This window comes from Pteronotus mesoamericanus, unplaced genomic scaffold (genome assembly GCF_021234165.1).
Source record: "Pteronotus mesoamericanus isolate MK-2021 breed Mesoamerican mustached bat unplaced genomic scaffold, CSHL_Meso_final contig_94, whole genome shotgun sequence".
Classification (NCBI taxonomy): domain Eukaryota; kingdom Metazoa; phylum Chordata; class Mammalia; order Chiroptera; family Mormoopidae; genus Pteronotus; species Pteronotus mesoamericanus.
In genome coordinates, this window is record NW_026555285.1 from 44664984 (window position 1) to 45803091 (window position 1138108).

The 1138108-nt window shown below is 41.2% G+C and overlaps 6 protein-coding genes, 1 long non-coding RNA gene and 2 pseudogenes across 9 annotated transcripts; 4 read left to right on the forward strand and 5 right to left on the reverse strand.

Annotated features, from left to right (window-relative positions):
* Positions 1-1235: 1235 nt before the first annotated feature.
* DZIP1 (DAZ interacting zinc finger protein 1) lies at positions 1236-45313 on the reverse strand. Of its 2 annotated transcripts, XM_054586480.1 has the most exons (20): positions 45134-45313; positions 44458-45015; positions 39308-39392; positions 36351-36475; positions 33704-33865; positions 31025-31162; positions 30236-30298; positions 24427-24567; positions 23932-23980; positions 22545-22601; positions 21143-21199; positions 16410-16469; positions 12103-12245; positions 8883-9045; positions 8461-8590; positions 7818-7871; positions 6278-6471; positions 4925-5055; positions 3972-4146; positions 1236-2035 (listed from the first exon to the last, which is right to left on the reverse strand). In XM_054586480.1, exons 1-20 carry the CDS (start codon positions 45167-45169, stop codon positions 1959-1961), a joined length of 2598 nt encoding a protein of 865 aa, XP_054442455.1. In that variant the 5' UTR covers positions 45170-45313; the 3' UTR covers positions 1236-1958. The 2 variants fall into 2 exon arrangements, with proteins under 2 accessions (XP_054442455.1, XP_054442456.1); XM_054586481.1 differs by lacking the exon at positions 16410-16469.
* A 10-nt stretch (positions 45314-45323) lies between these two features.
* Positions 45324-47629, reverse strand: LOC129080939 (uncharacterized). Of its 2 annotated transcripts, XR_008530248.1 has the most exons (4): positions 47493-47629; positions 46766-46861; positions 46151-46403; positions 45324-45410 (listed from the first exon to the last, which is right to left on the reverse strand). It is a non-coding gene; the product is annotated as an uncharacterized LOC129080939 (long non-coding RNA). The 2 variants fall into 2 exon arrangements; XR_008530247.1 differs by lacking the exon at positions 45324-45410 and having other exon boundaries at positions 45789-46403.
* A 3493-nt stretch (positions 47630-51122) lies between these two features.
* On the reverse strand, positions 51123-52776 carry LOC129081180 (atos homolog protein B-like; annotated as a pseudogene).
* Positions 52777-55832: 3056 nt separating this feature from the next.
* DNAJC3 (DnaJ heat shock protein family (Hsp40) member C3) lies at positions 55833-111146 on the forward strand. The gene is made up of 12 exons (XM_054586482.1): positions 55833-56055; positions 71055-71165; positions 76478-76602; positions 80861-80935; positions 87109-87261; positions 88730-88911; positions 89373-89492; positions 92598-92703; positions 92804-92924; positions 105143-105275; positions 105802-105950; positions 107385-111146. The coding sequence occupies exons 1-12, from the start codon at positions 55974-55976 to the stop codon at positions 107537-107539; spliced, it is 1512 nt and encodes a 503-aa protein (XP_054442457.1). The 5' UTR covers positions 55833-55973; the 3' UTR covers positions 107540-111146.
* Positions 111147-113462: 2316 nt separating this feature from the next.
* Positions 113463-239597, reverse strand: UGGT2 (UDP-glucose glycoprotein glucosyltransferase 2). Its single transcript, XM_054586483.1, has 39 exons — positions 239446-239597; positions 233925-234007; positions 228204-228334; positions 227634-227746; positions 223020-223194; positions 218691-218787; positions 214960-215032; positions 212744-212844; positions 207828-207927; positions 205447-205507; positions 201012-201103; positions 196939-197089; positions 187504-187623; positions 186527-186612; positions 185850-185985; positions 181498-181629; positions 178924-179088; positions 178454-178577; positions 178258-178356; positions 176205-176299; positions 171412-171618; positions 169445-169576; positions 163961-164082; positions 156863-156958; positions 154270-154372; positions 151982-152061; positions 149430-149613; positions 145166-145324; positions 144721-144806; positions 139275-139359; positions 134352-134434; positions 131967-132065; positions 130537-130621; positions 126813-126995; positions 125267-125427; positions 124526-124640; positions 120541-120657; positions 115943-116069; positions 113463-113525 (listed from the first exon to the last, which is right to left on the reverse strand). The coding sequence occupies exons 1-39, from the start codon at positions 239595-239597 to the stop codon at positions 113503-113505; spliced, it is 4533 nt and encodes a 1510-aa protein (XP_054442458.1). The 3' UTR covers positions 113463-113502.
* Positions 239598-275954: 36357 nt separating this feature from the next.
* LOC129081181 (translation initiation factor IF-2-like) lies at positions 275955-277090 on the forward strand. Its single transcript, XM_054586706.1, has 2 exons — positions 275955-276040; positions 276118-277090. Exons 1-2 carry the CDS (start codon positions 275955-275957, stop codon positions 277088-277090), a joined length of 1059 nt encoding a protein of 352 aa, XP_054442681.1.
* Positions 277091-277100: 10 nt separating this feature from the next.
* On the forward strand, positions 277101-867174 carry HS6ST3 (heparan sulfate 6-O-sulfotransferase 3). Its single transcript, XM_054586484.1, has 2 exons — positions 277101-277807; positions 866414-867174. The coding sequence occupies exons 1-2, from the start codon at positions 277101-277103 to the stop codon at positions 867120-867122; spliced, it is 1416 nt and encodes a 471-aa protein (XP_054442459.1). The 3' UTR covers positions 867123-867174.
* Positions 867175-970306: 103132 nt separating this feature from the next.
* On the reverse strand, positions 970307-971320 carry OXGR1 (oxoglutarate receptor 1). The gene has a single exon (XM_054586643.1). It carries the CDS (start codon positions 971318-971320, stop codon positions 970307-970309), a length of 1014 nt encoding a protein of 337 aa, XP_054442618.1.
* Positions 971321-1029778: 58458 nt separating this feature from the next.
* On the forward strand, positions 1029779-1030347 carry LOC129081182 (60S ribosomal protein L18-like; annotated as a pseudogene).
* Positions 1030348-1138108: the final 107761 nt, after the last annotated feature.

Below are 1138108 nucleotides of genomic sequence, written 5' to 3' on the forward strand. Positions count from 1 at the left end.
TTCCACTGGTCTGTCGTCCAAACGCCCCTGGTGAAGGCATCAGCTGCCCAGTGAGCTCTGTGTGGCTTATGTGCCACCTAAACCATCCAACCATGAGTTGTTAGGGTTTCTCCAAAGTTTACATCATGTCATCTAGCTACAGTCTGCAATCCCAAGGCTCAGAAAAAAGTTACAGTTCTCACTAACTCCAGGGCAAAGGAAGGGATAAAAATGAAACACTAGTTCAGAGGGCTGGAGCCAAACCCCTTCACTAGAAAATTTCAAGACCCAGTCCAGTCCACAAGTGAAAAAATTTAAAAGCAGTTAAGTATAATATCCACAATTATGGTTTCTACGGAAACATTTTTTTTTCTTTCTAAAATAGCCCTCATTTTAACAAAGATAGCCAAGTTAGGACTAATTCATTGCATAGGTCTAGTTTCAATAAGATTTGGCCTGTTATTTGCATGAGTACAACAAGAATAGCAATTGACTGTATAGATTCTTTTCAATCTGCTTTACTGGAACTTCATAAGGAATCTCCCTTCCTTCATTCCTTACCTGGAAAGACTGCTGTAAACCATGTAAGTGAGAAAGGTATTAGGTTGTTTTTCCAATAAGCTTTTCTCAGCCTCCAAAGTCAACCTTAATTCCTTAGCACTTTCTAGAGACATCCAGAGCCTGTGCATCTTTCTCTCTTTTCAAATTCAAGCAAAAGTTTATTTAGGAAGTTCCAGGTGTAAAAGAATTGAGCTGTGGAAGAAGTGAGCCAGCTGGGCTGTGGGATTCCAGCCAAAGCCTTAACAAGAGTCTCCAATTTGTGTCCTACTATAAAGAAAACAGATTCCTACTGAATTTCATAAAAACCATATTTCCATGAAAATAATAATATTCATTCAGAGTCTCCAAACTTCTTGAGGGGTCAGGTAGGAAGAAAAATATAAATGTTTCAATATTGCTTACAAAGGTATTATTTACCACACTGCTCTCTAAGGAAAAAAAGGGGGAAAGAAAGGTCGCTTATATCCCACAGACAGCTGAGATCTAAAGATGTTTCCTCTTCACTCCAAATGTGATTTGTGGGGGGGGAGGGGCGAGGAGGGCGGTGAGGTGCAATGTGGGAGTGGGGGCCAGTCCACCAGAAACACTAGCTCCTGGCTGGCTCACTGTTTGTTACAGGCCCAAGGTTTCTGTGCCTGATGCTTCAAAAGAAAGACCAACACTCAATAGACCAGAGTTTGGAGCAAGGAAAGGTTTATTGATCAACAAGGCCTAGTGTGAGAAGGTGGAAGAACTAATTCTCAAATCCATCTTAAAAATAGCTACATTTTGTTCATAAAACATCCAAGTTAAAGATTATGCTGCAGAAATGGTAAAGTTCTAAAATAATTGTTTTATAACAACATGCTTACAATGGCTCAAAGCTGATATGGCAAAGGTACTTCTGGAAAATGTATTTATCATGGGCCTAGCTATATTTCATAGTTCTAAACTTCTATATGAAAAAATAACCGATCGACCCTTAAGATTTCACTGACTCCACTAATTCAGTTTTAAAGATACTAATAGAATTATGATAAAACACTTCCAGTGTGATAACATACATAAGAAAGATGTAAAGTTTTAAACCCAAAATAGGCTATAATTAAAATTTTTCACTTAAAAATTAGTTGGAAAAAACACACTGAAACACTAGAGTACAATTTTGAAGAAAAAACTTTTTATGACTTCAATGACACACTATTTTTAAGCATCAGAAGTCTTAAACACCTTTATATTCTTCGAAATTCTGTTAATAATTTGTTTTTCAGGACCATATTTGGTGCCATTAAAGAGACCCTTGTTCTTTGAATCAGCTTCCTAGTTACCGTGGGAAATGCTGTAAGGCAGGAGCACTTGTATGGTGTTGGCAAGCTACTGACATTCTGCGACACTGAAATACTCTTGGCACCTGGATCTTCCAACATGTGGGATTACAGTTACACGTCTGAAGAGTCACTCCAGTCGGTCACAGTCACTAAGCTGCTCTTCAGTGTGCTTTGTTCATCTTGAAGTCCTGTGGGGCAGGGAAGAGAGGAGGAAGAGGAGGCTCCAGTGATTAAACAAGCACATTGTCCAGCCTGTAAAAATCTGTAACTTCCTCTTGCAGTTTATCACTCAGCGTGCAGGGGTGTTTGCCAGCCCCCACCCCCAGCTCCCCAAGCTGTGCAGGAGGCTCCAATGCAAGGTGACCAGGAAACGGCCACGGCCCCAGGGTAGTCCCCAGGACGCTTGTGGGTGCCCGGCCTCTCTCCTTCCCTGCAGGCAGCACAGGGCTGGGAGGGTGACAGCTCTCAATATGCTTTTGTTGTTGCTATTGTTGACTCCGAGTGAGCAGGGAGTAAAGAAAGAATAAAGTTAACAAGCCTACTAGGGATTAAATGGTAAAAACAGATTTTCTAGGGTAGATGAGCTTAAAATTTGGGGCCGTTGGAAATAGTATGGTGCAGCGAATTCTACTTGAGTTTGATTTTAGATTGCGGGGTGTGTGTGTTTATTTTGAGGTCGTAGCATTGGAAGAAGAGAAAGGGAATGGAATCAGAAAGACCTCTCTGCCTGAGTCACTGTACTGCAAACACGGCCTTTTGGTTTCTCAACTACCAGGATCGATATTCAGACACACCCCAGGAAACTTAGGGATGGTTCCAGAACAGGGGTTGCTGTCATAACTTGACGGTGTGAAACCAAAGGCGCGGCTGACGCAGTGGTGGAGGGGAAAGGTGAAGTGAACGGCAAAGGCAGTGATGCTTCATTTCACGTAGCAGGGTGCGCGAGAGGCGCGGCTGCTAGTGGCCAAGCAGAGGTTGACACGAATTTGTGTTCATTTAAAATTAGAAACACAGGTACAAAAATACTGATGAGGGGGCATGAGACGTGTAGTAAGTGTGGAAAATGAGCTAAATCTTCCTCTGTCTTAGCAGGACATTCACAGTTAAATGTTGACAGCTGACAAGTCTGGAAATGGTGGTCCGACCCCATTACTCAGACGAGGAGGTGCTCAGTCAGCAGAGACACGGACAGGGGACGGAAGAGGCGCGGCCAGACTCCCACCGCAGGCAACAGGTACTTTGATGAAGAATATAAATCACATTTTCTAATTTAAAAAATCGACTGTATCAAGAGTTAAGTCACTGGACTCATACAGACTCCAGGACTTATCCAAGGACAATTTCAACGAATGGTCTCATTTGTCATTTATCTCACTGCCTGTAATGTTACAAGAGAAACTGTCCTTCAAAGAAAATAAAAATATGTAATATGTAAAACAGAATAATTCGGGAAGACTGTGCCAAATGAATGGCCCCATTCAAGTATATGATCATAAGTTTTAATTTCTATGGGGCACCTGCATAAAGAGTGTGTATGTATGTGTGTGTGTGTGTGTGTGTGTGTGTATATATATATATATGTGTATATATATATATATGTGTATATATATATATATATATATATAGGCATTTTAAAAAATAACGTAAAATTTAGCCGTGACTGGCATGGCTCAGTGGATTGAGTGCCAGCCTGTGGACCAAAAGGTCACTGGTTCGACTCCAAGTCAGGGCACATGGGCTGCCGGCCAGGTCCTCTCTAGAGGGGAATGAGAGGCAACCGATCAGTTTCTCTCACACATCATATTTCTCTCCATCTCTTTCTCCCTCCTTTCCCTCTCTCTAAAAATAAATAAAATCTTTAAAAAATTAAAATAAAAAAATAACATAGAATTTAAATATTAAAGATTAGGCCTGAAATTAAATAAAAATTAGTAAGTATACACAAACCAGTAAGTTGTACACATTCGGTCCTTATTAAAATAACATAGAGCATCCAGGTCTTTGTTACACCAACAGGGTGTTTCGGTCTGATGATGTATCAGCACAGTTTAATTAGACATTTATAAAGACGAAACACAGACTGGAAAACGGACCGAGCCTCTACAAGACATCAAAGTAGCAAACCTTCTCCCTTTGGCCCAGGAAGGACGGGTGCACCCCAGGCGGTTGGCACTTGAGTAGAATGGGATTCCTTCCTCACGGGCGGAGGTTCTTTTTGCTCTTTTCCATCTTTTTTCCCCAGAGATTTTTCCTCCATTAAGGATGATATGTCCCAGTCGTCATCATCCACATCTGAGCACTAAAAGAAATACATGAAGAATGATGTTTCTTAAAGAGGTGGCCCCTGTTGGAGCCCCTCCGTCACTTTGTTGGCCAGACCGAGTTACGCTGACACCGAAGGGGAGGAAGCTGGGCACCGTGGAGGGTCCCTCTTCTGGTCATTTCTGGAGGGCAATGAGGTGGACTTAGAAATCCATGTCTTGAAAGCAGAGAGGAACCCCTCTTTTTGTTTCTTGCCATGTTTCCTGCTCTACCCATCATGAATTTAGAAAACGCCAGGAACACTACATTTTAGAAGTAGTTAGGATGCTCCTTAAAATAGAAGCGAGGCCGTCTCTGGGGCTTTTGCCTGTGATGACAGTAACTAATCCCAAACTGTAAGGAACATTCACGTCCACCACCCCCTTTCTAACGAAGACGTGTGAGCGAAGGGGGAAAAACTGGGACAACTGTAATAGAGTAAACAGAATAAGAAAGAAAACAAGTTTCAATGTACAAATCCTCTAATATCCTTAAAAGATGAAGTTCTCACCCTGGCTGATGTAGCTCAGTGGATTGAGTGCCAGCCTGTGAACCAAAGAGTCGCTGGTTCAATTCCCAGCCAGGGCACAGGCCGAGGTTGCGGACCAGGTCCCCAGTAGGGGGCATGCGAGAGGCAACCACACACTGATGTTTCTCTCCCTCTTTTTCTCCCTCCTCCCCCCCCCCCCGCTTCTCTAAAAAATAAACAAAATCTTTAAAAACAAAAAAGAAGATGAAGTTCTCAGTGTATGTTTAGCAGGTCAAAGTGCTTTCACCTTTAGCTCTTCTTTGAATTCTCTTTTGATGAACGCCTCAGCAACATCAATCCCGCCAATGGGCTTGCTCACATTTCTCTGATTTGAAACCGTCTTTTCAACTTTTTCAGTTAATGTTTTAATGGAGGTTCCTATATGACCGACAGAAAAATAGACAGAAAATAGAAAAAGTTTTTAAAAATCTGAATCTGTCTTCAGTTCCAAAATAACCCGACAAGCAACTCTGACAGAGACTAAGCTTTGCAAATAGCTATGCACTATTAAAATAAATTCAACGGATGTATTTTGGGGGTTAAAAATGTTACATTAAATTACTTATAATTCTTTTACAAATATAATGATCCTCTGGACTAGAAGCAGTAAAATTTTCATTTTAAATCAAAGGAGGATGGTTTTATTCAAGGACTGATCAGAAACTTTAAGCTCAGTGAGGTATCCTGCATGAATGGAATAATCACATGGGTATTTTCAAAAACAATATTAATTATTTTAAATGAATTATCTGTAGTTTACACAATTATGGAAATATATGTATACACAAATGATATACAATAAACTAATTACATCTGATACAGTTAAAACATATTTTAAAACTTACATTAAGCAGAATTTATTTTTTTTTAAAATGACCCTAAAGTACCACTTCTCTTCATCAAATCAGCAGTAGTCACAGACTTGGACTGTCTGTCCCTTTAGATCAGCCCATCTCGGAAAGGCAGCAGAAGGTATTAAAAGAGCCATTCTCACGGTCACCCAGTTTCATGCTTTAAATTGTCTCTCCAATTTTGTATGTTGAAGTTCTAACCCCAGTGTCTCACAATGTGACCTTGTTTAGAGATAGGGCCTTCAGAGAGATAGTTGAGTTACACTGAGGTCATTAGGGTGAGCCCTAGTCCAATATGACTGGCGCCCTCACAAAAATGGGACAGCTGGACAGATACACTCATTGAGGGAAGTCAATGTAATGACACACAGAGAGTTGGCCATCTACAAGCTAAGAACAGAGACACAGGACAGGTCCCTATGGCCTGCATGAGGAACCAACTCAGACACCCTTGGTTTTGGCCTTCCAGCCTCTGGAACTCTGAGACGAGACACTTCTTTTGTTTAAGCCATACCAGCCCTAACACACTAACCCACCTGGGCACTCCCGACTCCCTCCTCTCCTCCTGCTTGAATACCAACATGTGGCTAAGTCCCGCCCATTTTCCGGGGGATGCAGCAACCTTTGCAGAAGCCCTACCCTCTCCTCAAGCATGCATCCAGCTCAGGCTGACCGTGCGTGGTGCCCCTGGTCAAGAACCACAGACCTAAACAAAATTTCCCAAAGGATTTTCAGTGGTAAGAGCTCACCTGTGGGCTTGGGAGAAATATCAGAGTCCTCGATTTCACTTCCTTCGGTCCAGTCAGTGTCACTTTTGACGGTTTTCCTTCCGAAGCCACTCTTGTTGGTTTTGGATGACGGCACGAGAGGTAAGTCTGGGGACGTGTAAGCCTGGATGAGGTCGCCAGCATCCGGCTCTTCCTCCGAACTAAAGGGAGGCGTCCTAAACAAAGAAAAACCCAAACAGGGGCACTGTGTTCCTATAGTCTCCAGATTTACAAGCAATATGCCTCTTAAAGTGGTAGGAACTTCCTCAGGTGATCCCCAAGACGCATAACAAACGCCGGTGTGGCCCTGGGGCCAGGTGGCGGCAAGGCCCAGTATTTATGCAAAAGGCTGGGGTAATTTCAAATCCAAACCTGCCACTGTGCAGCACGTCTACCCAAATGGAGACCAGTATGACAGGTCCCCTCTAAATCCCAACTTGTATATTCTAAACATTCTTGGTTTTTACACACCTAAGAAAAATATTTCTCAGGGGGAGGAAAAATACTTTCAGCAATAAAACTACTCTGCCTTTTAAGTGTCATTATTTATAACTTATCTTTACACTGCATCTTAAAAAGTGCTTTTGCCATCTTGTTGGTAGTAGTATCACATGAATTATCACCCCATTTTAAAGTGAAATAAAAGTGCAGAGCAGTGTTCATTCATTTAAAAAAAAATAAAAAATAAAAATAAAGAATAAAAAATATTCATGGAGCACTTAGATTTCAGACATTGGTTATACTACATCCCATGAAAAAAAGCTCTCCCCATGGCATCGCATACAGGAAAAGTGCTTCTGAAGGGTAAATCATTATATTGTCTCTACTGTATTATATTTCTACTGTCTCTACTGTAAACACACACACACAAGGCCTCAATGAAGAGATTTATAGTATCGATATCTCTTCAGTAAGTCAATAATGATGAAATTGAATTATAAAATTAGTTTTACTCATCATTAATAACAACAATATACTTATAATGTATTGAGTGCCAAGCACTGAGGCCAAGCCCTTTTCCTATGTTCTTATTAAATTGTCACACTATTCTGTGCAAAAGGCAGCATCAGCCCATCTTACAGATAAGAACACCGAGGCTTAAAACTGATAAGCAACTGAACCAGTGGCACACAGTTAACGACTGACTGAGCTGGGAGCCTTAGTAGCCCACGAGAGCCTCAGAATGCTAGAGTACATCTGGCCACACCAGCATGGATCCAGCCCTCAAAGGCAACGTCGTCCCTCTAATTTACCAAGCTTATTGAAGATTACTAGACGCTGAGGGGGACAATGGAAGCGACTCAGGGTGGTCCCACTTCTTCCTGGAGGCCACCATGTGATAAGTGCTATTAAATTATATACTAACTAATAAACAAAGAAACGTCACAAAGGAATGACAAATTCATTACGACATTTGATAATTAGGGCTTCAGTTGACCATAATGAGCACATTCATTTACAATGAAAGGAATGGTCGGTGAAAAGAAATTTTTAGATGACTTCCTCCCACCCAAACACTCACGTAATACTTGAAGGCTTTCTGGGAAAGTGATCTTCTATGATATTTTTCTTCATTCTAGAAAACGATAGAAAACGATGTCTAAGCAGCATGAGTAAATCCTGTAATTTACTATAAATTTCTATAGAATTGGTGGGGTTTGCTTTTAATGTATATCAAAGAGGATAAGCAACAACAAGAGTCTCCATGTACCAATGAGAGGTGGGTAGAAATTGCAACTGTGATTACCTGTGGGGTTAAAGGTTGTTATGTGCTGAATGTGTGTCCCCCTAAAATCCTATGTTGAATCCCTGCTGAAACTGATGATATCTAGAGATGGGGCCTTTGGGCAGGAATTAGGTTTATCTGAGGTCATGCGGGACGGGCCCCCCATGAGGGGATTAGTGTCCTCATAAGAAAGCAAAGAGAGACCAGACCTCACCCTCACTGCCCAGTGAGGACAGCCAGAAGGTGGCTGACTGCCAGCCTCAGAAGAGGCCTCTCAGTGACCAGGCTGGCGCGCTGACCTTGGACGACCAGCCTCCAGAAGTGTGAGAAAAGAAATCTCCATTGTTGAAACCACCTGGTCTATGGTATTTTGTTAGGGCAGCCGAAACTGACTAAGACAGACACTAATAAAAACATTTAAGGACTGGAAAATACTCACTTTGGAACAGATGGTCTATCAGTGAAAACAGGTCTTTGTTTAACCAATTGTCTGCTTTTCAGAGGAAGTTGTATTGCTTTGGATATTTCTCCCGTTGAAAAGGTATCCATTTGAGAAACACTGTTCCTATCTGGAATAGTAGTGTCATTCATGAGCCTTCATTGCACGAAAAGCAGAAAGACTACAATACTCTCTACGCTGAAACTGAAATGAACAAGCTCATCGGTGGGGTCTAGAGCCCACACTACAGGGTTTTTTAAATGTAAAAACAAAAATAAAAAACCAACAACACCTAACGTTCACACTGTAATAAAGTGTCACATAATAGGTACCAAAGTTTGTGAGCCATTTAAAATTATGAAAAGGTTGTTCGACTTTGCTTCCATCTGCAGAAATGAAATGGCAGTCGGTGACAGGCTTACCTGAAGACAGTAACATCCTCTCCTCAATTTTACAGCTGACCTGATGTTCAAGGGATTCTCGAATTTGCTGAAAGTTCGGTATCTGTCTTTCTAGATCACGTCTTTTTGATTCCATGGTTCTCAGCATTCTATTCAACTGATCACTTGAAATACCACGTGTATCCTGAAGGAATAAAATGTTCGGTTAGTCAATTATCCTGGAATGTTTTTCATTTCATGTACATTTGTCAGCATTAACTGTGCCAACCTTTCATCCTTCCTGCTGCATATAAGGTGGAGGACACCGCAGTAGATCACATACTGTGTGGGCCCTGAAAGGAATTTCTGGTGCAATGGGCACATGACGCATGTGGTGCCTGTCTACGACTGCTTTGCAGTGCTTGGCTGCGAATGCACAGAATGCACGTGTGATTGCGTGTGCCTGAATAACCATCAATGCAAGGTGTGTGATAAGGACCACACGAGGCCCATGGGCTATAGGAGTTCCACAAAGAGAGACTATCGAAGGCCCCGTGACCAGAGGAGGCAGAACGGGGAGACCGGGCTGTGCCCTCGAGGACGGGTGGAGTCACACAAGTAGAAACAAGGGAGTATTCCAGGTGGGTGGGGACTGGGGTGGGGACCCCTTGTAGGAAAGGCAGGTGTGGAGGCAGAAGTAGCCAAGGCGCATCCAGCGGTTAACACCGCAAAGGAATGGGTGAAGAGCAGGAAAGGAGACTGAGTGCCAAATGAAAAGGTTAAAGGTCATTCCACAAGTAAAATGAGGTCATCAGAGGGTTTCAATTATGAAAATAGCATAATCAAAAGGTAATCTGAGAAAATTCATCTGGATTTGATCACAGAAAAAAACTAGTTAAAGGGCTGTTCATACATGTTCCCATATCCCATCTCCCCAACACTTCCCCCATCCCCCAGTGCTTTCGGCTACAGGAGGCGGCCCCGCCATCCACCCAGTTGCCTCAGACAGAAATCTCCATCATCAGATCAAGTGCCACCTCTAGGAAATTTCCTCTGACCTCAGTTATTCTATCCCCTCCTCTTTTCCTTAATTGCACATCCTACAATCGATCCTTGTGGATCTGCCACCTGTCCATGTTAACTGTCTATCATCCCATACCCTGTGGCTGAAGGGAAATATCCAATACTGCACTGATGTTAATCCTTCCTAATTAACATGCAAAATTTAGGGCAATTCCATTCGGAATCCCAATAGGAGTTATTCTGGAACTGCAGAAGCTGTTTCTAAAGTTCACTAGGAAACAAAATATGGCAGAACTGCCAAGAATTTTTTGAAATAAGAAGACTAAAGAACAAGACATGACCTGTTGCAGATATTAAAATACAGGACAAAACTATTGCAATTAAATCAGTATGTTGTTGGCAAAGGAATATAAGAAAGCAGGATAAAACAGAAGAAAGCCCCCCAAAATCCAAATGTGTATGAGAATTTTATATATGATAAAAGTAAATGGGAGAAGAATGGATAATTCAACAAATGATTTTGGGACAACTGATCCAACTGGAAATAAGGTTAGATCTTCAACTCATTGTTTCCAAACTTAATTGTTAAAGCCCTGATAGGAAAAGAAAGCAATAAATGTTTTTATAATCTTGGAATGAAAGGAGAGGTCCCAAATACAACATGAAATTCCAAAACCATATGCAAATCGCCAACATGGAAACTATGAAACAATTCACAAAGGAATCACTGATGTTCATGAATGTGTTTGACTTCCACTGCCCTAAAGGTGGTCAAAATCCACCTGAAAAGAGTATGGGAATTTAAAAGACTGCCAACGCTAATGTGAAGCAACTGAAACTCTCACTCACTGACAGGGATAGTGTAAACTGGTGCAAACACTTGAAACACTATTTGGTTATACTCATTAAAATGAAACATGCATATTCTTAGGCTCAGCCATTTCATTCCCAGAGAGGTATCCAAGAGAAAGGAATGCTGGTGTCTACCAAAAGGTGTGTATAAGAATGTCATGGTCAAAAGAGCCTCAAACTAGAAATCTAGATGTCTATCAACAGGAGGATAGACAAAATGTAGCGCATTCAGTCAATAAACTACGACGCTACAAATCACTGCTAAGTGAAACAACAGATGTGAATCTAAATAGACAAAATCATAAGCAAAAGAAATCATCAACAAAATGCTACATGAGGTATGTTTCCCTTCACAGGAGATTCAAGAACAAGCAAAATTAAGTCAGAATAGCCATTATCTCTTGTTGAAGAATAAGGGGTGATATTCACCAAAGAAAGGCAAGTGTCTTCTAGGGTATTGAAAATGATCAATCTCTTGATATGGGTGGTAGTTACAGAGTGCGCGCACACACACGTGCAAATCCTTATACACATGTATGTATACAGTTACACACACATGAATATATCACATGCATGCCTATATACATATATCTGCACATACATGTATGCACAGGCTCATTCAAACACCACACACCTGCGCACAGCACACATGTGTATCTGTACACACATATCTGTGCATGCCACACATGCATGCACATATGGAGATAACCAAGGTAGGTTTACAGTTGTGAGTATGCAAAACACAAGAGTTTATTCTTGCATTATTATTTATTATTGCATTATTTCCCATACTAACTATAAACCTACTTTTGCCCACCCTGTCCTTTTGCATACATGAACATATGTGCATACATGCATATGCAGTCAAATATGTACATATAGGTACATAAATTCAAGTTGTTCCCTTAAGATTTATGTATTTTATGTGTGTCAATAGAAAATGTAAAAAGCAAAGAATATATCTATTATTCTATATCTATATCTATCACACGTTGAACTGGAATTATCCAATCTGGCAAAAACATGACATAGAATTCATTCATCCATTCATCTAACAAGTATCACGTAAGGGCTGATGCTGTCATGGGCCAGGATTGGGAGTTAACAGCCGAACGCGAGCAGCACTGCAGCTGCCTAGATGCCGGCCCCAGCTCCTCCTTTACAAGCTGTGGCCTGGAGCAAGCTCCTGAGCCCGTCTGTAAAAGGGGGATGATATTGTCCCTTACCTCAGAGAGCTGTTTCTATGTTCAAATGATTTAACATTCGTGAAGCTCTTAGAACCATGCATTGAACTGCAGAACTGACATGCCTCCTTCTCTTCTCTGATTCTCTCTTATTTAGAAAACAAAATAAAACCAGCAAATACGCCAGAAATGAATGAACTTACTGCATTAACCCCTAAGGTTTCCAACTTCCGCACCAAACTCTGCTCCAAGATCGTTCTGATTTTCTTAGTGAGAGAAGGGTTATTCTTCAAAGCTTTCCTGAGATGGTTCTTGTGGTTATTTAATTTCTGTTCATTTTCCCTTCCTGAAATAAGGTTTTGAAAAATGTGTTAAAAAACAAATACATTACATCTCTAAGTAGAAAATGATAAATCACAACTTTTAAACAGCAAGTAAGCCCTTGTAATCTTTTCCATTTTTGGATAGTCATTAAGCACAATATATAATGCTTAAGTACTGCAGCTTTTAAAATTTTCTTAAGATCAACACTTTGAATGTCTTTGAAGACTCTTTCTGAATTATAGCTCGATAAATAATGCAAGAAATGTGTCCCTAAAGAAGCAGGATGAAAAAAAATCTTATTTAGAAGTTTAATGTTTTATTCTGAAATTATTTTACTACTCCTGAATAATTCATTTCTCCTATATTTAGTTACAATTTATGTATTGTTTTATGAAGAAAAAACTCAATTTACTTTAAATAATTAAATTTTCATATAGTTAATTTAATAGAAGTTGAGTTTATATAAAATTTCATAATGTGAAATTCTCTCTCTTAAAATATTTACCAAAATGAAAAAGAGGTTAAAAGAAGTCTTAGATAAAGTATACTTTATTTAAAACAATCCATAATTAAAAACAAAAAAAATAACAGACTAAGTTCTTCTAACTTTTCCCTCCCTGTTCCTCTTTGATTCCCCCACCAAAACATGTCTAATTCCAGAGATTTCCAAAAAGGGGTGTAATCACATGACCTTGAAGAACAGAGTCCTTATGTCAAAAGAAACCGAAAGCTTAATGAAAGAGCCCCAATGCTGGGCAGTTCCGACCCCTGGTGAAGGTCCACAGGCAGACCTGGGAGAACACACCAGTACTATCATTTTGGAGTTTAATCCTCTGATTTCTGAACAGGTGCATTTCACTTAATAAGGGCGACACCAAATGCTACTGCCTGAGTCTGGGGCTGTAGACACTCCTTCCCACCATCCCCTGTGCCCCTGGCCTCATCCACACTTCGGTAGGTGGGGTTTTCAGGTACCCACGGCATCTGGATTTGTAGATCTTAAACCAAATGCCTTTGGTTGAGGTGTTTTCTAAATGCTAGTTCAATTCCATTAGTAAAGAATATGTCTGTTCATCTGTAAACAGTTTTGCTCACAGCAAAACTAGTCAAATTACTCTTTCTACCTTCTATAGGAGGAAATACGCTGCATGACGATGCTTTTCTATACTTTGCTACTGCGGGTTCCTAAATAAAAATGATCACATTTTATATGATTACACACGATTAAAAGTCAGAAGCAATCTTACAAGTTATGCTCTCAGCACTTAAGCTGCTGTTTTTCCAACCCATGTCTTCCAATGTTTTGAAACCACCCCTAAAAGGACTCTGTCCTTGATACTGACGACACACCATAATCTAGAGGGCTTAGCCACAGCCACGGACGGCTGTGTTGCTGACTTTGGCTGCTCACTGGCAACCAAGTCTACAAGTATCCAGGGCTAAAAATAAAAAGAGGAATGAAGAGACATCTGGAAGTCATGGTGCTTCCATTGAAATACAAACATGTCCTGAATCTGTAGGGAATTTTTTTTTGGCGGGGGGGGGTCCAGTTTCTGGGATATAAAATAAACTGCACAGAAGCGCAGCCTGAAGAAGAGATCTGGGCCCTGTATGCCTCCAGACACAGGGAGACATGCGAGGGTCAAGTGTTGCCAGGAACGGCCTTGTCTCAGTTTAGAAGAGTCATAAGGTCTTGGCTGGCAGTCCCTGAATTGTTGACTGAGGGGGGTTCACCTTCACCCATGACAACAAGTTCCTTTTGGTGACTTCGTTTCCCCAATGACCACAGATTAAACATTTCCTTCTGTCCTCAAACTCACTTTATATGTCGGCAGTTGCTTTGGAAAGCCATTTGTAAATTAGAAAGCCCTTGGTTGGAGAGTCTTACAGAGCTGTAGCTGGCTAATGGAAGAACGTAGAGTGGACAGGAAAAAGAATAATAATCAAGAATGATCAAGTTTTTAGGTAAAGATGGAATTAATCACTTGAAAACCAACAACTGCTGAAGATTTTAGTTAGTGTGTATTGCTCACCAAGATCAACAAAACAAACCTTTCTAGCTATCAGCACTTCCTCTCATTGCAAAGGTGAAAACGTAGGAAAGCCAATGACAATGCACAATAGCCTACACGTGATCAGTTCTAGCAGACATACAACATGCCATCTGTGGGAAGCAAACAAACAATTGTGGCACAAAGCAAACAGTAAAAGCCAAACACAGAACTTCTGAGTTGGAAGGGACTTTATCATGTAGTAACAAACCTCATTTTTCCCATGAGGACACCAAAACCAGAGAGATGAAGAGACTTTCCCTCAGGCCGCCAGCTAGTCCTGTAGAACCTGGACCAGCCTGCCTCTCTCCATCACTTTGTACTTTGTATTCAACAATGGGAAGCAGAAAACCCAGACTTAACTCCAGCCCTCTCATGAACGGAACTCAATGACGTGGAGCAAGCTCCTAGTCCCTGTTTCAAGTTTGTGAATAATAAAATGGCCTCTACCACCACCTCCTGGCCCTCGCATTCTAACACCCTATAAACAGCCAGATCAAGGACGCCTCTACACAAGTGTCCACCGGGACGGATGCGTAAATAGTCTTCCTGATGAGCTGCTTCTTGGTAACAGCCCATGTTCTGCAAACCCTTGCCTGAGGAATTGGCAGCACAGGCATTATCTGCAAAATGTGAGCACAGGCTGGGGGATTTACTGGGGGCAATGACCCAGCTGCCGGCAGGCGGGGTCCACAGGGGCACTGCAAGGGTGTGGCCACTGTTCGCAAAGGCGCATCTGGATTCTGGGGCATTTCTGATGGTCCTCAGTACCTTCTCCCTCGAGAGCTGTGTATGAACCCAAGGATGGCGGCCAAGACTTTCTTTCCCACTCTGGTTCTCCCAATGGGGCAACGATCAACGATGGCGTTTGTTGCCAGTGACCCCAAACTCCTGCCTCGTGTTTTCTGGGCAAAATTCTTAAAAGAAATGTGGGCAGAATGATGCAGTGGGTGGAACCTGGAGCCCACGTGATGATGGTGGACCAATCAGGATCCCCCTGGGACGCAGCTGACTCATTTTTAAAATGAATGTGAGCTATATGACCTGAGGCTCCAGTTTCAAAGATCTGGACCTTTGCAATGAACCTCCTGACACATTTCATGAATTCTTCGGAGAATGAGATATTTTGTGTTCCAGACCTCAATAAATGATATGTGAGAAAGAGAAAGCATGTTACCTGAAAGTAAAATGAAAATACACCTCATTCGTATAGTTATGGATACACCTGAGTTAGACACTTTTCAATTTGTAGCCTTGTTAAAAAATTTTGGAAAAAGTCTAGAGAACATAAAAGAAGTTATAATAAATATTAAGACTTCATACACTAGAATATATAATTTTACTTCTTTTTCTAACAAAAATGACAAAATCAGAGCCCATATAAATATTAACAGTTTGCTTTCTCCTAAAGAAGTGATGGGAAATCATTATTATTATTATTATTATTTATTAAGGAGAAAATTATGATAAACTGATTTAAATATAATTTTTTTTTAAAAAACTACAAGTCTAGCATAGAAAATGTTAATAATGTAAAATAATTTTCAGAGGCTTCAAACATTAATCTCTAGAAAATAACTGTGAGAACTGAAAAATAAAATGAGTAAGCAATGATATTTTAATTATCGCCCCAAACCTATAACAGCCCCCAAATTTCACCAAAAACATTATTCTGCACATGAATATTCCACATTCAGAGCTTAAATGTTATGCTTTCTTTTCTACTAAAAATAACGTTTAAAGTGGGCACTTCCTTCATTCATTTCACAGATTCAGGATATGAGAAATAACTACTGTGATACAACTATTTTTGTGTATCATCTGGCACCCAAACATGCAGAAAATATCTGCAGTAACATAAAGGCTTACATTTTTTTGCAAGTTCCCCGACACAAGGATATTACCCACACGCTAAGAACACCATAAAGCGGGGCGGGGCGGGGAACATAACAGCATATTAGGGGAGTAAGATGACAACACACTACATATAGACTGAAAACATGATCCAAACCTAAACATCTTCCCTCACTGTGACACAGTGTGGTAAGAACCACTGGATCACATTTGCCAGGCTTGGGTTTTGGCATCTAGATATCACCTCTGCAGGTATGAACCCTGAGCAAGCCCTCTGTTACCTTTTTCTTCCTCTGAAAGCTCTTCTATTGGCTCCAGTATGTGCGATGGGAATGCCTGTTCTATTAACGAGGAAACATAAGAACAGTACAAACAGGACAACAGCAAAATAAAATCAGTTCACTTTCAAACAGTTTTGAAAGCCATGTAGTTCCACAGTACTTTAATCATGTCTAAGATAGCAAGAATTTACGAGGAAAAACAATACTGAGGCAGGCAGGCAGTTAAAGCTGCTCACTTTTTCATGGTATCTTCTCTTTCTATTTTCCATTGACTCCACTCTCAGGAGATTATATTTTTAAATAAAATTAAGTCTTCACATTCATCCACCTCGTGCCTGAGAGGATTCTTTTAATGCACAAGGACAGTACTGGACTGGGTGGCTAAATAGAAAATTAATGAAAATACTTCAATTCCCAAAGACAAAAACCATAAAAAGTCTCCGGGGCCCTGGGATTCCCACTTCTCACAGGCCCCAGAGTCTTCAAGGGGCAGGACTGGGCTGGTAAAGGGCACCCACAGGTGTCCCTACGGTCAGCAGCCCGAGGGCCGGCAGCAGGACCAAGACCCATTCCTAAAGACCTCCATGTCCCCAATCCATGTTTCAAGACCTATTTCTGCTCCGAAAGGCGCCAGGGCAAGGCTGCAGACAAATGACAGATGAGGGCGGCCCTTTCCCAAGCCCCAGGAGAGTGGCAGGGACGGCAAAGGTGACGGTGCAAGCACAGGAAGCCCCCAGGCAGCATGGCTACGGCCAAACCCCGTTCTAACACGGCAGTCGGGCATTAGACATGAATGAAATGCAACCAAGGAGTCTTGTCCCGCGGGTGCAGAGTTCACTCCTCTTCGTCCTAGAGACTGACACGGGGCACCTCCCCAGGGACCTCTCCACCTGCACCCAAAGGGCAGGGGTCAGGGCATTCTGCTGCCAGACCGCAGAGCACACGACAGGTGAGCCTAACAATGGTCAACAATGACCGAGGGCTCAGCTGGTTGCCGGGCATGGATCTAAGTGGTTTGCACGTTATTAGCTCAGGTTTAATAGCTCCTACGTTAAAGGTCTGGCTTTTAATTTATTAAAGGGTATTTCTGGTACTTTATTTTAGGCATATACAAACATGCACACATATAAAAGGTATATACAATTAAGCATATATGTGTCATATTTAGGTATATATAAATAGGCCCTTAGAGCTTGGCCAGCGGCCTTAGTCACCATATCTCCCGTTGGCTATATGGGAGAAATGCATTTTAAACTACTTTCAAATAAACTTTTGGAACACAGAGTCTTAGTAAGTAGGAGTCTACTTCAATTTTAAATAGGAACACAGCCCTGCTAAGGAACATATAAGTCTATCCATGTACCACAATTGCTGAACATTGAGATTTTAAGATATACAAATAGACTACTGTACTAGTTTGAACAGCTGAAAATGGAAATTTTAGAAGGATCAGCAATTTTAGTTTTTTTATGTTACTTGGTGACATTTAATTGTATTTCATAAAAACAACAAAAATAAGAATGTGGGGAAAGTTCCAGAAAATCTCAAAAATCATCATATGTATATTTATTATCATTATGCTACAGAGCTAATTCTATGACTGACTTCTCCTGGGTCAGGAAAAACGGTCAAAATTCGGACTTTTCCTGCTGTGGGATGCGGGGCGAGGTGCTGAGGGAGGGGCAGATCCCCGAACCTGGGCTCCTACCACTCAGGCTGAGGAAGGAAGTGAGGTCGACTGGGCCCCGGTACCCAGACCTAGCAGGCTACTGTCCCAAGAGCGGAGGGAAGGGCTGCCATTCTTAGGCTTTACAAGCCACAGGTCCAGCTTCTGGAAGCCCCAGTCCCTGTCCTGAGCGGAGCTTGCCAGGAGGAGAGCGGAAATGCCCGGAGGCTTGGGTCTCCCCTCTCAACTTGCAGGATGCTTCCGGAAAAATCCTTCTATCAGTGCCCTGCCCTTACCTCCAGAAAAAACGCCCTCAAGCCGGTACTCAGCCCTGTCTCCCTCTGGCTGGCTTTGGGGGGCGCTGTCATCCCTCCAGCTAAGGCTGAGCCAGGGCCTGCTTGTGGCCCCCGCTCCACAGGCCCACCCGCGGTCGGCCCTCTCCACGGTCCCCCGAGGTGGCCATCACTATCCCCCTGCTTTTGCAGGTAAGCAAACCCACTCATGCTGTTTTGTGAGTCCACTGTGACTCCAGGCTGCCTGACTCCAAACGCCAGGCTGTTGGCCACAAGCCGCGATGGCCCCTCCTGGACCTTGCCGAGCTTGTCCTCTGGGTTCTCTATTCGTCTGCTGCTGCCCACCAGGCGTCTGCGCCCACCATGCTCGGCGTCTCCCCTCACCCCTGCCCCCGGCCCCTTGTCCAGGCTTCCCACCAATGCCACTGAAGGGCTGTTGTGGCCCCTCCCTCTGCTCCATCACCACACCACAATTCCTAGAGGAGGGATCTCACGTAGACTGCTGCTAACACCTGTAGCTGGTCTCCCCAGCTCCAGTTCTTCGGGCGCGCGCGGGTCAGGCTAAGCTTCCTGAAGCCCAGCGCCCCCATCAAGCCTTGTCCAGCCTCAGAACGTTCCATGGCTACACGCTGCCGCAGGCACAGGCTGGAGAGAGAGTCAGCTCAGTGGGTGCCACAAACAGTTTCAACCAACCTTCTTCCCTTTGAATCTCTCCTGCCTGCCCAGTGCTCAGCCAAATAATTCATCTGCACTGTTATTAACATCTAGCACTTTCCTGCTACCTCCTGCTTCTATTTTTGCTTTGTTTCAGCTGAAGGGAGCAGCCCCCCACACATACCCCACCCTTCTGGGGCAAAACCCACATCATCTCCATCCAGGACAATCTGGAAGTGCCCATCCCAGCTCAGAAGCTCCTGGTAAGGTCTGCTGAGGGTGCCACTGCGGCAGCACCTCAGTCCTGCCTCTCTCACAGGTGCTGTCTGAGCATTGCCTACCAACCCTCCCACCTGCCGATCTCCACCTCAGGGTCAGTGGCTCAAGGAGCCCAACCTAAGACGATGAGTCACCACGACATTTTTATGGTAAAGAACCTCAACAAGATTTAAGATGGAACAAAAGTTAAGGCACAGGTAACAGGGCTCATTAACATTATGCAACACGTGACTGACCCTTCCTGTACCCCCAACACAGGTGGGGTGGGGGCAGGTCCGTGAGCCCCAGCCAAGCCTTCTCCTTGGCCCTGCCCATCGAGGTGCTCACAAATCACCTTTGGTCCCCGGCCAAGGTTTGCAAACCCCACGCCAAGTCTGGCTGGCATTTAAAACTAGCATTTCAATCGCAGCAGATGCCTGCAGGACGGCATGGCAGAGCCACGCGGCCCTGGCCCAGTCAAGACAGGAGCCCGGATGGAGCGCGGTGCTTTAGAACCAACAGATTTGGCAGGGCCCTTGAACTAACCCCGGAGAGCCTGGCATACAGACCACGTGCGTCCTTCCGTGGGCACCAAAAATGTAAAACAAAGGACGTCTGGGCCTTGTATAATGTTATACAGAAAGCTAACTATACCGAAGTAGAAAAAGGAGAAAAAGAAACCAAACACTTGAAGTACAAAACAGAAGTGGCCAGCAACTGCTTTATAAAAATCAACATCAAAAAAAGAGGCAGCAGAGAAATTTTAGACCTGATATAAAATAATATGAATAGAGAATAATGCCAGAGAAAACTGTCTTGTATTTCAGTATTAAGGTAAATTTATAAGTCCAACATATATTTTATCTGTTACTGGTCCAAAGGAAAAATAATCCTGCATGCTCTAAACACTTATAAATAATAACATCTAATGGGTGGAGAATTTGCATGACTTATTGTGAACACATGAAATAATCTTAGGAAGTAAAAATAAGGGGCAATAAATACTTCGCAAGTCAGTCAGTCAAAAGAATGATTACAAAGGCCACCATATACAGACCACATTATTTATGAAAACAAAAAGTTCAACTCAACTAATCATAGATTTAAGTTTAATTAAAAGGCCAAACACAAATGGGGAACGAAGGAATCACTAGGTAAAACAGGAAAAAGATGGCCGCCAGCCTCCCGTCTTAATTCATTTGTGATCCACGGAGAGACCACAGGAAAAGAACACATTTAAAAACATACTACACAAACTCTAAGCACCTAATTGTATAAAAGTAAACTACGGCCACAAATAGCCACCCTACCTACTGGATCATGTTACTTACAACGATGGCCCCGCCCCGCCGGCCTGATCCAACAACTGAATCCAGTCATTCCATCCAGTGGTTCCTACGTTTTTCCTTTGGTTTCCATCACATGTCTTTTTTAGATTTTTTTCCAACCAATCGCTGACACTGTTTGTTTAAAAGAGCTGACTTGCTGCTGCATTAAAAGTTATAAAAACAGTCACATATGCCCTGTGGCATGTGCTGGTTGGCTGGTCTAGAAAGTCACCCTCTCGCCCAGTATCTGCTGCTCTACTTTCCACCGAAAATCAGAAATAATGAAAGTACTACTCAAAGTTACAATCTCTACTTGTGAGTCCAAGAACACACCTATTTTATGCCTCGTGGCTTTGGTGGGGATGCTCAGTTTATGATATTAAATAGAAAGATTAAATATTATTCACTGTTTTACATTCACTAAAATGTTTGTTTTGCATTAATTATCCCCATAGAAAAGCACTTTCGGTTAATAAGTTATCTCACTCAGGGTGGAAATGGCACACGAAACGCCGAGACTTGGCTGAAACTCACCATGGGCCACTGTTAGACTGGACTTAGCATCCAAAGTCTGCGGGGCTGGAGCAGTCACTGAAACAGCATAAAAAACATCTACAATGAAAGCATAAGTATCTGAACATGATGATAACCCCATACTACCCAAATTAGTCCAGCTATACACAGACCATAAGGGACAGATGTTTCAAATTACTCCAAACCAATTTTTTTTTAAATAAGTGTTTCATTGAAATATAATTCCCCATTTTAAAATACACAATTCGATAGGTACTAGTGTGTCTACAGAGTTGTGTGAGGGGGAGCAGCGTTAGCCACCCCACAATATGCCTCTTTAGGGTATTGATTACTTTAGCCTGGTTAATTTTAACCAGTAGAAACTACTGAGTTTGGAAAACTACAAGTCTGTAGGACAGACCAACCCATCACTTGTTTTTATAAATAAAGCTTTATTGGAACATGCTCTTGTTCCAGTAATATGCCAAGTATAATGAAAGCATGAACAATTGTAACTGAGAATCTTTTCACCTTTCATCCTTCTCTGAAATATATCGTTCTCCTCATTTCATAAGATCTAAGTCCAGAGCATTGAAACTACCGCCCGCCTTCGGCTCCTCTGAACCGCTGCAGACTCCAAAAGCAACAGCAAGAGTCCTCAAGGAGCCTCACAGGCGGCTGAGCGGTTCACAGCCATTAGTATTTTCGGGTCCATGGTGCCAAATTCGCAATCACGTTCCTCAGTGTTCTTTCCTCACTGCGCAGTCCCGGGCCCGCAGAACAGTGTCGCCGGTGCCCAGCCCCCGCCCAGGCCCTCCTGTACATCAGACCCTTGTTTACATGCATGTCCTCCCTTGCCCAGGGTCACCTGCCCCCTGCCTAGCCCCACCTTCCTGAAGGGAAACGAAATTATCCCACATTAAGAAAACAACCTGTCAGACTCTAAACAGAACAGATGACATCCTTTTGGATGACAGCCAAATCCGGCCAGCTCTGGGCGACCCCTGGGCTGAGTTGAACTCCAGGGAGTGACAGAGGGACCATCGGCTCACAGCCTGCGACCCTGAGAGTCTCGGTGCGGCCAGAACGGAGCAGCCACCGCACAGTCACGTCCCCACACAGTGGGCTACCTCGGGAGGCCCCAAAGTACAAACTGGAGTGATGCCGACGAACGTGTAGTCGCCCCTTCATTAGGTGAACTGCAAGATAACGGGGACGGCTGACCAAAGTCACTGCCAAGGCACAAGGGTATTTACAGTTTTGGGCTGAAGAACTAGGTCAAAGCCAGGAATCAAAATAGATCGCTAGGTAATCTCCAAACACACTGGTTTTCAAAGAAAAGTCTCTGAAAATGAGTACAAATGATGTATTGGTTTAGCACTCTACAAAATATCTTCAAGATTCTGTGATTATAGAAACTTACTAGACACAGCTGAGGCAGTTGGCTTAGATTCAAAAGTTTGCCACGTTAAGGAATTCCCTGAAATAACAAAAAAAAAATAAATTAATAACAACATTGACAAGCTATGGGTTATGTCTTGCCAGCACTTACCCTAATCTCTTTCCCTCATAAAACAACAAACTTTACCAACATATAACAACTTGCCCAATTGAGTAAGGGTGTTTAACAAATTCTTACAAAGCTAACTTTTCCTAAAAGTACTTTTCGGTCAAATATTTATGCTGTCTAAGTAACTACACAGGTATTCCTCACTACTTGAATTGTCACTATTCAAAGAGAAGTTATAGGGAGCCACAGCCCTTCCCAAACCTTTCTCTCGAAACAAGAAGGAAACGAGTGTGCAAGCCAGCGTTTCCTGAGGCCCCTAATACAGAGAGACACCCAGCACGCATGCCCATCGCCGATGCCCAGCTCGTGCCTTGCAGGTAGAAAGAGATGCCTTCACAACCTGAGACATGCAGGGAACAAGCCTGGGACCGCGTGGGAGGAGGCCGGGCAGAAGGCAAGCTTTCTCTTTTATTGTGAGACCCTGTACATCTGGCTGCCAGCGTCCCATCTAGGCTGTCTCTTGAATGATAGAGGAATGGATGCTTTCACTGCTAGTTAGTAAGCTGCATACGCCCTCACTATGCTGAGAACCACCGCTTAACCCCAAACAGCGGCAACGGAAAACAAAGCAGTAAGCAGGACTCTGCAGTCCTTTAAAATAACGGGGGAATAAAAGGCGATGGACGGAGACTTGACTTGGGGTGGTGAGCACGCAATAGAGTGCGCAGAGGATGTGCTGTGGGATCGTGCACCTGAAACCTGCATAGTTTTGTCATCCCCAAAAACTCAATAGGAAGATAAAAAGATTTTAAAAATAAAATAATTGAGTTCAACGTCAAGAACAATAGCCAACACCAAAGAATGTTTAATAGGTGCACTTCTCACAAGTTCGCCCCTGTAACCCCTGCAGGAAGGCGCAGATGCAGTTATTATTAATTTTCCAACTTCAGAGCTGAGGAAACTGAGGCACAGCCTCACAAAGCTACAAGGAGCCAGAGATGGGAGTAGGGCGCAGTCTGTCCCCTGAGCTCTTTAAAGCATCGACTGCTCATGAGTACAGAGGTAAATGATTACTGAACATAACAATATTCTGTAAAAGAGAGAGAGGACCATTCAAAAACAGTTCAGGTGTGGAAAATCTGTCAGCTTTCTGGGTAGCGATAACAGACATCCCAACCTGAAATTAGAGGAATGCCAACTCAGCACCCACAAACCGTCGGGGCCCCACATTCTTCTGATGCCCGGCAAATGGTTCCGGAGGCCCGCCCGGCCTCCAGCATGGGGCTGCTGGTCCGCTTACCTTTAGGTTCAATGACGCTGTTTAATGGTTTACTGGTAAACTCTTTAATCTGTAAAGAGAAACAGTCTTCTAGCGATAACATGTTTGAAATTACATAGGGACACAATGAATAATGGACAGATACTGGACTCAGGAGATCGACCTTCTCATGAAATCCTCTGAAGACACAGGAGGACACATGGACTTGAAAGCCAAGGAGAAGGGTTTTATGAAAGCAGCATATGGATTAGGCGGCTTCTCAAACCAATTACTAAAAGAAATTCTTATCCATCTTCAAATTTGTTCTGAACCTCTTTGAGTCAATCTGCTCTACAGTATTTTAAAATACCTTTTAAAAACATTTGATTGAATTTACTTTTACAAACAATGATGGGGAAAAAAGACACCATTTTCTTTGTCTTATCCAATTTGCAGATGTTCTAAAATAAAAACATGCGTTCTTGGATAAATTGCACTACTTAAAGAAAAACAGTGCCAATGTATAGCCCAAAATACCTGTTGTCTCTGACTGATAATGAGTTCATTCCGTTCCTGGAGTGTCTGCTCTTGCTCTTCGATCTTTTTCTTGTAGAAAACATTATTTGCATTTAGATTGTCTATCACTAAGGTTCGAAGCTTCTCTATGTGAGACAGGAGCTAGAAAAGAAATTGAGAGGCATCGGTCTGCAAGCGGCATGCAAATTGTCTTCTGCGGTCTCCTTGTCTACGCTCTGCCTTCTTTGCGGGCCTCATGTCACCTGTGCACATTAGGTCATGGAGTAAATCTCTGATCACTGGGTACAGGGGGGCTGCAGGTCTCTTTCCAGGCTGCTCAGACAGGCAACACGGATAATGTGAACGGCTGAGCGAACCTGAGTATGTTACGTGAACTGACACAGGGAGAAGGGATGACAAAGGGCCAAGGCTTCCCCACAGAGCGGCTCCGACCCCACGCAGCGGCTCTGGCCCCACGCAGTCCTGCCCTTCGCACGTCCACACATGCCATCCCGGCTCAGCGGTGCGCTCCTTGGGCCGGAGAGCCCATCTTGATTATTTTTACATTTCCAGCAACGAGCATAAAATCTCTGGCCTTTAGCAGGTTATCAATAAATATTTATTGAGAAAAGAAAGATGGAGGGAGGAGGATAGAGGAAAAAAGAGGAGGAGGAGAGGAAGGAAGGATTGGCTGGAGGAAGAGAAAGGGAGAGATGCAGAGGACAGAGATATCCAAAGATTCACAGACAGATTCACCTTTAGGGGCTTAATGTCAGGGAGGATCATGTATTAGATGAAAGAAATTCAGTAAGAGTTTGTTTTCAGTAATTTTGGAAAAGGCTCTTAAGGCGATTTCAGTAGTTACTTAAACAGAGGGGGAAATAACTTGGTAATTGGAGCTAAGGTCATTCCAAACCTACAGCTTGGAAGCAGAGACGGGGTGTACAGACCAAACAAAGGGGGCGGTGGCTAACCGTGCCTGGGATGGGTACAAAAGGCATCTGGAGCAGCATTTCCTGACTTGCTTGATTTTTTAAACAAACGCTGACCGTGTGCTAGAGGCTGCATTGAGTTGAGCGCTTCACCCTGTTGAATCCACACCACAACCTTCGGGACTCAAGTTTTGACCCCATTGTCCACACAGAGACATTCAAGTCTGGAGAGGTAAGGTGGCTGGCCCAGACTCAGACAGCTGAAGAGGGAAGAGCCTGGACTTGAACTTTCATGTCTGGCTTCAAAGTCAACGCTCTCAAATGTAGTGCCTCTGTCATGAAAAATATTACTTGCATGCAAGCAAGCAATCCCCGGGGGAGTTTAACAACTAAAGCACCATATCAAAAAGTAACAGCAGTGTGACTATCAGAATAGCTAAAATCCAGACCACTGACAACACTAAATGCTGGTGAGGATGTGGAGCAGCAGGAACTCATTCATTGCAAGGGGGAAGGCAAGGTGGTATGGCCACTTTGCAACAATTTGGCAGTTTCTTAATAAATTCTATGTGCTCTTACTACATAATCCAGCAATCACGCTTCTTGGAATTTACCCAAAGGAGATGAAATTTATGTCCGCACAGAAACCTGCACACAGGTATCCAGGGTCTGGCAGAAGCTAATGCCTGCTTGAGTGCGATGTTGTTATGTTATAGAATCACATGCTTATGACTTTGTAGTAAAAAAGGGGTGTTATTTGTGCCAGACCCTGCATATGGTAGCTTTAGTCATCACCTCCAAATTTGGAAGCAACCAAAATGTTCTTTACTAGATGAATGAATAAATAAACTGCGGTTCACCCAGACAGTAGAATAGTATTCTGAATTAAAAAGAAATGAGCTGTTGAGCCATGAAAAGACTTAAATGCCTATTACTAAGTGAAAGAAGCCACTCTGAAAAGGCTACGTCCTGTCAGGTTCCAACTGTATGACATGCTGAACAAGGGAAAAGTACAGAAACAGTGAAAAGGTCAGAGGTTAGGGGGAAGGGAGGGATGAATAGGCACAGCACGGAGGACTTTTAGGGCAGTAAAACGACTCTGTGTGATACTATAATGGTGGATACGCACCATTTGTCCAAACTTAGAGAATGCAGAACGCCAAAAGCAAACCCTACAGTAAACTTTGGACTTTGGGTGACAATGAGGTATCGATCAATGTAAGCTCACGGACTGACTAACATACCACTGCGGTATGGAACGCTGATAGGCTGGGGGTTGTGCTTACGGGGGATGGGGCAGTGAGTATTTAGAAACTCTCTGTACTTCCTGCTCAGTGTTGCTATGAACCTAAAACTGCTCTAAAAAGAATCCAATCACATTAAAAAACAAATGATAACAAAAAAAAAAGTTAATGCTCTCGATCAATACACTGCAGGGTCCCCCCGGGAAGGGTTTGTATGAGGCTGGACAAACATTGGGTTGAACCAAGTCAAAAAGGTTTCCTGAATGAGGACTAAAAATATCTTTTCCTATCCCAGTGGATGCTGAGACTCTCTCCCAAGAAGGACATTGTCAAGAATCTTCTCTGAATGTTTACGCACCACTGTAAGAGTGCCCCCCAAAGGCAGCGTAGCAAACACTGAGCTGGAAAACAGAAGCAGAAGCCAGTAAAGATGTCTGGGCTGCTGAGTGGAGGTTCAGGATCAGCAATATGGGGAGACATTCCAGGCCCCCCAGAAGAAATAGAACACAGGAAAAACTAAGGGAGGGCGCCTGTCTGATATTAGAATTGAGACAGACTCAACCACAAGGGGCAGAAAAAGTTCACTGAGGGAGGAACATGGTCATCTAAGCAAGGGATAGCCAGATACTATTTCAAAAAGTCTGTAGGTCTGGAGCCCATCAGTCACGACCTCTACCACCTCAGCCTTGGCTTGGTTTCCTGTTAGCCCGCACCACCCCTCCCTCCCTTCCTAACGCGACCCTTCTACAACCTCCCAAGCTCCAAAGAGTCGTAAGTTGGGTCAAAAGGGTATACCACCGTTTATCTGTGACTCCCTTTGAACTCCTACCAATGTTATTTTTTAAAAAAAGAAAAAGGAAGACTGCCAAGAATCTAGGTAAAGCAATAAAAAGTTGGCAAACGCAACTTCTCTTAAACAGAGAAATACAATATGTGCATTGTAGGAACAGTAAGCACCAATCATGTGGAATAATTAATAGTTAGGGCTCCAGCGGAGATTACTAAACCCGACTGAATTCACCCCTCTGTTAGGGTTTAAGAGAAATGAAGGAAGAAGTGAGCAGGTTCTGAGCAAACAAAACCAACAGACAAGAGAGCAGCGTAGCCTAGTGGTGGCCGAACACCCACACTCCCGAGCCGTGACGTGGAGCACCTCCTTCAGAAGCTTCGGGAAGGCCTCCCCTCCTTCCTCTGAACCCCCAGTGGCTGGTCCTTCTCTCTGCCGTGACTTGCAATGGCAAGTGTGAAGCTTCGCAATCTGCATCCTGTTCTGCCAGCAGGCCACTGAAATTCCCACAGCTGCCTGGAACACAAGGCACTTTGAAAGAGCGAGGCTTAAGCCTCACCCCTGTTGATAAGAAAGACCGGGATCTGTCCCTCAGTATCAAAGCTTTAAGATGCCTTGAACAAGAAGAGTAGGATTGCAAATCACCTAAGAGCCATGTGTGGGTTCAAACCATGGATCCAAAACAGAACCATCTAGGTTTGGTTTTGGTGTGTTTTCCCCCCCAAAATATGTATGTCCAGACTCACCTACTGAACGAGAATCTCCCGCTGTAGAGAGGCACGTGTATTTTGGAAAAGAGTATCCGATCACTCTGAGGTGCATCCCTCACTACTATTACCTTAGAACATCCCAGGGGACAGCTAGAATGCTCCACAGAAAAGCAACCACTCTAAGTTGTCCCTGCCCAGTCCCCTTCCCACTGGCTAAGCGCCTAGCACCTGACAGGTAAGCAAGGCAGTGAGGCGACAAGCTGGGCCCCGCGGCGAAGCGGGCCTGGGCGCAAACACCGTGCTCACACCGACCGACAGCTCCCTTGGCCAGCTCTCCTGAACCCTGCAATGAGCATCTCTCCGTGCACAGAAACAGGGCTGAATGATCGCCTTTTTGGACACCTAGCAACCTTCCACCTTTATTCAGTACACAGTTAAAGAGTTTCAATCCCATTTTAGACACATTATTGAATGTGGGGACCACAGTGCAGAACTAAATAGAGGGAGCCCCTCCCTCCTAGGGCTAGTGATCTGGATGGAGAAGTAGAAACTAAACAAGTAAACAAATAAGCAAAGCAGGATTTAAAACCGTGGTCAGAGCTACACTCATGAAGTGGTGAGAATAATAAAGGGAGGGGACTGGCTACTTTTTGCAGGAGCCGTCGCAGGTGCAACGTAAAGCAAGGCCAGAGGAGGGTACGGGAGGCAGAAATCGAACACGGCCCAAGTTCGTACCCCCAGGGCACAGGTGCTGATTAGTCCCTTTCCCTTGGCCTCATAGACTTGATGTTTGTGCCTCCCCCGTCTGAATTCATGTAGAAACCCTAACCGCCAATGCGATCATATCAGCAGAAGGGGCGTTTGGAAGGTCATTAGATTTAGATGAAGTGACAAAGGCAGGGTCCCTGTAATGGGATTAGTGCCCTTATAAGAAAAGACTTGAGCTTCTGAGCTTGCTCTCCCTCTGCTCTCCCTTCCCCCTCCCCGTCCCCCCCAGCCATATGAGGGGTACAGTGGCCATCTGCAAGGGGGCTCTCACCAGGAACTGAACTGGCTCACACCCAGGATCCCAGCCTTTAGAACAGTGAGAAATAAATACTTGTTTTTAAGCCACGCAGTCAATGAGAGTTAAGACACAGGGGAGCCAAAAGGCTACAAAATACATACAATTTAAAGTGAAAAAAATAAATAAGTTTTCCTAAAGAAAAGGATCTCAAATAAGTCTACTTGAGATGTTTTGCACTAGTGTATAATCAATAGGGAATTAATGCTATAATTAAATTCTGTTTTCATAAAAAAAATTCAGTGTGAACAATCCTTGCCTTTATTTTAAAATTAGATTGTTGCTGTGTGAAAAAAATTAGAGACATGTATTCAATAATGAAGAAATGATTAATTAACAGGATACATCTATAGCTCATCATGTAACCCTTACAAATCACGATTTTGAAGAATATTTTAAAACATAGGATATATTAAGTGAAACATATATAAAGTTATAGATATAAAGCATAATTCAAAATTTGTAAGATTACATGTATGGGTTTCTAACTTACAGAAATGCAACATTTACAGCATGGAAAAAAACTAAGTAATTTTAATTTTTGTGACATATTTCTCAACAAACTTTATTAAATGAAAAATACTAGCTTACTTGTAAAGAAAAGCAAATAGTTTTTGCAAAAATAACCTACTTACAGGCCATTGGTTTCTTTTTTTTTCCCCCCCAGATACAGTTGACATACTAAATTATATTAGTTTCAGGTGTACAACGAAGTGATTTTTTTATAATTGCCAAGTTGTGCTTCTCAATCCCTTCACCTTTTCCCCCAGCCCCCCCAGCCCCCCCAGCCAGCAATCATCATTTTGTTCTCGGTATCTAAGGGTTTCTCTGTTTATTTTGTTTATATTCCACATGTAAGTGAAATTATACGGCATCTGTCTTTCTCTGTCTGACTCATGTCACTTAGCATAATACATTCTACGTCCACCCCTGTTGTCCCAAATGGCAAGATTTCATTTTCTACGGTTGAGGGCTCTATGTGCCACATCCTTATCCATTTGCCCATCATCGATGGGCACCTGGGTGGTTTCCGTATCTTGGCTATTATGGCACCTAATGCTGCCGTGAACACAGCGGTGGTTTCTTAGTCTCACCTGACCCTTCTCTTTCTTGTGCTCCTGATGAAGGGCTTGAACTCGGGCTGTCCACTTGCTTTCCTAGGAAACAGTGAAACAGGAACAGTTTACGATCAGTGAAAAATGGGGAGCTGCCGAGAAGCCGTAGAGGGGGCAGTGACATCCTCAGTCAGCCTGGCGGTGAGGCCAAAGGTAGGTCTGCGGGGGCGGGGCAGGATGTGAGCGGCAACGCTAGGCCCCAGGGCAGTTGTTTGAATTGCAAAAGCGCCCTTGCTTTTTTAAAAAATCCCGAATTCATAACTTTAATCTCCACTTGTTTCCTGGTAAAACAATGCTCCCCAAAATGAACGTGACCAAACAGCCAGTGTGAAGACTGCGCTGATTATGGACATTCACTTCTAAATGACTGTAACTATGTTTGATAAATGTAAAATATCAGGTCACCAGTGTAGTTGTGTATTTTAGCTCTATAAATAAAGTTAGTGCTTCCATACGCCTTTCTATGCCTTTTGAAACTGAGACCTACATTTGAAGTATGAAAAATAAATACTGAGGTAATGTTAACCAATCCAAATAGATATTATCCTAGATATTTTGCCAATTGCTCTGTAGCCACATCTATTAGTCGATCAACGAGGAACTAATGAACACCTATTATGAGCTCTGCATGTATTGAGAGACAGAAAAAAGAATCAGCCACTTCATGGTCACTGAAAGACACAAACTCTCTTTCTGTAGATGATGCTGCAAATTACCACATTGAGAAAAATCAGGCCTCCAGCACAGTTGTTGCTCACTTTTACATACCTGACTGTCTAGAAACTGCATCACATTTTGGAAGTCCTGGGGATACTGAGGACGTTCTTCTTTAAACTCATGTGCATCTTTTAACGTGCCTAAGTTGGACTTGATCTGCAGATTGGACTTCTGGATTTCTGACAGTTGCTGTAACAGGAAATGCAAGATTCACTGGTACGAATGCTTATACCTTTGTAAGCTTTAAACAGAGAGTAAAATTGAGGAGTGTGCCTCCATGTTTTAAATCTGACAATCCTATTGGATGCTCGCTGTGCTTCTCTTCTCTTTTCCAGGGGTTTTCTTTTTTCTTTTTTCCCAAGAACGGAACACACACAGGGTGGAAAAGGGAAAGGAGACCTGACTTTCTCATCTTAAACGATGGGTCTTAACACTTTTGATGGGCATGGAACAGAGGAACCGGGTGCAGCTGGTTCTTAAGGTGATTCAGGGGCAAGGCCAGCGTCACTCAGGACCACACCCATGGATCTAGTAGGGACACAGCATTTGAATTTCACTCTTGGCTTGTATATTAGTCCCAAAGTTACCAGGAGCAAGCCCAGAAGGTAAAACTGCATAGTAACTTCAAAACAGCCAAAAAGGACAAGCAACACAAATTCCATCAACTGACAAATGCACAAACATGGCGTATCCATCCAATGGAATATCATTTTGCAATAAAGGTAAGAATAAAATACTGAGAAATAGTACAACGTGGATGAATCTTGAGAACATGATACTAAGTAAAAGATGTCATCCACAAAAGATCACATATTATATGATTCAATGTCTAGAGCAGGCAGCTCCATAGAGACAGGAAGCAGCTCCGTGGTTGCCGGGGGTGGGGGTGGGGGGTGTGTCCAGAGTGCTGACAGGTACAATGTTTCCCCCTGGGGTAATGCCATGTTCTAAGACCAAGATGGCGGTTGCCTAGGCCTGTGAACATATTAAAAACCTCCAAGTTGTATACCTTAAGTGGGCAAACTATACGGTATGTGAACTACTTCTCAATAAAGCTGCTTTTTTTTTTCCCTTTAGGTAAGAATGGTAAAGCTGTGGGGGGGAAAGTCCTATTCCACAATTATCCTAGGGGCAGGGAGCAGGGGAGAGGACCATGGAGGGACTCTCAGGAGAAAGAACAGTAATTGGCAGATTATCACAAGAGAAAAAAAATAAATGTAACCTTCCTGGGGGAGAGGTAGGTCAGTCTTGAATCGGTTAGTGCCCAAATCCTGTGGGCCACGTGGCACCCACTCCGTGAAGGGGCACAGATGGGTTCAGGAGAGGACCCCGGGGTACGGGTGTTAGAGGGAACTACAGGCAGAGAAGGTACTACTACTGCCTAGCGCTTCCGCTGCTTCGGAAGGACAGCAACCCAGGAGAGGGAACATGGGGATAACCAACCCGCAAGAAGTTGCCTGAAAGAGTCTCCACAAAAAAGACACAATGAGCCACCCAATGTGATTTCCCACTTTTTTGTTTTTTTTGGCAAATTACAGCTTATGGAAAAGGTGAAAGAACAATACCATACACAGCCGTTTCGCCCTCCCCAGTCGTTAACCCTGTGCCCACACAGCGATGACAGGGGCCACCAGACTGTTCCTGTGAAGAGCCAGAGAGCGAATGTTTTTGGTTTGGGCACACAAATAAGGTCTTGGTCACAAGCCCTCAATCCTACAGGTCCAGCACAAAAGCACTGCAGACAAAGTGTAAAGCAATGAGTGTGCTTGTGTTCCAAAAAACTTTACTTGTGGACACCGAAATGTGACTTCTTGTAATTTCCTTACGTCGTGGAACAGTCTTCTTCTGACTTTTTTCAACCATTTAACAATGGAAAAACCTCTGCCATCTCACAAGCCATACAAAAACGGGCATGCTTGGCTCACAGGTCATAGTTGCCCATCCTTACGAAAGAGTTCAAGGTATTTTAGAGGAGGATCTTAGCAGGATCCCCCAAATACCCCTCTATTTCAGTTTATAACATGTGTTGGCCTCTAGAGGGAGCTCAAGGATCTTCCCTCGCCTCCCGTTTATGCCTAAGGATGACGTAGCACTGAGCTGCCCAGCAAGCTCAGATTAATTCTTAGCTAAATGACAGTGGCCACTGACTGAAAAAGGAGTTCGCAGATGAAGGTCCCAGCCCAGTGAGGCGTGTCCCTGGTCCCTGTCATCCATGCATGTAACCAGGGCCATGTGCAGAAAGCTGCTCCCACCGGAGACAGAGCCAAATCCGGCCTGCTCCAGACCCGCCTTGTCACCAGCCAGCCCTGGCCAAGGTCCTCGCTCTGTCTTTCTGGGTCGGCTTCCTTCTCCTCCCACATTGGTGATCTCTGTCAGCCTTTCCTGGAAAGTCCCAAAACTCAGGGAAGGGTTTATGGTTTAAGTTTTTCGAAACCTCGCCAGCTAAGGCGAGAGGGACCCTCTCCTGCCATCCGACCACACGTACCAAGTGTACTGCACTAGGGTTTGGGGACAAAGCTCCCACTCTCAGAGAAACTATTTTTCGGATTTGCTGTGTGTCTCCTGTGTGTTTGGAGTGACCCGGAGACTCTCGGAGAGGAGCGGCGTCTGGTCCAGGGCACAATAAAGGACTCCTAGAGCAGGTGGCCGTAATGCCGTCTCCTAACGCCAGCCACCTCTCAAGGCAACCACGCAGCCAGTACTATGAGGACTTCACAGTTCACTACTTACGTATTCTAATGCTAAATTCTTGGAGGTTAATTCTTTAAACTCCTTCTTAAACATTTCCTTGAATTTTTCCATTTCATCAACCAACTTCTCCTTTTCTTCTTCTTTCCATCTATGAAATAACTTCAGAAGTTCTTCTTCTTTTGTTTTCTGCATTTCATACTCCTGAAATGATTTTTAAAACAAGGCTTTAAAAGTTCTGATACGAAGCAAATAGGTAAAACTTTCAATCCGTGGGCATAGCTTCACCTCAAATGTGTCAGCTAGCACTGCAGATTTCAGTAAGGCTTGCAATGACATTTCATATAATGCCAGGTCCACGCACAACGATTTCTACAAACCAAAGGCAACACACATCCTAAATCCTTAAAGTACAAATGCAGAGGCCCACTGTATCAAGAGTTCTGTGATCTGTGCACTTGTAGGGTAGACATGGAATTTGGGTAGAGTAGACCCACCTCACCCCGCTTAACCACAAATTTGTATTTACATAAGCTAAATTCAAGGTCTAGCCAATCAGCCTTTGATTTCTCAATGATCTTTAGGTTTTTAAATCTAACTAGGGACTTGAACAAACTACATAAAAACTCAACCTCACAGATGTAAACAGGAAGAGCGCTGCACCCAACAACAGCTGAATATACAACCTTGTTAAATGCACACAGGAGATTCAGCAGAAGAGACCGTGTGTTAGGCTATAAAATGATTCTCAACAAATATTAAAAGACTGAAATCATGCACAGTATATTCTCCAACCACAGTGGAGTAAAGCCAGAAATCACTAACAGAAGGGAAACTGGAAAATGAAAATACATAATGCCTGAATAACACATTCTTTAACAGATCAAAGAAAAACTCACTGGGGTAATTAGAATATACCTGAAGATGAATGAAAATTAAGACACAACACACCAAAAAAAGGGAAGCAGCGAACCGGGGCCCAGAGGAAAATTTAGAACTATAAATGCCTACATTAAAAAAAGAAAGATCTCAAGAGACAAACAGGGTCATTCTATAATGACAAAGGGGTCATTCATCACAAAGATATAAGAACTATAAATATCTATACAGCCAACACTGAAGCACCTAAACATATCAAGCAATTATTAACAGGACAAAAAGGAGAAATAAACAGCAATACAATAAATAATAGGGGACTTGAATACCCTACTCTCAATGCTGGACAGACCATCCAGACAGAAAATCAATGAAGAAAAACAGGATTTGAACAACACTATCGATCAGCAATTGTCAACTTTTTTAATCTCTGGCACACATAAACTAATTACAAAAATTCTGTGGCACACCAAAAAACATTTTTTTGCCAATCTGACCAAAAAAGAGGTATGATTCATTCACACTGGAGGGCTAATGTAGTGTTGGCTGTTGTCATTTTGTTTGACAATCTACAGGAAAAGAGGTCAATGCCCCTGATTAAACAGTCCTATAGGTGCTGCATGTTTTAAAAATTCTTGAGGCACACCTGTTGAAAATCTCTGCTATAGATCAAATGAATCTGCAGACATATACAGAACATACTATCCAACAGCAGCAGACACACAGAACATTCTCCAGAATAGACCATATGTGAATCACAAGCCCTAACAAACTCAACACAACTTTATATTACAGCAAGCATCTTTTCTGACCACAGTGGTAGGAAACTAGAAATAATAAGTAAACAGGAGGAAAACTGGAAAATTCAGAAATATGTGGAAATTAAACAACACTCTTCAGAACAACCAAAGGTCAAAGAAGAAATCAAAAAGGAAATAAAAAAAATATCTTGAGACAAATGAAAATGGAAACACTACATACTAACTTAAGGGATGCAGCAAAAGCAGTTCTAAGAAAGTTTAATAGCTATAAACACCTTCATTAAGAAGTTGCAAATAAATAACCTAACATCACACCTCAAATAGGTAGCACAAACTAAGCCCAAAGTTAGCAGAGGGGTGGAAATAATAAAGATTAGAGCAGAAATCAATAAAATACAGAACAGAAAAATAACAGAGAAGATCAACAAAACTAAGAGTTGATTTTTTGAAAAGATAAAGTTAAGAAACTTTTAGCTAAACTAAGAGAAAAAATTCAAATAAAATAATAAATGAAAGAAGAGACATTACAACTGATACCACGGAGTTACAAAGGATCGTAAGAGACTACCAGGAATAATTACATGCCAACATATTGGACAATCTAAAAGAAATGAATAGCCCTGGCTGGTGTGGCTCAGTGGACTGAGTGCCAGCCTATGAACCAAAGGGTCACTGGTTCCATTCCCAGTCAGGGCACCTGCCTGGGTTGTGGGCCAGGTCCCCAGTAGGGGGTCCACAAGAGGCAATCACACATTGTTGTTTCACTTCCTCTTTCTCCCTCTCTTCCCCCTCTCTAAAAATAAATGAATAAAATCTTTAAAAAAAATGAAATGAATAAAATCCTAGAAACATACCTACCAAGACTGAATCATGAAGAAATAGGAAATCTGAACAGACCAGTAAAGAGTGAGGAAATCAAATCGGTAATCAAAAACCTGCCAACAAAGAAAAGCCCAGGACCAGATGGCTTCACTGGTGAATCCTACCAAACATTTAAAAGGAATTAACGGCAGCCCTTCCCGCACGCCAGGGTTCCCAGGTTCGCATCCCACCTCCGAGACTCGCAGTGCGTGGGCATGCTGTGATGCCTCCAGCTGAGACTTGGTGAGCTGCAGCTGCTCCTTCAACATGTCGATCTCCTTCTGGAGCGTATCGGTCTGCTCCTTTTTCTTATACTCTGGTGCAACAGAAATATCTTGTTAATCTATGAAACCTGCGCTTAGGAAACCTATCTGCCAACTTAAGGGGTGGAGTTCTATTGATAAGACAGAGGAAATGGCTCTTACTTGGGATATTACTCTTTTTTGCCACATGAGCCCATTTTGGCTCCTTGGAGTTTATTTGCAGCCCTTTGCATTACTGGGCACTGAATTATTTTTAGCAGATTCTTTCAGCCATTGGGTAGAGGCTGGATTATTCCACATTGATGGTGTGAAGCCCATTCAGGGAGCAGTAACGGTGACAAAGAAAATCCCAGGCCCTTCTTCAAGATACCTATTTTGATCCAAGAAGGGAAGCGATGGCTTCCACTGCGGTACCACCCCACTGAAACCTCTACGGTCACCATCCTTGTGCCCTCACCAAGCCCCCCTGCGAACCCCACTGGGGCTAAGACAGGCAGAGGCTGGCGTTCGAAACGCAATCTCGGGCCGTAACCTGCCGACGGGGCGAAAACGCGGTACTGAAAAGTGGTAAGAGGAAGCAACAAGTGAAAGGAGGAATATTTATGTACATGTACTTACATGCAGATGTACACATGACTGAATGGATATACATGTGTCTGTGAGTGTAGACATGAAAGGTATGGAAACCAAAGTAGAAAGTCAGAATCTCAAAGATGACCGGAAGAAATAATACTCATTTCAGAGTGTGAAGCGCGCTCTGAAACGAGTATGAGATAGAATAGGATACTGAAACAGAAGAGAGAGAAAGTCAGTTTCACACTGAAGAATGGTAGGTTAATCCAAATATTTAATCTTTTCAACTTCTCTAATATACTGCTAAATTGTATTGGTAGTCCATGGCTTACAGGTGGAATTGTATGCTGTTCATATGGTTTACACAAAGCCTGGCTATTTCCTAAATAAATCTATTTACCTGAAATAGGCAGAAATGGAAACAGATTGGCTCAAAAGGGCGGGGAAAGCCGGCACTGAGGAACAAGCTAGAAGTACACACGTTCAGATACTAAAACTGTGTAAGATCGTAACGAGAGTTCCTGTGCATTACTGCAGCGATCTGCAGAATGCTTTGATCTGCTCATGGAGAAACAGACCTTATGTTCTTTCCTTTTGAGAACAGTTCAGTACCAGAAAACCTGGTTCCTTGATACGCTGCAGAACCCTTCCCCTCTCTTGCTTCCTTAGTTTCTCCCTCTACATACTGGTTAATTCACATCAATACCCAAACCCATATGAGTATCTCCCACATCAAACAAGATAGACATTTCCCCTCGGTCCCCCATTTCCCTCCAGGAAACGCCTATCCCTCTGCTCTCCCTCCCAGAAAACACTATTGAAATAAACGTCTGTCCTCGACGTGCCTGCTTCCTCGCCTGACTGTTGGCTCAGCTCACTCCGGTCAGGCTTTTGACCCCACCAATCCACCGCAGCTGCGAGGTCAAGGTCACCAGCAGCCAATTCTCAGCCTTCATCTCACTCTGGGTCTCAGGAACATTTGATACAACTGACCACTGTCTCCCTTTTGGAAACCCCAATTTCCCGTGGTGTCCCGGATAACACCCTCCGCAGGTTCCCCTCCGGCCTCCAAGCCGCGTCTAACCCAGCCGCTCCCCCAGAGCACCTAGTGTTCGCAGAGCCTTGGAGCGGGCCCTTAGCTCTCTTCTCTGTCTAGCTGACCTCATCCGGCGCCGCTCTGCTGAGGACTCCCAGGTGCGTATCTCCAGCCTGGGCCTCCCCCTTGACCTCCAGCCTCCAGCCTCTCCACATGCGTGGCAGTTGTACGTGTGATTTACGTTTACCCACGGCCAACACAAACTCTCCATTCTCCCTCCTCCCTCAACCTGCTTTGGCCCCAGGTTTCCCGGCATGGTAAACACCACTGCCATTCATCCGAAGAGACAGTCACAAACCCAGCACCACCTTGGCTTCATCTTTTCCTCTCACGCTGAGCCACATCTCTGCGGGTTCTGTGTCTGGAACATGCTCTCTCTGTCTTCACTTCTCCCACGCTCCCTGGGACCCTCCTGGTCCCGTTGCCATCTCTCACTTGGGCTGCTCTTGCAGGCTCCCCACTCTTGCACCTGCTTCCACCACTGTCCCTACAGACTCTTCTCCAACAGCCAGAGGGCTCATTCTCAGGTATGAATTAGATTGAGTGCCCTGCCCCCCGCCACAAGCGCCAGGGGCTTCCCATTGTGCTCAGAACACCCCACATTCCTTCCTGCCCAGGGTGTTCGAGGCCCCATGGGACCTGGCTCCTCCCTCTCCCGCGTCACCGCACGTCACACTGCCTTGCTCACTCCACTCCATCGACCTTCTGTCTGGTCCTCAAACACACTGTCCTGCCTCCCCCTCACACGCCTCACCCTCAGAGGTCCCTCTGCCTGGGATAGTTACTTCTCTGATTTTCCCCAGCCTGGGACCTCCTTGTCGTTCTGGTTTCTGATCAGATATCACCTCCTCCGTGAAGCCTTTGCTGATGACCCAAAGTCACTCTCCACCCCATTCTCCAGATTTATTTTCTTCATTTTAAAAGAATCACTCACTCACGTAAGTGTGTTTTCCCCGCCCCTCCTATTAGAATGGAAGGCCCATTAGAATGCAGGACTCAGTCCGTTTCCCTTGGGGCTATATCCCCGGACCCCTGGTACAGTGCCTGGCACATAGTAGGGGCTCAATATTTACTTCGTGAATGAACGAGGACAGCGAGACTTTCTTTTTTTTTTTTTTTTACAAGAATCGAGAAATGCATGGGACCAGGCCTCCCTTGAAAAAAGAAAAAGTTCCCAGAAAGAAAACGGCTCATTCCAGCCGAGCTGAGGACTCACCAAGGTGAGAATCTTCAGGATGGCGGCGCTGAACATGACTCTGTAGAAAGGCTTGGTTCATAAAGGCCTTGTCACAAAAATGGCACTGGAAAGGAGAGAGCAGCAAGTCAAAGGGGCTGTGACGAGGGTCCCTCCCTCGTCATTTCAATTAAAATTGAATCCAGGGATGGCCCACACCGACTCAGTTGCAAGTGTGAGCTCTAGGGCCATGCATAGCACCAGGGAAAGAAAATGATGAGACACCCTGGATGTAACTTTTAATTTCTAAAAATAATTTTAATTGAATCTCATTTCAATTAAAATTCAGGTACCCGAAGCACCCCCTCTTGGAGGCTTTCCCCCCAGAGATAGAGTTCTGGCAAGGGCAGAAAGCACGACTCAAGAGACAAGTAGAGAATGAGGGTGTTCTTCTCACCCGGAGCACAAGGCCGCGGAGACATTCACGCAGCAGTTACAGTGGCCCATCGTGGTGCTTTCTGGAACCTTAGTGCTATTCCTATTAGGCTGGCGGTGCCCAGCCTACCACCGCCAACTGTTGGGACATTCCGTGTCCCAACAGAAGATGCTAGTCTTCTTTCTGTCTCTCCGGCTGGTCCCCTGCCTGAATCCTCCCCCGCCCTCGCCGTGACCGACTTCTTCCTGACAGGCAGGATGTCGTTTATGAAGCACTGGGGGGAACGGTGGCCCATCCTCAACCAGGTCTTTGAGGAGGAGCCTTCTGCCAGTCACTGTCCCAGTACATGGTCTTATTTTCATCACTGAACCTCTCACCAGGTATCAGTTACATTTGCACGTTTATTTACTTCACTTGTCTATGGTCTCCTGCTGGATCCTTAGTCCCTGAGAGTGCTGACTCCTGTCTGTCTTATTCACAGCTTTGTCCCCGGAGCCAGGCATTGATAAATGATTAGGCAAATGCTCAGAAATATTTGGCTTCCTCATGGGAATTTACTGGGGGAAAAAAACCCCATCAATTCCAACAAATCTGTTTTCCACTTCAACACTAATTCAAAATGTGAACAAAAATTCAACTCGTTTCACCTATATCCTTACCCCTGGACTACTGTGAAGTAAATCTTGGATATTATATATTTCATTTGTCAATATTTCAGAATTTAACTCTAAATGGACTTTCTTTAACACCAATACAATCATTATCTCGCCTTTTAAAATGTGAATATTAATTCCTTAGTAGCAACAAATATCCAACCATTTGGTTCACCCCCCCCAATATTTCACACATTGTCTTAGAAAAAACATTTATAGTTTGTTTTGAGTCAGGATCTAAATAAAGTCATATTTTGCAATTGATTGTTATGTCCCTTAATTCTCTGTCAGTCTGTTGCTTGCCCTTCCATCTCTTTTTTCCTTGCAATCCTGTTACTGAAGAAACAGAACATTTGTCCTGCAGAATGTCCCTCAGCTTGGATTTTGCTGTTGCATCTCCATTGTGCTCTTTACACGCTCTTCTATTCATGCACTGCCTTCCTCTTAGTCAGCTTAGTCGGCTGCATCAGGACCTCAGGTTCCCGTCTCCCAGAAAACTAACGCATTTATGCCTATTTCTCAGCACTGCATGTTGGAGAATCTCTGCAGCCTTCTCCGCTCAGGGAGGATGTTCCGATACTTTGGGGATGGCCCACACTGACTCAGATGCAAGTGTGAGCTCTAGGGCCGTGCACAGCACCAGGGAAAGAAAATGATGAGACACCCAGGACGTAACTTTTAATTTCTAAAAATAAAAAAAAATATTTTAACTATTTGAATAATACAGAGGAGTCATGAGCTCAGGGGAAGAAGGGGTTCCTATTCCAAAAAGAAAAGACTGACATGTTAACTACATGCAAATGAAAAATTGCTGTATGACAAAAAACATCGAAACAAATCTAAGAGGTTTACAGTGCCTGGATTAGCATGTAGAGAGCTTGAAAATCACCCCTCCATCCTAACAACAAGTCCAAAGCTGGACTGAAAAATCAACTCTTCTTGGATACGTAAGAGTGGGAAGGACGCAGGGCAAGCCACTGCCCCAAGCTCGGAGAGACTGGGAGTCACTGCACACCAGAGCCGAGGCGCCCCAGCAACCGCCCCGCCCCCACACCCCGCAGGGACCAGTGCAGGGCAACAAAACCGACTTTGTAATCGACAAACTAATGGAGCTCCAAGTGGAGGGTTTGAGAGTTCAAAACTCCAGGGGAGGGGAGAACTTTCAACTTGATGAAGACCAACAAAAAACAACATTTCCACTGTACCAGCTGAGAGCTAGGCCCTGTTACATCATTCTCTTTTGAAATTTTCATAGACTTACTGAAGAAATCAAAGCTCAGGAAAATTAAGTTACAGCATTATCAGTTGCATATTTTAACCAATGTTTCGCTGATTGCAAAATGCCTGCTTTTTCTACTCCTCAAGGCTGCTCTCCAACTCCAGGGAGATGGATAAATTGGAAACAGTAACAGAAATTAGCTGGCAGATTCCAAAATCTGCCTGTGTTGCTGAGCACAGAGAGGAATCTGAGTCCTCCAGCCATGAAAATGAAAAGGTCTTCTCAGAATGAGTCTAAGTGCTGTTACAGTGTACTAGTATTTTAAAATTTTTAACTTAAACATTTGCTAGATCCTTGGTTCACACAGGCCTTCACCCATCAGACTTCACCAGCGACTGGAGGTCTCTGTTTAAACACCAATCCATGACTGTATGCTAAAGTCACATGACTATTTAAACAAAATCAACTGTCTTCCCATGAATTTGTTGTACGCCAAATATCCCCAGCTTATGAAACTGGAGTTTCAATGACACGTGGAACCCCAGCGAGGTAGCTTACACACCAACTATTTTTAGCAACAGTCTTTGACTACCTCCTCCCCCTTGGAATCACTGATTCTTACGGCATCAGCAATGTGGTCTCTGGCCTTCTTTTCTACCCCCTACTCCAGGTGAGCTCCTGAAAAAGGCCTGAGGATTTGCAAAGCGATCATAGGTAGTCACAGCTCACTACTGGGAAATTGGAGCAGAAATCAGCATCTGTATGTCAGGTGCTATTTACCGAGCCTTCCTCATGCTTCACATGTAACATCTTCTGGGGTTCTCAGAACAACCTGAAAAGGTAGCTACTAGTAACATTCCCATTTTCCTGATGAGGAAACCGAGGTTTAGAAGTTAAATAAATGACTTGCAGAGTGGAACCGCTAGGATGCAAAAGCAGGCAGTTTACTCTGGAATTGTCACCTTAAAGTGCCCACACTGTTCAAAGAGATAATATCAAGCCACTTAATAGAGAGCAAAAGTGTCCTACTGTGTTGGAAAAGGTGGTCTGGTCCCTTCTATCTCTTCTCTGTCACACCTGCGCGCCCCACACAGCTAACACTGTTACTGAAGAGTCCTCTGAGTGGCCTAGAGTAGGCAGGTGTAACTCATTTCATAAAACTGAACCAGTACCTTTTAATCCTCATATATCATTCACATTTGAAAATCTTGATTTACCAACCATTTCTATGGTAACCAAAAGAGTGAAAAAGTATTTATAAATGATAAATTTCTATGTGTTATGGGTCTTAACGTTTCACTATATTACTACCAATCTTTTTAAAGTAAATTTTTAACTTTTAAAAATAAACTGATAAACTTTTTAAAATATTTAAAAATATTCATTATATTCCTTGTATAAGACATACCTTTATAAAGAGCTGTTTCAGTACTATTTATAAATATCTACATTTTAAATAGCATTTATGAAATAGGCAATTAGCAACATCAAGTATCATTTGACAGTTATACCTCAGAGTTGTGTACCCAAAGCTAAACACTAAGCTTGCCTCCCAGTATTCTTTCCCACTGTTCACGTCTTTTAAATACCCTTCTCTCTGTATTCCTGTTGGGTCAGTCCTAAGCGCTATTAACCCCACCATTTTCTGCACCATATACCCAGTTCTCTGTATTCACTATCACCTAAATCCACCAAGACCTTTTAAGCCAGGGGTGACCAACCTTCTGGCATCTCTGGCCATACTGGGAAGAGAAGAGCTGTCTTAGGCTACACATTAAATACACAAACACTAATGAAAACTGATGAGCAAAGAAAAAAAACGTCTGTGCATAATTTTCGTGATATCGGCCACCACAGATAAGCACAAAAGTCCTCACATAATAAACCTCGTGATGCAGCGGCCCTTTCAATAAGCTTTTAAAATCATCGAGCAGGTCCCAAGTTTGTGATCGCTAATATAGAAAATGTACATAGCTAAGTAATAAAACTAACGTTTTAAGTAAATTTACGATTTCGTGTGGGGTCGCCATTCATAGCCACCCTTGGCCACGTGTGGCCTGCGGGCTGGACACCCCTATTTTAAGCCATGTTTAATCAAATGACTAGAATCTACGGGTCTGAAGTCAGTCCTGTCCATCCGCTGCTTACGTCGATATCTTTGGCGAAGTAAGCTGGCCCCTTTTAGTTGGTAAAAAGGATGTATACCATAATTTCTGTTAGATTGAAAAGTTACAATATTTATCTTGAGTTTACTGTCCAACCCCTAACAGCTGGAGATTAACAACAGAAAAGCAACATTTTTTAATTTTTAAAACACTGTTGTTATATGATTGTTCTTGTTCTTAGGAAATAGACACTTGGAAATATTTAGGAATCCGCAAAAAATGTGGCAAATGTGAATAACTGGTGAATGTGGATGAAGGGTATTGGGAAGAATAATGCTTTTGCATTATTCTTGCAACTTTTCTGTCAGTTTGTAAAGATTTTGAAATTAAAAAAAAAAAATAAGAAAAATCCACAAATGTAATCATTCCAGATCGTTTGGGGGCCACCGCCACAGAGTTTGCACATGGTTCTTTTGTCATTAAACCGATGAGAAGGAAACAGCTCCTTAAACCACCACTACTTACAGGACTTAAATAAAGCACTGCAGAAACGTTACCCGTTTAATCATTAATCCTATGGTAGTCTACTGAAGGTAACGAACCATGTCATCCGCTGGTTCAAGTTACTGTTTTGGTTCATTTAAGTATGCTGTTTCTTCTTATTTATAGTACAAATCTTAACAACCAAACAAAACAGCGATAAAACGGGCTCTCGGTATCCCCGGGGGAACCGAGGTCTTTGGGGGGTTAGGAATGGCCCTCGCAGCGCAGCTGCCCACCTGGTAATAGCTGGCTTTGGCCTCCATCATCATCTGCTGAGTGGAGATCATCTTTTTGCGGCGCTTGCACTCCTCCTTGAGGAACTTGATCTCCCCGGCCTGCTTGGTGAGCAGCTCTTTGCTCTGCTCGCAGTTGGCCAGGCTCAGGCGCAGCCGCTCCTCCACGTTGTGCAGCTGCGAGGTGAGGAACTCCTGCGAGTGCATCAGGTACTCGATGGAGAGCTGCGCCAGGCGGATGAGCTTCAGCAGCACCGGGTCCACGCCGGACTGGCAGTGCGGGCACTTCTCGTCCTCCAGCTTGCAGAAGGTGATGTTCATGATGTTCTCCTGCAGCGTGAGCACGTCCACCGCCCCCGCCACCTTGTCCACGTCGATGGCGCTCAGCCGCCGCCAGTCCACGCTCTCCAGCCGCGGCCGGAACTGGAAGAAGGGCAGGGGGCCCGCGGCCGCGCCGGGCGGGAAGCAGGCCATGGCGGCCGCGCCGGCCGCGGCCCCTGCGGGGGCGTCAGGACCCTCGAGGCCGCTGGCGAGCGGGTAGTAGACCTGCTTGTGGAAGGGCTGCGGGAAGGACACAGGGCGGGGGTGGCGAGGCAGCGGTGAGCCCGTGCCCGCCACCCCGTCGCCGCCCCCAGCCCGGCATCTGCTGGCGGGTATCCCGGGCCTGTGAGCCCCTTACCATGCTTGGAGGCCGATCGGCCACCTCTGCCGGCATCGGAGAGGACGGTCTCGTCCGCGGAGCTCGGGCTGCCTCCCGCACCGCTGCCGCCCCACCCCTCGGCAGCAGGCGAAGGCGAGGTCCCAGCAGGCAGCGGCGGCGGCGGCCTCGAGGCTGGGCGCTGAAGCCGTTGCTATGGGAGCGTCCCCGGACGCCCGGCCTGCGAGCAGCGCGCCCGCGGCCACGGGGAGCAACGCGCTCGCCGGCCCCCCCGCGTGGTCAGCGTGCGCCCAGGGCCCTGCGGACCAGAGAAGACCTCTTGGACGAGCCTGAGTGGATGCCCCCGTCCACCCCGAGGGGCCACCTCCCGAGCGCCTGCTTCCCGGGGCGCCACCCTGTCCGACCTTTGGGCAGGACAAGCCAGGTCCCTGAAGCGGGGGATCCACATCCCTGGGACCTTGGCCATCCCCACTGTTCTTGCCTTAGGGCTTCAAATCGGACATACCTATTCATTCTCATTTTTCTTTTTTTATTACGCACCTCAGAAAATATTAAGCAACGGAACTATGAAGAACTACATGGGATGGACAGGGAAAGGCTGCCAAAAGGCACAGGGACACTCTGGGATATAACAAAAAATATTTTGTATTTTGATTTTTTTTTTTCGATTCCCTGGGCATATACATTCGACAAAATTTATCGAATAGCACGCTGAAAATTAAGCGTGCATTTTGTATATGATATTGCCATAGAGTTTTAAAATTAAATTCGTGGTGTAGTTCATTCTCTTTGATGGTAGGCTTTCTAAATCTGTTACATGGAAAGTACTAACGGAGTCTTTCTTCCTCTATGGGTCGGCCACCTGAGTTAACATTCTGATAGAAATACAAACCAAAGCACTTCCCCAAATATTTAATACTTTGTCTTCCCAAAAAGATGTATTTTCAAAATGTGAAGGTAAAAAAAAATTTTTTTTTACATGGAAAGGAATTTAACTATCAGCTTCACCATCAAGTTTTACAGGGCCCTCGTATCTACCTTACAAACTTGTGTGGCAGCTGCATTCTGGTTTTGGTTTTGTTTTGTTTTTGTTTGTTTATTTGTTTTTGTTTTGGAGAGGCTAACAAATTTCTAGCAGCAACTTTTGGACCTCAGGCCTCTCATCCTTGGGGTCTTCTGAGGGCTGCCTGTGGCTACCACAGAGACCAATGAGCTGAGGAAAAGCCAGACATTCCTCAATCCACCGGGGAGCCCCAGCTTGGACCAACCGTCAGGAAAACTTTTGTCTTTCCTAATAGTCAAAGAACAGAAGAAAGAAAAATACGGGTCAGAATAACCAGAAGTAAAGCTGTAATAGCAAATATCGTTACCACTTTCCAGATAATGTAACTAGAAATAAGCCCATGTAAAAGCATCCAGGAAACAAGCATGCACTTGCTATGACTTCACCGGAATCATACACCCACATAACGTTGAGTGGAACTTTGGGGGGCAAAGAGCTGTCACGGATTCACTGCCGCCGGCATAAAGCTTTAAAGATCTAGGCTCAGAGTTTGAGTCTTCTATTCACTTGCTGCCTGACCTAGAACAAGTTATGTCGGCCGTAGGCCTCAGCTGTCCATCTGCTTAAAGGGCGTCAGCAAGTGTACCGACCTGGCAGTTCTGGGAACTGTGGGCTCCATCCACTGGGCTGCAGGATCAACGGGAACAAGGGCCCGGGTCTCTCGCTCACCGTTATATCCCCAGCACCTAGGATTGGGCAGACAGGCAGAGGCCTTATTAATTTCCTGAAAGGACACATGGATAAAGAATGATCAAATGAATTAGGCCTTTAAAGGAAATGTTAGCTCTCAGCCCTTATCCCTCCTTATTTTCTGGGCCTCTGGCCTGTTAGGGAGAGTCACCCGTGCTCTGCGACCAAGGCCTTGGAACTGAATGTGGCAGACTGTCCGCACGCCCCCACTGCAGTCCTGGGAAAGGCACGCGGGCCCGAAGCACCCATCTCTGTTCGCCGCCACCCATCTCTGTTCGCCGCGGGGCTGGCCATCCTCGCCCTTTGATCGAATCTCGTTCTCAAGATGGCCGGAACAGTAAAGAAGGGGGCACGCTTTCCCCTTCCCTCCGCCCCCCATCCCCAGGCAGGGCGGCCAGCAGGACGCGCCGCGGGGCCGGCTCCCGAACCCGCAAAGACAAAGGCCGGAGGACGCGGGCGCCAGTGGCGCCGCCTCTTTGGAGGCAAATGGGAACCGGGGCTGCGGCAGCCACGCCAGCGGGGTCTGCAGCGCCTCTGCTCACAGCCAGGGGAAGCGGGAGGAGGGCCCGGCTTAGCAGATACCAAGATGCCCATGGGCGCCTTGGCGCATCCCAGGCCTTGGCTCACCCCAGCTGCGCGCTCCAGGGCGGGCTCCAGGGTGGGCGCCGGGCGCTGCAGGCGGACGGGGGCGACGCTGGGGACCCCAGAACCCAGGCGCGCTGCTGGTGCAGGCAGGCAGGCTGAGGCCCAGGAGCAGCCAAGCGGGAAGCGGCGAGTCGGCTCCTTCCAAGATGCCTGTCTGGTCTGGGCAAGTTGTGGCGAGGCAGGCCGCCTGGCGCGCCTCCGGGCCCTCCCAGACTCCAGGCCGCTGGCGCCGCGGGATCCCCCACCCCCCTCCCGCCCCCCTCCCCTCCGCGATCCTCCTCCGGCCTCTTCTCTCGGCGTCCCAGCTCCTCTGGCAGCTGGGCGGGACCTTGCACATCTAGACTGCAGCGCTAAAATGCGCTCCTCCAATCCCGCGGTTGGTGCAGACACGTGGTGCGGGGGCCGCTCTTGCTGGTGTGGGATCCTCTCCCCAGGAAGGCTTTTCAAAGGGAAAACACATTCACTCTACCCCTACGCTTGGCCTGGCCTTCGGCTGGCTAATTTCACATGGGGGCGTCATGTAAATTCACTTCCAAGAAGTTCTTTTTAATCGCAAAAATCTGCACATGCAAGGGACTTGAAGAAGCTGTCTCATGCAACCCTGCATTTGAGTGATGTGGAAAACGGTTTAGACATTTTGCAGGTGAAGCACACAAGGTTTCCCATTTTCAGCGTCACTTTCCTTTATGCCCACGTCAGGAGGAGAGGCAGGCATCCCTCTTAGCAGAAAGTTCCACGGTGCGGGGATGGGGGGCAGGGAAGAAGTCATGGGTCAAGAGTAGTGTGACTATTTTTTTTAACCTACAATTGGAACACGTGGACAATGGGGCAAAATTCAGTGTTTTAGAATAGTGAGCAATCCAGAAAGTTTACATTGTAACAACCCAGAGGTTGAATCAGACTGAGAAATTTGAGTCCATATTTTGCACAATCTTAGTGTCTGCTGCAGCAAAAACTGTTCTTCAATTAAAAGAGTAACTACAGAATTTTTGCTGGATGACAACAGGTTGCTTGTGCTTTGCCCTGAGTCAACTTTGTACCATACTTCATTTAGCGCGATTTGTCAAAGGTCGCAATCCCTCACTAAGTATTTATGTTGAATTCCATGCTTTAGTTTGTACTTGCAATCATAAGGCCTTGGACAGCCTTAGTGTGATTTTTTAATTTGCCTAATTTTAAAATGCTTAAATTTGAAAGAGAATCCAAGATCATTCTAAAAATTCTCTCAAGTGGTATGGCATAGATTTCTAGATAGATGTTTCAGGCACTATGAGGTAGATAAGGCTAATGCCCTTTGTGGGTGTGTGTGTGTGTGGGTGTGTGTGTGTGTGTAAGATGATTACTTATTCAACTCACCCAGATAGCACTAAGGCAGCAATTTTCAACCGTTGTGCTGCAAGAATCTTTTAAAATATGCAATACCAGACTATTTAGTCAGGAGTACTAACCTCTTTTCCTTTCGATTGTCAAATTAAAAAAAAAAAAACAATGACAGGAGCCAACACAGCGATACCTATTGGTGTGAATGAGTCAAAATTATACCTATGTTTTTGTGAGGTCAGCAAAAAAATATATTTTTTGGTGTGCCGCAGAGTTTTAGTAATTAGTGTATGTATGCCATGAGATGGAAAAGGATGGAAATCACTGCACTGAGAGAGAAGATTGCAGTTGTTTCATGAATAACTTCCAATATCCAAACCAATCCATGGCGAGACTTTGGTTATGCAAAAATAAGGCAACTGCTCAAAATAGTTTAGCACCTGTAGGTGTATGTATTTTCTTTCTTTTGGGTATAAATATTTTGGTTTGCCCCTTAGTTTTCAAGGAGAGAAACTTTATAACAAATGTGTCACCTTTTTAGCTGACTTAATTGGATGAAAAAGGTCAAGATGTATGGGCATATCTGCCGGTGGAGATCAATCATAGAGATGACAGTAATAGAGCCAATAGAGCATCAGAAGGCAATATGCTAAAAACATAACAAACCACCTGGGGAAATGGCGGGGGCAGCTTGGGCTAGGATGGAATCACCTCAGCTGCTGTCAGGACATGGGACAGGCCCACTAGGAAGGCGTTCTGTGCTTGCTGAACTGAAAGGACCTAGGAAGCAAATGTATTCCAGTGTGTTCAAAGGTCCTTTTGAATTCATTCAGAAAATGAAAATGTTCACTTTTTATGGAAGATTAAATACAAAAAAATTGCAGTATGATTTGCAAACTCAGATTGAGAGACTCTCCAACATAGCTGGCCTATCAAAAGTGTTAAAGTCATAAAAGACAAGGAATGACTGAAATACTGTGTCAAATTAAGGGAATTTAAGAAACATGATGCTGGAATATAAATCATGATCTAGGATTTTCACTTTCTAGTAGGACATTATTGGGGCAAATGGCAGAATTTTAATAAAATTTGATACGAAGAATATTGTATCAATATTAGTTTCCCAATTTTGATACTTGTATTGTGGTATTGTGAGAGAATATTTTGTTTTTAGGAAATACACTCTGAAATATTTAGGGATACAGGGAATCGTGCCTACAACTTCCAAATAAATGAGAAGAGAGAAAGAGAAGGAATGATAAAACAAATGTAGCAATTGGTGACTGCATGAAGGGTCCAAGAAGACACTTTGTGCTAGCTTTGTAGCTTTTTTTCAATAGGATATGTCAATACATTTGTGTCATTTAAAGGAAGGCCAGAAGGAGGCCGTGTGGGCCTGTGTGGCAGCGCCGAGAAGTTGCTAGGCACCCAAGCTTCTTCCCGCTTTCTGCAACAACCTTGGACGTGCCCTGCCTCCTCGTGGTAGAAAATGGGCGCTGCAGTTTCCACGATATCCTCAATCCAGGCGACTGCAGGCGACTGCAGGGAGAATATCCTTGTAACTAACATGTAAGTGTCACGTTGTTAAAATTAAAAGTTAGGAGGAACGAGTGATATGTATAAAAACATTTCTTTTTACATGACGTTTTGATAATGAGATTAGCTGTCATAATGGAGCAGATGAGGGGCAGCTAACCACGTGTGCGTGCACGCATTCAGGCTCTTTCTCACACAAATATCACACACACAAGCTTGTGTACACGCACACACATAGGTATAAACTGCTTTCAGAGAGGGGTCACAGGGTGGAGAAAGTGGAAAAAAAAGGGAAGGACAGGAGAAGATGAATGTTTGGCTACTGACCCAGTCCTTCCAGGATGGCTTCTCTGCCACCGGCTCAGGGAAAGCCGTCCTCCCTCAGCCCCTATATCGGCCTCTCGAACTCCTTAGGGTAGAACAATACCCAAGTGGGAAGGTGGAGGAGCGATGCCAATTGGGAGGTTACTGAGACAATCCAATCTGAAAAAATTACAAATGAACAATAAATAAAACGCGGCCCCTGCCCAGGACAGGGAGGCAACATCAGCTTGACTTGCATGGGAACTTGGGACAGACTCAGGGCAGCCACACTTCCTCCCCACTATCGAGATGGCCTGGGAATTCCAAGGGAGGGCCAGGCAGGGGAGACCCCAGAGGAGGGCAGACTGTGGTGAGGGTCGGAAGCTTTAACTACCCAAACCACCAGTGTGGGCATGGGGATGGTGAAGGTCTTAGTTCAAGCCTGAAGCATCTCTAGCCGCCTCTGCACATGTTTGCTTTCTCCAGGAGGGAGCAGAACGGGCTGGTCCTTGGTCCGCATGGCGCTGGCAATGAGCGCAAAGGTGAATGACGTGGATTCTGAGGGGCCTGTAGTTTGTAGGGGAGCCGTGTCCAGTTCCAGGCTCCGGTGGGAAGCAGGTGGATGTCACCACGCAGGTTTAAGGAGCGTGAGCAGGACCTCCAGAACCTGAGGTGCAGCAAGTAACTGAGGACGCGGTGGGTGGGGCTAGCACTTCCCTCCAAAAAGAGGCCACGCTGCAAAAAGGCCATGCCTGAGGGGTCAAAGGTCACAAGGAACAGCTTCCCCACCGTGTGGTTGGGGTTAAATAAGGTCGCTTGGATGGTGACCACCTTGGGCACACTGTCACCCTTCCTCCCCAGGGGGTTTAGGTCTGTGATGCCCAGGAATGGGGCTGGGGCATTTTGCTCAGAAACATCCAAGACGGCGACTGTGACGGGCGGCGTAACACACCGAGGGCAGTAGGATCCACTAGTTCCAGTGTCTCCAGTGAAGCCCTCCATGTGTCCAGATGGTACAAAACATCCTCAAAGCAATGACTCTTCAAAGTTGCCCAAGAGGGCACTGCTGATGGCGAGGGTAGGAACAGGGTAGGCACTGGTGGGGCTCAGCAGGTCTGGGCCCTCGGGAGGCTCTGCAGGGAGCTCAGCCTCAGGCGACGGGCACCTTTCAGTCTCTGCCCCATGGGGCTGCAATCTGTTGGGTCCCGCACAGGCTCCTTGGGCAAGGCAGCAGGTGGCTCTAGAAGGGTGTGGCCTTGGCATCAGAACTGCTGGCAGCAGGAGGGTGACCCAGGGGTCCCCGGTGCCTCTGAGGGGCTGGCCCCTCCCCCTCAGAGCCGACATCCGACATCCGGGGCTTCTCCAGCAGGAAGCAGCCTTGGTAGGGCAGGGGCCTGGAGGGCCAGAGGGGATGTGCTCAGCACTGTGGCCACGGGCAGTGCCAGGGGACTCCCTGGGCTAGGGGCTGCCCGGTGGCCACGCCAGCCACTGGGCTCTTGTCTTCTGTTACACAAGACTATGCAAATCTATGTGAAGTGTGTGCAGTGGGCCTGGAGGAGCTCATGCTGGGGAGTTTCCCAGGGGCCTCTGTCCCGCCTGGATCTGGGGAAGCCCAGTCTCTGGTGTGCAAAGTATTACAGGAAGCATTTGATGGGGGCCGGCGGGGAATCTGGGCCCTTGAAGTCTAAGGTGAGGTGTGTTCTCTAACACACAGGCTGTCATGGCAGAAATGCGGGCTGGCCGCACACAGCCCCAGCCCCAGCCCCAGCCCCAGCCCCACTCCCAGCCTCTCTGGGCCTAATAATACCCCACAATAGATGGTTCCTCAGGGGGTTGCCCCTCTCTGGCCCCCAGCCAAGGGCCTCGCTTCAGTTCCCAAGGACCCTCAGTCAGCCAAAAGGACCGTGTCAGGGCCCTGTGAGGCTTGGAGGCACCAGCCAGAGAGGACAAGATGTGGTTACCTGGTAGACTCTGGGGGATGTCGCCCCTCCTCTTAGGCCGTAGCCCAGGAGCAGGCCACCTTGGAGGACACCCTGCCTGACTGCAGCTGTGAAGGGCCAGCCTCTGGCATTGAGGATGGAGATGACTCTGCCTCCACGTGGTACATGAAGTCCCTCCCTGGTGGGTGGAGGTGGGGGCGTTTCCCTCACAGCCTTTACGCTGGGCCTGGGCTGGAGGGCCTGGGGACAGCCCCATGAAGAGGGCGTAAGCCTGGCTGAGTGCTCCCTCTTCCTGACTGATGCCTTGCTCTCCTGGCTTGGCATCTGGTCCATGAACAATGCACTAGCAAGGGGACTGCCACCATTCCACGCAGCCGCTGGGCTCAGTTGGACCCCCGCTCCCAACTGGCTCTGCCATGGTGGTCGTTGTTCTGGGCCTCTCCGTCCCCCTGGAATCCCCAGTCCTTCTCAACATGGACCCCCGACCCAGACAAAGGTGAACCTTTTATATTTTATGTTCTCTTGCTAGCTGGTGTTTCCAGAGCCTAAACAGCTATCAAAAATATTTTAGTCTGTACTTTTGTATTGGAATTAAAGAGTAATCAACTGAATGAAGGTAACCTTATTACTCACTTGGTCCTACTACTATCTACCGCATTTATTAGCACTGAAACACCATGACACGTTTGTTTGCTTCTCTCCATTTCTGTAGTTACCGCCAGAGTTCAAACTTCCGTCACCTTTCACCTGGCCTTGTGCCATAGCCTCCTAACTGGGCAACCTGTTGATTCCTCTACAGCGTATTCTTCACACAGCAGCCAGAGTGACCTCTTCTAAATCTAGATCCAATACGGCCAGAGGTCTGCTTAAAACCCTCTGATGACTTCCTGTTTTTATCAGAATAAATTAAAAACTCCCTTTTAATAGCTTAATTTCCGTTCTTAGAAGTTCTTTAGCCCTATTTTTATTCTTAAAACCAGAATCGCAGGCAGCATTCTGGTGTTGATTCATGGTCCGGTTTTATTTGTTTACAAAACTCTTTCCTCACTAGATTCAGCATTTTGTTGGCTGCCTTGACCCCAGTACATCATTCTGATGATGTCTTCACTAGCTTCTTGTGGATATTAAAATCACCTGCTGTTTTTGTCATTAATATCACCTGTGATGTCAAAAGGACAAGGGCAAACCAAGTAAATAAATAAAATCCCAAGGAATTTCCAAAGAGGAATTTCTTCCATTATTTTATTAGGATGAGTAACATTTACTTTGTAATTTACAAGAAACTTTACACTTCACGGTACCTCACAACAAATCTTTGAGGCAATCAGGATCCTATCCACTGTACAGTAAAGGTAATTTCGATAATAGCCATGGTATGGGATTATACTTCCTGGATCCGAATCCTCTGCGTTTCACATTGTATTATACTCCTTTCCACCACAACTAATCAGGGACGTGGGCTGTTGTTTTTCCTCCCTCAAAACCGTTTCCTTTGCCTTTCCCTTTGGAATAGAAACTTTGTTTTTACTTTCCTTTGTGTAGCTTCAGGAAATCAGGAATTCACTATGCTATTGGGCTGGCCAAAAAGTTCATTTGTTTTTTCCTGTTAAGATAGCTTTAGTAGCATTTAGTTGTCTTTAACTTCATTTGAAACAATTTTGTTAGACTGCATTGTGACAGCTCATATCAGCATGCATTAAAAAAAACAAAATTGGTGAATTTTTGTGTAGTTATTTTAATATTAACCATGGCAGAAAATACGCCACACTTTCAGGGGATTATGCCGTATTGTTTCAAGAAAGGTAAAAATGCAACTGAAATGCAAGATTGTTGCAGTGTATGGAGAAGCTGCTGTGACTGATGGAACTTGTTAAAAGTGGTTTGCAAAGTTTCCTGCTGGAGATTCCTCGCTGGGTGATGCTCCAGGGTTGGGTAGACCAGCTGACGTTGATAAGTATCAAATCGAGACATTAATTGAGAACAACCAATGGTATGCCACGTGGGAGATAGCCGACATACTCAAGTATCCAAGTAAATGAAGTTATTGGTAAAAATGAAAAATGTGTCTTTCACGGAAAAAACTAAACGGACCCAATATTTATAATTCAAGAGTTCTTCTAAAGTGTGAAGTAGTAACAAGGTAACAAATACCTACGCACTGGTCAAGTTTGCACTTGACAATGCTTAACACAGAAAAACATCGCCGCTGTACCCCACGTAAAACACCACTGGTGTCTAGTGTGCATGTTGGAGATGCCAGGTGAAGTGGCTGGGAACAAACCTAATGCCAACTTAAGTAACCCGAACTTTATCTTGTTCCAGTTCTTATCTCTTTTGTTGACTCTCCTCTGATGACCTCAAGATACAAAAATCCCTTCTAACAGGTTTTTTCGCGGCGCCCGCCCCGCCGTTGTAGCTGACGTAGAGCCCCTTGCTCTCTCAGCTGCCGCCGCTCCCTGGTTTCTTCCTCACAGACTCGAGGATTCTGCTCTTTTGCGGACACGCTGGTCCACTGGACGGTCGGGGTGGGGATGGGGGGAGGGGAGGGTTCCCAAACTTCGAAGCCATTCTCATTTCGTGCCTTCGGTCACTCGTGTACTTCTCTCTGGTTGTCCCTGAAATACATCGGCCTCTATCAGCTCACCCAGCGTCCCCTGACCCTTTCTTAGTTAGGGCTTTGCAGTTCAGTCTGTATTTGTTCCGAGGCGCCCAGCGGGAGGTAGTAGGCTCTGTGCTTCTTCGTGTTTACCTGTCCATTCAGAGATCTCAGTTCCAGGGGCTTTAAAGCTCCTCTTCGCCTTCCTGGGACGAGGTTTCGCCTTCTGATCCCGGACGCCGCGGCTTTACCTTCCTCTCCAGAGAGCACACCGGAAAACCTCGCATTGCTGACGTCCTCCGACTCCCTAACCTACCGTGCGGAGACCGACCCAAAAAAGACTCTTACAGCCCGCGCATGCGGACTCAGCAGCCGCCACCCAGCCAGCCCGGCTGCCTCCCTCCCGCCGGCCGAGGCGGTTTGAAGGTGCCTGACAGCTCCGCTGCGGCCGCACGCAGTCTCGTCTCGTGCTTCCACGTTATCCTATCAGGGACGGGGCGGGGCGATCGACTCCGCAGCCTATCAATGCGAACCACGACCCCGGCGAGCCCAGTAGAAGAGCGCCTAGGAAGAAGGCGATTGGGCCGTGGCGGCGCTTGGGCGTAGCGTCGCCCGGGCCCCGCCCACCGCTGCCTTCCTCTGGTGGGCGCCAGCTGCCGCTTAGGCCTGAGCGAGAGCCGACTTCGGGCGGGCGCAGCTGCAGCCTGAGCGCCAGCGGGGGCTGGTGGGCCCCGCTCTCTTGTTTTTCTCACCACCGCGCCCACGGACATGGTGGCCCTTGGCTCTGTGACCAGCCGACTGGGCTCGGTGTTCCCCTTCCTGCTTGTCCTAGTGGACCTGCAGTACGAAGGTAAGTCCTGCCGTGCTCTGGCGAGGGGAGCGGGTCCCGGGGTCAGGTCCCCTGGCATTTCCCCGCCAGCTCCCGGGCGCGAGTCTCGGGGCGGCCCGGGCGGCGGGCGAGAGCCGGGACTCCGCGTCTCGGCTCGGGCCTGAGCCCGCCCCTGGGTGGGCCGGTCCCCGGTTCCGGGTTTGTCTGGGGAAGAAGTGCCAGGACTGGCGGGCACGGTGCTGGAAGAGGGGATTTGGAGTGTCGAGCTGCTCCGAAGGGGTCCGAGGAGGCAGGGAGAGTAGGGCACGGGACAGAGACTGCTGGGGCGTCCTGGGGCGCGGAGACTTGAGCAGCTGTCGGATCCGGCCTCTCCTGGGACCCTCGCTTGGCGACTGGGGACACTGTTGGTCAGTGGTGCTGGAAGGAGGCGGTAAAGGTAGCCAAAGGCGAAGCTTCTTTCGCTCTGGAGTTCCGGGGATGGCCGGAGGAAGTATGTCCCGCTGAGTGAAGTGAAGGAGACGTGTTGACTGTTAAAAGTGAGTTTCCATCACGTTACTAATACCGTGTGCTCTGTAGAAGTTGTCAGGTTGGTGCGTTAAGGAACTGGTGTTGGAATTCAAGCTCCCGGAGGGCAAGGAACAAAGTTTGTGGTGTTACAACTTCTTAGCATGGTGTCGTTCAATTTAGGGCTGGCTTCCCTTTTACGAGTTTTCTGGGGGTGGGGGTGGCGGTGGAGGTGGGGGAAAAGTCCTCTTAAAAACGAACGTTTGCATTTCGCTCAAGCCCCACAGATTGGATTGTTGGCTTCTCCAACAGAATAGCAAAAAGAGAGAGCTGTCCCCTGTTAGGTATCAGCGGAGTAAGAACCAAAGCTGAAAGAGCTAGTTGAACTAATGCTTGTAGCTTGGTTACGGTGCGAAATAGTCGAGTATGATGACATACCAAATACACTGATCTATTTTCATTCCCGTGAAAAGAGCTGGTGGTTAAGGCGGTAAAGCTAAACATTTTAATATGAGACTTACTATCAGATAGAGGGAGTGAGGAGCTGAAGCCGGGAACTGTTTCTGGTTAAAATCCCCTAAAATTCTAAACTCAAAAAGCAGTACCTCCCAGTTTTTAATGTTAATGCATGGCCGTGGTTTGTTTATTTTTTATTGATTTGGCTCCCCTAGTGACTGTATATATTTTTTGAACTAAAAATCAGAACATGTATCAGGACAGCATTGGGACAGAGAATTTGACATTGAGGCTGCCCCAGAAAACCTAGAGAATTTGAATTTGAATGCCTGGACCACATTAATATGGGTCATGTATTCCAGTTCTCTTGCATTCTCTAATGCTAACCCCTGCCCTCCTCAAATGTAGCATTTATGTCCAGTTACATTTATGATTTATTTTGGCCACTTAGGAGATAGTTGTCTACATTGTTTAATGCCAGTCATTTTAAGTTGCAAAAGGTGCACACTTTTGTATGATGTGCTTTTCCCACTACCTTTTGGATTACCTTTTTAGAATTGCTGTTCTGTATATGATTCTGTAGGACGCTAACACTTCCTTTCCATCCCGCCATATATTCCATAAGAAAAAACCTTAGAGGAGTGCTTTTCTGTATAGGAAACATTGGTGACATTTGTCAAATGAGTGCCAGAGTACTGTCTTCTTTAAGAGCATTGCCTTCATAAAGTAGCAGGGACTTGGTACAGGTGGTAAGGAAGAAAGGAAAAGGATCTTAAGTCTATTAAAGGTCTGCTGTGTGCCAGCCACCTTTCTGTAGGTGATCTCTTATTTATGGAGATATGTGATATTATTTCTACATTACAGATGAAGAAACTGAGACTCTGAGTTTATTTGACCCTAAGGTTTCTCTGTGTACAGACTGGAGATAGAAGTTAAGTGGTTGACAGCATAATGTGGGCTCAATAATTTGTAAGTGGTGGCAGCTGAGAAAAATCAGAATTTTTTGATTGTTTGCTGCTAGTGGTAATGAACAAGAAGGTGATTTCCTAGGATGTTTAATACAGAGGCTCTCAACCTTGAGTGTGCACAAAGGTCTCACCCTGGAGGGCTTTTAAAACCAGAGTTCAGAGCTCCACTCCCAGAGTTCCTGATTGAGTAGATTTAGATGTGCTGAAATTCTGCATTTCTAAAAAGGGATCACTGATGAGAATAACTGGTATAATAATTTATATAGAGAAGTTAAATTAGATATCTGCTATGTATTAGACATGAAGTTTGGTGATGGGACGGAACCTAAAGGTAAGAACCTTGGACTTAGATTCGCAAACTTTTAGCTCCTGTTTTCCCAAATATTAAATTCTGTGTTTGTGTTCAGTAATCTCACAGACCTTCAGAGGCATTCAGGTCTCCATGATTCCACGATGCCTGAGGCTTGGAGAAGGAAGAAATAAGAGGGAATGGGTTTAAGAAGAGTGAATGTGAAACAACTAGTTGCACAGGATGCAGAGTGTCATCGATAATTCGCTTAGCTGGCCTAGTTTATTCTGATTGAAAAATACTCATCTTGGTCCCCCCACCCCTACGCCGGCTTTTTCGTTAATTGTAACCTGGAGAAAAAAATAAAAAGGGAAGTCCAAGAACTAGATTAGGGATAGAATTTTTAGAGCAGAAAGAAAACTAGCAGAATCAACTTTAATATTCTCATGTTACAGATAAGGAAGCTATTTTAATTCTCTGCTAATGGTTTGTTCTATTTGGTGACTTGAGTAGGAACACAGCTTAGAGACCAAACCTGCTTTTATCTCTTTCTTCCTTAATGTGCTACCTGAACCCAGTTTTTCTTTATTTCACTGAACCGACCTGACTAAGCCATGTTTTGGCCATAGGGAAAAGAATAGTTTACAATGTGTAAGTGTAGATTTCAAGATGGTGGCAGAGTGGGTAGAAGCTACACTCACCTTCTCCCAGGATCAAACTGGAATTACAGCTAAATTAAAGAACACCCATTCTGAAAAAACAACTGAAGACTAGCCAAAGAGGAGTTTTATAACCAAGGATGTAGAGAAGAAGCCAAATCAAGGTTGGTAGGCAGAGTGGAGACGTGAAAAGGGCTGGCCCCGCTACCGCAGGTGGAGGCTGAGATTCTGGAGGAATATCTCAACTGCAGGGTGGTTCCTCCTGAGAAGTGTGGCGCCTAAACCCCAAGTTGGGTTCCCCAGCCCAGAACACCAGAGCTGGAGAGAGGTGCCCACGTAACATCTGGCTGTGAAAAGCAGTGGGGTTTCTGTTTGCCAGGGAGAGATGGAGTCTACTGGAGACATAGGCACCCTCTTAAAATGCCAAATTTCTAGAACATACAGTCTTCCAAAACTGAATCACTGAGAATCAGAAAATCTGAATAGACCAATTATAACTAATGAAATTGAAAAACTCCCATTAATCAAAAGACGTGGACCAGATGGCTTCACAGGCAAATTTTACTCATCATTCAAAGAAGAACTAACAGCTATCCTTTTCAAAGTGTTCCAGAAAATTCAAGATGAAGGAAGACTCCCAAACTCATTTTATGAGACCAGCATTATCCTAATTGTAAAATCAGATAAAGACACTACAAAGAAAGAAAATTACAGGCCAGTACCCTTGATGAACATAGATGCGAAAGTCCTCATCAAAATATTAGTAAACAGGATTCAACAATAGGTTAAAAAAGTCAGACACCATGATCAAGTGGGATTTTTTCTTGGAATTCAAGGTTGGTATGATATCCACAAATCAGTAAATATGGTAAACCACAAAGACCACATGATCATATTAGTAGATGCAAAAAAGTGTTTGATAAAATCCAGCACCCATTTATGATAAAAACTTCCAGCAAAGTGGGAATAGAGGGAACATATGTCAACATAATAAAGGCCACATATGACAGACTCAGAGCCATTGTCGTACTCAGTGGGCAAAAACTACAATTGTTTTCTGTAAGATCAGTAATAAGACAGGGATATTTACTTTCACTGCTCTTATTTAACATAATGTTGGAAGTCCTAGCCACAACAGTGAGACAAGAAGAATAAATAAGAGGCATCCAAATTGGAAAGGAAGAAGTAAAGCTGCCATTGTTTGCAGGTGACATGATACTGTATATAGAGAACCCTAAAGATTCCACCAACAGACTACTAGAACTGTAGTGCTTTATGGTGAGGTGTGCATAATGTAGAGCTCATGGTTTTTATTGTTGAGTTTACAGACTACTTGTGGGGTATAAGATATGCTTTGTGAAGCATCCATGTCCTCTTCCCTCCTTTCTTAGTGTAGATTTGGTGGTTTGTCATAGCTTTTCCATAATAAACACACTTTAATTTCCTTGTCCCTGTACTTTTTTGTTTTACTCACTTGGCAATATTTAACACCGATTAAATCCAACTTGGCCACCAACTTGTTTGTTGTACTTCAGAGCTGAATATGGGTGGAGAAAAATGGAGATAACTTTGCTGACTGGTCTTATTTTAAGCATATAATCTCAATTTCAAATACACACTCAATACTGCCAATATCCCTACAATTCCCTTGTATGTTCATCTTGAATATCACTATTTCAAACCTTTTCCTCTTTCCTTAAATCTCCAATTTAAACTCCCCTATTCCTCACTTCCTTTACTTCATTCTTTTAGACCTTGTCTTTATTGTGAAAATTCACTAGCCTACCTGTATCTGTAGTTACTCCACTACTTATATTAAAACGGATAAAGCATCTCATTCCTGGCAAAATCCAGTTTCCATACTTATGCCCTGGATTTCTTTTCCTCTTGTCTTCTGAAACTATTGCTCCTACATTTACTGTTTCTCTCCTACGTCATCACTTTCTTCCTCTGTGCTGGATCATTTACATTAGCACTCCCATGTGCCGTACTGTGTCCATCTTGAACTGTTCTTTGATGTCACGTGTACCTTCTTCAGCTGCTGAACTGAATTTTTGCTTCCCTGGACAGCAGAAGTTTAAAGAGTTGTTGGTAATCTATTTCCTCATCTTCTGTTCTTGCCTCAGTACATTCCTCCCCTATAGGACAAAGCCTTACATATCTGAGCCCTATTTGCTTATGCCTCTTTTATCTTAATCTTCCCCTCCATCTGGAGGCTCCCACCACATAAGTTTCTTTTACTTTCAAATATCAAGCTCCTTTCTGATTAAGGGTCTTTATTCTTGCTATTCTTCCTACAGCCTGAAAGCTTTTCTGAGATCTTAAAATGAGCATTTATGTTTCAAAAGCATGCCTTGACACATTATGTAAGAATCACTCTCTTCTTCAGTTAATACCCTCCCTTGACCTTTTTGCGTTTTCTTCATAAAACTTAAAACTCTCTGAATTATCTAATTTATTTTTCTAGTTTTTACCCTCTAGAATACAATCTTTATGGAAAGAGCTCTTGTTTTTGTAACTGAAACTTGCTGACATGAAGTAGATGGGCAATAAGAAATTTTTAAATGGACGAGTAAAGTTGACTGTTCGAGCTGTTTTTGCATGGACTCTTGTAAATTTATTGCCCAAGGTGAAATTTCTTGAGCAAGGAATCCCATTACAACATTTATGCCTTCACAGTTCATTGAAGCAAAGACAGATCATGTCCACTTAAATTGAGCAAACCTGGTTACAATAGATTTTATTTTCTTAGTTTACCTGGGAAGATTTCAATGCATTGTTCAGATACCATTACTCAGATGTACCTAACTACTCAGCCTTTTCTTCCTTTCAGTTTGGCTGTAGTAGACTAAACCACTTTTTAGGTCAGGATGATTGGAAAGGGATGCTTGAGTTTCCAGCTTAGTGTATTATTATTGCAACTTTTGTCATTGGTCCACACTTAGCTCTGCAATTGCTAAGATAATGACCTTTCTGCTCTGTCTTTCTGTGGCCAGATTCCACTATCTTTGTATGTTTTTGCTTTCTTACCCTCTTGCCTGATCTTTTGTACACAGTACTTTGTCTTTACATTCCTTACATTCTTAGTGCTCCAACCTGAACAAACATCCTGGGCTTGCTAACACCTCTGTCACCTGGCCTTAACTTGAAACTCAGTATCTTTGACCACAAGTTTTGTCTTTTTCAGTCTGATTTTTCCAATGTTGTGACTCTCACCACATGGTACCTTTAACCCCTCAACTTAAAATTCTTTATTTTTTGCTCTTTAAAACATGACAGATTCTAATACTAACTTCAGTGAAAGACTTAACTATTCCATCTTGTTTTGATGATCTGTGGTTATGTTGGTCTAAGGAGAAGTGTGTTATTTAATGCTGATTAGAAAATGGCATGATGGTTGATTGCCTTATCGCTCAGAAAACAGGAGACAGCTCTTATTGTCACTGTCTCCAGGGATGTGGCAAAGGAATAAACACTACCTATGGCTCAAAGTAGAATTCAGATATTGCAAAAGTAGCCACAATTTACAAATTTTTTTTTTTACATTTGGTGTCTTTATGTATCAGTTTGATTTGATTTATTTATTTATGTATCAGATTGATTTGAATTATTACATATCTTTGAATATGTAATTCTGATGAATTATAATACGTTTATGTAAGAAGGGAAGTAGTTTCTCTTTTTGGGCTTTTTCTTTTTTTTAAAATATATTTTGATTATGTTCTTACAGTTGTCCCATTTTTTTCTCCCCTTTATTCCCCCCTGCCCTGCACGCACTCCCCCTTCCCCAGCATTACCCCTCACCCTTAGTTCATGTCCATGGGTCATACATATAAGTTCTTTGGCTTCTCCATGTCCTATACTATTCTTAACCTCTCCATCTATTTTGTACCTACCTTTTATGCTTCTTATTCCCTGTACCTTTTCCCCATTCTCCCCCCCACCCCCGCCCCTGCTGATAACCCTCCATGTGATCTCCATTTCCGTGATTCTGTTCATGTTCTAGTTGTTTACTTAATGTGTGTGTGGTTTTTTTTTTTTTTTTTTAGGTTCAGTTGTTGATATTTATGAGTTTGTTGTCATTATACTCTTCATGGCTTTGATCTTCTACTTTTTCTTAGATAAGTCCCTTTAACATTTCATGTAAAAAGGGCTTGATGATGATGAACTCCTTTAACTTTACCTTATCTGGGAAGCACTGTATCTGCCCTTCCATTCTAAATGATAGCTTTGCTGAATAGAGTAATCTTAGATGTAGGTCCTTACTTGCCTTTTATGACTTTGTCATTAATGACTTCGTCTAAGTCATTATGTCCATTACTGGCTATTTTAATTACTACTCACCAGCACCTTCTTGCCTATAAGGTTTCTTTAGAGAAGTCAGCTGATAGTCTTAGGGGAACTCCTTGTAGGTAACTGTCTCCTTTTCTCTTGCTGCTTTTATGATTCTCTCTTTATTTTTAATCTTGGGTGATGTAATCATGATGTGCCTTTGGTGTGTGCTTCCTTGCTTCCAACTTCTTTGAGACTCTGAGTTTCCTGGACTTCCTGTAAGTCTATTTCCTTGCCCAGACTGGAGAAGCTCCCAGAAGGAAAGTAGTTTCATTCAGTAAATATTGAGTGCACTTTGTTCAAGAAACTGAACTAGGTAATATAAAGAAGAAAAGATAGATTCTTAGACTTGCTTTGGCCTGAGAGTTGAGGGGTTGAGGAGCTGGGCATTCTGAGAGACAAGCAAACTGTGAAGGTCAATGTATTGAGACAGTGGTATTGCCAAGTGAAGTCACATATTTGTGAGCATGAGGATGAAAATATAGTAGGAACGTAGAACTGTCTTTCCCTACTATCTCACTGAAGTAGTTTGGGAAGGTTTCAAAAGAGCAGCATTTGAGGGCAGAATCCTGATGAAATACAAATTTTCCAGGTGAGCAAGTGCAGAAGGCCTTTTCATGAAACAGCAGGTACAAAGGCTTATTGCACGAGCCCATAGAGTAGTATTGGGCTGGCCAAAAGTTCTTTTGGTTCTTTCTCTAAGATGGTTCTGATAGTGCTTAGTTGTCTTCAGTGTCACTCTAAACAATTTTGTTGGATTGTATTGTGACCACTCTCATTTCAGTGTGCTTTAAAAAGTAAAAATTGGTGAATTTTTGTGTAACCATTTTAATATTGAAGATAGAAGAAAATAAACAACATTTTCAGCACACACTCATTGGGTATCTCTCTATCCATCTATTTATTCTTTCTAAAAAAAGACATTTTAAAATAACATTGATACGCATGCTCCTAAATACTTTTAACATGCATAGCATTAACAGCTGTTTGGGCCTAAAATGTCCATATTTTAAGTATGCATTTGCTGAGTTAGATAACTGCATATACTTGTACAACTCATACCTCTAGAAAGATTAGAACATTATCAGTACTCCCAGATAGTTCTCTCCTGCCCTTTCCCAGTCTCTCCCTTTTCCCACTTTCCCAAGTGAATACTGTTCTGATTCCCGCCCCCCGCCCCACACACAATGTCCCTTTAGCATCCTAAATAGTTTAACATCATGTTCACTGTAAAAAAGAAGTGCTTTGGCTATTCCACACACATTTGAGTTCCAGGACAACAAAATGACTCTGAGTATTTTCTGCCTAGCAAGATACAGCTCTTCTGATAAGTGAAGAAATTCCTACCTGTACCCAAGTTGAGAAGACATAGTTCTAAGTCATTATGCCTGTTAGTGGCTATTTTAATTACTACTCTAACTGTCCCACTCAGTGTTCAGTTATATAAAGACTAAATTATAAAATTAATTTCAACAGTTGCAGGTAAAATAAAAATGCAAATTAGAGCAATATGGTCCATACAGTTGATTCTCTATAGTTATTTGTAGTAGTTATGTTTCATAAGTCATTGCTACACTGAACTAGTAAATACTGAACCATTGCTTCTAGGAGGAAACGTGGGGTTAGCATCCTGCAAACCTCAGGTCACTGCATTTTTGTCAACAGATCAAAACATAACCTTGTTTGATGAGTGTTTCTGTTTGAAAGTATCTTATTTAATATATATTATTAGTTTATTAACATTGAGCTCATGAACAGCATTCTCATTCATGTCTGAATGAAACTTTTCTAACACATTTTCTATGAAAGGGTAGTACATCACGGCCTTTTTCACTTAGGACCACGAGACAGCACTATACTTGAGGGCCATTTTAAACAATAAAACCACCAACAAACAACACAAAAATGTGAAAAGCATGACCCTACATATACCGTGGAAAAGACCCTTGTTTATAATACGAGAGTTGAAAGTAGAAGTCAAAATATTGCCTTGCTTGACTTCATCTGGGAATTTGTACGTCAAGTGACTGAAGCTTTTCACCATTCTGCACATGCACATGTCTGCAAATGACTGCCAGGGTACCCATAGTATTATTTTGGGGGTTATAAATGAATTTTAGGGGTTATAAGTAAATTTTATTGTGGGGCAAATTCATAAATGAAGAATCTGTGAGTTGTGAGGATTGACTGTATTTACAAATGAACACGTGTACAACAAGCAGAGAAAATATGCAAAGCTACTGGAGTCTTTGCGTCTGGTAATGAGGTCATAGTTCATACATGTGGCTTCCTTCTTTAGGCACCTGTTCCATATTTCTGCCCTCAGCTACCCTGGCTTCTTTACCCGATGGTATGACTCAAACCTTTGTTCCTTAAGGGTCTGAGTGCTTAACTCCTCTGGGTTGTTGGTTTTAATTTTTTATTGCTGTAGTTTTTCTCTAACCTTTGGTATTGGAAGTACTTAAGACTGTAGAGAACCCCCTGGGTTCCAAATGTAGCTACCACTTCTGTGTAGCAGCAAGAAAGGGCCTTTGTAATTGACTTTTTCCCCCCCTCCCCTGTTGGTTTTAGTGCCATAATGAGTACAAAATGGTGAGGTGGCATTCTCATTTTCCAATTCATTGGAACCGTTGTATATTTCCTTGTGGAAGTATTTACTCTCTGGGGAGCTCCAAAACATTAGAGCTCAACTTGCCAGGACCGGAAGCAAACATTTTGCAAGTGGATTATTAGGTGTAATAGTGAGAGGAGTCACTTCCACTTCTACTTCCTGATTCCTGGACCCTTGCGTTCTGGCTGTGCCGGAGATAGCGCCATCTGAGCGCACCGTCTGATGCTTTGTTCCTGAAAGCATAACCTGTAGCTTGCAAAGGAGGTTTTTAGGTTTTCAGCTCCCAGCTAGGGCCGCTGTTCTACTTTTCCAATGGGTGTGCTGCTTCTGGATCAAGGAGTATGTTGTAAGACCAATTAATTCTATGGATATGAGCAAATTGCTGTGCTTTCTTTGCTGTGAAATGAGTAAGTGTGTTTCTTGATTAGATACAAAGCCGTATGGAATGCCATGATGGTGAATTATGCATTCCTTGGGTCTGTCAGTGGTGGTGCTGGCTGAAGCGTTACAGGCAAATCCATATGCTGAGTATGTGAAGGTGATAACCAGTATAAGCAATCCGCTCCCAGGTGGTTGGCTTGTCCCCCACCCCCTTTATCCCTTATGGTGCTGTATTGGGCACTCAGGTTTGTTCTGCAGTGTTGTCAGATTAGGTACTCAGCCAGACTAGCTTTAGTAAGGGGGAGTCTGTGTTTTGGGGCCCATTCACATTCTCTATCCCTGTTGCCGTGGCCACTTTGTTCATGGGTCCATTGCATCGGCGCTGGTGTCGTAGGGAAGGGAGTTGATGGATATCTTCAAAGAATGTCATTTTATACCTGATGATTAAGATTCTCCTTGGTAGCTGATGCCATTTACAGTTGCCATGCTCACCTGGACTGTGGTGGTGAAGTGCTGCTGCTTAAGCCTCAGCTACTCCAGGATCCCATCATCCCCACTGAAATCAGAGAGTCCATCTCAGTGGTGGCATCTCCCATGTGCATGCCTGTTCTGCAAAGAGGGGTGACCGCAGAGCTTTAAGAAGGTTGCAGGGGGTCACACAAGGTCTGTTCAGAAGGTATCTAGCCATGTAGTATGAAAAATAGAGACATTTATTGAAGAACATAGAAGATACAAAAAACAGTGTACATAAGACAGTGACACCTCAGTCCCCTTCAAAGTAGGCACCTTGGGACCTCACACAGTTCTCCCACTCACCATCAGCTGCCTTGTCTTGTTTTCCTGAATTTCATGGGTGGTCTGAAATCTCTTCTCTTGCAAAGGTGATTTTAGTTTTAGGAAAAGCCAGAAGTCCCAGGACACCAAATCTGGACTGCAAGGGGACTGAGTCACCAGTGTGATTTGATGTTTCACCAAAAAACTGCATGAGAGGTGACGCATGAACAGGTGTGTTGTCATGATGAAGCTGTCAGTCGCCAGTTGCCCACAGCTGTGGCCTTCAGAATCATATGAATAATTTCTAGTTTCCATGGAGGAATGTTCAAACTTAATGTGAAATTTGATGCAGATTTGTTGCTCTACTCAGTCATTTTGAGTGCAATGGCCACACGGTACACGTACTCACTCAGCTCTGTCTACCACCCCCACTGACTAGTACAGCAGTCATCATTGTTCACGCATGCACATTCCAGTCCCCTCTCCTTGGCTGCCAGGTTACATCAGTGTCGCACAAACTGTTCTCAGTATGTTAACAATGGCTGGACTTCTTCCGGACAGACCTCATATTTCTCAATACCTAAGTAAATGGAGTGTCTGGTGGGTCCTCTCATGGAACATAAGTGGGAGGTTGGTGTGTAAATGATAAATCAAGTCGAACTTTCATACCTCTTTAAGGTTTTGAATCCCTCCTTATTGTGCTAGGAAACTCTGGAATCTCAGCTTTATTAAACATAGGCCTTTGTTCAGTCCAGTTTCAGTCGGCCACCCAAGTAGGTTGTTAGTGCCACCTCCACCTGCATGAGCTAACATTAAATCTGGGGTCTCTAGTTTAGGAGTCAGCACCTTTTCTGTAAAGGGTCACGTAGTAAATATTAGGTGTTGCAGGTCACATGATTTTTGTCAAAATAGTCTACTTTGCCATTGTAGCATGAAAGCCACAGACAATATGGGATGAAAGGATATGGCTGTGTTCCAGTAAAATTTTATTTACAAAGACAGTTTGCTGGCCTCTGCTATAGCCAGTGGTCACATATCAATGAAGTAGACCAGATAGAGTGTTAATTTCACCCTCCTTAATCTGACACCTCCTGAATGCATTTCCACACATGCTCCATGGGTTTCTGTTTATTGTCAGAGTCTTGCAGTTCTTCTGGTGTTTAATGTATTTCCTTTGGTCATAGTGTATACCTGTTTAGTGACATCAGGAACAGTTAGGGTAGGTTTTAATGGAAATGAATATCCTCTTTCATAGTATTTGCCCTGTGTAAGGTTATCCTAGGAATTTTAAGCAGCAGAAGGCTAGTCTCCCCGGTATGGGAGGGAAGCTACTTCCTACTGGTAAGGGAGGCTCAAAAGAACTTGAGAGTTTAAGTTGGTTAGTTGCATCTGGGTCTAACTAAATGACTTCACTGAAAGTTTGAGGATCCCATTGTTTACTTAATGCATGTCCTAAATTTCAGAGGAGAAACTTGGTGATATTGTGAATGCAACTATTGTTTTAATTTAACTACCCGCAATAGTAAATATTGTATTTTTTCATTTAAATTAGCTCTGTGATCACAAAAAATAAGAGATTGTGTTGGAGGTGCCAGGAAACTCTTAAGAGAATTGATCTGAGAGTCGGACCTGAGCTCGTTATTTTTTCTGTGTGAGTGCTCCACTGTGCTCGGAAGAATCAGTGCGGCGTCACAGTTCTTTATGGTCTAGTAGAGCTTAAAGCCTCTTGGGTTTCCAGTGCATGTCCCTGTTAGCACTTGCTTACTGCAAACCACAAATGATACCTTGATTCATTTTGATTCCGATACCTGCCATGGATTACTGGCGTCTTGTTTCTCATTGTCCGGGAGTTCAGCACTGCACTTGAGCTCGAGGGCACGATCAGTTGTCATATCCCATCTTTGTGGCTCTGTCTCCCGGAGCCACTCCCAATGTTAGTTGTATAAGTCCGGGTCTTCTCAGGAGACAGGAACTGCATAGTAATTTAAAAAGAGGGAAGTTTAATATAAAGAATTGTTAGGTGGTGATAGGAGAGTAACTATAAAGATGTAAAGGGAACTCTAAACGATATTCTGAACTTGAAAGACATTTCCAAGGAAGGGCCAACTTGGAGGCGGGGACCCCCTGTAACCAAAACTCAGGTTTGGCTGCCTGATGCAGTGAAAGCCAAACTTGTGACACAGGGGCTAGTGCAAAAGAAAAACGTTTTATTCAGGTGCTGGGGCCTGAGAGAACGGTGGACTCCCATCTCAAAGACCTCCTCCCTTTCCTGCTCAGGCCTCCAGTTTGTATAGGGAGAGGACTTCTTATTTTTCTATCCCGTTATCTTTCTAGCTTTTGGTGCGCTCAGTATAAGAACGTGCCTCTGCACCACCTTGGCCAGTGGGGGAGACTCCCCAGTGCCCCCTGACTGTCTGCGGTACCAGAGTCATCGTCGGGGTTGGCTGCAGGACCCTTCGTCAGGGGGCCTGGAGATGCTGCGGCCCTCAGTCCACCTCCTGACCCTCCACACAGCACCTGCACATCTAGGGGAGCTGCTTGGAGTCGGCCAGGCAGCCCTAAATCTCGATGCTCATGTCCTCTAAGCAGCCTCCGTGTGGCCCGCCTCTACGAAGTGGCAGGCTGGGCCCGTGCTCACCCTGCCGCTGGCTGCAACGCTCTGGCTGGCTGGCTGTTAACACCCTCCCCCTGGCTGGGGCGCAGACCTCATTGGAGGAGGAATGGCTATAGCCTAAGTTTGCTGGTAGCAAAGTTTGCTGAGTTGCTAAGGCAAGAGCTGGTCCACAGTAGCTGGGCAAGCAGGAAATAACCCTCCCAGTATAGGTGTTGTGGGTATGAAACCTGGAGTGCATGGCGTCCTTGCTGGGAGGCTGTGTCTGGCCAAGGCTGCCGGGTTGCTGAGGGACTGGGCCCCTGGGCATATGGCTAGGCCAGTGGACCACTGGCTGTCCGCCCCATGCGTACCATGAAGCAGGAGCAGCCAGATGGTGTCCTCCTTGCAGTGCCCCTTCAGTGCCTTTTTCTGACAAAGCATGGCATTGTGGTGCTGTGTAAGGAAATGCTTAAAGACTCCTGGCTATTGTGTGTAGCCGGGGACTGAAGGGTACCTTCAGAGCAAGAGAGGCAGCACGTTGACAGTTGGCTTGATTAGTCGGATCGTGTTATTCGCTCATAGTTCCTCTGTAGCTCCCCGTTTTACCGCGGTGAAACCGAGGCTGGCTGTAGTCGGGCCCTCTACTTTGGCTTCATGTACATACAGCTCTGCCCTGTTGGCTCTGTGGCCTCCACTCTGGCCTCCCTGATGTTTCTGGAGCATAATCTGGCTTGCTCCTGATTTAGGGCCCTTGCACTGGCTGGTTCCTCTGGGAAAGCTCTTTTCCTGGGTATCAGCATGTTGAGTTCCTCACTTCCTTCAATTAAATCTTTGCTCAAATGCCAGCTTCTCAGTGAAGGCCACCCATCACCACCTCATTTCATACTGAAAGCCCCAGCACCCCTGACCCCTGTCACCTGGTTCTACTTTTTCCATAGTCCTTACCCCCTAACCTGATATGTCATTTACTTATTTCTTACGCCTGTCTCTTCCCACAGTGTCAGGCTCTGTGAGGGGCACAGGTTTTATTTGTTTTTGTGCCCTTATCCCACTGCTTGGAACACTGCTCCACGCATTGTGGATGCACAGCAAGTACTTGAACGTTCATTGCAGTGGTCTCAGTAATATTTGTTAGAGAGTCTAGTTTAACAGAAACAATTCTAATTTTGTTGTGCAACATTTTTACTACTGCTGTGTTTGTTATACAACTTCTCTCATATTTTGTAGACTGGTTTCATTCTTTTCATTGACCAGGTTGATACGGTGTATTCTTGGGTTGCTTATACTCTGTAAAATGTGCTCTATTGCTGCTTTCTTTAGTTTGCTTTTCAGCTCCTGTTACTTTTCCCATCTGATAAATGTGCGAGACAGATAGTTATAGCTTTAATATTTTATTCTTTACCACTAAATCTTGGTCCATGGAAAATTAACTTTTTTAAAAATTTGTTTTCAGGTGCTGAATGTGGAGTAAATGCAGACGTTGAGAAACATCTCGAATTGGGCAAGAAATTACTTGCAGCTGGACAGCTGGCTGATGCCTTATCGCAGTTTCACGCTGCAGTAGGTTCGTATCTTGGAAGCAAAACACTCAGTGGCCGTCTTAGTGACTTCTAATTAATAGCTGTTGTTTGGATAACATTTGAATTAAACATTTAAAAATATTTGCAGGATCCTAAATGAATTAGATTAGTAAAATAAATGTATAACACTTAAGTGCGTATTTATTTAGCATGAGAGAGTTTTCCAGGTAACTGAGATGCACTGCTATAAATACCAGGAATAATTCAAGATAATTTTGACAGAACGCTTTTTCAATGTATTACATAATTTTCAGCCCTCTTAAAAGATTTCAGTAAATATAGTTTACTTCTCTTGATGACTTGAGCGCATCAGTGGGACAGTTAGTTTTCTGGTGATTTGAACCGTTGTCAGTGCTGCAGCATGGTAATTAAACAAATTCAGTTGTTGTCTTAGATAAAGCGCGTCTTAAAAAAAGAATTGTCCCTTCCCTACTGCCGTAAGAACATTTGCAGAAACTTATGCTTTCTACCTGTTTTATGCCCTATTATTTTCTTTCCTTAATCCCACATTTAGCAGAAACATTAAGGGCTATGGCATATTGTTAAAGTAGTTTAAAATGACTGCCTGTTTTTTCTTTAGCTTCCCTGCCATACAAAAATTTTTGAGCTGACCCTTCCCCAAAATACCCAATAAAATATTACTGTCTTCACTGAAAGATGTAAACTGGTAAAGCTAAAGTAAAGTAATTTATTTGTGAAGGTTAGTAAAGGGAAAAAGTGAAACACTGTGTGCATTCAGAATTAGAATAGCAGTGTCACTTTGTCCCTAATTTGGTGAGTAGCAGTGATTCTCAAACGGTACCCATTTCTGAAGATGACGTATGTGGTTTCAGACATTCATCATTTTAGGGTATTTAAAACACTGGTTGTTCATAACAAACTGCAGAAAATAAAGTTTAAGTTGTGTAAGATGACGATCTATGTTATGTAGATAGTGATCAGGTAGCGTGGTGTCAGCCAGGACCTCTTGAATCCCTCAAGAGACGTGTATTTATCAGAAAAGAAGTATAGACCCTCCATTTCAGTTGTCTCATTTACCAAACGCCAAATGCAGTGTGGCCACACCGGCCGCTTCAGGTAACCCAGGGAGCAGGTGGGAGCCTCTGACTGGTCGCTGAGCGCTCACTGCTGCCTGTCGGAGAGCTGGCCGCTTCCCAGTGCGCCCTGGTCTCCTGCAGTGGAAGCGCATCCTTGTTCTGATACGTTGCTTTAAACCGACTATAGAAGAAGCTTCTTAAGTGCTTACCTCTCCATAAAAATAGTCATACCTCCCAACGTCTAAATTTTATAATGTACTTTATTTCTGTAACTTCATCCGTGATTAGAAATTGATGTCAAAGTTTATAATAGAATTTGGCTGGCAGCATAGTGAGTATCAACGAATCATTTTTTATTATAATGTTGCAGGCATTATTTATTGTTGTGACACCCCTTCTTCCATTTTTATTTTTGAAAAATCACTTGATATGTTTTGAAAATTACTTGGGCATAGTGTGTTTGATGATTACATTTTTACACAATAAAATGCTTATGTATTAAAACTGCATAGCAACACAAATAATTGTTTCTACCTTGCAGTACAGATCTGTCGGTGATTGGTCTGAAATTTTTTGGTATCTGGCAAATAAATGTTTTTGGCAGGGGTTTTAATATTTAGAACTGATTGGGAAATATTCTTCATCTGTTGGAAACATTTTGCTTTAAGGAAGAGTGTTGATTGTCTTCAAATTGTCTTGTGAAACAGTTGCATTCATTTTCCAGTGATGGAGTCAGACACAAGTTTTGTTTAGAGATTCTCGTTAGAGAAACCTGCAGTGCAGGTGTGAGGAGGGCCCGCCTCTCCTTCCCACAGCCGGGGCTTATGGTCCATGGGTCTGAAATCAGTTCCGGGGGTGGAGTCATTCCTTCAGCAGACCTTCAGAATGTCTTAGGCATACTGGTCTGAATGAATGTCCAGAGTGGGCACGGCTGAAATGCTGGGCTTCCCCATGTGCTTGCGGGGAAAGCCGGCATCATACTTACGTTGTTTTGCTAAATCAATAAACAAAATCCCATCTTTACATTTATTTGTCACTTAAACATGCGGTGCTTTCTCATGACATTTGAACCGCACTTGTGAAATGGGGATGGACATGACTGTTCCCCTTCAGGCAGAAGGAAAGAAACGGAGAGGGCTCTCGTGGCTTTCCAGAGGTGGCATCCCCCGTCAAGAGATTGTGAGCTTTTCAGGATAGGTACTGTCTTGTTATTAGTGTTATTATTTTTTATTTTAATATCTGGTCGGTGCCCAGTTAAAGTTTGAGTGAACGAAGGGGTAGAGTTGGGTTAGCTGGGTGCCAGAATGAAAGACATTTTGTGTCCAGGCAAGGCTGGGGTTCCGTGTGATCGCATTTGTGATCATCAGGTCGGCCGTTCGAGCTGTGCCTCAGAGGTGGGGTCGGGTTTGGACATGTGAAGAGGGTGGGGTGTGATGTGAACACCAGCCCTTAAATCATGTTACTCCTACTATTTCTTATTCTTTGCTTAATGTAAATAAGTCATGGAGAACTTTTCCTTCTTCTTTTTTTAATTAATGAATATAAAAGTACTTTGTGTTCATCGTGAAACATTTTGAAATGTATATCCCCTGGCATCTACCACTCTAATTTCTCTTTCTATAAAATTGACGAAGTACCTCATAGAAATGGGATCATACAATACTTGTCCTTCTGTGGCTTATTTCACACAGGATAATGCCTTCAAGGTTCACCTGGGTTGAAAGGCTAAGTAATAATATTTCATTGTTGGTATACACCACGTTTGTTTTCCATCTTTGGGCCGTTGCGAATAATGCTTCTATGAACATGAGAATATACATATGTCTATTTAAACTTTACTTTCCCTTTTTTTGGAACATACCCATAAGTGGATTGGTGGTTCACATGGTAATTCTGCGTTTACTTTTTGAGGAACTTCCCCCAGCGGCCGCACCATTTTACATTCCTTCCAGGAGTGCACGAGGGCTCCGCTTGGCCCACATCCTACCAGAACTTATTCCCTCCCTGCCTCCCTCCTTTCCTGCCTTTTTAGTCCTTCCTTAATTCCTTCTTTCATCCTGATGGATGTGAACTGGTATCTCAGTGTGGTTTCGATTTGTATTTCTCCAGTGGTTAGTGAGGTTAAACATCTTTTCCTGTGCTTATTGGTCATTTGCGCACCTTCTTGCTTGGGTGGTTTTCTCTCCTGGTCCGCCTTCCCCTGGTAGTACTTCAGGTAGTTTTCAGTGCCGTTCATAACTGCTCAAAACAGTAATTTGGAATGATTATATACTATTGTAATGAGGTGCAGAGTTGGGAATCCCCTGAAAATAAGAGAATACCCCCACAAACCCTTGGTTGGAGAAGAGGGAAGTAGATGATTCAGCATTTAAGATACTTTGCATAACAATAGCAAGTCGGTAGCTGTGCCTTTCCTGAATGGAGAAGTTTGCGCTAGGGTGAACGTGTTCGTGACTTTCATGTAGTGACTTGTGACAGCCAGAAGGGGCGAATGCCCGTGTGTCAGTGGGAACTCTTGCCCTGACTAAAGATGACAGTCCAAAGAAGGTAAAAGATAAGGGGGAACTGGCAAAAATATCACATCCTAGGAGGGGCTGGATATGAGGTCACATTGGAAGTTCCAGGCCAAGCATTTAAAATAAGGGCAGGCTGAGGGAGAAGGAGGAAGAAGCCACATGGTCAGAAAGGGTGTAGGATGGAGTCTGGCTACAAGGTCTGGTTCATAAGGGAACGCCAAACCGTGTGAAGTAAGAATGCGCCACGAGGCCTGGAGTAGGAAGGAGAAGACGGCGGCAGAGGTGCTGGAGCCGGGCGGGGTCCCGCCTTAGCCGAGCACGGGTTCGTGAGGGACGGGTGGGACTGAACTGGCACTGGGAGTGCTGAGCTGCAGACTTCAGCGTCTCTGAAGGACGTCTGGAGATGCCCCTTTCTTGGGACGTGTGCCTCTCTGGACTCCACCATGACCCAGCGTAGCACGGCGCCTGTTTCCCTGAACCGCTGCACGGAGACTGAGAAGAGCGCGCCCCAGACCCTGGAGGAGGGGGCTGCTGCGAGAGGACGGCGCCTCCGAGACCCGCGGGAGCGCCTTCCCACGGGGGTGGAGACCTGTTTGCACAGCCGGCTTAACAACAGATGAGGACATGGGGAGCTTCTGGGCATCGTTTGGGCCTAGAGCCTTTTGGGGAGCCAGGGAAGTGTTTGGTTTTGTGGGGGAACAGGGCTCTGAGCAGGCGCGCTCTCAGCCCCCCGCCCCAGGTTGGAATCCTGTTAACCTGTTTCCTTCAACCCCAGTTGTTGGGTTGTTTGTCCCGGTGCCGTGTGGCCGAGCCCCAGTTTGCTCAGTTACACTGTCCTGCCGTATGTATTTCCATACTGTAAGGACTTTCAAATGATAGGACTTTCAGGGGTAGAACCTCTAGTGGTAAATTTTGTAATGACAGACGTCTGTGTGCATAGAATTTTTTTTTTTTTTTTTTTCAGATACATGGCTAGATTTGGTCAAGATCATTTTCAATATTCTTTATATATTTCCAAGTTACCTTCTGGAAGGATTGTTAAGCAGCATGAAGTTTGCTTTTGATTGAATTTACTCATTCCCCACTTTGTAGGTGCTGAGCAGAATGGAATTAGATCAAAAACCTAACATCCACCTGCTATCCTTTGTCAGATATTTTAACTTCTCTAGCCTTGCTCTTTAGACTCACTCTCATTTCCAGTCTTCTTCTTTGTCTAAGGTTTGTACCTTTATTTCTTCACTCCCATTTCTGTTGGTGTTTGTAAAGGAGCAGAGATTGCACATTCAATATGTCAATTTAATTGGAAGTCTGTAATTTTCTAAAATCATGTGAAAAAGTGTATGATCCACATTTTCAGTCAGTATTTCACTTAAGAAAATTTCAGTAAAGACAAAGTTATGAAGTAAATATAGTGAGTATTTCAGACCAGAGGTGGCGAACTTTTTCTCTAAAGGGCCAGGTAATAGATATGTTAGGCTCTATTGCATATTTTTCTATTTTTTGACAACTCGTTAAAAATGTAAAAATATTCTCTATTTGAAGTTTGTGGATTGGATTGGCTCAGAGGCCACAGTTTTCCAGCCTCTGTTCTGGGTTTATTTGCAGTGATCTTGTTAGGAAACATGACTTACTATTGAGGAAGAAATTCTTTTCTTAATAGAATTGCAAACTCGAATATTGTTCAGGTGATTAGGTTTTTCAAATAAATTGCAGAGAACTAACGTTTATTATTTTAATTTTCAGATGGTGACCCAGATAACTATGTTGCTTACTATCGGAGAGCTACTGTCTTTTTAGCTATGGGCAAATCAAAAGCAGCCCTTCCCGATTTAACTAAAGTGATTGAATTGAAGATGGATTTCACTGCAGTAAGTGCCCCTAAGCTTTCTTTAAGGGAGAATTGAAGGGAACTTTGAAGAGGCCATTTGTTTCTTAAGGTGACGAGTGGTGTGCTGGACAGAGCTGGGGCCGGGGGGGGGGGGGGGGGGGGGGCGGGGGGGGCGGTTTGGAAAACCCCTGTGGTGTAGTGAGCTGGGCAGCAAGAGACCTGCAAAGCCCCGGCATCAAAGCTCTGCATGAAGGAGGAAGAGTGGGTGCATTGGATAGTTTTAAAAATCTTGACAGTGATACTTGTTTGCCATTTGGAAAGACCTCTGTGTGGAGGTTGGAGTGTAGGGCAACAAGTGAGGCTGATAAGGAAGTTGACCAAGCCGCCACCCTTAAGTTAAGAGGCTGTCAGGTAACTAACAACAGTTTGTAACTAACAACCATTAGTCTGTAGCAGAAGCAAGAAATAAAGGGAGATAACCCAGCTAAGCAGTGGTTTGTGTGCCTTAGACAGAACTCTCCCCGGAAACCAGCATGCAGGCTTTAGAAGTGGAGGGTTGACAGGTCAGCCTAATGGCTTAAAATAACAGGACCAGTTAGATGGTTGCAAAATTAATTTGGTAATGCATTTATTGATTATATCCTGCCATATTCCAAAAAGAATTTGAGGTAACTAATTAGATATGGGGGAATGTTTGGTTTAAAATACTACCATTATTTCAAGATGGAATTCCCAAGTACCTAATATTATTTAATCTATTACTTTACACAGCTAAGCACAACCTTTCACAAAGGTTAAGTAGCTCATTATCCTAGTATTACAGTAGCTATTAGCTGGTTGAAGTAGCTTTAATATTGCTTTTTATGTGTATTGATGCATTTAACAGAGGACTAGGGAAATTTTATGTATCATAAAAGTAATATATAAGTTTTAGTGAAATATCTATGTGGTTTCTCTCATAATAGTTTTTAAATTTTTTAAGTATAGTTGATTTACAATATTATATTAGTTTCACATGTAAACATAGTGATTAGACATTTATATACCTTACAAAGGATTCACCCCAATAAGCCTAGTACCCATCTGATATCATACATGGTTATTACAATGCTATTTACTCTATTCCCTATCCTGTTCTTTACATCCCCATGATTTTATAACTGGTAATTTGTACTTCTTAATCCCTTTTACCTTTTTCACCCTCCCTGCCAACCACCTTCCCATCTGGCAGCCATGAAATTGTTCTCTGTATCTGTGACTTGGTTTTGTTTGTTTATTTTGTTTTTTAGATTCCACTCTACATGAGATCAAATGGTATTTTTCTTTTTCTGACTTTTTTTCACTTAACATAATACCCTCTAGGTCCATTCATGTTGTCACAGATGGCAGTATTTTATTCTTTTTTACTGGCTGAGTAATACTCCAATGTATATATAAATAAGTACCAAATCTTCTTTATCTATTCATCCATCAGTGGACACTTATGCTGCTTCCATATCTTGGCTATTGTAAATAACGATGCAGTGAATGTAGAGAAGCATATATCTTTTCAAAATAGTGTTTTTGAGTTTCTTTAGATAAATACTAAAAGTGGAATTGCTGGGCCGTACGGTGGTTGTATTTATATTGTTTTCCATAGTGGCTGCACCAATTTACCATTCCACAGTGCACGAGGGTTTCCTTTTTTTCACATCCTCACTAACAGTTGTGTATTGATTTCTATTGCTTTATGGATGGTAGCCATTCTGAGAGGTGTGAGGTGATATCTCATTGGGATTTTAATTTGTGTTTCCTAATGATTAATGATGTTGAGACTCTTTTCATATGGCTGTTAACCATCGGTATATATTTTTTGGAGGAGTTGTTTGAGTTCCTTACATATTGTGGATATTAATCCCTTAGAATATCTCTCATTCAGTAGGTTGTTTTATATTTTGGTGATGGTTTCCTTTGCTGCGCAAAACTTTTTTAGTTCAGTGTAGTTCCATTTGTTTATTGTTTTCTTTTGTTTCCCTTGCTTAAGGAGACATATCCAAAAAATTATCTAAGAGTGATGTCAAAGAGTTTACTGCCTGAGTTTTCTTTTAGGAGCTTTATGGTTTCAGGTCTTATATTTATCTTTAATCCATTTTGATTTTATTTTTGTATGTGGTGTAGGAAAGTGGTCTAGTTTTTTTTCTTTTTTTTAAACATATATCTGTCTAGTTTTCCCAACATAATTTACTGAAGAAACTGTCATTACCTCATTTTATATACTTGCCTTCATTGTTGCAGACCATTAAAGCTGTGGGTTTATACTTGGGCTCTCTGTTCTTTTCCATTGATCTGTGTGTCTGTCTGCATAGCAGTACTATGCTGTTTTGATTACTACAGCCTGTAGTATAGTTTGATGTCAGGTACCATGAGACCTCCACCTTTGTTCTCCTTCCTTCAGATTTTTGGCTATTCAGGGACATTTATGGTTTCATATAGTTTTTAGATTAATTGTTCTAGTTCTTTGAATAATGCCATTGGTATTTGTATAGGGATTGCATTGACTCTGTAGATTGCTTTGGGTATTAGGACATTTTAACAATGTTAATTCTTCCTATCCAAGAGCATGGTATATCCTTCCATTTATTTCTTTCTTCTTCAGGTCTTACAGTTTCCAAGTGGCAGTCTTCTACTTCCTAGCTTAAATTTATTCCTAGGTATTTAATTCTTTTTGATGTACTTGTAAGTGGTATTATTTTCTTAATTTCTCTTCTGATAGTCATTAGTGTTGTATAAAAGTACAATTGATTTCTGAATATTAATTGTGGGTGCGCATAATAAATTTGTCTATTAGTTCTAATAGTGTTTTAGTGGAATCTTTACAGTGTTCTCTCTATATAGCGTGTCATCTGCAAATAATAACAGTTGTACTTCTTCCTTTCCAATTTCTATGCCTTTTACTTCTTTTTCTTGTCTGATTTCTGTGGTTAGGATTTCCAATACTGTGTTGAAGTAAGGTGGTGAAAGTAGACATCCTTTCCTTGTTCCTGATCTTAAAGAAAAAGCTTACAGCTTTTCACCATTGTGTACTATGCTAGCTGTGGGTTTGTCATATATGGTCTTTAATGTGTTGAGGTATGTTCCTTGTATCCATACTTTGTAGAGAGTTCTTATCATAAATGGGTGTTGGATTTTGTCAAATGTTTTTTCTGCATCTGTTATTATGATCGTATGATTTTTATCCTCGGTTTTGTTAATGTGCTATATTATGTTAATTGATTTGTGGATATTGAACCAATTTACAATTTACAATACCATTTACAATTGCATTTCAGGAATAAATTCCACTTGATCCATGCTGTATAACCTTTTTAATGTATTATTGAATTTGCTTTGCTAATATTTTGTTAAGGTTTTTGCGTCTATGTTGATCAGGGGTAGTGGCCAAAAGTTTCTTTTTTTTATAGTGTCTTTGTCTGGTTTTGGTGTTAGGGTAATGCTAACCTTGTAAAATGAGCTTGGGAGCATTTCTTCCTCTTCAGTTTTTTGGAATAGTTTCAAAAGGAGAGGAATTATCTCTGAATGATTGGTAAAATTTGGCTGTGAAGCCATATGGTGCAGGACTCTTTTTTTTTTTTTTGTTGAGAGTTCTTTGTTACTGATTTAATTAGTAGTTATTGGTCTGTTCTGTTTCTTCCTGAGTTTGTCTTGGAAGATTGTATATTCCTAGGAATTTCTTTGTTTCAAGTTGCCATTTTGCTGTTTTCACTGAAAACAGTTTTCACTCATAACAGCCACCCCCATACCTTCCCTAGCCCCGGGGAACTACTTATTTTTCTGCCTCTGTGGGTTTTGTGTGTTTCACATAAATGAAATCATAAAATATGTAGCCTTTTGTGTCTTTTTTTCACTTAGTATAATATTTTCAAGGTTCATGTTGTAGCCTCTGTCAGTACTTTATTCCTTTTTATGAGTGAATAATAATTCCACTTTGTGGATAGGTCACATTTGCTCATTGATTTATTAGTTGATGGGAATTTGGGTTGTTTCCACTTTTTGACTGTTGTTCTGAACATTCATGTACAAGATTTTGTGTCAATATATTTTCAGGTTTTTTGGGTATAGCAAAAAGTATTTTTAAGGAAATACACTTTATCAAAAATTATACATACTCATTGGTTCCGGGAAGTATCCTTAGAGTGCCAGGTCAAATTGGCATTGGGAAATAAATATTTAATTAATACTTCATTAGCTTAATTTTATTCTTTGTGTTTAAAGAAAATTCAGGAAATGCATTGTACTCAGAGCATCCTTTTTTTTCCTAGGCAAGATTACAGAGAGGTCACTTGTTACTGAAACAAGGAAAACTTGATGAAGCAGAAGATGATTTTAAAAAAGTGGTAAGTTGAATTTGTATGTGACTCTATGAACCTGTTATTTTGAGTGAACATAATATATTTGTATTTTATAGGAAGACATTTATTTCTTAAAAAGATTTTAAAATTTATTTTTATAGAGAGGGGAAGGGAGGGAGAAAGAGAGAGAAACGTTGATATGTGAGAGATACATCAATCAGTTGCTTCTTGTACACCCCCAACTGGGGACCTCGCCCACAACCCAAGCATGAGCCTTGACTGGGATTCGAACCAGCGACCTTTAAGTTTGCAGGCTGGCACTCAGCCCACTGAGCCACACCAGCCCGGGCAGAAGACATTTAATAATAATTTTATAGCTAAAGGAAAAATCACTTGATTTGTGTTTATAAGAATCGTAGTTCCTGAATTAATATTTCTGATGTCAGTAGCTGACATCAGAAAGCCACTTTAATAGATGGTAGGGGTAGGTACAGTCTGTAGAATAAATATACAATCCTAACTCAGTTTATATAGTTCACATTCTCTGTTTTGTCTTCTATGAGAAGCTAGAGATGTCAGCTGAGCTATTCTAAAAGTCCACTAAGTGATTTGGGAAGCCCTTTATTTAATTTGAAAGAAGTAATGAAACATTCTTAAAAGGGAATTTTGCAGTTACCCCATACGGCTACTTCTCAAAGTGTAAAGTGTAAAGTGTTGGTGAGGATTTCGGTCAAGACGGTGGAGTAGAGTCCTGCATCTCTGACAGACTGACCTTTTACTTGCAAATGTTGGCAACCCTTCATGACTAGCTTTGTTGTATTGTTACATGAGAAGAACCTGTACCAGCTGAGCAAGGATGAAAAGTTACGGAACTGGGTGAAGGGAACAGAGAACTCTCTTTCCACTTCATTCACTCATTTGTTCATTTAACAAACATTTATTTTGCTAGGCAGCGTGTTTGTAGCGTTACATAAAACATCTGATTTCCATCCAAAGAAAGTGTAAAGTGTTTTGAATTTTTGGGGTAATGTTACAGAGATAATATGTAATTGAAGGGGTTGTATCCTGAAAAATGATTCAGGGAGAGAGCGAGCCAGTCCAATGTCTTAATGCCTTCAGTGGCCTTGTTTCAAGATCTGCATTTTTGTTTTAGATGGTTTTTTTTTTTTTTTTTTTTTGCAGTGGTTTTGAAAGAGATGTATGTAGACTCCATTGTTCATTATTTACATTTTTGTAGTTTATCAAAATACTTAGTTACCATGATGATAACTACTATGACAACAAAACTGAAATTTTTAACATTTTCATAACGTTTATCACAATACTCAGTTATATGCAGAAAAATCCAAAAAAAAATTAGACTTAATTGTTTTGAATCAGAGCTGTCTCATCACCTTAATAACATTGGATGTCATTTTCTATATATCTAATCTTCATTACCACTTGGGAAGATGCTCAAGAACAGCATTCTCTCATTGTTTCTCTTTCTCTAAAAGCAATGAAAAAAAAAAGTCCTCAGAACATAGGCTCTGGAAATGACTTTGAGCCACAGTGTCCTGTGTAAAAGGGAGATGATCTGAAATGCCCTTTAGGGTTTTAGGTTTAGCTGAGAATAGTGCCTGGAGCACAGAAAGTTCTCAGTAAAGGTTTTCTGTTGCCATGATTGATCTTTATCATCACCGTGGTCCAGAGCATGGGCTTTGGAGATAGGGACCTTAGTTTGAATGTTAGCATGATTTCTGGCAAGTTATATAATCATTCAATTTCCTTATCTGTAATTGGAAACAGTAAAACCTAGTTCATGGGTAATATTCTTAGTAATAAATGAAAAAGGAAAAAAAGTACCCAAAGTCGGCATTAAGACATACGTGCTGCTCTTCAGCAGAGTACATTTTATTAGTTGGAGGAAATAAGCCCTAAATAGGTGAAAAATAAGAGTGCAGAGAGATTTGTAATAAGTGACATGAGTGTATCCAGGTAACAGGATGAGATTGTGAGGGACCTACCTCCTTTTTACTCCTGATTTGGCTGTGTGATGCCAGGCAAGTTACTAAACATTCATGAGACTCAGTATTTTCAATTTTATAAAGTGGGAGTTGATTGGGCAACATGATTCCTAAGGTTACTTCCATGGTTAAGCATCTCTTGAGTGATTCAAACATTTAGAGAAAGGTGATTACTATCATAGTGTAGAACAGTTAGGGAAGCTTAGAGGAGGTGAGACTTGGGACAGGTGTCGGGTTGATTAGAACTGCATGATGGAACAAGCGATTCTTCTGGAATCTTGAAGATCTCTTCTTGCTGTGTTACCATTAGGAGGAATGCGCTATAGCCTCACATTTCCCTGTTTCATTTCTGGTATGTTTTATTAATGAACTTCACAAACATTTGACTTCATACTCTGCGAGACCAGTGTATGTTCTTACCCGTTCCCCTTGCACATGCTGCGTCTCTCGAGCAGCAGCACTCGGGATTGGGCCCAGAACCCACTATACTGGGGAGTACTGAGGGCTCCAAAGAGCTTTAGTTTATCAGTATTTATAGTATTAGAAATTAATTTCAGAAATTTAAAAAATATTAATTTAAAAGTAACAAACTCACTGTATTTTAAAATAGATAACTTTTAGCCTGAAAATAACTATTTTCCAAAATAAAAATTTAGTAATGAGTGGTATTCTTTAACATTTTTACAAATCTCTAATAATACCTGGCTTCCTTGAAGACAGATTTCCAGATTTAATTTATATTTTGGTTGAAGTCTTATTGAAAATGTGGCCTCACACGTATCAGTGGTTGGGAAGAAAGAATGTTTTAATAGCTTTTTTTGGTAATTATGAATATTCTTTGATATTATACCAAACCTCCACTAGTGCTTATAGTTCAGACTCTGAAATCTTGCCAGTGAACTGTTAGTACTCTGCGATAATGAAATCCATTGACTTATCTTCTACTTGGAATGGGTTCTTTAACTTGTATCCATAGTGGCTTTTGTCTCCACAGACCCCTGAAAAGGTATTAAGGACTCCCAAGGGTCCCCAAATCACATTCTGAGAAACACTGCTATAGGGTTTATATGAATTTATATATTTTAGAAAGTTTACAAAAGGAGTTTGGAATTTTGATTACCATTTTTTTTTGCAGTACTTGCTGTGTATTTCATGGAGTATCTTCATAATTTCTCAATGACTACTCAGGGTGAAGGTAGTGTTATCCCCCTTTTTATTAGTGAAGAAAATGCAGATACTGTACAAATAATAAATGTTAAGGGCAGGATTTGGGCTTAACCTTTTTCCATTTAGACTTTATTTTAAAACATTAATAATACAAAATCTGTTTGGAGATACTCATAACCTGGCCATTGAGAAATGGTAAAACTATTTTATTAGTTATCTGTTGCTGTGTAACAAATTGCCCAAAGTTAGTAGCTTAAAGCAACACACATTTATGATCTTACAGTTCATGGGGTCAGGAATCTGGGCAGGTGTAGCTGGACCCTTTGCTCCCAGGTCGCTTACAGGCTACAGTCAAGGTGTCTGCTAGGGCTGCACTGTAATCTGGAGGCTGGGCTGGTGGGGGAACTGCTTCCAAACTCACTTGTTTGTTGGCAGGATTTAGTTTCTCTTGAGCAGTTACACTGAGGCCTCAGTTTTTCGAGCTGTTGGCCAGAGGCTTCCCTTGGTTCTTTTGTGGGCCTCTCGGTAAAGCATCTCACTGCACCGTGGCTTGAGTCATTAGAGCTGAACCAGTGAGAAGGTAGAGAGAGAGAGGGAGAGATGGGGGGCGGGGGAGATACTGATCTATCAAGATGGAAGTAACAGTGTTTTGTACCTAATTAAGGACGTAACATCCTATCACCTTTATCATAATCTGTTTGTTAAAAGGAGTTACAGTTTCTTCCTGGGCTCAAGGGGGAGGGGATCATACAAAGGTAGGAATTCCAGGAGGAGGGGCTCATTTGGGCCGTCTTAGAAGTCTTCCCTCTGCAAGTACCAACCCCCTGATTTCATTTGCCATCTCAGAAATAGGGGTTGATGTGGATTAGAGAGAACGGTTTATCTCTTCCTCCCAGCCCTCACCCCACAGCTATCACGGGTTTTGATCTGAAAGCTCAGTGACCACAGTGAATGGTTAGAAATAAGAAATAAAATAGTGTCACAGAGGTTTGGCTGAAAGAGTCAGAAATGTAAAACAGTAAAGAAGAGAAGGGATATCAAGGCACAGGAAACAGGGACAGAGGGAAATACCAGCAGGGTCCAACCTCTACTTGTAAATACCATGGAGCAGAAGAGGACAGCTGGGCGGAGTCAGCAGCCTTGTAGTGAGAGGGAAGGTCTTCATCTCTCTTAACCTTCTTTGAACCTCTTCAGGGTTCTAAGTCGGTCCTTGGTTTGTTTTTCAAATTCCTGTCTTACTTGCTTAGAAGAATCCCTTCCCTCCCTCCCTCCCTTCCTCCCGGTCCCAAGGAAGCCCAGACAGCCTGTGCCCACTCCCTCTTTCCTGGCCCGATGGTCTGAATGTGGAGCGAAGCTGAGCCTGCCATCCTCAACCTTGAGGGCTTTCCCGGCCCTCACCTTCCAACGAGAAAAACTGTGCGGCAGCGACTAGACGCCCAGGTTTTGGAGAGGAGAGGCAGTCCCTAATTCATCACAGTACATTCTATACAAAAGGGAGCGCTCGTGTAGGTACGGAAGTTATCAGTCAGCTTCCCCTTTTATGGGGAGCATAGTGCAGCCCACCCACGTGTGTGCTCCGCCCACCGCGGCCTGCCGGAGCACTCAGGACCAGCCCGGGGTTGCCGGTGAGACAGCCCTAGACGAGCATTCCACGGCCCTGGCACAACTCCCTTCCGCTGGTAACTCAGTCATGCGTGACCGTGCACCCATGAGCAAGCTGAGGGGACCAAGCCCTCCCTACTTACCTGTGACTACTTGGAGTCCTGTCTGTTCCTTCAAAAGCCAAGGGTTGTACAGACAAAACAATACCTGAAGTATCCTCAAAACAAATGGAGACTATAGGGTCTCTACTAAGTGATGATAATCCTAAGGTGTCTCATTTGGGGTGGCTTTCTCCTGCCAGGTGGATATGGGGCGTTTTAAAAAAATGAATCCACTAAAATGGGAAGCAGTATAATCGGTCAATTGAAGGAGAGAGATTACTAGAAATAATCTATCATTGTCTGTACCGCACCCAAAATTGAAACCCATCAACTACAATTCCTATCTTAGTAAGAATATTAGATTTCAGGAATTATTACATATAAACTGTAATCTTAAAACCCCCCCCCCCAAAAAAAAAAGTCAGTAGCTTTTTAATGGAGGCATCCAATTTTCTGAGCCATTAAATTTAAGATCTTCCATCTGGAGGGAGACCTGGTTAAGAGATGCTGTGCAGGAGAACAGGATGGGAGGGGCGCGCTGTGAGCAGACGGGTGGTGGGGGCCGGGGGGGGGGGCTTGCGGGGCGACAGAAGCGGCCGGAAACGGGGGTGACGGCTGCACCCTTGGTAAATGGATCGAAAACCATAGACTCGCACACTCAAAATGAGTGCATTTTCAGTATATAAATTATACCTGGACAATGTTAAAAAAAGAGACAAAGTATATACCTCTTAAAACTATGTCATAAGCCTTTTAAATAATGGTGTTACTCTCTTATTTTTCCCTGTGAATTCTTCCTTTTTTATTACACTGGAGCCCCTCTGACATGAAATCTTTTTCTGTCTTACAACCTCTTAAAAACCTCCTTTTTCAGCTTCCCTGAAAAAGTTTTCAGTTCCTGGAAAAGTTCAGTTCCTTATTTACCTAAAGTTATTTTATATTTAAAATACTTAGAAGGTATAACTAGAAGGCAAAATACATAAAACTCAAGTTATTTCCTCCAGTGCTACACATACGAAAGTGAGAAAGGGGCCGGCCATCGTGTTTCATTCTTCTCTGCACTTTCACATGCCCGAAGTGTTCGCGCCCGGGTGAGCACCGGGACCAGGCCTGCGGCTCCAGCTCCGCGCTGGCTCTCGGGCGCCGTGGCGGTGGCGGGTGCCTTGGCTGTGTTTCCCGTGCTGGTAGCACCAGGAGAGAGTCCGCGGACAAGCCAGTGTTGCCAGTGTCTCCAGCCTTTTCTCCCAATGAACCTAAGTATTTGGATAGTCAGATATCTGTGTATATTATGGGTATGAGACTTAAGAGATTGAGAACCCTGTTTAATTTATTATTCTTATAGCTCAAATCTAATCCAAGTGAAAATGAAGAACGGGAAGCCCAGTCCCAACTTGTAAAATCTGATGAAATGCAGCGTTTGCGTGCCCAAGCCCTTGATGCTTTTGAAAACGCAGATTATATTGCTGCTATAACCTTCCTTGATAAGATTTTAGAGGTAAGTTTATTGGATATTGCAGCTGACAAGCCTAACATGTACTGCTTTTTACGATAGGGCATGATTATGCACTTTGATGTGTTATGTACCACAGGAAACCTAGATGGGATAAAATCAGATCGGCCCTAGGGCTTGTAGCTCTTCAGTGAAAGATGGTGTTTATGTAGAACAGAATTTGGAACTGAAGTCTCCAGTAAATGGAATGAATGTGCTGTGGAATGGGAGTTACGTATTTTTACACATTGCTTGCTTTGCTGTTTGTTTGAGTTTACATTTTTGGAGGGGTAGAAAACTCTAGAGATTAAATAATGGGGTAGGAGATGAAAGCTGGTTAAGAAAAAGGAAAAATAATGTTTGGGAAGACAGAAGCGTTTAGAGCAAGAAGCTTCGAGGGAAGAAGGCAGACGGAGACTTGCTGGGAGTTGCAGACGGCTCTAGACTGGGAAACGGGCCTGCGGTGTCCTCGCCTCGAAGGCCTTCAGGGCGGACGGCTTCAGGAGGTCGCCTGTCTGCTACAGCGTGCAGACGAAAGCGGTCACGATTCCGTTGTTCTTACCATGTCCACAGTGCTTTCATAGGCAGTTTCATTTACTCTTGGCCGTAAACTCATGATGGTACGTAGAATGGGCACTTGGACGATTTTATAGAGGAAACCAGGATGTGACCCAGTGCCATTCAGGTTTTACTGAATTATTTTGTAAATGCTTTATTAAGGAAAAATACAGTTAGAATTTTTACCTCCTGGCATTTAGACTATCCATTTCAACCTAGCTTAATGTCAGTTATATTTAATTTATGGCCGATGTTGATTTCGATCTGTTCATACACGTGAGAGGCTGACGTGACCCCAGAACAACTCTAAGAAACGCGTAGTCACACATCTACAGGCCTCGCTGGTGAGCTTTTTGGTTTACGTTTTGAAGAATAAGATGGAAATGATGAAGCCTCAACCTCCTCACATTGTTCGTTCTTGTTTTTTGTGTGATACGAGGATTTAATTTCAAGGAGATGACATTTGCAAAAGAGAATTACATTTAGTTATTAGTAAAAATATTTTGCAAATTGAGAACCTAAATTTTGTTGATACTAGAAATTAGAATTGTTGATTAAATGCAAAAATCTGATTACAGAATATTCTCTTCAAACTCTTAAGTTGCCTCACTGGGAACAGCCTTCTAACAATAAATGCCACGTGTTCTTATTTTTAAACTTTCACAATTATAGAAGGGTTTTAAATAAAAGGTTTTATTGGTACATATATCTCCGTCCCCTTTAGAATTTCCTTACATATTCTTGGAGAAATTACTTTATTACATCTAATTATTTCTGTCACATCTATTGTATCAGACTTTTAAATACTATTTACCATATAGAAGTTATCACACTAATCGAGGATGTTTTATGTTGATAAATATGTAGATAAAATGTGAGATACAAGTATAAATGTGCATGATTTACTGTTCTCAAGGTTTGTGTGTGGGATGCTGAGCTACGGGAACTTCGAGCTGAGTGTTTCATAAAAGAAGGGGAGCCTAGGAAAGCGATAAGTGACTTGAAAGCTGCATCAAAATTGAAGAATGACAACACTGAGGCTTTTTATAAAATCAGCACACTGTACTATCAGCTCGGAGACCATGAGCTGTCCCTCAGGTCGGTTCTAGTGACACACGCCATCTCTTTGTTGTGGCACTAAGATGATAATCCCATTTTCTTTTCAATTTTAAATTAAAATTGTGGTTAAGACTTTTTATTTTCTATTATCTGTTTAAATATTTTATGTTCACATCCTATTATCTATTTATACATTTTAAGTTATTCTGCCTCCACATAGTTTATTTTCATGAATTATGCTTATTAAAATAAAGAGGGATATTATGTTTGTAGAAGCAAAATAAAGTATTTAATGTATAACTATTTAAATCATTTTCATTTGAATTAATAAGTGTGGCCATGGTACAATACCAAATACAAAAATGTATGGTAAATTGTTAAGCCAGTGTGTTTTAATCGTTACAAACAAAAAGATTTTATTGTCTTTCTGTATTAATATGGAAAAGTATCCATTGATTATTGTGACTTGTAAATTTTCCTCTTTTTAAATACATGAGCAGTGAAGTTCGTGAATGTCTTAAACTTGACCAGGATCATAAAAGGTGTTTTGCACACTACAAACAAGTAAAGAAACTTAATAAGCTGATTGAGTCAGCCGAAGAGCTCATCAGAGATGGCCGGTAAGAAGGCGCTTATCTAGACTCTCTAGCGTTCCCTCATGAAGTGCTTGCTTTCTTACTCCTTAGCAATTGAGGATGGAGTATCTTAGATGGCACTAAACAGAACTACCACAACTGTACATTTTAAAAATAAGCCGGAATATAGATAATAGTAACTGCATAGTATTCTTACCAGATTTGTTTCTAGTTCACCAAATATTTATTGAGTGTCTCTTTATCAGGTACTGACTGTGTACTGGGGTTGCAGAAATGCATGTGACTGTAGTTTTTGGTCTTAAGAAGCTTACAGAGCAGCGAGGCAGACAGGCATATAAATTGATTATTAAAAGAAATGTGGTCTGCAGAGTGATAGAAATGTATGAGTATATCGAGTCTCCCCCCCCCCGGCCCCCTCCCGCTGCCATGGTATAGAATTCTGAGTTAACAGTTCTTATGTTATAGGACCTGAAAAATACTGTACCACTTCTTTCTGGCCTCCATGATTCCTACAGAGAAATCCATTGCCATTTTCATAGTTTTTTTCCTCCTAAAAATAAGTATCATTTTTTTCTAACTGCTTACAAGAATTTTTTTTCCCTTGTCTTTAGATTTGTAAGTTTAATTATGATGTGTCTCAATGTGCATTTCCTTATGTTTATCCTTTTGGGACTTTATTTACTTTCTAGAATATGTAGGTTTATAGCTTGTCAAATTTGGAAAGTTTCCAGCTAATATATTTTGGAGTACTTTTTCAGCCCTTCCCTCTCTATACTTTGCTTCTTAGATTCTGATTGATACAAGTGTTAATTCTATTGTTTTAGCCCCACAGGTTCCTAGGCTCTGTTCATTTTTGTCAGTTTATTTTCTCTCTGTTAAGATTTGGTCCTTTTTGTTCCAATTCACTGATTGTTTCCTGCCTCCTTCAGTCAGCTATTGAGTACATTCAGTGAGCTTTTTAATTATGGTTTTTCCCTTTTTCAGTTCTAAAAATTCTGTTTGGTTATTTTATGTCTTCTCTTTGTTGAGAGTTTCTATTTCTTGGTTGAGGCACATTTTTTTTTTTGTTCTCTTTTGTTTGCTTTAAGCTTGTCTGTCACTGTTGCTTTTTCCATGGCCGCTTTAAATTGTTATCAGGCCTCTGTAACTTGTCTGCCCTCTTGGTGTTAGAGTCTGTCGTACTCGGTTTGTGATCTGTTCCTTTTGAATTAGTAAGTGTGGCCATGGTACAATACCAAATACAAAAATGTATGGTAAATTATTAAGCCAGTATGTTTTAATCGTTACAAACAAAAAGATTTTATTGTCTTTCTGTATTAATATGGAAAAGTATCCATTGATTATTGTGACTTGTACATTTTGGTATGATGAGTGGGTTTGAATTGAAACCTGGACATTTTCATTTTATAAGGGTGTTTTATACATAATCTTCTATTTTGGCCAGGGTGTCTAGACATTGTTCCAGCCAAAAGGGGTTGGGCGGGCAGGGTAGAAGCTTCCCACTCAGCCTTCGTGGGGGTCCGAGATGTGAGAGGCTTCTTGCTGCTGCCTGGCGCAGGTGAGCAGGTGGGGACTCATGTCCGGCTTGCGGGGAGGTCCTGGCTCCCTGCCTGGCCCTCTCGTACCCTGCCTTGCCCCACCAGGAGAGTCCACGCTCTCCATGGCACCTGCCCGCGTGGGTGCGAGCGAGGCCGTGATTTCCTCTGGTGGTTGCCTGGAATAGAGCCATTATTGCCTGAAGTTTTCTGTCTTGGCTCTGGCCTGTGTGGCTCAGTTGGAGCGTCATCCCATAAACGGAAAGGTGTAGGGTTCTGTTCCAGGTCAGGGTGCACGTCTGGGCTGCAGGTCCATCCCGTGTCTGCTGTGTCCCACCTCAGTGTTTCTCTCCCTCTATTCTCCTCCCTCGCCCTCTCTAAAATCAGTAAGCTTGTCCTTGGGTGAGGATTTAGGAAAGAAAAAAAAAGAGGTTTCTGTGTTGCTAAGCTGCTCTTTCCAGGTCTTTCCGTTGGTTGGTTTGGGGCTGTGTCTGTCTGTGCCCATTGGTGTTTCTGGGTTGCCGGCTTCCTCCGCCCTGAGCCAGGGGTACAGGAGGCAGAAAAGCAACTCGGGGGACCTACCAGGCTGTTTTCCCTCAGGTCCAGGGGGCTCTGGCGGTCTACCTTCTTTCCCTTTCTGAGCCTTTCCATAGTTTTAAAAATATTTAATGTTTGGGATATTGATTTGTACCTAGCTAGACAACTTGGGGAAAGTACATTGATCCCACCTTCCCAGAACCTAGTTTTTTTAATTTTTAAAGTACAGTATATTTCTAATTGATTAATTTGAGCTAATTGTAGTTTCACATGTAGTTGTAAGAAGTGAAGCAAGGTCTCACATACTCTGCAGTCTCCTGCAGTTGTTTTATCATCATGGAAAACTTGAGAACAGTATCCCAACGAGGATTTTGACACAGCTAGCTAGCTTCTGTTTAAATGTTATATTTAAAGCCGTGTTTTAATACATTAGCATTTAAAATTGAAGATTACAGCCTTTGGGAATCATGTGCCACAATATCTATCTTTTCGTTTGCCATTACTGGGAAAGTAACTTAGTGTATAGCAGGACTAGTACTTTGCACAACAGTTCTTAAAATGCTGAAATAGCTCTGTTGTTCCGAAAAGCTAGTATAGTTAGGAATTTAAGCAGGTTCCTTCTGCAGGAAAGTACGTTGTACTTAGCTGTGAATACTAATATGCATTGTATAAAATAGCATGTATGTAATGGACTCCATTATATCATGAAAGTTAGAGTGACCAAAAAATAAAACTTCTTTTCTGTTTGGCTGAACATGCTCCATGGAAGTCAGACTTGAATGAGGTGTTTTACTCAGTGTCAAAATCATAGGCGTTTTTCTGTAGAGAAATCCGTCAGGTGGTTTGATTGATACTCACAGGTATGCTCTGATTTATCATTTTCTGTGGTCATGTGTTTGCAGATAGTACGTTTCTTGCTACAGTAGGTAAAAGTAGTGTTTGGAAGCATGTGCTTATTCAGGTAAACTGATTAGGCAACATAGAGTGAAGAATAGAGGGTTTTCCTCTGGCTCCGGAAATAGAATTTGTTACTCATCATGATTTGCTCATTTAATAGATACACAGATGCGACCAGCAAATATGAATCTGTCATGCAATTAGAGCCTAGTGTTTCTGAATACACAATTCGTTCAAAAGAAAGGATTTGCCACTGCTTTTCTAAGGTAACAGTTGACCCATTCCCAGCTATCATTTACATGATTCCCAGAAATGTAAAAACATATGGAATAGAAACCAGAAATCCTTTCTCACATTTACTTTTAGGACGCGAAGCCTGTTGAAGCTATTCGAGTGTGTTCTGAAGTTTTACAGGTGGAACCTGACAACGTGAATGCGCTGAAAGATCGGGCAGAGGCCTATTTAATAGAAGAAATGTATGACGAAGGTAACCCTGCACGGAGCTGGATTTCAGTGTCTAAAAGCTGAGGGGGATGGAAATTGGCATGTGTTTAACATCCTTTTGTTTGGAACAAGTTGACTGGAGTACCGGGAAATGTTGATAATTTTAGAAAAGTGGCAGAGAACTTCAAAATTATTCTTCCTTAGTAGAACTTGAAAGATATACCATCTAAGGAAAAGTTCTGCTGTTGAAACCAGTTCAGTGGAATACAGAAACAAAAATTTTAGCATTTCTTTTAGACAAGTTTGAAAAGATAACACAAAATTTAAATTATAGATTTTATATCATCTAGCGGTAATCACTGTTAATTTTGAATTTATATTTTTCAGACTTTTTCTATGCATATAGCCTATATTCTATACATACTAGAATATACATATGTATATATAGTATAGACATACTGCATCCATATTTGTGTCATATGTTCCTAAATATAAAATGCTCTTCTGTGACCCCCAGGATGTTTAATAACATTGGGGTAGCTGCCTGTCCTACTTTGTTCAAGGTGAAGTAAAAGAAAGAGTTCTCCGATGGATGTTGTGAGGCCCTTGAATAAAGGCAGTGCCCTATTTTTGGAAGATAACTAAGGCATATACAGCAACACAGATTTTTTTGAAAGCTAGACTTTTTTCACTTGACAGTGTGCTGTGAACATTTAAATGGGATGGTTTTTAAAAGAAGTAAGCCTTAGTGCCCCTGTTGCAGTTTTCATTTCAAGTCAGGCACATCATTTTAAATAGCAAACAGTGTTTTTCTGGTGAAACTTAATTTGTGGTACTCTTTTTTTTTTTTGTTTTTTCAATTAGGTACTGAATATTTATTTAATACAAGAGTGTGGCTGTTAAAAATAATATGTATTTTAATGTCATGCAAAAATAGCCATACGTGCAATCATGGATAAAATTTTAAATGCAATAAGAATGCACCTGTAACATGATAAAACGTATTTTAAGAAGGAGATAACTACCCTTTTAATTAAGAAAGGTTTATGGTGCTTTTTTTTTAAGGGAAACTGATCATTCACTTTTTTCCTGCTTTTCCACAATTTGAAAAGAATCCTGCTCCTAAGTGGTTTCCTGGGAGTGAAAACAACTCTGGTTATTACTATTTGTGGGACATTTTTATAGTAAGGTCCTTGAAATCTGATTGAGGCTTGGAATGTAGGCAATCAATATGATAAGTTTTAATATTCATGAGAGCGCTTCAATAAAGCAGGTAATCTGCATGGAAGAGCCCGTTAGCATAATTTTTCTTTTCACTTTCGAGCTACTGTGTCTGCTCAGTGAGATGGCGATACTCTTGGATTTGCATTCCCCTTAGTTTTGGGAGCGTTTCATCAAAGGCACTGTTGTCATCTGGATATAAACTCACAGCTCTAATTGCGAAATCAGAGAAGCTGCAGAATATAAAAAACTTAGCTGCTAAAAAAGGTTAAATCTTCTAGGCTGCTAAATATAATTGGAAAGATGCCTTTGTGAATGTCAAACGGACCTTTTTTATTTTCTTAGGAAAACTTGATAGCTTAATTCTTGAAGAAAAAGATGCTTAATACTAATTTAATAGATGTCTGTGAAGTCTGTTTTTTCCTTTAAAAATTTCTTTTAATTATGAGTTTATTCTTTGTCTTGGGCAGGGGGCTTAGATTATACACTGGGGAATATTTCTGAATTCATGGTTTTATAGGAGTAAAATGGCTGTCTGAGTCCCATGTATGGAACTTACGCAACCTCCTGGAGAGAGAATGGGTTGGTAGGTCTTTAAATTTTGGAGGCAACAGAGGAGGCCCAGAAAGTTGAAACTGAAAGGTATTATTTGACTTGTTTGGATTTGAATCAGAGGTTTAGTAAATGATGTGAGTAATAATCATACTTAACTAGGCTAAATAATAATGTGTTGAAATCCTGAGTTAAAATCTGAAGGTTTTCCATATTGTTACTACTTTTACCTTTTTAAAAATCAGCAATGTAAAATGATAGTAGGTATATAATGAATAAAGAAAAAATAGATTTAGATTAGTGAGTCTTGGGACACGGAGATTTATTATTTGGGGGCATTCAGTAGAATCATCAAGGAAGATAGTAGGGCGTCCCACCCCTCGGGAAGCAAGCAGAGAGCGAGGTGGCTGCGTGCGGATGCCGTGGAGGCGGCCGCAGCTCTGCCAGTCCTCCTTTTAGGAGTATTTGAGAGGAGCACGCCGACACGACACGGAAGCAGTGCTGAACAGTTGGCGACGTGTGAGCAGTTGTATTGGCTAGAACTTAAGCTACACGAGGACCTGTGTCTATTTTACTGCCGGACACATCTCTGGTACTTGTGCTGGGCTCATAAGTAGGCACACGTCCATTTGCTGAATGAATGAATGTGGTTAAACAACAAGGTCATAGCGAAAAGAGTATGGAATTTAGAATTAGGTCTGAGTTGAGTTAAAAATAATTGTGATTTTTAAGGGTACAGTTCAGTACTGTTAAGTATATACACATTGTCGTGTAACCGTTCTCCAGAACTTTCATCTTGCAAAACTGAACCCTATACCTATTAAACTCTGTACCCCTTAAACTACTCCCTCTTCCCCTCTTTCCCACATCCCTGACCCTGGCAACTTCCATTTTGCTTTCTGTCATTATGAATTAGACTACTCTAGATACGTCTTATAAGTGGAGTGATACAGAATTTGTCTTTCTGTGACTGGCTTATTTTACTTGGCATATTGTCCTCGAGGTTCATCCATGCTGTAGAATGTGTAAGAATTTCCTTCCTTTTTAAGGCTGAATAGTATTCCTCTGTGTGTGTGTGTGTGTGTGTGTAATTTATCTGCATGTATATGATTATCTGTTGATGGACATACTTCCACCTTTTGTCTGTCATGAATAATGCTTCCCTGAACATGAGTGTACAGTCACCTATCTATGCAAGACTCTTTGAAATTCTTCTGGATACATAGCACAGAAGTGGAATGGCTGTACCATATTATAATTTTGTGGTTTGTTTTTTTTTAGTTTTTGAGGAACTGCCACACTGATTTTTTATGATGGATGTGCCATTTTGCATGCCCATTAGCAGTGTTGCGGAAGTTTCCAGTATCTCACATCCTCGCAACATGCTCTATTACCCACTTCCTTTTCTGTCTTTCTTTTTTTTGGTTCTTAAGAGTGTGACGTGATATCTCATTATGGTTTTGATTTGCATTTCCTTAATATTGATGTTGAACATCTTTTCATATACTTGTTGGCCATTTGTATGTCTTCTTTGGAGCATGCCAGTTATTTTACTGTGTGGTCTCAATAAGGTAACTTAGCCTGTAACTTAGCTTTACTTTCCTTATCGGCAAGATAGGAATAAGAACAGCACGTTGATGTTGCCCAGTTGTAGGCTAATATATGTAAGTGTTCTGAGCATGTTTAGGGTAGGCTGGGCTAAGCTGTGATGTTGAGTAGGTTAGGTATATGAAATGCATATTTGGCTTAGGACATTTTCAATTTACAGTGGGTTTATTGGGATGTAACCCCATTGTAAGTGAAGGAGCATCTGTATATAGTATTTTCTTCAATTTGGTAACACTTCTGTTATTATTCTAGAAAATGTTGTCATGTCTAATATTTATGTTTATGCATAAATATGTATTCCATATAGTATATATTATTTTATAAACAGTTAAATATAAAATGTATTTTGAACAAAGTTTATAGTAAAACCCAGAGATCTTAAAAACCTATTTCATAAAAGGCACCCACACAAATACACCCTAAGTTAAATGATTCAGTTTGATAGGAATGTCCCATATCTGATATTATACATGAATCAAATTATCTTTAGTGCAATGTCAAGCACATTAAAATATTTTTGTGGTTTAAAAATAAAGGTAATGAGTTCTAATTAAAAAAAAAAAAAAGAACAGCATATATGTCATAGAATTGTTGTGACAAATAAGATGATGCTCAGAAAATGCCTAGTGCAGTGCTCCTAGTACACTTTTAAGTAAATGGCTCCCTTTTTACTCATTTTTGGGATAGTAGTTCTGAATGTGCACTAACTTTTCTATACAAACAATATCGTGTGGGATAGCCAGCTCCTAGGTTGAACCTAAGAGGGCTGCATTAGCGCTATTTGGCAGAGCTGATATTTCAGTATTCAGACTAATATCCCCAATTCTGAGGACAGGAGCCAAGTAATCCTTTTTCTGGTTGAAGGGCCGGCCTGTAAATTAAAGTTTGTTTTTGAAATCCTATGTTGTTGCCCTGTACTCAGCCTTGTGCCCTCTTGTGTATCCTGGGACTCTCCCTGGTGACATTATCTGGGCCCGCCCTGTTCCAAAATAGTATTCTGTGTTCAAAATACATACCACCTGTTTGTTTCAGTACTCTTATGCCTCCCCAGTACAGTTATGTTTTAGGAAGAGTGCCCAAATATAAGATATTTATATAAAACACTGATTTCTATTCTTTATCAGAATTTTTAAGCCAAAGGAATCTCAGCGTAGAGGAATGTCAGGCTAGTGCCGCTGCTCCCACATACACACGGGGCCGCGTGCAGGGCACGCACGGGGCTGCAGGGCCCATCTCCCGGCAGGAAGGAGACCATTCCTTCTGAGTAAGTCACATTTCTTGTGGCTGCTGCTTTTTTCAAGGTTGTGGCCCAGGGATCCCTGGCTCCTTGTCTGGGGAGAAAGAGGGGAAGAGATTGGTCTGAGTTAACAGTTGCTGGCTGTATGCAGGATCAAACCTAACGAAGTCGGCCGGTCCTTAACTATTGATATTTTTACACATCAGTCAAATGGACAGGTAGTCAGAATCTATAAAGCAGGTATTTCTGAGACGTTCAGATCTTAAAATAGGTGCATCTACTTTAGTTTCACCAAAGGAGTTGGAAACAGGTGGTTAGAATAGAAAAACAGCTAGTCCTTCACAGAGCCATCTAGGGCAAGGCAATGTGTGTGGATTGCCTACCGTCTTTGGCCCTAAACCTCATGCACTGTGAGTCTGGCCTGTGTGTTTGCTCGCACCCAGGCTGCTGAGCCGCAGCCGCCTCTTCCACACAGCTGCGTGCTCTGTGGGGATCAGCACGTTTGCCTGTCACATCAGTCAGCAAAACAGTGTGTCCCTATAGTGACAAATCTCTCTGTGACTTCTGTAGGAAATACCAAGGAATCCCTGAGCGTCCTATGTATGTAGGTGGGGAAACATTCACAGTAGTTAAACAGTATTATTCAGCAGAAAAAGATATGTTAGAAAGGTTATTTCAAAATGATCAAAAGCTTAAAGTGTTGGAAAAAATATTAAGGAAAAAATTAGGGAAGGACACCCCACGTGTGGGAGAAGATGGAGCTGAGACAGAAGCCCAGAAGTGGGGCAGTGCGTGGGCGCCTGGCCCTTCCCAAAGGCAACGGATGGATTTGAGTAGGACAGAGAGTAGGCTGGGATAGGACAACGTAGGCCATAGATATGTTTTGGTTTTTGCTTTTCAATGACCAGTTAACAAGAGTGTGATTTCCTGTGACAAACAGGTGAGACCCTCAAATAGTGAAGCAGCTACTTTAAAAGACAAAGAAAAACCCCTCCGCATTTCCTACAGTCAAGTCAAAACAGACTAAGTGCATGGAGCAAGGGCTGTATTTGTGTCTGTCGACTCCCGTGCTTTGAATACAGTGGGTGATACTTTCTAACTGTTGACAGAGAAAGTACAGCACAAGATTGAAAATTTTTTAATCCTACAGGAACTGGAACTCTTTCTATATTTCGCACTATTATCTCTTTCCACTATGAAAGTTTCAACAACATGTATACGTTGATATATCAGATTCAGTTAGAGTGCAGGCCACATCATGTCCTTATGTACAGAATTAAACACAGTCTGTCTCATCACCATGTCAAGTCAGTCTAAAACATCACTAGGCTTGCCCTCCGCGTTCAGTGTCAGAGTGTGCTCTCCTGGGGGAATTAATTCCAGAAGGGAATAGCGAATATTCTCAAAAAATTCGGAGGAAAAATCATTTTTAACCTAGTCTTTTATACATAGGAAACTTAATTAGGGTAGTTATAATAATTATTTGAGTTTTCAAGTTGTGGGACCTCCACGGAAAGCCTGCTGCTTTGTTGGTAGATGGCTTTTTCTGACAACTGTTCTGCTTCAGTTTTCTGTGTCTTCTGGTTTTAGGTTCAGTTACACTCTTGAATTTTAAAGTATATTTGCACAAAACTTAGCACAATAGTCTCATTATTTTAATTTCTTCTATGATTATTTCTCACTTATTTCTTATAGTATTTATTTGAGCTTGGTTTTCTTGGCAAGATTAGAGGTATTTACTAATTTGATTTTTGGCAAGAAATAAGCTTTTTTACTTCTCAGTCCTATACTTTTTCTGTTTCATTAGTTTGTTTTTGCCCTACAATTTTCACCTGTGTTTTCTAACTCTGAGTCATGATTATGCAGTTCATTCTTTTCCCCTTGTAACTCTTATTGAACCACTAAGGCTGTGAATTACCCTGTTAACCTGCTTGGGCCCTGTTTTATGTGTTCTGAAAGGGTGTTTTCTTCATTATTTTCTAGATATTTTACAGGGTTTATTTTTATATTTCTTTAAGAGTTGTTGGTGAGTTAAAATATTTTTGGGTGTGAAATTCCTTTTTATTTTCTGATAGTTCCAGTGTTATAACATTGTGATCAAAGATATTTTTACCACTTCCATTTTTTAATTTATTCCTTTTTTTTTTTTTTTAATCTAAAATGGCTGACTCCATGAGTTTTAGGGATTTGAGAAGAGGTGAATGCTCTTGTTTCTGGAACAGAGTTTGACATATCAATCAAGTCTGCCTTATATTGTGGTCTTTTCTTGTCCTTTTGTCTCCTTGGTCTGTTATGAACAGAGAGTTAAGAGTTTCCCTCTACTAGTGTCTTTAAGTCTGTCCTAGTATCTTGTGTTATTGTTTTATTTTATGAACAGATATTATATCTAGCCTTTAACATTATAAATTCCTTTTGTTTAATGTTTTTGATCTAAATTCTAATTATCTGATGTTAAGATAGTGAACCAAACTTTATTTACATTTGCCTGATGAAACTTGAACCACATGTCTATTTCCAGCTTTTTGCAATCACTTTGTTGATTGTTACATTTATTGACATGACAGATGTGTTTGGTCTGAATTCTGGCATTCTCTTTTGCTGAGAAATTTTGCTATTTGGCCTGTATAGTTTTGTGTACTCTTGGTTATTTTTATAGTTTTGTTAACTTAGCCCTCTTCCTTTGGGGAGTATCTGTTAGTTTCCTACAGTGAAGAAGAATATTAGCATGTTCCTCCCTTCCTTTTCCTCTACCACTCAGTACTTGTTAGAGAATTTCTCCCTAGTGTTGGCCTTTGGCTTCTCCAGTGGGTGATGCTTCCTGATTGCTTCAGCTGTAATCGGGGGAATTAGTGAACTACCTTTCTGCCCTTCTGCCTTGTCAGGGCAGCTGTTCTACTCCAACACTAAACGTAGGTGTTTTGCTTAGTCTTTGTTCTCTGTTGAATATACTCAGTGTGCACCGTCTCCTTTGGCTATGGATTCTCCAGACTACTTTTGGTGGGTTCATCCATAGGAGTTCCCTCGAGGGGCTCCTGGGAAAGTTTTTTTCCAGATTTCTTCTATGTTCAAAGCTCTTTCTCCCTTTCGTTTTTGAAGGGTGGCTTGGCCAGATAGTACAATCCTTGGTTCACAAATTTGCTGTATATTTTACTTACCATTCCATTCTTTTTGGGCACTGAATATTGCTGTGGAAAATCTGGGGCTAGGATGTTGGTTTTGGTCTGGCCACCCAAAGAGCCCTTGTCTTTCAAGTGTGTTACCTACACTAGGACGTATCTCAGTGTTGATCATCCTCATCCTGTTTGCCCAGGTACCAGCTACCTTTTGAATATATTTATCTTTTATTTTAGAAAAGTTTTCTTAAATTTAATCTGAATTGTTTTGTTCTGCTCTATTGATTTTCTGCTTTAATGATCCAGTTATGTGTAGGCTGTATTCCCTTTGCTTGTCATCTAATGCTAGAATTTTTTCCCTCTAGTCTTTTTAAACTATCTACACTTCATTTTGTCATTTGTTGGGTCGTGCCCCCCCCCCCCCCCCCCCGTTATTCTCACTGTGTGCCTTCTCATTTCATCTTCACTTCTATGAGTTTATTTTTAATCCTCAGCTGAGGACATTTTTTCATTACTTTTAGAGAGAGGAAGGGAGAGAGAAAAATCGATTGGTTGCCTCTCAGGTACACCCAGACCAGTGATCATATGCACCAGGACTGGAATTGAATGCACCCAGACAGGGAATTGTATGTGCCCAGAACAGGGATCGAACCCGCAACCTGGGTATGTGCCCTGGCTGGGAATTGAACCTGTAACCTTTTGGTTATGGGCCAACACTCTAACCAACTGAGCCACACAGGCCGGGGCAATGAGAGTTTTTATTGTATTGTACTTAATGTTTGCTCAGAATTTTCATGTATTCTTTGGCTGTTGTTCTGATGCATGTTCATTAGGTAAGTTTTGGTGCTCTTTTTCTGTTTTAATTTAAAATATCTTTGAATTGATGCTGTACCATTAAAAAATACTCCTCCTCACAGAACTACTAGCATTAATTAGCCTTTCCTGGTCCCGTGCGGCCTTTTGTAGTGAACCATCCCAGTGCCCTCTGCTTCCTGCTAGAATGGCCTTTCTCTATAGCCCTGCCCTCTCTGCTCCTGTGAGCCAAGCCGTGTCTAGGAGGTCGTCTGCTGCCGGACCTGCTGCCCTTCTGCCCACTTCCTTTGCTACAACAAAGCGGGCATCTCTTTGGCAAGTCAGGGTGAGCCCCCCACCTTAAGAGGGCACGTAGCTGCCAAGTTCCCTGCGACGTGCTGCCCAGGGCTCTCTGCCGTTCTTGCTCATTGCAGTCCGTTCTTTACCTGCCTGCTCCCCGTGAGGTATCTGCCTCACCTCCACCACGGCTGCCTGAGATGGCTCTTGTGACACGCAGAGGGCACAGGTTGTCCCTCCAGGGCGAGCCCATAGTCACAGGAAGGGTCCTTCGTTGGCATTTTCTGTGATCTCTGGCCCCCAGGCCTTGCTCACTGTTTGCTCCCCTCCGTCCCCCATTTTGGCTTCGCGGCCGGTACTAGCAGCCCTCCTCCAGCCCCTGCGAACCGTCTGGCTGAAGGCGCAGCTCTGCCCCACCGCGGTTACCTTCTTTGATGTGCGCGGTATCCAGGGTGAGGAAGTGGGAGTTCCCTGGGCCGAGGTCCCCGGAGGGGCGGCGTGATCTTCAGCAGGCTCTCCGGAGCCCAGGCGCTGAGGACAGACTTTCAGGGGAGGGCGGAGGCGGCTGCGGGGCGCTGTTGTGAAACTGTTACGGCCGCTCGGGTGTGTTAATGACGCACTTCATTATACCTGTAACTGGAAATGGTGAGAAGTGGGTAAATGCTGTTGGAAGAGCCGCTGACTTGGGATTTGCTAATGGATCGGGGGAATGAGAGAGGGGTCGTTTGCAACTGCCCCTGCTCGTCTCCCAGAGGCTTCTGTGTGGTGGGGCCCCCCCTGCAGACTCGGAGGCGCTAGCGGCTGGTCACAGGAAGGCGGCCCCGACGGTGCTTGCCGTCTGCCGGCGGGGCGGCCGCGCGCAGGGCCCACTCGTCTCGCTCGCCCTCACCAGCCGCAGCCCTTCGGCCTCTGTCAGTTCTGGGTGGAGCTGGTCCCCGGGCTCGCGCCACGCCCGCCCCACGCCCGTCAGTCGCAGGGGTCTGTCTGGGCGGCTCCCTCCCGCACCTCCTCGCGGTCCCAGCAGCCCTCCGAGGGGCCCTCCAGGCGCAGGTCCTCCGCACCCTGGGAGGCTGCTTCCTGGGCCCTGGGCGGGGGGCAACGCTGTCGCTGCGCCCCGTGAGGGGGGCGAGCCTGCCGAGCCTCCCCGGACTCACCCCGCGAACCATCCTAAGAGGCGCCCTAACGCTGCTGTCGCTCCCGGAACCGAGGGTCCTCGGCCAAATGCGCTAGGACCTGTTGCCGCGTGTATTTTGGGTTGTGGTTCTTTCTCCTTAGGTTTATTCATTAGTAATAGGACCCATTTGCTTTCTCTCTTCTAGAAACGTAGCAGAATTTCTGGTCTGCTGTCGTCAGCGCGGCCACGGCTATACTGCTGCTGTATTCTTGCCGCCTGGGGGGGGGGGCGGCGGCGGGCAGGCGCCTGCTGTGCGCGTGGCTCCTTGAGAACTGAATGAGGGGAACATGAAAAGCAGGGGTTTGGGGAGGGGATTTTTTAGATGCAGAGGTTAGAAAGTGAATTGGCTAATACGTACTGTGATATGCTGTTCATTTGGGACCTTACTATTTCTGGCTTATTCTCTTCTCACAGCTTATTATGGTATGGGGTAAACATCACTGGGTGGCACTTGGTTTGGTTTTGTTTGTTAAGATTCTCTTGGGGAGTAGAATCTGAAATGTAATTAAAAATGATCTAAGTTTATGTCCATGGGAAGTCTTGCTTCATCCCTATTAAGTTTCTGATTAGCTACCTATAATCATGAATTTAGGAAACAATCTGTAATGTTATATATTTTTTCCCATGTTGGCAAAAAATGTATCTACCTTAAGTTTTACTAAAAGGTAGGGTATAGAAGACTGCTTTGGGGGGGGAGGGATACTGTGAAAATTTAAGAATGCAAACATGTTTAATGTACAGTTTGCATAAGCAGCAAAACAGCATATGTTGAAACATTTCCCCTTGTATTAAACTCCAGGAAAGTAGAAATCCTTACTAGGTTGTGATGTCAAGTGCTGTGGGTATTAATTGCAAAGGTAAAGCTCACTACTATTTATGATGGATTCGTGTGCTAAATTGGAAGTTATTTTAGGGTGCCACTGCGGATGGGGTGATAACGTTCACTATTAACGCACTGAGGCAGGTAAAGTAGCCCTGGGCCCGAGGCAGGGTTGCTCTTTTTCTGTGTGGTGCAGGCTCACACGGTTGTAGATCTTATTCTCTCGTCTTTCTCATGTTAACCTTGCCCGAGGTCAGCCCCTTCCAGGATTAGCAGTTGCCAAGATGAATGTTCAGGCACGTTATCCAGCGAGATACGTTTCCATAAAAGATGGAAGCTGGAATCCTCGGTCTATTGTTTGGGGGGGTCTGTGTGGGAGCCTCCCGCCCCGGATTCAGCGGTTCAGGAGGTGGGCACATGGGACGCAGCAGAGCTGCACTCAGCGCTAAGGTTTATTCCAGGGACCGGGCAGCGGGGAAAAGGCTCACGGGGCATAGTTCAGAGGACACCAGGTGAGAGAGTCCAGGTGTTTCTCTCAAAGCGAGTGTCAAGTGTTCTCCCCCCGGGAAGCCCGCCAGAGACCGAGTGCCCAGGACTATTGCTGGGGCCGGGGAGGCAGGTGCCTTCTGCCTGACTCACGCCAGGATTCCAGACTTCCAGAGGGAAAGGCACCATGCAGCGTGACCCGCATTGTAGGTACCGACAGTCTTGGCACGCTGAGCCAGTCGTATGCGGGATGCTGGGCACACTTCCGGCCAAAACTGAAATTCACTTTCCAGATGCCTGCTGGGGGCCAGCCTTGCCACGTCCCTTTGTAAGGGCGACAGTGTCCGGCCTGCTGTGTTTCCTGCCTTCTGCACCACATGAGGCACCCACATAGATGCCTTCTAGAGCCTGAAATGAAGGCCACAGTGTGGGCTGTTACCAGACTTCCCGGGTCAGTCAGGTGCATGTGGTTTTCTATTTTGACCGACATGTACAGAAACCAAGGTGTAGCAGTTTGTGCGGAAGCCTGTGCATGAGGCAGTGCTCCTGATGGCTCATGGCCCCTCTGTCTATGCCTCTGGTCCTTCCAGGCTGCGGACCCAGTCGCTGACCCTGCAGATTGTCTTTGCCACTGTTTTCTTTTCCTGTGTCACAATCACTTTAGTCTGACTGACGATAAGATTTCTTTGTATAACGTAATGTTAAAACACCTGAAAGGCCAAAAGGTGTGGGGAGGATAATGCGGCAGGGTAAGGTTACAACAGCAGTGCATTTTATTGACTGGGAGTAATAAGTGACTAAACTCAGCCTTAATTGTGGCGTTACTTCTTGGGCTCTTAGCAGCTAACAGCAGAAGAGCGAAGGGGCTGGGGATGATGGCGTCAGTGTTACGTTGCAGGATAAGTAAAGGTTATTAATGATAATTCCTTTTAACAGCATTATCTGAAACATATTTTGACAGCTATTCAGGATTACGAAACCGCTCAGGAACACAATGAAAATGACCAGCAGATTCGGGAAGGTCTGGAGAAAGCACAAAGACTACTGAAACAGTCACAGAAAAGGGATTATTATAAGATCTTGGGAGTAAAAAGGTGAATAATTAATTAAAATTTGCATTGCTATTTTTAATCAACTGTTTTAAAACTAATCATTGCTTCTTTCTTTCTCTTTTGGATTCCTTTCCTTTCCTTAGGGTTTAATCTATGACTGTAATTACCTAACAGTCTAACATCATCATGGTATTTTGATTGTTAGTTTTATTTGATAGAGAAAGACTAGTAATGCGATCATGGAGAATTAGTAGTGGGTGACAAAGATCTGACACGGCAGCATGACTAGGTTCTAGGCCTAGATTTCTTAAGGGTAAAGAGGTAAGAGGTTAGGCGGGAGAGGGGATGGGGGAAAGAAAACTCCTCTAGGCCTATTAATAAAGTGGCATTTCCAGAGTCAACTTGCAGATACTAAGAGATACGCAGTTTACTCAACATGTACTTTATGTACAAGACCACCTTCCCTGAACAAACATCTGTGTTTTAAGGAATTGTTCTTATTAAGTAAGCTAATCCGGAAGTGTTGAGGAATTCTTAACTAAAGATTATTAATTTTAATACCCCTCAGAAATGCCAAAAAGCAAGAAATCATTAAAGCATATAGAAAATTAGCGATGCAGTGGCACCCAGATAACTTCCAGAATGAAGAAGAAAAGAAAAAAGCTGAGAAGAAATTCATTGACATCGCGGCTGCGAAGGAGGTCCTCTCCGACCCAGGTACCGCTCCCCTTTGGGGCCTTCTGCTCTCCTGGCCTGGCGACTGAGCCCGGGGTGGAGGCCGTGTCAGAGCGGACAGTAGGCAGGGCTGGGGACTGGTCCCGGGCCTGCAGTCTCTGGAGTCCGGTTTGTGCCTGCCGTAGAGCGAAAGGCGGACAGATGTGGAATCAAAAGGCCTGAGATCGACAGTTCTCCCCATTTTTTTCCCCCACCTGTGACAGGAAAACACAACAGTGAGGGGGATCTCTTAGCTTCCTTCCAACTTCATAGACAGCGATGAGCCCTTCCCACTGAACTTGCAGGGTCTCGTCTAGGGAACCAGACGCGGGCACTGGGTACTACAGACGCTGTCTTCTCCCACGCGAAAATGGCCTGGGAAGTCAGAGTGAGGCAGCTAGGAATTCAGGGACTATTTAACAATACTTGTTTAATGTTAACCTAACATCTGCTGCTTTTTGTGCCTTTCCACGTCAGTGGGAGCAGAACAAATTTCAATAAAATAGAAGGAAATCAAGTTTTATGCCCATTGGACAAATCTTATTTTTAACTCCTACTATGCTGTGCAGTTGAAGTGAAATGATCCTTTGCTTTCAGGTAACTTAAAACCCTGTAAGGGAGACAGCGTACTCAGTGAGTAAAGCAGGATGTTCTTCTATTCAGCAGAGGAGGGTCCACTGCGGCCCTCGAATGGTTCCATCCTCTTAGCTCACACTGCGCACCGCTGGGGGACCCGGGGGCTGAGTGAGGAGGGCAGCCGGGAGCTGGCCAGGGACTTGGGGCCGGCCCTTACAAAGGCCTGCCTTGAGAAAAGCAACACACTGTTAATTACTAAGGCCTTCTTCCTGTTCTCGGTTCCTTTTTCTTACCCCTGTTCTTATTTGAAGGATGAAAACAGCCTTTTCTCACCTCTGAGGATGTGAGCTGGCTCCTTCCTCACGTGTGCCTGCCCAGGGCTCTGGCTCATCAGGGACTGTCCTTCGACGGACAGGCCCAGCCACAGAGGCGGCCTCTCTGCCCACGGGAATGGAGACCCTCAGTTCTATCCAGACTTAATGGCGAGGCGCCAGGAAGCCTGAGGCCTGCGGGGCTCAGCCTGGCTGACTTCACGCTGGGGTTGGGAGGGGCCCGGGCCACTGGATGGGGGAAGAGAGACTTTGGGAGGCCTCCCTCTGCAGTTACTTACTGTGTTTGGAGAGAAGATGTAGGGGCCTCGATTCCAGCGGTGCCGTTCTCCACCCTGGCCCCTTACCCCCTTCTCTGTGACTGGTGTTTCTCAGGTCTGTCTCCCTGAGGCTGAACCCCTGGCAGAGGCGGGACAGGACAGCTGAGCACCGAGTGCGGGGCCCAGCTGGTTTCACTGCTAAGAAGTGAGCGCCCACCCCCACCTGTCCCTTCCTCTCGTCCCTGAGGCTGACCTGGCTGTTTCTCTCACAGAAATGAGGAAGAAGTTCGACGACGGAGAAGACCCCCTGGACGCCGAGAGTCAACAAGGCGGTGGCAACCCTTTCCACAGAAGCTGGAACTCATGGCAGGGGTTCAATCCCTTCAGCTCAGGCGGACCTTTTCGATTTAAATTCCACTTCAATTAAGCCAGCTGGAGGGTTTTTTTGGTGTTTTTTTTTTTCTCTTTTTCCTTAATTTTTTTAAAGATTAAAAAAAGGAAACGTTCCAGGATCCTAATGAAAAAAAAAAATCCAAATCTTTTAGTTTGTCGATGACCAAAGAATTGTTTTAATAAGAAAAATCAGTTTTCACCCACCTTAGACTTGAGGTTGATGGGTTTTCTGGCAGGGAAGTGAGGAGTGTCCGGCAGAGCTGCCCGCGTGGGCCGTGCCCGGTGCTCGCTGGGCCCCCACGCGGGGCCTGGAGGAGTCGTTTTCCTCACAGCCTTACGGAGCAGGTCAGTGCCTGCGTGCAGGAGGAGCTGTGTGTATCTTCACGGGAATGCATTATAGTCCAGTGTTCTTAAAGAGAATGGTAACATTTGAGCTGTATGTTCTTAGGGACGATGTTTAGACTTCGGTCGGTCCAGTCACTTGCAAATGTTAAGTTACAGAGCCTCCGTTCACCCACACACATGTGCACTTCCCTGCTGGCACGCAGGTGGCTGTCGCCGGAGGAGGGCAGAACTCATGTTTCAGAGAAGCTGCCCCACGTGGTGGTCGACGTAGCCAGGAGTAGACTTCGGATGGATGCCAGGCGTATGCTTTGAATTTTTTTGTTGTTCAGTACCTTCAAGAGAATACTAAATACCACTGAAATTAACTGTAAAACCTATGGACCCTTTTGTTTAATATGAAACAACAGATTAACTGAAAAGTTATGTACAAAAATGGTTCAGATAATATAACGATGGTTTTATTTCAAATAATTGTGCTGAAGTGCAGAGTGAATTACTTCAACACCTGAAACTGTGAGTCCCACAGAATTTCCTCAACCGGGATCATCTTAAACGTGTGAAGTCGCTCAGTTACCATGAACCGAAGGCCCTCCTCCTCACTGTTAATAAAGGCAGCAGGCGGCTCCCCCTACCTCCGGGCCGACCCTCGGGGACTGTGGAAGCTCCCGCGGGGGCCTGTTTCGGGGGGCACGACACAGCAGACCTGCCCCGTCCCCGGACTGCAACGCCACTCTGTGTTCTTCAGCCTGAAAACCACACACGTTTACACACCGAGGCGGCCCTGGCCGTCTCTCCGTGGGAGACCGTTGTCATGCCTTTTAAGAAGTTAACTATTCGACCTTTGTATATTCGATGATTTTTCCCTAAAAAAGGAGTATTTTAATCAGGAACATTAAATATTTATGGAACTACTGATACTGCATTTAAATTCTGAGAGAATTACTTTAGGTAAGAATTACTACCTTTATTCTGGAAAGGTTTTTCTGTTTGCCTCAGAGCATGTTGAAGCATTTTAAGCAGTATGAGCCCAATATGTTTTTATGAAATCATTTTAATTTTACTTTTACGGGGCATCCTACCAGTAATGTCCACAACAGCCAAGCACAAGTTGTTTTCTTCTTCAGTCATCCTGAAACACGTGGAAACATTTTTTTCAAACTGAGAGAAATCACATTGTTGAGTTAGGTAAAACAAGTAAGTGCTTTTGCATCTATTTAGAAGTCTATTTCTTACCAATAAACATAACAATGCATTTTGAAAACTAGTGAACAGCTTGTAGCTTTCATTTTGTTTTAATGTCCCAAAATTCAAGCTAATGTGAAAATAGAAAGGAAATTCATTTTTGTTTGTTTAATCTCAGTAGTCATTACTTCATTAGCTGCATCAGATTTTTTTCCAACCCTCTTTTGTCTGTATTGCCACTGTGACCTCTTTGAAATGGAGCATGGCCACCACCTACTTCCAAACAATTTCCACTCACAATCGGAACAAAGCAAGTGTCGAGTCACCCACCCGCCTGCGCACTCCGAGGAGAGGGTGACAAGCTGCCTGTGGGAGCCGGAGGGGTCGGGGCTGGCACCGGGGCCACCTGCCCACTGCAGCTCCGAGGGTGGTTTACACTTCTGGTTTTCTCCACTTGTAATAACCATAATTCCTGCTCGTGGAATCTTACCATGGGTTTAATTCAGTCTTCACTGAAACGTGCAGCTACTTGCCTGTTTTCAGTGAAGAGACAGTAAATGCTTTGATGCCAAGTGCCAACACCACCGAGAGAAATTCTTCAGAATTTGTCACTTTGCTGGTTCTTGAAGAAAACAGCGTCCTTTAAGTTCCCACCTTGATGGGCATCGGCAGCCTCCTGGGAGCCACCTGCATGGACAGACAGTAACCCGTCTCCCCACAGTATGGAGAACAACAGGGCCGTGGAGGGGGAGGTGGTCAGCCTGTGACGGAAGCGGCGACAGGGCAAGCGCTCGGCCTCTTTGGGCTGCTGTCACTGACCATTCTCTAGTCCCTCTGTGGAGATGGTAGTGCCCTTCACGGCTCTTTGTGGAAAAGCAAATTCAGAGGGGCAGTGCCCTTACCTGAGGTGCGTTCCCTTCTCAAGGCCGTCCCTCCGGTGAGCTCCAGAGCGAAGCATCTCAGGTCTGCTCATCGTGGGCGTTTGCCATGGCAGCAAGTGTTAGACCCATCAGCCTGTAAATGGGAAAATATTCTAAAAAGAGAGAATAAATTAATTTATTACTCACCTCTGAAAGTTTGTGTTTTACCACACATAAATGAAAACTCGAAAGCAACTTTAACAGTTTGTTGACGAGAATTGGATGTAATCTAATGCTAATTTTGAACTGTCTCACTCTTTAGTCAGTATTAAAAGTTTCTTTTAAATATCAACATGCAAACAGAACTTTTTTGGCACTCTGGTAATGGAATGTAAACTACCCACAAATTTTTAAAGAGAAAAGTGCCGATAACCGAGCAGGGAAAAAGTTAATAGGCTCACAATTGGAAATTGGTACCATTTTCTATTCATGTTAGAAAATGAAAGATTCCGCTTTTAAAGACATGAAATTTGTCAGAAGTGGCATATGAGGTTTACTGTGAGGAAGAAAAAAAAATGCATGAGATGCTTAAGGTACAGATGGTCCTCAGTCGGGGTTTTGGAGCCCGTTCCCCAGAAGGCACAGGACGCCGGCTACAGGCCTTGCAGCAGGTTTTCTCCCAGGACACAGCAGCATAACATGGAGGTTCATGCAGCTTTGCTGGAGGTAATTTACTTTTCCAAATTAATAAAGGAAGGAAGAAGGCAAATGCTAACTTGTCAACCCATAATACCTTTATTCTAAATCAGATCATTCCTTTTAAAGTAGCAGAGTTTATTCTGTAACTGCAAATACTGTTAATAGGTGGGGACATTTTTTTTATGGATGATCTCATTTGCTGAATGATTTAAGAGTAAAATTAGCCACTGCGTGGCTTTGTGTGTCGTGACCGGTTTTGTTGCAGTCGTCTGTGGTGGAGCCTCTCACCTGCAGCGAAAGCAGAGCGCGGAGAATGTAAGAACTGGGGACATTCGAGAAGTTCAAATACGACTCCTACATGAAGGCTGTGTAGCTGGTTTTGAATGAGACAAGACTACGTAACTTAATCCCTCTCAATTTAGTGTTTTAATAATCAAAGGAACTGAAAATTAAAATGGGTCTCAGACATGTCTGCACATCTGGGCACTATTTTTATGCCCTTGTATTTTCACATTTAATAAAAATATTTATGGTCAAAATCAGTACTTTTTTGCTTTTGATTCATTTGTAGTCTTCCGGGGAAGTATGTTTTCCAGCAGTGCTATACCCCTCTCAGTGACTGGGTGACAAGCCCCGTTCTGCGAGCCGAAGGGAGGGCACAGCACCCAACGCAGAGGTGGCTCGTCTCCCACCTCCCACAAGTCCCAGGACAGCTGGGTGCCACTGTGGATAGTTATTCAGTTTCAATACAATTAAAATCTAATACTTACATTGGCTTTGCTTGAAGACTGGTTCCCTTTTACACTGTGCTTTGTACATTTCCGTTCAAGTCTTCAAAGGGGTGGCGGGAGACCCGGGACTGCCGACCTCAACCAAGCTTTCAACCACCAACAAAAGCAGTTTTCTTCTCAGTTTTATACTCTGCACATCTTAAAACTAAAGGGCAGCTAGAACGCTTATATAGACCTTACCCACAAAGTTGAAAGTTTGCAAATTCTTAATAATCATATCTTTGCAACATATGAGCAACGGGCCTTAGTCTGAAGACAATGAAAACACCTGCCACAAGCATAATGGCTGCTAGATGAACGCAGAGAGGAAGCTCCCTATAAAATAACCTAGATTTTTTGGTACAAGCTATCAGCCATGTAGAAGGGAGACATGTAAGTTCAGCCACCCAAATCCCAACACAGAAACTGGGGAGGCAGCCATCAAGACTCGGTTTTTATTCTGCAATTTTAGCTTCAGTAGAAACAGAATCTAGCGAATTGGATGTGATGGTAATGAGCATGGGACTTGGGTGCCTTTGTGCAACCGATGCTTATTCCCACAGGACTCTTACAGAAGTGGAAACAGAGGCTGATGACAAGGACAGCAGAGCACCGTCACGTGGTCCGTCCTGCCCAAGATACCTCCAGAAAGCCCAGGCGAGGTGTGTGGGTGCGTTTGGCCTGAGCCGCGAGCTCCCAGAATCTCTTACCTCTCCCGGCCCAGCTGTTGCACCAGACTCCAAAGAGAAGTGAGCCAGGCAGCATGGAGGAGATGGTCACCTCAGGCCCAGGTGCCACTGCAGCCGTTGCAAGCGTCCCTTAGTGTCCCTGGACACCATGGCGACGTCATTCCACCGGGGTAGGCCACACCTGGGGCTCTCCACTTAATCACAGACAAACACACGTAATGAAGGAGGGCAAGGAGGCGAGGGGGAGGTTCTGGGGTCTTTGTTAGCAGTGAATGAAGCTGCTGGGAACGGAGTCCTTATTCACAAAAACCCCGGGCTGTGCTGTCAGCCAGAGGCCTGGACTCGTTCAGGTGAGCTCCAAGGAGCCAGAGGAGAGACTGTCGGCAGACGGCTTCAGGCTCCCCGGGACCTACCCACGGAGCTGTCCGAAGGTGGACCAGCCGGCCACTGCAGGCAGACAGTTCTCCATCGCCCTGGAGGGTCCAGGACGGCCGGAGGCTCCCCGTGACAGGGCCTTGTAAGGGGGCTGGCCCACTGGCGGGGGCCAAACTCTACTGGATGTTTCCCAAACCTCACCCACAGCATCATCGGGGGGCTTTCACAACCCCCTCAGCCCTCTAACAGCAGCTTCTTCCGGGGGTGGGGTCCCAACGACAGCAGTCGCTTCAGGTCCCCAGGTGCTATGATTCCAGAATACCTGGGTGGTTTTTAAACACTGACTATTCCTATCCATCTCTTACTCACACACAGCAGAAAATAAAGTTTGCCTTCTTAACTCAGTTTCTATAAAAGTAGCCAGTTAAAAAAAAAAAAGCATACCCCATAAGCCCACAAATATCATTTTATGAAATAGAAATTAGAAATATTAAAAAAATACAAACAGCATAAGATTAAAACATCATATGACTTAAGATAAAATAACATTATAGTGCAACAGTAAGATAAAATAACATTATAAGATTATAGTACCTTCCATTTACAACAATTAAGATATAAATGGGCTTAATTTTTTTATTATTCAGAGATAACCATGAGTCCTTTTCCTTTTTTAAAAGAAAAAATATGTTTCTCTAATTTTAAATGCACTTCGTAAGTAAGAAAACATAAGTGCATACAGAGCTGGAATATGCAAGGATGTACAGTTTGGTAAACCCCATGAGTCAGATACGGTTTTTACTGGGTTACCTGGCAGAATATCACTTTAACTTGGGAAAACACAGTGTGTTAAGCAATCAGGAGAAAGGAATCATCTAGTTTTAAATACTCAACGGTCATTCTTGTATAACTTAATACATTAAGTACATGTATTTTTTAAATAATATTTTTAAAATTGAAGAATATGTCACTGATCTTTAATGAAACTTCCAGAAGTCTTAGCAGTAGTTCCACACTTTCCCAGCAGGTGGCAGATTTCTTGTCATACGTTTATCTTCTTTCTCATAAAAGCCAATGCTAGAGTTCATCATGTGCCAAAACTGTAGGGGAGGAAAGTTTATTTAGTTCTTGAAACCGTAAATGTCCAAAGAGCTTAAACCTCACTCATGTATGGGATATAGAAAAGGCACAGGTGCTGACTGAGGATCCTTTTGTTAGTGTGGTACCAACTTGCTTTTCACGTGACGTGAGAACAGCCTCTATACATTAGGGCGCCTCACTGTGCCACAGCGAACGGCTCACCTTTGTGCCCTCCGAGCGGTGGGCTCCCATGAGCCTATGAGGACAAGGACCACACCTTATTTATTTTTGTTACCTCTAGGACCTAGCACCCTGCCTGGCAACGAAGGCCTTGAAAAACGCTAATAGAGCACTCACCATGCACAAAGCACCCTACCGTGAGTGTGATGGAACAACAAAGAGCGGCAGACCCATGGTGATCCATGGTGGAAGAGGGATCACTCAAACACGGACAGAGTTACAGTAAACAAATGGGAGATTCAATAATAGTGAACAATCTTCAGAGAAAAAAATGGCTTCTTTTCCTCCTGCATTATTAATTTGTCACATGCTATTGATTGAAGAACACTGAGAATTCAAAATATTTTGCAGGTAAAAATTAATGAAAATAAACCAATGCATCCTGTATCACAATTCAAGATGGCAGACGATGTTTCTCTCTTCACTAAATTCCCATTTAAAGACAACACAGAAATGCAGAAATACAGAAGGAAATAACAGTGAGAATGGTGAGGGGCTACGATACATCACTGGAGCAGAGTTGTCAATGAATTTCTAAAAATGGAAAAGAGAAACTGCAGCTGAAGACAAGGACGCAGAGCTGAGCTGTGCAGATGTTCCTGCGGAGGGCGGGGGGTAATGGGCAGCTGGGGGAGCGGGGAGCCCAACAGACAACACGGGTCGGGTGAGTGGGATGGAGAGGCAGCGACCTGAGGCCTGGATTTGAAAACCTGGGCCCATCCCCTCCTCCTCCCGTTCTTCTGCTTGCCAGCAGAGATCTGACAATCTGTCTGTCCCAAGAGAAAAAGTAGGAGACTATTCTTGAAAATAAATGGAAAAATCTACTGGGGCGGGAAGACGGGGGAACAGAGAGGCAGGTAGACAGACATGTAGACGTTTTTGAATGGGGAGCGATGCTCTTGAGGAAAATGCCCTCATCTGGCCTTTGGGGAGGGAGCTGTGTGGGACAAGCTTCGCTCCAATTTCCACACCCCCCCGCCCCCCAAGATGGGAGCCTGTGAGCCCTTGGCCAGCCTGCCGACGACGTGCCTGGAGCCGTCAACTAACCACCCTGTTCAGGGAGGAGGCCTCCTGGAGAAACAGGCGTGCTTACAGCTGGGGACCTGCACCAGCTGTCCGTGCCGGCCCACCTACCCTGCCATTCTTAAATGCGTAAATATCTGAGGAAGACCAGAAGCAAAAGAAACAAGGACCAAGATGACCACGCAGAACCACCTGCCCAACGGAAAGATAACCGAGAAAACCAAAGAGATACTTACAATGACTCTAATTCATATTTTCCTGCGATTTCTGAAAAGTCAGTGAGGCCATAAAACAAGAACAAACTGAACCTCAAAGAAAGAAAGGTCTGTTGGAAGTTGAGACGTATGTGCCCCTCTCAAAAATAAAGACGAGTAGAAGGGTAGAAGATAAAGGAAAATTTTCCCAGGACACAGAAGGGAGATAAGGGGATATAAAAAGATGGTATCACCACAGAAAAACAAAGGACCATGAGAGACTGCTATGAATGCCTATATGCCAAAAACCAGACAACCTGAAAGAAAGGACGCATTCCCAGAGACACACAACTTACCAATATTGAATCTGGAAGAAAGCAAAAACCAGAACAGACCAATTACTAACTAGTGAGGGGACTGAATCAGTAATAAAAACCTCCCAACAAAGCAAAGCCCAGGAACAGATGGCTTCACTGGTGCATTCTACCAAATATTTTAAATAAGAATTAATACCAATCCTTTCACACACTACCAAAAACAGAAAGAGAAAGGAATACTTCCAAACAGACTTTACAAGGTCAGCATTACGCTGATACCAAAACTGGACAATAATGCCATCAGAAAAGTAAATTATAGGCCAATATCCCTGATGAACATAGATGTAAAAATCCTCAACAAGGTATCAGCAAATGAAATTCAACACTACACTGAAAGGATCACAATGATCAAGTGGGACTTATTCCAGGGAGGCAAGGATGGTTCAACATCTGCAAAATACAGTACACCACATTAAGAAAATAAGGATAAAGATCATATGATCATCTCAATAAATGCAGAAAATATTCTTAACGTCATAGACTTTCCTAGAGAAATTCTAACCTAATTATTGGACAGCCTCAATAAGAAATCAGTTTGCAACTGACTCTGATTTCATTTAATGCAATGTGAGCGTCACCCACCATGGCAGAACAAGGACTTACTTGCATTTTTCTTCTTGTTTTCCAGGTGGTCCAACAGTTGCCGGATCTCTCTGTCATATTCCACCCATTCTGGGACAATCCTGGCAGCAGCTTTTAGTTTGGGTTCTTTTGTTTTGGGATTATTGCACTAAAAGTTTAAATAAAGTTTTGTTAATAAAAAACCCACTCCAGAAACACAGAGGAGATACTTGAGGACGCTGCTGGGTCACTAGAGCAAAGAAATACATTTTATAAAAAGCAGAGTCCTAAGTGCCTGAAATGCTGAAATTAGTTCAACAGAGACAGGATCAGGTGCAATGATAAATTGTAGTTTTTGTAAGCAATAAATATTCAACACAAATACCTTCATCAGAAATTTAAACAAAAACTGTTTAAAGACCTTCTTGTGGTTCCTAAGAAGTCTCTCAAATGTGTCTGTAAAATGTTTTAACAAGAGATCTAAATATGTGCCCATTTGGACCAAGAACATAGCAGACTATATTAATAAATATTTTCTTGCCTTACGTTGGGACTGAAAATCTGGTTTAATATGCTTTACATTTCCCACAGACAAAATCAGTTGTCAGCCTTTAGAAATGTCTTTAGTTTCTTTAGCAAAAGCCTTCATTCTCCTTACACATGCTTCAGTTCTAATTAGCAATTGTGATTATATTAAAAATCAGCTGACTGGAACTCGTTTGTCACTATACTAAAGGCTGTGACATTCGCACAGTTATACGTCCCCGTCGTCATGGCTCAAACTGACTGGTGGAGTAAGACCAGAACACGTCACGTAACCGTGTGTCTGTGTTGTGGGGGGAGGGGGTGGGACCTTAGTTTCTTCTCTACAAGGGAGGACATTAAAACAAGACCATCCCCACAACTCCACTAGTATACGATCCATTTAAACTACTTTGCAATTGGCCCTACTACAGAGTTTCTTGGGAAATTAAATAAAATTCCAAAGGCAGAAAGTCTGGGAGACGGCTGAGGGTCTGAGAGGGGCCTGGCGCCTCCAGTGGGGCAAGTGAAGAGCGGGGACGCCCCTGACTGACACAGGAGCACAAGCCTCATGAAGTCACGCCGCCCGTCGCTCCCTCCTCACGCAGCATTAACGAAAACGCACCCTGAAGCTCACTTCTACTTCTACGTGACGTTTTTCTGTGGTCGCTGCGGAAATTTGACGTGGCCCCCCCATGCCTTATGGGAGAGCTATTCATTCTGAGCCAGAGCCTCTTGTCTTCATACTTCCCTCACCAGATCTTTTCAGTTTGTTCCCTTGTGGACTTTTTTCCTACATTAATATATTCCAGAAGTAGTGGAAAATAGGGTTTTCTTTGCAGGTATTAACTTTATAGGCAATATGTTTTTATAAAGTGAAGGTAATGGACCTATTTTCCCTCTTTTTGTGTCAGAAATGATTAAAATAAAACTACTATGTTTTCCTTAGTTTTTGTGTGTGCTGTAATATTTTTCCCCCTACATCTATATCCGTGTTGCCTAAATGGGCTGCCAGGCCCCGCGCGGGAACTTCAGCCAGGTCTGGAGACATTGCCGGCTGTCAATACCGGGGGTGGTGGGGTGCTACTGCCACCTAGTGGTCAGAGGCCAGGGAGGCGCCACACACAGGACTGCGTGGTCCCAAGTGTCAGTAACGGCCAGATTGAGAAATCCTTATTGAAACAGGGTCTCACCTTCAATACCATTAGTCATGCTTTTTCCTTCCCCTGAGCCGTTTCCCTGGGATTTTTCTGCCTTCCCTGCCTTCCCCCAAGAAGCTATCTCAGTGGCAGTTTCTCTCATTGTCCATGTGTTTCTGTGGAAGAGGTGGCCAGGCTGTCCACCCCAGTTGATGCCACCCATCCTTCTCCTATGCAGACCTCTCGCTAGGAAGTCACTGCCCACCCAGGAATGACACTTCCCAGTCCCGCATCTGCTGGGGCCACACGACCCAGTCCCACCCAGAGGCCAGGGCCTCCGGAGTCAGGGTGCACTCGCCGCGGCCCCTTCTCCTTCACTCCAGGCCACGCTTCTCAACTGGGATAGCATGTAAACTGCATGTGTAATTTAAACTTTTCTAGTAGCTGCATGTAAAAACGTAAAAGGAACTAGTGAAATAAATGTTAATACCGCATTTTATTTAACCCAGTATGTCCAAAATGTTAACAGTCAACATGTAATCCATATAACAATTACTAATGAGATATTTTTACATTTTGTTATTGCACTGAGCCTTCCAAATCTGTGTATTTTACATTTTGCAGCACCTCTCGCTTCAGACTAGCAACACGCACGTGCCCGGTGGCCACATGTGACCCATGACTGCCGTACTGACAGATGGACACGCGACGACAGGGCCCAGAGGATGAGCAAGCCACAGGCTGGATGCAGACTGGCCCCCGAGTTATGAGACACAGCGGGGCTCATGCACTGACAGGGCGCTCACTCGGATCTGCCTGCGTGAGCGTGAAACCACTGAAGTTGGGGGGTTTGGTACAGCAGCTCAGATTAACCCCGAGTTCTCCTAAAGACCCCAGGTATGAGTCACAACGTTTTATGTTACAACACAACCTCAAACAACTTCTTAGCTGTGTTCAGTCATGTTCTTGATCTCTCTTTAGAGAGTTACCTTGCTTCTAAACCCAAAACACCAATTCGAAAGAATATATACACCCCCGTGTTCACAGCAGCCTTATTTACAATCGCCAAGATCTGGAAGCCGCCCAAGTGTCCACCAGTAGATGAGTGGATGAAACAACTAAGGGTCATCTACACAATGGAATGCTGCTCCGCCATAAAAAAGGAGGAACTCTTACCCTCTGCGACAGCATGGGTGGACCTAGAGAGCAATGTGCTTAGTGAAATAAGCCAGTCAGAGAAAGACAAATACCATATGATCTCACTTACATGTGGAATCTAATGAACAAAATAATTTAACAAACAAAACAGAAACGGACTCACAGATACAAAACAGACTGGTAGCTGTCGGGGTGGATCGGGGTGGATGGGGGCGTTTGGCGGGGGTGGGGGGAAGCACTGGGTAAAAAGAAAGGTGAAGGGATTAAGATTACCCATCTATCTATCAATCATCTACCTACCTACCTGCCTGTCTGTCTCACACACGCAGACCCAGGCAAGGGTGGTGACGGCCACAAAGCACGGGGGGTGGGGGCTGGGGGGAGTGGAGGAGACTAAAGGGGGGCACACGGAGACGGAGAGAGGCTTGGCTTTGGGAGATGGGCGCACAATGCTGTGTGCGGATGCGGTGTTTGTCTTGAGTTGTACACTTGAACCCCGTATAGTTTTGCTAACCAATGTCACCTCAATAGATTTAATACAAAGAAAATTCCCTTGCTTCTCTCTTAATAATGCCATCTTACTTGTTTTTCTACCTTTTATCATCCACAATTGCATTCTAACATGCTGGCATGCTACTTTTTTCTACACATTTCTATACATAGCTGGAAAAACACCCCTATATTTTATTGTTCTGTCTTATTTTGTTTAAAACTGTATGGATTCTAGTATTTAAACAGCTTATTCTTCAGTGAAGATCTTGTACACAATTATTTTACACTGCAATTAGCACATAAAAACAATACAGTCAGAAATAGATCGATAATATCTTGTAACTGTTAAAGACAATATAGTATTCTAATGTGAATTCCAGACAAATATTTTTGAAATATTTCATGTCTAGGAGAGTTAAACTGTGTAGCATAAACTGCTTAAAATGAAACTAATAAAAACACTTTTCAAAAATAAGGAACAGACATGTATAGAATAGTGTGAGTAGAGATAATTATTTTGATTATCTTTATTTGGGGGAAATACGGGCAGAATTGAACTGGTGATATGTCAGAATGGCAGCTAACTCACAGACATGGCAGCCAGCTCTCGGCCTTTCTTCCAAGAGCCCTTGCGCAGGAAAGGGCTTCCACGGCAAGGCCGGGCCTGCTGGCCTTGGAAGGGCCTGCTCACGAGGCGGCCCCGGCGGGCGTCTGGGCACAAGTACGTCAGGAGTGTTCCCCCCAGCCCCTGACGAGAATGGCTCCCCGTGTCTGCTGTGCATAAACGATATGGTTTATGCTGAGTGCCTACCTTCCTTGCGGATGCTGGGGATTCTGGTGTGTGCGAGTTAGACAGGGTGTCATGTGAGCAGGCCCCAGCAAGAACCCTGGGCGTCGGGGTGCTAACAGCTTCCCTGGCAGACATGTCATGTGTGTCATGAGAACTTTACAGCCTGGGGAAGTCAGCCCGTCCTGATTAACTTCACAGGTGGGGGCTCCTGCACACCCACACCTGGTTGCCTCTGGATTTTACTGTGCACCCTTCGCCTTTGCTGCCTTTGCGTTGTATCCTTTCACTGCAATAAATCACAGCCACGAGTATGACTCTAGTCTCAGTCCTGTGAATCCCCCGGCGGATCGTCAACCTGGGGGTGGACGCAGGGATGCCCGGACAGAGCCCTGCACGCGCCACCCTCAGCAAATACAACAGTGGCTGCAGACTGAGCAGCAGGGCGCCCGGTGTGCGCCGCCCCATTCATTAACCGTCAAAGATTTCTACTGGGCATTTTCACGTCCGCCTATGCAGAGGAGAACCCCCAGGGGCCTTACCAGGTCAATGGTCTTGGCTCTCTGCTTGGATTCGTCGTCACACCAGGTCTCGCACCACAGCCAGTCCTGAGGAAGGGACTTGATGGCAACTTGGTAAATCATATTATTGGGAAGATCCTACAGAAAACAATGATTTAAACAAAGAGGCAGAGAGATGAGAGTCAGAGCAAAAGAAGTTGAAGATGTCTAGATTATAAATAGATTCTAAGAAACATGCAAACCTGAGACATGTATATTTAAGCTTTAAACACTTTAAAATTTTTTTATTGTACTTTTTCAATTACCATTTAGTCCCCTTACCTGCCCCCGCAATCACCACACTGCTGTCCAGGTCCATGAGTCCTTTTTCTCAGTCCCCGCACCCCCTAACCTTCCCCACCCCACTAGCTCTCAGCCTACTCTGCATGTATAAGTCTCTTGCTATTTTGCTTGTTAGTTCAGTTCGTTAGTTTCCACACACGAGTGAAATCATATGGTATTTGTCTTCCTCTGACTGGCTTATTTCACTTAGCACAATGTTCTCCAGGCCCATCCATATTGTTGCAAAGGGTAAAATTTTCTTTTTTTACGGCTGATTAGTATTCCATTGTGTAAATGTTCATAGCTGTTTTATCCACTCATTTACTGACGGCCACGTGGGCCACTTCCATATTTTGGCGATTGTAAATAATGCTTCAGTGACCATAGGGAGGTACTTATGTTCTTTCAAATTAAGCGTTTTGGGTTCCTTCGGATAAATTTCCAGAAGTGGGATCACTGGGTCAAAAGGCAGATCCACTTTTAGTTTTTTGAGCTGTCTCCATACTGCTTCCCACAGTGGCTGCATGAGTCTGCACCCCCACCAACAGTGCTCTAGGGCTTCCCTTTCTCCACATCCTTGCCTGCACTTGTTGTTTGCTGATTTATGGATGATAGTCATTCTGACAGATGTGAAGAGATATCTCATTGTGGTTTTAATTTGCATCTCTCTAATGATTAGTGATGTTGAGCATCTTTTCACGTGCCTATTGACCATCTATATGTCCTCTTTGGAGAAGTGTCTATTCAGGTTCTTTGCCCATTTTTTAATTGGGTTGGTTTTTTTTTGGTGTTGAGTTTGCAAAATACTTGACCCCAACATCTTGTGTCATGATGAACCCAAGCACTAGAACTAAGTCCACACTTGCCCTGGACTTGACCTATAGCATCAGGGCAGAAGGAGGGGGTCTAGAAAACCACCACTTTGCATTCCTCTACCAGACTCCTCTACCTGCCTTAAAGCCCGGGGTTCACTGCTCACACTGCCTGTTGTTAGTATGTGTGTCTGTCACCAACACATTCTCCAGACTTGGAGGTGACCTTTCATTCCCGTTAGAAAACACTGCCATGAACATCTGCATATTTCTGCATGTTCGGGGCTTTCTAAGCAAAGACTGCTGGCATCTGAGTTAAAGGATGTTTAAATGGCAAATGAGCCCAGTAAATTAAACAGTGACCTCTGGAGAGGTTCAGAGACCCTTTCCCAGAAATCACTGCTCACAGGCCAGGGGGCATAAGGCCCTCCCCTTCCTCTCTCCAGGGGATGCTGGTTTACATTCCAGAGCAAACGGCATGCTTCCTCCTGCACCAAGAGGGCACAAGGGGTGCCCGTGTTAGCTGTGCCATCTAAGTGTCAGGATTAATAATTTGAAGGTTCTTCTCTCAAAACTCCTATTAAAACATCAATACTGGAAATACTAGCTAATGCAACAAGACAAGAAAAGGAAATAAAAGTTATATGAATTGGAAAGGAAGCAATAAAAACTCTTTGTTCATAGATGACAGGACTGTTTATGCAGAAAGTCCCAACGATCAATAAAAAAATATTTCTGGGACTAAGTAATTACAGCAAGGTTTGAGGGTACAAGGTTAAACTACAGAAGTCAATTGCTATATACCAGCAATGAACAATTGGAGTTTAAAATTAAAAGCACAATACCTTTCCATTTATAACCAACCAACCTAGGTAAAAATCTAACAAAATATGCTCCTCTACATGAAGAAATAAAACTACATAATTGTTGCCCTGGCTGGTATGGCTCAGTGGATTGAATACTGGCCTGCAAACCAAAGGGTTGCTGGTTCATTTCCCAGTCAGGGCACATGCCTGGGTTGTGGGCCAGGTCCCCAGTTGGGGGCATGCAATAGGCAACCTCAGGTTGATGTTTTTCTCCCTCTCTTTCTCCCTCCCTTCCCCCCTCTCTGAGAATAAATAAATATTTTTTAAAAAATTAAAAAAAGAAAACTACAAAATTGTGATGAATGCAATCTGGGAAGATCTGAATAAACAGAGAGGTAGTCCCTGTTCATGAACAGGAAGACTCGGTATTGATCACATATCAATTCTTCCCAAGTAGATCTACAGATTCAATGAAATCATAACAAAAGTCCCAGCAAATTATTTCGTGGATATTGACCAACTGATTTTCAAATTTATATAGAAAGACCAAAAAAAAAAAAAAAATCCAGAATAGCCAGCACAATATTAAAGAACAACAGTCAGATGGCTTATATTACTGAACTTGCACTGTTGATATAAAAATCTATAGTAATTAAGAAAATGTGGTACTGGCAAAAGAACAGACAAACAGACCAATGGGACAGAACGAAGAGCCCATAAATATGGGAATTCTATGTACTTATTGCTCAATTTTTTTCTTTAAACCTAACACTGCTGTAAAAAATGAAAGTCTGTTAAATAATAAAAAAAGCTTCACTATTCCTTCCAAAACCCTTTTCCTTGGAATCCATCCCTTAAATAACCTGCTCTGTCACCTCATCTCAGCCACTTTCTCCTGTGGTCATGTCCCAGTCAAGTCCTCTGTAGTTTCAAATGCACGATCCCACCCTGACCACCTCTTGGTTTCCAGCTCCCTCCCTCTGGGTCTCAGATAGCAAGCACTATCCTTTGACCGCCATTCGAACCTGCAGCCGGCTGATCCTACCACTATCTCACTGTCCCTCACCCCTCCATGTCTGTGCTCCCTTCTTTACGTAGCTTAACTTCCACGGTTAATCAGGACAGCTCATCCCTTCAATATGCTCTCAGCCGTCTTACAGTTGTCTCACTTCGTTGTACCCACTTGGCAAAACTACAGTCCTGGCTAAATCCAAACCTCTGCACTCACCCAAGCAACTAAACATGCCTTGTCTCTCTGTCTCTGTCTCTGTCTCTGTCTCTGTCTCTCTCTCTCACACACACACACACACACACACACACACACACACACACACACACACCATGCTAACTACTTTCATTTTAACCTCATGAACATGAATCTTAAGGGGGATGTTCATGCTGTCAAACAATTATATATGTGTCTATCCATGCACAAGTCTTTGTGTAGACATGTTTTTATTTCTCTTGGGTAAATGCCTTGAAGTGGAAAAACTTGTCACATGGTAGGTGTAAATATAAATTTATAAGCAATCACCAAACTATTTTCCAAAATGGCTGTACCATTTTACATCCTCATCAGCAACGTATGCAAGTTCTAGCCACTGAGCATCCCTGTATGCACTTGGTGTAGCCTTTTTAATGTTAATAGCTCTGATGGATGGGTGCGTAGAATTACTCACTGTAGTTTTAATTAGGGGGATATAAGAAAAACTGTCTATCGGTTAAGAGGGATGCCAGGCAGCGGCTGGATGGAGCACAGGAGTCAGTTTGCTGTAAGGATTGGAGAGAGATGTTTAAATGACAATGGCAACAAGAGAAGGCTAGGGTACATGATGCAGGGCATATAGTGAGGAGAAGAGGTTTTAGGATGGAAAAGTGATGATAAAATACTATTAGTTTTTAAAATGTTGAGCTTGAAGTTAAAAAATTATATGCAGGTCTAGATATCCAATAGAGAATTCTATAAATAGAAGAGGTTGAAAATACAAAAATTTGAAGTTTACAAGCAGAGAGCTGGAGTGGTCTCTAACTGTAGACTGAAGATCATTCTGTGACCATTTTACTCACCTGATCCAGGTTTGAGAGGCTTCCTGGGTCCTGACTGAGGGCCTGGTACTGGCCCCGGAGCCTGTCCCCTGCAGCGATTCTCCGGAACCTCTTGAGATCCACTACGTATAAAGCACTGCAAAAGTGAGTACTCCTTGGTAGCTTACATTATTGACAGATTTTTACTTGCCCCCAGTGTTTGTCTACGATAATGACAGCCACTTTAGAGATCCATGGGGCTAATAATAATGAATCCTTTCATACGTTTGCTCCCAGTGTCTGATACCGTTTCTAAGGGGTTTAAAGTTTGTTATATACTGTTGGTACACATGTCCTTTTAGAGTCCCTTCAAATTTTCCCAAGATCTCATGGAACTCATGGCCCTACAAAACAGTAAGACATTTGAAGACAGTGTCTTCATCTTGTTATTTCACCAACCAAGTTTAAACCTTCCATGTAATTAGGAGCATATTGCTTGTGACACAACACTTGGGTTGAACTTGGTTTAGTTACGTAAGCCGGGCATGCTACGTAAGTGCTATATGCCTCTGTTTCCACATCCATAGAACAGGGAGTAACAGCATCTCAAAGGTTATCACAGAGGTTGTATGAATTAATATATGTAAAATCTAACTAGAGTGACTGGCATGTCCCAGAACTATGTAACTGGCTGCCATTACGGTATAATTTCTAAGAGAACTGAGTATCGGTGACTCAGTAAGTTGGTTATTTACTAAAAGGTAAGCATGCACAGCTTTTTACCTGATATGGTATTTCCTTCTTAAAAGATGTGATGCCCAATATCCCTTCTTCCAGAAGCGATACCCGTCCATGTCAGTGCGGCTATCACAGAACGGGGTGTACCCATAAGGGGCTCCGTCCAGGTCGAAGTCCCGCAGCTCCTTCAGGTCATGCCTCACGATCTACATGATTAACACAGTTTCTCTGATGAAGGCTACAAAATAACGCAGGCCCCTTTTACGTGAATCTCCAAACCCCACCCTACTGCAAAGGCACAGTGCGCGCGCTTCCTTCTAAGCTCTCCCAGCTCGTGGGGGGGGGGGGCGGTTACTAAGTCTCTATTTCTTTCTCTTGTTCTCACAGGTGAAAAGAAGCCTAAAATATACCTAGTCTGCATGATGGGTCTTACTCTCATTAATAAGAATAGTTTTTGACATCATTTTCATCAATATATGGAATATTTTAAACAAAACGTATTTTGAGAAGGAACTAAGACAAGAGCACAGCTCTAAGTTTCTTAAGGTAAGGATCAATAACTCGAAGTCGTTTATGACACATCTCTATTATTGTATGTTGGCAAATATTAGTTTGAATCCTAAAGAAAAATCTGATTATCTTCAATGGCTTTATTGCAATAATGTTAAGTTTCATTTTTTAATAGACTCTAGCCTGCTGGAAAAGTCTTACTGTGTATATTGTGGGTAAGTAGGAGAAATCAATTTTGTTCATATGTTTGGAAATGCTTAGTTCGCCACCTACATTTGCCTGCTTTCTTAGTTTTTTATGATAATGATTCACATTTATCAATTTGAAAAATACAAAAAGTTTACAATATAAGCAAACTCTAATACAGAATTTGAAAGTATACTTTTGTCTTAAATATAAATACTAACTGTGCATTTAATTTATATAACATCGATATTTACATATTACCCTTTTTTTTTTAGAAATTTGTGTATTTAAGAAAACACTTTTTTTTTTGCCATTAATGATTACAAAGGTTTGCAAGGAGAAAAGGGGAAAAGTCATCACAATTTCTAAATATATACATTTTGCAAGCTGAGAACCATAATGGTTTTTGGGCCAAATCTGGGACACTTTTTCCCTGTTATAGAATAATGATGATGTGGTTTTTGACTAAACGCCAGAGAATGCTGCTGAAGGTGGAAGAGAAGAAAGTTGTGTGCAACTGCTAACTTCTCCAGCAAGAACAGCTCATTTTATACAAGTATCAGCTCCTATTCACAGGACATCCTATAACTCTTATTATGGTTAATATTAATATTTTTATTTTTAATTAAAATTAAGAAAATGAAACTACTTCAGAGAGAAAACTGCTGTGTCCTAAATAACAAATGCCACTTCTTGCAAAATGTTTAATTTTCCCCTGGAATCCTGATAGTTTTTTAAAAAGATGCTTTGCTTTTATATCACAATCATGTCTCAAATGTGTATGCAGCAAGGCAACAAAGATGATAATAAATACCAGCAACATAAATAGAGTCCCTACACTCAGAAGTATAAAAAAAATTTATGTACTAATAAAAACAATGGTTAATCTTATTACCTGGTCGGCATCAACAAAAATGATTTTGTCCACTGCCAGAGGAAAAAGGACATCAAGAAACAGAATTTTGTAACCCCAAATAACCCTTTGCTTTTCCGTCTGTCGATGAAGCCAGCGGGGCCACTTATATTGGACCAGTTCATACTGGAACCCATATGCCTGAGCCATGTGAGGGATCACCTCCTAAAAATACACATGCACAAATCAAAGAGTGTGTTCAAGGAAGAAAACGCAGTTTTTGTTTTAGAGAAAAAAAAATCATATTAAAAGGTAGAGTTCACTATAAAATTGTTACAAACAAGTTGGTAAATGTCTAAATTCTACTTCTACAACCTATACCTATTAACGAGAAATATGAAAACATTGGCAAATAGACAAGCATATGTAAAACTATATTAAATGACATTAAAAATAGGCACATTATATCAATTAGCAAGCTTATTAATTAAAATAAATGTTCCTGTATTTTCCCAGTTAACGACAGACCTGAGAACACCTGACTATACACAGAAGGGAAACACCTCGGGATCTTGGAACACCTGTGCCTCAGTTTATATACACGGTGCAGCAAAGGCAGGCATACAGCTGCTCGTATGGAAGATAGTAGGATAGTTAACAAACAATACAAGAATAAACTGCGTGTAGGATACTCACAACTGTGAACCTACTTTTGCCGCACTGTGTGTATGCCAACATGTCTGTCCATCAGAGACACAAAGGATGTACGAAAACATACAATGGGTTATAAATTGATAAATTAGACTCTGTGTGAGTTTCATGCATGTTTGAGATTTATGATTAATTTAATGATTATAAATACAAGGTAGTTACTGTGGTAGTTATCTGAATATTATATATTTGATTTAGTGTCTTACATGCTTAGAGTATCTTATTCTATTTAAACCAGAGCAGTTAATGAATTATGGTGTTGGTTAAGTTTGCTTTAAGACTTAAGTCTTAAAATGGAGAGGGAGGATGATGAAGGAGTCGGGAAAGATGTGCGAGCAAACCTAAAATGTGCATGCATCTCCTCAGTTCTCATCTGTGGCCAGTATTTGATGATATGCTTAGTTTAATTTTCTCCCCGCTTTTCTAAGAGCAATGTAGGGTTAAATTGTATTCCTTACTGTAGGCATCAGTGAACTGAAATGTTGAAATTATGGCTAGACCAGTGTCTGGGAATCATTACTTTGGTTTCAAAATTTTAGAAAACATCAGAAGTAATTTAAAAAAGCTTTTTTAATTCAGCAAATATGTATTTAAAAATATCCACTGAACATGCATCATACACGAGGCACCATTCTAGGCCACTGGATAGAGCAGTGAACAACACGGATACAAACAGCAGCTCTCACCAACTTTCATTTTAGAGGTAGTAAGTAGAAAATGAATGGAATTAATAATTTACCTATAGACGATAGTGTTATGGAAAAAAATTAAAAGAGAAGGGAAATAGTGACAGATGAAAAGGGATTGTAATTTTACATAGTGTGGTCATGAAAAGACTGTCTCCTAGGTAGACATAATTTAGCAAAGATTTAAAGGAAAAGAGGAATTTTTTTGTTAAATTGAAGGGAAAGGGCCCAGGGCACTGGTGATTTCTGTTCCCGCATCTGGCTGCTGGACAGAGAGACCAGGGTGCAGGTGTTCTAAGGATGTAAAAATTCATCACAGCGGCATCCTTATGGTTTGTACACATGATAATTCACTGAAGAGTTGTCAAAGATAAAAATTTTGAGGGAAAGCCGTCAAATTACAAAACAAAAAGGAAAACATTACTTCAGATGTGGTATTAACTTTGACCACAAAGTGAAACAAGACAGCCAGATGCAGTGCTGTATTTCCAGCGAGTGTCGTCCCTCCTAAGAGACTGTAGTATCATCGCAGTTTATGTAGCATTAAACCCCCATCTGCCTTATAGAGTCACATGTTAAAAATTCAGTCAACAGCTGGCACGACCGCGGGTTACATTCATGGCCCTTTTGTGGGAGGCAGCACCAGGCGGTGGTGGGGGCAGGTGGCGGCGACATGAGGGCTCAGCACCTGGGCCTGGCAGCCCGAACGCTCCAGTTCAGGTCTCGGCTAGGTCCCTGGCTAGCTGTTCCATCGCGGGTCGGTTCCATAAGGGACACGTCTTGCTTAAAAGAAAACTTGGGCCCTTTGTCCCTGTCTCCTGGGAGGTAACTTCTGCCCTTGGAATGTTCCGCCTAATAAGAATGCCTTTATTTCCCAGGACCCCTTTGTCCATGACAAACTGTCTCTCCAAAGATGTGATTCCTGGTGAGGACCATAGGCCACCAGGTGTCAGCTCGGCCTCCAGGGGAGCTGGCTGCTGAGGTCAGCCAGAGGGCCCCTCAGCTGGGACTCCGTGGCCAACCCCAATAAAAACTAAAAACCGAAGTCTGAGTGAGCTGCTAGTGGCAATTCTCCACAGGTACTGTCACACGCTTTCGCTGGGAGAAGTCAGCTCTGTCCATGTGACTCCACTGGGAGACGACACCCAGGAGCTCCGGGTCTGGCCTCCTGTGGATCTTGTCCTGTGCAGCTCTTTGCTTTGCTGATTTTGCTCTGGGTCCTTTTGCCACAATAAACGGAACCTGTGACTGGAACCGCTCTTCTGGGTTCTGAGAGTCCGGATAGTGGCTTACGGGACAGAGGGCTGCTCTCAGACACCCCTGACTGTGCAGGCCAGTTCTGTGAGTGCTGAGCCGTGGTTTTCCCCTGACAGGACTTCGTGAACCGCACATGAGTACTGTACATAGTTAGCAATATGCCAGGCAATATTAAGGAATGAAAATGTGGTTGGCTATTTTTATTTCTGCTGTTACCACTGGTTTTGGGCTAGAAAAAGAGGACTTCTTTGAACTGTTGCTAAATGGGACCCTAACTTTCATGGAATCTGATTACTCTGCAGTGAGAATAGGAAGAACAGGGCGGACTCTGCGGCAGAACTGTCGGGGTGAGTGAAGGGTAACAGATGTTGGCCATCTGAAAACCCCTAAATAGAAAATGCCTCAGACTTCTCAATACGGTGTTCGTACTGCCACAGCAATCTATGCACAGGGATGAAAGGGCTGCTTTATCCTTGCACATCATACTGTTTCCCATGGTACAGTGTTCGTGTTTTCTTGATACTACTGCTCCTGCCTATCTTTGTAAAAAGAATCTAATTCTTCTTATTGACAACCTGCACATATTTACTATCATGAAAAATGACTCACCCTTCTAATTTTGAGTTTACTTAACAATAAGTCATCTTCTGTTGTCCTTCTAAACACTTTAAATAAAAATGGCATAGAAATTTTGTTAAGCTAGATTTTGTTAAGCTTGATTAAAAATACTAATTTGCCCTGACTGGCGTGGCTCCACTGGTTGAAGCACTGTCCTGTAAACCGAAAGGTTGCAGGCTGGACTCCTGCTCAGGGCACATGCCTAGGTTGCGGGTTTGGTCCCTGGCCCTGGTCTGGGTGCGCACAGGAGGCGACTGATGAATGTTTCTCTCTAGTATTGATGTTTCTCTCCTTCCTCTTCCCCTCCCTCCCCCTCTGTCTAAAATCAATAAGCATGTACTAGAATGAGGATTAAAAAAATATAATTAAAAACAATAGCAACAAGCAAATATACATTTCAAGTCTCATTCTGAAAAGTCATATGAACTTACAATGACAAAGAATTTACTATTCAAATATTAACCACTCTCTAATAAAAAGATTAATGTACTTACTTTAAATGTCGGTGAGAGGTAGTTTTTTAGGAACCAGAACTTCACTGGTGTTTTAGTATTACGTAAGACAGAAAGCATCATAATTCTGTATAAAAACATTAAATCCACTAAGTTAACATTAATAGTTCACTGTAATTTCCAGAAGGCTTTTAAATATTTAAAGGTATTAGAAGTTTTGCACTGTATATAATAAAGAAATAGACCTTGAAATATTATGGCTGCTCATCAAGCATGTGATGTACAAGAATATACATTTATGGAGGGCTCCTGACCTATGATGCTTCGACTTAGGAATTTTCAACTTTATGATGTTCGAAAGTGATACACATTCAGCAGAAACTGTTCTCCAGATTTTGAATTCTGATCTTCCCTTGAGCTAGCGACATGTGGTTTGATACTCTCTCAGGGAGCTGGCAATGGCATGACATGGTTTTGTCTAACTGCATGTAGGCTAGTGTGAGTGTTCGGAGCACACCGAAGGTACACAAGGCTAAGCTACGATGTCCAGCAAGTTAGGTGTATTAAATGCAGTTTTGGGTGACTATTTTCAACTTACTGGGTTTATTGGGGTGTAACCCCCTCATAAGACAAGAAGGATCTGTATACAGATGTACTTGAACATAGACTAAACTGGTTGCTATTGTTTGCTCCAGCTGACAAAGAAATGGAAGCTGGTCTGAAATAGTCTTGATGAGCTGAACTGCAGTCTAATATTGGCTCTTCTACTGTGTCATTAATGTCAGGTGTGAAAAACAGGAAGCACTGAATGATCTTTCTATATTGATCAAGTCACTGGATGGGGCACTTGCTTTGCTATTCTAGGCTTCTGACTGGAGAAGATACAGATACCTCTCAAGTTCCATCTTAAAATATAAACACATGTGCAATCATTTCTGAAGCATTTTCTGTGATCCTTCTACAGAAAGTACTGTTAAAAAAGACAGTCTTTTGTGAACACGCTTTCCACCTCTCATTGCCCTGCCTCCTTTTCTTTTTCTTAAAATAACACAGGCATTTCTTCATTGGAAAAAGGAAATTTACAATATATACTTTTTACCAATGTTGTTACAAAATATGTCCATTTTGCAGTCTTAAATCACATCAGTATTCTAAATCAAATGAACTCATGAAATCTGTATTTAAAAAAATATACTTCCCTCATAATTTTTTTAGGTTTAAAAAAAGCAAGATGTAGAAAAATATATTCATTTTTACTATTTGGATTAAAAAAGTTAAAAAAATGTTTGCTTGTCTGCACATAGCTTGGGCAGGACGTGAATATTCATATTATATAATATAGGTCTCCCATGGAAAAAGTAGGCAATCTGTTTTCACTGTTTCACATTGTATTCTTTTGAACTTTAAAAATTCTGTCTGAACCAAGTAAATGTATTTACTTTTGAAAACATTAGATAAAAAAATACACCTACCTTAAAAAGCGTTCATATAAGTGGCCAGAAGCAACTGAGAAAATGTTCAGTATGTCTGTTTCCTTTTTGTCATTTTCTTTACGCAAACTTCTTGTGAAACTTGGAATAAAAAAGTAGTGATTGACAGTTTCTTAATATACATCTGCAAACTTTATATATTTACACACTAAATTTCATAAGCAATAAAAATAGGAATACCTTTCAAAGTAAAATTATTACACTGAAACGAGTTCTAAAAATCATGAATTGTTAATACTAAAACATATGACACTATAAGAAAGTTTTTACGATTTTGAAACATTTAAAATGTAGAACGCAATTATAATGTCTCTACGTTAATGAAGTAGTTATCTTTGGGCTTTTTTGGTGACAAAAATGTTGTTTTGAGACCGAAGAACGAGTCACAACATGCCGTGGCCACAAATAACGTCCTGAGATCTTCCACAGGCCAAGAGCGGGGGAGGGGACATAGCAGACAAGTGTGCAACCACCACCCAGAGAGCGTCTCCCTGTGCGGTAACAGGTAGGCCCAGAGCGCTGGTGACCTGCCCCCACGGGTAACACGTCCTACAAGAGGTCTAGAGGGCAGAGCTCCCCTGGCCAGCGACAGTCGCCCCCTGGTGCCGGCCTCGGGACCCCTGCGCTGCAGCGCCTCCAGGAGGACTGGGCAGGTGCGGGGCCCACGCCCACGCCCACTCACGGGCCTCTTCTGTGCTCTGCCCGCACTTGTCCCGCTGTTTGGACCCAGAGTGGCCTTTTATATGTCCTGTCTTATATACAAAAGTGACTCAATCTTTTATTTACAGTTTTCATAATGTTTAATTTCTTCTCTTTCTACCCATTTAAAATTTTTATTTTAAAATCTCGTTTTTATATGCACAGATATTTAAAATGTCTAACATTTGTAAAATTTGGAAAACTAAACAATTTACAATCTTCGTGGAATATATTTTGCCAAATAGAAATTGTTATGACAGAAGCATTTTTCAAACCTTTTCCTATAGTAATCTCTCAGATAGAAAAAACAAGTTGATTCAGTGTAGAAAAAATTACTCTAAGTTAAGATAAAACTAAGACTAAAAAAAGCGAAAGCACTGTAACATACACAATGCTTATACATTTGGAGGCGCTGCCATCGCCTTAAGAAAGCATCGTTGTTTTGGTATCCTTTCTGTAAAGCAAGTCGCTATGCTGTAGGTTAACAGCTATCTTTGTTCATTCTTAGCTCTACCTTCTGGCTTGAATGGCAGCCCACGGACAGATATTCTTTCAATGCACAGATTCTGTTTCATTGTCCCCTGTCAAACATACCTACTCTTCAAATCATCTCAAAATGAGTGAGCGTGAGCCTTTCTCTGTCAGAAACTGCTTCAACGCATATACTGTCACAGCGACATGATTCCTCTTATCAATCAAGGAGCCTCACGGAAAAAGAGGCCTAAACCGGGCAGAACCCAAAAAGATGGGAGGGCCTTTGGTCTTTTAACAAAATCTACTCAGGCTGCTGAATCTATTTGGCTTAAAGTTTCTACTTCTTAGCCTTGATCAAGTAATCAATGATTTTCCATCACAATCAAATTAAGTTCAAATCTCTAACATGGACTTTCAAGATTCTCTACCATGTGGATCTATAGCAGCTCGTGTTTTTGCTCAACGCCCTTCGCTTTTCAGTGACAATAACCTGGTGTTCTGAGGGGGAGGTTCAGGTGGGATGGGCCTTCTCACTGACTCTGCAGACAGGCATGTGACCCAAGCACGGCCAGTCTCAGCGGTCAGTTCAGTTTGGGACATGTGGACACAGCAGGGCCAACGAGCCAGCCTTGGCGCCTTCACTGGTGCTGTTGGGGAAGGGGTGTTCTCTCTGCACTGGGGGCGGCAAGCCTTTCCTGTAAAAGCCCATCTGCAAGTGAAGTGGGCACAGGCAGTAGAACTAAGAGATGGGGAAAGTTTCCAGACCCATCACCTGACTGCCCGAAGCCAGCTCTGCTCCTGGACTCCGTAATACCTGAGTCCACATATTACTTTTGTGACTAGCTAATAATAAAGGTCCCAACCTAATGTATAGATTCGCTGCTGTACTCACTGTACCAGCTAACCCAGGCTACCTCCTCTTCCTTGAGTAACATACGCGATCTTCATGTAACCAGGTACCTTCACTCCACCTCCAACTTCTGAAAACCTGTCCATCCTTTAGAACACACCTTCTCCAAGGAGTCTTGCCTGACACTCCTCCAAATGGGACAGAGCCCCTTTCTCCCTTGAGTTCCTATTAAAACTTAGGCATCTATCTTACCCTTTCTAGACAAGAGGATCTGTGCTTTTCTGAAATGTTTACCAACTGCAGGGGATCTAGAGTTATGTGTTAAAATAGTCATTAGGAATTACCTTTTAATGGAGTCCCACATTCCTTTTTTTTCACCTTTATCGCTCAGGATATCTTCCTTAATTTTGCCTGGCTTTTTTTTCACCTAGACAGCATGGTAAAGAAAAATGTTAGAATTCTGAAGCTTTAAATATTATGCTGCATGGTTAGGAAGAGAAGTATTACTGGGCAGGGTGACCCTTGTAATTCTAAGACAGTTGCAGTACATGAAGCCAGAGAATATCTTAGTATATTACAGATAGGTCAGTTTCAACTACCAGTTCAACCCCTCAATTTTAGTTCTTTTGGTGGTCAGGTCCATAGTGCTAAAAAATGTGCTTATATTTGTATTTACTGATTTATCAATTTTAAACAATTTAGACATTACTCAATCTTCATAATGAGCAGGTCACTTATATCACCCTTCTTCCCCTTTTTGTCTGGACATTTTGGTAGTAATACCTTTATCATTAGTTCTGCTACCAAGTACTTTTTTTTTTAACTTTAATATTTAAATCTGTTTTCTATTCCAACAACTTCAACAGTTCCTCTTTCATACCCTTTTTATAAGTATACCAATATCTCTACCCTTCCTTCTGTGGACCTCCTGACTTACATTAGCTAAACACCTTTATCATTGTAAATATAGATATTTTCATTGAGTCCAGAAAATGTACCTTTTGCACTTTCCTATGTTTAATCTTCATGTTGACAATCAGTAAAAAGTGCTTATTGTGACCATGTAAGTTTATATTTCCTGTGAAGAGTTACAGTAATGTGACCACTACGCCACTTGTAGGAGACTTGCTAGTTCAAATGGATTCTGCTATTTTATATTCTGCCAGTAGGGAAATATTTTGGGCGGAATTTTACTGTATTCATTTTTTCTAGTGATGAGCTAGCTGTATTTCTGCTTTACCACATACCTAGTATTTTCCAGTTTATTATTCATGTTAGTTGTCTAGAATTACTGTCTTTTTGAAGACATTTTTCATGGATCTCAACAATTAATTGCCTATTTATTTCTTGGCCTTCTCTGCTTTAATTTTCACATTAATGTCACCATTTCCTAAAATATTTATCTTCTTTCTTAGTCTTCATCTTCACTGTACTGGCAAATAACCTCAAGAAGAAATGTAAAAAATAATGTTCCTAAATCTTCATACTTCAGAAAACAACTTTACTTTGCCTTCAAATTTGATTAAGAATTTGGTTAAAGAATCCTAGGTTCAAAATAATTTTCCTTAAAATATTAAAGGCTTTGATTTGCTGTCTTGTAACACCCATTCTGAAAATTAAACGTCTGACGCTTGAGTTCTCTTTCAGGACCTGACTTTTGTCTCTGTGGTAGTTACTGTGATCTTATTTGGGCCGTTTTTCCCTCATCCTAGTTTGTGGACCATTTTGACACAAATATTTTAATCTGTTTTTTCTGTGGAATACTTTCCCTCCTTTATTTTTTCTCTTTCTTCTTTCTGGAATTCCTATTAGCCTACTGAAGTCCGTAGGCTAATCCTTGATGCTGCTTATCAGCTCTCCCTCCTTTTTCTGTCTCTTTTGGTAAAATACTGAGAGACGGTCAATGAGGGGATAAAGCCGTGCTACTAACAACAACAGAAAGACTGAGCGGCTGCAGAGTGATTGAACCTCAAAGATTTGATGATTACGGTGACTTAGATCTGCTAATTACAACCAGTATATAAGAGTACAAAAATTCAGCTCAAAAAAAGGAAACAAACAATTGTTCAATGGGCAAAGATGGAATTGTACTACCACCCCACTAAATGGAATTTCTCTCCTGTGTGCAGGGCCAGGATAAAACTAGCTGAAATGCTGGTCCTAAGGAGCGTAGGCTAAGTGAGTACCTTCAGCAGCTGGTCTAGGTTTTGTGGGGTGTTCATCCAAAATGGCCAGAGGGAAATGTATTCAAAGACAGAGTATAGTTATTATTGAGAAAGGGAGTCGAGATCAGAGAAGACCATCAGAGATGAGTGTGAGCAACATGTGTAACTGACCACAGGATAAAGAGCAGAGGTGGCTAGAAACAGATTATCATATAGGATGCAAGGTAAAATTTGGTGGTATAGTTGAGAATGATTTCTGCTCTACTGCGTTACAAAGGACACACTCTGCATGAGTTTTTCTGAAGATTGTTAAAATCTGCTTTTCAACTAAGTGTAAAGCTATTTTCTTTTATAAAACATTTTCATTAATGTTTTCTCTGCATTTGAAAGACTATATGGTGTTATTGGGTGTTTTATTTTGTATGTCTACCAGGTCAAGACTTATAATCCCACTGTTCAAATCTTCTATATCTCCACTGATTTTTTGGTCTCCTTGTTGTATAAAGTACTAAAAAATGAGTGTTAAAATAAAAATCTTTAATGTTATTTGTCCTAATGTCTACTATCTCTGATATTAGTATAGCTATATAAGCTTTGTTTAGGTTGGTATTGGCTAAGTATACTTTCGGCACATGTGTATTTTATTTTCATCCTCGCCTTGAAGCTGTATTCTTATGATTGGATGTGCTTTCTGCAAACAACATATAGTTGGGATTTTAAAAAATTCTGTATGACAATCTTTGTCTTTTAATTGAAACATTTAGGCCATTTACATTTAATATAATTGTGTTAAATTCTGACTATTTTGTGCTTTCTCTGTCCCACATGTTCACGTCATTTCTTCTCCACTCTTAGCCCATATATATTATTTTGTTTCACTCTATTTTTCCTCTTTACTATGACATTGTGCCTTGTTTTTATTCTTTTAGTGGTTATCTTAAAAATTACAAAAATCATATTTGCCCTAAAGTCTCAAAAGTAATCATTACCATTACCCTGGTCAATATAAGAACTTTATATGTTATTGCAAATAACCTTATTTCTTAAGGATTACATGCCATTATTTTTAATTCCATATTTTTTAAATACCTCATAAGACATTTACTATTGTTTTGTATATTTACTGATAATAGACACATCCACATAATTATTTTCTTTTCTCTATTCTTTTTCCAAACTCAGAACTTGACCCCAGATGATTATTTTTTTTTCCTGTCTGAAGTGTATCTTTTAGAATTTCCTTTAGTGTGACTGTGCTGATGGCAAATTCAGTTTTTAATTTTTCTGAAAATACTTTATGCTTCCTCTTGAAAGATATCATTTCAGGATAAATTATTTTAGGTTGGCATTCCTTTTTCCATTCAGTACTCTTAAACATCGTTCCAGTATCTTCTGGCTTTCATTGTTACTCCTGAGAAATCAACTGTCAGACTATAGCTCTTTGAAGATAGTTTTTTCTCTTTTGGCTATTTTCAAGATTTCCCTTGTCTTTTTCTTTTTTTTTTTTTCCCCAGTTTTATCAACAAGAGTCTAGGTGTGGATTTACTTTTAAATACCTTCCTTGGGAATCACTAGATTTCTTGCATATGCAAATTGGCTTCTTTCTTCCATTCATAAAAATTCTCAGCCATTATTGCTTCAAATACTACCTGTTCCTCATTATTTCATCTTCTTTTGGAACTCCATTTAAATTGGCTTTACTTAACCAATGTTCACAAAGCACTTTACAAAGCTAAACTATCTTGTCCTTATAATAGACATATAAGGTTAAGTTCTACTGTTAATTCTAGGCGGTAAATGAGAAAACAGAGACAGGAAAAGGCTAAGCAATCTGCCCAAGGTCACACAGGTCGTGAGTAACGGCCAGGTGCAAATGCAATCCTCGTATCTCAGATTTTTCAATCTATTTTCTGCCTTTTATGGTCCGACTTGTACTTTCTTATTTTTTAATGCCCTTGTTGCATCTGGGATACTTAATTCTCTCTTCAGGCATGTTCAAGTCACCCTCTAAATTCCTAATTTTAGTTATTTCCTCAGTTTTAGAAGTTCTACTAAGAAAAATCAGATATGTACTTTTTACAGTTTCCTGTTCCATGCAATTTTTTTTCAAGTTTGTCTTTTACTTTTTTTAAACATTATAAGCATAGTTGTTTCAGAATCTGTGTCAACAACTATTATATATAGAATGTATATCTGTTTTCTGTTGTTGCTCCTGGTTTTCCTTGTGTATTTGGATGTAGTAATCTTATTCCAAAGATAGATATATGCATGTTTCCTCCAGATTACCTATATGGCCTTATCAATCTTTACCTATTTTAACGATAGTACAAATTTGGGCTAAAAGACTGTGTGGGATAATTTACTATGGCTCATCCTTATGCTGAAGCTATAGCTGGCTTACGGTTGAGAGCATCTTCTAATGGATTATACACTTGATATGGGTCCAGAGTTTTAATTTCTGTCCCCATCACCCTGCAAATTAAACCAAAATTACAGCTCAAGTGTACCAAGGTAGATAAATGCTTTCAAGGTAACAGTGGCTTTCTTGGGACAAGAGAAGTGTCTGTGCTTGCTTACCTCGCTAAGGTCCTTATTTTCCCTCTAATTTTGGTTTTGTATTTCCTCATTTTCCTTGTTTATTTTATTACTGTCAGCTCCTCATTGCTCTTAAGCTTTTTAAAAACTATTTCACCCATTTTTACTAGTGTTAAGTAGGTGGGTTAGTCCAAAAGAACCAAACCTGCCATCACTAAAAAACTCATTCTCTCTCTCTCTCTCGAAAAAAACAAAACACTTTTTATTTTCAGGGTTAGTTTTTCAACCTGCGTTCCCAATTTGTAACATTGTCTGGCTACAGATACAGTAGATAGAGTAGATATATCATAACTTTAAAAAAATTGTTCTTTGATCTCCAAGCTCTCTGCTTTCCCTTCATGAACTCAATAATCCTCTTCTTTCTTCCATTGCCAGAGTTCCAACATGACATTTTGGGCAGAAAAAATTGTAAATTCAGTTGTAAAATAAAAATTAATCGATTAATTAAAAATGAGATACATTTTAATGTGAAGAACAAAGCTTATAGACAGTGCCTGCCTCACATACTTGTATTTCCAGTATTTTGCTTTTGAAGCTGTTTAACACAACAATGACATCTCCTGGGTGTGACTGGGAGTCAGTTCCTTCATGCCTAAAGGTAGAAAAACATGTAAATATCTTTAATCAGTTCATGAAAATGCATACAACATAAAAGAATAAATGCATTTTGAAATAAATATATCACTTGTGTATATATCATATTCAATATTTTGTATTTGTATAGTCAGCTATAATACACTATAATTTTCAAAACTGTCCAATTTTAACAGTACAAATTAAAATTATACAAAAATAACTCTCTAAATTTGATATTGTCTCATCACTCAGAAAGCTCAAAATGTTCCTTATCTTTTCTACTGTATACCAAGATTATCACAAGATTCAAATCTTTCATATCTCTGTAATATCTCCAGTGATGATTAAAATATAAAACTTTTTTACACTTTAAGTTGTTTAAATATCATCATTACAGGAATTCGACACTGTCCCGTAATTTTTCAATATTTACCAGCCATTTTCACATGCTAAAATTTGAAGTGTACTGTTAAACTTACAAGACTGAAAATGTCTATAATATCCATCTATGTAACTTGGCGTTTCTATTTTATATCACACATGACGTATTTCATTGTGTAATTTTCAAAACTGAGTAAGTCAAATATGACAGCTTTACTAACAAATTGTATTTTGAACACGATATTCACCATACACTAAAAAATGCCACTATAAGAAACATTTACAATAAAATCAAACTTTATCAAAGAGGAAAAGCAATTAGATGCTAAATTAGTAGATACTTTAAGTTCAGTCAGATTTACATACTTGAATGTCATTTCTAAAACAAAACCCTGGCAATGCCAGCACTCTGTGGACTAACACACGCCTTTGCCTCCCTCTCACTCCCTGTTCCGCAGCTGGGGTGCCTGAGCCAGTGTGGCAGGAACAGCCCTACCCAGCAGCGACCAGCAGGAAAGAGAAAGCATTCCGATTCATGCAGTAGAAATGTCGAAGTTCTTAAAAACTTTCAAGAGCTTCCAGGCCCAAACGTCACTCAGCCTCAGCCACTGAGTCCACCAAGCACTGGGACTGGGGTCGAGCCAGGAAGCACAACGCTGCAGCTCAGCCTAAGCAGGATCTCAAGCCACCTCCACCCTTGCCACCAAGTGGCAGGGGCGGTAGTGACGAAGATGCTCATGCTCCCAGCAGGGTAGAGACTGTTTTGTTATTTCTTACCATGGGGTAGCCATACAAGCTGCCAATACAGCAACCTGGAGGTACAGAGAAGCGTCAGCAGAAATAGGCTGTGGGCATAACATAGATGCCCGAGACTGAGGAAGCTGAGACAGAAGCCAGAAGCCAGAAGCCAGAAGCCAGCAGGAATAGAGATGCACCAAAGGGGATCAGGCATCAAAGGGAAGTGAGGTACTGCAATAGGGACCTTCTAAGAGCCCACAAAAGCCTTCCTCAAACAGTGAACTATAACCACCGCCAGGGTCAGAGAGCGGACACTACCTCACAAAGGGACTGGCTCAAGGAGCTGAAAGAACGGAAAGCGTTTGAAATCTCTCCCAGACCCTATAGAAAGCACAGAAGCAGTAGTTCAATTTCAAAGGTACCAAGCTGAAACTATGTACAAACAGTAATTTGGCCATTTGTTTTTTTGAAGATTTCAAGTGAAAAGTCAAGCATAATAATTTAGCACACTGAAAGCCATACAGATATGTAAAGTATGTTATTTTCTATAATTTAATTAGGAAAATCTAAGAAGCAGCTACCTAATTTTAATAGAACTCTGAAGATTTTCTTTTCTAGGGGAGAATGATTTTGAGCATCTTTGTGTCCAAGGTTACTATCAGTCGGCATGAGTCGGGGCCGCTGATCTGTGGTTGAAGACTACAGAGAGACGGACAGACACGAAGGGCCCACGTGGGAGGATCATGCCTAATAAACGGGACGTCCAATTTTAAATTATCCCATTATTTAGCCATGGTTTTAAAATCAGGACTTAGAAACTCATCTTACTGTTATTTCAACTTAGCCTTTCATCATATTTTAAGAATATTTTTCCTAAATGTAATATCAATTAGGATGAAATCATAACATTAGGATAAACAGAATTTCCATTTTTGTCATATTTTATATTGACCTGTTTTTCATTATTGATACTTTAATTTCAAAAACGTTTTATTACAGAGTAGCACCATTTATGTTTTTTTCATTCCGGATTTTAGTGACATATTAACCACGTTTAGAATAATTATGACTGAGAGAACCTTATGGTTTTACTGTTTATAAGTAATACAAATTTAAAATGATTTCTATTACCAAAAGTTGTGTGTGAATGAGAAATATTTTCCACTAATATATAGTGGTACTGAAATTGTACCATCAGGGGCAATTTTCTCCCCAAATGATCCATTTATAGATTGTGTATGACAGCAAATAATGGTCAAGAAGATACATAAAATAGGACCTAACATAATGTCTAGTTTTACATATTAATACACATATTAGATATTGTACATATACTACATAATACACATATACATAATATACATAATGTACATAACATATGCAATCGTAACTTGTTAAGAAGGAACAAGGAGTAAGTGGAGAGGAATGGACATTTATGCCACGGGGGGCACTGTGTTCTATGATGATTATCTCATTTAGTCCTTACCAAGACCCCACAAGTAGTAGGATTATACCCTTTTATTATGAGGAAATAAAGATTCCAGGTGGTAAAGAAACTTATGCAAGAGTACACAGATAGCTGGTGGTAGAGGAGGGATTTGAATCACAGTTCATCTAATTCCAAAGGGCTTTCCTTTTGCAAAAAGCAATGCTGAAACAATAGTCAGAAACTGAGAAACACTGAGCTCCTGGCAGTAGTTTGCACAAGGTCCAAGACGCTGGAGCAAAGCATGAATGGTTCTTGAAATTATGCCTTGAAACCACATGTTGCAGTGTATTTTGCTTTATTTTCTGTACCTCAGTAGCACCCTTTCATAGTATTGATAATGTATTGATTGCTACTCATTTTCTTCGCTGTCCCTCCTACTGGGGAAGCTGTGGAAGAACAGGCCCTGTGTTCTGTTCACCTATGGATCTCGGGTGCGACCCTCTGCTTTTCCCTGCCCCTCACTCCTCTCCCCAAGCGACCAGTGGTCTGATCTCTGTCACTCAGTTTGTCTTACCTAGTGTTTTACTACTTATGAAAGGAATCAAACAGCATGTGCTCTTTTTCTGGCCACACTTCTTTAACTCAGGATAATGACTCAGCCTCATCTATGTCACCGTGTTCTCAGTGGTTCATCTTTTCTGTTGCTGGGTAGTATTCCACTGTATGGATGTACTACTTTTTGATTATTCCTTCACTTGTTAACATTTGGGTTGTTTCCAGTGTCTGGCAATTGCAAATAAAGCTGCTATGGATATTAATGTACAAGTCTTTGTACAAACATGTATTTCTTTTTATTGGGGGTAAATATCTGTGAGTGAAATGCCTGGATCATATGGGTTAATTGTGTATTTAAATTTGTAAGGTCCTGCCCAACTGTCCTACTGTAGCTGTACTACTCTGTGTTCCCACCAATAGTGCATGACCTTTCCTACTGCTCCACATCTTCATCAACACTTGGTAGTGTCGGTCTTCTTAATGTTAGCCATTCTGATGGATGAGAGGTGTTATCTCACAGTGGATTTAACATGCATTTTCCTAATAACTAATGATGTTGAGTCTCTTTTTATGTGCTTATTTTTGCCATCCATATTTTCCTTTTGGTGAAGTGTTGGTTCAAGTCTTCTGTACACTTTTTATTAGGTTGTTGTCTTACTGCTGAGTTTTGATAGTCCTTTAAATATTCTATATATAAATTCTTTGATGGACGTAGGTTTTGCAAAGATTTTTCTCCCAGTCTGTGGCTTGTTTTTGTTTTCCTTTATAGTCATTACATATCCTTTTAATGTAAATACACTTTTTGCAACAGAAATGTTTGTTTAATGAAGTGCTGTCTTAGATCTTGCCCAATGTGTCGTACTGATATGTGTACTCTATTTACTTTCCAAAATCTGAAGAATTCTAATTCTAAAATACATATGTCCCGAAGAGTTTTAGGTGAGAGTTTTGCACACACCCCTTTCTTGTTCCTTGAGTGTCTTGTCTGTGGTACAGGTTGTAGTTAAGTTACTGTAATTCTTTAAAACCCTCTTGAGGTGCTGTCTCATTCCTCTTGTCAACACTTACCCCACCCCTGCTCCCTGTCACAGAATTGAGCATTCTAGGCTTTGTATGCATAAATTATTAAGCATATTTGTTGAATGACACTATGTGCTAGGCAGAGAAGAAGAAAAACAGAAGAAAAGAATAAAAAGGTACAGTAACCTCTACCCCCATATTATCTTTGTTGATCACAGTTCTTGTTATGATAATAGTCCTCCATAAATACAGGGCAAGGCAAAAGTAGGTTTACAGTTGTTCATATGGAGAAAGACATGCAGGTTATGATGATTACAGCAGCTTTTTTATTAACTCCTGCATATTCACAGCTATAAATCTACTTTTGCCCAGCCCTGTATTTATTTAAATAAGTGAAAAGCACAGATATTTATTAAGGGATGGAAAAAGACTTTATAACAGGTCAGCAAACTATAGCTGGCAAGTGAGGTCAAGTTGTTGACCTGTTTTTGTATGGCCCCTTTATAGTCATTACATATCCTTTTAATGTAAATACACTTTTTGCAACAGAAATGTTTGTTTAATGAAGTGCTGTCTTAGATCTTGCCCAATGTGTCGTACTGATATGTGTACTCTATTTACTTTCCAAAATTTGAAGAATTCTAATTCTAAAATACGTATGTCCCTAAGAGTTTTAGGTGAGAAATGGTTTTTATGTTTTTAAATGGTTTTTATGTTTTTTATGTTTTTAAATGGTTTTTATGTTTTTTATGTTTTTAAATGGTTGTTAAGAAAAAAGAATATTGACAAAAGTCATATGTGCCCTAAAACATGAAGTATTTTCCATTGGCTCCTATAGAAAAAGTCTTATAATCTCTGTTGTATACTAACCTCAATAATGAGCAGGTAAGTTACCATGAAAGAAAGCAATTCTTACCTACAAAAATGAAGAACCAATCTATGGACAACATCTTTGTTATAAAACACACATTATATTGTCATTAGATTATAAATATTTAATTACGCTAATGCATCAAAATGTGCATAGAAAACAATTACGTAAAGTAGACAATAAAGAACCAGATATATACATCAGGCATATTTTACATTTTTCAAATAAAACAAAAAATAAAAAATTTTGGAAAAAATGTCACAACCTTATAGTTTTTGTTTTATAGTGATTGTAATTGTGAACATTTTAGTTGTTTTGATGATCTTGGTTATTTATCATACCTATTTACACATAAAAATTTAAAAGTCGTTCATATAACTCACCCAACTATTTGATAAATATCTTCAGATTTTCCATGGCGTAATTTCAGTATCCAAGCACCTGGGTTTGCTTTTAATTGAAAATATCCCTTTTAAGATGAGAAAAATATGATCACAGTTGCATGACTAAACACACATCCAATTGTTTAAGAAAGACTATACATTAATCATCCAAGAAAGTGTTCACCAACTGTGGGATGAATGGATTCTATCAATGAATTCCAAGGAAGAAGATTTTTCAATAACTTGTAAAAGCACATTCTGAAAATAAGATTCCCTTCATTTTTGTTTTTTTAATGACCTTAGCCAAAGTTTCAGTTTTGTATTTTGGGACCCATTCAGCAAGAGCAGGATAAAAATTATTTTATCTTCTTATTAGAAAAACTTGGAGAATTTTAGATTAAACATCTAACTGTAATACCATCAATTAAGTATGTACTCTACTTACAAGATTGGCCATCACTATTGTATCAACTGCGACAGGCTGACTTTTTGTGCTGAGTGTGAACTGCAGACCCCGAGGAGGCTGTTCTGTGGTCATGTCAAAGCAATGTCCTTCGAGCAGTAGGTATTCCAGCTCGTATTCTGCCACAACTGTTCTCTCAATCTGTGGAGGCAATATGTCATTAGTATTTCCCACAATACAGATACTGTGATAACTGAGATTATTTTAATGTTAGCTAATGAATTTTGGGTGGGCTACTTCAAGTCTTCCTTTTACAGGAGTGAACTTAATAGTTGAATCAATTTCTTGAAGACCAAAGCTCATGACACCCTGTTTTCCTTTCCTATGCCATCAGCTCCAACCTCATGACATATGCACCAATAATACAAGCATAAAAGGTGTCATGAAGTTGTTGCAGTCAAAGATCGCTTCAAGACAGATTTAGATGGAAAACTCCTCAAAGAATTGGCTTTTCTTCTGTTGTCTGAGACATCCCTCTTGAGATGTAGCAGGAGAGACAACTTATCACAATCTACTGCCTCTCTTGTCATTTAAAAATATTAATGTGTAATTATTTTGCACTCAAAATAACATATGCTCATTAAAGAAAATCTAGAAACTATTAGAAAGTAGAAAGAGGAAAAATAGAAGTCACCTACAGACTAAACAGTCATAAATACACCAATGCATTGATTTCTATTTCTTTTTTCATAAACTTTTTCCTAAGAAAGTATAACCTGTTTTTTCATTAAATCTAGTTTTTGAGGAACATTTCTGTCTCTATAAGCATCTTTCAAGTGCTGATCATTCCAACTGTTTCCAGATTTTCCTCTATTGCAAATGCCACAATAAATATTTTAGGACTAAAGCTTTTTCTATACTTTAAATGAAAAACATATTCAGGCACGACAATAAATCAAATGGTAACTGATTTTTACATAGTTTAGCAATTTTGTTGAGCAGATAAGACAGTAATAAATCTATATCTAATTTATTTCACTATATGAGGTTTTCAACACTATTGTTTGGCATGTTTAGGATATAGAGTATTTGAAGGTATTCCCTATCATATTTATTTTTCTTTGACTATAATTATCTTAAGAAAAAAATGCAGTTCTTGTGTACATTTCTTTCTTGAGTACAACATTTCTTTCTTGAGTCCAGTTCTTATAATTTTACTATTTTTAAGAAAAGAAATAAATGACTTGTTTCAAAAACTGTAGTTGGGTTCTGAATTAGTGCTTGACTTACTACTATTCTAAGCGATGAACTTCACATATGAAGTCAGTCTGGAAAACATCCAACCATTGTTATTATAATGAGAACAGTCTGTGTGACATCAATGTAATTTGGTAGCTAAGGCGACTAGACTGGAATGCACATGAGTGAACAATGGCTATAACGTACTAGTTGGTTGTGGCCGTACACACCATGGAGTTAGCATGTGCACTGTGTGACCATCACATTCAAAATGACTGAGCAAGTAGAGCAATGATTCTGCATCAAATTTTGCATTAAGCTTGAACATTCCTCTGCAGAAACTATTTGGATGATTGAGAAGCTGCAGCTCTGGCTAACTGGTGACTAGGAGCTTTACCACCACAACTCACCTGCTCATTCATCAAGTCTCCTGCAGAGTTTTTTTGAGGAACATCAAATCACCCAAGTGACTCAGCCCCGCTATAGCCCAGATTGGGCACCCTGAGACTTCTGGCTTTTCCCAAAACTAAAATCACCTTTGAAAGGGAAGAGATTCCTGACCATCAATGAGGCTCAAGAAAATATGACAGGGAAGCTGATGGCAACAGGGAAAACTGTGTGAGGTCCCAAGGTACCCACTTTGAAGGGGACTGAGAAGTCACTACCCTGTGTACAATGTTTCTTGTATCTTCTTCAATAAATGTCTCTATTTTTCAATGTAGCTGGATGGATACTTTCTGGACAGACCTCAGACTTCATTAACCCATTTCCACAGTCCTACAGCACTTAGACTGGATGGAAAGATTTCATGAGATATTCTCAGATCATGAGAATACTGTGGAGGTCACCTAGTTTAACTTTTTCATTTTACAGACAAGGAAACTCTACCCCAAAATGATTATGAAATAAAGCTTAAATATTTTTCACCATGAATTAGACATTAGGGTAGAGACCAAATACATTTGATCAGTCTGTGACTAATAGTATCTTTATTTTATAATATATTAATATGAAAATTTCTCTTGTCCATAAGAGACATCAATTCTGCTGATTTAGTCAAACCATAACACCAAAAATAGCCAATTTGTTTTTCAAAGGTTTTTTTAGTGAACCTCTTAAGTTTTCTAATAATTTCATAAAGATGATACAAGTTAAATTAGTTTAAGTTAAATTAGTTCCTATTATGAATTTGAAAGCTAGGTATCTTTTTTGATGTTTACAGTGCTTTTAAATTTTTATTTATCTGTTCTTAATATTAACTGCTGACCAAAGTCCTGGTAAGAAAGATTTTTTTTTTTTAGATCAAGCTTTTTCTAGGTGTTTATGTTACCTGCGTGACCTAGTGTGTGGTGAGAAAACTCTCATTATTAGTTTCATTTTTACAATGGTATAGTTTTGTCCTTTACCTACATCTCCTCTTCCTACTCTAGCAAGTGTCTTTCCTTTACTTGTATTTAACAAATTCTTCCAGGATAGTTGCAGGTAAGAGTCCGAGTAGGTGCAGCCCAAAGAGTGGAAGGGAAGAGCCTCAGAGGCTGTTACCTTTTACAGCTGCTAGAATTTATAATTCCTTTTGTTTACTCATATAACCTATGAAGATAGAGCAAATTACTTCTCTATTTTGGTCTTCTAAAATAAATAGAATTACTGTTCACTTAAACGGTTTCTATAAAGACACTGTTATATTTTCCACTCACAATAAAAGTGTTTAATCTTCAGTAATTGTTTAATAGCTGCTGAATTTTTTTTACCAGCAGACTCAATTTAAAATCTTTTCTAAGCTGAATTAATTCTCCCATCCCAAACTTTACCCTTTTCGTTAGAATATTTAAAGTTACCCTATTGATGTGTATTACTGAACTCTCCTAATGAAGAATCCAAGAGGTTCTTTTAAGAGATAGAACTCATTAAAAAAAGTTGTTTTTCTTCTTTTTTTTTTTTTTTATGTCTTGCCAAATTCATTTCTCAATTTTCCCCCATGGATTTTATTACTTTTCTGTTTTCCTATTCTTTCCCTAGACTCGAAGGACTGCTCTCGGTTGACCACTGTGACTGTGTTTTGGGTTCCTCCCTGGGTCGGTAAAGTCGGGAGCGTCTCTACAATATTCTCGTATTCTGAGACTATCAGGGAAGTGACTCGGGATCCTACAGAATCTACTCACGAGTGGATCAGAAGAAACTTGCCTAAAAGTAAAAGCTTGAGGCAAAGGGTAACACATGAGAAGTGTGAGAAATAAATCCGATGAACAACTGTAAGCAAATTATTAGAGGTAAAATGTTTCTGCCTAGGCCGAGGCCTCGGCTGCTTTCTGAAGGCGCTGCTGGCAGTGGGCTGCAGGCTGTGCAGAACCAGGAGGGAGGCGGCCAACGAGGAGGGATTTCCGCTCCAGTTCCTGGATACCTGTCCTGTAGGTGTGCTTTCCTGAAACGGCTCTGATTCTGGTAGGTAAACCCCTTTCTGACTTTGAATGGAATGTTTGGAAGGCCTGGTGTTTTTTCAATAGTTCCTTCACTGTTCTGTGCTGGGGACTAAATGACAACAGGAAGGGAATCCGGTCACTCGCTGGACGAGGTCACACTAGAGGCAAGGGAAAGCAACGCTCCCAGCCTGCAGTACGTGAGGGAGCTCTCTTCCCTTCCTTTCACCAGTACCGTGTTAGGGCTGCCTTCCCCCGCTGTGAGCTGTAGGGCAAAGAAGGGCTTCAGGGGGAACTCTTCCTTTCTGAGTTAAAAACAAAGGCTGAAGGGCAAAGCAGGCACACAGCGGTGTTGCCCTAAGCGGCCATGCATCCACCTCCACATTGTCCACACTGTTCATCTCAGAACTGCCTCTGTGAGCGAGGGCCCCGAAGCAACAAAAAAGGTGCGGACGTCTGGAAACCCAGAACGCCAGAGAAGCTGAATTCGGAAGTCAGGGAAACTCAACAATCACCGGAGAGACGGGGCAGGGCGCAGTCACAGAGAAAGACAATTTGGTGAGCAGCCACTGGGCGGCCACTCACCGGCTGCAGTCAGAGTAGCTGATACGACTTTATACAACGTCCCATAGCTTCACATGATAACTTACGTCCTTTAAGTGAATGTTATCAAGGTCACAGTTGCTGTGTACTGTTTCAACCAACCAGCCCTCGGGAGTAATCACGTTGAGGGTCAGAAGAGGTGATTCAGGGACATCCAAGAATTTTGCTACTGGTTCAATGATGCCATTAGCTACAAACGTCACTTCTGGTTCCAGAACAAATCGGTAAAAACTGTTGAGAAAACATTTAAAAAAAAGTACTTTGACACAAATTGAGATTTCTTCTATCCAAAATATTTTAAAACTAAAAATGGCTTATAAATGACAAAAAAGGCTTAAAAACACTATATTGCAGAAGAGATGGTGCTTGTGAATGGTGGACAGTTATTTTGTTCACATTATTTATTTTAAGACTGTATGTATACACACACTGTTAATTATTTTTTAATTAACCGACTTCCAAATACCAACGTGTGCAGGTTCTAGAAGTTTATGATCTGTATTCGCTCACTGATACTTCTTCAAATCTGACCCTAGTCTATTTTTCAGCCATTTTATTAGCTTTTAGGACCATGAATAATATGAAGAGAAGTAACCAGCAAGCAAGGAAAGGCACGCTGAAACCTGCATACCAACCATGACAGCTCGATTAGAAACAAAGGGGGTCGAGGGGACAGCGGCTGCTTGCTGCAGGCCTGCGGTGCCGTGCCTCCCCGTCACACAGAGCAACAGCTGCTTACTTACTAAGAGCAGCGACGTCTCCTGGTTTGAGACTGCGGCCATGCTGCCAGCTATGCTGCGGCCATCTCAAGGCCCGAAGCGGGAAGGAGCACTCCAGGCCCCCGCAGGTGCTCACGCACGGCAGCTGGAGACCACCCTCAGTTCCTTGCCACCAGGTCGCCCCACACGCCCCACAGAGAAGCACACAGAGCGAGAGCGAGAACACCAGCAAGACAAAAGCCACAGTCTTTGACAAGCGAACTGCAGAAGACACGTTCCATCACTGGGGCCATGTCCTGCTTATCAGAAGCAAATCATCTGTTGCAGCCCATGCCCAAGGGGAAGGTACAGAGTGGGAATCCCAGGAGGTGGTGACCGCTGGCAGCTGTGTCCGAAGCAGCGGAATCAGGACACACAGGAGAGAGCCGCCTTGAAGCGGAGGTGCAAAACAAGTCCTTGGCACTGTCAAACGCAGCGAAATGTCATCAAGGAAAGAGCATCCCATGGATAATGCGAAGAGCAATTCCTTTGTGATTATTAGGTCAAACAATCCGGCAGCAAAGCAGAAGTTAAAGCCAAACTGCAGGGGGAGGCCGAGCGACTGAGAGACGAGGAGGGCTCCAGCCCCTCCGCAAAGGGCGAGACTGAGAAGGGTGCAGGAGCGACGGGGGTCAGAGCTCCGCAGCGACGTTAAGGGAGCAGTTTCTTTCCTTTTTAAAAACCAAGTAACTTTCTGGACTGAAAAAGGCTGGGAGACGGATCAAGATACAAAACAAAGGGACTGTGTGATGAAGCAAGGATCAGAACAAATGGAACACGTGGGGTCAACGCAGAGGGGGTGGGGGTGTCACACAGGAGAGACGGTACCTTCTTCCCCAGCCACACGGGGAGGCGGGGCGGGGGGTCCAGACGCAGAGGAGGAGGCTGAGGGAATGCCGGCCTGTAAGCTCCCTCACCTCTGAGGAGGGGGACACACTATTTATTCTAAAACTGAAGGGTCGGGAGTGTCACCAGTTTGCTTGCCACATGCTACCGAGTAAGACTGTTCAACTCACAGTTTAAAATGGTTTAATAGTGTTTGTCCTGTGTAGCGTTAGACACCACTCAAAGCGTCCACTGAGTACCTTGGGTGTTATTGCAACCCAGAGAAGTCAAGTTCTTCCCCTCCTAATGCACATGCTGACTTACAGTCAATATCCCTACTCTTTATTGTATATCCAAGGCTTTTACAGTGATCCTGTGCCGGTGATTCACATTCGTGTGAATGAGCTCATTCAGTTGCCATACTTCTCGTCTATCTTTTGTATTTCAAATTTCATCCTGTCTTTCTAAATATGTACAAGTGCTTTCACCTTATTTTAACCACTAACTCAGAGGTCTATTAGTTGCATGAGTATAGAATTTTTATTCAACAGAACAGTACTAATAAGAAATATTTGCATGTAACAACAAACATTTCTGTATCATTAAAAAATTATTCTAAACTAATTACATCTAATTATTCCTAACAATAAATAATATAATAAAGATTACTTTGATAATTTAGCTCTGAAGTATTGAAAATATAGATAAACCCAAAATGGCATAATTATAACCTACTTCCCACTTGTTATTTCCTATTTATTTCTAAATAGGCATTCCTAAATCATATTTTTAAAATACCCCTGGATAAACATAAATCTGCAATTAGATTGGATAAATTTTGCTGGTTAGGTTATTCTAATTTTCCATCATTTAAAGTTAATAAATTACGTCTGACTTCTGATCTATTTCAGTTAACCATCTTGTGAAGAAAGAAAAACAGGCCCAGTAAGTATGGTCCTTTTTTCACTTTAGTATCTGCCAATCTTCCAAATGAAACTATGTTCACTGAGGCTCACCTCTTTAAAGGGGCTTCTGAGAGCTCGCCCTTACAGTTCATGAACAACGTTAACTTCATGTTGATGATCTTTCCAAGCACCTATTAGAAAAAAATTCCATTGTTTGATGTTAATATTAATAACTAACATTTGTTGAGCATTTACTATGTACCCAGCACGGCATCAATAGCTCCTGTGCGTTACCGCATCCAGCCCCCAGCACTTCCTGCGGAGGAGCCGCTTTCCCCGCTGAGCGGGGAGATACACAGTTCTCCCCGGGGCCACACGGAAGTCAGGGCGGAGGTCATATCTGAATCCGAACGGTCGGTGTCGCTGCCCACGGTCAGGCTGCTTACCTTTCTCCTAACATGACTTTCTTTCATGGTATCTAAGTTTCCTTAGCATTTAAGAATAAGTAATATAATTATTAATATCTTCACCTGCAAGTACAAAGTAGGGACCTCAGAACAACAATGGGGAGGGTGCCCTGCGCCTCTGTCGTTCCAACTACACTGTAAGGGGTGTAGGGACATCTTGGCTACACACAGATTACGGAATACTCTATTTTCTTTTCATTTTCCTGGAGCATAGGAAGTAGAAGAATTATTAACCAATGTCACTCAATAAATTTAATAAGAGAAAAGATGTTTTAAAAAAGTAGGAAAATTATTAATTTTAACAGTACCCACACCTCAATACAGGCATCAAGTCAGTGAAAATTTGAAAAATAATAGGAAACAAAGGATGAAGATAAAGGAAGAAGAAGAAAACCGTGGCACAGAAAGAACGCAGGCTTTGTAGGGCAACCTAATTTCTGAAAGAAATCGCATTCTGAAATTCTGACAGACTATACACCAGATGATCCAGCTTAATCACTTACATCTTTCACCAGATTTAATATCTAATTCCTTTTGCCTGTTTGCAAAAGTGAAGCCAACTGTCAAAGGACAAAGAGTTTCTACTTCTGATAATTTTTTCAATGTCTCCTTAAAAAAAACAAAAAACAAAAAAAAACCATTGAGTAATTACACACAGGAGTCCCCCCAAATTTTGAACATTCCCTAGGAAAATATATAGCCTGCTGATGTAACTAGCTTATTCAAATTTAACTTCTGAAAGCTGAACCACAATTTGGACCTTAAAACTGTTGAAATGATAAGCCATATAATGTCCTTTCAGAATCTGCTAGCGGTCTCCCCGTATTCCTTATCCCCTGCTTCCCTGGTGAAAGAATTTTCAGGTGCACATAGAGTCCCCACCCTGCCTACTGGACAGGTGTGTCCGGACGCCCACACATACCCTGGTCAGTGAGGTGACTGACAGAATGTGACCGGCTTTGGGGCAGAGCCCTCCTCTCCCCTTCCTGCTGGTAGGAACACAGACGATATTAGGAACTTGGCCTCAGACTGTGAGACAGAAGGCCGCTTCATGGAGATGACGGAACGACCTGACAGGAGCAGCCCGAGGCCCCCAACACTCCGGAGCTGCCTCCGGGCTGCTCACACTTCCCTTGGCTTCGCCTGTTTGGCTAATGTTATTTATTACACTTTTAGCTTCAACTAATTTAGCTTAGGCATCAGCTTCTCCAGAAGCCAGTCTTCACACCCAAAGACAGGAAGCAGCTCAGGCAGCTATAACAAGATACCGCAGACGGTAGCCAGCTTCAGTAACATATTTACTGTGGATCAAGGCGCTGGTCTATCTCGTTTACTGCCCAGCTCCCTTCCAGGCTGTAGGCTGCTGCCGTGCCTCCTCTTCGTATCAGCAAGGAGAGTAAGAGATCTCCACATGAGGCCATCAATCTCTCAAATCCAGGCCTCGCCTGCAAGACCTCATTTAACCTTAATTGCCTCCCAAGGCTCTGTTTCAAAAACAGTCACACTGGAGGTAAGGGCTTCAACACAGGAACTTTTAGGGGGGGTCAACAATGAAGTCCACAGCACACCCGACCTTGGTGCTGCCACAACATCCCGTATACAGCTCTGTTATTTCATTTTATACATTCAAACGTAACGACCTACTTAACATGTATAGAATCGAGAATCAAGAGCACAAACACTTAATTACACTTGAAAACAGATTCAAAAAAAGATTATAAATTTCAAAAAAGTACTACATGCTCATTAAAGAACAAGTATAAATGACCCACGGACGTGGACAACAGGGTGGGGACTGACTGGGGGAGCGGGGATGGGCGGGGCAGGGGAGTGCCGCAGGGGGAAAAGTGGGACAACTGTCACAGAACGACAGTAAAAAAGCACATGACCTGACAAACGTATATGAAATATGGAACAAGGGCGTTGTCTTACTGTCAGTAACTGGGCCATCATCTGTGCTGCTCTTGTCAGTGGATCAACAACGGCAATGACATCAAAGAACATATCATTTTCCTGAGGATCTATCTTGATGATGCTAGGAAAACAGACCATAAGAAGAGGATCAGTTAAATTTATTCCAATTAATCTTAGCAATATACATCATCATAAATTGCTGTCTATCTCACTAGATTATAAAAACCCTGGTTGTTTCACAGAAGAAAATGCAAATTTAAAACTCTAATGTTTGTGTTCAATAAATTAGAAAAGTGCAAAGAATTAGAGAAAATAAAAGTAAGCTTTTATGAATTAATGATTTTAAAAAAACTCTCCCAAGAACACCACTATTATAGTGAAAACTGATCACTTTAAGCCCCACAAATTCTCCCGGATTACATGATGTAAAAAATTAAATCAAGACGCTTTTGTCCTAGTTGAATATACTCTCAGATTTGAGAATTACAGCATTAAATATTCAGTACTTTTATTAAATTTAGTATCTAAAACCCCCCAGCATGTTATAACAGAAAAATTCAGGGAACCCCCACCCTGGATTCATCGCACTTTATTTTTACCCCAGACGTACTCCTCACACCTTCTCTCTGTCCTTTCCATTTTGTCTTTTATTGGTCTGATTTCTAAATTAGAATATTAACCGATCTTCAAAGGCGTTAGAAGAAAATAATTAAAAGCACAGAGAAAGCCAATGGGAGTTAAGCGAAATGTTTAATTTCTTAGCAATTAAATAAAAGATAATGTAAAATTCATTTTAAATATGGGTCCTTCCAACATAGGGAAATGAATGACATTTTATTTTATATTCAGTTGATATGATTTAATTATGTTAAAATAGGAATGGTAGAGCTAGACAACAGACCTTGCTGGATAATTACTGCTAGAAATTAAGGGCTACAAATCTAAGTTTTAAAGTAAAGAGACCATCTATGATGGTTAATTCCTTTAGTTATCTTGGTGAAATTTTTCAAATTTACTGGTTGCTTTCTGAATGCTTTATAAACCATTTTGGATAAGGTAGGCATCTCTTTACTGCTACTTTTAAGTTTTTCCCCTCAAATTACTGCCAATTCTGTGAGGCTGTATGAATCAGAATCCCAATTCCTAGAAAAAATTGAGGAATTGCAAACCACTGTCACAAAGTCACACCATAGCCATCCCTCTACGTAAAATAAGGCAGTAGGTCCAGGAGCAGCAGGACACTGAGAGAATGTGAGAGCTGGAGGGAGAAAGCAAGACTACAACAACTACACGCTGGAAAGGATCAGGTGTTTCAGACATTCAGTGGAAGACCAAATATTTCCAAACATAAAAATTCCTGCGTACAAGATAACTTAATGGAACAGTATCGTGACTAACATTAACAATGATAGTTTTAATAATTTGTGTCCAACTATTTCAGAACACAGTATTTAAGAAATCAAACAAGTGTGTAAAAAAATGCCATTGGATGTGTTAAAAATACGTGAAAGTATTAAATCTCAGTTATCTGGAAAAAAGAAAAAAAAAACTTCACTCCCAACAGTGTCAGATAATTTCTCTTTAGAAAGTAATTTTCCCTGAGTACACTACTATGCATGTGTGAAGACACCTGAAAAGAGACTGTCTAGAGCTAAAGCATGTTTTATCTTCTGTTGGTAAATGCAAGCAACATAAGATTACATCCACCATAAAACCAGAAGATTTATCAGTGTCAGCCATTTCATGTTTATGATGAAGTAATTTACCTCAATTTAGTTTTATGGGAGCAGGGATTATTAAAAAGTCATACAATAAAATATGTCTATAGTTTAGTTACATAATGTATAATTGATTTTTTTCTCCAACTTCTAAGTGGTCCTTAATTAAAAACAACAGAAAAAGATCCACTTCTAGGGACAGAGATAACTTTATATATGTCAATGGAGCTGATAAACTTTATTTCAAGTTTCAAAGTATTATTATAAACTAGTTTACTATTCTAAAACAGCGTTTCTCTGATGGCTAGCTTCAGAAACCTAATTTTTATAAAATAATAAACTTTTAACACACAAAAAAATGTTGCACAGATAAATAAGTTTTACTCAACTGCTGAATGAACCTAAAATGAACTTTTGTTTTTTTAAACTGTACATCTCATAACCATAAGTATATTGAACACTGAAAACACACCCTCGCACCCGCCCTGCACATATGCTCTCTAAACTTACTTGACCAGAGAACAGATTTTCCTTCAGAAAATCTCTGTCAACGTCTCAGACGTTGTCTCAGACACATCTTGGGATGTGCCGTTGTACATGTCTACATTTTATTAACCAGGATTCTTTAGTAACTGAGAATACAAAGATACTTTTCCAAATGACCTTGAGCATGAAAGATAAAGCAAATCATACTTGATATAACTCACTTGAAATCCTATATATATCCTATATATTTCCTATAAATTATATAATTAACAAGAATTTCTTTTCCTAATCTTCTCAAATACATTTACTCTCTAGCGCAGAACTTAGTATGATGAATACAAATGTAAAGAATAGTTGAGTATACAGGTTTCAGTGGCAGAAAACACACAACACTATTACATCCTTACCTGTGATTCTCTTTTAAAAATGTGACATCGTAACGAGACGCACGTAGAGGCAAAGAGGAAACAAGGGCATCAACTTTCATAACAAGGTCGCTCATGCTAGAGAAACAAGATGAGCAACGTGTGAGTGTTTCGGGAAGAGAAATGTGTATACTTTGTGTCAAAATTAATGCCCCAAGAAAGAGGAATTTAAGTTAAAACACTTTAAAAGGACAAACTTCATATAAATGATTTTTCTTCCAGACTTGCCAGTAAGTAGAATTTGTCAATTTAAAGTATGATGGCTTGCTTTTAAAATCATCCTACATTTTCTTATCATTGACCTGATCTTTGAGCATTTAAGTAGTATTTTCAACAGTCTATAATAATGTGGTGAATCATTCCAGTCAGTATTTGCGGAGTGCAAGTTATGTGTCCAAGCATTGGAGTCCACACAGCAAAGAAAGAAGGGCAGAAAGAACAAAAATAATAGGTATCTACTTCCAAAGAATGTTTAATATAGTTAAAAAGCCCAGATTTTTATTGTTTTTAATTAGATTGAGAACTAAGAATGCACAAAATAAACACCTATATATGTTGGGATAGAATGTGCTTAATGAAATTTACAGAAGACTTCCTTAAAAAGAGAGAAAAAAATAGAGTGGTCAAGAATCTTGTCAATCTTTCTCTACTATATTATCTTTTACTAGAATATAAGTTCCTGAAATACAGGATTTTATGTTAAAAGTAGGTTTCTATCCATAAAACCTACGATATTTTTCAACAGAGCATTGCATTTAATGGCCACTTGGTAAACATATTATTAAGTAAATTAATCAAAATCATAACCTATATTCCTAAGCTTTCTTAAAGGTACTTATTAGCCATATAACCTCTAATACATAAAATTGTAGGCACAGTGGAGGAAATATTAATGGTCAAACATGCTCCCCACGCTTCTTCAACTGGGCTGACTGCTTAAGTACTGAGAGAAGGAGACGATGAGAAAAGAAAATCTTTGAGTCCCCAAACAACCTTTCTTAAATTCTCTGCCAAATTTTCATCTATCCAGGTCAATTTTTCTCTTTTTGAAAAGTACTCTAAACTGAACAGGGCAAAGGGCACTAGAAACTCGGCACCTACCGCTGCAGAACTGGAAACATCTCCCAGGACAGAACAAGTTGTAAGCACTCTACCGGAGAAGCAGATTTTCTGTGCTCCCCGGGATAATGGATCCAAGGATTCAGAGCTCTGCCCTCCTCATAAAATAACTCTTGAAAATCACGATAGTAAAATGCACATCTTCAAAGTACGTTCAGATTTAAGTCAATACAAATTTATTCTAATTAAAACACAACTTGTTTAGCATTATTTCTGTGTATCTAACAATTTAACACAATTAGAGAGGGTGCTGTTATAGTTTAATGTTACTGATTTTTGGATGTGGTTTTGGGTTGAAATGCAGCTTTAAAGTGGCTAGAATAGCTTCCTGAAACTATGTACTTTTTAACCAAACAAGGTTAAAAAATTAGATCCGAAATGTTAACATTATATTTATAACATTCAATATGCACTAGTCCTACACTGATTGTAAAATAGTAACTTTTTTGCTTTTTAAAGTTTTCTTCTGTTTCACTGCATTTGAAAATAACTATGGGTATTAACTCTTCACTGTAGAAATGCCCTTACTACTACTTTACAGACACTTGGAATTTTCTTTTAACATTATTTCCTAAATGAATTAAAAAAAATCATTTCCTAAAGGATAAAATAAGGCACCAGTTTCATCTGGATCAGAATATTATATTCAAGAGTAAGAATTCGATCTTTAGTTCTGGAAAGATAACAGTCCCCAACACCTAGCTATGTGCTTTAAGATGCATAGGTCAATGAAATAAAAAAATAAAAAAATATATAATAGAAAAATATTATCCAAAAGAATGTTGACACAGCTTAAGTATCAGACCCAACAGATTTTAACACAAAAGCATTATTAGAAAAGGAGTAATTCATATAATGATAAAAGGAATAATTCACCAGAAAGATAATAACTCTGAGTCAGGGTATACATAAATATATATAGCTCAAAATATTTAAAACAGAATTTGACAAGAATACAAGAATTAAGTGACAAATCCACAATCCTAGTGGTAGTATTTAACAAACATTTTAGTAAATGAAAGATAAAACAAAGAAAAAAGCCACAAGAGAAGAGCAGTTAGTTACTTACAAGGGAGCTCTCTCATGAGACTGTCATATGATTTCTCAACAGAAACATTTCAGGCCAGCAGGGACTGGCATGAAATATTCAAAGTAATAAAAAGCAAGAACCTACAATGAAGGCAACTTTACCCAGCAAGGCTATCATTTAAAACTGAAGGAGATATAAAGAGCTTCCCAGACAGGAAAAGGCTAAAGGGTTCGTTACCACCAAACTAGTGTTAAAACAAATGTTAAAGGGAAGAGGAGGAGCAGGAGAAGAAAAAGAGAGGAACATACTAAAAAAATAAAATGGCAATAAATACGTACTTATCAATAACACTTTAAATGTAAATGGCTTCACTGTTCCAGTCGAAAGGCAAAAGGTAGCTGAATGGATAAGAGAAGACCCGCCTGTATGCTGTCTTCAAGAGACCCACTTCAGGATGAAAGAGACACACCGACTAAAAGTAAAGTGATGGAAAAAGATATTTCATGCAAAAAGGAAAGGAAAAAAAGCTGGGTAGCAATACTTCTATAAAAGAAAATAGATTTTAAACCCAAGGCTATAGTAAGAAACGAAGAAGGATACTACATAACAATAAAGGGAACAAACCAATGAGGATATAATCCTAGTAAACATTTATGCACCCCACGTAGGAGCACCTGACTATGTAAAGCATATCTTGGTGGACATAAAGGGAGAGGCTGACAGAAATACAGTCATAACAGTAGATTTTAACATCCCAGTGACTTCAGTGCCTAGATCTGCCAGACAGCAAATCAACGAGGAGGTGCATCTTAAATGACAAAGCAGATCAAATGGATTTAACTGGTATCTTCAGAGCATTTCATACCAAGGCATCAAAATATAAATTCTTTTCAGATGCACATGGAACATTTTCTAGGACAGACCACCTGTTAGGACACAAAATAAGTCTCAATAAATTTAAGACGACTGAAATCACATCACACTGCTTCTCTGACCATAATGCTATAAAACCAGAAATCAATCACAGGGAAAAAACTGAAAACAAACACAAAGATATAGTAGCTAAACAACATGTTATTAAACAATGAATGAGTTAACAGTAAGATCAAGGAATAAATCAAAAGATTTTTTGAAACAAATGAAAATGAGAACACAACAACCCAAAGTCTGTGGGACACCGGGAAAGCAGTCCTAAGAGGGAAATTCATAGCATTACAGGCCTACCTCAAGAAACAAGAAAATTCTCAAATAAACAATCTAACTTAACACTTAAAGGTACTAGAAAAAGAACAAGTAAAACCCAAACTGAGCAAGAGATTAAAGATCTGAGCAGAAATATATAAAATAGAGTCTATAAAATGGATACAAATGATCAATGAATCCAAGAGCTGGTTCTCTGAAAAGATAAACAAGATTGCCAAACCTTTAACAAGACTCATCAAGAAAAAAAGATGACCCAAATAAATAAAATCAGAAATGAAAGGAGAAGTAACTACTGACATCAAAGAAATACAAAGAATTGTAAGAAAATATTACAAACAATCATATGACAAATAATTGGACAATCTGGACTAAATGGATAAACTCCTAGCAATATACAATCTTCTAAACTAAAATCAGGAAGAATCAGAGAATCTAAATAGATTACACCTAGTGAAATTGAAGCAGTAAAAAAACAAACAAACAAACAAAACTCCCAACAAATAAAAGCCCTGGACCAGAGGGCTTCATGGGTGAATTTTACTAAACATTCCAAGAAAAACTAACTTCTCAAATGATTCTAAAAAATTCAAGAGAAGGGAAGACTCCCAAGCTCATTTTACAAGGACAGCATTTTCCTAATTCCAAAACCAGGTAAAGACACTACACAGAAAGAAAAATATATTCCAAAATCCCTGATGAAAATAGATGCTAAAATCCTCAACAAAATATTAGCAAACTGAATACAGCAATACATCAAAAAAATCATACACCATGATCAAATGGAATTTATTCTGGGGTTCAGGGTTGGTATAATATTTGTGAATCAATAATCTTGATAGATCACATAAACAAAATGAAAGATAAAAACCCTATGTTCATATCAATAGATGCAGAAAAAGCATTTGACAGAATTCAGCATCCGTTCATGATAAAAACTCTCAGCTAAGTGGGAATGGGGGGGAACATATCTACACATAATAAAGGTCATAAATGACAATCCCACTACCAGCCATCATACTCAACATGCATAAACTATAAGAGTTTCCCTTAAGATCAGGAACAAGGCAGGGGTGTCCACTTTCAACTCTCTCATACGACGCTGTACTGGAAGTCCTAGTCACAGCAATCATCAAGAAGAAATAAAAGGCATCTAAACTGGAAAGGAAGAAGCAAAACTGTCATCATTTGCAGATCACATGATATTGTATATAGAGAACCTTAAAAGTTTCACCAAGAACTGATAAATGAATTCAGTTAAAGTAGCAGGATACAAAATTAACATCCAAAAATCAGCTGCATTTTTATATGCCAATAATGAACTATCATAAAGGGAAATTAAGAAAAACAATCCCATTCACAATTGCTTCAAAAAGAATAAAATACCTAGGAATACATTTAACCAAGGATATAAAAGATCTGTACTTGGAGAATTACATGACACTGAAGAAAGAAACTGAAAAAGATATGAATAAGTGGAAGCATATACCGTGTTCATGGATAGGAAGAATTAACATCATTTAAAATGTCCATACTATCTAAAGCAATCTATAGATTCAACACAATTCTTGAACTAGAACAAATGTTCCACAAAAGACCCTGAATACCAACAGTGATCTTGATAAAGAAAAACAAAGTTGGGTGAATCATGCTACCTAATATCAAACTATACTCTAAGACTGTAGTAATCAAAACTGCTTGGTACTGGCATAAAAATAGACACATACAGCAATGGAGCAGAATGGAGTGCCCAGAAGTAAACCCAGACCTTTATAGTCAACTAATATTTGACAGAAGCAGCAAAAAACATACAGTGAAGATAGTCTATTCAATAAATGGTGTTGCAAAAATTGTACAAATACATTCAGAAAAATGAAACTAAACCACCTTCTTATGCCACACACAAGAATAAATTCAAAATTGATTAAAGACTTAATGTTAGACTTCAAAACCATAAAAATCATAGATAGAAACATCGAAAGTAAAATCTCAGTCATTGTTTGCAGCAATAGTTTTTCTGATATATCCCCCCAGGCAAGCGAAACAAAAGAAAAAATAAACAAATTGTGCACATGAAACTAAAAAGATATTGCACAGCAAAGGAAACCATCAACCAAATGAAAAGACAACCCACTGAATGGGAGAACATATTCACCAGTTCATCTGATAAGGGGTTAATATCTAAAATTTATAAAGAACTTATAAAACTGAACACCAAAAGAAATGCCCCCCCCCCCGCCGAAACGAAATAAAAAAATGGGCAAAGGTCCTGAATAGACACTTCTCCAAAGAGGACATACGGATGGCCAACACACATATGAAAAGATGTTCAACATCACTAACAATCATAGAAATACAGATTAAAACCACAATGAGATATCACCTCACACCTGTGAGAGTAACTACCATCAATAAATCCACAAACAAGTGCAGGCAAGGATGTGGAGAAAGGGGAACCCTTTTGCACTGTTGGTGGGAATGCAGACTGGTGCAGCCACTGTGGAATTACCTCAAAAAATTAAAAATGGAACTGCCATATGACCCAGCAATTCCACTTCTGGAAATTTATCCAAAGTAACCCAAAACACCCATTTGAAAGACTACATGCATCCTTACATTCATTGCTGTATTATTAACAACAGCCAAGAGCTGGAAGCAACCCAAGTGCCCATCAGTAGATGAGTGGATAAAACAGTTATGGTACATTTACACAATAGGATACTACTTGGCCATAAAAAAGAAGGAAATCTAACCTTTTGCAACAGCATGGAAAGACCTTGAGAAAATTATACTAGGTGAACTAAGCCAGTCAGAGAAGGACAATAGCATATGATTTCACTTACATGTGTAATCTAAAGAACAAACTGAACTAATAAGCAAAAAAACACACACACTCATAGGTAGAGAGCAGGCTGACAGCTCTGGGGGTAAAGGGATCAAGCAAAAAAAGAAAAGAACTCATGGGAATGGACAACAGCGTGGTGACTGCCGGGGGGGCGGTGGGCGGAGGGTATGGGGGATAAGGGGGGGGAGTACAATAAAAGAACAAAAAGTAAGTTAAAAATTTTAAAAAGGTGTAAGATTTCATGAAAAAATTAAAGCTTTGCTGACAAACCCTTAAAAAAACACCAAATAAGTGTGTCTGTCTATCTACATATTCACGTATATACTTATATATAAATTATTTACTGTATATATCAGCTATATATCTATACCTTATTTATATTATAAATATATATGTATATTTGTATAGCTACATATAAATAACATATATGTAGTATTTAATAAATGGGATAAAGTTTCTACGGAAGTAGGCAGCAGATAGAATCTTCAGTACAATAGTATCCCAAATGGGATAATAGTATCTCTAAAGTCAAGGCATCCAACACGATAAACACTGGAAATGCATATTTACACATAAAGCAAAAGTAAAAACACGAATACGGGAATCATGCACACACGGTAAATGGTTACCACTTGAGAAGGGAGGAGACTGGGATGGGTGGGGGAAACAGAACCAGTAAGATCCAAGGTAAATGAAACAAAATATTAACATCTACAGTTTGCTGATAATGAGTAAATGCATGCCTTTTATTATTTATGTTTTCTATTTGTCTTTTGTTATATCTTAGCTTGTGCACATATCTGATATATTTTCTAATCTTACAAAAAAGTGAGATGGAAAATACCAAACTCCGAAATGAATTGCTCTTATGATTTTAAATACTTACTCCTTTGAGTTGATTGCCATATTTTCAACAATGTCTTTAATTTTCTCTGAATTAGTAAATGTTATCCTTTCCAACAAGGAGAAATCTTCTGCACAGAAATTTTCATCTAAAGGTCCTAAGAACTTAAAATAAAAGCAATTATTGTATATCTTCTAAGAAGATATCTGTTATTTCATGACATAGTGTCTAATGAAATAGGTATTTCTTCAAGCAAAAATCAATTAGAAACTAAACAGATGGTGGCTATTAATCCCACCGTCTACTAAATCCACTGGGATAAAAAGGAGAAAAAATATTTTCTCCATATCACAAATAACATTTTTAAAAAGATTTCATTTTATTTATTTTTATAGAGAGGGGGAGGGAGGGAGAAAGGGAGGGAGAAATACATCGGTGTGCGGTTGCCTTTCATACGCTCCCCACTGGGGACCTGGCCTGAAACCCAGACGTGTGCCCCGAATGGGAATCAAATCAGCGACCCTTCGATTTGCAGGATGGGACTCAACCCACTGAGCCACACCAGCCAGAGACTTGTCAAATAACATTTTCATAAATACCAAAATCAAAGCAACTAAAAGGAGAAAATTACTTCCATTTGAAAGTTTTACTTTGAAACATGCTTTGAAAACCTTAGACTTTAATCTCAAGTAAATGATGAAGGTGATTGCCTATATTTCATAAATCTTTTATTTTCAATTTTATTTTCTATTCATCTATAAACTGTAGTCCAAAGGAGGTAGCCATGAATATGTAAGAAAGACATAAAAAAGCTAAAACCGTGGAACGAATCACATAATTACTTAATATCAGCCAACCTTTATCTAACTGATGTTGTACACGTTGCATAAAAGGTGTGGAGCTCGACAAGGTCACGTAGATTAGCTTCAAACCGGCAAGTACAGAGGGGACACTGTCAAATTGCCACACACCTAACCTGTCAGCATGGCTACTCCACCACAGCTACGACCAACCCTCCTACCAGGAGCTGGTCCATGCAATCATCACACTATTATGAACACAGGGCTTGATGGATCTAGAAGGTGGGCCTGAGACAGTCATGCACTACAGTTGTGCCAAATGACAACCAGAAAATTCATCAGGCAGAACGTTATTTTTTCTTAGTAAAAAGACCAGAATGAAATAGTTGCAGATTTTCTCACTTCCTCTTCACCTGCTTTTTCAGCTAATGTTTTAAAATTAATGAATGTAGTTCTTGAATCCTTATTTGCTCATATCATAGGTAATATCACGTTTCACCTTAAACATAACACATGACTCTTAAAAATAAACAAATGGGCACTACAAAACTAAAAGTTCACATATAAACATTTCATCGCCTTAAGATTTGATATCATTTTTAAGGTAACTTTGACAACACTTTCAATGCTATCTTTTTGGTACTATGAATAGGAGAGGCCTGGAAAAGAGCTGGTATTTTATCTATAGTATCTCCAGTAACTCAAGCAGTTCTACTAATAGCTCAGAATAAAGAAATAAGACCTCAAATTATTTTCTTAAGGAATTAACAAAATGGCTAATTTTACAGATTAAATTCATCAGAGAACTGACTGTGTTTCACCTCTGTATGTGAAGCATCAAAGAGCTGGGAGAAACCTGATTTTTCCGTGTTCTTGTATTTAAAGTTGAATATGATATTTGTGAAACAAAGTAACGTAAGCACTGTGAAATCACATCATGTCCACAGTGGAAAAAAGGAGCATTAAACTTGAAAATCATATATTGGCACAGTAAAACCTATCTGGTGCTTAATCTCCTTTACATTTCAGAAATGAGATTTTTCAGTTATACGAAATAACTGCTGTAACAGAAATGCATTATCTTCTTTGACAGCTTATTAAAATTCTAGAAAACTCTGTGACGAGTGTTCATCCACACACTGAGCTAAAAGTCTCTCTCCACTCACGGACGTTTGATCAACTGGCCTTGATTTTCTACTGACGTCCATCAAGTGTAACGCACATCAATCCACAAATGTACCCACTGTATCCCATGACAGTCTTCAAATATTTAAAGAGAAAACAGGAGTTAATATTTACTGAAAATTTACTACATGTCTAGGCCTGTTCTATGTGCTTTATATATAAAAAGTGTATTTAATCTGATAACTCTATAAATCACATGACTAACATTCCCATTGTAAAAATGATGAAACCCAGTCCCATAGAGGTGACATGATTAATGGTGCCACCGGATTTTCAATCCAGATGTGTCTCGCTTAAGGAAAAAAAGGCCTCCCTTGTTTCCCTGCTTTCTACTACCCACCTCTTTCAGCAACTTGTAAATATGTAGCATGATAAAAATTGATTTATTATAATTATAGCAACAGCATTATTTGGGGTTTTAGTTGATATTAAAATACAAATTTTTAACTCTTCAGCATGAAGAAAGTATCAGCATTGGTTGCCAGGTGAGAGGGGTTGGGGGGCTGGGTGACAAAGGTGAGAGACTAATGAGTCCAAATCGGCAGTGACGCGACAGTCACGGCCCGTAGAGCAGAGCACGGGGAGTCCTGTCAGCGACATCACCATGCGCAGTGTCGCGCACGTGCTAGGCTGATCGTGGAGGTCACCTCCTAAGTTACATAAACATCTACCCACTACGGTGTGCACCTGACACTAATATAACATTCACTGTCAACTCGAATTGAAAAATAAGAATATTAAAATTTTTTAAAAAGTATCATTGGTCCCCAGTTTTGATCATTCATAATTTTACCTTTGAATACATTCCAATTGCAATGTACACATTTGGACGGGTTCGGAGTGAAGATTGACCCTAAAATGTCAGAATTCCCTCAGCAGTAAGCTGCCTGACTCCCGGAGAGAACCACCCGCCGGAACTGCTGTGAGGGCTGTGCTTGTGGCACGGGACAGGGCCACACGCCAAGTATTACATTACAGGTCACAAGCCACTGAACTTATTTTCAGACATATTACACTTTTCTACTCAAATCACAGTTGTACAAGTAAGAGAATAATCAAAATTCCAATTTTCTATTCATCAACACAAAAGATCAACATAATTTGATGTAAAACTATCTCCAGCCCCAACCTCTCCCCTGACTTCAGGGTGTTTGCTCAACTGCCAACTCAACAAGCCTACCGGGAGGCCCAGAAGTGAACACGGAGCTCTTAACATGTCCAGAACTGAGTTCTCTACCCTTCTGTTTCCACCCCTCCGGAGCCCTGCTCCTCCTGTGGTGCCTTCCTCACCTGAATACACAGCAACTCCATTCAACTAGTTACGGGGTTCCACACCCCACGTTCCGTCTGTCGGCATTTCCTGTTCACTCTTCTTCCCAGATACATCACACATCCACTTTTCACTCCCTGCACGGCCGCCATGCTGGGGCACGCCGCCACCACCTCTCCCCTGGACTGCTGCAGCTCTCCTGCCGGGCTTCCTGGCCCCTGCAGTCTGTGCTCACCGGGTCCCACCAGCAGAGGCCCACATTAAACACAGGTCAGGTCCTGCCGACCCCGGTCCAGAACGATGAACTTCGCAACTCATTCATCAGGGTAAAAGCAGGAATCCTTAAACTGCCTATAAGGCCACACCAGTCTGGTCCCCAGCAACCTCTGAGCTCCTCTCCTGACTACTCTCAATGGACCTGCTAAAACACGCAGCCATGATCTCTTCAAGGCCTCTGTACTCACTGTTACCTCTGCCTAGAACATCCCACGTCCAGACATGGCTTCTTTCCTCACCTCCTTTGGTTCTCTGTCCAAATGATACTTTATCAGTAAGGAAGCTATTTGTTATCTGTCTCTGTCTACCAAAATGCAAACACCACAAAAACATGTTTGTTCACTACTGTACTCTCAGAGCCTAGAAAAACGTTCGGTTCACAGCAGGTGAGAAATTAATATCTGAATACTTTTTCAATTTCAAAAAAGGAGAAGAAAACATAGTTCTATGAGAAATAAGTTGAACTATGACTAATTTCTTATCACTAATATTGATAATGGTACAATATGAAATAAATGAAACAATGACAAAGAAAACATAGGATAACTATTCTGTAATGTATAATAAAAAAGAAAGGTACTAGATATAGCAGGAATAATTATTTTCCTCTTTATTTCTTAAAATAACTGACAAAACCAAAGGTAGCCATATAATTTAATACTGTTCTAAAAAACCATACTTCCTCTCAAAGTAATTGTTAGAAAAAGCAATGTCATTTCTTGGCTTCCAAATAACTCAGTATCAAAATTCACTAATACAACGTGGGGCAAAAGAAGGTTTACAGTTGTGAGTACATGAAACACAGTTTATTCTTATATTATTTATTTATTGTATTATTTTTGATACAAACAACTGTAAATCTACTTTTGCCCCATCCTGTACTTTATATTATGGTAATAATAAATAGCAACCACTGTCACCAAACTGTAAAATAGCACTGTACACAGTTGAGCCTGAGTCTAGCTGCCTTTCGGAGTTAATGCAATTAGCTCAAAAACCATTATAATGTAGCAGATATATTTTATCTGTGGAAGCCTGGGGAAATGAGTCTCCCACTCTTCCTAATCCCATTCTTTACGGATTCAGATAAGAAAGAATAAATAAGCATAATTTTGAGGGAATAGTGATATGGGAATAAAACAAGTGAACAGAGCTCATAAAAATTTAGAAAACAAAGAAAACAAGTGAATTAGCGCTCTGATGATGATTTAGGAATATATAATTTAATAGTTCAAGCAGAGGAGTGCCAAAGCACTGTGTTAGTTTATTTCTTAATAAATCTAAGCACCAGATTCAATTTTTAAAAACTTAAGTCCTCAGCAATAAAACCAGACTATCATTCAAAAATATATTAATAAGCAGTTATTATCCACTAATTTTGTGTCTATAAAGATGCTCCAATCAGAAAAATGTTTGTGATATACTAAGAGAAAGAAATGTGATATAAAGTTATATACATATATAATTACAATGATGTATTTAAGAAAACCAGAAATAACTCTGTAGGGTTCAAAGTTAAAATAATAAACTTTTAATAAAATTTATTACAATGGTGGGGGTGACTTTTCCTATAGATTTTTAAAGGCTATATTAATAAATACCACTTTATATTGCAATACAAAAAAAGTATCGTACTGTTATTAAACTGTAGACAAAGCTACAAGAGGAATAAGGAGTCACAATGTACTCTCTACACCCGCTATGACAGCGCTTCTCAATCACAATGTAGCAGTGTGTACTAAGTTGGTTACTCTAATACTTCCATTCGGACAAAATAAGAGTTGCTTCCACGAGAACATTCTTCCTTACCCACATTCAATGTTCTCATCCACGGCGGGAGGGACGAACAGGTACTGTGCCCTAAGCAAACCTCTCAGCGTGCATTTTCCTTATGCTAAGCCTAGTCTGATGTGAGGTGTGTTGCGACAGAAAAATGTTTGTGACCTTGTATCACAGTGTCAATGAGGACAGTGAGCAGATGTTTTTCCTACTTACTTTCCCATTGCTGACAATACCCATTTCTCCAGGACGCAAGTTAAGTACATCTCGACAGAACAACTGGTGAGTTCGAAAAATATTCACTCCAACAGTATTATATTTTTTCTCAAAAGAATTCTTATCCATCCCCTAAAGCATGAAAACAATGAAATAAATAAAACAGTGAGTCTATTAAATTATTTTCTTAATAAAGTCCACTTTAATACGTTAGTATAAAATTTAAATTATACTAAATTATGATTAAAAAAAGTACTATTTTTTTCTGAACCCACACTTTTAAAAAAAGGGATCTTTGCCAAGTCAGTTACAACATCTCTACATCTTTTTATAAGTAGATATAGAACAGTTTGCTATTTATTCCACGAGAAGGCCAGGTGCTCCCTCCCCCCGAGGAATGCACCTTCCGCGCGCGGCCAGGGCACGCCACCCCGTCCTGGTCGTCCGCCCTCTCCCGCCCCCGCGCAGGCTGCTCAGGTCCCTCTGCAGGACTGCTGTTTTCCTGTGTTCTCTACATTTTAGGATGTTCCAGGGCTTAGCTTTCAGCCTCTCTGTTTTCCACCCCACCCTTACTTCTGAGATTTCTCCTCCGTTTTCTTTGCTTGAAACTACACATAATGTTGATGATACTCAAATTGACAAAAAAAACCAAAAACAAACCCTTCATTGACTCCTACACTCATTTACTCAATTGTGACTCAACATCTCCATTTGAATGTCCAACAGGCATGTCCAACTAAACATGTGCAAAACTTAGTTCTCGATCCCTCTATGTCCAAATTTTCTCTTCATCTAGATTTCCCCATCTCAAAACAAAACAAAACAAAACAAAAACACCCCAAAACAACAACAACAAAAAATGACCATTCGGTCTGGCTGTTCAAGCCAAAATCCTAGCCCAGTATCTTCACATGTCACATACGATTGATCAACTAATCCTATTGACAATAACACAATATTAATTATCAACCATTTTACTGTCACAACTACTATCTAGTCCAAGACACCATTATTTCTTGCCCAGAGTATTACCATAGTATTCTGATGGTTCATCCTATTTCCATTCTTGTCTACCTACTATCACATCTTCACGCTGTATCCAGAGTCACCTTTTTAAAGATTATTCACTTCTTCAGGATTCCTCAAAGACTTGCCATTATACTCACAACAAATTTCAATTCCTTACCATGGCCTACAAGTGCTTGAACTACCTGGGGCTGTGTTTCTGACCTCATACACTAGTGCTCTCCCTCTCTCTCTCTGTTGGTCACAAGATCTGCTGCCTACACCTTGAGCCTGGCAACTGTCTCTGTGTCAGGCCTTTAGACTTGCTACGTTCCTGAGCCTGGTACGTTCTTCTCACAGACTTCCCATGGCTTGATTTCTCATTTCATTCAGAGCACCGACCAAATGTAGGCTCTTCAGAAATGCCTTCCTGACCACTCCAGCTAAAAGGGCCTCTCAAACTCTCCACCCTCTTAGGTTTCGGTATTTTTCCAAAACAACTCACTTTGTCCCTCCCAGTACCACGTAAGCTCTGCCTGTTCACTGCGTATCTTGTCTGGCAAACAATAAACACTTTTTGAACGGATCAGAGAAACTTTTCTTCCAGAAGATCATCTTCTATCTTTGAATTTGCCCTCACACTGGACTCCTTCAGTGAAATACCTGAGGATTATTTATACAACCCTTTAACTCCCAACCCTGAAGGACATATCCTCACTAGAAAGACAGCAGCTTGAAGGATCATGAAGTAATTGAAATACATGAAATCTGATTTGTTAAATGCCACTATGCAAAATCCTATCGTTTAACATTTATCTTTCCCTATTTGAAGGAGTATTTATTATCCCCAAATGATTATACTTATTAACTGATGTTTTTCAGTAACATATCCCTAAGCACATTGACTTATACTTTCGAAATATTCAATACATACCGATCATTTCAAACAAACAGCTACTGACCTCAGTGAGGAATGCTTTAATTTTATCTCCAGAGTAAACAGCTGCAGCAGTTTCTTCTCTTGCCAGTTTCCTGAGAAAGTTTCTCAAAAAGCTGTTTTTCTGTGTGAGAAAAGCTGCCAAAATTCCTCTGGAAATAGCTGTGCTCTCTTCATTTATTTTTGATGTAGGATTATAAATAACACCCAACCGACTATGAAAACTTGTTTTCTGCAAAACACATTTATAGGTGAAAAAGATCCGTATCTTACATACCTTTTTATAGTTGAACTTTTTTCTTTCCAATCAAGTTTATACTTTACCATACTGCATCTTTTACTGTCAAAGGCTATGTTGACTACTAAATGTGACCTAGCACTGAGATAGCCTAAAAACAATCATTTTAGTAACCCCAACTGCTTCACCTCTTTGCATAACGAGTACTTTATAATGCAACACTGTTTAACCTCTTCTTGTATATGTTGTCTGTGAACTAACAAAATACAAAACAAAAACATAGAGCGTATTAACAAATTAATCCACTGAACTATCACCCAGGTGAGGAAATAGGTCACCGTCAAAGATGGCTCTCACTCCTGCCGATGGCTCCAGCCCCCCTTTTCTAAAACCACCACTGTCCTGTAATTTGTGCTAATAACATCCTTGCTTTTCTTTATAATAATTTACCACCTAGGCTTGCATCGCTACACATTTCTTCTATTTTGAACTTCATATAAATGTAATCATAGAGTCTGCATTCTTTTGTATTTTTTTCCTACTCCACGTAATGGTTGTAATTCATCCATGTTGTTTTGTACAGGTGTAGTTGCTTATTTTTTTTTGGTGCTGCACAGAATTCCATAGTATGATTCTACCCTCTTTTATCCACTGCACCGGTGCTAGACATCTGAATTTTTTGTTTGGTGCTCTATAAACAGAATGTGCGTATCTGCAACTTCAGAAGACACTGCAGTTGTTCAGAACAGTGGGCTAGTTTTCACTCCCAGCACCACACGAGAGTGCTGCTACCCCACTGACTTTTATTTTAAATCATTCTGGCCAACAGGTAAGGTTCATTCATTTTCCCTCATCCCTAATGATATTAAACATCCTTTAACATGTTCATTGCTTCATTACTGATTTGCCTATTTGATTTCTGCCATTATTTTTTTGGAGATAATTACCTGTTTTTTTTTTTACTGACTCACATGAGATTGAGTTCTAAGACTTGAGTGTTCTGTTACATGTATGCAGGTAACTTCTGCCATTCTGTGGTCTGCCTTTTTAGTCTCTTGATGGTGTCTTCTGACAAAAAATAGTCCTTAATTTTAATGTAGTTCAGTTTATTGGTATTTTAAGCTCAGGGCTACTGGGTTTTGTGTTGTTTTTAGAAATCTCCCCTACTATAAAGCCATCAAGTGTAACAGATGCGGGGGTCTGTTTCTGGGTCCTCTATCTTTTTCCTTTGCTCTATTTTTCTATTCTAAGAAATTGTCTTCAATTTTATAGCTTTATAAAAGACCTGCATATCCAACAGAGCAATTACTCTGCTTTCCTCTTAAGAGTAATTTAGCTACTCTTGTTGCTTTGAATCACTATATAAATTTGAGAATAAACCTGACAATTTCCATAATAAAGTGCTGAGATTCATATTGGAGCTTCTCTGAAGTCTTGGGAGAATTAATGTCTTTAGAATATTGAGTATTTCCATTCATAATTATGGTCTCTCTCTCCACTCATGTAGAACTTCTGAATTTTTCTCTCAATATTTTGTAAGTCTTAAACTTATTTTGTTACATTTATTCCTAATACTTGAAAATTTTGATACTGTTTTAAGTGATATCTTCGGAACTGGGCGGAGAGAGGCAAAGGGGAAAAAATTGGGACAACTGTAAGAGCATATCAATAAAATAGATGTAAAAATGCATTTCTTGTTTGTTGCCACTTTTAAAACTAATTTTTATATACCAACCTATTTATTCAGCAACCTAGTTAAACTAAAGAATTCTAATAATTTATGTCAACTTACATGTACTTTCTATATAAACAATTTAAAAACATGACAATTTAAATTTTTCCTTCACAGTTTTTGTCTGATCTGTTCACTAGTTTAGGAAGATTGGCCTACAGTTTTCCATTCTTTATAATGCCTTTTTACACATTTTTGTGTTTTTGAAGTAATGCTGATCTTATAAAATAAGTTGGGATGTATTGCTTATTTGTCTATTCTCTGGAAAAAAATTTGTGCTAGACTGGTACTTGGTATAGCTTGGTACTAGTAAGATCACATGGGTCTGGAGTTTCCTATTTTGAACTTTTTTCCAACCAGAGATTTAATTCCGTCAGTAACTAAAGACATCTTCCTGCCACTGCTGCGCCCACAGGATTCTGAGTGACACCCCCTCTTTCAGTCATGCCGCCGGCTGTTCGGGCTGCCTCTCCATTTTTTTGAACAGTTTTACCAGGTGTTTTATTCATTCTATTAATCTTTTTAAAGAACCAACTTTTGGCTCTGTTGGAACTTTACTATATGTCTTCTCTTTCATTACTTTTTGTTGTTAATTTTACCTTTTCCTTTACTTTCTTTGATAGATGTTTAAGTAGCTGTTTTTAAGATCTGTGTTTAGGGAACTGATTTTACAACCTTTCTTTTTTCACAGATTTAGTTTTAACTGTCAAGTTTAAATGTTATTCAAATTTTCATTCATTTCAAAAATATTTCCAAATGTGTAGTTTTGTACCAACAGGTTACACAAAAACATTTCTTAATTTTCAAATATGCATAGATGCTCTAGTTTTTTGCTATTGATTTCTAACTTAATTACACTGTAGTCAGAGAATATACTTTGTATGATTTTTGATCCTTGAAAATTTTATGAGAATTGCTTTATAGCCCAGCATCTACAAATGTTTTATAAATGTTACATTTTCCAAGAACGCACACTATGCATTTTGCACTTTTCTATCATGGTCCATTATATCAAGTTTGACGATCTTGTTTTTCGAATCTATAAATCCCTACTCACTGTTTTGTGTCCTTGTCCTACTTGTTACTGAGAGGGGTATGTTAAAGTTTCAAACTATGAGTCGTGGTTTTTTTCTGTTTCTCTTTGAAGTTTTGTCACGTTCTGCTTTATACACTTTGAGCATATCCTCTGAGGTGACTCAGGATGCTGCAAATGCTCTTCTGCAGGAGAAACAACGTAGAAAACCCAGAGGCGCCCGGCTGCTGCTGCGACGGCCTGCAGGCCACGCCGCCTGGGGACAGCGAGCGCGCTGAGAGCCCGGGCTGGGCTTTCTAACTGCCGTTCCCCACTGAGAGGGGCTAGAGGTCTTTGGGCAGGTGGCAGACCACAGACCCGAGACAGAGGGAATATCAGGTGGGCAAGAGACATCTTTCTTGTCAGGAGGCAAGAAGGTGCTCAGAAAAAGCACACAGAAGCCAGCCTGAAGGGTTCACCAGCCAAGACGGGGCACTGTAAGCATTTAAAGAATAAGCCATGTCACTGATACAAGACTCTAAAAAAAGAAAAATCCATGAGCCAAACGATAACTGAAAATAAAAGACAAAAAAATTTGTATTCTCCATCCACAGAGGTGACTTCTACACTCTCTCTCTTCTCTAAAAATTAGTTAACTAAATATAAAAATAAACAATTTTATCTGGAATTTTAGGAATAACTTTATCTATTATCCTCGGCTGATAAGGGAAAAACTTCTAATTTCAGAAGACGACCAGTTAATAAATAAAGAATAACATCTCTTTTGCAACCAAAAGTGTCTGACTTAGGCAGGCCTCATCAGCAGACCCTAAAAGCATCAGGTAAAAGACGTGGGCAACTGGATGTTCACATGGCATCGTAAGATTCCTGGGAGTTTAACTCCTGTTTGAAAAAGGAAACAAAACCGCACACATTTATGAAGTAGAGATTTGGCCATCACCACTTCGTGCTTTAATTGTACAGCAACTATCAGTGGATTTCTCAAAAAGAAGGGACTGGCCAGAAGTATTCCAAGCGACGAAAAGCAAGGGCCTACACCCCAGATCACGCCATCCAGCAAAGCTATCGTTTAGAATGGAAGGGCAGACAAGGCAAAGCTAAAGGAGTTCATCACCGCCAAGCCGCTATATAGACTGTCTAATATGATAAATTCTCCTAGTAAGTGTTACTATGTTTCATTTTAAATGTATTCCTTACTCTTAATGGGGTAGCAGGGTTCCCAGCGGGGCCCCAGGGACCCCCACTCCGGGTGCTCACACCGTGCCGTTCCTTCCCATACTGAACAGAAGTGATGTGTGTAACAAACAGGATAGGGTGGGCGCGCACCGTGTGCGACTCCTATGATCATAGGAGACACTGTGGTTTGTGGCTTCCGTCTGTAAGTCTTCATCACTCATTCTGGGGAAAGCCCGCTGCCATTTTGTGAGGACACTTAAGCAACACTAAAAAGAGGTCAATGTGGCGTTAGCACGGGGCAGTCCATCACAGCCAACGAGGGACTGAGGCCGCCTGCCAGCAGCCGCGCAAGCGAGGCCCCGCCGAGCTAGTGCTCCGGCTCCGGCCAAGCCCCTGGATGAGCGCGGCCCGGATCCCGGCCGCGTCCTCCTGGGGAACCCCGGGCCACGGCCGCTCAGCTGAGTCACTCCTGACTCTCGACCCCGGCAACCGAGAGAATAAGTGGTTACCGCCTTACACCACCAAGTTATAGGGTAATCTGCTATACAGCAGTAAATTCACACTTTGCTAATACGAAACAATGTCATGAAATATTTTGTTCTGTTTCTTAGGTGCTTGTACCTGGGCAGACCTACTCACCATGTGCTTTAATGCATTCGAAAGCAGTTTTCTCCCAGATGGTCTGTCAAAATCAGCCACAATCCAGAGAGTAACTGCAGAAATTACACCGTCATCTGAAAGTTTCAGATCGCTTAATTAAACTAATTCTTTTTAAAATCACACTCAAAACAGAGGACATATCCAGTTAACAAAATATAAAAAAAAATAATCTTTCTGAAAATAAGCAAATGTTATTAAAAATACACACACAGTGACATACTAATAAAAACGCCAGAAACGAAATCCCTGAGAGAAGCTCTATACAAAGTCAGACCCCAAACAGCGGGGACAGCCCCTCAGGGAGGCGCGTGTGGGCTACTCCCATGAGCGGGGATAAGCGTGGAGTTACGCTTATCACGGCTCCCGGGCTGGCACGCAAAGCTGCCTTCTAGCTGCATTTGTTAAAAAAAAAAAAAATTTAAAAACTGATATTTATACCCCCATCTATCTGACCCAAATACAATAAAGCTTATTAGTAGAGACTAAAACCTGCGATACTTTATTAGCTGTGTTTCATTTAATGAAAAATGCCTCTATTGACTTGGTCTAAGTCATCTCATGCCATTGACATCAGTACCATTCTTTTTCTGAAAAATTTGAAAATTTGGATGCCACAGAAAGAAACAATTTTTAATTCTGACATCACAGTTAAATGCGTTTATTTTGTTCAGCCTTAGCATATAACATCTGAAATAATACTTCTCTGGTCATCATTAAAACCTATAGAAAAATCATTCTTTTAGATCACATGACTCACTTAAAACCATTATAAAAAATTTGCTCTACCAAATAGCACATTCTTCTCAAAGATTAAAGGGTTCTGATGCCTTCTTAATGTGAGCCCTTTTACCATAACAGGTAGTAAACTGAAAAATATTTCAAAAGTACTAAGTAAATTTCTTGCAATTTTTTCTTTCTTTCCACACTTACACAGTGCAAATGAGAGAAACTTAGGTGTTTCTCAGTTAATAAAGTATTCCTTTAAACTGCAGGAGGCTTACCAAAGGCTATTAATTACAGACTAATTTATTCTGATGCCCAAGTAATTTCTGAAATACAACCTGGAATCTGATAAGTGCTTATCCTGTCTTTTATTCCCTATTTCTGTCTCCTTATCCCTTCACTTTTATATATTCAAGACCTTAACCTGCCCCAAAATGGACCTTTTCTTTTACATTTTATTATTTGTTGGACTTTGTGTACAAAGATCACTTTCTGAATAGAAAATCATGATTCGGTGAGAAAGTAATTCTGGGACCATCCGGCCCAGAGTCGGATTCACGCCACCGCATTCCCCAAAACTGGTCGTGCGGCATCCCCGATGGGAGAACGTGCCCCTTCCCACACAGCGCCTCCCATCTTTAGCTCACGCTCACTGTTTGAGCAGTACGGCTGTATATACTGAGTCAGCCTCCTTTTACAGATTGGCTCTTGTTTTCTTCTTACAGCTAAGCAGGACAAACGAAACAAAGCACACCCAAAAACCAAACTCTAATTATCTTTATCTAGCTGAATAAATTACTGTATCCTAAAAAAGTCTGTGGCCCACTTCAGAATTCCCAATCTAGGCTAAACTCTCATTTCAGATATGTTCCTGTTTTAAAGGTCCTCTTCCTTCGGTGTGACCCCCAACCTAAGCAAAGCATCCACATGTTTAATGAGAGTTCAGAACTATTCTCCCCAGATCTGGGAGTTACATTTTTATTCATGCATCATAAGGTATCAGTGTTCAGAGCCTTGAAGGAGCTTTATCACCTTCAGAAAAGGGGACAATGGTATAGCTTGCTTTAAAAAAAAAGGCAAGGAACCGAAAGACGAATCCCCAGCCCTGCACTCACAATTAGTCAGCACAGAGGGCGCTGTTCCCTCAGCGCAGCCCTCGCAACCTAACGAACTCCGAGCCCTTCAATGGCAACCCGGGTCTCCCATCAAATAGCAACACATAAAAATGTACTGGGCAAACACCTGACTAAAATGACAAGTTTTTACTATGTTAGGAACAAATTCAGGAAAATAAAATACGCTTATTTACCTTCTTGGGTTAAATAAGACATGTTCTCTGCAATTACAGCACTCTTATCTTGTGAATCCAAGAAAGAGAAAGTAGAGAAATCTTCAACATCTGCAGTTACTGAAAATTTTCATATTAAATAATAAATAATGAGTTAATTTAAAATTCAACAATTCAATAAGCCTTTGTAGAAAAGTATATGAGAGAATTATTTTACCTGAGGTAGATATTAAATTAAGGTATTGCCATTCAGTGTACAAAATCAAATGATTTATACGGGATACAACATTATTCCTATCCATAAGGAAATCAACTGCATTTGTTCGATCATTTAATGTGCCCTAAAATAACAAAATATTTAGTTAATATAGGTGATTTATTTGCATATGTTTTAAAGTTATGCAGAAATTATTTAAAGACTACTTAATCTAAAATAAATCAATAAATAATATGTAATTTAGGATTCTCATAATAAATTTTCATTTAATACTTTGAGTTTTCTTTCCAATTAAACAACTTTAGATGTACTTATGCAGAGAAAGATTAACTCTTTAAAAATTCACTACTGAAAATGATTAGGATATAAATTTTTACAAAATTAACTTTTGCTATTAAAAGTTTTCTTAATACAAAAAAATCATTTATAAATACCATTTATCATGTATTTTCTCACACAGGCTTACCTACCATAAAAACTTCCCTTTGTAAATATATGGTCATATCCATCATCTTTTGGAGAAGAGCTGCCTCTAGTTCTTGAATATCCTGCTGCGCATGTTTAAAGGGCTCACCATTATAAAGAGCTTGAGGCAAAGGACCCAGGCCGGTCATCTTGTAAAAGCTTGCTCCTGCCTATTCAGTTAAAAAATGTCAGAGTTAAACAGAATATGGTTGTCTGAAAAAGAAATACCGAAGAAAAAGAAGGGACACTGGACATTTTTATATGCCAGAGGAAAAAATGGTAATTTTGCTATTATATCCATCCTTCCCAAATGTTATTTAAAGGAAAATAATGTATCTAAGTGGAGCCAGAGTCAGGGACCTTTCTGCTCAGGGTCAGATGACATGTATTTCAGGTTTTGGGAGCTGTGAGGTTTGTGTCACAGCTACTCAGTGCTGACGTTCTAGCGCACAAGCGGAGAAACACAACATGTGTGCAGGGGAGCAAGGCCACACTCCCCCGAAACTCCGAAAACAGGCAGAGGGAGGGCGAGGTGTGGCCCAAGGGCTGCAGTTTGCTGACCCTTGACTTAGGTACATGCTTTCTGAAAAATATCATTCACCAGGATCAGAGATTCATTTATCCCTGTATTCATTTAATAAGCATTTATTGAATTTGTGCCACCAGCGTCCAGCTAGACCACTTAGCAGCACGGAGTAAAGAAATCATGTCTATTAAAAAAAAGAAAGAAAGAAAGAAAGAAACATGAAAACATAATGTGCATGTATGGGTAACTTCCAGGACTCCTGTAATGAACCACTAAATGCGCTGATATTAAAACCCAAATGGTGCGACCTTCTGCTCGCATCCTGTGCAAAACAGATCCCTAGGATAAAACGTTACGTGTTCCTGTTCCATGGGCTTACACAGTTGTTACAGAAAACTTTTGTTCCTTCCCCTCCATGATTCAGAATAATTGAAGAGTACTTACAAAAAAAAAATTTTCTTTCTCAATTCTCCTTAATGCCATAACTTCATTAAAAGAGATGCCTCTATATAACTTGGCCCTAAAAGAAAGCTCCTGTTGGTTGCTTTTTAGGTTTGTTTAATCATATGAAAATATAGTAATGGGGGGAAAAAAAATCAATGAAATCTTTCTCATTTCAGAAATAACTATTTGGAAAACTCCTCTTATATAACAAAAACAAAACAAACCGTCGTTGCGGCCACACGGGCTTTTCAATCGCAGTGAGATGGCTGTCCTTTGGGCTCCCGGCTTTATCTCCTTTGCTATGCAGCCTGCTCAGATTTGACGTGTGGGCCACTCTTTGGGCCTTTTATGCTAATGTTATACCCAATCTATGAAACTTCAACCTGAGAGCATTTTACCCAATTACCTTCCTTCACTCACACTCTTGGTTATTTTGGACTTACTTTAAAACTGAGATTGATACCCCTGAAATTTATGGTAAGCAATTTAAGCATTATAGCAATTCCTTTATATGGTTTTACTCTATCCCCTTCTCTGTCTCCAGAACAGCAATTTCTAAAATGTCATTGGCCTCTGGAAGCTCCACTCCAATCACACAACCCGCTCACTCTCAGGCGGCCTCCTCATTAACTCATTCACCAGGTGCTCGCCGACCACACACCACGTTCGCTCACCGGCCCCCAGGCGGGCAGCATCCAACGAGGTATGTGATTCTGGCTCCCATGGAGCTCACCGTGTAGTGAGACGTCAGGTACTGAGCAATTAATTACGGGGAGCATTACGCAGGAGGAGGAGGAGGAGGAGTATTTTAGCACGTAATGGAGCAACTTAATCTCATTTCAAGGGTTTAAAAACATCTCCCTGAAGTTATCCCCACAAGTGTTACTTTTTCCCTAATGTAGTATTAAAGCCGAGAGCTAATGTAGAATAAGAGGGAGGGAACGTCTACAAACAGGGAGAAAAACAAGTATGTGAAGTCCCTTTGATGGGAACAAGGTGACCCATTCAAAACCTTGAAATAATGCCAGTGTGGTCGGAGCACAAAAGGCAAGAAAAACCACAGGAAATGAGATTTGAGAATCATAAATAGGGGACAAATTTGGTAAAAAGCTTTACAGTGCTAATAAGTCTGAGTTTTACCATTACTATTGAGAGATATTACATACAAGAGTGTCAGGTTCAGACTTTTTTTAAAGAAACTTGTAAAACACAAGAACCCACGTAGAAATCTTGGGATCCACGAGCATTAGAAATACAACGCCAATGATGCTGCGTTTTCCCAAGTTGGATTCATGTCCTAGCATTTATCTAAAAGGCCAGCTGTCCATTTCTTCGTAAGAAAGTACAAGTTACATCCTTGGAAATTCTATGCTCAAGCTTTCTACCTTGTAAGTCCTGAGAATCACCTCTTTTTTTTGTACTTTTCAAAAAGACAATTGTGTGAATGTAAATACTGTATACAACAGTGTCATTCAAGGGTCTAAAATTTCCCTGCTTTTTGAGGGACTAAAATCCAAATCATGAGTAAATTATATTAAGATAATTTATTCATAAGATTATAATAAAAGGGTCTTGGGTCATATTTTTGAAAATTTGCATTCCAAATTACCTTTCTTTTATCATCGTATCTAGAATGAATTCCCAAAATATCCAAAATATTAGCATAAGGAAATTCATTTTGGAGAACACTCTTCACATTGTCCACAGTGAGTATATTTTGATTGTTCACGTTTTGGTACATCTGAGGAAATAAAGATATTATAATTGATTTTCATCTTACATCATCAGTTATTTTCTTTCCTTTAGCATGCAAGTAAATTTATAAATTAAGTATATTTTACATTGTACATATGAATACATCACCCCCACACACATATAGATAAGTTAATCATTTTAACTATACAATATATCATCTTCTAATGAAAATGGTTTTGTGAAATTCTATAGCTTTCAAATATAGCATAACAAATTGGTTATATTCTATTTTAATCACTGATTAAAGATAAAATAAAGGCTACCTTATTTAAAAAGATATGTATAAAGCATTTAAATGACTCTTTCGGAAATACTTCATTTTCGTTTCTGATTTTCTTCAGTAAATACCATGACTAGGTTTTCTCTGAATCTCCATCCTCCCCCGAGCCTCAAACATTCTAAATGTACTTCTGTAATGTAAGCTGTTACTCCTTTATTATTATTTTTCTGTTTCATGCCTCCCTTCATTATAGATCCTCTCTACTATGACCCAGGCACTGTTCCAGGCATGGGGACAAAGGGCAGCTTTGCATCAAGAGAGAAGGCAGATCTCAGCTGACATTGAGACCTTCGGGGAAATACATAATACAACACACAGATGATGTGCGAGTATTGTATAATTGTACTTGAAACCTATATACTTTCATTAACCAATGTCACCTCAATAAATTCAATAAATATTTTTTATAAAAAGACATTCTGGGGAAAGAAACTTCCAAGCAGAAGAAACTAGTAAGTACAAACACCATTAGGTAGCATTTTGATATAATCAATTAAGAATGTTCTTTTTAGTCCCAATTCACTTAAATCAATATTGCGAGAGAGAATCCTTACATTATGGTTGACAGAATCCCCATGTTATTCCTCATAATGAGAAATTAGCATTCTTATTTGTTTTCCTTTTATCACTGTTAACTTTGTAACCTATTCCTTTAGGAAGCACAAGTTTGTAATTAGATCACAATTTAGTTTTATGAGCTTCTCAATATACGGGTGTTTACTCCTCATGTCAAAGCAGAACATAAGATTCTAATAACTAAAAAAAAGTGAAAAGTTCAGGCTTCGCAGTAAAACATAATTAGGCATTAAAATGAGATTACTGAATGAAACAAAAATTATATATGGAAAGTCTTTGAGATTAGTCATTTTACTAATGAGTTATTTTAATATATTATTCTTAAGGTAGCCAGAATGTCTTGCATAAGCTACTTAGATACATAAAAATTCAATCTTTTTATATTTTTAAAATGTTAACAACTGTTAGGTCACCTGGTAAGCAAAAGTGAACGGACAGAACGAGGCATAAATAATAAAACGGAGAATCCCCGTGAACAGCCTGCGGGATGCAGGACACCTGGTCCAGCACATCTCCCCTCGCCGCCCCACCTCCCCCTGCTCCCCGATGTGAGAGCATCATCGAGTGTGTTTCCCTCTCCCTTCCTTTTTAAGTATCAGAGTTTTAACCTGGATGCATTCCCATTCACTATAATATTTAGCTTTGTTTGTTTTTGAACTTTAAAGTTTATGGTAATATGTTAGCCTTCCATGTCATTATGCTTACACAGACGTGCTGTTGCATATCATTTTCCATTCCGTGAACAAACCAAACTTGACCCATCTGTTTTACTGCTGAGATATGCCTGTATGCACGTGTGCACACACACTACCCTGCGTGTTGTTTTGTGGATTCTGCTAATGTTAGCCTTGCATGGCACAGGTACAAGAGCTTCCCTTGGCAGGGGGCGGAGTGTGTAAAGAGTATGCAAATTTAACTTCAAATTCTGAAGTGCTCCCAGATGGTTTTCAGCACGGCTGCGCCAAGCAGACCTTTCAGGCAGCACAGCAGGGCAAAGGCATCCCTGCTGCTCTCTGCGCTCAGTGCGAATCGCCAGCTTCCCTAACCGCTGCCAAACTGCAGGGTATAAAATAGCATCGCAGGGAAGTCTTCCTTTCATTTTTCTTACTTCTGAAATGACTGTCTTGCTTGCTTCCCAGTAGTTGCAGTAAATATTTACTTACCTCTTCAATTTCAATAAATTTTAATTTACCATTAATGTATCCTCTTGTATTTTAAAAAATCTCTTTTATGCATTTCTTCTCTGGGGTTTTCTTCTTTTTGACTTGTAGGAAATCTTTATATCATGAGATATATATCTTTTATTGATTATATGTATTGCAAAATACTTCTTTTGCTTGGAACTTATTTCCTCTAACTTCCTTATTATATCTTTTAATGGTCATTGGTTTTCACTTGCATATAGCTAAATTTATTAATATTTTCCTTCAGACTCATGACTTTTTACGTCTATCCAGGAAAACTCTTGCCTTCCTTTGGGTCCTAATTTTTTTCTAAAAGTTTTAATGCTTTGTTTTTCACACTAAACTTTTAAGCTAATTGAAATGATTTTTATGAAAGATGTGAGATCTTACGTCTGCATCGTTATAGCCGATTGTCCCGCCACCGGCTGCCGGAAGTCCATTCTGACTCACTGTAACCCCACTCTGTACTGCTCAGTTTTGGAGGCCCCATGTGTTTCTGACTTCGGTCTCTGTATCTTCCCCTTGAACCAATACCCCCGCACTGTCTTACTATAACTTTACAGACCTTATTATCTGGTATGGCCAGACACAGGGCTTTATTCTTCCCCTACAGATACACAGCAATTATAGGTCTTTACTCCTCCCTATAAATTATATTTATTTTTCTATTTTATCTGAATTTTTATTTTAGTTTTACTGAGTATAACAGACAGATAACATAGTACTATATTTAAAGTGTGCAACATGATGATTTGATAAAATCCTGTGAAAGGACTCTCAACATCAAGTTGACTAACACAGCCGTCGGCTTACTCGTCTTTCTTTTTCGGTAAGAACACTTAGACCCTCCTCTTCGTACACTTCGAACGTGTAATACAGTGTTATCACCCTGGGCACCGTGCTGCCCATCAGATCTGCAGAGCGTACACCTCATAACTGACAAGTTGGTACCTTTTGACCAACATCTCTTATCCTTTGGCAACCACTTTTCTACTCTATTTCCATGAGTTCGGCTTTTTTAGATTGCACAGGTAAGTGATATTATACAGTATTTATCGTTAAATTTGTCATACATTTCACTTGGCATAATGTTCTCGGGTTCACCCATGTTGTTGCAAATGGTAGGATTTCCTTAAAGCTGAATAATATCCTTGGGGGGGCGGTGTGTGGGTGTGTGTGTGTGTGTACACTTTCTAAATGCATTCATCTGCTGATGGACACTAAGGTGGTTTCCATACATTGGCTATTGTAAATAATGCTGCAATGAACAGGAGTGTACTAATCTCTTTGAGATACTGAATTTGTATCCTTTGTATACACACCCACAGGCGGGATCGTATTACAGAACAAAGTATATCCCAGGTCACTGCAGTGTAGGTAGTTTCTGTACCGCAGGATCATGAATTAGCGAGGGAGGGAGTAGTTTTTCAGGGAGCTACAGAAAGAGGGAAGAAAACCGACAGTGCTTTGGTAATTTCCTTCTTGGTTTGGAGAGGAACCAATCCTGTTTACAAAAACCATTGACACTGACTAAAGACCAATGAATTTAAAAATGAACAGAAGTTATTTTTTTAAGCTATAACCTGACTTTCTTAATAATTTTTAAATACATTTATATTTTTTCATGATGGGTTATAATTGTTTCAAAACCTCAACTATGAAGTAATCTTCCTGTCTCTTCTTCCTTAATCAGGCTCTTTTTCTCCACAATTTCTTTGTCAGACTCAGTTTCAAAATTACCATTTCCATACCAACTTACTGTCATAAAGTGATCTCCTCCTTCTTAGAAATTCTCTAGAAAACATCTTTATATTTTATCATTGAGAATATTTTACTTTTTTCTATTCATGGTTTTACTCAAGCTTTGTTCAAGATTTCTTCCCCGACTCATCATTTTCTCTAAACTAATATATACAACTTAAATTCCTTTATTGGCTGGTAAACCTAAGTGAGTTCATATATTTTGGTAGAGCCCCAGAGGCATAATTTTTAAATTGGGGATAACAGTATGCCCCCCAGTTGGGAGTTTCAAGAATCGAATCCGTCATCTGTATTAATCCCCATCATCATTTTTATAAACTTTGACACATTAATGTTATAATGATAATTCTAGTAACGCAGGAAACCCACTGTATATTCTAAGCCATGCCGGGCATGGAAACTCACGTGAGCAATGGAAACAAACGCTTGGGACACGTCGTGCTCCTCTGCAACGTAGTTGAAAGCCCGCCAAAGGGCAACCCCAGCATCGCCTGTCCCATCCATTTCATCATCTGTATTGACAATGAACACAAAGCCAATTCTGGAGAAAGAAGGCGAATAAGGAGTGTCACTATTACTTCTTGAACCACAATAAACCATGATTTTAAAACATCATTAGACTACAACATCTAAATGGAGAGAATGTGTTAGTAAATGAGGAAAGGGAAATGTCATTTTTTAAAAAGGTTTGATTTGTAATGCGTATTCACCAAAATCTCCATCTCTGCTAAATTCCTCCAAAATGTACCCTCTCTGGTGGTGACAGTATCAAATGACTGTTTTTGTGGGGGGAAGAGACAAGTGCACTCTTAACACAACCCCAGGGAAATGGATCCATCTCTAAGTTCCCAAAGTGATCAGATTATTCTCTCCGGAAGCTAGAGTTTTAACAAGATTATGAAGCAACTTTGATTAACAGAGTCTATAATGCTACATGAGACTTCAAAACACACAGCTATGTTGTATCAGGCACCAGAGAGAAACTATTGCTTTGAATACCGCATTAATACTCAGTAATACAACATGAACATCACTGGATTTCCTTCAGTTGACAGTTTGTTATAAATTAACAATTACCATACCTGACAGGAATTTTATGATAATATAAAAGTTCGGCAAGTTTTATAAAATCCAAGGTATATTCTTGAGCAGGATCAATAAACAGAACCTAAAAGAAAGTAGATAGTCTGTAATCATTATTTTGTTTTAACACTTTAGAGTTCTTATGACATTCAAGTTTAGTCTAATTTCTATAGCTAAAAGTATAAAACTCAAGGTTTATAAAAAAATTTCTAGCAAGTCTCCAGAGTTTTGAAGACAAGCAACACATGGCAATACTGCGCCTCGGTCTGTTAGTTTTGCTGAATGATGTTAATGAAGGATTTCTAAAAGCTGCACATCCAAATACAACAACATACAGAATTTAATAACATTACTCATTTTCTTTTTGAAGCACACCATAATTATTTTTTACAAAAGTGAAATATCTTGTTCTAAATGTTCATTGGATTTTCTGTGGTAAGTTTTTTAAAAAAGGAAATAGTAATAGAATTTTGACTCCCCCCACCCCAAAAAAAAGCATTAATGTAAACTGATCATTCTAGGTTGATGCAGGAAATAAGATATTTACTTTCCACGGTGGGGAAAAAAAGCCCTAGGTGTTTTTCCATAATTTAAAGATCTATAAGGTTGTTTATGCTGTACTAATGAATTTATATAGTAAGATGATAAAATGGTATTCATGTATTTTCCATGAAATGTATGAAATCTTTATCATTAGTTTTTTATAATATCGAAGAAAGAAAATGTAAAAGTAGCCCATCAGCTTAATACTGGTATTATTAAAGTACATGAAGGCTACGTAACAAGAAGCAGATCATGGGACATTGCTGGGTTTTGCTACCTATTTGACCATGCCATCCAAGCTTGTTGCATTGGGCAAATATTTCCTTATGACTCAGATGCCTATTTACCAAGAGAAAGGGTAATCCAAAAGGAATGCTGATATCTTTATTAAAAATGGATGCAAAATGTCAAAATATGAAAACATGAAACTCACCAAATTATGAAGATTCCGCCTTATGGAAGGTATTTTTCCAGAGAATACTGGTTTCACAAGTTCCTGGTAACTTGCAGGCCATGCAGCGTACAAGCCATCATTTTCTAAGTCATTAATCCACTAGAAAAGAATACAGAAACTTGTTAAAGCTACATTAATGCTCAAATCATTTCCAAAGGCAGATTCCATTCTACCAAAGGACAAGTGGAAATGCACACAGAATTTTCTATATTAGACTGATTAAATATAGGAAGTCGGCTGAATCGTCTTCAATTAAAGAACACACCATACGCCAGTTTTGAATTACCATGGCCTTTTGCATGAAGCCTTCCCCCCAAAACACTGGCTCCATTTTACTTGTATGTTTGTTTTTTATATTAAAAATAAAATTGTATAAAAATTTCTCTCCATAAACCACTGAAGAGAGATAAATATTTATCTTATCAGCAATATAGGAGTCAACAAGGTCCTCTACTTCCCCTCTCATCGTCTTAAAGTCTTGGACATAAGAAAATTAAATGCCTTTTAAAAGTTGTAGAATATATACTAAGTACACAGGAAAAAAAAATAATGTAAACTCAAAACAAAGTGTAAGAGAGATGAGCAACACAGGCCAAAGGTCACGTATACACACAGCTAAAAGTCCGAGAGAAGGGAAAGAATGGAACAAAGCAAAACTTGAAGAAAACAGGAGGCTTTAGGAGTTACCTAGACACGAGTGTTTGAGGGCTTAACTAAGAGGCAGCGGTTTAGGGGGAAGATGCGCTAAGAGAAATGAGAGGGAGGAATAGAGGGTAATTCACAGCTTTTAAAAAGGAACACACCCTATCAACAGAGAGTAGACTCTGAGAGATTTTTCCAGGCATGAGGACAAGAAAGTGGAGAGGGCGTTGACTCAGTTCGAGACATACTTAGGGTGTCTACATGATACCTGAGGAGGAAAAACAGTGGATAGTGGCAACAAATCCCATTTCAGTGGTTACCAAGTGTGATGGAGATCTGGGATTAGTTTGTTTCCACTATAATTAGTCCTGGTGGCACTGAGATAGAAGGCGGAACTTCGGCCACCCTGGAAAAGTCAGGATAGGGTATCTTGTTTATTTTTTCTGATGTAATTCTTGTCAAGATGTGAAGGTAATACAAACAGTTCTTTTTTTAAAAAAATATTTTATCTATTTTCAGAGAGAGAGGAAGGGAGGGAGAAAGAGAAACATCGATGTGAGAGAGAAACTGATCATGCCTCCCAACTGGGGACCTGGCCCACAACCCGCAACCTCTCGCTTTGTGGTACAATGTTCACCTACGGAGCTACACCAGCCAGGGCTGGGGACACTTCTAAAGATCATCGCAACATTTGGCTAGGAATCCCCTGTGAATCAGATATCTCGATAGAATCAGTCAGCAGTGTTTAGTTTGGTTAACTTGTTCTTCTATGGGAATCCTAGGCTAGAGGAGAAGGCGCCACATAGGGAATGTAAATACCTGTTTCCCCTGGTGATCAGTTACATTTCTTATTTTAAGTGAGAAAATGGCCTTATGCTTCATGTTCAGTCCCAATGAACGTGATGATGATTGTAGGTAGACACAGTTAATGTGGATCACAACAGCCGGAGGTGTTTATTTAAAATGCACGCTCCTTGGCTGCACCTCAGACCTGCCAGCAAGAAACTCAGGACAGGCCCTGCGAATTCCCACTGAAAGCCAGTGTCCCGGCTGATTTCTATCACAAGCACTAAAGTTAGAAAACTATAGCAATGGCCTAATTTATAGCACGGTGATTAGGTTAAGTAATTGAGGTGCTTTCCTGATCCGTTTTGGAGAACTACTGAAAGACACTGGAAGTCACTGAATAGGCCCAGAGAGACTCAAGTGCCCTTTTCTTTAATCTCAAGCAAATATCCAGAGGCAGCAACAATAACTGGAAGAGTGGCCACACCAAGCCACATACAGAATAGGCACTGATATTTAATGACCTTGTCTTTGTATCTACTGGGCTACCAAGATAATGAATGAAAGATATTGGCATTGATAGATCAGAACCTCTGAGACAATCTTCTTGGTGTTCAAGGAGGCCTATGCTGGTCAACAGACGAACACAAGATGGGTCACGGTGTTACAGGATGACCTTTTCTGAGAGAAGCAAAGAACTAAAAAGGTTCATAATCCACATCTTTTGGGGTTTCTTTAGGGAGTCACATCAGCTAAAATGGCTAAGAAAGTCCAAAACTCCACCCTTAAAAATTTTCCAGTTTTTCATTATCATAAGAATAATGAAAAACTGGAAAATTTGTGGGACTCAATACTAAGAACTATGAAAACGAGTCGGAAGCGCGCAGCAACCCTGTGAAAGCGTATTCAGGGAGACTGGCGGACCCTCAGAACAGTGAGCTCTGCAGTTACAGCGGACCCTGGCCCCCTGCTCTCCCCAGGCTTTAGAAAGGGCAGCTCACGCTCCAGTGCCCATATGGGAGGGAGCAGGACAGACCTCCTTCTGACAGAACCGTGACTTTTCGTTTGAACTGACTGACAGCCTGCTGAAAAGCCTTGTCTTTATCCTGCCTAAGTCATAGCTCGCCTAGTGCTAAAATCGCTACCCTGGCTTGTGGAATTTGGAGGCAAAAGTTATACTCATTCCTGCGTGGGGCAATGAAAATCATCTGGGACAAAATGACAGCATGATCAAAAGCCTAGAAAGGAATGCCTGGGCGGCGAGACGTTGTGGGAAATAGGGTTTTGAGAAGTTGTGACAGAGTCCTGGGAACCTACAAGGCCATGCACCTGCCCAGGGAAATGCACGTGCTCAGGACAGACCTGAAGAGGCCCTGAGCTCCCCCTCTGGCTGACCTGGAGGCTCTGGGAAGGTAAGAAGTGGTGGCTCAGGCAGAGGTGCCCTGCCTGGCTGGTGTCCTATGCAGGCTGCTGCTCCCCCACCCTCCGTCTGCCCCCAACCCCCAGGGCCCCTCTGCAAAGGCTGGGAGACGTCTCCGTCCAATACTTCATAGGTGACAAGGCTAACATAACAGAGACTTCTGTGGCCCCACATAAAAAAGAATATAGACTTTTCAAACTTAGTTCCGAGAAGCCACCGAACAAATAACACAGACAATAGCAAACAGTAACAACAACAAACCCTCGCTGACTTCCAGAAGTGCCACACTGTAATATTAAAAATGCCCAGTTTTCAACAACGACAAAAAAATTAAGAGGGATAAAAAATTCTGCAATAAACATAACAATTCAATTCAATTTACAGTAACACCAAGAAGGGTAAAGTACCTCCAATAAATTTAGCAAGTGTGAGACCTGTACACTGAAAGCTACAAAACATCTTTGGAAAAAAAATGAAAGGCTCAAATAAACAGAAAAGCATCCCACGTTCACGAATCACAAGACTTAACATTTTTAATAGCAATACTCCTTAAATAGACCTACAAATTCACAAAAATCAGTAAAAATTTCAACTTCCTTTTTTTTGCAGAAAGACAAGCTGATCTTAAAATCCAGTGATTTTTCAACTGCTGTGCCCCAAGAATTTTTAAAACATGAAATACCGGACTGTTTAGTCAGGGGCATTGACCTCTTTTCCCTTAGACTGTCAAATAAAAAAACGGCAAATGACAACAGCCAACCCGCCGACAGCCACCCACTGTGAATGCCCTGTCTCAAACCCTAAATATATGGTCATATATTTAGATAATAGTGTTGCATCTTTTGGTCACATCACATAATTGATAGAACAGGTGCGTGTGTAATAGAGTTGCGTCTTACTGGTCCCATCACATAATTGGTTGTGTCTGATTGGTTAATTCTTCGTACCAGAAAACCTTATATACAAGTATAGGCACCTTGATTTTTTTTAAAAAAGTCACTTAGGAGCAAAAAGCATAAAAATTACTAGTCTTAAGATTATTTTTGTAAATCAATCAAAATTATACCTATTTCTTAAATATACAATAGCTTTGGGCGCACCACAGGACGTTAGTGATTCGCTGGTGTGCGCCATGAGATGAAAAGGTTGAAAACCACGGCCACGGTCAACTGGGAAAGGCCAGGGTCACAGGGTTGCCAAGGTGATCTTGAGAAAGGAGAACAAAGTTGAAGGTCTCACACTCCCAATTTTGAAACTACAAAGCTATAGGGACCAGCGTGGTGCTGGCCTGAGGATAAGGTGTGGATGAAAGGAATCAAATGGAGTCCAGAGGCCCGCGTGTCTCTGATTGACTGGCGGACGCCATCACTATGGGACGCACAGGGACAGCTGCCTTCATAAAGACTCTGGGCCCGTGGGGGAGGGCAAGCGACAGTCTGTGCCTGGACGGAGAACCCCTGTCCCCTGCCTGCGTCTACGGGTACTTTTTAAAACACTCTATCGCTGTCATCTTGGTGATGGTAACAACAAATTAGGGTTGTTCTGATATAATGACAAATGGCTAGGATGACTTGGGGACATTAAAGAAGAAGTGAAAGAAAATGACCATAAGCACTCCAGGAATGTCGCTAAGTTATCAACATAACGGGACAGAAAAAAGCTGCAACTGGGGAGGGGGTTAGTTCTGGGGCAAGTTCTCAAAGCCCCCTTCACTGTGGGTGGTCTGGCACAGGAGACAGGAAAGAAATTACCGTATCATTTGCTGTGTATAATGCACACTCACGTTTTGGGCTCAAACTTTCAGGTAAAAAAAATCTTTCATTTTAATTCAATGATTCATTTAGATACTTGTTTTTTTATATTATAAAGGAATTTTAGCATTTACTTTTGAACACATTATGGTACAAGAAATTTTATGTAATAATTACAACACACAAGAACAGAACAGGTACATTTGTTATGTACCAGTAACAAATTAGTACTACCCATGTATAATGCACATCCTTATTTTTCCCTCAAAAATTTGGGCAAAAAAGTGTGCATTATACATGGCAACATATGGTACAATCCAATGGAGCCAAGCATTGAACCCTGTGGTTGATTTTGTTGACTTTTAGCACAATGCTAGTGACACCTGAAGTACTGAAGTACTGGAGCACGGGTGGGAACCAACAACTCAACTAGATAAAACCTCAACCGCGACTCCTGCTGTTTTGGACAGAGAAGCCTGGGATGGAAGAAAACCCAGTGACGTCTTGAGTTCGTACTCGACTGTCACTCAGCAAATTTTAGGAAATAAGTTGCCAAGGTTTGTTGTCGGTGAGGGTGTAAACACAGGGGTCCACAGTGATGTGGCTCAGTGACCCAACATTCTCTGTCAAGATACGGTAAGAAAGGTCCAGGGGGAAGAAAGAATTAAAAGCAGTGTGTTGCTTTCATTCACGAATAACTGTTTTGACATTAAGATACTCTACAAGTTTTCTGAGTGCTTCCTATGTGACAGGACCTGATGTTTGTAGGGTTTTGTGGAGCTGACATTCCACTGGAAGATTATAAAATAAACAAATAAATAAATACATATCTCATTGGGTGGTAGAAAATGCTATGAAGCAAAAAAACCAAAGCTTGCGTTAGTTATCTTTGCTGCTCTAACAGGCCAAGTTGAAGAGGGTGCTGAGACCTGAGAGCTCTCTGCATTTTGTGCCAGTTAATTTTTTTAAAAGTATCTAAAAAATAAAGCCTCAGAAATATTTTTACTGAAAGCAGGAACTTTCCAAGTAAAAAAAAATGAAAGCATTTGAGACATAAAACTTCCATTAACAGCATGCAAAAAAGGGCTATTTTAAAAATTAAACTATTATTCAGCCCTAAAAAGAAATGAACTTCAGAAACATGCCACAGCATGGATGTACCTTGAAAACACTGATTATGAAATAAGCCAGGCACAAATGGACAAAAAAAACAAAAACAAAAACAAACACGTATGATTCCACTTACATGAAGTACTTAGAATAGGCATAATCATAGAGGCAGAACATAGGGATTACTGGAGAAGGGAATGCGAATTGTTTAATGGGTATAGAGTTTGAAGTAATAATGGGTTAATGGGTATAGAGAGTGAAGTCAAAGTTCTGGAAACAGATAATGGTGATTGTAGTACAACACTGTGTGTACTTAATGGCACTGAATTCCATACTTAAAATGACTAAAAGAGCCTATCTTATGTTTATCTTTTACTTCAGTAAAAAATTACTTTGTGACTCTTTCCGCTGGAAGTTCCTTAGAAAAGGATGCCTGCCGCGGGTGGCCCAGAGCTGGGGGAGCGTGCGGGAGGCTGGGCGGCCCAGAGCAGAACGTGGGAGCCCGGGAGAGCGGCAGGAGCCAGGGCCGCGCCCACGGGGCGGGCGGGGGGCGGTGTCCTCCGCCTGCCGAGTGTCCCAGGGCGTTATTCTGCAAATGGAGCTGTACCGCTTCCTTATTGGCCGATTTCTTATGTCCAGAATAGGCTTGAAAATTACGTCCCTAATTTTCTCAGTGGGACTCACACTCCCAGCATCCTTCTACAAATGGCAAAAAGTGTAAATGCTTAAAATAAAAGGCATAAAGTAGTAGGGTTACCAACATGGTCATTCCTTTTTCTGATACAATATTTTTTAAAAATACATCTATTATCAAGGTTCAAGATATCCAAATAAAAGGACACTAGCCAATGAAAGAATATGGTCTGGAGAGTAATAAAAACAGCTACAATAAACACTGACAAGTCACTTAGTGTTCTAGAAAATACGAGTGGTAACTAATTAATAACTTGGGTGATTTTCCCCCGGTCTGGAGACTTTGAGGTTCACGGTGCAGCTGTCACTCCTTGACTCACAGACGGTGGACTAAATTTATAAGAAGGGAGGCGGTTCAGGGAGGACAAAAATAACTGTAGTAACTGAGATACTTCAGAGCAAAGACCCTAGATTTTTATATCAAATAGTATCAAATAATTAGCAAGACATCGAGAGGTTTATTTCCTCTCAAAACCTTTTTGTCCTGATCATACAGGTGTGGGTGAAGGTAGGTTTATAGTCTTAAGTACATAAAGCAAAGTTTATTTTTTCTATTATTTATTATTGTATTATCTGTATTATAATTGTAAACTGACTTTTGCCCACCCCTGTATAATACATAACCATAGCTAAAACTGTGCAATTTACAGAAAATTATGAAAAAAATCCAAAACTCTGCAATAAATCACATCATCCATTAATAACATTTTGACGTATTTGTTTCTTATCCTGTGTTTGCCTTTCCACATGATGACCTCATATGTCCGTATTTTTTACTTAACATGAGAACACAGTCATGGTCCCTGAGTATTAAAACATATTTGAAAACAATTTTAACGTCTGAATAATAATACTCAGTAGTGTGGATATACAATTTACAACATTTCTGTTTGATACATAACCTGTTTCTATTGTTTTAAAATTGTAAGTGGTGCTCATATCTTTGGGCATAAAGGCCTTTCCCCATTTCCTGCCATTTCCTTATGACAGTTTCCAGTTCCAAGTGCACGAACATTGTAAGATGCTGCAGCCCTGATTCTTCCAAGGCTGTATCAGTTGCCGCTCTTTCCATGTCTCCTTTTAACCCTGCCTCCCCAGTTCCTTAGTTAAGTTACAGTTATTATTAGTTATTAAGGTTATTTTATTACATAGTAGTTACTAAGATAGTATTAGGAATTTAAAATTTTATATTATAAATCATTGTCTTCCAAATGGTTTTTGGCAAAAAAAAAAAAAAAAAAAGCTTTTGATCTGCTTACTGTCACTTCAAACCCATTTTTATTAAAGTCTCATTAATTATAATAGCTTTCCTTGGGGGTTTTTCATCACATAACCTCAATGTTATACAATATTTTTATTTTCTGATTTCTTATAGTTATTTTTATAACATTAAATCATAATGGTGATATGAACATTCTTATATTATGTTGTAATTAGAATGTTCCCAGAGTTTCATTAAAAATTATGTTTTTATATTGGTGTGAGACAAATATTTATGTAGCCATTCAAGGAATATGAGTATTTGTATTTATTGCCTACTAAAATCAGGGGATATTGATGAGAAAAAAAATGGACAAAATTCCTACCTGCGAGAAGTTTATACAGTCTAGAAAAAGACAGACATCAAAGAGCCACAGGATAAGTGAAAAATTATAACTATGATAAATATACAGATTGTAGTTCTATAATGCAATAATTACATACATATACACCTGAGTTTGAGCACGTGTGTGCAGCGTGCATGTGTGAGTATGAGAGACAAGATTCTGCAGGCCTGGGTGGCTCACACCTTGCATATTCCCAAGGCGCCTGTTTTTGTGATAAAGGTTCTCTACGTTGGCTCCTGGGACTGAGCTCCAGAAGGCCCTGACTGACCAGTTTTCTGCACGCTTAGGGCCTTGCTGCACGCTGCGGCAGTCTGCATAAAGTGTTAATACCAAGGATATGATTTATGAGAAACACCTGCTTTTCCTTGGCGTTTCTGGAGCCTCAGGGACCAGGAATAAACATACAGCCTACAGGATATACTCCTTTTCAAAACCCTGGACTCCCAGGCTCAAGCAAACTTCCTGGGCAGGTAGCACTTTGCATGCAGTGTCATACATTGAATTAAGCATGTTCTGTACAACGTCACTAGGAGCAGATTCTGGGAAGCTTGCACCTGGTTTTCTCTCGACTCTGCCCCATGCCCTCTCCCCCTCTGCTGATAGTACTTTGTATTCTTTTGCTCTAATAAATCATAGCCATGAGTGTAAGAATTTCTAGGCTTTTTGAATCCTTTTAGCAATGCACCAAACTTGATGGTGCTCCTCAGGACTCCTTGACACAATGTGTGTATTAAAGAGTCATCTAGGATAGTTACGGTAAGCTCCTCTCAGGAAGTACTGCTTGGAGTTGAAGTCTGACAAAGAAAGAGTTGATTGGATAGAGGGAGGAAAATTTGCTTTCCAAGCATGAAAATAAGGGAGCGCGGTGACAAGAACATTTCATAGTCTAAGAAATGAGAAGGAGTAGACCATTCACAGCCTCACGGGCCATGGAAGGTATCTGGGCTTTAAGTGAGAAAGAGTGATGGGACCTGATTTCAAAACCTTCCCTCAGGCCGCATCCCACGGACCGGAACTTAGGAGGGTGCTGACAGTGGTCTACGCAAGATTCTCGTTCCATTAAGGTGGCAATCTTACAGGCCTCAGATTTTAGCTGTTGTTTTGTCGATGCTATTGCTCATGTGGTAATTTCGTTGTCCTTGGTTTTGTTTTTACCATTAACATTGGAAAGGATACCGAACTGGCTGAGCAGGTGTTCTTCTGAGGGAATGCAGGGACTACGAGGAGGGGAAAGAAGATGTAAGAGTGGGAGGGGACAAATCAATAACTGCTTTTTCTTCTGAGTGCCGCTATACAACCTCTTTCAAATTGCTTAAATTTATTCTACAGCCTGACACTATGTGGTTTTATATTAAGTCTTAAATCTACTAAAGGTTTGGAAACAAGGAATTACATGAGCACTTACCATTATTGAAGAATGCCTAATGTCTAATACATAGTTATTGTCCCTGACGTGTGAACTTAATTTTAAAAATTTGCTAATATCTTCTCTGTTGATCCCGAGTTTGTGAAGGCCGTGCATCCTCTTTCCTTCTAGCTTCAGCATATCCAACATACTTCACATTTAAAGAAAAGAGATAAGTTTTATTCGGATTTGCCAACATTTAAAAAAATCCTTTCAAGTTTGTAGCTTTTTCAAAGCATTAGAAACAAGTTTCACTGGTATTTTTTTTTTTAATAGCAGGAAAATATGTAATTACTAAACTCATTAATAAATAAGGCAAGGAATTCTAATTAGTTATCCAGGTTAAAGGGTTGGTTTTTTCTTGTGTGTGTTTAGTGGTTAACAAAATCTTATTTAAAAGTTAAGACAAGGAACAAGGTAAATTGATTATATTCCTTACCAAAGAAGCAAGAATATGCTCACCCCTGAGCAAGGCAGAAATGAAGGGAAAAATATACTACATTACTCTTTTGATAAATCTACTGCAAAAACAAGATCAAACACGACCTAAAATGTAAAACTCTAGTACAGAGAACACCCTATTAAAGGATGAAAGTTCACAACTCTTTATAATACATATTAATATTTCTAATTATATATATAACTTGATAGCGCTTAAACATGATAGAAAGTATTACTGATAAAGAATAATAACACCAATAAATAACCCTACTGTCTTCACCTTTCAGAAATGAACAGCATTAGAATGAAGCAATATACGGATTTCAGAATGCAGTTTTTAGGGAGAACTGCAGAGATACACATTTATAAATTAGAGCTCTAACACCCGAACTCCTAAGAAAGCTGTTGTGTAAGTGTGCGAAGCCAGCCTGCACAGCCCACTCTGCATGTGTATCCTAGGAAGTTCTACCCACTGCTTTATGAAGCAAACTTTGTACCAGAAAACCCACAAAAATCTATGAGGAGATGAGCGTGGTAAAAAGGGCACCAGCTTGCCCACCACCAACCGCCAACCGCCAACCCACAACCCAGTAATAACATTCAGTCTGGGCCGCGGCAGCGCTTCACCTGCGGCTTCCTGAAGCGCTAGTCTGCATTTTCTCACAAAATAAAAATTCTGGGTTGCATTGCCAATGTTTTGTCCATCTGAATAACTTTATGATACTTACTGATCAGAAACTTTTTATGTAACTGAGTTTAAATATTCCTCATGTTTTTTGTAGCTATTATTTTTGTTATTTCAGGCTAGTTTCCAAGGAAAACCCTTCACAGAAAAATTAGATCGTTACGAGGTGTGCTGGAAAGCGCGTGAGATTGAGAACCCGGCTGCTGGTTGCTCTGTGTCCCGGTCTGTGTGAGATCTCTCCGAGGCTTTGTTTCCCCTTCTCTATAAAGGGAACAGTTACAATCCCTTTATGGGGCATTAGTATTAAATCAACTTACTATTGTGTACACAGTTACCTTCAACCAGCATTAGTTCCCTCCTTGCGTTTCCTAACAATTTTATAAATTGATATTTTAATAAACAAGAGTTCTTTAAATATGCTATGTTTATCAGTAAAATTCCTTGTATTTCTGGACTCCTACTAAATCTCATGCTTCTCTTTTAAATAAATAGTTACCCTCTTTACATTTGCTGGGAACACTTCTCTGGCGTCTGCTGCCCTTGAGATAAGAGGCCCGCACTCCAAACCTGGTTGGACACCCGATCCTCGCCCACCCAAGTGGCCTCAGTTTCCTCCGCCGCCTCTTCACGCCCCAGCGTGGCCACGCGGGGCTTTCCCTGTTCTCCCATGGGCCATGCTTGCTGAGCCTCCACCTGCCTGATTCATCCTTCTCAACTGGCCTTAAGTGGCCCTTCCATAGAGAAATCTGAAATCTACTATTCCCATGCTCTCCAAGAACTTAAATCCCTAAAGTTATAAACTCCCAAAGCACCGCACCTTACCACACTGTAGTTATTTTGCACCCCTTATTCCACTGGGCTGTAAATTTCACTCAGACAAGCCTTCTATCTCGTCCACCACTGCATCCAAATACCAGGTGGTTTCTATAGGACAGTAGGCACTCCAATACTCACTAAATTGAATTTTAATACTGAGTTGATTTTATAATATTGAATTTTAATGTTGCTTGCATTAAACATACGTATTTATCAAAAGGTCAAAAGCACTCTGAGGCAGACGGCTTCATTAAGATGCAGGAAAACGTGTACAAGTGGGGATATCTGGCCACCTGTGTTTTCTCTTTCTGTTAGTTATTTGCAGCAACACTACTCAAGCACAAGCGGGCTGGCTATGAAAACGAGCACTATCCACGCCGTACCAGTGTCCGTCTGGTCACGTCCGTGGCTGAGCGGACTGCTCAGAGGTAAAGATGCGTCAGTGGCTCCGAGCACAGACGTACAAGGCACCACTGATGGAAGCCCTCAGCTTCACTCTGGCCCCCACCCGCTCCAACTGTCTCAGCCTCCGCGGGGGGCGGGGGGGGGGGCAGAGCCGTGGCTGAACCAGAGCTGCCCTAACCCACGAGGCTCAGCTCCTTCCACTCCTTCTGGGACCAGAGGAGGAGGGGCCAGGCCATGGATGTCCTATCAGCCCCCACAATCCAAAAATGCAATGAGAGGCAGGAGGTAAGACGAGAATGCAAAATACCCCCCCATACCTCTGGGTTTTGGGGGTTTTTTAAACCCTAAATGGACTAGATCCAAGATATAACTTCAGTAATACAACATTTTTCTTCCTCTCCACTTTCCTGCATCAACCTCTTCACACTGATTTCACCTACATGTTCTGATTTTTTTCTGAGAACCTCTATGATTGTTTATTTTGTACTAAAAAGTGTCAGAAGTGTAACTATCCTTATATATTTTCCTTCCCTCTAAGGGAATTATAGTAGCTACAAGTGATCAAGGAACAAAAATGTCTCACACACCCTGCAGATCGCTAATTTCCAGGGGGAGGAGCCAAGGGGACTCTATTTCCTGAATGACCTACAGTCTTTCTACATTACACATGAACACGTTCCTGCTATGAAAACTTCCCTGTACATTGACACAGGAACTTTCCAGAATCCACCTACCATTTCACTGCTTTTTAAAAACCTGTTTTCACTGCTCCTGAGCACACATGTAACTTTTGTGCCTCTGAAGTTCACAGGCCAGGAGCTAACAACTGCCACTCTACTATTTCTGCGTGTAATAACTCAGCCTGCCTATCCTAGGTCATCATTTTCCCAATACTAGATCCAAGGATACAACTAAATAAAGAGAAAAGCCCCATTTGAACTACCTATTCTACTTCTCAGTCTTTCCTGTATTTTCCTATATATTTCCAAACTGGTAAGAAAATACAATAAACAATTTAAGTTCAATAACATATATTCAATTGAATTCAAACTGAATGTCTGAACTAAAGTACTGTTTACAAAACTCATTTTATACTCCAAATATTAATTTTTAAAGTACTTTTATGCTTTTGAAAAACAAAATAAATTCAATTGATTTCTCTTCTTTTGGCCCATGACTGATTTATCAGCCACTGACCTGATTTACAAAGACTATGTAATTTTGCTCTAGAGCATTTTTGAAGAATTTTTTTTTTACATAAGGAAAGAGAGCACTCTGAATTCTGTAATTTCAAATTTCCTTTTGAACAGATACAAGTAATTTAAATTCTTCTTTCTGAAGAAACACCTCACATTCCTTTCAGTTCCTTTCTGCCAGGACTGAAAGGAATGGAACACCCTGGCTGCCAGGAAACTTTTCTGTTAAAGGATAAACCTCCGGTTCAACGAAGGGTAGTTTGAAATAATGGGGTAAGTACAGGTTGAAGACTCAGCACCTTCAGTGTTCTCATCTGAAGATGTGTCCCAAGGTCCCGCCCAGCTCTGGCACTCTGAGACACTTACAAGGGTATTCCACAAAAAATAACAGAAACTCTTTTATACAATCAAAAACATGTAGTTGCTTTACCTTTAAAGTGGTTATTTGAATTTTGACAAATACTAACTTCAGGGCAATATTTCCCTTTATATAAACCACAGGCAGTTTGCATCCATAACGCAACACTTACCTAAAAGGATCATGAGCATCCACATCCACACGAAGTCCATTTATATACAGAGAAGCATCACCTGGGTGAATTTCAAATCTATTGAGAAGGTCCTTGAAACAGAGCAGAATAACAGTTGACCAAGTCATATAACAATAGTGATCTATGTGGCGAGTCTGAAAAGTTTTGAGTCAGGTGGTCAACATTTTAAGCTTTGCCAGCCATATCATCCCTGATGCAGCCACTCAACTCTGCTCTTGTAGCATGAAAACAACCAAAGATAATATAAACAAACTGGCATGATGGTATTCCAGTAAGCTTTATTTATAAATACAAGTGGCAGGCCAGGTTTAACATACAGGTGGGCAGTAGTTTGCCCACCCTCATCTAGTGATGGGCATCTGACGACAGGTTAGACACAAATACGTGACTGTTTTGATTTTGCAATATGTGATATTAAAGTTCTAATGCTACAATGACCTACCTCCTATGTTTTATATTGCGTGTGCGTGTGTGTGTGCTCACACCCTTAGAATTTGATAGTTGGCACATTCCTATCGTTTCATATATCCCAGGACACAAAACTTCGGTGTACATAGAAATATTTGGAGATCACTCTAAATTCATAAAGGCTTCCATTAAAGCAGTGTTGCCCTGTTCACTGTTTTTTCATTCAGCAACTATTTCTCAAGTGTCTACTGTATGCTGGAAATCACTCCAGGCACTAGGTCAGCAGTGGAGGTAAAAAAGGACAGCATAGTTGTTAAGACCACGCGGTGAGGGAGTCAGGTCTACTTTTGATCTTAGTCTTGCTACTTACTAGTGGTGAAATTTGGGCAAATTTGCTTAGCTTCCGTAAGTCTGTTTTTTCATCTGTAAAATGGAGTACTTACGTCTGTCTCATTGGTTTGTTATAAAGTTTAAATATATTCCTGTGTCTAGTCAAATACACAGTACTCATAAATAAAGCCTTTATTATTACTATTATCAGTGTAGGTAAATTGGTTTAGGAGAAAAACAATTTTAAAACTGCATTTTAAAGAGACTGCATGATAAGTGACCTAATAGAAATTGGTATAAATTATTCTAGAAAGACAGATGAAGAAAATAACTTGAAGAGATTGAGGGAAAACTTGACAGAGGTAAACTTCTCTGTATGCGTATCACTCACCAGGAGAGGTGAGTTACATACGGAGGAGGGAGAGGAGGAGCTCAATCTGCAACAGGGCAGAAAATGCTTGCACTGGAGTCCTGCAAAACACTGGGAAGACGCTGAACTCCAACACGCGAAGGTTCGTAGGCAAAACCTTGGCTTGTCTTTAGCTCCGTCTGGAGCTCTCCTGGCACTTCAGCTGGTTTAGGCAACTCAATTGTAAGTGGAAAGCCCCTCAAGCACACAAACTACCCTTGGAAATGCCGACTCCCTCAGGAGTAGTTAAGCCAAGCACAGAGCTCTGAACAAAGATGATGCTCAAAAAGGGTAATAAACTGAACTTAATTGCCAAAACACTGTCAGTCTACTGGAGACTAATACTGACAAAGTCTTTCCCTTCCCCCCAGAGAGGTAGCCTTATATCCTGGTAAATTACCCTGGGTGTATGATTTCAGGCAGCATTTCTCAAACCAAGGGGTAAGAATTCAGTTTCCAGCAATATGATGAACCAGACAACCCGAAATCCTCTTTCTAAAAGTAAAGTGCTGGATTAAAATGTGAACAACGTCCTCTAGATGAGTGGTTTAGCTTTTAAAAGGAAAGGTTTCTCTCAAGGGCAGAGAAGTGGTAGAAATACAAGTCCAAGGACACAAAGGATTTTAGGTACCTAAAGCTTGGGTATTTAAGGGCGAGTCTCAAAAGGACAGGAAGCAAAGCTTTGGGCTCCCCCAGGGCAGGGGATGGGGTGAGAGGGAGCCTTGGGCACAGGAAGTGCTCCCCCCACAATGAAGGGGACCTAGGAAACAAGATGTTTTGCAGACACAGCACAGAAACTTGTTGATCTTGCCATGGTTGGGAGCAATAAGTCTTCTGTAAGAATTCATTGCCGCTGGCTTATCTTCACATGGATTTGAGGCCAGATTTCTCACTGATTTTAAGGCCCGAAAAATATGCACTGACTTTTTATTTACTGTGGAATTAAACTGGGAGTGCTCTTAGTCTGAGCAGAAATAAATGTAAGTCCCTATGGAGAAAGAGGACTTCATTAGAAAAAGAGGGAACAAGGTACTGCAATGGAAGTGGGCCGTTACCTGAAGCCACACATTGCCAATGATCGGATCTCAGACGGGAGGTTGAGGTTAGAATGCTAAATGGTTCACAAAGAGGTCTGGAGGTCCCTAAACTGAAACCATATGCATTTTAAGTTTAAAATTTGAAGTCAAATCAGATATAAATCTAAATACAGGGGGAAATATATTTTTTTCAGGATGTAGAAACAAGATTCTAAAAGAATGTTTTACAAGGGAACTTTTAGAGAGGTTATTCGGATCAAGGGAGTATTTCAAGAGTATTCAAGAACTGTAAAATTCATACATTCTAAGTAATTAGTTGACATAATTAGGAAATGTGTGAACTTCTTTTTGGATTAGGTCTAATCCTTTATTTAGGTTTTTATATTTAAGTATCTCACCTGTTTTTTATGTAACTCTACAATTAAAACAATGTTTTCCACTGCTGGGGTAAAATTAAAAAGTTACCAGACTACCCAACCATATTCCATTTTTTTTCTTTCAAACAAAAAAATGTCATGGAACATAATATAACAACTCTCACAGTAAACAATAAGACACACACACTGGATTGCCATTGATTTTTAAATCACCAAAAGCAGATTTTGGCTCATCTCTGAGCAAAATAATAAGAATCATTAACTCAAAGGGGAAATTTGCTATACTTTGGAGTTACCGCTGTTGTCTCCTGAATAAAACCAAGCCCAAATTCACTTATGTAACTTCAGCACAGTCGTAGTTTCTGGATAAGTGTTGCATGAGTCCCAAGTTAAAACTCCACAAAACCCCCACGCACAGAACCCTTACGCTTGCCCCAGGGCTTTGCCCTCCCCTGTTCTCCAGCACCTCACCATGGCCCAGCGAGGCAACTGTTCTGTTTTCCCCAGTTTTTTTCCCCCATCCTTCTGGTGTTCCTTTATGCAAATACTAATACATATGAATATATATCTTGTTTTCCCTGCTTTCCTACACACAGAAAAAGATAGACTTACCAACAGAATTTGCCATCACACTTTGAATATTATAAATCTGGTGTCTCAGTATAACTTTGATCTCTATTTCTCTTATTATAAGACAGATCATCTTTCTACATATTCAATTCCAAGTCCACTAATTTCTTTTTTGTGTGTCTACCTTTTGTTTGTGTTTTGCAGCAGTTATGCTTTACATAAATTGTACTCTTGCTGTGTATACATGAGACGTAATAATGACATTCTTCCGGTGTGCGCACGTGCTATGTAGGCATTCAGCAATACTGCAAGGGCCTTTCCAAGGTATTTTGACCTTCTAGTCACTACCACCCTCTTTTCCAGGGTGTGAACTCTAGTTTGTTATCACTCACATACCTCATGTGGTCACAGGTGAAATGAGCTTCTAGTCCAAACACATTTACCCAAGGTGAATGACATGAAAGCCACTATCATCCTTATCTTTTATCAATGTGCCCTGAAAGAGGAAGCTAAACAAGATGACCACATAGAGTTGTGATTATTTAGTTTACTGATTAATGTCAAGATTTCTTGCGTAGGGTAAACAACAAGGATCAAAGGCTTTGGTGGGATGAAATGTGCTTGATACCATCTCCCTGCCTCCTACTTTGCATTCATATCAGAAACCTGGAGTTGTGACAGCAATTTGCAACCATAAAAGGAAAAAACCATGCCCGCAGCCACCTATGGTAGTGCCTCTTTTTAAGTGAGAAAAATAAACTACTTTTGGCAGCCCTGTGTATCTGGTATTGTAAGCAAGGCAATGTTCCAGGCCCTTCACAAGTATTAACACAGGTAGGGTCATTTGGGTTGTATGGTTAGTTCAAGAAAGCATTTGGCAGAATCTTAAAAACTACCGATCACTTGTGTCCTACATGCCATGGGATTCTAGTAATGTTCCCATGGTCTAAACCTGGCTTGGTCCTCAAGTTTTTAAGCAAAACTAATTATCAGAAGCAATAATTAATTCATAGCCTTCATTCTTTACCCTGTGAAGAAAACCATACCGCATGAGCAAAAGGTTTGGAGTATAGGGTGAATGAGGAGGTAAGTAAAATATATGTCAGGAAAGATTGGTTACATTCTCAGACTGTATGTAGAGTACAAAAATGGAAAACTTGAACTGTTTTAAAAATCAAAAATACAAATGAACCTTTTCTTTTTCGTATAAAAACTGAAGACCCAAAGTCTGAAACAGCAATATGAATACAGTAAATTCTTTTAAAAAAGGAATTCAAGCAAACCTGTTGATTTTTCTGTATTTCCTTCTTCATATGTTGATTTACAGCAATTCTGGTAAGGGACCTGGGAAAATAAATATTAGTATAACTAATTTCTCCTTAAATGTTTAGGACTAATCTATAATTCAAGGTAATATAATATTTTGTGTAAGAAATTAACAATTCCAAAGGCTTCGTGACATTTCTACATAGCCGACTTGACAAGTGGTACTATAGCTGTCATCTGACAAGGGTATTTGATTCAGGTGGGACAGGCGGTCAGAAGTTCATGGGCACTGACTGTATGCATTAAATACTGTCAGACCTTGCTTATTACTAGACTTATTTTTCAAAAATACTTAATGAAAAGTGCTATTTTATGTTGCTTTTCCCATAGAGAAATTTTGCATGAAATTATCAATGTCATCATATGTGTCCATGCAACCAGGCAATTTTCACCTGGGATCTTTAGCAGAGAACTTAAGTTACAAGATACTGATAATCCTGACTTCACATATTCAGCCTTGAAGAGCTTAAAACTACCTTATAAAGAAAATTTTAAAATTAAGTCTATTGTTTGACTTAACTCCTAAAAATGATAAGTTATATATCTGTTAATTTTATGCATAGAAGAAAATGAGATAAAAATTAAAAGACTGTAAACGCAAAGTTCTGCTTTAAGTAAAATTCAAGTAGAAAGGTATATTTTAAAACAATCCACAGTGCCCTGACTGGTGTGGCTCAGTTGGTTGGAGCATTGTCCTGGGACTGAAAGGTTGTGTGTTCAATTCCTGGTCAGGACATGTGCCTGGGTTGCAGGTTTGGTCCTCTATCAGGGCGTGTATGGAAGGCAACTGCTCAATGTTTTTCTCCTTCTCTCTCTCCCTCCTTTCCTTGGGTGAGGATAAAAAAACAAAACAAAACATATAGTAATTGCACATTACCTCCCAAAATTTGGCATAACTTGGGATAAATTAGATAATGCCAATTTTTCATTCATTTAGCAAATATTTAAACAGACATCTACTGATTGTTCACCAGGTGCTTTAGATATTTGCTCAAGCTTACAATTTAGCTATTAAGCAGTAATAGCATAGTTTGCCAACTTTTTTTTAATGACCAATCACACATTTATTAGAGTTTAGCAACTGAATCCTTCAATAGTGGCCTGACTTACTGTCAAAAAGCCTATCAACTGTCTTCTTAAAACTAAAATTATTTTCTTGATTTGTATTTGGTCGAGTAATTTCAAAAGCTGCTATTAATTAAGAGCAATGTGGCTAAATGTAATATTTATGCACACACGTATGTATTGCAGGTTTCATAATATGCTGACTTCTCAAAGTCTTGACTGTTTAAAATTGAAAGGATCATATCAATACATTCATTCTTAATCTGTAAATACGGTAACAAACCTATTTTCAGGGTGCCATGAAGATTCTTGGTCTCTTGTGGCCAACTATGCACTACTTATTTATGATACTGTGGTCAGAGCATCTAGATAAAATTCAGTACATCGTGCTGTGGATACATGCACAAAATAGTGTTTGGGACAAAGAGAGGCCTGTCGCTCACCCAGGGCTTGAGGAGAGACGCTGGAAGTGGGAGGGTGCGCCCCAGCTCCCCTCACTAGGACTCGGGTGCTGCCCTTGCCGCGTGCTCTGTGCATTCAATGGAAGCTGGCTTATTTTATATTTTACTGGCTGCTTATAATTCTATATTCTGTCATTCCTGATCCAAATACAAATGCATCAAAGTCTTGTGATTTTGTCAACCCTTACAATACATGGTAACCTGAACTGTATGTATTGGTTACTTTTAGATTTGCCAGTGTATTATTATCTATTGAACTGAGAGATGTGTTAAATGTAACATTAGCATTTCTGGAAGCAGTTCAATTAGATACCCTATTGGCAAAAATCATCCCACAAGCTATCTCATACAATTAAGAAATTACTAATTACTTGGAATCTAAAAGGGCAAGATGACGACTTGGCTATACTTTGGGCATAGATCTATTTAAAGTAATCCTTTTCATCATCCTCCATGGCAAACAGAAAAACAAAATTACATTTTTATTTATTGCTTAAACAAGTTTTTTCCTTGGATTATCATGCCTCCCTGTTTATATTTAAATACCTATTTTCAATGAATTGTTTTTTCCTTCCCATTTGCCTCTAATTCAAGACTCCTATTTTGTAGGACATATACATATGTATGTACAAGCCAATATTCCACTCTAGCAAAACGCCAACTTACATAATGAAGAAAGGCCCTTCTTTCAGAAGCACTGTATATACTAGAATTAATTGACATCATTGTATTAAGTGAAATAAGCTATTTTCATAAAATTTACTTAATGGAAAGAATTCTGGCTATAATCAAACTAATAAACTTTATTATACCTGGCTTTTATGGGGAAGTTCTGCGAAATGTCTTTCATTAATTTTAAGGCATCATAAGCTGGAGTAGCCATTATTTGAGAAGCTGCTTGAAAACTAAGATCTGGAAGGAAAAAATATCATTAAAAAATCTAGCATATTGTCATAACCTCATAAACATTTCCATATACTTTAAGTAATTCACTCAACCCTTCTGGCTATATATATATTCTTGTATAGACAAGTTAACACTCTTATAATTAGCATTTTTCAAAAATTTTAAATGGAAAGGTAGCACTTATTTCTAATTAAGGTAAACTTTACACTTTTATCAATCAGTAACTATCATTTAATACTTAATACTTGTTTTCCACAAATTCCAGTATAACTTCAAAAAGAGATAGATGAAAAAAAGTGCTGATGCAAAGCCATTATTTTCTATATTTAGGTTAAATAAACAGGCAAGAAAAGGCTTTGATAAAAATAACCACTAGACAGGAAAAAGTTCGAAGGGACAATTCTGAAAAGAACTTCAAGACAGACCTAATATGTTTAACTCAGTAAATATGAAACATTCACTTTCTCTTTCAGTATTGTTCTACTTTTATACTACGATAAAAATAAAATCCTAAACTTAGAATTATTTCACCTGAAATGACAGTCCTAAGGAAAGAAAAATGTGTGGCTTTTTGCAGTCAGTCTCCAATATGCTACAAACAGAGTAGAGCTTAAATATTCTCGCCAAAAAAAAGTGCCTCATACATAAGTAGGTGCTCGACAAATACTGATGAGTGAGTGAACAGTAAATAGCAAGTGAGGCCCCTTACATTTATCATTCTATTGCTACTAAAGGCATTTATAAGCAACATAATTTGTAAGTGGTGTGTAAACATTTAGGAATATTTTAGTGAGAAAACTCGTCATTACCTATGTGATTGATATGACAACTTACGGAAGAGTATTATTTATTTATTTTTAGAAAGTATATGGTCAAGGTGCTGCCTGACAGCATTTGGCTGTGCACTGTTACACTCCAAACAGTACAAGGTGGTGGTAAGGAAAAAGATAAGCTCTAAAGTGAGACAGACCTGCTCATTTCAGATATCCTTGATTTGTGCTTTATCAGATTTGTGACCTTGAACTAATTATTGGGGTGGCCAAAAAGTTCGTTCAGTTTTTTTCCGTACAACGGCTCTAGTAGCGCTTAGTTGTCTTTAATTTCATTCGAGACAATTTCGTGGGGGCATGTTCTGACAGCTGTCACATCAGTGTGCATTTAAAAAACTCATCAGAGTTGATGAATTTTTGTGAAGCCATTTTAATATTGAAGATGGAAGAAAATAAGCAACATTTTCAGTACATCATGCTTTATTATTTCAAGAAAGGTAAAAATGCAACTGAACCACACACATACACACAGATTGGTGCAATGTATGGAGAAGGCGCTGTGACTGATCAAATGTGTCAAAAGTGATCTGTGAAGTTTCTTGGTACTACTGACACTTTGGCCCAATAATTCTTTGCTGTGGGGCTATCTTATGCAATGGAAGGTGTTCAGCAGCAGCCCCGGACTCTACCCATTAGAAGGCAAACGAGGGAGACAGCTGACATACTCAAAATATCCAAATCAATAAAGTTATTGGTAAAAATGAAAAATGTGTGTTTTATTTTAAGGGAAAACTAAACGGACTTTTTGGCCAACCCAATATTTTATGTGTCCGTTTCTTCAAGTTTCTTCATCAGGGAGAGTAGGATATCTATCTTTTATAAGATATTTCAAATTAATTATGGTAATGCATATAAAAAGTCTACTGCTATGCCAAACATACAGTATTGACTAATAATTTTATCAACATCAATCATCATCATTAATAACTGTGATCATGGATAACTACCTTTACTCAGGTTTAAGAGTACAACTATTTTTTTTTAACTTTTTTTAACATGTAATTCTCCTTCACATGAAATTTCCTGCATGTAATTCATCTGAAAGCCCCTGAAAATTCGTTTATGAAATCAGAGTGCAAGTAACAAGAAATAAAATATTATCAAATGCTATTACCATTTAACTGTTCCCTATCCAGACGATTCATAAATTGCTACTTGAGACACCTACACTTTGAGACGCAAATCTAGATCCGTAGTTTAAACGCCTTCTTGGTTTTATCACTTGGATACTTCAAAAGGGTCATGTTTAATAAACTGTGATACCCCCGCCTCCTCTTTGCCCAAGTCTGGTCCTCCTTAGTCTTCTCTTCTCCGCAAACACCACCACTGTCCGTCCACTGGGGAAAGCGTGGCTCGAGCTGTTGTTCCTGGCATTTCCTGCCGTCACACTCCACATCCACCTTCTCACAAAGACCTTTGACTTTTTCCCTAAATAACCCGCCCTCCAATTAATTCCCAACCCTCCTCAAATCCAGTTTAACCACCTCTTCGACAGGAAGCTTCCCCTTTCTGTTCCCCCTTCCCCCACCGCCCACCAGTTCAGGTCTCGAGGGCATATAACCTTCTTAATCTCTTATTCTGACTTTGCAGCACTCACAAGGGGAATTTTTATATTGGTTTTAGAAATGATTTATGGTTATCTAAGATCCTTTGAAGAAACACAGTATGTGTTTTAACTCATTATTTTATCTTTGGAATTTAGTATTTTTCAAAATATCAGCGGGAACCCATGAGTTAACCGTGAAATCTGATTTGAGTAATGTGATTTTTTTCCCTAATAAAATAGGGTAGAATGAAAGTTTTGTCAGAGTGAATAAAATGTAGTAAGCATACATACGGTATGCAGCAGCTGTTCTTTAGCTTTGAGCATATTTATGTATCCCTACATCATACACTTGTGTATGATGTACACAAGTAAAATACAGTGTAAAATACAGGTCTGGCACAAATACTGGCCCCCTTTTTTTAATTACAAAACCTTTTATTACAAGATGATAAGCATGTAATTATGTAACATAACAATATCACAGTCAAGCATACCATATGACATTTTAAGGAAAATGTCCAAATTAAAACTATAAATTATTACACCCATATTATTATCCTACCAACCACACCCAAGCAGGCCTTACTTCTGCCAGACCCTGTATATTTTCTATGTCAGCCTGAGCCTAAAATTATAAAACCACAGATGTAGGGACATGACTGCCACTTAGCAGACACTCAATAAATTCTGTTAAATCCATAAATAAAGAAAAATAAAATATATTCTGTTAAATCGAGGAAGGAAGAAAAGAAAGGAGGGAGGGAAAGTAACAAGAGAAGAAAGAGCAAAGGCATTGCTCACTGCCCCTTTCTTGGAAATGCGCTTCCTTTGGCTTCGGTAATGCACTCCTCCATTCCTCCCCACCCTGGGGCGTCTTCACGGCACAGTGTCAGCAGGGCATGGAGTCAGCAAGAGACCGCGGCCCCCTGCCCCGTGCGCGAGGATGAGGGCCCCGCACCCCCGATTTGGCCCCACCACCTTTCGGTTAGCGCCACTCGCATGAGGCCCAGGGTGGCTATGAATGCGGCCCAACACAAAATCGTAAATTTACTTAAAACATCATGAGATTTTTTGTGTGTGTGACTGTATGTCGCAAGGTATTTACTGTGTGGCCCAGAGATGCCACAAGGTTGGACACCCATGCTTTACACTATGACTTTTAACTTTTTAAATCCTCTCCTTTTAGCTTCAGGATGTTATATTCACCCCGCTACTTTAAGTCAATCATCTTAACGCCAGTCTCGTTATTCCTGGGCCCCCGATTCAAGCCCCAAACCTGCTGACACGCTCTATCTTCTCTCAGCCTTAAAGCTGGCAACCTCATAGCCATCTGTGATTCCTGCCATCTCCTCTGTCCTGGCCAGACCCAGCTTTCCTTCCTACACCACCGACATAGTCCTAGTGCAACCTCTGTCCCTGCATTTCAATGATGTCTTAATTGGATTTCCTGTTTCTAGTCCATTCAACTATATCTTACACAGACACTACGAAGGTTAATTAAAACTAAGCTGACAGTGCATGTTCCCTGTTTACAAGCCTTCAAAAGCACTCTATCACTTACAGCTTTCTAAATGACAGGTCCCTTGGAGGACATTCTGAAGGCTAAGAAAGTAGACTGTTAGTTGCCTACAGCTGGAGGAGTTGGGAAAATGGGAGTAACAGTCCATGTGCACATAACTTTTTTTGGGGGGGGCAGTTAAAATACACTGAAGCTGACTGGGGTGTCAGTTAAAGAACTCTGAAAATATACTAAAACCCACTGAATAGTGCACTTTGGGTAAACTGTACAGTATGTCCATTAAATCTCAAAAAACTGATATTTTTAAAAGTTGGTAAGAGACGTGATAAAAGGTATGGATCACACAGAAAAACAACATGTCCCCATGACCTACCAGAGTTTACAGTTGATGAAAAAGGAAATTACAAATTGTAAAGGACTTATACTTCAACCTAAACTAAATTCTCCCCACAAAAGTTCTCCTGATGGGATGCTAGCACAGAAGCTGTTCTAAGTTAATGGAGAAACAGGCAATGGTCAGTCCATTACGATCAAAACTTTACGTAGAAGAAAACCAGATTTAGTTCTGATTTCTCCTCACCTATGAGTTAGAAATTTTAATGAATGTTATAGATTCCCTGCAATGTGATTTAATGCTTCAGATGAACCTATAAATTAGTGTATACTTTAAAAATGATTAAATTTTAAATATCAAATAATTACACTTAATTGAATTTTAAGTCTTACAAACATAAAAATATAATTTGTTCAATGGAGAATGTTTTAATTAACTATTTCCACAAGAAATAATGTAACAATTTATATTATTTACATCCCAGTAATTATTACTTTCTATGAAATAATTTATATCATGTTAAATAAAAGTTTATTTCATAAAACAGAGACCGGCCAGCAAACCGCTGTGCTAAAGCAGACGGAAATACTTACCTTGTAGCTCCCAGACTTTCAAAGGCGTCATTTCCTTGCTGCTCTCGATCAGGTACTTTTGGAATGCTGTCAGGTTCGCCCTCAAATCCGAATACTTTTCTCTGCATTGGAATATTAAGTAATGTTAATTAGCATCACCTATCACAAATCATCAAATAAGCAGTATGTTTTTGAAATGAACTCTTCCTAATAATTAGACACAAACTAATTGTTCATCATTAAGAGAATAAATCATGATGGAACTCTAGCTGCAGAACTTCAAAATAAATGAGGAGGAAGATATATGTCTATTTTTTTCAATATATAAACAAAACCAAACCAAACCTGGAGAGATGCTGTCTCAATTGTTAACATCACTATAAGAGATGCAAGGGTGAGGGCAGAATTACTAGTTTCTATCCTATGTACTTTTTATTTTAACATTTTATAAATTAAAAGCATTGCTTCTATAATTTAAAATAAAAAACTGTATTGTAAGGAAAGACACTAATGCTTCCTATACAATCTTAGAGTTTATTCTATTTCTAAAAAGTTCCATGTTCGAAATGTATAAAAAGTGTAAGATAATTTTGCCTAACATTAAACACATCTAGGTATATTTTAGAGAGTGCCAAATAATTATATAGTACAGTGACATTTTAATACACAAATAATCTAAAGTATAATCTTCTATTTCTCATGAAATTAAGACAGTACTATTTCAGACTTAAATAGAATTTAAAAAATAAAGCATTAGCTACCATCACAACTTATAAAATATATATTTTCAGGAGTAAAAAGAAATGAAGATATTAAAAAGTGAAAAAATAAACATACAGAACAAATATATAGAAATGCACTAATGTTAACAATTAACAACAGATAAATATACTACGGTGTCAATATCCCGCAATTTGACTACACTGTGGGACCACATCTTGCAAGTGGAGCCAGGCTGTCTATGACTGCGCTTGTAATGAAAAAGCAAAACTTCAGAAAAGTTCACTACACAATCCAATAACCCCTCTTTCCTCAAAATGTTAGGTTATGGAATAATATTAAGTTTATGAGAGCTATTATACTGTTTTTCATATTTAATTATAATCAATATAGTGCTAAAATTATTTGTGTAATTTAGGCAAATGTACATTATTCATACAATACCTTAAAGTTTTTTTGGGGAGGGAGAGTTTGCCTAAATCAACTGAGGAATGGTGTAAGAACTGACTATTTCCTCTTTTAAAAAACTAATACATCAGGGTTCCAAAGGCTTTTTGGAGGACACACAATTTATTCCCATAAAACATTAAGAATAAAACTATGGATTCCAAGATGCTGAGTCACAGCTGAAAATGGAATAAAAATGGTTTATCTACTAAATAAATATCTTAATTAGATAAATATGTTTTGCAAGATGCATTGACTTTTTAAGGTCATGAGAGCATACATACCACTTGGCCAATACAGTTTAGAAATATAGCTCAGTCATCTGTATAAATTAGCACAGTCTCCAAAAACGTCCCCCTGGCTCTCTATAGGTATCCACTCACGATACACATCCAAAGTGTCCTTTGTAACTACTTGTAATGCTAAACCAGAACTAAAAATATTAATAAAAGTCTTCTTTTAATGAATTTTGCCTTTATATTGGAACCATAAAATTCACCTCTCACAAATGAGAGAAAGTGCGCACAAAACCACACTGATCCCCATTCACATGCACTCAGAGAGCACTCACCATCCGATTCCTCATCTTCAGTTAGAGAGGCAGGGAAGAAGGGAGCACAACTTTAATTTCTCAAAGTTTAGTCACGCATGGGCATGAAATTAAGATCAGATGTTAAAGGTTTTTAACATGAAAGTCTGTGGCACAGAAATTTAGGAAAAGAAACTATTTTCTTTTGAGGTGTAAAAATTTTGATTTCTTTCATGCAAAATATTAAGCATGATTTTTGTAACCTATTATATTTATAAAAGATTCTATAAAGTTTTTATTTAGATTTTTTGTCAGAAATAACTGAGCATTTTCAATTCCTATTTTCTCATGGTACTTACACAGCTAAGTTAGAGATTACTTGCAAATCTGTGTTTTTGCATTATCTGTGCATTATTTTTATAACACATAAACACAATTATATGGATATTTTTAAAATGTGAAACATAAGCCAACATAACATGTTCCTTTAAAAACAGACTTAAGAGTATAATAATATAATTTTATTTCATTTCATACTTACTTGAGTTTTCCAAAGAGAAATCCTTGAACTTCATTCATTTCAATCTCATCTTCAACAGTAGCATTAGACACGGCTATATTTTGGGGGGGGAAAAAAACATTTTCAGTCTGGGAAAGGAATATGTAATCGAACATTAGAAAAACTAAAAATGAATTAAATTCCATTTGTTTTACCTTTCTTTTTCTTCATCAATCAGCTTAATGATACATGTATATGCACATGCTTGCATTCTCTGTGTGCACTTTTTATTTTTTTCATTTTTTTTTTACTGAATTTATTAGGGTGACATTGATTAATAAAATTAAACAGGTTTTCAAGAGTACAACGGTGTAACGTACCATCTGTATGTTGTATTGCGTTCCCCACCCACAGTCAGGTCTCCGTCCATCAGCATTTGCTCCCCCTTCATCCGCTTCTCCCTCCCCAACCCCCTTTCCCTCTGGTCATCACCACACAGCTGTCTGTGTCTGTGAGGTTGGTTTGTTTTTTAAATTGAATTTATTGAGCTGACACTGGTTCATAAAACCACACAGGTTTCAAGTGCACAACTCAACAAAACCTCACCTGCACACTGCACTGAGCACTTATTGCCCAAAGCAGAGTCTCTTTTGGTCCCCATTTACCCCACTTTGCCCGCCTCCACCTGCCCCCGCTTCCCTCTGGCTATCACCACACTGTTTTCCATGTCTGTTTTACACACACACATACACACACACACACACGTGACAGAAATTACACTGAATCCAGATAGCTTTGGGTAGGTAGTATGGACATTTTAATCTTAATTCTTCCTAGCCATGAACATGATATATGCTTCCACTTAATCTGTAGCTCCTTCATTTTCTTTTTTTCATTGTCTCATAATTTTCCGAGTTCAGTCTTTTTATATTCTTGGTTAAATTTATTCCTAGATAGTTTATTCTTTTTGATGCAATTGTAAATAGGATTGTTTTCTTAGTTTCCCTTTCTGATAGTTCATTATTGATGTATAAAAATGCAACTGATTTCTGGATATTTATTTTGTATCCTGCTATTTTACTGAATTACCAGTTCTAAGTCTTTTTTGGTGGAGTCTTTCAGGTTCTCTATATACAGTATCATGTACTCTGCAAATAATTTTAATTCTTCTTTTCCAATTTCGATGCTTGTTATTTCTTCTTGTCTAATTGCTGGGGCTAGAGCTCCCAGTACTATACTGAATAAGAGTCATGGAAGCAAACGTTTGTCTTGTCCCCAGTCTTAAGGGAAACGTCTTATTTTTGAATGATACTGTGGGTGTGTCATATGTAGCCTTTACTATGTTATGTTCCTTCTATTCCCACATAGCTGAGAGTTTTATCATAAGTGGATAAATTTTATCAAATCCTTTTTCTGCATTTATTCATATAGCTCTGTGATTTTTAGCCTTCATCTTGTTTATGTGATATAGCATGTTTATTTGTGGATTTTGTATCAACCTTGCTTCCCCAGAATAAATCCCACTTTATCATGGCGTATGGGCTTTTTCATATATTGCTGTATTTGGTTTGCTAATATTTTGTTGAGGATTTTAGCATCTATGTTCATCAGAGATTGACCCAAATTTTCTTTTTTGTCATGTCTTTATCTGGTTTTGGAATTACGGTCATGGGGACCTTGAAAAATAAGTTTGAAAGTGTTCCCTCCTCCTCAATTTTTTAGAATATTTTGAGGTGTTAGTTCTTCTTTGGAAGTTTGGTAAAATTCATCTGTGAAGCTAACTGGTCTAGGACTTCTGTTTGTTGGGAATTTTTTGATTACTGCTTCAATTTCATTAGTTGTAATTGATCTATTTAGATTTTTTTATTCTTCCTAATTCAGTTTTGGGAAAATTGTTTCCAGAAATTTATCCATTTCGCCCAAGTTGTCCAACTTATTAGCATATAGTTGGTTGTAATATTTTTAACAATCCTTTGTATTTCTTTTGTGTCAGTTGTTATTTCTTTCATTTCTGATTTTATTTATTTGAGTCCTCTCTCTTTTTTTCTTGGTGAGTCTAGTGAAAGGTTAGTCAATCTTGTCTATCTTTTCAAAGATCCACCTCTTAGTTTGATTGATATATTGTGTTGATTTTTTAGACTTTCCCATTTATTTCTGCTCAGATCTTTAGTCTTTTATTCAATTTGGGTTTTATTTGTTCTTTTTCTAGTACCTGTATGTGTAAAGTTAGACTATTTGAGAATTTTCTGGTTTCTTGAAGTAGGCCTGTAATGCTATGTATTTTCCCTTCAGGACTGCTTTTACTGTATCCCATAGATTCTGGGTTGTTATGTTCTCATTTTCGTTTCAAGGTATCTTCTGAATTCTTCCTTGATCTCATTGTTAACCCATTCACTGTTTAGTAACATGTTATTTAGCCCCCATGTCTTTGTGTGTTTTCCAGTTTTTTTCTTTTGATTAATTTCTAGTTTCATACTATGATGGTCAGAGAAGACACTTGAGGTGATTTCAGTTCTCTTCAATTTACTGAGACTGGTTTTGTGTCCTAACATGTAATCTATCCTAGAAAATATATAATATCTGAATATTATTTCCACTATACTTTTCCAGTAACTCTTTAGCAGAATTTAAATCACAGTAATACAGATCTTTATTTGAAACATAGTCAGTAGGAGTGGCCAGAGCTAAGTCTATAATCAGGGCAGGGCCTTCAGGACTAGATCCTGAATAGAAAAATGAAGTTGAAGGAGAAGCCACATCTGGGAGCATTTAAAAGAATGAATTTAAAACTCTTAATCAAGAGCCAGACATAAATAAACTTCTGATAAACCATGTAATAAAAGATTTTCATAAATTTGTGAAACTTCTTTAGTTTTGGTCTCTTGAGTTCTTCATCTAGAGCATGCATTTAGTACCCAGATGACAGGCAGATTGATTTGCAGATCACAAATCTAACCAATCTACTTCATCAAAACAACACACCTCTCTCATCCTATTTCAAAACAAAAACAAAAACAAAAACACCCCAGCATCACCCTAACTTCATCGTAAATAAATACTTCCAACAAAACCTCCTAGGGCAGTGAGTTACCAATGAGTTTCAGGGTTACAGAAATACTCATTCCCTTTGCTCCCCTAGACCCCTCACCCCCATGCCAAGAGGTGGCTGGGCACATCAGGCCAGCCAGAGAGCCTGGGCCAGTCACCTGGTGCCATAAACAGCTTCATCTATTGCCTTGGTGTAACTTACAGCATTATTTTAAAATATATTGTTAAAAAACAGTTGGTAAGCCATTGGGTATAAACAAAATGAGATGCTATTTCCAATTTTTAAGAGAGCACAATACAGTGGAATCTTGGTTCTCAAACTTAATTCCAGAAGGCTGTTAGACAAGTGATTTGTTCAGAAACCGAATTATACACTTGCATATTCTCTCCTTTGGTGCCTGAGAGATGCATCGTTGATCACACAGGTATCAGCATGAACAGATTGTCGTGTCTAGAACCAAATTTCTGTTTGACAACCAAGACACTTCCTGCGAACGGCTTGGTTGAGAACCGAATTGTTCAAGATGGGATGTTTGAGAGCCAAGGTTTGACTATAATATTCTTTCTTTCAGTTTACAATTAAATTCCAAACTCAGGAAAAACATGTTCACCCCATCTCCAGACTCATTTATTAACACAAGCAGAATTTTAGGCATGAAATTTTTTTTAAAAAATATATAAGCCTCTGATTTTTCATCCTACTCAAATACAGAGAGAACACTTACCTTTAACGTGGGTGTCATCCAGCGTTTTGTATTCTGTACTCTTAATTGCCAGCTCCACACCGTAGCCAGATAAGTACATTTTCCGTGATGCTGGTTTCTGTTCAAACACATTGGTTTTTTCTTTTTAAAAGAAAATATTTACTCAAATATTTTCTTTTCAATTCAGTGTAACTATGTATTAGGGTAAATCACTAATAATAAAGCTTTTAAATCACGGAAAATTACTTGGGGGATATTTATACTCTCTAGCCAGTCTATCAGGGAGCCAGAATTTGGTTGATGCCCACTTCTTTACCTTCTAAAAACTGCGTCATGACTCTACTGTTCTAACTACTCCTTTATGTTGAAAAACATATCTGATCTTTTCCTGTTATGTCATGGTAACTTCCCCATCTCTCCCATCAGTAATTAATAGAGGATCCAACACAATCAAGTTTCAACAAAATGGTACTGCTTTTGGGATCCACACAAGTATTGCTAAACCAGCAAACGGTATTCATTTGCTAGTTGTCTAGATGTAGGACAACTGGGGTGTTGCCAAAAGCAAATACTGCAAAGTAGAGGCAAAGGAGACAATACCACCCAGCGTGATTACACTTTCCTCCATGTTTCTCAATGAGTGAAATACACAAAATGCCACAAATCAGTACCTGTCCTTGCAATGAAGGACCACAAAGGCCTAAAACTGAGTAGTCTGAAGTATTTACGATCAGAATTTTGACCTCATTTCCCCTTTTCTATAAAGAACAAATATGAAATGTACATCTACAGCTAACCTTATCAAGGAAGAGAAGTCACTGCATTTTTTCAAAAGGTAAGCAATCTTACCTTTTGCAACAGCATGATGAACCTGGAGAGGATTAAGCACTACGCTAAGTGAAAAGGTAAGCAAGCTGAATGAATATCCATAATACATTTGAAGATGTCCAAGTTCCTTTCTAGCTCCTAGACTGAAATTCTTACCAGTTGTGCTACACTCATTATAATTTGGCATATTCTTTCACAGGTTAGGACATCAGTCTGACAAAGTGCTCAGCAAATTCCCTTGAAGATGCTGTCTTCCCTTAATTCAGGTTTGCACAGGTAAAATTTCCTCTGTCACGTTTAGGGTCACAAAAAGTAGAAATCAGAGGGAAGACGACCCTTAAGAACATATTACTCTTTTTATTCTCTTCTTTCCTCCCTAAACTTTTTCCCCCAGTCTTAAAAATAAATGTTACCAGAGTGACAATTCCTGCACTATTCTATTTCCAAATAAGATGATGTAAGAATTAGTTATAGATATGCAGACAAGTATTTAACGTTGCTGCCCACACTAAAATTTAATTTGCTAATTTTTCAGGCATATACTACAATGAACGATAGCATGAGAAAACTAGGTTGTTTATAATGATCGTAATCTGACAAAGTTGAAAATCTTTTGAAGACTTTTCAATTTCATACAGCTCAATTTAAAAATACATTTTGACTATTCACACAAAAGACAATCAATTGGTGGCTAAGCAAACTAAAGCTCTAAGTCCACACAGTTTGTTATAGTTCAAAAAAGAAATGCAATTTCACATAACCAATTTCTGTGATCAGTTCTGAAATACTATTAGCTCCTCAGTAATAAAGATAAGTGTTTATTAAATTCATATTTACTTTCTCAATTTGAAAATATTACTATAAAAATTAGAATTATAGTTTTCTTCTTCCCCCACAAAAAGGTAGCTGTTCAAAAGTAACAAATATTTTATTAGAATTACATGTTAATTAGATTTACAATATAAATATTTTGAGTGTACAAATATAAGGCTATAATTTGATGTTACAAAGTGCCCAGACAGTTGGCTAGTATAATTTCACAGTATTTAATAGCCACACCATCCAAAGAATAAGTAGGGCACCAATTCTCAACAGATGAGCATACCCTCTGGAGGCATGTTAGAAACACTTGGGAGACATTTTTTAAAAACATTAACATACACCTCAATCTATCACTTCATTCCTATTCTGATATAATGAACATATAACACTGCATGAATAAGGGATACAACATAATGATTTGATATATGTATATATTATGAAATGATCATCACAATAAGTTAACATCCATACCTCACCTAGTTATACTGGCTTTTTTCTTGTGATGACAACTTGTCAGATCGACTCTTAGCAACTTTCCAATACATCGCAGAGTACTGCTAACCACAGTCCATGCTATACACCCAACCCCAGAACCTGTTTACCTTATAACTGGAAGTCTGTATCTTTGACCACCTTCATCCAGCATCACTACCCCACTGCCCTCACACCACTGATCTTTTATCTGTCTCTGGGAGTTCAGTTTTCTGTTGTTTTTTCTGTTGTTGTTGTTTTAAGATTCCACATAAAGTGAGTTCAGTATTTGTCTTCCTCTGATTTATGTCACTTAGCATAATGCCCTCAGGGTCCATTCATGTTGCCACAAATGGCAAGATTTCATTCTTTTTTTAAGGCTGAGTAATATTCCATTGCACATAAAAACTACATTTTGTTACCCATTTATCCATTGATAGAGAAATACCTTGTTCCCCATCTCAGCTATTTTAAGAAATGCTGCAATAAACTTAGGGGTGCAGATATGTTTTCAAGATAGTGATTTCACATCCTTGTGAAATATACTTACAAGTAGAATTGCTGGATCATATGATAGTTCTATTTTTAATTTTTTTGAAGAACCATCATACTCTGTTCCATACTGGGAACACCAATTTACATTCCCTACAGTGCACAAGGGTTCCCTTTTCTCCACATCCTCACCAACACTTTTATTCTTATTTTTTGATAACAGCCATTCTAATAGCTGTGTTGTGGTATCTCATTGTGGTTTTGACTTACATTTCCCCAATGATTAATGATGTGGAGCACTTTTTCATGTACCTGTTGCCAACTGAATGTTTACTTTAGAAAAATGTCTATTCAGGTCCTTTGCCCATTTTTTAATTGGATTGGGGTTTTTGTTCATTTTGCTATTGAGCTGTATGAGTTCTTTCATATTTTGGATATGAATCACTCATCAGAGATATGATCTGCAAATTTTCTTTTCCCATTCTATAGGCTGCCTTTCCATTTTGTTGGTTTTCTTTGCTCCGCAGAGGAATTTTAGTTTGATAGAGTCCCCTTGTTTATTTTTGCTTTTATTGTGTTTGCTTTTGGTGTCAAATTCAGAAAGTCATTGCCTATAGCAATGTCAGGAGCCCTTTCTCTATTTTTCTGAGGAGTTCTATGGGTTCAGATTTTATGTTTTAAGTCTTTTTTTTTTATCTCAAGTTAATTTTTGTGAGTGGTATAGGATAGGGTCCAGTTTCATTTTGCATGTGGCATTCCAGTTTTGCCAGCACCTTTTATTGCAGAGACTATTTCCCACTGAGTATTCCTGGTTCCTTTGTCAAATATTAGTTTATCATACATGAATGGGTTATTTCTAAGTTCACTATTCTGTTCCACTGATCAAAATGTTCTGATGCCAACACCATACTGTTTTGATTACTACAGTTTTGTAATATGATTTGAAGTCAGAGAGTATGTCTTCAGCTTTGTCCTTCCTTCTCCGATTGCTCTAGGATTTAAAGCTACTGCAATTAAAATGTTATATTTGTGTAGAACAATCATATATACATTACTGAAACAGAACAGAGTCTAAAAATAAACATGCTTATATGAAAACTTGATATTTGCTGGCTTAGAATAAAGATTTAACTGTTCAGTTGATTATGAGGGGACCAATGATTTTCATATGGAATAACTAGAATTATATTTCTCTCTCACAACATACTCAAATACATTTCAGATAGATTAAAGACCAAAACAAAGAATATAATGTTCATTCTCACAAAAAAAATTGGAATGTCTTTCTGACATCACGGGGGAAAACCATTAAAGAAAAGTTGGATAAACTTGGCACCATCAAATTAATATTTGTGCTGGAAAAAAAAAAAGGTATCAGATAATTTTTTAATATAAGAAGACCAGAAATACATGAGAAGGTGTTTGCAAAGTATGGAAGGAAAGGCTAGTAGTCCAAATACATGTTTTAAAATCTGTAACTGAGAAGTAAAAAATGGGTTACCCAACTGCCATTTTCCCGAGCATGTGCTCAACCCATTGAGGTTCTGCTTTCTGGCAAATTGCCCTCAGTTTGGCTCAAGTAAACTCACAAAATTTTTTGACAGGTTTGACTGTTTATGTTGACAGTTTTAAAAAATCTTTAAATAACATTCCTGACAAAAATTATTATGGAAAATCTAATTTGGAAATTACCATAAAATGTATTTTTATACCCAAAATAATAAAATACACATGTACCTGAATATAATGACGAAGAACATACAGAATTTCCCCATTTTGAGCTTTTTCAGACAATACTGTGTGAAATTTACCAAATGATCTGGTACCCATTTCTGCATAGAGAATAACCACTGGTAAGTTTTCTTTGTTTGTAGGAAATTTATGATCCCTTTCAAAAAGATAAGGTCTGGGCCTAAAATTAAAAAACAAAAGCAAAAAAAACAAAAACACACAAGCTTTTAAAAGAAGTGAAAGAAAAGAGCATATGAGAAATATATCATTACACTTTATAATTTATGCTTATCAAATAACTTATAGGAATATACACACACATACATGTATTATCACAGAAAATGAAATTAAGTGCCCTATGGTGATTTTGTGCACATAACTTCTAAATGACTGGAAAAAAAAATCTGGTTAACCCAAAATTGAATATGAGAAATATTTTATTTTCCAATAAGGTTCACTGTCTTTAAACACTAATGTATAGTGGCAACATATTTTTCAATGAAATAAAATTTATATTTCTTCAATTACAATACAATTTTCTATTACTATAGCTCATGTTTCCTGAAAATGAGTCCCAACAACTTAAAAAAAAAAAAAAAAAAGGGCGGCACTACTATATCATAAAAAGATTCTCAGTACTTAATACAGGGTGGGACAAAAGCATGTTTAAAACTGAGTGCATGAAAGAGCTTATTATTGTATTATTATTTATTGTATTATTTTACATACAAACAACTGTAAACCTACATTTGCCCCACCCTGTATAAATCCTCAAGGATAATTTAAATGGTCTGGCTCCATCACCGTAAATAGGCTTTGACACTTCACTTGTTAGGCACTGTGCTAGAGTCTTCAAACACAACACTTCTTTAGATAGTTACTATCAGTCATTCACTGAAACGTCTATGGATTCTAAATCCAGGAAAAGTTCAAACACAATGCCAGAATTTCAACTCATGTCTATGGAATTCCTAAGCCCACATCCTTTAACAATTTGTATAGGTAGAAAGAATAAGAAAAAATAATGAATTGAATAACAAAGGTGTTAAGAAATAACCTTTTATTTAATGAATGCAGAGCTTTACAATCTTTCAGTCATTTACTACCTTTAAATAGCAACAGTAAGTCAAGGTGAGAGGGAAAGAGGAGGTGAATAGCAATGGTACAGAATGGTAGTAAAAATATTGTGGGTTTTGAAATTACGAATCATTGGTTTCACATTCTAGCGTAACTATGTACTCAACTCTGTGACCTTGGACAAGTAAGTAGTCCCCATCGCTCTTGGGCCTATTCCTTTACCAGTTCCAGAGGAGGAATCCCAGCTACTTTCTAGGAATGACCTATGGATTTACCAAAATGCCTTGCAAGTCATCTAGCAGAGCATAAAGCACATGCTTGGTGCTCAAGAAATGATCATTCTTTCCTCTCTTGCAAACTTCCATGTAACTGAAAATATCAACCAAGAGTACTATCAAGGCAAAAAAAGGAAGAAATCAAACATTGGATGGCATACCACCATTAAAGATTAAAGTAGGGGGTATATACCTATGTAATTAGGATTTGTATATACTGTTAAAAAGAAATAATGGGATGAAAATGGAGTCAGTTTTGCTAAGCCAAGACTTAATACCTAACCTAATGGCAGTTTCAGCTTCTGTAAGAATGGAATTTTAAATCAATCAGTCCCGAATTTCCTGGTCAATACTAGTGGAATAATCTGCGTGATAAGATCCCAGGTATTCCCCTACAGCGACATAACCCTGCCTTAAGTAACTCCTTGTCCCACCCTCTTTCTACCTATAAAAACCCATTTTGTACAACTCCTTGGAGCACCTTTCTATTTACTGGAGAGGATGCTGCCAGATTCATGAACCACTGAATAAAGCCAATCAGATCTTTAAATTGTTCTTTAACAACACCTTGACTATTTCTGAAGGACAAATAAGAACTTGAGAGCACTGGTTGTTTCTGGGGAGAAGTTCTAGAAGTCTGGAGTAAAGTGAATTTCACAATTGTTTGAGGTACATGTTGCACTATTCTATTTTCTTAAATCCTTGCCCACGGGTATGTTTTTGATTTTTAAAAGATTTTATTTATTTTCAGAGAGAAGGGAAGGGAAGGAGGAAAGAGAGAGAGAAACATCAACATGTGGTTGCCTCTCGTGCACCCTCCCTCCACTGGGGACCTGGCCCACAACCCAGGCATGTGCCCTGACTGGGAATCAAACCGGCGACCCTTTGGCAGGCCAGCACTCAATCCACTGAGCCACACCAGCCAGGGTATACCCTTTTAACGTAAATTAACATAAAATGCATCAAAAAAAATTAAAGGAACAAATTCTGCACTCCTAATAGATGAATATGATACATTAAAAAGTGGCTCATGGCCATGGACAACAGTGTGGCGATTGCTGGGGGGAGGGTGTAAGGGGAGTAAACAGTCATGAAAAAGAATACAATAAAAATAAAAGAAACTTGCAGGTAAAAAATAGAAATTTTCACTGACGGTATTGACTAAAATTATAAAGAGAAATACTACAAATTAGAGATAGTAAAAATGTTAGAAATGAAGTGTAAAACATAACCACAGAGCCAATATAAATATAGCCAATATTTATATTTATTTATGTGTAGGATATGTAAGGATGTATAATTTAGTGAGAGAAGGTTCTCAGCTTGTACTTTAAAGTACAATCCCATGTGGGTTAAAAAAATATACTTGCATGTTAATATGTACATTTAAAAACAGAATATACCAAACTGTTAACAGAACTATGGGATCACTGCCCCTTTCTATTTTGCATTTTTCTGAAGTATTCGAATTATTTTATAATAACCACATATAATTTTTTTCTTTAAAAATACAGCTTTCCATTTTGGACACAAGGTTTATAGTCACAAAAATAAAGAAGGGCATGCTGATTTGAAGTGGCATTTGGAGAATAGTCCCAAAAAGCCCATTCTCAAATTTCCAATAATTTTTTTCCAAAGACACGGAAAAAGACAAACATGATATGAAGTTGAAAACTCATATAAACCTTAGAGCATAAGTTGTGAGCAGAAAAACCCCACTATGAATAAAGTTTACTAGACACAGTTTACTGTGTCTACACAGTAAAATCTACACAGTTTAACTTAGAATCATACTGATGGTCAGCAATATCAGTTAAAACATAATACCTTACTACTTGAAACACAACCTATTAGCCAAAAAAGAAAGGCAGAATGATTCCTCATCTCTTCCCTACTTCCTGTCCCATGGTTCAAAGATCCCTGGTATGAATCTGCCCCCGAACTTGACAGACATTATACTAACATGTGACTTAGGTACCTGGGAGAAAGTGACAGCAACCAGCGCCTCTCTCAGTTAGTGTGACTTTCTCCCCCTGCCTCCAGTGAGGAAATAAAACTATTATGAAGGGCTTCTTTTTAAAAAGGAAAACGGAACAATGAGAGTATCCCTTTGATGCCCTGCATGTGTTATGAGAAAAAGAAAAGGAAAACAAACCAAGTGTTTAGCCCAACTGAAGGCAAAAGAAGTAGATATGAATGCAAAAAAGTAACAGATTAGAAAAACATCAAAAAAAGTAGAATAAGTAAATTCTATCAGTCATGTCTTTAAAAATCATAAAAATCTAGTCTGGAAAAACTGAAAAAAAGATGAAAACAGAAGAAAACTTAGCAATGAGAATCCTATCTACAGAGGGGAAAATAAAATATTAATATTACTGTGAATACATTTATATAAATTCATACTATGTATGTTTATGTAAATTCATAAATGTTTGCTCAAATAAGAAAAAACACCCACTGTTGACCAATACTGATAGTGTAGTATAAAACAAGGATTGGTGCCTAAGGTTCATAGAAAAAAATCTAATGCCATATGTATATAGATATAGACATAGATATAGAGATATGGCTTCTGTCAGGCTGGGGAATTAATTTCATCCTACTTTACAAGCTAACGAGTTTGCCCTTCACTGGTTCACGGATGCTGGCAGAAGACAGGGGACTTCCGGGTCAGAAACAAAGACCTGCCATTCACGGCGCAGGAGCAGCTCGGGCGTCAGCGCACCTGCATCAGTTCCTGCGGCCCTTCCATCCCACGGGCAGGAAAACGGGCCCAGCAAGAATGCTACACATGCGGCTTCCCACGTTCATTTGTATCAAAAAGAGTGGGAAGAAGTAAAAAAAGTTTTGAATAACACACAAAAAAAGAAAAGGAACTCTTACGATTTTTATTATTAATTTTTTGTTTCCAAGGTACACATTCAATTTATATTTAAAGACATGCGGTCCAAATAAATCTATGTTTTATATGGATTTTATTTATACGGCTATTGTTTGAATAAAGCATATCTAATATTTTATGGCATTTTGGTACAATTTATACTCTAAAATCCAAAGCTAATCAAGACAAAATACTGAAGGTGCTTATATATTTTAGAGAAGGACTTAGTCTCCCAACTCATATATTTAGTTTTTCCAATATAAGTGTATGTTCTTTAATACATAATGTCTTGGAATAGTAAACTCTTGTATGATAAGAAATTGCTGCCATTTTGACCCCCAACTCTTCCTTGACCACTCCCTTCACTAGAAGCTACCAGCAGTTTACCTTGCAGCGGCCTTCTTCAGCAGCTTTTTCACCTCATTAACTTTACAGGTGTGCTGCTTATGGACAACCACGAACGCATCACAACCATCTGGTGGCGGCTCGTCAGCTGCAATCTGAGATTTCAAAGATTATATTTAGCTACAGTGGTTGATAATTACAATATGATTAAAAACTCACACATTACTTTGATTATAATAACTCATCAACTACTATTAAGTTATTGCTGTAATTAAATATCTTTATGCAGGCAGAATTAAATATTTTAACAAAATCAAACTTCATAGTAGAAATACGTGCTTCAAAGTTGTTGAAAAGTTTCACCAAACTGAAATTTTCATCACAGTAAATTTTAATGGTGATATGTCCTCATGTCCTTATCCCAAGTAACTATGGAGTTATATAACATATTATTTATATTATAATAAATGACAGTTATAATATACAATAAGCAATGGAACCAGATATTATAGGTCTGTAGATCCTTTTGAACTGAAGGTGTTCACTTAAAATAAATTTATGTACACTGCCAGCATGCTTCTTTGTCAGATACAGCTTGGAAATTGTACATACCTGTTGAAACATCTGAATAGCTGGAGAGTATGCTCTTATAGAGAAAGCAAACTTTAAGAGATTTACATGTAAATTGTCTAAGAATTGCCCGGCTTTCTTCAGGATTAAGTTGTAGTAAGAATAATCTGACTCTATAAAAAGAATTCAAAAGAAAAGAATGTTAGTATTCTGTATTCAACACATTGGTGTACTAACTGTAATGCTAACATAGTATCATACAACCGTATCTTAAGTTTGGTTATGGATAGGGTTAGAGAAACATGGAAAACCAAGATCTCTATTTGATTATTACCTCCATATAGGTCTTCACTCCAGTGAAGTCCACAAGAAGTCAACAAAAGTCCAAGTGAAAACAATCTTGCCATTAAAATCTGTTTGGAAAATGCTAATACATCAGACCAATTCACCCCAAGGTTGCGGGGTTATGATGCAAGGCTAACACATAGGCCCTGCTTTCTATTTAAGAAGAGATTAAGTGTAGCACACAAAAAAAAACCTTAAAGAAAAATCTATTAATACATTTTAAATTACATGTATAAATACATTCTACTAATATTTAATGCACATAGCCAAGAGTATTTAGTGTGTCCAGAACACTTTAGGAGGCAGAATTTGAACCAGACCTTAAAAGAATAAGAGGAATGTCTCCTTGTCTGACACACACCAGCTGAAAGGCTGATTCCCACCCTCTAAACCCAGTCCAAAGATCACCAAGACACAGAAGAGGAGGAATCCTACAATTTAAGGTGAAACCTCTTGGACGCCTCTGGGATGATGCAGATACCCAAGTGGGGGAGGGAGAAGAAAATGGCAGCCTAGCGCGGAGCAGGGCTTGGTGGCACGCTGGGAATAAGCAGGGAGAAAGCTATTTCTGCCCTTTTCTCCACCCCGCCCTGGGTGTGCTCGCTGTCTTCGCTGCTGCCGCCATCGTGTCAGGAAACGGCAGTGCCGTTCCCTGGCCAGCAGGGGCGGTAAGGTAACAGGAGAGAAGCTCTCGAGTCCAGCTGGTACCGGTGTCCCCAGGTTTGCCCCAGCACATTCGCTGGTCACGTTTTCTCTCCTGTACTCCTTGGCACTGGGTTCTGACTCATGGAGACTGCTCACGCCAAAGAGCGGGGCTGGGGTAGATCCAGGCAGCTGCCCATAGGTCCTGATGTGAAAAGGGGGGACAGAAGGGTGTATAGCCCCAGATGCTCCACTTCTGGGAAGAGGATGCTGATCGGAAGGGGACGCTTTGGGGGAGGCAAGAGAGACTGGATTGTTCAAAAAGTGCTCAGCTCTGGACCCTCAGTGTCTCTTCTTTCCCCCAGGCACAGGTGTCACCTGGCCCTCCACGTTGCCCCATGAGACCTGGGGCTCAGGGAACCAGCATGAATATGTGGACACTGGTAACTGATTTTGCTTCCAGTAGTCAAGTCTTCTGCCTCTGACCCACAAACAGGGTAAAATCTCATTCTTACAGTATTTGACCGATTTGATAACAAAGATGGGATGCTGACAGACACATGGATTTTGGAGAAGAGACCCAGCCCCATGGACCAATTAACGGGATTTGAGGGAAATCCTTGTAAACTGAGAGTGGACATGTGGAAAACTGTATGGTCATCAAGTAATAAACAGTTCTCCAATTTGTTGCCTATTAATGAAAAAGAAAATCAGGAGGACGTTATAGACCAAGAACTAAGCAGTGCATTCAAAGGCATTTGTCCAAATAATGTCTTAGTTGCTAACTCTCTTCCATGCAAGTGGACTTGTTTTCCAATTGTTCTGCCAGCTTCGAGTAACACCACTGTGATAAGTACAGAGACCTGTCTTGGGTCAGAGTAAGGTTCCACCTTCTTCAAACAATAGGTACAGAGATGCATACTTACACTGAGTGAGAAAAGAAGGACGTTTGTGACACTGTAGTCAGAGGGATTCAAAGTCATTAGAACTTTGGTTTGCCTGGCAAATGAGGGGGATGAAGAACAAAGTGCAGAATTACAACCACCTGATGATTCAACAACTACAGTCTATCCCTCCAACCTTAGATCCTTTCTAACATGACAACAAAAAGCGTCAGTTATTGCAATGGGTCTTGGCTGATTAAAAACACCTACGGCCTACTCAGGATATTTCCATGGGAAGTTACGAAGTCTTTCGGCTCTGACTCTGGAGTCTTCTCTCTCATGTCTTACATGTGTCTGATGCTTGAAACTGTGGGAAGCTAAGTTTTTTGCTTGCAAGTAGGTAAAAATTTTGGCTTCTTCAGAGTTCTTGATAATAAGCTCAGAAATGAAATGACTAAAACAGGGGCATACAAAAATATTCTGGAAGAATTGTATAAAAAACAAGAAAAAAATACTAGAAAATATACGCTAAATTAGAAGTAACAGAAAGAGTAAAAAGATGTCATGTAAAACAGAGTAAAAGAAACAGAATAAGGGAAATGCGAATACAAATTTTTAAGAGGAGAAAGTAGAAAAAAACATTTAAGAGTAAATAACAGATACAGAACTCAGGCAAAGGAGATCTACAATATAACTATAACCCCAAAGCAGAAAATCAAGGGACTAAAACAGAATGGATACAGAAAGCTCTCATCCAAGAAAACTCTCCAGAATTAAAAGGAGTAAAGAATATACATATCTAAGAAAAAAACCTAAATAATCAGCACTGCAACATTTTTTGGTAAAACTAAGACTCTAAAATTAAAGATATAAAGTATAAAATTCACACAGGAACACTTACGTGAAGAACTCAAGGTCATTATCCCAAGAGACAGTGATGAGGCATCAACTAGAGAGCAAACTGTACACAGCCAAGACATAACTGGAGAAACTACAGCATCAAGTTCGACTGTGAGTTCTGAATGTACTTAACTGCAGAAATAAGCCTCACCAAGGAGTTAAGGTTTACAGAAGACTACGTAAATGCTGTGTGCTCTGGCAATGTGGAACAATATTCCTCCCACCCACTAAAATGTAACAAAGGGAAAATGGAAAGTAAAGTAAGCTCTGTGATTCCTCATAAATATTAGCTGGGGATAAAAGGATATCACCGAAGCCAACACATCAAGTAACAGAAACTTACGCATACTTACGAAGACAAAGACTAAGAATACTTGTGAACAAAGTCAGAGGGTGGTGAGGGAGATCACTTGCCATTTCATTACTACCTCTATGGAACTAACAGGCAGTATCTGAAGAAAGAAGACACCAGCAACCCCAGAACTTCACACATTATTCCTCTGGCATGAAATGCAGGAGGGTAGAGGGTGCACGTCTGAATAACCCCCATCTGGCAAAGCTCAGCTACGTTCTTCTCATTCTACAGCTTCCCTCTAGAACTTCAATTACCCTCTTCACTCCCAAATTCTACTCATCAGCCTAAACCTGTTTCACCTATGTAGCCTAAGTCTCTTACCCATACGTCAGCTGACTGGGTATTTTCACTTGGCAATCCCACAAGCATTTCAAAAGTGACACATCCAAATGGCACTCACCTTCCTACTCCAAACCTGGTTCAGTGACAAGTAACTGAGTTAGGAAGATCACAACATTTTCGGAAAATCTCTTCCATTAAAACATAAAGGCAACTTTAGGGCAGAGACTATTAAAATCTTCAAGGACTTTGAGAATGGGATTCTTACATGCTGAACACATGAAGTGAAACAGGGACTTTGGAGTCTCGTAAACCTTCACTGACATTTCCAACATGTCACACAGAATGACCCAGGTGAGTTCACTCATGCCACTTGAATCTTGAACCATAAACACCAAATTCTGTGGCAGAAGTATATAAAAAGTTCAAAAAAAACAGGCAAGTTAATGATTAAAAGATCTTAATATGCTGGCACATAATGTAGAGTGTTCTGATTAAGGGGCATGGCACTAGCACCAAAACTCAAAGTGTTAAAATGTTCAATTTTTACTACTTCTTTAAGCAGGCAGATCACTGGAATGATATTCTTAAGAATATTGTTTAAGAATGATATTCTCCTTGGTAAACTTAAAAAATTTTAAGGGGTCTCATGAACAGTGAACAACCTAAAAAATGACGAGCAGCCAAGGATTTAAAATGCCTCCTCTGGGATAACAGCTTGAGAACAAATTCTGTAAAATCTCATAGTTGTCAACATATTTAATTCCTGTTATCTACCATTCCTTCCCGCACCAGACAAGGTCAGCGATGACGTAACGCACGCGTTGGATTCTCACCATTATTAATGAGCTCAACAGAATCATACGTTCAGTGCTAGTAATTCTTATTCATACAATTTATTTAGGGTTCGGCCCTGACCTACACCTCTTATGATATAGCAGGAGGTGGAACTTAGGCACTCCTGAGCTTATATTCCAACTTTTAAACGAGCTGCCACCAGATTGCTCAGGTCTGCCATTTCGTTTAGGTATAAAGTATGTTGATATATCTAAGCAACTAGAAATAAGGGTTCAAAATTTACAAGAGTAATGTTCAACTGTTTCTTTAATGAAAACAATGGCACTGAATGAGCCACAAAGCACGTAGTGAGAACGAGAGATCTGGGATAGAGATACTGAGGACTTCAGGGGCGGGCCAGGAAAAGCGGCGCTGGATTTCTAACTATTCTGAAAACCTAACATATTATTCTAGCCTATTTTTTTTTTTTTAACCTCAATTACCAAAATCACACTTACCAGGACAAGTACAAAGCCAACAATGTCCCAAGGATTTAAAAATCGACCTCCAAGTCGTCAAAGTTTCTCTGCGCATTCCACGCCTGCCTCTCCGCCTCCTCTGCCCTCTTCACCGCATGGCTAAGTCCTATCATCCGAACTCAGCTCCTGCATTCGCCATCGTGGAGGCTGCCCTGGTCTCTCGGACATACTGACCGGCTACCTTTACTTTTACTAAAGATAATAAGCAATCTTTAGCCTCAGCTGCTAAAATCTAAATTCAGTATCTTAAATCTACTGACCTTCCGTAAGAAACACATTTATAAACACTTGTTCATTCTACAGATATACGTATGCATATACAGACATGCACTTTCATAGATATTTAAAAAGTAAAAATGACTAGCTCCATTTTCTAGATAGTGAAATGAAAGCACATAGGTTCCCTTTTTTTCCTTCTTTAATATATATTTATTGATTTGAGAGAGAAAGGAAGGGGGAGAAGAGGGAGAAACACTGACGTGAGAGAGAAATATCAATTGGTTGCCTCTCATATGCTCCCTGGCTAGGGATTGAACCTGCAACCTAGAGATAAGTGCCCTGACCAGGAATCGAACCCATGATCTTTCAAGTGTATGCGATGATGCTTCAACCGACTGAGCCACACCAGCCAGGGCAGGTTCCCTGATTTTTGACAGAAAGTGTTAAACATCTCTTGAAGAACTTAAGACTATCTTGGCCCCCCCCCAAAAAATAAATAAAATCAATATTACTAGATGCAAAACTAATAGCATTTCAAAGAAATCCACATAAAAAGAAAACCATAATTAAACAATTTCTATTTCTTCTTGATTATAATGCAATATGCAAACATTGGTAATTATGAGTTTTCCTATAATAAAGTATTAAAGCCTTATATTTTTGGAAATGAATGCTTCAAAGTTTTCATTAAAACATCTTTTCAAACTTAATAATGAGATTTATTAATCCCATTAGGCATTTACACATAACCTTTGCCATTAATCATATCCAATGTGTACACATAAATACAAATCTTACCAGTTAAAATATGCACATCACGTACCTGTTTGCTTATAAATCGCTAATTCTTTTACAGTGTCCAAAAACTGCCAAAATTTTTCATTACTTTCTTCTGCCAAAAATTCACTATTAAAAAATAAAAGTACTCAGTTAATAGATGAAAATTAAAAAATTGTTTAGGTGCTATAAACCATACTTTAGAACGAAATTATAACTTATAGTGAAAACAAAACCCTCCAAAAATTAATGTCAAGTTACTGATCTCCATTTACTATAGTGCAGAAAGAAAGCAAATTGATGATTCTTATCTGACGTATCATTCTCAGCTGCAAGTTCATAATCACAACCAGAACAGAGAGCAAAACAACTTATTTTTGGCTTTTCCTCATTATTAACTACAACTAAAATATGGATAATTTATTTTCTCCATGTGAAATAGCACTAAGCATAATTTAAAAGTAATGAAAAAAGTGTTTAAGGTAAAAAATAAAAATAAGACTTTCACAAAAATTGGCTTTATGAACACTTTTAAAGTCACACATAACAATATTTAATTAGCTACTTATTTGTGTAGACAATCTTTTTATTATTTAAAACAGAAAATACCTTAATAAAAAAATTAATAGGAACTTGGTGCATCGCATTAGGCATTTGGCCTTGAAGCCCTAAGAAACTTTCATTTTTGTATACAGGGTAGGTAAGAAAGAATGGCCAAAGCCATAAAACACCTTTTGTAAATAATGAAATAAGTAAAAGGTTATTTAGCCCTAGACAGAACAAAGCACAAGGCACCTGAAACAAATAGACTTAACCATTTAAGCTTGAAAACAGTCACTAGGCAGATGGTACAGATTCTTTGTTACCGCCGCTCCCTTCTCTCTCCTTGGTAAACTTAAACCAATACTATAACTGGAAAGAATTTGAGACATCAAAGACACCTGCAGAGTAACGAATTCTTGAGTTTGAGGTGGTCACTAAGTGAAGAAAAGGAGGTGAGAGGAAACAAAACACAAACAGATTAAGCCATCAACATAAACATGGCAAGCACAGGAATTTAAAGCAGTAAGTAAGCTCAAAATAACTCTTATTAATGGTGCCCAAGCTACAATGGCAAAAACAAACAAAAAAACCCTAAAAGCAGGTTTGACAACTGGAACACTAAATAGGATGCAGCGTGAAAGGGGCAGGGATGGCAAAAGACCTTAAGTAAAGTGGGGCGCAACCGTAACGCCTGACTGACGAGACCAGACAACTGCAGACATGCTCATATATTGTGCAACCACAGGAAGAAGAAGACTTCCATCCGCCACAATCTGTACATCCAAGTACGACCCTTCGAAGTGACCACCTTAAAAAAGACCTTCACTTACAGTATTCTCTCAATACAGACCACTGCTCTAAGCACTTTTGGAACTCTTCTGGAAGTACTGGGTTGGCCAAAAAGTCCGTATGGGTTTTTCCCATAAAAATAAAATAAAAGACACATTTTTCATTTTCAGCAATAATTTTATTGATTTGGACACTCTTGAGTACGTCAGCTGTCTCCCACGTGGTAGAACATTGATTGTTCCCAATTAACGTCTCAATTTGATGGTTATGAACTTCAACTGGTCTCCACGACCGTGGAGCATTGCCCAGCAAGCAGCTGCCAGCACAAAGCATCACAAACCACTTTTGACACAGGTTTGATCAGTCACAGTACCTTCTCCATACACTGCACAAATTTTTTGTGTGGGTTTCAGTTGCATTTTTACCTTTCTTGAAATAATAAAGCACAATACGCTGAAAATGTTGCTTATTTTCATCCACATTCAATGTTAAAGAGCTATACAAATATTCACCTATTTTAATAAGTTTTCTTTAATGCACGCTGATGTGATAGCTGTCACAATACAATCTATCAAAATTGTTTGAAACAAAGGTAAAGACATCTTACAGAAATAACCAAACGAACTTTATGGCCAACTCCGTATTTTTAGGGGGCATCTGCCAGCAACTCACTGTTAATCTCACAGAACTAAATATCCTTGGGAGTCATCTAAATCAGCTCCTCACTTTCCAAAAAATAAGATATTATTATCTTTGGTCAAAGTTTTTAAAAGGGAAAAATGGAAAAAAACCCACAAAACCCTAGCATTTCCAATTTGTTTACTTGTCTTATATAATATTTAGCTCCAAATAACCATGTTTCCACAAAAAATTCTACCACAGAAAAATTTATACGTACCAAAGCAGGGTGTCCAACGCACGGCCTGCAGGCTTGACGCAGCTCAGGATGCTGCGAAAGCAATGCAGCCCAACACAAAATCCTAAGCTTACTTAAAATAAAATATTATGAGATTTTTTGTGACTATGTGTCACAGTGTATTTACTGTGTGGCCCAAGACAATTCTTCTTTTTCCAGTGTGGTCCAGAGAGGCCCAAAGGTTGGACTCCCCTGTACTAAAAAATATACAGTAATTTTAAGTGGAATTCCAAAAAAAGTTTCACCAAGAGTAACAGCAGGGGAATAAATGCAGTTTGGACATAAAAGTTATGGTTCGTGCATTGTAAAAATTTAATCTCATCAGCCTATAACTGTCCCTAGCAAACTGTAAGTTTCTTTAGGCAGGGGACATACCTCATTTGTCCTTGTTTCTGACAGTACCCATCATGGAGCCATGCTCAAAACAGGCAGGGAAAAACTTACGCTGAATTAAAAATATGAGGAAAAATACATACGTAACAAAACAAGCAGGCGCACGTGCTAACACTGAGCCTCCTGTCTGAATTATCTACGCAGAGGCCAGTTTCCACAGGCCAGATGTATTACAGAGGTAATTCTGCTGGTGGTTCGAAGTACACACTATCTCATATATGGTCTCTTCCATTGAATCAGCATTATTGAGTACCTACTCCTGTTTACTGAACACTGAGAAAAACAATGTATATATAAAAAAATTACTATAAAAAATATTATACAATGTATGTATAAAAAAATACTCGTCACCTCTAATGAACTCATACAGTGAGCCCTTACTGTTGTCCATAGGTCCTTGGAAACTGCAACTTTAAGTGAAATGACATGTCACTAAACCGACTGAATTGCTATAAATGAAAGGTAAGTTCCAATGACACATTTCTGGTCACAAAAACAGTACCAAACTTCTAAACAAAGACTCAAAACACTTCTAATATTAAACACTGACATAAATGTGAGCTATACATGCATTTAAGAAAGGTTAATTTAAAAAAAATGAGATACTTTCCAATCTGTTTATTCCAGTTCAGGGTCCCGAGGGGGCCAGCGCCTATCCTGGTGGCTTAAGACAGCAAGGTAGGCACCAGCCCTGGGCAGGAGGCCCTCGGTCACAGTGCTCGTTCCCACCCGCCCACACTCCCCCAGGCGGGGACAACGGAGAAACACCAATCCAACTAACATGCACATCTTTGGGACATGGAAGGAAACCACAGTCTGTGGAAAATGTGCAAACTCCACGCAGACAGTGGCCCCAGCCAGCAACAAAGTTATTTTTCTCATCAATTTTATAACAAAACAATGTTGAACAAAACGATGCTATTCGAGGTCCTGCTGTATTTACTGAGCGCCTCCTTTCATGCATGGTGCTTTGGCAAAATAAACATGAATAAGAAGAAATACTCTTGCCCCCTTAAATTCACATTTTAGCAGCAGAGATTAGTGGTAGGTTCCTGGACACTGGTCTTGGCGATGATACTTTTCAAATTTGAGAAGTAAAAGCAAAGGCAACAGAAGCAAAAATAAGCCAGTGGAACTACATCAAACTAAAAAGCTGCTCAACAGCAAAGGAAATCATCAACAAAATGAACCATTCCGTAGGTTTCTCCCATCAACCTACTGAATGGGAGAAAATATCTGCAAATCGTGTATGTGATAAGGGGTTAATAGCTAAAATATATAAAGAATTCATACAACTCAACATCAAAAAAAACAAACAAAAAACAAAAACGCAAGCAATTAAAAAAAATAGAGGATCTGATAGACATTTTTCCAAAGACGACATACAGACGGCCACCACGGACGTGCAAAGGCGCTCAACTTCACTAACCATCGGGAAAACTCATATCAAAACCACAATGGGCTGCCACCTCACACCTGTTACACAGTGGCTCTCATCAAAAAGACCAGAGATAAATGCTGGCAAGGTTGGTGGGAAGATAAATTGGTGCAGCCACTACGGAAAACAGTATGGATCTTCCTCAAAAAATGAAAACTAGTATTCAGTTGGCCAAAAAGTTCATTTATTTTTTTTCCTGTATGATGGCTCTAGCAGTGCTTACACGTCTGTAACTTCACTCGGAACAATTGTGTTAGATTGTACTGTGACAGCTCTCGTATCAGTGTGCATTTAAAAAACCAAAATGGGTGAATGTTTGTGCAGCCATTGCAATACTGAAAATGAAAAAAAATGTACAACATTTTTGGAGTATTATGCCTTATTTCAAGAAAGGTAAAAACACAACTGAAACACACAAAAAAGATTTGTGCCATGTATGAAGGCACTGTGACTGATTCAACGAGTCAAAAGTCAAAAGTGATTTGCGAAGTTTCTTGGTATATTGACATTTTGGCCAAACAATTCTCTGCTGTGAGGCTGTCTTAAGCATTGAAAGATGTTTAGCAGCAACCCTGCCCTCTACCCACACTAGAAGCCAAGAGCGGGAGATAGCCGACATACTCGAAATACCCAAATCAATAGTTACTGGTGAAAATGAGTAAGTGTCTTATTTTACAGAAAAAAACGTAACAGACGTTTCGGCAAACCCAACCACTATGTTTGGTAACAGATATTAACTAGGCTTATTGTGGTGCTCACAAGACGTACAAATAGCAAATGATTATATTGTATACCTGAAACTAATATAATGTTATATGTCAATTACTCCTCAGTTAAACTATTTTAATAACTCACACATGCAATGTAAGGTGGGGTGATAGTCTCTTTCAAGACCATCTGGTGCTTGGGTGAAATGACAAAAGCAGCCAGCATTAAAACTTCTTACTGGCTGAAGAACTTTGAAATTCTGTTTACTGGAATACTACGAGCAAAATTTAATAGCTACGAATTTTGTTTCTGCATAGTAAATGGGACCTTATAACTAATTCCAGGGGAGGAGATTGGGAAAGCACTCATAACGCGGGAAGCTGTCTTGTCCACAGGAAGCCTACCTAGGTGCTGGGAGAACGGTTTCCTGAAAACAACTGCCCTCATTAATTAAAGTGCTTGCATTAAACGCCACACTCCATTACCTATTCTTTTTTTTCCCTCGCAAATGATAATAAAATTCCAACGAATTCAACAAAGGTCCTTAAGTTTTAAAAACTGCAGGCGGGGCAAAGTAACTAACCACGGCGGAAAAAGGAATTGCAAGTCAATTGCACGGGGTAGCGGGGCAGCAGTGATGCTCCGAGGGTCCAGCAGCAGGGCACCCGGGGCAGCAGGGCCAGGACCGCTCCGCGGGTCCGCCAGGGTCCCAGCGCACGCCCTGCCCCGCCGGGCCCTCCCTCCGTGCTGGGCTCGGCAGAGGGTCCAGCCCGCACCCACCTGGCTTCCAGCAGCAGCGGGGTCTCGGGCCACTTCGCGGCCAAGTGAGCCGTCACCGCCTTGGATGCGGAGGCCGTCCCGGGGCACAGCAGCGTAAACCACAGCACCGGGTTGCCCAGGAGTAGCCGCACCACGTCGGCGGCCTTTGCCATGACGCGGAGAAGGAAGCGCGAGCCGCCTGGACCGCAAAGCCCGCAGCCGCCACGCTACAGCCGGCTCCTCCCGACGCGCCGTCGCCCACTTCCGGTGGGGGGAGCTCGAGTCCGTTACTCCGGCCGGGGCCTGGCCTGTGCCGGCGCATGCGCGTCCGGCTCCGCGGGCGGCGGGGTGTCCCCCGCGGGCTGACTCGGCGAGACCCGAGCCACGTAGGTGCGGGCGGTGCCAGAACGGAGAGCCGCGGGGTGATGCTCCGGAGACCCAGGAGAGGCGGTGGCACACGAGGCGGGAAGTTGGGATCCCCGAGATCAAATGGGATTGTGGCCGACTAAGGCTGGCTGGAGGGACCAAAATCTGGAAGCGAATGGAGGAACCAGCAGGGGTATTATCCAGATTTACACCTGCGGAAAGTAAGGCCTATCCACGTTCAAGCACCGACCTCATGGGTTTCTTGAATTTTATTGCATATTAGAGGCACCTGTTAGAGCTTTAAAAAAGCCGGACGCGAAGACCACACCTGTTACAAAACCTCTGGGATTGAGATTTGGGCATCAATAGCATTGAACGCTCTGGGTTCCCCTTCTCCGGTGGAGTGCTGTAATCATGTTGGAAAACCAGTGACAGCACTTGGGACGCTTGCTGAAACACAGGGTGCTGGGGCTCATCCCAGTGTTTTTGGTTAAGCGGGTGCGGGGTGGGGCCCCACAGTTTGCATTTCACACCTAATAGACTCTCAGGTGATATGGATAACTGATAATGAGGGCCATGCTTCTAGCTTTTGTACTAGACGAGCAGCATCAACATCACAGCATCAATCACAGCATCAACATTACGTGTAACCTCATTAGAAATGCAGAATCTCAGGTCCCAGCCCAGACCTACTGAATCGGAATGCCCAGATTAACAGGATGCCCAGGTGATATTTGTGCACATTAAAATTTGAGAAGAGTGAGAAGGGCTGGTTCTGAGGACTACAGGTGAAATGCATAGAAAACTGGTAAATGCTACTGTGATTGAGTCTCAGTTTCAACCAAAGACTGGCTGACCTCAAGACTCATGCATTTTACTGCATCAGGCTCCAAGACAAAACCTTGCAACAGAGTTAACTGGTTTTCCAGTACATATGATTCAACAAGCAAAGAATTTAGTTGTTTTTCTGGGGTTTTTTTTGTTTGGTTGGTTGGTTGGTTGTTTTTTTTAAACTAAGTAGAGGTGAAGACTCAACTTTCCTGGCTCCTAATCAGGAATGATTTTTTTTTTCCTATTCAGATGAGAGTAAATTTATTATAAATATTAAAATACATTGTAAACAGAAGCAGCAGCTGGGGAAAAATACTTGAGGGGATGTACTGATCCATTTTTTTCCCTCCTGTTACTCCCTTTGCCTAATAGGGAATCTGAATCTCGGAGTTGCCAAAACATTTACACTTCACTCTTACATTTCCTCCCATGTGCTAAGTGTGTATACCTTTCCTTAGAAGACCTTGCTTTGGACCTTCCTAAGTGTAGCCTTCATTTTCTGGCTTCTCCTGCTGGGTATGATCTATCTCTCCTTTCAATTCTCATAAGCTCTTTATTTTAACTGTCATATACCACTTATAATTCCCACTTTAGAAGTTGAATACAGTACTTATTTATTTCTCCTACTAGAGATGGTATATTCCCAAGGGCTCATGCCTTATTCATTTTAGCATCCCTTGCAGAACCCTGCACAGTATATGTTATTGGAGCTCAATAAATATTGAAGATTCCTTGTTTTATGGATAGGTAGGCAGAAAGTTAAGGCAAATGAGTAAGGAGTTTCATTTCTATCAATAGAGCATAACAGAAAAAATGTATTATGAATTTTTCACAAGTATTTGCTTTAATTAATTTCTCATTTCCACTTATTTTTGGACTGAATTTTTGACTGAAATTGAGGGATAAAGGAAATACAATATTGACAGTGAATATCTTAAATGTTAGCAGTTACCTGATGGGTTGCAAATCTTTAGGAAATGATTTTCCACCCTAGCTGGTGTGGCTCAGTGGATTGAGCGCTGGCCTGCAAACCAAAAGGTCACAGGTTTGATTACCTGTCAGGGCACATGCCTAGGTTGCAGGCCAGGTTTCCCGCATGGGGACGTGTGAGAGGCAACCACACGTCGATGTTTCTCTCCCCTCTCTTTTTCTCTCCTTTCCTTCTCTTCTGTCTAAGAAGTAAATAAATAAAGTCTTAAAAAAAAAGGAATGATTTCTTTATCAAAAGTCACACAAATACCCTATTAAATGGCACTACTAGAACATAATAGTATATATTCTAAGATATTCGAGTGCGGAATAGTAAGAAATGATACATTTCTCTTTTAAGGAGAATTAAATTAATACAGGGTCATTTATTTACATAATTATTATACATTTTGGCTTACATACTATTTTCCTAGAAATCCACGTGGGTTTGAAATATTCCTAAGACTGGTCTTGTTTCCTCATCTGCAGAACAAAAGAAAGAGTAGGGCTAGATGATATTTAAGGCTTAAGAGAGTCATTGAGATAGGATGTGACTGCAGGTCGCCCTGAGGGGCTGGACCTGGGCAATCAGAGGCTCCTTCCCCTACTCCGGTCGTTGGAGTATACTCTCCATTCCACCCACGTTTTCCACACTAGGGTAAAGTGATGCTATTGAGACCATCTGGACTGTACATGTGACTGCACCCCGTTAAAGCCTTTGTATATAAACTCGTAAGATTCTGGTGGCGGGTGCAAAGATCTGCTTGTCTCACAGCCAGCTGCCCAAGACAAGCCTCGCCACGTGTTCTCTTGCTTATTAAACCTGCCACCCACCAATCCGGAGAAGGCTGCCTCTTTCTTGGGTCTCTCTTCGCCCTCTGTGTCTGGGTTCAGTTTCAGGTTTCACCAGGGGAACTTCAGAGGTTTTGAACCAACATTAAGGTCTCTTTTGTATGTCATTTCTATGTACAGATAGGAAAAGTCAAATGCAAAAATTGAGTAACTTGCAAAGGTCAGTCAAGTTAGTGGAGCAGCAAAGCCTTCTAACGTTCATTATCAATAACCCTTGAGCACAGATTGACTATGAAGTGAACGTACTTCAAGGACACAATTGTACTGCAGTATTTTTTAGCAAAATGTTATTCAAAGTTATTCATATTCATATGAATGAAAATTGATGATGATAGCAGTTTTTATTATATGTGGAAGAAATGATTAATAAGTACTTTAAATAAGAATATTGTATTTAATAGAATAAATCGTTTTGAAATTTTTTAGATTCAGCATGCACTGTATTTATTTAACGAAAATAGTGGTGCTATGTGAGGATACATACTGCCAAATTATCATGTAATGTATTAAAAGTTTAATTTTCTACACCTACATAAAGTCTCAGAGCTGAAATGGCTCTGTAAAACTATCACTCTGTAGGGCTTCAAAGTTTTTCTTACTACAAGAAAGATCCTATTCTAACTTTTAACCTTGAATATCTTAAATACACTAAAGTGAATTTAAAGTGAAATACTTCTCACTTCAGTTGAGTAGAAGTTAGATTTGTGTAAAAAATCCCTAGGCAAAATTTTACTAAAATCATGACCAAATGAGCAATGGATTAGTTTCATTCACTTTACTGTCAGTAAATGTGATTTTTGTAAGTTTGCATATTTTATTTAAAATAGATTACAAATGCCTCACAAATGTCTAACTCCAGGTAAATTTGATAAAACTTTTTGAGCGTAGTTTATAAAATTGTGTGAGATACATAATTTTAAATCGTCATTTAGGATAATATAAGAACTTGCAATCTGCTATTTAGCAACAATCTTCTATATGTAAGCAACAATCTTACATATGTGGTCAGTATTTTATAATCATGCATTTGTTTTGTTTCTTTAAACAAAATACATAAGCTTGAAACAAGCTTTGTCTTTGGTAAAAGACAAAGAAACATTTCTGCTTTTACATCTTCTAGTACAGGGTAGTGTAGTTATGTGCAAACTCATTAATTCATCCAAAATATACTGTATATCATCTGTGGGAAGGTAGCTGTGGCATATATTGGGGAAAATACTGAGATGAATGAAATGGTTAATGTCTTCAAAGGGTTTAAAGCATAGTAAGGAAATAAGAGCATATACCAATAAATTATTGCAGACAAACATTAATAAAATTCCATGGAAGTCTAGAAGAAGACAGATCTTTATGAAATCTCACTGAACAAATAAACAAACAGCTTTCTCGAATTTTCTCATTAAAATTATTTCCTGAGTTTAAATCTAGCCCTTTGTGAAGCTGCACAAATTCTTTTAGTCCCTTGGGAAGCATTTGGAAAGTACTGTCATGATCATCGACAATAAAAATAAGCATTTGTAGAGCAGCTGCTTTACAATTGTGTCACAAAACGTGGTCTCAACCCCGAGCGACTGTTTCCTGTGGTAAACACGATACAGTAAATTATGATGAGTTTTACTGACAAGATATAAAGGACTGGCACTTTATAGTAAGTATGACAGGAATTAAAGGAGGAGGTCATCTCAAGAAAAGCCTCACAGAACAGGTGGTGTGGCTACGCTGTGAAGGAAGTATAGATGATATCGATGCAGCTGTGCTATGGCAGGATGGATGTGGCCACAGACAATACCTAAGCAAATGACATGGGATGATCCGCCAAAACTTTATTTACAGACATTCAATTTCCTATTTTCATACATCATAAGATATCATTCTTCTCTTGCTTTTTTCTTTTAAATTAGAAGAATATTAAAACACACCTTTAGCTCATAATCTATACATATTTGGGTCATGGGCCAAAGGGGATGCCAACTCTGGCTCTGGAGAAATTCTACAAGAAACCTAGACAAGAAAGCTGATAGAATTATTGTTGGTACTAACAAAAAATGGGACACAGATCAAATGTCCATTGAAATAGAATGACAAAATAAATTGTGGTTTATTTGTGAAAGGAAATACTAATCAGCGGTGACAATAAATGAGTCACAGCGGTTAGATCAACATAGATGAGTCTCACAATCACAAAATCAGTGCAAAAGCAAGCCACGAGAGAACACATACACTAAGACGCTGCTGCACAGGGTGCGAACCGAGTTGGCTATATTTAACAAACTTTCCCAGAAGACCTGGCGAATGACTTCCTCTGCCTCCCATTAACTAGTTCTTTGCCCCCTGGCCACCCCTTACATGAGTGTCTGGGCAATATAATTTTATTGCTGGGCATATTTTCCCTGTTTCCCCCAACAAAACTGAGGTCTGTTACTAAAGAATTAGGGAATAATGTGATTTGTGTAGACAACTGACTGTGTTCACTGCACCCTGTATCCTTACTACTTTCAGTGTTTCATTTTGAGGCAATGAATTAGCTTGGAAATTAGAGGGGGTGAGATTCTAGGAGCTAGAGGAAAATTCGTAAGGCAGTATCAGGAAATGGACTGCCATAAGTAGGCTTCTTCGGGCCTAATAAAAGTGCCATAATGTGTGTTTAACTGGTTGAAGATGCTTTTGAAAATCAAATTGCAGTAAGGTAAAAAAAAAAAAAAAAAAGCTTTTATTTAAAAGTACTATAATTGAAAAGTAACAAAATATTAAAATTTAGTGTTATTATCTTGAATCTGTTATGTTTGCAGCTGCAAGTGCTAAAAATCACTATCTAAAATTAGTGGTATCAAATATCATGAGCCAAGATAATTTACATCATTTGTGTAATTTTGGTTAAAAAAATTCTCCTGACCCAGCAACTGATCTTGATATAATCAAATAACAATTTATTTCATTTCAAAACCCCAAATTTGATCAGTCTTGCCTAGCTAAAGGAAGACCAGAGCAATTCCTTCTTCTCATTGACCCTCTCATCTGCTTCTGAGGGTAAATTTCAGTTCCAACAATAGGAAGGAGGAATTCTGGAAGAGAAGAAAGAAATATAGAGGCAGTTTAAGTAACACATCAAATAGAAAATTGGTTTTTTGTGTGTATTGTTTCAGACGGAGATACTGAAGGGGACTGAGAGATGAAGAGGAAGAAAGAGGCTTTGCAATGCTAGCGCACTTGGTAAACCTTCTTGTTTATTTCCATTTTTGTCTCCATTCCACTTTGAGCTCAGTATCTGCTTGTTTTCTCTTCCCTCTTTTTATTCCCCCTTCCATTGTTAGTCTGATACTATTCATTTCTAATGTAGTGTGAACGCATTTCTGAACCTAAGCTAGAGTTGCCAGAGTACTTTTTGAAAGAGCTGTTCAGTCTGTTCAAAGGTCATTCACTTGCCCTGGCCAGGTAGCTCAGTTGGCTAGAGAAATGTCCCGATATGCTAAGGCTGTGGATTTGCTCCACAGTCAGGATACATGCAACAATCAACCAATGAATACATAAATAAGTAGAACAGCAAATTGATGTTTCTCTTGCTTTCTAAAATCAATAAACAAAACATTTTTAAAAAATCAAAGGTCATTCACTTGTCTCAGTTGCAACCACACTGGAAGACAAAGGGACCTGGGGCTCCTCCTGAGAAGGCACAGAATATTCTGCTTAACAAGGTCCCTGCTTTATCCATCCTTGGCTTCTATTCTTCTTCTCCTGTATTTCAGGCATTTTTCTTCACAATAATACCTTTAGTTCCGATACCCTGCTTCCTCTTCCCAAACTGCGTAAGACTAGCCCTTTGATCTCCTGCTTCATCTTGAATCATTCAGCAACCAGAACACCTGGGGCTGAACCTACTCTAGGTAGGTGGGATGCATATGAATATACTTCTCAGAAACAGCCTAGAGGTGGGTTAGGCAATAGGTTACATTATGCCTGTCTGGAGAACGTCAGTCATTTTTGACAAAATTTCCTGACAGCTACTGGGGCGCTGGTTTCAGGATTTAGGTATTTCAGTGCATTATGTTACTGTTTTAACATGTGATTATAATAATGAATATTAAACTGCTGCTACTGTGGGGACATTACAGATACTCAAAAAGCAGTAGAGAAGATCAAAACTCTAAGAACAGTGGCATGGACTTAGGTGAACATCTCACTATTTTTTTTATTTTATTGCAATGCATCATAAAAACTGTATGGAAAACTACATTAAATAAAATAATGTATATAAAATGCCTTGTGTTTACCTAGTACCTGGTAGGCACTAAAAATGCAAAAAATAATTACAGTATTGTATTCTATATTTATAACATAAATATTTCATATTATAAGGCACTACATATTTTATCATTAATAGGTGCATTATGAGATTATCTTTAAGTTTCTCATTGCTGTAACTTCAGCGTTCATGTAGCAGAGTTTTCTATTCATACATTTCCCAAACCGGTGGGAACGTTAGTGTGGATTTTTATTAAATCCTACTGAGAATTGTCAGTCATATCTTCATCTTAAATTTATGTTCTGAGAGCCTGTAATTCAAAACATCAGAATAATTTCTGCCATTGACTCAGAAGATGTCTCTTTGCCTACTGGTTTCTCTGCTGTTTTGTCTGGATTTATATTTAAGCATTTGGCTTTCCTTTTTCTCTCCAATTCAGCCAGGCTGGAAGAGTCGAATAGTAGCACCAGCTGGCATGGAGCGGAGCCTGTATCAGCATGTTGGTGTTCCTGCATCAGCATATTGATGCTAGTGACACCAAAATGTCTCTCTGTCTCCCTAAACTGCCTCACATAGGCATTAAACAAGTGCGGTGACAAAAGAGAGCTGACAGAAATCATCCCCTGCGGTGGATGAACTGCTGCCCATTGGAAGAGAGGATGTTTCACAGGGAGGTGGTGCGTTGTCACCAGGACAGGAAACAAACCCAGACCCCGACTTCCCATGATAAATCGGAAGGAGTGTGTGCCTCTCCTTCTGCTGGTCGTTGATGATTAACTGTTGAGACAAGAACATGTTAGGTTCTGAATGTGACTGAAAACAAAACCCAACATGATAAAGAGGTTTATTAAAAACCTGAAGCTGTTGCTCAATTCTGAAATGAAGATAACTGGATAATCAATTATTTATTTGTGTCATTAGTAACTTTTTAATTGGAGAGAAGGAGATATATATACAACAGTGCCTGAATCATACCTGTACAGCTCAGTGAATTTTCATCCATCTGTCACGCTCATGTATCCTTCACCAGCATCAAAAAATAGCACGTATGAGCCGGACCCCTCCTGGCCCCTAACAATCATCGCCCACGGCTTTCTCCCCAAAGCGAACCTAACCTGAATTCTTACACAATAAATTAGTTTTATTTGTTTTTGAACAATAATTCTATGCTACTTTTGAGAGTGATTGAAAGTGGTGAGCGTATTATCAGACCCATGTGATAGATTATTCTGCAACAATGCGAAGAATAAACTTGAGCCCAGAGACCAGGAAGGAGATGACTGAACTAGTACAGGTAATAGAGGGTGAGGACTCAACAAGGCAGTAAAGCAGGGCTAGACAAGAAGAAACACACTTGTATGTCTGGCTTGTATGTAATGTAAGGGTGCAGATTGACACATAGCTTTTTAGATCTGACAGCTTCAGAGATGTGGTTCTATTCACTGAGAAGATGCAGAAGGTTTGAGGAGAAAAGAGATTGAGGTGCAGTGTGGTAAGGACATGGGTAGGATTTAAGATATCAGGGGGTCAGCATATGCAAAATCTTTGTTGATTGAATGTAGGGGGGGAAGGGCACAGGAAAGAAATACTGATTTGAGGGATGGTCCTCAGGAATCTGGCCTGGGCAAGTCAGCCAATAGTGTTGACATTCACTGAGCCAGGAGAATTGATGAGTTTTGGACATACTGAGTTTGACAAACTTGTGAGGAATTTAAACGGAGATATGTTATGGTTAGTTGGATATATGGATCTGGGTTCAAAAATGTATTTCTTTTTAGGAAGATTAAAATAAGATATTTAAAAGCACTCTAGTAGGTTTAGAGTGCTCCATAGACTATTATGAGCTATTATTTGTTGTTGACTAAGTTTAAAAAGCAGGCCGTGCTTGATTGCTGGAAGAGAAACATCATTTGTAGCTTTGCGCGGGTAAAGGAGGACATCAGCATTTTGTCGCTGATAACAATGGCATTGTGCCAGTTTCAAAAGCCATTTCAGGCAGTGTTCATTAGAAATTATTTACCTAAATTCTAACTGTGAAGCAATTCAATTCTGTAGGACAGGAGTGTTTATTTTTTAAAATTGGTTAATATCAATTATAGCACTAAAAAAAAAAAATGTCTTTAGTTGGCTCAGTAGTTGGTTGGAACTGAGGATTCTTTTATCATCCAGAGTAAAAAGTCTTGTTATCAAGACAATTCTTCATTATATCACAGAAAACTAGGACTAGGACTTTGTTACCACCCCCATTTCCTGACCCTGCCAATTCCCCAGAGAACCAGGGGACCACCAGTAAGAAAGTAGTATAGTGCTTGAGTTTGAAGTTCTTGGACTACATAGAAGGGTACCACTGGACACCACTGGACATTTTAGAAAAGTAACACACCTTTAAAACTCCTGAAGAGATTATTCTTCTTCTTGAAAGAGAGTTCTGTCCCTTGAAGCTCTAATCAGTATAGTACCAAGATAAGGGAGAAGGACAAGCTAAGTATCCACCAGCAGATGAGTGGGTAAAGAAGACGGATGATACTCATGCACACAAGGAAATATTATTCAGCTACGAGAAAGCAGGAAATTCTTGTATTTGCAAAAACATGGATAGAACTTAAGGGTAAAGACAAATACTGCATGGAATCATGTGTATATGGAATCTGAAAAAAGAAAGAAAGGAAGGGAGGGAGGGAAGGAGGAAAGGTCAAACTCACAAAAATAGAAAAGTAGTTGTTAGGAGCTGGTGGTTGAGGAAAGAGAAAAAAGTTGGTGAAAGGTTACAAACTTTCAGTTATAAGATTGAATAAAATCTAAGGATCTAGTGACTCTAATGCATGACATGGTGACTATATTTATAATACTGTGTTGTATAATTTTGCTAAGAGAGTAGAACTTAAATGTTCTCATCAAAAAAAAATGTTATATGAGGTAATATATGTGATAATTAAGTTAAGGAAATGGGGGAGTCTTTTTTAATGTATATGTATAGTAAATTACCGTGATCCAATTTAAAATGAATATCTTGTAATTTTATAGGTCAATTACACCTCAATAAAACTGAAGTGAAAGAAAATAGAAGAAAAGAAAAGAAAAAAGTACAAATTTGAAGAGGAATAATAAATTGGACAAGAGAAACAACTGATTCATTTCACCAGTCATAACACATATTCACCAGGCACTAGGCTGAGCACTGGGGATATCAGGTATAACTAGGATTCTTCTCGTAGGCCCTTATAGATTAGTGCAGAAACAAACCTATAAATAGTTATCATGCAAAACGTGTAAATTATGATAATGAAGATATAAGCAACATGGAACAGAATAGGGGGAGAGGGCACTTAATACTTCCAGTAAAAAATACATCATGGATAAAATGGTATTAAATAAGAGTTGAGCGATGAGGTAGAGTTCAAATGGGCAGAAAAGCTTTAGGAGGCGCGTACTAGCCAAATTTAAGATAATCGAAATAAAAGATGTCAGTAATTAAGTGTAGTACATTGAATAAAAAAATCCTCAGATCCATAGCGATAAGGAAGAAAGAGGGGAGAAGGGATGGGAGTGGAGGTGGTGGGGGGCAGAAAGCTAATAAATGTGAAAAGAATGATAACACATCAGAAAATCACTCTTTGAAACCCCCAAAGGAATAGTTGATTCAGACACGACTCATGAATAGGTGCTAAAACCAAAGGGTAATGTGATTTTGGAAAATGTTATATTTGCACAGTGTGGAAATATCACCCCCAAGTTCACCAATTAATTACAAAGGGAAATGTTTATGTTTACAACAGAGTGATCTGGGAATACTGCCGTAACTGAGTGGTGTCATGTGCCTTCTTATGAGGTGTGACCAGAGGTATACAACATCACTTTTGAAGGGTTTTTGGCCCAAATGCTAAACATGAATCTATTCAAACCTTTAAACCTAACTTTAAGTTTACAAGAAATACAGGAGAGGGGAAGAAATTGAATAATATTATGAGAAACAAGCAAATTCAGGATGTGAGGACATTCTACAATGAAACTAGCCCAAATCTTTGTAGGTTAATGTCTGTCTTATAGGGAGAGGTGGTAGTGGCTGTCTTAGATTAAAAGAGATTCAAGAGATACAACAAAACACAATGTGTGAGCCTTGATTGGATCCCTGTTTGAAAAAACAAGTAAAATTTGGGGGGAAATTGGGAAGCAATTTGGATAAAAATTGAATATTAAGTTATACTGTAGAATTGTTCATTTTCTTATTTGCGATGAGGGAACTATGGTTATATAAGGGAATAGACATTCTTCGGAGAAACATGAAGTTCAAAATGTCTATGACATCTTTTCAAATGATTCAACAAAAAAAGGTATGTATATATTTGGCAACATGGTAAAATTGTTGAAACTACATGGAAGATTTATAGGATTTCATTGTGCTAATATTTCAAGTGTTTTTGCATGATTAAAAATTTTCAAACTAAAAAGTTAAAAATAGTATATCAGCTAAGATAAATCTTAAAATGATATTTGACCCAGACAAAATTATTTTGGTGCCATTTTTGTCTCATGATGTTTATAAATGAGCCCCTATCCATACCCATTATTTCCCAAATTCTATTTGCACAATTTAATTTTCCTGCACAGGTGTGCTTGACATTCTTTATATGATATTATCGGTGCCCTGTAGCATAATGACTATATATTTGGGCTCTGGAGTAAGTTCTCTTGTCTTTGTTTCTAAATTTCATGAACGTGTACTTTGTCCTTTTCACTTCTGTGTATTCAGGGCCTTGAACACCATCTGACCCACAGACAGTACTCAAATACTACTTTTAACACAATTTGTTATTTTGAAAAATTTTCAAACCTACAAATAGGTGGCAAAACAATAGAGTTGTATGTACCCTTCACCCATTTTCTCCAAATGTTAACATCTTACGTAACCATAGCACAATGATCAAACATTAAACATTAATGTTTAAATAACATTAAAAAATGCATTACCTACATCAAGTAATATTTTTGAATGAAAAACTTGTGGAACAGGCAAAATAATAGTTGCTTCCTCCGGCACACAACCCTCAGTAAGTGTTCACTCTCATTTATAATAAATAGCATCATTCTGATCAGCTCTGTCCTTCTGAAGTTCATAGAAGAGGCATAGGGACAATAATCTGGTTGAAGAAGAACTATGGAACTTGAAGTTGTATTTATATAGTGAGCATTATTTGTATATAGCTTTTAGTTTATTTGGAATTGCTGTCATGCCTACCCTGCCAGGTCCAGGTCTTGGGTCACTCTAAATTTAGGCATAACAGGGAGTCACCTCTTTTATGTGCTGCAAGGGGCCATTCATTCAACATTTATTGAACCTGGACTGCATACCCTGAGCCAGCCCATGGGGATGCAATGATAACCCACCCACCCACCAACCAACCATCCAACCTACTGTAAAAACAAAGAGATAGTCAAACCAAACAAACATAAAAAATGCAAAATCCCCTCCTTTTAAGGAATTCGGGTGGCCCAGGGCTTCCTGTGTCACATCCACGGTTTGCTTCCTGATTTCACTCTCCCAGACACTTGGTAACTGCCTGCTCTCTGTGGTCTGACCTCAGATATTTTTGGACATCAGATGAGTGTGAATGTTGGCCTGTATTTCTAAGACAAGGTAGTTTTAAGTCTCTCCAAGAGCTGCCTAATATTGTCCGAACCCATTTCAGGCTCCAATCCTGTGTAACAATGTGTGACAAGAGAATACTTAACATGTTACTACAGAATAATGTCTGTTAACGGACATCCTTAGACTTTCTGTTCTTATTGTTGAAGATAGTTCTTTTCTTAACTTTCTGTAGATGGCTCTCTCATGCCATGTATAAATGGAGTCTCAAGCAAAAACAAGACTCAAGCAAAACCCAGCAGTAACATTATTTTTCATTTGTTGCTATTCAATGTACCACAACAATTTCTGGGTGCAACCTTTGCAGAGAATTTGGGGAAGGCATGTTGCCCAAGTTCTAGCATTATATTCAGCTTTTAACCAAGTGAAGATTGAGGCTTATACCCCTATTAAAATTGTCTACCTATTTTTTTTCAAATGCATAAAATAAAAACTAAAAATATATGAATAACTGAAAGGAAAACATTATCAGGCAGTCGAGATATTTGATTCATACTTTGGGAAAAACAACAAATCACACTCTGATTATAGCATTTCAGATTGGTACACTAAAAAGTTCCTCATGAATACTTTTCAAAAACACTGAGTCTATATAATAACTTATCATCTTCATGATTTTAAACAGAACATTTAAGTTACAGTCATTCAATCATGGAGTCTATGCAATTGCTTATGGTGAGATAACTATAGTGAACATATAAAAAGTACTTTTAAATAATTTAAATGAACAGCTTATATCTTTTCCCATTAATCTGAATATGTGAAATTTTCAACCGAGTTGATTTACATGAGGTCATAATTATAAAACATTGAAGAAACAGCTTTTAAATCAATGCAAAATATAAAAGGCACACATGAATGAATATGTATTAAAAACTCTGCAGCCACAAGCTATTACACATATAATTTAAATGATTTATTGCTTGTGGCTTTGATTTTTTTCCTTACTGTTATTGAATCATTATGGGGATCCCTTGAGTTCAATTATAATTGCACACAAACACATTATCATGTTTCACATATACATAGTACATATAGAGTCTCTAAAGCTGAACCAATGTAACTATATATATATGCAAATTTAAATGGGTAAAATTCAGGTAATTAAAAATTATGATTCCCTAAGCAACATTAACATACAGATAGTTATAAATCACTTCACTGTATGTTAAATTTATGTCACAATACATCTCTCTGGCAAGGTGGATTTATGGCACAAGTGTGAATTCTTTAAATTTCATATTTTACATTTGTAAAACATTGGTCATACATTTCTAAGTTTAATCATTTTACTGTATAATTAAAGACTTTCTTCGTGCCCTGGATAGCTAGTGTGCAGACTTGTCAAGGACCTTAGTGGTGATTAGGACTGAAGGCTTTGCACGACAAAAAAGAAAAGGTAACGTATTAGAATAATCACATTTTGTTTTTATTTATTTTCAATGTGAGATTCAGAGAAAGCTGAGTAATTGGTAGATACAACTGAATTTTTAAAAAAATGAAAATATAGAACCTAGAGCTTGTGAGTAAAGAATACTGCAAACAGCATTCATAGAGCCTTGTTCCCTGAGATGGCAGCAAGGTGTATGAGAGACTAGAGTGGGTCCTAAACAGCCTTCTAGGTCAGTGTTTGTTGTGAGTTGAATTGTATCACTCAAAAAGATATGTTGACCTGCAGCCAAGATTATTCTACCCAGCAAAGCTATCATTTAGAATCAAAGGACAAAGGCCTTTCCAGACAAGAAAAAGCTAAAGGAGTTCATCACCGCCAAACCAGTATTATATGAATTGTTAAATAGCCTTCCTAAGAAGAAGATGAAGATCAAAAATATGAACAATAAAATGGCAAAAATACATACAAAAAAAAGATATCAACAACTGAATCTAAAAACCAATATAAACAAATAAGTGGAATAGAAACAGTCAGAGATACAGAGAATATTTTGATGGTTGCCGGGTGGGAGGGAGTTGGGGGGATGGGAGAAAGGGGTGAAAGGGTTAAGAAGTGCAAATTGGTACGAACAGAATAGCCATGGAGATGTAATGTACAGCATAGGCAATAGAGTAGCCAGAGAACATATGCGCATGACCCATGGACATGGACAATGGTGTGGGGATTGCCTGAGGGAGTGGCTGAGGGAGGGGGCTCTGGCTGCAGGGGAGCAAAGGGAGTAGAACTGGGGCAACTGTCATAGCATAACCATAAAATGTAATTTAAAAAATATGTTGAAGTCCCAACCCCTAGTACGAGTGACTGTGAGCTTATCTGGGAATAGGATCTTCAAAGACATAATCAAGATATGATGAGGTTGTTAGGGCAAGCCATAACCTAGTATCACAGGAGGAGAAGACCATGTGAAGACACAGACACACAAGGGAAGAACGCCATGTGACGAGGGAGGCAGAGACCACTGTGCAGCAGCGGCAAGCTAAGTAATGCCGAGAATTCCCAGCAGATGACCAGAAGCAGGGAGGAGGCAGGGAAGCATTCTCCCTTACAGGTTTCTCCCTCACTTGATTTCTGACTCCTGGCCTCCAGAACCATGAGACACACATTTCTAATATTTTAAGCCACTCATTTTGTGATTGGCAGCTCTAGGAAACAAATCAGTCTTGATGAGTCACCTTGGCTCTGTTTCCTTAGGAGGACTGGTTGTCTAACTTCTGGATTCCAACACGGCTGAGCTTTACGTTCTCCTTATTTCCATATAATATGAAGTGAACTGACTCTTCATTCCTTGCAACCAAAATACGAGTATCAACTGGTCCAGGAGAGCGCCATATGCAACAGAGACTCACTGGAAATGAAGGACATTTGGAACTGGTTATGGTGATGAGAGAAGTGTTGGCAGAGTTAATCAAGCCATAACCTGGTGTCACTAAATACTCAGACAATACAGGGTCTGGCAGAAGGAACGCCTGCTTGAGTGTGATTGGTTGGGTAATAATATGGGTGTAAAAATTTAAAGTTTTAATTTGAACATTTCATTTAAAATGTCATATGGTGTGCTTGAGTGTGATATTGTTGTGTTAGAGAATTACGTGCTTATGATTTTGTAATAAAGAAGGGGCATTATTTGTGCCAGACCCCATATATCCACCAAAGGCAAGCATTTGAGGGCTTTCCTAACTTGGAAGACTGGGCCTAAAAAGCTCATAGAGTTGTAAGGCCAGCTCAATTTCTGATTTTTCGACACCTCCATTTAAAGATTTAGGGCATAACTGGTAGAATTTGGAATACATATAAGGAGGAAGTTTGAGATATGGGAGCGGTTAAGTGCCATGCATAAGGTTGCATTAATTTTATGTTATGGGCACTCTACTGGAATTAAAAATAATAAAAAATAAATAAAAACACTTCATATATTATGAGTCACACCAAAAAAAAAAAAAGTAAAGAAAAAGTTAACTGTTTGAAATGCAAAAGGGTGGATTGAGGATTGTACGTATGAACATTTAAGCCTGAAGTTGGAGCAAGATTTGTGCCAAAGGCTTCCTAGTCCTGTGATCTGCTGGACCAATGAAGGACTTCTTCCTATAGAAGCTATATTAGTTTAATATGAATGTTCTGCTGAAATGTCCCACTAGGGAATGAGACAAGAGTTTAGGGTAATCTCATCTTTATGATATTTAATGAATGGCTCAAAAATGGAAAATGTCTTACTGAACCTAATACTTTGGAAATAACAATGGTATCTCTGGAGGAAATGGAATTATAAGAAATATAAGGGGACAATGATCAAACATTATTTGCTTTTTAGAACTATGCCGAAAGAACTCAGAGAATTCAGTTCTAATTCACCTCAAATACACAGTCATTTTCCTCATGAGAATCCAACCTCCCTAGACTGGATCCCTGGTACCCACCCATGCCTGAACTTGGAGGATTCAAAACAAAGGTAGGAATCCGTCATCGGCACACACTTTGTTTCATTCTCTGAACGATTACATATAATTGTATATCAGACCTAAGTTTGCTTCTTAAGTTTAACGAGAAGAGAAGATAAAAGATTCTCTGGTTTTCTTTTGGTGGAATAAAAATCACACCGTCTCCATTAAACCTTCTCCTTTGTCCCTCTTCCAAACAGCCCAGCAAACAAGCGAGCAAAACACGTCTCACATCAAAAGCTCTTGTGCTTCTTTGAGCATCTTCCAACAGCACGTAGAGATGAGACCTTTTCTAGAGACAAGTTTTTTGTTGTTTTTTTTTTACTTTTCACTAAGAACATGCAAATGTTTGGAACATGCTAACCGGTCAAAAATAGGCAAGAGAGGGAAAGTGGGGAATGGGCATTGTTCAAAGCTCAGCTCCTCTAACCCTGCCAACCCCACTGTGATATAGGATGGACCACCTCTGCGGTACAGAGCAAAGATGTTCATCTACTCAGTCAACATCACCACCCGTGACAGACCCTGGTTCGGCCTCACTCCCAGCCGGGAGCTTTTTCTAATATGTCACCCAGGCTCTCCTATTGGGACAATATTTATTCATGGGCAAAGTGACTTTTGCTTAACAATTTTCATAAACATCCTGTTTTCTTCAGATCTCGCTATAGCTGGGACCTCTTTTCTTAGGATTACACACGCACGCACGCGTGCACACACACACACACACACACACACACTCCCCAAAACGGTAACAGTCTGCTAATGAGTGATTTCCAAGTTTCCTGGGTGTCTTTGATATTCTTAATAAGTCACCTTCTGCCAATAAACACATTTTTAGGCCTAGCAGTGGGATGATACGTATTTCAGAACAATGATGATAGCCAATAGTAAGGCTCTCATTGAAGCTGTCTAAAATTTGCTTTACATAAAACACTGTCTTTGAACTGGGAAAAATCCATGTTTTCAAATGGGTGCGTGAATTCCTAGTAAGCTCATCTCAGTGAAAGGAATAGGCCACTACTTAATCAACAAATATAATGCAAACTGTACTATTTTAATTTCCCCATTTCTGCTTTCTCTTTTGCTTATTAATCAAAAACTATTCTGCTTTTTGGCTGAGTACATGATGCGAACAAAATACACCATAATTGTTTAGAAGTGATGTTCTCCAGAGATCCAGGAAGCTTCAGCAGTTGAGTTTCCTATTACTTTCTGCCCCCCCGGGTTTTACATTAGTTCTGCACTGACTTTCTTGTCTTGTGTATTTCTAAGAGTAAACGATTAGGGAGGAGAGGCTCCCGGGGACTGTTTTTGGCAGTAGCAGGTTGTGCTTAACCAGCTTCTACTTGCATGCACCTGATGCTGTTGGTTATTAACAGAGTTTATGGGAATCAATGACTACAATATCTCTTTGCTTAATAGGTGTACGCAAAGGAAAAAAGGGGGTAATAACATTTACCTGCAGGTGCATCCTATGGTCTTAATCCAAGACACAGGATTTTGTAGCATTGTTGACAGCTGTTTTACGTGTTCTATGTTTTCATTGCACAAGTTATCCATGAATATTCAAAACGTGGTCTGCCTGACTATGTCACCCATGGGAAAAATCAGCAAGAAGCGATGTATGTGGTAGAAAATAACGGACACCAAACGAAGGGGTAGGAATCAAGCTTCAACCAGAATGATGGTAGAGACAATTAGTGAAATATTCTTAAAAAATGAAAGTATGATAGCAGTGTTGAAGTTGAAGAGTCATTCAACTCTTTGATAGGAGGACCCTGATGACATCCACGTTGTCTGAATTCATCTACGTTGTCTGAATTCTAGACATCAAATCAAGTTTTGTGATTGTTGAGAGAATACTGGAAGTGTAAGCTTCTGTATTCTTGCCCTACCAGCTTTTGAGGGAAGAAGTTATTTACATTTCTTTCTCTCTCTTTTCCTTTCCTTTCCTTCCTTCCTTCCTGTTCTTTCCCTTCTCCATTTCCACATCCCCTCCCTTCTCCTTACCTTCCTTTTTTATTCTGAAGCTATTAGGTGTTCTTTCCTGCTGGGTGGGAAGACAAACTGGAGAATCTGAAAACCAGATGGCTCCTCGTGAGAAAATGGAAAGGAGACCCTCAGAATTAACATCTAGTTGTGGGAAGAAGGTGGGATTAGGTGGGAAGGCCGGCAGGAGTGGGGAGCTAATTGGTGCAGGGGACTTCTGGAGAAATGGAAATGTATAAGAAAGATCTGTTGCTATGGGGATACTGGATGTAATCCCCATACTTATTTACAGCCCACCAATGGAAAATGTCAGATTGCATGTGTGTTTGTTGTATGTGTGTGCCCACGTGCGTGTCTACACATGCAGATCTGTTATGTCAACACAGGTGGCTGGGCCTTAGGTAAGACCCCCTAAGACCCAGAGAAGGAATAATGTGAAAAAAATATTTAAAAAATAGGAATCACGTCCTTCCCTGTCCTTTAAATTACCTTTTACAGCCAAATGGAACTACTCAGTGCTTCCTGCACTTTCTGCCTTCTCACCTGGGCCCGCGGGAGCTTGCACTCTCTCAGTCTTAATATCCTCTATCACTTCCGTTTCACTCAGCCACCAAAATTTCACTGATCTTTCAACATTTAAATGTCATCTTTCCTAAGCCTTCTCCGGCTCCCTGGCCGGAAATGATTTTCCTCTTCGTTCTATTCCTGTATTTCATTTGCTGCGCTTTCAGGTTCCTCATCACCCACTAACTTGTGTGGTGGCTGCAAAAGCAGGTCTGTCTGCCAAGGGGGTGTGACACCTCCCTGTGAAGGGATCCTGGACTGTTCCCCCAGCCCCACATCCCACCTTGATCCTGGGCCAGTTCACTTAGCGGATGCTCAGTAAACCTCTAAGGAACAATGCATGTCTGGCTCACCGAATGTAGTTTTTTTTACCAGCACCTTCTGTTATAACTCACGGCTTATATTTTTAAAAGCTCCTTTGTGGGTAAAATTTCCTTCCCATAGCACAGGCATTGAAAGGTAACATTGATACTAAATCACAGCAGGTAACAGATTTCTAAAACAAGCAAGGTGAAAACATAATCAAGAAATCATTTAGAGGATCCTATTGTATTTCGATATCTAAATGGTAATAGGTGCTCATCCATTTGGGAAATGCATTTACACAATAAAATTGTGTGGAAGGGAAAGAGAGAAAAACTGTTATTCTAAATATTTTTGTATGAATGGAAGGGGGGACCCACGCAGCTTTCTATCTTTGTCTCGAATTGACAGAATTGTAAAATGCAAATTACTCCAGAATCAGAAAATGTAAGTAACCTGAGGTAATAATTAGAGGCGATTTCCATAGTCCCCTTGTGGAAAGAGTGGATACTTATGACTGTACACATTTCCCAGTCTTCACATCGTCCCTGTGCCCTCTGGCAAGAATGAAGAAGAGATTTTGATTTGAGACACTGCTTGGAAGAAATAATAGGATCCCAGAGAAAATGAATAAGTAATAGCTGTGTACATCAACACAGATTAGTCTCAAAAACACACTGATTAGTGAAAAAGCAAACCACAGAAGAAAATGTACAGGATGCGTCCCCTTACAGAAAGTAAAACAACAACAACAACCACCACCACCACCACCACAACCTCCAAAAGCCACACAAAACAAAGCAATCTGTTGTTGAGAGATATACGTGCGTGCGTCTAAACAAAGAAAATAGGGGATGTTAATGGAATGCTTAAGAAGTGAACTTTAGCCCTGGCTGGTGTGGCTCAGTGGATTGAGCACAGGCCTGCGAATCAGATCACTGGTTAATTCCCAGTCAGAGCACACGCCTGGGTTGCAGGCCAAGTCCCCAGTAGGGGGCGTGTGAGAGGCAACCGTGCATTGATGTTTCCTCTCCCTCTTTGTCTCCCTCCCTTCCCCTTTGTCTAAAAAAATAAATAAATAAAATAAAGTGAACTTTATACCTCTTTGAAGACATGAGAAAGAAGGAATATTTTTAGGAGCAAATAATAAGGGGCTTCAAGAATACAGATAATATTTTATTTCTTAAGATGGAGAGGTGGATTTTTAAAAGTGTACCTATGTATCCTATACACATTTGCATATATGGTACAATTAGTGTTTAAAAATGAGTATATACAGTAACTTCACAGCCCTGTTGTAAAACTGGTACATACATAGCAGCAAGGTAGAAAGTTGTGTTAAGGGCTATACAAAACTACAGGATAGACATCGCATTTGGGGATATATACACATATTTTTAGTCAAAGTGTTGTGGACAAAATATTTTAAAATTAAAGCATACTGGAAATTTTTATGGACTAAAACAAAGCATTTGCATGAAATTTCGGAGATAATATCCAAGTCTTGACAAGAAACTTGCTGTTTGCCACGAGCCATTTTAAGTTTGATCCCAAAACGCTTGGGAAGCTCATTCCCTGTCCTCTATAGCAGTGAGTTGCAACCTTTTTCATCTCATGGCATACATAGGCTAATTATAAAAATTCTGTGAGACACCAAACAATATATTTCTGGCCCCCAAAATAGGTATAATGTTGTGATTCATTCACATAGGGCAGCTGTTTTTGTGCTGGCTGTTGTCATTTTTTTTTTTAACTTGACAATCTAAGGGAAAAGAAGTCAGAGCACCTGACTAGTCAGATATTGCATGTTTTAAAAGTTCCTGGGGCACACAAATTGAAAATCACTGCTCTATGGCAATGTAACGGATGGTCCAGGGAGAGAATGCGGGAAGCCTCAAGGAGTCCAGGAGAGGCCTTTAGCCTGGGCCAGTTGGGAAGGTAGACTCATGCCTTATCTCAGAACACAGCAGAGAGACATCTATAAATACAATCTGTAGCATATGGTGTTACACAAGCTTGCTTCCTTGTTGCTATTTTTGTGAATACTGAGCAAATTTCTTTACAGGTCTTTGCTGAAGTAGCTATTATTTTTGGTGCCCCCTAGAGGCTATTGGTGATACAGTAAAAAATTAATGTCCAGTTCTTCCGTGACATCCTAGGCCAAATCGTATTTATAAGAGAAACTAACACATTTAAAACACAAGAAGCTATCAAAAGAGAGAAGGAGAGTTTAGGACACGGCCCACAAGCATCCTCACAATGCAGAAAGACTTTATTAACTTTTTTTGTCCAAATACAGATTGAAGTAGGAATGTCTTTTTTCAAAAATAGGAATGTCAGTCGTCCTAATACAAATATATCAAGACAGAGTAAAAGCTGTCTCTGTAGATGAGCAGGAGAAGGGTATTCAAGGAGTCTAGATGTATTCATTAAGCAAATATTTATTGAATGCCCACCATGTGCCAGGCACTTTGCTAGCCAATGGAATTAGAAGGATGAGTAAAAGTATCATTACTGCCCTTTGCAAAATATGCCTAGTAAAGAAAAGGGAAATTAAGTGGCACCCAAATAAATGTATATTGAAAACAGCTCAATTGCTATGGACTGAAGGCACATGGTCCTAGAAGAGGCAGAGGAGCTACATAAGAGAAGGATCAGATACAGTGGTAGAATGGATCCTGAACTTCTCTGAAGAAGAGGCATTTGAACTGAGATCTGAAGGATGAGAAGGAATTAACTTCCTGATTTGTGGAGAGGAAAAGTGTGTGCCGAGGTCCGGAGGCAGGACGCAATGTGCATGGTACATTCTAGAAAATAAAAGAAGGCTGTGTGACTACAGCCCAGAGAACGAGGAGAATGAGGTGGGCATGGAAAGGGCCTTGAGGGCCATGTGGAGGATTTAGGTCATCACCTTAAAACACTGAGAAGCCAGTGAAGTCTTACAAACTGGGAAATGATACAATCATATACATGAAAAGAATATCCTGACTTCAAGGTGCAGAAGAAGTTGAAAGACGCAGAAACAGGGAGATCAGTTAGGGTGAATTGTGAACCAAAGCAGTGAATAATGGGACCTTTGTTTATCATGCTTTGGGGGAAGAAAAATGTTTTGAGAAGTATTTAGCAGGTAAAATCTACATGACTTGAACATGGACTGAATAATAGGGGTGAGAGAGGAAAAAAAATGCAGGGATGACTCTCAGGTTTCTGGCTTACGGTGATTTGCCATTGACGTGGGGCACACAAAACTGAAAGGTCAGGAATGTGGTTACGGATGTGCTGAGTTGGAGGCAGTAGCAAAACAAGCGAATAGAGATACTGGGAAGGCAGTTGGTTACTTGCAGGTACAATTGCGGAAAGAGGTTTGGGTTGGAGACAGAGAGGTCTAGGGGTCCCTCGTGTCTTGGTGGCATATTAATGCTCAGGGCACAGGAGAAGCTGTGGGTGGAGGGGGTTACGGTGAGAAGAGAGGAGGGCCTAGGGTGGAGCTTTGAGGAGCTCTAACCACAAAGTGACAAGCGTAGTCACAGACCTCAGGTCACCTGTGGCAGTTGCCCAGAACCCGGAGTCCATAGCTCCAGTGGCGCCTTTGGCACAGAAAAATAAGAGTCACTTAAAAACCATTTATTTATTCAGTTACTCAAGAAGTGCCTCCTGAGTGACAGCCATTGAACGAGGCACTGGAGCTAACCCAGCACAGAGGGAGGCAGAGACTCTGCCTCTGACTGGCCCACCATCCTGGGGGGGGCATTGAGCTCTCAGGCTCTAGCTCCTCAACTTGACAAAAAAAAAAAATATGGTATGGCAAACTCCACATCCCACTCTAACGCAGGAGCTGCAAACCGGGGAGCTGCTTGTGTCCTGAGGCAACCGCCTGGAGGACTAGCCGATGTGGACACGCCATTTACTACTCACACTACAGGGGAACGCGCCGGCAGTGGGTGTGGGGTGAGGGACCACATCTCCAGGCTGAGGCTCATCCTAACGGGTCCCAGACCAAGGACATGTGTGTGTCCTATGCCTGACTCCACACTATGTCACCTCAGCTTGTCCCTGCAGAAAGAAAAGGTCAAGAAGCAGTCACAGGGCAAGAAGCCCCTCCCAAAAAGAGATAAGGAGGGAGCTACAATCCATTCCCATAACAAAACACATTCCTTCTGGCCTGTGACTGTCTGACCTACCCTCAGTCCTGGGAGGAGGAAGGGCCGTGTCGGTTGACTCCACACTCCCAGGGAGAGAACCATCCCTTGCCGCTGAGCCTTCAGATTTCCAGAACACAATGCTGTTGTGCACCACAGACAAGACCAACACAGTGATGCTAATTTAAGGATTCTATAGTCTGCGAGGCAGCAGCGAGTGCCCACCCGGAGAAGCCTGGGCCTTTTATATGCAAGGAGGGGCGGCCTGGAGCAGGGCCAAATGAGAAGAGGTTCAACTCGTCCATTTAAAGTGTGGTCCTCAACCTTGTTTTGACTTTGGAATTACTTGGGGAATTTAAAAAATTGTTCATGCCCAGATTCTAACTTAATTGGTTTGGGATGCAGCCTGGATAGCAGGATTTTTTTTTTTTTTTTTTTTAAGAGCTCCCAACACAATTCTACTGTTTATCTGAGGTTGAAAATCTCTGGTTTAGAGCAATCAAAAAATAAAAAACCCACCCTCCCCCATCCCTACTAGCTTACCTGGAAGAGACTTTCGATTGTCCATCAAATCTGAGCCTAAACCACCTGTCTATCTTGAGTCCTATTTATCACATTTTTACCCATCTGATTCTATCATGTGTTTATTCTTAGCAGAGCCCATAGCTACAACCTAAGTTTCTTCCCCAAATAAAAATAACAAACAGCAATTACACTGCTGCCCTTGGCCTCAATCCAAACCTATACACTTTATGTACTCTGAAGTTTGTTCATGGAATTTCTGCCTCTCTTACCATTCGAGAGCAGGGACCACAGCAGGGTCAAGCACGATTTGTGTACTGGGGCTGTGAGGGGTTGAGAGTTTTGAGAGTTCAGGAATGGAGAATGACAAGGGAACTGGACTTAGACAGTAATTTGTGATTAGATCAGCTGCAATCCTAACTTGATGGCCAATAAGTGCTGGGTACTTATTTCCTGGCTCTGGTCTCTATTGGATAGGGAAAGCAGCTCCCAAGAGCTTGTATTGATAGGTAAGTCTTCAAAGCCTCGGCTTTGAAGAAGCCAGTTCTTGACTGAGGCAAACTTTCAGGTCCAGCTATTTTGAGTTGGGCATGCCCTAGTAAGGAATCACTAAGCATTCATGGTAGTGCATCTAAGAAGTTCTTACCTAGATACCCTCTAGAGGCCCGCAGGCTACAGACCACCAGGAAAACATCTGTAGTGAAACAAAGATGTCTATTGCTCACAGCAGCAAAGAAGACAAAACAGCACAGGGAACCAGGGATTGCCTTGAGAAGAGAGACTTAGGAGGGGCTTATTATAAGACTTGGGTGCGTGTTAAACGATTTGGAGAAGGATACAAAGGACCGCAGCCTAAATTGGGGTTGTCAGAAAGCAGAACAGTTAGGTAAATGGGTAACTTAATACTTTTTATTTAAGGGGAGGAGAAATGAAGCCAAAATAGAGTTGTCATTGGAAACGTAGCAATCGTTATTTGTATTTTCTGGCAAAAGGAGAGGTTTGGTCAGTTTGCGGTTGCTCAGTGTCTTTGTTTTGATCTTTGGTCGGATATTTTTATGGAGTCTTGTTTCTGTCTTGTTCATAGTCATGGAGAGTCCTCACCTGATACTGAAATTATGGGAGGCTGTTTATATTCATAGGGAAGCCCCACGGTCCAGCTGTGAGCCTCCAGGCCAGCTACCAGCAGACAGTTACCCGGGCTGTGTTTTTCCTTCACCAGACAAGTTCGAGCCAGAAGACAGATGACAAAGTGGTCAAGGATAGATTGGGAATGAGGAATGGGATGGAAGTGAGGAAACAGGAACAGAAAAAATTAAACTGACATAATATGTCTGCCATACCTGTTTATGTCAGGAATGTCCATCAATCACTCAAAGAAGCTGTCTATTCATTCTCTAAAAATTCATTTGTACTTAAATGGGCCACAATACAAATTCTTTTTCTAAATAGTATATTTCTTTCTCCCTCCTCTCTTTCCCTCTCCTTCCCTTCTTTTCCCTCCCCTTCCCTTCCTCCCTCCCTCCCTTTCTCCCTTCCTCCTTCCTTCCTTCCTTCCAAACCTCATTCATTAATTCAAAGCACCTACCCAAATAATTAACTAGCCAATACTTTATTATGTACCAGGTACCAGGCTAGTCTATTACTTTTCTATTACAACATAAACACAGCCACCTAAAATAAGACAGTTTGTAGGTCATAGCTCTGTAGGCTATCAGCTGCTCAGGGGTTTACAGCTAAAATCAAGTTGTCAGCTGGGCTGACTGCTTGCCTGCCGGGGGGAACTGAGGAAGGGTCCACTTCCAAGCCCACTGAGGCTTTGGCAGAATTTGGTTCCTTGAGGTTGTGTGATTGAGGTCTTGTTGGCTGTAGATGAGGGACAGCTCTCAGCTCCTTCAGGCTGGCTACCGTTTGCTGCCATGCGGTCCCCATGGGCAGTTCACAGTATGATTATTGGGGCTTCTTCCAGCTCAGCAGGGATGAATCCCCCTGACCTATTCCCTTGCAACCAGCTGGAAAAGGCTTTCTGCTTTTAAAGGACTCAGGTCTAACCAGAATGACCTTCCATGCCATGTAACAAAACACAGTCACAGCGTCCATCCACATTCAACAGGATGGGATTGTATAAGGGGTCATCGGGAGCCCCTTGGAATTCTGCTTACCTCAAGCTACACAAATACAGATATCAATAACCAATCGTGCCTGCCTACAAGGAGTTCACAGTCTCACTTAACAGCCGGCCACATAAGCATAATTTAAATCTACCATGTAGTAAGAGAGCTCCATAATTGTAGCAAAGTGGAACAGAAGAGGGAATATTTAACTTTACCTGCAACAGAAAGACGCTGGAATGTCAAAATTGCTTTATGGGAAAGATGTCTCGGCCGAGTGTGGAAGGGCCAGCTGGATCATCAGGTGGCTAGGGTGTGGAAGAATATTCCTGATAGAAAGTCACCAGCCATGGAAAGAGTGTCTGTGGTGGGGAGGCATGCGTCTTGGCCACTGACGTGTGGTAGCGTGAGAAAGGGGAGCTGGTGGCAGAGTCTAGACAGATAGCCCACAGAGTTAAGGTGCAGAACAAGGGCTGGTAACAAATACCCAGGAAGAGCTCCTGTCAAAGATCTAGTGTTGGTTTGAATTCTCTGCAAGCAGACAAACCTCCCCAGCTCACTCCTCCTCGGGTGGTGTGCTTGATGTGGATGGGAAGCTCTCCAGGGAAGGACGTCATCATTTTATCTTGCTGCCATTTTGTGCTCTTAACAAATAGACATTCTCAACAGAAAGGCTCAGGACGACAGATGTTTGAATTTCCTATTTTTTCAGGGGAATGAGATGTTTTTGCATTTGCTGCATTAGGATGGCGCCTTAGAGTTAGACACTTAAATGATGCATCATTGCCTTATAAAATCACAAGAACAACATTTAACTGACAATAGTTGGGAAGAATTAGCATTAAATAGGTAAGAGCAATTTACAGGAAAAGAGAGATCAGCAGACAGCTATGCTGAAAATGAAAGAGCAACTGTTTCAGTATATTGTTTTTTGTGTGCAAAAATTTTGTGTATTAAATTCAGATGTCTGGAGCACAGTTAAGAATTAATTGGGTGAAAAATCTATTTTATAGCATGATTTCAAAAACAAATACTTTTATTAATTAATTGAATAAAAATTAATATGCACTTCTGAGGTTGTTTACAGGCCTTTGACTTAGGTTTGGGTAGGCAAGTTTATAGCTACATTAAACATTTTTTTTTTTTTACTTTTAGAATATACATTCTTGATAAAGTAGAAAACTAGGAAAATAAAGAGCAGAACTCAAAGCTTTAAGAAAATGCTCTGAGGACAGTCAGTATTTACTGCCTGATTTCAGGGAAAAATAGAAATAACTATAAAAGCTTTGACATAATAAGAATCTATATAATAACCATTAGAAGGTAACAAACATAATTTTGCCCAATAGCTAATATGCTTCCATGGCAAAGTGACCAGTCTTTTTGATAAATAAATATATATATATATAACCATTGTTAACATAACAAGCATGGTTTGCGTGACATAAATGTAACCTGGCAGCTCAGGAGAGGGGACTGGAATGCACACATGTGAACAATGATGACTTCACTCTACTAGTCAGTGGGGGCAGTAGACACCACTGAGTGAGCATGTGTATTTTATGACCATTGCATTCAAAATCATTGAGCGAGTAGAGCAATGAATCTACACCAAATTTTGCGTTAAGCTTGAACATTCTTCTGCAGAAACTATTCTAATGATTCAGAAGGCCGCAGCTGTGGGCAACTGGTGACTGGCAGCTTCATCAGGACAATGCACTTGCTTGAGCATCAAATTTCCTGCAGAGTTTTTTGATAAACATCAAATCACCAAGTGACTCAGACCCACAACAGCCCAGGTTTGGTGCCCTGGCAACTTCTGGCTTTTTCCCAAACTAAAATCACCTTTGAAAGGGAAGAGATTTCAGACCATTGATGAGATACAGGAAAACATGACAGGGCAGCTGATGGTGACTGGGAGAGCTGTGTGAGGTCCCAAACTGCCTACTTTGAAGGGGACTGAGGTGTCATTGTCCTATGTACAATGTTTCTTGTATCTAGTATCTTCTTCAGTAAATGTCTCTCTTTTTTATAGTACATGGCCGGATACTTTCTGGAGAATTTTGCTTTTGTATAGTACAATTCATCAGATCCTGGAACTTCAGTTGAAATGGTAGCAAAAGGTCAGACTGAAACGAATGTTACCAGTCGTAGGAACAAAATTGAGTGATTTGTCAAAGGAGTCATCGCTCACGCCACCTTCAATGAGACATGAGCAAGAAGTGTTCAGGGTCTGAGGCTAGGTACCTGTTAGCAAGTGAGTTTGTGGAAACCCATTTGACAGTCTAAAAGGAGAGCATAGTTATTTTTTAACTTATTCAAAGAACATTTATTCAGATGTCTATTAGGTGTAAAGCACTGTGCTAAGTGTTTTAAAAAGAGCCCTCCTTAAAGTCCGCTCTTAGAACATTCTGATTGCCTGTGTTTCCGCGCTGTTGGGCAGTGCCATCCTAACAGAGCGGAGAGCAGCTCCCTGCACTATCTCTTCGAGCCTCCTGCACACATTGGATTTCCTAGGATACATAGAGATAGAGATTGTCAAAGTGAGAAAGGTCCAAACCTGCAGAGACTTTTTATGAGAGCTTATTTGAGCCAAACTGATGCATATACCAGGGAGTAAGGTCTCAAATGCTCCAAAGAATAACAGTTTTGCAGCTTCGTTTATGCATTTGAAATGAAAGCGGGAATGTACGGTAGATTACGTGGAAGTGGGAGAAAGCAACTCAGGGATGGGATCTCAGGATAATTAAGATGATGTGCTCTCTTGGGGGTTCTGAGAGAGGGTATTTCAAAGGTGTGCTCACCTAGATGCATGGAAACACAGGACAGGGCTTGCTGAAGGCAAAGATTAAACTTTTAGTAAAGATGTTGTATGCCTGGAGCTTGAGTACCATAACCTGCCTGGTTAGGCGTTCATCATCAGCTGACCCTATGAGGTTACTTTCCATAGAGACCCTGGTGTTTTGCTGCTCACAAGATGTATATATATCTATTTAGCCAGCTAGCTATCTTCTATCTATCTATCTATCTATCTATCTATCTATCTATCTCTCTATCTATCATCACCTAGAGAGACAGTTATATATATATTTATAGAGAGAGAGAAAGAGAGAGATAATATAGAATTCATTACTGATACAGAAAGGAGGAGCATTGCAACTTGGTTTATCATAGGAGACATTAAAAAAGAGAAACTAGTCTTTATAAAATATATTTTTACCAAGACTTTTCTTTCCAAAGCTAATAATTAAACTAAGGTTATCACTCTTGCTGCAGAAAAATGAAACTATATTTTTAAAGCCTGCTTCCTTAAAATGACATCTAAGCGTTCTGAAGCTCAAACCCACTTGAAAAATGCAAACATTTTAATTTGCTGAGAGAACTAATAATTATCTGCATTGATTTCAGCTCCCGATCCTTTTTCTGTTTCTCCTCCCTTATTAATGGCATTACTGTGCAGATAGTGCTCTGTCTAGGACACTTTGAGTCATCCTCAATTTCCACCTCTCTTATCCCTTCATACTTAGTCACTAGAAGCTATTGATTCTACCTCTAGAATATATCTCACATTTCTGCTCTTCTGTTCAACTGCTATTCCTTTTGTTGGTGTCTCATCTCTCTCTTGGACTACAGTAATTGTTTACTTAGTTTCTCAGAGATCTTTCTCAACAAATATTTATACAGCATTCACTGCTATGTGTTACCTGTTTATTAAAGCCAGCACAATTTCATCTCCTGTCCCGTCATATCTGAGCTCAAGATCCAAGATGCAGCTGTCTGTTCGCTGTCTGCACTTGGCTGTCTCGTCAGTTTTCTACACTTAACTTACCCGAAGCAGAACTCAGAACTGACTCCTCCTGCCCCCGCTGGTTTGTCTTTCCTGTCGCCCTTCTCCCGTAAATAGAAGTGTCAGCCCTCCAGGAGCTCAAATGATAAACCTCAGAATCATCTTTGATTCATCCCTTGTTCACTCTTCCTCGTCCAATCTTTCAGTCAGTCCTATTGATTTGGCTTCTAACATCTATCTTGAATCAGCCACTTCTCTCCGTCTCTGAATGAGACCACCTGGTTCAAATCTAAGTACTGTCTCTCACTAGCTCCTGTGTGACCTTGCTTTTTTTAAGAAAAGAATTCTAAAATATGGCTTTACCTATCAAGAGCCAAATTCTGACTGAGTAAGAAAAAAAAGTGAACTGATTTGGTCTTTTTATCTGCCCCTAACTGATTTATTTTGACAGGGGGGAAAAGGGGAGTTACTAGATTCTCAGCTGGGATGATTTCAGTGCCTAGGGGATGTTTGGGCTTCTTACGATGATGAGAAGTCTTGACTGACATTTATTTGATGCCTGCAAAGATAGAATTGTCTTGCCTCCATGTGACTTTCAAATATTTACTACTTTCATAAATTAGATCAGCCTTGATGTGTAGTAGGATTTCAAGATGGAAAGATTTTTGAGCTATATTATAGAGAAGTATTTTGACCTGACATTTAAAAAGAGAACCTAGCTCATTTATGAAAATCATGTTTCCTGTTTTCTTCCCTCCAAAACTCTGTAATTTGTCATCTCTGCTTCATTTAAGGTTATTCTCCTCTTTATTTTCTTACCGTAAGTATATTTGTAAGTCGGGTCTATTCTTACTTATCCTACCATTATTATTATTTTTTTAATCCTCACCTGAGGATATGCTTATTGATTTTGAAGAGAGAGAGAGAGAGAGACAGAGAGAGTAAGAGAGATGTGACAGAGGAACACTGATTGGTTGCTTCCCATATGTACCCTGACTGGGGATTGAACTTGCAACAAAAATATATGTCCTGGCCAAGTATCAAACCCACAACTTTCTTTCTTTTTTTTTTTTTTTGGTGTAAGGGATGATGCTCCAACGAACTGAGCCACCCGGCCAAAGCTTCTACCATTAATTTTAATTCTAGTATCTACTAACATCTGCTCTTTCAATTTCCTCGTGAAAGGGAAGCATCAGAACTTCTATCATATTCAAAGGATATTTAAGAGACAGGGATTTCATTACTTTATATTGTCTCCCTTAGTCAGGTATGAGCATGCGCATGGTGAAATCCACACTATTCTATTATTAATTGCTTTCTTTTTACATCTTCTTTACATTACAATTAGGGCATTATATTACTTTTTGCAAAATAATGTGTGGAGGTAGGCTCTATTTTCTATCCTCTTTCATTTGGGATTAGGAAAAGGATTATTTCAAAAATATTTCAAAATATATTCAACGAAAACCAGCGCTGGGTCTGATGGTGTTGGGCCACTGATCTAGCTGCAGACATGCCCCCTGAGAAATGGCCACACGAGGGCTGACGGGGCTGGCCGACAGCGAGGGCGCGGGCCAGCTGCCTTAGAGGCAGGTCTTGCAGACATAGGCTGAGGCTGTAACGGGGCAGGGGAAGACCCCGCAGGAATCAAAAGCTGCCCCCGAGTCCCGCTGAGCCCAATGGCACAGTATGGAGGGGTGGGAGTGGGGGGGCTCTGTGTGAACAGGAAACTCCACAGGCCCCATCTCCTTCAGTCAACGCAAAGATGCCACATAGCCCCCCTTCGCTTAAGACCACCGCAGCGAAAGACAAAGAGAAAAGGGAAGGGAGAGGCACAAACTGGAACATCTATCCCAAAGAGACAGAGGCCAACTGAGAAGGGACCCATTGAGGTTGGATACTTTTCATTTCTCTCTATCCTCAGGAAATGGGATCGCAAAGGCGAAATTGCATTCTGTTGTTGGAAAATGAAGGACGTCATACCGGTCCATATCGCGTTTGTGGATTCATGATGAGAAATGACTTCCCCCTCCCCCAGCATCTGTTATGTCTTGCTCGGAAAACTGCACCAGCCTCACGATCAGAGTCCCTGCTTTCTCTCTTCCTAAACCTAGTCTGCTCTTCATGGAGCTGAGCGAGCTTCTCACACCCATTGGTCATGTCTTTTCCTTGCCTAAAACTCCCAGTAGCCACTGTGCACCCATTCTCGTGGCTCTGAAAGATCGGGCGCCGACCTTCCTCTCTTGGGTCCTGTCTCCACCTGGCGCCTGCCACGGGCTTGCCCGCTCCAGGCCTTGGCACGTGTGCTGCTTGGAAAGCTCTTCTCCAGGACGCTTCACGCGGCTGGTTCCTTCCAGTCCTTCAGGGTTCAGCCCCTTGGCCTCTGCCCAGCCAGCCTTTTCTGACGGCCTCCTTCTCACCACCCCTGTCGTCTGCTCTTTGTCCCACGGCCCCCTCTGTTTACCCTGAGAGCGTTGGGAATGGTCTCCGTTGGCGTTCCTACTGACAGTAACCCCGTATTTCCAGTTGCGTCGGCCTCAAGCCTTGGCATCCTCCTTGGCTCCCCCTTCTCTTATACCCCACATTCAACCCTCCAGGAGACACGCGGACGCCTCTGCCTCAAAATGCACGTGCTCTGACCACTTTCCGCTGCCTCCTCTGCTGCCACCGTGTCTTGGTCTGAGCCCCTATCGTCTCTCACTGGGTCACGGAAAGACCACTTTAACTGGTTGTCCTGTTTCTATGGTCACCCTCGTACAGTGCATTCTCAGCAAAGCAGTCAAAACGATCCTTTCCAAACTGTTCAAATCCTCTAGTGACAACCGTTTCTTCCAGAGTGAAATTCTTACCGGAGCCCCCAGGCTCATCAATTTTACGCGGCTGGCATTCAAACTCTTGAGGGGAAAAATATTGTCTTTATTCTTCACTGAAGTATTCCAAGCACTGAGAAGGGCCTCATAACATAATAGAGGCTCAATACATTATGTCTTTGGGTTGAACAAATGAATCTTGTTTACTGATTCATCATCTGTTTTTCCACCTTTGGAGTATAACATGCGTGAGGGTAGGGGCCTGATTGGTCTTGTTTCACGTTGTAAACAAAGCACTCAGAAATGCCACCTGGTATACAATAAAAGCTTCACAAGCCCTTGTTGGGGAGATACGTGAATATCTACCGTGAAAAGATTCTTGGACCTACTTACACTATATTAAGTTAATGAATGTGTTGTGCATATAGGTGGCATCGTTTCCACTTGCCATTCATAGGCAGCTATCCATGGGGAATGAGGAGCGTTATACAATAAAGCAAAGAATAAACTCCTCATATAATAGAACCTCAAGGAAAATAGAATGTAGCATTATGGTTGCCCCAAAGTTACAATCATGTAACTGGAACACAGGCAGTATATATCACTAGTCTTTCTGCAGTTTCCCCTGCCTATACCAGCTCTTCTGCTTAACTTCCTCAGGAAAAAGAAAGCCAGCGCTTGGCTGGTTATGTGCAAAACTGCTTACTGTGGGGGCTTTTTTTGGTGGGGGGGTTTGTTTACAAAAATGAAAAAAGTCATTTCTGTGTAGAAGAGCACTTTGTATTCTTGAAGGAGAGATTCATACTGCCAATCACTTACATAATCTATTTTGTTTTTCATCTGTCTTGAAGGGCATTCATATCTATATATTCCTGTGTGCAAATGTAGGGAATCCAAAACTATTTTCTGTGATCGTTTGGATTGTTAATCTCTCCAGGGTTTGCTCAACATGCTCAGAGGCAGTTTCTGGCACCAAAGGGAAAATGGAGAAGTTGAGATGCAATTTTATCTCCCAATTGAACTTGATTAAATGGGGACTGTTCTAATCAAAAGTTTGAATCCTAGGGGAGTGCAATGTTGTTAACAGGCTTGAGAATATTTGAGGAGAACAGGGAAGAAGGGAGCTGAAGTTGAGTCAGAGAAAGAATCAGGCAAGAAAATAATTGTAGTAAAGCTTATTAAGGCATAAAATTAGGTGAACAAATTGCTTCGCAGATAGTGTTAAGCTCATTGCTAGACTGGCAAAGGAAGTGGCAGAGAGCTCTTTGAAAACATTATTTTTATTATTTTAATAATTCTTGGAGGAATTGTAGTAGCTGCAATCTGTTAGCCAGAAACAACTGCCAGCCAGTGTCATCGCGGCGTAACTAAAGTAGGCTGAGTGCAAACATGTTTTCCCTTTTTACCTGGAGAGCATTCCATTTTAGAAAATTTCTATTTATTTTCACCTGAATGTGAGGTCTGCCCTTGTAGATAAGGAAGCCTGTTCATTGCATAATTTAAGAGCTTTGATTAGTTTCGCACCAAGTTCCACCACTGAAACAGGGAGACCACTCCTGGGACAGACAGTGTTTACATCACCAAAGCTACCTACCATTAGAAATGAAGAGTTGGGTCTGTGCCTTAATTAACGGGGCCATTGCTTGATTCTATGCATTGTTTTCCTTGTGGTTAGCTCAAGGAAATGGTGGCGTTTCATTAGGTATTTTACTGAAAGCAAAAAGTGATCTTCTGGGATAATGTTCTTTGAAGGGGGTTATAGGTGCACTTCTTTGTGGAAACATATTTTGTTAGCAACATAGCTGCGGTTACATTGTTTCTTATCATTGTTTTCTTCTAAAATCCTCCTAAAGAATTTCTTGTAACAACGATGTAATCATGTTAAATTGCCGTGGTCTCTCCCGTTTATCCAGAAACACCCAGACTAGGTCCAAAATATTGCAGGATGTCGAGATTGCTCGGCTTTGCCTTAGAGCCAGAGGGAGAAGGAAAGCAATTTTATTGTTCTATTGCAATTCCATTGTCTCTTCCTGCCTCTTGACTCACAAGGTCTCCAGAGGGGAGAGAGGAAGTCATGGACTGCTGCTGATGTTCGTGGGATTTCTTCAGTGGCGATTTGAGTGAATGTCAGGGATATTAGTGGTTTCTAATCCTGGCTCTGCTTTCACCTCCCTTGCGTTGGTTCAGTTTCCGCATCCCCGAAATGGGACATTACGCTCCTCTTCTCTCCTCAGAGCTTCGTTCCGAGGAGCAGATGAGATACTAACCAGGAAAGCGCTCCCCACTATACAAATTGCGGCCAGGACTCAGGCTATACGTTCGTGTAGCTAGCAAGGTGCTACTCATCCATGTGATTTCAGGGCGTTTTATCACATGCGAGAAACTTCTCGAATAATGTCATATGAAAATATGCTAAGTTTATGCTTTGCTCAAGCAAATGCACGTATTTTAAAATAAGAACGCCATTCACTAGACGCATTCAGAAAATAATTCCTGGGTTTTGGGTTCTGTCTCAATTTCTTGCTTGGGAGAGTCGTGTGATGCCATCAGTAGGATTTTAAACTTTACGTGAAACAAAAAAAGAATCACGTTAAGGTTTAAAGACGCTGATTCATCTTACCTAACCACTTTGTTACTAATACGGGTCTTACAGTATCAGTAAGGGCGCTGTTTGTGGTTGTTGACAGAGTTGGAAAGAGGAGAAGGAAGCAGAGGAGGGAAACCTTGTTCACCCGGCTCTCCCCTGTCTAGAAAAATAAAAACGACTTCCTACAGGCAAACCTTAGTGTTCCTGACACAGACCTGGGTCTGAACTGTGGTTGTGAGGGCGACAGTCTGACGTCATAGGTCCACAGGGAGCCCAGGTGGGAGCGCTGGCGGACATGCAGGCATGGACTGTCAGGTGTGGCGGCCCGGGACCGGCAGGGTGTCCAGCAGGGGACACGACAGTGGGAGCCGGGGAATCCAACCGCACTGTCTTGACCTTTAATACCCTGCCGCTCTCCACGTGGGTCAAAGACGAGCAGAAATTGACTCCAGTGTGAGGGCGCACCCATCCATGATCTGAAAAACAGAAATTGTTATTACACAAAGATTTGGTCCTCAGGTAAATGCCAAATTTAGTTGGTAAAAAAATAAAGTTAAAAAAAATGTGCCCATCAACAAGAGCTTATTTCACTTAAGAAATACAGGGGAGTGTAGGTCTTATCCTCCACACTGGGGGGAAGGGCTGAGTCGTGCAGATGTCGGAGCTCCATGTGCACGAGCAGGATGAATGTCAGGAGGTGCCCCCTGAGCTCCTCTGACTCCCTCGGCACCGCAGGCTTGTGGGAAGGGCTGTCCGCGGCCGGAAGGGATGAGGTGTGCGTTGAACCCAGAGCCGGACGGATGCACAGTAGGCGCCTCATGAATACTGGCGTCTCACCGCGAATGGGTGCTGGCTGAATAAAGTTGCAGCGTTGGACACACCACGTTTGTGGTGAAGGAAGGACTGGAAGAAAACTTGGGCATCCGCTAGGATGTCTTGGGTGGCAATTCACAGCAGCCTGGAGCCGACCGCCCCCGCTCTCAAGGGGCCAGCCTCCCGTGGCGGCGTCCCGCGCAGGTGAGTCCGCCCGGCGCCCGGCGGCGGGCGGGGGCCGCCCCTGTCGATAGGCCAGCCAGATTCCGCTCCACTTTCAGACGGAGACCGCCGCCGCGGAGCGCTCTCGGATCCGCGCCGGCCGCGCTCTCCTCGGGGCCGCTCCTCGCTCCGCCTTTGCCGCCTCCCCAGCCTCGCTCGCGGCAGAAGGGATTCCCGGCGCCAGCTGCCTCCGCGAGCCCCGCGGAGCGGCGGGCTCCTCCCCTGGAAACTCCCCCGGGGCTGGGGCAGGCTTCGGCGCATGCTCCGTACCTAGGGCAGGTTTTCGCTGCGGGTAGCACGGCTCCTGTCACATCGGCTGGCGGGTTGTGGCGGTGCCAGCCAGTGTGTGCGAGTGTGTCTGCGTGCCCGCGCCTGGGCGGACCGACCCGGAGCGGCGGTGCGACTCGCCGGGAGAGGCCGCTCCGCACAGGCGCCTCGCCCGCAGCCGCCGCGGGGGCCCCTCGGCAAACTTGCGGCGGACGCTGTCCGCCCTCCGCCCTCGCGGCCAGGGCACCGGCACGCGTGCGGGGCGCGGTGCCCGCGGCCGGCCGGGGCGGCGGGGCCGGGCCGCGCCTTCGCCCTTGGCCAGCGCCCTGGCGAGCCCCATGCAGCCCCCGCGCTCGCGGCCGCAGCTGCCTGGCTGCCCGGCGGCCCGGGGCAGGTCCGGGACCGGAGCCGCTCGACCCAGCGCCTGAGCGCGGGCGGCGGGATGCCCCGCGTGGCCTGAGAGCGCGCCCGGCGCCCCGGCGGGAGCAGGAGGCGGCCCGAGCCGGGCGCTCCCGGGAGCGCAGGGCGCCCCGCGCCGCAGCCTCGACCGCACGCGCCGGCGCCCGCCTACCCGCTCGGTCCGAAGGCCCGGCTCTTCCCGTCCCCAGCGCCGGAGCGCCGCGGGGCCGCCAGCCAGCCGCACGTCTGCGCGCCAGGGGCATGGAGGAGCGGCGGGCTCGGAGCCGCGCCCCTGAGTCCCCGAAACTTCCGAGCGGGCGCCCGTCTGCGCCGCTGCCGCCGCCGCCGCGTCGCCTGCCGGCCTGAGAGCGGGACCATGGATGAAAGGTTCAACAAGTGGCTGCTGACGCCGGTGCTCACTCTCCTCTTCGTGGTCATCATGTACCAGTACGTGTCCCCCTCCTGCACCAGCTCCTGCGCCAACTTCGGGGAGCAGCCCCGCGCCGGGGAGGCCGGCCAGCCCGCCGCCCCCGGTCCCGCCCGCCGGGCACAGGCGCCGCTCGAAGACCGCGAGCGGCGGCCCCAGTTGCCCCCGCCACCCCGCGGTCCGCCCGACGGGGCTCAGGGGGCTGTGGCGCCGGAAGACGAGGACGAGGAGCCCGGGGACCCAGAGGAGGAGGGGGAGGCAGAGGAGGAAGAGGAGCCGGACCCCGAGGCCCCGGACAACGGCTCCCTGCCCCGGTTCGTGCCGCGCTTCAACTTCACCCTGAAGGACCTGACCCGCTTCGTGGATTTCAACATCAAAGGGCGCGACGTGATCGTGTTCCTGCACATCCAGAAGACCGGGGGCACCACGTTCGGCCGGCACCTGGTGAAGAACATCCGCCTGGAGCAGCCCTGTAGCTGCAAAGCGGGCCAGAAGAAGTGCACCTGCCACCGGCCCGGCAAGAAGGAGACGTGGCTCTTTTCGCGCTTCTCCACCGGCTGGAGCTGCGGGCTGCACGCCGACTGGACGGAGCTCACCAACTGCGTGCCGGCCATCATGGAGAAAAAAGACTTTCCCCGCAACCACAGCCACACCAGGTACTGTCCCCTGCCCCCTCTGGCTCCCTGCCCCCTCCCCGCCCCTCTCCCCCCAGCCCGGACCCCGGGCCGGTCTGCTCTGCTTGGGCGGGCTTGGGAGCACCCCAGCGTCTTCCAGCGGTTGGGGCAGAGGCTTTGGGAGGGGGGACAAGAAACCTCTGGATAGTGCCCTGGTCTTGAACTCTCCCCTCCCCCGCCCCCATCGCTTCCCGCCACCCCCTCTCACCTTCAAAGGTGTCCGGAGCCGTCCTGTGTTGTCCTTCCTTGTGCCCAGCACGGTGTGGCGTCCCTCAAGCAGAAGCTTGGAAAACCCTGGATGGGCCAGGAGGCCTGAGTCAGATGAGCAAGGGAGCATCTTGTACTTAAGCACTATGAGTGGAAACCCAAACCAAGTGCACGGCAGAGGAGCTGGGCCCAGAAAGGCAGGGCAGGAGTTTTCCAGGCAAGGGGAGGCTGGAGAGGAGTCCAGTTCCTCTGCAAGTGGCCCTTGGGTTGCTGGTCACCAGCTCAGGAAACAGTCCTCTTGATGGTACTTTGAGGATACATGTTCAAATTCCTGCGCTACCTTGATAGAACCCTAATGCTGGAGGTGGTTTTTGTTGCTGAGCAATGCCAGGATTTTGACTCCTGCTGTTCTCAGCAAGATTTCCACTTTCCAGGCCAGGCAACCCATCAACTCATAAGAAAAGTATTTGTCAAATGCCTATTGTGTGCCTGGCAATGTGCTAAATGCTAAGTGGATACAAAGATATAACAAGTAACATCTCTTCTTTTCAAGACAGAATGGCCTTCCCCCCTCCCCCCTGTTAAATAGTAATACTGCTGAGAATTAGGAAAGTTTGACATCTTAATAGCCAATAAAACTGCTTACATTATTAACATCCTTTGAGAGAGGCATGGGCTTGAGAATTTGGTTGACTGTTCTTTCTGCCCATTGCAATTTGAAGATTAATCTGACATGCTTGCTCAAGGGACTAAAATATTAAAAGCTTGGAACACTAGTTTATTGAAGTTTTTATCTCAAAGGTTTCAAACAATTTGGTGTATGGAAATAGGAATTTAAAAACTCAAGCTCAATATGTTGATATCAGATAGCTTTTGCATTTGACATTATGGAAAAGCTTCATTTACTGGCAGCTACCCAGATTCTGGAATTCACCACCACTGAAGCATCTAATTCTACTTCATTTCTCCAAGAATGAGCAAAATTTCATTATGGGATTTTTTACTCTGGCAGTTTTTCAAATGCTTTCTTTCCTCCCTGCTCCTTTCCCTGTTTAATGGAAATTGGTTAGAAAAAAAAATGCTTAGACTTGGAATGAAGGCATTCGACTGCCTTAGTATATTTTAAGGACCCTTTACTTCTAAATATTTCTAATTGTGTAGTATTTTAGATCCTGCCTCTCTATTTCAGCTTATAACAGTTTTTCAATTAATTATTACTTCCATACTCCCGAACAAACAAGACTAGTGAGAGGGAATATCTGTTACGTTTTACCCCAAATTGTACTTTCTGGAGTTAGGCCTTTATGTAGTAATTCCTGAATAACCTCTAAGAGCTTGTTAGTCTGAGTCCCACCTTCCATTTCACCAAAACCAGAGACTTGGACTATCACACAGAAGCATTTAATGACTCTTCGTTAGGCATCAGTGTTGTTTTCTACTGATGTATAGAAAAGTCTTATTGAATGGATGAAGATTTTGGAGGAATTAGAGATTACGGTATCTAAAAATAATGGGGTTTTTGCTTAATTTTGAAATACTGCTGCTGCTACAGACCCAGCATAAATTATGGCAGTAAGGGTTCACTTCTAAAGGAAATGCTCAAGATCTCTCTACTCTGTGATGTAGGAAAATTCCACCATGACTATTTGAACATATGGTTTCTATTGCACAGTCAGATGCTTTTCTCTGTTTAGCAGTAGGCCATGAATGTTCATTTTACCCTGATTCCCAAGTATCAGGTAATCACCCTGCACTGGTTTAGTTTTGAAAAATTTTTAATCTTTGACATAATAAGTTTTTTTTGGGGGGGAGCACTTTTTATAATCTTTCTTTCTCATCCCTCTCTCCCCTTCCCAGTATTTTCAATTACTTTTCTTCTCTAGATGTTGTAGGAAGGAATAGTTGTGGTTCGTGTGAGGTGCCCTGCATCAAAAGCTATGGAGGAGAAATTGAAGAGATGTTCAGTAGCATCTTCCTCACACCGAAGCCTGAATTAGGTGTCTGTCATTGGAATGTCTGCACCCGGCATCCTTACAGTCCCCTAGATTAGGCTTGATAATGGAGGTATATTTCCCCAATGCAAAATGGCAGATAATCTATTGCTACATAATGGGAACGAGGTTCTTCTTCAAATAGGGCTGACTCAAGGCAAGAGAAAGAAGCACATCATGTTGATGGTGGTTCCCTGGTCTCTTTGCCTTTGGAGTCCCCCAGCTCCCCACGCCAAGGCCTCCGTTCGCCATGTCTCGCAGGGATCACAGGTCAGAGCAAAGATGCTGGGCCAGATGGGTATGGTTCTTGTGCTTACTGGCTGTGTAACCAGGAGCGGGTTACTCCTTCTGAGCTTTAGGTTCATCATCTTTAAAACATAGGTAATTATTAGTACTTCTCTCACAGAGATGTTATGAAAACTACGTGAGAAAGTGCATGCAAAATGCTTAGCGTAGTACCTATTCATAGTATAATAAGCTGGTATAAAGAACTTAACACTTAACAGGCAGGTCTATAGTAGTTCATTCATTGTCAACTGTAATAAGAATATTTTCCCTAATCAAGGCCTTCTCTCACAGAATGATCTGCAGCCAGTTCCTTAGAGCCCCTTAGTATAAATGCTTCACAGTAATTGATAGAGATAACATTTTATGATTGTTTATGTCGAGACAGAATCCTACGTTTGAAACAGAAATAAGTATTATACACACTTATGGGCCTTTGGGCATCAGACGTTGCAGGGGACGGGATGGGAAACAAGGGCAGAGGGTGCACAATGTAATTGGTGTGTCTTCTGCTGGTGACAAGAAACACTGCCTGGAACGGCGAAGGAGGTGAGAGGCGGAAGCCAACTCTAACAGGAGCTGCATGGTGAGCTCAAGCAGCCACCCTATGGAGTGTAAGACCCGGGAAGGGGAAGGCTTGGTGGCTGGTAGTTGGGGTCCAGCACAAGTGCATTTTTGGCCACAGAGAGTGGTTAGAATAAGATAGAAAGCTAAGGGGAAGATGGCACATCTTATGACCGCTTTTATCATATCGCTGATGATTGCTTGCATTGTCTTTTGCTGTTTTCTCCAATTCCATATTTCTTCGTTATGGTATGTTTTCCCCTGAAGCATACCTAGGTGGCCAGAAGGCTCTTCTTTGCCATTGTTGAATATGGATAGAATCGTAACATTTTGTGACTGAAAAAAGGCTAAAGAGATAATCTGGTCCCATCATTTATAAGGCGAGTGGGTAATCTAATCTTAAGAAGGTGAAATCATAAGTGTCTTCCAGGGCAGTTGTGTCTTCCTTTGAGTAAGTTATAGTCAATGTTTTGCCTCCTATTTACTATGAAAAGAACAGTGGAGAGTGTGTCTTGCATGCCTACTGTGTGCCAGGCACTATGATAGTTCTAGGAATATAGTTTTGGACAAACCAAACAGTGTCAGCCCTATGAGCTTAGGTTCTTACGGAAAATAAACCTTGATCTTCTTTGGTAAGTGAGTATCACTCTCATTCTTAAATAATGCTGAAAGGAGATTTCATCTAAATCTTTTGTAGGTAAGATGGCAGCTTTTCTCTTTTATGACCTGTATTCTGTTGGTCCTGTTAGAGGTATGGGAAGCTTATGAATATTGTATTAGACAGGACACTCTGTGCTGCAGATGGTGCAAACCTAACTTAAACTCAGTGTAGTCAGAGAGGAATTAATGTGGTTTAATAACCAGACCACAGGAAAGGTAGGGGTAGAGCTGGTTTCGAGAATGACTGGAATGGGAGATTTGGGGTCTTTTTCCCCCACATTCTTTTGCATATTGACCTCATTCTGTCATAATTGGCTTATTCCACGAAACGGGTAAGTGGCTGTTATATCTAGTACCTCCACATGCTGAGAGGAAAGCAGATTTTTGTTCAGTTCCTGCTTGGAATCTTGGGGAATGACTCCAGATTGGAACTTGTGGCTATCCTTTCAGCCAGCCAGGGTGGCCAGGGAGATGAAGTCCTCTGATCCACAGTGTGTCACAGATTTACCCCGTGACTGGTGTGTGTTGGGGGATCCCAAGAAGGGCAGCTGGCATGGACAGGGCTCCTGGGTTGACCACTGGGCTCTAGGCTTCTAGACAAGCCCTTCCAGTTGTGTCAGCTATAGGTGTACATGAACAAGAACTGAATGAGCCTTCCGGTCTCCACTCTGCGTTCTGTTTAGGAAAAATTTCAAGTCAAACTGTAGCTCCAATTTCTCTGCAGCATCTGGGAACCATGTCCTACGAGGACTAACTGAAGGTACTGATACTATTTAATAAGGTGATAGGACAAATAAAGAGAGACATAAAACTCGTCTTCAAATGGTCAAAGGAGGAAGGTGTGGGAGATGGAGGACACTTGTTCTGTATTTCTGCAAAGGACGAAACTAGGATAAATGAGGAGTGATGGGATAAGGATTTCGACCCTGAATAGGAAATAACTTTATACAATTTGTAACTGTCTAGAATAAGAATATACTCTTTCGTGAAGGGGCATGCTGCCCAGGAGCAAAACCTTTAGACATGACTGATTCATTACTGATGTAAAAGGGAATCCTTCCAGGGGAACAGCCCAAGGCCGTCTGGCCTTTTATTTTAAGGTTTGTGTTCTAATCTAAGCTGAGGGCTGGCATCTTTCTCCTCTCCTGCCCCATGCTGAGAAAACAAAACAACCCCCCTCTCTCCAAAAGAAAAAGGACTATAAATGAGCTAGATAGTTCTCAATCATTTGTAAATATTTCCACCAAGGAAACTTTTGGTCAAGCACAGGCTGATGGTATAAACTGTTTTATATGTTCAGGGCCAAGAGCAATAAATAGGTCCTGTGGACTAGAATGTCTGCTTCCTAATAATAAGTATAAAAAGGTAAAATGAGAAAATATTAGACAACGTGCCACAAAAAACCATAACCACTTTGAAACATCATCCAGTTATTGCTTTTCTTTAGACAGCAGGCTAAAATATAGAAGGAGGCTGCAGAGCTCTGTTTCAAAGACAATCTAGAATATTATGGCTCATATTGCTTTCTAAAGAATAATCTTTTTGATGTCTCTTCTAATTAGAAATGTTGAACTGCAAAGAAGGTTAATTTTCACCACCAGGTTTGTGTGCAGTGCAATCTAAGGAGATAGGAAATTGTTCTGTCTATCTGCCATATTCACTTATATGTTCATTACATGTGTTGCTTCTGGTTCAAACCACCAATGTTTGCTATACATCAGAAGGCAGTTGAATGAAACCCATTCAGTCTTTTCAGTTGTGAAGATAGGACCGGAGGAGGTAAATGGTAATAGATTTATTTTCCTGCCTTTTCTTGCTGGTTATCTTGAGATTTTTTGAAAGGGCTGATTTTAGGGCTATATAAACGTTCATGTAATAATTGGAAGCTAGGTAAATTTAGCCACTAACAATGCGGATTTGCTTAATCTTAGACTCTTAAATTATTATTCCCAAAAGCTAAATATTATCATCTCATTTTGACTAAGGACAATCAGAGGCTTATGGCATTTGGAAGTTATTTATGCTTGATAATGAATTAAACAGGTCTAATTGAGACTGGCAAATCCTAATGTGATTTTAAGAGTCATGAAATAAATTAATTATTGGGCCAAGAAATAGGAGTATGAAAACAATTAAATGGGGGAACCCAAATTAGTATTTTGTGGTAATCACTCATCTTGTTTTTGAGTTTGTTAAATTATCGTTATCATGTATATATTCTCTGTTGATTTTAATTGGCTGATATGACTCTGTTTTAATTATAGCCAAGAATTTAACTATATGCTGGGAAGTTTACCAAACATCTTAGGCAATGTTACTTATTTACATCCTCCTCTAGCAAATGTAGCTGCTCAGTAAAACACACGTTCCCAGCACAGAGGCTGACCTGTCGAAGATGCTCCATATCGTATGTTCTAGGCTCCCTTGTAAAAATATCAGCAGAACTTGACAAGATGGTGGTTTTTCAAAAGATGAAATTGTCAAACGCTTTATATCATGACTCTGTTCTTTCGGGCGCAAACCCTTAGTTCTACTATAAATTGTTCATAGTTGCCTTCCATAAATAACACGGTGCCAACTCCCCTGATTCTCTAGAAGAGGAGTAAAAGCAAGGATAGAGGCCAGGGCTCATTGGATTGTTCGAGGAGGCTTCTCCTATTAGACATTATGTCACAAATCAGAAATTGATAGCCTCGCTTCTTGGGAAGGCTAATGTCATCATTCATTTTCACTTTGGGGAAAATAGCCTAAATGGCAAGCGTGGGGACTTTGATGTAGGATGGGAGGGTGAAAAGGGATAAATAGGGTCAACGCTAGGTTACGATGACGGGTCAAACTCAGGTGGGTGGCTGTGGCTAGAGACTGTGATGTGGGAGAGCGATGGGAGGAGCCTCCGAGTTAGGAAAAATGTTCTTAAGAGAAATGAGAAGAAATCAATGACAGAGTGATCACCCACTGGAAGGTACTGAAAATTGTGCTGATGCGCAGTTTGTGAATTTAATTAGGGCGAAGTCTACGAGCGTTGGCTGTGAAGTCAAACCAGGTAGAGATGAATCTGGCTCGATCGAGTGCTGTCGTGTAACCCTGAGTGAGCACGGCGAGTGCCAGAGAGCCGGACACACAGACGAGGTCGCTGCTCTTTTTTCATCGGACTCTTCGCGTACATTCATGCTGTTGTGTGTGTAAAAACTCAATGATAGGTAATCCTCTGCTACCCTTTTTAAATCTGGAACCTGCCATTCTGAATAATGCAAAAATGAATTTGCAGGCTGGTAAAGCCACGAATGATAAAAGTAAATTCTTCAAATACCAGGGACACTCAATGGGCATTTAATAAATATTGCTCAATGGAAACTTGTAGTTCTTCTTTTCTTCAGCACAGCATTTTATTTTTTATGGGAAATTAATGAAACAGCAAGAAAAATGTTTAAATACATACAATTAAATTCATAAATGAAGCAATCCTGCAGTGAAATTGAATTAGTTGCCTGTGGGCACATAAATATTTGTAGTTCATCGCTATTATTAATATCTTAACGTGCCTTTATTGCTAAGTATTGTGTCAATTTGTTGTCAGATCCTTGCATTTAACACCATATGTTCATCGTTGCTCCTGCCCTCTGGTTTCTTTATAAACATCAGAGGGTATAAATGCCAAGCACCTTGATGTCCTCCATATTTATTTGTTAGATTTTACTGAGTATTTCTTCCAGCAAATTCAAGGTTATGGATGTATGACTGTAAACCTGGATGATAGCGTCTATATTTTGTGGACTTTAATTAGGAATTTGTAGAATTTTATAGGTTTGCTTCACAAGTGAAAACATAGTCCTAGAAAGAAGAATAAACATGACTTTAAAGATAGATATGCAGTAATTTAACCTGTGTGTAGAAATTTCAAGGTAAGATCGGTATAATCCAGTAAAGAACAAGGTGACATGCCAAGCAAGAGAGAACAGACAGTGAATGCAGAGTGTAAATTAGAAGGATGCTACAGAGGAGGGAGAGAAGAAGGACAAAAGTCGTCAAGGTGAAGAATGAAATTCTGAAAGAACTGAATCAGAAAGAAGCTAATAATGAAAGTAGAGGTCAGGAATTTATCTCGCATGCACAGTTTGTCTCATTAGTGCATTTATGGGAAGTAATCAACTATCTAGGAGGCTCTGTGACTGGGAGTGCTGGTATATTGAAGTGCTGCTGATGTTCTTTTATTTACTTACACATCCTTTTTCTGTATCAGAAGAAGATATTGCCCAGGGCCTGGCCACAGAGGTATGGATGGGTTGAAGGCACCAACATTGGAGCTGAGGTACTTTGCAACCAGGAACAAGGGGAAACTGTGAACCCTCCCTGGGCGCCAGTGGCAGAGGGAGAGAACCGTGTTGTCAGCATCCCTTGTCTGCTGGAGTGCGACAGGAGCTGCCGTGTGGATGGTAGGAAGGGCTTCCCCATAGGAGCTGTTTGGAGAAGGCAGCTGCCGCGCAAGGTACGGAGCTGAGGCACAGAGGAGGGGGTTGGGGAGGGACCAGCCTGGCCGCTTTGGCCTCCTGTCTGTCCATCTCCTACCGTTGTCTTCCATTGGCTGAATCCACCTGGAAGCTAAAGGACAGGAGAGCCAGTTGATACAGTCCATGCCCTCAGCACTGCAGAGAAAGACGGGGAATGGATTTGGGGGTTGCGAGGGCAGAAGGGGATGGAAATGGAGAATAACCAGTACAGTGCCTTAAAATAGTTTGAAACTTCTTCCAGTTCACTTTATGAATGTCTTGTTCAGTGCTATAAATGATACCAAGAATAAATGCCCTTTCTTTGAGTATCTGCAGCACATGTTTCTTTTGTGTGGACTGTTAGTGACCCCCTAAAGAACGGTGAACGCAGGAAAGGACACTCAGTTAAGGAGCAGTCACCACAGGCACGTGACTTTTTGCTGAGTAATAAAAATAATAGTAAATTTGGGTGTTTTGTCACATTAGTACCCCAGAGTCAGCTGGTAATAGTGACAGATGTGGGTAGTTAGAGCTGTATTATGATGCATAGTACACAACACACATTTTATATTACTTCTGTGTGTAGTATTTTATGAATTTGAAGTTATATAGTTAAGGGATGACAAAATAGTTTGCAAAACTGGTGGTAGTTTTCAAAAAAGCATATTTATGAGATGAGGTACTTTCTGTTGCTTTATTTTCTTCCAAGAACATTAAGAACATTTATGTGGCTTTAAGTCTCTGAAGGTAAAAGGTGAGGAAGGAAAGGAATTGCATTGTATTTGGAACAATTCTAATGTTTTTAGGTTTAAATGACTTTTGAAACACCATTTCCATATTTATTTTGGGAAAGATAGGCAATGCCTGACAGGATGCATGCATGCAACTCTGCGCAAAGCATCATGAACTTGGAATCTCCTAACATTAGATACTGAAACATAGTTAAATAAAGTTGGTATCTGAGGAAACCTGACACAGGGAACTTGACCCAAGGACTCTCAATTCACTGCTTTAATGCCAAGAGTCAAAATGCCATTAGCAAAACGACTCACCATAGAATTTGTGAATTACAAAACAAAATTCAGTGTACCACCTGTATCTCATATACCTATTGGGATTGGAGCATATGTGTTTAGTTCATTTCTCCCAGACATTGGAGGGGACTTGAGTTGCTGGGAACAACATTACTCATGGAGAACACCCCTACTTCCTTCCTATTTTGCACGGCCCCCTTTTGCACACAGTCCCTTCTTTTGTTTCCTGGGACACCGTTCTGTGACATGGCTAGAGTTGGCAATGGTCCGTAAACCTGAGGATCATCTTCCGCTCTCGCCTCTGTGAAAGTTACCATGATACCATTGCCCCAGGAATTGTTTTCTGCTGGTTGTGAAAATTATTAGCTCTCAGGAACCTGTATTCTATTCAACTGGATTTAGGTCCATTTCACCTAAGGGACCAGGGAGACGCGTCAGAGCAGGTTTTCTTTCCCACCTCGCTTCGTCAAGTTTGTCACTGTGCCTTCTGTATGTGCAGTGAAGGAAGTGGATTGACAGGTAGTTTTATTTCTAATACTCCTATTAATAAACATTTCTATCAGTGGCTCTATTGATAAATAAATATCAAACATGTTATGGATAAAACATTGGACAACATGAAGGAACTTAGGTCTACTGGGTGTGCCAAATTTATTTTCTGATGCATTTCAAAAATTTTTATTGTTGACACTATTGCAGTTGTCTCCACTTTCCCCGCCTTTGCCCGCCTCTGTTCAGCCGCTCTCCCTCCGGCAGTCCTCAGCCCGGTGTCCGTGCCCATGGGTCATCACGTATGTCCTTTGGCTAATCTCTTCACCTTCTTTCATCTGACCCCCTCGCCCCATCGCCTCCAACAGCTGTCGTCTGTTCCATGTGTCCATGCCTCTGTTTCTGATCCATTTCTAAATCTAAAAATATTTATTAACTTTCATTGCCCCATTCTTTGCCTTCTAAATTCGGACTGACGCCTACCACACCACCAAACATAAATTTCTTTGCTTCGAAAGTTTTATTCTCCAAGTTCCTTCTGTGTGCTATAAAGAATAATTAATGTAATGAAAAAATCAATATTGTGTATAAATTATTTAGGCTTTACTATCATTGTAATTTTCTTTTCAACACCTATTGATTGGCAACAATTCATTTGTTAATTTCTTCCTAATAAGATATTCATTGTGTTAGGTCTGTCGTAGTGCTGTCCCTGCAGTTTCGCACATAGGTCATGAATTACTAATGATGCAGGGACCCAGTGAACTCACCAGTGAGTGCGGTGAGGTGGACCACAGGCAAAGGGGAGTCATTTGAGATGCTGTCTTACTGAGACGCTGTGTAACCAGACAGCTGCCGACCACTAAGTGAGTAGATTCTTGGGGATATTGATTTATATTTTAAACTTTGATGGGCATATGTTTTTTCCAGATAGGTATGTATATATTTCTTTTTTCACATTAATGTTGAAATCCCAAATTCTCTTTTAATGGGGGAGTTGAGGATGGTCATCCCTAACTCTCTGTAACAGTGCCACAGATGTGTCGGTTATTAAGTGCTGTTCTGGCAGTTGCCCCCTGAATTATTTCAGAAGAGTGCGAAAACTCTGAGACCTTTTGGAAACCCCAAGAGATTTGAGTCCAAGAAATCAAACTGCCAAAATTCTTGGCAGTGAGAACTTTTGCATCAGCTAAGTTGGACCGGAGAGGCAAAATGGTATCCTGAAAAGAGCTCTAAATTTGTAGTCTAGCAGCCAGGGTTTGAATCCAGGCTTCCTCATCGACTTGTTTACTTATTTATTGTGTGGACTTCTTGCCAAGATTTAAGTTTCCTGAAGATGGTGACTGTTTTGTTTCCTTCTGCATTTTTAGTGCCTGGACTAGTGCCCATGAAAGAAAGTAACCACAGATAAATTTACTAATTTATTGGACAACTTGGATAAGAATATTTGTGCTTTCTCCTTTTTTAGAGTTGGTGTGGCTTGAGGCCTTTTGGTATAAAATGGAAATGGAAGGAAAGTTGGATTTTGGAAATGCAATGAATATATAATTTTTATAGAGAGTTTCAAAAATTGGAAATGACAAAGATTCATTTGAAAAATATGCAAAATACACATTCAGCTCTACAACTTGTTAGAGTAATGAGCAGTTTCTTTTAAAACAGGATATAATATATCATAAAAGGCTTATCAAAATGCATATGTCTTTTCCTTAGACCATCAAAAACCTTTTTTCCCAGAGACCTGGCACAGATCAAGGTACAAAAGTTTGTGTTTTTTTCCTCCATTGCTTTTCCTTTTTGAGAAAGTTATCCTAAAATTGATATTTTTAGTTTCGTATTTAGAACTTTATCATTGTTTTTCTATGACAGCTATAAATTATAGCTATCAGTTAATATGTCCCAAAAGTAAGCTGAGAATGTAACTCTTCTTTATTTAAGGTGATTTAGGATGTGACGTTCCACTGAGCTAGCTATTCACTACATACTTGGTTTTGCAGTTAATTACCAAAAAAAAAAAAAAAAAAAAAAAAAAAAATCTAAAAGTTACTTTTGAAAAAAATATCTTCCAGAATCTACAGTGTGTATCACCATAAAGATCTATCAGAGAATAATTTTGCTTATTAATGAGCTGGTTTTCATACATGAGGCTTGTCTGGTCATTCCCAGGAAGGTTTACACATTTGCATGCATGGAGACCTCCATGTCCTGGGCCAGGGTGGATGCAGTTCATTCAATAAGCTGACGGAGAACTATGACCGGTGAGACAACTATCAGGAGGTGATCCAGAAGATGGGGGGTCCTTGTCCTGTATTGAGCTCTTTATCTTAACAGCAACCCTGTGAGGTAATATAGTATCCCCATTTTACCAACAAAGAATCCGAACAGGATGCCGCTCCATTTAACAAAAATTCAAATTCGCTTAGTAATAAGACATTTTAAATCTCCTGACAAGCCCAGGGAGAACTGGCTGGCTCTGTCTCTGCAGCACTCTGCAGGTCCAGGGAAGCAGAGAGGCAGAGAATGGAAGTTCGGAAGCCCGACCGTGAGCTGCAGTCCTGACTACTGCTTGTTCCTGTGTGACCTGCACAAACGGCCTGAATTCTTTAGGGTTCAGCTTCTCAATCTGTAAACAGTGGTGAAAACATTTCTACCTGGTGTTAGTGATTAGGGTCTCACGAGTTAATGGACCCAGTTAGGAGAATACCTGAGCGTAGAAAGTACTCATGAAAGGTTAGCTACTGTTATCTTACGGAGGACCCAGGTATTTTCCACGTCTTCACTCTGCCATCTTGAGCTCACTGACCTGGGCTATGGGTGGCTTCTTTCATGGTTGCAAGAAAGCTGCAGTTGTTCAGTTGGCTGCAGAATTTCCAGACCAAAGGGACGGCTAGACCTGAAAAGGTCACATTCTCACCCTCGAGACAATCACTGGCAATGGGAATGGGACCTCCAGGATTTGTTCTTGAAGAGGGGGATAGGATTACTCTTTCTTGAGTTTCAAGTGGACAGCAGAATGAAATCGTTCGCCCAGCAAGGGGAAGGGGGGATGCATGTTGGAAAGGCTACCAATAGTGTTTCCATCCTGTTTTAGTGAGGCACGTGGGATGAAACTGTAAGGCTAGACTTTAAACCCAGGCCTTGACTTCCAAGTTCTAACCTGTCAATGATTTTAATTTATATCTGCTAAAAGTCCTGCATTTCTGTGATTGGTCAAAGAACTGGGATTATTCATTTTTTAAAGTTCATGCCTTTGTTGGTTCAGTCAACTTCAATATACATTTCCTGAATGTCTATTATCTATCATCAATCACATACCAATTCAAAGAAATCAGAGAGAGAAGAAATAGTCATTACTGCTGATATACTTTGATTGTTTACTCTGTTGTAGGCAAAGTGCCTTATGTATCTAAGTACCTGCATTAAGTAGGTGCTATTGTCATCTCCATTACACAGAGGAATGAAGTTCAGGGATGTTAGGTGACTTACCCGTGGTTGCAGAGCTATTCCTTCAGGGAGCATGTAGGTATTTTCACCCAGGTCTATCTGATTTCTGAGCCAAATCTCTTAATTCTAGGCTGTGCTGATCTTGTATGTATTTGTAAGCTAGTTGAGCTGGTCATAAGAGCACAGACAGGAAGGAGTGAGACAGGACCAAGGTCAGACCTACTGTGGGTTACTATACAAGTCTTGTTTCCTAGTGTTTGTATTTCATGCCTTGATACCTGGGGCCCTGCTGACCCTGGAGGGATTGGCCCTCCCAGGCTCAGCTAATTTGTAGAGAGAATGAATGAACATGCTTTTCATAGGAAAACCAACCAATCCAGAGTCCATACCGTAGCCACTTCCTTTATCCCGCCCCCCGTATACCAGGCCACTGTTGCCCGTGCCCTAACCATCCAGGGCCAGGTACCAGGCAACTTAGGATAGCCCAGAGCCCACTGTAATTAATTCAAACTGGCCGATCCTAAAACTTCTTACTCTGACTCACTCGTTCCTTCCCTTGGAAAGCACAGTAAAGGTTCTTGTCCCCATCTTACCCTGGTGTCCTGTGCCTACTGAATGGTCCGGTGCTTTCCCACATAGCACAGATCCTATGTCTAGGTATCTGTGAGTATAAAAACCTTCTTCCTTTATGACAGTCATTCACATGTCTCCTTGACTTAACACGCATGATTAAAACAAGTCCTGGATATTTTTAAAGCTGTTACTGAGAATGGAACTCAAACATAGGACAAAGAGCATAAAAGCGGTAAAGAGTGGGTACAGTATAGAAATCAGTTTTTAGCATACAGGTGCAAGGTCAGGTTGAGACTTGGTCTCGGACCAGTGCTCTCACGTCCATTGTCAGGACTGTGGACTGGTTCCAGAGACCGGAGTGGAGCTAAGTCTTCAAGTCAGATGGTTCCGAGCTAGAGGAGGATGTGGATGCAGGAAGAGGAGGGAGAAATCGAAGGGTTGTAGAATTGCAACACCGAGCAAAACATGAGGCGGCCAACTTTTTATAATTTAAATAATGGTATGAAAACATTGCGTTGACTGGTTGATGAGGGAGATATAAAAATACCTAATTTTATTTTGAAGTCATTTCTTTCTCTAGCTAGCTAGCTGGTTAGATTGATAAATTCCTTCATGATCGTACTCAGCCCGATACCAGGCATTGGGGAGGATACAGATTGAGGAGAAGATGTGTCTTGGCTTTCAGAGGTGAAATCATAGTTATGTAAATCATAGGCAAGATGCCTTGGAAATATTTACATCACAACATTTAAGTCAATTCATGGTAGTGTAATCAGAACTATATATATAAAAGTTCTGAAGAAGTTATGCTAAAAGGAAGGAAGAGTGTGAATATTTGCAGGAATGAAGAAGGCACACAATAAAGGCTATGGATTGGCCCAAGACATAGAGTGATATTGAGATGTGCATACATCAGTTTATAGAGGACCCTGAACACACACACACACACACACACACACACACACACTCTGGACTGATAAAATTATTTTCATTCAGTATCAAATTTCAAATAACTTAAACAGTGATAGCTTTATAAATATGACCATAAATTCTTTGATACTGTTTTCTTCAAGAGGCGAAGCTGAATTCCTCTCCCCACCCCTAGTATTGACTTCAGTGACTTGATTCTAATGAATAGAATTCGATCAAAAGGATGAACTGCCACATCTGAGGTTAGGTTGTAAAAGGATTGTGGCTTCTGTGTTGGTATTGTGTTTTCTCTCTCCTGGATCCCTTACTCTGGGTGAAGCGGTGTTCTGAGCAACCTTATGGCAAGGCCCACATAGCAAAGAACTTGAAACTTCCTGCCAACAGCAATGTGAGTGAGTTTGGCAGGGGATCCTTCAGCTCCCATCTAGTCTTTTCGAGGTTGGAGCCTTGGGAGAGACCCTGAGCTATGTCTGAAAGCTAACAGGAATGATAAAGCAAACAGCAGTGATTGTAGGAGTGATGTGTTATGAAGATGAGAGATGATCTGATCACAGAACACAGGATTTCATCTATCTTCTTCCCTCTTTGACAGAAATGAAGGCAGAATATTTGAACACAGAAACAGGAAGGTTGGAGAATTGATTGTTGAAAGATGAGGTCGTTCTAATTTGATTGCATCTTCCTCATGAAGTACGAAGCAAGGTCATTAGCTGAGAGTGGGGAGGAGAGGAAGGAATGTTGGGAATATGAAGTGAGGAGAGAAGGTGTGAATAATTATCTCAGAGGTTGCGAAAACAAATTTCCTAGGCAAGTATGCTGCCTGGCAGTATTGAGTTCTGTTTTGAGACCTGTGATCATAAATTTGAAACCAGCTGGTTAGCATGGTTCTGTCATTTTCTTCAGCAATGTTACACTGCTCTGGTGTAGGCATGGAGTAAGTGCACAGCTGGATTCACCCAGGATTGGGGTTTTAGTCAGGGTGGAGCAAGGTAGTGATGGCTGCTTGCAAGGGAGGATTTATAGTGCCAGAATATCTAATTTAGACTGGGTAGGAGCTAAGCAAGATATGAGGGTGGTGACAGATAAGAAAAGTGGTAGAGTCAGTAGTATGTGTTGTGATTGATTGTCGAGGTCTTGCTGAGGTTGGGGAATTGCAGGAGATGCGGTTGTAAGTGTGCTGGACCATAGGGCATGATATGGTCAGAGAACAGGCTGTTCGAAATTGGGATGCTGGAGTGGGTGCTGTAACTTACATGATTATGTGAATGACTGTCTGAAGTGGGGGAGGAAGTGATCATTGGAGCTAAGAACATCGCGGAATGGTGGGGACTAGAGGTTGGATGGGTTACCCATGTAAATGTTGAAGTCAAGAATGATGGTAAACGTGGACTCGGAAAGGAGAATAAGGAGCCTGGGGCTGGAGGTAGGGGGTACACGATGACAGCACCTTGGGTTATGAAGAATGGCATGTGCTCCAGGAGACTGTGGGAATGCAATTCCTTAACTCAGACTTCTAAGCTGTTGAGTTTTTCAGAATGGCGATGAACCAAGAAGGAAAGGGACAAAGAGGAGAGAAAGAGAGCAGAAAATAAAAATAAGAAAAGAAGTAGCAATAGGAAGTTAAGCAGAGATGGAAGAACCCAAATATCCCTCCATGGAAAAGGGCAAGAGCTCTCTGTCTTTCAACATCCAATTAGGGCGTAGGAACTCGTATGTGAGGAGGTCAGTTTGCAGCATTCCATGAAAGGTTGCTTATGGCTTCCACTAGCAGTATATGTCTCATTCAACGACAGCTATCAAGAAACAGTTTTGTTCAGCATTCTGTCTTTTTGAAAGCAGAAATGTGCATAATACTCATAAAGTGCCTGTTTGAAAGCCCAGGGGTACCCAACCTTTTGGCATCTCTGGGCCACACTGGAAGAAGGAGAGTTATCTTGGACCACACATTAAATACACAAACACTAACAAAAACTGATGAGCAAAAAAAGGTTTTAGATAAATTCGATTTTGTGTTGGGCTGCATTCATAGCCATCCTGGGCTGTATGCGGCAGGGTGGACACCCCTTAAGCCTTGGTAACAAAGGAACAAAGATTCTGTTCTCTGAAAACTCCTCTTGTGGGGGACAGCTGTGTCCCTATGCTGATGGATAACATGAGGTTTTTCAGTAGAGAGAGGTCCTCACAGGAAATAGAATCTGATCATTGGCTGTGAGCTGAGCCCTAGAATCTGGAAGCAAACTCAACAGGTCATATGTCAATATGCAAGAAGATAGGTTTCTGGTAAATAAAGGTTTCTTGAAGAGATAACTCACATTCACAAAGAGGATCGGACCCTTTCAGACCACTCCTGGTTCTGCAGAGATGGGTCAGGGGGAGGGTGCCTTAGGGAATGATTAGTAAGGCTCCAAAAGGTTACGTATTGTATATATGTGAAGGGGGCCTCGTTCATTGGTAGATCGGCCTGTGTTTTGTCCACAGCTTGATTCTTTCCACATCGGGGGAGCTCCTTACATTTATTCACAATCTGATAACCTCTCGTTCTGTCCTGAAGAGCATTGCAGACCATACAGTAAGTTACGCTGGTGATAGTGACTGCGAGGTGTCCGCAAGGTCAAGAGGGGCTGCGGAAGGGCCTGGGCATGAAGGTCCAAAAATGGCCTCAAAAGCTGGAATAGGAAAATACAAATGGTGGGTGTGCAGAGCAACCAGTATTTATTGAGCCCATACACTTAATGTTTGATACTATGACGAGTTTGGGCACATGGAGGTGGCTCAGGCCCTGGTGATACAAAAAGGTCACTTTCTTGATGGGAGACAACAGCCTTAACAACTGAGATACATTGTGAGTAGATTGGAAGTGCTCGGCGCTGGAGGTGAAAGGGTGAATCAGAACTGAGAGCCAGCAGACTGAAAAATGGGCCATTGGAATGCAAGGCAGAGGCTCTGCACTGGCCTGTGCAGGGAGGTGCAGAGAGAGCAGAGGAAAGGGATGAGGCATCACCTGCAGGGGCAGGCGGGCTTCCTGGGAGGAGACGAGTAATTATAAAGGGTCATCAGAACTCAGAGTACAGAGTGGCTAATTTCGCCTAAAGGGTATTATGATAAAGACTTCAGGAGCTACGATTCAAGGACCGCTCAGGACTTAACCTTGTCAAAGAACTTCTTCACAATCATTCCTCGTGCGTGTATATCTTGGATGTGTCCTGCGGACATGCTGCACGTGGGCCAGTCATTCGGTTGTGCCGGAAGTGATTTATTACGAACAATATTGGAAGTCCTGAAGTTTGTGGGAAATGATTACATTTTTCTTTAATTTAAAAGAGGACTCGAGGTGACCTAGGGGATCATGCTTCACAGTCTGTAAACGCGTTCTTTAGTGGGACACAAAGCGGGAGATTTACAGCCTGTCCGGGAGGAAAAAGGTTGATTGCACCGTTTTTAGCATATATAATTAGGAACAGATGAACAATGCTATTCAATTATCATGTAGCTTAATTACTTGTGAATGTGCATATTAAGGTACCTAACCTTCCTAGGCTAACTGCCTACCTCCAAAGACAGTTTAAGGTGGATTACAGAGTTAAAATAGGACAATTAAAAATATGAGGAAAACCAAAACAAATTAAAAGGAACAGAAAAATATGTGTGCTGAGCATCTAAGTTTAGCTCACTTGTGCAGTTAAACATGAACTGGAGTTTTCAGTCCCTTGGCTGCGGAGACGAAAAATAAAATACTTAGAGAGCTTTTGTCATTGGGTTCAATCTGTCTCAGGAACAAAACAAAACACCGTTTTCTGACTTCTGGAAGGAATATATTGCTTACAGGGACAGGGGTTGACATCATGAACAAGGTTTTCACAATAGTTTTGCAGAAGATACAGAAAAATTCTTCAAAAGGCTATTATTTCTATCAATTCTGTAAAAGAGATATTGGTATATCAGCATGAAATGTCTAAAGAATGTAATGAAAAAATTTCACTCAGTACAGTGACCAAATGTAAAATACTTAGGAATTAGCTCATTTACCATGACCTGTGTAAAGAAAATGACATCATTTCATTGGAGATTATATATATATTCCAAATATATTCATGCTCCAAATAGAAGAATGTTTCCTGAATGGAAGAATGAATATTGTAAAGATGATAAATTTTTACCAAGTTAATTTTTATTTATTTTTTTATTTTTTAAATTAATTTATTTACTTTTTAAATACATTTGTCTCTGCCTTCCCCCCACCTCTTTCCCTTGCCCCCTCCCACCTTCCCTCCCTCAGCTCTTCCCTTTTGGTTTTGTCCATGAGTCCTTGCTATATGTTCCTTGACTTTCCCCTTCCCTTCCCTTTCCCTGCCCCCCCCTTCCCTCTTGTCTCTGTTGATTTCTTTTCCTTTCAGTGTTGCTGGTCATATTTGCCTTGCTTCTTTGCATTGTTGGTTAGGTTCCGCTTATAGGTGAGATCATATGGTATTTGTCCAAGTTAATTTTTAAATTCAAGAATAGCAAATCTACTAGTCTTTTACTTGACTAAATCATTCTAAAACATTCTGGAAAAAAAAAATATCGCAGGCTACCAGAAATATTATGAAAGAAGACAAATGATGAGGTAGAGTTAGTCCCAGATAGAAACCATGTTGGTAATGATAATTAAAACAGCATTTATGAATGCATAGCTAGAGGATAAGAAAGCCCTAGAACTTGGTACAGTTATGTTTATGAATTGAATGTATGATATAGTAGCTATCACAGAGTAGGGAAGGGACTGCTAATTTAATAACCAGTTTCCCAACATTTAGCAAACATAGCAAACTCTTTTAAATCCTTGTTTCATATAACAAACTATGTTCCACACAAATTCAATAGTTCAGCATAAAAAGTCATATAAACTTTGGGATGATATCAAACTGGGCATATTTGAGTTGCCTGGAAAGAGTGATCCTTTCCCAAATATGAAAGGATAAGAGAAAGCACGAGGGAAAGCCTGGAAGTTTTATCTGTATTAAAAATGTGAACCGTGTACACTGCAAACAACAGAACCGATGTGTTAGAATGGGAAGGAAGGAGGGGGCCGAGTTTCGGTGGGCCTGGCTTGGCAGGAATACCACAGCCACGCGTTAGGTTAATTCCCAATTTGCTTAGCTGGTGCAGGACATAGGGTTTGTTGGGGTGAGGACGTCACACAGAGCAGGAGCAGATGCAGCAGATTCCAGTGGCTCTCTTCTGTGTGTGGGACTTCTAGGGAGGTGGGTGTGCTGGGGCTGCGGCTGGCTGGCAGCACTGTCCCCACAGGGTGGGGTCCCTCTAGGTCTGAGCCGCGCAGGTCTTGCTGTTCCTCATCCCTTTTGTCCTTGGAGCTTAAATCAACATTGGGGTAAATTACACACAAAGAATTCCCTTAAAATGTAAGGAGGCATTTACAAATATCAAGCCCTCCTCTTTCTTGAGCCGAGCTCAGCATTCTCGAGGCCGTAGCTTCATCTGTGGGGAGGAGGCCACCTCTGAGCCAAGTTGTCACTGAGCCACGTCCCAGCACCTTGCTTTCTGGGACCCCAGTAGACAGATGGAGGAAGAACATATGAAGTGTGACAGGACAGGATTAATGACTTTCTTAAAAGCATTCAAAGAATTAGAAAAACTACTACATTCTCAGCGTATAACTGGGCAACACTAAGGACAATTTTTTTTTATTAACCTCAGTTAATAAGTAAACAACTGGGAAAACATTAACCTCATCTGTAAGCAATGCAACTAAAATATAAATGAAAAAAATAACATGTAACGTATACCTCCTAAGTTAGTAAACATTAAAAAATATGGGTATGGTATCCAGTCCTCATGAAAGTGTGGTGAAATGGCTTCATTTGCAAGTTTGCAGCCTTCCATTGCTGACTTTCAGCAATAAGGCTGACTAGATGTCAGGAATTAAAAAACAACACCACCACCACCATCACCAAAACCTGCCCATAGACACTTGTACCAAGAATCTCACTCTTGGGAATTTATCCCAAGGAAATAATTCAAGAGAAGAAAAAAAATATCTATGTTCTGAGATGTTCCACTATTATTTTAATGACAAAGAAATGGAAACCAGGAAACACCTAGCAGTTTGGATGGCAGGGGAATAAATGGTTAAGCTATGGTACAATAAATTGGTGAAATACCGGTTCCCTATTAAAATGGTAGTTATGGAGAGCAGCATGTGAGGAATTTTTGAGACGCTGTTAAATTAGACACAAAAGAGCATCCATCTGTATTGCCAAGTTTTATGAGAATACATAATAAAATGAAAAAAGTGAAAGTGTAGGTAATTTTAATTTTATTTGTTTTCTTTATTATTAAAAACAGCACGGAGTAGTAGTTAAAAATGTGGGTTCTCAGATTCTTGGGCACATATGCCAGTTTGCCTGCTTAGTAACTGTGAGGAATTACCGTGTTCATGTTTCATCTGTAAAATGGGCATAATAGCAGTGCCCGTGTTAGAGAGCTGTGAGGGTCTCATGCTTTGTTAAATGCTTTGAAAAGTGCCTGGCGTACAGCATTGTGTCAGCATTAGTGGTCAATTGAGTCTAATAAGATATAAAAGAGAGTTAAAACCCCCAAAGAAACAAAATACTGTTTTTCTCACAAAACAATATTACCCCAGGCATAGTACAAGTCTTTGCATAGAGAGCAAAGCCATTGGCACTGGACCATGACCATGAGGAGTCTGATTTTACTCATTTGTTTTGTTTTTTTTTTTTTTAAATTTTATTTATTTTTAGAGAGGGGAAGGGAGGGAGGAAGAGCGGGAAAGAAACATCAATATGTGGTTGCCTCTCGTGCATCCCCTACTGGGGTCTTGGCCTGCAACCCAGGCATGTGTCCTGACTAGGAATGCAACCAGCGACCCTTTGCTTCACAGTCCAGTGCTCAATTCACCGAGCCACACCATCCAGTATCTTAGTGAAGTATGTTGGATATGTAATAGCTCTACTAACTTAATAGCTCTACCATCCAGGGCTGATTTTGCTCATTTCTATAACATTCTGCTTCATGGCAGGCAATCAGTAAATGTTTTTTGACCGAATTTCCCAGATATGTGGCTTTTTGCCTATCTGGCTTAATAGGTAGCCAGAATTTAGATAACTGTAGGAATTGTTCCTCCTTGACCTTGAGATGACCTTGAGACTTATCTCCCTCTCCACTTTGGTGCCTTTGCTAAGCTTATTAGTTTTTCCAGACACAGGACACGTATTGTCTGTTGATGCCGGCTTAGGAACTGTTTCTTGGTGTAGGCATGGAACCCTGTTGGTATGTGTTACAGCATTTGTCATATTATAGTCACATTTTTGCCTTCGTTGGAACTCACCTACTTAGTGGCAGAAATCAATCTAACTAGCTCTCATTCAAAGCAGTGTTTATTTAAGATGCGGGCAGGATACAGTGACATCTGGCAAATCAGACACTAGGACAGTGGGTGCCAGGAAGAGTCTTAAGAATCTGGTCAACTTCAGGAAGTGGGCAGCAGGTTCTCCGTTGCAGACAGTCCTATGTGTTCCCTTCCTTCACTGGCCTCTCCTATGCTCTCACTACCTGACTTGTTCTGTACAGGCCTCACTATCAATTTTTGGTTGAGAACGCTGGCTGGTGCACCTCACCCGTCCCAATGGGAGTGCGAGGGTGGGAGGAAGGTGATGGCGTGCAAATAGCTGTCTCCTAATCAGCAGAGGTGCAGCCTGGGGCAGGTGCTTTGAGAAGGGAATAGCGACAGCGTGGAAAACTCCCCAGAACATGTTTAATGTGCAGCAGTTTCCCGTCCCCACTTGATTCCCAAGCCGTAAGTTTTTCAGCGGATGGCGGGTATCTTATTTGTCCGTGTATTCTAAGAAATTGGAAGAGTTTCTGGCATGTAGCGAGTGCTTGATATACATTCATGGAACTGAACTTTCAAATATCTGCTGGTTTGCTCATCATAGCAAATGCTTAGTTGCAATACATTTTCCGGTGGATGTTTGCACACCACTGTTTTAAACCGTTGGTTAAAGGGGAAGGCTAGAGAGGTGCAGGTGGCGGACCCACCATCTTGTTGTGATTTGGTTGATATCTGACTTGTGTTCTCATCATTGCTCTTACACAGGGAGGCTCAGGGGAACTTGAAGAGAGGCAAACATGCATTTAAGGATCAATGGGAGTTTGTATGAAGTCATGGGAAAGGCATAGATTTTGGAGTATACAAATTCATTTTGACCTTGAGCTTTATCATTTATTCCATATATGAACTTGAGAAAGTCCCTAAATTTTCTGAGCCTCAACTTACTCATCTGTAAAATGAGAAATAATTTAATCCAGCTTTTAGAATGGAGTATTAAACGAGATTGTGAAATGAAGTTTCTAGGATGTAGTAGGTATTAGTAATTTAATTCCCTCCCCTTCTCTCTCCTTGCTTCTTACCTCAAGTGTTTTGAAAGTTATTCCAAATGGAGTCTTTAAGAGTCCTGATTTCTGTAGCATGAAAGAGACTGTTTTGGCCTGAATATTTCATAAGACGAGGACTTCCTGGAAAACGCTGAAAGAATTAACACTGGAAGATGCCCCCTGTGGTTTGAACATATCAGAATAATAGCCGAAGAATTACAAAAATTATAATAAGTATCACAAAGGGAAAATAACCTTTGAAAACAATAGATGAAAAGTTAAAAAAAACCCCACCCCACCACATCTTACTGTGAAAGTATTTTAACACCAAAAAGGAAGGACGCATTTGCAGGACCAGGCATTTGCACTGGAGACAGAAAACAAATATCAAGAATCACAAAGAGATAAGGTTGAATGATGATATCCACTTGAGAAGATAGAAAAGACATAATATCTATAAAAATATGCAGCGATGATGAATGACTGCAGCACATGGAAACACTGCAGAAACACCAAAAAACAGGACAGGCTACACAGGACGGGCTAGGAGCCCTGGAGTACAGATGTCGATTTTTTGTACACTGTAACACTAGGTGACTGAATTAAAAATATGTAGTGAACTGCATGGATCTAGAAAATAGATTGAGATACATCTGTGAAGAATAGGGACAGAGTTATGGGCTGAACTGTGTCCCCACCCAAATTCCTATGTTGAAGTCCTAACCTCAGCACCTCAGACTGTGATTGGATTTGGAGATAGGGCTGTTAAAAAGGTAATTAAGCTTAAATGAGGTCTTTGGGGTGGACCATAATCCAACGCTACTGCTGTTCTTATCAGGAGAGGAGGTTTGGACGCAGACACACCCAGAGGGAGAACCACAGGAGGGCAAAGGGTGAAGATGACCATTTACAAGCTAAAGAGAAAGGACTTAGAGTGAAATCAACCTTGTCAACACCTTGATCTCAGACTTCTAGCCTCCTGAATTAGGAAGAAGTGCATTTCTGTTGTTCAATTCACCTAGTTTGTGGTACTTTGTTATGGAAGTCCTAGCAAATTAACACAGATACCAGAAGAAAAAGTGATGATGAAAACCACTGGAAGGAAGTAGAGACTACCTCTAACCTGGAAAAAAAGAAATAAGGAGAATTTAGGAAAAAATGTTGAAATGCCTTCTATTATTCCTTTCTAATTAATGACAGCAGAGAAGCTTGCTGCAGGACTGTGTGTGGGAAAATGTGAAGGGCTAGATGAACAACTTATGTTAGTAAATGCATGCGTGGTAATATATATAGAAAACCTCAAGAAATCAGCTAGAAATTATTATAGTAATAAGAGTTCAGCACAATCGTAACATAAAATAAATCCATATCCTCCAGGACTTTGTACACCTGCTAAATATAATAAAAATTAATCTCTCTTTTTTTATTCTCAATTGAGGACATACTTATTGATTTTAGAGAGAGGAAAAGAAGGAGAGGGACAGAGAGGAAGAAAAGCGTCTATGTGAGAAGCATTGATCAGTTGCATGTTGTCTGCAACCCCAACCCACCAGGGACTGAACCCACAACCTGGGCATGTGTCCTGACTGGGAATAGAACCCATGACCTTTCAGTTTACGGGACCACACTCCAACCAACTGAGCCACATTGGCCAGGGCAAAAATTAATCTCTTTATAAATAGTAAAATAGCACTAAATAACCACTATTTTAGATTTCAGATTCCCAGCCTTCAGAACTGTGAGAATAAATTTCTGTTGTTTTTAGCCACTCCAGTATTTGGTCCTTTGTTATGGTAGCTCTAGGAAATGAACCCAAGGACTATGTAGATTTTGTAGTCATTTAAAGTATATTCTTGAATATTTTAAGGATATGAAAAAATACTTACAATGTATTAATTACTAAAAAATCAGTTTAAAAAAATATTCTGTATGTTCTGATTCCTATTATCTAAAAAAATTACATAAATATACATATGTATATTCCTCCAATTTGCTTTCTATACATCATATTGTTAAAACATTTTTTCTGGTTGGGAGCATTTTGAACAATTCTTATTTTCTTAATTATAATTTTCTGAATTTTTATAAGAAGACAAAAATCTATAAATGTTAATTTTTTTTTGAAGGAAAGTATTTTTGAGCCCTGACCTGTGTGGCTCAGTTGGTTGGGCAATGTCCCATAAAGTGAAAAGTTGCCAGTTTGATTCCCAGTCAGGGCCCATGGCTGAGTTGTGGGTTTGGTCCCCGGTCTGGGTGGGCACAGGGACAACCGATCGATGCTTCTCTCTCTCGTCAGTGTTTCTCTCTCTGTCCTCCTTCCCTTCCTCTCTCCCTAAAAAATAAATAAATAAATAAATAAGCAAAATCTTTTTTAAAAAAAGTATATTTTACTTGGTATTGTCTTCCTGTGACTCGGGCAACTATGCTCCCTCATGAAAAATACGAAATTATACACATTTCCTTTTTTCAATTTAAATTTCTGTGCCTGGCAGAACCATTACCAGCCCCGACACACAAGAGGCCTCAGGTGAACAAATTAGTTAGAATGTATAAAATGTGGGAGGCTGACATATCCAAAGGACATGTATTGCAACAGCATTAGAGGCTCCGCATTAGGACGTAGCAGGCCGTCTCATCTGGAAAGCTGGTAAGGTTTGGGATGGATATCAGGGGTTCCCCAGCTAATGGAGATTCATTGGCCCATAATGAAATTACCTGGCCTGGGCTGGGCAGCAAAGCTGACTAATAAAACTCGGGCACCAAGAATTTCATTTTCCAATTCTCACACCTCCTAAAATAGATACTGCTGAAACTGCTCACAGAGGATTTAAATTCATTTGCACACCCATTCGAAGAATATTTTAAGTTATTTGTAAGTATATTCCCAGTCACCCTAAGGTTTTAAAAATGCCTTCATTTCACTTTGGGATTTTTAAAGGATGCCATTGAGAGTTCCTGATTTACTAACACTTGGAACTCAGATATATTTAATTTAGCTGAATTGAGATAGATCTGAGCAGGTAGGGTCTATGGGCTTTTTGGTACAGGTTATTAGAGGTGTATTAAGGAGTAAAGCAAACGTAGAGTGAGGCTGGGAGTATTTGAGGTGAGTGCCACCCTGGGAGGTATGAAATGGAGAGGTCTGTAGAACAGGCATATTCTTATGCTTTGATGAAATTATAATGAATGTTGACACCTCATGACCATCTTTCTTCTTGGAGAAAGAAAATGAGCAGCGATGGCCACAGTTTCTAATCACCCAGGCTGGTCCGTAACGGCTGTTTAAAGAGTGGCTCAGTTCTCCTGTGGTCCAAGGTCTCTTCCCGGTAACCATGGCCGTGGGTAGGACATTACAGATTCATGAACACCTCTTTTTATTTTGTTTTCTTTCTTATTGGCTGCAGTCACACTATTTGAAGAAGCAGCTGACTGTTGGTCCCAAAGTGTCCCAGCTGCTGGGCTCCCTGACCCACTTTTCATTGACCTCCCAAGCCCTTTCCCAAATGAAGTCATGCTCTGTCCGGTATGCAAGTCCTCCTAAAATCCTTCCCAACCTTGAGGAGGAATTCACAAGATTACATGTGGCTTCATATTGATTATTACTGCTTTATAGGCTGTGATTTCTGCCCATTATAATTGTGTTAGCATGAGGTGAGAGTCTCATTATTATGACAATGAGGAGTAACGTTTGTGCAAAATATGTCCCCTAGGACTTTGTTCCCTTTGGTCATATGCTAACCTTCATCCTTTCTTTTTCAATAGTGAAAAAAAATGTAAACCATTTTCTATGATCTGAGTATTGTAGGAAACTTACATGCTGGTAATTCCTTTAATTATCAAAATAATCCTTTCGGATAGGGTTACTATTATTCATTTTATTACTATTATTATCCCTATTTTGCAGATAGGGAAATTGAGGCACAAAGAAGAAAGTTGCCCAAGGTCATAAAGGCAGGAAATGGTCAACCCAAGATTTGATCTCAGGAGCCTGTACACTTGCCTATATGCATTTACATTTGATCTCAAAAGCCCAGTAACTTGGCTATATGCATTTGCTTCTTCCCAATTCAGTCTTTGACTATTGTCTTTAGTTATTACAAGACAATATTAAGGGATATATTCTTCTAAGTCTATTATTATAGTATATAATTTTTCTATTAACATAATCTCATACTTTTACAAAGTCTCTAAGTATATTATATACAAATGAAGTCTGTCTGGAAAAAGTCCAGCTGTTATTAACATGACGAGAATGGTTTGCGCCACAATGATATAAACTGGCAGGCAAGGAGAGTGGACTGGAATGCACATGCGTGAACAATGATGACTTTATTATACTAGTCAGTGGGCATGGTGGATGCTGTTGAATGAGCATGTGTACTATGTGGCTGTCTCGTTCGAAATGACTGGGCGAGTGGAGTAACAAGTCTCCATCAAATTTTGCATGAAGCTTAAACATTCCTCCGCAGAAACTATTTCAATAATTCAGAAGGCCACAGCTATGGGCAACCGGTGATTGGCAGCTTCATCATGACAATGCATCTGCTCATGCATCACATCCCCTGCAGAGTTTTCTGGTGAAACATCAAATCACCTAAGTGACTCAGCCCCACTATAGCCCAGATTTGGCCCCCTGTGACTTCTGGTTTTTCCCAAAACTAAAATCACCTTTGAAAGGGAAGAGATTTCAGACCATCCATGAGATTTAGGAAAATAAGACAGGGCAGCTGATGGCGATTGGGAGAACTGTGTGAGGTCCTAAGGTGCCTACTTTGAAGGGGACTGAGGTGTCATTGTCCTATGTACAATATTCCTTGTGTCTTGTAATCTTCTTCAGTAAATGTCTCCATTTTTAATAGTACATGGCTGGATACTTTCAGGACAGGCCTCATATGTTATGCTTAACCTAGTATATTTCCCCGCTCCCACTGCTGGATGGGAAGTGACACTGATGCAATAGCATCCTCCTAATCCACTACAAGAGACTGCTAAACAGAGGGGCTCGTGGATAAAATTAAGACACCTCAATCACATGGCTTATTAAATCAGTGAAAAACCTATGAAGAGAATCAGGAGGAAAAGATGGGGTAAGTTACTGCACTTAGGATAGTATGCAAAAGGAAATCCATAACCTGGATTCTGGGTTATAAAATGTTCATAGGTCTTCTCTTTCTCTCTTTTCTTTTTCTTCCTCCCTCCCTCCCTCCCTCCCTCCCTCTCTCCCTCTCTCTCCCTCCCTCTCTCTCTCTCTCTTCCTCCCTCCCTCTTTCCTTCCTTCCTTCTTTCTTTCTTTCTTTCTTTCTTTCTTTCTTTCTTTCTTTCTTTCTTTCTTTCTTTCCTTCCTTCCTTCCTTCCTTCCTTCCTTCCTTCCTTCCTTCCTTCCTTCCTTCCTTCCTTCCTTCCTTTCTTTCTTTCTTTCTTTCTTTCTTTCTTTCTTTCTTTTTTCTTTTGCTGTATTAGCCTCCAAAGTAGTGGTGTGGTTATAAGATGAAAATTAGGGTTTGTGGAAGGAGCCCCAACAGGTAGATGGAAGGTGTGTGGGGGCATATTTGCTCTACTAGGGAGATGCAAGGGCAAGTATATAGTTATAAGCTCACAATGGCATGATTTTTACCTTAAGACTTGGTTTTTCTGAACGTTCCAGTCAAAAAGTAATACTCTTGCCTGTTCCATCATGTGTTCCATTTATTCTATCTTTTTTAATGTATTTTTTCCATTACAAGTTATCTTCCCATACCCTCTTCCACCTCCACCAACCCTCCTCCCTTTGTAACATGCTTACCAGTTAGTTACTAACTTCCTATCTGTATTTAACACATTATGCCTACATCTCACAAGCTATTCATTATCTGTACTTACTGCATGAATTTAGCCTCTCCTCTTAAGCTATTAGCTTACTTATTATCTATGCATAACATTTCTTGAGTTCCACACATTCTATTTGTTTTGCTTGTCTCTTTTAGAAAAATTGAGCATTCTTAAATAACAGAGCAAGCACATATTATTCAAGTGCAATAGATTTCCTTGCCCACTACCAACTGGTGAGTAAGAAGTGTTCAGAACAGGCAGAGAGCGCACTGGACAAATGGCCTTGTGAATGGGTGACTTCTTCGGTGGAAGCGTCAGATCATGTTCTGGGAAAGGAGAATAGGAGCCGGTGCTCATGCCATTCACTTTGGGCAGTTTATTTTGAATTGCTTCATGTCAACTCAAGACAACTTTCTGCCTCTGTTACAAAGAGCTACAAAACTGCTAAAGAAATTTATCAACTAGTTTCCCTTATTGAGGAAAATCCTTGAGGAAATCTGGCATTGAGTGTGACTGCAGTATGTACAGATCCTCTTCTCTTGAAGGCATTTGGAATAATTAACTAGGGTTTATAGACAAAGGGGTTTGGGTGTGAAATGTCCTGTGAAAAGGGCAGCACTGTCATGGCTATGATTGCCTTTGTACCCAGCTATCTTGTAATTTTCATGAGTGAAGGATGCAGGTAAGAGATTTGTATGATAAAACTTTTTTTGAAGGTTATTCCAGAAAAGCTAGTTTGCTGAGAATTCAAGGTAGTTTCGATAAGGATCCTCTATTGTGCCTCTCTCTTGGAAACATTATAGAAAAGGATCACCTGTTTTAGAAAATTAAAAATGTAGAGCTTATTGAGATGTTAGTTGTCGTGTACATGGGCTGATTAGGAGGTTTGGCCAGTAGTGTAAGGTTAAGCATAAAGATCGTGGACTTAAGCTCACATATTTGTCATATAGGGACTGAATCATCCCAGATATTAAAAAAAAATAAAAGGTAAAATGTCCAGGATCTTTCCATAATAGTTTTTCAAAGTGGGGCTTATTACTCTCTTGATGACAATTTCTAGCCCATTATTACACTGAATCGCCAGAAACAGCGATTTTAGTTGTGTAGTTATTAACCATCTCAAGAGGACCATCCTTTAGGACAAAGGGACCACTGGGGACTTGAAAGGGAGAACTGATTCCAAGCATCAAAGGTCCCTGTGGAAAAATTATTCGGCCAAGCTTCTTTGGCAGGCGAGCCCCACCTGCTTGCTTGTTTTGGCACTGCTCGTTCCTTGTTTAATTGAATAGATGTGCAACTGAAATAAGGACGGCTATCATCAATATATCAACAAACAGCAAGTGCTGGCGAGGATGTGGAGAAAGGGGAGCCCTCATGCACTGTTGGTGGGAAGGCAGGCTGGTGCAGCCACTGTGGAAGGCAGTATGGAGATACCTCAAAATATTAAAAATGGATCTGTCTTATGACCCAGCAAGTCCACTTCTGGGAATTTATTCAAAGAAACCCAAAAAACTAATTTGAAAGAATATATGGACCCCTGCGTTCACTGCAGCTTTACGTACAATAGCCAAGATTTGGAAGCAGCCCAGGTGTCCATCAGTAGATGAGTGGATAAAAAAGCTGTGGTCCATTTACACAATGGAATACTACTCGGCCATAAAAAAGAAAGAAATCTTGCCCTTTGCGACAGCATAGACCAACCTGGAGAGTATTATGCTAAATGATAAGCCAATCAGAGAAAGACAAGTACCATATGATTTCACTCATGTGTAATCTAATGAACAAACTGAACTAACAAGTGAAATAGAGACGGACTCATAGAGAGCAGGCTGACAGCTCTTAAGGGGGAGGGATTTGGAAGGTGGAGGGATTGAGCAAAAAAGAAAGGAAAGAGAAAGAACTCACGGACACAGGACAACAGTGTGGTGACTGTGGAGGGCGGTGGATGGAGGTAGAAGAGGGTATGGACGATAAATGGTTATGAAAAACAATAATTAAAAAAAGTAGATACTGTTTTATTCCTTTCAGTAATGGGATGTGTAAGTAAGCAACTTTGACCTAAAAAGCCTTTACGCATCTAACGTCAATGAGAATAGCTAATTCTTTGGGGTGGTGTTTAGTGTTACCTTGGATTTCTACTCAGGAGCCAGAGGCCCATGGACAACGTGCCTGGGCATGATTAATTAATTCCTGGTTGGAGCTGTCAGTTGTCATGCTTTCCTGAGTCTCCTTTTATCTCTCTGACTATTCCCCTTTTCTTCTCTTCCTCAAGTGCTCTTCTTCCTGCAGATGCCTTTCAAAATTTGGTGTTACTTAGATATCTGTCCTTAGTTCCACTCTTGTTCTACACACTCTCCTTGGAAGCTTCCACACATCTTTGTGGTTTTGTCCGCCCCCTGTGTGCTCACTGATTGATTGGGAAGCCAAGCAAGGCCAGCTGGACATGTCATTTTCTGGTGACTTGCATGGCTTTTGAGTAAGAGCATAGGGAAGCATGCGGAGGTCAGAGTTAGCATAGTCTCAGGGGTTTGGAAGGACGAGCCCACACCTACTGTGAGAGAAACACATGAATATACTTACCTAACCCTACCCCTGAGTTTGTGAGTGGGTGTGTTTGTGGTGGGGCCTGGCAATTAGTATTATTAACACATTACTGAGTTGCTTCTGATGCACACTTATTGGGTGCTTCCTGTATGTCAGGTACTGTGCTATATTAGGAAAGCCAACATTTTATTATGGAAAATGTTTAAAAGCCTATCTGTACTCTCTAGTTAACGTGTAAGCTTTCTGGCTGTAGGAGGACCCACAGGCAGGCTCAGGACTCTTCTAAAAACAGCTTTGAATGTGCTTATAATTAGTAGAGTTGATTAAGTATTAGATTCTCTCTCATGAGGCAGTGGCAGCGTGGCGGCCTAGAATAAAGCAAGGCAGGGATTTCTGGATTGTCTCTTAGATGTTTTCTTTCAGACAGTTGCCGACCTTGTACAGTGCTGTACCACGGTGCACCCAGGGTCGGGTAGCCTTAAAGTGCGTCCTGAGCCGACTAGATGGGAGACGTTCTTCCTGTAACCCAGGGTCAGTGAGGAGGTCCTTCTTACCCGACTCCTGCAGGAGAGAGCTGCTGAGTGGTTTTGCCCCATGTTGGTGCGAACTCAGCTCCTTTTAAGTTCCTACGGTCCTCATTTCCATTTGTTAGTTTACAGGCGATTTGGGGGTTCATGTGGGAATTACATCTGAGCCATGCAGACTCTCTACCTCTCCAAGTTCTCCCCTCTCCCTGCTTCTCTCCCTTCTTGGTCTTCCCTTCTTTCCCATTGCCTCTCTCTGTTAAGAGCTACACACATTCTCCTCCTTGTCTGAGGCAGAGAGCTTAATAACAGTCATTTTTTAAAACACTCACCCAAGGATATGTTTTTATTGATTTTAGAGAGAGTGGAAGGGGGAGGAAGGAGGAGGGAACACACACACACACACACACACACACACACACACACACGCATCGGCTGCCTCCCATAAACCCTCAGCCTAGGTATGTGCACTGACCAGGGAATGAACCCACAACCCCTTTTTTTTTTTTTTTTGGCATAGGGGACAACACGCCAACCAACTGAGCCAGCTGGCCAGGCAATAACAGTCATTGTTTTAATTCGAGTGTGCTTGAGATTGATCTTTCCCTTCATCCTGAGAGATTTATCAAAGTATTTTTTGTGTGTGTGCTCTTCCTAAGAATAGTTCTGGAAATAAAAATTTCTCTGTCTCACTTTCTGAAATGTTTCCTTCAAAGCTGTTCCTTAAAAGTGACAATTTTGGTGGTGTTAAAGGCAATATTGTGAGTGGTTTATTCAGGCCATGATGGTTCAGTTTTTGCAAGAAGATCATTTCTAACTTCCCAAGGAGGATGCACTGGCAGGCAAGAAGGCATCCAGATAATCTAATAACTAAATTACAGAGGGCAGAAATTGCAGTGTAGTTTGCTTTATATAATTTGGAATTTGGTTTGTTGAAACATTGTCTATTCTGATTCTTGTGGTGATATTACAGTAAAGTCATTTAAAGTCCCTGGGATCTGTATCTTGGTTAGTTTGTGTGGAACCAAGAATGACAGAGAACTCAGTATCAAAGGTAATTTGGAGCATTTAGTCTTATCTTTAAGAAATTCATTTGAATGATTATCTCAGGTAGTAGTAATGGTCATATGTACAATACTATGTGTTATAGGCTGAACTGTGTCCATATAGTGCAATCCTAACCTAACTCTTAGTTAGGACTCAGAGCGCGACCTTATTTGGAGAGAGGGTCCTTTCCAAGCGAAAGTGAGTCTATTTCAGGGCGACCCCTAATTCAGTAGGACGGGTGTCGTTAGAACACGGGGAAATTTGGAGATAGACTCAAACATAGAAAGGGCACCGCTGAGCATGAAGATGGCCATTTACAAATCAAGGAGAGAGGCCTCAGAAGGGACCAACTCAACCTGTTCCTTGATCTCAGACTTCGGGTCTCCAGGACTGTGAGACAGTAGGTTTCTGTTGGGTCAGCCACCTGGTTGGCGGTCCTTTGTTGTGACAGCCGTAACAAACAGTATGTCTTAGGCTGCAGTTCCTGCTTAGAAGGTTAGACTGACGAGTCTAGGTCTGTACTCCAGGACAGGAAAATAATAGCTAACAGTGTTAAACATATTGCCACCAAAATGAAGGGTTTGGGGAGGAGAATGGTAACTCTGGTAAACAGAAGAACTCAGGAGTTTTTTAACTTTATTTGGGAGGGTTTTTTTTTTCTGTTTGTTTGTTTTTGGTTTCTTTTGTTTTAAAGGGGAGGATTGCAGAGCTGCCTTGCTTTGGTTGAAACGGCATGATGTGGGCAAAGAGGGAGCTGGTTGCTGTCCCATCCCCCAGCCCGCCCTCCTTTTTAGATGGCCTGGAACCCCGGGCCTTTTAAAAGGTAGTAGTAGGAATACTTTTGGCTACTACTTTGAGTTAACCCAGAAGGAACTGTGGCTGAGGGTTCATTAGACCCTTACCGTCGGTTAGGATGTGCTACCATTAAAACTAGCTATATTGTCCTATAGGCAAAATATCATTTCTGGAAAAGTGATTAATTCTACATGCTTTCATGGGGGAGGGGTGGCCCCCTACTCGGGAAAGATTAGGGTCTATGAAACTTGGGGTGAATACTATGGGGAAAAATGACTAACCAGTCATTGTGAACTTGCCTTTCCCTGATTCCTTTTTCTTGAAGTAAAGCCAGAAGCAACTATATCCCCAAATCTGCATTCATTGTTGGCCCTATTGGTTAAGCCTGGAGCTTTTCAGCGAGCTCTGTGGTATTGCACTGGAAAACTGCTTAGAAAAGGATTTACATTTAATGAGTTTCTCTGCGGCCTGCTCTAGCTCTTTATCCTATCCTATCTAGTCTGGAACTTCCTCCTTCAATTATCGCTGCTCTCAAGAGTTTTCACCTCCCTCCTCTGGTGCCTCGCTCTCTGTACAGCTGTTAGAAACGTTCAAGTCTTACCCAAGTTACCTAACCCCCCAGGACCCTCCTCTGCCCTTCGATCCATCTGAGATACTGCGTTTTGAAAGTCATTTCCTTTTGCCCTGTTCCTACCCCTCAGCAAGGCATTGGAGGGCCGGGTGATACCAGGGCTTAGGTCAGCGTCTGCCAGGAGGATGTGCCGTTGCTGGTCTTCCTAGCCTTCATCAGCTCGCTGCCCTCCGCTCGCCGTTAGAACCGGCTTGATATCCTTTGCTGGGAATTGGAAGTCTTGGAAGGTCAAACGTGCATGAATCTGCCGCCTTTGATTTGAACTCAAAATGAATTCTTCATAGCATGTAAGAGAAGTGTATATTTTTATTATTTAAAGAACTTATTCTAGACATTTAAACTGTTTCCATGTATTTTCCTTTAGACTGTTGTCTTAGTTTAGTTCAGTTGATGCTTAGGATATTTTCTCTTTAAAATGATCTTTTTGCCATTTACTTTTGTTATTTTTTTAGTAATTTATTATTATAATTTTTTTTCTTTTAGAGAGAGAGGAAGGGAGGGAGAGAAACACTTTTCACCCTGCTGGATTGTTTTCTTTTTTGTGCAGAAGCTTTTTTTTAGAGAGAGAGGAAGGGAGGGAGAGAAACACTGATGTGAGAAGGAAACATTGATTGGTTGCCTCGTGTGTGTCCTGACTGGGGGCTGAACCCATGGCCCAGGCATGTGCCCTGACCAGGAATCGAACTGGCAACATTTTGCTTTGGGGAACAATGCCCAACCAACTTAGTCACACCTGTCAGGGCTATTTTTTTAAAAAAATTTCTTCATCATTGTAATCTTTTATAATAGAAAGAACACTTATGAGAGTTACCATCTTAAAATTTTAGTGTCCAAGATAGTATTATTGTTGGCTATAGTTACAGGGTTGTACAGATCTCTAGAGCTTATTCATTTTTTTTGACTAAAACTATGCCTGTTGATTAGTGACTCCTCCAGCTCCTGAAAACACGATTTCACTCTTGATTTTATGAATTTGACTATTTTAGACACCTTGTATAAGTGGAATCATGTAATATGTCTTTCTGTGAATGTCTTATTTCAGCTAGCGTAACGTCCTTAAGGTTTATCCATATTGTTGCGTATTGCAGAATTTCCCTTTTTTTTAAGGCTGATTAGTATTATATTTCATTTTATGTGTGTATATTTCACAAATGCACACACACACATGCACATAGACACACACACCATTTTCTTTACCCATTCATCTGTCTGCGGATGGACATTTAAGTCGTTTCCATGCGTTGTGCTGCAATGAACATAGGAGTGGCAATCTCTCTGATTTCAGTTCTTTTGGACAAATGCCCAGAAGTTGGATTGCTGGACCATATGTTCTATTTTTAATTTTTTGAGAAACCTTCATATTTTTTTCCATATTGGCTGCACCATGTTGCTTTCCCACCAACAGTGTGCAAGCCACCACCCTGACAGTTATAAAGTGATACCTCATTGTGGTTTTGATTTGCTATTTCTCGGGTGACTAGTGACTTTGAGCATTTTTTGCATGTACCTGTCGGCCATCTGTACCTGTATATCATCTTTGGAGAAATATCTATTCTGAGCTGAGGCCATTTTAAAGTCAGGTTTTCTTTCCTTCCTTCCTTCCTTCCTTTTTTCTTTCTTTCTTTCTTTCTCTCTCTCTTTCTTTTCCTTCCTCCCTCCCTCCCTTCCTCCCTTTCTTTCTTTCTTTCTTTCTTTCTTTCTTTCTTTCTTTCTTTCTTTCTTTCTTTCTCTCTCTCTCTCTCTCTCTTTCTTTCTTTCTTTCTTTCTTTTCTTTTCTTTCTTTCTTTCCTTCTGCATTGTAGGAGTTCCTTAATATTTTAGATATTAACCCCTTATCCGATATATGGTTTGCAAGTATTTTCCTCTCATTTCATAGGCTACTTTTCACCCTGCTGGATTATTTCCTTTTCTGTGCAGAAGATTTTTAGTTTGATGTCACCCCACTTGTTTTTTGTTGCTGTTTGCTGTGCTTTTGGTGTCATTTCCATGAAATCATTGTCAAACTAATGTCAAGGAGCTTTTCCCCTGTGTGTTCTTCCAGGAGTTGTATGGTTTTCTGCATTTTAAATGGTTGAATTTCTTTTTCTCATTCCTTTAATACTCTATATGGTAATTGTTCTTTTTCACTTGTCTTTTTTTTTTTTCACCCCTCTTTTTGTGTTTTGGTGCACAGTTTTACCTTCCCTTATCTTCCTTTAGTTTTCTATCTTTGATCATTTTTGTTCTTTTTTCTGATCATTGTTTTTTATCCATTTATATTTTAGCAATGGGATAATTATTTTTTTATTTCTGAGGTTTGGATTGAACTATTTTATAAGTTTTAACTTCACTAGTTCTTTGCATTGTGATCTTCAGACCCTTTCGTGTTATTTGTCTATTTAGACAAAAATAGACAAAATATTTGTCTATTTTTTGTTTTGATTTTGTATTTTATTTCTTTAATTTATTTTATTTTTATTTTTTAAAGTTATAGACACATAAACATTTTGCTGGAGATGAAAATTGCGAGGGAATTCCCAGTGATCACAGAGTTTGGGTGTTTTTCTCCTGAGTGTCCTCAGCCCTTTCCCCTTTGGGTTTGTAGAATGGAGCATCTCTTTACTTCCCTTTAGTGTTGATTCTCCAGGAAATATAGTATCATTGATACCTGCAGAGTTGCATATAATACATTTCATATCCAAGGGTTGTAATGATTCTTTTTATGGAAGAGGCCCATTTTACGTTAGAATTAGTAAGTTTTTCTCTCTTTGCATCTCGTATCAGCCAGTTGTTTGTTAGGAGCTGGATATTCCCACATCCTTTCTGTCTGACACTATCATTGGGGCAAGCAAGTTGCTCATAGTTGTCATGTTACTCACACTAGAGATCATCAGGGAAGGCCTGGCATTGTCAAGGAAACTGCCAGAAGGCCATTCTGGAAGGAGGCCTGACCACACAGCCACGCTTCCGAAATCTCTTCTACCTCAGTCAGCTTTGTATGCTACGTTTGACCAACCGGGGAGAACCCTGGATGTGTCTATCTTCTTTCGTTCTCACATTATGGGGTACACATGATCTATGGTTATCACCAATGGGCTTCATTTTCTTTCTTTCTTTTTTTTTAAACCTCAAATAGAAGTATGGATGAATGAAAGTATGGATCAATAAAAGCAGACTGTAAAACTAGAAAGGTGAGCCAACTTAAAAATCATGCTGTGGGAGGCACAGTTGAGGGAATTTAGTCTAATTATAACAGGGATTTAAAAGAGATTTGCTTGCCGTTGGCAGAGGTCCCCAGGGCTGCCACACAAGAGGGGTCTGCTAACTAGGGCAGAACCAGATACAACAGGTAGGATTTACAGGGAGCCCGCTCTGGCTGTGTTTATGGAAGAAAAACAATTCACATGTGAAAACGGTTCTGACATGCAACATGCTGCTTCAGCGTGGACCACAACAGGCTAATTTTAGGGGGAGGTTAGAAGGTTCTATGACTTCTTCATCTTACGTTTATTGCTACCTCTGGCCTTATATTAGATTTTAAATGTTCTGATTAGCTTATTTCAAAATACGGTATTTGAATGTGAAATGACTTTCCTTCCATAGTTTTAATTATATTAATAGTGAAGGGAAATCTTCCCTCCTCAGCGTTCCCTTTGGTTCCATGTCATCTAGGCGCCGGCGGTTGTCTTGGGATCCAGGAGGATTTGCTGAATGGAAGTCAGGGTCATGCTAGGCAAAATGTATAATTTGGCTTGGAATCGTTTTAGGGATAATCCTTAGCTTTCCAGAGATTTATTGTATCCCAATTTTATTTCAGGATAAATTATAATAAAATGCACAGCCTTAAATGTTTAGTTGATGAATTTTGACAAATGTATATACCTGTGGAGCCACTTCCTGAAGTTCCTTCATACGCCTTTTTAATTGATTTCTTCCTCATTCTTCCTCCACAGGTAAACCATTCTCCAACTTCTGTAGCTATAAATCAGTGTTGCCTATTCTTGGGCTTCATGTAAACGGAGCCATGCATTTATCCATTTATGTGTGGCTTTCTTCATTAACTGTAATATTTTGGAGGTTTATTATGCATGTTATTGCATTCAACTGTATGAATACATACTTATCTACTTGCCCTTCTGGAGATTTTGTTTCTTGAGATTTAAAGGAACAATGCTGAACCTATCTGGAGACTTTGAACTTGGTAGGTAAGCTTCCTCCTGAGCTCATTACTTAGTATTGTCATACTTTTACTTCATTTTGCCCATTTTTATTGAAAGAAACAAGTAAGAAGATAATTTGTGTGTAATATAAAATGCTAATACAGCATCTAGCTCATGGAAAGTCTCCAATGAATGTGAGCTCTAATAATGACAAATAAACAGATTACCTAATTTTGCCTCAAATACTTTTTGGTCCCAAACTTGTGTAGTAGTAAATATTTTAGTAAAAGGAGTTTTAGGAAATTTTAGTAAAATCTGTTGTGAATCGTAAAAGAATTAAAATGTCTCTTCATCAAATCTATGAATAAGCTTTAAATGTACAAAATTATATTTTCTTTGAAATAGACTGTTGGATTATATTTGGTACCACTTTATTTCTAAAAGCAAAACACTGAAACTAAACCACTGTGCAACCATAGAATTTTCAGTAGTTATTTCATCAGCTTTATTGAGGCATGGTTGACATATAATAATTGCAAATATTTAAAGTGTATAAAATTTGATAAATTTTGACTTTTTTTTTTACCATGAAACCATCAACACAACCAAGATAATAAAGATATCTGTCATCTCCAAATGTTCCTGGTGCTCTGTTAAAGTTTTTCTCCCCCGCACCATATTCCCCTACCCTCTGTAACCCGCGATTAGGTTTCTGTCATTATAGCTCATATTTTTGTAGAGTTTTAGTAAAGGGATGGTAATATGTGTTATGGTACATTTCTATTCCATTAAAATTAAAATAATGCTTTTGAAGAATGTTTAATTCCAGAGGAGGTGCCCATGGTATAATGTTAGGTACAGTGTGGAAAAAATGACATAAAATTATAATACAGAACCATCTTAAATTTATACTCACAAAATACCTTTAACATGAATAGAAAAAAATGAAGGAAACATTAAAATGATATGGTTATTCCTGGATATGTGGGATTATGGGTGATTTTATTTAATTTATAAATTGTCTATTTTCTAAATTTAGTATAATCAGAATATATTATATTGCAATAATAAAAAATACATATAAGAAATCTGTGAGCTATGTGATCTACATCTATAACAAACTCTTTATAATGCACTCATACTTTGCTGAGGAAACTTTCCCTTGGGGATTTTAACTGTAAATTGTTAATGATATATTCTCTATGCTAAAGGAAAAATCCTGAATAAGAAGCATTTTCCTTTTTCTGGGAGTGGAGTGCCTTGGATATTAATATAATTTCTCTGAGTAATCATGTTAATAACTATGGTATGTAAAATAATTCCTACAGTATCTGACTGCTTATCCTCCCGGAACTGAACTGAAAGCATTAAGTCGCTCTCTTGGTAATGAAGGTCACAAATCAAAAGAAAGCAAACATGAAGAAAGGATTAGAACAAAAAGAGCTAAAGCCATAACTCTACATCCCTGTTATAATGAATCCTAGAACTTGACAAAGCAAGCGGGTGAAAAAATGGCACTTAATGAATTAAGGATGAGCTGGTATTCGCTATTGTCAGTTGGGAGTAAAAACTTTTTTTCCTGAAATAGTGAAAGATTCAGCAAAGAGCACTTAGAAATTAAAATAATTTGTTAGATATGAGCAAATTATCATTTTTAAATACATGATGCTCATAGTAAAGAGTACTTTTTCTTCTTGAGTTTTCCATAGGACTTACAGCATGTATAAGGTAAACAAGAATTAACATTTCTATGTTTATTTTTATTTCTCAACTTAACAAAATAGAAATTGCCTACTGTGTGTTAGTAGGACTCTGCTCAGTGCTATAAAAAACACAGAAATGAGGAAGTAGTGCTCAACATAAACTTTAGAGCATTTTTTTGGGTGTCATACTTGGGCCTTAAACAAAGTGTGTATTTTGAACCTGAAGAAATGAGTATTTTCACCCATTGGTATACTGGAAGGGCATGAAAGTAACATCATAGATCAATATGGTTATCGATTTGCATTAAGATTAGTGTTTAGGTCATTTTAAAAAGATTGTATTCTACAAAAAATACATTAAAAAATCATACAGTTTTTCCTCTTATTTTTAGTAATATTCTTTCCCACTTTTGGATTAGTCACTCTGGAAAACACTTTTTCCAAAGAAGTAATAATATATTATTTTGCATCCAAATTCCAGGATTAGTGCAGGTAAAATGAGACTGATTGGAAAGAATCTGGGGTCAAGCCAGGAATTCCCAAGGCAGTTCTTTCAGGGCTCAACCAAAATGTGAACTGATGATACTACATGCAGTGTAATATTCACAAACACATGGATGGTACTTTGCACAGTCAGAAGAATATATATTGCACTTTGTAAATATTGTAAATACATGTATTTAGCTGTGGCAAAGGCGTGTCAATTTTGGCTATGGGCAATTCTGACACCCGTGGGCATGTGTTATTATAGTGTTGTTCTGGAAGTTTATAAATGTCGTAAACATATGTCAGAAACAATGGCATATTATGAAAGTACAGTTGATGCAGTTAAATATTTTACCCTTCCTTTGTTCTTACAGTCTGTTTTTCTTCATAAATCCTCCCACTTAATTAAAGTGAACTCATTCTCAGGGATGCATTACAAAATCAAGACACAGTAACAGGATATTTCAGTAATGTCTTTACAGAAAAGATATTTCAAAGTTAAAGTGCTGATGCTTTCTGAGAGCTTAATTGTATTTAAAAATAAATGAAATTCTGATGACTTACATCTTTTACCTCCCCCAAATCTTTCTGTAATGTAAATGCTATTTCACATAAAACTCCTTAAGCAGAACTTGACATCTTTTATAATCATCCACTATCATAACATAATGTAGTCTGCAAATGGTTTTCACTTCCTTTGAAATGTCTCTATGGATGAACACAGATCCTATTGATAGCAGCGATTGAATGCCTCACTCTTGTCGCATAACGAAACTAATATCACCATACAATCACATAATGAGCTCTCAAAATTTACAGAGCTCCCAAAACTTTTCACAGATCAAAACAAAATCTAGGAATAAAAATAGTGATACATAGGTGTTCCTTAACCACTTTATATCTAGGCAAATGATTCCATATGTATATTTTAACAGACAGGGTAGTCTCAAAAATAACCTTAAGTACTTGCAAGTGGTTTCCTGCAAGTGGCTGGAATTGAATCTCTAAATTATTTAAGTTTAAGAGATGTCTAAAAATACTTAGTCTGATTTAAGTACTTGGGATTATTTTTTATTTTTCCAATGAATATAATTTTCTGGAAAATACCATGGATTACTGTTTGTAATTGAAAATGAATTGTTTTCCTTTTCCAGACTCACTCTAAACAAACCGTTTAATTCATTTTACTCCTGATTGTTTGGGAGATGGTAACCCAGTGTGTGGATTATTCAGACCCTGTGTTTCTCAACCTTCTCTTCGGTCTACCTTCTGTTCATATTAGTGCTTACCAGCATCCACTGGGGTTGGTTGATAGAGGCAATGCCTAAAGAAACGGGAGTTCGATGAGTCAATATTTTTCTTACTAACGGTGGGATAATGTTTTGACCAAATCTGTTAGCTAAAATCAGGCTTTCAATGTATTGTTGGTTTTAATTTATGGTATGTGTGTCTCTCATTAACATTTGAGATCCTAAACGTAATTGAAAATGAAGACAGCTTGATTCAGTGAAGAGTTTTGAAATCAGACATAGTGGGGATCAAATCCAAGCTTGGCCATTACTAACTAACGTTATGACTTGGGCAAGATAGTTTAATTTATTAGATTTTATTTCTTCTCAGTTCATGGAGGATAAAATATTTGTCATACACAGTTTTTATGAGACTTAATAATAATTTATGTTAAAATTTGGTATATAGCATATGTACAGCTTTTACCTGAGTGTGTCTTTCGGTATATTCTAATGTTCGATATTAAGAGACCCATTATTTGATTATATTAAGATTGCTAAGTAGACTGTGAAAAGTAGTTATCAGAAATGCCAGTGGCCAGAGTTTTCATAGATAAATATAATGACCCGTTATGCACATAATTCTATGAGACTGACAATCCTAATCATAGAAAATCACTTGAGGCTTTTATTTAACACACAGAAGTTTTTCACTAGAATTAGGAGACAAAAACAGGAGTGAAATTTCAAGGTGAGAACTCTAGAGACCCAGGTTTTTCTTCAGATTAAGTATAAAAGACCTCAATTTATGTACATTTTGGATTAGATGTGATCCTGAAATTGCCTATAAATAAAATTCTTTCTAAAAAGTAGAAACTTAAATCAATTAGAAAATTTTAATGTTCAAGGAAATCAGACAGAAACATCTGATAGATGACCCCTCATATATTTTTGGATTTCTGTAAGATACAGTTATCAATCATGTCGCGGAGCTTATGTTTCATTCTTCTCTTTCCCGCCTGGCTGTGCTTGCCATGAGTCTTACGTTAGCCAGGGAGAAAAGCAGTTTTATAAACTAGTTCATACCCAGCTGTAGTCACCTCATGCAGAAATATCTTAGAAATACTACTTTTCAGGTATGTTACAGTTTATTTAAAGTTATTTTAGAAATTCAGAGGACACAGAGCTTAGTGCCTTTAATAAGGAAACACCTGCATTAGCTAGGGTGGGAGTGTTGAATGGGAGTGAACCAGGAGACGGGGTGCGGGGGGGGGCGGAGGGGAGCGTGGCTTTGGCTGGAAGAATTAAGCTGCTAAAGAGGTTGTATAACATCTATCAACAACAGCAAAAACAAAAACAACAACAAAAACAACTGTTCGCTGTATTTCCCAGATAAAAACTTGAGAAGCCAAGAGAAGATGACAAACCAACTAAGTATGGTTGAGGGACCTTTTAATTAATTAATTATTCAATTACAGTAGAGGTACAACATTGTATTAGTTTCAGGTGTACAATATAGTAATTAGACAGTTATATACTTTGCCAAGTACTCACCCCAGTAAGTCTAGTACCCATCTAACACCATATGTAGTTATTAAAACATTATTGACTGCATTCCCTATGCTGTACTTTAAATTTCTGTGACTATTTTTTAAAAATCTATTTATTTTTCCCAGTACCATTCAATCCCCTTATATCCCCCTCCCTCCTGCTCTGGGCCTATTTTTGTAATTGGCAATTCGCAATTCTTTATCCCTTCACCTTATCCACCCATTCCCCCCGCTCCTACCCCATCTGGAGACCATCAGTTTGCTCTTTGCCTTGATGAGGGACCATTTAAAAGTCAAACTTTGGTTTTCTCAGATTTCTGTACGTACTTTCACATATTTTAATTGAAAAGAGGGTAAATGTGTTTTGCCACTTTTAAAAAAATTTTAAGGGTTTTTTTCTTTTTTTAAGATTTTATTTACTTATTTTTAGAGAGAGGGGAAAGAGAGCGAGACATCAACGTGTGGTTGCCTCTTGAGTGCCCCCCACAGGGGACCTGGCCCGAAACCCAGGCATGTATCCTGACTGGGAATTGAACTGGTGACCCTTTGGTTTGTAGGTGAGCACTCAATCCACTGAGCCATACCAGCCAAGGCTGTTTTGCCATTCTTGACAGTGCTCAAGAGAGCACATAATAAAGGATTGACTTAATTATTAATTACTGTAGGGAGTGTCATTCATAAGAGATCCATTTTCATTAATAAATTAAGGCTGTGTGTCTTTCCCATTTTGCCTTGTTTGGCAGATGACACAGACTCTCTTAGCAGTAGCTGACCTGACCTTTGACCCATGTGTTCACTGTCACTGGCTTCAGCTGTCTTCAGGCGTCATAATGAGAATGAAGGCCTGTAACCATCATTCTAAGTGCATATTGGACAAAACTATTTATTTAATGAGCAAATTACTGGACAGTTAAAGGCATGAGAATCTATCTGGGGCATGGTCAGGTAGAAGAGCCTCTCATTAGGGCTGGAGAGAGACAGAGCAAAGAGAAAGGCGAGATTGTGCAGGTATTTAGCTACTCTTGACTTTTGACCTGCTCATTTTCTACTGAACATTTAAATTAATGGAGAAAATGCACTTAAAGATTGGTTGTCTTTGTGTCAACTTCAAAAAGGTGAAAACAGCAGTGTAAAGAAAATAAACTTCAGACAAGTCAACTTTTTAGTAAGCCTAAATAAATGACAAGAAAGGGCACATAAGTGGAAACAAGGTTGTGTCTTAAAGCAACACTTGTAAAGGCAGCAAAGGAAGGAGAGAACAGATGAAACCTTAGTGCCTACCCTGAAATGCAGATTTTAAATGCCCCAAAGAGTAAGGATTAGAAAGGACTATTACACCAGAAATAAGGCATCTCAACGATGACATGTAAGGATAAAGTCAGGAAACATATGGTGACTAGCAGGGGAAATGCACCAAAAATGACAAAATACTCTTTAGGTATGCATGAAATGAAAGACTGAGAAAATACAGCTTCTTTATTAGATGCAGAGAAGAGAACTGGCATCTAAAGCAAAAGCAGAATTCAGTTGTTTTTAAAGAAACTTTGGCGTTCATACATATAGTGTATACTTTGGAAAATAGAACAGGAATCCAGGTGCTTGGAGGGCAGAGGAACAAATTCGTCTTGGTCAAACCTCACTTAAATAATCAGATCCTGATGATATTCAAATTAGAATGCCAATTATTGATGATTCTGGCCCTGACATACTAAAAATAACGCCTGTCTATTATGGTAGAAAACTGTACTCAGTGATATGTAGATCACTGTGAACTTTAATGCCTGCTTCATTGCGCTTTATGTCAAAGGACACAAAAAGAAAAGTTCATTTTTATTATGAAAGTAGTTCATGATCATTTAAAAAATGTGCCTTTATTTTTATAGCTTTATTTTTTTCTTTAGAACCACAGTTGAATGACTCCCCATTTTCTTGCATCAGAAGACTACGGGGAAAAAAAAGCTTACCTCTTTTTAAGGTGACTTGTAAATCGCAGTAAGAATGATTGGTGTGTCTCAAAGGACAAAAGCCAGTATGTGTGTCTCAAAGCTTTCAGCACATCAGAAAGGAGGCAACCAGGAGAGGAATCTATGCCTGGACCCGAGTCTTAGTTTTGAAAAGCAAACATCTTTTTTGGATCAATTAAAGAAAATAGAATGCACGGTATTTAAAAAATTATCTAAACTTCCCCTGAGGAGACAGCTTTTTATTTATGTCCCCAACAGGATACAATGTACAACTTTATATTTGACAATTCTAGGGATTTTAAGAACCTGGCAAAGTTCCGTGAAGGGCTGCAAAGATTACTCATCAATAGCTGAATAATGTCTATACATGTCATTGAATATATATTTTCACTTAAGATGTCTGAGACTGACTGAATCAATCCTGTGGAGGATAAGACATGTTATCTGAAGACAACTAATTTGATTAGTAGTGAAACTGTTACTGGTGGAATTTTGATTGAATGTATTGGGGTTTTTTTTTTTTATAGTAAGTAAAACAGAAATAGATTTGTAGTGAAGCTCTACACTTTATCTAGAAGCTTCAAAGGAGGGTTCCCACCAATTTTAAAAATAGTTCCTATGTCATAAATGCAGCACATTGGAAATGAGACTGGATTTCTGTCTGGGTGGCTCTCTGTGTGACTTGGCAGGACACCCCAACTTTCAACTTCATGTTGCCCTGGGCTAGATGCCCATGAAGCTCCCCTCAGGCACTGTGACTCTCTTCTGAATTCTCTTTTTGAAATTTATGATGAAGAATCTAAATAAAAGATCTACCTGTACCAAACAGAATGTGGATTATATATATATATAATTTTTTTTAAGGAAGACTTGAGTAAGGACATGTGGAAACATGGATAGCACATCTATCACCATTTCCTTTGGCATGAAGTTTAATGGCTTGAACGTATTTCTAAATAGATGCTTGTAGACACGAAGGGTGTCCATAAATAAGAAAAATAAGTCAGTGAATATTTTTTAAAAACTGCATTAGTTTCCTAGGGCTGCTGTAACAAAGCACCACAAAGCAGTTGGTTTAAAACACAGACACAGATCACGCATAGCTTCTTGCAGCTCTGGAGGCTGGCAGCCCCAAAACCAGGCTGCCTGCAGAAACGTGCTTCCTCTGAAACCTGTCGGAGCAAGTCCTGCTTTGCCATCTCCCTGCCAGCTGCGCTGAGGTTCTTGTGCCCCTTCTTTCCCCTGCTATATGGTAGGTGGGCTGAACTTCCACTGAAGACAGTCAGAAGATGAAGCAATTGGTTCAGCTTCCAGGACATAGTTTGTCTGGATCAACCTAATGTTCTTTATGCAAAATGTATCAAAAGCAAGCAAGTGTTTAATTTGAGAATTTTATATTTCCATCAATGTTATTTCTGCTATTAAGACTACCAAGATGTAAATTCTGTTTTAAATTTTAGTGATCACGTAGGCTACACTCTAAAGAAGGTAATCAGTGGAGCTACCTTTATTAAATGGTTAGAAACATTTGAGGAGTTTCTAACCAGAATGTACTAAATGCCCTTGATAAAATATCCTTTTCTAAGTTTCTTTTAGTCAATGTTAGTTAGTACACAATATTGCTCTGGCAAAGGCTGCATGCATATAAGGACAGATGCTCACTTGTGAGGGACCAGGGCCTGGGTCAGCATTCCTGTCTGTCACCTGCTTGCTAGCTGGCCGCAGCCAGGTGGTGCGCCGTTCTGAGTCCATGGTTTCTCAGTGGTAAATTGCAGTGGCTAACACCACTTGGAAGGTTTGTTTTGAGAATGAAATGAGATAATGTATCTCAAACACTTAGCACGCTATCTGGCACTTAGTAATTTTTTTAGTGAATGGAGGTGATTAATAATAATGCTAATATTAAATAATGTCAGATCATTTGAGATTTGTTGTAAGCCTCAGTTTCAGGGTGGCAGAATTATCAGTTTTATTTGCATTCATTGAATTGTTACAATAATGCATTAAGGTTAGGGGAGGGATGGGGAACAAGACAATTTGGCTTTAATTGGTTGATGTGCCATGTTTGGAAAAAAAAACCCCTTTATTTTAATTTCAAAAGATAAGTGTAATTATGACAAGTAAGTTTCACTGAAATGGAAGACTTAAATCCTCCAAATTGTCCCTCAAATACTGTCAGAACTTGAAGTGTTCCCAAGATATCTTAATTTTCATTTATTAGTGACTGATTTAACTATTCACCATGGTGTAACTTCAGTAAAATGTCAAGGATCCATCTAATATTCTTACTTTTAGTACTAAATAATTTTATGGGTAAAAAGATGGCCTCATACAAATCAATGAAAAAAGATGAGGGTTCTAATAGATGCACAGATAAAAATAATGAATAGATGGCTCACAAAGGAAAGGTAAAACTGGAAAATAATCGTGAGAAGAAAAATGTCCTCTGTAATAAGGGAAGTAAAGATTAATACAGGCAAGGATCTGATTTATTTCTTGCCCAGGAAAACTTTTTGCTGAGAGAATCAGAGTCTGGTGCCACTGATTACTTACCAGCATCACTGAGGACAGTAAAATTGGTGCTTCCTTTTTAAAGGCAGTTTGAGAACATGTATCCAGAGTCATATAAATATTTATACCTGTCATATATCTATTTAATTTGGAAATTAAATCTAAGAAAAGAACTCAAAGATAGAAAAAGGTAGATGCAGAAAAATGTTCATCACAATATTGTTTAAAATTACGAAGACTAGAAGCAACATTAATGTCCACCAGCAAGGAAGAAAGAGTTAAGTTAACCTTTCAGTTACATATTGTGCAGTCAGTACATATGCATACATATATGCATATATATAAAGTTTTAAAATGCTCATAGTAGTGTTCATTGAGAAAAATAACAGAAATTATTTGTACATCATATTTAAAGTTTTAAAAAAATATGCATGGAATGAATATTTGAAGGAAAACCCAACTAATAGTAGTAATTTCCTAAGAGAGTATCATGAAATTTTTTCCCTTTCTACATTCTCTGAATTTTCTTTGCTAGAGTTATATTTTATACAAAATGCTTTACAAAATTTAAAAAAGGACATTCTCACCTCATTGAGATTTACTTTTGGGCAAAAATATTCTTGCCTTGTGGACAAGTTTATCTTGGCCTCCAGGGTGAAAGCTGAATGCTTAAATAGGTATTAATTAGCCCTAGATTCAGCAGTAGGGAAGGAGGAAGATGTCAGAGGTTAATACAAATTTTGATTGTGATAATTTATACAATGAAAATTCATGTCCATGCTACTCTGGCAAGCTTTTCTTCAAAAAAAAGGTTGAAAAAAATTTTAAAGGCGAGGAATGGCAGTCACATTTAATAATGAAAAACTGATACTCAGTTTTCCGTATACAAAAAAAGATTTCTTGTATAGACCAAGTACTTCAATCTTCTATGGCCAACAATATTAAGTACAGTTAATTTATCTTGGTCTATAACTTATCATACTATTTTTCTGTCAAACTATATGAACATTAGGATTGCATTTAATCTTCTGAACATGTTCCCCTGAACAAATAGAGAGGAATCATAAACATGCTGCATTGTTTGGTAAGTCATAGAGTCAGGGAAACTTTTTTAAAGCTCACCGAATCTCCTTTAGGCCAATCCGCATTTTCAGAGAGTAATATGGACTGAATATTTGCATTCCCCCAAATTCACAAGTGGAAGCTCAAGTCCCAGTATGTCTGTTACGGAGATGGGGCCTCTGTGGAAATAATTAAGGTGACTTGAAGTCATGAGGGCGGGACCCTGCTCTAATACGATAAGTGTCCTCGTGTTGGGAGACAGGAGAACGCCAGGTCTCTCTCCCTGGGCTCACACACTGAGCAGTGGCCATGGGACCTCGCACAGTGAAGGCGGCTTTCAGCAACTCGAAAGGAAAGCTCTCCCTAGACACCAACTGGCACCTTCACCTTGGACTTCCAGCCGCTAGAGCTGTGGGGAATTACGTTTCTGCTGTTCAAGAGACCGAGTCTGCGGTTTTTTGTTACAGCAGCCCTGAGCAGGCTAATACAGTGACCTTTAAAAGGATCAGGAACATGATTTCTCCCTCCTTTACACATGCCTTCTCGTCAGCATCCACGGCACTACGTCCAAATGTCTCCCTTCTGTTTCCCTCTTCTCACCACATGGAGCTATCTCTCAATCTGTCAACTCTCTAGTTAATATTGATTGCACTTTTGTATGTAGTAGGCACTGTTCTCGGCGCCCTATAGATTTTAACTCACTAAATAATTGCAGTGGCCCTTTGAGGTAGACAGGGCTATCATCTCCATTTTACAGAGGAGTAAACTGAGACATGGGGGCTAGGTGTCTTGTGTAGATCACAGAGTAAACGGCAGACCTGGGATTGGAGCCCAGCAGCCTGGTTTCATAGTACAGGTGCTTTACAACTGTCCCCTACTATTTATTCCAGCGCCCCTCAGTGCAGACAGTGGCCGAAGACCCGAAAGTGGATCGGCGAGGGCAGGCATGGCCCTGAGAACTCCAGAGAGTGAGAGCACACAGCTCCCTGGTTAGGTGGCGTGATAGGAGGACACGTTTCAGAAGACCTAGAAGACCAACAGAATTGAAAGTGACTTGTTGAAACAATGGCTTGTTAAAGGCAACGTTCAAAATGGTAGTGACCAGTTCCGGGTGATACTCTCGGGGAAGACCCTGCTGACCCAGGGCAGCGCTGGCCGTGTTCGTATCGGAGGGGACAGCAGGCTTTGTACTGAGAACAGTGTTACTCAGCTCTACTAACTGGGAGACTTGGGGTTTGCTCCTGAACTTCAGGACCGGAGCTTCATTTCCGTTTCTGTGAGGCAATAAATAATACTGCCCCATTCATAACTCATTCAGTACTTACATGAAAGAACGTATCAAGGCTCTTCGCACCGTGTGCAGTGTAAATGCAGACTGAGTGCAGGACTGACGTTCTGTTAGGGAACAGTGGTGCCTGACAGGAAACCACATGTCAGTGAGCAGAGGCGGTGTGACCTTTAGGCAGGTCAGTCTTTCCTGAGAGAATTACTTTGGGTCACTCCAGCATACGACAAGGAGCTACCATTTATTATCTGGGTGACCTCGAGCAATTACTGAACCTTTCTGAATCTAGGGTTATCGATCTGTTAAGTAAGGATAATGACATTTACCTTGTAAGGTTTCCATGAGGATTAAAATTGGGTAATAATATCTTTAATCGCTAACCTACTCTCTTATTTCTTAAGTATTCGATAACATTTACAAAATGTTATTGTTGGAAAAGTCCTCAGCTATGATTTTTCCAATATTCATTTTTATTTGCCATCTTACTTGGAACTTAGTTTCTCTTCCTACCATTCAATGGGATAATGCAATTATAGAGATTTTCATTACCCAGGGTTTAGAAATTAGAGTTTATCAAAGAAATTTTCTCCTGAAAAATAGGAGAGGTGACAAAGAATTATATAAAATAAAATGTAAGCTGGCAGGAAGAGATCTATTGGTTTAAAATGAGGCAAAACTGTAGGAATAGGCGTCAGCACTGACATTCCAGAAAGCAGTAAAAGGTTTGAGCAGGGACCTGTAAGATAATTTGTCCTTTCGGACTTTTAAAGTAGGAGTTAAGAAAGCAGTAGACAGCCGTTGGCTGATGTTGGAAACTGGTGTTCTCAAGAGGAGCTATTCTGTTTGTTCAGTGGAGGTAATTTTCTCCAGACAAGAACTGTAAAGGGTCATTTTGTGTTAACATTTATTTCAGGAAGGAAAAATGTTACATTAATTACCTCTTGAATTTTTTGATGTCTTACATTATGAATTACTTGTGTTCAAAGGGACTAAAAAAGAATCACTTAAATATAAGCCCTTTCCTTTAACTAGCCATTTATATAAACCACACCAGACAGATGGATTAGCTCAATGAAAGAGACATCTTTGAAGACTTCCTAGGAGCTAGGCACTTGCTCAGTGTCACATGACCTAGAGAAGGGGACAAAGGAACTGCAAAGGAACAATGAAAAGATAGAAAAGTACTCAGAGTTATGGTACCAACATTGTAGATGATGTGCATTACCAGTCTATACAAAGTGCTTTGGGAATGCCGAGGAAGAAATGAATATCCTTAGGAGGAGTAGAGAAGGCTTCACGACACATGTGACTCTTGAGTGGACATCTGAATGCTAAGGGCTGTATCAGGTGAGGAAAACAATACGTGTAGGGGTGTAGATGCTGTGGGCCGTTCAGGACGAGGACTCTGGTGCGTCCCGTGGTTGCTTGGCTGTGAGACGGGGACGTTTCCTCTTGGGAGGTAGAATGGATCTAAGGACAAAAAGAAGGAGCTGGTTTGCAGGGCGAAAGGCTAACGTGGCTTTGAGTATTTTACAGTGGAGTATCCTGTGGTGCATTGGGGAGAGAAGGGTAGAGTAGGGCAGGAGACAAATGAAAAAAAGGTTGAACTCTTGGAAGGAAGGGACCAAGGGGGAAGGAAATGCTGCAAACCAGATGGAGGAGGAAGGAAGGCTTAGAGAGGAGCCGTCACAGGGGTCGGAAGACACCCAGGGAAGCTGACTGTTGAAAGCTGAATATTAATGAATTTTAGAGAAATCGTCTGAGGAGGGAGCATACGACATTAACACGAGCTAGGAAGACATCAAGTAGGATGAGGCCAGTAGTTGGGGGTTACTTGTGACATTCCCGAGAAGGATTTCAGAGACATGAGAGTGAAAGCCAGGTTGCTTTGGGCTAATGAGCGAGTGGGAGGTGAGGCAGTATAGGCGGAACATACCACCCTGTTAAGCCTTTTGGAGAAAGAAGGGAAAGAGGGCTCTGGGGGAAGGCCTCGTGCGTGTGTGGATCTAGGAGACCGGAGCATTTTCGAGTGTGATCCGCGAGGTAAAGCTGCGGGGAGAGAGGATGCAGCTGAGGATACAGACAAGGGAAAATTTATGGAGAAATTTTCCAGAGGAGGTGACAGAGGCTGGGATAAAGAGTACAAATGGGAGGAATAGTCACGGAAGGAGGAGGACACTTTTTCCTCTAAGACCAGAAAGAAAGATGCAGGGACCCATGAAGGGAAAAGGAGGAGAGTGGATTGCATGGATGCCCAAGTTCTTAAACTCTCTCACCAAAGGGAGCATTTGTCAGAATTTATTTGATTTTATTCTCTTTTGCAGTTGTTTAGTCTTTTTGTTTGCATTTGAGAGGAAATGGAGACACTATGTTAATAAACCACTGCAGGTTTGCAGACACTAGTTTTTGTCCGTAGTTCTGGCATGTGCGGATTTGGAATTGGTTTTCTTAGGGGAACAACCCCTGGCCACATCTTTCCAATGTGTTTCTTCCATTATCAATCCGTGATCAGCATTGGGAACTGGCTTAAGGAGTGACTGGAGTTTATATTTATTGGTTATACTGTAACTTGTAATAACAGTAACTTCAGGAGTCATTAAATACATTCACTGTACAAAATAAAAAAAGAAAATAATACATGGGCAAGGAGCCAAAAGCCACAGATATTAGGATCTTAAGTTCATTTTATTAGGTTGAACCATTTGACCATTTTTGGTCTCCAAAAGCAATTTCATACAGTTCAACATGGTAATAATGTCAAACTCATGAGGACATTTGACCAGATACATGCTTTTAGTTGACACTAATGCTGGGTAGTACCCATTGAAGGTAGGAGGCAAGGCTGTGGCTCTTGGAATCATTAGGGGCTGTTCCCACCTCCATCTCTTTATTAGCTTCATGACTTCGGGTTTATTACTTTATATCTTGGGGCTCAGCTCTTTTAAAATGCAATAATAGTACCGAATCCATAATATTTGTATGAGAAATAAATGAAATAATTTATGTAGCCCTTCACAACATGCTTGGCACATAGTGAATAGCAATAGTAATGACTTCTAAATAGCTGTATGAGGTTTTAGTAGAAGCATCTTGTTTGCAGTAGAGGATGTTATGTGTAATGAAAATGCTGAATATGGTCGAAATTAACATACACTAACTCGTGATGTTTATACTTTTTTAGGTTCCTCTGAATAGGTTAAATTAATATGGTTGCCCTGGGCACCTAGAAATGATTATGCTGTGCTAATCAGTATATGGATGACAACTTAGCTTATACTATTAGTTGTATTCTGGAAGCCCTCAGCATTGAATGAATAGATGCCACAGAACTCTGTGGGTGATTCAAGTGTCATTTTATTCACTATGCTATTGGGAGGGCTCCTGCCTATATGAAAAGAGATCCGAGTTGTCCCACTCTTCTATTCGTTCCCGTGATGCTTCCTATTGTGGATCAGTATCTAGAAAGGTGGTGATTAATTTCGGGAAGCGCTAATTCTGCTACCGGGTTTCTTTCCCCTGTGACCACGAGTTCATTTAACTTTCATTTACTTCAGTTTACCTGATGGAAAGTGAGAATCATAACAGGTTTCCCTATAGCTCGGGGCTACCCTGAGGACAACTAAGGGGGGGAAAGTGGTATTTAAGCATCTGTTTAGTCAACACACTGTTATGCCGTCTCAGTATCTGGTTTCTGCTCTCAGAGGGGCTACACTCTATCACAGCACGGACCGACACACAGACAGTTGCAGCGTCGGGTGGTAAATGCCACGGCGCGCATTCAGACATGCAGTGGCGCCCAGAGGCCTGGGCTCCTGTCACTTGGCGCTTTTTAGAAAGGAAGGTGGTATTTGAGGCTGGTACAGGTGCAGAATTTCAACAGGAGGAAATTCCTATGTCCTACATTCTAAGCTATGATACTGAATCCTAGTTTGAAAGTCTATACTTAAGTTTAATTCCTTAACTCCCTGAGTTTAATTTTATGTTGTATATTTGCCGAATAGCATTTCTAATCATTGGAACAAAGGTCATCTTTCATTTTTTAAAAAAATCGTAACTGCCTGTTATATGCTGAGCATTGTACTAGGTGCTGCTTGAAATACAGAAAGAAATAATAAATAACCTTTGCCCTAAAGATGTTATGGCCTCGTTGGGGATCCTAATGCATTAAGGAAGAATTAGGTAAGTACACTAACAGGGGTACATATGGCCATAACATAGGGAAAGTTTCATAGACACAATGTTAGGATTTTATCTGGATCGCAACACGAAAATAGCACATTAAAGTGACATGAACTTCAGCAAAGTCAGGGAAGTGTGAGATTGCATGGATTCTCTGAATAGTTGGCATGGCTAGAAGGTAGTGTTTGTGGAGAGAAGCGGTGGAGAAGTAGGTTGGAAAAGGAGATAGGGATAAAATTTAAGGGTTTTCCCTTTGTAGTATCTGCTAAGATCCCTACTATAGAGTTCTTTTTTTCTCTTGGGAGTAAAGGAAAAAGAGTAACACTGAACTCAATGGTCCGGTTCTGAGCTGAAACCTTAAGGACTGCACTCATCACAGCATGACTTGAGAGGCAGGGGGCCAAGATGAGTTAGGAGGCGATTGCCCAAATCCTCTGAACAGGTGATGGAAGACCGTCAGTTCAAGCATGATGAAGAGGGCATATACTGAAATCTTCTCATCTCACGCAAAACTCAGAGAAATGTGTAAAAGGGAAGATTATAAAGCCCACAAATATATCTCTCTGCTAAGAGAAGTAAGCAGTTGGGATTGAGCAGAAACACAGGAGAGCACAAAGGAAAATCCTCTCCGTGGAAGAAGTCAGTTGGGAATTACGAAGACCTCAAGAAGGTCACTGTTATGAAAGGGATCACATTAAGAGACCACTTAATACACACAAGGCGTAAGAGATAACAGGATAGTCTGAAAAAGACTTTTAGGTGAAAATATTTACTATTTTTAGGTTGATAAATGTCTTTCCATTTATAAAACAAAAACTAATTCAAAAAGATGTGCACCCTTACGTTCATTGCAGCATTATTTGCAATAGCCAAGATATGGAAGCAATCTGTCAGCGTCCATTAATAGACAACTGGATAAAAATGTGGTACCTATAAACAATGGAATGTTCGTCATAAAAAAGAATGAAATCTTGCCATTTATGTACAACATGGATGGACAGAGAAGATACTATGCTAAGAGACATATGTTAGAGAAAGATAAATACCATATGATTTCACTTGTATGTAGAATGTAAATAAACGAAATGCCGAAATAAACAAAACAAATTTAAAAAAACACAACCCTGAAACAAACTCACCGATAAAGAGAACAAATTGATGATGGCCAGATGGGAGGGGGGTTGGGGTAGTGGGTGAAAAAGGTGAAGGGATTAAGGAGGACAAAATGCCAGTTATGAAAATAGTCACATGGCTGCAGATCACAGCATTGGGAATATAGTCAGTATTATAATAATCACTATGTACGGCGTCAGGGCGGTACTCGATTCATCAGGGTGATCACTTCATAAAGTGTATAAATATATAATAACAATGTTGTACACCTGAAACATATAATATTGTATGCCAACAATAATTGAAAAATAAAAAAACTGAAAAAATAAAAACAAGTATTTATAAAATAAGAATAAACATTTATGGAAAAATCATCTAGAAATCTTGGAAATAAATATTAAAATTATTACCGTGAAAACATGGCTGATAGGCCACGTAGCCTGGAAACAACTAAGTAGTAAATCCCAAACCTCTAACAAGGCTGGAAAGCATCATAGTCGCCATTTGTTAAGGAAGGAGGTTTGATGCAGGAGAGTTACTGATTTTATAGAATTGTTTTTTCATGTTTGGAGTAACATGCTGCTTTCCAGGGGCAGTGGGCATAGAAGCACAGTATTTTTTTTTCTGTGCCATTTCAACAACTGTTGGTCTGTAAATCTTTCTGAGATTTTTTTTTTTTTTTTTAATCCAGGTGAGCATATAGCATTTTTCTTCATGGCAGCCCAGGTGTTGCCACAGGTGGTGTGTTGACCTATAGTGATCTTTTCAGAAAATCTCATTGAAAGTATAAGATTAATTTATGATGATATTTAATGTATCCATAACTTAATAAAAAACCTTTTTTTCCTTCTAGCTTGGGAATATATCACTATTAAACTACTACTGCATGACATGATATACTTAGATCATCCTATCGTGATAAATTCTTCTCAGCAGAAGTTCTGAATCTGCCATTGTTGACAGTTCTTTATTAAAAAATGTAGTTACCAGCATGGGTTGTATTTTTTTTTTTTTTTTTTTTTAAGAAGAGGTTCGGTATATTACCCAGGGGTTCTTAAATATGTGTAAAACTGGGAAAACATACGGTCGTACTGGCATTCGAAGATGCGGGATTTGCGTTCTGGGGAACCCACTTCTCAGCCTTCAATGGTGCCCTGGGAGCGACGGCTGGTGTCTCGCTGTGGCTGCTGTGGATGCCATTGCAGTGAGGCCTTGCCCCTCGACTCAGGAAGAGTCACTCTGGGTGGGATTAGGTTTTCTGCTGGGACTTGTCCCGTGAGTTCAAAAAGCACCGATGAGAATTAGCCTGCCCATCTGCTTCTTTGCCACCAACACCCGAACTGTATTTTATATGTATATATAAAACACATTCTTCAAGCAGGGGTCTGCTCACTGTCCAAGGGTACTCAGGCACTGGCAGTTTTAAGAATTCGTGGTAACATGGTGCTTTCAAAATCCTACACTTACACACTCACTCTTTTCTACAGTTGCCTGAGAAAGTGCCTGCTTTCATAGCGTATATTTCTTTCCCCGCTTTGCAAAAACAAAAGACTACTTTTCATGTGAAATACTAATAGAGTACATTTGCCCCAGGATTAGAGACCTCCCATGTACCAAAGGAGGGGGTGATGAGAATTAGTTTGGGGGAAGGCTTCTTTAATGATTAATCAAGGAAAGTTAAACCTGGTGGATTTCTTGCCTGTCTGTAGCTTACATATATTTCTGGTTAGGATGAAGCTGGACCTTGCAAAGTAGGTTAGTGGTACTGATTCTTTTAAAAATAACAGCCATGTTTTCCAGGACTGATAAAGTGTTAAAGATACAGTGGAAGAAACTATAAACACATACTTCATGTGGTCACTTTTAGATTCAGTGTAGTTTTCAATATGATAGTTCAAACCTATTTCATCACAGCATGTCATAAAACATGGATTTCAGTTAAAGCCATTCCTCATCTTATTTTGTCATATAAAGATTTAATACTATATTTTATTAACAAAAAGTTAATTTTCACACTTTTGAAAACTGTTGGATGAATTTTAAAAATATGTAAAGGGAGTGCCTAATTTTTTCAAGACTGTTTTAGGAGGAGTTTGAAAAGGCAGAGTATTTTGAGTAACACCGAGAAAGGGCCTCCTTGAAACATCAGCTGGAACTGTCCGGAGGCCTTGGTTGGCCCCTTGTTCATGCAAGCGCACCGCTTTCGGTGCAGTGCACAGGCTGCTTTTAAAAGCCCATCGTTTACTCTGTATCCCCTCTGGGGTGTCTTGTCCAGCAGGACCCCTGAAGCTCACGACTAGTTTATGAAAGGCAATGTCAGAGGGCAAGCTTCCAGGGGACAGTCCGTTCATTCTAGAACTTCCCCTTTGCAATGGCAAATGCCCCAAAGGGTGTGCGACTAGTTAAGCCTGCTGGTTGTGCTATCGTAACAAAAGCTACCGCTGTCTTAGTGGCTTGCAACTGCGGAGATGTTATCTCTTGCTGATATGCAAGGTGCACACAAAGGTCAGCTGTGATTGCGCTTTGTCTTGAGAACTTGGATAGGGCAGCCTCGATCTGGGAAAGAGGAGACTGGGCAGACTCTAGGTGAGGTCCCAGAGCTACTGCCTGGAAATGGCATAGCCCTTCAGCTCACTTTTCATTGACTAGAGCAAGTTCATTGGCCAAACGTGGTGGCAGGGGGGATGAGGACTATCGTCCTGTCTCTAGTAGGGGTGATGGATATTGTCCAAACAAAACGTACACTGGACAAAGTTAAATAGGGGAGGAAGGTTCTCTTCAAGGCTATTGCAGTGGGAGGAAGCCTGACCTCAGTCTGCACTCAGCTCCAAATAAAGGGTGGGAGTGTTTTAAGAGCTGGGATGTGGGCGTGGGGATTGCTGGCCATCTATGTTTGCTAACTGGCGTTACCAAAAGGAAAAGTAAACTTTCATATCTATGTAACAACAGGTAGTTTTACAAGTTGGAGCAAGGGATCCTACCTACCTTAGGTTTCTGTCTCTACCCTTTCACAGAGTCTGGGAGGTAGGGGCCCCATCTTCCTTGAGGATCACATGTCAAAGCAGGGATTCCCAGGTCCTTGAGAAATCATTCCAGGGTTAAAACACTGGTAGGAGCCTTTTAAAAAGGTCTTCATCTCAAAGGGACAGAGAAAGAATGTACAGTAACAAGTTTTCTAAAGTAATTGCTTCCAAGAAATGGGAGATCAGGGGCCTAGAGTGAGGAAGAAGGCTCTCTTAAGCTTAGTCAAGTTGAGGGGATATTAAGACCATCTTGGTCGATATTTAAGAACAATACTTGCGGTCTACCACACTGTAGAAGGCCTGTGAGTGAGTGAGTGTGTGTGTGTTTGCTCGATTGCAAGCAACAGAAACCAATGCTGTCTGCTTTAATTGGGAAAATGCACAGAACTGGTGGAAGCTGAAGAATCAGATTTTTAAAAACATAGCGAGCAGGTCTTGAGAAAGCAGCTCCCCGTGTTTTGGCAGGGACAGAGTGGTGAGAACTTTGCTACTGCTGGGCCGAAACGGGGTCGCTACCAAACACGACTGCAGCTGCTGTGAATAAAGGCTGGCGGCTCCTTCAGTTTTGCTCCAGAGTGAAAGTCTAGGCGGGACTGTCTGACCTGCGGGGTCAAGGCCACACACCCTGGGTAATGGAGAGGTGTGAGCTCTCTCACACACGTGCCCTGACCTGGTAGCGTGGGGGCCCGGGGGCGGTAAGCTCTGACTTTGGCTTTGGTAATGGCGAGTAGGGTACTGAGTTCCACCAAGCCTGAACAGAACAGGAATTAACCTCCTAACCCACCCACCCAAAGGGAAAGTTGAGCAGACAAAGCAAAACAAAGCAAAGTAGAACAAAGCACAGGAGAAACGTGCAGCCGCGGCTGTCCACTACCTGAAGAATGGAGTCGTTGCGAAGGAAGTTATAGTGATTGTTTGCCCTCTTCTTCCGGAGTCTTCGGTGGGCCTTGATGGCCAATGTGCTGGCAGACTGCCCTGCCCACCTGGTTTTCATTCTCACCCCCGGCTCCCTGGGACCGCCTCACATGGAAGAAGTTCTCCCTCCTCAAAGCGCCTTGCACCGAGATGCGGTGAGTGGACGAGTGAGGGTCTCAAAACCTCTTGTGACTCTCAAGTAGGGATATAAAAATCTCTATTGACATATTACAGGTTTCCCAACTCAGTGCCTTTAAAATGTAGGTGTGGGGGTGGGCTTTCAAGTTGCCTAACTTCATCATTGCAAAAACTCCCTGCCCCTTTTCTCTGAGCTTCAGGTTTCCCATCAGATAAATGGAATTGTCTTGCATATTTTGCAGGGGGGTTTGGAGAAGATATCAGATAAAGTCTGTAGAGTGCACAGTGCTCGCACATAGTAGACACGAATAAATGGTAGCGATTATTCAGAAAGGGCCATCTTTAACTTCTTCTTTCCCCTCTGCTAGAGTTATTTCTCTACAACAATCCAAATTCCAGTATTCTTTTAGGAGGAAGGACCCAGGTCTATTTTAAAATTGGCTTCTGGGGGCTGCAGAGTGCCATGTGCTCTTGCCTTCTTCCTGCATGGCTGAGGGCCTCCCGCGAGACTTCCCTAAGTCACCCAGGGCCGCGTGAGGCCAGATCTTGTGCGGAACAGATTGGAGCATTGCCATTGGGCCGCTGGATCATTTACTCAGCCACTGTGCTTTGAAAATGGGAAGCATGTTGAGGAAGGGTTTATTAGGCGGTTTTTACTATGTCCTCACGCTAGTGCTGCATTAATCACGCTGGATTGTGCAAGTACCCAAGTGTTTCCTGAACAGGTAATTAATTAAAATGTTATATGCAAGTGTTGTGCAGTGTGTGAGGAATTTTATGGAAATTATTAATATTTTTATGAAAAATTCTCTTTGGGCTTACTTATAAATGTATGCTAAAGATGTGGCATTTCTGATATATGCATATAAATATACTGTGTGTGCATGTGTGTGTGTGTGCGTCCAATGCTTGATGATGATTAAAATTTTATTGGTGTGGGCTTAGTTAGATTATAAAGCTGGAAGTTAATACTGAAAATTTTTCCAAGTGTCATGAAAACTGAACACTATTTTTTCAGGTTTGAAGAATAGCTGTCCTAAAAAAATCAAACAAATTAGAAAGTTTTATTGGCAGTAATCCTGTGTTTCTTAAACTCTGGTTGCCTTGGTTACTCTTGGAATATTAAAATAATCTGGGCCTTGAGACAATGAGGACTAGTCTCCTGTTTATTTTGGGCCCAAGATAATGCTAATTAACCACTCTCTAGGGTGTGTGAGGAGGAAATGTGTGTGCCATCTATCAGGAATGATGACTATGGCAGCCAGAGTCAGGGGAATTTCTGAGCCCCCCCCCCCCCCCCCCCAGAATAGCATCATAAATATGGAGAATCACTGTCTTCCTGATATACACGCATCCTTTCCTGAATGCTTCTGGTGCACAAAGGCACACATTTGACCAGTTGCTTAAAGTTATTCTTACAGAATAGAGAGCGAGCAGGGAGCATCTTTTGATCTGGGTCCATCTCTTTTTTTGTTACTTTTTTCTTTAATTATTGCTCTCCACCCTGAGGCCTTTCTCAAAAAGCAGCAGCGCCGACGGGTGACGATGCCCCTTCTGAAGAGGCAGCGGTTCTCCCATGTTCAGTCTTGGCCTGCTTTTGTGCCTGGCCCTGGAATGGGCCGACACCTTAGCCTACAATCAGCATTTCAAAGCTGAAAGGAGACGTAAGAGTTTGCTTTGCTCAGCCCACATTTTTCAGATCGGGTGACGGACAATTAGAGATGTGGGATTTCCATTCTGAGTTTCTGATTTCCAGCGCAGTGTTTTCCTCTCATTCTGGTTTATAATGAGGACAGTCTCCGCTTTTCTGGTAAATCAAAATGCCTTATTGAAGTACCACTGCTGTGGGAAAATTCTTCGGTGCCGTGGGAATTTCAGAAGAGTGAAAAGGAACCTTGAGCAAGTGTACCATCCACGCAAGCTCCAGGCTCCACCGGGAGTATTTTTAATACCTCACAGGCTCGCTGCTGATCTTCTAACGATGAGCTTTCAAAATGTGCGGGAACAAAGCCCGAGGACAGCAGGGCTCAGAAGCTACGGAGTCTGTCGGAATAAGCCCGTTTTCCTTCTTTAGCATGTTTTTGTTAACCTACCTAGTTAGACTGTAGAATTTTTAAAGGGTGGGACCATGGCTATGAGGAAGAGTTAGAACTTGCTTATGATAAAAATAAAACCTCTTTTGACTTTTATTGTTTCAGGACCCTCAGATAATCCATGCTGATAACTTAAGGGTTTAATTGATTGGCAGATAATTAACAGTATCAAGAATAATCAACACAAGAAGAGGAATGACTGTGGGCTGTGTTCCACCTGTTACTCAGATTCAGTCTTTGTCATCAGGTGAAGGAGGTGCTATTGTCACCATCTTACAGATGAGGACACTGGGAATCAGGAAGTTTCAGTGTCCTTCTCAAGGTGACACAGTTAATAAACGGGGATGCTAGGATTTGAACCTGGCCCACTGCCTCCCAGGGAAGAGAAAACTTTAAATGCAGAATAGCAGCTTGATGTCTGTGTAGTTCAACCTACTTACATTTTCTTCCTGTTGCCTAAAAATAAGTCATTTCAGGGGACCCTGATGGTGCACTGTTCCGGCCGCAGCGAAGATGAAGCCAAGGAATTGTCTTATGTCTGCAGGTCTCCTGAAGTTTAAAAATGGTAGGAGAGTGGGTTTTTAAAAAGCACATGACTAGAGAAAAGCCGACGAGTAAGAAACAACTTAAGACACAGATTGATAAATGCCTCTGTGGCACTGTTTGGGGGAGGGAGGGGGGGTTAAAAAATCATGACCCCATTTGACTGCATAACTGATAGGCGTGGGAAGTGGTAGAAATGCTGTTGTATTCAGAAGCCCGAAAAAAAAAACCCCTCAAAATGACTAATTGGCCAACTGATAGCAAGTAAGGCCTTGATGCAGGACAGGAACTTGGTGGAAGGCACTGCATTCAATCACGCACACACATGCACACAGCCAGTGAAATTATTTAAAAAAAAAAAGATTGGGAAAGATTTACTGTCAGGTCAGACTGTAAGGAGGAGGACTTTATATCTACATGTAGTTTAGGTGAGTATCTTTCAATGGAGAAATGTAGAGCTTAGATTTTTGGTTAAGACCACTCAATCACACACGTAATTTAGGATCAGGTATGACAGGAAATGCTCAGATGTTGGATTCAAAAGCCAATATTATTTTGTTAACGTGAAACCTTCCAGAAGGTGGTTGAGGGTGAAGTGCCGATGAGCATGAAACCCTGAATTGCCACAAACGTATTATCAGCCTTCCCCTTCCTCTTCTGACACCGATCCCCTGCTCCTCTCCTGCTCCGCGCTTCTGTCCTGCATCAGTAGTTTCAGGGTTTAGAGCTGGCGTGGTGTGCTCCAAAGGTCTTTTCTTTCTTCCTTTGTTCATGGCCTGCGGTCCAGGGTTGTTCTCATGCGGTGGAATGCCCTCCAAGGGTCCCATTTGCCCACTCTTCAATTCAGCATCCAAACGGCTTGCTCAAGCCCTCTCTGGTTATTCGAGTATCTTTTCATTGACAAGAGTCTTCTCGCAGTGGGCCACCAGCCAGTCGTACCATATGTTAGAACATCTTGGCAAGTTAGGAATTTTGTTTTCTGGTGGACACAGGATAACACGGTTTGTCTGTAGCTCAGACAGCAGAGGCCTCCAAACTTCATTCCATTCATGGAGCCCTTAGTTTCTCAGCCATTTTTTTCATGTTGCCCCCCAGGCAAGAAACCAAACAAATAAACTTAATGGTTCTGCTTATTAAGAGAACCTGGGGAATATTTGTGTCCTCATAGTGCTAAGTATTTTATATACATTATCTCATTTTAAACATTCAACAACACTCTGCATGCAGCCATTCCTTCAAGAAACAGTTACTGAGCAGCTGATGTGTTAAAGCATCGTTTAGGGGCTGCAGATAGAGGTGTGAACAAAACAGGTGGAGCCCTAGTCTCAAGAAATTTGTAGTCTGGTATGGGAGGTAATAAACAAGGAGAAGAACAGTTAGGAAGAGTAAGAGCAGATAGAGGTAAGTGCTATGTTGAGAAAAATAACTCAGATGAAGGGGAACGAGAACGATGGAGATGTCGTTTTAGATAGGATGGCCAAAGATGTTCCTCCGTGGAATTGGTGGTTATTAACCCCATTTTATAAAGGAAGAAACTGAGTTTTAAAGGCAGCTGGGATTCAAATCACCCTCGGTCAGGAACTGATGCAGTGCAATCAAGAGTCCTAATTAATTCAAGGATACCATTATTAACACATTTGTCAAAGTGTGTGAGTTAATATGCCTGCCTGCATGCCTGAAATTTTCGAACGTGAACTTCCTCCTATAAAGAACTTGAGAGGTACAGAAAGATCAGTCTCATTTGCATACTTATCAAGGAGATAAAACCTATTAACATAAGGGAGGAATCATTGAATAGTGAAACATTGCCTGGAGTGATAGAGCAAAATGATTTCTCTGAGGACAAAAAAGTCTTGGCTTCTTTGAAAAGGTAAATTCTCAGGTTGGAAAAAAATGGGGTCTAGAGGACAGTAATGTTTATTTAGTTCAAGCAAAGAGATCATTTTCATTGTGATTGGCAGCTACTGAATAAGACAAAAATCAATTGGGAGCAGCATTCCAAATTAAACAACTTAATTTCACTTTCTGTGGAAGAAAAGTTAAATAATCCACGGCAACTTTAAGGACAGAAGAAGGATCGTTTAATAAAGACAACATATAAGGAATAGTAATGCATCTTAATTGTTGTCCTCATGGCCAGGAAATTGGAGAAGAGAGCGAGAGCGATGGACAGAGGGAGCTGAGCCAGCTTCAAGGGGAGGGTGGCAGCTGGAGGTGAGCCATACGCCCGTCACATTGTGCTGGTGCCGCAGAGTAAATTAGTACCTGTTAGCTCTCCTCGTGGAAGCCTTTCATCAGATGAGAATAGTCTTCAGTTTCTCCATGTTCTGGAAAACATGCTGCAAACGAAAGCACGTCGTTCACGTTTATTTGTTCCTTCTCGTATTTTATTGTTAATTAAAATAAGAAAAATTCTGAGCCTGCAGATTAGTATTGAATGAAAAGTATATGGCCTTCCAACTTCAGTTCTATGCCCCAGAGGGAATTGATTCTAGATTTCTCTGGTTATATATTTATAACATTATATATATTTCCTAATTTATCAACTTTAGGCAGTATCTATTGTGTTCCAATCACGAAAGAGGAATTTATCTCGCATTCCTGCCTCTCTCCTCCAAAATGATATATATAATTTTATAACATTTTATAATATATGTAATTTTAAATTTTGCAATGCAGATATGATTAACATAATGTTATATATAATTGACATATAACATTATGAATTAATATATGTATATAGTGCAAAATTATCACCACAGTAAATCTGGTTATCATCCATCATCCCAAACTGTTACACATTTTATTTTTTTGTGATGAGAACTTTTAAGATTTACTCTCTTGGCAACTATCAGATATACAATACAGTATTATTAACTATAGTTGCCATGATGTACATTACATCCCCAGGACTTATTTCTCTTACAATTTGATGTTTGTACCTCTTGATTACCTTCACCCATATATGTGACTTCCAGATTTTCAGTTGAAGTTTCTCATTTCAATATAGAATTAATACCTTTAGATTCCTTTCTCTCTTTCTATTTTTAGTGCAATTTTATATTTCAGGATTTATGTATTTAAATTGTTTAAAACTGAAAATAAATAACACAATATTATGGTTGAGTCAGTATTACGTTCTGACCTTCAGAGAAGGGGAAGTTTCAAGAATTACACCTTTTTATTTTTTCTTGGAATTTCTAATTGCTTTTTATTTGCAGACACAATGAATATGTCTTCACCATGACATTAGATCTTACAGTGTAAAAATGATGGGTTTTATTAAATGGAATCTATTCTCACCTTAAAGACATCATTTTTGTGCTTACACACCTACCATCTTAGAATTTTTTCATGGCACTGCTAGGCTACTTTGCTTCTATTTACTCTTTTTCTTATGTCCTTTTTGTAATTTTCTCAAAGGGTGTATGGGATATATATGTCTGCATCCTTCATTACTGTAAATGTCTTGTTTTGTTCTCTTATTAATACTTACTTTACAATGTTATTTATATTTAGGTGGGTGGAGATACAGGGGCTTAAACTAATTTTCCCTTGGAACTTAACGGGTAATAGTGTGTTTTTTTTCAATTTTCCAATGTTGTTTATGAGCAGTCTCATACCAGTCTCATTCTTTTCCTTTTGTAATAGCTTTTCTCTTACCTCTTTTGAAGATTTTAAAATATTCCCCTTTTGTTTGGTATTTGTAATATCACAAGGCTGAGTAAAGTTATGTTTCTGTTCGACAGTTGGTGGATTTTCAGTCCAAAGTCATCAGCTCTGGGAAATTTTTGCCTATTTAAAAAATTACTCTTTTTTTCTTTGTTATTTTTCCCCTGGAAATCTTATTAGATAGTTATCATATCTGAATTGATTTTATAAGCCATTTAACTTTTCTCTCTTATATTTAAACTGGCTATTTGTTCTATACCTCGTGAGGTTTTTAAAAACGGTCTGCCAGCCCTTCTATTGAATTTGGCTAGGAAAAAAAAAGCTAATGTCACTCTTTTCCTTTTTTAAATTTTTAAAAAATATGTATCTATTGATTCCAGAGAAAGAAAGAGGAAGGGAGAGAGAGAGAAACATTGATGTGCCCAGGTTGGCGACCGAACAGCAGCCTGGCTTTGTGCCCTGACAGGCATGAGCCTGCAGCCGTCTGGCGCTTGGGACGGGGGAGGCGCCAAGCAGCCGGGCCAGCCCGGCCGGGCCTGATGTCACCCTTTTTCTCTCATTTCTTACCTTTTTAAAACAGTTGATTCTTCTTTATGACCGCAATATAGTCTTGGAAATCTGAGCGTACTAAGTAGGTTTAAAATAATTATAATTTCCCCTTTCCCTGGAGTCGGTTTTTAGTTACCCTACTCTACAGAGTTCTTGTGTTTTGTGTTTTATTTTAAAATTTTTGAGTTATATTTATTTCTCTGTTTACACTTTAAAATGAAGGGGCTACACACTTGGAAGAAATGTAAACGTACGAAAATGTGCATGATTAATAATACTGTTTATAGCACTACTTGTAGCAGTAAAAGATTGGAAATAACTCATGTGCCCACCAACAGAGAACTGACTGAATAAACAGAACATCTTCAGAATGGAGTGTGATCTGTTAGACATATTGTTAGGTTAATAGAAGACAAGGTCAAGAAAATGTGTATAGTATGACACTATTTGCTGAGAAAGAGGAGATATAAAATAAATATATACATGTGCTTATATTTTAAGAAATGGAAGGATAAACCATGCAATTAAAAAAAAACAGCTAGCTTTTGGGAAGAGAGAATATGGTAATGCTATTTTCTAAATTTGACTTTGGAACCATGTATATGTTTTACGTAATTATAATAGAAAAACAAAATTTAAAAGATACCCCCTCCCAAATCAGTAGTAAAATGAGACTAATGAATCTGATAGTAAGTTCAGTTGACACAGGGGTGAACTATTCCAAGTGCTTTAAAATTCAGTGATCTGTAAATCCTTAGAGATATGTGCCCCAAAGGGCAAAAATGATTAAAAAAATCTTAAACTGTTTTCAGCAATTATATTTTTGATGGTATTCTCTATATCAGTAGTATTCCAAGACTGTTGTTTGGGTAATATAAAGAAAACTAGCAATTATGTTGGCGTTATTGAAGAACTGGGATTTTTGGCATGGAGAATGGATGTTAAGAGATACCAGATTAATAAAGTTAATTTTAAAGCTCTGTCATCCCAACTTTGAATAGGAAGTATCATGAAATTGTGAAGTATTTTGTATATATGTATGTACATGTATTTATGTGTATTGATACATATATGTATGTATTACTAGCTCTCTCCACTGAAGAACTGCAGAAAGAGTCACCAACTAGTAGCAATTCCTAGCACCTAGGTTGTCTCTCAGTACCATCTTTCACTAAAATGAAAGAACTTGAAGAAATGGCTGATTCCTGGGCAGGGGTAAAAAATGTAAAGATAAACCTATAATATAAGAGAGGACCCCCGCTAGGTGAGTGTTCTAGGTAGCCATCTGGATCATTGTACCAGTTGGCAGTGTAGTGAGAGGCTGTTCGGCTTCAGTGGATTTTTTTTGAAGACTCTTTCAACGCACTTGCCCATTTCACGATGGGTGATTTATGAGCACACCTGTCCACACGGTGCTGAGTGTTCAGCACTTTTTGACCACAAACAGGCATGATCCCTGTGCCCCACCCTCCCTACTCTTGTGACCTCACCCCGAGTGACTTTTTTTTTTGTTTCCCCCGATGGAAAAAGTCCTCAAAGGGAAATGTTTTGCTGACGTGAAAGAGGTAGAACAACAACAACAAAAAATGACAGAAGCACTAAAAGGCATCAAAATTGAGTTCAAAAACTATTCTGAGCAGTGGAAAAAACATCATCTCGATAAGTGTATTACCACAAATGGAGAGTACTTTGAAGGTGACTGAAGTACAAACATGTAAGAATAAATACTCAATTTTTAGTAAATAAATTGTCTGGTTTTTTTTTTGGGTCCCCCTTGTATCTTGTCTTTTAGAAAACAAGGGAGCTATTCAAGACTGCTGGGTCGTGTCAAAAGGATTTTGGAGCCCACTTGTATTGGCTCCTGCTGGACAAAACTGGGACAATTTCCACATCAAAAAGAATAACTGCAGTGAATTTAAGCATATCAAATATGTTTTAATCCATGTATTGATAATCAAACAACTCTTTTCACCAAACCCCCCTACCTCTGATTTATGGACCATTCTTGTAAGATTCAGAACTCAAATTTTGTGGAAACTAGTAAATAAAGGAAAAGAATTTAGCATTCATTTTGCATTTCTTATTCAAACAGTGCCCCAGGATATCAAATATTTGATGACAGGAAGCTTATACTTACAAAAGTATTCCAGGTTAAGGAAGAAGGAATGGTAGATCGAGAATACCATCTTAATGCAACCCTAATGAATGATTAGATTTAGGCAGTGACTATTTGTGGCTGCTAACTTTGCAGAAAGAGAGAAAACTGGACATTATATAACTCCTGATGGAAGTGCACGCACCATGTCTGAAGTGGTCTTGCCAAAAAAAATTATTTTTGAACCAGTATTAGATCAAGCTTCCAGTACCCTGTCAATGAACGAGAAACGTGGACAATGGAGGAATGTGTTAAGTGATGCCATAGAGAGGCAGTCAGCAAAATCCAGGCTTTGGGAAACTGCAGTTAAATAATGTGATTTCTTCACCAAATTTAACCTGTAGGAAAGAGAAAAAAAGGACAAAAGGGAAATCTATGGGCTATAAGGAACCAAGAAACTTATCAACCAATCATAATGTGTGTTCCTTGTTCGGGTACTAATTCAAATAGGCAAATCGTACTTTTAAAAATATCACTTATAGGACAATCAGGGCTATGAACCCTGGATGATGGTATTATGGAATTGTTGACTTTGGGCAGCTGTACTTATGGAAAGTGGAGCCCTTGTCTTGTAGAGATATATACCTAAGTGTTTACTGATTGAGTATTGTAATGTCTGGGAATTTCTATATACTATGTAGATAGAGTAGGTCAGAGTATATAGAGAACAAGATTTGTCACAAATTACCTTGAAGTTGGGTATTGAGTACATGGGGGTGGATTATACTATACTATCTACCTTTGTATGTTTGGAAATTTTCATAATGAGAACTATAAAAGAGTAAGACCTGGAAATAGCCCAAGTGCCCATCCGTAAGTGAGTGGATAAAAAAGCTGTGGTACATTTGCACAATAGAGTACTACTCGGCCATAAAAAAAGAAGAAAATCTTACCTTTTGTGACAGTGTGGATGGACCTGGAAATTATTAGGCTGAGTGAAATGAGTCAGAGAAAGACACATACCATGTGACCTCCCTTATATGTGGAATCTAATCAACAAAATAATTTAACAAACAACATAAAAACAGAAACATGGACACACAGAACAGACAGACAGCGGTCAGAGGGGAGGGAGTTTGGGGGGCTGGGTGAAAAAAGGTGAAGGGATTAATTAAAACATATATATCTGTGTGACACACAGATACAGACAACAGTAGGGTGCCAGCCAGAGGGAAAGGGGGTGGGGGGGGGTGGACGAGGGCAAATGGGCGCTAAATGGGGATGGAAGAGATTTGGGGTGGTGAGCACAGGATGCAGTGTGCAGGTGATATGTGACTGCGTTGTACTCTTGAAACCTGTATGGTTTTATTAACCTGTGTCACCCCAATAAATTCAATAAAACAAAATAAAAGGAATCATGCCTGGAGACCAATTCTCTGTGAAATGCTTGAACAAATTAAATACAAAGTTAAAATTTGTTTGGAAACATAAAAATTGAAAAGTGAAAAGAAATAACGCTCAAACTCTGGTCAAGCATTAAAAAAAATAAAAGAATAAAGAAGGAAAAATAGGTAGCCAGCATATTCATTTTTTTAAAGCCTCTTTGTAATCTGGCCTGGCAAAGTCTTTGCAGCGCAGATCTTCGGTTTCATTTTGTGGCAAATGGCCTGGGCTGCCAGTGTCTCTGAGGGTAGGGCGTGCTCTGAAAATCAGTCTTTCAGTGACTTAGCCTGAGCGGCATCATACAGCCCCCTGGGGAATGCGTTCTACTCGCCATCTCTCAGTTTGGAGTGAATCTGTGTGTCCGAGCGCCGTTCCCCTCAGATGCCCAGAAAGTGGCTTTGTCCTTGCTTTTACGTAGACCAAGAATCCCCCTAGAAGTAGGAGCAGAGAAGTAGATGCTTAGAATTCTCCACTGAGAAAGGACCCTCTTGCCGTCTCATGAAGCACACGTCTGATGAAGTTAAAACTAAAGCCGGACCTTTCACTTACGTTTCTAAAAGTTAGTGACCAGGTATTATATAGAAGAGTATTTTAAAAGCTGGATTATATTGGCTTTGGGCCAAATACTAAGAAATGGAGAGACTGGCTGACGCGAAGGAAATACATAAATCTTTCGGCAGATGAAGTTTGTAGATATAAAATAAAATTAACAAATAAAAAAAAACAGGCTTGAATACTGACATTTCCAGATTGGAAAATGGCAAGCTAAACTAAGGGCTAACATGATCAGGTGGCTAGTTAGGCCAAGTGGGTAAAATCTCCAAGAGAAGAGTGAGAGTTGTGTGCCCTGGCAAAGTAACTTCTAAAAAAGAAGTCCAGGCTATTCTTTTGATTGTCTGAATCCCATTTAAACTTTCAGCACCCTAAGAAGACCCCGTACAGTTGAAGGTCACTGGTAACTCTGTCGTCTGCAAAAACATCTCTGCCTCAGTAACCAGACTGTCTGTCTTTCCCATTCTCCCTGCTGCAAAGTAGCAGCGTCTTTGAGTTCCTGGTAACGCTGTCTTTTCCCTCCTCGGGCTCAGTATCTTGAAGTCATTGTTTATCCTGTCATTCATTCAACCCATTTATCAGCACCTGCATCTCCCTGACTGTGTTAGGTGCTGGGGACACTGTGGTGAACAAGAGAACAGAGATCCCTGCCTTCGCGGAGTGCGGAGTCTTGCGGAGATCGCCCGTGGTCCCTTCTTGGGCCAATGTGCCAGGGCTTGTATTAAGTCAGCCTTTCTCAGTATCATCTTTTACTGGGTGTGCCTAAATAGTACTCAGCATAGTCTGTCTTAGATTTTAGTTAAGTGCCTGTCTTTTCCATTACGTTAGGAACAGAATTCATTTATTATGTATTATTTTCCCCCACCTTCCAAACCCTTATTTGTGCATTTTATGTTTCCTGTTGTTAGGACGCAACTAGGTGACTTCTTAACTACACACATGTGCGTGCACATACTCCAACCAGCCAACCGACAGAACCTTGCTTATGGGCTGGTGAGGAGCTCCAAGGCAGGGCACAGAGGCCGCGTGCTGCCCTGGGGCTCCGCCCGCCCGCAGCGGGAGGCCTCCCTTCGTAGCTGGGAGCTTCCCACCAGAGAGGAGGGAAGGTTAGGCCGGCCTCGCCTCTCGGACACTGGGCACGACTGTCAGAGTGCGTCCACCTCAATTACAGTGGCTTCTGTTGCTTTTGAAAATAAAGGTGTAACTTTTATTCGTGAAACTTTAGGGGTATTTTCTAGAAAGACAGAAATAAGCATGGTGTCTGATGTATGACATTATAGGCCATTGCATTAAAAAAAGAATGTTAATAAGTATTGATAAAAAAATTTCAACTCTTCTTAATGATGCCAAGAGAATCTTGAGGATTATTTGCTGTATAACAAGCATTTGACATGTAAACAATGAGAATGATTGAGTACCTTTACCTGGTACTCAGCCAAATCTTTTATCTGTAGTAACTTTTTTACTACTTCTTCATAACAGTTCTTTGTGGGAGGTACCTTTTCTAGCTCTATTTTACTGCAGAGTAAGACCCTGAGGCTTAAAGACATTAAATAATTTTTTTTATATCAAGCGATGAGTCTGATGTTTGAATTAACCACAACAACTTGTATCAAAGTATCAAATATAATATTTCCTTCCTCCCTCCCTTCCTTCCTTCCCTCCTTCATTCCTTCTTTTTGTTTTTTTATTTCTATGGTGCTATGAAGAGTTCATTTACCATGTCGTTGATGTATTTAATTTTTAAAAAATTCTGCTTAAGGTAATCATATTAGTATTCTATGATCACCTGCTTATTATTTAGTGAACAGTAGTGGCTAATTGGTTTTCAGTTCTTAAATTTTATCCTGCATGTAGTAGAGAAAGAAATATATTGTTATGTCATTACCTAAGTTACTCATCAAAATTGAATTTAGATATTTTCTATAAAATTGGAAAAATATGCCCTATTCAAAATTCATGATATTTTACAGAACTTTTTTCTTTTTAACTCACAACTCTGAGAAACATTGGAGGCACATTTCCTCAGAAGAGAGGCAATTGGCCTTTGAATGTGTGCCCCTTTATATTTCTTACTGCAAGTCATTTACATTTATATGTTTTAGCTATTGAGTCGTGCTCCTAAAATATCAAATGTAATTATCAGAGTGAGCAGTGACTAGGAAAACTTCCCTGCAAATATTTCCCTCAGGAAAGGTGGGATTTTTTTTTTTTTTTTTTGCCTTGTTTGAGCTCAGTAGCCAGAAGCTTCCTGGTTACCCAGCCATCTCCCCAGCCTCCTCTCAGACCTTTGCGTGCACAATTGCAGTCAGTCCGCTTTGCAGAATCTCTTGCTGGCAACCTCTGTCTTGAAACCACACAGGAGGCATGATGTGAATCCTTCAATTAAGGTGAGTTTCTGAGGCTTTGCTGTGTGGTCAGCCCTTCACTTGGGCTAAAATGATGTCAACTCCTGCAATTCAGTATGACTTCCGGGGTGCAGTGATTGCAGCAGTTGCTGAAAAGTATACTGGGCCATAAAGCCAATGTCGTAATGGTTGAAGACAAGAATCCTTTATTCCTAAAATAATTCTGCTTGCTGATTTGATCAGGGAGCTCAGTTTCAGTTTGATGGAGGTTTCAAAATAGAACTTCATGAGGGAAAACTGCAATTAGATATTCATGGGCAATATTCTTCAGTTTTTGAAGTAGAATGTTAATGAAGAAGAGTATTGATTTTATTTTAGTTTAATTATACTATGTTTGCTGTTACAGCTGCTGAGGTTTGTAAAGAATTTGACATCGTCACTTTGCCTTTTCTTCTTGTCCAGTGAATAGAGGTGCAGAATTCTTTGCACTCTGCAGCAGACATGACATCAAATGTCATGTAGCTCTTGTGAGTAAGCAAATAAAGTCTTTAACAAAATTCCTCCTGCTAGTACTTAGTTGCCACATAATGACCTAGTCTTACCTTCTTATCTTTGAAGACTCTCACCTGAACCACAATCCGTCGTGAGATTAGGCATCAAAGAGAATAAAATAGCAGAAAAATAGCCAGCCAGTCATTCAAACCTAAGTTATTAGTTTCGAAGTCTTCTACGATTTTTTCTTTACCCAGGATTTGGAGATTAAAGATTTCCATTTCGTAGATGGGAGCTGTTGTCAGTAGGCTCCTCCTGGATGACTCAGGCAGTGATAGAAATCGTTTGAGTGCAGATTCTAGATGGCAAGTGGCGACTAATATGGGATGTGGCCCTGGTTGTTTTTCTGTTACCAAATGTTGTGGATAATAACAATCATTTTGGTCACCTCCATTTTCTTTGGAAACGGACAAAATTGAAAATGTAAGCTGGGAAAGTACAGAGTGCTATGTTAAAGCCCTTGGAGGGGGCTTGTAGAGAAGTTGGTATTTCTTCACTTTTGTATTGTCTGGGTGCAGCTTCATGTTCAGGGAGAGAGACTCAACAGTCTGATTTCCACAGGGTCTCCCCCGCCAATGCCAGCATGAAACTTAGCTGCTTCAGGTGGAAAAAGCTTTGAGTAACCTCCACTTTGCTCAGTGTACCTTAGAATCAATGGCTATGGGTACCTGGAGGTGTTTTTCAATTCTCCCCCTCAGTCCCAAAGGTTATGCCTGTCAGCCCCTATTCTTCTTCAGTTAAAACCCCGCAAGAGAGCAGAGCTGAGCACAGCTGTTCTCTGCTTCTTTCAGTCTGAGGCCCAGATGGACTGGGCTTCAGACTCCGTCACTCTTTCCACGGCGCCGCCATAAATGTATCTTCTTCTAGAGGAAATTTTGACATGTTCTACAGTGTGGATGAACCTTGAGGACATTACGCTGAGTGAAATGAGCCAGTCACAGAGGGACAAATACTGTACGATCCCACTTATATGAGGTATGTGGCGCACCAGACAACTTCATGGAGACACTACGTGGAATGGTGTTTGCGGGGGTCTGGGCAGAGGTGAGAGGGGAAGCTGCGGTTTACTGAGGGCAGAGTTTCAGTTCGGCAAGGTGTGAAGAGTTCTGGAGATGCTGGTGGTAAGAGGTGCACAGCCATGGGAATGTATTTAATGCCACTGAATCATATGCTTCAAAAGGCTGAAGATGAAAATATTTTTTTTATTATGGTAATAATTAAAAAAATAATTTTAGAAACCGTCTATCATACCATCGATTATATCTAGATAGTCTCTCTTTTACTAGGTCATCTCACTTTTTCTCGTTATTACTTACAAAACATTCACACCGGTGCTCAAATGCAAAATTTGTTAAGTTCCCATTCCGAAGTCTAGGTTATTTTACCCCTGAAATAGATCTCTACTCCATCTGTTGCTTCTGGTCCCGGCCACAACGGCTCCAGACTAGACTACCATCCTTTCTCCCCTGGACTCATGGGGCAGTTCCTACCTGGTCTCCCATCGAGTCTTCTCCCAACTTTTTTGGGCGCTCCCTCTGCAAGGAATGTTCTTCCTCCATCAGTTTCGCCGGGCTGCCTCCCTGCAAAGGGCAGAGCTCGCAGACGGCTGCGCTCAGCTGTCCTTGCAGGTGTGCATTGTTTGCCTTCCACCTTAGCTTTTGCACTTCAGCCCTTTAAAAATAATTTTTTTGAAGGTTTTAGATATATTACAGAGCTTATCCTGTCCTAAAAAACGCAAATTGGAAAAAGTTGTGTTTGTCGTTTGCTTCAAAGGTATTTTAAAATATGCGGTATTAGTGGCTAATAATAGAACTGAGGAGCTGCGCTTTCGGAGGGGCGGGCTAGGATCAGCCGGACAGGTACCGCTCGGAGGCCGCGGAACGCTGCTTGTCACGTGACCTCGCTGAGTTGCTTTTCTGTGAAGTTGGGATAATGATACCTGTACCGTCCACTATGAAGTAGTTATAAAGGTCATGTTTTTCTAGTTCTTACTTGCGGAGTGCTGTAACAGTTGCAAAGTGTTTTTCCTACTTACGCCTCATAGCAACCTGGCAAAGTAGGTGTGATTATCTGCCTTTCAGAGCAAGAGGAGCTTCGTTTCCGACATGCCCGAACGAGCGGATGGTAACGGTGGGACGCAAAGACACAACGGGAAACACCCACCCACACGGGCCCGTTGGTTACACGCCTGTTATCTCGTCTTGGGCACAGCGGCCGCCCCCTCCCTGTACCACCGCTGGGGACAGAGGCCGTGTGAACATTCTAAAGTGCTGTAACAATACACATGCTCCCTGTTACGATTTTAAATCATGGTGAGTTTTACCTATATAAGTTGGCTGCAGATTCTTACAAATTGGTTAAGCATCTGGGCAATATACAAAAACACACAAGTATATATTCCACCTAATTTTGTAGTAGCAGGCGTTCAATTACAGTTTTGGATTTAGAGATGGGGAAAGTAAAGGCATTTGTAATTACTCCATGTCTCTTTCTGTTCGCTTTTGCTGAACATGCGTTTGGTCATGTGAGGGTATTTGCATGTGATGTTTGCAATTGGAAACATACACAAGTACACACGCACACACATACATATATATATATAAAATAGGCAGAAATGCCAACAAAAGTGGAGTAGGTCTAAATGAAGTCATATATGTATGTATATGTGTGTATATGCATATATGTATGCTTTATGTGTATAAATTTATTCGTATATAGTATATGCATATACACATGTAATTGCTTATAAGTATAGGCACAAACATGTATATGCACATATATACACACATATGTGCTTATACATGCATATACCTATATGTGTATGTATTTGTAATATTTTCCTCCTGACAATGAGCAGAGTAGGCTGGGTATTTTCCTGAACGCCTCACCTTTGGTAGGCGCAGTGAAAAAGAAAGAATAAAAGTCAGATGGCGGCGGGAACGCAGACTGCGAGCCCCATCCGCCGCAGGCCTCAGCCTGAGGAAGGCGCCATTGCCTTACAGGGGCCCGACCGGCTCTCCTCCCTCGAGGCAGGAGCTGTGAAAGGCATCGCACTTGTGCTGGGAGGCGGTGACCGAATGCGCTTCCGCCTGTCTCTGGTGACCTTCCTTCTGCTGAGCCTCAGGGCACAGGCACCCACGTGGGAACTTTGACTTCACGTCGTCCCACACCCTGTGCGATGTGGGCGGGTCTTGAAAGTTTGGTGCGAGTCCAGGTGCTGTCCGGACCCCGTTCCACCGAGGAGACCTTTGGGTGTGGGTACAAAACTCCCTAGGTCTTAAAGTCTCATCTAAAGATATTTGAAAACCCCACTAAATCATGCCCATCAGGGTCTTTATTTTTTATTTTTTGACTCTGTGGACAGATGTGTAAAACACTTCTCTGAGGAAAGTCGCATTTTTTGCTCCACGCCCCCCCCCCCCCCCCCCCCCCCCGAATATTCCTTCAAATATCTTTCATCAGGCCCGGGGATATGTCTCTTCCTCTTTCAGGTCGATGTGTGAACACTCACCTCTCTCAGTGCACATTTTTCACCTTTATTCACAATGGACCGATGGAGTGTGGTTGGTTTTATTGTCCTTCAGGTTCACAGGTGAGGCCGCCCCTGCTGATGCCCGCCCTGGAAGGAGGGCGTGGTAGAAGAGACCCCTGTGATGAACGGTTTTCAGTGTTATTTGCTTTGAAAACAGCTTCTTGATTTGTGGCACAGGACTCAGGACTCTCTTAGCTACGATCAGGTCTGATATACTGGGGTCCAACCCACTTCTCACAGTCTCTCCGGGACTGTGGCTACGACGGAGCCTTCCTAACACATTGTCTAGGGCAGCGGCAGCGGCAGCGGCAGGTGCTGCCTGTCGGCATGTTGCAGGGAAAAGCCCCTTCTTTGGGGCTGTGCTTCAGCGTGGCTTTAAGGCACTTTCCTGCTGTCTTTGGTACTTGCCTGAATTTGGTCACCTTGCAGCAACTTTGGGGACAATCACATTTTTATCCTGTATCTGGTTAAGAGTCAACGTACAATGCTGCTGAGAACCGCACTTCGAAGTTGGTCACGCGATTAATAACATAAATAACTGTCTTCGCTGAGCATCTGCTACGTGCTATCTCATTTACTCCTTGCCAGACAAATAAAACATTGCCCTCATTTACCTTCAGAGGGTCACTTTCTCCGAGATTGCCCAGTTAGTAAGTGGCATAGCCAGCTCAGGACCCAGGTCTGCCTGACTTTTAAGCTAGAGTTTTATAAGATGTGACCATAGTGCCCATGGCTTCACACTGGGGTCACATATTAGGTTCTGGTGCTGGGTTGTTGGCTATATGACTCTCCTTAGTGAAGTATGGCTCCGTCGTTCATATGACCAGCTTTCGAGACTCTATTTATGGCAGATCCCTACCACTGCGCTGCAGTGTGGATTTGACACCAGGAACTACCCTTTTTGACTGGTAGATCAATACCACCTTGGTGTTCTGTTCTGTCTGCCAACCCGCTGAAGGACATGTTGACTTTTCTGATTTGGCTGGCTACTTCTTTATCTGTCAAACTGCTGTCAAAGAGCTTGCTCCCCAGGTAGCAGAATTCAGTGACAATTTCTTTCTCTCCATTGATAATAAACACCTGTGTGTGAATTGACATTCTTCTAAACGGAGGTGGGTGTCTTCTGGCGATGGCCAACTTTTCGCCCATCCAATTCTGGTCGTTTCATTTGCAGAGTGCTGCAGGTTACAGACGGAATTACTTACAGTGTATGTGGCGGAAGCAACAGTTGGAGGTCTGTTTTCTGCGGTGTCGCTTTCCCTCTGTAGTTCTAGGTCTTGGATGTAGCACTGGCCCTCCTCCCTGGCATGAGCACTTAAATCCTATCGCAGGCAGGATTTATATGTATGTAGTATGTATCATATCCTACATACTCTGTATCCTTTAATACACTTCAGAGAATTGGACACAGTTTGATATATAGGCAAGGGTAGTTTGGCAAGGGTAATGTTCATAGCCATTTTTGGATAAAGTTGAATATTAGTATTCATTATTATTTATATATAACACTGTTTTTGTTTAAAAGTCAGAGTAGCATTTCTAGAAAATTAAGTATAACATTGGTCAGGTGTTTAAGTCTTTTTCATTTCCTTATCGGTAAAACAGAGATAATACACATGTTTCTTACTTAGCTATTATTAATGAAAGGGAATATATATAAAGTGCCTCGTATGGTTTCTGGCACAGTACTCCTCAAAATGGTGTATTTCTTCCTCTATAAACCATGAATTACTGCAAAGTAATTGTTAATCCATTTTCTTTTTATATTTGCTTTATCATTACAGCTATCTATATGTAATTGTTATTGTTATCAGATGCCTGCGTTGAGGATATTTATTGTGCATAATTGGAAGGGTTCATTAAAAGATATGGATATGAGAGTCTAGGCTACTTGTATGCTAATTTAAAAACTTTATCCCAATATACTATTTCATATTTTATTTAACTTTTGATACAAATAGTAAGATCCATATTGTCACATCATTAAAATTATGTAGCTATAGCCAGCAACAATAAGCTTCTTAATATGGGTATTTATATCATTTTATTCAAGGGAACCATTTTAATTAAGCAAGAATGAAAAATGTATTTCAGTTCATTTTTCTTCATCTAGAATTTCCTATAAATATAATTTCATGGCTTGATTAAATCTGTAGGAATTATAGGACTGTAAAAGAAATGAGAATTGATCATTTAATTATCATTATTTTAATTTTAATACTCCTTTATGTTTATACTTTTATTGCCTTTCTCTTCGGAGGAGCTTAAGGACTACAGGCTTGAAGATGAAAATATTCAAAACACAGGTGGTGCGTGGGGGCCGAGTACACGATGGAGAAATAGACCGAGGGGGTCGTAATAGATTCTATAACAGCAAATTCAAATAAAGTCCCATTTAATAATGAATATAAATTTCTGGACCATTTATCCATTAATTTTTAGTCTGACACATTTCATGAGGTGAGGTAAAAATCACATCGCCTTGGCTTGAACTAACTCCCCTGTAGGAAGGGTCGTCGGGCTACTTCCCGAGAGAGTTGTGTGATGAGGAATCTGTCTGAGACCCTTGCCTTTGGGGCCACCCTCCCTTGCCTGCGTCTCCGAGGCTTTCATTGTCTTGTGGGGGTTCAAGACTCCCTTAAGTTTTGCTGCAGTGGTAATTCTCAAATCTCAGCGGCTGACACCAGCAAAAATTTGCTTCTTGCTCACGTTCCTTCTGGCCGCAGATGGGCGGTGGCCTTTGTCCAGGCAGCTGGATGACAGTGGGTCTCTTCCGTGTGTGTGCTGTCATTTTGGAACACAGGCTGAGTGGAGCAGCTCCTACATGGGATCTCTCCTGGTAGTGAGTGTGAACCCCAGAGGCTGAATCAGCTACACAATTGGATTCAAAGCCACGTCATGATGTGACATGTGTCAGATCTGCTTACAGGCCGTTGGCAGAAGCAAATCACATGGATGACCCCGCCAGCCAGAGGCGGGTCCGTGGCAGGGGGAGAGAGCAGATATTGGTGAACCATGATGCAGCCCGCCCCACGTTGACTCAGATCTTCTGGACCCACCTACATGTTAGGGAATAAATTAGGCGGTAAAAACTCATAATATATTGTGAATTCCCTCCCCTGGCCTTTATTGAACCATGTAGTGGACTGTAATTGTTAAAAAGATAAGTGGTCCAAACTTGATGTTCAAATGAGACTTCTCCCATGTTGTATAGGATCATACGTGTGTGCAAGTAACTATAATATATTCCTTTATTTATTTGCTGATTTGTTCAATAAATACTAAGTGCGTACTGTGCGCCAGATACTGTTCTAGGTGCTGACTCCCTTGCCTTCATTCCTGCTCTTTGTCTGGTCATGCTTCTTTACGCCCACGGCTTCAGTTACCATGTGTATGTTGGTGACTGGACTTCTTCTCAGGCTCAGAGTCTGTTCTGAGCTTCATATTAACAACCTTCCAGCTGAATACCTATATTTTATCGGTCTATATCCCTCTAGTACCTTATGTCAAAAGTGAAGTCTTCATGCCTCTCAAGCCTACTCTCCTTAAGAGCTCCCCACTCATATGCGGACTTTTTATTTATTTATTCGCTAATTTATTCAACAAGTACTTACTGAGTATTTACCATATGCCGGGTGCTGCTTGAGGTGTCGGAGATTCAGCAACGGAAAAAGCAAACTTCTTGCTTTTATACAGCATGCATTTAGAAGTGGGGAAACATCAGTACGCAGGTAGTAAGTGAGAAAGAAACTAAGAACAGAGAGTGAGAAGTAAAATGAAATAACAGGGCAGTCAAATAAGGTCTATTGAGGAGGTGACATTTCATTAGGGACCTGAATGACAAGAAGGAACCAGCGATGTGAAGATCTTGAAAAAGTTGGCTTCAGGTACAGAGGACAGTCGGTGGAAAGACCTGTAGGTGGGAACAAGCTGGAGGTATGCGGGAGTGCACAGAAGGCCAGTCTGGCGAGTGACGCCACGCTAGGCAGGGTGGGGGAGGGGCCAGGACCCAGACGTCATGGACTTTGAAGGCTGTAGAGAATGTGGTCTGAGTGTGACGAAAAGCGATTCATTAGCCCCACCATTAAGCCGGAGGCCTGGGCATTATCCTTGATTCCTCTTTCTTCTTCATGTCTGTGCCCAGTCATTTTCTATGACTTTCTCTTCCGTTTGCAAAAGCTGCTGTGTTCGCCCACCTCACTGCCGCCTCCTCAGCCCGTGCCATCGCCATTCAGGGGGGCCTCTGGCTGGTCTTGCTGTCCCTAGACTTGCCCACTTCCTGTCTGGTTTCCACCTCACTGCCAGAGTGACCTTTCACAAATGCAACTTTGGTCAAGGCAGTCTCGTCATCAAAGATACTCGGTGCTTCCAACTGCCTTCTGCTCCACCCCTACGCCACCCGGCACATCCATGCAGCCCTAGCGCACTACACACTTGTCCTTCCCTGAAGGCGTCACAGTCCTCTCCCCTCCGTGACGAGGCACATTTAATCCCTCTGCATCCTGTTCCCTCCCCATTCCCACGTCCAATGACTTCAGTTCACCCTCCAGCCCTTGTAGAGTTTTCCCTGACAACTCTGTTTGGGTTGATTACCTCTCACACACACTTAGTGCCTCTTGTCTTGTTCCTTTCCATTTTAGCCTCACTCCAGACTTTCCTTGTCTGTCTTCCCCATCAGACTGCAAGCTCTGACTGTCTTGTTCACTTTTGTATCTTAAGAGCTTAGCACAGTGCCTAACACTGGTAGATGTTGATTGAGTGAGTTAATATATATATGTAACACAAGTGGCCAACACTATGAAGAAAGAGTATCTTTTCCTCTACGAGTCAGCCAGGGGTTTGTAAATAAAAGGCACTCTACAAAAGCGAGCTGAGTTAAATAAAGCAGGGGATAGATGCTGTTTGTTGAAACAGAAGTCAGGTCAGGCAAATAGAAAGAAAAAGGGAGCTCACAAATAGAGAAAAAGAGCATCCTTTCAAGATAGGGAGCAAAGGTGGCTCAGGGCCGCAGAGAGAGGGTTGAGCCCGGGGTTGGAACATCTGAGTTTGAATCTTACTACTCACTGTGTGACTTTGGTCCAGTAATTTACCCAGCGCGCGCTCAGGAGCCAGAGACCTGCGTTCCAATCTTGCTGTGACATTTTCTAATTGCTGGTAGGACTCTTACATTTTCATCTTACAGCTGAAAATTTGTACCCTTTTACCCACCTCTCCCCATTTCTCCCACCCCGAGCCCCTGGCAACCACTTTTCTACTCTCTGTTTCTACGGATATGGCTTTTTAAAAAAGATTCCACATATAAAGGATACCTTGTAGTATTTATCCTTTTCGGTTTGGCTTATATTACTTAGCGTTGCTGTGAGGATTAAATGAGATAATGAAATTGCTTAGAAAAGTGCCTGACAAATATTCCTGTTGTTATCATCGGTACTAAAATAGAAATATGAATATTTTCATCAAGGGTTATAATGTTGACCAAACAGTGTAGTTAGCAGAGTACATTACGATAGAAATATATTCAGTTAGAATGAGTGTAAGGTTGGGAAGAAGTGAAAAATGGGGCAATACCTATGTGGCGAGGTTGGAGGAAAGCGTTGCTAAGGCCTTGCAGAAATACCGCGGCACGCAGGTGTCTTCAGGAAGGTCTTGGAGCCCCTCTGCTCCTTCCGTGCCGCCGAATTCCCCCTCCAGCAGATTGCGGATGTGCCAAGCCATTGCTTCCCTCACCCTAGCCCTATCTCTCCTGTTCCCTTTGGTCCTTCCGATGCCTTTGGCTCCAGGTTTCTGCTTAGAGACAAATGAGAGAAATCAAGGTTGTCACGCCCTGGAGACCTCTTGTTAGGTTTTAGGTGGGATCAGATTAGCCCAATGGATTTTCCCACCTCTGCCCTGTCACTGGAAAAGATGCTTGTGTTCTTATTGCCAGAGTAGAATCATCAACCCAAAGCTTAAAGAAATCAGAAGGAACCTTGCTTGACAGTTCAATTCCATCCCTGCAATTTCAGGCTCCTGAAGGGGACTAGAGGCTGGATTTCTGGCAGGTGTTCTGAAGGTGGTGTAAAGACAGGGGGTCCGAAAAGTGAAGGGGGCTTTGGTGTAAGTTTTCTGGGGGAGCTCTGAAGCAGGTAGGTGATGGGGAAACTAGGGAACTAAGGATAAACAAAAGTGCTGACCTCCCAGCATCGCATTTGGTTATGGGCACATTCTTCAAAACTGAGAAAGATGTTACAGATTTTAAAAAGAAAGAGAGAGAGAGGGAGACTAAAAATAATGATGACCTAGCTTGTATCTTAGAGTTGGTAGTTGCTTCTGTAATATTTGAGCATGTATTGTAACAGTGTGTAGGGAATTTAGAAAGAGAGGTAGTGAAGTTTCTTATGGGATTCCATTAAGCCCCTTTCTAGCCATCTTATTATTTTGGAAATTGAATAAACTCTTCCAGGACACAGAGCTAATTAATACACTTGGTAATCTGCTACTTCATTAAGTGGATCTCCTTGAGGAGCCCATGAAGCTTCCAAATGTGCATTCTAGGAATAATTTCGTTGTTTTTCAGTAACTATAACAATGTGCTAGGCACTGTGCGCAGGGTTTTAGATAATTCTCCATTCATCTGCACACGCATCCTTTGAGGAGAGTTTTCTCGCACCCATTCCCAAATGATCCGCCTTATTTGCTGCCATTTCACATCCTGCGACTGCTTCCGTGGCACGCTCCTCTCATTATCTGCATAACATCGTCAAGGAAAGGGGACCCAGGACTCTGCTCCCAGGAAATACATTGTGCCTGCCTACGCCTGACTGCCATGGAACGAAACCAAAAAAGCGAGATGTAAATGGGACAGAACACATTTGAAGATATTTAGTGCTGGTCTCTGAACTTTGAAAATAGCTCCTTTGATGCATTTTGTCAATGATAAACTCAGGAAAAGATGGAGGTGCCTATTTTCTAGACTTAACTTTTTACCCAGAAAATTCATCTTGTTATATTCCTCATTTCTTTTTATTCCCTTCCGCCTTTCTGATAAGTTATCTATCATTCCTAGTAGATAAATTGATCCCATTTCCAAACTTTAATTAACATTTTATTATTGATTAAATCTAGAGGTCATGTGCTATTCATGGAATTAATGTGAATATTACGTGTAATGGTTATTTTAAAATGCAATTTTATTGATTTCAGATATAAAACCATTACTTTCTTCAAGAGAGCAATATGTTTGGGGAAAAAATGATGGCTTCACTGTTGCTAGTTCAAGATTCATCTGCTAGTTTTAAGGATTTGCTTTTGGAAATGTCAAAACTAAAAAGGGAAACCAAAATAACATTAACAGACCCACGTAGGAAATTATATTATTTGAGGATGTCAAATTGAAAGATGGAACATGTTTTTTTTGCAGACTTCCCCGCTTCCTGAAAATAGCAATGAATAACAGAGAAAATCTTTAATGCCATCTTTGAGCTTTTGCTTGATAAAAGCAACTCCTGTAGAGCTTCGAAGGTTTAAAAAAAAAAAGCCTCTTTGCAGGAATAGTTTATCCTTCCCCGAGCATCCCCGCGTCCCTGTGCATACGTGCGGTCCCAGTGGCATGCTTAATCCATCTTCACGGCCCTACATACCTTCAAGTGAGCGCATAAATTCTGTCAGGGAGGAACTACGACCTCGCCGTGAATAACTGCAGCAGCTCACGTGTGCGGCTCTACTGCTTGGTGTAAAACGCGGCCCTGGACCATCACCCTGTACTTGTGTTTTAGGGTGAGAAGGTTGGAGGCAAGCTCCTGGCCCTGGTGGTCCACATCCGTGGGCACCGGTCGTAGAGCCAGTGCCTGAGTTGTCCGTGGCCATAAATTGTCACTCACCCCCACCCTCAATCACTCCAAGTGCTTACAGATGCCTTAAATTTAACCCCTCTGTGCCTCAGTTTCCTTGTTTGCCAATCAGGGATATTATATACTATGGTATCTCTCATGTAGAGTTGTCATGAGATTAAGTAAAACAAAACACTCAGACCCCTTGAGCAGTGTGTGGCACATAGTAAAATATGTTCTTGATACGTGTTAGTTTAAAGCAAAAAAAATTATTTTTTGCTGTTAATCAACAAAACAAACAAGCAAGAAAAATATAACAGAGACATTGAAATAAAGAACAAACTGACAGTAACCAGAGTAGAGGGCGGAGGGGGTAATGAGGAAAAGGGGAAGGATCGTCAAGGAACACGTATAAAGGACACATGGACAGAACCAAAAAGGGGTAGGAGTGAGGGTGGGAGGTGGGGGTGGGGCAGTGAGAGGAGAAAAATGGAGAAAATTGTACTTGAACAATAAGAAAAAATAAAAAAAAAGAATAGGCTTGAGTTCCTCAATCCAAGGAACCAAACGGTCTCTTTCTACTTTAGATCTGCTTTTACTTGTGTGCCTTTGCCTGAGGTGTAAGACATAATTTTGTACTCTTCCAGTATATTCCTGAGAGCACAGATGTGCCTGAAAGAGTGATTTAGTTCCAAGTGTCACGCTGGGTCAGCACATTAATGCGTCCTCTGTGCCTTCCCTGTGAAGGCTGAGGCAGCCACTACAGTGGCCCACAGAATCGCTAGGGCTACTCCCCCATTCCACCCTCCTATTCAAATCTCTTTCCTTTTGTCACGTTCTCTGCATCCTTGTCACATTGGTTTCTTAGCTGGTCTGTCCCTTTTGGCCTTGTCTATTCTGATTGTGACCCATGTATATTGTCTGTTGGATATTTGATTGGCATCTCTTTAAATGTCTCCCCTTGGAATGTTCCCTGGGTTGTCTACTGTCTGGAGGGTAAATCCAACAAGAAGGGGAGGTGTGCTGTGTTGACTGAAAGCACCACAACAGCCTCCTTCCTTAGGCAATTGTACTTCCTTTGTACTGTTGATGTAAGCAGCTCAGAGAGGATAGGCAACACCCCATGGCCGCATGGCTGATTAATCATTTGCTGTCTTGCGGACCACGTTGGTATTGGTTGGTGACTTGGTAGTTGTGCAGTTCGGAGCAGTAGGAAGACGTGCTCACCCTATAGCCTAGTAGTGCAGACCGGCAGAGAGCTGTCCGGGCTGGGCATCAGAGGTCTCCGAGGGACCTTTCTCAAGAGGGTCATGAGTAAAACCCAGCGCCGCAGAGGTGGCGGACGCAGCTGGCTTCTACCAAGTGATCATTTCTCCCTCTTTGTTATAGGACCTTGGTATTTAGCTATCCACATTACCATCCGAGACAGACTGCTTTTCTCAGTCTCGCTTGCCGCTAGATGTGGCCAGGTAACAACTCTCATTGGGGAGTTGTGAGTGAAGTGTTGCGTGAAGCTTTTGAGAATGTTGTTTAAAGGGATCTGACTCAGGAGGGCGCCTTTCTCCGTTTGACGTCTCTCCTCCTGGCCTGCAACCCAGAAACGATGATCTCGAGGGTGGAAGCTATGTGCTGGGAAACTAGGTCCCTGATGACATCATGAATCTGTCATACCAGATCGCAACTGCCTCCCCAGACTACTTTTATGTAAGAAAGAAACTGCCATCTTTTTTTTTTTTTTTTTGTCACCAAATGTATACAGCAAACACAGTTAGGTCTGTGTTATCTCTACATTAATCAAAACAGCATCCAGAAGACAACTATAAAAATATAAAATAGGAGAGAGAAGACAAAAAAGACAGTATAGTCAGGCATGAAGGGCCAGCAGAGGAACTCTGGGCACTCAGAAATCCAAGGTGGAAAGGTGATAGGCAAGCAGGCTTCCTGTATCAGCCACCACTGGGTCCAGGATATAGGAATCACCTCTAGGCTAGTGGCTCATTCATTCATTGTCTGACCCTTGTCAATCATGATGCCATTGAAGGTGAGAGCCTTTGGCCCAGCCTTGGAAAGGTACCAACTATATGTGCAAACAACCTACTATCTAGGTGAAGGGCCATGTGGCTTGTATTTGTTCAGTGCTACCAACCACTGCTGTAGTGGACACGGGCAGGCTCAAAGCCCAGCTTTGTGCCCTAGCTGCTGGGCATCTGGTGTGGGCCATGTGGAGTCCTCTTAAGCCTGACTGAGCATTACTCCCAAAGACCATGGGGCTGAAGTTACTCATGCTTCACATTCCTGTTTTCCTTCGATCACTGCTACAAATCCAAGCCTCTCTGGTCCTTCCTCACGGCCCAACTATGGTCTTCCTGGAGCAACCCTCCACTCGTGTCTCTCCCTGTTCCTTTTGTGTCTCCAGATATTCTCCTATCTGCTTGGCTTGAATTGAAACCTGACTTATTTCCAGGGACGTGGGTTCCTCTGCAGCTCTCTCAGTGGGTAGCTGCCGCACCCCTCACAGCCTGTTTCTCAGGGCTACGACGTGCCTTGCTTGCTCTGAAATGCAACATTCTGACTGGTGTTTCTGCACCATCGTGAGTCCCCTTTTGCTGGTTCTATTACTGTTTCTTCATATGATCTCCACGTGGATCTATATGATTCATGGAGGGCTGGTTTACTGATATGATATGACAGGTGATCTAAATATATGAGTGGATGATTAAAAACTTTCTTTGGCTGTTAGGTCTAAAGTACGTCTAGACACTAACAATACATAACTTATTTGCTTTATTGAGTTAAAATAGGACTTTGACATGCAGTTGTATTTTTTGTGCACATGGCTGAACAATTAAAGGTGAGTTTTTTTATATAGGTTATACATAGCTTTACTTAAAGAAGGAACAAGCACACAGGATCTCTTTTTTAGAAAAATTAATTAATTTTTTCAAATACATTTGTCTCTGCCTACCCCCCACCACTTTCCCTTGCACCTCTCCCCCCTCTCCCTCTCCCTTCCCCACTTTGGCTTTGTCCATGAGTCTTTGCTGTATGTTCCTTGACTTGACCCTTCCCTTCCTTTTCCCCGCCCACCCCTCCCTCCGTCCCTCTTGTCTCTGTTGGTTTCTTTTTTCTTTCAGACCACACAGGATCTCTTGATAGTTATGTATTTTCTTTGGGATCTCAATTATTATCTTTAAAATTAAATATATGCTCACTGGATGGGAATTAGTATGCTGTTATGTAGCCAAGTGCCTAGGCACATTAATTCATTTTAATAACTGAATATTAGCTATAAAGAAATGAGAACCATTAAACATATATTGATTCTTTTTGGTTCTGATTTTCTGCATCACTTCTGTGTATGTCATTTCATTTTTATTTAAAAAATTTTTAAAGCTAAACTATACATTGTTCTAAGACCAGGCTGAGGCTCTTGCAAATTACAATATGCTTTATTTTAAAATTAGACCTGAAATGTAGAAGATAAGCCTACCAGGAATAACCCATTGATAATATCATTCATATTTTGTAAGAAAAGCCTAGGAATGCCTTTCAGCCAGTGTTAGAGTCAAAGGACATGCAGATTCTAGTTTCATGTGATTATCTGAATAACTTGCTAGCAGGTCAAATAAGAATGAGATTAAAATTAAATTTTCTCAGCATACAGACTTCTGTCCCTTCTAGGAGTGGAAAAATGACACAGATGATAAATTACACCCATGTGTTTCAAGTCTCCAAATAAAACATATTCAGGATCTACAGACCATACTTAGTTCTATACTCTCACTTAAGAAATTCACTTCCCTTAAGATGAAGTATTAGAACTGGAATGCACAAAGACATTTCAGCTCTATTCCTCAATATCTCAAAAATGTCTTTCATATTTTGGGGTGGAGCCGCCGTGTGGATTTAACCATCGGAACTCTGTATAGAGTCAACTCTGTAATGGCCGCCCATTTCCTCGCTGTCAAATATGACAGCTGTACCGTGGTTCTTGAGGCCCACGTGGCTGGACTCCAGTTATCTTTGGGACCTCATGGCCTCCCCACCTCCCACTACTTGCTTTACCGCATCCACCCAGGCCTCTTTCAACAGGCCTGGTGTGCTCTAGCCTTAGCAGTTTGCACTGGCAGCTCCATCCATGTGGATACTTATGTGGCTAATCCTCTCATGTCCTCTTTAAGTTGATGCTCAAATGTAGTCTCACAGTAAGGCCTTCCTGGACTGCCCTACCTAAAGTTATACTTGCCCTCCTTCCATCCTTTCCCCAAAACCCGGCACGCCCGATCCTCCTCATTTCGCTATTTCATTTTCCCCTATTACTTACTATTTTATAACTGTATTATTTTTTATTTATTATATCTCTTACTTTTGCATGTCTTCCTCAAGCTACATGAGGGTGAAGATCTTTATTTTGCTCACTGATGCATCTCAAGTACCTAGAGCAGTGCCTGGCTATGTTCACTGAATGGATGACAACAGAGTATACCATATGTCCCATCCAGGGTGCCTCTTATTTGGAATTCTTCACAAGTTACCTTTTGTTCAAAATGTGACCCAGCTTTGCCTTGGATGGTAACTTTCGCTCATCCCTCGCCTGATCTCATCCTTCTCTTCTCGTCTATGTTCTAGTGTTACACATGGGCCTGTCAGGACAAAGCCCAGGCCAAAAAACTTATGGCTGTGAAAGCATGGCAGATGGCCATAGTATTCTGCCTGGTTATCTCGGAGATTAGAGACATAGTTGATAAATGACAGCCTGCCAAGCATCTATTAGCACATCCCAGCTGTGCATGGGACTGGGTGTGCATCCCTCAGACGGCTGTGTACAGACGCACCTGTTTCACTCGGAGCTCTGGCATGCCTCGGAATTTCTGACCATGGCGGCTAAATTGATGGAGCTACTTGGGACTTGAGATAAGGGCACAATTCCCTGCCTAAAAGGAAGCTTGGCTTGCTAAATGGCATCATCAAACATTCAGAGGAGAAGCAGGCTTGCTTTCCAATTAGTTTCCATTTCAAATTTCTAAATCCCTTGCATGAAGGAAGCCATTCTAGATGAGGCTGGTTGGAATAATGACATCTTCCACCCTGGGTTTCTGTGACTAATATTGGTCTTTACTTGTGAAATCCATAAGAAATTTAACAGAACAGAAAAATTTAGAAATTGATATAGAAAGTGAAAAATCCATCATTTTTATGGAGGTTGTGTTTTGGTGCCATTGCATGAATGATGCTACATTAACTTTTAATTCCTGTTGCAAAGGATCCCTTCCAGTGCTCAAGGTACATGGCTCTGTGAACCATATAATATGTTGGCATTAGCACTATTCTTAGAGTGTAAGCTTCAGATATGAATGGAAAGATAGTAAATAATGAGGCGAGGACTCTCTGACTCACTTGCTTTTATGGCGTTTAGCATGCACTATGTGGAAACTATATGAATGCTTTTTCATGAAATTGATGAGGGTGGGTATGTAATATTTATTAGGTACTAAGAATAGTGGTTTCATTTCAGGTTTCAATATAAAATAGATTTTCATCTATGTATCCGTTGAACTTTTTCAGGTTGTAAATGCACACAAATATATATATGCCAAATACTGGATGCTATATCAAAGGAATTGTGACCTTAAAATTGAGAACTTTTACACTGTGAAATAAAATGAAACATTTAGTTAAAATTAAAATTATGATAACTTTGAACAGCCAAACATCTCAATTTAGATCTGTTTTAAAATAAGCACTCTGAGATGAACACTTGTAATGTTGCTGAGTACCCTGATACACTGCAGTGGCTATAAAAGATTGTTTCATCCCCTAAATTCTCCTTTTAATGTTTTTAAAAAATGATTCAGTCTGGCCCTAATGAAACACGTTATAATGTTTCATAACAACGCCATTGTAATGGCGTTATAATGAAACACCAAAGAGCCTTTTCTTTTTTTAATGCCTTGATGCCCCATGAAACAATTAGAGGAGGTGAAGGGGATGTGTGTTCTCCTTATTCAGCTACTCCTCACATTCATTTGAAACTCCTGATCAAAGGCTTGAATATTTTCTTGCTGTCTGGTCTGCAATTCACTTCCTCTTTATACAACTGCACCGATTTCATCAAATGCCTCAGTCCTCGCTCCCTACCACCCCACTCATCTACTACCATCAGCACTGCGCTCTCATCTGTCGGTGATATTGCATGGCATGCCCTCCATACCCTGGTGCTATGGCATTTTACCCACTGCCCTCTGATAATCTGCGCGTCAGCATCCCTGCTACAACCGTAAGACACTGAAGGGAACGGCCACTCCATCCAACTACAACTGCTCCCTTCAGAGTCCCCTAATTCAACTCTGGTCTGTGTTCCTTTCTTTCCATCATTGCTATCATCCCGAGAGCTCTCAGGGAACTTTCATCTCTCAGAATTTTAGGGACCGACCTCAAAGGCTAGATAGTCCCTTCTTGACTTGATTTGCTGGGGATTTAGAATTGACTTGCCTGTTGTGAGATTACTCAGGTCTCCAGGACAGAGAGTCTGCAACAGTTTCTGGTCGACGTCAGTTCTGCTCTTCACTATGGAGTCTCTGTGTTTCCAGAGAGCTTTTGCAGCAAGTGATAAACGTCGAGATAAATTTAGGAAGCAAATTCACAGCAGGTCATGGAGAAGAATCAAGAGGTCAATCAGTGATAAAGCCCTCCTCACATTCATCCATCGCATTCATCCAATTCATTTATTTATCATTCATTCCTTTTATTGTCTCTTACTCATGACTTCTTACACAGGCATTTCGGGCTTGATCCTCCCTGTTAATATAAACCCCGTTCTGGTAAATGATCTTAGACTAAATTTAGTCTGTTATAAAATTGACTTATTTCTACCATCTGCTTACTCTGTTTCCACGTTAGAGCATCTCCCCCCTTCTCACTGGGACTACTTTCTTGTTAGCTAACTTGTTCACATGGGAGGGATGCTAGAAGCCATGTTCTGGATGAAAGATATCATGGATGAAGCTTCGAGAGAAACACGGGCAATTCGGTGGGTCTTTCATACTTTCCTACAGTCAAAATAGGGTTCATAATTAAAGTATCTGAAAAACATATAAAGTATGAAATGCCACTCAGAATTCCACTCTTTTATTGGTACTGTATAAAGACATGAAATAAGCCAGAACCTCTCTACATCCCTGTAATCTCATACCACAAAGATTACTATCTGTAGAGTATTTATATTCATACCCATATCTTAAAATATTACATATGGTTTTAGAGAAAACATAAGATATCTATATCCATCAAAAGGAGACCAGCTGAATACCAGTTGGAGAAGTTTGGGTACAGTCTTACTACAACCTGTTAAGGGATTATTTAAAAAGCATGGTATTAAGGCTTAAAAGCAAGTTTCAGATTAATATGTGTTATAAGATTTAATTTTGGTTAAAAATGTGAATATATTGGCAAGTCATTAAAAAAGAAGAATAGATGACACAGTCAACCGCTGATATAGTTTCATCTGTTGCTTTAGTTTTTGAATATTTCAAAAATATATATTACTTTAATAATTCCTAAGTAATAAAATATTAAAACACTCTCCTCCATGTATTCTTTATTATTTCCTCCCAACACTCAGTCATGCTAAATATATTGGTCTTCAACTTGCATTTTTCTTTTACTACATCATAGACATTTTCCCATTAAAAAGATCATTCTTCTTATAGCTTCAAAGGTTTTGTTATATGTATATGTCATATTTTATTGAGTCATTTTGTTATTGGTGTACTTCTAGACTATGTCCAAATTTTTGCTATTACGAACAATGCTACGCTGAACACTGTTGTCTCTAGATATGCATGTATAGAAGCAATTATTTCTGTAAGATGAATTATTAGAAATGGGATTGCTACAAATGTATATTTAACATTTTAATACCCTGCCTAATTTCCTAATTTCCTACTAATTTCCTTGGTAATCAGTTCAACTGATTCTTCAGAGACTAAGTAGTATCAAGTATTTTAGAATAAAATATTTTCTTTTGATGACTAGGCTGATTATTGTTGAGGCTTGTGGATTAGTATATATATTTTTTATTTAATGTGGTTGAATTTGGGAGGAACCATTGTAAAAGGATAGCATGCAATTTCCATTTGATATTTTACTCACACATGTTAGTTAACGTTAAATGGGGGCAGTCTTTTTCTTCACTATTATGTAAATAACATACTTTGATACCCTCAGCTGAACTGAGAATTATTATTGTTCTTTGTTCACTTCTGTTAGTTTGGGGATAATTGTTAATACCATAGATAAATAAGGCAGACAGGCATTTTCTTGGAACTATGGACCAGGTAGGAAAATTAACAGGAACCCTTTTTGGGAAGTGAAACTACTTTTTTTTAAGTCATTGCTTCAGTCAATCCCTTATTAGTACCATGACTTTATGCATTCTCCAACATTATGTGACAGATAATTTCTGATATTTTAATTTGCCATGGGATACCATACAGTTGACTCTTGACCAGCACAGGTTTGGACTTTGTGAGTTCACTTTATACATAGATTTTTTCAGTGAATATGCACAGTACTGTAAATATATTTACTCTTCCTTATGCTTTTCTTAAAACATTCTTTTTTTTCAAGCTCACTTTTGCAAGAATACAACAAATAACACATGTAACGTAAAACATATGTGTTAATTGACTGCTTATATTATTGGTATGTCTTCCTGTCCAGAGTAGGCTATTAGTAGTTAAGTTTTGGGAAAGTCCAAAGTTATATGTGGATTTTTGACTCCCTGCTTGGTAAGTGCTCCTAACCCCAACATTGCTTAAGGGTCAACGGTACTAACATAGACTTTTAGTCTATAAAAAAAGTAACTTTTGGGTATGGATTTGACTACAGCAGTAGAGATGTAATGTTGAAATCAATAGGGTAGTATGAGTGGGAAGACATTATCTATATACGGTCCCTTGATTTTACAAGTGGGGGAATTGAGAAGTTGAGACGTTAAGCAGCTTGTAGAAATCATGGGTCAGCAACGGCGGGGCTCATACTAGAACTGGGTTCCTGACTCATGGGCCAGTGTTCTTGCCACCCAACCGTGCTGGGCTTTGTAGGGAAGGCCTGGGGTCACCAAAGGAATGCTCTGTGAGGGCTCCATTGTGTAATGCGTGGCTGGTGCCTTCCAGCTATTTGCTGGTTGGTTGCCTGTGAGAAAAATAAATTATTTGGTTATTTTTTATCCCTAGACTATTCCCCAAGTGCATCATCTGTTATGCACAAGCAGCCATGAGAATGAGTAGATGGATTTAGAAATAGTGGGTTTGATGTAGCAAAAGTAGCTGATTTCTTTTTGGGAGAATTTGCAGCAAATAAGTAATATTTGGTGATAGTGCTGTTGTATGGCCTCTGCGACCTCCCTGACCTCTTTCCATGGTACTCACCCACCCAGGCTTTTATATCCTCAAATGCTCCAGTCTCGATCCAGCCTCAGGATATTGTTTACTACTCCTGGCCATACTCTGCCCCCAGACGCTGCCGACCTCAGTATTCAGGCCTTGGCTCTAAACTGAGAGCCATTTGTGACCTCCTCATATATAGTAACAGTGGCCTTACCTCCTGCCAGACTTGATCCCATTGTTTTACTTAATTTCCTTTGTTGAATTATCACTGTCTGAACACATCAGGTCTAATATTTGTAAATTGTCTGTCTCCCCTTAGTAGATTGTAACTCTGTGAGAACAGCCCTTGTTGATTTTGTTCAATGCTGTGGAATACACAAGGCGTTCAGTAAATTTTTGTTGAATGAATGAATAAAAGGCCTTAGGGAGTTCTGCTTTGGTTGGGATATAGCCTTTAGCCAACTTCTGATTGCTAGGAAGGGAAGGGATATTTCTGTACAGGCTTCCTGGGGTGTGCACTTCACCGCTGGCCACAGTGGAGTCAATTTTGCCATCTCTGGTGCGTCCGGAAGTGTGATCTTGGGTCCCTGGATTATTCTGCAATCCCCACTAACATGTCCACAGCCTTAGGAAAAGTCAAAGAACCCAGCTGTTGTCTTCCTGTATTTTTTTCCTATGACACCAACTCAATGGCCTGTTTATGCCATCATCATCATTATCATTGTTATTATTTTTATTTTCATTATTTTTGTGGTTGTTGTTTGGCAGGTAAGATAAACTTCTGACCCTGGGGCTTCTGGAAGCCTGACTACTATCAATCCTCAGGCGGCCCTGCCTCACCTGCTCACCCCACTCCCAACAGTGGTTCACAGTCCCTCTGGAATTGGGTTACCTATTGGGTAACCAATTGGTATTGGAATTGAGAATTGGATCTCCCTCTGCCCCCCAGTGACTGAACCCTGGCTGCAATTCTCAGCTGGCTCTTTCATGTTTACATAAATATATGCACAACAGGGTTGCGGAATCCCAGGTTCTTCCTTTGCAGGACTGAATTAGCTGTTCGAATGTTCAAAGGACAGAGTTATGTATTATCTAGATGTCTTTTATATTGTGAGAATGTCCAGTCCCTTTAAAGTATTGTTTTCTGTTGTTTTATTAGATAGTTTCTTACTCTAAAAATCTTTATTTTCTTCTCCTCTAGGAAAGAAAGAAAGATAATAAAGAGAATGATGTTTTCTTGTGGAAGTATGGGACCATAGTTGGCTGTCTTTATATTGTGGTTGTGGGATACTTAAAATTTTACATTCAGGCTGCATGGAACTCACCTAAGTACACATTGCAGAGATATACTGCTGCTTCTCCTTCACTTACCCTCTTTTTGTCAAGAAAACACAAAACCATTTATAGATATTAACTCTCAACAACCCCAGAGGACAAGGTAAAAGGCAACTAGAAAGAAAGTGACAGAAGGAATAGTTTTCTTGACATATGAGAAGAGCAAGAAGGTTCTGTTAATTTCTTAAACCAAACTATTTCCTGATTAGGATGATTCTACCAATTTGGAAATACCCTACTGACTTAAAAACTTACATCAAAAGGAGCTTTTATCTGACTGGTCAATTGCTGCCAGGCACATTAATAGGAAAATATATTTAGAGTAAAAATGAAAAGAAAGCTTTTTGTACAATTTTTGAAATAAGAAAAGAGGAATATAATTGAAATACTGGCATCTGGTTTAATGCAGCACATATAAGAAAACATAAAGTCACTCTATATAATAGGCATCCACTATGTATTTAATTCTTTTGAAAATTCCTATGAAAGCTTATTCCTATTGTACATTATTTGCATATGTTTTATTTTATTTTTTATTGAATTTATTGGGGTAACATTGGTTAATAACATTCTATAGGTTTCAGGTGTACAGTTCTATAATACATTATATGTAAATGGTATTGTGTGTTTACCACCCCAAGTCAAGTCTCCTTCCATCACTCTTTACCCCCTTTACCCTTTTCTCCCGCCCCCCTCCTGCTTTGCCTCTGGTCGTCACCATGTTGTGGTCTATGTCTGTGAGTTTTTTTCCTTAATCCCTTCGCCTTTCTTACCCAGCCGGCAACCCCCGCTCCCCTCTGACAGCTGTCGGTCTATTCTCTGTATCTATGTGTCTGTTTCTATTTTGTTTATTTTGTTCATTAGGCTCCACGTGTGAGTGAAGTCACATGCTACTTGTCTTCCTCTGACTGGCTTATTTCACTTAGCATAGTGCTCTCCAGGTCCGTTCATGCTATTTGTCTATGTTTTAAAAGTTGAAGTCATATTTAACTTATTTTCTTCAAAAGGTGTATAATATCAGGGTATGATGAATCTCAGTGTATCTGTCTCCTTCAACAGCAATAGTCTACAAAATTTAATAAAATTAGAGAAACAGGTTCTCTGTATCTGTTTGTAGAGCTATTTCATTGTGTTCATTATATAAATGGAGCCGATTTTATATTTTCAGAGAAAAACAAAATACATTTAGGTTTGAAAAAGCATCTAGACTTTAAGTTATTTTATTTTCTTGATTGACTGATACCCTTTTGGGGGTGCAAAAAGGGCAAAAAGTTGGAAAGCAGGAGAATGGGGGAGGGTAAGGTGCCCTGAATCATAGATGTAACACAGGTTTGCTACTTCAGTGTTGAGGAATTCTATTACCAAACATGCCAACTCACATGTTCCAATAATAGCATTCCATTTTCCATTGCTCTATATAATAAGTGACTAGGTTAACTATTGAAAATATATTTTCTGTCTCCAGAATCTGAAGAGAGAAGAAAATTTCACCAGCTAAATTTATTAACTTGCACCGCTAAAGCAGATGGTATGATAGGAAAATATTGATTTTTCTATACTGATAGAGCAGCTGATAACTTATTTTTGGTTTGACTTAATGTATAAACTGTGAGTTAGGTCAAGGGATTTCTCATGCTATTTTGTACTGGCTTATCTTGGACTTTACAAATCCACATATTGACTTTTCAAAGGAAAAAATCTAATTTAACCCATTGGGGTTTTTATAAGGCAGCCACAAATTTTCCTTAAAATTTAGCCCCCTTCTACATGTACTTGTCATCTATTTCCCATCACGTAGTCATAAAAAGGACATGGTTCAGTATGCGGCTGCCCTGCTGGAGATGCACACATATTACTCTTTTTTGTTATCCCTGTGTGTCTTTGCTTTTTCCTCTGAATTTGCTGGGGATACATTCTTAACTGTTTGTTCTGTTCAAACCCAAAGATTCTGCATGATCTTGCTGTGGGGCAGGGGGTCTCCTTTTGCCTACCTGTGATATGACAGTTGAGGTGAAGACCATGGTGAGTGAGTTAATGTCGCCTACTCTGTGGCCTACAACAGACTCAGTGCAGGACATTTTGAGGTCAGTGAATAGTAAACCTCAGTATGTATCTGTGTCCCTCCAAAAACACTTTTTCCCCACAAAAGAAAAGAAACTTTGGAAAATTCCTGGAATCACTTTTGTAGGTAGGTTTAATGCATGTGTGTTTAAGTTCTGTGCATTTAGTCATTTTCAGAGGTAAGCAAAATGCATTAACCTCTGCAAATGGATTCCAATGTTAAGTCTGATACTGGAGGAATGTTACAGAATATATGTGCCATAGACTGTCCACCTGCCTTGGTGAGTGGAGTTCTTTTACTCTCTATTCTTATTGTGAAATATGTTATATCTATGAATAGGTATAACTCCCAGTTTAAGGAATAAAACCTAACAAATACCATCAAAGATCCTTGTGGACCCTCTCAGGCCTCATAACTCTTCTCCTAGATGCCATCACTACCGGAAGTGTCTGTGATCGTTTTCTGCATGTTTGTATGCTTTTTACTATGTGTGCATGCGTGTCCCTAAACACGAATGAGAGGATTGTTTTGTATATTTAAAAAACTTGATGAAGAAGCCGTCATGGCACCTGCTATGCTCTCACACTCTGCTTTTTAGTGTAACATTTTATTTTACAGATTGATTACATTTAGTACACCTAGATAGAGTTTGTTTTTACTGCATTATACTTTTGGATTGTATTTGTTTACCAGATTTTATTTCTCCATCATCTTGTCGATGGGCATTTTAATTTTCCCAGTATAGGCCGTTGATTCAGTATGCATTTCCATGTATGCATGACCAAGGTTTTCCCTGGGGCACCCACCTGGGACTGGAGTTGCTGGGTCATGGGGCGTATGTGTGTTGACTATCGCCAGATTGCTCCCCAGCTTACGCTTGCATCAGCAGTGTGTAAGAGTTCTAGCTGTTCCATATCCTCCCAGGCCTTTCCAGTTTGTAAGTCTGCACTGGTCAGGACAGGATCCAGAATTCTACCCACTGACCGCTTCTACAGGAAACCTACTCACACTCAGTGTGTTTGTGAGCTAGTAACTTCTGTGTGATTTCCTATGGGGGTGAGGTGGGTGGGATGTCTGGTCATGAGGAATTACAGGGACGTACAGTTGCCCACATACTCCACCAAGCCCTCAGGAAGTATAACCCCTCCTCATCTGTGACTTCTTTCCTGGGCAGTAGATCTGCCAAAGTGGTCTGTTTCCTACAGGCCTTTAGAGTTCTGGTAAGTAGGATTTACAGTCTCATTACAATTAAAAAAGTTTTATTGCATAGAAAGTCTGCATTAACTGGATTAGCCTCTAAGGTTGGGCCACCTAACCCCAAACCACTATTTCATAGTTTATTAAATGCCACAGATGCACATTACTGAAGGCCCAGAGCAGCAGCAGTGTGACCGAGCTCAGAGCTGCGAGTAGGCGGTCTTGTCGTGACCTGAGTCTCTCTCCAGGCAGCACGATGAGGGACGTACAAATAGCAGCATTATCAATCTCTAGCTGTAAAGTATTACAAAGGAAATCAAACACAGAAGTTTATTATTTGAAAGTAAGTGAAGATAACCATTATAACTTTAAAAGCAAAAGTCAGAATTTGAGGTTTAGACCATTGCAATACAACTGAATTCGGAGGAAGGGAGAGACGTGCCACTTGGGATGGGAGCTGAGCTTCGGCAGCTGCGGGGTTCCAGCCTGCATGTAGTTCGTTGGATGAGTCGTTTCTGATCCCCACCCCTCTCCTCACCCTATTCCACCACGAGCCCCCTTTTACTGGCGTGGGCGGGAGGGTGTGTTCCGACTTGAAGCAAGGTTTCAGGAGGGTAAGGATGGTGGTAAAGGCAGCTGTTTTCAGGCCCTTTATCTGTTTTTCTGCGTTACAAAAGCAGCTTGAGAATATCAGGGATCTGTTTTGTCCTGTTTGTGATGCTGCATGCGTGCAATCTTCTCTAAGGATGCAAGACTCTGTTTTTGTGAGGTGCACTGTGCCTGTGTATGGCTTTCAGCTCACCCCATGATTAGTAATTCTTGGTGGTTAATGGGTAATGAGACACAAGCTGGATAGCTTATAGAGAAAATCATTGGTCATTCCATTAAATCGAATCCCAGATGTGGACTGCTGATGGCAGTGAGTTTACCCAACCGGTCACCAATCACATGAAGAAATGCCTTTTCCAAGTGTTACCAGTTAAGTTTACTTCTTGGTGATATAAAATTGTCTGTACTCTTTTACAATGATGTGAAAAATGAATATCTAAAAAGGCTTAAAGAGAAGCTATGAAATGGGAGCTTACATTTTGTTTTTTTTTTAATCTAAGATGTTATATTAAGTGGTAGTTAATTTTTTTTTTTTTTTTTTGCTGTTCAAAGTAGCTTTTCTTTTGCGCTTTTTTCTTTGTCCTTTTTTAAAGTCTAAGTAATATACCCTCATTGCAGAAGAAGAAAATAGTGCAAAGAATTAACGTAGGATGTCATGATTAGCACATGCGCTATGCAGAGTGAGATTAGATAGCTGAGTTTCTAGCTTTGTGTTTTTGGGTGAACTATTTTGACCTCTCTCTGCTGAGGTTTCCATCTTTTTAATGGGATTAATAATAGCTACTCACAGGGTTGTTGTGAGTATTAACCTAAGTGATCATTGCCCTTAACAATCGGTAGCTCTTGTTAATATGGTTATATTTTTAGGGGAAGTAGTTCAGCATAGTAGTTATGTGCATGTTTTTAGAGCTAACTGCCTGTGCTCAGCCCCCGTTGCTGCCTCTCGCTAGCTACAACCTTGGGCAAATTTTTTAACTTCTCAGTTTCCTCATTTATAAAGTGGGGCAATAATTGTTTTTAATCCTACATGTGTTCTGAAAATTGTGTAAGTTAACACATACAAACAATTTAAAGTAAGCCCTACAACTACTACATATATTAACTATTACTCTTGTTGTGCAATTATTGGTCAATTAATACTGATATTCTAGCATATTTTTTGTTTGTATCACATATCAATGTTTTGCTTTACTTTTTCTCATGACCCGCACTGTAAGCAGCCCTTTTAAAGATGCCGTAATATCCCACTGCGTGGGCGCAGCATGATTCGCCGAGTCTCAATATTGGTTACTAAAGGTTTCTTTCCTTTTCTTTTTTCTCGCTGATAAATAATAATCAGAGAAATATTCTTGTGCTTTCCATTTGTTGAGAATTCTGATTCTTTCCCATGGGCAGAGTTTTACATTTGTTTTTACAATACTTCACATATACAAAGATGGATAGAAAATATTAACGCAAGCGAATGTGTTAACATATTTACTTTAAAACTTTCCTTTGTAAAAAAAAAAAAAAAGACTTGTCATCGTGGGGTGGGAAGGGGTGAGAGAGGTGGTGACGGGGGACACAGTCTGTCAAGCGACTCTCGTTAGAAAGACTTGAAGCTGCCTGCATCCGCGCCCCCTCCTTCCTTCTGCAGAGGTGACCTCCGTTACCGTATATTGTCCCAGCCCAAGCATGAGCAGTCTGCCAATTCCTGTTTTCTCTTCGCACATGAAGAGGGGTTATAATTATCAAAAGGAATTTTACTAAAAATAAAAGGGAAATCACAGGGGAAGGAGAAGAAAGCACAAGAAGCCCACACAGTCTGATTTCCTGTCACCGCTTGCCTGCTCTCCCCTGCCCTCCCCACTCCTGCCCCGGGCCCTGACCTGACTCCCCTTGGCCCCTCTGCCCACAGAGTCCCCTGTGTCTCCACCCTGTCTTCTCTGTAACTCTGTGCCACCCCCCCACCCTGCCACCTCCAGAATGTGCTTCTGAGACCATCCTCACCTCTGTCTCTGGCGGCTCATCCTCCCCTGCCTCGGTGCACTTGGGCGGTCTCAGGGAGCGAGGCCGAAGCCAGGGGCTTTCCAGGGGGCATGGCAGGGGGAGTCGATTTGGAAAGCTGCTCTAAGACGCGAGGGATCTGAATGAGGAATGAAGGGAGAGAAGACAGTGAGCATTATCTGAGTGTCATATTGTGTTAGCTGTTTGACATACATAATCTAACTTAATTCTTCCCTAGACTGCAAGGTAGGGTTTATTTTCCTCTTTTAATGGATGAGAAGACCTGAAATACTGCACTGAAGACCACCATTGCCATTGGATGGTTTAACCAAGCCCATTTTTACTCATCTGTTCACCTCCATTGGGATGGAAGCTCCAGAAGACAATAAAAGTAGTTTGTGTTTATTCAGATGCTTATTGTTAAGGACGTCATTTGTATTATGTCACTCAATCTGCTCAATAAGCTAAGGAAGTAGATCCTATTATCTATCTAATTTTTATTTTATAAAGGGATAAACTGAGGCCTAGAGAGGTTAAGCACATTCCCAAAGAATCTTACAGCTAACTAAGAGTAGGGCAAGACTTTGAACTATGTAGTTAAACTTTAGAGTCTAATATTTATGCATGTTTGTGTGACTACATATGTATATGTATATGTATTTATTGCATATATGCATCTTAGTTACTGCTGTATTGATAGAGCTGGGATAATGCCTGGTACATAGTAGCTGTTTAAGAAATATTTGCTAAATGAGTGAATAAATCGATAATAGTCAAGATCCTAATATGAAAGACATGAAGACAATGGTGCTCTCAAATGAAGATAATTCAAGGTGAGTTTATTTATGCAACGATTCCTTATAAAGATACAGGCAAGAAGGTACAAGATGATTTAAGGACTCAGGGCGAGCAGCAGCCATGCTCTTCCCTGTCTCTGTCTCCACAGAGGTAAGGGGCCAGGACTGGCGACAGGGGTAGGGGGAGAGGTTCCCAAAACCAGAATTAAGAGGGAAGTGTAGACAGGCCACCTTGAGGGGACTGTTGACTGTCAGGGGTAGGACACAGCAGCTACAGGGGACCCTGCAGAGAGGGAGCCAGGACAATAAACACCCGGACCTCACTCCCCTCCCTCCCTCTGGGGTCCAGTACAGACTCCCCGTCTGTCTGCCAAACCCAAGTGGCAGCCGCGGGGGGGGGGGGATGCCTTGCTGCGGTCCATCCCGGGGCGCCGCAGGGCCGAGAGCAGAGCACAGAGATGGGAAGATGTGGAGGGGCCAAGGGACGCGATCCGGCAGAAGATGGCCGTGTCCGGTGCCCTTCTCTCTCTACTAATCGGCTACTTCTAGGACCTCACGTTTCCGCTGGGCACAGGCCGGTTGCCGAATGTGAGACGCCAGCATCCCTTGTTACCGCGTGGGGCGAGGATCAGCACTGAGGCTGTGTTGAAAGCACTGAGGACAGCTGGCTATGGCGCCGGCGCGGAAGAAGTGCCGCCTGCCATAGAATGAGGAAGGATGTGGAAGGGCTATGGTTTAAGAGGCTCCTGAGGCGTTTGGTCTCTGCGATCTGGCGCTGTTCGCTGCTGTCCATCACCTGACAGACGGAGTTTCCTGGTGCTGAGCCAGGCCTGAGTGAGCGCCGCTCTTTCTCCATCCATCACGGCTTTGACTGCTCCTGGCAGGCACGGGGATCATAGCCGTTTTCATTCGCCCCTCCAGCCCCCAGCCCTCAGTACCTCTCAGGGGGCGCCTTAGTCGAGAACCCAGAGCTGCTGGTCATGGCTGAGTCTGGTGGGCCATCTTCTTTTCCCCACGAAGGCACGGATGCCTCTTGATGCTGTTCCCTTACAGGGCTGTATACAGTGCCCTGGGGGCCAGCTGGGGCCTCTGAAGGTTCCTGCACATCTTCCCTTTGAATAGTTTGCCTAAATTAAGAACCTTACCTGTCAGTACATGTTTCTAGAATGACACAAACTTCAACAGCTTACCTGGCTTCACCAATGGTTTTGTTTTCTTTCACTTTCTGCCTAAAGCTCCCACCTTAGATAATTACCCCATTAAATTCTTGACATTTCCCCACCCTTCTTTCTTGTCCATTTTTTCCTTCCAATATAGTTTTATCCACCTTGTGTAGGCACTATAGCCACGGAACACCATCTCAATAAATGAACAAAGTGTTGTAGCTGATATAGGTAGCATTTTCCAAGAGCAATATTTTGTGGTGATTATTTCTGGTGACTGTATTTTGAACTCTATTTTTTCAGCATGTTGTGTTGATAACAGCATGGGTGGTGGAAATAGACCAACGCTCACCTTTCCGTAGGTGGCATTCTTAAATTTCAGTAGCATTCTCCCCTCCCCTCCCCTCCCCTCCCCTCTCCTCCCTTCCCTCCCTCCCTCCCTCCCTCCCTCCCTCCCTCCCTCCCTCCCTCCCTCCTTCCCTCCTTCCTTCCTTCCTTCCTTCCTTCCTTCCTTCCTTCCTTCCTTCCTTCCTTCCTTCCTTCCTTCCCAGAAAACTTACCGAGTGCCTGCTAAGTACCATGCACTTTTTTAGGCTCTGGAGAATTGGGGGTGGGCAAAGGAGACTGCAGATGCCTTTATGAGATGGTGTAAGTAACGTCTATCTTGCAAAGTCTTTGTTAAGATGAGATGAGATAATATATGTAAAGCAGCCAACGTAGAATCTGGCATATAGTAGCTGCTTAATAAATTGTATTTGTCATCCTTTCCTTGCAGATAATCACCGTGATATTAGATACATTTTAAAGATTTTTGCTAAAGATCATCTGGAGGGAAAATATTTTTGAAAGACCTTTTTTAAGTAGACAATTTTAAAACATCATTACAGCTTTAAAGTTTCTGATTTGTTTTCTTGGCTGTGAAGTTGTAAGGACAGACGCGTTTTTTAAGGGTGTAAGGTGGAGCAGCATCTTACAGACATCTAAAGTCACCTTTCTTTTTCCTGCCACTTAAAGAGCTTTAATTAGAAATGGTGATGATTTTCCTTTTGTCTGAACTATCAGCTTATTAGAGCTTAGCTGGGTTGTTTGTGGTGATATGCTCCATATGGACATTTAAAAAAGCTGTAAAGAAACTTTAACATTTTTTTCCTGATAATAGTTTTATATGCCCTAATAAATCTGTGACATTTTGTTTGCCCCAGGCTTTCTGTAAATTTACATATTAGGCAGCTAAGCCGTAAGATGTAAAATTTCTAAGCTGTTTCACTGGCTTTCTGAATTTAACCCTGTAATTGTGGAAATTAGTGTGGTCAGACGGTGTCCTGAGTTTTCCTTTGGCGTGCCCCAGGGTGGAAGTGCCCTGTTTGGGATCAGTGAAACCATGGCCATCTGCTGCAAAACACTAATCTCATTAAGAAATTAAATATCAAAAGAAATATTCTTAAAATCATAATAATACTGGAGTGCAAATGAACATTTGTTTTGCCAGCTCCTTTCAACGTTTTCACTTGGCTGTCAATGGCTTTTGCAAGCTGGCAAAAAAAAAAAAAAAAAAAAAAAAAAAAAAAGAAGAAAAGAAATTGAGAAGGGTTTCTATTCTTGGGTGGCTGAAAGAAAGTCATTATATAATGTATTTAGTAATAACACACTTTCTGACTGAATTAATATTTGAAATATCAACCAGTTTATACTTGGAGCCGTGCTAATAATAACTTTTAATTTATAAAACACATCTGAGCATACTGAGCATTGTCTGCTGGCTTCTTTGAGATCCCTTTTCTGCCCTTCTCCATTTGCTTTGTTTCCTTTTGTATTAGTCTGCTTGGCCTGCCATTACGAAAGAAAATAGACGGGGTGGCATAAAGCGCAGAGGTTTCTTTTCCCACAGTTCAGGAGGAGGGAAGGTTCAAGATCAGGGTCCCGCAAGGTTTGCTGTCTGGGGAGGGCTCTTTTCCTGGCTTGCAGAGGGCAGCCTTCTCGCTGTGGGCCCACGTCACCTTTTCCCGGTGAGTGGGTGTGGAGAGAGAGCAACTCTTTAGTGGTTCCTCTCATAAATGGAGGAACCACCTGCAGGACCTTATGCACCCCTCTCAGAGGCCCCATGTCCGGATTACCATCACTTGGGGAGCTAGGCCTTTAATATTCAGTTCATAATCCATAGGAGGCTGATTTGTACAGACCCCGTCAAAGCAGTCCTTGTCTCTGCCTCACGGCTGAGTTTGGCCATGGGAGCCTCAGTAGGAGACGGAAGGAAGGAGAAAAGTGGAGTCAAGGTTGTCGTGAGCTGGCTGTGCCCCTGGACCCAAGTTCACAGTGCTTGTCTGGCAGCCCTCTCCACACATCCTCTCTTGCTCCAGGTCCCTGTAACCACTACGTCTCTTTCCCGTCAGGTCTCATCGTGGGGACAGCCCTGCTGTTACCGGTCTCAGGGTCCCTCACCAGCCCGGCACTTTCTCTATTTGCCCTGCATCCTGGTTCATCTTTGTCAGAAGTCTCTACTCATCTCCGATGTTACTTGCGCTCAGTGAGCCATGTGTTCCTTCTCTTTCTGGCTGCAGTCCTGACTGATATGCTTAATTTAAAATATTTTAACATTGGAACGTCTTAAACAGTATCATATATTAGGTTGAAGTGAGTGGACAGAAATAGCTTGTAAAGAAGAAAATGCGCCTTCCGGTGTCTCGGATATTCCTCTTGCCCTCCCTTCACCAGAAAACACAGCAAAAAACTGATTGATAGATTGGTTGGTTGATTGTTGGCGGGGGGGGGGATGTGTGGAATAGGTGCTGCTTTGTTGATGGGAACTAGCTTACGACACCCTTCCCTTCTGATAGACCGGAAAACAGTTAGAGTTGGGGAAAGTGTTTTGGGGAAATAGCAATCAAATTGTCATCTATCTTGGGGGGCAAATCTGACAATTATTCACTTCTTGGCGATCAGCACTCCCCGAAATTGTCACTTATTTATTTGTTTCACTGCTTATGGCTTGTTCTCGTCTGTAGAATTCAAACGAGGACTGTCGTCGTCTAACATACTGCAGCATTCCAGGCAGCAAGGACAACGCTCACGGTGGCTTCTAAAAATATGTGTCCAGTGAATTTGTTCCACAACTTCTACAGAATTTGAGCAGGATGGCGAGGCGATTTGGGGGGATGGAGTCAGGTGAACGCCCTAAGTAGAGTTCATGCAGCAGACGGCGCACAGTAGAGGGAGAATACACACGGTGTAGGCAGGAGGGCGAGGTGTGGGAAAACGGGCGGCCTCTGGAGGCTAGCGAGGTCAGAGGTCGCCCCAGAAAGCTCACGGATCGGAGGGAAAGGGGCAACTCCAGGTGGTTGGACTGTCTGTCAGCAGGTTGTAAGATGTAAGCAACCTGGAAGATTATATGTACTGGGGTCCTGAAACCCAAGGGTGAGTAAGAGAGTCTCTCATGTGAGATTTTTGTCTCTTTAGCATGGATTACTGGGAAAATGGTTATACTCTGTCCTCAAAATGGAAAGAAAATCGATCAACATTTGTTATAATATTACGTTTTCTATTAGCATAATAAACTCTTTTAAATTTTATACTTGATTCTAGGTGGCTGAACAACAAACTGTAACGTGTTGACTTTAAAATTGCGCAAATTCTAAAATTCAGATGGAGAAATTGACAGGGTGATTGGATAAAATCAAGGCCCTTTTTCTGCGGGCAGCCATAAGACACTGATCTCGATTCTTTATTTAAAACTTCGTAAGACAATCCTGAGATGCTGAAGTAAATATGATTTACCCCCAAGCCACTTTATGATGTAACAGGGAATAAATTGATTTCCTTTCTAACAAGGCACAAATCACATAAGGCAAGGGAGGAAAGGCTTGGAATAGACTTTAATAATTTCCAGGCCTCAGAAGATGTGACAGGTATCTGCATGGAAAGGCGATGAGCAACATTTCCTAGGGAACATCATCAGCTTCGTTTTCCCTGGGCTGAAGATTAAGAACACAGGAAATTAAAGGATGTAGCACAGCCCGGAGAAAACCAGAAGCAAAATAGCTAGAGCGAAGTTAATATGCGAGCAAGGAGTTAGCGAGATCCGTGAAGGCTAACACCAGTCTCTAACTTAACTTTAATGAAAATTGCCCACTGAACTCATACCAGGTAAATGGGCGCGTCTGTTTACCTCGTTCCTGGAGGATTTCACTTTCAGAGCAGCACCGCTTAAACGGCAGTGTATTATTCAGATCTAACAACTAGTCATTGCCCCGATGGCTGAATCAGTAACAGGGTAATTAAAATGCATTTCTTTACAGAGGATTATTGTGTGTGCTAGCAAAATTTAGATGAATGATTAGGTAGAGTAAAACTTGGGACCTCCATGCTATTAATTTCTTGATTTCCACCCCCTTCCTTTCAGAAATTAATTTCTCATTTATTTGGAAGCATGCTTTAGCTCACACAGTTTAATGATGGGACTCTCTCTGCATGTGTGTGGAGGAATGACTCTGTGCCTTGTGTATGTGTATTTCAGGAGGGTTTATGGACGTGAATTTTGTGAAAGGTGTCTGTGCCACCCTGAAACGGCAACATTGAAGGCGCTATGTGTTTTAGTTTAGAGTAGCGTGTGACCACGTAATATGTATAATTTGTAGGACACATTTGTATGGTGAGTAACCTCTGATTGTTGTAAGCCATGCTTGTTGTGGAAGATTTTATTTCATCACGGTAAAAAATAATTTTTCTTTTGGTTTGAATTTTCGGTGTTAGTGTGTCAGCGGTGTAATCCAAGCAGGGCCGGAGCGGGATGGGTCGTGAGGGAAGTTGCAGGAGGGAAGCAGCAGTGGATGGGGGATGAGTCACCCTTCTTTTGCAATAGGAAATGTAATAGTGGCTGTTTAGTCCGTGACCCATCGCCGAGGTGATAATGCACAGGCATTCTTGTTGCAACCTCTTCCAAAGTCCTTTGCGATATGGTTGTCCCCGCAGTGGCTCAAATTGCTACCGACACCACTCAGCTAATTTCCTCATTGGTGTCGGCAGGGCAAGGTATGCAAGGTGTCGGTCCCATGAACCATGGCTAGTATTGACATTCATGGATGGGACCAGAGCAGTTGCTTTCAGAACAGAAAACCTAGACTTCGTGGCTCCACAAAAATAATCTCTTGGCTATTCTTTATGGAATGAATGCAGGGAAAAAAACCTTTATGGTTTTCATTTTTTAGGTTATTTCTCTATTTGTATCTAACTTGGGGGGATGGTAGGAGAAGGAGAAAATTGCTTAAATGTTGCAATAACACATACCCTCTAATGTTGGGCAATAACTATGTCACTGACCCTTAAAGTCGCTACCATATAAAGGTTTAAAAAAAAAAAAAAGAAAAGCTATCGTTGGATGTCTAGCTGAGGAACTCTGGTCTCTCTATCTCTAAACCATGGCAGTTGCTTTCAGATGGAAGCTCGCTCTTTATTTATTTGCAAGCAAAATATCCCAATCACTTTCATTCTTCTTTCTCCTCTCCCCTTTTTGCAAAGCATATATTAACTACAAGTGCATGACTCAGCCCAGAAGCAGCAAGCTGTCCATCCCGTGGCACACATATAGCTCCTTTTACATGGTACCTGTGGGTTTTCAAGATGTTCCAATTTCTATGTCAAGATATCAGCCCCCACGGCGCTTTCCGATCCTGGTCTCCTTACGGCTAATGTTTGCAAATGGGGGTCTGGAGCCCCTGGACTGAGCACGTCTGGTTTGGACAGGGAAGGGGAAGGTCTTGAAGAACTTTGAAATCAGCTGTTTGGCACCTAGTAGAAATTAACAAAACCCCTTTGCATTTTTATGCGTGTCCACAGTTCTACATTCCAGGCAGGGTATAAATGATCTTTGTTTTAGGATGCAGGGGTATAGGGTTAGAGACAACCAGTGCATGGCCCAGGCTTACAGGGTCAGCTCAGCGTGTCCAGTAATCTTGCGGCAGCGTTCCTCTGGTAAGAATCTGAGACTCTCTAAAAACGAATGTCTTCTCTGTCTCACATTACTTAGATTTCTTTTAGGCGATTCTTAAATAATTTGGGCAGACTTTTATGTTTGTTTAAGTGGAGCATGTTTGCATTGTTACTGGGAGTGCGTTTAATTTTTCCAAAGGGTAATTGAATTATTCTGAAGTTGAATGTGCATGGTTTTATGCACAGCAATATATCAGCTTGTAAGCTGGCAATTGAAGGAGTCACTAAGAATAAAACATTTCCTCCAAGCGTCATAAGTATTTTGGGAGCTGAAAATGTGAATTTTGATCACAGACATCCTTTGTAGACAGTAGACTTAATTGGTCATACCTGACAGGTACACCCATATGCAAGGCCATTTGAGACAGAAATGAGCATCAAATAGAGTTTGGCCTAATTAAATTATCTGGGGGATGTGAGTTTGTAGAAATACTGATGCTGTTGCTACAAGTTGCCTGTAGTGGGAGGTGTAAACAACAAGTTATCTGGAAATAGTCCTCTTGGAAACCTCTTCATGAATTATTAAGTGATTTCTGAAGTCCACAAATTAAGAACAAGACCTCAGCGTTCTGAAAGTCATAGCCCTCCCTGCCAAAGTGGAATATTTGTCCTGGAGATAAGCATCATGCTTTTTATTCTTTTTCTCACTGCATACATAGGCTTACTTTAGATAATTATCTTGTTGAATGTGTCTCCCCTTTTTTTTTTAATGTAAGGGACAAACTCATAGATACAAATAACAGTATGGTGACGACCAGAGGAGAAGGGCTTGGGGGGAGGAAGAAGAGGGTAAAGGGGTGGAAAATGGTGATGGAAGGGGACCTGACTAGGGGTGGTGAACACACAATACAATAAACAGGTGATTTTTTATAGAATTGTATTCCTGAAACCTATATAATTTTATTAACTAATATAAATAAATAAATAAATAAATAAATGAATGAATAAAAACTCACAGGCACATAGAAACAAGCCGATGGCTGCCCGAAGGGAGGGAGGTGGGAGGATGGGTGGAAAAAAGGAAGGGAGTTCGTAAGATGTATGAACTTCCATTTATAAAATAAGTGATGGGGACGTAAAGTGCAGCATAGGGAATATATTCAATGATATTGTAATAACTATGTGTGGTGATCGATGGTTACTACACTTATTGGGTCATCATTTCATAAGGTACATAAATGTCTAATCACGATGCTGTACAGCTGAAACAAATGTAATGTATCTCAACTACGATTTTCAAATAAATAGGTAAAGGGATTTGGTGGACTAACTTAAAGAATTCAGAGGATTTAAAAACAACTAACAACTGGATTTATATCTATCTCAGAGGAGAAGTACCTTGAGCAGTTTCAGGATTTAGATGAGAAAATTAAGACATTATGTTATCTTTTGTTGTTGCTTATATTTTTGTCAAATAATGTGAACTCTCTTCTAAACACATATCATTTGAATGGGACAACACTTTGTAGTTTTAAATTATGTCATGTACCGTGTAATATTTTTCTGTTTAAAGAAATATAACAGCACAGTTAAGCCTGTGGAGGTCTTAATCTAGGTTACACACCTTGGTGTGAATGCATCCTTATGGTACAAGCATGGAATAAAAATATTAAACAAGAATAGGAAAGCATATTTTGTCAGGTACATTACAGGCAAAGCATTTTAAAAATAGATATTGCCCTGGCTGGGTATCTCAGTTGTCCCAGTACTCCAAGGTTGCGGGTTCGATCCCCAGTTGGGGCACGTACAAGAATCAACCAATGAATGCATAAATAAGTGGAACAACAAATTGATGTTTCTCTCTCTTCTCTCTCTTCCTCTTTCTCTCTAAAACCAATACGAAATAGATATTATTGATAGGAGCCAGCTCATCTTGAGATCATTCACATTAATCATTAACCTTTGGAGAGTCACTAGCTTTCTGGTGGTGCATGGTGATTTTACCTAGTTAGTGTTCATCATAAGTATTTCTATTATATTTAAAATTTTGGCCAGTTAAATCACGGTTGTCAGGATTAGTCACTTTACCTTGACACAAGTTAGAACTGTTTTTAGCCCATGTCTTTGAAAGAATAAGCCCTACGGCATTGACTTTGCAGGTTCCATGCCAATGTAAAAATATGTTAATTTTACCTTTTAAGCGAGGATGTTCTTCAAGTATCAGATATATTTTTCCTGTCAAACATACTATATTTACTACAGTCTTTGGGAAAAATATTTACCCATCTTTCGCTCTAAAAATAGGTACTAACAGCATTTGTAGAGATCCAGCAGAACAACAGTAATCAATTTGATCTGGCCTCTGAAGCAGGTGTCGTTGTGATGAATGGTCCTAATTAAGCTGAGATTTCAGGTAGGAAGCTGATTGAGTTAATGTGTTAGCACCTATCTGGCCATGGCCAGACAAGTACAGATGTTACAGTTGGGGGAGAGGCGGCACTTTATTAACTTTGGTGAAGTCTTGAGTTTTGCATTTCTCATCGTTTGATCCAAGTGCCTCTGTGCCGTGGCAGCACAGGCCTGCACTGTCATTTATTCACAGTTCTGAAGGAGGCGAAGGCTGCCGGGGACGTTTCCGCTCTTTTGGGTCATCTTTTGTACCGATCCCTATCCCGCGCTGAGAGACAAGTGCATAAAAGTGATTAATTAGACAAGAAGCCTCATTGTTTCCAAACCACGACTCATAGTCCTTCTACACAACATGGCTTTAAACTGCTGGACACAAAGCTCTTTTTTACGTCGTCTTAGATTAATTTTTGTCTAGATGGATGCAGTGCCTTCGCCGCTTGCTGCCTTGTATCGAGGCGGACTTTTAGCGCAAAATGGTAGAGGGACATGACCTTCCCTCGGGACGCTGCGCTGCTTTGTGGCTCACGGTGCCCCTGAGGCACGGGCCTTTCTGCGGTTGGGGCCTCCGAGGGAAGACGCGGGGTATTTTTCCCTCTATGCTCGCCTTGTAAAGTCTTTTTTTGGAGGGGAGGTATTTTAGGGAATATGTCAATGATCTCAGGGAACTTAATTCAATAGCTTCAACTTTCTAATGCAGCCAACTTTTCCCATAAAGATCAAATATTTAATGTTTCAAGGTTTGTGGGCAGAGGGTCTCTCTTGTCACACTACCCACCTGGGATTGGGACATGAAAGCAGTCATAGACAATACATGCGGGCAAAAATATGGCTGGGTCCTAATATCCCTAGATGGATATTGGAATATGAATTTAATATAATTTTAATATGCCATGAGTATTATTCTTCTTTTCATTTTTTTTTTTTTGCAACCGATTAGAAATATAAAAAGTATTCTCAGCTCCTGGGCCATCAAAAACCGAGCAGTGGGCTGCTTTTGGCCTGTGGGCCGGTTTGCTGACCCCACTGTAATGTGTTTCATGAAACCCTGTGCCACATGTATGTGCTGCATTTAGTGCTGGAGTGGACACACAGAAGATACTGTGTTGTCCTTGCCTTCAAGGAACTGGTCATTTAGGTGGAGAAAAAGTCAACCGCGTAAAGTGATATCAGTATTATAAAACTGAATGTAATTAAAGGCTAAAACCCAAACTATACTCATTCTCTAGCCAGCCCCGGGAAAAGGCAGGGGGCCAGGGGCAGGGAGGGATGGGGTAAGGAGCAGCCATGTCATAGAAGAGTGTGGGTGTGGCTTGGGAGGGAACCGTGAGAAGACACACGTTCCGAGAGACATGGAACTTGGACAAGAACTGGGAGAACACGCTTTCTGAAGGCGAGATTGACAGAACCAAGACTTGAGCCACTTCAGGGCTTGCTTTTGCTCTTTCCTGTAGCCACAGTTATATCCAAGGTCAAGGTTAATTATAAGTTCACTTTGTGTGTGTGCCATATTCTACGCTAGAAAACTCAGGAGAGGTGCTGATTTTTCCCCTCTGCCTTTGAGGCTTGTCGCTTGGTTGTTGAATGGCATGTGCCAGTTTTCACTGCTGTGCATACTTTTGGCCATTCAGTAATCACTTATTATACTACCTCCTGTGAATTTAAAACCAGGCTAGTGTATCAGTAGGCTTTGGTGGCTGTAATGAGATGCCAGAGACTGAGAGGATTAAGCAACAGATATTTATTTTTTGCAGGCCTGGCCTGAAGGCTGGAAAGTCCAAAAAATCAAGGTATTGGAAAATTTGGTTCCTGGTGAGGACCTCTTTGTGGCTTGCAAACAGCCACCTTCTTAGTGTCCTGACATGGCTGGGGAGTGGGGGTCGGGATGGGGAGAGCGGAAGCCAGAGAGAGAGAGGGAGGGAGGGAGAGAGATATCGCTAGTGTCTCTTCTTCAAAATTCACTAATTCCATCATGAAGGCAGAAGGCATCATTTAATCTAATAAATACCCATCCCCCTCCACACACACCAAGACCCATTTGCGGGTTAGGGCTTCAACACATGGATGTTGGTGAAGGGCACGATTTGGTCCATAACAGCTGGATACTCAGAATAGAAAGAATAGAACAGAACATAATTACAGCCTTCTAGGGCTTGCTGCTTCAAGGGGAGACCCCATTTAGGCTCCTAGTACTACAGAGTGATACGTGCTACAATAAAGGGCAATATTATTTGCCAGGAGGACACACAGGAAGTGGTGCTTAACTCTACTTAGGGGGCTAGAGCAAGGAAATGATTCATTGAGGGGCAACATCTGGGCCGTGTCTCGAATGATGAGTACAAGTTAACGAGGTGGGAGAGACTCGTCTCAACTGCAGGGGCAGAGTTGGAAAAGCATCTGGTGTGTTCAGGAAATGCAAGCAACTCAACATGGCTAGAGCATACGAAGAGCTTGCTGGATTGTCAGGAAAAGAAGATATGGACTTAGTAGTCATAAAGGGCAGATAAAAGCTGTTTCCCCAGCTGAAAGTTGGACATTACTACTTTTCTGGCACCAATGTGAACGACTGTGTGCTGTTTCCAGCCATGTTTTTCTGCTTGGGTATAAGTGAGATGAACATAGACAGTGGGTCCAAAAAGACAGTAGTAGGGCCACTGTAAAAATGTTCCATGTCGATTTACTCTTAACTTGGAAAGAAAGAGAGCTCATAGACTGGTGAAGAAGTTTAAGGTGTAAAAGTGAGAAAATGAGATGTCAGATGATTGTGTGTTCTGAGAGTGAGAGCCAACAGTGGCCGTTGAGGTGGGGCGCTGAAGAATAGGTCAGATAGCCCTGATTGGTGTGGCCCAGTGGGTTGGGGGTCGTCCTGCAGGCTGAAAGTTCGCTGGTTTGATTCCTGGGCAGGGCCCACGCCTGGGTTGTGAGTTCATCCTTGGTCTTGGTGTGGGCACATGCGACCCCTGGGATGCATAGGACCCCCAGTCCTGGCATGGACCGCTGGTGTGGGTGTGAACGGACGCAACCAGTTGATGCTTCTCTGCATATATGCTTCTCTCTCTCCCTTCCTCTCTCTAAAAAAATCAAAATGAAAAGAAAAATGTCCTTGGGTGAGGATAAAAATGAATAAATAAAATCTTAAAAGAAAAGAACTGTTCAGATAGATGACAACGTTGAGGGCTAGAGAAAGACAGGTGCCAAAGTCCTCATCCTTTGTGAGAGTGGTCATAGGATCACAATAATGAGATGAAGAAGATGTTGAAAATGGAATAAAGCAGGTAGGTGAAAATGTTATGGTTTGGAAATGGCAGAGAAAGTGCTACAAAAGAAGGCATGTGTGTGTACAGAGTATGAGAGGATGAATCTTCTCCATTAGAGAGGGCCAAAGCGAGGACCAGGATGCTTAGTAAAGCAGGACCTACAAAGCGGGAGAAGAATCTGAGCACTCTTGAGATGAGCTCGAGGATACACAGTTGGCGGGGTGTGAGCGAGAGTGGAGGTGGGCAGGACTGTTTTCAGAAAATGTGGTGAAAAGGTTCGGAGGGGAACTGGCGGGGGGAGGAACAAGGAGGAGCCAGGAGAAAGGGTGGGCGCAGCAAGAAGATGAGAGCTGAGAAGTGACCGGTCCCAGAGGATGAGCCTTGGGGCAGTGCTGAAAGATGAAAACAAGGGAAAGGGCAGAGAGGCTCCTGACAGGTCTTGGGATTCTGCCTCAGAGCTGAGTACACAACTTTTTGAAAGGAGATCAGCATACCTGATCCCGGGGTGGATGTTTGGGGTGTCTAGGCCTGGTGTCTTTCCTACTGTGTGTGGTCGTGGTTGGCCAAAAAGGAGGTCTGTTCATTCTACGCATGTCAAACAAGGAAACTTTAAAGAAGGACTGAGACATAGTTTTCAAGGGTGTGTTAAGCATTCTTTTTGAGAGACAGTGCAGAAGAACCTAGTGCTGGACTGAGGTATCTGTTTTCATATCCTATGAAAGCATTGGATTTTTATTTAGATAATGCTTTTTCCTCTAATTGCGGTATGGAAATATTTCTTTTACAAATAGGAAAATAGAAAATTACAACAGAATGAAGTCCTAACTTTCTGCCCTAATTGGAACTACCATCAGGCTATCAAGAATAGAATTTCCACACAGAAAAAGGCCCTGTTTTTTTGAAGCTCTATTACATACCACACGCAAAAGCCTTGTCATGTTTACCAGAATGGGCATGATGTTAACAATATTGCAATATTGGCTCTTTGTTCTTTTTATTCCTTTAGCTTTGTGTAGTAACTATTACTGTTCTATTGAAAGCAATATCTAGTGGAAAATGTAATTTTGAACTTGACAAATATAGAGCATCCATTTTATTATGAAGGGTTTGAAATACCTAAGAAAGAAACTATAGTTTAAAGAGCTCCCGCAGAATAAATTTGAAATGGAGAGACACTGATGAAGACTGGAAAAGATACCCAACAAATCAAAATAAAACCAGTTGTGAGGAAAAGGGAAAGCAGAAGGAAATTGGAAAAATAACAAAAGAGATAATGAAGCACAATAGAAAAGATGAAATGATAGCAGTTTGTGTTTACCTGGAAGCTTGAATTCCGAAATTAAATTTGATAGGAGTGAAGGATTTGGAGAGTTTGGGAAGCAAGCTGGTAATGACTTTGTTCTGGGAGGTTAGGGATGGGGTTTGAGCAAACCTGTAAGCAGGAAATAAAAATTGTGAAGGAATTTAAATTTAATCCAGGTAGCTTTGGGGGATTTTGTGTAAAGGATCCACAGGGTCACAATGACAGCAGGGAAGATAATTAGCATTCAGGATGCAGGTGCAGAAAGAAGTTAGAAAAGGTCCCGTACGGAAGTGTGTGCGGGGAATGTGGTAACCTGCTGCTTGTTGGAACGGACAGGCCTTGGCACACACCAGCATGCCCAGGTTTTGGAATAGATGCTGACTTATGCGTAAGACCCTTCTTTTCGGTTCCTTGTGTTTCATCTTTTGTGAAGAAAGAAAGGAAGGAAACATGAATTTTTCCAAGCTTGGCAAGGAACAAGGGAAGTGTTAGACATTGCTTATACAAACTTTCTTTGAAGATGATTGGATGGTATGTCTTGAAAACCTTAAAAATGTACATTTTCTATGACCATATCATACTATTCAATACTTCAAGAGATTCATTATCAGTAGTAATAATTATAGATGTCTTCAAAGATTTATGCCCATGGGTGTTCACTACAGCATTATTTATAATATCCCCAATTTGGAAACAACCTAGACATAGAACAATAGCACATTGCTTTAATAAATCTCAACTGATTTATCCAATGTAATACATTGCATTTATTAAGATCACATTATAGAAGAATATTTGATGCTGTTAGAAAGTCTTTATGACACATTGTTAACTGGAAAAAAAGCAGTTCCACAAATAATTTGTACAATATGGAAAAAATGAGTAGATCTGAATGTTGCATGGACACTGGGTATTTTGTCATCATTTATGGCTACTAATAGAGAGGTGCATATTGGAGGGCTCTCTAGAAATCTGGCTTTTAGGAAGTCTAGTGGTTGAACTACCAGAAAACAAGGGATCATATAATGTGGAGTAGGCAGTCAATTGATATTTGGAGGTGGGATTCTCCAGAGCCCCATCAAGCAGAAGCTGTATTTTTACTCATGGCCTGAGAACCTCAAATGCAGACAGGCTGTTTTGGGGCAAAACACAAAATAAGCAAAGAGGAGGCCATACATTATTCCAGTAGATGGATGATAGGGTCATCCTTCATGTAAAATCAATTTCTGTTTCCATTCAAAAGGCCAATCAACAAGTTTTCAATAAAATGTTCAAAAAACTTATGGAGAGGCATCGGTTGATATTTCTTCTCTCTTACTGTTTTCAGAATGATCTTTCATCTTCCCTACATTAAAAACTCCCGATCTTTTGAGTTTTCCATCAAATAGGTATGCCGCCTTCATTCCCCAAATCCATGTTGTCATCCACTGATCTCCTAGTCATCCTTCTTCATTGATTGGAGACTTTAACTCCTGATCAGTCTTATTCCCCTCCTGGAACCCTGTCATTATTCTATTCTCAGTGACTGTTAACACCCATTTACTCATCTAACTTGCTTTGCTACCATTTTATACAGTCATCTCTTCCCCTGCACTCACCTACACACGCTTACTGTCCATTCATCACCACCAAACTCTCTTCATTTTTATCCTTACCCAGCTAGGATTCCATAGTTGTCTATCATAATACCTCTCTTGAAAAATCCCCCAACTTCTTTTACCTTTTCTCCCTTTGTGATTTATTTCTAGAAAAACTCTGACACTATGAATCGGCCATTTACCATCTCCATGCCAGCACCCAAGCGGATGAATATTCCTAGAGAAAAAACACACAAAATGACTCTCTGGTTTAATTTGAAATGTATGATCACGACCATCAAATAGCCAGTTAGTGCTAAACTGCTATCCTACTATATTTCTCTAGTAAACTCATTTTCCCATTTTCTGAAATGGCTATTTCATATACTTTGCTCTCCTCGTCTCTCACACCTCTTCTCCTACTGCTGGTGACCTCATTTTTTATGTCATTGAGAAGGGAGAAGCCATCAGTAGAATGCTTATTTGTCTTCTCATTACCAAATCTACAAACCCACTTGAATTATTCTTCCCTTTTAGTGCAAGAGGGGAAATATCCCTCCTCCTCCTATCAAAGCCAATTCTTTCACTTTTTACTCCATTCTATTCCTAATTTTCTTTTTCTACAGGACTTCCTTCTTTAATTTATCCCTTCTCTCTACACCTTTGATCCTCTCATCACTACCAAATCAGTGAATAAAAAACAAACCTAAAACCTTTGGCTCTGCAGTCCTCACAAACATCTGATCCGTTCCAGGCTTCTTTGTAATCACCCCCTTTGAACATTGTCTACACTTACCATCTCTAATACTTCCCCTCCAATCTTGTTTTTAACCTAACATTCAGCTGAACATGCTCTTGTCAAGGTCATGCATGACTTTCACATGGCCTAGTTCAGTGGCCACATCTTTGCTCTTTGTGTGCTCAAACTTCATTCAGCACTGGATTCAGTTGGCCACTCCCTTTTTGAAACATGATCTCAAAATTTGATGTTGTCTCCAACTGCTTTCTTGACATCTCCAGTTGATTGTCTTATAGGCTTGCCAAGCTTAACATGTCCAGAATGGAGCCTTGGGTTCCTATCTTCTCCAAACCTGTCCGCCTTTTAGTTTTCTTCATATCCGTAAGGGCCAGCACCATCTTTAGTTTTTTGAGAAACACACTGGCAGTCATCCTTCACTTCATCCTTTTTACCTCTCACATCCAATTTGTCACTAAAAGCTATAGCTTTCACTTTCTATATATATTGAAACCTTCTATCTATTTCTACCATCAACAAACATCCTCAGTTGCATGGCATGGTCTCTTACTTGGACTCCTGCCACAGCTTCCTAATTCTCTCTGCTCCCAATCTTGCTGCCTTTCACCCATTCTTTAGCCAAAAGTGCCTTTTTAAAAAGTTCAATCTGATTTTTTCCTCCAAGATGAACTATGGACTCCTTACTGTGACCTACAAGTCTCCTTGGTCCATCATTCCAACCTCATTCTGTATGTTATCCCCTTTGCTACTGAGACCTCCTTTTTTTAGGTCTCAGATTAAATGTAATTCATTCCAAGAGGCTTTCCTCAACATCCTGGTAAAGTGGGCCTCTCCATCCTGATTCTCTAGCACAGAACCATGATAGTTTCCTTTACAATACTTATGATCGCAAATTGGGCATATTTATGTGTTTATCGTATGTCTCCTCTGCTAGGCTGGAGGTCCCCGAGGTCAAAGTTGAAACTCCTCTGATCACTGTTTTACCCCATTTCTTAGTACTGTGCTTGTGCATAGTAGACAGGATGCTTTCGATGGATATTTGTGAAATGAATGAATAGATGAACACCTGCCAAGTGTTAACTTTATTTGGTGCTGATGTGAAGAGAAAAGGTAACAGTGATCCAGATTATGGAGTGATTACCATGGTGCCCGGGTGACACAGGCTAAGTGGTCAGGGTTGCAGGCAATTTGGGGGGGAAATAGAAAATTCAATGGTAAGGTTTAGAACTGGAAAAATGACAAAATGACAAAATTTTGTCTTTGTAGGGATGAGAAAATAGGGCAATAAGATCTGAGGAGAGAAAACTGGGCTCTCAATGTTCTGTACCTTTTGTGGGAGATTTTATATTTAAAAAAACCTCTTCAGGCCACCTGATTCAAAAATAGAATTTGTAAAACTGCTAGGGATAGAATAAAGAACAGGGACCACAAAGATATTAAACATGAGAGTTTGGGCAGATGTCAGGTCCTCAGTATCTACATATGTGTCAGTAAGTACATGCAGGAATACCATGGAAATGGATAATTATTTTTATGACTGATGCTGACTGATTATCAAAGAATTCCCTTGTTGATTGTCTTACGCCTTAGAGTGTTGATACAAAAGGCATCCCTTCGTCTGGCCACATAAATGGAATTGATCATTTAACTGCAGTTGCCTCATCATATTGCACTACTTTATGTGAAAGGTGCCGTTCATAAAGGCAATTGTGAGGGGTGGTTTAATAAGGCACACACTGTTAGAGAGTACAATTGAACTGTATTCTTAGAAAAGACTTTACTTTTTGCAATACATTCATTTGTTTTATTAAAGCCAATTATACATTTGTGTTTGCTAAGTTTTACTGTACAAAAGAAATCTGAAATGCTTAATAGTCAGTTCCTGCAAACATGCAGATAACAATAATGAATGTTATCACACAGAGAGTTTATATATAAGAGGCAAGGCAGACACGAATATAGTATATGGAAATTTGTCAGAAATTAATAACTTCTATTTTAAGCTATTTTAGAGCATTTGAGGAAGGAAAGCCTTTAAATCAATGAAATGCCTACCTGGGTCCATGTGGATGGCTCTCATGATTCTATCTAAATGGTGTACAGGTAAAAGCTATAATCAATGTGTCCTCAAGAGAGCTGGCTTTTTCCTTAACAGCACCATTAACACAATAGACAAGCAAACTGTTGGTGCTTAGATCTCTATATTTAGTCATTTTGGGAATATTTGATGCTTTACTGAGTCATCAGAAAGGAACTCTGGACTTGCCTTTATGTGATAATGGAGAATGACATCTTTCAAACAAATTTTGGGTCAGGGAAGGATGAATATGCTGATAATAAAATTATGGTAATGAGTTAACTAGAAAACATTTTTTATTTACCAACTCTTCATTTATGTAGCACTTAACAATATTTCAGGTTCAGTACTAGATACAGAAACTACTTTAGGTTTAGTATGAGGTATGTAAGATCGATATGGTCCTTGCAGTATAAAGTTGATGGTCTCCAGGTGAAATGAAGCATCGAACGGGTTGCTCCAGCAACATGCAATATGTGCTATGATAGAGGAATTAATAGGACCACCAGTGCATCATCTGTGAGGTTCTTAGCTAAAATATAGGTGGGAGAAGTCTTCCCAGAGGAAACAACAGTTAAACTGAGCCTTTCATTTAAGTAGAAGTTTTAAAAAAAAAGGGACAGCTTCTATTTAGGTCCTGGAGCCTTTGAAAAATGGAAAGAAGTTCAGACTGGCTGGAGCTTAGAGTGTTCAGAAAAATGACAAAACTTAGTTCAGGAGAACGGATTTGGATTGCCTTGTGAGTCATAATAAAAGAGTTGGTACTTTATCCTAACTGTGGGATGCCACTAAAGATTTTTGAAGGAGGGTCAGAACATGATCCCATCTTATTTTATCTTTTAACCATTCTAGCTGCAGTGTGGAGAATGTGTGGGAAGGAAATAAGACTGGAGGCAGGGGCATGAGTGAGTGAGGATGTTCATATGGCATTCCAGGCCAGAACGCATGGTGGCTTTCTTGGGCAAGGGCAGCCAGAGATAGAGACTAGTGGACAGATTGAGGAAATGTTTATGAGTTAGAATGGCCCCTATGCTGGTGGGTAGGTGGTTCTGAATCTCAGGCAACTGGACTGACCTGATACATATTTGAGAGTTGTCAGCACTTAGATGTATTGTAACTGAAGCCATGGAGTTAGTCAAGGCCTACAGCAGTGGTCTTCGAATTGCGGTATGTGTACTTACATGTGTACACAAAAACTCCAAGGTTTAGAGGGGCACACAACCATTTTAAGGGAATCCAATTGCTAGGTCCTCAGCTTCACTATGTTGTCTTCCTAAGATTGATATTCTTGAGAATCCTTCTGCGGTCAAGTAGGTTCTTCTTCCCCATATCTCCTTTCGCAGAGGTCTTTTACCATTGACGGAAGAAGGGCAGACCTACCATTTATTCTTACTTGCCATAGTGCCTCTGTGGGCCCCACACAAAATCAATAGCATTTATCTGGAGAAAGTGAATGACCCACATGGGTGATAAATTCCTTTGTAACTCAGGTACCTTTTTCTTTGTTTGTTTGTTTCTTTTTTTTTTTCATAAAGTGAAAGGAATGCATAATGGAACTGTCAGCTGATGGATCATTAAAACTAATTTTTGATGCTAGATCACTATTTGATTTTTGGCATATAACTCAGAAGGAGTTTAAAGAATTGAGTGACATTGCTATAATAGAACTCCTTCCATTTCTATCTACTTATGTAAAAAATGTTCTAGGCACTCACATAAAAAATGAAAAACAGGCATAAACTTGATACAGAACATTGTCTCATTCTAGCAATGAGTGATATTATGCAGGAACCCATGAAATAATTGAAAAATTCATTTTAATTAATTAATAGTTCCATCTACATTCTGTTCTATATAATTAATTAATGTCTGTCAGAATATAAAATATGTTACATTGTATTGATCAATTTTATATAACGGTAGTTTAATGAGAGCTCAATCCAAAAGAAAAATGTTATTACTTGAAATTTACGGTCCTAAGAGGTTAAAAAAAATTATGTTTACCAACATTTTTTTGGTAATATATATGATAAGGTGATCAATAAAAGACTTTCAAGCATAAAATATATTACATTGGGTTGAAATTTTGTGAAGTAGAACAGAATTATGAGTTCCAAGAGAAAAAGGAATGATGTAATGTTTTTTAATGTTAAAGAAGAGCTTATCTATATATTTTTTAGCTGGGTAAAGGTGGGAATGAAATCACTGTGGTGATTTTACACAGTTTAAACATTGGATATGTTTAGGGAATGAAGTCACAGATACGCTTTTAAATGTTCTTACAAAATTTACGGGGTGGATGCAATCACATTCTCTGCCAACGATATCCTATATGAAATTATGTGGTAATTTTTGGATGTGAACTTAAAAACGTGAGAGAGGCTTTTCAAAATCATTTCAGTGGATGTATGAGAACAATAGTTTGAGGACCACTGGTCTAGGGGGAAGAAGTGGGGGCGATAGAGAAAGGGGTGTAGGTTAGGCTCCCTGAAGCATCTTTATTTATGGATCCTTCTGCCTTTACCTACATAATAAGGAAAGGAAGCGAGAAAAGCTGGCTAGATGGAAATGTGTAGGCTCTCTCCCTGGGACCGGAGATTAGGCCCTTACTGAGAGTGCGGGAAGGGTGGGGGAACATACCAAAGTGAGTATAATATTCGAATGGCTGTTGTGGAGAACAGGAGCATCCACTGATGGGAGGGAAGCCAGCCTCTAGGTTGGCTGACCATGACCCTAGAGTTCCATCAATCTGTTACGTACGTGATATTTTTCAAGTCTTTTTTGGCAGCAAGTTCTTTTTAAAATATTTTTAAATTTTTTATTCTTGTTTATTCTGTTACGGTCGTCCCAATTCCCCCCGTCTGTCCTCCTCCGCCAGCACGCCTCCCGCTCCCCCAGTCAGTCCCCACCCCGTCGCCCATGCCTGTGGGTCATTCATACACAGTCTTTGACTAGTCCCTTCCCCTCCTTTCCACCATTCCCCTCACCCCCTTTCCTCTGGCAGCTGTTCCCTGTTTCCATGTCTCTGATTCTGTTTTACTTGTTAGTTTATTTTGTTCATTAGATTCCTCTTATAAGTGAGATCATATGGTATTTGTCTTTCATCAGCTGGCTTATTTCACTTAACAAACAGTCTCCAGTTCCATCCATGCTGTTGCAAAATGTAGGACTTCCTTCTTTTTTTTCTGCTGTATAGTATTCCGTTGTGTAGATGAACCACAGTTTTTTAATCCATTTATCTACTGATTGATGCTTAGGCTGTTTCCAGCACTGGGCTATTGTAAATAGTGCTGCAATGAACATCGGGGTACATAAGTTCTTTTGAATTGGTGTCTTGAGATTCTTAGGGTATATTCCCAGCAATGGAATCACTGAGTCAAAAGGCAGTCTATTTTTAGTTTCTTGGGGAAACTGCATACTGTTTTCCACAGTGGCCACATCAGTCTGCATTCCCACCAATAGTGCATGAGGGTTCTTTTTTCTGCACATCTTCTCCATCACTGTTTGTTGATTTATTAATGACAGGTGTGAGGTGATATCCCATCGTGGTTTTATGAAGTATCAAAAAGAGAAACTAAGAAAAAAAAATCCCATTTACTATAGCAACAACAACAACAACGACAACGACAACAACAAAAATTAAGTGCCTAGGAATAAAATTAACCATGGAGGTAAAAGATCTATATTTGGAAAACTATAGAACATGGAAGAAATTGAGGAAGATACAGATAAGTGGAAGCATATACTCTGTTCATGGATTGGAAGAATTAACATCATTAAATGCCTATACTACCTAAAGCAATCTATAGATTAAACTACAACTCTGATTAAAATATCAATGGCATATTTCACTGATCTAGAACAAATATTTCAAAAATTTTTATGGAACCAAAGGAAGACCCCAAATAGCTTCAGCAATCTTGAGAAAGAACAAAGTTGGAGGCATCACAATACCTGATATCAAACTCTACTACAAGGTCACTGTAATTGAAACAGCCTGGTACTGGCATAGGAACAGACATATAGATCAATGGAACAGAATAGAGAGCCCAGAAATAAACCCATGTCTCTACAGTTAATTAATATTTGACAAAGGGGGCACAAGCATACCACGGAGTAAAGAGAGCCTCTTCAATAAACGGTCTTGGGAGAACTGACTGGTACATGCAAAAAAAAAATGGAACTAGACCACCAACTTACACCATACACCAGAATAAACTCAAAATGGATAAAGGACTTAAGTAAAAGTCCTGATACCATAAAAGTCCTAGCAAAAAACATGGGCAGAAAAATATCAGGTAGCCCACATAGCAATATTTTTGCCTGTATATATCCTAGGGCAAGGGAAATAAAGGAAAAAATAAAAAAAAAAGGGACTACATTTAATTAAAAAGCTTCTCATTGCTAAAGAAACCATCAGCGAAATGAAAAGAGAACCAACTGTATGGGAGGATATATTTGCCAATGATATATCGGACAAGGGTTTAATCTCCAAAATATATAAAGAACCCATATGACTCAACACCAGGAAGACAAACAGTCCAACTGAAAAATGGACAAAGCACCTGAATAGATAGTTGTCCAAGGAGGACATACATAGGGCCCATAAATGTATGAAAAGATGCTCAACATCACTAGCCATCAGAGGGATTCAAATGAAAACCACAACTGCAGAAAATTCTTAAAGTCAATAGATAGGTAACAGACGCATTAAGAAAAGCACTAGAAATTACATAATATTAAGGGACTGTGGGGGATAATTGGAGGCAGAGATGATGAATCATTTACCCAAGGTTATCTTTGGGGATGGCAGATAGAATCTCAGCTTCCTACTTCCCCACTGAAGACTCGATAAACTTCCCGTATGCATCTCTGTGGTACACCTTACATGGAGTTTGCTGATGCACCAGAAGTGAGATGAGAAGTTAGGGAAATGGTGTGCCCCTCAGCCTGACCCAAAACTTGGTCTCAACCCAAATGTCCAGACCTACAAGTGTACTTCCAGGCCAGTCTCCCCTCTGCCCTGAAATTTTAATATTAATATTCCAGCTCCTGCCTGGAACATTTCTCCCTCCTAACTTCACCTGTCAAAGTCCTTTAGATCCTTTAAAGACCAGCCCCTTGGTGGAATTTCCATACTCCATTTGTCCTTACGGTTTATACCAGCCCCATGTAGGAGGAAAAAAATACAAACCACGAGTGTGGAGTCAGATAAGGTCATGTTTATTTATCTAGCAGCCACACTACAAAAGTAAAAAGAAACAGTTGAAATTAATTTTAATGGTTTAGTTAACCTACTATATCCAAGATACTGTCACTTTAATGTGTGATCAAAACAAAAATTATTAATGAGATATCTTATATCCATTTTTTGGTACTACATCTTCAAAATTCAGTGTGCATTTTATACTTCTAGCACATCTCAGTTTGGACAAGGCATATTTAGGTGCTAATAGCATATGTAGCTAGTTGCTACTGTATCGGACAGCGAAACATCCTTATGACAAATATTAGTGCTAAAAATTCCATTCTTATTTGCTGATTGTTCCTTGAGTGTTCTTAGTTTTCTTAGCAGACTACAAAGCCCTTAAGGGAAAGAATCACGTTTTAAACTTCTTTGATCTTCTCAAAGTGCTCAGCATAATGCTCCGCCATCATTAAGAGACCTCAGTCTACATCATTTGTTGAATCATTTTGAATAATGAAACTTTCTGTCAAACAACCTTGAGGATACTAGTCTGTTGACTGGCCCTTTGGAAGTAGGATAGGACTTTTTAGAACAACAAAGCTGTCAGTTTTAAATAATTGACAAGGTGGCTAATCGCTGCTGCTTGTGTAATTAGACCCTCATTTAAATTTGTGAGTGTCCTGGGGCTGGGACTGTGGTGTCTTTTCAGTCAATTCCAGTCATACAGCTTTTATTTTCAGTATGAGCCTCTCTACATAGAAATTAAAGAAGAAATGTAGTAGGTACTCTTTTAAAAAATTATGAGTTTAAATTTTCCCTGGGGTGCTTGTCAAGTTGGTTGATACCATCACACTTACATTTGACTTATCCGAGCACCTAGGTTGAAAATAAATTGGCTTCACTGTAACAACTGGTCCCTTAGAAACTTCTCATTTTTTTTGGGCTTTCGAGAAAAGGGGTTTGCCTACATTCTGGAAATGTCATTATCTCCTTCTACTGAGGCTTTATGTTGAGAGCTGCAGCCTTTAGGATAAACAAAGTGAAAAAGAAACATCTTCATTTGTTCAAATTAAAATTAATGGAGGGAGATAATAAAGCTGTTTTAAAAAGTTAGTCTGAATGTTAGCACAGCACTTTAGCCATTCCTTTGGGGGAATCACATCAGCCATACATGCAGCGTCCATGAAAAATCAGTCATTATTCCAAGTCATAGGATTTTTTTATTTTTATTTTTTTATTTTTATTTTTTAGCTTTCACCACTGTGACTGCAGCGGTATGAGTGTAGTAGTGTCCATTGTGGGGCTGAGGCTCAAGGATGTCAGTAAACGTCTTGGGCGTGCTGGGCAGGGAGGGGCGGTAGCAGAGCGGTTGCTTTGTTCTAATGACTTGAGGCTGAAATAAAGTTACATCAAAATCAGTTTTGTGATAGAAATCCTTATAGCAATTGCAGAGTGGAGATATTTTGCATGAAAAGGGAACATTATTTTTTTTCTACAATTTATGACCGCTATGTTAAAGCATCAAGAAGGTGTGCTAACTTACTTCTAATGGATACAATTGCTTTCCTAACAGCTTTATGGGACAGAGAAGATATTGTGGTGAATCGGAAATGCCGACTCCTATCTCAAGATAAAGCAGTTGGGGTTATTATGTAGTTCATCTGTTTTAGTATTAACCAAAAGTGGGAAAAGTGGGGAAGGAGATTCTTCATCTAGTTCTAGGTAATTCACAGATGGGAAGGGGTTTATACAAGTCTGATTTAAACTTTTACCAGAAGAAATATAATTGAAATTTGAAGCCTCTGGTGCTAATTATTGATGTGTGTTCTGCTAGGGAGTGAAGCCTATGGGTGGCCCATCACAGAAGTCTGCCAAATATGATATATTCTGCACATAGATAATGAACTATTGTCAGTTTCCCTCTAGGGAAATCTGGGTATATTGCATTTTTCTCTCTGAGGTAGGTATAACTGTTTGAAAATAAAATTTTTGCTATTGCTAGTAACTATTAACTTGCAATGTTATTCACTTGTCTATGCGAGGAAGTCACAGCATGTACTGAACATTAGGTTAGATCTCTTTAAGCAGTGGTGAAATCTTACTTCGTTGCCCACTTAGATGAATGAGGCCAGCTTCCAGTGCTGATGTGGAATCACCGTGTGACACCGCAAAAAGCAAGGGGCTTCCTGGACTCCACTTAGCGCCTGCCCCTCAGTCGCCATGTCTAGTCTGGACCTTACTCCTTATAAAAGATTCAGAGGACTGAAACACTGAGAAAAGAGTGCAAGAGGTATGGCATTAAGACCACCACCTTAAGGTCTCCAAAAGATGTAACTTGATTTTTTTCCATTTCAAGCCTTTTGTCAACTCAAGGGAGTAGCCGCCAAGTCAGAGGGTCCTCAGTCAGTTCACAGTTTTGGCTTTGTCATAGGTTCCACGTGATTTTGAGGGACCTTGTGAATACGAAGATGTGAGAGTCCGCTCTGGTCTTCTCTCTGGACCCGTGTCTTGTTCCCTACAGCTTGTTGCTCACCTTCCTTGTTCTGATTATGAGGGCTTCCGGGTCTAGCTCTCCCTCAGAGCCTCTCCCTCGCCCATCCGGCACCCTCTGTTCTCATTCGTGGGGCCTACACACACCATGCAAGCTGGAGTCATCTCGTCGTTGGGTTGGGAAACAGAATATGGTAAGTCTCTTGTTCATGGGAAATCTCTGGCTTTTTGGATACAAAAGTCGAGATTTTTGCCCCTTTGGTTCTTCTCCAAAATAGAAATGCCCAAATGTGAACCTGTCTCCGAGACTGTATACGAATGGAGGGGCGTCCCTGGCTAACAGGAAGTGTAGAGGGACACCTCACATCAGTTACTATGTCAAAAATATGATTCTCTACAAGAACAAAACAGATTAGAATTGGTCAGTCTGAGTAAAAGAGGGCTACCTAAAATGCTAATTATATGTTTCACACATGCATGTGTGAATGACTGCTTCCTTTGGCCTGTGCTAATCATTCAGTTTCTCTCTCTTAGGAGAGACCCACATTTGTAAAGACCATCCAGTTCAGTAACTTCTTTTAACAGGAAACAGAGACCGTACATGACACGCGTGAGGGCACACAGCAAATATTGGACATGGAACCAGGTCCTCAGACTCAGACATCTGTGCCCATTTTTCTCCCTCTTTGCCTGAGAATGACATTATTTTGCAATGGAAGACAATTAGGTTAGCTATCAGGGTGAACTTTTTGATGCTAATTGGCCAGAACACCGAGATACATTATCCAGGACACTTGCAGTGATTATTTTAAAAAACGGTCTGGCAGCTACTGTTTTCCTCCAGCCTGTAGGCCATCCTGTGGAATCAGGGGCACTTCAGCTTATTGAAGTCGATTTCTTTACCCTGGTTTGTAGATTACACAATTTTAAGGCAGATATTTCAAAAAAGGTTTACAAATATAGACTTGATTGATATATTTACCACAGAAGCTGCCCCTGTAGCTTCTCTGAATTTACTGTGTTTATTTCCTTAGTGTGTGTGTGCGCGCGCTTGTGCGTAGGGAGCATCAATCTGCCCTTTCAAGCAAATGTAAAGATTTTTTCAAGATGTTTAAAAACAGAAGTGTGAAATTGTCTTCAGATCCCCAGAGAAGATTGGACTGCATAGAACTTTAGCTTCTTCCTCGCGACGGAATGGATTTCTGTTGGGAGAGGATTTATAACTTTATGGGCCAGATAGTGTAAAAGATGTGACAGGCTTCAAAACTAATTTTTCAGTGGGACTATTTCTTGGGAATGGTAATTGATTTTGCTTAGTGTCTGCTACAAACAAACCAGGAGGACTGTGTAGCATTAAAAAAATGAAGAAAGAAAGAAAGAAAGGCTAGAGCAAAGTATGCACGTATTCACAGTCTGTGTATGTGTGTGTGTGCGTGTGAGAGAGAGAGAGAGAGAGAGAGAGAGAGAAAGAGAGAGAGAAGGTGTGTAGAGATTTAGGCAGAGTTTTAGAGATACTGTTTTGCATTTCATTACCCCCTGGCTAGGAGAGAGACATTTCAGAAGCCAATGAGACATTTTTCTTTTCCTATGGTAATATTTCAAATCTTAGCTCTTAGGAATATTTTTCCAGAAGACCTTTTCTTTCTTGTACTGTACCTGGAATATCTCTCCAGTCCTTGGGTTCTTGCTTTTTTTGTGGCAATGTATCCATTTAACGGGATTTGCGGTAGGGGAAGCCCCTTCCTGCATCCTTCTCCCCCTCCCTATTTTGTAGTAAACTACTTTGAACCAAAATCAAATAATATGCCAAATAATATGCCAAAATCAAATATCATGACAGCACAGCAGAGCCTTTTTGTGGCCCCAGCTTTATTGAGATATAACTGACACATAACCTTGTGTAAGTTTAAGGTGTACAATATGATGCTTTGAAGCATGGATGTACTGTAAAATGATTACCAACGATAAGGTTAGTTAACACATCCATCACCTCCTGTAATTATTTTTTTGTGTTTATGGTGAGAACATTTAAGATATACTCTGCTAAAAACTTTCAAGGATGTAATACAGAATTTTTAACTACGGTCACCATGCCATACCTTCTGTCCCTAGCACTTACTCCTTGCAGAACTGAAAGGCTGTATACTCTTTGGCCAATGGCTCCTCATTTAAGTCGTGTCCCTGACCCTGGTAATCACCATTCCACTCGCTGTTTCTATGAATTCAGCTTTTTGGGTTGTGAAACCATAGTGTTTGCCTTTCTCGGTCTGACGTATTTTTCTTAGTACAATGCCCTCAAGGACCATTTGTGTTGCTGAGAATGGCAGGATTTGGCAGGATTTCCTTCTTTTTCTCGGCTGAGTAATATTCTACTGCACACATATGTATTTGTGTGTATACACACACACACATATACAATTTTCTTTATCCACTCATCTGTTACAAAGGCTATTTTTAATATAGTTCCTTTTGTTGAACCTGGGAATCTAAAGTACATACTGCATATTGCAGCTTTGTATTTCAGTAAACTCAGCTAGATTGAGGGAACTTTTAATTTTATGTAATCTCTTAAGGTTATAATAATAGAGTTAGGTGTGTTTCCAAACCTTCCAGTGGAATTCTTACTCTGTGTTAACTCTATAAAATTAATCCCTTAGAGATTGAACTGAAAATTTGGATTTAATTCAGAATGAGTATAATGTGAGAATATGCAAGATCATCATCTACTTCTCTATAGTTTGTTTTCCTTTTAAAGTATACAGGTGTACGTAAGCTTTCCTTACCTAAATATTTGTCGTATGGATTCGTGGACACTTTGACCCTACACTCACTATCTGAATGAGCAGCTCACCATACTCAACATGCATGTGTGTGCAATAAAAACCTTTTGTTGTTGTTGAGCTCAGGCAGGAGGGTGTAGAGTGGGTGGGCTGCAGTCTTAAGTTCTTTGCTTAGGTTGTTTAAAAGTTTTGCATTGTCTGTAATCATCTTCCTCCTCTTTGTTCCTGAGGGTTTGGCCTTTCCTGAGTCTCAGTTGCTTTCTGCCGGGAGTTGGGAGTGCTGCCAACTGAGGTCTGATTTAGAGTGTCTTTACTGTCTCTAACACATTATGTCATTGTTTATCTACATTATAGTATGTATTCCTTATTCATGTAAAAGGGAAATACAATTTTATTTGATATTGTAAGAAAGAATTCCTTGTGTATTACAAACAAACATACCCTCCAAATGCTTTATTATCTCTTAAATAATTAGGTAATTGGTGTTTCAAATGATTTAATTTATATTATTCAGAAATCCTGGGTGAATTTGGATTGCTATAGACATATTTATGAGTGTTTTCTTGATATTTGGAGAAACTGGAAAGGTATTTGGATGGGTTGGGAACATACAAATTTTCCCAATTACAGTAATAGAGTGGGGGTTTCCCGTCACCTGAAAACTGCTATGTAACATATTTTTGTAAAAGAATTGACTTTAGATGAGGCACGCCTATATTTCTGTTCTGGGGAAAAACACACATCAATTCTATAGTAGCCTATACTAGCAAAATTATCTTGAAATCTTTTATGTGACTAGTTTTCACAAATGCCATCTAGTATAATTGACATGGCTACCTATTTTGTCAATCAATAGGTTTATAACCTCCTGTGAATTTCTTGACAATTTTCTCAAATGCTTCTGCATTTCATCCTCCTGTGTTCTAAGGGGTCATTGTTCTTGGGTCTTCTCCTTCTTCCCTCCCTTGAAGACAACTTTTGTTCTCATTTCTCTGCTGAGCTCTTCATCTCAAGCCCTGTTCTCTTTTTCACCCTCCTGTCTCCCATTTGCAAGTAGCAGCTTTCCTAATGGTCAGAACCAAGTCAAATGTAACATAGCAGGGAAGGAAAATATTATTTTTAACCAGGGGACCCATAAGTCCTTCTTGGGAGGCAATGGGGTTTGTCTAGGAAAATGCCCTGGAAGCTAATTGATGCCGCACATTGAGACCCTGAGAAAAAAGGCTGTTGGAAGACAAGATGAAAAAGAGGCACCTGAACACATGATGAACAGAGATTTGAGGTTTGAAGGGAAGGCGAGAAAAGGAGTAGGAGAGACAGGAAAGAGAAGAAGGGAAAAAGTGGCTGGAAATCCTACAGAGAGGTACAAACAGGTTCAGGCAGGTTAGTTTGACAACCAAATTTAAGTTGTTTATATTCTTTGCAATATAAATGTTTTCAACTCTCTAGTACCATCTGCCACATTCACACCAGCCTTCTATGGGCGATTTTTTCTAATTTATAGACAATTACATGAGAACAGCATATTCAAACTAGCCAAAAGGTGGAAATAACACAAATGTCCCTCAACAGATAAGTGGCCAAACAGATGTGGCCTATCTGTATGATGGAATATTAGTTCGCCATAAACATGAATGAAATTCTTATATATGCTATAACATGATGTATCTTGACGACATCATGCTAAGTGAAAAAAGCCAGACACAAAAGGACAAATATTGTATGGTTCCACTCATAACAGTAGAGACAGAGTGCAGTAGAGATCACCAGCGGGGAAGGGGAGGGGGAAATGTGGAGTTATTGCTTAATGGGGACAGATGTTTAAAGGGTACAGTTTGGGATGATGGGAAAGTTCTGGAGACGGATGGTGGTGATGGTTGCACAACAGTGTGAATGTGCTTCATGCCACTGAAATGCACACTTACATGCAAACTGATACATTTTATGTTACAGATATTTTACTATGACAATATATTTTTTAAAAATGTGGAGATAGAGGCTGTTTGCCGTGTCTGGGGTCCTACAATTAGTGCAGGATGAAAGGTGATCTAGAAAATGAAAAAATTCAGTAGACATTGGGGCCTAGAACCAGAGACTGAAAAAAAACATAAACCCTCTGCAATGGGTTGAAGGAAGGCCTCCCAAAAGGAATTTCTGTGTTCTAACACCTGGAACCTGTGAATGTGACCTTATTTGGAAAAAGAATCTTTGAAGATGTAATTAAATTAAGAATCTCGAGATCACCCTGGATTACCCAAGGAGGGCCTAAATCCAAAGGCATGGGTCCTTATAGGAAACAGGAGAGATGACCCAGAGAAAAAGCCATGTGCAGATGAGGACTGAGATTGGGTCAGTGCCAAGCCCTCCCTGGGCCCCTAGAAGGTGGAAGAGGCAAGAATTCTCCTCTAGAGGAGGGGTCCCCAACCTCCAGGCCACAGACTGGTAAGGTCCTGGCCAGTTAGGAACCAGGCCGCCCAGCAGGAGGTGAGCTTGGATGTAGTGTGCCTGAGTCGTCCCGAAACCATCGGCTGCCCTCCCAACCATGAGTCCTTGGAAAAACTGTCTTCCACAAAACCTGTCCGGGTGCCAAAAAGGTTGGCGACCGCTGCTCTAGAGCATTTGGTGGAGTGGGGCCCTGCCAATGCCTTGCTTTCGAGCTTCTAGCCTCCAGAACTGAAGGAGAATAAATTTCCGTTGTTTTTAAGCCACCGAGTTTATGGTAACTTGCTCCAGCAGCTCTAGGAAGCTAACACTGTCCCCAGTTTCTCCGTGCTTTGGAAAACCTGATTAGTCCTTGGACAGTGACAAGAACTCCCACTCAGAGCGGACTGGCTCCCTGCAGATTTCATCAGTATCTCGAAGATATCGCTGCTGATTTCTAGAACTTCCAGAAAAAGGGAGCCATCTTTATTTGGTCTGATTCATGTGCACCAGAACCTAAAGAAGGTGGGCCACATGTCCATTTCAAAGGGAGAGACTCCGGCTCCCTGCCAAGTTTGTCAGAGCGTCACCTGTGGTGTTTGTTGAATTACAGTTTCCTGGGTCCTGCCCAAGACCCAGTGAGTCAGACACACCAGGGCTATTCTCTGGGAATCTATATTTTTACAGTCATCTTTCTGGGATACGTAGCCATGTGAGATTTTTCGGAATGACTGCCCTAGAGGTCAGGCTATGTGCTTGATGTCTGATGGTCCAAAAGATGCAGTGAGGATTTGAACCCAGCTCTTGTTGCCTAGGCAGCATGTGTACTTCCCATCAAAACCCAGCTCACTTTGTTTCTTTCTTTTCACTCTACGTTCCTTTGCAGGACTCAATGGTTACCAGTGGATACATTATTTTCCTTGCAGGTTTTAAATAGTGAATATTTATGTATTCTTTGGTTCTAGATCAAAATGATGATAGTATTATTGACTGTAGATGCGCTCATTTCCCTGAGAACATGAGCTATGTCATGGTGGGGCCACATTTAATTCATCTTTACATCTCTGGTGTCTAAGTCAAAGCTTTGCATAAAAACAGCATCGCAAAGTCAAAGAGCCTGGCCATGTCTTCTTTATTGTTTTAATTACAAAGGAATTGTGTGCTTATTATTAAAATTTCAAGGCTTGCCTAAGTATGGAAAATGAAAAGGACAGTTTTTGCCCTGAACTGCAATATTTGGAATGTATCCTTCCATTTATCTGGATGTATACAGATTATAAATATAATTTTTCCACAACAGGGCCATATCGCTCTGTGATATACTCTTTCCTTTTTATAAATATACCGAGGACAGCCCTCCCGATTAGTGCCTAGTGATCTATCTTATTTCCAAAATGCCTGGCCCTTTAAAAAGTCAATTTCAGTTAATCTTCACAGTTCCTACCAGAAGCAGTCAGTTGGAATCAGCCAAAGAAAGTGATGTCATTTCAGCTGTCTAAGGTCTGAAGATGTGGGAAATCATAATGGGATGTACAGACTCCAGAGAAAAGCTCAGAAAATGTCTAGCTCGGAGGAACCAAAGAGAGGAAACTTTTTGCCTCAAAGGGAAAAAATGTGCTTTAGAAGAAGGAACTTCAAGTTGTTCCAGAGAAAAGAAGGTGGTGAGTGCTGAACACCTGAAGAAAAAAAGCTGACTAGCTTGATTCCTGACCTTCTAGCTCTCTCCATGGCAGCGAATGAAATGCCAACGGTCAGTGGGAATTTTAAGTGGGCTTCAGCCGTTCAAACATCACTCGCGAACAGAGTGAGTCAAAGTCAATGGTGAAAGTTAGGTTAGAAAAGACATCCTACTTTCCTTACTTTTGGAAACATTCTTAAGCTTTTAGATTCTTTGGGCTTTAGTCAACAAGCACTTAATATCTTATGCCTAGCTGGAGCAAAGGCAGGCACCAAAGACCCAGGGCTCAGCCCGTTTCCGCCCACAGAGAGGCCGTGGTCTAAATCAGGGCTGTGGTGCCTCCCCTACCACAGACTTAGTGTGAGAGCCAACAGTTTTCATGTCATCCTATCTGATTATAGAATATCTTTCTGAACACCAGGGTGGAAATCATGCACAAAAGCTGAGTGACTCAGGCTGGCAGGTTAATAGCAAGGACTCGAGGACAGACCACCCCACAGAACTGGAAACGTTATAAAATCCCTAATTATGCCATCGAGTATGGTGTATGGGCCCTAGGTTTTTCTTTTTAAATTTGACAGTGTATGTATGGTTGTCTGATACACGAAAAAGAGTCATAAAGCAGCGAACACATGTAATTGAATTTATTTTAAAAATAACTTCCTACCTAAGGTTTTAGGTATTTCAGCTCACTTGGCATGATGTTAGGAGACAGAACAAATGTATGTGGACAGTGCAGCAGCCATTCTGGTTGTAATTTTTCAGGAAATTCACCAGGCACTTTTGATGCTGCCCTTAATGGGGACTTAATACAAAATTTGCTCTGAGAAAGTTGAAACTAGTCTTTGTCTTCTCTTGAAAAGAAATTTGCAGAAAACGTCGTCCGTATCAACAGCTTTAGTGATTTCTGAGTTTCTCTTTGTAATCTGAATCACTTGCTTTTCTGATGTTGATTCTTAATTCACAAATCTACAAACCTCTCCATTTTCTCCACCCCTGTACCTCAAATTGTAGACACAGTTTTTAACCTTAGTTCTATCTCTTTGTGTATATCATTGGATAATTGCTATTTCCTTCACAAATAAACTCGCAATGGACTAGCTGATGTCCCATGAGCTTTTAATGTTTTGCTTTTGGCATGTTAATGATAACATGCATTTCCTAAATTGTATTAGTACCAGTGTTAACATTTTCACTTTTTTGTCTTTCACTCTGGTACATAAAAACAAAAAGAAAAAAATAGCTGAATATTCTAATGCTTACACACACGCTGCTGTGCAGACGGCGCCATGGCATCGGGCCGTACCTGCACCTGATGTCACATCAGGAGACAGACACACGCAGAGCTGGTACTAGAGGGGACTGGAGTTTCAGTGTGTAATAAATGAAAGTCAAGGCTGCATGAATCCCGAAGACTCTTGTCATGTGTATATTAAAACATTCTGTCATCCCAAACATGCAGTAGGGATGGGAGCTAAACCCTCCTTGTTACTTCAACAGTGTCCAAATTATTAATTTACCATATCCATGGTGACCTCCAAGCCTGCTTTTCTTTGCTTAAAAACAAGGTACTGATTCCTGTCTCAGTGTTGTTGTGAGGATTAAAGGCTGTGCTTACAGGGCTTAGCACAGTGCTGGCTGCGTGTGGTTTTTCTGCATCAATGGCTGGCACGCACCTGGGTAGCAGGGGCCTCGTCTATCGTGCCTGGATGGCGCTTTGTACCAGTGGCTACGTAGTTATGGTACTGGTTGCTACATAATTAAAAAGTTATTTTTTATTTGTTAGTTTTCCCTGGTTAGGATGTTTAAAGTGATTTAGTAATTGAATGGAATTTTGGATGAAGTGTGTGAAACAGAAGTGGTAAGTTGAGAGATTTTTAGATAAGCTGGGCATGCTCATCAGCAGAGACAATTCCTCCCTGGATGTATTAAGAGTTATAGCCAACCCTTGTTTATCCCTGGGAAGGGCTCCTGCATATTTTATCGCCCAGACCACTAGGCTTCTGAGAGCCAAAGAGCATGCTATGAATATTTACCCCTGGACCAGCGGTGAAATCTGGAATTGTCCCAAGCAAACGGGCATAGACAGTCACCTTATTTGTGGCTGATATTCTTCATTTGGGATCTGGTTTGATGTAAGGTGAAGCAGTTCTCTAAAGGGCTTTCTGTTTCAGTTGACTTCATGTAGTAACCGCATCCTGAATCAGTGAACTTATTCTTGAGGGCGGCCTTTCACGGAAGCATGAGAGAGCTTTCCAGAGGCAGGTGTTCAGCACCCCTTGACTGCCCTTAATTGAACAGTGGTACCGGCACCTTGAGATGAATGGCTTTATCAGGAGATCAGAGGGCTCCCTCTCTTCATCATAATATCCTGGCCCCAGAAAAGCTTTGACCGTCTATCTACTGCCTCTCCCTAGGAGGGCTTTAATTAGCCTGGCATTTGCACCCGGAATACAAAGTTCTATGATTCAAAGTCAGAGATTACTCAAAGATTATTTAGTGCCCCATGCTGACACCCCTTTCCAGGATTTCTGTAGGGATTGTCAAATTACCCGAGAAACAGCCAGGCCCTGTGGTTACCGCAAAGCCTTTCGCTGCCAGACGGCCTGGGCTGGGGTCCTTGCTGTGACCTTGGCGATTTATGTCCACTTTTTTTCCTCCTCAATTTCTTCATTAACAATATGAAGATAATAATAGTACCTTACCCCTTAGCAAGGTTGTGAGGATTAAATGAGTTAATACTTGTAAAGTGCTTATGACACTGTATGATACTTACCAGGAATTACATAAATGTTTGTAAGTAAAAAACAAAGTTTCTACATGTAGTCAGGTGCTGGTGATGATTAAGCTTAACATGCTCACAGGCATAAATATGCGAGTAAAGGAAAGAACAAAAAAGAGTGAGGGCTATAGAGAGCACAGGGGCTTTTGAGAGAACAGTAGGAAATACACTCTTCAGGAGATTTAAAGATGAAAATCTCTGTGTATTTTATTGGGATAATGCACTCAAGAGACAGGTGCATTATTTCCTTTCTTTTAGTTTTTGAGTGCCATTCAATTTCGCAGGGATGCTGCCACAGTCATTTTCGCTATTGTTAATATTGTCGTCACTATCATTGATACTGCAATCAGTGTCAAAAAATATTAAATTTCGTTTGATTTTGACAATTCACTGTATCAGTTAAACACAGTGGTTCAGCCTCGGAACTTAGCGGTTTTGGAATGATGGGTCTTTCTTATAGTCTGGATGAGACCATAGTGGATTGAGTACATGTGTTGTTGAAACAGGAAAATGAAAACATTCATAGAACTGACAGCACAGCCTCTGACAATGGCGGCTCCTAAATCCTGGATCGAACGGTCTGCGGATCACCTCAGAGAGACCTGCGCGAGGCCATCTTATTATCTAGTGTCCAGGGCTCATGTCGGATGTAAAAAAAAAAAAAAAAAAAAAATCAACAACAAAAACCCTCAAGTTTAAACATCAGAAAAATACAAAGACACGGAAGGGTTATAGGCTTTGGAATTAGGTGCAATTCTATTCAAATTCTGTCTCTGGGATTAATTTAATGCACCTCAATAATTTTTTAAGCTCTCAGAGCCTCTCTGTGAAATTGGATGGATACCCCCTCATACAGACAGAGAAAAGATTAAATGGAGTCATATATGTCAACCCGACTGTGCACAGTGGCAACTTGGTTTAGGCAATTTACCTTTTTCCTACCATTCACTATAGTATTTCTTGATCACAGAGACCATGCCTTTTTATTAGTATGTCCTTAGCACCCAACACAGTGTCTGACATACAGTAGATACTAGATATTCAATATTGAATGAATAATGGTTTAACTAAATGTATTCATTCATCATACATTAATTAGACATCCATTCTTTTGTCAGTTACTGTTTTGAGAAATAGAGGTAAATACGGCACAGTCCCCTTCCCAAGTGGATTTAGAGAAGTGAAGGAGAGAATATACATTACAATGAGAACATTGTAGAGTCTGTATAAGGCACTAGGAGCACACAGATTAGGAAGCACCTTACTCTAACCGAGGAAGTCTGGGAATGCTTCCCAAAAGAGCTGTTTGAGCTTAGTCCTCCAAGCAGACAGAGTAAAGGGGAGGGTGCTCTTTGGAGAGAGAGCTTCATTAACAAGAACTCAGAGGGAAGAGAGATCATGCTGTGTTGCCAATTGCAAGCTTTTTTTGGTTATCTGGAAAGCAGAGTGTATGTGTTCAGGGCTGGGAGAAGGGGAAGGCCTGCTGGTTCCTGGGGTGAAAAGCCAGGCAGCAGGCAAATCCAGGCAGGCACCTGCACTTTATCCTAAAGGCGATGGGGAACCTACACGGAATTTACCCCATGGCACACTCGACCAGGTTTAGAAAAGGCCTCTGATTGTCACATGGAGGGCCAGCCAGGTGACTATTATGGTGTTCCAGGTGAGAGAGAGGGGGGCACAGGAACACACAGGGGCTCTGGGAAGAGCAATGGAGTGGATTCCAAAGACCTGAGCCCATGAGAATGACACGATTGAGGGACTGATTAGATGGAAAATCTGGAGAAATCCAGCTGTGGTTTGCTTTGTACAAGTAGAAATTCTATGTTTTGAGAGCCATGGAAGACATTTTGTATTTTTTAAAACATTTTTAAACTATAAAGAGAGTGTTTTAACAGTGAAAACCACTACTCTGACATATCATTCTTTTAATTTTTTTTTTCTAGCTCATGTCTTTACACACATCTAACTTTATCATTTAATTTTGGGTTTTTCCATCTATCTTCTCCCTTTTCTACTTCCAGTTGTTTAATTGGGGGAAAAAAAAGCAACCATCAATTAGTTTCCCTGTCAGAGAGTAGCCATAGGCAAAGAGAGATAATTTTTTTTCTCAGTTGCAAAAAATAAAATACATAGGATTATGCAGAAAGTTTAAACTGATGGCTAGATTAAACCATGATTTGGATAAGTAGCAGTGTTTTCCATACAATATTGTTTTCTTGCCTCACTTGGGTGGTGACTATATTGTTTCCATCTGAATTCTATACTAAACAAAATGAATCAAGAATCTGAGCCTTTCATTTATTGTATTTTTTTGTTACTACCACTAAAAATGAAGTAAAGTTTTCAGTACTACTATAGTATGTGAATATTCTCTAATGTCCTTGCTTAAATTACTTGGTCACTATTTTGCTAGGATCCTACCTTGAATGGCTCTGACAATATATATATTCTTCCCATTGGGTGAGTTCTCTTATAGTTTAGTCTATTTACCTCTTATTTTAATTCACTTTACAATGGGTGACTTCCTGGGCTTCATGCTAAAAAAAATGGGATTTATTTATAGGAACAGGAATTCATATATTTGAAAAAATTGTTTAACAAATCCATTACTTTCAAAATGTCTTTGAGTTGTAGTCTAAAAATTTTCTATTTAGTTTCATAAAGATTCATTAGTAAATACAAGTAAGTTTTGATGAATTGTTAACAGGGATTCATTCTTTGTAGAGTCATTGGAAAGCTAATTATAAACACTTTAAAGTATGACTTTTTAAGGTATATTGTTTATAAGTTGTCAAGCTTCAACTGTTGAGCTACAGTAAGATGTAGGAAGTACCAATTGCAAAAGGGGATATGGAGCTGTGAGTAAAAATTAGATTGTACACAGCTGTTTTTAAAATGTTAGCAAATATCCTTGATAATAGTGTTTTTTGTTCAGTGTTAAATGTCCATGAATACAAGAAAACACAGTGGTTCTAGGCTGAGGGTGAGAGGGTGCCAGAGTGAAATGAAAACAGTACAGGAAGTGTGTTTTCCTCAGCTCTGGCAGCTGAATGATTTTACATGAATCACTCAGTCTGTGTAAGTCTAACTTTCTTATCTCCAAAGTCTGGAGATTGAAACAGTTGAACTTTAGGGTCTTTAAAAATGTTACTCTTCAAAGCTTAGTGAGTGGTGTGAAGGTATGAAGATAGAAATACATAGAGGCTGGGACTCTATGGGGAAAATGGTTTCTGCTGTGGTGGTTTCTTTTTCTTTCTTTCTTTTTTTTTTTTAACTTTGAAATATAAAAATAAAGGTATTTTGTTGTCCTGGACCATTTCGCTTCTGCCAGGTCTGGTGAACGCGTTAGTGATTCGCAGCAAGGACACAGGCCACTGGAACTGAGAAGGATCAACTGTGTTGAGATGGGTGCACAGAAGTCTAGAGTCACTTTAGAAAATAAACGTATGTGACCGTGACAGTGAGAAGAGTTGTCCCTTGTGGTATTTATCTGGATAGAAGAAAGGTCATCAGAATGGCGTATCACAACTGTCCTTCGAGAATGTTTTGAAAGTACCATGTCAACAACATCACCACTGGATACCTCCATTCCCAGGACACAGAGGAGGACTCTTTGGCTCTACAAAGGGGAAGGTAGGACCAAAAACGAAAGTAGCAGGTGAAAAAATATGAAAAAAGAATAGGATCAATTGAAGGCAACATGTTCTGTTTAAAAACAACTGTTAGGACACAGTTGTAACGTCTGTCAATCTATCTTTTGTTCTGGTCTGGTCTTTTTGGCTAAAGAGCCAGACAGAGGTGTTTAAGCGTCTGGGTAAGTCTGAACCCAGGATAGTTCTTCCCCCTGTATCTTCTGTGTCAGAGGATTGCATGTGCTTTCTTGCGGAAAAGTCAAGGAATTTATGATCAAACCTAGAATGTAATTGTTCCTTTATACGATACATGACTTGGGTCTTAACCATACTGAATGGAATGAAAAGCCAGGCATCAAAAAATAACAAGAGAAAGATTCCCTGTGAATTGTCTCTATAAGCAGCTCAGTTAGGCTGTGCACCCTCTCCCCGCCTGGGTTTACTGTGGCAATGACTGATCCTTGCTCAGCCCACCTCACTGTCGTACCCGTGCATCTCTCAGAGAACTGGGAGGCTTCCTTCTTTTCAACCGCTTAAAAAGCTAGATTTAATGAGAATTGAAATCCACAGTCAATTCAAAATAGGGCACAGGATATAAAATACTGTTTATTAAAGCTCTTAAGTCGAGCAAGCTTTTTATTTTGTGTGATCTCCTGCATTTATTAATGTTATTAAATAGGAGTGCCTCACAATAATTTTTAACCTGTTCTGTGCCCTGGACCTCTTTGTTGGTCTGTAGAAACCTATGGATGACTTCTTAGAATAATGTTTTTAAGTGCATAAAATAAAATACATAGGATTATGAAAGAAATCACTTATGTTAAAATACTGATTTCAAAATTGAACAAAAAAAATGTAGTATGGGGGTAGATGTTTCAAGTACTATGATTTTGAAGTAATAATGAATACAATTGTTGTTGCAAGACAGCTATTAGAACCCAATGTGATGTGAAAATACATGTGAATTCTACTGGTAGCCCAGTAACACAATTGACTAATGCTGTGATGCTGTGTTGCCAACATTCAAAGTTGAAGGAAATGGTACATTTACACTGGAAGTAGAGAAAATAAAGATGATTTTTTTTTTTTGCTAGTCAAATTAATGAACTTGCTGCGTTCTCTCCTTGGCCCCGAGAGAGCCCGGGGGCCCCAGGCTCAGGACTGTTCCCTAGGAGGTTTTCCTGGCTGCACTCTGTAGCTGACGTAACTTTCACAGAGGATGGGAGATGGCTATAAACACACCCATTAATATAATCAATGGAAAATAAATTGGCCCTGTAATATTTATTATAATTAGAAAATACTAGATCCTGATAGAAAATACTGGTCTGCGTAAGTGTTCCTACTCAGCCCTTTCTCCCTAACATATACCTGTATTTTGCTGTGTATAACGCTTTTGTGCGCATTATACATGGGACTATTATACTCATGGTGTGTAATCTTTATACCCATGTATAACATGCCTCCTTATTTTTCCCTCAAAAATTTGGGCACAAAAGTGCGCATTATACATGGTAACATATGGTAAGACAAAAAAAACTTTCAGAAAATGAGGATTGTTTTAATGTCTGTGATGTTTCGTTTCTAAGTTCTTAATGAAACACAAAAGAGTTGGTGTAGATTATCAATGGCAGGAACCAAGACTCAGATAGTTACTGCTCAGAGTCGACTGTAGCTTACTAAAACCAGGTTTGGACGAACTGAGCAGCCGCTGACCCAGGTCCAGGCCTGGGTAGTTCATTCTGATTTACAATGTTTTCTTGATTAACATATTCCCTGGGGGGTGGGGAACAGCTTCTTTGACATCAGGAATCCACTGAGGGAGTAGCCACATGTCTGGGCCAATGATAGAGTCAGGTCTTCTGAGGAGGGAGAGCCACTCCAGACCCTCCTTGTGGGGACAGGAGCCAGTGGGGGTGAGAGAGGCTCTTCCATTCCTCCCCGCCCCTGGCTCTATGAGAATATTGTGTCTAAGCCTAAATCTGTGTCACTCCAATTCAAGCCCCCTTTTCAGCTTGATTGTGTAGTGCAGGAAAACAAACTCGGGCAAGAGGAGAGGGTTTGAAGTTTCCCAAAGCAACCCAGCGTCGCCACGGGTTATTTCTAGAAGACAGAGGTATAAGGCTTAGTTTCATGGCTTTAAAAAAAATTGTTTGCAAGTGTTACAAGTTGACATTTGAAAATGCTGAAATTTGAAAATAGCTTTTAAAAAGTTCTAATTAAGCAATAATAAGTAGGAATTGACATTTTCTACCATTTACTGTGAAGTTACCCAGCTAATAACTCTTTCTTTTCAAATTCCCAACCTAAAGCCCTTAAATAAATATAGAACGGCATTGTGGTACTGCGTAGGAAATTGGGATCTCAGCATCTAACCTACCTCCACCCCTCCATCAGTTCCCCTGCAAAGCACCACTTATGGCACCCTAAACAGAAAAAAGGTTTTGTGTTCCTTGAAAATTTTGAATAGAAGTGGACTTTCTGTAAGCAATCCCAATTTAATTAATATTCGGCAGCACTGTTGACGTTGACTCACTTAGCATCTCTTGAAACACTTCAGCTATTTTTCATAGTAAACCGAAATGAAAATTCCTGCTTTAGAATTTACGGATGGAATTACACACAGGCTGGTCCCAAGAGCGGCAAAGCTCTATGGTGGCATCACTGAGGGTTACTGGAAACTTGAAGACTTGCTCTGTCGGAGGGAGGGAACAATGGGCAGGACCAGGGAGCGCTTTCTCCAGTTGTGCCCAGAACAGAGCCAGTTTATGCTTCTTGACACCATTTTTCCTTCCCCCAAAGTGACTTCATTTGGCTGATGAAATGGATGCTTACCTCCTTTAACTGTTCAATGAATTCCATGGTTCCTCAAGATGCAGTACAAGGAGAACTAAAGCAGAATCCAAGTACCTGGCTTCAAATCCCTATTAACTGAGGGATGATAGGCAGTTTGCTTAACTTCTCTGAGGCTTTTTCTTTATCTTGGAAGTGGAGATAACAATTCTGACCTCACAGGGTTGTCCAAGATGTTTAATAACCATATATGTAAGATCACCTAACATACACGGCCATCTTGTATGTTAGTAGTGGACACAAGGTGTTTCATTTTGGTTGGTCTGAATCTACTGCCAATTACTGGGTCTCAGGGCAACTCCTGTGTTGGCTCCTCTGATGTTATGGGGGAAATAGGAGTTGTTAATGCTTCTTTCTTGGGCCGCGTTCCTTGGTTGTTGAACCGATGGCACTTAGGACTGGGACAACAGTCACCATCTTCCCATATAACTGTGGCCATGTCATGTGAGATGGCTAAGATCTCTTCTACTTTCTTTTATTCTCTCTCTCACTTCCAATAGTTACAATAATTGGCTAAAAGGAATACCTTATAAATAATATATTTGCCTTTAGATTTTGATTGAGCACTCATTCATTCAACAAATACTTAGTGAGTGAGTATTCCGTAGGTGCCTGTAGGCTGCCTACATGGCAGGTTCTGATAAACTGGAAGTCAACAGAGTAAGCACGTTCCCTGGAATTGTCATTCTGTCTCTCCTGACTTGCATTTTCTAAGCATTCCTGAGAGAGAGACGTCTCTCTTCTTACACATCAACAGGAGAGACTGTTTTCACCTAATCCTATATAACAATTTCTAAGTCTTTAAATCTAACTAAACCTCCTCTGATTTCACTTAAGTATTTTTCTTTCTGCTTCTTCTCAGTGGGGAAGGAGAAAATCTGTTCTTCTGGCTACATTTTATGTTATTAAAACCCTACCAGGCTTTGTCAAGTCACTGTCCAGTGTAATACCATCTGGTCGCCGTCAGTGTTATAATGAACTCAACTATTCGGTTTCATCTTTTAATTTTCTTCATGCTAATGTAAACCATTTTATAAAATTTAGAGTATGGAGCTGATTTTTGTGAGTGTTATTTGCAAGGTCGTTTCTATTAGGGTGAGAAATGTTGTTGGGCTGAAACATCAGTAACTGCGCGTGAGTTGTGTGTGGGGGTTACACAGTCCCTGCTGGGGGAATGGGTTACTTTTGCAATTAACACGGGAAAGCCTCCTTGATAGGAAGAAATGGTTGTGAAACGGATTATGGGTATGTAGGCCATGAAAGAGCCCAAAGGAGTGGGATGAGTTGTGAGTGGAGAAAAAAAATCAGGCTTTAAGAGAGAAAACCAGGTACAGCTGGGCTCCCAGCCTTGACCCCCGGGCATAGTCTGGTTGCTCTTGGCTGTGTTCTGATCAATCTTCCTGGGAGGAAGGGATTGCATGCAGGGAGCCAGAGACCAAGGAGGCTTAGCAGATAATTCTCTGAGCGGCTGACGTGGCTGGCTAGAGCAGAGGGGCTAGGCTCAGGGAAAAGATACACATCTAACATAGCTAAGTTCTGAGCTGCCGACAATTACCTACATTTATCAGACTACAAAGGACATCAGATCATCTTGCTTATCCTCTTGCTTCCCAGCACAATTGCACATTAATGATTCCAGATGGAGGTGTGTCTCACATATCAAATGACTTTAGAAAGAGAGCACAGCTAGAGCTAGACACCTTTCCTTTGGGTCTAGTATTCCCTGAATTAATTATTCTGTCAATTCTGTCCTGGTGCTACTTCAAGGCAATGGACACAATTTTTCTGTTACAGATTATTTAAATAAATGTTCACAGATGGACTCCCCCTACCCTGTCTTTGGTGTAGCAAGATGCCCATGTTTCTCAGCTGTACGTGTGAGGCAGTCGCGTTTTATGTGAGAAATAGGTTCATAAAGACCCTGCATTTTTCAAAACTCACATAATTCAACACAGTTTTCCTATTGTAATACATTGAAATGCAGGGAATGCGTTCCTAGACCTCATAAATCTACCACAATTGTAGTGTGATTTTACTTTTAAATATACTTTTTATGTATATCAAATAACATAAAAATAACACATGAATAAATAAACTATAAAACCTTGACCCTTTTCATAGCTTGTTATCATGTCTAATCTCGCTCCATGGATCTTGATTTGGGGGGCATGTTTAACAGCATCGCCATTCAGTGCATTTTGGGATATTGTTATGCGAGATAACAATTATGAATTACAATAGCACTGAACAGTAAAAGAACAGTACAACAGTCACAGAATCATTCAGGAATGCTCCCGGGCTGTAAAGCCAATGTGGTCACGGCATACTTTCGTTTCTGTTATTTTTGTGCACCGACAGAAACGCCGCTGCCCTGCACAACGGCAGAGGTGCTGGCTGTGGGCCATCTCCTCAAATGCCAGCTTTGAAGGGCTGGGGTTCATGGGTGGTTTTTGAAGTGTACGTGCATGTGTGTGCGTGCAAACCCACACGTGCACGTGGGTATGTGCCTGTGTGAGTAGGGTAGCGTTACTTTAAACTTTTCATATTAAGCCGTATATAATGTATGAGATGTAGTACACATCATATAAATGGTGGAACCCCCCCCCCCCCCCCCCCCTTTCCCCCCCCCCCCCCTTTTTTTTTTTTTTTTTTTTTCTTTTTTTTTTTTTTTTTTTTTTTTTTTTTTTTTTTTAAATTTTTTTTCTTTCTAAATTACATCTTTTCACGTTTGCATGTTTCAGTTTTGTGTAATAGAGAATGTCTTATATCTATATTCAGCAATGGCTATCATAATTATCAATGTAATTTTAAAAAGGATTTCCTTATGTTCTTGAAACGCATGTCTGTTTTCTGTTCTTGTATTAAACCCGATTGCTCTGGAATGAATTGTGCATCCCCCACCCTCTCCAGTACTCCACACGTTGAACCCCTAACCCCCATGACCGTATTGGAAATAGGTAGGAACTTTAAGAAAGTGACTAAGATTAAATGTTGTCATGAGGGTGAGGTCTTGATTCAGCAGACAGGTCTGGTGTCCTTATAAAAGAGGAAAATATGCCAGAGACCTCTCTCTTTCTTCAAGAGCAGAGGTCATATGAACACACAGGGAAAAGGCCACTGCCTACAGCCACGAGAAGAGGCCCCAGAGAGAAACCTCCCTTGCAGCCACCTTCCCCCTTGTTCTTAGGCTTTCCAGCCTCCAGCACTGTGAGAAATCAATTTCTGTTGCTTAACACTTGCCACCACTTCATCTAAGGTATTTTGTTATAGCGCCTCCAACAGATTAACACACACGTGCTTTAATATTGAATATGTTCCAGTTATTGCTTCGGTCTTGATTCTTCTAACTTATAGTTAGTGCATATACACATTAAATTGTCTCTTTTTCTTGAAACCTATTATTTTTTGTTTAGTTTAATTAAAAAGTTGAATCATGAATTTTATACTCATTTCTGGAGATTTGACCGTTGATGTTTACTGGGCTTTGGTTGTATGGATTTATGGAGTCGCTCATTGAGAAGCAAGTTCGGGCTGTGGAAGGAGCTGGGCTAGGCACCTGGCAAGGGGAGATAAAGACAGTATGGACCCTGCCTTCCACACAATTGTCTGTTGACAAAAAAGAGTGACAGAAAAGAGCAGTGTGCAAATCGGAGTAATGTAAGGTGACAGAAAAGAGAGCTGTGCAGAAAACAACACTGTAAGTGGACCACGGCGACTACCAAGAAGAGAAACGTGAACAGGATGGGGCTAAATGACATAGCCTCTCTCTTCACATTCTAGCCCATCAGATTGTCTGTCCTTTGCCAGGGCTAAGACCTTCCCCGCCTCATGGAGTTCACATGCTCTTCCTTCCCCTGGAATGCTGTTCCCCACCGCTCCGCCTAACTGGCTGCCAGAGCTCTGCTCACTTATTGCTTCCTTTAGGACGTTTCCTTGAGACCCCTGGTTACGGGGCGGGGGGTGGGGAGGGTGGCAGGGGAGTCTCCCTGTTCTATGCTAATACTTCCTTATATTTCTGGTAATTATCACAATCATTGGAACTGTTTTGGTAAACATTTGATGACCAGCTCTACTGGGCAGCAGATGCTCTGATTTGCAGTGTTTGCTGATTTTAAAGTGGTGAACATACTTTCAGCACAGGGATGACAAGCGACCAAGGGGATGCCATTGAACGGAGACTTGAGCAGAAGAGCACAGCAAACCACTGTGTAGAACGTCCACCATAAAGAGGCAAATGTGCATTTAAGTAACTTCAAAAGCATAGAGCATAGTAAATTAATTAGAACATAATGAGTTTAAAGTATTTATTACTCTATTTTTACATATAATTAATTGCAAGTTTACATAACTTAATTTTTAATATTGACTATATGTAATGACCAGCATGCAAAATTCTGGAAGCTTAGCAGACAGCTCTGACAGCGGCTCAGAGCGGGTTCCTGCGCACCGTCGACAATCACAGCATCCCGTGTGTCAGCAGGTACTTAGTGTCTGTCTTCTCCATAGCCGTGTCTCATGTTAGGGCAGGGACTGTGCTGGCTGTGATCTATCAGTCAGTTTGGGTTGGGACAACAGGAGCCACTTAGGAATTCCAAATAGGGAGACTTTCCTACTAGGAACTAGACGCTTACACCACCTTGCAAGGTCATGGAAGCAGGCGGTTGAGTGCAGTTGCCTCCCAGGAACATACCCAGAAGTTGTCACAGCAAATGTCCCAGTCTCCGTGGGAACTGCCATTGCTGATCATAGGGATTTACAAGGATGAGGCTTTTGTCCACGAGTTGGTCTGCAACTGTCAACAGAGATGCCCAAATCCCACGTGGGTGCTTCTCATTGGGCGACTCTAACCTAGAGCCACGCTGGGAAGGGCGTTCTGAAGACCAGGGTCCTCCTTTGTGAGGCAGAGCATCTGCCTGTGGAGTCTGAGGGGATGCCAAGCCGATGATAAGCAGACTCATCTCTCGTGCTCACTAACATATCACTAGCACCGAGGCCGTTTTCTTGAACGTGGGAGGCGCTCAGTGCATGTTGGTCAAATGATGGATCGCCAGGTGTTGAAAGTCTATAACACAGCCATGATGAAGGATAACTGAATTTAAAACAACAGATTTAGTAGAACATTTCCCTCAGTTCTCCCGACCTAGTACTTCTAGCATTCAGATAAACCAACTTATGAAATAGCATTCTGAAAGTTAATGGACAACTTCGCTTCATGGAATTGAAAACATATTTCTACTTGTAAATGGTAGTGAGCCCTCTAGACTGATCCATAAAAGCTCATTTTCCTCCTAGTGTTGCTGATATACAGCGCTAATAATGTCACACTCACCACCTTATAGAATATTCTGCAAGAAAATGCGCTGCATGTTCCAGTTCCGGTGCTAGATCCACATTTTCTGTTTTTGCATCGCTGGCAAAAAGTATATGAATTCCTCCTCCCCGATTCCTGTTTAGATTTGGAAGAACAGGAATAGGCACCTCGTGATGTAATTTCAGCTTTAGTCACGTCAGGGAAAGTTAAGTTCGGAGCGCTCTAGCATTAATAGATATAAAATTCGGGTTTGGGGAGGGAGTTCTAGTAGCTGCAATGGAAAAGTAAATTCTATGTAAGGGACATTGAAAGTGTTTTATGAAGGATTAGGACTTGTTGTATTATGCTTATTTAAGTAAAAATCAGAGTCTTCATTGCGAAAGAATATGTGCTAGACAGTTAAAATAAAATTAGGAGAATAACTTATATTAAATTTGCATGGAAATTTTTGTTAGTAGGTGTTACCAGGTGAGTGAACTATACCTTGGGGATATTAACTCTGGCAGTTCTTACAGGAATCATTTTGTAAATTACTGGTACACTGAATTCAAAGATACTCTAAAGAATACTAAAAAGTGCCTTAAGTTTTGGGGGACAGGGATCATGTTTTATTCATTGTGTATCCTTCATGAGTTAGCACTATGTTTAATAATCAGGCACCCAATGAATATCAAGTGAAATCATGCAGGTTGTCAAAAAGACAAACTTAGAAAAGGAATCATAACCTAATCTAACCTAAGGATCCATATAATAATATTCCATTAGAGAAAATGAGTAGGAATTGCAGATGTACAAATAAGAAAACTGATACACAGTAAAAAAGAGATGGAGTTTAGAAGTCATCAGTGCTGTTCATGAAATAATTTGAGTTCCTGGCTTTCTGGATCAGATGCTCCTGCTGGTGCCCCTGGAATAATAGGTCAGGCGGGCCTCTGCCATGCTTAGGGCAGGGATTTGTTAGGAGGCATGATGCTTCTAGATGATGCTTCTAGTCTGGAGCACTTAATTGCTAGTTTAAGACACTAGAACCCTCTTCTTCCTGTAGTCTGTTGCCTCGCAGTGTTCCGGACATTGACCACTCTATCAGCTTCGGCCTCACATGATGGATAGGTAGCAGAGGTGAGGAATGAACAGTGTGACCATGTATTTTTCATTCAAACCAGATTCCTTCTGAGGCTTAGAGGAGGCTCTATGAACAACTGAGCTGAGGCAGCGAGCATAAATCAGAACTGTCCTGAGTAAGCAAGAACACAGTCACTTAGAACTATGCCCACGTTACTGAAACTGCTGAGCTTGGGGTCGCCCCCCATGGCAGCATTGCCTCCCCCTAGACTGCTACACGGACTCAGGGCCAGGGCAGCAGACGACATCCTCTGGTTGAGACGAGTGTATGTGCATTGCTGGAATTGCGAGTGACAGAAACTCCACTCACAGTGGTTGAGGGAAACACAAAGGCATGTAGCCGCAGCACTTGGGATTCAAGGAAGGTTAAAAATAGAACCCTGCAAGAGCGAAGCTGGAGTTGAGCCTGAGGAACCTCCAGAGCAGGGGGGAGGGGAGGTCAGGTCGGACGGCGCCAGGCCTGGCTCTGGTTCTCTCTGTGCCGAGCCCCGCGCTGCCTCACCCTAAAACCCAGTTGCCTCCACAGAGGGGCAAAGAGGGACCGCCAGCAGCATTTGAATGCTGTCTGCCCACTTCCATCATCACGGACAGACTTAATGCCAGGCAAGGGTCTGTTTGGCTCAGTTTTGGAAAGGAGTCCACTGCTTAATCAACCAGCTGAGACCAGGAGGTTGCATCTTTAGGGCGGAGGCAGGGTTCCCGGAAGCTGCGCTTGGGTAAGGAGAAGAACAGGAGAACGAGGTGTTCGCAGGATAAAAGATACTACGTTTGCTTCGTGTGTGTTCATGGATGTGGGCAGGCACCATTCATTATGCACCTGCTTAGCACTTTTTCTGGGGTTATTATTGCTGGAATTTGGAAAAATTTATAACATTTTTTCCTGTATTCTTTTTTTGTGAGATTTCCTTTTGGGTAAAAGTATCATGTTTGAAAATATCTGAGTAGGAAAATGATGAGTTGCGGGGCCAAGGGACCTTGTGAAGCTCACTGACCCACCTGGGCATTGAACCAGAAATCCTGCTCTTCCTGGAATTATATTCTAATCAACCGAACTGAGCTGTGAGAGCATAATGACATGATGACATTCACAGTGACTTTTTAAAGCTGACCATAAACTTCCACTATCTGCAACTTAACTCTTTTTAAAATTAAAAAAAAAAAAACAACAACCCAAAACTGAAGAGTTAGATTCTGTCGCTTTAGACCTGCCTTCAAAGGTTAGGTTGTGCGGGTCCGTGATTCAGTTGCAGACCTCAGCACTAAGTTCGTGTTGTAATGTCTTCCTCTTCTGTCTCATATTCTCGATGTAGATTTGGGGGGAATAGTAGGAAACCTACTCCCAACAAGGTTACCAACCAAACTGTCCTATAACTCTGAAGGTGCCTATGATTAAGGGCCATGTCGTGATGAAAATAATTGCTTTAATTAGCCATTAAACAGACTTCAGGGTCAACATGACAATGGGTTTCTTTCTGTGTTTGATTTAGTAGGAGCAGTTAATGATTTTGTTTTTATTATCTTTACCCCCTGCTTCAGAATTATTTACTTAGCACATAGAAGGCAACAGATATTTGTTATTATAAAATCAATTTCATGCCTGACTAGACCATCTCTTCCACCTTTGTCATTACTCTTTGAGCTTGGGGTGTTATCTGGGGCTCATTTATGTTTATACAAGTAGATCGCAATGGGCCCTACCAATAATTATTTGGGGAATTTGAGTCATACAGCACCAGGCAGTGAATTTTTATTCTCATTTGCAGAGGATTTCCGTGTACTCACTCTCCCCCCATTTCTATTCGAATTTCTAATCAATAGAATAATGTGTCTAAAGTATCATATGGTACTTTCTCCAGTTATTTACACCATGTTAAGAATTGATTATGTATTCAGAGTAAAAATTCCGTATGTAAAAGGAATAGAACACACATCCATAAGCTATTATTTTGGCTAAAAGCATTCTTTGAAATCTTTGTTTACTGAAGTTGTGCTCCTTTGTTTTCCCTCACTTTTATGTAAGGCTCAAGGTGACAATCATGGCTTTTCTGAAATGTCAGTAGCTGTGAAGTAATAGAAATGCCACTAACATTCTGTTTTTCTTTTTTCTTTTTTCTTTTAGTAATGATAGCAGTTCTGAATTAATTCCCAAACATGTATAAAATGAGGCAAGTCTCTTTGTGTCTGTTAAGCACACCTCGACATAGGCTTGTGAGTGTGGGGAGGCATGGGTTTGCCCGGTTCTTTTCGGACCTCCTCTGTTCCCATCATGCTTTGACAGCATCTACCTGCCCTCAGGTGCTGGCCAGGGGAGCTTTGCCTGTTTGTGCGGTTTCACTAGGGGTCAGGAATGAATCGCTACCCAGTTGTCTAGGCAGCCCACCCACTGCCACTGAGGCAGAACTCCCACCTTCTTCCTTCCTCCAGCCCCATTTCCTGCTCTACGGAGCTGGAACCATAACACTACCTTGCCTGGTACCCTGATGCTCCTAACAGGCCAGTTATATGGAACTATCACGCCACTCTCTGATCCCATCGCCTAATCTCTCCCACTGATCAGCTTTGGCCTTCCACACGCAGCAAACGTTTATTGAGCACGTACCAAACTTCGCTGGGAGTTTTAGCTCAGTACCTATTGGCTGTGTGATGTGCAGCAAATTGGACTTGGTTCCGAACCCAAGTTTTTATATTTATAAATATTCATCTTATCTACGTCACTGTTCTTGTGAGGACTCAATACAGTAAAGCATGGGAAAGTATCTTGTGTAAGTACTGTATAGAAGTTAGTTATTTCATTTCCTTGGAGGTATAAACTTCGATTTCGGTTGAAAATGAATCTCTATCATCTTGGTTAGCTGATTTCTCCTAGAAAATTCTATACTGGTGTTAGAGTTTAGCATTTGACATAGGGTTTTAGGTTTGCGTTGGGGCTCAGGAACCTGCTTTTAACATGCACCATGGCTTAGTTTCCTGGGGCTGCCATGACAAGACACCGGGAGGGTTGAAACAACGGAAATTGATTATCTCACAGGACGGTGGCCAGACATCTGAGATCAAGGTGCCGGCCGGGCCGGTTCCTTCTGAGAGCTGGCAGGTGAGCAGAGACCTTAGGAGCCACTCCCAGGTAGCCCTGGGGGAGGCCCTTGTAACACACCCGCTGACACCGGGAAAGCGGCTGGGCCGCCTCGTCAGCCCCGCAACGGGGCCCTGCCTGCCGAAACGGAACCCCCAGTCCACACTGAGAACCTCGGCCTCCTCCGATAGTTCCGAATTGTCTGGTAATTTCTCCTGTCGCCCCATGTTTATTCCAGAACCAGCAGCTCCAGTAACTATGTGTGAGCCTTTCCGAAAATATCATCTCTTTACCAGATCCCCAAAGATGGACGGCCCATGTGAAAATCTGCGTATGTGGCAGCCAACTAGGGTGCTCCTCATTGCCCAAGTTCCCCCCGGCCTTGAGTTGAGCCTGGGGTGAGCGTTCTGGAAGATACCTGAAAAAACCGAGGAATGCCTTACGCCCGCCTGGTGTCTGTTTGGAGAGCATTTCTTGGTCATTTGGAGTTGATGATGAGACGATATTTTAGCTTTCGTGTTACAGAGCATATTTTTAGATGTATTTCCAATAAAATTAAGTAAAGACTATTGGCGAGTACTGCAGACTAATATTTTAAAGTATAGGGGGTTGCGTTTTTCCGTACATACCTCCCTGTACCCCATGGTCCTGCCTGGGGCGGATGACCAGAGCCTTCTAGCCAGTGCCCCGGGGAGGGCTGCGGCGCTTGAGGAGAGGGGGCCTGTGACCATCACACAGTCATGGAGGATGGAATCATTGGAGAGACTTGGCCATAAATGTGTGACAGAAACCATAGGTTTGGATAAATGCATTAGGATATAAACCCAAGTTTTTCCCGCCCCAGGGAACATGTAGGTCCTACGGAACAGGAAGAGGAGAGGAAAGCCGGTCAAGAGTCAGGGTGGCCGGGGGCAACTCACCGTGAGAATGGGGCCCTCTCCTCCCCTCACCCCCTGTCCTAGGTTAAGTCAGAATTCAAGACCCAAACGTTTTTATTTTTATATGTTTGATTTTTATATTGATATTTACCTTTATAATGTAGTGGCTTATATACAGGCTTATATTTTGTGGTCGACTTAACAACATATAATAAGTATTTTCCATGTTGCAATATTCTTCATATTTTCACATCTAAAAAATAAACTACTTCTGTTGCAAGCTGCACCTGAGTGTCACAGTGATTGCAGGGAAACTACAAGATGAAGGGAAAGGCCTATGGAATATGTTGGTAAAGGAGGAGTTACCCATAAGTGTTTACTTCCCTTCCCATGCCCACACTTGTTGGACAAACACTGCCCAGAGAGTGGCTTTACCTACCTACCCAGTCCTCTGTCCCTGAATCCTATTAACCCTCACGACTGGAAAGGATGAACCGTCCATTCTTGGGTGCAGTCTTGCCTGGATCACATTCCACCACTGCTGCCAAAGCCCCTGTTGACAGAGTTACGTAACCACTTCCCCTTTCTGGAATGTCTTCCCTGCATCTCTACCCAGCTAAACTCTCCTCATATTTCCAGGCCCCACACAACCCACCCAGGGGAGCCTTCTTTGACGAGCTTAATGGATCTAGCTTTCCTCCGAAGTCTTGGTTGGATTTTTTCCTCTGCCTTTGTCTTATCTTTTGTGTTATAAATTGGCTGGGATCATGGATCATGCGTTGTCTTTAAGGGGTCATGCTATTATTCTGGGTGTTTCTTATCACTCCCGTTACAATACAGACCCTCTAATAGGTGCTCGGTAAATACTATCTTCCTGTTCCATAGCTATTTTAATGCCAATGCAAAAATTGGAGCTCTTATACTACTCAGTAAGAATTTTTAAAAATGAAAGTCTTCAAAATAGTGACAGATTTCCCAAATGTCCTTGGAATAGAGAGATGATTAAGTATATTGTATTAATTAAGTGGAATATATGCATTCATTAAAATTATAATGGTGATATTAGACAAATTCTATTTTAATTTTAAGTGAAGGAAAAAAGAACAAAATTATATTTTTGCTATAATTGCAGCTATGGAAAAACAAGAATAAAGGCTAGGAGAGAAGGCAAATATGAAAACTGGTTAATGGGTGAATTAATCTTTTAATACTAGAATGCTATATTAATAGTAATTGAAAAACATATGGTGATAGTTTGGACTGTGGTCAGCTATGGAAAAAAATACTCAGTTTCTGAGAATGGAAATGAGTTATATGGGGACTTCAAAACCTTCCATGCATGAACTAATTCTGATAGCCTGTGCTTCTAATTTTTATCTTAAATAATATTAAATACTCACTTAATATAGGAGATACTTTAAAGACATGGCGGTCCTGCCTGGGATCCTGCTATTGACACAGTGCACTCCATCTTTCAACTTCCCCCCCTAAAAGTGAAATTGCCAGGAGGATATGTGGAATTCAAGGCCGGCGACGATCTTTATCTCCTCAACTTCTTTTCTTCAAGAGTCACAGCTTTTGGGGGCTCTTGTATTTGTTTGTGTGAGGAAAACCCATTTCCGGTGTTGGAACCGGCATGTCCTTTCCCCACAGAACAACGTGCTGTGGGGTTTTCATCAGGGAAGAAAAGGCAGCGCTCGGGAGGAAGAGTTTCCTGTGATTACCTCATCATCTCCCTTCACTTGCAGCGCCCCTGGCAAAACTCTTTTAAAGGAAGGTTCAGCAAAAATGATTGGCACTCAGAAAGTGGTTGATACTGAATAGGAAAAGCCAAGAGCTAATTTGAAGTCTTTTTATAAAGTTTTTTGTTTAAAAAAAAATGAAGAGAAAAAACCCTAAAATTAGAATACCGAGAACGAGAGCCATCTTGCACCATACTGTTTTAAATTGGCCGTTGCTCAAGAGAAGAATCAATAATTTCTTTTAAAGTTTCACATCAACTGCTTAATTTTGATCAAGTCTTATAATTAACCAGCTGTGAATAAAATGAAGCAGCTATAACTTTAACTTTTGTTTTTTGTTTTTTTTTAGATCAAATAGCTACAGTGACATAATAGGTTATCTAACCTTATTCAAAGCCTTCTAAATTATTTTAGCAGGATTTGGGAGGAAGTACAACTTACCAATTTACTCATGAGTTTCACCAATCACATTTTCAGTACTTTTCCGAATGTATTTATTGAAATGTTAATGTAATTTTGGGTTATTCAGGTATTTTGCCTGTTTTATTTTAACCATCAAGTGGTAACAAACCTAGTACTCAGTGAATTTCCAACACTGTCCCAGGCACTGCGGAGGCAGAGAAGTGAGACAGAAGCAGCGCAGGGCGTGGGTTCTGTGGACACACGCACACGCACACCTCGGCACATCTCTCCACGCGTGCACGGCCCTCTAGTTTCCCAGGAATACGTGGGAGCTTTTCAAAGCCCCTCTGGACACCTCATTCCTCATTTAGTCTATTATTTGCCCCAACCGTTGTTCACGACCACAGGCAGTTACAAAGTTGGACAATTTTCTATAATTTCTGTTGAGCAATACCTCTAAGAGAGAAGGATTCGGGGAAATTTATTTATTTTTCTTTACTGGGGAAGCTTCGAGTCAGGTCAAATACAGAAGACAGACTTCCAAGCGCGGTTTCCAAGGAGGCACTGGCCAGGCCAGCCGTGGCAGGTCTCCGGCACGTGGCTTTGAGAGAGCGCCAGCTGTGTGCTGGGGGCCGCCGGGCTGTCCCTTGTCGCCCCACGTGGGAGCGGAAGGGCAGGGGATGGCAAGTCAAAAGGCCACATCGCTCTGGAAGAAATGCTCACCAGGTTTTTGCAAACATGTGGTTCATTTTCAAAGTTATGAGAAAGTTCTCTTTGATAATTTGTGCCATTTTTTCAAAGGACTTTACCGTTTTTGCCGACACCCCTCTCCCATCTGTTTTTATGGATTTTTCTGCATGGTACTTGGTATTGTTTGGGCCCTTTAAGAGCTGTTTTAACAAGTTATTTGAAATCTCAGTGGAGGAATTTTGCTTTTGTCCTTTAGAATCATATTGGCTGGAATATATCACATTGTTGGGAGTAGTAGTCAATTGTACTTGAGAAATCCAAATTTGGATTCACAGTTAACAGATTTCAACACTTAATCCTTTTTAAAAAATTTAATCTTTATTATATTTTTCCATTACCAGTTACCCTCCTAAAAATTTAGTTCTTATTGTTTACAAGAAAATATAAGCTTTATTAGCATTCAACTATAATTTAACTAATACTTATATGATGATTAATATGGCTATTTCCTGTTCTAACCACTTTTCAACTATTGATGTCTTTAATTCCCACAATGCTGTGAGGAAAGTCCCCTATTAGCCTCATTTTGCATGGAGAAAACAAAGTCACAGATAGGTTAGGAAACTTGCCAGAGTTCATCTAGGTAGTGAATGGCAGAAACGGAATTCAAATTCAGGCAGTCAGACTTTAGAGGTTTTGCCTTTAACCATTATGCTATGCTGCCTGTTCAAATAATTACATTAATGGTTATATTTCATTTATTTATTCTACTATTTATTAAAGATATAGCGCACCCTAGATACTGTGGGTATTGCAATGTATACAGTAGGTGCGGCCTCTACCATTATGGAGCTTATAATTGAGTGGCAGGAAAATATAAACGTGGAAACAAGTAACTATACAAATTATAAGTGATACAAAGGGGAAGTTTGAGGGTATCATGAGAAAACCCTGCAACTGTTACGAGGACAATTTAATGCTCGTCTGGAAGGGCCAGAATAGGTGTGTTTCAGGACGTGCATTGCCAACTTGAGAACAGAAAGCAGAGGAGGCTGTACCCAGGCCCTGCCTTGGCCCTTTTGCCCGCAAATTCTGCTGCTCCCGGCGGCTGCCAGCCTGCATTCTTCCCCGCTGGGTCCCCCTTCCTTCCACCCTGCCTTCTTTATCTCATATGGCTCTTCTGCCTTCTGAGTATCACACACAAAGGTGTCCAGCCGGTATGCTTCTTTCCTTCTGCACGGGGCACCATTCAGCAGTGGCCGACATCCCCGATTGTGTCTGCAGTTGCCTGGCGCCTCTCAGTGTCACCGCATAAAACTATACTTTTGTGCTACTTTCATTCTATTTTGGAAAGATGATTCATATTTTAATTTTATTGGAGCTGGAATACATTTTGGAAATTGGTCAAGCCATATAAAAAAATGACAGGGGGATCATAGCTGCCTAAGATGTTGCGAATTTTTGCTGTTGCGGCTTCAGCTGAATGTGGGCAGAGCTCCTGGGGGTGTCAGTTCTTGCCTCAGTGCCCTCAGTCTGTAGCCTGGCAACATATGACACCAGCGGGTCCTTGCTGTCTGTCAACACAAAGCTTGTTTTGTGCACAGTATCAGCTCGTGGATGGTTCTGCAAAGGTGATGTGTCACTGGAATTTTCTTTTTTGACATGTCTCTTACCTGGTGGTTAATGGCTGTGATGAAATATTTTTTTTCTGCAAGAAATGACCCCTTTCTTCTTGGCCCTATATTCCAGCCTTTGATGATATATTTGCCAAAAAATTGCCAATGAAAACCTTCTTCTCTTCTGTCCATTTAAAAAATGTCTACCATTTCTCCATTCTAGGTTTATTATTTCTATCAGTGAAGTGATGTGTAACTGCAATCTATCAGGCATTCTATTGTAAACCGATTGATTGATTACTTTCAACACTAGAGACTCAGAGTAGAAAAAGAAGAGATGACAAATTCAGGATGTGTTCCATTCAACAACAAATGAAATAGAAAAGTAAATTTTCACTAAATTGTCTGAGCAATCAGAGTTGAGGGAGAGTATATATTTTGTAATCAATATAAAGTGAATTATGTGTTTGTCTGTCTTGTAGCACATAACACAAAAGCCTGCTGGATGTATTTCTAGCTGGAGAGTAATCTAAGGACAGGTCTAGTCTGGTCTGTCTCCAAAGAGGCTTTGTTGCCTAAGCAAAGTTTACGCTGGTGTACTTCAATGCAACAATCATTTTCTAAAGCAGCCGCTTCTACAGGGGTGGGCAAAAGTCAGCTTATAGCTGTGAGTGCGTTAAACACAGAGTTCATTCTAGTTTTATTATTTATTTATTGTACTGTTTAGTCTCATTAACCTACTTCTGCCCACCTCTGTATTGAGACAGAATATGCGGTCTACGTGACTGACCTTCCAGAGAGGCAGGCCACACATATTCAGAGACCACATCTTTATGAAACAAGTGGTGTTTGCAATATACCATTCTGATCAGAGTAGTCAGGAGAGGTGCGCCGAGTGGCAGGAATTGGTTTCCGATAGCCCTGCTTCTCTTAAGGGCAGTTCTATTTAGCATACTCCAGTGTAGCAACAGGAATTTGTATCTTTAAGGATGGTTGTTGCTTTGGTCTCTGTGAAGGGAAGCAGTGAATTGCCTTAAATCTGAGAGTGTTGCAGTGATGTGGAATAAAAACACGTGTGCGTATTTTTTGTCAGCACCAACAGAAGTAAGTAAAATTGGAGTAAGAGTGACTTAGAGAATTGTGAGAAGAAAGACAAGTAGTCATATTATGAGATCCCTACAACCAAATTTTGAGGGTCATTGTGAAATTTTTATCCTGATGACTTTAAAAACAGCAAAGTATCACCAGTCTGAAGTGTTAAATTGCCTGCACTTAGAAGGATTTAATAGACATCATAAAATTACTGGGATTTGTTTTGGACTAAGACCCAGATCCTAGTTCTGGTTCTGGTCGTGGGTATATAGTCATAGAAGTTACAGGCACATTTGCAGAAACAGGAAATCAGGAAGTTATATTGGATTTTCTTCAAGGCTATTTAGAGTTCTTTTGGACTTTTCCCAAAAAGCATCGGGTCATTGTATTTTGTACAACTGTTCATTATTCTCATATCTAATCAATACAATAGGAAAGCTTAAGCAGATTTGTAATAAGAATCTCCCAGTGGGTCCACTAGGAGTGACAGAGCTGGACTTAGGACTTCTGGTTGTGATAATAGTTATGTGAAGTTCTAAAATTCTGTGATGGTTGGGTAAATCATTCATTTTAAATAAATTTTATGAATATTTTAATGGATTAAACTCTGTAGTACTTTAATCTCCGAATTCTTCTCAGTAACTCTTTTAAACTTCTCAGACTGCCCACTAAGTGCCTGATTTGGTCTTCAAAATGAGCCTGGGAGGAAGGCGTGTCCTGAGTCCTCACCCTTGTCCAGTCATTTGTAGGCATGGGAGGGTCTGAATAGGCTTAGAATGAGGTGACCCTCCTGAAGTCAGTATCCCACCAGAGACGGGGAAGGCCAGTAGTCAAGGAAGTCCAGTCAAGGTCAGGTGGCCAGAAGAAGTTCAGCTGGACGTGCTCTGGATGTGCTCTGACTAGTAACTAATGATAGGTAAAGGTCAATAACCCAGAGGTCAAGGGGTGGTGAAGTAGGTGAAGATCTGAGATGTTTCAGGAGCCATATTCATGCCTGCCGAACCACAGGGCAAGGAAAAAGCTTGATATACCCAGTTAACCAAAGAGAAATAGGGGAGGATTAGTGGAATGAGCCCATTGACCCAAGGCGGTTCTTCCCCATGCAATGGGATGCCAGGAATTAAACCTACATCTATGAATGTAATATCTTCTTAGTTTCTTCTCTCCATATCTTTGCCAAGATGAGGATGCTCTATGTATGTTAAAGAATATATGAATTTTCATGTAAATTTTTTATGAGAAACCTGAGATCCTATGACTTGAAGATGCGCTTTCTCATAAGGCGTCCTACCTCAATGCAAGTTTGTGAACGTGTTCCAGTTATGGTCATGAAAACCTGAGGCTGCATATTTATTTGCTCACTTAGATTGCTTTCCTTGCAAACAGAGTGTTAGAATTCAGGGTTTGCACAAAGGGCTGTTGCGAGCATGACTTGTAAAATGTGATATTGTTTAACTGCAAAATTGCAAATAAGCAACATACGCTTGGTTACCTAAGGGCATAATTGTTGGCTGGAGAAGCCCATTCACTCCACAGCTGCCCCTGGTTCCGAAGGTCCGTGATGGATAACCTGGCTTAGCATCTCTTGAACATCTCTTCCTCTCTCTGCTCCAAGGTGCTGCTGTCCCAAGCTCACTGTTTCTTCTCATGTTACAGAAAGGTTACAGCAAGTGATGCAGGGTGAGTTGTTGTTTTTCTCTTCTTGAACAAAAATGTACACCCTCAGTAATAAAGTATTCTTTATTTCTCATCTGGATTAAGCCCTTGTCCTTCTTGCTTAGTAACACCCTGCAAGGCTGCTGGGTCCTTCTCACTTCTTCATATACCTGGCCTGTGCACATGCTGTTATTTTATGACGACAAACCCTTATTTTTAGTCTAGTTGAGGTTTTGTTCCCTTCCTTTTGAAAATGTTCATGTAATATTCATATATACAAAATATACGTAGCCTAATAATAACAGGAACACCTGTGCATGCACTCTCTCTTGTGAGATGGAATGACACTGTTGCCTTTCGCCCTTTCCTTCCTCACTGCTGGACCTCTCCTACCCCCATGCCCTGCATTGCTTTTCAGCCGATACTTTTATCCCAGACGTCTGCATCTCTGAACATGACTCGATTTGGTTTCATTTATTTTGTAATCTCAAAATGGGTATTGATATATGCAATTTCCTATAATTTGCTTTTTTTTCCAGACAAATTATGTTTCTGAGAGATCTCTGTGACTTTCAGCTGAGAAGAGCCGTGCTTTTTCAACTTTGTCAGGCACGCACATCACCCTGGGGCCTTGTTAGAGTCTGGGTTCTGGGTCAGGGCGTCCACGGTGGGGCCTGTGGCCTTGCACCTCTACCAGCCTCCCAGTTCTTGCTCATCCAACTGGCTTGTGTCGCACCTTCCCTTGCAAAGTTGGAGGATACAGATTATTCACCATTAATAGATGGTGCCTTACTTCAAAATAAATACTGGGTGGGCCAAAAGTTCATTTGGTTTTTTCCTGTACAATGGCTCTAGTAGTGCTTAGCTGTCTTTAACTTCATTCGAGACAATTTTGCTAGATCGTATTGTGACAGCGGTCACATCAGCGTGCATTAAAAAAACGTATCAAAATTGGTGAATTTTTGTGCAGCCATTTTAATATTGAAGATGAAAGAAAATATGCAACATTTTCCACATATTATGCTTTATTACTTCAAGAAAGGTAAAAATGCAACTGAAATGCAAAGAAGAGATTTGTGCAGCATATGGAAAAGGTGCTGTGACTGATCGAATGAGCCAAAAGTGGTTTGCAGAGTTTCGTGCTAGAGATTCCTCGCTGGATGATGCTCCATGGTCAGTAGACAAGTTGAAGTCGATAGCAATCAAACCAAGACATTAATTGAGAACAACCAATATTCTACCATGTGGGAGATAGCTGACATACTTGAAATGTACAAATCAATAAAGTTTTTAGTAAAAATGAAAAATGCATCTTTTATTTTACAGAAAAAACCATGTGGACTTTTTGGCCAACTCAATGCTTTGTTTATTAAATTCAGGTGTGCCTTCCTGAAAACATGCATTTTACATTTATTTCTTCTGCCAAAACTTAGTGGAAAAATGGTGTTTGTGAAAAGAGTTATAGAGCTGGCTCCCTTTGACCTAAGAGCAATGTCTTTGTCTAAAAACCACTTTGGTAATATTAAGCCAAGCTTCCCCTCGTAGGGGCTTGGTTGGGTGCTGTTCTATTACAATTCTTGTAGAGAGAATACTGATCATCTTTTTTTTTTTTTGTGGAAAACTGGGATTTTCAGGCCATGTTAATATATGTTGTCTATGTATATCTTGATATCTTGGGCTGTGGGACTTAATGTATGTTTTTATTTGTTAGTCTTGCACTTTATCACTTTATGAAGCTTTGGAATTGGTAAGGTTCCAGCAATGTAAAATAATCCACCTGCAAGGACAGAGCAGGAAGCTGCATGGCTGAGCTTTGAGCATGTCTTCCGTCAGATGCTGCTGAAAGATCTACAGCCCTGATATGTAGATAATTTATCGTCCTTGTGTTCTCCAGCACATAAATTTCAAGGAGCAGCTGCCACATCTGATCCTTGTAGAGATATACTATTTAGCAGTAATTTTACTTTCAGAGAGAATAATAGCTATTGGATTGGCCAAAAAGTTCATTTAGTTTTTTTCCTTCATTTAGGGTTTTTTTTTTGGCTCTAGGTAGGGCTTAGTTGTCTTTAACTTCATTTGAGACAATTTTGTTAGATTATATCATGACAGCTGTCATATCAGCGTGCATTTAAAAAAACAGATCAAAATTGGTGAATCTTTGTGCAGCCACTTTAATATTGAAGGTGGAAGAAAATATGCAACATTTTCAGCATATCATGCTTTATTATTTCAAAAAAGGTAAAAATGCAACTGAAACACAAAAAAAGACTTGTGCAGTATATGGAGAAGGCGCTGTGACTGATCGAATGTGACAAAAATGACTTGCGAAGGTCCTTGGTACTATCAACATTTTGGCCAAAAAATTCTTTGCTGTGGGGTGTCTTAGGCACTGGAAGATGTTGAGCAGCACCCCTGGCCTCTACCCACTAGAAGCCAATAGAGGGAGATAGCCGACACACTCAAAATATCCAAATCAAAAAAGTTATTGGTGAAAATGAAAAATGTGTCTTTTATTTTACAGAACAAACTAAATGAACTTTTTGCCCAACTCAATATTTGTTTCTTAGTACTATTTCCCTACATCTGAATTCAGTGTTCAACTTTGAAACTACTATCAGCTTCCACTTTAAGGAGAGCTATTTAGCCTTTGAGAAAATGGAAAATGTTCTTTAATGAAATGTTAGAGAATAGAGAATTGGGCCCTTGAGTTCTCATAGTTGTTTGTCTTAGAGAAGGTAGCGTTAAACGCCATGAATTACTTAACACAATACTTACGATTACTCTAAATAATAATAGGTGTGCTGTGGATTTGTCTCTCTAGATTGGAGAAGAGTTGAAATTTGATTAAAGGACAAGGTATCTTTTCATTGCACATGACAGAAACTCAAATCAACTTAAGCCATGGGGGGCGGAATTTGTGCTCATATGACTGGCAAATTCTTATGTTTCTCTCTAGCTTCAGGCATGGATAGATCCAGGGCTTAATCAAGTTATCGACTCCCTTGTCTCTGCAGTTCAGTGCTGTTTTCTTTGGAGTTGGCTTCACTTTTCCCAGGGAGTGGCTGACTCGGCCACCTGCAGCATGAGGCTGACGTGGTCTGGCGACATGTTCTGGTAACATGGTCTGGTAAGTCTCAGCAAGCAGAGTGAGCCGCCTCCTGGGTAGCTGAAGCAGTAGGTTCTCTCCTTACCTATCCTATATTTTAAACGCTTTCTCTCTCTTTCTCTCTCTCTCTCTCTCTCTCTCTCTCTTCTGTAACTATTTAACTGTTAATCCTTTAACCTTAAATTGCTGTCATTTACAAATGACATCTTTCTTTCCTTAATTATCATCTTTCATGAAGATGATTAAAATCTCCAAGTATGTGCGAGGGGAGGACAGGCGAGGCTTGTTGATGTAGTCATTTAAAATAATATCATATACCATTGAACGTCAGGTAAAAATGCTAATGACACATTAAGTCAAAAGGCAGCTTCCCAAGTCGCTGTAGAGTATGATGTCTTTTAAAACACGTATGAGTAGAACATCTAGATCTATGGGCATGATGCTACATAGATAACAGTAAAACTATGCAGTAGGACATGCTCCAGGGTTAACACTGTCTGTAGCTAAGTAAATGCTAAAAACAACACTTTATAACATAGTCTCTTTAACTATTTTCTGCTGGGCGGTTTGTGATCCCCGGGAAGGCCCCTTCGCTCTCCTGATGGAAGATATGCCTGGGTGCCCTTTCAATTACCCCAGGAACTAAATGAAGAGCAAAACAGGGGTTTTTTACACTGTGTGTATGGGCTTTCACTTAATACCCTTGACTTCAGGATGGCACAAACACCTGTCCTTAACTAGGCCCGAGGAGAGAGGGGGTGCTTGTGTGTGCATGCATGCGTGTGTGTGTGTGTGTGTGTGTGTGTGTCTGTGTGGCATGTGGTGGGGCTCACTGGGCTGAGCCATGCAAAGCAGGGAAAGAGATGATGTGGGGGAACAACTGAACCCCCAGCACCTATGGCTGCAGCGGCCGGGCAGAGCCTCTCTCAGGAGGATCTGGGGACACAGAGATCTTGTTGCTAAGGTGCAACCTGGTAGAAATTGATGCCAATAGTCATACTCGTATTTCCTACTTCCCAACATTTTCTCATAAAACCAGACAAGCTTCTATATAACATCCTACAAGTCCCTGTCCAGTTCCTAATTAAAAATCTAAATGAATCTTTTTTATTAAAGTGCACTTTCCAATGTTTAATATCCATGAAATAAATCTGCTACCTCATTTCAAGTTGTCTCAACCATAAAAGTATACAGGAAAATCTTATATAATACTTTTAAATATTTTAACATTTGGCTCTTTTAAGACCCTTAAGGATTATTATCTCTTTAGAGATATTTTAAGATCTTTCAAGTGCATTTCCCACATATAGCTGGGTATGTCATTATTAATATTGAACTCTACTGATAAAGGAAGCAATTCAGCAAAAATTTCAAAGTGGATTAAAACCTAACATGAAATTTAAAGTAACATTGGGGATTTATTTTATTTTATTTTTTTTTCAGAGAATTTAAGACTCGAGACAGAAAGTCATAATATTTTTTATACCCACTTCATACAAGCATGAATGTTCCCGCTCTTCTTTTCATTTTAATTCTTCTTGCCAGTAAGTAACTTTATATGTTAGATATTGACAACATAAAATGGCAGTAGTCAAAAGTACTAGGTGTTTGTTAGTCTTCCTTCTTTTTAGCTCTTACTTCTTCCCTCTCCCTCTTATTCTTTAATTCACTACATTCTTAGTGAAAATAATAACACTCCTTTAATGTTTACTAGGTGCTGGTCTCCATTTAAGTCCTTTGCATACACTCTATTATTTAATTCTCACAGTAATTCTAGGAGGAATGATGGTTAGATGGTTATGAGAATGATGGTTATTCAGATGCTGAGGTTGAACCTTCAAAGTTTAAGCAGTTAGAAAGTTTGAATCTTCCAATGCTTTACTGCAGAGGTTCTCAAAATGTTGTCCCTTGCCAGTCTGGCTCAGTTGGTTGGAGCATCATCCTGTACACCAACAGGTTGGGGGTTCGAGTTCCCCTAAGCGCATACACCTAGATTGTATGTTTGATCCCCAGGTAGGGCATGTATGGGAGGCAACCAATTGATGTTTCTTTTTACGTTATCTTCAAGTGACATTTAATTTTTATTTTTTTGATATTCATTTAGAATTTCTACCTAAAAAATGATAGTCTGGTTATTTTATTTAACTAGGTAAGTTTGAGTAAAGGTTGGTAACTTAGAATATTTAATCCTCTCCAAGCAATTGAAGGAGTCATCATGAATTTGGGGGGCTGTATCTGTTCAGATGTTTGTTATTAAAAAGTCATTTAAATTAGAAGTGCTTGATTAAAGTCAATCTGGTTTTTATTATTCAGGAAATTTAAAAATCTATAGAAAGGAATGAATGCATTTTAAAAATCTTAATTTTAGTTAAATTTCTGTTAAAAGTACAAAACTTAATGTATAATACGTCAGTTAAATAGCCAGTCGATTGGCACATATTTATGGAGCTAGCCAATATGCCAGCATAATACAGGACTGGAATCAAGAGAGATAAAGTATTTGTCCCCAAGGCAAATTCATTCTAATGCAGAATTCAACTTGGTGAATAAAGGCAAGATTATTAGAATAACTTTAATCTGCTTCATAAGTATTAACTATAAAAGGAAAGCAATTTTTCTGTTTGCTTTCATTTCAAATGATTTCAAAATTTAGAATGAAAATCCTAAATAACTCAAAATGTTTCTTAGATAAAATAATTTATGCTAAAAGTGAATTGCTGCTTTTATATTCTGTATTATCATGTCCTAATTTTCAAGCCACAGGTTTATTGTGCAGTTAATGGATGACGACCTTCAGTGATACTGAATCCTATTGTTTCTCTTTGAGAATGACCTAATGTGGAGACACTAAGAAGTTATGACACCCCTCCCCCCAGCAAGATTTGTACTAGTAATAAAAAGTAAAATATATATTTATGAAACAATAATGCCTTGCACGTAGAGCAAGAACAACTTGTAAAATTGTTAACAATTAGGTTCCATTAGGAGCTTAACAATTCAAGATATTTTGAGGATTTTATCTAAACATTATTTCTGCAGGAGAAAAACAACAGCTCTAATAACAGTTTCTGAAGGAGAGGGCTACTAATGGCCCTCTGCTCTTATATTGGTGCTTTTAGAGATTTTCTATGATTTTATGCCTTATTTTTAAAGCTCAGAGCGAAGTCCAGCAAGAGACTTGGTATATTTGAACACTTAAGAGGTGGGCATATCCAACTTAACTTTGCAGGGACTTGTTTAGGTAGAGAGAGCGAGCATCGTACTTTCATATAGTGATCTCAGGTGAACTGATTCCTAGGTGACTATCAGAAGACATTTTTATGTGTGTGTATACATACATGTATACTTATAATGTACCTAAGCTCACACCAGATAACAAACATACATATGTACACATACACCCTCACATGTTTGCCTATATGGAGATATATATTCAGAGTTATACTATGTTGTCATCAATGCAATATTTAATGATATTAAATGTTTTTCCCTTAACAATATTATGGAGACATGATTCTCAGCTATTCATGTCACAGCCAGCTCTCGAGCGGTGTAGGGTTAATTTTAGTATTGCCTCTGGAGAATGGTAGGAAGAGAATAAACTGGAAATTGTTCAGAAACCCCTGTCTCCCTGATGCAGAACAGGGGAGGGTGAGACGTGAGGTTTTCACAGGGAGCTGATACCACATCGTCTCCAACAGAAACTCCCCAGATTAAGGAAAAGGGGAGATAGAAGGTATTAGTTGTTCATGCACTTTTCTTAACTTGGCATTTTTAGGAGTCTTGGGGTTGCATGATGGTGGCAGTATCTTTAAATTATGGCTCAAGATAGGAGATCTATTGTGGCGTAGGGAGCCCGTAATGGGACTATTAATGCCTACAGGAATGTCACTACCTTTCTTGGGTTTTCAAGCTTAGATTGATTTGGTAATGCTATTTTGGCATTTATTCCTTCTTTGTAGGCAGGAGTCTATACAGTGAGAATTCTACATAGAAAATTACTTATATATATTCTTCTAATGTGAATGGCTATGTAGGGAACTCACATTATGATCACTGTTTGTTACTAATACAACATTTAGTTTAGTTTTTCAGAACAGCTTCTAGATAGGTATCTTGAACCCCTTCTTTTGATGTTTCAGGCAATATGTCCTAATTATATACCTAATTTATGATATAAAGTAATACTTCAATGTGGGTGCAGTTACTACAGTATTATTTCTTGGCTCACAAGCAATACCTTAATTTAAAAGGCAAAACAAAAACAGGCATATTCTCATGCCAGTGGAGTTGACCTAAATAGAACAATAAAAGCGGGTGAAGGAATTGGTGGCTATACAATAGTATTCAAAAGAGAGTTTGTGGAAAAAGCTGTAATTATAAGCTTATATACTTATATATAATAGCCCAATGAAGGTTATTTTATTCTGTGACAAGTTGTAGAAAAACTTTACTTTTCAGATTTTTAAAAAACACTGTGATGTTATGGACTGTATGTTTTAGGTAATAAAAACATGGATGTTGATAATGAACGCGGGCTTTTTCGTCTGAATGAGAAATGTGTATTTATATAAGTACATAGAATAAAGACATGTGATAGAAATTCAGCCCGATCCTTAATAGGATTGCTGTAAGCTGTGTAATTTAAATTTTCCTTTGTTAGTTGCATGAATAGAACGAGAGTTATTTTAAAGGAGTCATAACCAGAAACGAAACGGTTGGGTTTTCATACTGTGTGTGTTCACCTTAAGTCAAGTCTCTTCCCATCACCATTTGTCCCCCTTTGCCCTCTCCTGCCTCCCCCCACTCTCCGTCCCTCTGTCATCACCGTACTGTTGTTTGTGTCTGTGAGATTCTGTTTTTGCTTTTGCTTAATCGCTTCATCTTTCTCCCTCAGCTCCCAACACTCCTCTCCTCTGAAAGCTGTCAGTCTGTTCTCTGTCTCCATGAGCCTGTTTCTATTTTGTTTGTTAGTTTGTTTTGCTCATTAGATTCCACGCACAAGTGAAATCACATGGTTCTTGTCTTTCTGTGACTGGCTTGTTTCACTTAGAACATTGCTCTCCAGGTTTATCCATTCTGTTGCAAAGGGTAAGATTTCCTTTTTATGGCCACGTAGTGTTCCATTGTGTAAATGTACCACAGCTTTTTTATCCACTCATCTGCTGATGGGCACTCAGACGTCTTCCAAATCTTCACTATTGTAAATAATGTTGCAATGAACATAGTGGTGCATATATTCCTTCGAATCAGTGTTTTGGGTTCCTTTGGATATATTCCCAGAAGTGGGATTGCTGGGTCAAAAGGCAGTCCCATTTTAAATTTTTTGAGGTCTCTCCATACTGCTTTACACACTGGCTGCACCAGTCTGCATTCCCACCTATAGTGCATGAGGGTTCCTTCTTCTCTACATCCTCATCAGCACTTGTTGTTTGTTGATTTACTGATGATAGCCATTTCTGACGGGTGTGAGGTGATATCTCGTTGTTGTTTTAATTTGCATCTCTCTGATGATTAGTGACACTGAGCATTCTTTCATGTGTCTGTTGGCCATGTGGAGAAGTGTCTATGCAGGCAGATGATGTATTATAGAGTTGTACACCTGAAACCTGTAATAATTTTATTAACCAATGTCACCCCAATACATTTTTTAAAAAGTTGGGTATTTGTAATCAGTTGTTTTGTACATAAATGGTATCTGCTTAAAAGCAGGGTCGCGGTGGCCGTCACACGGGTGACCAGTGGCCAGGCTTTACTCTCCAGCTGTCTCACCAGATGGCTATAGCCCAGTATTTTGTACCTTTTAAGCAGGTGACATAATAAATAGGACGAAAATACATTTAAACCTTATTCATTTGATCTGGCAAAGATTTTTCTTCTTTAGCTTTTTAACAGAGCTGTATCTTTATATATTTTTAGTATTTAATAGCTTTTTTTTTTTACAAAGAAAAATATTCAGTATCAAAACATAGAACTGCTTTCTGTTCTCCCCCGCCCCGCAAGTGTCAGTGTGATTTAGAAGGGGTTGCCGAAGAGAAGCCATGTTAACATAACAACAGTTGATGCGGTTGCAAATCTTTCCATTTTAAGGCTCAGGATTGTCCCGAAGGAACAATCCCAGGCCTATGTGCAGATGTTGAGCTCTCTTTAAAAAAAATAGTGCTGAGCCAGATACAGATGTTCCCACATTGCCCAGCACTTTGATTAACCTTTTATGAAGTATCTGCCTACAGAAATCTGGATTAGTATTTTCCCATGTGTCTTATTAAAAGCCTGCCAGGCTTTATTGAACATTGTGTTTATACTTTTTGTTCTATGGACGGCTTTGGTGTCTAGCAAGTATAAAATGGAAGCATTAGCATACACTAACAAGGCCGTCTGATGTTAGCTGCTGACTTGAGTTTGCAGTGGGAACCATCAGGGTTTGATTAGCTGATTGTCATTAAAGGATGACCATAGTTACATAAATAGGCCAGGCTCCTATTTCCCATAAACAAGCTGCAAATGAAGGCCCTACTTTGCTTTCTTTGGAAACATGTTAATAGAATTTTCTGTTGTTATCAAATCTTTGGCATTGGATTTCTAAGGGTGTGCCCATACTCAAGCCCAGACCTGAGCCCTCAGTACAGGAGCTGCTAGCCAAATGTAGTTATTTAAGTTAAAAAAAATTCAATAAAATTCACAATTCAGTTTCTTCATCACAGTAGCCACATTTCAAGTGCTCAGTAGCTACAGGTGTTTAGTGGCTATTCTATTGAATAATGCAAACATGAAACGTATGATTTCCATCACGGTAGACAATAGTATTGGATGGAATTGCTCTGAACTTTTAATACCTGACTAACCCATAGGCTACGGAGCTCTCCTTATACTCCACATTCTTAAAAGGATTTCTCCAATGGGCTTGTGACTCCTTTAAATTGATAGTATTAAAATCAAAACTGTCAGCTTTTGCCTGCGGGAATCATCAGCCCATTTGCGAGAGGAATGACCATGTTTTCTAGCTTAATATTTGAATCCTTTGGTGAGAGTGTAGACTTAGAGATTTAAAGATGGATTTTTAGAAGAGCTATTTTTTTTTTTTTTTTTTTTTTTTGCACACCTGGATAGCCCTTAAGCAGAGATTTCTGAGAAGTTGATGGTGGTCTATATGTCTTTGCGAACTGAAGGACTACAGAGAGAAAAGCTGGCACAAAATTTCCAGTGATTAGAAAATACCAGTATTTTTTGGGCTGTAGAGTTAATAAAAAAATTTACTATTTAGATAGCTGTTAAAATGACTTCAAATGGATGAGGTCATGTTTCCTTTACCCTGAAATTCCTTCTTTTTGACTACTTTGAGTGAATGGGTTCAGGTATTTTCTTATTTTCCAACATGCCTCTCTTTCATAATATGAAATATCTTTTCAGATTATATAGTTTCACATGTTTTAAAAAGAATGTTTTGACTAATTTTGCTGGACCCACCCTTCTCCATATTCTGACTTGATCAAGCTTTGGTTTATTAACACAATTAATTGAGTATCCCCATCTTTCACCCGGTTTATGCATTAATCTACATGCTGCTTTTGTTCTCCTCAGTTTATCCCTTCTTCTGTCTGTCCTCAGTGCTCCTACCAGGATTATGTTCCTAAAATGCACATTTAATCAAGTTTTGTTAGATTTCCAAGGCTTGCTGTATTTAAGTCAGGTTTTCAGTGCCTCATCATAGATTGTCTCCTGTTTTTTCTCAACTACATTTACAACAATCTCTTTTGAAACCTTTCCTCTTACTCTAACATATTCCCAGTGAATTCACAAGTCTTTATGTAATTCACATTTGCTTTTCTGCATAGGTTCCTAACCTTGTCTGTATCTTCTTTCTCTTTGCAATGGCCATTTTACTTCACTGTAAAAATTGAGGTGGTTTTCTGACTTTCCACTTTTCTACCTCTAAACTTCTCTCTATTTCTCCTGTTTTCTGTTTCTTCTACTCTTCTCAGAGGAGGGTATATTTCTTCCGCTGTTAAATGAACTGATCAAAAGCTGAACTCCAAATCCTTACTCAAAAAGCTTCCGTCATTCCCCCTTGGGTGTGTAGGTTAAAGTCAATGAAGCTCTTCGCTTGGTGTTCATGGGGTGCCATGATTTGGCTCCAGTCTACTTTGCCAGTCAGTTCTCACAGCTTTCCTTCCTTCAGTGGTCCGTGCAAATGGAATTAATTATCTAAGTCTTGCTTTGCTTACTCCCTGCCTTGCCTGATGCATTTTCTTCTAAATGTCATGTTCCGCTAGCTCATCCGGTGTGATTTCTGAGCATTCAGACAAAGGCCGTGCTCCAGAGGAAGGCGTTTCTGATTGCCCCCATGTGCAATGCGCATGCCTCACCTGCACTCCCGCAACACTTGGTCTGCGCCTCCACTGGCATCTGTAATCTCCCCTGGGCAGAGGGGTGGCGCTAGTGGTGACAATTTATTGCTGATTCAGCATTCTGTATTCCCCACAATGCCCACCACATAATCTTGTACTCAGTGCATGCTCAAAAAAAAAAAAAAAAAAAAAAAAAAAACTGTTTTGAGTGACTACATGAACGGAATCACTTATTTCCAAGCTTAAGCATTAAGCATTTCATTAAACATTATTTGCAAAGCTACCCCTATTTCAAATGAAAAATTTTTAAAGCCATCCTGCTAATTTGGCGGTTTCATTAATGGGGCAGTGATTAATTTCTTCATTTTAGCTGGTTAGATATGGTATGTTTGGAGTTACTGAAATGCTCAAGTTTATCAGATTTAAACACAGACACCTTTTTCAGCAGTAGTTGTGTTATGGATTCTTCTTTGGTATGCTTGAATGCTGATGTGTCAGGATTTTCAGCAGAGAGGAAAACAGAAAGTTTCCATTGAGGTAAACAGAAGCACGTTTGCACTGATGTGACTATGGTTTTGTTTGTAGACATATAAAACACACATGGTGTGGGGAAGGAAATGGAAAAATAAAAAATAGGAAAGAGAAAAAGCCCTACTGTTATAGGTTATTAGAAGGCCGACACTAAGATAAGTGTTATAAAGTATTTTCTCCTTAGGCTCATTGACAAAGAACAGTAGCTCTGGGATCAAACACATGGGTTTGTGTTTGTTCATTTCACAGAGGGTCCTTTAAGGCTGAGTGCTTTGCCCTCTTTGTGTGCATATTCTGTGAATCCAGAGACATCTCTAATAGTCTGCTACCTAAATCAAGATAAAGCAGCACCCAAATTGTTCTACAGAAATTGCAATTTTTTTTATTACTGAACTCCATTTCAACTTTATAGATATTAGTTGGCCTGTCATAAGGAATGAGGTTATCCTGGTGGACCTTTGTGTCCTCTGCCTCTTTTAGGGCAGGAACTAACAGCTCAGCAGAAATGAAGCTGATCAGGTACCTTTTCTTTCTTTCTTTCTTTCTTTCTTTCTTTCTTTCTTTCTTTCTTTCTTTCTTTCTTTCTTTCTTTCTTTCTTTCTTTCCTTCTTCCTTCCTTCCTTCCTTCCCTCCCTCCTTCCCTCCCTCCCTCCCTCCCTTCTTTCTTTCTTTCTTTTCTTTCTTTCTTTCTTTCTCTCTCTCCTCTCTCTCCTCCTCTCTTTCTCCTTCCCCTTCCTCCCCTCCTTCTTCCTTCTTTCCTTCCTTCCTCTTTCTTTCTTTCTTTCTTTCTTTCTTTCTTTCTTTCTTTCTTTCTTTCTTTCTATTTCTTCTTTCTTTCTTTCTTTCTTTCTTTCTTGTGGTGGCAGCTTCTGTTTCTACCAAACACCTGGAATTCAGTGGAAGAAATTTCATATTGCGGGGGGTGGGGGAAATAATGATTAGTAATACCTTTTGGAGACAAGGGAAAATCAATGTATTTTTTCAACCTCTAAATTCCGTAGTGGTAGAGAAAACAATATTTTGAAATACTTAGTTTTTTTTAAGGTAAGCTAGAAGTTTAAACATATCTCATTCATCCAACTCTCTTCCTGTTTGAGAAATGGTTTCTGATTCTTTTACCCCGGGGAAACTAGAAGTTCAGATGTCATGTTGCTTTGGGCTATTTCTCATGGCAGGTTAAACCCTTACTAAATTCCAAGCCTTAATCCAGGCCCTGGGAAATACAAAGACAAATGAGACTGTCTTTGTTTTGCATGAGATTTGATACATGTTGGCTAAGGTAACCAAGTAAAGCAACAGTGAAAATAGGGTGCCATAATGCAAGTTTAGAATGTAGAACTCTACGCAGGCAGGATTGTGTCTGTCTCATTCACTGCTGCATTCCTTGGCATCGAGCATAATGCCTTGTGCATGGCAGAAGCTGAATAAGTACATGTTAGGTGTTATTCAGGATTTTGTAGAGAAGGAACCTGAAGGAATGGTACCCGATCTAGTTCATAGAGGGCTTCTGACAGATGGTGCCACCCGAGCCAAGTGTAGAAGAATATATAAGAGTCACCATGCTTATAGAAAATGGCCACTAGATGGGACTCTTTGGGAAGGGCATTCCAGGGTGATGGAACTGAATAGGAAAATGTACAATAACATAAAAAAACTATGCAATACTTGTATTATATGGAATGTCAAAGGGTTAGGTTATGGAAGTGGCAAGTTCATATTATGAAAAGACTGGAGGCATAAACTAGAAATTGCACTTTAATATGAAGGCTACCAAGAGCCCATGATGCATTTAGCAGAGTGGCATATTCAGGTTTGCACTGAAGAAAAATAAAACTGTGTCATTGATATTTTGAAGGAAGCTTGTAGTGACATAACCCAGACAACTAAAATATTCCAAATTGTAATATAATGTCTCGCCTACAGAGATGAAATTTCCAGAACTTTTAAATCAGTAGAAGAGATGAATCTTTCTTTTATGAAAAAAGAAGTTTAGGGAAAAATGAATATTTATTGACCATTTATTTGGGGTCTTTTTATTAAGTCACTTTATAGTTTTATATAAAAATAATATATACTTCAATACTTTCACAGAATAATCATGTATGCTCTGTTAGGCTGCAAAACTAAAAATTAATTAATGATAAAAATTTATCATTTGAATTACTTTGAAAGACTTTTATTAGTAGTAAAACTGTAATAACTTCATGAGAAAAATTTTTTAGAATGTTTATTAGATCACACTTGGCATAGATGTTGAAAAACACCAGAAACACCATCAGAAAGAAGGCATTAAAATCTAGTGTTCTAGAAGAAAAAGACACTCTCTTTTTCTGTGCAGTGTTTTTGTTTTGTTTTTTGTTTTTGCAGTGGTTTTCAAGTACACCTCTAATTAATGGGAACATTTTTGAGAGTGAAAGAGAATGCTGTTAAAAATTACACTAAATGAGAGGTGTTAGTTTAGGTAGTGTGTGGCCAAACCAAGATGGATGGTCATTTCTAAAAGCAATCCCTACAGCACTGGAAATATATTTTTTATTCACAGTGGTAGCTTTTAATTATTCCCCAGTACACAAACAAAACAAAACAAAAACAACTCATTATAAAATTTGCCTTTATACTAGATCTTGGACTGAAACACTTAGGCTAAAGACAAGAATGTAGGAAAAATAAAGTTTATGGGTGTCTTGCCCTTAAACCCGAAATATTAAAGTGAGCTAGAAACAAGGTTAGAGTCTTATCTGACCAATCCGAATGTATGGGTTATATTATGTAATGTGGGGACTGTACAATGTGAAGAGCTTTAGCCTATCAGCCAAAACCTGAGTTCCAGTTATGGATCCATCTCTGACTATGTGACCATGAGGTAGTACTTAATTTCTCTGAACCTCAGTATCCTCGTCTTTCAAGTAAGAGCTGAAATTCACAAAATAACAAATAATCTTCCAAAGTTAGGGAACATGCTGTCTTTTCATTCATGGAAGAAATACATGTTAAGGTATAATATGATAGCATTTTAAGCTAATCAGGTTAGCCAATATATAAAAAAGAAAGAACATCATAGGATTGTATGGCAGTGGGTCCTGGTTTACTGATGATGGAGGTATAAGTTGATAAATCCACTCAGGAGGGAAATTTGGCAACATGTATCTAAAACCATAAAGTTAAAAAAAAAGTTTGCCATACCTTTTGACTTCACAATCCACCTTCTAGGAATTTACCATAGAGGAGTAAGCCGATTGTCAAACAGAGATTTATGCACAAGGAGATTCCATTGTCTAGTTATTTATAATAGCATAGTGACTAGAAAGAAATGTCTAATATTGAGGGGCTGATTAAATCACATATGGCCTATGCAGCTGATGATAAAACTATGTAGCCTTTTAAAATTATACTCTTGTAGATTATTTAAGGATGTGAGCAAATGCTTATAAAAAGTTGTTAAATAGATAAATGGTTCACAGAATTGCATATGCAGTATGATATTTATTTGGCAAGAGAGTGCATGTATAATATGAAAGAACATGAAATTCATACATATGAGATTTATATGTAATGACTAGAAAGATAAACACCAGTATGTTCACAGAGGCTATCTCTGTGATAAGATCAGAGGTGACTTTTGGTTTCTTCTCTACTCTATTTATTTAGAAAGTTTCTTCCATTAAAAGGTGTTTCTATATTTTACAAAAGATAATCATTGCTACAGAACAATTTTGATTAAAAAAAATTGCTAAGCTACATCATTTATAGTGGCAGCTCTTGTTCTAAGGTTCTGTAATCCTATAATTTTGTTTTAAAATAGTGGTTTGCACACTATGGCCCTCAGAAGTAATCTGGCCTGCTACACAATTTTGTTAATAAAGTTTTGTTGAGAGGCAGCCATGCCCATTTATTTACATATTACTTTTGGCTATTTTCATGCTATCCTGGTAGAGCTGGGTAGTTGTGATAGAGGCCACATGAGCCACAAAGTCTAAAATATTCATTACGTGGCCCTTTACAGAAACAAAACAGAAAAAATAATTCATAGAGACAGAGAACAAACTAACGGTTGCCAGAGGGCAGGGAAAGTAGAAGGATGGGCAAAAAAGGTGACTGGAAGAAAGGGGTACAAACTTCCAGTTGTAGAATAAATTGCAGGGATGTAATGTATAGCATAGGGAATGTGGTCAATAACATTCTAGGAACTTTGTAAGGTAGCAGATAAATCACTAGACTTATTGTGGTCATTACTTGCATATAAATGTTGAATCACTATGTTGTACACCTGAAGTTGATATAACATTATATGTCAACTATAATTAAAACTTTTTTTCTGACCTCTATTCTAGAATGTTGAGTTGGAAATTTCCATTATTTAAAATATACACTAATTCTCTTAAAATATAGTTTAGTATTCTTTCAGGTAAATTTTGGTGCCTAAAATTCTATGAAGGCCTATACTTTATTTTAATAATTTTGTGAATATTAAATTCACAGGGCCAGAAAAGAGCAAGATCTAACTTCACACTTTTATTGAAGAATCAGAGATGGATGTTCAACCTTTTGGCACCTCTGGACCACAATGGAAGATGAGTTCTCTTAGGCCTCACATTAAATACATTGCGACACATAATCACAAAGAAAAAAAATCTCATAATGTTTTAAGTAAATTCATAATTTTGTGTTGGGCCATATTCATAGACACCTGGGACCCATGCAGCCTCCTGGCCCCAGGTTGGACAGCCCTGGTGAAGGTTCAGATCAAGAAGGTGACTTAGGGAGCCAGGTCTCCTCTCATTCTCCTGTGTCCTGGCCTTACAGGCTGCACACTGTTATTTCTAATACAGTTTTATGGGAAGGAGAAGAGGCCATTGTTGCTTTTCTTACAAAATGGTTAGCCCACCTTCCAGCTGAAGGTGAAATGCTTCCTTTATTTCAATAACAGGTATTCAGTGCATAAGGCATTCTGTGGCCACAGTGAGGGGTGAGTGTAGAGTCCCTGACACTGGGAACAGGAAGAAACAAAAGGGAGAGAGAAATGGATTCTGGGTAAGGGAGGATCCACAGCCCGTATACGGCACTGGGAAGCTGTGTGAAAACTGAGGAAATGTGATGGGTCTGTAGAAATTGGGAAAAAAATATGAAGGTGAAGTATGTGATAAATCCGTGAGAGAATTGAGGTAGGGCTTTGCACAGATTTTAGTTATGATTTTTTTCTCACTGTTTTGAAAGACTTTATCAGATTCATTTGAGATTTTAATAAATAGGACTAGGAAGAATTTTCTTAAAAATTATAATTTGCAGCTTTTTAATATATTCAACTTTGACCCATGTTTTTTCTACCTAATACAGATTCCATTTTTATTGATGCTCATATTACTATTTAGCTATTGAGGAGTAACATTTCTTGGCGGATTATTTTGAGGGTGGAGTTGTTTCTCATCCAGAATAAAAAAGCAGAGGGCTCCAGAGTTTCCCCTGCTTCTAGATATTTTCTCTCTAATCCTCCATTTAGATGTTTATCTGATTTAAAATGCCATTCTTTGCACCAGAGACATGATTAGATCTAAGTAGCATTTAATTGTTAAACATGAGTAGCATGGTCTAATCCAGTGACCATATACTGGAGGTCCGCCTCAGTTAAGGGGGGTGACGATGGGGACAGGGTGTGAGGTCAGCCATTGTGGAGCTGGGATGTCCTTGGAGGGCACTGGGAATGTGCTGACTGCCCTGGGAAGGGCAAAGGCAGACACTGTACAGGCTGGAAGGCTTCGAAGCTCAGCTACGTGAGGGTCCCTGTTGGATGTTTTTCTAATGATTTTCCTGCCCCGAGGTTTTCATAGTTTCTTCCTTCCACATTTGTGGATGTATCAAGAGATTAGAGGTAGGTAATAATTTCTCCGAAATTAGTTCCTGTCTGTAGATTATGAGCATTGTGAATCTGGATCTAACTATGGCTGAGAAACCTAATGGCTTTTTTATTTGGAAAAAAATTATGGGGACAGTATTGACAATAGTAAATTGAGTTGTTGAATATTATCATTCATATTTGCCTGATAGATTTATAAACATTTCTGAAAATTCCACATTTATCCCCTTAGCAAACACTTAGTTTTAAGATACTTCATGCATATTTTAATTTGTATATTTTATAGACACTATATTTTCAAATACAAATAACATAAAATACATCATTTATAGAGTTTTCTAACTTGCATTATTCTTATCAAATTGGAGACAACTCTGTATTTCCAGGGATTATATAATAATATATGCTTTAGGATATGTACAGTTTTTACCTCATAAATATACATATTGCATATGGAATTTCTAGTGTATATTAAAATAAAAATAATGTAAGTTCTTTTACATTACATTACTTATAAAATAATTTATAAGTGATTGTAGACTCTAATACCAAGTTCCATGTAAATCATTAACATAGTAGTCTAATATCCTTAGTAATTGTTATACATAAAATAATTTTTTGTGATTTTTACTGTAATCTACATACGTTCCACAAGAATATCCACAATATACCTTGTACACACCTAATTGTTTCAAGACTGATTTGGTATTGGCTTTGTTATGAATTGTTATCTAGCTCATGGTTTACTATTACCTTGTTGTGAAAATGAGTCCACATTGCTTTTGCTTCTAACGCTCTGCATGAAAGTGAGTTAAATACTGCTCCTCATAGAGCAAAAGTGCGGGTTAGCGCTTTATCCTTTCCAGGAGCCCGTCAAGAACCCCACGGACGGCGGGCGAGGACCCCGCGGCCTGAGTCAGTCTACCTGGTCGGAGAGCCTGTGTGCTCGCTCGGCACTCAGGCCTGTCCTGCTGCAGTGTGCAAGTCAATAGCTAGTTTTGTGTCCCAGGATTTCTGTCAGGAAGTGTTTAACCCAAATAAATAAGCTCTTCACATTTAAGAGAAAATATATTTACCTCCTGATAAAACTGGATTCTAGATGATAAGAAATCTTGGCTTTAACAAACAATTTTCGTCATCATCATTTATACCAAGCATCTTTTGAGAGTGCCTTATCTTGAGCTGGTCCAGGGTTGGGTGCAAAGCAGACAGGAAACATTGATTCAAATAAACACAAGGAAGATGCAGGCTATTCAATCAATGTTAAAATTAAAAAATGCATCCATCAAATAGATGATTTAATAGCATTTTTAACCCCCAGGGGAATAATTATGTAGGAAAGAGTGGTAGTAAGCCATGAAATTTGTTAGTCTTCTACATTCAATTAGTCTACAGAGGCTTTAAGAAAGAGGAGGGATTTTAAGATATGCTTCAGTGAAAGAGAAGGCTCTCTCTAATATCCTGTCTTGGGTGGCAAATTGCTATTTCAGTGTTTTGTCTGCATTCATAATATTGGGCAATTATTTAGATGCATAGACATAGGGAATCTTCAAAACTGAGAGAGCAAAACCCACATATTTCTTCAAACAATGGGAGTAATTATTAAATCTTATTTCCTGGGAAAATTGAATAAAGGCATATCTCATTAGAAGTTAGTAATATCCTAATTTGGAACACTATGGGCAGTTATTTTTAATGCTATTTTTTGCCTTAACCTGTGTCGAGTCTGTTAAAAAAAAACCCTGCCAAGGTATACGGTTAATATAATGCTTTAGATACATTTGAGATTACTCCTGAGTGTGAGGTATCCATTAATTGTGTTCTTTTGATTTATTTATTGTGACATAAGGAATATTTTAATTTATTGTATTTTGAATTATTCAAAATTGCTAATAAGATAGCTCCTTCAATGGGCAGTATATATAATATGAATATTGATTTATGATACAGAGTGGGATTTAATGAAATAAAATTTGTCACCCAGCACAAACTCCTACTTTATATACATATTTTCCTAATTTACTTTATATGTACTATGGCAAGAATGCTATAATTTTCTGTTTGAAATTATAGCTCTTCATGATGAGAGGAAGCTTGATTTGATTAATTATGCTTACAAGCTGTTAGAGAGGGAGGGAGAAACTGTTTTGACTTTAGTTTTTGCATAATTGCTGCTTTTTGGATTTACATCACTTCTATCAGTTGTTGAGAAATGAAGAACTAATTTATCTTAAAGAGATAAGATGAAGGAATGGAGGGTATTAATACTAAGAAGTAATGACATTGAACTACTACTTTAATATGGTGATCAGTAAGATGAGAAGAAGCATTTATTAAAATGTTAGTCTCGTACTTTCTACTTTTCAATCTTTAAGAAAACAGTTATTCTTATATTTAGAGGATGGATTCCTTAGATAATTTTCATTTTCCTTAACTGACAGCATTAGATGTTACATTAGAAGGAGCACAATCGATTCTTTATGTCCTGCTTTGCTGAAAGCATTCGCAATGGTCTTTGAATTGGATATTCATTATCCCACTAGATGAGCAATTGAAATTCATTTCAGTTTTTGTTAGTCAAATAATTATAATTAGAAAGAAAATATTTATTGCTGGTACCAAGACAGCGATGTAAATGTGAGACATTAGGAAAACAGAAAATACAGGCAACCCAATATCCACAATAAGGCACCTGAGTTGTAGATAGTTGAAAAATTAGTGTAAAGTTCATTAAAATAACCGCCATTGTTTCCCCTTCTAAGCAGTAATTAGTAGGCATCGCATCAGGTGTCAGACTTGTGTAAAAGACAGCGCAAGGCTTATTAACTCTGGGAAGGTAATTTCTGAAGTGCCATTTTCATTTTTGTCTGCCTTTCCACTCCAATCTCACTCCTCTCTCCCTGTAAACTCTTACGTCTGGGATCCAGCAAGAACCCCTCTCAACAGCCATGTTTGGTTAAGATAAGCTTGTTCTTTTCAAGTTCACAGCTTTATAAATATGCATGCTATTCTGAGAAGGAAGATTCTGTCCATGACAATTTGCTGTCTTGCAGCTTGCATGATATAGTCTGTTACAATAGAGAAATTGCATACACATGTTGACTGAAGAGATTTTACTGGTAGGAAATCAAGGAATTTCCTGGGAAGATTAGAAAAATTAACCTTTGTCTAGAGGGAAAGAAAGAGAAATTATATTTGGCATGTTTCTCCTATATGTGTACAAAATATTTACACAGTCATCAAACTGTGGAAAAACCAATTTAAAATATTTTCTAAGTGAATTCTCTGCTCAAATATACACTTGCCCCCGCCAGGTAGCTCAGGTGGTTAGAGTGTGGTCCTGATGTACCAAGGTTACAGGTTCGATCCCCAATCATAGCACTTATAAGAATCAACCAATAAATGCATAAATAAGTGGAACACCACCTTGGTGTGAATGCACCTTTATAGTGTGTACACACAATAAAAAATCTTAAACTGAGATATAAAAGAATATTTTTGTCAGGTACATTACAGGCAAAACATTTTAAAAATAGGTATTGTTGGCCCAATATGCCAAGGTTGTGGGTTCTGTCCCTGGTCAGGGCACATACAAGAATCAACTAATAAGTGCATAAATAAATGGAAAAACAAATTAATCTCTCTCTCTCTCTGTCTCTCTGCCTCTTTCCTCCCTCTCCCTCTAAAGTCAATAAAAATATTTAAAAAATTTTTAAAAATATATACTTGGCACAGTTTGTAAGCATTTATTGTCCTCAAATTGTATTCTAATACTGTTCTGGGCTGTGTACTGAGATATCATTGGACTTGGGTCTCCTTTTAACTGAGCAGTTATCACATTCTGGTTGTCAGGATGTGTTTTCCTTCCTTCCTCGTACCTTTCTGAGGGAGGGGGCATTTATTTCAGCAACTGCTTGGTTCCGTGCTGAGCCTAGCGCACAGACAGTGCTCAACAGATACTACCTGAGAGATGCTAGTCCGCACTGACGATGATGAAACGACTGGAAGCTTCCTTTTTAACCGCGATACAAGTGTAAATGTAACGTTTTAAGAGATTGGTGCTAGCTTGTTTAGTATTTCATTGAATCCCTGTTCTGAGTAAGATTCGTTTATTTAGCGGAAAATTTGTTACATATAGAAGGGTACTTAAGTTTTATAGTCCACTGGGGTTCAAGAGGTGGGTTTCATATAAATACAGACTTTCTGAAATAGTTTGCAAAATGTCACATGCATCTGCATTTTTCTGGAAAGAGGATTAAAGGTATTATTGGGTTCTCAAAGAGGTCTGTAACTTAAACAACATAAAAATGACTGAATTAAAGAGTAATTGTTTTGCTGCAACGTCCAGATTTTGTCAGTTATTACATGTTCTGTCTGTGATTTATCATTTGAATTAAATATTGATAAAAAAATGAAATAAGAACATATGTTCCTATTCAACACTGCATTCACTGTTTTTAAAAACACATTAATGCCCTCATTTTAAACTATAGTAAGAGACTTTACCCGAGAGAAATATTATTATAGAAAATCAATAGCTAAAAATATTAAGCAGGAAGGTAGGTTACAAAACTTACGTATAGTAGGTATATTGTATGTCATTAAATATACTTCACATAAATAAAATGTTTCTAAATGTATAGAATAAAGATGGGAAGAATATCCTTAACCTACCTGCAGTGATTGTCCCTGGGTGGTGGGTCTTCTAAGATTTCATTTCATTTTATTTTCTGGTTATTGGAATCTGTATGTTCAACTCTGCTCTTTAAATCTATATTAAAAAATAGACCCCTCCTGCCGTTCAAGGACATAGAGCGTAAGCGACCTGCAACGTGAAGGCGCGCCGTCACCCGAGCCTGGCCGCGCTCCTGCTCTGCGCTTGGACTTCCAGCGTCCAGAATTGTGAGACAGCCATTCATTTCTGTTGTTTGTCAGCCTCTTCTCCTATGCACACAGGGTGGGGCCAAAGCAGGTTTACGGTTGTTCACATGGAAAAACAATATAGTAATACATAAATAATCATGAACTGTCTCCCATACCCACAACGGTAAAACTGCTTTTGTTCCCTGCCGTGAACAGCGCATGCACATGCCCTCACAGGGCGACTAGTACGCAGAAGGTCTTTCTCTTTGAAGATCTTTGCATGTTATCAGGCTGATTATCTTGCTTCAAACATTTAAATATAAACACAGACATATACACATACACATAAATATACATGAATCCAACAGAGAGAGAGCAATCTCCTTCAGTGACATTAGAATAATTTAAACACCGTCGAAACAAAATTTCGTTTATCATTGTGTTGCGCGGGCATTATGCTTCTATTGTCAAAGAATCAATCCTTTGCTTAACAGCACTAGGTTTGCAGCAGGCTGAAGTGATGTCTCAACAAGGTGGGTTCCAACAGGAATTTGGAAGGATTCAGAATATACAGGAGCAAGAGAAAGCAAGTAAACTCTGCTGGCCAGCGGTGAAAGAAGCGGGGTGTGCCCGCCTTGTCTGTACCATTAGTAAGCACAGTGAAGGGAGTTCTGTGCTGTCTTCCCCTCCTACCCCACGCACAGGTACACAATGCATGTGCACACACACAAACCCCGACGTGCCCATATTCTACACACTCTCTATATCCTTCAGTGTTGCCTGGGACACTTTTTTGAGTTCTTCCTGTCTTTTTCCCTTAAAGGCTTACCCTTGATATGACTTAGCTTTAGTTATGTATAAATATGTTTTCGTTTGGTTGGGAGCTGGGTGGTTTCCAGCAATTATTATGTCCTTTGTACAATACATACGCTTTCCAGTATGAATTGAGTGGGTCCCTACAACCACCCTCCACCAAAAATGAAGCCCTTTCTACATCGTCGTCAGATTTATAAGTGGAAATGCAGAAATGTTTTACCTCAGGTCCAGATAACTGATGAAGCCAAGAGGCTAAATAGAAAAACATCCCGGTGAGTGAATCCGATAACTAGTTTTTATATTTGACATTAAGTCATAGAATACCACCATCTTATATACCATATTTTTGAAAGGAATCCAAGTAGTTAATGCTAATTCGTTGTTAGGGAATTGCCAGGGAAGGTAGGTTGGCGAAGCTTCGTAAAGAACCTTGGGCCTTGACCCTCATGGCTCAGTTGGTTGGCTGTTGTCCTGCAAAGGGAAAGGTCCACCTGAGTTGCAGGTTCAGTCCCTTGTCAGGGCACGTATGAAAGGCAACTGATGCATCTCTTCCTCCCTTTCCCTCTTTCTAAAAATAAATAAATAAAATCTTTAAAAAAAGATCTTAAAAAGATTTAAAAAATATTTAAAAAAATACCATATGATCTCACCTATAAGCGGAACCTAACCAACAACACAAAGATGCAAGGAAAATAAGACCAGCAACACTGAAAGGAAAAGAAATCAACAGAGACAAGAGGGAAGGAGGGAGGGGGGCAGGGAAAAGGAAGGGAAGGGGAAAGTCAAGGAACATATAGCAAGGACTCATGGACAAAACCAAAGGGGAAGAGCTGAGGGAGGGAAGGAGGGAGGGGGCAAGGGAAAGTGGTGGGGGGGAGGCAGAGACAAATGTATTTGAAAAAATAAATTAAAATAAAATTTAAAAATAAATAAATAAATAAGTTTAAGGTAGTGTTACTTATGTGAGAACTAGTCAAACCCCCAACTTTGAAAAATATATATCTCATGTGATAGCTCTTCACTTAGGTCTGAAGTATGGATTTAAAAATATAAATAAAGAAATTAAAAATCTTGAAAAAAATAAGACCAAGTTGTATCAGAATTAGCTTACAAACTACTGGTAATACTGATTCTTCATTGCTATTCTTGGTAGGATTCCCAGATTTACTAAAAAGAAACAAAAAAGACAAAAAAGGAAGAAAACAAAACAAAAGGAAACAAAACAAAACAAAAAAGAATGGTAGTAATATCGATATCTTACTTGTTCTTTAATTCCTGGCCTCTCATTTCAACGGCCACAGCCTCTGTAGCTATGGAATGGCAATATATACATATCTCTCAAGTCATGAAAACATGTGAAATTTAAACTTTGGCATTTGGGAGCACGCTTTCTGGAAGTCTCAAGAGGGAAAGATAGATGAAGTTAGTCCAAGCGAAGAGGCCAGCACTTCCTCCATCCTTTGTTACTACCACCATAGACAGGAAAACAAGGGTTCAAAGCAGCATGAAACAGTTGCTCCTTTTTGGCTAGAAGGCATCCATCCTTCATTTTGTTAAAAGGAAACCAGCTTTCCTTTGAGAAACTACACTCTCTCTTCTGCACATACCATGTATTTAAGGTCCAGGTATTGGAGGTGCACATGATACAGATCTCTCCAAATAGGGCATGGTGGAGTGTCCGGTCCAGAGTAATTGATTCTGAGATGAGACGTGAGATACAGGAAGGTTTTTCTGAGGCTGTAAAAATCCAGGGACGATGTGGGTCTGTGGCCCCTGGCAACCGTCTAGTCACAAAGAACTTGAGAATAAAATTAGCGTGGGAGAGAGTAGGCTTTGAGAGAGAGAGAGAGGGAGAGAGAGAGAGAGAGAGGCTTCTGGGGATATTGTTTGAGCCACTAAACAAATCTCTGTGAGCTCTTTCGTTTTCACCAGTCAGTAGGTTCCCTTTGTTCGCTTCTTTGTTTAATCTACTTTGAGCTTTTTTTGTCATCTACAAAGATTCCTAACTGATATAACTCCTGCTCCCTCCTGAAAAGCACATGGCCTTAGCAGGAGAATAACGTAGAGCCCCTTAGTGCCGCGTTACAACGCAGCACAGTCTGACCCAGCCTTGCCTTTCAGCCTCTTTGGATTTTTTTCTGTTAAGCTTCTAACTTCTTCACCTGGATGCTTAGCCCAATAATATTTTTTTTACCTAATACAGACATTTCAGGTTGTGAATTTTTTTTCTAAGTAATGATTTAGCTGGACTTCTCAGGTTTTGACATGTAATATTTTCCAATTTCCATTGTGGTTCATTACTAAGCTAGGGTAGAGCAGGGCGGTGGCTGAATTGAGAGCCTGCTTAGCACCTCGGATTCTTGTTCTTGCTTTCTAGTATCTTCTTAGGATTTCCGTTACTTATTGCCTTGCAAGCTCATCCATGCACTAGAATGGTTTTCTTTTTAAAAAGAGTTTTATCCAATATTAGAAAGTTTATTTTATCTGCTCTCTTGTGAGAAACAGAAATTTTCCTCCATTGTCTGCCCATTTCAATTCTTATCATTCTCAAAGGCACTAAAGCTACCTCTTTAGAGAGCTCTTCTGTCAGACAAAATTAATCCTCCACTTCTCTGGATTCCCATATTACTTATACCTCCATTGAGCACTGATTTCATTCGGTCATAGTCAATTTTCATTTATATATCTTATCTCACGCAATTCCTATCCACTCTCCCCCAACAGTATCTTACCTCTTTTTTGCCCATCTTCCTAAATGTCATAGATTCTTCCTAAGGCTGATAAAAATTTTACATCCCGTGTGATGGTTTCACATATTCTCCTCCTCACGGACGCATTCCAATTCTGAACTTCTATTACTTTCTTACCTTATGTCACAGAAATAGTACTCGCTGTTTCATAATCTTGCCTTGTTCTAATTGTATGAAATCTCAGAGAGAAACAAAAGAGAGGTTAAAATATTGTTGTTCTACCCTACCCAGATGTCAGCTGGAGTCTCCTTGTCCCTTTAATTGCCGACGAGATTACCTTGAACCAACGTTGCACACCGAGCATGTGTACAAAACCCTCCTCAAGCATTTTGGCCTTTTCGGGACTGGAGGGGAGATGTGATTCTCAAGTTCACCTCTGTGTCCAATCTCCTGTTTTCACCTGTTCATCTATTGATGGGTCATATTGCATGTCATGCTTGCTGTTTTGTTCTCTCCACATTAACCCAATCTGGAATTCATTCTCTTAATTTCCACAGGGAAACTCACTCACATAAGGTAGTAATTCTCTATATTACATTTTACTAAGATATTGGGGAGATCTGTATCCAGGAATGCAAGGAAATTTAACTGTATTTTCCACATATTTTCTTTAAAAAATCACTCATCTATTCCATCATCAAGAATAATGTACCTGAATATCTTTACCCCAAGTGTTGCTCCAGCCTTATATCAAATTCCTGGTTTCTCTCCTTCCTGTGTCTTTTCTTCTAATACCCCCACATTTTCATTATTTCTAATGCTGAGTATTAGAAAAATTTCTCGTTCATGCCTGCAGATCCACACTTTTGGGGTATTTTCCTAAACCCACATCTGTGGGGCAGCTTTTTAGAGGACAGAATTTTCATTCCCTTCTGCCCTGACTTGAACACGCCTTCTCCTAGCAGCTCAAGCCGGCTTCCTGCTTCCTCACAGGCCCCATGCTGGGACTCTGGTCACTGGGAAGTAAGAACCTAGGTGGCAAGATGCAGCTGTTGCTAGCTATTTCTGGCTGGCGGCACGATTCAGCAGGAGAAAGACCTAGACAGCAAAAATTTAGCATTTTCTCAGTTGGCTCCACCTCTATTCTGAATCCCAGTGCTGCACCTTTTTTGTTCTTAGCATTGCAAGATAAGAAACTCTGGAATAGCTCTATCAGGGATGGCTTGTTTTGGGGGAGGGGGATGGGAAGGTAGCGTGCAGGGAAAGGAAGAAAGAAATGGAGAACTATCTACTTCATGTCTTTAAAGTCATATAACTTGACATTGCTGTGCCCATTCATCTAATGCTTATTCTATTCCAGAGGCAAATCAGTATGTTTGCCTTTGGAGGGGGAATTTTGTGTGAAATATAAACCAATATTATGAACAATTGCCCTGCTTATCAACATGAATACATTTCAAAAAAATGCTGTGGAACGAAAGAAACAACTCTCAGAACACAATATAATTAGGTGTTGGTCCATTTAAGTCAAGTATAAAAACAGATAAAACCAGATAACTTTTTAGTCACATATGAAAGTAGTAAAAATAATTTTGGGATGTATGGAAATGTTCTACTTATTGGTCTGAGAGACAGACTCAAGTATTTCACTTCATTACTTTTCCTTAAGCTATATAATTACATTTTTCATATGTTCTTTTGTGTGTAGGCTCTATTTCAAAGTATAATAAATACATAAATTAGAGCACAAAATCAAAATAAAACAAATTCATCAATAATAAACAAATATCAACAAAACAGAATGTATCAGAAACTCTTAAATTTCCAAAGTCTGGCATTAGGTCTATCTTTGGATGAGCAAATCTTATCTAAATGTATTTGACCTTGGGAAAAAATAAAGTACAATTGCTACTAAACAAAAAGTCTGTCTTCTTGCTGAGCATATCAACTGTAGAGGAGAAAGTCAGTGACTCATATCATACTACACCCAGTGTCTGCACAAAGGATTTAGATTAATTATTCTTGGGAGGTTCAGGCATATTTCTTTAAGATCTTGACAACTGATATTGGTTGGTTATGATCCAAGCCATTGCAAAGAAATGGAAAGAAACAGACCATTATCATTTCTGTGGAAATAGAAAAGTTTAAATATAGTCAATTATTATTAATAGTTGCAGAAAAAACAAGACTAAACATAACCCATTATTTAACCTGATAGCTAGGGATCTATTGCTTGAAGTGCAAAAATATGCTTTTAAACACTTTATTTACATTCAGAACAATCACCACACCATTTATATTTGGGTTTCTGGATAGGCTTCTCTTTCAGAGATTAAAAATGAAAAAATAAAATCTAACAAATCTTTCTATACACAGTATGTCAAAGCACATGATGAAATTAAAGCTTTATGTAACACAGAGTGTAATTTTCCTATTTGTATGCATTCATTTTTTTCTTTTTACTTGATTCTTCTGTTACCCACTGTAACAAATGAAAATGCCACTTTGTTTATAAAGGACTGTTTGTGTTAATCATACAATTATATGTATTTTCACAGACATAGTACCTTTCAGCTGAGGATATTTGTATTCCTCTGTATTTTCAATAGCAAAGCTTGCTCATCCTTTGAATAGGTAGAATACATGCCCAGGAGAAATGTGACTGTTTTCAAGTTGTGTATGAAGTCAGTGGGTTTTCTTTAAATAAGACCATGTTCCCTTTTTCCTTTTGTAAGTAAAACAAGAGTTGACACTATTGTGCAGGATGCCAGACATACTTCAGCACTTGGCTTCTTTCCAGAACCCTGGAATGCTCACTTCTGGTTGTATTTTAAAAATTATCATTATTGTGTTAATATTTACAGTTTGTCCCGAGCACATATTTGGATCTCACATTTGCGATGTGCTATTTTGTTTTCTTAGATCAGTATTTGTGGGCCACTATAGATATAAGATTATCTACACATGTATATACACATACATATACACACAACATACAACATATACCCATGTGGGTGTGTGTAGTGTGTGTGGGTTTTTGAGTATAATTGCTAGCATGTGGTAGTCTCTCTTTAAGAAAGAATTTAAAAATCATAGTCAAAAAAAAGAAAAAAAACATAATTTCCCTAAGTCCCAAGCTTTTCCAAGGTGCTCAACTCCATTGCCTCCTTGGATTTTCTCCAAATACAACTTATTTATCATGGATTTATCGGCTCTGGGAAGAAATGTAGTTTTATCAATGGAGAAGGCCTTTGTGCATCCAAGACCATAAGGCTCCCCTTCAGGGAAGAAACCCACTATTCTGAAGCTACCATTTGTCCTTTTCTCTCCTAAATGATGAGAAAATTGCAAGTCACATCCAGTTTGTTACTTTTATTTCAATTATGATAATTTTAGCCGAAAGCTAAATGAGAGATTCATTTTAGACACAGCCAACAGGAGCAGATGCTACTTTCCTGGCTTCTGGACATTTCTTCTCCTCATAGGAACATACATGCCGATCCCCTTTCTTTTCTTCCCCCACCTTTCTGTATTGTATATAAAGCACCCTGAAAAAAATGGACAGGCATTCTTAAAGCAGAAAGAATCACTTTTTAGATATTGTTACCTGCAAAGTCTAAATTCTAATGATGACATTCAAAGAAAACATGACTTTTGACATATAGAGATTCATAAAGGAAAGTATTAATTATGGCTTAATATCTGTCCTTAGCTTTTTCAAGTAATAGCTTGCTGGAGACAGAATTCATGCACTACACATTCCATCCGCCTGACGTATACAACGCAGTGGTTTTTAGTGTATTCACAGAGTTGTACAGCCGTCGCCACAGTTGGTTTTAGAACAGTCTCATCCGTCCCCAAAGAAGTCCTGCGCCATTAGGGGTTACTGCCCATTTCCCTCCTACAGCCCCCAGCACGAACTGGCAACCACCAGTCTACTTTGTCTCCACGGATTTGCCAATTCTGGACGTTTTATATAAATAAAATAAAAACCAGGTAACTTTTTGTAACTGGCTCTTAAAATTTATCAGTGTTTTCAAGGTTCAGCCATATTGTAGCATAGAGTGGTATTTTTATGAAAGACTGTTATTTATTTTTGGAGAGAGGGGAAGAAAGAGAGAAGGAGAGGAAGAAAAACATCGGTATGAGAGAGGAACATCTATGGGTTACCTCTTATACACGCCCTGACCAGGGACCGAATGCGCAGCCCAAGTGTGTGCCCTGACTAGGAACTGACTTGGCAACCTTTTGCTTGGTGCGATGATGCTCAACCAACTGAACCACACCGGTCAGGGTAATACTTCATTTTAATGCCAAATAATATTCCTCTGCATGGATATACCACAGTTTATTTATCCAGTCATCAGTGGATGGGCACTTGGGTTGTTTCCATGTTTTGGCTCTTATGAATAATGTTGCCCTGTACGTTAACGTACAAGCTTTTGCATGGGTGTGTATTTTATTACTCTTGGGTGTGTACGCAGGAAGGGGATTGCTGAGTCACATGGTAACTCTATGTTTCACCTTTTGAGAAACGGCTAGACTGTTTTCCAAAGATGTCGCACCGTTTTCCATCCTCAGCAGCTATGTATCAGTGGCTCCTGGTCCTTAGCTTTCACGGGTTCCCGTCGTTGAGCCACGCGAGCATAAAAATCTACACTTACACCCAACGTTACAGTGTCAACACCAGGGCCATCAGTATGAACTTCTTATGCCTTTTGCAGGTGCATTTTAGGGTTTGGTTGTGCAACACTTGACAATAGTCTCTCTCCAGCTCTTGGCCAGGAGTCAGACTATTTCCCATTGCTAGAGCTCCCTGAACACTGGAGAAACAAGGCCGCTGCCCCAGAGGTTGCTTTCCTGTGTTCTCCCGGGACATCAGCTAGGAGCCTGCGGCTTTAGCCTCTGGTGAGGTTTGCTGGGAGTGCTTCGATGGCAGTGGCATTTTAGGTCACTCCTCAAATGACTCCTTGAAAAGAAAACCTGTCAGAGGACTCTGTCACGTGGCGTGTCAGTGTTGTGTATTGGAGGATTAACATGCAGCCTCATGTGGAGCTCAAGAACCATTCTCAGGCCTAAGCGAACACTTTGATCTTTCCCTCCCCGCTTTCTTTCCAAGGTGCTTGTCTTACATTTTTCTCCCTTTGGATTCTGAAATTGTTTACTTCTCATTTACAGCTCCAAGTACATTTGAATGTGTTTTTTGACCCCAAATTGAACTGGTGGAGGAAGAGATTTCAAACTTCACAGTGCCTTGTGTTATATTGTCTTCTACCCTGAACTTTTCATTGAGATGTGAGAACATTCAATTCTGATAAGTTTTGTTCTTGGCAATTGTGCATAGCGGTGTGGTTATAGAAACAGACTGCTCTGAGGCATATATGTGTACAGCAAGCTGACAAAGAAATACAGAAAGTTTAAACTGGGCTTTGTTGCCTTTGAGATCGGGTCGAGATTCACCACTCCCACTGCAACTTTTCATGACATTAAAATGTGTCTTAGTCATTTTTGTTCAGGGTGGCATTTTAGCTGCTTCTCATGCTCTCAATGGCCGCCAGCTCAGCCCAGCAGCTGGCTGGGGGGTTTGGAAAGCATCCAAGGGTCAGGGAGGAGCGAGGATGCTGGGCCCCTGATTTCCTGTAGCGAGTGGAATGTTGGGTCCATCTGTCGTCTGAAGCCTTTGGAGCCTTGGTGAGCCTGCTTTCTCTGTTCCCAGGCCTGTCCTGCCAGGTCAGCTGGGTATCAGTGCTGGTCCAGATGACACCAGCATTTGCCTCAGACCTTCAGATACTGTAATGTGGATTTTAATGCTGTCTGAAGACTGCAGGATGCAGCACGAATTGCTTCCCTGGTCCAAGCTATGTTCGCTCCATGCTTGCTCCTTTTCATCCCTTCCTGGTTATGATGAATGATCAGTGGACTTTTTTAAACTCTGTGTAGTAAGTTCAACTTAAAAAAAAAAATAGAAATATAGGGTTGTCTCCTTTGTTTTTCTTATTTACTGCAATAGAATATCAAGGATAAAAATGTTCTTTACTACCTGCTTTGAATCTGCCTGTGGCCCCTTCCCTCCGGCATCCTGGCTGATCCTGGCGCACAGACCTTCTCAGGGCCTTTGGTCTCCATAGTCCTTCCTCTGGCGGGTTGGCGGCCCTACCTCCTTCCCATTTAGACTCCATGTCATGTTCTCTGAAGAACACATTTAAAGTTGCTGTCTGCTGCCTTCTGTTTTTCATCTTTATTTTGAATAGCATTTATAACGACCTAACATGTTATCTACTTTACATCTTATTTGGCTTATTTTTCATACTCCCATCCCCCGAACTAGAATATAAGCTTCATAAGGGCAGGGATTTCTTTTTTTGTTGTTAAAGATTTTATTTATTTATTTTTAGAAAGGGGAAAACAAGGAAGAAAGGGAGGAAGAGAAACATCAACGTGTGGTTGCCTCTCACACGCCCGCTACTGGGGAACTGTCCTGCAACCCAGGCATGTGCCTGACTGGGAATCGAACCTGCGATCCTTTGGTTTGCAGGATTGTACTCAGTTCTCTGAGCCACACCAGCCAGGGGAGGGCATGGATTTTTGTCCATTTCATTCAAAGCCAAGAGCAATGCCTGACATAAAAAGAACTCAATAAATATTTGCCATATGAATACCATGTGGGTTTAAATTGGTCTGCTTTTTCTTTTGTAACTTACCTCTTTGCACCAATGATATATGTGACAAGTCTCCTTTAAGTGAACCCCACTGAGAAACTGAAGGGTGCTTTATCCATCTTCCATGCCTCTAGGTGGGCCAACAAAGGCTTGCAGGGTAGAGGGCAGAAAAGCTAGACTCCAAGAGAAAACCGACAGAGGCAGCTGTCTAGCATGAATAGGCTGATAGAAGTTGCAGACACTCCTACTTTAGACATCTTCAAAAGCTTTATTGTGCGACTAACAGCTTCACCAATAGGATTGAAGGCCTTATAAATATATTTAAGATAGGGCCGTAAAATTGCCTTTTCCTTAACATTCTTAAATTAAAGAATTCTAAGGGAAGTGGTTGCCGATGCTGCGGGGTTTTGTGATGTGTAGTTAGTGCCTGTTATGGGTTGAAATGTTGCCTCCACCCCTCCTCCCTGCCTCTCCCCCCCAAAAAGAGGTATTAAAGTCCTAACCCTGAGTACCTGTAAATGTGACCTTATGTGGAAATAAGGTTTTGCAGGCAATCAGGTTAGGATGATGTCATGAAGATGGGTCCTAATCTAGTAGGGATTCTGTGCTTATAGAAAGGGGACACCTGGACTCAGGGACACATACATAGGGAAGACAATGGGAAGCCATAGGGGAGATAAGACCCACCAGCCAAGGAATGGCTGAGGCCGCTTCCGTTCCTTTTCTAGACTCTAGAGCTGTGAGACAATACATTTCTGTTTTTAAGCCACCTCGTTTGCGGTGCTTTGTTACGGCAGCCCTAGGAAACCAATACATTTTTAAAATTTTATTACTGTGTATAGCTTGGGCATATTATTTTGGGACTGATAATTTATTTAAATCCCAGAGCTTTAGATTTTAATTATATAGAGAACATTTCCATCTACCACTTATTCACTAGTAAAATAATGGTGTGTGTGGTCACATTCTCAGGCATTTAATGAAAAGAACTGTGCATTTAGTGCTTTTTAAAATATATCATTTAGAAGGCTGACTTTATGAATAAAAGGAAAGGTTGTGTTTAACTATTTAATGCTAGACTTTAAGAAGTATTTTTGATAAATACTACTTTACAAATGTAATTTTTATAAGTGATACTCCAGGATTTTCTGAAGTAAGGAAATATTTTTACATAATCTTAAACATTCAATATTAACTATTGAGACTATGGATGCAGTCTGGGAACGAGGGTTATTTTTCTGAGGGGCTAAATTTGATCATTTAAATTGGTTGAGAAAATTTCAAAGACATTGTGAAATTTACTTAAATTGAAAAACTGTAATGTTAGTAAGAAGTGGGTTTGTATGTTAAAATCTTTTCCTTCCTGTATTCATTATACATCTTAAGATATGGTAATATATACACAAAGCTGTATTTTTAAAGTACTCAATTTAGTTTGAAAATATTGTAAGAAAGAAGAGATCTAAGGAGAGATCAGGGGCTTAAAATTCCATAACAATAATGAACTTGGAGGGAACCTGGTATACTAAGTGAATCACAGACAAGACAAAACTATATTCAAGTAATAATATTGAATATCATCCAGTTTACTCTGTCTACGAAGATCCATAATTTTCAATATATTTGATATATTTGTTACTTCCATGTTTCAGGTTTCTTTTCCCCAAATTTTGTATCACAATTTTGACTCTTGTCACACTCAAAGATACATGACGGTTTTGTACCATGCATATAGACACTTACCGTCTGAATGAATGTGGCCCTTGTCGGCCTTGTCGCTTTTGGGTCTTAGCTCTCACCCTAGTTATACTACCAACTAACTGGTGACCTTGAGGAAGTCTCTTCACCTTTTTTATTTCTTGTCGTCACCTATAAAACTCCAACAATCTGTTTAATTTGCCTCTTTGTGGAGCCTGACAAGGTTTAGATATGTGCCTCTTTCTCCCAAGAAGTTAGCACGTGTGTGGCGCCATTTGAAATGTTCTCTTGGTTTCTGTGGGTGATCTGACTTGCTTCCTACTGGCCTTAGTTTCTCTGAAGCATCAGAGGCCCTGTTGGGACATCTCGCCTGAGAAGGAGCTGCTGGCTTTGTGAGAATTTGGAGGATACCACTGTGACGTAAGAGATTGCTACGAAACAAAATGGAAGGCACTACACTCAGTACTGAGGATTGCTTAGTATTTAACATACACACTGACTTAGTGGTGCCTATTCATGTGTCCTGTCAGGAACACAGAGATAAACATTTATTTGACAACATCTTCTTGAAGAAAGGCATTGAAAACTCAGGCACATTGCTGGCACTTATTTTGGGTCATAGGCTGACATTTAAGACCACAACTGCATGTATGATGGCTGAGCTCAGAATCAAAGCAGAGGAAGCTCCCTGCCCAGAATCCGTGTTTATAATTCAGGATAGAGGTTCAGGGTGGCTTCCACCGGTGCCAACGTCCTTTCCAGGCAGATCAGTAACCCAAAGTGATAATTCCAGCAGGGCTCAGGGTGTCTATGAATGGGCCCGACGTAAAATCATATATTTACTTAACACATGAGTTAAAAAAAATTTTTTTTGTGATTATGTGTCGTGGTGTATTTAACGTGTGGCCCAGAGATGCCAAAAAGTTGGACACCCCTGCAAGAGTTGTCTACTGTGTAGGGACTTGCGGTAAAGATCAGGTACAAGCAAAGGAAAGGTGACCCGGGGAAGGGACAGCCTCGGCCCCAGGCCCCTCCTCTGTTTTGGGGGCTCTGCAGGGCTCGAGGGCGCTGGGGGCTTTGGGAGGGGAGCCCTGAGCTTCCCTCCACTGCAGGCAAGCTTTTGGGGTAAAAGTAGTTTTGGAGTTTGCAGGAGAAACTGGCTGGGGCAGAAGGACCCAGTGCATCATTATAAACTAATCCTGCAAGAAGTGGACTTTGGGATAAGTGCATTATAAAGGTTGAAAATTCTTTTGGCGGCAGGTTACAGCACCCTGCCCCTCAGCTAGATGAAGGGAGAACTCTGTTACTTACAGCTCCCAACAAGAGCAGGCTTCCAGGCAGGGCTCCCCGGGGGGCTGTTGGCAGGGACAAGGGAACGGCCTGTGGGAGCTGCGGGGGGCAGCTCATGCATATGGCTCATGGGGCGGGGTGAGCTAGGTTTATGGGTTCCCTAGGGACTGGATCATTTGAATAACCCTACAGGCTCCAGGGCATTGGGTTCATCACTAGTTGCCTGGTCCCTGGCCCTGGATGATTAGGCAGGGGCAGTGGAGCCCAGGGTATGAGAGCATGACAAGGGCAGGGGGTGGGGTGTGGCCTTAATTCGCTGGGCAAGGAGGGACGCTGACTGACCTCTTCCCAGGGCCTCAAAACTGCATCAAAACAGCATTTAAACATAAAAAAACTATATTACAGTAGGTATATGTTCTTGATAGTTGTTCAAATACATAACTGACACGTCTCAGTTCTGTTGATGAGCAGCAGGGGAGGACAAGCATTCACGAACTCCAAAACCTCAGAAAGCACCACCCAACATCACCCACAACTCATGGGGGAATTGGTCCGTGTCCGGCTGCTGGAGGTGGAAGAGCTCTTTGACACAGCTGGACGTTGGTTGTCGCTGTTTGGGAGTGGCTTATGCAGGAGGTATTGTGTGCTAATTGAGGGCTGTCCCCACAACTAGGACAGGTAAGGTAAAACCACACTCAGAGTAAGTACAGTGTTACGCTGGTAGGTTACCAGGGGTTGAAAAGTTTCTGAAGTCACCGGGCTTGCTGTTGAACAAGGAGCTGTCCCAAGGGATGGTGCGTTTACCATAAATGCCGTACGCGTCATTCAGGGGTTTGAACAGATGTCAGTTATCAGCCTGCGAGGTATTTGACACACTTGACTGCTGGCTTTGCCGACTGAGCGGGACAATTGCTTGTTCCAACAGCACCGGCTTCCCTTTTCATCCTTTCTGTCTTTGGTTCCCCAGTACCACTGTAAATAGGACTCTGCGTCCGCCCACCCCAGCTCTCTTTTAGCTATAGCTGGGGTGAATGTTGCCATGGTGATTCTAACTTCTGGAATAAGGCATCTATGAAGGGGGAGTCCAGCCTGGTACAAATGCCCCTGTGGACTAAATTGCTGTCTGGAGTGTACTTTCATAAGTCAGATGGGGACTTGTACAATGTTCTGTAGATTGATTTCCCCCAGCCTCGCCGATAGGTCCTCTTTCATAGGATGTTAATGGCTTACATTATTCACTCTTTTTTTCCCCCCCCAAAAATTATAGAAAACAAAGAAAAATACTCTCTCTGTGTTTGTGTGTGAGTAGTAGAATAAATCCCTTCTCTTTAGGCTCATGGTGTCTTACAGACTTGCCCTTTCTTTAGATTCTTGGTACCTGGAAAGTAACAAACCAAAATGTTTGACATTTTAAAACACTGTGAATTCTGGCTAGTTTTTCATCATTTTCTAAGTTATTTATGTTTTAAAGATCATAAATTATTGCACCCTCAACATCTGGTAATAAGCTGAAAGTTTTGACTAATTTGTCATGATATACATTTGGTTATTGTTCATATTTCCATAATTATTTTCATATTGAGATACTTCACTTTGTTTATTCTGACTGTATTTAAATTACATTCTCTCAAAATTCATTTATTGAAGCCTAAATCCCAGGACCTCAGAATGGGACTATATCAGGAGGCAGAGCCTTTAAAGAGATAATTGAGCTAAAAGGAAGCCATTCGGCTGGGCCCTAATCCAGTCTGACTGGTGTCTTGATAAGAAGAGAAGACTCGAACCTAAACTTGCCTGAGGGAAGATCCTATGAAGACGCCTGGAAGAGGCAGCCATTTAATAGCTCAGGAGGGAAGCTCTGTAATGAAACCAAGCCTGCTGACACCTTGATCTTGGGCTTCTAGCCTCCAGACCTGTGAGGAAATAAACAGGTGTAGTTTGAGGCTCCAGCGGGCGGTGTTCGTTACGGGGGTGGCGTTCGTTACGGGGGTGGCCCGAGGAGGAAAACGGCACTCCGCCTGCATGTGTCCTTGACTATCCCGTTCCTGCCACACTCACAAGACTTCTGACCCCACGACCTCTGTGACACGGTGTATCTCTTCATCGGGCTGTTCATCTGTATTCTTTATCATATCCTTTGTTATAGAATAAGCTGGTATGTGTAAGTTTTTCCAGCAAACAGTGAAATCCAAGGCAGGGGGCACAAAATTGTGCAGTTTAGAGAGCTTCTGGGTTGGCGAACATGTCCATGTACTTCGAGGGTAAGGACATAACCCGACCCCATGGGAGGACAGAAGCCAGCAGGGTCCCTGGTGCAGGAGCTTCACACGTAAGCATGACCCATTGTTAACAGAAGCCCCAGGTCCCCTCTCCTAGCTGGGATAAGAGGCGGGGTGTGGGAAGCCCCAGCTTCTGATCATGGCTTGGCCTTTTTGGTGACCACACCCCATCCTGAAGCTCGTTAGAACAAGATGGTCCTATTATGCAGAACTCGGGGATTTGGGAGCCCTGTGCCGGGAATGGAGGGCAGAGACCAAATATTAGGACAGAAGATGCTCTCAGCACTCTTATCACTTTAGGAAATTGCAAGAGTTTTAGGAGCTCTGCCAGGAACCAGGGGCAGAAACATATATAAATATAAATATATATATATTTCATATATATATATATTCTTATTTTACACATCTCTACCAAATTAATATACTGCTATTGAAGGAGGATAGAAGAAGGATAAGATTTTAGCCTTATATTCCCATCCTGAATTTACATATACAAGATACCTGAAGTTATTTTATTATTGTAATGTTGAGTCAATCTTTGGGATGGTAATATTATAAAAATTATTACAAGTCAACCAAGAAATATAGAGCATAGTGTAATTATATAACCTTTTGTTCTTGAAATTAGTAATTGTCTCACTTCTCATTTAATCAGTTTTCTATGATCAGTCACTACTTTATTCTCACCTTTACCAGGAGTATGAACCTCTTCTCTGTATATCCAAACACATGAAACAATTGGTCAGTTTTATTTTTCTCTTGAAAAAATTTCTTCTGGAATTTGCTTTCAGCTTTGTTCCAGAGTCTCTCTTTCCCATCATGCCAGCAATCCACATGACCTACCACCTATCCGAATCCTTCGTTTTCTAGATTTTTCTAGGTTTACTTCTTCATTTTGGTAGCACACGTCCTCTAGTATCATCCTGAGAAAGGGTTCGTGGGATATAAAATTTTCTTCTACACTCTTACAATGGATTATGACTTGAAAAACATGTTTTTATTTTTTCTAGTTTCCAATGTTGATACAGAGATATCTGAGGATATTTTATTTCTGATCCTATGTTGTGAACTCACCGGCATCTCCTCACTTGGTGCATTTTTAGTACCCAGCATTCTCACATTTCATGATGCACATTAGATGATACAATCGGTGATACACATTCATGATGTGCATTGGGATAGATATGTTTTCATTTTTTTTATAAAAGCTGGCCCTTTATGAGTTCTCTCATTTTGGAAATTTGTCTTTCAGAATCTGAAACAATGAAAATAAACTTCTTTGTTGTTAATTTCACCCTCTCCATTTCCTTCTTTCCCTCTGTTTTTAGAAGTAGGAGCTCCTGGGTTGATTACCTAGTTTCCTTATAGCTTCTCCCTTATTTTCCAAATTTTGGATTTATTTTCTGGAAGATTTCCTCAACTTATTTTCTAACCATTCAAGTAATTTTTTAAGTCGTGCTATCCAATTTTACTTTTTAAGAATCCCTTTTGGTTGTGGGACGTCACACCACTGGAACATGTGTTTCCGGATATTTTTATAACCTCCTTTTTCTATTTTACAGATGTGATACTCCTTTCAATCTCTCTAAGGGTATTTATATAGAATCTCAAAGATTTATTCTCCACTATCTTTGCAAGCTCTAGGTTGCTCTTTTACTCTGACTGCTTTGAACCTCAGTTTTTGTAGAGGCGATCTCAGATGTTTGGTGGCCTTTGGCTGGAATTGTTATCTAAGGGTGAGACTTGAGAGGCTAATTGAAAACTTTTATGTTTATAAAATATAAAATATAAATATATATAAATATAAATATATTTATATTTATGACTGATGAGCCATGTTTTGGGGGGACTTTTACTTTTTAGGATGTGGAGGTCTTTTTCTCGAGTTGTCCGTTCATGGGGTAGGTAGACATAGATCTACAGTGTTTTGGGAGTCGGTGAGGGAAGAGGCCTCTGGGGCTGCACTGAGTTCTCTGTAGATGTTTGCATACCCCTGGTTGTCAGGGTACAGGACTCAGCTGAGCTCAGAGTCCTCCTCTTTCCCTACCTACACTGTAATCCACCAGTTTAATGCTAAAGTATGAGGGGGCCATCACCTGGCCTGTCTGCTCTCCATATGGTTCCCTATATTCAGAGACGCCTGGTGCCTGTAATTCCTGGGATTTGGGAGTTTGACATCTTGTGGCTGACTCCTGCCGGCTTCCTCAGGTATTCCTTACACTTGTGGGATTAACAGGAGGGAGTGGCGGTACCCATGTGCGTTTCCTCTATTACATTTCAAAGGAATGTCATTACATTGAACTTCTCTTTCAAAACAAGGTTCCTTGTTTTTGGGGTCTTGGTTAGTCAAGGATGGTGAGTGGCCCTCTGTCTCTGGGTTCAAACATTGGGGATTTTGGTCATATGTTTGCAAAACAGTTGAACAGTTGCATGCTCTACCTTGGATTATTGATGTACCTACCGAGGGTAGGGTGTTAGACAAATAGTAGGAAAAATTAGGATGTGGGGTATACTGACTCTCATGTGAAGCCTTTGGTAATAATTTTAGAAGAAAGAGAAAAGATTGAGCGGAAGGTGATCTATTAAAAAAAAGTACAAGAATAATTAGTTTTTTAAAAAGAAACCATCTTTGTCTAGGGCCTGAAATCTGTGCCAATTAACTAAAAAGTCAAATTCTCTTTCTAAAGCAAGCAAAGGTAAATGTTTAACAGGAGGTGAAATTGGGAAAGAAGGAAGAAAGGAAGGAAGGAAGGAAAGGAAGGAAGGAAAGGAAGAAGGAAGGAAGGAAGAAAGAAAGAAAGAAAGAAAGAAAGAAAGAAAGAAAGAAAGAAAGAAAGAAAGAGAAAAAGAGAGAAAGAGAGAAAGAAAGAAAGAATCCTGAACTTTGAGGATCTCCAGAATTCCTCTCCTTAGGGCATTTGGACCTGCAAGGTGACATGGTCTGAGGGACAAGCATGCACTATGGTGGTGCTTTCTTGCCTAAAGTGATGGTTTCTAGGGGCCTAAAAGCAGAGGCCTTTCAACAGAAAGCCTACGGCAGGGTGAATGGCAGTCCCTAGGGGCAGAGTACCTGGAATCAGATAGACCAGGAGTTTATTAAGTTATTGAAGGAGGAGGTTGCCAAAGAAACTCAAACCAGTGGATTGCAGTGTATGACTGTCATCTCCTAAAACGATTCTCAGCCCTCCCCTGGCCGCCCCTCTGCAGCGTGAACAACGGATGGCCGTTGTTACTCAAATCTTGAGAAGGGGTTTCTGGCTAGTCCAGTGTGGATCTGGAGGACAGGTGAAAAGGAGGGTGTTCCTTGTGGATATAAGCACAGACTCTGGAAGACAGGATCTGGAGAGCCTTTCTGAAGAGCGGAACTGGTAGTGACAAGTGTGCTGATTGAGAACTAACTCTTGTGTCCAGACAGGAGTCCTGGCCCTTTCTGTGCAGCAAAGTGTGATGTGTAATATGGATCACAGGGCTCTGGGCAGTGTTTTTCAGTCGTTATTTTTCTGAATTATTTTAATTGTAAAAATTGCAGTTGTTGGGTCCTTTTATTAGGTAGGTTGAAAATAGCTTATTTATCTTTTAGCCACATGTTGCTGAGTCATAGAGAACTCGTCTCCAGACCTTAGGAATAGACAGCATGTCACCCAGAGGTCCTGGACTTGGATCTGGTTGTAGAAACTAACTCAATGTATGCAAAGGAAAACAACCCAGTCCAAAAGACACTCTTTAGGGGCAGTTGCTGGTTGACTCAGGGCAGAGGATCTGGAGATACACAGAGCTGGGTGCAAATGTAAGCTCTGTAGTTTACATTGTGTACCCTGGGGCAAGGTAGCCTCTCTAAAGTGTACTTTTTTCCAAATACAAGGTGGGGATGATAATAGCCTGCACCTTTATGCCTTGCAGTGAAGGGGTAGGGGATATGAAGCGGGCGGCTGAACGCCTGGCATTGAGGGAGCATGCAGTGTTGACTACATCAGTCCAGATTCTGATGACAGTCACACTGCTGTGTTAGGCGCTGAGATGTGCGGAACTAGGTGGGCGCACTTGGAGTCCTTGGACTCTGTCTGAGGTTTCCTGAGCTTGCCAACGCCTCTCCCCTCTGTTGTTCCCTTGCCGTCTGTTTCTCACATCAAGCCCTGAACTTCCGTCTGCACATCACAATGTGTCTTATAGCTGGTCTCATGGCCCAGTATAAAAGACGTTCAGTAAAAATTTTTGAATGACTATATAGTTACCAGTATTTTCATTCTATCAGATTTTCTAAGCTTCCAGCTTCTTTTTTAAAAATATGTTGGATAGTCTATTCTCAGACATAATGACTAAACTAACAAATAAATAAAGTCTTTGAAATTCAGTCTTTTTTATATGTAGAAAAATCAGCCATCTATTCCCAAATAGACTTCTATCATATTGGGGGGAAATAGCCTTCATTTTCCATGTAATTAAATAATCTATGAAATGTTCTTTTTATTTACATCTGTGTGCAGAAAGTGGCCAGTTTTCAAATGGAGAAGAGGAAAATCTGAGGCATTGCTTTCAAAAACATTTACTATGCTTAAAATGTGGCTTAAAATATTAATGGTGTTTTAAATTACTACATTTTCAATCTATAGATTACAGTTATAAGATAAATTTCAAAACTTAATCCAATTATAATTGCTTTATTTCAAACCTCAGGCATGCATGCTTTTGTCTGCTCGTGGGAAGGACACTTATTTCATTATGTAGGACTAGTTTTTCCTCAGTGTGGGCCACTCTGTACCATGTGAACCTTAAAGTAAAGCAATTTGTAAACATGTGTGCATTCACATGTGTCTATAGTTTTCAATATACCTGAGGCAGTCCAATATACATTTATTATATTTTGTAAATTACATGATGACCAACTTCTTTCCAAGAAGAGGTCATTCTAACAAGTTCTTTGTGATGCTTTTCAGACTGAGATGCTCTGACCCTGGAGCTCTCTGGCCACGTACTGAGAGGCTGTAAGCCCTGGGGTAGACGTATACATCTTGATCTGGCTGTCAGCTGCACTGGAATTTTTTTTTAATTTTAGTGTCTATGTTAAATACCCCTTAAATGGTAAGTATTAAAACATTTCTATAATAAAGTAGATATATTATGGAATTAGAATCTTACAGACTTTTTAAAACAGAAAATTAAAACTTAGCGAATATGTCTTGCTTGCTACAAGTAGGATTCTCATACTCTGAGGGATGCATTTTCATTTCCTCTGCTATTAGTGTAAACTTTCTCAATAAACTTTGCTAAAAATAATTACTGAGTATATATATTTTAATTGCCATATGTAGAAGTGACTTATCATTTACATATTTTAGTTGATATAGGTTACTCTAAAACAGGAGTTCAGACAAACATTCTGAAATTAAATGCATCCATGTGTATGTATTTATGATCCTCCCTCCCCTACTGAACTTCCCTTTCATCCAAAGGGAATTACATACTGATAGAAGGGTTTGTCTGGTTCTTTCTTTTTTTATTCTTCAGCATGAATGACAACCAGACTCATTAGTGTTCCACCCAAAAAAAGATTCATGATTTTCATCAGATTCATGAAGGTATCTGTGGTGAAAATAAAATGAAGAACTTATTGATTTAAAATTTAAAACAAATTTAAATTCAAGTTTAGTTGGAATACGATATTATGTTGTATTAGTTTCACATGTACAAAACAGTGATTCAACATTCATATACCTTACCATGTGATCACCGCCCTGAATCTAGTAATCATCTGTCACCATGCAAACTTAGTACAATATTATTGACTACATGCCCTCCCCCTTTTTAAAAATTCTGTGATTCACAGATTGGGGCACCTATAAGCAAACGGTTACTTTCCATGTTTGGACTCATTGAGATGCAAAGGCAGTTTATATTTCTTTGCATATTATTTGTAATATTTCAGTTATTTGTTTACCACCCACATCTCCTTCCTCTGGACTATGAGCTCCATGAAGATTAAGGACTGTTTCTTATTAGTTTTAAAGTCTAAGCATCTAATAATAGGCCTGGCTTAACAGTAGGTGTTGAGTGGAACTGAATAACAAACACATTCATGTAGGCCCCCTAAAACATTGCCCTTGTAACAACCAATAGAACATTCTGTTGCACATTAGTTTGAACTTAAATGAGTCAATTATCATGTTTACTTGCTAATGCCATCCTATCAATCGTGTGTTAGAGCTGGATGTTTTGAAGAATAGCTTCTGCTTAATAAGACAGAATCCAGACAAAGCAATAATCTATCTTTACTTAGTGCAGACCTAGTATGTTAATTCTGATTTAATTTAATTTTCTTCTGCTCATGGCCCTGAAATTTTCGAATGGTTAATATAGTACCTAATTATCAGCTAAAAATTTCACCCTGTCTAGAGAGAAGCCATGCTGTGTCAAGTGCAGATCATTTATCTGGGCACATTTCTGTTCTTCTTACTGTTGTTTGGCTTCCTGTAATTCAACAAGAAATGTTTCCATCAGTAACTCTAATTTAGAGATACCTGATAGGTTTCAGAAAGGATTCCTGAGTAATTCGGGGCTAAATGTCATGGCTTCAGACACCACATCTGTATTCAGTGTCCTCAATATTGTACTACTCCCCTCTTCTCTTAAAGGAGCTTGTCAAACCGTCAAAAGAGCCAAAGGCTCATGGAAACTTTTCTCTCATCCAAAGGGAATTACATAATAATAGAAGGGGCATATGACCCTTCCTCATCAGTGACAAACAGGCTCATTAGTCTGTTCCTTTCCTGCCTGAAAGATGTGCCAACTTGCTACTCCACACCCTTCCTGCATTAGTCTCCTATGGCTGCTATAACGAATTAGTACAGAACGAAGACAGGCCAGAAGTCCAACACTGTCTCACTGGGCTGCAATCAAGGCATTGGCAAGGCTGCACTTTTTTTTTTCCCTTAAGGGTCAAGAGGAGAATCCATTTTCTTGCCTTTCCCAGCTTCTAGAAACTGCCCTCCTTTCTTGGCTTGTTGGTCCCTTCTGTCTTCCAAGCCTCTCTGGATCTTGGGCCCACCTGGATAACCATACTGTGTTTCGGTCTATGTTTATTGAATTTGTATTCTCTCCTGTGGGGGTTAGTAGCACACGCTGACCCTGACTTACCCTCTGTCACAGCCAAGTGTTCGGTTTGTGTTCCACTTCCTCCTTCTGCTGTTACTTTCACCTCGGATGTTTCTGTTTTGTGAAGGTCATTGCTGTGAACACTCTGGAACAGAATCCTAAGAATCAGTGTGATGAGCCCACCGATTCACATATTATATGAATGCCTGTTTTGTCCATAGATAGATGAGGATTCTGATGCCCTAGTTTTTTAGCCTTCTCTTTTCATTATTTGCTTGTCCACGTGTAAATAATAAGGACAAAACAGGAAATGCTTTTTCAATAGAGTGAGGATCAGATTTGAACAAAAGTAATTGAACATGGTCACATTTTCTAGTATAATGATCTTCCGATTTCATGTTGAAGGAATATTTGGGTCAGTAATAGCCTCACCCTGCAGTACAGGCTAAGGCAACATTTGAGAAACACGCCAGAATCAGGGGTGCTAAAAGACATGTTGCTGTGTCTTTTGTTCTGGAGATATGTTTGTATTGAATCAGGCACCCTTCAGAGAAATATTCCTTAAAGTGAGCTCATCGTGCCTTGTTTTTCATAAGGCTATCATCAATCCTTGAAAAATGCAATTACTTAGAAAACAAAATATAGCCTCTAGCAATTTACCTGAAATATTCCTATTCATACTGTTCTTTCAGAGCCTTGTTGTTATCAGACTAGACAGCTTTTTTTTTCTAAAGCATATTTATCAGAGGGACTAGATTAATTTTCAAGTGTGTGTGTATGTGTGTGTATTTAGGGCTCAGTATTAATTTCTGAAACAATATGAGGACGTTATGCTGCTAATTGATTTTAAAAAGCACTAGGTATGCAAGAATTGTATTTGGCCAGTAGAATCCATGTCTGCCTCGCCTACCTTTACTATGTACATTTCCTTCAGGTGGACTAGAGGACAGTGTTTACCATATTGTATTGTATTGTTCATTGTATCCTATATGGAGAGACTGAGGTATACAGTATTTGATTTCTTATCTGTGATAAAATCCTCTGTTGCCACCATCTGTGCTTGTGACCATACTAAATATTACTTAAAAAAATAAAGCCAAGGAAAACACGTACTGTAATCCCATGTTTGTATCGCCTTGCCAGAGAATCGGAAATGTGCTAAACTTGAGTACATTTGATGTGCTAAGAGGAAACCATCAATTAGTCTTTAAGGGAGACGGCCTCTTGGATGCTCCCCCATAAGTCAAGCCTGCTGGCATCCATGGCATGGATTCCCTCTCCCTTGACTTTTTCCTAACACATAGACTATGGTAACACGGAAGAAATGTTATTTCCAGGATGAGGTTACAAGTGATTGTGACTTTTATCTTGACAGTGGGCTTCTCTACTTTGCTTCGATAAAGCCAGTTGTCATGCTGAGAGCTTTCCATGTCAAGAAACTGAGGGTGGCTCTCAGCCACCAACCAGCGAGGAACGTGATCCTGCGAACAACTACATAAGCTCGAAGTGGCTCCTTCTTAAGTCCAGGCTACAAATAGGACCCCAACTTTGACACTTTTGTTATAGCCTGTGAGAGATCTGGAAGCAGGGGACCCCTAAAAGTTGTGCCTGGATTCCTGATCCACAGAGTCTACGAGATAATAAGTATGCATTGATTTAAGCTGCTAAATTTTGTGGTAATTTGTTACACAGTAATAGACAACTGCTGTAGCCTGGATTTAGAACTGTTCCCATGGACTGAGGTGTCCAAGCTTCCATTCTGTCACGAAACATGGGATGGCATTGCCAACAAAAGCGTGTAATGGTTGACCATTCATCCCACCCATTTTCATCCCTCATTACGTTTTTTGCTGCCTCTTTTCCACTTAAGACTCAGGCTTCATTATTTCATTAGTCATTTTTCAGAAAATTGAATTTCATAGTTGAAACGAGTGGCCTGATGAAAGCATTCCTGGTTACATATTCCAGCTTCGCAGTTTGGGGGAATTCTAGAATTTTAACACTGCAGGATAGCCTAATATTTGAAGTCTATAATACATTCCTTTCTTCTTGCTGGACCATAGTCAACATTAATAGAAATTAAAAATATAATAAGAAAAGATACTGGTCTGTGATACCACCTTGTTTTTGGCCTTAGAATTCTGAGGAAGAGAACATATTATATGTATTCTGTGATTAGGGAAAATTCGGCTTCTATTCTCTGCCTACTTTTGTTATATATATATATATATTTTTTTTTCCCCAATCAGCTTTTAGATCCCAATTAAAGGACACTCTCTCCAGATATTTTACCTGGCTCCCTTTTACATTTCGCCCCTCCTGCCACGATGAGTCTGGACACCCCCACTATGTGCTTTCCACTCCAGAGTGCTTAGACTGAAGAGCTAGTGTTTAATTATTGGTATCCTCATAGGCTTTATGCTGATTAGTCAAGGAACAGAAATCTCTTATCTACTCTGCATCTCTAGCACCCAGAACATTCTTTGGTATAGAGTAAGCACTCAGTAAGTATTTGCTGAAGGAATAAACAAATTGAAATGTCAATAAGATATGCAATCAGAGAATTTTTAACCAATGAAATCAGCAAAAATGTTGGAGGAGATGCTTGTCCCAGCAAATCCCCAGGTCATGGAAAACCCCTGACGCTTGCTTTCCTGCAGTATTACAAGACCACTCTACTGGAAAATTCAAGAATTTTGGATATTGATTCTGGAAAAGAGAAACCCACCTAGGGAGGTATAAATTTAAAATCCATTAGTTAGGTTGAAGACCCGTCATTGGAGTTCCAATTAGTCAGAGTCAGGATGCACTGGCTAGTCACAGGCACTGAGAGCCATAGGCTGGCCTGTTTAGAGAGTCTGAGGGAATGTACCTTGGAGTACTTCAGCATTTGAAACCGTAGTGTACTGACCGGTGACTAACCATGTAAGAGGAACCTCAACTCTGTGACGTACTTGGCCAGTATGCCTTGCCTAGCATTTTTCTCCCCAAAGAGCTATTTGTCAAGGTAACTGAAACCAACCTGCACACTTAAGGATTCAATGAAAAAAATCTCTGAATGTTGTGTTGTAAAGAACTATCTCACAAAGGGTATTTGACTTGTCTTCTCAAGGACCACAGGCTTATGTTTTGGCAACCAGAGAACCAGCGTCCAGGACAGCTGGCTCAGCCCAGCTTCTGAAAGGTCTCCCCTGATGCACAAGGCACTCTTCAGTGTCGTGGGCGCGCACGAGAAGAGCCAGCGTCTCCCTGTCCAGACCTCTTTGGGCCACCCTTGCTCTTGAAGGCTGCTTTTTGCACAAAGAGGAATAAAAGTGGAGAAAAGCCTGATAGCTAATCAAAGTGTCTTTAGTCACACTTGGCAGCTAGATTTTTAGTGATTATGTCATGACTAAAAGTCAGGGATGTTTGAATACAGGTTGCCAAAAGGCAAAGAGGTTCAACAAGTCTAGGGTTTACAAAATTAAAATTTCATAACAATTTATGTCCTGGAGCACTTTGACTGACTCCCGATACCCTAAATGTTACGCTTCCTATAAACAGAAATTTGTAAACTTTAACAAAAGCTTTGATTTTATGTCCAATCCAATGTTTGATTTTAATTTTCTTCTAAATTTGATTTTAATTTTCTTCTGATTTGAATAATCTTAAAGTATTAGTTTAATTTTCAGTTAGCATTTTCTGAGTTTTTAATGGGGATTGGTCTGTTAAGTTACAGTTAAAAAGTAAAACAAACCATTTTCAGGTTTTGAGCTTTTTCTGTATTTTGAAATAAGCTAGTCAAGAGTCAAGTGTATTTGTGTGTTCTATACTACACTTTCAAGGAAGTTATTGTCATGGTTTTTTCTGTTTGTTTTAGAAACACACTGTTCTTTGCTTAAGTTTAGTTCTCTCCCTTCCCAAACAACTCTCTCAAGGCTGCTGCATAACATTTTCAAAAATTTAAAAAGAATGCTACAACACCTCCACAAAAAGGAGACAACCACCGGTCTTATCTTTCAGCCCTGCGATGACTGAGGCGAACTCCACTTCTGAAAGTACGCTGATGGTGTAGTTTAGTGCGAGTGTTAGCTTGCCAGTCATCTTTCTCTAAAGCAACTTTATTTTTCAAATATGTGCTGTTGGACTTAATAGCACCATGAAGCAAAATTATTAAACCACCTTGTTCATTTCAGTTCAGCAGACATAAAGGGGAAGAGAAAATTTTACAAAGAAAAGGGTTGAATTGCTAATGCCAAGACCTTGATCTGTCTGTTAAGCAAAGACTGAGGAGAATCTGTTTGTATGAAAACCAAATAACGTTGTTGGTGTACATGTTGGCTGGAGTTGTGATAGGGTGTATAGAAAATTAACAACGTATGTATTTTAATGGACATGATATAGTCCCAGATCAGATGGTACAGTAAGGGAAGATAAAATCCACTCTCTTTAGTCGTTGACTAGGGTGTTGCAGTAAATATTACACTGAGCTTCTGAAGGGAATAGGTGGGTATTTGACAAGAATACTCTGCTGTGTCCTAAGTGTAGGCTTCAAATCTGCAGAGTCTGAACAGTCTAAATCTCCTTGCCTGGATGAAAGAGTCCTTCTTAGTCTTGCATTATTCATATCCATCCTGTAGCTTCATTGACTCAGGCCACTGAAATTAGTATTGAAATAAGTCCAATTTCCCAAGTCAATTGTTTTTCATCACGCTCACAACAGATGTTAAGTCTTGAAAAGGTATAAGCTGATCGCATCTGTGGTTCCAAGTTAAGCAGAGAAAAAGCCAGCTTACATGTTACCGTCACGGTCTATAATCTTGTAAATCCTGCGGTGTTTGGTATGAGATGGTTCTGCTAGTGTTGATTAAACCTGCTTATAAATCTGGCATTGTGATAAGTCACTTTGGAAAGTCTTGGCACAACATTTGTCTGCAAAGTGCAGAAGAGGGTCTTCTGAGGCAGAATTATCATTCGTGTGCAAGATGCTTCTAGAATTAGAATCTATAAAATGTGGGATCTCCAACTCTAAATTTATGTGTTCATCCTGCCTTCTATATAAAGTGCTAGATGCTCGTCTGTTAGACATAGATAAGGAATAAATTGACACTTCAACTATAGGTAATAATGCATCTTTTACTTACCTTGATGTTATTTTGGCTTTTCTTTTATTCACATAGATATAATAATAAAATTGAAAATCTCCGGAGGGTGTTTTAACACCTGCTTGTGTATTCTTTTCGTGCAGCACAATGAAGAGAGAAGCTATACCAGCTTCTAAGACAATTAAAAATCAATTTATCAGTTACCCTGTAGCGTTCTCATTTTCTGGGCCTCAAAAATATTCCCCATTACTTTCTCCTTATCCTGTGTCATCCTGAAATTGTTTTTCAACCTCAGTGTTTCTGAAGTTGCATTGCTTTTGAAATTTATTAAAAGAAAACTTTACTTGGGAAGATTGAATTTTCCTGAGCAATGTAAAGATGCTGCTTCCTTTCAATTTTAACCTTTTTCTTTCCTTTTTTTTTAGTTTCTTTTTAAATTTAATCTTTATTGAATAAATATTTTCCTTTATCATTTAGTCCCCTCAACTTTAACCTTTTTCATTTAGAAGCATATTTTTATTTATTTCGTAGTTCTGATTTCTACTTTCCTTGGGTCAGAGGATAATTTAGTCTTTCGGTTAAAGGTGAAGGAGGATTAGGATAGTAAATGAAATATAGAGAACTGTGGCAATGATTCTCATCACTCACATTTTTTTATTCATATTATTAAGAACTTGAAAGCAATGTTTGATTTGGTATAATTTAAAAATTAACTTCTAATATTTATAATAAAATTAGATACTATAAAAATGTTAACCATTTCAACCACATTGTTTAAGGTGGCAGTCTTTAACAAGAATATTCAGAATACTAGAAGAAATCAAGCTGATAGGTACTAATGGTTTATCGTGTTTTCTGCCATAAAATATTTTGAGAGCTAATACTTATTCCTTCAGCTAATACAATTACAAAATAATGGCTATAAAGTAATAACTATAAAATAATAGCTACAGAAAGAAAACATAAGGCAAAATTATCCTTAATTGCAGAGATATGATTTCACTCCTGAAAAATCCAGATCAGTTGTCTGCATACTAGAAAAATGACAAAATTTAGTCATTTTGTCATTTAGGCACTATTTAGGCAAAATCGTGATCAATCCGACTATCTATAGAGAATACACCCTAAGCAATCAAAAGATAAGCAACAAACTGGCAAAATGATATCACTTCACTGATGCAACTCACACAGTTCAAATTTCCTCGTTTATAAAGAGTTCTTACAACACCATAAAGGAAAGATATATAATTCAATGTAAAACCACAGGGATGATGATTGACAAAAAAAAATATGGAGAGTATAAAAACATAAAAAATGCTCAGTTTCAAATTGAAGAAATTAAATTTAATTTTCACCTTTTACATTGGCATATGGCAGACATGGAAATTTTGCTCCTTTCTAGTATCACTGAGAGTGTAGGGGAAAGAGGTAACGCCCGTGCACTGCCGACAGTGTCTCTTACAAGAGAACATATTCTGACCTTTTAACCTAGTAATTTTAGCACTTGATATTTAGTCTAAATGCCTACTTTCGTGTGTGCCCAAAGATACGTGTACAGTTATGTTCGCTGCACCATTGTTTGAAACAGAAAAAAAAAGCAACTAAATGAAAACTGTCAACCAATGTGGAACTGGTTATATATCCATTAAAGAGAGTTAGCGGATGTGATAAGTTTCTCAAATTCAGTTTGGGGAACCAGGCAAGTGCAGAACACCAGTTGTTGCAAATTTTCATTTGTTTAGCAACAACAACAACAGATTCACCTGCATATATTTTTATGAGTTTGAAATTTCTGGAATTTCTTCCTCAGGAATCTGTGAAAAGTAGATGATTTTGAGAAGGGAGAGACAGGGCCTTAAGTAGAAGGGAAATGTAATTTTATTATATTCCATCTTGTACTTGATGACTTTCTATCTTTGGTCTGAGTTTATATTACTTTTAAAATGAAAAGTAATTAATAATTGAAATTTTAGTCTGTGAAAAAGTTTGACTATGTGAAACTCCATGTGTCTACAAGTTTCAAGTTTATGTCTGTTTATCAGGTGAAAACAATAAATAATATCAATATATGTATTATTATTATGACAATGTAAAATGCATAGACCTGACTTAAAATGGAAAAGAAAATAGGGGTTGTGAGACTCTGGTTAATTTTTAATATATTTACTAGTTACTATTAGCATCACTAGTTTATTTAAATAAAGCACCGTGAAATAAACCCCATTAAAATGGAATTAAAGAACTTTCTGTCAGATATACAACCACATTGTAAGTGAATATTTCCAAGTGTACTACCAGAATATTCTGATTCAAGCTATCTTTAGGTCAATAATTTACAAACATACCTACTTTCTCTTAGAAAATACTAAAATCCATTTAAAATGAGAGTCCATTGAAAAATGTAAGCAACTCAACAACAACAACAAAACTAATCAAAAGGAGAATATGTCCACCTCTAGGAATTGGCATACAGTATATATAACTGGCCAAATTTGGGCAATTTGAATATTAAAAAAAATAATTATAATAATGGATTATAAAAATGAAAAAGTAGAAGCATGAGTCTATAGTGGTATATGTGTGTGCGTGTGTGTGTGTGTGTGTGTGTATTATATATGTATATGTGGAGAGAGCCCCCCCCCTTTTTTTACAGAAGAATGCTAACTAGAAATTATAGAAGAAAAGACAGAGTAAGAAAATCTGACAGTGTTGCAGCCCTCAATTCAGTAGTGACCATTCAAGGATCATGTCAGCGGATACTAAACCTTTTGGAGAAAAGTGGTTGGAAACAACATACACACATGGTCTCAGAGTATTTCGTCACAGATTATCTCTAAGAAAGTGAAAAACGTACCTGTAGTGGAAGTCGCCTTATCCAGGGGATCAAACTTAGCATCACCCGGAGTGGAACAATCTGGTGTGTGTGTCTCTTGATGATGCACTATCGCCTTGTGAGGTCTCTTGCCAAATACGGTAAAACCAACTCTAACCATGATGAAACAGACAAATCCAGAAGGCGGGGTATTGTGACAGCCAGCTGACCGGGACTTTAAAAAAAAAAATGCCATGAAACACACAAAAAAGCCGAGGGAGTATTTAAATTAAAAAGATTTAGAAAGACCTAACAATCAAATGCAATGCATGAAATTAAGATGCTGGATTTTTAAAAAAAAAAGAGAAAACTGCAAAAGACACTTGAGAGTCTTGGGAGCAGTTGGAGCAATTTCAGTATAGACTGTATAATGGATCATAAATTGAATTTATGTTAGTTTTCTTAGGTGTAATGATGGTTTTGTATTTATATGGGGAAATATTTTCCTAGAAGATGGAATCGGAGAGAAAAATATACAGAGAGAGAAAGCAAATGTGGCAAAATAATAATTGATGAATGTAGGGGAAGGGCACACAGGTGTTCAATCTAATATTCTCTAGGCTTAAAATTTTGCAAATGAAAAGAAAAATGTGACGTTTGGAGGAGAGGCTTGCTTGGAAGAGTGGCTTGCGTTCCTTATGACAGATGCTTTAGTGGGCCCTCGGTGATGATGTCATCTTCTCATCTTCGCCTTCGGGGCAGAATTACCCTGTGCGGGGAGGGCTGTCTTCACCAGGAAGGTGAATGTACCTCTTATGTTTACTCCTGTGAATGAATGCACTTTTGAAGCAGCTTTACTCATGGCAACGTTTTTCCTCCTGATACTGCTTGTACATTTGGTGGGATTATTTATGCCCTAGAATTAACTGTCAGAGTGTTGGACAGTTTACCATAAATACATTTGCTTTTAAAATTTTTGGATTGATTTCTGGGTAAGAATGTGGAAAGCTATTTACTTATGCAGGCAAGTTAATCAATCGGTAAGTTTTTAGGAAACCTGGGATCCTTGTTAAAGTTTTTCTTTTAACTATTAAAATGGTTCTCAAAATGCGATTCTTAGACTACCAGCTTAGGTATCGCCTGGGAAACTTGTTAGAAATGCAAATGAACCAGGCACTGGGGTTGGGGCCCAGCAAACTGTCTTTAACAAGCCTTCAGTGAATGAAATTGACAAGTCTTCTCATCGACATGGATTCTGGAATTCTTCATGCCATTGATCCTAACACACTGAAAGATCTGAAAAATTTCAGGAGATTTGGCCTAATAACATAGAGCATCAGAAGATGGGTTAATACTTGCAGAGATAAGTTGCAAAACACTTGTGTGCTTTGTTCGTCCCCAGCTGGGGTTGGTAAAGCTCCTGCAACCTGGGTGACTTGGTGGAAGAGAAAGTAGCCACAAAGTAGGAGTGGGCATGAGCTGGAGGAACAGGGACATACTATTGCCACCCCATCCCACCACTGGGCCGGACTGCGGGGCCAAGAGAAAGTCTGGGGGGTGGCTTAGTCAAGGTGATCAGAGAGAAAGTGAGGACACCCTTCAAAAAGATGGGCTAGCGATGAAACCATCAGCATGCTTGGCCAGCTCACGGTTGCCCCTAAGCAGATGCTGGGAGAGTAAGAGCTAGGTCTTCTGCTGAGAGATTGGCTGCAGTCCAAGTACAGTCCAAGAAGAGAAGCCATTAGGGACCTACCTGGGGAGGTTAAAGGAGACTCCACTTGGAGATTCCAAGAAGTTTGATGTTTCAGGTTAAAATGGACTGCCCTTTGGAGGCGGGGAACCAAAAGACCCTGGATACCCATAGTGCGGGGCCCAAAGCAGGGGCACCCTTTGGGTACTTTGTAGACCTACTAACAAAAATAGGGAAGAGGGGGAAAACATCTTACTCAGTGTTCCCTTGTTGAGGTGCAGGATGAGTGGGATAATGCTGGATCCCTCTAGAGCTTTGGCCAAGATCAGACATTCAAGCTGCCTGTGGGCAAGGAGTAGAGAAGCAAGGCAAACCTCTGGTATTCACACAGGCAGGAAGAGCTGAGGAGAGTACTGGAAAAGTTTCACTCACTCACTGCCAGAAAGAGAGCCGTGAATAGCCTTTCAGACTAGGCTCCCACTGAAGCCAAGGTGGGCTGAAGTTTGGGGAGGCCATCACCATGAGCAGTGATGAAATTAAGCAAGGTAGGGAACATCGCGGGTATGTTGAAATTCTCAGGAGACAGACTTCCCTGATTAATGATGTTTTTGTATAATTAAAAAAAAATGTGAAAGGAGGTGAAAGGGCATTGCTTTAACCAAGAGACTAAACTGTTATTGGCAACACTAGGTAAGAATGCTGTATTAGTTAAATAATAGTGATAATATGAATAATTAGGCTAGTAATAGCTAACGAGTTGATGATCTCAGCGGAGAGAGTGCTTTGGTATAATGATTTGATGTGGAGCACCTGTGAGTAGCGAGGGGCACACTTATTTATATTGCACATGAAGAAGTCCCAGCTACCAGTAATTAAATGGCATGACTCCTCAGGAGGAGACTGGTTCCAGCCCAGCCTCCTGATGGCTTACTTTACTGCAGGCTCTGCTGATCCTACAGTAAGAGAAATATTTTGAGCTCTTTTGAAATGACTTTTTAAATTTCCTCTTATTCTGAATAATGTGCAATAAAAACGTAAGATGTTGTTAAAGATTTCTTTTAAAAAGCTATTAGGGAAAGCTAAGATGGTTTCATCCTTCCATGTCTGTGTTTGGATCCTAATTCATGGCATTTTCAATAACACCTAACGAGCCTTTTCCCATCTGACAGTCCCAACTATTTGAAAACAATCGAAGGGTGAGTTTCCCATTTCTGCAAGTGCTAAAAACAGATCGCGGGCTGCTGGCTTATTTGGGTTATAGAGGAGTTTCTTGCTTTGGGAAGAGTCTAAACTGATAACCTTTAAGGTCTGACTGCAAAGATTTCATGAAAAGGTGGAAGCAAGTGAAAAACAAAACAAACAACAAGAAACTTGCCCATGAACGTTCAAAGCAGCTTTCTTATTCATAGTAGCCAAAACTTGGAAACAACCTCATGCCCTTCAATGGGTTAATTGTTAAACTGTGGTAGGTATATCTTATCTGTACAATGGGGTACTACTCAGCGATAAAAAGCAATAAACTATTGCTATATGGAATAAGTTTGAGAAACCTCAAAGGCATTGTGCTGTGTTGAAAAAGCCGGTCCTAAAAGATTACATATTGTACGATTCTATTTCTAAGACATTCTTGAAGGTGCAAAATTGTAGATGTGAGAACAGATGAGTGGTTGGCAGGGGCTGGGGATGAGAGAGGGAGGTTGTGGCTATAATGGTGGAGCATGGGTGACAGAACAGCTCTGTGACTTGATTAGGGTGGTTCCGCCACCATTACAGGGGGCTCTATATGTGATGCACACATACACACACAAACGAGTGCTCGTAACTAGGAATACATTCTATGGGTTGCACAGATGTCTAGGTTTTAATGTTACATTAGACTTACGGAGGATGTTACCAGTGAGAAAGGCTGGGTGAGGGGGCCGTGGAATCGCCTGGACAATTTTTGGCATATTCTATGTATCTATAGCTATTTCAAAATTAAAAGTTTAAAGAAGAGGAACTTGATCCAGAGATATATCATTCCCTTAGACTTCACTGATTGCATGGCCACATGTAGCTGCACGAGCGCTGGAAAACGTGGAGGGGAGGCAAAGATTTTGGTGGACAGCTGGCTGCCTTTTCCACAACGAAAAATGCTACCCGTTATTCTTAACGGAGACAGAGCTTCTGTTGGAGATGATGAATAAGTTCAGGAAATGGGTGGGGCTTGGTCACACAACTTTGTGAATATCCTTAATGCCACTGAACTTAAAAATGGTGAAAATGGTAAATTTTATGTTATATACATTTTATGGAAATAAGAAAAAGTAGGAGGAAAAATGTTGGATGAAAAATATTGGAAGAGGTCAGAATGAGGTTAAAAAAAGAGGAAGGAATAGATGATCTCTATTTTAAAATTCACTCATAACGTCTCTTCTCAGTAGTCAACATTGTATACTACAGAATTTCCAAGGACTGATACACTTTTGGATTTTATAAGTGCTTATGGAAAGGGACAGGCTACGAATTGTTTGAAATAGATTCTTCCTTTCCCTCCAAAGTGACCCAGCAGGGTTGGACTAGGCACCCTTTTTTGCTACATTTCACCAGGAGTATCCTACCTTTTGGCATCTCTGGGCCACACTGGAAGAAGAAGAGTTGTCTTGGGCCACGCATTAAATACATTGCAGCAGGTAATCACACAAAAACATCTCATGACGTTTTTAGTAAATTTATGACTTTGTGTTGGGCCGCATTCACAGCCATCCTGGGCTGCATGCGGCCACGGGCCACAGGTTGGACACCCCTGCAGGCTGTCCTTTGGATCAGGGTGTCCATGTGTCAAGTGCAGGAAGTCTGGGCTCGGAGGTGGGCTCCCCTTTACTTGACTCTCAGATACGTCACCTTAACACGCTCATTTTCAGAATATCCCACCTCTGTCCTACGTGAGATATTGAACACAAAGACTCTGGGTGGTTCAATCTGAAAGGACTTGTTTTGTGGCCAGGAGTATTCATATAGTGCTCTTTTCAAATAGCCCATGCCAGCCTGGCACACTGATATCAAATGGTATTCAGGGGGACTCCAGGATTAGGCCTGACCTCACTGAACAAGTATCGATTGGATTTTCCCTCTTTTTCCGCTCCCTGCTGGGCACTGGAGAGTGGTGGGTACAAACAAAAGGTCTATAAGCAAGGAGTTCAAAATCATACTTGTTATACTGTTCTTTTTATATTGTATGAGTCTTATTTGTGAAAACACTTTGTCAACTGTGACATGTAGCACGCAGCATGTAATGTTATTGTTTCTAAAACTATGATTTGCAATTGTCTCCAGTAGAAAGATTAAGGAGAGGTCATGAATATGAATTGTATTTTCAAGTTTAGTACTTTTATCAGGCCAGGGATTAAGATTTTTCTCCTTAAAAATGTGGTCATCATGCATATAGAGGAAAGAACAGATATTTCAGGAAGAAATTGGGATTTTGGTGCTCCAGTTTCATAACTCACTAGCTAATTCACTCTGGGTGAGTAAAACCCTGAATCTAAATTTGCTAAAATTAATACTTACAAAGGATCATCCTAGGACTACCTGACAAAGTTGTTATATTAAAAAAGGTAAATTACAAAGAAATCACCTGGAAACACTAAGGCCCTTTAAGGAGATAGTTAAAATGATCACAGCTACTACTGAATGAGTTTTGCTCCTACTCTAGAAGAGAATTAAAGGAACAGAGGATACTGAATTTTGTTATACACTCGAATGTCTTTGAATCCTTTTCAGATATATGTTAATCAAAAACATTTTTTCATATTCATACAATTTATAGTTTTTAAGAATCATCTGGGGGCTACAGAATCTAGAGTCCATGCTCAGAAGTTGTGTTAATGAGTCAAGAGCTGTAGCTCTCAATCTTGAGTGCATGATAAAATCACTGAGGGAGATTTCAAAATTCCCCAAGGCCAGGACATACCCCAGAGCCGTTAGGTCCCAATTCTGGGGGTGAAACCTGGGTATCAGAACCTCAGATGATTCTGGCGTGGGTGGTCCAAGAGCCATTATTTAAACAAAACATGGCTTTAAAAAATAAATTGCAGCACTGTGAATAATTACAATTTGCATTTTCCTGTTTCGTAAAGAAGCAGTATTTGTAACACAGATTAAGAGCAGTCTTTAAAAATATTTTTGTAAAAGATAAGCTGAAGTAAAATAAATATCTTGTTTCTCTATGGTAAAACTATGTAACTCTAAGATGATATTCTGAGACAGCAGTGATATTATAAACACAATATTTATTGAAAAATGAGCGATAAAAGGAATTGCTTTTTAAATTATTTGATTACAGGATAATAGAGTTCAAAAATATTTTTGCAAATATGATGTCTGCATGTCTTGTTCATTGTCCTTAATGTGTTTAATTAAATATTGATCCACACTTTACGCAAATCAAAATTGTTAACGGTGAGCCTGGTACAATCTTATCATGTTTATTTTCTGAGATAAACTCCTAATTTCCTGCTTCTCAGTTCTTACTGGCTCTTTTTCCTGTTTGAGCCTCTTAGATGTTAACAATGATGAAAATGAAGGGGATAAATGAGATACCTTAAAGCTCTTTGCAAAATCTAGAACAAAAACAAGTTTCCATTATTGTTGCTATGCAAACAACTGAGAATGGTCTAGAGCTCAGTTACAGGGACGTTCAGGAGGAGTATCTGGTATTATCTATCTACTTCACCAGGCTGGGCTGTTCTTGAGATCCAGGAAGTTTTGTAACTTAATCCTTTTACCAGCTGTCCAGGGCTCTCTTTTTCCCCCTCACTGAGTGTTCTGACTCTATACTTCCACACTCAGCAGCACTCAGTTTTTTAAGTTTGTATTGATACATCAATAAAAACTTATTCCTTGACGTTTACTCCCCTCCTCCAGCCCCCTTAAATGTATGCAAAGAGAGTATTTCACGTCAAAAACTCCCCCAATTTCCCACGTTTTTACCAGCATTTCCTATGGTTCCTTCACCTCCACCCCACTTGGCCCCACCCCAATGACCCGCAGAGCCTAGTATCGCCAGTAACTTCTTTTTTGCTTTACTCACACACCGAGTTTCTCTCTCCTTTACTAGGTGAAGTTCACCTTCTGCACCTGGAGGCTGAAACCTATTACCCACTCCAAAATAAAGGGCTGACAGTCACAGAGCGACCCTGTTTGGATTGAAGACAGATGCTTATAAATAACAATATTTTTAGAACTCAGTCATAAAAAGAAGCCTTCCTTGTATCAAAGAATATTGCCTATAAATGCCTATTATATTAGACTTTACTATATTTGCAGAAATGCTTTCAATCCAGCTGATAGACATGTTCAATGAAAAAAGGACTTCTCCTATCATAAGCATTAATTCCGACTGGAGCCAGCAAGGCTGATGTTCAGGGCTTTTAAAAAGCCATAATTTTCTCCTTTATTTTAAATTACACAGTATAATTCAGGATCTACAGTATAATTCTTCACTTTAACAGAAACATAATAAAACTGAGTAAAAATTCGATTTTTGTCATATTTATGTATTTTCTCTTCTTAGTTAACTATCAATTATTTAGAACTTGTGTGGAGGGTTAGTCCATCCATTTTCCTCTTTCTCTTTCATTTCTGGGCTTAGACCAAACATTCCGGATCCACAAGGGCAAGGAAAGGAGACTAAATTCGAGTTAGTTACCATATTGGAAGGGCTGCGTGAAGGTTCAAGAGCAGGACATAGCAAACCTATTGACATGTGCTAAGTTTATTATTTCTAACACTGCAAGTCTTTACAAATTTCCTAATTCCTATTTCTTGGCATGAAAGTGTAAGGGACCCCTTTTGCCCCCCAGGAAACATTTATCTCAGTATCAACTGGGACCTAGGAGAGACATAAAACTCCATCACGAGGTACTGTGGTTGGACTTGAGAGGATTAAGTTTGGAAGGGAAAAATGGTGTCTCCTTGAGCTTGTGTCGGGGTGCGGGGGGGGCGGGGAGCTGTGGGAATGGGGCGTGCGTGCATTCTGTTCGAAAGCGTGGACGATAATGTGGACCCGGTGCGTCTCAGCACAATTCTCCGTTTCCTTCGAGAAAAACCCAAATCCTCCATTAGCACGGAGGTGCGGCCGGGGGCGGGGTGGGGGTGGGGGTGGGGGGGCGGCTAGCCCTCTTGCAGCGCAGGAGACTGCGGGAGCGCAAGACTCCAGGCAAAAGCAGGGAGGGTTGGCTGGTTGATCCCCTGCCCGAACAACTGCAGGAGAGTGGGCGGGAGGATATTTGGTTATTGAAGCAAAAGACCCCCTTCTCCTTCCCCAGTTTTCCGCACAGTGAAGCAGAAAGCAGACGCCTGGAAGTACCCCGTTGCCTTAGGTATTATTGTTAACAGCAGTCTGATGGGCCCGTGTGAGTATAACCTGACATCCCATGTTCGAGCCAATCGTGCGAGCTGCCGCTGAAGCCTTTCTGGGCAAAGCCTAGAGAAAGAAGATGCGGAAAGTTATGTTTTTATCTGAGCTCCTTGTAGCCAGCTGGGCACATTTGTCAGCACCTCACCTGCCTCTGTCATCTCGGCAGCAGCCTCTCAGATAGACAGGTGAGTGCAGTCATGAGGCTGTTAGACGCCTCTTCGGGGTGGTGTCTGGGGCCTTGCTGCGCATGAGCAAGTACAACATTGAGCAAAGGCGAGAGAGCAGGCTGGGTCCCCCCACCCACGAAAGGGAGGGAGAAAAGATGAAGCTTTATATAATTCCTGCCTAGAGAAATTGCGGAGGGAGGGCTAGCATGCCAGCCCTGGGAACTATTTTCAGAATGAGATCTTTTAAAAAATGTACTTTTTCTAGCTCTTTTAAAAAAAACATTTTTTTTTTTTTTATTTTAGTAGAAGTTTGATGAAGTTTTTTGGCAGTGTAATTATACTGATGAGTTAGTGGGATGGTTTGACAGTTTGGGTTTCCGTCACTTCCGTCTGGCCTTAGTTTATCAAGAGAAAATAGGAGGATTGGTCTAGACCAGTGATTTCCCCACCTGACTGTGCACTAGAATCATCGGGCCAATGAGGAGGGCAAACCCAAAAGAAAAACAAATGAGGTGACAGGTTTCCGGCCCTATAAGTTCTGATTTATTTGGTCTCAGGTGGGGTCTGAGTATTGTTCTTTTGAAAAGTCTCCACCACTCCGCGTGATCCTAATGCACAGCTAGGGTTGACAAGCACAGTTCTTCCGGCAGCAATATTTTTTAATTTGTTTATTTGCAACTTTTCTTTTTCCCCTTAAAACAATTAAATTTTGTCAGTTGCTCTCTTTACTCTTAGTTTTTCTTTACAAGTTTTCTGAATATCTGCAACACATGAGAAATTTATATGGCACATATGTAAGTTATAAAGCATAACAATAATATGAAAACCCATGACCAAATTTTTCAGCTTAACACCTAGAGTATCACCATGCGTACCGAACTCACTTATGCGTTCCTCTAAAATTCATGTCTCCTCATTCCCTGGAGGGTTATCACTGTGACAAATTTTGTTTTCATCATTTCTGTTTTTAAAATATTTGTTGTTATACCCTGTGCGTACAGCATTGGGCAAAAGTGGGTTTGCAATTGTGAGTATGTGAAACACAGAATTTACTTTTATGTTATTACTTACTAATTATTGTATTACTCATTTGTATTATGACTGTAAACCTACTTTTGCCCCCTCCTGTATATTACTAAACAATATATTGTTTACTCTTGCTGCATTTGGGGCTTTATGAAAAATATTATCCTTTGTGTTATCTTATGCAATTTGCTTTTTTTCACTTGAGATTGTTCCTGAGTCATTCCTGCTGTGCATAGCTATATTTCATTCATTTTTCATTGCTGTGTAGTATTCCCTTTGCATGACCATAGCACAGTTTGATTTTGTCATCCTCCTGGCAATGGACATTGGGTTACATGCTGCTCTACTCCACTGCATATCATGAGCACATTCTATGACATGTAAGCCTTTAGAATTTTTGCCAATCTGTTGTTTAAATTGGTATTTCATGATGGTCTTAATTGGCATTTCCCTGATTAATAAATATCTTATAATGTGTTTATTTGCTATTTGAGTTTTTACTTGCATGAAAGGCCAGTTCAAAGTTTTTCTTCATTTTTCTAATGGTTCTTTTTTAAATTTCCTTATCAACATGTAGCACTTCATGCATTTTAAATATTAATTCCTAGCAAGCCATGCATGTGAAAATATCAACTTTATGAGTTGCAAATATCCTTCTGTGGTGTCCTGAGAAATGACTGAGTGCAACATAATAAAAATCATCAATATTTTCTTTTATAACTGTGCTTTCTTCTTTAAGAAATTGTTTGGTCCCCTAGTATCTTATATCCAGCCACCTTACTAAGTTTATTAATTCTAAAACTTTGTAGGTTTTTGGGAAGGGTGTTCTATATAGGTAGTCATATATATATATATATATTTTTTTTTTTTCCAGATTATTCTAGTTTCATCTCTTTTTACAAAATCCTGTATTTTCTTACCCTTGTGTTTGAGAGCTTTTAGAACTCTGGCATAATGTTAAGCAGAAGCAGTGACACCATCATCAGTTTCTTATTGCTGGTCTTAAAGGAAATGCTTGTTGCTTAAATAACATTTCAGCGATGAAGCATGAGGTTTGCTGTAGGGCTTTGGGAGCCGCCTTCTGTTAAATTAGGGAAGTCCCTTTCCATTTCTAGTTTGCCAGGGGTTCTGTTTCTTCTTTGTTGATCAGTTTGATCAGTTTTTCACAGTTCTGAAACATTTTATCAGTGTACCTTTTTGGCTCTTATATAAGGTAAAAGCCCATATACCTTCTTCATTTTTACCACAGTGTTCCTAAGGCCTGGAGCCGTGCCTGCTACTTAGTAATAGCTCAAGAAATTCTTTTTGGGTGATTGATTGGTGATCTCTCTGCATATATGGCAGCAAAAATCTGTAAGACTTGTGTTTGACCATAGTTGAAAGTCACTTACTAATAATGTTTTATAAGAATCAGTTTGGATCTGCAAAACTTGCAAAACATTTAAGTAATATATGGCATATCAATTCAGTGGAATTTATGCAGAAATTTGAATCTATTTGAAGGCCATATAGACACAATGAAAATGCTTATGATGTAAAATCCAGTGGAAAAAAAGCACAATAAAACATCATGTGAACTGTTTGACTACAATAATGTAATTATATGGACAAGCAGCCAACATGCTAAAAGACTATGCTAAAAGGAAAATACATATTATATTAGATTGTGGAGCATATAGAGGGGTTGTCTTGATCTTCTGGTCAAAGCTTTCTTTTATGTCCCCTTAGTGCTTTTATAGTCATGAAGAGAAAGAGCAGAAAAACACTACCAGGCTCCTTCAATAGAGTTACTGTAATAAAATAACTCAAACGTGGTGCCTTCAAACAGGCAAATTTATTCCCTCGCAGTCCTGGAGGCTGGACTGGAATCAAGGTGCCCACAGAGCTGTGCTCCCCTGGAGGCTCTAAGGGAGGTGCCCTCCGGGCCTCTCCCAGCTCTGGTGGCTCCCGCTGTTCTTTGGCTTTTGGCTGCGCCACTCTAGTCTCTGACTCCAATCTCAACATGGCTTTCTCTTCTTTCAATATTTTTCCTCCGTGTCTCTTATAAGAACACTTAAGCCCTAGCTGGTGTGGCTCAGTGGACTGAGCGCTGGTCTGTGAACCAAAGGATCGCTGGTCTGATTCCTGATCGGGGCACATGCCGGGGTTGCGGGCGAGATCTCCAGTAGGGGGCGCACGAGAGGCAACCACACACTGATGTGTCTCTTCCCACTCTTTCTCCCTCCCTTCCCATCTCTCTAGAAATAAATGAGTAAGCCTTTTCTTTTTTTTAAAAGAACACTAGACACGACATCAGATTTTGGGACTACATGGGTAATCCAAGATGATCTGACCTCCGGATCCTTCATAATACTCTGCAAAGGCTTTTTTTCTCCCGCTGACAAAATCGCATTTACCGGTGCCTGAAGTTTAGGATGTGGGCACATCGTTTGAGGACTACCATTGAGCCCCACCCAAGACACCTACCTTTCTGAAACTAGAGTATATGGTCCTCAAATACTCCATTATTTGGGGACCATGCATCGTGTACACACAAATAGAATAGTGCTCTATGTACATTTTTAAAAAAGCATACTTTAAAAAAGGATTTGTGCTCTGTGTTATTTTTATTAAAAGAACGAGTATAAATAACAATTGTTGCTTAAATGCTATATAAAGCTAACATTGCTATGAAGCTTGATAAAGAGTAAGCCTCCTGTTTTCCATGTTTCATTATGGTGCAGTCTTCACCAATTCGAAAACAGGGCCATGTGGACTTCTGTCCATGTTGTTAACAAATATGTGATTTAAGGAGACGTAAGAGGACTCTCTTATGTAAAGCTGTGAGTGTTAAGCAAAATCTTCCTCAAGCATTTTCTGCTTATTTCAATCATGTCTGTTCTCATGAATTTGATTGAAATATGTGCCTGGGTTTTTCCCAGTGTAATCTCTGGGGTGTGCAAATCACAGATTGCCTGGCACATTGATATTGGCACTAAAAACACTGCTGTGTCTGACTATCACAACTACGAAGTTGCAGTTATTTTATTTTGCCGTGATGTTGGTTTAAATCTGCTTTCCTTCTCTCTTGTAAAATTTTGACCCTGTTAATCATGCTGTGCCTTCACGGAAAACAAAATGAATTTGTTTTGTTAGAAGGAGCATTGATCGCAAAGTTATTTGGTCCAGTTTCTTGCCCGCAAGCAAGTAAACATTTGGACCAGCCCAGCCTAAGTTCTTTCCAGAAGAAGTCCCACCTTAACCCTTATTAGTCTTTTCGTCAACATGTACCCTATCATGTGTCCTTATATTACGACATTATTGTTTTACTCTCTACGGTATTCTTGTTTGTTTATATTGATTTTCCAAAAAAACAACAACAACAACAAACAAACTGAAAAAAGGTATAAATACATTAGGAAGAAATTCTGATCTAATTGACAATTAAGAATTGGAGATTTTTTAATATTGAATTTTTAAGGTTATCTTTAATGTGTTTTCTGTTTATTTTATATCTGTGGCAATCTTCATGTCCTTGCCAACTTTAGCTATAAATATCTGTTACTTTATGCCATTTTAAATTTTTTATTGTTCAACTACATTTGTCTCCATTTTCCTGCCACTAGTTTCCCCTGCCCCACCCACCCCTACCTCCCACCCTCCATCCTTCCCCACTTTGGCTTTGTCCATGGGTCCTTTATGCATGTTCCCTGATTTGACACTTCCCCTTCTTTTCCCCGTTACCCTCCTCCCTCCTTCCCTCTCATTACTGTTGGTTTGTTTTTTCTTTTTACTTGGTGGGATTTCACATTCTTTGTAATTTCATAAAATCTTTCCTTTGCATGGCACTTGCTGAATCTTTGTCCCTGTCTCTTTCTATAGATCCTATTCAAAGCTGTAGTTTTTTCTAAGAAAGAGCAAAACATGAGACCCTTCAATACATTCCTCCTGTAGACAAGCAGTACGGCTTTCTTGTTCTTTTTAATTTCCACTTTCTGAGACGAGCTTGTATAGCTTGCTTCAGCCCCTGGACATTTGCTCTGGAACAAAGATTAGGATAAAGCCATTAGAGTCTGTGGTGATAAAAACCCGAAGCCCACAGGTATCATGAAACGGTCACTAGACGCCAGAGAACCTGGAGTTCTGACTGTCCTCACTGACACCACCATCCCTTTGCCACTGCCTCATGGGTGGAAGAGATAATCCACAACTTTTCTTACAATTCTAAAATTTTATTTTTTTCTTCCAACTCACTAGCTGGCCCAGATGGAGCACATTTTTGCATCAACCAAGTTACAAGGAACTTGTGTGTATCTTTATCATTTCTACATCCTTCTGCCACACAAGGCAGAGCTGGCCTTGCCCACCCTTTCACTTCATCACAAGCCACTCTCCCCCTGGCTCATGCTGCTCTAGCCTCACCAGCACACTTGCCTTTCCTTTAACATAGAAAGCTCTCTCTTGCTCCAGGGTCTTTGCATTTGCTTCTTCTTTTGCGTCACACACTGTTCTTCTGGCTCTTCCCTTGCCTTTTTGATTCTCATTATTTAAGACCTGGCCACATGCCACCTTCTCAGCCCCCGTTACCTGACCACTCTGTAAAGACCTGCCTTTTCATCCATTCACCTTCAACGTTTAGTTGATTCCTATCACTTTGCTCAAAATTTTCTTGATAGTCTTTATCATGACTTGCCATCATCTTGCTTCCTTGTAATGATCTTGATCTTCCTTTCCTTTTTATTATCCACTTCCACTCTGCATCCTAGCATATACATTCTTTGAGGGTAGGAATCCTCTTTGGCTTATTCCTGTTGTGTCATAGTGCTTGGAAGAGTAGATAGATGTCCAAAAAAATAAATAAATAAATAAATAAAATGAAGTAATCTATTCAAGTAGATAAAATTGTTCTTTAATGAAGGAGATTTAATATATTATCATGGCTGTCTAAGATTCTTTTCAAACCTGTGACCTGAGTCAGTTGGTATAGCAGGGTGCTTATTTGGGTTTTCAATGATATGTTTTTATTATTTATTAATATCTCTCACCATGAGATAAAAGCCAATTAACATTTGCCACCTAAACTCTAGAAAATTGTAATATACTGACTACACTTGACCTTGAATAAAAATTGAATGCTGGGTGTTTACTTGATGTGTAAAATACATTTTGTGGCCTTAAACAGCTTAGATGTCACTGGTGAAGATTTTCTTTGTGGATATTACTGTGGGTGACACTAGCGTCCGATTAGTGGTGTTGGAGACCCTAGGAATATAAAAGCTTCTCTGTGTGTATATGTTTTTAAGACTATATTGCAGTGATCATTTCAGCCAACATTTCTCTCTGGATTTATTTATGTATTTTGTCCTCAATATTTTGACTCCCTGGCATTTTATTTTCTTAATAATCTGTTTTCTGAGCTTTGCAAGTCAGGCAATATGGTAACCATGCCCCAAGAAACATATGGAACCCTGAATGATTAATATAATTAGGCTTTTACCAAGTAGGTGGTGTGAGTCGAGTCATAAGAGCAGATGGAGTTGAAAAGGATGGCTAATAATATTCAAGGTACTAAGCTAGGAAGAAATATACTATTTTCCATGGCTTAACTAAGGTACATGTGTATTTTATCTTTTATAGAACACATGTATAAATACACTGCAAGTACCATTTGTGCTTTTTGTGGATTGATATCTAAAACTGCTTTTGGATAATTAATGACAGATGCTAATTTTTACTGTAAACTCCTCTAAGAGGCTCTTGGTAAACAGACATATGCTTGGGAGCCATTGTGTTCTCATTCATGTCAAGCAGTCAGATTGCAAAGGGATTCACTCTGAACGTAAATTCATTTTTCACTGTCACATTCCCGTGACATAGGTATGTCACATTCTCAGTGTTTTGTTAGGAAAAAATGGCATTTCTTCAACAATGTTCAAGCCTGGTACCATGGCAAGAGCCTGACATCCTGACATTGAATCCTTGATCTGCCTTTGACCAGCATCTATGACATCTATTGAGTGTGCCATTATCTGTGATCTTAAGCAGGTTCCTTAACCTTTATGAAGATATCCTCATCTATAAAGTGGGGAGAACAATGCCAATGTCACAGAATTATTGTGAGGATGTCATAAGAAATACTGTAAATTCCCCCAAAATAGCATGTACTCAGTACATGCTTATTTATTCCCTCTTCTAGAAACTTTTATTTTGAAAGTCAAGGGGTTGTTCTTTTCAAGAAAATGTAGCTTAATTTTAAAATACAAAACCAAACACCTATGTAATTATTGGTGGTAGTTCCCATACACTTTTTGCTGTATTTAATGAGATTTCCTAGGCACAGAGTTAGGAGCACTGATATAAAGTAGGAATTCTCTATAAATAAGGAAAAGAAGGAAGTACGGGAGGGAGGAGGAAGGAAGGAGGGAAGGAAAGAAAAAAATACAGTAGTTCTTGAGATATTTTCTCTAAATAAAGATGCAACAATACCTACTGGGGATGTACAATCTGTAAAATAATGAACCCAATGACACATGAAGACACAGACTGGCATTTAAGCTGACATTTGTGCAGTGCCCATCTGGGGCACACCTTCAGTCAAAACAATTTACGCATTGTTATAAAAAGAACAAGGAAATTAAGTGATGGTGATGAGAAAAAATAGTGAAACCATTGAAAAGGAAGAGAAAATCCAGAACAAGCGTACAAAACATCGTGTTACAGCGCCAGAGGTCGTCAGAGTCAGACAAGTGTTTTTTTTTTTTTTAATAGAATAACATGAAACGTGGGTTACAGAAAAAGAGATACAATAAAATGTCTGGTAGAGTTTTTCCTCTTTTACAATGGGGAAATCTTCAAAGGAAGCCTATTTTACTTTATTTGCTGAGTTTTAATGGGATTAATAGCCTGAATCATCACTTACAAAGTTATCCTTCTTCATGTCATTTTACAGTATTGGAAAAAAAGTTAGAACAAGAACACAGAACCCCAAATCATGTTTCCACAAATGAGTGTTCCTGAAGACCGGCCCTTAGGCAGCCTGCTGACAATGTACCCGGCGCTGTCCAAGGTGCTGAGCACGCCGCAGAGAGACGTCATTCCCGTTCTCCGTGCTGCAGCCTAAGTTGCTTGCGATTTCTGCTACGAATCCCCCAGCAAAGATCCCCACAAAAATGGGCGCCCATTTCAGCCATCTCTGCCCTAATGTTGAAGAGGCGGTGAGGGCTTCCATAAGGTTTTAGGGGGCCTTTTAGGGAAACGGTCCTAGAAGAAATCACAGTGCATGTGGTAGGCAAACCATCCAACATTTCCTCTCATGATTTCTGGGCATTGGTCTTTCCTGGTTCTTTACTTCCCTCCTGCTTTAGCTTCTACTTCCAAGGCCACATCCAGAAACTTGTTAGTATCTCTCTGGAGGGCCTTTAAGTTGTGCTGTTGGTGGGAGGCTTAAACACAGCCTGTGCATGGTCCCCCAGCGGTGGGCCCTGGCACAGGACTGTGCCTGCTCACTGATAGGAGCGCCTCCTCATTTGCCTACAGGAGTGTTCCACTTGCCACGCTGTTCCCAGACATGCACATCTACTTAAAAAGTGGTGACTTTTTCCCCCTAATTTTTATACTGTATACATCAGTGGTATCCCTGCTGGCTTGCACAGGTCCCACACTTAACTGATGATCAAAAACTGTCTCATTTATGACATCCACCTAGTCTGTCTCAAAAGCTTGGATTCTGGAAGGTAAGTTATGTTTCACTATCCCTGGCCTCTCATGCCCACTCTCTGCATCTCACTTTGCTGACCATTGAATCCCCACGTCCTGTTGATTTAGTTTGAGTGATTGAACCTCTCAAATATTTTTCTTACCATTCTCTTTCCATCCTAGACTCTTTTTTAACTCTGCATAAACTTCACCTGAATTGTAACAGGCTTTCTTGACTGCAGCCACTTTCCCCTGACACCATTCCCCATGTCACCACTAATGGCTTTGCAAAAATTTTATTTTGAAGTTTGCTGTTCAAACTGACTTCACATGTTTTGAAGCAGTATTTTCCCAAGTGTAGTTGATACATTCCCCCAAATCAGGCAGCACCTGATAAAAATACAGGTTTCTTAGCTACATTCCAGATCTACTGAATTGTACTCTCTGGTGTATGGTGTAGCGAGATTTTGGATCCACACTTTAATAATCTCCTCAGGTGATTCTTACAAACTGAAAGTTTGAGGACTGGATTAAATATTGCTTGGAATGAGTCTGTGTTTTATCAAAAAGCTTCTTGCAAGAACAATTTCTAGGATTTTGTACACAGCCTTGTAAAAAAAAAAAAGAACAGTTTTTGTTTGGAAAAGAGAATCAAGGACAAAAAAAGATAATATTCTAAAACAAGTTTATATAAGAATAATAATGTTTGTGGTTTCTGTAAAACCATAGCTTTGTGATTAAAACGGCCTTGAGACAGAGTGGGTTCAACCTTCACCTAGGCAGAAATTTCCTTTTCCACATCCTTGAATGAGTGGCCATTGAGCACTCTATTTTCAGTGAGGAGCTTGCTGTGTCCTAGAAGATTTTGTTTCCATTTTGGGCATCAGTTATTTCAGTTGCTTATATTTGCATGTGTGTGTGTCTGTGTGTTTGCATTCATACAAGACATATGAATTGTATAACACATTCATTCTAAATTATCACATTTTTTTAAGATGACAAGTTTTTGAAAGAATTATTTGTAGAGAACTATACGATCAGTATGAAAACTGTAAGTTCTGTTTAAAACACTTGTCAAAATGTTCAGGAAAAGAAATCTAGACTCTAGTTGAAGGGCTAGTTTTAGACAAAATAAAGTCACTACTAGCACCTTGACATTCTAATAAATAAATGGTTCCTTGCTTGACTTTATTAGTTTTAGATTTATGTGTTTATTTTCAGAAACATGGAGAAACTAAGCGAGAGTTTGGTGATAGAAAAAAGAAACAAGTAAGACCTTGTCACTACTCACAAGTAGATTGTTGTCTAGTTTGGGGAGAAAGAAATGGACACAGGTAGGAGCATAGAACGTAGATTCAAGAAATCTGAGCACTGGTAGCTTGAGCTAGACATGTCGTGTATAATTATATCTGCTTGAAAATTAGTAGAATTCAGAAAAAAGAAAGGACCTAAATATACTAAGCTATATTAAAAAATTTAATATGACTGTAGAAGATAACAATACTGGGATTGTGCGCTGTTCTTTCTTAAGCATGCTTGAGGCAAACCTGTTCTTCAGTTTGCACATTCAAGAGACACTGCTGTTTACTTAGTGGTGGTTGGGAGAACTGAAATCAGAGTAACCTTTGAAACCCCAACTTTGTATTTATACTTATATTTCCAGCTCTTTTCATTTTGTGAGACTGTTTGATTTAAAGTCCACTTACCAGAGGACTCATTCATTCTGAGGCTGGTAGTTCTTTGGACTGCAGGGTTCAAGGTGCAGGTGATGGGATCCCAGTCCTGTCACTCACTAGCTGGTTGCTCACCTTTTTTGTGCTTCAATCTCATCATCTGTAACATAAAAAAATAATAGTAGCTACCTCACAGGATCGTCGTAATGCTTAAATGAGCCCATCCATGGAAAGAGCTCACGTGGAGTGTGGCACAAAGTCATTTCTCCTTGTCCTGTGTGGTGTGGATAGCTCCAGGGGAAGGGAGTAGTGGTACTGGTGTCAGAAAGCTTGTCTAGGAGTATCCCCTCTGCAATGTGTTTGTCCCACGTTTTGATCACCTCCTATTTACCCTGTTGGTGAGTTAAGGACCCCTTGCCCCAGGGTTATGGGGATGTCTGAACACAGGACACCTGACCCAGGAAACATGAAATGAAGAGTAATTTCTTTGTTACATATACTCACAATGCAGGAGGAGGACGGTGTACTGTGCAGGGTCACATGGGGTTTGAACTCAGAAACAGAATGAACAGCCGGAGGCTATAGGAGGCAGGAGGGTTGGGGTATCTCCTGACTTGGTGGGGGCATGTGATTAGCTTGTCTAAGTAACTTGTGGGACTGGCATGGAATGAAAACTCTCCTCAGGGGAAGCAAGAACTGGGCTTGGTCTCTGGTAAGGAGGGTTGTTTGGTTGGAAGACCTTTTCTGCAGATGCAGGATGGGGTGGGGAACCTGCAGTGGGGCCAGGCAAAGCCCTCCTGGCCTTACCAACAATGCAGCCCATACTGTTGAGTTTTCGTATTAGGTCTCACACCCACTGTGACTGAGAAATTGACTTCCACCTCATTGTAACCCTACTTCTTCCACTGCAAAAGAGACGGAACTTTAAATGAATGTGTCTTATTAACTACATACACCTCAAATATGCAGTGTTGCTAAATAAACTTACTGAGTATGATTTAGGAAGTATTGCCTGTTTTCTGACTATAATGTTCTGAAAAAAATATCTTGGTAAACTCCACTGCATAAGTCAAGGTCTCTCCTAAATGCTTACTGAAATCCTCTTTCTTTCTTTTGAAGTCAAGGTCTATGTGTTAGTATAGAAAAATAATGAGTTTTAGTAAGTTTTGTGATAATATAAGCAACGTAACTGTCAGACTTAGTCATATCACTTTAGTAATTAAAACCCAAGGGCTGCATACTGCTAGTAAAGGTTGAATATAATCAAATCTACCTTATAAATAACAGACATCAGTTAGTGTTTCTGATGGATCATGCTGGTTTACTTCTCAGATCAATATTTGCATCTGACAAATAAGGTCGAAGTTATGAAGAACTATATAATTAAGGACATTTCTTCTCTCTACTTATCCACTTTCCTTAATCAAGGATTAATTTAGAATTTTTTTCTTCTTGGTACATTCTATTAATGGTAATACACAGCCAGACCACAGGGAAAAAAATACTTAAAATTTTTTTGCTGTGTGTGTTTGTGTATATGACTGTGTATAAAAATCATATTCTTTCAGAACCTACAAACTAAGTCTGAGGAATCAATACCCCCTCATAGAGTGGTATATATTTGATATATTTGTACCAACTGATTTATATGGAGCTAAGGGGTCTAATCTAGAAAAAAAATATTCAGTGTTCATGATTGAAGTTCAAGAGAACTCAACTAGAAAGGAGAGAATAAGAATCATCCTGGGAGAATAAGTTTCTGAAACAATGACACACACTTATCAACAGAAGCTGAAGCTCAGAGAGGAGCCCTGGCCACATCAGGCGTGTGGTCGTTGATTGACCCTGCCCTTTGCCAGGCCCTTGATAGTTTGTACCTATTGGTGTAAAACCTAAAAGGGCCAAATGTTGGGGGCCACACAGCTCTGTGGTTTGACCTCTGGGAGAACACGGAGAAAAAGGGGCAGTTCCCAGGCCGTTAAGAGTGGTGAACACAAAGTGATTGAGAACAGTCAGTTGACCCTGGGGTGAAGGTTAGTGGACCATGGTGTCAGAGGGAGACACTGTATGGGCCATGCCTGTTGGAGCATCCTAAGGTACAGTACAGCCCCAGAGCAGCCTGAGGAGAGATGCCCAAGTAAGGAAAACAGTTCAGGGAAGAAGGTAACTCATTTCTGTGTGGAAGTGGCCCCGAGATGGCCCCCTGGGACTCTCACAGCACATGGGAGACAACTCTTGAGAACTCTTTGAGATACCAGAGGAAGAAGAGAACCAGGAAAAGTGGAGGCTGTGTCAGATCTGAAGTTATATTTTCAAAAGGGGCCCCTCATTGAGCCATAGTGGGATCTATTGACACAACCTTATTGGGCTATTACAAAGAGGTGTCCTTAGTCTTTTAGCTTGTGACTACAAATAATGTTACATTCATTTCAATATTTAAATGATAATAACTCGGATCTCACACCTTAATAGTAGTAAGTTTAATTTTGTTCCTTCTCAGGAACTCCTCCTATGTTATAATGAGACCGTCAAGGGTGTGGTTACTGAAAACCAAAGGCCACTTCTTTCTCTTCAAAGTCCGGGTTGTGAGGAGTGTTGCTCCCTTTGCCAAAGACAGCTTTCTTTTTGCTCAGCAGTCCTGTCTGCTGTCATGGCTGTGGCCATTGGTGGGACTGTTCTTCCCCTAACCTGATGTTAAGCCTAGCCAGAGGTGCTCCTCTGCCTTAGGGTGCATATGATCTTGAGGGCTTCTCCAACTTGGCCTTAGTGAGGGATAACTTGGCAGGGTTTGGTAATGTCAGACATCAGAGAGAAAAGGCTTTCTGTTCTCAAAACCTTGCATCCCAGAAGACCCGTAAGATGCCAATGTGTACAACCCCCTTCCAACAACCTCTTATCTTTATAAGCCAATGGCTAGGGGGAGGAACAAAGCAATTCCATTTATTTACTATCAAGCTCAGATTCTAGTTAAGTTTAAGTCCTGTTGTGTAACCAAAAGGTAAGCATGGGGAACTTTTTGGATTTATTGAATCTAAAAGGTCTTTTTAAAGTGGTTCTAAATACACCAAAAGTTCCAATGTGATTTGGCTGTAAAGGAATTGAAAATTAAATAAAAATGAATTAGGTAATAAGAAAAGAAATGACCAGGAGTAGATTATGTAGAAAAGAAAAGATCCATAGGAGAAAAAACCCTGGATAGTTGCTTTATAGTGACATAGCTTGACCAAAAGGCCTTTGGGGGCAGGACAACAAGATTGATTTGTGGGAATAAACATTGATTTGACAGGAAATCACACAAAGTAGTTATGTGAGTAGGTATAGCTACTGTATTTTAAACAAAGACACACCAAAACCAAACTGGGATGCAAACTTTAGTTGTAGACAGTCCCTGATATAACTTGGGACTCCTCCATGCCAGGGACACACCCTCGCCTCTGAGGTGCCATGGAGGTTGGTGCCTTCACCCCCACGGAGCTCTCCTTCCGGGTATGTCTGTTTCTCCAAACCCCACGCTGGTGTCCCACGGGCATGGCCCACCTCCTGCTCTCCTTTGACTCCTGTTTGTTCCTTTCCTTTTGACTCTCGTGTGGATGCTGGGCATTGATGTTGAGCCAGACAGACATGGTCCTTGCTCTCCTGAAACTTGGTGTTTATTGGACATAACTTGTGGCTGAGACTTTGATTCCTGATCCCAGCCAGCGTGGGGTTGTGCTGGGGTCGAATTGCAGTGCAATCAGGAGTACCACTGACATCTGCCTTTGATTTGGGGGAGGCCAGGGAGGGAAAAAGTCCAGGATGGATTCATCATCCATGGGAGTGATCCATCAACACCTGTATTTCCTACTGATCCTTGGGTCTCTGCTTGCCTTTTCGTTTCTCTGCTTCTGTGCAGCCATTTTTAACTGCATTTTTTGGTTACGATGAGATACTCTTCTAATTGCCCTTCAAATCATTCTTTTTTTCTAGTGCTCTCTGTCAAATGCTGTCGTGTTTATTTGCCTAATGTGTAAAGTCATGGCTTTACTTTTAAACCAAAAACTGTTGTGTATTCTATGTCCCTATCATTTTTCCACGTCAAGGCTGAGTTCCTCATTTTGTAATTCAAAGATCTCCATCAGTTGTTCACGCTTTCCCCATTCACAGATCTTAGCCCCAGTCTTATCACTTCTCTGTGCCATCCATCCACCTAATCTAGTCCCATCTGACTCATTACTTCACTCCCCACAACTATTTATTTCACTGAGACTCACCAAAGCCACATTTGCTTTATCTCAGCCTTTGTGGGTGCCTGTTTATTTATAGGTTTATTTTCCCCTGAACCATTGGAGACTAAGTTGGAAACATGATGCATCACCCCTAAATACTCCAGCTGCATGTCTTCAAAATAAGGATGTTCTCCTACCCAAATATTATCATACCCATGAATTCAGAACTGATTCCATATTATTACCTAAAATTCAATTTGTATTCACATGTCTCTAATTCTGGGGGTTGGGGAGAGGATACCCATACAGCTGTTTTCCTCTGTTTTCCAGGGTCTAATCAAGGAATTGCATTGCATTGCATAACTATGTCCCTTCAGTATCCTTTGACCTAGAACACTCCTGCATGGTGCTTTGTCTTTCAGGACATTGATACTTTTGAAAAGTACACATCAAACATTTTATAGAATGTCCCTGTATTTGGATTTGTCTGATGGTTTCCTCACAGTTATGTTCTGGTTAAACATTTTAGCAAAATTACTATATAAGTGATATTGATTTGTTACTTTTTTTCTTTTTCTTTTCCTTCAGGTTGCTCTGTTGGCTTGAATGTTCTCTCACTTCCGTTGTGTTATTGCAAACCTTATATTCCTTTCAGTTATGTTCAGAAAATTGTTATGTGACCCCTGCACTGTGCCAGGTGACATGGGTGTGTGGAAGAAGCAGAAGATTCTTCTTCCAGGGTAGCCCTACGATCCATAACCCCCAAGGAATCTTGTCTGATTCACTCTGCCTATGGCGATCTGTCTTTCCTGAATTTCCTTAGCACTACTGTCTGTAAACTGTAAGCCTGTTTTGATTACTAATGTTCAGCCTTGTAAGATGCTATAATTTTTTAAACATAGATGAGTCTTCTTGTCTAGTAAGCTTCCTTAGGGCAGATATATGTCGTTCACCACTTTTTTTCTTGTGTCATAGTACTAAGCACTGTGGTAGACTGAAGGCAAGTGCTTAAGAGACAGTAGTTGAGTTTGTTTTTGTAATGCCTTTTCTACGTTAAAGCCTTTTGACTCTTTTTTTTCAAGTAAAGGTAATTGCTGGCAGGCTTCTGCACTGAACAAAACCGTGACATAGATGATGCATTAATGTATAGCTTTGGAATGGATTACATGACTTTCGAAAACTCATCCCTTTATGTCATCCTTATTATGTTTGTCTAAGTCCATGATCCGTTTGTGTTTCCTGAGTATAAACTTGAACCCTGTGCATAGATAATCAGGAGCCTATTATGATTCATATTTTTAAATTAACCATGGGTGAACTTCAAAGCAAATAATCCACATTTGCAAAATTAATCATTTAAACCCATTTCCTACATATAAGATTAGGTGGTCGAACCATCATGCTTTTCTGTACAGGAATCATTCCTCTCATGGTGCTATTTATCATCCGTCTGTGCATGTTGGTTAAAACATTTTCTCTTGGAAATCACAGAGATGACTTGGAAGGCAGATAATTATAATACAGCCAAAATCCATGTTACACAGAACTCGGTGGGGAGGCTGGTGTTTTATAAAGATTTCTTCAATTTTGCATTGTATGTTATTGTTCTGTGTTGGGGGAAAACATGTTTATAGATATGGGCCAACCAGCTCATGCCAGTGATTCCAAGACCCCAAATATTGTCTGCCCCATGCAGAATCAATCAATTGCTAAAAGTAAAGCTTTCGTGTGTCACTGTTTGCTTGTTTGTTTGGTCATTCATTCATTTATTTATTTTGGATCCACCAGTGCACAGAAGCTGTACGTGATGCTCTGAACAGGGAGGTCCATAAAACCTGCCTTTTTTCTAACTTTGTGCATGAGGGGCCATTTGCAGGTGATTGTGCCAGGGCTGTAGATTGCTGGCCATCTGGTGTAGCCTTGGCCTCTGAGTCTTAGAGCCACAGAGCCCCCAGCAGTGGATTTACCAATAATTCTGTTATAAAACAACCATTTGGCCAACTCTGATGGCCTTTAAACTGTCAACTACCCTCTGGTCTGCCTCGACTGCCATCATTTCATCTGTGATATTTTGCTGGAAAATAAACCTCAAGATATGTAATCATGCACTTTTGGTCACATCCAAATTAGTGTGTGTTACATTTGCATTTATGGTGCTTAATCATTGAGCAAGTGTGAAAGAATTCTATATACACCCAGAATGAATCAAAATAGCCATGTTGAGTTAGTTGAGTAATAAGCTGGACACAGGCCTAGGAGCTGTGATCCCATGGATTATAATCAGATGAGTTCAGTATTCACAAGGATGGCATGTTGTGTAGTTTCAGAAGGATTGCCGTCACCTTTGTGCCTACTAAATATATCCTTCATGCATATGATAAGGCAGTATTTATTTATTAAATGAGATGGAGGTTATGAGGAATAATGAACTAAAAATGATTTCAAAAGCTTCTGCTAACAAAACAGGTTGGGTAAACAAACCTTTAAATTAGGATGGGCCCATAGGCTTAGAGCTGATGAAAAATATAATCGTAGCTAAAACTTCTGACAATGGAGAAGGAGAAAATGTCATTCACTCTGTACTTTTTGGAAAGTTCCTGAAACTTTTCATTGTTGTGCACATCCTTAATCTAATGTAGCTGGGAAAGCTTTGTGGAAATCATATGGCTTTGTTAGATATTTAATAAATGTATAGGTTAGACATAAACATGTGTACCACATTGATATAAATAATTGGTAATTATTTTAAAATCTTGCCCCAGTGGATATATATAGGATTTTTTTCCCTCTGTATGGAACACACTGATATGGAAGCCGAGCATTACAAAAAAAATTATTCAGGCATTTACCTAATGAGGTAATTAATGAATTCAGGTGCCTTACACGCACCATTCCTCTACAAAAGTCACCATGTATGAGAATGAGTCTATAATATCAATATATAATATTTAAGCTTTTAATTATTACAGTGGATCAAAAACTATTAAAAATGGAAGGGATCTTAAAATCCATCCAGCTGAAACCCTTTATTTTATAGATGATGAAACTCAGAACTAGATAGTTAGGGACTTGGCCAAGGTTTTAACATGGACAGAATTAAAATATAAACTCTGATTTTCTGTCTTCTATGCCATTACTCTTTCCCCATATCAGGAGAAAACAGGACATTTAAAATAATTTAATGCTTGCTGAGGACCAACTCAGCAAGGAGGCAAATAAGAGGTCACCAAAACCAAACTGCTCTTGTGAACTTGGTTTGAGATTTCTTGCTTTCTGCTCTTTTTTTCTAGCGTTGATGACAGGATCTCCTCAGGGCTGAAACAATTTCTTTTTCTTTGCCATTTTAATTTCAGTGAAACTTGAAAATGTCTTTAGTATTGATATAAAATAAGGATTTTATTTAAATTATCCTACTTTTAGTATCACCCGAAACATTATGTAAGGTATTTAAGTCAGTCCAATAAGCGTGAATTGAATGATCTTCCATGTGCTCACAATCTGCATGTAAGTGCTCGCATATATTAAAGCTATTACAGCATGGATGGACCTGGAGAACACTCTGCTAGGTGAAATAAGCCAGTCAGAAAAAGACAAATACACATGGTATCACTTATATGTGGAATCTAACGCACAAGCTGCACTAACAAGCAAAATAGAGACAGACTTATAAATAGAGAGCAGGCTGCCAGCTCTGGGGGTGGGTTGAAGGGGTGGAGGGATTGAACAAAAAAGAAAAAGGACTCATGGTCACGGACAGCAGTGTGGTCATTGTGGGGAAGGAGAGGGATGGGTGGAGGTGGAAGAGGTTCTAAGGAGGATAAATGGTAATGGAAAAATACAGTAAAAATCACTATCAAAAAATAAATAAAAATATTTGAAGATCATTAAAGGTACCACGCAACATGCTTAGATCATTCTTGCAGTCTTCAACAGAGCCTTCCCTTTCTCTCACCTACCCACTCGATCTGTCTCCCAACCCTGTTGATGCTCACCTCTTAAGTATTATGTGCCCACGTGGCCCCCGCTCTACCCCTTCCCTGCAGCTGCTCTGGTTCAGGCCGCATCACCTCTAGGCTGACTTTTACTACAGCCTCTCAGCTGGCCACCCCCTTAATCCCATACTGGTCAGTTTCCTTAATATCATCAAGTTATTTTTCTAAAGTTTTGACTAGTGCGTTCCCCGTCACTAAGAGGGTTAAGCTCCAGCTTCATTGCACCTACTCACAGCACCCTTTGCTTCTTTAAGCCTATGGCCTATCTTGTTCCCTGACCTGGTCCTCAAACCCATGGCCCCAGCCACACCCCATCTCTGTTCATGGGACCTTTTGGGCTTCCTCTCCAATCCCCCCACCTCCTCATTCCCACCAAGGAGTCCAACCAACGCCTCCACCTTCGAGATGCACTTCTTCCTCTGTGCTCAGTTGAAGAATGGCACTATTTGTTATTCTCTACTCTCAGTATGTGTAAGTCCAGGCTATTTTTTTCTTTTTGCCTATGTATCCCCATCACCTTGCACTTTGAGGAGCTCAAATGCAGTTGATTTCACTCTTTGTGGATTCCATATTTGAGAATTCTCCTACTTGCTAGATTTGATTTGAAACCTCTAAATAAATACTCACAGTGCTTTCATGATCATTCACGACACGCACAGTCGCAAAAAATTCGAGGTGCCTGTAGTGCACGTTTCCTTCTTGTTAAACAAGGTCACACTCGGCCTTGCTGTTTCAGCTCCTGAACTACAAACAAATGTCCTTTTACGAGTTTGCTTAGTGACATATTTTCACACTTTTGTTCATTTTGTTGGTGATTGGCTTGTTTAAAATGGATCCCTATGGCAAAATGGTACAGCTGCTATTGAAAGCAGAATGCGGGTTCTTCAGGAAAACTAAAAATAGAACTACCTTATAACCCAGGAATTCCATCTCTGGAAATATATCTGAAGAAATCCAAAACACTAATTCAAAGAGATATTTGTACCCCTATCTTCATTGCAGTGTTATGTGCAATAGCAAAAATATGAAAGCAACCCAAGTGCCCATCAAGGGATGAATGGAAAAAGAAGATGCAGTACATATGTACAATGGAATATTACTCATCCTTAAAAAAAATCTTCCCACTTGTGACCACAACATGGATGGGCCTAGAGGGTCTTTTGCTAAGTGAAATAAGTCAGTCAGAGAAAGACAGATATCATATGATTTCACTTATATGTGGAATCTAAAGAACAAAATAAATGAACGAACACACAGAAGCAGACTCAGATGCAGAGAAGAAACTGAGGGTTGCCTTATGAGAGAAGATTGGGGAGGCTCGGTGGAAAAGATGAAGGGATTAAGAAGTATAAATTGGTAGTTACAGAATAGTCAAGGGGATGTAAAGTATAGCATAGGGAATATAGTCGATAACATTGAAATAACTATGTATGGTACCAGGTGGGTACTAGATTTATTGGGGGGAACACCTTGTAAAGTACATGATTGTCTAACCACTATGCTGTACACCTGAAACTAATATAAAATAATATTGAATGTCAACTGTAATTGAAAAATTTAAAAAATGGCTCCCAAACATTGTGCTGAATGGCTACCTACTGTCTCACAGTACAAGAAGGCTGTGATGTGATTTATGGAGAAAATGCACATTAAATAAGCTTTGTTCAGGCATGAGTTATAGTGCTCTTGGCTGTGAAGTCAATGTTAATGAATCAATATTATATATATATGTGTGTGTGTGTGTGTATGTGTATATATGCATGTGTGCGTATATATATGTATGAAGTGTCTTTAAACAGAAACACACATAAAACAAAGTTATATATTGATTAGTCAATGAAATGTTGTGCCCAGAGGCTCATAGGAACTTAACCTGTATGTCTCCTAGGAGCAGTGATTCAATACTTGCTATTTAAGTGTTTGCTCTGACTTTACAGAACATAACTACAGTGAATAATGAGAATTCACTCTCAAAATTAGGTGGAAGGCCAAATGAATACATGATTTGCATCTATAGCTTCCCTTCCCCCTCCTGTTAAATGGTTCATGAGGGGACAGAATTTCATTCTCACAATATTAGTGAGGAAACAGAGTAAAACTCCTTTTTGAAAATAAGAGTAGTTTGTCATTTTCTGAGATTCAGTAGCAAGGCACACTTGTGAGTTAGCATGGTGTATGGGAAGAGAAGGGAATCGGGCAGCAAAGACCTGAGTCAAGCCTTGGCTTTTTCTCTCTGGGAGATGTCATTTCTTAAGATCATTTAATTATTCAAAAACACATGTTGATAATACCTACCCTGCCCACCTCACCCAACTGTTGAGAGGAAAGAGTAAAGGAAGAGTGAAATGACAGATGTGAAAAGAATCTATAATTTATTTGAACTATGTTGCACAAATGTGAAGACACGTTACAATATGTTTACAGTTTGACTTGATCAGACCCACTGTCTGTTGCAGCAATTGCTTCTCCAACTTTGTCCATTTCTCTCCCTTCATCATTCACTTTCTGACATTTTATTCACACTGTCTACCCACACAGAAAAAGTACTTCATTAAACAGTTGGTATAAACAATTTACTTCAACCCATACTTAGAGGCTGCCTGCCTTACAAATTTCCATTGGAGCTCTACTATTATCTTACACTTTGACCTGGGTCCAACCACACAAGAAAGGACTGATGGATTAATCCATTCAACAAATAATTATTGAACATCTCTTCTGTGTCAGGTATGATGGTCAGTGATGGAGATGCAATGATGAGCCAGGAGGGGATGAAGATCCTGTGCTAATCCATAACAAGGGTGGACCCTTAATAATTAACCATGATAATAACAAATAGGATGAAGGAGAAGAACCCAATTCTAGAAAGTCTGTAACAAAGACCCCTACCTGGAGGATGGACTTGAAGGAAATGATGGCATGCTGAAGAAGTGACAAGTGAGCAGAGAACTGGAGAGTTAGTGGAAGCTAAGTCAGTGCTTGAAGTTGGAATGGGGGTAGGAGAGAATTTTGAATCTACCAAATGGATGTGTAGCCTGCACAGAGGTCCTGTGGCAGAATGGAACCTGACACATTTAAGAAGCTTAAAGTAACTTCTATGGCCAAAGAGCAATAAGTACAGGGCATACTGATAGGGGAAGAGGCTGGAGATATAGGAGGAAGCAAACCCTGAGGGACTCAAAGACAATGTTGACAGTCTTGGTCATTATCCTACAAGGAGTAAAAGGACGTTAAGGGGGGATATATATATATGTGTGTGTGTGTGTATATATATTATTACATTTATGGGGGTAACATTGGTTATTAACGTTATGGAATTTTTCAGTGTACACGATTATAATCTGACAACTGTATACTCTATTGTGTGCTCAGGACCTGAAGCCTAGTCTCCTTTTGTTACCATATATTTGAACCCCTTTCCCACTTTACCTTCCCCTAACCTGAGTGGGAGAAGTTATTTGCAAATGGTACTTCTAATTAAGGGCTAATATCCAAAATATATGAAGAACTCATTTAGGGGTTTTAAACATGAAAGTTATGTAAGCGTATTTGGTTTGTGAAAGGGTCGCTCAGCTTCCAGTGTGGAAAATCAATTGTAAAGGGATGGGAGTAGCCAAAGGATTGACCCAGCAAAATCCCAGATAGGAGGCTATTGTAATGATCCAAGAAACTACTAAGTGTGTGAAGATTTAGTGTAAAATTTATAAACATCTAAGAAGTAAATGGATTAAATAAAGTTAAATCTCTTCCCTTTAATTTTAGAAGCTGAGCTTTTCCTTAGTAATTATTACCTTCATACTGATGCTATAAATTTTGAAATAATGCTCATAGACAAGTACATTTTTGGCTAAGAAAGGCTGATTGCTTGCCAGTAAAATTCTTGATAATTCTACTTTTTAAAGAAGGAAAAGATAAGCACTTAAGAATTTAAAATTTGTGGCTACTTTTAGTATGATAGTGAATATGCAAAGTTACTTTTCTGGAATAAAGAGTTCAGCCTGAAGAACCTGTGACAAGAAAAGAAGATGAGGTTATACAGAGACAGTAAGAATAAAATCTCCTGTCATCCCTTATAAAATATTAGTCATGAACCTCTGAGTTAAAAATAAAATTTTAGGGGTGGGGTGAGGAAAATGAGCCAGCCAGACCTTAAACGGGCCAAGATCTCCTTTCAGTGGATAAGGTCAGGAGATTCGCATCCCTGGTGCTGGTAACCATTTCCAGTTTGCGATACGAGAAAATGGTTCAATCATGAAAGCAGTTGTGGGGAAGGAATGGTCCTAGTCATATGTCCTGTGATTTTTTTAATAAGGTATCAATTTTAAATAATTAGGCAACTCTAGAGAAACTGAAATATGTTCCCCCCCCCCCGCCAAATTCTCAACCTGTCTGTGCAGATTGTAATCCTGTGCCACCTTAGCTTCCTCTTTCTACTGTCTGCACTGAGGAAGCAGGGTAAACCAGATGTCTGATTGCAGCTGTGGCTCCTTTACTGCTTGAACTTCTTCATGGCTCTTCTTATAGTCCTGATGCCTCCTGAGAGGAGTGTGTAGTTAGAGACAGAGCCGCCAGCATTCCGGCTGCTCCAGAATGGAAGGGCCACAACTGACAATCAGGAGTTCAGTAGCATTTAGGGCTGAAATTGGATAAATTAACTGTAGAGGTGGCATGCTGCATATCTGGTCGAAAAATGGTTTGTATAAAGTGGTATAATTCTCATTGTGAAGAACATAAAGACAGGTATGAATGTAACTCCTTGCCAGTAATCTTTTAATAAAGGGCTTGGGGTATTATCCTATTGCTTGAATTTTTCCTGCCTTATGGTACATTTTTCTAGTACTTTGATACTGATTAGTATTAGAGTACTGCAAATTCAAACTCATTTTTGTACGAAGTGAGACTTAGATCTTTTAATTACAAAATATACACAAAGGTGAGAAAATTGTAATATAAATATAAAAAGCATTCAGTTTTACATGCTGTGTGACAACTAATGGATATATTTTATTATTTTATTTTAATAATGGCAGGGAAAAAAACTAAAATGGCAAAGGTAGCCAAAACATTAAAATATCACTGTCTTTCCCTATTTACACCAGGATCTTTCTATTAAGTCTTTATGTGTTCATTTAGTGCTTTGTGGTCTTCTCAGAAGGAAAGCTTTTGGTTCACTCGCTTACATTATTTGGAAGATTTTTGTTTGCTTCAGAGCATGTCGAATAGATGTTATCCCTTTTTTTAAAGTATCTGAGTTAAAAGATAAATTATGTTTTTGTAGCAACACTAGTGTAAAATTTTTTATTGTACATAGTTCTGGAGAACAACAAAGAGGTTGTTGATTAGTGTTACAGCATCCCTGGGAAGTCGAGCAAATGTTTTTATTAAAAAAAACAAACTAGTTAAGTCAGGTTTATCTTTCATAGCAGACCGCATCCTAGTCTTACTCCTAAACAGGTGGTCAAGAGCCAAGTCTGATGTTACAATAGGAATATGTCTCTCCTCTCTCTTTTGCGTCCCATGTGATTCTCTCCTTGTGGGACCACCACTAACAGCGCAGTAACAAACCGCATCTGGACACCAGACTTTGAACGCTGACTTGGGCAGTCACCCCACCTCATGTGTTCTACCCCGGTGTTCCAATTCACAGTGCTATTATTGTATTTATCTCATTAAAAGTATCTTTTTTGTTTGTCTTGACCCCTGCCTTCTCCCAGTCTCAGTAGTATTGACTCCCCAATGACAACATTTTAAAAATGTTTACTTATTTACTTAATACGTCGTTTCAGGCACATTGCCTTGGGCATAGTAAATACTAGATAAGTAGCGTATTTTGCTATGTATAATGTGCACTCACATTTTTGGCCCAAACAATCAGGAAAAAAATCTTTTGTTTTAATTTTTAATTCAATTATTTACTTATTTATATTTAGAAACAAAACTGATTATCGTATTCCAGGGTATTAGTTTGCATACAGATATCGTTATTGCTTTCTAGAGTTACACTTTTAATGCATAACATAAATAAAAGAATGAAAAACATGTATATACAGAATTAGTACTACCTATGTGTAATGCTCATCCTTGTTTTTCCTTCAAAAATTTGGATAAAAAGAGCACTTTATACACAACAAAAATGGTATTTAGTAAAGGAGGGCCATAAGGGGTAGGAGGGAGAAAGAGAGGAAGGGAAGAAAGGAAGGAGAAAGGAAAGAAGAAAATCAGGAAAGAGAAGGGACGAAAGAATGGCAGGGTTTGCCCCTTGCTAGCTGCAAGGGCGTTTGCCGGAACCTCTGTGTTCTTATGGGTAAACCCAGTAGGAAAGAGACCTACTACCTCTGTGGTTAATCAGGAAAGAACATTTATAGAAAATACTATATATTTTTATATATATATAAATTTATATAAATATATATCTATATGTATAAATATATATAATATTTTATATATAGTATATACATAAATATATATATATTTATTTACAGTACTGTCTTTCCAATCCTTCCTTTTGAAAAATCCCGTACTTCCTTTTGAAGTCTCCCCAGATTATTTCTTCCCCACCAAGACTGGAAATATAGGTTAGACTCCAATAATCTGAACGTTATATAGATATAGATATAGATATAGATATATATATATATAGATATAGATATATATATAGGCCAAGCATATAGACTCCAGGAAACTGAATGTTACCATTTTCTTGGAGACTGCCTTTTGGTCCTCCCACTGGGGACATGTGGTGCACCAGAGCCACCCTTGCCCGTCTCCTGGCCAGTGACATCCTATCGGTAGCTTGAAGCTGACCATGGAAATTGGCGAACGTGTCCTCCGCCAAAGGTCCACTGTTAAACGATTGCCGGCACAGCCCTGCCCCGGCCCCTCCTGCCTCTGGCCTATGGGTGGCCCCTGCATAAGGTCAATGGGTGTCCTGTTTGTGAGCGTCCCCTATGGTAGGTCAACGTGGGTTTGACTGGGAACAATTAAAAATGAAGAAACAAATGTACGGTAAAGGGAAGGTCAAGGAATTCAAAGAGAAATATATAATCATCACTGATCTCAGAAGTATATGCCTTTTTAGACCAGCTGGTTTATAATATAGGTATTTAATGGTAAAGCATGTTCTAGACTTATTGAGGATGACTTACCTTTTATAATGTCCTATACTGTTATTGCCATGTTATTAAACATTTCTGAATATCTTGGTGTTTTTTCCTTTGATCCACTCATTCTTTGGACTAATCCGTTTTTGTCTATCTTTATGTTTTAACAAAGGCAACATTGAATATTTTTTATTGAGCATATAAGCAGTCCACTCCTTTGCCCCAGCAATACAAATTGTTAAGAAGTCTTTTACTTTCAAGTTATTTGTAGAGAAGAGAGTTTATTGCTTCTCTTACAGAAAGATAGATGGAGTATTTATTCCTTTTTATTCCTCGAGGGCCTTTTAATCATGGAAAAGTAGCGGGCTGATTACTAAAGAATACTGAAAATTTCCTGCTAATAAAAACAAACAAATAAAACATAAAAAATTATTAAACTCAGCATCCTTGTCTGTACTTTCATGTGTATAATACTTCAGAGCTTACAGAGAACTTAAACAGAGCAGCAACGACACTACTTGTTAAGCATTTACCAGGTGTCAACTTTGGGGTAAAGTGCTTTCTGCGTTTTATTATCATTTTATCTTTACAACAACCTTAGGAAATTTCCATTCCAGATATCATTCTCCTCCCTGTTTTACAGACGAGACAAGTGATGTTCAAGCCCATCATTATCTACCGTGTAATTTAGTTATTAGAATTAATAGACTACTAGACACCCCCTTGGTATTTGCATAGGAAGCTGAACGTCTGCGTTTTAAGCAGGGTCGACTTCTTTCTAGTTGTGTGACCTTGTGTAAGCCACTTCACCTACCTTTGCCTCACTCTTCTTGCTGTAGGATCAGGCTAATAATCCAACCTCACAGAGCTCTTGTGATTATTGAGTGCGATACTGTGTGCAGTGCTCACCTGGGCTTTCTACTCTTGTCCTGTCATAGCTGCTATTATAAGCGTTTTCTAAGAGCATCCTTGCATTCTCCTTTTAGTTCTTACCCATCCATTTCAAATTTTAAAAAATTGACAATGGAGGGAAGTTAGGTTCGGGCAGTAAGACAATTGTTTTGTATTTCACATTTTGAAAATATACCCTAAGGGGACGTCCCCAGTGAGTCTTGTAAGTTGTATAATCCGCCACCCTTGAGCAGTGGGTGGCAGTTGTGACTTGCTTGTTGCCAATAAGAGTAGGCAAATAAGATGTGCCCCCAGAGGCCTTTGTCTTAGCGGGGCGGGGGGAGTGCCAGGTTCTCCTGCTACCCCCACAGAAAGGAGCCTGGGTGTTGTGAAAGACCAGTGGAGAAGGCCACAGGGCATGGAAGTGCAAGTCACCTCTGGGGGCTGAGAATGGCCCTCAGATGACATCCTGCGCATAGATGGGGACCTTGGGAACCGGATGTTGGGAGTGACCACAGGAGTTTGGAAGAGGACTCCAAGTTCCAGGAATGAATGCAGCCTGGTTGATGCTATTTGTGAGACACCGAGCAGAGGACCCAGCATGCTGTGCCTGGTCCCCTGACCCCCAGAAACTGACAGATAATACATGTGTTGCTTTAAACCACATTTATTATCACATCTGTGGTAATTTGTTACATGGCAGTAGATCACTAATATATACATCTATCCAAATTCCTGAATATCCATCCAATTTGGACTCACTTTTGCCACATTAGTATTAAAGTGTGTCTTAAATTTAATTTGTAATTAGAGCCAAATAAAAGCTTTTTAAAAAAGTTTTTAAAGGACTGTTAATAATTTTTAATTATTAACAGATTTAAAACGTAAGTGAGATTACAGAGATAAAACAGACCCTATAGACTCAAAGAGATGTTTGAGTTAATGTAGCCCTTTTATTTTATCGATGAAAAAATGCAATCCCCTTTACACTACCTTCTTTTGTCTCTGTACATTATGAACTTTCCATTGAGATTTTTTTCAGATTGCACTGAAAGAGGTCTTGAATTTATAAAAATATTCCTTGTATTGTTTATTTGTAGCAGTGAGGATATGCCCAGGTTTGCATTGCACTGATACCAAGAAAATATTTTCACTTGGCCTGAATGGGACTCATACCCATGAGAGAAGATCACTCACTGATTGGCAGGGAGGTGGTCCAGAGTCACCCCGTCCCCTGGTGGCTTCGCCAGTATTGCCATCCCTCTTCTCAAGGGCAATCGACGGGTCGGCTTCTGACTTAGAACTGGGAGACCTAATTCTAAGTTTAGTGAGTTTATTGTGTGTGTACTGTTGGGGATGCAACATGTAGTTGAGCCAGGGACTCCTTATGCCTATAAAAGGAGTCAAAACTCCACACCTTGCTGTTTAAGGTCTTTCCTCAGTGGTCTGGCCTAAGTGACCACTACAGCCCCGTGAGCCTCCACTCCAGACTCAAACTTGGTTTTCGAAGGCAGCGGGCCTCAATGTGTTCATCTCTGGGCTTTGCTCACATAACTTACTACAAGTTTGAACTCTGCTCTTCCTTCAGGCAGGGAAACTCAAGTCCTCCACCTCTTCCTTGGGGGACACTTCCACTCAACTCAACACGCTGGAAATGCTCCCTTTCATTTGGTGGTACTGAAATCTCACAGACACACACATACACTCACACACACACTCAAACACACTCATGCACTCACATGCTCACGCCCTTCACTCCTAAACAGACTGCGCATTTCTTGAGTTGAACAGAGAGTGTCATCTACCAATTTTTAACCCCCACAGTATCTAGCAAAGTACCTTGACAGGTATTAATTTGATGTGTGTTAACTAACTAATTAATTAATTAATTGGTTAGTACGGAAGGAAGTGGGTAATGGATATAGTTAGAGGAATGATAACAGGAACCTATTACAGTTGCTGGGAACTGGGGAGTTGGTAATGGCTGTAATTAGAGACCCAGTAACAGGAGCATATCAGGAAGAGGATGCTGATGGGAAGACAAGGCCACAGGGAATAAATGACAAGAGAAGAGGCATTGAGACTGAAGGGCTGAAGGAAAATACCCCCAGTGGTGCAGGGCATTGTGGTTTTGGAATTCAGAGAGTAGCGTCTTTCGCTGACAAACTCGGGAGCAGGAAACTATGTTGTGGTTTGTATGACTTGTTCCTGTCCTCACATCTGTGTGTGTGTGAAACGTCCTTGCGTTATTCTCCATCAAGATTTCAAGGTGCTTGCCCTGGCTACTGGGGGTGTGGTGGGGGGCTCAGTTGGTTGGAGTGTCAGTCTCTGCACTGAGATGTTGCTGGCTCGATTTCTGGTCAAGGAGGGGACGTGGCTGGGTTTGAGGGTTTGATCCCTGGATCCCCAGTCAGGGCACGTGAAGGAGGCAACCTATTGATATACCTCCCTCACTCTCTCACATTCATGCTTCTCTCTCTCTCTCTTCTTTTCCTTCTCCTGAGTAACCAGAGTCCTTGGTTTTCAGACCCGGAGTGTTAATTTGCAAGATAGTGAAGATAGTTTAAAGACAGTATCAAGAATTAAAATCTAAAATAAGATATTTTTCCAAGCACACCTCTCTGTAATGAAATGCTTTGACTATGAAACTGAGTGTCTCTAATTAAAAATATGTTGATGGTTAGATGCTGCATTGTTTTAAGCAAGTATAAGGAAGACAACACAATAATTACCGTGGTTTGGGAACTGGGAAAGTAGAGAAGAGCCTGCACCCCCTCCTTTTACCAGGAATCTATTAACAAAAGTCTCTCCCTATCTTTTGTACCTTGTATTTCTTTTTCTTTCCCTAATTGAAAAGACCTGCCTTTGTTACAGCTAAACATCATCCTATTTTTAACTCCAACTTGTAGGAGTCATTTGAAACTGTCTGACCCTCCTAGCTTCCAAGCTGGATGTCAATACAGGCTTAATAAGTGTTCTTTGTTGTCTCATCATCCAAGCCACCATTCAAAATGCCAGCTGTATCACATCCCCAGCTCCCCTTGCTAGATGTCCCTTAGTAAACTGATTGGTCTCCCAGAGCCGTGCACACTTGGCCTGCTGCTACAGGCTGGAAGTGACTGAATGTACTCAGTGAATCTTGGTAAAAGCTATCTTTTCTCAGTTTCATTGAATGCTTACTTTGTTGAGTGTTGTAGTTATCACAGCATACCCATTCGTGAATCAGAAACACTCCTCAGTGACTTTTTACTTACCATGTAACCTTGTGTAATATGTGTATTAAAGAGCTCATCAACCCAAACTCTCTGAACTGCTTAGGACTCTAAAAATATATATATTTATTTACACTTATTAACTGTCTCTGTAACATATGATGGGTGTTGAAGCTGTAAGGCCTTTGGATTAGTTATTTCACTGCTTAGATTCTCGTCTGTATAATGGGAATGATAGCATTTACCTCGCTGGATTGTTAGGTGGATTAAATGAGATAATATATGTAAACTGCTTGGAACAGCTGGCTTATATGCATACTATATAAATTTTAGTTATTATCGTTTAGTGGTTTGAAGTAGTCAATGTTAATGTGACTGATCATCCTTAGGTCTGCATTTGTTTATTGAGGCATAATTTACATACAATAAAACACACAATTTTAAGTGCACAGTTGGATGCCATTGACAGTCGTATACACTCATGTATTTACAATCCAATTAAGATACAGAACATTTATATCATTGCAGGAAGTTCCCTGTGCCCCATCTCCTAAAGGCAAAAAATATTCTTGTTTCTATTATCAAAGATTAGTTTTGTCTGTTACAGAACTCCAGGTGAATGGAATCATGGAACACGTATTCGTTTGTGTCTTGCAACTTTTCTGCATGTTTTTGACATCTATCCACGTCACTGTGTGGGTCAGTAATTCAGTCCTTTTCATTGCCGAGGGCTAGTTCAGTATATCCATGCAACTTGTTTATTCATCCTACTATTGAGGTGCATTTGGGCTGTTTCCGGTTTGGGAGCTCTTATGAATGAAATTGCAATGCCTATTTTTATATAGATCTTTTTGTGGATACATGTTTCCTTTCTCTTTGGTAACACCTGGCAGTAGAATCATCAGATATAGGTTAGGTGTATGTTTGCTTTTAAATAAGGTGAGTTTCCAAGATGGTTTTACCATTTTTCTTTCTCATTGGCAATGCATGAGATTTCCAGTTGCTCCCAGTCCTCGCAGACCTCAGCCTGCTGTTTCAGCTGTGTTAGCAGGAGTGAAGAGAACCTCATTATAGTTTTCATTTTCATTTACCTGTTGACGAATGATGAGGAGCTTCATTGCATGTGCTTATTGGCCATTCATACATCTTCCTTTGTGAAGTGTCAATTCAAGTATTTTGCCAATTTTTAGTGCGTTTGTTTTTTTTAATTATTGATTATCCTTACGTGATTTGAATTAAATTATTTGTGTACATATGGCACACTTACTATGTATTTATTTCACTTGTCAAAGGAGGGGAATCACTGCCCAAGTGGTTTACTTATCCTCAGATAGACTCCGTAAAGTACCAAATACCTTTGTTTCATAGTTTCACACCCAAACCAGAGCCAAGGCAGGTGTTGCTACCATCTGAGAGTGCTAATCATTCGCAGATGCTGCATATGGCATATCTGGTAACTCCGACTCTGCATTATGTAGCTCTCTACATTTTTACACTTTTGTGACTTAATCATTTCCTTGCTACACTTGTTTTAATTTGTCTCTTCAAGGAGAAAAAAAATTCCTGTGAGAATATAAGAATAATTAGTTTCTATGAATTGCATATTTGCAATAACTGTTTTTTTTTAAGGTGGGGGGAGTGATTCTCTTTGCGGGGGGGGCAGTACCTTCTAAGTACAATAATAGTGCTGTGAAATTTGAATGCCTTCATTAGCTTATATCAGGGTCATTACAGTGGTGACAGCTAAGAATTGTTAATACATACTTAGAAAATGTATTTGTTAATGGCTCGCAGGCAAAGACTGTGACAGAGCTGCCCCTAATTCCATAAACATAAGGCGCATTAATCCCTTTAGTTGACAGGTGCTTAAATGGGCAGATTGGATGAGTAATTGGGTTGTTCTCCTAATCCTTAGCTTTGAATATAAATGAGAAATATCTCGATGTTTTTATTTGTCTTCAGTAATGTCTTCTAATTGATTTATTTTAAAATGAACTGTTTCTGTAGAAGAGCGATTTCTTTCAGCATCTGTTGTTCATGTAAGAGAGGTTGCAGCTATAACATTTCTAACCTTTTAACTCTCAACTCTCTTTCCACATTCCATAGAAAGGACTGGTGAAGTCATCCTCCAATTATTTAATTTTAAATAACATCATTTTTGCGGGGAGGAGGGAAACTATTCCCTAGGAATAAGATGACTTCCTTTGGAAGCTGCTCTGTGCTATGTATATACCCCCAGGATACAATTTAGTGTTATACCGTGTGACCTAAAAAAATTTAAGGTAGTTTCCAAAAGAGCCTTAATGTGCTCTCAGGAGGCAGCACCTGTCCTGAAAAGACCCAGCTCAATATGCTTCTTTACTTGACAGTTAGAGAAATTACTTAACATTTTAAAGAGTGGGCTGATATATTTCTGAACCCTTTGTTGCAGACTCTCATCTGTCAGTGTGATGAAGGATTGGGAAAAAAATTTAGAATAAGTGAGAACTGTGGCATGAGAGGAACAGAAGACATTTTCTAGAGCAATATAGGAAGAAAAGTTTGGAAAGAAAAGTTGGGGAGTTCTCCAGTGCCGAATCAGGATCGGGCCAGCAAACCAAGAAGCTCACGAAAGGTCAGCACCTTAAAAGACAGCAACATGGCAGCCAACACCTCAAATTAGAGCCACAGTGAATGAGAGGACAGTGGAGTGCTGGGGGGAATGAAGGCTGAGTAATCCAATGGGATACCATATTCACTGAGTGCCAAGGGAAGCAGATATCACTTGTAGCCAAATTTGGTTTATATATTTTTCTTCTTCCCAAGTTTAGGACTCTTTCTACATTTGACTTTCATATATGCCACCATTTGTACCAACATTTGAAAATGTAGTTTATACTGACTGACATGTCTGTCAATTTTTACTTGATTAGCATCTGTAATGTTAACAAATGCTGATGTTTTCTTTGGTGGGAGAGGGAGTGATGTGAAGGTATTGTTGTATGTTGAAATATGTTGTCATCATGTTTGGTCACGGTTGATGGGAGCTCCTAGAAGGAAGGACCCATCTCTCTTCATTTTTGTGCCTTCTGGATCTGATACCATGTCTTGCTTCTAGACACACAAAAAACATCCACTGATGAGATAAAACCAGATTTAGGAGCTTGCTACCAGGCTTGAATACTTCTTAATAATTACTTTTTTTTTTTTTTGACAGAATGCTTCAGACCCCTTTTCTATAATAGCACATCCACAGGGGCGCTACCTTTTCTACATCCTGTGCTGGTGAAAATTGCCTTTCTTATTCAAAAAGATTGCCTATAACCTAGCAAAGCAGAATGTCTGGAATGGCTGTCCCCAGTCTTGTTGAAATGCCTGACCGTCCAGAGAGGGACAAGTTCGGAAGAAGAGTAGGACTTCAGAGGATTGGTCACATTTTTTTGGAGAGTCCGTTTAGAGTGGCACTTTTTAAAGAGATTCAAATTCATAAGCTCTCAGGGTGAAGTTTTGAACCAGTTTACTTTTTCAGCAAGCAAGGGAACCTTTGAACTTTGGAAACTTAGAACAACAGAAAATACCATTTTCAAGTTGGTTCAATAAGACTGGAAACATTTCTTTATCCTGTTTATTTTTCAGCTATGTGATTAGCTTAGTTTCCTTGAACTTTACTAGGAACTTTGAGTTTATGCTAGGTTTCATAACATTCAAGGAGCAGGGATACTCACGGCATTAAACTCTTGTGTTGATTTTCAGCCTTTTCTAACCTGTTTTATACTTTTATTCAGACAATCTGGTACCAAACATAGATAATACAGACCTCTTTAATATGAAAAATGAAAAAAGAAAAACAATTCAACTAGTACTTTGAAGGATATAAGACCTGTACCATAATTCTTATCTCAGTGATCTTAATTTCCTTCTCAACTACTAGTGAATATAGCCATTAACTATTCCTGTATGTTTTTCTTAGCTTCATGAAATCATAATAGCTTTCTTGCTGGAGAAAATAAGATTCCTCCATGGTGTCGCAGGAAAAGCATTCCAGGGGAACATCCGTAGCAGGGATTTGAAGCACAATGGCACGATTTATAGGAGCAAAAACAAAGGACCGCCCCACATGTACCATACCCAATGTCCCATCCACGACCAGGTGGCTCAGCTCCATCTCGGTGCAGAAGAAGGCCAGCCTCTGGCCGCAAATCCACCCTTGTCCGCTCCAAGCCCAGGAGGCGGGCCAGGCCAGCGCTGCTGTGCCTCGCCTGGCACCCGAGGCTCCATAGTCTAGCTTAGGTGCTGTTCCAGGCCAGCCCGCAACCAGCATTGCACTTGGGCCTGTGTAGCTGCTCAAGGGAAAGAGTGCATGGTACTGCTGAGACGGGTCTTCATTAAGCTCTCCCTGCATTTCCTTGGATTTACAAGAGAGTAGGCTTTCTTTCAAACCCTCCAGTCTGTTTCCTGGGTCTTCCCAGGGGTTCAAGCCCCTGTTCTACCTTTTCCCAGATTTCCCTGGGCCAGACTCATCCCCGTTGTTGTCATCATTTTGGTTCCTACTGCACAGGCACTTACCTCCCCTGTGCCATCTTGGCTTCTGCACATGCCCCCCGCAAAGGAATTTCCCCTTTACTATTTATCCACCCCTCTCTGGTCATCCAGGTGAATGAGCTGGTTTTTCCCTGGGCATATTGGGAAACTGGTCTTTCCTGCCTGGTTGGGGATTAACAAACCTTTGGCAGGAGATATGGCTGTCCCCTGGGGTGTCTGGGAAGCTGCCCCTTCCTAGTTAATGAGGCTTAATGGCTGATTCCGTTTGCTCCCTTCCTTTGTTAATAACTAAATGCCTACTGTAACCGTTTTTCTTTATGTCTGTGAAAATACCAGTGCTATCCATTAACTGTAAACTGGAACACTAAAGTGCTGTGTGAATCCATTTTGCGTTGCAACTTTGAAATTAACAGAATGTTTTAGCTTTGCATTGCACAACCAGGGAACCGTTCAATGTAGACAAATCTAGCAGTATGATAGGAACTGGATCTATATTTATTCTCAATTTTCTTTGGAATGTTCTTTTCAGGCCAAAGAACTGCAAAATATAAAAGAGCAACACTTATACTTTATTTAAGCATAGCATGTCTTTATACCTTTGGGGTGGGGAGAATACAGGTTTTTGAGTTAGATAAAGGTGCATATCAGGTATTTAGAATCTTTTTGTTGTCAGAGCTTACTCTTAAATAGGTTTTTGATTTGGTGCAGTCATACTCTTTACTTGGGATGTTGTGGCGGAAGTCTTCTGTATTGTTTTTTCATATTGGACTAATTAGGTCAACAGTTATTAAACTTTTTCTGTAGACTAGATGTGTATATAATTATATATTTGAAATATAGTTTTCTTATTTTTAATGGAAGCTGAATCCTAATACTCTCCATTTCAGCCTCTAGATATTTGTATTAACAGTCTACAGTGCAGTGAGTTACAGAAAGTTACATTATTCATAAAATTTCACATTAATTCCAAGGAATGTTGCAATGGATATATTTGCTAGGATTAGAACTGAATGCAATAATTTGCTAATATTGAAACTTAAATATTCTTTGTGAAATCTTCAGCTTAAAAGGAGAGAGCTTTTTATAAAGTTTCTATCAATTTTATCTAATCAAAGACAAACCATAATTAATCTCTTCAGTGACAAATCCTTACATATATCTATGGGCATTATAAGTTGACTTTGGATAAATTGGGATCATATCTGCTCTGTTATTTAGGCAGGTTTTTTAAGCTTTGTCATCATTTTTGTTTTTTAATTGATGAAATGGGAATCATAATTATATTTGTCTCTTAGAGTTGTAATGATTTAATAAGCAAGAACAGGTGAAGTGACCAATATAGAACACATATTAAGAACTAAGTAAATGTTTATCTTTCACATCTCATATCTGGCAGTCTCTTACATGTGTTCAAAATTACTTATTGAGTGAATAAATCAGTGCTTTGGGGTTCTGTAAACAAAATTGATTTTGAAACACCTGGCTGGCTAGGTTGTATTCACTCTGTTAAACATATCCCTGAGTAAAGTGTTAATTAATTAAATCAATAAATAAGATTTTGATGACCTAGTATGATCAAGACACTGCTCGTTGCTGTGGGACATGTAAAGCAGAATAAGAAATTGTCCTTGTCCATGAGGAAGTTATATCACAATTACAGCTTGTTGCACAAATACACATGTAGCTAAAATATGAGATGCAATATGACATGTTTATTCAACTATCATATCCTAAACGAGGGAAGAAACTGAGCATCATTTGTATATACTCATTATTGAATGGGCCGTAGTTTTCTAGGAGAACAAAGCTGAAGAAGTTATAGCTCTGACCTTCGGGGCAGAGTCTAAAGAGGGGTGAGTGATAGATAGGCATGCGAATAAATACATCATGGAAACAAAAATGCTCGAATCAAAATTTCTGCAAATGCTCTGGAAAGCCAGAAGAATATGCCACTTGAGCTACTACTAAAAAAGAAATAAAAAATTAAAAAAGAATTCTGAGTAAACACAATGAACTCTAATGGGGAAATCATGGAAGACTTCATGAAGGGGAAGGTATTTGAGTTGAACATTAAAGAGAGACTATCTCAATGAATTCCCCAAATAGGAGCTATTTGTTCACACCCAACATGCGCAGGAACAGATTCGCATGGGGAATCTGGAACAGAACACTCCTTGCTGATGTTCAGCCCCTAGCACTGTGTCCGATCATAGAGGGTGTTAATAAATATTTGATTGAATAAATAAATTTACATTGTGCATAGTAGGAGCAAGCTGGCATTAGGAAAGTGCTGAGCAGCACTCCTATTTCTCATTTATCTTTATATTCCCTATAGTGCCTAATTCTGTGTTTTGCACATTGTAGGTGCTCCACATTTGTTAAATTTACAACATTCGGGTGGAGATTGTTGATAATTAGGCTTATGTGGTAAGTAAATATGTCAGTTTTCCCATGGCTGATGTGTCAGAGCTTATGGTAAATTTGAGAATGTGTTTGTCATTGTGGTACTAGCATAAGATGAATATAGATCCATTAAAACAAATAAATAGGAACTTCTGTTTATTGAGTGCTTCTCATTTCCCATGCTCTGTGATGAGCATGTCATGAATTGTCACGGATCTTTAAAATGATCCGCTAGGGGTCTAACTCTGCAGAGAATGAAATTTGACATCAGAAGTGAACTGACTTATTCAAAGGCACAAAATCAGCAAGACCTGAAAATGAGTCCAGAAACAGAAAATTCCTTAAAGGATCTATTGTACAAAAGAAAATAGGCTGTGATAATATAGTCTTTAAAAAAAGTGTAAAAATAAAGGTTTAATTAATAAGTTGAAATGAGGTTAATTTTAGTGGTGAGTTCAGTTTCTACCTCAACACTATTTCAATGTGAATTCTAAATGAATTCCAGAGTTAAATGTCAAAGAAGAAAAATGAAAAATAAGTAATTGTAAAAATACCATAAGGTTAATATTTTCCTCATACCTGCATGTAGAAAGGCACTCTATATAAAAAGCAGTGAGAGGAACAATGAAAATAATGATGGATTTGTCTACATAAATATTTTAGATTCTATAAATCAAAAGAATCAAAAGATACCATGCATAAAGTTGTAAAACAAAGGACAAATTGTGAAAAACACAAAATATCTCTCAGCAGGTTAAAATCCATGGCATTATAGTACAATAAAATATGATCTAATAGAATGTGAAACTTCCAAATTACCCAATTAAAAATGGGCAGAAGAAATTAACAAGTAATTTTCCAAAGAAATGCAAGTTAGTAAGTATGTAAAGGCATGTACAACCTTACTGATATGCAATAAAATAAAAAATAAAAATTGAAATATAAGTAAAAAAGCTGTAATGACATACATCCTATTACATATTACCTATGAAATTGATGATGATTTAAAAAAGAAAAATTTTGGCTGGAGAGAAATTATGGAAAAAGCACTCTAATATGTTGCTGGGATATTTGTTGCATACCTCCACGGGTGTTAAATTATAATTTGTAATTATAATTATTGTTAGGCAGATCATTCCAATTTTATCCAATGGAATATTAGTCATATTTAAATATAATATGTAATCATACAAGAAATGCCTTATAACATTCTGCTCAATAAATAACACCTATGTAGAGAATAATATCATGTTGTTAAAACCAATGAAAATAAATAGAAAGTCTAGGAACAAATACATTGAAATGCTCATCATGGTGGTCAAATTTTAGTTATATTATGAAGGTCATATTCCCCAAATTTACTATAATTAAGAAGTGATAGGAGAATAAAACAGTAATTCTTTTTTATAAAGTAATGAAAAGTGCTTCGCTATACAATTTGCAATTTATGTGAACGTTGGCTCTCAGAGCTATGAATGAGAATATTGAACAACCAGATTTAAGTTCTTCAGCCTCACTCTCTGAGAATACACACACCATCATCGGTGGGATTTTGGCAAAAAAAATAACAGCCAAGTGAGGGACAACTTGAGTTCAAGGGTAAAACTGAGATGCATAGTAAGTTATTCTAGAATAAGCAAAAAAGTAGGTTTCTTTAGAAAGATCTACATGTTGAAGATATTAACCAGTTTCCAAACTGAATGACTAAGAGGCAGAAGATTTTATTCAGAGAAGAACAGAATACAAATCCCCCTGACATTCCGAGAAGATTGTTAGGCAGTTATCCTGAGCAGGGAGTGAGTTGCTTCTCTGCAGCCCCGCTGCTGGGATGGAGCCGGTGCTTGCGGGGAAGGGCACTTCTAAGTCAGACACTGAGTCAGACACTAAGTCAGGCACTAAGTCAGACACAGGAGTTAAAGAGTTTCTGTGAAAATATTTTAGGACTTACGTAGGCCGAAATGCGGAGAAGACCAGCCTACACAGAAGAAAGATTTTTGCACATGCTCAGATGGGGAGATGATATGGCAAATTCTGGAAGCATAAGAATTTTGGTGGGGCTGGAGCCAAAAGCGATGGCGGGAGGAATAGCAGGAGGTGAGTAAACAAAGTGAACAAAATCCAATTCCTGTATTGCACCGAGATTTCATCTTGCAAGATATGAGAACCAATTAAAGTTGTACAGGACAGGAATGACACATTAAGATTTATGTTGTAGAGAGGCCGCTCCACTACCAACCTGGAAGATGAATTGGTGGGAAATCTGATTAGAGGCAGTACAGTGAGATATTGCAGAAATTCAAGTGAGAAATAAAGACAGGAGCAAAGAAAGTGGCAGTAGGATGGGACAGAAGATGAATTTGAAATGTAAAAAAGTGACAGGAACAATTAGCTTAGATGGAAAACGCAGAAGGTGAAGGTGAACGATAGGAAAGAGTCAGGTGGGCTGAAGTTTCAGGGTTAGATCACGGGGGTGGGTGGGGCCCTTTATACAGAAAGGAAATGTAGAAGGAGAAACAGATTAGGAAGCAGAGAAAGGCAGTGCACAGGGCGCAGGCAGGAGGTATTTCTAAGGACAAGGCCAGCAATGGGCGGCAATGGCCTTGGGGCCCAGGAAGCCCCTCGAGATTGGAGATAAAAATTCCACGTCAATGGTGGGAACAAGAGCATGTCCTAGGGACAGTTTTTGTAAAGAAAAGAGGGCAGCTGATATAATTGTGAAAAACATTGATAGTTAGAGGACAAGACGGATTAAGGAAATTCTTGAATAGAAATCAGTGGTCAGGTGCTAAGTGTCCAGAGGGCTAAGAGGAGAATCCAGAGAATCTATTCTAGAAGTTATAAATAAGAGAGTTTCCACATTAGGAGAGTGTCAAAGGCCACAGAGAAAGTGAGTGAGAAAAGCACGGGATGGTTTCAACTTGATCTCTTTCATTCGGCAATTCATAGGCGTTCAGTAAAACACCTCCAGCTCAGTTTGAAATGATCGGTTTTTATAGGAAATAGGTTCCATTAAAACCTACAAATTCCTATTTTTGGAATATGTCTTTGCATATGTAATACATATATATATATATATATGTATTACATATATATATTATATATATAATATATATAATATATATATAAATTTAAGCCTTAGACATAGTGTTTAATCAACATTTGTTGAATGAACACTTGAATAAAGAAAGCAGAAAGAATGCAATATAGAGAGAACTCTGATGCAGCCTTTTCTCTTCCCACCTTTTCCCAAACCACTCTCTCTCCCAGTTACTTTCTCTCTTCTTCTGAGAGTGAGAATGTACTGCCTTTGTTTTAGGCACAGGGAACACATCCATCAATGTACTGTAGACACATGGACACATGAGTGTATTTTATGAGTCTCCTCTAATTTGAAGGGCCTTTTTGAAGTGATGCTTTCTGGTTTAACTCTCATTATCAGCTGACATTGTTTTTAATTGAAAAATGACATTCCAGCCTGAGATTCAATGTTATTTCATCTCCTTATGAATATTATTCATTGATTAGTCAGTGTTTCTTAAATTTATGAATCACAGTACCTTGAACACTTCTGAAAAGAAAGTAATCTGGAAATCAAGTGAAAGGGTGCACAGTGTAAAATTCAATTGGTTAAAACATCTAATTTTGTTTTTAGAATGAGCAGAAAATAAGCTAGTACCATTGTGGCATGAAGAGTATTCTTAATAAATGTGGTTAAAGAAGAAATTGGGGGTAAAAGGAGATAGAAAACCAGTGTATTATTTGATGCAAAAATCACTTAAGAATTTTAAAACTGTTAAGTCTTGCAGGATATTAAGTTGGGGTATTTATAGAGGATATTACAGCAAAATTATTTTCAGAAGAAATCTACTAGAATTAAATATTTTTAACAGCATCTAGGTATTTGCTACATGTTTGGTTTTATTGTACTTCTCAAATCTTGAATTTGCTAATAAAATAAAGGTGACAGTTGTGCAAATAATATAATATTTGGTGGATATGGAAGGCATGAATAAATATATCATGTGATAATTGTTAGGACTTGTGTTTAGGGCCTAAAACCATCTTCTAAGATTTTCCAACATCATCGGTCTAGACTCTTACCAGCTAATGATGCCTCATATAGTTGTCCTGTGAATGGTTTTGATTATTACTGTTGTCTGGCATTTGACTTACCAAAATCCCTAGTAGGATTTCTTTCTTCCTATGGCTAGTTTTTGAGGAGATGAAAAATAGACTATTAGAGCTTAGGTTTTGATTATGAATGCATACAACATTTGCAGTTATGTTAAACACAAGCAACAAAGTGTTACATAAATTAAACTGGGCTATAGCCAAATTTCTTTCAGAGGATGGCAAAGTCAAAGCTAAGAAAGAGACTTTCAGTGACTCTTCAAACCTATAGGAGTGAGTTTTGCTGATTTTGTTAGAGCTCTAAAGTTCTTGAATACAGGGCTTGCTTAGTCATACCTTTAAGAAATAAGATGTTTTAATGCACTTTAGGAGATAAATTAAAAAAATAAAATAACAGGTGATATTTCTTCCAGCAATGTAAGAATGCTTCAATATTGGCAAATCAATCAGTATGATACACCATATTAACAAAACAAAGCAGATCAAAACCACAATGAAATATCACCAATGAAATATCATGCTGGTCAGAATGTCTATTATCAAAAAGACAACAAAAATCACATGATATCCTCAATAGATGCAGAAAAATATGTGACAAAATAAAACATCCATTTATGAAAAAAAACTCTCAACAAAGTGTATATAGAAGAGGGAACATGCTTCAGTATAATAAAAGCATCATACTCAGTGGTTGAAAGCTAAAAACTTTTTCCTAAGATCAGATATAAGGAAGGATGCCCACTCTCACCACTTTTAGTCAATACAGTATTGGAAGTCCTAGCCACAACAGTCAGACAGAAAAAAGAAATAAATTCTTCCAAATTAGAAAGGAAGAATTAAACCTCTCTCCATTTGTAGGTGACATAATACTACAGAGAGAAAATCCTAATGATTCCACAAAAAAAAACTATTGGAACTCATAAATAAATTCAGTAAAGTTGAAGAATATAAAATTAATACACAGACACCTGTTGCATCTATATACTCTAATAATGAACTATCAGAAAACGAAATTAAGTAAATAATCCCAGCTACAGTTGCATCAAAAAATGATGTAATACCTAAGAATAAATTTAACCAAGGAGGTAAAAGAGCTGTACAAAGAAAATGTAAGACTTTGAAGAAGACACAAATAAATGGAAGGATACACTGTGCTCATAGATTGGAGGAATTGATAATTAAGATGTCTACACTATTCAAAACAATCTAAAAATTCAGTGCAATCTCTATTAAAATAATGATCAGATTTTTCAGAATTAGATCCAGTAATTCTAAAATTTATATGGAGCCACAAAAGACCCCTAATAGCCAAAGCAATCTTGAGAAAGAAGAACAAAATTGGAGGTATAATGCTCCCTGATTTCAAACTGTACTATAAAACTATAACCAAAATAGTATGCTACTTGCAGAAAAACAGACACACAGACCAGTGAAACAGAACAGAGTGTCCATAAATAAGCCCATGCTTATGTGGTCAATTAATCTACCATGAAGGTAGCAAGACTATTCAGTGGGGAAAAGATAGTCTCTGTAATAAGTGGTGCTGGGAAAACTAAACAGATATATGCAAAAAGAAAAAAAGTAAGGAAAAAGAAACCAGACTACTTTCTTATACTTAAAAAAAAACCCAACAAACCCTCAAAACAAGTTAAAGACTTAAATGTAAGACCTGAAACCATAAAATTCCTGAAAAAAACAGGCAGTAAACTCTTTGACACTGGTCATAGAAATATCTTTTTGGATATGTCTCCTCAGGCATGGGCAACAAAAGAATAATAAACAAATGGGATTATATCAAACTAAATAATTTTTGCACAGAGAAGGAAATCACAAACAAAACAAAATGGCAACCTACTAAATGAGAGAAAATATTTGCAAATGATATGTTCAATAAGTAGTTAATGTCCAAAATATTTAATAAACTCATACTGCTCAACTAAAAAAAATAAAAACAAAAAATGGGCAAAGGACCTGAATGGACATTTCCTCAAAGAAGACATACAGATGGCTAACAGATACACAAAGGGATGCTCATTATCTCTAATCATCAGGGAAAAGCAAATCAAAACCAAAATGAGATATCACTGTACACTGGTCAGAATGTCTGTTATCAAAAAGACAACAAAGAATAACTGTTGATGAGAATGTAGAGGAAAGGAACCTTGGTGGACTGCTGGTGGGAATGTAAGTTTGTGCAGCCACTATGGAAAACAATATGGAGGGTCCTCAAGAAAATAAAAAGAGAATGACTGTATGATTTAGCAGTTCCCCTTACGGATTTTTGTCCTAAGAAAACAAAAGCAATAATTCAGAAAGGTATATATGCCCCATGGTCACTGAAGCATTATTTATTATAGCCAAGACGTGGAAGCCATATAGGTGTCTATTGATAAATGAATGGATAAAGAAGATGTGATATACATATATAATGGAACAGTACTCAGCCATGAAAAAGAATGAAATCTTGCTATCTGTGACAACATGGATGGACCTAGAGGGTATTATGCTAGGTGAAATATTCGTACAGTGAAAGATAAATATCATATGATTTCACTCATGTGGACTTTAAAAAACAAAACAAATGAACAATACAAAACATAAACAGACTCATAGACAAAGAACAAACCAATGGCTGCCCGAGGGGAAGGGGTCGAGAGGATGGGTGAAGGATATGAAGAGGTATAAACTTTCAGTTATAAAAATAGTACGTCACGGGGATGGAAAGTACAGCATAGGAAGATAGTCAATAATATCGTAATAACTAGGTATGGTGACAGATGGGTACTAGACTTATCATGGTGATCATTGTGTAAGATATATAAATGTCAAATCACTATGTTGTACACCTGACACTAATATAGTGTTGTATGTCAACTATAATAAAACAAAACAAAATAAAAATTTTACATAGATCCTGCAGAACTCCTGCAGAAAGAAAACATGAGTGTATTTCATTGTGGTTTACTAGGTGTTAAATAAAAACAACTGAGATATTATTTTTATTCCTATTGACTCTTAGCTGATAAGAATAACGGAATTTTAGACTTTGAAGGGATCTCATCATTTAGTCTGACCTTTTATTCTGTGTATGCAAAACATAGGCTCCAAAGAATTTTGTTTACTCAAACCCAAATTTTAGCTGGGTTTGTGATTTCAACTTCTACTCAAATTCCTTGATCCGTGTTTTAGTAATCTTTCCCGACATAGTGCTACTTCTTGCTGAATTATTATGGGCCAGTTTTTATTTTATACAAAAATGACTCTTAGGTGTTCAAAAAAGGGCGTATTTTACCAGAAGTGATGGAGCCTTTCTTAGAATGCTGTGAAATTTAAGTGAGCCATTAAACTCTCCACCCCTTCAAACAAACAAACAAACAAACAAACAAACAAACATTTTTTGAGTCAACATGGTTTATTTTTTTAACTCAGCCTCCACAGTCATAATAATTACTCAGAAAACGTAGATTTAAAAATAGGACATTTTACCCATCACTGAAAAGATTCAGGCTAGGATATTACCTTATAGTGATAGTTCTTTCGGGAATGGGACGGCCCACTCAGCCATTTTGAGTCTTCTCACAGTGTCTCATTAATCAGAATATTACAGTTCCTGAGGGAAGTTGTCCGGGAACATGATGTGCAGTACAGATGGGGTGGGAGCTGGTGAGGAGGGGGAGGGAGGGAGAGTTGTCTTACTCCTTTCCCAGAAAATCTCAGGAATCCGCGATGAGGCCCCAAGTCGTGTTGATGAAAAGGACGCAGTCTAATACAACTCTTAAGCCTCTCATAGCCCAGGGATGCACTCCCACTATCCTCTTGCTAAGCAACAGCAATTTGGGTTGCCTTTTAAAGCAAAGGAAAAAAATAAAGCACTCTGCTTTTATTTGGAATGAAGGGAGCACCATTTAGGAACCCTGTCTTGGCTGATTCTGCCTAATGAAGCCGCTTAGGCACCACATGACTGGAATAGCCGGAGTTGGGGGATATAAGACCAGCTTGCATAGCTGTTGAGATGTGCATGTTGGCACGGAAGACCTTTGATTGGCTTTAGAAAATAATGGTTGATGTTCTCTGTGGATCTTGCAAGAGAGTCTTACTTAAAAAAAAAGACGTTTCATTTATGCCACTTCCTTCTGTTACTGGCAGCCCTGCAAATGATCTGGAACAGGTGGGCATACCAATAAGCAAAGCATGTGCTTTATAGCCTGTCACACTCCACTTATCTTATTTTGATGAAGATATAAAAGGGAAGATCGCATTTGTACTTGAACTTGTGTTAGGAATCTGTAAAGCACTAACCAAATAAAAGGTACAATTTCTCTTTGGTAAGTTAGTTGACTATTAAAATTGAGAACAATTTTCTTGCAATTTCACAGTACAGTTTTTCATCAATGGCAGTCATCATTTGGGGCAGGGAAGGGAGAAGCAGTCTATCAAAAACAGATAAAGAAAAGCTGCGCCACAGCCCGCTGTTTCTGCTAGTTTGGATGATCGAGCTTGTGCGCAAATGAAATCATGACAGATTCATTTATATGAAATGGCCATTGCTGATCTCCTTGCCAGAAACTAGATTGCTTTTTTATTTAGGAGATTTGCAGAGCAGTCCTTAGCTTTTTTAGTTAGTGGCAAAATGGCACTTGGCCAAATGGCCGCCTCTCATCCAATTGGCATCGTCAATATCTTGGGATGCGTGCATTAATATATATTTGCAGTCATTTGAAAAAAAATTTTTTCCATTTAAATTTTTTAATCATTTGTATAGTTGGATTGGGGGAATGCCCCATTTAGCCCAATATTAAGATTAATGGCTGAAATGATATAAAGTTTGTAGTCAATAGGCATAGGGTTATGAATTTTAAAAACAACACAAATATCTTATAGATTATTTTTTTCCATTCATGGTGTTGATCATCTGCGAAGTACTTGGAATATTTTTATTGCTGGTTATATAGGCTGAATTGGTTGATAGGAGAACATAAAGGTATTTGGTAGGCACAAAGAAGAGATAACTAGCCAAGTGTTTTTTTGTTGTTGTTGGGTTTTTTTTGTTTTGTTTTGTGAGAGCTATTTTATTAATTCCCACTCTTAATAGGGCCTTCCGGCCTCTGTATCAGTAGAGCTGGGGGTAACCATTTTGCTGCCGGCTAAGAACATTCAGAAGTTCTTAGCAAGGGGACAAGAATTAGGGGAGTTATGATTAGGTCACTGTATCTGTTTTATAGTTTTATTTTGCACTTGGCTTCTGCTCCCTTTTCTTACAGGTACTGACTGCTGGTGTGTTTAGTGGGCCACTAAATTTATTCATTTATTGAGTATTCACTTGTGTAACGTACCTGTGTTAGGAGCTGGGGGTTCAGGATAAACAAAACGAAACAAAACACAAAGATCCCTGCTTACATCCTCCTGCAATGCTTCTCTTCCTTGCCCTGTTTCATAGCCAGTTGAGAGAGAGGGGAATCAAACAGTGAAGATCAACACATTAAGTTTTTACCACTGATGAAGCTGATTAGAGACTGTGGCTTTCAATTTAGCAGTCCAAAGGGGCTTGCTGATGAACAGTTTACTCCCTTGCTAGACTTTAAGGTCTATGAGAGGTGGGATCATGTCTGTTTTGTTGACCAACATCTATTTAGGGCCCAGCATCATGAAAAAAAATATTATATATCATAACATGTAGAACAATATAAATATATACACATATGTATATATCATCATTTTCATATTTATATACATATTTGTGCATATATATGTGTTTATATACATACACCCCCCCACACACACAGGCATATGTAGAGAGAGTGGGGGGGGCAAGAGAGAGTCTATTCTTGTTATTTGTGGCAGTTGTGTTTTATAAAGTTGCTGTGAGTACTGAATTAGTGAATAATAATTGCTCCTAGGGGAAAGGCAGGTTTAGAAATGCTGCTGGCCTCCCTGGTCACAGCATCTTCATCAACTGATCAATACACAGGCTGGTTTTATGGTTGTTTGAGTTTAAAGACGCCTTATTTAATATCTATTGTTGATTCATTAACACTAACCTCACATGAAACACTATAACTCAGACCTGAAAGGAAGCTTGTCTAACACACACATTTTCTCTGTAAGGAACATCAAAGCCTTCTTGTGCTCGGGGACACCAGACAGCACTTCAGCTCCACACTTGGGGGCCATATTCAGAAGCAAAATTACCAAAAAAGAGCACAAAAGTGTTTTTGTTTTTTTTTTTAAATGGCACTAAATAAAGCATGAAAAACATACTTGTTTGCAGTATGACAAATGAAAGAAGAAAGCAGAGTGCTACCTTGTTCAACCTCAGCTGGGGACATGCCCGCTGGGTGACTCAAAATTTTTGCCGCTCTGCGCATGCGACACGGGTGATCACAGAAGCGCCACGAGTGCTGATTTTGGCGTTACAGGTAAATTTTAGCGAGTGGTTGATTTTGCGCATACTGGATCCGGCACCACGAGGATGGACTGTCTGTGCAGACGGGTGTTACACGGCGCCTTCTGCCTTTGGCGGTGAGCTCTGAGCTGTGGAATTAGCTCTAGATGAGTTGTAATCGCAAACTGGGAGCGCAGTTTCAGGGCTGCGGGGCGGGAGAGCTAACCTCTCTCCCCCCAGGGCTGGCTCAGCAATGCAGACCTGCTCTCTCCGCCCACCCCCCCCCGGTAGGTACGCTGAGAGAGGCCCAGGGCTGGGTGAGCCCATCAGCCCACCTGCCTGTCGTGACATAAACCAGGGGCTTGAAGGATGAGCTGGAAAAGATACGGCTGGAAGAGAGGCGCAAGCAGCAGCAGTGTGTGGAAACATGAGCAAATAAGCTGCTGGAGCTCCAGCAGGCGGCAGCGGGGCCTCGCTCTGTGGTTTTGGTCCGGTTCCGTTTCTCTGCGGTAAGGCCGGGCTTCACGGAGTCCTTCACTGCACACTTGCTCGCTGCGGGGCCCAGCAGCCCGGAAGCCACGCCCTTCCCAGCTGATGGGCGGCCCTTTCAGGGCGGTGGGGACCTCACCTTAGTCCTTCTCTTTGGATGCCTACAGTCCAGAGTCAGGGCATGGAGGGCCCCCGGCAGTGCCTTCTCGATTGATTAACTGTCTTGAGGCTTTTTTAAAAAACAGATTGGAAGTCTGACTTCTTCAAGTGTCAATTGAATAAGTGGATGACTGAAATTCCTTTATTGAGGAGAAAAGCCTTTCATTCCATAATTATAGAGGCAAGAAAGAGATCATAAAAAATATCCATTTGCAACAATTTAGTGTGAATGCTTTTTAGTTAAAATGTAATTAGTCAACAAATGTAAATTACTAATTATGAGTTCCTTTTTTATTTTGATGTGAAGCTATCCTTCAAGTGTCTGTTGCAAGAGGAGACCTTAATACTAAAGCTGTGTAAATGCATAGGGAGAAAATGGAACAGCCAATTAAAAAACAAAGCAAAAAAACCCCAAAACCCAACAAACAAAACCGGTTAATCTGGCCAGTTTGCATTTCATTGGGCCTAGATGGAAAATAGTTGGATTCTGTGGTATAGTAAAAAGCGCCAGCTCTGGTTGGTGTATTTTCAGGGTCATAGATAGATGAAGAGAGTGAGGCCTATGGTTGAATTTGCAAAAGAGGGCGTTTTAGTTTTCTAAGCCTATCCTAACAAAGTCCCACAGAGGAGGTGGCTTCAAACAATAGAAGTGTATTGTCTCACAGACCTGGAGTCTGGGTGTCCAAAGTCCAGGGGCCAGCAGGACCCGTATCCCCCGAAACTGGAAGGGCAGCCCCTCCCTGGCTTCTTTTGGCTTCTGGTGTTTGCCAGCAATCCTTGGCGTTCCCTCGTCTCTGCCTCGTGTGTGTCCATCCACATGGCACTTACCTCTTCTTATGACACCAGCCATGTGGAATGAGGGCCCGCTCGCATGGTCTCATCTTACCTTTATGACACCTGCCAATAAGGTCATATTCATGTACCAGAGGTAGGACTTCGACGTATTTTTTGAGGGGCACACTTCTACTGCCTAACAGAGGGGTTATGCTGCCGAGTTCATGACAATCTTGTAACACACTCTGGGGCACAACCTCCCAGGCAGGAGTTGTTTGTGGCCGACTTCCCCATCCCCTTCTGCTGGGGGGTTTCTTCAAGCTGCCCGGCCAATGGCGGCACACAGCACGCGGCTGGCACCCGCCTGTCCTGCAGCTTCGCCCTCGCACCACCTGCGCTCTGGCTGGGACGGCACAGAGGCCGGGGATTACTGCTGAGCACCTGCGTTTGTGGTACATCTTGAAGTGGGGGGAAAAGTCACATGTTTGTGTTTGCAAGGGCCCCCGTGTTATGTCTCTTTTCCTGGGCATCTTTGTACATTTTCCTCTTCCTTACGCCCTTGTCTTTATGCCATCCTGTTTTTTTTTTTTTTTGATCTTTTTTATCAGAGTCATGACAGATCTACTGAAAGCACGGTAATAGTACACTTAGTTGGACTCCAGTGGACACAGGATTTTATTTAACATTTTTACTTATTTTGCCAGTTGGTAAATATTTGGGGAAGAGCTATCATTGAACCAACAAATACACATTTTAAATATTTAAAAACAGCTTAGAACTGATGATCAGATATGCACTAGATTTGGGTCCGTGACTGTCTCGTGACAATAGGGCGATGTGTGCACTGTTTACTCTGCCTTATATTATGTGCGCCGTGGTGTTGAGCATGTCTTCAGAACCTAGACTAGGAATGCCACAGAGAGGGATATTTTGTGTCTTTTACTTATAAGCATGTTTTTTCATTTGGCTTGGGAAATAATACTGCACAGTGAAATAATTCCCACTTTGCCTGAATGGAGCGAAATCCAGAGTGTGAACTGCTTGCTGAGGTTTGCACAGTTACTTCTGAAGCTCTGTTTTTACCACCTTTCAGGCAATTGAAACTGTTTTTCTTCCGCTTTAAGACAATGTATCCATATATGATTTATTCTCTGTGACATTTTATTGAAAGTTCCTGACCAATACTAGACTCTGTGGAGGTTATTTACGGGTGGAAGTCAGAGTTGTGTAAGAAAGCTAATAATAAATGTTAATATTAATTACCATTGAATTATTAAAACCCCGGTTTTTGGATTGTTGCACAAAAACACCATTTGTATAGATTAGCTGTAAAATTAGGATCGCTTATTACCACAGATAAAAGGGAAGAGAGACTTGTAAAGTATTAAGTTATCCATTCATCCACCACTTCCTCGCTCCTCTATAGAGAACTTTAAGATATTTGTCTGCCCCAGACTCTCAGGGAAGGGAAACAGGCAGTGCTGCTTTATACTCTGCCGCAGCTGGATTGAAGATAGGATCATAGTATTCCCTTATTTAAAATATTTCAATAGCTTTGCATTTTACTCAAGATGGAGATGGAGCTCTTACTTAGCATGGTGTATGAAGCCTTTTGTAATCTGACCACTGCTATTCTTGGTGACATGCAGTCTCCTGAAGGTACCACTTCGCTTCCTACCTTTGCACATGCTGTTCCTTCAGCCTGCAAGGCCCTCTGTGGCTGATTTACCCTATCGCCTGCTCTCATCTTCTTAGGTTCTGCCTTAGTAACCTTTAGTACAGGCGTTCCTGACTCACCTAGGAGAATTTACATGTCTTCTACCTACGCATACCCATAGTGTTTTGCAAACAGCTCTAGTAAAACAGTCAATATATTGTTTGTTTGTTTATTTGTATATCCATTTTCCACGCTAGATTGCAAGCTCTTTGAGGTCAAAAACCATGTCTTCTCATCCTTACCTGCTTAGTTTATCAATCATGGTATTGGTTAAGTGCGCCCTCTGGCACATACGTAAGTAAATGTTTATTGAACGAATGCATGTTTTCGTGCCTTAGCTCATTTTCTCTACAATTCAGTTATTCATAACTTTACATAATTTGTTTTCTCATTTGTGAAATAATTATCACCTCCTTCTGAATATATTGCACGTTTCATGCTTCCCTGCCTAACACTGATTCATTTTAGCACTATTTATCTTTGACATGTTTTTTGTAATTAAAACAAAATCACAGCACACTGTTAATATGTGTTCTTTACGTGCCCTTTCAGCCAGTGAAGCTGTGGCAGGCGCACCGCACGCCCCTGGCCAGGCGGCCTTCGCACATCGCTCTGCAGACTCACTCGGCAGGCAGGCCCCGAGCGCACTCCTGAGTTGAGTGTGTTCTGTGACATGTAGCGTGGTCTGCAGTGTTCTGTTCATTGTCATGTGTTTTCTACTTTGGTGGACTTTTTTTTTTTTTTTTTTTGGAAAGCCAGAGAATCCTTTTGGATGATAAAATGTGGATTTTATGGTCACTTAAGAGTCCTCTAAGTGATATTCTTGAATATAGAAGTTAATATTTATAAGAAAATTAGGGATTGGTGTAAGTCCCTTGCACTCTGAAGGGCACGGAGACATTACTGCAGACTGGGCAGCATGTTCGACAGTTAAGGGTGGTGTTTGGCCCGGACCAGTATGGCTCAGTGGGTTGGGTCCCCACTCGGGGCCGTACAAGAGGCAACCCATGGATGCTTCTCTCTCACGTTGATGTTTCTCTCCCTCTCGTTCTCCCTCCATTCCCCTCTCATTAAAAATAAATAAATACACTCTTTAAAAAAAAAAGAGTAGTATCTGGGAGAAACCGTGGAAGAAAGTGATTCCAGGAGATTTTGAAGAAGACGAGGGAGCACCTGCCACTGTTGGATGCCTCTCTGGGGGCACTTCATGTCATGCGACTGGCGTTAGCGCTCATTTTCTCAGTGTTCCCGTGTAGCCATGCACACACCTAGCCTCTGCTCCTAGCCTCTGAACGGGGTGTGCTTGCACTCTCGGAGTGAAGGGCAAGCCAGTGAAGCACAGGACAAGAGGGATTCAAAACAAACTAGGAAGAGGTGATAGTTCAAAATAAATACTCCCATTTATCTTTTACTTGTAAAGCTTGCTTTCTTTTTTTTTTTTTTACTTGCTTTCTTAAGCATCTAATCCTACCATCTCGCTTATGCAATACTATAATGACATTGTAAGGAATACGCTTCTAACGTGGACATTAAAGAGAACATATGTATTTAACAGTAAATAGGAGCCCTAGAATGAAATAAATATGGCATTGAAACAAAAATCCTCCATGGGTACTAGAGAAAATACAAAGTTTCCCTTGTTATTTTTCAGGAACCTGTGCATTTTTCCCAAAGTTTTACCGGTTTACAGAAAGTGATTATCCAGATAGAACCCTTGAATCTGCGAACATTGTTCTTTAAGGACGAGGGCCTCTGCTTTATGTTATTTCTGATTCACTGTAAGTCAAAATGGGCTATTCATTAAAAAACTTTCACTAAGTTTTTCAGATTTATTCAAAAATTTTTAGAGAATGCCTAGTAGATACCTAGCCCTGTTCGGAGTTCTCCCCTCCCCCTCCCCCCTAAGGGTCCCCGCCCCCCCTTAATGAATTTATTTTCTTTTGGGAATATAGGAAACAAACAATCAAACAAATGGTACCTGCTCTCGGGCAGTGGAAAATAAGTGAGAAATAAAGTGGGTCAGTTGCCTCGGGAGTATGCTGGGGCGGGGTGACAGCGACTTTGAGACGGCGGACGGGCAGGGCGTCTGAGGAGGTGACATTAGAAATTCTCTGGAAAGAGCATTGCAGACAGAAGGAACGGCGGGTGCAAAGGCTCTGCTCTGGCAGCCCAAGGCGCAAGCGTGAGGACGGCCGTCAGGACCAGCGTGGCCAGAGCAGACGGGGGCCTGGACCCTGGTGGACGGCTAAGGACTTCACGTTTCATTCGTCCTGTGATGTCCGCTGCAGGGGAGCGACTCATCTGCCTCATGTTTTGCTGGCTGCTGTGTTCAGAACAGACTCCAGGTGGGGCATAGCAGGGACGGAGGGGGACCAATTAGGAGGCTGCGGCAGCGCCCCGAGTGACCGCAGGACAACGCAGCCTAGGGGCTCCAGCTCCCTCCGTGAAACGTGCAACCGTGTCCCGGCTGCCGTAATCCAAATTATTTCTGTGCATTAAGTATGCTAAACCTGCGATCCCAGTTGTAGCCTCCATGCAGACTGGATTTGAGACTAACACGGGGACCATTCCTATTCATGTTACCAGTGGATGTTTCCTATAAAGCAGTGCTCTTCTCCAGCTGGTTCTGTGTTGGGAAATCCAATTACAATGACCACACTTATTAAAGAGAATTTTTTTCCCACCACTGACATTATCCAATAAATGAATTCTAGAACAGCCGAATAGTTCCAGTGACAATAAAGACATCTCAATTCCTAGTCACTCTTATTTTGATAGAACTTGGGTTTAACCAATTCTTCTTTAATGATTATACGTGTAAAAGATTTAAATCAATTAGTTTCCAAACACAAATGTATAAATTAGAAGATTATAAACTGTAATGACATTTGCTAGTATTTCATTTATAAACACAATACACTTTAAATATACACATCCTTCTGTGGGTTTTTTTTTTTGATAAGCAATTTTTTACACAATGAATTTGCAATAAACCCTGAAGTGATAAACTTAATAAAAGCAACTCACAATGTATGCCTCTATGGGAAATTAATGCATCTTTTTAAAAAAATTTAGCCTTTAAGATAGGTGCTCCTAACCTGCTATACATATCAAAATAACACACAATTAGGTTATGTAATTCTAGAATATCGTTGTGGATGCATTATAACAGGTTGGCTGGCATGAGCTCCCATGTGAAGCAGGAGAGTTGTGAATCTGAGCATCTGCTCTGGGGAGAGACCCCCTGGGACAGAGCCCAGGCTCTGCCTTTTACGAAGTGTGTGACTTTGGGCAAATAACCTATTGATGCCTCTCACTCCTCCACTAACAGAGTAAACACTGTGCCAAGCTCTTAGGATCGTTGTGAGGATTAAATAGCTAATAGGTTTAAGGCAATAGAACAGCAAACATGGCCAGCACTATATAAATGGGAGCTTTCAGTATGTCCTGCAGTTTGCTGCCCGAAGCCCTGAAGAACTTTGGAGTTCTTTTGAATGCAACATCCGGAGAAATCTCTCTTTGGCATATGTGAGAACAATCTGCCAAGTGCATACTTGGCTATTTAGAGGTAAAATGGGTGACATAGGAGTTCAGACACAGGTTTTCTTGATTAATAAAATATAAGGTAACTAAGAATTGGTCCTTGCCTTTCTTGTGGATTGCTCTTGTTTTCCTAGATTTTCTTTCATGTCTCTAAAAGACTGAAAAATCAATTATTTGCATTAGTAAGTCATGGATGTGTAAAATAATAATTACAAGCCTTCCTCCCTCCCTCCCTCCCTCCCTCCCTCCCTTCCTTCCTTTCCTTCCTCCTTTCTTTCTTCCTTCCTTCCTCCCTCCCTTGTGCAAATACAGTCAGAGATCTCTAACCCCTCCCTGGCTTTCCAAAGCTCTGTACAAACAAATCAGGAGGGAGAGTAAATAATCATGGTTTATCAACTCTAGACATTCAGCTGATGTGCAGGTAAAATTTGGTATCTGGGCCAATTACCAGAATGCAGTTTTACTTGGAATATATATCACAGATGGTGGTTTCCAAGACTTTTCGTTCAGTTAGCTATGAGAAAATGTAGCTTTCATGTTTAGGTAGGTGGGTTTCATTTATTGCGTATACCTCTCCTAAGTGCCTCCTATTATTCACAGCGCTGTGGCTGATGCTATAGATGTTTTAAAGGCTCTATAAAATAAGTCCGTGTCCCTGAGCCACCCAAGGGAGGTGAGGGAGATCTTCATCTTGTAACTCAAAATATGGAATGGCCATTTACATGGGTCAACTACTGTCAGTTCCATATGATTCAACCTAAATTGGGCTTTTTAAAAAGCTGAAATAAGAAGGCAGTACCCTTGCTCTAACACCCAGTAGTGCAAAGGAGAGCTGTGCTTCAGGCAGGGGTCTCTTCAACCTGTCACAGCTGTGTAATTATGTAAAGCTAATAAGCTTCATAACCTCATTTCAGGGTTACTATTGCTTGCGTTGTCTCTATTTGTGTTTTTAGCATCCAGCTCGTAAACCCTATAATTAGGAAGAAGTATCAAAGTGCCTACTTATACACTTTTTATTTGTTTTCTAGGGTTGTAATTGTCTATAAGTGCTTGCATGGCTGACAATTCAGCAAACAGAATGGTTTCCAAATACCCTCATTGCAACCTTCTTGATGGTGCTTTCTGTTTCATTCCTCACCTTGAAGCTATTCAGCTTTTTCCAGCTTTAATTCCACTCAAAAGTAGGAAAATGTTTATTTTCAATTAGAGTCTTACATAGCTTGATAGTTTCCCTTTGCCATTTTCAAAGGACCAGAGGAAATTAAAACCAAAGACAGTAAGTCATTTGACTTCTGGTAGTCCAAAGATTGCTACTTTCTTCCTTTGTATGGGAAGAGTTTTGAGATTTATTTCTGAAGTCAGCTGCCTCTAAATTCTTGGCGCTGCATGCAGTTAGCTGATGACAGCCCTTCTAAAGCTCGCCCCTATTCTCCATGTGTCTTGGAAAGAATTTCTTCTTTTGTTGTTCCCACAAAGAATATGTTGCACAAATCTAATTTGATTGATTTTGATGAGACGAGCTTACTCCTGGACAAATGATGGCTCTGATGGCCCTGTCTTTGGGAGGTTTTAGTTCTGTTCTATATGACCTTAACATCGAAAAATTACTCAGGTTGTTGTTCTCCACATATTGAATCATCTGGGGAGATTTTTTAAATCCCGAGATCAGATTGAACCCCAAAATAATGATACCAGAATTTCCCGGGGTAGAGAGTTTTTGAAACTCCCAGGTGATTGATTCCATTGTGCAGTCAAGAATGGGAGTCATGAAATTCGAACATATATAATTAGGAGAATGTTTACTTGGTGGGGACACATAAATTATTTACCAGGAGGAACAGCATAGATTTAAATGGACTTGGGCCTGAAATTCAGGTCTCTCCCTTGTTATGTGACTTGGATTAGTTACGTAGATATTTTCGAGCTTGTCTTTCATCAGTTGGGAACATTTTGCAGATGACAATGTGTTGTGAGGATGAACTGCATGAGACAATCTCAAGAAATATTAGATACTTTTTTCTCTCCTTCTTTCTTTAATATAAAGTTTATTCCAGAGGCTACATCAGTGATTAAATATGTAAGTTTACTGTCCTGGTGGTTATTGATGGGTTCATTTATTCTATTTATATTGTGTGTTATGTATTTGTATTATGATATATTGTTATTTATTATTTTACTTGTTATTTTGAAACAGTTTTAGGGTTGCAAGAATACTGGACAGATATAACTGAGAGCTACCCCTTGCCCCAATTTCCCTAGTTTACCATCTTGCATAACAGTAACATCTGTATCAAGTACAGGGCTGTTGGTACAGTGCTATTAACTAAAGGAAAAAGAAAAGTTTTCCAGTAACATCCTTTCCCTGTTCCAACATCCGATCCAGGACCTGCACTGTATTTAGCTGCCCTGTTGCCTCAGTTTCCCCCCTTCAGTGGCAGCTGTCTGCCGCCCCTCCTTCCATGGCTCTGACGCGTGGGAGACCGCCGGCTCGGTGTTTTGTAGAATGCTTCACCGCGAAGGAGTGCCATATGCCTGCCTGTGGAGAGAGTTGCTGCGATGTTAGAGTGCCGTGCCCTTTTCATCGGTAGGGGTACGTGATACTGGTATGTGTAGGGTTCTTTACGTAATTAGTGATGGCGTTGGTGAAATGAGATCTACGGTAGGGAGCTCTATGAGCTTCCTACAGCTGCCATAACAAGTACCCCAGACTGGGTGGCTTTCACAACAGAAACTTATTTTTTCACAGGTCTGGAGGTTAAAAGTCTGAGCTCAAGATGCTGGCAGCGCTGGTGGCCTTTGGGGCCCCTCCCTTCAACTTGCAGTTGGCCGTCTACTCTCCCTGTCTTCACATTCGTGCATGTGTCTGTGACTTGCGCCCCTCATCTTAAAAGGGCGCAGTCACTGGATTAGAGCCTACCCCAAAGACTTTGTTTCACCTTCCTTATCTTTAAACACTGTCATTTCAGATATAGTCCCATTCTTAGAAACAGGGGGTAAGGACTTCAATATACAAACATATGTTTTTGGTGTGGGGGAGCACCCAGAATTTAGCCCGTAATAGAGGCCTCTCAAGGAGGGATATACACCAAAATAGAGGAGGCAAAGGCTTACCAGGATGGTAAATGATCTGCAGTCCCCTTGGAAATAGAAGCAGCTTCTTGGCAAATTGGAGGAAATGGTTACAGCGAACATAACGAGACTCAATGATATCAAAATGTTCAACGGGAGAACCAAGCTGCTTAGCGTTAAATAGAAGACAGTTGGTTAAGGAACATGATGTGCATGGAGGGAGGGTCGGTCCTTGGAGTTATAAATAACTAAAAAAATCATGTGCCAGTATTCCAGCTGTGAAAGCGACATGATATGGGGTTGCTGCGAGATATTTAAAGGTACAGAAATCTTTTTAGGGAATCCGTGAAAAGGCTTACTCAGCCAGAAGAAGAAATTGCTGATGGGGGATTTAATTATCGCCAAGCACTATATGTGAGGGACTTCTGAAACCAAGGACCGTGACCAGCTGTCCCCAAACTTTACAAGAACCGATTTGAAATAAATATGCGTAAGTGGCCATGAATAAGGTGTAGATTAAAAGAGAGTAAAATTTTTTGGACATAAACAATGGTTAAATATCAGAAAGGTTACAGATGGAAGACGCATGATAATTTTAAAAAGAACATTGGTCTTGGAGTTAGATACATCTGTTTTAAATACTGCCCGAGCTTAACCCCTATTTTAACACGATTGGCCTCATTATTTTTAAGGACTAAACGAGCTACTATAATTTTCACAGACTACTAATGTGAATTTAGCAGACTGAGAAGAGATCTTGTCACTCAATACTTGTTAGTTTGATTATTGCTCTCTTACCTGTGAGATTTTATTTCTTAGCTATGTCTACAGAGTATATGCAATGTTCTCTGCTAAACCTGAACTGCTACGCATGTGGTGTTATTTGAAGTCCAGGGAAATGCTATTACCAGTCTTTTCAGTTCTAAGACTTTACATTTTTTTTTTTTTTATCACAAAGTAGTTTGGGGGCTTAAATTCTTAACCCTCTAAGAATTCAGGTAGAGCAAATACGCGATGGATTCAGGGGGAAATTATAGGAGCTGGGTAAACTCTTTTTGCTGTCAGAATAATGCAGGGCCTCGTGTTTGGGAAAAAGCATGAATTATTTGACAAGTCACAGTTTATAAAAATGCACCTATGGTTAACCACTACGTGTTACTGGACTTCACAGAAATATTTGTCTATTGTGGATTTAGACCTCTTTCCAGACACACCGGCAGAGAAAGGCACGGGAAATCCAGGGGCTCCTGCACAGACGCGGGGCTGCGTGGGCTTGCGGGGCTGCCGGGGCTTGCGGGGCTGCCGGGGCTTGCGGGGCTGCCGGGGCTTTGACGTCGCGCGCCTGCTGCGCGCTCCCTTTCTGAGACAACCCGGCAGCTAGCGTCTGAGCATAGCTGTGCACCTTAGACGACTGGAGCTCCAATGTTGGGGCTGTCTTTTCTTAGTGTGAGGAAAGCGCAGTCTTTACATTTTCTCTCTATGAAATTAGCCTCTCTCTACTTCCCGGCTTCAGGGGAGTAGTTACTCATTTTTAACTGTGATGCAGACAGCGCTCAGGCCTCGCCAGCGCGGGGAACACTAGGGCTGTCGCATTGGTCAGGGACATTCCAACTGCTCCTTTTGCCTGGAAAGCGGTGGCAGGTGAGCTCTCTGCCTTCTGGATTCTGCAGATTACCTGATATTTTTTCCAGGATGGTGTGTCCAAGGGCCTCCGAGGCCAGGCTAGACGCTGGCTGGCCCGTCGCTCGCCGCAGCGAGCTGACCTCAGCTCTCTGCGCGCTGCAGTCCCCCACCTTTGCCACGATTAGAGTGTCCATCGCGGCGTCCGCTTAGATTGGCACCAAGACTCCCTGCTGTACCAGGGCTTCTCTGCCAGTCTCACAGGGCCCTGCCCTTCTCTTTACCACCTCGGACTTCTGCTCAGTCCTCACAGCACAAGCTCAGTGACTGCCCCGGAGAAGTGCCCCATCCGACGGGCTTCTCATTGCCCTCCAGCTGGAGGGCCTCTCAGAGGTCCCAGGCCCGTCCAGCTGTTCACCCACGCTGCCTCCCCGCCTGGCTGCCTGGCCGCAGACACTACCCTGCGCCATCGGAGGGCGCTCCTGTGCCCGCTCCGCCTGTCTGCGCCGTGCAGAGGCCTATATCCCCTGCTGAGTAGGGACAGATATCCTTGAGGTAGGTTTCCTGAGGCCCAGGTCTAAGAAATCAACACCAAGACAGAGGATGGAGGTCCCCTGTTCCCAGCTTCGTCCCACTCTCCAAATCTCGCTGTCGCTCCAGGGTGATTGACAGTGGAAATGCCCAGTCTCTGCAGAGCCCACCCTCTACTCACAGAGGTGGGATAGGAACCTTTCCCTCCCAAAAGGTGGTCACGCTCCAGAAAGCTGTAGTCCTACCTTACTATACCTCCTCCTTACATCTTCTCTCTCTCAATCACCAAAGCAAAGGACAGGTTTGTGAATTGAGGCATTCCTCGGCGTCCATGAATTTCTACATAATGCCTTGTGTTAGACTTCTAGCTAGAGCTTTGTCAAGACTAGTGCAGTTTCTATTCAAAGACCTTCTACCACCTGAAAGTTCTCAGGCTCTGCTTCCATGGGAACGAACAGTGTGAATAAGCAGGCACCAGAACAAACAACGCTGGCGATTTCTCCAGTTAGAAGGCTGTGTTCAGTCGTGCAACTCTTGCCTGTTAAGAGATCACCTCATTCAGGCCAACTGAGTTCCTCAAGGTCCCAGCTCCACGAACTTTCCACTGTACAACGTGCTCTTTGCTTTTCACTTGCGTAACTCAATGGACTGCACGTGTGTCTTTCCCAGAAGAGACGCATGGTCAGAAGCACAGGCGCAATGCACTCAACGCCGCTGCGTCTCTTCGCTTTGACGTTCGTGTTTTCTTCTCGCTCACCCCATCCCTGAAGACTCCAGGGTTTAATCCCTCTTCGTGTAGAAAGGAGTGTAGAAGAAGAAATGGAAGGTCCTATTTCCAGGCCGTGTGCTGGCTAGGGGCAGCGCATGTGCTGGAATACAGGACCTCCCATTTCTTTTTCTCTTTTTACATTTGGAACTAAAATATTTGCCAGAAAGGATGCCGTATCTGCACCTTGGTCCAGCGAGTCTGCTCTCATGTAAGAATTAATAGATTCACAAAGTCCTTCAAAATTATGGCTAATGAGGCTTATAGGAATATGCAAATTGCCTTAGTGGGAATAGAGTACATTTGTTACGTATTTTAAATTACTGACCTAACACTGAGAAACTTTATTGTATTGTATTTAATGATGTATGTCATCACATCTTTAACAAATAATGAGAAATTTTATTTTTCCTAATCCCTTTGTTCTTCTCATTTAACTATCTCCTCTAGTATATTGTTAATAAAGGGGGAAATCCCATTGTATTGAATTATGGTTCATTGGCTAAAAGGGGCTTCACATTATGTGAATTATTTACTGATGTTAGCATTTGCATTCTCCTCTGGATTCAGGAGTTTATTTGTGACACAGCAATATTATAAGCACACTTGCTGTGGGAAAGCTAATGGAGCTAGAAAATAAAAGTTTCACGGGCTTCAATTGGGAGGAATTCATCAGGTTCTTCAGACTAAATGTGCTTTAGCAAAAGGTCAGCAAACTCATCTTGAGTCTTATAAAAGGAGAATGGGCAGACATGAGAAGAGAGTGAGAACAAAAATGAGAGAATCAAAATTACTTATAATTATATCTCTGTGCAGTAATAATAACTTTATTACTATGTTGCATATGTGGTTTGACATTCTAAATGAGCTGGATGAAATTAATACCAATGAAACTATAAAGACAATTACTGGCAATTGGTATAAAATAAAAGGGCTTTAAGCTCTTTTTAAAATATTGAAAATCACTAGTGAACAGTGCATGGTAATTTTTCCTTCCCTGTTTGACTTTAAATCCTAAGCAGGCCTATTCAACTAATAAATAGCAAGAAAAATGAAGCTGGAAACTAACGAAATCCACAGACTATTTAAGTTTCTTCTTTAAAACACACACACACACACACACACACACACACACACATATATTTTCACTGATTCTGTGTTCTATATTTTTATTTCAGGTAATTGGATGACAAAAAAATTCTCAGTCCTAAGTTTTTAAAAAAGGGTCAGCAGCAAAGTTGCACATAGTGTTCTAGTTCCTTGATAGAGCAAGGGTGGCATCTTATATTGTGTAGAATATCATCTAAATATTGCTGTATTTTTCCAAAGCTAGACAAGTATACCTATTACTAAATTTTGACTAGACAATTGATTACCTGGTACCTTTTTATAAGAATCCTATAATTCATTCAGTCTGACTGGTGTCCTTATAAAAAGAGGAAATTTAGACACACAAAGCTACCCCAGGGTTGCATGTGCACAGAGGAAATACCATGTGGGAAGGTAGTGGGAAGGTGGCCATGTGCAAGCCCAGGAGAGAGGCCTCAGGAGAAACCAACCTGCTGATACCTTGGCCTTGGCCTTCCGACCTCCAGAACAATGAGAAAAGAAACGTCTGTTGTTTGAGCCAAGTAGTCTGTGGTATTTTGTCCTGGCAAACTGAACAAACTGATACCACCCAGGAGCCAAAGTAAACACTCAAATATATTTACTGATAAATGGATACAGAATATGAAAGGGGAGGGAAAAACGGATCTTCTTTTCTTTCCTGTTTTTCCCTTTTAACTCTTCTTGTTATCCTCACCAATTCGCTGTGGGAACAGACCTCAGGTCTCGAAGACCACGGTAGGTACCAAACGCGTCGTGAGTATTCCTCAGATGACTTAAGCCACCCCCTGGGTCCTTCCCTCTTTGTCTCTGTAGTTACTTACTCTTAGTCCTGCTCTTCGAGTGCCGAGTTGACCAACTCAACAAACCCCCTCCCCTTGCCCTTCTTCACACGTATCCAAACCAGGCCCGTTCCCTGGCATGACCCTGATTTTCCGTCCTCCCTGGAGACCACTGATTACCCAGTCTACACGGATCTCCTCCTCTCCATCCTCAGTCAGTCCCTTGTTCTCCCTTGTCAGTCATCTTGTTCACTGAAGTTGCTTATTAGGTGCTGAACATCATCGATTTCAATGAATTATTTAACCTCTTCCATGTTTTATCTTCTTTGGCTAGAAGAGTGCTATCCCTTCTTTCTCATTTCCACCCTTTCCCATCCTCTTTGCCATGTCCTCCTCTGGGGGATGGGGCACCTAGGGTCCCACTGAACACATGGGGACTGAGTTCACGTCAGTGGATTTGATGAGTCTGATTCCTCATCGCTGCTTGGAGGGTGTGTGGGGGGGTGGAAACAAGTGATCCAAACTATGGCTGGTAGGGACCCTCAACATCCGTTTTCAGAAATGAAGAAAATGTTTGAATGCCAAGATAGATTTATTTTGCCAGATTAAACCTCTGCCTTTTCTTCTTCGGCGTCTTTCTTGCCGCAACCCGTGTGTGATGTGCTTGGGAAAAGAACTGCTATTGATGGTTTAATACATCTGATGGAAAGGCGCTTAAATTGTTTAAGGAGCATTTTTGTTTTCCCAGTAACTCTACTGGGGATATGTCTCATGTTAAAAAGTATGAGGGTTGGTCTCTCTTCTAATTTTTCTTCCGTGCTTGTGTAAATGCACCATAAATTCCTTTGACAGTAAGCGGCACAGACAAATGTTATTGGGACGCTCTGACCTGTCTGAGGGCGGAGTGACACTTTTACCAGTGAACTCACTGGGGGGCTCTCTGTTATGATGTCATGACTTTTTACTCTTTACAAATGTCAGCGACATTCATCTTCTGAGACTTGCACTGCTCTCAGCCTATATTTCTTGCCACTTGTTCATTCATTTAATATATACTCCACTGTGTCCGGGGACTGATGTGTATTTTCAGTTCGAGCTAGTTCTTGTGTCTTACTTAATACACTTTATTCATTTTTTAATAATTTCATTTCCTTTCTCCTTCACCTTCACACCTCTGTGGCTCTGGGCAAGTTACTCACCTGGTCTGTGCCTCAGTTTCCTGAAAACTGTAAACTGGGAGTTATAAGAGTCTTTATCATAACCAAAATGTATATAATTTCATTAACCACCTTTACCCCAATAAATGCAACAAAAAATAAAAATAAATATAAAATGCCTCCCCCAATAATAATAATAATAATAATAATAATAATTCTTAACTCACAGGGTTGTGTGAAGATTGATTAAGATGTTAAATGCTTGGAACGCAGTCTGGCTCAGAGTGGGCGCTGGGTAGCTGTTAGCCCTCACTTAGATATGTGTGTGCAGAGTGGTTGTCCACAGTTAGGTCTGCTCTCTTAACAACCTAGTTAGGTGATTCTGCAAGTAAGACGATTCCAGTCAGTCAGGGTCATTTGGAGTAGTTAAGAATCAATGTCCTCTTTTGCTTTAGGTGGGTAGACAAAACCAGAAGAACAGAACAGGCAGAACTCCCTCCTGGCTGTGGTGAACTGGGACAATTTTACAAAGGCCTGGGGCCGATTTGCTGCTGTGCTGATGTATTGATGTGCACATGTACTGACGTGCACCGCTGAATACTGGCAAGCATCCTGCAGGCTGATGTTGCATGTCTGTGTCTTCTTTTTGTCTCCAAGGCTAACTGGGAAGCTAACTTTCCCTTGTGTGGAAACCAAGAGGGCTCTTAGTTTATGATGGCAGGCTGAGCACATGCTTTTTATCTTCCTTTGTTTCTGAAGATGTGTCACTATAATAACACTGAAGGAGGAAGAGTGGCATCATCATGTTCACATGAAGAGAAGGAAGCAGAGGCTGCTGGTAGACAGGGGAGCACCACGCATTTCTAGGTGACACAAAACAGAGGATGTCTAGCGAACCAGAGCAGCAGAGGCTGCAAAGGTTTGACCTAAAGAACTCCAGCAAGACTCTTGCATGAGGAACTACAAGAAGGAGAGGTCAGGAAAGAAATGCAGCTAAAAATAGGGACTCTCAAGTAGATTGATTAATCCCCTGGTGCACACACAGCCCCCACCTTTTCTCTAGTCCTTATTACTCAGTAGATAAAGAATAGACTTGAACACACCTTTCTAGGGGGAGGGGTGGAGAGAACCAAGAAAACTCCCAGGCTGTTGTGCCACAGAGTGAAGCTGGCACACAGTGGGTCTTGGGGAGCCATTCAGGTAATGGCTGTTTCTCACTTGTTCCTTCTCAGGGAGAGTTTTGCAGTTCACAAGGCTCACCCATGAACACAGAGGCCCCAGTATTATTATGAATGAACAGAAAAGAAGCACAAGACAGCTAAAGAAAGTCCTCAAAATTAGAGAAAGACTTAGACAAACATGGGGAACCTGACCCTAAAGGAGCTGATGAGTCAGAGTTCAGAACACGTGGAAAAAAAGAAGTTATAATTGAGATTTTGCATCTATAAAACAGGAACAAAATGCTGTAAAAGTGGATAATCAGAGAATAAAAAAGAGCCCCTGAAAATAAAAGTATATATATTACTGATACACAAAATACAATAGAAGATTTGAAAACTATAATTGAGGAAATCTGCAAGAATGTAGAGCAAACAGACAAGAGACTGGAAACATGAGAGAAAGAGAAGAGATGTGGAAGTCAATCTGAAAGGTCTCTCCAGTGTTCACTAATAGGAATTCCAGGAACTAATGAGTGCAGAATTTGATGGGAATAGATCTTACATAATATAAGAAAATTTCCCAGGGTTAAAAATTGTCACAAATTTTCACATTGAAAAGAGGGCTGAGCAGAGTAAAAATGTCATTTAAAAATTTTATGATATCAAGGTTAATAGAATTAAACTTGGACCTTAAAAGAAAAAATATCCTATTTTTCGCTGAGTGCTCATCAGCACACTGGATCCTAGAAGTCAATGGAAAAGTCACTTTCAAATCTGAAAGAATATAGTTTCAGCAAAGAATTCTATATCCTGATAAATTATCAATTGGGAGGCCAGGATAAAGTCATTTTCAGACAGGTACTCTTAGGAAGTTACTTTACAATGCACAGCAGCAAGAAGAGGGTGAGAATTCAACAAAAGTTACAGATTTCACAAAAAGGGTGCATCCAAGGGGACAGAAAAGAAAATGGCAAGATGACATTTCTGTCACACACCCAAGGAGACCAGATGGGAAAAGAGAAAAGAGGATGAAAGCAGGGAGGATTCTGGGAAAATGATGGATTTATTATAATAAAGAATACAATTAACAGCAAGAAAAATATTTGAGAATATGATAAAAATACAGTGTAAAGATTAAATTGGAAATTCTCATAAAAAGAAAGCTTTACAAGAAGGTCATGGTTTAAATATGAAATAACTAGCCCACATTCGATTAAGAGATTATTGGGCTTCAAGAAAAATGAAAACGTTTTGGTCAACAGAAAGAATGAATAAACTGAGCCGTATTAAGGACAAGGTGAGAAAAGTGTATTTCTGTACAGAACAAAGGAAGAAAAAGCATACAGGAAAGCATACATAAATATGAAGTAAACTAAAATGCCGGCTAATTTTGAACAGGCATGGACTGCGAAAAGAAAAAAAAAAGAAGTAATTTTTTTACTGTTTTCGTTCAAAAGTCACAGGGCATGACAGGGGAACCATAACACCAATTTCTATTTAAAATCGTGCTCTTCATTCGTTGACTTGCGTATTGTTCTGCCTGACTAGAACGGAAGCGCTCTGTTGGTCTAGTTCACCGCTCTCCCCAGCACGTGGAAGAGATCGGGCCCACAGTCGGTGCTCAGTAAATAGATGCTGCTCGAATGCACAGTTTACCCACAGTTAAAAGCAAGCGTCTTCACCAGTGTTCAGCTGCAGGAGTTGACCTGTAGGCACAGAGCTAATCCCATAAAGGACAGAATGGAACGGTTGCAGATCTTGATGTGGTTGACCCTGGCGCTGTGTGACAATGGTCATCATCACGGGGTACACTTGTGTGTGTAGCACGCTGATCCTGACTCTGCTCTAAGGGTTCCCACATCTAAACTTATGGACTCCACACTGAGAACTACCTGCACTGTTATTATTCCCGTATTACAGATTTCTGTTCACCGCTGCAGGAAGCTGGTGAGGAGAGGTACAGAAATTATCATGTGTGGGACAGGGACCTCTTCTTTGGGCCACTTGCTTTTTAAATCATGGGTGTGTGTACTTTGGTCAAAATTTAAAAATAAATTACCTAATGCAGTGAGTACTTGGGGTTGGTGTGTGGGAAGGGAAGCGCTGTGTAACGTAGGTAACACAGACTTTAGGCTTCTTGGAGGCGACCAGAGTGAGAGCCGGTATCACGTGGCTCGTAGATTTCAGAACGCTAACCCGTTATTCTGGAAAGTGCCCTGGTAGGGGAGCAAGCCAAAAGGAAGTTTTATTACAGTGAGGATTTCCCACTGATGGATATTACATGCTTAATTAAAATGGACTGAAACAGTGAAGTCTCTCTCTTGTTTCTATGAGCTGAAAAGAAATGGAGTATCAAGAACAACCTAATAATTAATTAACTAGTCTTAATTTCTTAAGCTAAAATCATGACATTTTAATGTTTACAGAGAGAACACAAATGGGTGTTTACCTAGTAATACTTTATACTGTGCTTTCTGGGTTCAGGATGATACCTAAATGATAGGGTTTCTTATATAGGAATACAGATAGTAGAGTTCACCATTTTCTGGGAAATAAAAGGATTTGAACTTGACCAAGTATATAATTATATGGTGTATAAAACATATTGTTACTATGCTATTTATGTATGTGTCATCTCTTGGGACAGTGATATGAGACCTCGGGTTTCATCTGGTAGTTTCTAATAAATAAGGCGAATGGATGACATTTGCTGAAACAGCAGTTTTAAAAACTTTTTCTGTTTTAAACTGCCCCTGAAGCTCAAAAACATATTCTTTAAGGATCAGAAGATTTAAGGAATATTATACTCTGTCTAAATAAAAACATAATCTAAATATCAGGAGAAGTTGTTTAAAAAAGGGGGGACATCAAATCCAGTGACTGGCGTCTGCATAGTTAGGGGTCAACTGCAGAGTCAGAAACGAATTACCTGTATTGGAAGTGCCCGGTGCTGCAACAGCCTGTGAAAATGGGAAAGAAATAGGTAAAAATAATAGGTCAAACCTATTACATTGGCCTTCCTTTAGCATATTTTATGCTGTAAAGCATTGAACCAGGTATCACCCAGTGTTTACTGAAGAAGAAAATACTAAAACTATTATGTTTTTTTATGAAATAAAACAATCAGTTGGGCAAAATATATGTCAGGTGGATGCTTGCCATCCGTGTTAGAACCAACATCTATGACAACCCAACAGTTTTGTTCATTTATATTTAACATCTATGTTTAAAAGAATAGTTTGAAACCTTGTAGGTTTCATTTTGCTAAACCTAAAATACCTTCTGTAAGAGCAACTAAATCTATTATTATCAAAACATCACTTAGTAGGGCCTTAAAATAAGCCTCATGAGAGTACACTGCGTTATATATTTTCTTTCATATCATTTTAATAGAAATAATTAAAAATTATAACATTATTTTTTAAATAAAAAATACTTATGGATTCAGGCAAATCAGCTATCAATTGTAGTATCTATAAGTTTTATAAAAAATAACGACTTCCAAAGTAAGCTAATTATTTTTTATGTTTAGGATTTCTTTTTAGACCATAGAATGGAGGTTAAATTTAATCAGCAGTATCTTACTAGGTGTGTTAACCTACCGAACAGTAGCACCTTCAAATATGTATGCTTTTCTATGATCACTGTTATTTAATAATAAAAGAATTCTCTGTATGTGAAAATAATAATGCATGGTTTCAAGTGGAAGTATTTTTTCTCCTCTCATAATGAGAATTGAATATGATTGACAAGATCTGTGGTGCGACCTCCATCCTAAGAAACAATACTTGGCACCCCTAACACCTTTGAACTAGGCTTCATCATTCTTATTCCAGGGGTTTCTAGGTTTTCTTCCCCTACATCCCCACATAGCTCTGGTCATGGAAGAGTGTGCATATGGGTGGGTCCAGGGGAGCTGTGTGGGTAAAATTCATTAGTTGAAAGTGGAATATTCTTGATGAATTCTTATTTGCAGGACAGCCATTGTTGGGGTGGATGTTAGGGTCCACGAGGACATGCTATAGACGTGGAATGGACACGGAGGCCCAGGAAGGGAAGCAGGTTACCTTCTAAACATGGTCTTTCTCCTGTGTGCCTCAGTTTGGTTAGTGAGACTGGCATCGATCTTATTATCCAGCCAGACAGCTGGAAGTCCTCTCATTCTGTACACCTCTTTTTCTAGGTGTTCCCCAAGTTCTCTTTTCTTCTACCTCTGAATCTCCAACCTGTCCATCTCCCAACCATAGACCTCAGGGTCTGGGTAATCATAGGAGACCTTCACTGCATCTTCTCGTAATAACCTGGTAACCTTGCATTCCCCTCTTCATAGTTCATACTCCATACTCCATTCTGGGCCTCCGCGGGTGCCCAGATAAAGACACCCGGGAAAGCATGAACATCTCCTCCTCCTTTAGTCCTCCTCAACGAATTTACCAGCTAATGGGTTTCTGGAGGCCAAGTTCACTGACGTAACAGGATCATCAGCTTTCCTGCGTTCTTCGCATGTATTACTGTCCAAAACCAGTGCTTCCCTCCACCTCTTCTTTCTCTCCAATTCTTCCCTTTTGTGGCTCAGTTCTCACCTACCACAAGGCCTATCTTTGAGTACTATTATCTCTGCAGTGTTTTCTTCATTTCCATCCTATTACAGCCTGAGGAGTTGGTGCTCTTCTTCCTGAAGATGCAATTGACTTCTATCATTGTGCAGATTTTTCACCTAACTGTCCCTGATACAGCAAAGGCCTCTGGTTGAAGCAGGAACTATTACTCTTCCCACATCCTTTTATCTTTAGTTCTGGCCTAAAATCTTGAGGATTAAATAACTGATTTTCTCTCTTGACACAATGCTTCTGGGTTGCCTTTGAAAATCAGCCCATTAAACATCCGTTCAACAGCGTTAAATTCTGTCTTTCTTTTTTATGTAGACCCACTTAATTGTATCTATTCTTTAAATAGTCAGCCATTGTCACCATTACCATAAATGCCATGAAATATCTCTTTTCAATGCAAATACACTTGTGTTTTCTTCTTGCTACAAGTCCTTCAATGGCTTTTTAAAGTTGCCTACGGGAAAGACCAGAATACTTAGAATGGCACTCAGGGCTTGTCTCAGTTTGCCTCTGGCTTCGCTTTCAGTCCTCATTCGTCACCATGCTCCTCAACACAGCTTTCCAATGTTTACTGCAAAGCAGAATACCTAAGAAATACTGAAGTAATTCTTCCTCACCCTAAACCACTTGTGTTTTGAATCAATCTAGCATCTGCAGCTTTTCCCTCCATTTTATTCTTTTGCCCCTGTGTCTTTTCCCTCTAACGCTCCTGCAACTTCCTACCTTCCCCAACCCCCACTTGACTTTCTAGACTCAATGCCAGAGGGCTCCCGGGGGAGTCTTCCAGCCCAGCTCCCAAGCCTTCCCCAACAGACTGCCCTTCTTTATTTCCTTAGCTCTACTGTAGTACTTAGGTTGCATTACAATTAAATTTAATTGCCTGGCTCCATTAGACGATGAGAATATTAGTTTTGTTCCTCTGTATGTCATGCGACCCATCTTAGCAGACATGGAATGAGTGTAATTGTTGAACATAAACACCTTTATGTCTTTTTCTATCCCCCCTACCTTTGAGGTTGCATGCTGAGTATCATCTATTGTCAGTGAAAGAGCTCCTCTCCCTTCCCACCCCAGGAAGACACTGCAAATGCTCCTTATGACATCTACTCTGCCAGACTGGGAGAAGAAACAATTAGATCTCCACGACCAGTTGGTATGATTCTAGCTCTTTTAGCATTCCTGGGAGCAAGGGTGCTTTTGTGATTCAGCCTTCCACCTCCCTTCCTCAACTCTACCTTATAGACAATTCTTCATTGTTACCAAATAATACTACTAAACAAACCTCTTTATAAGATGGGCCTCTGTTACATCATAAATAAATAAACAAACAAACAAACAAATCTATCTCCAGAAGGCTACATTCCCATATATATGTATGTATATCTATCTATAGATATACCTCTATATCTCTCTATCTATCTCTCTATCTACCTATCTTGAAATCTTCAGATGCCTATACCAATCTAGAGCTTCTTTCTTAGAGAGAATGCACGCTATCTAACTATTTACGACAATAACCTTACCACTTAGGAACATGTCCGGAGACATGGAACAACATTGGGTGCTTCTTTTGTCCTTCTCTTCTATAAAAAGAGATCACAGAATTTGCAAGTTAGAATTTCCATACATATAAAAGGTGTTATGCATGACATTATATTGCCTGTTAAAACTCCAGCTGGACTATGAAAGCTGTAGATCAAGTACGGATCTAGATTTTAAAAAACACATCACAGAGCAGCCCCAGGTGAGCAAGTCGTTTTCATTCCTGTCCTGCCCCCATGTGTGTGCTTTCTGCTCCCAAAGACGCTGCTGGTTTCTCCACGTGGTGCTTGCCTTGCTCTGACCTCAAACAAATGCTTTGCTCAGAGGTAGTTCAGTGAATCTGGAAACTCGCTCTCTGAGAGGCAGTTCTAATAAATTTGAGCTGGCTTAAACAAAATCATTATGGGGGGGGGGTGTTCGACTGGCTTTTTATCCATTTTATGAGGCTTTTGATGGATTGTTATTTTCTTGTGTTTTCCACTGGTATTTGCCATAGGAACTTTATGATTTGGTCTGAGACTTATTTAAAAACTTGTCTATTCATCTCAACAGAACATTGATGTTTGTGAAATATCTCACTAGAGTTGACTTTCATAGAATTATTGTAAGATCTGCTTATTTTTAGATGACGATATCTTGAAGCATTTTGTGTTGAACAGGGACCTCTGCTTGCCTGCCTCTGCGCTTTCTTATTCCTGGCTGGATCGGAACACTATTGCATATTTTTTCCATTCCCTGGAGACTGGCCATCTCTCTTTCATTCTTCAGTACAAATATTTACCAGACACATAAGAGGCTGAGATGATTATATGGAGCATACAAATTGCCCAAGAGGTTTCTGGCTAACTTGGCTTTAGAAACTGTGGCTATGATTAATAAGAAATTACGCTGTAGCAATATTTCCTCTGCTGAGGGACAGGCAGTGACTGTCGTTGCTCATTATGAACTAGGCGTGGCCGAAAGTACAGTTGCAGCCTGTCATAGAGCATTTGGCATTTCCACTAAAGAGGGGAAATTATGTTATTGGCAGAAGAGTCTGGGTGGGCATCAAGCATGCGGGTATTAGAGAATCCCTCGCTGGAGAAGCTGATGAAGGCGCAACGGGGGTGCCTCCCAGCTCCCCTGGGAAGGCCCTCCTTGGAACCGAGAGCCAGTGTTTGCCGTGACAAAAGACCAACCAATGTTGTGGAAGCAGATTTAGTCTCCCGTGGCTGCAGCCAAACCTCTGGTATTTTATTTCTGGCTTGCTTTTTGAGTTTCATAGAACATTATTTCCTGTAACATTAAAAACCACCCTATACGAAAAGGGAAAAGAGAAGGGATAGATGTAGTCACATTACCCATTTTCCCCCACAACGTAAAGAAATACATTTGATAGCGTTCACATAGATAACATAATTTATCCTTTAAAAAAAAAAGCCAAAATTAGCTTTTATTTTGAATTTTCAATACAAGCAAGGATGGTTTGGTATCTCTTTGTGTTTTAGTTTTGCTCTAGTCTGAAGGTCAACACACAGAGTCATATTATCCAGCCCTGACTGTTTATATCAGATCTAGAAAATGTAAAAATTCCTTGACTTTGCTTTTTAGGCAATTGTGTTAGTTTAATTTAGATGCTGCACTTTAAATTTTTAGCTAAATATTGAAATTTGAATTCTCTGCTCAGCTTTATTAGAAGTGTTTAGCGAACACAAATGCATCTGTGATTTAAGCCTGTCTGAAAAGGATTTTGAGAAGCTGTCTCGTGCAGGGTTGGTTATTTCTGTACGGTTTGTTCCTAGGACATCCCCTTCAAGCATTTGGATCCAGTAGGCCACCTTTGGGACAAGACACTGGCAGATTGCTTGTACTCTGCAAATTAACATTATAGCTACAGTTCTAGAAATTGAGAGGGCAAATTTTTGCGATAATGAGAGGCTGGGGCTAAATTTACAGAAAAGCAAATTTATACGAGGATGACTTTATTGTTTAAGAAACGTAAATTTCTAAATGAATTTCTGACATTTTGAAATGTTTTGACAGCCCCTCATTTGTACAAAGCTTTATGTGTAGCAGGCTCATTGACTTGTTTTCGTTTAGTCTGGTTTTCATGTGATCGTTTTTACCTCTGTTGAGTTGGTAAAAAAAATAATGTAACATTTTTTCTCAACACTCTAGCTGGCACAGAAGAACTCTGAATCCAGCCAGAGATTTTTTTCTATGGCCTAATTCGTGCATTGCAATGAGTATAAAATTTGCATCTAGTCTTATTTTTCACTCTTTGCTGGTATTTATGTAATGCAAAATTAAATGTTGCGTAGCGTTAATTAACCAAGGAGAACCCTCAGCAGCAGCAGAATTGCAATGGGAAACTTAGGAAATTCAAACAGGCTCAGAACTTTAGGGTAAATGGCTACCTTTTGGAACAACATCAATTGAGTTTGTGCTCCAACCAAATGACACAGCTAAAGAGTTGAAACCCAAGTGTTGAAGGAGACATTTTTTCATACTCCAAGGAATTATAAAAGTTCCCCTTTCTCACTTCAAAAGATTTGCAAAAGAAACCAATGATAGGAAAATCATTGAACCTAATGTTAGTATTTTGTAGGCAGACTGAAAATTAATATGGGATAATAACACATCTAACTTTTAAAGCCATTACAGTTTTCTTTTTAAAAATTATTTTTAAGCCCTGACCCATGTGGCTCAGTCGGTTGGATGTTGTCCGCAAAGCAAAAGGACGCTGGTTCAGTTCCTGGTCAGGGCACAAGCCTGGGTTGCAGGTTCCGTCCCAGGGATGAGACCCCTATGAGAGGCAACTGATCAATGTTTCCCTCTCACATCGATGTTTCTCTCCCTCTTCTTTTCCCTCCCTTCCCCTACCTCTAAAAATAATAAATAACACCTTTAAAAAAATGATTTACAAGATTATCTCAGTTTTCTGAATGTCATAATTTTATTCAAATTACCAACTATTCTAATTTCATCAGCAATCAAAAAAGAGATCTTGTGTTTTAAAATAATATACATTATTCTAATCCACAATAAAGGGAATTGTTAGAATATTTCGGGCAGTATATGGATGTCCTCAACATCTTGGAAAAATTTCCTTTCAGCGCCAGACTTACCTATAATGGGATAAAACATATCTTATTCTTTCCCCCAGGGCGTTTGGAGAATCCTTAACAACTTTCTACCCTGCAATCTAGGAGGATAGTCTTGTCCAGGGATAAGACTTTACTCTTATAGGAATGAGATTTTCTCTACTTACAAGCTAACAAGTAAGCTAGCCACAGTTTTACGGATGCTGGCAAAAGATACGAGACTCTTGGGTCAGAGACAAAAGATCTTATTACTCACAGCACAACAAGTGATGTGAACTCTATAGTCACTTTGGTTCTCATTTTTCCCTCCTCTCCACCCACTCCCATCTAGCACCCACCTTCCCTGCCCCAAGTTTCATGGCGCTGATGAGGGGTGGCCCAGGTAGATAATGTGGCAGTCAGTTTGTAGCACAGCAGAGGACCACTGAGCATACAAAACTCAATATTTTTTAATGGACTGTCTGTAGACCCGACCAACATTTGCCCTGGGGCTGTTTGCTCTACAAACACCCTTGAAAAGCTGACACAAGATGTGGAGAAACACCGTGGAGAATTGTCTGTCAACATCACCTAGTGAAGATGACAGGCCTACCTCACTCCACTTCTCCACAAGTAGTGAGTCTGTCTTTTAGTAGCAGGTGGTGGTAGAAGAAAACTGGTTCTAGTATACTTTTAATGCATCCCCTAGTCATCTCAATAAATACTGGTTAACTCTGCTCTTTTCAAAGACCAAAAACGTCATCATGCACCTGAAAATTAATGACTGGAAGCTAGGATTGCATCGAAGCACCCCCAGCACACAAAACTTTTTCTTCCCCCCACCTCTGCATAGTCTGGAAATTTTAAATATTCTTGGACAACTTCTGCTGGCTCTTGCTGAGTCAGACCTGATCAGAACATTGACTTAGAGAAGTAGGCCTTAAGGGTAACTATGCTTTCCTTCTTGGGTCTCTGCTTTTAATTTTATTCCCTCTATCTCTTCCTGGGTATTATTGGAAGGAATTGTGTAAGGTCTTTTAGAAAAGTTCACAGAAAAGGGAAGACTCTCTTCTTTACTGTTACCACTACTGTTCAACCCCAAGCTAGCTCACCCTTGGCTTTCTGCGCATGGCATTTCTACCACTTCTTTGGCCAGCAGATGCTGTCAAGGGTTGAATGTGTTGCACTAGGTGCTTTTGTGGCGCCTATGGATCAAGGGACTTGAGATTGGGGTGTGTACTAGGGACTGAAAAAGCCTTAGCTCTGCACCATTAAGGAAATCAAAGTGGGGTCTTTGGTGAAGCAGAGTGGAAGTGTCCACCAGCCATGAGGAACTAGGATTTGAGACCTTTGTCTTTTTAATGGGGGTATGAGAGCTACTGGATGTGATAGCAGATAATGATTTTGGGGCTAAAGTAATGAAAAGTGTGGTGCTATGAAAATGTGATTTTGCTGTGTAGACCTAACATTAATTTTAGTCATTTATGTGAACGACTTAGCATTTATCCCTAATTACCGCAGCACAATGATTATTCATAATACTAATAAGTGTCAGATCAATGTTTTTAAGTTGCATTGATTATAACACTACAATCTGCTTATATGTGATGCTCTCTCTTCATTTGCATGGGTGTCTCTACTAAAGCAGCAGGGCTTTCTGATTATAACTTAAACTGTTTAGGGCTTTTAAAAAAATGGTTTGGAGAGACTCATTTGCATTAGAAAAGATAACCACAGCCAGCTGGGCTGCAGGTCACTGTGGACAGTAGAATCCTCACATCTTGAGTACAATGGTGAGGAATAGAGGAGGGCTAGCATGTCAAGACTTCGCATCTAGTAGTTAATTATCTAGTTTGCCTCTAATTTGTTTTATTTCTGCCACTTGTGTTATTAGCAAGGCATGATGATATAGAACCCTAAAAAGTATGATGTCTGCCTTCCTGCCAGCTGAGCCGAAGAGTATACTGTGTCTTTGACAGGCTGAAATAAATTGAAGTTGAAGGAATTAACTGTGTGTTGGAGGGTGCAGGATGTAGTTGTCTCCTTTTTCTGCTTTTTGAGTCAGGAGACAGCTTTCTTCTCTACGTTTTTGCCTATCACCTTGACTGCTGATTTTACCAAGACCACTTTGCTTTGAAATCTATTCATTTGGCCTGAAGTTAGAATGAAGTAAAACCAAGCAAGGCATCTTAGCAGGGTAAGAGGGTCTCTGAAAAAGTATTAGCTCCATGAAGCCATGTTTTTTCAACAGTCAAGGGAATGATTGATTATCAATCAGTCTATCAAATGCTTATGGGGTATCTACTATATAGGCAACACATTTGTTTCCCCAGAACTCGATAGATGAAACAACTTTAAAAAAAAATTAGGTACATAGGGCTTAAATGCGAATAGCTGGCTATTTTTAGTACTTTCAGTGTAGTTTTGAAATAAAATTTCAGTGGTTAGATCATTTACAACGTTATCTTTATTGTAAACCAACATGATCATTTATCCATGGTCAACTTATCTCCTGGTTTTTGTTAGTTTAAAACTCTTTAATGCTGGTTTTTATAGTGGAAACAAACAGCCTGTGCCTCTGTGAAAACAAAAGTAACTAGGCCAGCAGAATTAATGTAGAAAAGTGTCTTTTAAAAGCTGATGGCTAAACCTTCAAGGCCCCTTTGGTTAAACACCGTCTCTGAATGGTTCCTGGCGAGTGATGAAGCGGTGTTATCTTTTGTGAAAGAGTCTATTTCTCTCAAGGCTTTTTATTATGTGTATGTTTAGTTGGACTTCGAGACTTAAATGGGATTATAAAACGCAGCTCTGCTGAGTAAACTTTTAGAAAGAACAAATTAATTTTTCTGTCTAATTATCTGGGTGTAGTGGAATGAACACAGTAACTATACCATGTGTAAGCGACTGTGTAAGCAGTGTTTTGATCCTTTTGTTATAATTACTGTTATATCAAATGGGAGAAGGCTAGATTGAGCTAGTTGTATAATCAGCATTTTGACCCTTTGCTATGAATCTTTTCTGCTGTGTAAAAATGACAAGGAGATTCATTAGAATATGCATTATCCATTTGTAACCAGTTTTCAGATGAGGCAGTCACCCCCTCTATCCAAATCTGGATAGTAATTCTTCTTCTACCCCAATTACATAAATCATTGATGTGTAAATGCATTTTCCTATGTGATAAGCAAGTGCATTTTTAGTGATGTTATGTAATAATTAATCTTATTTATGTATTCTGTGAATACCTATTGTTATGTATCTATTATACAGGTTCTTTGTTAGCTCTAATAGTCTTAGATTTTAAGTTTTTAGAGGACCGTTTTACCTCTGTCTAATATATTTTAAAGTTATCTAAAAAAGTGACATATAATTAGGAACTTTCCAAAAGCTCTCCCCTCCTTCCCCCTGCTGCCCAGTGATTGCGATATTTAAACTGAGATTTTCTTGGTCTAATCTGCTTTTCCCTATAACTTCAGTTATATGAAATTATAAAACTTTACTTATACTTACATCTAATTTTTGGTTATTAGGCACAGTCGTGACTTTAATATTTTTTTTCAATCTCAAGAACTTGCTCGTTGTCTAGAGTTTCTTTTTGGAAAATGAAGCCATTGTACATATTTATAATTGCATGTATATGAAATAAATTAATCTTTATGAATTATTACCATAAAAATCCTCAGTATATGTAAATAACTTTTAATCTCCAGAACTTATGTTTTCAATATTTTAATAAAGTAGGAAAGAATAAGCAAATATGCTGATATATACATAACTTCAAATTTCATTTGTTACATGGAGATTGATTACAATTAGCTTAACACCCTGGTTACAATCTCTCTCCTTATTTTGTCCTTGCTCTAAAGTATATTTCAAGGGTGAAACACTTATTTATCCTTTTATTGGAAAGATTCTGTCATTTGAATATGGCCAGATTGACATGTATCTTTAAAACACTTAGGGGAAATATTTACCTTAAATTGTAAAAATGCTTAACACCACAGGCCTCGTAGTCCCAGGATGGGCTTCTTTAAGAGACTCTCAAACGTCAAACCATAGGAAGTGAATTTCCTTCCCCTTGCAACTTCTGGCAGCTCAGGTGGTAGAGAAAACGGTTGTTTGCTTGGTGACAATGTGGCAGTTACATAAATGAGATGTACAAAGTGAACTCATAAATAGTATTTCATAAGCAGAGAATCATTTGGGTCCCTTTTGATTATCTATAGGTGCTAGACATTTTAATGGAATCGCTCCTTAATTACCAAGCCCTCTTTGGTAACCATGAAAAACCAATTGGATTGGACAGCATTGATTCCAAGCCCTTCTGTTTCTCTTTCAGGGATATTCTGAGCGGGCAAAACACATGCAGATGGGCAGACAAGACTGCTTAGTTTGCCCTCTGCTGAAGGTGATCAATAGGTGCCTATTTCTGTATCAGGAGAGGTGACCCTGTTAATTTAGGCCTGGAAACCTTGCCGTTAGAATCTCTAGAGTAAGAAGGTTTCAGGTATTTTAGTAACAATATAAATTGCATGTATACATCTTCACAGTATAATTTGTTTTTATGTTCTTCTTTGTTTAATATGTCAAATGTTTCTTTGATTTTTAATTTTTTTCCTCAACAAGACTGTTAAGGGGGCATTAGCTGGTGGACAATACGCCATATTCCAGACTATTCTTTATTCTAATAGGTAACTTTTTTTCGGCAGTACTGTATAGAGTTTTAGGAACTGGGGAAGTAGAATGATAAAATGAGAATCACTTTGGCTAATAGCATAATAGTGGGTTTTTTTTTTTCTTTTCTCATTATCCAGGTTAATAAAACTCCTGGTTTGTATTATGTATTCTCATACCATGATCTTACCTTTATTCATTCACAAACATTTACTGAGCCTTAGTGTGCTCAAGGGTAACTGGCCAATAACTTGGAATCAAGATTACACTGCATATTATAAATACAAAATTATATCTTTGTATTTTGTGCATTTATTCATATAATTATACTTATGGTGAAAAATCATACTCGTAGTAACAAAATTATACTTGTAGTATAGATTGGCTATATGACATCTGATTTATGATACTTCCGTCTTTTAACAAAATACCCAAAGAAGTTTTTTAAAGATGTTTTCTGCTCAGTTTTTAATGGAGCCATTTCTCTGAGTGCTAAGATAAATTTCTGACTCATTCAAAAGAGTAGGAAGTGGTTGAGAAGGGGACAAAGCCTTGGCAAGCGGCTGCATTTCAGACCCAAGGTGCTGTGGCTCCGATCTGACTTTCTTTTGTAACATTGGGAATAGGTTCTAAAAAGACTGGCCTGCTCAATCTGTTACATTTGTCAGGTTCCCGAGACAAAAAAAGAAAAAAAAGAAAAAAAAAAGATATTTGAATTGCAGTTTGAGATTTGAAATTCCCAGATCATATTTCCATTTCCTGCTGTACATATTCGGAGGGAGCCGGGGCATTGTTACAACCACCAGGGAAGGGAGGCTGCAGTCGACGCAGATGGAAGTGGCGGTGCTTGTGAGAAAGAGGTCGCGCGGAAAGGGGAAAGCCGTCACCGCGCGGAATTGGACTTCACGGGAGAGGCTGCAACGTGGTGATAGGTGTTCTTCTGAGACTCCAGGTCGTGCTCATTCGATTTTTATTAATTTTTTCATCAATAAGGAAGAAAAACACAAATTTCTGGAGGCGCCATCAAGCAAAGGAAGAAAACGATGTTCATTTTCTCTTGCTCAGAACCCGAAAGACGTGAATGACCTCAGAATACGGGGGTCCGGATCATCACTGAGTTGCTGATGAGGAAGGTCGCCTTGGTCATTGTGTTGGAAAAGTCCAGCAAACTGTGAAAGGCACGCTCATTTCAGGGTGGAGTGCAAAGCAAGAAGGAGAAATGCTTAGCCTATCTGAAACTACAGGTGCAATTCTAAGTAGGTCAGTCTCTGTCTCCCAGATCAGGATGAAGCGCTCAGTTTTGGAATAAAGGTGGGCTCTCAGATACCTGCTGCTGCTCTGTGGCAACACGTTCACCCCTACGTATTTTGAGGGTCAAAGGGTGACTTTACTTTTCCCTCTTGTTTTCAACAGTTCTTAGGAAGACTGCCTGCCTAGCATGTCCCTTTTCCTAGCTGTAGGCACAAAAATGGCTGTCACGCCCGCTGCCCCCAGAAGGGTGCCCTCCACGCCGCCAGGGTTCATCAGCGCTCACAGTTGCTTTTGTAACTTAAACAATGATAAATTGAATAATGGCGTAATGAAGATCTGCTTTAATTAACTGGTTACAGTGTGCACATATATTTGTAACCCCCCCTTTTCCATTCAGTGTCGGGAAATTGCGGGAGTGATTTGCAGTTTGACCTGAGAAACATTTCGAAAGGTTATTTGCTCGAGTCTCTTTGTAACTGTAATAATGATTAATGAGTAAATCGGTTTGCCTTAAATACTTTTGAGTAGCTACATGCACTATATTGCAATAAATAAATAAAGGCAAGAGTTTTATGAGAATCTTTTACTTGGCGCTCAAGATAGGGTCAAGTTACTATATATGACACAATAGCCAAAATGTCACTTCTGTACATGGCTGTTGTTTTCTTCTGGATGGACCCATTCTCCTGTGGTTTTTAACCCAGCCACTGACATTATCAGTCTGTGGGAGCAGCAGGAAAAACCCATAATGGACGGAATCTGGCTTCAGAGGCCCAGACATTTACCAGGAAGTTGAGCAAATGAAAGGAGTTGAACTGTGAAAGTGATTTATTTGTTTGGAAGTCTTCTACTTCTTACTTACGTTGTTGCTGCTTTTATAGATAGAAACAATTATATTCATTTGGTAATTAAGCTTTATCCTGGAACACTTTCCTTCTCAGGGCTCATGTGTTTTCAGGGAGACTCCATGATGGTTTGTAAATATGTGTTTTGCTGCTTTACCTTCGCTGAGCTTTAAGGTTTAGGAAACGCCTTGCTGTTTGCAGACAGTGAAGACCGCAGGGTCACCCAGCCATTGGCCTGATCTGTGCATGCGCTGTAAGACTAGTGGCTGGCAGGTGTTGCAAGGAGCCTTTGTTTTTCTTCAGAGAAATACATGGGCGTGGGTATTGATTGTTTATGTCTTTCTACTTCATAGCAAACTGTGGAGGCTATTACTTCACGCAACTGTGGCTTTAAGAATTAAAACAGCGCGTATGACTCTCAGTTCTATTTGCAGGTAGTTTTTGGTTCGGGAAGTGGGTCTGGCAGCGCGCCTGTTCAGTGAAGGGCTAGGCAATCCCTTTCTCAATGGTGAGGTTCAGAGCGTCTTGTCAAGAAGTCTAACTTATGTTCAAATAATGGATGTGAGCTGGACGTCTACTGCCAAAACCCAGCTGCCTGGGGCAGATAGGAAAAAAGCATCATAAGTACTATTGAACAACTCACTGTAGGCTTTTAATTATCTGAGATTTACATAAGCAACTCTACAAAACGGGAGATGCACCCAATTAAATGACAGTAAATTTACTTTGCTGCAGAACTCAATAATTTACATCTTGGTTTCCTTGCATTGCATTAATTACCTATTTGGTAGCAGATTAAAAAGCATCTGGGTAAAATTTAACCTACATATATTCACATTAACTACAGTGATTGATTTGTCTGTATATTTATTCAGTATATGTATGTGCTAGACATTGGGGATAAGAAGACATAAAAACAGAGATAAACAGCTTCGTATTCTTCAGAAGATGACAGTTCAGCTGCAGTAACAAACACATAAGTAAAAATTATAACGAATTGTGATAAGGACAACAACAAAATATGCTGGATACAGTTGTATTCATTTGCTCATTTAATAGATAGCACCCGAGCCTCTGCTAGGGCAGACCTGTCATGCAGTCGGGGGCCTTGAGTAGACATGGTCTCAGAAGTAAAGACAGGTCAAATATTAGAAGAATAGAGCCACTGGCATATCATTTTGGGCAGTAGGAAAGACCACCTGATTAAAATAACTCTAAGCTGGTGAAAATAGTTTTAAAATCTTTGAACATGCATTGTTGGATAACACAAAAGGAGCCATGCTGAAGAGGCCAAAATAAAGCCGAAGCCTGAATTTTGCAGGGCAGATGAGCTCTGAAATTGACTTTCACTGTGAGGGTTTTTGCCAAATCTGTGGGTCCTTGAACCTTCACATCATGGCTCAGCCAGGTGGGTGGGGCCCACGTAATGTTAATGTTGCATAAACTATTTCTGAGAAGAAAGAAGGAACAATCTTAAACTCATTATATGAAGCAAGGGTAACCTTGAAGAAGAAACTGGGCGAAGAAGCAAAAATGTTCGAAGAAAGAAAAATTATAGGCTAATCTCATGAACAAAGATGCAGATATCTCATTAAAGATTTAGCACCAGTAACCTAGGCACATCTAAAAAAGACAGTGTATAGTGTTAGCTCAGGAATGTAAGGTTGATTTAATATTAGCAAATTGATTAATGTAATATAGCACACAAAGCACATTAAATAATTTTTTAAACTCTAGGATTTTTTAAAATAAGAGATTCAGGAAAAATGTTCATGAACTTCAGTATCTATTTATGACTTAAAAACAGTAAGTTTTGGCAAAGTAATAAAATAATGTAACTTTATTACCCTGGCAAAAGGAATCTATACAGAAAACCTACATCAAACCTCCAACTAATGGCGAAATACCGAAAGAACTCTTTTAAAGGTCAAGAGCAAGGTAAGAATGTCACTGACTCCACTTCTGTTCAGCATTGTAATGGAGGTTTTAGCCAACATAATAAAACAACACCACCACCACCAACAGCAAAAGAATTAGAAGGGAAAAACAAAGCTGTCATTGTTCAAAGCTCATCTATGTGGAAACCTCAAAAATATACACAGAAAGCTACTAAAGTGAGTAAGACAGTTTAGCAAGTTGCTGGTTATAAACTCATTATATAAAGGTGAATTGCACTTCTGTATGTGAACACCAGGAAGTTAGTATAACAACACAAAAAGTAATAAATAAATCTACAAGAGTTCTGTAAGTCTCTATTCCCATTTCAACAATGTGTGAGGTTAGAAAAATAAAACTAGGGAGCAAAAGTAGAAGATTATAAATTTTGTTCCTAAAAATTAAGGAAAATCTAAATAAATGGAGAGCTTTATGATAGTCCTAGGTAGGAAGAGACTAATTTTCCTCAAGTTGATTTAGAGATTCAATGCCAGTTTAATAAAAACCTCAACAGGCTTGTGTGTTTTAGTATACCTAGATGAACTTTTAAAGAATTTATTTGAAAAAGGAAAGTGTAAGAAATACCCAAGATACCCATAAAGAAAAACAAAGTGATGCAAATTCTTACAAATAATCAGGTTTATTTAATTTTATATTCCAGTTTAGACAATGTTCAGAGTTGGTATGTAGACCCATGTAGTGAAGAGGAGAGCACCCTAGCAGACTCAGGCATGTATGAAAACTATTTATGGAGCTATCATTGCAGAATGTTGGCAAACATAAATGATAATAGGGCAAAATGATTAATCATATGATAAAATTAAAATTGGGTGCCATATCTCCTTACAAAAAGTAAATGAAAGTGATTAAAATTTTATACATGAAAGAGAAAACTATAAAAAATTTAGGAGAAAATATAAAATTATGTTTCTTTTAATCCTCACCTGAGGATATGTTTATTGATTTTACAGAGAGAGAGAGAGAAACATTGATTAGCTGCCTCCCATTTGCATCCTGACTGGGGATAGAACCCTCAACCTTTTGGTATATGGGACGATGCTCTAACCAACCAAGCCAGCTCACCAGGGCTAGGATTATGATTTTAGGAGCATAAATTAGAAAAAGATGTTTTTTTCAGCGAAGATACACATTATGCAAGACACACACAATTCAAGCTATTATGGATTTGAATTGACAATATTAAAATTAAGATATTGTTTAGCAAAAGACATTGTAAACAGGGTGAAAAGATAAGCCACAAACTGGCAACACATACAACTGGCAAATAACTAGTATCCGGGTAATGTAAAAGAAGTTCCCCAATGCAGTTTAAAAAAAAAAAAAGAGAAAGAATCTAATAGAAAATAGAAAAAAAAAGAGAAGAGAAAATTAAAAGACTCACAAACATGTGATAGGCTGTGAAATAAAAACTAAAAACACAATGAAATGAAAATGAAAAACCTTTAACCTCTACCCACCCCCCAATGCTACCAGACTACAGAGCAGCAGAGAACCCTCATTCACTTTTTTGGGATTTCTTAGTAACTTTAAACCTGCACACTGTCATAATCCTAAAAACCATTTTAAATATACATCCTAGAGAAATTCTGGCATTGTTATACTGAAATGGCCATAACATCATAGTTGGTAAAGTTAAAAAAGTGGAAACAGTCTAGATGTCTTTCAAGAGTAGAACATATACGTATGTAGTTATATACTTACATCATGGAAGGAAAGAAACCAGGTTTCCAGACCTAACAATCCAGCTAAGAAGCTGCCTGAGTGGAATCACCTACTGGGAGGTAGAGCGACAGAAAGTGAAGGCCGCGGAATGATCTCTAGTTCTAATTTGGGCAGTTATGTCAATAGCGGTGCCATTAACCATGATATTACTTCTCATTATTGCACATTTATTTTAAATGTTAAATGCATAGAGGACCAGAGAAACTTCCTATCTCCCTTGATTAATTCCATACAACACACAGTTATCCACAGCATCCAGGATATCTTTACCATGACATCGGCAAGATGTTTGCACTCGTGGGGGAGCGTTGGGGGGGGGGGAGAGAGAGAAACATGGAGATAGAGTAAGAGATAGAGATAGAGAGAGAGAAACTTGAATGGCAAAGCTGGTAGGAAAACATGCTCTAACTCAATAGTTATCACTAGTAACATACGCACATCTGCCAGATTGGAAAAAGTTCATTGGCTGGGTAACACTAAATGTTAGGCTGCAGATGAGAACTCTCATCCACTTCTGCTGGGAGTAGAACTTAATGTAGCTACTCTAGCATGTCTGAGCCTGCACAGAACTCACGAATCAGTGGCCTCGTTACTGTGGGGAAACCCTAGAGAACAATTGCCTCCTCTTGCCAAGACATATACACAAAAATATTCATAGCAGCAAAATATGGAAACGGCCCAAATGGCCACCAGCAATCCAGTCAAGAAATACTCGGCACCTTACTCATTCAGTGGGAATCGGCACAGCAGTGGAAGCAACAGAAACACCGCTGGTGCCTTAAACATGGATGAATCCTACGTGGGCATAATGATGAATGAAACGGAGCAAGCCTCCAGGAACACAGAGTGTAGGATTTCATTTACGTGAAGTTAAAAAACAAACAAAACAAACCAAGCAAAACAAAACCCTTTCGGCATATGATTTAAGGATGCAGCCCAGAGGTGACAGAACTTTCGGGGCTCAGGGAGCGAGGACGGAGGCGAGCGGGAACAGGTGCGCAGGCCGTGACTGGGGTCGGCACAGGGAGCTTCTCAGGCCTCGGCCCCCCGTTTTCTACTTTTGCAAGCGGGTGGAGCTCACGTAGGTGTCGACCTCGTTCCACGCCTTTCAAATGTTCGTATGGTCTCTCTCCATTATGGTCAGTTTGACAATCATAAAAGTTTAAAAATGGAACAAGAAACCAAAATATTAACAATACTCTCTCTGAGCCATAGAAGGGCCGATAAGTTTATATATTTTTTTAAAAAAATCTCTGTTTCTTAAGTCTCTCAAATGAAATGACACACAATCTGTAACCTTTTTTAAAACTGGAAAAAATCCTTTGAGGGAGGGGGCAGGCGTGTGACTTAGGCAGGCTTCCTGGTTGTAAAAGAAAAGGGCGGTACCCCCGAGTACAATATTTGAATTTTCTATACTTCTTAGCACGAAATGCTAAGGAAAATAGAGTGAGAAAAATATGCAGTGTTACTTGAAACTAGTTTACTTTGTCCCAGTTATTGAACAGGTACAAGTTTGTTTTTAGTTTGTTCTTTCTGACTCCCATGTGCAAGCCGCATGAGAGACAGGCTTATTGGAGCTCAGAGTGAGACTGGGGTTTGCTGCGGTTTTTGCTTTTTCTTTTTTAACATGATGTCATGTCATGCTTCTCATTTTGGGTGGAGAGCGGGGCGCAGTCTGGGTAGACAGTACGTGGTTGGTGGAGGGGTTTCTTGGGCAACTGCTCCCCTATTTCTGGGTCCACTATGCTCACTTGCGTCTGATGTATCACCCGTACGTGTCTCATCCTTGTTGCTCATGATACGTTTCAGGGTATGATTACAGCTCCCTTTGGGTGCTATTTGCCTTTAAATGGAACGGTATTGCTCAAGCATCGCCATTTGATATACCGCGAAGGGAAAAACTGCAGGCCCCATGCAGGAATTAGTAGTCGGCTCTGTCCCCTGCCTCCATCTGTCCTTAGTCCTGTTTCTCCTCAATTCATCTCCCAGAAAATGAGGAGCAAGGTCGTGCTACAAAACGGGATCTTTTTGGAATTCTCACACTTCTGTTATAATTGTGCTCCTGGTCCCGGTCATTTTTTATCTTTACCTCAGTTGAGTTTCTGATGAAAACCAGAGGTTAGACAGGTTTAATTTATTGAACACTTACCATGTACAAGGTGTTGTTCACATTATACACACATATACAGGGCCTGCTCCTTTTGCTCAGGGAAACTATAATCTAAAGGGGCAGACAGACATATAATAATAATTAATATTGTGAATAATGCTGCCATGGACATGGGAGCACAGACATTTCTCTGAGGTACTGATTTCATTTCCTTTGGGTGCACGCCCAGAAGTGGAATTGCTGGATCATGCGGTAGTTCTATGTTTAATTTTTTGAAGACCATTCATACTGTGTCCCATAGTGGCTGTACCAAGAGTGTACAAGGGTTCCCTCTTCTGTACTTCCTCACCAGAGCCAGCACCGCTCTGATATCTTATACATAACAGCCATCTTAACAGGAATGTATGTGGTGATAGATACCACCTCATGGTTCTGATTTGCGTCTCCTTGATAATTAGTGACGTTGAGCACCTTTTCACATACGTGTTGGCCATTTGCAGATCTTCTTTGGAAAAAAAATGTCTATTCAGATCCTTTGCCCATTTTTAAATTGTGTTGTTGATCTTTTACTATCATGCTATAAGAGTTCTTTATATATTCTGGATTAACCCTTTATCAGATATATGGTTTGCAAATATTTTATCCCAATCCATAGGTTACGATTTCATTTTCTTGATTGGTTCTTTTCCTGTGCAGAAGTTTTTTCATTTTATGTAGTCCAGTATGTTTATTCTTACTTTTGTTGCTTGAGCTTTGTTGCCATTGTAGCTTTATTCACAGTAACTAAGATGTGGAAACACGTAAGTGTCTATCAGCAAATGAATGGATAATGAAATTGTCGTATGTTTATACAGTGGAATATTATTTATCTTTAAAAAAGAAGACCCAGATTTTTGTGACAACGTGGTTGAATCCGGAGGACATTTTGTTAAGAAATAAGTTTAGCACAGAAAGAAAAACACTACACAATGTCACTAAGTGGAATCCAGAAAAGTCAAATACATAGAAGCAGAAAGTACAATGGTGGGTACTTGGGGCTGGGAGGTATGAAAAACGGGGAAATGGTTGTCAAAAGATACAAAGTTGCTCTTATAAAGGATGAGTAAGTCAAGAGATCTGGTGACAGCAGGATACTATAGTTAATAATATGCATATGGTACTGAAAATTAGCTATAGGAGAACATTTCAGGTTTCCTTACCGCATAATCACAACAAATTTTGTTGTACACCTTACATATATGCAACATTTATTTAAAATAATAATTATAATAAATGATAATTACAAGCACAAGAATTAATTTAGCATTTCCTAGATGATCATATATAAACTCACCTAGTCTACATAATAATTGTATCACACGTGCATTATTTGGCACTATTTTGCAAATGAGGAAATTGAGATCACACGTCCAAAGTCATACAGCTTCTAATGGGTGCAGTTCATTTAAAAACTGAGTAACCCGATTTTCAACCCACTGTTTGTACCCACTTGAGTACAAGTTCACTGAGAAATGAAGCACAGAACAAGTTCCGTGCAAAGGCTGGGCATGGACTGAGAACAATGTTAGTCAGCGTCTAGATTCCAACGGAAACTCAGGAGTTTGGAACTAACTTCATTAAAAACCCCATTCCTGGGATGGTAGTGTATTTGGTGTTTTTCATGTCTCTGTCTCTTTATGTTGACATCCCTAATATTGACTTACCAGACAACTGTTTGCCTGTTAAACATCTGCACACAACCCTAAATGATAACGTCTAGCTTTAAGTTTAAGAAAATGACAAATCAAATATACAAACAACGTATGGCATAATGTGCTAGGCATCTCGCATGGGCACTTTTTCTCATAAATAGGAGAGGCTTGGAAGGTAAGAGATTGAAGGTCTTTAATATAAAATCAGTGTGAATAAGAACACAGAAATTAAACTGATGGAACATTTATTTGGTTATGTGGTCATTTAATGGAATATTTTTGTGTGGACATTTGAATTTCATTTAACAGGCCACACACTTGCACACATACACACGCCACTGTGTGATCCATCTATCACATCATTTTCTGCAAGGAAAATGAGGAAACTGAAAGTAAAAGATACGCTAATCTCAGGGTGCGTGTGAATGATAGCACCTATTGCCAGTTCAAGTCCACCAAGCACACACGTGCCAAGGAAGGTGTCCTCAGCATCAACAACAAGAAAAATCTGCACATGCACCATGGAGCTCTGCTTACAGAGGCAAAGGAAGCCATAATTTAGAATTTCAGGCGGTTTTAAGAAGTAAAATATTTATCGTAGATCTTTTGGCATTAAACCTAACATACAGCAGTTCACAGGGAGATAAACCTGCATTGAGCCCTTTTCTTTGGCAAGGCCTAAAAAAGCCATTTTCGATTACTTTTCCATATTGATCTCCTTCAAGGGAGCTAGTACATAATTTCAGCACCACGGTTCTCCTCTTGTTTATTCATGTCTTTTACTAGGAAAGAAAGATTTCCTAATGGAAGAAACAAAACAAAATATTTACACCATGCTGTGCCTTTCTTTTGACAAGGGCAGATGTGGCAAGGAAGCTTTTTTTCTCCCTCATAAACTTGTTTACATGAAACAGTGGGAAAGAGCTAAAGAATAACAGTTTTTCTTTAGCAGCTGGAGGTTATCTGAATGGAGTCTTCAATTCCCGTGCATGTTTTGTAATGCAGATTTCTTTGAAAATGGTCTTGCCAGTGCACCTTAAATACATTTTAGAATTATTTTACCATGAAATTAGTTTTCTCCATCATTGGCTTAGTTGAGTCCCCCCGCCCCCCGTTTTTTTTGATCAATGCTGGGACATTAAAAATAAAGCCCTGGCTGCACATGCTAGTTTTGTAAGTTTCTGTCAAAAACGCATCCAGCCGCAGGTCATTGGTGCAGTGTGGTCACTCGGTACCCTGCTCTTCGACCTCTCGTCCTGAGTTTTAATTCTCAATTTCTACCCCCGCCACCGGCCTGCATTTGTGTATTTATTTTATTTCTCTTGTGGATAGAGAAAGAAAGGCGTTTCAGGAGACAAAGTCGCGCAGGACTCGGGCGATTGAATGAGCCCTCTCTGAAATCACTGATTCATGAAGCCCCTCATGGTTCAGAAACCACGCTAGGAGACGAGCTGGGGGTGGTGATATTGGTGAGGTGGTGGCGATGGGCTGGCGGTAGGAAGGGTGAGGGACATGGTTGGTGGCAGTGATGATGGTCGTAGTGGTGGTGCTGATGGTGACGGTGGCGGCGGTGCGGGGTCATGGCAGGGTCATGGCGGTGGCTTAAGAGCATCCACTTCAGATCCCAGGACATGTGGTTGGTTCCACGCATTCCTATGCTCTGCTCATTTCCCAATAGGTAGTTCTCTTGCTATGCTGATACTTTCCTGTGTCTAAAACCACAATGTTAATGAGCGAAGCCTTTATCAAATACGCTGCATACATATTGAAGATTCTTCAGAGTCAATGAAATGAATGTTTAATTACTCAGTACACGTTCTGTGTTCCCGGGCAATGAGAGATGTGAAAAAGGAAACCAACTCCTTACATTTAGTAGTCTTAAAAATGTCCCCATATTCACTTTTCCAGTTGCTGTTGTACCTGAGAGGATTGTCTCTGTGCCATTGCTTTCTGGCACCTTTTTTTCCTTCTGCACTTTGAAATATGAATCTATTACAGAAGGATCATGTTGGCGAGGCATTGAGGATGAATAAGTTAGGAATAGTAATTAGTTTTCAGGCATTCCATTTGAAAATGGCAATGCATTTCCCACCCCCCCCCAAATAATTTCCCCCCAAGCAGCTGGTTTATAATAAGGACAGTTTAGTTTGACTAAACTTGCACCCTCTGAGTACACTGTCTTTATCTACTTGACACATTACTTCCCAAGAACATTGCATTGTTCCTTCTTCTCATCATTTCTCATAAGAGATATCCTGTTCTCAGCATGTCAGCCTGTGGCACCTATTCCTCATGCCTGGAATACGAAGGCTTTCTCACTTACACAACCGCAGCCACTAACAACTTCTCATTTCATCCCTCCAGCCCCTTCACCCAAAGCCTTGCCCTTCCCATAGTCATGGTTCCTAAAGAGTTATAAATGCTGTTTTTCCCTTGTCTCTACTTTCTCACTCCTCTCTTCAAGTCACTGCAGTCTGGTTCTGTCTTGATCACTCCACAAAATACTTCTCCATATGAGCCAGTGATCTTTCTTTGCTCAACAGAGAGGCCATTTCTTAGATTCTTACTGGATACTTCCATGGCATTTGACCTAGTTAACGACACTCTCTCTGGGAAGCTGTTCAACTGATATTCAGCTTAAACATCCAAGATGACCTTCTGGACTCTTCCAAGTCTGGGAAAGTACTTCCAGGCATCTGCATTGATATCATGGAACATAATAGGTACCTATTTTCCTCAAGTTTCTTTTGGTTTCAAGTAACCATTCTTTTCTAGAGCTTAAGCAAGTGGAGGATTTATTATTGTAAGTCAAGAGTTACATTTGGGGTCAAAAAGCAGGAAATGTCATTAGGGCTTACAGGAACTTAGAACGTGAAGAGACTACTATGAGAACCAAGACAATTTATGCTGGATGCACTTTGCCCTCCGAGGCCAAATAACTATAGCACCTGCTTCTTCTGTGTTTTGGTCTCATTCCTCACCAACCCCCATCTACAGACCAGCTTTTCCTGCTTACTCCCTTCCCTTTCCCTCCTCTGAGTTGATGCATTCTCTCCTTTATGCCAGGGGAATGGGGACAAGCGGTAGAACTTGTCTTCTGAGGCTGCTGTGGCTGCTGACAGAGGAGGCGGAATCAGGAGAGGAGCAGTCACGCTAACACACATCCACGCCTGTGCTCACTCACAAATCCAGTGACGGATTCAGCGACCCTCTCCCGGTATTCCCTCATTTTCTTAAGCAATTAAAATTCTCAAAGCACTTATATTTCTCCCTGACAAGAAAGTGATTTTTACCCAGAACAGCTTCAACATTCCTACACTTTTCTTATTTCCACAATGGGATATACAGGCATTCCCTGCTTTAGTGTCCTTCACTTTCTTGCTTTTCATAGATGCTGTGTTTTGTTTATTTTTTCAGATTGAATATTTGTGGCAACCCTGCTTTGAGGAAGTTTATTTGTGACATTTTTCCAACAGCATTTGCCCTTTTCACGTCTGTGTTACATGTTGGTTGACAAGTCCCTCAATATTTTAAACTTTTCATTATTACTGTATTTGTTATTGTGATCTGTGAGTAATGATCTGTGATACGGCTATTTGTAAAAAATTTTTTAAATCTTTCAATTACAGTTGACACACAATATTATATTAGTTTCAAGGATACACCCAGTGATTAGACATTATATGACTTACAAAGTGATCACCCCAGTAAATGTAGTATCCATTTGACACTATACATTTTTATTACAGTATTATAAACTATATTCCCTATGCTAAATTTTATACCCCCATGACTATACTGGCACTACCAATTTGTACCTCTTAACCTCTTCACCATTTTCATCCATCCCTCCAAGTCCCTTCCCATCTGTCAACCATCAAAAATGTTCTCTGTATTTACGACTCTGTTTGCTTGCCATTTATCTGTTTTTTAGATTCCACATATAAGTGAAATCATATGGAATTTGTCTTTCTCTGTCTGACTTACTTCACTCAGCACAGTATCCTCTAGGTCCACCCATATTATTGCAGATGGCAAGATTTCATTCCCTTTTATGGCTGAGTTCTATTCCATTGAAGATGTACCATTTCTTTATCCATTCATCTATTGATGGATGCTTAGGTTGCTTTTATATCTAGGCTATTATAAATAATGCTGTAATGAATGTATGGATGTATATATTTTTTTTAAATTTAGTGGGTTTTTTTTTTTTTTTGATAAATACCCAGAAGTGGAATTGCTAGGTTCTTCTTTGTCTCTTGTTATATAGCCTTTGTTTTAAAGTCTGTTCTGTCTGGTATAAGTATTGCTATCCCCCCCAATTTTTTTTTTGTCTCTTTTTTTCCATTTTCATGAAATACCTTTTTTCATCCCTTTACTTTCAGTCTGTGTCCTTTGATCTGATGTGAGTCTCTTTTAGACAGTATATGTAAGGGTTTTGTTTTGTTATCCATTCAGCCTTCATGCCTTTTGACTGGAGCATTTAATCCATTAGTATTTAAAGTAATTTTTGATAGGTACGTATTTATTGCCATTTTGTTATTCATATTTTTTATTTTTTTCATCTTCTTAAAGAAAACCCTGTACCATTTTTTATAATTCTCATTTTGTTGGTAATGAATTCCTTTAGCTTTTTCTTACCAGGGAAACTATCTGTCTTTCGATTCTAAATGATACCTTTGCTGGGTAGAGTAATCTTGGTTGTACGTCCTTGCTTTTCATTGCTTTGAACATTTCTTGTCAGTCCCTTATAGCCTCCATAGTTTCTGTTAAGAAATCAGCTGATAGGTCTATGAGAGCTCCCTTATAAATTAATGCTTTAAAGATTCTCTCTTTGTCTTTAACTTTCCACATTTTAATTATGATGTGCGGGCTTCTTTGGATTCATGTTGTTTGGGAGTCTCTGTGCTTTTTGGACTCGAATGTCTATTTCCCTCACTAGGTTAGGGAAGTCTTCTGTCATTATTTTATCACATGGGTTTTTCAATTCCTTGTTCTCTCTCTTCTTCTTCTGGCACCCGCATCATGCAAATGTTGGTGCACTTGAAGTTGTCCCAGCAGCTCCTTATACTGTCTTCATCTTTTTTGGATTTTTTTCTTTCTTTTTGCTGTTCTGAATGGGTATTTTCTGCTTCTTTACCTTCCAAATTGTGGATTTGATCCTGTGCTTCATCTCTTCCTGTGTTGATTCCCTGTAATGTGTTCCTCATTTCAGTTACTGTTTGCTTCATTTTGGCTGTTTTGTATTGTATATCTCCATTTTTCTGTTTCCTATTTCTTTGTTGAAGTTCTCACTTAGTTCATCTATTCTTCCCCTAAGCTCATTGAGCATCCTTATAACCATTGTTTTGAACTTTGCATCTGGTAGATTGCTTGTCTCCATTTTGTTTAGTTCTTTTCCTGGAGTTGTTCTTTCATTTGGGACGTGTTTCTTTGTCTCTTCATTTTGGCTACCTCCCCAAGTTTGTTTCTATGTATTAGGTAGAGCTGCTATGTTGTCCCAGCTTCAATAGAATGGCCTTATGTTGTATGTGTTCTGTAGGGCCCCATGGCATATCTTACCTCTTCGCCAGAGCTGGGCATTCTAGGTGTGCCCACCAGTGTGGGCCGTGGATACCCTCCTGTTGTAGTTGAGCCTTGAGTGCTGTTGGCCCCTCAGTGGGAGGAATTTATCCCCAGGATGATTGGCTGCAAGGACTAACAGTGACCATCATGGAAGATTGGCTGTGCAAGACCTGACCCCATGGAGCAGGACATAACAGCAGGGCTCGGGTGCCTGCTGAGTCTGTCCATTGAGTGTGCCGTTTGTGGAGGTGGTTGGGTGGTGCTTCAATGTGATCTGCAGCTCTCCACTGGGGTTACTGACTCTGAGGCCTCTCAGGAAGTGCAAGGCAAGGTGAGCTGCCACCTGTGCCCTGCCCTGGGCCACCTGGCATGTATGAGAGAATTTCTCCTCCCAGGCAGAATCTTAAGCAGAAATACAGGGTACTTCTGTCCTATTCCATCTTTTAAATTTGGAGACAGCGCAAGTTCAACTCCCGTAGCCTTACATTGCTAAAACAGTTTCAATGAATTTTTAATTTTTAAGGTAAAATTCAAATTCCTTAGCTTGGTATATGAGATTGCTAAGGCCTGTAATTGTCTCTGGCTGATGATGTCTTGAGCCTCATTCCTCTCATTTGCCCTCATAGATGTACAGTTTAGCACAAGCCAAATTCAGTCACTGTTAAACACATCATGTTATTTCACACCTCCTCTTGTGCTGCTATTTCCAACTCTCCTTGCTTTCTCTATCTAACTAACTACTACTTAACATTTAAAACTGAGTTCAAGAAAACACCTCCTCCTGGAAGCCCTCTGTGATAAGGTTCATAATGCCCCTTCTCTATGTTTCTTAGCAACTTATTTTTCTCTCTGTTACTGTGTTACATCACTCTTTGATGTATGTCCTTGCTTTTTCAGCTCCTCCAGACAAAACTAAGTGTTCCTCAAGCGCTATGGTAACGCCTTAGTCAACTTGTGCCCCTAGGAATTAGCATCATGCCTGCCATGTATAGACATTCAGTCAATGTCTGTGAAAGGAAAGAAGAGGAACAAAAAGGCAGGGAGGTGAAAGGAAGGAAGGGAGAGAGAGGAAAGAGAAGTGATGGTTTGTTTACTTGTATAACTCATTCCCTGGGTTCATCCAGTGAGCGTACATTAGGTCTATTTTATTTTTATAATTGAGAGATGGTAGGCCTTAACCTATATATCCTTCTTAACTCAATTTCCTAGGCATTATTCTTTCACCGAGAGCATCTAGATATTTAGTACTGGACGCACATGTGCAAACCCAAAGTCCCTCCCCAGAGTCAAGTCTGTGCCTTTCCCACTTCGCTGTAAATATTTTGTGGCTATTACCTTGCCACGTGATGTCTGTCTGAACAAGGGTGGGTTTAATTACACAGGAGTTCTCTTGCTCTGTTATTGACTGATGTAGTTAAATGCACAGCCTTGGGTACCCCTGATGGAATGCTAATAGGGAAATGGGGACTGAGTTGTTACTAGGTCACTTTCTTATTGGAGAAACAAAGGGCATTGAATGCAGCCAGTGCCGAGTTCCTCCATATTCTGGGCAGGTATCAAAAGGAGTTTATCTTTATCTGAGCTTCTCTGAAGCCTAAGTGACTACATGACACATGATGGTAAATAACATCTTAAAAAAGTATATGCTGACTTATTTTAGAATGCATGTGCTGTTTAAAAATAGGTAGGGCGTTTGACACACACCTGATCTCCTCAGAGATGGAATCCAAAGTGTCTGGCATCCTCTTCCAGGAAGGTTCCTTGTCACCTCACCTCTTGTCTCCAGCCGCTCAGCCAGCAGTTAGGTTACCAGGCAGCATCCAATTACTCAGAATATCTGCCCCTGCTCTTGGCAGGGACTTCAACTTCCTGGCTCTTGCAGATGATGGATGGCACTTTTTGTAAACTGCGATTTCTCTAGAATACTGAGAAGCTGAGTCCGGAAGAGGGTCGTTCTTGGTTCCCCCAGGACAGCACCACTGAGAACTTGGCCAGGCAAAGTCAAGAGGCCACCGAGTGAGGGCTGCGGTGTGATTTCATCAGAATCCAGTGAGGACAGCCTGGCTCAAGAAAGTGTTGGCTGCATTTAACTCTTAAGCGAGAAACTGGGGTTGCCTGGTTCAGTGTGAATTTCTTTCCCAGTAGGCTGCTGGAACCCCGCGGAAGGGGGCGCACCCAGCCAAGCACTGTGAGCTTTCCCATGTTGCCACATGGCCTCCCTGGGAGCTACAAAAGGAGTGGAAAGCTGTAGAGATGGCTGTCAACATACAATGAGCAGTGAAAATCAATGAGAGGAAAATGGTCCATTTTTGCTTCATTGATTTTTGCTGGTCAATGAATCCTCTTCATTTTATGTACCCCCTTCCTTCCCTTTTCTCCCCTGTCGGACACATCTTAGTGTTACTGCTCTGCATCAAGCACCGCATTGAGAGCGCCAGTTCCTTTAATCACGGGAGGTTGTTAGTGATGGCTGTGTTAGGTTTGGAGAGGTGCACAGGGGGAGGAGACTGAAGCTTGCTCCTGATAAAAAGTGTCTGATGCAAAGGGTAGATGGGGAGGGGGCGGGGAATAGCACTAGGAATGAACAGGTTAGCTTAGAGACCAAAGCGATTGTGTGCAAGTGGATGAGAGATGTTTAAAAGAGAAAAGGACTGGAGACAGGTCCCATCGATGAAGAGTAAGCACGGGGTCCTGAGAAAAAGAGTATCGTCAAATCTGTGTGAGCTGAATTATAGGATTTAGGAGCTATCTTTGGCTTAATGCAAAGTTACTGCACTGATGTTTTTGTGAGGGTGCAAAGAAAAAAAAATAGCATTCAGCCTACCGTAACATCACTTTAATGTAATGGGTTAATTATTTGGAGTTCTTTGCATGTTTTCGGTCACCACACTAAGTGGAAGAATAATTTGGCTATAAAGAAGAGAAATCAGAAACCCAGAATCATGACCTCTCTGTAATGTTTGGCCCAGGGAGGCTTTTGTTCAAGTTCATGGGAAAAGGGTGAAAAGAAAATTTTAGTCACCTACAACAATTGCTGTCTCAAGCTACAACTTGTTTTAGTGATTTCTTTCAAATAACCTTTAGATTGCTCTTCATATTTTTAATATCAGATAAGAAACTAAGGCACAGGATATTTTAAAAAATTGTATAAGGTAAAATAGAAGCTAAGTGCAATTCTGGGATGAGAACTCAAACTCTAAACATTTTGCTAATTGATGGACTATTAAAACCTACTACCTGATAGGAATGCAGTGAACAGTTAGAATTTCCCTAAACAGAAAAAGCAAGGTTCAGGGCTAAAATGTACTCTTATCTTCTCACCTTAAGGACTATCATTTTGTTCCTAAACACATCTTTTAATTTACATTGTGCATTTGAAAACTCTTGCTCCAATATCCAATGCCAAAGTTTCCAGAACGTTTTGGAGTTTAGGACGTATTCAATCCTCAGAGCGATTGTTCCTCTTCGGTCTTCTACTTTTTTGCTTTTGGACCAAGACGGTGGGTGGTGACTTCAAAGCCTGCTCCCTGGTCTAAGCAGTACCTTTGAACAGGACAGTTCGGGCTTATGTAGCTCTGGGCACAGGAAACAGGTGGCAGCAGGTTGGTAGCAGTTATTAAAATAGGTTCCACGAATGCACGTTTCCCTTAAGGCCTTGGGCGCTAATACGAACATAATAGTTTAGCTTTTCAATGACAAATGTAATATGTCCTTCAAGCTAGTTTTTACAAGTTTTCTTTTATTTCCCTGGGAACCTCTGTCTGCTCCTTAAACCATCACATGTCAGCAGAAGCTATATGGCTAGAATGTAGCCTGAGAAAATAGCAGCATTACCCATCATCAGCCAGTATTATAAAGACAAAAAAAAAAAAAAAGCCTCCTCCTGCATTGTTCTGGATTTGTTTGGGTACTGGTGTGTGCTAGTTAATTAAGGACTTAACTCATTCCAGTCATCACAGGAAAAAAAAAATCGGATGAAATCAGCGTAACTTTGTCTCCTGGTAAACCTGGTAAGACGCAAAGACATTGGCAGTCATATTCAAGCCTGGAGGATTTAGACATCGAAAAGGAACTTAACAATAATTAGCTTAACCTCATCCCAGAATCCCCCTGGAGATTTGCCTTCTGATCCAGCAATCCCACTTCTGGGAATATATCTGCCGGAACCCAAAACATGAACACGAAAGAACATGTGCACCTCTATGTTCATTGCAGCATCATTTACAGTCGCCAAGGTATGGAAGCAGCCCAAGTGTCCATCAGTAGATGAGTGGATAAAACAATTGTGGGACATTTACACAACGGAATTCTACTTGGCTATAAAAAAAGGAAATCTTATCCTTTGCAACAGACTGGATGGACCTGGAGAACATTATGCAAGCGAAATAAGCCAGTCAGAGAAAGACAAATACCATATGGTTTCACTCATATGTGGAATCTAATGAACAAACTGAACTACCCAGCAAAACAGAGACAGATTCATAGGTGGAGAGCAGATGACAGCTAGTGGGTGGGGGGATGTCTGGGGGTGGAGGGATCGAATAAAAGGGAAAAAAGACTCATGGACACGGACAACAGTGTGGCAACTGCTGGGGGGAGGACAGAACAAGGGACTAAATGGTAATGGAAAAAATCTAATAAAGGTTATATATTAAAAACAAAATCCTCCTGGGAAAATGGCTGAAAGGAGAAAAGGCAGGAAGTACCATGATGTAAAAAAGAGACAAATAAACAAAAAAGCATCCACGTGACCTCTCAGCCCTCATAGCCAACCTGCTTTAGAAGAGCATAATGTCACCTGCTGAGATGGACAGAGGCCAGGGCAGCTGGTAGACTTTTACTTGAAGAAACAACCACCAGCTGAAAAGAAGAGGTAACTATCCTTTGATTGAAAGGGATGAATGATGCTTCTTTGTAGCTGGTACAAGCTCTTAAATTTAAGGAATAAATCTGACATGGACACGTAAGAAGTGGCTGTCTTCATTTATGTAGGAGCCTTAATGCTCCAAAGACACCGGTCACTAGGCTAGTTCTCCTCCGCAGCTACTCAGGACACCCTAGACAATTCTGATGGATGGGTTGTCCAAGGAGATAGAGAGCTAAGACTTGAATCATTCCGTGAGACCGTTTGCTACTGTGGCGACAGTAGGTCTTGTTATGTTGCTACATGTGGCTCATTAGGATGGGGTTTGTTTGTGGTGTAATATCTGAAATCATAGGAAGAGGAATATATTCATGCTCTTAACTAAAGGAAGCCCGTCTCTGGGAAAGAGTTCCTATCAAAGGATGGTGGACTGGAGCCTACAATGACAGCACCTTGATTTGACAGGGTCCTTACATTCCTCGAAATAATTCAGAGCATTTCACACATACAAAGGGTTGAAAAAGTTGGGAGGAGGAGTTTTGTGAAAGCGAGGGCTGTTTACTGTTGGACATCAGTTCCTGAGAAAGGTTGGTTAACTTGTCAACTTTCTGTGTATGTTGCTGTTGTTTTTTAATTCACTCCTTTTAGTAAAGCATTGGCCGTGCAGCGTGCCTTTCCATTTTCTTCGTGAAGACTCAGAGGCTAACAGGGGCCAATTTCCCCTACACATCACACTCTAGTGAGCACTACTGGAAGGTCAGCCTTTGAACTTCCTGACCAGCTTGCTCTCCACGACACTGTTGTCTCATTTAGTTCATACAGAAGACAATGTGGGGAAATGGGAGAAGGGAATAAGAAAGTGATATAAACTGAGTTTTTATTTTGGTCATCAGGCCTCTTTAGCAATAATAACCTCAAGTTACACAAACCAAAATATTAAGAAATTACCGTGTCCTTTAACATGTGGCAATGCTCTATGCGTTATTGACACCGGTGAGATTTTTAGGTTAAAGAGACAAATGCACTTACGTGGCTAGGTTCCAGCTCTTAGAGCAGCAAAACAGCAAGCTGTGCATATACATCCTTACGGCTCAGTTAAAGGAGTGGCTAGTTTTCACCACTAAAAAGCGAGTCACCTAGATGTGGCAAATGATAAATGTGGCACTACTAATTTGCTACATGATTTATTAAAAACAACAACAAAATAAAAACCCCTCTCTCTGCCTGAGCACCACGAAGGCCTGAGCATGAAAGGGGACTAGCTTTTTCTCCAAGAAATTTTGTTTTAATTAGGTTTGGGCAGAGTTTATAACTAATTAAGGTTTGTTTAGAGAAAAAATAGCACCTCGCTGAATGCCGCAGGCTTAGATCTGTGGGTACTCAATCCGTGTGTGGTGCCTGAGTGACAGATGTGCACTTTTGGAGACCTGGAAGGAAGACTCCCTATTTAAAGTAAGGCTTGATGGCTCAGTCTTCCTAGTGTTCATTAGCAGCCTTCTTTTTGGGCAGGGATATGCAAAGGAAAAGGCGCAGAGAGGAGTTTTAAGGATGACAAGAGAAGGGAGCGTGGAGAATGCAGGGCGTGAGGGCAGGAGTTCTAAGAGGAAAAAAAAAAGAACATCAGGACTAGCTTAAAAATTAATGTATTTAGAAAAATATAAAAGATGAGGAGGACAGAGGAAGCTGGCAGGGGAGCCAGCTAGAAGTCCATTATCCCCCGAACGGTTCTCTAGACTCATTTCCAGTCTAATTGTTGACTCTTTGTTCCTGCTCAAAATGAAAGCTGATCTCACTTCCAAGTAAGTGCATTTCCATTGCTGCCATCAGACTAGTTTTTATATGATCAATAATAATAACAACAAGAATAATATCATACCTACCATTTATATTTAGCATTCGCTTTGTGCCTCTCACTCTGTGGCTGTTTTATGTTCACAGCTCCAACTTTTTACTACTCTGTAATGGAGATGCAATTACTCCCATTTCACAAATGGAGATTTGGGGGCCAAGAAAGATCAGGCTCTTTGCCTGGGGTCACCCAGTTGCCAAGCTGGGGTGGGAGAATTTAAAGCCAGGTTGAAGAGACTTTAAATTTTTTTTTTCTTTCCTTGTGTTCTATGCCTGAGATAACTGAGGAGGGAAGATGGAGGAGAGATGTCTTGGATTTAAGCATTTATTTATTCCTTCGTTTTTCATTTGACAAATCTTTGTTACAGGTCTGCGGTGTGCTAGGTCCTGAGGGGGGGGAGGTGATGACTAGAAAGCAGTCCCTGTGTCAAGGAGCTGTCACTCTAGCAGAGGAGCATCCAGGAGACAGGCGACTGTGCTTCCTGAAGCGGTGCCCATTACTGGTGGTGAGCAGGGGTTGACTGTGGAACACTCCATTCAGCCTCCCGGAGTCAGCAGAGGCTGTGCTGCCTGAACAGGTTTCTAGAGAATCTGCTTAGAGGAAGTCACACAGAGTGGATAACAGTGTTCTAGGGGGAAGTTACAGTGAGTCTACTCCTCCGTAATTCCAGGCAGATCAGATATCTATAGGACCAAAGCATAGCGCGAGCAACGTCCAGAGGTGAGGACGGAGAGGCGGACAGAGGGCCACTCATGGAGGCCCTTGAAGGTCATGGGAAGGAGTTTGCATTTTCTCCTCAGAGCAATAGGGAACCATTGAATAATTTTAGATCAAAGAACAAGAGACTCTGGTTTGCACTTTAGAATGATGATTCTGGCTGTATAGGAAATAGATTAGAATGGATCAAGACCAGAGACAGGGAGACCTGTTTCATTAATAGGAAGGGGGGAGTGATAACCTGATTGAATGGTTAGAATGAGATGGATTTGGGAAGTATTGATGAGCTGGAAGGAGAACTTGGTAAATAACAATAATATGGACAAGTGGACTCAGACAGGCGAAACTAACTTACACTGTTATAAAAACACAGCACTCAAATCTCTGTCGTGCAATGGAAGCTTATTTCTCTGCCACACAAAGTCCATGGTCGGTTTAGGCAGCTCTCGCAGATATGTTCGGCATGCTCAGTGACCCAGTAGCTCCGACCCTGGGTTGGCTCCATATCCACGCAAGAACTCCTCAAGGACCACCATAACTGCGGGAGAGGGAGACGTGGAGCTGTGCTCGAATACTCACTGCCTTCACCCAGAAGGGACCCACTTTACTCTGCTTCTATCTCATTGGTTGGAACTAGTTGGATGGGCTATCCAAGGACAAGAAGGTGCTAGCATTGCCTTCCACAAGGACTAGGAAGTTCTGCACTTGAAGAATGTGCGCGCATGCGCGCGGGCAGGGAGACGGGAGTTTGTGTGGCGGCAGTAGATTAGCTTTTCAAATTTGGGGCTGATTCGTGCGATGGGTGAGGGCATGCAGGTCTTGGTGGCTTTTGCGAACTTGGCTGCTTTGTCCTGAAGACAATATCAATGTTGATTAGAGGGTCTCTTTGCATGTCACGGGGTCCCTTAGACGTCTGGAGCTTGCCCTTTCTACCTCACAACTCCCTACCCCACCTCCTGCTCGGCTTCTCCCACCTTGACACAGATCTCCTTTTAAAAATTGTTCATGGGGAAGTTTTGCGCAACCCTGGGAAGCGACTCACAAGCAGTCCTCAGTCTTCGTGTGGAATGACCCAGATGTGGGGTTCATCTTAGCACGGCCTGAGGGTCCTCTGGGGTCCACAGTGCCCGGGAGCTTATGGAATGTTTACACGCACCTGAAAGTGGCTGTGGGATGAAGAGAAACGAAGTAATTGGGTCGCCTTGTGTTTCAATTTATTCCGCAACATGAATAAAATGGATGAATTGCAAAAATGTCTGCTCCATCGAAAACCCTTTCTTTTTTCTATTTTTAACATGGCATTTGGGGTTTTAATAGGGAATGAGAATTTCTTTATTTTTCTCTGTATAATAAGTTTCAGGATCGGAATCAACCGCCAAATGCATCATGGACAATTCTGCCTTAAGCCTCATACACCAACGAAGTCAAAGTCAGATGAACTTCCTGACCTCCTGGAGCCCAGGATCTACATTCTTGTCAAAGACATAAAGGGAGATGTGAACAAAAAGTGTCTGCTGATTACCAAAAACAATCACAAAAAGAACTGCGCTTCTTGCCTTTCCTTTAAGCAGAGAGGGAAGCGGTAGGTTTATTTAGAGAGGATTCAGGGCCCGCTTTTCTCTAGGGTAGGCTCACAGTTGGCTTGCAGTAAGTGCTGGTCGAATAAGTTATGAGTAGAAAAACAAAACTCAGAGGCTTCCTCCTTTGCCAGAAGCAGCTGTGCTTTCCCCGCAGGCAGGGAAGGGTACCAGCAGGTACACGGCTCATGCTCCACCCACCTGCAAACAGGGAAGTGCTTTGTCTGCCCTCCCAAGATGCACTCTGCTGTCAGAGACGCTGCAGACTCTCTCTGCCTCGCTGCTGGTCCTGGGACTTCGGGCAACTTGCGTCCTGAGTCTCAGGTGACCCAGTAGGAAAGAGGGACTGGGGTCACCCCTAATCCGGCCTGTCTCACGGGGTGGGATAAAGTAGAGCGCACAGAGGGCTTGGGAGACTGGGACTCAGTAGGTGATGAGCTCTGAAGGGAAACTAATTATTTTTAAAAAATGTTCCCTCTCTGGCCACGCTCTCACCTCGCTCGCCATTGTGTCTTTCTTCTTTCTTTGTTTTCTCTGTGTCCTGCTCACTTTCTTGCTCTTAAATCTCCGTGTTCTGTGCTCATCAAGTCCAAAAGTAAAACAATACAAACAGGGAAGAATCCCTTACGACTGCTGAAAGTTTCAGCAAAATGCTTTTTTCTCTTTCTCCCTTCTTGTCCTCGAGTGTACGAGTCACAATGCCTCTCCCGCAGTGTGGCCGCTGTATAAATATTCCAATGAATAACAACCCAGAGAGTTATCTCTTTCTACCCCAGTGATGATATTTACTAGTTACCTGTACCACTGATCTCCAGGGTCCTTTCTCTTGGGGCAAAGGCAGGCTCATTAGTTTAGTCTGTCAATCTGCTCTCTTTGCCGTCCCTCCCAGCGGAGGCTGATGGAGAGGCTGGTTAGGATACTGAGATCATTAGCTTTCACATCTGGTTCCTTGAAACCAAACAGAGTGTATGTGATGCTCATATGACAATATTTTTCAATAACTTAGGATTCACATTTTTCCTCTTTTTATTTTCCGCGAAACTCAGCGTGGATACAGCATCGTCTGTCCTAGGGGGACTAACTTTTCATTTGGTCTCCTTGGCTGTGCAGCTGGAAGCCCATAACAATCAAATGACTTGATTAAGGTCATTTCCTGGGCTGAGGCAGCTTAATCTGTCTGGATCCTGAGCAGCTTTCACAATGACTTTCCTTCAGTCCCACAAGTAATGGTCTTTCCTCACGTCAAGTTCAATCAATCATTAAATGTAAGGAAGTAGGTAAAACAGAAATCTATGGGAAAGCATAAAATTTAACAGCAAGATTAGTCTGCAGAGGTATGTTCCTTTTGGTTGTTGATAGAGTTACATTCAAAGACCACAGGAAAAATTGTTAAATAGAAAAAAATTGTTATGCCCGTGCCTTAAATACGGATTAATTTTTCCTGACTTCTTTGGTGTCCCCCCAAAAATGTTTACTTTTTCCTGTAGTATTACTTTAGCATGCCGTACACTAGAAGAGGCTGTTACTTTAAATAGACTTGATAATAAACGATGTTTAGGGGGCACTTATCACATGCCAGTTACTAGGCACTGAAGATAACGTTAATAAGCAGGAGCAAATGGAGTCTCCATTTCATGGAACTTGGTCGTTAATGAGATAACCATGCTAATGGCAGTAGAAAAGCAAACTGAGACCTAAATTCTGAAGGACAGGAATATGGTTCTGTGAATGCATTTCACTGCAGAATTGACTGGATTTTGAGGGTATAGCACTCATAGAAGTGACCCTGGAGATCCTACAGGGTAAGTAGGAATTACCCAGATGAAAGGTGGTGCTTTACAGGTGAGTGTTCCACTAAAAGTAAACAGCAGGTGCAAAGGCCCGGTGGTAGAGAGCACCTGGCACCTTCGAGGAACTGAAGGAGGGTAGTGTGTTTGCAGCTCAGAGAACAAGGCTGTGGCAGTTTAGGGTGAGGAGGGTTGGGGGTACATCCAGGGCACCCAAGGAGGTCTATGTAGACCACCCATGCCGGGCCGTGTTCAAGTGGCCAAAGCATTTTTAGTAAGGATTGGGACACAACCAAAATTTTATTTTTAAAAGAGATGTTCAGCTTCATAGTTAAGGAAGGATTAAGTACATTCTCAGAATTAGGAAATACATTTAACCTGAGAAATTTGGAGTATATAGTTCTTTAGCTCACTGCTGCATCACTCACCATATTGAATTGCTATGTATCTTTATGGGCTATTGTCTCATAAACATGCCTCACTTGAGGTCTGAGCATCCGTGAGAAAAGACTTTTTTTTCTTTTTCCCCAGTGTGTAATTATTACCACCATGCTGTACATCTGAAACTAATATAGTATTGACTATCAATTGTACTTGAAAAATTAAAAAAAAATATTTTTAGTAAAATGAAAGAGAGATAATGAAAGAATTAACATTAGTGTTATGAACACATATGGAGTTGTTCTGACCCAGTTCATGTTGTCTAAGATACCTCATAGCTCTCAGACTCTTTTTAGAAACGTGCGTACTTGCTTGTTAATTCTCTCTACAGGAGAAGCCTTAGAATAGATAGAGGAGAGGTGCAGAATGGTGAACGTCAGGGGCAGGTAGCCTGGAATGAGGGCAGCCTCCATCTGATCTGAGGGCGTCCTCAGCTGGAAAACCAGTCACGTGGGATGGCTGGTGTTCAGTAGCAAACATGCCATTGGGTCCGACTTTGCAAATAGGCAGAATTTCCTGATTACGGAATGTAAAATCTGGCACCAGTTGGATAAAGAATCAGTGTGACTGGGGAAAAAATGAGACATTATCTGGAAAGGATTTATATAAGTTGAATAAGGGATAAGGTGGGTAAGGTTGGATCCTCCTCGGTTATGGTCAGTTTGTTGTAAGGTCACTTGAACCCACCAGAATTGCATTTTGTTTGTTCTTAAAGGGAAATCTGAGCTCTTCTGTATGGATTTCTTTGTTCTCTTCCCCGCCAACTAAAATGAAATGGTTAAGAAAATGAAAAAAATCAGAAACCCACAACAGAGCTATACTATTTAGGGAGGTAAAATTGCATGGGATGTTTGAGGTTTCCTAAAGCACATATTGAGTTGGCATTGCCTTTGGGTTGTGAGCCATTGAGGCTTGACCAGTGATTGATAAATAATCTCAAAAAATATTCTGTGCTTAAATCTCATTTCTGAGTGTGAGAAGTAAAAAAAAAAAGAGAGAGAGAGAAAAAAAAAGACTTTTAATAGGTAGTAATCCTTATTGGTGGGTGTCCGGGGAGCCTTTTGGTGATCTCGAATTCAGAACTCATGGATGCTCTCCACTTCCACCCACTTATATGACATGAATATCACATTCATGTACAATGTTAGGTATTAAAGAGGCGTGAGCAAGCACCATGTTTGGTGTCTACATACCATGGCTCTTAGCGTTGGCTTTTATCATCTTTTAGAGGTAAAATCAATATTTTTTAAAAAGTGGAGTAAATACTTAGATCCTGGGTCACACTTAAACTATGCACAGTTAGCTTACAATCACTTTTCCATGTGATTTGGAACATGACTGCAGAATTTCTGCAGCTCAATGTGTGCTCATTGATATCATAAGGCATGTTCTATGTGTCTGTTAAGATTTTCTATATCGCTGAATCATGTTCAAAGTGTGAGACTGGTTCTGTACATGTATCATTGAAAATAGAAACAGCTGTGTGCCACCTGAGAGTGTCTAGTATGGGAGATCAACTAGAGTAGAGACAAATTAACTCAAGTTTAGTTGGCAGGAAAAAACATGATTTAAATGAACAAAGCCACACAATTTAGATGCTCTCCATATAGGTAATGAATGGTTTCCTTTGTATACATTTTATTTTATTGTCACCCATTTTTGAATTTTATCCAAAATGACCCGTTGTATCTTCTTTTTTTCTCCCCCTTTGGCCCCTTTTGGATGTGGATGGACCCTGTGAACTTGGCTTCTTTTCTCCTGTACAGGTGAGAAAGGGCAGCTTCGCTGCTTATATTCTGTGCTTCACTTATATTTAGGGGAAACATTATTTATCTGTTCCACTGCTGTGCTTTAATATGCTGAGAATAGTTCCTGAACTTAGGAACAAATGCCTCTTAGCATGCCTCTATGATGAAATCCTTAAATTATTGATGACATTCAGTATATGGTGTTATTGAGATCATGTGTTGGTATTTGTACATAAAGATGCTTTAGTGAGCGGGATAGATTCCTGAACATTAGACTGTATATTGGTTCATCATTCCCTGTTGACTTCCATTGTAACTTCTGACTGAATGTCCATTGGCAACGCTGCCTTATGTTTTCAAAGCTGAGCTTCTTTTTTTTTCCTCCAGCTTCATCTCCATCAAGTAGTTTGCTATTTATAAAGATAAGGAAAATGCACTTGGTAAGTAAGAATATGGACCATGAAACCCTTTTTGATCAAATCATCTTTTATATTGTGAATAATCACTACCATCCACCCATATGGTAGTTTTTCTTTTTTAAAATAGAACACACATATAATTAAAATAATATTCTTGGTCACATCTAATATTTCCACATCCATCTGACTTTTAGTACATGTGGAAATGTTTAATCTTCCACAACAAAATTTTGGCATCCTTATAGAACATTTTATTTTTACTTCTTGGAGAAAACCAATACAAAAAACTTTAAGAATGTATGCATAATGGTACTCTGTGTCTAAGACAGTATGTGTGGTCTTTGGCTATGTGGCCTTATGTGCTGAGGAGGCATAGTAGCAAAATATGTAATATACAGAAATATACATGAAAAATAACAAATGATCTAACAATGGGCATTTTAACCAAACCATTCCTTTTGGTTCTCTAAGATGTATCTTTATATCATTGAAGTAAAAGGAAATAGCATTTCTAGCCTCTATTTAGCTTTCATCCCCAAAGAACTGCCTTTGATGTTATGATTTAATGTTATATCTCAGCTTTTATCTAGGCTTTTTATAGCAAAATGACTACTTACAGAACAAACTACCATTAGTAAGTAGCTCTTCACATTACTAGATGGCTCTTAATTCATCAAGATGCGCAGTAAACTTGTGAGATTTTTGGGCCAGGGATTTTTTGCCTGTGTGTACAAACATATATTTTTCTCAATTTAGTAAAAAAATAAAAACAATGTGTTTCTAGGTTTGATTACCAACTACGAGACTTAGAATGCAATTTTGTTCTTAGTTTTACTAACTAGCTTATTGTAGTTCCTGGTGAAGTTTGTTTCCAATATTTTCTTTGTTTTCTGAAAGAAACCTGTCATTTTAATAGCACTGCCTCTGTGTTTTGTGATATTGTGAGTCTATCTTTAAGCAACATTGTAAGTGGTAAATAATATTAATGTGAATCACAATTAAGAGCTAAGACTCTTTAAGAGTTTTCCAAGTGCCTGGTGCCGGTGTTAGCTTGTCGAGGTCACACAGACCCGTACCCACACTCCTGTGCTTCCTGCGTGTTTGGAAGAGAGTTTGTTGATTTGGGGGAATAATAAAATCCTATTATTTTTTGCTAACTAAACTCATTTATACCATCACCTATCAGGTGGTAGGATTCTTAACATGTCCTCCTCCATGTAACTGAGCCAATCTTTTATTTTCTCTTCTCACTTCTGCTCCTTCCTTCTTAGGTGCAAGAATAAATTCCACTCTATTTTCTTATGTAGAGCAAATGATCTCCATTTAGCCCTTCCACTCATGTGCAGCCCTGCACCTTCCTTTGTGCATTAAAAAAGACACTGAGAGATGTGTAAGGTAGCTTCCTATAGGGATACATACAAGGGTGGGCAAAAGTAGATGAACGGGTGTGTGTATGCGAAACAGTTCATTCTCATATTATTACTTATTAACTCTTGTGTTATTTATTTGTATTACAGCTGTAAACCTACTTTTGCCCACCCCTGTATATTAAATTTCTGAGGATTAGGTCTTTCAGTTATAAAAGGCAATAATGAAAATTAATGGTACCAGCTTATGGAGTTAGAGTCTTAAAACATTTGAATTCAGCAGCAGCTGAGCTTCATACAATAGGAAAACATCCATAATTAATTCAGACCCAGAATCTTAATTCTAAAACTGTTACATGTTGATGGTAAACAACAGAATACGGGTATCTGACGTGGGTTTTCATGGTTGACTCCTAAAGAAGAGAAGAGAATGTGGACACACTGATCCAAACCTCAGAGGGTGGACTGAAGTTTGAACTCTTGCAAGGAGTTCAACCAGAAACAAATATTTTCAATGTATTTTAAGGGTCATAAATAAAAAGCGCGCAGGGCAGAATTTTCAGGGTATTAAAAAGTCTAAAATCTAAACAGTGTTACAGTGCTGAAAGATTTATGAGATAACTATTTTGCATTGACCGGACTGAGAATGCATTTAAAATATTAATACACGTATTATGGTGCTGACAATGCTGAGGATATTTAAATGACATGGTGACAGACTCTGTCTTTTCAAGGACCAAACAATTGCATTTCATGGTTATGATGTCACTTGAGAGGCATATTTTATTGGCTCCTCTGTATCCTCTGATCTATAAATAGAATTCCCCAGAATATCTACAGGGTGGTAATCCATTAAATATAGGTCTTTTCACATTTGCAGGGTCATGGGCAAACTTGTAGATAACCTCATGCTGTTTCTATTATTGTATTAACACAGTCACGCTATGCTGCTTTAAATCTTGGAGCATATTGTGCTGTTTGTTGTCCTAGCAATCAATATTGAAAGACATCTGGACAGCCTGGAGGAGCCATCTATGCTGAGCCACATAAGGACCCTCACTGCTACTGTGTACTTAGGACATGAGTGTGTGACGTGTGACAGCTTGTGAGCCATTCTGAGTACTTACCATAATGACTTTCTTGATAATTAGACTGGGGGAATATGATATGATATGATGTGATATGATATGACATAATAATATAATATAATATAATATAATATAATATAATATAATATGTAATGTATAAGTTCTTAACACAATTTACCTTCTTGGACCAGTTCTGAAGAAGACCCATATTAATTCAAATATTATACTTGAGAGCTAGTTAAGTTCAGAAAGATTCCATTTATTTGAGGGAATTATCCTAATATATTTTGCTAACTAAACACAGTTTGAAAAACTAAAACTTTAATTGTGCCTATTACCAAAAGTTCTTTCCAAAGCTGTATATGCCGGCTACACAGTGTTTCTCCCCCTGGTTAATGCTTTGGTGCTCTGTGGCAGGTTGGAAGGACTAGAGGACAGATTTCAGACCACTGTTAATAAAAGGCAGGGAGGGTGGAGAGATACTTTCAAAGGGAGAAACGGGATTGTCCTATGGTACCTTCATAATTGTAGTATTAATGTGCACAAAATTCTCAGCACAGTCCAGACCTATGGTTATGGGACTTAAAGAGAAGCATGACAGTAAAAGTGGGGGTTCCCAGTTGCGTGCCCCTCAATGAGACATTTTTCATTAATGGGGGATCTGCCAGCACCTGCCGACGTTTCTAGCTTGCACACTGAGAGGCATGTGCCCCACTGGGGCGGTTCTCGTGGTAAGTTACACTCTAGCTGCGAGCAGTGTTTCCTGCCGGCCAACCTGTACACACGTGACCTCTTCCAGGCTCAGTCCTTTGCCAAATAAACCCTTCAGTGAGATTGTGGCCATCCTGCCTGAGCTCCTTTTGTTATCATTTCCAGATTCCCCAGCCCCAGCCACTCTTGCTGGTAGGTGTATCTCAGGGACCTCAGGGATAACTTTTTTTTTTTTAATCTCGCTTATTGTCTCCTACCCAGAAAAGTAATTCATAGTACAACATGAATCATAGTTAATGTTTATTAATAAATCCTTCCATGGCACTGCCCCAACTATTCTCCTTACCCAGGAAATCAATATAAACAGATAATGCATCTTACATTTTCTTCGAGCCATCCTTCATTCAACTTCTACCCACTAATTGGATAAAGTACTCGATATTCACCCACGTTATATTCTCACGTTGTCTTTCTTCCTTGAGTGTGCCTTCTTTGGAAGTCCTCGGTGCCTAGTGAGCTGTACCTGGCACATTAAAATTAATCAAGTTTTAACTGAATTGAAAATCTCTTATACAAGTTTTGCCCAGTGCTGAAAACCTTACCCCTCTCTGATAACTGCAACTGGACCTTCTTGCATAGCTCTTCTGCCTCCCATGTTGTTAGCGTGTTATCCATAGAGGCTGGATAGTTCATTGGCAGTAAATGAATCATATTTGGCAAATATGTACCTGTGTCAGCCTAGCTACCTAATATTGTGAAGGTGTGGCCTTGGGAATGAAGGAGACTGTTTGCTAGGTCATTTACGCTAATCAGTAGGCATCATACTTCCCAGGTATGACAGAGATATCATTAAACTCTTACTTTCTAAGATTATACTCAACAGGACAATTAAAAGCTTGTGTAAAAATGGGGCGAGTAGACGTAGTTTCAACACAAATTTTCCTGTTGGGGCTTCAATTCTCGCTGCCCTAGTAAGGGAGGTTAACTGAATGATTTGGGAGGCTTCCCCATTTATCTTTCTCAAAGGTTCCTTTTGCAGGTTCCAAAGCTTGAGCTGGTGTGGCTCAGTGGATTGAGTGCCAGACTCTAAACCAAGGCGCTGTTGGTTTGATTCCCAGTGTAGGGCGCATGCCTGGGTTGCAGGCCAGATTCCCAGCAAGGAGGCGTATGAGATGAAACCAACACATTGATATTTCTCTCCTTCTCTCCCTCCCTTCCCTTCTCTTATAAACAAAAACAAAAAACCTAGCTACAAATATCATTTTTTAAAAAGGTTCCTTTATAGCCTAGAGGATGAAACCTCCCTTTTTCTCTTTTCCTCCCTTTCCCTGTGGACTGTGGTAGGTCAGCTTGTTTTTGTTGTTGTTCTACCCAGTACTGACTGCCACCACATCTCAACTCCTGTTTCACAGATGTGGCCCTTGTGTTGGCTAGTCCATATTCTCCAGGGACTTGGTTTGTTCTGGCTGCTTTTGCTGCTAAATCTTTACATTCCCCAAGCAGCAGCACTCTTTTGATAGCAACTGGACAGAAGTGCAGTTCTTTCTGCCAACTTTGGAGAGCTTAGCATCTTATTTTACTTTAAAACTTGTTCTGTTAAGGAACAGTTGAGAAACAGGACTGAGGGTTGTTAACATGATACTATGCTGTCATAGATGCCTCTTCCTCCCTGTTCCTGACCTCTTCCTGTATTAGGGTGAGTAGCCTTCAATGTCTCCTTGGTAAGCTGAGTGCTTTGCCTTTTGGGACATTCTACATCTCTCTTCTTCCTCTAGAATTTTAGTCGTAGTGTCTACAGATAGATGATCTGTCCCAAAAGATATCTTCACCATTTCTAAAAGGTAAATTTAATTTTTTTTTGAATAATGGCCTTTATTGAGACCCTAATACATATGTGTGGGTATACAATGAGTTTGAACTCTTCCATGACTTGAAAACACAAATTAAAATTGATTTGAGTCTTCTTATATATTGAAAGGAAGTATGGTAGTTTCCCTTTTGGGGATCCTTTTTTCTCTAAAAATTTCCATGAAACCTAAGAGCTTATCCAGTCCAAATGGGGTCTGAAAGGTCAGTCAGTTTCCATTATAAGAAAGGAGGGATTGAATCCTCTCCAGTGTGCTAGTACTATTGCTTGTAGCTGCCAAGTTGGGTGACTGTTGACAAAATCATGCTCCCTGTTCTGACAGATGCTGCTAATTCCCACCTCCACACTGGCCAATGGCACTCCGCCAATGTTGACTTTTGAGTGAGGACAACTTTAATCTCTCAGATCTGTGCTCAGAGAAAGATGCCATTCACTGGACTTCCCAAGGTCACGGCTTCCCAAGAACTACTCTTTTCTTAATGCCCAAGAAACCTGTACCTAGAGCTTGGGCAGCTTTACTCTTTCTCTTCTTAAAACACTAAAGGTCTAATTATACCTATCTCCCAGACACTTCAGGACTCTGAGGGAGGCTACCTTAATGACTCTGGGTATTCCTGCACTCATCTTTCTCAATGTTTCCCTCAAGAATTCCAAAGTAATTCTCTGACACCTCTCTCTCTATACCAAAAAAAAACAAAACAAAACAAAAAAATCTCAGTATAGCACTTTGTTTCATACACAGGGCAGGGCAAAAGTAAGTTTACAGTTGTGAGTACCTGGAACGTAGAGTTTATTCTTGTATTATTATTCATTAATTATGGTATTTCCATACAAACAACCGTAAAACTACTTTTGCCCCACCCTGTATACCTAATAATGATAACCATATAGTTTTTTAGAATGTTTTACGGGGTTTAATGTTATTCATTATTGCATTTATTCTTCACTGCCAAGGTTGATGTTATCATCTTCCTTTCTGACAGCGTGTGGCACAGGCCACGTGGAGTGACTTTTCTTCAGAGTCGTATGGGTGCTCATCAATTTAAATAAAAATTAATGTCACCCTCTTGATCTATATAATGATGGGAAAGAGTTAATATTCCAACTTATGAACTAAATTACATTTCCTCAGTACCAAAATATTAAATGCGCTGTGGTTTTGCCTTGCCTAACAGCTCTGAAAAAAGGATAAATTTTCCCTCTGTCTTTTTTTAAATCACGGTGCACATTTAACTTCAAATGAGGTGCTGGAAATCGGACTGGTAGAATGATAAAAAGACAGAGGCAAGAGTAGAAAGTTATGAGAAATATGATTTATTAATGTATGAATAGCAGCATGTCACATTTTTAGACAATATGAGGAGTAAGTACTCTTATAATTTTTTTCAGAATGTCTATGCAACTTAAGATCTCGTGGCCATTGTGTAAAAACCATTGGTTCAGACCCAGGATTCAAACATACTGTCCTCAATCTCTGTTCAAGCCTTTCCACTGTGCCAATGAGCCTCATTATTTGTGATGTATCAGAATCACCCGGAGCCTATTGCAATTAGAAATGCCTGGCACTGCTATATATTTACTACACCACAATCTCTAAAGATAGGCAGGGCCTGGGAATTAGCATTTTCATCGTGCTCCACTGGAAATTTCGCAGCACTAAGCTTCAGAATCACCAAAAACTCACACACACATTCAAGGGAAGGGATAAGAAAAAGAGACAGTATGTGTCTGAGCACATACCCCAGCACATACCCTGGGGAACCCCATTCTTATGGGTGTTAACATAGAGGTAACAGGATGGCTCTGGATGGCTACTGGTCCCAACAATAATCTATGCTGAGCATGACTGGGATTGCTGGGAGTCCTTGCTTTGAGATCGCTGTGTTGATATTTATGGTATACAGCACTAGGAAGCATAATTGGGAATATGTTTTCCCTAAGGACAAATAGAGTTTGCCATATGCACTGCTGTGTCTGGTCACTTTACTCCAGTCTCCCCATTTCTCCAGTCCTTATTCCCGCTTCTCCCCGAACGCCACCCCCACCTGCCCAGCTACTTTTCTTCTTCTTCTCTGTTGACATCTTTTTCGCTCCTCCTGACTGATATTGTGCTGTGCCTTTTTCCACAATCACTTTAAGGGAGCTTTTAATGTTTTTTCCACATCTCATTTATAACACCCAGCTCTTCTTAAACACATTCAAGAATTTATGGGTGCAGAATTTGTTCATGGAATGAGAAAGACTCTCTTTTTCAATGCCGGCATAGAGGATGGCATAGCGGTATCATGAGAATTTGTGTTCTGGGGCGGGGGGTCTTGCCGCTTGTAAGAAATAATCCTCCATTTTATTTTTATTTATTTATTTGTTTATGTATTTATTTTTGGTTAGTTAGCCGGTCCCTTACTGCCAGTATTTCCTAATAGACCCCATTAAGAGGAGACACCATGATTTTACCATTTCCTCCTTAGAATTTTTTCTTAAATGCTGAAAGCTTGTGGTTTTCCACCTCAGGTGGAAAGAGGTGATGAGGAAAATAGCCACAGAATAAGTGAAAAGATTGTTCTTATTTTGTTGATGGCTTTTCTTAGTGATTTCTTTAGTCCTGTTCCATCTGAGATTATTAAGCACTTAATGAAAAGAACATATCACCACTTTACTTAAAGAGCCATTTAATGAGCACTCCAATGAGGAGGGGGCGGGGTAGCTGCTGTGACTTCACAGGGCCACAAATTGGGAGTTGTGCACACAAGTGGCCAAGGCTTGAATTTTCGTATTCTTGAATACATCTTTTTACGTACCTCTAATGACGGATTGGTGAAAATGTACATACATAACAAAGCATGTGTCCTTTTTTTTTTTCCTTTTAGCTCATTTAGGTTTAGATTTGTTCTCCAATGCTTGCTACCCTTCTGAGCAGGGCAGTGGTTTCCCTCCTTCGGCAAGCAGCCTGGGCCCACAGCTGGAGCGAGCACTGTGCTCCGAGGTGCAGTGTCCTTGGCTGAGCCGCCTTGGTTAACTGTTAACTGGGACGTCCAGGGGCAATGGGCAGAGGCAGAGGGACTCCCAAAGCGGAGTGATCCCAGGACTGCTTTGCTGTGTGGGCTACAGTAGAGGACGAGGGTGAGGAGAAAGGGCAATGAGCCACCGAGAGCACTCATCACAGGGAAGGACAGGGCTGTGCTCCAATCAGATCGCACCTAAAATTCTTTCTATCCCATTCCTACATGTTCTAGCCCTGATTCCGATGGCCAGGTTTTATTCCTGTCACTCATTTTATATTTGACTTCGGATTGATTTCATTTTTCTGGGGAATGGAGTATAAGCTGTGGGGAGAGAATGTCTGATGTCCCAAGGAAGCCCTGGGAGCCTGTGTCCGAAGATGGGAACCATGAACACCTTCTCCTTTGCTTTACCCATCAAGATGGGGAGTCTGTGTTTCCTCCCCTTAACGGGGCTGGCCTTCTCACTGGCTTTGACCAATAACATGTGGCCGATGCGACATTTGGGCCTTCTTTCTCATGGAAGCTAGTTGCTAAGTCAGAGATCTGACTACTGGAGACTACGTCTGCTGAGGGAGCTCTTGGCGAGGCCATGCAGAGAAAGATGTGCCTGTTCCCACACGCCTCTCCAATTCTTCCAACCATCCAGGCGAGAGGCCAGACAAAATGAAAGTCCGGCCTGGGCTCAGCTGGGTTGTGCATTTTCTGCTCCATGTCATGTCTTTTGCTGTTAAATGTCTATAGATCTGCCTATTCTGGCTGTCCCATATAAATGCAATAATGCAATATGTGGTCCTTTGTTACTGGCTTCTTTCATTTAGCTTCCACGTTGTAGGTTTTCAAGGTCCATCTATGTTGTAACATATGTTAGTACTTCACTCCTTGTTATTGCCAAATAATATTGCATTAGATGGAGACACCATAGTCTTTTTATCCATTTACCAGTTGGTGGACATTTGGATTCTTCTACCTTTTGGCTGTTAATGAAGAACGCTGCTATGAACATTCACGTACAGGGTTTTGTATGGATGTATGTTTTCAGTGTTCTCGGGTATATTTCTGTGAGCAGAATGACTTCTGTTTTAAAAGTTTCCCTGTGTCTGCTGTGTTGAGAGTAGACTGAGGGGGTCAAAGGTAGGGGCTGTTGCAGTAAGCCAGGTGCGAAAGGGTGGTGACTGCAGGATACATTGTTTTGACCAACCACAAGTCCTAGGACATGGACACTTGGTGACAGCCACTCCCCAGGATGAGTGTCATCAAAACTCATCAACAAGTCTGCCTGCCATCCTGGAAATGACATGAAAAGCCCCCATATTTAATAGATTAGGACGCAGTGGTGTATGTTGTCTAGAGCAGGGGTGTCCAATGCATGCGGCCCAGGATGGCTATGAATGCGGCCCAACACAAAATTGTAAATTTACTTAAACCATTTTTTTTTTTTTGCTCATCACTTTTCATTAGTGTTTGCGTATTTAATGTGAGGCCCAAGACAACTCTTCTTCTTCCAGTGTGGCCCAGAGACACCCAAAGGTTGGACACCCCTGGCAGAGAGTTTCTATTCATAGACCTAATGATATTATACCAGATCAATATGAAATCTATTAAAATACAACCATCCAATAGTATTAGAGCCACAAGACATAACTGCAGTTGGCGTGCAAAGAAGAAATTTGTGGCTGCGTTATTTAAATGCTTTCACCAGTTGTAGGCTTCCCCAGCTGTGAAATGCATTATAGTTTAGGACATGTCAAGGCAATGTCCATTTTCCTTTGGTAGAGTGAAAGTTTGAATTGTAGGAACTGTCAGAGGAGATAGAGACAGAAATAGTAGAGCCCACTTATCCTCTGACTACAAAATGTCTTCTGGGGGTTGCTGAGAAAGGGGAGGAGAGAGAGAGGCCCCAACCTGCATCTCTCAAGTTCTGATGCCTGTGGTTGGTTAGGTCATTAGTACATTGTGCCTATGCCACTGTTTGGAACCTAGTGGTCCGTTTGTAGAACAGAAGGGTGTCTGTACTTCACGTACACATAGGCATAAAATCGGTTTCTGAATAAAGGAAAATGATGTAAAGTGTATTGCATGCTTACTACTATATAATACCTTTTCATGTTAACCTTCATCACATCTTCTGAGTAGGTGCTCAGGGGTAGGTGGTCAAGAGAGTGGATTCTGGATTCAAATTCCAGGTACTGCCACTTACCAGCTGCTGTCCTTGGGCACATTATGTCACCGTGCTGTGCTCTGTTTTCTTACCTGTAAGTGGGGCTAATGCTAACGACCTACTGCATTGGACAGTTGTGAGGATTAATGTATTCAAAGCAGTTAGAGCAAAGCCTGGCCCATAGTGAGTGCTCCATGAACCAACATGAACTAAGTTCTGTGGGAGCATTTGGGTTCTTTCCATTCACCTACTCACTGCCTATTCCCAAACACATATAAGAGTAACACATGATACAGTACATGATTTATTGTTTTTCTAATTTATCTATTATATTTCTGATCTGCTAAGAAACCTTGATGAATGTAGGAACCTAAAGTCCTATAAAGCATCAAATGATTCAGTCGAGTTTATTCAATTGATTAGGACTTCATCCAATTTGTGAACCTGGCCTTTGACACATACGTACCACAACACTTTTGTAATCTAGCATAAAATTGTAATGCTGGATGAAGCAAAATTTCAAGGAAAATGAGACGTAAGTCATGTTGCTCCTTATACTCTTACTTAAATGTGTTCTATGTTTTTCTTCTCTCTTTAGGCCTGCAACCAAATATTTGGACCATAAATCATGACTCTTTGTTAAGGCTCAGTATGACAGATATCTAACTTTTCCCTCTCAAGAAAAGCTGGAGTAATAAATAACAATGTTCTATCAACCCTCAGGTATGCTAACCGCACTGTGTAGACTGACTGCAGTATTCAGTGAGCTTACGATTCCTGACCAGCATGGAGATTTACTCCAGGTGATCTCTGAAATGCCGATTTCTGGTATGCTGTAGTTTAACAATTCTGGGCACCTAGCAGGCACTCAGTAAATACCAGGTGATTGATTGATCGATTTTATTTCCACAGCTTTCTGGTTCGTACAGGGCCAGGATATCCTGCCTCATCCACGTAGGTGCTCATTCATATCACATTCTTTTCTTTCGCTTAGCGGTTGTGCACATGCTACATGGGAACAGATGCAAAGTTTCAACCTGTATAGAGACATGGTTCAAAATACCAGGTCCCTCCTGACATTTTCTCACAAATGAACATTTTTACAATTATTATTTAAGGAACTTATTTATTAGCCAGCAAGGACAGAGCAGGTATACAACGTGCCCTGTCCATTTGAAGTCCCATTCTTTTAGGGGCTGCACCTGTGACCTTGCCAGAAAGTCACTGGCAGAAGACACTCACCATTACCAAGTGAGGATTCCATAGCAGATTATGCAGGTGGCTTTGTACACCTGAGATCTTCCAGTACCATGATAGGCTTCAGTGGTTCCTATACCTTATTCGTTGGAGGATGGGAATCCTTGTGCTCAAGTATTTTAGCCAAACTCCCTTTGTTGAACACCAATGAGAACCCAGTTTTAACATCTTTAGTGTGGATGTACAAAGCAAGAATTTCACCGTTCTGACATTCATTATCTTAACTATCAAAACCTCTAGTGTTGGTTGAGGCGTGGGTCACAGAGCCTCCTCCTTAGAATGGCTGGACTGGTGTGAGCCACCATCCCTGGTGTGGGAATTCCTAACTCGGTCAGTTGACTGCAACTGGAGTGTAACTTAACTAAATCACTGAAGTGCGTAACTAACTCTACCTACTGGGTATATTGTTCACTAAAGAGCTTTTTCTCTTAAAGGGGCTTTTAGTGAGCTTCATTTTGTGTATATTTGGTATGACAGTTGGAAACCCTCCTTGCAGGCATAGCTTGGTTTCTAAATGCTAAGACCAAAAGAAATGAAAGGAAAGAAAAAAATTAGAAAGCTTCTTTTTTATTTTGTCAAATGCACAGCGACTTCTCTGCCCTCTTAGGATGTCCTGGAAGGAGTGAATCAACTCCTGTTTGAAAATTCTCATTGGTCAGCCTCTGCTCGATGAGACCTGCCTCAGGGCGGAGCCTGTGCTGGTGTTTAGTTAGGAAGTCAACGTATAAATGCATGGAAAACAATTAGAGAACTGAAGAGTAGGGTATCTAATTAACAGAGAAAGGCTATGGGAGTGTTTATGGTACAGATGAAGGAGATCACTGTGACCTGACATATCCCCAAAAGGACTTCTGGTGGAGGTGAGCCTACCAGGAAGCGTGGGATTTAGCACTGCGGGGCCGTGGGGAAGACATCGGCGTGGTAGGATAGGGGTCGTTGCTGGGCGAGGATGTGTGTGAGCATGGTCTGCTCCAGACCAGCAAAGGGGCCAGCTGGAGTGGGGTAGCAGAGCCAAGGGTGGTTGGGCTAATAACAATAACTCGCATTCATTGAACGCTCATTATTGTGCCATGCCACGTGCTAAACACTTTATATCTATGAATATGTTTAATGATTCCAAAAACGTTATGAAGTAGCTGCTACTGTTATTCCCACCTTTCAGAAGATGAACTAAGACATGGCAAACTTCAGTAACTTGCCCAATGATCACAGAGCTCTGGGACCCCAATACCTGCCCTCCACCTGGCCATGGACTGGCACTGGTCTGTGGCCTGTTAGGAACCTGGCTGCACAGCTGGAGGTGAGTGGTGGGTGAGTGAAGGAACTTCACCTGTATTTACAGCCGCTCCCCATCACTCCCATTACCGCCTGAGGTCCGCCTACTATCAGATCAGCCGTGGCACTAGAATCTCACAGGAGCGCGAACCATCCTGTGAACTGCGCATGCGAGGGACCTAGGTCAGGACAGGAATCTAATCTCATTAGATTCATGAGAATCCAATGCCTGAGGAGCTGAGGTGGAGCTGAGACAGTGATGCTAGCGCTGGGGAGTGGCTGCAGATACAGATTATCATTAGCAGAGAGGTTTGACTGCACAGAGACCATAATAAATCAATTGCTTGCAGACTCATATCAAAACCCTATCAGTGAGTGGCAAGTGGTAATTAAGCTGCATCCAGTGGTGGGCTATAAAGCCATCTCCCACCTCCCCTGGACAAATTGTTTTCCGTGAAACCAGTCCCTGGTGCCAAAAAGGTTGTGGGCTGCTGACATAGCTGATAAGTAACAGAGGTGGGATTTGAACCCAGGTAGCTTGACTTTAAACACTGCCACCCTCCCATTTGTAACTATGACAGTATTTCGCCTCTCCATTGGCTGGTGACTGTGGTTGCTGATGAATTGTGGGGAGTCTTGGAAACGGCAGATGTATGAAGCAGATTTTGAACAGGTTTTAGCAATTCCTTCGCAATGAATGTTGCCTACAGAGTCCAGCAAGTCTTCAGATGTAGACAGGAAAAGGAGACATTGAGTGACAGAGAGAGACAGAGTTAGAAATAGGGAGGCCCAGAAAGGAAACGTTAACAGAGAGAGAACAAGGAGGAAGGTGGCTCCGGTACAGGCCGATGGCATGGCAGACACCTCCCCGCAGCTCTGTTGCCTTAGAGCTCCACTGCGTCAGCCTAGTCCCCAGGCGCCTGGCCTAATTAAATCTGACCTTTCCCCTTAGGACATGAGACTCGTTTTATTTTATTTGCTTTTAATATCTGTCTTGTGAGCACGTTGTCATGTCAGACCACAACATCGAAGAAGTTCCGTAATCATAGAAAAGCTTACAAAAATGTATGAAATGCATGAAAACCTGCCGTATAATTCTTATGCCACAGTCATAAAATAATACTAGAATTTTGAAGGGAAACTGCAAAAAGTAAAAATAAAATTCAAAATAATAAACGACTGAAAGTCCAGTTTCTCCGCCTGCCACTTTTGGAAAATATTGGCCTCAGTTAGTAAACTCAGACCGAAGTGCTGGGTTATACAACACGCTCGAGCACTGAAGTTTGATGCCAGCGTCCCTGTGAGGGTGTGCATAATGCTGAGCCAGCCTGAGAGCCACATTTTTCAAATTTTCTAAATCATCTTCCAGGGCAACTGAAAATATCTTTAACGTGAAACAAGTTTATTCCTTTGTAATTGCCTCTTTACCTCCTGTGTAATCACATTGGAGAACTCCCAAAAGATCGGCAGGCTGCAGCTTAAGTTCCTCGAAAACATGCGAGAAAACGTGGAAAGGCAGGCTTCTATGAAAATGAAAAAGCACTAATAAGAACAGCAAGTAGGTCCCAAAAGGGGGCCCTTTGGTGGGACTCCTCTCCCCAACACTCCTCCCAGTGGCGAGCCCTTTTAGGTGGAGCTCCGTGTTTGGAAGGCAGGTCTAAGAGTCCTCCAAGTGTAACTCAGGCCATAAGGTGGGATGTTCCACAGGATAGAACTGAGTGTGTTGAGTTTGCGAAGAGGCCGTCCATGCCTTTCGGCCACACGATCCCCTACAGCCCCCTCTGTTTCCCTGAGAGCACTAACATCTGCAAAGCACACTGAAAACATTTGGATTTAAAGGGATTGAGGGAAATACACTTGCAGGAAGACATTTGCTTGCCTTCACCCCTTCTAAAAATACATTGCGAATCAAGACAACTTCACACCGTTGCACCTCTAGTTATTTAATGAAGAAATTCGCGGGGGCGGGGGCTACTTAAAAAAATCCTTTCATTAGCACAGAGAAAAATATTTACATAGAAGTACATCTCACTTGTTTATGCTCAAAAATATGTCACATCAAGAAATATAACTAAGGAAATGGCAGGAAAAAATGGTTTATGCACGTTCTTTCTGCAAAGGGCTTCTTGAAGGTACTTACTGGACGAGTGCTTTTAATTGGCTATGTTTTTCAATTTCAAAGCTGCCGGTTCAGGCTCTTTCTGGTAGGAATGGCTCTGAGTTTCACATTGCTGCTGAGTCTGTAGGGTGTGGCACGCAGAATCGATGTTTCTTTCTTTACCTGCTCTGCCCTTCTGTGACCTTGAGGAAGTTTCTTACTCTTTTTAGGTCCCAGGTTACCCACCTCTAATAAGGAGCTAAATAATGGAGGATTTTTAAAATAAGATTTGAATAACAGAGGTTGAAAAAGCTTTCAGATTTAGGATTTGAAACCACTGCAGAGTTGGCAGTGATAATAGTAGTAATATTTTGAACTAACAGAGAACTTTTCTTCCAAATGTTCAAAGCACTTCTACATTATCCTTCCATGTGTCCTCAAAATACCCGTTAAGGGTAAGGATGAGAAAGTAGCAGCTTCCTCATTTTTGCAGGTGAAAAAAAGAAGCAGAGAGGTGCTGGAATGAGTATTAATTTTACAAAAAACAAAAAAAAACCCCAGTATTTCTGGCTCCAGGAGCCGTTCCTGATTTAAAAATGGCAAATGTGTTTCTATCACATGCTCTATATGAATGAGAAACTTCCCATGAAGGCAGCCTCCCCACGCTGGCTGCCATTAATTCATCTCTTAAATACGATAAGAAACCTTTCTTTGCAGTTATCACTTATTTTCCTAGTGAATGCTGCCCTTCCATTTAGACAGAGATCATTATTTCAGCGCTCAATACAATCAGCGAATGGAGAGAGGCCTGTTATTTCTGTCCCCTGTGAAACTGATTACATTGTCATAGTCCTGGGTAAGCACTTGTAAGATACGTACAAATATTATTACGCTGCCACACAGGTTATCCATATGCTAGCATGATGGTTTTCAGATGACTTCCAGCTGTAACTGTGTGTAACTGAAAACCAATCACTCCTCTCCTGAGAACATCACAATTTCTGCTGCCGACATGGAAATTGACAAGAGGAGTTGGATACAGCTGTACCTGATCGTTGAGGGATAAATTATTTTGTATAATTGTGAGAGCCTTGCTAAGACCTAATGAATGAACATGTTGTTTCCCACACCTGCGGGTATGGCTAGTTCTAGCAAATATTGTGTGCTTGAATTTAAAGATGTGGGAGACTGTCAGCCTGTTGACAATGAGAAAATTAATTTAAACTGCTGATAAGGAAGGAAAACACACGCAATGAATTAAATTTAATAGACTGAAAAAATATGTTTCTCCTTCCTGTTTCCATGTGGGACTGTGTCAGACTTCATTTAACTCAAATAACTATGGACATTAAGAACCGCCACATTGCAGCCCCCGTTGAAGACTTCTGCGTGGCAATTTGGTGCATCAGTCATGGGTGCTATTTTGGTTAGCCTTACCTTTTAATGTAAAAAGTAATGAGGTGTGTCCTGAGCAGAACCGAGAGGGGTTGGTTGTCGATGACAAATTTGACATCGTTTCTGTCCACCCTGCCTCGTGGTTTTGCCTCTCCGGTAACAAACAGGGGAGTCAAGTCACACCCTGCTTCGGCTTTGTCTGCCTGCGCTCTGAAGAGGAGGTAGAGGTTTATAACCAGGATCACACTCAGAATAACAGGTTTTCTTGAATTTCCGGTAATTTATGTGTGGTCCTGGGAAATCTTCACGTAGAGAGCTTTATTCTCTTCCCCTGTCTCTCTACTTACTTTCTAACCTAACAGCTAATAAGGGTCCTGGTCATTGTTACCACTTCCTATTTTTCTCGCATTGTATTAATAATAACTTTATTGTTTCTGTTAAATGTTACAAGCATCTTAAAAACTTAAACAAGTCAAAAAGACTAAGAAAATGAACATAAACGTTCAGATATAATCATTACTATTATTCTCAATGCTGTCCCAAGCAGATAGGTAGAGAAATTGATAAAAAAAACTTTAGAATGTATTATACCATATATACTATTTTATTTATTTATTTTTAGAGAGGAGAAGGGAGGGAGAAAGAAAGGGAGAGAAACATCAATGTATGGTTGCATTTTGTGCACCCCATGCTGGGGACCTGGCCTGCAATCCAGGCATGTGCCTTACACTGGAAATCGAACCAGCAACCCTTTGATTTGCAGGCTGGCGCTCAATCCACTGAGCCATACCAGCTAGAGCAATATATATACTATTTTAATATTAACTTTTCAGTTGAATTTTTTAAAAACGATTTTATTTATTTTTCAAGAGAGGAGAAGGGAAACAGAAAGAGAGGGAGAAAAATATCAATGTGTGATTGCCTCTCATACACTCCCTACTGGGGACCTGGCCCACAACCCAGGCATGTGCCCTGACTGGGAATTGAACTGGTGGCCCTTTGGTTTGTGGACCAGCACTCAATCACCTGAGCCACACTAGCCAGGGCCAATGAATTTTTCGGTTGAATTTTATGTAAAGTTAAAAGAAGCTGAATAATATAAAGAAATTGAAATTAAGGCAAGTCCTTCACAAATATTGGAACCTGAGAGAATATAGTTAAGGATGAGTTAATGAAGAAGTTTATTTTTTTAAACCTATTTTTTGTTAAAGTTGGAATTACACTGCTTATTATACCTACTTGTTTAAAATGTAGACTTTATTCACTTCCTGCTATGGAAGATGAGGAAATTAGCACACTTTACCCTCTTATACCCCGCCACCTACTATTTTTATTAGTTTCATAATTAAATTTTACATTATCAAGGTTTATAACATTTACCTTTTGCTGGATGATATTAATCCCCATAGTTTCATAATTGTAATGGATATTTAAATTAATAGAATGCTCAATTCAAGCTTTCCTACTACCAGTTTTCCCTTTTTTGTTTTTTGCTTCAATTCATTATAAAACTGAGGGACCTCAGTTTTATAGAATGGGTTAATTCTGTTTCTTAGTTAATGTGACACAATCACTCTTTTTTAAAAAAAAACCAAACTATTATTGTTTTATTATTGTTGTTGTTTTTATTTATTCTTTTTATTCCCTAATTTCATTCTCCTCACACTGCCCCATGTATCGTAACCATTCTAATGTGTTTGATGAACATCTCACGTGTTTGGTGCACGTGAGTTTGCTTGCTTGTAAGGCACGTACTGTTGTATTTCGCATAAGTGACATTGGCCTAAATGATTTTGTTGCTTCTTCACTCAACATGATATTTTTAGGTTTTGTCCATATTTCTGTGTGAATAATCTAGGTAAGTGTATTTTTTTTAATCCTTACATGAGGATATGTTTATTGATCCTAAGAGAGAGGAAGGGAGAGAGGTAAAGAGAAACATCGATGTGAGAGAGACCTATGGATCAGTTTGCCTTCATGCCTCCTGAATATGCCTCCACCAGGGGTCGAACCCACAACCCAGGTATCTGCTCTGACTGGGAATTGAACCCACAACCTTTCGGTGTACAGGACAGTGCTCCAACCGAGTCACGAGGGCAGGACTCTAGTTAGGTGCTTTTATCTCTGCATATAGTATGTGTAATTTATTGTCCCAAATGACACATTTTTGAGGCAAAAAAGAGCCCTATTAATAATTATACAAGGACAGTCAACACTGGGATTGATGAGAGCACCGGGTACATGATTGCCTTATCTTGACTGTACCTTTTCCACATTTTATGTTTTCAGGGCTGTGTTCATGGAAATTTAGGTTGTGTCCTACTAACCACGCAGAGACGGACACACTTGTACAAGGTCCCTCATGCGACTGCGTGAGGATTCCTGGGGAATTTATGCCTAGGGTTGCTGAGTCAGAGGCGTACAAATGATTGACGCGTCTAACCAGCCGGCGGGTGCTGCAGGGTGACTGCATCTGTGTGAACTTGACCAGCAGGGCCTGGGCCGCTCAGATTCCCACGTCCCTCCAGCCGCTGACACTAGGCCGCTCTCCAGGTTTTGTCAGTCTGATGGCTTTGAAGTAATGCTCGCTGTTATTGGGATAGGAGTTTCCCTAAGTAATAATGACTCTGAATTCGCTAGCGTTTGAGGTTCTTCCTCCACTGATTTGCCTCTACAGGGATTTATTGCTTTTCTTTGTTGGATTTTGATTTGGAGGAACTGTAGATGTTATTTCCTTATGGGTGTTAGACTGCAGACATCTTGCACGGTATTTTGTTGTTGCTGTTAATTTTGCACACGGTGTCCCCGGTTGAACAGAAATTCTCATTTTTATTTAATCAAATCCCTAAGTGCTGCTTTATGTCAGAGCTTGTTTAAGACGTCCTTCTGCATTCCTAAGTTATGACAGTCTCTGCATCATTCACTTTCACTTCGTAGTTTTAATTCTTACATTTTGGTTTGAAATCTCCCTCTGTATACACTGAATAGATGGGGATACAGTTTTGTTTTTCAATGTGCAGTGAGTTAAATTTCCTAACATGGTTCACTATGCAGACTAATATTTATCAATTGATTTAAGGTACCAACTTTATCATATGAAAAAGATATATGATTATTGGTCTCTTTTTCTTGTCCCAATACCATATTGCCTTTATTACTGACTTAGTTTTTAAAAATGTTCTTGGTGCACATCCCCTGTGTTTGCTTTTATTCTGCAGTGTTGTCCTGGCTATTATTGAAGCTTTCATTGGCATTTCTTACTTCATTTAAAATAAGTTTTAGATTGAGTTTATCAAAATCCACCAAAAATTCATCTGGGATTCTGATTTAATTGCATTGAATTTTAGACCATTTAGGGGAAGATTGTTTTTTCCTTAATATTAAGTGTTCTCAACCAAGAGTGTAACTCTGCATATGTTATATCTTCTTTTAGTCCTTTAATAGGTTTAAAATTTTTCTATCTATGGGACTTATGGATTCTTTTAAAACTTCCAGATACTTTATAATTTTATTGTTATTGTTAATGATATCTTAAATTTTAGTTATGTTTTCTAGTAGTTTACTGTTGTTGTAAAAATATGCTGCTGTTTTTATGAGTTGATTTTGTATCTGTCACAGAACCCTCTTTTTAATTTTAGTGGTTTGTTGATTCTGTTCGTTATTCTATATAGGCAATTACATCATCTATAAATAATAAGGATCTTTTTCTCTTTCTCTCATCTTTCTGATCTTTAACCTCTCTTTTTTTCTTTGTTTGTTTCCTATAGTATAGGCAGACCTTCCACTACAGAAGCAGTGATAGGACTGCTCAATGGTTTTAAGAAAAGCTTCAGAGTAATTGTCTTCCCTTTGTTCTTATAAGCTTGAGAATATCTTTCTTTCATTCCAATTGGATGATTATAAAGTTATTGTAAAGCTTTTAGTTTTCCTTGAAATTCTGTGGGCTACTGCATTATCACATAGTAGTGTGCATTGCTTTGGCTAAATCTGAGATCAAACTGTGTTTTTCCTCGTTTAGATGCCTCTCCCTCCTCCCTGCTTTCATTGGATATCTATATAATATCTTTTCTTAACCTTGGTGTTCAGTGACTTCCTACAATACATTTCAACCTTGATCTCTCTGTGCATTTTTTTTTCTGGGAAAAGATGTAAAGATTCAAGTCTTTATTATAGGAACATTTTTTTCTATTATATCATTGAACTCCCCCCCCCTCCATTTTTCTTCCTGTTTTCTTCCTTCTGAATACCAGCAATCCATATTTGGAGTTTTCTTTGTTTTCATGTCTATGTTCATTGCTGTACTCATTGCAATACCTTTGCTATTGTCTATTTTTTTTCTGTATGATTTTTACCATGATCCTGAATTTTAAATGTGTATTAATTCCAATTTTGTAACTTTTCATGTTTCTTTTCCTTTCACTTCTCTGAGTTCTTCCAGCTCCTTTTTTATTTCCTTGCATTGTTTTAAGTATTCTTTGGACTCTTGTATCTCTTTCTTAAGCTTTTTTTTCTTTTTTCTTTTTTTTTAGAGCCAATATACCACCAATATTATCTTAGAGGCAACAGAGAAATACCTGGACTTTGCCTCTGTGTCCTCCTTGGATACTCCCTCTTGTAATATATATTCCCCAGGGGCCTTTTCTATGTTCCTTTACCACTCCTCTTCTGGATCTTCTTCAACGATTACTTATGCAGTAATGGGGACAGATATTTGCATAAAATCTGGGAGGAGCGGTCTACTGGATCTTCTTCAACGATTACTTATGCAGTAATGGGGACAGATATTTGCTGAAGGAAAACACATGTAGACAATGAAGGCAAGGTGTTGATGGAGCTGAAACAGTCTAAAGTCTCCTCTCGCCTAGTCTCGCTAGGGATAATCTTCTTTGAATGGGAAGAGGTTGCTATGGCCCAGAGCAAATTCTTTTAGTTATGATATCTTAGTGTTGCCATGTGGCTCTTGTGTGTCTGTCCGCTTCATTTCCTTTGCTTCATATGCCCTGGTCTCCCTGAAGAAAAGATGGGTGATAAACAATAAGAATACGTTTGTGGCATGAGTTCTCTCTCCTTCAGCAAAGTCCCCATGATTTTCCATGGTACCTAGCTGTGACTTATAGAACCATCACCCACTTTTCAGGTGTATGGTCATGACCTTAGATCTCCATCGCTCCAATCCAAGGATCTGCAAATATCCCTTTCAAGACTATATACGTAAACTGAAGAACATCTGTGACCTGTTTAAAGTCTGCAGAGGCATTTGTCAGTTCCCAGATGGTCTTTCACCTTGATCTTGGCTTCAAATTATGTAGATGTGTTCATAAAGTTATTGCATACTTCACACAAACTACATTTGTGTAAATAAGGATATATTTATGTGTAACTATAAGGGATTGTTCATTATCACTTTTGCTGAGATTTTGTTCATTACAGGTTAGCACAATGGTTCTCAAACATTTTATTTGTGGTCCATGTTTTCTGGTCCTACTTTCCAGTGGAAAAGTAATAGTATAGTAATAAAGTATAAGCAAATATGGAGTGTTAGGTTTGCATCTTTAGGAGTGAGAAATTGGATGGTTTACATCATAGCCCAGAGCTATCTTAAAGTCTAATTATTAGAAATTATAAGTTAAAATAGTCTTGGTGCAATATGTATCACTACATGTTGTAAGACTAACCGAGAAATGCTAACAGTCTAAATTATTCACTTTTCCAATAAATACATAAATAAATAGCATGGTCTAGGTACTATTCTAGGCAGTGGATATACAGAGGGAAGAAGTAAAAGGAGAAAGAAGAGGAAGAGGAGGAAGAGGAGAAGGAAAAGAGGAGCGGAACCTCCCTGCCTTGTAAAACTTTCACTCTAGTGGAGGTAGATAGGTAATGAATGAACCCATAAATACATTATATCAAGTACTATATTCATAAACTATAGTAAGCAAATATTTTAGTGGGAAGAGGGAAATGGTCTCTCAGGAGGACATCTTTGAATAGAGAACTGAAGTGGGTGAGATGAAGTGAGAAACTGAGCCATGTGACCACCTGGGGGAATGATTCCCAAGCAGAGGGCCAAGGGAGGACAGGGCCCCTGAGAGGAATATTCCTGAAGTGTGTGGGGGAGTCGGGAATGTAAGGCGGTTCTCGTGAGGCAACGAGGGGACGATGGAAGGCCATGAGGTTGGAAGGGTCGTCGGGAGTGTGCTCCTGACCCTCGCGGGGTGTGGTGGGGATTTCGGTTTCATTCTCAGTGGGATGGAAAGCCAGTGCGGGATCTGAGTAGAGGAGCAATATGGTAGCATTTGTTTTGGGCCAAGGATCTCTTTGGTCTCTTTGTAGAGAATAGGTTTTGGGAGGGCAGGGGTGGAATGGAGGGGGCGGGTGGACAAACAGGAAGCGATCGTTATGATGGTGAGATTCAATGACACTGCCTGAACTATGTTGATGGGTGGGGATTGGGGTAGAATTGACTGAATTGGAGCTTTACATTGAGAGTAGAGCCAGCAGGATTTGGTGATAAAGTCAATGTGAGAAATAAAAATATTGAAAGGATTTTCAGGGTTTTTCTTGGGTTGGTCATTGAAGTGTCTGGTGGTATAATTTATCACAGGTAACTGCTATGGACCGAATTGTGTCCTCACCCATACCCCCAATTCCTGTGTTGCTGCTTTAACCCTGAATGTGACTATATTTGGAGATAGGGCTTTTAGAAGGTAATTGAGATTAAATGAGGTTGTAAAGGTGGGGCCCTAATCTGATAGGATTGGAGACTTTATAAGAAGAGGAACAGAGCTCTCTCTTCACATGTGTATAAAGAAGAGGTCATGTGAACACACAACAGTTAATGGCTACTGCCTCAAGCCTTAGAATGAAACTAAACCTGCCAGCACCTTGATCTTGAACTTCCAGCCTCCAGAGTTGTGAGAAATAAATGTCTGTTATTTGAGCCTCTCCATAGGTGGTATTTGGTTGTGGTAGCCTGAGCAGACTAGCACAGTAACCCTGAAAGAAGTACCTTTTTTATTTACTTAGCTATTTTCAGGAGGCATTATTAATCAAAGAGTTTGATTTTTGACAAGTTAAATTTGAGATTCTATTGGCCATGCAAGAGATGTTGTCTAGGAGCAAACAATTCAGAAAGTGCTAACGATGACAAAGGTAAACTAACAGCAATTTATAATAAAAAACCTAGAATAGCAATCGAAAGTCAGCTACCTCAAGGCAACACACATTATACACGGTAAACAAAGTGGTTTTTTTTCTGAAATTGGTATGAATTCAATCTATCTTCATGTGCACCTTTGCCTTGGAGGAGGAAGCTTTGCAGTTGGTGCGGCAGCTGGCCTCCTCCTCGCTGAACTCCCTTACTGGAGTTTACATTAACCTGGGAAATAATAAAATGTTTGTCTATGAATACCAAATATTGGTAAACTTGGATAAATCACTAACATGAAGCTGTAGTAAAAATAAGATGGGTGAAGTTTCTCGCGATTCCTTTATAAGAATTGAAGAAAGCAATCATGCTTAGCAAATCGGTATGTGACCCTGAGTCCACATGGCAGGGATCAGACCATCATTTGGGTCATGGAGCTTGTGAGGTCCTTGCCAGCAGTAGGCCCGAGGAGATGGTCTTGCTTGGCATTTAGTAGAGTTGCTTCTGTTTTATTCAGTCCGCAATGATGTTTTGTGCCTTTGCGTGTGCTAGAAAGCCTTTTCCCTGTGCCTGTGTTTGCAAAGTCTTAGACATCTTCCTACTTTCACCAGAAGTGCTACCCATCTAGGAGATGGTCCAGACTCCCTAAAGCAGGCAGAGGCTGTTTATGGTATAAACTCTTCTTTCAACTGTGCACCGAATTCCATTCAGTAGCCCTATTGCACTGCATTGTTATTATAATATACCGTATTGTTTGACTAGATGAGGATGATGATGATGATGAAGAGAGCAACAGCACTAACATTTGTATTATGTGGCTGACACCACCTTCTTTACTGAACCTCTGCTTTTTGTCTCTATATTTCTATATCTATTGAGCTCTTAATAGGTGCTCAATAAATACCTATTAAATAGCAAAACATTTTTGATCCCTGATATATTTTTATGAAATTTAAGCATTCTTTTTAAAAAAGATTTTATTTATTTATTTTTAGAGAGCAAGAAAGGGAGGGAGAAAGAGAGGAGGGAAACATCAATGACTGTTTGCCTCTTGCATGCCCACTCCTGGGGGCCTGGCCCGCAACCCAGGCATGTGCTCTGACTGGGAATTGAACTGGTGACCCTTTGGTCCACAAGCTGGCGCTCAATCCACTGAGTCACACCAGCCAGGGTTAAGTGTTCTTAAATTTGCATTGCTTTTTGAATAAAGATTTAACTTATATTTTCAGGGTTTTTTCTTATGCACAGAAAAAAAAAATGAAAGAACCCTTATTGGTTCAGAGTATCATTCGCATTAGAATCTCAATGCATGCACTGAAAAGTAGTTGCATTTATTCTAGTCTTGGTGGATTAACAGCCTAGATAGTTTTCAAAATTATTAAGTGTGAACTTTAGCAGTCTCCACAATAATGCAGTGTAACAAACTACTCCAAAACCTAGTGGCTTGCAACAATAAGCGTGTATTTTTTCCTCACAGGTGGATCTGTGAGATTTCTGGGTTTCTGCGATCAGGTCTGGGTTTAGCGGCTCTTGCTTTAAAGTCATGGTGAGACGCAGATCAGCTCCATGTATTTATCATTCTTCTGGGACAACCGGGTTGCCCAGGATATGCTCTCTCTATGGCAGTGGCGGGAAGCTACCAGGGGGACAAGAGGCTTTGCTCAGAACTGGCATCTATCATTGCCTGCCCCCGTATTCCTTTGTCCCAAGCAGATCTTAACGGCCTACTTAACAACGGGGCAGAGAAGTATTAACATGTGCCTCCCTTGGAGGTCAGGGTAGCGGATGGAGACCACAAAGGAGGAACAACAATCAAATATATCACATTGAAATTTTAAATTTTCCTTGACATGCGTGCTTGGATAATTGTAGTGGCCCATGTGCCTTTATCGAATCCCCTCTTTTCTCTGATCATTTTGGTTTTCTTGAAATACTTCCTTTTCCACGATGAAGACACCACCTTCTAAACAGGTTTTTATTAAAAGAAAAGCAATGAGAACTAGAAAATTCTGAATTTCTTTCTGACTAAGATCATTCAGATATTAATTAAATATGTTTTACATGAGGTAGTGGGCAAGTCTGCAAGTAGATTGTTATTCTCTTCTTTATGGGAAGCAGCTGGAATGGTCCTAGTTAATTTAGTTGTTCAGAGCATGGTACTAAGAGAAATAGTACTGTTTGTTTAATTATGTAGAATATTAATATGTTATATAGCAACTTTGAATCTATTTATAAAAATATTATCATGTATACATCACTACCACCTCTTCTTCCTCCCTCTTAGGTGGTAAAAATAAATTCTGCAAACATTCTTTTGTATTACTTGCTTGGTATAAGTCGAATGAATAGTTAGATACTTATGTTGTAGAAATTATAATATCTGAATGAAGGCAGCAATAATTAAATTATTCATTTATATTGTGTTCCTATTAAAAGCAACTGTCATGTGAAAAGGAAATGTCTAATAGCATTTTGAACTTCTTTATTGGGCTACATTTTATAATGCCTATCCTTCAATCAAAATCATCTTACAGTGTTCAGATTGTTTTATGAAGCAGCATTCATGGTAAAATCATTTGATTTATTTCTAAAAAGGACAGGTATGTATGTTCTGAAACATTTTCCCTATCCTTTCTATGTACGGGCCTGCAGAAAACATTTATTTTCACATTTTGGCTGAAAATGACTTTAGAATAGGGAGTTTATGGTCCAAATATATGCATTCTGTTTTATTTTATTTTTTTGTTGGTAAGTTTGTCTAAAATGATAAACAATTAAATAAAACTTGTTGAAAAGCTATTCACTTAGCACGAGGCAATGGAGTTCACTCTCCCTGGCTGGTAGGAGATGTGTTCCTAGTAGGCAGAGAAGAGCTTGGAGAATCTCCTGGGTCTAAGACATGGGTAGTGTTGCATTTCAATTACTTGGTCAGTGACTGTTGGTCTCCACTCTCACAAACCCCAGCATTTTCCTACTTGGTTGGTAGGAAATGGGTTGTGGCTGATAGTCTGTCTTCCAGATAAGGACTATGGTTTCACCCAGTGGCCTGTCCACTCTCCCTGAACTGTAGGACAGAGACTGGCTATTTTGAGATAGGTCATGTCTCTATGCTTTGAATGACTATGTCTAAGCTGAACTCTTACCTGGGCAGGCCTCCCACTGGGTGACAGAAGAGCAAATTAATAAATATTTCTGGGCATGGTTTGATGAGTCATTGAATTCTGATGATGTTGTTGGTAGTGCGTTGGCCATGGAAGGATATATAAAGATGAATAACAAATAGTTCTATTTTTTAAAAGATTTTTTTTATTTATTTTTAGAGAGAGGTGAAAGGAGGGAGAAAAACAACAACGGGTGATTGCATCTTGAGCGTCCCCCACTGGGGACCTTGCCTATAACCCAGGCATGTGCCCTGACTGGGAATTGAACTGAAAACCCCTTGCTTTGCAGTCCAGCACTCAGTCGACTGTGCCACACCAGCCAGGGCTGGGTTTGTTGTTGTTGTTGTTGTTGTTTGTAATTTTGTTTTTAGTAACAAATTGTTATGCCCTTTTGAAGTTTAAACTTAACTTGGGGTGACATTTATTTGTCCATTTATAGCTTGAGAGAGAGTATGGTGTAATGAATAGAAACACAAACTTCAGAGTCATGCCAAATGAGTTTGTATCCCACCTACTTAAGTTATGAGCTGTGAAGCTTTAAGCAAATTACTTAATCTTGCTGTGCCTCAACTTTCTAACATATAAAGCAGGCAAAATAATAGCACTTACTTCATAAAGTTGCTCTGAAAATAAAGTTCCTGGTTCTGCTGTTAGTTATCTATATAATGCTAAACTATAAGTATATACACTTAGATCTTGATTAAGAAAATTTAGGTGTTATGTTTATGATCCCTCAATATGAAAATGAGGGGTTATCTTTCTTCTCTCTACTTTTCTTAGCTGATTGTTTTGTTATTATATTTAGTAAATCTGTTGTCTACATTAAATAATATATTTGAACCTCCATTCCTTGTTGAACCAACTTTAGGCACTATTTCGTGACTCCCCACTAAGAAAGCTGAAGGAAATGCAATCTTTAGACTTTTCTCCGCCTCTTCCTCTTATTCCCTATTCTGTTAGTTTTATCATTATGTTGATACAATCAAGGTTTATAAAATTTACCCCCTTTTCTGAAACTATAATATAAACATTTTTATTTATCTGTAAGTTAATTCTAAAGTTATAAAAAGTTATGAACATCTATTTGCTATGATTATGCAAATGTGGTTCATTGAAGAATCAAACAGTGACTGATTCTTAAAAATATGGAAGCTGATATCTCTATTCTTATACTACCTAGGAGAAAATATTCCAGGCTTTTAGATGTAATGCATTCTTGTTTTGAAAATAGCATTAAGTGTTCAAACAGCATGCCACATTTTATTTTATTTTCTTAAGACTTTATTTTTACTAACTTTAAATTATTTATTATTTTGGGAGCATGTTTATTCCTGTGTGCCATTTTTCATATTATTAACATTAAGAGTGACACTAGTTTATCTCTATCTATTTGTCTGTATTTACTTTACACGTCAAGACATTCTGGCAAAACCTGACCACCTAGTACGCCAATGTGGAGGTTTTATTTTTATTTTTGGTTTGTTTTACTGTATTCTTATCTTTATTCAACAGTACTTTCTGAACATCTGCTATGTGCCAAATACTGTTTCAGGTACTTTTGATACACTTGTGTATAAAACAGGCAAAAATTCCTATTTTTGTGAAACTTTCCTTGAAGCCAGGAAAACAGAAAATAAACAATAAAAATAGGTAAATTATATAGACATGCTAGAAGGCGGTGAGTGCCATAGGGGAAAAAACATGGCAATGCAGATGAGGGCAAAGATAGCACTGGGGGCCAAGGAGGGGCACGATTGCAACTTATTTTTTAATTAATAGGCTTTAGATATTAGAGCAGTAGAAGGTTTATGAAAAAGTACCTAAAGTTCTCATGTACTACCTCCCTCACCACCAGTCCCCATTAGTATTATCTTGCATTAGTGTGGCACATGTATTACAATTGGTGAATGAATATTTACGCGAGGTCTGTCCAGAAAGTATCCATCCATGCACTATGAAAAATAGAGGCGTTTATTGAAGAAGATACAAGATACAAGAAACACTGTCCATAGGATGAGGGCACCTCGGTCCCCTTCAAAGTAAGCACCCTTCGGATCTCACACAATTCTCCCAGTCACCATCAGAACTGCCCCATCATATTTTCCTGAATCTCATCAATGTCTGAAATCTCTTCCTTTTCAAAAGCGATTTTAGTTTTGGGAAAAGCTAGAGATTGCAGGGCGCCAAATCTGGGCTGTAGAGGGCTGAGTCACCTGGGCGATTTGATGTTTCACCAAAAAACTCTGCATGAGATGTGGCGTATGAGTAGGCACATTATTATGATGAAGTTGCCAATCACCGTAGCTGGAGGCTTCTGAATTATCTGAATAGTTTCTGCAGAGGAATGTTCAAGCTTAATGCAAAATTTGATGCAGATTCATTGCTCTCCTTGCTCAGTCATTATCAATGCAATAACCACACAGTATGCATGCTCACTCAATGGCGTCTACCACCTCCACTGACTGGTGTAAGGAAGTCATCGTTGTTCACACATGTGCATTCCAGGCCACTCTCCTTGGCTGCCCGGTTACATCTATGTCATGCAAACTGCGCTCATTATATTAACAATGGCTGGACTTTTTCTGGACAGACATTGTGCATTATTAACTAAAGCCCATAGTTCATGATAAAGTTCATGCTTCCTGTTGAACATTTTGTGGATTATGATAAACATATAATGTCCTGTATCCATCATTACAGCATCACACGGAACAGTTTCACTGCTTAAAAAAATGCCCTGTGCTCCACTCTTTACCCTTTCCTCCCTTGTCCCAACCCCTAGTGACTGTTCATCTTTTTCACTGTCTCTGCAGTTTTGCCTTATATAGAATGTCATATCGTTAGACTCATACAGTATATAGTTTTTTTAGACAAGCTTCTTTCAGGTAGAGATTTAAGGCTCATCCACATTTTACCGTGGCTTGAGATCTCATTTCTTTTTATTGAGGACTGCAATTTTTAATAAGATGAGCAAGGCAGGTCTCTTTGTTGGAGCACATCTTGTCAAAGCTTCCTACAAAAGGGTGCCTGGAAGGAAGCTTTACTGAGTCTTCGAATGCCTGAGCGTGTTAGTATTTTATCCTCATATTATTCTTAAGCTATGATTTAGGCTGGCGCAGCACTCTGGGATAATAGAATGTCCCCTCAGTCCTTTGTACCGTTCCATTGCCTTTTAGCACCTAGTGTTGACAGCGAAAAGTCTTACGGCCATTACTATGTAGATAATCTTCATGTTTTATTTTCCGCTGGACACTCCTAGAATTTTTTGCTAATCTTGATTGTTTTGAAATTTCACAAGGATGTGCTGAGGTGCAAAATCTTTTTATTTTCATTCTGGTCTTAAAATTTTTCTTCTGTTATTTATGTGACTATATTCTCGCCTCCATTTTGTTTGTTCTCTCCTTTTGGAACTCCTGTTGGTTCAATGTTGACTTTCCTAGATTGAATGTCTCCTTCTCTTAATTTTTTTTCACTTTTTATTGTATTTTTTCCATTGCCAATTAGCCCCCGAACACCACCCCCGACAATCACCACACTGTTGTCCATGTCCACAAGTCCTTTTACTTTTTTGATCCCTCTACTGCCTAAACTCTATCTCCTTTGCGTCTGTCTCCATTCTAGAGAATTTCCTAAAAATAATTTCTAATTCTTTATTTGAATTTTTATCTTGACAATTGCATATTTATAATTATAAAAGATAACTTTTTTTACTTTTCTCATTTGATTCTCATAGTAAACTATTTATGTTCTATGGTGACAATATCTTCTTAAATATCTACAAGGAGGATAATTTGTTTTTTGAGAGTTGCCATTTATTGGCTGAATTATGTTTCAGCCAATTAAATTTAGAGTGTTTTGGTGTGAAACAGGCTAGCAAATTGACCCTCAACCCCTCTCTCCACCCACTAATTTTCCACAGGCAAATTATTTAATTTCTGTAAAAAAAAAGTTTTATTTTGGTTTGTCTCAAGGTGAACTCTGAGCTGCTCATTGTTGGCGCCTCCTAGGGTGGAGATGGGTGATTAGGGACTGGCATGTTTGTAAAATTATGCATCTTATTTTCTATTTCACTCCCTATACTTCCTGTTTACTAGCGGATTCTGTTCTTTGTCATTGCTCTGGGGGCTTCACCAAGAAAATTGGCTCCTTCCTCCATAGCCAACACCAGCTACTGAAAATATTTTGACACAAAAGCTTTGAACATATTCCTAATGTTTCAGTACCACACACACACAACACACACACACACACACACACACACACACACACACACACACTCTGAAGTCAGTTTAGGGCCCTTAACCATCTGTTTTACTATCAATTATTTTAGATGTAATCTGTGACTTTGAAAGAACTTCAGTTGGAATTATTATCTGCTTAGTTAGAATGTGTTTGTTTCATTATCAGTTTTATAACGCACCTATTAGGAACACGTGTGATGAGAACTAGTAAACGACAACAAGTCTAAACATATTACTTCACTTGTTCTACAGCTATGTGTTATGTAAACTATAAACCAGGAATTTTGCTAGGCTCTGGTGACAAAATAATGAAAGATGTTGTTCCTGAGCTCAGTGATCTTGTACTTCAGTGAGCAAGATGTGCAAGTAGAGCCTCAGTGATCGTAATGTATATCTGCTAAGCTAGAGGTTTCCCAGGACACTGTGCAACACAGGGACACATCATTAGATAAACTGGGGGAATAGGAAAGGTTTTTGGTAAGCTTCTGAGTTGAATTTGGAGGATTTTTGGAGTTAGCCAGGAAATGGGAACATAGAATATATTCTGGGCAAACAGAGTGGCTCAGCGAAAGGTCCAGCGGTCCTTGATTTAGAGAAGTGCAGCTTGTTTATTGTGGTGCAAGTGTGGGGTGCAGAGGGGAGGAAGATGAAGGGGGATGCGGAGCGGGCAGGACGCAGGCACTCAGCCATCGCGAGCCTGTGTGGTGTGCCGACGAGCCCAGGATTTCTCTTGAGGATGAGGTGCACGAGTGAAGGATTAAAAATAGGCGAGTGCCATGATCAGAATCGCATTTCAGAAAGGTCACCTGGATGCTGTGAGGAGACTGAGAATTATTCCCCCTCAGTGCGGTGCTGTGGAGGGTTGACTTGACGTCTGCTGAGATCCAGCCACGATCGTTCAGGGCGGGCCTGCCTGCCTACCCTCTCCTCCTAACCCTCTCAAAACTGGGGAAATTCTCAGCCAGCTGGTAACTCAGCCTCTCTCTCTAGTACCGTTTCTAGGAGTTATGATGGGGACGGTTAGAAATGTGGAACTATGGCCACAATTTCTGTCTCCTTTGCCACCATTTCGCAAAACTCACAGCATTACGCTGAAGTCTTCTTTTATTTAGTAGCAGGTGGTAATATTGAATTTTGCTACTGCTTATACATTTTTATTTATTCCATTATATTTGAAAGAAAGAAATTCCCCCATCTTTCCTTAGATTGTACTCTCCACTACAGTGGCCACCAGTCCCAAGTGACTGTTGAGCACTTGAAACGGGACTAATATGAATGGAAATATTTCATAAATGTAAGATACATACCAATTCCTAAAATTTAATGAAGGGATAAGAAAATATAACAAACTTTTATCTTGATTACATGTTGAAATCATACTATTTTGGACATATTAGGTTAAATAAAATCGATTATGAAATTGTTTCACATGTTTCTTCTTACTCTTTTTAGTATAGCTACTAGAAAATCTAAAATTATATCTGTGGTTCACATTATATGTTTAGTGAACTGCACTGACTCAGAAAGTTTTCCCTTATTCACTGAAAAATAACATGGTAACAGCATTTAAGGGCTTATATTTAAAAAGTAAATTAATTTATTCATAAAGCAAGTTTTTATTTAGTATTCAAAATGTCAAACACTTTTTTAGACATTGGAGCTGTAGCGGTGAATAAAACAAAGCCCTAGCTCTCACCGAGCTTACCTGTGAGTGAGGGAAGCAGACAATGAACAAGCAAGTGGAATTCCACACAATGGAATTCTGGGTAGCAATGGAGGAGAAGACCAAGCAGAGCAGGGCCAGGGTGTAGAAGATGTCCCGAGTCTCTGCTGGGGAAGATGGAACCGCACGGAGACAGGGGATCAAGAAAAGCACTTTGGAGAAGATACGACTTAAACAGAAACGAAGTGACGAGGAGCAGCCAACCTAAGTGAACATCGAAGGTCAGAGCATCGCCAGGAGGAGAAACCGCAAACGTAGACAATGCCCTGAGACAGGAGCACCGTTTTGAAGCTGGGTGTCTTCAAGAAGTGTCATGAAAGTCTTTGTGGCTGGGGCAGCGTGAGACAGGAGACACCTTGAAAAATTAGGGAGGGTTGTTCTCAAAGTGCGCTTCACCGACCCCCGGGGGTCCCCAGGCCTTTCGGGAACGTCTGCAAGGTCAAATCTATTTTGCTGTGTTAATATTTGCTCTCCTGATAGAAGAGCAATGATGGAGCCTACGTGCCTATCAAGGCGGGAGCACTAAACCATATTCTTCATTTCCATTCAGGGCCTGTCCTCTTCATGTCAAGTTCACCTCAGAATGGCCCTGCTAAAGCAGTGTAATTATTAATTGTGTTCAGTCTTGAGCTGTGAATATACATCTTTTCAACGTTCGTTCTGAGGAAAGGAGAGGTACTGCATGTGTTCAGTAATTCCGCAGCAGACTCCAATGCAATGGCTGTCCCGCGGAAAAGCACTGGTACAAATGATACTGAGCTGAACTGGCAGTGTTTTAATGGGACATTTTTTTTTTTTTTACTTGAAATAATGTCTTCCAAATTATGGTTCTTCAGACCCAGATACTTAGCAGACATTTTCCCATAAATGAACCTATCACTTCGAAGGTGCATCTATCATTTCAGGGGAAACAAACGACATTTTTTGCTGATGATAAAATTTGAGCTTTCGAGAAAAAAATCAGAATTTTCTGAAAAAGCTGTATTGGCCTCCATGACAGGTGTCCTATACGTAAAAGACTACTGAATTTGGGCAAAAAAGTTCATGTTATATATGGCAAAATACGGTATTTGTTGCTAATGATATGATTTGAGCTCCCGAGGCCAATTTGAAAACTGCTGATCCAGAGTTAGGATTTGGATTGTATTCCAAGTATAACAAGTGGTCGGTAGAATTTAGACATAGGATGTGACAAGATCTCATTTATATACAGAATATACTCTGACCCAGCTGGGGTGTGCAGTCATTTAATGCATTTGAAATGTGTTCCTTCTCTGTGCCAGGTGTGAATACAAGGTGAGCAAGCCCTTCTTTGATAGATGCCCCAAAATGGAAGCCTTTGACCTTCATCTTAAGCTTTTCTTTACACAGATGTTCTTTATCTAATCCATCTCCAAATCCATTCTTTCTGTTTCTGATATGTCTGTTGCAAATCTATTCCCTTCATTCTATTTCCAACAACAGTTTGGTCTTTATCATCATCTGTACAAGTACAACAGAATCGTGATTGTCCGTCCTGGCTGTGGTCTTTCCTTATTGATAATTTACCTCCATACACCCTTGATTCCCCATTTCCCCCCCACCCTGCCCCTGCACAAGGCCTGCTTGAAACACAGCCATGATACCACCACTCCCTATTTTTAAAACCATAACCAACTAGGGCTTCTCAAATCTTAATGTGTAATCCAGAATTACCTGGAGTCTTGTTAAAATGCAGGGTCCTAAGGAGTAGATGTGATGATTCAATTCTGCAATTTCTAACAAGTTTCCCAGGAATCCTATACGTCTGGTTCACTGACCACACTCAGCAGCAAGTGTTTAGATGGATCCTCAAGACTTATCCATGTCTCATCTTCAGAGCAGCATTCAATCCTGACCAGAAACTACATCCAATCTGTTTCTAGCCCTGTCTCTCAGGCTTCATCATTGTTCTAATCGTTCTTCTGAGAAACACTGAGTTGTTTTTTGGTTTTTTTTTTTTTTTGCAGTAAAGTAAAAGTTTGCAAACCCCTTTCCCCCACCTTGTTCACACAGCTAGGTTCGGAGAGACTCAAATTCTCCCGGATTGGTGGCCAGTTAGTATTTGGAGAAACGGGATTTCCCTTGGATTAAACCATGTTTTACGGGTGTCCTTCCTTGCCTTTCAGAAATGCTGTGGAAGATTTGATTCGCTTTTCAGGGAGTTGCTTGCAAGATCGTTACAAGCTCAGACTTTAGAAGAGCAGTGTTCTCGGAGCGACTGGGGTGTTGTTGTCTGGGTGTCAGTTACATAAATGTCAATGCCCACTAATGACACTAAGCCTTTACCTGTTTCTTGCGTGTATTGCTCTCCCAGGGCAGATCGGCAGGCCAGCAGGACGGATGGTGGACTGGGGTCCATTAGTGTCAAGCAGCTAAGGACCGTCCTTCTGGCTCTGAAAAGGTCATTGGCCAAGCTATGGCCATCTTTACAGTAAACAGTATGGAAATGCCAGTTTCCTGACAGTGCAGTGTTCTTGGCAACAGAGTGCTTTTGAATAACCAAAGTATGGGGTTGGCCAAAAGTCCATGTAGTTTTTTCCATAAATAAGACACATTTTTCATTTTCACCAATAACTTCATTGATCTGGCTATTTGGAGTATGGCAACTTTTCTCCCACTATTGGCTTCTAGTGGAGAGATACCAGGGGTGCTGTTCAACATCTTCTAATGCATAAGACACCCCACAGCAAAGAATTATTGGCCAAAATGTTGATAGTACCAAGGAACTTCGCCAACCACTTTTGACACATTCAGTCAGTTACAGCACCTTCTCCTTACACTGCACAAATCTTTTTTTCTGTGTTTCAGTTGTATTTTTACCTTCCTTGAAATAAAGCATAATACACCAAAAATGTTGTGTATTTTCTTCCATCTTCACTATTAAAATGGCTGCACAAAAATTCATCAATTTTGTTGTTTTTTAAGAATGCACGCTGATATGAAAGCTGTCACAATATAACCTAACAATTGTTTTGAATGAAGTTAAAGACAACTACGCACTACTAGAGCCGTCATATGGGAAAAAACCAAATGGACTTTTTGGCCAACCCAATAGCACCGTGGCCTGAGGTCTCTGAGGCTGAAAAGAAAACTTACACTGAGAAATCCAAGGGACTTTCAGCACTCAGGGGCTGCTGTAGGGATCCCACCCTCCTGGAGACACCTAAGAAACCCCGCTTCCTCATGTGTGAAATGAAGGTTTTATTCGTCCTACCTGCCTACCGAGGGTGCTGTGAAGGCTAAATGAGATAAGAAACATCATTGCCATTCTGTATCTCATAAAACTACTTGTTTATTATTAAAGCCACTGGGAATGGTGTTGATGAAAGAATGTTCAAACCTGCAGAAAATTTTTATAAAAATTTATTTGAACCAAAGAGAGGATACACCTGGAAGCAAGATCTCAACAGACTTGAGATAAATGCTTCCAAGAGTAACAGTTTGCAGTTACTTTTATGCATTTGAGTTTAAGGAAGGAACATAGGAAAGATTACAGGAAGGCAGGAGGAAGCAAGGAACGGATCGGATTATAGGGTAGTTAAGCTTAGGTGCTCCCTTGCATGCTTTAGAAGGAGGGGTCTCTAAAGGTGGTCAGGGATTGGAAGGAGGGGTCTGAGAGGGGTCATTTCTAAGGTGTGTTAGTTAACTTAGATGCACAGAAACCATGCACAGGGCTTCCATAAGGCAAAGCTAAGAGTTTTAGTAAAGAAGTTATATACCTGGAGCGTGACTACCCACCATGACCCACCCAGTTCGGAATTTATGATCCGATCACCCTGTAAGGTTCCATTCGGTAGAACCCTTTCTTTTTCAACCACGGTGGAATAGCCACTATGTCCTCATTGTTAGGGCAATGTGTGCAATAAATAATTCATGCTGCCTCTCTCCTGAGTCCTTTCCCCTTTGAGAAATAAACACAACTGTCAGATATCAGTTTTATTACTGCTAAAACTGGATGGAAGAATATAACTGTGTTCTTCCAAACGAGACCCCTTCTTCTCTCCTGAATAAAACATACCTACCTCCAAATCTAATGAACAAGACACCTAATGGGTCATTCCAGCCACCCTAGCCCCACACTGTCCTCAGTAGTGGTAGGACCCACTTCAGTAGGATCCAAAGAACAGCGAGGTGACACCTCTTAGCCCTTTCCTGCGGACAGGTAAGAATGACTTAAAAAAGACAAGATAACTGGTACTCTTGTACTCCTGAGAGGGGAATTCCTATTTGATGGGTCCCAAGGGATAACTAATGAGGGAAAAAAATGGCTTTTTTTGCAGATATATTATGCCACTTAATTCTTGCCCCTGCACTTTGATATACATATCATTTTTCCAATGAGAAAAATAGGCTTAGAGAGCTTAAGAAGTGTGCTCAAGTTCTTTCAGCCAGTGTGAATGTGCAAGTGTGTTGCACGCTCTGAACTTTTTAGTAAATAATGAAGGTAGGGGGTTTGTGGGTTCCATTTGCAAATATATTTCAAGACTAGGGGGGTGGTTGTCAAGGGGTCCAGATGTGCTAAGAAGGGTGCACCGAAGGGTGAGGCAATGCTTGGCCTGAACTTCAGAATGTAAGTAAGTACCGGAAGTGTGGAGGTCTGAGTCTGTGAGCAGAGCTGAAGGGGAAACTCTGTGTTAGAATAACAAAGAAGACCTTTCCTCCTATTACAGGGACCCCAGGTTTTATACTTAACGCCACTGAAGAAGCATTAACCATCACACTCTGCCGCTATTGTTTGCAGACCAGACAGGGCTCTTCAGTGTCTCCCCAAAGTGGAAGCCTTTTTCAGAAGGGGGGCCACACACAGCACTTTCCGGCGGGAGGTGAAACGCTCTAACATAGGATGCACACTTAACGTGATTTTCTGCTTCATTCTCCTTTAAAGATAAACTGGGGAGCTAAAGTGTCAATGTTTTAGCTTCATTCTCTGTTGTAATTGGATGATGTTGTTTGCGTTTGAAATGGGAGCCAAGTGAAGTGAAACTAAAAACTTCTTAAGTGGTGCTTTGATTCTTCAGGGGAGTAGGGACTTGGAGACTGATGAGTTGTTTGGACCCACCTAGGCCAATCCCCAGACAGCGTCAGCCCTTCCACGTTTATTTACTTAAAAACAAGCTCCCCATTCCTTAGAGTTTCAAAAATGATCCTGCATGTTATTGACAAATAATAATTTAATGGACAGCCTGATTAGATGGGCACAATGAATTAGCTGTCGGCCTGACAGCCAGAGGAGCATTATGTCCTGTATCTGTTTACTCAGCACTAGGTGAAATGCAGAAGTCTATAGAAAATCAGATTTCCATGCTGCTTTGTCAAAGCAAATTTAATCACAGCCAGAACATGTGGCATCCATCATTTCCACTTCAGAAGGCATCAGCGGGCACAGAGCGGCAACAAGGAGCCCGGCTGCCATGGCTGTCCTCCACTCGCAGGAAAATTAAATTTAACTATACATCCTTGATCAATGAGGCCACCGAAGCCATCAAACATGATGACTAAGTGCTCAGTATTAAAGTAATCCCCAAAGGCCCCCAAACCGGAGAGAAGCAGAGGCTCATTTGGTCTGGCCTTGAGGCGTTTGCACACATTCACACCTCTGCTGTGGACAGATGGATGTGGGCTTTAGCACGCGGCCCCAAGAGTCCAGAGATTATTTTTCTAGGAATCTTTACTGGGTCTTTGCTTTTCCAGAAGGTGCTGTTAGAGCTCTCCCCATCACCTACCTAATCCATCTTTTCCTTATATACCTTTTCCTTTTCTCATTGTTCTTTACCCCCATGAGGCATCGATCATCCAGGCCCTATAGTGATGCCTGGATCCCGGCTGCTTTTAAAATGCTCCTTCTCTAGCAGCGTAGCTATTCCCTCGCAGGCTCCAACTTATGGGAAATAAGACTACAAGATGTGATTTTTGTGAAATGCCAAGACTGCGAGCTGTTTGAGGGCAGGGACCATATTTTCATTAACTCTTTTTTCCCCAGAACTTGGAAATTAAGATATGACACATCCAGTTGGCTTGATTAATGAGTGAGTAAATGAATTTTCATGAAAGTACGTTGAATGCTTTGATCACAAGATGAAGAGTCATATAATTTTTAATGTAATCCTGATGTATACACTGACTGGATTATTAAATATCTCAAGGACAATTGTGTATACCTACCTCTGTGAAATTCAGTTTTGATTAACTGACTAGCTAATTAAACTGACCTTTATATGCCTCCATTTTCTCATTTTTAAGTGGTGCATTGAATCATAGCTGTCCCCTGTGGTCGTTATGAGATTTAAATGCAATAATTTATTAACAATGAATAGCATAGGGCTCGCCACGTAAGCAATGAATCAATATACGATAGTTGCCATCATAGTTACAGTCATCACATCACGGTTATCATTATTTACATGCTTTTAGCTCAGTCCCAGTCTTCGGCGTTATGGAGGAAGCAAGAGAAAAATAAAATGAGCTCTTTTCCCAGCAGGAATTTTTGTGGGCCTGGGAAGACAAGAAACAAAGCACACAGTCAGGAATAACGTACCAGGGAAATGCAGAGCAGAAGATAAATGCATAGAATGTCCCGTGTGGGCCTGCTTAAGTCTGTGTGGAGAAACCTGGACTTACGGGACAGCATCCAGGTCTTCGGGGGCAATCCGCGTGGCAAGAGCCCCGAATGACATGGGCAGCGGAAGTGAGCTGGGCAGTGGGCCTGGGGGATATTAAAGAGACTCACCTAAGGTGAGTAGAAGGTTTGATTGGGGGGTTAGTACAAAGTTAAGTGACATAGGTATGGGTAGAACTACATTTTGGAGAATCTTGAAAGCTATATAGGGTTTAAACTTGTGGCTTGGTAGATATGCACAGAAGTCCATTATTTTAGGGTGTTTAGCATTAAGAAGTTACATGTAAGAGTGAGTTTCCTGAGTCACTGATGTGGATTGGGTGTGAGAGGCTGGGATGTGAGAAATGGGTGAAGCAGCGTTTTGCGGCGATTGGGTGTGAAGGAAGCGAAGGCAAGTAGAGGGCAAAGGAGCACCTCTCTGCCTCGCTGGGGGAAGGATCAATGGGTTCAGGTGACTCTTCAGTTTCTGTTGCCGGACAGTGAGTAGCACATTAATGGGAAGGAGCCAACTCCCTTTCATGATGCCAACAAGAGAGAAGGGCAAGAGGAGTTCACCTTGCTCCAAACTGATTGACTCGCTGGAATAATTTTAAGTGTTAGTAATTGAGAATAACTCTGCAGCCTGAGAGCACTCTGCATGTGGAGGTATATTTATAACTCTTGTTCACCTCATCAAATGCCAATTTAAAAACTTATAGTCAATAATCAAGCACATTTTAATTCCCCTGAAAAAAATTATGATGCAACTTAAGCATACCCCTGCACTTAAATTTTCAACATGAAGCATTCAAAAGGAGTTTGTGCTAAATAAATATACTGTCTACCTTCTTAGAAGATTTACATAGAAATTATTCAAAGTTGTTATGAAATTGGTGAAGCATTTTCCTGGTATCTCTTGAAAACACTTAGAAGCATTGGCAGAAATCATTGTCTTTGGTCTAATCACATGTTTCCAAAGGCAGTTTACAAACATGTTATTTTGCTATTTACTAATTATATTTATGTGATACCCCAATCACTTAATAGCCCCTGGCTGCATTTACAAATAGTATTGGGGAAGCTCCCACTGTTACACTTATAATTTATTATAGACAACATAAAAACAAGATGCTCTATCTCCACATGCATAACCCACACAGGGATGCTTAGAGAAAAACTGCATAGACCCTGAATGATCAAATATAAAGGGCATTCGTGATTGAAGGTGTCACTCTTTTTCTAGACAGCTGGAGATTGTGGCTCTTCTCCATTTGTGTTTGACGTGGGGGGAGACAAAGTGATACGTGATACCCGGAACGCTGACTTCTGTTGGCCAAGCAAGATGAGGGACAGGGTGGTACTTGCCCTCCTCTTTTTAGACAATCTGAAACAGCCAGGCAGACTGTGGTCCTAGGGAATCTCAACAGGTCTGTGATGAGTAATACCTTCTCTGGGGATGGATATGCCAGACAAAGGCCTTCCCATTGGAGGTTATCTCGGATGTGTGTTTTCAGAAGGATGCCAGTAGCCTCCTTTTGGGCAAGAGAATCTTCTATTTACCTGTACTTGGTGCTCCTCCTTTTTAGCCTCTTCTTGTTTAAAAAAATTATTCCTTAAACATTTAATGACCCATACCTTTATCCGAAGAAACCCAAATCACTAATTCAAAAGAATATATGCACCCCTATGTTCACTGCTGCATTATTTACTATCGCCAAGATTTAGAAGCAGCCCAGTTGTCCATCAGTAGATGAGTAGGTAAAACAGCTGTGGTACATTTGCACAATGGAATACTACTCAGCCATAAACAAGAAGGAAATCTTACCCTTTGTGACAGCATGGATGGACCTGGAGAGTATTATGTTGAGTGAAATAAGCCAGTCAGATAATGACAAATACCACATGATTTCATTCATATGTGGAATCTAATGAACAAAATGAACAAACAAGCAAAAGAGTGCCATACTCATATATACAGAGCAGGCTGGCAGCTCCTGGGTAGGGACTGGGGGGCAGATGGAGGGATGGAGCAAAAAAGAAAAAAAAAGAAAAAAATGCATGGACATGGACAGCAATGTAGTGATTGCTGGGGAGAGGCAGTGGGAATAGATGGAGGAGGGTATTGGGTTCTGGGGGGAAAACGGTGGCGGATGGGGACTGGACTTGGGTGGTAAACACGCAATACAATGTATAGATGATGTGTTGTAGAATTGTACTCCTGAGATCTGTATAATTTTGTTCACCAGTGTCACCCCAATACATTCAATAAGAAGGAAAAATAAATAAATAAAAATAAATTAAAAAAATTAAACAAAACAAAACAAAACATTTAGAAGGCCCTTGGCTTGGTGAATATTGGGAGAAGCCATGGAGAAGCTCACACGCTGGTAGTTAGACCAAAGCACTTCTCTTGTGCCTGGAAGACCTGAGGGAGAATTTGTAGCACAGACCATGGTTGGAAAGAGATCTCCATTCTCATATTTCCATGTTCACCCCATTTTGGGCATTTATTTTTCTGGGCGGCTCCCTCATTCAAACCATTCATTCTAGTGGACACATTTATTTTCCTATAGATCATACAATTGCAAGCCTCTCTCAGGACCAGAGACAGGTTTCACACACCCTTGTATCTTTGACTTATCTAATGACTAGTAGGGCGCTATTCACCTAGTGAAATGTTAATGATGATGCAGTGGAAAAAAAAAACAAAACAAAAACCTTCTTAACCTGGATCAGTTATATGTATCCAAAAGCAAGGACACTAGTAAATAGACGTATGCCAGGACTGATAAATTTTTGATGGTAGGCTGGATGTTAGCAATCTGTTTTATAAATGAGAGTGGGAGAGAACCTGCTTCTGATTACAAAGGCTTATGGGGAGATACAGGTTCAGCTTGGTGCAATGTGCGGGTGGGTGGTGGTGCTTTCCAAAGGGAGAGAGGGGCACCAGAAAAAGTAGGGGGAGAGAGAGAGAGAGACTCCCTCCTTCAACCTCACAGATCTGCCAAAGGCTGGCATAACTTGAGGTCATGCTGCACATGTAATAGGGGCAGAGGAAGCAGATGCTAATGCAAGTGTGATGCTCACACTGTGTATAGTTCAAAACAGGATGGACCAAACGTTAATCATCGCTCGAGGTGCCTTGTCTTACGTGTTATCAAAACAACATTTGAAAGGAACTTTACTACATGCTCCAAATAAGAATGTGATTTATGGAGAAAGAGATACTGTTTTATTATTCTAGCAGAACACGTGAATAATTTATGAAGTAATTCTAGTCACACTTTGGAAAAAAAACAACAATGGTCATACCTCTCTCCTGCCTTATGTATTAATTATAGAGATCTTTTGCATTATAAATGTATTAATAATTTGAGAGGAAAATAGTTTTTGTTTTAAAATATGATGAGATATTGTAGTGAAATGTTTGAGTATGTGGAAATTGATTTTAGTAATATTTAATTCAAAGCATATAGAAAACTTAAGACTTAAATTAAGAAAAATCTTACCTTTTATTTTTTACCAGTTCTGCTTTTTCAGTGGATTTTATTTATTTTGCCAGTTCCACTGTTTCTTGGTGAGGGTAGGTTACAGGGGACTTAGGCCAAAGGGGCTCCTCCCTCTCCAGCTAGTCTGTAAGTTCTACTTGGGTAGGTCCCTTTTTCGTGTGTGCTTTTGTATGATCCCAACATTTTTCCTGCTCCAGTACTCTGTGCATTGTGTATCATCACAGGCATAAGAATGGCTTACTTCCCCAGGACTTCTCAGCAGAGTGTTTTTCAAGAGGGAATGATGCCCAAACCATCTAAAAAAAAAAAAAAAGAGTGATTGGTATAAAGTAGATGCTTTATATTTTCTGTGGACTGGTTTGGGAAAAGGGGAAATTATAAACAAAAAAAGTTTGCATCAGTCTATGTTTGATCCTAGCATTAATTGTTTTACTAGTTTTTTCTATAAGTTTTAATTGAGATCAAATTTGTACCTATCATGACTACAGTGACTACAAAAATCCAACTCAACAGAGACATTTGCACAATGCAGTTTGGGCACTCATTTTAAAGTCTGTTTATCTTCAAGTGGTTCCTCATTGCTTCCTTCTGTTTTAACCTATTCCTAGAATTGATGGTTAGGTGGCTGATTCATAACAGGTGTTGAGTTCCCTCAGGTAACCACTCCTAGGTTCAGAAAGCCACATGGGCTCCCTCTTGTATTTTGACACATCCACTCCTCCTGGTTCCCTGGATAATGTTCTTAACTACTGCCCTGATTTTACGTTTCCCACTTTCCATTCACTCAAGCTCTCCCCCTGTGGCTTCCCCACAAAAGTGCTTGGTATTTTCCTGCAGCCCAGGGCCTGGACCTTCCCCAGATGAGAACTGACTTTATTTCTTTACGCTCAGCATCCTTCTGGTGGGTGACAAGAACAGAGTGGTGGGTATAGGTCAGTGACAAACTCGACAAGTGGGCAGTGGCTGCCAGCTAAAGCCCTGTTTCCATGAAGAATTCCTTTATGGTGACATGACATTTAAAACTAATTTTTGAGATGGCCAGGCAGAGTTCGGAGGTTTTCCGGCAGGTTTGCTCTTGCTGTGCGGTGAGTACTGCTCTTGATCAGAATACAGAATGGACTCTTTGACCAGTTCAACCTGATTGCGTTTCCTCCCAGACACCTTCCAGTGCATGTCTTGTATTTATTTCTTCTAAGCCACTTTTAAAAACTAATTCTACCTTTACACAAATGCCCACTCTAAGGTCCTTTCAGCACTTGGATATAAAACTTGCTCAAAATTTTCCAAGTATTTATCATGTGCTATCATTTTTCATGCATTTCTTTCTTTTTCAACCTGTCCCTTTACTTAAATGTTTGATTCATATTTTTCCTGCTAAATTATGAGCATGTGAAGGACAAGAAACATTTAGGGATGTTTTCTGAGCCCCTCTATCTAACCCAATATCTCCACTTCCTCCTCTGCCAAGGGCACCTTGTCAGTGCTGTTTAAATTTGGTTAATGGATTCCTTGCTGAGGGTAATCTCTTAAATTGACATTTTAAGCTATGCCATTAATTGCTAACTAACATGCTCTTGTAAGTTAATGCCATTCCCTTTACTTCACTCTGCAAACCATTTTTGTTCTAAAATAAATCTTATGAAGGGACCATTTCTCTTTGCTTAGCTTGGGACATCTAAATTAGCCCTAGGCATTCCTATTTATTTCTGGTTCTGAGGACCTTATGGGATTAGATTTGACATGGAATTCTCCACAGGGAGCTGTCAGCTGGCAAGTACCAGGATGGATGATACACTGAAAAAGTGGAGAGCAAAAGTGACCTCAGGAACAGATTAATCCATATCTATGCTCGGATCATGTGTCAGACACATCTTCCTGAGAACGCGAATACATAGAGCCAAAAAATCTTAGAGCTGAAGAGGATATGAGAGGCCATTTAGTCCAAATCTGACATTCTGTCCATGAGAAGACTGAGGACCAGAAATAAGAAACGACTTCCTCTAGTCAAAGAGCCAATAGTAGAAAAATCGGTATGAGAACCCATGTCTCCTTGTTCCTGAGACTGTACGCTGGCTTGAGTGTTTAAGAGCTTCCGTTCTTCCTGCTGATTTTAGGGCTTAACACATCAGGGAACCTGAGAGTTAACTAGCAAAATTGAAATGACTGTAATAAATTAACAACATATAGTGCCTGGGAGCTATGATTACAGGTGCTGTAAAAAATGCAAAATGTAATGAGAATGATAACTTTAAGGAGAAGCCTATGAAAATGGGATGATGCGATGCCTGTCCAGAGCCAGGTGGGAGGTACCTCCTCCAACTGACCCACACTGTGTGAACTCATGAAGTCTACGGGAATGTTTGTCCATTACATCGTGGCTGGTAACTGTGATGCCCAAAATAGTCACCCAGGGGCCTAACATGTAAAGTATCTTCGTCAGTGCTGAATGATTTATGAAATGATTTTCTTCTTGGTAAGACTATATCTCATTGTATCATTTGGTTTAGAAGCAGTTTCACAATTTACCAGTTGCTTTTTGAAGGTCAGTTGAAAGTTAAGACTGTGGAGGTACAATTTGACATACTGTGCATTTCCTTATAGTTTTTTCTTTTTACATTTTTTTCTGAGTAAAATATGTTTTACCTCCTATGGATTATAGATGCATATCTGAAAACTTTTTGATTCAAGGATGCCAAGCACAAAAATCCTCTGGGACAAATACTAGAGAAATTGTTTGAACAATTACACAAGAAAGAGATGGTTCCTGGCTCACTGAGAACAAGATGCGACACAGTTACTTCCTTGTATTTGTGGATGCGATTGTTGGACTGGCAGATGAAGGGAAAAACCATACACCACAGATGCAGTATATCTTGATTTCATTAAGATAACCAGCATCTTTTCTACCAATATGGACATACTTGTGGTGAGCAGGGAGAAGTTGTACAGCGTGGTAATAGCATCAGATGGACCTCTTTGATTCAACGTCTATATGTAAGGTGTTAGATTCATGCCACTTAAAGGTAATCTGTAGTCCCATTTCATATTTGTATTCATGATTTTGTAAATACATAATTAAATGGAGTAACAGCCTCCCTCTTTTTTAATCGTCAACGTCTTCTGGCATAGCTGGGAAAACAGAGCTTGGTCTCATAATCTTAATGCTGGTAGGAGCATTCACCTCACTCCTTGTCACTTTTCTGACAACTCCTGGCCTTAGTACGCTATATATGCTATGTCTTCCTTCTCATGGACTCCAGCAGAATGGTGAATGTGACTACATTCGCCTCTACCACTCTCTCTCTTAACTTCTCACATGACTGGAAAAGGACTAATGAGTTTCAATCTTTAATAGGTTTTTTTCCTCTCAGGGATATAGTTTAGGTCCTTGCTCTGCCACTTCTAGTTCCGCCCTGTATCAGTCTGTCTTTTGCTGTGTCCTTATAGTCACATGTAGTCGTTGGGAGCCTTTCTGTGCACGGTTCTAGATGTTGGAACACATGAGGAAAAGAGATCATGGTGGCTCCTGTGTGACAAGGGGAATTCGAATCCACCCTGCCTTTCTTCTGACATTGTTTCTGTAAGTGCTGACTCTGACTTGTAGGTAAACAACATATTTCTATAAGAACCCTAAGAATTAGCTTCAAAAGATACAGGCTCCGACCCTGAGGCGTCCCAGCCTCAAGACATTTGCTGACCTGCAATCATGGAGCCGAGATGATGCACGCTGGACCATCACTTGCCTTATTGGAATGGACTATGTTTGTTGGCATGTAGAGAACTTTGCAACCCCCTCTCTTGATCTCTTCGTTCCCCTCTCCCTCCTTATAAAAACCTCTGCCTCCACTGAGGGGGAAGATGAGCTTTGAGACATGAGTCCCCCATCTTCCGAGGAGATGGGCTTTGAGACAAGAGTCCCTCATCTTCCAGGTGGCTGGCATGAGGAAATAAAGCACTTTCCCTTCCATCAGCACCTGCCTCAGGAGTATCGGCTTTTTGAAGCGTCAGGCAGCCTGACACGTTTGCTTCCACCAGCTCAAATGGGGATTTGCATTTTGATGGTAGGAGAGGGCAATTAAAGAAAATCAAATAAACCATCAGGTAACGGCTAATGCTATGGGGAAAAAAAATACACAATAGCTTTCAAATTCCTTACATATTCTCACCCCTATCTTTACATAGTCATCATTCCCCTCCATTTAGGGAGTGCCACTGCCACTCACAGACAGGAAATCTCTTTCTCTTTCCGGTCTTTTCCCAGACAATTGGCCTCCTCCAGGGAGGCGTGTCTCAAAGCCTGATTTATTTAGTCTAGAGTAACATCCTGGGAGACTGTAGCCACCCTACTCTCCCAGACCTTTAAGTTCAAGAACTTCTTACCTGTGTGTGGTACAATAGCTCTCTGCATCTTACTAATCATCCACTGAGTAATCTCTGAATCCAAATAGGCCCTCAACCCTAAGGACAATCCTCAGAGATGGCCCGGGCGACACCCATCTTGGAAAGAGAAGCCTAAGGTCCTTGAGAAGGACATACCCTATCCTATAATCATTGTAGGAAGGGAATAGGTTTCAGGATCTATTCTTCTTCTAAGTAACACTTCAGGACAGTGTGGACGAACCGTGCTTCGGTTACACACAGACAATATACGTCTGAGTTTTGTGAAAGACACAGGCTCTGAAGGATGGCTAATGCATCCCAAAACACGTCTTCCTAGGAGTTACTTTTAAAAAAAATGTTGAACGGGGAAAGTCGGAGAATAGATGACAGAATCAAAATTTTTTCTTAATGGGATGGAATAATGTATTTCAACCACAGATATGAAATATGACAGGAATGAAGATGAAGTACTAAAAACTAAACCTTATCTGCACTGGTTCAATCGGAAAGACCCAAAATGACGTGACAACAGTTGATGTGAAAAAAGACCTCAGAGGCTTCGGTAGACCATGGACTTACCCTGTGTCCACAGTTGGCATGGTAACCAAAGGTCAAGTGCTAGGAAGGAGGGAAGATTATCCTCGCAGACATCTGCAGTGGTAAGCTTGAATCTGGAATGTTGTGTCTCATGTGGAGATGAACTCAGTGACAAGGATAAGTACAAACCAGAGAGCATTCAAAATAGGCTGAATCCAATCAGAAGGCATCTGAAACTATGCAATACTATGAACTGTTTCTGGAACTGAGGATTTTAACCCAGGAAGAGAATGCTTGTAATAGATATGATAAGTTTCTTTAAATATTTATGTGACTAGCATGTGGAAGAATGCATAGATAGAAACTGTTGTACAAGAGAACTTATGATGCATGGGCAGGAATTTTTTACTAGAACCATCTAACAGTAGAGCAAGCTTCCTAATAAAGTGGTGAGCGCTTTGTCACTGAAAATGATCAAATCCTTATGAACAGATCTGTAAAGCGTAAATGACTGTTAGTTATCTATATATGGTTTTAGTTATTATGATCTTCAAGACAACTCTTTGTTAGTCTTTCTTCTTGGCCCACAATGTAGAAAACTCCAAAATACGAATATTTCCCAGCTTTGAGTCCTTCATCTGTTCACCCTCTTGTGCATGCATAATATTTGCCTCAGTCTCCTCAGTGCCATCTTCACTGGTGGATGTCTGATGGAACATGACAAGTGGTCCCCTACTGGCCTGGGAGCTTCGGCAATCTACCCAGAGTGCCATGGGCTCTCGAGAAAAGTCTTACTCACTGTATTATTTAAAAATGAACCTTGTTAGAAACTCACACGTGTTTTGCTTTGAAATGAAGCTTGTACGAGAAGAAATATTTGGAAATTATAGCAATAAAGAAACTCCTTTCAAAATTGGTATTCTAGAGAGAATCAGATCTTCGTTAATTAAAAAAATGGAAAATGCACTGCTTGCCTGGTGAATATGTATTAGAAATGTTTGAGAACATCTCTGGACACCACCAGGCCTCACCGGCATTGCTCACGCAGCCTGTGTGAGCCATGAGAAAGTTGTGGTGGGCTCCGTGCAGGACTAAAATGTGTTTTCCTTTGGAATCAATTCTTGCTCAGATTTCCGCTACTTATTTGCATTGTCAGTGTGATAACGCTGCTCATGTTCTCCCATGTAAGAATGGAGCAATTATTTCAATTTACCTCATCAAACCATTGTGAGCAGCCTTCTCAACTGATCATAGTCAAGAGAAACTAAATGACATCCTACAAATGATGCGGGCCTATTTAATACTGTTCTGCACTCCCTTTGCAGCCAAAAACACTGTTTTGAAAAGTGTAGGAAATATTTTAGAGCTTATCTCAAATTATACTCAAACCCATATCAATAGTCATGGGAATAGAAGAATGGTATAAGTAAATACTTCTGATGGAGATCAGCCTACTATTATCTCAAAAGCAGTCAGTATAGTTTGTGCTGATCTTTTATTTCTCTCATAAACTTCACAACAGCAGATCAAACATCGTCAGCACATAATGTGTGCTATGCATATTTCAGGTGATTCTATGAAACTCTAATTAGTTTCAAAATCAATTTATTACCTGTGTTATTACTGCTGTTATAGAGATATATGAGTTCACTTGTTCTCATCTGTATTTGTAAGAAATTTAAAAACAGAAGTTCCAGGTAGAAAATTCCCAATACCTACTTCAAGAACCACCTGGTACAGTCAGTAAATATAAAGAACAGGCCGAACAGTAGCTGGAACACGGGAACTTGACAAAGCTGCCTACAAATATCTGCTGAACTCTCTACTCTGTGCATACAGGGCATGTCTGTCTTATTTATTCTTGTGTCTTCAGGGCTTACCTCAGTGCCTGGCACATAGTAGGTGCTCAAGAAATATTGGTTGAACTTACTATCAATCATAAATTGCAGGATGAATTGGAAATGGACCAACCTTTCAGCATGGCCTCTGAGTTTACTCTTCAATTTATTTAACGGGGTGATTTAAATTCCATTTAATGGGCCTAACAATCTTAAAATACTTTTAGTGTAGTAGATTGCAGTCTGGACTGTATGTATACCTGGGATCTTTTAAAAAAACCTCAGCGCTCCAGGCTGCCACCCAAAACCAATTAAAGCAGACCCTCTGAGAGAGGAAACCCAGGTATCATTATATTTTTAGGCCCCTCCAGAAATTCCAGCCTGCAACCAGTTTGAGAAGCACATGGGTGTATGCGTGTTGGAGAATTAAAGCTCCATATTGTGAATTTCACCTGATACTATTTTCTCTCGGTGGCATGGGCAAAGCTTGGGGTCTGGAGGGGAAGACTTTGTACCAGATTACCGAAAATATGTAAGTGCTTATGGAGAAGGAGTTGGTTGCTATAAATTACTTTATCATTAATTATGCCATGTCCTGTTTTTATGTTCACTCTTCTTTATAAATGAGATGAAATAGCTTTAGAATGTGCCTAACATCCTTTTAAAATGCCACATAAATTCACTCCTGTTTTTATGGGGTTGGGAAATTTTCACGTAAAAATAATTTGCCCAGCTTGAAGAATTTGCATAAAACCATTGTAAGGGTGTGTTAAAAATTACTCTTCTTCCCTTTAATGTAAAAGCGCAGGACAGGATGGAGGAGAGGTTTCATTCTTATGATGCTCCAGGTGAATCTCCCGTTTGCATATTGAAGATTCAATTTAAAATCAGCTCCCAAGCCACAACGGGCATTTACCTTAGAACACATATTTCAGCAGTGGGCTGGGGCCGTGTAGGGAAGATTCCTGGAGAGTCAGCGATGTCCTCAGTTGTTCCAGCTCCGTGGCCCTTGTGTATCTCTCTACAAATAGCAGCAGGAGGAAAGTATGACCTGGGTGGCCCACCCCTCATTCCAGAGAGGAAGCAGGAAACTGCAGAAGTGAAAAGGTCCAGCTGTGATCTGGGTTTTCCTTCTTAAAGTCTTGCGTTCCCATCGTCCTGGCTATTAAGGCTTTTTTTTTTTTATGGGAGCAGGTTAGGCGAAAGCTTGCTGTTGCTAACAAGTGCCCTGGGAACAGAGTGGAAGTGAGAAGACACCAGGGAGAGCTCCTTGTGGTAAGGTACCACAAATAATTTCTGGAAGCAATTAACCCCTGAGAGGACATTCACTTGGAAGGAAAATCAGCTCCTAGCAGATCCATCGGCAGTTCTGGTGTCTCTTTCCTCTGTTTGGGGTTTGCCCAGCCCCTCCCTAGGTCTAGGAATTCTTTACTGCTTAAAAGGCACTGAAAACAGAGCTTTACCATCAGTAAATATCTTTATTAGAGTCCAATGAGCAGTATCATAGTCACGTGGTATTTATTACTTTTCAGTATTACTTTTGAAACTCAAACATGATAGAATAGTTTTCCTGAGGATTAACCTTGGCGATCCCCTGGTTGGCTCCAAGGGAAAGGCCTACCCTACAGAGTGAGGGGGAGGGGGGAGAGAGAATTCAATGTAGGCTTTTAAATTAATTGTGCCCTTTACATAGTCTCTGTGTTTTATCTGCCACCTTGGTGGTTTTTGCCTCATCTTTATTTGTTACCTGAGTTGCTTGGAGCCTGGCCAGCGCGCCTTGGAGTGCTGGGTTTACCTGCTGCAATGGGGAAGGTTCCAGTTTTAGGTCTTAGTGCCGCTTGGCCTGGAGTTTGCTTTTGGCTTTAAAAGACTTACAGGACTGTGGGAGTTTTAAGGCCTGAGAATCCTCTTTTTTCATCCTAGAGATTCGCTAGAAAGATGAAGCTGTCATGGAGGCACCCAAGGAAGTCCTGACAACGCCACTGTGGGGCTTTATTTAGGAGAAATGCAGAAAAGTGCAAAAATTGTAGTGCTTCGAGGAGAACAAATCCAGGCTTTTTACATTTTCTTCAATGATTTTGTTTTACTTCAGGCGGGGTTCCCCACCCCGCCCCCGCCCCGGCCAATCTAACCTTTAACTCAGAATATTTCCCGGTGCTTCTGATTCAGAACTGGGTTCACGCGGCGCCAGTGTGGCACGACCTGGGGACTCCAGACTCTTTCTCCTCCAGGCGGGTGTGCGACTGCATCCAGACGCGTCCTCTTAAAACATGGTGCTAATTACGTCCCCGACTTGCTCAAAGACCTCCAGGGATGTGACACCTACGTGTTCAATTCAATGGCTCCAGTCTAACTGCCCCATCGCCTTGACCACAGCGCCCCCTTAGGAGCTCCACTCCTGGAAGCCAGCCCACCCACTGGTACCCCCACATGTTGCACACTTTCTCAGCTTCTCCTATTTTCTCATGGGGTGCCCCCTTTCTCGCTACTTTCTCTATCAGTCAAGGGTCTTCAGAAGAACACAGCCAATAGGAAATTATTTATCTATCAGTCGTCTAAAAAGATTTATTACAAAGAATTGGCTCCTGTAATGATGGAGTCTAACAATCTAAAGTCTGCGGAGCTGATAGCCCAGTATGAGTCTGAAGGTGGGACCTGCTGTAGATCCAGGTGGAGCTGAAGGCCTGTCTGTAGACCATTAGGCAGAACACTTACTCAGGAGAGTCAGTCTTTTGTGGGAGTCAGACCTTCAGCTGACAGGATCAAGCCACCCCCTCGCCGCAGGGCAATCTGCTTTACTCAGTCTACAGATTTAAATATTAGCATCGTCCCAAAACACCCTCAGAGAATAACGTTTGACCAAATATGCGGGCACCCCATGGCTCAGTCAAGTTGACACATAAAATTAACTATCGCACTTTCCCTCTAACACTTGGGGACAATTGTCATTCTTGCTCTAGAATCACAGGTTTGCAACCTGAAAGCGAGTCATTCCTTCTTCTGAGTTTAAGATACACTAGCACCCTGGTTGCCCTCCTAGGAATTGCTCCGTGCCTTGTCCCCATCATTCCTCAGCCCGATCACTCTATCCAGAGGAGCAGGGCCTCTTTTCTCTCTGCCATTTCTCAAGAATGAGCAGGTGTCCTTTGTCTGTTTGGTTTTACTTTCTTGAGGCACTCAGCAGAACTTATTTCTGGATGTAGATGTAGACCCAAAATAAAGAACCTCGCCAGCTTCCAAGAACCACTGTTTATCAGTTGGTTGGAGACATATATTAATTTATTTGTGTCTTTCAGTACACAATTGAGATAGTCTATCAGACGGGGGAAAACGGTGGACTAATGTTTGAAGTCTTTGATGCTGGCCTTCGCAGAGTATAGACTGGAGTATTAAATCCTCACTTCGCCCAGCAGCAGCTGTGGCTCTGATTTGATTCCAGGCTTATGTAGAAATTGTTAAACTGATTTCTTCTAGAAGTAACCAAAAATACTAATATTTGAAGAGAAAATTAGTAATTAAACTTTGTAAATTATATAGTGAAATGTCCTCTGTCCTTTGAGTAAGTAATTATAAAAACCCAACTTTAACCCTGGCTGGCATGGCTCAGTGGACTGAGCGCCAGCCTGCGAACCGAAAGATCACTGGTTTGATACCCAGTCAGGGCACACGCCTGGGTTGTGGGCGAGGTCCCTACTTGGGGGCGCTCGAGAGGCAACAACACATCGATGTTTCTCTCCCTCCCCTCCCCTCTTCCTAAAAGTAAATAAGTACTATCTCATTTTAAAAAAATCAACTTTAGCCAATAATAATCTTTCACTTCGATTACTTGCTGAAGCCTTGCTTATGCCTAAGTAACAGCTTATTAGAAAATCTGAGAAAAACGCTGCTTGTGTCACAGCACCTTTCACAGTCCTTGCCGGCCGTACCAGGAGGTTTGTGGGTTCAGAGCCTGCATGTCCTCTCGTCTGCCTGGGATGCTCTCGCATGCCCAGCACGATGATGCTTCGGGCCCAGCAGTGTCTCCTCAGAGAGGCCTTCTCTGGTGTCTGCAGACAGACCGGGACATTCCTTCTGGGCAATGAAGCACAGGCTGCGTTTCTTTATTACCTTACTCATCACAATGCCGGAGCGCTCTGTTCCCACATTTATCTTGCTACATCACTAGCACCAGCATCACTCCTTAATACATGCTTAGGAACGCTCCTGACAAAAACATGGGAGGCAGCACAGTTGAGCTAGCTCCTCCCCTCATCAAGCTTCTAATGTGAACCCATGGCTTGTCACATGCCGATACATGTAAATACCGATGCTCCTTAAATCCATCAATGAGACCCTGACTGCCCTGGTTAGACTCCTCCAGACTAGGGGCAGCATCTTATGGATTTTTTTCTTTGCATCCTCAGAATGGAGCGTAGTAAACAACACATACCAGACACACACTAATTGTGTTTGAGTGAATGAGGGAATGATTAATTTAAGTAATTTCATTGTTGACTTTGAATTTTATATGAGCAAGTAGCTCCTCAAAAAAAAAAAGCCAACCAAAAACCAAACCTCATTTAAAAGCTTATGCTAATTTCTTTTTATAAGTGCTGTTTTGAAGCTGATAATTTTAGGGGTAATGAAAATTCAAAAGTCAGGTCATCTCCCAGAAGAAGGAGTCAGAATCATATGACACTTTTACTAGCACAAGATGTTTAGACAATTCTAATCATAGTTTCAGTAATTATAAAATTATTAATATCAACTGTCACTTATATTTAGACTTTCAAGTTACAGTTTAACCTTTAACTCTGTGCAAATATGTCATGTAAACAAGCTAAATTAACTATCCTTTGAGATAAAAAACCTAATATCTTACAAGGATTTACTCAGTGTGCTAATTCTTTGAAGCTTCCTGGAAACTAAATTCAAATTCAAGACAATTAAATGTTAATAAGTTGCTAGTGATCAGAGAGACAAATACAAGGAAGATTAATATTTTTTTTTCTCCTGCTTTAGAGACAAGCTTTCAAAGTGCTAAAATAAAATGTTGCCTTTGAAAGTGACACCTTAAATTACAGTGCTTGGATGCCCTCATATATTTAGTGAACAAGCAAAAAAAAAAACTTTTTTGAGCATGGACTAGGAGCTAAAGTTAGTGAGCATCCTTGAGGGGGTCATAATAGGAATAAAAATGTCATTCAAAATTTTTCATTGAAAAATTGCCGCGTGCATTAGTTTCAACCCAGGGATTACGGCCGTGAACAAGGAGGGCAGAAATCTTGCCCTGCAGAGCATTACTGCCAATGGGTTAGGAAATGCTAATACGTAGGAAAACAAATACAAGATAATTACAAAATAAAGACGATTATTGGTAAATGCTTAAGAAAACATCACACTTCACAGTTCACATTTTGACATATCTTTGGGACGGGACTTACCGGAACCTTGGGTTGAGGATCTGCCTAGAAATGTTTACTTACGGTGAACCCTTTGCCCTGAGCCTCATAGCTCAACGCTCACCCGCCACGCACGCCGCTCACACGCCCACCCCCTCGATCACGCTTTCTCACTCGAAGAAATAGAACTAATGTCAGAAATATCTAACTGCAGCTCTCTGCCAGCTCTGTATTGACCTTGTATGTTCAGCTCTGTAATTTTAAGACTTCATAAAAATAAAAAATACTTATATTTTATCTCAGTTTGGCTTTAATTTCTCTTCTCTGTGAGAACTGTAAACCTGCCAACTTTAAAGTTAGTTGATCTATTTATTCTGAGCTATAGGGATACAGAACAAGTCCGTTGTTAGTTTTTTTTTTAATTTTTTTTATTTTTTAAGTTAGAGCAATTTTAACTGATATCCTAGGGGAAAAGTTTATTGCGTGCATTAACAATGAAATTTGGTTTATTTCAATGGCTCTGGAGCAATTCAAAGTGCATGTATTTATTGCTTAGATGCATGTTATGCACCTATTACAGAAATATAGCCGCTGATGATGATATTTTCAAACTCTTTCCTCTTAAAAATGCCCCGCTTTTCTGATGTTTGCTCCTTGGTATTTTTCTGACCACAGCCTCACAAGGTCTCCTGGGGGCAGATCCAGGCAGCGGCAGCGGCTGACCCCAACTGCTCCGAAGGGGCATGATGTTTTGCTGCGTGTTTCTGGGGTCTCTACAGCTGGCCTCGTGCCAGCTTGTCATGCCTGTGGGCATAGTCAGGTCAGCTAGAACAGGAAGGGCCTGAGAGCAATGGTCCAAGGCCTCCTCACCGCAGAGGTACAACCGGCCGCCTGCTTTGAGAACTCACCTAGGGAGCTGCCCAAGTGGATGTCCAAGCCAGCAAGCACCAGCACAAGGGAGACTTCACAGTCAGGACCACTGGGGCCTGAAGACAAGTCATGGCTGGGGCTTGACAGTGGCTGTACAGGAGGCAGGCACTTGGTATCAAGAGCTATGTCAACAGGTAGAGGGCCCTGGGCTGAGGTTCAGGTGTAGAACTTGATGCTGGAGGCAGTGTGAGGACCGTGTTGAGGAACACAAGCTGGAGTCCCAAACTCGGGGGTCTGGGGACAGGGAAGAATTGGAAGGCAGAGCAATGCCACCCAACAAAGGAATCCAGCCACCAGAACTGTAGTATTATTAAGTGGGGGAAGAAACAGCCCAGTTATCAAGGCCGACATAAAGATTTAGGACAGAAGTTATAGCAGAAGCCCTCGGAGTCTAGCAGGGGGTTGAGCTGACCGGCCGTAGGTAAGGAGTGAGCTAGTGGCTGGGAGAGAAGGAGTCTATCAGTGAGTCCTCCCTGGAGTGCTGACTGACATTGGGTCACTGAAGAAACGGGACTTCATTGAATTCAAAGTGTATTTGAAGGGGTTCGCATGACAACTACATGCCCAGCTTATTTTGTCATCACCTGTCAGTTCTTCATTAGGATCTCTCTATTCATTGGTTTACAGCACCTTGCCCCTCTTCCTGGGAATTCAAATGCCTAGTGTTCAAAATTTAACATGCAAGCCTACTAAGCGCTCACTATGTACAAAGCCATGTTCTGGATGTCCTGAGAGTTACTGTGGTCACTAAAGTGCTGTTTCCATCTCGAGATGTCGACACTCTGGCAGTGTGTCAGAGGTGCGGCATGAGTGGTCCGGAATGCCTCCGCAGGGTAGGGGCAGAAAGAAGGGCTTCACAGAAAGCACCGGAGGCTTCTCTGAGGATTTCTCGATTGAACTGCACTGGGCGGAGGGTCAAATTTCAGCAGCTGCAAAGGAAGGGGATAAGGCTGAGGAAAGAGCAGGTGAACGGATAGGAAAGCATGTCCTCGACCTGTTGGTCTTTAGCAGAGCAAGGACATGGAGCATTAGAATGGAAGGTAGCCTCGCATGACTACATTTCCTAGAGTCGTATGTCCGATTAATTCCACTAAATTACATTGAAGCCACACGTGGTCCTTCCAGAGTCTTATTGGATATTTCATGCGTAAGACCGATGCGAACGAGAAATGCTTAGTTTTGTGCAGAGTGGATTAAATGGAGGCTTAGAGAAGAAGGCCATGTCAGAAAGCACCTGCAGCTGTGGCACTGCACAAAGTGCCTATGACAGTAACCATTTGGTGAAGGGACACAAAGAATCCAAAATGGCTATCCGTTCGAATGTGATTGACTCTAAGAATATTGGTACAATAAAGAGCACTAGGGAAATGAGAAGGAGGAGTTGGTGCAGGGTGTGTTTGTGCATGCGTGTGTATGAGCACTTGACTAGGCTAGGTAATGAACGTCCAAGGCTGAGGCACAAAGCGGTTGATGAGGCAGTTGGCTGGAAATAGATGTGAATGCGTGCAGGTCATTAGAATGTGGTGCTGCAGCTCAGGGGATATATTAGGGATTAACACAGAAGAGAGGTCAGAACCTTGGAGTTCATGCTCATTTAGGGGACAAAAGAAAAATGAGGAACCATACAAAGCAACAGAGAAGGGACCATTCAAAGTAGATAAAGACCAGGAAAGTGTGTTACCAAGCCAAGGGATGAGAGTTTCATGGAGAAAGTATTATATCTTACTCCCGATTAAAAAAAAAAGACATACATATGTGACTTAAACATGCTTGGGTAAATTAACTACAGTGGTATATATATGTGTGTATTTCAATAAAATGAATAAGAATATAATAGCCAAACAAGTACATACAACTATTAGTATTCATTTTCAGAATGTAAATAGCTGAAAAAAGTCCCTGGCAGAAGTTCCCTGTCTTTGCTGTAATAAAACCGATGTTCACTGCACAAATATCTTCCTATTCGGGTTCTGGGGAAGAGTCTGGGCACAGTCTTCTCATATGTGGGCCTGGGATTGAGGGAGAGCCGCCAGCAAAGCCCATTGTCATCAGCTTGTAGGCATAGGAGCCTCTGTTCCCTTAGCTGCCTGTGCCCTCCTCCCAGCACTTAGCTCGGCATTGTAGCCCCGCCCTCCCTTAGTTACTTCCTGCCAGGAGCCAGCAAAAGGCACTGTGGGGTTTCATGGTGTGTGGTTGTTGAACAGTGAGATGTATTCTGTAGAATGGAGTGAGATGTTGTGTGGATGTTTGTAAATAAATAGTATCATACTCATTCTCCTTCTGTTCTTTTGAACATCAGTGGAAACAGGGCCAGTGGTCAAATACTTCATGATAAAAAATAATAATGGACTAAGTGAGAACTTTCCAGAAACTATATGCCTTAAGGTTCAAATCAAGTGTGATGATTTTTGAAGATAGCCATGAAATAAGATGGAGATGTATAAGGAAAGTAAAATTGCAGCCTGACTGCCGAGTTCACTAGACCTAATGGAAGCTCTACAGTTGTACTGTATTCTGTGTGACCAGAGCTCATCTACCAGTGACCTTGGTGTTAGCAATCGTGGCTTCCGCTGTGTGTGAATTGCTTGGGTACATATGTAATTACCACTTCTATACTAAGAGTCTCATGTTAGGGTCTGCCTAAAGCTCTATGAACAATTTGTTATTAGAACATTTATGATCTGTAATTTGTATACCAGTCAAAAATACACCAAAAGCAATTAAGTCGTTTTAAACAGATGGTTCTTAAAGTTAAAAAAAAAAAAAAAAAAGTCCCGAGTGGACAACAGTGCAGTGAACCAGCGCGAAGATGCAATTCATTCTTGTCTAAAAATCTTCACAGATAGACGTCAGTGACAATAAATGCCAGACTGAGACAATCAAGTCTAGATGTTTTAGCGAGAAAATTGCTTCAAATGCTTATTTGCTCAGAATTTCGGCCACCTTAAGTTAGCACCATAGATTGTTACAGCCTGATCTCCTGTGCTTATGAATTAAGGGGAAAGGGAAAATTTCAGTAAAGGTCTGAAGGTCGAGGGGGCTCTATGCTTTGGCCCCTTGAATGTAGATCATTCTTAGTACAATGACAATGAATATTTGGTCAACCAACTGCTGACCATATGCCCTTCCTGGGCTACTCCTAAATGTAGACAGGTACAGCTAGGCTTTTTCTGGTACTAAGGTAGGAGGGGCCTGGTAGTACATAAAGCAATAAGAGTGCCGTAGGTTTTCATGCCCCTATATGTATAATGCTTTAAAAACAACAACACTGGACTTGGAGGAAAGAGATATTGGTTTTAATGCTAGTTTTTGTACTCACTAGGTCATCTGGGTTATAGTCTTTTTTTTTTTTTTTTTAGCTTAACCTACAGCTTTTATCCTTTCTAGCATAAGCAATATTTCATTTCAATGTTACCTCTGTTCTTGGTATCCACTCTCGTAAATGGAGATCTAAATTTCCCTAATCATTGTCAGATTTGCCCAGAACTCATTATCTCTAAATTCGTCAATGGGAATTACCCTTGGCCATGAAAAATAATGCCTGCTTGGGTATACATTTGGGGTAACTGAGAAAATTATTTGTTTTGAAGGTATGGACTTATTTTAATCCTGGCTGGTGAGGGTTGTTTGGGCAACTCAGGTAAGGTGGTTTTTATTCTGATTCTGATACCAATGCTTTTGTGTATTCCAAACCATTCACTTCTATGAGAAAAACGAGCGATAGTAACTGTGTCCCAGGCACAGGTGAGTCATTAGTCATAAAAATGACAGAAAAGCAGTTTTCCAATGCTAAAAGTGACATTAATGATATATAATAATGGTCAGGATATTTGGGCTGCATTCGTTTTTGTCGGCAGCAGCGGCTACAGCAAAGTGCCATTGTTGGGTTTGCTGAAAAGAGATGGTCCTGGATCTGATGTCACATCCAATTTTTTGAACTACTTAATTCGGGTGATTTATAGGTCATCTTTAGAGTTGAGATGGATGCACCGGCAGCAAGTGTCTAGGAGCAGTCAGTCCAGCTGTTCATAAGTAATAGTAGCTCCTGACGTCCTGCTTCAACAAATATTTATGGACTAGGAGATACTTCCATGGGTCTAATCCCATTGCACTGGTGCGCCTTCCCTGGGAGGTGGATACTGTTATGCTGATTTTTATAGATGGAGATGTGCTCAAGGAGGTTAAATGTCAAGGAGGTTAAAGGGCATGCAGCTAACGATGGTTCAACCCAGTCTGAACCAGCTCCAACCGCAGAGCCAGGACTGGGGGACTTTCCAAGCAGCTGCTGAAGGATAAGCTCAAATGGTGGTGCTTATGAGTAAGGAGGGTGAAGAAGAGCCTGAGAAAACCCCTGAGTGATGCTGCGCTGGGACAGAAGCTGGCGACGCCTGCAGCCAGCTCTCCCAGACAGACCTCCCTGAGCTTTCAGCGAAAGGACTAGCCTTGCAAGCCCAGTGTTTGCGCTGGTGTTCTGGGGAAAATCAGCATCTTTCGGCCACAACCACCCAACCTAAGTGGTCCCTCGGCTGTCTTGGCAAGGGCACAAGGAATGGCGTCTACATGGTAATCTCATGGTCCCAAGCTTCTAGTGGCCTGCTGCCCTGGGCTGGGTATGCATGAACCTTAGCACACTCAGGTGGCTTTTGTTTTCGAGGCAAATATCCCCTAGTTGAGTCACTGAGTATTTCAGTACCCACTCTATCTCTCCGCTGCTGTGGACTCCCAGCTCAGACCAGGAGCAGAATAGTGCAGGAATAAGACCATAGACTTGAGGCCAATAGCCAGTGTTCGATTCTCAGTTCTGTCACCTACTGGCTGTGTGACCTTGTGTTGGTTACTTAACCCGTCTGTCCCTCAATCTACTCTTCTGTGAATGGGAACAGTAACAATACTCGCTGTCTCATAGGTTTATCAGGAGGATTTAATAAGTATATAAGTACTCTGTCTGCTTTGGGCCATTCTATTGTCATCCCAGGGTTGATACACACATATGTGTAGGTACCATTTTTCTTTCCATTCTTCTTTTTTGATTTCCCTCAAAAAAGAGGCTTTGCCTTCCTGCTCTTTCCCTGTCTCTGTCGCCTCCCATTGCTCTTTTATTTCTTATTGTATAAACGAGCATGCCATCAACTTCATGTTCCACTTATTTTACCTCCAACGATCCCACCTTTGAAAAGAAAAAAACTACATCCACGGCTTTAATCATCGTGTAGGCTCTGATAGTGCTCAAACTGAGATGCATATTAAACAGGTCGTTTCTGAGAACACACCACTTGGCAAGTTCTTGAGAGTTTCTCCGACGTGCTATTTCATTGATTCCTCTCAAAGGCAAGTATGTTATTATTTTGATATTAAGAAGAGAAAGTTAAGTTTCAAAGAGATTTACTAACTTGCCTTAAGTCTCACAGCAGGTAGATAATGGTTAGCGCTGCCTGCTGAGCGCAAGGGGTTCATTTTTCACACACCACTTCCAGATTCATTTACAAAGCAGGCGGTAATGTTCTGGAGGATCTGGGCAGTGTGGCCAGTGCCAGGCGAGGGGAAACTTCTAACTTAGAACAGAGGACAGAGTGTAAGAAGTCCAGGGCCAGTTTGAAGTTCTGGCTGGGACTCCCTTTTACCCATGAGGCTTCATCATCCTAGGCAAGTCACGTAACCTTTCTGATCCGTAGTTTCCTCGTCTTAAAAATGGGAATCATGATAGCACTGATGTGAGAATTTTTAAAATGGAAGCAGACATGGAGGTTCTTTATAAATTTTATGGCCCTAGAGAAATGTACGCTTTATTGATGTTATTATTTATATTTCAGACGTTTAGATTTTTCTGATATTTTTCAGATTTTTGAGAGTCCCACCTGTAATGTTAGATGTGGATTGGGGAATATTAATCGACTATTGGTCAAGATGCATTCTGAATGTCTGATGTAATTTTGGCCAAGCAAAGATTTAGTATGGCGGGCTTGTGCTTTTCAAAAATTGTGTTCTAACTTTACAAAGCAGCCCTATTAGTGTCGAACTGAATTAGGGGGCCATTTTGACCAATTTGTAAGTGAGAATATATATAGTCAATTAAATTATATTAGTCAATAAAGCTGTGTATCACTTCACTCCTCTATTTCCCAGCCTAGTTTATTGCACTGATCTCTAACTGGCTTTTGAAAATTTCCATCCTAATGAAAAGTAGGCCACAGGAAGACTTGTGTAGATTATATCTTTGGTTCATTTAATGGGCCAGGAAAAGAGGGTGTAGCTGTTTCTTTAATCAGCAGACCTCAGTCTGTTTCACTGAGCATAACCCAGGTGCTGATCACTTTAATGACAACACTATTTTAAAAAAGCATTTTAAACACATTATGCTGTAGCTTATTCTATTTTTTTTCCTAATGGAGCTGTCCTTGAAGGACCATTATGCCATTTCTTTCAGATGTTTAATAAAGCACGAGATTATAATGATCATGCTTGAGAATAGGTTTTATGCAGCTGGGAATTGCAATATAGCAATCTTCTATTAAATCATCAAGATGCTAAAATGTATCTTCAGTGGAGTGGTGATGGAGGTGTTATTAAATTGGTCTAATCAGTATTCCCTATGATCACTCATACAATTTTATTTTTAATTATTATCATCCTAATCAAAAAGCATGTATTCAAGATTCCTTTGTGCATATTCCTGAGTTGAGATCTCTGAGAGTGTCAGGCCAGGCCCTCCACAGGCTTATAGTTAGAAACAACCCTAAAACTTATTTAACCTAGTGAATGAAGGACAGATACATTATTCTTGTGGAAGTGTTGGTGTGGGGGCTTGAGTGTGGACTCCTGGGTGTACTTGCTTGGGCTCAAAGACGTTCACTGTACTTATTAGTGGCCATATGTTGGACATGTTATTTAATCACCTCGGAGAATACTTTTGCCTTGTGAGAATTAAATGATATTATTTGTATTAGGTTAACCCTTAGCACCGAGCCCTTAGCTCAATAAATGGTAGCTCTCTAAAACATCAGACAGCTCTGTTGAATCAGTAATTGTAGTCTTATTTCCTGCACAATCTCTCAACGGTCTGTATTATTTCATTCTGGGCCATTTGGATATTTCAAGTGTAGAGCAAAACTTTTAAAAGACCAAACAAGTTGAACCTCTTTCAGGATCATAACAGGGGAAAAAAAAATCTACCCAGCCATTTCATTTTGGTAGAATAATCAGCTGTGTTCGCTGTGTGCATATGGCAGGAAGAGGCTGGCAAGCCTGGGATCAGCATCTTTTACCCAGAGGTGAGGCGCTGGGAGACCTGCTTGGAGCCGGCGGTGGTTGGGGTGGAGGACTTCAGGACCCCTGAGCTCTGGAAGTGGCAAGAGGCACCTCCTTGTCTGTGGTTCACAGGGAAGCAGAGAGAGAAGGCAGCACACGCTGAGATCAGGGATGCAGACAGAAACTCTCAGGTTGGGTGGCTGAGGCCTGCATATGAAAGCGGAATCAGGATCTGCCCTGGAACTAGGACTGGACTGAGCAATGGAACCTACTAGAAGAAACAGAAAAAGACCCTCCATATGGGAAGCTAGTTAGCAATTCAAGCAATAAAATATTTTCTCTCGATCCTGATTTAATTTTTTTAATAAATCCAATTTTGGTCATCTTATATAGAGATTTTAATAAAAAGGACCCCATGACGTAGGCATGGTGGTGGCTTAGGCAAGGCTCGAGTTCTTACTGTCGCATTGCCTGAGACCCCATTCTTGATTAAATGGTGAATTTATCACACTTAAGTATATTGTAAGGAGCGAAAAAAATAAACAAAAAAACACAAAACCTTGAAAAGCAGTCAACCCACAGAGCAACAGCATTTGTTTTGCTTGAAAGCTATTATTTTGATCCCTGTTTCTTTAGAATGAATACTCATTAGTCTTATTTATTTATTTATTTATTTATTTTTTAATTTTAGAAAGCTATCCCACCTTCAGGTATTTACTTTGGTCTTTAGAGAGCACTTACAGCCATGGGACAAAACACTCCACGTTCCATTTATGAAGAAGAATCTGAAGTATGTCAGCAAGGGAGGGCTGGTCACAGTCCCCAGAGCTTGGGGCAGGAGCTCTAGTGAGTGGGCAAGTGTGAGGGCCTGCGATCATCTCCCAGAGGCAGGTCCCTCTTTGTAGCTGCTCAAAGGTTTCAAAAGTGTGTCTTGCTCGTTCGTGTGCCAGCCAGTGTGATGATGACACTTAGTTAATGACTGGAATCCCTTATGTGGTATGAAAGGAGGGATTTGAAGGAACTTAACTGTGCACCTGTTAAATGCAACATGTCACGCTGCCTGTGTTCAAGGATCGTACCTCTTAACCTTCATGGAGTCCTTGTGTGAGATATGTCATTCTACTTAAAAAAAACATAAGTGCCTTGCTACTGGCCATGCTTTGGGGATGTCTTCCTGAAGCCAGAATTCATTGCCTTCCCTTATGACACAGCCTCCTTCTGGGTCGACGGGCTTTTCACAGAGGACTGTCCTCCCCAAGCACCGCCCCACCCCTGCCCCGCCCATTGCTGGGTCTCCAAGCCTGACCTCGTGCCCTGTCGGCATGACCGGCCTGTGTGCAAACACCACCTTGACTTTTCTCTTCCATCTGTGTGTTGCCCTGCAGATAACCCAGAAAATACTGCATTTTGCCGTGCATAATGTACACCCTGCGTTTTTGGCCCAAACTTTCAGGGAAAAAAAAAAATCTTTTGTTTTAATTTTTTCATTAAACTTTTTATTCATGTATGTTTAGATACTTTTTTTTGTATTAGAAAGGAATTTTAGCATTTTTGAACATATTATGGTACAAGAAATTTTATGCAACAAATAATTACAAAACACAAGAACAGATACAAAGTATTTCAGGTACTACCTATGTGTACTGTGCAACCTTATTTTTCCCTCAAAAATTTGGGCAAAAAGTGCACACCATACACAGCAAAATATGGTATTATAATTGGCTGTAGCCCCTTCAGATATAAATGATGATACCTATCTAGTTTATGACCTTGCTTGTTTTTCACTGCCCAAAAATTGGGAAAAGAGACTACTTGGTTGTTCCTTGCAATTGAAAATGAACTAACAAGTTCAGCAAGGGGTGTACACTGCATTTTGAAAGTTTCTACAGAGCGTGAGTAATTGGGCAATTTAGAACAGTGCTTGTGGCAGACACATTTTGTAGAACTTTTCTTCTACCTATTCAGGGACTCTGGGAATAACTCAGACTGCGCGCAGTTTATGTTTTTAACTGAAGATACTGCAGGCTTGCTTCTCCTTTGTCTTAGAAAATTACTTGAGACTATTTTTTCCCTTTGTGGTGAACTGCTATAATCTGTCTTGGAAAGTACTTTTAAACACCAAAGATGGAGCTCTGTTTCCTTCACAGATCACTGGGTGCTTTGCTGTAGCACCTTGCGTAATGAATGTCTCATTGGTATACTGCTTAAGTATCATTTAGTTCCCAAACCAGAAGGAATTCCCTATGTGACCAGGAGTGACTTTCTGAAACTATAGCAATACACATACACATGAAACCAAAGGAAGAAGAAAGTGCAAGGTCGTGAGAATTAATGTGGGGATGCTTTCTCAATGAAATGATCTGGGCAAATCTAAGATAAAGAGCTCTTAATTAAATTCACAGAAATGACAGACTCATTAGACCGAATCTTCCTTCATGTCCACCCCTAGTTTTAAAACAAGAAAGCTATTCCTCAGGAACCTAAATAAGTACCCAATTGACTTCTGGGATAATGCTCAAGAATAGAACAAACAAGCAAAGAAGCCAAATTATTTAAAGGACTCATAGTGACTAAATATCCTACTAAATCTATGAGAAAATACCAATTTCCACAATAAAAGCATTCTCTCTACCAAGCTCTCGGGTGAGGGAAGAAATTACAAGCGCACTAGTGGGAGGCATGTTAGAGGGACAGGCCAGAGGCCACGGTGACAGCCCGGCTGCATGTGCAGTACCCGAACAGCATGTGCAATGGGTGAGGAGGGCCATAGGTATGGAGAGCTCAGGACCTCTCTTTGAGGTAGTGGGTTGGCTCCATGCGTTTATCTTCTCTCGCTTTCCAAGCCCTTGTAAAGTGAGAATGAAGGAAATCAGGAAATGCGAGGCCTCCAGCCTTGTTCTTTTTTTCAAGATTGCTTTGCTTATTAAGGGTTAGTTATATAGGATTAGTTTTCTTGTTTCTTTGAAAAAACCTATTGCAATTTTGATAGAGATTGTATTGTATCTGGAGATGGCTTTGGGTAGGATGGACATTTTAGTAATACTAAGTTTTGCAGTCCATGATCATGAGATATTTTTAATTTAGATTTGTTGTCTTCTTTTATCAATGTCTCATAATTTCTTTTATCAATGCCTCATAATTTTCAATGTATAGGTCTTTTACCTTCTTGGATAAATTTATTCCTAAATATTTAATTCTTCTTTGTTGCTATTATAATTAGAAAGGTTTTCGTAATTTCTTTTTCAGATAGTTCATTGTTAGTTTGTAGAAATACAGTTGATTTTTATATATTGGTTTTGTATCCTTCAACTTTATTGAATTTGTTTATTAGGTCTAACAGGTTTTTTGTTGTTGTTTTTTTAATGGAGTCTTTAGGGTTTTGTATGTGTAAGATTGATGGTGTCAATTTAAGTTCTTCATTTCTGATTTGTATGCCTTTTATTTCTTTGTTACAAAACTATCGTAATCAAAACAGTGGGGCTTTGGTATAAAAACAGACACATAGACCAATGGAACAGAATAAAGGGCCCAGAAATAAAATCAAACATGTATGGTCAACTGGTTTTTGTTAATGATGCTGAGATACACAGTAGGGAAAGAATAATCTTTTCACAATGGTGTTGGGAAAACTAGAAAACCACATGCAAAAAAATGAAGTTGAACGCTTCTCTCAAACCGTATATAAAAATTAACTCCAAATGGATTAAAAGTTTAGATTAAGACCTCAGACTATAGAACTCCTAGAAGAAAACAAAGGGGAAAGGCTTCTTGACAATTGGACATAATTTGTTTGTTCGTTTTGGATATGACAGCAAAAGCACAGGCAACAAAAACAAAAATAGTAAGTGGGACTTCAGCAAACTAAAAAGCTTCTGCACAGCAAGGGAGACAATCAACAGAGTAAAAGGGGCAGCTTATAGAATGAGAGAAAATATTTACAAACTGCGAATCTGATAAAGAGTTAATGTCCAAAATATCTAAGGAAATTTTATAATTCAGTGGCCAGAAAACAACTAACCTTACTGAAAAATAGACAAAGGACCTGAACAGACATTCTTCCAAAAAAGACATACAAATGGTCAACAGGTAAATGAAAAGGTGCTCAACATCACTAATCATCAGCAGAACACAAATCAAGACCACAGTATCACAAAAGGTATCACTGACCCCTGCATACCTGGTCGGGTGGCTATTATCAAAAAGACAAGTGCTAACAAGTGATGTGGAGAAAAAGGAGCCTTTGAACCCTGTTGGTAGGAATGTAAATTGGTACAGCCATTGTGGAAAACAGTATGGAGGTCCCTGAAAGTATTAGAAATCAAACTACCATTTGACTCAGCAATCCTATTTTTAGTCATGAAATCAAAGGAAATGAAATCAGTTATCTCAAAGGTATGTCTGCACTCCTATGTAAGGCATTGTGAGGTGATGAATATGAGAATTAACTTGATTATGACTATCCTTTCACAATGTATATTAAATCATCACCCTTACCCCTTTAAAAGTCATGCTGCACAGACTAAAATGCGTACACAAATCTTATTTGGTAATTATTCCTCAGTTAAACTAGAAAAAAGAAAGTGGGAATAAAAGAAGCATTAACTCACAAGAACGAACATATATATATGAAAAACTTATAAACTTAGAAAGTCAATAGAAAATTAAAAATATATCCTGATAGAAAAATGAGCAAACAGAATAGGCATTTTTCAGAAAGGCTTATCATGGTTAACGAAAATACAAGAGAATATTTAAGTTTAATGTCATTGAGAATCTGGGAAGTACAAATGAAGACAAAAATGAAATGCCATTTCTCGTCCACCAGATTGGTGAAAGCGAAAATGTCTTATCATATGGTGTATTTGTACGAATTTAGTGAAATGGAAACGCTCATATACAGCTGGCAGGATGTAGTACGACCATTTTGGAAGGTAATTTGGCAGCATCTATGAGAATGAAAAACGTTCCCGCCCTGTGACCCAGGAGGAGTTCCCTGCCAGGTCTGCAGCCCTGAGACACTGCCACTCATACGTCCCTGAAGGCACGTGCGTGAGTGTTACCAAAACATCACGGGAAACATGAGCTGCAGACCTTGTTAGATATTCTGTGATGTATTCATACTACAGTGTTTAAACACACACACACACACACACACACACACACACACACACACACACACACAAAGAGCCCCCCCACAAATACTACCATTTGATTTTGTGAATGTTTATATTCAAGTGCCTGGCTGTTACAATTAGTTCATTGCATACTTCATTTTTAGAGTATAGTACAATATTTACCATTTCAAAAACAAGCCCCATCTGAAAACAGTGGATTTGGCAATGGATTATGCATACCATATGCCACATATTTTAATCTATAGGAGCTATGATTATGTTTTGGTGTTATACTATGTTTATCTTGCTGAAAATTTTCTATATATCTCAAGTGATTATAGGTTGCAATTCACTGCAATCTGAAATGCATCAGTCTGCGTTGCTGAGCTTTAGTTGCCTCAGGAACTGGGTCAATGTAGACTATGATAATAAATTTATTTAAAAATCATCCTTAGGTATGAAATTTGAAAGAATGGAATTTCTTCTGTTCTAGAAGTAATGACGAGGTAACACTGTCTAACCATACCAGGAGATTCAGCGAGGGCTGGGTTAACCTCATAGAAAGAGTCTGCCTGCCCTGCTTCAAGGTTCTGAAACAGGAATACTGCATTTTCTGAATTAGTCATGACCCTCCCGTGAAAGGCTGAATGGGTTTTCCTTTATACTCCTTTTCATTGAATCACTAACAGTGCCGAGCTTCCTATTGGACTTCTACCAGGCATTCAATAGCTACTTGCCAAACTACCCTGATAACATGACAGAAAGGAGAAGATGCTTTGCTGAGCTACTGGCTGTTAATTTGGAGGGAAATGATGATGTCTTCCCAGGAGATTTGATTGAATGAGACTGGTCTTCCTTCATATTCTCTATCGTGCCCTTGACCTAGGGCAGCCATCTTGCTGGGAGTCAGAACAGGAGGCTGACAGCCAGGATGGCAGAACTGAGAGATGGAAAGAACCCGGATCCCTGATACCTTTTACCCAGCCCTGAGCCCATCTATATGCTGGGTTTTCTATTCTATGAAATAACGTTTTTGCTTAAAGTTGCTTGAGACTGGAAGTGTCACAATGGACACAAGTTTTAAATAAACTGACTTTGCAGCTATCAAATATGCTAAAAATCCCAAATGTTCCCATCAGACCACCAACAGTTCCCTCTGAGTGATGAGTAAGAGCAGGGCAAACTAATCAAATAAACCCTAGAAGTAGAAATGGTTGAATATTCAAATCAAAAGGAAATAAAGGTAAATTATTCTAGACTTTTTATTTAAACAGGGAATTTTAGGCCCAGAGAACTACAAACCTTACTCAGGGCCACTGAACAAGATTGTGGCCTGACAAGATTACATCTTAGGGCCGGACTGACCAATCAATACCATCTCCATATAATGTTAGTGTCAAAAAAAAAAAAAAAAGAGAATGTTTAAAGAGAGAGGAGACTGACGAATTAACACAAATGATACCATTTCTGGGTTGTCATTAATATCTGCCCCCCTAAGACTACACAGGGTCCTCTTTCACCTAGATCATTCACTTGAAGGGACTGTCTAAGATTGAAGCTCTATGATTTTGTCCTTCATTGTATAAAAATATACAATGTCAATACTTCCAGTGTTTTTATCATAAATAATTAATGACTCTAGATGCTTCAGGGAGTTAAAATATTTTTTTTTATTGATTTTAGAGAGAGAGGAGAAGGGAGAGAGATTAAGATAGATGTGCTGTTCTACTTATTTATGCATTCATTGATTGATACTTATATGTGCCCTGACCAGGGACTGAACCTGCAACCTTGTCTTATTGAGACAATACTCTAACCAACTGAGCTACCCAGTCAAGGCCTTAAGGTAATATTTTTTAAAGCGATAAATGTGTTTCTGGTTTGGTTTTCATCCTTTCTAATTAGTGCATGACCTCTGACACTCATTTGTTTCATCCTGTGTTAATTGTGAAATGTTTTAGCTTTAATTTCAAGTTTTTATATAGTACAGTTTCTTTACTCAGACCTTTTTGCCTAGTTAATGTTTAATGCCATTTGTATTCTTACACTTTTGAATAATAGCCACAGAAAGGTTTTCTAGTGATATAAATTATAGCTTCCATCAAAGTGCTGGTGGAATTAATATCCCAGATTAATGTAAGGCTGAAATCTAAGCATATAACATATTAAAAAGATGAACAAAGATTTATGCATTCAAGTTTGCAGCCTAAATGAAAGGTCATGGAGTTGAGACTTGGGGCCAACACATTGTTTAGAAGAGTTTTCAACATACACAAATCTCATTTCCCATTAGATCCTGATTACCCATTAGCTGCTCCCACTTTGGTTCAGTCAATAAGCCTTTATACAACACCTACTCTGTCCAACAGTGTGCAGGATGCTGGAAGCATATTTTACCTTATTGGTAAAAGAGTAAGGAGCAGGGAACCAAGGAATAGCTGAAATATAATGAGGAATAACACAATGCCCCTGGCCATGAGGAATGCGCAATCTAATAGGTGAAGTAGCTAATCAAGAAATTACTGCAGGTTACGGTCAGTGCTATAGTAATGGTTTGATCAAAGTACTATAAAGTAAACCTGGTATTTAGGAAAAAGAGTTGTAGGAAGCAGGGACCAAAGATAGTTTGAATATGTATGCCAGCCACTTATCAACAAGGATTTAGGGTATTGAACACAGGTACTGGTCCTTGAAACACTGAACACAATCCACTGAAGGGAAATCTATAATCCCTGAAATCCATGAGTATAAGTGCATATTGCACATATGTGTAATGTGGATCTTTCTTTTAGGGGCATAGCTCACATAAAGCCATGGAATTGTAGAGCCTGGGAGCAAAAAAGTGACATTAGTGCTTATCTGGCCTAACCCAGAGCATTGTGCTCCATCCTGGAGAGCATGTGGAAGGGCAAAAGCATGCTTAGCAGGGGTCAGAGGACTGGGGTCGAGTCTAGGCTGCAGATGTAATGCTGCTAGATCTTGGGCAAGTCCTTCACCGCTCAGTACCCTCAGTGTGCAGAGCTCTGCTAAGGAGCCAATTAGAAAATAGGAATGGACTTCCTATGAGGAGTGGAAATGAAATGGAGTATTATTACTATCATTATGACTTCTTATGGTAGTAATAACATTATTACTATGAGACTTTTTGATAATTTAACTAGAACTAGACTAAATTTTACCTCTCTACTATCTGTAGTTCTCATGCAAAGTGTGGAATAAATAACATTCAACAGCACATTTTTAATGTGCCAAAGTATTTTTGAATGATTTCTGATGCTATTTGCACATAAATAATTTGTCCTTTAATTACAGATGAGTTACACAGTTGCTAAAATAAGCCCTACAGAAAAAAAATAAGTCCTACAGTACTTATATTGGGGAGTATTTAAGTGGGTACTTCTACTTACTTTAAAATAATTAAGTTGTATTTCTTCAAAAATATTTAATTGCAGACATTGTTTTTTACCAATCACTTGCCCCCACCTTGTACCCTATTTGTCCCAAATGTTCAGAATCAATGACGTTTTAGTGTGTAAGGTCAGCCAGCGCTGGACACAACTTTTGATTCTGGAGTTTGTCAGTTACAGGGTCACTGTTTTCCCGAGATGTACTAGGTGCATTAAAGACATGTGAGCAAATACTCGGGCAATGGCTGTCTATCATTCCACTTGCAAAAACAATAATAGACTCATTGTACAACTGCATTGAATACTTAGAAAAACATCTATATCAAATTGTATAGTATGGTGTTTGCATTTGTATTTATTATTGATTATCTTATTTAGTGAAAAAATCCTTTTCCATGTTTCAAGGAAACCTCTCTCTGAAGACACAACTCAAGGGCAAGGTGCAGAGGAAAGAACCCAGGACCAGACAGGTAGACTGGGTTTTTGTTTCATTTCTGCCGCCGATTAGCTGTGTAACTTGAGAAAGGCCTCTCACCTCTTAGGACCTCGCTTTGGGCATAGGTAGTGATAAGGCCGAAAGTGAGAATCTCTTAGCACCACTTTCTTAATCCCATTCTCTGCTCAATGCCTCTTGGCCTACTCTTGATGGGAATAGTGTTTTTATATTTCTGACCAAAGAGCCTTTTAAATCTCTCAAACGCTCTTAGAACAGAGAGAATATTTGGCTTAGCCTTTTAGTTAAACAAAGAATCTCACAAACCAATAAGCAAGATTTTATTGGAGCAAGTAATTAGCTCAGCTAATTCAAGAAATATCAGCATTTTTTCTAAACCAAGAAGCCTATGTTTTAGCCCTTTCTCTGTCACTGACAAATTGAGTGAACTTAGGCATCACTGTATGGGGTTTCTCTTGTGGTATTTCTAGAGTGACAGATCTTGGACACATTACAATCCCTTTCAAGTGCTAATGTGATATGATATGATTTTATGCAAATGTTCTGGGATCAGTTAAGTTTTGTACTGGGTAATGAACAATGTAGTTTTCCTTGGAAAATTAAGGGCTGCTATCTTATATTTGTTGATCATTAATTTTTTTTCTGTTTAGTGATGTTTCACATTTTCTTTGACTTTTATTCACCAAATGACATCTTATGATTTAATCTAATTGAAAACTAGTGTCCTCACATAAATACCTTTCTCCAAAATTCTTCTCTACTGCCTCCAAACATTCAGTCTGACTGGTTTCTTATTTGATCATGAGTAAGCATCTTCCAAGCCATAGTATGTGTAAGTTTATAAAGAACACAATCCCATATTTCATGTAGCATATTGACATGAGACCCTTTCCTAAAAGATTTGTCTATGATGTTCATTATTTTGATCTTTACTCACTGACTTTTTAATGGAAGCATCCAAGCCACCATGGGTGGTTGCTGCTTTACTCACTACTTTGAAATGTGTGTGTGTGTGTGTGTGTGTGTGTAATGGTTGCACTTTACGGATGGGCTCTCAGCGGTACGCCCATGTAAAGTCTGTCATGCCTCATGACCCTGGGCACACAGTGAGAGGAGCTGATTTAGGAAAACACAGGCTGTTTGCTAATCCCTACTGTGAGTGGGTAGCTTCCTAATTATTTTTTGACTTTGAACATTTAAAAAAATTTCTTTAGGTCATTATTGTCTGGAAAGAATGTTTTGATGGAGAAAAATGCTGTTTTCTGGACCCCTCTCTTTAAATATTATTCTTTTTCTTAATGTATATGACTAAAGTAAATGGCTTAACACTCACTGTTGTTTACAAAACAGTTTTAATGGATTTTGGTATCTGCTCACCTAGTTAGAAATTTTTTTCTTAGAATTCAGGCTTCTCATCTGTCCCCTTATGTTTATAATAGATACATACAAAGCCAGAGAATGCTTTATTTCCTCAGTTCAAGCCTTTACTACTTAAATAATCAGCCATCTTTAAATGATGGAAAATTGGATCTCTGAGTTTTAATAATCTCATAAGAAGTAAGAGCAAAATGAGTGAAATTTTTGGTTTTTACTGGTCATAAAATCAAATATATTTGTGGAATAAAATGAAATAGTATAATTTAATAGAGGGGCTTTATTGTATTACTTTAAACAGAAACTTTTAAAAGAGCAGACTTCTTTTCAATATCTTATGTTCTATTTTTTAATATCTTTGATTTCAGGAAAAAATTATCAGCTTCAAACGCTACTCATATACCATTCAAAAAAGGAATAAATTCAGGCCCCCTTTTCTCTTTATTGGCGGGTTAGGGGGCAGTGTAGTCATTTCATGCAACAACTACTTTCTGAGTCCCCCCGGGAGGCCCCGAACTGCTGGAGGCAGCCGCTGCCGGGAGGGCTCCTGCCTCGGAACTGACACAGCGGTCCCGGGAGTGCGACCAGCGCCTGGGACACGCCCAAAGAATACAAGCCGGCTACCTTCCGGAGAGAAAACCGAAGTAATAGACAGCGCTGTTGGGGTTGATCAGGAACAATTTTTGGTGGCCTAAGAGCCTTTTGTTCTGTTTTTATTGTTGACACTATTACAGCTGTCCCCTCTGCCTGGCTCCACCTAGCGCACGCCCCGTGCCCAACTCCTCTCAGGTCCGCCCCCACTTGTCTGGGTCAGTGGGTCACACGTTCTTCGGCCGATCCCTTCACCTTCTTGCATCCAGTCCCCCTTTCCCCTCCCGCCTGGCAGCTGGCAGCCCGTTCGTGTATCTATGCCTCTGTTTCCACTTTGTTTGTCAGCTTATTTGGTTCATTAGATTCCACATGTAAGGGAGATCCTATGGTATTTGTCTTTCAATCAGAAACAGCTTTAAATAGCAAGTTGAAAACTTTAAATATCTGGGCTGAAGAAGAAAAAGCATGGATTCAGGCTCCCCTGGCTGTTGGAAGTCAAGGAGTGGGGGACAAAGCCAGCTTGTCAGGGCTGTTGGCCTGAGGGCTTGGGCGGAAGCGGGGACAGGAGAAGAGCTTTGAGAGGTTGCCCGCGCTTGCTAGGGAGGCATTGGAGGTGGTCCCCTTCCAGCCTCAGTGTCAGATGCCAGCCGGCTCCCTACGCAGGTGAGGACTCGAAGGTTCTGTCTAAAGGAGAAAGATTTTATTCAGCTTGTGCTGTTGCAGCCACCAGTAAATGCAGATATGGTGTGGCCACATCTTCAGATCTTTCAGACGCAGGCCAGGCAGACAGATTTTAAGGAAAATGCTTTTCATTTTAAATTTTGAGTCGAACACACAATAAAACTAGACTGTGTAGGCCAAATTCAAGCTATCTGCTGGCCCGATACAGCCTAAGAATGAGCCCTCTACAATCTTTACAATGATAAGGGACATTGGAAGTTTAAGCTGGAAAGTGACTAGGATGATAATAGTGAACAAGAGGGTCCTGGTAATCATGCAAAAAATAATCAGTAATCAGATCTAGACAAAATTGGATCTATGGAAACTGGAAACGGGGGCGTCTAATTTAGGAGATTACAAAACAGTGACAGGACTTAGAAATTGTATTAGCTCACCTATGCAAATAAAAGTCATACAAGAAGCCTACTAAGATTTTGAACTCAGGGTTCCTGGTTGATAAGCTAGGAAACAGCTTTGGGGGCAATGAGAACCAATTTATTATATATTTTCTCACTTTCAGTGAGATACTGAAAAGGGATCATCTGAAGCTAGTGGAGGTTTGAAACTAATGAGCAAGAAATATTAATGTCAAAATTGATTAGATATTTAATTGATCTCCCATATAAACAATATCTATTTGAACACATACCTCTTTCAGGTACAGAAATCCTTCATGCAGAACCTTTTATTTTTGAATTTGAGGACTATAGTAGGTAGGCTCCTTTTCCAAATGTATAATATTCTGTGTTTACCTATGCAGATATTCATCCATTCATGCATGCATAGGGTTGCCAGTTTTGCTAATAAAAATACAGGATGCCTAGTGAAATTTGAATTTCAGATAAACAACAAATAATTCTTTGTCTAAATATGTCTCACATATTGCATGGGACATAGTTATATAAAAATAATTCATTGTATATCTAAAATCCAAATTTGGCTTGACATCCTGTATTTTATTTGGCAACTCTATGCCCAGGAGCACAGAGGGCATCATCCTGTTGATCACTGCCGTCTTCTTACCCACCCCCTTCTTGCCACTTTTGCCCTTTTACAAGCCATTCTCCATGTAGTGGTGATGGCGATTTCTTAAAATCTGGTCATGTCATCTTCTTGCTTAAAAAATTTTAGGGGCTTCCCTTTGTCTTAGGCTAAAATTCAAACTTCTTACCATGACCTACAAGACCCTAGATGATCTAGTCCATGCCTCTGCCCGCCCTTATCTTTATTGTACTATTACCTGCCCAAGCTTGTCTTGAATGCATTATTGCTCTCCCTGCCTAAGTCCAGCTTCTTTATCTCTTCGTTGTCTTCAAACTGCCCAAAGTGATTTGCATCTTCAGGTTTTTGCACTTGCTGTTGCATAAGCTCAGAATGCCATTTCTCTGAAACGTTGCTCACCTGTCTCTCTCACACATCATTCAGGGCTTAGCTCCAAGGAGACTTCCTCAGAGAGGCCGCCCCTGATCCCTCTGTCTAAAATAGAGTTTCTCAATCTCATTTCTATTGACATTTGGAGTTGGGTAATTCTTTGTGGGGTTGTCCTGTGCATTGTAAGATGTTTAGCAGCATCCTTGGCCTCTACCTACTGGCTGCCCTCATTTGTAACAATTAAAAATGTCTCAAAAAAAGTCCCCAGGGACAAATCACCCCTGACTTAGAGCCATTGAAGCAATCAGGCCCTTTTTACTCTATTTCTGCCACATTTTTCCCTTTTCCTAACTTCATAGTACTTATCACTATCTGCAGTGTTTCTGCTTGCATCTATTTGTTGCTTATTTATCATCTCTTTTCTCACAAAAGGGAAAGAATGTGTACAAGATTTGGTCTGCTTTATTGACTGTGACATCCTTACTGTCCAGAACTATGCCTGGCACATACAGGTGCTCAATAATCACTTATTGAATACATGCCAAATCAATTCAAATGACCTTTATTGGAAAGCTAACATTCCCCAGGCACTGCAGGCTTAAGTGGAATAACAATGAACAAGACATTATGCCTGGTCTCTTGTCTCTGATCTCTTATAGAGCAGCCCAGTTATGAACTCCTGCTCATATTTAGTAAGAACTGCAGGCCCTACAGGATCCAGGCATCTGTGGAAGGTCCCGGGAAGCTAACCGTGTTATAGTGCATAGGTCAGTCCATACAACAAAGATGTCCTGCACCACTGAGAAGGTTGTCCCACAGAGAAAACTCGCTAGAGCCATCCAGGACTCATGCACAGGGCTGGGGAGACCATCATGGGTCACAGTCTCCATGGAGGAAAATTAGGAAAAGGCATTTCACAAATGAAAGGTAGGTTGCTCAGCAGAAGGGGCCAGCCACAATGTTTGGGTGAAATACCACATGTCTTCTGTAATGGTAAATGTCTCGGTGGGAAGTTACTGAAACCTTTCTTTGAATATGGCGGGTGGAGAATTTTACCCAAAATGTTTATATAATATTCATTGTATTATATCACTTGTGTTAGCTGTGGTGAAATATGGTTCTCGCTAATAATCATGGCATAATTTCCTTGCTATTCTTGGCAATCAGATGGAGGACTTTAACTTTCTTTCCTAATGTTTATCTTCTCGAGTAAATTTTTAAAAAACATTGAAGTCTATCATACCTACTAAGAAGTTTACAGATCATAGCCATGTAATGCAATACATTTTCACAGTAGGAATCTACCCATGTAACAACCACCCGGATCAGGAAATAGCACATGGCCCACTTCCTGTCCAGCCACTGTCCCCACTTCCCTCCCAAAACAATCATGACTCTGAGTTCTATCATCACAGAGTGATTTTGTCAACCTTTCACATTTATATAAATGGAATTATACAGTGCATGCGTTTGTGCTTGCTTTCTTTTGCTCAGCTTTATGTTTGTGCCATTCACTCATGTTGTTTTTGTGGCAATAAGTAGTTCACTGATTTTCACGGCCCACGGCAGCGATTTCCAACCAGCGCGCCGCAAGAATTTCTAAAACATGCACTACGTGACTATGTAGTCAGGGGCACTGACTTCTTTCCCCTTAGATTGTCAAATTAAAAAAAATGACAACAGCCAACACAATAATCGCCATCTGGTGTGAATGAATCAAAACTGTACCTAATTTTTTTGGTCAGATTGGCAAAAAATATAATGTGTGATTTTTTGGTGTGCCACGGGATTTTAGTAATTAGTTCATGTGTACTAGGAGATGAAAAAAGTTGAGCATCACTGACCTGTATTATATGACTGTATTTATTGATTCTATCTGAGCCGTCTCCTGGTTTGAGCTTTTACAAATAGTGCTTCTATGAATATTCATTTGTATGGGTATGCAAGTGTATTTCCATGGGGTATATACCTAGGAGTGGAATTGCTGGGCCATAGAATACGTGTATGTTCAGCTGTAGCAGATACTGCCAGTTTTCCAGCATGTTTGATTCAGTTTACGTCTGTGAGAGTTCCATTTGCTCTGCATGAATAGAATTTTTTTAAGAGGCAGTAACTTACAGAATTAGGATATGATAGAAAAAAAAGTGTTGCCTTAAAAGAAACACTGCCAACTCTGTAATAATTTTCTCTATCCTTGGCATACTTCAGCGTTTATAACAAAGCTGATCATTTTCTTTTTTGAAATTTTACCCATGTGCCTACTTGAATCTACTTCAGACCAGATAATGATGACAGCATCTACTGAGTCTAGGAACTTCAAATTATCCTCAGAATATTGGGGATATAGGCATAACTTATTCTGTAAATATATAGTATCCCTTTAACCAAAACATAACAATCATTGCTGTGTTGCATGAAAAGTTTATGAGGTCACATGCATGCTTTCTTACTGTGCATATGGTAAGAGATGTGCATTTCAAGTCAAATACAGGAGCAGTTCTGGCAGTAAAGAAGTAGTTGAAGAAATCAAGAGAACTATAAATGGCCATCTGCCCTCTTCTCCATTTCTATTTGCTGAATTAACCCAGTACAATATTTTAATGACTAATGGGTTGGTATTCCATCTGCTCATTAATTTTTTTTACACTATACAATAATCCATCCTTTTTACTGAGTGGAAACCATATTCTGCTTTGTAGAAATATTTTTAAAATTAGAGGCAGTGGGTGTGTTGCAACCTTACACCCACTTCCACTGTATTTTACAGAGGAAGATACTGAGGTGAGGGCGCTGGGGAAGGATTTCAGTTCTTTGGGGTGATGCCACATAGTGGGGGATGTGGGTATAAAATAGGGATGTTTGCTCTTATTTGAAAAGAACGGAAAAAGCAGCTTTCTCTGTATGACCAAGGGTTGCAGAGATATAAATTACCTCGATGATATTATAACACGTAGGCAAACAGAGTGTAAGGATTCATGTCTTAAAAATAATGCAAAACATATGTCACTCTCAGAATGGAGCTTATGGTATTCCAATTCTGTACTCCATGCTATGAATCTAAAACAAGTTGAGCACATTAACGTGTGTGTGCATGCGTGTGCACACATTTACATTAAAATTTCATTTCAGCATAGTTTTAATTTGTTCCTGTTTTCTTGCATCTGTCTTTTTATTTCTCTTAAGTTGGCACAGCGCATTATATGCTGCCAGGCCATTAAGGTTCATGTGTCCAGGAGCAGATGCCACTTTAATGGCATCTTTAATGCCTGCTGTGTCCCTTCCACAAGGAGAGTCCCTGAAAGAGGATTTGGCCAGAGGGTTCAAGCTGACATTTGGAGAATTGATGGATGAGATGAGAGGTGCAGAGGAAAAGGGAAGGGGCTTTAAAATACATTCCAGTATTGATGATTTTTAACATTTTTAGAAAGGATTTCTACACCATTTACCAAATATTTTCTCTCCTGGTGGTTTTCTAGCTGACTTTTAAATAATTTACCAACAGATTTTTAAAAGCCTCCACTCCATTACTTATAGTTTCTGGAACCTGAGGGGATTCTTCCCTATCAATAGAGATATATTAGTCCCTTCAAAGATAAGGGGTCTGTGGTACTGAGGGAAGGGAAGCTAACTGGTAACAATGTTCCTATGGATTATGGGAGCCTGTCTTACATTAATATTATTTTGAAATAATGAGTAAATTCTGAAAACAATGTGACAATGCACTAATCATCATGCCTAAAGTAAATTAGCCATTTTAGGGGCGCATATTTTAATCCCACCAGATTTTGCTTGTATCTTCTTTCTATCTGACTGGGTAAATTAAAGCCATAGCTTTTAATTTACTCTTTAGAGCTTGTCTATGAAACATTACTTGCTATGTTTTTCAAAGGTTCTTGAGCCCTGCACATTGTTCATATTCTCTCCCACGCCCAATTTTCCCCTGTATTACTAACTGGGTTATATAATTGGCACTACTCCATCCCAATGCATAAAGTAAATGATATATTATAAAATTTTTTCCCAGGGAAATGTCCATTAAAATTTAAAGACCAAGCCAAAAGGAAACTCAGAAACATTAAACAAGTCAATACTTTTAAATGGTCTGCTGTAAGAAGTCAAGGACTTCTGTTTGTTTGAATATGACTGGAAAAATGTCTGCTTGGATAGCACCCAATTCTTAAGAGAGGCTTTTTGTTCTGTGGGTTATTCCTTGGAGCATTTTTATTATTTACATCCTTGTAAAATTTAGTTTCAAAACAGGCTCCATGGATGTCTTTGGGAAACTGTGTTCAGGGGGCTGACACAGCAAAATGTTTCCATGAGCTGCAAAGCGTAGATAATAGATGGGTGTTTGTAGACAGCGCTGCGTCACAAATGGAGGCATGCATGTAACATACGTCTCACAGCAGAGAACCGAGTCTGCTGGCAATGCCAGGACCACAAGTCAGCTGGTGCCGCCACACCATACGAGCCAGTGGACTCACCAGTAGGTCCTGTTGGATCGAGTTACACGTTTTCCAGATCATGAGACCATTTTCTTTAATTACAAAGCCGGAATGTAACGGGAATAAATCATGATGTTTTATGAAAATTTTCCTTTGAATTTAATGGAAATAATTCCATTGAAATATACTTTAATTTGAAATGTACACTGGTTAAATGTTTCTAATAAAATGTGAAGATTGGAAATGATGTAGGAAGGGCAATAGAGCCTTCCCCTTACATGTTCTGGCAAGCAGACTGGGTAGGAGCCATTTATTTGCCTTTCTCTCCCATGGCTCTTAAGTAAACTCCATGTGAGCAGTGGCTGGTGATTGTGCTGGTCTTCACCAGTGTTTTCCAGTGACAGCACAGTGCAGGGCACACAGACAACCTCAGGAAATAGGTAGGAGCGTAAAGGAATGAGCATGGGCGTGGATCCTGGCATCAGGTGGCTTGGGTTCAATCCCAGCTCCTACATTTAATGACTTCTGTAGCCCTGGGGAAATCACTAAATCTCTTCCAGCTTCAACTTGTTTATTGGGGGTTGGGGGGTGGCGTGGAAACTAGCTCCCCTCTGGGTTATTGTGAAAATTAAGATTTTTATATATAAAATGTTCAGTTCCATGCCTTGCAGAGTGTGTGCTCAATAACTGGTAACTATTTCATATGATGAAGTTGGTGATCTTCCTGCCTCGGGTAGTTATTTATTTCTTTTTAAGGAAAAATTTGGGATAAAGAGTGAGGCTTATGTATGAATAACAAAAATGCTAGAGAATTTCTCAGGCCATTACTGATCATCAGTGTCCCTGATGTGATTTATTCTATCGGCACCCAGAAGAAGAGTCAGGGACTGGTATTATTCCCTTATGTAATCAATCAATTGATAGCTACTTTATAAGTTAATGTTAGGTTCTTCCTTTGATTCTTTCGCCTTAATTGTATACCTTAGTGTTCAGAAAAGAGAAATAACACCAGGAGCTTGAAATCCCTCAGAGAGTAAAGTATATTTAACAAAATCCATAAAGAATGTTCAATTATGCAATCTGTTCCCATGAAAAGGACTTTGTTGATTATCATGTTAATTAGAATATCTTCTACTCCACTGAAATGTTCTATACAATCAATGTTTTACTTCCTAGTGTCTCAAAGCACGTAATTTGTGGTTTTCTGAAAAGGAAGAGACAGTACGAAATCTTTGCGTTATAGCTGGTTTCCAGAGAAGCTTATAGCTGTGCTGAATAAAATAAATTTTTAAAAAAGAAAGAAAAAAACTTAAGGCATATTGCTTGGACTATATACTGTAATATCATAAAAAAAATTTAACCTTATCATGTAAAGCTCACAGGAATTGCCTACATGATCAGCCAAAAAGATGGTGTCAGGTTTATAAACAAAAGCAAAAAACCAGAGGCACATCAGTGTTCCCTCTCATTAATCCTTTCTTTCATTTCTTCTCCAGTTTATCTATCAACATTTTATAAATGAAGATGATTTTAAAAATAGGCATTTCGTTGAAATAAAAATAAAATTATGAAAGTAACAATTTAAAGAGAGCACTTGGTTGCTTTCATAGCAAAAGATATTTTAAGAGATACAAATATTGTATTTGGGGAAAAGGAAGGGAAGGGGAAAGTCAAGGAACGTATAGCAAGGACTCATCGACAAAACCAAAGGGGAAGAGCTGAGGGAGGGAAGGAGGGAGGGGGCAAGGGAAAGTGGTGGGGGGTAGGCAGAGACAAATGTATTTGAAAAAATAAATTGAAATAAATAAAAAAAAGAGAGATACAAATATTGCTTTTACTTCAACAAAAAGACCAATACCTAATTGATGCAAGCAATGTGTTAAGAACTGTGGACCTACTGGCATAAATAAGATGTGATCTCTACCTTCAAAGAGCTTTCAGTCTCTTCGTTGAAACAGGATAGCAAACAGCTATGTAAACTAATTTAAAGTAAAGTGAAATTATGTGTGGAAACGGTACAAAGCCCAAAGCCTTCTACCAAGAAATATCAGAGAAGACTTCCTTGGAGAGCTAGAATCCTGAGCCAGTCCCTGAAGGATGTAACCTTAGGCACACAAGAGGAGGAAATGCTTCCAGGAAACAGAATATCGTAAAGAGTCATCAAACTCTTATGGTTTGGGACCCATCCATAGGTAAAGCGTGGCTGGACCAGAAAGAGCCTGGGAAAAAAATGGACAGAGACAAGACCATGGTATCATCAGTCAGGACTTTGAACAGAAGGCCCAGGGGCCTAGACTTACCACACAAAGTACACAGGGCCCCCTGAGGACCTTTGAGGAGGAAAATACCCGACCTGTGTCCGATGACACTTCCTCTTGGTTTGCACACCTCCATTGACAGCACTCAGTCTGAAGTCCTTCAGTGCTTTCTCATCCCACTCTGGTGAGATAGTGCTGTCCTTCCTGTGACCTGCAACGCCCTGCTCCCTGCCTCCCCCTGTGACCTGGCCTCCGCCCATCCCCCTCCTCATTCTCCCAGCTTCACCAGCTCTGGTTAGTCTCCTGTGGTTTTTGCAAAGCTCCAAGCTGCCTTCCTCCGCATATCGTAAGGCTCACCCCAGAGATGCAGAGTTCCTGCCTCCCTCATTTGGATGGCTGCTCAGAAGTCACGTGATCAGAGAATCATTCTGAGAGGGGTCGCTTTGTATGAAGTAGCAATGACTCCATCCTCTAGTTTCTTGCTCCACTTGCTTTCTTAGGTAGCAGTTATCACCATGTGACCTCTTACATAGCTGTTTTGTGTCTGTCTCTTTTTGGTAGAATTTAAGCTCCTTGAAATTTTGGCAAACACTTGGATCAAAAGTGCCCAGTAGCCCTGGCCGGGTGGCTCCGTTGGCTGGAGCGACAATATACCAAAAGGCGGTGGGTGTGACCCACGGTTGGGGCGTGTAAGGCAGGCAACCGATCAAATGTTCCTCTCTCACATCCGTGTTTCTCTTTCTCTCTCTCCGTTTCCCTCTCCCTCTCTCTCCCCCTTCCTCTCTCTCTAAAATCAATAAAAAAATAAAAATCCTTGGGTGAGGATTAAAAAAAATTGTCAGGCACTCTTTAAAAGAACTTTAGAAATATTAACTCACAACAACCTCATGACAAAGGTGATGTTATCCCCATTTTATAGACCAGGGACTTGGAGCAGAGAAGTCAATTACGGGAGAGCTCACAGCACAGGTGTGGTAGAGCTTGGACTCAAACCCAGGCGGTGAGCTCTCTCTGCCGCCACTGCGTTTTGCTGTGCTTCTGAAAGCAGAGACTTTGTTCTATGCATTGTTATGCTGCTTCTCTGACACCCGGGATGTGGTCTGGCACAACAGTAGAAGAACAAATATTCTTTGGCTGTATTAATTTGAGGTAGCAGTACAACATCTCTTTCCTGTGTTCAGATACCAGTGGAAATATAGAAAGAAAAAAATCAGAAAGTTTGTTTTTGTTTCAACATCATATATTATTTCTTTTGAAAATATCACTTAAGATTTTTTTTTAAATCTCTTTGGATTTTTTTTTTCATTAGCCTGCATGACTCCATTTTCTATTAAAACACTTATTGTAAACTCAGCAGTAAATACTAAATATTAAATACTTGACTGCATTTTTATGGTCATGTGCTGAGTTAAGCAAATTAATCAAAGAAAGCTTGTCTCTAAAATTTCCTCCTTTTAATTGCACTGTGGGAAATAGTCAGTAAAAAGATATTTGATGAGGACTGTTCACTATGTTAAAATAAGCTCATATTGATCACGGCAAGTGCCAAGCACTGCACTGTGAGTGCAAAGACCTGTAAGGTATTCCTGCATCGACAGAGTTCATAGTCCAAGAGCTAGACTAGTAAAGAAGTGACTTCAGAAATGATCACTAGGCTACAACAGGAACAGAATAGGTGCTCGGAGAATTGGGGAAAGAGGAGAGAGGTGACAAGAAAGGTTTGGTGGAGGAGAGGGTGTAGGATGTCTTAGAAGGTTAGTGAATATTTGCAAGGCTCATTCAGGTGCGGGACTGTGAATAGTGATGGTGGGCAGAAGGCTTTCCAGACAAGGAAAAAAGCATGACTAATGGAAACACACCATCTGGTGAATCCTTGTGCAAGTTGGTCTTCCACAGGGATAAAGTCTATCAATTATTGAGGATCCAGTTTCTTGTTAATTCTATAAACTGTTCTGAGACCATTGAAGGTTCGGCGTTCAGAGTTGCATATGTGTAAAATTTACTAACAGTAAATAAGATGGTGTGTTGTTTTATGAGTGGTTTAAAATGTACTTCCTTTTAATTAAGTGAAAATGTGACATTATGGTTTTATTTCATTTCCTCTTTTGGAATTGAAATTTTGGAACAGTTTTACAAAGGAGCCAAATATCTACAAATGGTGGTTATGTTTTTGATGAATTTCAGTTTTATTTCTATCTCAGATATATTTTTATAATAAGATTACTCTTAACAATGTATATTCAATATATTTTTAAAATACATCCAATCAGCTTATTTGTGGGTAAAATTCGGCATAGATATGTTGTAGCATTCCCTACCTTTGACAAGACATCTAGGTTTTTCTTTAAGAAACTTTCCAATAGTGAAGTTTTAGATTTTATGATCTTGAAAATTTCTCACATTTGCATCATGCATTACAGTTTACAAAACCTGTTGTTTTCATAGTTTACCTACTTTAAATCAGTCGATTCCTGCAGTAGTCTGTGACTTAGATGAAGGAGAGCTAGCTCAGAGTTCCACGTACACCTTCCTCCTTCTTTCTTTACTTGCTCTTCAAATGTCCAGATGCATTGCACTCAGGTGGCTGTTGAGAGCATGAAATTCCAAAGAAGCTGTCACAGCCCCACGCACGATCATCGATCGGGTGGCGCAGTGAGGGCAGCGCGGTGAGGGCAGCGCGGTGGACAGTGAGGCGTGTGACTAGGGTTCCCATCACTCTTGGCCGTTTCAGAACTCGGATGGAGACACCGGGCCTAACCCCAGACTTTTTGGATCTCAATAGCTCATATCCAAAAATGAAGTGGAAGGGAAGAGACAAAATCATCTCTAAGGTCCCATCTGGTTCAAATGTCTGAGATTTGGGGTGAACTTGAGAATAAATGAAGAGGAATAAACATAACCATTAGAGAAGCCTTGTAGAAGATTTTGGTGAAGCATAAAGGTTTCAAGACCATGCGACACTTGTGAAGTGCATTTGGATAAGTCACACTGGGCATTCTGTAAATGGGCACCATCTCTTCATATGAAATGTACTAAAACCTAGTTTCATTCACATTGACATTGGCACTTTTTGATGTATGTGACCTCAAGTTTACTTTGGTAAGGCAGTTGTATCACTTAGGTGATCTGCTTTTATTAGGAATTTTTGATTTTCCTTAATTATACTAAGTGGTGTGTTCTGCTAATGACTTTAAAAGAGGATCAAAATAATTATTTCCAGATATTGATGATTAATAGAAACAATTGACACTGGCTAAAAAACTTTTTGCCTTTAAACAGTATTTTTAAAGCCATTTGCCTCTGAAATATATAGTAAAAAATAAATTTATAGAAGCTGTTTTATAAATAAAGAATGATATTAAATATTTATAGAGCATATAGTTTTTTTCTTATGGAATCTTTTGTATATAAAGGTACCTGTATCCCATGATAATTGTTGGGAATTTCATTTTCTTGTATATTGATCTATAAACTAGGTAATTGACTGGAGGTCAGAGCTAAGATTTATTGCCACTAATGGAACATTTTCTAGAAAAATGCAGAACTTTTTTATCTCAAATCATAGGTTATATTTTATTTCTAGTGCCTCAGAAAAATTATTGGTTCCTTTTCTGAAAATCTGTATTTCTATTTGTAAAAGGTCCTCATTGCTTCTCATTATCAGCCACCAATCCCTACTCTTTAAACAATTCTTATGTAAATGCCAGCGCACACACATGCTTATGAACCTCTGTTCCTGAAAGCAGATAATATTCTATCAAAGGCCTCTATTTGTGATATTTCTTAGAAATTAGTCAGTTCTCTAAGACAAAGATCACTACATGAGAAAACTATAAACCTCTAACCATCTATTTCTTACAGAACTATCAGTAAAGTAGGCAGAGCGAATAATGTAGTTGACTAATTCTTTGAAGGATAGATCACTCTCATAATATGCATATCCTTGGCACCTAGTAGGTATCAGTAATTCTTTGTTGAATAAACAAAGACCTTCATAGGCTTCCAACCAAAGGATAAATACATAAGATGCTTACCACAGAATAATTCATAAGATACTAGTGGCAAAAGGTCATCTCTTCTTTCTGTAAACATGTTCAAGAAACGTAAGAGTTCAAAGTGAACTGAAGTCTTCTGAACTATAATATACTTAGTGCTGGCATCTGAAACTAATTTATGGATGTGACTTTTGTAGTATGTCACAGTGATAATGTGCCTACAATCATTTCCTGGGCATCACTGAATAGCTTTCTGTAATAAAAGTCCATCATTACGGTATTGAATCAGACTTAAATACAGAATGTGAGTTGTCCTCTGTTGTCAAATGCATTTAAATACCTTGATTAATCCTTACTAACTCCATTTCAAGCGACATCCCATGCCCTTAGTCTCTTAGTTCCATCTCACACTTCCAACTTGGTGATTCTCTTTCCCTGGCTTCTCATTGCATCCATTGATTTTATTTTTCTGTTAGTTTAGAGACAAATTAGAGTAGTTACATAAATTTACATTAACTACAGTTATTTAACAATTTTAAACTGTGCTATAGTGAGGTTAATTTAAATACATTTAATTTATCATGGCCAAATTGCAGTTTAAGATCAGTTGAGGCTTCCAACATAATCCTTCACTAATGGTTTTCCTCTTTGGCATCTTTTGGATTCCAGTCACTGTGAGTCCAGCCCAAGCCTTTCACGAGGGATAGGGTTTAGTTCCATTTGCACTGAGCTGATAAAAGTAAACCCAAACTACAGTGGTTGTGGTTTCACTTGAGGAAGGCCATGGACAGACAGAATGCTAGCGTTAACTCAGTTTCTCTAGGTCAAAACTAGTGACTAAAGATATGGTCCAGAAGCAGTAGCATCCATACCACCTGAAAAATTCTGAGGCTTCACCCAGACCAGCTGACTGAGAAACCCTGGAGGTGGGGGCCCAGCAATCAGTGGGTTCAAAAACCCTCCCAGTGATTCTAATTCATGGTCAAACCTCAGGTCTACCAGGTCAGGCCTCCCCTTGAGGTGGTGAATTCTCTGGTAGCTAAAACAGCCAAGAGTATCATCCCATAACAGTGAAGCCCAGGTAGTACAGCCCAAGCCTCTCCTGAGTTAAACAGAAACTCAATGGTATCCATGGCTTTCCATATAAACAAACGTGAGCTGGCATCCCAATCAACAGACTCCTAATTCAGCCGCCTAGGGCAACCCATCTGAGTCTCAGGGTCCTCCTCGAAAGACTAATGTTGACCTTGCTGGACTTTTGTGAGGATTCGAAATGGCATGAAAAACAAGACCCTGAGATGCGTTTCCTATGTCGCTAATGAGGGTTAAGTGTGGAGCCTTCACTTGTACAAGTTCCTTCTAAATAATATTAAGTTTTCAACACAATTTTGTATTTTAAGTTTATATTTTTTCCTTAAGGAAGACCCTCACATTGCGTTGGCCTTGGGCCCCCACAGCACCCCGATGCACTCCTGGCATGAAGGACAATGCTCAGCACGTGCCAGAGGCTTTGTGAGTGTTAGCACTGTTGGTGCTTAGTCTGTTCACTATTCCTGTCACTTTGTCTCATTTGCATTTCAATCCTGAATCGTATTCTGGAATGGCTTACCAGGATGGCACACACACCAGATAATGAGCACATAGTACACCGCTCTGGGTGACAACGAGTTTGAAATGTATTTAGGAAACAACATTTAAGTGTTGAGGGGTGCAGTCTCTCACAAATCGAGAGTCTACGTGCTTGTTAGGTCAGGCAAAGATTCCGGCCTCTCCTCGTCCATTTATCTCCTGCATGGCAAGCAAAGCATGTGGAGAGCTGACTTTTTTTTTTTTTTAAGACAAAACCCTTTTAAACCAATGTGAAGTTGCTTAAGATTCAAATGACAGTTCTCTGAAAGTCAGACTGTATTCTGTGCCCTCTCTTTGACAATGATTATAGTAATTGAACAGAGCGTAGTCTTCTCCACTGAAGTGTATGAATGCAGACATTTAAGGTTACACTTCCAGAGTGGCTTGGCACGTGTGGGCTTAGCCACATGTCTCCTCTTCTTCCTGAGGGTGTCACACAAGGTGCAAGGAAGTACTTTTGCTCTCAGCCTCCAAGTGTCCCCTGAGACGTGAATGCAAGTGTCCGCCAGCACCACGATTCTCCCGTTTCTCTATGACTTCTTTTCAATTAACTTCATTCCAGAATGAGGAGCTATCTGAACAGTGAGTTTTTTTCTTTCTTTTTTTTTTTTTTTTTTTTTTGGTGGAGTGGGAGGAGGTGGTGAATGATAGCACTGCTAGCATTTTTGAATTTATCAAGTGACTGGATCTGTTTGGTTGAAGAGTTGGTTAGGAAAATGACTGCCAAGCTCACCCTCTACCACGGTAACCAAATTTTAATCCCTTCTTGGGATACAGATATTTATATAATCTCACTCCATGGCACTGAGGTACATTGTATGTAGTGTATTTATGATTGAACAGAAAGTTTCAAACAGCAGCCTGTGAAATTGGATTTTAGATGTAATGTACCATAAGTGCTGTAAAGATTGCCTTTAATGCTATAAATCAGATTTTATTGGTTTCAGCTATCTCATTCTGGTTATTGTATTGCCCACAAAATCAGAGGAAATCAAAGAGCTGGAATATTTTTTATTTTAATATCCCATATTCTACGGTAATGGCACATGTACCTTACAGCTTCCTTTTTGGGTGGGTTGGACAAAGTTGACAGGGAGCAGCCCGAGCAACACATCAGTGGCAGGATCAGTGTAAACAATGAAACGGACGGGCTTGAAACCTTTCAAAATTTCCTGTCTGGGAAATATACAAGGTAGGCGAATTGGCAGGTCCCTTCCCTTTCCGAGAAGCTGGTTGTCATGTTCTTCATGCACAGCTGACACCTATAGAGATTGGCAGGTGAGGTTGCACTTTGCATCTTCTGCAAGGCTGATGGAGTTTTGTGATGAGGCGCTCCCATGCGGATGGGGGCATCTGTGCATGACCTATCTGAGTTATTTAAAGCACCCCAAACTGTTGCTGTGAAAGAAAGTTGTATCCTCAATCTCCCCGTGTTTGATTTAGAATCATCCCCCCCCACACACACACCCACTCTCTGATATTTTTATTCAGTATGGTTTTGTCAAGAAAATCAACATAGTTGGCATTTGAAAGAATGCTTAGAAAAGCATACACGAAGACTAGGAGAGCCCAGGAAGGCATAGTAATCTAAAGATGAACTAGTTAGGACTAGAACACTTTTCAAGCTATTAAAAACGCAGTTGTACTTGGTTCACGCATAGCTTTCCTCAGTGTTTACTTCCTCTAGACAGTGAATAGCTTACCCAGCCCTTGTGGGTATTACTTTCATTGTTCAAGGTCAAAGCCATAGGAATCGAAGAAGGCAAGAGGGGAAGCAGGGTTTCTTGAAACTGAGGCTATCATAGAGCTACATCTTCATTATGCATCACTTTTTAATTTATTTTTTACTGCCATATTATGCAAGATGTGTTCTCATCAGCTCCCCCACCTGAAAAATAACCACACTTCACCATCAGCGAAGGCACCGCAATGCTATGTTTTGTCTTGATTACAAAGAAATCTAATTCCCGCAAATGCTTAAGTAATCTTAAACCTGGTGGAGATAAAAGCCATATAGAATGTTAATCCTGCTAATATTATGCTAATCCGAGTTCAGCAATTATTTTTGGCCAAAAGAGGAAATCTTCTTGAGGCCACCTTTCCTGGCTGTGAACTAAGCTGGAAGAAGTAAGGGCATTATGCTGATCAGGGCTTGACATTTCTGGCCGCAGTCTGCTACTGAAAATAGAGCCCAGGAGCACAGCCCCAGACCTGGGAAGCAGCTGGGTCCCAGGGTGTGCTTTAACACTTGCTTTAGGCTGCACTCAATATTCTGGGAGCCCCGTGGGCTGCCTACATTGAACGAGGAACTGTCTTTGTCTGGAAATGTACGTGCAGCTGCACGCGAAGTGAGGAGGCTTTTTAAAAAAGCACTTGTGCCACTAGTTCCATGTTCTTAACAGAACAGAAGGGAGCCTCTTTCTCTCTCTCTTCAAGGCCAACCTTCCCCCACAAGACATCATTCCCAAAAACCCTCCATATTTAGTTTCAGACCAACCAAATAATTCTATTGTATCATTTACCTCTTTTTTAGGCCTCTACGTAACTCTCTTTATGCAAATGCTGAAAATAGAATTCTACATTTTGGTTTACTTGGTTTGATTTACCTCCTCTCCTGTCCTAGACCAATCAGCCTGAGATCACCAGAAACTAGCTTTTATTCAGCAAAGTCAGGTTTATTGCGCTATTGCAATGGGGAAGACCACTTGCCAGGGGAACTGTTGCGCATCTCATCAAACAAACCGAAAGACAGAGGCTATTGTGGGATTTTGAGGGATAATAGAGTTTAGGTTAAATTTAAATAAAATAGAGTTCAGATAAGCTTAAAGCAAAGCAGGTCTGTGTGCAGAGTTTTTAACATCGAATCTGGACTATGAAGTGCAACGGAGGTCCTATTTCTTTGAAAGTTACAGTTAGGATAGCTGAGAATGTAGTTTCTAGAGACCCCATGTTTAAAGCTGTGTACCTGAATTGGAAATTGAAGGTGTCTCTGTGTCAAAGTGACTTCGGTCATCTAGGCAAGAGTAAGATGTTTTCTTTTTTCTGGTGTGATTTCCAAAACTAAGAATTTTTGATAGTAAATGATTTCATCGAACAAAGCATCTCAGTAAATAAAAAAACAAAAAAATCAATAGTCACTTAAAGAAAGCATTGTTATGGCACTATATAGCTCTAGCATGTACTTTGGAAAAATACTGTTTTCTGTTAACTTTCGGCTGGCTTTATCTGTGTCTCTTATTCTAGATGTTGGATGTCCAGGTATTTTTTACTTTCTCAGTCTACCTAATTTTTATTTCCTTTCTCTCCATATCATGTATTTGTTAATACTTTTGCTCAGAATCCGTCTTGCCTTTTGGACTTGCCATCTGGACTAATTTTCTTTCTTGCTGAAGCATATCCTTCAGAGCTTTAGTTATGGATAGTCTGTGTATGAGACACACTTGCAGGTTTTAATTCTCTGAAAATGGCCTTATTTTCCCTTATTGTGGAAAATTAGTTGTACTGGGTATGAAATCCTAGGATGGTGGTTGCTTTGTCTACATATTATGTTGTTTTCTGGTATTTATTGCTGTGCTTAAAAGTCAACCATCAATAATATTGTTTCTTTTAAGTGATTTTCCTTTTTTCCTCCACTTCTTTTAAGTGTTTCTTCTTTATTCTCAGTGTTACAGTTATGCACCACATAATATTTTGGCCAATGAGAGACTGCATATGTGATGGTGGCCCCATACGATTATAAGAGAGCTATATTTCCTGTAAGAATGGAAGGATATGTGGTTCTGGAGGAATTCTTTTTTTTCCTGGTGGGAGCAATATCTGTGGGACTTGGCAGGTAATGCGCTCTCACTCACAGTACCTCAGTTTTGGGTGCATAGCTTACATCCCAGTGGTCAGCTGCTGACCTGTTTCTGCACAGAGGAGCCTGTCCCACATGTCTTTATGCAAATGCTGAAAATAGAATTCTACATTTTGGTTACACATGAAGGGTGTGCTACCGCCCCCCAGATCTCGCTTGATGGTCTTCCAAGTGTATTGCTGTAAGTCTTTGCTGAAGACCTAAGATTCTGTATTACGGACACAGATCCACAGCAGCTACCTGAACAAGTATTGAGTACCACTGTTACTTTAGTAAAAGCTTTCTGTGCTTGCGTAGAGCCACCTTGTTTCTGTACTTTGGAAATATTCTCAGGTTGTAATGATGTAGAGCGTAGATAAGTTTTATTTCTTCCACCAAGTCAATGCCAGAGAAAACCTTTTGTGCCAGATAGGCTCAGTGGACCAAAAACAAATTTTCAAAGTCAAAATACTGAGTCCTCAATTTCACCCCCTCTCCATGTTTAACACCTTCTGTATGGATACCACAGCATTTTTCAAACTGATCACTGCTCCAACATGCGATAGTCAAAATCATATGGCCATGCCAATCCTCTGGGTCGCTTTAGCCCCCCTTTTGGTTTCTTATTCCTAGTGATCCTCAGATGATCACCTTTCATTCCCTCCTGGCAGTTACTGTTATGGTGAGCTATGTTGTACCCACTAGTTTCTACTCAATATTTCCAATCGACCCAGCCCTCATCCTTGTTTATGGAACAGAATTGACAGCTCCAATGTTTTATTTCTAACCCTGTTGAAAAGAAGCAGAGGAGGGCTTGTGGGACAGTGTTTATAAAGTCCACAGTAGTGTCTTAGGCCTGCAAATTCACTCACCACTCATTCGCTGACTCACCCAGAGCAGCTTCCAGTCCTGCAAGCTCCATTCATGGTAAGTATCCTATACAGGTGTACCTGTACTTTTATACTATGCTTTACTATACCTTTTCTATGTTTAGACATGTTTAGATATATAAATACTTACCATTATGTTATAATTGCCTGTAGTATTAAGTCCAGTAACATGTATTCAGGTTGTAGCCCAGGGACAATAGGCTATACCATGTAGCTTATTTGTGTAGTAGGCTATGCCACCTAGGTTTGTGTAAGTGCACTCTCTGATGTTTGCACAATGAAGTCACCTAACAGCAAACTTCTCAGAATGTATCCCCATTGTTAAGTGATGCATTACTGTATATACTTTTACTTTCAATATGTCTAGTTGTGGATTTTTAAAATATTTTTGTCTGCTTTGAAATTATTGAGCTTCTTGGATATGAGTTTAGTACTTTTCAAAAATTGTTGAAAATATTAGTTATCATCGTTTTCAATGTTTTCTTCTCCCAATTTTATTCATTAGTTCCCTCTGAAACCCCATTTAGATGTATTTCACACTCTCTCAGCCTATTCTCTCCATTTCATTTCAACTTTGAAATATTTTTAATATTTCCCTGGGTTGATGGTTTCAGACTTATCTTCAAGTTCACTAATTCTCTCTTTAGCTGTGTTGAATTTGTTAACTTATCCCACTGAGTTTTAAAGATTATTTAAAAAATTAGTTGTTATAAAATATCATTTTTTATGTTTTTGAATCTTTCATTACTTAGAGCATATTCAATATAATTCTTTTATATTATGAATATTATTGTGTATTCAATATCTGAGACCTTTATAGTTAATTCTGCCATCTCTCAGTTTTGGTATTTCTATTTGCTATTTCTCACATGGGTTGTGCTCTTTTTTTATTGCAATTGCCTGTTTTTCTTGGCATTATCTGTGATAACTGTTAGAGCTTCTGTTTGGTGTTGAGTTCCTCTAGAGAGGATGTACAGGAGTACTACCAGTCTGGCTGTACCTTTAATTAATTCTTATTCTCGCAGTTTTTCAATACATACAGGATGCATAAATGTGAGCCACCAATCCCATTCCCGATAGGCATTGCCTTGTGATTACCAATTACCAGGCAGATTTATTTTCCTCAAACCCAGTGTCAAGTTATTACAGGCAAGTTCCCTAAACTGCTTTGTTAAGGGTGAGGATGGTTTCCCATTTATTCTTCTACTTTGGAATCTCAGCTTTACCTAGGGATCCATGAAATTCTTCCTTCTGAGTAAACTCTGGCTCCCATCTCTTACCTCTTATGTCCTGGCAAACCATCAAAATAGAGTCAAGGACATAAGATTCAGCTCATACCTTCAGGACATCTGAGGCTTTGATGCGGACTTGGGTCTGGCTTGTTCATCATTTGGGGAATTCAATTCATCTGTGATTTCTTTCTTTTTTTTCCTCTTGAGTTTTGAGATAGCTTTAAAAGCTATGACTTCAAAATGATTTCACTTGATGGTTTTGGGAGCTTTCAAAGAGAAACAGAAAATTTAGCTTGCGATACTTTCAGAAATGGGAAGTCCTCTGTAAATAATGGGCTTTTAAATAAACATATAGTGCCCATTGAAATAGGGATAAGAATGAAATTTATTTTATTGAGTGTTACATTTTTTAGAAATGCACCTCACCATTATAATTAGAAATCAATGGTTTCTGGTGCTCTTAAATGTAAAATCAAGGCAGAACCATTCTAGAGGTGAGAGTTCAAATGCATACGAGGCAGAGAATGTTGCTAATTTCCTATGAGGAAATAAGCATTTATAAAACTGGCTTGCAATCAAATAACCTGGGGAGATAGTGGTAATATTTCAGGCAAACTCCTTTAATTTCAAGTGCAGGGTCAGGCATACACAGAACAGCTCATCTTTTCCTGTACATTTCTCAGTATTTCAGAGCAGTTTTATTCCAACAAAGATTATGGATCTTTCTTCTCCTTTGTGCTGGGCTCTCATCTATCAAGTCTTCACTCTTTCTAAAAATAGAAGTCTTAGCAGCCTATGGTTCTGTTTAGATAAAAGGACATAGCAATAATAAATGTTTTTATTAAAAGTTAATGAGGTAAACAACAAAGTTCTTTTAGTAAATGATGTCATTTGTTTGGAAAAGAAAATAGCTACTTCTTTTTCATTTTTCTTTTTCTTGGCACTGACCTTCCCACCAGCCATGCCGTGGGAAGATTCTGTACTTATTAGGAACTGGTTCTTAGTCCCAGGCTGTAACATCCTATAGGTATACACTGATATCCCAGACCTGTTTCAAAATTGCTAAAATGCAATTAACTTCAGTATGCTTTGGTTGTATGTTATATTTCTTAAATACCAGCTCAAGTTTTTCTTCGGATAGCTCCAGATAATATCACAAATTTCTTGAAAAGGCAATTTCAATTCAATATCATGGAGATAGCCTACATTCCTTCAACATTTCCAGCAATGATAGGTTTCAGATCAATGCTATGGGACTCATGAAAATCTCCTTGAACTAAAACCAAGGGCCTATGAAGGCCAAAGCGGAGTAGGGAGGCCGCAATGGAGGCACCCCAGTGGAAACTATCTGGAACGACACCTAAGTTAGAGCTCAGGTCAGATGAGATACAAGTGAGTGAGCTGACCTATAGACCGGACTAATGGAGAACTCTTTCATGTCAAGACTATGAACAAGCGGACAGTTGCTTTCTGGAGGACCCCCAAATATCAATTAGAATCACTATATCTAAGCATCAACATGTTTGCTTTCTGCATGCAATCTTTTAAACTACCTTTGCAAAGCAATTCTAAAACACCAATCCTTCAAAACACAGGGAATGTAGGCAACTGCTAAGGGCTTAAATGCTTAATATCCATGGGAGGAAATGGGCTGTCTCGTTTTGCTGTTGACTCACTGCCGAGTGAGCGCTGAGAGCAGTCTATAACATGAACAGGATCCTGCCTTTAGCAGCTTCCATACTGAAAGCAAATCAGTTTTCCAGCAGCAATACCATTTCTTTTTATGGTTAGTACTGGTGATGGAACTTTGATAGTTCAGGCTGTACGCTACACTAAGGATTAAGGAAAACATTGCCTCTGTCCATATGGTGCATCATCTGAGTGCACCAGGCAAGGCATTAGTAGATGCAGAAATTTGGGAACATGTGAATGAGACGTGCGTGTTTCCAGCGAAGTCAGCCAGGTCATTTGTTTTGTGTTTCTCCTCTCACTGTGCTGCAAACCACACTTGTAATCAGAACCTCTACCACTTCTTTTCTGAGCCTTTCATCTTGCTTTCCTGTCACTCTTCTAACACTGGAAGCTGCAAGATTGGCAGTGTGCCTCTTCCCTGCCGTGAGTCAAAATACGGTGGAGCGGATTTAGGTACCATTCCATGGATCAGTCAGCATGGGTGTGCGCGTTGGCAGGGACTGGTGTTTCTCAGGCTGCCAGAGAGGGAGGCAGGAATATAAAGTACAGGCATATGTACAAGCACAACAGGGAGAGCAGAAAGGAAGAGCCACTGCCGAAAGCAGAATAAACTTCAACTTGGTTCAGGAGAGAACAGCAAGCGTTTCTGTTTGCTTAAGAATAAAACCTTTAGTCTCAAAGGACTGAATTAGCACCTAGAGTCTTTGTGGAGCGCTTCTTGAGGGAATGTAGTATGCTCCAAAGGCATTAGACACTGAAGACTCTAGAAAAATTTTCAAGTAGTAGAGAATTTGGAAGTTCAGTAGTCTATCTCTGCAATGCAAGAACAAGAAAATGGAGGCCCGGAGATATCTTGGCAGACTTCGCTCAAAGCAGTGAGCTGGGCAATCAAAGAGCTGGTCCTGGAGTTCTGACCTCACAGCACCTAGTTCTAAATGTTTCCAAACACGGTCTGCCAACTTGGGCCCCCAAATATACAAGTGAATGTGGAGTCGGGTCCTACTTGTGGCAAGTGATGAAAGGAGCCAGTTCCTGGCGTCTGCCTTTCTACCTTAGCACTTGTCTTATCTATCATCGTGAATATGCATGGCAAGGGAATGGGGAAGAAAGGTCGATGAGAAAAGGCTTGAGACAGAATGATGTTTTGGGTCACCAACACTAAATAAGGGCTTCTAAGGCTAGAGATTGGGGCTTCTCTGAAATTCAACCTTCACCCAGCAAACAATAGTCTCTGAAGATGTGGTCTCATTCATTCATTCACATATTTGTTAAACAATATTAAACAGAAAAGGCCTTCAAAGACTTTCCTTTTGCCAAAGCTATTGAATATCACTCGATATTAACTCTACCCCAATGTAGCATGGACTTTTTTTGTTTTCGTTTTTACCTTTTCTAGGAAAACCCTCACTGCTGAGCCTTCAGGGTGCCTCCTCATTTTGTCTCACATGCAGGTCTCTGAAGTATCTCAACACCTTCAGCGATACCTGCTCTCAGCCCTCACCCTAAATGGTGTTTTGGTTTGTTTTTTTTTTCCCAAGGATTCTCAGCTGCTGCTTCTGTCTTTTAATAAGTTCTTCATGGGAAATCTCATCTTCTCTCAAGGATTATTTCCACTACTATAAATTTAGGAGTCACATAATTCATCTTGATCTCCGACTTCAAAGCTCATCTGTCCCAAGGCCTGTTGGGTAACTCAAGACTCTCCCTTCCCACCTCTGGCCCAGCACGATGTCCTTCCTGTTCTGCCTGATCAGTGTTTCTCGCATCGTTTTCCTCTCAGCGCTAATAACACCGCCCCGATATGTGCTCCTGTAGTGTTGCACCAAGATGATTAAAATTGCTTCCCAGTTGGGTGCCCTGTTTTTCAGCCTTGCCCAACTAAAATCCATGCCCTTCATTAAGATCCCAATTTAAACTTTTTAGAACACGGATATGAGCCTGGTTCTCTTAGGGTTGAAGTCATTCCATGTCGATCTTTCTCAAAAATGATAAAGTTAAAAAAGCCCTTGGTTCTGTGGCCAGTGCCCGCCTTTCAAGGCGTAATGGCCTGCTGTTCCCAGCTGGGCCTTTGACATTTGCAGGACAGGCCACTTGTGAGTTTCTGCCCCACCCACGCTGTTCCAGTGCCCCCTTGCTCACGCCGCCCCCCAGCCGAGAGCCACTCCCCTCCTTGCATCCTTGACTTTATTGCTATTTATTTCCAGGACCTAGTTCTGGTGTAGCCTTTTCGCAGCGGTCTTCTGCGCTATAGCACCAGGATCACACACCCATCTGCTGTGTTTCCTTTTGGCCCTGTCATACTGTGCGTCGTAACCTCTGCTCACAGCGTGCTTATATGTTATGCTGATGCATCTGCGTCCTGTGCAGCCTCTCAGTTCCTCAAGGGGAGATGTATGCCACCCTGTCCCATTCCTGGGAGGGGATGCAGTGCCTGAGACAGAGAAGTAGACGAATGTTTCTTGACCTCATTGCGAAACCCTTTGCTATATGCCAGAAATACAGAGATAGCCACTCCATTGCCTTGCTGCAGGGGGCCCACATTGGACAGTGGGGCGCCTATGTACCTAGTAAATCCCACTCCCACTGTGGATGATAGGAGGTGCACATGGGACGTGGAAACCGCCAACTCAGCCTGAGGAAGGAGAGCAGAGGGAAGGATCAGAAAACACTCCTCAAATGCAGTGAACTTTTAGCTCTTTTCTTCACGTATCCTTTTCTGCACTTTCACTTCTGAAATTAAGGAAACACAATTCCTTCACAGCCTGACTGGAGAGGCAGTGCGCTACCTCATCAACACGTTGATGAATTCCAAGGCTTTCCCTGGGAGCCGTTTCTTTCATCTGGCTTCTGTGAACGCCGAAGCCAAGATGAAAGTACACTTGTGTTTGCCAGGGACTTGCAACATGTGCTCCTGCCTGGCAAAACGCAAGAAGCCTTAGAAAGCGAGACAATTCTCCAGCCAGCGCTGCCATCTGATAATGGCAAGCAGGCTCGTGTTTGTGCAGAAATTGGTAGAAGGGCATTTACTGCGTGGTAAGTATGTGGCCGAGAAGAGCACTAAATGACTCTATGGCCAACTGTCACTTTCAGATCCATCCTACACACCTGCTGACTTTGGGTGAAGTTGCCTACCCAGAGCTGAGGGGAGAATGTGGATCCAAGTGTGCACCTTGGCCGTGGCTGCAGCTTCGGCTTCTGTGAAGGCAGCAGCGAGCCTCTGGAGGCAGGGTCTGGGCGCATCGCATGGAGTCCTAGTCCTATCCCTCGGTCCCCCTCGTGCCCAGAGCACAGTGTGAGCCATTTCACTTGCTTTCTATGCTTTGTGATGCCAGAATTGTAGCAGCCCAGCCCTGAGGGGGAACGCAACATATTTTTCTCCAAGAGTCCCTATTGCTAGAAACTCGGAATGGAGCTGACACAAATGTAATGAAATGAAAGAGCTCTCTTACCCTCCCCTGCATCCCAGAAAGCATTGGCGTTCGGAAAATTGTGTTCTAAACGAGTTGACAAGGGCAGGGGTTCAGTAGGAGCTAGCTATGAATTTATATACATTTGAAAATTTCTGCTCTCCTCTCTCTTCTTGACTGTTTGAAGATAAATTGTATTCAGCTTTAGGGAGTTTAGTTTAAATATGCATGTATACTCGAGGAGTCTCTTAAGAAGAAGAAGAAGAAAAAGAGGAGGAGGAGGAAGTTTCAGAAGCATGGTGGCTATGGACAATAAATTAAAATAAAGTAAAATAAAACAAAGGAATGGAAAGGGTTTCCTTGCTTGCCTTCTAGAAATCAGAAGAATAAAAAAAAACAATTGACAAGTTACATGATTGTGGACTCAAAATTTGGTGGTGCTTGATGAATTCAGAGGTTATTGTTGTAACTACTGTAGCATTACAGAATTGTGTGTTAATTTGAATTATATTAATTAAAGAGGGACCCAGCTGAGACTGCCTTTATGCCAGACTAAAAACTATTTAGCTTACAAGATTGGTATGGGAAAGTCTCTTGGAGGCATTGGAAGAACATTTGTTGAGTACCTGGTATTTGGTGCTTTACACGTGGATCAGAAGCGTTTCTTGCCACAAGTATGAGGGAGTTGAGAAATTACAGCACACATCTATGAAACTCATAGAGATTAACTTTAAGGTCTTGGACACATTGTTTAATCTCTCCTTTCCTCACTTGCTTCATCTGGAAAATAGGAATAATTACCTCAAAAGCTTGTTCTGTTGGTTAATTGGATACATTATGTCTGGGATGTTATAAGTAGTTTATACTATTAGTTTATATTGGTATTATAGCAGGAAAATTAAAGTTTTAAATCAAGGCAGGTAATGGGTGGTCATCAAGAGCCAAACCTTAGAAGTTATGTCATCATTGGTTCAAGTATTTATTGACTAGTCGCCAGGTACTGGGCATCTGCTAGAGGCTATATTCTGTTGTGAATAGTAATGCAAAAAGGCCCCCGTCCTTCCGGGGTATATGGCTTCTGAGAAGAAGCAGAATAAACAAGTTAAGAAATAATTCATTCTCCCTTCCTCGCCAAATGGTAGTGGCTTCTCACAGAATCTCCATTTTTGTTCCAGTCCCGGGATAAAATCCCATCTTTGTTTAGCTTCTGCAGTGACTGAGAAGGATGCCTTGTGCTGGGGAGACACAGATGCCCTCCTCTGAGAAGCCACTTGGGGTAATTGGGGGAAAGCCATTTGGGGTAATTACACCAGGGCGGTTGGCTGCAGCTCTCTTCTCTCCTGGGTGATAGCTCTGTTCATTTATGGAGGGAACACCTAGTTGTACGGGGTCGGTGAGGGTACGTGTGCAGCTTGCTCATTCCTTTGCACGGCCCACCCCCCTTGTTCACGCAGCACTGAGATGAGACCCAGTACCTGAGTGCTCAGTGTCCACTCTGGGAAGGTCTCAGGCCGACCAGGATGAGTTGTTCACACTGCATATCTTACCCATGTGCTCAGCCTCAGCCCCAGAAACACATGATTTTGCATTGTGGAAAGTTCTGTGAAGAAAGTGAATAGGGTGCTGGGAGAGTGAATTACAATAAGGACCTTGTATAAATTGGGTGGAAAGCGTCTCCTTTAGAACACATTCAGTGTTGTTCAAAATGTCTATGGTGACATTTAGTTTATACCAAAAGATCCTTGAAATTTAGTCCTGTCCACAACATTCCTGGAGACCTTTGGTCCATAGTTAATAGAAATCCCACTCTTCTGCAAGATTCAAACCCTGACCCATCTGCCTAATCTTATGTGCCATTACTAGCTAGGCTACTGAGGCAAGAAGGGTAGTTATTCTCAATATAGCCACAACACGATTATTGGGCCAATAAACCATGATAGTATCTTTAGATGTATTAATTCTGTAAACCAAAAGCAGAGATAAATATTACAGTCTCTTTGAATCCAGGGGCCTTTCTAAGCATGACTGTTTTGGGCAGGATCAAATACCAAAGGGCAATTTGGTGTGGACAAAATATGCTCATATTTTGGTTACTGTTTGCATGATATATCTTTTTTATTTCCAACCTATTTGTGTCTTTGAAAGTGTGTCTTTTGTAGACAACATACAATTGGATCATATTATTTTTCTCGTCTATTTTGCCAATCCCTTTTCCCCAAATGATGTGTTTAATTAATTTATGTTATGTGAAATTACTGATAAGGTGGGATTTACATCTGCCTTTTTGCTCTTTATTATCTATATGTCATATGTCTTTAATGTCTTCCTCATTACAGCCTTCTTTTGGTTTACATGGATATTTTCTAGTGTACTATTATAATTCCCTTGTTATTTCTTCTATTATATTTTCTTCGAGTTATCATCCTACCCATTGCCCTGGCGATTACAATTAACATCTTAATTTATTACAATCTAGTTTGGATTTGTAGCAATATAATTTAAATAATATACAGGTCTTCTCTCCCTTATGAGACTCCCATTATACATACGTTCGTATGCTTGATGCTCTTAGGCTGGGTTTATTTTTCTTTAACTTTTCTTTCTGTTCCCTAGACTAGATAATCTCAGCTAACTTACCTTGAAACTCACAAATTTTTAATTCTGACTTTTCAAATCTGTAGATGTGCTCTTGCAGTGAAATTTTCCTTTTATTTTTGTTCTTTTGATCTCCAGAATTTTTATTCGATTCCTTTTTATAATTTCTATCTTTTTATTGACACTCTCTATTTGGTGAAACATCATTTTACATTTTTATTCAGTTCTTTTGACATGGCTTTAATTATTTCTTTGACTACATTTCAAATATCTCATTTAAGGTCTTTGTTATAAGTCCCAATATTTGGCCTTCCTCTGGGATAGTTTCTACTGATTACTTTTTTCCTCCCATGTGTGTGCATGGGCTATACCTTCTCGTTTCTTTGCATGTCTCCTACTTTTGTTGAAAACTGAGTATTTTCATTGATATAATGTGTCAACTTAGGAAATCAGAATCTCCCTCCTCACCTGAGTTGGTTTCTATTATTGTGTCCTGTTTTTTTAGTGATTTTTTGGAACAAATTCTGTGTTCTTATTTGCATGCAGCCACTGAAGTCTCCGCTTGGTTATCTTAATGGTCAGCTAATGATCAGGCACAGATTTCCTTAAATGTCTGAAACTAATAGGGTCACCAGTCTTTGCCAGGGACTCTGTGTGTGTACTAGGGACTAGCTTCCACGTCCACCTAGGCTGTTTTATATTAGCCTTTATTTTCTGCTTGTACAGAACCTCAAGTTTAGCAAGAGGTTAGACTTTCCCTGGTCTTCCCGATCATGCAGAGTCCTGGCCATATGTATTGCTCTCCAAATTCACATGGCCTTCTAGATTTCTAAGAACATGTTGGCGATTTTCAAAGACTCTGAGGGATACCTCGTTACTCATGTGTTTCTTTTAAGTTTTTGTTTAGCTTGTTGTGCAGTGTTAAACTTTTGCCTCTGATTTTTCTCTCTCTCTCTTTTTTTTTTAATAAACACCCCTGGAAAAAAAGCACATTTTCACAGTGGGTAAGCCTCAAGTCATGCCATATAAAGACAGTCTTGCAAGTGAGGTCTTCCAGGGAACTACTAGACAGGTCAAATAATGACCAATTCTCTAGGAATGAAGAATTGAAAAAGTTCCAGCCCCATTCTAACTCTTCCCATGACTGCCAGACTGCTGGTTTTAATGTGATTGTGGCTGTCAGATTGTGGCTGCAAATCTGGGGGTAGGGGGTGAGGATAGGGCAAGTTAAAACTCTGTAAAGCTTGCTCTTCTTAACGAGATTTATCCTTTAAAAAATAGTCTATGAATTGCTGCTAGCCTTTAGCTAATATCTAATATTCAGAGTTCTAAAAGAGTCAATTTTGATCATTTTGACAGTGTTTTCATTGTTTTCATAGAGAAGAGGTTTTTCGATCGTTTCTATCAGCATTTTTATGGGTGCTATACCTCTCACTATTGAACAACTCAATAAATGGTGTTTGTTTATCATTATCAGTTAGCTCAACAACCTCATGAGATGAACATTATTATCATATTAAAAATGATAATGAAGCAAAAAGGAAGCAAAATGTTTGGTGTCTTTTACCTCCTTTACTGCATTTTTCCCCTTTCACCTGCCTCTGAGCTCCTCATCAAAACCCATTATCAAGAAGAGATTTGATATTAATCAATTATGGCACAGTAATCAATTATCTAGATTTCAGGTTGTATGTTTCATCTCACAGGAAACTATGTATTGAGCCAGAACAGGTCTTTATTCTCTTAAAGGAATTTGAAGCATCTTGAGAAAAGTGGAATTTTGTTTTTAAAGCAGGAGAGCCCTGGAAATCCCTGAAATGACGTCCTACTGGTGGGAGACCTTGGTCTTATGAGTGGGTCTAGTTTGGAACCTACCATCACCTGGGGGCACGGAGATTTGCCAGGGCTCCCGCCACATGATGAGAGCGTGGAGTGCAGAGAGTAGACGCAGCTTGGAAAAACTGGTTGACATTCTTGGTGGGCTGTAGTGAGGACTGGCTGCCTAATGTGTGACCAGCAAACTCAAAATTAGATGTGGAAACCAATAGCAGAGGCCACAACACAAATGTCATAGGAGCATCTTCTTCATAAGAAAACAAAACTGTTCTTTTGAACCCTTTTGTACGCTTGTTGGTACAGCAAATAGGCAAACCATGCTTCAGAAAGGAAATCCCTGCAAATAGTTGCCTCTGTGGATCCTTTTGCAGAACAATGTATTTCCGTAAGTCATAATTATTTAAAGGATGATCTCAAAGAAAACTGTTTTAGTTGGAGGAAATATTCTACCTTATAATCTGAATCAGCACTGTACCAGAAATACTATTCAAATACGACTGTATGTGCAGTGGTCACTAGAAATAAACCACTAAGACATTTGGAAAAATAAGATTTTTTTTGTAAAGAAATGTATTGTAGAGGGTTGCAGAGGTGTCCAGCCTTTTGGCATCTCTGGGCCACTCTGGAAGAGGAAGAGTTGTCATGCGACACACATTAAATACACTGTGGCACATAATTACACACACACAAAAAAAGTCTCATAATGTATTAAGTAAATTTACGATTTTGTCTTGGGCCGCATTCATAGCCACCCTGAGCTGCACGTGGCCCGCATGGCGCAGGCTGGACACTCCTGGAACTTCAGAGCATCCTCACAGGATTCAGCACAGGTTAACACTGGCGTAGTTCTTGCCGGGGCTAAATGCTCTCGTAGTGCTTGAGCAAGTAGGACTGCAAGTGGAAAATTCAGCACCATTTCTGGTATAAACTAAAGCAGGTTGTGTCATTGTTGCCATTTCTGTTTTTTGTGTTTTCCTTTGTTTTGTTTCAGGAGGAGGGGAGCAAAAGCCAGTGTTTACTTCTAGCAACATAACCTAGATGATTATGTGACTTCAGAAATAGTTTTATGAAAGATGACTTGAGGCCCAGGGAATGTGAGTGACCATCTAATGAAATTCCAGTGTCCAAGAGCTGTATGTTAAGCCCACCAGCACGGTTTTTCCCCAGTGTTTATTTCATGTTGCTACTCTACCTCACTTATTCCACTTAGGTGAAATATAATATTGTGGTGGGAGAACCTGAACATGCATTGAAAGCTCTATAAATGCGTTTGACTTCATTATATGCAGTTAGGGTTCATACTGTCTGATACAAACCCAGTACATTGAATGGAGAAATCACTTAGCGTGGACACTCTGTTGACACAGATAGAATCTGTACTGAACTGTATTATTTTAGGTCATAAATAAATATACCCAGGAATGATGGGTTATGTTGACTGTTGATTTCAACGTTGACTCCAGTTCAGACAAGAGAACTTGAACCTTATGTACCAGCTTGAAGGGGATGAAATACCATGCAAACTACTAAGAGAAGTCAGGGTTCGTCACACCTGCAAGCAGTTTGTAAACTAGTTGCTGTTTCTTTCGCCTCTAGTTCAGTTTGGACAATGGTCTATCTGGACCTCAGTGGCCTTTCAGATGCCTTCAGAATCGAAGACTCTTGATTGGATGTCATTATAAAAAGGATGTGTTACTAGGAGCCAAGAAGAAATTTGACAGGCTCAGAAAGATGATCTCATACAGAATAGCATTTTCAGCGATAAAGAGGCAGGTGCAGAAGAACCAGTAATAAAAGCCCTCGTTTAGAGGGTTAAAAAGTAGGTAATGTAGCCATGTTATGCACTGCAATTATAAACGGCTGAATTGGTGTTTACAGTGACAAGAGTCTCCAATTTATTGGATGCATGTCATTGGAATCTGCCCTTCTTTTTAGGTGTCTTTTCACAATGAGTGCTGGTGCTGCGCAATGAAGAGCCCTTACCCTTTTCATACTTTGCTTAACGCTGGTGAACCTGCCAATTGATGCTTCTATAATTTTTGCCTCAAGGTCACATGAGGGGATAGAGTCATTCAAACAAGGTCACTTACTATGTTGGAAGTTAATAGTTGTTTCCCGAAAATAAAAGTCACAGAAAAATGAGGGCACTATGGGTCTAATTGCTATACGGTGGAAAATGGATTAAGAGAATATTTTCACATAATAAGGCAATGCATTGAGACTCAAATGTGATAAATAGTTCTTGGACAACTAAGGTCACTGGTTTGCTCTCCGTAATTCAATTAGGAGAAATCTGAGAGTGATGCGCGCAAGGTGGGCGGTAGCCGTAAAGGCACTGAACTGTTAATAATTTGAGACTTTCTCATCCCTTTATGCAGATGAAAGGGGATCAATTATGTGCACACACAGGTCTCCGTATTGTCCTCATTTCATGTATGGGCCCTGAGGGAGACTGCACAAGGACCCCAAACCATGAGGCAGTGCGCTGTCTTTTGGAAGTGGTCTCTGTCTTCAACTTGAATTTCAATCTGGGAACAATGCTATCACTGGCTTTTTTTTTTTTCTTTTTCAAGTCATAATTTAAATGTCCTGAGAACATGGAACTCTTTTGATTCAGAGCCGCAACTAAGAACTTGGGTAATTTAAGAGAACATTCAGTATTAAAGCACAGCTGAACTGCTGAGCCTTCCAAACCCAATAGGCAGGCGGGTTAGGTTTTAGTGCCTTTTGCGCAGGGAATTTGTACATTTCAGTAGGTCTCTCTCTCTACCATCCAGCAGACGCGGGTCTTGCGGCGGGTGGGGGGAGCTTTAATCTAAACTGTATTCAGTCCAAAGCAAATCTGCTAGCAGTATTCATGGTTTTCATAGGAAAAAATTAGAATGCCGGGTTTGACATTTACAAATACATTTATGAGGATACTGACACTGTCCTGAAAATTTCTAGAAATGTGATTGGCATACATGCTATGCCTCAAAGCTAAATACAGCTTTAAAAATTTATATCATATGTGTAATTGTTACAGCATATGTCTAGTTATCCATACCATGATTTGTATTTAAATAATTAAGAATTAAACGTCCACATTTGATTCTATTCTTCATCAGTAAAGGTAGGTAGCATACACTCATAAAAAAGCAAATTGTCTAGTACCACCTTTTCCTAATGGCTTTTCTTGTACTAATCAGTGTAACATGTCTTTCTGTTAAATGCAATGCCTTGTATGAAATGTCAACTGACTTAAAACATTTTTCTGAGCACGTCTAGGAAACTACACTGACCGTTTGGAAAATCCAAAAGGTGTATATGCTGGAGTACATAGATATCCTGATGACATTTTATTTTAGAAGAGCTGAAAGTGGGTAAAATTATTCTTGAACCAGTTCAGACTGTGGTGAAGAACTTGTGTCCATTCACTGAGAGCCTATAAGGAAAAATTTTTATCTGAATCTGATATAATTGCACTTATCTCAAAAAAGGAGTGGGAAAAAAAAAAGAAAGAATGGATACTTTGCAACTGTAGCAAAATGATCCTAGCTTGGAAAATCATTCTGGGATTTAGCATCTTTGTTTTCTTTACTTGGAAAACTGAGTCCAACCCACATCTGAACATTCACCGACATCTTGCCTCTAGTTTTCTCCTGTTTATCACAATATATCTTTAGATGTCATCCTTTCCTATGACTTAATTATCACCTCTGTAGAGATGACTTCTCAGAACACTTTTAATACCTTTCTGTTTTGGTCTTTAGTTCTTTATTTCCAGCTGCCACTAACGGCAATGTCTTCAAGTTGGTAGCTCAAAGTTGGCAGCAAAAGGAGTATTTACACCAGAACAATTGGTAAATGCCACAAATTAACTTCCCTAGAGGAGGCTGTTAAATATCTACCAGCACACTGTTAGCTGTCACCTGAATTTCCTAGTTACGCCTCAAACACAAATGTACAAAGGAGAACTAGTGTATCCAGCCATCCGTCTTCCTCCACACATAGATCTCCTCATTCCCTCGGGCGCCATACTATCCATTCCACTCAGTCTCTTCATAGGGAGTCCTTGGTGCTCCTTCTTCCTCCACCACATCTCTACTTCCTTTTCTGATAATCTCATCCTGCCTCATGACTTTACATGCAGTTTATATGCGGAGCACTTCCTAAGTTATATTTCTATCTCAGACCTCTCTGCAGACCCTTATATCTAATTGCCTACTTAACATCCCCGCTTGGATATCTAATAGACATCTCAAGCTTGACACATGCTGAACTGCCCTCCTAATTGACTGCACAAATCTGCTCCAACCCCAGACCTCTCTATGTCAGTTTATAGCAAATCCATCTTTCTGATTGTTCGGGGGGGGGAAATCAGCCTTTTGACTCCTGTTCCTCTCTCACATTTCCTACCCAGTTTTTCAAGCGGAGGTCCTGTTAGTCCTACCATGAAATTATCCTGATCTGCCCCCTTCTCCTCACGTCCACTGCTGTGGCCTGGTGCAGTCTTTGTCATGTCTCACTTGGATTAATGCAGGTGCCTCTTCATGCAACACCTTAATTCTTTCCTTGCTCCTTTATAACTTTTCCTCTGTGCACAGAGTGATCCCCAAAACTCTAAGTCAGGCTGTATCGGTCCTTCGCCCCAATGCCTCAATGGCTCCTGTATCACTCGGGGTGACAGACAGTGTTCTTATTATGGCCTGTAAAATCCTATAAGATTTGCCCCAGATTTACTGTGATCTCATGTCCTATTTTACGTCCTCTTGCTTACTCTGAAGTAGCTATCCTGGCCTCCTTTCTGTTTATAAAACTTGTTAGATGTGATGCTCCTGTTATTCCCTCTACCTGGTATGTTCTCCTCCTAGATACTTGCTTGGCTAGTCCCTCTATCTCTTGCAGTCCTTGCCCATTTCTGCCCTCCTCAGGGGGCCTCCTTTGACAGCTGTGCTCCATGTAGTACCTGCTTGCTTCTTCCCTCAATGCTGGTTCCCCCAAAACCTGCTGAACTTTTTCCATAACACTCAGCATCTGCAGACATGCTGCATCATTTATACATTTATCATGTCTGTTGTTTATTGTTTGTCTCTCCCACCTGAAATCAAGCTACAGAGAGCAAGAATGTTGGCTCTCTTATTCCCTGATTTATATCAAGCATGAAGAACAATGACTGGCACATAGTGAAAACTGTATAAATATCTATGAATGAATGACCTGCCTTGAAAGGTAATTCATCCTTGACTTTTATTTCTTCCCACATCCCAACTGTATATACAGAAGTTCTTCCTCTTCCGAGTCCTTCCTTGGTGAGCTGACCTCTGAGGGGTCAGGGAATAGGGTACGTTCTGAACAAGTGACTCACCTTTGGGGTTTTCGTCCAGAGGCTGGGGCTGGGATGAAGGGTATGTCCACTGGAAGCAACCAGAAACAGAAAGAGTACAAGAGTGAGTACTGACTATCATGTCGGGGAAGTAGAACTTTATATCCAAGAGGCACGTGGAAACTTGCTTGGAAACAGGCAATCGCACTAAAGGGTCAGAAGAAGGAAATATAAGGATGATTCAGGAAGGGAAGCAAAGTGTAAGAACCCCAACAACAGCCAAAATAGGCCTGGAGGTCTGTGGTGAACACGTATCTGTGCCTGTATCTATATCTGTATTGATCTATATATCTATATCTGCGTCTATATTTGTATCTGTATCTGTATATATAGATCTGTATCTCTATCTCTCTATTTCTAACTCTATTTCTATCTCTGTCTCTATCAGCATACAAAGCCCCACTATGTGTGTGGGTGGATAAGTCTGGTAACACTCTGTAATAGTTGTAGATAGTTCTGCCTATCTGATGTTTCCGCTATTCATTTTATGCATTAAATTCCTACTGTTACCCAAATCCCTGTTACCTGGAGTCTGTGACACAAGAATCATCTGTTCCTTCTGACACCCTCTCTCTAATTCATCCTTTATCTCCCTACCAGATTCATCATCCAAATCAGTGTTGATCCTGCCACTTCCTCCTTTTAAAATCCTTTATGTCTCCCCATTGGCTACTGGACTAAGCCCCGACTTTTTAGTCTAGAACTCAGGGTTTGGCACCAAGCTGTATTTTGGAAATCCTTTCGCTCTTACTTCCATATGATCAATTATTTATTCATTCCACGGATATTTATTAAGGTTCTCGTAGGCGCCAGGAATGAGCAAAAGTTTCTTATCCTAATTGTACCATCCCCCATTCCCTAAGTCCACATTACATGGTCTTATCTCTACCTCTTTCTCGATGCCATTCTCTTTTTCTGGGATGTTCTTGTGCATCACTCTTTTAACTGTAGAAATCATATTTCTCTCTCAATACTTAGTTAGAATGCCCTGTCTTCCGCACAATTGTCCCTGACCCTGTCAGTACTTGCACCATCTTATGATGCAGACTCGACACGGTAGCCTCACGACAGACAGCCTTGTCCCTCTCGTTATCCTGGGCGTGGCTCCCTTGCCGCTTGCTCCTGCCCAGGTGAGTGGAGCTACTTGCCGTTCCAGCATGTTTCACCCTCCTTCTGTCACGCGCCGGCTCCCGTTTCTCTGTTGGCATGCAGGACTCGTGCGCCTCTTCCAGCTGTTAAAATTTCAAGACACATTTCCCTGTCCCCTTCTATCCTAGGACTACATCATAATCATCCTTTCTTTCCATAGTTCTCAGCATCTGGTTTTATCTGTATCAGGGCATTTGTAATTCAGTGAGTTGTTTATATGCCTTTTCCCCTACGTGGCTTGAAGCTCATTTGGATTACAGAAACCATATTCTCCATGGTTTTCTATCCCCATAGTATTTGGTCCAATTCTTTGTTCATAGCAAAGTCGTCAGTAAATGTTTATGGAAGGAATGAATGCATCCATTTTGGGGTCCATCCATTCCTGTCATGATACATATCAGATAAGTAGAAGCTTCATAGCTGGTATATAGTCTTGGGCATCATATATATATATAATTCTACTATTATATGTAATATAAACATATAGTGTAGTCTCTGTGTATATATATGTATATGTGTGTATATCTGTGTGTGTGTGTAAAGCTAATATACATATATATACATATATATATATATATATATATATATATATATATATATATATATATATGTAGTTTGGTCCCTGGTACATAGTAGAAGTTTAATAACATTACCATTTAACTTCCCTTGGGCCAAATATATGAAGAGAGCTCTCTAGTTAATTAACAGGAAGTATAGGCAAAAGCGTCATGGCATTGTGGCTGTCTAGTGCAGGACATGGGCCACACATGAGAAAGCAGTTACATGTGGGTGGCTTTGGCGCAGTCCCCCTGACGCCTCTCGGCACGGGAAACATGCTGTGAGCTGTGAGGGCGCTCCACGGGCCCCCCGACGGGGACCTGTGGCACCTCCCCAGTCGTTGCCCTCACCCTTTGGTCACCGGTGTCCTGACACGGCACCCGTCAGGCCGGCCCTCCTACTAGTTTCCAACTCCTTTTTCATCTCGGGGATCAAGCCTCTCCGCAGAGAGAGGTTAGGCCTTCTGGGACGTTGGGAAGGGTGCTTGCTGGGACATGATCCTGCTGCGGACAGACAGAGTTCCCTGAGGGCCGAGGCACTCCCCCTCATTTGGACACAGATAGCTCACTGCCTGCCAGTCAGCAGGTCAGTCAGCCTCTGCTGGGGGGTCTAGATCTAAGGGTTGACACAACAGTGCACTTCTCACTGTTTCCTTTCCTTTCCATCCTTTCTCTTCCCTTGCCTTGCCTTGCCTTTCTTTTCTCTTGTTTCCTGCTCTCCTTCTCTCCCTTCCTTCTCCCTTTTGTCTATCTGCTTTCTCCTTCTTGATTTTTTAAGTTACGACTCTACTTTCATGTACTTGGCATATACAATGAAAGAGATAGATGGTTCAAATAACCATCATCGCCTTGTATTGAATTGTTGATATACAAGGTTTTGTTTTGAAAGCATCTCACCATTTTGTTCTTGATTGTCCAGTGCATCAGAAAAGAATTTTTTAATATATTTCATTGAGAAGAAGATTGAATTTAGCCAAACAGGCGCTTGGTGTTCTGTGACATGAATTATGCCTCCCATCTTTGAGGACCTTTGTAGGGGTATGGGTTCTAAAAAATATTGCTGCAGTCACTAATAGGACTCACCATTCCTCTAAGATTGTACATTTTAAAAGGCGGTACTGGGCCATCTTTGACCTCATATTTCATTCTTTAGACACACTGCTTAAACAAGCATCTGTGATAGTGGCTGTGAGGAGGATTTCTTATGCTTTCATGAAATTCTAATCATATCATAATGGTCATCAATGGATGACCCAACTCGGGTAGTTGATTGCTCTGCATGAAAATAGAAACTTTTTTTTTTTTTTTACAATTGTTAGTACTATTTGAGATCTTGTGCTTTCTAAAATCTTGTCTGAGGCAGGGGAACTTCATTGCTTGTCCTGGCCTTGAACCGAGAGGACTGGAGAACCCTGTTCACAGTATGTGTTTCGTTTTTCACGTCCACTTTCTCCTAAGGAAACAGAGGCTGAATAGTAGGCAATGTAGAAAGTCTTTTGAAAATTTTGTTTTTAAAATCACTCCTTGCGAAAACAAATATTCTGACTGAAACAACAACAGTAACAAAAAAACAATGAAAGAGGGAACCAGGCTTTCTTTGGCTTATTTTCCATCATCAGCGTAAGAATACACATCCAACCTTTATCCTTTTTTACACATCCTAGATGTGCTCATTCCTCATGGCACTGTTATTAAAGAAATGCCTGGAGTTAACATGTCTGAAGTGATTAGTTAATTTGACAAGGGCAGCACCAATTTTTCCCCTCGAGATTTACCTTATGGAATGTTGGAGAAGGAACTTCTTGTCTGTCTTTGCTGGCTCACCAACCATTCCCACGATTTTTAAAGTGTTTGTAAGTGGGGGGCGGGGGGGGAGGGGGATCACCTGAGCCCTGAGGACATTGTTAAGTTTCTATTTTCTCCCTGCCACTATCTGTTAAGGGAGAGCAAAGTGAGCGTCGCTGTGTCTTACTCTATGCTTTTCAGTCCCAGCAAATGGCTCACTCTCACAGTCACGGTGACAGGGGCTGCGGAAACTGCGGACCCCTGCCAGTGGGAGAGTCAACAACTTTCCTTAAGGAGCCCCAGTCGGGAGACATTGCAGCTGTGTTAGAGTGCGTGCTTCAAAGTCCAGTGCAGTGGGGAATAGCATCACCAAAGCGTCTGGAATGCACACGGTGATTGCTTCTCTCCCGGAGCGTGAGTGCAATAGGAAACATCATTATTTTAAATTGTTAACTTAAAACCTGTGAGTGGAGTGTCAACAGGAGGACGGCTCATTTTTGCTCCGGTTTTTTTTTTTTTTTTTCATTTGCATCTATCCCAAAATAAATTAGTCTTTTTGGAACTACACATATAAGAACAACGCCTCTCATTCATGTATTGTTTGAAGACCCTCTGATAGATATATCGGTAAGGAGCTTCTCCAAGAAGAACATTCTGATTGCGTGCTGAGGTGTGCAGCACTGTTGCTAGTTCTGCGAAAAACCAGCCACGGAGGATAAAAAATAAAATGAAACTCTATGAAACACGCGCAGATCTTGTCCCTTCCATACTGACCAGATCCACGCTCTGTTCCTGGAAATTGTGTGTGAATGGCTGAGAAAGAAGGAGAGGCAGTCAGACAACACTGAGAGAGAGGAGCGAGGCATCTCCTAACCTTGTTTACCTGTCCACCGTCTCTCGGGCTGCCCGGCTGCTACCTCTCCTTTCAGGAGATCCCACATCTTGAGGACAAAGGATCGGGCTGAGCATAGTTAATAGTAGTAAAAGATGTCACTCATTTTCATTGTTATTATGATTACCACAATTATAATTCAGAATCTGTGGTTGCCAAGAAGAAATTAGATAATGTATAAAATATAGCACTGGATAAAATCCCCTCGAGGGCTTCCAGTTTAGACTAATCTTTCTGTGTCTTTGTTCATAACCTAAGAGAATTATGAAGATCGTCTTTGATCTACCTTTAAAGAAAGCATTATTAAAAATAACTCATTTGCTATTTTAAAATGCAAGAAAGTAAATTACAATAATGGGCCTAGATGCCAGGAATAGTTTAAAGTTATATGCTGAGTTGGGCAGAGCAGGCCATTAATGCAATTAGTAATTTATTCTCCAATAATGCTTTCCATCCATGGTTTCTCGGGATGCTTTACAATATCCCAATTATATCACATACCCTTTCATTTATGAAGAGAAACCTCATTTTATTCTTATCACAAATCAAAAGTTCAAGTTCCAAAGTTATGAGATAGTGAGCTCATCTTCAAAAAGATAGACTAGCAATACATCGTTGGAAGTAATTCTGATCATGTTTCAAACTTATGCTCATTTTACCACTAAAAATAAAGGCCAGGAAACTAGAGAGGCTGTGAAAGCAGAATCCGGTCGTATGGAAGAGGTGTGTTTGGGGCCAAGGCTTTGGGCTCAAGGACAGCACTACCAGAAGGCTTGCTCCTTTGGCCGCTGCTTCGCTCTGAGCCCCTCCCAGAGGAGCAGGGGAAGGAGAAGGAGGGACAACACACGTGGCAGAGGGATCCTGCTTCGAATCTAAAACAAACTGGCTGTGCTGAGAAGCGAGGGCTGATGTGCCTGAGCTCCACACTTGACGTGGGTTCGAGAGCTTAAATTTCAAACTGACTAATTTTACGTAAATTATGCATAACACAGTTTTACCGTTGCTTTGAAGCCATATTTGGGAGACATCTCCACTGGAGGCAAGTTTTCAAAACCTAGATGTGTCATGGCCAAATGGGTTATTCTGTCTTCTTTTCATTGGGTGCATGTACAAATTTGTATGTGTGTGTGTGCAAGAGGGACAGAGGGAGTAAATGCGTGTGTGTGTTTCCGGGACATACCTCAAATGGCGAAGCAAGAAGAGGAGAAACATAAACCTGTCAGCTCTCACATTAACGCAGCACAGACAAAAAGAGACATATCCATTTCCTCTTTTTATTTATTGAAAAGCAAAGTTATGAAAGCAACAAGGATAATTTTTAAAAGCAAAAGAACGAAGACATTATCTAGAACTCGTTTACTTTTAAGAGGCTGAGGCTGGAACAAGTGTGTCGAAGAGTATATTCCCTTGCCATTGTTTCAAAAGAAATTGGTTTTGGAAATTTGAAGAATGCTTTGCTGCGCGTGCCGGTGGTTTAAAGGTGACTTGGTGACTTTTGCAAAAAGAGCTTTTTTGTAAAGATGCTGTCCAGCTATTCATGCCAACACCAGAAGGACTCAGTGGAGTCTTTCAGAGGCTCCCCTGACAGTAGAGGTAGAAAAAGAGATGAAGGGAGGAGAAGGGAAGGGTATCTGATCTAGAACTTTGGTTTTAATTAATAAAAATTCAATATTCAAAATTACCATCCAGAAAATGGTGAAGGAAAAGCAGCGCACCATAGCTAGCAGCTCAAGTCAGATTTTACCTAATAAAACAATGAAGAGACCACTGGCCATAAGGAAGTACATTAAAACTTAAGCAACGCCTGGCTTTGCAGTTACATATAACTCACTCACATCAAGATCAAGAACATTTCTGGCATTCTAGAATGTTCCATTGTGTCCCTTCACCCTAGAAGTAACATTTTTTTAAACCTCTATTACCATTGATTAAACATGCTTATTCTAGATATTCTTGATGGAGTCATGTCATATGACTTCTTTTTAATGCCTGGCTCCTCAACATTACGTCTAGGAGATTTATTCCCCTTATTTTATCTATTATTAACTTGGTACATTTTAATACTTTCTACTAGTCTATTGTATGTTACAATTTGTCTCTTATTTTGATAAATATTTGGGTTGTTTGCAGTCTCTGGGTATTATGAATAAGGCTTTTGTGAACATTCTTGAGTATGTCCTTTCAGGATTGCAGGCACTTTTTCCTCGTGGGTGTATGACTAGGAGTGAGATAGCTGGGTCACTATGACGTGTTAATACATGTGTCCCTTTAGTAGATAATGGCAGACAGTTTTCCAAAGTTAACGCACCAGTTTCGTCTTCCTCCAACAATATACTAATGTTCCAGTTACCCCACATCCTTGACAGTAAGTGGCCTTATCAGTCTTTGGATTTAGCTCTTCGAAAGGGGATGCAGTGGTACTACATGGTTATTTTACTTTGCATTTCTCTGATGATTAATTATATTGACTTTTGCTAACTTTTCATTTGGATATTCTCTTTTGCACAATGCTTGTTTAAATCTTTTGTCCAATTAAAAACTAGGTTTGTTTGTCTTTTCCTTATTACTTTGTAGGAGTTTTTGAGATATAATATATATAAGCTTTTTGTTGGATGTGTGTATTACATATATCTCCTCTCCTCAGATTCTCTTTTTCATTCTCTTCCTGTTGTCTTTTGATAAATCACTCCTTAAATTTAATGAATTATAATTTATCATTTTTCTTTGATGTATAGTGCTTTGTGTACTAATTAAAAAATTGTTTTCTATCCTACAATATGAGAATCTTCTGTTTTATTCCAGAAATATAGTGTTATTTTTTAACATTTAGGTTTAACAGCATTTCCTGTTAATTTTAAAATGTGGTTTATTTTTTTGTTATATACATATCTAATTCCTCCAGAACCACTTAAATTCTTTTCCTACTGAATTTTAATAACATTTTGTTATAAATCAATTGACTATATATGTGTGCATCTATTTCTGGACTGTCTATGCTGTTTACACATAATCTTTTGTCAACTTCTTTTCCACTTGGTATATTATGGTTATATTTTTATGACAATAAATATTCAACGTAATTTCATTTTAATGGATAGACAGGATTTAATTTATAGATGCACCAAAATTTATTTAATCTTTTATGGCTTGCAAACTCAATTGTTAACTTTATTTTCCCTCTTACATATACTGAATCATTATGCCCCCTTGCTCCACACAAATGCTGTAAGAATAGCAAGACAATTAAATTTTTAATGAAGAGAATCTCCATTATATAATGTGAGGTGCATTAAGACAACATCAGAAGAATCAAATTCCAATCAAAATTCTGCCACTTATTAACTGTACAGAATAGGTCTCACCTATAATTTAGATGCAATAACACCTACCTCCCAGAATTATAAAAAGAATAAAACATTATGGAGTGCTTTGAAAATTGTAAGCTGTTATAAAAATGCTTTTTGTTACTTATAAATAATAAAAGTTTGACAAGTATTACATAATTTTAGCTTATTTGATAAGCATAAAATTATTTTATTCTGTTCATTAGTAAACAGACCTTATCTGGGACAAGCCTCTAATTCAGAAGAGACCTCCAGTCTTCAGTAACTTTACATTGTTGTAGTCTTTTAAATATTAAGTACTAGCCCTGTCTCCAAAATTGGAGCCATCCTATATCTGTAACTGTTGGATTAATCAAATAAATGACTGCAAAGTTTCAAGAGGAACTTCCCCTGTTCTCCTTGTCATCACCCAGGAAAATAATGAGAATAAAACACTCCATAAATTTACTGTGGTTGGAGTCAGATAATTATTCATTGCTTGGCCACTAGCAATTTCAGCAATGACATTGCAGAAGGATGATCCTCTTAGATATTTTAGAATGGTCTGTAGGAGACACAATGACCTTGACATCTTTAGCCTGCCAAGGTTTAGATCAACAAAGATGCATATGTCTTTGCTTATTCTAAGAGTCACACTCAGCTCCTTGGATAGTTCTCAGTCCTACCTTCCTGAGATCCAGAGAAATATAGATTTATTCAGAGCACCAGTCCCAGACCTGTGACATTTTAGTCAACACAGTGTCTTGCTTGATGTATGTCAGCCTGTGGAAATAACCTAAGTGACATGGAAACAATGCTTTTTCTAAAAGTTGATTGATTGGAATTGGATGCATTGGGATTCATAGAGATTACAATATTTTATTACAAGTGTGTTGAAAACAGACTTTGGGGGAAGAGTATGTGTTATTAGTGAGCAAGGAGAAGAAGAAATGTCCACACATGGTGGCTGAAAAGAAACAATGACTCATGGAATTGTGTATAATAAAAAGTCTAATACTTGCTCTGATGGTTTTATCAGCCATCGACCTGGTTGACGGTATTGTAAGCAATAAGGAAAAAGTCACTTCTTCTTTGATTTCAGTGAAGGAATAATATAAATAATAAAATGTTTTAAAATTTTCCTTGTATCCTTAGAACTAGCAGGGTGTCTGAAGTTACCAAAACTACAGTGAAAGGTAAGGTAGACTAAGAAACTCAAAATCATTTATCTCTGTTCTTCCAGAGCAGTTATACATTTAATTCCAAATTAAAGCTACCTAAAGGTAAAGGTTTCCAAAGAAAATACCATTAAAACTCCTGTATTTCATTATCTCTTCTTACAACTGCATGCTTAGGGTGTCTGGTATCTTCATTGGCTTTGTAATTTAAATCTTCTTCTCTTCTTATTGAATTTTTGGGGTGACACAGGTTTATAAAATTCTACCTGTTTCAGGTACACAATTCTACAACACATCATCTGTATACTGTATGGTGTGTTCATCACCCCAAGTCAAGTCTCTGTTCATCACCTTCACCCCCGTACCCTCCTCCATCTCCCCCGCTACAATCATCACACTGTTGTCTGTGTTCATGAGTTCTTGCTCTCTCTTTCTTTTTCTTTTTTTACTTTATCCCTCCATCCCCTCATCCTCCTGTAATTTAAATCTTGAGAAAAAAAAAATCAAGTTTTCTTTGGCATTTTGTGATGTGTTTACTCTGTCTAAAAGAGATGCAACTCAGGAGCAAAAACACAAATAATTCTTAAGAGTGACAAATTGGAGAGAGATGTATCATGAAACAGTAACCATAATGGATCTGGAGTACTTATATTAATATTAAACAAAATGAACCTTCATATAACAAGTATCATTAGAAACAAAAAAAGATACTTCATAAATTTAAAAGGGTCAGTACATTAGAAAGATTTAATAATTTTAAATGTACATGTACCCAATAACAGAGACCCCAAATACTTAAAGCAAAAACTAACAAAATTGCAAGGAGAAATGGGCAATTTAAAAGACAGTTGGAGATTTCAATACTCCACTCCAATAAGTGATGGAACAAGCCATGCAACAGAAAATCATCGAGGGTATGAAGGACAACATTATCAACCAATATTACTTAACTGACTTAACATATTCCACTCAATGACTGGGAATGGAATATTCTCCAGGCTAATGTATGTGATACACACACACACACACACACACACACACACATACACACACACACATTTGAAATCATGTAAAGTATGTTTTCTGACCACTACCAAATTAGAGATCCACAACAGAAAGAAATCTGTGTCAAATATTTGAGTACCCATTCATACACTTTTAGATAAGCCATGGGTCAAAGAAGAAACCAAAACAGAAATCAAAAATTATTTTGAGTTAAAAACATACAAAACCAAAATGCAACTGAAGCACTGCTTATGGCTCTAAATGCTTATATCACAAAAGAAGAAAGTTTCTCATCCTAGCACCCTAAGCGTCTGCCTTAAAACACTAGATGAAGAAAAGTAAACTAAATCGAGAGTAAGCAGAAGGAAGGAGAAAATAAAGATTAGAGCAGAAAAATTGTGCCTACAAATTATCAAAATGCACTCAAGAAAAAATAGAAAATCAGAAAAGACCAGAACAAGTGAAAAAACTTAGTTAGTAATTTCAAATCTTCTCCACAACAAAAGCCCAGGATTTCATATCTTAATTAGTGCATTCTATCAAATATGTAAAGAAGCAGTACCAATTTTTATAAACTCATAAAATAGATAATAAGAGAGCATTTTTCAGCTCACTTATTTTCAGGCCAGAATTACCCTGGTACCAAAGCCAATGAAAATATCACAAGAAGACAAAATTATAGATCAACATCTTTCATAATGAGAGACATAAACTCCTTAAAAAAGCATTCGCAAAACAAATTCGGTAGTGTATAGAAAGGACTATATAACATGAGCATGTGGGATTCATCTTAGGAATTCAAACTTGCTTTTATATCTAAAAATCAACCAACGTAAATAACCATCTTAATAGAATACAGAACAAAAAAACATGTGACCATCTCAAAAGACACAGAAAAAATATTCGATATACCTGTTTGTGGTCAGAATATGCAATGGTACATCCACCTTGGAAAGCATTTTGACGTTTTTCATCACACCACACAGCCTTGTAATTCCAAATTCCACTTCCAGGAATTTATGCTAGAGAAGTAAAAATATATGTTCACACAAAGAATTGCACATGAATGTTCATAGCAGTATTATTCAAAATAGCCCCAAACTGGAAACAATCCAAATGCTTATAAATTTCAAAATGTGGTATAGCCATATAATTAAATGCTATTCAGCAATAATAAAGGAACAAAATATTGATACATACTACAGCGTGAACCACAAAAACATTATCCTAAGTGAAAGAAGCCACACACACACAGAAAAATCTCTCTATTATTTGACTCCATTTATCTGAGATGTCCAGAAAAGGCACATTTATTGAGACAGCAGATTGTGGTTGCCCGGGTTTGGGGGTTAAACAGGATCGAGTGCAAACAGGCTCAAGAGAATTTTTTGTAGTGATGGAATGGTCTAAAGCTGACTTGTGGGGATGGTTGCCAACTCTATAAATTTATGAAAATCATTTAATTGTATACTGTGCAATGGGTAAATGTTATGTTATGTAAATTATACCTTAAGAAAGTTGTGTAAAAAAGAGGTCTTGGTGTCTCATCTGTAAAAAATGAATACACCACATTGTGTGCGTGCACGTGTGTGTGCACACACAATGAGAAAATTCATAGATACAGCTTTGCAGTGCTTGAGAGAGTAACAATGAGGCAGTGTTTGTAGCAGTCCTCATCATCATCATTGTCATCATCTTCTTTATATTGAATGTAACCATCTGTCTTCAAGACCCTAGTTGCTGAATGGTGTTGTAGAAAATACTATCCAAGCCTGGGTAATTCGGTAACATTAAAAATTCATAATCTGAATGAGTGAAGCTTCCTGACATTTCTGTGCCTCTCACTCAGAACACGCTCTCTTTCTCCTCACCAGATAGACTCTTCAAGACCCCATCTTTCTCCTACCACTCACTCTTACATGTGAACGCCACCTCCTACTTTACAGAGAACATCAGGTTTATGAAGGCTCTCCTTTGATAATACTTGTGCATCTACAATAATCTTTTGACCTTTCCTACCACAGTGTCAGATTGTTCCTGCTCCTGTGGCTTGGATCAAACCTTTTGACATCTGCAGGGACCCTGCTCCATCTCTGTTAATTTCCCTGCTATATCTTAAATTTCTCCAAATGCGCTTATAATGTTGGCACACAACAGGTGCTTTTTATTTTTTATGTCAAGCATTGTATCAATAATCAATAAAACCAACAAAAACGTTGGCCAAACCAAAGCTCCTTTTCATTCTTGATGCCATCATGCATTCATCCATTCTTCAATGTACCCAACAAATGCATACTGAATGCCTACATTGTTCCAGATACCTGACTGGGGATTGGGGACATCATGGTCAGCAGGAAAGAAATGGCCCTTGCTCTCATTGAGTGTACACTCTATTAGGAAAACAGTAGTTTAAAATAATTAGAAGATTAATTCATTTTAATTATGAATAAGTACAATGAAGAAAAATGTCAGGATACTAAGAGAATGTACCCTGATTAGCTTTAGGGACAGTTCGCTGAAAAAAAAAAGGTTGTATTTAAAATGAATGTGAAGGATGAACGGAGTTGAACAGGCATTTGGAGACTTAGGGTAGGAAAGTGTGGAAAGAAACCCCAACAGGAGAATCATATACCAGGTGGGCAAACATAGGTTTCAAGTGGTTCACATGGGAAATAATGCAATAGTTAATAAATAATAATTCAAGAATAAACTGTGTGTCACATACCACTGTAAGCCTACTTTTACCCAACTTTGTGTATAAATGTCTTGAGGCTAAAAATATGAGAATTGCATGGGCTTTGCAATATGCAGGCCTAATCTGAAGCCCGGCTCTGCCGCCGACCTGGTGCCATGACGTGGTTATGACCATTAAGTAACAGAACTCAGTGAAGGTCGAAGAGGACGACATGGTCTTGCTAGACTGCTAAGTAATTTAATACTTTACATAATAGCTCTTGTTTAGTCCTCTCCAAAGCTCAAGGCATTGTTAGCTTCACTTTGAACTGTGAGATCAGGGATTCACAAAGCTTGACTCACCCAGTGACACTGGCGATAAGTTTTAAGGTAGATCTTGAACTACGTCTTTCTAATAAATGATGTTACTGTTGATTTTGCCATATGGCAGGTGTTCAATATTCTTTTTCTTTCTTTTCCTTTCTTTTGCCCTTTGATCTGACAAGAACCATCATCAAGTCATTGAAATGCATCACATTCACGCTAATTTTTTTTCTGGTATACCTTTCTTTCCAACATTTCATTAGATTTTATTAAAAATAGGATTATGGTTAATTTTTAAGTGGCTGAAGATATTTTCATTTTCTCTTTAACATTACTCTTATTTGCTACCACAGCCAGAGTGTGATAGCCACATTTTTGAACTTCACTTTCCTTATTTCCAACATAAGTGATTTCATCTAAATAATAACTGTGGGTATTTTTACCTATAATAGGCTATGGATGCATATTTCTGGACTTTCTGTGTAACTTAATTTTCAAAATTTTATTTCTTTGTCAAGTGGTAGTTATATTTCATGCCTTCATGAAAATAAGCAAATGAAAGTCATTCATCTAAGTATTTCATCTTGTATCAAGATATGTAATTTGTAGATAGGGCAACCAATCTAGTTTGGTTATGTTTTTATGTAGAATAAATATATGAGTCAAAACATTAGAAATTCATACTGTCAGGCATTTAAATTGTCCTAAAGGTTTATATTAATAAAATTTAATTACATAATGTCATCTGTGACGAATTATACCTATATATTTGCCCATCTTTTTATTACATAGCACGTCATTTAATCAGAGTCAAAAATGTCTTTCTTGTGGCAAGACAGTCTTTCAAGCCACGATAAACACCAGGTTCTCACATCTATTTGCTTTATTTATGATACTCATATGATAGTATAACTATGGATTGTGCAGAGTAATTTATACTTTGCTAATGCCAAAATCTATAAACGGTATTGACTATAAAGTAAAAGTACATTGGAAGGCAATATTTAAACAGAAATAGATAACAGAAAGAAGCAGATGACTTCAGGTAGATTTTTCTGTTCTCCTACTATCTAACTTTAACTTGAAACACAATCTTCTGAAAGGGTCAGTATCCAATTAAACCCTTGTACTAAATGTTGAATACAGAAGCAGTTGTTTCTTTACAGAAAACCCACCTTCTGGAAACTTCTATAACACATATCATCTTTTGAGGATAAAAAGCACATTTGCGATCCTAGTTCAGAGATAATTGCTTGCCATTAGGACGGTTGGAACGTAAATTTTACTCCTGTCTGTCAGTTAGTGTGTCGACTCCTGAAACTCCATCTCCATCTGCCCCTCCAGCGACAAGCCGAACAAATTTTTGCCTTTCACCAAAATGATAATGACTTGTAAATGTAAATTTCATTGAAATGATACACATGGAAACAGTTAATAGCTTTTTTTTTTTTTTTTTGAAGAATAGGGAAATCAGACGGGTTGGTCTTGGATCAGAAGCATTATAAAAATATCCCATCCAAACTCATTTGCTCTTCTTGTTACAATGGTGTAAATATATTATTGACTGTTTTCCTTTTACTCTTTTTTCTCTCTCCCTCCCTCCCTTCTTTTCCTCCCTCCCTCCCTCCCTCCCTTTCTCTCTCTTTTGCAAGAATTAATACATGCATCTGGCTGGCAGGGCTTTAGACATAACAGTGTCGCAGAAAGGGTAGTTGCTATGCCTTCTAGGATGGGGGAGGGGCAGCGAGACTCGCCACCTGCATGTGCCCTCGTGCCAGGATTCTTATCTCTAAGCCCAGAAGCCACATTGTAGCATCATAGGCTGTGACTTTTATTAAAGGGAAAAGCCTTTATTTCCAAAATACCTTTTTTTGCTAACATTCATGTTATTGTAACATGTACAATGCATACAATTTGCTAAACTCTGTTTTAAGCTATTTAAGCTATTCGCTCATTTTAATCTTCACGCGAACCCTTTGAAGTAGATAACGGTTACGACACCCATTTGGCTCATGAGAAAACCCAGGCACAGACGGGTCTCATACCAGCTCACACAGAGCTGGTGAGAGGTGAAGCTGGGATTTGAACCAAGGCATTCTGGGTGGTCCCTACCCTCTTATTCCCAACGTGCTTCCATCTTCTATCAGGTTACCTTATTCAGTCCTAAGAAAGGCCTACTCAGGCAGGATGGGAAAACATGCTCAACAGCTTAGACCATATCCTCAAGCGCATACACCTAATGCAACGAATAGGTGGCAAAGCAGTGCCTGGATGACGCTGACGTGCAGGCTTAGAATGCTTTTTGACAGCATATGCCCTGCAAGGTGTTACCCTACTTCCGGGGGCAAGGAAGGAGAACCTCCCCGTGCAGCTGCCGCTGCGTTCGGCCATTCCCTGCACACCCGCCCCACACCGCCGTCCCTAGTAGAACCCTGCGGGAGGGCTGCAGATGTGCCGGGCACGCCCCCACGGCTGTACCACGCCTGCTCTGGGGGAAGAGGGCCCTTTTTTTGTTTGTTTTAGGTACATTTCGTATTATGCACGTTCACCTTGTTCACCCAGCTTTTGGAAAAACAAAACAAAACACAGCAATGTAGATTTCTTATGAAGCTATGAGGTCCTGGCACATCAGTCTTACATCTACCCTTGAGGATGAGAATTCTTGCTGTTAAGAAATGCGCTATAAAATATGGATACCATGTCTCGCGTATTTAAGGATAAAGCGATAAACATGCAGATGGGGCCATTAATGAACATTAATTGCTTTAAATTAGGTTTTATTGTGCAGTGGGTAAATTGGAAAGTACACATTTGCATTGGTAATAGAAAATTAATTTAAATGCTTCAGGAAGCAAAATATCACCTGATGTGCTAAAACCTGTTATTTGGGTAGACTGAAAAGGAAACTTGAAGGGCACTATGAAATCAAATAAATAAAATAAAAATATAACATAAAATAAAATTTGCTGGAGGCACATACATATGGGAACACCCTCTTCGGTGAAAACCCTGTACGCTGCTGAGCTTGCCTCTGCCAAGAGAGGTCGTAGGCAGTGACGGGTTTAACGCTGCACAGCCACGTGCTGTGCCGCCAGTGCGCCGGTTTTGTAAGGGTGCGCCGTAAATCTGGGAGTTCCACGGGCCCTCGGGAGGTCACGCATCCTTCCTCCTCCCTCCAGGGAGGACATGCTGTTTCCAAATCTTCCGGAACAGATTGTTGCCTGCCCAAGTCGTGCAAGCGCTTAGAGGGACAATGTGGCTCCACCTTCCTCAGTGGCCCGTCTGTAGCCAGGACCCATCTGGACTCATTGGAAGAAGCCCTCCCTCAGGCCTCTGTCCGTCTCCCCAGTAATGGCTTAAACATGCATCTTCTCATTCCGTTTCCGAAGAGCTGGTAGCCAGAGGATATATGCACGGTTTCATGTTCAACTTCCTTGTATTTGGATATAGCTAACCTTTTTTCCTTCTCTTTAGCACTTGACAATTTTTTAAAAATATTTACATCATTATTTTGTTCTGAAAAGGATAGTGTTTAAAAATATTAGAAGTTCTCTAATAGGAGAGGCGCATAAGAAAGACTTTATGTCCTGAGGTGAAAGCAGCGGGCTATTGCCAGCATAGCTGTTAGATTCCCTTAGCCAACTGCGCCGCTGTGCTGTGAGGCAGGGAAGGAGGCGGGGGAAGTGGGCTTGGGAAGAGCAGCAGGAAACTGAGGCTGAAGTAGCAGAGGATGCCCTGGTGTGGCGTTGAAGAGACAAATTGAGGCTAGAGATTGAAATCGGAGCACCACCGCTTCATAGATTACTTTTAAAGCCATGGGATTGCATGAGACCACCTGAGCAGTCAATGGAGAGAGTGAAGTTAATAGAGAACGAACTGAGCCTCAGGCACTGGTGCATTTTGAGATTTGAAGAGAGGAGGATGAACCAGCAAAGAAGACTCAAAAGAGGCAAGGCCAGAGATGAAAAAGTAAAATTAGGAGAACGTAGTGTCCTGGAAACCAAATAAAGAGAATGCTTGAAGGGGATGGGCGCGCCCAGCCGTGTTTAATGCTGCTTAGAGGTCTAGGAGCAGGAGGGGCTTGTTGACCTTGGCAGAGTCATTTTTGGTGGTGTAATGGGGACATGGTTCTTTTAAGTAGATTCAAGTGACAATGGCAGATGAAAAGCAGAGCTTGTGAATAGAGACATTCTTTTCAGGGGGTTCACTATAAAGAGAAACAGAGAACAAGATGATAGCAGAGGGGAATGAGAGATCAAGAGCAAAATGTTTTAAGGTATGAGGTTTTAAAGCAAGAATGTATGCTAGTGGGAATAATTCAATAGAAGAAGGGAAGGATGATGCTAGAGAGAAAGGAAGCACCCAGGAAGGGATGGAGTCTAGTGCGCAGGTGGACTGGGCCCCTCCAGGGACAGTCTATGGATGGTTATCGGATGCAAGTTAGGGAGATGGGTACAGATAGAAAAGGTTTAGAAATTTGGTCCCTTAAATAAAATATTGAACTCTTCTCTTGATATATTTGAATCAAATTTTGTTTCCAGTAATCGAATATTTTCTCAGGCCTTTGAGCAATTTGTTGGTCCTTGGAAGAGGGGGCCCATAGTGTCAAAGAGACATTGGGCAGGGAGCAGAAATGGAAAATGTGTTTTTGTGCAGCCAAGATTTTATAAGTGCTTTCTGTCTCCTGGGGGGCCCTGCGCTGATGCTGCACTCCGGCTGCTCCTTGGCCATGCCTTCTGAGACCTGGGATCAGGGCCCCGGAGCAACAGGAACAGGCTGGGAACTTTCGGAGGAGTTGACTGAACACTAAGGGATCATGGGAGTACCAGCCGAAAGTAGCTTATAGCTATGAGTAGATGGGAATCCTCTGCCCAATTCTAATCCAAATCAACTCCCTTCTTGCCTCTACATGGGTTGAGGGAAACTAGTTCAAGTCATTACTAGGAGTGCTCCAGGTGTTTTCAGAGCTTAGAGTCTAGGTCTGAAGGCCACTCTCCAAAAATCCTTCAGATCTCAAATCAGAAGGAAGGCTCTTCTCCCTTAATATGTTTCAAGAACTACTCATTTCCTGCACTAGGTTTCACCCTCTCCCCAAGATGACTGACAGTGCCAATTTCCTTCAACTGAATCTGTGCCTGACTCCGATACGCCCTGCTTCTCGAAGGGGTCATTGCCACAGTCCAGCTCTCACGTGTGTGGCAGTTGGGTAGGACTGTATAACAAAATCCGCAGACTGTGTGGCTTCAACAACAAAGTTTTACTTCTGGTGTGTTTTGGTGTTAGTTTCGTTGGTCTTTTGCTTTATAGATACTTTGTGGGCAATGTCTTCTAGAAACTTGTGTTCTTTGTTTCAGGGGTATTTTCCATTGATTCTTTGAACTTTCTTCCTCCTATATTTTACCTATCTCTTTCAAGAATTCCCACATGTTGGTTTCGGACTCTTTTAGGGTCTTCTAAGTGAATCCCCTGGTTTACTTCTATTTTCTCTTGTATTTTTTTTTATTGTTTCTTGAATTTTTTGTTCCAGTTCTTGGAAGACTTTTTCAATGGATCTTCTATCTTCTCATACTTTTATTAATATTTTGCATTTATGATATTAAAATTTTAATATCTTATATAGTATTATTGCATTTAATAGCATCCAATTCTTGTTTCATGACCACAATATTTTCTTATCTCTGAGAATTTTTTAATTAGTTGTTTTAAAACTTTCTGCATCATCTTGTTTTTTCCAAGTTTTTTTTTTCCTGAAGTAAAATTCAGTTTGTTTTTACCTCTCTCTTTTACATGGGAAGATTTCTTCAAATGTCTGAATATTTATTCACTCATACCTAATAACAAGGTAACAAAAACTCATAAGGTGATCAATAATAAGTCAGCATTTTTTATTTTTTTTTGCTGGGTGACATATAAGTGTCAATTTCTCTGTATTTTTTTTTTTTAGTATAAGTGGTCATTTTTCCTCAGAGAAAAACCCTCTGACTTGCTCCTGGAGTGTTTGAGCCAGGCTGTATGGAGTTGAGTGGCGGAGAATAGACTTTCACTCATTTCCTCTCCCGGCCTCTCCCTACAGGGTCCTCAGACAGACTTGCTGTCACCGAGTTAACATACGCTGATTTAGTCTCAGCAGAAATGAGCGTGCCTTCCTTGGGTTGGGGAAGAGCTTTAGAAGCACATGACATCTCCAACGTGGGAGCCTTTTTATAGGTTCTGCAATGCTCACCTGTTCACTTCGTGGCCTCGCCGCATTCCCATTCCTCCCTCCCACAGAGTGCAGACTTGTATTTTGGCACCGCTTTCTAGAATTTTGGTGATGTCTCTTAGACGTGTTTTTCCTCTCCCATTCTCCACAGAATTTTTCTTCCCACGTCGTCACATCACCTTCCCGCTGTGTGTGTCTGTATCCAAGTTTCCTACAAGGACACCAGTCATATTGGATTAGAGCCCACCACACTTTAATGGAATGACCTCTTTAAAGACTGTTAACTCCAAATATGGTCATATTCTAAGCTACTGGAGGTAAAATTATAAACAATTCAAGTCATAACAGGCTCGATGGAGGAAGAGCTGATTGAACCAAAAACGAATTCTCAAGGTGTGAACACCATCACCGATACACCCAGAGCAATGTTCAACTCCACTACAGCTCCGTTAAACAAATGTCTCCTTACTGAATTAAATGAAGTTGAGTTATCCAAGATATGACCTCTTCACATCAATTGTGGGCAGGCCAAAGCTCAATAAATTTCCCTGATTAATTGCCTTCTGAGTTGCATTCTGCCCCCAAGAGACATAGAAAACTAATTTTTTTAAGTTCCCTCCCCCAGGATGTAGTTGTCAACCTTAATGTTTTTGAGGCCTAAGTCATAATTTCCTAAATTATCAATGATTGTGTTCTTCAGAAAAGGCCAAGAAAAGTTGACATCTTGTGAAGTCAAGTTAAATCAATGACACCTCCCACTCCCTTTCATCTGCGAGATTCACTCCTCTGTCAGGATAATTTAGATGGCTGTGGTTTGTTCCTCAAGAAGTTATTTTGGTTCTTTCAGCACCTCTTCTTGGGTGGGGTGTAGTAGTCAGCAGGTTTTCTTAGAAAATCTCTCCAAGTGAACTAGAAGCGGGACAAGGTTGAAGGTCACAGTCAGAAGGGAAAAGTTGGCTTTCTGTTTTCCTTTTGTCAAATACTGCATCGTGGTGCCTGTGGCAGATCTCCTCAGAGGTCATTTCTCTGGGTGGCTGGGGAAATTCTCAGATCAAAAGTTGCTTGCCACATCAGTGAGGTCTTAATTACATTACATGGAGGTCAAGTGCAAGAACATTTATGTTGTCTCTTGAGAATCAGAGTTTTCTGTTTAAAGCAGGTTGTTTGGGGTTGATTTGCATCTTGATAGGATATATGTTCTCTATCAATAAAGATGAAATAAAATGCAAGGCAAGAAATAACATGGAAGGGGAAAGTTAATGAGTCGGAATTCTGTTGATTGCCTGTTATCTCCCCACCTTTTGCTAGTGAATGTGGCACCAAATGAATTGAAAAGCTTTCTAATAAACAGATGTCATGGGCTTGCCTTTCTCTAATGGTCACAAACACTTCACAACATTTAAAATTTCATGCAGGGGTATGTGTGTTCACGTATGAGGAAGGACCCCAAAAACCTGGAATTTATTTATAAAAAATGGTTTATTTATTCTTCCATGTTTAAACTTCAGGCACCTTCAAAGTGCTCTCCATTTGATGCAATACATCTATTGAGACATTTTTCCACTGCTCAAAACAGTTTTTGAAGTCATCTATTTTGATGCCTTTTAGTGCTTCTGCCTGCCAGTTTTGTTTCCCTTCTTCCACATCGGCAAACCCTTTTCCCTTTGAGGACTTTTTGCATCCAGGGAAATTGAAAAAAAAAATTAACTTGGGGTGAAATTAGGTGAACAGGGAGGGTGGGGCACAAGGGTTAGGCCGTTTTGGGTCCAAAACTGCTGAACGCTCAGTGCAGTGGGCAAGTGCGCTCGTAAATCACCCGTCATGAAACGTGCCAACGTTTTCAAAGAGTCTCCCCCCCAAAATTTACTGAAGCCAATCGCAGCCTATCCCAACAACGCCAGCTGACACACTGAAACAGATGTGTTCCTAGAACACACATCTAGCAGGGGGAGCCTGAACTCCAAGGGACCCACCCTCTAGAAGATATTTTGAGGATTTTGGGTCTCCCCTACTACATATATATATGTATAGTGTATACACATATATATCATACTTTTTTGTTCAAGGAAAATTAAAATGAAAGAGAAGGTTACATGTCGTTTTCGCTCCCTGTGCTGTATTTCTTGTTAAAAGAGATTTATTTTCAGGATATTGTTAGCAACTTGGTGCCCATATCACTTTGCACTCAGTTCTCTTATATCTTATGACACTGAGTTGTAAATATTTGATTATATCTCTTTTGCTCTTTGAGAACTTGAGTCATGCTAGATTCATAAATCTCATTTCAAATTTAAGTGAATATACTTGATCAAAACATTTATTTAGTGTTTTATACTGAGTTCCTTAATGTAGAAAAATATTTTTATGACTTGGGCCTATGATGTTTGATAATACTTCTATTTACAATACATTATTATAGCTTTCAGACTAATACTTAAAATCAAATAAATGCAAGATTGGCCACTCCAAAACTAATACAGTGTTGCCTGGATTCAGATTTGATTTACCTTATTCACTGTACCTACTAATTATCCCATTATCCATTTCATCATTTATTTATTTTTCTCATCAACTTAGCTATTTGTGCAACCCTCTCAGCTTTTTTTTTTTTTTAATGCGCACGACTTCATGTCGTTTATTTTCTTTTTCTATTCACCAGCCTCAGTAAAACTTCGCCTCCTGAAGCTGAGTGTTTTATTCCTTTTCTACATTTAGTCTATCTTTTGTTCCTGTGTAATTATGTTTCAAGATTTCTAGGAGCACAATGATTCTTTGATATGTGCCGTATTACCACAGGAACTCCAGCTGTAAATTGGGCAAATGGAGGAGAATGACTTGACTCTGGAGGCCACCAGTGAGTGACTCTTGCAGAGCTGAATGCAGTGGAGGGTCCACAGACCCCGGAGGCGCAATACATGGATTTTAGACCAGATACAAAAGAGATTTCATAATAGCAGATTTTGTTCATTAGGCTGAAGTGCTTAAGGTGAATTCATGGTGGAAACCTCATTAAAGGCCAATAATGAAAGAGGCTCTTATATTGATATTTTAAAATAAGTGATGGGTTTATTTCTTTTGTCTTGATCATGAGGCAACCTTGCATTAGCTGATGGATTTTTCCCATGTCTTTTGTTAGGACTAAATGAAAATAATTCCAGAAAAGCACCTTATTACCATTATTTTTAAAGAATCCTTGACAAGCTTTCAGAAGCTACTTTATATCCTCCCATTTCTTTTTATAAGGAAGAAATTAAATTACCTTTAGGGATTCTATGTGGGGATTTTTTTCTTCTTTATATAAGATCCTACATGCATTGAATGGAAGGGATTTCATGAAGGTTTGTTTGATGCAGCCGTGTAGTCAGAAGGTTTATTTGCATTACTCGTGCTATTATCCGTGCCTTGTATGTTTAAAGTATCTGCATATCCTTTTGAACGCTGACAGTTCATGAGCAAGGGGGGCATGCAATATATTGTTTATGATATTTAAATGTCAAACACTTGTTCATCCGGCTAGAGTCCAGCTTTATATAACTGCTCCCTTTAAATCTGCCTTATCTGTGCCTCCTTTGGAAATGCCAATTAAAGAAGGACTCTAATCTCATTAGAAAGGCTCAGTGACAATGTCATGATATTCGCATTTATTTGTCAAATTGTGTTTCTCTGCCACATTTTGATGTTTTAATTAAACTTTGGTGTGCTTTGGCAGCATTTTTACTCATGGAGACAATCTTCTAAAGCAGCCTCCTCTCTATTGCATGTTCATGAAGACATTGTAAGACCACAAATGCTAGCAGGTGTTATTTCATTATTGGTTGAATGCATTCTTAATTCACTTATTATTGTCGCTTTGTTCCAAGCAAGTGCTAGCACTGTGGAAACAAGATTGGTAGCCATTCATACTAACAGATTATTTTTATATACTCACCTGGACATTTTTTTCATTATTTTTTTAGAGAGAGAGAAAGAGCAAGGCAGAGAAAGAAACATTGATGCGAGAGAAAAGCATCAATTGGTTGCCTCGGGGATCGCATATGCCCCAATGGACCTGGAATCATACGCGCCCTGGGCGGGGATCAAACCCGCAACCTTTTGGTTATGGGACGATGCTCCAACCAACTGGGCAATGCAGGCCAGGGCTTGTACCAACAGATTTTCGTTTATTTGACTAAGTTATCATTATTGTTGTGAAACAATCTTCAGTCCTAGGGAAATACTCTCTTAGTGTATATTTAACTTCTACTGGTGTTACTGGACTAACACTGGCCCAAGAAATACACACACACACACACACACACACACACACACACACACTATATAATTTATATGTAATTATAAAATACATATATAAAAATAGATATAAAATATATATATCTATTTTTTGATAGGGGAGAAAACCTTCAGTAATGGTAACAAGAAGAAGAGCTAAACAATTCCTAAGTCGTTTAGCATAATAGAACACCATTACTATCATCTTCAGTTTACAAACACTTTGCAGTATAAGAATTACCAACCACAGAGAATCTGAAAACAACTGAAGTGTGGGTGGACAGGTTTGAAGTTCTGGTGTCTGTTTTTAATAGAAGCAGGCTTTTCTGTGCTGCATTCCTCTGCATAGCGTCACTAATTGAAATGACCTTTGTATACTGAGGAATCTGAAAGGTTGCCTCAAGAGCTAAGTCATTTTCTACAAGCACATTAATGTTTACTTATCTCGAAATAATTAAGCAGTTGTAATTTTGGAGAAAGTAGGTTTGGGTAGAACAGGTTAATCGCTAATTTCACATACACATTCATTGTTCCAATAACTAAACTCTTTTGCCTAGAGTAAAAAGTTTTATGTTTTGTATTATATAGAATTTCTAGGAACCAGGGTAAAATAATCTCACCAGGATGAAATGATCACTTCTCCTCATCTCGCTTTTGCATTTTGATTTTTTGCCTAATGCTCCTTTTCACTGGTTTCTACATGGATGCTTGAAAAGGTGGTGTGTTTTCAACTACAAATTGTATATCCGGAGACACCATGTGTGGAGGCAATAGGAGATGTCAAATTTTTGAACTGTTTTAAGGAGCTGAATTAAATGTTGTCATTAATATTTGATATCATCCAAAGCATTTGAAATGAAGTCTTCACTTGCAGTCAGAAATGTAAGTGGAATGAGGACTGGGTGACTTGTGTGTATAATTTTAGAGGCTTCTCTAAAATTCAAGCCTAAGAACAAAGTTCTCAGTATGCACATGTCAGCGAGGGGCCTGCCAGCTGATGCTAGAAATAGATTCTCTCGCAAAGGTAGCCTGTTGCCTGGTAGAAGACGAAACTTTGAATGACTCCTGGATTTGAAATATTCCCATTGGGTTGTCATCCCTCCACTTAATATCCTTTCATACTCTTGACACCCGACCTGACAGCCCTACCTGTTACCACTTGGTAGTGCAGCTCCGTGACATGAAATGTACAGCTAATTACAATGCACTTCATGGTAGTGTAGGACAGACAGCTGGGTGCTGGCAGAAGACCCATCCAAGCAAGAAGGTACTAGGTGCATTTATGAGCTGCTTGCCATGGCAGTCACAGCAGAAGAATGCGTGCGTGCGTGTGCGTGTGTGTGTGTGTGTGTGTGTGTTGTTTGAGTACATGAAACAGAGTTTATTCTTATTTATTAATTACTGTATTACTTTCCATATGAACAAATGTAAGCCTACCTTTTCCCACCCTGTACATATAATACATACATATATACATGTAAACACACAACACAAACATTTGTACAGCATTTTTTATTTGCTTCTTTAACTCGCAGCAAAAACGTGGGTGAAAAACAGGATCAATATATAAATGAGTATTCAGGACACAGCCCAGGGGAGTGATGTATTTGGCAGAGGCTAGCTCTCTTCATCTGATAGTCTTCTATTTTTAATAGATAAGCATCATTTAACTATTATTCTCTCTGCCGTGATTCTGAAACAAGCCCGTGAAAACTGATAATGCAGGTCAAATCAATCATTTTGGCACTAAGTAGACCAGAAGTTGATTATTTTGTTTTAAATCAAAAGGATTTATATGTGGATAGTTTCTTTCTCTTATAACCTCATTCTTCCTTTTTTTTTGTCATAAAAAAGATGGAAATAGGATGACAAATTGTGGTTTTGGAAGGAGTGTCAATTCTTAAAGATCTGGTATGAGAATATGAAGGGACAATGTCCATATTGTATTTTGTGGCTTTACTCAAGTTTACATCATTAGCATGAATTTATGTTTCTGAACATTCATTTATGTAGTAAGTTTCCTACAATTCATACACAATAAACTTAATAGTAATTTGCTAATTTAATTACTATGTGCTGGGCATCAGTAATATTTGAGGCATCGTACAGTTAGGATCACCTGTGCTTCAGGGTCTAACAGGTAGGAGTTGTGTCCATCCATCTAACCATGTATCTCTTCCATGATTTGGTGAAAAGGGAAAAGAAATAGACTTATACCTGAAGTACATAAAATACCATCTCTTAAACATAGATACACCATGGGAAAGATGACAACTACTGCATTTTATTCCTGTCTTCCCTCATTTACCCAGAATAATTTCCCAGAACTTCTGAGGTGCTAAGAAACGTGATCTATGTCCACGTCATGTTGTCTAACTCCCTGCCACATTGCCTGGGCCAGACAGTAATTCAGAGAATGAGATGTTCATTTGCGTCACTCAGTTAATGACAGTGGCAGACAAAATTGCAGGTATATAATAGTGGGATTATATTTTAAAACTGAAAATAATTTCCTTTCTGGAGCGTACAAGTTGACTCCCCCAAGTTATTACTTTCCCATCGGAAAAGTAACCCATCATTAAATTTTCATACAAGGAGGAAGGCGTTTGCCTGCAGTTACACACAACTCATCATACTTTCTCCTCACCATGCATATCTCCTCCAATTTGGGGGCTCATTTTCCTCACAAACAGAGCCTGTAAAGCTTCCTCTTTGCTGCTTGAGTCAAGTAAATGATGATCTTTCGAATCAGAAAAATAACTGTCACAAGTGAAAAGATATTTTTATTGATGTGAAGCTCAGATTGCGGTTTAGTCCAAAGCAAAACATGTATTTCCCTTTAATAAGTATAGCTTATTACGTGTGTAAATAGCGCTGAAATGGTGCTTAGTCCATACTGCTTAGAGACCAAAGCCATCTAAAAAAATGTCTTGAGTTATTGTAGTTTTCTATTGAAGGCAAGGTAAGTGAACCTATTCAGGTTTAATGTTCCATTTTGTGTTTTGGCTAGGCACGTCTGAGAAGGATTGATAGTCATTTTTTTTATTGCTGTTGTTGTTGTTTTAATTTAGTACATCTAATAACTTCTATTCCTAAGACATTGAATGCGCAAGACAGCCCCTTCTATCAAGAAGCTCATGATCTGCGCAACTAAATAATAAAACAGAAAAGGCTCTTTGATAAAGCAAGCACGCTTGCAGTCAAGAAAAGTTAAAACACCGTATGTTTCTTCCAGTTCTCTAATCGTTGTCCATATGTAAAATTATAGCTCTGGTGCTTAATTTTTTTTTTAATGTGGAAACAGACTTAGAAGATAATTCTGTGTAACACTGGTGTGGAGAAATGGGATTTACAGCCATATGTCATAGACACGTCTTATTTGACATCTATTGTGTGTAGTTACTTTTTACGCCATTTCCCATTGTGGAGTCCAATGCATGTGATAATCAGATATATTAAAATGTGGATTTTAGTATTTAATATTGATGAGAGACAAAAATGCAATTTAATTTATACATGCTTACTGCTCCCTTTCCTCAAGGCTCTCTTTTCTCCTTTTTGTTAAAGAAATATTGAGCAAAAACCAAGTATAGTCTGAAGCAGCAGGAGGAAGCTTTATTTGTTTTTTTACAAACATGATGGTAAAGTGTTCATTTTGTGAGTACTTTCAATATTACAAATAGACAAAATAATTCTGTTAAAAGTAATCTGTTCTGGGAGACAAATTTATACCCTTCACCTCTGGTGAATATATTTTTATCCACCGTAGAATATGTGTGTGGTTTCAAAACAGGCTATTAAAAGTTTCTGAGTTTGGGGCTGGTTTTTGATGCTGTAACACATGGCATGTTCTTTTTCTGTGATTTGGTCACAGTTGGCTGAAAGTCAATTACTTTGAATTTGGGCAACTTATGTCTGTAACACATCTAGACAGGGTGGATTTGAAGAATGATTACAATATGCAGAATGTCTCTAAACATGCTCACAGTTGAGCTCACTTGGGTATTTTAGATTTGCAGGAAATGAAGGGCAGAAATGATTATATATTTCCAACTCACATATCAGCCAATCTCTGAAAAATCCGAAGCTCCTTCCATCTCTAAAACGGTCTGGTAGTGCGCATGTCAGTCCAAGCAGCGGTTCGCCCAGTGGGCTGGATGTATCTAAATATTATCCCAGATGAGGGCAAGTGTGCTGGTCGCTGGTATTGGGACTCGAGTAGTAAAAGGTTAGGAGAGATGTTAAAGAGGAAGGCCTCTTTGTCTTTTTCTGTCTTTGTCGGACCATGGGCAATAAATGAAGAAGCAAAAGGCAGTGACGCATGATGACTGACACAGTGCAATTTGTCACTAAGACTGACTGAAATGATGAATGAGATAGTCAGACCCTGGTCTCATCCTCATTCATGTCATTTGTCTAATAGATCTATGGAAGACATTGACTCTCCGGCTCCAGTTTTCTCAACGAAAACCTTTCAAACCTCTGGCTGGTGGTACTAAGCGAGGCTGTGGGAATTTGGCTGAATGCTGTGTTTTCATGTGTATGTAAAATTTCTTTTTATTTTTTGATGGGCTTTGTTATTTGCGCTTTAGGTGGCATCCTCCAGCTGGTGGCATAAAGAGGCAGGATGAGTTTAGTCCAGATGCAAATAATGGTAGATCAAAGGGACTTTCTCCTGTTTTTAATTGCTGTCCCCACCTTTTCAGGTCTTTGAAGGATACTGCAGAAGGAATAATAGAGAAGAGATTGCTCACTTGATAGAGAGATTTATTTCCTAATGCTATCAGCAGTCAAATTCACAATCTCTGAACTTAAGTGTGTTTTTGTTAATGAGTTCTTCTTAAACTTAGGAATCTATCAGTTGTGCATGAACTGTTTCCCCCTGTAAGGCAACTATTTAGTGTGATGAAATATACTTACAGTCTTCACTAAACAAGCTGCCACCACCATGCCAAAGGCCCCACTAGTCCCTGGCACACACCCTTTGTCTAGCCATTGCGGTTGGTTTAGGACCAAGGATGCCTTGCCCAAGGCCCCTACTTTAAGCAGTCCTCTACTGCTTCCTCCTTACTGAATCCTATTTACACTTCAAACTCCAGCTGAAATTCTGCGCTCCTTCAAATCTTGCCTAACTCCCCAGTTCAAAAATCCACCATTTACAAACCGCCTAGTATTGTCATGCTGGTGCTAGGGCCTCGTACCTCCTGTGAGAAAGCTGGTGACTAGGAAGTGCGGAGCCCTGGATATTGATTCATGCTTTAGAGTCTGACTGTGTTGGGCCACTTACAAGTTGTGTGACCTGGACAGGTTAGGTACCTTCTCTGAGTCCTTGTTTCATCTTACATGAAATGGGGATATTCAAGGTACAGCCTTCACAGGGTTGTTTTTGTGGAGTTAAATAAAATGGCATCTCTGAGGGTCAGGTCCATATGCCTAGTCAGCATCAAGCAAATGGTTACAGACCCCTGTTCTCACAGGGATCCTGGCAGGTAAACATCACTCTTTTGTCTCTCAAAGTGCATCTCTTTCTCGCTTCTAAGCTCCGAGGGCCTCTCCTTTGCCTTTGTAACTTACTTCCTGAGCCCATTTCTTCTGCCTCTGTGACTTTCTAAACAAACTTTCTCTAACAGTTTGAGTGTTGGTTCTGAATTCTCTCTTAGTCAGAATTCAAGTCCTGAGGTCGCTGAACCAAGGTCCAGCCTACCTCGCCCCTAATGCATGGTGCTATTTTTCCACCACTAATGATTTTTAAAGTTTCATCAATAAGTCATTTTATTGCAAAGAACATGTTACAATGAATTACACTAAGTAATATTACCAAACAATTGTAGAGTCGTTAGCTCTAGAACAAGGAATGAAAGAAAACACAGTTAGCCGTTACATGTCTGTGTATTTTCTCTCCATATTTCTTAAATCACAGACAAAAAATGCAAGATGCTGCAGTGAAAATACAATTAGACTTTCTCTCAAGTAAATTAAAAGTATGCACGGCCTGGGGAAAACTGAAGCCCAGTTCCCTCGGCGTAAGAGGGGGACATGATGTAAGAGCGGTGCCCGACTTCAGCAGGTGGCCCTGTGCCCGCGCCCTGTACCACTCCCTTCTCGACTGCTGTCTGCCCAGAGCCCTAAGCTCCCCACACAGCTGAGAGCATTGCTGAGGAGAAAGCTTCTGTCGTCCTGGTGCGAGTGAGGCCTGGTGTGATGCGCTCAAGTTTAGGAGAAGAGGAAGCTGGGAGGTGGGGCTGGAAGATGGGCCACTAAAGTATACCGACCGCCTCGATTCTCTCCCTCTCTCTCAGTGTTCAGCCCCATCATCCTCCCTCCTACAGGAAGCTAATGTGACACAATGAATCTGGTGAAGGGACCTAGCAGTCTGTTGGGAGGCCAGCAGACTGGATGCCATATCAGCCCAGGCAGGGCACAGTGGAAGGAAGGGAGGGCGCGGTAGTCCCTCCGGGCCTGGAGACGTCAGCCCAACCAGGATGCCTATATATATATATATATATATATATATTTTTTTTTTTTTAAAGAAAACTGCCTCCAAGGAGTCAGACCTATAAGTTGTCACATTCTGAGATGAAGAGAGTGGAAGCTTAGAGCTTCCTGCTGCTCTAAGCATTGGGTTAGAAGCTGCAACAGGGGATAAGCCAAAGCTCCTGGCCTGGGTAACTAAAGGATGAAACCAGATGGGCCAGGCATGGGGATGCTGAACTTTATCTGATTCCTCCCTGAGAGCTCTGTCCAGGCCCAGCGGTTGCCCTGAACACTCTCCTGTGCTGGCCTTAGGCCTAGGGCAAGGAGAGGGCAGAGAAACGGACAGCAAAATAAAAAGATAGAGAGCAGAGAGCCCAAGGCATGGCCCAAGGGAACCTTTCTGCAAGGACAGGTTTCTCAGGGACTTCATGCTGCCCCTGAGTCTAAGCCTGAGGGTCCATCAAGGTTGACGTCCTGTGGGAGCACCCTATGGTAGACACCATCTGGGGCAAGTACCTGCTGAAGTGGGCCCTGGACACTGGCCTGCAGCGTGGCCTCCTCATCGGGTCCATCAACCCCAAGGCCAGCGGGGCCACCGGCAACTCCACATTAGTTTCTAAGCACGCACACGCACACAGGAAGATGCCTACCATGTCAGCCCCCTGAAGACCTGGTGAGACCAAGGAGGAGTCCCCTAAGAAAGGTGGCCAGACTGAAGACACAGAGGCAAGAGGGGGCAAGGCCAGGAAGGCCACCCAACAGCCCAACAAGGCCACAGAGGCCCCCTCTGGTGCCAGTGTGCCCTATGGGAAGTCAAAGGTTAGAGGAAGAAAGAACAGCCCAGCAGATGCCAAGGCCCACAGAGACACCAAAGCTGGGACTCAGAGTTCAAAACCCATGGCCACCTGGGGTGAGAATAGGTTGGGCTCCTCCGGCCAGAAAGAAGCCTGGGAACAAAGTCCCTAAAGAGGCTGCTGCCCAGGGGGCAAGCGAAGGGTTGAAAGCCAAGGCTGCTGCTGCTGCTCCTAAGGACAATGGGTGCATGACAGTACCTGCACCACTGGCCGGGAGGACAGACGTTCCCAGGGGACCAAGAAGGCCTGGCCTCGTCATCCAAAGGGACCAGTAAGAAGGCAGAAGCCAAGAGCTAGCGACAAGGTGGAGGGAGGCTAAGATTCTGTTGGAGTTTTTATTTTCCAACCACCCATCACTCTATTTATTTCACTGTAACCTGTTTTTCAATAAAGAGTTTTTCCCCTCAAAAAAAATTTTAAAAAAAATACAGGCACAATTTTCATAGTTTGTATTTAGTAGAAGGGTCTCCAAAAAATTGAGTTATTTAGTTGCTTTGTCATCAGAATTACCAATTGTGTGTATTTTTTTCCTTTTTGGTTACTATGTGGCTGATTGACAAGTAGAGGTAAGTACCCCTACTTTGGAAGTATGAAGAAAATGAAGTACAAATTTGGGCTCACCCTCTTAGAAGGAGGAAGACTGCTTCCCTCATCATTCTTTCTTTATTCAGCACCCAGTTCTGTGTATGTCAACAGATATTTGTTGAGAAATATGACAGTAACTTCAGATGATGCTGGCCACAGACACCTCCTTTTAGTACAATAGGCAACATCTGATTTTGATTTTCTATTCATGTCAATAATTTAGCTATTTTATAGGCCAGCTATTAGGTTGAAGATTCACAGGGAGTACAGACAGGGAAAACTGGCTCTTTTTGGGCAAAGCTCTAGGTGTTCTTTGGTTGCCCATGTGTTTTGAATTACAGTGAAGAGAACCTGGGGTGGATGCCAAGGACAGAAGTTCCGCCTTCGGCACGGAACATCGCAGTGTCATAGACTTGAGAGAGTTGACTCGGCCCTTATAAAGGGGGTGCCATCTCTTCCCTTCTTACAAAATTAGATTTAAAAGCATGAAGGAATCTAAAAACTGGAAACTAAGAACTTTTATACCCTAAACATTAGGCAAAAGCACAAGAACGCTAGAGCATTTGGCTTCATTACTTGGGTTATAATTTATATGCAGACCTAGTACACTGTGTAGGATTTATTATTCAAAATGCAATCAAGTCATCTTTGATAGATTGGTATTTTGAGTTTTCATAACAGAAGCTTTCCAAGACACTATTGCATGACTCCCTTCCGACTTGGTATTTGAAACCAGATAATGGACTATCTTATAAACACAACACACACATCTGCACAATGCTCCTGGGGACCTTCATGGATCATGTGAAATGAAAGTCAGTTCCCAGGCCAGAAGGGAATGATGAGGAAGTCTTGCTGGCTCCGGCATCTTGCAATGTTTACCTCCATTTACCTGAACACAGATTACCCTTCAAGCGCCGTCAAGGACGTCTGAAATTGTTGAAATGCATTTTTGGATCCTTTTTCAAAGAGCCTCTGCACAGAGATCATTACTCTGCATAGAAACGACCTAGGGATAACAAAATATGAAAACCTGTTCCAAACATGTGCACAGGTCTTCTCCCTTGTGAAAAGAATTGCCCACAAGGGACATGAGAAGATAATCTGAGCATGGCTTTTATTTTTATTGTTGCTGCTCAGCCATGATAGGTTTCACATTTTTCTGTTCCTAAACTGGGAATGAGTGACTACCTGATAGATTATTGTAGGGAGAGATAAAAAGTAGCTTGTCTAACACAGTCCTTGGCACACAGCAGGCCCTCTCTCATTTTCAGCTCCCTTCCTGTCCCCGGGAAGAAGTCAGCGGCTCGGTCAACTACTCTTGTGATAGCACAACAACAAATCCTACATCAGAAAAGCAATAAATCAAAACACATGATTAGTAGCCTTTAATGGGTTTGCTTCATTTCACAGCTCAGCAAAATGTTTATTTCAAATTAATGTGTCCTGACATAAGGAGGGGGTGTTTTCAGCCAAAATATTTAATTTGCAGCTGTCTTGTGATTGATAAGTTGTCAGAGGGCCATGTGTAAATGATTGCTCTGGTGACAGGCTATTGAAGATAAGGGACTTAAAGTCGGTTGTTAAATGTAAGGCTGGTCGGGATGCCCCAGCCCCAGCTCTTTGGGACTCCATAGTCTCTCCAAGTGCTGGTCAGTGAAGGAACCCCATTGTGTCTTTTACTGGTAGGCATATATAAAAGACAGAAGGAAGGGATCATTGGCTGGAATTGAAATAAACATATTATCATTTCAGTTTTCACTTTGTAAGATAGCAAAATTGGCTTTGCATATCCTGAGTTAGCTAGCCAGTTCAGGCAACTCTGTTTAGTTTTCTTTTTCTTTCCTTTCCTCTCTTTCATTCTTTTATTTGTTGATTTATTTTATTTTCCATTCTCCTCTTTTCTTTCTTTTCCTTTCTCCTCTTTTCTTCTCCTATCCTCATCCTATACCATTGGAACAACTTGAACACTAACTCAGCAGAGAGAAGATTTTAAAGAAAAATAGCAAACTTGGTGTGTGTGTGCTCAAAATAAATTGACTCTTACATGGGTGTCTGCTCTAATTTCATCTCATTTAAACCTTATTCTAATTAATCACCAGTGGGTAAATATTAATATTTTGATTCTAGAGAGGGAACAATGATGGCAGAAGTGAAACAATATATACTCAAAGTCACACAACTTGCAAGTGAGAGAAATTGCATTTGACCTTGAGTCTAAGCCTAAGTTAAACAGAGTGCGTTTACTCCAATTGCCCTAACAGAACTAAATCGTGTTTATATGACTTAGAGAAAGTCTAATGTTGAAAATGCTAAACACTGATCATCCAGTAATTAGCTATGACTGAATTTTTAGATTCATTCAAACTCCAAGTGTTTTTAGGAAAGAAGTAATTTCTTTATTTAAGGATCCTTGCCGCTATTAAGATGGCTACAGAGTCCCAAATATGTTGGGAACTTTAATCACAGATTGCTTTCAGAGAGCTTGAGCAAATTCTGAAGATAAAAATAATTAAACTACATTACGATTCCATACTGAATGATTCAGCAACAACTATTTTTATATGAATATTAATCATGTTTCATGGAATAACAGATGTTAATTTTTCATATCTCCCTTTTTCTGGCATAGCTATTATTGGTAAAACTAATAAACAAAAATGTATATTTTTTCACTCACTTATTTACGAATTTTGGTCTCCTATTAATTCTTTTATGTTTTATCTATCTGATGCCTTGTATTCAGAATTATGTAAATCTAATTACTACTCTCAAAAATCACTGTGTAGGAGGAAACATGTTCTTGTTAGGCTGGTGCTTTGTCAAATGTGCTATGTGGGGGCTGACCTGCATTTACCAAGCTCATGCTGGAATTTGAGCTTGAAAGGGCTATTTGTGGCCAAAAAATAATCCACATTTTAAAAACTAAGTTTTATACTCAGGTACAAGGACTTCGGTACAATGACTTCCAAGAGTTGATGTCCATCTCTAATCCCAATTCATAATTTCATTTTAATCCCCTAAAATGAAATTCACCCTTCATCTTTACCTCACTTTTATGTAGGTAAGACTGCTCATTGTTCTGTTCCACCTGTTTTTAATAAAACTACAAAAACGGATTCCAGCTTCATCACTGAATATAGAACAATATTCTCTAATGTCAGCTATACGTGACTTGGCCACGAGCTGGATTCTTTGGAGTTGCTTTGGAGTTCCTGCATACTCCACAATGTTTCAGCGATTTATTTTCAAGGTAAAATGATGACTGCCTGTAAGCAGGACTTAAGGAAAATTAGGCAGAGCTCATGTGACCTCACAGAGGTCAAAGCCAGAATGGTCTGCTTTCACATTCACATTCTCCCTCTCAAACATCTTTCACTGGGAAATTGGCTCCAGCCCTGTCACAGAGGCTCGTCCTTAAATTAAAGTCACACAGGCCGAGATCTGACCCTTAATACACATTCACTGCTGCCCTCAGCAACCATTTATAGCTGAAAGCAACTCTAAATGCAACCAAGCTTAGGCAATAATGCCCCTCCCGTCTGCTGGCAGCCATATCTTCTTTCCCGGTCCGTGGTTTTACATCTTAGGGGGAAAAACAACTTTATCAAACTAAGGGACACACACATACACACATGCACGCACACACGCAGACCCTGGTCTGGAGAGAAGTACAGATACCTAGAAGCTCTGGATTTTATCCTTAAAAATCTTTTGGTTCAAAATCTCAGCTGTTTGGTTCTTGATTGCAGACCAGCTATATGCTTAAACAGATCTACTACTGAGAAAGCCCATTTCATCTATGGACACTATTGTCATGTTTTTTAAATGGTTTTTTTAAAATTACTATCTTTAATTTGTTTAAATTTCAACACTCTTTCTTATGTTGACCAGAGAAACAATCTCCCTTTAGATTGTGTGCATTGGTCCTAGTTTACTCCAATGAGGTAAAATATTGAAGATGTTCTCATCTACCCCCTGCATCTTCCTAGTTCTTCTGAAAATAGGCCATCTTCTGATGCTACCTCCTGTAATGGACAGTCTCATTTGAAGGTGATTAAGTTTAATGGCCCTTCAGAAAGTTCAAAAGCAACTTTTACACAGTGCAGGCAGGAATGAAAGATAGGCATAAAATTCCTGAAGGACAATTTGGCAATGTGTAACAAAAGATTTAAAAATGTGCTTATTCGTTGACCCAGCAATTTCTCTTATAGAAAGTTAGCATAAAGTAATATTGAGATGTTCAAGGTTCAAGCACAGTGATATGCAACACCACATTAATAATAATTTTTTAAAATAATCAAAAATTGAGAAAACAGTTACCCAAAAGTAATAAGGGAACTAAATAATCAGGGGCTTCTGACACCAAGTGGTTGACTGAGAATATATGCTCCTATCTTCTTTAAATAAAATATAGTGGTATTTTAATAAATTGTAGCAAACCCATAATAGTGAAGAGAATCATACAGGAGAAAGTTCAACAAATTTCTCAGGGTCCAACCAGAGACACAGTTGGAGGTAAATACATTGAGAGATTTCTTGCAAGGAATTGGCTTATACAACTGTCATGGCTCCTTTGGCAGGTCCCAAGTCCACAGGCCAGGTGGTCAGGAAGGGACGCAGACCGGATGGAGCTCAGGCAGGGGCTGGAGGCTGAAGCCACAGTCAACAGGTGGAGCATCTGCTTTCTGAAGGACCATTCTGCCCTAAGGCCTTTCAACTACTTGAATTGGGTCTTCCCAGATTATCTAGGTCCTAGATTTTAGGATAATCTCCTTTGTCAACTGAAGAAAGAAAGAGAAAGAAAGAAAGAGAGAGAGAAAGAGAGAGAGAGAGAGAAAGAAAGGAAAACAATCCCCAACTGATTGGGGATTTTTAATCTCATCTACAAATGCCTTCCTTACAACAGCTAGATTCATGTTTGGTTGAATAACTGGAACCTATAGCCTAGCCAAATTGACACGGAAAACTATCACACTAGAAGAAGGAAAATGGACAGAAGAATGCACTCAGATAAATCAGAGAGGAGAAAGCCCCTCCTGTATATGCGATACACTAATGGGGTCTGAGCGGAGGGGGCGTGGGATCAGCCTGGCAGAACCCAGGGTGGCCTCGAGGGACGATTGGGGGAGTGAGGCAAAGGAGTGGGTCTTTAGGAGAGTTTTTCCTCTAACATCTGGGAAGACTTAGCATAACCAACATGGGTGTTGGCTGATGAGAGAAAGGCCCGCCTCCTTCAGCGTTTAGAAGAGGCTCCTAGCCTGACAAGGAGCCCAAGATCTGCTACGTTAAACTGAAACAAAGGGGAGGAGTGACGCCCACACATACAGACATGCTGCTCAGGCAGCCCCGCTCTCCCCTTGCCCTTTTATAGGCCCACCAGAAGCTTCAGACCCTTGAGGAAGAATAAAGCATTTTTTCAAAAAGAAGAGCAGTGGGAAAACTGCACCAGAAAAAAAGAAAACCCAGAAAATTCAGGAAACAAAAAGATAACTTACAATAACTATAATTATTATATTCAGGGAGATTTGAGAAGATAATGCATTCCTAAATGAATGCATTTCACAAGAATAAGATGCTATGAATAAGAAAAAGAGATCCCCCCAAAACACTCTTAGAAATTAATGTGTGTGTATGTGGGCAGGGGAGGGTGAAAAAAGAAAATATATTATGAAAATAGTAAAAGTCTAACTAGAAAAATATGGGATAAAAATATTAGCAACATTAAAATTGATCTGTGGAAAACAGCGTGGGGTTTCCTTAAAAAATTAAAAATGGAATTGCTTTATGACCAGAGAAACCTGAAACATTAATTTGAAGGAATATAGGCACCCCTATGTTCATTGCAGCATTATTTGCACTCACCAAGATGTGGAAGTAGCCCAAGTGCCCATCAGTAGATGAGTGGATAAAACAGCTGTGGTCCATTTACACAATGGAATACTACTTGGTCGTAAAAAAGAAAGTAATCTTACCTTTTGTGACAGCATGGATGGACCTGGAGAGTCCTATGCTAAGTGAAAGAAATCAGTCAGAAAAAGATAAATACCATATGATTTCACTTATAAGTGGAATCTAATGAACAAAATAACAAAAATAGAAACAGACTCATAGATACAGAAAACAGACTGGCAGCTGTTGGAAGGGAGAGGTTTGGGGGCTGGGTGAAAAAGATAGAGGGATTAAGCAAAAAAAAGAAAAAAAAAAGACACAGGCAACAGCATGGCCATTGGCAGAGGGGTGGGGGAGAGGGAGGTGGAAGAAGGCAAAGGAGTTGTAAGTGGTGGTGGTAGAAGAATTGACTTGGAGTGGCGAGCACATGATGCAGCGTGCGGTTGGTGTGTTATAGAGTCGTACACTTAAACGTGTGTGGTTTTGTTAACCAGTGTCACCCCAGTAAATTTGGTAAATTAAAAAACAATCAATCTATGACAATTAAAAGTTCCTGCAAAACAGAAGAAAAAATACAGCAGGAGAAACTAGAAAAGAGATATCGCAAGGAAATATTTAGAGCTAGAGGGAGACAAGATCTTTCCAATTAAATTCTGCTCAGTGTTGAATGAGATAACGTCTGCAGTTAGACTCATCGATGTGAGCTTTTAGAACACCAGAAATAAAGAAAATATCCTGAAAGTTTCCAGATAGAGAGAAAATTTCAACAAAATACAGTTACTCTCCAAAAGAGGTCTCATCGGCAGCAAGGCATGCTTGAAGACAATGGTGCAATACCTTTAAACTAATAAAACTATGAGGGGAAATGGTTGTGAGAACAGAATTCTCCTAGCTGATGGTTACCTTTGGATGATGAAAGGATGGGTTTGTTTGTTTTTGGAGTGTTTTTATGTTATACTCTGATATTCTCTAGAGACTGTATGATATGTTTTTATGTTTTTTAAGTGTAATACACAGAAGCAACACAAAGTACCATATGTAGCCTAATCAGTGCAGAATCTTGCAGGTTTATTATATAACTTCTTTAACATACTTTATTTCTACTGAGCAGTGGACTAAGATTGCATCAGCCTTTTTTGGAGACGGTAGTTTTAGCTGCATCCCATTAAACTTATTGGCTGTCTAGGCCCCCAAACTATTTTTCATGTGTGTGACCCAGAGACATAGCTCCCCTGCTCAGGAGCTCAGCATTTATTTCTCATTTGTTTGTAGTTATGTCCAAAGCCCTTTATTTGAACAGTCTCTCTTGTATGTTATCAACATTTCTGTGAATGCTGATTTTTATCTTAACATATGAAACCTAAACAAAAAATTCTGTTAGTCCTAAAAGCAAAAAGAAACAACTGGAGTCCCTTGCTTGTCATCTTGCCATATCTGGGTCTGTGTAGGAGAGAAAGAAAAATTATTTACTCTAAGGAAGAAGATGTCTTAATTCCTTCTGGCTCCAAAGGGACTGCTTGTTGCACTGCAAAAGGTCATTTGCAAAATCGTTTTCTTTTGGCCCAAAATAGATGACGCATTTCCCGTAGGGCGAATGATTCACTCTTATTTCCTTGGGTTTAAGCCGTTAGACTAGATAATGACTTAATGACTGAAAATTCCTTACTCCTGTAAGACAAGGGCATTAGAACATCAGGGCCTGTTGGGTTCACCGGAGGAAACAATGGAGCCAAGTGGAAATTCGCTTCCCAGAATGACATGGTCACAATCTGAGGGTGACGGTTTACTTACAGAGTTGTTTGATTATCATAATAAGCAGAGCAATTTTACTTTAGCTGAATTTGGGAGAAGAAACACGTAGGATAATAATCAGCTATTTTAAACAGTTGGGTTGATCTATCAATCAAAATTACCATCCAACAAAAGAAGTACTATACTTAACAAAGTCACAACATTTCTGTCATGACAACTGGCATGGTGTATTATTAAAACCAGGCTTTCACTTTGTTTTCATTTCATCTAAGACACCATGTGCAATTTGAGACAGGTGAAATGTTAATTACTGGTCTGAAGATGTGGAGAATGACTAATCGAATAATGTGGTAGCTCATTGAGATTCTACATTCTACATTATATATAGACAAATCTTAATTACGGTATTTAAGAATAAAGTTAGAAGAGGCTGGATTTTAACTATTGGAAGTAGTTAAATACACATATTTAACTTGCTGTATATATATATTTTTTGTGGGCATAAAAATTAAATCTGATACTACAGAACTCACAGAGCTAGGAAGGAAAATCAATCAAAAGTTAGTACTCAGTGCACTTTATTGAATACTGGGCACTTGGAAATAGAAAGGAGTCCCCATGGCCAAATTATGTATAATTTAATGAGAAATACTATATGAAAGATGTAAGAATTACCAAAAAAGAGATAGAGAAAACAATATATGGTATGGGCGATGTAAGAGAAGAAGCTGGATCAAGGTGACCGTTGGATTTCATAGGCAGATTGCACAGAGAGAGGATATGAAGAGGAAGATGAGGAGAGGAGCAGAAAGTATGGCTTGTTATAGTTGCAGAGTCAAATGTCTAGGGGAAGTCAATTAGAGACAACACTAATTGTTTGTTTCATTTTAGCTGTAGTGAAGCATCATATGTGTAGATGAGACAATTCAGTACATGAAGTTCATTCCCTATGTCAAAAGTTCCCAGCAAGAGAATCAAAAGGAATCTGGTTTATTTATAAGGATTTTCCTGCCTGTATTCATAGCCTTTGGGCCTTTCCGACTAACTATTCTGTTGGTTTCATGTTCAGAATGGCCTTTTGGGGACATTTCCAGGTAGTTCAGTTGGTACTTTTTAAAGGAAATACTGTCCATGAGCATGCAAATAAACCACATCAACAATAGTATCCAGGAAGACATATCTGTACCTTACTTTTAAAATCTAATATTGAAGCTACGAGGGTATAATGAGGATTGCCCACTTCTTTCTCGCTGACACCAAGTTAGGCGTGAACAGAGCTGTATGAAACCTGCTGTCCACGTCTCTCCTGAAATTCTACAAAACAAATCATTCACTTGTACACACAGAAAAAAAAAGAAATTTGGAGGATTGGATTCAATCTTTTCATATCAGAAAGTGTTCAAGAGAAATGAAACAAAGATCACTGGACTTGAATCTCTTAAATGGGCTTTTAAATGGGCTATCATGAATATTCAAGTTTACAGACATATTAGCTAGACATGGAGCAAAGGGAGTGAGAGATGAAGGATCCAGATGATGTGGGCAAGTGCATTAAAACCCGTGAGCCTCAGTTTCCACAGCAGGAATGATAAACTGGAAAGAATTTTTAAATTATCGAAGTTAATAAAACAAAGTACTATTGTTGTTATTTTCTGTCCATGCAATGAGTTTAAGACTTCTTTCTCTGTCTACTAAAATGATTCAACTATAGGATCTTCAAGGTCCAGTCTCCTCCAGTTCTAGAATATTTGCTCTCTGTACTGCTTACGTTCACATTAAAATCAAATTCTAATACTGCCCATGTGCTCTGTTACCAGAATGAGTTTCTGCTTCCAAACAGCAGACCGTGTCGATCTATGAGATAGTTTTCACTAAAGACTAACTTTTCTAAATGATCTATTGGCATTGACTGTGCCCACCATTGTTGTTCTTACTCGGTTTGCCTGAGAACTGTGTTTAACAAATGGCACTGAGAATAAGTATAATCTGCAAAGCAGCTCTGCTCATCGGCATCTGTTAAGGTTGTGAGAAGAGTAACCAACCTGCAATTTTCTGGTGCATCCTAATTACAAATGGAGAATGAAAATAATGTTATGCTCTCATCAGAGGCACTTAGGTTGATTGAGCACTTGCTTTATGTTCAGCATAAAATTGCTGCAAATATTTTCCCATGTCTAAAGTGGGGGATAACAAAGAAAACGCAGCAAATTCACAGGCATCAATGTTACCACTACTTGCTGACGACCGTTCTATTATGTTCTGTTTGTTGAATTTGTTGGGATTATTGACTTCACTACTGGGACACTTCAAGGGTGCTATATAATCTTCTGTTATAAAAAGAAACTGGCTTAAGCATGTGGGTATTAGTCCCTGCCCTCAATGTAGTTCTAAGCAGGCACTTGTAATTAGACCCAAACATCGCAAGCAACTCTGCAACCCGTCCCAACGTGAACAGAGGTCCGTGGGTTATGTCAGCGTGCAGTAAACCCTGTCCCTTATACAGATCAAGTGGCATTTGTACCTGTATTCCTACAGTGTCTGTCCATTTTCTCCAGGGTAAACCTCAGCCTGTAAGTCCTTAGGTTCTTCACGCAAGATCTGGATCAAATCTGGAGAGTTTTAAAGACTCACTCCCAAACCAGCCTGCCCCTAAAGCCTTGCCAAGGACAAACAGCAGGAGGTGGATCACTCCCTTTGCTGTGGATGCCTCCAGGGGCAAGATAATGATAGATTAATAAATTACCATTTGACCAGGAGCAAAGATCAGAAATTGAGACTGTTGCCTCTATGTAGAAGCACTATGTCTAAAATTTCTATATTGAAATTAAGATGTTGCTCTTAAGTTGGGTGCTCTGAGGCCTGGGCCGAAAAGCAGGCTACGAAACCAGGTCCAAGCCACCTGAGGGGTCAGTCTCACGGGGCTTAGCAGGTAGGAGCCAGACATGAGGAAGCAGGATGAAAACTCCGAAAACGGGGACTCGAGGCAGGCCACAGGGAGACTTGAGGCAGGGGGCTAGAAGAGCGAGAGATTCCGCCATATTCCTGATTGTCTGAGCATGTACCTGATCTAGCCAGGTAACCTGTGGCCTCGGTCAGGGATGGGAAGGGGGCTGTTAAGGGTCTAAGTTGCTGGGGACCCGACGGAGTGCCATCTGGCCTCTTTTCAGAAACTGTTTAAGCAAATGATTTGGTTTTTAAAACGTCTGTTAGAGCATTAAAAAGAAAGACTTTCTTTTTCAGAGCTATTTTAGGTTCATAGCAAAATTGAGCGAAGGTACAGAGATTCCCCCTATACTCCCTGCCCTCACCTCCACGGCCTCCCCCACTACCGACATCCCCCACTGGAGTGGCACATTCATTGCTACTGATGAACCTCCGTTGACACGTTATCACCCAAAGTCCCTAGTTTCCATTAGGATTCACCCTTGATGTCCATACTCCATGAGTCTGGACGAGTGGCATGTGACCGCCACTGTTATATCATACAGAAATGTTCCCCTGCCCTGAGAAACCTCTGTACTTTGCCAATTCTTCCCTCCTTTCCCCCTAACTTCTTAAGTCTTCTAAACCAACAGAAGAAGAGCTTTTAGGATAAAAATAGTCAACGTAATGATTCAAATGAACTCTTCTGTCAATGTGGCTTTTACCCAAATTGTTCCAGGTGATATCTTTTATGGAAACATGGGCACTTTAGCATATTCTCCCTCCGGAGAGTGCCTCAAATCGGAAGTTACATCAGCGTTCTGCAAAAAGGTACAGGAACTCCCTCGGCCGTCTGAGCCCCGTAGGGCCCTCTCCTCGCACCCAGATGCTGATGGTCCTTCCATGGGCCCATGAGTGAAACTGACATGTGGGTGGCTTTCCGCTTACGCCCCATCTTCCTCTCCATGACTTGGATCCTCAGGGAGCTGCTTTGGGCATCTTTATTTTTTCCCAAAGCAAGCTCGTGCCTGCAGTGCATGGGAAACCTTACAGGCAGGAAGAAAAGCAGGCTACTTGGGCTCCCATAGTTTACTGAAGCTTTTATCTACTCCCTGGATTTACCTAACACCTGGGTGGGTGACGGCGGTCTCATCCAATCTTCAGCTGCTATAGGTCTCATCATTAAACTCTTGTGTATCCTACCCAAAGGAAGGTGACAGTGACAGACACTCCTCACGGGCCCCCACCCCCTTTTCTTCCTAGGGTAGCCGGCTACTTCTCTACTTTCAGTGTTAGTTTGCAAAGTCCAGGCTAACCTAGAACTCTTTGCTTTTGGAACAATCCATTGGTTACTTTCCCCACACCACTTTCCACAAAATATCATCTTAAGTTGTCTTTCTTACTCTTTACAAATAAGGAACCTCACTTATTAAAATACATTTGTCCCCAAGAGTACCAAGGAAATGGGCGTGCTTCTCCATGCCTGGGATCCACCAGGCATGCCGCTGTGTTTAGCTGGAAGCTGTGTTTGGGGTCACGTGTTACATCTGAAAGGCCTGCAGAGCAGGCTGAGCTGTTCATAGCCTGGGTCTCCAAACAAAAAGCAAGGGAGAAAAATCTCTGGGAGCTGAAACATCCCTGGAAAGTGCCAGCAAGGAAAAATCTTATAGTGACCAGAAAAAGCACCTTGTAGGTTAAGTGTAGCAGGTGAGTTATAAGGGTGGTACTGGGGCTCCCAAAAGGCAGGCTTTGGTAACAACTAATGGTCAAGTAAATGTCTTCTCAGGAAAGTGAGCCCTTCGCAGGGCTTTTGTTTAGCTGGGGAGTACGGCAGGGAGAGGGGGGGCTGTGATTTTGGGACCAGGGCTGAATATCTCTAGGCAAGGAAGTTGTAAGAGTGACCCCTGTTGCCAGCAACCATCCCCTGCCATGTACCTCCTTTGTACCATTGTGCCTCTCCCACAGATAAATGGTTTTTTTTAAAGAACAATATTTAGTGACTGTTAGTTCCGAGGAGTGACAAATTATTAGCCTGCTCTGAATGCTCACGTGGCTGAGTGGTTCTGGCTGTACTGAGACAGGATGGTAAGAAGCTAGGAAAATCCCCTGGCAAATGGAACAGGGAAACTGAGGCAGAGAGCTGAACAAACTGGCCAAGTAATTTTATAGCCAGATGTAGAAGGTCACCTCCCTGGAGACGACATCTAGGCCTCAGGTTTGTTTCAGCTCCAGGCCCAGAAAAGCAGGAAAACCAGGCAAGTGACGCCAGGACGGCTGCAGTGACTAAAGGCCCGCTGCCCTGGCGCTGACCAGTCAGTGGGGACCATGGCCTGAAAGGGCGCACCTGGAGAACTGAGGGATGTTCTGCCGAAACGCTCCCCTGGGGCCTCCCCTGAGGTTGCCCTGGAAGCAGCCCCCATCTGTCCCTTTCCCTTCTTCTTCCCCCCGACTCCTTCCCCCACAGGCAGCGTCTCCTAAGCTCTAAGGCAGTGGGCAACTGGCAGCTTGTCCCAGGCTGACCCCTGAGCCCGTCCCCGAGGCCCCCTGTCTCTGACTTCCCAGTGGGCGATGGCAGCCCCACATGGGATCTCCTGGTGATTCTTCCACACCAAGCCCTTCCTTGTCCCATTGTCCCTGGCTCTAATAAACACACCCTCCTAGTCCCCTGGACTTGTGCTGTGAAATCTTTCCTACATGGAGTCAAGAACCCCCACACTATAGCTGGCCCCCAACCCCCTGTTCCAGTAACAATAGCAGCCAGTCATTTCCCTTCTCATTCCAACTCTTGCCACTGTTGAGCATGGAGAGATGTTGAAAACTTTCCATAACGGCAGTTTTCAAACCTGGGTTTGCATTAGAATCACCCGAGCAGCTTGAAAAACACAAATTCCTGAGTTCCACCTCAGATCTACACTATCAGTTTCTCTACAGGTGGGTGGGGCCCATGGGTCTGCATTTCAAGCCTCCCCAAGACATTGTCGTGCATCCAAGGCAGGCCTGAGCCCAAGCACCAACACTGGAGGACTGAGCCCCAAGGAGTTTCAGACGGTGGCACTGGTTGATGCTGGCCATGCCTCCTGGCTCTTTGTGTGTGTGCACTGGGAGCCAGACAGACTGAATATTTTTCCCTTTGCTTTCTGTGCGCAGCTCCTATGGAGATGCCCTGACAATCCCAGAGGTCACCTACCTATAGGGAAAATGTAGGAGGGATCCAGGATTTGTTTATTTCACGCTCCTCTTTTCTCCTGTAGAGACCCAAGCTAACTAAGCAGGCAGTGAAAGCTAAAGGAAACGTATTCAATGCAAGTCCTCTGAATGAAAAAAAAAAATCTAATAGTGAACCATCTCAGGTCCTCTGTTGACCATTAATGATCTAAATGAACTGGAATTAGCGAGGTTTGCTGATGGCAGTGTCAGTCAATAAGAATTGCAAAGGAAGAAGAGCGCTCCAGATAGGCTTTAAAGTTAGAAAATGTAATGAAATAACTCCCAGGGATATTGGATTTGTGAGCCTTTCAGTCATCCTGCAAAAAACACTAAGTGCCCGTGTCATGGGGTCAAGAAAACAGCAGCCAGAAATCACTCCAGAGCCCATGCTTGCTGCTGCCTCACAGTGTATCGGTGGGATATGCGTCAGCCTTGTGTGGACGAGCCGCCGTTGTGACGCAGATGCTGTCTGGCTGTTGATAGGATGGACAAAAGGATAGGAGAAGAAAACCTCTCTCCCAGCCCCCCTCGGTCTCTCTTTCCCTTTCACGTTTTCTCATTCTCCTGCCCATGAGCACACCACACAGGACTGCAGCACCTTTTGGTGTAGGAATTTTGTCTTACTCGTCTTTGTATCCATGGATTCCCTCCCAGAGATAAGTGCCATGGACTGAATGCTTATGTTTCCCCTAAGTCCATCACGTTGAAGCCCTCATTTCCAGCGGGATGGTGTCAGGAGGTAGGGCCTTTGGGAGGTAACTAGGTCAGGAGGGTGAAGCCCCCATGAATGGGATTAGCGCCCTTATAAGAAGAGACAGGAGAGAGGTGATCTCACAAAAGGGTTCATCAAGTACCGTAAGTTGCCGTGTATAATGCACAACTTTTTGCCCAAGTTTTTGAGGGAAAAATAAGGATGCACCTTATACAGGGGTAGTACCTGAAATACCTGGTATCTGTTCTTGTGGTTTGTGATTATTTGTTACATAAAACTTCTTGTACCATAATATGTTCAAAAACAAATGCTCAAATTCCTTTCTAATACAAAATGAAAGTATCTAAATAATAAATAGTAAGTAAATAAAAAGGAAAGAAAGAAAGAAAGAAAGAAAGAAAGAAAGAAAGAAAGAAAGAAAGAAAGAAAGAAAGAAAGAAAGAAAGAAAGAAAGAAAGAAAGAAAGAAAGAAAGAAAGAAAAAATTAAAATGCAAGATTTCCTTCCTGAAAGTTTGGGCCAAAAACGTGGGTGTGCATTATACAGGGAAGCATAAGATACGGCAGGTGGCTGTCTGCATTATAGGAAAAGGCCCTTATTAAGGGCCTGACATGCTGGCACCCTCGTCTCAGACTTCCAGCCTCCAGAAATGTCAGAAATAAACATTCGTTTGTTTAAGCCATTGCACCCAGTCTATGGTGCTTTGTTGTTGCAGCCTGAGCCAAGATAGTAAGCAATCAGTAAATGCCAAATAGATGACTGAAGGTGAAGCATTTTAAGATATTCTTTTTACTATCTCTGTGAAGTGGTCAACTGAAAGAGAAAGCTTTATTTTCCCTCTTATGATAACCATTTCGTGACTTGGAGAAGATGTAAAGAAAATAATTTGTAATTCAAAGGGCCCTTAGTGGCAAAGCTGTATCTGTACCTGAGCCTACAGTCCTCGTCCATGACTGCGACTCTGGGTGGCTTCTCACTCACGTGGGCAAGTAAGGTAGCGGAAGCAATTCTGGTGCCTAGTAATTAATCACTTGGTGGTGTTAACGTCTATTGTATGACTCTTACTCTAATTTTTCTGTTATAGTAAATTAGCCTACTAAATGTACAGTTCAGGATTTTGAAAATGGCTCAAAGAACAGCCCAAGGAAGACAAAGTATTAAGCAGTGCTGTCTAACAATAAAGGTAGATATTAAAACATAGCGCAGGGCCCACTCTGATGGGGTCACACTCGCGTGGGGACCTGACTCGGCAGAGTTCAGCCTAAGGGTCACGCTGAAAATGGCACTCACCAGCAAGGCTTCCTGAGCGCAGCCCGCCCAGAGCTGGCTGCCTCAGGTTACCAAGACTAGCGTGATAAAACTGGGCTGTATCAGGCTTTGGCCTTTCTCAGGTGAATGTAACAATTGAGATTTTATCTGCAAGTAAACACACAGATTAGGTGGAGAGCTTACTTTTCCTTCTGTTATTCAAACAATGGCTATTAAATGCTTACCAAGCACCAGGCACAGCCTTCACCCAGCCTCCTCTTGCAATGAAGAGCAGCAGGCTGACCCCACGGCAGGGGGACCCATATTCCATTTCCCCTCCAGGCAGGCGCTGTCCCCCAAGCTCAGCCGCTCACAAATCCAAGCTGAGAGATGCCTGAGGAGGCCCGGGAAATTCTCTGTGTGCAGAGAAATGTTTGTCTAGGGCTGGTGAGGGCCTCGGGGAGAATTCTGTATGGAAGCTAAATAAATCTACCCTGCCCTGAGGAGCCATGCCTAAAAAACTGTCCCTGATCTTGAAGGTGAAGCAGGAGTGGACTTAGCTAGTTGGACCAGGGATGAACCACGCTGGCATCAGAAGAGCAGATTGCTCTCAGACCCTCCATTGACTTCATCCCTTGTCTGGTCTTCTGCTGGCTGCACCAGCATTTACCTTCTGTCCCACATCTGAGCCTGCCCTGTGTGTAAGCGGTCCAGTTCAAAGGGAGGTGAGCCACCCGTGCTCCATGCTTCCTTTCCTTAGACCTTCACCTGCACTGGCCAGTGGCCTCGGCCTGACCGTCTCTAGCCCCATTGACCCCATTTCAGCCTCCACCTCCTAACAGCCAAGACTGAATGACCCAGTCTCCCAACTTTGAGGGGCCTGGCTGGCCAGAACACCCGCAGCCAGATACCTGCATGGTGCAAGTAAACTAACTAGGCGCTCTAACAATGCGTAATACATACATTCTTAGCTCTGTCTATAATTTATTAATGAAGTAATAGGTGGTACTAAAATAATAAGAAAGAAACATTTTAACATTGAGATGAATCATTTTATATGTAGGAAATATATAAATTTATTAAGTCTCTATGAAAATAGACTATGAAAAATTATGACAATACAGTCCTCGTCTTTGCCTGTTTTTATTCTCTCTGGCTTTCATCAGCTCATGTCCTTCCATGAACCTCTCGGTTTCTACTTTACATACATATAATTTTTCCTCTTAACTTCTAGAGATGTCTCCTTATTAAGCCACCATCCAAAGCATCAATGAAGCACCTGCATAGCCATCGGAGCTTTTCAGGAGCTGTCTTCCCACCTATTTTCCATTTATGTTTCATTGAGTGGTTCATTCCAGACTTTTCTTGTTTTTCCCAATATATTTTGTGGCACAGTCTCTCCATGGGTTATTTTTTATTGCTTCAAGTTTATTTATATCCCCACCTAGTGTTTTTATAATCCAGATTGTGATCAATCTGAATTGTTGACTAAATTCTGGTGTGTTCCATATAAAGAATGACATCAAATATAATTGCAATAGCATGAACAGATCACTTAGCATCCTGTGTGTGAAGTTAAGATTTCTAACGATTCTCTGCCCCAGTTGAATGTAAAATAGAGGATTGTGTGGAACTCCAGTGTTCAGAGATAACAGATGCGTTACTCTAATATGGTATATTTGTCCAGAGATACATAACCCAGGAGTGGTCTAATTTCATTTCTTATCTATTGAATGAATCCATCTTGATTTTACTTCACTCAGTGACCCATAGATTGGGGATTATACAAGGGCTGCCTAGGTTCATGAAAAATGGCTAAATTGAACTGATTTGAAATGAGGTGAATGGTAGCACAATTAAACACAGTCTTAGGGCATGAACACTAATGAACACTAAGAGATACAGATTCATCTTTCTTGACACCAGTATCTCTGTAGATAAGTCTTGATGTGATAGCCTTGTAAGAACTCGGGACATCAATAAAGCAGGGAACAGATGGGTTGGGCAGCCCTGGGTGACATGGAGTGATGGAATTTTGAGTTTCATGGTGATAGACTCTGTTGGATTGGAATTCAATATGCTGTACTCAATGAGATATCAGCCTCAGCCAAGCAAGAGCATAAGGTCCCTATTGTCCCAGGGTGAGGATTGAGAGGCAGTGTTGTATGGCCAGAGAGTAAGAGAAAAAACTAGCTACTGAGGCTGCATCTGAATACAGTGGGAATGTCAAACAGTCATATTTCCAGAGTAAGAAGTACTTCCCATCCAAATCAGTCAAGGTGACTGTTGCATATGTTGAAAGGCAATTGTAGGATAGCTTCCACATAACATAGCCCTGCCGCAGTTTCCTGACACCCTTTGGCCAGTAAAGGCTTTCCAAGAACCTGATACAAGTTCTAGGTCTATGGCACCCCTCCCTCCCTGCACACCCAGTGCCTTTAAAGGATTCAGCAGGTGTGATTCAATTCTTTCATTCAAACAATGCAATGAAAATGTAAGTGATTCTAAAGGAGGAAGAGAACAGAAATAGAAACCAAGATCTGTACAAACGGGATTTTTAAACAGAGGAAAGCTTCAAATCTTATTTTCAGAAGAAACTGTCTTCAAAATGACTCCTCGAAATCCATTTGAGGATATAAAAAGGATGTACCAGCTTTCCGTGTTTGGTACCACGACTTTACTGTTGTGAAATGTCATCTTTTTCTGTGCTAAATTTTCTTGGCCTGTTTTTGATGTGATGTTGATGGGATATTTTCAAAACTCCACATCTGTCTTAAGCTACAAAGAAGCATTTATAACCATCAGCTTGTAGGCCTTCTTGTTAGAGGAGTTTTAAATATAGACTCTAAATATTATACATCTTTCAAAACCATTGATCGCCATTGATCAAATAGAACTAAACTACTTTTGAGTCTCTTTGGATCCCTTGCATAAATACATATTGAGGTGCTGTTTTAAATGTCCATTAGATCTTAACGTTTCTCTTTGGAGCCATTACCATTTATCATATGACTGTAAATATAGATTCAGGGATGTTTAAAACACCAATTTTTTTTACCTGGCAAGGCTCAATGGCTCCAAACGATGCACTAGAACTCGTTTATAACTCCTCTCCCAAAATAGATCCTGAACACCTCCCATATATGAATTTTATTTTATATCAGGGAGGAGATTATGCTACTTTACCCAATGCTTTAAATAAAATATATTTTTCAAAGCATGTACATTCAGCAATTTTGTGACTATTTGTAAAAGTAATATGTCTTGAGCAGTGCTTTCATAGAAGTAGCCAGCCATAGTTTTACTGAAAGCACTTTTAAAACAAAAAGAAAAGGGGAAGTTCTTTACATTTAAAGTAAAAAAAAAAAAAAAAAGATGAAGTTTTCTGTTTTAATTAATTTTATTATTTTTAAGTTAATGTACATATTGGTTAAAATAAATGTTTCAGAAGATCTAATGATGAAACATAATGATTACTGGAGCAGAACAAATAGTCGGGATGCCTCCTTCACATGTATGGAAACTTGACATGGCAGAGATAACATATAAACCAGTGAAGGAAAGAAAGAATGGGCTGGCTCACAAGTGGTGCCGGGGGAAGTGTCTAAGCACAAGGACAGCCTTAGACTCTTACCTTACACTGGGCCCCAACTAGTTTTTCTGTGGACTAAAGGCTTAAGTGTGAAAATGAAAAGCTTTAAGAAATTTAGTAGAAAATGCCAGAGATTATTTATGATTTCTGGGTAGGGAGAGGTTTCTTAAGCTTTAAAACCTCATCAGTGTTAAGCAGAGATAGATAAATTAGGCTATATTAAAAATGTATAATATCTATATAAAAATACATCACAAACTAATTGGAAAGGCAAGCTAGGAAAAGAGCTTTGTCATGTATATAACAATAAAAGATTAGTATCCTGAATATACAGATAATTTCTACCTATTACCAAGACAAAACAAACAACAATTGAACAATGAGTCCAGGGTAAAAGTAGGACAATCACAAAGGAGGAAACCCATATGTCAGACAAACATGAAAGGATGGTTTTCCTTCCTGATGATCAGGTCAGGGCAGAATGAAGCCAAGCAACGCCCCTTTACCTCCTCAAGTATGCAGAATTGCAACATTTGAGAATTCCAACAGTGGGAAAATTGGGAAGCAACAGGAACACTCAGGTGCTGCTGGTAAGAATTTTAATTGCCATCATTACTGTAGATGTAGTATTTTGGCAACAGGTGATAGTCCTGAAGGTGAGTATTCCCTATTGCCTAGCAATGCACATAGCCTGGAACAACACTTACCTAGGTGTATGTACCTAGGTGTAACATGTAGACTTATAAGGAGATTCATAATTGTTTAGAATAATGAAGATTTGGAAACAGCCAACTATTCATGAATGGAAGGATTAATAATTAAGCTGTAGAGGAGTCAAAATGCAAATAGCACTTTGCTAAATATACTAAATAGCAAAACTAACAAACATCCTGAATGGAGTAGAGCTACGTACATCAAATAAATAATGTTGAAGGAGAAAATGGAAAACCTGTCATTTAAAGTTTGGAAATATGCAAAATAATGCCATGTGTGCTATGAATTTATACATATGAAGAGAAAAACAAAACACTCAGGGAAATGCACCATACACCTCACGCTAGCCTTTCATTTATTGAGAGAGGGTAGATGATGGATAAGAGAGGTACATTGGGTTCTTCGATTGTATTTCATCTTTTTAATTAAAAAAGTTAACATTTTTTAATTTTAAAAAATCTATAGCACATATGGAATTGTACTGAGTTTGACAAAGCTGAGAGTACTTGGATACTTATTATGTTATTATCTACTTTTTGAATTCTTGAAATATTTCTATTTTAATGCTTTAAAAAGCACAGAACAATTTCCTTCCTGACTCCTTCCCATTCTTTGTATCCTTTCCCAGAGGCAATGCAATGAACCGCCTTCAGCTCTTCCTTCCAGCAGTTACGGTTCTATCTCTAGTTAAAGTGAAAATCCTACCAGCTGAAACATTGTCTGTCTCCCATGATGAAAGGGAATGTTGTACTCACTTGCACCACTTCCTACCTTTCCTCCACAGTTTTGAAACAGAGTGGTATCAAAATGTTCAGTTTCTCTAGGTTTGTATTGAGTTTTAAGAAACATGTTATACTTAAAAACCTTCATTTCTTGTCCCATCAATTGTAGATGGATGGCTTCTTGCTCCTTCTTCTAAGATGGGTTTCTCTGACCACTTCTCCCCTCCCGCCTCTGAGATGCATTCTTTTGTGCTTTTACATGAATCAGATCGATAACATCTACATTCTGTTCCATAATTCTAATTAAATCTGCTGTGCTCTGAGCTAATTCTAAAAGATCAAAATCAGTAAGGGACATTTATATTATTGTGATTATTTAATGTGGTTTAAAACAGATCCAAGCAGTGATTCATGGGTTTATTTCTTTTCTCATACTGCTTTTTGCTTTTCCTGGAAATTTGAATTGCCTTTATTTCTTGAATTCACCACCATTATTATTTCCTTGAGTTGTTCAAATGTCCCATAATTTCAGGCATTCCATTGGAGAGGCTGATGCAATTAGGAAAGATTTTTTTCAAAATAGTAATGAGCCAGGACAGATAACTAAATTACCTCACCGAAGTTGAAAGCCTAGGAGAAAGAAACTCCGTGAAAGCATAACCCATCATCATTCAATGACATGTTAAAATGATTTTTTTAAATCTTTGGCATTACATTAAACTGGAGTTGAATTATTTTTGGAAGAAATAACAACCAAGTGTGCAACATAAGTTTTTGTCTCTAGCAATAACCAAGAGGGTGTCCTTGATCTAGACTCACCACCAGATAGTCCTCCTGTGACGTGTCACTGAAAAATTTCAATATTTAATCCAAAATGATTGCAGAGGTATCTTTCTGTCTGCCTACCTATAGGTATTAGTTTTATGGTACTGCATTACAAATTAGCACAAATTTAGCTCACGGCTCTGTAGACCAGAAGCCTGCGAGGACTTAGGTTCTCTACTGAGGGACTCACAAGATCAAAATCAAGGTATCAGCCGGGCCGGGCTACTGTCTAGAGGATCTGAGAAAGAATCTGCTTCCAAGCTTACTCAGACGATCAACAGAAGTTTGTTCCTAGTGGTTTTAAAATGAGGCCCTTGCTGGTTGTCAGCTAGGGGGTTGCTCTCTGCTCCTCGTGGCCACCTGCGTATCTGCTCATGTGACCTACTTCATCTTGAACCTTCAAATGTATGACTTTTCTGCTATCAGCTGAAGAAAGCTCTCTGCTTTGAAGAGCTTCTGTGATTAGATCAAGCCCACCTGGGGCTTTAATTACACTGTAAAATCCCTTAAAGAAGCACCTAGATTAGTGCTTGATTGAATAACCAGTGCAGGAGAATCTTGGGGGTGGGGGCATCTTTAGAATTTTGTTCACTCTATTTATTTCTCTTTCTTCCTCCCTCCCTCCATCCCTCCCTCCCTCCCTCCCTTCCTTCCTTCCCTCCTTCCCTCCTTCTTCCCTTTCTTCTTACCTACCTACTACCTAATCTGTCTAGCATCTACCTAGACATCCATGTAAATATATGCCAATCTCTATGCCATTTTATTTCTGTTCTTGTTCCAGAAAGGACACAGGTGGTTCAGACTTTTCAAAGACAGCATACAGTAAAAAGAATGCAGTGAAAAGAAAAGAAAAACATGAGTAAAGACAGCAAGTCAGGGAGCTCCTGATTCCTCCATTAGCGTGTGCAAGCGGGCCACGTAGGAGAGCAGATAAATGTTAGCCGCAAAGATACAGAACACCAGGCTGTAATGGGAGAATGCCTGCTGTCGCTTCTTCCAATGGAGCCTGACTTTTGTGTCTAGCAGCAAATACAAAGTCCAAAGTCTGGCTGGAAAATACACAGAATTTGGGCAGCATGAGAATATCTAGTTCTTTGTGTTTGGGATGTCCTTAAATACCCAGAAGTAATTTGTAAGCAATGTACAACACTCAGTTTTTGAACCCATACGTCTGAAAAACATGAACTCAAGAAAGAGAGAGTATAGTTTCATAGAGTGGGGACACTCGGTTAGCGGACATTTGGTCCTGTCCAAAAATACCCACAAAGACATTTGATCTACGCCAAATGGTCCTTGATATTTGGTCCTGTCCAAGACGCCCATGAGCATAACTGGCTCTTGCCAAATGGTCCTGTCAAAAAAGTCCATGAGCATATTTCATCCAAGCCAAATGGTCCTTGATATTTGGTCCCGTCCAAGACACCTACGCTTAGAAAATGTCCCAGCATTCAAATGGCCCATAAGGTTTATTTATGCTTTTGATTCGTAGGACTTAGACATCAAAAATACTATCACGTTTTATTAATTCAATAATTGTGTTGTGGCTGTATTGCCAACAATCACTCCACTTGCCTTGGTAGCTTATTGGTAATGGCACATGATCAAGGACATTTTGGCATGGACCAAATGTCTCCATGGATGTTTTGGACAGGCCCAAATACCAAGGACCTATTGTCGTGGACCAAGTGTCTGTGTGGATGTTTTGGACAGGATCAAATGTCCTGCAAGGGGGACACATGTGTGGCAGACAGTGTGACTCTGTTGTTTACTTGCATGAAGCAAATGTCCAACACTGCATACCAAGGACTAATGTCTCGGCAGGCCAAAGGGGAGTGCGGTGGCCCCTCTAAGAATGATAGATTATGTCCCCAGAGGGAGCAGGTCCTGGGAAGAGTAAAGTATCTGGTCCCCAGTAGAATGAAGTCCCCTGTTTCTCATGCTTTTATCCAGGGTTCTTTTTTCCTTCCTAATACTTTTTGAGGAGATACTACATTCTACATGCTTTTCCATAGAGAATGGTATTTAATTCTCATACAACCCCAGAAAGCGTGGACCTTCATTTCTTTTTCGCAGAGGGACAAAGAGGAGAGAGATAAGGCAATGGGTGTGTAATGAATTATATTACATGGCTATCGGCTACTAAGGACTGAGCAAGCGCCTTTCACATTTCACTTTGTTTATTCCTTAATACTCCATGAGGTAGGCCTTATTGCTTTCATTTCACAGGTGTGGAAGTCAGCTCTCAAATGAGATAGAACTTGCTGGCCTCAAGCTATAGTGATGAACTTGGACTTAACCCTGGCGCGTGTCCCCAAGAACTTCTGTGGTGGAAAGGTAGCGGGAGGAGGATCCCAGAGAAGTGCTTCAGAGATTCTACATCTGTGGGGCAAATTTCATGATTTAATACATCATTTAGCTGTACATTAAAAATATGATAAAATACAGAGGTATGATATTCAAATTTTAACATGCTGGAGATCAAACCATAGGACTCCCCTGTTCTGCAAAATAAAACAAGACTAACAAGCCTCCTCCATGCAGAGTTCTCTGTCTCAGGCTCTACTTAAGAGCCTTTGGCACCTCCCTCTTCCCAACCTTCCACACCCAATGGGTCACCCCAACCCTGAGGTTTCCTAAATCTCTCATCTTCATCAGCATCCTAGCTACATAGTCACGGAGCTACGGAGTCACATAGCACTCCGTAGCACTTACTACAATGATTACAAAATAATAATTTGTGTAATTGATTTTGTGTAATGTCTGTCCGTCTTGCCAGATTTAATTTCCCCAGAGGTGACGAAGGTTGCCTCCCCATTGTATCTCTAGCCGTGACTCTCTTAATCTACAAATAAATGCCAGGTTAAATCCTTTCCGTGGGGACCTCAGATCAAAGCGTTTTTACTGCCTCTGTTGATGGAAGAGCACTTGGGAGTGCACAGGCCACTCGTGCTGTTGAGGGGCTCTTACCTGCTGTGACCCCTCTTCGGCAGGAGTCCCAGGGTTTAAAAATATATATTATGTAACCAACAACAACAAAAAAGGGAGGAAACAAAAATAAATTGGATGTTGACTTCTATAAGTACCAATTTCAAATTTGGGGGTTCATAAGAAATAGCTGTACAGTTTGACGATTGAATATACAAAATAAAGATGATAAGCTTGAATTTAGGACATATACCTAGCTTCATAAAATACCTCTTTTGTCTTTTCTACATAGAAAGATGTAATAAAAGACTTAATTTGAAAAGAGAATTGAGTAACTGCTGAAACGACTTCCAAAAAACAATGCTGGGCACAGAGAGTCCCTCATTAAAATTTGTTAAACAAGAGAATGAACAAATGCTACATTTGGAGTTATGGACAGACCACGCCCTCTCCAAAATTTAAGTGATGAAATCCTACCCCGCAATGGATGGTCATAGGACATGGGATCTTTGCGAGGTGATTAGGGTTCAATGAGGTCATGAGAGTGCAGCCCTCATGAATGGGTCTGGTGTCCTTACGAGCATCACCGAGAGCCTGCCTCCTCTCTACCCTCTGCCATATGAGGACACAATGAGAACTCAGCTGCCTGTGGCCCAGAAGAGGACCGTCCCCAGAGGTGGCCATGCTGGCGCCCTGACCTCAGACTGTCAGCATCCAGGGCTGGGAGAAATACATTTCTGTCGCTTATAAACCACCCTGTCTATGACACTTGGTTATAGCAGCCCAGGTGGACTGAGACATTCGTGAAATGCCCATGCGAGCCATTGCTTTACAATTTCCACTTTACTCAGCCGCCATCTCTGGTCTCTCTCATTTTTATCCCCTTCTTTCCTTCCAGCTACAACATCTTTCTTTAAATAATGAAGCTTTTTAGGAAAAAGCTTTAGTAAAGGTGCATCTTTATAAAGAAACCTATTCCTTTAGAAATAGCCCAGACACATACCAACGAAATTTGTCTATAAAAATCTTTCCTTTGAAATGGCAAATAAGAAGCTCCCATTTGAAGAAGCCAGAAAATGTGAGGGCAATGTTTATTCTTGTTTTAAAGAAAATGGAAAAAGCAACAGAGAGGCTCTTTCATTTTTATGGGGTTTTTTTTAATGTTTGTGTTTTGACTTTTCAAATTATTAGGATTTTCATAAATATTTGAACCCTGTGGAAACAATCTCATCAACATTCTATTTCTAGGTCTATAAAGCAATTACAAGCTGGAAAGTGCTATTTTATTGTAATAAAAAGGAGAGTATTGGTGATATGTGGTTTGTGGTTTATTAAAGGCAGCTTGCTTAGACTTTAAAATGAGTAATTGCCAGCATAATTACTGTTTTACATTATGGGATCTGCACTCGCCTTTTTCTGTGAATCAGTCTCCACAGGTTTATGGTGTGCTTGCTTGCAGGACTAAAGAAAATGTAATTGAATAATTTAGCGTCTATGGTGTTACCTACAAGTGCAAATCTGCCTTCCACAGAGCGGTCCGCGAGAGTCTTTGCGTGAAGCCCAGAACAGGAACACCCACCCACTCTTGAAAGCCCCGAGATCCCAGTTTCTCTGGATCTCTTCCTTCGTCTCTTCCTTCTCTCCTATCTGCTGAGGACCTCCCACCTTCCCAAACAGCCCCATTTCCCCCTGGACGTAAAGAAGCCCTCTCTCACTCTCGCTGACACGGTGCTGACAAACTGGAGGTGCCAAAGGATCAGTTCTGACCCACCTGTTTCTTCCCCACCCACCCCTCCTCCTTCCAGCTTTCCTCTTTAGGTCGCCCGGACACTCGAGACAGTGACAGAAGTCTCTGGGCTTGTGGAGGCGTCCCAAGTCACTTGCTATAGTGTGTACTGGTCCGAAGGCCCAGCGGTCCCTCCTGGCTACTGCCTCCTGTGGAAGCTGATTTGTCCTACTTTTATCTCAGACCAGTCGTTGATAAGTTCTGTGCAACCACAGTTCTCTTCCTCCCTTTTCTATTGCTCATAACAACTCGCCCATGGTGGGTGGTGAGGATTTCAGAGAGGAGAGACTAACCCTATGGGATGCTCCTGCTTGGCTTGCGGCTTCCTGGGGAGATCAAGCCTGGAGAGGCATGAGTTCATCCTCACAGCATCCTTTGGTTTGGTCCTAGACTTCTTTTGCCTCTTAGAGTTTGTGGGGATCAGGGGAAAACAATGAACTAAGAGGGACCCTTTCAGAGACGTGTGGTCTTCTGAGCTCTCCCTAATTTATTTCCAGTTGAGCTAACATAGCTCGTTAGCTCGGGTGGGCATCAGGGAAGAAGCCATGGGTACACCCTCTTGTTGCTATGTCACCATCCATGGCTGGTACGCTCACCCGGAAAATGGTCAAAAGGCAACATGTGCTGTGAAAGAAATTTCTTCTATTGAGGAAGAGCCATATAGAAATGAGGATGTTGTTCTTTCGTTTATAACCCTCCTATCTTGATAGACCTCTGGCTTCTAAGATGATGACATAGATGTGCCTTGCAGTGTTTTGAAGTTTGCCGCTCATTTAGGAAATTGTGTATTGTGTCACTCACATCGTGTGTCTAAGAGTGTCATGCAAAGCCCAGTTCCCATTAGCGCACCCTCATGTGCTCTCTTAGCTGCATAGCTTTATACGGGCTCAGTGAAAGACTACTTAATGATAACCCCTGCCGGAACCGAAGAGAAGCCATACAATTTATCAAATGACACGTGGTGAGCAGGGAGTGAAGCCCTACACGCTGTGAATGAGCAACCAGACTCCGCAGCAAAGTTTACATTCTTTGAAACCCTCTCATGCCGATTGCCCATATGCCGGGGCTAATGATGATTCTTCTTACTGAAGGACAAGGCGTCTATGTGTTTTTATAGTGCATGTCATCTGAGTGCCAGGTGCTCAGACATATTGTTTTTGAACAAGACCCAGCATTTCCATATCTTCATCTACTTAATGACCTCACATTCGCCTCTGCCGGGGATTCATGTACCAGTCGCAAGTCTTCAGGGATTAACCACGCATACAGTGTTGTCTCTGAGGAAGGTTTTTCTACAACCAAACCGAGCCAAGCGAATTAAAATACTAGCATAAATCACAATACTTATCTAATAATAATGTCTAAGAACTTTATATTCAGGGTAAATTTACAGACACATTCTTTTTATGGAAGAAAACACATCTCAGGTATTGATTTACTGAAGTAAAGGCAAATGAGCCAATATGGCTGTGGACTAATAATAATATATCACACATTTATGAATTTTCAAGCCATCCCCACGTACTCTCACAGATATTACCTTATTTGATTTTTCAATAGTCAAAAGATTGTTTTATAGTCGGCATTACCTTATGTGAACTCTTAGGGCCAGATTTATTTCTTAAATAAAAAGTTTCAGACTTTTAAAGGTAACGTTGTGTATATATATATCATAGGTAGCATCCAGGGCTTGCACAGTCTTCCCAGAAGTCAAGCTTATTGGCAGCACTGCAGTGAAGCGTGTGAACAGCCGCACAGAATAAGTTACACAATAAAAATAAAAAATCTCCCATCAGTTTAAATTAGATTTTGCCAATAAATGATTTAGGAGAGAAATTGGTTTTCAGAAATTGGGGATTCGGCGTATATGTAAGGGATCGTGAGTCTAGACAAAATATTATATTGAAAATCCAGGTTTTCAGCAACAAAACCCAAAAATGTTCCATGGACATTGCTCATTGATTTCTGATTTTACAAAAAACCCCACAAAAATCATTAATACTCTGTCCTTCTTTTTCTAAAATACAGTTTCAATCATTCTGTTTGGGTCTCAGCCTCCTTTTTGCATTCACATTTATGCTGTTTTCAAGATTCTTTCCCCAGGGCCACAACCCTTAAATTTCCATTTATAACAGTGACACAACATGTGCTTTGGAGCCAGACTTACCTGGACTTTCACCTTACTGCTGTGGCTTTCTGTAATTTACTTGAACCTTTGATGCCTCATTTTATTCACCTCTAAAGTAGAAATAATGATACTTACCTCGCAGGGTGTATTTTTCAGAATATATATCTTATGTTGGCCTAACATAATTAGTAGCAAAGACTGCTAAATGTTCACCCACTGTCCCTGGTCCCCTCTTGTTGCTCAATGGCAGAACATTCATTTCTAGCTGGTGCTTGGCCACTATAAATGATGACTACGTTTCCCAGCCTGCCTTAAAGCTGGGTGTGGCTGGGACACTAAGTTGTGGCCAAGGAAATGAAAGCAGACTTGCCGGTGGACATCCTTGCTGCCCTGTGGAGCGGACCTTCCAGCTGTGCGCCGCTCATTTCTGGATTTCCCTCGTGCAAGAGAAAAGCCAAAATCTGTCTTGTGAAGCTGCCGTTACTTTGGAGTTTCTGACACAGCTGGACTTGTTTCTAATAAAGCTCTCAATAAACATTGGTTTTCTTGAGCTGTCCCTAGAATCCACATTTTACTGCCACCCATAAACTGTCTGTGCAGCTCCGACTCTTCCAGTTGGGCCCTCTGGTTCATTCCCATGGTGCATTCACAACCTGGCTGTGGATAGGTCCTTCCCACACCCTCGCCTGGCGGGGCCTTCTTCTTCTTGACCTTCTGCAGAAGCTTGGTTTAACCAGCTGTTTCTTCTGGAAGTCATTTCCCCTGACATTTGGGTTTCATCCTACTTTCATTTCCTGTAGCCCCTTAAAAATCTTTTTAGTGGTCTCATCTTAAATTCATTTAATTCCTACTTTGTAATCCTCGCACTCTTTGGATATCTCCTTGTAAAATCCTCTATTAGTCTGTCTCTCTACCTCCTCGCTCCCAAGTTTTTCATCGCGTCTTTTCTTTCTTCTTTTTTTTAGTCTTATTTTTTTCCGTTTTAGAAAAAGTTTTCTCTTCTTGCTTTATTCCCCTCGTGGGATTATATTGGCTTCTTTTTAGAAGGCAGTAAGTACCACTTCAGAAGTGAAGCTCATATATCCTTCACAACACTCTGGAGAGATTAAAGCCAATAAAAAGTAATGTGCCCATTACGTTAACATTTATGTACACTTAAAACACACAAACAGTAGTATATATCGCATGGGTACACGAAAACGTAGAAAAGGTAAGAAAAATGGCACTGAGAAGATACCTATCAACTGTAATAGTGATTACATATGTGGAGGCAGCAAGGGGGATGGGGTCTTTGGTTATATCTCTGCAATAAACTATAAATATTTAGAGTGTGCAATTTGATAAACTGTGACACATGTATGCACCATGAAACTATCACCGCAATCAAAATAGTGATGAACATATCCATCATCTCCCAAAGTCACCTTGTGCCCTTTGGGAATCTTTCCCATTGGCTCACCCCCCAGCTTCACCCAGGCAAACACTGATTTTCTCTCTCTGACTATAGGTTAGTTTCATTTTGGAAATGGTTATACAAATGAAATATACTCTTGTTTTTGGTCTGGCTGTTTTTGTAGTGTGTTATCATTTTGAGATTCATCCATGTTTCGTGTGCATCCCTAGTTTATACGTTTTTTTTTTGCTGAGTAGTAAGTAGTTCATTATAGAGATAAACCACAATTGTTTATCCGTTCACTGTTGGGAGACAGTTTGGTTGTTTCTGATTTAGGGATATGATAAGTAAGGCTGCGAGACACATGACACGTTTTTATGCAAGCCCTGAGGGAACATTTGTTTTTATTTCTCAAGTCAACACCTGGGGGTGGCCTGCTTGGATCATATTGTGGGCACACATTGAAATTTAAGAAACTGCCCAACTGTCTCCTATAGCAGCTGTGCTACTGGATGTCCCAGTGAGTAGTGTATGTGAGTTCCACCTACTCCACACTGATCCCAACTTTGGGTACTGGGACGCGTAGTAGCTAATGGCTCTGTAGTGGTATCTGTGGTCTTAACTTGCATTTCCCTAATGACTAATGATGTTTAATATCTTTTCATGTGCTTATTTGCTATTCATATATCTTCCTTCGTAAAGAATCTTTTCAAATCTTCTGCCTATTTTTTAATTGTTATTTGTTTCCTTATGGTTGAGTCTTACGAGTTCTTTATATATGCCAGATCCAAATCCTGTCAGATATGGGACTTGTTAAGACCTGTTCCCATCATTTGGCTTGTCTTTTAATTCTCTTAGCAGTATCTGGAAGAGCATGATTTTAAAAACTTTGAGTAAAATTTATCATTTTTTTCTTTTATGGATTGTGATGTTGGTGTCAGATTTGTGAAATCATTATTAACCTATGCCCACACAAATTTTTCTCCTATTCTTTTTCCTATTAGTTTTTGAGTTTAAGGTTTTACATTTTGGATTATGATCCATTTGAAGTTAATTTTTCACCAGATACAAGATATGAATAATTCTTTTTTTGCAGAGGTGACATCCAATTGTTCTAACATTATTTCTTGATAAGACAATTCTTTCTCCACTGAATTTTCTGTTTGTGTGTGTGTGTGTGTGTGTGTGTGTGTGTGTGTATGTGTGTAATGAGAGAGATAAATAGATTTCTGGACTTTTGTTCTATTGATATATTTTTCTATCTTTATGCCAGTATCTCACTGTCTTAACTTAATTATTGTAACTTTATAGTAAGACTTCACTTCAGGTAATGTTAGTCTTTCAATTTTTTTTTAATCCAAAGTTGTTTAGGTTATTCTAGGTCCATTGAATTTCTATATGAATTTTAGAATAGTTTTAAAATTTCTACAAAGTGCCTGTGCCTGCTGGGATGTTTATTGGAATTATTTTACATGTATAGATCAGTTGGGAGAGAATTGGAATCTTAACAATGTTCATTCTTTCTATCCATGAACATGGTATAACTCTCCACTTAATTTCTCTCATAAATGTTTGGAAGTTTTCAGTGTACTTCTTATATATCTTTGGTCATATTTGTGCCCAATATTTCATATTTTTCACTTTATTGTAAATGGCACTATTTTAAAGTTTCAAATCCTTAGTGTCTGTGGCTAATATATGGAGAGAAATGAATTTTTGGATATTATCTTTTATCATGCAACTTTGTCAAACTCAATTATTTCTGTAGCTTTTTTTGTAGATTCCATCGGGTCCATTGGGAAATTCATTGGATTTTTCTGCATAGACAATAATGTCATCTAGGAATAAAGATAACTTTCCTCCTTAATTTCTATGTGTCAATCAATGTTGCTCTCTAGGGTCATTTTCCTTATGCCTGGAAGACATTTTTTAACATTTCTTTGAGTGAGGGTCTGCTTGTGAAGAATTATGTCACCCTTAGTGTGACTGAAAGGACATTTTACTTTTATTTTTGAAAGGTATTTTCATTGTAGCCAGTTTTCCTTTCTTTTAGTACTTTAAGATTGCAGTTCTATTGCATTCTTACTTGCATTGTTTCCAAAGGGAAATCTACATTGCTTTTTTTCCCCTCCTCTGCACATTTTTTTCTGTTTTTTTTACCTCTGCTTTTAAGATTTCTTCTTTATCATTTGTTTTGAGAAATTTGTTTATGATATGCTTTGGACTAGTATCTTCATTTTCATTTTTTGTTTTGTTTGGTATTTTTCAACTTCTTGGATCTGTGTTTAAAGTTTCAAACAATAGTTTTTCAAATATGTTTTCTGTTGCTCCTTCTCTATTTTATCCCTAAGGCACTACAATTACATAAATGTTAGGCCTCTCAAAGTTTCTCCATAGCTCACTATACCCTTTTCATTAAAAAAAATAATAAAGGTTATCTATGTTTTATTTAGATAGTTTCTATTGCTATATCTTCTAATTTACTAATCTTTTCTTCTTCAATCTCTCATCTGTGGTGGATGCCATACAGTATATTTTTTCATCTATGCATAATCCCATGCATTAAAATGTTGTTTTCAAGTATACAGGTTCATTTTGGCCATTTATATATTTTCAGTGTCTCAGCTTAAGTTTTTCAATGTGCTAAATACAGTTACAGTAACTGCTTAGTATCCCTGTCTGCTAATTCTAATATCTTGGTCAGTATTGGATCTGTTTTGATTGGTTTTCCTCCTTCTTATGAGTGGTATTTTCTCACTTCTTTGCATGTCTGGTCATCTTGGGGTAGCTTCAAGGCATTGTAATTTTTAATTTTTTTGACTGCTGGATGTTTTTGCATAACTATAATTATTCTTAAACTTTATATTTTGGATGCAGTTAAATTACTCGATAATAGATTCTTTACGTCTTGCCTCTAAAAATTGTTAAGGGGGACCGGAAAATAGTACTTTACTCAATAGCCCATGATTTTAAGATGATCTAGTTTGGTTGATGGGAGTAGGCGCAATTCCCAGCCCCAAGTGAGAAGCTCAGTAATGTCCCCTCTAATCTTTTAGGGTAGTTCTTTCCTTGGTCTTCGGCAGTTTCCTTACATGTATTGTCCTCTCCATAACTTCAGTTATACTGATTTTAATTGTCTATTTTCTTGTCTGTCTTCTCCACTGATTGTAAAATTGTGAAACTTCTTAAAGACAAGGACAGCGCCCAGAGAGCCTGGCAAAATGTTCCTACTCAATAACTACTTGCTGAATTAATGAATAAAATAAAGTAGGGAGGACAAAATAAATAAGGAAGGTACACTTTCAGTATTTAATAAATTCAGAAGAGATAATACTTAAAGTTGGTGCTCAGTAAATATTATTGAAAGAGTTAAAGAAGCCCAATATTATATTCATTCACCTAATCGGTATCAGTCCTGTGGGCAATTCAGAGTTCAGGTCTTCTGGTTGAGGGTCCTTTCCATGTTACCATTCTGTGTTTCTGAAATACAGATGAAACGGAGAGATCACCCCTAGAGCTGAGATTAGACAGGGAGTGCCTTAAATATTTAGAAATAAAATGTTTTAATATTTAACATTGTCTTGTCCTGGAATGCTTGAGAATTTTCTAGATGTTGTACCATGGTACATATGAATACGATAGTGAGTCGTTTTCAGTGTTCTAGGGTCTATGACCCCACCTTCTTTTTTGTCACCGTTCTTACAGGTTGATAAGCTCGAATGTCGAAAAGCTTTATCTGGGAACTCAGTGACCCTAAGACCTTCCTGCAGTCATGATTTTAATGCACCATTTCTGGTCCAACACGTGAAAACTAATCACGTTCAAGGAAAGCCACAAGGTTTCTACTGAATCTTGTTAGATGTGCTTCTAACGGTGGAGGTGCTGATGTCCGTGTCACAGGACTGTCGCGCGGTATGCGAGAGATAATACGTGCAAAAGGCCTGGCTTACCGTTGTTGCCAAATAAAAGCTAGTTCTGCTTAAAGAAAAACAAGTACTTTGTGCCATTCAGCCCACAACCAAACTATACAACAGGGCGGTAAGGGAAATTACCTCCTCCATTTGCTGTTGGGTGGAAGAGAAAGTGAGTGCAAACACGCCAGACACTTGCTTAATATCAAATGGTGAGTTTTCATTTGAAGTGAGTAATCCACGCCTTACCAAGCACTGCGCATCAACTGCTATGAGCATGCCCAGAAGGCGTTTGAGCGGAGCAAGGTCTGAAGCTTCCTTTCGTTTGTAAACTAAGGACAAATTTAGGTAATACAATTAGTAGACGGGAGAGTAAGTGAGTGCGCATGTGCCTACGCGCACGCACCCATGGACGAAGGCGAGGGAAACAGGTTTCTAGGTTCAGTAGCTACTGACAGCGCCCATGGTGGAGTTAGGGGGTGTAGAGGGCATCTCTACTCTTGGATAAAATGGAGAATGTCACATGGGCTGGAAGCCCCACATCCAGAGGTGTTACGAGCACAGGACCTTTACTGACTTAAAAAAGTAGTGCACCTTGTTGCATCATTTCAGGTGGTATGGATGCCTTCAAAGGAGCAGAGAGGAGGCAGGGGCCGTTCTGTACCCGAACTACAACAGCAGCAAAGATGGAGTAGAATTTGCACGGCATGAGACTCTTAGTTCAGTAACCTCTTTCAGTCTGGATTTCTGGTTCACTATTTGATTGAAGCTTTACAAAACTGGTTTAGACCTTCTATACCCATAGCATCACAAAATATTTTTAGTCCATTTGGTTAGTAATTAGTTTTACAACCTTCTCTCTATTTCTCTGTCTATATATAACTTTTGGTCCCTTTGGATCTTATTATTTTCCTGGTTTCTCTCACTTCTGGTGCATGCTTAATCGAATTAGTTTTATTTTATTTTTTTGAATCTTGATTCTTTATGTGGAATGCAGTGGTTTTGAGTGTGGAATCTCATGCAGTTAAATGTTTTCTGTATGCCTGACTTTTATTCTTTGCTGTTATTAGCCTTCGCACATAACATTGCGAGGCATCTCTCTGTTTTCACTGGTGTGCTTGGCAGTTCCCTATTTAGTATCATGTGGACGTTTTCATTAATGGACACCTTCTTCCAGGTTGCTAATGAAACTGTAGCACAAACTGAACCTGGCATTCATTTCCATTACTCTTCTCTGGTCATCTTCTTGCTGCTTAACATGTTAGCCTTTATCGGAGTTTTATTTCTTGCTTAAGTATTTGCCAGCTATTTTCCACTCCTCCAGATATTGCTCATACCCCGTCATTTTAAATTAATTTTGCGATTAGTGTTTCAGAATCTAGGAGACTGCCTTGCACATAATAAGCACTAGATAAACATTCATAGAACTAAATTAAGTTACCAGGTAGGCCAGCCACGTGCTTTACTGTGTTTGGCTCTGTCCAGCCATACGAAGAAAGGACATAAATCTTTTTTGCAACAGACTTGTTAAAACAGCTTTTAGCTACTTCTTCTAGTCCTTTTAAATACTCAAGGATGCTACATTTCTTTTGATAGTTTAGATGCTAATGTAGACAATAAGCAAGAAAGGAATTCGAATACTACATATACATTTTATAGCAACCTCAATATTAATTAATTTTAAAGATGTCTTTATAACCCTACTAAATTCCTAGTTGGATTTGCAATGTTTTGTAATAAATTCATATTTACCGTAAGACCACTGCCAGTTACCAAAGGACGTAAGAGAAGCACGGGGTTAAAAAAGAAAAAGAAATTAAAAATCCTAAACTTTATCAAGAGTGGCAGAAGAGGAAAAAGAGTCTGTGTTTGGAAGACAAAATAAGGTGGAATCCTGACTTTATTACTCACTAGATACATGGCCTGAAGCTTTCAGCCTCAGTTGCCATCATTGGTGATATGAGGGTTATATTTAACATACGAGGTTTCGTGGGTGTCACGGATCCTTTAGGTGAAGCCCTGGGAATACTCTCGGCATGGGGTGGGCTCTGGTCACAATCCTGGCCCCCTGGCCCTAATCACAGGAAGGTTCCCTTTGCCCCACTGCTCAAGCCAGGCATTTAGAAGAGACCTGTGATTGGCTTCTGCTTTCACCTTCACGTCCCAACAACGGCAAGTCCCATTGCCGCTTTTTCAGGAGTCCGTCCAGTCCACCCGCTGCCGGCTGCTGCCTTCCCTGCCTTGCGCCTGGGCCACTGCCCAAGACTTTAAGTTTGTGCAGCTCTTTCGGCTCCGTACTCCTCCAGCTCCCCGCCCACCGAACGGCCAGATTTTACCTTTTCAACAGTGCAAATCAGATCCTCCCACACCCTTGCTGGCACCGTGCCAGGACTTCTCCCTCATCTGAGATAAAATCCAACCCCTTTATTTATTTGCTAGTAAGCTGGCTGCATCCCTGAGACCACAAATCCCCTAATACCGGAACTTCCAGGAGCCCCGGCGGTCTCTGGCACGTTGCCTAACACACAGTAGGCACTCACGAATGTTTGCCCTCTGCACTGTTGCCACAAGGGAAAAGGAAAGACTGACTGCTTTTCTCCCAACTCGGTCGTAGACTCTGTTCCCAGGTCCTCGTCTAAAGCAGGCTGCTCAAGGATGTCTAGCCTGAGAAATGGTAAAACTATAATTGCTCCAGCATTGGCCTCGCCTTCCTTATCCAGATGCTGACATTTAATAATCATTGAGTACTCGAGAATGCAGTTCCTACCGATTAAAGTAACTATTTGTTAAAGAGGAGGGGACTGAAATTCAAACGGAGAGCCCTTTGATGAACATTACATTCAAATCTTCAGAATTTTGCGTATAGAACTCCTTGCTCCCTAGAATAGATTAAATGCATGCAGCATTTTAAATGAGATTTTTACATTGTTAAAGCACAGTTGATTATAAATTACGAGCATTTTAAACCAGCCATGTTTTCCCTCCATCCATCAGCATTATCATGGCCATCTTTTTAATAAAATGATTTGCTAATACCAACTTAAAATGAGCAACGCCTGAAGCAGCATTAACGCAGAGAAGGATCAAATGACAAGCACACCCACCGTGTGAGTCTCTCGCCAGGACAGGGTGTCTGGAGAAATTTGTTTTCCTTCCTTCACACACACCAGTGGAGCCTCTGCTAATGGGCATTTTTTTCAGATAAGGAGTCCTGAGGGCCACTAGGCTTTGAGGTGCTAATCATTAGCACTCGAGAAGCATCTTACAGAGTAACCTCTGGCATTCTCCCCCAAAGCTGAGGGCTGAGATGCTGCAGGGCTATTCCAGATGCTGCGTGTTGACATTTATGCTCATTCAAACTAGGAACATAATATATTAAGTAGACAAAAAAAGTAAAGTCATCAGGCTCTTGGTAGAGTAGCAGCCTGCGCAGCTGGGTACATTCGCCAAAAAATCCTAACATGCTATTTACCTGCACTTTTTAGAAAGATTTTATTTATATAGTTTTAGAGAGAAGGAGAGAGAAAGAGAGGGAGAGAAACATCGTGTGGGGTTTTCTCTCACAGGCCCCCAACTAGGGCCCTGGCCCACAACCCAGGCATGTGCCTCAACTGCGAATCGAACCTGCGACCCTTTGGTTTGCAGGCCAGCACTCATTCTACTGAGCCACACCAGCCAGGGCTATATTTTTTCTTCAGAGCTTAGGTTGATGTATGATGAAAATCCCCTGTGGCAAAAACAAAACAAAACAAAACAAAACAAAACAACCCAACCCACAAAGAAACACAGAGAATCTTCAAAAGCAAATTATTTTTATTCTAAAAACCTGAAAAGAGTTGATGTGTTCTGTGTGTTGGGAGTGGGATGGGAACGTGAGAGGGAACCACGCAAGTTCAGAAATGCTGAGAATCCTGCTGGGAAGTGATCAGGAAGGAAACATGTCTGCAACTTCCATCATGAGTTATCTATACCTATACCAATTAAGTGATTCTTACACTATAAGCATTTATTATAAAAGAGGCACCAACATGTATGGGCATGGATATTAAACACGAAATGTGAAAACGTATTTGAAACATAGAAAGCATATTGGGTCAGAACACAGTGTGCTGTATTCTGAGGAATAAACAGTAAGTATAAAAAGCCAAGATCTTCAGTCTTGGCATTTATACCTCTTTTTTTTTTTTAGGTACTCCAGAAATATTTGCAAAATATAATCTACTGGGCAAAAATAAAGCTGCAGCAAATTTACCAAAGCTTAAAGAGGACAAAAACCATTTTTGATCAAGTGACTCTTAGGCGCACAACACAAAACCTACCTACATTCTATAGGGAAAGAAAACTGAAGTTAAGGGACAGACAAGGGGGAGAAGTCACAGGACAGGCAGAGACGTGCCAGGCAGATGCAGACAAAAGCAAGACTCTGAGTGCAGTGTTGCTCCTGCATGGATTTGAACCCAGGGCGAATCTAGACCAAGTCATGCTTTATGAAGACATAAAGTACAGTTCACCATGAAGCGCTGATGATGTGAGTATCCAATCATTAAATAGAACAGTGTCAAGATTCATTTAAAAATTACCAGATACATAAGGCAAAACTGGGGACTTTAAGTTACTATCGTCATCAGTAAACCAAATGGACAAAAAGAATTAAACTTATAGAAACCTAAATGACAATTAAAAATGGAATATATCTATTTGAAAATTAATATAGCTGCAGAAATTGATATATTGGCCATAAACAAAATGTCAGCAATTTCATCAAAGCTGAAAGAGGAATAAAAACATTCTTTGATCTAATGCAAGAAAAGGAGAAATTTTAAAATCTCACTGTATTCGAATCAACAAAAACATAGCTATATGAACATTTCAGAAATTAATCTCAATTAATCCTTAAGAAAATAAGGAAATCAAAACCCAAATAGTAATGCATCCAGGAAAGATGGATGTAAGTGTGATATGTTAGACTCTAGCACTCACCTAAAGTCCTCTCCAAGAAAATCAGAGCATGAAATAATGTACTAATAAACAAAAAAAATTTCAACTTCTAAGAAAAGCAAGAAATAGTTAAGACAGATAAAAACAGATTTTAACAAATGGGAAAATAAAAAAATTATAGAATTAATAAGTAAATCAAAAAGCTAGTACCAAAAGAGAGATAAATTATTAGCTGACATACATAGAAAGAGGAGAAAGCAAAATACAAAAGAAAAATGGCAAGGGCTGCAAGTGCAGTAGAAATTAAAAGAATCACAGGAGACTATTTTGCTGGGCTCTCTACAAACTTAATAAAGAATATGGATGAGGAGGATGATTGGTAAGGAGTCATAGAATATGTGGAGAATCTATACAGATCCACTTTTATAAGAGATTATTGCAAACCATAATTCTACTGAAATGGTAGATAATAGATAACTCCGATGCTGTTCAAACTGTTTCAGGTTACATAAAAATGGAGGAAAGTTTCTATGTTATTTAATAAAGCTATTATTTCTAGAGGAGAATCTGCTTCTTTGCTTTTCTGGTTTCTAGAGGGATTTATTTTTGCCTGCTGACCCCCTTCCACCCGCAAAGCCAGCAGGCGCCTCTCTCTGCCCTCTGCTGGTTCTGACTTCTCTTCCCATCTCTGTCTCTGTCTCTCCTGCCTCCCTCCATCACTTACAAGGACTACTGGGATTACGTGGGTGCCACCTGAATAATCCAGGATAATTAATTTGAGATCCTTAAATTAATCACAAAGTCCCTTTGCCATGTAAAGCAATATCATCACAGGTTTTGTGGTGATGTGGGCATCTTTGGGAGCCCACTCTTTTGCCTCCCACACCATGTCCCAGAGATCAATATATTTGATAGCGCCCTATGTTGATGAAGGGTGGATCATTCAGACATCCCTGAAGGCTGGCAAAGCCTTTACGCACAGCCATTTGGTTATCTGTAGATTACAACTACACTTCCAGGGATTTCTCTTACAGATTCACCTAGACAGGGTAAAATGATTGTATACACAAGGATACTCACTGCAGCATTTTTATAACATTAAAGAATTTAAAATAAATAAATCATACTCAAAAAACAACTGGTTAAATTGGCTATGGTACACTGACAAAATGGAATATGCTGCAGCCTTCATGAAATATATTTTTCTCTATATTGAAATGGAAAATATGTCCAAGATGCAGATCATATGTCATTGTTTATAAGAGGAATTTTTTTTTTTGACATTTGAACATCTCTGAAGTCAGGAAGTGTCTTTCAAATAATGGCCTGTCATAGTTTAAATGGCAGAATATTTTTTTCCTTCAGAGCAGTAAAATAATAACAGTGTGTCTTCTGGTCAGTGAGAACTTAAAGTTGATAGAATACTGTCATTAAATGGGGAAAAAGTTCAGATTAGTGTGTAACTATGTATCATGTGCAACAAAATGAATATGTGTAAACACACTCGTTTTCCCTCTTTATTAGGTCATTACCACAGCATTCAAATAAGATTTGTATTTGTCCCATTAAACCAACAAGCCTCCTTTTGATCACATTTTCTCCCTGGAGTTATTATCCCTTTTCTTGGTTCTCTTTTACAGCAAAACTCTTCAAGAGACTTAAAACTACATTTATTTTCTCCAGTCTCTCTTTGCTTCTTACTTCTAAATCCATTCTAATTTGGTTTTGTCCCACTAAAACTCTTCTCATCAATATTACCATTGACCTTGGTCTTGATCAATCGCTTCGCAGCATTAGACACAATTGTCATGCCTCCCTCTTGAAATATTTTTCTCCCCTTAGCTTCCAGCACACCTGCCCATGGTCTCCCTCCTCCCCATTGCTGCTCCGTCTCAGTCTCCTTGCCTTTTCCTCCTTAACTCTTTCATGACTAACTGTTGGACAGTCTCAGGGCTCCAGCTCGTTCCCCCCTTCTCTACGTACATTTACTTGGGTGGGCTTTCCTCCCAACTCACAGCCTTGAATACCATCTATTTACTTTTGGCTCTCAAATTCTCATCTCCAACTTAGATATGTTCCCTGACATCACACTTATATATCTTACTATCTGCTTAGCATCTCCAATTTGATATTTACTAAACACTTCCAGCCTTGGATATCTAAGACAGAACTTCTCATCTCCCCCTCGTCCCCAAAACTTATTCCTCCTGCAAGCTTCCTATTTCATCTTTACACTTTAGTTATTGTGGCTAAAATCCTTAAGAGTCACTCTTGATACCCAGCTTCCTCTCCCAGCCCACATGCAGGCTTTAGTATATTCTTGTTGATCTTGCCTTCAAAGTATTAATACACGCGCAGAATCTGGCCTTTTCTTACCACCTGCATGGCTTCCAGCCTAGTCCAAGTCAACAGTCATCATCTACTGACTGTATTCTTGCAACACGCTTCTTTCTTGCTCTCAAAATTCCCGCTCCTCTTCAGGCTATTCTCAAGAAAGCATCCAGGATATCCTGCCAAAATGTATGTCAGATCATGTCGCTATTTGCTCAAAACCCTCTGATGGCTCTCTACTTTCTTCAGAATAGATGCCAAGTTTATTATAGTCACACATTTCATCCTGATTTGGTCCACGGTGGATCTCCACCTAATTTCTTACTCTGCTCCCAAACTTACTCTTCTTGGATGCTTGTCCCTGATAGACACAGGGCTCACCATCTCTCGTCCTTCCAAGTCAGTTCAAATGTTACTTTGTTCATGAGGCTTTTTCTGACCACCTTTAAATTTTGTCACCCATTTCTGTACCTTCCCAAGACCCCTTACCCACATTCCCTGTTTGAATTTTCTCCAAAGTAATTATCATCTTCTAATAGACTATAAAGCTATCATAACTATCTTAGGTATTGCCTGTCTCCCCACACTAGAATGTAAACTCCTTGAAGGCAAGGAATATTGACTCTTTTTTTCATTGATATATGCACTGTATTCAATGCCTGATACGTATTGAGTACTAAATAAATATTCGTTAAAAGGTTATTAATTTTGTATATGGGCATGGCACATCTGGAAGGATACACAAGAGAATGGTGACAAAGGCTTCTATGTGGGGGGGGGGCACTGGATTTCTGGGGAAACAGATGGTGAGGGGAAGAATGCTTTTTATTCTATACATTTTTTATCCTTGAATTTTATGCTGTTACATATTTAAAACAATCACATTAAATCATTTACAAATAGTTTGAAAATATTACGAATAGTTTGAAAGAAGGCTTTAATCTCAGCTGTGAGTTGAGAGTCACAGACCTTGAACCAACCACGAGGGTGAAATTTGATGAAGTCTGTCCAGAAAAAGCCCAGCCATTGTTAATATAACAAGAACGGTATGTGTGATATCGATGTAACCTGGCAGCCAAGGAGAGTGAACTGGAATGCACATATATGAACAATGATGACTTCATTGTACTAATCAGTGGTGGCAGTGGACACCATTGAGTGAGCATGTGTACTATGTCGTCGTCACATTCAAAATGACTGAGCAAGTAAAGCGACAAATCTGCATCAAATTTTGTACTAAGCTTGAATATTCCAGGAAAATTATTCAGATGATTCAGGAGGCCACAGCTATGGACAGCTGGTGATTGGCAGCTTCATCACGACAACATGCTCACTCATGCATTATGTCTCATGCAGAGTGTTTTTTGTGAAACATCAAACCGCCCAGGTGACTCAACCCCCCTGCAGCCCAGATTTGGCGCCCTGCGACCTCTGGCTTTTCCCAAAATTAAAATCACCTTTGAAAATGAAGAGATTTCAGACTATTGATGAGATTCAGGAAAATACAACAGGGTAGCTGATGGTGATTGGGAGAACTGTGGGAGGTCCCAAGGTGCCTACTTTGAAGGGGATTGAGGCATCATTGTCCTATCTACAATGTTTCTTGTATTTTGTATCTTCTTCAGTAAATGTCTCTATTCTTCATATTACATGGCTGGATACCTTCTGGACAGACTTCACATTCCATACTTTTTGAGGTCACCCAACACTGTTTTTGCTCTTAGGTGTGTGTCCACTAATCACTTGGTAATTTAATATGTCAGTAGGAGGAACATAGGTGATATTCTCCATCACTCGTTTATTCTTTCTCATTCCACTGCCCCATTTTTTAAAGAGAACTTTCAGGAAAATGGTGTCCAGACAGGGTTTTTGAGATCAAAGTCAAAGTAGCTCTTGAGCAACAGCCACAAGATCTCATCTTCTCTGCTAAGGGGAAGACAGAGGCCAGCCTCAGGTCAGGAGATGGATGGATGCTCACAAAATGGACCAACTCAGTGTATCTGGCAACAAGATGGGGGTAGAAATAATGCTGAACAAGTGCCAGATACCAGCTAGCACATAATCGTGGAAAGTCAGACATAGCAGTTATGATGTTGCTAAGCAAAGGTACTTTATTAGCATGAAGCATTGTCCACTTCAACTGAAATATAAATCCACAAAGGAGAACAATCTATTCTTTATTGTTTTTAAAGGTAACTTTCTGTCTGGAAAACAATTTGCCACCAGAAACACGTCTTCTTTTAGAAAAGTGTATAAATGCTGCCATTTGACATTATGCAGCATTTTTAGAATCTTGAAATTCTGTTAATGTGCATTATTTTTCTTTCCACTGAGCAACATCTTCCCAGTCTCAGAGATTCTCTTGCTGTCTTACCTGGCCTAATGTGTTTTGAGAGCTTCTCAGCAAGAGACGATTTTGAAAAAATCAGGTTCTTGGTACAACTTTATAAGATTAAATGGGTCAGACCAATATAAAGATCAAATGCAACCATGGTTATTATTACTCTTGACTAACTTTTATTCTGCACACCCCAGAATCGAGGCCTGGTCAGCTACTGGTTTACAGAAATGTGGACTTCTACCTACCCGCATTCTTGTGCACCTAGCTACCTCCCTGCAGCAAATATTTGTGGGCCCCCGTTATGTGCAGAACTGACCAGACAGACCATGCCTGCGTGTGTGATTGTGCTCTGTCTTCATCCGATAGAGCGCTTGCTGCAAACGCAAACCCCTAGGGGCCCCCATGACTGTCAAACTTCCTCCGCGATTCCGATGCTCACCAAGGTTTGAGAACGACTGAGTGAGAGGATGGAAAATAAATAGACAATGACCTCTTTGTTCCTTTTGAATGCACAATATAATCCATGAAGACAAGCTCTTTACACATGAAGCAGTTTGGATTTATTATCAAGAAAGACATTAAAGCATGAGAGGGACCCCACGAAGACTTGCTCGTTGAGCGCGTGGCTGGCTGGGCGAGTCCAGCACAGACTCAGTATGGGAGTGTGTTGGGGGCACCTGTTGTGCCATCTATGTGATTCTTGGTTTCACAAGATTTACGAAATATCCCATGTCACTGTAAGCAAGGCTGCGTCTGTCACCTTTGAAGGTGTCGCAGCAGCCCACAGAAAGAGTGTCTGAAGCCCATACAGACGGTCCCTGATGTAAGATGGTTTGGCTTATGATTTTTTGACCTTAGGGTGATAGGAAAGCAATAGTCATTCTGTAGAAAGTGTACTTCAAATTTTGATCTTTTCCCAGGCTAGCGATAGACAGTACAATACTCTTGTGATGCTGAGCAGTGAGGTGATGTTGCCCAATGGTAGGTTAATGTAAGTGTTCTGAGCATGTTTAAGGACGGGCAGGCTACCTAAGCTCTGATGTTTGGTAGATTAGTGTACCCAATGCATTTTCAACTTCAGATATTTTCAACTGATGCTGCGTTTATTGAGAGGTAACCCCATCGTAAGTTGAGGAGCATCTGTGGTTCTAATGATGTTAAAAAGTGCAAAGGGCTTCATTTTCTCTGAATGAATCCTCGTTAGCATACATGGCTACTGAAGAACAGAAATAGACTGTGTTGTGTCCCGAACAGTGGCAGTGGGTGGGGAAGTGAAACTTAAAAATTTGAATCCAACTCATGGGAGAAAAGGAGAAAAGTAAACATAGGTAAAATCAGAGCAAATGGGAACAATAAAGAAGACCATTAGAAATCATTCCAAATGTATCGATGATCTCAACAGGTATAACAGGAATAAGCTCTCTAGTTTAAAATACAGAGATATGAGTTTGGACAAAAATAACACTAAATTACAACATATTCTATTTACAAGGGATACACACGAAATGACACAGTGAAAACATAAGGACAGAGAAAGATTGAGAGTAAAGGAGGGAAAAAAGATACCCCAGAAGGCTGTTCACAGTGAATGCATGTGAAACTTCCACAGTCACATTATTCTGTTACCCACAGCTGTAAGATTTCTAGCTTCTGTACATTTTAAAGGAACACATAATTAAATACCACAATTCTCGCTTCATGATATTTCAGCTGAATATTCAGGCTTGTTTTAAATTCTGAGGTCACTTTTCCCCCTAGAAAATGCCAATTTCTAGGTTAATTTTTATAAAATACAGTTACATTACTATGATTGAGATATTAATTTCATTTTCTTATTAAAAATGCTAGAGATGAAACCACATTCTGTATGAATCATGTTTCAGTAGGAAATTGCATCCTGTTTTCGCTATAGCTCCCGAACCTCAGTTTCAAGAAGCTGCACTCTTAAACCCAATAAAATGTTAATTGAAGAAATGCTGAGGACTGGCAACTTCCTTGATAGAAACCAGTTCTGACTGCCTAGGTTGGGTGGAGAGAGAATCTTCTCAGGAACTGAGTAGTGGGCTTTCTAACTTTTTCCTTATCTTGCTTGCATGCTTTATAGGGAAACATGGTAGTGGCATTTCCTCAATGGCTGCGGTAATGAGGATGAGATCTCCAAAGAGACCTCCAATCCCTTCCATGTTTCGTTGCCAAGCTTGCACGATCAGGTCTGATTTTATTAATCCGAGGGGAAGAGGTATGTTTCCTTGTAGTAAAACCAGAAGCTAAGTTATGCTGTCTCAAGCCATTCTTTGTTCTGAGTTACTCATCAGGAGTGTCTCAAAAGAAAGTCATTAAAGGTGAAAAGGTGAAAAAAGACTATTTTTGCTGAAATTATTTTAACTAAATCCATGTGATTTCTGTAGATAACAGAACGTGTTATTTGAAGGACCCTAAACCAAAAATATTTTAAAAAGAAGCCAATATAAATGTAATCAACAAAGGGAATGTTCCTATTATTTCTATCCTTCTCTCCCCAGCCACATACCCTTTGAAAAGAAAGCATTCGTTGGTCAATTGATCCATTTGCAGTTAGATATTAAGGAAAAAAAATGTGGGAGTTTGAAAAACTAGGATTTGAACCTGGCTCTGACACTTACTAATTACGCAAGTGACCTGGCTTCTCTGACCATTGGCTTGTTCATCCGTAGAAATGCACCAGGTAATTCTTAATTTGCCAGTTTGTAATGATAATTAAATAAAATGATATGTGCACCCCCCAAAAAGTGGAAAATGTGAGTTGGAAGAAAAGTTGAGGGGTTCAAAATGTGCGCTTTAAAAAGATCAAGGATATTGAACAGTCCGTGGCACTGCTATTGACCGGCTTCGGCCTCTCGGGCGGTCTTGGGATGCCTGCGGTGGCCCAGCTTTCTCCGGAGAACGCGGCCATTGAACAGCCCGCGTCCTGTCATGTAGGAGAACGCTCCATACTGTGAGCAAAATCCCGGCATGACACTGGAAATCCTGCTTCGTGAATGACTGATGTTTCTCTTCCTTTTGAAGTGGGAAAATGGGGGGCATGCTTCTTTATAGTTTCTCGGGAGCTCTTAGTCCTTGTGCTGTGTGGACTAAAACCCAAACACAGCTTGTAGCCTCGTCGTCTTTGTTAGTTTGACAATTGAGGGTTTTTGTGAATTGGGAGAATTCAAGACAGTTCTCTGCTGCAATATACACGTAGGGGTAGGGACTCATTTTTGAAGATGTATCAATCTGCTGCTTGAAGAGGCATATCACAGGAAATGCTTTATACCTTACAACTCCTTTCTCTGGACAGCAGAGTTATTGGACCGTGGTACCATAAATCATGCTTTCTGATTCCCACTTCTCTTTCTGAATTAAGCGACTCATTCTATAGGGCCAAGCTTGCTCCTTTTTCTTTTTCTTTTTCTTTTTTAAATTTTCACCAAAAGCCTTGTTCTGGTCTGCCCTTATCATGTATGTGTCACTCTCCCCGTTAATTCTCTTACTACCTGGGAATATCATGGAAAGGCTATTTCTGTCCAAGTCACAGTACCATCTAGGAAAGGCAAGAAGTGAAACATTTAAAACAACTGAGTCCTTAAGAAAATGCATAGATTTCAATATACAAGCCGCATTATTGCTTGGAAACATAGTACAAATAAAATGTTATCTTATTTTGATTTTTTAAAAATATTTTGGTAAAGAGTGCACTTTTCACTGGACTTTGAAAACACGGATTCAAGTTACAAGTCAGGGTGTAAGCAATGTGTATTTTTTTTACAGCCAAACTTCTAGGTAACTCTAAAGAAAATAATCCTATTTTTAAAAATACTGCAGGGAAACAACGGAGACATTTGGAAAGTAGGAGATTTTAAAGTACATGATGGAGTAAATTCAATAACTCCCACATGGAGAGAAGAAATGATTTTCTATTTAGGATATCAAACAAAACTAACTGGTATTAATGGCAGCGTGAGCAGGCTTCCCATTTGCACTGGCATGAGTCTGAGGTTCAGGATTGGCAGTTGCTCGTATAAGTCAAGTCTGGGAAAAACCGTATGAATAAGTGTTTGACATTTTCAGTTGGAACGGAGCAGCTTGACTTCAGTTCTGAGAAGACTTCTTGTGATGAACCAGATTTTTCATATCAACTTTGCATAAGCAAAGGCACTGGAATCCAGAGGGCAGAACTTTCTCACGTGTCAAAGTAGCCAAGATGAAAGGGGAAAATGTGACCATATTTGCCCATCAAAACCAAATCTGTTGCCTGTGTATTTGCCAGCATTTTTCACTTAACCTCTTTCCACTCGCTTGGGCGGTATCGCACAATTCTCAGATCTAAAGAAATGGGGAAAATGGTAACATATGAATCAGATTATTCTCTGCGTTACATCAGCTTCACAGAAGATTCTAATTTCTTACTGATCAAATGTCTTACATGGCAATTACTTGTGGAACAACTGCTAACCCAACGTTTATTACTGGAAATGTTCTAAGTACCCAGAAAATTATGTGATTCCTATCTGAGAAGGTAGGTTGTTTTGTTTGGGTTTTTTAATTGTATTTTACTGTTGATGCTATTGAAGTTGTCACTGAGGATAGGTTGCTTTGTAAGTACAAAGGATCACTCAGACATCTGAGCTCTACTTCCCTCTCTACCACCAATCACATGATCTTTGCAAGCTACCTGACTTTCTGGCCTTTGTCGAATGAACTTACTTACCGATGTCCAAAGGAGGAAGTAGGAGGAAATCAAAAGGCAAAAAAGGGAACAAAGCACACAACAGTGGTTGTGACAGAATGTCCTGTGATTTAAGGCAGTGCCCACCAAGTTGTTAAAGCAACAACCTCTCATCTTGATGGACATCCATGACTTCACGTCCATTAAAAAGAGAAGAATCAAATCTCTCTGGGAGCTGCGTGTCAGGGCTGAGCTGGAGACACTTAGGTTTTGAAAATGCACCACAGTCGTGACAGTAACCTAGAAAAGTGACTAGCTTCAGCCTGGTGGAAGAGGGCAAGGCCAGACTTCTCTGTGGAGGGCAAAGAGTGTCCAGTATGAGCCAATTACTGTTCACGTATATTCAGTTTCTCAGAACTCATTTCGATGCATTAAGTTAGATCACTAGCTTGCTCGGTGCTGGAGGTGGTTTCAAAAGGCACTCCTGAAACTTTCCACTTTGACTCCAATATCGCTCTTGTTGCCATCTGGCTGCTGCCCACAATGTGCAAATGTCCCCTGGGACCTCGCTTATTGCCTTGCCTTGCTCCTGCTGTATCACTTTTGTCTTCAGGCTTTTCCATTGCTGCAGAAAGACAAAGCACAAGCAGTGTGTTGGAGCAGCAGTTTCTGGTTGAATTGTCCTTCCTCACAGGCATAAATTGTCAGCTCCAGTAAAAAAAACAAAACAATAGGCAGTCGATCCCTCAGTATAGACCCAAGAAATGCATATTAGACTTGTATAAGATGTAAAACTCTCCACTTGAAAGTTATTCAGCCCCACTCCCACTTTAAAGAGAGAGTGTATTTTCTTTCCAGGACTAAGGGAAAGTCGGAGGACTAATCCAGGCACTTTTATATAATTATGTATCTAATCTTCTTAATAATTTTCAACATTATTTGATATAGTTCCAATTTTGCATTGAGGAATTGAAGGCTTAAAAAGGTTGAGTAACCTGTCTAAGTTCAAAGACTTCATACATGGTAGAATTGGATTAAAACCCTTGACCTCAAAATTCTATTTTTTTTCCTCATCAGGCTATATCTCTTTTTGAAATTACATAGAGTAGCAATTACCTTAGCTCCTCTCAAAATCAAAAGATCAAAAGAGAGTAGCAAGTAAAAGATACACATGGGGAAGGAAGAGCGCAGTAACTATCCAGAATTAACTAGTTTAAACTAGTTACTTCCAATGCTTTGGGTAGAATAATTTAAACACTTGCTCTGTAATCAAATGTTATTTTGAAAAGTCCATTTTCAGGTCAAGATTGCCCCCTGAAACTCTAATTTAATTAATGGTACATATTGCTTGATTTATAAAGTGATTTTAGGCACCAATAGTCCTGCTAAATCTAACTTCATCGATAAAAAGTAAATAGGTCCTTACGCCATGATTCTTGCCATGGTATTAATAGATGTTTTTGGTTTGATGTCAGTTGTTTGTCAAGGAATTACAATAATATTTTTCGAAAAGCTTTGCTTTGACTTCCATTTATACCGCGAGACTATTTTTTTTCTCCCCACCTCCCTACCATCTGTCTTGATTCTACACTGGAAAATCTCCCTGATATTCCATCCAGAAGGGCTAAGTGAAATCAATATGGCAACAGCAGATTGCTGATGCATCCCAGCTTTTAAAGGGGATGTTGTTATGGTTAACAGTGGGCCCGCTCTTTACCTCTCTATTCCCCTAGTGTGATCTGAGAACATTTCAGTCACTCATCTCATTGAATTAATTCTATATGTTTCCTAAAAATGCAGCATAAGCCTAAAATAAATGTGAAGAAAAAGAGATCAATTATATTTAGCTTTCGGCAGGATTGGAATGATATGGCTTTCCCTTTTTGTCTATTTTAGATAAAGACTGATCAATGTATAAGAATATCATGTGTTTCAAAATAGGCGCAATGAAAATCATTAACGAGGTCTATTCTTTTATGTGCCATATGCTGAGCTAGACTTCAGCTTTTTCAGTCTTACTACCCCAAATAAGAAAGAATCTTTTGGAAACTTTGTAACACCTAATTATATTATGCAATCTGTCACTGCTGATTTTTCATAATCCAGCTAGTAATGAATGTGTGTATCTCCATGATTATTAGAGGATAACATTTCAGAGTGTGGCAGCTCTGAGTAATGACAAGGGTCCCACTGAAGTGGATGGAGATTCAGGGCCCCTGGGGACAGTGTGATTTAAACAAATGGTGATGCGGGAACGCTGCGTGAATCATGCACGTGTGGAAGTCTCTCAAGAGCAAGGGAGGCCGTGGAAAGAGACAATATATCCGGGAGGCGTTTCATTGCAAGCATCGCCAATTTTAACTAAGCCACAAACAAATGGGTTGCTCATATCCATTGGAAGACTGAAGGGGAATCCCGCCTCACACATGAAACAGGACGTTTTTCTTGATCCACCTCTCATTTTAGCTTATCTCTTTCACTCGTGGGTTTCCTTCACCCTCTGCTGTTGCAGACAAGCACTCTCCCTGTCTCCATATGGCACGAAAGATGGCCGTGGGCATTGAAATACTTTTAGCTCGCCATATTTTTAGAATGAGCCCTCACTGCCCCGCCTAGCTCTCTGCTATGTTAGTCTCTCACCAAAATAGAAAATTAACAGTTGATTCCACAGTTACTTGGGGAGTTATTAAAACTAGTGTAAAATGAACACTTGTCCCCTTTAATATCATTGCAAATGTGCTCTGTGTATAGACAAATTATTTATTTTGACTTAAAATTGTGATTTCAGTGGTGTACTATAAAATTAATAAAATACTATCGCTGATGATAAAATGGCAAGGTATTTTTCTCACATTTTAAATGAAAAAAGCACAAAATGTAGGCTAATAATCTTGTTCTTTATATTACGTATATAATTATACATATACTTACACATACATGTATATATAATGATAAAAGCAAATGGATATTAATTTACCAGTACACTGATAGATTTACTTTGTTAAATTTTTTCAGGATTCTTGCCTTAATTCATGAGCGAGATTAATTTTGGGGTTGTGTGGGGGCACTGGGTGCTCTCTTAGCCCAGTTTTGGAGGTCTGTCTTATCTGAGTTTTGTAGAATGAGTTGGAAACAGTCCATCTTTTTCTAAGGCCTCAGATAGTTTCAGTAAGATAGGTACTTTTCAATGCCTTTTTAAAATCTGGGTTGGTAGTATGAATTCATGAGAGAGATTTGGCTAAATTTTAATTTCACTGATGGTCATCTGTTCACTGAAGAATTTTAAATCTTTGTGAGCCAATTTTGGTAAATTGTGTTTTCATTAAAAACTGTACCTTTCATGAATATTATTAAAAGGTACTTGCATAAGTTTATACATAATAGTCTCTTAAAATTTTTAAAATCATCAGTGTATATGTAGTAATGCCACTTTTCTAACATTTGTATTTTCCTCTTTCTCTCAGATTAGTCAAAACTCTGTGTAGTTCACACTTTTGTTTACCTAGTTCTATTGTCTTTTAGTTTTCTAGTTAATTTCTACTTTCATCTGCTATAATTTTACTTCTCTATTCTCTTTAGCTTTATTTTGCTGCATTTAATTTATTATTTTGGGCATAATATTCCTATATATCAAAATCTAGATTTCATAGGTTAACTGATTTGTCAGTTATCCTAATCTATGGTCATGAGACTAAATCAGGTGGCTCTCAGTTTACTATCTATAATTAAGTCAAAGGAGATAGTATTTTGTGTAAAGAATTTTTAGAAACTATAGAAATCTCTCACAAGTGTTCTGCTGATAACAAATGTCATCACTTTTAACAGACAGTTGAAATAAGCAGAAGTTCCAAATTTCCCTATTTACATATTTAAATTATCCCAATACCACTAAAGAGAACCTTGTAATAGTTACCAGTCATTACTAGACTGGCAGTTGGTAAAAAAAAAAAAAAAAAAAAAGTCACAAAGCGATAGTTACATGACCCAACTAAAACGAACATCTTTTGGGAGTGCTTCTGTGCACGCTGCCCATTTCTGCACAAGCCCCAGGACCAACAGGGATTACTGAAAACGCAGTATTGCGCTGCAGCGGTGTCCAGTGACACAGAGCGGGTGGCCAAGGCCTTCCGCCCAGTCCCAGACCTCCCCTTCCTCACTGGGACGGGACGTGAAGTCCCATCGTCGACACTGCTGCCTGTCTTTGACAGTGAAATGAAGACAAAGGCACCTGCCACATACCTTCTCTCACTATTGTATCAACAGGACTGTCACTGCTAATGGGATGATGCTTTTGAAATGCTTGGCATGTCTTTGGTCAAACAAAAAATAGGGACTTTGAAAAGAAGAATTGCTCCATTGGCATTGGACTTATTTCTGAGCTTGACTCCTCTGCCTTCTGCTGAGAGGAAGTGATTAACCATGAAGAATTCAAGAAAGACGGGAAATTTTGCCCAACAGGCGGGAGACCAGCCATGACACAGCACGCTGCGAAGTATCATTAGCTTCCTTTCAAACTCCGTCAACCTAAGTTGAAATATAGGTGAAGATGTTATACTATAATAATACAACAAAAAAATGTTAGGAGCATTTTAGTTTCACAGTGAAAAGCTTACATCTTTTGTTCATAAAACTATCGTAAGTTCATTGAAGTGCCATTAAACAATAAAGAAAAGTAAAAAGGTAAAATTGCTTATTTCCCCCCACACAGAGAGAATCATCATCTGGCCCACATGTTTTTGAGATATCTATGTATATTTTACCTACATTTGCATTAACTGAATCCCACAACTGTTTTTTCCCTCGTCATATGTTGTAAATATTATTTCTGATTCTTAAATAATGTTTAAAATAAAATGTATGTGGATTATCTACTATTGTGGGTTGAATGGTGTCCCTTCTCCCAACATATGTCTACTTGGAACTATGACTATAAATAACTTTATTTGGAAATAGGGTCTTTGCAGGTGTAATTAAGTTAAAGACACTGTGACGAGATCATCCCAGACTACCCAAGTATCCCATAGACCCTGTTTTGTTTTTATACAAGGAAGCCAGAGGGAAAATAAGGAGACTCAGAGGAGAGGACAGAGGGAGACAGAGGCAGGGACTGGCCAGAGGCAGCCACTCGCCCAGCAGTGCTGGCGGCGCCCGGAGATGGAGGACGAAAAGGACAGGTTCTGCCGTGGAGCCTCTAGAGGGAGTGCAGACCCCTCCCCCCTCGACTTCAGCCTTCTGGCCTCTGGAGCTGGGGGGGATACATGTCTGTTGTTTTGAGCCACTGCCTTTGTGGGAATTTGTTGTGGCAACCCTAGAAAACTAAAACACCTATATACCCCTGGTAGTTGATGTAAGTGGACACGGTTTTAACAGGAGTCTGAAATTCTAATGTGTTAGAAAAAGTAGTCATATAACTAATGATTAATATAATAATTTTACTGAATAGTCTTTAAAAGCATAAAAGCGGATCAACAGGATAGACATATGTTGTATACATACTGCATACTGTATCCTTTCTATTTTAAAAGATTATTACATGTATATGCCATTTTGCTTTTCTATACATTTTAGAATTATAGGGAAGTTTCTTTATTTTGGGAAAAAAACCTTATTAAGGGGGGGTTGGATCTTTAGATAAATTTGGAGAGAACTGTACCCTTTATGATAGTGAGCCTTCCTACACCTGAACATGTCATAGCTCTTCATTTAATGATGACTTTTTAAATGTCTTTTATGTTGCTCTTTTAAATACTATCTTTTTAAAAAAATACATTTTCTCAGTTGTTATCGGTGGTGTATAGATGAAGTGTATTGATCTTGTTTCTAGCCAGATTGCTACACTCCCTTATTAATTTAATATCTCTATGAATTATTTTGGATTTTCTCTGTAGTTAATTATAACATCTGTGAGAAATGGCATTTTTTTGTTTTTCCCATTTCATTCCTTATATTTTAAATTTTAGTTTCTCAGTATTACTACACAAGCAGAGACCTGGTGCAACTTTCAGAGCAGTAATTAGTGGGCACATTTCTCTTGCTCTTAATTCAAGGTGATTACTTCTAACACTTTACTGTTAAGAATATTTTTGATCTGGCTTTTTGGAACTCTCTTTTTTGGGTTAAGGAAGTTCCTTTTGATTTCTAGCTTACTAATGATATTTTTTATTTGTAAATCATTTTTTTTTTAATTTGTTGATTTTAGAGAGAGAAGGGAAAGAGAAGTATATTGATTTTATCATTGATTTTTTTCCTCTGTCTATGAAGATGATGCATAATTTTTTTCTTCTTTTATTTGTTAATGTGCTAAATTGTATTTAAAGCCTTCTATTGTCAAACCGCTTTTGTAATTCTGGGAATTTTTAAAATGATGAAAGGTATTAAATATTGTCAATTTTCTTCCTTTATCTATTGAGATTATTATATGATTTTTCTCCTTAACTCAATAAATATTGTGAATTATATTGGTTTATTTTCAAATGGTAAACAAATTTTCAGTTCCCTGACAAACTGCAAGGACTTCTTTCATATATACTGTAGATTCACTATCACTTATATATTGAATCTTTTTAAAAAAGGAACAAACAAGAACCAAATGAACAAGCAAAAATTTCATAGAACAAGGATCAGACTTTGGTTACTAGAGACAGAGGTTGGGGAGGGAAACTGGAGGAAGCTGATCAAAGGTACGCACTTCCATTTACAAGGTAAGTCAGTCTCAGGAATGACTACTCGTGGTAACTATAGTTAACACTGCTTGATGGCACATTTAAAAATTGTTAGGAGAGTAAATCCTAATTTTCCACAAGGAAAAAATGTTTTTAGTTTCTCTTTTTACTTTTTCTTTTTTATTGTATTTCTATGAGACAATGGATGCTAACGAAACATTGCAGTAATTATTTCACACTATATGTAAGTCAAGCATTATGCTATACAATAAACATAGGGCGATGCGTGTCAATTATATCGCCATAAAACTGGAAAAAATTAAGTATCTGTATTAAGAAAATACACATATGTAAACCAATGAGATTAAAGTCATATTGCTTGCAATTAAAATATGTAGATGTTTAGATATACGCCATCAAGTCAGAGGGGAGCAGTTATTTAAAAATGATTTAAGTACTGAGGGTTGTTTGGACACAGATTCTAAACCTTTCACGTTGTGCTTACTCAGCAACGGGAGGTTCTGTTCACAGCTTGGCCGACCTGGATTGCAGGCCAGTCTGTGTAGACTTGAGCGGGAGCCTTACCCTCTGTTCTTCAGGTTGTCCTTGCCGTGGTGGATAAAATTAACAAAACATTATTCATTGTCTCAGCGGGCTTATTCAAGCCTGCTTCTTTCTGGCAGAATAAGGTATATTTATTTGAAGTCCAGCCTGTTCTTTAGCCACTCTCGTCACCGGCTCGAAGTAATTAGCACTTACTAAATTTATCGTGTGAGAACCAAACATTTTACAAGGCTCTGCAAAGCTGACATTATTGCATCTTTCCCACATGTTCTTCCCCTTCCCCGGTGCTTTTGCTTCTCTCCTTTGTTCCCTCCACCTCTTCCTTTTCTTTTAATGGCCTTCTTTCCATTTCTGTCCTTGGAATTTCAGAACCAATGTACTCTCCCAGTATGGCCATTGTTCAAATGCTGGCTTAGCTCTTTTGAGACAAATGATTTGTGTATACGAGATGATCGCACGTTGCTCATTTAGAGTCTTTGGACACAACGTGTGAGTGGGGATAGAGGGTACGGGAAAACAGCACTGAGAAAAAAGTGTGGCCTACTCAAAAGGTTTTCAAGACAGTCAATGTGACAAAGATTACTTTTCAACTTGATGTAAGTGTACACCTAAAATGAGGCAGCACAACCTAATGGTTACGAGGCCCAGACTGGCTGTTCAAACCCCAGCTCTACCATTAGGAGCTCCTTGGCTTGGACCAGGTTGTAAACCTCCTTTTGTATTACTTTCCTCCTCTGTAAATTGGAGATAATAACGACACTCACCTCCTAATGCTGTTGATTAAATGAGTTAATATCTGTGAAGTGCTTAAAATACTGTTGGATATATAGCAAGCGCTAGGTAGTTTCCTAAATAGATAAAATGAAAAACAGGTAAATGGGGGAAAAATTGGGCAAGAAAGTAAGTTACAAGCCACGTTGCAACAATATACTTTTCAAAACTTTAAAGGTAGAAGATAAGCAGATTTTCAAAGGAAAACATGGTGTGCCAAAAAAATAGTAGAAGTAAAATAAATTACAATGACTTGCAATTATACTCACAGAATCGCAATCATTTGTACTTTAATTAAGAGTAGTTCATAGTATTTTTAATTCAACGTTTACTCACAGTCACTTCGTTAGAGTCTACAGACTTTCTCTCCTAGTCACGTTCCTTTTTAAAATATTTCAAAGCCTTTTTTATTGAGGACAAGAACAACACTAATTTTAGCTCCCATTGTTATATTTTCAAAGAAGCTTTAAGAAAGCATTAAGCCTGACTGTTTTCAAAGAATGATTCCATAACCAGAAACTAGACTGTGGTTCAAAAGTGGTTGGCCTTATTAGCTGGAGAGAGAAGTACGGCCTGATGGAAAAGAGAAAAAGGAACGAGTGATGATTACTTCTTACACTTTCATTTTAGACCTCCCCAGGCCCCTGAAACCACGTCTCATTATCATTTCTCTAAACAGAGGAAGCAAGTGAGATAGCCTTTAAGTGTGCCTCCCAAGGTCATACTCCGAGTTGCTAACATTGCAATAAAAATCCAATATCCTTGATTAGTGTCTGCTGTACCTTTATCCTGTCCTATCGATTTTGCGCGTGGTGAGGAAAGGAGGTGGGCGGGGTGGCTTTGGTCTTTCCAGCGCCACCTTCTTGCTCCGGGGCTCTCTTCCTGTTGATCCCCGAATGCGCCCATAGGAGCTTTTACCTGCACGCCCTCTCTGTTCTGGCAGAGCTCTTGCCAGGTGAGAGACAAGTCTGTTCTCGCGGGCCACGCCCACTTTCTCAGGCTTTCAGCTCCCGGATAAGAATTTCGGTCCTCCCAAGTGTCCTTGGTCTGGGCAGGTCTTTCGTTTTTTTGAGCCCTTTTCCCCTGGAATGCCTGTTGTGTTCATGGTTGGTGTCAGAAAGCTGTGGGGATTTTATCAATTGTGAGTGACTTTTGTCTTTTTAATTCTTTGGAGTTTTGACCCATTATCCAGGTCTTTAAACCCAGTCAAAGAGAAAGCTCTTCGAAGGGCCTCTGACCTGACCAGCAGGGTAGCCCCCAGTCCTGTGAGCCTATTGCAGTTGCAGTTGGGACTGAAAGCAGCCAACCTTTAAAGTTCAGTCGCTCAGCTACACTAGCCGTGGTTTCAGCACTCAGCAGCCACCCACGGTCTCTCTCAGCCTCAGCCTCAGCCTCCTCACCTCTAGAGTGGAGAGACTGCAGTCGATGAGGAAGGATCTCTCGGGGGCTGGCCTGCTGTCATTTTTTCCAGGAGCTTTTTTCCCAGGGCTTGTCAGTACTGCCTTGGATTCTGTAAGCAGTGGCTCTCTCTCCCCACCTAGAAAATGCAGCTCTTATATTCACCTTGAGTGTTGGAGCCCAGCGCTAGCGAAGAATATGGTAATGTATTCAACAAAAGCTTTGTGTACTAAATATAGCCTCAGAGCTTTAAAGAGCTTTTTTTTTTCCCTCCCCTTTTATGAGTGTTGGCAGCTGTTTTACTATGAAACAAGACTCAGAAAGAGATGAGGACACATCTATTCCGAGATAAAAGTTTCATCTGAGATGTAGAAATGACACCGTAATAAATGCTATTACAGTTAATGAAATCAGGGTGGCAACTTATTTTCATTTGATTGTGTGAGGCAGATTCTTCCCCATTTCCATGTACACATTCTGCATGTACACTAGAACCTATTGTCAATCAGCACTACAAGTTGGTCTCTGCTTCCTCCTTTTTTTTTTTTTTTTGTAGCCCTGAGGTCATAGGGGGGAAAAAAAGAGTAAGAAAAATAGAGGCTGAAAATCATAGAAGTTAAAATTTCCCTTTCTTTTCCTATCTCTTTCCTGAAATGCACAACAATTCATTACCTAGTAAGAGACGTTAAGAGACCTCCATTTACAAACTAACACAAATGCTTTCAAAAATCACATAATGCAAAGTTTCTGTTTGTAAGCCTTTGAAAACTAAATGGGCCAGGATGGCGTTAATCATCTTAAAGAGGGGAATTTTCAAACTTTCAACACAGCAAATCTTCAAGGTGCTGATTATATGTGCTAATTGTCTCTTGCTCTTTTGCTGGTTATTTCAGTCCCTTAACTAGGAAGGAAGATTGTTAGCACATGTCTATCCGCCACCTTGCTCCTCCCCCCCACACTTCCCCCTCTCCCGACTGCCCCAGCTCCTACGTCCTTCAGCAGAAATTCCCTTGGGGGGTTGCCTGACTAAATCATTAAGTAGAAGTTGTAGGGGCCTAGGTGGGATAATGTTGGGAGATGACTGATTACGTGATTGCCACTAATTGTTTGTGGGACTTGGGAAGTCTCTGACATCTTTAAGGAGAATCCTTTCCCTTGTAATCCATCAAAAGAATTGCCATTTTCTCTAAGGATGTGCTTCCTTTGGGGTGTCACAGAGAAATATTTCTGAGGCAACCTTGCACCAGCTTCTGTCTTTTTATTTTCTGATGAAAATAATCCCTCCTTTGTCACCAAAAGACAATTTATAGCTTCAAGGCCATCCCCAGCTAGGATGTTTGCCCTTCAATAAGATTATTTGAGACCTCTTCTGCTTGCATGCAAGAAATTAAATACTAACTTTGTCCCATTAGAACCCTACTGATCTGGAAGGAATTAATATACTTACCAAAAAAGGTGTAACTCGCTCTAGTTCAGAATATAACTAGCTTTTTTATTGTTATGAATAAATAAGTAAATGATATTGTATTTATTTATTTTGATTTATTACCATAAGAACACTTACCATGAGATCTACCCTCTTAAATTTTTAAGTGTAAAATAAAACATTGCTAATTATAAGCACAGTATTGTACAGCAGATCTCTTGCTTTTGCACTGAGCTAATTTATGAGCGAATCACCTGCAGCCTGTGCAACTTGAGTGATTCTGATACAGAGAGTAATTATGACCTTGTATTTTTTGGCCTCTTTTTGTCACAGGCTTTGAGCTACGTTATTAAGTTATAGTTAGTAAGCAGCCATTAACTATGAGACTACAGAGATGCCATCGTGCCTGGAACCCCGAAACTTATGTCAAAACCCCACCCATGGTCTTCTTGTTTCATATCTACTACAGGGCAAAATGAGTTACATGACAAGTATTCAACAAATATCTTCAATAATTCATTCAACAAACATATACAAATACCTGCTGCAGGCAGTGTGCACTGAGACTCACACACATACACCTCCATGCATATGTACGCACACCCACACACATACATGCACCCCAGCCTTACAGTTTGAGATAAGGAAGATCGTCTGTGTCGCAATCTATTTGACAAAGGCTCCGCCTGCCTTGTTCTCATTACCACTGGGTTGGAAAACTGTGTGATGCTGAGAGATTATGAAACTGTGGCTTTGTCGGGGAGTGGGGGTGGGGGTTGCAAAAACATAAAAAGATACGGCCCTTTGGTAGCCTGTTGTCTGTCTCCTACTCTGCTTCCATGCTGGTCTGAGAAACTCTTGAAGTGCAACCCGGAAATAAAGCTGAGTGTGTGCGTGTTGTGGCTGTGACAAACGGCCACAAACATTCCGAGTGACTGCGACAAACATTCTGCCCATTGGAGGTCTGGGTGGAGTTTGGTGATAGGCAGTGCCTGAAGCCGTGCGGAGCAGGCCAGGGTGAAGAAGGTAGACTGGGCACTGAGGAATGCAGACTGAAGCACTGAGCCCGCCAGGCCCACGGACTGCCCAGACCTCAGTCGGCCCAGAAATGAATGATAAAGCGGACAAGAAACCGGACAATTTTTTTATACCTTGAGCTAAAAAGTGGAAAAAGAAAGACATCTATACAACTCCATCGAATAGGTACCTACCACCTGGGCTTGGCTTAGAATCAGGAATGCCTTGAGTCCCAGTTACCAAACTAATGGGGCCCGTTTGCTTTTGTGCATCAAAGCCCAATAAGACACAAACAGAACTGCTGGCAGTCATGGCTAAGCAGCAGCTGAGTGGCCGTGGGCTTGGGAGGGGGGCAGAGATGGGGGCGCCCTCCCCAGCACAGCCCGCGTGAGACTCGTTTCTTGTATGTGACGCCACTCCAGTACTGGACTCACAGAGGCTGAACATTTATTCAGGGAAGAGACATTAAGGGTTCACGCTCTAAGTGTATTTGCAAACATCTCGTATGTTGAGTCCAACAGTTGGACCCATTTTTTAATGAGTACCTCTCTTAAAATGCTCCTCTCCGTATCTGTTTCATGGATTAACGAAAGCATCCTTCTGTATTAAGCCCTTGGTGTCTCACTATACAGAAAGTTGTGGCAGGCCAGTGAAGACAGAGGTGTAGGTAGGCATGGCTCGCCTCCTCGCACAACCACAGCAAAAATTACAAATAACTACCAAACAGCTATCGCCCAGAATCATCAGAAAATTGAGCTGTATGGAAGTGCGACGGCCAAGGAATTAAAGGAGTCACCTTTATCCAGACAGGTAGGAGGGGCAGACACGCGGAGACCCGGAGACGTGGAGATGTGGAATGGGTAGGCCCACAGCCGTGTGTGGTGCATAAAAATTGGGAGGGGCGCCTCAGGAACAAAGGACCCCAGCCCCACACCAAACCACCCAGCTCAGGGTTCCAGTGGCAGGAGGAAATCAGGTAATTTCTCTGTTCTTCTGAGCCCGGGGGAGGCCACAATGTTTACTCTCCCGTTTTTGCTAAGAAGGATGAGGAGGGACCAGAAGGGGAAACAACACTGAGGCCGCCCTGTGGTGGCCCATTTTTGTTTCTTCTAATGCAGGCAGACACAGCAGAGTCTTAGAGGCTCACTCTCTTTTCCAAGGGCCTAGAAGAAGGATGCTGTCACAGTAATTGCTAACTCCAACTTCCTCTTCCTTTGCTTGCCGTGCTAATGCTCCGGAGGTAGTCTCCTTGCTCAGCAGGCAGATGCTGCTTTTAATGGTCTTCCAGGCACCGGATTAAGGGAAAAGGGCACGAGCACTGTTTATGCAAAACGGAGAATGCGTCACTCTCTTAGCTCGTTGACTGGGTAGAAAAGTAATTGCCAGGGGCCTGCGTTTTGCAGGCCATTCATTCAAGTACATACACAGGCCTTTCTTAGCAAATGATCACAGGCTCCAACTGGTCACTTCTGTATTATCTCTTTTTCTGCATTTCTCCTCAGACACAGTTGTTTGGGGGTAGAGAATTTAACATGAATGCTCAAACTCCACTTCTTGGGCTCTGAAATGTGATTAAACTCAGAAAAAAAACACGAATTCTTTCCTGCCACCTAAGCCACAATGCATGAGGGTCGGGGGGAAAGGCAGTTTTTTGGGTTCCACGAGCATGCCCTTCATTAAAAACAATATGAGACTCTTCAGTTAGCGCACAACCATGCCACTGATGCTATGAACCATTTACATAAAATCTAAAGTGCAAGCAATCACTTTATTTAGTCTCTGACATCTGCTTGCATAGACTCACTTTATTCACAGCACAGTATTGAGTCAAAGAAAGGAAAAAAAAACCTCTAGATTGACACCTCAGAAACCTTAGTGAGCAAACACATCACCTGCAGAGCTGGTAAACAGAGACTCCTGAACTCCATCCCAGAAATTCAGTAGATGGGCCATGGAGGAACCTGGGAGTGTTCAGCTCTGACAAACTGAGATGGTCACCAGAAAGGGCTCCTGGCCCTGAGCAGCCCAGCCTCAGGCTGTCCAGGAGCGTGTGGGTCCCTGACTGTGTGCAGGAAAGATTTCACCACACGAGTCCAGGGGACTTTTAGAGGGTGTTTGTTAAAGCTGGGGACAGGGAAACAAGGAAGGGCCTAGGGTAGGAGAAGCAACAGGGGATCCCAGGCTGGGCTGCTTTGGGGCAGTAAGAAGTCAGAGAAAAGGGGGAGTAAGGGACAGGTGTAGGGGGTAGCCCTGGACGAGCTGCTGCTGCCCACTGCTCCCCTGGTTGCAAGCCTCCTGGGACCCCTCAGAGTTTAGATTGTGTGTGTCCGGGGCCGAATAAAAGAGGGGCGAGAAAGGCACGGATGTGCTCCTGGGAGGGAGAGAGAGTGCCCCCTCAGGGACCTGGATTTTAAAGGTTGGAGGGTTAGGGGCAGATCTCAGGAGACTATTCATCAGCTTTATGCCTCTGTGATGTGCGAAAATAAGAAGAAGTTAAGGGATTAATCCCTTAACTTCATCTGTCCTTGGGTGTGGCTGGCCAAAGGCACTAATTGGATTTCTGTTATCTCCCTGAGTGGGGTGATTTAAGCTATTTACCTTCTGGTTGGGGAGAAGTGCAAACCATTTACTCTTAAGCGTCCTTGGCTTAGGGAAGATAGGATTTGCTAGATGGCTGCAAACTGCTGGTTTAACTGCCTGTCTCAGTTTCCGTGTTCCGCTTGCTTGTCCTGGCTTACTAGCCTGTCTCAGGATGACGCTGATGTCGCTGGTACACAAACCACTAGCAGGAGCACGGCTCCTTGCTGAAAGGCCGACGTCCAGAACGCCTTACTGACAGGTACCTGAAAACAACACACACACGCGCGCGCGCACGCACACACACACACACACGCGCGCGCGCGCGCACAATCTGCTTTTATTTAAGGCAGCAGATTTGGTAGGTTCATTTCAGCGTGGAGGGGTAACACATCTTCTTTACAAGACATTTCAGCTGCCTTCAAGGAAATAGCAGAGAGAGTTAGAGGACCATTCGGATAGACCATTGAGAACATCCCCGACTTGAAAACCCCAAACAGAGGAGACGCTGGTAATGCACACTTCCCCATTCCATGCTTACCAGGAACACAGTCTTGCTGACACATTGTTTTAAAAGGACCATTGAAAACCTCTATTGAATTGGTAATTATTAATATTTATTACTGCTCTGCTGGAAGCCCCAGGATATATATTTACTTTCTAAAGATTGGTAATAAAAGCAGATAAATTGATAAACAATTAGTCATTTGGGGCATTTTCCCCCTGTTTAATTTGCTTCTCACTCTTATCATCCTGCTCTGTTTGCATGTGTGTATATATGTGTATATCTAGGTATGTGTGTATAAATACATAGTTTTTGAACAGAAAACATACATTATAAAAAACATTTATAAATACATAGTTTTGAACAGAAGACATACATTAGAATAGAATATATATTATATATAGTTTTGAATATAAAGTATGCTATGATATTTTATATACATTCTAGTTCTGCTCGCTCAGTTATGAGGAAGAAATAAATTACCCTCCCTACGCTTCCCCTTTCTTCTTATCTGGAGCTGCACAATTTTATCATTAAGTTAATTACACCAGCAATTAAAAAGGATCTAGCTATTTGAGGTTCAGGGTGAATTGCTCCTTGACGCCCAGGCCCGTACGCTGGTTTGATGGGAGAGCAGGAAGTCTGTAGGTCAGTGCAGTATCTCTTGCTGCATTTTTCTGTCAGTGGCTTTCGCTCCTGAACTTGAAAGGCTCAGAAGCACTGGATAAACCACATTATACCAGCCCTTATCTTTCTTATGGGTATTAGGGACAGATATTCTCATTAACTCGCAGCTTGTGAGTTATGGGTCAGCCGCTTACTGTACAGAATAATAAATTGTCCAGAGCTGTGTGTGCCCATAGCCATGGGCTCTAAGTGTTGTCTCCTCTGCCCAGTGCTGCTCACTTATTTGTAGACACGAGACCAAAGCTCCAGTGGAGGAACTTACTAATAGAAAATGGGCTCTGATGGTGCCTTTTGCCATTTAGCAACTCTCAGTTTCTCTCGAGTAAAATTTTAATGTTGGCATGTTCTCATTTTTTTAGTCATCAGAATATATATGTGTGTATATATACACATACATGTATATACACACACACATATGTATATATGTGTGTGTATATATATATGAAACCTTTCATGGCTTACTTACATGCCTGTCTTGCAGAGCCAAGTGATTCTTATTTGGATATTACATGTATTTCACATGAATAGTGGTTTTATGGAGCAAAAATTTGCTTGCTCCAATATATAGAAAACTACAATAAAAAACAGAGAGTGCTTGATTTTCTCCATTGGGATAAAACAGGAGATGTCAGGAAAAAAAACTAGTAAATTTTATGAAGTGTGTACTCCATAGATTGGTTTTAAATTATAGATTGATTAATTATGCATAGCAACTGTCAGAAGTCGGTGGAAGAGTTTGAAGCAGCGCTCAGCTTTTATCTTGCTTGAGTTGGGACTCCAAGATGGGGGCTACCCTTAGAGGGCTCTTCTGTGGGTGCCCTGGCTGTCCTGGCAAGAATAGCCCTGATGAGGTGATACACGTTTCCTCAGTCATTGTCTCTGAAAGACGGGTGGCCCTGGACTGGGTAGTTCATCCTGTGACCCTTGTTGAATCAATGAATTGGACAATACATCGAACGCAAGAGTCATCTTTTCCAGAGTTCAGAAAACCTAGACAAGCATTCTAACGATGTAATTGCTCAACTAGTCATGGCAGAATAAAATAAATAGACCAAAAATGGATGAGAGGCTAAAGGAGGAGAAACCTCACGATTCCAGCCCCAAATTATTAGAGCAGATGAACGTTTTACGAATGTTGCAATAAACAAATATTCATTGTTTTCTCTGTCCACGTGCCAAACCCGCTGCGATCCTGGCAGCTTGGTTCTGTTACACAGCAGGCTTTTCGTGCTCTTTCAGGCAGTTAGAGAGGATCCTCACAGGACTGCTTTTGATACTCATAATTACAACCTGGCTGAAAAATGCCCTCGGTAAATTAGGCGTTGACCTGAAGCAAGACTACTGGAAGTATAGTGTGTGTGTGAGTGTGTGTGTGTGTGTGTGTGTGTGTGTGTGTGTGTGTTGTTTTGCAAAGAAGCATATTCCCCTTAATGTGTAGTTCTACCACGGATGAGCAATGACTGTGAAATGCTAGGTATGAAATATCAAAAAAGTGTAGAAGGTATACCATGACTAGGTTTATGCTTCTTATACTTTTTTTGTTGTGTTTTTCTTCTTTTATATTTGATGAAGTCTTTCTTTAAACAGTCCGTGTTGTTTAAGCCTTGCTCAGGGATAGCAAGGGAAGATATTTGGGTTCATGCACAGGGCAGGGTTGTGTGTGGACAGTAGCACACGTCTGGCAGACAGGTTGGTGCAGACCCTCCTAATCAACGGGACAGAGACCTGCGGGGCAGTGAAATCTCGGTAGGGCTATCGGAGGTCATGCTAGTAGATTAGCTGCTTGCGGCCTCCTGTCTGTCCCCAGTCTGGAGTTTCCCCTGCTACTGGTGAAGGGTTTGCCACATTTTAATAGGGTTTGTGATATGCCTCTTTCCAGTATCGATCAGAAACACAGATGGTAGGTCCCAGTGCTATTCTGTACTCTAAGCAAGCCCTGCCAAAGTAGAAGAGAGTCACGTTATACAGGATGGAGGCAAAAAATGGAGCCCAGCACCAGAAAGCTGTGTGATTTTTGGACCATGATCATCAAATGTTCAGGTTATTGTCTTATAAATATATTGATAATAAATATAAATAAGGAGATAACAAAGATTCTGTGTTGGAATTAAATATTGAAAAATTGTGCCAATGGCACAGTTATGATGAAGTAAAATGATATTTACTAAGCATCTTCTAGAGCCAGGCAGGTTGCTAGAAGCATTATATTAACAATAGCTAAGGGATGTTAGGAAATTCACTCGAGTTATACAGATACCTCTGTATTCATGAATGAACACATAATGAGCATTTGATAAATAGGGCATCCGTCCAAGTTACTATGTAACATTATCTGCACTATGGTCCTTGCCCCTCAGTTAGACGGGAGCCTTGCACGCCATCCTGAGAAGTTTAGAATTTCTTCTATAGGAATGGAAGAAGCCTGGACTTTGTCCTGCGAGAATTCCTTCTGGGGGGAGGGAAATCGAATCCACTCTACGGGAATTTGTTCTCTGAGAATGGGATGGTACGGGAACTTTTGGAGGGAGCCCGTAACTGTGCCAGAGCTGCGTACGGGAAAGGTCGCTCGGACAGTCGTGTACTGATGCATCTGAGTGGGGAGGTCCTTGAGGGGAAGACAGAGAATTGAGGGTCTGGACATCTTGAGTACGAGGAGCCAGCAGAACATGCATGAGAGGAGGAATGTGGCAGTTGCTGAAAATGCAGGGTGTAAAGAGATTCGAGAGAAAAAATACAGACAGATGGAGTGCTCCGTACACGATGCAGGAGTGAACGTGAGGGCAGGTCAGTGAACTCAGGTGAGATAACTCGGGGCTCTTTGACTTGGGGGCTGGCCCAAGACCAAGCAGGCTTCTCTGCTTTATCAAAACTGCTGATCTTACGTGCACTTTTTTTTTTTTTTTTTGCAAGGGCATTTGAATCCTTGTGATGTAGCTGATCAAGGTTGTGATTCAGGTTGAGGAACCGGAAAGAAGCCACAATGAATCATAAACTGCAGGTCTCCACGACCTATTGTCCACTCCCAGAATGGAAGGGCAGTTATCAGAATGTAACTGCTCAATAATGTGCTCATTTGAGAAGTCTGTGAGTCATCCCAGCCGTATGAATAGAGCAGGAGAGAGGGCAAAGAACTAGGGGCAGGAGGTCAGAAAGCAGGGTAGGCAGAGTGCACACACGGGCTGCAACTCGCCAGGCAGGGCTCCAATCTGGAACCGTGCAGCTAGAGCAAGGGGGAGATGGACCCACCAAAAGGACAAAGTAAGTAAGCGTCCAGAACTAGGAATCTAGGGAGGGAAAGTAGATAGTGGGGATTAAGGGTCCATGCAGAGAGACTGGCAGCGCATCTGGGAAGGAATTGTAAATACCCTTGAGAGTATGCCAAGTATTTGCTTCAGCTCAAGTTAGGAAGAACCAGCAGCCTTAGTTGGACATCCCAAGCCTTATAGAAAAAGATAAAAGGAGGCAAAAGCTGGACAAGGCAGGTCTTGACACATTCATTCCAGATAAGAACTCCATTGCCCAGTGTGAGGGAGAACTAATCATTCTTAGTTCAGGTCTTCTTTCCTTCCTTTATCCAGAGTTGCAGTTCTCAACCTTTGGGTGGGAGGCATTTTTAGATTTGAGTGAATGCCAGAGAGTCACTCATCACAGAATTTCAGGGATTCATGCACCCTCAAATATTTCCTATAATTATAGGGGTTCACAGACTTCTCTCAGCCCTCAGGCTGAGAACACTAGTCCAGGATGAGAATAAGTCAGCTCTAGCGCAGTACGCCATAGCTTCTCTTGGGAAAAGTTAAGGCTCTGCCTCCTTATTTATATGTCTGCAATGGGCAGAAGACAGAGTGCAACTGAGCTGATGCCCTCGCCTCTTGCATATTCCAGCTCACATGTATGTATGGATGAGTTCATTCTGGCAGAATGACGGGCTTACTAGGGAGTAAGGTGAAGGAAGAGAATTAATCATAGCACAATGCAACAGCAGCGGCAGCAACAGTAACAACTCCCACCAAGCATTACGGGCTTGTTAAGTACCAGGTACACTTTACCTTGCTACATAAATATCATTAAATCTAATTTACTGGTGAGGAAACTGAGTCTAGAAGGAGTTCATTTTGATTTATCTACAGGCAGGTAGTTGGGCTTGTCTCCCCGTAAGGAATTCTTCTCCCGTCCACATTTCCAATTCCTGCATCTTGCTCATAGGGACACTCTCTTCTTTCTGCCCGTTACAGAGCAAAAATTAATCTTAGCATTTCAGAGTTTTCCTATTCAATGTTAGCTGTCAAGTTAAATGAGGGCTGCCACTAGTGCATGAATGCCTCTGAAAATTAGTAACAGGCACTCCTTCCACGTGGATGCAGCTCAATGCCAGGTCCACGGCGGAGCAAGCCAAGCAGGGGCCAGATTTCAGCCCCTCACCCCTTGGCCAGACGTTCTTGTGCAGTGAGCAGCCCGCCCAACTCTGCATAGTAGCCTGATCCATAGTCTCCAAAATACCACCCGAGGTGAAGAGCCAAGGACAAAACTGGACTCCCAGGAAAATCTGTAGTATATTCATGACATTTTTTTCAGCATTCTTGATATTCAGTAACTGTATCTTCTTAAACAAATTGCTCTGGAAGTTTACTCTTTTGAAAAAGCATGTACTATAAAAATGGAAAGATAAAACTCTCCGCAGGAAACCAGGGCAGATCATAACTCTGTCGCAGTTCAACAAATGAATATATCGATAATGAGATGAGGCCCAATTCAAAAACAACTTATATTGTCTTTGGGCCTCAGAAATAATCTCTTTCCCATTATTAGGGGAAACGTGAATCTTTTTTTTATTTCTCACAAATCCAAATCTTATTTTCAAGAGATGACCGTGTTTAGCCGAAATTGCTTCCCCTTACCTGTTATAGTAGAATGACAAATATGTTATTGTTGGTGTATATCGGCATTATTATTAGTCAGTTGTCAAATCTTGAAGGAAAAATCAAGGACTAACACCCTGAGAAAGTAATCTTATTTTCATAAACATGTTCCCAAATAATTATCTTCTCTCCAATACCCACTTAGCCTCCATATGAACTTCTCATATGGAACAGGAATGGCTGTAGGTAACTTAGGTAACTGCTAGGGAAATAAGTAAAAATGATAAGGCATATTTTTGTGATATATTATTAGCATCCATATTGATTGTGAGCTTTCAAGCTTTTGTCTCAGGTACACTTTCATTTCCAGGGTCTGATGCTTTACTCCAGAGAACGTCATCGATTTGCCAGTCTAGCCTTGATGCTGGCCCCAGTTTCCTCTGGTTCTATATGTTAATGCTTAAGCAAAGAAGGCCACTGAATTATAGAAGAAACTGGAGGCAGTAAAATGACCCCGGAGTGCAGGGTTGCCAGTTTTATCTGTACTCTCCAGAAGGGCTGCCAAGAGCACGTCATGTTGTTGCCAGGGAAAATGGATTTTCTTTGTTCCTACGCTTCGGCGTCTTTTCTTGCACATGGGCATGTGGCAGTGAGTGGCTCAGTGGCCATTGGCCAGCTCTGAAGTGGTGAACGTATATACAAAGGGAGGTTGGGAATTGGGGAGGCTTTATTGAGCAAGGCTCGTCTGATGTCACTTAAAATTACTCATTTTAAGTAGAGAGGAAAAGCCCTCCAAATACCTCAAGCTGAATTTTCTGGGTCCTTTTTATGAAGAGAGAGAAAGGAAACAAGCAGACACTATTTATGGCTGGAAAAATAAACTCTGAGAAGCTAGAAATTCTCATCTGTAAGAACAGGGAGAGAGGCACCAGGCCCCAAATAATTTACATGTAAATAGAGTAAATTATTTCAAACCATGTGATCAAACGAGGGCAAAATAGAGAACATTATTTGTGGAAGGAAAAAAGAGTCTAGGAATAATCTTAGAATGGATTCTAATCTTAGGTGGATTCATGAATATGACACAAAAATACAAAAATCAGAATGTATGGCGCTGAACGGGCCCTTTCCCTCAGCACGTAAGGGCTGTGTTAGGACCATTTCTTCCTTAGGAACTGGCCGCTATAACCAGGCCTTGGGCTCCTGAACTGGGCTGCTGTGTCCCCATGTTGGGTCACGACTGGGCTTTTCTTCCCTCTTGTCCCGTTGGGACGTTGACTCTCTGCCAACTAACCATCCAAAAGGCTGGCTGGATTCTTCGTTTTCTTTCTCTCCAATGTGTTTGTGTTATTCCGGCTGCAGCAAGCTGACATTTTCCACCTTGTCTTCCTTCTGTCTCTGAGTCTGAAAATCAAAACAGTTTATGTTTTTCTATGAAGAAATTGTAAACCCCACAACTGATTTCCCTCACCCCCACCCCCCACCAATAACTATGGGGCACTAGAAAAATGAAGGTATTTCTTCCCTCATGTGACAGGAAGAGTTTCAGGGGCTTGGGCATTGATGCCTTAGTTTAAGAACAGGTTGGGAGTGGTGACTCTTGGTCAGGCAATTTGAGGCAATATAAAGCAATTTCATTAGTTTGTTTGTTTGTTTGTTTGTTTGTTTATTTTACTGGGGGATGAACAGTGCAGTTCTCAGCAAGGAGAGCTCTTGACTAGGAAGACAAGATATGATTAAACAGAGCCTGGAAGCAATGTGGGCAAGAACCTTACGTCGCAAGATCACATTAAAGCTGTTATTGATTGGGCTGAGAGGAGGGTGCCTTAAAACCATCATATCTGGTATGTCATTGATCTTCAGAAACCTTCCCCTTGCTGCAGCCCAGCACTTGCCAATGAGCTTAATGACAACGCCCTGGAGAAAGACGCAGGAGAAAGAGCAGAGGACAGCCAGGCCCTGAGGGCCCCCTCTGTCTTCACATTTTCCAGATGTTCCAGCTGTCGCCATTTGATTCATCACAACTGGGAGAAAAAGAGACTGAGGCAGAAATTCGCTTCCTGCCGAGAAGAAGGGAACTTTGATAGAAATGAGTAAATTGCGGGTTTATTTGTATTGATAGTTGCTTCATCCCCTCATGAGGATCTGGGGAAAGATTAATGAATATGACCAGCCTCACCAGCCTGTCTGGTGCAAGCTGGTGCTTCAGGAAGTGGAGTTAGCAAAGAAAAGGAGAAAGGAGGAAGTTGCAGCCTGCTCTTCAGGAAATAAGCTGTGGAGGTTTGCAACTTTTAAAGTTTAACCTATTCATTTTTGTCAAGGGAGGGGAAAAGAGCTGGATAGCATAGCATACGGTAAAATGCAGTCTTGTGTACACACACCATGTTGTAGGACAGGGTTCAGCTACAGCATCCTAATGTTATTCTGGCTTATGGATCGATAAAGCAGCTTGGCTTGGCTTAGGATATCAGTGGAGAATGGATTTCTATTTTAGACAACTAACCTAGTAGGCTCAAAAGTGGTGTTCAAAATGCGTTTGAGAGATGCTATATATTATCTAAAAGAAACTGTAAATTAGGTGCCTCAAATTGAACATGAAAACTAGAGCTTTACCAACTGATTCTCTGGTCTCATTGTACCTTTGGTCCGTCCTCTCCTCAAGGAAGTGATAGAAGCAGTGTTTCATGCCATGAAACTGTAAAGTTTGCTTAATAAAAGGATAGCAAGGACTGAATGCTTCTGATAGAGCATGCGGTATTTGGAAAAGCTCTTTTGCATATTAGTGCTGTGGGCCTGGAACGGGCCTCCCAGAAATTAGTTGGTAACTGAGGCAATTCTCAAGAGAGATGGATGCTCCCTTAACACCAGCACAAAAGGGTGTGTCTTTGATGAACATGGCCTTGATCTGAATTACAGAATTTAGAACCACAGCAGTTCTCCATAATAATCTAATCCCTAGCAGATGAAGAAGCGATGGGGATCGGTGGTGGTCATGCCTTAGTGAGCTACAAAGCCAAAACCTATGATATTGGTTCAGCCTCCTTCGGTCAGTTGTGAGCTACCAACACAGCCATTGCCCATGGTTCAACCAAACAGGACCTGAGCTGCCTGCCTCCCAATCCAAAACCACAAATGAACAAAGAAACTAGAGGCTTTGACTGTGCTTGCACTTGAGGACCTTTCCAAGGTCAGACAGAGTCAACAAAAGATGGAGTGGCTGGAGAGAGAGACTGGCCTGCAAGGCCCACACATACACAGAGAGAAAAAGGCACATGGAGGGAGGGAAGCCATATTTTATTGAGCATCTGCTATAACCCATAAAATCCTAGGCATCAATATATACATGGCTCTCGCAAAACTATTGCCGGTGGGTATCACTCCCACTTAACATTATGCAGAAACAGATTGAGAGTCAAAAGTACTTTCCAAAGGTCACCCTGATAATGTAACCAGATCATGACCACTCCCTTACTTCAAAAAACAAACAAACAAACAAACAAGAACAACAAACAATGGCTTCCCACTGCTCTTAAAATCAATCAGCCTTTATGCCCTGGCCTAGCGGGCTCTGCCATGTGGCTACTTTGGCTCTCTCATATCTGCTCCTCACGCCGCTTCAGGCACAAGGGCATCTTCTTTGTTCCCAGAACATACCAGACACTGTCTTAGCTCTGCTCCCTCCTGCTCACTGTTCCTTGCATGGGGAAGGCCTCTTTTCCTAGCGCTCTCTGTGGGTGGTCCATTGTTGTCGTCCCTCAGCTCACAAACAGAGCCGAAGCCCCGCCTTCATGCTGCTCTAGCTCATCCCCCTGTTTATCTTCTGGGTAACACTCACCACAGTCTACCGTCAGCCTGTGTACCCACTGTGCTGTTTATCTGTTTACTGCTTGTTTTCCTCACAAGGTTGTAAGTTCCTTGATGTCAACACATCTGTTTTATTTATCCTTCTACTCCTAGGACCTAGAACATACCTGGCATATAGTAGGTGCTCAATAAATATTGACACATAGTTAGATAAATTTTTGTATGATTTCAATTCAGGTTTGTCCCCAAAGGGTATGTTCCAGTTGGGGGTTCCACAGATGCATAGAGTTACACAAAGGCAAAACACACACACAAATAAAACATGCACGCTGCATGGCAAAACATTGCAAACGTAGGAGAAAATTTGACATGACCAAAAAAGACAATATTTTGTTTTTTAAAATGTACATACAACAAAATTGACTTTTTTAAGATGTTAAATTCTGTGAGTTTTAGCACATGTGTTATTCTCCTAACAGTCTCTACAACCAAGGCCCAGAACTGTTTTACAACCACACAAAAAGTCCTTCATGCTGCTTGTTTTTGGTCAAAACTTTCCTCTAATCCAACCCCCTGATAACCACGGATCTGTTCTCCATTACTGGAGTTTTGTTTTGTCAGAATGTGATAAATGGAATTATACAATATGTAACCTTTGAAATGGGCTTTTATTCACTTAGCATGACTCTCTTGAGATCCATCCAATTTGTTGTGTATATGGATTGTTTGTTCCATGTTATTAATGGGTGACATCCCCTTGTATGAGTACACCACGGTTATTTACTTGTTGATGGACATTTGGCTTGTTTCCAACTTTTGACAATTATGGATTGAGCAGCGAAACACTTTTATGTACAGGTTTCTATGTGAACATAAGTTTCCATTTCTCTGGGGTAAATACCCAGGGGTAGGATGGCTAGGTCAGGCCATTCTTACTGCAGGAGCGGTGAATGCATATTTATTTAGCTTATTAAGAAACTGCAAAATACTTCCCAGAGTTGCTGTACCAGTTTGCATTCTCACCAGCAGCGTATGAAAATTATAGTGGGTCCCCATCCTTCCCAGGTCTTGACATTGTCATTTATGTATGTATGTATGTACATACTTACTTTAGCCATTCAAGTAGGTGTGCAGTGGTACCTCCTTTGGTTTTAATTTGCATTTCTTTAATGGATCATAATGTCAAGAATCTTTTCATATGCTTATTTTTACCTGTATATTTTTGTTACTGAACTGTCTGCTAAGTATTTTGTCCATTTTAAAGAGTTCTTTGTCTTATTATTATTGCATTGTGTCAACCAGGGATCATCACATCAATTCAATGCCAACAAGAATCCCCAGTTTGGGGTGGGGTGGTGAAGAAGGAAACTTTATTCCATGCAAAACAACTCAACTGTGATACAGCCTAGCTGTGATGCAGCCCCGGGGGTACGGAGCCCCGGGACCACGCAGCTCTCAGAAGAGACAGCCCTGCTCTGCACGGGCCTGCCCAGCTCTGTGCCAGTCTGCTCTGCCCCCGCCGGACAGCTTAGGTATTTCTGCTCAGCAAGGAAAGCCGGTCGGCAGCGGGAAGAGAAAGCATGCTCTCAGAGCCAGAGCGGATCTGCCTTATATGGACAGAAGTTCCTGCCCCAGGTTCCTGATTGGTCCATCCTCATGCACATGAGGACTCCAAATCCTTGCAGTGTGACTGGTCCAAAAGGCGCTGTCCTGATTGGTCAGACTAGCGCTGCCTCTGATTGGTCAGAGCTGCGCAGCTCTGATTGGATGGGGAAAGACTCAGTCCTATTGGTTGAAACCGGATTCCAGACGCCTTGGTAAGGGCTGGCTCAGCCAGCGGGGACACAGTGCAGGCAGGCAGCTCAGCTCAGGGTTGATGTAAAGTGCAGCGTGTGGGAGAGGTCCCGGTGTGAAAATGGCTACTAGGCTCTGTTCTTTTTCTCCTTCTCCTTCTCCCTCTTTGCCTTCTTCCCTCCCTCCCTCTTCCTCCCTTCCTCCGTCCCTTCCTTCCTTCCTCTCTCTTTCCTTCTTTCTTTCTCATTTGACCCCAGTTAAGCCACCAGGAGCCCTTCTTAGCAGGTACCTTCTTTCCCAGCCTCCACAAATATAAGCGTTCTTTATATATTTTATAATCAAATTCTTTGTATGGCATATCATTTGCCAATATTTTATCCCAGCCCATATGTCTGTTTTTCCTCTTGACAGTGTTGTTTGCATTATCAAACATTTTTAATTTTGATGACTTCCAGTTTATTAGTTTTTCTCTTATGATCTATGCTTTGGTGTTATATCTGAGAATGTTTTCCTAACCTTACATCAGAAAGGGTTTTGCCTATATTTTCTGCTATAAGGTTTCTAGCTTTTCATTTTATATTAAGGTCAATAATCCATTTTTAGTGAATTTTTGTATAAAAAGTCAGGTCTAGATCAAGGTTCTTTTTTTTTTTTTTTTTTTTGCTTAAGGATGTCCGGTTGCTTCAGCATCTTTTGTTCAAAACACTAGCCTTCCCCCATTAAATTGCTTTTGCAACTTTATCAAAAATCAATTTAGCATACTTGTGTGGGTCTGTTTCTGGGTTCTCTTTCCTGTTCCATTGACTTAGTACAAAGGGGGACGCAAAAACCATGGAATTTATTTATACAAAATTGTGAATATATCCTTACACGTTTAAACCTCAGTCACCTTCAAAGTGCTCTCCATTCTATGCAATTCACCTATCGAGACTTTTGTCTGCTTCTCAAAACAGTGTTTGCACTTGTTGGTTTTGATGCCTTTTAGTGCTTCTGCCTTTTTGGTTTTGTCTTTGTTTTTTGTGTCACCTCTTCCACATGGGCAAAACATTTCTCTTTGAGGACATTTTTCATCTGGGGCAACAAACGAAAGTCGTCCTGGGGGTAAGATTGCATGAATAGGGAGGGTGGGGTATGGGGGTCATGCTGCCTTTGGTCAAAAACTGTTGAACATTGAGTGCGGTGTGGGCAGATGTGCTTGTAAATCACCCATCGTGAAATGGGAAGATGCCTTGAAAGGGTTTTCAAGAACAGTTAACCGAAGCTGAGCAATGTGACAACAACGTGAGTTGGTACACGGATACAGATGGGTTCCTAGAATACTCACTCAGCAGAGGAAGCCTGTACTATAAGGGGCCTGCCCTCCAGAAGATAATTCCAGAGTTTTTGGGTCCCCCATATGTCTAGCACTGCCAAAACCACATTGCGTTGACTACTGTAGCTTTACATTAAGACTTCAAATCAAATAGCATAAGTCCTCCAACATTAATTTTTTTTCTAAATCGTTCTAGCCATACTATTTTGCCTTCCATTTAAATTTTAGAATCGGCTTCCCTATATCTATAAAACATCCTCCTGGGATTTGAGAATTGGTATCTTAACTATATTGAGTAAAGTAATCTATCAGGGTAGTGTGTCAGGTCAATTACCACTTCTTTGATTTCTTTCCCCAGCCTTTTGTAGTTGGGAGCATGGTGTCTTACTGCTTTTCATGGGGGTTTTGTAAATGTCGGTTAAACCCACTGGATGATGATGCTGAGTTCTGTATTGCTGCTGATTTTATGTCTACTTGTTACAGTGACAGGGGAGGGGAAAGTGTTGAATTGTGGAGTGTCCATTTTTTCTTTCCATTCTATCAGTTTCCACTTCGTGACATTTGAAGTTCTATTGTTAGGTGCATACATATTTAGGATTGTTATGTATTCTTGGTGAATTGACCCTCTTCTTTTTATGTAATTTCCTTCTTTATGTCTGGAAATTTTCTTTGTCTGAAAATCTACTGTGTCTGAAATTAATATAGTCACTCCAACTTTCTTTTGATTAGTGGTCATACTGGTATCTTTTAAAATTACCTATGCCATTATATATTTTAAGTAGGTTGTTTTAGAAAGCATATAATTGAGTCTTCTCCTTTTCTTCTTTCTTCCTCCCTCCCTCATTACCTCCCTCCCTTCCTCCCTCTCTCTCTCTCTTTTTCTTTCTCTCTCGCTTTCTTTCTTTCTTTCTTTGCTTTTCTTTCTTTCTTTTCTTTTCTTTTTCTTTCCTGCAATTCTGGCACTCTTTCTCTTTTAATTGGTGTATGGACTATTTACATTTGATATGATTGAATGTAGATACCTTTTTTTGTTTTGTTTTTTGTTCCCTTAGTTTTACATTCTCTTTCCTCCTCCTGGATTACTGGAATATTTTCTTTTATTATTTTTATTTTAGTTTATCTATTGAAAATTTAAATATTTCTCTTCGTATTTACTTTTAGCATTTATCTCCAGATTACAATATACATATTTAACTTTTTGAAATATAACTAATATTTTGTCACTTTTAGTAGAATGTGAAGTTGTATCACCATACAGGTCCTTTTGCCCGTCTTTCTTTCTGTTGTTGTTATCATCATTCATTTCATTGTAATCATCATCTTTGTACACTGAAGCCTCAGCCAGACAACATTATAATGTTTGCCTTTAACCATCATTCACACTCAAAGGACAAGATGAAAACAATCTTCTATTATATTAATCAGATGTCTACCATTTCTGTTATCCTTTCCTCATTTCTACATTTTCACATTTTCCACTGATATAATTTCTCTTTCCCTTTAATATAAACTATCATTTTTTTTAGAGCAACTCTGTTTTTGCTGATGGATTCTCTTAGCTGTCTTTCTGAGAATGTCTTTATTTTCCCTTTATTCCTGGAGCATATTTTTACTGGATATAGAAATCTAGGTTGACAGTTCTTTTCCTTAAACATTTAAAAATGTACTTCCTATTAGCCTGCATGGCTTCTACTGAGAAACCTATAGTGTTTGAATCATTTTTTCCCTCTTTATATAACACTTTGCTCGGTTTTAAGATGTTTTTGTTTGCCTTTAGTTTTTAGCTGTTTGATTATAATGTGTCTGGGTATGTATTTCTTTGTGTTTATCTTCTTTGGGATTTAGGATCTTCTTAAACTTGTAATTTTGTTTTCTACCAAATTTGGGGTGTTTTCAGTCATTTCTTCAAGTAATTTTTCTGGCTCACACTTTATCCTCTGACTTGGGGATTCTAAATAACACGGAAACACATGGTATTGTCCCATGGGCCTTTGAGACACTGTTTAAATTTTTTGACCTTTTTCTGTTTGTTCTTCAGACGTAACACTTTCAGTTACTCAGTCTTTAAGTTCATTGACATCTCTCTGCCATCAGCATTCTGCTATTGAATTCACCCAGTAGGTTTCATCTTATTAGGCTATTATATTTTTTTAATTCTAAACTTTTAGTTTGGTCATTCCTTATATGTTCTATATCTCTGTTGAGACTTTCTGTCTTTCTTTGATTTTCAGTAACATTCACTCTTACTTCTTGGAGCATGGCCATAATAGTTGTTTTAGAGTCTTTCTTGATCATTCCAATACCTGTTTAATCTCAGGGTTGTCACCTCTTGATTTTCTTATTCCTTGAGAGATGTTGAGGTTTTCCTGATTCTTCACATGTTGAGCAATTTGGGTCTGTAACCTAGATATTTTGAGTATTATCGTATGGAACTCTATGGAGAATACAATGTATGACAAAGGTAGGTTTACAGTTGTGAACGTGCACAACACAGTTTATTCTGGTACTATTATGTATTAATTATTGTATTATTTTCCATATAAACAATTTCAAACCTACCTGTATAGGGAGAATGTTGATTTGTATTTGTTGGTTTAGCAGGGAATTAACCTGATTATGTTTGGGTCAAAAGTTCCTACTCTCCTTCTGTGGCCTATGGTTCTAACAATTAGCTTATTTTTCAAAAGCTGCCATGTTCTTCAGATCTGTCTCCTATCTGACCTTCCTCTTGGCCAGTCTGGCACCTGGGCAGTTGACTACCACGTACTTCAGGACTCAAAGCTTTGGAATGCTGTCTAGATTTAGACCCACCTACGCATAGCTTGGTGGTGAGCCCAGAAGTTTATACACAAGTTTAGGGATCACTTTCTTTGTCTCCTTCCTTTCTGGGATCTCCTTCACCCTTTCTTGCTCCCAAGAGCACCACTTTATGGTACTCTGGGAGAAACACAGGACTGAATTTGTTTCCTCTGTCATCACTTCCTGTAACTGCATCAGGCTCTGGGACCAAGTGGCAAAATAAAAGCAGTGGGGATTCCCTCCCTCTGTGTTCTTAGGACCACAGTTCTCTTGGTAAGAAGGAAAGGTTCCCCATCTTGGAGTTCTCCACTCTGGCCTAAGCCATGGGTTCTCCTGGAAGCTTGGTCAGGAGAGAGCAACAACAATAACAAACAAAACAGAAATTTTCCCTCACTCTCTCTGACCCACTGGGACCTTCTTGCCACTCTTCAAAGGTTAAAAAGAGGGCTCCTGTTTGATGTTTTTCTGTTTGTACCCCGTGTGCAGTTCTGAGTGTTACAGAGCATTTTGAGTACAAGCTGGGAGAAAGCAGAGGCAAAAAACATGGGGAAGATCCCTGCTGATTTGATGGTATATCGAGATTTGTTGCTTTCCTCAATCTGCTTGCTCTCATTTATTTTTCAGAACCCTCAAGTAGTTGCTCCATGCATTCTGTCAAAGACTCCATTGCATTCAGTAGGAAGGACAGGGCAGGGTTCACTTAACCCATCTTCATCAGTGCTGAGACCTCAAGAAAGACTTTTATGGTTGTGTTATGTTTTTGCAGCTGTAATTAAAACTATAACCAACATGTCAGATTAAGTTAAAATAACCTCTGAAATCAGTGTGCGTGGATATTGGCTCTAGTCCTAAGCAAAAGAATGCAGGCAAACAATCACCTTTGTTAGGAATTTTCAGTAGCAAGTTTTCCTATTCATAACATCTCATTTTTCTTAGAAAGTTGTCAATGTGAGCAGCAGAAACAGTGTATATCCCTCTTTGGTGACAAACACTACTGCAGACTGATCACTCATGGGCAAGTACTTTTGTCTTTAAAATGTGTGGTTTAGTATAGCCTTGTTACCTGGAAACGAATTCCATAATAGGATTATAACATACACAGACACAAGCACACTCACATACATGCACATCTTCTATACTATATGCAACAGTTATAATCATTGTTAGAAATGGGGTAAAAACTTAAAATTACAAAGTCCCAAGAACCAGCTCAATGAGGCTAACACTTGAAATGTGGAAGTCTTGAAAACTAACTCAGCATTCAAATTCAGCCAGTATTTACTGAGTCCTGACAACATATTAAGTAACATGCTATATGCAATACTTATAACAATTTTTTGGAAGTAAGGGGAAATGTAAAATAAGGAAATCCAAGGCACTCTAACTTAAGATTCAGATTTAACCAATATTTATTTAGCTTCTACTGCATGCTAAGTACTGTTTCAAGTATTCACGCAGACATGATTTTTATGTGTTTACTACAAAATAGTTCCTGTCCAAATGGAATTTCAGAAGACATTCTGTAAAACATTGTTTGTTTTCAACACTGTGTGTCAGGATCCCTTCAGAATATAATCAAATCCACAGCCTGGGTCCCATGCATTGCAGTTTTCATAATATGGCTGCATAGCCACTTTCACAGGTAATTTTGGTGTCCACCTTGACTTGAAGTGACTTTGGTTATCGCATGAATTAGTTCCCTCACAGAATCCAGATAAATAGTCATCTAACTTTCCCTTGAATCTACCACTCCTTTGCCTTAAAAAAATTTTTCTTTAGTATTACAAGAGAACATATACACTTGGATTCCTTAAATTGTTATTTTATTCATGAAACAGTGTGTTTAGAGGTCCTTTCCTCCCTGATACTGCCACTGATAGGAGATGCAGTTCTGCGGAAGCCTCTTTCTTTAGCTCTTAATGGCAATTTCTAGTACCAGGTCCTCAAGTCTTGTGATGTGATTTGTGATTCTCTTAGGCTGAGAAATGACTTCCTCATGTAGCAACAAATGTCTCCAAGTTATTGAACCTTGTTAAATTTCTGGGGGGGCGTTATTTTTAAATATTTTTATTTTTCAATCACAGCTTATATTTCATAATATTTTTACCAGCTTCAGTGTTGTGGCCAGAAAGTCATGCACCCTACACGGGGGTCCCCCCGTGCCCCAAGAACCCACTGGCCCTGCATAGTCATCACAAAATTAGGAAGCTTCCCTCTGCTGTGCTGATGTTTGCTGTCCTCTAAGTTCTGACCTTTGGTCTTGTTGGCATCTGGTATGCTAATATTCCATTCTTTCCTATCTGTAATAAATACATATTTAATAAGGGCCTATGGGTACAAAGTGAATGGGCAAGTTTATGTTGGGTAATCACCACCTGCTGGTCTTACAGCCACAGCAGATACTATTTGTTGAGGATCCCTGCTCTCCCTGCTCCCTGCTCTCCCTGCCTGGATGCAACCTCAGAGTCCTTCTCAACACAGAGGTCCAGGCAAACATACCGCACAATCAAACCTGACCCATGAGTGAAGTTTAGTTGCCAGGCTATAAAAGGCAATAATATATGTGTCATTGGGGAAGAGAACACCCATTCTCATTCTGACGTGAAAAATCTGTGTGTGTACGGCAAGGTGGGGCTGGAAGGAGTGTCTTTACCTTGACAATACAGCACTGCTCACCCTCTCCTTGCTCTTTCCTTTTCTTTCACCTGCTTTTATTTCATAGTTTGTGCCAGTGTCTTGTAACATCTGGTGTTTTAGATCTCTGAAATTGTGCTTCTGGGCACCATTTTAAGTTAATGGTAACTTCCGGTAAGTCCTGGTTAAGGGTTTGCATGTTGACTTCTCATTGCCATAGCAGTTTTATGAGGCAAATAATATGGTTATTATTCCCTCTGTCTTTATATATTATTATATATAAATAACATACACAAATATATATACCATACATATATTAACATGTATTGCATATGCATTTAAATACATTTATATGTGTCTAATACGTGTGCACACATACACACACATTACCCTACGCCCTAAGTGACACATGAATTGTTATTCTACTGCAAGTTCAAGCAAATGAAAAAAACTAAAACTTACATTTTGCGGACAAGGAGATGAGGTACACAGTTTTCTAAGCACTTAGCAGCCTTTGTGAAAAGAGCTTGCCCCCTGTTTCACAGTAAGACAAACTAATGCTCAGTGGTAGCTCAGCGGTACCTTCACACGCATGAGCTGTAGAATGGAAATGCACTTTGATCCCAAGTTTGCGACGCCAACGGTGGCTCAGACAGTTCCCTGGGAGTGCACAGGCCTGGCCCCGTGTTTACTCTCTGGGAGAAACCACGTTCTGAATTCACCATGGGAGCTATACTGTGGTGTTCCATGGAACACTGTCCACATTTGTCATGTGGTCTTCGACTTCTCTGTCATTGCCCGAGGAAACTATTGGTCTTTCCAGCTCTCTGGCCACCCATTCCTGAGGAAAACCCCTGAAATACTCAGCTTCAGGAATTAACTTAGAGGCAGGGATGTTGCTGGGGCCATAGGAACACAGGTTTCCTGCCAGGAAAGAGATGTTATAACCAGTGTTTTGGGCCGGACGGAGAGACGTCTGGTCCAGGCTCACTTATCCAGAAAAAAAGAAGACGACTTACCGTGGGTGTAACACATCTCAGGTGTAGGAGGGCAGCTTTTCCCAGCCAAGCTGGTGCAGCTCTGCTTCTCTGGAGAGATTTTGCCCCGTAGCAGCCTGGCAGCTTGACTTGAAAATTTTGACTTCCCATTATCATGCCTCTGGTAATGAGACACTGGTGGCAACATATGTTTATTAATCTTAGTTAAAAGACACCTGTCCAGATGGTTCATACCTGGAAAACATGTGCAGTCATCAATTCTTTTCTAATCAGCAAGTTTTCCTCCCCACCCCTCTCCGGGCACCACACCAATCTGCAGAGGTGACCAAGAGTCACTTCTCTTTGTCATCACGTGTGGTCTGCGCCTTGTGCATTGGAAGGACGGAGGGAAATGAAGCCCGTTGCTTTGCTCCAAGAGATGAGCGAGTTTGTGTCTCACTGACACACCCCGGTAGCTCCAACCTGGAGTTGAAAGTATGCATCTCACATTATTTTTTGCTTTCCTGTCTGCCCATCATGGTAATGAGGCGCGCTGCCTGACCCCCCCACGTCAACAGGAGGAGCGCAGCTGCACCCAGCAGGGTTCTAATCACCACTCACAACCACCCCCCACCCCTGGTGCAGATGCGGAGTGCAGTGCAGGCCAGGGACCAGCCAGGGGAGCAGGAGTTGTTTGTGCTCGGAGAGGCTCACCTCTTCATGCCAGCATCCCTATCGTTGCTCCCCTGGATACTCTGGGGTGTTTGTTGCTTGCCACAGAAGCTAGACTTCTATAAACAGAAACGTTACTCTGGAGTGAATTAGCCAACTTATTAAATTGATCAAGGAGATGGCGAACAGGCCTGGTAGCTGGGAGACAGAGATGAAGCAACAATCAGCTGTGAAATGCAAAACAGCCCCGACGTTAGGGAAGAAGAGTTCGTGAGTTGTGAGCCTGCCAATGGTAACATGATATTTCCCTGCATCCCATTATGTCAAAAGGGAATTTACGGGATTTTTTACCTCATGCTTCCTTCAGGCATGTGGGCCGGAGAATTGCAGTGTGTGCCTTGATAATTTAAACAACCATCATTAGGCGTTGCACATTCGATGTCTAATTAAATCTCTCGTACTGCAGGATCACAGACACGCTTCATCATCCGGGATCTTTACAGTCGGCTCCCTTCCAGAGGAAGCAAAATATATGAAGCTACAATCAATTTCTCAAAAGGCCTGAGAGCAAGGGATTCATTTCCACCACAGGCCTCTGGAGCGTCTATGCTAGTTTTAAGTTATCCCTTGAGAAGGAATAAGGATATTATTATGGTTCTGAGAATTACCTTCCTCATAAGATATTGTTTAAAGATAATAAGGCATTCCATTTTAGTTTTGTCGTCACCCAGACATTTTCTTATTGATGGACCACAGTGCCACACTAAGAAGGAACATGGTCTTTGAGGAAGGTGTAGGCGTGCGTTTACCTGACTACCTTCGCCTCCACTGAGTTAACACTCTGACAAATGGCCATGGGCCAGTGAACTTCTTTTTCTGAAGAGACCAGACGCTTCAGTGTCATCCTTCATGTGTCAGTTCTTTTATTTCAATCCCTGATGACAGATTAAATGGTAAAATTTTAGACACTCAGCTACATGAAAATGTAGAGCCCTGAACTTATAATTAGGCAAATGAGTTCTGCGTGTGTGTGAAACTGATAAATACTCCTTCGTGCAGATTACAATTCTAGGAGACTATATAAGGCAAGATTGGATGTGACTCCCAAAATTTACAATCTATAAAAAATAGCCATATTTTAATAATAAAGATTCTTTCCAACATTTAGATAGCCTGAATATTTACAGCCAAATGTCCAAAAGCTGTATTTTAAGGTATCACTCCATAACTTCAATGTTCTGAAAACAAAAATAAATCTTCCATTTGACAAATTACTTTGCCTGCAAATAAGATATCAATATCCGACTTAAGTGTGTAGTTTTTTCCTACCTTATTTGTGGGGGCTGATAAGTGGACTTATATTCCTGAATCCTGGTGTCAGTTTCTGGTAAGAACTTGAAAGGTCAAGAAAGGAAACAGGCTCGGTCAGGGCAGCCCTCGGTCACTGTCCCAGCCTCTAAAAAAATAAACTAGGATGAAGGGTGTTGTTTCAGCCCACAGTTCCTGCTTTGATGTATAATGTCATCAGATGAAACATGAAGTAGAGATAGGCTTTCTAACCAGCTGTGTATTTTGGTTCCAGCTGACTGACAGTAGAAAGAAAATGTGTCAGTCATGAATATTAAGTTTCTTTCTAGCATTTTTCTTCCAGATGGAAGCAACATGCACATTGTAGCAATGCTTCTTCCAGCTGATGAATTTTCTTATTTATATTTTTGGCAAAGCATATTGATTTTCATCTGTGACTTTCACCTTAATACCCCTGCTGTGTGGTTTTAAAAAATATTCAGCTTAGTTTCTTTTAAAACACCTCATCCTCCCCAAAAACTCTATTTATATCAGAGTCATTCTAGCACAAGCCCTTTTATTATCTCTCAAACCCTTCGCTCTTTTTTATCCGATCTCCTGTCTCTGGAAGTACATAGTATTGCAAACCTACTTCTTTAACTGATTGATGACATAGTTGCCCAGTCTTGTCATCACAATATTATAATATTAATAATCATCTTTAATATTAAGATCTTCTCATTTTAATGTTGTCCTTGTGCCAAGTACTTGAAAAATGCTTGATATTCATCAGGGCTCTTAATTCTTCCAAAAGCTCCAGAAGTTAAACACTATTGTTTCCATCATACAGTTGAGGAGACTAAAGAAAAAAGAGGTTAAGTGGCAGAAGCAGGATTCGAAACTAGTCTCTTTGAATCCCAATCTCATTGTCTTCACTGCTAAACCATCAAAAATTTATAAACTTGATGATTCTGTCCCTCATTCATTAATGCCTGCCTTATACTTGAAGCAAAATTACAATGGGTACACAACTATAAAAAAATGTTTAAAGGTTATGCTCTTACTCATTTAAGTTTCTGACTTTTTTTGCAAATTATTTTCAGCCTGACCCTCAGAGAGGCCAAAGGGAATCCTATCTAAAGGGAAAGATTTTATGCTGGGAGACCAGTTTTTGAACAGCTCTCTTCCTGACTCTTATCCCCATAGCAACAAGCATCTGACTGAATTCTCCTGTGCAATCTCCACCAAATGGCAAGGAGCTGCACTTTACAGAGGAACTGCTGCTGGTTGGGGAAGAGGCAGAGTGGCCCGGACAACGGCACTCGCTGTGCGTGCCCAGCCCTGGTCTTTGTGTCCTGATAAATGTATGGGTGGCTTGGAGAAGGGGGCAGGGGACGAGGCAGCACACACCCAAATCACTGTCATCACAGTGCTCGAAGTTACCATTAGCTCTGAGAGAAGAACTGTTTCTAATCTGTCTGTTACCTTTCCGAAACATTGAGATCCACATATTTTAAGCATCAGCCACCACATCTAATTTATCCAGCATTTATTCAGCCTTTAGTTTGTCAAAGTCAATCACTGAAAATGTCATCTTGCCTTTTGGTTTGCTGCTGGCCCTTATTTGAATAGGAAAAGGGAAACTTCACATTTGAACATTTCAAGCCTCATCATATTTTCCTTCCCCACAAGACAGCGATAAACAGATCTTGGCAAAACCTCAGACGCAAAAGAAATTTCTAAAATGAACCATACTGTCATTTCTTTTGAATGATATGGCAATAAACCAACAACTCCAAGGATTACTGAACATCTAGACTTCTAAAGCAGGAGAGCAACTCAGATTGTTGGTATAAGAAAGTGCCATTCAACTTAATGAAGTTTCAAAGGTAACTTTTTAAAGAAAACTTGTATTTTTGGAATGTCAGTGATGATTGACTGAGAGAAAATTTAATAGACTGAGAAGACATGAGACTTGGAGAGGGAGAGACATCGGGGAGCATGGACCCATGGCTTGAATTCACCAAGCTTTGGTTTTTCTTAACAACAAGAGAGACGTAGTAATTGGCAGCTTACCAGATTATTGCAAGAAATAGGACTGAGGTATGAAAGAACACACACAGAAATGCCTGTCGTATAATAGTTGCTCAAGAAATGAGGGGCCACCATTTTTCCCTCACTTTTATTTTCTAATGGGTCTATTATTACCTGCCCAGGAGGAGAGCTGAGCGGGTGACCAATTCTTAGGAGAGGACCTTTCGACAGGTGAATAATGCAGTGAATGATCTCTGTTAACTTTCTGCACATGAGGGTGTGTTCTTATGAGTCTACGAACACTGCGTACAGCTTGCCAAACATTAAGCTATGCAAATCAATAGGCTGAAGACATCTGCAACCTTTCAAAGCCTTCATGTTTTAAAAAATCTATTTACGAGATAGAGAAGGTTGGCCCTCCAAGGGAAGACGCTTAGAGAATGAGATCCAGTTGGATGAGCCATTTAATTATATTTATTGACCCTTCAACTGGAAGTCGCCCAGTGCCCAGGCATGGATGCACAAGGGAGATTTGAGGCTCTGCTTGTAATGGAAGTGAAACGCTGCAGGGGAAAGCACAGAGCACAGATGTTCGCAAAGCCACGCCGTCCCAGGCTGCGCTGACGTGGGCGCCATCTGACTGCAATGCAGTTCCGTAACAGGGTCCTGCTTGGAGTCCTGATCTAGGCACCTCACTGCAGGGCTGGCAAACTGCAGCCCCCGGAGTGACCCCAGCCGACACGGGAACAAAGGCCGGCGGAATAAACAATCTGGTTAATCGAGTTTGAATGATGGAATTGCAACGAGGGACCAGGAAAAGGCGCAATAAGAAGGATGTTTAAAATTCTAATAAACCTTGAAGACATAGTGGTGTTGGGACTCTGGAAATTAATAACAGCAAAAAGCTATGGGATCGTAACATGTAAGCTAGGAATCTAAGAGTGTGATTATTTGATGAATCAAAGGTTTGTTGTTGTTTTCTTTAATCGTGTTTCTATGACTTCAGTTTTTTGCAATTACCCTCAAGACTGATCCTATAATTAACATGCATTTTTTAAGAATTTACCTGTTACATGTGACCTTGAAGAAGTCACTTACCCTAAGTCTCAGTGTCCTCATCTGTAACATGAGGATAATAATGCCCATCTTATAGAGTTACAGAAAAGAGATTATATATATGGGTGTATATATAATGTACATATATACACATATATGTATTATGTACATGTATACACATAAGAGATTATATATTTACACACACACATACACATGAGATTTTATATATAAATATATATACACATACACACACATAGATGTATTAGTTTCCTGGGGCTGCAGTAACAAAATATTACAGATTGGTGGCTTAAGCAATAGAAATTTATTACTCACTTCTCTGGAGGTTGGAATTTTAAGGTCAAGGTGTCAGCTGGTTTAGTTTCTTCCGAGGCCTCTACCCTTGGTTCGCAGATGGTCACGTTCTCTCTGCATTCATATGGTCTTTTCACTGTGTGTGTGCACCCCTTCTATCTCTTCTTACAAGGACCAGTCATATTGGATAAGGGCCCACCCTAAAGACTTCATCATTTTAACTTCATCACCTCCATCAAAGCCCTATCTTCAACTATAGACACATTCTGAGATACTGAGCATTATTTCTTCGACATACAAATTGGGGGAGGGGCACAATTCAGCTCATAACAGCTCACAGATAGAGTAGGTTTAGAATTACTGCCCCATAGAAAGCACCCAATAAATAATAGCTTTTATTACCATCAGGGATATTATTATTAATTATTATAATTAATTCGATTTTCATATCTAATATGTTAGATGCAAATTATTATCATCATCATTTTATAAGTAGGTAGGAAAACTGAAGTGCAGAGGACAAAGTACTGGCCCAATACTGAGTGGTGTAGGTTGGTTTTAAAGCTGGGAGTGCACCTCATTTTGGGGGACCCCAAATTGTTTCTTTTCTACCACAGGGTACTGCCACCAAGTGGTTAGACAATGGTTAGAGAATCGATTTTTCTGTTAAATTCATGACTGTCCTGACCCAAAGTATTCATATTGCATCTATTCCAAAGAAGCAATTCATCCAAGTAATTCAGTGTCTAAGCAATTAAAGTGTTTTCTAATTAGAGGCAAGTTCTATTCTTTCTCAGAATTCTGTGCTTTTATCCCAAGCACAAAACTTTGAAACCTAGAACAAGGTTAACTATATAAGACTTCCATTTCTGGGAGATTTTTTGTCTTTTGACTTTTATGTCACGTTGTCTGTTGTTCAAGATGGAAGCCAACAGATAGAAATCCACTCTTCTTCCCATTGCCAAATTCACCAAAGAACCTGCATCTGCCTGCACACTTCATACTGTCCCTCTTATTATAATATGATGAATGAAGTTCCCCAGCTCCTTCCTAAGACTAGATGTCCCATCAATCTCTCTCCTTCTCAAGAACTTCACCCTTGTGACTGCCTGTTTCCCTTCTCTTGGCTCCTTCAATTTCTCCCTCTTTAGTGCATTGCTGCATCAGCATGTGCGCATACTCGAGCATGTCATGTGTTAAAAGAGAGAAAAGAAACACCTTCGGTAGCTCTATAGTTACTGCTGTATTTCTTTTTATCCTGCTCTAGTAAGCTGTAAAAGGTGTGTATAGTCATTGTCTCAAATTTCTCAACTGACATCCATATGTTCATGTCTTTGTTCTTACAGTATTTGGTCTCTTAGAAGCATTCAACACTGTTATTCACTGTATTCTTAATGAATGCTTTCTTCTCTTGGCTTCTTCTTCAGCATATTCAACTTATTCCTGCCCTACTTATATCACTGGCTACTTCATTTCAGCCTCACCATTTGATCCTTGCCTAACAATATCAAGGACCCCACAACTGAGTGCCTCTCAGATCCTAGGTCCTTAAGGGACCTTCCCCTCAGATTCTAGGTTTTTAAGAAATCTGAGAAAAATACAAATATTTTTGCACTTAATCCTGGGTTAGGTGTAAAAAAAAAAAAGCTTTAAGTCTCATACTCAGAGGCTATCCAATAAACCATATGTCTTTCTAGTTTTGTTTATCTTGCTGCTTGAATTGCATTTATTTTCTCACTAATTTATTTCCTATTTGAAAACATCTGTTAGAATTGCTTTTAGAAGGTATGTGTGTTTGTGATTTAGATATTATGTATTGAGTAGAATTTGCATGCATTCTCTTACATGATCCTTATAAGTGCCCTCTAAGTGAGTGGATATGGTCACTTTATAGACAGAAACTTGAAGCTTAGAGAGTTCCAGTGACTCATTCAAGTTCATCCAGTCAATGGTAGAGCTAGGATCCCATTGCACGTCTGACTCTGTTGCAGGTGTGCTTAATAAATGTACAATGTGGTATTTAGCATTGCTAGAGCACACCAGAATTTTGGGTCAGGAAACGGCCATTTTGAGAGGGGGGGTTGTCAAGTGCCTTTTGTTGCAAGCAACAGAGAACTCTATTCAACTAGAAAAAAATGAGATTCATCATCTCAATTTAAAGGAACGCCCGAGTTCTGTCACAGTAAGATCAGCAGCCCAGGAAAGTCATAAGGATCCAAGCTCCTTCCAGTTGCCTGCTTTGCTGTCCTCTGTGTCGGCTTCATCTCAAGCTGATTATCCTCATAACTGCAAGGTGGCTGAAGTAGGCAGAGGGCACACCAAAGCGCAGCGCCACCCACCATTGCTGGAGGAGACATTTCCGGCTTAGGAAATTCATCAGGAAGGCAAACTTTCAGAAGCCCTCCAGGAGGCATCCCGTCACATCTCATTAACAAAACCTGCTGCTCACCTGGAACCGCCCCACCTTGGCAGCAAAGGTACCATTCCTAATGGCTTGGATATACCGGGATCTATCTGGCTCATGGGGAAGGAGAGCGGGTTGGAAACCAGAAGAAACTCAGGGCTTGGACACCATGAAAAGGAGATACCTATGGCACAGACAGCCAAGAAGGTCTACTTTATCTCTCAAGGAGTATATTAGGCACAGTATCCGTGACTACGCATTTGGGTTTGTGTATGTTCCATTTGGAAGTCATTTTCCCCTTTAACAAAACCTCCCTTTGTTAAGAAGAACTTTTCAACTGTTCTTCATACATCTTTTTTTTCCAAAAGTCTAGTTTTCTACTTTGTTGGCAAGAATCTTAAATAAAACACGTTTTCTGGGGCACTAGGAATGCTTAATTATCTATCATTTGGTCGGTGACTGTTCTGTGTGGGATTTCCAATTTTTCAAAATGTACTGGTAGGCTAAGGAATTGAACACATTCCCAAATCATCCAGAGACTTGTGCAACTTTAAAGTTCTTTCCTTAGAAACATGTTGTCTGAGCCATATGATCTCTGATCACAACGAACAATTTGAATATCTTCCAATGACCTCCCCCTTGTTAATAGTATCTGTGACTCAGATGCCCTGTGCTGGTCTCACCTCATTCATATTTATAGAATATTCATATTTCCAAATACTCTCCCCATGCTCTTTTCATTGGCTGTAACATAAACCATATTTGCAAGTGGCATATAAAGCCTCATCACTCTGCATACCCAGCAGACCAAACATCACGACATAGTCTCTCCCTCACTCAATGACATGGAAACTGACAGTCCTCCTACCACCCTGACTCTGTATTTTACTTTAGGACAGGCACTGTCACGTAGGAAGGACTTTTCCGTGGTGGAATCCGATCTCTTTCCATCTGCTCTGGTTGCCAGAGGTACCCTAGGGATGTAATGAATGGCGTCATTCTCTCACTTCTCCAGGAGGGGGCGGACTAGAGTTGTTGACAAGAGCCAATATTGGGCGTCACAATCACCCAACCTCTTTCAAATCCTCGTGGTATTTACTCCCTGTAGTTGTTAATCCTCCAGTATTTAATAAAGTGCAAAATAGCAAGACTTCTCATAGTTGACAGTAAACTAATTAGCCCATTAACTCATTCCGCCAGATTTGTTCCAATCAATGAAGGGGTTTGGGAGGTATATTAATGCTTTAGACCACTGGAGCCACAGTTGCAGCTAATGGGTCCATATCCCAAGTCACCGCCAGGGAGAGACGAGGTATCGTTAGGAAAGAGAAGCCATTAATCGCCACTGTACTGAGAGGCGCAGGTGAGAATGACTTTGCACAAATTGATGAAAGAATGTGTTGGGTTTTGTTTTTCTCCTTTAAGACCAAAGGGAGCCTGAATTGAAGCCAAAATTGGAACTCGGTATTTTCTGACAAACAGCCTCTATTCAAATTCGAAGTCTTGCCAGAATTTATTTGTTTCTAGCTTTAAATTAAATACCAAGAGTGGGTAGGCAAGAAGTTTTGGGCCAGGGCAAGAGTAATCTCAGCAAGTGGAGTCTTTGACGGCAAGGAAGGAATATGGCGATTCTGTTTCTTCCCAACAACTTGCCTTACTGGGCCCTTATGAAGTCCTGTGGAATGTGCCTCTGGAGGGGGAGTGTGTGTGTTGGGGTGGGAGAGAAGGTCCATTAAAGGATGTTTCTGGCACAACTGCTGCCCTGCAGAACCAGACAGATTGGGAGGGTGAAGTGGGTCCTCTCCTTAGCAGGCGGCAGCGTATCTGAAGGAAGAGTATTTAGGCCCCAGCTCTGCCTCGGAGCTTAGCAGGAGGCCGGACATCCCGGATGGGCTCTCCTGAGAACCTGGGCAGGGTTCCAGGGCTGTCCCCTAACTCCAGGGCACAGAAACCTGAAGGCTGGGCAGTGGAGCAATTGCTTGCATAAGCATTCCCCGTGGGCTTTCCACTTCTCTTGAGCCCAGGCCGCCTTTGGGGAGTCAAATGCAAATGGAGACAATGTGAGTGTAAAGCCAGAGGTGAGGATGGTAGTCATGGGGGTGGAAAGATACGCAGCAACGGTGGTCTGAGCAGAGAAAAGCCAATCTCTGTCTAGAAACGGAGGGTAGGTGGCAGCCCCGAGAGTCTTTTATGCGGTTTCCGAGGCCATAGGGCATAAAGAAGGAGGCAGGGGCTATCTTGAGTGTTTAAGGGTAGGTACAGCCTGGGGCTCATGAGTGTATTTAGAACCTTGTGTTTATTATACATACAGGGCTATGCATATTCAAGGCATCTGTGTCTGGCTGCTCCTTCTTTATAACCCTGTAGATTCATCACAGCTACTTTTGGGAATAAAGAGACATGGTCTTTTTCTTCCTTGAAAAGTCCTGTCAAAATCACTGCTTCTCTCAGTTCCCCGTGTGCTATTTATGTTACCTGGGTGGTCCATAGCACCCCAGCTGGCCTTCCCTCCTCTCCCGCGATTGGGACATGTTTGCCCAGGGCCCTCCTTCCCTCAATGCAGTTATTTGTGCCAAATAAGAAGATAAACTTTCATTTCAACAGTAAGTAGCATGAAATGTGGTAAAAACTACCCCAAATCTTTAAAGGGAGGTTGTAGAAATTTGGAGAAAGGGAAGGTTCAATGGCCTTCCAGAGAAAACAAGGCCTCGAGGCAAGATTTGGAAGTCAGGGATTTTTCCTGCCTTCCCCTTGGAGTAGGCCATTTCTCCTGCCTGTGATTCATCTGTGCCCTTTGCAAACGAATGCAGGTGCAGGTGTGGGTATTAATAACTCGCTTTGTTCCGCAGAGGTTGTAAGCCAGCATCTCAAAGCAGAAACAAAAACGTACTCAGAAATATGTAAATGGGAAAACTGGTTCAAGGGGAAAGTAAGAGTGTGAAAAATTAAGATGCAGGTAAGGTTATTTTGTCCATGAAGTAATTTTAGTTGATAGAAGAGGTCAGGCATGTGTGTTGGTGTTTTCCAGTCATAAATGCAGAAAAGGGTAAAATGATATGATGGTGATGATGACGGTGACAAATTGTCAATACTTATTAACTGCTTACTGTGTGCCAGGCACTCTGCTAAGTAAGCATCTTGTTGGTATTATTCTATTTTATCTTGTCTCAAACTCTGTGATGCAGATACAATTACTGTTCTCATTTTTCAGGTAAGGAAACCAAGATTTAATATGAAAAAAGTAAACCTTCTCCATAAGAACTAGAATATGAAATTTGATATTGTTCCATGGGTCACCAGTGAGAGGTCACGATGCAATGTAGGGACTAATATCCTCAAAAAATTGTTACGGTGAATCTAATTGAGTTAGACAGCATTGGAAAATCTACAGTTTTTATAATGTTATTTATACCCAAGTGAAGTTTGTTGAAGATCTTTTATGGGAAGCTCTACAGCCTTGTTCCAGGTATGCAGGATTCTAATGCTTTGACTCAATCTGATGATATATTTTAGTTGATCTAGAGGCAAGAGTGGCTTTAGCCTCGAAGCAAAGTTCCACAGATTCTATTTCAGAGATTTCATTAAGTATTTAAGCTCCCTGATAAATACCTGGAATTGCAGATGTCTATACCACATGTTAAATCCAGCTTGATTCCACTTCTTCATGTGGTGGAAACTAATAAAGACATATAAACAAACAGGTCACTGTAAATTCTTCCACAGGATGTCCATGGGCAGAACCAAACTGTTCCTCATAAAACAATTCTGAAATGTTTCCGAGCCCCAGAATAATGAACAATCAAAGTTCCATTAACTGATATATTCACGTGGCCGTAGAAATTTTACTGAGAAGGACCAGGTATTAGAGGCATAATGGAAATAAAATAGGGCCAGCCCCCCTCATCACTGAGTGTATGATCTACAAATATCAATAGATATTGACAATTAGGTAAGCAGTTAAAATAAAGCCTAGTAGATCACACACAGACACACACACTGGGAAAATGCCATGTGAACTGGACACAGAGATCCGAGTGATGTGTCTACAAGTCAAGAAAGCCCAAAGACAGCCAGAAAACCGCCAGAAGTTGGGGCAGAGGCCTGGGACACGTCATCTCCTAGCACCTTGAGTGGGAGCATGGTGCTGCTGACATCTTGATCTCAGACTTCTGACCTCCAGAACTATAACACAATAAATTGCCGTTGTTTAAGACTCTCTGTGGGACCTTGTTGTGGCAACCATAGGAAATGAATACACACCTCCCACCCCACCTCCAACCTCAAGCCAGAAACCTGGGAGTCAGTCTATACCACTTTTCTCTCTTCTCTCAGCCACCAGGGGCAGTCACCATGGTCTGCATCCCCAGCTCTCCCCTCTTGTTCCTTTTCTTATAGCCTGCTTCTCCTTCCAGGTGCATAAGGCCTAGCTCAGCTCATGCAAGTAGATCAGTCCAGATCCAATCAGGAAAACAAAACCACTCTGCATGTTAAGGAATTGACTGTACCAGTAAGAACTTTCACAATTGTGGGAGGAACTTGGAATGTAAAGAGCTGAAAAGAAGAATTTTAAAATCAGAGAGAAAATCACTGCCTTGACCAGGGTGGTTCCATTGGTTGGACATTGTCCCACAAACCAAAAGGTCGCCAGTTCCATTCCCGGATGGGGTACATGCCTGGGTTGCAGGTTTGGTCCCTGGTTGGGGCACATACGAGAGGCAGTCAGTCAACGTTTCTCTCTCACACTGATATTTTTCTCTTTCTCTCGCTCCCTCCCTTCCCCTGTCTCTAAAAATAAATAAGTAAAATATTAGGGAAAGAAAAAGAAAAGAAAAAAAATCAGATTAGATCTCATATGGATGAATGACTTGAAACACACACAGAGATCTCGAAGGTAGGCATGTGCTGCTGACACAGTGGGGCCATGAGGTGGTTGGTGTAGAAGCCTATGCAAGGTTCTTGACTTCTCATGATTTACTGGCTCTGTGAGTTCATGGCACAGGGTCTAGTGTGGGCCTGGAGCCATGGTCAGTTGGCAAGGCCAGCAGTCAGGACTGAGATGTGGATGCAGAGAGGGCAGGAGGGAGCCCAGAGGAGAACCCACATGCCTCTGCTTCTATCTGTGTCTTAGCTTCTATCAGATGATGACCTTTAAGGTATAACGGCTGCTGCCACACTTTCACCTCCCTACCTCATGTAACTTCGCTTTGGGGAATTCTAACCTGGGGCCACACAGAGAAAGAGATTCTGAGCAACACCACTCCCAAGCTCACAATAAAACACTGTATAGCTCAAGCTGCAACAAGTGACTACATAATTGGCAGCTTAAAACAACAGAAATGTATTCTCTCTCAGATCTGGAGGCTGGAAGTGTGAAATCAGTGTCAACGGGCCTTAATCAAGTCAATGGGCCCTACTCCTAAGTAGGTCAGCTCCTTGAAAAAACTTACTTTTGAAAAGAAGTTGAGCCTAAAAATGACAAAGAAGCGTAGACAGCAGAGAATTCTGCATGTCGGAGTAACAAGCGGGAACTTCTTTCCGGAACCTATTATTGGTTTTGAGTAAAGACTAGATGTGAGAAGTTAATCTGATGATTCATCTGAAAGCAATGGTTCATGGGAATTAGAAAGGGGAGCCCCACTGGGCTATGGCAGGAAGGGTACAGACAGGACGTGAGAAGATAAGAAGTTTTCTTCAACTGGTGGCATTTCACTCCTTTAAAAAAGGAACAACCACCACAACAAATATCCCCAAACAAATTACATGCTAATCAGGGGAGAATTTATAGATTCACCTCTAACCAGTTGAGCTATTGGTTTAATATTCTAGACTCAAGGAAAAAAGACTTGGACCTCTGATTTCACATTCATCATATTTGAGTAATGGTTCTTGTTAGCCCTGTAATAATGTCCTCTTTTTTTAAAAGTGAAGCCTAGTAATAAAATTTTTATTGCAATCCAATGCTAACATGATTCTTCCTAACTAAGAATTATGTTTGGTGGATTTAAGCAACCCCAGAAAAATATTCAGGCTAAGAATTTAGAAAGGTATGTTTGGCAAAAGGAATACCCTTATGGATTAAAGTTTTAGGGAGATTTCTTAAGAATGTACTACTCTTATTGTCCTGCCTTTTACTTTTAAATTTAAAACTAGTAGTTTTCCACTTTTAATTACTTTAAGAATTGCCTGGCAACATAATCTTCAAATGCGGATTCCTTAGGCTTGTCTCAGAGGGGTTCGGATCCAGTGTATATGGGGGTGAGGGGTTGTCATGGACTAAATGCTTCTATCCCTTCCCCAAATCCATGGGTTGGAATTCTGTCCCCCACTGTGAAGATATAAGGACATGGGCCTTTGGGAGGTAGAGTCCTCATGAATGGGATTCGTGCCCTTAAAAAGAGAGAGCTCTCTCTCTCCTTCTGTCCTGTGAGGACACAGCAAGGAAACAGTTGTCTATGAACCAGAAAGTGGTCTTCACCAGGCACCAAATCTGCCTTCACCTTGATCTTGGACTCTGTAGCCTCCAGAACTGTAAGAAATAAGCTCTTGTTGTTGACGGTATTTTTGTTATAGCAGCCCCGATGAACAAGGCGGCTTGGAACACGCACCCTGAGAAGGAGCACAGGGCGTGTGTGAAGATCCCACTTGCAGGGACTTTGCTTTGACTCTGAGATCCCAGACCCAACCGTGAGCTCTGTGAAGGCAGGGCTGTGTTTTAATTATCTGGGTATTTCCGGTACTTATGAGAATTCCTAACACATATGAGGCAGAGCTGTATGACACTTATAGACACTGGCTTTGCAGTCAGACAGACCTGGATTTACCTGTGGGCTCTAAGACTTATTAGCTTTGAGACAGGGGATGTAACCTCTCCAGACCTGGCTTGGTCCTCTGAGGGCTGGAGATAATGACACCATCCTCCATGAGGACTGTGGAGCTTCTGTGAGGTTATGTTTCCATAGAATTTGGCGCGGTTCCGGGGCCAGGGACTCAGAGTGAGATTTGGGACTGTTATGATGGATTAGAACCATCACACAAGAATGTTACGATGGGGTTCCTAACGAAGGAAGAAATGCCAAATAAAAGCAAAGTTTCCCTTTTTTTCTCCCCTCACCCAAGGACATTATTTTCTTGCTTTTTACAAAGAGAGGAAAGGAGAGGGAGAAATAGTCATGTGAGAGGACATCGATTGGCTGCCTCCTGAATGTGCAGGGACCAAGGATTGCAGGTGCCGGGACCAGGGACCAAACCCGTAACCCAGGCATATATTCCTCCTGACAATCAAACCCACAACCTTTCGGGTACGGATGATACTCCAACCAACTGAGCCACACAGGCTGGAGCGAAAGTTACTCTTAATTAAGGGCTGAGAATGCGTCCAATACCCTGGAAGATTGAATTGAGGTCAAAGCCGACTTGGTGAAAGGGTAGACCTGGCCCAGGTGAGGTGTCCTGGCTCCCACACGGCAGGACCACGTCTGAGGTGATCTGGGGTACGGCTTTCCTTGAAAGTCTGGTAGCCCTTCATGTGGCTCCATCGTGTTCCAGAATCTAACCAATATCATTAGAACCGCCTCCTCCTTCCTTCAGGGAGGGTAGGGCAACGAAGGTGGAAGAAAGGAAGCAGACCTATTTCCTCCCCTGCTGGGCCCATCCAAAGTGCTCCCTAAAAGGTATTTTTTGAGGTTGTTATTTATTATTATTATTATCATAAAACTGTGTGAATGGTGAGAATAGCTGACCTTTATTTAATGCTTTCTATGGGATAAGCCCTGAGCTAACATTTTTCCTTATGTGTCTCATTGAATCCTTACAAGGAAATCCTTTGAGGTTGCTACTATTTTTATCACCTTTTAGACACAAGGAAAGTAAAGCTTAGAAAGGTTAAATAATTTGTTCAGGCAAGTGGTGTCAAAGCTTGGATTCTGTCTAACGCGCAAATCTTCAGACAATGTTAAAAATGGATCAGTTGTTAAGATGAAGCGGAGGGAAAATATGAGTAGCCCTGAATGTGGGGAATTTGCTTCCACCTTAGAGCTTGGGTGCACGTTGTGTGGTAAGGGAATATGCTTTGCCTTTACCTGTCCATGAAACACAAAACAAAACAACAAAAAATGTAGCCGAAGAGCTTAGATAATTTTTGCATTTCTTGTGTTAGTCAAAAATGAGAAATTACAATTCAAGCGTTTCTACAGCTTAATTATAGGCCTGTATGCTGCAAACAATACACTAAGTACTAATAATAGGGGCCATCTGAAAACAAGTTCTCTGGAGACCTCCCAACTCCGTTGGGTCTGTTTAGGACAAGTGATAAGGAAACAATGTTCTATGTGAAGGAGCAGCGGTCCCTAGACAGTGTGAATCCTTTTCTTGTTAATGAAATAAAATGAACGTTGTGACTGGTGTAAAAAGCAGCAGCAGACACAAAAAGCCATTCTTGTTAGTTACCTGGGGGCAGCGAAGGAACTAGCCCTCCAGCATATTAGCTGGGAAGGGAGGAGTCCCTCTCGGCCCCTGCCCGCCCTTCCACCCCCCTCACCCCCGCCAGGAGCCCCCAGCCTGTGCTACCCTGGCAGGGAGGACCAGGGAGATATGGTCCTGTTTTCACAGGACCTTCTACATCTCATGTGAATTGGGCCCAGTTCCTAAATCATCTTTGAATCAGAATAGCAATTCTTTGTTACCCACTTGGCTGGAGAGTTAAAGAATCTTTGGAAAATGTTCAATAAACGTCTTAGCTCTACGCAAATATAAACAGCATAGTTATTTGTGAAAAGAATATCAAAGAAAAGCTTAATATTATTTAACCTTTTCTATATTGGGAAGCAAATACATTTATTTCGATGCACAAAACAGCAGGATGACTTCATAGAATAGACTATCCGGTGGCTGCAACATAGTAGGTATATAAGTGTGCATCGAATGAGTCGATGACTAAGTAACATATGAATAGAGGACCTCATTAAAAACAAATTAGAAAGCCAAACGCCTATGATAAATAACCATTTGTACCTACCAGTTTAATTTAGCCTTTTGCTACCAAAAGAAAGCCTTGTTTAAAATATGAAGGATATTAAGGCTTGAAATTGAAGAAGGAAGCATGAAAGAACCATTAATATCTGGGTCTCAAGCCCAAGTCACAGCCAAACTAGCAAATTCGGTTTCTATTTGATCAGAAAGAATATGCACAGAGCAGACTTAGCTTATGGGGGTGCCTCGGCCCAAGAGTGCATGTGTTGGGGTGGTGAGGCTAGAGCTAATGGGTGGGCTGAGGTGATACAGTTGGAATCAGGGCCTGGGAGAGGGGAGCACATGTCGTCCCCAGATTTTCTATGAACTGTGAGGACGTCATATCATTTCAAGGTCACCTTTGGCTCTGACAGCCTGAATTCAGTGCCATCCCCCATGCTGGCCCAGCTAAGTTAAATTCAGCCTCTTTCCCTGGATATCCCCAATCCACCGCCCACACAAGATTGGTTAGTAAAGTCTTTTACTGATGGTTCGGGGTTGCAAAGAGGGCTTCCGTGACAGAACCTCACAGGTAGTAATTTAAAAATTACTGTTAGTCAGCTCTGTCCTTCAAATCTTTCAACCACTCGGTCACCAGAAACTTCTTGTCTGGCCAGTATTTCCCCACACGCCTCCACCACAGTGCTTGACCTGCTACTCCCTTTCGCTTTCTTGAGACCTCGTTTTCCTTCCCACTTCCACTCCATCCCCCCATTCACGTTAGCTTCTTCTAGAAAGTACCTGAGGTCTTGCTTTGTCTGACCCCGGCCTCTTCATGCTAAGCATAGAGCTTCTGTCTAAAAACACCCGCCGAGGGAGAGAGGCCACTCAGCAGATGCAGCTCTCCGGAGAAGAATTCTGAAGTTGACTCTTAGAATACCTGTCAACATGTTGTTCCTCCTACGAGCACCCGAAGACAGGGAAGGTCTTTCTCCACAGAATGGCCATCTGCTGGCTAACAGTTGTTAGCCTTGCTACCCATTACTTTTTAATCTTCAAGCTTTGGGATTCTGGTTACTACAACTATAAGGTGTAGCTCTGCTCATTATGAAGTTGTCAACCAATCATGGCATAGTCCTAATTCCAATGACACTGGATGGGGGGTTACAGATTAAGGGCCCAGTCCTATAAGGCTGCTCCCCTTCGCCCCACTTCCGACGCCATTGCTAGTTTACCTTGTCACCTGGGCTTCTGACTCGTAGCTTCCCGTGACCCCCTGCTTGGATTCAATTTATTTGCTAGAGCGGCTTACAAAACTCAGAAACATTTTACTTAAGTAGATTGCTGGTTTATTATAAAAAGATATAACTCAGGAACAGCCAGATGGAAGCGAGGCATAGGACAAAGCTTCTGGGTTGGTGCTGCATGTGGTGATGTGTGCACTCAGAGAGAGCAAGGAAGCTCTATGTTCTTTCCCTGTACCTTGTCCTCTCCAAACGCTATCATTCTGGATTTTTATGGAGACTTCAGTATGTAGGCATGGTTGATTAAATCATTGGCTATTGCACTCAGTCTCAGGGCTCTCTCCCTCCTCCAGAGGCCTGGGCTTATGGGGGCAGAGGGACTGAAAGCTTCGACCCTCTCAGGCCTCGTTGGGTCTACTGGCAACCGGCCTCCGTCCTTAAATTACCTACAGGCTCTCACTTCATTAGCATAACAAAAGATACCTCTCGGCTCTCTCCACACTTAGGAAATTCCAAGAGTTTTAGGAGCTCTGAGCCAGAAACTCGATGACAGCCAAAAATACCTTTCTTTGTATAAATCGCAGTGTCATACTTGGTGTCTTTTCTCTTGAATATGAGGAATTATCTTTGCATTAAAAGTGAAACACACACACACCCCCTAGTCATGCTGTTGGGCAGAGCTGACATATATCTCTGATACCTGATTTAGGATTTGCTGGAAGGCTTCATATTTTCAGGGACTCCTGTGGATTTGAACTTGAAGGAATCTGGTATGGGGTTATCAGCTTCCTGCCATCCCTTTCTTAGGAATCAGGCAATCAAGGCGCCTGTTTTCCTCTGTTCCTCTTGTCTGAGTACAGTACCTGGGAGATCAGGTCTGCCTTCCTTCTAATCAGATTTCTGGCCTGGCACAGGAGTGAGATAGCACACTCTTGCTTCTGAGGCTTGTTGGGTATCAAGATAAATTCTGCAATCTACTTCCAGAAAGAAGCACAAGTGTAGGTTTACCTACCCTACAGCTATCCTAGGATCTGACAATAAGGAATAAAGACACAAAATAGAGAAGAGAATGTTAAAGACATAGAAAAAGGGTATGATGTCACCTCTACATCTACCTTCAGGGAATCTGTCCCAGGTAATGTAATTTGGACTGAATGAGAGGATGATAAAAGCCATCAACATGTGCACCTGTCCTGCTTGAGAAGGATCTACCCCATCCACATGTGCTGTTGCTGATAGGGCCACTGTCCATGAAGGAATACGACCCCTGGACCACAGCCTCTTTACCGATGTGCAGCTTTTACTTCTGCCTCTGCTAGGTAGGAGCTCAATGTGGATTTCTACTTCATGAATAACGGCTTTGTTTCTTTCTGTGACACCCAGAGATACCTTGACTCTCTGCTGGAGACTATGAGGAAATTTATGTATGTTTAGTTCTTTCTGTGTCCCCCTCAATCCGCTCCACCCCTAACACCTGATGGCCTTCCCTTTGTTCTGTGAGGCTTTCATGAATGTTGGCATCCCAACCTTCCCTGTAACACAGGCTTCCGAACTTGTTCTACAGGATGAGTCCAAAAATGGAAAAGTAAAAGGCCAATAAAAACATGCAACATGTGACCAGGTAAATATTCACAAATGGTGTGATGGGACTCACCAAAAAGAAAAAAAGAAAAGATATGTACACTGGCTCTTTGAACTCACACCAAAGCCAAATGGAGTTTCCTTTCATACATCCCATTTAGTCCATAAAATTTTGCCATGGTTTAGTTTGTTTCACATATGCTTTTGACTTTCTCTCTCAGCTTTTTGTTTTTCTTGGAATTACTAATTGTCTTTTATCGTATGAAGAAAAGAATTCTATGCCTCTTTTATCATGATCTAAAATATCCAACCTATGAATTCTGGTATTTGTTGGAGATGAACCAGTTTCTCTCACACGTTCCTGGGGATATCTGAGTTTTCATCCTTATAAATTTTTCCCTTGCAGATTCTTAATACCAGTGTCTCAGATCCCAGCTCTTTTTTTCATGGGTTTCTTTTGATGGATGCTGGGATGTTTTCTCAAATGCAATTTTCTTTTTCCTCAGAATGTAGAGGAGGTAAATTTTCTGAGTACATCAAAATTTTTTATTTTATGCTAACATTTTATTGATAATTTGACTAGGTTGAAAATTCAATGTTTAAAATCCTCTTCCCTGGGAAGTTTTGAAGTTTGATCCACCGTTTCTAGTATTCAGAGTTCTGCTAAGAAAATAGCTGGCAATTTGATTTTTATTTCATTTGTCCAAATGTTTTTTGGGTCCTCCACCTTCAGAAGATTTTTAGATCTTCTCTCTGTCTTTGGGGTTCTAAAATTTCATTCACACCTCTTGAATTTTACAGGCCTTTTCAATTTGAACATTCATGTTTTTTAGCCTTAGGGAATATTCTAGTTTCACTTTTATTACTTATTTTTTAACTTTTTTTTGGATTTCTTTACTCTCTATCATAATTTCTTTTTCTAAATAGATAGTTTAGACCTATAGTTTACATCTTCTTGTCTTTTCAGACAAACAAACAAACAAGCAAACAGACAAATACCTTCTCCATCCCTATCATATCAGGAAGGTTTCCTTGACCCTATCATTTATCCTAGCTAGTGATTTTTTCCAGGCCCAACATATATATATGAATTTCAATCAATTTCTAAGGACTTTTTTTCTTTTCCCTACTATCCTGTGCTTGCTTAATAGATGCAATAACTTCTCAGGATAGTCATAATATTTTAAAAACTATCTTTCATTTCTTAAATGGCCTGTTTCTTTCAAGCTGTTGTTCTGTTTATTCAGTTGTTCTCAAATGTTTAGTAATCCTTAATGGTCCATTCATAGTTACAGGTAAGAGCTAGGCTTCTCAATGTTGGTAGCTAGCGTGGGTTTTCTCTGCCATTGCGTTCATCTAGTTCTTCGAAAAATATCTCTCTTCATTTCCCTGGGCTGCGACAGCAAAAGTCCCGCAGGCTGGGTGGGCTGAGCAACAGAAATTTATTCTCTCACAGTTCTGAAGGCTAGAAGTCTAAAACAAGGTGTGGACAAGTTTGGTTCCTTCCTAGGGTTGTTCCGGGGAACCCGTCCCAGGTATCTGGCCTTGCTTTGGTAGCCCCAGACTTCCTTGGCTTATAGACAACCATCATCTCTGTATGTCTTTGCATTGCCTCCCCTGTTCCCATTGCCTGTCTCTGTATCCACATTTCTCCTTTTATAAGGCCATCAGTCATATTGGATTAGGGAATGACCTCAACTTAAATTGATTCTTTGCAAAGACCCTATTAAACATGAGATTACCTTCACAGGCAGGGGGGGTTAGAACTTCAACATCTTTGGAGGGGGGGACAAAAGTTCAATCCATAATACCTCTCAGTGGGAGATCAAGAATAGATTTTTTTTTATTGATGAATAAAGACTAGAAGTTGGGCTGGTGAATTCTAAATTTAGAAGGGCTGGTCCGGCAAAGGCTCACCCTCAATCCCACCCCATTATGGCAGGTCTGCTAGTCATTTCCTTTCTTTACAGGACAGGTGTTGGCATGGGTGCCTGAGTCAGAGGTCGAACCCTGGGCTTCTGGAGCCAGAGTTCACTCATGATCATTCTTAATTTCAAGAAAGCAGTGACAGTGAAGCATGATGTGGGGGACCTCAGATGAGGAGGGACAATTGTGCTGCTTGAGTCAGCATCTGCATCTCCCCCCCTTACCGCTGCTGCTGGTTTCAAATTCTGGGGGAGCAAGCTGTCCAGAGGGAGAAGGACCACACCCCCCAAACGTCACACCCTGAGGCAGAACTACTACCAATCCTTACCTGTCTTTGGGAGCACTTCCCACTAGAGAAAGGCGGTCCTCCAAAGCCATCCCATAGCCAAGCTCAGAGGTGCTCTCTGAGTGCGTACAGCAGCGATTTTGTTATTTTAACTGATCTGACAGAATGTGTTTTTGGAGCACTTCCGTTCCTTCACTTTCTCCATGGAAAGGATACTAGGTGGTATTCTCTCTTCAGTCAACGCTTTGGAGAATACTGACTGCATTTCCAGCCCATTTTTATTTGCTGAAACCTCCCATTCTACCCAAGCCTTCAGCTGAATTCTGCCCCTGTCTTCTGGCTTGAACAGAGAATTAAAATCCCCTCTTTCCTTCCGAGTGTCTTGTGGTGCAGGCTGTAAATGCCATCAAGCTCTCAGCATGAGTTGAAAACCCCCAGAAATAATGGCTCTAGCACCTTCTCCGGTCCCAGGGGAGGGTCACTGCGTTTCAACTTTTGCATGCCAGCCTCCGAGGCAGTTTTGGGGCGCCTGGTGTGGCAGAAGGAGGGAGGCGTATAGCCTTTAAAATCCATCAGAGGTCAATGTATTCCATTATAAGCACAGTGCTTCAAATTCAGTTTTAACCTTTGACGAAATTTGCAGTGTTGGGATTTTTATGCTAGAGCAGACCCAGGAAATCACAGGTGCAACTCATTTTCGTTTTGACTTACAATCACTGAGGGCTCCTAGAATTTGTATAGGAAATTCTCTCTTTAACATGAGCGTAAAGTGTCTGAAGGCTGTAGCTTGCCTCTGTAATGTACATTAATAGGTAATACAGGTAATACCGGTTTGTGCAAACTAATTACTGGAGAAACAGCTCTCAGCACTTACCTAGTGTTTGGAAAGATTTGAGAGCCCCCTTGTGGCTATAATAAATCCAAACTGAAAAGTGATAAAAAAGCTTTTAAATGCCCCCCCCGCCCCCCGCTTTGGTTGCTTGCTTTATGATTTTTGAACTGTTTCTCATTTTCTATTAGCATCAGCATATTTCATGTAATTTCAGTGGAGACGCAGAGATGGTAGCTAGCTAGTGTCAGTTTTTAAAGGACAGGCTACTGGTTTTTTTGTGATTATTAAACTCAGATTCTTATCAAGAGAAATAATAGATCTGGAGGGGGTGCGTTTAGCAAAGTACACAAAGCAAGGGAATTAAGGTTGCATTTAATCTATGTTTTGATTGTGCGAAGGCAAAAGCCACCTCTAGCAGCCCCAAGCTACATTTATTTTGAACATCTTAAAGATTATTTTCTCAGACTTACATATAGCAGAGGAAAGCAGGGAACCGAGTGTCCTCACTGGAGTGTTTTTAAATCTCTGAGGAATGAATGTTGGAAGTCATTACCTTTCTGATGCTTCAATTAAGCCAGAAGAAAAATATTTGCGACTTCAGGTGACTGTTCTCCACACTTGAATTGATGAAGGGAGCACCCAAGGCAAAGTCGAGACAGAACGAGTTGATTTATTTTTTTTTTCCCCAGAGAGATTTAAATTACCGTGCATATATTTTTCTAAATTCCTGTCATTGCTTTATTAATTAGACAGAATTACAGAAGGGCTTCGGAGCCCACTGCAGTGCGAGATCCCGCTGAGGGTCCACGTGGGGAGCTGGGTTCTGGAAGGAACTCGGGCTGTTATCATGAATAAGTGGGTTTCGGAGAGAACCTGATTAGGACTTCGTGTTCCTTTCAGTATAATTTGCATTCTCCTAGAATGGTGGGTGGTGTGGCTCTGGAATCTAGTCACTAGTGAACCCCTAGCTCGCCTATTGTTGCTAGCAGGGAGGGACATGTCGTGTGTGTGAGCTTAAGAACAAAGAATAGGAGAAAACCCCTGATGTTGAGGCCTAGCTAGAACCGGTGAAAACGAAAGTAATACCTGGTGTGTTTCCCTTCAGTGCCCAGGTGTAATTAGCACACACAGCAGCCCCACGGCCTGGGAGGGAGGCAGAGAGGAGGCTGGTACCCAGCCAATGCTGGCCAGGATCATGTGCTGAGCAGCAGCCATTTTATTCTCTTGGGACTGCAGAAAATTTCAAGTCCTAACCACATCTTTCTTGGTCTTTTTAAATATGGAACTTCTGCAATATGCAAGATCCTTTAAGAATATGCACGAACAGCTACAGGGGTTGTATCAAAAGGACTTAGTGTCCACCTGAATAAGCTCCTGTTGGCCTTACATTAGATAATTTGAGCAGCAATAAGGGTAATACCTGCAATGTATTGAAATTTATTAAATATGTTTAGAGTCATGAGCTGATAATGATATAAAAACAAATAACATCCACAAAGAGCCTCTTCAGAGGAACCTAGGAAAGCAACTTATTGTTTTGAAAACCAGCAAACAGAATGGGCCAAGCACTCATCTACCCTGCTTGTAGGAACTATACCTTGGTGTATCAAATGGTTGATAAGGGGGAGCTTCTCGTGATAGACGCGTGGCAGTTAAAATGAAGAAATGATTGAATTAGAATATCACCATTTTGCAACCCTCTGGTGAATGATCAGTGGCGAAAGCATTCACAAAAAGAGAGACCACGAGACGCTCGGTGGCCCCAGACGGAAGGCCACAATGCCTATGAAAAAACAAGTGTTTATTATTTCAGAATGATTTTTCTGCCAACTTGAAATATTACCTGAAGGTGTATTTCATATCCTGGCATTTCTGGCTTTCTTCAGGGCCTCCCTTTACAGTTGCGTTTCCATGAGGAAATGAGCTAATATACAAATCAGTGAAATCTCCCACCTCAGAATAATGCGCTGATGTCATGTTGTCTTTCTAACCCTTGACTACATGAGAGCAAAATAAGACAGCGTGGCATCGTCAAAAGATGACTGCATAGTCAGCTCCATGAGATCAGGCTTACATTTTATCACATCCCAAGAATCTATCATAGTATTTGGCATCAAAGACATAATCAACAAATATTTTAAAATAAACCAGGATAGTAGCTGAGGAGGAAAAACAAAAATAAAAGTCCCGGCTCAGCTAGTCTTTAGTTGTTTGACCTTGGGAAAATCCTTTTATATCTCTGAGCGCCGATCCTCTCATCTGGAAAATCCCGCCTCTGATACAGTCTTGTAGTGAGGATGAAGCACAGTAATGGATGAGGAAAGAGTTCTGAGCCCTGTGAGTACGGTGCCCAAATAGAAAAGCACTATCAGCTGTTTTCTATTATTAACACAGCTTTTTAAATATTTAAAATGGCACTGTGGTTGGGCCGTTTCTGAGGCTCTGACGTCCATGGAAGTGGGGAGTGTGCACTTACTTGAAGGAGCTGCCGTGTGTCGGTTCCTGCTGAACCCCTCACAGTCATTGATGCGTCGCTAATTCCCACAACCCCGTAAAGGCAGCGTTTGGATGAGGAAACGAAGCCTTCCGGAGGTCAGAGGAGCTAACCAGATCACATCAATTGCGAGATGGACCTGAAACGGAAGCCCAGATCTTTCTAACTTCAAACCCTATTTTCTTCCCACTGCACCTTAAAATGGAATTTCTAACACATTTAAAATTATGTGCTCATGCTCTCTTCAAGTGAGTAGTTTGACTTTTATTTTCCTGGACTCTTCTCTTCCCAAATAAAAGCATTGGAACAGCTGACTTCAGGATCCAGCAACCTGCTTTGAACACATTTCTGAGTCTTTACAGCGTCGTGTTCACAAAAAGACCTATTTTAAAGCCAAAAAAAGAATTATGGCATCACACGAGCTTTGGCTTTATCTGGGTTCTCTTGCATCACTCTTTCCAACCATCTTTTATTGTCCTGAGATTCCTACAGCTTTTGCCTTCTGGATTCCTTGGGAGCATTAAAAAAGAATGGAACTGCAGTAATTCCCTCTTGCCTCTAATACCCTTTTCTCAAGCGTCAATTTGTTATGCAGGGTTGGGGGTGTGCTGAGCTCAGGACAATTTGTTTCTAGGACTTCTCCTACTCTGTGAATATCTAGAGGACCATCTGCACCCACACACTCCTGACGCTGACAGGGCCAAGTGCCCTGTGTGTCCCGGACCCCGCGAAGCACTGCCTCACTCTCATCTCCTGCTGCCTATCCTCAGGGAAACACAAATCGCTTTCCCGGACTTGTTCGTTTTTGCTTCTGGAGCTTTGAGTCCAAGAAAGCCTGGGCCAGCCCTGGCTGGTGTGGCTCAATGGGTTGAGTGTCCGCCTGCGAACCAAAGTGTTGCCACTAAGATTCCCCATCTCGGGCACATGCCTGGGTTGCAGGCCAGGTCCCCGGTAGAGGACGTGCGAGAGGCAACCACATATTGATGTTTCTCTCCCTCTCTCCCTCCCTTCCCCTCTGTCTAAAAATAAATACATAAAATCTTTGAGAGAGGAAAAAAAAGAAAGCAAGCCTGGGCCACTGCAGCATTGTCACAAATTGCATCTCTGTGGCCTGACGCGTACAAGATGATGGAAGAGACTGACAGAACTGTCCTCACTTTGTGGAATTACAGACGTCATCTAAAAGCCTATGTAACTTAAAGGGTTGTTTTGATGGCTAAACTGGTCAATGCAATACAGCACTTAGAATTGTAGGTGGACATAGTATTCGGGCAATAAATGCCAGCCGTTGTGGTTATTCTGATTGCTGTCCATTTTCGTTTCACAGGGAAAGTGCCATATTTTAAGTTTGCTTGTTTCTTAACCGTCGCAAGGGGGATGACCTCCAAGGCACCCTTTCTTTCTTCAGAAACTGCCAAGGGACAGAATCAAGTAGGGATCTCTTAGGTAGTTTGTTAAATATGTTAAAATGATCACCCAGTCCTGATAGCAGAATCCTAGGAAGATCCTAACACAGAATAATCCTTTATGGAAGAAAATGGAAAAATCTGGACAGAGATGGGCGGTTTTTGTTTGGTTTTTTTTTCCAGTTTTTATGATGCTTCAGGAAAATCTGTGTTTCAAAGCTGTCAGATACAAGGCTAAATATAAAAACATGCGACTTGCTCTTAAATATCCTGATTTGCTTCTTTTCCTTTCCAAATTGGCTAGTGCAGAAACAATTCAATGGAGACACCTCATCACCTCTATCTTGTGTACTTCTCATGTTCCCTAAAGCAGCACCTGAGAAATTAGCTAAAGAGAGAGCCTGGCTGCCACGAATGGCCTGATAGAACACAATCTGAGTGTACTATCTGGTGTTCTGCTCCACCAGGCTGGGATTAGAGCTGCCAGTGAGACTGAATTGGGCCTTATCTCTCTCTGGGGGGGCAACAGGCTCCAGCTGGGTGCCCACGTGCATAAACCACGGCTTTGCAGAGCGAGCGCCTCGCAATGTCCTCACGCCCAAATCCCAGTGAGGCTGCGCCAGGCAGGGCGCCTCTGAACCAAATAATCGCGGGAGTCTCTGAATAATGCATGAGAGCAGGACCCTCGCTGGCACATTTGAAACTGTACTGGGAGGAACTGTACTCAGCAAGATAGCAGAAACAAGTCCCTGGAACATGTATTCCCTGAAATTTATTCTTGCAGCCGGCGGGGCGGGGGGGGGGCGGCGGGGGGAGTGAGAGCAAATGTGACAACTCGGCGTTTTGGTGAGTCTGAGACTTACGGGTTTGACATCAATATAAAGGGGCAAGCTGACAGAATTTAATTTTTTATCTTATTGATAAATACTAACTCTTCCTCTAGGGAATTGGGGGTGGACTGATCATCACTGAGGAATAACTGGTATCGTCTGGAAGTGTCTTTGTTCATGCTTTTGTTTGGTGGGCTTAGTTAGCATCACGGGGGGACGTCCCTTAATTCGAGTGAGCTGACACCTGGACATTGTAGCGAAGCTGCCGCTGGAGAGGCTGTTGGTTTGAGGACCGGCGCTGAATCTCATCGGGCAAGGGGCCTCCGTCTTTCCGATCCAGGTGCCGGCTTTAATGTAGCTGCAGAGCTGAGGAGTGGGATTTCCTTAGCCGCACATTTGATATTCCCGCTGATCATTAAGTGCCCAGGAAACAGATCTTTTTAGAAGAAGGCTTCCTGACCACCAGGCCGCAATCCCCATGCTTGCTCTTGTGGAATGTGTATCACAGGCTCATGTCCTGGGTGGGGCTCCTTCCTCCTCCAGCAGGGAGAGGACAGAGCTGGGAGCCTGTTTGACAGCTCTCCCCGCCCAACCCCCAGCTTCCAGGTGGTCCTGTCCCCTGGTGCTCGATGGTGCCAGGCCTCATGCAATGGCCCTTTCCTCTCCTTCGCTGGCCACGGTCGGTTCTGTTTTGGCATGTTGAAAATGAAATGGGAACCATTCTCCTGACTCAGAAACTCTAATCCTAGCAATTTATTCTCTGCACAAGTATTCCTGGTTTGGGATGTTCATCAGATCATTGTTTCTAGTAGACCCCTACCAACAGAATCAGCCTCATTGTCCAAAACCAGGAGATCGGTCATATAAATGACGGTGCGTCCATAATTGGAATAGGATGCTTTTATGGGCAATTATTAAATAAAATTGAAAAAAAAAGTTCACCCTGTATTTTGGAGTTTAATATACAGGTTAAAATATCATGTACCTTATGATCTCAAATCTGTAAAAGAAAATGTGTGTGTGTGTGTGTGTGTGTGTGTGTGTGTGTGTGTGTATTTAATTGTGGCTATACCAGAGTGAAGTCATTATAGGAGATTTTTATTTCCTTTTTCCCTTCTGTTTTGCCTGCTCATATTTTCCATTGTGACAACATTTTGCATTTCTAACCAGGGGGAAGGGAGAGAAAGTGATGATTTTAAAAAATCAAAAAGCCAGACCAGCTACATCTGAAGTATTCTCCCTTTAAAGTTACCAGGCACACAGGTAAGACAAGGGATGCAGCGCCTCTCTCCTTTTGAGGGAAGTGCTGTGGGCATTCCTTTCTTCTCTTTTGACCAGTTGAAGAGTCTGGATCTCTGGGTCCTAAGAAAATAAAACTGCCTTAGCCCAAAGGGCCTGGCTGCTTTGTAAGCCACTGTGAGGGAGGAGGTGAGGGCAGCTTGGTTGTGGGGGGTGGGCGGCGGTGCATGGCTTCTGTGGGAGGCAACATGTCTCCAATTTCTTAGCACAGCACCAGACACCTTTGGAACTGATCACTCTGACACACTTCATTGTCACCCTCTCAAAGTCCTTTACTACGGTACTTACCAATCATAGTTCCCAATTTCCCATTTGCTTTGAACATCATTTTTAAATTCCTCCATTTGTTTTCAAGGGTTGAATAAAAGGCTGTTCTGTCCCTGTGTCAGAGGGCAGCCTGACTGCTAAGCTCTAACGGCCGCAGCCCCCCGATTGGATACAGTATAGGGCAGAAAATACGTTGCTGAGATGCTGAAGGAGGGGCAGGCCACAGTGAGTGGTATGTGGCTGCAAAAGGCGCCAAGATATTAGTTCCATTCTGAGCCTTCGGAAGTGACTGCAGCACACAGTCCGGCGGGGGGAGGGGGCGCTACCATTTCCAAACGGCTGGAAGGTGTGCTGTCATTTGTGTGAAGTCCACGGCGAGACCAAAGGTCTCCTTTCGATGCCCCGCCAGGTCCAATTTACAAGCTCTCACAATAGTCTGGGCAACACTGCGCTTTGGCAAAACTGGAATCTGTAGGGAAAGCTCATTTCAAAGGAAGGAGGGGAAGCTGGTTATTTCCCATGCATTTCGCAGGACCTGGGCTAAGAGGAACACTTTGCCTGGGACACTGACACTGGGTCAGGCGCCAGCAAGTTCAATTTCCTGGGCACATCATCATCCAAATTCCCGAAACAGTGGCTGATAAAGTGCTTGTATTTTATTCACTCCACGAACACTGAGTGCCTTGCATCCCCTGATGCATAAGGTCATGTATCGGCGGGGAGGGGGTGATGAAAGGCGAGGAAGGCCTCAGGCCTATTCAAAGGACAAGACACTAACTGGTCACTGGGATGAAGATAAAGCATGAGAGTGTGTACATACAATGGAATATCACTCAGCCATTAAAAGGAATGAAACAAACTCATAAATACAGAGAACAAATGGATGGTTGCCAGATGGGAAGGGGGTGGGGAGAGAGGTGAAAATGGTTGGAGGAAGTACAGATTGGCTGTTGTAACCACTGTCAAGGGGGTGAACAGTACAGCCTGGGGAACATAGTTAATAGTATTGTGGTAACTATGTCTAGTGACAGACGGTGAACACATCATAAAATATAAAATTTCTCAGCTGTACTTCAAAAAATTGTAAGTCTTTTTTAAAAAAGGTAAAACATGAGAGGCAGGTTTCAGGGAGGGGGCCGACATCCCTCCCGCTGAGGAAGGACGAGAAGGCCGGCTCGAGGGGTTTCCAGTGGAGCTGGTGTTTATGGGTGCATTGAAGCGGAATGTGGAGATAGTAATTTTGTCGCTTGATTTTACCAGGGTTAAGATAGTAGTGGAAGGAACACAGCGGTGGGTAGAAGTAAGTTTGCAGTTGTGAGTACCTGAACCATAGTTTATTCTCGTATAATTTATTTATTAATTAATCATTGCATTACTTATTATTGTTATTAACGTACTCTTGCTCACCCCTGTATATTTATTAAACCTCCCCTGTGAACCTAGCATTTTGTAGGGTCTTTCAGATGTGTTCTCCTGAGCTAGGCAAGTCGTAGCCTCATAAAAGTGAATATTTTTTATTAAAGTATAGTTGACATATACTATTATATTAGTTTTAGCTCTACAGCATAGTAATCCTGCATTTATATTCCTTCTGATGTGATCACACAATATGTCTAGTAACCATCTGTCCCTGTACAAAGTTACGATATGATTGACGGTAGTTCCTGTGCTGTACATGACTGCCCCATGACTTATTCATTTTATAGCTGGAAGTTTGTGCCTCTAGTTCCCCTTCATCTTTTCTACCCACCCCCTATCCCTGCTCCCCTCTGGCGACCATCCTTTTCTTCTCTGTATATATGAATTTTTGTTTTGTTTTGCTTGTTTGTTTTGTTTTGCTGGTTTTGTTCTTTAAATTCCACAGATAAGTAAAATCCTACGGCATTTGTCTTTCTCCATCCGACTTATTTTACTTAACAAAATACCCTGTAGGGCTGCTCACATTGCTGCAAATGATAAGATTTCAACTAACAAGTGTCGGCAGGGATGTGGAAGAAAGGGGGCGCTCATGCCCTGTCGGTGGGACTGCGAATTGATGCAGCCGTTGTGGAAAACAGTGTGCAGGCTCCTCAAAAATTTAAAATAGAATGCCACATGACTCAGCAATTTCACTTCTGGGTATTCATCTAGAGAAAATGAACACATCCATTTGAAAAGACATGCGCACCCCTATGTTCATTGCAGCATTATTTACAATAGACGAGATGTGGAAGCAGCAAGGTGTCCGTCAACAGATGAATGAATAAAGAAGATGTGATATATATGAGATGGAATATTGTTTGGCAATAAAAAAGAAAAGTGATTTTTTTTTTTTAAAGTCACTACTGGTTGAGTGATTCCAGCATCTTAGACCTCTTCTTCCACCATGTTGATGAGCAGATCAGCTCCGCCTCTTGTCCATTGCAGAATTGAAAGGGAAAGATGAGATGGCAGGAAAGAAGAAAATGCCGAGGAGGGAAAAGAGCTTAGAGGGGGCTGACAGTGAGGAAGGGGTAGGGGACAATGGCAGATGAGTGTATAATTTTTTGAATCTTCAGAGAGTCTATCTTATCCACACCCACGTTTCTGGGCTCTTCCCTGATGGTCTCTCACCACAGCTGCCGAATCCCTCTCTCCTGGCCTACTTTTGTCCACCCTAAATTCTGTTGCTAAATGAATTTTTGTAAATCAGCACATTTTCTCTTTTAGCAGCTCACAGTTGTTTTCAGAGCCCATGACAATTCGGCCTCAGTGTCCTGTTCTAGTTTGTGCCCTCCTTCCATTCATTCATTTATTAAACAAATGTTTAGTGAAAAATGCACAACATGAACTTCCTGGTCTAATTAGGCCACTCTGCTCTCTGTACATCCTTAAATATTCCGTGGCCACTCCTTTCTGCCCTAACTTGCTAAGCACTGCTTTTTTCTAATCTTCCACCTTTGCACCCACAATTCTTGAGGACATCTTATTTTATTTTTTATGTTCTTCACATTTCCTAGAATGGCTCCTCACATGTAACAAACCCTCAATAAGCATGTGTTAATTAAATGACTTGATAATTAAAGAACTGAGCAATTATACGATAAACTGCTTAGTGAAACACAGGTTCTTGAAGCAGTAGGGAAGAGAATTAGTAAGTACAACATTTTTAAAAGACCTACCTTTTGCTACTAACTACTTGTTGTATGAAATATTCAACTTTTTCTCCAAAGTCTGTATGGACTGTCTTTCTTTGCATATCAGCCATCATAATCAAATGATGGCAATATTAGAAGATTATATATCTTTTTATTCTTTCCACACATTTAAAGCATTCAAAAATAATATCAGATTAATTTGGGGGAGAGGAAAAAGTCATATTTATCAAAGGCAATAGTAACCTTTGTCATTAAAATACATTTCTCTCATATGATGATCATTTCTTTTACATCACACCATTTATTATTAAACATTTGCTGGGAGCAGGACTTTGTGTGAGATGCTGAGGGACACAAGGACCAAGGTCCAGTGATCTAAAAGGGACTTGAAGGGTGGATGCGACCAAGACTTTCACATCAAGTTAGAAGTGCAGTAAGTGATGCAGTGCATCCTAGAGGCTGGCCAACTCAGGGACGATGGATGAGACGCTTGAGCTGGGCCAGGAAAGATAATTGGGATGCAAATGAACAAAGGAAAAGGCAAAGCCTGAGGGAAGGCAATAGCTGCCCTCGTGCAGGATTTAGAGTCTTTTAACATGATTACCTTACAGCAGTGCAAGATGCTGAAGTGATTTTGAACGCAGCCATGGCGAAGAGTGTGCTCGGTGTCCTAGGACTTCAGTAGGCCGTGGTGGTTCCTGTGATGATGGTCGGTTAAAACGATTATTGCAGTAACCAAGGCACCAGCGCCTTCACATTCCCCAGTATTTGGGCATTTGCCACCACTACTTTGGGGCCACAAGAATGACAATGCTGAAGAGCATTGTGTGACAGACATGTTCACATAAGTCACCCAAGCTGTCAACAATGTATGTGGCAAATAGGAAACCAGCTGATAGGCTGCTGTCATTGACACAAAGTTGCCTGTCTTAGGGATAGGTCTGGTCCAGGGAGGCTGGCAGAACATCTCCTTACGTTGGTGGTTAGAATTTCTTTTACTTTACCCAAATCATTGGGCACCCAAGATCTCTTTGAGGACAACATCTTAGTCATCTTTGATCCCCAATGCCTAGCCCCAGTACTTGGCAAACACAGGGGTGGTGGGGTAGGGAGGTTGCTCAATTAATGTTTGGAAAGCTAACACATGAGTGAATAGATAGATGAAGGGGGAACATAATAGTTTACTTATGTATATTTCTAAAACTTGGGAGGTTTTTGTTAACTGCGAGCATAGATATATGAACAGCTGATGCTCAGTCTAAGCGGAGGAGATTGGAACAGGAGGCCACCAAATCCTCTGTATTGTGGCCATACCAGGCTTTGCTTGCAAGCTGCTCGCCCTTCTTCTCTTTTCCATTGCACTACTGAACAAGTAAGGCCTAAAAAAAAGAGCTGCAGATTTCAGGAGTCCTGGACCCTTTAAGTATTTTCCTAAGACACTGAAGTGGAAGTTGTGGGAGCAGAAGGGTATGAGGTTGCATTGTTTGGGGGGGCAGGGATATTTCGTGATGCGGAGCCAAGCTGGTGCACAGTAAAGGCTGGGCGCATGGACTGGAGGTAGGCATTGCTTCACCAATGATTTTTGCAGTTTTCTGTCTGAAAGTGGAGAAGCAATGGGAAATAGAAGACAATAGCAATGTGAAATATGATTTAATCAATCAAATTTTGGGGGTGCATTTTCTTCAACAGTTGATTATTCTTCAACCCTATTGTCTTATTTTTATTATTGTTCTATTTTTCCATTTTGACTGCTTTGCAGCATTAGAACAAACAAAAAACATACGTGAGAATATATCTGATAAAACAAAACCTAAATGCTATTAGTCATTTCATTCCAGACCCATGAGATTGGACAACTTTGAACTTCATCCATATAAATGTTCCTTCCACTTGTACATTTTTATGTCTTGGTGTCAGAGTTAATTTTAGTTATAACTGGGCTTCTTACCTATTTGGCCAGAAGAACTTAGAGACATTTGGGACTTATTACTCATGTAAACATGGCCTTACTCTCTGGTCAGTCATTGTTAAATACAATGTTAAACTGAATCAAGTTAAATTTGAAACCAAGACCATTTTCAGCTTACACCAGTTTCAATCAGCTTTGAGAGTATGTCAGTTTCCAATGAAATGATGGCATCAAGAACTCTATGGCCGATCTTCCCAAGTGAGACAAAGCCTCAAGGATTCCAGAAACAGGTTCCAGTTGACCCTTGTCACAAACCATGTATTTCCCAGCCCTGGAATCCTCCAGCTCATACCATTACTGTGAACATTTGGAATGGGTCCAAATTGAGATGGGTCAATGAAGTTGAGACTTTTGATTACCATCATCTTTGTTATTTAAATGCTTTTTTATGTTTTCTTTTTTGCCCAATGAACAGGGAAAAATAAGTTTTCCATGTGTGGTTTTATTTGACCCCATGCAGAGTTTTCTCTGATTTGAATTCTTCTGTTTGGTATCTTTAACCCCCACCTGAGTAACATCATAATCATTATAGTGTCTCTATATTTAATTTCATAATTAAATTATACCCATAATTATATTTAATTATGAAATTAAATATAGAGACTGTTTTATGAGTTAAATGTCAGTCTCTGCTTGCAGAATTAGGAAGGGAACAAGTCCCAACATAGGACAAAAGCAGGATTAATAGTGACATGTCATAATGTCCAACCATAATAATGACTCTGGGCAAAACTTGATCGCCAATATTTCTTTGCAGAGCCCAGAAGCTGTGTTGGTCGTTTTCTGATTTCCCTACTGACCTTTTGGGACATTTTCTTCCACTGATGGAACTGTCATTCTGTCACAGGAAAAGACAACAGAGTGATGTAACATGGCGACTGGCCGAAGCAAAGGCTCAGGCAGGCCTGTCTGGGCAGTTTCAGTAAATTGCTCCTCCTGATTCACAGGGAAACGAGCATTACTTGAGATTTTGAAGTTTCTTTAGCACGTTTCAAAATGCTTTGGCTAGAGATTCAAAAGAATGGATTACAGTATATGTGTAGTTTTAAATATTATAGTTCATCAATTCTTTAAAAAATAGCATTAAAAACATTGTACCCTTAACATCCTTTATTTGTCATTGCTTTTAATAGGTATTCATTTATTAAAAAGTAGTTTAGATTTGCCAAGGGAAGCCTGGTGCATTCTTCAGAGTATTTCAGGACATGCGGACTAGAGGACTCTGGGCGTCACCCTTGGTGACAAGGTGGTGGGTGTGCAGCCCATGCCATTGGCAGCTGCTCAAATTATGAGAGGCATTTTCCTCATTTTGAATCGTATTTGTTTTCCTTCAGTGCCTACTGTTAGGTCTTCCCCTGCTGACGTCTCCAGCTCTCTTCCTGCCCATTTAAGCCAGAGGTGCCTTGATCTCTTTACCTGCTCATTTTGGAGCTAATGATTTATAACATGTATTTCTTTTCAAAGTTCCCCTAGATGTCATTAGATGAGATAAGACCTATAATTATGATAACCACAGCACCTGACAATGAACAGCATTCACTAAATATTTGTTGCATTTTCATTTTTAAAATATCACTTTGGTACACAGGAATACATAGGCGCTTTGAAACCAAAAAAGCCGAGATTCTATTGCAGCTCAAGCACTAGCTTGCTGTAGGATGTTGGGCTATATTCTTCACCTTTCTCCATCTCTGTATTCAGTATTTTAAAAAATAAATCTCATTTTACCAAGTCGTGTTGAGGAGTATCTATGCCGGTACATGCTTATGGATGTACTTTATGGATAGACTATAAGAATATCCAGAAGCATATAATAGTTGCTCAGTAAATATTAGTTTCCACACACAACACATCCTTCCCCAGCCCCACCTCCCTTGTAATCCAGAAAAACAGGAGCTTTGGCTTCCAGCTTTGCTCTTCCTAGTCCCACGATCTTGGGAAAATGATTTCACCTCCTTGTATGTTTCCCTGTCAAATAGTCTCATATCTACTGCAAAAGTTGGTTGTAAGAATCAAATAAAGTATTAGATTGGCAATAACTTCCAGTGTCACGATGTGTTTGCTCTCTTCATGTCAGGTATTATAATTGCTGGTAGTAATTTATCAGAGGATAACCGCTGAGTGGGTGAATGATCTAGTCCCACACTCCTTCCTCTCCACACTGGAGCAGGGAGGAAAAGCCCAGCAAACTTAACATTGAAAACTGGTTCACACGTGTTTATGGAAAGATGCAAATCTGGGAATATTTGCCTGATCAGTGCAAATCCAGGCAAACACCCTCATGTGAACATTCAGCAGAAGAGGCATTGACTCGGTGCTGATATGAACACTTACAAAGGTTTAGAATCCCAGCGTTATGGTGGTTAATGACTGACACTCTTCCTTTAATTTCTTCCAGGAATTTCTATTACATCACCATGTTGCGTGACCCAGTGTCCCGTTACCTGAGCGAGTGGAAACATGTCCAGAGAGGGGCCACGTGGAAAACCTCCCTCCACATGTGTGATGGGAGAAGCCCCACCCCTGATGAGCTTCCTACCTGCTACCCTGGGGACGACTGGTCTGGGGTTAGCTTGCGGGAGTTCATGGACTGCACCTACAACCTGGCCAACAACCGCCAGGTCCGCATGCTGGCTGACCTCAGCCTGGTGGGCTGCTACAACTTGACTTTCATGAACGAGAGTGAAAGGAACACCATCCTGCTGCAGAGTGCGAAAAACAACCTGAAGAACATGGCCTTCTTTGGGCTCACAGAATTCCAGAGGAAGACACAGTTTCTCTTCGAGAGGACATTCAACCTCAAATTCATCTCCCCCTTCACACAGTTCAACATCACGCGGGCGTCCAACGTGGAGATTAATGAGGGTGCTCGCCAGCGCATTGAGGAGCTAAACTTCCTGGACATGCAGCTGTATGAGTACGCAAAAGATCTCTTCCAACAGCGCTACCACCACACCAAGCAGCTGGAGCACCAGAGGGAGCGGCAAAAGAGGCGGGAGGAGCGCCGGCTGCAGCGGGGGTCCAGGAGCCACCGGTGGCCCAAAGAGGATGGGAACACAGAGGGGGCAGTCACTGAGGACTACAACAGCCAGGTGGTGAGATGGTGACCCGCTGCCCTCTCCTCCCACCGGAACAGAGGGATGAGCAGGTGCACGGACCTTCTGTGGCTTTACCTTGGAAACTGTTGGGCCCTTCTGAGGACATCGGGCTGTAGGTGGCTCGTGCTGGATACTTCCTTCCTCCTTGTTTTCGTATTACCCAGCTGGAGATGACGGGGCTTCTTCTCTCCTTCCTGACATTTTCCAATCTGGGATATGAAGTAGGGTGGGAATGCAGCCAGCAGAGACCACATTGGAAGGTCAAGGAGAGAAACACTGACAAGGAGGCAGCCCTTACAATCTCCTTTGCAGCAGCGTGTGTTATAGTTTGGGAGACTGGAACCCACAGAGGCAGACATGAAAAGCCGAATTACGGCTTGGATGTTCTGCTGAAACGGGCCTATTTCATATGGTCTCTGTAATGGAAATATCGGTCTGTTTCGATAGAGAGAAAAAGAAGTCCCTTTCAGCCCTTTGATGAGGTTTTGGGCCAACCCTCACTTTGCTGTTGGCTGCCATCTCTGAACTCTATTTGAATGTGGTTCAAATCATGAGAAGAGTCGTGTGTTTTGTTGCAGTCTTTTAAAGCAAGATTATCCCACTGTTGACTATCACTAGAGGCTCACATCCTACAAAGCCCTGCATCCTAGCCCTGTGCCACATTGTCTTCCCCACTTTTTAGGGAACTGTAAGACAGGGGTGCCTGGGGCCCAATGGGTAGGGGCATTTGGGACAAAATGTGTTTATTAACTAATGCCTAAGGAGATCACACTTTACCAAGTTTTATTTTCGATGTAAGAAATGAATGATAAGGGCGAATGAAAGCAGGAGGATAAACATGTGTCTACCATTTGCAACCTGGCTACAGAACGTGGTTTTGTTCAGTTTTTTAAAGAATATTTCAGAGTTTTGCCTTTTTGGAGCTGTCACCTTGTTTGATATGGTACTGCCAGGTTTGAATCTGCTATCACAGAGGAGAGACATTTAAAAGGAATTGAGCCTGAAGAGGGGAGCTTAGCTAGCAGGTATACAAAAGGTCCCTAAATAAAGAGTAATTTTGACTTAGGTCAGGAGACATGGAACACAATGGGATGGCTATCCCAGGAGTTTAAAAAGACTCTACCTCCAAACCTCTTGACTGTTTCTAGCCTGCAACTCTGTCCTCCCCACATAGACTTTACCTGTTGTTAGACTGCGGCTCCAGCGGGCAAATCTGGGGAGACCCACAGGGGTGTCCCACCTGTGGCCCGCAGCCCACATGTGGCCCAAGATGGCTGTGAAGGCGGCCCGATGCAAAATCCTAAAGTTACTTAAAACATTATGAGATTTTTTTTTTTTTTTTTTGCTTTCATTAGTGTTTGTGTATTTAATGGGTGGCCCCAGACAACTCTTCTTCTTCCAGTGTGGCCCCGCGATGCCAGAGGATGCACACCCCTAGTGCATGAAACTGAAACAAAAAAATGCACTGCATCACCAAGTGTTTCTTATTTTCACCATTTCCCAGTCACAACTACAATAATACAAAGTTTTCTTTTTAATAATAAGGGGAGACATATGGGAGAGGAAACAGAGAGGCCTTACCTGGCATTCAGGAGGAAGATCAGAGTGAGTAAAAAAAGTTTCCCAGCCGATTGATCTGATCAATCCCCTCAAGGAGCTGAAGGCAAAATGAGTGAAACTCCTAAATCAGATTGAAAAGCCTATTTCATTGATATCCAACATGTTTGATGTTTAAGCCAGCTTTGTATAAGCCACATCGCAGCCTCCAGAACACTCTCTCTGGGGTTGAGAGTCAATCAACCCACTGGCATTCACGGAGAGCCTGCCCACATGGAGGGGAGCCCAGTGTCTCCATCAAAGAGAGATCTAGTGAAGATGCTCAGATACTTCTCTCGCTACCCTTGGTGTCGTCTGTCATGTGAGGGAAGGCGTTATTGGGGACCTCCCTTTTGCCTGGAACTGTGGGAGGCCCTTGTCCTACTTTCAATCTATTCACCACCAGTTATATATTATTAGTCCCAATTTCATAGATGAGTAAAGGGAAATCCACTAACGATAAATAGTTTCTGACGAATCGCACACTAGGCCTGGCTGACTGCAAAGTGCAAGCTCTTTTCCATCCTGCTTTCCACATGGGATAAAATCTTCCTGCCAAGCGTGCAAGAATCCAGCTGTTATTGCCTAGAAATACGTGTCTCTGTCCCATATGGATGGCACAACTGTGACAGCACCAAGTTGGCAGTGACCCAGAGACATGCAGCCTTGGGTGAGTCCAGCCCTCTCCACATCACTGACCCACAAAGGAGCTCAGAGACTAATGATTTTTAAGGCAATTGTACTTTTTGAGCTATACATAAGGGTGAGTTAAAGGGGCCAAGTACATACAGGGCCTGGCACAAAAAAATGCCCCTTTTTTATTACAAAATCATCAGCATGTAACTCTATAACATAGCAATGTCACACGCAAGCACCAGATGACATTTTAGGTGAAATGGTCAAATGAAAACTATAAATTATTACACCCATATTATGATTACCCTACGAGCCACACTCAAGCAGGTCTTACTTCTGCCGGACCTTGTATTGCTTATTAGTTGGTAGAGATCAGGCTCACAGAATGTTAATGGCTCTTTTTCCAATGACTTGTTCCTAAGGTAGGAAGGTTGCAGCTGGAATCAACAAGAAGCTCTCTCTCTCTCTCTCTCTCTCTCTCTCTCTCTCTCTGTCTGCACAGTTAGACGTTAGGATCTAATATCCTGCCTAGGACGGCAGGACTGCACATTATCCTTCTGCCCGCCATTGTGACTCACACACTCGCATGCCCCACAATAACAATCCAGTATTTTGTCACGTGGGAAATCAAAAAAGTTAGAAAGCATTCAGATTGTTTCTTTTAAACTCACTTTAAGTGTTTGGCAGGGAATCTGTGTGTAGCTGAGACTTGGAGGCAGCCTCTGATAACTTCACACTGTTCCTGAGGCACCTCGGGATTTATATCAAAAGCCTATCTGTGGCCTTGCTGCTGAAGGCGTGATGTATGGTGCTCTGCTGGAGACCAGGCATCGGGACGTTCAGAGGAGAAAGCATCTCTTCTTGTTGGCCTGAGGCTGGCGCCGAGCAAATTAAAAAGACCGACGAGGGCTTCCTCCCTCATATCATTTCACTCTAAAGCAGCACATTTGTCATATCCCTGGGGTCCTATGTTGATAGAAACGAAGAGGTAGGGAGGCAGTTTGTTCTCCAAAAATTGACTGCACACCTACATGCTGAGTGAAGCTCAGGGAAGCAATGCCAACAGAAGGCATCTGGGCCCAAAGATCCAGGGGAAGACATCAGCCTTAAGATCCCAGACCAAATCAATTCCAGATACATCAGCGGTAGACGCCCGAGAGAGAAAAACGTTCCCCAGGGACTTAGACGCCCATTGACTTCCGCAACTCCCAGGTGGACGTTCCTTTCCTTCTCCGGACAAGGACAGCCCCGGAACCAGACCGGGATGAGGGGTCTGTCTACCTGTGTGTGTATGTTTAAGTTGTTGTTGTTGTTGTTGTTGTTATTATTATTATTATTAGGGACTGAGATACACGCTGTCTATTCTGCCTCCCTCTCATTTACTGGCAGCTTCCTCTGGGTAACTGGAGAAAACACTGAGAATTATTTGGATTCCCTTTCTAATAATTAATAACATTAGCAATTAGTTTTAGACAACTGTTAAGGATATCATGTGTGCTGTTAAAATTTATTAAAATGTGTTTTTATCATCTAAATGAGGCAACTGTCATAAATAATTTGACCAAAGGTTGGAAATATGAGGATTTGTTCAGCAGTCATTCAAGAGAGAGTATAAATATGGGAGAGAAGGCCTACCAGATAGATGTTGCTAGGAGGTGAGCATAGATCATACAAAAATAAATAAATAAAATTCTATTGGATAGCAATTCCATTTGGCCGATTTAACAAAGAAACTCAAAATGACAGCGATTTCAATAAGACTGAAGAATTGTTCTCTCAAAAGACAACCTTACTGGGTAACTCTGGTGTGTGACATCACCGGAAGCCAGCGCCCTCTCCTGTTGCTTTGTCATCCAAATGTGCGGCTTCCACCTCACGGCCCAATATGACTGCTTCAGTTCCTGCCACCTCATCTGCCTTTAAAAGAGCAGAGAGGCAATGGAAGAAAGTTGCACATATCACTTTTAGGGACATCTTCTGGGCTCACACCTAGCCATTAGCTACATTTAGCAGCAAAGAAAACCAGGAAATGTCTTTATTATTGGTTGCCATGTGCCTTGATAAGTATGAAGGTCCTATGAGTAAAGAAACAACATAAAAATTAATACTGATAAAATTATTAGTTTCTGACACAAAAGGGAGTTTAAAAATATTTCAAGTGCTTTTCAATGTTACCTATGTTGTCATGTTTTACAATAGATAAGATTAAAATTCATGACTTTGTATAGGATTTAACGCTTTTTAAAAACATTTTTACACTTAGTATCTCATTGATTTCCACCACATTCTTATATGTCAAGTAGGACCTCTATTAGATAGACTGACATGGGAATTTAGAGATGTTGAAAGATTTCCCCAAAATTCCAGTTTACTAAAAAAAAAGTTGCTCAGAGCCCCAATCTTTTGACTTCATAGATTTTCCACTTAACGCTGCTCAGCCCCAGGATTGGGTTTGGGAAGTGAAAAAATATGGACCTAAATCCTTACTGATTTACATCTCCCCTTACCTTTCCATGGAATTGCAGTGACTTCGGTAACACCAAGGAGGCTGGCAGAGCTGGCGCCTAAGGCCCAGCTTCTGGGGAGGAAGCCTGTCATTAGTGAAGTGGCCGAACGACGGGCAGGGTTGCAGGGGCCACCGAGCAGCACAGGCACCGCAACACTTCCTGCTGGATGTTCACCCCATCCAACCCAAACACTTCTCAAGGGGATCCTGGGGGAGGTGCTTATATGTTCTTAGGAAAGCTCAGCTTTAGAAATGTCAAAAATCAGTAGCAGCCAGAATAGTGAAGCTGGCGGGGCGATCAATAGAACCCCTGCTTTAAAATTTTTCCTTCCTTTCTACCACTTCCCCAGGTCCCTCGACTTTTATCAGCCACTTATTTCTTTGGATCTTGAAGGGGTTTGTTGTTTTTGTTTTTGTTTTTTTTTTTGGTGGGGGGAGGTGTTAAATGAGTCCTTTTGCACATTTGCTAGAGAGAGGAAATGCTTTCGGCTGTCATGAGCTAACACCTTCACACATAGAATTTAATCTGATTCTTTTCCAACCATGACCTCTAGCCGAGAGGAAGGTTCTATAAAATGGGGCCATGCAGCGGGGCAGGTTAGGGAGAGTGGGGATAACCATGGGAAAAAAAGAGCAGAGCTCCTAAAAAGGGAACAGCTTTTGCAAAGGTGGAGAGATGAGGAATTAAATACCTGCCAGAAAATACTGAAACATAGAAAATGACTAACGTACAGCTTCTGTCCTCAAGAACAAGGGCAGGCTGGGGACTGTCATTTTTTTGGCTCATGAGACAGGACAGGAGCATGGGGACAGCTCTGGGGACTGAACTTAAGGCTGAAAGAGTAGGATGAGTTGGCTCAAAGAGAAAGCTGGGTGGGACTTCAGAATGCCCTGGTCTGACCACAGCCGTGTCTCCAAGGCTCTGCCCTCCCCGTAGATGCTGTACCTCCACCGGTCACCAGGACCGTGACTCAGGGCCTCCAGGCCCGGCTCTCAGGGCTGGCTGAGTCTGACACCCTGCGCGGCTGCGTCACCTCCGGGGCGCCTGCAGAGGTCTTTCTCCAAGGCACTTTCCGCTTTCTTTTTTTAATCCCCTTCCTCCATATCTACCGGACACAAGCCTGTTGTTCTCTTACCACATTCACCTGGACACGTTTGAACTGATTCCCTGAAACTTTGAATCAGCACTTTGGCGGGGGGGCGGGGGGGTGCTTCAGAAACCTACGTGTTTTATAGCCTCATGGATGGAAGTCACATGGACCCATCTTCACAACCCGCTGACAGAACCCGTCAACCTTGCGGAGGTGCTGAGATTTCCAGAGGACTGGCCTTGCTATGAGCACCAGCAACATCTGCAAGACAAACGCCCCTGGATTTCCAGGTGAGGACTCGAGGTAACCCAACAGAACTCCAGATCTGGGAAGGCGAAAGCACAGATGTTTGCGCTTGTGTTGGAAGTGGTCTACAGAAAGGACTACAGCTGTCATCCTTTGACACATCAGGTGGAATCTCTGTGAGTTCCATGTTCTGCTGCACTGGGCTAACTCCTCAAAGGGCCAGCTATCAGTGCTGAAAGGCCTCAGTTCTTGCCGGGGAAAACCACGTTCTGAGGAAGCAGAGTTGGTGTCATTTAGTCATTGTCACATCTCTCTCCTATCAACTTGTTGCTATTTTTTAAATCATGCGATCAACTTTTCTCTTCTTTCCTTGTTTTTTAATTCCCCTCAGAAGTGCTTCCTGTGTGTTGCTTGCATTGTTTTTCATTTAATGTATCAAAGATGTAAAATGTTGGAAAGAAAAATCGGGACTTTTATCTGGTGCCCCATTTTAGATGTAAAGATAGTTATTCAATAGATAGTAAATTATTTCTCCTAAGAGATATTTCCTTTTGTTTCTGTGCAACAATATGTATGAACTCGGGTACTAGGAGATTGTATTGTGACATTATCAATCCTTATTGCTATTTAAAAAAAATGATAGTTTGTAGAACTGAAGATTTCCATTGATGTGAAGCACAATTTAATGAATAAGTTAACATATTAAACTGTTGTGATGTCAAGAACAATTTTTCCCCTGTGGTTCTGTTAGACACTTTTGCAAAATGAGAAAAGTTGGTTAAACACTTTAAGGGATTTATGGGAACTGAATCCACAGGATCAGCTTTGTCAAACTAAAAAAAAAAAAAAATCCATGCTTTGGATGCGGATGTGGTTATTGGATGTGAAACTTTAAAAGCATAAAAGACAAAGCAAATATAGATTGAAACAATTTAAAATCTCTGAGGCCAGGAAGGATTTCACAGGCTCTCAAGCACATAAGCTTCTAAAATCATGGCTCCCAGGAACACTTCCCATTCGTTGCACACTCCAGCACATCAAAATTCACTGCGAAATGTGGAAATGCAGTCTGGAGATGGAGGGAGGAGGAAAAGATGTGAGCAAGGATGCTGGGAGAGAGAAACAGGAATTGGAGCAAAGGCATCTGGAACTCAGTCTAAAAGGAAGGAAAAGAGGGAGGGAGGGAAGGAGGCGGGAGGAGGGAGAGAGGAAACAGAAGATTTAAACAATAATAATGAAAACTAATATGGTCTGTTCACAATTTCCAAGGGCATGGTTTGTCAGGTGTAGCAAAACATATGACCAGTTCCTATTACATAAGAAAGCAAAAAGCAGTAAGTCAATATATTAAACTGTTGTGAGTTCCAAAACACCCCCCGTGATTTGGTTAGACATTTTTGCAAAATGACAAAAGTTGGTTAAACACTTTAAGGGATTTATGGAAATTGAATCCACAGGATCAGCTTTGTCACACTCAATCATCTAGTACAGTAAATTTCCTGAATGGTGCAATGTATTGTTTTTTCTTTATTCTGCAGAAGTGAGATTTGTGGATTCCTCCCTTGCTTATGAGTTAGTGAGATTTGGAGGCTTAGAAAAATGTCATTTGGCCATGTCCCCTCTAACTAGTGGGAATCATATGCAAAGGGAACTTAATTTGAGAACAATTGAAGTAGGCAAAGGAAAGGCTCCAAAAGACAACAGAAGGTAGCTCGCGCTGGTGGGGCTCAGTGGATTGGGTGCCCCCCTGCAAACCTAAAGGTCGGAGGTTTGACTCCTGGTCTAGGACACAAGCTTGGGTGGCGGGCCAGGTCCGCGGTAGGGGGTGCTCAAGCGGAAACACATAGATGTTTCTTTCCCTCTCTTTCTCCCTCCCCACAACCCAAGTTGAAATGAAAGTTATCCATATAATCAAAGAAAATTGTATGTAAATCTCCAGAACCATCTTTCCGGCCCTGGACTGAAGGTCTCACTCCCCCAAGATGCTGGGGTCTTGGCTGCTGGCTGACAGCTCTCCGCTGTGCTCTCAGAGACTGACCCTCCCGCAGTCGCACCTCATTTTGGGGCCAGGCCAATATGGAGACTCTGCTGTGGAGGTGAAGGTCAGGTCTTTGGCAATATCTTCCCTCCAGAGTGCCCTGCAGGGTCAGCTGAGGACTTCATTGCAAAGTACCCCAGTTCACTTTCCACATCTGCCCCCGCCGGTGGCCCTCAGGCCCCAAGAGGTTGTTCCCAACCTGCTTTCCGCACACCCATCTCCAGCCCAGGCTTGGCCTCCCAGGGGCCGAGGCTGGCCTTGCCGGGTTCCAGCCCGCACAGCCTTCTGCCGGGTCCTCCTTTGTTGTGGCACCAGCAGCTTTCCCTTCCTGTCTTCTGAGCTCAGCTATGAGAAGTTATTTTGGCATATTTTGTCCAAGATTTCTACTTGTTTATGGCGGGAAGGGGAATCTGCGTTAGCTCAGTCTGTCAAGTTCCTAGAAACAAGTCTGCTCACAAATTTTTAAATCTCCTTTGATTCTGTGTTTCCGTTGCTTATTCATTATTCGGTAGATCATCACGTTCTTTTTATTTTGAGACTCCAGATTCTCACAATTAACTTTCACTCCTTTGTTACTTGGTGGAAATTTTTTCTGTTTGTTTATCTTTGTCATAACTCTCTCTGTGTTCATGCCCTTTAATAATACTTTTATTTTCCTACTTATGATTATATTTTATATATTTTACTTTACCTTTTCTTCTAAATTTTCAAGTTTTAATCTAATATTTATGCTTGGATTTCTCCTCTTAACTTTCTTTTTCCAATTGATTGTTTCCAAACTTTGATTTTATTTGTCTTAATTTTTTATCTTTTATTTTAAAACTCACCAATTTTATCCATCTTTTAATGCTTAACCTATCATTTTTATTGACAGTTTATCTTAATATTCAATTTTCTATCAAAGATTATTTCATTTTCTCACTGTTGGTTATAATTATCTCTTTTTATCTTTATTTTTAAAAATTTTTATTTTTAAATCATGTTGATTCTATTACGGTTGTCTCCATTTTTCTCCCTTTGCTCCCCTCCACCCAGCCCCCCTGCCCCCCGCTCCCACAGTCAATTCCCACTCTGTTGTCCATGTCCTTGGGTCATTCATACATGTTGTCTAGTCCCTTCCCCTTCTTCCCACCATTTTCCTCCTTCCCCATTTCCTCTGGTCACCTTCAGTCTGCTCCAAGTTTCCGTGCTTGTGGTTTATTTTGTTCGTTAGTTAATTTTGCTGAATAGATTCCTCTTATAGGTGAGATCGTATGGCATTTGTCTTTCACCGACTGGCTTATTTCACTTAGCATAATATTCTACACTTGCATCCATGTTGTTGCAAAAGGTGGGAGTTCCTTCTTTCTTTCCTTTTTTTAATGCACATTTATTTATTTATTTATTTATTTATTTATTTGTCATAATCCATTATAAAATATTAAAAAATTTAAATCCATTGTAAAGTCTCAGCAATTAAAACAACATGACACCAGCACAGAAATAATCAAGTAGATCAATGAAATAAAATGAGCATTCTAGAAACAAACGTATATATCTGTCTAACAATGTAATATATGATGAAATTGATATTTCAAATCAATGGGGAAAATAAAGCTTATTCAACAAATAAGGTGCATGAACCACTATTACTTGAAATAAAACAAATATAGAGCCCTATTTCACACATTATACAAAAAATATTCAGATAAGTTAAAAATCAATATGTAAAATCTAAGGAGTTTTAGGAGAAAATACAAAATAATATGTTTCTTACCCTGAAGTAAAATATTCAAACCTAAAAGCTATAAAGGAAAATATTGACAATATGACTATATTAAACATTTAAGACTATACAGTAATCTACATATAAAAAAGTTAAAGGACGAGTAATAGAATAGGAAAGTATTTGCAACACATCTAAAAAAGGGTTAATAGGGTTTTTTTAGGGAAAAATTCTACAAACATTTAGTCAAAAATGGATAAAGAATACCAAAAAGTCATTTAAAGCTTTTTAAAAATAATGGAAATAGGCAAGAAATATACAAAAAACAGCTTTAGTTTCAACAAATAATAAAGTAAACCTTAAAATAACACATCATTGTCACAATCAGGTTAATAAGTATTAAAAATATTGGTAATAGCAAATATTGGTGACTGTGAAAGGAACTGGGTATTCATAGACTCTTTTTTTTCATCTTCTTAAAGCAGTCCCTTTAGAATATCCTGCAATGCTGGTTTGGTGGAGGTGTATTCTTTTAGCCTTCTTTTGTCTGGGAAACTCCTTATTTCGTCTTCCATTTTAATTGAGAGCCTTGTTGGGTAGAGCAGTCTTGGTTGCAGGTCTTTCCTTTTCATTATGAGGAATATTTCTTGCCATTCTCTTCTGGCTGGTAGTGTTTCTGCTGAGAAGTCAGCTGCTAGCCATACCGGGGCTCCCTTATATGTTACTACCTCTTTCTCCCTTGCTTCCTTTAGGATTCTCTGTTTGTCTTTGCTATTTGCCATTTTAATGATGATGTGTCTTGGAGTGGGCCCCATTGGGTTCCTCTTGAATGGGACCCTCTGTGTTTCCTGGACTTGTGTTACTCTTTTTCTCCTCCAGTTAGGGAAGTTTTCCATCATTACTTGTTCAAGCAGGTTCTCTATCCCTTCCTCCTCTTCACCTTCTGTCATCCCTATTATACAGATATTATTACATTTCAGGTTGTCCTGAATTTCCCTCAATGCCTCTTCATTCTTTTTTAATCTTTTTTCATTTTCTTGCTCTTTCTGTGAGCTTTTTTTCTACCATATCCTCCAGCTCACTGATTCATTCCTCTGCTTCATCTAGCCTGCTTTTGATTCCTTCTACTGTGTTCTTCAATTCAGAAATTGTGTTCTTCATTTCCTCTTGTCTCTTATTAATAGTTTCTATGTCCTTTTTCATGCTGATATAGTTTCCAGTAAGTTCCTCATAGTTTCCCAATAGCTTTTTGTAATTCTCTCTGAGCTCACTGAGCTTATTGAGTTTCCCTAGGACCATTGTTTTGAACTCAATATCTGATAGTTTACTTGCCTCTATTTCATTTACTTCTCTTTCTGGGGATTCTTCTTTTCCCTTCGACTGGGGGGTGTTTCTTTGCCTTCCCATTATTTGTAAGACTCTTCTTTTTTTGCTTCGGCTTCTTAAATTGATCTGTCTTGATTTCCTTAGTTTGTGGTGTGAACTTCTAAGGGAAGAGACTGCTGTTTTTTCTGTCTGGATCTGCCTCTGATGATGTCAAGTGTTGACCCCATCTGACCTTAAAATTAGGCAGTCTGTTTGAGACTTCCAAGAATCTACTGTCTGTAGCTGTCTCTTTCAGTTGTTAATCTAGTCACTCCATACTCAGCAGTCAGGCTTAGACACCACAGGGCAGGGCAGAATTCCTCCTGGGGGCAGGGCTATTGTTTCCTCTCATGCTGTTGCCACTTAGGGGAGTGGTCTGTCTGAACAAGATGGCTGCAGCTGTATGGGGGATGAGTCAGCACTGGGATCCCGCCAGCCACTTTCTGTGTTGTCTCCCCAAAGCCTTCTTCCCCAGTCTCTCCTCCAGCATCTCTGCCCCCACCTTCACTGAAGACCAGGGTAAGTGGCTGCAAATAAAAATTTATATGTTGGCCCTTTAAACAGCTCTTTGCATCTCCAGCCGCCTGTCTCTGGCAGAGAGCAACCCTGCCACTTTTCACAGCTCTGGTGCTTTATGCTGTAGATTCCCGCTTATGGTTTAGATCCCACTCTTCTCAGGGGAATCCAACTGGCTGTTTCAATATCTCTCTGGTGCTGCTGCCTGTAGGTGCCCTGCCTGCCTTCTCGAGTCTCTACTGCACTCCTTATCAGTTAGGTTGTGCTAATGCTGATTCTTTTGTCTCTCCAAGGTTATAAGTCTCCTCTCTTGCTATTGTTCAGTTGTTTGTTCCAGGTGATTTCTTCACAATTTAGTTGTAATTACAGGTTGGTTCTGGAAGGAGGCCAGTGTGACTTATTCCTCCGCCATCTTGATTCGCTCTTTTATTTTTGAAATAAATTTTATTCCTATTATTTTTAATCAACATGTTGTGCTGAGGTAATTCTGTTTGCACAATTTCTACTTCCTAAACTATACTTCGGTTCCTTAGGGACTATGTGCGTGCTCAGTTTTATAAAAAATTCATAGATATTGCAAAAGAATATATGTATTATATTATTAAATTACATATAAAGGTGGGCAAAAATAGGTTTACCAGTGTGAATACATGAAACTGTGTTTATTCTTGTATTATTATTTATTAAGTATTGTATTATTTATTTGTGTTAAAACTGTAAACCTACTTTTGCCAAAACTGTACTCCTATATATGAGAGATCTCTCCAATATAAATATATGTGAAGTATATATACAAAGATATATAATTTAAATTATAATACACATGTATACGTATATATATATGCATTAGTATAAAATATTTAATTTATCAAAGATAGGACATGCTAAAATCTGCCACTCTAACTGTGCTTTTATCATTTCTTCACAGTTTTCAGTTTATATATTTTGGTGATTTGCTTTTTACTGTTCATGACTTCCATATTCTTTATTGATGAGGCTATTGCCATTTTCAATGTAAAACGACTCCTTTTGTATCATTTAATACTTTTTTCCTTTAAATCCATCTTTCATTTTGCTATTATTAGCTTTTTGTAATTTGCAATTAACATGTAGTTTAACTTCCTTAATGCAGTCTTTGTCTTCTAGTTTGAGAATTGTTATGATTTATAGATTACTATCTTCTGGGTTTTCTTGCTTTATGATTTTTATTACTTATGCTTCTTCTCTGTTATACTTTCTGTTTTGATGGGCTACATTTTTTGTGAAACCAATGTTGAGAATGCAGCCATATTTGTTTGATTTTCCTCTGTGTAATTTGAAGATATTTACATTTATATGATTTCCTTATCCTACTTCTTGCTATTGTTTCAATGACCTGAAGTGACAGCCCTGGATTAGAAAGAATCTGGGACTTTAGATTCCTATTGTTATTGCTGTTGTTATACTGTTATTATAGTTAGGATTGTAGCTCTATCAAAAGAAGACAGGAGAATAAAAACTAGGAAAACTCTTATTCTCATCCTAATCTGGAAATACTGAATTACTTTTAAAGTCAAAGTCCTCACACTTCTGGGTGATGCTCACATACCTGACCATTTAAATTATTCAAACAGTTGTTGCATGTGAAATAAGGAGATACAAAGATAAAGAGAAAATTGGGGCCTCTCCAATTGGTGTTTGAAAACCATGGGGACACCTAGTTTTCAGGATGTCATTAGTTCCTGGGAATAATATGTTCATTCAGCGAGAAAAAAATAATTAAAGGCGTGAACATTTTATCAGGACTCTGAAATTCAATTGTTTCCAAGTTTAGTTTATGACTAACTAAACCCATCATAATACATGCAGAAGAGGGGACGGGGATTGAATTGGTCTTTTGTACAGCCACCAAGAGTGTTTTAAAATTTGAGAATATAATTTAAAAATATTCCTGCATAAGTACACTGACAATCTTAATATCAAGGTAACAACTTTTTAAAAATAAATATAAAGCATTCTTGTCTGGAAAGGAAAGATGCTGCCTTCATGAACCCAAGGCGCTCACGTTATCTGGGGCACAGCCAGGTGCTAACGCCCTCCTCACCTGGCTGTTTGCCTACAGGTGTTAGTCATTAAGGCCTTGCAAATCAGGGCATCACTCCCAGGAGCTTTGCCAGAAAGCCTGCCAGTTAAGTTTTAAGCAGAAACATATGTATTACTGTTCTAAGAAGCCACTGCTGATGGTTAGTATTCTCGCATACAGTGGCAAGTCACAGCCTATTAATAACGCTGCCACCTCCACACAACACCCTGTGTGAAAGTAGAAGTAGGGCCCTATGTATGAGCTCAGTCACCCCTGAAAAGCCAGATCCTCTGCTCACGTTGTTATTTCCTCTGCTCTCTAAAATGGAAAGCCATCCCTCGGTGAGATTCTGAAATTTTAAAAAGGTGCATAACACATTTAGCATCATACTGTGATGTTGGACATCCTGGGGTTATTAATAGACAGTTTTATTCAAAATAATTGGAACAGGTTTCATTAATTTTCAACAGTCCCAAAACTCAGATTACCAAACTTTTTGACCCCCATAATAATTTCTGTGATTCAGGAGAGAGAGGGTCAGGAGAGAGTCCACAAAATCTTTACCATCTTCTAAATCTATAACCCAGAATGATGATGATTTAACTCTTTTTAATGTCTTCTTTCCTTTCTTTTTATTATTTCTTTAACTGAGAAACATTCACTAAACATTGTCTATGAACCAGGCACAATGCTCAATGTCAGAGTTAGAAGAATAGGGTCCTTCTAGTCCCAAAAGTGTAATGTTTTCAGAAATCTCTTTGACACACAGAGGCCAAATGGCAGGTACCCAAGAAGAGGCTCCAGTCTATTCCCTTGCTATTCCTGAGGGACTCTCTCCAAGCTCAATCTAAACCTGCATGTTCTACCTTTCTCATCATGGGTAGTACACGATTTATTCCAATCAGCATATTACTCTGTTCTCAGACACTCTCAGCCTGGACAGTCATCCCTCCCTCTTGGGCCATGACCTACAACCACAGGCCAGCTCTGCCCAACTCCACACCCAGCTCAGTATCCAGCGTCCAGTCCACACACAGGCCTCAGGCTGCCTAGGATTGAAGGACAGGGGGTTCCATGGCCTCCTTTGATCCCATTCCTTAGATGTAAAATCCTGAAAATGAGGGACAACTTCTGCCTGTTCACCATTGTTTAATAACACTGGGCCTTGTACATGGTAGGTAGTATATATTGGATGAGTAAAATAGTAGGTAAAAGAATGAATGAGAGAATGATTCCACCTTGTCCTCTTGGGCAAGCTTGCAAATCCCACCTTGTCTACCATGACCTATATTCTGATGAATCCCAAACAGACAGTGCTCTCTAGATACCCCTATTTTTAGTAAACTAATGAGCATGTACATCTTTCACTCACTCCCTCAACCCAGCTCACCCCAAATGAAACTCATTATCTGCCCCTTTTCATCTGAAAATGATCTGTGTTTCCTTCTGTACTGCCTTAACCGCCATTCAGTCATGAGCTATATAACTTATTGGGTCACTCAAGGTAGGACACCTGATTACCCCCAATCCCTCCAGGGATGTCCACCTGTGGTCCGCAGGACACATGCAGAACAGGATGGTTGTGAACGTGGCCCAACACAAAATCATAAATTTACTTAAACATTATGAGGTTTTGTGTGTGTGTGATTACATGTCACAATGTATTTGATGTGTGGCCCAAGACAACTCTTCCTCCAGTGTGGTCCAGAGACACCAAAAGGATGGACACCCCTGAGTCTAACCCACCCTGGAGATGCTGTTGTCAGCATCTGCCTCATGCTCTCCTTTCCCGTAATCACAGGCCTAGTTTACACCTTCCTCCAATCTTATCCCATTTGCCAATAGGAGCTGTTTATGCATATTTTAATCCTCAAAGCAACACTATGAGCTATTATGATTTGTTTCTAATTAGAAAATCAAGCACAAGAGAAAGTAAATGGATACATAGTGGATAAATATTGGAACTAGGATTTCAAGTCCATTTTGCTTCAACCTAAAGCCCAAATTTTATTATGAAATAGATAATAGAAAATTATGAATGATTTTTCTCCTGGTTTCCAAAAATGTTTCATCTTGGCCTGACTCTGCCTCTTCAAAGACCTGGTCATATCCCTTCTCTGCTCCACCATGTTAATAGCGATTCATTGAATCCATGGGACTGAGTAACTGTAAGATGTCACTTGGGACCTATCAAGACTCCCTCACCTACCCACTCTCACACCCACACAAACAGATGCCATCTTGCTGTTTAGTAATCTGTCCTCTATTCCAGTCACAAGTTTTCCTGCAGAATTCTCCCAAATGATTTTGGGGGTGAGGGGCACCTAAGTGAATCATAACGTGATTAAGGAGATAAAGGAAGAAGCTAAAGGATAGCCGGGCCCTGGACATTCTTTTGGTGGAGGGCCTCAAATAGAAAGATAATCATTTTGGCTGAATAGGTAGCTGTTTATTGTTCTACCCTACCACCACCCCCCAAACAGAAAGGAGAGTGGAGAAGACTGAAATTTTCTATAAAAAGAGAATTCTTTGGTGAGTGCCACTCTCTAGCATGACAATAGTTGAGAGGATTCCAATGTGATATTGAAGTACTCTCACAACAATGAAGCCATGAGTTAAGCGCAGGAGGCCATGACTGTCGGGCGATGTCTGATTTTCCCTAATAACAGTTCTCATGAGCCTGTCTTTGTTCATAACAAGGAGCAGGCCACTAGGGATATCTTATTCTACTTTTGCTTAGCCAGTCTTTGCAGGAGAGAACCTAAGTACATATTGGCCATTTAAAACAATAATAAAGGCCATCTGACAAAATCACTGAAGTCAGTGGCAAAGAAAAGAGGTATAATTACATTGAGTATAATTTTAATATTTCCCTATTCAATTCTTTAAAGACAAATAATCCCAGCATTCAGTTACCCAGAATGTTTGTATTTTGCACAATACCACTGTCCTTGGATTCTTTTTTCCTGAATAAGTGGGAGTTTATCATGAAGCAGTATCTTTTAGTTTAAATTTGTTTTTTTAGTTTGTTTTCTTACTTTAGGACTCACTATCTTGTTAGCATGTAGTTCCTGGACTGCCTGTGAATTTCTCTGACGAAAGCCTCAAGGTGAATTGGTTTGCTTTACCTCCTGAGATGGTAATTTAGATAGACAAGAAAAATCAGACCCTTGAACACTTTCATTGGCCTTTCATGATCAAATCTTCTGGTAAACAATCAGAAATAGGTACAGTGGTGGATTAACCCCTTGCTGGCCAAAAGAAACCTATTCTAGACTTGGACTCTGTCCACCACTAACCTTAGCTCTATCTCCACCTTTTGGATGCCCAAATTACAGGGCTGTCCCCACATTTTCAGGGCTGGGGCAGTAATTCTGACAGAGGCCCTGGCTGGCTGACCATCCCGCTCCACCTCCCGCCCCTTGTTCCATTCCACACTTTGAGGGAGTTGTCTTAAGTTTGTGGACACCTCAGGCCAAAAGTCTGAGCTGTAGACAACTATGCTCTTGACACTTACCCTGCAGATGGACCCCCCGCAGGCCAGCCTGGATCTTGGGAAGAGGCTTATGCAGGACCCAGATGCTGTTGTGGGTCTAGGGACAGGGTATTCTGGGGTGCTGACTCTCCGAAACGTGGAACAGAAAGAGGGAGAGGTTTCAATTGGACACAGCCCTCCTGGTCTGCAAATTCTGCAGAATTCTTTCCCAGAGGAAGGGGCTTGACTGGAGGCAGACCCAAGGAGGCCCACGAAGCCTGGGTGTCTGGGTGCCTGGGTGCCTGGGTCTAAGGGTGGTTCTGCTGGTCAGTGATCATGTTCAGATTCTCTTCATCTCTCCGTTTCCAGATTCTAAATATGTAGTTCATGAATAAATGTTAGATAAATGGAATTGAACAAAGATCCCTCAATATGGTCCTGTCTGAAGGTCTTCTCAGCTGACGTCTGGACACAGTGATGGGTCAGACTTATTTTCCCCCTGGAAGAGTTAGCCAGGAAGGAGGATGGGCCAGAATGGAGAGAAGGCTGTGCACACTGTTGGGGGGTAGTCTGAAGCCAACGATTTCATTGCACGCCTACCCTAATAATAAACCAGCCTTTTCCAAGCCATCAGATACAGGGTAGGTCGTCCCAGCAAGGCAGGAGAGGACGGCCCTCAAAGTGGCACTTCAGCCGCAGGATCACTGCACTCTCGGGTGAGTGACACTCCCAAGGAGGCCAACGCAGTCCCTTGTGCCTAAGCTCCCAGAAGCTATGGAGGCAAGTCAGTGCTCAACACTTTACAAGCTATTTTCAGGAAACATCCACTTGCTCTACTCCCACACATAGTCTCTGGTCTGGTTTCAATCCTCACTGTCCTGTTTCACATTAAGTTGAAAGCAAACCTTGTTTCAAATGCCCCTGGAAGTAGGCGAAGCATGAAGTAGGTGTTGGTGAGTTAATATATCTAAGGTTTGTCTGTAGGCACAGGCTGCAAGATCTGAAAGGAGAAGCTATGGGTTCTTTCTTGTTTGTTTTTTTTATAAACAAGGCAGTCTTATAGGACAAAGAAGCCACGTGTGCTGCAAACACAAATGGAGAAATCACGTGGTCCTTCCTAGGACAGCTTCAGGCCTTGGAGAACTCCATCACTGGGTTCTTCACCCGAGGCCCCCAGCCATCTACCGTGTGTCAGTCCTGCACGCCCTGGAAATGGCATTTCTGCTCTTCTTAGAGGGGACATGTGGGAGTATCTAGCATGTTATTTAGTTCTCTCTTTTCTTCAGCAAAAAAGCAAAAAAAGTGGGAGATTTTAGTGCCTTCCTGCTGCAGACCGATGGCATTTTCACGTGGCTTTGCAACAGTCTCAGACCCGGAATAGGGGTTTGCTATCTGTGACAAGAGACCAGCCTATATAGCTTCTTTTGCAGGTGCTAATAAGTTAACTTTGGGTGCAGGATTTAAACACATTATTGATGGCCCATTTCAAACATCATCTTCTAAGTTGTCTCTGCCAAAGTAGCACTGCTGTGGATATCTTTCTCTTGTCTCTGCTTTCAACAAAGAACAGGCAATTCTCTATCTGTACCTACAGTCACTATCCAGGCTGGGTAGACATACCAGTGTGAGACTCCACGCAGTTCTACAGCACCAAAGATTGAGACAAAGAACAACAGGGTGGGTGGGAGACTGTATAACTCTTCAGCAATGTCCTTGCCCTGTGTCTGCGAGGGTATTACTCCCCTGCCCTGTTGAACTCAAGCACGGTCAATAAAGTGTAAGTGGAATGTAATGTATCACTTCCAGGCCAATGCTTTAGGAGCAAGCATGCGCTTAAGCACGCTTGATTTTCCCTCTGTCCCAGCACTTAGCAATGCTCTAAGGAACTGCTGCTCCATCAGCCTGGGCCTCAGAGTGCAGATGATTACAGGGGTGACTTAGTGATGAGAGCCCAACGGGCCTATGGTAGACACGTAGCATGAGGGGAAAATGAGCCTTTGTTGCTTTAAGGCACTGAGATCTTCATAACTTATCCTGAATGATACAAAGTCCATTGTTAGTTATTTCAAGAAGAATGGAAAGTATACTCTCGCTTTTCTTGGAATGCCTGGATTTTTGTCTGGCCTCTTCCTAAAAGTGATATTTTAGCCAAGTTAATTAAGCTTTGAGAGTCTCTGCCCAGCCTACCAATGTCACAGGGTCATTGGAAAGAACAAAATCGAGATAGCGAGATGCTTCTGCCTCACAAAGATAGGTGTGAGCACGGAAGAAGGGCCCAACCTGCGAGGGCTCTTTGTTTAACTCCCTCAGTCTCCCCAAGGGCGCTTCCTCATTAGGCGCATTCAGGATAGGGTCATGTATAACTGACATGTGGCAACTGTAGGTCTGTTGAGAATTGAGGGTGAGACGGTAAAGAAAGAGAAGCAATGGGTCCTCTTCTTAGGGGGCTGGCCCCTGGAAGAAATAACAGAAAACACCCCAGGAAGGGCTTTAGGATGCCTTCAGTGTAACAGTGAGTGGGGCAAAGCATGGACGACGGTTAACAGGACCTATCAACCCTGAGGGGCAGGTTCCAAAAAAGATTGGTGGGGAGGGCTGGAGCCCACCAGGACAAGAGTGTCGGGATATGAGGAGGTGGAACAGAAAGGAGCCAGCTTTCACTGGTGTCCTCTGTGCCCTGTGCGTCCTCTCTCATACATGGACACACACATTCTCTCACAGACTCATTGAGGTCAGACTCAGACTCGATGAGGTCGTGGTCCTTCCCGCGATGTTTTCCAATGAGCGAACAGGCTCTGAATGATGGAGTCATGGTGCTAGAGTCCGGATCCCAACACAGGCGTCCATGACTTCAAAGCCTGCGCCTCTCCCTCACCCCACACTCTGGCCTTTTTCAGAGCTGTTTCAAGCAGCATGTCCCATCAGCGGCAGACCTGCAAATGCCAGCGGCATATTCCATTAAAGCCCGCGCCCTCTCTCCTTCGCTCCCAAATTAGGTGGTTACATTTTCTCTTCACAGGGCCGTTGGCAGCCTTCAGTGCCCGTAGGGCCTCATTGAGCAGGCATCTCCTGGGGGCTCCGCTCTGCTATTTCATGATGAGCAAGGGGACAAGGGAGCAGAAAACATGACCATTCTCATTAATGAGGGACCCCTGTTTGTCATCCCTCTTATCGGCATCATCAGTATTTTAATTAACCATCGTTGCCATTAGGCCTGCAAGTAATTTTTCTCTGCACTGTTCAAACCGCTAGGACAGATACCTTTAAAGGTGCAGGCTTCCCCTTCCATCAGCCAGTGTTAATTAGAGCGGGAGAAGCTTTAACTCTCTCCGCAGAAGGCCCACGAGTCAGGTAAGATGTGACCCTCATTAGCACGAGGAAGATTACAAGCCCTTCTGTCATTATTCAGGTCGCAGTCCCCCTTCTGAAAGTCACTGCTGGTTAAGAGGGGGTGTTGGTCTGATGTAGATTTTTGCCCGACAGAGCCAAGTGACAAGATAATTTTTTATTCTGGCAATGGGACGAGATAGCGTTTACCCTCCTACGGGGAAGGTAATTTTCTAGTTAAGCAGCAGGTAAAAAGGCAAAGAAAAAAGAAAGGGGAACCTCTCCACAGTCTGGCTGTGGAAAAAAAAAACCTGTATTAAAAGAGGTCCAGCAAAGAAAGCTAAACCCCAACTCAGGTTCAGGGGGACGAAGACTCTCCCGGGACGGGTTCTAGAAAAAATGCTGTAGTGTGCACAGTCCGCTTCAATGCCGGCTCTGTGGAGAGAAATGTGGCAGAGAGCAAAGCAAACAACATAAAAGGCTTTATAAAGTGCATTGTAGAAAAGGCTTTGCAAAGCTGCCTTCGATTCAGGCAATGAAAGGACAAGGAGGTATGGCCGAAGCATGGCCTCAAGCGGTTTGAATTGGACCAGTGACTCATTATGGATCCAGATTTCTGAAGCCCAGTGCAGCCGAAGCTTCCTCTAGGGTGTTCACCATGAATTTACCTTTGAGTGCAAAAAGCAGCAGGTTCTCCTGATCCTTTCTCCCTCTGTAACGGGGGTTTCTTAGGTCCATTTGAGGAAATCTCCTTGATTTAGTTCAGATATCCCATTTCTTCATAGCTACTCTTCCTTCTGAGAGACCAAATATACAAATGGATGAGGGCCAGGCCATCTATAAAAACAGAACTCTGACCCACGATCTGCAGCAGCCAGCCCAGGAAGCCACCCTATTACCAACGTTAAACAGCACAGGAGGCCAACCTGCTGTGCATCAGACTCGGAGGAAGTCAGACTGCTATCTCTAGCAACAATCCAGGAAGCCAAACAATAACCCCTACAACCGCAGGCCAAGATGGCCAGGACTCCATATACAACTGACAGCTTCCAACTTGGGACCCATCATAAAAAGACAAATATGCACCCCTAGCTAATGGCCTAGGCCACTTGACTCCTCGTTAGCCAGCCCCTTCCTCCCAGGCCAGCAGCCTCCACTCAGGGTGTGCTAGGAAGCCTTCCCACTCCTCTGTCTGCCTTGGGTCTCTGCCAAGTGCAAGGGATGGCAGCCATTCCCCTGCTACAGCAGACTCTAAATAAGAGCCTCTGCCCGCTCTCGTTTGTTTAATCTTCATTTATTTCCACACTTCCTTCCCTCTTCTCTCCCCAGTGTTTCTCAGAATCCCTTTCGTCTTTTCTCCACGTCAGGGGTCATGTTTAATAATGCCCTGTGTTTATCATGTAAACCCCTTCATTTCTTTTCCTCCCAAACAATCCCACGTTATCCTAGGCTAATCAGTATATTAGCTATCTCTTGTCTGTGAAATTATCCCAACTCTTAGCAGCTAAAGACAACATCCATTTATTATCTTACCATATCTGTGGGTCAGGAATCTGGACGTGGCTGGCTCAGGTGCCTGTGCCCCCAAACTCTCCCAAGGAGACAGCCAATGGCTTGCCTGGGGCCATAGTTCTCTTGAGGCTAAACTGGGTCAGGTCTGCAAGTTCACTCAATAGTGGTGATGGGCTTCAGTTTCTATAGCTCTGGGACTAGGGACCTCAGTTTCTCCTGAGCTATTGGCCAGAGACCACTGCGCCTGGTTCCCTAGACTATGAGCTCTTTACAAAGCAGCGCAGAAAATGGTAGGTGGCTTCATCGAAGTGAGCAGATCAGGTGAGAAAGTGCCAGGCAGATGCAGGTCACAGTCCTTTCTAACATAACCTCAGACATAACTTCCCATCACTTGGGCCATGTCCTGTGTATTAGAAGCACGTCACTATCCAGCCACAATCAAGACAGGGAGATTGTCACACCAGAGCATGAAGACCAGGAGGCAGGAACCATCGGGAGCCCTTTTAGAAGGATGCCTGCCACAGTTAACCAGGCCTGCTCTCTCTTTGAATCTATCTGCGCACAAAACTTCCCCTATTCTTGAGCTGATTCCTTGCTGCCTCACCTCCCAAATATTATTAGCAAAATCTTCTTTTTCCCTTTTGAGAAAACATCAAAGGAGTCTGTTCCTTTTCAAATGAGTTTATACTTCCTCATGTACCCCTTACCATAGTCCTGTGAGGGAGAGAGAGTGACTCTTATTGCTTAGAGGCTCTGGGGACATTCTTTTGCTTGCGGACATGGTAATAAAGTCAGAGCTGAAGCTGAGGTTCCTATTTTTGTCTTCAGAGACCTCAGATCACCAGAACACATGCAGTTCTACCCACATGTCCTGCTTTAGGCTACTTGGGGGGAATCACATGCGTCAATTGATGTGAACGCTCCCCCAAAAGATGGTAATGACTGTTGTAGGGCTGCCAAAACTGAGGGTTCCTTCTTGTTCTTGGCTAAATTGGCTCTGATTGTTTCAATTATACTACAATGGTCATTTCAATAGTTAGAAGTAATGTACAGATTTCTGTTCTCTAACAAAGGTAAAATTCTTGGATATTCTGAACTGACCTGAACTCCAGGGCTGATGCAGCTAAATGAAGAGGTAGACACAAAGGGATTATGCCTCCAGGCAACAATCATGCCTGTTGTGAGTGACAATGGGGAATTCTTCTCACGAGCTGGTGGGAAGGATGTCCTGATCTTTTAAAATAATTTTCCCTGGGACAAAACTGCTGCCCACAATGACGTCTATTAATAACCCCCTTCATGGCTTAATTTTGTAAGGCTCATGGTAAATCTCCATTAGATGTTTCTTTTAATTCATTTGAGAAACAAAGGATGAGTCATGTTCATAAATTAAGAAGATAAACATCCCAAACAAAGGAACTTCAAAAAGAGTACTTGAATATATTATTTATTTGCCTCCAGCATAAGTCCACAGACATCTTATCGGAAAAGAGACATTGATTTTGGCCTACCTTGACCAAGAAAACATTTATCATAGTAATCACTTCTGATCCTGTAAGCACAATGGGAAAAAAAAAATGCCAGATGGCTCGTATTAGGACTTCAAGGCCTGCTGGGGGATTTTGCTGAGGATCCATGTTACATGCTTTAAAAATGCAAAGACAATTTATGAATGTGTTTATTACACTTACGCAAAGACAAAAGTCGTAAGTAATGAAGTCGGCTCGCAGTGCATGGCCACTTCGAAGAGGCTGGGGAATGTCTCACAGGCCACGCCGTTCTTCTCCACCCGTCCCCCGCATTTCATGCGCATCCCTACTGGCCTACTTTACCTCCGGGGATTTACCAAGCTCCCCTGGTGCTTAAGCTTAGTGATACAAGCACTCTGTAACGTGGAAATCATTATTCTTGTCAAGACAAGCATATTCTTGTCCAAATTAGTGCGTGATATCCAACATCACTAGCTGTCTTCAAAACTTTCCAGCCACGTCCTCCTTTCTGAGTGGCAGCGCTCAATCGTTCATAGTCTTTTAATGATTGCTCATCTGGAGACCACAGACATGCCAAGATCTACACACCAATGCCAGGTTCACCCTTTCAGCTGCCATGACTCTGACTCCTGCTCTGTAAGTCCATCACGCTCCAGTCACGCCAAGCCCGTGTATTGTGTCTCCAAATGTGCAGCTTGTGCCTCCAAAGCTCCTCTCCCCATGACTCTTTCTTTGGAGCACCCAGGCCCAGCCTTGGCCAGGCTCGCTCATTTCTCACCTGGCTTGTTAGAATATCCTTCTGCCTGCCCTCCAAGTCAAAACCAGAAAGATTTTACAAACGATAGGTCGAAAATGCCATTTCAAGGGTTTCTAGAATGAGGCCCAAGATCCTCAACTTCCTTCTTTCCTTCATGCCCCAGATCCACCCTTTCAACAAATCCCAAAAGACATCAAGAATTCTCCTCTTTGTACCTCCCACACGGCTTCCACCCAGACCCACGCTGCCATTGCCTTGCACCTGAGTCGTCGTAGTGGTCTCCTCTCTAGTTTCCTATCATTTGCTTTTGACCCCTCCTTGTCCTTCTCATCTCAGCCATCACATGACACATCCTTAAACAAACATCACCGCGTGTCACCCCTGCAGAGGTGCGTCTTCTCGATAGGAGGGCTTAGAGAGCCTTTTCCCATCAGGCCCCTGTTCCGCCACCCTCTCTGACCCCTCTGCTCCAGCCACATTACCCCCTCTCTGTATTTCAGAGGCACCAGGTACACTCCCTGCTCAAGGCCTTCCCATCTGGTTCGCACTCTGGAACGTTCTTCCCCCACTTGACTCCTTCTTTCACCTCTTTCAGATCAAGGGTGAAATATCACTTCTTGACGGGGTCTCACCTGGGCACAACCCCGGCCACAGGCACCTTCTATTCCTCGCCGCTGTGTTTGCTTCTCCTCGGCATTTATTATCATCTAACATCCCATGCATTTTATTTGTCTGTTGGTTTCCTCCTCCCACTCGAATGTAAAAGCATGACACAAGGCGTTTTGGTGAAAAATTAGTTTGTAACTGATAAATCACCAGAACCTAAAACACTGCCTGGCACCTGACAGAGACTAAAACCTGTTTGTTGAATGAATGAACAGGACATGCAAGGACATTAAAAAGCCCCTTAGCAGATTGGTTCTCCTATGCCTTTTTACAGACATGCTGCCATCATGCTGTTTCACTAATCCTTCCTCCAAAGGCTCATGAATAAAACATGTGTGCAAAGAAATACATGTGAGTGTGTGGATGCACACACACACACATGCCTGCTTGCATTCCGTTGCCTGGGTTACTCTGTTTTCTCTGGAAGGTGCTCCCAATGGACAAACTCCTATTCCTCCTTCAAAACCCCATTTATAGGTCTTCCCCCTGGTGCACGTTTTCTCCTCTCTTTATTTCAGCCACATTTACTTGCTCCCTTGTCTCCCTCATCAGAATACCTTCTACGGACCTCTGTTGTATTATCATCTGATGCTGCCCTGGGAGATTGTTTAGCTGTCTGTCTCTCCTAGCTTCTTCACCTTTGTGGCTTCTATTGCGCCCAGCCCAGGAGTTCAGGCTTTCAGAATATTTGTTGTGTTCTCTATTATACTGAGTAAAGGAGAGAAGGGGACTTTTGAGGTTTCTTATACTCTGAGTGTATCTGACAGAACCTAACACAACACTAGACATATTAATAATGGTCTTCAGATGTACTTATAGAATGATTAATCCAGTTCTTCCCACACTTGCCTAGCTATAAAAAGTTACCCAACAACCTGTCAAAATACAGATTCCTAAGACTCACCCTAGACCTACCAAATCAGAATCTCCAGGGGAGAATCCAGGAAGTGTATATCATTAACAGATATCACTGGCAAATCCTCTCGCAAAGCAAGTTTGCAGAAACCCTGGATAAATCCACTGCAACAAACACAATGGCTTAAAACATCTATGAACTGATTCTTATTCTACAGTCCTACACATGTGTTTTAGGTATTTTGATGGATAAATATGGGTGAAACTTTTCCTAACAACATTCAATCTGTTTTTAAAGGTGTTTATTTATTTATTTGTTTATTTATAAAGATGGGGAGAGAGAGGAGGAGAGGAACATCAAGGTGAGAAAGAAACATCCATTGGATGCCTCTTGCATGTGTCTCAGCAGAGGACCAAACCCACAACCCAGACATTTCCCCTGACCTGGAGGTGAACCAGAAACCTTTTCAGTGTGTGGGATGATGCCCAACCAACAGCCACACTGGTCGGGGCACAACATTCAAGTTTGATTCTGCCCTTAAAACTTCTAGTCCACGGCTCTGAGCTGGTTGGAGCTGAAGCACAGAGGAGCAGAGAAAGGCTTTATAATGTTTTCTCACAGATTCACGTGTTAACTTTCAGAGACTTGCCTTTTGTTGGCCTCAGTTCATCCATCTGTAAAATGAATATGGTGCCACCTCCTCACAAGGGTATTGGAAGGTTTAATTATATTTTGAAATTCTTTGCATCTGTCAAAGAGTAAAGAAGTGTAAGGTCTAATTATGAGCAATGAGTTAGTATTCCTGCGTTATCATGCTGTTAATGTCATGTCTGCATTTAAATTCATCGAATAAAAGGCCTTGGTTTTCATTTAAAATAACTCCTTCCCTCTCTTGCTTCTCATTGCACATGGAGTCCCTCTTCGGCCACTGTGTCTGAGCTGGGGCATTTCTCAGCCTGTCCTTTCTGGAACGGCCTGTGGGTCAGCACGGGCACCGGCCCTCAGCCACGCTGGGCTCCAATCTGCCTGCTGACCTGTGGGCCAGCTCTTGCAGGCTCAGTTGCCTCATTTGCAAAATGGAACAATAGTTAGCCCACAGGGCTGTAAGTAAGGATAAGAAAATAGGAACTAAATCAATGGTCATTATTTTTTCAAAGAAAACAAATGTTAAGAGACCAAAGATTGAGTACTAAGAAGAAACATTTAACTGTGGAGCAAAGAACCTAATGCACTACAGGGTCTAGGCTTGCCAGTGAAGAGATTTGGGGGAGAGGAAACGGGGCAAGTTGAAAGACCCTGAAGTGTCTCTTCTCATATCAGGAGAGCAAAGTACTTGAGTGTTGCTGTTGGTGGGGGGTTATCGGGCTCTTTGCTGAGATAAGCAGTGGGTGAAAGTGGTGAGGAATCAGTGTGGTGGCTCGCCAGCCACGGGTGCGTCTGTGAGGCGCTTGAGCTGGGATTTGTCTCCTAATGACAAGAAGGGAAGGTTGCGGTTTATCAATATTATAATGCTGATTATTCATAATCCTACCAAACATAGTAAATGATCATCCTTGCATCTTGTCACCTTCCTTCTAAGCATCCTTTTCAGCATCTGTTTCACCCTTTAAACTGCCCTTACTTGCCTGTGACCCTCAGGGCTTGTATCAAAATATAATTCCATTTTCAGGAGTCAATAGCATGTGTTTCTTATTCAGGGTTCAGGACCCAGCTAACTAATCTGAGTAATTTGCCAAGCTAATGTAACCGAACAAGAAAAAAACAAAAAAACAAAAACAAAAACAAAAAAAGAAAAAATGGATGTTCGGCTCCCTGCCACCACAAAAGCCAAGCCTGTGAGGCAGGGGCTGATGCAGAAGGAAAGAGGTTTTATTCCGGTGCAGCGCAACCTGGGGGAATGGCAGACTCCCGTCTCAGAGCCATTTCTTCTTTCTTTCTGCCATGGAGAAAGTCCAACTCTGCCCTCAGCAAGGCTGAGACAAAAAAGCCAGTGTCCAAAGTCCCTGCTGCAACTTAAGGTACAGTCCTTTGGAGTCCACAGGCATCTGCTAAGCAGTCATAGTCTCTATCCAAGTAGCTTAGCTTGTTCCCAGCAGCTGTCCATTTCAGGCTGCCTCCCAAAGCTTGCGCGTGGAGCCCACCTGGTTGTGGGCCATGTGGCTGCCAGGGCCACGGGGTTGCGTGCTCCCCAGAGAGCACATGAACACCCTGGCCAGTTCATCACTGTGTGGGCCTCCTGGAAGCCATGGGCCCGTGGTTGCTAAGGCCCCAGGGCCCACGGAGAGCACGAGTGTGAGCAAGCGCATTGTGTGCGTGCAGGTCACAAGCCAGCGAGGGTCAAGCCAGCGAGCTGCTATGTTCCCCTGGGATTATATTACCTCAGGTGTGGGATGGGCCAGGTGCTTTCTCGAAATGACCAGTCAACTTCCCAAACTTTCACATGCTTCAAGTAGACCCACCTCGCAGCCAATCCCTTCTTTCCCCAGGCTGGAGTGACAGGCCTCTTTGGTCCAGCGCCTTCCCTTGCACCAATTTGACCTCTACAGTGCATGTGCCTGCCTTCCCCTGGTCCCACCCTCCATCTGGGAAAAGAAATGGGGAGGGCTTTTTCTTATCCAATTATCTTGCTAGCTCCTTGCACATGCAGGCCCTATCCATTGATATTTCTAGCTTCCTGTGCACTCAGTGTAAGAGTCTCCCCCTGCCGCCATCCTGGCCAAATTGGGAGACTTGCCAACATTCTGGGCAGACTGTCTACTGGCAACATTAACAGCCTCATAAGGATACTTCTATTGTCTAATATAGGTATTGTTGTCCTTCTCAGTGCCTTTTTAAAACAAATTTGCAGGTTAACTGGTAAACTGGGGGATAAAGAGAGGAGAGGGGGTGTTTGATAATGGGCCATTTTTGGCAACCCATCAGCCACACCTCCTCGGGACGAGCATGTCTCCTCTTCGCTGTAAGAGTCGGTTGCTTGAATAAGTCAGGGTTCTCCAAAGAAACAGAAACAATGAGGTCAGAGTGGATATCGTAGTCTTGAGTCCAAAACTGCAGAAGAACAGGCTAGACACTCAGAGTTTCTATGTTGCAATCTCAGGGAGAATTCCTTCTTCTTTGGGAAATCTCTGTCTTTGCTCCTCAGGTCTCCAACTAATTGGATGAGGCCCACCCACATTGTGAAGGGTAATATCTTCTACTCAAGAGTCTCCTGTGATATTGTGATTCATAATAAGAAATATATATATATCAATGTTTGGTCTTCAACCCGTTCCTGGCTCAGAGCTCCTAAAACCCTTGGATTGAAGTGATGAGAGTGATAAAGCTGTCTTTTGTTGTATTGATAAGATGACTTTCTGAATGCCCCTAAGTCACCTAAGGATGGGGGCCCGTCACCAGAAGAACCAACCATGTGACTAGAGGGTTGGAACTTTCAGTCCCACCCCCTGACCTCTGGAGAAGGGAGAGGGGTAGAGTGTGAGTTCAACCACTAATGGCCAATGATTCAATCATTCATGTCTATGTAATGAAGATGACATAAAACTCAAAACAATGGGGTTCTGAATGCTTCTGAGTTGATGAGCGTGCGGAGACTGGGGAGAGTGGCTGCTTGGAGAGGACATGCACGTTCCATGCCCTTTTCCGATGCTTTATCCTACGTGCCTCTTCCATCTGGCTGTTCCTGAACAATACCTTTTATAATAAACTGGTAATCTAGTAAGTAAAATGTTTCTCTGAATTATGTTAACCATTCCAGCAACTTAATTAAAGGAGGAGGTTGTGGGCGCCTCCTATCTACAGCTGGTTGATCAGAAGCACAGGTGACAACTTGGACTAGCAATTGGCACCTAAAGGAGGGCAGTTTTGTGGGACTGGGGCCTTAAATCTATAAGCTCTGAAGCTATCTCCAGGAAGACAGTGTTGGGATTGAGTTATATTGTAGGACACCCTACTAGTTCTGGAGAATTGCTGGGCAGTGTTGGAAAACACGCATATCAGAATTGGTGCCAGAGTTGCATCTACTGATTTAAATGTGAATCACATCTAAAAAATACCTTCAGAGCAACATCTAGATTGATCTTGGACCAAACAACTGGCCACCACAATTAATTTTGTTGCAAAATTACCCATCACAATGCTCAATCTCATTGCAATGCTACTACCATCATGCAGGGCTAAATACCAATTGCTTCTCTTCCTCTTAGTTTTCCAGCCTTTGCTTTTATGAAGGCAGATTGTGATTGCAAGAGCAAGAAAACAGACAAACAGATAAAGCAAGAGATGAAGGGCATTGTAATATTTATGCAAGGCTACTGTTATTTCCAAGGTGATTCCATGTCACTTAATTTTTTTTAATTGATTGATTTTTAGACAGAAAGAGGAAAGGGGAGAGAGAGAGAGAGAGAGAGAGAGAAGAAACATCCATTTGTTGTTTCACTTATACATTCGTTGGATGATTTTTGTATGTGCCCTGACCAGGGATCAAACCCACAACCTTGGTGTATTGGGACAATGTTCTAACCAACTGAGCCAGCTAGACAGGACACACCTGAAATATAAGCATTTTTTTTCCCCATTCTTAAACTTGGCTAATTAAATGGCTGTCTCCACCTCCATCTCCGATCCTTTATACTTAGAACAAATTGTCTGAGAAAGCTGGAGAAATTGTGGTTACTTCCTCCAGGGAGGATCTAAAATAATTTTTAAAATGTGGCAAAGAATAAAAACTGGAATCCAGATGAAATGCGGGCAGACTTTGGCACACAATAAAAGAACTGTTTGTTAAGCATCTTGCCCAACTTTTTGTTAGGTAGAGGCACCACCTAGCCTGCAGAAGAACAATTCCCTTATCTTCTCAGGCCAGCTGGCTCATGGTGTTCTCCAGGCAATAGATCAGAGAGAATTATTTCCAGCTCTCAACTTTAACCAGCGAACCAGAGGCCCTCCTACCTCCCCACTGCCTTGCTAATTCTGCTTCCTCCACAGCCAGTTTCCAAGAGGAGCAGTGTGCAAATGACGGCTGGTGTGAGTGTTGGGTGTTGAGCTCCATTTTGCAGTTGAAGCATGATGATGAGTTGGCTTTTCAGTGACAGAGCCAGAAACGGCAGCCACAATAGCTGGTCTCCCCAATAGATGAATGCATCCGGCCAAGTAGCTAAAATAATTCAGCTAGACATACACTGAATTCAAGTCCTCTGCCATCCAGAGGATAACCAGCAGTGACTGCTGATTCACTGGACTCACTGCACTTAGCTACATTTTGGCTTTCTGGGTGTGAATATGGATGCCGCTGCTGCTGCTGCTGCTGCTGATGATGATGATGCAACCTACTGAGCTTTTAATCTGAGGGGCACATGCACTACCCATTAAAATGCCAAGCAAAGAATTTTAATCTCTGTTTTACAAGTGTGGAAACTGAGACCCATGGTCACCCCCTAAGCAGGGGTGGGAGACACGGATTCAGACCCTGGCCTGACTGGTCCACTCTTCTCAGATGCTAACCTGCTGCTGACTGTGTGGCTCCCTGAGGCACCCAGAGTTAACTGATTCAAACTCTGTGTGTGCAAATGGTACACGTTCATCCATTAGGAAAATGAAGGTTGATTTACCAAATTTGGAATTGACTGCATTAAAAATAGGTTTCACACAAACTTTGACTTCAAACTTGAAGGATTTGTTTCACGCTAGAGCGTGACACTATCATGAGTGCAGGTGAGGCATGCTTCATTGCATACAGAAAATAGCCAAGAGAAGGAAACCAGAATGTCGCAGAAATTTGTTTGCTGGTTGAACATAAAGGCTAAAGTTGGGAAACCCAAGCAAGTGCAAAATGAATGAGGCGAAAATGATAGCAACCGGAGGGCACACATGAGTTATTCTAGGTACAGTGGCTCCCCCCTTATCTGAGATTTCATTTTTCATGATTTAATTACCCATGGTCAACCAGGGTCCAAAAATATTAAGGGGAAAATTCCAGAAATAAACAATTCATAAATTTTAAATTGTGTGCTGTTCTGAGTAGCGGGATGAAAACTTACGCAGTCCCACTCCATCCCACGGGACACGAATCGCCCCTGTTCGGCATATCCGGGCTGTATATGCTGCCCACCTATGAGTCACTTGGTAGTTGTCTTGATAATCAGATCAACTGTCATAGTATTGCCGTGCTTATGTTCAAGTCAGCCCTATTGAACTTAATAATGGCCTCAAAGCCATTCACATAGCCCACATTGCAGTATATTTTTATTATTGTTCTATTCTTAGTTATCATCAATTCCTTACTGTGCCTAATTTATATATTAAATTTTAGCACACGCATGTGAATATAGGAAAACTACAGCAATGAAGTTCAGTACTATCTGTGGTTTCAGGTACCCACTGAATGTCCTCTCTCAGATAAGGGAAGACTATTGTACTTTAATGTCCAGTACGTCATGAGATTGACCATAACCTTGCACCTTTCCTCACGGAAATATTTTTTAAGTCTCATTTATTGTAGTACTTTTCCCTGTGAAGATACCCATTCAACTTCTTTCGAGAGTTCCCGTAGGAAAATAGATTTTCTTTTACTGAAGAAATTGCTTTCAAGTTTTCTTTACTGGAGTGTGTGCGTTCTGTTAAGTGATAGATACCGAGATATCTTGGTGTGCCCAGAAATTAATTTTCTTTATGTTTCATGGCCTTGCACACGGGTTCCTACTGCAGACCGTTACTCATACATCACTCTCTCCAATTATGAACACCACTTGAGAAAAACTTGCTGGAGGAAACATAAAAGTAGATCAATCATAATATTTATATTTTCTGGGAAGACACCCATTCCATTTTCTTGGTCCACAAATACAATATTAAATTAACTTTCCTTTAATTTATCAAATCCAAGGCATTTATTCATTCATACATTCAACAAATGCTTACTGTCTACTGCATGTTAGACGCTTTGAAGTGGCCAGAGAGAGAAGCAGCAAATAATGTAGTCAACTATCCCTGTCTTCATGGAACTTACATTCTAGCAATACACACATGCACACATGCTCTCAGTTCAATAATTTAGATGCAAATAGATTATAACCCAATGTTAAGACCTAAGGGGTTAAATTTGTTATTCAGTACATTCATTTGTTAACTTCCATAGTTTAAGTAAATAATAATTTAGGTAAATTATTAGCCTTAATAATTTAGGTAAAATTTCTTCAGTGAAATATAACAAATTTATAAAGTACACAAATCATAAGTGTATAGCTCAATGAATTTTCACAAGAAGAATACATTGTCATAACCATCAACCAAGTCAGTAAAGATAACAGTACTAAACTCCCAGAGACCCCTCTTTTGCTTCCTCTGGTAACCAACCATTTTTTCCTAAAGACAACCACCATCCTAGCTTCTAACACCACCAATCTGTTGGTCTAATTGTAGACTTTATAGAAATTGAATCATATAGTAAGTACTACTTTTGTAGGTGTATTTTATTGTAGTGTGGGTTTGGGTTTTTTTTTGAGATTTCTCTCTGCTGTTGTATCTAATATTAATTTGTTCATTTTCATTGCTATGTAGTATTTCATTGTAGGACTATGTCATAATTTAGTATAATTCAATTATTTGGCAGAATTTTTATTGCCTCTAGTTTGGAGATATTAATTACACTAACATGAACATTCCTATACACACATTTTGGGGCATATACCTGTTGAGTGAAATCTAGAAGTAAAATTTCTGTGTCACAGGGTTGATGAAGATGCAGTTTAGTAGCTATTGCTGAACAGTTTCCAAAACAGTTGTTCCCATGAACACTCCAATGAGGAAGAGCTCTAACTGTTCTACATCCTCACCAATACTGTTTTGTGTCTTTTTATTTTAGTCCTTATGATTGGGTATATAAGGGATTTTCACATGGTTAACATTAACATTTCTCTGGTGACTAATAATGTGGAACATCTTTTCATGTTGGGCATTTGAATATTATGTTGCTTTTGTAAAGTCCCTTCAAGTCTTTTGTCCAATTTTCTATGATATCATCTTATATTTTCTTGCTGAGTTGTAAGATTTATATGTATACTCTGGTTATGAGTCTTTTGTTGTGTTGCAACTATTTTTTTCTCACTCTGAAGCTTACATTTTTCTTTCTCAATATGTGTTTTTGCTCAACAGAAATTGTTCATTTTAAAGTAGTCTAATTTTTCAGTGGTTTTTTATGGTTGGTGTTTTTTCTTTATGCCCCACTTAAATTTTTTGCCTTACCACAGTCCTGAAGGTTTTTCTTTATTATCCTCTAGCAGATTTATTGTGTAACCTTTAGTATTTATATCTACAATTTACCTGGAATTAAGTTTTGTATATACCACATCAAAATTTATTTTTTTCCACTTGGATATTTTGTATTGATAACATTTGAGGAAAATTAAGAGAGAAATAGGAGAGACAGCTGAAAATATTACAAATATGTAATAACAAAAAATAGCAAGCACTTTATATACCACTTATAATACGCAATTACTGACTTGTACATTATACACATCATTTGATTTATTCACTATGATTTAGATACTATTATTATATCTCCCATTTTACAGATTAAGGAACTGAGGCTCAGAGAGGTCAGGCACTACATCTGAAGTCACTCAGCTAGTAAGTGGCAAAGCCAAGAGTTGAAGCAGGCATTCTGGCTTTAGAACTGGCTTCCCTGACCACAAGGCAAGGCTGCCTGCCTGTCAATAATTCATACATTGTTTACAGTCCATTATGTAAGTCGGGTAATAACGTCTACATTTGGACATCATGTGACTTTGGAGAAATCAAATAATAAAAGAACAATGTGGAGTTGCAGGATAGAAGCTGTGCCTTTCGTCCTACCGCCCTCTCATTTGCCCTGATTTTAGTGCCTCTTGCTTACATTTCAGGCAGACAGAACTATTCTGAGAGCATTTTTTTTCCCTTTAATTTTAAAAAGTCTGTCACTGTCTTAGTCTTCAAAACACTGGGCATGCTAAAAAGGAAGCATTTCCGTCCACTTTCCCATCATACACTTCCCCCTCAGACATCGCTGCGATTTAACCAAGAGCTTCAAGCACAGTTTTCATCTCAACTCTTTTTGTTTCTGTGGCTGGAAGCCAGCCCTTTAAAATCAATTTTGCTTGCCCTTGACTCCAGTGGTTGAATTTCTATTTGATTTCTTTTTCTTACTCTTTTTTTTCTTTATTTAACTCTTGACTCCCAGCCAAAATGGGAGGAGAAATGGTCCCACACCTTTGAATACTGACACCGCCAGCAGGCTCTCAAGATATCGTAGCCTGGCACCTTGACTTGGGGCGGGCACAAAACTCATCTCGAGAGTCACTGACAGTTCCTGGCTCGCGTAGGGCAGCTGCCGTAGCCTGCCTTAGTTACCACGCACGCCTCAACCATTAAGCAAAGAAAGATGGTCAAGGAGTAGTGCGTGGTTTGGAATGTGCTAGAATGCATCCTGAAGTGCAATCAACACACGAACCAGGTGTGGAAAGTGCCATTGACCCTTCGCAAGCAATTAATTAGGATGCCTCGTATGAAAGCGATGCAAACGTTTGGGGCAACCATACGTGGTGCACAGCATTAATTAGATTCCAAATCCAGTGGCCCGTGTGACTAAGTGGTTTATAAATAGACCTTTAGATGTAACAAACAGAAGCACAAAGCCTAAGTCATGACTGACTGGGTTCAATTTAATTAAAAGTCATTTGAGGTGGAGCTGGGGGAGCTGCCGCGGCCCAGGCACCTGGGGAGACCACTGTTAGTACTGACTTTGAAGCATAAAGTTCAAAATACAGTTGCGCTGCTGGAAAAAAAAAATCCTACATTCAGTGACAGAGGATGGGAGAAGCCTTTGCAGAATTCTGGCAAATATCAGTCTACTCAGGGGAAGAGCACAACCCAGCACACATTTTTCACCAAACAATACCAGGAATGTTAAATTTTTTTTTTGGTCGAAGGTTGGGAGGTGTTTCAAGGCCCTGCCATTTCTGTGGTGCATGGTCTCCAGCTTCTGCAAACCCCCGAGAAAGGAAGGTCATTTGAAAATATCACAGACTCCGCTTTGACTCCGCTTGTCAGTGTCCATGTGACCTTGAGGAAGTCGTTAACCACTCTTCCTCTGACTCACAAGCTTCTCAAGGGCAGGGGTACATCTTGGTAAACACCTCCTCCATCTGTGGCCCCCCAGATTTGTGTTTAATGAAAGAGGGAATAAAGGCAGTATGAAAGAGATGCTATGAAATCATATTAAGGTGCCGTTTGATCTTAATATTCTATGTTTCTACATTCAAAGCTGTTTTACAATGAGCGGTTCAGGGACAGGCTGAATAAACAGGATCATATACTCGAGCCAATGGTTTGCTTTGTGCTGGCAAGGAGGACTGTTTTAACACTATCCTGGTTTAGAACGGCGGCTACATGGTGACCATGAAATGACTGATTTGATGTGCGTTTTACTATTGTTTTAAAATTGTGCAGTGACAATGCACCCACCTACTGGTGGCTCACGCTGCCCTGTGTCTCCCACTGCCAGGGACTCCGGCTTCTTCTGATCTTTCCTTGTCAACATCACAAACTTGATTAAAATTGTTTCTTCGGTGGCTTTCCTAGGAAAAGTCAACGAGATGGTAAGTTTATCCTTTGAAGGGCAGAAATTCTGGAGCAGAAAGACAGATAAAGCCATAGGCATTGACAGGAGGTCATCTGGTGAGACGATGTAACGCACGTTCATGAACAGCCTTACACACACCATGCACGCACACACACATGTATGTTGCTAAGAAATCAGTGCATTTTTACTGAGTTCGACACCCATTACCTAAGAGAGGTATTTCACACTAAGGGCACTGCAACGCGATGCCCCATATATCAGGCACTCCGCTGGGCACTGGGCTTTGACAGACAGCCTGCGGCAGTGAGATTAGTAACAGGAACAAGCAGAGCTAGACAGAGAAGGAGGGATTCTGTCTAAGGACACCGGCAGGGCTGCCCAAGAGGGAGCGGTTCAGAGCGAGTCTGATGAATCCCTTGCGTAATGCATTACTAGCGCAGGAATGAATTTACTTGTTCACTTGATGAGCCCTTGACTATTCACTGTCACTGTGAAGTCCCCTGTGAAAGGCATGCGTAAAAGGGGAGGTTTACTGGGGGGATGAAACTGAGAGTTCAGGGTGGTCGCCTGGGGCCCTTCTGGGGGTAGACGTGATTAGAGAGCAAGTGAACTTGCAGGTGAAAGAGAGGCTGCCTCCAATCCATTCACAGCCTCTGGGGATGGACGGAGAAGGGAAAAGTTGCAAAAGAGGCTTCACAGATTACCTTAGGCCAAGCTCTATTTAAAAAATTAGGTTACATTTACATGAAAATAAATTAACTATTTTAAAATAAACAATTCAGTAACAGTTGGTTTATTTATGATGCAACCACCTCCTCTATCTAGTTCCAAAATATTTTCAGCACCCAAGGGAAAAACTTGTACCGGTTAAACAGTTACTTCCCAATCTCCCTCCCCAAAAGCCCTGGGCAACTACCAAGCTTTCTGTCTGTATGGATTCATCTCTTCTATTTCATATGAATGAAATCATGCAATATGTAACCTTCTGTGCCTAATTATTTTCACTTAGCATAACGTTTTTGAGCTTGGCGCATGTATCAGTACTTCATCCTTTCTATGACCGAATAATATTCCATTATATGGAAATACCACAATTGACCTGTCCGTCTGTACATGGACAGACATTTGGGCTGTTTCCACCTTTTGGCTATTGTGAATAGTCCTGTGGATATATGTACATGTATTTGTTGGAGTACCTGTTTTCAGTTCTTTGGGGTATACACCCGGAGTGAAATGGCTGAGTTATATGTTTCACTTTTTGAGGAGCCTCTAGCCTGCTTTCCACAGCAACTGCAGCATTCTGCATTCCCATCAACGACACGCAAGGGCCCCAAGCCTCACCAACACTTGTTGTTTGCAGGTTTTTTGATTACAGCCTTCCTAGCAAATGGAAAGTGCTATCTCATTGTGGTTTTGATACGCATTCCGCTAATGACTAATGATGTTGAGCATCTTTTCATGTGTTTGTTGGCCATCTGGACAACTTCTTCGGGGAAATGTTTATTCAAATCTTTTGCCCATTTTTAATTGTGTGGTTTAGGTTTCTTTTTTTACTGTTAAGTTATAAGGGCTTTTTATATACATATCCTGCATACTAGTCCCCTATTGAATATCTTATGTGCAAATATTTTCCCCCATTGTGTAGGTCATCTTTTCACTGTCTTGATGCCCTTTGATATGCAGAAGTTTTTAATTTGGTGAAGTCCAACTTATCTATTTTTCTTTCGTTTCCTTGTGCACTTAGTGCCACATCTAAGACTTCATCGTCAAATCCAAGGTCATGAAGAGTTATACCCATGATTTTTTTCTAAGAGTTTTCTAATGTGAGCGCTTCTATTTGAGCTGTTGATCCATTCAGAATTAACTTAGTTTATAATAAGGAACAAGGGTCCAACTTCATTTCTTTCCATGGGGTTACTTAGTTGTCCCAACACCATTTGCTGAAGAAACCATTTTTTTTCCTCCATTGGGTTGTTTTGACACCATTTTTGTTAAAAGCCAATTGGCCATGGGCGTTCATGTTTATTTTTGCTTACCTATCTTTATAGAACTTTCACAGTAAAGGTTTTGATCTATAAATTTTGTTTTACTCTTTTCTCTAGGTCACCAGACTTTTCAGGCTTTTGAGGGATTTTTAAATGTTTACTTCTTTACCCACTAAGCCATATCTTGGCCTCTTTTCTACTGGTGCTACAAACAGCTCAGGAACTCCTAACAATTGAAAAAATAATTTTTGAGTAGTTTTTAGATAATAAATCTGGCCATGAGATGATATAGAACTTAAAGTGCAAAGTCCAGGATGAATAAAGGTCCTTGCACATTTTTTCATTTGTTCTTTTGAGTTCCCTTGAAAACAGCCATTTACTGGAACTTAGATTATTCTCGTTCACAGCTTTTCTTCTGACAAGGTTTTAGTCTTATGAAATCACTTCGGTAGTTTTTTCCTTTTAAATTTACTCTACCTTTGACATCCTTTGTATCTTGCTCCACATTTGTAGTTTTCTTTGGCCCGAGCTCTCTGACTGATTATTTACCTGTTGAAATATTTACATTGACTCTTTGAGGCCACAGCTGCTCCTGGAAAAATTACCTTTTAGCCCCAATAGGCCAGTCCCTGAAATGTCCCAATTGGAGAGGTCAGGCAGTTACAGGTACTGACAATTTTTAATTTTGTACCCTCTGCGGAAAGCTGAAGGGGGCAGACTTGCACAAATAAATTAGTGTGAGCTGGCAACAAAACTCACCAAAAACTGCCACGGGAAGAAAGAAGAGGCAATTTAAGTCCCATAAACAAAGAGGAGCTCTGGGTATTCCTATGACAGCATCGCACTGAGTCATCAGGTGAACAGAAGGAAGCTTGAGTTATTAATCCCTTAAGTCTCTCATAGGCCGGGTCCAGTTAAGAGCGCTCAGCTGAGGTTTACTCAGTTTATTCAGGTCTAAAGAAGATTAGTGATAGATTTCTGATGCCTCAGAAATACTGAGATTGACACATCCAAGGGGACCCTGTTTTCCACAGGATGTTCTAGAACCTTGCAGTCAAAAAGCTTCTAGACATCTTGACTACAAAGAAGCCTTCACTGGAATTTGCTCTTTTATCTGAAGTCACCTCCTTGTATTGCCGCAAAAGAGGGAAACATGCCCATGCCATGCCCCAAGATGCCGGAGCAGAACTTAGCCACTGGAGTTCTCAAGTCCTTCCTATGAACACTGGGGAAGAAATCGAAGGTGCCCAGTTTTATGAGGAGTGAGAAGGCCTCTCTCAAATATTTCCTTTGGCTGTGAGAAAAAGTTTGATTCTTTTACATACCCTACGTTTAGTTTTGGAAATCACAGGACAAATTCCAGAAAAGGAACTTTGTTAGATAAGTGTCACTGAGCAAGTCACAGAATACCCCAACTACCATTTCTGCTGTATCTAGACTCAAGTTAAGAAATAGAGAGCTGGGGAATGCCTTAGAGTGCTTCCTCACCTCCCTTTAACTTTGCTCCTTTAATAAAAATAGGTCCTGCTGTAACGAAGCTGCCCCTCTCCAGACTTCCATAATGACTTGATCTTCTTTTGGGTCATCTTGAACTTTCTCCCGCACTTACCTTTACCTGTCTCTTTCTGCAAGCCTTGCCTCCCTTGAATTCTAAACCCTTAATCTGTTCTGCCTCTTCCCTTCTTTGAATAGTCGTTTTCAGTCTTCCACTAATTTTTTGTCTCTTGACCCTGAAGATATATTTTCTCCAAAGTTTGGAGTTTCGTTCTCTCTTCTTCTCATCACGCCACTTATTCTTTCTGGATGACTCCATCTATGCCAATGGCTTTCATTGTAATCTATATTCATTCCGCTGTCTCTCGGACCTATAGTTCCCGCCTGTCTCCCAAACTCCAGGTACGTTTCCTTCTGCCTTCTGGACAGCACCAAAGGAATACCCTGTACAATCATCATACTTAATGTATCTACCACAGAGCTTTCTGACATCTATAGAAAACTTCTTCATAAGACTCTATCTTTCCTTGAGTAAAAGTCAGCTGTATTACTGCTTTTTCTCACACCCCAATTTTCAACATCCTTATAATTGTACTTCTAAAACAGTATCTTATATTTTTCTATCTATTCCCATTTCCTTGCTCCATAGAAGGCCATAACAACCCCATCACTTTCTAACCCTTCTGTAAGGGCAGGGATTTTTATCCATTCTGTTCACTCTCTAGTTCAGCACTTAGCACAGTACCTGGTATATTGTTCGTAATTTGTAAATATTTTTTAAATAAATGAAAAAATTCTATCCCTAGATTCCCTCCCCTTTCATTCACTCTACACAATCATCACAATTAAACAAAACAAAGACTCATTCATATTATCATTTGTCCAGAAGCATTTTACGGTCACCTCCCATTTCCTGCAGAACGAAGTCCACCATGGCTAATTGAAACACGCAAGACCTTTCACAGAGTGTCTGTAACTTACTTGTGGGAACTCATTTCCTACCACTATCTCCCAGGACCCTAACTCACTGATCAGGCTACATTATTTCCATGTCTTTGATGTATCATATATGTTCTCAGCTCTTCAACTTTGCTCCTTCTGTTCTTTCTGCCAGAAACATCCTTCTTGCCTTTGTTTCTGAGATGAGATGGTCTTTCATCTATGTTCCTTTGAGTGGTCATTTGGAGAAAATCAAGAATTAATAATTAAGTCAACATAATGAGACTTTGGGATGTCATTGAAGGTTAGAAAGAGACACACACACAAAAAAGCTGCCATTCTGAATTCCTTTCATTAGAAATGACCTTTCCAGCCTCCTGTGGCCTTAGGATCCAAAGTCCTCTCATGCCTCCCTCCACCAACCCAACAGCAGACATAAAGCGAAAAGCAATAGAATGACAACATTTCTGAGGCAGACAAGAAACAGTGAGGAAGAGTGGGGAAGCCTGGGGTTGGCAGAGCTCAAGACTCCAAGGGTTGGGGGTAGTAAAGGAGAAGAGTTTTTAGTGGTAGGGTGAGGGGAGAGCAAGGGGGAGGAGGAGGGAGAGAGAGAGAGAGAATGGAGACTCCCTAGAGCTTGGGGCAGAGAAAGTCCTCGTGCCGGTGGAGGCCCCAAGGCGGTGGGGGCAGAAAGCTGTGGGAGGACACACGCAGACAAGCATGTGCATGTCTGCCAACCTCTTCCCTCTCTCTGGCTTGGTACACAGTGTCATCCCACTACTAGGAGCTGAAAGCCAAGCATGTCACCTTTTCTGGGATGTGCGTGTACACTGAGCCGTGGGTACAGGGCAGCTCGTCACCTTTCCCACAGCCTGTATTGCACTGACAGGCACCTGATTGAGATCATCCCACCTAGACAACAAGAATGAAAGAGAGCAAAGCAGGGAGTCGGCCCAGCCAGCTAACCAAAAACCCAACTTCACTGTCGGCTTCTGGCAGCTCTCACTCTGAGCCCTCAAGAAACAAAGGCTGGAGACTCAGTCACGCACCTGTCAGCTCCCTTCACACGCTTCCTCCAGCTTCACTCCCTCAGACAGAACTGATGGCTCCGTCCTCTGGCTCCGGGCCTCTTTGTCTTTCAGAGGTCCCTCCTTATCCTTCAGAGCCTCACTCGGGGTCTTGAGCCTCATGGCCACTCAGTAAATATTATCAACCTGGCTGTTGCAGACACCGCCACCGAGGCCCAAGGCAGCGGAGGGGCTTCTCCAGCGCTCTTTAACTTGTCAGGGGTGAAGCTGGGATAAGGGACACCTTTTCTGTGTGAGTTTTCTTTCCCACAGAAAGCTCCCTGTTTCCCATCTAAAATTTTTGATGTTTTGCACACATCTGCTTAGAGTGGAATTATTGACTGTGTGCGGTGCTTATTGTCTTCCACCTTAGGACAGGCTAAGGAGCAGTTTTCAAACCAGAGGTGGTGTCATGTGTGTGCACAGACTGCTGTGCCAGAGGCCCCTTCCGCTGGGAGCGCGAAGGCAAACCTTCTCACCTCTGAGCTCAGGTTCCTCGTCGTGAAACAGCGTGACTGGTGTCCACAGCCAGTGGTGCTGCAGAATTAAGTAAGACAGAGGAGGTTCAAAGAGCTATCTTTCAAGTTTTCAAGTGTATTCTTTGGGTAACAACTAAATCAGCTACCCATTGGCTCTACATTGTGTGTATATGCTTTTTTTTTTTAACAACATGAAAATTTATTCACAATGAGAAAAGAAATCACAACGAGTTACAAAATTTAAAAGCTAAATGCTACCTCAAACATCAAAATATCTGGGAAAAAATAGAACACGATATTTACATTAATTCCATGATGTATCTTTATCATGATTTTTTTCCTACATCATTTGTCTATACACTTAAAAATGTATTTTATTGTAGTCAATAATATATAACACAAAATGTGTCATTTTAATTGCTTTTAAGTGTACAATTTAGTGACATTAATTTAATTCACAGTGTGGGTAACCATCATTTCTATTTGTATGAATTTTTCGCCTTTCCAAACAAAAACTCTGTATATATCAAGAAATAACTCCCCATTCTCCTCTCTGCCCAGTCCCTGGTGACCTCTGGTCTACTTGTTATCTAATGAAATTAGCAATTCTAGGCAAATGGAATCATATAAATGGAATTATACAATATCTGCCCTTTTGTGCCTGGCTTATTTCACTGAGGGTGACATAAGATGATGTCTTCAAGAGTCACCCGTCCAGGAGCTCGTGGGAGCTCTTCGTTCCTTTTCAAGGCTGAGTAATATTGCACTGTGTGTATTTACTCACCAGATTGGGTGTATCCATGCATCCGTTGATGGGCATACATTTTTTTCTGCCTTTTGGCTACTGTGATTATGCTGCAGTGAACACATGCGTGCAAGCATCTGTTTGTGTCCCTGCATTCAGTTCTTTCAGGCAGAGACCTGAGAGTGGAATTGCTGAGTCCCACGATGATTCTGTTTCCAGAGCAGCTGCACCATTTCACACTCCCACCAGCGACGACAGGTGTGTCAATTTCTCCACACCCTCACCCATACTTGCCATCTTCCATCTTTTGTAGTGCAGCCATCCGAGTGGGGGTAGTCACTCCATCTTACTGGAAGGCTTTTGCTTCGAGTCGGAGAGAGTTTGAGGCATCGTTTTCCTTTTGCCCCTTGCTGGCCAATTCCACAATTAGAGATTCATTCACCTGGTTTAAGATTTCTCGCCTTCCATTAAAATGCTGAGAGCAGGAGCTCCGGGGGCGTTTGGTTGCATGCAGCACAGCACACGTCCTCTCGTGTGGGCTCTGTGGGAGCGGCTTAGATGTGTGACAGGAACTTGCTAGGGGCTGGCTGCAGGCGAGCAAGTCCTGCTTCAGGCTCCGTGTCTCCCCCGCCATGTCGGCATCCTTCTCTGGGGTACGGGCTTCATTCTTGTTGATGTCCGCAGTCACCTCATGACGGGACTACTTCAGGCCTCTCAACTAGTCCTCCTGCCTCCATTGCCCAGCCCCAAGTCAACCCCAGCGACAACTGTCCTATTCATGTCCCCACATGGCTACGCATTCTCTTCCATACGCTGCAGCCCTGCTGCTGTAGGATGATTAGGGGCCCCTCCTCCTCGTCGGCAGAAATCTCTCTGCAGTTGAGCCACGCTTCTCTTCTTAGGAAGATCAGCCCTATCCTCCTCCTCCTGTCAGCATGAAGCCTCCTGTTCTCTCACGGTAGAGCCAGCGCTGCCTGAGCATCTACAAAGGGCCGGTCACTCCTGTGGCCCCCTGGCCCCTGTCCCCTGCAGCCTTCATTTCTGCACATGTGTTACTGCCTGGGAGAGCTGTTCCCTTACAACACAATGTGAATGGTGTCCCTGTGGGTCATGGACACCTTCTCTCACACTCGAGCTTTGACACAATTTTTGCCTCTACCCCAAACACCTTATTGTAAACCCTTCTACCTCCAGTTCTCCCGGTACTCCTCCTCGATGTCTGGCTTCTTCCTAGGTAGACATTAGAAGCCCTTAAAGAGATCCCCCACAGGACATCCTTCCTCTGTGCTCCTATCTCATGGCTACCCGCTTATAAAGCCTTCTGCACTCTTTGGCTTCTATTGGTCTGTCCGCCCCTCTGGACTGTGAGAAAGAATGCCTCCAGAGAAAGAATGGTGCGGCGTTCCCCACGGAGTCCCCTGCAGTGACGGACACTCAGTGGATACTCTGAAAACAGCTGACGAGAGAGGGAATGGAATCACCAGTCATCTCCCAGGCTCTGCTTAAGGACTGCTCGGAAGCTTCCTTTATCCCCACTATTTCCCTCAAATCCAGTCACCCATCTCTTCATTCCGTTATTCGTACCATTACCAAATGCTGGTGGAGCATCTAAACCCAGAACTGCTGCAGACATTAAGAGAAAAAAAAAAATCACTCATGTTGTGGATTTTACAATGCGTTTTATAGTTCATCACTCTCGTTGGAGCATCGGAGAGTGTGTATGGAGAGGCAGGAAATAGACTAATAAGCAAAATATATAGTATGCCTCACAGCTCTATTGGTGATTACACCTACGTGCTTCAGAAATGCAGATAGCACTGAGAGGGTACGGCCGGGATGAAGGAGGGAAAGCATCAGAGTGTGGGGCTCTGCGGCGGGAAGTTGGGCAGGGAGGGAGGCACACCACGATGGGAGGTATCGGGCTCTGGGAGAGGACTGTCACCCTGCCTGGAGATAGAGAAGAGGGAGGCCAGGGAAATGAAAATGAGGCAGGAAAAAGGGAGGCAAGGCCAGGGACGATCAGCATTTCCACAGTCTGGTCCTGGCTTTAGATTGGAGTAGGGGGAGGGAGAGGGTGGGAGACCTGTGGGGTGAGGACTGCGAAAGAGTTTCCATGGGACTCAAGGAGCTGACCAGCAAGAAGCGGCTCCTTAGGAAACGGTTACCCTGTAACAAATCCACCCTCTTTCCAGCTGCAGAAGAAAAAGAGCATGCAGTCTAACTTCCCAGCTAGTAAGGGTAGTGGTGTGGAAGTACAGTCATTCATGAAATGTGGCCTCTCTAGCACTAGAAATAGTCCTTTAACGTGAACTGCAGAATTAAAGTATCTTCGGTCAAAATGACCCCTTTTGGACACTCTTCCAGAACAAGACTGCAAACTCTTTGAAAGCAGGGCAGTGTTTCCCTTCTCTCCTTCCCCGACGCTGGCACAAGGCCTGGGACGCAGCAAACAGACATAGACAATCTAAGTCTGGAAGGAGAGCGATTTGTTATCAGGAATTTTCTCGGAAATACTTTGCCTTTGTATTTGTCTTTTATACTTGGAACTATTATTTTCCAATTTACCATATTCTTTTATTATAAAGTAATACATTTTCTTTACATCTAGAATGCTCTGAAAATAGGGAGTATGTGTAACATAGTTCTCCAGCTCCTGCAACCGGAAAGCCTAGTAATAGTGATAATTCCTATTTCACGGGTTCTTTCTCCCCCTTCAATGATTGCCCTCCACTCTTATTTCTAGACGACATTAGAAATTCAACAGACCAGGGGACCTTGGGTTCATGCTCACAATTTAGTTTGCTCCATTTGTTGTGGCTTTTGACCCACTCCCCCTCCACATCTGGCTGCCCTCGATGATATCAGCAGCCAACAAAACTGAATGACGAGACTCCAGGCTCTTTGAGAAAAGCGCCTGGTTCCTTCACTAAGGGACTGGAGTTCTGTCATCTTCTAGTTGCTGAAGTGTATTCTGGGCAACTAAAGCTCTGGGAGCTTCCGTGCAGAAATGTGGAGAGCACGCCACCCTCACCTCCAACCAGATCTCCGGGAGCCTCCAGCACAAGAGAGAAGGACTTCTCATCTTCTGAATGTGTCTGCTCTCTTCTCTGGTCAAAGCTCCATGTCCGAAGACTGGGTCTTCAGAGGATATTTGCTGCCACTCAGGTGCCTGAGCTCTGGGCTTCTTCTGTGAGGACACGGATCCAAACCAAACCTTAACTGGGTTGCTCCACACCATTCCACCCACTCCACCCCACCCCACCTGCTATGCTCAAAGTTCTTCAGGTCCCAACAGTTAGACACACTCCAGATTAGACTTTGGCTCCTAGCTACAAATACAAAGAAGGCAATTAATAAATCATTGTTTGAAGATCATAATTTTAATATTTTAATGTTTTTCTTACCTTCTAGTGTTTTTTGTGCACATACATTGTGAAGTCTAGACTATGGTATATGAGTTGAATATCAGCTCTTGTCCTTTTTAAAATCTCAGGTGGAGAGCATTGCAGGTACATGCCTTTTGATTAGAAAACATTTTATCACTGAACATTAATCCACTAGGCCCTTTTCTGTGGTAATTATGAATATGATGATGATAATATTTTATTACTCCTTTCTGATGAAGCGACTTTCCTACTGATTTCAGTATATGTACCAGTTCTTGAAAAACGCGTTGCATTTTATATGTGTCCTTTAATATTCATTTGTACCAAAATCTCATTCTATCCTTACTTTTTCCACTCATGACTATGTTTTGCAGATGTATTGATTTGCACACCATCTACATTTTGTCATTTCGTAGTATGTATTTATTATATTTTGCTTAACCTATCTCCAGAGTTGAACACTTGGGTTACTCTAGCTTCTTGCTGCCACTTTCCATATTATGACAAATGTCTCTCTCGTGTTCCTGTGAAAGGGCCTGTATAAGAGTGTCTCTGTGATATGCACCCAGGAGTGAGTGGGGCTGTGGGCCAAGGGTTCTCACAGGGTAAAATTCTCTAAGTACCATTGTGTCACTTCACAGTGTTACTCAAGTTCCCATATTTCCACAGCTTAACGACAGTTTGTATCCTATGCTTTTCTAATTTTTGCTGTTTCGATGCCTGCGAATCAGCATTTCATTTTTATTTGTGTCTGTATTTTACTGATTGCTGTGGAGTTTCAACACCTTTTCACCGACTTGTGTACCTGGGAGGCCTCTTCTCCTGAGATTGCCTGCTCATAGCTTCACTCATCCATCCCACCTCTGCACTTCGCATTACATCTAGAATAGATTCTTGTACTTTTCACAAATGCTATTTATAATATTCCATAATAGAAAATGTATTGTTTAACTGTTGCTCTTTTACTAGCCCTCGAAGCGATTTCCAATTTTTGCTGTGATGAGCATCCCTGCATGTAAACCCTTGTCTACATGTGTGATTATTTCCTTTGGACCATGTCATGGAAATCGTTACTGAGTCAAAGGATGTAAAACTGCCAAATGGCTTCCCTAAAAGGTTATGCCCTTTAGAGTTCCATTAACAGTACATAAGAGTTCTTGTCTTAGCCATTCACTTGCGAATATTTCCCAAATCATCACCAACGTGAGACATGAAAACTTAGCTAATTTTTGCTTTACATTGGCTAGTGACACCTGGATCTATGAAATGGAGAGTAGAGATTTGCATTTCTTTTCTAAATTCTCTGTCTGTGCTCTTTGCCCAGTTTCTCCAAGGTATTTGTATTATATGGTTGATTCATAAGATGTCATTACAGAAACAGAATTTACATCATATTGCTTTTCCTGTCTAAGGCCTATGGAGATAGTTCCTATACATGAAAACATGGCAGTGGTTTGGGGCTTGTCCCCTGTGGGTGTCTAAGGACACTGAATGGCAAGGATGCTGCTGGGCATCTGCAGAAGTAAGAGCGATGGCCGCAAGCAGGGGAGGAGCTTCAGACAAGGATTTTTGCGCTGAAGCAGCACAGGCCTGCAGACTGGCTGCCCAGTCTCCCCGGGCAGGGCTGACTATTACTCTCAGCGGGGAGGCCCCGCGAGCTCCCTCTGCCCTGCAGCTCAGCTCCGTTCTCCGTCTTACCCCTCCCGGCCTTGACTCTCACTGATCGTGAAAGTTAGGAGACTCACAATTCCGGAAGGCCCAGGGTCTTTGAAGTAAAGCTGGAATAATGACGGCACGATAAATATGACCTTTGGGACAAAGGCTGTAGTCAAAGGCCATCTTTTCTTAATTCTGTTTTTAATGTGAATTATAGGTCATTCCATTTTACGTAGTTTGCAGATCACATGTGCTCTACCACAACTGATTTGTAATTCTGGAGTAGTTAATAACTCAGCACCTTGTTCTGTGCTGTGTCAAATTTTGCTGAAAGCCAGTGCATTAGCCTTTAGAGAACTATGGAAACTGTGACCAGAGCTCTCGTTTTCACATAGGGCTTGACACACGAAAGGCTAACTGTAGAACCATGTCACGTTGCAAGGAGCACTGAATCCTCCTTGGCTCTATTTTCTCCTGGGAGAAGAGGGGACTCATTTAGCTGAAAAACTTGTTTGCTCAATGGCTGAAGACTACATGGCTCATCTAAGAAGCGCTTGACATGTGATTTCTTGCCAAATCCTCAGCCGGGCAAATAGCTGCCCAGTCGCAAGCCCTTTTTTCTTGGATGTCAAATGTAGAACCTGTACACAAGAGCCTCTTGAAACTTTAAAAGGTTAAGTGTTTTCCTCTGGGCAATAATGAGTAACCTTCACTGCTGTGCGCATTTCCTTGTATAGACCAGAAGAAGGACGTTCATGTGCCCTAAATAGTTAGACGAGAAGCTCATTTATTTCATTTCTAGGAGCCAGATTCTTACCCATCATGTTCCTTTAATGCCATGGTTTCAAGTTCTTGGTCCAACTGCTGCATGTCCTCACAGATGGGGAGAAGGGGGCATTTCTCAAAAGTATTTTTCAATAATAGAGATGTAAATGCAATGTACAGAATTTAAATATAGCTTAAGGGGTTTTGACAAGTGCATGTATCTGTGTAACCATTACTCCAGTCAAGATGTAGAACCTTTTCATCACCACAGACAGTTCCTTTATGCCCATTCTAGTCAATTCATCTCAGTCCCTGACACCCTTCTGACTTCTAGAAGCGTAGATTTGTTTTTCTTTTTCTAGAATTTCATGTAAATAGAATTATACAGTATGAATCTTTTTTACCTGGCTTCTTTGACTCCATATAATGCTTATGAGAATTAATTTATGTTGTGTGTATCAGCATTTCATTATTATTACTTAGTAGTAGTCATGTGAAAACACCACAATTTGTTTATCTAATAAATTGTTGATAGACATTTGAGTGGTTTCCCATTTTTGCTAGTATATCATTTTGGGGAGATATGTTTTCATAGGGACATAAAATACACTATTGCATTTTCATAGGGACATAAAATAACACTACTGTAAAATTAAGAATTCTTGTTGATCAAGAGGTAGATTAAGAGAAGGAAATGCAAACTGCAGAGGGAGAGAAGATTGTTGCCAATACTACACAGGATTAGGACCAAGGATATATAAGGAATTCCTAAAAACTCATTGTGTTTCTTTTGAGTAGAAATTTAATAGTGGAATTCCAATACCCTAGTTTAGGTTTACATTGGTTTTAAATAATGATGTTAGCTGTATGGTTTTTGTAGATTTCCTTTATCATATTGAGAAAAAATTTCTCTCCTCTTAGTTTTCTGAGAATTTTTAAAAGCTTTATGAATGTGTTGAATTTTGTCCAATGTTGCTCTGACTCATTTATTATATTAATGTGGTTAATAACATTGATTTTCAAATGTTGAATCAAACTTGCATTTTTAGGAGAAAATCAACTAGGTTGTTATGCATTATACTTTTCTATAATGTTGAATATGATGTGCCAAATTTTTATGTATAAATTTTTTGTCTGTGTTCAGGAGAAATTTGAGTCTGTAGTTTTCTTGTAATGGTTTTTTCAGGTTTTGCAGGGTAATTCTGTCTTCTTAGAGTGAGTTTGGAAGTATCCTCTCCCTCTTCAATTTTCTGGGAAGTTTCTGTAGAATTGGTAGTATTTCCTCATTAAATGCTTAGTAGATTTCACCAGTGAAGCCATCTGGCCCTAACTTGTGTACGTGCGTGTGTGCGTGTGTGTGTGCATGTGTGTGTGCGTGTGTGTGTGTGTGTGTGTAAGAAATGCTAATTATAAATGCAATTTCTGTAGTAGACACAAAGCTATTTAGGTTACATTCTTGAATGAACTTTGGTAGTGACTTTTAAGAAATGTGTTTATTTTATGGAAGGTAACAAATTTATTGCCATGAAATTATTCATGTTATTTCTCTATTATCCTTTCAGCAAATGTATTATCAGTAGTGATGTCCCTATTGTAATTTCTGATACTAGTAATTTGTACATTTAAAAAAAATATTTTTTTGAATCGATGAGGCTAGAGGTTTATCATTTTTTAGATCTTCCTCAAGACCCAGCTTTTGGTTTCATTAATTCTTTCTATTTTATTCGTTTCTCTTTCTATGTTTATTTTGTTTTTTCCTGTTTGCTTGATTTTAATTTGTTTCTTTTCTTTTAGATTATACAGTGGAGGCTTAGGTCATGATTTGAGACCTTTGTTCCTTCCTAGTATTAGTGTTTAGTGCTATAAATTTCTCTCTAAACACTGCTTTAGCTTTACAAGTTTTAAATGCCATGTTTTCATTTCCACCCAGTTCAAAATATCTCAATAGCTTCAAATTTTCCATGTGATTTTTTTTCTTTAATCCATGGATTATTTAGAAGTATGTTGTTTAGTATCCAAGTATTTGGTGAATTTCCACATATTTTCAGTCATTGATTTTTAATTTAATTCTATTGTGGTCAGGTAACACATTTTATACAGTTTGGATCTTTTAAATTTCCTATGGACCAGGATAGAACCTAACTTGGTAAATGTTCTGTGTGTACTCGCAAAAAGAATTGTTTATTCTTCTGCTGCTAGGTATAGTATTCTACAAATATCAATTAGGTCAAGTTGGTCAGTTGTGTTTTTGGGTCTTACATCCTTACTGACTTTCTGAGGGGACTAACTGGGAGAGATATTAATAAATATTTATCTAACTGCTACATTCCAGGCCCTGTGCTATATGCTCAGAGATAAGCTATTTCTAATATAAATACTGCAAAGTCCCAGTCCTAAAGAACTATATTAACATGTATGCATTATATAATACATAAGGGGGGACCCCCCCCAAAAAAACAGGATTATCTTTTGGCGGGCAGGCCCCTTGTAGTACAGGCTTCCCCTGCTAGGTTAGTGTTCTAAGAACCTACCTGTATCAGTGTACCAGCTGGCATTGTTGTGAGAGGTGGTAGTCGGCTTCAGTGAAATTTTTTTATGACTCTTTCAACATGTTTGCCCATTTCATGATGGGTGATTTACAAGCTCACCTGCCCACATGGTGCTGAGTGTTCAGCAGTTTTTGACCCAAAATGGCATGGCCTCCATGCCCCACCCTTCCTATTCACCTGATCTTGCCCTGAGTGACTTTTTGTTGTTTCCCAGATGAAAAAAGTCCTCAAAGGGAAACATTTTGCTGGTGTGGAAGAGGTGAAACAGAAAATGGCAGAAGCATGAAAAAGTATCAAAATTGACTCATTCAAAACCTGTTTTGAGCAGTGGGAAAAACGTCTTGACAAGTGTATTGCACCGAATGGAGTGCACTTTGAAGGTGACTAAAGTTTAAACATAGAAGAATAAATGCACAACTTTTTATAAATAAATTCCAGGTTTGGGGGGCCCCCTCATATAATGTGATACAAGTTATAACACCTGGTAGGAACCTACCGGTATGAGAAAATTTAACTGAACTTTGTATGCCAGCTTCAGGGGTAAGTTTTCCAGCTGAATGGTTAGTAGTGCAAGGACAAAGGAGCGAAGAGTGGGTGTTTCCTGCCGAAGCAGCAACACGCATACAGGCTGTAGCATGAGAGAAACCACAGTGCATCGGAGAGCTGCAAATACTTCCGAGTGGCAGGAGCTCCCCACTCCAGCGCTGAGCCATGACACTGAGTCAAGCACAGGACAGGCTGTGACACACCAAGCTAAGCAGTTTGCATTTTAATTGTCGAGCAAGGGGAGCCATTGGAAATCTCTTTTAGCAGGAGGATGGTATTATACTTTGAAAGGTCACACTGGCTGTGGTGTGGAGAATGGATCGGAATACTGCAAGATCAGAGGCAAAAAGGCCTATCTGTAGGCCGCTGCAGTCGTCCGGAAGAATAATGTCAATAGCCTGAAATAAGCTACTACCAGACGCAGAACTGAAAAGTTCCAAAAAGTAACAAGAGAATCTAAAGGATAGGTTGGATATAGCACGTGGAAAAGCAAGACTTAGACACTGGGTAAAATTGCAGCATCATTGACTAAGATATTGGGTAGAGATGGAGAAATAGATTTGGATGAACTGCTCTTGAGATGGTTGCGGATGACTTCCTGAAGGCATCCCTAGATAATTAAATATATAGATCTGGAGCGGAAATAATATTTGGAAGTGATAGCATACAGGTGGTGATTGGAGCTTTAGGGCTGGAAAAATTATAGAAGGATTCATAAAGCATTGAAGATGGGACTCTGAGAAATGTTGACATTTTAAGGGATTGACAAAGGAAGACAAGCCAGCAAAGGACACTGTGAGGTAGCGGCCGGTGGGGTAGGAAGAAACCCAAGACAAGACGGTGTCACGAGAATGAGCAGCCATGGAAGCTGAAATAGGTGAAAACTTCCAGAAGTCAGGATAGGTCACCAATATTATAAGCAAGATGAAGAGTCAAGTAAAATGAAGTCTGTCAAGGCCACGACATCTAGCAAAAAGGAAGTCACTGACCATGAGGGAGGAAGCCACAGTGCGGTGAGTTGAGTGAATAAGAACGAGCAGTGGAGAGGGCTGATGGAGGCTGGGAAGGCAAAGGGAGCAGGACCAAAGCTGAAGAGGGACGTGAGGCCCACGGGAAGCTTTCATTGTTGCGATTGTCTCTTGAGATCGGGAGAACTGAACTTGTCTAAATACTGATTATAAAGAGCTGATGTGGAGGAAGCAATTGCAGCTACTGAAGAGGCGGTGCCTGAATGAGCCTTGTTCCTGACGAGGCAGGAAGGGATGGACTCCAACAGCTCGGGAGGGGACAGCCGCACTGAAGAAGAGACGTACAAGTTACGAGAAGGCCAGTCACAGGGTAGAGAGGAGTTCCTGCATGAGTTGAATTCATGTTAAAGTCCTAGTCCCTAGGACATCAGAATGTGACATTATTTGGAAATAGGTCATTGCAGATACAATTAGTTAAGAGGAGGTCGCATTGGAGCAGGGTGGGCTCCTAATCTAGTGGGTCTGGAGTCCTTAAAATAGGGGAAATTTGGACACAGACGCAAATTTAGAGGGAGAACACCATGCGAAGATAAAAGCAGAGATCAAGGAGATACAGCAGAAGCCATCAAAGATTGCCAGCAAGACACCAGGCATTAGTAGAGAAGCCTGCAACAGATCCTTCACTAGCACCTTCAGAAAGAACCAACCCTTGAACTTGGGCTTCTGGCCTCCAGCACTATGAGACAATAAGTTTCTGTAGTTTACACGATCCAGTTTGTGGTATTTTGTTAGGCAGCCGTAGATGACTAATTGGGTACTGGTGACAGTAAATTTGCAGGCGATAGGCAGAATGTCAACAGAGTTCTGATGGTATCTTTTACTGTGGACTGGACTCTATGTCATCTTTGGGGACCCCGTGGAGGAGGCTCCATGGGTGCTTGGAGAGGATAGAGAAGACTTGAGCCAACCACTAGGATGACAGAAGACAGCAGTCTAAAGGGAAATACAAGGCTGCCAGGCGGTACTGAGGCCCCAGTGGAGTCTGGATCTCAGCGATATACAGTGTTTTTTAATAGACTGTCCTGTGGCCACACCATGGCCCAGTGCGATAATTTTGAGAATATATTTTCCACCACTGAAGTCAGAGCTAACTATCTTTTTCTGCCCTGCCTGCCTTTTCCTAGGCCCTCGTCCTTAGCCAAGGTACAAAGTAATAAAACTATTTTATTCATAGGAAAGGTCATTAAAATTAATCAGCAGGCTGTTTGCCCATGTGCCACTCACATTCTTCCACCACCAAGAACGAATCCCCAAGGCTTAGCTTATAAAATTCATGACTAAAAAATGTTTTCGTCTTCCATCATCACCTTTCTCACAGATGCGGTGGGTCTGAGCTGTACTCCAGAGCGGAAATGTCTCCTGAGGCGTTTTTCTTTCGTCACCCTTCCATTCAAGGGTGTCTTAAGAGGCTTGCTTTTCTCTTTCCATGAATATGAATCAGGCCTGAGCAGAGTCTGTGACTAACCAGTGCCCCGAAAACGCAGGAACACAGTCGGTGGAGGGAAAGTTGCCACGGGAAACCTTAGGGAGTGTACATTCTGTTTCCACGTGGCACATTCATTTCCTAAGGTGAAATATGGCAATTTGTGTGAATTGTGTGAAACTCATGTGGAATACACCGGAAAAAAAATGGGACTTCGACTTTTATGAAATGTGGATTATTCCCTCCACTAAGTAAGCCGGTTTTATTTTAGATGCCATCCTCTGAGTAAGCAGCTAAGTTCAGAGCCTGGGGGCCGGGGGACGGGAGGGGCAGGGAGAGAGAAAGAGAGAGACAGAGAGAGAGGAAGTGCAGGACAACTGCAAATTCTGGGCCATATTCATTAGGGAAACGGATGAGAAGATTGGAGCCAAGACACCTCCAGGAAGAGGAAGAATTGGAGTAACGTCAGAGCAGGACAAAGCAGCTGGTAGTTTGGCCTCAGAAAGGGCCTTCAGATGCCTGGGACAAATCCCCGCAAGGACCCTCCACGCAGTGGGGAAGTCAACAACTCGGGCCCTGAAAGGAAGACCTGGCTGCCCACACTCCGGTGGTTCTCGGGGGAGAAAGCCATCTGATTAGAGGGTACTTAGTGATGGACTTGGGGTCGAACTCCAACCCCAGTGGAAGCAGGTGCAAGCCTCGGGCAGGACTGACTTCCCCCCGTCACCTATAAAACGGTTTCTTTTCGGTGGAGATGGGGAGATGGTATTCCTGACTCGCATTCGCTACCTGTGAGCCTGCGGGCTTATGCCTATGCGCTGAGCACCCCGTCCCATTCACCACTCCTCTCAACTCTAGTTTGACCCTGAATACAGTGAGACCTCAAAGGGACACATGGAGTCATGGAGTAAGGAAGCTGCAGGGGTGTTTGAAGACCATCTAGGCAGCGCCCTCCCTCCACATTGTCATCGCCAACACTACCGCCATCTCTGTTTTATTGAAAGGAAAGGGAAACTGAAGTCCGGGGCTTCAATAACTTGACCATGTGTTACTAAAACAAATATTAAGCAGGAATATTTTGCTTCTGTATTCTAAGATCTTTCTACTGAATTAGTCAGAAGGGTCCAGAGCCGACCAAGATGAAGAGGCTACGGGGATCAACTCAATAAACACTCCTGTCAGGAAAACAGCTCTGATCTGCAAGTTAAGAGGGAGAGCAATGACCCATAATGGTCTCTTCTAATCTACTTAATTTCTATTAACAAGTATTTATTAAGACGCATTTTATTTTATCTATACTTCATCATTTATTTCAAAGGCCTTTCTTCATTTAATTTTTTAAGAAAACCTATGAGAAAGAGGAGTTTGGTATCATTACCTTCACTCTAGAGATGAAAAAAATTAAGATCAGCGAAAAGTCATAGACTCAAGTTCATAAGGCTAATAATTATTAGAACTGAGATCGGGCCCCAGCATTTTACTGTCTTCTAGACCAACATGTTCCTGCTCTTCAACGGACAATTATTCAACTCCTGCTATATATCAGAACTTCTCCCAGAGCCTGGGGCATTCGAGATCTAACAAGAAGAGGTCTGATTTCAAGGACACGGGACTCTGGGAGGGAAATTAGATAGGGAATTACATAAATTGTGTTCAGTAAAAAAAGAAATTATCAACTTGTGTCCACCAAAGAAGTAATTTAACTACACTAAGCTTCTGTTTCTTCATGTGCAATAATAACTCCTTTGTAGGGTTATGCGGAATATGTGTGATATTTTAAAAGCTCATTTCATCACACGATATTATAAAGAAGTTCAGACAGCAGGCACAAGATGCTAACATTTGGGGTGGGGGGTGCGTGAGGATTCTGGGCAAAATTGCTCTGACAAAACAGAAATTTGTTTCCCTGAACTTAGAAGAACCAGCTTCCCACAGATTCAGACAATGCCCTCTAAGCCCCCGTAATCTTTGGGGGGAGGGACCAAGGCTGCAGGTTGCCCCATGCAGTATAATGGATCTTGGAGAGACCTATGCTAATTTGAAATTTGCTCACAGGCTGAATGAATAAGACTAAATTGCTTACTTTCTCTGATTCTGGGTCCCTGAGGGATAGAAAAGCATAATTATCCCAATAAATAACATGGCATTATAAGTCAATAATGGGATGGCATCTTCCTGGCAGGTAGACTGTAATCGCATGAATTCAGACCTTGAGTTTGCCAAAGTGCTTGTTACTGCAGGCTTACTGTGGCCTTATTATATTCTTTTGGTCTTGAAAATGGCTGTCTCTACAGCTGAGTTCATTAGGTAAACAGCTGGGGTAATTGATAGTGTGAATACCATTTCATTTCCTGCTGCTCTAGAAGAATTTGCTCTGAGGTGGGAGAAAATGACCAGTTCTGCCGCTGCAGGTTCTGGCAAGTTTTCCTCGAGGAACGCGCCTTAGGCCGAACATCCACAAACTGTCTTCTTTCCTGTAAGAGCGGAGACCATGGCAGGGGCCTATTGTTAACAGTGACCCTGCCTTTCTTGTGCTTGTGCTGGTGCTGGAAACACACGGTCAGATCTCACTTGGCTGGGAGACTTTTGCAGTGAGCTGCAGGTCCTCTCTGGAAGCCTTGGCAATGCCAGAGGGGTCCCCAGGCCCCTCAGCATAAAGAAAGATGAAGGAGCGCTTTCCCTGCCATGAGCCCCAGGCCCGAGATCTCCAAATGGCAGCGCAAGCGTTGCCCTGGTTCCCTGGAGCTTGAAACAAATTTGCGTTGGGAGATGAGGCCCTTTGAGAAAGATAAAAAGGGTATAAAACTCTATTGCATGGGACAAAATATTTTCCCCAATTAAGATTAATGAATGACTGTTAAAGAAGTCCAATAAAAATCTCAGGAGAACTTGTTTAGCTTGACAAAACCATCCTACGTTGCATACAAAACCATGGTAAAATAGTAGTCAAAATAATAAGTCAAAATAATTTTATGCCATCAAAAAAGTTAGATGCAACTTGCAGAAAATAAAATATTCTACCAAGCAGCTGCCATTAAACAATGTATTGCTGGGATCCAAACAGACAGACACATCACTGGAAATGAATGATCCAAATGAAAAGAAATCCAAATTCATAAGGATAATGCAGTGCAAAATAACGGTATCTTATGTCAGAAATGGCTATCAATAACATTCACCTTCTTGGGTAAGGATTTTGGGGGGGGGAAACAGTGTGACAGGTATGACTCATATCAGTGGTAACTAAATGCCTAATTAATAGCACAGGATACCTGGAAGAGACTTAGGAATTTCCATTTTTATTTTTGTTTTTCTTTTTTCATTTTTGAAGTGAAGGAGACAGTTTTACAAAAGATATTAAAAAACAAGCTGTATAAATGGAAAGGCTGGTTCACAAAAAAAATGAAAACATCTGAATTTCCAGTAAAAAAAGATGGAAAGTGCATGTTAAATTGGGAAAAAATATTTCTAACATATATTATATGATATATTATAAAGAATTAATATCCCTAGAATAAAATGTGCCAAAAAAATCAAGAAAAGATTAAGACTCCAATTTTTAAAGAGGGCAAGCAACCAAAAGAGGGAGTTCACAAAAAAGATATAAAAACATCAACGTTCATAAAACAAGTGTGTTAACTTTCCAAAATATTACAAAAGGAAACAACAATGTTATTTTTGTTTATCAAATTGTTAAGCATAAAATGTGCTTTTAGGAATCATTGTTGAGGAAGGAGCAAGCATTCAGGAATAACAAAATGATGAAAATTTGGAAAATGTTCATGTCTTTTAACCCAGTAATTTCTCTGCTTGGCATTTAACTTGGGGAAGTTATAGGTATTCACAAAGATTTATGTATAAATATTTATTTATTTATTTATTTATTTATAGAGAGAAAAAGAGGGGAAGGGGTGGGAGGAAGAGAGAGAGAAAGAGAGGAACATGACGTGTTCCCTTATTTATGCACTTGTTGGTTGACTCTTGTTTGCGCCCTGACTGAGGATGGAACTCATTACCTTGGCATATTAGGATGAGACGCCAACAACTGAGCTATCCATCCAGCGCTATGTGCAATTATTTTATACACAGTGTTCATGACTTAGAAACAACAAAAAGGTCTCTCAATATGGGACTGGTTCTACAGTCAAATGTACAGCAGAAAACTAAATAACTGCTGAAAAGTACTGTGTAGAAGTATATTTAAATGGAAAATACTCTTTAGTAAATTACTTGGAAAGAAATTACACACCTAAATGATTACAATGATTGTTTTATGGTAAAATTAATGTGATTTTCCCTCTTTTTTATGCTTTCCTGCACTTTCTAAAATGTCAACAAAGAACACAATAAATGTAAAACTTAGAAAACATGATGTTCTGTTATATTTGTTTTCTAGAAAACTAGTACAGAAAAAATCAAGGTGATTTATAGAAAGAAGCTGAGCGGCCACCCATTGGTTCATTAGGACGGCAGTGGTTATTTGTGCCTCCTATAGCTATTGACTTCCTGTAAGGGCCACCTTCTGCCATGCTCTACTCAGTCCACAGGACAGCAGGACTCGGTGGGGACTGTCCCAAGTGCAGCTGCTAGGGTGGCCCCAGGCCTGTGACCTAGACCTGGACCATCAGAGCCTCCCTTCCCCTAGCGAAGCGGTTGGGTCATGGATAAGCAGGTGGCCCAGCCAGGGCTTCAGGCCCCATCCAGCTGATCCCAGAACGTTTGCGTTGGTGACCGGAAAGAAGATGTTTCGTGCTCTGTTGGACTTAGAGCTATGACCTCTCTCCAGCAGCCATTGGAAGGTATCCTGCCAGAAATGAGGACACAGAGGAGAGGGATGGAGAAAGACTCAGCTCTCATGACATCACCTAAGTCCCTGGATCCAGTGAAGCCTAGAGCTTGATAGACTCCTTCCCCAACCAAAAAAAGAATTGTTTTTCACTTGAGTTAAGGAAAGAAAACAGTACTATTCATTATCTTAAGCTGTTTTTGAGTTGGTTTCTATCACTTACCAAAAACAAAAGAGACCTAGCCAACATGGAACTCAAAATACTCACAGCTAATCTCTCAAAAGTACACCAGGAAAATTTTTAGGGATAGGGACTTCAGTAGGCTTCCCAGGCTGTACTGTCTCCTTTTAACTAACTTGTTCTAATAATATAAAAAAGGGGCACTCACAAAAAATTGTAAAACCCCAAAGCTACCTATACCGCTTCTTGAAAAGTGCATACTTCATTCAGAAAACCCTCCCTAGGAAGGAGCCAGTGGGCTTGCTAGAACTGAAAAACTTGCAATGTTTCTTGTTAATCATGTGTCCGCCCTAGTCCAGTGCTCCCAAAACTTGAGTGTATTATTAGTAAGGGTTGTACGAGCAAAGCAGAACCACCATGAGCAGTGTGAAATATAGGGCTGATTATAGGAGTTGGACCTGCTATAATTGTGGGATAAGCTGGGAATTAAAGTCTGGAAAGTGGAATCGGAGAATCAGAGAAAAGTCCCTAAGGGAACTTCCTGAAGCATTGGTGTGCGTGGACAAGGTGGAGCTCCCAGGGAAATTTTGGAAGCCAGCAGGAAGGGGAAGCGATGCCGGTGGGTTCTGTGGAAGGCGGTTGCCTCCGCAGCTGGAGGTGGACTTGCAGCTCCTTTGATTGACAGGAACGACAGTTGGAAAAAAATAAAAAGAGCTGGTGTGGTGTGAGAGAGCCGGAAGCCCCGGGTGCGGACCGCGGAGCGTTTCTCAGTGCAGCCTGGTGGACCCTCGGGGGCGGGCGCTGCTCCTCTCCGCCTCGCCTCGTCAATCTCCTGCAAAGCTCTCTTTTGGCCAACTCTGATTGATGGCCCTGCAGGAGAAAGGCAGTTCCCGTTTATGCAAACTGACAATGTGATAGAACCCCCAGGGAGATGCTTACGGGCCCCCTTGGGGAATCGGTTAAGATGCAGATTCTGATTCAGTTGCTTTCAGTGGGGCCTGGGACTCTGCATTTGTAACACACCTACTGTAGGTCCACAGGCTGCCCGTTGAGTCACAGGCCTTGATTCCTTTGATGAAAGTGATAAAAAAAATGCAGCTTCATAATATCTAAGCAACCCTCAGAAGAAGGTAAAAAATTGACTCACTTGTGTTGGGAAAAAAAAGGGCAATGTTTTTTTTAAAAGTTCTTAATCTTTGCTCATTACTACATTTGGCCCTGGCCAGCGTGGCTCATTTGGATGGAGCGTCATCCCATAAACCAAAAGGTCATGGGTTTGATTCCCAATCAGGGCATATGCCTAGGTTGTGGGTTCAGTCCAAGTGGGGGCTTCTATGAAAGGCAACCAATCCATGTTTTGCCCTCTCTCTCATCGATGTTTCTCTCCCTCGCCCTCTTCTGCCCTTCCCATCTAAGCATGTCCTCTGGTGATGATTAAAAAAAAATTAAAAATACTACATTAGAGACTATGGGGACCTCTGGTCTCTACTTGAGACTGGATAGTGGGGCTTGTCTTTGCTCCAAATGGCCCTTTCATTCCTGGCATAGTTCTCTGTGCTCTGCTTCATCTTCCCTCCTCTGATCAAGAGCAACAAGGCCAAGTGCAGAGACCTGTTCGCAGGGAAAGGAGGTTTCCTTTGTGCATTTCATCAGCTTCCTTCTTTGTGAAACGCTGTCCCAGATTTTGATTTGTGGGGCCCACGACCAAGCAGCAAATTAGAGCACAGAGCTCGTATTATATAAAAGAAGAGTTACTGGAGTAATAAGCACATGTAAATAGCATTTACATATTTAATGATCATTTTATTTGATGGCAACTTTGCATTAACTATTCAGAAATTATGTTCTTTTTACTCACGTAAAAGCGTTTTGTCAAGTGCATTTTTATTATTCTGGGACAGGAAACTCCATTATGCCATTAAGCAACACGTGACGACATTTAAGCTCTCATTTCTGTGTCAGTCACCTGCAAGTCCTCGCCTCAGCCAGCCGCACAGGGTCACCTTTTACTATGACAGTGAGAGGAGATGGCTGGGGCTTCACCCTCCCGGGAGGGAAGCACCCCCATTCCCAGAGCCTCCGTCCCCGCCTGCCGCAGGCCAAGGAGCTTCAAGGGCTTCGGTTTCTTCTTACTGCTTTTTGCCTCCGTTTTTCATTTCAGTTTCCTTCTCAGCTTCCCCTGAAGCTAACATTCTCTGGCTATTCATTTCTCTTGACTTTCACCCCACGATCCGCTCGACTACAGAACACTAACCCCTTTTCATGTTGTGCTTTTCCTTCAAAACACCGTCTGCAAAAGCCACTTGGGTTTCGGGAGACTTGGCCACGGAGTTTGGCGGAGGGGTGAGCGAGACTGAGGCTGCAGGTGAGAGCCCAGCCAAGCGCAGCAGGTGCCTTGAAAGAGAGTGTTGGGCAGCCCTGTTGGAGAGGGGCTTTCCGCCTGGCAGACCCGGCTCCCCCAGCCCCAAAGGCGCTCGGCCTGTTGGCAACCTTCCTGCCGATCTCCGCTCATCTCCCTGTTCCTGCAGGGCTTGCCATCCACCACGGTGACTTCCCGAAACGCACAGTGTCTCCTCCTTTACCAGGCAGAGCACCGTGGGGCCTTCTGGTTTTCCCTGATGACCTAGGCCATGCCTGGGTGCTCACTCATTCTGACCAAAACTACCTGTCATTGTATCTTGATACCAAAAAAAAAAAATTAAAACAAATAAAAAATCAATCCTTGTCCCAGGAGGAAGGAATTCTGCCACCTGATGAAATACCAATAATCATTGTTTGGTTTTCATTTTCCTGCTACTTTCTCTTCCCGGCAAAATCTTTGCAGCCCCTCCAAGGGCATCTACCCTTTATAATCTTACCCCGAAGTGATATGTGGGGCTGGTGGGAAGATACATTGTTTATTGGGGGAACCTCAGTAACTGTTCACACTGGTCCCTAAGAGAAAATGGTTTAGGCACATCAGACGACATAGATGCATCAGCTGTGCTGTGTAGGCCGTGAGCAGCACATTTAAGCACAGCTATTATGGGAACTTCTCCCACTGTCCAAACAAGATCTCTTTTCTTGCAGCTCTTAGTCTCGTTTCCTTTCTTAGGGGTCCTAGTTTCATATTCAACAGGAGTTTCCAGCAGATTTTCTATAAGGGGAGGCCGGCTGTTCACCCCTCACTTGGTGGTGGGGCTCAGAGCCATGAGCGCCCCTCAAGCAGAGTTTGGCTGGCTCCACCTCACCGAGAGCAGGGTGATCCTCTTTGTTCTCCGAGGACCCTGTCTGGCCAGAATCCCCTCTGTCCGAACCCTACATGCTCTCTCCTCACCCAGGGCCCTGACCAGCCAGCTCGGGGGTCACATTGAGTCCCTGAGCCTTGGGTAGCCCTGTCCCCATTCTCCTGTACCTTTTTCAACTCCTTACGGACTCTGGGATCCCAAGAAGGAGAGGGCCACTCAGTCGGTGACAATGATTGTATTTATTGCCTCATGGCTCTAGCAGAGAGGGGACAGTGCCTTGACTGGAAGTCAGCGTTGGCATGGCACCTCTCCCCTCAGAGTCAGGACCGTAACCTCCTGTCCCTGAACTTCACCTACAGTGACTCCCACTTCCTGTGTCTGCTTCAGGCTTCTGGGGCTGACTCAGCTGTTTGGGACTTTTCCTAAAAGCAGCCAAATTTACCCCCCCAGCTCCCTCATCCTAATGTCACTTCACTGACAAGAATACTTCAGGAGTCCCTGTAAATCTCCTGGGCCGCCCCAGTTCATTGCATTCCAAAGAATACAATAAAAAAGTCCCAGAAACCCTTTGTTCACCTTCTGTATCTGACAGCCCTTTGTAATGATCTCTCTGATAGGATTTACACCCATGGTTTTCCATCTTACTTTTGGTCGGGCAGTCAAAATTTGCACCTACAAATCCTGGTTGTATTTCATCCTAACAAACATCCGTGGGCGATGGGGCAGACGCCTCCGTGCACTGAGGCATTTGAAGCTCTGTGCCCAGCACACTGATTCCCAAAAAGGGGCTCCTTGCTCTGCTGTCTCAGAGTTGTGCCGATGTTGTGGCAGGTCCTTGCTGTATTCCTGTCATGTTGCAATATCTTCTTTCCCGAATTTTGTCACTCCGCAAACAACCCCCAGATGGGGGTGGCATGCAATCAGTATCAAGTGGGCTAGGTCAAGACTGACCTATTCTAGATCAGTCTTCTACTGTCAAATTTTTTCTTCTGTAAAAAATTCTGTGTCTATAGGTGTTGGTTTCTAACAATAACATCGGAAGAATTTGCTGGTTAGCTTCCTTCCTCGGAATTTAACTGGGTGTTGTGTGTTCTGGGACTCAGCACCCTTTTCAAAGTTGGAGCCCAGTTTCAGAGAAGATTCCAAGTGTTCACCTTAGGGGTGAGACTAGGGCGGGGCAAGGGAAGAACTTGCTTCGGCGCAAAATTGGAGGGGACGGGAAATTCTTCAATGACCAGATCAATCATGTTTTTAATAAATGCTATTTAGTGCAGCATATTAAAAATTAAACTTATTGCAGAATTCCATAATGAACATAGTACCAATTTTTTAAATAGGGAAGGTATTGGTGATGCTGATTTTTCCTTCTGTCTCTGGGTCTGGTGTAGTTAGACATACCACTGTGACTAACCCTGTCTTTATTTAAAGTGACATTTGGTTGATCATAGATTTTATTTTCTTTCATTTTGATTTTTTAAAACATTGCATTAAAGTATTAACTTGATTCCTGAGGTTTTTGGTGGCCAAAATGAGTACCGCACTCACTTTTCCCTAATCCACGCTCTGGGCTATCATCTTTTCGAGCCATAACTTGAGGGCTAGACTAGTTCAGGCCATGAGCTGTTGAACTTCTGAGAACTATGCTGTAGCACTCACTCCTCAAAGTCTGAGAGCAACAGGGAGGTGTGGCATGGAAGAAAAATAGAAAACTTAATATCGAACATTGGATGGGCACTAGTAATACAAAGTAAGTAATACTCTCATCTGGCCTTGAAGAGCTGGCTCTCCCTCTCCCTCCGCAGTCCTCAGTCAGACTTTGCTGGGGTCTCTCCTAGACCAGCTGAAACTGAACCTGAGCATCTGGGCTGTGGCAAAGGTCTCAGCTGATTCTGAAGCACAGTGAGGGCTGAAAATCACTCTTCTAGCTGAAGAGCAGTCCCATATAATTGCCAAAGAATACAATACACTATAACAAAAGGCGGAGTGGAATGGGAACAGAGTGGAAGCTGGGATTAGTTCTGCCTGGAGGGTTCAGGAAGGTGTTCACAGAGGATGCAGGAAAACGCGGGGAAAGGGTTTGCTTAATTCTGCCAGAGCAAAGTGACTGCATGTGCGCGTCAGAGCCGGAAGTTACCCACAGCTTGCTCATCAGGACACGGGAATGCCTCTGTGTGTGTGTGTGTGTGTGTGTGTGTGTGTGTGTGTGTGTGTGTGTTGCGGGACTGGCTCTGTGGCCTGATGTGTCTTGAAAAGACTGCGTATTTCCTTTTTTTTTTTTCCTGGGAGAGTGAAGTTCTATATTACCACATTAAAGGCTATAAGGAGCCCTGCAGCGAATTCTTGAGATCAATGAATTTAACATTTATTTGGTCAAAAATCTTTTTTTTTTTTTCCTTTGCTTTGCGTTGTTTTCATGGAATGCCCTAACACACCAGATCTAACCAGTGTACCCTGAAACACACTGAGGGAGGGTTGTTGGAGACCTGGGGTGCTCAGCTGCTTTTCTCCAGAGCCCCAAAAGTATGCCACAGTATGACAAATAAAAATGAAGAAAGATCAACCAAATGTCCACCAGCAACTCTTGGTAAATGTTTTTTGCATTTTTGCATTTTTTCTTATCCTGGTGCTTATGAATACACTTTAAAATTTGTAATCATAATATAGGTCATATTTTGTGTTCTTGTTTCCTCACTAATATTTAACTGTAAATCCCCTTTCCTACTGTTCCCTGGTTTTAATAACTATTATTATTAATAATTTATCAAGGAAATAGCATAGTTTACATACCATTCCCCTTGTGTGATACTAAAATTGTGCCCGATGGTTCTACAATTATAAATAATTTTGCTGTGCCGAACAGGTAAAATAATATTTTCTTTCCTGGACTATTTCCTTAGAACAAATTCCCAGAAAGGTGATAACCCAGTTATGGGATCTGAATTGTCCTCCGGATGGAAATATTTGGCCTTGATGGAATTAAGAAGTTTGTGTCTCTGCAGTGAAGGTGAGGACTAGACAAGGAAGCATTGTCAAGCCCCTCCTACAAGGTGTGCCTGCTGCCACCGGGCTCCCGGTGCACACAGACAGACAAGACCGAGGGTCTCCATGCTCAGCGTAGGGCCCTTCCAACACTTTTCTTCAGCTATTATACCTATAGAGACAGAGTGGCACATGTTTGAAACTCTGTAGTTCTCAGACGGCGTGCCATCTCCTGTCCTTGCTGTCTCCTGGCCTCCTCGACCCCAGGTGTCCTTTTTGTTCTGGCTGGCAGGCACCGGACCCGCTGTGGCCCGCTCCGTCACTCTGAAACTGGACGTAGGTGCCGGTGTGGAATATACCTTTAAAATAGGGAACTGCCTATAGCTGCAACAGCTTTAGCGCTGTCAGCCTTGTAGTTATTGAATTTCAGATCTTAAAACCCAAAAGGAAAACAAAAACCAGGAGAAATTTATATTTCCTTGTGAAAATCAATCTCAACAGAGTATTGAGGTACACGGATATAGGTGTAATTAAACTCCAAGTTTGGGCTGCCAGGAAGCCAGTTTGCAATTGCGACAATGATTCCAGTGGCCTTTCTGATTCTCTGGAGTTGGTGAGAGCGAAGCATCCCGGCTCATAAATCTGGAACTGAGCAGGAGGACCGTGACTTTACGCTCCCCACTCTGGAGTGCTGGTTTGTCTATAGCCTGCATCAATGTTTTGAAAGAGCTACTAGTTTAAGTTTTGCCCACTGATTTGGCTACAATGATCGCATACCCTTTACATTTTTTTAAATCCTCACACAAGGACATATTTTCACTGCTTTTTAGAGAACGAGAAAAGGAGAGAGGAGGGGAGTGAGAGAAGCATCCTTTGGTTGTCTCATGTATGAGTTCAGGAGAGACAGCGGCTCCCTCTCGACTGCAGCCAGGGATTTTGGTTGCTGAGCTCAACCAAAGATGCACACACCCACCTGTCACCTGGGTGTGGCCCACCTTGACACTTCCCTTTGAGTCAACTCCTAAAGCAAAGGGCAGAGAAGGAAACAGGAAAGGTGGCAGAGAGCTGGAGGATTGGAGACTGTGTTTTCTGTTCTCAAGGTCTAAGGTTCATCAGTGGCTTTTGTAATGGCTATAGGCCTGTAGGAAGAGAGGTGACCCTTAAGCAAATTTGCTAAGCAACGCATGTGACTTCATTGTCTCTCCTTTCCCAGCTTCTCCTTTTCACTCCCCAGACACCCTGGGACTGTGTCTGGACTTTGAATAACCGCTACCCACACACCTGCCCACCTCAGCGCATACCCCCCATTCTTATCCTAAGTTCTGTACTTACCTTTTCCTTCTCACCTCCTCTCAGGGAGAAACCATCAACATCTGATTTGTGAGCTCCTCCAATAACACTGCCTTGAAAAGGAGGATTGTTCATGGAAGTGCAGCTCCAGTTACCTGGATTTCAGGCCTCCACCTGTCGAGAGGAGATTACCTTCCTGGTGACTTACCAAAAAGTGGGGAGGTGTGCTTGCCTCTGCCCTCTGGAGCTCCTAGAAATGAGAGTCATAGAACTTGTCGAGTTTATCTTCCCTATTTTACAGCTGAGAATAATGAGGTCCAAAAGAAAAACCCCACCACAGGTACTGGTGGCAAAAACAAGGCAAAACCTGTTCTGCCAACTCTCCCCCATACTCTCTTTCCTTCCAATGCCATCTCCACTTTCAAGACCAAAGCCACATCTTGCCCCATCTGCTATCCTTCACCTGTCCCTGAAATTGCTAGAGAAATGTTCCTACATATCTTTATACTTAGAAAGTATTTACATATCACACAATATGATTATCCTTCTAGAAAATAATTTCAGGCTACATCTTAAATGGGTGAAATTATGACCATGCACAACTCTTTGTGTTTTTTTGTTTGTTTTTGTTTGTTTGTTTATTTAGTAGAGAATAGTTGCTACCCAAAATGACTCAGGTTGACAAGGCTGACATTTTGTAGAAAAGAGGGGCTACCAAAAATGACTAATCATTCACAACCTCACGACCAGATTATAAAAAGAACACATCATAAATGGTAATCCATATGCAAGACATTGATGAAATGAACATTAAACAAGCAGGAGAAAATAATGTGCACAAAATATTCAACAAGCTCAATGAAGCTCCAGTTCTCAGTCCTTTTACGTCTTCTGGTCTAGGTTTGCATGAAAGATTCCCTTGAGCTAAACATGACAACATTGCAAAGATCGTATTCTGGGCCATAAAGTGAGAGTCACATATCCAGAAATCCTAACTAATGTCTTCATCAAAGACCACTTAGGGATTTCAGTTCCTATTCCTACACAAGCAGATTACAGACCTTGCTAAGTCTTACACCTTAGCAAGGCAAGATGTGAGGGACGAGGGGGTTGAAGGGTATCTCTAAAATGTTTTCGCTCATCTACATAACTTGGAAACCTTGAATTTTACCAATAAGATCCGCTTTCTAGCTGTCTTCACACTAGTCAACAGATCAATATTTTTCACCAACAAAAACCCATTTCTGACGTTCAGTATACAAATGAACACAGTGTGAGTTGATTGAGATTTGGCTGCCAGAAATCCATGTAGTTGCTACCTCCACAATGTGTCATTTTTCAAAATAATGCCAGCTGACCTCCTGCAGACTATGTACTCTTGAGTAAAGCAATCAATTTCACCTAGAGTGAAAGTTGTACTTTACTAGCACATTTATAAGTTCCCACTATCTAAATTGAAGTAATTTAAAGTCCATTTCAGACTGCAGAACACAGTAGAATCTCTTGACCTTGAGCCATGCCTTCTCAACTCCATCCTTCCAGTTTGTTTTGATGTCCATTCTTTTGCTTCCATGATGGTTGAGCTGTGATTACTAGCTGACCTTGGTCTATAGTTTCTTTTCCCATATCTCTTGGAACACAGCCCTGGAAGAGCCATCTCCAAGTGTCTTGGGCACTCAACCCAATTGGAAATTTGTTCCTAGGAACTAGCATAGGTTCTAAGAAATGGAACGTTAGAATTTCTGAGTTTTCATCAAGCTAATTAAATTCTTTTCATCAGGATCCATGTTGGCAGCTCTTTGATCTTGACATAGAATCAAAAGCAGGAAACTAAGTCAAAGCAGAACGTAGTGGCCACAGTGGGACACATAATCTAAAAGGAATGATGTATATTGTTGGATTCAGGTGGGCCCTAACCCACTTCCACATGCATGGCAAACTGTAGCCCCATATCCTTGGGCCTTGACCCGCCATGCTAAAGCAAGCACCTCCACCGCAGATGAACTGATGTTGAATTCTACAACAGACTTATTCCTTCAACTTAAATTTTCACCATGACTTGAAATGCAAACACAAAGGGTAGCATTTGAAATCAGACAATAGACCAAGGTGGGGGATAGATTCTGTGCAGGAGCTTGACAGAGGCCCTCCTCTGTACCCTCAAATCAAGCTTTGTATTCACCTATTTGCTCTGCTAGCTTGTAAGATCTGCACTGATAAGGATAAGAACCAAATCCTCTTACACTGACACATCCAAATAACCTTGTGATAAAGGATCAAAAGGAGCTCAGGTGGATTTGTACTCCCCCGGTATAGTATTTGCCTTGACTGATTTATTGTTGGCGCAAAAACTGGCTATTACTGTTGTGGCCAGTAGAAGGGCAGAAGCCCAAGCTCTGGCAGAGAGAAAGTGACGTATTCCATGGTGACGAAAGAAGACATTAAAAGCCCATAAGCAAGGGGTTGCTGCACACGGAGCCCGTCCTGTGATTTACAACATCCATACAGCCCCGCCCTGTAATTGGAAGCCAGCCCTTCTTACAATGGGAAAATTGTGGTAATTTTCCCAGCTTCACCGAGGTCTATTGTATGTGAAAGTGCCCATATAAAAGAAAGAGGCCTGGAAAAATGGCACTTCCAGCCCACGGTGCTCAAGGGTGTGTTTATCTGCATGTGGCTCTGTGACCCCTGCCTTAGAGGCAGCCCCATGTAAGGTCCAGGGACTGGAAGGACCACTTCAGACTCCTCGTGCCAGATTCAGACTCCACCCCCTGCACACTGCAAACCTTCCATGTAACAGGCCTGCCCCCCGTCATGACCCACTCCGGGAGCTCTGGCTGGATGTCCCTGACCTCTGAGGTCGGGGGTGGGAGGGGCGCCTGCCCACCATCCTGCAGATGTCCAAGGACTTCTGGACATGTGTGTGTATGTGGTCGTGGGCTGAGGGGTCATACTCTAGAAACTTACATGTAGGGACGCACTCAACCCTCACAATAATCCTATAAAATATACACCATTGTTAGAGGTGGAAGCAGGGCACGGATGGGCAGAGTGAGGAAGGGAGTCAACATGGACACATGCATAGTCTGAATGGACTGCAGGCTAGCGGCCTTGGTAGCCAATTGCCCTCCACGAAAGCCTGCTGGTTCCTGTTGTCTCTAAGTATAAAGGGTCTAGTCAGCTGATGATGGGGTTGAGGGGGGTGAGGGGAAGCTGGCGAAGACTGAGTCAGGGATTCTGGAAATGTGAACAAGGCCCCAGACCCACTCTGTGGGCATCGCCCAGGCAGCGGCCCCAAATGCAGACCACTCTTGCACCTGGGGAGCACGTTTCAGATCCCTCCTCTCTCTGGGCTCCCCAAGTTCTCCTCTTTATCATCCAATAATAGAGCCCTTACTCCCCACATCATATAAAAAGCCCAGGAGAAAGAGAGCAAACAGCCCCATCAGCAAGAGCACAGCCAGACATCAATATTCTCCTGCCAAGCATAATCCCTCCCTCAGACCACCCCCTTCAGGGAAGGTGATAAAGTAAAACAACAATGAGGCCACTTTGTGACCATGTCAGAGGAGAGCAAAAAACAGGGTCATTGTGCGGGCCATAAAAGTGGTCAGCCATCCCCTATCCTGGCAAACATGAGTGACTGCCTCTTCTTCACTTTTTGGGGGGAGGGTGAAGGTTTTATTTTTCTAGCCTTATCACATACATATAATTTAAAGAATCAAACATTTCACAGGATTTATAACAAAAGCCAACAGGTCCCTCTTTGTTCCCTGTTCCAATGGTCCCCATGGAAACTGTGTGAGGAGCCTCAGATGGAGGCAGATCTATTTGGGGGGAAAAAACAACGTAAGGAGACCTAGCAGAGGATGGTTTTGATCCATCGACCTCTCGGTTATGGGCCCAGCACAGTTCTGCTACACCGCTCTGCTGCAATCACCTCTTCTAGCTTTAATCTCATTCCATTGCCTCTGCTTCTGGATAACATTTGTTAAGATACACAATTGTAGAGTTAGTTACCTCTGCTTTCTCACAGTGCCTTACCCAGAGTGCACCCCTGCTTCCTTGAACTCTCCCCAGAAGCATCTTGCAGAACCCCAGTGCTGTAATAAAGCCCTCCTAACGCCCTCACCGAGGGGGCCCATGGCCCCCCGCGGCGGGCAGCCTTCTCTTCTGTGGCAGCGAGCACCTGTCCATTCGACCTTGCTTGAATACGGGTGCCTTCCAGATGAAAAGTGCTGTGTGAAGAGCCTCAACAGCCATTGCCACTGACATCCAAGTGCCATGACGACTAGGATGGCTCGGTCTTTGGCAACACAACCACCGAGTCTCCACTTCCTGGAAAAGAGGAAAAAGTTGCATCACATTTATGTTTTGCCCTATTTTGCCAAGCACAAATGACTCTTAAGCGCTTCACTAGGAAGACCAAAGGGAAGGGATGATTTATTTTCCATGCTGGTATACTGACTGATGCGTCTATGCATTTTCCAAGTATCTACATCTAGTATCATCTGCGTCTCATATTTTTGAAAGCATTTGACAAAAGGTATTTGTAGGTTAAAAACCCCAGGTTGCAAAACTGTGATAGGTTTCATGATAAAAGCGAACCTAGGCAGCTGAAGAGCAGAGAAGAAAGGAATTTTTGTTGATGGAAAGAGCAAGGCAGGCTTCGCACATAAGGTGAATCTTTTGCAGAGCTGAGTAGTTGTTAGCTGGGCACGTGACCTGCAAGGCACTTCATGTAAGGGAAGCCACCACATTCATAACGAAAAAGAGGTCAGGTCCCTTGGAAGAAATTGCCCTAGGTCAGTTTGGCTTCCTTGAGAAAACTTCCCAAAGCCCTCGGGCTGAGCTAGCCTGTTTTTGCTTTTAGGAAGCACATGATATATTTATATACCAGTATATTTATATACGATGAATATTTTCTATGGGATTTCTATGGGATTATTTTCTATGTATTTGTCTCTTGCATTAGAGGGAAAGTTCTGGAACATTCCAGATAACAGCATGATGTATGAGACTGAGAACAGGTGTTATGTCAGACACAACCGACACTGCCATTTATTGGTCGTGCAAGTTAGGCAAGCATCAGACGGCACAATGCAAGCTCTCAGAAACGCTTCCCAATGAACACAGAAAGCCATTTGGCCGCTTTGAGCTTTAGTGTCCTCGTGTGTAAAATAAAGATAATATCCACATGGAAGCAGGCAGACAACAGAAGGACTAATAGAATAATCTAGAAGAGTGGATGGTGGCTTGCATCCATGTGGTAGCAGTAGCATTGGAGAGAAGCTGATGGATTCAGGATGCGCCCAGGGGCAAACATGTTCATACCCTTCTCATGGATTACATATGGGGAATAAAAGCAAAAAAGAGAGCAAAAAGAACGCCAACCTGTCTTTGACTTTCAGTTCCAACGGTTACTTATAACATAGGAAAAACTGGAAGATATGTTGCTAACTAAAGACTATGTAATAATCAGTTAGATGTAAAAGTCTAGCTCTATATAAACTTGTCCTTTCTACTGCTGTTGCAACTGAACGTGGGTAGTCCCCACCCTGTTGCCTAAAGCCTGAAGTTCTCAACTGCCCCCTCTCAGCGTGGACTGGGGATGCGCACAATGTCAGGATGGGTTGAAGTAACCAAGGAGACCAAAATGATTCTTGCAAAAACCTTGAATGACATTTTCCGCTGCAATCCTAGCTCCTTCCTGAGATGGCTATGCGAAACGTAGGCCTGCAGGGTCAGGAAGCCTATCCAAACAGATCTCTGAGCCAGGCGGTGCGGGTGGGGAATGAGGGAGGTAGGAGGAGAAAATGTCAAGCAGGAAGCAGAATAGCTCACCACCTCCCTCCCTTTCCTCTTGCTGTCTGAAATCCCAGGTGAAGGGAAGTTCATCCGAGGTCCCTCCCAAATTCTCTGGCTCCTTCCCTTGTCCGCAGGGCTCAGAAACCGCAGCTAAACCACAGCTCTCATTTCGATACCCTTTTCTGGTGAGAAACAGGTGAGGCTCTGGGTTTCCGTTGATTTTAAAAATCTTTAATGGCCTAAGAACAGGCCTTACTCTCAATAGATCATTTTGTTTTCTTCCCTAGCAGATGTGTCTGGTTCTTCTGTTTCATTTTTAAATGCCCATCTGCTGGCAGGACCCTCGCAAATAAAAGTAGCAAATGCATGAGCACCTGCGTCTCTAGTGAGAAGCATCAGGAGTGGAAAGAGGGCGCCCACTGCCTGGGGCCCCTCCTACTCCCTGGAGCCTGACTGCCGCGCTGCACGGCCAGCGCAGGCCGCTGCTCCCCTCCCAAGCCCGAGCCCACAGCGGCATCTGACCCAACGCTGACCCAAAGCTGCCACACGCTTGCGCTAGCTGTTCCCGGGGAAATGGGGCGTGAATTGGGTTTCTGAGTCCAAGCAAGAAAAGCCTAAAAGGTCCTTTAGTTTAAAGTCTTCTAGTATACAAACGTGGTGTTTTGTTTTGTTTTGTTTTGTTTTGTTTTGTTTTGTTTTGTTTTGTTTTTCCTTCCCGAGGGTGGCAGTAGCTTTGAATGACTACGAGGAAACATGAAGTACTAATCGTTAAGCAGGAAATCTTCCCACCAGGCTTAAGACAGCATCTCTTGACCACTGTTTCCTTGAGGAAACTCTCAAATGTACTATTGAGAACAGGTCCGGGCCCCTTTCTCTGGATAGGGTAAACATACGCTCAGTCAACTTAGCTCTTCTCCTTTCTGAGCGCCAGAAGCAGGGGCGCACTCTCTCTCGGGGTTCCCTTCAGTGCCCCTTCCTGAGCACACGTCATACTTCGGGCAGGGTCCAGCGAGCATGTGCTGGTCTGCCCTCTTGAAATGCCTGTCCACCTCTGCCCCACCAGCATGACCCCCCTCCTCTCCTAGGAGAGAGAGAGGGCTGGCACCTGGGTTTGTTGAACACCTACTATGTGCTAGGCCCTGAGGATGAGAAAACTAAGACTGAGAGGCACGAAGAGGCCTCCAGCCAGCCTGCCTGCGAACACCACCATCAGCCACTCAGTGGCCTGTTCCGAAGCCTTTAAATTGTGCAGCCTCTAGTTTTGCAGAAACTCCCTCTTTCTGGCCTGTTTGTTCCAGTTAGACTGTGGCTTTCTTTACGGGATAATCCAAGAGCCCTGGTGTTTTACGAGGCAATAATCCAAGCCCTGTGTGGGTAGCGCTTCCTTTAGGTTGAATGGTTTATCCTGCAGATAAAAAGAGGTAGATTATTGTTGGGAAAAACCCGAAGTCTTCTTTTCCTTCTTGCATTAGGTAAGGACAGGGGCAGGTTTACTGTTAGCGGAAGCCTCCAAGGGAATCCCAGACTGAGGGGGGCAGGCAGGGCCGTCCGGCGGAGCTGGGGAACTGAGCTGCCTTCGCTGCTGGCTGAGGTTGGAGAAAGTCACCTGCAGTTGCTGGGATTGTTTTCCTTTGATCTGCATGTCTAAAAGGGTGGCAGACTGTCCCATTTCTTTTCCAGGGACTGTTCTGCTTTTAGCATTGAGGATCCTGCATTCCAGAAAACCCTCAGTTCTTAACAAACCAAAATGGTTAGTAACCCTCATTAAAACCTCAGCTGGAAGAAATAATACAAAGACAAAAAGGACTGGGAAGCAGAAACTAAAGCAGGAGTTTATTTAAAAATAATTTACTGCCCCTAGGCGTTTAAAGCCACTTTCATATTTTTCATCTATTTCCTGGTGACAGAATGGAATCTTTTGAAGGCCCAGGAAAAATAAACAAAATGTTCATTAAATGGAGACTTACTCAATAAAAGTGGGAGCCCTAGTCACTAAAATAAACAACAGCCTTAAAAATTAACAGAGTAAATGGATCTATGACCATGCTGAATAATCTCCAGAACTGGAAGAAAAAAAATATATAAATCTTTTGCATATGCATATGATTTATGGAAGAGCACTATTAATTTGCTATTGCTGTGTAACCATGCGATCCCAAACCTAGTGACAGGCACACGCACATGTGTTGTCTCACAGCCGCTGTGGGTGAGGAATCAGGGTGCCGCTGAGCTGGGCTCTGTCCACGGTGACCATCAGGTGGCGGGCAGGGCTGTGTTCCCCTGTCAGGGGTTCACTGGAGAAGGATCTGCTCTCAAATCCACATGGCTGTTGGCAGAAATCGCTTCCTTATGGTTATAGGACTGAGGGCATGGCTTTGTCCCTGGTTGTCACACTCAGTCCTGGAGGCTGCCCGCGGGTTTCCGTCACAGGGGATTCCCGAGCCTGGCTCTTCGCTTCCTCAAAGCCAATCACAAAGCAAGAAGCTCAAACAAGCGGAGAGCTACCATCTTGCCTACCTCAGCCATGGAGCTGCGGGGAGGCTGACTTGCTTTTTCAAAGACTTAGTGTATAAACACATACCTAAGTTGTGAAATAAGCTTTCGACTGACAACCACCAGATTCAAGACAGAAGTTTCATCTGGGAGGAGAAGAGACAGTGAAGAAGGAGAAACAAAGCGCATTCCGTGTGCCTGTGTTACTTCGGGACGTAGACGCATAGCCGTTCGCTCTATTTCCCCTGATTTTTTATATACTTGAAATATTTCATGTCAAACAAGAAAAAATACTCAGCTTTCCCAGATGATGCCAACATACTTCTTTTCAAAATACAGGTGCTGATTCCTAGTCCGTCAAGCAGCGAGTGGGGTTCACATTAATCCACACCCTCACCCCGTCTTGGTCAGTCGGATTTAATTTTTGGCCAGTCTGTTAGACATGTATGAAATGGCATCATTTGCCTGTTTTAATGATCTTCTCTCACTTTTAAATTTATTTTTTTCCCTTCCTGGTTTGTAAGAAACACTAATTAAGGGCACTAAGAATCCAAGTGGACTTTCTTTTTCTGTTGAAGTGGTAAGTAACCACCTCTCTTAAACCAGAGAGAGCAAAGGCTAATGGCAGATTGTCTAGTGGGATTCTAGGAACAGATTGGGTCATTTCATAGGTTTACTGTCCAATCAATATCATACGGTATCCCCACATGGAAGTCCCCCTTTTTGCACTTAAAAACACAGCAAAAGCAATTAATTTACCAACCAAATGCACAGGACTAGGAACTCTGTCTTTCTTCATGGTAACATTTTATCTTGCAGAGCTTCACAATTTTATTTATTTTTACTACCATTTTGTTTTCTGGGGGGAGGGGCAGGGGACAATGGTGGCATAAATTAGCAACATTTGAGATTTTCCCGACCAACTAAAATTTATATTGGTCTTTCATTTTTTTTAACTGGCCTTTAAGAAAATGACAATCTTTGGAAATTACTTAATCGAAGGATTTTCTTTTTGTTTTTGCTATAGTATGTATGTAGCTGTCACTGCTTATATCTTAAAAGAAAGACACATTTACTTATTTAAACTGAGAGGAATCAATTTCTTTGGAGTGCTGGAAAACCCTTGCACTTAAATGATTAGAAAATCTCATTTATGTGATGGATGTTCCTTAGGAAATTTTTGGTAGCAACCCAAAGAGAGCTGCAGTTCCATTTATAACGGGGGAGGTGGCATCACCTTGGAGAGTCAGCCCTATTACTTTAAGTCATAATGGGCTTTATCTCAGCCCCCTAGTGTCAGTGGCCTCTTTAAGCCTCTCGGAAGAGAGAGCCCACCGAGGCGTGTTACGCTGCTGGAGTCCCAGGTCTCCCTCTGTTGCCAGGGACTGGCTTGTGATGCTCGAACGTTTGAGCTGTCTATCGCCTTCAAGGGCCCTTGGCCATGAGGTCAGACATTCTCATCCTCTCGTCCTGACCCATGAGGGTTTTGCTGTTGTTTTGTTCTGATTGTTTGTTGGTTTGTTTTTGTAACATTATGAATCCATAGATTTAAATGCATTTTCTGTGTTTTAAGGACTGATCATGTCCCCCCCCCCCCCCCCCGCAAATTCATGTGTTGAAACCCAGCCCCTCAAAGGGAGGTCTTAGGAGGTGGGGCCTTTGGAGATGACGCGCATTAGATGAAGTCGTGAGGGTGAAGCCCACCTGAGTGCGGTTAGTGCCCTTATGAGAGTCACCAGCGAGCTGGCTTGCTCTCCCTGCGGTCAGCCACGTGAGGGTACAAGGAGGACCCTCACCAGACGTGGCCGCGCTGGCACCCTGATCTCAGACTGCCAGCCTTCAGGACTGTGAACAGTTTCTGTTGTTGATAAGCCGCCCCATCTATGTTGTTTCTGGTATAGCAGCCCAAATGGCGGAAGACACTGTGGTTCATCCCACTGGACTTGTCAATAGTCAACTTTCTTCATCCTTGGCCAGTATGAGCGAATGCAGTTAGGTTCTTCTGGTGCGAAAAGATGTTACAGGCTCATTCTGCAGATATCCTGCCTCAGACCTGAGACCACTTATTTCTCACAAGGCCCCTGGTTCCTGTCAGTATTTATGGACCATGTTCTGGACACCCGTGGTATCATGGTAAATGCTTGGTCATTGTTTCTGGCCTTTTCAGTGAACATAGTAAGAAATGATATATTTTTCTTAAATACATAATGCAGCATAGATTTTATAATACTACTCACAATTCAAATGCAGGTTTATAAAGTTTCCATTTAACCTCGATGATCATATATTTGTATCTCCTTTCTACTGTGCTGAAAAAAAAAGAACCTCACATAATTACTTATTTTATATTGTTCACAAAACATGCAGAAAAATCTCAGAATAATTATATTCACATTTCCTCCAACAAAATGACTGCTGGAAGCAGTTAAAGAACTTTGTCTACAGTGCTTTTTTCTTTGGGGCCTATCTCCCCAGGGTCAGGCAATCAATTTATTGTTTTTTCAAGTCACTTGGAATAACTTCTCTGTGTGGTTTTGTCACCACGTAGATTCATAGCTAAACTATTCATTTCACTTGACTTTCCAGTCTAGGTAATTACATTTTAATTTATGTAAATATTGTTGAAATAAACTATCTGCATTGTTCCAAAGTAAAAACTACAATGTAGAGTATAGCCAACGCCGCCTTTCCTGCATCCTCCCTCTCGCCCCGTTCCCCTTAGATCAGCCTGGACCTCGCATGCCTTATAGTCTTTTCAAAACGCAGGTCCTATTCCTGCTTAAAAACATTTACTCACTGCTTCAACCACGCGAGACGTTCAGCTGGGCTCTGCAGGAGCAGGCCCTGGCTGACGTCCCCAGCCGCATTCTCCACGCTCTCTCCCGAGGCTCCAGCTGAAACGCAATTCAGTCAGAGCCTGCAAAGTACCCAACTCAGCAGCACTTTTGAGCTTTTGCCAATCTCATTCCCTCTGCTTGAAACACCCCATTGCCCGCATTCTGTCTGCAAGTCTGTCTAAACCCTCCTCACCCTCTGCTCCCTTCCGGATAACTTCCCTCCCCAGGAAGCCTCTCCCCAGGTCAGAGTCCTCTCGTGCGCCCCGGGCACACCACAGATGGAACGCCCAGCAAGGCTAAGGCGTCTGCAGCTGCCACTGAAACGGACCCTCTGTTAGGAGAGGGGCTGTGCCGCTTTGCTTCAGCATTGCAGCCCCAGGGCTGAAAATCCTTTCTGACTGCAGGGCCTCCACTATTCCGTGGGGTTTTTTTTTTTTTATGAACTGTCTCCGCACTGCACAATCACACAAGGCAGCCCTGCCTAGCACACAAAGTGTTGACTCATTAAACACAAGGGGAGACCCAAGGAAAAAAATTATCTTCCACAGGGCAGACCTCTTGTGGTACCGGCTGCTCCCATTAGGTGAGTGTTGTAGGAACCCATCTGTATCCGTGTACCAGCTGGTGTCGTTGTGAGAGGCTGCATCCAACTTTCAATGAATTTGTTTTTTGAAGACTCTTCCAGTGTGTTTGCCCATTTCGTGACGGGTGGTTTATGAGCACATCTGTCCACACCGCGCTGAATGTTGAGCAGTTTTTGACCAAAAACAACATGACCCCGTGCCCCACCCTCCCTATTCACCAAATCTTGCCTTGAGCGACGCCCCCGGCACCACCCCCACCATGAGAAAAGTTCTCTGAGGGAAACGTTTTGCCCACATGGAAAAGGTCAAACAAAAAACAGCAGAAACACTAAAAAACATCAAAATCGACAAGTTCAAAAAGTCTTCTGATCAGTGAAAAAATGCCTCAATAGGTGTATTGTATCAAATGGAGAGGACTTTGAAGGTGACTGAAGTTTAAACTCATGTAAGAATAAATACACAATTCTTAATAAATAAACTCCTTTTGTGGGGGGGGTTCCCCCTTGTATCTGTTAATTAATTTAGTTAACTTGGTTTTGACATTTACTTCCTCACACCTTTAATGCTGATCCCTTTTTCCTTTCTTAAATTTTCTTTTCATAGTCTAGAGCATCCTTTAACAATTCATTTCTCTGAAGGCGATTGCACTACCATTTTCCAAGCAAGCAGTTGGAGGCTTGCAGCCTAACTTCACGATGGAAGGCACCCAGCCCCCTCCTCCTGCCAACGGTGCCCCCTTCATCTACCAAAAAAGACCATGTGCTTTTTATTTGAAATTCGACTCCTTCTACTCTGAGTTCTTTGAGAGACTGTTGCAGGGGAAGACACAACCAGAAACACTACCATTTGCTCTGCAGACAGCAGGCCCTGCCCTGAACTTAACCGGTGCCAAAGTGAGAGAGAATGTGGAAGCATGAAGTTCACAATCCCTGCTATGCCCTTTGACCCCCACCGTTCCTTTTTAAAGCACCTTGCTGTGGCTAGCCTGCCTCGCGGAACTCGGAACGGCCTCCTTCCTCCTGCGTTCCCAAGCATGGCCTCACTCACCCTGAGCAAAGACCCTCGCCACGCAGAGTAACTTGGGAATAATCAAGGAAATAAGCACAAAGCCTCCCTTCCTCCACGTTGTTGAAAGAATGGTCAAAATACCACTTTTATCGTCATTGAGGTTCTTCAAAATACCCAGATATTCAGTTGGAACACTTCCTCCCACGTTCCATTGCGATGTAGCCGAGCAGAGCAATGAGAGTGAGACACCGCATCACGTGTCACATTCTAAAGGCAGGGCAGCCAGCAGGCAGCCCCTGGCCAGGCCTGTATTAAGCCCTTTCTAAAGGATACTTCAAATCTGGAGAGACTGCGCTGATCAAGTATTCTTGGAACTGTGTTTAAGGAACAAAAAGAAGGAATTTAAGTGTTCTACGAAGAGAATCTGGACTTGCATCTCTCTCCTTTTCAAGAATACTTTCCAAGGCCCCTTGCATTACTTCCTGAGCTATTTATATGAGCAAATGTCTTGACTTATTGTAAAGAAAGCCTGAGATGACATCGTCAAACAAGCTCATCTCTAAAAGAAGATTAAAAACTCCGATAAATACTGCGGCAGCCAGCTGCCACTCAGCATTTAGATATGTGAACAGTGGTAAGTAAATATTAGTGAAAGCAATTTTTCCCGACTTCAAGAATTGGGAAGGTACGTGATCATGGAAATAATTCTCTGAAGGGCAGATACCAACAAAAAAAATTTTAACAGTCAAGGAACAATTATAATTTTTCCTATTGCTTATTAAAATCATGTTATGTGGTTTTAGCTTGTATCCACAGAGTGAGGACTAGTTGTGCTCAAAGGAATTTCAAAAGCTAAGGAGTGAATAGTAAATGTGCCTCAAATATGAAACCAAAACTTAGACAATTCAAAATGTTGTGTCAAGCAAAAAGGCTCTACGGCTCTTTAACTACCTTACAAGTCCCACAGGACAAAGCTAATGGCATGCAACAGGAAGGTGTAAGAAAAGGGCTACTTTTGGAGAACACAGAACCTGAACTAAATATTAGCTCTTTCACTCATCTGTTCTACAGTCTTGAGCACCCATTCTATAGCTGAAACTTCTGCCTACTCTATGAAATTAGGATGCTAATACCTACATTGTGGGGATAGTTCTGTCTCCAGGGGATACAAGTGTGTGTATGTGTGTATGAGAGAGAGAGAGAGAGAAATATTGTGTATATTGCATGGCAGATACAAGGGACCCAACACACTGTTGCTATATTCTCTACAACCACAATTGTTACTGTAGGTAGGTAGCTAGTTATTAATAAAGGAAGGAAGCAAAGGGAATCAGGCATTGTCGAGCATCATCAGCCTTGGAGCGTAAACCTGCTTGCTTAGCCAGGACGCTACAGCTTCACGCACTCCAGGGCATCGCAGCATTGCCCCGCAGAAGGAATGAACAACCCTCCTTCCCTGGTACAGGGAAGAAAGGCCACCTTTTCAGTTTCCCCGCCCACTCGCCCAGACTCTGGCGGGGGGACATAAGCATGTGCACAGTACAAGCCAATATGGTACAAGGGGGCGTGTGTCTATGAGGCCTGTGCAACAAGAGCCAAAATGGCAACCACAGAGGCCTGTCAATCTAGCCTGGGGAGAGAGAGGGTCAGTTGGGAGGTGGACCCGTCAGAAGCCCATGACAGCTTGGAATGTTGATTGGTTATCTTGAAGAAGTACCTGGCCCATCTCAAGCTCAAGGTAATATAACCCAGCTTAATAAAGAAGCTTGTTCTCTCTTTCTCAAACACGCACTCTCCCCATCTGTTCACACGTTCTCTTCGTAGCAGCCATGTGTGTCTAGCAGCACGTGGACTCCAAACACGGGCCCCAGGTAGGAGCCTGGGCGCAGCAGCACAGTGGGGACAGCGCTACACTACCCAGATGGGGACAGAGCCTGCTTACTGAGCAGCCGCTTACAGGCTCCACAGGACTCAGCTTTAATAAGAAACAGAAACTCTGGACACTGGCCTTTGTTTTGACCTTGATAAAGATGAAACTGGACTTTTTTTCCCGGTGAGACAGGCAGAGATGGGCCACAGGGGCAGCCTTCTCTTTCCGCCCAAACAGAGCTTGCCACACCCCAATCTCCCCGTGTGGGGTCTGTGAGATGCTTTTCTCATGACCCCGTGAAAGAGTCCCACTTCCACTGGCAACACAGTGAGAATCGACACACAACTTGTACAAATAAAACCCCAGTGGAGGTAGTAGAACCCTTGCCCCGCCCAGTCAAGGACAGGAAGCAAGCATTCATTTCAAGCTTGGGAGGTGTCCGGGACTCTGACAGGCGTGGTCTCCCTCGATCGCTCCAACGGCGTAGCAAGGTGTGGAGAGAGCGCTCCCAAAGGCAGCCTGCTGGCGTGAATGGCAATGGACCTCCTACAAGGCTCTGCCAGCTCTGGATGACTAAGGTTTGGCCAATAGCTAGGTTAATCTATGGGGCACCTCAGGTTTTCTTATTAAAAAAAGCAAGTATTCCAGAAATAATTTTCAAATTCTACAGTTTCTTTGTACATCTAATTATTTCCCTGATTCCACATTCATAAAATATGGACCTTAGCTTCTCTGCTTCTCATTTTGTTTGAATACGCTACAAAGAAAATCAAATTTTAATAATGACTATTATTATGGGTTTACATATAATGAGGCTATTTCCATGTTCTCACAGAGGGTCTGGAATAAGTAAACATTATTACAGCCAGTTCTTGTAAATGTGGAGTGTCTCTGCTAGTTTCTCTGATCTCTATCAATAAAATATTGTTGCTATCCATTTTTGTAACAAACGTTATGCTACACCAGAAATTCGCTGGAGTTGTTTATTTATTAATTTTTTGGGGGGGAGTGGGGAGAAAGGTTTTGGTGAGGATGCTCCCTCCTAGAGGTTGATAAATAGATTTGGAAAGCTCCTTGCGTAGCCTGGGTCTGAAAGAGAGTTAAGTGGGTGCAAAGTCAGCCTCGGAAAGAGTGTCCGCCTCTGCTTGTCTCTTCAGCTCATTTCTTATCATTTCTCCACACATATTTCACTCCTTCCTGAGTAAACCATTTCTATTCCTAGTAGAGCACATTCTTACTTGTGTCTGTACTTCAACACCGTGTAATAACCCAAGAAGAAGCTATGGCAGCCTGGACTAAGGCAGTAGCAGGTGGGATAGAGAGGAAGCGTGATTAGGAGAGGGGTTAAAGAACCAGAAGACCAGATCCTGGTATCTAATGTTCCTGTCTAAATACTTTACCGGGATAGAAAAGCCCCTTTGCGATCTGCTCCTCCATTCACCTGCCTGCCTGTCGTTTTCTGCCATCCCTGGACTTCAGGCGGCCTCCACCCCTGACAGTTCGCCGCTTGGTCTGTCTTCGCCTCCATGTGGCTCTGTCTGGCGGGTGCACGTTTCTCCCCCCACCAGCTCCCTGCATGTCACAGTGTAGCTGTTGCCTCACCTACCTTTCCCTACTAGAATTAAACACCTTTGCCTTGTTTTCCAAAATGCTCTTTAAATATGTGTAAGTCATCATATAACCGGCTAAAAAATGATCCTTTTGTTGTTGGCACCAGAGTTTCTATCAGGGAAAGAACTGTTTTTATTTAGGAAAATGCACGGAAAAGCGGTCGCTAACAGAAAACAAGGCCTTAAGAGGATGGGCTGGCAGGAACAACACACAGAGAGATTGAAGTGTTGTGACCCAAAAAGGCAACGTGGAGCTGGGAGGGGGGGGGGAGAGAGAGAGAGAGAGAGAGAGAGAGAGAGAGAGGTTGGGGGATCCCGAGCACAGGGTAGAGGGTGGAAACCTAGGTTGCCAGAGTTGGCAGAGGCTTTTATGGAAAGAGGAGCCTAATATTCGATTTACATTCATCTACCACATGCTTGTGAGACACAGCGCCCCCACCCCATTACCCTCCTTGTTCCCCGTGAAAGTCTGCTCCTTGTGGTGGCCTCATGGGAATAAAACCTTTGGGTACAGCGGAGACAGATCTGTGACCCATATTTTAGTTGACACCAAGACTGAGAGAAAGGGACAGAGATCAAAGGATACAGAACAAAGAAAAAAAAAAACCCCAAAGAAACTGGGTCATCAGAGTTGGCAAGGAAATTTAGAGGAAGAAATAGAAATAGAAAGATCATCCTTCCCCCAGCTCCCAACCCCTGCCTCCCTTCCCCACTGTGAGCCATAAACCAGTCATGTCCCCACCTGTAAAATTAGACAGAGAAACTAGATGGTCCCATGGGGCCCTTCCAGTTTAATATTCTATGAATCTAAGCTTCTCACCACATGTGGGGAAACTAATAAAAGTTATGTCCTAGTGTGGAAAAATATTTGGTGCTTTGAATTAACTTGATTAGGCACTGGAGATGACACAAATAATGACAGTCATTTAACACGTAGGTGAGAAAAGAAGAGGAAAAAAAGCAAATTAAGAGAAGTATTCTCATGGCACCAAACAATGGCTTATTCAGATTCTTCTGCCCGTTGTGTAGCGTCTGTTCTAAAAATTACAATATGTTTGAAATTACTATTTGAGTGTATGTACAATACGTGTCAGACATTTATGTAATTATGTTGTTTAAGAAAGGTTCCAGAATCTGTGGATAAAAACATGCCGATAGAAGCAAAAATATCAGTGTGGCCTTCTCTCCAAACCTGGCATTTTAAAGATGGTCAACACAGACTGTCGGGCAGCAACAGAAGATAAGGGCGTAGTTCAACCCATTGATTAAAATGTAATTATTTGGAAGGAAAATATTAAATCGTTTCTGTTTCTCTTCCAGAGGCAATTATCTGATTGTGCGTAGGTAACTTTAGTCACAAAGAACTATCATTTGGAAAACCAGGTGTGGACTGGTTTGTCCGACTCTACTTCAACGATGGAGAGTCTGTTTTGGAACGAGGAGACTGAGGAAAGGAGAAAAGACACCGTTTTCATCTCCAGAGTGAACAGATCTTAATGTATTAAGTCAGTTTGCCATGAGTCATGTATTAACTACGTATATACAGAACCAGTGGGGTCCTGTACAAAGTCTTAGCAGCCGCTATAGAATCTTTAGCACCATGTGTAAAAGTTAAGCCCACAGAATCCGGTAAACAGCCTGGGCTCAAGTCTCTCTCTAGCACATATTGGTTGTGTGATCTTAGTTGCTACCTGCACTTCAGTTTATTCTTGTGTAAAACCAAGTTACAAATAATAGCTCCTAACCCTTGGGTTTGTCTTGGGGATCAAATAAATTGATACAGGAAAAGTATAGCCATGCCTACCACATAGCATGCACTATAAATATAAGCTATGACTTTATTAACTAATTTTTTCACAAGGGGAAATTTAAAGAGAGTATTAATTGGGAAAAAATAAGCAAGTGTTCTTTATTATAATATTAGGAGAAAAAAATAATTTAAAGACTATACGATGTAACGGTAGAGGAAAATACAGGCATGTGGATGAACAGAGGGAGCTACGATGCATTTCTTACCTACCATAGTCCAGACACTGGGCTAGGCACACTGCCTGCAGCAGCTTGTACAAGCTCCCCAACATTCTGAGGAGTGCTTAGTATTATTTCTGCCTTACAAGCGAAGGGATAGAGGGTTCAGGGATGCTAAGCCATGGGCCGAGGTCACAGGGCTAGTAAGCGGGTGAGTCAGGAGGCACTCGGGCCTATGGACTCCAACTCTGTGGAAACCCAGGGGGCAGCCCAGCTCTGTCCTGAGACGAGGCGTGGAGGTCATGGCCGTTGAGGCAGCTGACTGAAGCCGAAACCTCTAAGCCCTTGGGTCTCAGGACCAGGTTACAGTCATAAAAAAGGTCCTGAGGACTTAAAAGGGCTTTGGCTACTGTGGGTAATATCTGTCAACATGTTGCATATTAGAAATCAAAGCTACAAAAATTTAAAGTTATTAATTTTAAAATTAATACTAAAAAACAAAAAAAAAACCACCATATGTTAACCCAAATAATGTATAATTCTGAAAAATAATATATTTACCAAAGTATAAAATATCTGTGAGAAGAGTGGCATTGTTTATAGTTTTTTCCTCAAATCTCCTTGATTTCTAAAGTAGTATCTTGAAAGACATGATTAAAAACTTTAGGCCAATGCTCAGATAAGCTTGGTAAGCAGAAGTCCTGAATTTATATGACTTGATTAAATTTAAAAATCTATATTTTTAAATATTTTATTTGCAGGGGAGGTTTGGTAATAGGCAAATTATGCCAATACAAATAGCCTCACATGCACATGAGTTCTCCCTCAAAATTTTCTGGTCAGGGAGTTTCTATAGGCTCAGTTAAGGTCATAACATTTTCCATTAAGCTCTACTTAAAGTAATTAATGGTGGGGGGGGGTTCCCTTCAGATAAAGACCCAACATGGCCTGGCATTAGTCCTATCCAAGCTTCTGATCTTGGTGAAAGCAAATTCTATACCAACATACGTATGAGGAAAGGCCTAGAAAAGGAAGAGGAAGAAGTGGGAATGAGATAAAGGAGGAGGAGAGATGTTCAGTGAGTCGCACAAGCCTGGGATCTCTTCTTATTATCCCAAACAAGTCCTTGTTGGGGACTAGGAATCTGAAAAGTTATGGAACCTTTCCATTACACACATACAACATTGTTGAGATTGGTTTCCCCTTAAAATTAACTATTTGAAGTACCGCTCTGTATTTTAAGATACACAATCTGCATGAAAATGCATACGGATAACAAGAGCCGAGAGTTGGTTAGTGTCCATGCTTACGTGAGGCAGTCTCCTTAACCTGTGCTAGACACCCAACGCGGCCGGTACCCAGGACACCAGCACTCCGGTGGGTTTGCGGATTGCTACCTTTCATTCACGCAACACTGAGTGCCAGTGGATGTTAACAGTATTATATTATACTATAATGAAATAATGGGCAATAGTAACACTAGCAAAACATACTTCTTGGTTGGAGAAGCAGTGTAACCAGTGATTACGCGTGTCAACCCTGACACAAATCGCTTCGGTTCTGCTGTGTTTCCACTGTGTGTGACCTTGGGCAGGCCCCTTCTCCTCTGTGCACCAGCTCCATCAGTAGAGTGGAGATAAGGATAATAATTTCTAGTTGTTGTAAGGGTTAAATGAGTTAATATATACCAAATGCTTACAACCAAGCATTATCAAGACTCTGCTATCATCATCGCCATCTTTATAATCATTATCACTTTATTATTGTATGGTTTAATGATTCCTCTCAATTCTGGTTTGAAATGTCTTCATTGCAGTTCATGCCAAGCCAAGCACACAGTAAACAATTAAGCACACAAATTGCTTTTTCAAGAGGAAACTAAACCCATGCGATTTCTGTGCTCTTGGGGTCCCTCTGACACTCAGGGGAATTTTAGGTGAGATTCTACTGAATTCTTTGGTCCAGAACCTGTGCCTGTCTCTAGAGATGAGAGTGCCATCCAAAAGCTCCCCTGTGCACTTCATCCAGGTTTCTATTCCCTAAAACAAAAGATAACAGTGGTCTCCATGTGGAAATGTTATCATCAAATACTCACTCTCTATAAAAGGATAACTCTGTGGTTCGTTCTTCATTCTCCTTTTTCATTCTAATCAGCCATAAGCTCCATTTCACCAAACAACTCATGAGACAACTTTCTTTCCTCTTCCTTGTCGATGTCTCCTTTACTTTCATTCTTCCTGCAGGCTTCAAGCTAATGATTAAATATGGGAATACGCAGAACTCCCCTCAGCAGCCCGCCCGCTCTGCCCCATGCTTTATGGGGCAGGTGCCGCCTCGAGGTGGGTTCCTGTCTTCTTCATGCATCAATGCTAAGTAAGACTTATTTGTAGCTCTCAGTGGTTTTGGTAATATGGAGTTATCTTGGACCTGAGCTGGCACAGGGAAAATGCGGTTAGAGTGATGCTCTAGCATGACCTAGCAATTCATTTTTATCCGGGAGCAGGACCCCCAAGCTGATGGGCATTTCTTCCATTCTGGAGAGACACACACAGGTATGAGAGGACACCACCACCACCAACGACCGCCGCTACATCAGTGCAAACGACGGCCATAAACGCACCGGTTGAAGGATTAGCTAGTCACGTGATCGTTGCCTTAGCTCCCGATGAGCCCACGACACAATCAGATTCCTAAAGCAGGAGATCCTGATATTTTCCTAAACCAAATCACTACACACCAGATAGACGCCCTCTCTTCCGGTTTAGGGCTCCCTTAGAATCTTTTCTAAGCAGAGCAAGTGGGGCAACTGCCGGTTTTGTAAACCAAACAGTGCCGCCATTCCACTAGTTTTTATAAAGAACTGCTATGGATGGAAATTTTCTTAAAACACCAAAACACTCGTCTTTGAGCTAATCTAAATTGTAAAGAAGTTTCGGCATTGCTTCACATCAATGGGAAAACCGTGAGCGCTTACTGATTTTCCCAATCTCACTCATATTCCAAAAGGAGAATCATATTTTATGAAGAGGTTGTATTTGTAAAAACACATGCTCAGTGTGCCTTTCCTGGACGCTTTTGTCTTAAGACCGTATTTCTGCTTTTCATTTTTTTGCAGGTACAGACGGTTTTCTCCGAGGCACTTTTATTTCTAATAAGGTTTTCTCTGCCCTCTGGTGGTTCTTTTGTGTCTGCCATTGGCGGCGAGCTAAGGGACACTTAGGGGGCGGGGTGTCGCCCCAAAGGCCTCAGGAGCCAGCCTGCCGGGCCGGTTGGGCTCTGCGGGTGGCTTCTCGGGGCCTTCCCCCCCCCCGCCCCCCCCCCCCGCCGGGTCCGCAGCGACAGGTGCAAACATCCCCTTCGTCTGCGCAGCCCCGTCGCCTGCGCTCCCAGCGCGGGGCGCTCGGAAACCCCTCCTTTAGGCGACGTGTTGCAGTTTATTGTAAGAATTGCTTCGTTCAGTTTGCAAGTTAACAGAGAAGAGCCTCTTTCTGCGCTTAGATGCTGGATCTTGGAGAGAAGCTTCAAATCCCCTCCTCGGAGGGATGGAAAATGGGTCGCGGCAGCTTTTAAAGGCCATTAAGCAGAGCCATCTGGCGTTTTGCGGGCCCTTCTTCCCGCCTGCAAGTCCAGGGCACTGGGAAGGAATCGGGCCCTTCTCCTGCTCCGGCTTTCGAAGCTGCGGGTGATCTGAGAGGTAACAGCTGCGGCTGCGTGGTCAGAGGCAGATTTATGTGGTGCGGCTGCCAAGCCCTCGTCGGGCCGCCTGTAAATTGTGATCCCTCGTAATTACCGGCAATGACACCAACTTTTCTTAATTAACCCCTGTGACATAAACAGAAGGCGCGCTTCCTCCGGAGGGAAGGCGATCCGGGGCGGGAGGCGCCCCCTTGGCACGGCGCGCTCGCCCGCCGCCTCCTTCGCCGGTTCTCCGAGGAGCGACATGAGCAGGTGGATTGGTTCAGATCAGCATTTCACACCCGTCGAGGAGGTGATGTTGATGCGCGGCTTACACGGTGACGGGAGAGAGGAGCAGCTCTCAACGGGGACGCAGGGTGGAAAGCCACGCCACGTGTCGCGGACCGTGTCCCCCGCGGCGAAGCCGTGGCTGCCCACACCGGCTTGTCCACCGTTCTGACATCACTGTTTTTAAAAAGATTTTTGTTTTCAATGTTCGTGTTGCTAAAGAGATCACATGCGGGAGTATTTACAAAGGTAACTATTAACAATGAGAAAACAAACAACCTCGCGTCCACTGCCCTCGTTTTACAGATCGGTGGGCAAGCCCTTTCCTGACAGTACTGCACCAGAACTGAGTTTCCTCTTTGATACCCCATATCATCCAGCTTTTATTTCATTTTATTTTTTTAAGAAATCACTGATTTTTATTTTAAACCAGTATGTCTTGACTCCATACCACAGAATCTACTGGGTGCTATAAGACTCAGTTTTAAATTCTAAACAGTGACCATAAATTACAGCAACCCATTCATGATTACGTCTTAAAATTTGTAAGCACGGTATGGAAACATACATATTCAAGAACGTCATAAATAAAAATTCAGGATCCCTCAATAGAGTTATTCAGAAAACACCCCTTTACTTATCCTGTCTACAAGAAAGATTGATTGATTGATTATTGATTGACTGATTGATTTTCATGCAGCATTTACATACGTACACTCGATGGCTGTAAAATGGCAGCTTACCGTAGTTCGGTCTGGCATGTCCCGGAATTCTAACAAGTTGAGGCAGCTTCCCATATTGCTGTGGGCCGTTCATGCTGCTACTTCTGGGAAATACTATTGCATGTATTTTCACTTATGGTTTCTACTTAATTGTCTTTTGTATTCACTTTTAAGTGTTCCTTGTATGTTCTCAATATGTGGGGTCAGTTGTTTATAAAACAAGTGTCTTCCCCAGAAAGCCATCAAAGGCAGTTTGAGATGTACCTTTTTGCTCCCTTTATGGTGTAGCTTGATAAATAGAAGCTCTACTTGTTTATGTAGTTGAAATCATCAATAATTGATTCATGGTTTATGTCTTTGTGGCTTGTTTAAAAATTCTTTTCTCCCCAGATTTTTAGTGATAGGCTCCAATTACTGTATCATTTTTTTATTTTGGGGACCAAGAAAGCTAACTAACCCTCCACCAAGTTCTCGTGCCCCTTCCTCTTTTCAGAGTTTAGCTATTTTGGAGAAGCTGCTCATTCAGTAATAAGTTAGCCCTTCTTAGCACCTGGGTGGGGTCTTGTGACTAGTTCTTGACGGTGGAATATGGGTAGCAGTGACGTAGCACTTACGTAAGAAGTGTGAGCCTTCTCTCTTTCTTCATTCACAAAGAGGCAAGAACTCCAGGATGCCAGGACTTAGTGAAGCCTGCACATGAAAGGAACATACATGCTTGAGTCACTGCATATATGTGAATAGCCTGCCAACCAGGAATACCTATGTTGGGCCGTCACTTGAAAGAGAAAAGGATTTCTATTGTGTTGACCACTAAACCCGAGAGCTGTTTTGTGTCATTGGCTAGTGTTCCCTAACCAATGTGGAAACTGCTATTTTGAAGTGGAAGGCTGTCCTAACAAATTCTAAAATATGGCACCAGCATAGTGGATGAGTGGTGGGCAGCGAAGGAAAAAAATTATCAAGGCAACAGTACAGAGAGCTTCAGCATATCGTAGCATGCACGTTGGCCTGCTGTGTTTGTGCAAGCAGATCAAGTGCCCCCGGTAGATGGGTAGCTCTGTGAAAGTAATTGGAAGGAGCTAGAAATGTTGCTGTAGGTTGGTTTTTTCCTCACTGCTGGCAGCACGGTGCAAATAGACAAAGATGAGTCCAAATGGTTGGCTTGAGAGAAGAGATGGAAAGGAATGGAGAGAGGCCAGACAGTTAGAGTTTCAAGGATAGGCAAAGCCGTTTCTGCACTATCCACCAGGATTTTAAAAATTAGAATGAAAAGGACTTTGAGCAATAAGGGTTCATTAGGAATTCTCAGTTTCATGGAGGGATTAGGCCCTGTGGCAGAGATCTGATTAAAGTTATGTCTTTCCAACTCAAAGTTTTTTTATGAGGTGACCTCGAGGTACCCACCACTGTCCAAGGTACACTGACAGGGGCAAGTGTGGGAGGCGGGGGCCAGAAAGCAAAGACATGAACCAGAGTGAGAATTAGGTCCAGGGAAGAAATAATGTGATTCTTCACACGAGGAATTTAATGAAAACAAATAGTTGTGGAGCCCACGAAGCGTCTGTAGGAATTGTCTTGCCAAAGAAGCTGCACTCTGGCTTTAAAAAGTCTGCGACTATAAAATAGCCCTCATGCCTCCAAACGTGCCCCAGCAGAAGGCTGGCAGTGAAAATGGAGGAGGACATAAGCCTTCACCAGTTTCAGATGGGGCAATAGGGCAACGGCTCTCCCTCAGTGTGGTCCCTCAACCAGCAGCCTCACCATTTCCCAGGAACTTGTGAGAAATGCAAAAATTCTGGACTCATTGAATTGGAAATTCTGGGGATGGTGCCCAGCAATCTGTTGTAAAAACCCTTCGGGTGGGGGGGGGAGCAGGATTTTTTTAAAAAAAGATTTTATTTATGTTTAGAGACAGGAAGGGAAGAAGAGAGGGAGAGAAACATCAATGTGTGGTTGCCTCTCACACGCCCCCTACTGGGGACGTGGCGCATAACCCAGGCATGTGCCCTGACTGGGAATCGAACCGGGGACTCTGGCTCACCGGCCGGAGCTCAAAGCACTGAGCCGCACCAGCCCAGAATTGGGTGGGGGTAGGGGAGGTTCTAATTCTTCATTCTGAAGCTTGAAACCATGGCCTTAGAGGAAAGATTCAGAAGGAATCTGCTGAATGGAGGGGAAAGATGGAAAGGAAGTTTCTTCTCTAGAAGAAACAAGAGTCCCAACACAGAAAGTGCACCACGGGCAGGAGGCAAAGCCTACAGGACAGGATCTCACCATTCCTGCAGCAATTGTCTCCTTTCCTATCCTTTTTTCTGAAGGGGCCTTTATGTTGAAGTTAGTGCTCATCGGCTCTGCCTTTCTGTGCAGCAGTTGGAGACTCTGACACATTTTCAGTTCCTAAATAACCAGACAGTGAAAGATCTACATCCAGACCTTTTACAGAGAAGGCGATCAGCTACTACTAATAGAACGGGGACAAAAATGGTGAAGATGAGGGTAGCTAAACAGAAGTCTCGGAATCAATCAATCAACCAACCAATCAAAGGGACGTCAGGGGTAAAAAAAGAAAAAGAAGAGAAGAAGAAGACTGGAGGCTTGAGAGAGAAGAGGAGTTGTGAACTGGAAGGCATTTGGGTCCCTGGATCGCTGTTTAGCCAAAAAACCACCTTCTTCTGACCAGGAATTCTGCTGCTGATTTTTAAAAAGAAGTAATAAACTTCTACTGTGTTGAGACCATTTTTAATTCAATTCCTTTCATGGTTATAGGTATGTCCCATTTTGTAAAATTTTTCTTATGTTAATAAGTTGTTTTATTTTTTAGGTATTTCTTTTTAAAAGAGCATAGATTATAGTACTTAAAAACGTCTAGGAAAGTCTTATTTTTTTTATACTGGAATATTTTGTCTTTTCACATTTATTGTGATAAAGACATATTTGTGTTTGTTCTTCCATCTTATTTTATGGCCTGTTGGTTCTGCTTTCTGTTTTTTTTCCCCCTCTTCTTTCATGACTTCATTTGGATTAACTAATATTTATTTATCTTTTATAACTCCCAGGTAAACAGAACTGGGTTAATGGTAAACCTTGGTTTATGGCAGTTTTTCGTCCCTTTTCTCTGGAAAGCTCTCTTTTATGTAATCCATTTATTTGTTTCTTTATGACTACAATAAACATTTGTAACCTAATAACCCCACTGTTTTTGTTTCTTTCCCTCATTCTCTTTTTTCTCATCTCCTGAAAATCTGCTCATATACATGTTGGACGTTCTCACCCTCTATTCCATATCCAATTCTTTCACCTCTTTTATTTTCTTGTTTCTTTGTGTTGCTTTCCACATAGTTTTTTCTTATCTCACTTCCAATTCATTAATCTCCTGTTTTACTAAACTTCATATTTTTTATTTCAATTTATTGTATGTATTTTGTCTAGAAGTCTGTTCATTTTCTTTAACGTGCTTAATCATTTTATAGTCGCATAATCGTCATTCTTCTCAAGACTCGTAATTTTTTAAACAATATAAACATTCTATTTTACAATCAATGTGTTATTTTTCACGTATGAAACCTTGGACAGTCTGATTCTTCTGTCCTCAAATCCGGCCATATTTCGCCCTTTGTGCCTTTCTGTTGGCATTCCTCATGATCTCCTTTAAAAGGCATTTCTCACTTTCCTTGGAAGCTTTGCCAGTAGGAATTCTTGGAGACCTGGGTTAACGTTGTGTTCCCTCAGAGAGGTGTTGCATATGCTTCTGCCAGTTGCCTGGTGGTACTATCCATCTGGAAATCACTTTAAATTCAATTCTCCACTTGAACTTCAATTTTAACATTCAGGTAACAGCAAATTTACATGAGAGCTTGATGCTGACGATGATTTCTCAGGGGTAAATTTATTTTCCTTCAGCCTAACGTCAAAGTAAACGCAGGCTGTTTTATATTCTGTTGCCTTCTGCTTCGTAGCCTTATTTATCATTCACCCTAGCATGGAGTCGACCCCACTCCCATGAGAATCTCTACCTTTCTGAGTTCCATGCATTATGTCCTCTCTCTTAGACTTAGGACGACTGTATGTCATTCCAGACAGTTTTAAGAATAAACGTGGGTGCTGTTAATGATTACGCCAGGGCAACAGGCATTAACTAGTCCTGCTCTGGCTAAACTAAGATATTTGTTCACCTAGTCATTGCCACATAGATACTGAAACTTAGGCTCAAAAGCACAAGGATTTTGAGGACACAATTTGGAAAATGGCTGCTTTCGCCGCCCTCCTGCATATTTATTTTTCCCTTTTGTGGAGTCTTTGGTTTCCTATCAACTCCATGAGCATTCTTTTACGTGTTTATGAAAATATTGTACTTAACCATTTTCAGTGTTTTTCATTGGAAGGTTGTGCAGCAGATTTAATCTAGCCTGTTACCAGAAATAGAAGCTTTTTCCCGTGTCTTCAAAGGCAATACAAAGACTCAATTTAAGCATAAATTTTTCATATTCAGAACTTGGTCAAGCAAGAAGTGGGATTAAAAAGCAAGTATTTCTCATTCTAAAAGAGGTTCTTTTTTGTTGTTGTTCTGTGTAGCACGCCTTGTAGCATATTGCCAGGAGCTGAAAACACAACCAAATGTGACCCCAGTGAGGGAGGTAATAACCCCGCTGCGGAGAAAACAAACACAGGGACCTGGAAGGCTGGTAACCCAAGTCCTACGTGATAAAGTGCCCCACGCGGGTCACGAATATGGAAAGGAAGTTGCAGGACTGGCTGCCGTGGGCTGGGCAGTGGGAGAAAGGTGCAGAAAAAGCCGAACTGAAGCAGTGTCTTTGCAAATGGCTCAAATTTGAGCAGGGACTTTAACACTGGCCTTGCTTCGATTCTTTAATATAAGTAATATCTGGTTTGCCCATTTAAAGGAAAAAAATCTGCATTATTATTTAAATGTTTAGGTGGACTCCAAAAATGTTCTGCAAGAAGGAATACATCTGTTATTTGATGCAGAGAACATGAGGTGTGGGTGCATGTGGAGATTTTTTTCCTTGGCTTTCATGGGGTAAGATTCAGGTATTTTTAATGTTACCTTTGAAAATGGGGTAATATTAAGTATGTAATGCCAAATACTGCAATATTGTTCATCTCCTAAGTGGATTTAAACAAGTAAACAGGGCATTTGACCATGTACGATGAGGAGTCTAGGGTATTTCTGTGCATTTACCATTTGAAATACATTTTATGGTTATTGGTGAGAGGGATTTAGATAATTACATATGTCCCTGAAATACTTCCTTTGGATTGAGTTCTTTAGACTCTAACCAGAATATAACTATAATAGAGTAATGATAAACTAACTATAATGGCCAAAAGAACTAAGAAACATGTCAACTGAGTTTTGGTAAGTAAATGCAGCATAACACACTCAACCTAAAAGGCACATATGGATAAGGCAGCTGGTGTGCAATATTGTAGTATCTTTGAAAGCAGACTTGCTCATTACTAAGGTTTCTATATCTAGGGTAGAGCACAGTGTTTTGCACATAGTAGAGGCTCAAATGATGCTGGTATTATTTAACAAAACAGAAGCTAAAACTGATATTATAGCTCTAAATGTGTAGGCCATCCATTCCTCTATACCATAAATACCTGTGTTCAACAACCAAAAATCTAAATTGAATACAGAATACTATATGCATCTATATTTTATTTTTCAAGTGTTTGTGGAAGGTATTGTTATTAATTCAAGAAACATCATTTAGAAATATTAATGTAGTATTTATCAAGCATTTCCAGAAAGAAAAACAATGTGCTCAGGCAATGGGCATATTTCCAAATCATGAAAAACTAATTATATGCTATTATGTAAGCATATGAAATTACTCCTATGTCATATAATATATAAACATTGAGACAAAATAAAAATAAGGGAATAGAGCAAATCCTAAGAACTCAATGCTTTCGGTGAACTTTAAAAAACCTTCCCTAACACCTCTGAAATACACAACAGAAATCCGAGAATACTTAACCTACACTGAAATCAAGAATAATTCTGGCATCATACTACGGCCTCAGTGAGTTTCTATTAGATACGAGTTACGATAAATTAAAAGAAGATGCCAAGGCTACTCCTAACTTCCCGGTGCAAAGTGCATTTCAACGTGCAGAGTCATGGAGGGCGATGGGAACATGCCCTCGAGTCGCCCCCTGCTTGAGCTCTCTGAGTTTGTTTTTTGTCCCGTGGACAGTCATTCCATTAGAACTTCCTGGCCTGTTTCCAGGATGTCCCTGAGAGTATTAATTATAGATTTTAAAAAGTTTCTTCTTAGGCTCCGTATGGCACGTCTGTTTCCCAGAGTGCTTTTCCACCCACTTGTTTGTTTCAGAGCCTTGGATTCCACCAGTGGCTCTCATCAGTCACCTTGTTATTGGTGGCTGCCTACTCATCCTGAAGAGTAAGACACTAGTAAGCTAAGTTGAAAAGGCAGGATGACCAGCGGCACCAACTGTGGTATGGAGAATGTTCCATCCTTTTGTGTGAGTTGGTGTAGTATGGTGGTTCTGCAGCTGGGCTCTGAAGTTCAACTGGGTTTGTGAGGAGAACCGTGCTGTAGAAATGGTATCTGTTATTGCTGTTTTTTTCATTTCCCCAGAGGAGAATTTGCCAATATTCTGCTGGGAAATGTACGCATGCATTGCCCGTGTGATCAGAGTCAAATGTTCCTATCTAGTATCTAGCACCTTGCTTTTACTTTGCCTTTAATTCCATCTGTTGTCCTCCAGTCAAGAATCTTTCTGGTTCAACCTCCCCAGAATGAAAGCTTAGAATTTTGCTGGTGTGAAAGAGGGGCCATCTTTGGATGGCACAGGACAAAAGTGAATGTCTAGGGATGCAATTGTTTCTTATTCAGGCTTTTTACATCAAACCTCCTATCGTCAGCCCCTCCTATGACTGTCTTCAGAGGTAGCCGGTCATTCTAATTGCTGAGCGTTTTTCCACTGAGCAGCGTACATTAGCTTACCTCTGGATTTCCTCCACGACCAACTTAGTTTTCATTGGTTTCACCATTCATCCGCCTTCTTCAGTTTCCAAAGTTTTCAACGTCTTCACAGTTATGTTCCCATTGTCATTTTGGGGGAGGAGGTAAGTGGTTAAGCTGCCATGTTTAAATTGAAGCCTCTCCCACATTTTAGAAGGAAGAATAAACAAGTAAAAGCATTCATGGGGAAGGCAGGAAGTGCACAGGGGAACTTCTCCCTCGGCTGGGATAGGTCACAGCGGAACACACGGTCCACAAAAATAAGACTGGACAAAATATACGAATCCAATGTTTTCAGGCTTGCGACAGGGGACAAAGCAACACTGTGAGCCCTACAGTTACCCCAGCCTCCTGCCTGGGCATTTCTTGACCGTGGCGCAGAGAACTGAAGTCTAAGGAGCACATAGGGGTCCCGCTGAGTTGAGGAGGCACAGGTCAGGGTTTGACATTGCTGACATGTCTGAAATTTGGAGCGCGGCACCTAGGGTGACGGAACTGTGAGTTGGGCAGGGGACAGGCAGAAATGTACGGGGACTCCTGTGTCTCCTGGGCCAAGGGCTGTGTTTGCAGGAGGAGACCACGTGAGATTAATCAAAAAGAGGCTGTGAGGGCGTCAGAGATGTTAGTGGGCAAGCAGTGCTAGGGGACATTTGTGTCCAGCCCATCCAGCGAGGAAAAGCCTCAGTACAATTCCATTAACTCTTCTTGTAGATACAGCAGAAAACTGTAAAATCTTAGAGGGAAAGACCATGCCCTAGAGTAAAGTCTCTTCTAGATGTGCTTTGGAGGAAAAAAAGCCAAAAAACCAAGTCTGGATAAGATCACAGGAGAAACAGAATATGGGATTGAATCCTGCTACCTTGGAAGGGCTTGGAAAACAACGTGGGCTTTTTACAAATCTGTTCTTAAGAAATCGTAAAACAAGGTCAACATAATTTCAAGGTAAGCAAGAAATTGATGTTTCTACTAGAGAAGAAGTCAACAATCTTCAGAGAACAATAATAGAATCTGGAGTTGCCACAATGGCTTATTTACAATATCCAGTATTCAGTAAAAAAAGAAAAAGAAAATGAAATAAAAAAATCATTAAGTGCACAAAATAGAAAAATGTGTCCCACAGCCAAGAAAAGAAAAGCAATTAAAAACTGACCTCAGGGTCACTTTACATTGTATTATTGTTACTTTAGCCAGTGTTCTTTAAGAAACTGCTGCTATAAGCTGCATAATAGTCTTCCGAAAATGTTCTCTTCCAAATCCTCAGAACCTGTGAATAGGTCACATTACATAGTAAAAGGGACTTTGCAGATGTGATTAAATTATGGATTTTGAGATGAGGAAATTATCCTGGATTATCTGGGTAGGCCCAAAGTAATTGCAAGAGCTTCAATAAAAGCAAGATAGGAGACTTGGTCAGAGAGAAGAGGTCTTTAGAAAGAAGCACAGGTCAGAGAGACATGAAGATGTTGAGCCACTGGCCTTAAAGATTGAAGGTGGCTTATGGAAGCTGGAAAATACAAGGAAATTACTTCTCCTCTCGAGCCTCCAGGACTAAGGGACGTCTGCCAATTCCTCGGTGTTAGCCAGTGAAACTGGTATCAGACATCTGGGTTCTGAGAGAAAATAAGTTTGTGGTGTTTTAAGCCACTAAATTTGTCGTAATCTGTGATAGCATCCAGAGAAAAGTAAGACAAACAAGATGGTGGATTTAATAGACAAACATGTTAAATCAGCAATGTAAGTATATCTAAAGAGTTAAAGAAAACATGATTAACATAGTGAATGACAGAATTTCAGAAGAGAAGTGAAATTAAGTGGAAAACTAAAATAACTGAAATAAGAACTCTTCAGGGAAGCCGTATTGATTCTTTCATACATAATTTCTATCATTTAATCAAAAATTAGTAGACATGCAAAGAGACAGGATCATGTGACCAGCAAACATGAAGAAAATTTCAGGCAATAGAAGCAGACCCAAAGATAACCCAGATATTGACGTGGAAAGATAAGGACTGTAAAATAAGTATGGTTATTCAATTCTCAAAACTGTGGAGATAGACAAAAATAGATCAAAAGACAATGAAATTCCCTGAAATGGTAGAATTGATGAAGAGAACCCAATGTACATTCTATAAATGATAAAAATATAATACCTGGCATTAGGAATAAAATGGATGGGTTTCATAGCAAATTACATATCAGGACTAATGAAAAATAGCCCCAGATCAGCAGAAAACATTGAGACACAAGTGCTGAAAGGAAAAGAAAATTTTAAAAAACAGATCATGGCATATTATAGTTTAGTTTTTTCCTGCAGCTTGAGAGCGGAAAGGGCCCCCAACCCTTCAGGCCTCTTTCCACTGCTGGCCTTGCATTGTTTGCTATCACCTGGGCTCCTTGTATACTGCCAGGTAGATTATACTGAATGGTGCTGCTGAGTGGAATTTAAGAATAAACTTAGAACAGGAAGTGAAGTTTAGCCTCAAGTGCTCCGTGGCTGTGTAGTTACTAACATCTCCCACCACCCTTTCGCAGAGCCTTCTGGGGGACACCAAACGACCTGCCCTGGTCCAGGGGCACAGGCCCGGGGGCGCACAGCAGCATCAGGCAAGCTCTGCTGGTGGCCTCCTTCCCCCGGGCGCAGCTCCAATCCCACGGGTCGCACGTAAGCTTGACTGTTAATCCCGAAGAGTTCAAGAACAAAAATTTGGCCTCTATCGAAGGGCAATTCTGTCAACCTTTATGCCCTCCTGGAGGAAGCAGTGGAGAGGCCGCTCCCAGGTCTTTGCCATCCCTCTCCTGTGCCCTCTGGAAGGAGGAGGCGCACCACCGGATCCGTGGGAGCCACGTTCCGAGTGGAAGGGGGAAAGGTGGTTGACGAGTCAGACGTCTGCACAGAAAAGCCATGACTCACAAAAGCAGAAGAGTGTCAGAATGTCCATGTCACCACTGGGAGAGCCCTAGTGAGCTGAGACAACAGTAAGCTTGACGGACAAACTAGGAAAGCAAAGGAGGTTGGAGAAAGTCCGGGTCGAAAGGTCAGGGTGATACATCCTGAAACCCCTGTTCAACCACCAAATGGAGGGTAGTCAGACACTACATACCTCATTGGGTGGGTCAGTGGTTCTGAAAAATAAAAGAGAAGAAGAGGATGGAGGGAGGAAGAGAAAGAGAGAGGAGAGAGGGAGGGAGGGAAGGAAGGAAGGAAGGAAGGAAGGAAGGAAGGAAGGAAGGAAGGAAGGAAGGAAGGAAGGAGGAAGAAGAGGGAGGGAGGAAGGGAGGAGGAGAGGAAGGAATCTGCATCTAGGCTAACCTCTAGCTCTTAATTCTCCACTTGATTTCTCCACTAAATAAATGGCAAAAGTAAAGGGAGGCAGAACTCTTAATAGATTAGAAGCAATTTAATAGAGATATCAACCCAAAGGAATGTATAGACCTTATCTAGGTCTTGATTTGAAAAAAAAAACTGTAAAAAGACACTTTTGAGGTAACCAGGGGACTAGAAATATAGATTAAATATTAAATAATATTAAGAATTTATTTTGTTTTGGTTTTGCGTGCTTTGAAAGAGATCAATGCTAAAGCATTTATAGGTGAAAACACTATGTTTTCTAAGATTTGGTTTTAAATATTTTAAAGGGGAAAAGATGGGAAGGATAGATGAAACCACAAAGGTGGGGTGTTGATTATTGGTGAAACTGAGGCACAAGCATGTGAGGTCGTTTTGCTACTTTCTCTCATTTTGTGACACTTTGAAAATTTCCATGATATTAAGTTAAGAACACAGCGAAGGGGTGGCTGAGTCTCTGAAGTTCAGAACGTGTTTGCCTGGATTCCCTGCACTCAGCTACAGAGGGCTTGCACTCGAGCTTCAGTCCTTCTGCAGAGAGCAGACAAAGCAGGCGGCTTCCTCTCTGGCAGACAGTCAGAGCTCTGCTTTTTGTTCTTATACTTCGTCTACCTACATCTGGGTACGTGAGGCAAGGTCATGTGGGTCTCATTCTAGCCTTAGAAGTATCATCAATCTCTTTTTTGGCCTGCGTTCCAAACTGCATCTTCCAGCACAATTAGCCCTGAACTCTCTACTTTGAAAAAATACTGCCCTGGCTGGTATGGCTGTGTTGACTGCTGGCCTGTGAACCAAAGGGTCACTGGTTCAATTCCCAGTCAGGGCACATGCCTGGGTTGGGGGCCAGGTCCCCAGCAGGGGGCGCGCAAGATATAACCACACATTGATGTTTCTCTCCCTCTCTTTCTCCCTCTCTTCCCCTCTCTAAAAGTAAATAAATAAAATCTTTAAAAAAAAAAAAAAAGGAAAAGGAAACTTACCTTTGAATCCCATTTAGCTTGGATGTTTGTGATTATATTCTATCAGCAGAACCCTGAAGGGCGCACAGTCCTCTGCACCTGTCCCATAGCTGCAGGGAACAAGCCAGATAAGAAAACATGACAGGACAGCTGAATGGAGGGAGGGTATTTTGAGGATAAGGGAAAATTATACACGTTCACACGCTCAGGTCAGGTATCCAGGGTAATAGAAACGGTAAAATGTCAAGAAAGTGAATTCGAGTGTCAGAGGAGAGCCCTAAGCAAGTAGAATGGGGGCCAAAGACAAAGTGGGAGAGTTAGTATCAGAAAGAGAGACGATTTATTGTTTTTGTGAATTGTTAGGAAGAAAAGAAAGGATAAAAGAAGCTACAGAGACAAGTTGAGACAGACATGAAGGAGGCTGAAATGATGTTTCTTAGGTGGGAGAAATCTTTGGAATAAGAAGAGAGAGAGTGAGAAGAAGGGGTCGTACCCTGGGCTAGAACAGTGGCAGCGGCCGTGTAAAGGTTTGCATGACAACGCTTTGGTGATGGCCCAGGAGCTGGGCTGGGTCATAGGGAGAGGGGAGAGGAGAGCTACCCAGTTTTCAGGTCCAAACGGACCCTTGAATGCTGCTCCGCGTGCAGCCCCGAGGAGGGGCACATCAGGCCCATGGGAGGGCCCGGGAGAAGAGGAAATGCCTCAGAAGGCGATGGGTAGAGAGAACATCATCATCAGAGAAGCTCCTGTATAGAACCATTGTCTGTCCTCTCTCTTGCCCGGCACGCTTGGCCGAGGTTCCTGAAGAATGCCCTTCATCAGGCCTAAGTCAGGTGTGATTGTCCTGGAAGAACCTGAAAGGCAAAGAGTTCCTATGATAACCTTTCTTCTGCTCAACTCATCTACTCCAGCTGTATTTTATAACTGGTTCTTAGAATTGTTTTTGTTCTTGAAACATGGAGAACATAAGCTTCATGTAAATATAACTGTGGCAAAGCCGCATTTTCACAGAAAAATATTACCAGCTCATTCGGTGATTTTAAAATTAGTTTATTAATTATACAATGCATTTGCTAGGGTTTTAAATGTTCACACTAGGCATTTTCTCAGATATTTACACTTAGTGATAATTAAGCACATGCACAATTCAAAAATAGCTTTCCCTATTGTAATAGAAGTCATATTTTCATGATAGTCACACAAGAGAAAGGTATGTAAGAGAATCAGTGTTTCCTGGAATATTTTCCCACAGAGAGAAATCAAATATATGTTAGATTTTATTTAATATCCAATATATACATGATATTTACAAGTACTTCTATTCCCCAAAACTGCCCCCTCCTTCCCCAGGACCTGTTCATAATAACTAATACAACTTGATAACTTTTATAACTTCAGTAACAACTTGGAGAATGATCTACAACACTAAAGGTATAATCCCCCAAATGTCTTGCAGGTATTCGTTTTCGTTCTTTGCATTGACACCTTTGAATTACCTCACGCGCACGGTCCGGACTTGTTTTAGTCTACGAACCTGGCTAAAGCCTAGTGAGAGATACAGTTTGATACACTCAAAGCAAAGTTTGAGGGAAAAAAAGGCTTAAAAACACAAAATGTAAAAAGAAAATATTGAAAAAGATACAAATAATGCCTCCAATAGTCTGGGGCTTCCATACAAACAGGCCCCAGCAGGAAGGAGTATGAAACTAGGAGTGAAAAATCGGCTTTCTCCTATCTTGGCGCTCACTCGCGGAGAGACCTTCGGCTCGTGTGCTCGGACATGGCCTGCAGCCCCATTAATTCCCATTTCACATTGTAATCCTTCACTAATATGCATGTGTCCCATTCCTACATCTCCCCAAGGGAGGATCTCAATAAACAGAGTGCACAGGACTGCTGGCGATTCTGCCCTGGCTTTGACACAAAATGCCTAAATACACAGTATTTCCTGAGAGTTCCATTGAGGGAGACAGTCTGAACTTCTCAGATATCACAGGCCAAGTATCAGCAAGCCTTTCCCTTTGGTCAAGGGCTGTTGGAGTAACTGATTTTCTTCGCTTGCTCCAGGTCCCTGTTTGCTTTGCATCGCACCATTGAGCCGATGGCCTGCTGGAAGTTGTCGTTGACCACCACGTACAGGAACAGGTTGCCAAAGGTGTTCAGGGCGGCCAGCGGTCTTGAAACGATGTAAGCTTTGTGGATCTGATTCTCCACGGAGCAGCTGATAGAAAGCAGGCGCGATTCAATGCGGACAACCCTCAAGACATGGAAGGGTAGAAAACAGACATAAAACACAATGAGCAGCAGAATGGTCAGCCGCCGGGCTTTCTGCTTCAGGCTGCTCTGAGCCTGAGGCCCTCGAGTCAGGATGGAGAGAATCATTGTATAGCAAAGTGTCACGATCACCAGGGGAAGGAAGAAAATAGTTGCAGTCAAAATGAGGTTGTACCATTTGATGGTAGTGAGGTCATCCGAGCTGGTGAGGTCAAGGCAGGCAGAGCTATTGGTCCTGGTGGTTAATGTGATCAGGAAGGTCATGGGAATGACAGCCACCAGAGAAATGACCCATACGGCAGCACAGGCCACCGTGGCCCATCGAGGCTTGTGCAGGCAAAAGCAGCTCATTGGGTGACTGATCACAAAGTAACGGAAGACACTGAAGCAGGTGAGGAAGAGGATGCTGCTGTACAGGTTGAAATGGAAACCGAAGCGGATGAACTTGCACATGAACTTGCCAAAGATCCAGTTTTCACCGCTGGCGTAGTAGTGAATCAGGAATGGGAGGCTGGTGAGGTAGAGCAGGTCCGTGCAGGCCAAGTTCAGCATAATGACTGTGCTGCTCTTCCAGGGGCGCATTTTGAAAATGTAAGTGGAAATCGCCACTGCGTTCCCTGGGAAGCCCACCAGGAAGATGATGCTGTAAATAGCAGGGAGGTAGTGCCTCTGGAAGGGGATTTTTTCATCAGTGCAATTTCCAAAGGCAGCTGCATAATCGGGGAAATCAGACCCATTTGCAAAATTGTCTAGTGGCTCATTCATGGTTGTCTCCTTTCATCTTGCGAGAAATCCGGAGAGCTCGGTGTGGCAATGTGAATTGACTGAGAAGGAACTCGCTGATAAAAGAAAATAGAAAACATTAACTATAGGATAAGGAAAACAATGATCCACTTTTAAAGGAAAATTGCCACTTTTTTTCTCTTTCATCTCCAAACAGATCCTACTGGAGAAGAGATTGAATTTCTAAGAAATTGGCTGTGAGGCGAGTTACTAAAGACATCTAATAATAATACAAAAGTTAAATTGCCATGGGAGTTAACACGAAGGAGTGGGAAAAACAAACCCTGAGCGGAGCTGTGGGAAACAATTTGACAAGGTTGCTCTTTGGGCAAGCCATAGAGGGTAGTGCCACAAGAGACTGAACAAGACCCACCACGAATCAAGCACAGGGCACTTGACCTCTTTACTTGAGAAGACACTAAGAAGTATTTCTCATTATCTCCCTTTCCCTGAAGACTAAGGCTGAGGGAGGCTACACAACCAGTCCCTGGTAACACCTCCAGGAGCATAGCTGGGACCCCAACCCGCGCTTGTCCGAGTTACAAGCTGTGGTCCTCCTACCTTACCTCACTGTGCTCCCTCTTCATCTGGGTTAGCCAAACAGAAAACAAACAAACAAACAAACAAACAAAAACAACTAATGAAACAGTAAGTGAAAAGACACAAAGACTGAACACTATAAATTTTTTAAATGTAGATTTCATGCACCATTATATGTAGGGTAGACCTCATTTCCAATTTCAGCTCCTCCAATTTGTTTGTGCGGGGGGAGGGGCAGCAGTATCACGCAGACTGAAGTGCTTGGGCTCTATCCCCAGGTGGCCTGACCTGGATTCCCAGTGTGGCTACTGAGTGGTCGTGTGTCCCTAAGCAAGTTGTTTAGCTTCTCCAGGGCTGAGAGGAGTGGGATTTGAATTTCCTTCTTCTTGCTGATCATCTCTTTCTAAAATATGGAGAGGGAATTCCTGCAAGGAGGAAAGCGTGAAGACTGGACAAAAGAAGAATTACTTACAATTAGCTTATTATTTGTCTGGAAATAGCTGCTGGTAAAAATGCATCCACTGACACATCTCCGGAGTGCCCAGTGTGCATTAACTGGGCCCTCTGCCAGGCCCTAGAGATGCAAAATGAACAACGCACACAGATGGACAAGCCACTGTCACAGTCTAGCGGGGCGTGGGGGCTGGACATGGAAATAATCGTAACACGATATAACCCTACCTCATGGGACCGTCGATATATAAAAACAAGAAAAATACTTGAGACACTACCAGCACATAGTAAGTACTCAATGAATGTTACGTAGCTGTTAATCACTAAGTCCTTTGATAGATGAATGGTACAAGGCTACTGAGATCACAAAGAAGGGAGAGAACAAACTACCCGGAGAAAAACAGAGGGCATGAAAGGAAGTTCCCCTAGGAGGGGACATGTAAGCTGGCAAGGAAATTGGATGTGTGAAGGCACTGAAATATGAAAGTTGAGGAGACCCAGTGGAGTTTTAGCAGCTCCGTATGGCTGCCTACTAGGGGCGCTGGAAGATGAAGCTGGAAAGAAAAAAATAGCTAATAATAAAAAGAAGAGTGCATCCATGTGCAAAGCACCCTCTAAGTGTCTTAATATGTAAATTCATTTAATCCTCAGAGAAACCTGGTGAGATAGTGCCCTGATCATCCCCATCTTACAGATGGGAAAACTGAGGCTCAGAGAAGGCAATGACTTGATCAAGGTCACACTGCTAGTTCGTAGTGAGCCAAGATGGAGGGCGGGGCCACCTGTCTGCAGCGCTGGACTGCCTCTCGCAGTGAGTAGGCACAAGGGAAGGGAGCACTCTACAAGAGCAAAGGTGAATTAGACCTTATTCCAGAAGAGCTCAGTGAATCAAACCTTTAAATTGTACAATCCTGGGCTAAAATGTCAATAAGAGTGGTACGTACCTCCATGGGTAGAGAGAAGACTAAAATGAGTCAATATACATAAAGTGTTTTGAAGGGTGCCTGGCATATCGCAAGTGCTGTATGGGTGCCTGCCATCGTTGCTACTATTACCTGGTACTATCATCTACATTATCAAGCTTTTCCTCTGCGTTGTCCAGAGGTGTGTTATCAGACTGGCCCAACTTAACGCCCCTAGAATTAGTAGACTCCTTCACTGTGGCTTGGTTTTGAATATCCTCTTCCAGCTCTCACGTAGGGTGCAGCTCAGAAAGCATGCCAACTTGTATTATTTCTATTCTGAATGAACTGGGAAAAACAATAGCCCAGGGATGTGTGACTTGCCGCTGGGCCGCTGCGAGGGTTCTCTCAAGAGGGGCCAGTGCTCCCTAGCAGCGGGGGTCACGCTCCGAAAGTGAATGTTTCTCTTCTGGTGAAGTTCGCAGACTTAGACCAGCAATGCTATTCATGGAACTAGCACCTGCACAGCAATGAAATGACAGGAGCCAGGTGCTGCTGGCCAGCCTGGGGGCTGTGAGGCCAGGGAACTGCAGTGAATAGCTTTCCCCTGGGCCAACGCCAAGGGAAACCGGCTCCTGCCCGGACTGAAGACAGTAATTTAAACCCAGCGAAAGTGGTTGCTGTCAGAGAGACCTCCAAGCAGCCCTCCTGAAGTCAGCCCTTAGCAAATCAAGACTCAAGTGCACAGTGCTTCTCTGTCAATGCCTTGAAAGCAGAAACATGAAGTCACCGCGTACCCAGAGGCCATCACACAGAAGGTGCTCAGTAAATAGTTGCTGAATACGTAAGAGAACAATGAGTAGCATTAACAAAAGTATCTTGTGCTGAAGGGCTAGTGAAGCAGCAACTATTATTCAAAAAAAAAAAAAAAAGTTTGGGTCTTTAATGACTTTTAAAGTAAGGAGCAAAATTAATTTCTGCCGCTGCCAAATAAACCCCTGCCATGTTGTGGGGCCTTTTTAAACGATAATCCTATCAGGAAAAGGCAGGTTGTAGGTAGAAACAACCACTTTGTTATTTGAGAAACAGCAGTTCAGCTTGGGATTTCATAAAACTGACTGACCAATTTTCAGGGAGGAGGGGCTAAGAAATTTAACCCCTGTCCCATAAATCTCACCCGAAGAATGGTTCAAGTTTACAAAATATGTGTGAGGTTAAGAACAGCAGACAAAAACTGTTCTGGGCAGCGAGCCAAGCAGAATGAGGCAGTTTCTTTCCTCGACAGCCCCAGGCCTTGTGCAAGTCACTGCTACCACCCAGAGACCAGATGTCCACAAAGGCATCATTTACATACAAAGGACATTAAAGGGTAATGTGGCGTAATCCTTATTCTGTTACAACGGTGGGTCTCCGACCACCCGAACTGAAGGACTCTTTCTAAACTACAAATAACGATCTGTTATGCCTCAGCATCACCAGACAGACAATTCTGAACTAAACAAGATGTCACACAAAAGCAAGCACCGAAGAGCCGGGGACATTTGATAAATGAAGAAAAGTTTGATTATTTTACCCTCAATGTTTTACTCTGAAATTGGGAAGAGACTGTGATCGTTTGGGGCTCCCCGCAGGACACTCGTGTCTGGGGAAAACACAGCCTGAGGGTGCAGATCCTACCACGAGCTTGCCTGGGAACCTCACCCAGGGATGCCAAGCTTCTGTGGATGCAGAGAGCGGGGCCAGACAAGCTGCTCACTCTCAAAGCGGCAGCAGCGCTGACTGCCTTATATCTATACAGCATTGCTGCCCATTTGGTGGGAAGTAAAGTGGGATTAATGATGAAATGTGATTTTCCGAGGATATATGTTAATTTTGTAGTCAAGGCCTTCTCTGACAATGCCCTCCCCCCCAACCAGAGTTCCCCTGCCCCTGCCCCCAATACACACCAGGCATTCCTGGTGCCCTCCAAGGCTATGGACACCCATTCTCTCCTCCTCCTCCCAAGCTGCCGGTGGACCAGGGGCCTGGGAGCTTGGACACGCCACCTCTCAGGTCCCATTTGGGCACCACGAAGAAACAGGGATAGGCCTTTCTCTCGTTCACCAAAATTCATCTTGGTTTCCTCATCTACATGTTTGTAAACTAATTTGATTTCCTACTAGCAGAAAACAGACCAGTTCTTAAGCCAGACAAATTGGTGAGGGTGGGTGCATGTTGCCCTCCTTGAACCCTGGCAGAATCCACCCCCCTCTCTACTCCTCCCTGAATCCCAGCTTTCAAAGAAGGATCTGCATCCCAGGCCCCCCAAGAAGGAAGACGGCACTAGGACTTGCCAGGTTGATGGGGATCCAAGATACGATTTTAGCTATTTGATCTTGGGGAGAATCAAAATCTCTGGAAGCTCTCTTCAAAAGTGTAGGCAGAGACACAAAAGTGTTACATGCACTTTGGAGGTTTAGAGCCAATCCTAACCTAGTTCGCTTAATCTGTAGAAAGGAAACAAGACAAGACAAAAGAAAGGCATTTCAGAGTTAAAGGCGTTCTCTGTTTGCTTGTTGCGGGGTGTGGGTCAGGGTGGGTGTTGTGGGCCAGTGTCTCTGGGCTTTGCTCACTATAAAACCCAGAACCATGCAGTGTGATCAGAGAACGCATCCGCAAGGCAGAAGCAATCGGGGTGACGGATGAACTCTCTATTTGGCCCCAAAGGCGCCCCAAAGGCCCCCCAAAGACCCCACGCTCCGTCATGAAAAAGACAAGAGATGAGATGATGTCTGGGACTTCTCCAGGTCCCGATGAGACAAATTTCCCGCCACCCTAGGCCTTTCTTTTCCCCCACATGTGCCCTGGCCCCCTGCCAGGATGTGCAGTGCTCCTGCCATCTCCAGGAGAAGTTGGGGACCCCTGCTCTGGTCGTCCCTTGCCCTGCAGCGGGGACGTGCCCGGGGTCTCTGCTCCCCCCGGGCTCGGGCGCCCGCGTCCTTACGCCCACATCAGCGCAGGCCCCCCGCACCCAGCTCCCTCCGGCCCGCGGGGTCTCGCTCCCGCATTGCGGCTCACCTGGCACCCTGGGCACCGCCGCCGTGCGCCCCGAGGAGCCGTCGGAGCGCGACTGCTCCCTGGCGGCGGGACGCCCCAGCAGAGATCGGCGCACCGCCCCTGCCCAGCCCGCCCCGCCCAGCCCCGCGAGCAGGTGAGCGCTCCGGTCCCGCCCCCGCAGACGGCGTGCCGCGCGGCACCCTGTCCTGTCTTGCCCACTTGCCAGGACGACGCAGAGACAACAGCTTGGCTCCTGGTGATCTGCGGACACTCTACCTACCGCTCCGGCGCAAAATTTGCAGAGGTGCAAAAACAGACTGGCAAGAGGGCTTCTTGCCTGGGGGGTTGCAATCCTGTTGTCTGGGTCCAGAAATTTCACCTGCTCGCCCACAGTTCAGGGTCCTTTATTTAGCATGGGACGGAGGCAGCTTAAATTCTGGCCCTCTGAATGAGAAACGTCCGCTCGAGTATCTTCCCACCGTATCCACGGACGGGTTTGCCCTCCATGACTCAGCAAGGCGGTTTACAAATAGTTTGTAACTGGGTGAGAAGAGCATGTGTCTGTCTCTCCCAATCTAGGATGCAGCTCTTCCCTTCTCTGAACCTCAGCTACATCATCCAGGGCATTAGGACTCTAAGGTCCTTTCCAGCATCAAACATGAGTTTTCTGGGTTGCCGAACGTGGGTGCATGAAGGGAGCCCTTTCTAGACTCTGCCATGTTGAGGAGCATTGGCACAAGCCGCGCCTCCTCTGAGCCCGCCAGCGCGCAGGAGCGAGAAGGTGAAACCAGGGGTCCCAGGGCCCGAGTGAGCCAGATCCTTTCCAGCTGATGGTGGGGACAGCCCTGTATTAGGTATTTTAATTACCATGCGTACCATTACTATTATTTGATTCCCAGCCTCTCCTGGGAAATACTTGGCATTTAGAGAAAAATTATTCTCCAGTTTTACTTCTTTTGATTACTTCCTGTTTGTCATTGAGAATTATCTGGCCCTAGTTTTGTTTCAGTCTATCCACACTTTCGCTCAACAGGCCACTACTGCTTAATTATTCTGTATCGGGCATTGAGGAGATAAAGAAGAACTGGAAATGATCTCTGCCCTCACAGAGCTTGTTGTCCTTGGGGAAGAAAATAAAACGTAATTTAAAAAGCAATTAGGATTTGACCCTAGTAAATAAGGGTGCTGTGTAACCCACGTATAAGAGAAAGGCCAGGAAAGGCCTCCAGGTGAAAGACATTTGAGCTTTCCCTTGGTTATCTGGATTGCCAGGTAAATAGGAAATTACTTCAAGAGATTTTTTTTTAAATCAGGGGTTGGTTCCTAGAATTTTAGATGTGGAAGGGACATTTAAAAATATCCACTCCTGGGACAGTAAAATGGCTTGATGGTTCCTCCAAAAGCTAAAAATAGAATTTCCATATAATCTAGCAGTTCCACTTTGGAGTATATACCCCTCAAAAATTGAAAACAAGGGTTCAGTGAGATATCTGTATACCCATGTGTACAGCAGCATTATTAACAATGGTCAAAACGTGGAAGCAACCCAAGTGTCTGCCGGTGGGCAAATGGAAAAACAAAATGTGATGTGGTCCTATCATGGACTACTATTCAGCCTCAGGAAGGAAATTCCGACACATGCTGCAAACGTGGGTGAACCTGACACTAAGTGAAGTAAGCGAGTCACGGAAGGACGCACAAGGTGTGAGTCTACTGACACACAATACACAGAGCAGTCAGGTTAACAGAGACGGAAGGTAGCATGGTGGTTGCCGGGGGCTAGAAGTGGAGGGAATGGGAAGCGTTTGTTTAATGGGTGCAGAGCCTCAGCTCAACAAGAGGAGCGAGTTCTGTGGATGGACAGAAGTGACGAAGGCACAGCCACATGGATGAGCTGAGTGCCACTCAATGGCACCCTTAAAAAGGGTGAAGATGGTAAATTTTATGTGATGTGTGTTTTACCTCAGTTTTAAAAATGTTGTTTTAAAACTCCGGCCTTATCGTCTCCCTTTACAAAGGAGGACACTGAGAATCAGAGGGGTCCAAGTGACAAGCCTGAGGACCGCGCCGGGGGAGGCCTGTGTAAGACCAACTGCACAGCCTCTGCTCCCACTACTGAGATGAGGGGTGACCAGGCCCCCGGATTGAAACCATGGCTTTATCGAAACATCGTGCTGTAATCCAGCACTCTAACCGAGCTCCACCAACACAGTAAGTATATGAGCTAATTGTACTTATAATATTTTATTGTTTATCTGTAAATACTACTTCTTAGTATAACTAGAAATCCTCACCTATAAACTAGTCATTTGCTGGTAAGAATAAAATATAGATCTTAAATATAGCCAATATAGATCTTAAACGTCTCTGAACACAGAAAATAATACAATTCGTATATCTTTAAAACAACTTGTGTCAGAAAATGATGTCACTAATTTAGGCGTCGTTTTACGCTTCACATTTAGGGCCTTGAAGTTCTCTTTTAATAACCCTAAGTCAGACTTATTTAAGGATTAAAACGTAACTTCCATTTAAAACTGGTCTCTTGCCCACACTCCGAAATGCGCTTCCTTCTTTAAAACGTGCGCCCGATAAAAGAGAATTCTGGCGCCGACAGTCACAGCCATTTGGGCAGCATGGGAGCGCCCAGCAAGGTGCTGCGACTGCTCCTTGGAGGCAGGCAATGAGGCTTATTTCCAGGATGATGGGGACCCTCAGAATTTCTCTGATTCAGAAGCACTGATGTCTTAAAGCCTCCTCTTTTAGAAAGCCCTGTGAAACTCTACAGAGAAGGCCGATCCAAGTAGCATTCTCCAGAATGACTGAGCTGGGGGTTGGCGGAGGAAGAAGCAAGAGTAAAAGAGCCTTAGTCTTTATTCAGAGTCGAGTGAGAGAGGAGCAAATCGTGGGTGCCAATGTGGACCATTCTGTTTCTCTCTCCCCTGGATACCATTTCTCACCATTGCACGCCATTTATAGTATCACTAGCATGTTCCTTATTTTCTCTATTCCGGTGATTTGCTATCTGGAATCTCAGTGACTCAGAAGAGACTGCCCTTCCTGTGGTTCTGCAGTTCTGAGAGAGAGAGAAAACTCACCAGAGTGTATTTTCACGTGCAAACCAACCAGGCAAAGCCCATATCCCCCGCCTCCTCCTTTACGGGACTCTTACACTCTCGGCCGCTGTCCACGGGCCTGTAGCCCGGTGCGCAGGGTCAGGCTCCAGACAACAAGGAAGGCGGGCCCAAGGTGCCAGAGCCCATGGACGAATTCAGACTAGCCCGTTCTAAGGCTGGTTTCCCTGCCTCGCCTGCTCCTTCCCGCAGAAGCCACAGTAAAGGCGCTCGCCCCAGTTCCCCCTCTCCCTCTACCTGTTGACCAACCCCAGTGCCTCCCTGTGTGTGACTCCCCCCTGGAGTGTGGCATGCCCCTCCTCTTAGGCTCTGGGGGTGCAACAAACTGTCTTTTCAATGCTAATCCTCTCCTGTTATGTTAACCTCCCCATACCTGAATAACAACAAAAGCTGTATTTTGAAATACCATATATGATATTGTCAAACTTGTAACTTGGACCACAATATATTTCTTGGTATTCTCCTGAGATGAATTCTCTTGTTGTTTGTTTTTTTAAATGGTTCACTTGTTTCCTAAAATTGGTTGCTCAGTGAAGATGTACTGTGTAAATAAAACAAATTTTAAAAATCTATCCTCTATTAAGCAATCAATTCAAATATCGCTATGCCTTCCAGACTCCCATAATATTTCTTCAGGGAGGAGGAAGGCATTACGGCAGCGGGAAGAGAGTCCTGGAGGTCTGAGGCTTGAATTTCAGTGTTTGGAAAGCAAGTTCTTTAGCTGGGAAAGGAAATTCCCTTTCCAGGCCTCCAAAGTCTGTTCCAGATTAAAAGGATCTTAGTTGTGAAACCTTAAGAAAAAATCAAAGTTTATAGTGTCTTGGAAAAATATGTATTGTATGATATTGCTGTGCCAATGTGAGTCACTTGCTGTGCTTCTACGTGAACATCATTTGATGACTTTGAAATGTTACCAGAATGATGTGGTATTGTGGACACTTCTTTGAAAGGGGACTTTTCTGGGGGAATTTAGAGACCTTCCGGGGGAGAGGTCAGCTACATTGTTCCTCCTTTGATCCAATCCCAGGAAAATCTGGGAGATGGGTAGGGTCTTTTCGAAGCGGATAACGACCGCGGTTGTGAATAGAGCCAGACCTATTGTAGATAACGCTGCAATGAACAGAGGATGTTTGTGTTCTTTTGAATTAGTGTTTTAGGTTTTTAGTTGTTGTTTTTTGTTTGTTTGTTTTTTATTAATGCTCAGAAGTGGAATCACTGGGTCAGAAGGTAGTTCCACTTTTAATTTTTTGAGGTAACTCCATATTGTTTTGCATAGTGGCTGCACAAATATACATTCCTACCTACAGTACAACAGAGTTCTTCACATACTCATCAGCATTGTTGTTTTTTAACTTATTGATGATAGCCATTCTGTCAGGTATGAGGTGATATCTCATTGTGGTTTTAATTTGCATCTCTCTGATGACTAGTGACACTGAACATCTTTTCATATGTTTATTGGCCGTCTGGATGTCCTCTTTGGAGAAGTGTCTATTCAGGTCCTTTGCCCACTTTTAAATTAGATTGTTTGGTGGTTTTTTTTGGTGTTGGGTTTTGTAATTTCTTTATAAATTTCTGCAATGGACATCTTATAGGATATATTGGCAAATATGTGCTCCCCTATTCAGTGGCTTGTTTTTTTATTTTGTTGATGTTTTCCTTTGCTGGGCAAAAACTTCTTGGTTTAAATTGTTCCACTTGTTTATTTTTTTCTCATTTCCCTTGCCTAAGGAGATATATCAGAAAAAGTATTGCTATGAGCAATGTCCAAGATTTTACAGCCTGTTTTCTATTAGGATTTTTATAGTGTCCATCAGTAGATAAGCGGATAAAAGAACTCTGGTACATTTACACAATGGAATACCACTTGGTCATAAAAAAGAAGAAAATTTCACCCTTCATGACAGCATGGATGGACCTGGAGAACATTATGCTAAGTGAAATACGCCAGTCAGAGAAAGATAAGAACCATATGATTTCACTCGTATGTGGAATCTAATGAACAAACTGAACTAACAAGCAAAATAGAGGCAGACTCATAGATGGAGAGCAGGCTGCCAGCTCCAGGGGTGGGCAGGGGGTAGAGGGAGGGAACAAACAGGGAAAAAGACCCATGGACATAGACAACAGTGTGGTGGGTGTGCGGGAGATGGGGCCGGTGCAGGTGGGAGAAGGTATAAGGGAGATAAATGGCAATGGAAATAAATACAATAAGTTGTTTATTGAAGTATTTTTTGAAAAGAATTTAAAAAAGCAAAAAGGGCGGGTGGGGCGGAGGATTAGAGCCAGACCTAGACCGCAGCTAGGGACGGGACCACCCGTCTGCTCAGCCAGACTTTTCATAGGCAGCCTGGTGCCCAATGGCCGCAGGGAGAAATGGAGACTGGAGACCAGAGAAAATGTGGTAAAGGAATTTACATAAAATGCCAGAGGATAGAGAAAGCCATCATCGAGCTCTTGGCCTCTGCTGGTGCAGGGTCCCCCGCGTGGACCATCTTTCCTATCCCATCGTTCTGACTGTGCTAACTACTCTACGAGTACTCATAAAGATATTATAAGACTTAATTAAATGCCAACTACTCTATGAATATCTTTGCCCGGAAACTATTTTCTCTTCTGAATACTTGCTGTTCGTGTAGTCTGTACCATATGATCCAGCGTTTACTCTTTTTAAAACTGTTTAATAGTTTCACAGACCATAACAGTTTTATAAAACCTGAGTTGTGCCTAATCAACAAGATTATCTATGTCTCAAGAGAGATCCTCTTTGGATCTTACACAGCACCCTAAATAGGTACATAGTAGGCAATAACAATTGCCTATTCTTGTTAGGCAATTATTATTATAAACATGAATGAAATTCTTCATTTGACCTTAATTAATATGAAGATATTTGAGGTTTTCATTACTAGTTCCTTTGACCTTAATTAACACTAAGTTCTTTGAGGATTTAGTTACTAGTTGAAACCCAACTGTCTTCTACTGGCCCCTGCCCAGTCAATGGAGCATATGAAAAGAAACATGGGAAAGGAGTGGTCAAGAATTTAACAGAATGAAAAGTAAGCTGAAAGAGTGAATGGGGCTGGTTTATGCGATGCATGGAAGAGTAAAAAGGGAAGCTCAAGGGGTTGGGAGTAATGGAAATAAAGAAATAAGAATGTAGCATGAAGACCGAGATGTCTGAAGAGAAGTTTTTATTTATTCTTTTTTTTTTTTTATGATAGAGAAAGACCTAAGCATCCCTATAAACTAATGGAAACTTTTTTAAAAAGCCAATGGAGAATAAAAAAATTGAGGGATAATTAATGAACAAGGGACATAATAATTAGGTGGTATGATGTTCCAAATAGTAGACAGGTGTTTAAATCCTGGCTCCTACCTTGACAAGCTTTGTAACTTCTCTCTTTAAACATCATTCTGTTCATTTGTCACCTGGGAAACATAATTATTGTAAGACCTAAATGAGATAATATATAGAAAGTCATTAACATATAGTAAACATTCATAAAATAGTAGCTATTATTAAGTCAGGAGCACAAATAGAAGGAAGAAAGGCCACTAATTCCTCAGAGAGAGGAAAGAAGGATGGGGGAAGATCTGCGTGAACTTGAGGTGGAATTCCATCATCTCTGAGGCTAGTCCAGAGGTTCTCAACACTCACAGGATATTAGATGCAATTGGGTAGATTTCAAAAATATCAGCGCTTGGCTCTCACCAAAGACCAATTAAATTAGAAACTGGGACGGTGGGCATGTATATTGTTTTTTGTTGGTTCATTTGCTTGGTGTTTTTTCTTTTTTTTACAGCTGTCCAGCTTAATCCACTACACAAAGTTGAAATGATTAGAATAGGTTTGATTCTCAAAACTTTACTACATAGTATAAATACTTCAAACATTTGAAAGGCGAATGATGCCAACCGTGCATAAATCTCAAAAAACATTATATTGAGCAAAAGAAGTCAGAAACAAAGAAACCCACTTCGTATGGTTCCATCTTGATTGCATGGAGATCAGGCAAAAAATAAATAAATAAATAGTGAGGATAAAAATTATAATAATGATTGCTTCTGGGAAGGGAGAAGGGTTGCCCGGAATGAGCAAGAGGAAACTTTCTAGGTTGATGGAAACATCCTACATCTTCATCAAGGTGTTGGTGACCGAGATGTATACATTTGTCAAAACTCATTGAACAGCATGCTCAAAATCTGTGCCTTTTACAGTATGTATTTGTACTTTGATTAAAAATAATTAACTCCAAAGGAAGATTTGATTTGATTGGTATGGGAAGGGATTAGGAATTGGAATTTTTACGAGCTCCCCTGGTAGTTCATCAAGGAAAGTTTGAGAACCATTCAGCTAAATCCTCTGCTGAGACAGCCAAGAGTGAAGAAGCAACCTTGGGAAATCTGAGCAAGGTTTAGAAGCAGAAAGTGAGGCTGAATAGGTACCGCCTTATTTCTCAGGTGTGATCCTGGGTTACCTTCGTGAGAGACCCCCACAGCGTCTGAAAAAAAAATGGCTAGTCTGGGGCCCCACACCAGATGTGCCAAGTCACACTTGGGGAGCGAAGCTCAGGGATTTGCAAAGTAATGAGCCTTCTTTGTGATTCTCACACTCTAAAGCTAAAACAATCCCTAAATAAAGAGGCCAACTGAGGGTGAGAACCAAGCATTTCAATGTAGAGAAGAGGATTGAATGGAGGATGATTCAGAGCTGATGAGGGCAGCTGCAGCTTGGAGCAGAGAAAGCCTTGGGAAAACCAGGCAACCTGGACGCGAAGCTGAGGAGGCAATGCAGAACTGCAATGCAGAAATGAAAGAGAAGCCTGGAAGATAAAGTGGAAGGAAAGGAGTAACGAAGTGAGGAACTGGTCTGGAGTTTGGGGCTCAGTCTATGGATCAGTGTGAGCTTTTGGGATGTACCTTCTGGGCAGCAGCCAGAGCCTCTTAAAGCGATCCAAAAATAGATGCCAGGATTGATGATGGTCATGGTCCATATCAGCAAAATGTGACATTTCTAAAAGGAATACAGCGCACATTTGAGATGGATCTTGGGTAGCATTTAGAGAAAGTGAAATGTATCTAAGGAGGAAGTTCAGGAAGAGGCATCAGTTTAGGTAAAAATAAGGAGGCTGAGAATTGGAGGAAGTGTTCAGGTGACAGGATAAGGCCCAGTTTCCCTGGAATTTAAAAAAAAAAAATACATCTAGAAGAGTAGTGGAATTAAGTCCTAAAAAGTAGCATGAGAAAATAGTGTGAAGAGACTATAATTCGCTCTTCGCAATGCTGCCTGAGAAAGCAAGCTGCCATGAACCGTGAATCCTGCAGCCTTCAGGGAGACTATTTCTGCCAACACCCCGAGGAGATTAGAAGCAGATCCTTGCAGATCCTTCGACACCGAGCTTTTGCTGGGAATCCCAACCATGGCCAACAGCTTGATTGCAGCCTTGTGAGACCCTGAGCAAAGGACCAGCTAAGTCATGCTTGGACTCCTAAGCCTGGACTCACAAAAACTGTGAGGTATTAAATGTGTGTTGTGTTAAGCCACTAAGTTTGTGGTAATTTGTTATGCAGTAATGGATAACTCATACAGATTTTGGTGAGAAGTCTGTATCTAATTACATGGGCATTGGGGAGCCATTACAAGTGTTTGAGCAGGAAAGTGTAATAAAAGTTAACTCAAATGTGTTTAGCACCTTGTTGTCCACTAGTTTTTCCATTGGGCAGGCATTTCCATTTAAATATTTTATCAGTACATTTCTACTAAGAAAGAAAGGACATCCCAGGAAACTCTTTGAAGAAATGAACCAAGCTCTTGTTATTACCTGAAAGATTTACTCTTTCATATTTCTTATATAATTTATAGGTCAAGTTATAGTTCCTATATTATGTTTTGGTTATTTGTTCAGGTTTTCATCTTCTGGTGTTTACTTTTGTGGTTAAGGTCTCATTTCCTCATTTCCTTTTTTGGAACTTTGAAACTATTTAAAAAATGATGAATTAGAATCATATGGTTCCTTAAGCTATTTTCTTGTTTTATGGACGACAAATAGATTCAAGGGTCAGTGACAAATTCTTGGCAGCTGAATCCAAGCATATCACACAAACTATCTTTGTCTTTACCTTTGAGACCACGAAGGACTCCACCCCCCATATGCACAAAATCAGACACTCACCATGGAAAACTGCGTCCACGCTCTTTCCTTTGCGGAGCTACCCATAAGGCAACTTGTGACTTTGTGAGCCCCAGCAGTATCACTAATGACCAATGCAGGATGGTTAAGCTTGAGGCCAGCAGGAGACAATTGTTCCAGCATTAATCTCAACCTCTGGATCCCCACTCTCCTCTACCCACACTGTGAACAGAGCATTAATCACTCTTAGAGTTGGGAGACTCTACTTCTCCAGTGCTGAGGTAGCAATTGTTCACATTTTCTATAGCAGCCAATGGTGATTGAATTACCTTCACGTAACATTAAAAAATAGTTTGTTACCAGAGAGTCCTTTTCCTTCCTACTTCATTTAGAATTTCTCCTCTTTCATTAGGTTCTTTAGAGAACCTTATGCCATGATGAGCCATTGAAATTTGTTTGCCATGTGTGCCAGTTTCTTATCTCGCATTTCCCTTTCAGCAGCCACACTGAGCGACGCCATCTTACTTTTTTTGTCATACTCCTGAGTTTGAATTAAAATGCCTCCAAAAGACACATCGCAGTCTCTGCAATTTCTTTAATACAGCATTTCCAATGTCTTCCTTTTGACCTTTTGGATTGCTTTCAAGATTCATTTTTTTCTAGGGCCCTGTTGACAAAACAGACCACTGGACAAACCTATTAACCTCTGAAAAATCAAAGTAGAAATCTGATTTGAGTTTGAAACCCCAAATAGTTTCCAACTAGCCTGGGTTTCATGAATAATAATCGGGTCAAAGTCCTCCCTGTGACGGACAGACTCTGCACAGGAAGGGGTTGGTGTGAACAAGAGGCTGAAATGGGATGTGATGCATCTCAGGTGTGAGGACAGCATCGTGTTTAATCTTAGAGTATCTGTCTCAGTGCTCATGTGTCGGGGGGGAAAAAACCAAGCAATTTAATGATAGCTGTGATTTCTTCCTTTGGCTTTTGATAGACACCCCTCCGGAGTCTTCCCTTTTGTGCCTTGTAGTTAGTTAAAATTGTTCAGCTGTTTATTGCCCCTCCCTTTCTAATTATACCAGACTGCTATTTCTTTAAATGGAAAAACAAAATTTTCAATTTAAATCCCTTTCATGGTAAATCCTGCTTTAATCCCAGTTGTGTGTCTAACTGTATCCAGGCTTTTCTGAAATTCTTACAACTGTCCAGTGAGAGTTGAAGAGACATGGTATCCTCGGTTTGATCAATCTATTCCGTCGCCAGAGGTCCGTGTCAAAACACACTGATCACTGGCCCTGAGCTTTCAGACGTCCTTTGAGCCCTTCTATCTGAGTTTTCTGCTTTATTTTATTTTTTAACTAGGGGCAAATAGGTTGCCAAAATCCCCAAGTGATACCCTTTGAAGACACATCCCTATTTGGTTAGTGTATTATATACATGTATTTGAAAGAGAACGAGGGCCCCTCCTTTCCTTCTGAACAGCCTTTCAAACCTAATTTTCTCCTGTCTCTGCGGCCCCATCACAGTGACGCCCGTGTCGGCAGAGAGCGGAGCCGTGAGAGGCTGTAAAGATGAGGGACTCTTTTTCCTGAAAAGGCAACCCCGGCGGACCAACTATGATACAAGGACAACTCTAGGGAAGCCTTGGCTTTATCACAAGTGCGCCCAGGGGTTTCAGACATGCGCCCTTTGAAGGCCAAGCTCCTGGGTCATGTCCTCTCCTGACAGTGTCACCTGCGGAGGACACTGACTGCAGTTTCTTTTGGAACCATGGGCCGGGGCACAGCAGGCCTTGCGGAGGGCCAGGTGTGTGACTTGCAAGGCCCTGCACAAAATGGAAAAACAGGGCTCCTTGCTGAAAAAGCAGGATAAAGGTGTTTTTAAAGGTATTAAAATACAAGCCTTTTCCTTTCATCCTCAGTCTCTTGATTTGTCATGGTGGTTTTTCTTATTTGCTCTGTAATGCCATTCTAAATAAAGGAAAAGTAACATTTTAAATTGTTAACATAAAGTTCACCATTCATCTTTCTATGGTGCAATCCCAGTTTTAAATGCAAACGTGATAGCACCGAAGTCCTTTGAAGCATCCTCAAATCCTATGAGCCATGTTTCCAAGCTCATACGTGGTGTATGTATTTTGGTTTTGCTTCCGCAGCAGAAACGCTGCACAAAGCCAACTCACCGGCTTTCATTGTGCGTTGTCATGCACACACTTTCGACCGACTCTGTACTCCACTTCCTGATGAGTCACGAGAGGCTGAAAGGAAAATGAACTCTGGGTTGCCTGACCTTTTCCTTCCCTTCCAGGCCATCACGTTTAATGTAAGTCCTTGGCTTATCCAGGGAAGTAACACAAATGAAAAAGAATCTGATAGAGTCTTTTGCTCATTAGTATTTATTAGTGCACCCCTGCCTTTTTTCTGGGTCCGAAGCAAGTTCTAGTTCGAACAGAAGGCGTGGTCTATCAGGGCTGTCAGTTGCCCCGCCCCCACCCAGCCATAGGCCAACACGGACCCTTCACCGGCTTTCAATCACTGAACCCCACCCCTCGCTGGTCCACCAGCGTTCTCTGCTTATAGAGTGTCCTGAATGCTGTTTGTAAATAGGGCTGCAAGGAACAGCAGCAGACATGCATGGTGCAGGGAACTCCCCGCGCTCACATACGTGAGCACGGTCCCATGGTATTTCACGGACAAAACACAAGTTCAAAGGTAACATTATTAAGCCTTTCCAGAAAGCAACAGCAGCACATTAAGCCAAAATGAGGGAAACTTTTTGAGCATGGGCCCTAGGCTACTATGTAGATTGCAAACCCACAATATCTGCCCCCACCTTGAATGAGGAAATTGCTCATTTGACCGACTCAGGAAAAGTCATCAAAGCCAAGAACATTTCAGAAGTGTCAGTTGAGAAGAAACACTTATTTCTTGTGTTCATAGACCACAAGAGACATCAAAAAATTTTTTTGGTTGAGTTCACAGGGATGATTTCTATCCCCTATCTCAGTTGTTTTTTTTTTTGTTTTTTGGTTGGTTGGTTGGTTGGTTTTGGTTTTTTTGTTTTTTGTTTTTTGTTTTGCCACAAAATAACTTTATAAACCATGAATGAGCTGGATTGCATCTGGCTCCTGGTCAGTTTGATGTCTGAATGTCTGAGCACACAATAAGCTTCCCCACTCACTGAGTCTCGAGGCGGAGATGCCACCTCTTACTCGTTCTGGGTCATTCTAGTTCAGAGCCTTGAGTGGTGATGTCTTTTAGACATGGCGTCTGTACACATGTCATATATCAGTGGCTTTCAATGGAGAGCCCTTCCCCTACAAGGGGCCAGTGCATAGGGAAGTAGGCCTTGAGAGGCAAAAAGGGGAACGGGAAAGAAAGACCTTCATAAATTTGGCCAAAAGGAGCCATGTAGTCATTCCACAACGTTGTGTGCAAACACACACAGGTGGGGGGAGAGGGAGAAGAAAGCAGTAAGATTGCTTCCCTCCTCAAAGCCTGAGAGAGCAAGTTAACCTGTTTTTGACTGACTTTTTTTTTAAGCTGTCTCTCTGCACAATCCAAGTTTTCTCTTATTAAATTAGTGGAGACAAGGAGGATCCTAGGACTCTGCGAATAATCTGTGCTCCTTGGACAGAACAGCACATTGCTCAACACTCCTTACTTCTTTATTTCAGAAAAGGAATTTGCTGCGTATTCACAGGAATAACCATGGAGCTCCATGCACACGTTTCTCTGGTGAGCGGCGTTTTGGCGACGTTTTTCCCTTTGCGTGCTGCGGAGGGCTTAGGAAGCCAGTCCTCACCCTTCTGCCATTCCCTTGGAAGCCAGGGATGGAGCTAGTCTGTGTATTCAGGGGCCCAGTGTGCTGGGCTCCGAGGTCCAAGCAGTAGCAGCCACCCTTCCCCTCCTCGCCCTTGTCCACTGTCCTCAGCCACATGTGCGCGCAGGGGTAAACAAGGCCAGTTTGGACCTGCCCCTGCTCTTGCTGTTGGTCTCTCTGTGACCTATCCTGAGCTGCATCTGGCTGCCAGAGACATTGTGCCTGAAGGTGAGTGTAGATGAGCAGGGCTGAGTCTAGAATCCTGTAGAAAAGTACTGTATCTTCAGTGTTTGTCTGATCCTCCTTGGGGAACCTCCCCAGGCTCCCGGCATTTGCCATGACTTTTTTCCCCTTCAATCAACCCACACAGGCCACGGGTATTTAGGGGGAGCCTTTGAAAAACTCTCCTGCTAAAACCCATCCTGGCGGCCTGACGGGGCAGCCGCTGAGTTTGAAATAACAACCACCACGACTGAAAGCTGGGCTCTGGATATTTTTAATGGGATGAGCTTAGACAAGTCGTCTAATTCTGGAGTCTTCTGTTTTCTCAACAATAAATTAGAGATGAAAACACCTCCTTATCTATCTCAAAGTTTGCGGGAAAAATGAGCACGTTCTAAAACAGCACACATCATAATATGCCATAAAGCAAACCGTGAAGCACTGTTGCACAGTCAGGCATTGCTAGCACGTGCCTAACACCACGCAGTGTGCATAACAGTATCTGAGATTCCACGCTTATCTGAAATAAGCGCACGGTCTAGTTGAGAGGAAATATGGGGTACAAGTATGTCCTTTTAGATTACTCTATACACTGTTAACAACAAATAGCACTTCACCTTATGGAGCTGGTTCTGCTATTAGTCCCATTAAGCAGGAGGTCAAAAAGAGGCAGCGATCCTGAGTCACTTTTGCTGATCCCGTAGCTACAGGGAACTGGCAGGTCCAAGGAATGAAACCCACGACGCCTAACTTCAGAGTCCGAACTTCACCTTGACACATGCCATCTGCTGTTACACTAAGCAGTTAGCACAGACAATAATTAAGTGGACTTAGTTAGAGATCAACATGGTGATTGTCTCAAAGGCCCTATGTGAGTATCTTTCCCTTGGAACTCTACTGTTAGCTTTAGGATGAGCCACAGCAATAGCCTAAGCGCAAAAACTAAGCCTTCTTAATGTGTTCCCCTCTGAAAGTTCTCAACATCTGTTAGCGTCTTTAAGATTTGAATGTCTCTATGGAATACTCAAGACTGGAGACCCTGACACCTGGGGGAATGGGCATCTTCCCAGAAACCTCCAAGCGTGTCCTACAGGTGCCAACAGCCCTGGCCCCACTGGAGTTGGTCCTACCAGTGGCCACCACACTTACTGGCATATTTTATTAGGACTCTTCCGTTGTGCCCCCTTGCTCAAAAGTACTGATCTGTTGCATAATTCTTTTGAAATAACACTGGTCCCATGCATAATGAAATAGAATTTAACAGCATTCCTAGCTTTGGGGAGGATTGAAAGTATATGTCAGATGATAAAGAGCCATTTGAACACATTAAAGGCAGCACAATTTTAAAAAGAAGAGGCTGTTCTGGAGGAGAATATGACAAACTTATGAGTCATCCCCTATTACTTTGTGAAATATCTGAGAGAACTCTCTGGTTCCTGAAATTCCATATATGTCTTTTGGTGCCTCCTTCCAAAAATAATGGAAACTTGACATGACTGTCCCTAATTCTGACCCTGTTAATGAGTATCTTGTGTTCACTTCGGCTCTGTCTCCCCACACTGCTGCAAAGAGAGGCCATGTTCTGAGGGTTGGGATAGTCAAGCTAAAACTCACAGATCTCCACTTCACATCAGAAAATGGGGTACCTTTTTTTCCCTGAATAGTTTTTTTTATGAGGGTTTTTTTTTTTTTTCATGAGTTTTCACTAAATGTTTAAATGTTGAAGAGTAGTCTGTTCAATCAGGTTCCCAGCACATTTTACTGAACACCAGTCTTGGTGCTGAACTTGATGCTGCGGTGGCTTATGGATGGATAGATGCTCACCGTTACACCTTCTAGAGGTCTCTCAGCCATCTTTGCCTGGGCAGAGTGCACCTTCACACCGAGCATCACCACAGAGGGGAGACTTGAAATCAGGCCACCTCAGAGCACTTTCTTAGCTGAATTTCTGAGAGATACGGAGCAAGCAGACGTTTGACATTCAGCCACGGTTGTGACCGAAGAGCCCATGGCAGCCAGCCGACATCAGGCGCCGTGCAGTGAACAGCCGCAGGGTGCATGCTGAGCTTTAGATGTTTGTGCCCCAGAGGAAGAAGCCAGGCCCAAGACAGGCTTTTCAGGGTGTGACAAGGAATGATAGTCAGTCCCACGAGGACCTGAGCGCCAGAGCTTTTGAAAGTTCCAAACTCAGTGAGATGTAGAAAGACGTTGACACACGCTAGTATTGGTCTGGGTTTACCTGTCCCACTTGGCTATAAATCTGGGTCTTGTTTACCACTGATTCCCCTCCGCCTAGCACAGGGTCATCCTCAAACAAGCTGGGAATGTCACTGTAGGGGGTGGGTATCTTCATGGAGCAAGCGATGGGGTCTGATCTGACCAGGCATCATCAGGACCCAGCCATTACCCTGTAGTATATACGGTACCTTCACAGAACTACCCCTACCCCCCAATTTTCATGCTGCCCTTCCCCTTGAGGTTAATTCTTGTAAATTCTGAGCACGAACATGCTTAAGAAGAACAGAAATAAATCTGTATTTCCGTGGCCTCCTTAAAATTGTTTCCTTGAGCAAAGTCGCTTCTGCTGTCTTTGAGAAGGAGCCCTAATTTGTTTTCACTTTTTTTTTTTTCCATTTTAAACCTTAGCTCATTGACAGAAATGGAAGAGAGTGAAATAAATTCGTCATTGACCCCTTACTGTAGTGGGAAATGTGCTGTGTGTTCAGGGGACAATAAAAATTTCCAGCCCAGATCAGTTTGAGGCAGCAGAAGGCACTCGAAGCAGCTCAGTGTTTTTGATGTCGGCGTTGCTGATGTTTGTTATATAACATTCTTTTTTCAAACATTGTTCTGTTTTTCTTCTTAAGTTCAATTGGTTTATAACGATGCTGAAAAGATTAAGGGTTTACATTAATTTAGATATTTGGGTGAGTTATTTCCAATGTGCCATTTCTTGGCTGCGAGGATTTGCAGGGGTTACAAATGGGCACCGCCCCCCCCCCATGTCCAGATGCGGGGGCTTTACACTGTCATGAGAGTGGAAATTCTATATCATGCTGTCATTTTCCCCAAAAGGCCGGTGAGAATACCACAAACTCCCTCAGAAAATCAGTAACCTTTCCTTTGGTTTCAGCTCATGCTACAAATATTAATTATATGAAGAGGCATCTTATTTGGGGGCTTACTTTCTTTTTGCAGATACTAAACGAAGCCAGCTGTATACACTTTCACATTTACCCCCATAACAGCCCCGTGAGGCCCCACCGCATTCCTCCCCCCATCTTACAGGTGGGGAAACTGAGCATGGCCGAATTTTTCAACCTGTCCGTGGTCTCCCGGCCTGAACTAGGTATTGTTTTAGTGCCTCTCAGCTCCACATTCAGCCTTCTTTATCCTGCGCTGTGACCTGGGGCAGCCCCAAGCCCCATGTCTCCTTGGCCTGCACACAGCTCGTTGTGGAGGGAGGCAGCAAGCCTGGGGGAGGAAGGGACTTGAGTCAGTGTCCTGGGATTGTCATAACTAAGTACCACACGCCGGGAGGCTTAACACGTCAGAAATGTAGCCTCTCCAGTCCTGGAGCCTAGAAGTCTCAGACCCAGGTGTTGGCAGTGTTGGTTACTTCAGAGGGGTCTGAGGAGAGCCTTTCCCCTGCTTCTCTGTAGCTTCTGGTGTTTCTGGCAATCCTTGGCTTTTATCTTTACTTTTATTTTTTTTGGCTCATAGGTGCATCACCCCACTCTCACACGTTGTCACATAGCCATTTTCCCTCTGTGTGTGTCTTCGCCTTTTCTTTTGTGTGTCTGACTAGGTGTCTCTCCTCCCTTTCTTACCAGGGCCTCGGCCATATTGGATTAAGGACCGCATTCCAGTATGCCTTTGTCTAATCTTAGATTGTAATTGCATCCGCAAAAGCCCTCTGTCCAAACAAGGTCACAGTCACAGGTAACGAGGGTTAGGCTTCCAATAAATCTTTCTGGAGGACACAATTGAACCCGCCACAGAACTATTCTTTTCCTTTGCTTTTGCTTTCCTTGCGAGAGCCACCCACAAGGCGAGGCGTGGTCCCAGCAGAGTTCACGAAGGTGGCTGTGGCTCTCAGGGTTCCCCAGCAGGTTGTCCCCAGTGACGTTCTGCTTTCAGGGGCAGGCGGCGTATTCTTCCCCCCACGGCCCTTGCAGCCCAGGGGCCTGGCTCTCTGCCCTGCAAGACACCCCCCAGTTTCCCAATCCCTTCCTCGCTCTTGTTTGCCACTGTCACTTAGAGTCGCTGCTGCTGTGAAACCTTAACATTCTCTTTTACTCGTTTCTAGAGTTAATCACTTTTTACTTAGCTGACGATTCTTTCTCTTAAATTCTCTCTGCTGAAATATTGGTCTCCTGACTGGCCCCTGGCACATGGGATGCGTTTAAGGGTCTGAGCTGTGTCTCAGGAGAACGCACTGGAACTTTTCATCAATCCTTAATTTCCTACTGTCAGTATAAAATGAAATGAATGAAAGTCACCCATCCTAGCTAGCTTTGAACCCGGAGAAAAGGAGAATAAATCAGAACCATCTTTAAAATCTGTTTTGATCTCTAAATACCTTCAAGTAGGGGACAGCACCTCAGCCACCCCACTTCCTTCCACTTATTACCAGCAACTCACTGTGAGCAGGTTCTCTATTTTCATTGCCTTCTGGCAACATAGGGACGTTGCCTTGGCTTCTCTGTTATGATGTAAGCTGCGACCCCGCGTTCCTTTGGCCAGTAAAACATGAAAGGAAGTGGCCTGTGTCATGGTCAAGCAGGGTTTTAGGAGCCAATGCATGACCGCGATGTAGCTTTTGTAGCTTTCCCCCTATCTTGTCAATCATGGAAGCGTACATCAAAACAAACTTCCACCAGCCCATGTGCCAGGGTGACCTCAGTGAACAAGGCAGCCAGCCAGCCTGAGCGGCACACAGAGCACAAGTGAGAAATGAATGCTTATTGGACATTTGTTCCTGCAACTCCCAGAACCTGTCCTGATTAGCACACACGGACAGCCTGGTCCAGCGGCAATCTCTCCAGCTCATACATTTTTTATAGTTTATTCACTTGTCCCCTGGGACACTGTGCTTTCCCAGTATTTCTTCGCCCTCACTGGCTTCTCCTTTTTTTTGCAACTTTGCTGGCTCCTTCTGCCGTTCCTTTCTGTAAATGCTGAAATGCAGCCGGGCTGTCTCCAGTCCTCTTTGCTTTTCTGTCTACACTCTTCCTAGGAGATCTCATTCAGGCTCATGGAATAAATGTAGATCTGCCCAGAAATCTGTCCTAGTTACCAAACACATATAATGAACTTCCTAGTAATCACCTCCCTGATGCTGTCTCATTGACGGCTTTACATTTTAGATCCCAACAGAAATTCTGATTCTACTCCATACCTGTAAAGTCATCTCTGTCCCATACAGTCCTACCAGCATTCACCCATGGCCCAAACCCCAAACCTAGAAGTCACTCACGACTCCACTCTCATGACCTCCTCTCCCAGGTCCCCATCCAACCCACCAGGAAGTCCTACCAAGTCCAGTTCCAAAATGTTTACCAAACGTGATCACTTATCACCACTTCACTCCCATCCTCCTAGTCCGACTCATCCAACTGATACAACTAGAAGGCCAAATCTTCTTAATCATCCTTTCTCTTTTGTCTCTTAGACCATGGATGTCCATTTTACAGGCAGCAACTCTAGTGTTCTTTTAAAAATATAAATTATATCCCATTGCTCTCTACTTCAAAAACCTCTAATGGCTTTCTGCTACCTTAGAATAAAATCTAAACTCTGTATAAAAAGTAAATCATAAGCCCCATATTTGTTTTCTTTAGAAAATGTAACGGAGCCAGGAAGCCATTGGCCTTCATTCAGAGTTTTTGATAAGAACTTTGAAGGAATGGAAGACTCAAGATGTGGGTATTTGAGGAGACAAACCACCCAACTGGCATCGTAGCATTACTTGTGGTTAGATACACAGGAGGAAAACATAGTGTGCAATGTATGTATATCCCCCATTTTCAGTGAAATCTCTGCTTATTCTTTTGTCTTCATGGATGAGTTTCCATTTTTCTATTGGCTAAGAAGGTCAAAGATATTTCTTGTAAACTTGAAGAGGTTCTTAAAATTTCTAGGACTTTTGACATGCGTCCTTGAAACTAAAATTATCTATTATAAGATGTCACATATGTAAGATTGTGTTGTTAAAAAAAAAAAGTTTGTCATGGGACATTGAATTTTACCCTTGTGCTAATTATTTTGCTCTGACTTCCTTCAGCTACAATAACTCTAACAAAACTAACCAATATAAAAGACCTATACAGATTCTCTAAGAAGCATTTCTTCTTTGTAATAGTTTGTAAATAATAATAAATTGCTTTAAATAAATTAGCATGAAAACACAAATTAGACTCTCGATCTTTCATAGTAGTTCACAAGGCCTTACATGATTGGACTTTCATCTACCCGTCTGTATTTTTTTTTCTTTAATCCTTTTCTTCACTCACTGTCTCCAGGCAATCTGGGCTTGTTGATATTCCTGGAACACAGGAAGGTCATTTAAAATGTAGGGCTTTAGGCTTCTTGATTGTTTGCCTTATCTTCCCATGACTCCCACCTATTCATTTAATTGTGGTCCAAATGCTACCTCCTCCAAGAAGTCTTCCCATGTCACTATCTAACCTTCCTCTTGAGCCTATAAATCACTCTCTCATCACTCTATTTCTTTACTTCATTTTATTCATAATATGAAACTGTGTTATTTTTTACTTGTTTACTTGCCTTTTTCCATTAGAATGCAAATTCCCTAAGAGCAAGGACCTTGTCTGTCTTGTTAATCAGTTTCTCCTGGCATCTTGAACTCTGTCTAGTCTATAGTTGGCCATATAAACAATTGCAAAATAAATGAATAAACTCATTTTATAACTTCAAAAGCATTTTAATGGATAGTAATAGCACAGCAATATTCTACCTATCTAGATGAATTAGGGCCAAGGACAATTCTATAATAAGAAAATTGCCTGGTTTAGATGATATTTTAGCACACATCTTTTGTGGGCCACAGCTGGAAGTAGGTTTAGCTGATATGTTTTATATCAAAGACCACTTGAAAATTGTCTCTATTGATCCATTTATGAATTAGCAAGAACTCGGCCTGCAGTTCTAGGGCTGGCAGTGATCCCTGCTGCTGCCCATTGGGAAAGTTGGGCTGAGCTGGCACAATGCTTAAGTGCCGTTTATTGAAATAATTAGGATTCCATAAAACACTCCTGCTAAGGATCTTCTTAGCATGTCTGTCTGCAGATCAATAACTGTACTCAAATAAAACCTAATAGATGCAGAAAGTTGTGGCCTCATCTCTTGGCTTTAATGGGGTTGGTCAGCAGCTCTAACTCAGGGTGTGGCCAAGGGCTTACTCCTTGGAATAGACCAGGTTGGCCCTCAGATGTGGATGCATTAGTCAGACTTTAAGAGGCCATTCATAGAGAAAATGGGGATAATCCTTCAACATGAGTTATTCTCCTTGTTATTACTAGTAAAGATTTGAAGATGGTTGTATGGAACAGAATAAAACTATGACTCCTGTGTGCAGAAGACATTAAAGACCGTCTTCTTTATGAAAGCTCGGTAAGATGCACCTGCACAAGCTTATTGGTCTTGTTATGACCTTATCGATATTTAAAGTGGTTTTTAGTCCATTTGTACTTTCTATTTCTTCTTATCCCAATTTTTTAAAAGATCATTTTTTCCCGAGAAATTTATTTTATACCTGGGTTTTCAGGACTGGTGATCCAGTTGTGACATATATGTATATACATAATACACACACATATAAAATACTGCAACCCTTCCATAGATAATCATTCAGGGTTAATAGAAAACATTTTGTAATACTATTTATTATTTAAATAAAAGAATAACACTTAAAACTCACAGAGGGATTACCGTTAAACACTTGAACATATTAGCTCATTTACTACTCATGACACTCCTATGAGGTAGGCATTATAGTCTTATTTTTACTTCATAGATAAAAAAATGGAGTCACACAGAGAGAAATTCAGGGTTATAAGTGTTAAGTGGCAGAGTTGGAATTCACATAGGCCCTTTAGATCTAGAGGCCACATGTCTAATTGCGATTCTACATCAGTGTGGTTGGGTATAATACAGGTTGGTTGGTTGGCTGATTTGTGCCTTTGTAGAACTGGAGGTTGAAGCTTGCTCTACACAGTACCAAAACACTGGTGAAGTAATATTTTTTATTTTTTAAAAATCCTAGACATGTGGGTTCCTCTAGGCTATTCCTTGCCCTGCTCACTCACTTTGGTTAGAATCTCCTGTAGTGATTCAAACATAAATATCATACACTCAGCAGTGAAAATATCAGTGCAATACTTTAAAATAAAATACCATATTTTGCCATGTATAATGTGCACCCACGTTTTTGTGCACATTATACATGGGATTATTATACCCCTGGTATGCAATCATTATACCCATTTATAATGCGCATCCTTACTTTTCCCTCAAAAATTTGGGCAAAAAGGTGCACATTATATGCAGAAAAATTTGGTAATTTTGGCCACTCAAGAATTAGACCTATCTTATTGCTCAGTGTTATTTTGACTTGACTACATAGAGTTTCATAAACCCTGGGAGGGGGGAAAAAGGAGAGATTAGCTGTGGGTGAAAATGTTTCTCTTCACCAGCAGATGTCAGTGTTGCCTCTTAGCACAGACATTTGGTATCTATTGGAGATGAAGATGATGGAGAGCAAGAGAGATTTTTACTAATCTCTGTAAGTTATTGGGTACAAGTACAAACAATATTGCTTTGGCATGAAGAAGCATAATTATTCAAAAGAAGAAGAGTGTTTCTCTCCCCACTGGTACTGATAGGCTGGCAGCAGACCCCCTGCCCCCGGGCCGGATGACGACAAGAGGAAGCATTACCCTGAACACCATGCAAGGCTTAAGGCTGGTGAACAATTGGACGGAGGGGAGCTCTCTTACCCACTTCCAATACCTGATTGGAGGAGGGACCAGGGGAAGGCAGGCACATGCGCCGTAGAGATCAAGATGGCAGCAGGGGGAGGTGCTATACAGAAGAAAACTGTCAGTCTAGCCTGGGGAAAAGGAGAGATTGGTTGGGGACCACCCCCTCCCAGAGCATGAGGGAGTTTGGGCTGAGAAAACCACCTGGTCCAGCCCACAGGGGTAACTAATATAAACCCAGGGGGAGGAAGGGGTATGCTCTTGCCCACCTCCCGAATGTACTGGCTGGTGCGTTTGTGGATCTTCTGGCCCTGGAAGCCACGTGGCCAATGGTGGCACCAGCAACACATGGGGGTTGTGAAGAGGGAGCCTGAGACCTGACTGGATGACCACTCAGTGGCCGCATGTGGCGCTCAAGAGACGTTACTTGGAATGGCAGAAGGAGCTCTGGTCAGTGCCTTTGGCTCTGGTCTGGCTGAGGGCGGCTGGGCTTTCCTCTGGGTTTCCCAAGGGGATGGGCTTTTGAGACAAGAGTCTGCCCTTCTCCCAGATTGAATAAAGACCTTTTTCCTTTCTTGCCAACCTCTGCCTCCAGAATTTGCCTATTAGGGGTGGCAGGCAGCCGAACTCCTGTTTTGGTTTGGTAACACAACCTCTGCAGAGAACAGTGGATTTCTGTAAAATTCCAGTAAATTCTGTTGTATAAGGTACTCAGGAAATATATTCTACTTAAATTTTTTAAATGTTGTTTTAGGGTTCATTACGGAAAACTTTATTGAGATTAATCCATATGCTTTTTTAGCTTGGTCTTATAATTCTAGAAGCTAATTTGACAAAACAAAGCACACCATCAGCCTTTGGTTCTGGATGTGAGCTAAACTTTCATGAAATTGCTGAGAGGCAAGAAGACAGCCGGAGGGTAGCCCCCAGTGCTATGAAGAGAGCACAGGGATCCCCTCAAATTGAAATCGATATTCAAAATTATGCCTCCCAGGAAACACTAATTCTTAGGTCAGGAATAGCTTGAAACTGAATGATGACACCTACTTTGTGGAATAATTCCCTAGCAAAGTAGAAAATTTACTGTTCCTGCCCTGCCTTGGTTTTTAGGCCAGAGTTTTAAAACCCACACACTGCAGAAGACTAAGGGACTTCCCACCGCGGCTGTCCCCAGGCATCCTGTGCTCGGAGTGGGCCAAATTATCAGCAACAATGCAGAGGGCAGTTAAGTTGGAATTTCAGATGAACAAAAACAGAGTGAGTATTCCTTGTTTGAACTGTTGGGTTCAATTTGCTAATATTATGTTAAAGCTTTTAACTAATACATTCTTGAGGTATATTGGCCTGTAATTTTTTTTTTTTTTTTTTTTTTTTTAGTTTTTTATATCTAGGCGATAGTGGCTCCATAAAATGAGTTAGGAATTGTTCCATCCTATTCTTATTTTTTGAAAGAAAAAGTGAAATTATCTGGACCTGAAGCTTTTCTTTTTCTTTGTGGGAAAGTGGGAAAGTTTATTGGTAGCAATTCAATCTTAATAAAATTTTCTGTATCTTTTGTATCAGGTTTGGGAGGTTCTTTTTTCCTGTGAGTTTCTACACTGATTGGCATAAAGTTATTTGTACTACTCTTTTTCTATCCTTTTATTTTTAAATAAATATTTACATTTAATTCTTGTAGAAACTGTAGTCATATGCGCTTTCATTCTTGATATTTGTCATTTTTCTTTTCCTTGATTAGTACTACTTGTCAATTTCATTGAACTTATCAAAAATCATCTTCTGGTTTTTATTTTCTGTACTGATTTTTAAAAAATAATTTCTGTTCTTATCTTTACTATTTCATTTCTGATACTTTAAGATGCTATATTATTTCTAGCTTTATAAGGTACATTTAAATCATTGACTTTAAATTTATGTTCTTTCTAATATCAGCATTTCTCACTTATCATTGCTTTAGCTACATCCCTCGATTTTTAGTAATACTATATTTTTATTATTATTCAGTTTGAAAAATGTTCCAATTTTCCTTGAGATTTCTTCTTTGACCACAAATTCCAAATACTTGGTGCTTTTTTTACATATGTTATTGTCATTCATTTTTAACTTAACTGCATGGTGGTCAGAGAACATTCTCTGTAATATTTTGAAATATATTTAATAGCCTATTTTGGTGAACATTTTATGTTTTTTGAAAAGATTGAATAGTCTTCCATAATGTGTAAGACAAGGTTGGCGATGTTAAAATCCTCAGTATCTTTACTGACTTTTTGTCTGGTTCTTCCTATTTCAGAGACAGTTGTGTTAAGCCTTGAATTTTGATTATATGTTCTCTATTCTCCTTTTAGTTTTGTCAGGTTTTGCTTTGTGTATTTTGAAGCTCTGTTATTGAGTCAAATACATTTATGACTGCTGTGTCCTTAAGATGAAGTGACTCTTTTAACATCTTGACATGTCCGAGTGGACCTCAGACCATACTTTTTGTCTTAAAGCCTACTTTGTCTGGTGTTAATAGTCACACCAGCTTTCTTATTCTTAGCCTTTGCAAGGTGTAACTGATTCTGTATTTTCCTTTGAACCTCCCTGTATCCACTCGAATTGTACCTTTGAGGACTAAGTTAATTACCGCTGCGTGATACATAGAGTCACTGAGAGCTTGCCCTGGACTAAGATTTCATTTATTAAGCTATCCCTTCTATTCTCACTCCAACAGGGCCTTGTGTGGTGCTTTCTGTCTGTATTAGTATCACCCTGTCCTTTCCCCAAGGAGACTACTGACATCACAAAGGTATCCGCACAGCAGGAACGAGGAATAGCTGTGTGTCCTAAGGACTGTTATTCACAGTGGACCACACAGACAAGACCTTGCCTACCTTTCCATCTCACGTGGCCACCATCTCTTTAGACACTGACATCCAACCGCACTGGCTTCAGACATCAGGCCTTCATGCCCTGCTGCCTGGCTCTTTCATCTGCTCGGGATCTTCACCCTGAAGCACTATTTCACAAGGGCGTTTTGCTCGCCTGCGTACACATAAAAATGTACAGCTGTCGTGTTTTCAGTTGAATTGAGCAAAACTGCATAGCCCGGTTTTCCTCTGTTTTATTTTTAAGCTTAATAGATTACCAGGACTTGTGGTTTTGCTTCCTCGTCTGTTCTGCAAAACAGCCATTGGAAGCCCCCATCCGGCTTGCAGAAGGCTCGATCACAAAACTAGACTTGTCTGCCCCCTAGTGGCAGGTTCAGCGAAATACTTGGACCAGGGCTTTTCGCCGGCGTTGCCACAGAATGGCCCGGGCAGCGTGAAGCTCCTGACCATTTTCATCACCAGCCATGACCCTCAGTCCATGCCTCATCTCCACTGGGGTCCTTCATAAAGGACTTTCACTCTTCTCTGTCTCAACGGGTGCTTTTATGTGTTTATACCCAGAATTTATTAGCTTCATGGAGGAAAAAAATGGGGAATATTTTTTTAAATAACCGTTGTAACAGCTTTGGTCATAGAGAAGCTGTAAGACTGAAACTAGTAACATATGCGATAACACAGAGGAAAAATGCAAACATTACATAATTGATTGTGCGATTTGGAGATATGAATAAAGGATCATATTTACGACCCAATTATTCTCTTTGGACCAGGCCCCAATCCACTTTCTAATATAGATATAGCTACTGTAGTGAAGGTTTTAAACAGGGGATCTAAATTAGGCAGAGGTTCCCCATTCTTTAGTGTGTCATGATCATTTCATCCTCGCCTCATTTTGATAAGCGTGAACATCCCAGCATCTTTGCTCCCTCCAAGAGATGACTAGCTGCCATCCGGGAAGAATCTTCCTGTGAGCTTAATCACCCACAGTTTGTGTGACAGAACAATAATTTTCTTTTGCTTCTTTAAATACAAAATCGCATTGAGTACTGCCTTGCCAATTCCTGACCCTTCCCACTTCTCCCACAACCCAGGGCTCCCGCTCCTGTTGCTCTAAAATTCCAGTCTCATGGGCTACAGTTATCTCTGCCCTCGTGGATCTCAGAAGGTGCCGGGAATAATTCTAATGAAAATAATCTGCACATTCTCAGGTGTCACGAATGAAATGCATCTCGACATCGCTGACATTTCAAAGAATAAAACAGTTCGTGCTACGTTGGTTTTTATTTCGTGTGCTGATCACTGAGTGTGGTAGGTCACGTGGCCACAGAGTTTATGATTTGTCTGTCTGTCCGTTGGATGGTGCCTGACACCCAGCTGTTTTCCTGGCCACCCTGGCAGTGGCGTGAAGCTCAGGGACGACAGGATTGAGGCCGAGGGTTCCCTGATTTGCACAGGAGGTGGTGAATGTTAAGGAGTAGCGGTCATGGCTACCCACACAGAACTTTCATGGGAGTCAAAGATTCAGTTTTTGAGGTTGAAAACTTCAAATATGCAAGAACTTAATTAGTTAAATATTAAGCTTTCAAAAAAGGGTGATAACGTTTGGGGGGATATGGGGAGAGGGAATGGGAAAAAACTGTGTGTGGAGAAGAAGAGAGTATTTAGGCGAGCTCTTTGGATTTTCTACTTCGAATTGCAATCCGAAACATTTTTTAATGCTTAAAGTTAAAGCATGACTCTTAGCCAATTGAAAATTGGAAAAGCTTCAGATAAGCGAGGACATCAACAATTATTAAGGCTGTTAGTATGTGGGTGTGTGTGTGGGGGGAAGGGTGTACAGTAGTATGTGCCTGGTGAGGGTTCCAATAGAAAGTGAATGATTTGGGTAACAGATTTTAGATTAAGTCAGTGAAAAATATGTATTCCCAATGTGAGGTTTAGCTCTTCATGCCTAATGCTACATATTAGAGCCACAAGGTGGGGATACAACATAATCTTCCTTGTCTCATGCGGCTTACGAGCTGAAAACTCAGAGAGTAGGTCTGAAAGCAAGATGACTCTCTTTCTAAGTTCCTAAGAGCAGGTTTCCTCCCTGTTTGCCCTTTGAACTCAGTGGTCACTTGGATCCTGCATCTGGTACAGAAAACGTGCCACCCAAAGCCGTTTCCTAGGTTTTCTCCAGGTCAGGAGTGCAGAATCCGGGAGCCGCTGGTGATCCGGTTCACAGCTCTAGTTCTCTCAGCGTTCAGTCATTGGACAACAACTGAGCGGCTGCTGTCAATCAAGTCGTCCTCCCTTCCTCCCTCCCCCACTGTCACGTGAACTTCTCATTCTTTATATTTGTACTTAATCTAAGAGGTTTTCTTTTCCCAGAATATGGAATTCAAGCATTTTATAATAAGATGTAAAATTGTTTTAAGTGTGAGAATATCAATGGGTGGGTGTTACACCTATGAAATATCTACACACAGATAAAGCTTCAGCTATATAGTTATTTCTATTTTATATGTATGAATTTGATATTTCAACAGGGACTCAATTTTCATATAAGGTTATATAAGTGATTCTTACGGATAAACTTATTTATCTATAGGTATGTAAGACAAACTGCATCCTAACTTATAAATATATAGTTACATGTCATTATGGATAAGAGTTTGTGTGTGCACGTACATATGTGGCAATTTTTATCCATGTTTATAGATGAACTCCTGCAGCAAACTTTGCATTATCTTCCTGTATGCGCAACACCTCCTCCTGGGTATCCCATGAGCATCGTGTTTAACATTTAAGCCACTATCACACCATCACCCCCGACCTCTTCCTCTATCCCTGGCCTCAATGAGGGGTCCGAAAGGCCCTCCAGTTGCCCAGGGTCCTTGACACCTTCCTACCCTTCACCTTGATGCTAAAGTCAATCACTATGTCTTCTGGATTGTTCTCCAAATGTTTCTCAAACCCACACCTTCTCTTGTCCTTAAAGAAACTTCCATAGGGTGGGCCTTCCCTTAATCCTCTGGCTCCTTTAAGCCTACCCCCGAACTGGCCATCTGACACATCTATCTGGAGTGTGGATCTAGTCATGTCTCTGCTCTAGTTAAACTTTTCTGTGCATCTCCACCTTTTCTTAGGCAGAATATATAAATTAGCAGTAGAGCCCTGGCTAGTGTGGCTTAGTAGATTGAGTGCCAGCCTGTGAACTAAAGGGTCACTGGTGGATTCCCAGGCAGGGCACAGGCCTGGGCTGCAGGCCAGGTCCCCAGTAGGGGGCGCATGAGAGGCAACCACACATTGATTCTCCCTCTCTCCCTCCATTTCCCTCTCTAAAAAGAAATAAATAAAATCCTTTTTAAAAAATTAGCAGTAGAGGCAGAATCAACTCAGCAACAAAAATAAGGATTTATTAACCACAGGAAAATAAAACTATGTGCAAACACAGAATTTTAATAATTGCACAATGTGCTCCCAAGTGAATAATTATAAATCTAATAATAGAAACCATGAATATTGACCTAATGAGGAATAGTGATATAGCTGTTTTGGGGAGATGGAGGAAAATGGGGTGGAGAAGTAAATTCTTATCTATTGTAGTTAAGAACCCATAGATATCTAAAAATGTTAAAAATAATACTATTTTAAAAGAAAAGAAAAAATAATCCTATGGCACCATTATTTAAAAATAACATTTGAAGAAAATTCCTGAAAAAAAAAAAGCCACAATGTTTTTAAACAAAGGGTTAAAAGAGGACAGGACAGAACCTCTCTGTTTTTCTTCATCTGAAAATTTAACTCTTAAGAGCATGTCATGTTTTAGTTTGATGCAAACTAAACTAAAATGCTTATTTTTCCAAAAAACATTGAAGAAAGCATTAAAACAGATCTTGTCTAGTTGCAGTAAAGGAACTGTGAAAGCAAAAGTAACCGTTTAGTGAAGGCTCATTCCCATAATCTGGTTTTCTTTTTGTTTGTTTCCATGGTTTTTAGCAAATATTTCTACACAGTCTGAATCGGGCCTCCTAAAACCCACTACAAAAACTAGGTGTTTTAAAACATGAAAAAGGTTTCTGACAGGAGAATCTAAATATTGTAAGAGAAGAATTTGCTGGAAAATCCTTAAGAAATCTAGCAATCTTTACCATAACGTTTTATTCAGCTCTTGCACTTTCCTACTTTGGAATACAAAATTATAATCTTTCAGTTAAAGAAATACTTTCAACTAAGGGACAATCCTAACTCTCTTTTAGCTTTTAAATAATTTGACAATATAATTCTGTAAATCTTATGAGCCCTCATATGAAATCCTGTTTTCCTGGGATAATCTCTTCATGGAAATTTGCATTTGGTTTTTGGAATATAATGATCATTTGTAGTTTTTATACTATAATACTGAAATTCTGAGTTTACGCTAGATCTTATGGTCATATTTTAAAATAAAATTATATTTTTGAAAAGGGATTAAACATGTGTGTGTATATCTGAATAGACAAAATAATTTCCGAAGTTGCTCTTTCAATTTTAATGAAATGAAAGACTTCTGGATAAATGTATCAGGAGTATAGTACCATGTAAGCCAAAATTTATCTTGTAGAATGTGTTTGCTTGAATTAATTTATGTATGCTTCCCCCTTCCTTCCTTTTATCTCTGCAAAAAGTCTAACATTAACTCTGTAAAAAGGGTATGTTCAATAATAAATTCATGAAGATAGCAACTGTATTCATGATCTGAGTTCACAACTTAGTAGAGACTGGGTTGATAATCCTGGTTATATCTCTCCAGGTTAAAGCAATTTCTAGTTCAAAAGAACCCTTAGAAGGATCCGTCCCAATAATCCAGCTTGCCCCTAAGCAGTTCACTTAAGACCTTTGTATCTCTGCAAGAGTAACTCTCTCATCTGGGAGTTTCTTCCTAGGATGCCTGGTACACCTTAAACCCAGCGAGGTGTCAACTCCCAGGCCTGCAGACGGTCTCTCCCAACTCTCCGCATTAACCAGCCTGCCCTTTGCTCTGTCAAATGCCCACCACACACCCACAGCAGCCTTCTCTGGGGTGTTCCTCAGTGCCCAGCTGGCTTCCCCCATCGTGTTGGTGTGTGCTCACCAAGAGTCGAAACATTCAAAACACTGGGGCCAGGGTGTGTGCTGTTAATAATCACACCATTTAATTAAAGCTTACCCGAACCAAGGAAATGTGCATGGGCAGGACATATAGTTCTCTTAAAATTAATCTGAATGCCCTTTTGAAAAGACTCGATGAAGGTAAGTCTTCAAAAATGGAAGAGAAAAAAAAGGAAGTGAAAACTAAACAGGCAAAATAAATGTGCAGTTTTGGGAAGACAATGAAAAATGCAGAGGAATAGGAAACTTGGGTGGTTCAAAAGAGTCTTTTTGGGGGTTCACTGCTCAGTAAATAAATTGAAATGAGAAATTGTCAAAGACTGATTATAAATGTGGTTTACACAAAAAGGAACCGTCAGTTTTCCAATCTATAGGCTTAGACACACAGAAACATTTGAGCTTTTCTCAGAAGATTGACCAAAAAAAAAAAGTGTGTTATTTGAATAAAAGGCTTAAGTTTGTATGTATTCTCTTAACTTTGACAAAAGCCTGTGATTATCCAGTTGTTCTTGATAATAGGTGATAAGGAAAAGGGGTTTCTATTGCAAGTACTTTCCAATCTGTAGCACCTTTGCTCATTAATAAGCTAAACATTTATTCCACATATCCAGTGCTTTAAATACTAGGCTAAGTTCTGAGAATATAGCTGTGAAAAAGGGAAGTGTGGGCCAGCCCTCTGCCCTGTGGGGCTTCAAATTGTGCAAGGCCATATTGTCGTTTAGCATCTTATTGAATTATAAATTTGTGTTTGCGTATCTATGTTCTGTGCTGTTTGACAACCACATAAAAGGTCTGAAATACAATTTCCATTTTCATATTTTTAGTGCCTTACAAAATATCTGGGATTTAGTAGAAATTAAGAAGCTGGTTGATCTGAATTCATAAATAACACCCCCAAGTGTATTTTATCTAAAAGTTCTGAGATCTACAAGCTCACAGAGGTCAATATCGTGACATATAATTGGTAGATTTACTTGCTGGACAAACCAATGGCTGGAATTGGAACACGAATACAGCAATGATTGTTTTAATGGAAAGAAAATGACAGCACTATTGCACAATTACTTATTAATTGGAGCATTATTTACCTAGGGAAGTACTTACGCAGCAAGCATCTACTTCCAGAAATTTTCACTATAGTCAGCCCTCAGCAGGTCTCCAGTACAAAAGTTCAGCAAGGAAATAACCTCACAGTCATACAAGTACCTTTTAATGCATCTGTCTGCACAAAAGATGAAAAGACGAGTCAGAGCAGCAACTCATTTCTAGTTGAGGGGGGTGGGGCTTAAGCTGCAATTCTTCAAATATTACTGTGCTCTCCCCCCCCAAAACGTTTAACACTTTAATCCTGTAGCACAGACTGGAATATACATATGGATTCTTCAGCTTTTAACAATTTTTTTTTTTTGGCTAAGAAAGCTCTTTATTCCCATCCAGCAGAAAAATTAATGAAAGGTCATAGATGAAGCCTTAATCAATATCATTGATCATTTTATCTGAAAATCTAGATGTTTCTCTTCGACTCTGTAATGGAATCTGATTTTTGTTTCCAGGATTTATTGCCCAAATGATTACACTCATCACATGTCCTCAAGTGTATCTGCTGTCATCTGGTTGAAGCGTCAGCCTTTGATGTTTCTGTGCTGCCCACGGATGTTGAGATTTTTCTAACAGATGGCAGAGTTTCACACTTCCAGTTTCCAATAAACTGGGGCAGCTCTCTGGGTAACATGCAGTCACAATTTACTAAAAGTACAGCCACTCCATTGTGTTGGTTTCATCTTGAGAAATTTAAAAATACAGAAAAATACAAATAACATGGATCAAGTATCCATGAACCTACTATCCAGTATTGACAGTTGTTAGCATTTTTGACACATTTTTTAAAAAGTAAATATAAGAAAGTGTTATGGAGAAAACTGAAGTCTCTTTGCTCTCTATTTCCAGTCTGAATTTTTTCCTTCCCAACAGTAACTTCTCCAAAGATAGCTACTTTAGTACACACCTTTTAGTCTATTAAAAACTGCGCACACTTATTTGCTTTTAGGAGCATAAAAGAGCATTGATTTTTGTGTTTTTATTTAATGTAAATACAATAGTATTCTTGTCTTTCTTTCATATTCAAGATTACACACTTTGAGACTATCATCCACATGTATGTATAGACATTACATTACTTTCAGTGACTATGTGGTGTTCTGTTAAATCAATATCCTACAATTTATTTACTCATTCACTCTTGAGGGAGTAACTGCTTACCATCATAACATGCTGTAACTTTATATATATGTATATTTGTGTGTGTGTGTGTGTGCGCATATGGGAAAATTTCTTTATACTGGTACTATTTAAAGGGTGGCCCTCAAACTGGCTTTGTATCCACAAATTATTACAGTCTATGGCAAGATAAGGAGTCCGTGACCAGACAGGTCAACTATGTCACAAACATACTTTTTAGATCCCTTGACATTTCATGGCAAGACTTGGTCCAGGGAGGTCGCGATGCCCCGAGTGGCCTTCGGGTGCCAGCTCTTTGTCCAGCCGTGGATGGAACGGTCCTGCTCCAGACCGCACGCGTGGAAGACAGAGCTCTGGGTCAGTGTCCGACTTTCCTCGCCGTTGCTCTCCCGCCAAATTCTAGGTGCTTCCTCTTTCCCCCACTGCAGTCCCCGTGGCCTCACCTCAGGGGACCACTGTGCCTGCCACTCTTTAGACCCTCCTCCCGGCACAACTTTCCCCAAAGTCCCTCTCGAGAAGAAAGCTGAGACTCACCCTGGTGGTTTCCCTAATCTCAGGCATCACAGAGCCCTGCACGGCCTGCGGTCCCATAGCGGAGCATGGTTGCTGCCTTCATTTTGCCTGGTTCTCAAGTTGGTTGTGGAGGGGAAGTAAAGATGAAAGTAAAATACTCAGCTCCTATCATCTGTGAATAATCACTGACAGTTGGACTTGCATAAAAAGTCGTATTTTTCAAACAAAAGTCAATACTTTAATAATGTAATTTATCTGAATATTATAGAAGAAAAATAAACTGAAGTAAAATGAGTAAGATCCCTTAGCCTTAGCATAAATTTTTCTTTATTCCATGAGAGATTTCCCAACAACCACCAAAAAATCTCTCTGAAATTAAGGAAATACACTGAAGGAAACACAGAGAGTGTGAAGTCACTATATCTTGTTAAACACATAATGTAATTTTAGGTAGTGTCAACTAATTACCTGCAGGGCGAGATAAGTCCATTAGCAATTCCACTCTTCCCCTCATTCTCAACTATTCATGTTTTATAACCGTAATTCCTCAAATAGTTTTGTACTTGTTTTATAGAGAGAGAAAAACAATGCTCAGCTTCCCCGTGCAGTGCCTGCATTTCAAAGTTCTCTGTTTAACTTCATCTCTGGGTTTCTGTCATCACCTAGTTTGCCGAAGAGGGTCCGCACGGTGTTTCGCACGTGGGCCTGAGTGTTTCCTTCCCCGCGGTAACTGGGGCCAGCTTCGCCAGTGCACACGCAGCCTGCCCTAGGGCGCAGGGTCCCGCGCAGTGAGGAGCCCCTTGTGCTCTTTTGCTGTTCTGCTGTCACCGTTTAGAAATTCTTAATATTCTTTTAGATGAGGACCCCGGACTTTCATCGTGCTTGGGTCCCCCAAATTACGTAGCTGGCTCGAAAAACACGTGGCTTGAAAGACCAGTTGTCTGGGGAGCTAAGTTCTCGGTCACTCTTGGCTTCAGAACACAGCAGGCGTGTCGTCCACGTCTTACACCCCTAAGCAGAGCTGGGGGCCAGCCGAACAGCTTTCTGTATTTAGATAACACGGTATTGCCGCCTAGATGCCTAAGGAAACCCGCACCTTTGAGGTCCAACCACTTGGCCGGGATACGGCTGGCTGTTCAGCTTTCTATGTTGCAGTTCTTTGGAATGCAGTGCACTCCTGCTTCAAGCTGCAGATTTGTTTCAGAGAATGATCCCCAGATCACATATCTTAGTGGTTCTTTTTTCTTCTTGAGAAAGTAAAGAGGCAGAACCTGGACCTCCATTTGCTCTCTATTAAATCGCTGTCTCCAGGGACCTCCAACTTCCAGCAGTGGCAATGAAGAGGAAGCTCAGAGCCGCTTCCACCGGGAGCAAGGAGAGGGAGCCCTTAAAAAAAGCGGAACGGATCCAAATCCTGGCCCCAAATCCCTCTTCAACTAATTATGGGAAAACCGCTTGAAAAAGCTGTCCATTACTTCTGATCCCAGCTTTGGAGGGGTGTTGGCTCCCTGCTGCTGCTAATCTCTTGGCTCGGGAACACCCATCTGTCATTGCAACCCTTCCGTCACATGTGTAACCAATTTCTTGCACTAAATCCCCTCACTCCTGTTTGAAAGACTTAGCATGGTTTTTGTTTCCTTGGTTGGCTCCTTTCTGTAGATACGTGGGCGAATATTTTAGCAATATTCGTTAGATTGCTCTGACTAGCTGTGTTGTTTACATCCTGCATACTTTTACTGATTTTTTTTTCCTTTTTTTTTTTTTTTTCAATTTTTGGTCGGCCTGGTCTAGCCATTGCTCGAGTTGAAAAGTTTCCCATTGCATTGGCAGGCTTGTCAATTTCTCCTTATAGTTCTATCATTTTCATTATTCTATGTTATTCAAGGCATTCAAGATTAAAATTGTGAAATTGTTCCAGTTGGACAGCAAAGTCACCTTCCGCTCCGTGAATCGCATGGGCGCTTCCTGGTTCACGGGGCCCCCAGGCTCCAGCGGGGGAGCGCCTGCTCTTCGTCTGCACGTTGTTTTTCTGTGTATATTATTTTTTCCTCTGGTTTCTAAGCCCTTCTGATCCAGGCTGCTTTTTCTTCCAAACATTGTTCCAGGTTTCTGGTTCTCTAGTTTCACACTTCTTTCCCTGCAAGTTGATAGATGTATTCTTTTTTCTATGTGTATGTGTGTTGTGTTGATACACACACATAGATATATATCACATATATATATTCCTATTTGAATGCAATAACTAAAGTAAAGTGGCTTTCAAGGTTTTTGCTTCTCTCAGCTGTTTCTGTGGTATTGAAATCATCTGTTTAAAAACATTGGCTGCTAAAATCATCAGGGCTTAGTCTCCTTGGAAGTAGTCCTTTGATACGTTTTCATTTTTAAGGTATTATTGCTTCACGTTTTCTATTTTTTTTCTCATCAGTTTCATAACTTGTATTTTCTATAAAATTGAACTTTCATCAAGGTATTTTAATCTACTAGCGTTCTTTTCTTTCCATTCTAATTTAAATAATGTAAAACTTCTCGTAGAGACTAACTCCTCCTCAGTTTAATTTCTTTATGTTCTTCTGCCTCGCTAAAGAGAGCGAGTGGTTTACTACTTTTATTGGACCTTTTTTGAGAAATAAATAAATAATAACTTAAAGGTAAATTTTATAAGCCGTATTTTTATTTATTTTAAACACATTAGCAAAACAGGCTTGTTTTATGTTTTTCTGTGAAAAATCCAAGATGCAAAAAGAAAAAGTTAAAACTCTGCTCCCCATTCTGCCCTCTCCTTCCCAGAGAGGGTGTGCACAGCCTGGGATTAGTGTGTTCAGTTCTGTTTGCAATGCTGGTGCAAACACACCAATACAGGGGGCCTTCCCAGGTCACGCCCCCCGGAAATTAGCACCCCCCTTTGATCTTCATGGACTCCCATTTCGCAGCTACATTGCATAGGTATTAGAGGTGCTTTTGTGAGTACTTCTTCTTTACTGCAGGCTTGTGCATCTCTGCATATTAAGCAGGGCTCTTGGCATATTTACTTATACATCGTAAGTGCTAAATACATATTTTATTAATAGATGACTAAGTTTTACCCATATTTAAGTCTAGAGGCAACACACTGACAGGGAAAGCCTGGAAGAGATACTAGAGACAAAAACTGAGGCATGTAAGTTCAATCAGAAAAAAAAAACAAACACCATATAAGTATCAACTTACTTGTTTTGATGAGGAATACACCCCCTACTCAATAAAATATTTTCAAACTTTTAGAAAGGGGATTTCGTTATTAGATAAACTATTTCCCTCTTAATCTAGATAGGGCAAGACTTCCTAAACTGGGCATAAGGGGTTAGACCGAGGAGTACAGGAAATCTCTGAAATTGTATGTAATCCTGTCATGCGTGTGTGTGCGCGTGCGCGCGCGCACACACACACACACCCTGGAGTAGAAGAGTGTTCAAAACTTTATACTTTCCAAGGAGGCGTTTCATGATCCAAGAAACTACAAATATAAATCTATGCATTCCTCTCAGTAAAAAAGAATTTCCCACTATCTGTAGTGCCTCTTACCTTCCCTCCTCTTTCCTCTTATTTTAAAAATCACCCAGCCAGGATTAGTGACCCTGCCTCTCTCCCCCTGGGCCCCAGGGCCCCCTGTGCCTATCTGCCATCACATTAGGCACCAAGTGATGCCCTGTGACTCTTTCAGACCATCAGGAAATCACTGAGTCACTGGTCTTCAGGGTCCTGCTCTCTTCAGTCACCTCTTCCTGGCTTTCCACAGCAATAAATCACCCGTTTGCCCAGCATCTTGACGATTCCAGGAACGTGTGCTCATCACACCTCAGCGCCCTCCTCTGGCGTTATAGCGGCCGGATGGGTGAGGCACAGCGTCCCTGACTTTCGTTTGCTTTCAGTCTTTCGGCACAAGGGATGAGCGCAAGGAAAGACACTGCATTGAGTGGCTGTTAGGGACCTCGCACATCGTGGGGTCCCTAGGCAGGGGAGCAAGGGTCGCTGTGCCCAGAGCAATTTGGAGACTAATCATCCAGTGTTTAAGTGGAATTTAACATCTGCCCTTTGGTTCGCAGCAGTGCATTCAGATTCCCCCCACCCCTGGGACTTTTTCCAGCACAGCCCCCCAGGATAAACAGGAACGTCAGTCAGAGAAACGTAAACACGTATTTAAACAGCCACTTCCCTTCACCTTGAAGCTCATCCACTCTCCTTCATGCTGATTTCCACCATTAAAATTGACCTTGCTTTCCAGAGATGAGATGCCAGGACCCTGGGGAACCTGACCTAAGGTTTAAAAACCGAGTCAAGATTTCCAGCCAACCCAGGAGTCTACCAGCAAATTACTCTCTGATTTTTCTGGGGCAAAAGCGCGCCCCCTGTGGAAGCCAACCTGAGGGTTCCGTTCTGGTAGTTCGCCGAAGCTGCCCGTTCAGGCTGCACATCTGGAGGTCTAGGTTGGATGCTAATTTGGGAAACTGGCCCTTCCCAGGAGCAATTACACAGAGGACGGGAAACATCATTCCGGTAGCTTAAAGAAACGGTTGATGCCTGATTTTTTTTTTTTCTTTCCTCCAGGCATGGAACCTAAAAGCCTGAAACGCTCATTTCTTCAAAGGCAGCTCCTCCCTCTGCCTTAATTGAGCCCTTATCTTATGGGCAAAGAGTTCAGTGGTAAAATTAAATCACTTAAAAGGTGACTCTTTTTGAAGGAGAGCATCTTAGGACAGTGGTGACCTCCACTATCCATTATCCACTTAAAATACAGCTTTTCTATTCTTGGCTGAGTTTCTATTTCCCCCATTTCCCACAATGCTTCAGGCTGCTTTCTTTTCTGCCACTGCAACCCCGGGCCCATCTGAGCTTGACTGCCTCCTCTTCTTCGCCATCCACGAGAACCTCCTTGCTTCTGGGGAAGCAGGATACTAATTCTCCCCATGGTTTCCGGTGAATCAAAAACACAGTAGGTGGTTTCCGTTTGCCCAGGGACCCACTTGACCAACAGTCCGTTCGCCAAGCTGTGTTGTCCAGGAGCCTGGTTTCTCACACAAACAGGAAAGGAGGTTTGGGATTCCCACCCCCGGTTTCAGCCCGAGGGCTGTTCTCATCGGGGGCCGCATGGGGTGGAGGGGCTGTGAGCTGGTCAAACTCCCATCCCGCCTGGAAACATGAGCCACGGCGGCGCAATGGTGAAGGAGGGTTCGGGGCAGACACCTGTCTTCCTGTTCCCCGGCTCTCAGCACTCGCCGCAGAAAGGTAGCAGGCCTATTCTTACCCCCATCCACGTAGAGGTAGTGATAATCCTTGCTTGACTTTGCGAGGTGTGCACTCCTCTAACACCCCTGCTCCAGGAGCCTCTGAGCCTGCCTTGTGCAGAAGGAGGCGAAGAGGAGCCTGGCTTGCCCCCCTCCACCAGGGCCCCTCCCCAGCCCTCAGATTCAGCAAAGAGCAGGGAGAACCTCAGACCCAATCCCATGTGTCCACTATTTACTTCGCGCACCTCCGGGAGCCCACATATGGCCATGTCTTCAACACCTGGACCCCCATCCCCATACACCCCCTAACCTGACCCCATCAAAGACCCCCGCCCCCACGCTGTGCCCTCTGAACAGACCGCGCAGTAGCCAAAGCCTCTGTGTCCTCTGCCTCTTGCTCTGAGGAGATGCAATGTGACCTCTCCTGAGGACAGCGCTGCCCACAGCCCCATCCTGCACTTCCTCCCCTCCCTGCCCTCGCGGTCCCGGGTGACCCCTCGTCTTTGAAGCCTCTGCCTCAGGCTCCTCCTCCAAGTCCTCCCCCTGGTTGAAGTTTCCTTACACAAGGACATTGCCTTCATCTCTCCGAGGAAATCGCAGCTTGCGGCCCATCGGTCCAGTCCTGCAATAGTTCTTGATAAGAGTTCATTGTGACTTCGCCAGCCCTCTCTTGTCTCAGCTCTCTGGCTCCCTCTTCTCCACGGGCCATGTCCTCGACCCTCTCTCAGCCCCGCCTCCCCTGGTATTCTCCAGACCTTTGCATGACTAAGTGCTGTGCCCCTTCTGACCTCGGTTTCACCGCCCTACTCTGATCTAAGATCTAAGATCACCACCTCTAATCATTTGCCATCTCACTCCCTCCTATACTCCACTCAGAGAGCCACTCCACCCCCCAGAATTTGCAGTCCCTGGGCCCCGGAGCTTTTTTATCCCCTCCACCCCTGCATAGCATCATTGTCCGTTCCCAGCGTAGCTTCCCTAGCACATCAGTGCTTTGTGCATGCCCTTTGCTTCCTTCTCTCTCTGCCTCTCCCTTTGCCATAGCCATTTGGGAAAGCCCCAACCCTGGGTTCATCCAGCTCCTTGCCTTCTTCTCACCGGCCCCAAGCATCTGGCTGAAGAAAAACACAAAACCACGTTGTTAGGTCATTCTCTGTTCAACAGGCTAACCTTTGGCACGCCCTTAGCACCACAACTCTTCTTTAGTAGCGCTCTCTAGGCTCCTGCTTTGTGCCTTTTCTTTCTCCAAACCTCCTCTATCTTTGTCCCATCCCCACGCCTAGTAGGTAACCCTTCTTCCTTTCTAGTGAAAATCAGAAGCAGGAGGGAGAGGCCTTTCTCAAGTGCTCCATCAGCCTGTTTGCAGCTGTGCATTCCTATTCTTCTGCCCCTCCTGTTCTGGGACCCGCACTCTCTTGGTTCTCTTGCCACCTACCTGGCATCTTTCTGTTGGTCCCTTTTACTTTGATTCTCCTGATCACCCAGATCTCTAAACTTTGGAGGGCTCCCAAGCTTCTGTCCTCAGCCCTTCTTTCTGTCCAGGTACACCTGCTTGGTGATCTCAGCCATTCTTGCGGCTTTAAAAACAAGCAATGTCTCTAACTCCCATCGGCATCCCCTTCCAGATTTGAGGCTCACGTCTGAACCTGCTTGCTCAATGTTGCCGCGATGGATGTCTAATAAGCATTTTCAACCTAACAAGCCCGCATTGGGACTTGAATTTTTTTTCACCCTTTAAGTCTGACCTTCCCACTTTCTTGATCATTTTGGTAAGTTGCAACACCATCCTTTTCATTTCTTAGGGGAAAACTCCCGAATCATCCCTGATTTATATCCCTCCTCCTTTCCACCCATTTTCAATCCATTAGAAAATCATCCTCTATCCTCATATATACATAATGTGTCTACTCACTTCTTACACATTGACTCTTGCCACCCAGCATTTGGGACAGTGCTGCCACATTCAAAGGGTTCCACGGCTGTCTGTTAGATACTGGATACTGAATGTCCTGAGATCATGTAGGAGGTATACCTTACACTTTTATAAATTAAAAAAAAAAAAAAAAAGTGGCATGACATTGTTAGACCTCCTATGAAGATTACTGTGGATGCAGAAAAGTGAGAGAACTTTGTCGGGGTTTAGTCACTACATCAGAGACCTGTCTGTGCAGCAACCTCACAGCCTGCTTACTTCATCTTTCTTTCTCAGCAATGCAAAAAACTGCATATTCTTCCCTGCCCCTCTATCAAGTCCCATTGATTTTTTAATCGGTATATCATTAACTGAGATATAAGGCCAGACAACCCTGTAGGAATTGTAGAAAATGTGGAATGTGAAACAATATTTACAAAATTTCAACTTCATTTTTGAATACCTACAGTAATTCCAAGTATTTACATACTTATTATTCATTTTTACAATCCACTACCTTCCACACACTCAGTCCTTCATGATGATCAATCAATGCTTAATTGCACTAATGCCCACAAAGGATAGCCCAATGTGCTTCAATGTCAGACAGGAGCATATTTCAGTCTGAGAGAACTGATAATCACAAAATTTAGCTTTATTGCCCTGTTGGACATTAAATGATTTTGTCTCTAACTAGACTTACCATCCATTTTACTACTCCTGGACATCTGAGTTTATTTCCAGTTTGGGATTATTATGAATATTGATGTTATACAGATTTTTGTGAATGTCTTTTTTTATATATGTAAGCACATACAGGAATGGAATTGCTGGGCTACAGGATGTGCTTATATTCAGCTTTAGTAGGTACTGCTAAAAAGCACTATATGAATTTATACCCTTATGCACAAATATACGTGAATTACTGTTGTTCCACTTCCTTATTAATGTTGCTAATGTTGGGTTATTTGGTGGTCATTGCCCATCTGGCAGGTGTAGAGAGGCATCTTGTTTTAGTTTTAACTTGAATTTTCCTGATGGCTAATGATGTTGAATAACTTTTTGTATGGTTACTTGCTTTTTGCATATTCTTTTTTTTGTGAGGTGCCTGTTCAACTCTTTTCTTCATGTTTTGTTTGAGTTATCTGTGTGTTTCTTATTAATATGTAGAGGTTTATATAGTCGGGATATGAGTTCTTTGTCATTGAAAATAATTATCTTTACCTTGGGTTGTTTGCTTTTTCATGGTTTTTTTGCTTGTTCTTGGATAATGCTTTGCAGTGTAGGACACCCGAAGGTGAAAGCCAAAAATATCACACGTAGGAAGACTATGCCAGTAGCTACCAAAACATCTGTTCAACTTAGAGGAAGAATTACTAATTTGTTGGTTTGATATCATGTGGACCAACTAATGAATGATATTTTGACTGAAGCAGTTCACTTGCCAGTTTGGTTTTGGCATTCTGAACGCCCCAAAGACACTGAACATGAAGCCACACTCAGAGGAAGAGTGATCTAGACATTGGCGTCTAGCCCAGACATAATTACTCCCAAGATACACCTATTAACAAAATTGGGCTTGATTTCTGTAGTCACCTCTTATTATGATTATAAATTCATCATTTACCTGGCAGGGACCTGATTTGGGTCCGTGACGTTTCCTCTGGCTCCAATACCCAGCGACCCCCTGCCTCTCTGCAGTTCCAGGCAGACCAGCTCATTAGTGTAAAAATCAATACCTAAATAGTTTTAAGATGACCACAGGCAACATATTATTTTAGATTTTGTGAAGGAGGCAAGACTATTTTGTAAGGCCCTTGAGCTCTATGAGGTAGTATGTATATGTGTGTGCATATATAAACATATATATTAATATATACTTATAGTCATACACATATACACATATAACACATCTTTGTGTTTGCCTATATTAGCATAATCTTAAAATTTGTTAACAATTATAAAATTTCTGTGAATCGAGTTGCTTTCTTATTTATTCAACCTTACCGTTACTAAAGTAACTTAACATTTCCTAAAATTTGGAGAGTAACCATCTGTAATTCTATCACTCAGATATTAACATTTTTATCATATTAAGGATTTTTTTAGTCTTTTCAAAATGTTTAGTAGAAGGATATGTTTAATGGGGAAAATCTCTAGAAATACATTTTTCTACCTGTTGCCAAATTTTGTGGGAATTGGAAGGTAACAGTGGGATGATTTAACTTAAAATGCAGGTCATGCCATAGATTCAAAATTCACTTTGTTAGAGTTTGGGGGTAGGGTGGAACGTCACAGAGAAGGTTACAGATGTACCCCAGGACAATTCCTACTGAGACTAAAAACAAGTGATATGACCGCCAGTCAGGCCCATTAGGCCAGGGGAGGTGGAGATGTCGTGGATCAAGCAAACAATAGTCTTTAGACATGGACCTCAAATTAAAGTCAGGAGCAGAGGCAACAGCACTTGGAACTGAGAAGCTTCTTGCTTGGGCAGCTCATGCAACCGTTGAGAAGAACTGGGGCCGCCCTTAGTCAAGGGCTGCTGAGGTTTCTGAGAATCTCGGGGCACGTAGGGGACTGTGTAGTTGCAGAACCTCTGGATCAGTTAAACATATCACCATAGTCCGGAATTTAATTCTTATTGGTTCCCTCTCATGACTCGATTGTCCTGATGGCACTGTCCATACCAGTTATGTTTACAGTGAAGGAAGGGTCCTAAATATCTGGGAATAGACTTGGCACCTATCCCGCCGTCCCTTGTCCGCAGCTTTCTGTTCTTGGTCCCCAAGTAGCCAGCTGGGACCATGAGGGGCGTTCGTTCGTAGGACGGAAGTTGGGTGGGCTGTCCCTGGCTTGTTTTACTTTAGTCTGAGACCCATTTTCACTTTTTTAGGCTTGAAACTTATGTGGGGAGCCTGCATCCATCTTGGGCTGGTAGCATGAGAATAAACAAGATGTGTTTTGTGTGGATTACCTGATATTTTACCACTGGTCGGAATTCCTCCTTCCTTTTCCACCAAGCTTTCCATTCCCCACTGCATATACAGAGATGCATAGGAATATATTTATTTCCTGTTGCTGTTTCCCTATAAGAAATGCATGAAAATACATATATAATATATAATATATGTATAATATGTATATTATACGTATTATATATACACATATATATGTATAATATATATTATATTTTATTATATATATATTATAACTTGGATTTATTTTCTTTGCCTTTGATATTTTACTTATAGTCATTAATTGTGAGTTTTGGTGTTTTGGTTTCTGCTCTAAGAGCAGTTCTCAAGCTGTTTATCTAATTTCTTGACTTACTATTCATTCTGTTCTTCAGGGCCTCTACTACATTTGTCACTTTTAGTATAACAATTTCCCTCTCAAAGTAATCTTCCTGGCTCTTACTTTTTTCATTTTTTTTATTTATATAAGGTCTTAGGAAATCATATTGAACATATAAATTAGATTTTAAAACCAAGTTTTCTCCTCGACTTTGCTCAGTGCATAATCTGTTTCATCATAGAATGTTTCGTCTGATAACTCACATGCTGCACTTCTTTTAACTACAGAATTTTTTCCTATATAACATTGTCTTTGTTTTCTTATCCTTTTAGGTGCTTGTGTACATCCAATTGTGCAGCTCAGATAAGTTGTAGTCAAAGTGCGTATATTGAATGTATATTAATATATTCAAATATTCTTATCTTTAGAAGGGGAAAAGTCTGTCTCTCTCTCTGTCTCTCTCTCTCTGTACCTACTTTCGTGCCCAGGTAGTTTCCTCTGCCACCTAGGAGAGTCATCAGGGGAGAGCACTGCTTGCCAAGGGGGCGCTTCCTGTCTGTGTCTGCCACTGCACCGCCCTCACTAGGAGCCCCTGCAACTCAGTGACCACTTGCTCCATCCTCATGACCTCCAGGGTTATAAGAACCAGTTTCTTTGCTCACACTGAACCTTTCTGATAAAGTATCACAAAGCCCACTGCTTAAGACTATTCACCCTGTTCCCCTCCCCCATATTTTCTCTAAAATGTGGCCCCTCCCCCTGGTCCCCTCTGGGAAGCCCAAGGCAATCTCTTCTCTGTGTTTACACTCTCACAAGAAGCAGAAAGAGTTAAGGGTTTTTGGTGTTCAGTTCTTCAGACATTCCCTAGGCAAGAAAACACTAAGGGCTTTGCTATGTGCTTGCAATTAAAATACACAGGAAACAAAATACAGCTAATAGTTCAAGAAAAATACCTTGTTATAAGGCATTTGAGTACCAAAATGTAGCAAACAGAGGTCATGTTTAAGTACATATTGCTTGAAACAAAGAAAGGAAATAAAAGATGGAACATAAAGAAAGGCACTTATTTTTGCCTTTAAGAAGCTCTTTGACCAATATTGGGCCTAGTGACTGTTTTATTTAGCCTGTGAGAAGAAATCATAGCAAATAAGCACAGTTATTTTTCAACTCTGTATGCTAAGTATGATGAAGAAAATACTTTCATGAAATGTATCAAGTTTATCTATTATCATGATGACATTGAACTTTGTAAAGTAGGCATACCTCATTACAATGTTTAGAATTTTTACTTATCAGACCCCATTTTGTGTGTAGTTGAGAGCTTTCTTCAAATACTTTAGAAAATAATTACTTTCTGAAGTTTATAAAGAAACAAAAATCAGAAACTCTTTAAATAGTTGAAAAATTAGTTTTGCTCACAGGATGGGTGTCTGAGTCATAAAATAATAAAACCAGATGATTGTATTAAAAGTCAAGGATCACCCGTATATTTTTGGTCATTTCAGTGGGAATTTGGGAAGATTAAAAGTGCAACAATGAATCAAATTTTAATGTGGCTGTACCATCATTGTTAGAAGCTATAGGAGATAAAATGACCATTGGAGGCAAAAAGACTATTGGGAAAGACAACTGTCCTTGACAACACCAACGATGACTGCATGTTCCGTACGTGCTACTGGGTTAGAGCTCTCAAATGCGTAGTGAAGTTAGAAAGAGAAATCTTCCAAAGAATTGTTCAAACATTTGTAGAGATAGCCTAGGATACTCCTAAGAAGTGTAAGAGGCAATAGACGCTCTAATCTCAATACCACGGCCAAATTTGATATTACCCATCTGTGAGACAAAACAGAAAAGCGGAAGCTAACTTGAAACTGAGTACATCGGTTCAGCTGGGACGAGTCACCTTACATGGCTTTACCAAGTGCGTTGGACAAATGCATGAGATGGTAGGCTACTAGACTATTTTCAAGAGGAAGAATGCCATTTTGGGGCTTATTGTCTGTAGTTTAAAAACAAAAGAAGCTCAGTTTACCACATGAGTAATTGGCAACTGACAAGTCAATCTTGTAGACCTGAAAAATGTTGATTATTCAGCACAATTGCTGGTATCCAATGCATAATGAAAATGAAGAGGATAAATTGAATGTATGTGTATGTGTACAGGGTGGGACAAAAGTAGGTTTACAGTTATAAGTACACAAAACAGTTTATTCTTGTGCCATTATTTATTAATTACTGTAGTATTTTTCATATGTGAAGTACACAGCCCCCAACCCAAGCATTGAACCATGAAAAGTATGAATAGCCATTGGCATTTAAAGTATTTTAGTTAACAACTTTATGATCAGTAAAATTAATGGGGTAATAGAAAAGTTTCAGTGAATAAAAATAATAATTGTTACTGAATGCTTTATAAAAGCTGAACATTATGGTATTTCACATATTCTTTTTTCACATTTGAGCTTCATAACAACCTCTTGATTCATCTTAATTCACAAAATGAGAGAATGAGACTTAAAAAGGTAGAAAATGTACCTTACATCATACAAGCATGTATCAAAGCAGGGATTGATCCCACATTTTTCTGATTCTACAGTTCGAGTCCTTTTCAATTAAATCATATTGCCTCTTGCACTTACTTTCTATGTGAGGATCTCTTTTGCTGAAGAATGTTTACATTTGCGTTTTTAAATTTCTCCCCTTGAGGTAGATGTTTTAAAAGGGAGAAAGGCTGGGCATAGGACTTTTACATAATATTGTAATCTATCGTAACTAGCCTTAAGTAAAGATAACTTGAAGTGAGATTACATGTAAGGAAAATATTGAACACGTTTTTGGTTTATGGTATACAATGAAGCTGGAATAATTTTGAACGTGTGAGTAAGAACTGATGAGTGCTTTGAGTCTTAAGTGTTGACAGTTATCTTTTGAGCAAGATAACTGATTCAATAACATTTACCTCCCAACGACTCTAATGGTGCCTCAGGAGAAAAATAAATCCATGAGAGATATCCCCCTACTTTAATACAGCAGCCACGGAGAAGGGGAACTGTAGGATTCAGTGTTGTGTTACACGTTTTCAGGACTTTTGTGAGCAAGTTGTTAAATGCAGCCATTATTAAAATTAAATTATATAGTCTTACATTCCATTACATTAAAAACAAAGGTGTCACTTCTGTATTCCTAATTATTTATTACACTTTAGTATTATCTATGGTCTGCAGTTATTTCTATTGTATTTTTTAATCTTCACATGATGACATTTTTTCATTGCTTTTAGAGAGAAAGGAAGAAAGAGAGAAAAGCATCCATGTGAGAGAGAAACATTGATCAGTTGCCTCCCTCCCACACATGCCCAGACTGGGGATCACACACACCTGGACCAGGGATCAAGCTCACATCCCAGGCATGTGCCCTGACAGGGAATCAAACTGACAAGCCCTTGGTAACCAAGTGAACCACACCAGCCAGGGCATTTCTGTTGTGTCTTTGTGATACAAGTGTCACACGATGCTCTGCTAGTGCACGTCTCCTCCCAACTCTGCATCCAGTGACATCACATAACAGCCTGAAATTGACCATGGTGGGAATTCATTTGTTTTGATTTATACCGAACAAATTAGCCAATTAGACATATCAAGGCTTGATTCATTGTTTTATTGATTAGCTAGACAGGGTTTGGCAAACACAGCCAGGGGACCAATTTTCAGCCAATGGTCTGTTTTTGTAAAGTTTTACTTGAAAACTGTCACGCCCATTTATTTATGTGTTGTCTATAGCTGCTTTTGTTCAGTGGTGGAGTTGAGTTGGGATGAGAAAGGCCATCTGACTCACAAACCCTAAAACATTTACTAACTGGCCCTTTATACAAAATGTTTGACAACCTTTGATCTAGACTGAAGAAACTGATAGAGAAGAATATTAAATACAGCTTCAACATAAAAGGATATCATGTATGTAGCCATTACATGTGACGACCATGAAAAATGATAAAAATATTCTTCCAGGATCCAAAAACTATTACCTAGTTCAGCAAAAATTGCTAGTGTAATTGACAAATGAGTAAACTTCCCATGTGTGTAATGCTGAGGTTGAAAAAACTTTCTTTTGATGAATATAACTTGTTCGAGGCTGAGAAAGAGTTTAACAATAGACTATATATCAGATTTAATGACAACAAATGTTTTAGGAAAAGAATTAACAGATTGAGATGCAACTTTGTCAAATCGTGGTTGAATTGCAATAGCAGGTTGCCCATGGATACAAGAGTTTGGCAAAAATCTATGAAAGCATTCTGTGAGAATCCATTGGCTATTGTACACTTTATTATTTGTAAATTATGTGCTAAGTATTCTTAATATTAATAAAATTAATAATAGAGTAACATTGTTGTACACACACACACACACACACACACACACACAATAACATGTTAAATGCTTACCAGCCTAGCACCCCTCATACTCTAACAAGCCAGAAACTGCCGTGTTGCCCCAGAGATGTTAGGAGACCCAACTTGTTGCTAATGACTGCCATTGTAGAGCCATCCAGGCAAATGAAAATTGAACGATAAAGACAGCAGTAAATTGAACAGTAGTAACACTGGACAGGGTCATTAGACAAGCTCTGATCCCCAAAGATTCATCCTTCACCGATGCGTCCAATTGAAGGAGCATCTGGTATTATTAACCCAACCTGAGACCAGACATGAGAAAAGTTGAGAGTCAGGTGGCTGGTACCTGTGTTGATTAGAAAATGAAAACTGTTCTTACAAACAACTCCAGGAGCTCAGTGACTCCCAGTCTTCTTTCTTACTCACCTGATGGCCCATTGCAGTTGAGGATAGGAGGTAGAAGCTCTGCCCAAGCAGAGGCCCAGGTTCCTTCCATTGAGTGGCGTCACAGTCTCACGGGGTGTCTTATATTTGGTTGCCCATAGATGAGTGTGTACAGTAGTTTCAATGGGCGGTTTTAGGGGTTAGGCCTGGAAGGGGCACAGAAGACTTCCAGGCCACATCTCCTTAGCCAGGATCCATTGGCAGGGAAGATTGGGAAAAGGCGGCTTCCCCACATGCCCAAGAAGAAACGAGTGAGAAATGTGTGAACACATAGCAGTGCCTCTGTCACTACCCCTTTTTCTCTCCTTTGCCTAGAAAGTACCAGTGTACACAGGACAATGCCCCTTTCAAAGTGCATGTGGATGAAGATACTTGATTTTGTTGAATGGCATGGTAAACTTGAAATGACTTGGGTAAACTAGTTGGTAGCTATCCATTGCAGACATGCAATGTTTGAGACGGTCCCCATGTGTTCCAGTGTCAGCATGTTGCTGAGAGACTATGGGAGGTATGAGATATGAGGTTAAAATATGAGCTGAAAGGGATTTTCTGGTTCTGATAGAATTGCTTTCAACTTTCATTTTACAACATAGGTTTACTAAAAGCACTTGGCCAACCAATGCATTTAGGTCAGTGCCTTCTTTTATGTTCTTGCCATCTCTTGATTTGTTTTCAAAACTTCGTTTATGTGAGGGAGAGTGGATAATAAAAAGAAGTATCAGGAGAAATATATAAAGTGTGGAGAATATGAAAGAGATGTCCAAGACTAGACACCTTAAGGACCCGAATTGCACTGTTATGACTGCAAATGGCAAAGACAAATGTTCAATAATGAGAACCACGGGTACTGTGCTTGCCTGCGTGTATTACATGTCTGTGTGTGTCTGTGGGTGTGCAAATGACTTGCAGCACTCTATTTCTGGAACATGATTCTAAGGAGAACACAGGAGGTATGTGTTCCTGGAAAAACATCAAGTACACAGGCCACCTTCCCCTTCCCCACCTGGGAGCCAAGAGTGACATATATGTGCGGGAGGTGCTTCCACGTGCCTCTTCCCATCTGCTTCTCAGGCTCTGAACAGAATGGAAGTGCTGAGAGGCACGGCAAAGCCAGAGCCACTGCTGTCAGTTGGCCCGAGGACACCTGCCCTCATGGTGTTTGGCACAACCCAGGTCGTCGACACTTTGACGAGAGCACGGTCTGGGCCTGTCCACGACAGGAGTTGCACATGCACTAAAGGGCTATTTTTTCCTTAAGTGTCTCTCCTTAGTGAAGAAAAGAGGCCATGAAAAGAGAGAGACCATTGAGAACCCAGAAATGGACATGCAAGGTCTATCCCACAGGTGTTGGGTTCCTTGTTTCTTCCCCTGTTTCATTGCCATGAGAAGGGTCTCAGCTGTGGAGCGCTTGCCTGCATCCCTCTTCTGGGTCTCTCCTGGTGTAATTCTGCCATCTGTCACACAGAGTATTCTGGGAGAGGCCTTCCTATTCCTGTAACCTGCAGAGGGATGACAGATGAACGTGGGGGAAGAGAAAACCCATGGCCCCCTCTCTGAGTGGGCTCGTGGAACTTCAAGTAAAGTAGAGCTCATGGCACATGAGCTTTGGAAAAGGATACGCTTCCCGAGTCAGGGCTGTATCTTTCCTTCTGTGTTTCTCTTTCGCATACGTATAATTTTTTCCCTTGTCTGTATTTATTTTTTGGTAAAAGGAGAGACTCCTACTCCTGAGGAAAAAAGAAAAAAAAATTGGAAGTAGGGGTAGGGAGAAATTTGACTACAAAAGAGCAGTACAAGGAGATTTCGGCAGTGAAAGCGGTGTCCAACTGTGATGATTATGAAACTCAATGCGTTCATCAGAATTCACGGGGCTCTATGCCAAAAACCTGACACCTGCTGTTTATAAAGTATAATGTACACTTATAAAGCTTTCCGATGTGCCACTAGCCCTTGTAGCTCTCTTTATGAAAAAGATAATAATGTAAATTACAGGGACAATAAAATATTTATTTAACTTGACTGAATTATCCTCTTCCATCCAATATGGTAGCCCCAGCCATGTGATTATAGAGCCTCTGAAGGGCATAATCGAACTGAGACCTGCTTTAAGTGGAAAACACACATCTGACCTCAAAGACTTCCTACAAAGGAAGTAAAATAGGTCATATTTTAATATTAATATTTTTATAAATTAATTACATATTGAGATGATAATATTTTGGATACATAAAATTAAATAAAATACACTATTAAAATTAATTTCATTTGTTTGTTTTAACTGTTTTAAGTAGGACTACTAGGAAATTTTAATTTAGGTTTGTGGCTTACATATTTCTACTGGAGAGTGTTGGCTGACGCTGCGTATCATGGAATTAGCAATTCATTTGGAAGCTCCCATGCCAGCTGCCCTATTCCACCCTAATTTCATACCCATTACTCAGAGCTCTGTTCTTAGCCACTCACTACTCCTTCCCTAGGTTGCCTTTCTTATTGAGACCTAAGCATCAAATGACTCTTGAACTAATATCTCCAATCCAGCATCTATCTAAACCAGTGGCTCCCCAACCAGGCCACTGTTGTTCCTGAGGGGACAACATTCGACAATGTCTAAAGACTTTTTAGCTCTCACAACTTGCACAGTGAAGATATTACTAACATCTAGTCTGTAGGGACCACAGATGACGCTAAACATCCTACGGTGCCCAAGGCAGCCCCCACAACAAAGAATGATCTAACACAAAATGTTAATACTTCTTAGGTTGAGAAACCCTGATAAACATTTGTCAGTCTGCTCATTGATATAACAAATGTGGATTGGCAACCTACCTGTGCAATGCATGATGCTGAAGCATGTTAGGGAAAATAAAATAGTACTTATCTATAAAGATAAAGTAGACATGGATCCTGCATTCACCATATTTACAAAGATAAAACATTAGTTTGAAGGGAATAGGTAGGTAATCAATAATGTCCTAATAGGATACTGTTGTAAGAAGAGACAGCCATCAGTGGTAAGTACAAGTATGGATGGCCTCTCAACTATACTCTTTGTTTCCAAAAGGTGACGTGATATTTTTACTTGGATATCAACACAGCTAAAGCTTAACTCATCAATGTTCCCTACAACTGTTTTCTAAGAACGCTACTATTATTTGAACCTCCTTGGTTAGAAAGTTGGGAGATACCTATCTCCTCTAGCTTTTCTATCTCTTATCAAGATTTTAAAAAATTCTTCTCCTGTAGTCACACAAATAATTTTACTTACTTTTCTTGTTTTCCAGCTGTGAGGAAACAATTTTAGGAGCATATCAGTGCATTAAAAAGTATAAGTATACAATATGATCCCAATATGTACTCAATGAAGGAGGTATGGGATCTCCTAAAGGGCCAAAAAAAAGATGAACATCACACAGGTTGTACATAGTGGCAAATAAATAATAGAGAAAAATGTTACCAAAATTCTGAGGAAAATATATCTAACATAAGCTTCCCATTGCTTGATTATTAAAATAATATCCTCTACTCTCAGCTCTAAACCGCTAATGTAATTTTTTCATTTAATTTTCCTAAAACATTTCTTGCATTGTGACCTGTCTCCTGCTCCAATCCAAAGTCTTTAATGATTTCTCCTTCCTTAAGGTATTAAATGCTCAGCTCCTCTCCCCACCTTCGAAGGCGTTCTAGCATTTGACCCAACTCGACCTTTATTTCTCTCTCTCCCCAGTATGCACATGCCACACCAGCCAGGTGGGCCCACTCCCCAGCCCCCATCACCATGGTTTTGGGGGTTGTCTCTTTCCATTCCTTCGTTAACATCAACTCAGGCGTTCTCTCGAGGCCTGTCTCGGTCTTCTTCTTGAAGCTTTCCTTGCCCCTCTAGGGCCCACTCTTTCCCTTCTTTCAGTTCCTTGGCACTCATAGTAGTCACCATCCAACAGTGAACACGCTTGTTCCCTGGAAATGGCATTCATAATCAGCACTATCCAGCATTAAACGTCCTTACTCCCGTGGAAGAAAGAAGCCATGTTGAATTCTCAATTCTGAATTCACCTAAAACAGTCCCTAGCCTATGTCCTGCTCAAAAAACAGAATCGTCGATGTGCCTTTGAAGAAATACTTCTATGTATGTGACTGATTCTTTTATGCAAGGAGATCAAATATACCTTCCACATAAATGCTGCACTTCAAAGCAATTAACTTGAAGACTACGCACATAGTCTAATTTTCAGATTTTTCTGGTGCTCCATTTTAAGAATTTCTTTGAGAGCCTGTGGCACATTCCTTTAATTTATTCAAAGAGTATCAGTGTTAATTCTCTGCAGGTGAACTTGGCTTTTTAAGTGGCATTTAAGGGAATGTCAGAGGATTACGTTGAGTGAAGCTGGGTAGCATCACAAATGGTTTAAAAAAGAGGTGTGCGTAGAAGCCAGAGACTCGCTTTTTCTGTTGGTGTAAAACGGTGTCTGTAGGTAGTCATAAATAAATGCTAGAGTTCTGACTCCCAGTGGGAATCACTGGCATCAATGGCAAAGACAAGGCATCCGTGGAAACCTTTGTCTACCCCATTTCTTGCTTTGTGCTACTCTTCATGCCAACTCCCCTTCACCGAAAAAGGACACACTTAAGTGAGAAAAATGGGACTTACAGCACCTGTGAAAGCTGCTGCCTCCAGGGCAGCCACAGGCACCCGCGGATTGGGTGGCGGCAGACAGCGGTGAGCCCTGCACAGGTTTTCCTTGACAAGTTTTCGGACGCAGCAACCTCTCAATGCAGCTGAAAGATGGCGTAGACGGGAATCAAGCAAGACTTCAGAAGGACGATAAACACCGCTGTAGAAAGGGAGCTACCTTTGCTGGGGAAAATGAGACTGAATCAACCAATGAACCAATCAGTGTCTGCAGGAGTGTGTTGGAGGGTAGGGCAGAAGGACTCACACGTATGAGCCAGACAAATGAGTATGATAATACCGACATTTAGACTTTTATCACTACATAGAGTCAGCACCCACTGGTCCAACTTCCATCACAGTCAGCTGCTTTGGTATATAATAACAATTGAACTTTAGGTCCCACTTGGCATCCCAGTCTTTTTGGGTGCTGCCTTAACTTATAGGGGGATAGGTGTCAAGCAGAGGGGAGGAAGAGAAGGCACTGTCATGGGAGTATGTATCGGGCACAGTGAAGACTGAAAGGTTCAGCACCAGGGAGCCCAAGAGCTAGGACGCCTGTCTCAGGCTGCTGGTCAAGCTGTAGAGGTTTCTGGCCAGAAGAACCAACTCAACCTTAAGCAACGTGTGCTGAAGAGGTTGATCGTGGGTCGCACCAACAGCATCCTCTGTCCCTTTCTGGGATGATGCAGAAGATGAAGCTTCCTGGCAGGGAGGGCAAACCAGCTACAGCTGTAGGGACTATAACTGGTGACATGCATGTCCAGGAGGTACCTAAGCTGAAGGTGTGTGTGCTTCGTGTGAGCAGGTGCGCCAGGGAGCCGCATCCTCAAGGCTGGAGCCAAAATCCTCACCGTTAACCAGTTGGCCCTGAACTCCCTTGATGGCTGTGGCGCCGTCTCGCTCTCTGGTCCTCGGAGGGTCCAGAGGTGCACAGGCATTTCGGCAAGGCCCCAGGAGCCCCTCGCAGCTGCACCAAACCCTGTGTGTGATCAAGGGCTGGGCAAGAGGCTGGGCTGCACAAACTAACCCCAGGTCCTACCTTGTTATTAAAATAGTTTGGATGCTGAAAAAAAAAAAAAAAAGGCGGAGAGGGAAAGTGCTTTATTGTGTAGATGTTTCTTATCACACATTATTTTTTTTTTTAGCCCCACAGTGACCATATGAGGTAAACACAATTCCTTCTCCACAAAAAAAAAAAAGAAGAAGAAGAAGGAATTCTGGAGACTTTAAGTATCTTGATAGAGGTCAGGCATATAGTAAGGTTTCGAGTGGAATGGAAAATAGTGAAGGGCCAGGCCAGGCACCCAAGCCTTCTAGAAGATTCTAAATCCAAAAGTGTGAGTCTTCCTGAAGAAAATCTGCCGAGGTACTCTTAGCAGAGTTATGTATTCCTGCTGAGTCATCTTCAAAATGATGACCTGCTTTGATGGATTGCCGGGGTTCAGAGCTTCTTTGAACTGGGGCTCCTTTCATCCTGTTGAATATTATCAGTGTGTCTAGTGACCCTTCTTTGTTTTCTAAGCTCTAAATGAGAGAGAACAATGCAGTCACATCTTGCTATTCTGTAGCTTTTCTCTGCTGAGTCATGCCACTTAAGCACCTTGTTGTGCGAGAGGCAGCATTTGCTGAGTGCATGAAAATAGGCTTTTTTCTCTACAATTTGTAAAGCATTTTCACACATAACATCTAATTTTATTTTGCCTTGGCAAAATAGGCCACACTGAGGCGAAACGTTTCCACAGCAGTGGTTAATCAAGGTTACTTCTTTTAAATCAATCATTATCTTGGCTCTACAGCAGTGATTTTCAACCCGTGTGCTGCAATAATTTTTAAAACATGCAATACCTGGCTGTTTAGTCAGGGGCACTGACCTCTTTTCCCTTTGATTGTCAGATAAAAAAATGACAACAGCCAACACAACAATAGCCATTCAGTCTTGCCCAGTCTTGGGCAATAAATATACAGGTCATATAATAGAGTTGTATCTTATTGGTGATGTCGCATAATAAGGTTGCATCTGATTGGCTAATTCTTGATCCAGAAATCCTACTATAGAAGTATAGGCACCTGATTTTTTAAAAAGTCACTTCGGGGCAAAAAGCGTAGGTAATTACTACTATTATTATTCTTGTTTTGTAAAGCAATCAAAATTCTACCTAGCTGGGGTTTTTTATAAAGATTTTATTTACTTACTTATTTATTTATTTTTAAAAATCCTAGCTGGGTTTTTTTAAAGATTTTATTTATTTATTTATTAAGATTTTATCTATTTATCTATCTATTTATTTATTTATTTAGAGAAAGAGGGGGAGAACCATCAATGGGTGGTTGCATTTCGCGCGCCCCCTGCTGGGGACCTGGCACATAGCCCAGGCATGTGCCCTACACGGGGAATCAAAGGCATCCTCTGGTTCACAGACCAGCATTCCATCCCCTGAGCCACGCCAGCGAGGGCATCTACCTAGTTTTTTTTTTTTTTTTTTTGTCAGATCAACAACAAATATATTTTTTGGTGTGCCGCAGAATTTTAGTTAATTAGTTTATGTGTGCCAGGAGGTGGAAAAGGTTGAAAATCGCTGCTCTACGGGACAGGCAGGAAAGAGAAATGCCTTTAATAACTTACAGAAGGGCAAGCAAGGAAGCGTAATGCTAGCATGCTGTTCTAAACCAGGCTTTCTCGATCTGCTTCAGATTGCCTAGGCGTGTCTGTTAGATACTCTAGGCTCCCATCCTGGATTTACTAGTCTGAGTTCTGAACACAATGCCTGGAAATCTGCATTGTTTGAAAAAGCTGTCCGGTGACTCTTTTATATAACTTGTTTCGTAATGACTGCCCAGCCATAGTCTCAAGATGGAGGCTGCTCAGCGAAACAATGCCTTGACGTCATTCTGGCGCCATTCGCCATGATCTGCAGGATCCGACTCATTGGGACTCAGGTGACTCTTCAGCCAGGCCTCCCGAAAGAGTCAGTTAAAATAAAAGAATTGATTTTTAGGCCACATAGCGTGCAGCTGCCTTTCTGGAGCTGCTGTGATCTCTGATTAGAGCACTTTTAGGCTGAGAACCGACATGAACATGGGTTTCGGGTTATTTTCAATTAGAATTTTTTTCATTCGTTACCCAAAATTAACACGACTTGATTCTTCACAAAATGGAAGCATTTACATTTTGAAGGAGAAAGTGAAATTCTAATCACTTTGACATCGATACGCACTCCATCTTTGCATAAGATGACATCAGTGGTATAGAATGAAACGCCTTTAGCTCTGTGACTGGGGAGAGTTAATGCAGCTAAACGCGGCTACCAACCTAAGCCAACATGTGAAGTACTGTAGGGAAAATATTCTCAAGTAGAGCATTCTGTTAGTTAAATAATGAGATATTTTGACTGCTGAGAAACATAAATAGCCCTGACCCACTTGACTAACTACAACAACAAAAAACAAAATGACTATTGTCTAGGAAGGAGCCATGCATTGTCCAAGTCAAAGGCTTTAATTTTCAAAACAAAGAAAAAGGCATGGATCCCAATCAGCCTTATCTTCACTTTACTTACACCAGGAACTCTCAACCTCTGCCCACCTGACAAGTGGCACTGGAATGTTGTTTGCTGTGAGAAGCTGTTTTGTGCATTGCAGGATGTTCAGCAACATCCCAAGCCTCCACCTACTAACTGCCAGTAGCACCCTGTCCCCAGCTGGGACCCCGAAATTGTCTCCAGACATTGCCAAATATCCCCTGCAGAGCAAAATCACTTCCACTTGAAAGCCATTAATCTCTGTGCACTAATTTCTTTAATTCTAACTTCTGTAATAATAAAAAAAAATTTTTTAATCGAAAGAATTCCTTAAGATGTGCTTAAAATACCTAAAAATAAGCTTATTTAAATACTTTAAAAACACTCAAAAACTGTATGAAGACCAAAGATATAGGATAAGGATAGATAGAGCATTCCAGTTTTATATATAATGAAACTTTCATTATGTGGTGATGTACGTTTGTATCAGTGGTGAGTGAAGGCTCAAACTGTTAAGCTGCAGAGCAATATTAGTTTAAGCATCCTAGACTTCCTGCCTCAAAAGCAACAGGGCCAACTTTTGATATGCAAAACAGAGTCTGATGTAATCAGAAGAATGGAAAGGACTCTTGGAAGAACATGTAGTCTCCCCATTTTAAATGTATTCGCTTGTAATTCAACTGTATGGACCTCAGAAAGCATTTTGGATCCATCCTGAACTTAACCTCTCAGTGTATCACTGTGTCTGTGCCCGGAAGGATGTCCTTGCCCATACCTTCTCCCTTCCCCAAATCAGGGCAACGGGTGACTTCACTCTTGCCACTTCTCACGCTGTCTCAGTTAAGTAACCCTGAAGTCCCTACATCCCAAAGCCTCACCAGCGGCCAGAGAAATGAAGTTCAGGGAGAGTAAAGAGGTCTTGGTATGGATTCCAGGGTGGGAGCGGAAAAGGGGCCCCTCAGGATTGGAGCTGTGCAAGTCCCAAGGCCTCTTACTATTGAAACCTTTTGAGGAATGTCCATCAAAACACTTTTCTCTTATGCAGTTAATAAATGCTCATCTAGGACCTATTAATAATTTTTTTAAAAAGGTTATAAAGAAGATTGAATTATTTTGCTTTTCTGTATAGTATTATCATCTAAGTGGTATCATCCTTTAGGTTTGCCTAATTTTGTTTGACTATATATAAATGAAATCAAATAGTGTGTGTGTATATATATATTTTATATATATATATATATATATAAACATTTTGGTATGTTAAATCAACATTAGGTTTTAAGATTCATCTATGTTTGTAAGTCTAATTCATTTTATTGCTGTTTAATTCTCTACTGTAACAATATATTACTTTTATTTATTCTTTCTTCTGTTGATTGTGGTTTTTTCCTGTGTCACCTAATACAGATAAGGCATCTAGGACTGTTTTTATGTGTTCCTTGGTATAAGTGTCCAAGAGAATTTCTTACTTCTCATGTGTGAGGTGAAAACCCTGGATTTTAGGAGGTAAGTGTCTCCAAATGTCTAGATCATGCCAAATTCTTTCCCAGGTGTTTGTACCCTGGAACTCCTGTCTGCTCACCATCCACAATGACACTTGAAATTATAGACATTTTACTATTTGCCCACTTGATAGTATGGAAAAATAGTTCATTGTGGTTTTCATGTGCATTTCCATGATTATTAGAAAGCTTGAAATCTTTTCATATCATGATTGGATATTTACAGTTCCCCTTTGGTCAAAAACTTTTGTCCATTTTATGGTTTTTCTTATTGAGTCATGCATATTTTTTGTATATTCTGGATACAGATTCTTTCTCCAGTTACATATATGTTTGTATGCGTGTGTATACCAGTTAGTGATTTATCTGTTTACTGTGTGCAATTTTTTGATAAACAGTATCTCCTAATTCTAATGTAGTCCATTTTACCCATGTTTTGTTTATATTTTGAGCTTTTATTGCCCATTTTAAGAAATTATACTCTCTCAAAGGGCTAAGTAGCCTATATTTTCTTCTAGAAGTTTTAAAATTCTGCCTTTTATTTATAAGTCATTAAACAACCTTGAAGTGATTTCTATGAATGACATGTGATATGGAAACCAATTCCATTTTTTCATATGGATGACCAATTGCCCAGTGTCATTTATTGGAATGTCCATTTTTTCTCCACTGATCAATTTCGAAGGGATAGCTTTGGGCAAATTGGAAAAGCGTGCCCCCTCATTCAGATTGTCAAAGGCATCCTATTTGGATAAGTCCATGAGCAAACAGGAAATTCCTTCCTCTAAGCATGTCTGTTGGAAAAAGATACCCCTTCCTCCCAGAAGTTGATGCTTCAGCAGGCACGTGGCCTGTTCTCCTTGGGCTGGTTTCAGGTCCACTGGAGCTGGATGTCCTCTTGGCAAGTGCCCTGCTCTGTGGACCATTGTGTCTGCTTGCACACCCATACTGCATCATCCTGGTGTTACAGCTTCATAATCAGCCCTGTACTTCAGAGGGCAAATCTTCCTTTTTTTCTTTTTTGGTTGCCTTGGATTGTCTCAACTCTTATTTCCACATATATTTTTGAATCAGATTATCAAGTTCAATTTAAAAAAAAAAATTCTGTTTGTGATTTGGTTGGAAAGGCATCGAATCATAGACCAAAATGGAAGTAATTGAAATCTTTTTATCCCTTGCTCCTCTTCTTCTCCTGGTATCCTTATTATATGGATATTATTACGTTTCAGGTTGTCCTGCATTTCCCTAAATGCCTCTTCATTCTTTTTGAGTCTTTTTTCATTTTCTTGCTCTTTCTGGGAGCTTTTTTGAATCTTATCCTCCAGCTTGTTGATTTGATCCTCTGCTTCATCTAGCCTGTTTTTCATTCCTTCTACTAAGCTCTTCCATTCAGAAATTGGAAACTGTATTCTACATTTCCTCTTGTCTCTAATTGATAGTTTCTATGCCCTTTTTCATGCTGATACAGTTTGCAGTAAGTTCCTCCTAGTTTCCCTGTAGTTTTTTGTAATTCCCTCTGAGCTCACTGAGTTCATTGAGCTTCCTTAGAACGATTGTTCTGAACTCAATATCTGATAGTTTGCTTGCCTCTATTTCATGTGGTTCTCTTCCTGGGGGTTCCTCCTTACTCTTCATTTGGGAGGTGTTTCTTTGTCTCCCCTTTATTTGTGAGACTCTTCTTTTTTGCTCCTGCTTCTTAAATTGATCTGTCTTGATTTCCTGACTTTGTGGTGTGAACTTCTAAGGGAAGAGACTGCTGTTTTTTCTTCCTGGATCTGCCTCTGATGATGTCAAATGTTGACCCTGTCTGACCTTAAGCAGACTGTTCGAGACTTCCAGGAATCTACTGTCTGTGGCTGTCTCCTTCAGTTGTTAATCTAGTCACTCTGCACTCAGCAGTCAGGCTTAGGCACCACAGGGCAGGGCAGAGTCCCTCCTGGAGGCGGGGCTATTGTTTCCTCTCATACTGTTGCCACTCAGGGGAGTGGTCTGCTTGAGCAAGATGGCTGCTGCCGCATGGAGGATGAGTCAGCACCGGGATCCTGCCAGCCACTCTCTCCATTCTCTCCCCAAAGCCTCCTTCCCCAGTTTCTCCTCAGGAGTCTCTAGCCCACTCTGCCCCTGCCTTTGCTGGAGACCAGGGTAAGTGATTGCAAATAAAAATTTATGCATTGGCCCTTGAAACGGCTCTTTGCATCTCCAGCCACCTCTGGCAGAGAGCAACGCTGATGCTTTTCGCAAGCTGGCTGTTATCTGTGTCCTTTCTGAGCTCTGGTGCTGTAGGCTGAGATCCCTGCTTATGATTTAGACTCCACTCTTCTTCAGGGGGATCCAACTGGCTGTTTCAATATCCTTATGGTGCTGCTGCCCATGGGCGCCCTGCCCACCTTCTTGAGTCTCTACCGCCCTCTTTACCAGTTAGGTTGTGCTAAAGCTGATTCTCCTGTCTGTCTGAGGTTATAAGGCTCCTCTTTCACTATTGTTTAGTTGTTTGTTCCAGGTGATTTCTCCACAATTTAGTTGTAATTCCAGATTGGTCCTGGGAGGAGGTTAGTGAGACTTCCATTCACTTCTCTGCCATCTTGATTTCTCAGAATAGTCGAAATCTTTTGAATATTGAATTGACTTCCCCCTGCTTTCAATTCTGTTTTCATAATTTTTTCCTTAATGATCTTTATTTTGGCATATTTTTCTTAGATTCTTAGTATTTTTGCTGTCTAAATTTGTTAAATTATTTTAACTTCATTTTCTAAGTCTGTTGCTATTGCATAGAAATTTTTTTGCTTTTCATATTTTACATGGCTTATTAACATAATGTGTTATACTATTTGGTTTTCTCATCTTAAACCATTATGATATTTTTGGTAGTAGTAAAAATATTATTTTACTACATTTTTAATTTTAATTTACTAGTATTTTTGGTGAGACTTTGGTAGAAATGTTTGATCTATTATTTGATTTTGGTCAGTAGTTATATTTATGTGAGAAAGACAGGAGGGAGAAAGAACAGAGGGAGGGAAGGATGGGAAGTGTGAGAAAGAGAAATCTTTCAGGAGTTTTGAAAAGATTGTTCTGGTTTCATAAAATGAATTGGGTCGTATTTTCTTTCTCCAAGAAAAGTTTACAAAAAACAGGAATTGCATCATTAAGGATCTGAGGGAATTTACCTAAAAATATTTAGGCCCAAACTCTTTTGGAGGGGAATGCTTTGGTAACATTTTAAAGAACTTCTGCATACTTGAACTGTTTGTTTTCTGCTTCTACACATTGTGATAAAAGTTTCCAACTACAAAGACCTAGAAATGCATTTCAGAAAGCAAAAAGAGTAGCCGTGTAGCCCTGTCCCTGTGCTTTGCTTTTCCTGAGCTTAGATCCCTGGCACCCTCCCCCTCCTTGGCCTGGCCTGCACGAGGACCTCCAGGCCAAGGCTTCCGCTCAGCAGGGACGGAAATGGCCAACAGGAGCTCAGTCCCCAGCCGCCTTCTGTCTATTCACACACAGTCTCCTATCTCAGCAACGGCGGGTGTACCTATAGGAGAATCCTGAATTAAATTAAGTGATATTGAGAGGGGGCCTGATCTATCGAGCCAAAAACAGTGAGGAGGATGGAGACTAACGTGGGGTTGGCCTTGCTCCCCTGGGCTGGGCTGTTGCTGGTGACGTAGATTTCAGCCCCAGCCCTGAAGCAGAACTTCAGTCTTCCCATCCTTCAGCATCTTCCTAATCTGCCCTCTGGCATCTCCCAGGGGCCTCCAGCTCCTGCCACCTTTGTCTGCAAACTTCCTCCACTACCCTCACCTGACTAGTTCTGTCTGCTCTCGGCATAGACACTGCATTTCCTGGAAGCCTTTTCTAACTCCCAAAGTCAGGCCCAGAATCTGCTTTCAAGTGCCACGTATCGCTCTCTGTTTCTTCTGTCATGCTGCTTGCTTACTCGTGTCCCTGTCTAGATGGAAAGTGCCACGGTCAGGGGCAGGGGGCATGGCTGCCGTTGTTTATCATTGTCTGCTCAGCACGGAGCGGGGCGCGCAGCATGAGATACATACTTGTTGAATGAATGAGTGAGCGAGTGAATGAATGAATGAAGGAATAGCATTATTTCCCAATTAAGAGCAGACTGAGCCTCAAAGCTTTTGGGAACACCAGCAAGTGGCATCCTAGAACCCAGAGGAGAAACCAATAGACTTCCTTCCATGTGATCACTGTCTCACAATAAAAGCTCTTTCACATCTGTGATTCATCAGCCCAAAGAGAAGTCTTTTATTTTCATAACTGAAAAACTGCTACAATTGCTTGCTGCCATAAGCCGAGCTCCTATGGTGTGTCACAGATGGGTTACACATGTGGCCGTGGTCCCTTCAGTCCAACGCCAGCAGAGTGGAGGCAGAGCGCCGCCTCCACTCTGCTGGCCACCAGCAGCCACATCCATTCATGCCAGTGTGTCACAGAAACACTGGCCTGGGACATACCGATGGCCACTATGTTGGCAGGTTGGCCTGTACTACTAATTATTTCTAGCCATTATTACTTCTGACCCTGAGGAGTTTTGAGATGTAAAGTCAAAGGAGGCACCATATTTTCAGGCTCTGCTGAGCATAGCAGCAATAGTATCTCCCCAGAGTCCTGGGGTTTCTCCAACTTAAAAAAAAAGAAAGAAAGAGGCGAGCGCATGTTATTAGTATTATTGGTAGTAGTAATAGTAAAAGAAGCAGTGGTAGTAACAGTAATTGTAGCAAGTAGTAGGAGTAGAAGTATTAGTGACAGCAGTAATAGTAATATTACTAGGGGAAAAATTTTAGATGAAATGAAATGTCGAATCTTATATTTTTCATATGTGGACCCTCAAGGGTCAGGGGTCAATAGCTGGAAGCAATCAGCTGCAAACAAGGAATTTCTGTAAAAATCTTGAACGTTATCTTAAAAATCCATGCAAATTTACTTACTATTCCATTATATATCAGTGTCATTTCTTCCTCCTCACCGCACCCCCCCCTACAAAATAAAAATGCCAAGTTCTAAATATGCTCCCGGAATATGGACCAAGTTCATCTCGGGGCTTCCAGAATCCCATGCCCCACCCCCTCACTTCCAAACATGCTGGGGTGCTGAGAATTCCTGTGTATTTTCTTTACTGCTCAGGATGCAGGAAATAAAAGACAAGCCACACAAGTGCCATGTTAACAAGGGAATTAGTGGGTGGAACGAAAAAAACACCCAACCAAGACACAAACAGCTAGAATGAAATGATGGATTTTTTTTTTGTTTGTTTTCTCAGGGACTAGGGGTAAGGGTTTTCTCCCAGCTGGGATGGCCACGTCCAGGGCACACAGCTGGGCCTCCCGGGGTCCCCCTGTGACCCCGGAGCGGCTGGGAGCCTTGTCCTGACAGCCTCGCCATCTGTCAGCAGCCCCTCATTGTTTATCATACACTCAGCTATGCGTGGCATGTGCTCCCCGTCTGGAAGCGCCACCAGATACTGGCTCTGACTACAACTTGGCTGCCTGTGGCCGAGGTGGTTTGATCAGCGTCTGATTGGCATCTTATCGTCAGTTCAGGGGGGAACCTTCTTAGATAATGAGAGGTAGAAGGTTTTCACAAGACTCACGTAGCCCTCCAGGCGCCATGTTCAGAGGGGGAGCTCTGGAGAAGGCCCTCACATATTTCTGACTCTGAACCTAACTTTCTTAGCTGGCGTGTATCATAATCAGGCTGACTGTTAACTTTTAGCGGCTGCCCTGATTCTGTAAGTCAGCATTCTTCATGCCTCCCTGCAAATGTATGAAAGATACCATCCAGAGTCTGAGAAAAAAATACTAGGTCCATTGCTTTTTATTGTTTCCGGAGAACTACCGTCATTTGGACAAAGAGCTCAGGTTGTCATCCATAAAATGGAATAATGGGACCCTAGAATCTCTAAGGTGTCTTCCAGTTTGTGTGTTTTTGGATTTTGAAAATTTCCATGACCCTGTCTGAGAAGCAGAGATGCTTCATAAACCCAAGTGGAAAAAGAGATATTGTAACATATTTTATGAGCGGAGGAGTCCAATGAACAACAAGAATGTTTCAAGTCAGTATCTAAACTAGACCAGACTGCAATGCCCACCCTCCTCACACCAGCAAAGAACCAGACTAAAACCGCCTGAGGACTGGGTCAGACAGAGAGCAAGGATGCCCGAAGTCCCTGGCGAATGGTAAACGGCAAAACATGACAGAACAAACAAAACACACAAGGGCAAGAGGAAACTTTTGGAGGTGATAGATAAGTTTATGGCATTGATTGTGATGATGGCTTCACAGGTGTACATTTACCGCCAAAGATATCAAGTTGTAGACATCAAATATGTGCAGCTTTTTGTATGTTGATCATCCGTCAATAAAGCGCTTTGCCTGTCTCATTTTGGTGGGGCTGCAGGAACTCTCCCCATGGAAAACAAAAATGGTCACCTCCTCTGGGCTCTTAGGGGCTTGGGAGAGACCAGCTCAGCTTGTGATTCCTTTCTCTGAAGCATTAACTGTGCACCTTGGGAGGGCAAGACTGGCTCTTTGGTATATTTCATCGATAGACTTTAAAAGCTCAAAGGCTGACTTAGAGACACAGGCGGCCTCTGCAGACTGGGGCGGGGCCTGGGTGCCAGGGTCTGTGCAGGCTGCGTGTGCAGATTTCTCCCGGCAGCTTTGCTGGATGGTCCCCCTGCAGGAGATGACCTCACGGCCCACTTCTTTGTGACAAGAGCAACTTAGTAACAAAGGCTTGTACTCCAAAGTGAGAGCTGAAAGGGAACTCAAAGCGCACCTCAGCCAACCCCTCATTCTGAAACTAACGCCACCCTGGCCCGTGTGGCTCAGTTGGGTGGGTGTCTTTCCACAAAGCAGACGGTTGCTGGTTTGATTCTTGGTCAGGACACGTGGTCCCGTTACGGGTTAGAGAGGCAACGGACGGCTGTTTCTCTCCCTCTCTTTCTCTCTCCCTTCTCCTCTCTAAAAAAAATAAAGTCTTTTTTTAAAAAAAGAAAGGAAAGAGCATCAAGACCCAGCACAACTCTTTGGTCCAGATCCCCACTCATTCATGGCAGACCCAGGTGTGGAAACCTGGGATCTCGAAGTCAGAAAAGCTCCAGTTCAAAACCTGGCTGCATCTCTCCCTAGTTATGTTCCCTCGTAATGTGCCCAATCTCCCCTAAGCCTCAGGTTCCTCGCCTACAAACAGGAATGGTCCCTCCCCCTGCGCCCCGCCCCCCCCCCCCCCCCCCACGCTGTTTAGAGTTCCAGCCCATGGTAAATTTATCTACTTTGTTCCGTGCCTTCTGCTTTGGGAAGCCATTGTCACCATTTTCTTGCCCTTAGCACAGGTTTCACCGAAGCGCCACAGAGTCAGTGATTTCCTTTTCTGAAACGAGCTCTGGTTGCAGCCTGGTGTTGCATAACCTGCTGGGCCAGGACACGGGTCCCCTGGGAGCTGTAGCCCTGTGGCCAGACAGGCTGGCGCGGGGTGGGCGTTCCGTCCAGCAGGGGGCAGCAAAGCACGGGCTCCTTGGCGGCGCGGTTGCTGACAGTGAGCCATTGGGTCCCCCTGCGGAAAGGGTTTAAGCGGCTCCTTGCAGCGTAGGCTTTTCAGTGGAAGCATTTTTCCTGTCTCATTGCAGTGTGTAAACAGCGTTTTGGCAATTGATTGTACCCAGATTTTTTTTTTAATTTTTCCCTTTCTTTGGTTCGGTTTGATGGGAGGGGGTAATCATTACACTGATTGAGCATCTCCCTCCCCTGCACCAGGCTCGGGGCTGGGCACCTAACATGCAGTATCACAGCCATTCCCAGTTCAGAGGAGACGACTGTTACCCATGTATGTTTAGAAATGTATAAGAAGCAAAAGCTCTTCCTAAACGAGGGATGGGCCTAGGATGAAGTCCTCTGCCCAAATATATTTATTAAATGCATCATAAGAAGTTAGGCACTTCGACAAATGCAGAGGAATCGGGGAACAAAAAAGAATATGGCAAGTCTTTATTTTGATTTTGAAAATGATAGACAGTTTTGGTTTTTTTCTTCGCCTCGGAGCAACGGATTCAGGAGGAAGCAGGGCTTGTCAGGAGCCGGAATCCCGGGCCCCTACCCAGCAGGGCTGGACGGACAGAAAGCTCAGCTCCAAAAACTGCCGAGCGGACTCTGGGCGCAGCAGAGCCCTGGAGGGCGGCCAGTGGCCGCGGGCAAATATTTGGAAGGCCAATGGTTTGAAAGGGAGCGTGTATTTGTTTTGCTTTGCTCTAAAGGGAAGATTTAGGTTTAATTATTGTAAGGCGCAAGAGAAGGAGGGTCTAAATCCTTAAAGACGAGGGATTTGGAGTTGGACCTTATCCCAAAGCGCACTAGCTCCCCGCTAGTCACCGGGTGAGTGGAAGCTGAGCCTCGCTGAACTCTTTCTCCCAGATTCTCATAAACTATAAAATGGGGGTGTTGCTCTCGGAACAACTAGAACTGTTCTGTTTTTAATGCAGTGAGATCATTGAAAATGATTTGTGGACAACAGTGTGCTGAGGGGCGGGGATAGAAGGGTAATTTTTCATTACTAAATGGTAATAAAAAAAAACCTCTTTAAAAGAAAATTTAAAAAAAAAATTTTTTTAATGGTACATTTGAAAACACTGTGCAAATGTCAGTCAGAACTACCATCGGGGTAGAGCGAGAGGGAAGGAGCGGCCGCAGGACGGGAACACCTCTTGGTGAATTGAGGGACAGTGTAAAGGGGTGTGTTTGGGGCTCTTAAGAAAATTATTCTGCCTGGAGCACATGGTGTGAGTGGGGACAGGGGTCAGGAAAGGCTGGCTGGGGGAACCGATGGCAAATTGAGGGCCAGAGCCCAAAGCTGACCCGTGTCTTGTTTATTGCGTCATGAGCAATACCTGCCCCCCCAGGTCCCTGCCCTTCCAACCCCTGGCCCTCTGGCACTAAGGCTGGGGGCCACGGCTCGGTAAGGAGCCTCATAAACACCCTAGGCCACGGGCGCAGGAGACAGTGGCCTGTTTACTGTGTCTCGCTGCCTCTGCGCCCAGGCGATTAGGAGCGAGGGCAAACACTGCAGGGAAGAGCAAGCGCACCGCACCACTCGACTGTGACCACGGGAGCCCAAAGCTGCACTTGTCTTCTCAGCCCTCGGTTATTAAACAGGAAGGAAACAGTGGCCGCACCTGGGAGGCAGGCAGGCAGGCACCGGGCGCTGCGGGTCCTCTCTCTGCAGGTAGCAGAGGGTGCAAGAGCACAGCGGCTGCACAAGGCGCTTTGGGCATAGTAGGTGCTGCGCAAGTGCTGGTGGGGTGGAGGAGTAAGAGGAAGACTGAAGATCAGGAAACAGACAACAACTGGTTTTTATCCATGTGCTCCTCCTGCTATGCACCCTACAGAGCACCCAAAACAAAGCCAAAACTTCCGCTAACTTAGAACAGATTGGTCCTAATATGGGCCTTCTATCTGACTTGAGTGACATCTCTCAGACACTAGGATGGTTAAGGCAAGTGTGCAATGTACAGAAGTCCACTCTATCAGGCTCTGCCTCAGAGAATGCTCGGTAGCCCAACATATGACGTCTGCTCCCTGTGGACGTTGTTGTCCGGACTGGGAGTTGGGTCAAGCTGGCCACCACCGCCACTCCACGTCTGAGCTCTGGTTTTTAAGCCGTCTAGCGTTTTGTTTCAGAGGGTGGGCAGCCAGGGTAGCCGGGGAGCTAGGAAATGTGGTATTTGTTCATGAAGAAGGGTCTAGGGGCTTGAACCATCTTTGGTTACATGATCTGATCAAAACAACATAGTCCTCTACTTTGAGGCCTGCTTTTCCCGCTCAGACGGTTTCTTCCTAAGTCAGCTTCTCCCCTCCCGTCTGCCTCTTCCTCTCTCCCCACCACCCCTCTCTGCCCCTCCAACCCACTCCTAATTACTGATCACTTTGTTTTAAGAACGGTGCCATAAAGAGTGTGGAATTGGGAATCTGGTCCAACCTGGCCCCTGACTAGCTGGCTGGCTCTGCGGATGCCACTGGCCCCCTGTGAGCCTCAGTTTCCCCACTGGCGAACAGAGACCCTGCCGACCTCCTGTGATTTCTGTGACGATATACATGAAAGAGCTTCGAAAACGTGCCATGCAGATGTTTCTTTCTCCCTCCCCTTCTCCCCACCGTCCCCCCATCTCTTTTTGTTTAATTCCTCTACTGTGGCATTTCATTTGCTTTCCCTAATGTTCTCTTCTTTTCTCTCCTGAAAACTGACATTTTTAAAACTGTTGCTGTTAAAATGAGTACTTGCCTTTTAAACATCTTCAAGTTGCTAAGCAGCGTCCACCTCCCCCCCTTTCCTTTTATGCAGCCTGGTTGCCATAGTATCATCTGAGCATGGTAACAAGAAGCAAAGAGCAATCATTTTCCGCTAAATGGGGTTGGGCAGACAGATAAATACACTGAAATGTTTCCTTACAAACCATCTCCAAGAAGGCGAAAGTGCTCTGGAGTATGCAACTTTGTTTCTTTAATCAGCTACCCTCTGGGTTTCCTGCTCACTTAGAGCAGCCCTGCACACCTAGGGCTCCCTGCCGGCCTCAGCGTCCCTGGCACCGCACTTCTACAGAGGCTTTTGAAAGGCTGCTGCTGCCCTTCCCTTATTTGTAGTTATTTAGGGCTAAATGCAGACTCAGATCCTTCTCAGATAGTTGCTAAATATAGAACCTTGAGCGTGAATCCCTATTATGATTAAAAGTACTCCTGCCGTAGCAAGTTTGGAGAACATAAATAAACGTCATCCAAGTGACATCAAGGGTGCTCTTAAAAATGGAATAGATTAACATAGATATAGAAAATAAAGAACCATCTTGAAGTCTAACATGTGTTTAAGAAATAAAAATCCCAGACCCCTGTTCTTCAACTCAAAGCTTGCAAGGCCAGGTCCTTGCTTACCAACTACACAGACGGAAACACAGCCAGAAGTGACTCTCCCTCCTTGGCCCAGGTAGCCCTGGATGGGCAGCTCTCCCCAGCCAGGATGCACAGGTGCAGCTTGGCCGGTGGTTAAAGCATCGCAGTGTTTCTATGGTGGCTGGCATTTCTCTAAGCTCCCAGAGGGCCCTCTTCTGCCTAGTCATCCACACTTCAGTCCCAGGACCTTCTAGCCCTCCCCACAATCCAGCATCAAAGTGGTTTAGGCTGCCACAAAAGGGGTCTCCAGGAACCCGGCAGGGAAAGTATTTGTGCTACTTCGTCAGTAGTGCCCATAGCATTCTGGTTAAATATTTTGATCGTCAGCTCCTAAAGCAGCCTTCGCATTTTCCTGAATAATTAAGTCGGTGTTTTCTTGAGGACGCAAATTTTACTCTTGCAGATTAAGCCATCAGGGAAACGTGCTGCCTTCCAGGAAAAAAAAAAAAATGTGCCTGTACTCAGTCTTCCCGGGGAAGACCAGGCCTTTGAACTTGGGTTTGCAGGATTGCGGTGCACAATCGCTGTTGCCTGCACTGTCGTGCGTGGTTGCCCAATGGCAATGACACACAATTGCTGGGCACCTGGTACACATAGGAGGCACATTCCAGGGCCCCCCAGTGCCGGGAATGTCGGTCGCCTGAGCTGATGGCTCAGAGGGCTTTTCAGGCAAAGACAGGCTTGCCCCGTGCCCATACACACAAACCGACCCTTTCTCCATGTCGAATGAAACATCCTTCCATTGGTCTCCCAGGGCTGCTTCTGCATTTGACAGCCTTTGCTCTTCCTCCGCCTACTGGAAGCCACTTCAGGCTTAATAACACATTTTTCCAGAGAAGTCTGAGATCCCAGGATGGGAGCAGAAGAGATTTCCCAGACTTTGCTTTAGCCAGAAGGACGCTAAAGGCACCTCAGACAGATGGTATCCATCCAGCGCCTCTCAGAAAGCTTCTGCCACGTCGCTCACCCACTCAGCACTTCTAGATCCTTGCTCTAGAAAATGTCCTTGTGATGCCTAAGGAATGTGTGGTTGAAGCTTATCTTTCTTTGGACTCCGGCAGAAGCAGAGGCTAGCTGTTAGCATGCCCTTCAAACTAGACCTTTGGAGTCCCAGATTTCTGGATCTTTCAACTTTTTTCTTTACCTGGAGTCTTGGTGAAATGAGAAAAGTACTCTATGTCTGAGCCGCACCTACTCCATGACTCTTCCCATAGCGACTCAGAGATCCCTTGTCATGGCCACGTCTATGACTACATAACAAAGGTGTGTCTGTCCAGGACACTCTTTCCAGAGTCTACAAACTTCCACATAGTCCCTAACTTGGCCATGCCCAGAAGGCCAGTGATCAGGGCCTCACAGGGCTTTGGCTGTTTTGCTGGCCAAATTAGTTTGGATTAAGTTCCAGTGGTATGCTAATAGATATTTAATAACTGGCTCTCTGAGGGCAGGGCGGGAGGCGGAGAAAAGACCCTTGATTTGGAGCATTTGCCAAATTCTGTGGTGCAAATACCCCTACCACAGCCCATTCCAAGCCACTAACACAAAGTCACTGAATGCAGACTTGGGAAGAGATGTGCACAATTCCTTCTCGTGAGCTGGTCTGAGTGTGTTGACTCTCTAGCACATTACTAATAATCCCTTCTTCAGGGGCATATGACCACTGAGCGTTTTTCATGTCCTTTTTGGTATATTATTTCTATCCAGCATCTAATCCTTCAGGCAGACCAGTCCTTTAGGCCAGTGATTTCCAAACTCTTTCTTGGCTCTTCTTTATGTTTATATAACTAAATGAACTACATAAAAGCCAGCCTGGTTGAGAGATTGGGGGAAGGTTTCAGGCTCCATGCTACCGTATAACTATGAAAAACACTAAGAATCACTACTTGCAGTTTTCCCCACTTTTTGATGATTTTAAACAGAATTATATGGAAAATATGACATGGTTCTTGACATATGATGGTTTTCTTGAACTTTTTGGAACAGGTTGAAGTGAACATGGTTTTGGTTCACTTGGGACTATTTGTAAAACCCATGGCTTTGGGTTAGGAGGGGCTCTCGAAATCTCTATTATAATCCGCACCCCAAAAAAGGCCTCATGGGAGCTGCAGGACAGGCCAGCACAGTGGGAGCCCTTGCTCTCCCAGGATGCCCAAATTAAGTGTTTGTCCACAGCTCTGAATGCCCTCTGGCCTCCACTGTCTACCAAAAACTGAGTCGCTCCACTTAACTGGCTTGCAGGTATTTAGTCCTGCTTTGTTCTGGTCAATACCTTTTACAGTCTCTTGTTTTTTCTCTCTCTGGGTTTTCTTACAATATTCTCTTACGTGATTTAGATAGCCCTGAAATATTCTTTTATGTATTTCCTTTCAACAGAGTGCTTCCATTTTTATTTATCAGTTTTACGATGTAGATCATCGTTTAATGAAGATGCACCATTCAATCTTAATGGACTCAGGATTCCATCTAATGAGTTCCTTTCATTTTGAGGGGACAAATAAGCTTGGAATTTCCTGAGACTTCAACAATCAAGTTATTAATAAAGAAATAAAAGTTCTAAAGCAGGAAAGGAGCCTATAAAGCCGATGAGAAATTGCAGGAATGTTCTGTCTCCAAGCTCTACAAGTCTGTCTGACTCTCACTGCATTGTATCGGATTGAAAGGTTATTCTATTTCCAGTCTTTCTTGGCCACATTCTTAGGTCTGCGGGCAACAGTAATAGGGACATATACATGCTCGGGACTGTCTTCAGGCTAATGGTGACAGACCGGTCATCCCAGGTCCCGCACGGCAGGAGACACACAGGCGCAAAAGCTTAGAGGGCATTCATTTTAAGCCAAAGGCATGAAGTGCTAATATTTGCATTTCAGACATCTAACTGGGTTAGGGAACAGGACCAGGGACATCCCAAATCATATGTGTAGGTTGTAGTTACTTCCATCTGCATGTAAGGTCTACATTCTTGGTCCACCAGGAATGGGGAAGACCAACTTGGCCTCCATCCCCATCTTCAGGGAGTTGCTGGGCCTCTCCACTGAACAGACCCCAAAAAGAACAACTCAAATCCAATTTTTAGCCTGTGCTCCATATCTCAGTTGCCAGTAGAACCGCTCACAAGGTTGCCCAGACACCGACCAAGTTGTCCTGTTTGGCCTCTTTCCTCTCCCTCTCTCCACCGACTTGTTAAGTCTTACCAGCTTCTTTTTTAAGGTCTCAGATTTCTACCTCTTTTCTTTCCTGTTTCAACACCATTGTCCTAATTCAGGTTATTTCATTTTTTTGGCCTTGCCTGGAATAATGTTTTATTCATAAAACACGTTCAATAACTGTAAGTTGAATAACTGGGTTACTCTAGACTCTTTCTCCAAACTCGCCTGCCCTGGTCGATTGTAACTTCTCTCTCCCATTTACATTCCCTGTTCTAGTGAAAGTCCAGCACATTGTGTGGATCGTATGTCCCCTGGAGGTCATGCCGTTGCCCAGCCATGTGTCCCTCCTTGGCGTGTCTCTCCCCATGAGGTCCCATGCACTCTTCTTCAAGTCCTCCGTTTAAGCTCTTTCACGGCACTCAACTGCTTCTGCAGAGTCTGCTGCACTGGGCTTTCCCAGCGTGAATCCCGCCCAGACACAGCGGTGCCAAAAGCCTGGGTCAATCTGACCCCTTGCAGGGAACCATTTCAGGATCCCCTGACCATAAGCCAGCAGGGTATTGCGGGCATTTCTCACTGAGGCCTTGTGCCCGCTCATCTCTTTCCCCCTTGTACGTTCTTCCTGAATCAAATGGACCACAAAATCTGGAAACTACACTTCCCAGAAGGCTTGCAAAAGGTTTCCCACTTCCATGGTGCCAAAGAGAAAATCTCCAGTGTGACTGAAAGGTAGAAGAGAAGGGGACCTCAGCACTGTTCCCATAGCCACAATAGCCAGGTTTGCGGCTTTCACACCGAGGACCTAGCTGAGGTGTTGACCATGCCCCCCGGGGGTCTTTCCACGGAACACCTCTAGCGCAGTTGTAGGCACCTGAAGTCATTGGTTAATGCTTCCTGCAATTCCTACACATCCGGATTTCCTAAATTCTAAATGTACTTTTCACTGTCTTTTGTTCCCTAGCCTCCCAAAGGTTGTGTTAAGCCTTGGGCTCCCTACATTAAACCTTTTCTTCTGGAAATATCAGGAGTAGTTTCCATTGTCCTGATCAAAGCTTGACTAACATAAATCAAGGAACCGATCATCTGCAAATGAGTTTAAGCCATGCCTGACCTCTGAGTGCACCAAAGTACCACCTTTCTGTCCTCTCTGTGGTTGCATGAATCTATAGGATTCCACAGCTGCTTCAGTTCTGGGGGTATATTCTGAGTCATCTGCAAGAATTAAACCTTTGTGATGGATCCCATTCCACTGGGCTAAGACCCTGGTACTTCCCTAAATTTTGCTGGCCAATCACATAAGGGTACTGAACTCTGTGCCCTTATCTACTCCACCTCTTGAACTTGTACTCCAAGTTAGACACTCTGCCTGGGACTAGAGAGCTATCATCACACAACTCTTGTGTTCATTATTGCCTGCAAACTTCCGCTCTCATTCTTTCTCACTTTTGGGCTCCAACCTGCTTTTAGGCTCCAGTCAATGGTGGTTAATCACTAAGTTCTTGCCTCATTTCTCCATGTGACAAACCACACAGCCAAGTTTGCTCCTATGGCCTGGGTCTTACCTCATCCTCATCCCATCCTAGATTTTTTCCTTCAACAGCTAGTCTCCTCTTGAAGTCTCAGAAGGTCCCTTAGTTGAGCCTATCATGGTTATAGTATTAAGCTAATAAAATAACAATTACCTAGAAGGATAGTATTTTTCTCTCCCTACCATTTCCTTCAAGTCCTTGTACCAAATTTAAGTTAGGGAAAAACTCACAAAGGCCAAGGAAGTTGCTAGAGTCAGAATGAACAGATGCTATATTATTGGACATAGAAGCATATACCAGTTAGTCCGATCAGAAGTCCTCATAACAGATCTTCACATTTCTGAAGTCACCTGCCCTGTGTTCCCTAAGTATTACACCGTGGCAATTTGTTTTCCTTTCTCCTCATACATAATACTTGCTTTCCTGGAGAATCTCTTATTCCAGATTCAGGTATCAGAACAGACACATATGCTCTGCTTTTGAATCAGCCTTCTGTAGTTGCTATGTGTTGCTGAAAGAGTTCTTTCTTTTCTCTGGCATGCTCTCTGCTTTTCCTCTCTGGAAAATTTTTGTAACCACATGTGTACATTTAGTACTACAGACTCTTCTTTAAGAGGTAATTTATGGAAAACCAATCCATGTGCCTTACGAATGCCAATGTAATAAGTCCGTATAATCATATAATTTCAGAATTTGTTTCAGCTAGAAATAGGGAAATCAATCCTTGGTATGCCTGCAAAATCTTCATATCCATATTCAAAAGGGAATACTTAGTGCAAAAAAAAAAATCATGGCAGCAATTGTTTTAGCTGTTTCTACTCTTAATATTTGAGTGGAGAATTAATTTCTGCTTAATATTAGATATGGACACACTACCTATTCTCCTTGGAAATCTTTTCAGAGAGATTCCACCCACCTGTCACGTTGTTCTGCAGGATGAGTCACAAGCACTGCAGTGCCACAAAGGAAGATTCTAAGACGTTGGCGCATAGGCCCCCTGGCTGGACAGACCGGCCTTTCAGATTGTCATGCTCCAGTCGTGTAATGATGATGTGTACTTTTGCAGGCACAATGGTGGAATGACGACTCCATTCTTCTCTTCTGACTGATTTCATTCTGGGGCTTCAGCCTTTCCCTTCTTTCTTGCCATCAAGTCTTTCTTCCTCCAGTTTCTAAAATCCAACTGCCTGCTTTCCAACGGGGGTTTCCATGACAACTTCTGTTTGTGCTGGTGTTGACTCCATCACTCTCTTTTGTGACACTGAGTTCTCCTTTCCTAAACCACCCTGGTTCCTCTCTGTTCTTACATTGTGCTTGGCTTCAACCCTAGTCTCTCTGAGTTCAATGTACATATTGATGAGTTTTGTTCTCAGATAAACCCTGGAGAATCAGAATTAAAGTTGTAGTTTTAAACCTACCCCATGACGGAGGACTAGGTCAGATCAAGAGTCCCCTGCCTTGGAGAAGTGGAGGCCATTCGTTTTCTACCCAGGAAAACAATAATTAGATAAGAAAGAATCTAGAGAACTTCATTCTTTCCTCCTCCCCCCACAAAAAAAGAACATACATTTACAAGGTCACCTTTCAAAATAATTCTGTATGTTTAACCACTTGAAAACTCATTTAAGATCATAAGTTTTTTTTTTCAGGTGTCTTTCCCTAATAGGGAATGTCTATCTGTCATTCAATCCTTAGTATAAAATGACTTTATCACTCAATGACAAATTGGCAGTGCTGTATAAACATGAGAGATTGAGAAGGAGGGTTCGTTTTTAAATGTAGACTACTGAAAGGCAAAAAGGGAGATAATTCTGTAGGGAGATGTCCCAAAACTAAGATTCTAGAGCCTGAGGAAATGGGACAGCACTTTGTATGACCTGAGGTTGCTGTGGGTAATGGGAGGTAAGGGGAAAACCAAGTGTTTTGCAGATTTCTCCAGCACATCAATGGCAGCACCTGCACTCACCATTGTGCGGCATTCCACCCTTGGCCCTTGGGGGGTGGTCGTAGGTTGCTGTTGCCTTTGCGGGGTGAGGTATTTCACCGGATGCAATTTAAATCCTCGTTCTATATTCTTAGAAGACTACCAGACATGCAAGCACAGCTCCATGACACTCTACTTAGAGCACCAACTCTGCTCCTTCCTCATCCTCATCCTCCTTATTCCTTTCCACTTTGATCTCTTCATAAAAAGGACTCATTAGGTTCAGTCCCTTGAAGTTCTGTTGGTCACCTTACCATGCAGATGTATATGGTTAATGACAAACATAAAAGGAGGAATAGGCACACAGTCTATGAAGACACATAGGATGAATGCACCTTTTGAAATATCAAGCATCTTTATATACAGGAGAGAAGAGGAGTTCTGGATGTAGTGAATTCTGAGTGTGGTCCTTATCCTGCTTCTTAGCTGGCCAGACGCCCTTGAGTAGATTATCTAATCCTGTGGAGCCTAAATTTACCCAGAGAAGGGGGACTAAAAATACCTCCCTCTTAATATTGTAAAGATTGTGAGATAACGTTTGTACTGTGTCTGGGAGATGCTTAAGCCAAATTAAATTTTAATAAAGGGTGCCTTTAATATATACAGGGAGAGGGTGGAAATGAACACATTTTTAGTTTTCTAGAGCTTTTGTCTAGAAAATTTTCTATCAACATTCATCCAAAAATTCATCCAATAAAGTAAGCACTGAATGATATGTGCCAAGTAGTGTAAAATTTGATATAATTTCTTTTGATGGATTTCATTAGACTTAGACTTATGCCTTAGACTTATTTGGAAACTAAATCTTTGGAACAGAGTCAGCTTTATTAGACTCGTGATATCTGTGCTCTTGTTGGCTGCTTTGGAATTCTACACTTGCCTACTGTATTTGAGAAACCAGTCATGATTCATCTTATAGTTCAAATTCTCTCGAGAGCCCTCAACCCATTTGTTTCAATGCAATCAGTGTTTATGTGCTACTTTCCATGTGCAGAGGGCAATGCTAGAAGCTGGGAGTAGTTAAGGAAGAATAAAACACTGTTCAGTCTCAAGGAATAGTAAATATGGCCGAGAGCCAAAGCATCAGGCAAATGACTAATAGAAAGCAATGAAGTGAAGGCAATGAGCAAGTGATATGAGAAATGTGGAGAGAGAGGTCCACTCTGGCAGAGGGAACCAATTAGTGGATGAGGTAGCATGTATACATGACTTTAAAGAGTGAGCAGAATCTGACCTAGCAAGATGGGAAGAGAGGCCTGTGTAGACAAAGAAGGTTGAGCATCTAGCTGTCATCTTTAAGGAGACAGTGAACCTGGTTAAAGTTATAGCTTTGGAAGCATAGACTCACTGACTTCTATAGCCAGAAAGGACCCTGGAATCCCATCCACTTACTTTAGCAGCATGTGTTAAGAGGATTTATAGGAAGTATGTTTAGAAAGGCATGTTGGATCAATTCATGGAGCACCTGCCATTTAAAAAGTGTGCACTTCCTACCACAGGTAACGGAGGTGTCTGAAGGTTTTGAGTTGTAGAATTGAGTGTATTTGCAGCTCTTTTTCCAGTTTTAAATCCTTCTATAGCAGTGCTTCTGGATAAACATTTGGAGAGCTTATTAAAACATTGATTGCTGGCCCCACACCCCAGGTTTCTGATTTGGTATGTCTGGCTGGGCCCCCAGAATCTACATCCCTAACAGGTCCCCAGGGGAAGTGGGAGGCCACACTGGAAGACCACAGCTAGAGAACCGTTGCTCTCTTGTGTACTGCTGGTTCTCAGCTCGGGACGCCCACGGAAGTCATCAGAGGGTTAAATAACAAAACCAAACCCTGAGGCTTGTGCTTTGGCCCAGACCAGGTGAACCAGGAGCACTGAGGATGGCAACGGCTGCCGGTCATTTTTCAAAGCTCCCAGGTCCTACCCTAGGTCAGCACTTCTAAGACTGCCTTGTGCACATGAACCACTAGGAATCTTGTTACGATGCAGATTCCTGTGTAGGGTCTCGGGGTGGAGGCTTGAGGTGATGCATTTCTAATAAGCTCCCAGCAGAGGAAAGTGCGGCAGGTCCACAGACCACACTGGGAGAAGTAAGTTTCTAGAAAGTTCAATGTATTTCTTTTCTTCTTCTCACTTTTCTCTCCAAGCTTCTCTTCCGCAGTTGATTGATTCTCTCTTCCTCTGCCCCCAACGCAATATAACAACATTCCAATCCCAACCCCCTAGGGGATTGTACCCAAGAAAAGCACGTTGAGGGTCTGGGTGAAGAATTTTGGGTTTGGGTTTGGGTTTGGTCAGCGGGTGAGTCAACCTGGAGATGGGACCCAGGGCACACGCCTGCGTGGTGGCCCAAAGCCCGACACAGTGCAGGTGAGCTTGTTTCAGCAGACCAGGCCTGGATGTGTCCATCTGAAGCCTTCTGTCCCCACCAACTGCTGCGCTTGGCAGGCCGCCCACGCGCCTTGTGCTCGCCTTCTTTACGTGCTCCTGCGCCCGCCCTCACCCAGCAACTTGCTTTTTTGCACAAATTACTCTTTGTTAGAAGCAAAATCCCCAAAGAGAGAAGAAGAAGCTTTTTGGTGTATCTATTAATCATTAAGAAGATTGAACGCTGGGAATAAGGAAATAGAGAAAGAGACATAGAAACTAAAAGGAAGAGCCTCTTACAGCCCCCTCGGTAGGACCCGCAGCCTTGTCCTCAACTTTAAATGCCTCCTCCCTTGTCTTTATGTGAGGGTATGAGGCGGGGATAGAGACAAACAGGTAGGAGGATGTCTCCCTCTTTTATTTCCTTCAGTGAATTCTGACGACAGTTGAAGTGCTCTTGGCTAGAAAACAATACTCGAAGGAGTAAAGATGAAACCATTCCAAGGTGACGAGGGAAATCTCCTGCCCTTCCAACCTTGGGTAGATCACTGCTAGGACACCTAAATGACTTCAGTGAAAAGAAGATATCTGGGCACAAGCTGTACTGTGCCATTATTGAGCAAGGAAAGAAAACAATAATTGCTTTTGCTAAGCTGTGCTCACGATTAACAAAAGCCTCTGAAAGAGTTTAGCCCTTGAAATGCTTCTTCCCAGGACCTTGGGAAATTACCACTTAGAAGCGGGAACTGATAATTTATTTACTGATTATATGTGGGTGAGGAAACATTGGCAAGGGTTCCAAGAGCGACTTCCAAATGGACGTGAAGACAGATACATGTAAAGGGTGCAAGGATTCAGGCCGCTTGTGATACTCAGGGATACTCCCAAATTTGGGTCACTCTCTCAATTTGTGTGAGTACAGAAACAATAGCTACTTGGAGCCCTTGCGGGCTGGCGAAGCGTCTTAAAATACCGTCCTAAAGAGGCAGTGCTGCAAATTCAAAACAGACTTCCAAAATAAACTCAGCAGGGCAGCCCTCGTGGGCTCGCCCTGCGAGCCCTGCCCCCTTCCCAGCGCTAGGTGTCTGAAACTTCAGCACGGTGGACTGTTACAATCCCCCTCTGTGAGCCCGCTCCTCCTGGGAGGAATCAATCATTCTGAAATGCAGTCAAGGCTCCTGCCACTCCAGATGCAAGCTCTCTTTCACGAACCCTGCGCACTCCCCCCTCCTGTGTTAGCCATAATCAATCTTCGCCCGGTGGTGGACGGAGTCAGTGGGCTTGTGTTGGGCCAGAGCATGCGTGAGCACGGGAAGGCCAGGCATTGGCCATAGGCAGTTGGGTCAGGGCTTGAACGTTGGAAGCTGCCCATGGCCAAAGGTGATGGACAGCAACCAGTGCAATTCTGTCAGCGCTAAATCTGAATTCTGTCCTGTTGCTCTCAGCCATTTGTGCCACCAGAGCAAACTTTTATGTTTGGGAGCAGAAGTACAGATCATCTGTTGTGCTTTAAAGTGGGTGGGTTGTTTCTGGTTTTTTGTTGTTTTTTTTTTTTGAAGAGCTAATTTGGTTGTGCCATACCATCAAGAGGATCCACTTGTAAATTATATTTAGGTGTGTGTATATTCTTCCACTTGTGGCGATACTGACTCATACCCAGCGCCTCTGCATTATGTAACGCCACACGACAAGAACGCCAAGGCTCAGCCCTGCAGAGGACACCCCTGCCCACCGATGCTCCCCCCAGAGGAAGGGTCTCTGCTCTTCGCTCCCCATGGCCTGGCTTTTCAGTGGGAAAAGAGGAGAGTGACCGATGTGCCTGGAATTGCCTGGGAGTTTCCTGGTTTTTACTGAAAGTCCTGTGTTCCAGGGACTTTCCCCCGCCCCACCCCCACTTAGTCCCAGGCAAACTTGGGACAGCTGGTCACCCTACCAGGTCTGGCTGTTTGTCCATTTCTGGCCTCAGGTGATGAGAGAATGGACATTGGCACAGGGTCCTGATGGCTCCGGGTTCCATGGAGAGGTCTGCTGTGGTCCTGGAGAAGGAACAGATCCCCCCTCCAGGTAGAGCCATGGACAGGTGTTAAGAGTCCCCCTGTGCCGAGGGAGGCGGTGGCCCTGCAGGCAAAAGGCTTCTAATTCTATTACACGGCAGAAAGATGGAAGCCAGGCTTTGCTGCATGTGTGAGGGGGGCAGGGAAGGGGAAGGGGAGGGGGAAAATACAGGGTTTGGAGCCCAAGAGGGTTCAAATATTAATCATGCCACATATTTTTTCTGTTTCTGGGGCACGTTATTGAGCCTCTGTCAGCCTCAGTCTCCTTGACACACGTGACTCTTGACTTTCAAACGCTGGACAGTATTTTTCTTATGAAAAGGTAATCAAATTCCAATTTACTTCTCCCAGACTTTAGAATAAGGCAGTCACCTCGTCTCTTTGACTAGGTTTGTGTTATTTCTAAAAGGATATTACACACACTTAGTGGGCACAAAATTTATGCGCTGTAATTAGGATGTGTGGGGATAGAAATTTATTTTTCTATAACTGAATTAAATCTCCTCATGCGCCTTCATTTTCACTGACAGAGGAGAAAGTCTTGCCTCTTGAGGATTGTTCATCTTAAGACTAGACTTTTCCAGGTGAAGCTCTTCCTTTAAATTGACTGTGTTGACGCCCGCCTTCTCGGCCTCTGAGTTCCCTTCTCCTCTAGGAAACCAGGGGCCCCTGGAAGGGATGTCCCAGTGCAGCCATCCCTTCCAGCTCATTCTGGAGTGGCCTGTACAACTGGGGCTTTGTGTGAAGGTGACCGCACCTCCTAGGGGTGGCTGGTGCCTGGTGTCCTGCTCTTGTATTTGCTGCTGATGTCCATAGACCCTCTGCAACCCCAGTCAAGGGGTCCTGATATTCCTTCCTGGCCTGACCCCAGACCTCAGCAGCCCAATGACCCTCTCGGCACCTTGGCTGTCTTTCCTCACGCTTGATGGAGATGTATGATTGAGCGTATCTTGGGCCCTCTTTGCCTCAACATGCGGGCCACCATGCTGGCTCTGGGCATAATGCAAGGTGTTCCAAGTCTTCCAGGCTTCCACTCAGAAGATGGGCGTACACCTGAGGATTGTGGATTTCCTCATAGCCTGTTTGGTGTTTCTAGACTCTCCCCTGCCCCTCTCCCCAACACAATTTTGACTGGAGTTGGGCTGGATCTAAGTTACTCAGGGCCCACTGACCCAATTATAATGCCCTTCTGTGCAACACTGCTCTCGATTTGAACTCCAGCCATTTCTATGCAGAGGAAACTGCTTATTTTATGCTTATATAATATCCTGGGTACTTCATTGTTTCAGACTTACTGCAAAAATTCTATGGTCTGAGTCATACAAGCTTGACCTTTCAATCTTCCAAACAAAAATCTTTTCAAAACAAAAATCAACTCTCTTTTTCTTTCCCTCCCCCCTTCCCTCCTTTCCTCCCTCCCCTCCCTTCCTCTTTGCCTTCCTTCCTCACTCACCTATCTCTTGCAAATCCAATGTGCTTTAGCCTCCAAGCAATTATTACTCTTTGTGTATTCGTTAAAGTAAACACAATTGTCATAACAAATCAACTCCTAAGCTTCAATGGCTTACTGTGACAGAAGTTTGTTTCTCACTTTTGGAACAATTTGACGCAAGCTAGGAATGGGGCATTCTGCCCCATGTGAACATTCAGGGACCCAGGAGCTCTGTCACCTTCAGCACAAAGTTTCTCAGGGAGAGTGAAGGAGGTACATCCACTTGTCTTGGGAGGGACATATATCGGTAGAGGCCATATTCAGTTGGGGAAACCAGGCCTATGGCCCTACCTCAATGAGATGCAAGAGAGCCTGGGAAGGGTGTCCTCCTAGCCTGTGCAGACACTTCTCAGCCACAGTTCTGACCAGGGACTGTCCTTCCAGCTGTTGACTTTTGCAGACTTCTAGACTGTATGGCACACTGCACTGCACATTTGGAATAAAAAGATGATTAAGACATAGTCTTTACCCTTACAGGGCTTACCTTAAATACCGGTAAGCTATTAACCTTTCCATACGGCATTTGGCTGGCCTTGAGCAGTAAGGTTCAGCCTTTTGGTTTGTCTCTATTGATGTAAAGATAATGAATAAAGAGCACAGAGAGAAAGCTAAGGGGGATCTTGAAGGTCCTCTGTACAAAAGCTTTTGTCCATGGATAAGAAAACCTGAGACCCAGAGAATTGAAATGACTTGCTCAAATTCCCCTAGCCAATTAGTGCCAGAACCAAGTTAAAATGCTGCTCTTTTTCACCTTGAAGTCCTAAACGCTTTTCCACATATTGGACCTGGATAACACAGTGAATGTTACCCACGAACCATTATACCCACGAACACATAAGCCCCGTTGCTTCATTGGGAAATCATGGTGCCTCTCTGAACTATTGTCTTTCTAGCCACCTTAGATTCTCCTTGCACTGAACAGTTTACATGCCCCCAAACTGTCAACATCACCTTAGGTTATAATATCTATCAGGTGTAATTTGTCCAATTAGCAGTCTGATGGGTCTCCATGCTGGAACAATGTTTGCTTCAACATACAGCGCTCTCTACCATGTACCCGAAGCCACTGGCCATATCTGTATATTACTTGAGCTTGTATTTAACAGCATACTGAGTGTGATCTCTCCCAGAAGACTCAAATACATTAGCTTAAATGGCCATGTCGCTATGATCGGTCAACTGTGTTTGGATTGCCATTGTCAGTTTTAATGGAGAGATATAAGGGGGCTTGGAGATTTCTGAGAATTAATCCTAACCTGTGAACCACTGGGCAGGGGGCATACCCAGTATGTAACATAATATTTTCCCTGATGGAGGTTTCCTTTAAGGGAGATACCTCTGACCTGTAAACCCCTGGCTCCAGAGACCCGCATATGCATGTGCAGTTCTCAGGGGGACCCTGACCTCTGAGGCTGGAACTGTCTCACTTTGCCTTAGTTCCAGAGATTCCGACTCCCTCCTCGAGTGGCGGTAGCTGTGAGGCTAGGTCAGAATATAGTGGGGAAAGAGTTGAAGAATATTTAAGGTAAGCTCCTGGAGGATAAAAGCTATGTCTTAATTGTCTTTTTATTCTTTACGTCCCAGAGGCGAGCTGTTCCGTGAATTCTGTTTCTGTTCTGGCAATTGAGACCTTGAAGAAGTTTAGTCTCCGGTTCTGAAACTAAGGAGAGGTTGTATATTGTGCAATTATAAAGCTCAATTCCAGACGGTAGGTCTACTTTGAACCAGAGCACACGGCAGTAGAATTTATAATTCCCTGGACGCCCTGGAGAGCCTCAGACTTTATTGCAATATAAAACCGTGCACTCAGCTCTTCAGGTGGAAGGAATGGAGTGAGATGGGAGCCCTAATTTCTTAATATATAAATAAAAATGAAGTTTCCCTATGGTCCTAGCCTTCGCTATTTTAGCTACAACTATTTACCTATGTTTCCCCAGAAAGCTACTAAGACACTGATTTACTTTTCACCATACTTTTTTCTGATATGTTTTTAGATTGTGTTGAAATGGCCAAGTTTCTCCTAAGTTGACCAAAAAAAAAAAAAAAAATTCATTTCATGTGGCTGGAATCAGGCCCACGGAGATTTTTCACAAAGAGCAAAATTCCTTTGTGTGTATTGTATCAAAAAACAGTTGAAAAGAACGCGCTATATTTTTCTGCACCAATATCATCAGACTAACGGTATTCCAGTCAATTAGTTAGTATTGTTCTTTTGGGTGGTCCTGGCCAGAACGGCCCAACTTAAGCTGTCCCAAGAAACCTGTCCCTTATTCTGGATTTGGTTCTTGTCCTTTCCCTTTCTCCTGGGCTGACATGGGAAGATTTCCCTGGACTGTTCACCCAGTCAGTTATTCAGCAAAGACTTACTGAAAGCTTACAATAGATGGACACCGTGCTGGGGACCAGGAATTTAAAAAATGAGAAAGGCACAGCCCTTACATTCAAAGAGCTGATCTTGGCGTCTGTAGGAGGAGGCGAATAGTACCAGCCTACCTACAGTGGGCGAGTGGCCAAGATCACATAGGCTGGCATGGGGTTCTAGTCTCTTGCAGGCCTCCAGGGATCATGTACAAGCTTTTCTGTGTGAATGGCAGCCCATAGGGTCCCATGTGAGTGATACCCAGGAGATGTATGATGAGGCTGCTCTGGGAGGAGTTACAGCAAGGCTTCCTAGAGGATGAGCCACTTGGCTTGAGCCTTAAAGTGATGAGGACGTAGATAGAACATAGAAGGACATTGCAGCGAATGACCCAAGCAGAGGGAAAAATGTGGAGATGGTAAAACTAGAGTTAAATAGACAGGAGGACGTGTGGTAGAAAATAAGGCTGTAAAAGGAGGCAGAAGCCGAAAAGGAAGAGTCTCACTTGCCATACAAGGAGTTTGAAATGCATTCAGTTAGTGCTGGAGAGTCTTGAAAAGGCTTTCACTATCTCAGTGACTTGCATTTTTGAAAGTTCACCTCAAAGGCAGTGTGGAAGACAGACTTGCATAGGGAGAACAGGGAGATAATTTAGAAAGCTATTGAAATAGCCCAGCAGAGAAGTGATGAAAATTTGAGCTCAGGTGGTGAAGTGAACAATTATTCAAGACATTTGGGAGGTAAAACCCATAGGTCTAGGTGACTATTAAGAAGTAAAGGATAAGTAAAGGGAATTGCTGGGGATGAAAGCCATATGGGTAAATCATAGATCATTTAACCAAGGTAGAGGAGGCAGAATGAAGGGGACTTTGGGTACAGAATGACTGGTTTGGGTCGTGTTGAAATTGGGACCACCAATGTGGGAGGGCTGCAGAGATCAGATGAGCTGAGGAGAGATGTGTGAGCCACAAACAGCAATTTAGAGCCATCAGTGTTTAGAGTATGTTGGAAGATATTCCTCTAGATTCCTAGTTTCTCCCTTCTCTCCACCCTGAAATGACCTCTGATGAACTCCTCCGATGATTGGGTTTTTCAAAGCCATCAGTTGGAATTTAGTCGTCTTCGCTGTCAGGCTGAATTACCACTTACATGGCCTCCAATTGATTGTTACTACTCCAAGTCCCTTCCTGAGGTGTCTCGGCTCTTCTGCGTTCCTGATGGCTTCCAGTTAAATAGTTGAATAGACTTTTCTCCTGGGCTCTGGTCCAGCATCATCCAGTGAAAATATCATAAGTCAGAGTCCCTGTTCCATCACTTTCAAGCCATGTGGTCTTTGCAAATTATTAAACTTCTCTGAACCATGGTTTACTAATCTTTGCAAGCGCCTCTAATAATAGCTTGTGCACATTCTTTTGTGAAATTTAAATGAGACAAAGTGTTTAGCCCGCCCTGTCAATAAGTGCTCAACAAATAGCAAATTTGTTCATCTATCAATTTTGCAAATAAGAATCTACTAATGTTAGAAGAAAACCTCGAGGCTCTCTCATGTAATTCTATCAAATTAAAGATGGAAAAACTAGCAAATGAAAATGACTTGACCGAGAATTTTTACATAGCCAGTTAGTGGCAATCTTTGGATTTTGTGAGCCCATGTCTAACTTCATACCATGCTCCTTCCCTCCAGCTTGTTTCAGAAGTATGTCTGGCTTCTCATATGGCACCACAGCTCCACTGGTCTCCTGTGAGAAGCCAGGAAAATGAAGGTTGTACTGACTCTCTATTGCTGGATAACAAATGACCACAAAATTAGCAGCCTAAGACAATGCAGGTCTGTTAGCTCACCATTTCTGTAAGTCAGAGGTCCTGGGGCAGCTTAGCTGAGACCTCTGCTCAGGGTCTCTAACAAAGGCTGTGTTCTCATCTGGAGGCTCAAATAGGGAAGAATCTGCTTGCAAGTTCACTTGGCTTGCTGGCAGAATTCACCTCCTTATTGCTGTAAGACTGAGGAGTCCACTTTCCCACTGGCTGTGGGTGGGGCCTGCTTGCAGGAACCAGAGGCCACGCAAGGTTGACGCCAACTGGGCCTCTCGCAAGTGCTCTTACAACGTCCCATCTTAACTTCTTCAAAGCCAACAGGAGAGAGTCTCTGCTTGTCTGGCAGCATTGTGTATAGGTTGTCATGGGACACGCTGGCTGAAGTGATGTCCCATCACTTTGCCATATTCCACTGGTTAGAACAAGTCCAGGTCCCGCTCACACCTTAGGGCAGGGGGCCACCCAGGGCATGATACCAGGGTCCGAGATCGTGGGGCCATCCTAGAATTCTACCCTCTGCCTCCACCACGGCAGGTTTCACTGTGAAAGTGTCACAGAGCACAGTGTGGCCGGCCCTCAGCCTGCCCCGTCACAGCCCAACACACCGCACTGCTTTGCAGGGAGCTGGACCCGCAGGGGCTCGGGAATGACTGCTGGAGCCAGACCCCCGGTGCTCTCGGGGGGCTCCGTCAGACCCGCCGTGGCACCAGAGAGCAGAGCGGAGCTGGTGGGAGGAGAAAATATGTGCACGTACACGTGTGTGTATGACAGCGCACGTGTGTGTCTGTGTGTTTGTATCTGTGTTTGACAGAGGGGTCCTTCCTAAGAGCCCATGAAGAGGCACTGCCTGCCATCCTGGCATTTTCTGAAGTGGCCTCTTCCTGAATGGTTGGCACACTCTGTGACATGAGTCACACTACCTCTTTATTAAAAATCCATCCTCTCCAGCTGAGGCAAAGCAAATATTTACCCACGCCTAGCTCTGGTCTCAGCCGTGGCACATGTCTGCCCCTTCTCCATGGGTCTATCCACACCTGCTGGGCCCGGCTACCAAAGGAAGACATCCACTCTCTTCCCCATCCTTCTGGGGACTGAGAAGCTGGAAGGGGCTTTCCCTCCCCTGGAGCGACCCCTGCTCACCACCCTCTGATCACTCATCTTGAAATTGCTGTGACCACGCTACTTATTTGCACTTCTTGCCTAAGTTCACATCCCTCATCTTACCCTCGAATGTCTACCAAGCCTTCCACGCCCCAGCTCATCCCTACTCACCACCTTCCCCTTACCTACTGCAATCCCCTGTTGCTACTTGACACCCAGGGTATGTTACACCTGAAAATGCCAGCTGCTCTCCATCTGCTAGTGTGGTTCCACGGTCACCCTCCCATCCCACTGAAGCCCCCTCCTTATATGACCAACTGTCAAAAGCTTGGTGGGGGTGGATCCTTCCATCCCACTTTAATCCTTACTGCCTCCCTGAACACCATGCAAGCAGTAATCTGCACCAACTCTCACCTCTTGTAGCTCTTGCTAACTGAGCCTAACGACCTATTTTAGGCAATTTATTGGGTCCCATGTTTCATTATTCTTTCATTTTTTCACGGAACTGTGTCTTGTTTCTCTAGTGAGATTGTAGATCTTTTGAAAGCAGAATGGACGCTTTCCACTGTTTGCTTCTCTCTCTCTTCCTCCCTCCCTTTCTTTTCATGGTACTTAAAATTTGGGCCATGAGGCTAAGTGGACTTGGATTTAAATCTCTGTTCCACCACTATCTGCCATAACCCTGGTGATAGTCATTTTTGTCATGTTTAAATGAGAATATAAGGACCTGCTATGGTTGTAGGGAGAATCAGTGAAATAACGTGTGGGAAGAAATGATCATATTTTGCCATGTATAATGTACTCCTGTGTATAATGCGCACCCACATTTTTGGCCCAAACTTTCGGGAAAAAAATCTTTCATTTTAATTAATTCAAAATTTATTTATTTATATTTAGAAATAAAACCAATTATTGTATTCCAGGGTACTATTTTTGCCTACAGATATCGTTATTGCTTTCTAGAGTTACATTTTTAATGCATAAGCATAAATGAAAGAATTAAAAACATTTGCATAGACACGGAATTAGTGTCGCCCATGTATAATGCACATCCTTATTTTTCCCTCAAAAATCTGAGCAAAAAAATGTGCATTATACACAGCAAAACATGGTCATGTACATATATGTGCCCAGCCCATAGTAAGTATTCAACTAACAAAAGATAGCGTAGAATCTTCAATTGCACATGACCATTTCTGTTTAACCCAGCAAGAAATACTGGAGGAACTTCCTTGACCCGAGCACTGTACTTTGGGAGGGGTGTCCAAAAGCCAATGGTGATACTCTTGTGCCCTCTAAAGGCTCTTCAGGCTTCCAGGAATCTGTAGAAAGTGACCCCAAGACCTGAAAGAGACCAACATAGGTAATAATAATTCTCAAAAATTGACAAGACTCCCCTCACAATGATTTCGTTATGAAAAGCCCTCTGAGTACAGAGACCCATTAGGGTTCCTGAGGAGAGGATGTAGGGCTCCCAGATATGGGTTCTTTGCTGTTTTTTCCTCCCATGGAAATGGGGGCTGCCTCAGAGGAAGAGGTGACCAGACAGCACTGGTTTGATGGGTTGTTAAATGAGATAGAAGGTGGATGTCTGCCCATGATGCTGTGGGTCATGGAAGGCAGGGAGGCCTTCCCACATCGATGTTTTCTTCTCTCTTTCAAAAACAAACAAACAAACAAAAAAACGATAATTTTTTTTTTTAAATAAAGGACAAGCAAATGGCTTCTTAACTCACTGCAAGATATCACAGTAATGGCAACCTCTATGGACTGGCCTCGTACTGTGTGCCTGGCCCTGAGCCAAGCATTCTTCTCATGTTGATTTGCCTGGAAACCCTACTAGGAAGTATCCTTCTTATCCATAGGTACTGATGAGGAAACAGGGCCCACCGATGCTGCATTAGGCACCCAACAGCACAGAGCCAGACAGTAAGAGAGCTGGAGAGTGAATCCCAGTCTTCTGATTTTAGAGTCAAAACTCTGAGGTATCTGGCCATGTCACTTTCTGAGTTTAAAGAATGTCTCCCCAAATTCTTACTTTTATCTTGTCTCTTCATCTTATCACGTCACATACATTTCCACTCTTCAGTGCTTCCTTTCCTGCTTACCACCATCCATCCTCCCATCAAAGAGAAGGTTAGCTAATATTAGTCAGTTGATGCTTAAGTATAACTGTGTCTTGGGACAAGAGGTGCTGACATGTAGGGATGCTTATAGCTGTCACTCATTCCTGGCCATCAGGTGGCAAGTACAGGAAGTGGGGAATAATAGTCTCACCGTTCAGCCCAGCAATTTTCAACCTTTTTCATCTCATGACACGTATAAACTAATTACTAAAATTTTGCAGCACACGCACACACATGTATTTTTTTGCCAATCTGACAAAAAGGTATAATTCTGACTCATTCACACTGGACAGCTATTGTTGTATAGGCTGTTGTCATTTTTTCATTTGAAAATCTAAAGGAAGAGAAGTCAGTGCCCCTGACTAAATAGTCAGCTATTGTGTGCTTTAAAAATCCTTGTGGTCCACCGGTTGAAAAATGACTGGTCTGAATGGGTCAGGTCCAGGAAAGGGAAGGGTATGAGCACAATAAAAGCTCACCTGTGGGCATTTCATTGGGTGTTGAGGGGTGGGGTTTTGCCAGACCTGTGCCTGTGGAGCTCCGGTTACCACACCTTAACGTAGCGATGCGTCTTCACATCAGGGGAAGTGGACCAACGTGTGGTTCCTGCTACAGTTGGCTCTGAAGTTCACGGTACCATCAGTGAAGTCATTTTGCCAAAAATGTTTGAGCTGGGTTTTATTTCCAACGTACAGGAAATTTAGGTGTTAAGAAAGAAGGTAAGTGACTCAAGGAACAAGTAATCAGACAACTTCGGAAGGCAAGGCATTCCGCAGGCCCCCTGCTAGTCCCTTCTGTTAGTCAACAACACGGCAATAAAGGTGCAGAGGCAGGAGGTGTGGAAGAGCTCTGCAAAGAAAGATTCCAAGAAAATAAAGAAATGAAACCAACAAACACAATTTGTGGACTTTGGTTGGATCCTGCTTTGACTCAACGAGTCATGAAACACATTTGGGGAACAACGGGAGAAATGTGAATATGAAACAAGGACTATATGCTATGCTGGTCATTACTATTATTTTCGTAGGTGCAGTACTGGGATGGTGGTTACGTAGGACAAGGTCCTTAGTCTCTAGGGATGCTGCCGAAGTCGTCAGGAGTAAAATGTCATTATGTCTAAAATTCTGCATCAAAAAAATAATACAGTACATGTGGCAAGTGCTAGTAATTGTTTATTCTTGATGATGGGTATATAGTGTTCATTATACTCTACTATCGTGACTATGCTAAATCTAATGAAATGGAAAATTACCACCTTGGGTTGGCAGTGTAAAAGCAATGTAGTGATTTATAAGGCCAATTTACGAAGTAATGGCCACATGCACGATGGCTATGAGGCATAGTGTGAATATGTCAGATTCGTTTTGGTGAGTCTTTTTGATGCCCGAACTGCTTTGCTCAAGTCCGCTGGGACAGCCGCTGCACGCGAGGGGGAAGAACCTTCCCGTGTGGTGTGGTCCAGCCTAAGAAGTGCACGGAGGACAGCTTGTCTGGGGCCGTGAGGACGCCCACAGCCCCAGGGCCACATGGCCCTCCCCAGGGCAGGTTATGTTTGGGGGGTAGGGTGTACTGCCCAGCCCGTGAGATACCCACGGTCAGCCCCTTCGAGAAAGGAGTGGCAGCTCCTCCTCAGGGAGGGAAGATGCTATTTCCCACCCTGCCCTTCCAACGTGTGCTTCCAACCCCCTTACCTGTCCTGTTTTCACCTGGGGCCGTCTCACGCAGAGGCCGGACCTGTTCTCTTGCTCCTTGTGGTCACAAGGAACCTGTTGCTTTGCACTTTCCCCACTTAATTTGTCCAAGCCAGCGCCACTTGTCAACATCTTCCACCGTTTCACCCGTCCTTCCTTGAAGCTTTTCGTGTTGGATTTTTATGACTCATTCCGTTTTCACTCTGCTTCAGGATTTGATTATGATTTATGCTGCGGTTCTCTGTTTGACAACTTTTTTCCCCCTCGTACCATCTGCCTCTTTGTAGAGAGCCGGTGATACGCAGACAGATTCCCGCCCAGGCACACACATACACCTTTGGTGAGTGTCAGATACGAAATTGTTCATGCACTAAGTGCCACTTAGGAAAACACTTGGCAAAAGGTGAGTTGTTTTTCACAACCGGTCCACATGACCGGATGTGTAGCGCTTGGATCACGTGGGTGAGTTTCCATTTTTTTTTCCGCTGTCGCAGTATTTTCCTCTGGGTGGCAAGAGCGGATGGAACTCACCTTCCTTTACTGCCCGATTCTCCATTCAGTTCCCTTGTGTCGCGTTGGGGAGGCTTGTTTGGGGTAATTTAGCTTTTGAGCATTCTTTTCTTGTTGGATAGAGCCTGTAATGGACTTTCTAAATTGAAATTCTTCCTTCAGGGAGCCAAGTGCTCTGATGCTTCTAAATTTACATCTGGGTAACAGATTCGCTACAAAGCTGGAATACTGAGGTACACATTCAATGTTTCAGAAATTTTATAGAGAGTTACATTCCTCTGGGGCTCATCCAGTGAGTTCCTTTATAAAGGACAGATGGTCTACTTTAAGGATGATCAGGAAGTTTCAGAAACATGACATAATGTTTATCTCAAGATTTTTCTTTTTAGCTTGGCTTCCGAGCAACAGTCCCCGTGCCCAACTCATTCTCTCTCTGTCTTTGGCAAATTCTGATAAAAATAATGTCTAGAAAGGTTTTTCCATTTCCTTTTATAAAGAGAATATGTTTGCTTCTAATATATTGGTTATACTTTACCATCTTTATATCATAAAAACTCAGTGTTTTCCCTTATGAAAAATAGCATGCTTTACTTAGAAGAAGCAAATATGCCATAAGCACTCTGAAAAAGCATATTATAGGTAAAGAACCCAAAGGTAGTCATTTTGACCGTGAGTTGTGATCAAAATTGTCCTTTATACCTGTCTTATATCTGACATTTACATGCAAGCACTGGCTGCAGAGTCTCCTGGGCTTGCTGTTAAGATGGCATTTAATAGGGTGGATCTGATGGCATGATGTATGTTTAGTGATTTTTTAAAAATCTGAGATGCAAATCCATTTTAGACCATCTTTGTAAGTGCAGGAAAATGCCTCCCAACCCACGTGTCAGTTCCTTTAAGGCAGTAGTATTTATTTAGAGGCAATGATACATGTTAGAATTGTTTCAATCGCTTTCCATGCTGACTGTTCTTCGTTTAAGAGTGGCACATGTATTTTTTTTCCCTCCTGCCTTGAAATGTATTAATAAATATATTATGCCTACAATTTGTTTGAAACATCTGTGCCCACTGCAATTTACATACACCGTGTCACTTCTCCCTTACACTCAATAGATCACTGAAAATAGTTCAAAGTCCTGAAAGATTTGGGGGAGGGGGATGGAGACAGGGAAAGCAGCGAGTGTGATAAGCTGTTAGTGTAAACTCTCTGGGACTGTATACAGAATGACTCATGGTCTATGTGACATGAGTCACTCCCGTGCAAAACTGGAGTTGTTAGCTGCCAAGTGGCTTGTAGCTATTTGTTCTGGAGGCAGATGGTGACCAAGGAGTCATGGACACCCAACAGAGGTGACCCCAGATCTCAGTCCATTTTCTCCTTGGGTTTTACACGTCTATCTGAGTATTCGGTTCCCTAAAATAAGAAGTGACCAACATTTTTCACCCAAGGAGCTAAGCCAGAGAGAAGGTTAATTTACCAAACATCAAAGGAAAAAAATAAGTAACAACTACTCTAGGTAAAACACTGATGGGGTGGGATGGGCAGGGAAGAAAGCAACACAAAAAAAGTAAAAGCCCAATTAGCTCATTAGCTTTCTCATTGAATGAGAATCAGTGCATTTTATTACTGTACTATTTATTGTTAATTATATACAAAACAGTAGAAAGTGGTTGATTTAATTGGAAAGTTTGTTAAAAGTAAGGTATTAATAATCCTATGGGTTTTTAAATTTATAAATCAGTAGTATTTATGACCTTTCCTACAAAGAATGGAGCTTGGCTGGTCTTAGTGGAAGAATATATTCACCTCTGCTTTTTCAGTTGTCAAAATAGAATCGTCAAACATGGAAAGCAAGTGCCTTGCCTTGAGCTCCTTCATAACAACTCCCACTCCAGTTATGAATTTGAAAGGGTTTGGAACTGCTATGACAACTCCATGGTCCCTATCCCCATGGCCTTGAAAGAGTTCGGGGCTGGGTGAGCCTGGGTCCCTCAGGAGCCCAACACCTGCAGGACCCTGTGCCCAGACTTCCTGGGAGCATCCCCTCCCAGCCGGACCTCCGTGCCAGCATCCCATTCTTCATCTTGGATCCAGCCCTTTGAAGGACCCCTCCCAAACAAATCACAACACGTTGACTTACCCCAAGGGGCAACCTGGGATATGTCTAGTGGCCCAAGGAATAGAAATAGCATGCAGCTTCATTTTGTTCGTGTATCATAGAAAATTTTGTATGCCCTCAGAAAAATCAGAGCTGTTCCTCCCCAAAATGAGAAGGTAGTCAATTTTGTGTCTGTTCCTTCTGGTTTCCCGAGAGGCACCCAACACCTCCTCGTAGGACCGAGGACCCGTCCCTTCCTACCTGCTCTAGATGCATGCTGTCAATTAACTTTGCCATATGGTGTTAGTCAACGATGGATTAAAAATTAACTTTCCACCTCCCCATTAGTTGTTGTCTCATTGGTTCTTCTGAAAACTAAAAAAAGAAATTGTTCCCAAAGAAATAATTCTCTACCTGTAAAATTTTGTCAGCATAGCGAGCACTGAGGGATACGCTTGAGAAGCTCTCCTTGTGTCTTTTGTCAGCTCCTGAAAGCATCCACTTGCGTGCAAACCCTCCCAATGTGAGACCGACATTGTTGGTGTGCGATCCTCCCACAGCGCCCTCGGCTGATCTGAGTCAGCGTGCTCCAGGGAACACAATACAATCTGCTGAAGGGTTTTTTCTGCTGTCAGGACCTCACAACTTCCCCGATGGCCCTGTGCTATTCGATGCTCCTCAGAAAGGAAGTCTAAGGTGCGAAACTTGACATGAATCTTCAGCATGTTGGGGAATAGGAGCAGGTAGAGTAGACACACTGGCTTCCAGTTTATTGGTCCTCATTTCTATCTAACTAAGCAGATGAAATGAATAACATCTATACTTTAAAAAAAAAATCTACTTACTTTTCTTCAACTTCTAGGTAATGTTCTATTGCTTGATACCATTTGGCTTTACCCTAGATACTTTCTTATAATTTTACACCACAGCTATTTCATAGGATTCATTCTTACTCCAGTTGATACTAAGTAACCCCTCCGTTATATTTTTGCTTTGCTTCTTTACTAATATATTTATATAGTATAGTGAGGATGGTTTTACCCTGACTTATCTGGGGGCAGCTGATTGATGGTTACAGGGGAGGAGAGTTTCAATGATTATTCAGGTGGAGCCATGCAGGGAGGAGAAAGGGAGAACGTGACTCAAGTGAGCCTGCAGCAGCCCAGCTTTAGCACCGGCCGCTGGGAAGGACCGGTGCTTCCAGGCTGGGTGCTCTCAGCGAGGGCGGGCCCGAGCCCGGGCCCAGCAGTCCTGACGCAGCCTTCTCCCCTGCTTAGAGGGCGACCCTGGTGTGACACTGGGAATTCGGCGTTAAAAGCCAGGACCCTCCTCTCTCTGCCTCTAAGTGATAATCAATCCTGGGATTATCCTTGGTGCTGCTGCCACCTGAAGGGCTGAGGGTGGGGAAGAAATTAGGAAGCATCTCAAGCAAGGGCAAATAAAGAGAACAAGGGAGAGCCCTGGAGGGAAAGAATATTAGAAACAGAGGATTGGCGCGATTCTCAAATAAAGCTGTGGAGCTTACTTAATGACAAGGGCACATCCCTATTGCTGGACTCTAACCACACAGGCACATGACAGAAGTCCACGTGTTCCACCATGTTGAAGCATGTCTGTGTAACTGGCTTTGACAATGAAATATGGGGGAGGGGATCTGTATTTCATGTTTAGCTGAAAATTTCCAGACACAGTGTATGAGGTCTGTCCACAAAAAGTCCAGCCGTGGTTGCCATAATGAGAACGTTTTGTGTGACATTGATGTCACTTGGCAGCCACGGACAGTGGCCTGGAATGCACATGTGTGAACAACGATGACCTGACTGTACTAGTCAGTGAGGGTGGTTGGACGCCATTGAGTGAGCGTGGGTACTGTGTGGCCGTCTCATTCAAAGTGACTGTGTGAATAGAGCCACAAATCTGCATCAAATTTTGCATGAAGCTTGAACATTCCTTCACAGAAACTATTCTGATATTTCAGAAGCCTTTCGGGGACGACGCAATGAGTGCAGCACTCATAAAAGCGTGGCACAAATGCTTGAAAGATGGTCGAGAGTCTGCTGAAAGCGAGCCATGTGCTGGAAGGCCCGCAACAAGCAGAACATCTGAGGATGTTGAAGGACGTACAGGCTCCTGCTGACATTTCCCTGAACTAAAATCGCCTTTGAAAGGGAAGGGATTTCAGACCATCAATGAGATTCAGGAAAATATGATGGGGCAATTCCAACAAAGGGTTTTGTAGAGTGTTTTGAACAGTGGAAGAGACGCCAGGAGAACTGTGAGGTCCCAAAGTGCCTGCTTTGAAGGGAACTGAGGCATCATTGTCCTAGGTACAATGTTTCTTGCATCTTGTATCTTCTTCAATAAATGTCTTTATTTTTTATATTACATGGCTGGCACGTGGGTGGATACTTTCTGGACAAACTTCATACGCTGACCCACATTCCCTCTTGGCTCTGGCAACGTCTAAGAAGGTGGCTGTTCCATCAGTCTGGGTCCCTGAGTGGCCACAATGAGCCGAGTCCCCTGCCCAACTGTGATGGATATGCAGAATTATGGAGAAATAAACTTCTTTGCTTTAAGCATCTTAGATTTGGGGAATGTTTGTTTTTGCAGTCTAACCTGGTCGGCCTAACAGAAGCTGAAGAAACCGAGAGAGACTGAGAAGATGCCCACCACAAATATATTAAGAAAGTGAAGAATATTAAGAAAGACGAGGAAAAAAGGGAGCTCAAAGAAGATACGGAGAAAAGGAGGGAGCAAAAGAGAATGTAAAAGAGAAGAGAAAGAACAGAGAATGGTGAGAAGACAGAGAAAGAGAAACGTGACCAAACAAACAAACAAACAAAAAAGAGCCAAGATAACCAAGGGCCATGGTTGCCTAGAATATCTGGAGCGGGAACCTGCCATGTAAATTGTATGGGCCTTGATGTTAACTGTGTATTTTCTTTTATTTCACAAATAGTTATTAACTAACATCTCCTTCATTATGCTTCAACCTACACATTGAAACCATTATTTTTACATGGACACAAACTAAAATAAATGGCCACTGGATGGTGTTTGAAACTGGACAGTTCAGCTTTATTATGAAAAAACATTCTGTTGCAAGAGACAGCCTGACAAATCGTCAAGCTCTGAGCTCTTCGGACCATGCCCAGAGGCGCCCTAAGGCTTCCACAGGGCCCTGTCAGGGGCAGGGTGGACAAAGTGATTGATCTACCTCGGTTTCCACCAGAGCAGTTGCATTTTTATGTGATGTGTATAACAGGCTCCCACGTAAGATTTTATTGGAAGAAAGTGTTCTCTTTTTAAAAGAAACAAAGTCTTCTAACTACAGTTCCAGTCCATCCTGGACAAGATATCACATACTTCTCTAATAGCCCATCCAAGCATCATGGAGGAAATTAACTCTTCGTTCAGAACAAAATGAGACTTGCAGTTTAAAAATACGGCTTATTAGTGGACAATTGCTGTTGGTCAGAGATCTCACTTGATCAGGAGGCCTTCAGAATGGACAACAGGGAGTGACAGACCTACGGAGGGGGACTTGTGGAGGGAAGACCCTTTGTGTGGTGAAGATGACCAAAACAGGCAACAGCCTGAAGCTCTGACTTGGCAGGAAGCCTATTCCCTGTTCAGAATCCAAAGCCACATTCTAGCGTTTTCGGCTGAATGCATGGAGATCCTCCCCTCCAACTCAAAGCCAAGGACACCTGCCAAGGATGCTCAGGACCTCTTTTGTTCGCAGGGGACCGTAGCCAGTCACCCAACCATTATGGCATCATTAACTTCTGGGGATGAGGTGGATGAAAAGTCCTAAACAAAGTCCTACAGGCTACTTCTGGTTTGGGTAGCTTTTTCTCAAGGAAAGCTCTGTGGGTTGAACATCTCTTGGTTGGCAGGAGGACCGGGGGCTCCTGCTGTGCTCTGGACCACAGCAGGCCTCTATTCGTTCTGGATAATTAGGGAGGAGTGAGGGAGAGGGCAGCACCATCATGAGGACAGTGTCAGACGCTAGTTTACAGTAGTGGAAGGGGAACGTAACGCCCGCTACAAACAGGAGCAGACACGGGAACAGCATCTGGAAGTTTGGACCACTAGGGTCGGGTCTCTGCTCTTTTAGTCCCTTGCGAAGTACCTAAGTTGCACAAAGCATGAACAATGCCTAACAGTACTTCTAGTGCTGAATGCGCTATCTGTTCACTTTATATTATCCCAGACTGAAGTACTTGCAGGAATGTTTTTCATCTGTGGATTGGTGAGATTTCTAAATTCAAACTGTATGAAGGTAATTTGAGCTGTGTTTATATAATGCATGTTCATGTTGGCGGTTGTCCCTCACTCTATTTCCATAATCATGCTTCTCTGCCCGGCTCTGTAACTTTGGCTGCATGTAAAGCAATAGCCCACCAGTGGCTAGGAATGGTTCCACATGGACAATCTAGAATGATTTTTTTCCCCTCACTAACTAAAAAAAGAAACACTCCCATGTACCAGGTTCTTCGGCGTGCAAATGAAATAGTCCATTTCTCATATAGATGATAGTTTAGGAGACGTTTTGCACTGTAAAATATAATGGAGGCTATGGAAATTAGAGCTCTCTCTGCCCTTAATATCTAAAGAGGAAAAAATAACATTAAAATCAGCATCCACTGTAGTATCCAAGGAAGGATGGCAGAGATTGTTTCGTCTGATGCCGAGGCATGTTTTTCATGAGAAAAAAAAGAGGCTCATGGTTTGAAGAGAAATGAGGTGCCTGAGAGTGTGTGGGTAGGTGACTGAGCTGCTCCAGAGCTGAGGGGCAAGAATCAGAGACACGTAGCGAGAGGAGTAGCAGAGGAAGCAGACAAGGAACACCGAGGAGCCCCCAGCTCTGGCAGCGACAGGAGGGAACTAAAAAAAAAGTAAGAAATGACTGCAAGTAGGCCTGGGTCAAGGCTCCATTCAGCCTACATTGCCAATGTGCGAGCTGGGCCTTGGAAGGAATCGGGTTCAGCATGGTTGAAAAACAGGAACGCTGAACAGCGGGTTACAGGACAGAGAAGGACAATGTAAGCTCAGTCCCTGATTTATTGATGATGTTCTTTTGAGACTTCTGTGAAGAAATTTTTTTTTAAAAGTTGGAGCCTTGTTATATCATTCGAAAAAGTGCTGAGTCCAGAGGTAGCTCTGTGTCTCTTAGCTGAGGCAGTTCTGCTGGTGGAACCTGAACAGGAAAATCTCTCTATTGCTGTCTGTTTATTTCAATTCCATACGGCCCCAAGAACTGTTTAAATAATCCACGGGCTCATATTACACATTTGTCAACATTTATAGAATACACAGTACCAAGAGTGAATGCTGAGGTAAGCTTAGATTTGGAGCGATAATGAAGCGTCATTGTAGGTTCATCCATTATAACATATGTGCCACCCTGGACAGGGATGTTGATAATGAGGAGTCTGTGCACGTGTGGGGCCAGGGGTATAAGGGAAATCTCTGTACCTTTTGCTCCATTTTGCTGTGAACCTAAAAGAGTTTTAAAGTAAAGTCTATTTTTAAAAAAGAAAAAAAAAATCCATGATCCCACAAAGAGATCGCATCATATATGGATCAATGTTGCTTTACTGCAAACTATCTTCCAAAGAAAATGTTAATATTTTTAGGCAAAGATACCTTATAACTGATATTCCCATGGAATGTGATGGAATCCAACGTGATTTTCTGTAGAGTAGTTACAATTATGACAGGGGAACGTGGGCTAATTAGGGCCACTGTCAATGGGAACCCACGCACCATCGTGTGTGCACTAGCCCACACGTGTGTGCACATGCATACACAGGGAGCCTCACCACTCACAAAAAATGGAAAATGCCTAGAGAGGAGTGCAGGCCCAAACCCAGCTTTGAACTTGGGAACTTTCCACACAATATGTTTGCTGTGTGCATGGATTTGATGAAACATGCCTGTGCTCAAGCCAAGAAACACTGTCACTGTGCTGTTTATCTTGGAGATTCAGGACTTTGCCAGTGAACTATGTGGGTGTAAAGCAGAGGGGAGAGAAAGCGATAGGGCAAGATTCCGCCCTGGCAGGCATTAAGAGAATGTAATAATGTTACGCTTCCTACCGTACCTTCTCAGTGGTGATTAAGTTAAGACGCGTTCATGCTTCGGATGGATGTTCAATGCCTTAGGTTAAGTGAAATGTTCCTGGAGATACATCCATCTGCTTCCATGCCTACTCTGGATGCTTAGTAAATATTTAATGTCAACTCCGCATCTTCCTCAGGTTCCCTAAGTCACTCTCCACATTCTCAGGGCGCAATGCTGCCAGGCCCGCAGAGAGCAGACACGGCCCCTTGATCCACACCTTCAAAGGTTGCCGCCTTGGGATGATTCTGGGCTGACTGGGGACAGACAGGCTCCCCACAGCGGCAGCTCATAATGACGCACTTAGGGATCTCCTGAGCCAGCCTCTGGACTATCTGCTTCTTTAGCTACTCCTTCCAGCAGCTTCTGCAGGAAATTCTTATCATGACTATTTTATAGAAGAGGTTTAGAGGTGGTCAGTCGCCCAAAGTCAAATAGCTAGAAACCCGAGTGCTTAGACAGTGGGCAGCTGGGCAAAGAGCATGGCTGTAGAGCAGCTCTGGGTCCAGGCAGCCCCGGGGCCAGGGCCCGCTCAGGCTAGAGACGGCTCTGCTGTACTCCTTGATGGTCTGCTCTACGTGGCACTGGTCGGCTCCCCTCTGCTCTGGGGAGACATCTTCGATGTCTCAGCTTAGACAGGGAGACAGAGTCCTCAGCTTTCTGTGGAAAGGGAAAGAACCCTCTCCTAACCAGAGGGGAACTGGCTTATATGGACAGGAGTCCCCAGCCCTGGTCCCTGATCCGTCCATCCTCATGCACATAAGGACTCCAAATCCTCACAGTTTGATTGGTCCAAAAGTCACTGTCCTGATTGGTCAGAATAGAGCTGCCTCTGGTTGGTCCGAGTGGCACAGCTCTGACTGGATGGGGAAAGCCTCAGCTCTATTGGTTGAAATAGGATTCCAGAGACTCCTTTGCAAGGGCTGGTGCAGCCGGCAGGGACAGAGTGCAGGCAGGCAGCTCAGTGCAGAAGCAGCCGTTGAGCTCAGCACAGGTTTCTCTGTGAAGTGCGGTCTGCAGGAGAAGCCTGAGTGGAGAAATGCCTGCTAGGCTCTGTTTTTAAAATTTGAGCCCAGTTATCTACCAGGGACCCTTCTTTGTAGGTGTCTTCCCCCCACCCCCACCTCAGGGTTCACAGAATCATTAACCATTAAAGGGATGGATATCTTTCCCTCTCGATTCAGCAGAGTTGTTCTCAAAAAGGGAACTCAGGCAGTGCATGGAAATGACCGGCCTGAAATGGCCCACCATAGGATACACTAGCTCCCTGTGAACAGGGTCTCCTGAGAGTCTGGGCCAACCATCTAGAGCATGGCTTGCAATTGTACTTTGGCGCTGCATGGTTGCCTGCAGGGACAGGAGTGGTTTTTGTCTGGAAATTGTTGCCAATTTTGTAACCAAAAGTGGAAAAGTTTTCCAGTCCACAATAATCAACCATCCTACACTGATCGCTGGTAGGTCCACTGGGCACAGAATGAAAGGAATCAACCAGGCGTTTCCTTTGCCCAGCAGACATTTTTGTTAAGTGATCTGCCCAGGAAAGCCATTTATTCTTCAGAGTTAGTCATGCCGAGATGCTGCCTGACCTCTTGGAGCTGAAAAACTGAATTGAACAAGATGAATGGTGTGGATCTTGAGGCTGCACGGAACAGGCGCAAGATTAGTTATTTCTCAATTGCCAATTTAACCAATTTATAGGATGACAGGTAATGGCTCAAATCCACAGGCTCTTTTCAGGTTGCCCTGATACTTGGAAACTTTTCCAAGAGAAAATATGTATGTGCTTTACAAAGGCCAGTAAGAGGGGGTTTTCAGGAAGTCAGAGTCATCAAATTTGTATCAGTTGGCCAAGCCCTGAATAGCATCAAATACTTAACAAGTACTGGTAACTCTGTTGTCATTTACTGTGGCTCTGACCCTGTCCCCAGGGCAACCTTGACTTGCAAAATATTAACCATAGCTCCAGGGAGGCTCCTTGGCCATGGGGCTGCCCAGGCCTGAAAGGCCCTTCCAGGTGGGTGGGAGGAGTCTTTCTGAACCCCTCCAACTCATGGCCTGCTTCTAACACACCATGAATGCTTCAGCTGGACTATCAGATTTAAAAAAAAAAAAAAAAGGCAAATCAAGCTCATATTTACTTTGTTCCTTCAAACCGCTAACAGGGCTGTTGAGGGCTAAAATAAAAAACCCAGCTATATGCCCTCAACAAAGGGGAGAGAAGAGAAACCTAAGTTTGCAGGTAGGAAAAACAGATGGATGAGTGGCCCCAGCTTGGTAAACCCCAGAACGCGGAGGCCTAAGACAGCAGCGGGTAAAGACAAGAAGCCACCTGATGGGGCTTCAGAAAACCAGGGGTGACTGCCAGGTGCTTTTCCAAGTAACAGTGAAGAGAAGGCTGGAAACAAGCGAGCGATCTGAAAGAGGCAGGTAGATACCAGCTTCCCTCTCCTCCCCCCACTCTGTGTAGCCCCACAGGCGTGCTCCCTTCCTCCAGTCCTGGCAGGAAACTATAGGGGGTTTTTTGGAGGGGCAAACCAGAGCAGTGCTGGCAGGGGGAGGACCAGACACAGCTGGAGGCAGGCAGCGTGCTCCGTGGGGCCCTGGACTGGGGCGGGGAAAGCGATTCGCAGTCATTGCCAAGGGACTACAAATTCCCAGCTAACAACATAGCTCTGATTATGGATGGAGTTGTGAAGAGAGGCGCATAATCAGCCTTTTTTGAACTGGGGTCAGCTGGATCCAGTGCCACCCTGAATGCTAAAGATAGAGATATTAAGTGGAATATCACACACAATATTGTGGGATAACCTCCACTTTCATCCCCTTCTCTATTTGATGCCTATGTTCTGGCAGCCAGGATAATAGCAACACTTTATAGGCAGTAGGTTGGAAGGTTTTCCTCTTGGAGAATCTGGCTGGTTGTGAAGAGGTACCCGGAAATTCTTATATCATCAATGCCCCTATAAAACTACCAACCAGACTGCTCTGTAATGAATTTCATCTGAAAACGAGCCCTCCTACAAAGAGCTACCACTGGCACTTTATGGGCCTGCTCACATGTAAGCAGATATCCAAGTAGGACCAGTTATTTTAGGAAATATACCAACTTGAAAGTCAGAGGCAAAAAACACACACAGAGAAAAAAAAGAATTTGAAATTAGAAAAAAAAAAGACAGTATGGAGAGAAGAGCGCTTCAAAAATTACATTCAAGAGCTAAGAAAGGGAATTTTTTATAAAGAAACATTCAGAAAGTAGAATGGAATCTTAAAGCATGATGGGAAAGCAGAAAAATCTCAATCAATGTGTGGAAAGATGAAAAGTTCAGGAAACCTAGAAAGGAGAGAAGACAAGTAAATGCACAATGAGAGAAAATATATTTAAATAGGTTATTTATCTAAGAGATCCAAAATTAAATAATAAATGCCTCATAAAGAAAAAAGAGAAAAGAGACAGGAAAAAATTATCCAAGTAATGCTACATGTAAAATTTCCAGAATGAAGTACTACATGAGTTTCCACATTAAAGGGATTACCAAGATTGAGCAAAATGGATAGAAAAGGGCCAAGCCTGTGTATGTCATTGTTAAATTTCGGACACTAGAGACAAAAAAAAATTCCATAAAGCTTTCAGGAAGTAAAAACCAATGATGAAGATTCAGAATAGCAGTGAACCTCTCTATACTGTACTAGAGAGTAGGGATAAATGACCGATACATGACTTCAAAATTCTCACAGGGATATGGTTTCCAATCTAATATTCTATACCCAGCCACATCATCAATTGAGAGGCTAAAATAAGGACATTGTCAGACATTCAAGGTCCAAAAATCTTTCTTTCTTGCATGCTTTTTCAGAAAGCAACTGGAGGAGAAAATCTAAAACAAGGCCATGTATCAATAAGGAAGATACTGGATCCGGGAAACAAGTAATCAAACTCAAAGAGTAGCCAAGGGAATCCCAAAGGGTGATAGTGAAGAGAGCTCCCAGGAGGACATCTCCGCAGTAAATCTAAAGCACATTACTTCCAGATTGGAGCAGGAAGGCAGGGGGCTTTGGAGAGATGTCTCAGAAAAGAAGACCCAATAGCATGCTGAATGCGCGTGGCTGTTAAGAGGAAATTTATATTTATGGTGAAGAGTTTGGAGATTAATTAGTGATAGGTAAATAGAAAACTAAATAACTACATCTACCGAGGGAGGGAAAAGGAAATCATTACTAACGCTGGAGATGTTAACACAGGAAAGGAAATTTAATAACAGTTTACTACATGACTCAGCTGCAAATAGTGTTTTTCAACCTCATAGCAATGTGAAAGACCATATATTGATCTAAACCAACATTGTAATATAATTGCATAGGAAGAATATAGGGAGGGGAGAGTGTGTGTGTGTGTGTGTGTCTGTCTATCTGTCTGTCTGTGCATGCTTGTGCAGTGAAGGGAAGAGCTAAAAACATTCATTCTAGTCTTCTATAGGGAACTAAAAAAAAGTAACAGAAACCGTATGAGCAAATCATTTGGATAAATGTAAGTATAAACAAAAGAAATAATCAGTAAAGTAGTTAAAAGTTAAACTAGTTGGGAAGCAAATGAGAAGAGATTACAGGGATCTTTTTTTAATGAGCCATGTAGAAAAAAATTAATGCCGTAAAGATATAACTTTGATTAAGAAGTAAACACAAAACAAGAAAGAAAATGATTTAGAGAAAACAGAAAACCTTTAATAAAACTAGAACTATTTGTGAATACCTGTATATCCTGTGATTGCAACAAAGGATAGCATGTATTTCTGGCAGGAACAGACCATAAGGTGTTATGCCCAATCGTAGAGGTCTGGTTGCCCACATGTAATGGGGAGGCAACAGAGTGGCCAACAACTTGACCATAACCACCTTACCATGAGATTTCCTAATATGTATTTAGAACACTTACCAACGTTCTGACTTCCAGATAAATTCTGCCTATACATTTCCCCTATATGCTATGACTACCTTTGACACACTTCTATGTAGAAGGGGCTTAACCAGACTCTAGTGATCAACGCCCATGTCTGTCCCACTCACTAATTGTGGACTCTGTGAATTCAGCGTCACATAGTAAATACTGCTGGGGGATAATTCCTGTGTGCCACATGGTGCAATGTGCTCAGGAATCAAAGACATTCTGCCCTTCCTTCATTCAATATTTGTGTCTAATACGTCGAGGAACTAGAGAAATGCCGTAATGCAATGGGCAGTTTCTTCCTCCTGGAACCCACAGTCATGAAAGGGAAGCAAAAATGTAAAATAAATAAATAAATAAATAGATTGTAGATGGACCTTCTAATTCTCAGAAGAATCTTGGATAAGGCATTTAGTTTTCACAGGAGGATAGGAACACTATTTTTCACCCGGTTGAGTTCTCAAGCATATGGATTAGCACCAGCAGCGCTGAAGAGGGAGTGGTTAAATCTGTCTGGAAGCAGCAAGGAAGGCGACGTACAAGAGAAGTGTGTCTTGCTCTGCTTTTATCCCTAATTCCTAACAGAGTACTTGCCACATGCTTGGTACCATGTAAATGTTTCTCAGATAAATAAATGGTGGAGGGTGGATGGACGCCGGAAGGGTGGATGAGCGGACGGGTAGAGGGATGAGCTGACTCATCTGAAACTCACCTTGGCTTGTTGGGAAGGTGGTTCTTAGAGCAGAGGGACTGTACATTGGAGACTGTGTAATTAGGTTATGTTGATTCCCAAAAAAGAAATCTTTGGACACATCTGTTTCTACAGCTTCTATACAGTCATAGCTATTTCAGCTCCTTCAGCTTCCATAAATACAATTTTGAGATGAGCCTAGACCCCCAGGGGGCACACTTTTTTAAAAGAGCTCATTTTTAGAGCTCTCTGTTTCTTGGGTTTAGATTTCAGGGAACCATGGGACTAATTACACACATGTACTTCAGGATAGTTTTTAGCTATTTTTATTTGAGTTAGAAACACATTTTCTGTGCTCTCATTCCAGGTTGTTCTCTTTACCAATTATACATACAGATTTTGATCCAGGTTTTAAAGAACTTTCTGTCCAAGATCAAGTTCTGTTCCACTCATTCTCACCCTGTCTAAATCTAAAATCATTGCATTTGCTGGGAAGGAAGTTATTTTTTTTTTCAATGTCTATGTGACAGTATAGCTGCTAGGGGACAGATCTCAGTTATAACATTAACTCCGAATGAAAGAGCCCTCTGGAATTACACCGTTGTCTCTAAAGTCAGTTGTGTAATTCAAGCTGAGTTGTAAGGAAAAGTTCCAAACTGCATCGAGCTCACCTTGCTGAGCTGGCCGCTCCCACACTCGCTGCCAAAGGCCAGAAGAACCACGCCCCTTTGACCCACCACCCGCCCAAGAAGCGCAGATTGCTTTCCCTGAAGAATAAATGCAGTCTCTCAAGGTGAGCAACAAATGCAGGCTCTCCCAAACAGGTTGGCTTCTGCTTACTAAAAATAAAGAGCAGACATCTCTTTGTTTTCTCATTGCATTTCATTTGCACCTAATAACTCCCTGAAATCAGTGTGGAAAATGAGGTAGCACTAACTTCGGTAGCTTGATTGTGAGGCACCTGCACACACACACACACACACACACACACACACACACACAGAAACAGGCAAGATTGGACAGGTGAGCCCATAAATATGCTTCAAAAGGATGTGGCCAATATAAAGGCATCTTTTGAAAATGCAAAATATTGGATCCATCAATTCTGTTTTGGATTCCTGCACAAGCTCCCTTGGCTCTGTTAGGTGAGTGGCTCGAGGCAGCGTTCGGACCATTGTATTTATGGAATATAATTTATGAGGCAATAACAATCCACTTAAGCTGCTTCTCAGCCCCCATTTATTCTCTGAGCGTGGATATGTCTCCCGCTTGCTCTGAGGGCGCCCTCGGACGGGTGTTGGTGAGCCGTACGACCCCGGCTGGCCAGCGTCCCCCCGCCTGCGGCACTAAGTCTCTCCTGCACGGCAGGGCAGCTGCCTCTCTTCTCCTTCGAGCTGTGCGCGCCATATTTATCAGCACGGGCTTTCCATAACCTTGGAATGAGAGTCGGGAATCTCTGCTTTCCAGGTTTGCTCGTTAGCATGGGTGCCACCAGAGACCGGCCCTACAGCCTGTGAGGGGGGCTTTGTTCGATCTTGCTCAACCATTGTTTATTTCTTTTAAAGCTACTTTTCAAACCTATTTTTTGAAACCTATTTTCTTCCCTGCCATCCCACTTTAGGCAAAAGTGAAAAGAGGCAATTCACACCTAATTTCTTAATGGAGTTGGAGAATGTCCTGCAAAGTTTTGGCTGAGATGGAAGATAGGATTTTCTGTGGTTTGTTGAAAAAGCATGTGTTGGTCCTTATTGCTCAAATTGCAGTCTATGGACGACAGCATCAGCATCACCTGGGGATTTTAGAAAAAGGGAATCTCAAGCCCTCTACCTTCTTTTTAACAAAATCCCTGGGTGATTCAGGTTCGTGGTCAAGTTGGAGAAGCACTGGTTAGAATGATGTCTCTCACCAACGCCAATGCCGATGATCTCCAATGGCATTGGCATTGAGAAGAAAATCCAGCTGGACTTCACACGCTTTGGTTTTTATGAACCCAGCATTTTCCTTTGCCCATTCACCCCTGCAGAGAATTTTGAGTCCTTGGCTCTGTTTTCATTGTTTGTTCATTGTACTCATCAGCTCAACTTCATTTGTATCTAGATTGTACCTCACCATACAGAGTGAAGGTGGTCTTTAGGTGGGTCCCATGACGGGGTTGCATTTTAAGATCTGAAACTTCTAGTGCATGTTGGAACATTCAGCTATTGTAGTGACTTTTACTACTTTTACTTAAGTAACATCCTGGATACCAATAGATTAGGGCAAAGCTTGTACAAATAATGATGTGTTTTCATTATAATTACCATTATAACTGTAATTTTTTTATGAATGAACAAGTAAGTTTAAGCATCACCTTGAACATATCTCTCAATATGCATTTATGATGGAATAGCGTACGCTGGATGACCATGAATACTGTCATTACACTCATTACAATGATAGAATATAAACTTTTCTGGTAGAACTGAGAACCTATTAGCAGTTGGCAAATGAGCGCTTGCCATGTTTTCAGTTGCCCTGAGCTGTAAAAATTAGTTGGAATTGGTAGACACATTTGCATGGTGTTTGGGATCCATTTTTAATATAATGAGTAATTTTTTAAAGATAAAAGCCCTATATTCTAAAAGAGAGACACAGGATCTGAGGTGTACTTACAGCCAAGAGCTATCACCTCAAACCATATCCCAGAATACAAAGTAGGGCTGGAGAAGAGGAAACAGACTGTCTACTGGGCTCCACCCTTGGTTAAGTGAAAAAGTTCAGTGAGTAAGCAGTGGCTCCTATGAGAATTCTAGCAAAGATAACGCTACAGTGTGGAAGATGAGTCTATTTCCCATTTAATACTGTGACTTTTAACATGTACCTCTGTATACATAGGTTTCTTTGTCTTACGACTGCTGTTTCTGCCACTTGCGGCTTCAGAGAATTAGGGAACTGTCAAGGGCAGGTCCTAAAGCCCTGCAACAGATGAGTATCCTGTGCTCCTCGCTGTCCTTGCTCTGTCCTTGGCAGAACATCAGTCAGCATTAAGGACAGAAAAGGACATCGTGCAGCCCCGCCTCTCTGCGCTGGCTTAGATCAGATCGGGTGACTATACTCGTCTTTGTGTATTGTTCGCAGGAGTGTAAACCTGTGCAAAGTTAGTCATTTATTTTTCAGGTATAACATAAAAAAGATTTATTTTTAATTCTTAGCTGAGATCTGGGTGGCCAGAAAAGATTTTAGATTGGGTGGGCGAGATGGGGGAGGCAGGGCATTTGGGGAAAGATGGCGAGAAACAGAGGTCATGAGAAGCCTGGGCTTCCTAGTGGGGGGCTTGCATGTTTGGGGGAAGAGGAAGGGAGGCCCCAAGGGAGTGTCCCCTTTGCCCACCAGAGCGTGGACCCATCTTCAGCTGCAGATCCATCGGCTCCATGGGCCTCCCCTTCCAACCACCACAGAGACAACAAAACCACTGCCAATTTCGCGCCCTGGGCTTCGCGGTTTGAGGGGAGAGCAAAGCAACATGCAGAAGGGGCATCGCACAGAGGCGGGGGCCAGTCTGCACCGTTCATGACATGGACCCACCTCCCCTTTTTCACCTCCAGGCCATGACCTTTGGGAGAGGAGACAAGAGGACAAAGGGAGGGCCAGATCCCAAGCACTGAAATTTGTGAATTACAAAGTGCATCCCGGGTGACGCAGGGAGCCACGTCTCCCCAGGGCAGCCTGCGGGCGGGAGCCGGAGAGGGAGCACCCCTGCGGGGCCGGGCCAGGCTGGGAGCTGGTGCAGGCGCAAGACAACTCAGGGGTGGAGACTCGCCTAACCTGGGAAGGTTGCTTTTGACGCACAAGGCTGAGGGGTGGTGGCAGGTGCCCCTTCTCCCCACATCACGTTTCCACCTCGTGATTCCAGATGAGGGGGTTCTGTAAACCTCTCCGACCTTGACCACTTGGACAGGGGTAGGGGTTAATATTGCAGTTTTAAGAGGAACTTGTTTGCCTGAACACCCACCTGGGTGATTTGTGTGGCCAGCTTTGAACAAAAGCACTGCTGCTTCCTCTGGTTCCCAAGGGCAGTGGCTCTGAAGGTCTCCTCCCCTCACACACGTACATGCTCTCAGAAACCACGACCTCCACTGTCCTGGGGGCCCAGGCTGCTTCCTGCGTCCTACTCAGGTAATTCACATTTGCTCCGCTGGTCCACAGTTTGCAAAAAATAACTTCTTTTAGAGTGAGGGGGAAAATGCTTTGTGTTGCCATCGTTCAGAAGTGGGAGACCCAGTGCCACGCCATTTGTGCCCAGGTTTAGTTGAGGTCGCGCTCTGGATGCATCTGACGTTATTGTCATAAACAAATTGTTCCTGCTGACGGAGCTGCCTTTGCCTGGAATGCCTATCATCAGTAACACACACACACACACACCACACCATTTCTTCTCTCTTGACAATTCCTCCTCCGCCGTCAGGACCCAGATCTGTTTTTACCTTCTCCATGAAGGAATTAACTGACTGCCAAAGCGCTAGCCTCCCGTATCGCAGAGTGTGATCTCCTCTGGAAACAGGGTCATTGCAGGCATCGCTGGTTAAGATGAGGTCACAGTGGAGTAGAGCGGCGCCTACTCCAGCATGGTGGGCATCTATGTCATAGGAGGAGATGCAAACAGACACGCACAACAGAGAATCCTTGGGAAGACACAGGCGCAGAGGGAAGATGGCCATGTGACCGAGGAAGCCAAGCTGAGAGAGATGCATCTACAACCCAAGGAATGCCGAGGACTACTGACAGCGCTGGAAGCGAAGAGAAAGGCATGGAACAGATTCTGCGTCAAGGCTTCAGAAAAGCGCAGTCCTGCGTCTGACTCCTTGACTTTGGACTCTCAGCCTACAGACCAGCGAGAGAATAAATGGCATTGTTTTAAGCCACCCAGTTTGTGGTAGTTGTTATGACAACCCGAGGAAAGCTGTAGAGTGACCATTCTCAAGATATCCCAGCAGTTTGTCGGTGCCTCGTCAACTGGGATGCAGCACTTGACCGAGGGCCCCAGCCCAGCAGGGTGGTTACGATTCACGTGCCGGCCTGTACAACTAACTAGCTGGTGACTCTCAAGTGCTGCTACCCTGCCAGTGTTCACTGGCACTCAACACAGTGCCTGGCACACGGAGGTACTTAATAAATACAGAATGAGCAACTGACAAGGTTCATACGAGAGGGAAAGAAAATTTAAATACTTACTTACAAGTTTGGGTGAAGCAGCAGCCGCAGTCCAAAGGGAGGGGTGAAAATAGCATCGCAGATACTCCCAGTGTGCTGTAGGCTGACAGGAATATTTTTACGGTATTGCATTAATGTTTCGATTCTCCCTCTTGTGCAGGCAGCCACATTTAGACAACTTTTTACAACTAAAAAGCAGGTCATGAATTTCCCCTGTTTCTAAATAATGCCAAGGGGAAGAGTGCGTCTTAGTTCCAGGGAGCCCTACTTCTCACATCGCCCCTGAAGGGTGCCTTCAGTGACCAGGTCTCCTTCGTCGGGCGTGAACGTCCTGGGACAGAATCAGGCAGCGCTCAATACCTCCCACACCTAGGAAAGAAAACAAGCTCCATTTCCAAACACACTCTCAGGGGCCAGGCAAAAACGTAGCCTGGGGGAGAGGAGAAATGAATGTTTTTATCATAATCCCTTAAAAAAGAGAAATGCCACCTTAATTTAATTGGGGCTTTGCTATTACATCTCTTCTCTATCTGTGCCACAGTCAAACTCTATTATCTAAAGCGCTGACCCAAGATGAGCTACTTTTTCTCAAAAAAAAAAAAAAAAATAGTCTTCCTGACATCGTTTTTTCCAATGTCTTTTGTAAGCCCTTTGGTTCTGAATTAATTATTCAGAGGAAGAGAGAGTGAATCCGAATTTCAGTTGGAAGGTCTGGGAACATGAGTAGTTTGAAAAGCATATTTAAAATTGGAACATAGATGTGTTCCTAGAAAAAAATTTAAATATTTTAATAATACAAGCTTTAAAAAGCAAAAAAAGTGACAACTCCTCCCTAATCGGGACACACAAAAGAGAGATATCTGACTACCAGCAGCTCGCCAGCACTAGGATGTTTTCCCATGAGGGATGCTGTTTATCAGAATCTGGAACTTAAACACCATGCAAAATATGTATTTATGCTTATTGAAAAGATGCATGTGCTTTAAAAATATGCCACCATGTCTAATATTATTTTCTCTTTTTATAATGCATACTTTTCATAACATATAGAATCTACCTTAGGGTATCTAGAGCCTTGAAGTCTGTCCCATGACTGGGGAAATGAAATCCATTACTTTGGATAGACTTCCACCGTCATTGGAATTGTGCTTGCCTCTCTCCCCATGGCTACTGTTTATCAATGTTTTAAGACAAGTAACTAGACACCCTCTCTAATCACAGGGATACCTGCTATGTCAACATGAAGTAGCAGTTTATTAGAGATCTAACAAGAATGGAGAACAGATTGCATGAGTCTCTTTGGAATATGAAAATAGTACTTCATGTTGGTTAAAGACAATACATACTCATGTTAGGGGCAGATGGGGTGATTTCTTAACTCAGGAGGTATATTGTTTAGGATGTGTCCATAATTACCAGACAGCACATGGGTTCTTTCCGTCTCCACCTTAGTGTCAGGTATGGATGAAACAGATAGATGAGGCATAAGACATCCACATGCTGCCTCAACTTTTTTTCTTCTTCTGAGTAATTCTGACTGCAGCAGGCAGGGCAACCTGAAGGATGCGCCTCCCTGAAGGTCTTGTTCTACCCAAATTCTCCTTATTGGGTTCTGCTACCAGTTACAAAGTTACAAAGCTGAGATAAGAGAATGCCTTCAATTTTACCCAACACAGAGTAGGTCCCCAATAATATTTGTTTGATTAATGACTAAATTAATATTGAAAATTATTAACACATTTTAATAGTATTGGATATATTAAATAAATTAATATGCAAATGCCTGCCTATATTAAGGATAGTAATTAATAGGATAAAAATAACAGAGAATCATTCCATCTGAGATCTCAGGAATTACAGCAATAACCAAAATAACAAAATGAGTCAAAGGGAACATACGCGCAAGAGCTCCTTTACTTAAAGTAAATCACATCCTTGTCAGAACTGCCTTTTATCGCAGCATCCGCCGACCTGCCCCACAAGGGTCCCATTATGGACCAGGTATTTTTTTCAAAGGGTGGATCTGAGACAGGAGAACCAGAAAGAGGGCATTCTTATAGGAAAACCTAAAAGGTAAAGGGGATGAAGCAAAAACCAGCAAAAAGTCACACTGGAAAAAGAAAACCACAACACTATAGGAAATAAAATTACTTCTCCCTTATAAAAGTCTGTATTTCATTATTTTCAAAAAGTAGAATTAACCTCAACTTGGACTCAGGCATTATATTTTATGTGTTTATAAGCCAGCTTCTTTAACATATTTAGACAGGTTACAGTGGGATTTTATATTTAAATACAAAGCTGAGTATTTAATAAAAGACTTCATTTTTATATGGATCATGGGCATGGGCTTAGAAGTGATGTTCTTCCTATCCTTCCAGAGTTCTTTATGTCCCAACGAATAGAGATCTTTTTGAAAACAGGAAACGAGGTTTAGGGGAATGAGTGCACTCCATGATGTCTCAGAAAGTGTCTAACTTGTCCCTTAACATATATATTTGTCACATAGCAGGTTGACTAATTTCTTGCCCCGTTGGCATTCATTGTGGCAGGGAGAAAAAGAGAGAAGCGCCCAAACTTTTGTTGGCATACGCTTCCATTTGAAAGATAAAAAGTGTTCCAGAATTTTAAAACAATCAACTTCAACACCAATCAAACACAAGCCCCAGATTAACTGTGTTTCCCTTGTGAGTCCCCAGAACTGTCAACAAACGAAAAATGAAGGAAAAAGAACAGAGATGACATAAACAAAAGAGGCTAGAAATAGCCCAGAAGTGTTGCACTCCAGGTCTCTCCACCTCCCTTTCCTACTTTCCTCCCCCCACCGAACTTGCCATCTTCCCATATTTGATATAATTTTAACTTTGTTTATCATCCTGTGTCCCTGCTAGAAAGGAAATTCCAGGAAGGCATGGTTTTTTTTTTTTTATGTTTTATTTTTCTGATGCCTCTTCAAGTGCTTAGACAGTGCCTGGCACATTGTAGGCACATTGTAAGTGTTTCGTAAATTGAATACCCCTAATGGAGAACCTCAGGTGTCATGCAACCATAAAACGGCTCACAGCCCTGATTTCCTATCAGTGTTCATTTAGAATGGAATGTGGTAGAGTGTTCTCTCTGTTAAGTCATGCTTTACAGAAACAATAAACTAAATAACATTTCTATGGCACTTGAGCAATTTACAAAGTGCTTTTCCATGCATTGTCTTATTTGATCTCCCAGCAGCCTCTTGGAGAGCTTTTTTCTCTTCTCACTATGCCACAAATGAGGTTATTGAATCTCAGGCAGATTTTCTGTCTTTGGTGTCCCCAAACACCCCGGATGTGAAGCTGTGCCCTCTGAAGGCAAAATTTATTTAGTCTGCCCTCAGCCACATGACCTCTCATTTCTGGATTCCTCTCAGGCTTGTGCAGGCTGCACCCAAGCTGCCCTCTATGCAACATCCCTTTATATGGCCATTCAAGTGACCAATGACTTTTGACCACGAGCGCATCTAGGTCAGATTGTTGAATGCTTCATAACTTCAGATAATTCTTACTGGACAACCATGTTCCTGTAGTTCTTATCAGGCACTACTTTACCTAATGAAATAGAGAGGGTAATTTTCTCAGGGGCTTTTATTTCCTTTCATTAATAATTTCAATTGATCAAAAACAAGGTCATGCAACAGCGAGGTACAGTGAAAAACTAGAGGTGCTTTAAAAAATGATGATTTCAATGATTTAAAAAAGAAAAAACTCCTGGTAAACTAGGAATAGAGAGGAACATTTTTCCACTTGAGAAAGAATATCTACAAAGAAACAAAGAAGGACAAAGTTGGACGACTAACACTGCACAACGGCAAAACTTGCTATAAAGCTACAATAATTACACAGTTCTCTCTCCAGCAAAGCTATCATTTAGAAAGGAGGGGCAGATAAAGTGCTTCCCAGACAAGGTAAAGCTGAAGGAGTCCATCATTATTACATGAAATGTTAAAGGGACTTACTTAAGAAAATGAAGAAGATCAAAACTGTGAATACTAAAATGGCAATAAATACATAACCATCAACATTAAATCTAAAAAACAAACTAAGCACACAAGGGGAACAGGAACAGAATGGCAGACACGGCAAACATTGGGATGGAGGTCGGGGGGCGGGGGTCTGGGGGAATGGGGGAAAGGTGAAGGGATTAAGAAGTACAAGTTGGTAGTTACAGAATAGGCGTGGGGATGTTAAGAGCAAATGTAAGAAATGGAGTTGTCAAAAAACTTATATGCATGGCCCATGGACATGAATAAAGGAGAGGGGATCGCCACAGGGATCGGGGCTGTGGCGTGGTGGGGCCAAAAGGGGGGAAACAGCGACAACCGTAACAGCGTAATCAGTAAAAAGGACAGTATGGTGTTGGCAAACACACGTACAAATAAATTAATAGAAGAGAATGGAGACCCCAGAAATAGATGCTTATAAATGCAGTCGACTGATCTTTGAAAAAGAAAAAAAGGACAGTACAAGAGAGCAAAAAAAAAGTCTCAACAAATGACAATGGAACAACTGGACATACACATTCAAAAATAAATACATCTAGACACAAACTTTATACCTTTCATGAAAATCAACTCAAAATGGATCACAGATCTAAATGTAAAATGCAAAACTATAAAACTCCTAGAAAATGACATGAAAGAAAATCTAGGCGACCTGAGCACGGTGATGCCTTTTTAGATACAACCCATGAAAGAAGTAATTGCTGGTTGGGCTTCACTAATATTAAAAACTGCTCTGAGAAAGACTGTCAAGGAAATAAGACAAGCAAAGAGGTGGGAGAAAAATATTTGCAAAAGACGGATTTGATAGAGGACTGTCACCCAAAATATACAAAGAAATGCTTAAAGCCCAAAAATGAGAAAACACGCAACCCAATTAAAAAACGGGCTAACGGCTTTAACTGACATCTCACCAGAGAAGATATAGAGATGGGAAATAAGCATATGGAAAGATGCTTTACATCATGTGTCATAAGGGAAATGTCAATCAAAACAATAATGAGATACAACTACACGCCTATTAGAATGGCCAGAACCCAGAACATTAGCTGATCAGAATGTGGAGCAACAGGAACTCTCGCACGTTACCTGTGGGAATACAAAGTGGTACAGCCACTTTGGATGGCAGTTTTGTGACAAAACTAAATATCCTCTACCATATAATCCAGCAACCCCTCTCCTTGGTATTTACCTGAAGGATGTGAAAACTTAAATCCACACAAAAATCTGCATAGGGATATTTGGAAAAGGTAGAACTATGGAGACAATAAACAAAGATCAATAGTTGTCAGAGACTGATGGAGAAGGGGCAGAGATAAATAGGTAGAACACAAGGGATTGTTTAGGGCAGTGAAACTACTCAGTGTGATACTATTATAGTGGATACATGTCATTACACACTTGTCTAAGCCCATAGACTGTACAACTATGGACTTAGGATGATAAAGATGTGTCACCGTAAGCTCATCAACTGTAAAAAATGTACCCCTCTAGTGGAGGATGTTGTTAATGGGGGAGGCTGTATATGGGTGCGGGTAGGGAGTATATGGGGAATCTTCTGTACCTTCCCTTCACTTTTGCTGTGAATCCATTACTGTTCTACAGAGTCTTAATAAATACCCACCCACACCATACGATGGTTTCTTTCCTGCCTACCACCGTTTGGGCATTCCCCCAAATGCCCTCAAGCAGAGATAGATAAGGTTGGAAATTTTGCAAGAGTAAGATTTCTCTGCTCTCACAGTGCTCTGAGAAAACTCAAGCTGGCTGATGCCAAATGTTTTACTGTATTTTGAAAGCTTTTTCTGTCGCTAAATGGCTTCATGAATGCAAAATGACCGTGCAATTGTCTTTTGCATTTAACATTTCCCATCTTTCCTGGGGTTTATGGTTTGTATGTGAAAAGGTCAAGTTAGAAAGTCTAATAACAGGACCATCAGTCTTCCTTTGACACCGCCCCCATAACTTGCCCTTGCTCCCGTATGTGACCGGAGCCACCCTTTGTGACTTCATCTGGTACTTGCTTACAAAGGACAAGCTCCCCTATGTTATGGCGCTGCCCGCTGGGTGGTATTCTGAGAGGATTTTTCTCTGCGATGCTGCCACATTGTAGGCATTCAACAGGGGACTCGTGGTGCATACAATTTAATGACTTAATCCCAATGAGATGGTTTGAATTTAGCACATTTTGGAAAGAAATCCAGTGCTAATAAGGAAGCGTCTGATCATTCCTTCCTTACATTGCTACCACATCCTAACAACCGCCTACATCACTGAACTCCAAGGCTGAAGTTCTCATAATTGTAACAGTGGCTGTTCTGGCCATTCGGACACAACACACTGTGTCACTCTGACCGCCTTCATTTGGGACCCTATTCTGTGATTAGCATGTCAGTTTCCTTACCTGCCGGAGCTCCTCCAGAAGTCTAAGTCTGAGAGGATACAGGCTTGTGATGACATTGGAAGCGCATGTGTGTGAGTGATACTAATAATTATCACTCACATTGAGTACCAGCTATGAACCAGTCATTGTGCTAGGTGCTTTACACATGCTATCTCATTTAAAACTCCCAGGAATAATTATGGGATATAATTATTCTCAAAATGAGGAAGTAGCTTGCCCAAGGTTGTGCCGTGGAGGGAGCTGGGAGGATTTTCTCCGCAGCGCAAGCATGCCCACGCAACGATAACAGTTAATATATAAGCACTTAGCACTTGCCAGAAGCCAGGCGCCATTGCTACTCATATATTATCTCAGTGAAACCTCACCACAAGGTAGATGCCATTATTATGATTGAGGAAACTGAAGCACAGAGTCGTCAAGCATTTTGCAAAACGTCACACAGCTTTTAAGTTAAAGAGTTGGCATTTGAAACCTATTGGCAGATGCCTTGCTGAGCACCACTGTTTTGTTGCCTCGTCAGCTTAACCAATACCTTCAAAGGTAATTTTGCAAAACCACTAGAACTATAACATTTTCTTTGAAATTACCTAAATTTATTCATGTGCACAAACAATACACTGCACTCCACGCACTACACACACACACACACTTTGCATATTTCACACCCCTTTCTTGAAGTCATCACTGTATGAATCATTTAGAGTCTGAAACTTGCGAAACCAAATATAGGCCGTCTGCCGACAGAGAATACATCTAGAGTGGCCCCCGTGTTCCCCTCAGACACGTTTACGCAGATTCCTGTGGACACCAATCCAAACAGAAGAGAAAGGAGACTCAACCCTTCTGCAGCTCAGTTTTAGCCTCCCTCTCTGTTTTCATTGGTCTGTCCCACCATGAGGGCAGGGAGCTTATTTGTGTGACCTCCAGGATCCCAGACAGTGATCCCAGGCCCAGGGCACTCAGGGCACTGCCAGACCCACAGTCAACTCTGTGGACTCTAAATAGTCCTGCTCTTGCCCCAGTGCCCTCTTCCACCAAGCCCTGGGGACATTCCCCTCCTCTGTTTCGTTCTCCGCAAAAAGCGCTAGCAATCTATTTAGGGGAGAGCTCTGATTTGGATGTCAAATAAAACTGATGGATTTTATGATTCTGTAAAGGTTACCTCCAAAGGTGAAATGATTTCTGCTGCAGATGAGCACCTATAAATCCAAGCTATTTGTGACAAGTCTTGCCCCACTGACGGAAGACGATTCTTGGATCTGCATCTAACCCTAGAAGAGACATCAAGTTTTCCATTAGACTTGGTTTAAAAGTTCTTGCCCTTCAGGTATCAGCGACGCTTCCATATATAAAGGCAGCAAGCTGAATGAGAATGTGTTGTCCATTGTTCCTAGAGTAACAGCAGGAGAACTCATCACACTATTCCATTGGCAAAATAAAACACCCCTGTGTCACCTGTTAGTTACCTCACTGCCGTCAGTGAAAAGCCTGGAAGGCGTTGCCTCCAAATGATTGAAATGGTCAGTGTGTAACAGGGGGCCTCCCACTTTTCCCAGCTCTTCCAAAGCTCCAGGAGGGCAAGGGGTTTTCTCTTCTGATGTCGTCGAGTAGGTGCGCAAAAAATTAAACTGAGTGAATACATACCTTTCATAAAAATCTTTTATATATCTTGATTTTCTGGGTACCCTCAAAATGCTTTGTGATTCTTGGTTCAGCATATGAAGGATGAAAGTAATGGGAGATGGAAAATGTGGTGGGAAAGGGATGTATGTTGTGTGTGTTGTGTTCTGTGTGTGTGTATCTACTTGTCCATAAAAAATAAAGTAACAATGGGTGGATGGGCTGTGGTACATGCTGCTCTAAAGCAAGAAGATCCACCCTGAGCATGTCTCTAGTTCAATTGTCCTAAAATAACGACCAAAGAAAAGACAGCAGGGAAAACTGGAAGGTACCTAAAGACATGGAGTGAGGAACGGGAATGCATTCCGGCTTCTGTGGCAAGCACTGTGCCAGGCTCTTTGGGTGACGGTGCTCTCTACTGCATGGCATGGCCACAGAGCAGAGAGTGACCCCGCCGTGCAGGGAGGAGGCTGGGTGCTGTAACGCACAGGTGACGAGGGGTACCGTAATGTCTCCAGCTTAGAGTCTGGGCGCACTGGCTGCCCTTTATCCTTCTCAGTTCCCGCTCTCACCGCCCGCCTGGTTCAAGCCCTCACGGCCACCTGCCAGTCTGCCGACCTGCCTTGCCTTCCCTTTAGCCTTTATGGCCTGATTGCTGTTTCTATGATCCCAATCAGACCATGTCAATCATCTTCAATTCCTTGAAGCAGCGCCAAAGGACTCTAGGATCTAGACCTTGCCCTTTGCAGCCTCCTGTAAGGCTGCTGCGCTACCTCCCCCTGTGCCCTCTGCCTTACAGTTCATCACATGTAGCTGGATATTTCTCACCACCACATACTCGGGATTCTGTCACCTATTTCTGGAATGCCTGCCCCCCCCCACCTTTGCCTGGCTAACTCGGAATCATCTCCCACTGACCAGAGACCCCCATTTCTCTGGGAACCTTGCCTGATGCCCAGGTTGGTTGGGGGTCCTCCTCTATATGTCTGTGACACCCTCTCAATTTCTCTGCCATAAAAACTTACTACTTTATGTTCAAATAGTCTTTTTATATCATATGTGGAATTAGTGAATAAAAACGTTTGAACAAAATAGAAAACAGAGGCATGGATGCGTGGAGTAGACCGACAGCCGTTGGGGGCGGGGCGGGGTGGTACTGGATGAAAGAAGGTGAAGGAATTGGCCCAAGGACATGCGTGCATGACACATAGACACACACGACCGTGTAGTGATGGGCGGAGGGAACGGGGGCAAAGCAGGGGGAAATGGGGACATTTGTACTAGTGTCAAGAAAAAATAAAGGAAAAAAATGTCTCACTAGTTTTAAATACTTTAAAGGCAAAGGCCAAATGTTACATGTTTTTGTACATGTGGCACTTTGTATGCTGTGCCTGTAATAAATTAATGTTTTATTTCCTTTTCTCTAGTCTGTATAAAACCCATACAAAGTGGAGCGTTCTCTCAGGCAGAGTGGGATTTCGTCATTAGTGTGAACTGCTTCTGGGATAGACACTGGAAGGCGGGCCGGGGGATGGGAGGACACCTGCTGCCTGAAACACGCGAACAGCAGGCCCATCCGGAGGGAACGGCCTCAAATCCCAACTTGACAGCCCCACGTGTACTGCTCTGTGTACGCAATTCTTTCTGCCTTTCTTCTGGTCACGTGGAAGAGTTGGCCCTTCTCTTGATGAAGTTTTATCACTTCATCTCTGGATCCTATTCCCTCTTTCTTCCAAAACGGTCTCATCCCGTTGACTATTTCTCTTATCTCCTGTGTCCTCAACTGACCGAGACTTCCCGTCACAATTGAAGCTCCTTGGAGCTCCTTGAAATCTTGGAGCTTCCAGTTTAAAAAGGTAGGCTACGTATATTCTTCACCTCCGCTTCCTCCTCCAAACCCGTAAGCATAAAGGAACACAAATGGTACTGACTCCTTAGGACAAAGAAAAACAGGGCAGAAGCCTACAGTGGAGGAGAGATATCAGCCAAGTTTGGAAGATGTAAACAAGAGGATAAATGGCCATTGACTTAGCAAAGGAAATAACAGCTGAGAGCTATATGTCTGCATAGGGAAATGCTAACAAGAAGCGTATTGATTTCTGCTGCAAACCTGAGCACAAATTGAAGGACTGGAGACATTAGGTACCTCAGAAGGCGGGTTTATCAAGTATGGTTAGAAACAGGACTGGTTATGTAAGGAACAGGCTCCTAAAACTCGCCCTCACACTTTGCAGCCAATTTACCCCCCTCCCTTAGCTCAGCATTAGGTCTGTTTTTCTGGATAAATTGTCGTGAAGAATCTTCAGACCAGTGGAGAGAAGTGGGAGTCAGTCCCCCGAAAACATGGAGATTCAGTGACAAGTCTACATACCGGTGACGATATCCTCAGCCCCTTCTACTCTGTGCACCGAGTGCTGGCAACCAGCTTTGGGTCCCTAGAGAGGAGATCACAGAATTTTTCCTGTTGAGGAACTGACTGCCTGTGGCTGCTATGAAAATGTTCCCTTCAAGAGAACGTCTTGCAGGAAACACAGCCAGGCTGAGGCTTCCTGTCCCTGGGCTTCCTCCAGACAATGACCAAACACTTCAGGGGTCCAAGCCCAGCAGGAGACATTTCCAGCGGGCGACCTGTGCTCAGAGCCTTCTGAGAGCCTGACCAAGACATCCTCCAACTGCACTGCAGTCCTGGGCTCTCCCCAGCCACCCTTTCCTTTCTCCCCTCCTCTCTCACACACGCCAGGCCTGCACTGTCGTCTGATGCTCTTCTTACTTAGGCCTGCCCCTCCCCCTTTCTTGTTCATAGGCATCTCCCCCCAGTAAATCTTTCATGCTAATCCCATCTTGAGGTCTTTTTCTCAGAGGATCTGAACTGACAAAGGGGTGCCAAGGGTGGTCCGGGAAAGAAGCTAAGGTGCAGTTTGGAGACTAGCTCATTCACCACTTTGTGGATCCACCACAAGGAGGATCCCGTTCTAACTGGAATGCAGAGCACAGTTAGTCCTTGGCATTTGCTGGAGCAATGATTCCAGATAATCAGGTATTTAAAAGCTAAGAGGGGAACACCCTGGCCTGGTAGCTCAGCTGGTTAGAGCATCATCTTAAAACACCAAGGTGGAGGGTTTGATCCCTGGTCAGGACACATGCAAGAATCAACCAATGAACACATAAATAAGTGCAGCAGGCAATTTCTCTCTCTCTCTAATTAAAAAAAAAAAGAAAAGAAAAGAAGAAAGGAAGAATGGAACAATGCCCACAACCACAGGAAAGTTAGCTTGTAATTGCTAACTTATATGGACACTCTGTAGAGGGATGATGATAAGCTGAAGGCCACAAACACACAGCTAACGGCTAAGTGTGAGAACCAGAAGAACTTTCTGGTAGCTCACAGATAGGCCCTTCGCAGGGCCAGGCCAGGGCTCAGCAAGGGAGGCCCAGAGGGTCAGGAAGGCGGAGGGGGCTGTGGCCTGGGACACCGACATAGTGGGGACAGGGAAACGTGGGAAACCCTCCCCCTCCGCAGTCAGGCTGTTCCCACAGGGTCCCCCGGGCAGAAACGACATGCAGTAGGGGGCCAGGTGTCCGGGGCTGCTCTGGAGCCTCTCAGGCTGGTAGGACGCCTTGTCTGGAGGTCTGGCCTCACCTGGCAACAGTGTGCAGGGGATCCGTGGGGAAGCAAGTGCGGCTTGCATAGCATGGCCACCGACCGGGTGGCACGGGCGTGGGGCGGGGCGCCCCGGGGTCCCTGGGAGGTGGCACAGACCCGGGCAGCAGGCTTCAGGCGGCCCAGGCAGTGCACCTGCCTTTTTTACGGACCTCTTTATTGTTCAGTCCCATGAATTCTTCCCTTATTTGACAATGTTAGCAGACTCCTCCTTGGGCTAACCTACCATACTTCCTCCTAATCTCTGTGCCCCTCTGGTTACTCCTCTTCTCTCCAAAGCTTCTGTTTTTGTTTTTTTGTTTTTTTGTTTGGTTTTGTTTTGTTTCTATTTGACAGGGAACTGTGCCCAGAAAACCTCCCTCAGCCCATGTATCTGCATTGGCAGGCTCCTCTCTGGACTGAGTTCTAGGGCTCACCCTCCAGGGGGCTGCCTTCTTCTCCCTGCTTCCCTGGACTTCAAGGCAGCCTTTCTTGCTTCCTCACTTGCTCTCAGCTGCGAGACGGTATCAGGTTCCCCTGAACCCTTCCCTGAATCTCTGGGCCTTTTGCTCCCTCTTCTGCCTGCCCCCATCCCGTCCCCGATCTCTTGAGAATGCTGCCTGGGCCACAGAATCCACTTCCTGTTCGTGTGGGCAGAAAGCATGCATATCAGCCCTAATGAAGGAAGGAACGTGGCCCATCAGAGGGACAGAAAAGAAGTCCAGAGGGGCTAAAGAGAGATTGAGGGAAACAGCGACCAAAGATGAGGTTGGAGGGGGGGGTGGGGCTCCACAATCCAACATCTTTTATTCAGCCTGAAGACCTTTGTCTTTAAGACCAGTAGAAAACCATTGCATTTTTTGGAGCATGGAATAGATATGATCATATTTTCACAAAAAAAAAATGAATTTGGATGAAGTCCAGAGAATGTATAAGATGTGGATGAGAGAAAATCGGTAAAGAATGGTACAGATGAAAGATAATAGTAATTGGATTTGGGTGAGGGTGTTGGACATGAAAAGATGCAATTGAAACAGAGAGAGAGATTTAGGAGGTCAAATTAACAAGACTCCGTAATGACTTGGTTAGGGGTGAGGAGGAAAAGATATCAAAGATGACCCCTAGGTTTCTGGCTTGAATAGCTGAGTAGTTGATGGTAGCAATCAAAGATAAAAATACTGGAAGATGACTGAAGTTGGGAAAGGAAATTTTAAAGTTTTGAACTTGAGATGTGTCTGAGACAGCTAAGTGAAGACTTTTCTGAAGAAGGCTGCATATGCATTTACAGACGATAGAAAAATGGTGTGAATTGGTAGATAAAAAGGGTGTAGTCACAGGTGTACCCATTTCCTGTGACTGCTATAACAAATTGTCACAATCCTTTAGTCATTTAAAAGAACCAAGATCTGTCACATGTCAGTTCTAGAGGTCAGAATTCCAAAATGCAGGGCAGAAGTCCAAAATGGATTCCACTTGACTAAAATCAAGGTGTTGACTAAAATAGAAATGCTGGCTTTTAGGGAGAATCTGTTCTTTCACCTTCCCAACTTTCAGAGGTCACCCACGTTCTGCATTCCTTGGCTTATGGCTCCTTCCTCAATCTTGAAAGCCAGCAGTGTACCACCTTCAAATCTCTGTCTCTGTGTGTGTCTGTGTGTCTGTCTGTCTCTGTCCCTCCCTCTGTCTCTGTTTCTCTCTGTACCCCAACCCCCTCGCTCTTTCCATTTGATTTCTGCTTCTGTTGTCATTTCTCCTTCTATTACTCTCACCCTCTGGCCTCCCACTTAAAAGAACACTTGTGGTTAACTTGAACCCATCTGGATAATCCAGGAGAATACCTCATCTCAAGATTCTTAACCTCATCATACCAGCAAAATCCCTTTTGTCCTGTAAGGTAACATATTCCCAGTTTCCTGGATTAGGATGAGCACTTGTCTGGGAGACCACAGGTATAGAGACACAACTCTGTACATGTTTATTGCATAGGTGATTTTTAAAAAATGAATGAGGTATTTTAAAGGAGATGTTGTTTTCTTCTAATTTGAGAGAGTCCAACTCAGAAAGATAGGAAAGTATAATGAATGCATCAAAAGAAAAAATGGAATTTACAGTACTGTCAAAACCCAAGCTGTTTTTTACCCCCAAAAGTTAAAAGTATTTTTGCCCCTAATGAAATTGTCTTTTTTGAACATTTATAGAAAAGAGAAATTATTCCTGAAACCTGACTGAGAAATTATTCCTGAAACCTGGCTGAGAGTTTGTTCTGCCATTTTTATGGAGGCATTAGAACTATGAGTTTGGTGAGTTGTACTATATGGCATATCAAGCTCTGTCAAGTCACCATTCTGTACGGCGACTGCTTTTCCTGGTCTTCTCACTCTAGGTACTAGTATCTTGATGTTCTTTGACACGACCTTGATACAAAGAGTACGTAGCCATATGAAGGTGACAGAGCTCGTGGTTACATCCAATGAGATACTCACAGAAGTTTTTGTTTCTTGCCCCTGTAACTCTGAGACATGCTGCTTGAGAGGTTTTCGTACCCAAAGGAGTTATGCTTCCATCAGGAGACACAGCATGGTTCCAAAAGAGTAGCAACTTCTTTGTAACCTGGTTGTTTCATCCCGCCACTAGACAAACAAACAAAAGAAGGGGTAACATTTAGGCTGGGGCATCTCCCCTTGAGTATCAAGAAACAATAAGGTGCTGCCACACAAGAGTGGAAGATGTATAAATGGAACCAGGGGGTCCCATAGATGCCTTGTAATACCCCTTATAATATCTATTGGGTGACTCATCAACTTAAACAGAGAGATCCGCCCAGAAATACATGGATGGCCAGGGAGTCCAGCAAAGAGAAATGGAAGCACAGGAATGGAAAAGGAAGCCATGAATGATCAGTCACCACCCAATGGCAAGTTACTACAATAAAAATTACAATTACTACTCATTTTTCCTTCTTTGCTATGCATACATAGAATGTTTACCTAAATTCTCTTCTCTTTCCTCTCCCTGTCCCCAGGACCATAGACAGAGCTCGTTACAGATAGGCCTTTTAGCCCACAGGTGGAAGGCTCTTGGTGAAAACAATGGAACACAATTGAAGGGGAGGAGTTGGCATCACTCAGATACTCTAGGCCTGGAAATGGATAGCACACCCGGCAAGACTTTGGGTTATATTCCTTTTGAGAGAGGAGCTTAGTGTACTTCTGATGTGTCAGGAGATTTACCTTATGTTAGTCATTTTGAGGCATTAGATGGTGTGGGTTTTAGGCAACCTCATTGACTGCCTTAGGCATATATCTCTTTTTTTTTTTTTCAGCTGCACAGCACCTTGGAATTTGTTCTGGGGAATTGTTTCCCTGCATTGTATATTTCATCTTATGATGCTGGCAAAACAAGAACAGGGTAAACGTCCATTGCAAATTCCACCAAGTATAAATACGTCAATTTGCATATTCAGAGAATGAGTAAGCTCTAGACTTTTATAATGTCGGTATAAATATCTGATTTTTTTACCACTATAGAATGAAAGTATATACAGTTTGCTATATAGTTACTATATAGTTAAGCCAAACATGAATACAGTTATATCACGATCAAATGTTACAGAATAGCGCCCTCAAATCAACTCTAATCTCCTTTCAACCGGAATTAGAAATGTTTTAATGTAGATGTGGATACAGGATACATCCCCAATTTGGTTTTTCTCTTCTGCTTTGTTAGTTCAGGACCAGTGACATTTCTGTGTGTCTGTTTGTCCCAATTAGTCCTTCCTTCTCTTACAATATTTAATAGAAATTGCAGCAAATTCTCTCTGTCTCGGAATAATTACTCAAAATTTAGCAGCTGTTTCTTGAACTCTAGTTACCTCTGTTCATGATTACACCGAACTTAATATGCCCTCTCTTTCCAGGGCACCCATAACATTCCTTCCCTTTATTTGTGTGAGACTACAGTTTTCTATTTGCGAGGAACATTTTGGCAAATACCTTTGCCTCACCCCACTGATCTCTCTCCCTCTATCTTTTTCTGTCTCCTCCCTCATCTGTCATCATACCCTGCCAAGTACCCCGTGGGATGCCCTCTCTGCCCACATACCCATTTATGTTTCTCCTGAATACTCAGTAGCAAACACCTGCTGTTTGTCAATTTCATGCCCTCAGTTGGTTACACCTCAGGAAACGCCTTGGCCTGCTTTAACTGAAAGATAAAACATGCGTCCTTCCCTGCATGTCTTCATGCTTTCCCTTTACTTTTTCTCTTAATGCTGATTTCTTTCTTTTTTTTTTTTTAAGGACATGGAAGAAAAGGGACTGGAATCTTAATGGTAATTTCTGATCCCCTTGCCTACGTAGGTGGTATTTACTTACTTTCTGATGACAGGACTTGGGGAGCAAGGATTGCCCCGCCTCCTCTGGCATTACCAATTTTTTTTTTTCCCATGGTTGAATTGCTTACATAAAAGTGCTTCCAGGTGAGTGAGCTAACTATGTGGCCCACAGAGGAATCAGACAATGGGATATGAAACCAAATCCCCAGGCCCTTTTCCTCACCACCGTGTGTGCGCCAAGCATTCTGATAAGAAGATGAAACTAAGGCTTTCTACGTGGAGCTAGAGATTTAGAGAGGGATATAAAATAGTGCGGCTTAAATGACCATAAGAGACCGTCTGATCCAAGCATGCACGTTAAAAATGAGGAAGCGTGGGCTTCTCAAATGGAAGGGCCTTTCCACCCCCTCCCCCACCCCCCGGTTAAGGAGAGGAAAAACAATCTCAGAATCTCACGTTCGTACCACTGCCAGGCACAGCCTCTCTTTTTGAGAGGTAGAAGGAGTATTCTCTTGGAAAATGTGAAGTGCGCATTCAATGCAGCCTAGCTCTTGCTACGCACTCTGTCTGATGCTTTGGTGAGAACTGAGAATCGCCTCTCTTCTCTTCAAACACATCCCCGAAAACAAACAAAAACCCCACTTCATGTGCTTTCCTGCTCTCCGGCTTCCAGGCCGCTTTGCTCTCATCTTTCCCCGCCCTCGCCGGTGATCTCCCCAGCTCTCCCTGCGGTCAGGTACGCGATTTCTCCGGGCCTCGCCTGCATTCCCACCTCGCCCCAGGAACCGCTCCTGCACCCCCGACCGCAGGCGACGGTCCAGCTCCCAAATTCTATCCCTCCTCCATTGCCATTATTGCACCTCCTTTCCATGTTGAGCATTGATGACTTATTCCTTTCACTCTTCCCTGAGTCAGACGCTTATGGCTTCTTTGGCATGCCACTTTTTAAAAACAGTTGTAAATTAGTTTTTAAATTACAGAATGCTTAAGAAGTAGAGAATAGGACCAAAGTATGATTTATATTCCCATGTTTCTAATAAAACAATTACTCATTTGAGATAGTTCCTTTCAGTCTAGCTTTACGCTTCACATGTTACCTCAATTATTTTTTGCGTTCCTGCATATTTTTCTTGCTTTAAATTGTTGCATAGGATTCCACTGAATTCATAACGTATGGTATTTGATATCCATAATAAAGAACAAAATTCATATCCATGATATCCTGAATTATTCTAAGAAAATTCCCAAAATGGGAGCTAGGTACAAAGTATGTAACCTGCGGTTGACATGCAATATTGTTCACCGAATAAATAATAACTTAATATTATAGAAGAAAGATTTCTTGAATCTGAAATACCACCGAATGAGAGTCAGGTTTTTCCAGCCCCCTCTGCATTGCTAGAGTAGACTGAAGAATCATCCACCCAAACATGTTCACATCCTGATCCCTGGAACCGGTGAATGTGTCACTGCATGTGACAAAGGGATTTGTAGATGCGAGTGCATGACCTTGAGATCGGGATTATCCACATTGGGCTCAATGTCATTACGAGGGTCTTTGTAAGAGGGAGGTAAGGAAGGCGAGAAGGTGTTTCAGCCAGGAAAGCAGGCGTTGGGGCGATGCACTTTGCAGGCACGAGGGACCGTAAGCCAAGAACGTGGGCAGCCTACACAGGCGGGGGAGGGGCTCTCCCTCAGAGGCTCCAGAAGGGATGCAGGTATGTCGATGCCCTGGTTGCAGCGTACAGAACCCATGTCGGGCTTCTGACCTTCAGAACTGTAACGAATTTGTGGTGTTTTAAGCCATGGTGTTTATGGTAATGTGTTATAGCAATCACAGAAAACTAACACAACCCCTTTCTGCCCTCAAGGCCAAAACTCCAGAAGTTTCCTATAAAATAACTTATGGCTTTCTTCTAGACCCTCAGAATCTCTTTCCACACTCTGCCTCCTGCCATTTCATGGCTTCTTCTCTCTTTGGCACTTTGGCCCGACGTTTTGTTTTTTATCCTGTACCCAGCCACCTTGAATTTAGATTAGTAAACCATGTTGACTTTTACGTGGATTCACTCTCTTGAGAACTCAGCTTTTGTCTCATTGATGTTAGGTCTTAATACATTGACTCCTAGGCTAGAAACAACATGTTGATTCTGAGCTCAGCACTTGCCCAAAAGAGGAGATCAGACAAGGATTCCTAGATCCATAAGCCATGGGCAATTTATTCTTATCCCAGAACTTTCCTGAATTCTAGACCCATATGTGCAATAACGTATTGGACATGTCTACCTGGATGGGCCCATAGATGCATAAATTCAAAGTGTCTAAAACTGAATTAACAATTTCTCCCAATCCTTCCCCTTCTCTTATATTCTCAGTCCTGGTTTTCTCCTCCTCCAGCTTCAGAGTTATCTTAGATCCTTCCACCTTTCTGTGGAGTGTATGCCATACCCGTGCCCTGATATGGAGAACTGCTCAGTTGTTTACTTCGGGATGTTTATAGTTTACCCATTCATCAAGGACTATGATTATAGTAGATGTTAGCTATTATTTCAGTATAATTTAGCTATAATTGGCTGTTTATAAAGATTACATAAGCAATTAATATATAAATAAATATAATATGAAAATTGGATTGTCAATTAATAAAACAAACCAGGCGGAGTATCTAACCATATTTAACACATGAGTTCTTAGACACACAATGCTGTTCCCTTACTAACTAGAAACCTGCTCCAGGCTCTTACCAGTCTAATAATAGGCCCTTTCCTCTCCAGCTGTGGCTACTTTCTGATTATTCAGGAGGTCACAGCAAAACATCATTTTATTGTTTAGCATTACAGAAAGAAGTCATTCCTGATTTCAGGTTACCCTGATGATAGCGTTAAACATGTGCACTGGACATCAAGATGTAGGCTATGACATTTGATCATACACAGAAAAGGAAGGGACAGCACCCTTGTCACTCCCATGCTCAAAAAAACAAGTGTTACCGAGTTAAGATGATACAGGTATATTGGAATGTGATCCCAGGGACTCCCCAGGTGATCGCTCATGAACCTAGGTTTGCATGGACTCATTTCCGCTGCCTCATTTGCAGCCTCTGTTAGAATAGTAAGCAGCCTATCTTCAAAGGATTCTCTGTCCTCTGCATTTTGTCCTACTGAGGATGAGATCACTAAAGGCCCTGTCCGATTTTCCCTAACAGATGACTGCTGAGAACGTAGGCAGCGCAGGCGATGTGAGATGTTCAAACCATGGGCTTTGTGGACTGTAGATGAGAGAGTGTGTAATTTTTCTTTTTCCAAATGAGATCTGACCTTATCGGTTTTTCTGTTTATAAAAAATACATATTCTCATTACAAAGAAATGAAGATGAGTATAAACTGAGAGATATAAAATAAATACCATCCTAAATCCACCACTAAGATTTAATCACTGTTTATGTTCGATTCATATTCTTCTAGGATTTGGTCTAAGTAGCAAGTAGTTCAAAGACGTTTGTCTGTGCCAGAGGAAGAAAAGTGAAACAGAGAAGCTAAAAACGCCCAAAACGAGGAGAGGCGGCCTCCTGATTGTGCTGTGACAGCAAACACAAGAAATCAGAATCCCAGTACCCCGTGTGCTACTCCCTAATGTGACTAGGAAGCCAAACCTATCTTTCCTTCTGCCACTGGGAATCCTCAAACTATGCAGTGGCAGCTAGAAAAATAAAATGAAACTGATACAATATCTTTCCTTAAATGTACTGTAGGCTGAAATGTTAGTCCCTAGCCCATGGAGAATTGATGTAGCTCTTGATTTACTAGAAAAATCTGCTGGGGCACAATTTTGTTTCCCATCACCACTGCTGGCAGATTCATGCTTAGAGCGAGGCTGCTTTAGGTCGCAGGGGGACTATTTTCCCTAAATTCGCCCACAAAGTAATCGTCCTTAAAATGAAGCTGCAAAAGGTGAGAGGGTCCTTAGGAAGCACTTGCACTGACAAAGGGCTCCACTGCGGCTGTTGTCAGGGAAATGGGATAATTCCATTCCCTCTCCAGACCCCTACTCTTTCCTTGTGGAGTGGGGCTAGAAATCCATGTTCCAGATGCCCCGCAGGGGGCTTCCCCAAATAACACGCCGTGCGTGCCTGTAAGGGCACTGAAAGATGACTCCAGGCAAGCACAAATGTCAGGAATTATCGTCGCCCCGCGGGCCATCATCATGCCCATCAGCCCAGAGGGGTGAATGTCACTGGCGGACGCACACTTGCCTCCCTCTGGCATTTGCTGGGATCACAGATCCACACCTGTCACACACATTTATCAAAATACACAACACCTCCTCCCTCCCCTGATCAACTCCTTCTCGGGGCTTTCCGAGCCAATGGGCCGAGGACACGAAACATCTGTATGGAGCTGATGCACGTGTAACTTCCCCAGAACTCCGATGCACGTGAAAACCTAGCCAAAAACTTTTCAAAAAGAAAAGGGAAAGAAAGCCAAGGACAATGCATATCTTGAAAGCCTGATTCCCTTGGAGCTGGGGTCCAGGGCTTCCTTGAGCATGTATTAAAATCTCCTTATTGTGATGCCCAATGTTCTCCAGTACTCGATCCCTGTCCATCTCTTCTGCCTTCTCTGTCACTGTCCTCACCACCTTCTGACCTCACCACCTTCTTTACTCTTGGCCAACATTAGCTGAAAGCTCAGAAAGAGCCATGCCCTCTCAGGCTTCCACGCCATTGCCCATGCACGTTCATCTCTCCCTCCGGGCCTCTTCTACCTCCATCTGCTGACACCAGCATATCCTTGAAACAGCTTGTGCACACCTTAACCTGGGAAGCCACATCCATCGCCCCAAGTGAGCGATGGGCTCCGTGCTCCTTGGAGTGACCCTACAAAAACCCTATCTGCTGCATGTGAAGAGTCAATTTTGCTGCCCGAGTCTCATTGTTAGAGTAGGGGATTTGCTTCCTGGCTTTGTTGTATGGGAAGCTGGTACATGGCAGAACTCAGCAAATGCCTACTGTAGAGAAGAAGAAAGGAAGGAACGAAGGAAGGGAGGGAGGGAGGGAGGAAGAAAAGAGAGGGAAGGAGGGAGGAAGGAAGGAAGGAAGGAAAGAACTTATTTCTAGGTGGAAACGGTATGTTTTGGCTGTTAAGATGAAACTGAATATTTTGGTAGGAGAAGAACCAAAATAATTCCTCAATTCTGTGAGAAAGGATACACACACAAGACACACACATATATAGGTGTGTGCATATGTATGTATATGTACATACGTGCATAGGCATATATGTGTATATACTATGCATATATATGTGTAGATTGTGTCTGTCTATATAGACAAACACACACATGCGTACACGCAAGAATACGTACATACCTATTCTAGTCCTCCTGGACCATCCAGCAGTATATCTGCACAACCCAGAGTACACACAAGTGAAATTAATATGATCACAACTTAAAGGGACCGACAAGGACTTTTAACCAATTTTCAGCAAATGGTTATTGATGTTTACCTTTGAACCACATGCACAGCATGTGCAGCTGGAGATGCTGTGTGGGCCACCTGCTACCTAGTGCTTTTTCAATCATGTTTGATTACAAAGACAAGAGAAATACCAGACAGCCCAAGCTGATATGTATTTTATCGTTTAGCCTGTGTTGGGCAAAAGAGTTCGGACCAAGCCTGTCAGCAGCATGTAAGGTGGCCTGGGGCTCGGGCCACCTGCCGCAGCAGACCCCTTGCTCAGTCTCCATGTGCTCTGATGGCACGACAGAAAGTACATCCACCTGTCCACAGTAGGTGGCAGGAGCTAAAACTCAGCCCTTCCTGAAACCTACCCATGGTCGCACCAACGCTGACAGCATTTCAAAGGAATTTTCCAGGTCCCTTGTCCTGTGTAAATAAATGTTATAAGAGAAACAGTTATTGGCAGTAATAGAAAAACACTTTATGGAGACCCACACAATTATACTTCTTTCCCTTTGCATGCATGGCTCATCACAGTTTGTTCAGTGTTCCACGTGTGTAATTTTGTTTGCTCTTTCTAGAAGAGATTGTCAACCGGCGTGCCACAAAGATTTTTCAAGCACACAGCTCCTGACTGCATAGTCAGGGGCGCTGGCCTCCTTCCCCTTCGACTGTCAAATTAAAAACTGAAAACAGCCAACACAACAATAGCCGTCTGGTGTGAATGCATCAAAATTATACCTAATTTTTTGTCAGATCGGTAAAAAAGTATAATATATTTTTTGGTGTGCCACAGAATTTTAGGGATTAGTTTATGTGTGCCACGACATGAAAACGGTTGACAATTGCTGCCCTAGACCAATAGAGGAAGGAAGACAGAATGTGGTTCTTAAAAAAAACAAAAAAAGAATGAGGAAAATGAGAATAGACAGGTAAAGTTAATGTCCCAAAATTCCTCCCAATAAGCCTTGAAAATTCATGTTTATTTTGGATCAGGTGTTTATTCTAAAACAAAACTGCAGTGTAGTAGAAAAACAATGGACTTAAGGGTCAAAGATCTTTTTGTTTGTCCACATTCACCTACCGGACTCGGGCAAGTCACCTGCTCCCTCTGGGACCGATAGGCTCCTGCCCCAAGAGGCTGTGCCGGTGGAAGGGCGTTGTGAGTTACGAAGGGCTCGCTGCCATCAGGCTGACGGCCCATGCGGCCCGGTTAGCATCGACCCTCATGGCTGGGCTTCCGAGGCCGGCCCCGCAGAGTTTGAAGCCTAAGGCTGGATTATGCTGCCCCGGGAACACAGCGGCTCCTGGCGCCCCTGTGCAAGAGAGAACCGGCCACGCATTCTCAAGTTCCCGACTGGTTTGATGTTTTATTGACACTTACCTGTCGGCTGCAATAGCGCCTGTTGCTTTGAGTATGGATAATCGCCCTTAAAGCTTTGATGAGAGATGAGCACTTTCATTAAAAAGGAGTAGAACAAAATTGAAAACAGTTCCATTTACTTGAAAATCAGTGCCTAAAATGAAGTCATGCTATTGTGGGGGGAAAAAAAAACAACAATGGAGTGATAAGCTCTGATAGAGGACTTGTCACCTGAACCCTTCATAAGGGCATTTTTCAATTTGCATCGCTTGTGTTCCCAAAGTTCACTTAGAAGTTGGTTGTTTGAAATTTATAACTCAAGTCCCACAGAACAACATGTTATCTATGTCAGGCCAGCCTCCCAAGGCCTGATTAATCACAGCAGGAAGGCGAAAAGGGAGAGTAATAATTCTGCTATATTTTGGAGTAAAAGGAATTTTGCGGACTAGTCACCATCCTCAGGAGAAAACGTACTCGTGGATGGTCCCTCGGGATGTTTCAAGGGCACTGTCCATGTTCAGGGCCATCGCGGAAGATGCCCACCGCACCCATAAGAAGAGACCCCCGCAGAAGGGCGCTTCCTCTGCAGCCGCACTGGGTACTGGGCCCAGGAGGAGAAGGGGGCCTCCACCCCGAGGCTGCCGCAGCCTCTCGCAGGAAAGGAAGAAAATGTTCCACCTACACTTTGGGGCTCGGAACAGGACAGCCCTATATAGAGGACATTCATAATTTAGGTGTTTATAGGTCAGGGAGTGACTATGATGCATTTCCTAATTTTTATCACCTGTTGTAGACGTACAAGACAGGTAGTCTTTAAGAGATTTTAAAAAACAGAAAGAACCCAGACCCAGGGTAGTCAGCCTTGTTACTATGGCAGCCCGGTTGGCCTTTTCCAGCATAACATTCAAATCCTCAAATGGAAGTAAACAGTAGGAGGGACTGACATCTTCAGAAATTGAGGCAGACATGACATTAAAGGATATTTATTGAGGGGAAAAAAATGGAGAAAATTCTTCATTGTTCATGCTTTCGCCAAGCAGTATTCGTTTTTTAACTTCACTTTGATCTGACCTCGCCTCTATCTTTCCAGTGTTATTCTTGCTCTTAGGATGGACAAGGCCCTGGGCTGGACCTGAACCATTACTAGAGAAGGTAAGATCACACGTGGTCCACCTGGCAGGTGTGAAGTACAAGCAATCAAAATTATAAGTAAAACTAGATAGTTTGAAAATGAGGGCTGAATAATACCAGAGTTTAATAAAAATAATTAATATTCCAAGAGTTAGTGGGAAAGCAGAGGGAATTGAACCCCTCAATGTAAACAAGGGTGCCCAAGAGTTGTTGAAGCTGGGGCTCATAGGTATCCAGGTGAGCTTCCCCACTTCCTTTCCCTGGTTTGGCAGCCAGGAAATGAGGGCCCTGAAAAGAAGCCAGGAAGAGCCCTAATATACGAGAGGTTGGAATTGCCCAGAGATGAGAATGACTCTACCTGCAGAGATTCTGATTCCATTAATCTATGGTGAGTCCAGAAACCTGTGGGCCACACTTTGAAAAACACTGTACTAAGGGATAGTATTACATTTCACCCCAAAATAAGCAGGTCAGCTGTCATCACAATAAGGGAGTAGGTTAAGATAAAGAAGAGGTGAAGCCAAAGCAACTACAGATGCTCAGTATCAATCAGCAGCTTCACATGAACGTCGAAGCACGTTAATGAAGCCAGCAGATGAAGAATAAAAACTAGAACTATTCTGGGCTTGGGTCCCAAGACAGCTTATTCAAGATGGGCTTGGTGAATATTTTCACGTGATAATTCTGCCCCAAGCTGTTGCCCATGTCCCACCCAAGTATGAAGAGCCCTGACATGTTTTTAGCTGGTGGTTACATAGAGGGCAGGGAGAACCTTGAGAGGAGGTTGCAGGAAGGAACCCGGCGTGGAGAACTGGGCCAGGTGCAGATTGTCGGGAAGAGGCCGGAGGGAGGAGAGGAAGGCCATCGCATGAGACGGTCACAGCAGCAACACTGTCCTGAGAGTGAACGCGTTCTCCTCCGTACTTTCTCCCCCCGGCAAACCAGTCCTGGGGAAAAATGCATTCGACCAGCCGGATTTGGTTCTGGCCAGTTTGGTCGTCACACTTGGAGGGCCCTTAAATTAATTGAGGGCAAAATGTGGCAAGTCAGGACACCAAGAGACACGTGTCATGGACACGTGGACTTGGTGGCCTCTGCTGGGCTAGGAGCTGACTGAGCGGGAAAGGAAGAGAGCATAGGGTTAAGAGACAAGTTCCGCAGCTCAGCTGTTTGCATCCTTGGTGGTACTACTTTGGGGCTCAAAAAACTTGGGCAAGATACTTAAATCACAACTATTTTATCAGTAAAATGTAGGTAATTATAGTTTCTAAAATACCTCTTGGGTTCTTGCAGGGATTAACTGTGATAATCAAGGTAAAGTGACTGGAAATTACTAGGTAGAGTCTACCTGTGATGGATATTATTGTATTAAGTTCTTTGTCTTCTGAGGCCTTTCTCTATCAGTCAACCCCGCTTCTCCTCGAGTGCTCCCTGACCGCTGGCCCCCTGACACATATTCTAACACTCAGCCCCACCTTGCTTTAAAAGGAAGCTGCTTGCCATTCCTGTGACAAGCCGTTCGCTCTGTTCCTCCCCTCTCAGCTGCTCTTGCCAAGGTCTCTGATGCCATAACTGCCCAACCTATAGACCCCTCTCCGACAGTCACATCTGGGGCTCTTCGCCACCACTGGCACCCGTCCACTCACTCTTGAGCACCTCTCCCTCCTCCCTGACCATCCCGCCAGGCTCACCTGTCTCTCCATTTCATGAACAAATCACACCTTCTCATAATGTCTTGAAGCTCTTCCTCCTCCGTACCACCCTTCTGTGGCTTTCACCAAGTGTTCCTCATTTCTCACCAGCGTTTGTCCGTATTGTAGTCATTGCCATCTCTCTGGCAGCCATACAAAGCCCCAACCATGGTTTCCTTCCTGGACAACTGTCACATGCTCAGTCTTCCTGCTCCCATTCCTGCCTGCCCACCCTGAGCCTCCTCCTAACGTCTTTCTATTAGCTCAGTATGGCAGCTGAGGTAAGCCATAGGCAACTTCCACTTGGAACATAGTCTCTCAGGGTAATACTGCTCCCTGGACTATTTTGCCTGTGTCCTCGTCCTCCTAGAGAGCTTAGGCATTATCTCCTCTATGATTTCAACCATCGCCCAGCCCAACCCAAAGATCAGCTTACCCCCTCCTACCTCCTCGTATTTATTCCACCACGCATGGCTCCTATTTGGAACAATTTGTCCCTCCCCAGTTCTGCTCTCCTTGGGACGGTATGCCTCAAGGACCTAGTATTTGTTGTTGTATCATCAGAATCTAACACCTTACATAGCACATCAATGGTGCTCAGAACATTTTTTCAAATAAATAAATGAATGAATGAATATTCCTCTATGGATGGTTCTTAGAATAACTGTATTCAACCACTCATTCATTACTCCGTATGTTGATAATTTTAGACTAGAAATTCAATATGGTTTGTAGAGTAAATTAGCATGATGTAAGCCATAGTACTAAAATGATATATAATAGCATAATTATACCTGGTATCAGGTAATTAGACACAATAAGTGACTTTAAAAGGTTTTAGGTGCATTTCAGTAATGGTTGATTCTTGGTAATCGTGGGCATTTTTAGTATTGCCAGTTGACACGTAACTTGGTAATGAGCCATTTTACTTGTGAGAGCCTCATCTTCAGCAGCATCTTTTTCTCTCTAACGGTGCAGTAAATGCCACTTAATACATTGGTTACACTGGACAGTAAAGGGAAGTGGAGGATAACCTCCAGGGACTTCTGTGGTCCCCACATGACAAATGTGTACAAGTGGCTGCATTTGTTTCAGCCTAGAGAACATTAGTTTTCAAATAATTTCGACCTTAATCTTTCCCTCGCTGTCTCCTATATCAATTCTGTAAAACAACAGCAAATATCAACCACCTGTTTGTGTCTTGTGAGGCTGATGATCTGTCCCTCTAGCATCCTCTGGGCATGATAGAAAACCTCAAAGGCTGAGAAATGACCTTGTTGAGGGGAAGGCAGACCCAATTGATATAGGAGGCAAACGGCTTTGCCAAGAGCCTGTAATTCACCAATTTCTGCATGGGAATATTAAAATCACACCACATTTGAAGTACCATAGAAGGTGTTTTGAGAAGTATAAGAATATACAGTCTCTACCCTTCCTTTTTTTTGTTGTCACTGAAGAATTACTTAGCCTGTTTGTGCCCTTCAGGGAAGTAGAATCCAATTTAAACTGTTCATGAAACCTAACAAGGGACTGTCTACAAAGGTGAAAGGAGGGTAAAAGCAACATATAGGAGGTCAGCAACAGGGGGAAGCCGTGATCACTTCCCAGGGTGAAGGGGAGGGGCGAAGGGAAGCGTTGCTAGGGCCGCGGGGGGAGGGTGGGGGGTGCCTATGACACCAGCTGGAGCTCTGTAGGGTTGCAGCCCCTTCCAGAAATGCCACTCAAAGCAAGGAAGGAAAATTCCTTCTCCTGGGCGTCCTGGTGATTCAGCCCATGGAGAATCAACTCCGGGCCACAGAAAGGCGAGGACGGGGTAGAGACGAAAGGAGAATAAACAACTACCTAAATTCCACAATTCTAATGACCATGACTGCCCCCTACCCCACCCCACCCCCACACAAACTTTCTTCTGCATTGTCCCCATTTCCAGGATATTCTTTTCTGCCATCTGTTTGTGAAGATTGGTCATTGAGAACCAGCAACCCAGAAACAAGCAACTTAAATTGAATGTTCCTCTAATGTCCGTTTTGTGATCTTTGTTATTCAGATTGTTTACCTAGACCAAGGGTCACCAATTACTTTGCCCCTGGAGCTAGATTGTGCAATGCCAGGAAATTGCTTTCCGTGATACTGCAAATTAAAAAGAAGAGTCACAAAACCTCAAAAGAGGTTGATTATCCAGACGGCTACTCTAATGGGGAGGCCAGATACCTCCCATATTAACTCTTCTATCTGTACACTTTGTGAAAGGAGTTCCCCAGTGTGAGTGACAAATACACTTTATTTCTTATGCAGATAAATGGTCTTGATGTTGTGCTTCTACCTTCATTAACAATTACTGTTCTCTGCGTGTACATCTTGCCCTATATCCTACACATTTACCAGATCAGAAGAAATTTGAAGAATGAATTCATAATCTAAGCAACAGATTCATATTTCTATAAAGCACCCACCCTTGATTAGGAGAACAATTTTTTTGTATTTCTAGTTACTGAGTTTCTATGTTTATTCCATTAGTGTGTCAAACTCATCTTTATGTTTATTCATTTTCCTGGAATGATATTGATAACCACTCAAACGTTTTCTGCTACAGTCGGTTTTGTTTTCATTTGCCCTAGAGATAGCATTTTATTTGTTTGGGCATTTTTTTAATCAGCCAATTTTTTTTTTCAGCCAGTTGTGCTCATTCTCAGTGCTTTCTCATACTTACCTCTTGGGAAAAAAATCACATGAACAATATATTTGTGTTCTCTGATCTACAAACGCACTATTACTTTATTCAAAGTACTTATAATTTCCCTAATTTTGATTTCAATAATGTAATATTTCTCTAGAGGATAATATTAATGGGTATTTGGATTATGTTAGTATCTAATTGAGCTAGTTAAGGTTGTTAACTCAAACATTTGCCTGATTTCTATCCTTAGTCGTGTTTTTCGCCACGGTGATTACATGTCGAGCCCCTCCTTCTATGCTGGATACTAAGGGTAAGCCAGCACAGACCCTGCTCTCAGGAAGATTTTGGTACAAAGAAGACTTCCAAAATCATATCTCCTGCCTAACCTTCTACACGGAACTTCAGACTCACAGCTGCCTTCTCTTGAGTGTCTAGTAGGCATCTCAGACTGAGCGTTACGGGTAACCCAACCCTTGACTTCCCTCCACTCATCTGTGTCCCCCAGAGTCTTCCCTTTCTCAGTAAGTGACAACCCCATCCTTCCAGGTACTCAGGCCAAAGTCCTTGGAGCCATCCGGAGCTTCTCTTTTTCTATCCCATTTCACAACAGTCCTTCAGAAAGACCCATTGGTTCTATCTTCAAAATGTATACAGACTTTCCATCCTGATCCAAGCCACCATAGTCTCTTGTCTACTGCAACAATCAATAGCTTCCTAATTGACTGCACTTGTCCCACCATTGGCTCCTAGTATCTATCCTAAAAGTGGGCCAGATCATGTCCCTCCTCCTCTCAAACCTGCCAGTGGCTTCCCATATGAGTCAGCATAAAGGCAAAAGACCTTACAGATTGCCTGCAGAAGGTCCACCATGATTGGCTCTTACTACCTCTCTAGCCTAACCTGCTTTCATCTTCCACCTTGCTCACAGATGCTGGTCACACTGGTCTTGTTGTTTCCAGAACATGCCGAGCCTCTTTCCCTTCAGGCCTTTGCATGTGCTGCTATATCTTCCTACAATACTTGTCTTCCAGAGCTCCAGCAGCTGGCTCCCTTTTTTCACATCTTTAATCAAGTATCACCTTGTAGGAAAACCCTTCACTTCCCATCCTACTGACAGGGCAACCCTCTCCTCTTGACGATCACCATCAATCTTGTTTTTCTCTGTGACAACTACTACCACCTCACGTTATGTATGCACTCTTTAATTTAATGTCTCCCTCCTAAACTGTAAACTCCATAGAGAAAAAGAACTTGCCTATTATACTCCTTACTGTGTCCCACATAAGTTCTTAATTAATATTTGTTGAATGAATGAACATGTGCATAAATGACCATTGTTGAATGTCAAATGTATAATTGCTATACAGACTTATAAGACAAGTGCTGTGCATGTGTTGATGCACAATTACTTCTGGCTAGAGGACCAAAGACTGTTCCTTTTTAATAGAATGGAAGGCTGATTGAAGGCACAGTGGCTGAAAGTTCAGGCTTCCTGTCAGTTGTACCTGGATTCACAGCCAGGGCTCGCCACTTACGGGTTAGGTGACCTTTGGCACTTCACCTTTCTGACCTTCCATTGTCTTAACTGTAAATGTGAGTGATGCCTGTTTCCCAGAGTTAATGTGACACTGAACAGGTTAATACATGTCATGTTTAGCTGGAGCCTGGTGCAAGAAGCATGCCTTCATGCATGGTTTCTCTAGCTTTTTAGACAGACAAAAACTAGAGGTGGTGCCCTGGAAGCTGAAGCCAGGGAAAGCAGACCTAAGAGTCAGGGGAGCACAAGAGGTAACCTCTCAAAAGCAGAATGGCCTGATCTCTCTGCAAATGGGGAGCACACAGGGAACAACATACAAAGGGAGAGAGGAGATGGTTGTGACCAGACCACTAAGGACCTTGGATGGCCACACAAATGTCAACTTTATCCAAAGGCGCCATGTAGTCATCGAAGGTATAGCACTGGGGAATAGCTGGATTGACATGGTTGAAATAAACTGATTCTAGTCTGTGTGAAGGACGGATTGAGATATCCATGTTCAAGTCTCTACTGCAGCATGGAATTTAGAATGAGACAAACCTGGCTTCCGGCTCTGCAACGTTCTACCAAGTTACTTAATCTCTCTAAGATCTCAGTCTCCTCATCAGCTTCTTGGAGGCAGTTATGGCATCTACATCAACAGAGTTGATATGAAGATTAAATGAGTTAATGCATTTAAAAAGTGTAGACTGTGCTGACATATGGTAAGCACACTGTTAACTACTTTCAGAGCCTCATTCCATAGTGAGACTGGGAAAAAATGAAAAGGGCAAGTTCAAAAGGCATTATGCTGGTAGATGCAAAAGGACTTACATCTTGCAACAGCTTAGTTAGAATTGGAGAAGATGCTGATGTTTTGCCCTTCTGTGTCTGCATCAGCCAGATTTCTGAAGTGTAAGTACATAAGAGAATCTGTCTTAATTGAATTAAGCATTTAATCCTGCCTACCTAGCTCACCAAATCTGTAGAATGTCCGAAGAATCAGGCTGGGAGGCTGTTCAACAAGAACAGTGCACAAAGCATACTGCAAAGACCGTACTATTGCCTTGGGGAGCAGCCACCACAATTCACACCCCAGAAATAGGCAAGGGAAGCCAGAACATCTGCGCTGGCTGTCCTGGAAAGCCAAAAGCATCCGACTGCGACCATTGCTAGAAGGGAACTTGAAATAGTGCCTCCTCTCTCCCATTCGTCTCATCGGAGTGGAAGTCATGCCTGGTGGCTCCTGATGCAGGCGGCCTAGGTCAGGCCCTTTCGCCAGGGCCTCAAGGAAGGCCAGCCAAGAGGTGCCTTTAAAAGATGCAAAAGTTAAATTTTGGCCTGACACTCCAATGGAATATTCAACAGAATACATCTAGCAGACATTTGGATGTGGATCTGGGGTTCAGAATGGCATTATGGAGAGGGTCATACAGAAGTAGAGATCGCTGAAGCAATACGAGAGCATGAAAGTGGTTGCTGAATTCTTCATGTGTTGTTTTTGGGCATTTCTCCTTGATTTTGCCTTTTTAATTTTGAGAATTTATTATAGTTGGTAAAGTAAAAATACACAATGCCCAAAAATCTAGGATGTTTGACTTTGTTAAGTGACAGATTTATCTTCCTGTAAATTGTCTAGTAGTCAAATAATTATTTAATGGTCAAATAAATATTTGACTATTATTTAATTAATTATTTAATTTTTTAATTAAAATTATTTGATGCTTGATTAAATTGTTTAACTTAACCTAGAATTGTTACTCAATTTTTAGAACTGATATATTTTTATTAAATTAATTATTTAATTATTACATGATAATTAGGATTATTTAATTTTTTGGAATTATTTGGCTTTTGCTCTTTTAGTCTTAAGAAACAAAATATTGATTGATAAATATCTCGATGCATAGAAAAGATCAGATACAATTTTGTATTTAATATTCAAATTGCCAATTTGTGGGTTTTTACATAAATTTGGATGATATTTTTTACTTTAAGTATGAAATGAATTTTAGTTCTGAATAGTTTTCTGGCCTCATAGTGTTGCTGTACCAGTCAAGGTCTGATCAAGAGGCAGAATTGCTATGTGCAATAAAACGTAAGAGATTCGGTGTAGGGCTAGACCCACATGCAAGTGGAGCAGCTGGAGGCACAGTCCCTGCAGGCTGTTGGCTCTGCACCTAATAGGGAGCCTGAAGTGCGGAGTTTGGGCATCAGCCCCACTGGTCAATGGAAAGGGGAGTGGGGTGGGGTAGAGAGCCAGAACAAGTGGGAGCCTGCGCTGATGAACTGGAGCTCCAAGAAATCAACTGGAGCCTGTGAGACAAACGGGAGCTTGCATCTGCTTCTCGCCACCTCCCGCCCCAATGCCATGGGTGGGGCAAGGGGTTGTGGAAAAGCTGGTGTCTCTCAGCACAAAGGTGCACACATTCCTCCTCTGTGCCCGGAAAAGCTGCAGGGACAGATCTAGGGAGAGCTGGAGGTAGGACGAGTTGGAGGGCTGCACCACACCCACCAGGCTGGCTAATAGATCAGCTGCCACATGCACAATCGCCCACAGTGCCTACAGCCTTGCCCTGACCTTCAACTCTGGAAGGAACGGTGGCTGCTGTTTCACTTCCACATCTCACATCCCATGTCTCCTGTGACCGGCACTAACCCAGAACCGTATAAGGAAAGGAATCTGGGGAAACATAGTTCCTGCTTAGCTAAGTTGATACAACACGATTGTAAGAATTTCTACTCATAATATTTGCATTTTATAAGTTATTTCTATATAGAATATTAATAAACACTGGACAACAAAAACTTCTTTTGGATTATGGTTCTCATGATTTTAACTGCAAACGTTTTTAAATATAGTTGGGCCTATCTCTTTAAAAGGTGCAATTTACTTAATCCCTCTAATATTACTTGTATTTGAGTATTTTATTTGAAAACGTAGCACCTACAAACAGCAGTGAGATGAATGAAGCAACTGCAAAGCATTTTAAACTCACTGACTTTAGACTGGATGTAGTGAATTGCTATATGCCGAAGAAACACATTGCTCTCTACTCCTAGAGACAAGTTGCATGTACTCTCAGGAGGGGAAACAAATAGTTCCTCAGAAAGTCTATGTTACCTGACCTCCTGCCCAAGGTCTTGCAGCAGTATTACGCTCTCACTTATTTTATTTTAAATTTTACTTTTGTTTATGAAAGTTCATTATTCATCATCCATCCTTGTTCTTTGTCCCTACTTTGACTTCAGACTCTCCTCTCTTGCTGAAATTATTTCCTCTCCCTTGCTCATTAAGCTAATAAACTAAAAAGAAAAAAAAACACAAAAGTTCTTAGAAAACCACTTCTTCCTTTAAGCCCTTGAGTGATAAGCTTTTAATGATCCAGCACTTTCTTCTTGGTAAAATGAGGCTGGGAGTCAGAGCTATTTGCCCATAAGAAGGAAAGTCAAATTTCAAAGCCTCTCTTATCTTTAGAAACACATAAGTCCTCCTGTGCCATTCTCATATGAGTTTGCAGTTATTTCTTTTTTCCCTCATATTACATAACAAAACAATCATACTTGCAATGTTGTAATTCACATGCTTGACTATATTGTATTCTGTAAAAAAGAATCATTTCTTTTCAAGTATGTGTTATACAAAAACTACTTTTAGATTATGTCTTGCTTGATACGTACGTAGGCATATAGATTGATGGATGGATAGATGGATTGATGGAGCGGTAGATGAGTAGGTGGGTAAACAGGATAAATAGATAAATATACTGAGTATCAGAGAGGAAGCAGCTCTATGAAGTCATTCACCTATTCTTACCCCTTTTTAACACGAATAATTCCCCTTTTCAAGTTAGAAAGATTTGTTCACTAAGGAAATCTTATGTATAAAATCAAGTCTTTGGGGGTAATATAAATATTATAACTGTCAGAACATTCTAGAATTTGAGAATTCTGAATTATAACTCACTGATAGTTCAAGCCCCTCATTTTATATACAGGAAACAAAGGCCCTGCAAGTATAAATAATAAACTTAAGCATGGAAGCCAAAACTTGAACCTAGATTTTCTAAATCCTATTGCTTTCTACTATACCACTTGGAGAAATATATGGCCCAAGCCACTTGTGTGTAAAATAGTCTCATTTGATCAAGCCCCATTTAAGTGTTAATGCTGGAATACAAATGATATGATTAGTGGGTTGGTAGATTTATTTCTTCATCTTTACCAAATCGTATAACACCTATAAGATTATGGCCTTGTCTTGAAATCACAGCTTGAGACTGCATACTTAATGTTTTTGATGAATTATTGTTAATATTTTTAGATGTAAAAATGGTATTATGGTTATATTTTTGAAGTTCTCTTTTAGAAACAGAAACTGAGATTTTCATAGATCCAATGATCTGATGCCTTGGATTGCTTCAAAATAGAATAGTGTATGTGAGGTGGAAATAGATAAAATAAGACTAGTCTTACTTGGTAATTATTGAAACTGAGGGATGCATACATAAGTGCTTATTATGTTCTTCCCTCCACTTCTGTTAATATTTGCATTTTTTCACAACAGAAAGTCAACTTAAAAAACAAAACAAAACACCTCCTGCCACTGGAGCATTAAGGTGGTGAGCATAGGCTGTGGGCTCAAAAATAAAGGAGCTTTCCACCCCAGGTCTGCCACGTCTGAGCTCTCCATCTATAGAATGGGTGAGAAGTAGCTTCCTCCTAAGGTTGTAAAATCAAATGAGATAACACGTATAATCCCTACAAGAGCCACTCTTAGCACATTTATAATTACTCAGTGTTATTGTTGTTATTGTCATTGTTTGAAAAGATGCCTTAACTCCACGGCTTTCTGTTCTGCTCCACACCTATTGTAATGGTTAAAATATACCCGTTAAGTAAAAGACATGAATAGCATTATCCTAGGTTTTGAGAAATAAAAAGTGCTCACTAAAGTCTTCAGGTGACACCTCTTGGCACTCTGAGCGGCGCCATGGTGGTCAGCAAGAAGACAGACCTTACAAAAGGCAGCCAAAGGGAGCCAAGAAAAAAGCAGTTGATCCACTTCCTAAGGAAGGTTGGTATGATGTGAGAGCGCCAGCCATGTTCAATGTAAGAAACACAGAAAAACACCAGTCACAAGAACTCAGAATCCCATCCGATGGTCTCAAGATTGTGTTTTTGAAGTGAGCCTAGATGATCTGCTGAATGGTGAAGTTGCATTTAGAAAATCCAAGCAAATTACTAAGGATGTTCAGGGCAAAACTACCTAATTTACATGGAATGGATATTATCTGTGACAAAATGCGCTCCATGGTCAAAAAATGGAGACCATGATGGAAGTTCATGTTGATGTCAAGACTACCAATATTCATTTGCTCCATCTATTCTGTTGGTTTTACTTAGAGATGCAACAATCAGATTTGGAAGACCTGTTCTCTCAGCATCAACAGGTCCATCAATCTGGAAAAAGGTGACAGAAATCATGACCCAAGAGGGGTCGACAAATAACTTGAAAGAAGTGGGCAATAATTTGATTCCAGGTAACATTGGAAAAGACATAGAGAAGTCCTGCCAATCTATTTATCTGCTCCATGATGTCTTTGTTAGAAAAGTCAAAATGCTGAAGAAGCTCAGGTTTTACCTGGGAGAACTCACGGAGCTTCATGGGGAAGACAGCAGTTCTGGAAAGACTACTGGGGATGAGACAAGTGATCAAGTTGAATAAGCTGATGGATGTGAGCCCATAGTCCAAGGATCTGTTTAAAATTCAGACTTTTAATTGTGAAAAATAAAAACAATCCTATTAGTGATGTAAAAATAAACTCAAAAAACCAAGTTTTCAGATGAGAAGCAGCAAGGAAATCGAAAGGTTAGATTGCAAAATATAGAAAGTAAAAGAATGAAATGTCTTTTTTTTTTTTTTTTTAAGAAACCGTAAACATTTATTTTTGACAGTTCTGGAGCCTGGAAAGTCCCAAATCATAGCCCTGGCAGATTTAATATCTGCTGAGGTTTTCCTGGTTCACAAACAGCTGTCTTTTCGCTGTGTTCTCACATGGTGAAAGGGGCAAGGGAGCTTCCTTTTCCCTCCTTTTTTTCCAATTACAGTTTACATTCAATATTAGTCTGCTTTAGTTTCAGACATGCAGCATAGTTTTTGCCCTTTTTTACAAGGGCACTAATCTCATTCATGAGGGCTTCATCCTCATGACCTAATCACCCCCAAAGTCTTCACTTCCTACTAGTGGAACAATTCAACAAAACAAACAAGTGAGCATAATAGAGCCTTCTGGAAATAAAGGACACGGAAACATGGAAATAAAGGACAAACTGACAGTGATGGTGGGGGAGGGGAATGACAGGGAAAAAAGGAGAAAGGTCAAGTCAAGGATCATGTATAAAGGACCCATGGAAATGTCTTGATTAGAAAGATGAACATGTACCAAAATCAAAGCAATCTGATATCCTGCACTCAGAGGAGAAGTAGATACAGCAGGTGGCTTTGGCCTGGGGCTGGATATTGTGCTGGCTGTCATAGGGAACAGATTGTATTCATTACCAAAGGAATTGTTCAATGTTGATGCCCTTTGGCTATTCTTTTCTTTCTGCGCTTGTCTTTCTTCCTCAGTTCTCCTTCCACTGCTGATTTTTTGGTCTTTATGGAGAAGTCCATGGTTAGAATGATGGGTAGACCAGATGGATTTGTCTGCAAGGGCTTTACTGGATATGGAGAAGTTATAGGAAATAATGGATACCTTTAGCCAAAATTAAGAAACCAGCACATAATTCAATAAAAAGGTCAAGACTCACTGTTTTGCAGAAGATTTTTTGGGTGTCGTCAGAATTTTGCCAGGGCCCATGTTACACACTATTAAGTATATAGATGTGGCAACAAAAACCTGGTATTACTAATTCATATGTATGTTCATAAATGCAAAAGAGACCAAAAACCCTATAAATAGAGTCCAAAGGCTTTAGAATGTTCTGTGAGTCTATACACTGTCTGGAGCACCACTAACTATCACCCCCACGCCAACATTGTAACCAGTCTGACATTTTCTCCTACCAATTACATGACTACCTCAACGTGTCCCAAGTAAGCACGTCCTTATTTCAAGGTCTTTGTGCTTGTTTTCCCTCCACCTCAAAAACAGATCTCTCAAGTATCTCTATGGCTTGCTTCCTTAGTGTTTGACCAAATACAGCCCTCTTGGTTTGGTCTCCCCTGATAGCCGATTAATACTCTAAACCACTACTTGAACCTTCATTCCTTATCCCATTTCTCTGTTTTACTATTCTACAGAGCATTTGTCTTCTTTTAACACACCATGTAAAATTTCAAATTATGAATCTATGCCCATCTCATGGACATAGACTTGTATTTATTTTCTTCTTTAATAGATCCTCGATGCCTGGCACAGTCAGTATTAAATAAATGTCGATTCCATTGAATACATGATAACGAATGAATGACCAGGGAAAATAAGTACTGAAAGAAATGTAGAACTTGTCAGTACAATGTGTGGCTCCTTCATTTTTACTGGGGAAGGCCAGTCCCCTCTCCTGCCTATCGGTAGGATCTGTCTTCTGAGTTCTAGCTATCTGTCTCAGGATCTGATTTGGCCCAGACATTCACAGCAGGGACAAATGTCCCCTTTCTGGGATAATTGCCATGTGACCTTCCTCTACAGCCCACAACATGAGATCATCTCTTCAGTGGAGCAAGGCCCTCTTTCTCATGAGAGACATGTGGATGCCATGAGGGCTGCAGTTTGTTTTAGGTTCCCAGAGCCCATCTGCAGAGAGTTTTGAGGTCTGTGCTTGAGTTGAGTGCCTTGATTAGTTGTTAAATGTCTTAGAAAAAATGGTTTATCTGAAGTAGCAAAGCATCCATTTTTAATATTTTACAAAATATATTCAAAAGAAGACAATTTTATTAATCTAAGTACATAGAAACAACTCAAGCTCTTAAAATATCGATGAGAGGAAGCATTTATTTACAGAAACTGTTTAAATTTACTGTTTAAGGAAGCAAAAAAAAAATACTTCCTTAAGAAGGTTGAATAATTTTTAAAACTTGTGTAACAGTTGAATGATTTATCAGCTTACGTAGGAAATCTTTTCTTCTGAAGGAGTAGGAAAGGAGTCAGAGCTCAACGTACTCCAGCCTGTTTGCCCAGATCTTCTAGACATGGAGTCCCCAAGTCAGCACAGTTGGCCTTTATGAAACAGCTCAGCGGTTTCCACAGAGAAAGGTTCAACATGTAAAGAAATGAAGGAATCGCAGGGTTTCCTGTAAATTCTTTCTTTCACCAATTGTTTCCTTCTTAACAGTAAGTTAGAATATTTAAGTCCTGCGTTTTATAACAGAGTACCCTTTTAAAAGACTCTATATATGACATTTCTGTTGCATTAGAGCATATCAGTTTTCCTCTTACAAGAAGAAAACTCTCACTCAGAATGAGATTTGTCAGGAGGTGACAGCTGTTTTTTGTTGGATGTGGATTTAAGTAAATAGTTAAGACAGTGGGGCTTTTACTAAGATGATTTAATAAAGCTCATTAATGTGGTTGATTTACATAGCTGACCCAAATAGAATATGAAATTTATCTCTCTGCTGCAGTAGCATGGCATCAAAATATATGGATGTATTAAATGCACCACCAATGTTAAATTTTAACTCTAAATTTAATCAAACTTAAGACAAAAGACAACAAACAGGGAGAAATATTGGAAATACTGGAAAACAACTTCTATTTATTTTACTTTGTTTCTCACCCATGTAAAGTACTCTGTCTGCCTCATCAGGAAAGTATTAATAGCCCTTCCACCGTGATGACAAAAACAGACACTGAGTTATTTTTGAAATTATAGACTAAGGCTATTAGATCAATCAATATAAAGCCAATGAGTAGTTAGAGCAGGGCTTTAGCTCTCGGTAAACCTCCCCCGTCTCTATCAGCCATCCTCACAGTAATGAATCAGCAAGAAAGCATTTGACCCAGCAAAGCTCACCCCTCTGAATTGTGATTCATCCAATTCTGAGCCTTGGGGCACTTCCACGCTCCGTCCTGTCACTCTTCACTCCCCTCACGGTGACTGAGGGTATCACACAGCCTACTTGATAAGAATGTGATTTTTCACATATTAAGATCCCTTACTTTTCCTTCACCTTTATAGAGAGGAAGGGAAGGGGGTTATATTGTACATTTGATTCCATTAGTTCCTGACAGGTGATATCAAGGCCTTGGCTGTGGAATTTGTCAACTGTGAGAATTAAGCTATGAATAGTAATAATGAAAACAACTGGCAACATCTATTGAGTATTTATTTGAATGTTGACAGGAAGTATTCAAAATATTTTCTGAACACCAATACCTTCAATCATCTCAACAATCTTATGCGATTACTAGTTCCCAGTATAGAGATGAAGGAGCCTAGGCACAGAGGACACCAGGCAAAGTCACGTATATGCCGATCAGTGGGGGAGATGGGACTTGAATTTGAGAACTGGTTGGAGCCTGCCCTCAGCCACGATACCATGATGCCTTTCGATAGCAGCAATACAAATAATAGAGATTGTGCCAAAAGTAATGAAATGAGAGAATGGGATTTGGAGTTAGCAATATGGGTTTAGGTTAAATCTATGCACCAAATTGCTACTGTGAACTAAAGCAACTTATTTAATGGATCAAAGTCTCAATTTGCCAAAATGTAAGGTAGATTTAATAAAACAAGGCCAGGTAACAGGCTTCCCTTCCTGAGCTCCCTTTGTCATCCTTCTGTGCCTCCTTTCCCTCAGCTCACCTCTGTCCCCAAGCAGGCCACTGAGAAACTCAACTCTTTACAAAATGAAAACCTGGGAAATTCTCCGGAAAACCTGCAGAGGGTCAAGGTTGTGCTTGATCTTATGGATGCTAAAAACTAGCTAACCAGTGAAGGTAAGCAATCAGGGAAGGCCCTTAAATCATGTAGAGAAGCATTGTTTGTAGAACTTGTTCTTCTGTGGATTTGCATTTTGCAAAATGCATTACTGATATGAATAGGATTTACCAAAAACAAATAAATAAGTTGGGGATAAACAGATTTAATTTTTTGGCAGAACTTTTACAGGACACTCCATGAGTCCCCAAGCAAACTAGGTAGTATACAGAGTTTCCTAGACACAACTGCAAGGGACCTTTTTAATTTCCCCCGATCATGTTGCAGGACTCGTTAATTCAGGAGGAAAAAATTGTGGAAAGTGCGGGATACCCGTGGCCATGGTAGGACTCAATGACCGGGATGGTTTCTGTGGTGTCCGGAGGCAGGCAAGGAGACTAGCCACACGTCTCCGACCCCTTTGGAGACTTGGACTTGAGCCTTGGGAGGAAGCTGCCGGCGAGCCCAGATTGTGCAAAAGAACTAGGTTGCTCCTAGAACGCTACAAGTAGAAGCTGGTCCATGGGCTCATCCTATCAATCTCCTGGGCTGTAGGCCCCGTTACCGCTAGTCCCAAGGCTGTTAGAGGCGGTGTAGAGAAGTCTCAGGCATGGACGCTGTATATGGGTCATGGGTTTGAGAAAGATTTAAGGAAACAATGACCAGGTTTACATAATACTGGAAAAGAGAGGGAAGGGAAACACAAAGATTATCTAACCTGGTAATCCTGTGACCAGTCCCTCTTTGTATATGCCCACCCTAATCTTAATCTGAAACTGCAATCTGGGGAGACACACCTGGTTGAACAGGTTCAGTACAGCGTAACCCCAGGGGTGCACATATTTCAAGAATGGTGACTACGGCCTGAGTAACACCCTAGAGGTCTGCCGCGTATAACCTCCCCAGTCCTACACAGCGGCCCTGGACATTAACCTTGGTTGCCTAAGTAAACTCACTGAAATGTGCTCTTGCAAAGTCTTATTTTGTTCTGTCAGGCTGTAGCTGGTTTGTCCATTAGGCAGAGCTCTTAAATGGAGAGGCCAAAAAAAAAAAAAAAAAAAAAAATCAAACAGGCCACCCAAGCAGCTAAAAACACACAGGAAATAAATTTTTGAAATACCCTAAAGATATAATTTGGGTAGTTATGCATGTTTCAATGAAACCTCTATATTTTCTTTAGAACATTTTAGGAAATTCTCTATATTTCCATGCTTCCAAGACAATCTCTTCCCTTGTTATTTTCTTCTATGTGAATGGGAAAACCCACCAAAACTTCACTTGCCAACTCCCTGCTAAAACGTGTCAACTGAGTATGAATCCTTGCTCAGGTTTCAAGATTAGCTTGCCTAAATATCTGTGCCACTGAGGAGCCTAAATTTTACACAGAGCCTTGGTCCACTACTCCCCTAGCCACTAGGTTCTCTAGAGATCCAGGATGACGTCTTCGACCTTCTGTGCCTCAGTTCCCCTACTTGTCAAATGAAAAGAAAGAGACCTCCTGGATTATAAGCATGAAGTGATAAGTTATTGTAAAGTGCTTTTCAAAAGAGAGTGTGCAACGAATGCTTAATAGTAAACTTTCCAATATTGAAGACACAAAGATAAATTAGGCAACCTTCTTGTCTCCTCCCGGAACAATGCTAGAATTTGTATTTGGGTGTCAGGGAGTCTAATTGGGACAATAACTACTTCTTGGTTGATTCAGTATGAAAAATGTGTTCTAATTACCCATTTGGTAATACTTATATTTTTCTGGAAGTTTGGGAATCTCTTATTTCGCTATTTTCAGTATTTAAAAAATCCTTTAAAAGAGAGACATTGATCTCTAACCAAAAAGCGATTTCCTGATTATAGTTAAATGGGAAATCTTGAAAATCGAGAATTTTTATGTGTGGTCCAAATTATTAGCTCAGCGATGTTATATAACTTGAAGTATATGTAAGGCAGAGTTATAAATGCTTAATTATGTTAAAAATAACTGTAGGATTAAAATAGTTCAAAAATATCATCTGTGCCTCTTAGTCAGGGATCCAGCAAATTAAGAACTTTTAAAATTGCTGCTGGAACATGGAGCTGCCGCGCGGCGGGAGGCCATGAAGGGCGCCTCTGAGCCGGCGGCGCAGCTCGTGGCTTCAACAGTTGAGAGCCGGCTCTCGCCATCGCTGATAGCACATTTATCCTGTCAATGCATACGAATGTTTATTACGACAAATAAATACCACTTAAATGACTCTACACCACTGTGAATTTTTTTAACTGTTACGCGAGACCCGAGCCAGTATGTCAGCTTCCAAGGGGAGGAGACAGAGTCCCGTGTCTGGCGCAGGAAGGATTTCCGGCTGCTGTGGCTCAGCCGCACCGGGGACGTGGAATTTTGGTGCATGGAAGAGACCACGGGAGGGCACCCGGGAGGGGGACGGGGCTTGGGAGGGAACAGAACACCTGAGCGTGATCTGGCACCATAGGAAAACCCTCACTGAAATGTTGAGGAGCAACAAACTTCCAGAGGGTTAAAATCTTTTCTGTCTTAATAAAAGGCAAGCATTGTGCTGCTCTCTGTTTCGCTGTCACTTTCAAATAAGGGACTAGAATCTAGATAAATAGTAAAGATTTCTTCCAGTCCCAGGATGCATGATCGTAATCTCCCCATAATCACCCTGGGGCTGGCCTGCTCTGCTAAATAAAATGATTGCAGGTGTGAGTGCTCAGACTTGTTGTGGAGGCTGGGGATCCGGAGGGTTCAGGGCTCAGAGAGGGAGCTTGTGGGCACCAGCCTGGGAGGAGGTACAAGGGTAGAGGCAAAGCTCTAGCAAAAACTGGAGTGCGTGGCAAAAGAACAATTCTCATTTTGCCTTGCTGTGGAAGACAGACCTGCTCACCAAGTTCAAGATTATAATGACTCAGTGAATATTTAAATATAGTTCTTTCGTTCTTTTTTTAAAAGCCTTTTAAATGCAGGGATCTATAAAGGTTGGAGATTGTAGAGAAAGAACACAGTGGCATGAAAGCAAACTGATGCAAGGCGGTGACATCAGCGTCACAACGCTGTTGCTAAGGTGAGCCTGCTTCTCTCGCTAACCCGCATGGACGGCTAAATCATTGCCCATTTCTGGTAAGCAATAGATCTATGACATGAGCCGTTTTCTGTAGCAGATAAAACAAAGCCAGATGCTTTCTCTTTGCACAAATTATTTTTAAAATAAAGATTAAGGTTTCATTATAAAACCTAACACATGCTCTTGGAAGAAAATTCAGAACGCTTTATGTAAGTTTGAAATTTTAATGTACCAAGACTGTATACTGAGATCTCATGGGATATCAGAAGGAGATAGTATGATGAGTCAACCTGAAAAGAGGAGTATTTTGAATTTAGTGAAAAGGGAGACAGGGAAACATCGAGAAGTGAAAAGAAAAATCTGTCACCTTATGATTGTTGGCAGAGAGAAGGCAGCAAGAAGAGACCTGGGTTTGAAGACAGAAGCATTCCTTTTATGGCTGTTGACTGAATAATGGATTATGCCATTACTATAGCGAGAAAAGAGCATAACCAGGAAATAAGAGGAAAGGGGCAAGGGGTGTGACTCAGGGACACACTGGAGGCCAGTGCAGTTGGACACAGAAGTCCCTCCCACACCAACGCCTGCCAGAGTGCCCTCTGGGGCTTGCATCCTCTATTTGGGATGTGTTTCTCCAGGGACCCCCTGACAAATGTCCTCCTCTCTGCAAATCTCGACTCGACACCTTCTTTCTCAGAGCCCTGCGCTGCCTACACAGTGTAAGACACAGGTACCCCTCCCACCTCTACCTCCGATTGTCTGAACCCCCTTGCTGTGTCCTGCCTTTCTTTTTTTTTCCTTTGCACTTAACACCTCCTAATTTATTCATTAATTTTTCTGTTATATGAAGAGCCAACGCGGTATAACGGTTAAGGAAAATGAACTCTTAACCAGCCTGCTGGGCAAATGGCTCCCCTAGAGGCTAGTGTGAGACCCCGGAAAGGTTACTTAGTCACTCAGGTAACTTTCTCATCTGTAAGATTGGGATAGTAAAGGCATGTGTTTCAGTGTTGTACTCAACACACAGTAACTGCTGCGTAAATGTTGAATAAATATATCGTCTCCCCCCTTCACTCCCAGGACTGTAAGAACTCCCGAGAAGCCACTGTCATGAGTGGCATGTGGTACAGAAAAGAGAGGAATGACACTTTTTTTTGAGAGAGAGAGATTGGTGGTTTTCATTGGACTCTATTAGAATTTAGACAGGGTTAAAGTTTGGAAGGGTAGTAATGCCCACAGGTCACCATGCAGCTACTGGGGGCCCTCTGCTGGCCAGAACAACCTAGGTAAATGGTCTCCCAGACTTGACTGAGAAGGAAGGCAGGGAAGGCCTTGTGCAGCCAAGATCCTGGAGTCAAGAGGACCTCCAGGTAACTGTGGTTCCCAGAAAGGAACAAAACTAACATTGAAACATGGTAGATGACTCAGAAGTTTTGGCAAAGGTGAGGACCTTCATAAAGTAGAAAGATAAGGCATCAGATACAAATTGAATGAGGTAAGCAGATAGGAACAAGGCCCAAAGCACAGGGAAGAAAGGAAAAACCCAGATTTATCTGGGCCAATGTTTCCCCAAATGCATCCCCTAGAACACCATACTAATCAGATGTTTTTAAATGAAAAGATCTAGGGTAGCGTAAATCCTCAAACATGAAAAACACTATGTACCTTATTTTTTTTGGAGATTCACAAAGCACATTCCCAGAATAAAAGCTCTGAGAAGTCCTTTGGTGGAAGCACATGTTTAATTGGTTATTCCAACATTTCCTGAACATGCTTTTTTGTGGCTTCTTTTCCTCTGGAACATTTCGAGACTGACGTCCATTGATCTCACTTTTGGGCTCACTGAGTAATTCTGCAAGCTCCTCTGGGTTCAGATGTGTGTCTCACTCCTATTTATACCTTCCATGCCTGAGCTGGGGACAATACACAGCAAGCATTTGATAAATATCAACCAGATAAGTGATCAAGTGCGTCTAGGCAGGGTGGCAATCCCTGGAGAAACAAAAAGAGATGGAGATGGGCATTAGAGCATTGAAAAGTGTTGATATCGAGGAAGCTTCTTTCGTAGTCAATCGAAACCAGTTGCATTTACTGTTTAAATGCAAGCTTGTCACCAAAGCTGCACTTACCATAAGCGCTTGCCATACGTTACTTCCCACAGCTAGTGTGCACTTTCCCTCGGAGATAAGTGTCTTTTCCAGGCAATGAGCTCACGTACTCCCAGTCACAGAGGCTCACTCATGATCTCACCAAGATCCTCTTCTCGCTCAAAGCCACCCCTTTCTGAACCTCTTGAAAAAGAGGTCATTCCCATTGCATTAAAGACCCTTCTAGGGACCTGGGCTGCTCATTGACATACTGTTAGGTTGCACCAACGTTGCACAGTCAATTGGTGTTTTTGACTCACTCCTGCCTCTCACACATGTGGCTCTGATGACCTGTGGAAGCCCCTTAGGAAGCGCCACCCGGGTTCTGAAGCTTGCCCTTGTGTCTCAAACACAAGTTCCTCCCCATCCTGTACCATATTTGCCTCTCCACGTTTTACTCATTTAACTAACAAAGACCCATCATCAGCCCCAGGTGTCAGCTATTGTAACTTGGAATATGAACAAAACAGAAACAGCCCCTGACCACGGGTGCTCACACCTCAGAGGAGGAAGCAGACCACAAACAGGAATCATGAGGTAGATTATGTATCAGCCTGTAGGCGTTATGGAAAAGAAGGGAAAAGTAGAGCAAGGTGAGCGAATCTCCTTCCACCCAGTTGCTACTGGACCCCTGTCCAGCTTGGCCTCTCATTCAGCAGATGGGCAGGAGGTAATAAATGGAAAAGTCCTTCAAGTAACCCAACAGGAGGCAGAGCATGCCAGCTACCTCCAGAGTTTCAGGTTTGGAGCGTTCACTTCTGTCAGAAACACTAACATGAGGAGATGGAGGCAGGGTCTAAGGGTGCTCATCCTTTACTATAGGTAAAAGGGCCAAATTATAGTGAGCATGGAAGGAAATATGAGGAGAGCATGGTCATCTCCCCATGAGCCTACGAGAACAGAGGGGATGAGCTGCAAAGGATATGTGGGGTCTTAATGAGAGGAACAATGAGAAATAGACACCTTCTTTCCTCTTTGCTTCTATTTCCAGAATTCACCATTTTGAAAGGCAAATGGCCACTGGCAGTTCCCCTCCCATGAACAGTGGGCAGCCCATGTATTTTCTTCGTCTCTTCGTGTTTTCCTCTCTTTGGCCCACAAATATCTGAAATTCTTAGGGACCATAAACTTTACCCATATCTCAGAATCGGCATGTCTGACCTGATCTCTCTGCAATTTCAAATGCCCTTTGGCCTCAGGACAGGAGGCCTGATGGCAACTATTACACAAGAGAGAACAATGGAACTGAGGCCGTTGAGGTTGACCAACATGTTGGGACCCTTGCTTTAGTGTCATTGTTCCCAAACTGCGCTATGAGTCATCCTGGGAAACTGCAGGGAATTCATGGGGATTCCACTGGACATTTTCTATTTCCAGGGAAACACAGCAATGCTCAACATTTGTCAGACACAGCGCAAACTACTAATTCAAGGAAATTCAGTTTCAGAATTAGAATCACACTACGTTCCTTTCAGTAATATTATTTGTCTTTGCAAGGTTGGATTTTCAGCAGTTGCTAAGAGGAAAAGCAAGTACTTCACAAAAATCAATGTGAAGCAGGAAATGAGAGTAGTGGTTCCAGTCTGATTCCAAGCTTTGAGCATTGCATGCAGTGCCCAATCCATTAATAACTAATTAGGCTTATTTAGAATGAAATCAAAATACTGTTTCTTTCAAACATTTTATATTCACTTTTCAAACAGATACCAAGTTGTTAAAACATAAATACTAAGTTGTCAGGACCTAATTATTTAATAAATAGAACAATTATTTCTTTTGGCCTAAGAGCATAGTGCAAAAAAAATTATTGAACATCAAGAGCACCACAAACCAAGCAAGTATGGAAATCTCTATTTTAGTCCATTGTCACTGTTTTGACATAGTAATGATAACTCTTCAGTGAAATCTCATTAGAATTCTAGAACCTAACAATGGTGATGAAGTTAACGATGATAATAACACTAGCAGTCATAGTAGTAACTAACACATTCTGAGCACTTACATGCCATGTTCTATGTGAATTACTTCTCAGACGTTAATTCATTTACATGCTTTATGCAATTTATTTCACTCCATTTTCCTTAACCCAGAAACGTTGCTCTTAATTTTCCCCAGAGTCTTCTGTCCCTGGACGTATGGAGACAATTTAAAAACTAGTTGACCTTTCTTGTGATAAATTCAGTTGAAAATACTATAACTTTTTTGTGACAATTATAAAACCAATTTTCTATTCCCTGCTGCATTGTCAGTAACCACACATTTTTTAAAAATCACCAGTCTCTTTTACAGGACACAAATTTTCTCAAGAATCTTAAATAAAAATCCATCAACCAGAATTAATTCAGCTCTGTTCCGTGCTAGGCATTGCAGAGGGCACGAAGGGGACCGGATGAATGGCCTCTGCCTTCAGGGGACTTCCCCTAGGGTTGGTACATGGAACAATTAGGGGGAAACAAAAGCAGTGCACAATAAAGGACTAAGCGGCTAAGTACGGGCTAGAAATATTCTACGGAGACAGAAACGCACCCGAAGACTGAATTGTCACGGGTCAAGGCCACCAGCAACTTGGCTTCCTGTCTCATTCTCTCTTACTGTAAACAACTTTCTCTTACTCTCTAGCCATCTCTTCTGGCAAGTCAATGCTTCTATCTATTTTGGGATATCTACCATTTGCCACTTGAAAGAAAACTTTGTTTCTATGCAAATCACCTCCATTTTAAACATCATCAGAGATTAATTTTCCTCTTGCCTATGAACCTGTCAGCTTTGGTATATCCAATCAAGGAGATGATCTCATAACTGCATTGTGCCTTTGGGCTGTTATATTATTTCTCCTTTTCCTTCTGTAGTCTAACGTGTGTGCATGCACGCTTACGAGTGTATCTATAAAATCCGTTGCCTCTATGGCTTAACTATCATTTTTTTGCTTGAGCCCTGCATTTGTATTGCTACTTTATTACTAGTGCTATTTTCAAGTTTATCTATTTAGCCATTCGACAACTATTTAGTAAGCATCTGCTCTTATACTACTGCGTGTTCTAGATACCAAGGATAAGCTGATAGGCAAGAAACATATAGTCACTTCTCCCACAGAGACTAGTGAGGTGCGTAAACAAGTAAGACATATTTACAATAGAATGTGACAACTGCCATGCTGAATAAGATGTCAAGGTGCCAGGGAAGTCAGGTGGTCAGAGGAGGCTTTCTGCAAAGGATGGGATTAAACTTAGTTTTAATACTAGATGTGAAGTAGCATGGAAGTGAGTTGAAGAGGAGGGATGAGAAAACGTACTTGCGAATTAGTCAAGGGATTTATCCTGAAGATAATAGCGAGTCATGTTACACAGATAATGGCATTATAAGATTTGTATATTTATAAAAGATCAGTTTGGCTGCAGTGTAATGGATAGAGTAAAAAGTCAGGGGCAAGATTGGAAGCTGAGAAGTGAAGAAGAGACCAAAACAAGTGGTAGGAACTTGAATTGGGGACACAGCAGTGAAGATGGAGAGAATTAGATGGATTTGAGACATCGGAATTTAGAGAACTTGGGAGTATTTGAATGTTGGTGGTGAGAGAGAGGTGGTCATCAAAGGGGGTAGTTTCCATTCACAGAAATTGGAAACGTAAGAGAAATGCAACTTAATAGAATAAAAAATGATTTTAGTTTGGGTCAAGGTGAAAGCAAATTATCTCTGGTACATTTCAGTCAAGAATTCAGCCTAGAGGTCAAGAGAAAGGGATGAAGTTACAGACCTTGAATTCATCACCTGTACAGGAGGAGGAAGGGGGGGAAGGGAGAGAAGAAGGAGGAAGAAGAGAAAGAAAAACCCCGAAAGTCCACCTTGGATCTGCAGTATGTTGTATCCATCATTTCATTAATTCAGCTCACATTTATTGTTGAGCACCTCCTCTTGCGTGCCAGGCACATCCAGTTTAAACCCTGGAGAGACAACAGTGACTTCGGATGCTGACAATCTGGTTGAGACGATAGATCTTCAGTAACTAACCAAATGGATGGACGACCATGCCCTGTAAAAAGTGGTATACAGTAAACAACATTTACAAAATCTTGCTACCAAAGAGAAGGCCACAGACCAGCAGTGCCAGCATCACCTGGGAGCTTGTTAGCAAAGCAGAATCTCAGTATCCTCCCAAGGACTACTGAGACAGAATATGCATTTTAACAAGATCCCTGGGAAAGCTGCATGCACATTAAATGTGAGAAGCACTGCTCCAGAGTGCAAAAGGCTGTGAAAGAAAACAACTGATTTTCTCTTGAACTTGTCTCGGGGGTCGGGGAAGAGTCCCTGAAGCGATGGCCTCTGATGAAGCCACAGAGGTAGGCAGGGGCTGGGTAGCACAAGCCTCGAAGACTGTACTGAAAGGTTTTATCTCTTTCCTAAAAGAGCAGCCCATGGAAGTTTAAAGGTTAGTTTAGTCAGTCAAGCTGCCATAATAAAATTCCAATGCCTTCAACAGCAGACATTTATTTGCTCACAGTTCTGGAGGCTAGGAGTCTGCAGTCAGCAGGCTACCATGGTTGGGTTCTGGTGAAGGCTCTCTTCCTGGCTTGCAGATGCTTGCCTTCTTGATGTGTCCTCATTTGATTGAAAGAGAAAGAAATGTTTCTCTGCCTGACGTCTTTTCTTATAAGGGCACTAATCCCATCAGGGGGCCCCACCCTCTTGACCTAATTATGTCCCAGAGGACTCATCTCCAAATATCATTGCGTTGGGACATAGAGGCTTTGGCATATGAATTTTCAGAGACACAATTCAATACACAGGAAAGGTTTTAAGCAAAGGATTGTGGGATAATCAGAATTCCATTTTTGAATATTTATTCTGGCTGACATATAGAAAAGAAATTGAAGGAGTCAAGGAGATATACAGGAGACCAATAAAGAGGCTATTTCAGTAGTCATGGTGAGAGACCCTGGTGGCTGAGAAAAAGCTTCATTGGTAGAAATGGAGCAAAGTAAAACGTTTTTAAATATTTAGGTGCTAAATTTGACAGGCTTTGATAATGGATTTCCTAGGATGGTTTCAGGAGGAAAGTCCAGAATGACTGCCAAGTTTTTGGCTGGTGCAATTAGATGGATGTGATACCAACTCTTGAGATAGGAATCATGAAACCAACAAGTCCGTGCACGGTGTTTTGCTCTATGCCGTGAACAATAACCATCCTTCACTGAGCATTTATCATGGCCAACCATGGCATAGGTGTTTTATGTATGTTGTCTTAATATACTATACAAACCTGACCTTTGGAAACGGGAAGATCAACTCATCGTTCAGGTTATAATGGTCTTGCAAAACAAACAGTCCAGAATGCTTTCAAAGGAGACAAGCATCATAGGAGAAAATGGGGACAGGAAAGCCATAACAGAAGAGAGGCATGCATGCTGCCATCTAGAGGTTGGGTAAGATTTTGTTAAGCAAAGCTCTCGGGGGTCCAGTCAGGGGGATGGAATGTAAAAGCCAGGGCTTGGGGAAATATGCATGACTCCGTCAGAAAGTTCACTTAGGAAAACAATGTAGAAGTTGAGTAGAGAGGGAGAGGCGAGATTATGAAGGACCTTAAAAGTCTGTAATTTAGAGTTTATAAAGAGAAGAATTTGAACATGGAAGAAACATGACTCTACATGACAAGAAAACCTGTCCGGCAACAGGGGAGCTTGAACATTGGGAAGGTTTGAATCTCGGAAGCCAAGTTATCAGCATTTTATTATCTAGCTAATAGGTAAGGGTTCCGGACCAGCTAGGAGGAAAATTCAACAAAACTCCCTTTCATTGGATAAAAATGTATAGTAGAATGAGTTACAGATGACTGAAGTTTTAGGAACAAAATGGAGAGAATGCTAGCATCCAAGTCAGAATCAGGAAGATCAGGAATAACGGTGTGATCATTCTCTTACACTTGATAACATGGTTGTCTACAGAGATCATTTACATTTTCAGGAAAATGATGGTAAGGGAAAAACCCTGCCAGATATGATATATGATGGATTTACATTGGGATAAAAAAAGGATTACAAGATTCAAGTGGAATAAAGCATGGTATTCTATTGAAGAAATAGCCTTCAAGCATATGAAACATTGTGTTGTTAAAATAGAATTGGCAAAATCAAAAGAAACCATTGCATTCCACCCCAGCTATAACTTTATTACAGATGTACCAAACAGTTGCTTATAAACAATAATGCATTAGGTTCAAACTTTCAGATGAATGAGGCTTTGTTCCTGTCTTGGTCTAGTCATGTAATCATGACACAATTTTTTTTTATGCAAACTGCTGTGTTTAGTGGAAGGAAAATGTATGCTTTTTATACTTTCCAAATGCCATATGTTTTTTTTCCCCAAAGCATGAGGAGTACTGTTGACTTGGAAAAAAATAATAATAACCCTTACTAATCTTTCCATTTCTTTTTTCCTGCTTTATCTCAGGGAATTTCAGCACTTCTAGAATGTTCTTTGTGGAGTGGCACCTGATGGTGCCCCTTGGATCATGTGCTGTGCGTGTTCAGCAGTAAACACCTTCCCGTACTCATTGCTTCATTAATGACAATATGGGCCAATGCACAGTATTTATCAAATGATACCTAAGGTACCTTAGGATTAGGCTAAGGCTCACCTG

Bases quoted from the DNA above. Each gene is read 5' to 3' on its own strand.
- DZIP1 (XM_054586480.1), bottom strand. From the start codon at position 45,169: ATGCCGGCAGAGGTGGCCGATCGGCCTCCAAGCATG. The intron at 30,299-31,024 runs GTATGTAAAAGT...ACTGTTTCCTAG, and splicing joins TGCAGTTTCTAGACAGTCAG to GAAAGCAAGTGGACAGCCCG. The intron at 22,602-23,931 runs GTAAGCGGACCA...TTGTTATTTCAG, and splicing joins CAGCGTCATTGAACCTAAAG to GGAATTCCTTAACGTGGCAA.
- DNAJC3 (XM_054586482.1), top strand. From the start codon at position 55,974: ATGGTGGCCCTTGGCTCTGTGACCAGCCGACTGGGCTCGGTGTTCCCC. The intron at 71,166-76,477 runs GTTCGTATCTTG...TTTAATTTTCAG, and splicing joins GCAGTTTCACGCTGCAGTAG to ATGGTGACCCAGATAACTAT. The intron at 89,493-92,597 runs GTAAGAAGGCGC...CTCATTTAATAG, and splicing joins GAGCTCATCAGAGATGGCCG to ATACACAGATGCGACCAGCA.
- UGGT2 (XM_054586483.1), bottom strand. From the start codon at position 239,597: ATGGCAAAGGCCGCCGACGTGGTGCGGCTACTCCTGGGCAACCCGGTG. The intron at 171,619-176,204 runs GTGAGTAGGTCT...TGTGTTTTGCAG, and splicing joins CGAATGCATTAAAGCACATG to AAAACAAGTTTTCATAGTCG. The intron at 116,070-120,540 runs GTAAGGCCCCTG...TTAAACTTTTAG, and splicing joins GAGCCAAGACCATTGACCTG to TGCAATAATCCCAAAACAAA.
- LOC129081181 (XM_054586706.1), top strand. From the start codon at position 275,955: ATGTCTTGGGTGGCAATTCACAGCAGCCTGGAGCCGACCGCCCCCGCT. The intron at 276,041-276,117 runs GTGAGTCCGCCC...CTCCACTTTCAG, and splicing joins CGTGGCGGCGTCCCGCGCAG to ACGGAGACCGCCGCCGCGGA.
- HS6ST3 (XM_054586484.1), top strand. From the start codon at position 277,101: ATGGATGAAAGGTTCAACAAGTGGCTGCTGACGCCGGTGCTCACTCTC. The intron at 277,808-866,413 runs GTACTGTCCCCT...AATTTCTTCCAG, and splicing joins CGCAACCACAGCCACACCAG to GAATTTCTATTACATCACCA.
- OXGR1 (XM_054586643.1), bottom strand. From the start codon at position 971,320: ATGAATGAGCCACTAGACAATTTTGCAAATGGGTCTGATTTCCCCGAT.